Source organism: Mastigoproctus giganteus, chromosome 5 (genome assembly GCF_048544385.1).
Source record: "Mastigoproctus giganteus isolate SK-2022 chromosome 5, ASM4854438v1, whole genome shotgun sequence".
In the NCBI taxonomy this organism is placed as follows: Eukaryota; Metazoa; Arthropoda; class Arachnida; order Uropygi; family Thelyphonidae; genus Mastigoproctus; species Mastigoproctus giganteus.
Window position 1 is genome coordinate 186,858,214 of NC_143579.1, and position 975,175 is coordinate 187,833,388.

The window sequence follows — 975,175 nt, forward strand, 5'->3', positions numbered from 1 at the left end:
AGACCGTTTGTATTATCCAAAACCCTTCTCCGTTTGGATGCAACAGCAATGGAAACGGAACTTGATACCAATCAACAGAGCAAGCATGGGATACAGGGAAAAGCCATCACCGAGACTGCCTTTCCCCTCTCTGAACGACAGGAATTATGGTAACTATTCTATTAGTTTCTTTTTTTTTTTTTTTAAGAATTATTTGTGCTATAAAAAAATTTGATATAATAAAATAATTCTAGTATGCTTTGTCGGTATTTTTCTCCCGGTAGGACGAACATATTGTGGATTAGTAAAACAGAACAGCTTATAGTACGATTTATGCCATTTACTAATCAGTTTTTACACCAGTCTTCAGTTTCAACTACTGTATGATTTGTTGTTGAATTTAATGCTCATGGATAATGGGCTGGAGAGAGTGTCTATGAAAAATGGATTTGAAGGTACAGCCAGGGTAGGTTTATTGTTAGAGGCTTCTCCAGGTCACCCTTTCCGGACTGAGGAGAGTTCTCTTTGTTTATATTTGGAGTACTTGTCAATTAGGGACACCAGTGCGTTGCACCAGTTTTCCGCCCCCACCCATCCTCAAGGATCGGCAATGGATGCACCTAAAACCCTTCTGCAAAGAACAAATCTCGTGATATTCAGCAATACTATAATTGGTATTGCTAAATATTACAAGATAATAAAAAAAAAGAGCTTATCTGGGAAAGAATGTAATAACTAGTGAATGGGACCTTCTCATTAACACAATCATCAATTTATTTTATAGAGAATTTTCATTTAATCATCTTATTTATTTTATTCAGTTTTATCCGTGTACAGCCTTTGAGCTAGAAGGGTAAAAGAGTCCATGTATGATTGCAGGTGGCAAAGATAGGTCACTTTAAACAGAGAAATATAATTAATAATTAGAATTGCATGCTCTGGTTTGAAGTTGATAATATTATCAACTTCAAACCAGAGCATGTTACACGTGGAACAGTAAATGCTTGAAAGAACTGCTTTAGGGCAGTGTTTCTGAACCACGGGACCTGGCAATGAAACAGCTTTTTTGTGGCAGGTAAAAATTCCATTAGCAGTGATGGGAAATACAGGTATGCATGTAACAACCTATCGTATACTACACACGTTAAGTACTAGTACATATCATTGTATTTAAAAAACTAGTTAGTATTAGTATTAGTATTAGTAACGGCCGTATGGTGCAAGAAAGCCTATGGCTTATGCTGCACCAGCCAAAAAAAAAAAAAAAAAAAAAAAAAATCCGAACAAAACAATGATAAAAACAAAAATTAAATAAATAAATAAATAATAATAATTAATAAATAAATAAAAATAATAAAATGAAATTAAAAATTAAATAAAAAGGAAATTAATCCTATCATCCTATGCGCTTCCCTTACCCGAAAGTACTATCCAGATGACCTTTGAATTTCCCCAAACTGTCGGCCTCTACCACCCATGAAGGCAACTTATTCCAGTAATTTATAACTCGCTGGCTAAAATAAAACTTCCTGCAGTCCAATCTAAACATTTCCCCGCGTAACTTGAATTTATGTCCCCTAGTTCTAGCATCATTTATAATCTTGAAAATTTTGTCCTCATTCATTTTACTGATGCCTCTCAGAGCCTTAAACACCTCAATCAAATCTCCCCTAAGGTGTCTAGTTTCCAAACTCTGCAACCCACATATTCGAAGTCTTTCTTCATACGGACGCCCTTTTGCCGATCTCACCAGGCGAGTTACCCTTCTTTGCACCCTTTCAAGAAGCTCGATGTCTTTCTTTAGGTGCGGTCTCCATACTTGAACACAGTATTCCAAGTGTGGTCTAACATAGGCCTTATATAATGGGATTATCACGTCCCTATCTCTACTTGCAAAAGTTCGATAGATCATCGATAAGACACCATGGGCCTTCCTTGCAACCTGTTTACAATGCTCAGAGAATTTCATGTCTGACCGTATCGTAACACCCAAGTCCCTTTCCTCCAGTACTGGGTTTAGTTGAACTCCACCAAGTGAATAAGTTATTTTGGGATTACTGTTTCCCAGGTGTAATACCTTACACTTTGTTGAATTAAAGCACAGCTGCCATTTTTCTGACCATTCTTGAAGTCTATCTAGGTCTCTCTGAAGAAGCTCAGCTTGACAGTGATCATTAACTACTCTACCAATTTTAACATCATCTGCAAATTTAGACATCACGCCCTCTATCCCTTCATCAATGTCGTTTATGAAAATTAAAAACAACAGTGGTCCTAATACTGATCCTTGGGGAACCCCACTTCTTACAGCAACCCAATCTGAGGAATAGCCATTTATCACAACCCTCTGCCTCCTGCCCTGAAGCCATCCTTCTATCCATCTAAGGATTTTTCCAGTGATTCCAACCTGTTCCAGCTTATAAAGCAACCGCTAATGTGGGACTGAGTCAAAAGCTTTGCTGAAATCTAAATAAACAATGTCGAAATTATTCCCTAAATCCAGCTCGTGAGTGACCCTTTCGAAATAGCGAACCAGATTTGTTAAACATGATTTTCCCTTTACAAAACCATGCTGAGTATCCTTGAGAATTTCAATTCGATCCAAATGATCCTGAATTCCACCCTTGATCAATGCCTCCATGATTTTCCCTACTACTGAAGTCAGACTGACAGGTCGATAATTTCCCACTTCACTTTTAGAGCCACCCTTATGTATGGGAGATACATTTGCACTTTTCCAATCCAAGGGAATCTCCCCAGAGTCTAGTGATGCTCGCATAACCAGCCTCAGTGGTTCAATGCACTCGCTTGCCGCCTCTCTCAAGATTATAGGGTATATTCCATCAACTCCAGGAGCCTTACTAGTCTGTAGGCTTGAAAGTTTTTTCATTAAATAATCTTGCGAGATTTCAATATCATTAATTACATATTTTTTAACTTCGCTCCCACAATTTCCCATTGCCACAAAAGGCTTTTCATTTGTAAATATCGATGCAAAATAACGGTTGAGTTCATCTGCAACGGCAGCTGGTGTATTTATTACTATCCCCTTTCCCTTACGTAGAGGTCCGATCTGGTTTGTCCTGCTCTTCTTGGCATTTATATATGTGAAGAATTCTTTATCCCCCCTCTTTGCTCTGTTTGCTAGTGATTTCTCATAAACTGCCTTTGCCTGTCGAACCTTTTCTGTGGCTCTATTACACATCACCTTGTAGCTGTTATAGGCTTCAGTACTTTTTATTGCTCTGTAACGTTTCCATGCCACCTTTTTCTGCTCAAGTAATGTGGCAACTTCACTATTCATCCAACTTGGAACCCTTCTCGTGGAGTATTTTTTTAATGGTATATACGCATTCAAGGCATCGGTGATTAATGTTTTAAAAGCGTACCACAGTTCAAATGTATTCATTCTCTGCGCGATATCTACCCAGTTAATAGAGGCCATGTAGTACCTTAAGGCATCGTAATTTCCTTTTCTGAAATTAAAACCCATTCCTTTGCCTTTTACTTCTGCTACCTCTCTCGTCATCATCCACCGTAGAACTCCGTGATCACTTCCTGCTACTGGTTCCTCTACTGTCAGCCCTGTTATGTCATCTGATTCATGTGTGATGATGAGGTCTAGGATATTCTTTTCTCTAGTACTTTCCCTGACATGTTGATACAAATAACAGTCATCTAGTTGATTTAAAAATTTTGTTCCCCATGTCGAGTTTCCTTCCCATTTACTCCAATCAATTAGAGGCAAATTGAAATCACCCATAATAAGGCATTGACGCTTACTTGCCCATTCCATTTGCATGTAGAGGCTTTTGTCATAGTCTTCACAATCACCTGGTCTGTAGATTACGCCTACTCGCATTGTACCTTTGTTTCCAACTATCTCACACCATACAGACTCTATACTAGCATGTGAAATGTCTGAATCTGGGAAAGCTATCGTCGCACTCAGGCTGCTTCTGATAAGAAGCATTACCCCACCACCCCTTCTATCTACTCTATCCTTCCTAAATACATTATACAAGCCGTACTGAAACTCATCATCCCCAATTTCCGGGTGGCACCACGTCTCCGTAAGCCCTATTATGTCCGCGTTACTTGTTTTAACCAGCAGTTCGAATTCGCTCATTTTATTGACGACACTTCTAACGTTACTGTATAAACAATTAAGATTTACTGTTCTTGTATATTTAACAACCCTAACACAACCCTTGAAGTTTTTTAGGCTCTCTTCCCTGATATTAGCTACCTGCTCACGTGAAACGTCTTTGCCCCCAGAACATCTAGATAATACGTCCAGTTGGGGTAACAGATAAGAACTCTTAAGGTATGTGCAAGAGTTACATTGACCAATATTATCAGATAAACGCGTGTCAGTATTACCCACATCCCCCCTAACTAGCAGTTTCCCTGAACCTTTAAGGTATCCTCAATAATACTGGCAAAAACTTTTGCACCACCTTTGTTTAAGTGTATCCCGTCTCTACAAAACAAATTCCTTCTACCTACAAGTGTGGGCCATGCTGATAGAAATTTACCACCTAAAGCCTTGCAGATTCCTTCAAGTCTTGAGTTAATCCACAAGGCTCTTAACATATAATCCCTCCTATCGTGTCTGGGCAGAATTGCAGACACATAGACATTATGGCCTAGCTCGCGACATTTCCTCAGCATGGTCCTGTATTTTTCCAACAAATCGTCAGATCGTGTACGTTTAATATCGTTTGTCCCCACATGAATAATAATATTTTCTTTACCCCCTTTAAAATCTGACAGTCTGTTGGTGACATCATCAATAGTTGCTCCCGGCAGACATACCCTGGTTCTGCTCCACCTATCTTTATTACAAAAAATATTCCCCGTTTCCCTGACAATGGAGTCTCCTAATAAAACAATGTCCTTTCTAACCAGGGTAGTTTGCACTTGGTTTTTCTGTTTTGAGGCTCGAATCGGGTGTGCATCACTTGGTAGATTGCTGGAGTTTTGAGTCCCTGACGAGCTCCCAGAAGCATTATTTTCGAGGGTAAGCACTCGTTTTTTCAGGGACTCAAATTTTAGTTATTAATTTATTTGAACTCATAGTTTATTTTTCATTTTTATTTTATTTTATTTGTGGTTCGTGGCCTCTACCTCAGATATAAAAGTGGTTCGTATCTAAAAAAGAGGTTGGTAAACAATGCTTTAGGGGCCAGTGGCTCACCCAGAATTTTGTTTGGAGGTGGGGAGGGAGGGAGGGAGGTCGTACGTTCAAAATTGTTAGTTTTTACAAGCGCCGACAAGTGAGAGTACAATTTGTCTCCCCCCAATCTTCAGCCTTTCCCCCTCTCTATATTCACGCTAGCGCAGCCTCACACACCTAAATTTAAACAGATCCAAAATATCTTCCCCCTCATCCCGGCCTATCAACTCAAACGACATCAAATCCCACGATTGATGCTGGTATGTATGTGTATGTTTATATTATTTTATTATTATTTTTTTTTAGGTCCTAGCCACTGAAATCTCAGGAAATTAGGTGGCAGGACCTGCCAGAGTACTTATTTAAAATACTGGTGTACCTGGTCTGCCTCCACGGGGCCGAGCGTGGGCAACATTGAGCTTCAGCAGGGATCCAGCGGCTAAATGGCCAGATAAACAGCGGTACACAGCACTACATCCCCCAATATCCATACACTGAAATCTCTGGCCTTTGCAGAGTACTCACGACAAAGTATTCAAAGTATTTTTGTTTACTGCAGCCTCCAGGGTTTCCCCTATTGCCGCAATGATTCTTGTAGGTTTTTTTAAGCCGGCGAGTGTGTGTATGGGGAGGTTTTTGTTTGAGTGTTTGTTTTGTTGAGTGTTGTATGCCGGCACCTGGAGACTTTGCAGCCAGGAGGCAAGAACAGATATATCTTGCGTCCTGACTCCCGTCCCTAGCCACGTGGAGGCGCTCCAGGGAGTCTGGTTTTCACAAAAGGAGGTTCTTGAACCTCTATATGTTTATACAATAATATTAAAATAGAGATAAATATAGCAATAAAAGAGTAAATCATCAAGTGTGGATAGAGTTGGTTTAGTTGAGTGGGGATCAATTAATGGAGTGAATGTTTCTAGTGTGTTTTACATACAATATGGTAATAATTTAAAATAAGTTAAGTTTCGTCAGGAGATTAAAACATAGCGTGTGGATGAATTTAGATTTAGTTAAGGGGAGCAGTAAAGTGGTGGGTGTTTCTAGTGAGTTTAGCATGTTCAATGTTTAGGTTGTCCAATGATCTATACCAAATATTGGCCCTTGTAGGGGCCCATCCTGCCAGAAGAGGGCACGGCGTAACAATCAATTCCATGCACCTGCGGCAGCCACGACGGAGCCGCGGCGACAGACACAAACCAGTGCACCACAACCGCGGCACTCCCGGAGCCACAGCAAACCTGAACAAAAGTGAACACTTCTAAGTTAGTAATTACTACAATTTTACAGTTGACAATATAAATACTTGGCAAAACAGCCACTGTCGCAACAACACTACGGCCGAAGACACAACCAGTGTCCTTAACCACAGCGCTACCGCAACAGCAACTTAACGGTTCTAAGGTAGTTAAGAATATCTTATAATTATCATAGCTATACAGTTCACAGTTATCTTTGCTCGTCCTACAGGGTTTAATTTCATCTTGAGGGGAAGCACCGCATTCAAGACACACATTCTTGCAGGGCTCAATCCTGTCCTAGAGTGTGTGGAGATGAGTTCATTGTGTGTTTTGCGAGTAGAAGGACGGACAAGCCAGTGTGGCAGGGTAGTTAACGGGAAACATGATTATTGCCAGTGGCTTCGACCCAGTCCTGTAGGGCTATAACCAAGTGAAATTCTCGATTGCTCAGCTTCTCGTAGATCTCGGTCCTGTCCTATGAAGGTAGGGTCCTCACTATGAAGGTAGGGTCCTCAGTGTTAGTCACTAATTTCAAGGAAGCTACATCACAGTTATGTGTGCTCCGCTGCTCCTAAGCTGTGGGATGTCTTGTTCTTGAGTCCTTACTTTTGCTTCTTATTCAGTTCAGTATAATTGTGCTTCCGTTCTGCGTTACTTCCTATTTTCTTGTTCTGTTGAGTCCCTTCCACTTCATTCCTTCTTTTCATTTTCCCATTTACCTACTGTCTCTCTGTGCTTCCTGCTGGAGGGCCGCCCTTCGCCTGAATAATTTTCCTGCAAAAGCTGAAAGAAGTTTGAGCGATTCTGCCCCAGCTATCAGTTGTGGGAATTCTCCAGCGTTAGTTACGTTAGTCCCCAATAGCAGGGGATGTCTCAGATCTGTGTAGAGGTAACAGTCAAGTATGAGGTGTTTCACTGTTTCTTCTTCGCCGCATTGACAAAGGGGGGGAGAGAGTTAGGCCTAATTTGTGGAGTTTGGAGTTGAGACTACCATGTCCTGTGATTAGAAAAGTAGTATGCATGCTTGGTGTCCACCAGTTCCTGGATTTGTCTCGCAGATATATTTGTGGGAAGAAGGTGAAGGTGTCTCTTCCCTTAGTTGTTGTTTGCCAGATACCCTGCCATTTTGTGCCTATGTCCCTATAAATTCTTGCTTTGTTTTCTTTTATACTTTGGTTGGTGTCGTTGGCAATTCCTCCCAGCGTAGCCTGTATGCCTAGCCGTTGGTTGTGTGCCAGGTAGTGGTAGATTACATCAAAGTATACGGGTGGTCTCCCGCACAGTACCTGGAGGGCCTCAGTAGAAATTGTCCTGCATGCTCTGCAGGTTGCCAGGAGAAAGACTCTTTGTGACTGCAATAAGTATTTTTTGCAAGCCGAGTTCAGTGCTCTGTAACCCCAGGCCCCGGCTCCATAGCAGACAATGGGAATGTACAAGCAGGAGTAGTATAGGCTTAGTGTGGAGGATTTAATTCCCCATATGGCTTTTGTGATGTTAATGAGCCATCCTGCTATTTTCCTGATTGATTTGACGATATGCCTGATGTGTGGCAGAAAGGATAGCTTGTCATCTATCCAGATGCCCAGGTATTTATGCTGACGCACTAGTTCAATTCTTTGACCTTCTAATTTAATATTTGGTGGTCTATTGAGGTCGAGGTGGCCTTTGAGAAGGATTTGCTTGGTCTTTGGTATTGATATTATCAACTTATGCGTATTGCTCCATGTGTAAAGTTCCTGCAGGATTGTGTTTGTTTTTTCCTCGAGTTCCTTGCGTGAGTTTCCTGGGATTACCAGGGCGAGATCGTCCGCGTATGCGATGGGTATAATACTCACGACAATGTATACTAGGCGGAGGCCGACCGGGCTAGCCGAGTGGGTAAAGTACCTGCCCGGCAACCCAAAGGTCGCGGGTTCGATTCTCGCCTTGGGCTTGGATCAAAGTACTGCAAAAACCTTGGGAGGTGCAATATGGCCACAGAAGCCGATGCGCCAACAACTACCAAATCAAAAAAAAAAAAAAAAAAAAAAAACTAGGCGGAGATGGGGGAAACCCCCTAGTACTGTTAGACTAAACACACTTTACACTTCAGTACAATTATTATTATTAGCCATATGGTGCAAGAAAACCTGAGGCTTATGCTGCACCAGCCAAAAAAAAAAAAAAAATTACCAAGACAGAGTGAGAAGAATGATGATATCCAGCTCAGGACCCTGGGTATGCCAAGCTTATAGAGCTTTTAGTTTACTTTCCAAGGAAGGGCAGACAAGTTACAATCATGTGGATTACTAAAGATATTTTGAATTTTCGGAAGAGAAAGAAAAAAATATTTTATTGAAATTGAGAGAAATATGGCAAGAACGTTGAAACATCCTGATGTATTGCAAATAAACATAATAAATGGTTCTTCCCTGCATGGAAGCCTCTTATATAATCACAGCGCATGGCTCGCTTAAATATAAGTTATGTGACTAAGGTTTGTAGGAGGATCTTTTCTGTATATGTAGATTACCTGAAACGTGGCGCATGTTTTTTTTATTGTAATCTTTATGAGGAATTTAGGCATAATTTAAGATCAGTTATACCAGATTTTAATCGAGGAGCTGATGCTCAATGGGTGCAACGTTCAGAGAATTTTTCAGTATTCCAGGAATTTTGTGGAAATGTATTTAAAAAAAGATTAGAACTGTACACTTTTTTTTTATTCTCCACAACTTTACTTGAGGAGTTTTTTTCCCTAATTATTTTTGCAGACATCAGAAAGAAAACTGATGCGGGATTAAACTCTTGCAGGTTTTTTTTTCTTTTTCTTGGTTTTTTTTATTTTTTATTCTTATTTTTATTTTTTAATTAATTATGTTATTTATGTTTTAATTAATTATTTTATTTATTTATTTTTATAATTATTATTTTATTTTTTTTTTTCCCCTTCCAAACTTGTTCAAGTTGGGTTTTGTTTTTTTCTGGTGGCAGAGAGGCTTTTTTTTTTATTATGTAACATTTTTACACTGCAGGCCCATTTGTAGAGGTTCTACTCAGAGGTATATTGCAAAAAAAAAATAGTACCGGAACGTTCGTTCTCCAGAAGACTATATGATAACACCACATCGACTGTACAGTAACTGAATCAGACTCACGGTTCATAGAACAACCAGTTCTAGCGTTCAGCTCATAGCGAATCAAAATGCAGCGTTTGCACGCATCAGAGTATATCTCATTCGTTGGATCTCTTTATCTAACACATTGTACTTTAGTAAGAAACGTTCAAGTTTCATTGCGAAATTTATATTTTTGTTTTTAAATAAATTTTTAAAGAAATCTATTAATTTTAAAGATATTTCTCCCTCCCCTTTGATTATGCCATTGTTTCATAATATTAGGTGTATAAATTTAATGATTTTCTATTATGACATTTAGAAAAAAAGTATCGGAATGTCGTTCCGGTGCGTTTCGGCCCGAATACACCACTGATTCTACTTTAATACAGAATATATAGGTGGAGATGGACGTTAGTCTGGGCGCCATCTTATACAAGAACATACATAATGAATAAATGAGTAGTACAATTATATAGGATAGTGCGCGGCTTATTGAAAGTTCAGTGTTTCTTAGCTCTGTCCTCTAATGAAATTTTAGTGTTCATAATAAAAGAAGTCGTTATATTTTATATCATCAAGACGGTCAAGATCTTATCTCTATGATGGCTAAATCAGCTTGCCAAAAAGTGAAATGGTAATTTACTTTTATTCAAATTTTTGATTGATCATACAGTAACTCTCCGCGCTGTGTTTATTCTGTATATAGTCCTGCTTTCTATTTTGGATAAACTCCAATGCCTACAGAAAGACAAAGACCCTAGCTGGTCAGTTAAACCTCCCACCAATGTCAAAGCTGTTACACGGTTCACCTTCTGTTTTCCACTCGGTTTGCGGTCAGTCCTTCCTAAAGCAAAAGGTTAAATTTAGATTGTGCTCACGGGTTTTTAAAAGAATATACCATTTAATGCCATACAGCTTAGATTACCAGCGCAGTTTTCTTCAGTTACTGACGCACTTGTGATTCCGGTTTTCTGCCCTGTTTTAATTCAAAATTAAATTAAAATTAAAACATATTCGGAAAAACTGACTGCTTCTCCCTAAAATTGACCTAAAACCACTCCGGGAATGTCGTGGGATATCCCAATTCATATAAAATCAATCGCTGCACTAAAGACCATCCATGGGCAATTGTTGTGAGGAGTCCAGAAATAACCGTAACCAAAATCAAATAATCGATACACACGTGAAATGAAGTGCAATTAATTGCTGAATATATGTATTTGAATGATTATCGTGTAGTTGTTGATACCGGCAAGTTCCTATTTGGTGCTCCTAAGCTTTTTATTTATTATTTTATTATATATTATTTATTTTATTTTGCTTGGAACTGCTGAAGAAGTAGATTTATATCCCAGACGAGACTAGGTGTTTATGGGATTTAACTTTGTGGATTCGAGTGTTGTTAATTTGGACAGCTATGTCATTCTCAAACCCCTCCAAGTCATAAACTAATCCGCATATCTCCAATATAGAAATTGGTTTGACTTGGAGAAGGGTGTCTTTCTCGATAACAAAATAGATTCGATATCAATGGTCCGGTAGAACATAACTTAATCATTTTAGAGTAATTTACAAGATCACCAGTGCTGAAATAGGGGTAACGTCATGAAATATATTTATAAAACACCTCTTTAAGAAATGTTATCTTTCAATAATAAAACACCCTTATAGTTTGTCTTATAGTCTAAAAATTAAACTTATTTCAAAAACGTATTTCTTTTTAATGTACTTCAATTTAATTTTGTAATCTCCATATACGATTTTGCTCTTCTATTCTTTGAGCTTCTACAATTTTTATGAAACTATGAGCGTTGTTTTGTCCCTTTTTAAGAAAATCTGTTTGCATGACTTAAAATCAGGTGTAAAAACTGCTCACACCATATTACTGAGAGTAGTAATACGTTTTATTGTGAGCACTGAAACATTCATTCCAGAGATATGTTGTTATGAATCTAGTAAACAACTTCACTAAAATTTCACAACCTGTTTGGTAGTACTTCCATGAATACCTTAATCCCCCCCCCCACCAAGTGGGACTTCAGGTTTATTTCAGAGAGCTAACAAAAGTTCTAATATTTAAACAACCAGTAAAGCATGAAAGAATGAAACAGCGAAACTTATTGTACTACGACTATTATTTTGCCATGATTAAATATCATTATATATCTCGGCCAACCTTGGTTAGGAAATATTACTTCATGCACGCTATCGTATTATATTATTTTCCGCTTTGCCTCACCATTATGTTACCCTCACCTACTGAATTAAAAAAGATTTCCTCTATAAAAACTCGTATACAGCTAGCTGTCCAATAATAATATTATTATTATTATTATCATTACTGTGTTATCAGATGACGATCAGAAAAGTGAAAAACATTGTCACACGCCACACTGTCAAGGGATCGCAGCAATGAAATTGTATAATTATACTGTATGTACGAGGGGCGTTTGAAAAATTCGTGGCTTGAGTAGGAAGGGTTTATTTCAAGAGTATGGTAATATGCTAGTTTTCAACGGAATCCCTTTTGCCACCGATCTTCAACGCATTGATTCCAGCTGCGAAGAAAGTTTTCTTTTGGGCCTTCAGGAATGCATCCACGTCACTATCAATGGAGAAATGGGTGCCATCCAGATAATTTTTCAAATTGGGAAATAGGTGAAAGTTCGTGTCGCTAGATCTGGTGAATATTGGGATGAGTGTTGGTCAAAGATTTCAAAGCCCCATTCAGTGGCGGATTAAGGATAGTTGGGGCCCCTAGGCAAATTAAATTTGGGGGCCCCCAAAAAATAATAATAAAAGTTAGGTGGCAAATAAATGAAATTTTGTACTTTTGAATTTTTTGAACTTCTGGATTTTTCTGCCTGTTAAAGGATGATAAATAATAAAACTTTTTAGTTTAATAAATAATTTTTTGTGTTGTTTTTAGAAATTTACTTTGTGAATTTTAGAATTCGCGAATTTATTGATTATGTCTTCAAAGTTTATTTTTTTGGCAAACTCGTGTTCAATGGAAATTAGGGATTTAATTGCTCTTGGCTCATTACAGCCATTGGTATTGCGGCATTATTTAAAGGATAGTATTATTTAAAGGAAATACGTATTAAAACGTAATAATTGTTTTGAAAAAAATTTCCTTAAAATAATCAAGATTTTTATGATGTTTACCGAAAACATTAATCTATTTTAGAACGCTATAGGAAAATGTCTTGGCTTGGAGGCCCCAAAGCTTGGGGCCCCTAGGCACGTGCCTCATTGCCTTAATGGGTAATCCTACCCTGGCCCCATTCATGCAGTAAAAACATGGCAATGGCAGACTTGTAAACAGGTGCCTTGTCCTGGTGAAACGAGACCCTTTTGCTCAGTTTTCCTCGGTGATTGTCTTTGATGTTTTCACGCAAACGTCTCAAAGGTCTGCGTAGTATATTCATGTGACAACCTGGCCTTGAAGGTAATCTACTAGCAACATTGAATCAGCATACCAAAAAAAAAAAAAAAAACAATGCCATCACCTTGCTAGCAGAAGGAATCGACTTGGCTGTCTTTGAATGAGGAGAAGTGATGCTTCCACTGTTTGGACTTGTGGGAGATTTGTTTGGTTTGTAATTTTATTTTAATTTTTCTATTTCTGTAACCAGTAAGAATGAGTATATTCTGTTTAAACCTTTACTCTATTCTCGTTTCCTTACCCCACATTCAGCATTCTGACTCGTGTACCTCACAGATGAATCGGGTTCGTATGTATATTTATTCTTTCCTGTCAGATTCTTGAGAATTGTTGTATTAAGTAAAATTCCTCCTTCGGACTAGGCTTGTGTATTCAAATTGATTAGTTACAACTTCATTAAAGGCTATATACAATTCTTTATTACATATATATACATGAAATGAAGTTAAAAATAATTATGCACATTATATGGTAAGATAACACAACATATATGGTACATTAAATGAACTGTTCGGTTATATAAATTGATAATCATATACATCATTTAGTTAGAACAAGGATACTTAACATTTCCATGAATCTCCATTATTATAGCTTCTCTAATGTATAATCATTTAGGGATCACACTCAATTCCCTATTCGACGTTCTTATACAATTTATTTTATAGCTGCACTAAACACAAACTTCCTCTGGCTTAGTTACCATAATACAGGGATATTCAGGGATATTCATGTGTTGTTGTGGCGGATCCCAGGGTTTCCCCCATAAGCCGCTATTGTACTTCTTGTGTTGAAGCTTATGCCAAAACCGGCCAATTGTATGTAGTGTGTTGGTCGTGCAAGTGTTATGATGTGTTCTGTTGTTATGTTATCGGCCGGTGCCTGGCTCTTAGCAGGTAAGAAGCAGTAACACCTGGTCACTACGTCTCACCCCCCATCCCCGCCACGTGGAGGCGGCCAGGATCAATTATCTCCTGCTGGGCAAGCCCAGGGCATAACACCTGAGAGTGCCCGAAAAAGAGAGTGAAGTGGAAAAAGAGGAATACAGAGGGAGAAGTTTGGGATCTGGGGAGGTAAATGGATAGAATAGAGGAGAATCAACAGAGGGACTCTCCAATAGTTAGAAGTGAGAAGAAGTTAAGCAAGAATAAAGTAGGAAGAAGTGGAGAAGTGGACTAACTTCTCTAACCATGGAGACCTATCTCATGGAAAATCCCATCCTAGGAACTAGGATCAGCAAAACATCTTAATTACAGTTTGCCTAACCTCTTCCTTATACAGAAAAAACCTATTCTGCAGAAAACAGTTTCACATCAAGAACAAGTCTATTATAAAATCCAGGAAAGTATAGTGTAGCACTTTATGATACTAATCAGTTGCAAATATAGAATCCAATCAAAAATGAGAGATATTTCTTTCCTAATCCAATAAAGGATCCAAGAACTCGCAGGAACAGTAAAACTAGGACCTAATTTCGGTTCTTCTTTTAAATGCACGAGAAGCAAACACATTCATAGCATTAAAAGCTGTCTGAGACTCAACCAGAATTTTATTGTTGCTGGAGTCCAAGTTAGGAACTACACTAAGTAGGTCACGTCGAAGATCGTTATAATAATGACATTGATGAAGAATATGGTTAACAGTTTCTTCCTGGCCACACAAACAAGATGTTGTTGGTGAAAGTCCCAGTTTGTGAAGTTTACTATTTATACTTCCGTGGCCAGTTAATATAAACATACCATATAAGCCCGGCGAAAACCACTTTAACTCCTTTTTAATTTCACTTGCTACAGGCAGAAAGTCCCTTGTGACTGCACCAATATCAGATGAAGACCACTCTTGCTGCCATTTTGCAATAATAATTTGCCTTAATCTTGTCTTCTCAGTCTTAATGGGAGCACTTAGATCTAATTGGATGTTATCATAGGTCAACGGTATTTTCTTCAAAAGGTGATACTTAAGGTAGCGGTACTGAACTTCAAAATGGACAGGTAGTTTCCCAAGCAAAACCTGAAGAGCCATGGTGGAGGTAGTTCGACAAGCTCTTGACATGGTCAGGAGGGCAGCCCTCTGTGCTTGTAACAGTTGCTTTACTACAGCAACTTTATTAGCTCTAAAGCCCCATGCACCCGCTCCATAAGAAATTATCGACAAAAACACACAATTATAGTGAAGTCGTAAGGTTTGGCCTCTAAGACCCCAGTCTTGTCTTGTTATCTGTTTAATTCGGCTCAGGAACAATTTAGCCTTTTCTTTCACATACTGAACATGTGGTAGGAAACTGAGAGCATCATCAATATAAATGCCTAGGTATTTGGTCTTCGATAAGTACTTAATGGATTGTTCCCTATATTTAATAACTGGAGGTCTTCCATGGTTAAGCTTTCCCTTAAGCAACATCTGAGACGTTTTTGCAATAGAAACCTGCAATTTATGTGTTGAAGACCAGTTGGAGAGTTCTAACAGCACAGCATTTGCTGATTCTTCAAGGCTTTTCCTAGAATTACCCTGGATTAATATTGTAAGATCGTCAGCGTATGCGATCATATGAATAGCTGGAAAACTCTTAACCAACCAGGAATCAAAAACAAGATTCCAGCACAAGGGACCAAGTATTGACCCCTGTGGACATCCTCTTGTAACTCTGCGAGAGACCTCCTCCAGTCCAGATTTGACAGAAATGGTACGATCAGAAAAATAGCTCTTTAAAAGCTTATATATATTTATGGACACTTCGGCCTCCCGGAACCTCGCCAGGGCACTTTGCCACCAAAGGGTGTCAAAGGCCCCTTTGAAGTCCACAAAGAGGCCGAGAAAATACTTGGAATCTGTATCAGCCTGAATATCTAGAAGTCTAACTAATGCATCTTCTGTCCCTCGTCCCTTGGTAAACCCATACTGGTCTCCAGAAGCAAGTAGGAACAATTTAGCATATGCTGCAATTAATCTACTGGCAACAACCTTCTCTAGCGCCTTTCCCAGAAATGGGAGAAGGGCTATAGGCCTATATGATGATGGATCCTCAGCCGGTTTTTTGGGATTCTTAAGCAAGATTTTGAGCAAAGCTCTTTTCCACACTCTAGGGAATTCACCACTTCGTAGGCATGAATTAAACAAAATTAATATTGAAGCTGGTACAATTTTCCAGACTCTTTTAACAACATCTACTTCAATTTTATCATACCCAGGGGATTTACCTGAGCGCATGGATTTTATTGCGCATTCGACCTCTTCCAGAGATAATGGAGGTTCTTCAGTCAATCCTGTGTAATTAGAATTTAAATGTACGATGTCAATTTGTTCCGGTGACATATTAGTATCAGAATCTTGATGTATAATTACATCTAATATTCTATCTATAGTAGAAGACCAAGATAGGGTACTTTGACCTTCTGCTGTTGTGACAGAAGTGAAAATCTCCCCTGGTGGAATCTTTTTGGTCACAAGCTTGTAAATAAGTCCCCATGGATCACTATTTCCCTGGGTGCTAATTAAACTCTCCCAAGAAGTCCTTTTTTGTTTGCGAATCTCATTATGATAATTTCGTCTTGCTTGTTTGTATCTACTTTGTAAAACCGTCAATTCAAGTACCGTACGCGATGGATTTCTCTTCGCCCTCTGGAATTCACGTCTAGTCCTTCTAGTAAGCTGTTTTAAATCAGTTAATGTAGAAGACCACCAAGGAACGTGATATGGTTTGCGCTTTCTAAATTTCATTGAGGCTTCACAAGCCTGTATAATAGTGTTCTGTATAAATTCAACTTGATTATCCAAAGGAAGAGATTCCATAATACCCATCTGCTCAGGAGTAAACATTTCTTTTATTACCTTGTCAAAGACCTGCCACTTTGCAGACCTAGTGTGAAAACGAGGCACATCAAAAGGATCCGATCTAGAACGAGAAACAATATCTGTCATAGTAAACTTGATAACATTATGGTCACTTGTTATCCAATCAGTTTTAACCTGCCAATCCGAGATCCTTTGGGCCAAAGACAGTGTTGCCAAGGAGACATCTATAAATGATTGTCCACGTGTGGTAACAAAAGTCGGTGGATGTCCATGTGTGTTAAGAATTTTTAGACGATGTGTCATAATTACTTCCTCTAAAAGTTCCCCTTTTTCATTTGTTTGTTGAGCATTCCACAATGTCGAATGGGCATTAGCATCCATTAACAGGAATATGTGTTCATTCTGTAAAGCTCTCACGGCGGAATCAATATAGTTCACAAATGGTTGAATAGAATCATTATGTTGGGCACATTGACAATAAATCGAGATAAGATAAAACTTCCCGAACCAGCCTTCAATGCAGGCACAGACTGCGTGTGCAGAGCAGAGACTTGAAATCCGAGTAACAGTTAAATTAGGGTCAGCAATGACAATAGCTGCCCAAATTCTCCTTCTTGCATTTCCGCCAGTACCAGTAATGTCTGGGTCAGATTGTAAGACTCTAAATCGCATAGGTAAACCTTTTACTAATCCCTTATAGGAGTAAGGTTCCTGTAGGGCCATAATATGAATAGAGTGATCAAGAACAGTTGTGGTGAGGTCATGCATAACTGCAATCGCACGTTGACAGTTAAGTTGGAGAAAATTTAATTGTTTTAAATTTGTACTGCTTGTGTTGGAACTGATTGGAGGTGTATTATTCATAACTAGTTTTAGATCTGATAATTTCCAGCGCCTTTAAATATTCTTGGCATTTAGCATCTTTGTATGAATGAGCATAGTTCTTTTTTCTCGGCTTACAGTTCGGACATTCTGGGGGTTTGTCTTTATTCTGGCAATCTGCAATATTATGACCTGAACAACCGCAGTGACCACATGTTTGAGCTTTTTGAGTACACGTCCTAACTGAATGGCCGTAGCCAAGGCATTTAAAGCAACGTGGTACTATAGTATAGTCCTTAACCGTGTGCGATGTCCACCCTATGTAAACTCTATGAGTTAAAAGCAAAGCTTTCCTAATCTCACTGGAAACCTCGAATATCCAATTTACCGTTGACCGATTTGGTTTGGGACGTGTTGAAAACCTAGGTTTTACTTGCGCCTGTACCTCCTCTGAGGTAAATCGATAATCCTTCAGATTTTTGTGAAATAAATCATCTAATATATCTTCAATTTTAACCTCCTTGTGTATGTCATACATAACAATTGTGGGTCCTAGTTTCTTGGGTGTCTCAGATTTGAGACCACAATCTTGCAATTTTGAACACTTTCTTATCTTATCAAGATCCTGCGAAGTTGCAGTCTCAATAAGTATCCCATTAGATCGAATCTTTCTTATGTATTTGATTTTTACATCCTTGATGTCCGACGCCAATTTGGTTTTAACCTCCTGCCTAACCTCTTCGCTGGTAGAAAAGGCGCTGCCTTCCTGAGCCTTAATAAGTATAATGTGTTGCTCTGGCACAGGCTTCACTGATCCAGTCCTTGGCGTAGCAACATGTGATGGAGTGTAGATTTTTGCCGCTTGTGTGTATGACAAATTAGGAGCAGCCAAAGTAGTTGGCAAAGACACTGAAGGTCCACCAAGAGTTCCTTGTACCTTGCTAAGTTGGTATTCTCTTTCCTCAAGTTTGGCCTTTAGCCGCTCATTCTCCATGATAACTTTGGTCAATAATTGCTCCATTGCTGTCCAAGTTGTTTGAATGTCCGTGGTAACCGTCTTGGTCAATCTACCACCGTCAGAAATAACCTCAAACAAATGTGAATGCAATGAAAAAACCTGGTCTGTATATGATCCAAGATATTGCGATGATAGAGATTGGTCTAGTGTAACTACAGAGTCTCTGGCTGTTGTAGCATCCAGGGAATCCTGAGACCTAGTTGAAATCATGTTCGCGACCACTGGACTATCACTGGGTTCCAATCTGGGCAACTCCACCCTAACATCCAATTCTGAGGAACAATCTGTGTCCTCAACTCTACCTTCAACAACTTGTGAAGGTAATGGTGGAAAATTGTTCACCAAGTTGACTAAATCATCGGAATCCATTGTTTTCTTATTATTTCTTATCATTACCATAATACAATTGGAACCATCTTATATGCTAGTAATTATCCTAATTATCTGTTTTATACCTGCACTAAACACAAAACCTTTTCTGTCTTAATCGCCATAATACATTTGGATCATCTTATATGCTAGTATTCACCTTAATTATCTCTTTGATTTAACCCGTCTAATATAGCTACTTTACATCTGTTCATTCATATTTAATTTGACTATCTCCTTCTATTTCTCTATTCATTACTATGTTCTAATAACAATACTCAACTATCTACATATACATATATATCTTAGGGTATATTAATCATATGACCTTCCTCTTTAGTTTTCTTATTATCTCCCTATAGTCCTTCCAAAAATCTAAAGTGTGCTTATTATAACTTGGCACTTCTATATTCTGGCGGGATGTTTTCGTAAGGGCCTTCTACTTCTTCCTCATTCAGGGCTGCTATCTTCCGCCATCCAGAGCTATTTCTTACTGCATCCAGGGCTGATACTCTGCTTTTCAGGACTGCTACTTTTCTGCTTCCAGGACTGCTACTTTTCTGCTTCCAGGGCTGCTACTTTTCTGCTTCCAGGGCTGCTACTTTCTGCTTCCAGGGCTTTTTCTAGGATATTATCGCCTTCCTCGGTGGACTTAGTCATCTATGTATATCTTCTTCTTTCATTCTTACTGTTTAACGAACTCCCTTTAACTATCCCTTACACATTCATCCCTTTTTTCTCACACCCTTACATTTCCAATATACTCACTTCGACTCCCCTCCTTGGCTCTATCTCCTCACTATATTTGCACTCAACTCTTTCTCCCCGCTGATCACACCACACAGAAGTCCGACCCAGAATTTTCTTCTCTCCCAATTTTTCTCTCCCGAACTTCATTCTTCCCCTCAAGTTTGGCACGCCCCCCCCCCCAAGGACTCCAACCAATCTTCTTTTTCTGTTTAAATTTACGTTCCTTTCCATTTGCTAACACAATTCTCCCAAGCTATCTCCCTAGTGCACAAACCAACCCTTTTCTCGAACTTTCTTATTTTTTTCTCACAGGCAGCATGACCCTTTCATGTCGACCGACAACCACCAAAAACACTCATTTTCGTTTCACACCTTTCTCTCTAAAAGTATCCCAATACCCAAAAATCAGTCAGCCTGACGCCGGTTTATTTGATGCGAACACTGGACGTCCACTCATTTCCTGTTTTGGTTCTAATGGTATCATTGATCAAAGGAGGCGCTTCGTATAATCCCGTTTCACGTCCTACAGTTCTTCCTTAAACAACCCTTTCACGCCTGTTCTCAAATGGCACCCCTTTACCTAGTTCTGCTGTGTCTGTTTGCTCTCTCGTATTATTTGAATTACTTGTTTATCCCTTTGCTACTATTCTTAATTCTCACGCTTAAAACTATCCATTACTAAATCTAGCGTTCTTCAAACTTTAACATTACTTCTAGCAAAACAAATATTTTTATTTTAATTTGTAAGATCTATCTTACAGACTGCTCTTTTGTCTCTGGAGGAAAGTGATGGACCCACATATCATCCATATTCACAAACCTTGCTGGATCTGCTTGAAAACGATGCAAATTTCAACTTGAGTTGACAACTCTTCTGTGCTTTTGATCTGCTGTCAACAACTTTGGAACCCATTGTGCTGATATCTTTTTCGTAGTGAGAACCTCCTATAATTATGTGGTACACGCGTTCAGATCAGATGCTCAAGATATTGCTAGCAATGTACTAAACTGTCACTCATCACCAGACTGTGCACACTGTCAGAAATTTCTGGAGTGATGGACATTGCAATTCTTCCACGTCATCGGTCATCTTTCAGCATCTCCAAACTCGATTAAATTTCGCTGCCCACTTCTTAACCATGGAACAGGAAGAGACATCCTCCTCCAATGTACCCATATTCACATGAATTGTCTTTGGCGTTAGTCCCTTTTTCCCCAAATATTGGATAACTGCACTGTTTTTTTTTTTTTTTTTTTTTTTTTTTTATATGTAAACCCCAAACACGAGAGGTATTAGAACCTATAGTACTTAGTACCGTGCTTGGGTTGGTGGTTGAGAAGATGAAAGAAGATATTTGTTGACATTGGACTTGAACTTCTGTAGACTGTAATTTTCAGGAAATACGTACGAAGGAAGGTTGTTCCAGAAACGGGCAGTTGAATGAATAAACGAAGAAGATGAAAAGTTGGTTCTGTGAGTTTGAAGTTGGACAGTAAACGGATGTTGGCAGGTGGCGGCACGTGTTCGGACTGTTTTGAAAGAGAGAGTGGGAATTATAGAAGCCAATTCAGAAGAACAGTGCCCATGGAAGTATCTGTAGAAGAGGCATGCAGCAGAAACAGTACGTCTATGAATCAGAGAGTGGAGAGACTCTGTTATAGATGAATCATTAATTAACCTAACTGCCCACTTCTGAATGGAATCAAGCAGCCTGAGAGAGGTTTTCGGGGCACCACGCCAGATGTGGGAACAATATTCCATGGCAGGGCGGATTTGCGATTTTGCGAAGTGACTGATATTGTCAATCTTTCCTCATTTACACAACTTTACATAAATTAAGTACAGAAATTTTTAACACTGTACTGCTATCCTTTCATATCCAATCCGTGAAGTTTTAAAATCGCCCTTATATACGAACAAATCTTTTTACTTGTTTTTCTGTAGAAAATTTAGTTGCCTTTAAATAATTAAAAAAAAAAAAAAATTCCAGACCAGCATTTACTTATTTCTTGTTTCATTCAGTGTAATATTAATATCTTGAAACATTAGTATTGATACCAGAAGGCGCAAATGAAACAGAGCCTGCTTTTAAGGCATCAGCCAAAAGGGGAGGAAAACTTCCCAAATCACCGATCCATCCCCTGCAATAATTTTTATAGTTCTCCATTGAATCATTCAAAATACCCAACTCCACAACAAATGGAAGATTGTTCAAACAATCGACCATCTGCTGGCTGAAGGCAAACTTCCTCCATCTGTCCTGCAACCATCCTTTCTTAATTTGAATTTTTACCTCTGATGCGTATAGTCTGAGCAAGAGGAAGAATGCCATTAGCATTAAGCTTGCTCAATCCATTCAGAGCCTTAAACACCTCAATATGATCGCCTCGCAAGCGCCTGCCTAGTGTCTCCAGACAACTGCAATTTATAGTCTGAAGCCTTTCTTGGTAAGATCACCCTTTTGGCCCTCGTCTTAGTAGAATGAGGTGTATGGCCAACGGGATCCGGAAAAATGGCCCCCTCGCATTTCGCCTCCCACAATTCGCCCCCAGCACATTTAGCCTCCTGTAGATATTGAGTAGGCTACAGAAATGTAAATGATACACATAATTTTTTTTAATAATTATAATTTATTTTGTTTTAATAGAATAAATGCACATTATTATTGTTTAAAACTCGAAGTTGTATGCAATGCCTCTAAGGTAATCAATCACATTACGATTTTGAAAATCTTGGACTATTCTTTTGATTCTAGCAGAAATTGCAGCATACTTCTTGTTTCTTTGATTGCCTGAATTACTGGAAATTAGTTGTGTAATTTCGAAATTGTGTAGCCCTTGTTGTTTCTTAAAAGAATCAATGAATCGGTAAATATTTGGGAATAAAGTAGCACAAGTTACCTGAAAGCCCCTGTGCCACCCCTCCACGCCGTTGTTGGTACGTTGCTGATCATTCAGTGTTCGCGTGTAAACATTCCACAATTCGATGGCAAAAATGGGTAATTGCCGGCCTCTCTGCTGTCTTCTTCCAATATATGTATCTTCAAAGTAGTTTGCAATCACCATAGCCTCAATGGGGAAGTCATCAGCTTCAACTAAATCTTGAAATGCTTGAATAACGTTAGCAGGAGGAATAAATGCCAATGCCGGAATCATTCGGATCCAACGAGCAAATTCATGGTCTTGTTCGTATCGGGCTTTTAAACTTTCATTCTGTACCTTTCGCCAAACGCTTTGGGAAAGATGAAAAAAACAACCGGTATTTACAAAACCAGGAAATTCTTGTTGGAAGGCTTGCATAGCATTGTGTTCGAAATCTGTAATAAGTCGCTGGGGTTGGAGACCCGGTTGTAGATTTTTAACTTCTTGAAGCAATTTGATGTATGTGGCGCGAGTTTTGTTTGGCAGTAGCGCGTAGACCACTGGAATAACTGCATTGAATTGAACCACATGAATTGTATAAAGCTGCTGGAAATGCGTGGGTACTGTGCTAAAAGTTCCATCAGAAAATCACTCCTGCCTACGCGCCAATAACTGAAGATTGTTACTAGTGGAAAAAATAAGCTTGCGACCCGGGAGCAGTTCGTCCTGAGAATCATACATCAAAAACTGTTGTACATTGCCATCGATGATAATTTCTTGATAATTTTGTGGAATTACTAAGTCTTGGAGATTGCTCGGTAAAGCAGGAGTACCATTGTTGCATCGAACATGACGAATGGTTCGTTTAAGTGAATCCTTTTTAGGAAGTAATACCGTGACATTGGCATGAGCCTCTGCAATTACTGATGCAGTAATTTGCTGTGGCCGTTCGTTCGTGGTTGTTGTATGTTGCCGTATTTGACCAATCAATTGCAATGCTTCCGACCTTGCAGCTTCAGCTGCATGGTTATGTTTAGTTACCACTTTCACAACTGGGCCTTCCAAACCTTCCTTCCTCCATTAATTTCCCTGGAACAGAAGTTAAACTAACAGGTCTGTGTCTCCTTTTGATCCTCCTTTGTGGATTGGGGGTCACATTTGCACATCTCCAGTCCAGGGAAGGTCTCATAATTATGGCTAAGGGTTTTCTTACTTCCTTTGCCACCTCCTTTAATATAATTGGATAGATTCCATCCATCCCAGGTGCTTTTCTTCTATTTTTTTTATCTTCAACAATTTCTCCTCCACTTTACTCTCAGTTATTATAAGATTATCTAGCTTACTGCCAGAGTTAAATACACCTCTGACATTCCCCTTCCTGAATAACTCCTCATGTGTGAATGTCGATGCAAAATATTCATTTAGTTTGTTAGCTACCTGAGCAGGATTAAAAGTTGAACCATCGATATCAAGTGGACCAATCTGATTCATCGCCTACCTTCTAGAGTTTACATAAGTAAAGAACTCTTTGCTGTTTTTCTTTGCATCCTTTGCCAAAGATTTCTCGTAATCTGCCTTCGCCTGCCTAACCTCCTTTGTAACTTGGTTACAGACCATCTTATAATATCTATCATAGGCTTCTGTGTCACATGTTAATTTATATGTATCCCATGCATTTTTCTTCTCTGTCACATGTCTAATTAGTTCATCTGACATCCATTTAGGCCTAAATCTTGAACGATATTTCTTTGTTGGTATGAAAAGCCTAGTAGCTTCCAAGATTAATTCTTTGAATGCTTCCCATTTTGAATTTTCTGTTGGTAACATCATCAGTTGGTTCCACCGTATAGAATTTAAATACTGTCTCAGACCACCATAGTCACCTTTACGAAAACAAAAACATATACTCCTAGAATTGGTGTACATGCAATATTATACATGCACCTGTTTCTACTCTTAGTTACCCTAGCACAGCCCATGTATTTACTTTTTCCACTATGACTCCCAGCAGTCCTGGAAATTCCCATTGCCTTGCTTTTCAGGCTGCTTCTCAATTGTATTTCAATAGAAGTAGTGCAAGAATCAATTTTACTTTTGCCAGGGCTATGTGCCGGTAGGAGTCTAGTTATTCCTGAGGCTCGCTCGGGTTTTTTAGTATTAGTCGGATGCTAGCTGTCTTCTAGGAGGATGGAAAGCGTCATGTTTTTAGGCAATGGTTGAAGAGATTTAAGGTTATGGCCGGGGTACATTCCACGATTTTTTTGCTATGACTGGTTCTAGCGTGTCAATTCCAGGACATCTTCTATTCTTCAGTTTGTTGGTTGGATGCTAGGCAGAGTTCTTCCAGTGTGAAAGGCGGCTCTATTATTTGCGTGCGATACTTTTCATTTTCCTGGCACAGGTTGATCTGCTTCGGGGTGGCTGGGGAAGGTGGTGTCTTGAACGTCGTATTTAAGATGTTATTGATGCTACTATGCCATGTTGTGGTCAAGGAACCGTTTGGCGCTATTGTGGAGGGGATAACCTCTCCTCTGGAGAGTTTGTTTGTGGTCACTCTATAAACCACGACCCAGGGATTTTACACCCTCTTGCAGAAATCAGGTCCTACCAGGACTTCTGCTCCCTACGCCTAATTAGTGCAGTATAGCGGTTTCTTGTCTGCCTATATCTCTGTCTGAGTGCTTCAATCTCTGGCTCCAGCCAGGATCTACTTGGCCTGTTGGAACTCTTTCCTTCTGTGTTGTACTTCTCTTCTTGGAGTTCAGGGTACCACCATGGGAGTGCGCCTAGTTTGGGATTTTTCTTTTTCATTGCCATATTTCAGGAAGCAGTGATGAGGTTGGTGATGGCATGATGGTGCTTGTCTGAGCATGTTTTCTAGGTCCTGTTTTTGGAGCTGCGGTGCCACTTTGCTGAAGATTTTCCTGAAAAGTTCTCAGTTAGGACTAGCAATAGCATATCTGTGCAAAATTAATCTCTGTGCGGGTATGCGCGGGAGAGAGCACCTCGTCTCAAATGTGATCACCCTGTGGTCGAATGTTGTCCACTTCTCCCTGACCACCCAGTTCAGGAGGTAGCCTGCAAGAGAGGTTGTGGCCAGAGGGACATTAATTGTAGCCCCCTACAGGATGCTAGAGACGGTAAGAAGATTATTCCGTTGATTAATGATTGTGAGATTTGAATTAGCCAGGTAGTCCTCCAGGAGTTGCCCATTCTGGGTGTCATGTCGGCCCACTGTGGCGTTATGCCACAGGGGAGAGAGGCAGTTTACATCAGCACACACTCTAGAATTTTGGCATGGGGAGGTGAGAGCAGACCATTTGCAGGTAGTTGGTTGCTTACTGGAAGTCCCCACCTGGTCTGCAGTAGAGGGATATAATATAGAAATCCCCCTGCCTCCTCCGTGGGCGGCGTGTGGGCACCTTTTCACCCCTTTTTTGGCGAGTAGGGGAGCTTTTCACCCCTTGTTGGCGAGTAGGGGAGGAGGAGGAGGCAGGAGGCTGTCCCTCCTGCCTCCTCCCCTACTCGCCAACCCAGATTTCCTCCTGGTGGGGCATGGGCATGCCCCACTGACTTATAATGGGGTCGTCTCCTCTACTGATCCCATTTCTTCTGTCTTTCTCCCCCCAGTCTTCAGTCTCCTCTCCCTCTCTACCTGCTCGCCAGCGTATACCCCACAGGTCAAAATTTAATAGTTCCAAATTAAGTTCGCTCACATTTCGGTCTTTCAATCTAGCGATCAACACACGCAAACGTAATTTTTTATTTTTTAAAATTTTTTTTTATTCAGGTCCTAGCCACTGAAATCTGAGGAAAGTAGGTGGCAGGATCTACCAGAGTAAACTACAACTACTGGGTACCTGGTCTGCCTCCACGGGGCGAAGTGTGGGCAACGTCGGGCCTCAGCAGGGGTCTGGCGGCTAAATGGCCAGTAGAACAACGGTACACGACATCACACACCTCAATATCCATATACTTTTAAATCTCTGGCCTTTACAGTGAACTGTATCACACCCCAATGTAAACTACATTGTGGTATTGGACCCTAAACACACCTTACACTTTACCCGCGCACTCGCCGTAGTTCACCTGCAGTTGCTTCGATTTGCTTAACGACTCGCCGTTCATAATGTTTTGACTCATCGGTGTATACAGGACGGAGAGACAAGACATGCGAGGTTAATGGAGTATGTTCTTAGTTAAGAAGAATATTAAATCTGAGGAAGTGCATCCAGTTGACATGGGTGAAGAGTACAGTGTTGAGCCAGTTTGGTTTGATATAAGCACTGGAAAAACAGAATGAAGAATAGGATTTTTTTTTTGAAGGCCTAATGACTGTGATGAGGATTCACTGGCTAAAATAAAACTTTTCTCAATCTGGTCTAAACCTCTTCCCCTATAATTTGAATTTTTATCCCCTGGTTATGGAATTCTTTATAAAAGATCAAAATTCCTCATTCATTCATTTTATTAACCCTTCTCAGTGGTTTATGAATCTCAATCAGGTGTCTGACTGCCAAACTCTGTAGCATACATAACCAAAGTCTCTCCTCGTATGGCCGCCTTTTCGCCAATGTCACCATTCAAGTTGCCTGTTTTTGGCCTTTCGTCGATAGGACATGGGCTTTCCTGACTGCACTAATCAAAAAACTTCATATCTGCCCGTATCCTAATTCCCAGATCTCTTACTTCCCTTACTGTTTTCAATTCAACTCGGGGTTTCTTTTCCCCAAGTGTTGCGTATTACTGCATTAAAACATAGTTGCCCACATATGGATTTCCTTGAAAAGGTTCGAGGAGAACTAAACATCACCTCTACGCAAATGATGCATTTAGGCAGTGGCAACATTCCAATCATCACGATGCATCGGACAATAACGTACAGCTGAACAGAGACGAATCAAGGATGAAAGAGGCCCCCGGCTATATTTAAATTTGAGGCCCCTTTAATATACTATAGAAGGAAGGGGATGAATCAGATTGGTCCACTTGATATTGATGGTTCGACTGTTGATGATCCTGCTCAAATAGCTGAAAAACTGAATGAGTATTTTGCATCTACATTCACACATGAGCAATTCTGTAGGGAAGTGGAGAACAGTCGCTTATCAAATTTTAACAGGGAGCTAAATGGTTTTGTAATAATGGTGAGCAAAGTGTAGGTGAAACTGTTGAAGTTAAACATAAAAAAAGGCACCTGGGGTGGATAGATTCTATCCAGTTATATTGAAGGCGGCAGCGAGGGAAGTAAGAAACCCTTAGCGATAATTATGAGAGCATCTTTAGATTTAGGGGAGGACCCCATGGACTGCAGATGTGCAAATGTATCTCCAATTCACGAAGGGGATTTAAAGGGTGACACAAATAATTATAGATCTGTTAGTTTAACTTCTATTCCGGGTAAAATAATGGAGTCGCTGGTTAAAGATGCATTGCAGGGTCATCTAGACAAGACTGCAGTAATAATTCAGACACAGCACGGGTTTGTAAAGGGAAAGACTTGTCTTACCAATTTGATTGGGTACTAAAATGTTATCAATGTCAGAAAAAAATAATTGTGATATCATATACTTGGATTTCAGGAAAGCTTTTGATACTGTTGCACGTGGAAGACTGCTGTGCAAATTGGAGCATATGGCATTAAGGGCAAGTTGCTACAATAGATAAAGGGATGGTTGAGTGGAAGATGGCAGAGAGTGGTAATAAATGGACACTGCTCTTAATGTTATTAGTGGAGTCCCACAGGGTTCGGTGCTGGACCCATTGTTGTTTTATGTAATTATCAATAATATCGATGAAGCCATATCAAGCTTAATGTCCAAGTTTGCAGATAATACAAAGTTTGGCAAGGTTGTTAATGATAGTAAAGACAGTATGCTACTGAAACAGGATGTAGAAAATTTACGCAGATGGGTTGAGAAGTGGCAACTGAAGTTTGCATTTTTTTTTTAAACTGCATTTTCCCCCTTTAAATAATAGCGCCTAAAATAGGCCAACCACAATTTCTTCTCTCCCCTCAGGTATTAGTGACATGGCTGAGAGCTGCGCATAGAATGAAGACACGACCACGTAAGTGAAGAAACGATTTCAGAACCGCCACCAGTTACCTGAATAAACAGTCTCTTCTAGAAGAGCTTTCACTCTCACCACATAAATCGGCCGGCTGTTCCAGAAATATCACTGCCCCTTCTTCCGATAATACTCGATGTGATTTATTCATATTCGCAAAATTAATTTGTAATACATCTGACTCGCAAATCCAAACTTTTTCGCCAAGTTGTCAAGCGAGACGCTGCAAGCACTTTGTGGAAGTCGACTATCTGTACTCTTACTAATCTGTGCGTATAATCAGACTGCCACACATAATGTTTTGGAGAAAACTTGAATTAATTTTCATCACTTTTCATGGATTTAAAGGGTGGATTTCATGGATTTCAAATAATTATAGATCTGTTAGTAATGGAGTCACTGGTTAAAGATGCATTGCAGGATCATCTAGTCGTTAATAATAATAATAATAAAATTCTTTAATCATAGAAATGTAGGACACAATTCCCGCTACAGGCAGCCATAGGAATCTAACACTTAACTGGACACATTACATTCAGTACATACAAAACTACGTCGGTACACAGCAAATATAAAAAATACATAGAAAGTGCTAATGGATTATACAGAGCTTATATTGCATTATACATTTTTTATAGTTATTATACTAGATTATACAGAGCTTATATTGCATTAGATAAATTTTATAGCTATTATATACATGCTGCAACACATTGAGACAGTCTGGAAACTTTCACTGGGAGTTCTGACTAGTTCCTCTGACAATTGCAGGAATGCCGACTGCACTTCACTATGAATTTGAGCTTTTCTTCTCTGTAGGTAGAATCTCTGGTCCACGCATGCAAATCAATGTTTGCGGAGTTCAGCGCGCCGATGATGCTGTTCGGAAATTGCCGCTTAAAGGTCGAGAGCTTCTGCAGGTTAGAACAGAGCACTGGACGATTTATGAGGGCTCTCCAGATATTTTCCAGCTTGCGATTTCCCAGATGTTAACGAAGTCGAGAATAGCGGAGCACAGATTAAGCGCCATTGTGAGCTTCCTCGAATATGCCATCTGCTGAGATAGGGTGTATCTGAGAGAGGCTGCAGGATTGAGGTCTGCGTGTGCTCTAGGTGAGAAGAGGATATATTTGGATTTTTCAGGGTTTATTTTGAGCCCAAAACAGGCGGCGTATTCAAAGAAAGAGGACAGATATTTGTTCAGGATAACAGGCTTCGATAATTCCGCTGCCTGGTCTGGTGAGGTAAGTGTAAGTGTAAGTGTGTGTTGTTGTCTTACGGCACCAGGGGTTCCCCCATCTCCGCGTTGCTTTCATTGTGGTGAACCAGTTCACTGGGAAATGCCAGAGATTTAAAAGTGTGTGGAAATTGTTCATGTGTTGTGTTCTGTACCGTTGTTCATCTGGTCATTTAGCCGTTGGACCCCTATTGAGGCCCAAATTTGTCCCACTTACGCCCCGTGGAGGCAGACCAGAATCCAGTAGCTGTAGATTCACTCTGGCAGGTCCTGCCGCTTAATTTCCTGGGATTTCGGCGGCTAGGACCTTAAAAAAAAAAAAAAAAAAAAATATATATATATAGTAATAAAAAAATAAAAAAATATATAAATAAAAAATTATCTATATATATAAATAATAATAAAATAAAATAAAATAAATAAAATAAAAAAATAATAAAAACAAATAAATAAAAAAAAAATAAAAACAAATAAAAAAAAAAATAAATAAATAAATAAATAAAAAAAAAAATATATATATATATATATATATATATATATATATATATGTATATATATAAATAAAGAAAAAATATGAGTAAGTGAAAAATCTTCGCTATCGTAGGGGTAATATCGCTTTGGTTTGCTAGGCCGAGTTTTGGGCGTAAGGTAATTTTATCATGTTAAGGTTTTGACGTATGGGGCTTTCGCAATGATGAAGATAGAGAGGGGAGGAAGACTGGAGATTGGGGGGGAAAAGACAGGAATATGGGGCCAATAGAGTAGATAGCCCCAGTTTTCAGTGGGGCATGCCCATGCCCCACCAGAGTAGAAGTTTGGGGGTGGAGAAGAGGGAACAAAAAACGTCCCCTCCCCCCAAGGAAGTGGGAATAATAGGTGAAGAGGGCAAGGGTGTCCTCTTCAGATCACCATCAGGGCGTTTGCAGCTGTGTTGCGTTCTGTTCTGCTTTGTCACACATGGGGCGAGCCCCCTCCTTGCTTTTCTTTTCCGTGTGATCAGCACTCTTCTTGTCCAAGTGCTAGTCCTCTGCAGGGTTTAAATTTTTTATCACATTTGGCGCCGATTTTTTTCAATCTCTGTGTACGTTGCTGTAGATAGCTATTAGTGTTTTTCTCCTGGTGAATAGGTCTTGCGCATACTGGGAGAGTGCCCTATATTCATTCTCAATGTCCAGGAAGTGGTGCTGCAGTCCTTTTGGGAAGTATCTCAATCTTGTTATTAGTAGCCCTCTGAGGTCTTCATAGTGTTGACAATCATAGACTATGTGGCTCCAGCTTTCACTTTCCCCACATATGCAGTTGGGGTCCTCAACGAGTCGAAGCCAAACAGCTTCTCCTTGTAGGGTCCATGTCCGGTTAATAGTGTTGTCATATGGTACCCTGGGAAGTACCACGGTGGCTGCTTTGGGTATATTTTCCGGAGGTCTGGCAGAAATCTTTTTGTCACTTCGCCTTTTGTAGTCTCTGTCCACCTTCTCTGCCAAAGATCTAGGAGGTGGGTCTGTAGCCTAATTTTTTCGTGTTTTAGGTTGCCCGCCGGGTCAGTCGTGTATCCTTGGTGGGTAGCGGCCACTCCCCTGGCCAGCAAAAACAGTAGCCCCGCCCGAACTGCCTCCAGGTCCAGAGGGAGTGCTCCAGCAAGTACCTGCAATGCTGGAGTACTTACTGTGCTGCAAGCACGCTGTTGATAGCAGAATGGTCCTTTGGGTCATTTCTAGTGTTCTTTTGTTAACTACCAGTGTCGTTTTTGGATACCACACCGCTGCTGCGTAGGTGATTGCTGGCAGGAAGGTTGTTTTATAGTAAAGCATCAGTGTTTTTTTCTTGAGTCCCCAATCTTTCCTTGTGATTCTGGTTACCAGTCCACAGTATCCTCTGATTTTTCTTCTGATGTATTTCAGATGCAGCTGGAACGTCAGGTTTTTATCTAGGATAACGCCCAGATACTTCAGTTGGCTCACAAATTTGATTGTTGCATTGTTGATTTTAATTTGCTGGGGTCGTCGTAGTTGTAGAGTCCCCTTTAGGAGGATCGATAAGGTCTTGTCTGACGATATTTTCAGCTGGTTCTTTGATGCCCATTGCTGCAGCCGTTGCAGTGCCTCATTTGCCAGCCTCTCCAATTGGGCCCTGGAGTCCGCCTCTACCGTCAATGTCAAGTCGTCCGCAAAGGCGTGTGCTGCCACAGAACCCAGGTCCGTCGTCAGGAATTCATCGAGGACCATTGTCCACAGGAGCGGCCCCAGCACCGACCCCTGAGGACATCCTCTGTGCACCTCTCTTGTTATTTTTTGATAGTGTACGTTGATTTCCACTCTTCTTTGCGTTAAATAGCTTTCAATTACTTTGTAGAGTTTAAGAGGCACCTCAGCCTCCCTCAACCTTGCCAGGACGCTTGGCCACCAAAGTGAATCAAACGCCCCAGCAAAGTCAACAGAGATGAGCAGCAGATACTTTCGTCTACAATCCTGGAATATCCTTAGCAAGTTTCCCAGTGCGTCCACAGTTGAGGATCCTGGTCTGAAGCCATACTGATTTCTGGCATGTAGGCCTGCCGCTTCATAGTGTTTTTTAACTCTCACATGGAGTAATCTTTCAAACAATTTGCTTGCCACTGGGAGCAGTGCGATGGGTTGATATGAATCCGAGAATTCTGGATTTTGGTAGGATTTTTCAGTATTAGTTTTAAATTTGCTGTTTTCCATGCAGTTGGGAAATGTCCTGTTTCCAAGCATCTATTGTATAGTGTGAGGAGTAGGTGCGGCTTGTATTCCACGGTTTTCTTGAGTATTTCAGGCTCAATAGGATCGAGGCCCGGGCATTTTCTATTTCTGATCCTACTAGCGGCCACGCTGAGTTCATCCAGGGTGAAGGGGGCTCAATCGCCTGGTTTCTGTAGCTATCGTTTCTGTCGCATGTCTGTTGCTGAGCTGGCATAGTTAGCATATCTGGTTTTTGATATATTGTGTCGAGTATGTTATTCATCGACTGCTCCCAGGTTGTGGTGAGATCTCCCTGCCGAGTCCTAGTGGTAGCAATCACCTCCCCCTAGGCAGTCTATTGGTTGTTACCTTGTAGACAATGCCCCAGGGGTCATTGTTCCCTGCTGTGGAGACCAAGGACTCCCAAGAGTCTCTTTTACTTGTCTTTATGGCGTCAGTGTACCGGTTTCTTATTTGTCTATATCTTTGCCTCAGGGCTTCAACCTCATTTGCTGGCCATGTTCTTTGGGCCCACTGGAAGTCCTTCCTACTCTTGTTCATTTGTCGCCAGAGCATGGCAATGTCCCAGGTCCACCAGGGGACTGCGCCCAGCCGGGGGTGTTTCTTCCTGATAGTTTGGTTGCTGATGTCTATCATCAATTCAGTAGTTGCCTTCTGCAGTTCGTTCCGATTATTTTGTGGATCTAGGGACGGAGGTTTGTTGTTAACCGCTGTAGTTAGTAGCTCTTTGTATTGGGGCCAATCTGCCTTGCCAACTGCGTATCTGTGGGGTGTTTGTATATTTGCTCTTATTCTTGGCAGCGTTCTTGTTACTTTGCAGGTGATTACCCGATGGTCCGAGGTGGTCCAAGCGTCCTCCACCCTCCAGTCGGTCACGTGGTTCGCCAAGTTCCTAGTTGCTAGGGTGATATCGATGGTGGCCTCCCAGAGGGTGTTGCAGAATGTTGGCAGCTGGTGCGGTTGGTTCAGTACAACAAATTGGGATCCATTCAGATAGTTTTCGAGTTGCTGCCCATTTGTTGTTCCTCTTCTGTCAGCAGTAACGCTGTACCATAGTGGAGAGCGACAGTTTACATCCGCTCCTATAATTATTTTTTCATTCGGTAGAGTGTTTTGAAGACGGCGCAGGTAGTTGATTGTGGTCTCAATTTCCTGCCCTTGCCTGCTGTAAAGGGCCACTACATATAGGGAGCCTAGTGCTGTAATGAGCTGGGCACAGGCAGCCCAGGTCGTGCACAGTTGAGTTACTTTTGTTGCAGTGATTTTGGTGTTCCTGACTAGGACCGCTGCCCATGGGGTGTCCTCCTCCGTGTGGACGGCCTTATATTGCAGTGGATACCCCACCACCCGCTTTGCGTGAACGTATGGCTCCTGCAATATGATTATGTCGGTGTCTTCCTCATCGGCCCTGACCCGGATTTGGTCTGCCACTGTTTTGGCTCGCTGCGCGTTAGTCTGGATTATCTTAATCATTGCTATATTATACTCTTTATTTCTTGTCCCCATAATCGATTCTATTTTGGTATATGCTTTTGGCTTTAAGGTAGGCTGGACACTTCGGGTCCTTGATTGAATGCGCGTGTTCTATTTTCATTGCCTTACAGTTTGCGCAGGTGGCTTCCTTGTTTGTGTGGACAGTCTTTAAAGGCGTGTCCCTTCTCTGTGCAGTGTCCACAAGTTGGAACTGTCTGGGTGCAGACATATGTAGTTTTTCCGAACTTGCAGCATCTAAAGCATTTCGGAACCACCACTCGCTCCCGGAATCGGTAGCTGCCTCACTCAATATATACTCTTGTTCTGTCCTTTAAGACTTGCCACGCTTCCGGTATAAGCTCCACGCTCCAGTTGTCGTTTATTCCTCCTCTCGCCTTTATATGAAACTTTGTGGTTATTACTTCGTGTGTTTCTTTGTCTGGTATTTCCTTTTGCAGATTCCTGTGGTAGAGCTCTTCAGCCAGCTGGGCGGCTGTGACTTCTGGATTGACGTCATAGATTGTTATTGACGGTCCCTTCCTTTTGGGCGGCTGGGCCGTTAATCCTAGAGCGTCTATTTTGGGGTTTTCTATGATACTTTGTATTTCTTGTCTAGTTTCGGTTTCAATTACTAGTCCTACGTCTCTCATCTTCCGTATTCCTTTTATTCTTGTATTTTTAAGGTCCTCCCTCATATTACTAATTACTTTTGTTTTTAATTCCTCACTAGAGGGGATCTTGCCAGTCTCCTTTGGTCGGAGTATCACCAGGTTTGGTGTTGGTAACAGTGTTTTCCTCTTCAGGTGTGTCTCTGTGGTTGGTTGGGTTTCTGTTACTATTGGGATCCTCAGCGCTTCCGAATATGTCGGGGCGCGCTGTGGCGTTTGTTTTGCCCCGCATTCTTTATATGCTTGTAGCCGTGCGTTAGCTTTCTGGCTTTCTACATACATGTCATGGAGGATCGTCTCCATTTTGTGAAATATGGTCACTATTTGCGACCTCAGTCCTGTGGATACCCGATCGGGATTGTCCCTAAAGATATGTTCTAGGGCCGTTTTCAATACGAGGGTTTTCTCATAGACTGGACCCTCGGGCAGCGTGTGGTCCAGGAGCGGCTCCTGCTGTTTATGTCTGGTGAGGTGTTAGCAGGGCTTGAGAGATAACATACAATATCGTCGCCGTAGACCATGAACGCAGGTATCTCATTGATTAGCGGAATAAATATCGTTGAAAAAAGCAATGCGGACAACGATCCACCTTAGGGTATACAGACTTCCACCTGTCTGCAGGGGTAGCTACCCCTGCATACCACTGGGCTACCCCACACTGGTGGAAAAGGCACGGGTTCGAATCCCGTCAATGACGCGAGGAACTTTAATGGGCTTTTTTTCACTCCGTGGCCGAGTTAGTCGGTCTCAGGCGTAGATAATAAGTTTTCTCTCACAAACTGGAGTTTTTTCGTTCAGCAAACAACAAATCAGCCAGAGAACACACCTACAATTTACAGACCAAATAAATATATCGGTAGATGTAATCATTTACAGGAGACCCTAATATCATAATTTTATGTACAGACTTCCACCTCTTTTGTAATGCAGTTATTCCCTTGCTGGAAGGTAAAGAATCTCTTGATTAGTGGATTCCTGAGGAGCTTCGATACATTACCCGTAAAACCGAAGTAGTTCTCCAGGAGACACATAAGTGGCTTAACTTGCACTGAGTCAAAGGCCGCTTTCAGATCCAGAAAAAGAGCATGAATAACATAGCCTTGCTCCCCGACTTGAAGGGTTTTCAAATTCAGAGCCTGTATGCATGTTATCGGTGATCTTTGTGAGAGTGCATAATGTGTATGCTGAGGTCCTCTGAAAGAATATGATCGGCAATCACTTTAAACGTGCACTTCTCCAGGCATTTGAGAAAAGGAAAGGAGATTGAAATAGGCCTATAGTCAGCAGTTGAGATCGGATTTTGCACCTTTGGAACTGGGATAACTCTATAATTTAGCCAAGAGTTTGAGAGACTGTCTGTTGTAAAATTCTGTTAAACAACTTCGTCAGCTCTTCGCTGATGAAGTAGGAGGCGACTTTAAGTCAAAAAGTGGGAATAGAGTCACTTCCCATTGTTTTCTTATTGGACAGGGCGTTGGTGGTCTTGATTAGCTTTTCTTCGCCAAGCGTCAGGTTAGTGAGATTAGTTATGTCGTAGTGGGCACTGTTCCAGGGAAAGTCCGCAGCTGCACTGTCTGTTTTGACGAACTGGGTTACATGATCGCATCATTCGGCCAGATCTAACGATTCTGTGACCGAATGTGATTGGCCGACCGAGATTGCTGGCCACACGCTATCCTCTTCTACAGGAACGAGTTGATAGCCTGCTTCTTGGATTTCTGGACACGTTGTTCTCCGTTCTCTCTTCATTCAAAAAATATTTTATGCCATTCAAACAGCTCTTGGCATAGTATCTTCCCCATAAACTTGATGTAGCAACTCATAACTTTCAGTTGGTGTTTTATTTAGTTTTGTTAAAAATTTGAGGTTGATTCGTTGTTCGATTCTTTTGTCGGTAATTTTTCCTGCAAACTGCAAAAACACAAAGGTAATGATACTTCAAAGCGAATGAGTGTGTTGAAAGGTGGCTTGGGAAAGATATAAGGTCAACTATTGTGCTTTTGTTTCACAGAGTACTGGTACTACTCTGTGGTTGTGCTTTTGTTTCACAGAGTACTGGTACTACTCTGTGGTTGTGCTTTTGTTTCACAGAGTACTGGTACTACTCTGTGGTTGTGCTTTAGTTTCACAGGTAGCGCTTGCCGCGTGGCTACGCACGCATTTTCGCTATTTAACTTTCTAAGTTGATTATTTTCGATCAAGAAGTCGCTTCCTGTTTTATTTAGGTAATGTTTTTGATTTAACTTTGTTTCCGATTTTATTTTTAGAATTGTGTTACTGTGCCCGCGAAGGCATTTTGATATTTTTGCTCAGCTGTAATTTTTGAATTTATCACATAATAGAAATAGAGAAATCGACGGCTTAATGTCAGACAACGTTAACCACAAAATTTTTTGGTTTGAGACTACTTTAGTTTAACTTTATACAAATAACAATGTGTATCATGTCATAGAAATGTATTTCTCTACTAGTTTACAAGTTAGCTTGGACTATAAGGACATTTCCAGTAAACCAAGAAAATGTCAAATGACTTTTTTTTTTTTTTTGTTAATTACAAACGTTTACTATAAAAATGATGTAGTTAACGTCTGACAACCCTCGAAATGTAACTAGTAGAATTACTTTTGTTATATTATTTTTAATTTCTTAACTTGTTCTTAACAGTAGTTCTAAAATCTGATAATGAAAGCACTTTTTCACTTTAAAAAATATTTTGGCAAACACGATCGTGATACATATGGTGGAAAACCGTGACTTGGCGGAGGACTTCCGTCCGCCCTTTTCTATCTGGGAATGATGTTTTCCCTTGACGTTGGATAACATAACTTTAATTCGGCTTTATTGTGTACTTTCAGTGTGACACTTAAACCTTAGCTGATGAAGTCAGTTTCAGCTACAGAAAACCTCGAGCAGTTTGCTTTATATAATTTTCATTTCATATATATATAATGTTTTATACTTGTACACTTTTAATTGTATATATAACCTTTATTACACCATTAAATAAAGGTCATTTGATGAAAATGGGCTAATTGAGTAAATGTAGAATATTCTTGGGATGAATGGCCTATGCAGAACAGATAACTGTCTCTAGGATAGGTGTCTAAAAGTAGAAATTGGATACCTGGTAAAAGGTGGGATTGTGACTATGGTTTGCATATTGTGAACAAACACATGTTGAAATGTGAGCAGCATATAGTAATTGCAATTTTTGAGTGGGTGAACATTTATTAGTTTATGGTAGCTGTGATACAGGTAGGATTGGCCCATTGAAACAAGAGCAGTTATGGTAAGCTAGCACTGTGATATAGCTGAGTGTGTCTGTGTTGCTCCACAACAATATAAGCTGACAGGGCTAGCCAGGTGGGTAAAGTGCCTGCCTGGCAACCCAAAGGTCATGGATTCCGTGGGGACCTCCCCTGAGTCCAAGGATGCTCTCATGTAAATAGTTGCTTTGCCGCCTCCTTTAATATAACTGGATAGATCCCATCCACCCCAGGTGCCTTTCTTATGTTTAACTTCAACAATTTCTCCTCCACTTTGCTCTCAGTTATTACAAAATCATTAAGCACTCTGCTACAATTTGATAACCTTCTGCCATTTTCAAACCTTAATAACTCCTCATGTGTGAATGTAGATGCAAAATACTCATTCAGTTTGTATGCTATCTGAGCAGGATCATCAACAGTCGAACCATCGATATCAAGTGGACCAATCGGATTCATCCCCTTCCTTTTAGAGTTTATATAAGTAAAAAAATCCTTGCTATTTTTCTTAGAATCCTTTGCCAAAAATTTCTCGTAATCTGCCTTCGCCTGCCCAACCTCCTTTGTGACCTGATTACAGACTAGCTTATATCTGCCATAGGCTTCTTGAGTCGCATGATAATTTATATGCATCCCATGCATTTTTGTTCTCTGTCATGAGTTTCATTAGTTCATTTGATAACCATTTAGGCCTAAACCTTGAACAATATTTCTTAATAGGTTTGAAACTTTTAGTAGCTTCCATGATTAATTCCTTGAATGCTTCCCACTTAGAATTTACTGTTGGTAGCATTGTCAGTTGATCCCACTGTACAGAATTTAAAAGCTGTTTGAGACCACTGTACTCACCTTTACAGAAGCAAAAACCCTTTCATTTACCCCTGATGGTAATTATATCTTTAAGTAAATTCCACATCAGTGCACTGTGATCACTGCCACCTAATGGTTCCTTTATCTGAAATTTCTTAATACACGAATGATCACTGCTGATAACCAGATCAAGAGTATTACCCTCTCTGGTTGCCTCTCGAACATGCTGCTGCTGCAGAAAACAATCATCCAATAAATCCACCGAAGTCTTACTGGTGTGTGAGTGACCAACCCACAAGTTCCAGTCAATATCTGGGAAGTTAAAATCCCCCATTATAAGACATTCTGATTTACTAGCCCACTATTTCTCTGTACAATTGTTCATTGTACTCATTCAAGTCATTAGGCCTATAACACACACCTACTCTTATTTTTGCTTTTGCAGTGCTTATGTCACAACAAACCGACTCAACAGTGCACTGTTCATCTATATCAACTGGATGCACTTCTTTGGATTTTATGTTTTTCTTAATTATCAGCATTACACCTCCTCCCTTCCTATCCTTTCTGTACACATTGTACTCCCCAAATTCCAATTCTGCATTCCTAATATCATCAGTGTGACACCACGTCTCTGATATCCCAACAATATCCGCCTTTGGAGGGAATGGTTTGGTTTTTTTTTTTTTTTCTTTTTGGCTGATTCTGCATAAGCTCATACACTTGCTTTCTTACATCACATGCCGCTACTACTACTACAAACATGATGTTGGATGCCAAACCGGGAAATATTCAGACTACTGATTGCAGTTTTAACTGAAGAGAAACACTTGGACAGGCACTGCAATGGTCTCAAGGCTTCAACTTTTTATGTAGGACTTCCCCAGAATCAGCAACTCGTTACTGATGTATTGTATGAGGAACTTCATATGGCCTTAAATGTTTAGAGATTGAATTCTTGAAGCACATCATATGCTTCTTTTCATAATCATTGTGATAGTTTTAAAGGATTGGTATGTGCATGAAATGGCCCCTTGGGACTGTTGTCAGGTCATTTTATGAAGCAGGAAAAAAGTTTCTGACTAATCAGTGTATCTTCCTCACTAACAACCTAACTGTTCTACATGAAAATACTTGTAGCGGAAACAGGGAAAATTCATATATTGCCCTTGACAAACCCAAGTAAACTGGGTTCCCAACTATGAAAGAAAATGATCAGATTGAAAATCACCCACAATCTCCATCATCATCCCTGTTATAGTATTAGTAATGGCTGCATAGTGCAAGAAAGCCTATGGCTTATGCTGCACCAGCCAAAAAAAAAAAAAAAAAAAAAACCTGAACAAAACAATGATAAAAAAATAAATAAATAATAATAATTAATAAAAAAAAAGGAAAAAGGAAATTTGGGTATAGGCGCTTCCCTGACCCAAAACTACTATCCAAATGACCTTTTGAATTTCCCCAAACTGTCAGCCTCTACCACTCGTGTAGGCAACTTATTCCAGTAATTTATAACTCGCTGGCTAAAATAAAACTTCCTGCAGTCCAATCTAAACATTTCCCCCCGTAACTTGAATTTATGTCTCCTAGTTCTAGCATCATTTATAATCTTGAAAATTTCGTCCTCATTCATTTTACTGATGCCTCTCAGAGCCTTAAACACCCCAATCAAATCTCCTCTAAGGTGTATAGTTTCCAAACTCTGCAACCCACATATTCGAAGTCTTTCTTCATAAGGACGCCCTTTTGTCGATCTCACCAGGCGAGTTACCTGTCTTTGCACCCTTTCAAGAAGCTCTATATCTTTCTTTAGGTGCAGTCTCCATACTTGAACACGGTATTCCAAGTGTGGTCTAACAAAAGCCTTATATAATGGGATTATCGCGTCCCTATCTCTACTTGAAAAAGTTCGATAGATCATCGATAGGATACCATGGGCCTTCCTTTCAACCTGTTTACAATGCTCAGAGAATTTCATGTCTGACCATATCGTAACACCAAAGTCCCTTTCCTCCAGTACTGGGTTTAGTTGAACTCCACCAAGTGAATAAGTTATTTTGGGATTACTGTTTCCCAGGTGTAATACCTTACACTTTGTTGGATTAAAGCATAGCTGCCATTTTTCTGACCATTCCTGAAGTCTATCTAGGTCTCTGAAGAAGCTCAGCTTGACAGTAATCATTAACCACTCTACCAATTTTAACATCTCCAAATTTAAACTTCACGCCCTCTATCCCTTCATCAATGTCGTTTGTGAAAATTAAAAACAACAGTGGTCCTAATACTGATCCTTGGGGAACCCCACTTCTTACATCAACCCAATCTGATTAATAGCCATTTATCACGCCCCTCTGCCTCCTGCCCTGAAGCCATCCTGCTATCCATCTAAGGATTTTCTGAGTGATTCCAACCTGTTCCAGCTTATAAAGCAACTGCTCATGTGGGACTGAGTCAAAAGCTTTGCTGAAATCTAAATAAACAATGTTGAAATTATTCCCTACATCCAGCTCATGAGTGACCCTTTCAAAATAGCTAACCAGATTTGTTAAACATGATTTTCCCTTTACAAAACCATGCTGAGTATCCATGAGAATTTAAATTCGATCCAAGTGATCCTGAATTCCACCCTTGATCATTGCCTCCATGATTTTCCCTACCACTGAAGTCAGACTGACAGGTCGATAATTTCCCACTTCACTTTTAGAGCCACCCTTATGTATGGGAGATACATTGGCACTTTCCCAATCCAAGGGAATCTCCCCAGAGTCTAGTGAAGATTGGTGAGGGGGAACGAAGGGATCCTCTTACCAAGAGAGGCTAAAGTTCTGCAAATTGCAGCGGCTGGATACTAGGCACCTGCGAGATGATCTGGTTGAGGTGTATAAGGCCTTGAATGACTTGAGCACGCCGAATTCTGATGGGATTCTTCTGCTTGCTCAGATTATGAACATGCATAAATTCAAATTGAGGAAAAACAGTTGTAGAATCGATGTGCAGAAATTTGCATTTAGGCAGCAGGTGGTTAATTGCTGGAACAAACTTCCATTTGTCGTTGTGGAAGTTGATAGCTTAAATAAATTCAAGAAGGAACTGGACAAACTTAGAGGAAATGGTTGTGTGAAATTGTTTTTTGGGGGGAGGGGCTGATGCTACATAAGCTCATACAATTGCTTTCTTCCATCGCATGTCTCTATTAGTACTACTACAACAACACCAATGAAACGAATTTTTTATAATTTGATACCTGACAATATATTTAAATTCAAAGGGGGAAAATGTGTTGGTGGAAAAAAATCAAGAGGCTCTCTTGTCGGTGCTGATATGCACAAATATGACAGGAGCTGATTTTAAAAAAAAACTGTTTGTTATCGGAAAATCTCAGTGTTTCTAAAATGTAAGGAAATTTCCTGTGGATTACACTGCAAACAAGAAAGTGTGTGTTATAGGCCTGATGAAGCTGAGGAGTATAATGAGTAATTGTGCGGAGAAATAGTGGGCCAGTAAATCAGTGTGTCTTATAATGGGGAGATTTTAATTTCCCAGAGATTGACTGGAATTTGTGGGTTGGTCACTCACACGCTAGCAAGGCTTTTGTGGATTTATTGGATGATTGTTTTCTACAGCAGCATGTTCAGGAGGCAACTAGAGGTAGTAATACTTCATCTGATTATCAGTAGTGATTCTTCATGCATTAAGAATCTGCAGATAAATGGACCACTAGGTGGTAGTGATCACATTGTGCTGAAGTGAGATTTACTCGAAGAAGTAACTACCATCAAGGGTAAAGGGAAGGGTTTTTGATTTTGTAAAGCTGACTATGTTGGTCTGAGACAGTATTTAAATTCTATATGGTGGGACCAACTGATGATATTACCAACAGAAAGTTCAAAATGGGAAGCATTCAAAGAATTAATCTTGGAAGCCATTAGGCTTTTCATACCAACTAAGAAATATTGTTCAAGATTTAGGCCTAAGTGGATGTCAGATGAACTAATTATACATGTGGCATAAAAGAAAAATGCATGGGATACATATAAATTAACAGGTGACATAGAAGCCTGTGATAGATATAAGCTGGTCGGTAACCAAGTTACAAAGGAGGTTAGGCAGACAGAGGCAGATTACAAGAAATCTTTGGCAAGGGATGCAAAGAAAAACAGCAAAGAGTTCTTTACTTATGTAAACTCTAGAAGGAAGTGGATGAATCAGATTGGTCCACTTGATATCGATGGTTCAACTTTTAATCCTGCTCAGGTAGCTAACAAACTAAATGAATATTTTGCATCTACATTCACACATGAGGAGTTATTCAGGGAAGGGAAATGCCAGAGGTGTATTAATGTTATACCTTGTCACCAGTATTGCATCTGGTAGGTCTGCAGTAGGTGGTGGTGAAAGATTCAAATGTCAGATCTGTTAATTCACGTAATCGCAGAGATGTTCTATGGCAGCATTTCCCAAACTGTGGTCCATAGACCATTTCCAGGGGTGCCGCAAAATGGTGGTCGACCATATATATATAATATAATATATGCATATGTTATATATAGGGGTCTGCAAACTTTTTTTTGATTGAAAGGGTCCTTACCTCTCAGTAGTTTGGGAACCACTGTTCTGTGGGATTCATATCTGGTGAATTTGTCAGCCAAAGTAGCACCAAGGTGCTACCTTGAGGATTCTCTTAGGTTCTTTAAGTGCAAGCCAAGTCTTGAAAATCAACCACCTAGTTTTAAAGGTAACCACATCCTTGAATGCTTTAACTGAACTTGGGAAAAGCATACACCTGTCAGGTCCCAGGACATATGCCAATTGCAGGAAGTGAATTAACTGACAGTACTGCAAAATTGGCTTTTGCACCACCCAATGACAAATGGAAAATTCCGCACCAAGGCTATAGACCAGTAATCTGGGAAAAATGCGTCTCAGTGGCAGTTAATCTCATACTTTCTATGTACACTTGATTACTGTGTCCACTGATAATTTATAATCAACCCCTGCATTTTCCTTCTCTGCCACTGGTCTCATTTCATCTGACATCCATTTCAATCTAAATCTTGCACATCTCTTGGTTGATATTAAAAACCTTATTAACATCATCAGTTTGTCTCACTGAAAAGAATTTAAAAACTATAAGTCTGTTGTAGCCACCTTTTTAAGAATGCAAAATCCTTCCCTTTGCCCTAGACCGTAGTAAATCTTTAAATAAATCCCACAATACTACACTGTGATCACCTTTATCTGGAGATTCTTAATGCATGAAGAGTCACTGCTGATAATCAGATCAAGAGTATTTCTCCCTCTTGTTGCCTCTCTCACATACTAGTGTAGAAAACAATCATGTAATAAATCCAGAAATGGATTATTGTCTATATGGACAATTATATCATTTGAAACTGTGCTAAACAGGAAAACGACACCTACAGGATCACTTCCCACATACTGAAAGTTTTGATTAACAAACTATGATTAACAAACAAACAAGTCCAAAATATGTGGGGATCCTAACTTAATGGAAGATACACACAGATCTAGGCACCAGCGGGGTGATCTGATAGAGGTGTACAAAGCCTTGAATGGTTTGAGCATGCTCAATGCTGATGGGATTCTTCCTCTAGCTCAGAAAAATCACCTGAGAGGGCATAAATTCAAATTGAGGAAAGACAGATGTAGGATAGATGTGCGGAAATTTGCCTTTAGCCAGCGGGTGGTTGGTGGGTGGAACAGACTTCCATCCCTTGTCGTGGAAGTTGATAGCCTAAATAAGTTTAAGGCTCAGCTGGACAGGTATTTCGAACGAACAGAGGGGTGAAGTGGAAGTGGTTATTTTTATTTATTTATGTTACTTTTTTTTTTTTTTTTTTTTTGGCTGATGCTGCATAAGCTTGCTTTCTTGCATCAAATGCCTCTACTAATGCTAATGCTAATGAATTTTAATTCTATTAATTCTATCTGGTGACAGAAGTTGACTTTATCATTTTGCAAAAAAAAAAAATAAAAATAAATTTTGTTTTTTCTTTCAATAAATGTTCCAGCTTTCTTTTTAGATTATTATAGATATTTAACTTAAAATACTAAAATTTTTCTGTTGATAAAAACTACTTGTGGTATAGTTAGTTATGACACGTACCCATGTAATTCTTAAAAAAAAATTATAATGTACACAGAGTTTGCATTTATTCCAGAATCTGAGAATAATAATAACAAATTAACTTTCTATATTTCTTTTCACTCAGGGTTGGATTTACCTGGTTTTCCATAATGAAGATTTTAGTATCTTAATATCCAATAACTAGAGATACTGAATGAATGTATGCTTTGAAGATTTATGATTCATTCCCTGTTGTTTAAAGATACCCAAAGTTTGCAAGATGGAAAAGAAGAAATTTGAGTGCAAGGCTTGTCAAATGAAATTTGATTCAGCAGTAGACATAGATATTCATTGGAGAACTGAGAAAGATCATCGTCCCTTTGAATGTAAGACTTGTGGAAAAAAATATTTGCATAAAGGATCCTTATCTACGCATCAGCGAATACACAGAAATGAGAAGCCATTTAAATGTGAAATCTGTGGGAAGGCATATACACAGTCGGGGACACTTAATGCACACAAGAGGGTTCACACAGGTGAGAATCCTTACTCTTGTCAACTATGTGGGAAGAAATTCAGATATTCATCGATGCTTAGCATACATCGCAAGGTACACACAGGTGAGAAACCATACACTTGCAGTTCTTGCGGTAAACGCTATCGATCCATAACATCCTTACATGACCATAAAATAATTCATTCAGGTAAGAAAAATTTTGTTTGTGAGACTTGCGGGAAAAAGTTCTCCACATTGCATTACCTTAGAGATCACAAAAAAATTCATTCAAATTATAAACCTCATAGCTGTGATACATGTGGGCAAAAATATTTCAAAAAGATGGATTTGAAAAAACATGAAAGAATTCATGCAAATATCAAACCTTACAGTTGTGATATTTGTGGGAAGAGCTTTACTCAATCACAGGCAGTTAAACTACATAAATTGATTCATACTAATGCATTCTTTACGTGTAAATTCTGTGGTTCAAAAATAAGAGATCCATATTATTTTCGTCAGCATGAGAAGCGACACACAGATCCCAAGATATACACTTGTGAAATTTGTTCACGCAATTATAAAAGGCAGGCACAACTTAACATACATAGATTGATTCATACAAATGAATTTCCCTATACGTGTGGTCTATGTGGGAAAAAGTTTCGTTATAAAGATGCTCTTGTTAAGCACAAGACAGTTACTCACCATTCGGAATTTGAGGTTGCAAAACATACTTGCTGAAATACTTTCGTTCATTGGATACGATATAAATGTATGCCTGGTAATTTATATCACTGTTTTTGGTAGTATTGCCAGTTATTTTAATAAAAAAAAATAATAATAAAATAGAGAAGATGCGATTGCTTTTTGTATTCATGAGAAAACTTATCAAATTGTATACTGTTTTGATCAGCATGCTACTACAAATTCAAATCCTATTGCAGGGTGCATACTATGAAATTTGTTATCAAAAAGTGTATAAGCAACAAATGCATATCTATTTTGGTTTGCACGTATGACTTGAGAATCTTATTCTCGCTTACTGGATACATTTCCCACAACAACAAAACAAAAAAAGGTTATATCATTTCACTCCACTTGCTTGAATAAAACTTAATTAGCGTAGTTAAGGTAAAAAAGAAAACTATAAAAATTAATCACTTAAACCTGTGATGATATGGTCTGTTATACCCAGTGCTTTTTTTGTAAAAAAAAATAGGTGCCGGTACTCATTCTTTGCTATCAGGAAAAATTGAAAATTAAAAGGATATGAAAAAGTACTCTAAAAAATTTTTTTTTCCTGATATTGTTACTTTCGTAGTAATGTTTTTGGAATAAGAACAACAAATTTAGTATATTAACACAGTTTATTAAGTATAAATTAATTATTCAAGTATATATAGAAAAATAAGTAAAATGTGAATAAAATAAGTAAATAAATTGGTCAACTACTGAGTGCCGGGCACTCAGGATGACACGAATGGTCGTTAGTGTAGTATCTCAAATAGAGAGCTTTATGGTAACTGAAAAATGTTTCTAGTGCCCCTGCTTGGCCTAAAACTTAGGAAATGACGAAAACATTGTCTATTTGAGTCTTTCCAGTTGTTGTGAATGCCAAGGGTGGGAGAAGCTCCTCAGACTTCTTCCTGGAGAAGCGATTAAAGTCTCGGGGGAGAAGCGACTGGCAGGTGAGGGCCACGCAAGACTGCGCAGGCTCCTCAACACTGGCTCTCTGAGTATCTCCTTGCCTGGACAACTCCAGCTTTGAAAATTGTTAAAAATAGTTCTGGTTGCAAAATTTATAAATGACCTTTATATAATTATTAACTAACTATTCAGCAACCTTTTTGTCACCGAAAGGAGTTACTTAGTACAAAGAGGCGCCTCTGTAGCCAGGTGGGAAGAAGCAGCAGTGCGTAGCATACACTTCTTGATTAGACCAGGGTTCGAGCCCGTCACCACCAAATACAGAGGATGCAGAAAGGTCAGGGAATGACCACCGCATATCACGGAGCAATATGGCCTTAGTTGCTAATGCTCCTAAAAACCAAACAAACAAACAAACTTAGTACAAAGAAGCGTGCTATCAAAGTGCAATAAAAAATTTGGTTTTTTAATTTTAGCACAAAAATAAATGATACATTTCAATTGGAATAGTTTATTCTTGATAACCATCGAATAACGCATAGCTAATATGATTTTTAAATTTTTAGCTCCATTAGAGAGGGGGACACGAAAATTACTCACATTTTCCTGTCTGGTGCTGTCATTTTTAATTTTAAAATTATATTTTTTAAACATACTCATTGAACTCTTTCCAATGGTGTAGCTATAGGTTGTCAGCAACATTTTTATCCCCCCATATTTTAGCCTCCCTCTGTTTCTCAGACAAATTTTTATTAACAATGATCAATTTTTGTTGGCCCACTTGATGTGAAAATCCATGCAAAATTTTTAGTCAATAGGTTGAGTGGTTCCAGAGATACAATGCTGTGACAGACAGGCAGACAACCGAGTGACATTTTAAGGGTTCTTCATTAGACTATGGCCCCTAAAAATAATAAGTAAAAATAATTTTATAATAAAGTTTTTGTAGAATATTCCAAATTTTTATTAAGTTTTCATCCGACACCCTATGCTGACTTCTTTTCTTCCTCTTTGTGTGTGTTGGTTGCTAAATGACGTTTCCGAAGCAGCCACGAATCAACATATTTTGCTGGATCGAAGCGGGTCAGGGGTGGGCATACAATTTTAAGAAACAGTAGTGAAGAAACTGTTTTTGTCATCAACAAAGCTCTGGTTGGGCTGGCAATCAGATTCATTTGTGAAAATCCTCGTTCACTTTCAATCGATGAAATTGGTATCATACTCTGAGCGTCCATCAAATTCTTCAATTCTTCCGAAACCATCTTTTCAATTAGGTACCCCCGAAATCCACGAATTGTATTTAACTGTAACCTAATTGACAATTTTCTAACTTCATTTTCACCAAATGCCAACAATGCATGCTTGGAAGGTTTAATACCTTTGTTGTCCTCGTTTTCCTTCTCTCGTCATCTGTATTGTCACTAGTTCTTAAATTTAATTATTTATTTTTATTTTTTTTAAACTGTCCGAAATGTCAGTGTCTTCGGATATTCAGGTACTGTGATCATGTAAACAGAGATAGGGAAAATTTACAGAAAAATGTGGATAACGCACTTCCGCGAAACAACAGATGATTATTTGTCAGGGTAAAAGAAAATCACTTTTCTAATTCTCAAACAGGACGCTTACAGTTGATTCACAGAGGTGTCCAACCTATGGCCAGCCCGGAAAGTGAACTAAAACAGCATTTTAAATTTCGTTAATTATCAAAAAAAATCTCATTAAATGTTTTGTTCAGTAAATGTAATTGTGCATTGTACTTAATAAAATTTTCGAATATTTTCAATTTTACTTTTACATGCAACAAGATATAGAAAACGTAACACACTAAAGAAATCTAACTTTGAATTTTTTTGAATATGGCCCCTGTACGGGAAATGTTTGGACACCACTACAGTAGAAGGTGGGCCAGAGCCCATTGAGAATACACCTTGATCTGCTCACTGCAGACCAGCGCGACTTCTCCGTATGTGGGATGGGTGGTCGGATGGTTTTTACCAGGTACCACTAAGTTGTAGAATGGTAATCCCTTCAGCTCTCTTAATTCATGCAGCAGCACTAATTGCCTGAAGGCCAGAAATGCGAACAGGGTATACAGAGTTAATTCTCTCCTAATTCATTCGCTATATGAAAGTTTTCTCGCTCAACGGAAACTATTTTAAATGTAACTTCCAAGGGGAATTCAAAATAATTAAACAGAGGTCCGACTGAGTAATTTAGAATTATAAAAATGGTTATACAGTTTTATATAGAAAATATCTTAACAATAGAGTGAAAAATGTAAATTCAGTTAAATAATTATTATTATTAGCCATATGGTGCAAGGAAGCCTGAGGCTTATGCTGCACCAGCCAAAAAAAAAAAAAAAAAATCTGCATTACAGAGAGAGAGAGAGAGAGAGAGAGAGAGAGAAGAAGGGAATCACCAAGAAAAAGGAGGATGATATCCAGCTCAGGACCCTGGGTTTGCCAAGCCAGATGTGAGCCCCTGGGGTGAGATTTTTAAGCTTATTTGAATAGTAGATAAACATGTGAAAAATTTACGGAATATTACCTACCGTCACAAAAAAAGCACTGGTTATACCCACATGACAATCACTTTATCACCTGACTCTGTCATACGTCACTCAATCACTTGTTTGCATACTGTTATTCGCTATAACAATATACAGTTTAATTTTATGTATATTATTAAAATGAACCAGGTTTGGCTTGCTGTTAAAGCTATTTTTTATTTATTTTTTTTTTCGATCGGCCGTTCGAAATTCTTGATAGGTAGTTACATTAGCCACTGCAGGACTGGCCACAAGCATGTTCAACCAATTGTATCAAACAGGGCCCCGCACTCAAATGGTCTAAATAATATCTGCATCTTTTCCACATTTCTATCAACAAATTTACTACCATCTTAATGTCTAGTTTACCACATCATCGTCACTCCAAGAGTTCTTGTGCGAGTTGACTTCAAAATTGCTAGAAGTAGAGCATAAATTTCATTCTCAATGTGTATGTTTCGTTTGATATTGAACATGGAACGTTATTTAAAAATGTAATTTTTATGTTATACTCGCTTTCAATAATATCTGTTGTTTTTAACTTCTGAAGGTAAGGAAATAACAAACAAGGCCAAAAGTAATTCTTGAACAGGGTCCTGCAAATTGGGACCAGCCCTGAGCCACTGAACACCTTCAATTATATTATCCAAACAGTATAGAAGGTACCTAACTTTTATTTTTTGCATTCAGCAGAATTAGGTATTGAGGACTTGATATATTTGGTACTTTGCTTATAATTAATTATTTAAGTGAATCACAGTTCCTTATTTATGCAATGATGTTTGGGGGGAAATACAACCCCCTACAATATATTCACATTAACAGCAAGATATTTGCTGATGCTAGTGAGGAAGTGTTAGGTGAGTTGGAAAACTGCTCACTTGGGGGGATACACGGACTAATAGATTGCCAGTAACCACTGGCAGAGGTGAAAAAGTCTTGCATTGCTTCTATTGGAATAAGCAGCAGCCTGGAAAACAAGGTGCAGGCGATTCCAGAGACTGCTGAGAGTCATTGTGGAACAAGTAAATACGTGGGCTGTGTTAGGGTAGCTAAGAATTGGAACAGGTGCAGGTATACTTGCGTGTACACCAATGCTTGGAGTTTGGTAAATAAATTTGATAAATTTGAAGTGTTGGTCAGAACATCAAAGGCAGACATTGTTGGGATATCAGAGACGTGGTGTCAAACAGATATAAGGAATACAGAACTGGAATTTGGGGAGTACAATATGTACAGGAAGGATAGGGAGAAGGGGGTTATGCTGTTAATTAAGAAACATAAAATCCAAGGAAGTACAGCGAATCGATATAGCTAGACAGTGCAGTGTCTAGTCAGTTTGGTGTGACATAAGCACTGGGAAAGCAAAATTGAAAGCAGGAATGTGTTATAGGCCTAATGACTCTGATGAGTATAATAAACAGCTGTACAGAGAAATAGTGGGCCAATAAATCAGAGTGTCCTATAATGGGGGATTGTAATTTCCCAGATATTGACTGGAATTTCTGGATTGGCCACTCTCACAGAAGCAAGACTTTTGTGGATTTATTGGATGATTGTTTTCTACAGCAGCTTGCTCGGGAGGAAACTAAGAGGGAGTAATACTTTTGATCTGATTATCAGTAGTGATTCTTCATGCATTAAGAATCTGCAGATAAAGGAACCACTAGGTGACAGTGATCAGAGTTGAATACTATGATGTGATCACAAAGGAACTGGATGCAAAGAATAATTTTGATATCGTATATTTGGATCTGAGAAAGGCTTTTGATACTGTTGCACGTGGAAGACTGCTGCACAAACTGGAGCAGTATGGCATTGGATGCAAATTGCTGCTATGGATAAAGGGATGGTTGAGTGGAAGCAGACAGAGTGATAATCAGTGGATATTGCTCGTTGTGGACTAATGTTATTAGTGGAGTCCCCAGGGTTCAGTGTTGGGTCTATTGTTTTCTGTATTTATTAATGATATTTATTATAGTATATCAAGCTTAATGTCTAAGTTTGCAGACGATACGAAGGTCAGAAGGGTTGTTAATGACACTAATGACAGTACACTGCTGCAACAGGATCTAGAAAAGTTGAGCAGATCGACTGAGAGGTGGCAACTGAAGTTTAACATTGATAAATGCAAAGTACTGCATATGGGATGCAGTAACCCCAGAGTAATATATCAACTGTGTAGTACTACACTGACAGTGATAGAGAATGAAAAGGACTTGGGGGTAATTGTGCAGACAGATATAAAGTTTTCTGAGCAGTGCAGACAGTCTGCAGGAGTAGCTCATGGTGTCTTGTCAATGAAACATGAATTTTTCTAGCAGGGATAAGGTGGTGATTATCTCCTTGTATAAGGCAATGGTCAGGCCACACACACACACACACACCATGAGTACTGTATACAGATCTGGAGGCCTCGTTTTAGGAAAGATGTAGAGCTGCTGGAACGAGTACAACAGAAGGGCAACAAGATTAGTGAATGGAACAAAGGGTTGCTCTTATAAAGAAAGGCTTAAGTTTTGAAAATTCCAGTGTCTGGAGACTAGGCACCTGTGAAGTGACCTGACTGTTTAGTATTACTAAACAGTCAGATCACTTCGTGTGTAGTACTATTTGCTCTTGTATAACAGTCAGTGGATTGTAATTCACTTAACAGTGTCAGTTATGTAAGTGAAGAATGCTCAACTTAAACAGTCATTCCTCCAAAAATTAAATCATTACTTTCAGAAAAGCATGCACAGGATCAAGATAATACACAAAAATTTTTGAGATGGTATGAAAACTGTATATATAGTAACTTCCCAGAATATATGGATAAGTGGATGAAACCTCTAGAAGAATTTTCATGTTTTACAAAGGTGAACCTAATTGAGAAGCCAACATTGAAGGATGCAGAAAATAGTGTCCGGTATTTGATCCTTAAAGAGATTCAAATTGATGATGATAAACATTTTGACCAATTTACAAGCTTTAAAAATTTTGTAGAAATCGTAAGCAGAAACAAACAATTCGGTCAATTGTCGGCCCACCGAACAATGGACCAAATTTGTTGAAATGCAAAAAGTGCAGAGCATTACTGAGAATACTTAAAGCTTGCACAGTTTTTTTTTTTTTTTTGCAATAACTCCTGACAATGCAAATTTAGAAAGGGTATTTTATTTTAATAAATAGTCATTGAATATAAGATGGAAACCAATTATGTATTGATGGTATAAAAACATTTTTACAGTAAAATGTAATGGCTTGCTCTGATTTCTATACCTAATAACAGCAAAGCCTCAATTAGTACAAATAATGAATCCTGCAAAAACATTGTATTAAACAAATTTGTTCTGTTCGAAGCTATTATAACAAAGTATGATAATTGGTCCCACCCCAATGAAAATATTCAATAAAATTTTTTAAGCACAATTTTTTTTATCTGTTTATTAGTATATATAGTGTACAGTATTACCAAAGGATAAAAAATTTATTTCCGATTCAAAGTTTTTATATTATAAACTAAGCAAAGAAAATGTTCATCATAGTTTATTTATGAAATACAATGTAAATAGGGAAACAACATACATAAAAAGAAAAATTTTTAAAAGCAAACCATCAGATCTGGCATATAAAATATGTTACAAGAAAAGTATTGAATGAGTGAGAGCCAAATCTCTCCTGTTTTGTGCTGATTGGAAAATGTCAGTAGGAGATAGTTGTGCAGATTCATTAAGGATTTTGTGATGTACTGCCAGAACTGAATTTTGGGCCTCCCTCAATTCCTATGCCCAGTTTGTTGGTTTGTAGAGAGCAAGTGGAATAAAGTGAGCTGGCAGTTGTCTAAGTTAGTGTCCAAACCATCTCAGTTGACTTTTTTGGAGAGTCCGTTGCCAAAGGTTCATGAAGACTTCTAAAATTGTTGCATTAGTAATATGGTCCCTCCAGGAGTACCCTAGAAGAGTTCTAAAACAGGAAGTGCCAAAACTATTGCTGATGGAAATGTTTTTGTTAGAAACGTTCCAGGTTTGTGCACCAAATAGGAATAATGACAAACTAGTGCTCTTATATAATCTTATTTTTGTATCTGTAGTAGTCAGAGGGGATTTCCATATTTTATTTAAAGTTGAGTGAAACTGCAGAGCCTTTTGCTTTCATTTAACAATATCATTTAGTGAGTCACTTATAAATGAATCTAGCTATTGAAAATCTTATTTCTTCTAGTCTAACAGTTTCGTTTAATTGAATTGATCCTTCTAATTGCCAAATGGCAGGAATCTTTGGACTAAAAATCAACGGCAGCATAACTTGTTTTGTTGCCATTAATTTTTAGCCCATAGAGTTCTGCCATTTGGCAAATCATGTCAATGTTTTTGTGCTGATGCAATGCTGTTATCAAAACATTATTACATTTTATTAAAATCTTTTAGCAAGCTAGACAGAACTGTCTTCTCTTTCTTTAAGTCTTCATACATGCACTTGTAGTTTTTGAAAACTTTATCCATATCTCGGTGAACTTGCATGCTTTGGTCGACATTGGGGTCAGCATCCATAACTTGTTGTTTTAAGCTTCCAGGGTTTAAAATATTTTTTAAAATTTTTTTATTTTTTTTGTATTCGTTGATAGTGAACTCCTTCATTTGCTCATTATCTACTTCTTTATCAGCATTGTCCGCTTCTTCATACGCACACTGTTGATCTTAATTAAGGTCTCCATCAGTCATTTCTTCCGAGTGTGATTCAAGCAATTCATGGACATTTTATAGTGTCCAGTTCATCTAAACCAATGGTGTCCAACCTTTTCCCTTACGGGGGCTGTATTCAAAATTAGATTTGTTTCGTGGGCCGCACAGAGTGATTCGAGAAAAAATTGTCACATTTTCTATATCTTGTTACTCATAAAAGAAAGTTTCTATTTTCATGTTACCATTTTTTCTTTTCAAGCTATATATAAAAAAAATGCAAATTCCCAGCACTTTTATGTGCAACAAATCTATGTCAGTGATTTATTTTTTAGATTTTATTAAAAGGATAAAAATATATCTTATTTTTATTTTTTTTTAAATACTTTACTTTTGTTTCTCTTTGAAATACTGTACTTCACTTTTGTTTTAAAAAAATACTTTACTTTTGCTTTTAAATGCTCATTTTAGAAAATTTACAACCTGAAAAGAATCACTGCTTTTCAATATTAAGATAAATAAATATAATGATAAACCTAAAATTGAAATATTCGAAAATTTTATTAAGTACAATACACAATAACATTCACTGCACAAAACTTAACAATGAGATGATTGAGGCTGGATATTTTTAAATAATTGTTCAAAATTTTGGTTGCAAATTTGTGACTCCAATCTCAATACATAATGAAGATTGTCCTGATGGTATTTCTTGATGGAACACCAGGTCCTGATGGTATTTCTCCACGTTTTCAAAACCTGCACTCCTGAACTTACTCCTGTTCTATGCCACCTTTATTCACCTTATTCCAAAGGTGTTTTTCCTTCTGCTTGGAAATTTGCTCATATCCAGCCAGTTCCTAAAAAGGGTGACAAATCCCTCCCATCCAATTACTTCTACTCTTTCTAAAGTAATGGAACAATCGCTTAACTGTCAATTCTTAAACTACCTAGAAACCTTCCTTCTGATCAACGATCGGCAGTATGGATTAGTGTCAATTAACAGGTGATATCCTGGCCTATGTTACCAATTTATGGACAAATTCAATGGAAACGTTTGGTGAAACACAAGTTGCTGTTGACATCTCAAAGGCTTTCGATCGTGTTTGGCATAAAGATCTTCTAAACAAGCCTCCATCTTATGGTTTGCCAACTATTCTTTGTAATTGGTTATCCAGTTTTCTCTCTGATTGCTCACTGGGGGTGATGGTAGATGGCTCTCTCTCTTCTAATTTCACTACTAATGCTGTGTACCCCAAGGTTCAGTTCTATCCCTCCATTCTTTTCCTCTTATATATTAATGACCTTCCATTGATTGGCAATCCTATCCATAGTTTTGCTGATGATAGCACATTGCATTCCACTTTCCATTTTGAGAAACCTTGCCCTGCTTAATCAACTTCAATTTCTCGAAAATCTGCTACCAATTCCTTAAACGCCGATCTCCAGGTAATTCTCCAGTGGGGCAAAGACAGTTTAGTTGATTTCAATCCTTCTAAAACTCAGTCTTGTCTTACTTCTTGCATAAAGGATTCTTCTGGTCCTGTGCTTATCTTTGGTGACACTCCAATTTCTAGGCAAGATGATATATCTTTTGGGGATTACCCTGACTTCTAATCACTCTTGGCACAAGCACATTACAAATATTGCTTCCTCTGCATCTAAAAAACTTGGTTTTCTCTTTCGCTGTCGGCATTACTTTTCTTCTGAACAGCTTTTCATTCTGTACAAATCGCAAATCTGCGGTGCCCCCAAAACCTCTCTCAGGCTTCTAGATTCCATTCAGAAGAGGGCATTTAGGTTAATTAATGATTCATCTCTAACAGAGTCTCTCCACTCGCTCTCTCATAGACGTACTGTTTCTGCTGCATGCCTCTTCTACAGATACTTCCGTGGGCACTGTTCTTCTGAATTGGCTTCTATAATTCCCGCTCTCTCTTTCAAAACAGTCCGAACACATGCCGCCACCAGCCAACATCCATTTACTGTCCAACTTCAAACTCACAGAACCAATTTTTCATCTTCCTCGTTTATTCATTCAACTGCCGTTTTCTGGAACAACCTTCATTTGTATTTCCTGAAAATTAGTCTACAGAAGTTAAAGTCTAATATCAACAAATATATTCTTTCGTCTTCTCAACCTCAAGCCCATGCACAGTACTATAGTTTATAATACCTCTCGTGTTTGGGATTTTCATAAAAAAAATAAAAATAAATGCTCCTGTTATTCTGTTTCTTTTTAAATATTTATTTGATTTAAATAAATCTGCTTGCACACATATGTTGATCCGAACAAAATAGCCATTTTCTTGGCATTTTCTATAATCTTCAGATGGGAAAGCCTTGTAGAATTTAAATACTGTAGTTTATTTTTGCAGTCTATATACTTATTTTTGAATCATATTTTGGCTTGAAGATCAATGATTTCAAGTTGCAATCTGGGATTGTAGTTTTCAGCCATAGAAGTAAATGGGTTCTAAAACAAAATCTTATGTTTTTTAATGGATTTTATATCAGAAAATAGATTTTCAAACTTGTCAAAAAGTAATTGTAATAACGGATGGCAACGATTCTTTGGAAATGTTTCTCCTTTAGCTCAGTACAACATTCAAAGTGAACTGAAATGTCTTCCTCAACTCGGATTTAAATAATAACTTATTCTGAAATAATTTGATGTCACCAAACAAATCAGACCAATTTTCCTTTCCCTTGTAGTTTTAAATTACGTTTTTTTTTCTTGTGTGATTTGAATTGCAACGCTGAAAACTTTGAATTGCCTAAAAGGTACGATTAATTTTCTGCTTTTAAATTTTTGCTATTTTTCAATCCCTGTCCCCAATATCGCGCTGTTAAACATTAACAGCAGACGAAAATACGAGACTCGTAGACGTCCTTTTTTAGATTTCTCAGTTATGTATGTCATGCTTCAGAATTATTCGAATCTTTAAAGCCCTTCTAGGGGCACACCTCCCATATGGCATGTATGACCTGTTACGGTCTGGGATTGGTTCCCTACAGACGAGGAGGTACACTCCGAGATAAAACGCTGGTTCTTATCCTCTGTTCAAATAAATTCTTTTAAGAAAAGGACTTAATTATAATATGCTACCTACACGACTTCCAAAAAAAAAAAAAAAACAGTAGTTGAATTTGAATACGGTTTAAGGAATACTAAAAATAAGGAAGGATTAATACAGCTGATAAATAATGTTATAAATAACCAAGGATCCTAATATACCGAAAAAATCGGATTACATAAAGAAAAACGATAATATTGTACAAAATGCGGATAAAGGAGACACGGTGGTTGTCTTAAATAAGGAGGATTATATTGAAGAGTATCATATCCGATAATTCCACCTATCGATTGGAAAATAGAAGTACGTTCGATAACTTGATTAAACAGTTCAATAATACTTTAACGGAATATAGAAGAAAAGATTATATTACAATGGCAACATTAAAGAATCTTAAAGCAAGAACTAACAATGTACGGACCTTGTTTGGACAAGTAAAATTACTTAAAACGGGTTATCGAATTAGACCGCTCGTTTCCTGCAAAAATTCAGTTTTTGCGTCTTTAGCGTCTTATTTATATGAAATCATAAAACCGTTACGTCTTACATTAAAATTTAGCATAAATTCCTATTCTCTTAATACATTAAAAGATAAAAAGTTAGATAATGATGATAGGTTGTTTTCCCTTGATGTTGTCACTTTATACTAATGTTAAATATTCGCTGGACACATTATTGGATTTGATCAATAGTAATGCAATAATGTTAAATAAAACCAAGTTACCCAGAGCCGAATCATTTAATCAGATTTCTTATAGAGGCTAATTATATTGACTTTCAATTGGATATTTACAGACAAATTTTTGGCCTTCCCATGGGGCTTAGTCTGAGTGGTTTAGTAGCTGAAATTTATCTCAGTACTATAGAACAATTACACTTAAATCCGTATATTCCCAGGTTAACATTTTATGGTAGGTATTTAGATGATATCCTTGTTATTTCACATGAAAACAACGTAAATAATCTTGAGTTCTTTTAATAATATACACACAAGACAAATTCACTTTGGAACAAGAAAAATCAGGTGAGAACTCGATAAACTTTAACATTACGTTAAGAAGGGTTAATGTAACAAGAGGCCTCCGTAGCCGAGTGGACAAGTGTGTATGTAAGGGCGGCTGGTCAGGAGCAGGAGTGCAGTAGCACACGCTCTTTGAGTAGACGGGTTCAAGCCTATGACTGCTGAATACGGTCGATCTGCCAACCCGCACTGGACCGCGTGGCAGATTATGGTCCATTTCCCTCAGCATGAATTGTTGAGGAGGCTTCCATCCTGCAGTGGTTGATAATGGCTGCACTTTACTTTTTTTTTTTTTTTTATGATAACATACACTTTAAAATATATCGGAAACCTACTAATACAGGAAAATTTTTACATTATACGAGCTACCACCCTTTTATAAAATGAGTATCATTTTCAACCAATTTCACAATGCGTATAGATCTACACAAGAAACCCTTAATGACGAACTCAGGGAAATTACAAGATTTTTAAAACGGCATATACACTAGGTATAATTAGGAACATTCAACTAAAATCCGAATTGGTTCCGGTCATTAAAAACACCACATATAAATATTTTATTAAAGTTCCTTATGTACAACAGTGGTATGAGCAGTTTATTAACATTTTTAAAAATACAGAATTCAAAATAGTTGCACAACCGATAAGTAAACTTCAGACAATATTGAGGGCAAGGAAACCAACCTTTGTCTCTAACATGGAGCAAACCAATATTGTCTATAACATTGCTTTCGGGGAGTGCAACTCCTTTTACATCGATTCTACCCAAAATTATCTTTCGATGCGTTTACAACAACACAAGGCATCTGTGAGGGCGAAAAGGACAGGTGCATCTCAACTTTCCTTTCACGCCATTCAGGAGAACCACGTTTTTCTGTTTAACGAAGCTAAAGTAATTAATTCACAAAGAGAATACATAAAACTGTTAATAGCTGAAACACTTGAAATAAAATTAAACTATTGTTCTATAAATGTACGGAGACTATATTCAGTACTACATTGGACTCGTGGACCTTCACTCGCATGTGTGAATAGCACGATTCACATTGGTTAACGGTAATAATCTTGTCGCGATTCGCCTATTTTAAAATATAAGAGTGGATATTGTTTTTAACTCGTTACTTCTTGTGAGTACGGTTTACAACCGAAATACCTGGTCATGTATTAAGAAGTACAACCTTAGAATTTTAATACGGTTTAAATTTAATATAGTTTTAATACAGTTTGACAATTTCTGGTCTATCAATGCTAATGGGTTTAGTTTGGCGTAAGTTGATGTACATCGGCTGCGCTTGGCTCTTCCTTGGTGGCAGCTGACAGACTATGTGAATTGAAGACAAGTTTAGTTTTTTATATAATATCATGTAATCCAACAAACCTTCAATATGGATATGTTCGCGGTTTTAAAGATTTTAATACTTAAAGATTTTATATTACATTAATCGGATTAGTTTGATGTGAGCGTCGAGTCAAAATTTCTTACAATAAAGGTATGATATTATATTTAAACAAAAAAATGTTATATTTATGTATTACAAACAATACAGTAAAATGTAAATATTATTGATTCCTTTTTATAAAATAAATCGTAAAACAATTTTATAACGTGTAGAAAATTTAATGCAATTTTTTTTTTTTTTTTTTTTTTTTTAATAGGAGATTTAATTTTCTTTTATCTTCTGGGTTGCTGGTACAAGCAGCGCGGGTTAATACAGTGGACCGTGCTGGACTATCCTGCAAGCCTTTGTTACGGATAGACACGTGGTTCTTTGCAGTGTCATCAGCATAGTTTGGAATTTATTTTTGGTCTGTTCAACCACTCATCGGCTCGGCCCCATATATTGAGCCATAGGATGAAAAACAATTGATACTGTTGCACATAAAAGGATACTGTTGTACAAAGTGGAGCAATGAGGCATTAAGGGAAACTTACTGCTATAGATAAAGGGATGGTTGTGTAAAAGTAGATGGCGAGTGGTTATCAATGGAAATGCTCTTCGTGAACTAATGTTATCAGTGGAGTTTCCCCAGGGTTCAGTGCTGGGTCCATTGTTCTTTTCAATATTTATAAATGACATTGACGAAGGGATATCAGGCTTAATGTCTAAGTTTGGAAATGATACAAAAGGTTGGCAGGGTGGCTAATAACAGTCAGTGGTATGAGATACTGCAATAAGATCTAGAAAAATTAGGTCTATGTGCCGAGCAATGGCAGTTGAAGTTCACAAATTTCAGTTGCTGCATATGGGTAGCACTAATCCCAGATTAACTTATGAATTGTGTGTTACTATCAGAGTAGGGGAAATTAAAAAGACCTGGGGTTAATTGGGCGTCAGATATCAAGTTCTCTGAGCAGTAAAGACAGGCTGCTGGGAGAGGTCTTGGGGATTTTCAGTGATACACAAAGCTCGCTAGCAGGGATAAGGAGTTGAATTATCCATTTATACAAGGCCATCGTTAGGCTGGATCTTGAGTATTGCATACAGGTGTGGAGACCTCACTTTAGGAAGGATGTAAATATGCTGGAAGGGGTGCCGAAAAGGGCAACGAGATTAGTAAAGGGAACAAAGGGGTGCTCTTACCTACAACAGTAAATTACATCGGCTAGAGAATAGGCACCGGCGGAGAGATCTAATTTAGGTGTTTTAAGGCTTTGAATAGATTGAGTAAGCTAAATGTTAATAGCATTCTTCCTCTTTCTGAGACTACATGCATGAGGGAGCATAAATTCAAATTGAGAAAGGCTGATTTCAGGATAGATGTGCAGAAGTTTGCTTTTCAGCTAATAGGCGGTTGATTGTTGGAACAAACATCCATCTGTTGTGGAAGTGGATGGTTCGAATGAATTCAAGTAAGAACTAAAATTCTTGGAGATTATGGAGGGTTGGATGAAGTGTAGGTGTTTTTTTTTTTTTTTTGCTGATGCTATATAAGTTTGCTTCCTTGCATCATTTGCCACTACTACTATCAGAGTCTACTGTTATACAAGCGCAAAAAGGGAGGAAATAGTATAGTATTAGCTCATATCTCACTGTTAAAGTGTAAGTACTATACATAATATCCACGAGTCCTCGATACCTGACATTCCCCCATGCTGCCAACTATGGTTCTCCCCTTCCTCCGATTAGAAGTGTTGTACACGTGAAAGTAATTACTTTACATGCTACTCAGTGAGCTCCCAGATTATTCATTTACCACGGTTTGCATTTTGCTGTCACACTGATAAGAACACTGCTGACCAAGCACAAGAGTAAACCTTGTCAATAGATGATAGGCCAGTCAAACTGTTTATCAAATGCATAATTGGAAAGGGCTGAGCTGTGATCTTCACCACCATTAGTATTTCTAATAATTAACCAATGTAGTATATTATTACTTACCTCACTGTAGACACTGAAGAATACAGTGAGTATTCAGCATAGAGAAGTAGATGCTGCTGATGTAATTTCAGCAAAAAGACAGAAAAATGAAACCATATCTGGTCCGGCAATCCGTTACCTGATAATATACGCTACAAATGAGAAAGCTATAGGAAAAATGTCGCCCTTCTTTATCCAGAAAGCTTTGGTCATGAGACATCCTTGTAGTGACCTGAAGTGACAGACAGAAGAGCAGTTTGGAGGAGAACAGCTTCTCCGAGTCACATCTATTGGGGCAATACCTATCACAGGATGCAACTAGAAACCGGGTCACAGCAGGTTTTGCTTGAACTTAATAACTGGTGTAGGTTACATAAACTGACTGTATCAGGAACCAAAACAGACAATGGTCTTCAAGGATCATTTTTCGAGTAGAAGATCCCCAGTTGTGAGAATGAATGGGTCGAGCATAAAATCGGCAAGACAAAATATCTAGTCATATTTGACGGATCTTTGACTTTCAACTCACATGTTACTTATCTATCAGAAAAGGTGTGCAAATCTATTGGGATGATTACTCGAATCACTAGAGATGGCTGGGGAATAAAAGGTAACTGAACTTGCTATATGAATGTGTATTTATCCCCATGATAACGTACGGTGTACCAATTTGGTTTGAGCGTGTAAGTGGAAAAGTATTTACTAGAAATTTCAGTCCCATTTATAGAGTAATGCTCCTTAGGATGTGCATGGCCTGCAGAACTAAAAAAAAAAAAAAAAAACATGATATCGGGGTCACCTGTAAATGATTATATCTACCCATATTTATTTTGTCTGTAAATTGCGTGTGTTCTCTGGTCGATTTGCCTGTTTGCTGGACGAAAAAACCTACGCCTGAGACCGACTAACTCAGCCACGGAGTGAAAAAGCCCACTAAAGTTCCTCGCGTCATCGATGGGAGGCATGTAGAACTGTGTCGACCCCAGCTTTGCAGGTTGACTGGAAAATTGCCTATTGATCTGCATTTGGTGCATTGGCTTACTTCGTCCCTGTTCTTTTCAGAATATACAGGGTTTCTCAAAAATATTGGTACAAACGTTTAGGGGAGGTAGGTAACATCTAAAGGAATGTGAATCGCATAGGAACCCATAACCGGAAACGTCACGAGAAAGTAGTAGCAGAGGTAGAAGAAGCAGAAATGACACAAGACAGTATTAGTAATGGCCGCATGGTGCAAGAAAGCCTATGGCTTATGCACCATGCGGCACCAGCCAAAAAAAAAAAAAAACCAATAAAACAATGATAAAAAAATAATTAAATAAATAAATCATAATAATTAATAAAAGAAAAGGAAATTAAACCTATCATCCTATGCGCTTCCCTGACCCGAAGGTACTATCCAGATGACCTTTGAATTTCCCAAAACTGTCAGCTTCTACCACCCATATAGGCAACTTATACCAGTAATTTATAACTCGCTGGCTAAAATAAAGCTTCCTGCAGTCCAATCTAAACATTTTCCCCCTGTAACTTGAATTTATGTCCCCTAGTTCTAGAATCATTTATAATCTTAAAAATTTCGCCCTCATTCATTTTACTAATGCCTCTCAGAGCCTTAAACACCTCAATCAAATCTCCTCTAAGGTGTATAGTTTCCAAACTCTGCAACCCACATATTCGAAGTCTTTCTTCATAAGGACGCCCTTTTGCCGATTTCACCAGGCGAGTTACCCGTCTTTGCACCCTTTCAAGAAGCTCGATGTCTTTCTTTAGGTGCGGTCTCCATACTTGGACACAGTATTCCAAGTGTGGTCTAACGAAAGCCTTATATAATGGGATTATCACGTCCCTATCTCTACTTGCAAAAGTTGGATAGGACACCATGAGCCTTCCTTGCAATCTGTTTACAATGCTCAGAGAATTTCATGTCTGACCGTATTGTAACACCCAAGTCCCTTTCTTCCAGTACTGGGTTTAGTTGAACTCCACCAAGTGAATAAGTTATTTTGGGATTACTGTTTCCCAGGTGTAATACCTTACATTTTGTTGGATTAAAGCATAGCTGCCATTTTAGTGGCAAACATTTATTTGGCCTAATATTAACAATGGAGTACGAGATGGATGCATTTCATGATGTCACAACAGATGCTCGAAGGTTCCACCATGAGACGCGATGCATGCGTGACACCGACGCAGCATGGATTGGTGGACATGGTCGAACACACCTGGAGTTTCTTTGACAGTAGCAGCAGCGCACACGAGTCTCACCACGAGATCCATTTCCGTCTCCACAGGCGATTCATTCACGATGGGTTTGAGGGCGTCCCACAGAAAGAAATCAGGTGAGCATGGGGGCCAGGCAACGGGTCCACCACGGCCAATCCATCGACGCCCAAAACGCCTGTTAAAATGGCCATCAACACACCTTCCATAATGGGCACGCGCCCCGTCATGTTGAAACCAAATGTGGCGTCTCACATTTGCTGGAACATGGTCAAGTAACTCTGCTAGGCCTTGTTCAAGAAATATCCGATATTTAGCGGAGTTCGTGCGGGATGGTAACAGATATGGGCCGACTAAGCAGTCACCGACCATACCTGCCCATACATTTATTGCGAAGCGATGTTGTGCCGCATTGGGGCGCACACCGTGTGGGTTGTCGTGAGCCCACACATGAGCATTGTGCTGATTGAATAAGCCTTCCTGAGTGAAATAAGCTACATCCGTGAACAAAACATAGGCTGGAAAATTCAAGTCTTGAACACTTTCTTGGAGAAACCACTGCACAAAAGCCACACGTGCAGGATGATCTTGGGGGAGAGCAGTAACTGAACCCTTTGGAGATGAAAGGGGTGTAAGGAATCGTCGTGCCAGACACGCTGTATGCTTGCTGTACACTGCAACGAGACACTCCTAAGGCAGAGGCAACAGCACGTGTGCTGGTAGAAGGATTATTCTGGACGGCATTCAATACACTTTCTTCCATGGTGGGAGTTCACGTCGAACGTGGTCTGCCAGCACTAGTCCTGTTACCTCTAAATAACCTATAATCGCACAAATTTTGATGCACACGCGCAAACAAACGGTGGTCCGGTACATGTCTGTCTGGGAAACGTTCTCCATAAATTCGTTGAGCGGCTTGTCCATTGCCCTCTGCTAATCCATACACTAGGTGCATGTCGGACGCCTCACAGTTCGCATATCGATGCATGCTCTTCGTGCGGCGACTACTGCTTGAATGAGTAAACCAGAATTTTCCCTCTCGCGAACTGATGAACAGCGCCATCTACCGACTTAAGGTGACGTTTCCGGTTATGGGTTCCTATGCGATTCACATTCCTTTAGATGTCATCTAGCTCCCCTAAACATTTGTACTAATATTTTTGAGACACCCTGTAGAGGTAGCCATCTTGGCAAATCCCAGGAAGGAAAGGACAAGAATCTGGGATGCTTTGGTAAAAGTCTGGCAAGAGCGTTTTGGAGTGTTTGTGATAAAGGGCAGATTACACAAATTTTTTTTCCAGATTTAAGAAATGCAGCCTCGATAAAATTCAAATGGTTTGCCCCAAACTTACAAGCTATGTTCTTATGACTGGTCATGGTTCGATTAACGCAAAATTGCATGATTTGGGAATTACTGAAAGATCTAGTTGCCATTGTGGCGAAAGATAATCATGGGAACATATTATGTACAACTGTGAGGAGTACAGCGATCTACGAATTGAATTGGTGTCTCGGGTTAGTAATCTCAACCTTATGGCAGAAGGCTGCGAGACAAATCTAGTTGATAAACAAGAGAACTTCTTGGCTTTCCAAGCCTTTGCAACTGCAATATCATTATTTCTTAGGTGGAAGACTCTTTTGCATCTGGAAGCCTTGGATTTGTAATGCAATATGGTGTAGTGTCGAATTACCGAAAGTTTTGTGAAATTGTGGAGGCTTGAGTCTGCCATATTCACTACAGCTCCTTGTGCTGGCTTTTCTGCTCTCGGCAACTCCTGGCGCTGCTGGCTTTCCCACAAATTGTGAATAATAGTAGCTCTTTCCAATGAAGTTTGGACTTTGTCTGAAATGTAATTATATGTATATTTATTTTTTTAATGTAATTTGATTATTTTCAGTTTCTTCATATCAATCTTTTTTGGTCATGGAGCAAAAAAGAGTACTGCTAAATTAGGTGTGACTGACAGAGGGGTTGCCATTGGTTGGCTGGGACCGCTTAAACTAATAAATATCAATATCACAGTTAGCCCCTGTAAGACACTTCATTCTTCCCATGGTATCATCGCCGAAGAATGGAAGTGTGAGAAGAGGAAGGCTGTTCTGAATTAAAACCCCAAGTAGTGACAGCTGCGAAACTAATCTTCATGTGTGGGGATAGGAAATTTGTTCCCACTAGAAAAATCATCCAGACCTTTTATTGACCAAAATCTCCTAATGAGATCAAAGCTTGTTATATTGCCAGCTTTGATCTCATGAAAGACATGATATGATATTAGCAAGGGGATGTTTTTTGTGTGTGCTCGCTGTAAAGAGTGTGGAGATGTTAGGTGCAACTCAGAATTATTATAGACCTTTATGCAATTTTGAAGAACAGGATAAATGCCCTCGAAGGTTTAAATTGAAGCCCATCAAACTCTCACCTGCCCACATCAATGCCACAACTTGCCCTTGATCATCAGGGAACACAGTGGCAATCCCCAAGGCAGAATGCGCTGTACTCTCAGGAGATGTAGGTGATTCCCCCCCCCCCTCTCTCTCTCTCTCTCTCTCTCTCTCTCTCTCTCTCTCTCTCTCTCTCTCTCTCTCTCTCTCTCTCTCTCTCTCTCTCTCTCTCTCAGGGGTAACTCAGAATTTTTTTTTTTTTTTTGGCTGGTACAGCAAAAGCCTTGCACCATATGCCTAATTATAATAATAATAAATGTATCCCCAATTCACAAAGGGCATCAAAAGGTGAAACGAGTAGTTACCGAACTGTTAGTTTAACTTCTGTTCCTGGGAAAATAATGGTGTCACTGGTTAAAGACGTAATGCAGGATCATCTAAACAAGATTGCAGTTATAGCTCAGACTCAGCATGGGTTTGTCAAAGGGAAGTCTTGTCTGACTAATTTGATTGGATACGATGATGTGGTCACAAATTAACTGGATACAAAAAATAATTTTGATATCATACACTTGGATTTCAGTAAAGCTTTTGATACTGTCAGACATGAATGTCTGCACTACAGAATGGAGAAAAATGGCATTAAGAGCAAGTTACTGCTATGGATAAAGGGATGGTTGAGTGGGAGAAGACGGAGTGGTAATCAATAAACACTGGTCTTCGTGGACTAATGTTATTAGTGGAGTCCCCCAAGGTTCGGTTTTATGCCAATTTTGTTTTCTATATTCATTAAATGCTGTTGATAATGGTATATCAGCCTTAATGTCCAAGTTTGAAAATAGAAATTGTGGTCTGATGATGGGATTCGGTAAGCCTCCTGAACCATGACCTGCTAACAATTTAGTGAAGAAATTGTGTCCCATAATAGTTTAATAAAACATATTTTGGTAATAATTTCACGTGGTAAAATAGTGTCATTTATTATATATATAATTATATGTAGTAAACTGAAAAGACAAAAGTCATGGGATACTTGTTTCTTGGGCAACTCGACGCTGTCATCCCTCTCGCGCTAGTGGACAAACCAACCGCTTGTCAGGGATATACACTGGTGTGCAAAACTTAAGGACCAGCCAGGTTTTTACATGTAGCTTCTCATAGGAGTGGTCTGGATATGGGAAAAGCATACCAAAGGAACAGCGTGGGGTACAGAAATAATGAAGGAAACAAAACGGTACAGAGGGACTTTATTCAAAAATGGCAATAGCACTGGCTGCCATGATACAGATGCATCACTGCCAAAGATGGAACAAAGGTGGTCCACAGTAGGAGATATGGCCACCCCTAATGTCGATGCAGGCTTTGCACCGCCTGTCCATACTTTGAACAATGTTGTTAAGTTCTTGCGGTAACATCGTCCATTCCTCTGTCAGCACCACCTTCAGCTAGTGAACATTTTCTGGTGGGTGTGGACGTGCCACTAGGCGTCTCCCCAGAGCGTCCCATATGTGTTCGATAGGATTTTAGATCGGAAGAAAGGGCAGGCCAATCCATACGAACAATGTCCTTACTTTCCAAAAGCATATCAACAGCTGCAGTGCGATGTGGTGTGGCGTTAAAATATAAGATTACTGTAACCAATAGCGTCCACCGATTACAGTACTGGCTTCCAGTATCTGGAGTTGTATACGTCCATCCAAGATAACGCCTCCTCAGACGAGAACACCTCGACCGGCATATCGATCCCTTTCAGTGATGTTTGCGGGGTGATACTGTATGTCAACCTCGCGCCAGATTAGCTGACATCCAGAATCGCTGCTGAGACTGAATCTACTTTCATCAGTAAAGAGAACCTTAAGTAAAGATTTTGTGGTTGTAACCTTTAGAAATAGTGTTGGTCCTTATTTTTTGCACACTAGCGTAGGTACAGTGCATCACTGCAGTCAATAGACAGTAATTCGATGTTAATACGGATAAACGTCGTGAGTTAACCAACTTTGAAAGAGAGATGATAGTGGGTGCCTGACGCATGGGTCACTCTATCGCGCAGGTGGTACAGAAATTGCACTATCCCCGTTCGACAGTATCAACAGTGTATTGGGAATACGCCATTTCCGGAATAACAGCTCATCGTGGACAGCGCTGTGGGCAGAGAAAGGTGGTGGATGAACGTGGCCGTCGACGTCTATCTCGCATTGTTTCAGCCAACCATACAAATCACCACTGACTTCAACAAGGGAAGTGCCAGAAACGTCACCACCAAGACCATCAGGAGATCATTAGCTGCAATAGGTTATGGGAGCTGCCGACCCACCAAAGTCCTATTGCTAACACCACGACACAGGATTCTACGCCTCAGCTGGACGAAAGAACATCGGCCTTGGATGATTTGAGACGGGTTCCTAGTCTGATAGGTCCGGTTTCCAGTTATTTCTAGAGGACGGGAGGGTGCATATCTGGCGGAAACTGCAGGAAGCTATGGATATACACTGGTTATGATGGATATACCCGTCATGTCAACAACGAACTGTTCAGGCAGGTGAACGGTCGGTAATGGTCTGGGGCATGTTTAACTGGCACACAATGAGACCTCTGGCATATCTAGACACATCTCTGAACGGTCCAGGTTACACGTCCATCGTTGCAGACCAACTCAATACCTTGCCGTGTGACTGCCCTTATGCGTGTGAAAAGTGGTCCTTCCCGTTACTAGGCAGATATCCCGTGATTTCTGCCCACTCATAGTATATGATTTATCGTATAGAATCTGCGTTACGCTCTTCCCGAACTGAGTGGCTAAGAGCGAGGGTTGTACATTATTACTACTTAGCCACATGGTGCAAGGAAGCCTGAGGCTTACGCTGCACCAGCCAAAAAAAAAAAAAAAAAAAAAATACCCTGAGAGAGAGAGAGAGAGAGAGAGTAGGGAATCACCAAGAAAGAGAGGAATAATGATATCCAGCTCAGGACACTGAGTGTGCCAAGCCCATACTCACCAGACGTGAGCCCCTGACATGTGCCAGAGTTCAAGCTTGAATGACCGGAGTTCAAGCCCTTGACTGCTAAAAAACAGTCAAGGGCTTGAACTTTTCGGTCGCAAGAGTCTCTCTTGTGAATGCCTCTGATCATATGGTCGTCCCGGAGTATAAACAGAAAATTTATTTAATTAATAACCATTTTCCCTACAAATAATAATAATAAAATTTCTACTTATACTCCGAACCACCACCACTCGGTCAGAGACGTTCATGAAATAGGGAGAATTCAAAAACAACACCGTATTTGGTAGTCCGGGCTTGAAGGTAGGTTACTCAAAGCGTGTATACTTATGTACCCTGGCGACTGACCACGTCCTCGTGATTAGCACAGTCGGTAGAAACGCCGTCCTCCGCACACCGGTTGGAAAAGACCTGAGTTCGAATCCCGTTTGTGACGTGAGGAATTTTTATGGGTATTTTTCACAACAGGCTGAGTTAGTCGGTCTCCGTTGTGGGAAGCATGGTTTTCTTTCCTGGAAACTCGAGTTTTTCGTCCGGCAAACAGTAAATCGACCACAGAACATGCACATTTACAGACAGTATATATACAGCTTAATATGGCCTTTGTTGCTGAAGCACCTAAAACCGTACAACAAAAAATCACCCCCCAGGGCTCACATCTGGTGAGTATGGGCTTGGCACACCCAGGGTTCTGAGCTGGATATCATCATTCTTCTCTTTCTTGGTGATTCCATTCTACTTTTGACTCTCTCTCTCTCTCTCTGAGTTACTCAGAAATTTTTTTGGCTGGTGCAGCATAAGCCTCAGGCTTCCTTGTACCGTATGGCTAATTATAATAATAATAATAATAATAATAATAATAATAATAATAATAATAATAAGGGACTGACCAGTCGGTTACGGCAGCTTCATAAAAACTCTTGTTGTTTATACCCCAGCACCAGTAGCGTAGCAACCCTTTTTCGGGCCCGGAGGCAAAGAACATGTTCGGAGCAAAAAGAGGAGACACTGGGCCCGGAGGCAATTGGCTTGCTTGCCTACATGGCAGCTACGCCACTGCCCAGCACGACCACAGGTCAAGGAGTTTACACCAAATCAGGAATACAATCGATAATCGTAACAGTTACAGTTATCGACTTGAAAGACGGTTCATTCCACAGCTAAATAAGATAGAGCCTATGAGTAGAAATAGTTATAAAACATATTTCATAAATATATTTGAAATTTACCGCTTTACGCTACTTTACAGTGGCGTTGAAAGAATTTTCCGAGCGCAATGCTATGGCAGTGATGGCAAACAGTGTAGTTACACTGTTCGGTGACAATGACAAATAATGACTGCCGGTAAATGGCATATGATAAAGCATTTAGAATTTCTATACCAGGGTAGAATTTCTATACCAGGTTTTGAACAGCAGGTAAACTAGTGTTGAGAACTGGTTTCATTATTTATGCAGCAGCCTAAAATTATAAATTTGCAGGAGTGCTTTTTTTTCCGTCGCAAAGAGTATTAGATTTCTCTGGTCAATGCCATAATTGTTTAAAATTAATAATAAATAAATAGTAAATAAAATTGTTGCTCAAGATTGTCAAAAACATTTTATGCGATGTCCCACCTTTTGCCTTAGTTCTTCGTTTCTGTAGTTTACATTTGTGGTGTGAGATAGCTGACTACACTGCCTTCCTCTCTTGATGCACATGTCTAGGAAATGTCATGAATTATGAATAATGTCCCCTTCCCAGCAGTTTTAGAGGATTATTTTACTAGCTACTGTAATAAGAAACGATATTCCAAAATAAAAATGGACTTATTTCCTACAGGCTCAGGGCACATACTGTTACTTTAATTTTCTATAAAAAATGAATAATACTTTTTTGAGGAGGATTATCACGTTACTGTGAAAACCCCAGGATCTTACATCTCGTGAGTATGGGCTTGGCACACCCAGGGTCCTGAGCTGGATATCATTATTCTTCCCTTTCTTGGTGACTCCTTTACTCCTGACTCTCTTGGCGCACATGGCCATAGACGCTCATGCATCTAAAAAATTCCCAAACAAACAACAAACCTCACTATCTCTCTCCCTGTTTCAGGGTAAATGAGGAATTTTTTTTTTTTTTTTTTTTTTTGGCAGGCGCAGCATAAGGCTCAGGCTTACCTTGCATCAAATGGCTAATAATGTTTGGTGGACCAGATGAATAAAATGAGTACAGAGTTAGTGAAGTGGGAAATTTCTACTGCTTGAGCGAATGTAATTAAGACTTTAATCCCTAAAATATATCAGGTTGCTTGAGAAATGTGATTTGTTCAAAAGCAATAAATAATAAATTATATCTTTATAATTTTACACTACCAAATAATAAATAGTCTGTGAAAATTATTTCAAAAATAAATTTCTCCTGTAACAGGACATTTAATTTTTTTTTTTTTTTTTTTATATAGAACAGGAAAAAAATTGAGGGAAAAGACAAGTCTTTTCAAATTGTATTTCTCTTAAATTGTAATCCTGGTGGTGGCATAACAGATCAATGCCTTTGGAAAGACTTTTGTCTTAAATTATAAAATAGCTAATTCTTGATCTTACTAAAATTATACATACTCAGGGCTATCCTGCCTCCTCGTGTTTTCTTTTACAGTCAGTAAGATTTTAACTTAGCATTAGTAGAGGCATATGATGCAAGAAAGTAAGCTTATGCAGCATCAACCAAAAACTTAGTTAATGTACTAGTCTTAATGCTGTGACAGCCTGTTTCAGGACATAACCCCTTGGAATCACATCTGAATATGAGCTTGGCACACCCAAATTCCTGAGCTGGATGTCATCATTCTTCTCTTTCCTGAGTGATTCCGACTCTTGTTTCTTCTTCTGACTCTTGTTTTCTCTCTATCTATCGCTCAGAGTAACTCAGAAATTTTTTTTTTTTTTGGCTGGTGCAGCAAAAATCTCAGGCTTCCTTGCACCATATGACTAATAATATTTTCATTGTACCCATTGTATATTTTTTCCGAAAATTGCCTTTTGTGGGATGAAAAACAGATTTTTATGAAAGGAGAGTAGGAGAATGAGTGAAAAAAAAAACAGATACAACCTAAGAAATTACAATTAGTGAATAGGATAATGATAATTTATATAAATCCTAACAAAAAAAAAAAAAAAAAGAAAAATTAAAAGTGTTTAATGTACACCACATGAGTTGCAACACATTCATTTAGAAGCATAAGTAATGCAAGGTTAAAAGATATTGTGAATTTCAATCACATTACCCAGCTAGTTGAATGCATGTGTGGGAAATCACACAGACTCCGTGGTCAGTGTCCCCCACATACACACTTGTCCAGCAATGAGATTAGCTAAAACACTACAGCTGTTTCAGTCTCACTGAGAAATCTCATCAGACTTCCTCTCCTCATTATGGTGAATGTACCAAAGCATTTAATGCTACATGTCTACCGGACATTTTACAAATTGGTGTCACCGGTGTGTATCACATGCAGCAGACTAAATGAGCAGCTGTGGAATGAAAGTAGCCACATAGTTATTAGTTAGTAAATAGATAAAGTAAGTTATACTTGAAGGAGAAAGTGGGGAAAAACATGACCATATCTGTTTTCATAGCTTTTTCAGTTAGAAATGGCAAGAGTCCAAAGCTATATATCAATGTACAATAATATGAAAAGAATTTTTTTGATACTGTGTTTCATATAATTTTTTTTTGGAAAATACCAGTAGTTAGAATGCTGCTGAGTGCTGGATGGACCCACTAGATAATATTTATTGCAATTTCATTTTAAATACATGCAGAGTGCTAACACAATTCATTCAATCTAAATGAAATCCATTTTGACCCTAACAAATCCTGCATAGCTGTTATGTTGTGTTTCTTGGTTCATTTCTGATTTGCTGTATTAATCTCCATCACTCATTCCCCCAGTTATAACAAGGACACTTGTGTGGCAATCTGTGTGATCCCTTCTTTGTTTTTATTTCAAAAAATTAATTTCTAGCTTTTTTTTTTACTGAATTTAAAACAGTATTACACTAATTATGATTTGATAAACCCTTGATATTTTTTTCAAAATATCAATTTTGAAACAAGGGAAACCAATAATAATAATAATAATAAAGTTTTTATTGTATTTATTTTTTTTAGAATTTTCAAGGTCACTGCTGATCCCTAGATTGAAACAGATTCTCTCATGGCATCTTACAGACACAACGCGAATGTCTATATTTTTGCCAGCTGTTCACATTTAGTTGGCAAAATCAAAACATTACAACAAGATATAAACATCTGTCACTGGCTTCTTGCGGGTACCACATGGGAATGGGAGCTTTTGCTCACCGGGCATCTGTCAATCACCAAAAAAAATTTAATGTTTCATAATTTATAGTATATTGAAATGAAAACTGAAAATAGTGTATAACTAGTTAGAGAATGTTAGTGGACAAAGGTTCATGGGGGATCTTATTTCATTTGCAAATTTAAAAAAAAAAAAAACAGAAAAAAAAAAAAAAGTGGTATCTGTTAGATGCAATTGCTAGTAGCAGAAGGTCAAATGTCCATCTATATGCAATTGCTAGTAGCAGAAGGTCAAATGTCCATCTATATGCAATTGCTAGTAGCAGAAGGTCAAATGTCCATCTATATTCATGCGATAATTATGTGGAATATGTGTGTGAACATGTGGCATTTTGAATGCTCATTGAGATTCACCTTTAATATGAAATCACTACACTGGTATCCCTTTTGATAATACCTTGTTGCTAGATTAAATCATTTTCTTATTTTGAATTAGCCTTCTTAGACTGGTTTCCTATTAAACCTAAACTGCAGTGTATATGTTAGATGTTCCCAAACTTTTATACTTTGTGCTTTCTTAAAATATTAAATTTCATGCACTCTTTAAAATTATCTCCTATTTCATGTGCCCCTCTTCCCGAACAAGTGCAATTAAACACATTTGATATAAAATTTACGTTTATAAATTAATATATACCGCAATACATTTAATCACAAAGATTGAAATAAAATAAAATACACTTCATACCTAGATTAGTGGGACTGTTTGTGTATATTTTGTTAAAAAAAAAAAAAAAAAAAAGGCTTGTTTATGAAGCACTTATAGAAAAAAAAAAAAAAAAAAAATCCAGTTGTGCCCCACACCTTGAGAACCTCTGGGATATGTGAATGACAAGCTTGTTACCTGGAACCATGAGTTAGAGGAAATGCACAAGCTCTTCCAAGTAGTAAAGTTTGGAAGAACTCCTGTATCAATAAACATTAAGTTCAAGACAGTGTTGGAATTTGTAACCTTACTTGGATATTCTCTTTGCATGATGCCAAAGAATTATTCAAAGATATGGGAAACCTGCTTGCATATGTATAATGCATAACTTGAAACTTTCCCATCCCCATTCAGCCAAAGTTGGGGCCATAAATGCATGTTTTCAGTGCCCTAGGGTATATGAGGAGGAGATTCTCGTAAAGAATCAAAATACCATTTACTGAAAGGAATGATTGCCAATCTAACAGAAGAGGCTCACATCTGGTGAGTATGGGCTTGGCACACCCAGGGTCCTCAGCTGGATATCATCATTCTTCTCATTCTTGGTCATTCCTTTCTACTTCTGACTCCTTTTGCGCTCTCTCTCTCTCAGGGTAACTTGGAAATTTTGTATTGGCTGGTGCAGCATAAGCTTCAGGCTTCCTTGCACCATATGGCTAATAATAATAAGACAATCTATCTATTGTCAACAGAACAACATCTAAGATAATCTAGCTATTGTCAACAGAACAACATCTAAGACAATCTAGCTATTGTCAACAGAACAACATCTAAAATAATCTAGCTATTGTCAACAGAACCAGGTGTGGTGCTAGGGTTTTTAGCACTCCTAGGCAGAAATGTTTTGCCGCCCTTGAGATACTTTTATTAAATATTATTATAATAAAAATTTTGAATTTCGGTGCCCCCAGACATTGTCACCTCTATGCCCTGCTTACCATGCTCCGCCGGCCCTGAACAGAACAACATCTAAGATAATCTCTAGCTTAATCCACACATTCTTACTCCTCCAGCAGAGCTGACTTCTATACATATACATTACTATCTCTAGTGTTGGTGAATCAGTAGTGGGGGTCATTAGAAAGTTCAACATATCTATCTCCCATTCTGGATCTGTCTCTGGAGTTCATCCAGTACTTGCTGATATTTATAACCTCAGAGGTCCTATGTACCACAATTGAGTGTAATTGTTGGGGAGTGGGTGGATTGCATCAGGACATCACCTAAAGTCACCCTGCAGAAACCTGGTTTCCCAAACTAGCTTACAAAACTCGGGTCTCTCTCTCTTGATAAGATTACCCCTTTTCTACTCTTAACCAATCTTATTGCCCTTCTCTGTACCCTTCCAACAGGTCTACATCTTTCTCTAAAATGGGGTCTACAAGTCTGTATGCAATATTCAAGATGAGACATAACCATTTCTTTATACCATTATATAATCTCTTTTTCTCCAGTGGTAAAATTTTCATATATCATTGACAAAACCCAATGAGCTGTCCTTATCCTTACAGCCTGTTTATATCAGATTATATAGTTATCAAAGTCCTTTTCATATCTACAATTTTGAGTTTGATGGTTCCCAAGTGATATGTTACTCAAGGATTACTGCTGTCCAGATGTAAGGACTTGCATTTTCCAGTATTAAACATCAGCTACCATTTCTCAACCCATCCAAAATTTATCCAAGTCTTGCTGAAGTAGCATACCCTGATTATTGTCATTAACTACCCTACTAACCTATGCTTCATTAGCAAACTTAGACATTAAACTTGAAATACCTACATCAGTATCATTAATGGAGTACTTACATCATACTATCATAAGCATATTTGTGAATATCATTTATGTTGAACAATGTTGTTCAACACAAATATCTGCTGCACACATTGGAGCAATGTGGCACTTATGACAAATTATTTCTATGGATAAAGGGATGATTGAGTATTAGGGGACGAAGGGTAGTTATAAGTGGCCACTACTCTTCACTCTGAGGTACCACTGATATCATTAATTCATGAAGAGAGGTAGTTTGGCGTTGGGCACTCGTACTATTCTTAATATATATTAATGATATTGATTTAGGGTACTTCAAGGTTGATGTCTAAGTTTACCAATGTTACAAAGGTGGACAGGGTGGTTAACAACATTAATCGGTGTGTACTACATCAAGATCTAAATTAACTGAGAAAATGGACTGAAAAATTACATTTGAGGTTTAACATATGCAATAGGAATTCAAAAATCCAAAATGTTTTGAATATTTTATTTCTCCAAGGGTAGATGGGAAAATTGGCCAGCCGGACTTAAAAAAAAAAAAAAAAAAAAACACTGCATTATATGCATTTTATGCATTATGTTCCCAATAATTTCCAAACACAAATTTCTTTCTGTCATATATTTTTATAGACTGTATGTTATTGTTACTATGTATTCCAATGGTTAAAATCATTCATTTTGCAATACATTCAATACTGATTCAGAATTGTTTTTGGACTAGTTCAGTGTAGTACTTAATAGTGTGTATTTAGTTTTTAAGGTGATTTGATTTTTGAAATCATATTGCACTCTTTATATCTCGTATTAAGAAACATTGAACAATTGCAACATTCATACCTGAGACATCAACATCATTTAAACCCATTACCTTTATTTCTTAGGGAAGTGCATTACCTGGGTCAAATCCAGTAGTATGGTTTAACGTTTTGGCTTAATGCTGGCAAATATCATTCTGTAAAGATTATAGGAATCAGAGTTACTATGTTATCTGATAAAAATAGCAAATTACCCTAGAATACTTAGGCTATAAGCATAACCATAAAAAAAAAAAAAAAAAACTTTTTTTTTTTTATGGTTATACACAATTTTTTCAAAAATGTGTGTGTGTGTGCACATGCATATTTATTATTTATACATACAGTGTGTGTGTGTGTGTGTGTGTGTGTGTCTGTTTGTCTGTATATATATATATATATATATATATATATATATATATATATATATATATATATATATATATTTTTTTTTTAATTTTTATGGTTATTATTATTTATTTGTTGTTATTATTATTTTTAAAGTTCTAGCATGGCACTTTCATCTTTTTGGTTGAATCGTAATCGTAAGGACTTAGCTGAAAGAGCAATTGTGTCTAAAAGGGAAAAGGAAGCCTCTCGTTGGAAAAACTGTGACAGTACCAATAATTTTTTTGAGAATTTGAATCTTTGCTCCTCTCGGTATGCAGCGCTTGAGACAAAATATCCCTTTTTACACCAGTAAGTTTTTGCATCACAAATCTTTTTTTTTTTTCTTTTTTTTGTGTAGCCTGATTATTTCACTTTTATCATTTGCTGTATAAATGAATAGTAGTTTTTGTCCTTTAATATTTTTGATATAATTTCTTTGTTTCAAAAATTAATTTATAATATTTATGGTTATAGTAATTTCCTTTCCTTGTGTTGCATAACCCCATTATGTTTCTTAGTGAGCAAAATGTTTTTTTGTTTTGTTTTTTTTAATTAATGATTCGTGGGTGCTCATTCTTCTGTTTTTTCTGGCAATTTATTTCAAGATCATCTTGTTGAAATCGATAATAATTGCCAAGAACCTGTTGATTCTAACCATGAATAAGTAGTGAAAATAACTGCAACCCTAACCTTAGAAAATCTATATTTAAATATCGTTTTTCTGCCTGTGAATAGGAAAATCCAAATTTTCTGTGAAGAAAACCTGGCTGACACCATAGTATAAAACTGACTCACTTGATATTGCCTGTGACAAACCCCAAAAATTTCTTTAAGAAGCAGAAATTGAACCATATCCTCTACTGGTTAGCAAGCAATCATGCCACTAGGCTATAATTGCTTGACACATGCTAAGCAGTGTCAGTATCACCCCATATGATATGGCTGATATGGACACTGAATGGTTTTTGATGTTTGTAAACTAATAGCTTTTTTAACTCAATTTTTTATGTTGCTTTCAGAAATGTTATGCATTTTATTTTCATCATGTACCATGAGTTGTATTATTGAATGTATTAAGTTAGGAGTAAATGCTGGGAATTTGTAAATTAAATCTTCACATGTAGGCAACACTGCCTTCAGTCATTTGTTTCTTGACCTTGAAAGCTCCATGCAGGAATGTTTATCAGTGAGTTCAGTTTATTTTTGAGGTTATGCTATCAAACTTGTGCTGAAAAGTGAGTAAAATGTCTTCATGCAAGTGTTTGAACAATCCAAACTTATTTGTGAAAGTTATGTAGCCCTCAAGCAAAGGCAAGATATTACAGAATTTGTAAAAAATGTGTATTGTGCTTATTTTGCAGTGAAACTCAGTGACCAAGACTCAGTGATAAACAATGGGCTCCACATAAAGTTTTCCAAACCCATATTGAAGCTTATTTGTGAAAGTTATGTAGCCCTCAAGCAAAGGCAAGATATTACAGAATTTGTAAAAAATGTGTATTGTGCTTATTTTGCAGTGAAACTCAGTGACCAAGACTCAGTGATAAACAATGGGCTCCACATAAAGTTTTCCAAACCCATATTTTACCATTTTTCCACAATTGAGATTGTGGAAAAATGGTAAAAAGAAGGCTAATTCTTCTAAAAGAAGAATTTAACAGTCATTTCATTATGACAATATCTACAAAATAATCGATTCCTTCTACCTACTAGAGTGAGCCATACTGATAAATTTCCCCCAAAAGCCTTATAGAGCTCTCAGGTCTTGAGTTAATCTACAAAGCTTTCACTGTGTAGTCCCTTCTATTGTGCCTGGGCAGAATTCCAGACACAAACATATTTCGATCTGACTTGTGGCATTTTTTCAGCATGCTCCTGTACTTATTCAGCAGCCATCAGTTCATATGCACTTAATATCATTAAGTCCCCACACGAATAATGATACTCTCTTTTCTTCCCTTACACTTCTTACATCTGTTATACACAAGATAGTCATCACTTGAACTAGGATTATCTCTAGAGTGACCTTGGAATATGTCACATGCTGTACAAACAATGAACTCATTACTCACAAGTGAATTGCACACAGCTTTCATTCCCATCTGAGTCATGATAACCTGTGATGATTCATTTAAAATAGATTTTGTAGTAACCATTATTAAGGTGAGAATTAAACTTAAAACAATAATATAGATGGTACTTTACATAATTTAACAGTGATTTCATTATGATATTTAAATTTAAAAACTGTTACAATAATTAAGCATGTATGAAAAATTTATCTACTAACTACTGAACTTAAGAATTTAAACTTACAAGATACCAAAAAATGTTCTAAGAATGCAACTTAGTAACAATTTGCTTATGTAAAGCAAATTCTTGTAATTAAATTCTTAAGAATTAGATATACGAGGTGTAGCAATAAGGTTCCCAGACTGGTGGGAACCTTATTGAAGGAGCTCAGAAATGGTTTTATATTTATTCAAAGTAATTAACACCTGATTGAATGCATTTATTATGCCATTCTAAAAGTTTCTGAAGAGAGTCAGTGAAGACATCCAAAGAGATGATGTTCAGTTGAGCAGTTACGTTTTCCTTTATGTCCTCAACATCCTGAAATCTCTTTCCCTTCAGGGCAGTTTTCACCTTAGGAAAGAGGAAGAAGTCCACTGGTGCTGAATCAGGAGAGTAGGATATGGTTGATCTGTAAAATGCCATGTTTTGCCAGAAATATTTTCACAAGTGTGGAATGGGCAGGGAGCATTGTCATGCAACAAGAACCAGCTACCTTTTTCACAAAATTGGGACCTCACCTGGGAAATGGACTTCAGTAGTCATTGAAGCACCTGTATATAGAATGCAGCATTAATTCTTTCCCCTTCAGATACAGATTCCTTGTGAATCACAAGGAATTTGTATCTTGAAACATGATCATTGTTGTCTTGATCCTGGACTTCAGTAAATGAGACGTGAAACTTTTTGTGCCTTAGTGATGATTTTGAAGTCCACTGCATGCTCTGATGCCTCGTCTCTGGGTTGTACCGAAACACCCAACACTCATCTCCAATGACAGTATAGTCAAGGAAATTAGGATTGTCTTGACAAGTTTGGATGAAATCTATACGATGGCCCTCTTCATTACTTTTGCTCATCCATGTGGCTCTGTGGCATGAATTTCGCATAGACCTTCCTTTTCCTGATATCTTCATGCATAATTTAACAGATCATCTCCTTATTCATATACAACTTATCAGCCATCATTCTGAAGGTCAAACGACAATCTCTTGCCACAATGTCGGGAACTTTTGCAACTCTACTCATTTTGAGAGGTCAACGGATGCCCACTTCTTGGGTCATCACAAACATCCTCACATCCATCTTTGAACCATTGAGACACTCTGATATGACTTTACTTTTCATCACCATAAACAATTTTTAACATTTCATAAGTTTCTGTTGCAAATTTTACCAGTTTAAAGCAAAGTTTGATATTTGTTTATTAGTCCATTGCAAAATCATGACATGGAACATTAATGCTACTCAGAAAACCTGTTGTTGTTATTTGCAGCCTGTCAGCCTACTGGATAATCTCTGTACCACTATCTGTTGGAGGAAGTTTTGACTACAATGTACCACTTCCACTCATTTTCAAACTCATTGAACATGACTGCAACAGCACCAGTCTGGGAACTTTATTGCCATACCTTGTACAAAATATTACAGAAAATAAATTTTAAAATATTACAGAAAATAAATTAACAAAATTAAATATACAAAATTACAGAAATTAAATTGGAAAAATATTAAAGAAATTAAGCAAAAACAAAATTAATCTACTAAACTCCTAATCCAAACCCCTTCTAATCTAAAAGATAAAATCTGCTTGAACATGGAGCTAACTGAAATGTGTACTCTGTGACTGCAAAATTGAAAGCTACTATTTATTTTTATTCTCATTTTTTCCTTACTTTACCTTATTTTATTGTCTTGAGAAGTTTTTATGTAAATATTTAATACATTTTAAAATTTTTTATCTTTATTTTTTGCATTTTAGTTGGTTGCAGATAATACAGAATTTTATCAATGTCATTCATTCCCAACCCAAAAGTCAGATTTGTGTAGTGCGTTGCAGAAAAGAGCATACCAAAAAATTAACATGAAGAAATAAAAATAACCATTAGAGTGATATCACTGAAAGTATGCCATAAAGTACTTTTAAATAGAGTGATATCACTTCAGTCTGCAATATCAAACTGTATTAGAATTGAAGAAGTACAGCCAGAGCAAACCAGATAAAAAGTATAGTCTCGTTGTTGGCTTATTCTGTACTGAATGCACTTGATTCATCTAAAGTGAAATTTATAAATAAAATAAAATGCAATCTGCACAAAGTGTGGGACTACTTAAGTGTTCACATAAATGTGAGCTCTTAAGTAATGTAAAACTATTTCTTGTCTATTTAAAAGTACTTTATGGCATACAAAATTACATTAAGTATATTTAACGAAAACGTTAAATATACATTTAACATTTAAAAATATTAATATACACGCCTGTATGTTAATACTTTCGAGCCTTTCTCACTGGAGAATGCTGGAAAACTTAAAAAAAAAAAAAAAAAAACTTTATTTCTTAAAATTTCATTAAATGGTATAATATGGAAATTCATTTTATCTAGTTTATTCATTCAACAGGACAACTTGTATAGGATGTCAGAAGTTAAAATACTCAGTACAAAACAAACTTCTACTTAAATAAAAATTGGTATCAGTAGATGTTTATTTACTTGCCAGCATTATAGTCAATTTTTATTATTGTTGTTTAGGTTTATTTGTCCTTAATTAATGTCAGTAATTATTGCACTAATATGATGTTTTTTTGTTATTCATATAGAATAACTAAAAAGAAAAGTAAGAAGGAAGAACTGAGGGAAAAAAGAAAAGAAAGCTTAGAAGAACGACGAAGTAAATTGGCATGTTTACTTAAAAATGAAATGGATCAATTTGAGGTAAAATCAGCATTGCAGATATTAAATCATAACTTTAAAAAAATAGCCAAGGACTTTCAATTTCTAAATATTATGTTTGAAGCTAAAGTTTTGTAGTGTTTATTTTCATTTTGAACTGAAATAAATATAATAAATTGAGTATTGGTTTGCTCTTTATTTTTGGCAGCCAACAGACTTTCAGCTACCAATAAATAAGTACAGGGAAGTCGAAAGCTAATGCAGCTCCCATTGTCTTTGTATGTATTTGTGTATGCATGCGTGTCCACATGTAGATGTGAAGGTTAAAAAACAGCAAGTCAATGCTAACATATAATTAATTGATAAAATAAAAATATTGATATTATTTTAAGTTTGTAGATTTTTTTTTTGCTGATTATTAAAAATTAATTCAATACTTAAAAAAAGAATGCAGTTTTAAGGTCTCAGCTGGGCTCCCTTTAAGAATTATGGGCTCAGGTACTGTAGACCCCCCTAATTCCCCTTTCCTCCATCAGATACAAGTAAGTACAATGGCCATAGTACTCATGATAGAACAACCTTCATACATCCACAAGTCCCATTGTGGATATGGCCTAACTAAATCTGTATCCTAACTGTGGCCTAACTAAATCTGTATCCTAACTGTGGCCTAACTAAATCTGTATTGGAAATTTGGAAACACCATTCCCAGGTATCTTAATTTCTTCTTTATTATTAAAATTGAAAGCGTCTCAGTTCAGCCCAGACACAATAGGGGGAGTACACAATAAGAGCCTTATCATTCAATTCGGCTCTGAGAGTGATTTATTCTATAGAGGTGGGATATATTTTAATAGAAGAATACACTTGAATAGCAGTGCAAGAATATTTTTGGTGCTATTAAGGCAGTGTTAGGTTGGTTGGAAAACTGCTAGCTTGAAGGGATACATAGACTAATAGATTAACAGCAGTTGCAGGAAGAGGTGTAAGTGACCCTGCACTGCTTCTACTGGAAAATGCAGGGACCTGGAAAGCAGGGTGTCTGGAAAAAATAAAATATGTGGACATGTGTTAGGGTAAGAACAGGTGCATGTATCTTTGCATGTACACTAATGCTAGGAACATAGTAAATGAATTTGAAGTACTAGTTAGGTCATCAAATGCAGACATTATAAGGATATCAGAAATGTGGTGTCACTGATGAAAACGAGGGAGTGCAATGTGTACAGAAAGGTGTGGCATAACCACTGGGAAAACAAAAATGATAGTAGGAGTGTGTTGTGGATCTAATGACTATGATGATTATAACAAACAATTTTTCAGAGAAATAGAGTGGGCCAGTAAATCAAAATTTCTTAAAATGGGGATTTTTAACTTTTTAGATATTGTCTGGAACTTGCGGGTTAGTCGCTGACACACTAGCAAGACTTTTATGGATTTATTGGATGCTTGTTTTCTATACCTGCATGTTAGAGAGGCAACAAAAGAAAGCAATACTCTTGATCTGATCATCAGCAGTGGCTCTTTATGCATTAAGAATATTTAGGCAAAGGAACCACTAAGTAGTAGTGATCGTAATGTATTGATGTAGGAGGTACTTAAAAATATAACTAGTGTCAAGGGTGAAAGGAAGGGATTTTGCTTTTAGGAAGGTGATTACAGTGTTTGTAGACAATTTTTAAATTCCCTTCAGTGGGCCAACTCACAGTGTTACCGACTGCAAATTCTAAATGGGAAGCATTCAGGGAGGTAATCAAAGAAGCTACTAAGCTTTTTATTAATGGCTGTCAGATGAACTGATGATACTACTAGCAGAGAAGAAAAATATGTGGAATACATATAAATTATCAGGTGATACAGAAGCCTACAGTAAATACAAACTATTCTTCAGATTACACAAGATAAGACAGAGTATGAGAATTTTTTGGCTAAGAATGCTAAGAAAATTTTGACTTTTGTTCCAGGGAAAATAATGAAGTTCGTGATTAAAGGAGTAATATAGGACCATCAAAACACGAATGCAGTTATATGGCAATCACGGCATAGATTTGTTAAGGGGCAATATTGCTGACCCAGCTGATTGGATATTATGTTGTAATAACAAAGAAACAGGATGTAAAAAAAATAATATTTACCTGTTATACTTAGATATTAGTAAAATTTTTTATGCTGTTCTGCTTGAAGGACTGCTGTTCATATTGAAAACGTGTGCCATTAGAGGTATGCTATTGCTATGATAAAGGGATGGTTAAATGGGAGAAGACAGGGTGCTTAACAGTGAGCACTACTCTTCTTGAACTAATGTTATTAGTGGAATGCTGGACTCAATGTTGTTTTCTGTATTTATTAATGATAGTGATGAAGGCATACCAAACTTCATATCAAAAATGTGGAGCATACAATGATTGGCAGGGTAGTTAATAACAGTAATCAGAGTATGCTACTGACAAGATCTGTAAAAATATTAGACAGATGAGGAGAAGTAGCAGTTTAAGTTTAACATAGACAAATGTAAGGTACTGCATATGGGTAGGAGTAATCCCAGATTAATGTACTGATTGTGTAGTACCATACTGAAGATAATAGAAAACAATGAGATGTGAATTTCTCTGAGCAGTGCAGATGGGCTGCTGGAAAGCCCATGGAGTTTTGTCAATGATATACAGGAATTTTGCCAGCAGGGATAAGAAGGTAATTATTTCACTGTATAAAACAATGGAAAGGCCACATCTTGGGTATTGCATACAGGTCTGGAAACCTCATTTTAGGAAGGATGTGAATTTGTTGGAATGGGTGCGGAGAAGAGCTATGAATGAGGGGAACAAAAGGATAGTCTTACCAAGAAAGACTTCAGTTTTGCAAATTGCAGCATCTGGAAACTGTGAGGAAATCTGTTGAGGTACTTAAAACTTTGAATGGAACTGTCCTTGAAATTGTTACAGACATTCTCTCAGGTATGTCAAGCTGGACATGCTACTTGGAAGTCTAAAACGCTAATGGAACCAGTGTTCAAGTGACACTCAAGTCAAGTGGATCAAATTGGGGTGTACAACGTCTACAGAAAGGATAGACTGGATAGGGAGGGAGGAGGGATTATGCTATTAGTTAAGAAATACATAAAATCCAAGGAAGTGAAGCCAGTGGACATCGCTGGACAGTGCAGTGTCGAGTCAGTTTGGTGTGACCTAAGCATTGGGAGATCAAAATTGAGAGTAGGAGTGTGCTATAGGCCTAATGACTCTGATGAGTACAATAAGAAACTCTACAGGGAAATAGAGTGGGCCAGTAAATCAGAGAGTCTTATAATGGGAGATTTTAATTTCCCAGATATTGACTGGAATTTGGGGGCTGGTCACTCACACACTAGCAAGGCTTTTGTGGATTTATTGGATGATTGTTTTCTACATCAGCATGTTCGGGAGGCAACTAGAGGGAGGAATACTCTTGATTTGATTATCAGCAGCGATTCTTCATGCATTAAGAATCTGCAGATAAATGAACCACTAGGTGGCAGTAATCACAGTGTGCTGAAGTGGGATTTACTCAAAGAGGTAACTACCATAAGGGGTAAAGGGAAGGGTTATTGCTTTCGTAAAGGCGACTACGATAGACTGCGACAGTATTTAAATTCTATACAGTGGGACCAACTGATGATGTTACCAACAGCAAATGCAAAATGGGAAGCATTCAAAGAACTTATCTTGGAAGCTACTAGGCTTTACATACCAACTAAGAAATATTGTTCAAGGTTTAGGCCTAAATGGATGTCAGATGAACTGATGAGGCATATGGCAGAGAAGAAACATGCATGGGATACATACAAATTAACACATGACACAGAAGCCTATGATAGATACAAGTTGATCTGTAACCAAGTTACAAAGGAGGTTAGGCAGGCGAAGGCAGATTACAAGAAATCTTTGGCAAGGGATGCAAAGAAAAACAGCAAAGAGTTCTTTACTTATGTAAACTCTAGAAGGAAGGGTATGAATCAGATTGGTCCACTTGATATCGATGGATCAACTGTTGATAATCCTGCTCAGGTAGCTAACAAACTAAATTAATATTTTGCATCGACATTCACTCATGAGGAGTTATTTAGCGAGGGGAAAGCCAGAGTTGTATTCAACTCTAGCAGTAAGCTAGAGAATCTTATAATAACTGAGAGTAAAGTGGAGGAGAAATTGTTGAAGATAAACACAAGAAAGGCACCCGGGGTGGATGGGATCTATCCAGTTATATTAAAGGAGGCAGCAGAGGAAGTAAGCAAACCCTTAGCCATAATTATGAGAGCTTTCTTGGACTCAGGGGAGGTACCCACAGACTGGAGATGTGCAAATGTGACCCCAATTCACAAAGGAGGATCAAAGGCTGACACAAGTAATTATAGACCTGTGAGTTTAACTTCTGTTCCAGGAAAATTAATGGAGAACTAGTTAAAGAAGTACTGCAGGATCATTTAGACAAGACTTCAGTTATAGCTCAGACACAGCATGGTTTTGTTAAGGGGAAGTCTTGCCTGACCAATTTGATTGGATACTATGATGCAGTCACAAAGGAACTGGATGCAGGGAATAACTTTGATATTATATACTTGGATCTTAGAAAAGCTTTTGATACTGTTGCACATGGAAGACTGCTACACAAATTGGAGCAGTGTGACATTGGAGGCAAATTGCTGCTGTGGATAAAGGGGGGGTGGCTGAGGGGGAGAAGACAGAGAGTGGTAATCAATGGACACTGCTCGTCGTGGACTAATGTTATTAGTGGAGTCCCTCAGGGCTCAGTGTTGGGTCCATTATTGTTTTCTGTATTCATAAATGATATTGATGATGGTATATCAAGCTTAATGTCGAAGTTTGCAGACGATACAAAGGTAGGCAGGGTTGTCGACACTGCTGACACTATGCTGCTGCAACAGGATCTGGAAAGGTTGAGCAGATGGGCTGAGAGGTGGCAAATGAAGTTTAACATTGACAAATGTAAAGTACTACACATGGGAAACAGCAACCCCAGAGCAACGTATCAACTCTGTGGTACTACACTGACAGTGGTAGAGAATGAAAGGGACCTGGGAGTGGTTGTGCAGGCAGATATGAAGTTCTCTGAGCAATGCAGACGGGCTGCAAGAGTAGCTCATGGTGTATTGTCAATGATATATAGGAATTTTTCTAGCAGGGATAAGGAGGTGATTATTTCCTTGTATAATATTATTCCCAGGCCACACCTAGGTCTGGAGGCCTCATTTCAAGAAGGATGTAGAGCTGCTGGAACGAGTACAGAGAAGGGCAACAAGATTAGTGAATGGAATAAAGGGGTGCTCTTACGAAGAAAGGCTTAAGTTTTGCAAATTACAGTGTCTGGAGACTAGGCACCAGCGAGGTGATCTGATAGAGGTGTATAAAGCCTTGAATGGTTTGAGCATGCTCAATGGTGATGGGATTCTTCCTCTCACTCAGAATAATCACCTGAGAGGGCATAAATTCAAATTGAGGAAAGATAGATGTGCGGAAATTTGCCTTTAGCCAGCGGGTGGTTGGTTGGTGGAACAGACTTCCATCCCTTGTCATGGAAGTTGATAGCCTAAATAAGTTTAAGGCTCAGCTGGATAGGTATTTTGAACGAACAGAGGGTTGAAGTGGAAGTGGTGTTTTTTTTTTTTTTTTTTTTGGCTGATGCTGCATAAGCTTGCTTTCTTGCATCAAATGCCTCTGCTAATGCTAATGCTAAATTTCAGTGAAGTCTGGTCGGTCTGTGACAGCCATATCCTCTGCTTGCACCTTCAATAATAATAATATAATAATAATAATATTATTATTTTATTATTATTATTATTATTATTAGCCATGTGGTGCAAGGAAGCCTGAGGCTTATACTGCACCAGCCAAAAAAAATTTCTGAATTACCCTGAGAGAGAGTAGTAGTAGTAGTAGTAGTGGCACATGATGCAAGAAAGCAAGTGTAGGAGCTTATGCAGCATCAGCCAAAAAAAAAAAAAAAAATCACACCATTCCCTCCAAATGCCTGTCCAGTTCCTCCTTAAATTTATTTAACCTATCAACTTCTACAACGACAGATGGAAGTTTGTTCCAGCAATTAACCACCCGCTGGCTAAAGGCAAATTTCCGCACATCTATTCTACATCTGTCCTTTCTTAATTTGAACTTATGTCCCCGTAGGTTGGTAATCTGAACAAGTGGAAGGATCCCATCAGAATTCAGCGTGCTCAACCCATTCAAGGCCTTATAGACCTCAATCAGATCACTGCGCAGGTGCCTAGTCTCCAGCCACTGCAATTTGCAGAACTTAAGCCTCTCTTGGTAAGAGAATCCCTTCATTCCCCTCACCAATCGTGTTGCTCTTCTCTGTACACGCTCAAGCAAATCTACATCCTTCCTAAAATGAGGCCTCCAGACCTGTACGCAGTACTCAAGGCGTGGCCTGACCATTGCCTTATACAGAGGGACAATCACCTCCTTTTCCCTGCTAGCAAAATTCCTATATATCATTGACAAAACCCCATGACCCGCCCTAGCAGCCTGTCTGCACTGCTCAGAAAACTTCATATCTGACTGCACAATTACTCCCAGGTCTTTTTCATTTTCTACCACCTTAAGTGTAGTACCACACAGTTGGTACGTTTCTCTGGGGTTACTTCTACCCATATGCAGTACTTTGCATTTGTCAAGGTTGAACTTCAGTTGCCACTTCTTAGCCCATCTGCCCAAATTATCTAGATCCTGTTGAAGTAGCACACTGCCATTACTGTCATTAACAACCCTGCCAACCTTTGTGTCATCTGCATACTTCGACATTAAGCCTGATATACCTTCATCAATATCATTGATAAATACACAAAACAACAGTGGACCAAACACCGAACCCTGTGGGACTCCACTAATAACATTAGTCCACGAAGAGCAGCACCCATTGATTACCACCCTCTGTCTTCTCCCACTTAACCATCCTTTTATCCATTGTAGCAACTTACCCTTAATACCATTCTGCTCCAATTTGTACAGTAGTCTTCCATGCGCAACAGTGTCAAAAGCTTTCCTGAAATCCAAGTATATGATATCAAAATTATTTTTTGCATCCAGTTCCTTTGTGACCACATCATAATAACCAATCAAATTTGTCAGACAAGACTTTCCCTTAACAAACCCATGCTGTGTTTGAATTATTGATGCAGTCTTGTCTAGATGATCCTGCAATGCATCTTTAACCAGCGACTCCATTATTTTACCCGGAACAGAAGTTAAACTAACTGGTCTGTAATTACTCGTGTCACCCTTCGATCCACCTTTGTGAATTGGGGACACATTTGCACATCTCCAGTGCGTGGGAACCTCCCCTGAGTCCAAGGATGCTCTCATAATTATGGCTAAGGGTTTGCTTAGTTGCTTTGCCGCCTCCTTTAAAATAACTGGATAGATCCCATCCACCCCAGGTGCCTTTCTTATGTTTAACTTCAACAATTTCTCCTCCACTTTGCTCTCAGTTATTACAAAATCATTAAGTATCCTGCTACAATTTGATAACCTTCTTCCATTTTCAAATTGTAATAATTCCTCACGTGTGAATGTAGATGCAAAATACTCATTCAGTTTGTTTGCTATCTGAGCAGGATCATCAACAGTCGAACCATCGATGTCAAGTGGACCAATCATATTCATCCCCTTCCTTTTAGAGTTTATATAAGTAAAGAAATCCTTGCTGTTATTCTTAGCATCTTTTGCCAAAGATTTCTCGTAATCCGCCTTCGCCTGCCGAACCTCCTTTGTGACCTGATTACAGACTAGCTTATATCTGCCACAGGCTTCTGCGTCACCTGATAATTTATATGCATCCCAAGCATTTTTCTTCTCTGTCACGAGTCTCATTAGTTCATTTGATAACCATTTAGGCCTAAACCTTGAACGATATTTCTTAATCGGTATATAAAGTCTAGTCGCTTCCACGATTAATTCTTTGAATGCTTCCCACTTAGAATTTACTGTTGGTAACATCGTCAGTTGATCCCACTGTACAGAATTTAAAAACTGTCTGAGACCACTGTACTCCCCTTTACGGAAGCAAAAACCCTTTCCTTTACCCCTGACGGTAGTTACCTCTTTGAGTAAATCCCACTTCAGCACACTGTGATCACTGCCACCTAGTGGTTCCTTTATCTGCAAATTCTTAATACACGAATGATCACTGCTGATAACCAGATCAAGAGTGTTACTTTCTCTGGTTGCCTCTCGAACATGCTGCTGCAGAAAACAATCATCCAATAAATCCACAAAAGTCTGACTAGTGTGTGAGTGACCAACCCACAAGTTCCAGTCAATATCTGGGAAGTTAAAATCCCCCATTATAAGACATTCTGATTTACTGGCCCACTCTATTTCTCTGTACAATTGTTCATTGTACTCATTCAAGTCATTAGGCCTATAACACACTCCTACTCTTATTTTTCCTTTCGCAGTGCTTATCTCACACCAAACTGACTCAACAGAGCACTGTTCATCTATATTAACTGGGTGCACTTCCTTTGATTTTATGTTTTTCTTAATTAACAGCATAACACCCCCTCCCTTTCTGTCCTGTCTATCCTTTCTGTACACATTGTACTCCCCAAATTCCAGTTCTGCATTCCTTATATCTTTGTGACACCACGTCTCTGCTATCCCAACAATATCCGCCTTTGATGTCTTGACCAACACTTCAAATTCATCAAATTTATTTACTATACTTCTAGCATTGGTATACATGCAAGCATACATGCTCCTATGCCTATTCCTTGTTACCCTAACACATCCCATATACCCATCTATTCCATGATGACTGCCATCCGTCCCTGAAACCCTCAACACCCCTCGCTCCAGGTCGCTTCTTATTCTAATAGAAGTTGTGCAAGAATCACCTTCACCTCTGCCTGCGGTTACTGTTAAACTATTAGTCTTTGTATCCCCCCAAACTAGCAGTTTTCCGACCCACCTAACACTGCCTCGATAGCATCAGCAAATATTCTTGCACCCTTTCTATTTAAGTGTATCCCATCCCTGTAGAAGCAATCTCTCCTGTTAACAAGTACAGTCCAGGCTGAAAAAAATTCTACCCCTTGAGCCTTGCACAATCTTTCCAGGGCCGAATTGATCGACAAGGCTCTCATCATATACTCCCTCCTATCGTGTCTGGGCAGAATTGCAGACACTTTCAAATTCAACCCTATTTCACGGCTTTTTTTCAACAGTGACCTGTACTTGTTGAGTAATTCCGCCGGTCTCCTACTCTTAATATCATTAGTGCCAACGTGTACAACTATATCACCTTTTGTGCCCTTGAAAGATGATATCCGCTCTACAACGTCATCAACCTTTGCCCCTGGCAGACATACCCTGGTCCTGTTCCACCTATCCTTTTTACAAAATATATTCCCCGTCTCCCTGACAATAGAGTCACCAACAATAACTAGTTCCTTTGGGACCAGCGCATTCTGCTTTGGAGATTGCCGCTGTGTTGCCTGATGCCCAGGAGTGAGCTCTGGCGTTGAGTTGGGCAGCTGAGAGCCTGATGGGCCCCTCAATTTAGATCTTTCGAGGGCATCCACCCTGTCCTTCAAACTCTCATATAGGCCCATAACAACGCTGAGTTGTCGCCTGATTTCCTTACACTCCTTACATCGCGCACACACAAAGACATCCCCCATGGCAATATCATGTTCCGTTCCAGAGAGTTCGGCAAACATTTCACAAGGTGCACATTTTTTTAGGCTGTGATGCATTGGAGAATTGCCCCCCTCAGTTCTCCCCCGAGTCACAGCACTCCTGCCACTTTGTGCCCGAGAGAGAGAGAGAGAGAGAGAGAGAGAGAGAGAGAGAAGTAGAAGGGAATTGCCAAGAATGTTCTCCCCACCTTTTGTTACTACTGAATACATCATGAATTGTCAAACTAATAAAACAAATTTATTTGCAAGAAGGTCTAAACACTTCCTCGTGTATGGCCACTTACAGTCTGCCAAACCCCACGTACTTTTTCTGACAGAATCCTAATTATCAGTTGATTCAACCACTTCTCGTCTCAGTTGTCCTGATTATTAGCTATGTGATTCCTTTTACTTCAAAGGTGGTACTTATGCATATGTTTCACTCTGATATTCTCTGCCAGATTTAGTAATTTGGAATCTCCTCTTTTCAACCTTCTCTGGCTTAAAATCTCTTTACCACATTCTGTCAAATTCTTGGTGATTTTAATTTTAAATTTCACAACATCAAGTGGATTTACTAGTCACATTGACCCACTTGATTAAGATGCTGAGCCTTTTGCAATACTGATGACCTCACACAGATTGTTCATTTACCTAGAATACGAGACAGTCCTAACCAGACAGCCAACAGACCTGATCTTTTTCTCACAAACATCCATTCTAAGTACACAGTTGAGGTTAGTGGTCCTCTGGGCACCTCAGATCACAACTTGGTGATGGTCTCTTCTCCAGTGGAACCTTTCTGCTGTGGCCATTCTCAACCTCATGTTGTTTGGCATTACAAGAATGCAAAATGGGATGATCTGCGATATTTATTTTTTTCTTTTCCTTGCTTGGATTACTGTTTCAAATCTGATGTCAACATTTGCTAAGATCGTGTCAGTGAAATTATTCTTGTAGGGATGGAATCCTTTATTCCACACTCCACCTAAAAATCTTATCCTTTATCTAAACCTTGGTTTTCCAGTAAATGTGCTAAGGTTGTGTAAGATAAGAATGTTGCATATTGCAATTGACTTGTATCCAAATCTTCATGTTCATTTTCTGCCTACATCAAAGCTCACAACAATTGTAAAGCAGTTATTAATCAGTGTAAACTAGATTTTAAACAGGTTAAGAATAGAAAACTGGTTTCTTGCCCAAATGGTAGTTGAGCATTCTGGTCTCTTGCCAAAGCTATTGGCCACAACTTTTTCCCATTTCTATTTCCACTGCTGTCAAAACCAGATGGTTCTATTGCCACTTCAGCTAAAGATAAAGCTTACCTGCTAGTATCCTATTTTTCTTTAACTCATGTATTGATGACCTTGGTAAATCACCTCCTATCATTCCCAATTCCATTCAGTGCCTCCTGTGGTGTTCTGTCAAAAAGGATGTCAGAATAATTTTAAGCAGTCTCAAGAAAACGCCAGGTCCTTATGGTATTTCTCCACTTGTTCTCAAAACCTGTGCTCTTGAGCTTGCTCCTGTTTTGTGTCTCTTTTTTCACTTTCTTATTCTGAAGGTGTTTTTCCTTATGGTATTTCTCCACTTGTTCTCAAAACCTGTGCTCTTGAGCTTGCTCCTGTTTTGTGTCTCTTTTTTCACTTTCTTATTCTGAAGGTGTTTTTCCTTTTGCTGGGAAATTTTCTCATGTCTAGCCAGTTCCTAAAAAAGGTGACAAATCGCTCCCATCCAATTATTGTCTCATTGCACTTACTTCTTACTCTTTCTAAAGTAATGGAGAAATCTAGTAAATGACAACTCTTAAACTATCTAGAAACTTTTCATTTGATCAATGATCACTAGTATGGATTCTGTCAGTGTCGATCCACTGGTGATATACTGGCTTATGTTACATATCTATGAAAAATTCAATGGAAAAGCTTCATGAAACTCAAGTAGTTAGTTGCTCTTGATATTTCAAAGACTTTTAGTCGTGTTTAGCATAAAGGTCTTCTAAATAATCTTCCATCTTATGGGTTGCCAACTATTTTTTTAATTGGGTATCCAGTTTTCTCTCTGGCTGCTCACTGCAGGTGTTCCCCAAAGTTAGTTGTTTCTCCCTCCCTTTTCCTCTTGCATATTAATGACCTTCTTTCATTGACCAGAAATCCTATTCATAGTTTCGCTGATGACAGTATATTGCATTCCACATTCCAGTTTGAGAAACCTTTCCTGCACAAACAGCTTCAACTTCTTGAATATCCACTACCAATTCCTTAAATGTTGATCTCCAGGTAATTCTCTAGTGGGACAGTGATAATTGATTTCAATCCTTCTAAAATTCAGTCCTCTCATATGTCTTGCAAAAAGGATTCTTGTGATCCTGTGCTTATCTTTGATGACATTCTGATTTCTTGGCAAGATCATATATCTCTATTGGGATTACTGTGACTTCTAATCTCTCTTGGAATAAGCACGTTACAAGTATTGCTCCCTCCGTATCAAAAAAACTGTGTTTTATCTTTTGCTTTCGGTGTTACTTTTCTTCCAAACAGTTGTTCACTCTGTACAATTCACAAATCCACCCTACCATACAACTGGGGTGGTGCTCTCAAAACCTCTATCAGGCATCTAGATTCCATTCAAAAGAGGGCAGTTAGGTTAATTAATTAATACTCTTCTCTAACAGAGTCCCTCCACTCTGTCTCATAGATATTCTGTTTCTGCTGCATGCCTTTTCTATAGATACTTCAATGGGCACTGTTCTTCTGAATGTGTTTCTATAATTCTCACTGTCTCTTCCAAAGCAGTCTGAATATGTGCCACAACCAGTCAACATCTTTTTATGGTCCAATTTCAAACTCACAGAACAAACTTTTCTTCTATCTCATTTATTCATTCATGCAACGTCATTTTCTGGAACAACCTTCCTTCCTTCATACATAAAAATGTATGAAGGAAGGAATGAAAATTACAATCTACATAAGTTCAAATCTAATGTAAACAAGTACCTTTCTTTTTCTCAATCTTCAACCTGTGCATAGTACTAAGTACTATAGATTCTAATGCCTCTCGTGCTTGATGTTTTCACAAAAAAAAAACATATTTTGTTGCTATCCTTAACTCCAGCTCAGACAATCCACATAAAGAATAATGTTTATAGAATAGATGTGCATTAAATTGCTTTCAGTTTGTGGGTGGGTGGTTGATATTGTTGGAACAAACTTCCCAATAATTAATCAACTGCCCTTGGTGTTGTGGAAGTAGGTGGTTTGAATAAATTTAAGGAATTGGACAAGCTACACTGGCCAACATAATTTTTTATCTCCACTAATATATCAGCTGTTTGCAATTAATGTTTATTTGTAGATTTCAAAATAATTATTAAAATTTGCATAACATCAGTTTTTACATATATAGGCAGAGGTGAAGGTGATTCTTGCAATACTTCTATTAGAACGAGCAGCGACCTGGAGCGAGGGGTGTTGTGGGTTTCAGGGACTGTGGCAGTCATCATGAAACAAATAAATACATGGGCTGTGTTAGGGTAACTAAGAATAAGAATAGGTGCATGTATACTTGTATGTACACCAATGCTAAAAGTATAGTAAATAAATTTAATGAATTTGAGGTGCTTGTCAAGACATCAAAGCATCATTGTTGGGATATCAGAGACGTGGTGTCATACAGATATTAGGAATGCAGAATTGGAATTTGGAGAGTACAATGTGTGTACAGAAAGGATAGACAGGATAGGAAGGGAGGAGGGGTTATGCTATTAATTAAGAAAAACATAAAATCTAAGGAAGTGCTTCCAGTTGGCATAGATGGACAGTGCAATGTTGAGTCATTGCACTGTCCATCTATGCCAACTGGTGTCAGTTTGGTGTGACATAAGCACTGGGATAATAATGATAAATGGCTGGAATGATGTATGCTGTAATAATGATAAATGGCTGGAAGTCAAGGGAAGAATAAATTTTGGATGGATAGCATTCAGGAAATATAGTCACATACTGAAGAGCAATATCTCAGCTTGTCTGAAACGTAAAATAATGAACCAATGTATACTCCCCGCCATGACTTATGGAAGTGAAACTTCGGCACTCACCAAAAGAATGGAAGAGAAGCTGAGAACTACACAACGAAGAATGGAACGAATTATACTGGGAATCAGACTGTTAGATAAGAAGAGAAACACATGGATTAGACAGCAAACTCAAGTAAAGGACATTCTTATCAAAACTAAAGAACTAAAATGGTCTTGGGCAGGACACATAGCTCGAAGACATGATGACAGATGGACTAAGAAAATAACAGAATGGTACCCAAGAGGAGCTAGAAGAAAACCTGGAAGACAACAGCGGAGATGGATAGATGAAATTCATGAGTTTGTCGGTAGTAAATGGATGGTGATTGCACAAAACAAAAAGAACTGGAAAGTTGCTGGAGAGGCCTTCATCCTGCAGTGTATTGAAAATGGCTGATGATGATGAAGCACTGGGAAAGCAAAAATAAGAGTAGGAATGTGTTATACGCCTAACGACTCTAATGAGTGCAACGAACAGTTGTACAGACAAATAGAGTGGGCTAGTAAATCAGAATGTCTTATAATGGGGAATTTTAACTTCCCAGATATTGACTGAAACTAGTGGGTTTATCACTTGCACACTAGCAAGACTTTTTTGGATTTATTGGATGATTGTTTTCTGCAGCAGCATGTTCAAGAGGCAACTAGAGAGGGTAATACTCTTGATCTGGTTATCAACAGTGATTATTCATGTATTAAGAATTTGCAGATAAAGGAACCACTAGGTAACAGTGATCACAGTTGATGCGGGATTTACTTAAAGATATAATTACCATCAGGGGTAAAGGGAAGGGTTTTTGCTTCCGTAAAGGTGGCTACAGTGGTCTCAGACAGTTTTTAAATTCTGTATAGTGGGACCAACTGGTGATGTTAAAAACAGCAAATTCTAAGTGGGAAGCATTCAAGGAATTAATCATGGAAGCTACTAGGCTTTTCATACCGATTAAGAAATATTGTTCAAGGTTTAGGCCTAAATGGTTGTCAAATGAACTAATGAGACTTGTGGCAGAGAAGAAAATGTATGGGATGCATATAAATTATCACGCGACACAGAAGCCTGTGGCAGATATAAGCTAGTCTGTAATCAAGTCACAAAGGAGATTAGGCAAGCAAAAGCACATTATGAGAAATCTTTGGCAAAGGATGCTAAGAAAAACAGCAAGGACTTCTTTACTTATGTAAACTCTAAAACGAAGGGGATTAATCAGACTGATCCACTTAATATCAATGGTATGACTGTTGATGATCCTGCTCAGATAGCTAACAAACTGAATGAGTATTTTGCATCTACATTCATACATGAGGAGTTATTAAGGGAGGAAAATGCCAGACGTTTATCAAACTGTAACAGCGTGCTTAATGATTTTGTAATAACTGAGAGCAAACTGGAGGAGAAATTGTTGAAGTTAAACATAAGAAAGGCTCCTGGGGTGAATGGGATCTATCCAGTTATATTAAAGGAGGCAGCAAAGGAACTAAGTAACCCCTTAGCCATAATTATGAGAGCATCCTTGGATACAGGGGAAGTCTCTACGGACTGGAGATGTGCAAATGTATCCTCAATTCACAAACTGTTACACGAGTAATTACAGACTAGTTTAACTTCTGTTCCGGGTAAAATAATGGAATCACTGGTTAAAGATGACAAGACTGCAGCAATAATTCAGACACAGCATGGTTTGTTAAGGGAAAGTCTTGTCTGACAAATTTTATTGGATACTATGATGTGGTTACAAAGTTACTGAATGCAAAAAATAATTTTGATATCATATACAGGAACTCCCTGTCTTATGTAAGGATTGTGTTCCATGGAACGCTACGTAAATTGGAATTTCACCCATGCTTGTGCAGCACTCACAACTGTTCTCGCTGAATTGAATGAATCAAAAAAAGAAATGTTCGACAAACATGTAAATAGAATTATTTATTGTATTTATTCAATTTTTTATCATGTGCACAGGAAAAATTACAAAAGCATCCAATTTAAAAAAATTTCAAAATTATAAAATTACAAAAAAGGAGAAGAGACAGGCATAACGTCAGTAAGTTTTGCCTCTCAAGCATCATTGCCAGAATCGATGTCTTCAGCTGATAAGTATCCCACTGTGGAGGTTGAGGAGTGTGCATTTTTAGAAGGGGTTGGCCGCTCAACCTTAAGAAAGAACATATTAATGGATGACTGGTCGGTGGCTTTTTTCTTTTCATTGTATATTTCTTTGTAGCAAGCAAGCATATCATGTTAACTTTTAAGAATCGTTCACGGTCAGAATCCATCTTTTCGATGCAATTTCACGAAATGCCATTGCCATCTCTCTCTGGTGATGAAACATCTTGGCTCCTCATTTGGTTCATCTTGAGCTTCGTTAGCATTTTCTTCTTTCACTATCACTGCCTGCAAGTCAATAAGTTCTTCGTTAGATAATTCCTTCTCTTCTTCCTCTATTAACTCCTCCACCTCTTTAGCATCAACCTCCAATGGAAGTAGCTCTGCAACCTTTACAATCTTATCTGTAACCTCTTCATGTGATTCATATTTTTCAAATCCTTCAAAGCCTTTTACGTGCCATGGGCATATTTTCTTCCATGCACCATTTAAACAACTTTTAGTAATTTCTGCCCAGGCCTTATTAATGTTTAAGATGGCATGGTAAATATTGTAAGATTTCCAAAAGTCTCTTAACATAAAATTTTTCTCATCATCTACTGCAGACATTGCCTGAGCAAATTTTGTGTGTAAATTGTATGCTTTTAAATTCAAAATAACATCCTGATCCATATGTTGGATGAGTGAAGTCATGTGTGGCAGTAGAAATATGACTCCCACGTTCGAATTGAAATCATCTAGATGCACAGGATGTCCAGAAGCATTATTTAATAGAAGCAAAATCTTGAAAGGAACATCGTTGTTTTTACAATATTTTTCAACCTCGGGAATGAAGCAGCATTTAAACCAATCGTCGAAGAGAGAGAGAGAGAGAGATATTGTTATCCGTGCTCTCTGGTTTGATCGGAAATGCATGGGTAGGCTGGTTTTATTGATGCCCTTAAGTGCACGAGGATTTCCAGAATGGTACACAAGCAGTGGTTTTAATCTGTAATCTCCTGCTGCATTAGCCCCAAGCAAGAGCGTGGCCCTATCTTTTGACGCCTTGAAACCTGGCATTGTATTTTCCTCTTTGCCAATGTAGGTTCAATCCGGCATTTTTTTCTAATACAGAGCAGTCTCGTCAACATTAAAAATTTGCTGCATTGAATAGCTGCCTTCATCAATAATTTTTTCCAACACATCACAAAATTTCTCTGCAGCTGCAGAATCGACACTGGCAACTTCACCACATACTTTAACATTGTGGAAACCAGCATGATGCTTGAACCTATTAAACCACCCGTTGCTTGCCACGAACTTGAGTTGGGGTTCGCCATACTTATCCTTAATATCTTTATAAATATTTGTTGCTTTTGCTTGAATGGTCATTAGACTCAGGGGCACTCGCTTCTGAATCTGATTTTCCATCCATATTATTAACTGCTGTTCCATCTTCAGTATAGCACCTGAACGCTGTTTTGTGATCACTGTTCATCTTAAGTGCATTGATCTTTGAGATGTTCTTTTATATGTGCACTGTCCCTTAAAATAGTATTCACTGTTGAAACAGCAAGACCTAATTCCCTTGCAATAGATGACAAACTGTCCTGCTTCGTACTTCTTAATCATTTTCATCTTCATTTCTAAATCAATTTTGTTTCATTTCCAGGCACTACCACCACTTGCACTTTTCGTTGGTAGCTTTCCCTTCATCATTGTAATACATAAATAGGAATAAAGAGACGTTTCTGAAAATTTGTTTTTTATATTTGATAATTTATTTATCCCTATTTTGTGTTACAGTTGTTGGGAGATAACAGCAAGAAGGGAGGGAGAACACATAAGCCAGAGGCTTTTTAGGGGGTGTTCCCTTTGAAAAAGATAACAATAAAACCAGATACACCATGAATCAAACATATTAACTCCTCAGAGACTTCGTCAACTAACCACACATGTCGCGTGGTTAACAACAGTACTTATAATTACATTGTGAGTACTTTTACAATAACAAGTATGAAAGAAAAAATTATGAAATAATTGCGTAGAGTGTTACAAGCTTTTCGACAGCTATTCCTTCAATTTGTTTACATAATTTCCAAACTGGTATGTATTGTGGAAAGTTCAGGAGTTGAGTGGAAGGTGATTTAGATCAGACATCCCTGGTGATGTGTTCAGTCAGGAGCTTCTTGAACCTGTTTAGTGAAATGGCATTTTTGATATTTTTAGGAAGATTATTCCAGGTTTTTGCGCCTCTGTATTTTTTATTTATCTGACCTGTGGCTTTTCTAAAGAGCGGAACCTTCAGGTTCGCTTCATTTCTTAAATTATATGTTATTCCTTCTTCTTCTATTGTTATAAAAAAGGATCTGAAGAGAGGAGGAAAGTTTGGTGTTTTAAAAGCATTGTAGACAAAGACCACCTCAGCTTTTTGTATCAGTTGGTAGATGCTTAAGAGTCTTGCTTTCTTATATCTCGAAGTCACCGATGCATTCCAGGGAAGGCCCAAAATTGAACGAACACATCGATTGACAATTGAATTGATTCTCGTAAGATTATCTTCACTGGTCGTACCCCATGAGATGATTCCATATGTGAAGCGAGGCTGTATTAAGGAAAGGAATACTAGTCTGAGAAGGGAAGGAGGTACCCAGGCAGAGGCTCGGGCAAGTATTCCTGCTAGTGACAAAGTCTTCTTTCGTAAGGTGATCATTTGTTTATCCCAACTCAGCTTGTCATCTAGCCAGATTCCGAGAAACTTGGTATCATTGACCCTTTCGAGTTGTTTTCCTTTGTATGTTATTTCGAAATCAATATTTAATGGTTTATTTTTCTTCCTAAACACCATATGTTTGGATTTTTTCTGGGTTTAGTATTAGCTGATTCTTTTGAAGCCAACTATGCATTTCAGAGAGCAGGGCAGAGATCTTGCATTGAAGTTGGTTAGGGTCTTTATCAGTGATTAGAATGGAAATGTCATCGGCATATGCTACTAGGTGGGAAGATGGAAGATGAGAGAGAAATTCATTAATGTAAAGAACAAATAGGATAGGTCCGAGAAGTGAGCCTTGAGGTACTCCCCTGGAGAAATAAGAAATGTCTGAAAAAGACTGGTTTGTTTTAACGACAAATGGCTAATCAGTAAGGTAGTCTTCAAGGAGAAGTTTTATTTTCCCTCTCAAGCCTTTTAAGTTAATTTTCTCTCTCGATTGTTGAGTTTGTTGAGTAGGATATTATGATTTATGCAGTCAAAAGCTTTTGATAGGTCTAGAAACAGTGCTATTGCATAGTGACCCTTTTCAAGACAGTCAGTGATCCTAGAGCAGAAGTCAACAATTGCCAGGTCGGTGGATCTTTTTGAACGATAAGCGTACTGTTATTGATGGATAAGTTGATTGACTTCCAGGAAGCCCATGAGTCTGCCGTGAAGAATTTTTTCAAATAATTTTGCAAAAACTGAGAGTAGAGCTATTGGACGAAAATTGTTGATAGAGTTACAATTTTTCCCCTTAGGAACAGGAACAATGACTGCTTTTTTGAATTGAGACGGGAATTTACCAGATTGAAAGGAAAGATTGTAAATATACTTTAGTGGTGTTAGAATTGAGTTAAGGACCCTTTTCAGCAGAGCAGGAGATATTTCATCAAAGCCAGGGGCTCCCTTTTCTTTTAATTTATGTCCTGCTTCTAAAATCTCTTGATCCTAGAGCGGAGCGAGGAAAAAAGAGCTCCTCATTGAGTGCTTGACAGATTCTCTCGTTGCATTATCTCTAGAGTCAACTTCGTCTTTAAAAATGTTATTCACACTTGAGATAAAGTGATTACGGAAGGCTGGGGCTTTTTCCTGGTCATCCGAAATGAGTACCTCGTTCTCAACTACATCTCCAACGTAGCTCTGTGATTTCGTTTTTCTTCCAGGTAGTAGCTTGTCCAAGACTGTCCACTTTTCCTTGCTTGTAATGATGCCTTTAAGTTGGGAACTATAATATTTCCTTTTCTCCGACTTAATACTGTCGGTGACTTTGTTTCTGTACGTTGTGTATTTGTTCTTATCCGCCTCCTTTCCTGTTTGAAGATTTCAGTGAAGGGAAACACATTTCATCTTAATATTCACAAGTACATCCAGAACATTTATAATTCCCATTGCTAATTTGTATAAGAAACTTAGATCCAGTAATCTTTGTCTGTCTTATAAACTTCCATAAAATTTGAATTAAACTATGAATGATTGGGAATCATATTTTGATTTATTCTTGAAATATAAGCATCTGATTACATTCTTCTTTTCCTTTTCAATTGCTTTTTTTAGGCCAAGTCCAACTGGGAGGGGGTCACACTTTCAAAGCATACTCAAGTGTGGGCACCATCTGGTTAATCTTCTTCATGTAGTGAGTCAGAGAACTCCCTGAACAAGCACTTTAATATCAAGAATTCTCAAGGCTTTTTGGAGTAACGTGCAGAGTTTTTATAAATATTGGTTAAATAGCCAATATTTATAAACATTCATTAATTATGTAATTTCATAATTAAAATTAATTTATTTAATACTAGTTAAATAGTGAACCATTTTCCCACTAATAAGCTTTCCACTGACGTATCATCCAGTTATCTAGGTAATGAATTTCAGGAGGGTAGAAGAGAACAAATATATTTATAAGAGAGAAAGAAATAACCATTTGTACAATAATATTAATATGATTATTTTGTAAAGCTGATGCTTCATAAGCCCAGTATCATTTTACTTATTGTAATACTAACAATAATTTTATTTACTTTTGAAATATGTCATTGATTTTTCTTACCTTCTGTTATAATTATTTCATTATTATTTAGAAAGAAATTAAAACAAAAAAGAAGGAAGAACAACAGAAAGATCCATGGAAAATTGAAAAATTAAAGCAGGATATTGAAGACATCAGAACAAAAAGAGAAACAGAACGGAGAGAGGTGAGACTAGATTAGTGTGTGCCAAGACATTTTAGTCCAATACGTTCATTACTTTTTTTTTTTTTTTTTTTTAATTCTAATTCCTCTTTTCCTATATAGTTTCCCTTAATTATGGCTGGGTGATTTGCTTTTCAGGTTTTGGCAAGGGGGATGAAATGGGGTTTTTAATTTATTTTCAAACCTATCTCTGGAGGAGCTTTTTCTAATATTTTAGAAAAGGAATTAGAATTTTTTTAATATTTTAGAAATTACAGCTCATTTAGCTATTAAAAAAAAAAAACCTTTCTAATTAAGATCTGACAAAAATTTATTCACATATACCATAAAAATTACATATCAGGAAATTTACTTTTCCCTATATCAAATAAAGTAATCATAACAGTAATCGATAAATCCACAAATCACTTTTTTTCTCTCATATTTTCATGTGTGAGCTTGCCATCTGGATTGAGAAGATATTTCTGTGTATTTCTTTTGCAGAAACTGGGTTATTTGGTTTGATGAGGTATGTTTGCTGTTGATGGAATTTCTCAATGTTGCGGCTGCCTATACTAGCTTTTGGCTATTATTTTACTATCAGATAAATAGATTATAGATTCATTTGACTATCTGCATTCCTTTGCGCACCTGGAAACTTTGTTTTATGGAAATTTTTTTGTAATTTCTTTCAACTTATATATATGTTTTTCATATATACATAGGTGTTATGTTTTTCAAATACAAATCCTGAATTTATTGATATGGGTGTTAAAGCTGCCATTAGGTGGTAACGTTCATCTTTAGCATATTATGTACTGTAAAGTTTTGTGTATTGGACAGTAGCAGCATCGCCACCTTTCTTGTAATTTGTGCTCCTGTATATTTGTAGTTTTTCTAAAATGTTTTAAGTTAGTTCTCCTAATTAATTTGTTCTTTAATTATATTAATTAGGAGTATGCAGCTTGTGTGAGGATTTTGTTTTTAAGTATTGTTTTCACAAAATATATCAGGCTTCAGATAAACTGCAGCAATTACCAATCCACTGCAGAATGGAAGCCTCCTCAAAAATTCATGTTGAAGGAAATGGGCCATAATCTGCCACACTGGTCCAGCGTGGGTTGGCAGATCAACTGTATTTAGCAGACAGGGCTTGAACCCTGATCTACTCAAAGAACATGTGCTACTGCACTCCCACTCCTGACCACTCGGCTATGGAGGCCTAATATTAGACTTCAGATACCCACTCTCAAATAAAAAGTTTAGCAGTTCACATGTTGAGAATATCAGAAGGTTCACTACTCTCCAGGTGAATAATATTTCAGCCATTACTACAGGGTGATTCAAAAGACATGCCACCCATAATAAAAATTACTAATTTTCAGTTTTATTTCAATTATTATTATAAATATAATTATAATAGAGGTGATGATTAGTTATATTTAAATCATTATTCCTAACATAATTATAATAGAGATTACAATAAATTTAGGCACCTCTGTAGCCAGGTGGGAAGGAGCAGCAGTGCGTAGCACACGCTTCTTGATTAGACCTGGGTTCGAGCCCGTCATCACCAAATACGGAGGATGCGGAAAGGTCAGGGAATGACCACCGCATATTCCCAGAGCAATATGGCCTTAGTTGCTAATGCTCCTAAAAACCAAATAACAACAACAATAAATCTAGAGAGTGTCCTCAAATATTGCTCTGTCCCAAGTGTATGCACAAACTCTTTCTCACCATGTTTACTGAGACTTGACATAGTGTTTCAACCATTTATCATTGAAATTTCTGACTTGATATTGACTTTCAGTTCTCTTCCAATATGTGAAGATTTTTAGTGTATTCTATTCCTTTTAAGTAGTCCAAAAGATAACAATCTGGGAATTGTGGATGTTTAGTTACGAGCATGTACTATGGCCAGGACAATGACACAGTATCTTCAGTGTAAATAAAATACTAAGCGTTAGTGGCTGAAAGCTAACATATAACAATAGCTATTGGGCATGGAGGAAGGGATGACGAGTACTGCAACTCTCTGGATTAAATTCCATTAAGTTATCAATGATAAATTAAAACTTACAGTTCACGTTGTACGAATTTTGAATTGCTCTGTACTAAAGTACTTTCTACCAAAGGTAATGTGGATTTGAAATAGGCTGTTAGCTAATTTTTGTCAAAGTGATGTAATTTTCAAGTAGTAATAGTAATAGCCATACAGTGCAAGGAAACCATAGGCATTTTCTGCACTGGACGAAAAAAAAATGAGTAGATAAGGAAATATAAATTATTTGTTTCCCTTTTTTTTTTTTTTTTTTTTTTTTGATTTGGTAGTTGTTGGCGCATCGGCTTCTGTGGCCATATTGCACCTCCCAAGGTTTTTGCAGTACTTTGATCCAAGCCCGAGGCGGGAATCGAACCCGCGACCTTTGGGTTGCCGGGCAGGTACTTTACCCACTCGGCTAGCCCGGTCGGCTATTTGTTTCCCTCCTCACATAGGTGACACATAAGCCTTGAATGGTTTAAGCATGCTCAATGCTGATGGGATTCTTCCTCTAGCTCAGAAAAATCACCTGAGAGGGCATAAATTCAAATTGAGGAAAGACAGATGTAGGATAGACGTGCGGAAATTTGCCTTTAGCCAGCGGGTGGTTGGTTGGTGGAACAGACTTCCATCCCTTGTGGTGGAGGTTGATAGCCTAAATAAGTTTAAGGCTCAGCTGGACAGGTATTTTGAACGAACAGGGGGTGAAGTGGAAGTGGGTTTTTTTTTTTTTGGCTGATGCTGCATAAGCTTGCTTTCTTGCATCAAATGCCTCTACAAATGCTAATAGGTATGAAACTTTTAGTAGCTTCCACGATTAATTCCTTGAATGCTTCCCACTTAGAATTTACTGTTGATAACATCATCAGTGACCTTTTGCTAGATCCCTGCTCATTTGGGAATAAAGGGAATGAACTAGCTGACAAAACTGCCAAAAATCCATCAACTTTTGATTTAACCTCTGTCCCAATCCACTCTGACTAATAATCACAAACAAAAGCATGTTTTGCACAGTGGAAAGAGCTATGGCACACACACAAACCAATAATAAACTCTACCAATTAAAACAGCAATCAAAGCTTTGGTGCTCTAGCACCAAAAACAGTGCAAAGAGAAGAGGTAGCTGCACGGGCATGAATAGGACACACATCTGAATCACCTCCATCTACACACAGGAGAGGATCCTCCTCGGTGTCCATACTGTTCAGCACATTTAACAGTGAACCATATCCTGATTGAATGTCTGCCCTATCAACATGACAGAACATCCATCCTGTTTTCCTTGACAAATCTACGCGACTCAATGTCATCACGGCATATTATTGGTGAGGATGCAAACATCAATGAATTTTTCTCTTTTCTAAAAAAAATTGGACTATATCATAAATTCTAAAAGATCTTGGTAATAAAAATGAAGGGATTACATATGAACTTTGTTTTTAGCTTTTTTCCTATGAATAGGCACACTATAACCCCGGCAGCTTATATGCCCTTAAACCCCCATAACAAACACACACACACACACACACACACACATATCTCCTCCATGTGCGACTGCCTGGCTTTAAGTCGTCCAATGGCCCATCATCTCAAAGAATCATCTAAATGATGATGATGTGCCATCCTGAGTATTGGGGATCCCACTGAGCAAGCCAAAAAACTTCGGGCAATTGAGGCAATTAGTGCTGCTGCTAAGCATGAATTAAGAGTCAAAGGGATTACTATTCTGCAACTACGTAATGGTATTGGTAAAACTTATCCAACTGCCTGTCCCACATACTCAGAAGTCATGCTGGTCATCTGATTGGTTAATGTTTACCAGTATTCAACGTGCCAGGCAAATAATTAATTTGAAGTAAATACAGTACACGAAATTGCAGACTTACGTTAATTTTCTTATTATCTGGATCTGTGTTTCATATTTATATTTCGCAGTTACAAAATAGTGTGTTTATTATTATTATTATTATTATTATTATTATTATTATTAGCCATATGGTTGCAAGGAAGCCTGAGGCTTATGCTGCACTAGCCAAAAAAAAATTTTCTAAGTTACCCTAAGAAAGAGAGAGAGAGAAAACAAGGGTCAGTTTATACCATATATTTAAATTTTTTTCTCAAGGTAAATAATTTTTATAATGAAAAATATAACAATGTGAAACTTATTTGTTAGCATATGCTTATAGCTTTGATTCTTTATACAATTTCAAAGTTTTAGCATTGCTTATAAATATCATGAAACTTACCTCCTAATCCATATGCTCAAAATATGATGAAGAAATTAAAATGGGAAATTTTTTCCCATTTTAATTTTGTTTTCCCATGGGGAAAAAGTGCACTCTTTTACTGTGATTTAGAATTTCTTAGTGGTTTTGTTATTTTTGTTTGTTGTTTCATATTATATAATGATGAGATATGTCGTAATTCTTTTCTTTTTCAATAAATTAATAATAATTATTTACGCCTTATTTCATTTTTTAATCCAAATATTTTTGGGCAGCAAACTTTATTTCGCTTACTGGCAGCACATAGGGTCGCAGCAGCCCTGTGTTTTGTAAAATATTAAAATCGTTATAAAGAATAACAAGTCATTATTATTGTATCGTATCATTTACTAAAGTGATATTATAAATACTAAAATGTGTAATATTTTAAAATAGTTTTTTTTTATTCCTTACCACAAGCAACTGTTCTTATGCTACATAGGTACACTGATAATTTTTAAGAAATTAATATTTATGAAGGCAAAAAAATTTTTTATGCATATAATTTATATGATATAAATATCTTTAATAATAATGGAAACATACTTAATAATTTATATACTTTTTACCTTAATAGTTTATAAATTAAATTAATTATTTTAAATTTAATTATTTCTTAGTTAGTGTAAAATTTGAAAAAATTAAAAAATTTAAAAAAGTCACTATTACAAAAACACTCTGTATATGTTTTGCACAGGATTACAGGGGCGTAAGTAATTTTTGAACAGGGCTCTACAAGTAATTCTTGAACAGGGCCCTGCAAATTTTAGGGCCAGCCCTGCATCCAGAGAGTACCTGAATTTTGTATCAGATCTACTGCACTCTACAATGTTACACTTTTATCCCAAAGGTAATGCCTACTATGGATGACAATGCAACTGTGTATCATACTAAATTTGTGCAAGAACAGTTTGAGGAACATGATACAGATTTTCATATTCCCTGTCCCCCACATTAACCTGATCTCAGTTCTATTAAGAATGTATGGGATGTGCTGGAGATAGCTATTTGGCAACGAAGACCTTTTACTTCAACTTTGTTGCAGCTGCACGATATTTTGCTGGAAGAATGGCTCCAATTAGACCAAAACACATTATATAATCCCTGTCGTGCAGCACACTTGCTGTTATTCGAAACAAAGTGGCTCGATTAAATACTGAATAAAGGTTTGTAATTTTTTGGTCGGTATTTATAAATTTAATTAAAAATTAAAATTACCACATGAACTAAGAGGTAAGAATATAGCAATGTGCACTGTTACCACTATTACAGTATTATTGTACTGATGCTTGTTCTGTTTATACTCCAGGACAATCATATAGTCAGAGGAGCTCACAAGATAGAGAGAATTCAAGAAACAGCACTGTATTTGGCATTCATGGACTTGAACCCCAGTCACTGAAAGCACATGTACTTATTCATTTTTGCACTGACTGTTCTGTCGTGGCACCTGTAATAAAAGTTCTATGAATATTAAGTTGTAACTTAGTAAATCCTTAGCCAAGTTTAAAAAATGCTAATGAACATGGCTTGGACAATTAGAACTATTTATTGAATGCAGTTCGGTAGTTAATTAAGCAGAAAATGGCAAACATTTTCAAAAAATAGTTATACATTTTGAAGACCTAAATTCTCCAGCTTTACTGTTCTTAAACTTAAACCAAACTTTTTTTGTGTCTGCATTCACCTGTTAAGTGGAGTGGCGGGGGTCCTAGTATGAATTATGTTGTTTTCAGCAACAATTGCTTCATACTTTCAGTAGGAGGCCATGCTGTTATGCTTCCCTGGGCAATTGTAGACTTCTGCTGATTTGTTTATTTCTGAAATTCTGTTTTTAAGATGCTCATATGCAGGTGTTAGTTGGCACCTCAGCAGCATTATTGGTTGCAGTTTGGTATAATGATCTTTTAATGAGAGAAAATTACAGTAATTTGTGTTTATTATTTACTTATTACTTTATATACTGTATGTTCTTCTGTGTGAAAGATGTCACCCATGTTTCTGAAAAGAGACTAGCATCTTTATGTATTTTACTAGCATTAGTTTCTATGGTATATTTTTGTCATAATGTCACCCTCTTTAATTTCGGTTCCTCTCTGATTCAGATTGGTATTTCCAAGCATAGTTCATGAATAATTTTCATTACAAAAACAGCAATAATTTTCATTGCAGTAATGGATGGTTTGTTCTTCATCTCTAGTTTTATGGAGGCGCACTATAGCCATAGCAGCTAATGCGCCAATAAACAACCATACCACACATCTAGTTTTATGGATTGATGTTGAAATGTCCAAAAAATTTTTTAGAGAGTTCATTCAACTGTAGATAGACAATTCTCATTTATGGAAAGTTAAATGGAGGGCTATACAATGAAAAATCTAAAGAACAAGGTTATCAAAAAAGACGTTTGTATATAAAAAGTGATAAAAAGCAGGCTAGGTAGATTAGCCATGTCTCCTCCATATAACACTGACCAGGCACCTCCATAGCCGGGTGGGCAGGAGCAGCAGTGCGTAGCACATGCTTCTTGATTAGACTGGGGTTTGAGCTCGTGACCACCAAATATGGAGGACGCGGAAAGGTCAGGGAATGACCACCGCATATCACCGGAGCAATATGGCCTTAGTTGCTAATGCTCCTAAAAAAAAAACCGAATAACAAATAACACTGACCATACTGATATGATGCATAAAACTTTGCTTACAAAATGAAATGTATACAAAGTGTCTATTACATAAATTCTTATTTGCAGTAATTTATGTAATAGTGAATTTTAAACTTTTTTTTAATACAGTAAAATTTTTATGTATCATATAAGTTCAGTTGGTGTTACATGTGGGTTAAATTTACTCTTTGCTTCCATTTATAATGGTTTATATGAGTGATATCATGATTTTATTATATTCACATGATTGCTTGTTTCCAGCACATAAATATTAAATATGCCAATTTTTTTGAGTGAGGTGTAATTGTTGGAAAAATAAAAGCAAAAAAAAATCTTTGACAAAATTTTTGGATAATTGGAATTCTACTATACCATGGTATCATTTCTGTACCTGCTGCACAAATTTATAATATTGCTGAAGGGCATCTCTTCATTCATGCAGATATACTACATATAGAAATAAACACTTCAATTCATGCAGTATCAGGATTTATTAAAAGCTGGATAACTAATTAATTAACAATATGAAACATACTTTGGAAATAACAAAACATGTTACCATCTCTTGAAGAAGGTGACAGGTTTTGCAGCAAAGAAATCAAAAACTGAACACAAAAAAAAAAAAAAAAAACATGCTGCCTTAAGTTCTGTTGTTCTGTTATTTGTTATGTATTAGTTACTGAAGTTTTAATAAATCACTTATTTTACTTAATGAAGTGTTTATATCTGCATATATGTTTTTATATGTTTGGTAGCACATTTTTCTAATTATTTGTCTAACCATTTTTGTGATGTGAAACCTGCAGTAGTACTTTCGATAATAATATATATTTTGCTTTCTTTGTACTTAGGGATGAAAGATTTACTTAAGTCTTGATTAAATTAATTTAAATTTGTTATTTGAACAGATATATCTCATTTGCTGCTTTTTAGATTTCCAAAACAAATTGTATCATTTGCTTACCAATGTGTCTAGGCAGAATTGAAGAGATCCAGTGAACGTTTGAGGTTCAATGATGACTTCATGAAACAGGTAAGAGCAAAGCTTTGGAAGTTTTAATAAATCAAAGCATGATTTTCCTTTTTATACTCTGAAACAGTAGTTCATAAGCCAAGTTAGCTTTAGCATTAGCATTAGTACATGCATACGATGCAAGAAAGCAAGCTTATGCAGCATCAGACAAAAAAAAAAATGCTCCATTTCATCCCTCCGTTTGTTCCAAGTACCTGTCTAGCTCAGCCTTAAATTTATTTATGCTATCAACTTCCACAACAAAGGATGGAAGTCTGTTCCACCAACCAACCACCCGCTGGCTAAAGGCAAACTTCCACACATCTGTCTTACACCTGTCTTTCCTCAATTTGAATTTATGCCCTCTCAGGCGATTATTCTGAGCAATCCCAGCAGCATTGAGCATGCTCAAACCATTCAAGGCTTTATACACCTTAATTAGATCACCTCGCAGGTGCCTAGTCTACAAACACCGTAATATGGAAAACTTAAGCCTTTCTTCGTAAGAGCAACCCTTTGTTCCATTCACTCATCTTGTTGCCCTTCTCTGTACTTGTTCCAACAGCTCTACATCCTTCTTAAAATGAGGCCTCCAGACCTGTATACAGTGCTCAAGGTGTGGCCTGACCATTGCCTTATACAAGGGGAGGCACCTCCATAGCCAGGTGGGAAGGAGCAGCAGTGCGTAGCACACGCTTCTTGATTAGACCGGGGTTCAAGCCCGTCACCACCAAATATGGAGGATGCGGAAAGGTAATGGAATGACCACCGCATATTCCCGGAGCAATATGGCCTTAGTTGCTAATGCTCCTAAAAACACAACACAACACTGCACTGTATACAAGGGGATAATCACCTCCTTATCCCTGCTAAAAATTCCTGTATATCATTGACAAGACACCATGCTTTGACAGTCTGCACTGCTCAGAAAACTTCATATCCGCCTGCACAATTACCCCCAGGTCCTTTTTGTTCTCTACCACTATCAGTGTAGTACCACAGAGTTGATACGTTACGCTGGGGTTACTGCTTCCCATATGTAGTACTTTACATTTGTCAATGGTGAACTTCATTTGCCACCTCTCAGCCCATCTGCTCAACTTTTCTAGATCCTGTTGCAGCAGCGTACTGTCATTAGTGTCCTTAACAACCCTGCCAATCTTCGTATCGTCTGCAAACTTGGACATTAAGCTTGATATACCATCATCAGTATCATCTATAAATACAGAAAACAACAATGGACCCAACACTGAACCCCAAGGGACTCCACTAATAACATTACTCCACGAAGAGCAGTGTCCATTGATTACCACTCTCTGTCTTCTCCCACTCAACCATCCCTTTATACATAGCAGCAGTTTGCCTTCAATGCCACACTGCTCCAATTTGTTCAGCAGTCTTCCATGTGCAACAGTATCAAAAGCCTTTCTAAGATCCAAATATATGATATCAAAGTTATTCCCTGCATCCAATTCCTTTGTGACCACATCATAGTATTGAATCAGATTGGTCAGGCAAGACTTTCCCTTAACAAAACCATGCTGTGTCTGAGCTATTACTGAAGTCTTGTCTAGATGATCCTGCAGTGCTTCTTTAACCAGTGTCTCCATTAATTTCCGTGGAACAGAAGTTAAACTAACAGGTCTATAATTACTTATGTCGCCCTTTGATCCTCCTTTGTGAATTGGGATCACATTTGCACATCTCCAGTCCATGGGTACCTCCTCTGAGTCCAAAGAAGCTCTCATAATTATGGCTAAGGGTTTGCTTACTTCCTTTGCTGCCTCCTTGCTACTGGATAGATCCCATCCACCCTGGGTGGCTTTTTTATGTTTAACTTCAACAATTTCTCCTCCACTTTCCTCTCAGTTATTACAAAATCATCTAGCTCACTGCCAGAGTTTAGTTCACCTCTGGCATTCTCCTCCCTGAATAACTCCTCCTGTGTGAATGTAGATGCAAAATACTCATTTAGTTTGTTAGCCACCTGAGCAGGATCATCAACAGTTAAACCATCGATATCCAGTGGACCAATCTGATTCATCCCCTTACTTTTAGAGTTCACATACATAAAGAACTCTTTGCTGTTTTTCTTTTCATCCTTTACCAAAGATTTCTCATAATCTGCCAAACCTTTGTGACTTGGTTACAGACCAGGTTATATCTATCGTAAGCTTCCATGTCACCCATTCATTTATATGTATACCATGCATTTTTCTTCTCTGCCACATGTCTCATTAGTTCATCTGACATATATTCAGGCGTAAACCTTGAACAATATTTCGTAGTTGGTATGTAAAGCCTAGTAGCTTCCAAGATTAATTCTTTGAAAGCTTCCCATTTTGAATTTGCTGTTGGTAACGTCATCAGTTGGTCCCACCGTATAGAATTTAAATACTGTCTCAAACCTCTGTAGTCACCTTTATGAAAGAAAAAACCCTTCCCTTTACCCTTGATGGTAGTTACCTCTTTGAGTAAATCCCACTTCAGCACACTGTGATCACTGCCACCTAGTGGTTCCTTTATCTGCAGATTCTTAATTCATGAAGAATCACTGCTGATAATCAGATCAAGAGTATTTTTTTTTTTTTTTTATGTGAACCCCAAACACGAGAGGTATTAGAACCTATAGTACTTAGTACCGTGCTTGGGTTTGAGGTTAAGAAGATGAAAGAAGATATTTGTTGACATTGGACTTGAACTTCTGTAGATTGTAATTTTCAGGAAATACGTATGAAGGAAGGTTGTTCCAGAAAACGGCAGTTGAATGAATAAATGAGGAAGATGAAAAGTTGGTTCTGTGGGTTTGAAGTGGGACAGTAAATGGATGTTGGCTAGTGGTGGCATGTGTTCAGACTGTTTTGAAAGAGAGAGCAGGAATTATAGAAACCAATTCAGAAGAACAGTGCCCATGGAAGTATCTGTAGAAGAGGCATGCAGCAGTAACAGTGTGTCAATGAGAAAGTGAGTGGAGAGACTCTGTTAGAGGTGAATCATTAATTAACCTAACTGCCCTCTTCTGAATGGAATCAAGAAGCCTGAGAGAGGTTTTGGGGGCACCACCCCAGATGTGGGAACAATATTCCATGGCAGGGCGGATTTGCGATTTATACAGAGTGAGCAGCTGTTTGGAAGAAAATTAACGCCGAGAGCGAAACAGAAAACCAAATTTTTTAGATGCAGAGGAAGCAATATTTCTAATGTGCTTGTGCCAAGAGAGATTAGAAGTCAGGGTAATCCCCAAAAGGGATATATCATTTTGCCTAAAAATCGGAGTGTCACTAAACATAAGCATAGGAGCAGAAGAATCCTTTTTGCGAGATATAAGACAAGATTGAGTTTTAGAAGGGTTGAAATCAACTAAGTTGTCTTTGCCCCACTGGAGAATTACCTGAAGATCGGCATTTAAGGAATTGGTAGCAGATTTTCGAGAAGTTGAAGCTGATTGAGCAGGACAAGGTTTCTCAAAATGGAAAGTTGAATGCAATGTGCTATCATCGGCAAAACTATGGATAGGATTTCCAGTCAATGGAAGAAGGTCATTGATATACAAGAGGAAAAGAGTGGGGGAAAGAACTGAACCTTGGGGGACACCGGCATGAGTGGAGAAGTCAGAAGACAGAGAGCCATCTACCATCACCCTCAGTGAGCGATCAGAGAGAAAACTGGATAACCAATTACTAAAAACAGTTGGCAAATCATAAGATGGAAGCTTGTTTAGAAGACCTTTATGCCAAACACGATCAAAAGCCTTGGAGATATCAAGAGCAACTACTTGTGTTTCACTGAACCTTTCCATTGAATTAGTCCATAAATGGATAACATAAGCCAGAATATCTCCAGTGGATCGACACTGACGGAATCCATACTGGTGATCGTTGATCAGACGGAAGGTTTCTCGGTAGTTTAAGAGTTGGGGGTTAATTGATTTCTCCATTACTTTAGAAAGAGTAGAAGTAATTGCAATGGGACGATAATTGGATGGGAGGGATTTGTCACCCATTTTAGGAACTGGCTGGATATGAGCATATTTCCAAGCAGAGGGAAAAACACCTTTGGAATAAGAAAGTGAAAAAAGGCGGCAAAGAATAGGAGTAAGTTCAGGAGCACAGGTTTTGAGAACAAGTGGAGAAATACCATCAGGACCTGGAGCTTTCTTAGCATCAAGATTCATCAAAATCCTTCCGATATCCTTTTGACGGAAGACCACAGGAGGCATTGAATGGAGTGTGTTGGGAATGGTGGGAGGTGTTTTACCAAGATCATTAATACATGAGCTGGAAGAAAAATGGGATGCTAGCAGATCAGCTTTATCCTTGGCTGAAGTGGCAACAGAACCATCTGGTTTGGACAGAGGTGGGAGCAAAGATGGGCAAAAGTTGCGGCCGATAGTTTTGGCAAGAGACCAGAATGCTCGGCTACCATTAGGGCAAGAAGCAAGTTTTCTACTCTTAGCCTGTTCAAACTCTAGTTTGGACTGATTAATAACTGCTTTACAACTGTTGCGAGCTTTGGTGTAGGCAGAAAATGAAACTGAAGAATTAGAAACAAGCCAATTACGATATGCAACATTCTTCTCTTGGACAGCCTTAGCACATTTATTGGAAAACTAAGGTTTAGATAAAGGACGAGATTTTAAAGTGGAGTGTGGGATAAGGGATTCCATTCCAGCAAGAATAATTTCACTGACACGATCTGAACAAAAAGTTGACATCAGAAGTTTTGAAACAGTAATCCGACCAAGGAAAATAAGAAAAGAAGTCTCGCAGGTCATCCCATTTTGCATTCTTGTAATGCCAAACAACACGTGGTTGGGAATAGCCATGAGATAAAGGTTCCATTGGAGAATAGACAATCACCAAGTTGTGATCTGAAGTGCCTAAAGGACCTCTCACTTCGACCGTGTACTTAGAAGGGTTGTTTGTGAGAAAAAGATCAAGCGTATTGGCTGTATGATTAGGATTGTACGCTATTTTTGTAGGTAAATGAACAATCTGTGCTAGGTCATTAGTAATTGCAAAAGCCTCAGCATCTCGACCTGCTGGGTCGGTGTGACTAGAAAACGGAAGCCAGCTGGAGTTGTGAACATTAAAATCACCAAGGAAAATTACTTCACTGTTAGGAAAGTTGGACTGGAGAAAGTCAAGTTGCAAAGAGAGGAAGTCAAAGAGCTCCAAGTGATTAGTGGAATTGGGAGAACGGTAGAGACAACAGATGAATTTGACACAATGAAGTAGAGAGATTTTAAGCCAGAGAAGATCAAAGAGAGGAGATTCCAAATTGCCAAGTCTCTGACAGGGAATATCATAACGGACATGTGCACAAGTACAACCTTTGAGGCGAAAGGATTACTCCCTCCTAGTTGCCTCCCGAACATGCTAATGTAGAAAACAATCATCCAATAAATCCACAAAAACCTTGCTAGTGTGTAAGTGACCAACCCACAAATTCCAGTCAATATCTGGAAAATTAAAATCCCCATTATAAGACTCTCTGATTTACTCTATTTCCCTGTACAGTTTTTTATTATACTCATCAGAGTCATTAGGCCTATAACACTCTCCTACTCTCAATTTTGATTTTCCAGTGCTTATGTCACACCAAAGTGACTCGACACTGCACTGTCCAGCGATGTTGACTGTCTGCACTTCCTTGGATTTTATGTGTTTCTTAACTAATAGCATTACCCTTCCTCCCTTCCTATCCTGTCTATCCTTCCTGTACACTCTGCATTCCTTAAATCTGTGTGACACTACATCTCTGATATCCCAACAATATCTGCTTTTGATGTGTTTCCTTGTACCACAAGGACTCCTAGCAGTCTCTGAAATCCTCTACATCTTGTTTTCCAGGCTGCTGCTCATTCCAATAGAAGCAGTGCAAGAATCACTTTCACCTCTGCCAGTGGCTACTGTTAATCTATTTGTCCGTGTATCCCCCCCAAGCTAACAGTTTTCCAACCCACCTAACACTGCCTCGATAGCATCAGCAAATATTGCTGCACCCTTTGTATTTAAGTATCCCATCCCTGTAGAAGCAGTCTCCCCTGTTAACAAGCACAGACCAGGCTGAGAACAATTGCACAATCTCTCCAGGGCTGAATTGATCGATAAAGCTCTCATCATATATTCCCTCCTATCGTGTCTGGGCAGAATTGCAGAGACTTTCAAATTCAACTCTAATTCATGGCTTTTTTTCAATGGTGACCTGTACTTGTTAATTAATTCCAACGGTCTCCTACTCTTAAAGATTATATATGCTCTACAACGTCATCAACCTTTGCCCCTGGCAGATGTACCCTGGTCCTGTTCCACCTATGTCTTATGTGTAATAGTTCTTTTTCAAATGAGGTTATGAAACCATCAAGACTTTTAGATCACTTATAAAGGAAACATCCTGATAAAGTTGGTAAACATATTGAATATTTTAAAATTTTGAAACAGAGTTTTGAGCAATGTAACACTTTTACTTCCTTATTTAAGAAGAACACACAAACAAACGATGATGGAATGATTGTGTCTTATAAAATTGCAGAAATCATTGCAAAAACTGGTAGTGCTCATACAGTTGCTGAGACTGTTATACGACCTGCATTAGGGACTGATTTCAACAGTTATGCATAAAATCCTTCCAGTATTTTAAAAGCCTTGCCATTGAGCAATGATTTAATTCGAAAACGACTCAATGAGATGTCAGTTAAAATTGATGAGCCGCTAATTGACAAACTAAAAACGAGAAAATTTTCTATTCAGATTGATGAAGCCACAATCTGACAATAAGATGCAATTAGAAGGACCTTATTGTCTTACTGACAATAAGGTCCTTCTAATGGCATGCGTTCATTATTTCGATGATGATTGTAAATTGCAAGCAGAGATGTTGTTCGTAAAATCTATGGAAACTGACTATACTGGAGCATCCTTTTTTGCTGCTGTAAAAGTATGGTTTGATGAAAAACAAGTACCATTGGAAAATTTGATATCCTGTTTCAGTGATGGTGCTACCTCCATGGTTGGAAGACAAATGTTTTATAGCCCACCTAAAGGAAGTATGCCCTAAAGTGAAGTTCTTGCAGTACACTGCATTGTGCATCAACATCATCAGGGTGCAAAAAATATTAGTCCAGTTCTTTATCAACCTCTCAGTATAGTTATTAAAACCATCAATAAAATAAAGTCACATAGCAAATATGATCACCTTTTCAGAAAATTTTGTGTAATGAAGAACGGTATGTGAGGCTTCTTTTACATACAGAAGTCAGATGGCTTTCTAAAGGAAACTGTCTAACAAGATTTGTAAACCTTTTTGATAACAAAAATTAGTTTTTAGAAAGTGAAGGAGACAAAGATTTAGCAAAGGAGATTAGCAAACACAAAAACAACTTATACTATATGACTTGGATTTTTCGAAAACTTAATGAAGTATCACTTCAACTTCAAGGGAAATTAATTATGGTGATAGACTGCAAACACTTATTAAAAGTCTTCACTGAAAAACTGGAAATATTTTAAAGCAATTTAATAGTATGCAAGAGTTAGCTGAAATCAATGAATCTCTCACCGAGAATGACCTTAAGAATTATTCAGATCATTTGCATTCTTTAAAAGGTGAAATGAAAAATAGATTTTCAGATTTATTTTCTTTTGAAGTCAAGCCATGGATGTTAGATCCAATTGGATGTGATTTTGGGTGTGCTAGTGAAGAAATTCAAGAAGAACTCATTGAATTAAAATGTAACAAAGAATGCAAATATAAATTCGAAAAAGGTGGAATGACTGAGATGTGGGGATTAAAAACAACTAAACTTCTTTATCCAACAGTGTTGTCTGAAATGGCCAAAGCACTTTTGTTTTCCAACATCTTATATGGTTGAAAGTTGTTTTAGTTCAATAAATAAAATATTAACAAAGGAAAGAAACAGAATTGATATATGTTCAAGAGGAGACATTAGAATTAAACTTACTAACATTATACCGAACATTCAACTTTTAGCTAAGCACCAGGCTAAGAGATCCCACTGAACAAAAGGAGTAAGTATAAAGTATTTTCTTGTTTAAAATTTCATGAGAAGGCAATTAGGAAAAAACATCTAAAAAATCCCTTTAGGGGGCGATAATTAAAAAAAGGTTGCAAGACACTGTTGTATGTAGTACTTGTACTAGCTATGTATGCATAAAATCTTATTGGTTTACAAATAAAGCAAATCTGTCTTGGAAAATCATAAATGATAAGCACAAAAATGAATAAACACTAGTTGGTTTCCACCTCATTACTTAGAATACTGCATTGAAGGCATTTCATATTATAAATATAGGTAAGGAAGGAAAAAATAAACATAAATGGTATTCACTTGAAGAAAAAAATGTGGGAAAATTTTTGGTATCATGCCATCTACATTTTCCACATTCATGATCATACCCAAATGTAGTGTTTTCTCTTTCTCCTCCTTTTCTCCGCTTCTCCCTTTCCCCCTCATCACAGTGGTACAGAATACACATACCTTTTCATAATTAAAAAAAAAGAGAAAAAAAAAAAGTGTAATGGATGCATTCTATGAGATGACACATCTGCACTCCAATACTTGTTTTTCCTTTTCTTTTCGTGGGGAGGAGGTGACTACATGAATTTATGAAAACATAAGAAAACACACATAAGGAACCAGAACATTTTTATGACATTAGAAATTCTTATTAAGTGGTCTGCTCATTTTCGGAAAAAAAATATCAGAATTGGCAATATACTCAAACTAATCAACTTTTTTTATAACGATTGCCAAATTTTTGCATTAATGCACAAAAATAAAATTAAATACTAAAAACAAAATTAACATATTAATATACAAAAATTAACAATGATAAACTGTATGTATTGTGCTGTATTTCTGATAAATAAAATATGCTTTACTTTCAAAACCACAATGTCGCTACTAATATATTTACTTTTGAGTATGTATTTTGTTGTTTTAATCATTATTCATTTCAAAGTTGTATTTGCACTTTTAAAATAATACTGTACTTTTATGTCATAAAAATGCAGTATTATTTAAACAAATAATGGTTCTTTTAAAATAAGTATGAGTGGTATTCATTTGAAATTTTTTTGTAGTGAAATGGTTTGTGTATTCCTGTATTTGTTCACTGTTGGTCAGTACTGTTGTGGTATTTTGTTGTAGTAATAAGACATTTTCTATATGATATAGTAATAATATACCTTTTCTATATCATATAGAAAGGGTATATTATAACCTTTTCTATTATGATATAGTAATAATACCAGGAACTTAGTGGTGATAACTGGTTGAATGGAATAACCTATGAAACAATTAGTTAAGGATTAATCTTTTGAAATTTAGAATATCATTTTGTAATCTGAATGCTTAATAACAGTACTAATAATAGTGTAAAAAGAAAAGAACACCCAATATTAATATTTGATTCATGCTCCATCCCTTTTCAGCTGGAATCAAAATATCTTCATCAAAAAATACGAAAGGCATGGGAAGAAGAAAAAAAGAAAGAAAGAATGGCAGTGAGTAGCAGATTGTTATAAAAAAGCTTAAAAGCTATAGTTAAACTTTTGTTTCTTTAAGTCCATTTTTCAAATAACCTCATTGTTTATCAGTATTTATATTAATTATCTTCATTGTTAATCAGTATTTATATTAATTATCTTCATTGTTAATCAGTATTTATATTAATAGGCACTGATATAAATCTTTAACTATTATACCACATAGAGACTATTTATTAAATGCACACTTTCTCTACGTTGGGAAACAATTTATATTGCGCATCATGTTAGCATTAGTAGTGGTAAATGATGCAAGAAAGCAAGTTCATAGAGCTTCAGCTAAGAGGAAAAAAACCAACACTTCCCATTTCTATCCATTCTCTCCAATATTTTTTCTAGTTTTTCTTTGAATTTATTTAAGCTATCAACTTCCATAACAACAACAGATGGAAGTTTGTTCCAGCGATCAATCACCTGCTAACTAAAGGCAAACTTCCACATTCATGATCATGCCCAAATGTAGTTCTGCAACTGTCCTTCCTTAATTTGAATTTATGCCCTCCTTGTGGGCGTAGCCTGAGAAGAGGAAGAATCCCATCGGCGTTGGGCTTGCTGCTCAGTCCATTCAAAGCCTTAAGCAGCTCAATCAGTTCACCTCGCAGGTGCCTAGTCTCCAGATGCTGCAATTTGCAGAACTTAATCCTTTCTTCATAAGAACAACCCCTTTGTTCCCCTCACCAATCTTGTTACCTTTCTCTTATTCATTCCAGCAGCTCTGCATCCTTCCTAAAATGAGGCCTCCAGACCTGTATGCCGTACTCAAGGTGTGGCCTGACCATTGCCTTATACAAAGGAATAATCACCTCCTTATCCCTGCTAGCAAAATTCCTATATATCATTGACAAAACCTCATGAGATGCTCTTGGAAGCATGTCTGCACTGCTCGGAAAACTTTATATTTGACTGCACAATTACCCCAGGTCTTTTTCATTCTCGACCACCCTGAGTGTAGTACCACACAGTTGGTATGTCACTCTGGGGTTACTGCTACACATGTGCAGTACTTTGCATTTGTCAATGTCAAACTTCAGTTGCCACCTCTCAACCCATCTGCCCCACTTTTCTAAATCCTATTGCAGTAGTGTACTATCATTACTGTTATTAACAACCATGCCAACCTTAGTATCATCTGCAAACTTGGACATCAAGCCTGATATACCTTCATCAATATCATTGATAAATATAGAAAACAACAGTGGACCCTAGAGGACTCCACTAGTAACATTAATCTGCAAAGTGCAGTGTACATTTATTACCAGTCTGTCTTCTCCCGTTCAACCATCCCTTTATCTGTAGCAGCAACTTGCCCTTAATGTCATACTGCTCTATTTTGTACAGTAGTCTTCCATGTGCAAAAGTATCGAAAGCTTTCCTGAAATCCAAGTATATGATATTAAAATTATTTTTTTACATCCACTTCATTTGAACCACATTGTAGTTTCTGATCAAATTGGTCTGACAAGACTTCCTCTTAACATATCCATGCCGTGTCTGAACTATAACTGCAGTCTTTTCAAGATGATCCTGCCTTTTTTTTTTTTTGTTTACCAGTGACTGAATATTTTTCCCAGAAAAGAAGTTAAACTAACAGGTCTCTAATTACTCATGTCACACTTTAATCCCCCTTTGTGGAATGGGGATACATTCGCACCTTTCCAGCCCATGGGGACCTCCCCTGAGTCCAAGGATGCCCTCATAATTATGGTTAAGGGTTTGCTTACTTCCTGAACTGCCTCCTTTAATACAACTGGATAGATCCCATCCACCCCAAGTGCCTTTCTTATGTTTAACTGCAACAAATTCTCCTCCATTTTGCTCTTGGATATTACAAAATCATTTAGCTCCCAGTTAGAGTTTGATAAGCTTCTGGCCTCCATTTTCCTACAGAATTACTGATGGGTGAATGCAGATGAAAATACCCATTCAGTTTGTCAGCTACTTAAGCAGGATCGTCAACAGCAGAACATCAACCTCCAACTGAAGTAGCTCTGCAACCTTTACAATCTTATCTGTAACCTCTTCACATGATTCTTATTTTTCAAATCCTTCGAAGCCTTTTACGTGCCGTGAACATATTTTCTTCCATGCACCATTTAAACAACTTTTACTGATTTCTGTCGAGGCCTTATTAAATGATGGTGAGGTAAATATTGTAAGATTTCCAAAAGTCTCTTAACATAAAATTTTTCTCATCGTCTACTGCAGACAATGCCTGAGCAAATGTTGTGCGTAAATAATATGCTTTTAAATTAGAAATAACACCCTGATCCATAGGTTGGACGAGTGAAGTCATGTATGGCAGTAGAAATATGACTCTCACGTTCGAATTGAAATCATCTAGATGCACAGGATGTCCAGAAGCATTATCTAATAGAAGCAAAATCTTGAAAGGAACATCTTTGTTTTTACAATATTTTTCAACCTCGGGAATGAAGCAGCATTTAAACCAATCGTCAAAGAGAGATATTGTTATCCATACTCTCTGGTTCGATCGGAAATGCACGGGTAGGCTGGCTTTATTGATGCCCTTAAATGCACGAGGATTTCCAGAATGGTACACAAGCAGTAGTTTTAATCTGTAATCTCCCACTACATTAGCTTCCAGCAAGAGCGTGGCCCTATCTTTTGACGCCTTGAAACCTGGCATTGTATTTTCCTCTTTGGCAACGTATGTTGAATCCGGCATTTTTTTTCTAATACAGAGCAGTCTCGTCAACATTAAAAATTTGCTGCATTGAATAGCTGCCTTCATCAATAATTTTTTCCAACACATCACAAAATTTCTCTGCAGCTGCAGAATCAGCACTGGCGACTTCACTGCATACTTTAACATTGTGGTAACCAGCATGATGTTTGAACCTTATAAACCATCTGTTGCTTGCCACAATCTTGGATTGGAGTTCGGCGTACTTATCCTTAATATCTTTATAAATACTTGTTGCTTTTGCTTGAATGGTCATTAGACTCAGAGGCATTTTCATCCATATTATTAACAGCTGTTCCATCTTTAATGTAGCACCTGAATGCTGTTTTGTGATGTTGTTATTGTTGTTGTTATTTGGTTTTTAGGAGCATTAGCAACTAAGGCCATATTGCTCCGGGAATGTGCGGTGGTCATTCCCTGAACTTTCTGCATCTTCCGTATTTGGTGGTGACGGGCTCGATCCCCGGTCTAATCAAGAAGCGTGTGCTACGCACTGCTGCTCCTTCCCACCTGGCTACGGAGGCACCCTTGTTTTGTGATCACTGTTGATCTAAGTGCATTGATCCTTTCACATGTTCTTTTATATGCGCACTGTCCTTTAAAATAGTATTTGCTATTGAAGCAGTGAGACCTAATTCCCTTGCAATAGATGATAAACTTTGTCCTGCTTCGTACTTCCTAATTGTTTTCATCTTCATTTCTAAATCAATTTTGTTTCGTTTCCTGGCACTACCACCACTTTCACTTTTTGTTAGTCGCTTTCCCTTCATGGTTGTAATATGTAAATAGGAATAAAGAGAAGTTTCTGAAAATTTGTTTTTTATATGATTGAAGATTTCAGTGAAGGGGAACTCAGTTCACCATAATACTGTAATGTAAAAACCCACAGAATTCCAGTTATCGGTATTATCGCAAATGCAATAAGATTGAGTTTACTACCCATTTATTATTAGATGCACTAACAAAAAAGCCCAATAAACTGGAAAGTGCAAATTGTTTTTATTGTTTTATGGTTGTGACCTCCAGAAATGTGTTTTAGAAAAATATCACAAAAGCATTCAAAATTGATTCTTATAATGGAACATATGATAACAATGAAAGTGTAGTGCAATTTCCATTATAAAAATGACCTTTTAAATAGATAAATAGCTTAGTTATAAAGCGAAAATTTCAACTTCTGAGGTCTTGGAACAAATTATCAAAAAACAATGTGTTATTGGGTTCACATTACGATATTTTCACGATACCTCCATTTTAATACGTTTCTACGATTTTTTTAAGTTTGCACAGGCCTGCAAAAAACTTACGTAAAGTCGAATTTCCATAAGTCAAGTATTACGTAAGTTGGGGAGTTCCTGTACTATACTCCTAGCATTTGTGTTCGTAGAAGTATATACATGCACGTGTTCTTACTCTTAGTTACCCTAACACAGCCCATGTATTTGCTTGTTCTATTATGACTCCCAGCAGCTCTTGAATTCCCCAGCAACTTGCTTTCCAGGCTGCTGCTTATTCCAATAGGAGTAGTAAGCAGCAGCCTGGAAAGCAATTTGCTGGGGATTTCAAGAACTGATGGGAGTCATCATGGATCAAATGATCGAAATGATCAAATAATTAATAAGTTCACAGATTCAGAGCCCTTTAGATTACAACAGTATATTTGGCAGAAAATGCTGCTCCGGCCCACACTTCTTCCAGATGGTACCAAGTTCTTGCCTATGGTTGGTGTCATACTTCCACAAAACCATATTGATAGATGACTCTTCAGAAATACTAGTTAATTGCAATTTTGAAGAATCCGGTAAGTGATTTTATCCAAGACTGGTGAGGGGAACAAAGGCTTCACTTCTGCAAATTGCCACGTCTGGAGGCTAAGCACCTGCGAGGTGATCTGATCGAGGTGTTTAAGGCTTTGAATGGATTGAGTAAACTCAGTGCTGATGGGATTCTTCCTCTTTGCCCAACTGTGCACATGAGGCGGAGGGATAAATTGAGAAAGGATGGTTGCAAAATAGATGTGCAGAAGTATGCCTACAGACAATGAGTGGTTGATTGCTGGAATAAGCTTCCATCCATTGTTGTGGAAGTGAATAGTTTGAAGGAATTCAAGCAAGAACTAGGCAAACTATTGGAGAGGGTGGATAAGTGAAGTGGTTTTTTTTTTTTTTTTTTTTTTAGCTGAAGCTGTATAAGCTTTCTTGCATCATTTGCAACTACTAATACTAATCCTGTTTAAATTAGAAGAGAGGTGTGGTTGTTCCTAAGTGACCCAATGAGAATTCTCTAGCCCAGTGTTTCTCAACCTTTTTGTTGTTGCGGCACACTTTTAAAGACACTAAAATTTTGCAGCAGACTTTTAAAGATGCTGAAATTGTGCAGTACACTACAACCACTATTATACTCATATATATTATACAGTAGACTCTCGATTTTCCAGGATCGATGGTAAAAAAAATTCCTGGCTAATCGATTTCCCGGTAAGTTCCCGACATACGTAAGAGATACGTTCCAGGACTTCTTACGTAACTCGAGTTTATGTAACTTGGGAATGACTAATAAAATAATGCTACTATATCCCTGGTATGCCAAAATTACAAAATTTTTTTTAATTTGGAGTCTTGAAGTGTCCCAGTTAATCCAATCCTGGTAAATCGAAAGTCTGTTGTGTATATATATATATATATAATGTATATTTATAATATTATATATATTATAAATAATATATATATATTATAATATTTATAATATATATTTGTAAAATAATAAGAGAAGTTTACCTCAATATAATATGTAGAACACTTCCGTATGATACTCTCCAGCAATTAAAATGAAAAAATCGAAAATCATGCTCATCCTTATTCGGTAATTTTCATTCCTGTGATCACGATATACGGTCGAAAAGCGTTGTCAGCTTCAGGAAGGAAAGTCATTTTGCAATTTTTTTGTTAAATTTCTTTTAATTGATTTATTTAATTTTTAATTGTGTTAGATTGATTTTTAATTATTTTTTACTGTAATGTAAGAATGTTGATTTTTATTCATTTTAATTGCTGGACAGTATCATGAAGAAGTGTTCTACATATTATATTGAGGTAACTTTCTCTTATTATTTTACAAATATTGATATCAACATAGAATGTATTGAGCATTACAGCTCTGGTTCATACTATCTTATAATATATATATATTATAATATATTTTGGGTTTTTATTATTTTAGTTAGTGTCTAATAGATTGTTTTTAATTTGTCACTTGCTACGTTAATGTCATTGCCATGTGGCAATTGGACTATTATACGTGCTTGATATATTTTAGTTTGATTGCTTAGTTTACTTAAATTTTTGGTATCTATTTTCTATAGGGTATTAAGGTATATACTGAACAGGAGATTTAGTTAGCGTTTTTAGTCTAACCTATTCCTAGGGGTCTGTGGTGGTGTTCAAATTATATACTATCTAATGAAGTTAGTTATAATTATATTTATTTAACTTTAATTAATATTAATCAATACTAACTAACATTCCCTTACCTGGTCATCTATCCGCTACTTCATCTGGGGCTTTGAGCGGATCGATAGCCAGTTTTAAAGCAATGTCTCATAATTACCCGTTTCTGTTAACTCCTTATCAGTTTTGCCTTATTAGTGAGATTTTTTGCTCTTTTAGATTATTTAATTCATTGAATAAGGATAGTTTTATGTCAATTTGTCTTTCAGTTTAATTTTAATTTTTGAAAATTTTTTATTCTTAACTTCGGATTCGGCAAACTGGTAGAGGAGAAACAAAGCCCAACGGGTAATTATCGGAATAATCGAGTGGAGCTATACTTATCTGTCCGGTGGTGGTCTTTCGGTAAACTAAAATATATTATAATATATATACATATATTCACAAATTGTAAGTTATTTCTGTTGGGTATATTTAATAATACACTTATTATTTGTTTTAAATGCTTTCAATGTTCTTTTCTGAACATACATGAATTGCATGAAATTTAAAAGAAAAGAAATTATTTAAAAGAACATACATGAAATTTAAAAGAAAATATGTAAAAAATTAACATATTTAATATAAAAACAAACAAATATACAATTATAACATTTTAATCAGTGAGACGGTTGGGTTTAATGGAAGCACACAGTTTTTTAATATGAGAATTTATTGTGGATAGGGTTACTCTCAGCTCTTCTACCGACTTTAGTCTCTCTCTCTCTCTTTTTATTTAATCTCGTTTAAAGCGGAAAACCCTGTTTCACAGTAGGAAGTGGAAAATGGCAATAATTCTAATTGCATTTTCCGAAATTCATGAATATTAATTTTGAATTTTGCTAATATTCAAAAATTGCTAACATTAGCACTTTTAAAGTGAATTTCCAGCACCTGGTCACTACAGATCTCAACCAATTTTTCTCCCTCTTGCAGATTAAGTTCTAACATCGGAAGGTTTCTTGTTACAAATGGGTCTCTTACCCACAAATATTTTTTGGTACCAAGGGATAGAAAGTAATGCTTAATTTTTGTCTTTAACAGCTCTAACGTTTCGCTTAATATATTAATTATTTTAGTATAAATCTTTTGGCAGTCAAGGGAAACATTTATGAATTTTTTCATTTACATATTTTTTCCATATACTCAACTTTTCTTTAAAGGTGAACAACTTGTCAGTAGAAGTCAGTAAATTTTCCTATGGGCCTTGCATACTGATATTTAATTCATTAAGCTGCACGAATAAATCTGCTAGAAAATCTAATTTACAGCACCAGATTTCATCACTTAATCAGAAAATTTTGATTGCTCCAGTGAAAAAAATATGAGCAATTCCTCACATAACTCGTCATACACATAAGTACATTTCCTTTTGATAGTCATCGAACCTCAGTATGCATCATTAAAGAAAAATGATGCAGACTTCAGTTCCTCACATAATTTTCCAAAAATACGTATATTTTGTGGTGTACTTTTGATATAATTTACCATTTTAACCGCTTGATCAAGTACAAGTTTTAAATCTAGTATGACTGTCTCTGCTACTAGAATCTCTCTGTGTCTACAACAGTGTGTTATAATAATATTTGAATTGTGTTGTTTTACTAAGTTTACAAATCCTTTTAGTACCCCTGTCATTGTGGAAGCACCGTCGGTACAAATGCCAACACACGACTTCCATAATATACCACACTTTTGTAAATAATTGTCCATTACTTTGAAAATATCTTGGCCGGTTGTTCTTTCATTGAGTTCGTCACAACAAAAACATAATAATAATGTATCGTTTTCGTTAAAACTTGACATATGCTATTAATTGGGCTTTTCCCATAATATCTGTAGAATTATCTACTTGCAATGCAAACAGTCGCCCAAAATTATTAACACGTTGAATAACTTGTTCTTCAATATCATCGGACATTTCTTTTATATACTTGCTGATTGTGCTGTTCGAGAGTAGTATTGTCATTATTTTTTTTCCAACTTCCTCTACCAAAATACTTTTCATGATCAACCGACATGCTGATAAAATGAAACGTTCTGCAATCAGGTGAGATCTCTTTTTTTTCTCTTTTTTTCCACCAGTTCGGCTTCTAAATAGCTGGCTTCTTGCACTTTATCAGATATTTTAGCCATATTATAAAATTCTGCACCTTGTTTTCTAGTAGAGGCCAGCAGTCTTTTAAAATACTCCGCAGTTTTGGACGATAAATTCTCATGTTTCACAGAAAAATGACGCTGCAATTTACTCGGCACCATTGATTCATTCAACAATTTTAAACCACATGCCACACAAAGGTTGAGGACAATCTTGGGTACCAGCATAAGAAAATCCCATCCCCAAATAATCATCGTCATATTTACAATATGTTTTCTGATGTTAATGGTTGCTTGTATTTGTTTTTGTCATTTTCTCCAAGCTCGTTGTTATCAAGTTGCCTCTTCTGATTTCCTTTCACTAAAAATTTATCCATCACTAATAATTTCTAAAAAAAATTAAAGTTACTTCTAGAATATACTATTACAGTTAATTTAAAATACCTGTTCTATACGAATTAACTGAATATGATGTTTTAGAGATATAAAGCACAAAAAGTACTGTACTTTTAAAACACAAAGGAAATTTCTTATTGTGCTGCTTACAAGTACAGAAAAAGGCAACAAGACTGGTGAAGGGAACAAAGGGGTGCTCTTACGAGAAAGGCTCAAGTTCTGCAAATTGCAGCTTCTGGAGACTAGGCACCTGCGAGGCGATCTGATTGAGGTGTATAAGGCCTTGAATGGATTGAGCAGGCTCAATGCTGATGGGATTTTTCCTCTTGCTCAGATTACAAACCTGAGGGGGGCATAGATTCAAATTGAGGAAAGACAGTTGTAGAATAGATGTGCGGAAATTTTCCTTTGGCCAGCGGATAGTTGATTACTGGAACAAACTTCCATCTGTTGTTGTGGAAGTTGATAGCTTAAATAAATTAAAGGCAGAAATTAGACAAACATTTGGAATGAATGGTTCAGTGAAATGGGAAGGGTTTTTTTTTTTTTTTTTTTGACTGATGCTGTATAAGCTTGCTTTCTTGCATCATGTGCCTCTACTAATGCTAACAAGTCGTGCTTATACAACTGCAGGGTGCCTGGGAGATACCCTCAAGCAATAAGAATGGTTGAATAAAGGTGAAGAGATCTACTTCTAGGAATCAAAAGGTGAATAAAGGATTAAAGGCGAACAGATCTAGTACTAGGAATCAAAATGTGACATCACATTGACTGCTGGAAGGGGCTGGGATCAGTGCAGCGTAAATAAACAAATTTTTTATTTGAATTAATTTTTATTATAAAACTTGGATTAATTAATTTTTTTTATTTGCATTTTCCATGGCACACAGGTTGAGAAACACTGCTCTAGCCAATATTGTCATAAATGTTAATGTGATCCTGATAAGTTAATAAACATTTCAAGTTGCCAGTTCTGATTGTGTGCGTGTGTGCATGTGCGTGCGCGTGCATGAGATAGATAAGGTTGCTGCACAATGTAAATCTTGAGATAGTTTTTCATTTGATAACACCATCCATTAGCCAATTTTAGAACCCAATATTCAGTACTCTGAATTTGTTGAGGGAGGATATAAGGGCTACAGTCCAAATCATGGAAGCATAGCAGAAAATAGATACCACACAGGCATTAATGTACATCATTATAATGGTCTTGTTGTATAATTGGAAGCATAATTATTGATACTTGCTATATGTTCACTTGGATAAACTTTTATGAAGAAAATTGAACTTCTGCTACACTAGTTATTGAAAGTAAACCTTCAAATATCTTTTCATTATGTGATCAAATTTTATAACAGAACTGAAAGCTTTATGTTTTAGTATTCTTAATTATATTAATTTAAAACTTTTAATAATATTTAACAGGGAAGAAAAAGATATAAGAAGGCTTAGCCTCCTTATATCTTCTTTTTTTTCTTTTCTTCACAATCCTTCCTTCTCTTTGCTTTCTCCACAGCCTTTTGTAATGTTAAATCACTCTTTACATCAGTTCGGTGTGCCAACTTCATTGATCAATATGAACAGTGATCAAAGAAGTTGTCACTGAATTGATGGACCATTCATCCTGAGCATTAGATTTGGCTCTGTCTTACTTAATTCTATTTCCCAAGTCAAAAATTATCATCACAGGTTTCGGATCAGATGTTCAGCTGAATAACACAGGTACAACTCCCTGAAGGATTCCTAAAGTGACCTTTGAATCATTGTTTGAAAAGTGGACCCACTGTTGGGAATATGGTGTTGAGTTGGAGGGATAATACTTCAAAGACATTGTGTGCATTCTGCTTAACTGATTATGCCATATTTGTATTATTTGTGTTTGTAGTCCTAATTTGCAGAACATTGGTTTATTATTATTACGATCATTACAGATGGAAAACAAAGAAAAAGAAGAAGAGGAACAGTTCCATAAAGAATTGCAGTCACATACACAAGAAACTGAAGAGTTTCTGGAAGAACTTGAGAGCAGAAGAAAGGAAGAAGTTCAGAAGCATAATGAAGAAATAGAGCAGAAAGTACAAGAGCTGAAAATACAAGAAACTGAGGTAAGTTCATCATTTAACTTATGCATGAGCTAACTATGTATAATGCACCATAAATTACGAATATGTATGCAAAACATATGTTTGTTTATATAATAATAATAACTAGGCGGCTTCACCCCCTGCTCGCTTTGCTCTTTGTACGCTTTGCTTCTGCACACACTTTTCTACGTAAAAGATGCACCCGTCAAAATGCATTGATGTTTTTCCTCCCCCTTTTTACTCCATCCTTCAGCTATGTTCCTCACTCATGCTTTTTTTTTTTCCCCTTTTGTTCTCCGTCAAGAAGCTCAGGCGACCCCTGATGGAGAGCAGCCAGAGTACTGTGGACAGTCTGGCTCACCTCCCAATGGTGGTGGTGGCGGGCAATGTGGAGTCCCACTAGGGGCCCTGCAGCCAAGAAGCCAGCACAAATAACAGAACTCAACACTAAACTACACATGCAACACACACACAACACTTTTTGGCTTTTACAGAGGTTCTGTATTAATCACAAGGATACCGATAGCACAGATGTGGGGAAACCACAGGTGGCACCTTACCCAAACACTATGCCACTATGATCGATATCTAATCAGGTAAATACCTATGTAATTATTTGACTGTGCATTTGTAGTGACATAATTGCCCTGCCCACTTGTACCACGTGACCTGCATCCCTCTTCTCCCATTTGCTACCCCACCATGCGCCATTCTCAAGGTGGAATAAATATCACTGTAGCTTTTACATAGGTCACTTAGGAAAAGGCCTTTTGCTTTGGGTTCCATAATGCATGAAGAATATTGTTGATCCTTTAACATGTTCTTTTATATGCGCACTGTCCCTTAAAATAGTATTCACTGTTGAAGCAGCAAAACCTAATTCTGTGCAATAGATGAAAAACTTTGCCTTGCTTTGTATTTCTTAATTAATCATCTTCATTTCTAAATCAATTTTGTTTTGTTTCCTAGCACTGCCAACACTTGCACTTTCTGTTGGTCTCTTTCTCTTCACCATTGTAATAAGTAAATAGGAATAAAGAGAAGATTCTGAAAACTTATGTTTTTTTATATGATTGAAGATTTCAGTGAAGGGGAACTCATTTCACCATAATACCGTAATGTAAAAACCCACAGAATTCCAGTTATCGGTATTATCGCAAATGCAATAAGATTGAGTTTACTACCCATTTATGATTAGATGCACTAACAAAAAAGCCCAATAAACTGGAAATTTCAAATTGATTTTATTGTTTTATGGTAGTGACCTCCAGAAATGTGTTTTACAAAAATATCACAAAAGCATTCAAAATTGATTCTTATAATGGAACATATGATAATGATGAAAGTGTAGTGCAATTTCCATTATAAAAATAACCTTTTAGAGAGATAAATAGCTTAGTTATAAAGCGAAAATTTCAACTTCTGAGGTCTTGAAACAAATTATCAAAAAACAATGTGTTATTGGGTTCACATTACGATATTTTCATGATACCTCCATTTATTCCTACGGGATGCAAAATATGTTTCTACGATTTTTTTAAGTTTGCACCGCCTGGCAAATACATAAAGTCGAATTTCTGTAAGTCGAGTATTACATAAGCCAGGGAGTGCCTGTACCATTCAATTTTTAATATACTGCAAACCTTATGTTTGCCAATAGCAAATCTAAAATGCAGTAAACAAGTTAAAAGTTATTTACTTTGTTTATATGTTCTGGAGTTACTTTAATTTCCCCCTCCCTCATTTTGTTCAATCTTTATTGAATAGCACTGACTATTGAAAATTAAATTCCGAGTCTTTTTATTAACACAAAAGGCTCAAAATTCATGCAACCTCAGTATCTGAGTCTTGCTAGATCTTCCAGTTTGCTGAATTTAGGATGGTCATATTATAGTCATAAGTGGAAAAGATACTGCAGTTGTACATAATATTGTATAGTATATTTCATAGGTGCTGGAGTAAAGTATTGAGATGGGGTATGCAATTTTTGTAATTCAGGGAATGTAGTAGCTGTAAGATTCACCTCAGAGCTATTTAAACTGCCATATGACCTGAGTCACTATGTGTGGGTGTAGCCAGTAGTGAGCTATAGTGGGCTCGCGAGAGCCTATTGTTATTTTTTTTTTTGAAAATTTGCGAGCCCATTGTTGAAATGATCGTTTTACAAATGAAATCCTGAATGCAATTATTGAGTATCCAGAGCCAAAACTACGGTGGGATGAGCGGGGCACCATCCCCAGCATTTTAATGGTGCAATCGATCAGTTATGTATTTTAAAAATCTTCCTTTTTGATTTAATTACAGTCGGACCTCTGGAGTTATATGTTCTTTTTTAAAACCAACTTTTTTTTAAAAATTCCTCTTGGTAATTACATTGAAAGAAGATTTCCATATAACGACGGATTACAAGAGACAATTTTGAATGCATTATTCTCACCTCTTTAGGCAATTAGAAAGCGCGAATTAAGGGTGAAAGGAATTACCGTTTCACAGTGTTGTTAGTGGTGTCCCTAAAACCTATGCAGTCATATACCGAGAAGTCGCACTATGTCAGAGGATTAAGAAGATTCCCAACACGGATGATAGCCTGTGTTGTGGTTCCCCTTTACTCCACAAGAAGTCATATGTTTTTCGGAGAAGTGAGTGATCCATGCCTTCCAGTAAATTTCTCCTGTCTATGTTTACATGGTCAGAGTAGCTGAATATCCATGTGATTCCAACATTTTTGCACAATATTCAAAGAACTAGTGACACTAGCAATGTAGGGGGGGGGGGAGATTGAGGCAACTAAGATATATAAACTTTACGAAGCTCAAATGTTGGCAGATTTTGAAACTTTGTCGAGGCTTTCACTGTGTAGAAAATGTTCTAAAATATAATGGCATGCAGGCAATAATTAAAAAAAAAAAAAACCATATGCATTATATCACCAATCTCCAAAAACCAGCACAAATTAAGGGTGATTGCTAAAGAACTTGATGTGGAAACTATAAAGATTGGTCATGTGTTCAGGCCATGATGAACAGCTTGTAGCTTGCAGACAGCAGTTGTGGGTTGGAGGAATTATCCCACTTTGTGCAAACATATTGAATCAGAATTTAAATATTCCAGATTATTAAATCAACTTTTAAATTTGGAATTTCTTAACCATTTAGCACTAATGATCGATATCCTGCAGGAGCTCTCTTACCTTTCAGAAGCTTTACAGAATCGCAGTGGTAAAAGCATATAAATTAATTATTCGAACTATCAATGCTATTGCTAATTTGAAAAATTCTGAAGGAAATTATGAAGCTAAAATTTAGAGCATGTTAAAGTGGAAAGAATTTGAAGGAATCAAAAGTAAAAAAATTATCTCGTGACAAGTTATTAAATGCATTGTTTTATCCTTAAAGGATAAGTTATTAATGCAACAGAATGATTTTAAATTAAATAAAGAAAATAATGATATCATTGAAAGAAATTTTAAACATATGCTACTGGAAATCGTGGAATATGAAAGAAATTTCGTCTCGCTGGCAAGACGTAGAAAACTGAATAAGAAATTTGTTTTCTGATAAAATATGAAATAAAAATTAATGATTTTAGAGATTTTGTCTAAGACAGTTTATCTTTAAAATCGAGTGAAATTCCCTTTTCAATTAAGAAAGCCAGAAATATTTTTGAAACCATAGCGATTACCACTGCAGAAGCTGAGCAAGCTTTCAGCGCAGTGAATAATATTGTGTGAATGAATGAATGAATAATGTTGATAGTTAAACACATGCCGACCGGGCTAGCCGGGTGGGTAAAGTGCCTGCCTGGCAACCCAAAGGTTGCGGGTTCGATTCCTGCCTCGGGCTTGGATCAAAGTACTGCAAAAACCTTAGGAGGTGCATTATGGCCACAGAAGCCGATGCGCCAACAACTACCAGAAAAAAAAAAAAAAAAAAGTTAAACACATTGCAGATTATGTTGACCATACATCTGAATGGAAAACCATTGCTTCAATTTGATGCAAATCATTATGTCAAATCATTCTTCTGTAATCATCGCTAAGCTATTGAGCAAAGCTTGACAACAAATTAATAAAGAAGTAAGTTGGCAATTTTTAGAATAAATTTTTCTTGAATATTTGTGTAATAATTTTTTTTAATGTAATCTGTGATTTTTGTGTACCTTTTCTAGAATAGTTTGTTTTTTATGTAATATTTTTTATAGTGTGGAATGTTTCGTGATATGGAAAATATTTCATGTTATTTTTTATTCACAATGTTAAAATTTAATCATGAAAAAATGTATCCATTATATTTCCCTAGTTAAAAAAAATTCACGCATCTGCCGAGCATGCGCGGTAGATGGTTTTATGTGAAACATCCTTCGCATTTCTTTTAGATATTTTGATTTTATGTATTGATTACGAAATAAAAGAGCTTTTTTATTGTAAATATTTTATTGATCATTCATAAATTTCCATAATTTCTTGAAGACAATATACAGTGGATTTATGATAACTAAAGTAAGAGACGTATACTTGCTACTGCAATGTATCTAAATGTCTCTGAAAACAGCATTAATTGAGGAATGTTACGTGCCCCAAAAAGCTGCATATGCGAAAATGCAAGACGAAAAAAGAAATTGTTGACAAATATTTGTATTGTTGCAGTCATATGACAAATACTTGCAATCATACTTACTGCAGTAGTAACTGCAGGAAGTATGATTGTGACGTCATACTATTCAAAAATTCTAAAAAGTTAGAACTCAAGATATCATACTGGTCACGAAAAATATGTCACACACTCTAATCATACTACTAGTGAGTGCCCCACACAGACTAGTGGTGTGAGCGTGGGAAGCGCCTCTGTGACCGATCAGATTTACTCGGTATGTATCCTCCCCCCCTCCCCCCCAAAGGATGTTTCACATCAAAACGTTGAAAAAAGTGCGAGCCCATGTGGGTGTATGGTTGGTTTTGGGTATCACTTTTCTGTTGGAGACTCAGTTTCATCACATCTAGTGATATAACAGAAGAATAAAAGCAAAGTTTTTTTCTCTCTCTCTCTCTCTCTCTCTCTCTCTCTCTCTCTCTCTCTCTCTCTCTCTTCTTAAGTGTGTATGCTATCACCTGGTTTGTAGAGGGGTGGGATATATTTCCTTGCTTGCTTGTTTCTTCCAGCAGTTATGCCATTCTTTAATCAGAGACATACATGTACCCTCCTTTAGAACAACCTACTTAAGTAGTTATAATGGATGTTTGATATTTGGACAAATTTCAGCTGCTAGTCAAGTCTTAACCAGCAGCAGTTGTAGGGCTAACTGAGACATGGTGTTATGCTGAAACTGATGATGAGGAATTTCACTATGGTGATTATAATGTGGGAAAGGGGCTTGGAGAGGAGAGGTGAAGTTACACTTATTATTGAATGTGAATTGAAAGCAGTTGGACTGTTATTAGAGGCTAATCAAGCTTTGGTGGATATAGAATCAGAATGGTGTGAGTTGGCTGGTGATAAATGTAAAGTTGATTGTTGGAGTATGCTAAAAGCTTAATGATTGTAAAGAATATGATAAAATTCTGTTTAGCCAACATAAATGGCCAAGCAAGGATGAATGCCTCATTATGAGTGGGTTTAACTGAGCCTTATTGATTGGAATTTTCAGTCAAGCATTACACCTAGTGGGATCAGATTTTTAAACTACTTGGATGACTGTTAATTATTTCAACATGCCAGAGAAAGCACAAGCTATCCAAATGTCCTTTATTTGGTCCTCACTAAGGAACCAAGTATTATCAAAGATTTGACAACACAGGAACCACTAGCAGGTAGCTACCGCTGTGTTATAAAATGGGTAGTATCCAAGAAAATGTTGGTTTTCAAAAGCAGAGGAGAGGGTTTCAATTTTAGGGGGTGGTGAACTGTAATGGGTTGAGGTATTTCAAGTAATGGATATGATTGTTCTGTGGAAAATGTTAAAATATTATCCTGAATGCCATAAACACATTTGTTCCAATGGTAATGTATAAAAAATGGAGGGTGCCTAAATGGATGACAAGGGAGAGTCAGTAAATCTTGCGATCAAAAAAGGAAGTTAGGGAGAGTTATAGATTATCTCATAACAGCAAGAATTGCACACAAGTGTAATAGATATTTTGCACCCATTTTTACAATTTAAAACATTTGAACAAAAAGAAACAGTGATTTTGTGATATAATGATCTCTGAAGAGAACCTATCTGAAAACTATTGAGACTGAAAGATATTAAGGCTCTGGGGTAGATGAGGTGCATTCACTTTTATTAAAGAATGCAGCATGGTAGGATGCCTCCGTAGCCAGGTGGGCAGGAGCAGCAGTGCATAGCACACGCTTCTTGATTAGACCGGGATTCGAGCCCGTGACCACCAAATACGGAGGATGCAGAAAGGTCAGGGAATGACCACCACATATCCCCGGAGCAATATGGCCTTAGTTGCTAATGCTCCTAAAAACCAAATAACAAACAAACATAACAAACAAGCAGCATGGTAGTGCGTAATATCATTAGGTATACCCAGTGGTGAGCTATAGTGGGCTCACGAGAGCCCATTGTTATTTTATTTTATTTTTTTTTCTGAAAATTTGTGAGCCCGTTGTTGAAATGATCAATTACAGTCGGGCCTCAGTTTAACGAACTTCTTTATAGCGATTTTTTTTAAAAAAATTCCCCTTGGTGATATGGAAACTATTACATTTAAAATAGTTTCCATAGAAAAAGGACGGATTACAAGAGACAACTCTGTATGCATTGTTCTCACCTCTGGTCTTCAGGCTAATTTAGGTAATTAAAAAGTGCGAATTAAGGGTGAAAGGGATTACCATTCCACAACGTTAGTGGTATCTGTAAAACCTATGCCGAGAAGTCTCGCTAGTTAATATGCTTTCCATATCCAGTCAGAGGATTAAGAGGATTCCTGACACGGATAATAGCCTCTGGTCAACCTGTGTTGTGGTTCCCCTTTACTCCAACAAACAGTCATCTGTTTTTCGGAGAAGTGAGTGATCAACACCTTCCAGTAAATTTCTCCTATCTACGTTTACATGGTCACAGTAGCTGATCCGAATGATTCCAATATTTTGCATAGTATTCAAAGAACCAGTGACAGTAGCGACATTGGGGGGGGGGATGAGGGAACTTATATTAAGTAAACTTTCCGAGGATTAAATGGCAGATTTGGAAACTGCATCGAGGCTTTCACTGTGAAGAAAATGTTCCAAAATATAATGGCATATAGGCAATAATTAAAAAAAAAAAAAAAACTGTATGCATTATATCACCTATCTCCAAAAAACCAGTGCAAATTAAAGATGATTGCTAAAGAACTTGATGTGGAAACTATAAAGATCGGTCATGTGTTCGGGCCACGTTGTGCAGCTTGTAGCTTGCGGACGGCAATTGAGGGTTGGAGGAATTATCCCGCTTTCTGCAAACATTTTGAATCAGAAGTTAAATATTCTGGATTATTAAACCGACTTTTCAATCTGGAATTTCTTAATGATTTAGCACTAATGATCGACATCCTGCAGGTGCTCTTTTACCTTTCAGAAGATTTGCAAAGTGGCATCATCACTATAGTAAAAGCAGATAAATTAATTATTCTAACTATCAATGCTATCGCTAATATGAAAAATTCTGAAGGAAATAATGAAGCTAAAATTGAGAGCATGTTGAAGTTGAAAGAATTTGAAGGAATCAGAATCGAAAGTAAGAACACATTTAACTTATCCTTATTAAGAATAAGTTATTAATGCAATAGAGTAATTTTAAATTAAATAAAGAAAATAATGATACTATTAACGATGAGAAATTGAAAGAAATTTTAAACATATGCTACCCGGAATCGTGGAATACGAAAGAACTTTTGTCTCCGTGGCAAGACGGTGAAAAACAAATAAGAAAATTTAAATTTTCTGATAAAATATAAAATAAAAATTAATGATTTTAGAGATTTTGTTGAAAACAGTTTATCTTTAAAATCGAGTGAAATTCCCTCTTCAATTAAGAAAGCCATTGCAATTAGCAGTGCTGAAGTTCAGCGTAATGAATAATATTGTGACAGTTAAACACGTTGCAGATTATGATGACCATACATCTAAATGGAAAACCATTGCTTCAATTTGATCTGGATCGTTCAAATCATTCCTCCTTTGCCATTGAGCAAAGCAGAAGATCGACAACAAATATTAATAAAGAAGTATATTTTATATGGAAATTTTTAGAATAAATTATTCTTGAATATTTATATAATAATTTTTTTCATGTAATCTGTGATTTTTGTGTACCTTTTCTAGAATAATTTGTTTTTTAAGTAATATTTGTTTTTATATTGTAGATGTTTTGTGATAGTTTTTGTTATTTATGATATGGAAAATATTTCATGTTATTTTTTATTTGCAATATTAAAATTTTATCGTGAAAAAAAAAGTATCAGTTATATTTTCCTAGTTGTTAAAAAAAAAAAAAAAAAAAAAAAAAGAAGAAAGATGAATAAAAAAAAGTGGTGCATGTGCCGAGCACTTGCGGTAGATGGTTTTATGCGAATCCTTCACATTTCTTTTAGGCATTTTGATTTTATATTGATTATGAAATAAAAAAGCTTTTGTATCATAAATATTTTATTGAACATTCACAAATATTCATAATTTCTGGAAGACAAGATACAATGGATTTATGATAACTAAGATAAGTAAGAGATGTGTACTTGCGATTGCAACATATATAAATGTCTCTAGAAAACAGCGTCAATTGAAGTACCGACCTTGTAGTTGAAATGACATACACAACTGCTAGGGGCACCTAACAATGGAATGTAATGAAAATGCGAGATGAAAACATAAATTGTTGACAAATATTTGTATTGTTGCAATCATACTTACTTCAGGAAGTATGATTATGATGTCATACTATTCAAAAATTCTAATAAGTTAGAACTCGAGATATTGTCGTATCTAGGTATCATCGTAAAAGGGGAGGGGATGATGACCAGGCTGACTCGAGATATTATACCAGTCATGAACAACTGGTGAGTGCTCAGCTCAGACCAGTAGTATGAACGTGGGAAGTGCCACTGGTGGAAGCCACAGATGACGTCACTTCCGTAACAGATCAGATTTATTCGGCAAGAATCCCTAAGGATGTTTCACATCAAAAAGTCTGCAAAACTGTGAGCCCATTGTTAAAATATTCACAGCTCACCACTGGGTATACCTTCATTGAGGAATGTCGGAAAAAAGGAGGGAGGCCCAACACTGAACTCCAAGGGTACTCGTTTACTGAGGTCATCACTAGGTTCTGGGTTAATTCCTTTGGACTGAAGAAGTGCAAATGTTTCACCCATTCATAAGGGAAGGGCTGAGTTGGAAATGATTAACTATAGATCAGTGAGTTGGACGTCTGTGGTGGGCAAAATAATGTAATCAGTGACTAAGGATGCAATACAGAAACATTTTAATAAGAATGAAGTCCTAAAGGGATCACAGCATGGGTTTTTGTGAAGGGAAAGCTTTGCCTGACAAATCTTGTTAATTACTGTAATGCAGTTGTAAAGTGTTTGATTTGGTTTTCCATAAGAGGCTGCTGTGATTACCGAAAAAATCGTCAAATGGATCAGAGATAGCTAAATGAAAGTAGAGAAAGAATGGTAATTAATGGGCATTCTAGCTGGTTAAATTAGCCTGCTCTTAAGTGGGCTAGTTTAGCAAGTGCAGTCCATTGGGGTTTCTGATATTGATGAGGGATATTGTGTGGTTTTAGGTGCATATTGTCTGTTGTATATTATGGCTGTACAAGTATGTGTTCACAGGTCAATTTGCATATTGTGCAGGCTGAAAAGCCCAAAATAGCTCACAAGTAAACCCTATGGGAACTCAGACCTCTCCAAATGGGTAACAACAGCAAACCACTATATCAGAGTTTCCAAAACTTTTATGCCTTGTGTCCCCTTAAAATATTTCCTTAATTTCATACACACCTCATCTTCCAGAACAAGTGAAAATAAACAGATTTGACATAAACTTTAGCTTTGAGTATACATGCTTTTGTGAATTAATATATATACTTCAATACATTTAATCTCAAAATTTGAAATAAAATACCTTTCGTATCTGGATTAATGGAATGGTTTGTCCATATTTTGTTAAAAAAGTGATTCATATATACAATATGTGCCCCCCCCCCAAAAAAAAACCAAGTGTTCCTCGCACTTTGGGAACCTTGGCACTCTACTGTCATGGAGGACATTGATGTATGAAGGGTATGCAGGGAATGTTGTCAAAGTTTACTGATGATTTAAAGGTAGATAGGATGATTAACAATTGGGAACAGACTATGCTGCTTCAGTATGACAGATTAGTTACACATGGTTTGAAAGGTGGCAACTTAGTCTAATCTTGCTAAATGTAAGGTTTGCATTTGGCAGAAAAGGAATCTGCAGATGATATAGAGATTAAGGGATATGGAATTAAAGGTCATTCAGGATAAAAAAAATGTAATAGTTACAATACAAACAGTTATGAAGTTTTCCTTGCAGTTGTCAGGAAGGCTCAGGGTGTACTATCAATGAACAGTAGAACTTTTGCTGGCAGGAAGAAGGATTTTTTATTTAAATTATAATTGACTCAAGGAAGATTTTTTTTTTTTTTTTTTGACTGATGTATAATTAGTTCACTGATGCCTACCTAGCCTAATTAGTACTAATTTGTTTTTCGCTGTTTGATTAGTATTTTTTTTTAAATTGAAACTCTCCCCATCACCATATTATTTTTATTGGATATGCAAAAAAGTTGTCTCCCCAGCGTCCTAGCACTGCTAGTGTATCCTGACCTAAAATTTTAAGGTGGACATGCATGCTGAGTATCAACTCCTAAACTTGAATTAAAGACACAAATTAATAACAATAACAATATATTTACAATTTCATTGCATATATAATTTTACACAAATATACATTATAGCTCACCTTTTAAAACCCAAAAATTTATTCATCTTTTTAATCAGAAAAAAAACAGTTCATTGGAATTATGTTTTCAGGCATGCTGTTTGGTTCTCGAAAATCACTTTTGAAATTGTCAATTTCTCAAAGCAGATGAGCTTTCATGTTAAGGCATTGTTTATAGAGAATTCAATTTGCAGTGCACTACTAAACAGACAACAAGGAATAGCCTGGTTACATAAAGCCTATGCACACACAGAATCAATAATAAACAATGTTACGTTATCACCTATGTGCCTGTAGGTTTTGGTGTTTTGGTTTTGTGCCTTCTGTATAACAGAGTACTGTATACATTTTACTGCTTGCTTTACAGTTTACTGCCTCAATTTAAATTTAAAATAATATAACATATAAACAAAAAAAAATTAATGCATTGTAATCAAATATTACAATGTACACTTTTAAAAGAAAGAGCACAAATATTTGAATTGAAAGTCAACATGAAAGTGTCTACAATTCTACCCAGACACGATAGGAGGGAGTATATGATGAGAGCCTTGCCAATCAATTTGGCCCTGAAGAAATTGTGCAAGGCTCATGGAGTAGAATTTTTCTCAGTGTGGTCTATGTTTGTTAACAGGCAAGATGGGATACACTTAACTAGAAAGGGTGCAAGAATATTTGCTGATGCTATCGAGGCAGTGTTAGGTGGGGCAGAAAACTACTAGCATGGGGGGGATTCACAGACTAATAGAGTAACAGTAGCCACAGGCAGAGGGGAAAGTGATTCTTGCACTGCTTCTAATGGAATGAGCAACAGCCTGGAATGCAAGTTGCTGGGGATTTCAAGAATTGCTGGGAGTCATCATGAAATAAGTAAATACAGAGGTTGTGTTAGGGTAGCTAAGGGTAAGAACAGGTGCGTGTATATTTCCATGTACACCAATGCTAGGAGTATAGTAAATAAATTTGACGAATTAGAAGTGCTGGTCAAGACATCAAAGGAGGATATTGTTGGGATATCAGAGACGTAGTGTCACACTGATATAAGGAATGCAGAATTGGAATTTGGGGAGTAATGTGTACAGAAAGGATATACAGGGAAAAAAAGGGAGGAGGGGTTATGCCGTTAGTTAAGAAACACACAAAATCTAAGGAAGTGCATCCAGTTGACATACACAGATGGGAAGTGCAATGTTGAGTCAGTTTGGTGTGACATAAGCACTGGGAAAGCAAAAATGAGAGTAGGAGTTTGTTATAGGCCTAATAACTCTGATGAGTACATTGAACAACTATACAGAGAAATAGAGTGAGCCAGTAAATCAGAATGTCTTATAATGGGGGATTTTAACTTCCCAGATATTGACTGTAACTTTGGGTCAGTCACTCACACACTAGCAAGGCTTTTCTGGATTTATTGAATGATTGTTTTCTATAGCAGCATGTTCAAGAGGCAACCATAGGGAGTAATACCCTTGATCTGATTATCAGCAATGATTATTCATGCATTAAGAATTTACTTTTTGAAATTAAAAGAGGAAATCTCATACCTTTTTGATAATTTATATTATTTTTTAGTAGGACTGTAAATCTCTCGACACTCAATCGTGGATGAATGTATTATTATATGAACATTAAATAAATAAAATTAAAAATAGCTACTAATTAAAATCATCATGCATTCATTTCTCAAATCATACCAAGCACACAGAGAGGAGTCACGGACAGTCAGCAGCCACCAAGCCCCACAAAAACTAACCAATATCACATGCTACCATGAGAATTGAAAAACAATTGTTGCAAAAAAAATCTTAAAACCACGACACAAATATCCATCAATTCACAGACAATTTAAACTTTAAAAACCATTTACAACTTATTCAGATTTTCCGTGTTTCCCAAGAAGTACAAAACCATACGTGAATGATATCCTCCCTGTTATATATAAAAAAAATTGGAAACCTTACACAAGATTATTTATATAAACCAATGTATGACTTACTTTACATACATGCGTGTTAGAGTCCACGAGTCCAAAATATTTTAAGGTCTGCATATATGAATAGAGTTAGCATTTAATCTCATTTCTAATGTTTCAGCAATTAATAATTTAAAATATTTCTGCTGTGTATTAAGGATTTTTGATTCATTAAAAAGGAACATGTGCCCATCATTGATCGCATGAAACGCAAGCTCCGAGGCACCTGTCCTACCTGCCCTAACCGAAAGTAAATTTTGGGTCGAGCCAACATAAGTGGAATTGCACCCACCACAAGGAATATTGTAAATGATGTTATGAGCTTTCATGGTAGGAACCACACTGCTGCACTATGGCCATAGTTGCCGATGCACCTAATAAATCCCTAAACCAACAACAACAGTAGGGATTACACCAATCACTCTATGTTTCAAGATGGCATGGAGTTTACTCATGGGTTGAGCAAGGATCTTAAATTCAGTGTTCTTAAAAATGTTAATGAATTGTCTATACCAATGCTGTATATACAGAAGTTTAATAAAATGTTTATGATCCGCTCTGTCATTTGTTGCACCTATCTCCAGTTTGTTTTGCCTGTTGGCTAATTTGCATAATGATACCTATATTAATATATGCTATTAATATACAGTAAACCCCCGCTATTCGTGGTATCTGTATTCGCGATCGCTGATTTAATATAAAATGAAACCTAAAAAAATGTGAAATTTAAAGCACCGTGAATATTTTTCCCAATAAAAAAACATGGGCGTGGCTAAAATTATCTTTCCCAGTCAAAACAGCGCTCAGTGCGTGGGGGGAGAGGGGGGGGTGATAAAATCGCGAGCGTGGATGTTTCTCACTAATCCTTGTTCAGTATGTGTTATGCGCTTGTCATGGAAGGTTTCGTCGTTTGCTTTTAATTTATATGCTTATAAATTGAATAAATTTATCAATTTATAAATTGATATGCTTACAAAAGTGATAAATCTACCGTTTTGCAGCGTAAAACAGACTTTTTCGAGTGTGTTAACGGAAGAAAGTGACTTTATTGTGGACAAGTTTTTTCTAACCCATACAAAAATATGGCTACGAATAACAAGGGAAATGTGAAAAGATCAAAGAAGGTGATAACATTAGCGAATAAAATTGAGTTATTAGACAAAATTTCTAATGGTGAAAGTGTCTCCTCAGTGGCAAAACATTATAAAATCAATGAGTCAATGGTACGATCAATCAAGAAATCGGAAGAAAAAATCCGCCGTAGTGTCCGTGAAAACACGCTAATTTCTTCAAAAATTTGCTCTGTAACTCGTGATGTTAAATTAGAAAAAATGGAAAAGGCTTTAAATCTGTGGATAGAAGACCGAACTCAAAATAAAATTCCGTTAAGTTCACTCATCATTTGTGAAAAAGCAAAACTCCTTTATCAACACTTTAGCGAAACTGGTGATAGCACTGGCGGGATAGGTTTTTTAGCTAGCAAAGGCGCTGGTTTGAAAGATTTGTTTGAAATTTCTAATAAATATTACGTTTATTATTAAATTGTTTCTTATTTTCATTTCGATGCCATATGCTTACATTTCACTATGTACTGTCATTGTACATAGTCATATTATGAAGGTACGTAAAATACTTACATAGACAAAATTTTAGACTAGTTTTTCTTATATATTTCATACTTTGGAACGGAACCCCTTTATTACTATGGGAGCCATAACTCAGTATTCGTGTTTTCGGTATTCGTGACATTTCTCAGGAACGTAACCCCCGCGAATAGCGGGGGTTTACTGTACTCTATTAATATACACAGACCTTATAATATTTCGGAATCGTGGGCTCAAACGTGCATGTATGTATAGTAATTCATACATTGGTTTATATAAATAATCTCATGTCAGGTTTACATAATTTTTTTTATATATAACAGGGAGGATATCATTCGCGTATGGTTTTGTACTTCTTGTGAACACTGAAAATCCGAATAAGTTGGCCACTTAAAAGAAATTGTAAATGGTTTTTAAAGTTTAAATTGTTTGTGAATTGATGAATATTTGTGTTGTGGTTTTAAGACTTTTTTGCGACAATTGTTTTTCAATTCTCATGGTAGCATCCGATATTGGTTGGTTTTTGTGGGGGTAGTGGCTGCCGAATGTCTGTGACTGCTCTCTGTGCACTTGGTATGATTTGAGAAATGAATGCATGATGATTTTAATTAGTAGCTATTTTTAATTTTATTTATTTAATGTTCATATAATTGTACATTCCTCCATGATTGAGTGTCAAGAGATTTACAGTCCTACTAAAAAAGTATGAGGTTTCCTCCTTTAATTTAAGATTGTAATAATAGGACATATTGGGCTGCATTGCGCTTTTGATTCTAATCAATAATTAAGAATTTACAGATAAAGGAACCACTAGGTGGCAATGATCACAGATTACTGATGTTGGATTTACTTTAAAGATTTAACTACCATCAGAGGTAAAGGGAAGGGTTTTTGCTTTCTTAAAGGTGACTATAGTGGGAGCAACTGATGATGTTACGAACAACAAATTCTAAGTGGGAAGCATTCAAGGCATTAATCTTGGAAGCTACTACACTTTTCATATAAACTAAGAAATGCTGTTCAAGGTTTAGGCACAAATGGATGTCAGATGAACTAAAGAGACTCGTTGTAGAGAATAAAAATGCATGGGATGCATATAAATTATCAGGCGACACAGAAGTCTATGGTGTAGATATAAGCTAGTATGTAATAAAGTCACAATGGAGGTTAGGCAAGCAAAGGCAAGTTATGAGAAATCTTTGGCAAAGAATGCAAAGAAAACTAGCAAAGACTTCTTTACTTATATGTACTCTAGAAGGAAGGGGATGAATCAGATTGGTCCACTTGATATCGATGGTTTCACTGTAGATAATCCTGCTCAGATAGTTGCCAAACTGAATGAGTATTTTGCATCTACATTCACACATGAGGAATTCTGTAGGGAAGTGGAGAACAGAAGTTTATCAAACTCTAACGGGGAGCTAAATAATTTTTTAATAACTGAAAGCAAAGTGGAGGAGAAATGATTGAAGGTAAACATAAGAAAGGCACCTAGAGTGGATGTGATCTGTCCAGTTATTTAAAGGAATCAGCTAAGGAAGTTATAAAACCCTTAGCCATGATTATGATAGCATCGTTGGACTCGGAGGAGGTCCTCACAGACTGGAGATATGCAAATGTTACTCCAATTCACAAAGGGGGATCAAAGGATGTCACAAGTAATTACAGACCTGTTAGTTTAACTACTGTTCCGGAGAAAATAATGGAGTCACTGGTTAAAGAAGCATTACAAGATCATCTAGACAAGACTGCAGTAATAATTCAGACAGAATGGGTTTGTCATGATGAAGTCTTGTATGACCAAGTTGATTGGATACTATGATGTGGTCACAAAGGAACAGAATGCAAAAAATAATTTTGATATCATATACTTGGGTTTCAGGAGAGCTTTTGATACTATTGCACATGGAAGACTACTGTACAAAATGGAGCAGTATGGTATTAAGGGCAAGTTGCTGCAATGGATAAAAGGATAGTTGAGTGCAGGGCTGGATTTTGGGGTTCGTAGGCCCTAGGTACTTTTATTCCGAAATGTGCTAAAAAAAGGAGGCAAAATGTTTCTTCTATTTTATCATTTTGACTGCAAATCACATAAATTAATGACTCAAGTTTCAACTATAATAAATGATTAACCACCTCAATTGGCAGTGTGACTATTGAATTGAAATTCCTAGAGTCAGTTGCAAATATCACGCATAGGAATGGTTCTCGAAAACCTTTTTTTTTTTTTTTTTTTTTTTTCCCTTTCTTCATAGGACCTAGGCACTATGCCTATGGTGCCTAATGGGAAATCCGGCCCTGGTTGAGTGGGAGAAAACAGAGAGTGGTAATCAATGAACACTGCTCTTCATGGACTAATGTTATTAGTGGAATCCCCCAGGGTTCGGTGTTGGGCTCATTGTTGTTTTGTATATTTATCAATGATATTGATGAAGGTATATCAGGCTTAATGTTGAACTTTGCAGATGATACAAAGGTTGGCAGGGTTGTTAATGACAGTATGATACTGCAACGGGATCTTGAAAAGTTGGGCAGATTGGCTGAGAAGTGGCAACTGAAGTATAACATTGACAAATGCAAAGTACTGCATATGGGTAGAAGTAACTCCAGAATAACATACCAACTATGCAGTACTACACTCAGGGTAGTGAAGAAAGAAAGAGACCTGGGAGTAATTGTGCAGTCAGCTCTGAAGTTTTCTGAGTAGTGCAAACAGATTGCCAGAGCAGGTCATAGGGTCTTGTCAATTACATACAGGAATTTTGCTAGCAAGGATAATTAGGTGATTATCCCTTTGTATAAGGCAATGGTCAGGCCATGCCTTGAGTACTGTGTACAGGTCTGGAGGCCTCATTTTATCTAAGGATGTAGAGTTCCTTAAGCAAGTTCAGAGAAGAGCAACAAGATTGGTGAGGGGACGAAGGGGTGGTCTTACCAAGAAACACTTAAGTTCTGCAAATTGCAGCATCTGGAGGCTAGGCACCTGCGAGGTGATCTGTGGAGGTGTATAAGGCCTTGAATGGATTGAGCAGCCTCAATTCTGATCGAATTTTTCCTCTTGCTCAGATTACGAATCTGAGGGGGCATAAATTGAAATTTAGGAAAGGCAGTTGTAGAATAGATGTGTGGAAATTTGCCTTTAGTCGAGGCAAATAGGCCTCCATTGCCAAGTGGTCAGGAGCGCGAATGCAGTAGTACACGCTCTTTGAGTAGACCGGGGTTCAAGCCCCTGACTGCTGAATACAGTCGATCTGCCAACCCGCCCTGGACCAGATTATGGTCCATTTCCCTCAGCATGAATTGTTGAAGAGGCTTCCATTGTGCATTGGGTTGATAATGGCTGCACTTTACTTTTTTTACTTTTTTGCCTTTAGCCACCGGTAGTTGATTGCTGGAACAAACTTCCATCTGTCGTTGTGGAAGTATAACTTAAATAAATTCAAGGAAGAAGTGGACAAACTTTTAGAGTGAATGGATGAGTGAAATGGGAAGGGTTTTTTTTGGCTGATGCTGAATAAGCTTGCTTTTTTGCATCATATGCCTCTGCTAATACTAATGGTTCTTAGTGCTGATTTTGCTGTAATGCAAAACTATGTGAGATTTGAAAGATGATTGTAAAAACAGGGTGGTGTTTAATGCTGTGATCTCATATTGTGTAGACACTTCACAGATCAATGCACTGGCACACCTAGTTTGCTCATTGCTACATACATAATGAGGCTATGCCTTACAAATACAATAATGTTTTAGAAAAGTATTTAATGTTATTGTACCTATGATGGCAGCAAACACAAGAATCTGGTAGCTACAATTTGGTAGTGTTAGTGAATTAGTAGTAGGGTAAAAATGAAAAGAAAAGTTTTTTCTTTTTATTTTAGCTAGCTCCCTAGAAATTTTCCTCAGTAAATCCCAATTCAATCCAACCCTAATGAGCAGCAATAAACTTGAAGCCACCTTTTGGCAATTATGTCAGACTATAGAAATAAAATGATGACCACTGCTTGGCTGTGATTAAAAATTCCCCTTCTTACTAATTCAGAGAAAATCTGTTATCATTGCAATCTTCATATAACAATCCTCTAGTTCTCTGTTAACTAGCTCTATTTTAGCATTAGCATTAGTAGAGACATATGATGCAAGAAAGCAACCTTATATAGCATCAGCTGAAAAAAAAAAAAAACACCTCCCCATTTCACCCATCCATACACTCCAAAAGTTGGTCTAGTTCAGCCTTGAATTTATTTAAGCTCTCAACTTTCACAACGACAGATGCAGGTCTACTAGCAATCAACCACCCACTGGCTAAAAGCAACTTTCCACACATATATTCTACAGCTGTCTTTCCTCAATTTGAATTTATGCCTCCTCAGGTGCAGAATCTGAGTAAGAGGAAGAATCCTATCAGCATTGAGCTTACTCAAACCATTCAAGGCCTTATACACCTCAATCAGATCACCTCACAGGTGCCTGATTTAAAGACTCTGCAATTTGCAGAACTTAAGCCTTTCTTGGTAACAGCAACCCTTTGTTCCACTCACTAATCTCATTGCCCTTCTCTGTACTAGTTCCAGCAGCTCTACATCTTTCCTAATATGATGCCTCCAGACCTGTATGCAGTACTCAACGTGTGGCCTGAACACTGCCTTATACAAGAGGATAATCACCTCCTTATCCCTGCTAGCAAAATTCCTGTATATCATTGACAAGACCCCATGAGCTACTCTTGCAGCCTGTCTGTACTGCTCAGAAAACTTCATATCTGACTGCACAATTACCCCCAGGTCTTTTTCATTCTCCACTACTCTGAGTGTAGTAGCACACAGTTGGTATGTTACTGGGGTTACTGCTACCCATATGCAGCACTTTGCATTTGGATCTAGAAAAGTTGCTTTGCAACTTTTCCAGATCCTGTTGCAGTAGCGTTCCATCCTTACCATCATTAACAACCCTACGAACCTTCATATCGTCTACAAACTTGGACATTAAGCCTGATATACCTTCATTAATATCATTGATAAATACAGAAAACAACAATGGGTCTAATATGCCCACTGGGAGACACCACTAATAACATTAGTCCATGAAGAGCAGTGTCCATTGATTACCACTCTCTGTCTTCTATCACTCAATCATTCCTTTATCCATAGCAGTACTTCAACTTACTCCAACTTGTGCAGTAGTCTTCCATGTGCAACAGTATCAAAAGCTTTCCTAAAATCCACGTATATGATATTAATTTTTTTTTTTTTTTTTTTTTTGCATCCAGTTCCTTTGTGATCTCATCATAGTATCCAATCAAATTGGTCATACAAGAAATGCCCTTAAAAAACCCATGCTGTGTCTGAACAATAACTGCAGTGTTGTCTAAATGATCCTGCAGTGCTTCTTTAACCAGTGACCATTATTTTCCCCAGAAGAAGTGAAACTAACAGGTCTGTATGTAATTACTCTTGTCATCTTTCAATCCCCCTTTGTGAAATGGGGATACGTTTGCACATCTCCAGTCCATGGGAACCTCCCCTGAGTCCAAGGATGCCACATAATCTTGGCTAAGGGCCTGCTTACTTCCTTTGCTGTCTCCTTCTATATAACTGGATAGATACCATCCACCCCAGGTGCCTTTCTTATGTTTAACTTCAACAGTTTCTCCTCCACTTTGCTATCAGTTATTACAAAATCATTTAACTCCCTGCTACAGTTTGATAAGCTTCTGCCCTCCACTTCCCTACAGAATTCTTCATGTGTGAATTTAGAAGCAAAATACTCATTCAGTTTTCCATCTACCTAAGCAGAATCATGAACAATCGAACCATTGATATCATGTGGACTAATCTAATTCATTCCCTTTCTTCTAGAGTTTACATAAGTAAAGAAGTCTTTACTGTTTTTCTTTGCATCCTTTGCCAAAGATTTCTCGTAATCTGTCTATGCTTCCCTAACCTCCTTTGTGACTTGATTACAGACTATTTTATATCTACCACAAGCATCTGTGTCTCCTGATAACTTTTATGCATTCCATGCATTTTTCTTTTCTGCCACGAGTCTCATTAGTTCATCTGACATCCATTTAGGCCTAAACCTTGAACAGTATTTCTTGTTTGGTATGAAAAGCCTAGTAGCTTCCAAGATTAATTCCTTAAATGCTTCCCATTTAGAATTTGCTATTGGTAACATTGTCAGTTGGTTGCACTGTGTAGAATTTAAAAACTGCTGAGACCACTGTAATCATCTTTACGAAAGCAAAAACCCTTTCCTTTATCCCTTTATCCCATCTTTGACTACATCTGCAGATAAAGGAACCTAGTGGTTCCTTTATCTGCAGATTCTTAATGCATTTTTCCCACAAATTACATAGTTTTTGGTGTCAAAAGCTTGCCATCATCATCTGCAGAATGGCATGATTAAACATGAGACTGCTATAAGGCACTGTCAACATGAAACAAAAGCATTAAACAAATATGTAAAACAGCACAGCACATATGGTAATCAATGCATACTAAATTTGTTAATTTAGAAATATGATTGAACATGCATTTAGGCACAAGATGCAATTAAATGAAGTAAAAATCCAATGGTTGCAAACTAAGGCAAACATACTTGCATTTTCATGACATCTGTTATCAATGCCACAAGCTTATACTGAACATGTTAAGTGCAGATAACCATGGAGACTATTGTGTAATACATATGATTACCTCATTAAATCACTTTATAAATTATTCAGTACTATAGTAGCTAAGAAACTTTCTGACTATGCATATCTTATTTATCACCTGCATAATATAGATTTTGAGCTGGAAGACTAGTAGCCTCAATTTTCTTTTGGCCATCTGTAGTTGCTGTTCACAAGGGTGGTCATAAAACTGCAATTTTTATCAGTATTTCAGGGAATCTGGCTAAATTAATTATGATTTGCTACTATATAAATGGAAAGTATATAGTATCTATACTTGTATCTATACATATCCATTCTTGCTCTGGTTGAAGGTCTACCTGTCTTCCCATAATTATCAAATTCTAATATCTGGTAATTTATCTTATGTTTTTATGCTTCAGTATTAGTATTCATAAGGAAGCCAGACTTTTGTTGTATTGGGTGGTAAAAACACCACCTGTGTTTTACCAGCTTTCCATAAGTACTGGTCCTTGGTGTATATCTGCCCTTTGAATTTCTCCAAGCTGTCTGGCTTAACTACCTATTCCAACAATTAATAACTCACTGACTAAAGGAAAATGTTCTTTAATACAGTCTATAACTTTTGTTCCTTACTTTGAATTTATGCTCACTGGTTCTAGCATCATTTAATACCATGAAAATTTTTCCTTCATTTATTTTATTATCATTCTCAGGGCTTTATAAAGCTCGATCAGATCCCTTCTAATATACTTAGTTATCAAGCTCTGTGGCCTACATATAACAGGACACCATGAACCAGTCTTGTTATTTGTCTGCACTTCATGACTATTTGGACCATAACCCCCAAATTCTTTTCTTCCTTTACTGTTTTTAATTCAATCCCTCCAGGTGTATAAATTATTTTGGGGTTATGTCCAAGTGTAAAACTTTACATTTTGTAGCATTAAAACATAGCTGCCACTTAATTGACCATCTTTGAAATCTCTCAAATCATCCTGAAGGAGTAATGCTTGATTCTAGTCATTAACCAATCTCCAGGTCTTCATATCATCTGAATATTACAACCATTTGCTTCCTGTTTGGGTAGACATCTCATAATCCAAGGATCTTAGCCATGATCCCAATAGGTTCCAGCTTATGTAGCAATCTCTTGTGTGGAACCAAGTTAAATCCTTTGCTGAAGTCCAAATAAACAATGTCAATTATTTTCTGCATCCAACTCCTGAGTGACACTGTCATTATAATTTTAGCTTAATTAAACAATATTTTAAAGGAATAATTTAAAGGAATATTAAAATTAAAAGGAGTATTTTGGAAGGCACAAAGTGCATAAACCTAAAAGAATAGTTCTGTTCTCTCTGAAAGTTACTTTATTCTGATTGCAGTTTCCCATGAAGAGGTGAAGATGTTTAACAATTCTGAAGATGCTTAACAATTAGCTTCCAAATCCTTCTTTCTTGAAGCTCTTAATGTGGTAATCACTTTGCAATTGAGAGTGTTAAAACAGAGCCACACTCCTCAACTCATATCTATAATTGGTTTTAAGAGTTATTGGAATGCCATGTCCTTTGTGTTTTAACCTCCCTCCCCCACCATCTAAAATAATAAGATTCTCCAGTGAGGAGAAGAAAACTTAGTTAACCTCAATCCTTCTAAAACTCAGTCTTTTCTTATTTCTTACAAAAGAGTCTGCTGCTCCTGTGCTCATCTTTTTTTTATTAATTTTTTATTATTTTTTTAAAACAGCAAAATTGCCTTACATGTGGAAATGATTATAATCTTCAACAACCCTCAGATTTCCAGATAGGATCTCTTATCATTACTGAGGAATGCTGTCTAACCTTACTTGGCATAAATATATCATAAATATTGCTTTCTCTACATTAAAAAACAAAAAAAAATAATACTGGATTTTTCTCTTTCACTCTCTCTTTACTTTTCTTCTGAACAGCTGCTAACTCTGTATAAGTTATAAAATCTGCCCCATCATGGAACACTGTTTCTGTGTTTGGGGCAGTCCTCTGCAAAACTGCAAGACTATTCAAACAAGGGTAGTCAGGTTAATCAGTGATTCATCTCTTACAAATTTTCTCTCTCTCTCTCTCTCTCTCTCTCTCTCTCTCTCTCTCTCTGCCACACTGACACTCAATTTCTGCTCTCTCTCTCTCTGCCACACTGACACTCAATTTCTGCTGCATGCCTTTTCTGTAGATATTTTTACAGTCACTGTTCTTCTGAATTGTCATCTACATACAGGGTGTCTCATTTAAAATGCAATCCATTTGGGGAGGGGGATGAATTTTAATGTTACAAACTTAGCATGTACAGTATTTATAAGAAATATATAGCTTACAATGTTATGAAGTTATAATAAATATTGATAATGGTAAAAATGTTGGTCAATACAATACTGGGCCCTGTTTACAACATTTGGTGCCATTTTTCTTAACTTCAATTTTTGTAATGTTTATGATTGCATGCGCAGTATTATTCTTCAAAGCTTCTATTGAATAGGGGTTATTTTGTGAACAGAATGTTTCAAATCACACCACAAAATACAGTCTAAAGGAGTGAGTGCCTAAGACCTTGGAGGTTAATTCTGTCAACAAGAAATTGCTTAAGATGTTCTTATGAGTAAAATTCAGAAACACATACACACACACAAAACAGTTTGTCATATTCTGTGAGAATATCACATTTGCAAAGCAAAATCTTCTGTGAACCAACTGTGGTTATTAATTTACTTAAAACTCCATGGTTGAATTTACCATATGACATGTTGCATCATCCCGTTGTAAGTAACATTCTCTTTATGCATATACTTTACTTGCCCTTTGCAAGTAAAGCAACAAATTGCATCATTATGCCTCGATAAACCTCAGCACTTATTGTTTGCTTAAAAAATGTTGGGCTCAGTATTCTTCAATGGCTTATTATATACCTAACTCCAGTGTTTTGCTGGACTTGGCGGATCATGGTCTTAGTTGCCCATGCAGAATAAAATCCAAAACCAAACCAAACCGGTGTTTTGCAAATGAAGAGACTTCTCATGATAGGCATGAGATGCCTTTTCATTTTCTAAAGGCATCTCATGATAAGCATGTGGACTTTCCTTGCTTCATCACCGAAGAAGGTTCTCTAATGTAGTAGACGGTGTGGTAACATTTACTGCAGTGGTAACATTTACTGATACTCTCACTAATCATGTAACACACACACATACACAACATGTATGTGGGCTACAACACATGCAAACTCATTCCAGTGCTTCTTTAAGTGGGGAGGTTGCATTTTAAGTGAGATACCCTATATAATTCTGTCTGTCTTCTAAACCAGTCAAATATGTGCCTCAGCAGTAGTGAACATCCAATTGTGTACAACTCCAAACTTACCGAACCAACTTTTCCTTCTTCCACTTCTGTATTTAAAACAGTCTCCCTTTGCATATATTTTCTGAAAATTATAATCTACAAAAATTAAAATTCAAGTTGAGTATCAATGATATATTCTCAACCTTCAACCCATACATGGTAGTAGTGTTACTATAGGTACTAATGCATTTTGTGTTCGTAGTTAACTATAAAAAAATAATTTCTGGATTTTGAAATGAAATTATGTTATCATCATTTGTATGCCTATCATTGCATAATATAATACTGTATTTATTTCAAATATGATATATAAATGTACTGTAGCAATAACAAAAAATGCAACATATTGATTGAATGAAGAATGCATCGAATATATCAACAATGATGCAATGAAAAAAAAATGCTTTTGGCTTGCATTCTCCTTTATATTGTTATAGAAGAGCTTTATTCTTACACAGATGCACGTATGACACATTAGAAAACATCCTTACACATCACTTTTCCATGTAGTCAACACATCTTTAAACATCTGTCCCACTTGACACTAAGGCAAATACCTTGGCATATAAATAATTGTATCACTCACTTTTCACTAGAAAATGACAGCATGTTGCTGTTGCAAATTGTTTGCCAGTTAGATGCTCCTTTGGGAATCAGAAGAGATGGAAATCACTTGGTGAAAAATTGGGGTTGTGTGAAGCAATCCAGAACCTTCCATAACAACCTTAAGCTGAAACCCAGACCATTTTCCATGAATGGCCATCTCTAACTGATCTTGCATGTGAAAGTAATACCTGATCTTTTTCACTCTCTCTCTCTCTCTCTCACACACACACACACACACACACACACACACACACACACACATACACACACACACCAGTTTGTCCTATTCTATTACCTTATTTTTTGAAACACTTGTATGTATGTGTAAAAAAATTGCATTCAATTTATAAACTACTTTTCTCTTCTTTGGGAAATTACTGTACATAAAAGAAACCAAATATAAAGAACCACTGACTGTTATTTGCATATATTTTATGTTTAATTTGATGCAAATACATTTTTTAATGAATTGCTCGCTTTGCCTTGTTTATAGGTTACTTTCTTGAAACAGGAAGAAGCTGTACTAGTGAAACAACAGGAATTGATTGATGAAATAATTATCAAAAGAAAAACTACACAAGAAGCCAGAAAAGATAGGGAATTAATGTGTGTGCATTTATATATATATATATATATTTTTTTTTTTATATAATATATATATTACTTAATCTTTATGATATCATTCTTAAGCAGTTTACTTCATATACCTGCTATGTATCTATAAATCAGAAATTAATCTGACTACTGTATATTATAAAATCTTATTTTATAGACTATCTATTACAAGGCAACCAAGGGATAGAGTAAGGAGAAAGATATGTGAAGTGCAACAGGAGTTGGTAAGCAAAGTTACTTATCAAGTGAATTTCTCTTAGAAGCTAAATACTAAAAAGAGGGTGTTTACAAAGTAAGATACAAAAGGAAACAGATGTACAGTAGAAAGTACAATTTTTGCTCAAAAGGCAGAGAGGGGTAAGAACACACATAGTAACAGCCTGTAGAGCACTGCACCTATATTCAGTACACTTAGCACTAATAGTGAAACATCATCTTATTTTTGCATTCACCTCCCCACACTGGAAGAAAATGAGGATACTGTTCATCAAGAAAAACTAGTACTGTGGTAAAAATAAATGCTCTTTCTCCTTGACATTGTGATGATATACAAATGTGCACACCAATCTGTAGGCCTGGATATGGTATGGATTGGAGATTTGGCATGTCCACTGCATAGTGCAAACTTTCTTTCTTGGAGGAAAGTTTGGACTGTGGTAGTGATACACTGGTTGCAGTTTCTGGAATAAAAATTCTCATAGTAAGTAACCTATACACTCATTAGGAGAAGCACAAAAACTATGCTGGCAATTATATATAAAAATAATGTTATGACACCTCTACTATTGTATAAAGTAAAATCTGCTTAATTGAAAGTTTAAGGAACCAAAATGTGTCTTTTTCAATAAACAGGTTAAAAAGAGATAGTATCTTGGGATATTATTTGCTGTTTAATCCTTATGATCCATGCAAAAAAAGGGTGACATCTCTCTTTTTTTTCCTTTGCATTATCACAATTTCATAACTAAACAAGCTTCTCTTGCTGATAAATGCTACGTGAACAGGTGACCAGCTTAAATATCACTTTAGAACAACTGAGAGTGGTGGACAGAAAAAAACCTGGTGTTGATTACATTTGAGGAATTTTACCTCGATTTTGCGGATTTAAATCTGTTTGTTTGTACGCAATCTATTACATGCACATTTTTTACACATATATAAGTTGCTGTTTACAGAAAAGATTAACCATGGAAGTTGCTTAAAAGGAAAAAATATAATATTACATGCAACTATGCACTAAAATAAATAATGAATGACAAAAAAAAATATAATAATAATTTGTTGTTAGTACTATTCAGTTTGAACATATGTGATATATTTGATAAAATCCAAACATGTGATATTACTAAATGCTCTGGCAAGTTTGGTTCTCAGTAAATGCCCATTGGACCCAGTGATTTTTGATGTTATACTTGGCATTCTTAACCATCATTTTTGTAGCTCAGAATTTTGTTTTCACTTTTACTTACCTGACACTTTAGTGGCAAAGAAAGTTTCATTTTCAGTGAATTGAGTTAGTTGAGCAATTTTCAGTTAAAAGAAAAAAAATTCCTTGAATCAAGAAAAATTAATTTATTTTAAATGCTGTGAGTGTGTTTGAGAGAAGAGAAGAAACAAGTGATTATACAAATTCTGTTATTTTTTGTTTGTTTTCTTGCTTTTCAGTAATGTTTTGAAAAAACATTCTGAAAAAGTAAGTGATTTGAATCATTTACTTTTGTAGAATAATGTCCAAAAAGGAATAAAAAAATCATTACCCAATAAATTATGTTATATTTTTGTTTTTTGGTTTGCTTTTCACTATCCCTTTTCTTTTTCTTTTTTTTTTTTGTGTGCTGAATTGTCCTGTTGGACTGTTAGTCAAAATTAATTGCCATGGCAGTGCAATCATATCAGTCATGTGAATGAAAAACTGACTGTTTAGATTTAAAAATAAAAATCACCTCTGGTTGAATATCAGACTCATGTATCACTTAAAATTTTTTTCCAGCAGTTCAAGGGGATACTCCACATAGAGAAACAAAAGTTTAAAGCTAGATTCCTCTTATATTATTGGTAAAAATTTGGAACTGTTCATTTTAGAAACTTTTCCATTGCTATCAAGCATATTTAGCTGCAAAAATTTGCCATCAAACATGGCTGCAATGTGTGCAGAAGAAGGAGCCCTAACAAATGAAGAATGAAGCACACTGAAGTTTCTCAATAAAACAACCTGAATTGAAATTAAAAATTCACTTACTGCTTGGAAATTTTTAGCAACAGCTTATGGGAATACTCCACACAGAGGAGCATAAGTTAAAAGTCAGTTATCGTCTTATACCATTGGTAGAAATTTGACACATCACTTTGCCATTACCAACTGACGTAGTCAACCTCAAACATTTTCTGAGAAATATAACCATAATATAGCATGTGGAAGGAATCACCTCAGGCAGCAAGGATGAAGCAAGCCTGAATGTAAATTTTTTAACAACACTGCATACAGAAACAAATGTTAAAAGCTAAGTTTCTTTTTTATGCCATTATAAAAATTTTATAATCATTTTGCCATTGCCAAGGTGGATGGACTGTCATGAAACATGGCTGTATCATGTGCAGAAGTGGAATCAACTCGGATGGCAAGAATTTGCACAATAATCTCTTAGCAATATGTTGTTGGTCATTGAAGGAAACATAGCCATAGATGTCATGGCAGAACGAGCTCTACGACAGATAAAATTGTTTCATTCATTTATTGATTATAATAATAATATCTTCAGTAAAAAAAAAAAAAATCACTTATCAAATAAGCATACCAGCCTATAAAATTACGAGAAAAAAATAGCAAATTACCAATATACTGATGTTTTGCCTTCAGTTCTTTTGGCAGTCTTTTCAAACTGGATATACTGTTCACAAGTCAAAATTCATTTTTAAACAGAAATAATCCATACTAAAGTGCATATAAAACTTTATATCATTTGTCAGAGAATAGCAATTTTGAAGCATTGCATTTCAAATAATCTGATACCGAATTAATTAGAATATAATACTGTACACTGCTGAATTCCTATGCCAATAAACAAATCAACATAGCAGCCTCATTTACCTTACTTTCTAAACACCCTTTATTTGGAAAATTAAATATATGTGCCATTTTGCAAAAGAAGATATAATAAAACCCTGCTTTGATGGATTATATTGAGGAGGGAAGAATGTAAGGCTCATCTGTCAAAGTTGGTTTTTTGTTAAACTCAAAAAAAATATGGTTGCCACAGTTTCATATAGCTATTCTATGAAACAGTATAGCTCTAAGAAATAAGTTGCGATTCTGTATTTTACAGTACAGCATTTAGCAGTTGGGTAATTTGTTTTGTAATTTGGAAGAGTTTGAAATTTTGCCATATCGTATAGTAGTAGTGAAAAGTCTGACTAAAAGTTATTCAGTCTGAAATGCTCTCAAGTACACTTTCAAAAAGTTCAGGTGATTCCCTTCTGATATCTGATCTACTCAGCAAATGACGGTGAGGAAAATATGGTCTTCTTGGCACTGAAAATATTTTAACTGATGGTAAATATTATCAGATCAAGGTGATTACATCACAAAGTCCTGTTTGAACAAAAAGCCTGGTTCATTGGACAGTTATTTCCAAAATGTATTAAATTGAGGTCCTTTAAAGTGACGATTTACTGTATGTTCCTCCTATTTTAGCCTATTTGAAAATTTTACTAATGAACATGAAAAATATTTTCATTGTAAATATCTCCTCTTAGTATGTGCTCCTAATTATTTGCAATTTTAGTTTTTTACAGAAAATCTATAAATGAAATTGAAGTTATTTCATGATGTTTATATTTAGTGTAAAAAATAGAACTTGTTTTAGGCATTTGAAAACATGCATATTTATAAAACTAATATTTTTTTCAATTGGCTCCTATGCCTTCATAAAAATTTGCACATGTGTAACTTTTTTTCTAAAGTATTTGAATATGGTGTATCACTGCATCCTGCATGGTTTCTAGTTGTGTGCTTATTTAAGCAGTTTCATTATTTTACTAATAGATTTCAGTTATTGAATGCCTATTGCTAGAGGTACTATTATAGTTGTACATAATATCCAAGTTTATCATAGGAGAATGAAGATCTGTTTTCCATATGTGCTGGAAAGCAGATCTTAAAAATTACTATCAAAATAACTGAAGTCACTACAGATTGCTATCAAAGTGATCTGTAATGGTTTTAATTGCCAAGAATTAAGAAGTTCTTATTTACAGAAGAATAAGAATGGAACTAGATAATAAAAAAAAAGCAGTTTGCTAAAATTATTATATAGTCTTTTAATCCAGAGATATTGCATCACTTTTGACACCATATGGTCCTCCATTTTGGTAGGTTTGCCACTACAGTGCACATGTCATTATGCAACTTTTAGGATATTTCTTTTAATTCACTGATATTGTATTGCTTTTGTTACTTGTTGTGTTCTCTACCATAGCAAATTTTTATTTATACGGAGAATGCATGTGAATGTGCAAACACACACACACACACACACACACACACACACACACACACACACACACACACACACACACACACACACACACACAGTGCTGTAAAATTCGTTAAGAAAGCAAAGCTCTTCCTTCATTCCACTCTAAAAAAACATTGATAAACAGGAAGTGTAAAAAAATTATTGCTTATCAGAAGGAGGGAGTGAGTGTACCAAAAATGAAGAATAATAAAGATACAATAGAACCTCATAAAGCCAACATCCTTAAAGATATAGCTGTTCTAGATTTTTGAAAATTATGGTTTTTTTTTTTTTTTTACGGTTATGCATATAACAAAAATAGCAAAGTACCCTTAAGTATTCAGGAATAAATTCATTATTTTTATTAGTTAAGATATTAGCTCTGATCCCTATAATCTCTACACACAAATAGTTGCCAATATTTAGCCAAAATCTTAACCCATGCCACTTTATTGGTCTGGTGGATAACCTATTTGCCTATGAAATAAAGGTTACAAGATCAAATGGAATATGATGCATAAATATGCATTATATTCTTGCTGTGGTTTTTTTTTTTTTTTTTTTGAAATCCAGTCAGCTTATTTTTCTTTGCCCTTGTACGTTTGACTATTCTTGGAGAAATATTTTAAAAAGTTCTGAATTTTTGAGGTTGAACTGCACTTACATGTTTTTATCATTCACAATCTTTCTGCACAATAAATAGATATTAGAATACTCTCCGAAATATAAATCTGAAATTCCAAAATTTTTTTTCTCCTATAGTCTTGAACTTCCAAACCATCAAGATACAAAAGCAATAATCTTATTAGTTAAAGGAAAGATCAGATTAAAAATAGAATTATGTACAGAAGTTAAAATTGAATTGTGTTCAAGTTGGCATGAGTTTAAATGTAAGAAATGTTATAAATATTTTTCAAAAAATTGGTGTTTTACTCTACTTTATTTATAATTTTTTTATTATATTATAACAAACACAGCAATGCAAGTATGTTCTGTTGTAACTGTGCATATGCCAGTAATAGTATATGTGGTAAAAACAATTGAAGAGACATGACAATCACACTAAGAAAAAATAATACTAATAATAAAGAACACCATGTAAAAATTTTTTTCATTTAAAAATTTAAAATTTTTCTGTTTATATATATTTTTTCTTTTGTTGTATACAGGAATTTTTGTTTATTTCAGGAATATGACCAAGAAATTCTTAATTTACTTGCAAACAAAGAAAACTGCATCCAAATTTCTGATCAGTTTAAAGGTGAGGTACTCAAGGCATATGTAGAACAAGTACAACACAGTTTAAAAGAACAGCAGAAGAAGGAAAAGGAAAGGCTGTCAGAATTATTTGGTCTTTATCAGTAAGTAGGTTTATTATTTTTAAAAACCACTTAAAATGGAGACAGTTATTAAAGGGAATCTTGTATTAGCTGGTGTTGTTTTTTTTTTTTAATCCTTTGCAATAAATATCTTCTGGACCACTTCAAAATCTGAATTAAACAAGAAATACAGATACAGACCGACAAAAAATTAGTGACCTGTGTAATTTTTTAATTTATAACGTATAACACCTTTAGCATAATTCACATCATGAGTTCTTGGTGATAGGGATTCAACTAGACTCTAAAATAATTTACATAAATATTAGACCAGTTTGAAAACCTCTAAGTGTGTAATTCATCCAGGTTTTGTGGATGCTGTTGCTTTGTTTTCACTTTCCATTCAAGATAGTCTTGCATGTTCTCCATATAATTTAAATCTGGTGACTTGACTGGTCATTTAAATGTCCTACCATTCTTTTGTGTTCCTCATGCTGGTTTAAAGCAGTTGTTATTGTTGTTGTTATTTGGTTTTTTAGGAGCATTAGCAACTAAGGCTATATTGCTCCGGGGATATGCAGTGGTCATTCCTTGACCTTTCTGCATCCTCCGTATTTGGTGGTCACGGGCTCGAACCCCGGTCTAATTAAGAAGCGTGTGCTACACACTGCTGCTCCTGCCCACCTCACTACGGAGGCGCCGTTTAAAGCAGTAGGGTCCCTGTTAATCAGAGAGTTGTCATCCTGCAATACAGGAATATTGAAATTATCACCATACCTTGAATGTCCAGCATCTGGAGATTAGAAAACTATGAGGTGATCTGATTGAGGCATATAAGACTTTGAATGGTTTGAGCAACTCAATGCTGATGGGATTCTTCCTTTTTCTCAGATTATAAACAACACAGTTTAAATCAATATAAGTATATTAAAGTAGCACCGCTTAATTTTCAGCACTCACCTCTTGACGAATCCACTTGGATGTTATGAGATTATAGAAGACACATAGTTAATAAATATGTGTGTGTTTTCTATAATCTCATCACCTCCAAGCGGATTCATCAAGAGGTGAGAATTGAGCTGAAAATTAAGCAGTGCTACTTTAATATACTTAGTCATTATATTACAGCACATAAGGAGTCCTTAAACTTACAGTTAGTTTAAATCAATACCTGTGAACTTGAGGGGGCATAAATTCAAATTGAGGAAAGACAGTTGCAGAATAGATGTACGGAAATTTGCCTTTAGCCAGCGAGTGGTTGATTGCTGGAACCAATTTCCGTCTGTCCTTGTGGAAGTTGATAACTAAATAAATTCAAAGAAGAACTGGACAAATGTTTGGAGCAAATGGACAGGTGAATGAGAAGTGGGAATTTTTTTTTTTTTGGTTTGGTTGATGTTGTATAAGCTTGCTTTCTTGCATCATATGCCACTACTAATACTAATGCTAAAAGGCAGAGCCTGATTCATCCTTGTTGATATTTCAAGTAGGGGGACCTACTTCATAATAGTTAAATCATCTCCAAAGCACTGACCCACCACCAACATATACATCACCAGTGTAATTTTACCTCTAAATTTAAAATTTTTTTTGTTGTAGCTTTCTTAATTTTAGGCACTAATTAAACACACACTTCATATAGACAAGAAATACTAAATTAGCAAAAGCAATGCTTGCCAATTAAAACACTTTATATTGCACAAACCATATAAAGATTCTGTCTGAATATCTTATGTAGGATAACTGATGAAGGGGGTTCCTGAATTAGGAAGTTTTTTAAAAATAACCCAAAAAACATACCACCATTTATTGCTATGTTTGGTTATAAGAATCAGTTTTGAACACCTTTGTAATATTTTTCAAAAGCACATTCTGCAGGTCACTACCATAAAACAATAAAAACAATTTTCAGTTTCCGGTTTATTGAGCTTTTTGTTACTGTACATACAATCTATTATAAATGGGTAGTAGACCCAACCTTATTGCATTTGCAGTAATACCAATAGCTGGAATTCTGTGGGATGATTTTACGTTATTATGGTGAAATGTCTTTCCCCTTCACCGAAATTATCAATCATATATAAAACATAAATAAATTTTCAAAATCTGCTCTTCATACCTATTTTTTAAGCGTCATAAACTTACTACTTTGTATCTCACTTGTGTGTGCCATGTTAGTTGCAATTTGTGCGTACCATGTTCTTTGTTATTGAAGAAAAACTGCGGCCTATTTCGTGGTCTAGAGAAAACAGCTATTATTAACGCACGCATGCGCTCGCACACACGGACCACAAACAGCAATTGTGATCAATTAGTATCAGTTTCAAATGAAAGGTGCATGTTCTTTTTTTAATTAATTAATTAATCCTGAAACACTTAAGTATTTGGAGAAGTTAATGGCTAAACATATAAAAAAAAAAAAAAACACTGTAAGAATAAAGGTGAATTTGAAAGTGTAAATTTTCTTGCAGTTCATAAACGGCAATAAATTTTTTTCTAATTTCCTGATATGTGTAAATACTCTTGAATATGAGCTTGAGAATGGAATTTATTTTATATTTAAGGCATATAGCTGGGAATTTATTATCTAGCAGTGATTATCATATCTGGACTTGGTAATTTGATAATGTATTCCATACATGTTTTGTGAGGAAAAACAGTTTGCTCTGGGATATGTATTCGGATGGCCTGAGTACAGATAGTTTACTTATTTCTTAGTGAATCATTATCGATTTAAATTTTGGAACAAAATATGACAAGCAGAAGTTAGCAGTCTGTGAATATTCAGAATTATCTAATTGTGTAGTTATGGGGGAAACTAGTTTATATTTCATTAGTCCATAATGTACACAGTAGTAACTAAGAATGATTTGGTATAGTTATTAGGGTTATAGTAATAGTATTCACCATATAGTGCAAGGAAGCCACACTCTTTTGTTGCACTGGCAAAAAAAACAAAACAATCAATTTGAAAAGAAAATTCAAACTATATGCTTCCCTCTTCACATAGGTAACTGTCCAGTTGACCTTTGATTTATTGAAACTATCAGCCTTAACTACCCGTGAAGGCAACTTGTTCCTGAAATCTAATCTAAACTTCAAGCCCTGTAATTTGAATTTACAACCCCTAGTTTTGGAATTCTTTATAACACCGAAAATTCCACCTTCATTCATTTTACTAATCACTCTCAGAGTTTTGTGAACCTCAGTTGCTGACGAGGCTACTAGAAACGGTCGTGTTCAAAGCCGCTAAGTGGATTTTTCTTATTTATTGATTTGAAATTATTGTTTTTCTAAAACTTTTGATTTAAATTTAGTAGCATAACATTATTTTGTGATTTTCTGATTAATTTGGTGTATTTATTCTTTACTCAGCCTTGTAATTGCATAAAAGTATCAGTAAAGGTTTCCACGTGTTTCAACTCCGCTACCGTTCGTAATTTTCCCGCCTTTGTGATACGATGGTTATATACCGTACTAGATAGCGTTAGTTGAACTTCGTTAGCAGTTAAATTGTACGTTTAAATAAATACATATAACGACTTAGATTACAAACGTAATATAATTAATTATATTTAACATAATTAATAACATAACATAATTAATTATAATTAATTAATAAATTAATAGAATCATGACTCAGACCAGAGCAGCAAAGCAAAAGGCTCAAGCTAATGGAAGTGCTGTGGCTCAGAGCAGAACTGAGGGGGGCAGTTGTCCTCTGACTCACAGCCTTATAAAATGCACTGTTTGCTTGATGTTTGCAGAGCAATCGGGTACGGGACATGATACTGCCAAGGGGGATGTCTTTGTGTGTGCGCGATGCAAGGAGTGTATCGATATCAGGCAACAACTCGGCGTTCTTGTGGGCCTATATGAGAGCTTGAAGGACAGGGTGGATGCCCTCAAAGAAACTAAATTGAGGGGCCCATCAAGCTCTCAGCTGCCCACATCAACGCCAGAGCTTGCACTTGGGCATCGCGTGACACAGAGACAACCCCCAAGGCAGAATGCGCTGGTCCCGAAGGAACTAGTAGTTGTTGGTGACTCTATTGTCAGGGAAACGGGGAACATGCTTTGTAAAAAAGATAGGTGGAACAGGACCAGGGTATGTCTGCCAGGGGCAAAGGTTGATGACGTTGTAGAGCGAATATCATCTTTTAAGGGCACAAAAGGTGATATAGTTGTACACGTTGGCACTAATAATATTAAGAGTAGGAGACCGGCAGAATTACTTAACAAGTACAGGTCACTGTTGAACAAAAGCCGAGAATTAGGGTTGAATTTGAAAGTGTCTGCAATTCTGCCCAGACACGATAGGAGGGAGTATATGATGAGAGCCTTGTCAATCAATTTGGCCCTGGAAAGACTGTGCAAGGCTCAAGGGGTAGACTTTTTTTCAGCCTGGACTGTACTTGTTAACAGGAGAGATTGCTTCTCCAGGGGTGGGATACACTTAAATAGAAAGGGTGCAAGAATATTTGCTGATGCTATCGAGGCAGCGTTAGGTGGGTCAGAAAACTGCTAGCTTGGGGGGAGACAAAGACGAATAGATTGACAGTAGCCACTGGCAGAGGTGAAAGAGATTCTTGCACTGCTTCTATTAGAATGAGCAGAAGCCTGAAAAACAAGATGCATGGTATTTCAGAGACTGCTGGGAGCCATTGCGGTACAAGTAAACACATGGGTTGTGTTAGGGTAGCTAAGAATAGAAACAGGTGCAGGTATACTTGCGTGTACACCAATGCTAGGAGTTTAGTAAATAAATTTGATGAATTTAAGGTATTGCTCAAAACATCAAAGGCAGATATTGTTGGGATATCAGAGATGTGGTGTCACACAGATATAAGGGATGCAGAACTGCAATTTGGGGAGTACAACGTCTACAGAAAGGATAGACAGGATAGGAAGGGGGGAGGGGTTATGCTATTAGTTAAGAAACACATAAAAACCAAGGAAGTGAAGCCAGTCGACATCGCCGGACAGTGCAGTGTTGAGTCAGTTTGGTGTGACATAAACATTGGGAGATCAAAATTGAGAGTAGGAGTGTACTATAGGCCTAATGACTCTGATGAGTATAATAAGGAACTGTACAGGGAAATAGAGTGGGCAGTAAATCAGAGAGTCTTATAATGGGAGATTTTAATTTCCCAGATATTGACTGGAATTTGGGGGCTGGTTACTCACACACTAGCAGGGCTTTTGTGGATTTATTGGATGATTGTTTTCTACATCAGCATGTTCGGGAGGCAACTAGAGGGAGTAATACTCTTGATTTGATTATCAGCAGTGATTCTTCATGCATTAAGAATCTGCAGATAAATGAACCACTAGGTGGCAGTGATCACAGTGTGCTGAAGTGGGATTTACTCAAAGAGGTAACTACCATTAGGGGTAAAGGGAAGGGTTATTGCTTCCGTAAAGGCGACTACGATGGACTGAGACAGTATTTAAATTCTATACAGTGGGACCAACTGATGATGTTACCAACAGCAAATTCAAAATGGGAAGCATTCAAAGAACTTATCTTGGAAGCTACTAGGCTTTACATACCAACTAAGAAATATTGTTCAAGGTTTAGGCCAAAATGGATGTCAGATGAACTAATGAGGCATATGGCAGAGAAGAAAAATGCATGGGATACTTACAAATTAACACATGACACAGAAGCCTATAATAGATACAAGTTGATATGCAACCAAGTTACAAAGGAGGTTAGGCAGGCGAAGGCAGATTACGAGAAATCCTTGGCAAGGGATGCAAAGAAAAACAGCAAAGAGTTCTTTACTTATGTAAACTCTAGAAGGAAGGGGATGAATCAGATTGGTCCACTTGATATTGATGGGTCAACTGTTGATGATCCTGCTCAGGTAGCTAACAAACTAAATGAATATTTTGCATCGACATTCACACATGAGGAGTTATTCAGCAAGGGGAATGCCAGAGATGTATTCAACTCTAGCAGTAAGCTACAGAATCTTGAAATAACTGGGAGTAAAGTGGAGTTGAAACTGTTGAAGATAAACACAAGAAAGGCACCCAGGGTGGATGGGATCTATCCAGTTATATTAAAGGAGGCAGCAAAGGAAGTAAGCAAACCCTTAGCCATAATTATGAGAGCTTCCTTGGACTCAGGGGAGGTACCCATGGACTGGAGATGTGCAAATGTGACCCCAATTCACAAAGGAGGATCAAAGGCTGACACAAGTAATTATAGACCTGTGAGCTTAACTTCTGTTCCAGGAAAATTAATGGAGGCACTGGTTAAAGAAGCACTGCAGGATCATTTAGACAAGACTTCAGTTATAGCTCAGACACAGCATGGTTTTGTTAAGGGGAAGTCTTGCCTGACCAACTTGATTGGATACTATGATGCAATCACAAAAGAACTGGATGCAGGGAATAACTTTGATATTATATACTTGGATCTTAGAAAGGCTTTTGATACTGTTGCACATGGAAGACTGCTACGCAAATTGGAGCAGTGTGACATTGGAGGCAAATTGCTGCTATGGATAAAGGGGTGGTTGAGGGGGAGAAGACAGAGAGTGGTAATCAATGGACACTGCTCATCGTGGACTAACGTTATTAGTGGAGTCCCTCAGGGCTCAGTGTTGGGTCCATTATTGTTTTCTGTATTTATAAATGATATTGATGATGGTATATCAAGCTTAATGTCCAAGTTTGCAGATGATACAAAGGTTGGCAGGGTTGTCAAGGCCACTACTGACACTATGCTGCTGCAACAGGATCTGGAAAGGTTGAGCAGATGGGCTGAGAGGTGGCAAATGAAGTTTAACATTGACAAATGTAAAGTACTACACATGGGAAACAGCAACCCCAGAGCAACGTATCAACTCTGTGGTACTACACTGACAGTGGTAGAGAATGAAAGGGACTTGGGGGTGGTTGTGCAGGCAGATATGAAGTTCTCTGAGCAGTGCAGACGGGCTGCCAGAGTAGCTCATGGAGTATTGTCAATGATATACAGGAATTTTTCCAGCAGGGATAAGGAGGTGATTATTCCATTGTATAAGGCAATGGTCAGGCCACACCTAGAGTACTGTATACAGGTCTGGAGGCCTCATTTCAAGAAGGATGTAGAGCTGCTGGAACGAGTACAGAGAAGGGCAACAAGATTAGTGAATGGAACAAAGGGGTGCTCTTATGAAGAAAGGCTTAAGTTTTGCAAATTACAGTGTCTGGAGACTAGGCACTAGCGAGGTTATCTGATAGAGGTGTATAAAGCCTTGAATGGTTTAAGCATGCTCAATGCTGATGGGATTCTTCCTCTAGCTCAGAAAAATCACCTGAGAGGGCATAAATTCAAATTGAGGAAAGACAGATGTAGGATAGACGTGCGGAAATTTGCCTTTAGCCAGCGGGTGGTTGGTTGGTGGAACAGACTTCCATCCCTTGTGGTGGAGGTTGATAGCCTAAATAAGTTTAAGGCTCAGCTGGACAGGTATTTTGAACGAACAGAGGGGTGAAGTGGAAGTGGTTTTTTTTTTGTTTTTTTTTTTTTTGGCTGATGCTGCATAAGCTTGCTTTCTTGCATCAAATGCCTCTACTAATGCTAATGCTCAGGTAGGTCACCTCTGAGGTGCCTAGTTGCCAAGCTCTGTAGTCTACATGGAGTCTTTCCTCATATGATCGCCCTTCTGCCAATCTCACCATTCAAGTTGCTTGTCTTTGGACCCTTTCAAGAAGCTTGTTGGCTTGTTGCAGATGAGGTTTCCATACTTGAACACAGTATTACAAATGTCGTCTTACAATTGCCTTATAACCGTGGGATTATGACCTCCCTATCTCTACAGGATAACATTCAATAAATCAGCGATAGGACACCATGGCCTTTCCTGCTGCCTGTCTACACTGTTCAGAAAACTTCATATTTTCTGCGTTGTAACTCCCAGAACCCTTTCCTCCTCCACTGATTTTAATTCAACCCCACCAAATGTATAATTTATTTGGGGGTTGCTATTCCCTAAGTGTAAGACCTTGCATTTAGCAGCATTAAAACATAGCCACTTCTCTGACGATCTTTGAAGTCTTCTCAGTTCATCCTAAAGGAGTGCTGCTTGGCACTGATCATTAATAGCTCTACCAATCTCTAACGTCATCTGCAAATTTTGACATCGCACCTTCTATCTCTTTGTCAGTGTCATTTATGAAAATGAGAAACAACAGTGCTCCAAGAACTGATCCTTGATAACCCACTCCTGACGTTACACCAATCTGAAGAATATCATATCCAGTAATTCCAACATATACAATAACCTCTCATAAGGGATCAAGTCAAATGCTTCTAAAATCCAATCCTGTAATTTAAGCCCTGTCATGTCATCTGATTCGTTAGTAATGATGAGGTCAAGAATATTCTCACCCCTAGTACTTTCTCTAACATGCTGGTACAAATAATAATCGTCTAGTTTATTTAAAATAGTTTTTCCTCATGGTGAGTTTCCTTTCCACTTATTTCAATCAATTTGTGGCAGATTAAAATCACCCATAATAAGACATTCATGCTTGCTTGTCCATTCCACCTGCACTTAAAGACTCACATCATATTCTTCACAATCTTCTGGTCTGTAGATGATTCCTACTCTCATTGTTCCTTTGCTTCCAACTAACTCATACCATACAGATTCTATGCCGGCAGACTTAACTTCAGACTCAGCAAAAGTTCTTTTCATGCTCAGGCTGCTTTTGATAAGGAGCATGACCCCTTCCACCCCTTCTATCTTTCCTAAATACATTATACATACTGTAGTGGAACTTATCATCACCAATATCTGTTTGGCACCATGTTTCTGTTAGCCCTATTATATTATAAAGTATTTAAGGGCAAAGGCCTCATGCTACAAGGTAGAATGACTAATATGTGGGTTAGTGCAAATGCATCATTTTAACATAGCTATCTACCAAAGTAGTTTAATTAATTAATTAAATTGGCATCGTTTTCGTTATATTTATATCTCATATTGTGACTGCCTTCACAACGAGTTGCCATGGTATTGTACTACCTCAAATAAATAACACTTCACCAGTGGAGAAGACTATTGTTATTTATTCTCAGCAGATACCACCACCACCACCCAGAAGGTACCATTTCAAAGCTTGTTGGCTTCTCTTCGCTGGGTAAGCAGGTACCCTGGTGTAGCAATAGTGACAACCCAGTTATGAAGTATAATTTCACAATATGAGAGATGGCTGATGGTGCATTTGTGATATAGACTATAAAGTATTTAAGGGCAAAGGCCTCATGCTACAAGGTAGAATGACTAATATGTGGGTTAGTGCAAATGCATCATTTTAACATAGCTATCTACCAAAGTAGTTTAATTAATTAATTAAATTGGCATAGTTTTCGTTATATTTATATCTCATATTGTGACTGCCTTCACAACGAGTTGCCATGGTATTGTACTACCTCGAATAAATAACACTTCACCAGTGGAGAAGACTATTGTTATTTATTCTCAGCAGATACCACCACCACCACCCAGAAGGTACCATTTCAAAGCTTGTTGGCTTCTCTTCGCTGGGTAAGCAGGTACCCTGGTGTAGCAATAGTGACAACCCAGTTATGAAGTATAATTTCACAATATGAGAGATGCCTGATGGTGCATAGTGATATAGACTATAAAGTATTTAAGGGCAAAGGCCTCATGCTACAAGGTAGAATGACTAATATGTGGGTTAGTGCAAATGCATCATTTTAACATAGCTATCTACCAAAGTGATTAAATTAATTAATTAAATTGGCATCATTTTGGTTATATCTCATATTGTGACTGCCTTCCACTGGTTATATCTCATATTGTGACAGCCTGCCCACCCACCGAAGAGAAGCCAACAAGCTTTGAAACGGTGCCATCTGGGTGGTGGTATCTGCTGAGAATAAATAACAATAGTCTTCTCCACTGGTGAAGTGTTATTTATTCGAGGTAGTACAATACCATGGCAACTCATGAAGTTGGTTATATCTCACAATATGAGATATAACCAAAATGATGCCAATTTAATTAATTAATTTAACTACTTTGCTAGATAGCTATGTTAAAATGATGCATTTTCACTAACCTACATATTAGCTCTATTATATTAGCATTAGTTGTTCTAACCAGAGTTCAAATTCAGCCATTTTATTGACAACCCTCCTGACGTCACTCTAGACACAGTTGAGATTAAGTAATCTTCTAAAGAGGGTCATGCTCCCTTTCATTTAAAGGGGTCATGCTCCCTTGAAGTTATTTAGGTTTGTATTCCAAGCTTTATCTTCCCTCTCATTTGAAACATTGCTACCCTCAGAACATCTTATCAACATCAGCTGTTGTGGCAGCAAACATGAATTCATGAGGTGAGTGCAAGCATTACTTTGATCTGTATCATCAAATAAAAATGTGGATCTAAATTACCCTTCTCCCCCCCCCCCCAACTAGCAGTTCCCTGAATTCTTAGGGTATCCTGAATGATACTGGCAAAAATCCTTGCACCACCTTTATTTATTAACAGTGATTGAAACTAAACTTATGAGACATGTTTTTCAAAATATGTCTGAAAAAAATATTTTTTCGCTGCAATTTAAAGTGCTCGTTGTAGTAAAATGATTCATATTCACAATCATAGCTTTAATATTTTATGTATTTTTAAAAAAACTTGAGTAAATTGTTTATTGGACTAAATTTTTGCATATGTTTATTTTTCATCATATGGCATTTCACATGACAAGTCTTTAATAATGCATTTAAACATATTGTTTTATTAATATTATCCCATAGGGAGGAAGCAGAGAAAATGTGGAGGAAACTGAAAACCGTTTGGGAAAAAGAAAGAGAAGAGAGAGAAGATATGATGATTTATGTAACCACTCTTTATATATATATTCCATGAGAAATAAATTGCCATTTGAGTTGTTTTCATTTGAAAAGTATTATTATTAAAAGTATTATTATCAAAGGGATAATTACATAAGTAATTTTATAAACTAAGTAACTAAGTTGAGTAGGCAAAGAAAAGATGTGGCTTTTAATACCACATCCACAATTATATGTTCTTTATTCTCATACTTATCACTGAAATATTATATCTTCACCTGATCCTTCAGCACTTAAAATAAATATATAACTATAAATACAATAGGATTTCAAAATATGCAAAGATTATGTTTCTAGTACCACCATGTAAGTGAGAATTCACATGAGTTGGGGTTCCTGTCCTGTGGCAGATATGGTTTCAGAACATTTGGAAGACATCACCTTCCTCTCTCTTTTGCCCACCGTCTTCTCACATCGCTGTCCTGTCCTGTCATGTTGGGGTTCCTGTCCTGTGGCAGATATGGTTTCAGAACATTTGGAAGACATCACCATCTTCTCACTTCAAGTACCTGTGTAATGAAATCAAATAGACTGCAACATATGGATCCACCATTGTGCTGGTGTGAAGTGCTCTATTTGCAAAATATGGGACATATCTGTAGATGTGTTTTTCGATCTCACATCATCGTAGTAAGATGGTTGAGGTATAATATGTGCCTGCCCAAAAAGGAACTATAATGTCACTGATATTTTATTTATTTTTTTATATAATTTTGTAACCTAATTGATTGCACAGGCTGATTTTTACACCCCAGTCTTCATATATAACACTGTCATGTGTGAGTACATAAATTTGTCATTGAATTTTTTTCTCTATGGGCAACAGTTTTAAGCATACTATAAATAAAGTAGCTATCCACAGGAAATTATTATGATGACAAGTGATTTTTTTTAAGTGAGAGCAATTGACATTGGTTCTAAAAAGTATTAATAGATTTGTCCTCCAACCCAATCACCCTACCAGTGGATATAAGAATTTGCTATAAGCAATATGGTATTTGTGTGATGATCATTTGATCACATACTATAAATACTCAAAATTTTACCATGAAATTATGAAATAAGTATACTAGGACATTATCATGAATAGTTGAAACCACAAATGTGAAACTTTTACTGTATTGTTTTGCTTTGCTGTAAATGCATTGGCTTTTGGTGTCATTAAATAAGCATTAAGTTTTCTGTTCAGTGAATATATGATTTCTTGAATGTTGTTTAATAGCTAACCTGTGATGTTAATAATATCACAGGTTATTGAGTTGTATGATATCATTCAAGAAATAATGTTTTATGAGACACAGTTTATGGTATGAATAAATAAGAATTTTCCATTAACTAAGCAGCATTGAACTATAAAAAAATAAACTTCCATCACTGGCATACAAATTTTTACAACTTTTAAACTTGCATTCCACTGTAAAGCAATCCCTTTAATGATTTTCCTTGAACTTTGAGCAATAATATTTAAGATAATCTATTATAAATTATCAAAACTGTCCTTGAATATATCTTTGTTCACAATTGTTCACGTTTTGCATCTACAAAGATAAATCATGTCATTCAAAAAGGGTTTCAAACTCAAAAATTATACTAATAGTATATGCCATATAGTGCAAGGCAGCCACAGGCTTTTGCTGCACTGGAAAAAAGTAGATAAGGAAATGCAAATTTATATGCTTCCCTCCTTACACAGGTAACTATCCAGTTGAACTTTGAATTTATTCAAACTGTCAGCCTCAACCACCTGCGAGGGAAACTTGATCCAGCAATCGATGACTCGCTGGCTAAAAGAAAACTTCCTACAATCTGATCTAAACCTCAAGACCTGTAATTTCAATTTATGACTGCTAGTTCTGGAATTCTTTATAACAGTAAGAATTCCATCATTCATTTTACTAATCCCTCTCAGAGCCTTATAAACCCCAATCAGGTCACCTCAGAGGTGCCTGGTTGCCAAGCTCTGTAGTCCACATAATCAGTCTTTCCTCACAAGATCATCCTTCTGCCAATCTCACCATTCGAGTTGCCTGTCTTTGGACCCTTTCAAGAAGCTTGATGTCTTTTTTCATGAGTCTTTTTTTCTCCATACTTGAACACAGTATTTCAAATGTGGTCTTACAATTGCCTTATACATTGGGATGTATAATACATACCTTATACATACCTTACTATATAAATCATCGATAGGACACCATGGGGTTTTCCTGGCTGCCTGTCTACTCTGTTCAGAAAGTTTCATATCTGCCCACATTGTAACTCCCAGATCTCTTTCCTCCTCCACTGTTTCTAATTCAACCCCACCAAGTATATAATTTATTTGGGGTTACTATTCCATAAGTGTAAGACCTTGCATTTAGCAGCATTAAAACGTAGCCACTTCTCTGACCATCTGTGAAGTCTGTTCAAATCATCCTAAGGAGTGCTGCTTGGCACTGATCATTAACAACTCTACCAATCTTTAATGTCATCTGCAAATATTTACATCACACCTTCTATCTCTTTGTCAGTGTCATTTATGAAAATGAGAAACAACAGTGGTCCAAGAACTGATCCTTGAGAGACCCACTCCTGACATTACACCAATCTGAAGGACATTATATCCAGTAATCCCAACCTGTTCAAGCTTATACAATAACCTCTCATGAGGGAAAAAGTCAAATGTTTTGCTAAAATCGAATCCTGTAATTTAAGCCCTGTGATGTCATCTGATTTGTTAGTAATGATGAGGTCAAGACATCTGGTTGCCGAAGCACATGGTTTTTCAATTGACATTTCTCTCGCTGTCAATCAAGATACTTGGAAGTTTTGAATATCATCTCTGAATATCATGTCTGAAATGCTGCAGAGAGGGTTTTATTTAAAAAAAAAAATTATTTAATATAAAAAATGGACTTTTCATAATTATGTTCATCTATTATGAACATAACAGATTTTCAATCTGTTATATTCATAATAGATTTAAAATAAAGGTGGCATCAGAAATTAAACAATTTTGAATTATTTCTTGCCCAATTTAAGATTATAAATTTTACACCATTTACCCAAGTGTATGTGCAATCTTCAAAAAACACTGATACACCCAATTAAGGGTTATTTTAATAATAAAATATTTTTGAAAATTTGATTTATTGAATGATATTTTGGCAAATGTTAGGAGGTACTATAGTTCAGTTTAGTACTATAAGTTAGTTTTAAAAAAAAATCCATATGGAAGATGGTACCTTAAATTTTACCTGGGCATATGTCAGGTAAGGGTAAACTTGTTAAAATATATTATAATAGTCAGAAAGTAAAATACTCTAAGCATACATGGATTCACTTTCTCAAGTTTTGGAATTCTGAAACATTTTCTTGATGTTAACTTATGTTGTTTTATGCATTAATATGTTTGAATATGTATATTTATGTTGCTTATTTCTTTTAGACCTTAAAACAATTAAAAATACACGTGGAGGAAAAAATAGCATATAATCTCAAACATCAGGAAGAGAAATTGAAGACAAGAGAAAAAATGCTAAATGATTTGGAAGTAACTAAACAGAAAAATGATGAGAAAGTTGATAAAATATGGCTTAAGAAAGCTGAAATCCGAAAGAAATTAGAAGCACTGGTAAGATAATTAGTTTCATATGCTTACTGACCAAAATTTTCTAAAATGGATTTTGGGGTATCGATTTTGAGAAACTTTAACCACTACTACCTGTGTATGTCAGTTAAGTCACCATTGACTGATTAGCTATGATCAGCCAATTGTAGCTTGTACACTGACCATATGAGCAGTAATGTATTTTCTCTATTCATGATTTTAAATGAGCTGTTGTCTCTGTGCATTAATTCTATCATGAAATATTAACTATAAGTTTAAATATTTGTGCACCTACCACTAGGTGATAGATGACTCATCAACTGGTGCAATACCACCACTTTGCTTATTAGAGGCTTGTAGTGGTGAAATTATATATGCAATTATTTATCTCTGGTTGAACATTTTATGTTCAGATATTTCTAGGAGAAGATAATGATCTCAGTTTCAATTTGCATTGGGAGATCTAATTGTAAATTTTGCAACATAAAACTAGTATCTGGTTGGATTGGTGTTCCCATGACAAAACTATCAAGATTCCATCTCAGGAACAAACACTTTAGTATCGTTCTAAGTGGTAGAGGACTCATCTCATCAATTGGTGCAATTCCACCACTTTTCTTATTGGATACTTGAAATGGTGAAGCCCGTGTTTAGCCTCCAGAGCAAAGTTTTTGGCATCCCCTCCTTCCCTATCTCTTTCAACCTGTACACAGTACTAAGTACTATAGGTTTTGACACCTTTTGTATTTGGGGTTTCATTAAAAAAAAAAAAAAAAAATTTGTGTGTATACTGTTTAGTGCAGCATTTTGTAATACTGCTGCTGATTCCTGGAAGTTTCTCCCAGGAATAGATACCTACCTTGGTTTTGAAATCAGGCTAATTATATTTATCATTTAGTAATTTGTGTAGGCAGAGTTCAGAAGTGGCACCCATACAGAGGGTTTGCCAAACATCATACATTTCTTTTAATGTGTTTGAATAAAATGCAAAAGTGATATGCACTTTTTGTTATTACAAGGTTGGTAACTATTGTTATACTATTTTTTTTTTTTATGATCATGAACAAGGAACCCTTAAAAAGTGTTGACAATTAACATATATGTAGACAGCAGACTGCTATAAAGCATCGTTCTCTGTACTGATTTAGCTTGCGCAAAATCATACAAATAAAACTGCTTATGAGTTTAAATTTTGTAGTGCAGTATAGCAACAAGCAGATGAGAAAATAAACCTGACACATTTTATGTTTCTGGCAGCTTTGTTATTAAAAAAGCCTAGGAAAAATATTACAGAATTTCTTAAAAAAAGATATGTTGTACATATTTTGGGATGAAACTTGGCTACCAAGACATATGCTCCAAACAAACTTTGCCATGCTTGTGTTGAGCAATTAAGGAAATGTAGCCAATATAAGAAAAGGTCTTTATGTTTTGTTATTCCCATCATCTGGAATGAACTGAGAAGCCCAGGGATGATTGCTGTTTAGGCTGAACTAAAGTGCAAGGCTATAATATTGAAAATCAAAAGGACATTTCACATCCAAATCTGCCATCTGCTATAATCTGCTGCCCCTCCTCTCTCTCTCTCTCAACTGATTCTCCCCATACTTTCTCTACCAAAGACGTGATAAAATTTCATCAGATTCTGATTGTAATATATACATAGTGAGAGTGACTTTTCCCAGTGTGCAAATGTATGTGAACCACAATAATACAAAACCAGCTAAATGATTTAGTGAAAGATTTGGTTCTTCTAAAATCTTCTGCAGACTTACCTACTCTCTTTGCATAATTTTCTTGATAAAAATGCTGTGAGAAGCTAATTTGCATACATTTCTCAAGAAATGTTACTTGTCTGTTGAAACAGTATTTTGGATTAATGACTGCTTTAGGAGCTTCAGTTTGCAAACTAAGTGATTCGTAACTTTTCACTATTTCTCCAAAACTAGCCACAAAAGTTAGTTTTGGAGGAATCGATGAAAAATAAGACCTAAATCATAAAGGGAATCATTTATGCTTTTGTTCCAGTCGAACATTCCTTTTATTTAAAAGAGACTTGTGAAAACCACAGACTTCTCAAATCAAATATGAAGGACATAATTGGCTACTTCATGGGGAATTGAAAGGGGTTTTGTGGGGACTTACTGTTTTTAATCTTTATTAATGATATTAACATGGGTATTTCAAGTTTGATGTTTAAGTTTGCTGATGATACAAAAGTGAGAAACGTTGGTTAATGTGGTAATGAAGGTATGCTACTTCAGGATGATCAGATAAACTAAGTAGATGGACTGGAAAATGACAACTGAGGTTTAAGGGTGATAAATGCAGTGTATTCATTTGGGTTGCAGTAGTCTCAGAATAATATGCCATCTGAATGGTAAACTCAAGTAGTGGAGTAGGAAAAAGATCTAGGGATAATTGTACAGACATGAAATTCTCTGACAGTGCAAACAAGCTGCCAGAACAGCTTATGGAGTTCTGTCAATGATATGCCTGAACTTTGCCAGTGAGAACAATAAGGCAATTATTCCATTGCATAAGACAATGGTTATTTCCATTGGTAATGGTATATTCCAAGACAATGGTATATTCCATTGCATAAGACATTGCATAACACAAAAACTGGCAAGGCTCTTCTCAAAGTGCATTAGAAAAGGTGTGACACCTAAGCAGTGGAATAATGCAATCATAGTTTTGCTGCATAAGAAAGGAGATAAATCAGAAATTGGAAATTATAGACAAATTAGCTTGCTATCCCACATCTACAAGTTGTTCACAAGGGTCATTACTAACAGATTAGACAGAATACTTGATGAGAATCAACCGAAAGAGCAAGCTGGCTTTAGGACAGGATTCTCAACTATGGATCACCTTCATGTAATATCACAGCTAATGGAGAAAGCAAATGAATATAAAACACCATTATGCCTGGCATTTGTGGATTATGAAAAGGCATTTGACTCCATACAGCATAAGGCAATGTTTCGGGCACTGGAAAGACAAGGCATTGATACCCCATATATTATGATTTTGAAGAAAATATATGAGAGTGCTACCTCCTTTATTAGACTAGACAAAGACAGTAGGAAATTTAAAATTGAGAAAGGAGTTCAACAAGGAGACACAATATCTCCGAAGCTGTTTACTGCTGCCCTTGAGGAAGCTTTCAGAAGATTAGACTGGTCGCAGAAAGGAGTCAATGTGAATGGAGAGTACCTAAACCATTTACGATTTGCAGATGACATTGTGGTCATTAGCCACGATCCCAACGAATTAGAGGAAAATCTTAATCAGTTATGCACAGCTAGTAAGGATTTTGGACTAAAGATGAATATGGCTAAAACAAAAGTAATGATGAACAAGTATGCCACAGAAAGGAAAATAAAGATTGAAGGAGCAGTAGTTGAAAAGGTGGAGTCATATACTTATCTGGGACAAGTCATTAGCTGTAATAATGATAAATGGCTGGAAGTCAAGAGAAGAATAAATTTTGGATGGATAGCATTCAGGAAATATAGTCACATACTGAAGAGCAATATCCCAGTTTGTCTGAAACGTAAAATAATGAACCAATGTATACTCCCCACCATGACTTATGGAAGTGAAACTTGGGCACTCACCAAAAGAATGGAAGAGAAGCTGAGAACTACACAGCGAAGAACGGAACGAATCATATTGGGAATCAGACTGTTAGATAAGAAGAGAAACACATGGATTAGGCAACAAACTCAAGTAAAGGACATTCTTATCAAAACTAAAGAACTAAAATGGTCCTGGGCAGGACACATAGCTCGAAGACATGATGACAGATGGACTAAGAAAATAACAGAATGGTATCCAAGAGGAGCTAGAAGAAAACCTGGAAGACAAAGGCGGAGATGGATAGATGAAATTCATGAGTTTGTGGGTAGTAAATGGATGGCCAGTGCTCAAAACAGAAGGAACTAGAAAGTTGCTGGAGAGGCCTTCATCCTGCAGTGGATTGAAAATGGCTGATGATGATAAGACAATGGTTAGGCTGCACCTGGTGTACTGCATACAAGTTTGAAAACTTCATTTTAGGAAGGGTATAGATCTGTTGGAAAGGGTGCAGAGAAAAAAGGATTCTTTTTTTTCACTAATTTTCACTTTGTTTTTAGGCATCATCTAATTTCCTCAGAGACTTAATGTTATCTATCATATTCCAAGCACAGAAATGAATCACTATCATCTAGAGAAAGTTCTGCAACAGCAATATACCATTAAAAATTATATAACTCACATGTGAATTGCCATTGACAGTTTCAACATGTCATGCCATTCTGAGACATGTTACAGTATACTTACCTTTTCTAATTGAAGCCACACTTACCTTTAAAATAAAGATAGAAGTAAAAATATATCAAAATAAAGAACAAATATACTGAACAAAACTGGTTCCTGAATATTATGGCATCCTAAAGACACTGCAAAAAGTCTTCCTTCCCAGACTATTCATGGGAAATTTATTGGAATAGTCACCCTGCTAACTGCCCTTCCAAGTGGAGATAGACGGTTTTAATATTCCTGCCTCTTGATAATCTTGCAGGAGTTTCTGAAGTTTCTCTTTTTAAATCAAGGGTCCCCTTGTACCACTCAACATACAGGTTTCTGGCTTTTTCATTAAGAGAACAGTTCCTCTTCTAAAGCAGCCTGCAAATTTGCTAAAGACATTTTCTAGTAATGTATTAGATGAACCTGTTTGGAATACTGTCACTGTTTTGTCATATTTTTAACCTGTCATAGAGGACATGAAATTCTGAAATGCAATTTGGAAATGGGATAATGTATTTACTCCATTTTAAAATTCTTAAGCTTTTTTTTTTTTTTGGTAAGTGTAATCAAGAAAATTAAGATAGTATAATATCTAATGGGGGTAGTAGTATTTTTTTTAAATTTAATAACCAAAGTAGTTATTCATGCCAGTTTTTATAATACTACTCTTTATCATAGGATTATAATGCTGCTGCATGTGAATATTTCTTAATGACATATTTTTCTCAGATTAGTTATATTAGTTAATTTTCAAACAAATTTTGTATTTAGTAATGTAATTTTTTCTCTTCTTTTGCTTTCCTAAAACAGTATTTCACATAAAATAGCCACTACACAAATAACCTTCTTTAACAAAACTGAAAGCAAGAACTTTTCTTTTACCAGCACAATTTTTGAATGCTTTGCTGCTGCAAATAGTTATGAAATCTCTGCAATGTTATGAGCAGTTAATTCCTTGCAACTAGTTTGCATATCTGCTACAATCAATGTGCTTCACTATAGAAGCATAGCTAATTCTGTTTCACTTAAAACTATACAGACAAAGGCATGGGGTAGTAAATATCCAGGGGCATTTTGACCACAGCTGGTAAGTTTAAAAAAGAAGTTTTAAACTAATGACTATGTTTCAGAATGTCCTTGAAAGACTGAAGTATGCTAGGGTTGTATTATAATTTTTTAATATGTGAAGCATATTTTTGTACTTGGGGGTGAATTTTACCACTTCACTAACAGACCAAAAGTAACAATCACATTAAATATTAAAAAAAAAAAGGATTGTGAGAAGAACAGAATTATAAATATATATACAAATTTGAATGTAGAACAATTGCAACTTGTATGAGTGGGTGGTCATTTAATTTGCAGACTGGTGCAAGATCTTATCTTAATTGTCATCATCTGAATCTTCTGTGGATTTCTCCTTCTCGAAATACTCTCCCTTGAACTTTACACACTTTTGCCACTGTCATACTCACACATTAAATGCTTCTTGCAAGCCATTTTTCGAAAGACTGTGAAGTGCTTCCATTGTGGCTCTGCGAACATCGTTGTGTCGGATGCCAAGAGCTTGCCTTCCAGAGCTTTCTTCAGACAAAAACAGAAAGAAATTGCATGGGGCTAAATCTGGTGAATAAGGGGGATGTGGCAGAATATTAGCCATTGGGGCCTGGCTTTGTCTTGATGGAGAAACCACTTCACACTGGAAATTTCGGTCACACTGTCCTACCAAGACACTCATTACCATATGCTTCATTCATCTCTTTAACTGTTTCTGATGCATTTAAGGCCCCATCTGACACAATAACGAATCACATATACGCTGTTCAATCTATATGTCTGATACATGATACTTGCTTCAAAATTATTGAGAGTGACACACGGATTAAAAAGCTCTTCATACAACACTAGCTCAACTAGTACTGGCATGCGCACACAGTCTGCTCAGTAGAGATCAGGAAGAGCACCTGTAGCGGCAGTTATGGAAAGTTCGGGCGGTATCCATAAAATCTTGCACCAGTCCACAAATTAAATTATCACCCCTCTTAAATTAACCCTAAAATTTTAACTTTTTTTTTTTTTTTGCAGCAAATGGCAGCAAAACCAAAAAATATTCTTGCTTTTCCAAATGAACATTCATCGTGGTGGAGGTAACAGTTTTACTGGAATACAATGTGCAGCTGACTCAGGAGAAATCCTTAAATGAATTCCAAAGAATTCCTGTTCATAGTGGTTCCTTCGTTTTTTACTGCATCATACTTATTACGAAATTCAAAATTTGCTGTATGACCATCCAAATGGCATTCTGTACTCCTAGACAGGATTGCTCCTAGGGTTACAAATACCTGCATGTAAATTTAGATATGCACCAGTTTTTGAAGTTTATTATTAGAAAAACAAATTTTGTCACCCTTGTGGCTTCCCACCTGCATGGTGATCACACAGTCACCTTTTATTTGAATAACTGCTCCCAAAATCATCTGCTTTTATAAAAGGAGTCATTTAAAATGCTAATAGTTAATCATGTTAGGATTTACAATAGCCTTTCCAGAAGATTTTTAAGATGAATTAAAGATGAATTTTTAATTAAACTGTAACCCTTTGGTTTTCTGCATATTTTTTACTGATACTAATTTATTAAAAATTTTAAAATTATTCAGGAAAAAAATGCTTTCCCTCCCCCACCATGAAAGAAAGAATAGTTTTTTTCCTGCTCAAATTTTATTCTAGAACTGTGTGAAAATGATTTCTTTCTATATGAGAACCTGTTTTTATTTACAACTAGTAAAACACTTTCCTAATCATCCCAAGCAGATAACACCAAAATTATATTTCAGAACAAACCAGATCTTGATAATCTTGTTAGTATATCAGTAGACATGCCATTAGTACCATCCTCTGACATAGAACTGAATTAATTTTTGAACAAATCTTACTGATATTCACAAAAATGTATCTCATATGATTTTAGTGATCATTTTGACCACTTGGATAATTAATAATATAATTCTTTCATGCACGTTCTGTAACCATGTGTGTGTGTGTTTAATTATTTAAATATAATTTGCACATTAACACACACACTGTAGAAGTGTTTGTTCGTGTGTAGATAAACCTGTAAACACACGCTTCTACAAACATAACAGACTGGAACAATATGTCCTAGGATGTGACACTGTAAAAACCAATAGCAATGAATAACAAAACAATTCACAAATGAGGAATTTTTAGGATTTTGACATCATATACTTAAATTTCAGAAAATCTTTTTATACTCTTTTTATACTTTTTATGTTGTTCATAAAAGATTGCTGTACAGTTTGAAGCAGTGCAATATTAGGGGTAAGTTACTGCTATTGTGGTTGAATGGGAAAAGACTGTGGTTGAATGGGCAATACTCTTCTTGGACTAATAATATGGACCTGTTGTTGTTTTCAATGTTTATTAATGATATTTATGAAAGCATATGAGCTTTAACATGTTAACTGCATCATGATACAAATATGTGTCACAGGATTTTTAATCTGCTTGGAAGGAAAACCTCTTATTTTTTCAAACACCAGTGGCTGACTAATTCAGTCATGGTAAGATGAAAGCCAAAGAATGTCTCCAGCCTCCCCAGTCCAGATTGACTCAATCCCTTAATGATTGTAGAGTATGCTACTGTGACAGATCTGGAAGAATTAGGCAAATGGGCTGAGAAATAGCAATTGAATTTTAACGTTAGCAGATTTAAAGTAGTATATATCAGTAACAGTAATTCCAGAATAACATACTAACTATATGGTACTACACTCAGGGTAGTGGAAAATGAAAAAGACCTGAGGGTAATTGTACAGTAAGAGATCAAGTTTTCCAAGCAGTGCAGACAGGCTGCCAGGATAGCCTGTGGTGTTTTGCCAGTGATATATAGGAATTTTACCAGCAGGGATGAGAGTTAATTATTTAATCATATAAGGCAATGGTTGGGCCACATCCTGAGTACTGCATATAAGTCCAGAAGCCTCATTTTAGGAATGCAAAACCCTAAAATTAATGAAGGTAGCAAATTGCAACATCTAGAAATTAGGCACCTGCAAGAAGATCTTATTGAAGTGTTTAAGGCTTTGAACATATTGAGTAAACTAAATGCTGATGACATCCTTTGTCTTGCTCAGACAACACACATCATGAGAGCATAAATTTAAATTGAAGAAGGATGATTGTAGGATATATGCGTGAAAGTTTGCTTTCAGCCAGTGGGCAGATGATTGTTGGAACAAAACTTCATCTAGTGTGGCAGAAGTGGGTACTTTGAATAAATTTAAGGAGAAACTAAAAAAATTATTAGAGGATTCAGACCAGTGATGTGGATTTTTTTTTATGCTGTGTAAAGTTGCTTTTTTGCTTCCATCATTTGCCTCTGCTGATACTAATATGTCCCAGCTGCTAACTACTATGCAAATGTAACTTATGAATTCTGTATGATAATTTTTTTTCATTTCTCTAAGGTGTAGAAGAAAGTTTTAGCTGACATTCATTGTGATAGATGTCAACTGAAACTTTATTATATATATATTATTCACTTCCATTTTCAAATTTATTTCAAAATTGCTGTGCAGTGAAGCATATGTAATTTGAATAGCACACATTGCTAACTCTCTATTCCAAGTGAATATCGCCTTCCATGTTTTCATGTTTATTATGCAAAACTAATAACAAACCCTATTCAGAAAAAATTGTAGATATTTTTAGAATTTGTTCATGTAATATTGTAAACATTTACAGAATTTGAGAGAAAGTAAAAGCAAGTAATATTTAACTAGAAATAAATATATACTTCCAGGCTTTGTATTATTAAATAAATCCTGAAAATCACTTCAAACACCATCCCAAGTAAAATTTGACTATATTAGGAAAGTACAGCTAGATAGATTTTTATCTTCAACTAACAATTAACATCTGATCAATATTTTTAAGAGAAACCTCTCAGGTACGGTACTGCCATTGTACAGTTAGCCTATGGAAATATCTATAGACCAAGCATGTAGCAAAAACTAAATGTCTGTATGATAGGAAGTGGAGTAAATTATTCAATGTGAGACTTTGGCATATTGTACATGCTCATTGTTGAGTTGGAGGATACACTTGGGGAGGAAATATGCTTGCTTGGACTATACTCTCTACTTTTTTTTTTTTTTTTTAATCAAGACCCCAAACATGAGAGGTATTAGAACCTATAGTATTTAGTGCCATGCATGGGTTGGAGGTTGAGAAGATGAAAGAAGATATTTGTTGATATTACACTTGAACTTTTGTAGATTGTAATTTTCAGGAAATGTGTATGAAAGAAAGTTGTTCCAGAAAACAGAAGTTGAATGAATAAATGAGGAAGAAGAAAAGTTGGCTCTGTGAGTTTGAAGTTGGACAGTAAAAAGATTTTTACTGTTTGCAGCATGTGTTTGGACTGCTTTGAAAGAGAGAGTAGGAATTATAGAAGCCAATTCAGAAGAACAGTGCCCATGGAGGTATCTATAGAAGGGGCACGCAGCAGAAACAGAATGTCTATGAGACAGAGTGGAGAGACTCTGTTAGAGATGAGTCATCAATTAACCTAACTGCCCTCTTTTGAATGGAATCTAGCAACCTGAGAGATGCTTTGGGGGCACTGCCCTAGATGTGGGAACAATATTTCATGGTACAGCAAATTTGCAATTTGTACAAAGTGAATAGCTGTTTCGAAGAAAAGTAATGCCGAGAGCAAAAGAGAAAACGCAGTTTTTTAGATGCAAAGGAAGCAATATTTGTAATCTGCTTATGCCAAGAGAGATTAAAAGTCAGAGTAATCCCCAATAGAGATATATGATCTTGCCTATAAATTGGAATATTTTACTCCAAGGGCTCACATCTGGTGAGTATGGGCTTGGCACACCCGGGGTCCTGAGCTGGATATCATCATTATTCTCTTTCTTGGTGATTCCCTTCTACTTTTCTCTCTCTCAGGGTAACTTGGGAATTTTTTTTTTGCCTCAGCATAAGCTTCACACTTCCTTGCATCATATAGCTAAGTAAAGTAAAAGTAAAGTGCAGCCATTATCAACCCACTGCAGGATGGAAGCCTCCTCAACAATTCATGCTGAGGGAATAATAATATCATCAAAGATAAGCATAGGAGGAGAAGAATCCTTTATGCAAGATATAAGACAGGACTTATGGGATAAGAGAAAGGATTGAAATCAACTAAGTTATCTTTGCCCCACTGGAGATCAGCATTTAAGGAATTGGTAGTGGATATTCAAGAAGTTGAAACTGTTTGAGCAGGACAAGATTTCTCCAACTGGAAGGTGGAATGCAATGCGCTATCATCAGCAAAACTATGGATAGGATTTCTGGTCAATGGATGAAGGTCATTGATATACAAGAAGAAAAGAGTGGGAGAAAGAACTGAACCTTGGGGAACACCAGCATTGGTGGAGAAGTTAGAAGACAGAGAGCCATCTACCATCACACGCAGTGAGCGGTCCAAGAAAAAACTGGATACCCAATTACAAAAAACAGTTGATTCCACCTGTGGATCAACACTGAAAGAATCCATACTGACAATCATTGATCAGATGGAAGGTTTCTAGATAGTTTGAGTTGGTGGTTAATTGATTTCTCCATTACTTTAGAAAGAGTAGAAGTAATTACATTGGCACAATAATTGGATGGGAGTGATTTGTCACCCTTTTTAGGAACTGGCTGGACATGAGCAAATTTCCAAGCAGAAGGAAAAACACCTTTAGAATAAGCAAGTGATAAAAGGCAACACAGAAGAGGAGTAAGTTCAGGAGCATAGGTTTTGATAACAAGTGGAGAGATACCCTCAGGACCTGGAGGTTTCTTAGCATCGAGATTTATCAAATTCCTTCTGACATCCTTTTGATGGAAGACCAGAGGAGGCATTGAATGGATAGTACTGATAATTGTGGGAAATGGTTTACCAAGATCATTAAACATGGGTTGTAAGAAAAACAGGATGCCAGCAGGGCAGCTTTATCCTTGGCTGAAGTGGTAATAGAACCATCTGGTTTTGACAGAGGTGGGAACAGAGATGGGCAAAAATTTCAGCCAATAGCTTTGGCAAGAGACCAGAATGCTCGGCTACCATTCGGACAAGAAGCAAGTTTTCTACTCTTAACCTGTTCGAAATGCAGTTTGGACTGATTAATAACTGCTTTACAATTGCTGCAAGCTTTGGTGTAGGCAGAAAATGAAACTAAGATTTGGAAACATGCCAATTAGGATATGCAACATTCTTCTCTTGAACAGCCTTAGCACATTTATTGGAAAACAAAGGTTTAGATAAAGGATGAGATTTTAAGGTGGAGTGTGGAACAAAGGATTCCATCCCTACAGGATTAATTTCAATGACACAATCTGAGAAAACATTGACATCAGAAGTTTTGAAACAGTAATCCAGCCAAGGAAAAAAGAAAAGAAATCTCGCAGATCATCCCATTTTGCATTCTTATAATGCTAAACAACACGAGGTTGGGAATGGCCACGAGGAAAAGGCTCCATTGGAGAAGAGACCATCACCAAGTTATGATAGAAGGGTTGCTTGTAAGAAAAAGATCAAGCATGTTGGCTGTGTGGTTAGGATTGTTGTTGTTATTTGGTTTTTTAGGAGCATTAGCAACTAAGGCCATATTGCTCCGGGATATGCGGTGGTCATTCCCTGACCTTTCCGCATCCTCCGTATTTATTGGTGATGGGCTCGAACCCCGGTCTAATCAAGAAGCATGTGCAATGCACTGCTGCTCCTTCCCACCTGGCTACGGAGGCGCCTGGTTAGGATTGTCTGGTATTTTGGTAGGTAAATGAACAATCTGTGTGAGATCATTAGTAATTGCAAAAGCCTCAGAATCTTGACCAGCTGGGTCCGTGTGACTCAAAAACGGAAGCCAGCTGGAAGTTTGAACATTAAAATCACCGAGGAAAATTACCTCACTGTTAGGAAAGTTGGACTGGAGAAAGTTAAGTTTCAAAGAGAGTAAGTCAAACAGTTCCAAGTGATTGGTGGAGTTGGGAGAACAATAGAGGCAACAGATGAATTTGACAGAATGTGGTAGATAGATTTTAAGCCAGAGAAGATCAAAAAGAGGAGATTCCAAATTAGTAATTCTCTGAGGGGGAATATCAGAACAGACATATACAGCATAGATACCACCTTTGAAGTGAAAGGAATCATACAGTGAATAATTAGGACAACTGAGATGAGCAGTGATTGAATAAACTAATAATTGAGATTCTGTCAGAAAAAGTACATGTGGTTTGGCAGACTGTAAGTGGAAATGGACATCCTTGATATTAGAACTGAGACTACGTATATTTGTGAAATGAACAAGGAATGTTTGGATGGTTTAGATCCTTTCACAGATAAGTTTGATTTAGTAGTAAGAAAAAGTTGAGGGGGGGGATGCTTTATGAGTAATGAAATTTTTGGATAGGCATACACATGATAAGAATATATCCATCTCCTTGACATCACGTGACCTCAACAATGCTCCCTGCATACACGCTACTCTGACTCCTTCCACTCATTAACCAGCAGTGAGATTATACACTATGTGATCTGGAAGCCTTCCAGAGAGTTACCAATAGGTTTGGTAACTCTCAGAAAAACCTAAGAATAACTTGAATTTTAAAGAAGAGGAGGAATTTATTGGATTAAAAGAAATGATCAACCATTAGAAATATCATTTAACAAAGCTAATATTGCTCATTTTTGGCTGAGCAGCTAAAACAAATATCCAACTTTTATATTGAAAGGCAGTAGAAGGTTTACTTCCATTTTTGACATCATATTAATGTGACTCTGGGTTTTTAGCATTAAGCAAGGGGAAAAAAAAAAAAAAAAAAAAAAAACCGTTGAAAGATAAATTGAGAGTGCCACACTCCAACATTGAACCAAAAATAAAAAATATTTACATAATGTGCAATTACATAATCTGCAAGGATCAATTCATATTTAGTGATTCAACTTGCACAACATGCAAGTCAGACCGTGAACACTTGTATACACAACACACATATGCTGAGTGATCACTGAATTATGACCACTTAGCTAATACCATGTTGTGCCACCATTTTCACAGATAACAGCCACTATTTTCCTAGGCATTCACTCCACTAGATATCTGAAGATGTCCATAAGGATCTGCAGCCATACTGCTTGCAAGGCTTTAAACAGTGTTAAAATAAATGACAGTTGCATGTCTATACACCTCACTTCCCATACCAAAACATCCCACAGGTGTTCAATTGGATTGGGTTCAGGCGAATTTGCAGGCCAATCAAGATGGGTGATATCTTCACTGAGTTCCTCGATCCACTTGTGCACCGTGTGGGCATGATAACAGAACACATTATCATCTTGGAAGATCCCATTTCTGTCCTGGCAAAATGCAACATGGCAGGTGTGCATAAATCTCCTAAGAGCTACTGGTAGACCTCACCAGTGAAATGTTGGTTCATGCGTACCAGGGGTCCTAGTTCTTTCCAGAAAAACATGCCCCATATTAAGCAGCCACCTGCCAGGATAGTGTGCACCATGCACATGGGTCCATAGACTCATGTTGCTTGCGGCACATATGAAGGCATGTTGCACCAGATATTTTGATTCCTCCAACCAGCACACTCATTCCCATTTTCCAACCAGTGTGTTGTTGAAAGCACAGCATTCACTGTCAATGATGACTAGCAGTGAGGAGAGGGTGTCTCTTGGGTCATCTGCTGTGAAACACCATACATTTGAGTGTACAGCGCATTGTAATTTGGACTGTTGCTCTTGCATTCCCCATATTGTATTGCAGTGCCAGCTGTTGCACAGTGACCTGCTTTTAACCCATACAACCTGATGCACCCTTTGCTCACTACAAACCTCCACCTTGCATAATCCTTTACAGTTCTGTTGGTGGGAAGTGGTTTGATATCATTCTTTGTACACCTTAACCACAGTGGCTGTGAGCACCTGACACATGCTCCCACAATCATGCCCTTTTGAAACTCCATGATATCTTTACTACATCCCGTAACTGTTACTTTATCACTTTGACTTGCATGACCAGATGCAAATTACCATTGTTCTAGTGTACGAAGCTGTTTGGCTTTTTATAATACGATCTATGTGGCATAGTCCATTATGGATGGGTTAGCCATAATTCAGTGATCACTAAGTGTATAATGTGGTATGGTCTCAGATGCTAATGTACTATACGCTGGTGTTCAAAGAAAGTGCATCACCCCTTAAAATTGTAATTGTCATCTGAATAACGTATGTATACAGCAATACTTCTTACCGATTGCATCAGATAATATTGGCACGTGTAGGTGATGATGTAATATTGCATCAGCTGTTACTTTCAGCTATATAAGCATGCTCTGCAAGTGTTGCAGTCATTCCTCGCTTGTATCAGGATGGTGAGTTCCTTGTGCTTGATGCCACGAAGAAAGAGTGTTATTGTTGCTTTACTTGAGGAAGGATGTTCTTCCTATCATATTACTTATAGAGTGTCTTGTAATCAGTCAACAGTGAGTCGATTTCTTTCCAGACTCAAGAATACTTTTTCTGCTGATAGGGAAAAAAGAACTGGATGAAAACGAAAATCTACGCCAAAACAGGGCCGCGTTTTGAAGTACTTATGCCTTAAAAACCGTAAAGCATCTTCATCTGAGCTGAAAAGAGAATGGGAAGAACATATAGGCATGATAGCAAGTGCAGTAACATTTAGAAGATGCCTCTTCAAAAATGGACTTGTAGCCCATCATCCTAAGAAGAAGTCCCTCCTCACAAAAAAATGAAAAAGGCTTGATTAATTTGGTGTAAGGAGCATGTCAAATGGGCCCCTGAGCAGTCGAAGTCAGTTATTTTCTCGGATGAGAAGAAATTCAACCTGTATGGCTCTGATGGGAGACAAACGATTCACCATAGACATGGTGAAGGATACCGTCCAGACTGTTTGGTGTCTACAGTGAAATTCCCTACCAGCCAAATGATATGGGGCTGCATTTTGTATCGCGGAGTAGGTCACCTGAAGTTTATAAAAGGTTCCGTAAATGCCAATGAATACCTGGCTATATTGGAAGGCAAATTGCTGCCAAGTAACTGCATCTTTCAGGATGACTCTGCTCCTTGTCATCAGGTGAAAAGTGTAAGTAGGCACTTCTGTAGTTACTTTAGCTTCATTTCTGCATTACAGGTTCGATAGCAATGTGTTTACATTTGTTACAGGTGAAAAATGGTTGGAAGAACAGTCCATTACAACTCTTAGCTGGCCAGGAAACAGCCCAGACTATAGAGAACTGTTGGCATTGTTTGGAATCTGCAGTTGCCAGAAAGAAACCAAAGACCCTTCATGAACTTCAGGAAGCTGTAATTCGTGTTTGGAACCACGAACTATCAGTTGATTATCTTCAGAGATTGATTTTTTGATGCCTCCACGGTGTTCTGCTGCCATCAGGGCTAGAGGCGGTTCAACTAAATGTTAGTTTGCACGTGGTGAACTTTTCATTTTGTTTTCCATTTAAAATGATAAACTGAAGCAAATTGAGGGCTTCTGATAACATTTCAGCCATAATTGTCGTGTTTACCAAAACTATTGTAAAATGGCTGCAAATGCTCATTTTGGAATATTTGAGAGCACCTGTCAAATATTACTTAGCTTTGCCTTAACTATTAATAAATATCTTTTGTTTATATTTCTATTTGTGATGCTAGTCATTAATGTAACATACCATCGCATAAAAGGGTTAGAAATGTGAAATCCTAGGTGATGCATTTTCTTTGAACACCAGTGTATATAAATAGTGCATTTAACATATAAGGCTATAATAATATATTAAATAAATAATCACAATAACACACTAACACATTAATCACTGTAACGTTAATAAAAAATTAATTCCTAAGGTCCACCAATTTTTTTAAAAAAATATAATTATACCATTATTATATATAGTGCCAAATATATCATGCCTTAAACCAAAATCATATTTAGGTCTGTCACACCATTTCAATTCATTTTACATTAAAGAATGTGCTGTTTGTGACACTACCATGCAGCTCAACAGTAAAGGGAAAAATGACTTAAATGTTGTCACATGGCTTAAGCTTAAAAAATGAGACAAACACTGCCCATGGTGATTAACATGTTACGAAAATTATGAATTATGTGTTAATATAAACTGTTTTCTCTATGTGAATGGAAGTTTAGGTGTATTGTTTTTGGTAATACAGATTTTAAGGGTTTTTTTTATTATTACTTTGTTACTGTTTTTATAACTTTTACTAAATAAATATAGAAAGTACTGTTTAGCTTTGTTTTTTTTTTTTTTTTTTTTTTTAGCTTTTAGAAAAAGTTTATTTCATTTAAAAGAGCCTCATTAGTGATCATACTTTAAAGTGATGGTGGTCCACACAAACATTCAACTGCACAAACTTATTTAATTTATGCAGCTTACACAGTAATGTGTTTTCATATTATTTTAAATGTACAAGCTAAAATTAACTAAACTGAACAATGAGCCTCCATCATCACTTACAAATAAAAATTGCACATTTTTCTGGAGATTGACAGTTAAGTTCAGTTCAGTCTTTTAACCGTACAATTTGCTTCTTTTATTTTTTATCTCAGTTATGACATCACATTTATTCTGTGTGGTTTAACTGATTTTGTATGGCCTGTTGCCAGCTTAACATCACTAAAAAGTTTGTGACAAGACCAAAAAAGATTGAGAAACACTGGTATAGATTATGTGAAAACAAAAGGTACAAAAATAAAAGTTCTAAAGAGTAACACTAGGATGCATTCACTGCATCCAGCCACATAGCTAACACGTAGCACAATTTATTTGATCAAGTTACTGTACATTATGACGAAACTACAGATAGTGAAGATAAAATTGCTTGGTGTGATGCCCATTTGTATTGCAAATGTGAGCTGGAAATGCAATACAGTGAGGTCATTATTGCTCAGAATATTTCATGTCATGGAGAACATTGGCATCATACCTTGAGGCCTTTCCTTAGATCATTCAGAGACTTAAATATTGCCTTGATAAACTATGTCCTTGAGATGTCCCCGTACCAATGCCAGATTTATGTAGTAATATGAATTGGATTGGAAAGAGGGGGAGATAGAAATAAATAATTAAAATGCAGTGAATGAAAAGAACAATAGTTACAGTAAATAAAGTGCATTTAAAATCCAGAAAAAACCCTTACTATTTTACAGTGATTATGTTGAGCTCAGTTCCCTAAATGACCTTTGGTTCCTGGAACAGTGGCCCTGCACTCTGGTAAATCTAGCCTTGCTCATAACCAGAAATCATACTGCATAAAAGCAGTTGAAACTACACGTCCTTTCTCTTGAAAGGCAGGAATCAAATGGTGCTGGAGAAGATCACAGTTAAAATTTGCTGGTAACAGTGCACATTTTGGAACTACATGCCCAAGCCTCCTCAAAAAAAAAAAAAGAATGGTCCATTTGTGATGTTTTCTGTGAACACACAGTAACATTAACATATATGCATTGGATAGGAACTTCATTTATAACATGGTGGAGATGTTCTCATTACATGATAATTATGGGTTTTCTCCCCACCACTGATGTGGAAAAGAGCATTGTCTATCCACAACAGATTTCAAGGTGACATGCATCTATCCACATTCAAGCCATAAACTATAGTGCAGTATGTTGTGGATCACAAAATTAACTGGTGCACATCATGTGGATCTAATAAGCAAACCATTGCAGCAGAGATCAAAGCACCTTGTAGACTTGCATTGAATACCTAGTTGTCATGAAACTGCCCTGTCACTATGAGATGTGTATTTCATGCAGAACCATTGGTAACACAGGGTTCATTGCCAAGTCCTATCATACTTTGGGTGGTATTGCCTGCCAGTAACTGCAGACAAAGCAAGAATTTCTTTTAAATTCTTTCATTTTGTACAATGTCTTGGGAAAGGGGTCCTCTTTTGAACCTCAAATTTTGGCAATTTCGAAGTTCAGCCAAGGTGTTTTGGTAAAGAGCTTTAGAACAAAAGACACTCTTTCATTTGTATAAACATGTTTACTCTTGCTTGCTGCTTGGATTGTATCCACTTTTATTGGAAGTAAGATGAATACACTATTAGTCAAATGAAGATATGGACTGCATGCAGTGCCATTTGTGTCACTTTCTTTTTTTTTCTTTCTTTCTTTTTTTTTTTTATTTTGTGCTTTCCATTTCTGCATGGTCTAAACCAGTGGCACAAGAACTGTTGTGGGGGGTGCCTGACAAAAAATAAATTAGCATTATAATAGCTAAATGATGGTTAGGAATTGGACTTTTTCTGCATCTGCACAAAATAAAAAAAAATTCTATTTCTCATACCTTTCTTGTTTCCAACATAGCTATCCAGCTCTACTTTGAATGTTAAGAAACCCTCAGCCTCGGCCACTGTGGTAGGTAGGCCATTCATTCCAAGGATCTACATGTTGCCCAAAAGTAAACTTAATGAGATCCATCCTTCTGGGGTGCCTCCGTAGCCAGGTGGGCAGGAGCAGCAGTACATAGCACGCACTTCTTGATTAGACCGGGGTTCGAGCCCGTGACCACCAAATACAGAGGATGCGGAAAGGTCAGGAAATGACCACCACATATACCTGGAGCAATATGGCCTTAGTTGCTAATGCTCCTAAAAGCCAAATAATAGCAACAACCATTCTTCTTCTACTACCCGAAAATTTTTGTGTTTGTGTCCTCAGATTATCTCTTCCACCAATGAAAATATACTTCACTCCTTTTACTTATTCCTTCAGATTCTTATTCACTGATGAGCCAAAACATTATGACCAGTGAGAAATTATGCAAATTGAACCATCTGCAGGTGAACTACAGCACAGTCGCGGGTTGGCACACAGTATTAAAAACACCTGATACTGAGCTCCATTAATCAGGGTTACTCTTGTTCTTCAGATGGGAAAGGCAGCGGAATTAAGCGAGTTTGACAAAGGCTAAATTGTAATGGCCAGGCGACTGGGTCAGAGCATATCCGAAATGGCACGGCTGGTGGGGTGCTCACAGTTGGCTGTGGTTAGTACCTACCGAAAGTGATCCGAGGAGGGGAACCCACAAACCTCCGGCAAGGTGTTGGGCGACCACGGCTCATCGATGCTCAAGGTGAGTGAAGGCTCTCCCGGATGGTACATGGCAACAAAAGGGCGACTGTGGTGCAACTCTCCGGTAATTGGAATGCTAGTGACAAGAGTAATGTGTCACAACACAGAGTACATCAAACCATGCTGAAAATGGGGCTGCATAGTCGCTCCGAGTGCCCGTGCTAACGGTTCATCAGCAACAGCGCCTACAATGGGCATGCAAGCATCGAAACTGGACCTTGAGTGATTGGAAGAAGGTTGTCTGGTCCAATGAATCACTTTTCCTGTTGCACCATATGGGACGCCAGGTACATGTACATCGTTTACTTAGGGAAGTGATGGTGCCTCGATGCACCGTAAGACGAAAACAAGCTGGTGATGGCAGTGTCATGCTTTGGGCGATGTTCTACTGGGATACCCTGGGTCCAGTCATCTATGTGCCAGGCACTCTGACGTCTACCACTTAACCTAAACATCATTGCCACCAGGTATACCCTTTCATGGAAACAGTTTTCCCCTCTGACGGCGCCGTCTTTCAGCAGGGTAATGCGCCATGCTATACCACCCGGATTGTTCGAGACTGTTTTGCAGAACATGAGGAAGACTTCCGTGTATTGCCCTGGCCTCCAAATTCCCCAGACATCAATCCCATTGAGCATCTATGGTTTGTTGGAACAGCAACTCCAATCTTACAGGAGTTAAAGGATCTACTGGTTACGTGTTAGTACCAGATACCACAAGACACATTTAGAAATCTTGTAGGATCCATGCCTCGCCGGGGTACGAGCTGTTTTGGCTGCATGTGGAGGACCAACATCATATTAGGTAGATGATCATAATGTTTTGGCTCATCGGTGTATACCCTATCAGGTATCCCCGTCCCCCCAAGATGCTTAGCTGCGATTCTTTGCACCTAAACCTTTCTTCATATGAATATCAATTGCCCTTTGAATCCTTTACAGAAGCTGTAGTCTGTCTTCAAATGTGACCTCCAGGCTTAAACACAATATTCAGTATGTGATTTCACCATCGTCTTATGTAAATGGACAACAACATGCTCTTCCCTACTTGTGAAAGTTCTATATATAATAGGACACCATTGGCTTTTCTAGCCACCTGTTGACACTACATGGAAGATATCATGTCTGACTGAATCATAGTGCCCAAGTCTTTTTTTATCCTGAATCACTTTTAACTCCATTCCCCTTCCCCTCAGTCTTATAACTAACTCCTAGATTTTTAGCATTAGCATTAGTAGTGGCATATGATGCAAGAAAGCAAGCTTATACAGCAACAGCCAAAAAAAAAAAAAAAACCTTCCCATTTTATTCATTCACTAAAAATGTTTGTCTAGTTCTGCCTTGAATTTATTTAGGCTGTCAACTTCTGCAACAACAGATGGAAGTTTGTTCCAGCAATCAACCACCCACTGGCTAAAGACAAATTTCTACACATCTATTCTACAACTGTCTTTCCTCAATTTGAATTTATGTCCCCTCAGGTGATTAATCTGGGCAAGGGGAAGAGGAAGAATCCCATCAGCATTGAGCTTGCTCAAGCCATTCAAGGTCTTATATACTTCAATCAGATCACCTTGCGGGTGCCTATTCTCCAGATGCTGCAATTTGCAGAACCTAATCCTTTCTTCATAAGAACAACCCTTTGTTCCCCTCACCAATCTCATTGTCCTTCTCTGTACTCGTTCCTGCAGCTCTACATCCTTCCTGAAATGAAGCCTCCAGACCTGTATACAGTACTCAAGATGTGGCCTGCTGATTGCCTGATATAAAGGGATAATCACTTCCTTATCCCTGCTAGAAAATTTTCTATATATCATTGGCAAGACATCATGAGCAATTCTTGCAGACTGTTTGCACTGCTCAGAAAACTTCGTATCTGACTGCACAATTATCCCCAGGTCTTTTTCACTCTCCACTACACTGAGTGTAATTCCACACAGTTGATGCATTACTCTAGCGTTAACTTCAGTTGCCACCTCTCAACCCATCTGCTCAATTTCTCTAGATCCTGTTGCAATAGTGTACTGTCATTAATATCATTAAAAAACTCGCCAACCTTCTTATCGTCTGGAAACTTGGACATTAAACCTGATATATCTTCATCAATATCATTAATAAATACAGAAAACAACAATTGGCCGAACATTAAACCCTGGGGAACTTCACTAATAACATTAGTCCACGAAGAGCAGTGTCCTCCATTGATTACCACTCTCTGTATTCTCCCACTCAACCACCCCTTTATCCATAGCAGCAATTGGCCTTAATACCATACTGCTCCAATTTGTACACTAGTCTTCCATGTGTAACAGTATCGAAAGCTTTCCTAAACTCTTCCTTGAGTAAGAGTATCGAAAGCTTTGCTAAAATCGCTTACATGTGTAACAGTATCGAAAGCTTTCCTAAAATCTAAGTACATGTATATGATATCAAAATTATTTTTTGCATCCAGTTCCTTTGTGACCACATCATAGTATCCATTCAAATTGGTCAGACAAGACTTCCCCTTAACAAACCCATGTTTGTATGAACTATAACTGCAGTCTTGTCTAGATGATCATGCAGTGCTTCTTTAACCAATGCCTCCATCAATATCCCTGGAACGGAAGTTAAAGTAACGGGTCTGTAATTACTCATGTCACTCTTTGATCCTCATTTGTAAATTGAGGATACATTTGCACATCTCCAATCCAGGGGATATATTTGCCCATTTCCTCAAGTGCAAAACCATACATTTAGAAGAATTAAACTTAAATTACCATTTTTCAGACCATTGAGCAGGTGATCTGTCATTTTTAAGGAAAATGGCTTAGTTCTGGCCATTTAACTATCCTTCCTGCCTTTAAATCATCAGCCAACTTTGCTAACGTACACTGCACTTCCTGATCAGTGTTATCAAGGAAGATGAGAAACAGAAGTGAGCCACCAATACTAATTTCTGAGAGACTCCACTTGTTGCACTGGCCAATCCTGAAGAATATTCATTTATGACTGCTTTCTGTTTCCTATCTTTTAGCTAGCCTTTCATCCAATGGAGGATTCTACCAGTAATCCCAAGTTGTTCCAGTTTATATAATAGTTGTTTGTGGGAAACATGTCAAAAGCATTACTGAATTTAAGGTGTATGTTAAAGTTGCTTTTGCATCCAAGTGTTTTATGACTTTGTCATGACAATTAACTAGATTGGTCAACAAGGTCTTTCCTTCACAAACTTATGCTGTGATTCATTAAGGATTGATGACACTAAAGCGAAAATGGCTTGTCTATAGCTACCGTTTGCACCTCCTTTGTGGATTTAAGTGACAGCACTTATTCCGTGTGGAGGTTTTTTTTTTGTTAGTTGGTGCATCAGCTTCTGTGGCTATAATGCACCTCCCAAAGTTTTTGCATTTTTACTCTGATCCAAGCCCGAGGCGGGATTCGAACCCACGGCCTTTGAGTTGCCAGGCAGGAACTTTACCCACCTGGCTAGCCTGGTCGGCCAGTTTGGAGGTGGGTTCATCCCAGAGTGCAGTGATCTTGTTATCATCCTTAACAATTATGCACTGACAATCAGCCATTTTCAGTATAAGAGGATATACAGTATACTGTCCAATGATGCCACTGAGATGCAAACTTTAGGCATTGTTGGCAATGAGTGGCTGTAACAAGAATGGGTACCTTGGCCAGACTACTTTTAGCCTTGGCCTAGCTACTCTGGGGGCTCATATGGAGGAGGGTTCATTAGACTGTGGTCTTGGAAATCCTGCTGGTTGTCGCCTGGTTAAAGCCCACGGTCAAAAAAAAACAAAGACCCTGTCATATTAGAGCCACCCAACACCGAACTTAAGCCCAATGTGTATTATGTCCATAAATTGCATGTGTTTTCCAATCGATATTCCTGTTTTGATCTACAAAAAACCCTTGCTGTCCACACCTGAGACTGGCTAACTCAGCCACAGAGTTTAAAAAATAAAAAACCCATAAAAGTTCCTCATATCATTGACAGAATTCAAACCTGCATCTTTTCTATCTGGTGTGGGGAGAATGGTGATTATAACCACTGTGCTACCTGTTCAGACAAAGTCCAATGTCATGTATGTATCTATAAGATTCTTATGTTAGGTGACACAAGGAATGCTAGTTCAACTCTGCCATATTTTTCTGCATTAATGTAATTCTCCGTAAAACAGCCAGAAATGTGTGTAATATGCTGTTTGTATGAATTGTATTGCTACTCAGAAGTGGCTTTCCAGCTGGAAAGCCACTTCTGAATACCCATTCCTAGGTAAGGTGGTGGGCCTCTAGTGTCACATACTGGTGGTCTTCTGAAGGAGAAAAAAAAACACTGCACCTGCTGCAGGAAACCTTGCCAATGAATGCAGAAATATCCTGTATTAACAGCAACTCACACTGTAGATACCAGCAAAATCCCACCCTATAAAAAAAAAAGAAAATATGGGCTTGCAAAAAAAAAGAGAAAATACTAGGAGGTGAAAAATAATGACAAGGATAATATATACATCTTATGTCCATTCTTAGACAACCAACCAATGTACAATCTGTAGACATCCAAAGAAAATTCAAGACATTCAAGAACAGAAAGTACTCCAACAAGAGAACACTTCAATTCAGCACATCATCCAGTAGAAAAATTCTGTAATGTTAGTGATCAGGATCCAAGAAAGCCAATTCAAAAGTTCATGTATTAAGCTTGGTTATCAGCTTGGTGCCGACCGGGCTAGCCAGGTGGGTAAAGTGCCTGCCTAGCAACCCAAAGGTCGCGGGTTCGAATCCCGCCTCGGGCTTGGATCAAAGTACTGCAAAAACCTTGGGAGGTGCATTATGGCCACAGAAGCCGATGCCCCAACAACTACCAAAAAAAAAAAAAAAAACCAGCTTGGTAATAAATACAAATGAACTATGACAAAGAGTTTGACAGAGAAGTTGAAATTGTCAGTAGAGAACATCTATGAAATTTTCCTCTCTAAATAACTACTCTTATACCGTGTGGGTATTTTTAAAAGTTATTTTATTTAGCCTTGTTGAATAAATGTACTATGTAATTAGGTAATGTTTTAGGAACCTTGCTGGAACCCATCATCAGACCATACTTGGCTGTGCTAAAGGACAGAAGAACAAATTGTTACTCATAATTATTAATTTGTTCTTCTGCCCTTTAGTAATGTCATTTTCTAATTATATTAGAGCATCTTTTGTCAAATACTATCCATGGTCAGTTATTCGGTTTCCATGTATTGGCTCGCATAAAGGCTATGTTCAACACTTCATCGATGAGGCTTGGGTGCCTCCCATTGGCCCAGCAACTGCTGCTCTGTCCACTGTTTGTTCATTCTTGAAACACCTTAAGCACAGTGTTCCGTGAACAGCCCACAAGATTCGCAGTTTCCATAATACTGCCACCCTTCAACTGGTATCCAACAATAATTCCTTTTTTGAAGTCCACCAGATCATGCCCTTGACTATATTGATCAAGTGCTTCATATGGACCACATACCATGAACGTGCAGAATCACATTTACCAAATCTCACTGCAACACGTGTGCCACCAGGCAGGGGAGGAATGGATGATTTCTAAAACACGAAGTAGTCATGTTTTGGCTGGATAGTATGAGTTCTCAGCTTTGAGCAGCCCTGTGTGCTCAAATCTAACAGCATTTTAAAATTGCTTGTGTTATCTCTGTGTATCCTCATGGCTAATGCTTGAATACACAAGTACTGAAGAGAATAAAACATTTTAAAAAGTGCAACCATGCATTTGGCCATTTCTTTCCTTCATCAATTGACTGGAAAACATTAGTATCCACTTTGACATTGTGTCTTCATCCAACTTTCTCTGTGGCATCTAGATTTTTCATGATTAGCACTTCCCTAAAGCCTTCAATTGTAAAAACTAGTGGACAAGAAAGCAGTTTCAAGTTTTGTTGACAATGTTATCAATAGAATTTGCAGATAAAGGAATCACTGGGTAACAGTGATCGCAATGTATTGATGTGGGATGTAACTACCATCAAGGCTAAAGGGAAGGGCTTCTGCTTTCATAAAAGTGACTACTTTCCAGTTATATTAAAGGAGGCAGCAAAGGAAGAAAGCAAACCCTTAGCCATAATTATGAGAGCTTCCTTGGACTCGAGGGAGGTCCCCATGGACTGTAGTGTGCAAATGTATCACCATTTCACAAAGTGGTTTCAACAGTTGACAGGTAACTATATACCTGTTAGTTTAACTCGTGTTCGAGGGAAAATAATGGAATCACTGGTTAAAGAAGCATTGCAGGATCATCTAGACAAAGCTGCAGTAATAGTTAAGACACAACATGGGTTTGTTAAAGGGAGGTATTGTCTGACCAATTTGAATGGAAACTATGATGTGGTCACAAAGGAACTGAAAGCCAAAAATAATTTTGATATCATATACTTGGATTTCAGGAAAGCTTTTGATACTGTTGCACATGGAAGACTGCTGTACAAATTGGAGAGGAATGGCATTAAGGGTAAGTTGCTACAATGGATAAAGGGATGGTTGAGTGAGAGACAACAGAGAGTGGTAATCAATGGACACTGCTCTTTGTGGACAAATGTTATTAGTGGAGTTCCCCAGGGTTCGGTGTTGGGCCCATTGTTGTTTTGTATATTTATCAATGATATTGATGAAGGTATATCAAGTTTAATGTCCAAGTTTGCAGATGATACAAAAGGTTGGCAGGGTTGTTAACAACAGTAAAGACAGTATGCTACTGCAACCAGATCTAGATATGTTGGGCAAATGGGCTGAAAAGTGGCAACTGAAGTTTAACATTGACAAATGCAAAGTACTGCATATGGGTAACAACTCAGGAAAGTGAAAAAGACCTGCGGGTAATTGTGCAGTCAAATATGAAGTTCGCTGAGCAGTGCAGTGGGGCTGCCAGGGCAGGTCATGGAGTCTTGTCAATGATATATAGGAATTTTGCTAGTAGCAACAGGGAGGTGATTATCCCATTATACAAGGCAATGGTTAGGCCACACCTAGAGTACTGTGTACAGGTCTGGAGGCCTCATTTTAGGAAGGGTGTAGAGTTGATAGAATGAGTACAAAGAAAGGCAACAAGATTGGTGAGGGGAACAAAGGGGTGCTCTTACCAAGAAAGTCTTAAGTTCTGCAAATTGCAGTGCCTGGAGAGTAGGCACCTGCAAGGTGATCTGATTGAGGTGTATAAGGCCTTCAATGGATTGAGTAAGCCAAATGCTGATGGGATTCTTCCTCTTGCTCAGATTAAGAACCTGAGGGGGCACAGATTCAAATTGAGGAAAGACAGTTGTAGAATAGATAAGCTGAAATTTGCATTTAGCCAGCAGGTAGTTTATTGGTGGAACAGATTTCCACAACAAAAGACAGACTTCTGTCTTTTGTTGTGGAAGTTGATAGCCTAAATAAATTTAAGGCTGAGCTGGACAGGCATTTGGAACAAATAGAGGAGTGAAATGGGAAGGGTTTTTTTTTTTAGCTGATGCTGCATAAGTTTGCTTTCTTGCATCATATACCTCTACTAATGGTAATGCTAACGTTAGTTCATAAGCTTCTCTGCACAATTTATAGATAGCTTTATTACTTGCCTCGTCATAAATCGATCATGCATACTTTTTTCCCCAATCATCTCTGAATTGCTGGCTTGTTTTGGGAATTTTTGACATTTCAGTCCCTTCAAATGATGGTCTCTCTAGATTGGCCTGGGTTCGATGCTAACCAGAGAAAGATAAGGATGGATTTGAGCATTCTTGTAAAGCTTGATCTCATTTTCTTTTCCATTATTAAATAAATCCATCCATAGTTTATAGAAATTAATATCATTGAAATCAATTTTAAACATAAAGCAATTCACAGCACTTATATAAAATTACAGGTGCAGTTAAATTATGGAAGCTTCATGTGATAAAAGATACTTAAGATTCACCAATTGATGCAATAATTCAACTTAATGTATAAATGAGTAAACAATAAAATAACTAATCATAAACAAGACAAAGAGCCCTATCAAAAGCAGAAAATAAAAATGGTGAATGTATAAATGGCTTATTGCCCACCACCTCGAGGTGGTGGGCAATAGCTGGTTTGATCTGACCGTTAATGATCGCATGGGGGCTGCTCGGAAATTTGGTTGGGGCCAAGAATTTATAGTTTTACCATGGCATATTAACCACCCAGAATTTCAACATGTATAGTATTAGCTCTTATCAGTTGGTTCTTAGAGACCACAACAACATAAAGAAAAAAAACATGGCTCATTCTGAGTTAAGTGTAAAAAGGATTTAAATTAGGAACATGTGCAAAAATGATATAATTTTTATGAAATATGAATACTGTAATACTTCTTACCTCTCGTGTCACTCCTGGTTCAGAAATTCAAGTGAAATTATCTTGATAGAACTACAGTGGCAGACAAAAAAAAACTGCATCACTTGTGAATTTTTCAAATAATGTGTTTTGCACTGCATTGTGGGTTGCAGAAGTGTTCGAAATGCATTTGTTAGATGGGATATATATATCTCTGTGAATGAAATCCAATAAAAAGACTCCACCTGATATACCTAATTGCCATAAATATCTTCCCAAAAGGTAAAATGTGTAATTAATGGAAATATGAGAAATCATGCAAATGGCAATCATGACAATCAAACATACATTTTATTGCATTTACTTGTACAAACTGAAATGACAAGTTAACGTAATAGTATTATGTACTGTAAATCAGCAAAATAAGTCCTCGATATTTTGTTGTTCCTCCTCAAGCTGCAATTACAGCCTTGCAACAATCTGGTATAGAGTTAATCAACTGGATATACAGTTGCCCAATTTTGTGGTACCACACCCTTACAATGCTCTCCTGCAGCTGAATCTTACTTGTTGGCTTCTGAGCAATTTTAGACGACATTACGAACAAGCAATTTTCAATAGGGTTAAAATCTGCTCTGTTGCCAGGCCAGTACAATATTGTAATGCCAGCATTTCTGAGGTATGACTGCACCTTAAGGGAGAAAAACAAGGGAAACCATTGGTGTATGTTTTAAGTCTTGGGAGAGAAGAAGACAAACTCATCATTAAATCTAAATTGCATAAAACTTACCAATTTTGTTGTGTGGCAAGGTGCTGAGCCCTGTTGAATTGTTGATGTCTGTGTGGTGATCCCCAATAACGGGTTTCAGGCACTCCTCCAAGATAGCATTGTAGGTTTCTGCATTCACCGTTCCATTAATAAACTTAATTTGCCTCACCCCATTGCTTGTTATGTGTCCCCAGACCATCTAACTGGTGGGGAACATTACAATTGGTGTTATGCAGTCAGGAAGGTATGCTTCCAATTTTTGTCTTCTGACATTGCTTCCTATCCAAGCCATACAGGTTGAATTTCGATTTGTCAGAAAAGATGACGGTATCCAATTGCTCTTTTGTCCATGAAACATGCGTTTTAGCCCAAGCAAGTCGTTTCTTCCTCATTTGTTGGGACAACAAAGGCTTCTTGTGCCGATAGGCATGCAGACCACATTCTGAAAGCCGTCTTTGGATAGTTAATGCACTTGTTTCAACACCAGAGGCTATCTTAAAGTATCGATCTTGGGAAGACGTAGTCACTCTCTTATGGCCTGATCCAGGTCTTCTCTTCACATCACCAGTTTCACGCTTTTAATTTCAGCACCTGGGATACTGTTGACTAGTGGCAGCCTATTTTATCAGTGATAGCACATGTAGAAACTAGAAAGCCCTTCCTGGGACAGTAACAGCTACACTTTTTTCTTGGTGTCAACTGAACATATGGAGCCATGCTTACCAGTGGCGGCTCGGGACTCTGATGTATGGGGGTGCTGCTTCTTAAAGTTACATTAAATTCCCTTAGTTATAAGACACGTAGACATAGATGGTAATAATAATAAGCAAGTTAAAAATAGTACAAAACATTAACTGGACACTTACCATTAACAGACTTGGGTAATCTCGAAATTTTATTTAAAAATAAAATCCATTGGTCGTTTTTTATTTGTTGAAAATAGATAAAACTTTTTCATTCGTGTTTGTTGCACTGTTCAAATCAGCACTGCTCGCTCCTCAGTTCCTTTGACTCATTTTATCACCTCTAAAATTGCATATGGATAGTTAATGGATAGTTTGGCAACCTGCCAACTAAGCATTGACTCAACCACTAGGGCTTAAATGTGGAATTGCGTAGCATACGGTTAAACTTCAAAGTTGAAAACAGTCTCGTGTTTTTATTCGTTTATTATTGAAATTATTAATATTATTAACGGTATGGTTCAAGGAAGCCTGGGGCTTATGCTGCACCAGCCCAAAAAAAAAAAAAAGAAAAAAAAATTATGCTTTACCCTGAGAGAAGTAGAAAGGAATCACCAAGAAAGAGAAGAATGATGATATCCAGCTCAGGACCCTGGGTTTGCCAAGCCCATACTCACCAGATGTGAGCCCCTGGGGTAGATTAGAGGATGAGTATATTATATGTGGAATCTGTTAATAAAAATATTCATTGTGTGGCATTATTTATTCTTCACAAAATTTCATACAACTCCATTGACTGTATATTTAGATTTAAAAAGCTGGTGGTGCTGCAGTTCCACAGTGCCTACCAATAAGCCATCCCTGATGTTTACACCGCTGCAAAACAGGATGCTAATGAGTGTGTGTACCCTTCCAATGCCGTATTTATAGAAATGGCTGATGTAATACCTTGCAATTACTGTCTGATGCAATACCTTGCAATTACTGTCTGATGCAATAGAAGTATCTGACGCATTACCTTTGATTTACGACAAAATGACTGTAATCAAACGATATCTTTTACGTTTCACTACAAATGTTACTTTTTTTAAGTTGATGCAGTTTTTTGTCCACCACTAGTTTGACAGAACTGATTTTAATCCTGTTCAGTATATTGTGATTATTTTAGTTTAATTTTCAATTGGGATATTTTTAAAGATACAATTGGTACTTATTTTGATACTTTTTTCACTGAAATCTTTATTTAAAGGTAAATATGGTTTCAATTGGAACCAGTTTCGAAACACATCACAGGATAACTGACAATTCACCTGTGAGTTACTTGTATCCAACCTATAGAGGAAATTCTGCATATATGCGACAGCAAGTCTTGTTAATGATGGCAATTCTTTTCTGTGTAGAGGTAGGGAGTACAACAATCTTAAATTATAACATGGTGAGTGACTGATGGTGAGACTGACTCTAAGTTGTTGCAGGGTTTTAGGAGTATCAACTAAGGCTATATTGCTCTATATATTCTGTCTGTAAATTGTGTTCTGTGGTCGATTTTGTTTGTTGGATGAAAAACCTGTGTTTCTGATAGACTGGCTCACCCGAAACTGAATATCTGAGCCACCTCGTGAAAAAGGCCCATAAAAATTCCTCCCATCATTGACGGGATTCGAACTCAGGTCTTTTCTACTTGGTATGGTGAGGATGTGATTCTACCAACTGTTTTACCCACGAGGGTTTGACTCTGAGAATACTGGTTGATGCTCTAGAGAAAAATAACTGGAGGCTAGACAGGACCAATTATCTGATTCTATTCCAAGCAATGCTTTCCCCAATTTAACCCCAGGGTGGGAGATCTTTCAGTGCAGAATGCTCTGATTCCACAGGAGGCAGGTTTACTGAGTGATCCAAATGTAAGAGGAAACTGTGCACCGAGTTGGCTTTACATTAGCAATACCTTGCGGGGCCACCTTTTGTCTATAATACAGCCCATTGAACATCTTGGCATGGACCTTTAATATTTCTAGTAATGCCTGTACATTTTCAGTTGGATGGTCATACCATCGAATGTCCTTTTCCAGTAGGTCCCAAATGTTCTAATTGGGTTGTGAATTGGGGAGCCATGAGAAGATGGAGAATTCATTCTCGTGTTCCTGGAACTAGTTCTGCCAGGCCTTATTGGCATGGTGCATTGTTTTGTTAATAACTACCAGAGTTGTCTCAATATGTTGTGGAAGTGAGTACTTGGGCAATGATGGAAGGGTTCTAACTTCTAGTGTTCTTGTATGCTGGCTCCAGGGTTTCCCATATTCGCCAACGATCCAGAGCATGCATTTAAAAGAGTTCCCAAACCATGGCACTACTGCCAAACACCAACAGTACCTCCAGGTGCTATGGCTTCTGTAAGCTTAGGCTTACTAAAACAAAAAGAAAATGTTTTATTAATAAATAAATAAATAAAAATAAGGTAATAATAATAATATATATTGGTGCATTTAACATCGGAATATTTTGACAAATTAGACAAATTCAGTGAACAATAATTATACACGCAACGAACAATTAAAATAGGATTAGAAATAAGCCTTTAGGAAAATGCTTGTAAGGGCGAGACAAAATTCTTAGAAGGAGGGTGAACTTCGACCTACTGAAGAGGGTCAGGTTAAATTTCCCCGGAATGGGTCGAACCAGGAGAATAAAATACAGAGAAGGACAGGGGAACTAATCAGGGATTACACAAAGGTAAGGGATGGGGGGGGGAGAATTTAGGACGAAAGGATATATAAGGATTTGTTTCGGCGGGAAAAGAAGTAGAGTTGATCGTTTAGAGTGAGTTGGTCGGTGAGTTTTTTGGTACAGAACAAAGGAATCCGATTTGAAGACCATAATAGAAAGTCGTCCTAAAATCAAGGAGCTTGCCCAACCTGAAGAAGGAGACAAATAATTGTAAGTACTGTTAGTATTATTATACCAGTCAAGATATAGTCCTGGGGAAAGGAGAAAGGCATTCTGAAATCCTAAGTATGAATGACCTTGATTAATATATGAGGAGGAAGGATAAACACAACTGATGTCTTAAAATAACTGTAAATTATTCTTCTTGGTAATGAGATTTAGTAAGAACTTTTGTAACGGGACATCCCTGTGGAGTTTGCTGTATTGGACAATTAGTGTAAAATTTGTATGTGCATGAGTTTGAACCCTTGTATTAAACATGTTACAATTAACTATGTGTATTTGTCAGTTTGTCTCACTCTATTCTAGCTAACCCAAAATCCCTGGACCAGTATACGCAGTCAGAGGCCCAAGGGAAACATATAGTTACCAAAATAAAATAACAGTAGGTGATAAAAAAAATATATATATATAAATTAATGAAAAAATTATATATATATATATATATAATACACAGAGTAAAAGAGTGTACGCCTACACTTCATCTTACTTTCTCCAAATGTGGATACGCCCACCAGCATTCAGACCAGATGACAGATTTCCAGTGTTGGTGGCGACATGCCCATGCAAGGCACAGTCTTTTGGGTCTCACAGTGAGTATGGGCATCTGTGATTGCCATCAGCTGCCATAGCTTATATGAGCTAATGCTTGCTCATAGTCCACGTGGATATCGGTCTTGCTGTTCCTCTGTTGTACTAGGTTTTTCGCTTGGCCACTGTTCCCAGAATTATTCCACTTTCGAAGTCGGAAAGCTCTTGAAGACGAGCCGTTCTTCCTTGCAAACACCCAAAACCTGATTGCCACATTGAGAGGGTTTTAGGTGCATCAGTGGCCTAGGTGATATTGGCCGTATATAATATATCTGTAAATTGCACGTATTCTGTGATCGATTTGCTATTTGCTGGACGGAAAAATCCGAGTTACTGAGGAATAACCATGCTATCCTCGCCTGAGACTGACTAACTCAGCCATGTGGGGAAAAAGAACCATAAAATTCCTCTCCTCTGGTTATTGACTGGATTTGAACTTTGGTCTTTTCCACCCACTGTGGGGAGAACAGCAATTCTACCAAACTATGCTACCCACGAGAGAGAGAGAGAGATGGGAGACATGGTGATCGATTTTATGTTTTGCTGGACTGCTTAAATAGAACTCGAGTTTCCCCGGGAGAAAAAGCCATGCTATCCCCGCCTGAGACCGACTAATTCAGCCACGTGAAAAAGACCCATAAAAATTCTTCCTGTCATCGAAGGACGGCGATCCTTCCAACTGTGCTACCACGAGGGCAAGAAACAGGAAAAGTGACAGAGGATATGCAGCGACCATCGAAAATTATCAACTAAGCAAATGTTGGGGGAGATTACAGGAAATAAATGTTTTCTGGTTATATTCCGTGACTACCACATTGAGATGAGAAAATTACAAGATAGAATACAAGAAAAAACAGCACTGTATATAACAGTCGCGTGCTAGAATCACGCGACTTCGATAATGTTTTTAAAATTTTGGAAAAGATTAACTTAACATTAAAATCAGAATCATTTTTAGTGATTCCTGATAAACAGACTATCCGAGCTCAGGTTAGATTTGCTTCAAATATAGGCGTCCTGCTTTGAACTACAGATCCTATCACTTTGCTTATGGGTAAATCTAGTTTTCATTTAGTGATACCCCTTCACTCACTCTCGTAATGATTAAGAGACCAGTTTTCACTGGCTTAACATCATTTTGATAATTTCGCAGTGTTCCGATAGAGGCCTCATGTATCCGAGTAGTCAGGGCAGAAGCACACGGGTTTGAGTTGACTGTAGTTCGAGTCTACGTGACTGCTAAACACGGTTAATGATTGTATTCTTATAAACACCATTAACTGTAAATTCTGATTTCTGTGGTCGTACCGGAGTATAAAAGCAAATTTATATCATTCCATTTGATACGTCTTGTTTAAATAGAACTGGCCATTGTTTACTAGCCCTCTCGGCTTGCATGGTGGTTGCGACCTTTCCTATCATATAGAAGAGACCTGGATTCAATTTCGGTTAGGAGGAGAAAAATTTTAAGGTACCTGTACTTATTTATTTATATTTTATTTATTTTTTTTTTTATCGTGGCCAAGGGATTGCGTGGTTTTAATTCCGGAAACTCGGGCTCTTCATCCTGGGAAAAAAAAAGAAGTAGAAAAACCGACTGAAGAGTACACACTATTATAGACACAATACCGATACTTCAGCCTTGGTTTGCGTCGCATAAATTAGAAACAAACAATATCGTGTTTCCCAAATAGTATAAGAGATTAGGATGTGTCAAGAATAAGGCTAGGTTGCTTGTGGACGAACCAAACAGCAAAGATGAGCATTGTCAAATCATAGTTCAAGGTGAGAATTTTCGAAAAAAAATAAAAATTCATTCTTTTTAGTGGGATGTCTACGATGCAGATGGCCGAGTCATACACTGCCTACAAACATCTACACAGACGGTAACTGCACTCCTCCCCCGACAAAGTAGTTTCCAGACAGTCGTATAATACAGTGTCGATACCTAAGGATTTAAAGCTTTCATGTGTGCGCGCGCGTAATAAACTCTGCTGTCTCATTAGAGTTAATTAGCAGTGAGCCAACGTCGCAAACAGGCCAAAGCTCTGCAATTTAGGCCAATAATTAGTCCTAAAATTTAAACCCCCGCAACTAATTAAAGGAATTAGGTGACCATAATTCTGCCCATCTCGCCATCTTTCTGTACTCCGTTCTAAAACTATAAGCGCTAAGGATTTGCGTGCGCTATACACAGCACCATTAATGGTTAATTGGTTGACCTCTTAAGTTTATTTTATGGAAGAGCGCTTTTTTTTTCTTTTTTTTTTTTTGTTTTGTTTTGTTTAGAAGTGCCAGAAAGTAGCATTGAAGATAACTTCTTAATGCTGATCGTTTTTCTTACTGCCACAGAAGCATAGAAACATTATCGTTAGACTAGATTTGATTGTTTAAAAAAGTGCAGTTGAACATCTTGTAACATACAGTACACACCATCTGAATATGCGCTTGTTCGAGCTATCTGAATACATAAATACTTTGTTGAAAGTCCAAGTTTCTTAAAAATTAAAAAATAAACTTTGAAAATAGAAAAAAAAATCTGTTGAAGAAAGGAATGGAAAAGGAAAAATAATAGTAATGAGATACGTTGGAGTTGCGACATTCTTTTTAAATAATCTCGTTCAGTTATTAAGAATTTCCCCCCTCCCCCTCCCCTCAATTAATGCGATTCGTTTATTTGAAATCCGCATATTCGAGTTTGAAATAAGCTCGTGGAGGTTGAGACTGCGCACGCGCGAACGTCTCGTCAATTTGCCACTTCATTACACCGGTAAATTTACTCGGAGGTGTCCTGCCGTATTCGGAGGAATGGGTTGTTACAGAGGCGTGATGTCGTAGGTCGCGTAACAAGGAAATCGTCAAACTAAATTCACCTTGTTGCGCACTCCGCTCAGTGACGCACCCGCGAGACTTTGGCAAGCACACGTCAGTTGTTGCGCGATGATTTCATTTGCGGAATGAACACCTCCTTCGAAGTAACTCTTTTCCGCTCCGAATTAAAAGGGCGAGTTTTCCACTTTTGTAGTTATGCCGGAATGAAATTATCCCGCGGAGGTTACCGGAGCAAGAAGAGTAACGTGAGGGGGGATGCGCTGTTTACCGGCTTCTTTCGAAACTGGGAAATTGAAAACTGTAAGTGAATTTGCAGCGCTGATTGAAATTTCTAAGCGAGTTTTCCTGAAGGGCCACCCACACACGCGCTTTCTGTACACACCTGTCTCCATCCTATTTTTAATGGTTGCTCACGGAGATATACACCCCTCGCGCAAGTAAGTCCCCTTCGTCCGTACGACAATACGACTCCACTCTATTATGAAGTAATAAGTGGAGAGAAAAAAACTTTAATTATGGTATGATTGTCGGTGACCGCGAACTGATAACGCCAAATGCAGAGGTCAATAGAATACGTCACCATCCACACAGTGTGAGTTCGTGTGTTAATAAAATGGATTTATGTAGGTTTTTTAAAGAAATTGCAGTTGATCGATAGCTAAATGACGTATCTCTCTGTTGATTATTACCCCTCAGTGGCACGGTGACGCATCGACATGTTCGGTAAGTGTTTTATTATAAAAGAAACAAAAACAGAACACATTCAGTTCAATTGATTTTATTATTTACTAAGAGAGAGAGAAAAAAAAAGTATTTCTTTTAATAATGGGGTTCATACATGTATTATACCGAAATGTTTGTTTGATTCGTATATCCTCGCGAATGACCACGCCTGTAAAAACTTAAAAAATTAGTTTCCAAACTGTGTGGTACTACATTTAGGGTGGTAGAGAATGAAAAGGATCTGAGGGTAATTGTGCAGTCAGATATGAAGTTTTCTGAGCAGTGCAGACAGGCTGCCAGAGCAGGTCAATGGTGTCGTGTCAATGATATACAGGAATTTTGCTAACAGGGATAAGGAGGTGATTATCCCTTTGTATAAGGCAATGGTGAGTCCATGCCTTGAGTACTGCATACAGGTCTGGAGGCCTCATTTTAGGAAGGATGTGGAGTTGATTGAGCGAGTACAGAGAAGGGCAACAAGATTGGTGAGGGGAACGAAAGGGTGGTTAGGCACCTGCGAGGAGATCTGATTGAGGTGTTTAAGGCCTTGGATGGATTGAGCAGGCTCAATTCTTATGGGATTTTTCCTCTTGCTCAGATTACGAACCTGAGAGGGCATAAATTGAAATTTAGGAAATGCAGTTGTAGAATAGATGTGTGGAAATTTGCCTTTAGCCAGCGGGTAGTTGATTGGTGGAAAGGAGGAACTGGACAAACTTTTAGAGGGAATAGATGTGTGAAACGTTTTTTTTTTTTTTTTTTTTTGGCTGCTGCTACATAAGCTTGCTTTCTAGCATCATTTGCCTCTACTACTATCTGTTGCTAAATGTCCATTGTTGAACTGCTGTCGTCACACTATGCTAATTTTGTATTTGTTACGTAATTGTTTTATTTTATACGTGAATTGTGCATCGAGTGCTACCAGTAGTGGTTTATAGGTTTCAATAGCTTAGTCGATAGCGCGTCAAAATTTCTTGGTGGGCCTTTTACTTCCTTAGTTCCGTAGAACCAACGGGAAATTATTAAACGATGGATATACACGCCGAAGATCTGCACGTTTTTCAGAACCATCTGAACGACATAATTGAGAAGCTGAATGAAATTCACGATGATCAAGATCTAGAAATGACAGTTGTCGAAAAGATCCAGAAAGAAGGAGGCCAGATGTTAAAAAACCAAGGCGATAATATAAGACATAACATCGAACAGAGGAGGAAGATGCTTTTGGAAATCCAGCAGTTGCTGGCGGAACCGTTTGCCGGCTACCATGGCGACTACTTTCAGCATTGCCTGCAGCACATAGTTCAGTGTTTAAGAGATACTCGGGAGCTGCAGCAACAGCTCATCCAGTTCGGCACCAAAGGAAAGCCAAGGAAAATAAAAGGAGAAAGATCGGTTTGTATTTGAGTCTTCTAAAGGATTCGTTATATTTAACCATCAAGCCGTTCTTCGGGCATACATTTGGAATAAAAAAAAATTATTATTATTGGCGTTTTTCATAAATTTCTTTAACAGAACTGCACTACACACGTGTCAATCTTGTAACCATTTATTATTATTATTAATATTTTATTTCCACATCAGTGGGCAACCCCGGAACATCCTAGTTCGTCTAGAAGGATGTATATTATGCAAATTCGAGTTGATTACGTTGATTGGAATTACAAGAAATCAAAATAGATTAAAACTAAAACAACAGGAAAAAAAAAAAAAACACTCACACAACGGTGAATCCAGGGAAGCCTTGGCAGGGAAATCCTTCCATATAATGATTATTGTTCATGTTTATAGACTTCTTTGAGGGTGTCCTGTCTATAGCCCTTCGAGCTGCAAGAAGATAAGGCATCAATTCCTAGGGAGTTATACATTCCGAACGTATTCATGGGGAACACTTGATCTAAGATTTTGCACGTTTTTCAAGGAAGGTCGTGGAAAACGTGTTGAACTGCACCGGGTTCGTTCTGAGGTCCAAGGGTTTGTAGAAACGTCCCAGATGTTATACGAATCCATTTGGCGACATAGAAGTTGATGGTTTCATGCCAAGGTTTGTATTGAGCACGCTCCTAGAGATGGTAAAAGGGTAGCCCATCTCCCTGTTTAGCCATCTCATGAGACAATATTATCATGAATACATTTATCGTGAAATGAAATGAATGAAGTCCGACCTCTGAACCCAGGGCTATCGGAAAGCTTCTCAGTGGGGATCCCCTGTCCATTGGTCCAAGAACAAGACCAACTGAATATTAAAACGCACAGATTTTAAACTTAGTTTCTTTCGTTATTCTTATTTTGCGAAAAAATTCTGGTAAAAAGATATAAATTTAGTACGGGTCTTTTTATTTTGGAGTATTTTTGATGCATCGACTGTTCTGGTCGTAGTATGTATTCATAGGCTAATTTGCATGTTGTGGGGGGCCGAAAATCCCAAAGATGCTGTTTAACCTTATAAAGAACTCTACGATGAAAGTGAAAACAAAAATTAGCAGCTTTCAGTAACAGTTCTTGAATCACAGTTCCCCTACACCAGCTCTTCTAACGATAAATCACCCAGCGCCTCGTATATGGTCTTTTCTGGATTGCCATTACATTAAACACTTGCGCATGTCATTTATATTTTACTAAGTTTTCCTGTTTCTGTTGTTTAAATATTGGTTTTGTATTTTCCCATTTCTCTAAGTATTTGCTGTTCGCAAGAGTCTACTAGTCGCTAATCCTCCGACCGGCAAAAGACATACCTTTAGTTTAAAAAATATAAATAAATAAAAGTGAGGGCCCTTTCCCCACAAAAGGGGGAGGAAACATTTCACGGGTCCTGTTGTAACTACCAATTCGTCCCTGTCTGTACCAGTTGTGCTGAAAACATTGCTGCTTTTATTTCTTTTGACTGGATATATAATTTATCATTTTCGTAGAAAAAAAGCGAAACTCCCAGTATGAAGTTTTCCCTGGTTGTTGTTTTTTATTTGTCTAACTGCGTTATTTACAAACTTGTGTTCTCTTTCAAGTATTTCCGCAACATTCTTTGCTATATTTTCTAATTCTGGGTCACTCTCATCAGAACATTGTTTCCTTGAAAAACCCAATCGAACAATCTAAAATATGGTCACGATTTAAAATTTAGGGTTAGAGTTATAATAGTTCACTTTTAATAAGAAAAACGAAATACAAATTCAAGATAAAAATAAAATTATAAAATAATTAAATCGAAAATTCTAATTTAAAAGATTTTATAAAACCTTAATAACCTTGAATTTTCAATTATGCGTTGCAATAGGTTTCAATAAATATCTTCATAAAAATAAAACAGCAAATCCTCCAAGTTATTTACTTTTATCCGTCGAATATTCACTGACATTTGTCATTGAAACTCACCATACAACTTGAACTGCAATCAGGGGCTCACATCTGGTGAGTATGATCTTGGCAAACCCAGGGTCCTGAGCTGGATATCATCATTCTTCTCTGGAATAATATACGCAGATACCCACACACAAAGATGCGCTATTGTAAACTCCTCTGACCGCAGTGATCGTTCCAAGTATAAACAGAAATTTACTATTTATTTATTTATCTATTAGTGTATCTTTTTTAAGTATCATCATTATTGTCCTATAGCTTTAATCCTGTTAACCTGTGAAAAGCGACAACACTTGGTGTGGGCGTGTTTTTTGCTAGATGTACAGCATGTAAAGTTGTATTACTATTCAAAGTGCTGTACGTTTCTGACAATATGTCTGCCGCCCTCATTATTTAACCCAGTCCAAAGGAGCAGCTGTTTACTATGCAGATGTATGGACGACACGTTCCTGATCACTTCTAAGTAGCACATTGAACGACACTACAAATTTTCGACTGTCCCGTGCTCGTTAAAAACCAGACGATAGTAGTAGATCGGTTCTCTTGACTCTTCAGCGGTATGGCAGTTTCGCCATTGCATTAGAGGCTGTTGTTTGTTTTGTTTATTGTATTGTGTCTGTAAATTACAAGTATGGATAAAAGAAAAAAATAAAATATAAAAGAAAAGATAAAATTTCATAAGATCACAGGCCCAAGCAGACGATTTACTTTAGATTAAAAGTTTACGTTTAAACTCTTGCAAGGATTCCAAAATGGTAGGCTTCATTAAAAGGCAGTTCCCTTAACTCTGTGACTGGCTCTTTCTCAGTTAAGCTCCTCTCAAAACGTTATGTCACTCATTTGATTATGCTGAGATCAGCTGGTATCGCACATTTATACTATTTCTAATATTCAGTCAGTTAAACATTTTTTTCCCACACCGAATATTCTATCTAATATTATAAATCTAAACTAGAACACGGAACGTAAATTGCATCATGATTTTTAAGTACAGTATAAAATAATCCATGCATTACTGTAAGGTAATTCAAATTTATTCATCAAAATTTTCGTAACCCCCTTAACCATGGATTGAGAAATGGGTTTTAGTTTTCGGTTGGAAAATGATGCAAATAAATGATTTATTTATCTACACGATTACTATAATCGCATTGAAATAATATGGGACACGTACTTGATGATTAGAAACCAAGTATGCAAATACAGCTACATCTACAATCTTTGCCACCAAGTGTCTTAGTAGCATAGTATGGTTTCATGCATTCGCGATACATACCAACCAAAGAAATTGAAAAAAAAAAAAAAAAATAGAAAAACGGCGTCCTGTAGTATGGTTATTATCTCTATTAGTTTTCTAATTGTAAATCCCCACACAGTGTTTTCGATTACGTCACAATCACTTTTCCAATTGTTGGTTTAGTGCATCCTCGTAGTTTACGTTATAGAACAGCAACTCTCCTGATGGTTTTGCTCACTAAGACAATCTTAAATGTTATTAAGGCCGCGACATAAAGCAGTTAGGTCATTATAATCGCTGATAAATATCGCTTTGTACGTGAAAAGGACACTTTTCCAGCAATGTATCGACGATGAGCTGTCAGGGAGACAATATTGTGGAGCATCTTGGCCAGATTATGACTCAACTCCACGATGTGGAAACATTACAACAACAGGAGATGAATTTGCTCGCAGAAGTCTTGAGGGAGCAGGACCAAAGACCGTTATTCGTTCTTCATGGTGATGGCTTGCGCCACCATGCCCAGAGAATGCACGAACTTCTCTCGGAGATCCAGACGCTCTTTCGTGGGATGGAACTGGGCGCGATACTGGTTGCTGAAGAAGTTCACGAGCTCCACACGCAAATCATCGACAGTTTAAGGCGAATTCATGCGGTGCAAGAACAGGAGCTGGTAATGATACGATTGATAGAAGAGCAAAGGGTGTAATGTAAGCCTTATTCGTAGTATTACAGAATAAAGTCTGCTTTGAAAAAAAATGATGCGTCCCTGATAATTTTAACGATTTTAACGACTTATTGAAAAACTTACTTTTCGTACGTCGTGCAACAACAATTAAACATGCAATAAAATAGATTTGGAAGATGGACAGACTTTATTGCCTCTGCGCCTGTTTTTTGTTTCCTAGTTAAGGAAGTAAAACGAACACATGGAAAGAACTGCTTAATTGAACATGGATCCATTTAAACATAATGGCGTCGGGTCTTCGGCGATATCCTAACCTCTCCATCATCGGGTGCAGCCGGAAGAGAGGTGCTTGGACCACCAAGCCCTTTTCCAGTTCTATCGGGACCAATTCTGATAATTCAAATCTAAAAAGAGCAATGGTTAAGTTGTCTACTGTTGAAGCTTAGGTGTTGCAATGCCCACTCCACGGTATTCATCGATGCCTACCATTGTGTTACCTTTTTTCAACTGGGCTTCTGTTTCTTTCACTGTGCCACGTCTGTTGATATGTGCAATCCAGCCAACCCTTTGCTCTTCTCAGATATCAATAATTTATGTCTTTGAAAATATCAACAATTGATATCCAGTTCTTCATCTATCAAGCAAGCAAACCGACCATAGACTACTTGCAATTTACAGATACAATACACTGACGCTGCATCGCCTTAATATCTTTAGCGGGCATGCTAAAATGAATTACAAACAGCTTTTCGTATCCCACCATTTTGGTGGTTGCGGAAACACTTGCCGACTTCTGGGCTCCCACGAGCATCTCACAATCGAAGATCGTGAGATCCCCTCGTTTGTTCATGTGTAGTGTGTAATGTCTTTTACGCACAAGAAACCATACGTCCCTTGCACGAAATCTACTAATTCAGTCACACTGTGAAAAAAGTCAATCTCCATCTCCAAATCTTTTGGAGATGGAGATTGACTCTTATCCTCAGCCTGAAATCTCAACAGGTTCCTCCTTGCATAATCCATTCGAACCTTTTTAAACATGTGACATATCCAATCCATCCACTAGTCTAACACAGAGAAGAACCAGAAATGTGCAAGTTCGAATCACATTGAAAAAAACAGAGTTAATTCTGAAGCCTTTAAAGTGAAGAGTATTAGCATGTCTCAGTTGGTGATGCGCAATACTAAAGTTTTTTTAAATGTTATTTTTTATTTATTTTTGTCCCGCTAACAGATACTTTATTCTCACACCTCGTGGCCTGTTACTGTTTCCCGAAGGCCTCACACACATAGAGGTAATAATCAAGTAGTTCCTGTTTATTTGTGTAAACGAAAAATGAATACATTCTGGGATACTGTTGAATGTAGGATAAACGCACTAGAATTTAAAAGAAACTTAGACGCAGAACTACCGTGCAATTTAAAGATTTTAATACAATTTAAACAATTGTCATAATGCCTTTAACACACTCGAATTGCGAGATCTCTAAAGGGACTCATCGTCAAGCATACAGTCTTTCCTGGAAGTTCTGCATTCTGTGGGAAGTAATAATAGGGATTACATCAGTTTGATCAGAGAAATACATTCATGTGCAAAAGTTAAAGAAGTTGCAATTTCCATTACGAGACAAAATGTATTTGCAAAAACCGTCGAAACGTATATAAACCTTCACGTGCTCTTTCAGGAAATGTGCGTACGATGCGAAGATATACAATCATATTGTAAGATTGCGCTGTGTCATAGTATACATAAAGTAAAAGTAAACTGCAGCCATTATCAACTCACTACGGGATGGAAGCCTCCTCAACAATTCATGTTGAGGGAAACGAGAACCAAATGTCCCCTATTCCAGGGTACATTTGGTTCTCGGTTCCTCTTTGTGCACAATAACTCAATCCACTGATTGGTGAACTTTTGGAAAGCAAAGATGTCCAGGGAATGACGTACTCTGCGTGAGTCCCAAGCCTGAATCCTACAGAACGTGTCTGGGATGCTTTAGGGAGGCGAAGAGAAAGAGGAATGGGATTTATTGCTTACCGTTCTCTGAATAACGTTGATGGCATGAAGATGGTGGGAAAGTTTTATGGCAGTGAAGGACGATCATAAACCACATTAACCCTTGCTTAGCCATTAGCTATGGTATTAAATTTGTATGACTTGTGAGTTGAGTATTCTTTCACGACATGCACGTTCATTTCTGGGTTTTGATTTATTCATTATTAAATTTTACTGAAATCTCTGCAGAGAGTGATGGAATATCTTTTTAAAAATGTGTAACTTCCTTAACTTTTCGCAAATCCATAACAAAAGAGAAAAATCCCAAAGAAACATAACTTACCCAATGAATTCCTGGAACTATGGTGGCAACCTGACTTAGCGTCTTTTACATAGTTCATTATCAGTTCAACCTGCCTTAGAAACACATCGCCCTGATTGTGAATGTTTTCTAAGTGGCACAACATATCTCCGTGAATATTTCTTTGACCCGCTGAACCAATATCGGCTATCAGCTCGTTCAATGCCAACTGAAGCTGTACGATACGATCTTGGCCTTCAGTAAAGAGGTGGCGCACGTTATTCCATACTGGGGCAAAATCCGGTGCTAGAAGCCGCTCCATCTGTATTAAAAGCAGCTTTTGCATCTCGTGAATGAGCTCCCTAAAGCTGTGAATGGAAAGAAAAAGGTCGTGGGGATTTAGAACGGTTTCCATTTTAGCTACCGATGGGCAAGTTGGTGAAAAAGGTGCGAAACTAACGTTTTATTAAGTAAAATAGCGCGTACTGTACAATGTGTATTTTGATTCCGAATGTCCCCTTGTTGTCAACAAAGACAACGGCCGTGTTGTGACGTAACAGAGGTTACGTCATATAATTGAATGCTATTATTGATTAATTGTGATCAACAACACAAAAATCCTTCACTTTTTTTAGCTTATAATGTTCTTGTTTATACTCCGGTACGACCACTAAGTCAGAGAAGTTTACAAAAAATCATGAATACAATCGATAATAATTGTATTTAAGAGTCACGGGCTTAAAGCACGGTCCACTCAAAGAGCATGAGCTACAGCACTCTGGCTCCTGACCACTAAGGTACATCAGGCCTAATATACACCGGTGTGCAAAACTTAAGGACTAGTCAGATTTACACCTGTAGCTTCTCATAGGAGTGGCCTGGATATGGGAAAGGCATACCAAAGGAACCTCGTGAGGTACAGAAACGATAAAGGAAACAACACCGACACAACAACAAAAAAAAAACGGTACAAAGGGACTTTATTCAAAAATGGCAACATAGCACTGGCTGCCATGGTACAGATGCATCACTGCCAAAGATGAAACAAAGGGAAGAGGTGGTTCTCAGTAGGAGATATGGCCATCCCCAATGTCGATGAAGGCTTTGCATCGCCTGTCCATACTTAGAACAATGTTGTTGATAAGTTCTTGCGGTAACTTCGTCCATTCCTCTGTCAGCGCCACCTTCAGCTAGTGAATATTTTCTGGTGGGTGTGGACGTGCCGTTAGGCGTCTCCCCAGAGCGTCCCATATGTGTTCAATGGGATTTAGATCGGTGGAACGTGCAGACCAATCCATACGAACAATGTCCTCCCTTTCCAAAAGCATATCAACAGCTGAAGTGCGATGGAGTGTGGCGTTATCATCCATAAACACGAACTTGAGGCAAATGGCACCTCGAAACAGACGCACATGGGGAAGGATAACCTCAATACAGTAGCGTGCACCGGTTACAGTACCACCTTCCAGTATCTGGAGTTGTGTACGTTCATCCAAAATAACGCTTCCCCAGACGAGAACACCTCAACCGCCATATCGATCCCTTTCAGTGATGTTTGCGGGGTGATACCGTGTGCCGACCTCTCGCTAGATTAGCTGACGTCCAGAATTGCTGCTAAGACTAAATCTATTCTCATCAGTAAAGAGTACCTTACCCCATTGCCCTGCTGTCCAGCCCTTGTGTTCGATGCACCACTGTAAACGGTGTCTCCGATGGGCAGGTGTTAAAGGGACACAGCGTACTGGCCGTCGGGCAAACAGTCCACCTTTGTGGAATCGCCTAGCCACAGTAAACAGCGATATCCTGCGTCCTGTGCAGCTGGTTTGCAATGGATCCCGCTGTCTGGTGTCGGCCCCTTTGGCCTGTAGGAGTATATAGCGGTCATCACTGGGCGTTGTTTTTCGTGGACGACCATCACTGGTCTTTCGAACAGCTGTACCTGTCGTTCTGAAGGCCGACCACGCACGTGAGACGATGCTATGGGCGATACCGAACTCTGCAGACACACTCCTCGCACTTCGACCTTCCCCGAGCTTCCCAATTATTCGACCCCGGGTAAAGTCATCCAGCTGCTTTTATCTGTTTATGTGAGCCCTCTCATCCCGATTCAAATTTTTGCATGTGCACCAGCTTTCTACTGAACGGCCACAGTTATGCAAATTGCCACATGCTGTTTCGTTTGATTTTGTGGTTGTAACCTTTAGAAATAGTGTCGGTACTTAAGTTTTGCACAGCAGTGTATATACTGTACTCACTTACCCAATGGACTGAATTGAATATCATCACAGAAATTATACCCTGACTTTTTTGATGACAGTTATATGCATATCTTTCTTCTATAAAAAGTCCGTCACAAAATTAATGAAACCGATTTTACAAAAGAAATTATTGTAACATTTTCTGCAACTGAAGGTTCTTTCCTTCAAAGTAGCTTACTTGGGAAGCTACACGTCGTCTCCAGAGCTCCTTACATTCTATGAACCAGTGATTACTCTTTTTCTGTGAGGTCCTTCGGTTACGACGCTCTGGATATTGTCGATCCAAAGGATACAGTGGCTGGGGGAGCACTGGAATGGTTTTGGAGGTCGAAAATTCCATAACAGACCGCGCAGTGGCAGGCGCATTGCCATGACGACGCAAATTCCGTTTTCCGCCTTTTCAGGTCGAACGCGCAGAAGCCTTTTACCATAACCGTTCAAGGACTTCTTGGTAGAAAGTCTGGTCGACAGTTTTACCTTGAAGCACGAACTCTTTGCGCACCACTCCGCACTGATCAAAAAAACATCGATTTGATTCTAGATTTGCTTTCTTCTGGCGTGCCGAATTTGCGGTGCTGTTCTTCACTCTGTTTTTTGATTTCTGAATCTTACTCGAAAATCCATGTTTCGTCACTGTCATCACTCACTGAAGGGTCGGGCGCCTCCGTAGTCAGGTGGGAAGGAGCAGCAGTGCGTAGCACACGCTTCTTGATTAGACCGGGGTTCGAGCCCGTGCCCACCAAATATGGAGGATGCGGAAATGACCACCGCATATCCCAGAGCAATATGGCCTTAGTTGCTAATGCTCCTAATAACAAACAACAAACTGAAGGGTCTTAGCCTCTTCACCAGACAGACAGACTGATGGGTATGCAGGCCCTCAGGGGCCTCATGGTTATCCAAACTGACACCATACTGTAGCTTTTCCTAGTTGGCATAGTGTGGGATGCTGACAATGGCTATTAGGGTAACCCCCAGGCCAATGTGGGACAGCTGCAAAAAGCACGCTCCACCGTAGGGATCGGTGGTTGAGTCTCCTTCCCCCAATCCCCTTCCCCCTTTTGCCTTGTGGCTCACCCCACCACCCACTTTCAACTCCCACCCTCTGGACCAGGATGGGCATCCTGTCTGTCTTAGGGGGAGAGAGTAAGGGTCCCCTTACTGTCTCCCCCTTTCAACTCAGGCGGGTGCCTCAACTACTGCCCCCCCTCTGTTCTCTACCCCTTTTATCCCACCCTCTCCCTCCTATCTTCCCATTATCTCCTTTCCAAGAATTTTTTTTTTTCTTTTGGGCTCTCTTTGGATGCCTAGACTACCCAAGAGTTCACCCCGAGAGAGCTTTCTTCTCGGTTAGTGTGTCCTGGCCCGCCTCCCCGGGGCGGTGACGAAAACTGGGGGTTTTAATGTCTTTCCACAGGTTCCCAGGCTAAGTGGCCAGAGGGACAACACAACCCACACTAATACTTCACAAAACACACACACACATCCTGGCCTTATGCAGAGTATTGTACAGAGTGAAAACGCGGAGTTGGGGGAGACCTCCGGTGCTGCCAAAGAACAAACATTATGTCACCGAAGGGACTCTGGCTTAGTTTCAACACTAAGCTCAAATGGTTTGTTAAAATGCCATGGACGGCTCGGGGACATCATGTTCAGCTCACCTGCCCTCAATGTCAAGGTCAACCTTCAGACACAATCAGAGCCCTTGTCTTCTCCACATTCTCCTCTGTTGCGGAGACAGGAGTCCCTGAGTGTGTTCATCGGCTTTACGTCCTTCCAATAAGCCTTGTTCCATCAGAAAACGCGAGCTCAGAATAAAACTTGGTGTCCGTGCGCTCTTTTTAACTTTTCGTACATTACCATCGCGCTTTCGTTGAGTTTGATGCAAAATTTGATGGAGTAATTAATTAATTTTATGACATACCTCGTAATCAGGACCATCAGTAAGAAATCGTTCTGCGCTGTTCAAAAGTTCTATTTATAAACCGACAAGACCACGTAGACCAGAGGAGTTTTTCAACACTATTTATTGAACGCTAACATTGTCATTAACCGTACTTTGTGATCACGTGGTCAGAAAAATAAGTAACTCAAACTTGTTTACTATTCTACTTTCAATTGACCACCCGACTACGTTATTTTGTGCCACCTCCCATAATCAGACTGTAAATAATTTTACTGCGAATGCGATATAGCTTTTATCTAACCAGAATGTTGATTTTACGTATTTGAATAAAACAAATTCACGGACTTATTAACTCAATTTATTGCATATGCTTCACCCCTGAACAGCCTCCAGCTAGGAAGGAAAGGGGTGCCTATATACATTTGTACATTATAACCTAGAAAATAAACATACAAATCGTACATAAAATACGCATACATAAACATTAGGTTGTATAGAATAATAGAACCAATAACAGTCAATATTGAGTGGAATTATCAGCAAAAGGTAGACGTCTAAATACATATATACTTATCGCAATAAATACAACTAATATACATATACATAATAATACAAACAAATAATAATTTAAAACAAATTTAATTCTCCTCAGCAGAGGAGCAAAGTATGGTTGACTGGAGATTCCATCCTGAAGGAGAAAATCAAGAAAGTGTTACAGCTGTATGTGATGGTACATGTCCTGTGTCTTCTGAGATCTGTACTCTTTCTCATCACAGAACTTGTGCGGGTCAATCTTGTACATTTGGAGGGCGTTGTCGTCTAGTGACATACACTGTGCTACCAGTTTATTAGGTACACTCCTGCTGTGCACACAAATGGTTTGTCTCAGAACGTCGCAAGTCACATGACCACAGTTGTGGATATAAATACAGCGGAACAACCTTTCTAGTATCAGTTAAGCATACAAACCATAGCAAGAATGGGGAAAAGGAGTGATCTAACGGACTTCGAACGTGGCATGGTAGAAGGTGCAAGACGTGCTGGACAAAGCATCTCTGAAACGGCAGTTCTCCTGAACTTTTCACGCACAGCAGTTTCAAGGTGTATCGAGAATGGTGTAACGAACAGAAAACATCCTCTCAACGGCACTCCTGTGGAAGAAAATCGCTGTTGATGAGAGACGTCAGAAGAGGATGGCTAGAATTGTGCAAGCAAACAGACGGGCCACAATGTCGCGCATCATGTCAGAATACAACCTTGGTGCGTGGAACAAAATATCGCAACGGACCACTAGTCGCGCTTTGTCGCGAATGGGCTACAACAGCCGACGGCCACATCGAGTACCTTTGTTATCAATGAAGAACAAGAGAGCACGCCTCCTGTGGGCACAGCAACGCCAGCACTGGACTATCGAGGATTGGAAAACAGTTGCTTGGTCTGACGAGTCGAAGTTCCTGGTGCACCATGTTGACGGAAGACTCAGAATTTGGCGAAAACAACATGAATCCATGGACCCGTCATGTCTAACGACTACTGTGCAAGGTGGTGGGGACAGTGTTATGGTGTGGGGAATGTTTTCTTGGCACATGTTGGGTCCATTGATACCCATAGATTCACGTCTGAATGTCACATCGTACCTAAACATCGTTGCTGACCAAGTGCATCCGTTCATGTTGACAGTTTATCCTCAGTCAGCTGGTTACTTCCAGCAGGATAATGCGCCGGTGCACAAAGTCCGAATCACTATGGAATGGTTCAGGAACATAACAATGACTTTTCTTTGCTGCAGTGGCCTGCTCAATTCATGGATCTCAATCCTATTGAACATCTTTGGGATGAGCTGGAAAGGGCTATTCGCTGCAGGCCTACACCTCCGTCGAATCTCAAGGAACTACATGACACACTCATGTCTGCATGGTACAGTCAGTCCTCGTATAGCACGATAGTTGTGTTCCTAGAAACCTTCGTGCAATGCAAAATCGTGCAATACAAACAACAGGCCCTATGGGAAAAATAAGGTTAGGTGCCGACCACCCAAGATTGAACACACATTTGTAACCAAAACATTACCAAACACAATAAATAATCGTAATAAAATACTTAAGTATTTTATTACGATTATTTATTATTATACGTAATAAAATACGTAATACGTAAGCATTTTAATTACTTAAGTATTTTAAGTAATACGTAAGTATTTTATTACGACTATTACGTAATAAAATATTGCTTTTGCTTCTATCGTAAGCAAACTTGTTTTTCGTTTGATTTTCTATCCAAAGAGATGACAGCCGTTCCATCTCTTCCAATTCTTTGTGTCTTAATCTAATGGATTTTAATTACACTTTGAGTTGTTCCTGCTATGAAAGTTGTTTTTATTTTCTCTGCATTCTTTGTAATTCTCGGGATGCCTCACATTTAGTTCTGTAGCACGTGCAATATCACATGGTGTTTCATTTCGCTCAAAGCGTTTCACAATTTCATATTTTTTCTCTATCGACAGAGGCGGACTGGCCATAAGAATTACCGGGAAACCCCGGTGGGCCAGTGTGATTTTGGCCATAAACGCTAGTATGAGGTCACTACAAATTTTTCCCGTTAAGAATTTTTGACCCAGTCTGCCTCTGTTTATCGATAATTGCTTTTGTTTTTCTCTGTGAATTTGCAGTGTCTTCACCAGGACACTTCCTTTTCACACCTTTTAAGTATTTTAGGGAATAAAGCACAATTACAAAACGAGGAGGCACACTTGATACACATAAACAAAGCTGCGCGCGTGTAGCAACTGAATAAACAACACCATAAAGGCAGAGATACACTATTAACACCTCACATTTTACTAAAGCACATTTCTAGGGGTTACTACCATAAAACAATAAAAACAATTTCCAGCTGCCTTTCTGCTAGTGGAATCTGTTATAAACTGGTAGTAAACTCGATCTAATTGCATTTGCGATTATACCGATAGCTGGAATTGTGTTGGTTTTTACGTTATTATGGTGAAATGTGTTTCCCTTTCACTAATATAAAAAACAAATACATTTTCAGATCTTCTCTTCATTCCTATCGTGTTGCGTTCGGTTGGGGTGATTCTGCGTTCGACTGCCATTTCTTGTAAACACAAAGGCGAATCGTGCATAAGCGAATTCGGTTCGTGTTATATAAGATATCGTTCTCCTATTTATAAAATTGTATGATCGAATTCGTGTAGTGTAAACACGTGTTATACGAGGACTGACTGTACTCCATTCCTGCACAACGTTTTCAGCATCTTTTTCAATCCATGCCTAGACGAATTCAGGGTGTTTTGAAAGCTAAAGGAGGCTCAACACGCTACTACGTAGGTGTACCTAATAGAGTGGCAGCACAGTGCTACTCTCAAAACGAGCACATCACGGATGGGAGGCAGTGGTGAAGCTACCATACCGTTAGATCCTCCCCACGGGTGAACGAAAAGGGTCAGAGAGCCAGGCTGTTATTAAAGGGCACTTAGGGGGGATAGTTTTATTTCTTGCTTTTTCTATGAAACAGGAACACAAAGCCTGTGGCCATTAACGTCAGTCGCCTGAAAATAATGGCCCTGCGCAAACATCATTGCAAAATACATGCACGGCTACCATGCAGCGATAAATGCTTATTACCTCTGCTCAAAAATTGCATGGCCACACGGAATATCTGTGCACATCCATTTTGTTCAAAATGCAGACTATCGCCACAGTTTTCGCTTCGCGTTGAACATTCGCACAAATCAAACGTCGTTACCTGTTCAGGCAAGAAGTATGGCAATACGAGATCCATTCTGATCTGCCAAACTGCGATTTCGTTATTGAACTTCGGAAAAGGAACAAACTGCTTACGTTTCACATCCTGTAGTCCTTATTTGTGCGTAAATCTTTGAACGTGAACTTTTGTCAAAAGTGGCAAATGCTCATATTAGCTTGCCTTGTGGAGAAATATCACCAGTTTTGCTTCTTAGACGTCTGTCATGCCAAGTAACACAACGCGGGCTATTTTATTTGCTTAAGTTAGCATTACGCCTCCAGTCTAAGCAAATAAAATAGTCCGCGTTGCGTTGGGTCACGTGGGATGAGAGACCTCTAAGCAGTGGTACCTTGTGGAGTCCTTAAACGTATACAAACCATTATAACGTCATGAATAAACTGCACGAAGCAATGAGACCAGAATGCATTCTACCCTCTGTGCAGGCCTCTGGTGGTGGTGTTCTCGTGCTCGGCTCTTTTCCGTACGGTACGAGTCCACCCTTCCACACTGAGATGAACATGATGCAGTCCTGATATAGTTCTGATACACTCTTCACAGCATGTTCATCTCATAATACCGATGTTGTACCTGGATGGGTCGCCTATTCCAAGACGACAGGGCGCTACACGTACCATTTACCGAAGTCCTCACAGTCTCAGGACACGAATCCCATCGAGAATCTGGAAAAATCATCATCTTGGGAAACGCAACCGAGATGGATCTCGGTAAGCAACGAACTAACGGGCATAAAGAAACGCCGTAATATCTCTAGGGGCATCTGCGCACACCTAGTCGTTTCCGTGTCATGGATGCTTATCTCTTCATCGCGGCCAAAATTAGATCTCCTGCAATTAGGGACGTTTTCTACCATTTTGTTAAGGCAGCGTATATACGGTATCTAGTAACTTCTTTCTACGACCTGTTGGATTTCTTTATCCTGCAACAATCTCCTGGTAAAATAATTATTATTATTTTAAAAATTTTACTTTATTTTTTATGAATTTGATTTTTTTGAGAAACTTTTGATATGCAAGAATTTAATGACTTATTTTCGAGATAGATGAGGCCATACGGCGGGCTTTCAAACCATTATGACGTCATACACTGGACAACAAACATATTAAACAATACAACAGAAATCTGCAGAAGGGGGAAAGTGGAACAGGGAGTGCTGAAATTATCGGTAAGATAGGCTTAATGGCTATCTCTTTAATTCAAAATTTTATTTGCCGACCATGAGTAAAGAACACGAGCAAATTTTAGGCGAGCTACAGCAAGTTGCAGATCAGTTGCATTCCACCGAAGAGGTGCTGTGGCAACAAGTGGAGATTTTTCGAGACTTGTGTCCCAACCTTACTCACCAATGGGAAAACCTTCACTTCCATTTCGAGCAGACACGCGTGGAACTGAGAGACATCCAGGTGCTGATTAGGGACATGGAGGGGAGGTACGGCCTGGGTGGATACCCAGAGCAAGATCTGAGATGCATTTTGAGAAGGGTCGATGCATGTTGTAGGCACTTGCGAGCCATAACAAACTACCTGCAAGAAGTCATTGGCTTGTGTAGGCAAGTCAGAAGGACTGTGTCCGTACCACAACTGGAACCCGAACCGGAACCACAAGCTGAGGAAGGCGAGTCAGAAGAAGCAGAAGAAGAAGAAGAAGGAGCAGATACCGAGTAGATTTTTTGTGCGTAACTTAGTCATTATTTAAAATACATGCGCAGTAATTGAAATCATTAGCTCCATTCGTTTTCTCTGAAATTAAAATGTTACATTCATTGTGACGTCACAGCACGTTAAACAATGACTACCTTATAACTCTCGGCACAAAGTGCAGAAGGCTGCCAGGAAATCGTAGGTACGCGGGTCATTCGAGATGTCTTGGTCACGAAGAGGAGTAGAAATAAAGGAGCAACTTGAAGTTGAGCTAGATGGATTCAGCCTTTCTGTGAGCATCGAGATGCTCCAGCACTTCATGCGTAAAACGGAAAATTTAATCAATAGTCATTATGAGATACTACGAAGAGTGGAATTCACGCATCTGTGGGGGTATGTGATCCCTCTGTTCGCTGACACGTGGGATCTGATCGAAGAAATTAAGGGCTTCCTACACGAAGCGGTATTCACCCTTAACCTTGCAGCCATTAACCTACAAGATCACCAGCCCGAAGATGAAAGACCTTACGTGCTGCGCCTTCGTCAGTACAGGGTTAAACTGATGACCCTCGTGCAAGACATTGAGTTCTGTGTGTTAGGAGGGACCAGACAGCGCGAAACTCCTGATTTCTAAAGACTACTTCAGTCATATTCCAGTTAGACTAGGGTAATAAATTACTTCTTCTTTCGCTTGGCTTGTTTTGTTCCTCGGTACAACACGAAGTTTTGTAATTGCACCCACTGCGTTATTGTCCTGGTCAATAGTGAATTCGCTACAACGACGAAATTAAGAAGACATTGGAGAATGACAGAACGAAAAAATGAGATGTAGTATGCAAAGTGGGGAAAAAAATGAAATAAAATAGGGCTGGGCCATAAAAGAATAGAAAACTTATGATGGGACATTGATATAAAATTACTTTCAGTGAAATAGTCTCTGTCTGTTGGCAAAAAAGGTTGGAGTTCGATTCAAAATTCAGGAAATGCAGCTTTCGTACAGCTCTTGTGAGTAGTTGACAAATCAATTATTAGATCCTCTTAAGCTTCCATTGGTTAGCTACAAAGTCCGATGAAGCTAAACTCCAAAGTGCCCTTGTTATAGAAAGAACTTCTCTTTGGGCAGTTCTGCTGGTTTAGCTTTATGCGATACACACGTAAAAAACAGGGTGAAGAGTTCAGATATCAAAAACGTTTGTTTAACCTAATAAGTACGGGTTTAGAAAATATTTATTAAATTCGTTTAACCCATGGAGCCTTTTCAATATAATTCGAGGGTATTTTCAAAAAACTTAATTTTATAATTAGTGAAATTTGAAAGTGTTACTAGATGCACTTATCTTTATACTACCAATTCTATTTAAATAATTCTGAATTTATTGCCTATACTATGGTAAACTATGTATTCTGTAGAAACACGCATTTCAGCAATTTTAATTCCATTGAGTTCATAGGTGATTTTATCTGGTCTTACCTTATTATCAGTTGATGCATCTTCGTCACATCTGGAGCATCAATTTCCTTCACTGTTAATTTAGGAAGTGCTGTCAGATTGGATTTCTGGATTTAGTACTCTTTGTGTCCGTGGTCTGTATGATAGAACCTCATCACGCATATCCCAATAGGTTAATTAATTAAGGGGATAAAAACCAAAAGTTTATTGAGCATCATTACTCGTACATTGTGTTTGTTTCACTAAAACTGTTTCTATTAATTGCCGATTTCTGTTTTTATAGAATGAAGTCGGTCTCGACTAAGGATGCTGCTGCCAAGGGTTTGATCACGCTTTTGCGAGCGTAGATTTTGAACAGTTTGTAGAGTCTTTTATAGCAGTTTGTTCGGTGTAACGTGATGGTCCATTATAATTGATTAGTAACACACCCCCGGTCCCGATCTGTTCCAAAAAAAAGGGGAAATTTTACGGGACAAAGACCACTCCATTCTAAAAGGAGAAATATCCAGCACACATCTACCACGTGGGCAATAGCACACTTGCACGATCTGTGTGCCATCCTCAAACTGCTACCGGGAGTACATCCTCGGACAGTTTTAATCTCGTTAATAACGCCAGTTCTGTCAGCAGCGCCTAGTAACCTTAAACCTGACCTTATGGTCCAATTTGGCTTAATGATGTTTGGACACTTCCAGATCTGTCAACACAGCCCTCCTTTATTGCGCGTGTCAATATTTGAAACACACAAAGAGCTCATCAGCTACTGGTGTTGGCGACGCGGTCAGCGGGCATTTTGTTTACTTTAGCAGCGACACGTGACGGTGTCATGTTTCATGCGCTCCCACCTTCCCCTTCGCTGCACTCGTAAAAAAACACTTGCATTCGGAATGGTTCGTTCGCAGAAAGTGGTCGCGCCCATCTCGACTTATCAGTGAAGCAGCCAATCAATAGTCAAACTACAGTTGTGACGTTTGTCTGGTCCTGAATGTATCAACTCACCGCAACAACCGAACTTCACCACTGCAAGTCTTCCTGAAGCCCAAACGCCAATTCTTGTGAATATCCAATAGTTTTTTTCTTCTTCTTCTTCTTTTTAAATTATTTTTACTGATCTCAAAGCATGGAAAGGGTAATTTCTACCTTAATTAATCATACAAGTTTAAATGTACACACCACAGTATTTTCCATGTAAAGCAGGCGTTTTGTTTCGGTTCTTGGACTTTTTTGATCTAATCTGTTATCGTTTTATTTTTGTCACCTGTCACTAGATGGCAGCAAGCGTCAAGGAGAACTTTTTATAGCATCGAAGAAATGCGTTGATGGTTCCCCTTCTGTTTGCGCTTCAGGCAGCTATTCAGGAGTACGTGTCCTCCTCCTCCTCCCCAACTAACTATATGTACGAACTTACACCATTAAATCTTTTAACTCCTTGGGCCTCCTTCCAGCCTTACGCTAGAGGGTAGGACCTTGGGACTTATTATAAAAACTTATTATAATGAACTTGTAAATTTTCAGGAGGATTATGTAATTATTTAGAGTACAAAGTATTTTTATATCGAAGGATTTTTATTTTTTTATATACAATCATTTTAGTGCATGCTTGATTAATATGTACGGGGCTGTTTGTAAAGCAAGGTAAACAGATATTTTTTTCGAAAAGACCCTTAATCATAGAACAGTGAAACCATACATACGAGACTTTATTCACGTGACGTTTCGCTATTGGAGGAAGTAGGCTTCTTCCAAAAACACGTTTCAAACAGTCCCTTATTTTTAGTTTCTGGAAAAAGAGTAGAAATTATTATCATTTGATTTTTTTTTGCTTTCGAGAGGAGTTCGAGGTGAGATTTACTGTGTGGAATGTGTGCACACTTTTGACATCAAAAATGTGAAGGCGTACAAATGGTGAAACTGTTCAGAATTATTTCGAAGTAGCCGATGAACAGATTCGGATTTTAGTCAACAATTTGGTTGAAAATCTGTAACTCCTTAACCACAGGTTATCCTGCACAACTAACAATAGAAGAAGTTATCCTTCAACAGGATAACTTTCAAGCAACAGCAGAAGTTGTCCTTCAACAGGATAACTTCTGCTGTTGCTTGACCAAACTGGAAAGAAACCAGGAACCGAGATTGCAAACCATACTGCAACTACAATACAGTTCTGGTCTTGCACCTTCTAATTTTCATATTAAAGGCCCGATGCACTTCAGGAGAGCAATTTCAGCGATGACTCCCTTCAACCCTCACCAAATACTTTCTTGTTTAGTGGAATTCGACCGTCGTTCGAAAAAAATCCATAGAAGTTTTCAATGATTCCATTGAAAAACTGTATTGCATATTCCTATGTTTTTTTCTCTTTCTTTAATATTTAAAATTATACTAAAACTTGTCTATTGACTCATACATATGGTATTAGTAAATATTTTTAATAATAATGATAACAAAAAACTCATAATACACCAGGATTGATTGAGAATTCTAAATAGTGAACAACTACCAAATACGGATGTTTAAACACAGCTTTGTGTAGTCTCTAAGGGAAGGGAGGCCCCTTTCTCTGCGTTTGTGAATCTAGGGGAGAGAGAGAGAGAGAGAGAGAGAGAGAGAGAGATTTAATGTCAGATAATGCCGTTGATGTTCTACCGTTGCTGAATTAACTTGCATTAAAGTGAGGGATGTGCTGCCATGGGTTTGGCTACACTTCTGAGAGCCTGCTATTGAACTTTTGGGGGTTTGCTGTTCTATTATAAAGATGTTAGTCAAGTCAGAAAGGATCGACATGTCACCAGAAGAGTGATACTGTTGTGAATTATATAGCTAGCCCGATAATTGATTAACCATCTTGTTCATAAAGCATTTCTAATGATGTCTTTGTGAACGCTTACATTTTAAAACAGGCTGCAATCCTTGGATATCAGATGTCGCCATCAAAATCAATTAGGAGTACCATGAACCAATGTTATATTGAAGTCTGAATACGAAATGAAACCAAACGTGATGGATTTTTTTATCCAACGTGTCCAGAGATGGTCAGTCACTAAAAAGAGATACACGGATTCTTAGTTAGCTGGGGAAACAACACAGGAAATAAAGGATAAGCAATGAATAGTCCCTTCCATCATCAATCAGACAGTCCTGTATGAGCTGCACGAACTCTGGGTAACAGCGTAAGGTGTTACTTCTGGCGCTGCAGCATTTTCCCTAGGGACGAGGGTCGAAACGGGAAGAGGGAGGTTGGCCGTGACAAGGAGTTTTGACCACATGAACTTCCCGGGTTAGCGAGGATCACGATCTGGGTCGAAACGCACTCCCAACCGTCTTTTTCCACATCCCCAGGGAGAAAGCATTAAGCTGGAGGCAGTGAGTCACAGAATGCAGAGAAGAGGACAGATTATATCATGTCGTCACGTCGGGCCTCCTCCCCCGTACGGAGAGACTCTAGGGGCGTAGGGGATCAGGTGGCAAGTAAGGGACCGTGGATAAACGCTGAAATATCCAACATTGGAGACAATTCTACATTTTGCCACACATGCATAGCAGTCATTAAGTTGAGTTCTGGAAGGAAGTAGATACTCTGCTAGCAGCAGGAGAAAACACTGATGATGAAGAATACAATGAAGTGTTGTGGCCGTTTCAAAAGTCCTCGTGTATTTAAATCTTGAATGAATTAGCAAAGTGGAAAATGAGTACATTTCTTTGCAACTTATCCTGACCAGCAAATATTACAGAACTAAATCCGGGAGGAGTTTCCCCCACCTGGAATTGGCTGCGTTGTTCCATGCTGTTTTCGATTTTCCGCTTCCATATTTCCCCTTTCAGAAGTTCATGAACGAACACTTCGAACTAAATAAGAAAATATTCGTATGGACTTTCGAGAACGATTCCAACGCGAGTGTCCTCCAAAATGGATGCTTTTGAGGTGGCGAAAGAAACTCTTTCTTTACCGTTGGACTGTTAGAAATATAAGTTAAAAAATGGCCGACATTGAACTACAGGGGAGGAGTGTAAAGAAATTGAGAAATCTATCGTCAATCCAATAGGAAGGTTGTTATGATGTGCCCCAAATGGTTGAATGAAACCTTTCCGACAAACTACTGTACCGGCAGGTTCATTGCGCCACCGGGGGGGGGAGTCAGACGGATTAGATTGGTTGTTAAAGAGCGGGGGGGTGACCCCGTTCGTGAATCTCTCGAGGAAGCAGATTCACGAAACTCTTTTCGCTGCTACTTTCTGGATTTAAAAAAGGAAAGGCTCATATGTGTCAAAATGGCCTCCAGTAGTGCCTGATATCTTCACGTACAATTCATTTGAGGATGCCCAAGGGACAAGGATATTTTATCTCTGCCTATTAGCCATTTTCAAAACGTTGTTTTATCTGCAAGCACAATGATCACATCGCCAGTGGTCATGCTGATCGACCATCCCTCTGTTTTAAGACATCTCCGAGGAACCAACACGAAAAGGGCCTTGTCAGGATTGGCCCGGAAATAGTGAACTAATTTGAATCTGCTGACATTCAATAGTTTGTCTCTTTTATTTATTTTGCTTGTATATAGATTGTGAACGCCATACTTTGTCATATCTTTAACAGATCATCCCTGCATTCTTTAATTATATTTTCTTAACGTCATAGGTAAGCTTGTAGAATGCAACTTCATTTTGTAAAACCCCTAGCTGTACAGCTGTGACAGGACATTGCATAGATTTCTAATGAAGATACTGTATTTGTTTATAATACACGACTGTCGATTCTGAATTAGTGATGTTGAATATTCTTTGCGCTGGGGTGGGTAGGGAAGGAATTACACGTGACAATGTTTATGATATCAAAACAAAAATTAATCGATATTGCGCACATATTAACGCCATGGTCGAGTGATTCGTTTTGAGGTATACAATTTTGCGAGTCGCGTATTCGAATATGTTCCACAAAATACGCAGTCCATAATTAAACATCTATGCACTTGATAAAGATACATTTTTAAGAAAAAGCGCCACCTTGAAAACGTAATACTCTTTATAAACAAAGGTTATAACGGTAGTAATGCTAGAGGATCGTAGAAGTGGAGAAATTACATTTTCTTATAACTGCGCATTAATTCACGCATTACACTGTGACAAATGTTCTGGTAGCAGCTGGGCACTGCATCCGTACACACAACCCTCTTAACCTCCGAAAATCGTATAATCCCGGTTGAAATCGTGAACATGGGACAAGAAGATTACACAGATCATTCTGGATGCGAAGGGATATAAATAAACAGGCAGGGTTGTCTTAATTGTGTCTTCGTGCTTTAAGTGTGCCTTACAGACTGGGGTCGTGTAATGGCTGACCTGAAGATGTACCCTACAGTCTGATATTGTTTCTCTAATTCTCTTCTTAACGTTTCCTGGCGTGTCTCTTTATTATTACTGTGGCAGTGGTTCTTCAATAGATGGAGTGTTGGAGGCTGACCCCGGTTCGTATATTTTCGACGTGTGCCATGAAGACGTTCTTCGGCGTTCCTGCGAAGGCGAGATTTCTGGATGAAACATCGGTGTTTTGACAGCTCAGCTGCAGATACGGACAAAATACTTGTTACGAGATAGCGATCTTTTCTCTTTAAAGAAAGGCAGGCGACACTTGGTCTGTGAGGCCCTCTTTATCTGACCAGCGTTTCATGGGACGCCGTGCTAATCTTTGTGGACGGATCACGCTATTTAGATGCCTAGAGAGAAAGGAAGAAGGGAAAAAAATTAAAAGAAAAAAAAAAAATACAACCCCCAAACATAGTTTGTTGGATAGATCGATGTGCCATCTAGTGATCAACCGAAGAATATAACTACCGATCATAGGAATCGGTATTATTTGAAGGCTGTTTATATCTTAATAAAAATCGTATAAAAAAAATTGCGGATAATTTCATAGACACGTTTTAGCACAAAATAACGCTGTCATTAAATCATCAAATTAAGAAAGAAATGATCAATATTCCACTTCTGTATTACGGGCCCAGACGAAAGCGAGAGAAAATTTATTTGGAGGTTTACTAGTTTTTTTGAATATTTAAAATGTTCATTTTATACTATAATTATATTTTCATTTATTAAGCCCGTTTACGCTTTTCAAAGCACTAAATAAATTACAGTTAAGCAAAACTAAATGAGTGGATTATTAAAATGTCGTTATTTTATATATAAATACCTGTAATAAATCGTTTTCGTTAGATTCCTCTAAAAGTATAAGACTGGCTCTGCGAGAAAACTTTGTAATGTAATTGTGCCGATGTGCGCATGTTCCAGTTCACAAAAGCAAAGTGCACGAGCCACGATAATCGTCTGCATAATTAGTAAAGTGAAACTACTAATAAGCACAAGTTATCACGGAATATTTCATTAAAGCAGTGAACAGTTTGGAATTTTTAGTTTAATTTATCGAAGTATAATTTAAGGAATGTAAGTAAAACTTGGTCTTTTCAGATTACAAATGGTTATGTTTAGCTGTAAGTGTTCTTTTTTACTTTAAATATTATCGCTTCTTATAAGTTATTCAATATATCGAATTTTTACAAGAAAAAAAATACAGCTCTGATATTGCCTACAATCAGTTATATTATGCCGGCGGAAGCATAGTTTGTATAAAGCAAAATTATAATTAGCTCTTAGCAGTAATACTTCTTTTATGTAAGATCTGTATGACATTTACCTAAATATCAAGTAAAACGGGGGGTCACATCTAGTGAGTATGGGCTTGGCAAACCCAGGGTCCTGAGCTGGATATCATCAGCTATTTCTCTCTCTCTGTCAGGGTAACTCGGGATTTTTTTCTTTTTTTTTTTTTTTTTTTTAGGCTGGTACAGCATAAACCTCAGGCTTCCTTGCACCATGTGGCTAATAATAATAATAATAATAAATAAAGGGAAAATTTGCTGTACGTTGGAAAGGAAATTAATGGGCTTGTTCTTTTTTATTAAAATCTTATTGTTTTATATATTTTACTAATAGATACATAATGTGTGTGCATATATATAACTATAAAAATTATTTGATATATATAATAATAATATTTTTAATTTTTTTGTTAATTGTATTCATTTTACTTTTTTTCATTAATTCTGTTCTTAATATAATGCAGTGGCTTAGAGATAGGCGAGTAGAGAACTGGCTCTGGTGCATATTTGAACAGAGAGGGTTGTATACCCCCTGTGTGTGTATTATATTTCTAAAAAAAAAATAAATTCTTTTTATTTTGCGTTTTCCGTTCATTCTGTGCCTTATTTAAAGCAATAGCTTAATTAGGAGTAGGTGAGTGGAGAACTTGCTCTGACGCATATTGAGTGCGGGGGGGGGAGACGCAGAAGACACTTGTTGTGTGAATTAGAATAGAGGGGGGATGCACTATTAGGGTCTTTCCCATAATGCAGATATACCCATTGTTGCGCCTTAATGATGTAAGTTTATTTAGGAGCTGGCCGGGCATTTTGGAGCAACTGTGTCCTCCTAGACAGCTTATTTGGCACGATACATCGCCGCCTGCCATTCGTGTAGAGAGGTCTGGGTTCGATTCCCGTGAAGACCCGAAGAATTTCTAGTCTTTTTCGTTATTCGAGGCTCAGTTCAGATGGAGGGAGTAGTTTTCTTATTCTAGGAGTTTCAGCCTGCGCAACGTTCAAATCGGCTTTGAACACGCACGTCTACAAAATTTGTGTGGTTATATATTCATTTCCATTCCCTCAAGATGATCATCCAATTCTGCTTTAACTGGTCGCAGTAACTGCAACCAGTTGAAAGGCCTTAACTACCAGTTAAAGACCTTAAAATTCAACTGTTGAAAGTCCTTAGAAAGAGTAGCAGATGAGTTGAATGGATACTTTTCAGTTATATTTACAGTCGGAAGCAAGTTCGAATCTGAGTAAGATTATATTCTTTAATGTTAGTAGCGTTTGTTAGAAAAGCTACTGAGGTTAAAGGAGGGCAAACACAAAGGAGAAGATGGTACAGTATACATATTAAGTAATACTTGAAAAGAATGCAAGTGAGTGCATAAAACCGTTGGGAATGTTAATGCGAGCACCATTAGAATCCAGGGACTGGAGAACTGCTGCTGTCTTCCCATTCCACAAAGGCTGTACCAAAGAGGAGTTGGGTAACCATAGGCCAGTGCATGGCAGAGAAGATTGTGGTCCACAGTTAAGGATGTCATTCAGTATCATCCCCGAACAAGAATGATACGTTGAATAGATCCCAGCGTGAGTTCTTTAGGGGAAGGTCATGGCTCAATTATTTAGTGAATACAAATATGCCGGTGTCCTATAAATAACATTTACAAGTACTGTACTGTAGTTGTTTTGGCCCTCTTCACAGTATGACATTGCCTTCTTCCTACTGCATATTGATGGGGAGGAGAGCACAGTATTTATCGTTTTATAATGACGATTGGACTTGAGATAGTGGTGATAAATATCCATAAAGAACTATTAATGGAAGGGAATCTTAATACGAATCTCTTTCCTGCAGCCATAAAGTGCAATAATAAAGAGGACTAAGTGTGAAAACCTCTTCTAAAGCTTTGTCCAAATCCCTTGCTACGTGTTGTAGCAATAAAACCTTCTTTGTTAATTGTAAATACGAAAGTAATATGTATTGCAGGTTCTTCAGAACTATGCCAGAGTGATACATGCGACTATGTAAAATTTAGTTAGGAGGTAAAATGCATTTTCCTTCACAAAGATATACAGTATATGCGAATAGAATAATTGATCCTTTCAGTCCTCTAATCAAGCACTGTGCCAAAGCGCAGACAGTGTAACGTGTTCAGTGGCCAATCTGCGTTGTGTGGACTGAAAAGCCTGGAAATACTCTCTCTGCGTGATATCAGTTTCGAACCCAGATCTTTCTGAACAAGGGACGAAACCACAGAGGACTTTGCTACTTGTGAGAGACTGCCACAAGGGACTGTGTTAAGAGCAAAAAAGTTTTAGTTAGACGAACTTGTTTTAACTCTCCTTTGATTACCCACCTATAGCAAATGCTAAAAACAAGTCTGCGTACGTATTATGTAGACTTGTTTATACATTAATCGGATAAATTTCAATCACGCGCGTATTTATAATCCCCAGTAAGTGCACGTATCAAATGAAGGTTTATACATTATACAAGGGTATGTAATTAATAAAAATATTCCGATATAACATTTTCAACCTTTTTTTTTTAAATATAAAATCGTTCATTTCTCCGATTTTTAAACAAGTGCATGAGGGATATAATATGCCGTGCGGTTTATTTTACTTAGCTGTCACTTTTCTTACCGATTAGCAGTCAGTAAGAGATACAAAATATAAGCGTACATTATAGAATACCTGTATTCTTTACGGAAAAAACTTCTAAAATCTGTTGAGAAAAGTACATAAAAATAAATTTGTTTTTAATGCCTAAAATTTTAACAAGTGGTAATCCTGACTACAAAGTTATAGCCTTGTGGTGGTTAGTGAGGGAGTGCAGCAGCGCACGCGTTTAATTAGACCTTTGTTCGAGCCTACTTGACTACTAAATGCATGTCCTTGCCGCTAACACAGTGGATATCATCATCCTCCCTTCCACACCAGGGTAGAAAATGCCCGGATTCGAATCCCGTCAGATGACGCGTGGAATTTTTATGTTTGTTTTGTTTGCAACGTGACTAAGTTAGTCGGTCTCAGGCTAGGATGGAAAGTTTTTTGTTTTTTTTTTTTTTTTTTTTTTTCCTTAAAAAAAAAATTTCATAAAATTTCAAATTTTATGAGAACTGCACAAACTTTAAAAAAAAACTGATAAAATGGTCTTTTTTAGAGTTATAATAATACAAACATCAAACCTAAATTTCATAAGTTAATGCAACAGTCAAGCATAAATCAGTTTAATAAATAAACTGTAGCTGTTTTAATCTAAAGCCTTGCCGTATTTATGATTATCACGCGTTAAAAATAAATTTAAAGATAGTGAGTGTAAACTATTCGCATCAAAACAACTAATATTATTTATACAATAAAAAGACAGTTGAATGCAGTTCCATCCCTTTGTTAGATTGTATTTATTTAATTCTCTATTAAAACTACTAAAGCCTTATGCAATTTGCTAAACATTAACCTATTTAATTTGCCAATATCCGCGGGAGGGCTCTGTTCTGAACATTTTCGTGTCCAGTCATCCAGCAGTCCCCTCAGTCACACCACTTATCAACTTTGACAAGAGCTGCATATCTGAGACAACTACAGTGATATTAATTGTTTATATATATAATTGTATATATTAATTGGCCATGCACAAAAAAGTTTGCGTACGACCTTGATATATCTTGGACCTCATTTGCATAAGTGCCTGTTACCGATTGTTCAATAACTACTGTCCTTGGTGCAGGCTATAACTAAGGCCAGGAGAGTTAAACTTCATGATGAGCAAAAAGGAACCAGTAAAGTTTACAGAAAGAAAAGGAAATTGGTATGTTGTAGATGTCCGAAGATCAGCATTTTTTTTTTTTTTCTCGCCCTTTAGCGAGTGTACCTGGAATGAATACTGTTTTCGTCTAAATGACAAGTTATTTAGCATACTGTTGTTTTCTGCGTGTCAAAATGCATGTTTACGACTGTCCTTCGTAACATTATCTCCCCTCCCCTCCCCCCATTTCATCTCGTGACTGCCACTGGAAACACCCGACCTTTGGAGCTGACCCACAACTACTTCGTGATTCCTGTGCCCCCCTCCCCCCTTCCCGACCACTTTCTCCACAAGCGCAGTTTTTTGGGACGGCCCTACCGTACCCTTCCTTTAACAGACACGTGCTCCTCGTGAATCGACAACTTCCTTCTCGTTCGCTCTTCATCACGCTCTTGCCGTTGCCATGGCAGCCACCGTTAACAGACAGCTGGAAGCTCCGCCTGCCCGCCACGCCAACCACAATAAATGTAGGCGAACGGTGAGGTATCGTGCGAGTAGTGACAGACCGCACTGGGCACGGTGACCCCTTCGGATCTGTACCTCCCACCGCCGTCTGGGTCAAATCTTGGAGACCCACTCTCGCAGTGGCCACTAGAACCTCCCCGAACATCTCGGCGACTCTCTCGCGCAAAGAGAGAGAGAGAGAAAAAAAAATAATAATAAAAAGGCGGCAGAGCCCTGTCGGATAAGTGAGCGGACTGTGCAGGCGGTGTTTACATACGACGGACGGACGGAGGGAAGGTTGTTGTTGTGCATGCTGCTGGAGGTGACGGCAAGTTGACGCGGTCGTACGGACACTATGAAGATGGTTCAATGTGCCGGTTGTGACCGACCCATCCTCGATCGCTTCCTCCTGAACGTGCTGGACCGTTCGTGGCACGCCAAGTGTGTCCAGTGCTGCGAGTGCAAATGCAACCTGACGGAGAAGTGCTTCTCGCGCGACGGCAAACTCTACTGCCGGAACGATTTCTTCAGGTAAGTGCCGTCGGCTCGTGCATTTCTAGGCTTAAGAGCAAAACAACAAGTAGACGACTTGGTGATGCTACGCCACCCCCTAATTATCGATCTGTGTGGATGCAACACCGCTCCTGGCAGCTCCCTTGAAGTTTGTGTTGGGTACACAGTTCTTGCAGCAATCCCCTCCACAGGATTGAGAGAGGGGGGAGATGTGTGTGGGAGGAATTCTACTGGGTGCAAGGGTAGGAAACGAGTGACGATTTAATCCAATACTCTCATGAACTTTGGCCAAAGGTCACTAGTTCGTATCGTGTGATTATCGGGGACTTTGCAACCCTAGAAATAAAAAGCAACTCTCCTATTAACCAATGTCTTAATGGTAGATTCCTCTCCATTCGGAACTACACTAATGATGGTGTGCTTCGCGAGGCAGTCACTAGAGAATTAAGTACAATACTCGTTAGGCTATAATACCAGTGTAGTGCGATGGCCAACTCAGTCTTGTAAGCTGTCTTCAGCGATTAGCATTTAACTATGAATATTCCCACTGGAAGTGATTATGAAGTTGATTTTTGATATTCTGCACAGTGAGGCAATGCCTCAGGAAATATATATTAGGCTTAACAACCTTTTTTATGTCACTTTACTAAAAAGATATTTAAAGTTGGCCAAATGATACAGAATTCTTCCTTTTCAAATTAACAAATTATAAATTTAAGTGAGATATCTTTAAGATTTTCAAAACGGGAACATGTTCATATCGCAGAAATTATAATTTTGAAATACGTGTAAAATAGGCCTAACACTATAGCGATGTTTGGGTGGAAATAATTAATTTTGAATACCATTTTTCGGGATTTTGAAGTTACTTTTTATCACAGCGGTGTTTTCATATTCGAAAGCGCCAGTTCACGCGCTGGAAATATCACAATTTCAGCCACACACTTTAAATAGAAAATTGCTCAACCTTGAAGAATAGTAAGGTTGAGCGAAAACCGAACTTGATAAGTTCGGTTTTCGAACTAATCAAGTTTGAATGCCCAAAGGATAAATCGAGGGTTTGTCTTCTGAATATTCAGAATCGTAAATTTATCAAGCTATAATCACAACTAAAGGGTGAACTGTAAAGAAACGACTTATAACCCACTCAATGCTGCATTTTTGTACAGTATGAACCAAAAGTCGGGACAAGTCAATCGGTATTGGTCGTGGTCACGTTGAACAGCTTTAATGACCTCCTGTTTCTAAGACCATAGCAACCACTTTGGTATTTGTTCCTTTCGTGTTTTTACATCACGTAAACTTGGGTTTTTATTGGAGTTTTAAGTTGTCCCGACTTTTGGTTCATAAAAGTAAACTAACTTTTTTTTGATCTGACAAATCAGACTGTATTTTGTGTTCGCGTAATAAATTTATTTCAGCAAGAGGCAAAACAATTAGAAAAAATGTTTTCTTGTTCGAAAATGGGTTTATTTAAAACGTTGCTCGCATACGAAAACAATGTGCTTCAATGGCGCACAAGCCCGTGCAATGAAACCTACTTAAAGATATGAATATCTCGATGATGTGTAGCCTCTTTATAATGGCTCGCATTTCCAGTACTCGGACATCCTCTTGTTCCCATAAGGGATTGTCTTCGAGGTAACATCATTTGCTTTGCATTACAAACAAAACCATCCGGCTAGCGAATGACGCTAGCAGAAACAAACCGAGAATATTGCTGTAGCACCGTCCTCAAGACTAAGGTTAGAGAATAATAGCATTAGACAGAGGGCTTTTAATAACTTCGCATGAACTCTTGTGCATTCCAGTAATAATGTTCCTTTTCAGAGAATGCGGACTCCCGCCAGGAAAATCCAAATTGAGTTTTCTTCGTGAAGAAGAAGACTATGTCAAAAGAAATTATGCTCCATCCTTTCGATTAAGGAGACCTCTGAATAAGACGTTCGGGATTAAATTTTATTCCCAAATTTGCCAGACTTTGGGTTGCTTTTAGCGAGGTTTCGGTACTATTTTAATATTGGAGTATTTATGATACTCGTTTGAGTGTTTCTCCGATTAGGAAGACGCAAATATGTACAACAGCTTCTATTCATTTTTGCTCATTTCGCTTCTAGGATTCTAAACATGTTAATTTGCAACGTCGTACTTTGAGAAAAAGATAAACTCCATGGAACTCTTCCTGTTTATTTTGCAATAAATCCTCTCTGTAAAACTTTCTTAGTGGAATTAATGTTTTCTCTCTTCGTGAGGTGAGATTATTTGACAACTGTGCATTTAGCCAATAGAATTCTTTCCCATAAGCCAGGTAATCTTATGATTCCTTAATTAAAACCTTCAGGATTTTGTGTCCAGCTTTTATCTTGGTCGATAACTGTCTGTCTCTTAAATTTGTTTAAACCCAATAACATAAACTATCCAAGGTAGGGTAGTCTTCTAAAGAACCCCAAAAAAAAGTGCATCTTGTGTCGGTTAATTAAATATTAAAACAAAAATGGAATTTTATTTATTTTTCGTAAAAGTACGTCATACGAAAGCGGCATGTATTGCAAGGATGAAACTTAAATTCAGTTGAAATGCATGAATACGGAATTACTACTACATAATCTCAGAAGTAGTAATTTGTGAAATGCCTAAAATCTTTTTTTTTTTTTTTTTTTCATACATAAAAGTTGAAGCATCGACAAACCTCGAAACGCCAAGTCATACCAAAACAGTTTGTACTTCAGTTAATAATAGCATCATATTCATCTGTGACTACGTTTCGAGAGTTTCGATATAAAACTTATCTTCAAAATCATCTACTATTTGAAAATTAAATTTTTCATAAACGAAACAGTTGTAGAAAAAAAAGCTAGTTAATTAAATTTTATTGTGATAATTGTATTCCTTTTTGAGAAGGATACGAAAACTACTACTTTCCAAAGGAACCAACTTACAGAAATATGGCTTAACAGCGTTTTCATAACCTTCCAAGATCTGCAAAAACATCTCTGATTTTCTCTTCTACTGGTCATTTTTAGCACTATTTCCAAGTGCGAATTAGTGGGTTAATAACTTATTAAAAAAAACACATAAAAATCCTCTTCTAAGAGCCCGGTACACCACACGCACGGGTGGCGAATCCTATGAATAAAGGAAATCAATGAGTACATTGATTTTATACCTGCTATAAGATGTAACGGCAGGTGTAAAAGGGAAGATTAAAACAAGGTAGAGTGGTCTGCGTCCGATCGAATTAGCTGGGCACTTTCTGTTCTACATTTTGTTCCTTCGAAAACGAAAGATGTCAATTGTATTATTCCATTTTCTAGGATTTTTGACAGGAAAATTTCAGCTACATCTTACGAGATTTTCTTCTGTTTTTTGTTTTTTTTTCGTCTTCTGATATTGAATTAATTTTTCCTAGTTAGAAGTCTGTTTTTGAACACCCTTCCCCCACGAAAACGGCATTAGTAAGAATGAATAATAAAAAAAAAAAAAAAAAAAAAATCCAAAATGTAATTATCTTTATATCGCAATGGAGACAGGACTTGTTAATGAATGTAGAATGGCTAGAATATATAGCTGCAATTAACATATCCCTACATAGCCTCCCGGTAGATAATAACTGAGGACTTGGGAATAGGGAAGCGAAGAAGAAATGAGAGAGAGAAAAACTACTTGTCATTTTCTAAATCTTTTGATCGCCAGCACAGGCCTGTAATGAGTAGAAAGAATTGGAGAAACAGCGGGATGGAGTTTGCTGTCTTTCATACATCTTGTTAGGCGACTTCATGACGCTCTTGCTTAGGTGAGGTCTGTGTGAACAGACTTTAGCCATAAGGAAGAAAAATTCCAACTTCATTTTGCTTCTTTCTTTTGTATTCAATAGTACTTTAATTGAAAGAAAACACTGCATTGTATTTTCATTGAAAGCAAACTAAAGCAGATTTTTTTCTTTTCTTTGAAGTATCCTTCCCCACTTTGCTCCCTCACTTTAAATCGCTTACTAATCATTCATGACATTTCGAAGGATCTTGTTCGGAGCTTGGCTGCAAGACCAAGAAAGATTGATCGAACTAAATCCGTGTTTAAAAGGAGAGAGAACCCATCAAAATAGCTGTCTTAGGTTTATTTTTTTTTTTATTATTATTTTTTTATTTGTCACCTTTAAGATTTGGAAATAATGCGCATTCAGAAAATTTTTGAATTGAATTGTCCTTCCCCTCAAAAAAAAAAAAAAAAAGAAAAAAAACCGAAATGGTGATTCATGTTTCACAAAAGCAGCTTGTCTCATTTCTTGTGTTTTTTTTTATTATTTTTTTTTTATTAATCTATACAACTTCTATAATGTTACTCCATTATGATGAGAATGTTTTTTTTTTTAAACCATTTTCTTTTTAGATTTTTTTGCCATCATACGCGATCCATTAGAATTTCGATCCACGGATGGAGCTTCTAGAATATTTGCTGTTTTCTAAACACGCTCCGTAATGAGCACAAAAATCTGAGGATATCGATCGTCTAAAATGTTTACTCGTAGAATGCTGTTTTTTTTTTGTTTTTTTTTTTCCTGGCAAAAACGAAGACTTACTGCATACTGATACGTTGTTCACTAGAGAAATTTTAATGAGATTTTTGCACAGTTTTTAGCTCTCTGATATCAATCGCCATATTGCACGAGAAAAAAAAATAACTATCATTTTCGATTCATCTTTAACACGATTTTACTGATGGAATTCTGTATTTTTTATTATTTTTTTTTAATTTCAAATGCAACTTGTTGAATAGCGTCAGTTTAATTTTTTGCAAATAAAAATTCCGATGCAGCGGTTGCAATTGCTTTTACAAGTATATTTATTTTGTATTTAACAAGCAAATGTATTATTCTTGCGTACACACGCATTTGCTGTTTAGACAGCAGAGAAGACACCCATTTAAACTGAAATAAGAATCCATTAAACATGTTTTAATTTTGACAGTTTTTTTTTTTTCGCAATTTGTATAATGTGTGTACACATTTTGCAAATGAATATTGTCCTTTGTAAGTCCTAGCATATTTTATACAAGGTTTAAAATAATATTTGATTACTATTTGAGCTCGACATATTAATTCCCAAAAAATACAGAATTAAAATATTGCACTGAGTGAATACTGGTATTATTCGGATCGGTAAATAAAGCAGTTTATTTTTATTGATAATCGAACCTGTAGATGGGGCTGTTGCATGGCTGGTATTGTCTCAGTTTCACGCATAATGGTTATAGCCCAACAGAATATTAATTTATGACTTAAAATATTATTATGAAATGGCACGTTTTCGAAGCATTAAAGTTGAAAAGAGGCTTGAAAATATTGAACTCGATTTAAAATACGAAGCTTGAAAATCTGAGCCACGTTGTATAGTTATCCTTCTGTACTTGTATATGTTGATAATTTAAAAACTAACCGTATGCTCATATAGTTGAGTTAAAATATTTCCTTTTTGTTTTAGTGTTATATAATTGGAAACAGGAATCATTCGCAATACTCTGTACCCAGAACTAAGGTAGCGGTTTCCAAACTACTGAGCTTTACGGACCTCTTCAAAAATCAGAAGTTTGCGGACCCCAACGTGTGTGTGTGTGTGTACACGAACATTGGATTTTCTGAAAAGAAAATTCAAAGTTTTATGAGTGAAACAACTCAACTTTATTATTTTTATGCAGATGTATAATAATAACTTTATTTAGTATCAATTTTGATATACATAGAACGAATAATTTGAAATATGTATACAATTATATATACTAATCGTATCGAAAATAATGTTCTTTAATTAACGAAATTCTATCAGAAAATAAACACACATTACTTGATACCTTCTGAACATTTCGCGAACTGGTTTGAGGACCCCAGTTTGGGAAACGCTGCTCTAGAGTTCTAAACAGTGTTCTCGTAAAGTGTGCCATTAGTGAATGTAATTGGACAGTGCGATATAATTGGAAACAGGAACCATACACAATATTATTGTTTACACAGCACAGTCCTCTAGATCAGTATTCTCGTAAACATTGTGACTGGTAAATAATCTCGCTGTCCTTGAATGAATTGACAGTGTGATTAAATTGGTCAAGTGTGTTTGGATGTCCAAAATACATGAACTGAGAAATTTACAGAATACAAGAACACTGCCATATTTAGCGATCACGTGAGTTCGAACCACGGTTAACTCAGATCACCGGATGTATTTATGCCAAAAATTAAGCTAATTGGACATAACACAACCCAAGATCGTTCACTAATGTCTATAAAACAGATGTGGGGTATTTAAAAGAAATTATATTTTCATACTCCAGTTTAACATTATATTTCAATGATTGGTAGAAAAAATATTTAAATATATGTTTAACACGCTGTTAATTATTATTGTTTTATAATATATAAACAAATAAGTCAGTAATGCGCAAATATGTATAAAGGTGAATTACTTTAATTAATAAGGCCAACGACTTGAATTCTTAGCTTCACTACTTATAATAATTATTTATTATTATCAGTTAAAAACCCCTAGTTGGATTTGGACTCTATATTCAAAATTGTAGAACTACGTACTCAATTCTAAGGGGATGTTTTGATACCTGTAACCCTTTCTTCCCCTCCCCACCCAAGTATTATTTATTTTTGTACCTCCATACTGTTGATATGAATAATGCATTTTACAGACATTAAAAATGGCGTCATACAAAATTATCTTAACGAATATTTTAAATAATAACAATTAAATCATTTTTTCCCCGTTTTATACCCAGAGATGGCCACATCGGGTCAGAGGAGTTCTGCTGTTGAGAAAATGAAAATCGGGAAACGCCACATTTACATTCTTGTTCTAAAAAATTAGAAAAACGTTTGAATTATGTGATGTATTCAAAACCCATTCTTTTTATTTCGTTGTATCATCGTGATGGCAGATTATTCGGCTTGTAATGCGAAAACTACTCGTTAGCAACGATTAATCTTGAAATTATTTAAAGACTTCAGCCGGATTTCCCATCACCGAGAAAGATTGTACAATGACAGTAATTTCAGGGATAAACGACTGAGAGCTATAACTGTCTACTTTCTAAATTATTTTTTATAATTTAAACGAAGTCGCGGATAAAAGGAACTTCCTTTAAACGTCGATAAATTAACTTTAAATGCTGGAAAAACTTCCTTAAGTGTTGTAAACATGCCACAAAAGTCATTTGTGTGCGTGTATTTAATAAGTAAATGTCATTAAATTAAATGCCGGAAACATTGTCTTTAGTGTTATTTAGAGTGGGAATGTTTCTACTAATGAACAAAAGAAGTAATTATATATTTAAATATCTATCAATCATTTTAGGCATCATCCGTTTTTCAAAGGCATTATAAGATTTTTGCATTTGTATGCCGATAAACAATGACAGACTGCGGTTTTTGATGAGAATAAAACTACCATCCATTATAAATGGTGTATTGTAATGCTAATTAAGAATTAGCATGGCGTTTTCTGTATTATAAATTCTGTCGTTTATGAAATGACAAAACATATTCCAACTGCCCGAGTAAAATTTTCAGATCTGGGTCTCGGTGGTCGTGGACTCTCATTTTTGTATTGGACATAAACTGGGAACTTTTATACATATTTGACTCTCAACTAAAACTGTCTAGTATGCATTATAAAATGCACTAGACAAGTCATAGGTCAACACGAAACGGTGGCAGCCAGGCCCTGATGATATGGAATATTTTATGAGGGAAAAAGTTGAACCCTGCAACACCTTGTGTATTGCGTAAATCGGTCAGCAACATTGTCTTTACCTTTCTCTGTTGACATCTGTTTCAAGAGAGATTTCAGATTGTATGCTGGTTAGGTGTGAGTTAAGCGCCTAAGGCTATGTGGCGTCACTATAATTTGTTTATAATTGCGTGTGTTCGTTAGTCAGTTTTCTGGACGAAAAGTCCGCGTTTCTGGGATGGGGAAACCATGCTATCCTTGCCTGAGATTGACTAACTCAGCCACGTCATGAAAACCCCCTATAAATTCCTTGGGATTCGAATTCTTTTCTTTGTCTCCAGTGTATGATCAAGTCTCTTGGAAGAACAGAATAATTGCGGATATAGTTTTTGCCGCAAGCTGCTCATTAAAAAAATTAACCTGGGTTATGTCTGGGCTGGTGGATGATTAGTTTGTAATTGTTAGTTTCTTTTTTGGTCTATAATGGTTAGTTTTTCTCTTTGCGAAGGGAAAGATGTAGCAGTCTCGAAAGAAAACATACAGTTAGAGAATAACCAACTCGGAACTTATCAGAATATTTCCCTAAAACGTTTGGTTGCCACGGTATTCGCATTTGGGAGGCGGATGGATACTTTAGCTGAGTTGGAGCTGATAGCAAAAGAATTTTCTGGTGGATATAAATGCTCACAAAATATTCCAATCATTTTCCAAAATGATCCTGTGGGAATTAGTATTAGAGTTAAATTAGAGTTAAATACTTTCAAACTCAACAAGAGACGCACAAACACAACTGTATACTCATTTTTCAGCTATTTTGCAGAGTATCATCACAGTGCCATGGCGAAAGTATTTGTATATCCACATCCAAATACTTTTTTAAGGAAATATTTCCGTGGCGTTTCCTCTGAAGGCCTTAAAATCTGGATGCCAATTCATCAGTAGTAGAATTAGAAATTATGCTGTCGAATCTGCGGTTACTGCTACGTTTTCCACTGGATTCACTTTTCGGTTTCCCACATTGTCATTTGATTAAAGATTATCTAAAAATGAGATCCATAATTTCCTTTAGTGATGAAGTGAAAGGAAATAATGATTGCTTTAAATGTCAGTTCAACTGATCGAAGAATTATGTTCACTGAAGGACCCAAATCTTTCTTTATATTCATTCTTCGATTGTGCGACTTTCGACTACTTGGAGAATACTAAACGCCAATCCTTGTCAGAATCTATTCCTGCAAGGCCACCGTTGCTGGTGTGCAGATTTTCAAGCATTTTGCTCGAGTTACCTTCTCTCTTGTCATTCGGTTTGAATCTTTTTTTTTTGGTCCATTTGATGCAAGTGTGCCCCACTGAAATATCCACAGCGACATGCAGGACCCTATCACTGTTCTGATAATTTACGACATCCTCCATATTTAATTTTTATCAACAGTACGACGGTGAAGCAATTAAGAAAAATGGCAAGAATGTAGTATTCGAAGCAAATGGAATTTGAGTATTATTAATAACTTTTAAGTTTATTGCATTTCAATAAACTTAAAAGTTATGTTTAAGTTCCAAAAGTAAATCTTAAAGTCAAACGAAATTAAGAATTTATTAGAGAAAAGTGAGTTTACTTATAAATGTATGTTTCAGGCGCTGATTAATCCATCGTGTCACATTTTTCGGGCTCTCCATTCCCACCGAAGTCAGCTGCTTTCTTTTGCTGGTTCAGTTAAAATATTACAAGCTATTAGCAAGGCCCTTCATATCTCTAATCTGTCTTTGTTTTCTTTATTGTGTGAGGACTGCTGTCAAATCAATGGGTATAATTCTCTGATCGATATTTGCTGATCGATTTAAAATTCCTTTGGGATTAAATCGGCCAGTTAAATTGAGGTATACGTGGACGTTATTTGAATATCTAATGAAAAGCACAATGTACTCTCCAATTTGTAATTCGCATTTGTTGACTTAAGAATAACCTTTTAATATTGCATACTGTATTTATTAATTTTTGAAGATGTGTTCCATTTCATTTTAGCAGGTTTGGTTTGGGTTTTAATGGCGCATCAGCAACTGAGGCTATAATGCGCCAATCATTTTAGCAGGCTATTTAGGTTTTCATATACGATGTAACTGTTCTGTAGGATTCAAGTTCTTAAGATGTTCTGTTACGTGGCCACGGCTAAGAAAAAGTTCCATACTTTGTGTTGAACAGCGTTGGAAATGGCTGAAATAATTAATGAACACGGGCTTATACCGCTGCCCACTACGGGGTGACATTGCAGCAGATAAAGTAAATGGAAATCAGTTATAAATCCAATTTTTTCCATCATGACAGCATTATGTAAATATCGGTTTCAATGATTTATTAATATTTTGTGGGGTTTTCAGTCGGGTGATATTTTCGGTACATGCTCTTGTTTCATTTTGATTTCGGCAACACTCGAATGATTGTTTTTACAGGAGGAACATCTTGAATTCCCGATTATCCGTCAGCAAATAAATATGAATATTGAAACTATATTTTCATTGCCCGGAATAGATCAAGACTGTCAATAGTTGGGAGATAGTTTGTTGCTTTCCTTCGGCTTCTCGAACATTGTGCCTGAATGTAGGTAAACGTAACTTAGGAAGAACGCCAAGTTTGAATGGATCTACCAGAAAAGGTTATTTACGACCGGTCACTCTTTTCAGTTGTTCAGTAGTCTTTTGTTTATAGAGGATGCAATTCAATCGTTTTCAAAAGATGTTTAAGTAGCTATTACATAGTCCTTGCCAGTAATCAGCGGGAGATTAGTAGAAAACGTGTTAAGAGTTTGCTGATCATATTCTTTTTAGCTATGTTCGTTTGGCAAAACATTATTCTTGTGTATTCCAATCATTTTATGTTTTATTTTGAATAAGTTCAGTGAAATCTGTGGAAAAGCTTAAGTGCTTTAGTGGATTGTATTCGTTTTGCTAAAAATTAGGACATTCAAAACTACAACTGGTGCAATGGTACTGTTTAGCCTTTCGCTGTGATTTTTCTGAAACATCTCGATGCAAAAAAAAAAACCTTTGGAGCTAGCGAACTTAGAATTTTTCTAAATGTATAGAAGGGTAATGGTGACAAGATAATCTGGCCATTCTTTTCCTCGGCTACATGTCCGGATATCTAAAACTCTGTAGACTGCATTTTCTGCTTGTTAGCAAGTCTTTCAACAGATCCTGTTGTTTCTTGATGACTATTGTTTTGCAATCACAGAACTTGCCAAGAAACCAGTCGCTAGTGACGAGGGACGTCTTCCTTCCCACAGACTACCATACCTGATTCCACTGTAGTTTTCTTAATCCCAAAATCATTCCTTTTTTTTTTTTTACTATTATATTTTGATAGGTTAAATCAGTGAATAAAGGCGAAGGCTTAGATTAAATCTTCAATGTTGCTTTATCCACTTTTAGTAAGAAAAATAGCCGAAGAGAATCACTTTAATTGGTGATATAGTGAATCCGAAAAGAGTTGCCCATATTCAGAAATTAAGCTCTGCAAAATGACGAAAATTTTTCAGGTTATACCTCGCATTTCGGAGGAATACACGGCTGTATTGAAGTAGAGTATTTTTCTAAAGCAGGGGCCAACTGGTCATTGGGCTGTCTGGTGCAGTTATTGGGAAAGCGATGAATTTTTGGGATCGCAGAAAATTTTAATGTTAGAACATTTCATTTTCTTGAATATTAGAAGAAACGACACTTGACCCTTCTTCTCCATAGATAAAGGAAAACAATTACTGCCAAAAGTGATCTTTCGAAAAGGATTTCATCGTACTTCTACTCAAATCTACTAACAAGCGCTTGTTCTCTTTTTTTCGAGCAATACGGCTAGACTTGAGTATATGTGAAAGGGCCTGCTTCCTTGTTAATGGCCCTTCTGACAACGTTTTGCAGTACAAATTTAAGAACTGTATTTCTGCTAATCATCTTTAATTTATAAATCGTCGATAAAGTGCTGTAAACTTTCCTTTTGGCTGTACAAAAACGCTAAACCAAATCAAAAGAATCTTTTGTTTGATTGGTAAATAGGCCACTGTAGCCGAAGGTCGGTTCTTTAATTTATCACCGGACTACTCTAGTACTTCAATTCAGCTCCTCCCCAAAAGGAGAATCCTGGCTTCATGACTGTATATTGGTACTGTAATTTGTTTTCGAGCGGGCAGGCTGCCAACAGAGGGCGCCTGTGATATTTTTTTAAAGGATCATCAGCCGAAACACCTGTTGGAAATTTTATTAACGTTTCTGGCATTAAAGACACCATTACGATCTCGCAAAAAACGGATCCTGCAGAGCAATTAGAAGACTGGAATGTGTTGGCAGTGCAGATCATTCAAGTAATCAATCAGCATTAACTAATGAAGTAATCATCACTTAAATAATCAATAGATTAATGAATAGTTAATTATTGGTTAGTGATTAATCGGTATTTTGTAAATGAGTGACAATTAATTGTCAATTTATAATCTAGGCAAAGTGCTTTAAAATAAATGTACTTCGCAATAAAGGGTGCAATTTATGGCGCGGAATTCACAGCAAGTTAACGTGCAGATACTCGCTTGGCCTGTTGTTGAATAGATTGAAGAATGTGTTTACTCCGTGGCGTGATGTTTATTGTGATGATGTTTTTTTTTTTTTTTGCCAAAAGATTTATATTTTATTGCGCTGCCAAACACTTATTGTTACTCTCGTGCAAATAATGAAAGATACAGTAATAACAATTGTTGCTTATTGTGACAATGAAACAATTGTCAGACGGATCAAATTCCGTGATGCCGTCGCCTAGCAACAGTGAGCCACATCATTTCATTTCAATGGAAATGTAACTTTTGATACATTTCCATAGAGACATAGTGTCATGGCCGTCTGCAAAAAATTTTATTGCGGTTTTCTTGTCACCTTTTTTCCTCCCATTATTTGTTTGTTTTTCTTTTTTAGTTCGGTGATGACAAGCTGTCAGGATTTTTTTTTTTTTTACACTCATTAAGTGGCTAATAAAATATGAAGAAATTTTTCGGCAAGAAATGAATCGGTATTTCAGGTGCATATTTTATTACTTGTCATACAAAGTCTGTAAAGGGATGTGATTTAGATTAATGTTGAATATTTTATTGTATTAAAAAAATCTCAGTTTAGTAATCGCCGGAATTATGATGGACATTGTTTCAGTCTACCAGAATTTTTCCCCGGCACTTTGGTGAATTTTTTTTAAAAATTTTTCTTCTAATTGGGAACAGAAGGACATTAGATATGTATAGTATCTTATATAGGGCGGCTTCGGAACGCTAGTTCAACTCCGCCGTGGTACACTGTGGTAATTCTGGAAGAACTAGAAGTTTTCACTGGAGTTCAGGTGAGAAGTCTCAGTTCTAGAAACAGCTGCACTGATACAAGCGAGGAAGTGACGAAGGTCCTGATAAAGTTCGCAGTGAAAAAGGACTTGCTCTCAATCCTCAGGATGGTCACAAATACAAAGTGAGGACTGTGAAAGGTTAAAAGTAGCAGTTTTGCATTAAGGGAGCAGTGACCAGTCAGAAGGTGGTGAGTATATAGGCTTGGATGAAATCATTACAATGTGGATTCACGGTGGTGAAAGTCACTGCATGTTTTGTAGGTGACCCATCCTTTTGTAGAAACCTCCCACCTGTCTTGCCAGCGTTGCAGAAGGAGATTCCAGCAGCGACTCTTTTCAGCCTTTGGATCAGATGTAACGTTTATGGATATATCAGGGAAGTCAAGAGCGATCCCATGCTGGATGTAATTTTAACATGTTCCTCTATATAACAAAACGAGGTCAAGCGGAAAGCATACATTTATAACCCGCAGAGCAGAAGTAAATACATTTCTGCAGGCCCGGCTTATTGCGAGAAGCATAGATCGCTGAATTGATTGAAGTTTGTTTTGAACGGTACTTTTTTTTTTTTACTTACCAAAACCAGGCTCCAGCACCATAAATGCAGATTGGTAAAAAAACATTGTAGGGTAGCTGTAAGGTACGATGGTTTAATCCCCGGGATTGTTTGTAGAGACGGAGAAGTAAGGATGTATAGGCCTTGACTTTGACCAAAATGTGATTAAGATGTTTTACAAAAGTCATTTTAGAGTCAATTACGAGACCCAAGAACTTATGGAAGTAACCATGGAAAGAGATTTGTCTTGTGGTTTAATGGCGGTAGGACGGGTTATATCAAACGTGCCTCTTATGAACATCATTTTAGTCTTTGTATACAGATAGCTTATTTGTAACGGACAGATGTAAAAAATCAACCATAATATTTGTAGAGGCATCTAGAGACAGGGTAGAAGGATCAAGTCATTTGGCATTAGCTAGTTTTTTAAGTTTTGGAATTAATTTAAGGGGCCACTCGTCCAGGACGAGATTCCAGATGAGTGGACCTAAAACAGAAGCTTGTGGATAGCCACGAGAGGGGATGCGAGTGATATACTACTCTGAGCGGGAGAGAACAGTATGATTGTCAAAATAACTTTGAGTAAGATTATATAGGGATAGAAGACAGCCTATAAGTCGTAGTCGTGCGAATAAACTTGGCCACCATAGCAGGTCGAAAGCTCCTGAAAAATCAATAAATTTAACAAGCTTGAACATGAGGAAATAATTCAACTAGGTCCTCCTCGGTGCCCCATTCAGACAGAAAACTAATTTGATCCTTGAAGGAAGTATTAGGGCGGAAAAAAAAAAAAAAAAACTAGTTGCCCTCCTAGCCATTAACTTTTTCAGAGTCTTACCAAGGTTGGAGAGGAGAGCAATCGGTCTAAAAGACTTTCCAGTCGAGGAGCTTGAAGGTTTAGGTATAAGCTTAAGTAGTGCTTTCTTCCAGATAGCAAGGAAAAAAAACTCCTTCATTGAGACATTTATTATAAAGATTCAAGAGTACAGAAGAAAAGTTGACGACACTTTTTTTTTTTTTTTTTTTTTTTTTTAATAAAAATTCCCTCAAGCATGTCCAAGTCAGAACACCTGGAGTCCATGATCCCAGAGTATTTGTAGAATTTATTGTCTTGTCTGGTTTCTTGATGGATAGGTAGATCATCATCTGGTAAGTCAGCAGGAAGTAAAAAGTCCAGAATGGCATCAGTTGTCAGGAAGTAAAGAGTCCAGAATGGCTCCGAAACCCTGACCTTGCCACGTCAGAGCTTCGGAGCCATTTGAAGAAGAGAATTGTATACAGTTGCAGAATCAGTTTTATTTCGGGTCAGCCGACAGATTACACTCCAACGGTCATCATAACTTAGAATTTGCCACTGTGTGCAGTCACTGTAAATTAGCACTCATAATTATAGTTACTTACTCATAATTTACACCGACATTACGAAAGCAAACCGTGTGCTTAAGCCTAAAACGTCATCCGCTTGGCAAAAGCGATCATCCCTGAGAGAGCATTGTCACGCTAAGGATGTTTTTTTTTTTTTTTTACTAGGGTTAAGAGAAAAGGGATTTTATTTTTGTCTTTTATTATTGTAATATATATGATGGATATAGTCTCTAGTTATTCTATACACTCCTCTCAAAAGGATTCACACACTTCAGCAGTAATGAACAGCGCAAGCTGAGTGTACGCAGATAAGAAGCAATTATGGTATTAAAATGTCGGCAATTTGTTGGTGCGTATTGTAGCAGACAGTTTAGGAATGATGACCCCTCCCATATAGCTGGATCTGGTTTGAAAAAAAAAAAAACCGATTGGCCTGGCCCTGTGTTTCAGCGTCCTGTATCCTGATCACCTTTTGAGAGTATCTGGACTTCAACTTCTGCGATGGCGCCTGCATTGGAGAGGAATGATGCCAAATTCCAGCTGGCTGCTGCAGTGAGCTGGTGGAAAGTCTTAGAAGAAGGATTAGTGCTGTATTTCAGGAAGAGATAAGCTCACGTTAATAAAAACTCATTTTCTTAAACATTCTTTTTGATTACCGAACAGTTTTTTGGGATGGTGTATATGAGGTTGAGTTATACTAAATTAGCAACTTCCACATGTATTGACAATAAATTTGCGTTTTCACATTGATAATTTCTGTTGTGTAGGTTCATTATATAATTGCTTAATACGTTTAAATATTATACAGTGGGCCTTCGACATTCGTCGAATTGCTAATCCGTCGTTCTCCGTTTAACACCATTATTCTCTTATCCGTTGTTGGTTCTCATATACGTTGTCATTCGCCACCTGTCTCACGCGTCGTGTGTAACTTCCATTCGTTCAGCAACGTCAGTCTTCCAGGAACACCCCAACAGTCTCAAACCAGTTGTCTGCCGTTTTTGTATCTTATTTCCTTCATTGTAACAGTCTCAGGAGTTTGTAGTAAAAATATAAAGCGAAGTGAAATGGTTAATCTAAGAGGCCAAGAGTAGTCGCCAGTTTGGAAACGAAATCGAAATTTATTGCTTATGTTCAAGCTGGAAAACGAGCATTCCATGTCGGATATGAATATGGAATTGCAGCTTACAACGGTAAGAACAATTATTAACAATTAAATAATAGTATAAAGGTATTGCAAAAGTAGCAGTGCCTGACACAAACATTTGAGAAGAGGGTTAATATGAATTCCAGTTTGATAAAGCAAATGACTAGGAATATTTTCAACAATCTCAAGGTGGACGAAGAGAATTGCAGGCAGAACTCCACAAGAGAATTTTCTTGCAGAAAATTCTGCTTGCAGTTACAGTTATTCAAGGACCGGTTCGATAAATTTAAATTAAGGTTAACGAGACTGCATTTGGAACATTGTGTTCAGGTTGGACGGCCACATCTAAAGAAAGACATTAAGCTTATTGAAAGTCATAAAGACTGGTAGTTCGTCTGGCGATAATATCAGAGGGACGTCCATATGAGAAGAGCCTATGAAGATGTAGAGAGACAGGAAACTGGGTATGATTCAGCTGACGCCCCCCCCCCACCGTCAGCTGATCATATCCTTGAGGTGTATAAGGGGCCGAGAGGAAAGAATAGCAAAAATTAACCACTATTGAATTGCAATATTGAAGTGGAACACCAAAACGTGGGACAAAAATACAAACTATTGGGTGGGACAAATTGGAATACAATACTGGAGTGCAATTAAATCATTTAGTAATGAGTTAGCGAACGACTGTCTAATTGTCATGGAGTCATGACAGCGACTTTGCACAAATTGAGGAGCTTAGATATGATCCAAAACAAGTCTTCAACGTCGATGAAACGTGATTGTTTTGAAATCAACTCTTTTGGGAAGCAGTGCCTCTTGGGATTTCAAGTTGAAACCGACACTCGTTTATCAATAGAAGAAACCCAAGGCTTTGAAAGAGCGTCCAATATTTTTGAAGTCAAAAAGAAAGCTTGGGGCGTTTTTTCCAAGAGTGGTCCTGCCATCACTTCTGCTATGCAGTAATAATTTCCCTCGGAAAAAAAAATAGTAAATATTTTCCTCAGTTTGGCATCAACGCCATTGTGGGTCGTCGACAATACTCCAGGTCATCCGGGCAGTCTTACTGGGATGAATTTATGATGGGATGATGGAAATAGAATGATAAAGTCCATTTTTTCCCCCTCATTATGAACTCAATCTTACTAAGTGGTTGGAAGGCCACTGACGAAGAAAAGAGCGCACATAAGGAAATTACGGAAGCGCATTCAATATCAAGAATGCAATAGAAACATTGCGATCGCCTATAATGAAGTTACTGTAAGAGCGCTACATGGTAGAAGCTATGGTCCTTGTATTCTAAGAGGAGATACAAAAAAAAAAAAAAAAAAAAAAAAAACGCAAGAAAGGATTGTTCAATTTGGAATTAGTCCTGCGACATTGAAGATTTGCTCGTACTGCATACTCAAGACCTAGTTCACTTGAATGAATTCGAAGTCTTAGAGGTAGCTCCTGAGGACTGGAATAAAAAGATGATAAAGAACAAACTACGAACCACGACGATGGATTTCTTCAGTCTTGGGAGACAACAAAGTAGCATTAAATGAGTATTCGAATGCAGAGAGAGATCCCAATGACCTTAGACAATGTCTCGATTGCAAAGAGATGTTCCCTGCAGCAACGAAGTAGTTTCACCGATCTTCATTGCTATAAGGAAGCCTTATAAAGAGAGAGTGTGCAGTCTTCCGCTAGTTGCTGTTGTGGGGTTTTAGGAGCATCGGGAACTAAGGCCATGTTGCCCAGTTTATATTGTCCGTAAATTGCGTGTGTTCTGAAGTAGATTTTCTGTTTGCTGGATGAAAAACCCGAGTTTCCGGGAGAAAAACCATACTATTCTCGCCCTAGACCGACTAACTCAGCCAACTTGTGAAAAATACCCATGAAAATACCTCCCGTCATCAGGGCCGCGTTAACGCTACGGCCAACCGACCATGGCTGGGGGCCTCACCCGAAGAGGGGCCTGATTTTTCAGTTTAATTATATTTTATAAAGTAGTGATAAAAATTTATAATAATAATAAACAAAGAAAACGTGTAATATAAAAGCATACTTAAAACTTAACTTGTTAAGTGTTTAAATTTTATTATACTTTTTTATTGTACAATAAATAAGTTAAAATTTCTATTAAATTTTTTTTTATTATTACTTTATTTTTCAAGTCAAAAAACAAAACATTTTTGACCTTTTTATTTTACATTTTTATTGAGGAATTATTATTCACAATATAAATATAAAAACACTTGTGTAGTATTTGTATGTTATATAAATATATATTAAAGGGACCTCAAATTTAAATATGGCCGGGGGTCTTTTCCATCCTTAATCCGGCCCTACCCATCATCGACGAGATTCGAACTCTGGTCTCTTCCGCCCGGTGTAGGCAGGACGGCGATCCTACCAACTGTGCTATCCCGAGGGCCCTTCCTGTAGAATCAATCACGCAGGGTATTATTTCAACGCAAGTAATGAAATAATTAGAGAAAAACGTTAAAAAAGACAAAAAAATAAAACACGCTTTGGCGTGTTTTATTTTTCTGTATTTTTACTGCCTTGGGACTATAAAGTTATGCTTTCAATCGGAAATTGCTCTTCCAAAGACCTTGTCTGATCGTTTAGATTCTATACATTTATTCACCACCCAACACGTGGTCGCTAATCGAGGCTACTGTTGTCTGATGATGGAACCAAATAGGTCCGAAACTGATGACAGCAGTGCCTTCGAGTTTAACGCATGACTGATTCACCTATTGGGTGGTTTGCGATTAAAGAATGGTATTGGTTATTTTAGATCGTTTCGTGGATAAATGTAGTTGTTTCTGAAGAGGCTAAGCCCCGGCAGTAATGACGTTATTTTCTCAAGCTATTGTAGATTCATTTTACAAGAAGAATGATGCTTCCAGGAATCTGCAACTCTCAATTTCTGGATTTTAAGTTTCTGAAATGTAGATTGAAGATCAGTTTATTCCTTCAGGGGGATCACCCCTGAAGGAATAAACTGATACGCGTATTGTGCACTTGTGTTCAAAGAAAGTGCATCACGTATGAATTTCACATTTCTAACCCTTTTTCGCGATGGTATGTTACATTAATGACTAGCATCACAAATAGAAACATAAACAAAAGATACTGATTGATAGTTACGACAAAGCTAAGTAATATTTGACAGATGTTCTCAAAATATTCCAAAATGAGCATTTGCAACCTTTATACAACGGTTTTGGAAAACACGACAATTATGGCTGGAATGTTATCAGAAGCCCTCAATTTGCTTCAGTTTATCATTTTAAATGGAAAACAAAATGAAAAGTTCACCAGGCGCAAACTAATATTTAGTTTGCACCTGGTTAACAACGGTGTGCTGCTGTCATCAGGGCCTCTGACTGATGACAACAGCACACCGTCGACATTGACAAGATCAATTTCTGAAGATAATCAACTGATAGTTCGTGGTTCCAAACACGAATTATGGCTTCCTTAAGTTCACGAAGGGGCTTTGGTTTCTTTCTGGCAACTGCAGATTCCACACGATGCCAACAGTTCTCTATAGGATTCAGGTCAGCGTTGTTTCCTGGTCAGCTAAGAGTTTTGTAATGGACTGTTCTTCCAACCATTTTTTTACCAATAATAATTGTAGATACATTACTGTCTGTAATGCAGAAATGAAGCTAAAGTAACTACAGAAGTGCCTACTTACACTTTTCGCTCGATGACAAGGAACAGAGTTATCCTGAAAGATGCAGTTACCTGCCAGGTTGAAATGGGCTCTAATGGTTGGCAGCAATTTGCCTTCCAATATAGCCAGGTATCCATTGGCATTTACGGAACCTTTTATAAACTGCAGGCTACCTACTCTGCCATACGAAATGCACCCTCATTTCATTTGGCTGGTAGGAATTTCACTGTAGACACCATACAGGCTGGATGGTATTCTTCACCACGTCTACGGCCAATCGTTTGTCTCCCATCAGAGACATGCAGGTTGAATTTCTTCTCATCCGAGAAAAAAAAAAAACTGACTTCTACTGCTCGGGGATCCATTTGGCATGCTCCTTACACCAAATTAATCGGGCGTTTTTCATTTTTTGTGTGAGGAGGGGCTTCTTCTTACGATGACGGGCTACAAGTCCCTTTTTGAAGAGGCGTCTTCTGACTGTTATTGCACTTGCTACCACTCCTGTTTCTTCCCATTCTCTTTTCAGCTCAGACGAAGAAGTTTTTACGGTTTTTAAGACGCAAGCGCTTCAAAACGCGGTCCTGTTTTGGCGAAGAGACTCGTTTGCGTCCGGTTCCTTTTTCCTATCAGCAGAACCAGTATTCTTGATTTTGGAAAGAAATCTATTCACTGTCGACTGATTACAAGACTCTCTATAAGTAATATGACAGGAAGAACATCCTTCCTCACGTAAAGCAACAGTAGCACTCTTTCTTCGTTGTGTCAATTGAACGTAATTCGCCATCCTGACACAAGCAAGGAACGACTGCAACTCTTGCAGAGCGTGGTTATATAGCTGAAAGTAACAGCTGATGTAATATTACGTCATCACCGACGCGTGTCAATCTTATCTGATGCAATCTGTAAGAAATATTGCCAGATACTTACGTTATTCGGACGACAATTACAATTTTAAGGTGTGATGTACTTTCTTTGAACATCAGTGTATATAGTAATGGTTAAACTAGTTTTTAGTGCAGCGGTATTTATTTTTCCGAAAAATTAGTTTGCTCAAGTTTGACTTCCCTGTAATCAGCTGTCATTATAACTTGAGTCTGTTGAATAATCTTTATTTGTCCTACCATAACTAAATAAAGTGTTACAATGGTGAGTGACAAATTCCCTTCATTGCAGTAAATGCCAGGGATATTGCACCTTATCGGTTTTATTTTCAACGAACCAATTAACGACGGATATCGAGGATCTTCTATGTATAAAAAAGAGAGAGAGAAAAAAGCTCCCGTTCACTCTATAATCTCATATCACATTTCGTGTTAATATGCTAATTTTTTAAATATTAACAGTTGTTTTGTAATTATAAAATATCGTTATTGCACCTAAAAGATAAGAGACTGTATACCAAACACGGCATGCTGCTGGAGGTTTCATATGGATAAAGAATTTAATATTCTTTATCCATATAAAGAACTTTCATATTATAAAGAATTTAATTAACAGTGCATGTATACAAGGTGGACTATTCAGTTTAAGCCAGTTCCATACTCTTACTTTATTAAAATTGTGGCTAAATGTAAGGGTACAAAAGCACATGCCTTTTGGTTGACCGTGGTTCTAGCTCATGTGACTGCTAACTACGGTGCTGTTCTTGTACTCATCCTTGTTAACTCCCCTGCCTCTCTTTGGTCGTCCCGGAATATAAACAGAATTTATTTATTAAGTAAATTCTTCAAACTCTTTTCTCTTTTCGACAGTTTACTTTTTGATATACTGTATTAGTAGGAATAGACAATTCACGGCATTCTTGACTCACTTGGAGCCAACAGATTTTTTAAAATCTTTTTCTGAATTTGGAAATGGAACCGTATACTCTCTCTCCATGTTATTTCTACATCAACCGTAGCACCTGTAAATGTGGGCAGATGTTTTCCAAAATCAAGTCAAAAAGTAGAATTGAGGCGGACAGACAAAACTTAAAATTGCAAACAACCATGGCAAGCATTTCGCCAAACATTGAACACTCTTAGTAAAAGTGCCTAAGGTCCGAAATATCACTAATATGATATCTTTTTTCTTCACTTCTTGTAATTATTACTGTAATAATTTCACATGTCCTGATTTCTGATATTTCTATTCCATCTGTATTATTTATATTGTTTAAATTGTAAAATGGTAATAGTAACAGTATTCACCATTAGTGCAAGAAAGCCACAGGCTTTTGCTGCACTGGCAAAAAAAAAACCCCACAAAGTAGATAAAATGCAAATTATACGCTTCCCTCCTCACACAGGTAACTATCCAGTTGACCTTTGAATTCACACTTTCAGCTTCGATCACCTTAGAGGGCAACATGTTCCTGCAATCAGCGACTCGCTGGATAAAAGAAAACTGCCAACAATCTAATCTAAACCTCAGTTCCACATGAGCTTTTTAATTTGAATTTATGGCCCCTAGTTCTGCAATTCTTTATAACAGTGAAAATTCCGCCTTCATTCATTTTACTAATTCCTCTCAGAGCCTTATAAACCTCAATCAGGTCACATCTGACATGCCTGGTTGCTAAGCTGTGTAGCCCACATAATCGGATCTCACTGTTCCAGTTTGAAATGGTGAGATCCATTTTATTTGGACCCTTTCAAGAAGCTCAATGTATTTTTTTTCAGATGTGGTCTGCATACTTAATACAGTATTCTAAATGTGGTCTTGCAATTGCTTTATACAGTGGGATTATGACCTCCCTATCTCTACAGGATAACAGAACTCTTTATGGCATACAAAAGGCACACACCGTACACAGCTACGGCTACAAGCCAGGGGTTTACACGAGAGGCTAATACAATGTAATAAACAAGGATGAGATAGGAGAGAAAAAAAATATTATTACTAATTATACAAGTGTAGGATTAAACATTGGAGAAAGAAAATGACAAATTTACATATGAAAATATATACACAATAGCATGTTAGCTCATGTGGAACTGTATCAAAGCATCCTTTAACAGTACTGGAGTCATCTGGGCAGGCGCAGAAAGTTGGAACACTGTAGTGATGGATCCATGGCAGTGATGGACAGCTCCTTGGGAGCCGGTTCTAATGTCCTGTGACGTAGTCCTGAGAAGGAAGTCTATGGAGTAATTTCTGCCTATATTTTTTTATCGACTGCGAACTTGTAGAGGTCGACGTCAAAGGAGTTCGATAAATTATCGATGGGACACCATGGGCTTTGACATCACGCCTTCTATCCCTTCATCGATGTCATTTATGAAAATGAGAAACAATAGTGGTCCAAGAACCAATCTCTGAGGGACCCCTTCCTGACGTTAAACCAATCTGAAAATATCCATTAATCACAACCCTCTAACTTCTGTCCTGCAGCCACCCAGCAATCCAGCTTAGAATCTTACCAGTAATCCGAGCCTGATCAAGCTTATACAGTAACCTCCTATGAGAGAGTGAGGTGAATGCCTTTTTAAAATCCAAATAAACTATGTTGAAATTATTCCCTACATCCAGCTCATGAGTAACTGTGTCAAAATAGCTTGCTTACTAAGTTAGTTAAACCATGTTGTATTTATTCATAATGCCACATCTATCTCAATGTTCCTGGATTGCACTCTTAATCATTGTTTCTAAGATTTTTTTTTTCTACCACTGAAGTCAGACTAACTGGTCTGTAGTTACAGTCTTCACCTTTAGAACCGCCTTTATGTGTTGGCGATACGTTGGCATTTCTCCAATTCAAAGGAATGTCCCCCGAGTCCAAAGATGCCCTCATAATTAACTTCAATGGTTCAATACACTGCCTGGCGGTCTCTGTCAAAACTACCGGGTATATGTCATAAACTCCGGGGGGCCTTACTTGCCGTTATGCTCAAAAGATTTTCTAATAAACAATCATCTATAATTAAGGAATCACTCATTCCGTATGGCTCAGCCCTCTTCTCAGCACGAAAGGTCTTTCGTCAGTAAAGACCGATGCAAAGTACCTGTTAAATTCATCCGCAACATCAACTGGGTTGTCTAAGACTTTACCACACCCAGTGCAAAAGGGTCCGATCTGATTTGCTTTCTTCTTTATTTTATTCACATACATGAAAAATTCCTTGTTTCCATTCTTTGCTCTCTTAGCCAATGCTTTTTCATGCGCAGCCTTGGCCTCCCTAACCGTATTTGTGGTACTATTACAGAACAACTTGTACCTGTTTTAGGCTTCTCATTATTTTCATTGCTCTGTAACTTACGCATGCTATCTTTTTCTACTCTATTTGACCGGCCAGTTCTGCATTCATCCATTTCGACATCCTCTTCCTGCAATATTTTCTTAATGGTGTATATGCATTCATTGCTTCTGTGATTTTTGTTTATAAAAATATTTAAAAGTATTAATTCAGGAACGCAGTTATATTAATTACCTTTAAAAGGATTTAAAAATTCTTTTAAAGGAATATATATAAATTAAAATACAATAAAATAATACAGAAGGTGTTTCAAAAAGTGTGTAAAAAATCTGGGACGTATTCTAGGATCCAGAATTAGAAAAAATTATAGAAACATTTGTCTGATTCTGGACCGTTAGAGCTGTGGCTGTTTGGATTTTTAAAAACGTCTAAGGAGTTGTGAATGGTGAAAAATAAACAAGAGTGATCAAACTCTTGTTTATATTATGAATAAATATTTTGCTAGTTATATGCATCATTGTTCTTATTTCCTTTTTTGACACTCACGTTTATGTAACTTTCTTTGCTTATTTTGACCCCGAACTGCTTTCCAGGATCACATTGTTTGCGATCATGAAATACAAAACATGTTTTAATAAATATATTTTAAAACGTGTATATAATAAGTGTAAAGTCTCCTTTAAAATTAAGGTATTAGAGATGACATCGAAAATTGGCTAACTATCCTTCGTAATATGTAGCTTTCATTTTAAAGAGATCCATTAAACTTCAAATGTAGTAGTAGAATTTTAGGAGCATCAGCGAGTAAGGCCATATTGTTCCACGTGTTCTGTGGTAGATTTTTTTTCTTTACTGGAGAGAAACCATACTACGTTCTCTTGAGACCGACTAACTCAGCCACGTTATGAAAAAAGGCCCATAGAAATCCCTCGCATCATCGACGGGACTCGAACTCAAATCTTTTCCACGCAGTGTGGGGAAGACGAAGACTGCGTCCTACCCACTGTGCTACCCACGAGGGTGATTCACAGAATATAACCATAATTTAGATTTATTAAAGCAATGCGCTGGTATAAATGGCAGATACATTCGGGACACTGTTTGTTAGGAACGCCATTCCTCGTGAAGAAATCGAACGTGCCGCTGTGTACGTTTGCAGATGTACGTTTACACGTCTGCAGCTGCGCTTGGAGATGTACACAGCAGAACGGAATTTCCGGCAATCATTTTGAATGTAATTTAAAAGACAGAACGTAATGGCGACGTAACATAACACTGGAAGACTACTAGTAGTATCACTAGTGATACTAGTAGACTGTAGTAAGACTGAAACAGTGACTGGTAGTATGTTCATACGCAATAATATAAAGTGTTCAGGTTTTAGGAAACAAGCAGTCAGCATGAAAATGGAACGATTGGGTCGTTACAGAAGGCATCAAAGCCTCCAACTTAGAATTTTACGAACACACAGATGTGTCATGCTGCTTAAAGTAATATCTCAGTATAGCCAAGTTTACAACAACAGCTATTTCACCAGCATTCTCGTATAGTACAGTGCGTATAAACACCGTCCTCCCGACACCAGGTGGAAAAGACATGGGTTTGAATCCCGTCAGTGATGAAAAGAATTGTTTTGGGTTTTTCCCAATTAGGCTGAGTTCGTCGGTCTCAGGCGATGGCGGCATGGTTTTTTCTCCCTGAAACTCAAGTTTTTTGTCCAGCAGAATAGGCAGATTGATCACAGAACACATACAGTTTACGGACATGTGTTCATTTCTCAATATGGCTTAAGTCGCTGAAACCCTACAGCAGCAACATCCGCACACCATTATTGTGGGCATTTAACAACGAGTTCCAGTTAAAATTCTAAGTATTTCAACGGTTTGTTTCTCATATTTGTGTAGTTGTCTGTGGAAGTGTGTGTACCGGACGGATTTGCATGTTTTTGAGGCTGAAAAACGCCCACTCCTTCTGCCTGAGATCGGCTAACTACAGCCTTCATTGAAGATGACGTGAGAAATTCCTCCAGATGACATATCCAGGCACGGTATGGGCGAAATGATATGCGGCCAGGATCTATTGTGAGGTCCTGGAGTGGAGATATTGCGGGCAGTTGGGAAGAGTGTTGGAAGACACTGTGATTTGTTATACCCTTGAGCTACGCCTGGGTGGTAAAGCTTTACCATCCATAATTCTATTGGAAGTTGCCAGTAGAATTATGTGCCTTACCTTCAGACTTCCATTGTGCGGGAACGGTTTCAACTAGGACAGTGTTTCAAACAAACTCACTCAGAGGATTGCTTTGTGATCTTTATTCTTGGATAGAATATGATATGTTTCATATCTGTAGATCGACTATTAATCTCTGATTATCTAACCATTCTTTTTGAATTTAGCAGTTGATTTCTACAAATGAAAATCATGCAGAAATCATCAGCTTATTTCCTTTACATCAGCACACTGATGTTTGGGCTTAAATTACTGAGAAACGTCATTTACGTGAGTTAGGAGTGGACTCGTATGAAGATTCTCTATTCTCATTCTTTACTTGGTACTTACCTTGTGCCGTACAATAAAGTTCTTATGCACTATATAGTATCAGCTGTTGCTCTTTATCAGGTAGTTAACTAGTCAGTCTAATAAAGGGGATATTAGTTTGATTTCTTAATTATTAAGGTGATATTATTATAAAGTCCTGATAATTTAAATCCAGAATTCTATCCTGAAAGATTTAAATACAGTACTTGGAATTTAAAGAAAACTCCAAACGAGTTTTCATTAAAAGGTTTCAAAACCTATAGTACAGTACTTAGAACTGTGCATGGGTTGAAGGAGATGGGGTGGGAGGGGCTGCCGGGAACTTTTGCTCTGGTGACTAAACATGGGTTTCACTACTTCGTCTCCAATAAGCAAGGTGGCGGTATTGCCCGGTTGATGAGTCATCTACCACCTGGTGTTAGTATTAGTGCATTTAATATTGTATTATTAGTGTTATTTTATATTAGTACTAGTAGTACCGTGCATGGGTTGAGGGAGAGAGGGGGGGGGGATGCCGGAAACTTTGCTCTAGAAACTAAACATGGGTTTCACCACTTCAAGCTTCCAATAAGCAAAGTCGTGGAATTGCACCGGTTGATGAGTCCTCTGCCACCAATTGGTAGTATTACATTGTATTATATTTTATTAGTGATAGTCACTGCATATTCTCGTGTTTTAATTTTTAAAACATATTTTAATGTTTAAATTTTTTTAAACATGTAATTCTCGGAATTGATGATAAAGCATCAACTGTTCCTTGCAGGAAGAGTGGTAAAACTGAAGTTTTCTCTTGGAATTATTAATATTTTCATTTATATCTTTCACTGTTTATGTTTTCATAGTTTCACAGTTAATTTTCATACAGAAATGTTATCTTGCTAGGCTGTTCTCAAATGTAGTCAATAGTTTCCTTTAATAAAAAATACTTGAATATCATCCAACTGTGCAACCAGCCTGTACAGTTGGCCGGCGGCGATGGTATCATGGCTTGGGGGATATTTTCATGAACATCACTGTATCCCCCCTCCATCATCTCCACTGAACACACTCCCACCTCTGGATCCTACCTCCGCATTGTTTCGGACCAAGTTTTGTGCTACGTGGTGACCGTGTATCGAGATGGTACTGGACGCTTTAAACAAGACAACGTATCACAAGGCCCAACATTGTGCAGGAATGGTCCAGAATAGCTTAGAACACCTTCTGCGTTTTCGTGGAGTCATGCCACGCCGGGTGCAAGCGGTTATTACCGCAAAAGGTGGCCTAACGCTTTTAGGCAGGTAGTTATAATATTTTGGTTCATGAGTGTAAGCTTGCTTCCCTGCATCAACTAATACCACTCCAAAAAGGGAAGTAATAACACAAATATTTTTGTATTTTAGAAAATGGTTCGCAATAGCTATTCATCCACTTTTCCGATTTTTAAACAAGGACATATTGGGAATACGTCCACTACTCCTCAAAAGTATGTAAGAAAATATTTCAGCTGAACTTGAAGTCCGGTGTGCAATCTCGAAGAAATCTGTGATAATGCAAAGAATTAATATAAAAGTACTAAGGGCATTCATGAACAATCTGTTTGCCTCATTTTGAAAATCAATTCGTTCAAAACCACATCTTTGGCAACACTGTATATATCTTTGCATGCAGAGCAGTGGTTGTAAGTTGGTAGACAAACTCATCCAAAATCGTATAAACAAAGATGCGAACATCAAAGCGGAATTTCGAGCAATCACTAGAACCAAACAAATCAACAATTTTCGTGATTAACCCGTTTTCGTGAAATAGATTAGAGTTCGTGATACACACACACTTAAAAAAAGAATTCATACAAAAGATATCATCGAATATTATGAAAAGATTCCTTGCGTGCATGTATGTGTTCAAGGAGTTTGACATTTTCAGTGTTTATTATGCATTTTTTATAATAACATAATCTAAAAGTAAACGAACTAACACGTTTTAATTAATGATATTTGAGTTTCGTAATTTTAAATTGCTTGTAGCATCGCAACGATCCCACTATCACGAGGAAACTGTAAAGCGTATAAGTTGACTTGCACTCGCAGCTCGTGCGGTCCACGGTAGCGCGGTTGTAGCGTGCTTGTTCGCCGAGTGGAAGGGCCTGGGTTCGAATCCAGCAGAAGGTATTGAGGAAGTTTTTCCTGCCTTCTTCCACTCGGCGCTGAGTTAGTCGATCTCGGGCCGTGGAGTGAGGTTTTCTCCGGGTACTCCGGTTTCCCCTCACAGACCTAAAATCGACAGTCGGTCACACACGAGGTTACAGACCACTACACTTCGCGTTTCTTGACATTTCAATGCCCCGTTTTGGGGTATTGAACTTTCAAGGTTCTCCTACGGGAGCTACCCCCGCCCGGGAGAGGGTAGTTCCTTGCTCTCCCCTCAGAAAATGTTTAGTTAACTAGTTTATTCTCGATTCGAACAATTGTGGTACAAATGTTTGAATAATCGAATATGATTCAAAGATGGTGGATGTTTACAATATTTATTATTACAATTGCTATCATAGTTGTTTTAATTACATAATCTGATTAGTAAAAGAATTAACTCATTAATAGGGCTGTGCGAATTTTGAATCATGCAGTGTTCAACTTTGATCAAATTTAAATTCATTAGTCTTATTTTTTACAGAAGATTTAAATTCTTGACCTATTTTTTTCTATAGTTGAGTGATAGTCACTTGAATTATATGCTCCTCCGAATAATTAAATATTTTTAGTAAAGGATAAACAAGTGACTGGGAAAAAAAATTTGTAAAATATGAGAGGAATTTGTTAGTACAAGTGGAATAAATATTTTCGAGTTTTTCATAATCTTGTTTTATTATTTCTTAACAAAATATCGTTTGGTTTCAGTAAAGAGAATCGCTTAAACCTGACACGAAATGAACCGTTTGTTATATTAGTCATCAGAGTGGGAATATTAAGGAAATGTCCGACTAAAGTTTGCCTTCTCCTCATTAACGTGTTAAATTTAATAAGTGAACTTTTAAATAATATTAATAACTTCATATTTGTGAAAATTATAATATTAATTATTAAATCATCTAAGATGGTGATTTTATAATAGTTGATTAGATGATAACAATTGTCATAATTTTTTTTTTTAAATTATAATTCAATTATTCTAAATCATAATTTCTTTTCGGAGCCTGTGGCCAAGGCTACAGTCGCCGTACCTTAGTTAAGCCTCTGCAGGTCATAGCTCTGATAACGATAGCCGTTTCTAAATGCATCCAATAGGATCGGAAATACAGTAAACTCAAACATGTTTGAGAATTAAATTTTTAAAAAAATCTAGTTAGGCACGTTTTTGTCAGTTGATGTAAAAAAACGTTACACACGTTTTTTTACATCAACTGGAACCCCTGTTGGGTTTGATGATATCAGTGATTCCCTGCGAGATACTTTCTATAAGTTTTATATATGCAGACCAGGTTCGGTCCTAGAGTTCAGGAAACCCAGGTGCAAGAATTAATATTGGCGCTAGCCCTTCCACTTGCTGAGACAATGGGCCTCCCTTTGTTCGAATTTGGCCCCTTTTCAATTGAGAGTCAGGATGCAACGCACCACTTCATACCCTAAAGACCATCCCTATTGGGGACTGGACTCGTAAGGCAGTGGCTGATTTTTGCTTGAATCAGGGCATCTTGTTCAGGCTCTCAGTTGTTGTTACAGTTTTTAATCGTTATTGCCATCTATGTCATATGACTTTTGGGTTTATCCATTGCTTCGCGGTAAGTTAGTCAGCCTCAAGTTACGTGGTTTTTCGTCCACCAGTCAAGCAAACCGACATCGGAGTAAACGCAATTTGTAGGCACAATATACTGACGCCTTATGAGAATGATTTGGCCAGAGGACAACGCCCTCATGGATAGTACAGTTGGTTTAATCATCGTCCTCCCCACACCAGCCGGAAAAGACCTGAATTCGAATCCCGTCGATGACGCAAGGAATTTTCATGGGTATTTTTTCATAACGTGGCCGAGTTAGTCTGTCTCAGGCGAGAGTAGCATGGTTTTCCATCCCGGAAATTCGGGATGGAAATTTTTTTTGCCCTGGAAACACCAAATCGATCACAGAACATGAGAAATTTACAGATAAAATATATACAGTGCAATATTGCCTAAGTTGCTGATGGGCCTACAGCAACCAATAACTAGAGACAAACCGACTCTGACACACAGTTAAAATCCGTTGAGGAACAGGAAAATTCCTAAAAGAAGCAGACAAGAATATTGTCTGCTAACAGATATTGTTAAGGATGGCACATACACTTTATGGACTTCCATTATGTAATTGACTGAGTTCCGTTTGCGGGTTCTTTCAAGGTGAAGTCCCTCCATTTGTTCTTGTCTGTTTCCAAATCTGCTCGAGTAAACTGGTTGACGGAATGCCTTATCTCTTGATCTTATCAAACTGGATGCAATTGAAACAAGCGTCAAGTTAAGCACCTGTTTTGTATGGATTACTCCCAGTTGCAGCTACATCGAATCGGCTACTGTTGATGTTGAAAATGTTAAGAGTTTGGCCTTGACAGATGCGGTTCTTCAAGGCAAACGGGGGAGAGTTGAAATATTAGTAGTCCTCGATATCAAGATCCGGTCAACGAATGGCAAATATTTCAATAATTATACGCACCCAGCTGTCTGTAGTAGTAATGCTCTGGTACTCGAGAATTGATTGAAGCCAGAATCGATCGGAAAATACACGCACAGGCTTCCACAGATTGGAATATCAACTGTAAAAAAAAAAAAAAAAACGTGTTTCTTTAATGTTATGTGCGACAGGTGCTGTTGTTTTATAATTAACGTCGAGTAAGGCAGGCGTCATCAGGTCAGAGAACACTGTCGTGCAATTCCATGGTCCGTTTGCCTTGGTGCTAGATGACAGACATGAATTTTGCCTGAGACTTAAGTTTCGTATGCATAAAACTTGCCGGCCGTGTAACTTTATGTATGTAGCCCAAAATTGTCACGTGAAGGATGAGCCTTATGCAGACTTTACTGTAAACTTAAAGGTTCGGTAAATATTCCATGTCCAAACTGGACCAGGTGGGCGTGGTGGTGGTGGGCTTCATTTCGGCAGATTCGAGTCCAGGCCTTTTTCATATGGTGTGTAAGGACAGCAATCATCGCCATTGTGGTTGCTACGAGGGCTGTTCGCCTAGCTAAAACACAATAAAATGTTAACATGAAATGAAAAGATGCTAAGGTGGGAAAGGCTTAAGACTGCGACGTTCCTAAGGGAATTAAGACTTTATCTGAGCGAATTAAGACTTTTTTTTTTTTTTGCCACCTTCCTAAGGGAAATTAGTAAGCTCTAATTGTGCTCGATGTATATTAAATGAGCCGCTGATGGATAAATGCCCTTTGGGTGATCATGCGTTGGATCGTGCAGAATATGTAATCACTGCACTAAGATTGAGATCTCCACTGGAAAACAGCCCGATCATCTAGTCTCGTTTCAATCAGTAAACAGATCTTGGGAATGTGTCATTAGTAGATGTATCCATTAGTGTTTTTCCGCTGAAGGACACTAGTGGACAACGTTGAGTTAGGAACGGGCGCGTGGATGTAATGTCTCATTCTTCTGTGGAATCCTCACAATCGAGAAATCTGAAAATATGTATGAAAGGCATTGCTTAATGCTAAAGTAGGTGCACTGCCGTTGTTAAAGATTAGCCGAGAAGGTACAAGAATGAAGAAAGGCTGAGATGGATTCGAAATTTCAACAAAGGAAAATTAAACAAGCCAGGAAACGGAAAACGATAATTTAAGACATTCGTTTAGTTGCATTGTGACAAAGGAGGGATGGGGGAAGTGAAACGAGAGTCTGGTTGCATTCTTCGTACCGAATGAGTTCAGCACAAGCGGAGTTGTTAACACAACGAACTGTTTCAGTGCAGTGTCGGAGTGCGGGCAACGTTTCCCATGGTTCTGTTTGTGTATGTGCGAGCGCTCTGAGAAATTTACTGATTCCTGACGGAGACTATTACCCGGTCGAGGCCGTCGCCGCGAAAGAGCGAGTCGTTACCCGGTGCCTTGTACAAACCCTCGGTGCCGTGCGTGCATTCCTTCACGTTAACGTAATTCGGCCTGCACTTGGAGAACTGGCTGAAAATCACGGTATCGCCCATATACCTAGCGTTGGGCACCGCACTCATTTACGTAATTAGGGGTGTTCGAGGCCAGCCCGAAGAGGCCGCTCGCGTAGCTGTGGTAGTTAAGGGGACATTACGGAAGCGATGTCGACCATTATCGCAGCCTTTTGCCGGCAAGAAACTAGGACTAGCGAAGAGAGTTCAGTCCGCTAGGCCAGGCCACCCTGTTTCCCCCTTTTAACTCGTTGGTAATGATAGCCAGGTAGCTGACCGAGTAGACGGCAAACAATGACCGTAGGGCTCCGACTAAATACATGGTATTAAGCCTAATCATATCCCAACAGCCGAACCATTCAAATTTTGCAAAGACGTTTAGGCCTAGCGAAAAAAGTGAAGCATCCCCTCTATTAGATACCATACGTGGACGGACAGTCTCGTTTAGGGCAATAAAAAAGATTATTGTAAGCAGCTGAGATGAGGGGCATTAGAAGTACGTTAAGAATTAATTTCGGCGTTGTGATCTGCATCTGTATTCGATGAAAAACCCAGTGGATGCTGAGATGAACATGCGCTGATTAACAAAATTAAAAGCGTGAGCACTTTTAAACATGGAAACAATGACGCATGGATGATTAAAAGAAAGAAAGAAAGAACGAAAGAAATATTTCCTGGCTGGTTATTACGAAGGCCATGGCAATAAGAACGCACAAAAATGTTTTAATGAAATTTTAACAACGAACTTTTAATAATGTTTGGTAAGAAAAGGGATGTCCAGAAGGAGTCGCTGAAACGCGAAAAAATGTTGAAAAAAGTGCGGTGAATGCATTACAGAAGATGCAAAACCCCACAGCCTCGTTGTATACTGCCAATAAGTGAAAATGTGACATTAACAAGCAACAACGGCCACTGTTATGGTACCACACTCCAAAAGGATTGCGGCGCCACAAGATTTGATTTACACGTCTCCTAAAATACGTGTTCCGTTGTTAACAGTAATTGCTGCAGTTGGAATTGGCACTGGCCATTCAGTGCCTCTGGCACTGAATGGCCAGCTCGGAGTATAAAGAAAGAACTTTCTTATTGTCCCACAGAGTGTCTCACGTAGGCTGTGTAGGATTGAAGGTATATGATCACTCTGGTCAAGATCATCCGCGCGATTCTTGGCTCTTGGAAATCTTCTCCAAGGAAGAGTGCCATGGTTCTTTAAAATGAACACTTCCTCAGCACTCTTCAGGGTCACATATAGAATTACAAAGATCTCGCCCTTGTGTCTGGAATCATTAAGGATTCCTCGCTCGAATATATGCAGGGGGGAGGAGGAATATCACTACACGCACCATGAGAAACTGATCTGAAAATTCCCTATGAACAATATTTCATGGTTCTGTATTTCTCTTTCGTTTAAAGCTAGAATGCATGGGTCTTCATCCAAAATTAAATCTGGATTTAATTCGATGTACATCGCCCACTTAAATTTGTGATAAACCCAGGATGTGTGGTTCTCTTTGTGCCTGAGTTGAAGGAGGGGAAAGATCAAGGGAAATAAACTATGCATGAAGGTCTATCAAACTGGTGTCGAAGACGTCCGCTGGCGACTGATAGCTTCTGAAAAGGGATGGTGTTTCCCACGAGAGGTCGCTTGCTATATTTAAATATTTTATATCTAGAAGACTAAATTAAGATTTGTAGTGCACTGCAACATTTTTTTCATATTAGACGCACTTGGTCTGTCACATGCGTCTTTCTGCCAATCATAGGCTGAAAACAAGACTTTCTCGTTGCACTAAGATCAAGTCTCGGGTCAGAGGGTATCTCTTTCGCATTTCTTTCAACTGCCAATGCTCGATGACGGTTCAAAAGTGAGAATGCTGTCCCCCCCCCTTGTATTAATCTTTTTGTACCCCTGCTCTAGTGATGTTTCCAGTGCTTTTTGAATTTTGCTCAGTCTGCATGCAGTCTTCATTCTGTTCTCTCGAAGGAAAGAGACTGACCAATCGTATGCAGAGGTAACTGCATGCGACTGGCCAACCATTTTTCCTACCTCTCTAGTTCAGTTTGTCGTGTAACAGTCATCTGTGGAATAATCTGGAGTAGAAAAACTACTTTTATCGGATTCAATGCAACCACAAGCTTTTTTTTTTTTTTTTTTTTTAAGGTATTGCAGACAAAATATAACACAAGAGGCAATAATTGAGCAGTAATGAAGATAACTGATTTCTTTTATTTGAAGAAAATTTGCAGCATTCTCTTTAATTAACAAGTAATTAGAAGTGAAGTCCGTGTGAGTTTCCTATTATATGGATAACTAAAAATATTTTTGTTGCTGTACTGGAAGATGCCCGTTCAAATTGTCAAACGTGACTTGCGAACATAAATTTTGAAGCGGTGTTTAGTTTATAACAGTGGTTCCTAAACTTTTTTCGCACTGCCCCTTTGGTTCCATAAACTCATCCCCAGTGCCCCTACCCTACCTTGTAAAAAGCATTATTCGCACTAGCAGTTTGCGTGACTCACTAAGGAAGATGATAATACAACAAAATTAAAAACAATCAGTTTCACATTTATTCAAAATCCAATTAAAACTTCTTTGTTTAATTAATTCAACAAAATTGAATTTGATCCAGCTCTTCAAAGATATTTAGAAAGAGTTTTAGATACCACATTTAGTAACTATTCGCTGTTCAATAAATTCTTAATGCGATTGATGGGTTTGATGAGGTGATGCCAGTTTCCCAATGTGTGGCTTAAGGTTGCTTAACAGGAGTCTTAAATCACCACGTTTAGTAATTTGGAGTCGATTTCCTTGCTTGGAGAGAAGTTGGATGATCACGCTAAAATCACGTTCCACCAAATGTGATGTTGCATTTCCGACATCAAGGTCTCTTATTTACGATTGATCAGGCTAGCCTAGAGGGGCTCACCTCTTCCAGCAGACCCCTGCTATCCCATCCCATTCCTATTAGGGACCCTAGGTAATCCCACCATCCTCAAGGGGGCGGTATCGCCCACTTTGGGAACCACTTAACATCTAGACTCTAGATATTAAGTTATAGATACTGATACATGATAGTGAAACTTGAAAAATAGTATGTTATGGCATAATATTGATTGTTGTTGTTGTTGTTTGGTTTTCAGGAGCATTAGCAACTAAGGCCATATTGCTCCGGGAATATGCGGTGGTCATTCCATGACCTTTCCGCATTCCGTATTTGGTGGTGACGGGCTTGAACCCCGGTCTAATCAAGAAGCGTGTGCTACGCACTGCTGCTCCTTCCCACCTGGCTACGGAGGCGCCTGGCATAATATTGAATATTGTGTTCAGGTCTATAGGCCACACTCGAGAAAAGACATGCACTTCTAGAAAGGATTCGGAGAAGGGCAACCAAATTAGTCAATTGTGGTAATCGATGTCAATACGAAGAACGGCTTAAAAAATGCGGACTGCAAACCTTGACAACTACACACCTTGGCGCGCGGGGGGGGGGGTTGCTGATAGAGGTATATAATTCCATGAAGGGAAGTGTAAAATGAACGAGGGAGTGTATTTCCACTGGCAGAAAAAACAACCACAAATACAAAATTTTGGTAATACACTGGTGTGCAAAACTTAAGGACCAACACTATTTCTAAAAGTTACAACCACAAAATCAAACGAAACAGCCTGTGGCGATTTGCATAACTGTGGCAGTTCAGTAGAAAGCTGATGCACATGCAAAAATTTGAATCGTGATGAGGGCAGCAGTTATGTGCAAATTACTGAATGGTGAGCACGATTGTTATAGACGTTCGATTGGTTTCATACAGTGCTGTAGACAACATCTGGATGACTTTACCCGGGGTCGAATAATTGGGAAGCTCGAAGTGCGAGGAGTGTGGCAGCAGAGTTCGGTATCGCCCATAGCGTCGTTGGCCTTCAGAACGACAAGTACAGCTGTTCGAAGGACCAGTGGTGGTCGTCCACGAAAACCAACGCCCAGTGATGACCTCTATATACTCCTACAGGCCAAGAGGGACCGACACCAGACAGCAGGATCTATTGCAAACCAGCTGCACAGGACGCAGGATATCGCGATTTACTGTGGCCAGGCGACTCCACAAAGGTGGACTGTTTGCCCGACGGCCAATACGCTGTGTCCCTTTAACACCTGCCCATCGGGGAGACAGTTTACAGTGATGCATCGAACACAAGGACTGGACAGCAGCGCAATGGTGTAAGGTACTCTTTACTGATGAGAGTAGATTCGGTCTCAGCAGCGATTCTGGACGTCAGCTAATCTGGCGAGAGGTTGGCACACGGTATCACCCCGCAAACATCACTGAAAGGGATCGATATGGCGGTCGAGGCGTTATCTTGGATGGACGTACACAACTCCAGATACTGGAAGGTGGTACTGTACTGAGGTAATCCTTCCCCATGTGCGTCTGTTCCGAGGTGCCATGGCCCCGAGTTCGTGTTTATGGATGATAACGCCACACCCCATTGTACTGCAGCTGTTGATATGCTTTTGGAAAGTGAGAACATTGTTCGTATGGATTGGCCTGCCCGTTCCACCGATCTAAATCCCATCGAACACACATGAGACGCTCTGGGGAGACGCCTAGCGGCACGTCCACACCCACCAGAAAATTTTCACCAGCTGAAGATGGCGCTGACAGAGGAACAGGCGATGTTACCGCAAGAACTTATCAACAACATTGTTCTAAGTATGGACAGGCGGTGCAAAGCCTGCACCGACATTAGGGGGTGGCCATATCTCCTACTGAGAACCATCTCTTCCCTTTGTTCCATCTTTGGCAGTGATGCATCTGTATCATGGCACCCAGTGCTACGTTGCCGTTTAGAATAAAGTCACTCAGTACCTTTTTTTTTTTTTTCGTTGTTGTGTCGGTGTTGTTTCCTTCATCATTTCTATACCTCACGAGGTTCCTTTGGTATGCTTTTCCTATATCCAGGCCACTCCTATGAGAAGCTACACGTGAAAACCTGACTAATCCTTAAGTTTTGTGCACCACTTTAGAAAGCCAGATCTCAAGAAATCTTTCGGGCAGCGTGTTGTAGAACTGAAATGGATGCAGTGCTGCCTGCAACAGCGGTCGAGGTGGAGAGTTTGATAAAGTTCAAAGCGGAATCGTTTAAGCACAAGGCTTTTAGTTGTTATTGTGATTATTAAAAAAAATGCAGAAAAAGTCCGCTTCCTTGCATCGTTTAGCCATTGTAATACTAATACTAACAGCACCGTTTTTTCATATCAAATACTCCCTACATATGAAAGGGGAAGGCAACCCCACTCCTCTTTCAGACATTACATCAGCTAATCTACTTGGAAGAGGGGCCCTCTCTACTACCAGGTGCATTGACCGCTCTTATTAACAGCCCATTACGAACATTCCCGGATGTTGGGGGGAGGATCCCTATTAAGGTCTACAGCCTTCTCTCCTAGTACCCATTTTCAGGTATGGACGAATTAATTTGCATATTTCAGAAATGTCATACTTTATCCAAAATGTACTTTCGCTGACTTCTATTATTTTTTTCACTTTCGGACAGAGTGCAGTTAGCGATACTCCCGCACCCGACCACTGTATAATCTCAGCATCCTATCCGCATTATCCTGAAAGCGCAGCACATTCAACTCTCAAGTTACATTGCAGTGGCGTTTTTAAAGATGACCGAGTTCTTCAGTGTGCTGTTAAAATATTAACCGGATCTATCCTTAGAATAATTAGTTGTTAATCATCCACGTCTTCCCTATTCCACAGTCTTCTGCGTCTTAGGCTCTCACAGGACAAATAAGTCTCATCTCCGCACATCGCGAATAATTTAGGTTTTCTTCTTGTTTCCCCTCTGAGTAATTCCACCCATTTCTTTGAGATACTCCGTCACAAATGAGACATGATGGATTTTGTAAAATAGTTTGCGGGGTTTTTTTTTCTCTTTTCCGTCAACGACCCCACGTTCTGCACAAACAACCAGTTATTGTAATATTTGTTTATCGGTTTAGTAATTACCCCATTACAGTCAAAAGGGCTAGAAAGAGTCAGAGTTTTGTTACATTGCGTTATACATTGTTGTATACGAGTCTCGTATTTATCACCAACGTGGGTTATTCTTTTAGTTCATTTTATATCGTATTGTGGAAGAACCCGCTGGTTAAAATTCATTCTAATTGCTTAACCGTCCTTTTTTTTCATTTCCTTTAGAGGTTCTTAATTATTCTCTTAACGTTTAATGGGTAAACGTTCCAAACTAATATCTTTCATAAAGATATCTTTGGTAGCAAACCACGAAATGTGAATTGTACTGTAATCCCTTGGTCCAACAGTGCCAAAAGCAATGTAAAACATTTACTTCTAGTTGTCATTTCCTCACATGGTCATACTAGTTTTTCAAAAGTTGCATTTTGTAAAATTCCAGCTTTCCATTTCAGATTACCAGTCTGTGCTTATACGCTCAATTGTATATTGACACAAGTGGTAGACAAAGGTGAAACTTACCTTTGTCTAATCTTTTCCAGGCTGGAATGCGAGGGTTCGTTAGAAGCCCAGCTTCAAAATCACGTTCTTTGGTGGCAGGTCGGTTTACAAATTTCCTACACTGGGTGGTTTCTCTTTCTGATTGAAGGTTGGAACTACAAGAGAATAAAAAAGCAGGGACGTAATCAGGGGAGGAAATTATTGGGTTTTGACACTCCGTTTTCCCGAATCAAGATGTGTTGAACACAGTGTATTGATTGCTTAATAAAATAATCTCTGCCATAAAATGGTTCTGTTATTTTGTATGATTTCCTCACCTATGGGAGCTGTTATGTGTTGAAGTTCTTGTCTTTAAAATTAGTGGACTTATCGCCACCTTTATTAGAGGAACAAGGGGATCGAAGAAGTTTTTTTTTTTTTTTTTTTTGGAGCCATTTTTCTTTACCTCGAATTTGTCCTTGAGCAGTAATTACACAACAGAATTTCGCTTGAAAGCGCATTTCCACCATGGATAAATTTGAAAGGTTTTTGCACAATTCAGCGTGTGTTGAATTCGTAAAAACGGTGCTTAATATGCATTTTTTTTTTATCAACTTTGTTTGAATGATGAACACCAGCTATGTGTTGGGCTATAAACACAAAGGGATGGTGGGATGTAAACAGGAGATACAAAAAAGAACTGGAGACGAGTTTAGAGTGCGGATAATAATGGAAGAAATGCAGAGGACGAGAGCATCTTGAGTATGCTGAACAAAGAACAGGACGCCTTTTTACGTTGTTGCAGCTTTGTTGGATATAAAGTAATACTTTATATCCATTGGAGTGAACGAAAGCACATCGAAGTGTTTGGTTCGATCAAATGTGAAAAGGATTTTCGCTGTTTTTTTTTATTTCCCATAGTACAACACATAAATTGGAATTTCTGTAATTTTCAGAAAATATATGAGAGATAAACAAAGAAGAAGGAAAGTTAGTAAGGTGAGTTTGGAGTTATAAAGTGAATGAATGTTGACTAGTTGAGGCTCGTGTTAGACCGGTTTGGGAGAAAGGGATGGAATTAGATGCTAATTCAGGACAGTGCTCGTGGAAGCAACAGTAGAAAAGGCATGCAACAGGAACTGAACGCCTCTGTGAAGAGAGCTTGCAAGAAATGAATCATTAATTAACTTGCTTGTCTTGTCCTCTTTTGGATAGTCCAAAAGTTTTTGGAGCACCAACCCCCAGATGTTAGAACAATATTCCATGTTTTTTATAGAGCGAGTAGTGAGAAAGACTTAATATTTTTATTACTTTAGTTAGAATTATCAGTGACAGTTTTGTGTTGGGGTATAAACTGAAAGGAATTGTGGGATGTGAATACAAGACGTAAGGACTAAGGCCCCTCGCGGTAGCACAGTTGTTAGAATCGCCGTCGGCCCCACACCGGGTGGGAAAGACCGGAGTTTGAAACCGGAAATGGCGTGAGGAATTTTTATGGGTCTTTTTCACAACTTGGCTGAGTTAGTCGATCTCAAGCGAGGGTAGCATGGTTTTTCTCCGAAAACTCCGGTGTTCCGTCTAGCAATCAGGCAAATCGACCACAGAACACGCAGTTTACAGAGTAATATATAAATATCTTGTTTATACTCCGGCACAACCACCAGATCAGTGGAGTTTACAATAAATCAATCAATACAAATGTTAATCGTATTTAGTAGTCACGGGCTTGAACCCCGGTCCGTTCAAAGAACGTGTGCTACTGCACTCGCGCTCCTGACCCCTGGGAATCGAGAAACCTCATCTTGTCTCAGTCTGGATGTTATCGAAATCAGACATGAGGAATTTATTATTAAATTAAATTTATTGCGGTTTTCTTCATCCCTAAACAGCTTTCAACTTGGGAATGTCACTATACATTCGTACAATATAAGACAATAAACATACAAATCATACATAAAAATAATATACAGATTTTATATAAAATACAGATACAAGAAACAGACTTTTTTTTTTTTCTGTTTGTGGAAAATAAAAGAAAACTGTGAAACGAAGATTGCCTCATCTTTACTTCTGAACCAAGTCGAATTCAAAAGAGCTGAAGGTAGAAGAAAATGAGCAGAAAATCTGCGCATGAACGATACTTTGGATCTCGTTTTTGGATTCACGGATAGACCTTCTTTACTTACGGAAAGTGGCTATATATATTGTGTGTGTGTATATATTATTCGTTGGCGTACACAGTCATGGTATATGCGTTCATTGTTCTGCGAATCTGCCCAGCAGGGTAAACATCTTCAGAAATCCTTCACAGGAATTTGCTGTCTGTTGACGTACTTCTCGCAGTTGTGATGATAAGCACTTCGCAGCGAAGCCGTAGCCACCCTTTTGTGTTCTTCTTCTTCTGTACTTTCCTCGTTTCTAAGACCACAACACGCTGTTAGGTTTGTGGACGATATTTTACTCCTGCAGGTGAGATCTAAGGTTTCTTAAGAAAGAGGACAGCAGAAGATCGATATTCCTTGCAGCAATACGAAACTTGCAGCAATTACCATATTTAGAACTTCCCGCTCACTTTTCTTAGAAGAGAAAAAAAGATCATTCCACTGGCATTATACTCGATTATAAGTTGCGTTTAGCCCAAGGTTGTAAGTACAAAGTGTGTCTGACTTATTAAAACTGTAAAGGACGAGGGGGGGGGGGGCAAATGGCCTTAGCCACTTGCCTTCACAAGGTCTTTATTCTTTTACTCAGGTTTGTGGAATCGGAAATGCTTGAAATTTGAATGGATGAGTAGGAGACAGTTTTCTTGTCAAACATGTTAGTTTCAAGAAGATGGTTTCCCATTATTTCAAATTTTTATTACTACCTGTGGTAATGAAAAAGAATACAGGGTTAGACATTTATCGCGCAACCCATTGGTCAACTGTGCTTACTGAGGTAACTATGGCAACAGCACTTGATATTGGATATGGAGCGAAATATATTTAGACAGATGGCAGAAAGCAGTTTCATTGTGACAGCAGAGGTATATGAAGAGCAGCGTAGCATTTATTAGTGTGATGCGAAATGTGTTTTTCGCAAGAAGGACGTGTGCTTAGTTTGGAATATTATCTCCAATGCAAATTGTCTATTACTCTGAATGATCTGAAGCAAACACTGAACTACATTGCGCAATTTATGAACATTTTTTATACAGTTGAATCAAACACACACAAAGTTTGTCTATACAAGCAAGATAAACACTTCCAGTATATCAGTCCAGTAAATTTTGTTTTAGTTTTTAATGAAATTTTTGTTGTTTGCAAACTGGGTTGCATTTTAATTGGTTTCGTTAGATAACCCTAATTTTGTTTATTTTTTTTTTAAATTTACTTTGGAAGGTTGATATGACCAGTGCAGCGAAAGTCCAGGGCTTCCTTGCACCATACGGCTAATACTAATGCAGTAAATTCATAACGAATGTACATCAGCTGCAAATTTATAATAGCAAACAGTGCTGCTGCTGTCATGCTTTTCCTTATTGTAATACAGAACACGTACGTAGTTTGCTGAAATACGTATTTTTGGTGTCTGTTGATGTTGCCAATCGTTTACACGTATATTTGACCTAACTGTATAGTTCGCGATGAGTTTACTTGACAGAGACGTCATTAGAATGTCAATTACTGTAGACTTACACAATGAACTGATGACGTTTCAGAGCCATGGTAGTGGCGCAGTGGGTAGCATCAGTGCTCTAAAATACGGTGTGGAAAAAAAGGCTTAGGTTCAATTCCCCTCTTTGGGTGGCACTTTTACGGACTCAGGCAAAGTTTGCATGAAAAATCTACTAATTTTCGACTGAAAATTAGTAGATTTTTCATCCCAGTAAACGTGCAAACAAGAAGTAAAATACACGCAATTCATAGACGCAATATGGTGATGTTTCATGGCCTTATTTACCTAATGCGAATTCTAAATAACCCAGTCCGGCTGTAATAACATCTAACAAGAGGTCTACAATGTTGAAATTGCTATATTTAAGTGTACATATTTAATTGTATTAATTCTGTTCATTTAATCCTACCCGTAGGATTAAATCCACAGGAACAGATTAAGTTTAGACTTCTGACTTCATTTTGTTTCACTTTTTTATTTAATTAAGGAATTTTTTATTACGCATTGCAGTCAGGAATTTTTCCTAATCGTTTGAAGCAGTACTCCATATTGCCACTCTGGAAAAAAAAAAAGTTCATATTCATATCTCGTGCTCCAACTGTTGCTAAGATTTTTGAGCAAATCACCATCAGTGTTCTGCCTAGGGCAGGTCTATGCATACAACTCAACAACCACTTCTCCGTATCTCCTCATCATCCACAGTTCCCTCTCAATTTATCTATCATAGTCTTCCTCAATCTTTTTCTGAGCCCCTCATTTATTCCCTCCCACACATCTGTCGTAAATCCCTCTCGTAGCAGCACATGTCCAATCCAATTTCTCTTCCATCTGATTATTTTAGTCAAGCATCACTTCCCATCTCAAAATCTCATTTCTCACTTTATCAACTCATCTGATCTTTTCCTCCTCTCCTATATATCCACGTGACAAAACTTTGAAGTCTTCCAATATGTTCCATTCTCAATGTCCATGTCTGTGCTTCATAAAGTACCGTACACACCATGCTAGACGTAGTTTCCTTAAACCAATTCCTCAACTACACACATTCATTCATTGTTATTCTTATTTCTCTGCTGTTCTTTGCTTCTTTCACCAGTAGGCTTCCTAAATACTCTTGACCTATATTCTCTCTCAATACTTATACCGTTTTCTTTCCATTTTCATTTAATATTTATTGTCATCGCAAACCTATTATAGCTTTCTTTTATATACTAACCAATTTCTTCAATCCTTCCTCAGAATCTGCTACCCGTGCAATGTCATCTGTAAAACTCAGTAACTTTTCGCCCCATCTTCATTCCATACAATTTTTATTAAAATATTTTCTTTTATGTATTAAAATAGGAAACTTAAATATTTAAGGAATTTTGGAAATATTCCAGAAAGGCGTTGAAGATTCCTGCATGTAGTAGAAGGTTGTTAGTGATTCCAGAATATTCTGGAAAGTGGGAGTTTTGATTCAATATTAGAGAAGATTGTAGATGATTCTAGAGTGTTTTTCAATAACATAAATTGAGGTGTAAGTGCTGGAACTTATAAAATTGAACACCTGTCATTCATAAAGAGTGTTTCGTGTAATTTTTGTGTTTCGTGTAATTTTTGTGTTTCGTGATAAATATAGTGAGAAATAAGTGCTGTTATAGCTCTGTATAAAGAAAGTTATTCCATGAGAAGCATTGGCAAAAAAACTAGGTGTTTCATTTAAAGGAGCATTCGATGACTCAAGGAGATTGGCAGTTTAAAGGACAAACCACGATCAGGACCACCGCGCATAACAACGGAAGCACAAGATAAGACCATAACGCCGATTTCTAAACTCAATCGACAACTTACTGCACCTAAAATGTGAGCTGAGTTCAATAGGAACAGAGAAACTCCCGGATTTACATCCACTCTAAAACTTAGTCTTAAGGACTTCATGGTCGTATAGCCGTCCGAAAACCCTTAATGAAACCGGAAAATCGAAAGAAACTGTTGGCTTTGGCAGAGAGCCATCAACTCGGACAGTTGAAGAGTGGAAAAACGCACTGCGGACGGATGAATCCAAATTTTGAAATGTTTGGATCCAAGCACAGTTTATATGAGACGATCAACTGAAGGAAAAATGATGCCACATTGTTTAATGTGTTTTTTTTTTAAAAAGGAAACCCCAAATACGAGAGGTGTTAGAACTTATAGGTACTTAGTACCATGCATGGGCGAGGAGATAACAGAAGATACTTGTTGACATCAGACTTGAACTTCTGTAGATTTGTAATTTTCAGGAAATACGTGTGAAGGAAGGTTTTTCCAGAAAACAGAAGTTGAATGAAGAAGAAAAAAAAAAGCGCGAGTTTGAAGTTGGACAGTAAAAGGATGTTGACTGGTTGCGGCACGTGTTTGGACTGCTTTGGAAGAGAGAGCGGAAATTTTAGAAGCCAATTCGGAAGAACAGTGCCCATTAATCAATAATGTGTAGAAAAGACATGCAGCAGAAAGAGAGTCTGAGACAGTAAGTGTAGAGACTGTTAAGAGATGAGTCATTAATTAGCTTAACTGCCCTCTTGTGAATGGGAAACCTTGCAGATAGCTTGGAATAATATTATTCTAAAATTAGCTAACATTACTATTATAAAATTAATTGCCAGAATGCCACGTCTGTGTAAGGCAGTGATAAAATCTTGTGGAAGATATTCTGATGAAAAATCGCTACAGTTGTTAAGCGTAATCATTTCAGAATTTTTTTTGCTATAAATTTTTGCTTAATAAAGAAACCTTAAAATACTTTGCTGTGTGTGGGTTTTTTTTTTTTTTTTTTGTATCAAGCCTTACATTGTCAGAACTAATTTTAAAAAAAATAAATAAATATATAAAAAAAAAAAATAACGAAAACTGTTGTCACGCGCTGAGATTCCAAACTTTTAGAGTTGGGATTATATATACATATTCATTGTTGTAATAAACACATAAATTATAAAATAATAAAATTAAAATGATGATGTACAAATTATTGATTAATGGATACATTGACTGGAACGTTAACGTCAATAATTTGCTACATCATCATTTTAATTTTATTATTTTATAATTTGTGTTTATTTATAGGGTACAACGGTGAAGTCCAACATAGGTTACCTGGCACTATGGCCTTATAGGTATATTTTTTCACCCTTAATACTTATATTCCAAAATTCTTATTAAATTTCATCAGTTGTATAATTCCCTTGGTATTCAGTTTAATAAATAATGTAATACTGTATATATGTTATATGGCAGTTATTATAATAATATAATTATAAATAAAATTACAATTCACAATACAAATTATATATACTTGTATAATAATTTTATTCTTTATATAGAGGTACTAAATAAAGGTCAATTATAGATCACCACAAAATTAAAAAGATACCGTACACCTTTTTATAATGGAATAAACATATAAATAAAAAAAAGTAACTTAAACCCAAATTACGTGGCGTGCCGGTTGAAAACCACTGCTCTATACTATCGCTGCCACCTTGTTCTATCCTAATTACTGTATTACTTTTTGCTACAATATAATTTACTAATTATTCTTCTGTCTTTCCAATCCGCGCCTGCCCTGTCCAAAATTTTCCACTCTCTCCGATCAAAAGCCTTCTCCAAACCTATAAAACATACACCGATGAGCCAGAACATTATGACAACCTACCTAATATGATGTTGGTTGGTCCTCAACGTGCAGCCAAAACAGCTCTTACCCGGCGAGGCATGGACGCTACAAGATTTCTAAATGTGGCTTGTGGTATCTAGTGCCAACACTTAACTAGCAGATCCTTTAACTCCTGTAAGGTCTGTGGTTGACACGCCGCAGATCGGAGTTGCTGTTCCAACACAAACCACAGATGCTCGATGGGATTGATGTCTGGGGAATTTAGAGGTCAGGGCAATACCTGGAAGTCTTCCTCATGTTCCGCGAACCAGTCTCTAACAATCTGAGTGGTGTGGCAGGGCGCATTATCCTGCTGAAAGACGGTACTGCCAGGGGGGAAGACCCTTGCCATGAAAGGGTGTACCTGGTCAGCAATGATGTTTATATATATGTACACCTGTCTCACAGTGGTACCAGGACTATTCGTCCATCTCTACCAATTATCAAGTAGAGAGAGAGAGAACCCTTAATCACATCGGCCTGTAGTGTAAATGTGTGTTTACCGGGCCTCTCTGCCCATTGGCCATTGGTGGCTGCCAATGGGTATTTGCCCATTGCAGCCACCAATGGGCAAATACCACTCGATGCTCGCCCTAGCACAAGGAGCGAACCTGAGTCTACTCCTATGTCAGTGCTAACATAGCACCAGAAAATCCCGCACCCACCAGTGGCCGTGCAAAACCGGCAGGTGCCCGCAAAATCCCGCTCCCAGGTCGCCCACACCTGAGAGCCAGAAAAAAAAAAAAAAAAAAAAAAATCAGATGCCAGCAATCCCGCTCATCAATTGCAATGTAGCCATGTTAGCCAGCATGCAGACTGCAATTGAGAGCCAGCAAAAGAAAAAAATAATAAATAAATAAAAAAATAATAGTAAAAAATAAAATAAATAAAAAAATAATAGTAAAAAATAAAATAAATAAAAAATATTTATATAAAAATTTAAAAGTCATATTCCCTGGAATATAAATTCAAACTGAAGATAATATCCCGCCTGCAGTTACCCTGAAACTATAGGCTAGCAAAAAAAAAATAAAATAAAATAATAATAATAAATAAAAATACATTTTTTTTCCTTTTTTACTGCTCAGCAGGACCAGAAGTTGACATTACAAGGAAAGACATCTGTCTCTGCTTATTAAAGACCAATATTGCAAGGCATTAAAATACCTTCTATTTGCGAGGTTTAGGTAGGTGGTAGACGTCTGACTGGACCCAGGGTATCCCAGCAGAACATTGCCGCCACCGGCTTGTTTTCATCCCCATGTGCATCCAGGCACCATCACTTCCTCGGGTAAACGACGCACACGTACCCGGCCGTCCACATAGTGCAACAGGAAACGTGATTAATCGGACCAGACGGCCACCTTCCAATCACTCAAGGTCCAGTTTCGATGCTCGCGTGCCCATTGTAGGCGCTGTCGCCTGTGAACTATGGTTAGCATGGGCACTCGGAGCTGCCTGCTGCTACGCAGCCCCATTTTCAGCAGGGTTCGATGTACTGTGTATTGTGACACATTACTCCCATCACCAGCATTCCAATTACCGGCGAGTTGCACAACAGTCGCCCTTCTGTTGCCACGTGACATCCGGGAGAGCCTTTGCTCACCTCGAGCATCCATGAGCCGTGGTCGTCCAACACCTCGCCGGCAGTTCGTAGTTTTCCCTCCTCGGACCACTTTCGGTAGGTACCAACCACGGCTGACCGTGAGCATCCCACCACCCATGCCGTTTCGGATATGCTCTGACCCGGTCGTCTGGCCATTACAAGTTGGTCTTTGTCAAACTCGCTTAAGTCCGCTGCCTTTTCCATCTGAAGAACAAGAGTAACACTAATTAACGGAGCTTAGTATCAGGTGTTTTTTATACCGTGTCCCGCCGACCGGACTAGCCGGGTGGGTAAAGTGCCTGCCTGGTAACCCAAAGGTCGCGGGGTCGAATCCCGCCTCGGTCTTGGATCAAAGTATTGCAAAAATCTTGGGAGGTGCATTATGGCCACAGAAGCCGATGCGCCAACAACTACCAAAAAAAAAAATACCGTGTCCCGACCCGCGCACGCGCTGTAGTTAACCTGCAGTTGCTTCGATTTGCATAACAACTCGCTGGTCATAATGTTTTGGCTCATGGGTGTATACACACATCTTTGTTCACTTCCAGATGTCTTCTGTCATTAATCTCATTACTCCCTGTTGCATCCCTCGTTAGCCAAACTATCCGGCTCATACGTTTTCCTCCATCCTTCTTATGATCTTTCTATTTAACGTTATTTGCATTATCTTTGCTTCCTGCGGTACCAAGCGTATAGTTCTAAAATCTTTACAGTTCACTGCACGGCATTTCTTTTCTGCTGGTATTATTACACAATTAAATTTGTCTGACCATTCTTCTTGCTGTGCATTAACGTACATAATACTGTTAGTTCCCTTATGCTCACTTTCCCTCCTAATCTTAAGTCTAGTGGAATTCCATCAATACCTATTGCTTTATTTCCCCGAATTTGCTCTAATTACCTCTTGCTCCATTGTGGCTGGCCCCAAGTTGTCTCGCTCCATTATTTTTGCATTATCGAAATCATCTTCTCCCTAGTGCTCATTGGACCCCTATAATTATATATTCCACCTATCTCCCCCTTATTTTCTCTAGTTTTCTTGGTGCTTTTCCTCTGTAACACCTCGATCATTTTTCTCATGCTCGTATTCCTTACCATCTCATAAATTAAACCGCATCTTCCTAACACTTTTCCCTACAAAACCAATTTCTCGTTTGCTTTCCTGTAACTGGTCTAAGCTTATTGTTAATCTCTCCATACCTCCTTCTACAAGTGACGTACAGCAAACTTTCGCCATATATATTTTCACTTATAGCCCATCTCCATCATCTATTTTTTCCCAGGTCGCTCAACTTTGACTCAATGTGAATGAATTTTTAGAAAAGCTGGATCCAAATCGATCATAGTAGACATGATGACTTCAGCGGAGCATTTGACTAAGGTTGCCATGCGCCATTGCCCCTACTTCGCTGTTTACTATCGCTAAAAAATAAATAAAACAATGGCATTAAGGAACACTTCATCCCTTGCTCAATTGGCTTAACAGATATCTGGATGGTAGACCTTGTAGAGTAATCGCTGACGGTTTTACCTCCAATGAATATGTGTTAAGCAGCGGTGTTCCACAGAACTCCTCGGAACCCTCGCTGTTTTTGGCTCTTTATAAACGATGTCTTCGAGCTTTGTGATTGAACGCTGATTATGTGTTCAGCCTTTGATGATGACATCAATTTTTTTTTCCCTCTCTCGCTGCTTCTGATTTAGAAGATCACATCCAGCTGCAGTTTGCTATAGGACTTCTGTGTGATCTAAGTCAATGTTGATTTCTCAGTATTAGCGATCGTATACCGTGTTTCTTTCTCAGACTCACAACGTGCCAATATTGTGGATATTTAACTCGATAATTGCGTTGTTAGTAGGGTGGTCAGAGAGTAGAAATTAAAAATGGAACACAGATTTATTATCTGTAATAAATAAAGTACACTAAACCAGGGGCGGTAAATCTTTAGTCATATAAATTACTTTATAAAATACGAAAGGTCGAGATCGAATTTTTTAAATGTCTTTATCTTTTTTTTTTTTTTATATATATAAAACACCTTAGGTTAGTACGTTGTTATTGTAGCAGGGTTTTAGGACTCCCGGCGACTAAGGCCATATTACTCTTTGTATACTGTCTGTAAATTGCGTATGTTCTGAGGTCGATTTTCTGTTTGCTGTGCTAAAAACCCAAGTTTCTCTTTTTTTTATTCCGGGATAAAAAAAACCATGCTACCCTCGCCTGAGATCTCCCATCTATGGATAAGCTCTTTCGGGCCTCTTGAGTAGAACTCCTCATTTTGAACAGAAAACCACTTCGTTAATTATCCCCTCATCGGGTTGATATCTGCATCCTCATAATGGTTTGTTTCTTCATTTTAGGAAGGAGTAAGAGGCCGGGAGAATAAGGTGGATGCTGCAGATTTTCAAAGCCACACCTGATTGCAAAGTTCACTGTTGAGATCTGCCTTGTAAGCAGGTGCATTGTCGGCTAGGAGGAGGACATCTTTGGATAGCTTCCCTCAATCGTCCATGTTTGATAGCCTCTCGGGAGGGTTCTATAGTACTCTCCAGTGACTGCTGCTACCTTTTAGGAAGCAATTTCTAAAGATGATACCTTTTTAGAGTCGCAGAGGACACAACATTAACTTGTTTTGTTAGACGATTGAACCTTGGCTTTTGTGGAGATTGGTGAAGATTAATGTTTTCATTATTTGCTCATATATTTTGTTTCTAGTTCAAAATGATATATCCAGCATTCATCCATCGTCACAATTCAGTCAGCAAATCATCAGCATTCTCACTTTACAAAATCTCAACAATTTTGTGGAGCTTTTGAGAAGGTGTCAACAATCTCGGAACCCATCGGGCTGCCACCTTAGCTACAATGGCAGGGTCTGTTGTTGAGATGGTTCTTCCTTCTTTGGGTCATCGTGCACACTGCATCATATGATGGGAAATCCTCCTCACAAAGAGCTTCCACGTGTATTTATTTTCCTTCTTTGACTTGCAAATTTAAGAAATTTTATAATGGATCGGACCTCATCCTTCTCCAACTTATTACCTCTCTCTCTCTCTCTGTATTCATGGCTTTAGTTCAATAACCTATGGACCCAGAAAAACAAATAAATATACATTAACTTATAAGACTTTATACGATCAGTAAAGATTACAGAGAAGAATAGGATATTTTGTTATTGATGAACAAGTAGTTAATTACATCGAAGCTTTTCTGTTTTTAAGTATTCATCCAACCCTGCTATTTGCTCGAACTGGTCATTAAGGTGATAAATCTTCACTTCCTGCATCTAATATAACAAATATTATTTTGAAAGAGCAATATTAGCGCTAATGTTTCAAATTGTGTAATAACGAGCTTATTGTAATACTGATGACAGGCAATCGAGAGCTGTTTGCTCGGTGTAAATTATAAATAGTAAAGACATTTATTGTATAATCACTAAATTCTTTGTTCAATCTTTCTCTCTCCGAGGCCTGCAGAAAACGTACCACCGTAATTTGATAGTGACCCCGTCACTCATGACCGACCACCAAATTATGTTGCTTTCCAATAACTCCTCCCAATAATTAGATTTCCAAGATGTGCCCGCAGAGTTTTTTATTTTTTCCTTTTTGTGTGGAAGTAAGATGAAGGGTAGACTCGGCGAATGCTCTCCGCTTCTTAATGACACAAGTTGAAGAAGTTTATGCTCTTTGAGAACCTCTGAACTAAGTTTTCATCTTACGCTTTGATCTTGCCCGATCTGAAGAGCCGTTGACGTTTGTAAAACAGATCGGGAGCCCCCTCCCTCGTAATTACGCGGAATTATTTATTTCCTCATTTTCCTTCCCTCGTTAATGATATGCAGAAGAGACTTCGTTCGCTATTTACGAGTAGTTCGTATTTCGCAGCCACGAGACATTTGGAAAGTTCACGGATCTTATAATTATGGCCATTAGACCAGCTAATATAAGTGGTCGTTAGAAATTCGCGCATGCTCTTTGACACGATCACAGTTTAAAAGTGTACGTAATCAGCTGCAGAAGATGGACAGGAATATTCATTACGTCACTGAGGTGTATTCAAGTAGCACGCTACCTATTTTCTCTCTGAAATGGAGAATATGTGGACACGGGTAGTTTTAAATCGTACTTGCGGGGTTTATCTAATCCGGCATTTTTGGTCAGTTCACTATAACGCTGAATTATTGCAGTAATTAAACGGTGCTCTTTTGCTTAATTTGACCCCTAAAGCAAGCATCACTTTGGACTTTCTTATATTTATTTGCACATCACGTCACTGGTTGAAGAACAGGTTATGCGAATTTAAATGAACCACCGTCATTAACTGCCTTCGCAGAGCCTTTTGCAGACTCGTTTGTTGCCTTTTTTGCAATGAAGTGGCCTCCGAAGTGCGCAGTCTCCGCAGAACCAGCGAAACTGGCGAACAGAATCAAAGCACGCCAACTCCAATATGGCGAATCTCTCTCTCTCTCTCTCTCTCTCTCTCTCTCTCTCTCTCTCTCTCTCTCTCTCCTGGTCGGGAGAACCCATTTTCTCGTGGGACTGTCAAATAAGTAAATTTGAAAACCGTGAACCGTCTAACATATGGGATGGTTTAAGTATCTTGCACGCAAAGCTCGTACCACGAGGACAATGAGAGGATGGAATGTGTCCACTTTTTTACCTCTTTCAGAACGGAAAGTTTTTTTTTTTTTGTTTTTTTTCCTGTGGCAATTCGTTGTAAGGATTAGGTAACGCTGGTGTGTGTGAACATCTCCATGTGCGTTCAAAAGGAAGAACGAGTACCGAAAACACAGCGTTGAATCCCATATTCTTGAAATATAAAAGAAAATGCGAAATTTTAGTTTCTTTCTTTCTTCTCTGATAGTAATTGGGGGCTTTCTGTATACGGACTGCAGCGACGAGCCGCTTAAAATAGACGGGGATTAATTTCTTGTACGAAAACCTGCGAAAAGGAGCAGAACTGCGACAGAGAGCCACATTGAAACCCATTGATGGAAAATCCTTTTAGGATGCCAATACATCAACGGCGAGCTGGAACCTTTTAGGACTTGGGATGTTTATCAAAATATCTTTTCCCGGTTTCTTGGTATGCGCAGATTTCTGAGGTTATTTTAAAGACCTAAAATTACTTTGTGGAAAGTAAAAGACATTGTCCAAAACGAGTTTACGCGTTGTCAGAACAGACGAGGTTTTATCGGATCATCTTTCAAACGTACGTTATTTGAAACGAAAGCAAACTATCAGAGGTTAAATAATCTTATTTAACCCGTGGTTTGATATTCTTAACAGTATTTTATATTCGCAGTTATCTCGATAGCCTTCCTTTTCTCCTCGTCATTTGAACTGCTTTTCTCTAAACGTCCCGGGACTTCCAGACGAGGTCAAAGATCACCCGGAGGACAATAATCGTAGGAACGAACTAAATAGTCAGAAATAAACTTGGAACAGCTTCTTACCTTACCTCACCTCACGTGTCATCCGCCCTCTTTTTGTTACATCCATCTGTTCCCTTAATGTTCGCTCCACTGAGTCTCTTGCATGCATGACCTTCCGCCTCCGCAGCTGGATGTCCAGTACATCGACACCCTATAAGAGCCATGCAGTCGGCACGCTGAGCTCCAGCTGCGAGCGGTATTCTACGCGTCTTGTCCAGAAGTAACCCCCCACAGTTCAATACAATACGCAGAATTTTCGCTTCTTTCTTCGACTCGTTTGGATCATCTCCTGTATAGTGTTACAGAAATGTGTGTATAAATATCGCGAGAGAGACGCTACGCGCTCACTGAGACCACTACCACTGTTGTATAAGTGGTAATTTTGGGTGGGGTGCAGTTATGACACCGCTATCAGTTAGACGTAATCGATTCTTTACCTTTTTTACTGTAAGTTTGTTGGCTGAACGATGCTGTAAGCCGATTTGTCAAATACGCTTTCCTGCTAAGCTGAAATAAGGCTGTGTTTTATTATATATGTTTTACGAAACTATATAATAATCATTTTATTAGAAATGGTGGAATTTCTATAAACATTTGTGCGCTCTTTGACATTTTGCTTCCTACTTTCATCAAACACAACGCACACACCCATCGGAGTCATGCTATGACACAGAAACACCCCATGGCCTGTCTCGCGTCTTAAATCTCGGGGTACGTTTGGTGCTTGAAATCCAGGCCACCCTGTCACACCTGTAAAGAGATGGCTTGTTGAAAACTGACAGTCTTCTGGTTCGCAGTGTTGCCCCCTGGTGAGAAGAGACGACAGTCTAGCGAAGCTGTATTCTTCTAGTGAATGGGTGGAAAGAGTTGAGAGTGGCCGCACATAAGCCCCGGTTAAGGTCAGCGGCTTCGCCCGTAAGTATTGTGTTAAGACTGTCATTGAGGCTTTTGTTTTTAAGCCTGTTTAGGGGTGCTCGCAGCTGACGTGTACGTCCTTAAAGCGGCTGACTGACGTTGGTTTAGAAGCTAACTTCCAGTACACGGAATCGGAGGTATTCGCCACTTTTATGGTCTCGGTGACTCCACAAGTACAAAGAAACCCGTTAACGTTATTTCTTGACCTATTGACCTTTGATTTCGAAGAACGGAGCCACCCTTTCGTGCCTTCCACCTGCACCGCAACTTCACATAAAAAAGGTTACGTTTTGACAAATACACGGCTCGTTGCCCCTTCCCCAAAGAGGTTTAAAAATCCTACTCCTAAGGGACGCTCGAATTCAACACCACTATTTTATTTTATCGATTTATAATAGCAGTTCTTTATCGATTATTTTACACTTATAAACTGTTTAGACGTCACACATCAGAGTGTTTCTTTCTGTTTCTTTGCAGGCGCTTTGGTACGAAATGTTCCGGATGTTCCCAAGGAATTTCTCCTACCGATCTAGTGAGGAGAGCCAGGAACAAAGTGTTTCATCTGAAGTGCTTCACATGCCTGGTGTGTCGAAAGCAGCTCTCGACAGGGGAGGAGTTGTACGTGTTGGACGAGAACCGATTTATTTGCAAAGAGGATTACCTCAACAGTAGGCATAATCAAGGTACGTACTTTATAGTTTAGCGAATGGCCCAACAACCGTACGATATTCAAAGTGATCGCGCCATTGCGATACTCCTTCCATGCCGTTTATTTCCGAAAATGAACGTTGCCGTGGTAACGCATCGAATTACGTTTATATCTTCTATCGTTAACTCTTCGAAGAGCAGCGGTTCGAATCAGATGTTGAGATACTGAAGAGAAACATCTTATGCCCGAATCACTTCATCTACCCTCGTCCCCCCCCAGCCCCGAGCAAAACACTCCAATAATTCATGCGCATTTTCCAGCGGTGTCGGTTCGCCTCCGCCCTCTTCCTTTGAGAATATCGAAACCCCGGTCTCAGCTTGTCTTGACGTGTTTCGAGATAGATTATGCTCGGAAATTAATGCGCGTTAAAACTGCGGGCAAAGGAACCCGCGGACGGTAAAGAAATCGCTTAAATGAAGTTTCAGAAAAACCTGCCTCGACCTTCGTAAAAGAGTCGGCGATCTATCAAATGAAGAGTTTAAACTGTGGTGGTTCGAGGGGAGGGGCGGGGGGGAAGGAAGGAGTGCTCTTTAGTGCACCGATCAATCGAGTGAACCGATTCTTGATTTTTACTTATTTACAATCGCGTTGCTATTGCGTTTTTAATGCACGTGCGCAGAAGCTTCGCTGTGGAGAATAGGATCGACTCTTGGGAGTTGAGGAACAGAAACGGAAAATTTGTCGAAAATAGGTAAATGTGTATTAGGCGACTGAGGCTGCGAGGAGTCGGTATATTTATGTCTGTAATCGCGTGTGTTCGGTTGGTTTGCTGGACGAAAAAGAAGAGGGTAGTGAGATAAAACCGGGTAGCCCCTGCCTGAGATCTACTAACTCAGCCGCGTTGTGAAAAAGCCCATGAAAATTGATGGGATTCGAACGTGGGCTTTTCCCACTCGGCGTGGGATGACGGTGGTTATTACCACTGTGCTATCTCTGAGGGCTGTTGAAAACGATAAATGAATTTTAAGCGTATTAGAATAGTCCGCAGATAACCTAGTTAAGTGCCCGATTGAGGTAAGGGCTAGCAGGGCCCTTTCCAGGGGTGCCAAAAACAGAAGAACAATGAGGCAATATATATATATATTCGGTATTTTTGTAATCTTTATAGAACGCGACTCAAATGCGCAGAATATCGACTGCGCACATCGAATCACTGCCTTATTGTGGCTTTCTAAAAGTGGCCTTAACAACCACGTGCGTGCAGTGAGGCTATCACTTGACATGTTATCCAAGTTTTATAAGTGCCCTCTGTCGGCCATTTCGATTAATTATTTAACAGGCACTTATTTAGGAGACTGCTAAGTTCGGTCGAAACCACTGCCCGAAGAACTCCCCCCCCCTTCCTTCCCCTGTGTTGCCATAGAGACAAGTAGGCGCGAATGACGCCGAGAGCAACCAGTATACTACCTCAACCTTCGCTCGGTGTGCTGAGCAGCGCCACCGTGCGACATTTAATTACATTGCTGTCGACCGCAACTATTAATTAGCCGCTGTATTCCCCTCGTAATAACAGTGGTGGAAACGTCGATCTATTCCCGCCATCACGTGTTGCGGCAGTCGGCAGTTTTCGGGTGATTTTTCAAGCCGGAGACGTGTGGGATGGATATGGGTCTGTGGTGCGCAAAAAGGGGTTGGTAACCCGTTAAATCGGTGGAAAATGAGCATTAGCCGCGAGTGTTTGTATTGTAAGAGGGAAGAGGATGATTATTCTGGGCGTAAATTGAGGTGGGCGAGTGGCGTAGGATGCGAAACGACTTCGAAGTCATCTTGATTTAGATGATTAGGGTACATTCGCGCGCGCAGATGAATTGAATAAATTCGTCTCTTAATGTAGTAATCCAAAAAGGCCTTTCCAAGGCCCACACGAGTAGACAATCGCGTCTAAGTTTATACCAGATTAGCCTGTATCACCTGACTAACGTGTATTTGTGACGTCATTGTTAGCATCGTGTCTGTTTCCCACGCGCTGTATGGAGAGTGTGACGCGCGGTATAATGCGGGTTATTGTTGGTCATAATGTTTGGCAAACTGCCAGATATCAAAATATAGATAATAAAATTCATCGGGCAGAGATCAGACAAAGCAAAAAGGCGAATCTGGTCGGCTTGGAATCCGCCCTTTACCCTCCACTGTGCTTTATCGGCGATCGCATCTCAACTCGGTGTCAATATAAACCTATCTGTACCGTTAGACATCCCGTCACCATAGTGACAAGTTACTGCTTTGGAAGCTACCTGTAGTTCTCGCAGGTTAGACCCACTACAGCGCTATGTTTACTCAGGCACTAAGTGTCAGGATAATCCACTGCGACATGTTTCGCGAATGTCGTAAATCAGAGGGAATGTGTTGCGCGAGGACCACTTGAGGGAGCCTCGGGCACAGCTGGCCGTGATTTAGTTGGACAAAAGAAGTCGGTCAGGGAGGGGGAGGGAGTTGTTGCATCCGACAGCGGGCGCTCATTGAGGGAGAGAAAAAGAGAAACACTGCGCCGCATTTGAGATCGTGTCGACACCGTCCCCGTAGCAAAACCGCCCGTCACCAATAAATCCGGTAAACGAATACGGATAAATTAAATGTGTTCCTGTAGAGGGCGCTATCGGTGAAAGTTGCTCTACCGATGTAGTTTAAAATTCAAGGGGTGGGGAAGGTTGTTAGGGGATCAAGGAATCGCCTGTTGCCGTTCATCAGCAATTAGCAGTTCATTTAAAATTGCCCTGAACTGTAGAGTAAACCCACCCCTCTCCAAGTTCTTACACGAAGAAGCTTTTTTTCGTGTAAAATAAATAAAAACGAACTATAGACGTTTTTTGAATACGTAGACCCCCCCCCCCACACAAGAATATCAACTTGGAAAATTGAATCGTAGGATGATCAGAGACTAATCTGGATGAGGCTTGGAGTAAAAACAAAAGAGACAAAAAGAAAAGTAAGCAAAATCCAACAATATGCCTCGAAGGCACCCTGAATGTCTCTACTGAGTACCACTCGCATCCTTCAGGATATGCAGACTCTGAACACGGAGTATTCGAAAAATATTGGGACGCTTGACGGCACGAGGCAAAGGATTATTTCGGCCCAATTTAGGGACCTTCTCGACAGTCAGAAGGGACTTTTACGAGTGCGCGTCGATATTGGAAACTGGTTCAATCACATTGGGCATTTCCAGACTGCTCCTGGCTTGTCCGAGTTTCCCCCTCTCGCAGGTCGAACAGCGGTTTAATTCTCGGGTGTCTCCCAGCCGCAGCGTAAGTAGATCGGACTCGTTGTGCGATGAATCAGCACCTTCGAATGATGGGGTGGAACCCGATTATTTTTCCATTGGTATTAGTGCGAGTATTTTTAAGTACTCGAAACCCCCATCTTTGTGCTGCAGGTTTTGAGTTTGTCGTTTGGTGGCAAACGTGGAAACTACTCAAACTGGCCAAAGAAATACGAACCTTTGTATGAAAACAGTCTCGGGGAGAAGAAATGCAAATAGATCGGAAAGAAAACTGTTACGTGGGGTGATGACATGGTGAGTCTAATGACTGCACAGACTGTTCGACTGCAGTAATCTGAAGCCAGAATGGGCGAAAATGCATGATCTGTCAGACTTTCAAACAGATCTTATTGTGGTGCACGTTTAGCAGGAGCCACGATTCAAGAAACGAAAGGCACAACTGGTTTCTCAAAAGCATCCATCCCAAATATTTTAATGACTGGAAAGCGAGCGGTTCTTCCTCATCTCAAAGGTGTAAATGTGACAGAAAAATAATACTTCAAGAGTGAAGCCGTCGTACTCCAAGGACTCTGGAAAAATAGGACATCCACTGTGCAGAAAATAACATCGGAATTAAACCAAACCCAGAACTGCCCTAGTTCAACCGTATCATGAGCAGAGAATTGAAGAAATTGGGTACTAGTAGCCGTCTGGCTGCGGAATGTTGTAATTGGACAGTGGAACGATGGAAGAAAATCATGTGGTCAGACAAATCACGATGCCTTGCTTGCCTTGTTAAGACAACCCAAGCATCTGGAGGTAGTATCATGGTATGGGGAATGTTTTATTGCCATTGCCTGGGTCCGTTGATATCGGCGGAAGGTCGAATGTCATCCACGGATGACCTTCCACCTAACCAGATCCACTGCATCCTGCAATGTTACACTTTCCTCCTTAGATGATATCCACTTTATGGATGACAATGTAACAGCACCTCGTGCCAGAATCGCGCAAGAATTCTGAGAACATGACACGGATCTCCACTATCTTTCCTGGTCCCGCTATCATCTGATCTTAATCCTATTGAGAATGTGTGGGATATGATGGAGAGCGCTTTCTGCAACGAAGTCCTCTTCCTTCAACCCTGTCGCAGCTACGTGATATTTTGCTGGAAGAAGAGTTACAATTAGACTAAACACCGTATAGAATTCATGGCGCGCGGCACACTTGCTGTTATTCGAAACAAAGGCGGCTCGTTCGATGCTGAATAAAGGTTCATAATTTTCTGGTCAGTGAGTGTATTTGAATCCTCACCTTCATTTCGGCAGTTTTCATCCCTGGAGTAGTAGTCGATTTATATTCGGAAAGAAGCCCCTCTTGGTTGACACAATTTTAACTGAATTAAGCTGAGTTCAGGTCTACGTGCTCACAGGATAAAGACAGTCCATTAGGTGATGGTTCCTTCTAGTAGATAATGCACCACACAGTCATATCATACTGGTTCGATAAACGTCACTGGACCTCGTTCTGTGGAGATAGTATGGGATGGCATCAGAAGGACCAATGACCAAGGAATTTAACAGTGCATATAGAAGGGCCAATGTCCAAGCAGATTAATTAATAGGCCGTGGGAGATATTAAGAAGATTTGGATGAAAGAAATTTGGTTTATGCACACTTCCAGCTAAACGAGTACGCCAGTAAACAGATTATGCCTGTCTGCCCTTCGGACCACGTAGTCATGGAGATGTCTTTGGATCCATAAAAATGCGGGTCCTGGATGATCGCACCCATCAATTTTCAATTCATTCCATCGATTCTCACGCATATTTCTAACTTTTATGTCAAGGTCTGGCTATTTGGCGAAAGATCGCTTCGGGGGCATTGCCACATAATACTAAATAAACGAACGAGCGAGAATTATTAAAATAAATAAATAAATAAAAATATTATCGGGAACTTTGGAGTGTTGCGTTAATTTAATAAAAGAACGGAGGAATTTATTATATAATAGCCGACAAACAACAACAGAAAGAAAGAAAAGCAAAAGACTCTTCTAGGAAGACAAATTTACGATGTGGGTGGTTGTGTAGCGAGAGAGAGTTCTGTGCTTTATATTTCCGGATGCTGCTTTCCTTAACTGAACATTACAGCGTTCCTCTGACCCGCTTCCTCAGCACATAGACGAAAGCGGTTTTTTTTTTTCTTTTTTTCAAAAATCCTTTCCCGTATCTCTGCACATGGTCGCAGGGAAAGATTAATTACGTTCAAGGTCCTTAGGGGTGGCGAAAACAGAGTGATAAAGGCGGGAACGTCTCGGAAAAAGCACCGTGGGAGATATTTTATTCACCAAAATTACGGCTTTCTTGGACGTTAATTTGCAGCGCGCAATTGCGACAGAGTAGTGGCAGTAATCAGCACGACCCAAGACCACCTCCGCCTTTATTGCTCAAAAACACCCCCTTTTCATATACCTGCGTTCGCTTGACTGGTCCCATAACACCTGCTTCTAATTAGCCGACATTAATTACGGTGATTGTTGGCATTTAATGATCGTCGGGTCGCTTTGTGGGACTTCTAATATAAAAATATTTTAACTTTGGCCGTAAACTAATTGGGGCGACAGGTGGCGCTGTATTTCATAAAATTGCACGAACACGAGGCCTCTGCTTGTCGTTCAATAAGCACGAGTACCAGAGATGGGGGGGGGAGATGCTTTAAAAGGGTTCTTTTTAAGTCGCAGCGTCTTCTGCTCAGTTGAGGCCCCGAATCTTTGTTTCAGATATTTGCAGCGAACTGAAACTCGTTTTCTATCCCCTTCTGCTAGTTACACGTCGTCGCTAACGTCGACCACATCACAGCCACCCCTTACTGTCTGTTCCAGACAGACTGGTGAATGCCGAGCATCTGTCGGGTCCGCAACTGGGTTTCGCTTAAAATCATGATCGTGCAGCGACGATTGGAAGGCAGCAGTTGTATTCCACGCGGGTTGCTGGTGATGGGCTCCTGTGAGAATCAGGGGTGGGTAAAAGGTGGGGAAGAATACGGTGGGGGGGTGATCACGGTTAAGCTAGAGTAGAGACATGAACTGGTAAGCAGTTGCTTTTGCTACACTAGACTTGGCTTTTTATAGAGACTGCGCTGTAGGCAGGGCAGGGCAGAAATAATTTGATGCGAAATTCGGATTTTATTGTCATGGTTACTAACACCGTTCATTTGTTGAAGCATCAGGAGTGAGATTTATTTTGCTCTTCACTACCACTAGCCAACAGATTTTATTAGAATAAAGGGAATATAATTAAAATTGATTGCCCCTGCTACTGCCTGGAGTACTATAATACTGACTCGAGCTCAGTGGCTGAGAGATGAAGTGTGTTGAGGAAGAATATTCGAAAAGGGAATATTCTAAGGGTAGAAAACGGCCTATATTTTAGAGGCTAAACTTCCCAAACGGGTGTTTTGGGTCTGCTGTGGTCACAAACGTAAACTTCGATAGGACAAAGAAATTCGCCCGAAAACTTTTCGCCGCTGTGCCCTGATGTGTTAAACACCACGTGCAAGAGTCCAGCCGAAGCGCGTGCAGGCGGCTACGTAAAGGGGTCACGTGACAAAGTCGCGTGCAACGTATTCGGAAACATCTGCCTCGGTTTTGATGAGACCGCAGTCCGCGTTCCGCCCTTTTATCGATCGGACTGACGGACGTAGCGAGAAAAGTGGCAGAGGATTGAGCGAACGAAACAAACAGAAATGCTTAATAGCCCTCACCTGAATTAACACGTGAACTTTTAGCACTCACTTAGCTGGTCATTGCGCATGTGTGAGTAAACTAAGACAGTTCAGGATTGATAATGTCGCCATGGTTTGGTTCCTCAAACTTCATTCGCCTCCCCAAGATTCAAAATAAAAGTATCTTTGTTTGGATCTGCAAGCAAGTGTATTGAGAAATTTAGAGAGGTCCCAAAGGGAGGGGAGATATGTTCCTGAGCCTGACCCAGATTTTTCTCGGTGTCTTCCTGGTCAAACTCGACCTTAGCTTTTTTTTTATATACAGTATTTTTTTTTTTTTTTAAGATGAAGTCCATGGGGTGAACTTCGAAGTTAGGCAATGGCACATCAATTGGCGAATTATTTTATTTATTAATTTATTTGGTGGTTACCTCAGATGGTCAGATTGACTTTACAAGTTTATTAATACCCACTGACTGCAACGCCAACAAACATAAATCTAAGATATTTGCCGTTGTTTCCTTCCTTAAGAAATTAACACTTACGAAGATAAACTTATCGGTGTCCGGTAAGGCAGTACTTTGGGTAGCTTTAAATTAATCGTGGGTTTTTCATTTCAGTTTCTTCGGTCCAGGGCCGTGAGGTTTTTTCCCAGGAATTCCGGTTTGCCTTCACAAATAAGTGAACCGACCATAACGTATGCCCAACACATCGAAATACGCATTTCAAAAACCGATATACAATCCCCGTGTGTGGGATATTGAAGAGACGCGGGGGTGGTGGAGGTGGAGTTGCCGCTTCTTCAAACCTCTGACTCGAAGAGGTTGGGGGAAGAGATGGTGAAGGTGATTTTAAATTTTTTTTCAGTAAAATACATATTTTTAAAGATTATTTTATAGCCATAAACTTAATTTTTAAATATTATTTATTAGGAAACAACGATTACACCCAATTCACTTCTATACGTCGAAGATAGCGTATCACGTGACGGACAGAGTCGCCTGACATTAGCGCTGTCGAGTGAGAAGATATATATTAACCCTCGATATCTCATAAGAACCGACAGAGGGCGCGGTAGATCCAGTTATATTTATTAGTCACGTTGAAAAGAGGCGGGGCGTTTCGCGTGATTTGTATTTCTGGAGTGGGGAATTAACGTTATTACATAGGTTGGTGTTCTTACCGATTGTAACCTCGGCAGATCAGTGATTTTATTATTAAATTTGTTTCATTATTCGAGCAGTCATCAACGTGAAATTTTTGCTTTAATGACCTCCGAAATACACACTTCTCGCTATTTTCAATTAACTGAACAATTATTACGAATCCAAACAAAATCAAATTCAATAGTGAGTGTTAGCATTAATAAAAATGAAAAGCACAAAACCCACGAACATATTCTCTCGAGGTTTTATGAAGGAAACAGGGGATGAGTCAACTCGCATATAAACACACCCCAAGGTATTCTGAGGGAAGTGATCAGTAGTAAAGATAATCAGTTACTTAATTCCGAACCTGTGATTAATTATTTATTTATTTATTATGAGCAGTAACATTTCCTAAGATGCTATTACTATGGTTTGGTCTTACATATATACACAGTAGAAGCCGGATAAGAAGTTTTCTAAGGGACTGGAGGTTTAGAACTTGTTAGAAGGGAACGTGTCCCAAGGGTATGAAATATTAACTACACAAATAAAAAAAGAATAAGTAACATTAGTCTTCTCCATTGGCGAAGTATTGCTAATTGGAGGTAGTACAATATCAGGGCAACTCGTTGTGAAGGCATTCCCAATATCAGATATACCAAAAACGATGCCATTTCACCTACTTAGGTGATTCACTATGAGCTGAAATGATGCTTGGCATTAACTTGTTCGATTACCAAATGTTTGATATTTTTTAATATTAAAAATAAATAATTTCTATATTTAAAAAAACGTATTAAGTAGGAAAATGTCATTATAATCATACACTGTGTATTCTTTATCACGAACTTTTTATGCTGGAAGACTTTTCCCCGGGAAAATGATACATTGCAACATATAGAAAAGGACTTTAGAAACTAGTAAGGGGAAAAACGTTTTATGCGGGAATTTCTTATCCGGGTTCTACTGTATTTGTTATTTCTGTCTCGCATTGAAGCAAGGTTGGACTAGATCGTGGACGTTGAATAGAGGCGAGTCAGGAATGTCCGGTTTCTGTCTCGGAACTAGAATTTGGAGAAACTAGAATTGACAAGAGATCACCATAGTCTTTGTCAAATTGTTCACCAGCCACATTGACACGGTAATTACTAGGCGTTCTCTGCTCGGGGGCGTGAACAAATACTTCATGTTCGGAATTCCCCCTCCCCCCTTCGTCCTCACAAGGTTCGTAGTCACTTCAATTTCATTTCGGTTCCCAAACTTTGGCTCAGTAACTTACTCTAACGTGAAGAGAATTTTCGCCGGAGAGTTGTGGCTACTGAAGTGTGCCAATGCCAAACTCCGTCGCAATCCTGGAATCCCATCCAACGCAATGGAAGCTGCTTTGCCAATCAGAAGACTATCCTCCTTTATTAGTGAAAAGAGAATCGTACTCACGGCCAAAATGCTATTAGGATCTATCTCCCATCTGGGACTCCTGCTCCCGGAGGATCCCACAGCCTCGGGTTAGATCTTTTTCAGTGATCGTCAGCCACATGAATAGACTCGCCCTCTCTGACAGATTCCCCGAACCAAATGCTCGAAACTCAGTAAAATAGATGTCGACCTGTTCGTGTTTGTGGAAAAAAAAAAAAAAAATACAGAAAGACCTTCTTTGGGCAGAGATCGTACCCCCTCACCCCATAATCAAAGTTACAGTGCCCATATCACGAACCTTGGGATTGCGTGTACCCGTCTTTGTGAATTACGAAGTGTTTTCCACTTCTGATGCTTCGTATGGTCATCCAACGATCCCTGTAAGGGACTGTACGCAGCTGTACACGTTCACCCATGGTTTATTGTATATAAGTTAGTCCATTGTAACTGTCCTCAACGTATCATTGTCCTATTAACAAAGTGTTATATTAACGTAATTGTCTTATGAGCGAAATTGCTACTTGTTGTTTACAACTGCATCATTCAGACTGTAAACCCCTAGCGATCCATAGCCATAAAGGGATTTGCGTATATTTATTTATATCTTAATTAAGATTATATTTATTTCTGTCCAGCATTTTTTAGTTTCAGTCAATTCTATTAACAAATGCGATTTCTTATTGTAGAATCCTACGTGTCCAGGATTCCCCAACGCCTTTCTGACTTAGAAGGAACCAGCTGTGAAGTCGGGAGGCTGGTGAAGCGAAAAAACTCGATCTTCTTCGAGAACAACTTCAAACGTGTCTCTCCGACACAGTTGAGCCTCTTTGGTTCGTTACCACGGCGACAACACTCGGGGTATTAGATACGGGTCTAACTACCGCGTGGTAGGTTGCGACTTCGCATCTAACAACCCTAAACTTTCGCCGAATGTTGGCCTTCGACAGAGAGCCTTCGCTTAAATCGCCCGTAAACGCCTGTTATGGCGATGGGTGGGTGTTCACAAGAAGCACGAGCTTGGGCCTCTTGAAGACAATCGTAAACTCTTCGTGAACTTTCGAAGCTCGCTCTTTCCTAATTTTACCGCCTACCTCTGCCGCTTGCAAATCCTCCCGAATCTCCCGTCAATCCGGTCATGAAACTACGGCGGTGGTAGGAGGGAGAGGGGTTCGGGATGTCTGGTTTAATCGAGGTCGAGATCAACGCAGAGAGCTATCGAGAGGCCGAAAGGACTTTGTTACAGCCTGGAACGTCATGAAAAAGCGATATCTGGTGAGGATCCCCCTCCCCGAAACAGCGAAGGTTATCGACACAGCTGGTGATGAAATCGATCCGCTTTCCCATCAAATAGATCCCGTATTGATGTTTTCTTTCTTTTTTGTACTCGATAGCAGAAGTAAATCAAAGCCAAAGTACAATGCTAAACTCGAACCGAATTTTAATGTACTGGCACGGAAAAATGTTTCTTTTTACAGGGTCGTTAAAGATAACCCGAAGCCAACAAAACCCCGGCGGTTTTCTCATTGGTAGAATTCGCCTATACAAATAAAGACGCCGTTTAAATGTCTCCAACAATACGCTCTGTAACAGTTCAGTTAAAATGATTGTTGACAATAGCGCGCGCGCTATGAATATTGTTTTGAGTCACCGCGTTGCAAATACATCCTACGATGGTGTTGATCGTCGTCTGTTACTTTGCTTCTTTTAATTGTTAGAACAATGGCAGGAGCAGCTGCGTTTGTGCTACAAAGCTTGCAGTCTGGTGATAATGAAAGTGTGGGTCCTTGTGCGAAACGACGTCTCTCTCTCCGCCGCTATATAATTTATTTAAAGAGGGCCATCTCGTCGGTGCAGGTTATCCTGTAATCGGCGCTCACTCTCTGTTAACCCCGCTATGAATAATGCATGAAGTCGTATGTCACGCCCGGTGTTATTTCTTACGTCAACAGAGCTTGCGAGTGTCCTGCTCGTGCTGAGCCTGCATCGGGGGCTATTGGTCTCCAATTTTTCCCCTCTGGTCATGGGGTGAATGGCTCTCGGAGAACGATAAAGACAGAACAAAAGAGGTTAGACAAGCCCAGCCGGCTGCATGATTTACTGAAGAGAAGGTCATTTGGCGATTTCGCCCTCCATCTCTCAATCCTTCGCATCTCCGCTGATACGGCATTCCCAGATTTAAGCGCAATCTCTTCCTCCCCCTCACATAAACAGCCGCGCGTGTGTTTGAATGTAGCAATTACCGATCACACTTACGTGTTTGAGTTCTAAGATGGTAAGGAAATCTTGAAGAAAACGGGCGTAAGTCCCCTAATTATGCGATCGCGGCATCGTTGTACGTTCAAGTAACTATGGTAACCTCCCCATCCTCCCGAATCTCTTCTTTTTAATTCTCACCGACAGAATTTCTTGCTCTGGAGGTCACGTGGATAAAACTTTCAATATTTGTTCTTAGAAAAGCCTCGAAGGGTACTTAGGCAAGCACTACTTAGCCGCCATTACATCTGTCGTAAATGCGGCATGCTAACCGCCGAGTAAACTGTCCATCTATAATGTACGGGGGCATAGCATGGCCTCGCCGCTTAATCTCGGTTTATGGCAGTCACCAAATACGGAAGTCTAAATAATCGCGGGAGATCGGTGTTCGGAGGAGAAAAATGAGCCGCTTGAGTACGGTGTTGATGACTGTGTTTACGAAATCGATCACGCTTAAATGCGAGTGGCTCCACGCCATCGGTGATCTGTGTTTCAAAGTAACTGAATGTGGAATGTTTAACAGCTTGGCGATTGTTCGGAACTTCGCGATAATACGCCCCGCGTACGTTAAACAGCGTGCCCGACTTCTCTGTAAATGTCCTACGTTTTGATAAATCAACCGTCCTCTTCTTCAAGCTATTAACCCTGCCATCCTCTTGAAATATAAGGTGGCGTTGGGTTAAATAGCTGGGTGTTTGCGCTTTATTGGGACCAGTTTATTCAGTAAATTTTTCTGTTTATACTTTTACGACCATATAAAGCGGGAGGAGTGTAAAATTACAGCGATCTACTATTAATAGTAAGCGTGTATTTCAGTGACGTCTTGTAGAATCGAACACGCGATGTGCATATTTCTCTACCAGCACGCTCAATTTGAAACTTTTTTTTTTTAGCCTTTAAACATTTAAAATGTCTTTAATTAAATGTAATGAATATTTTAGAACATTTCAAGAAATTAAATCGAACCTGTTTATTTCATCGTACTCGTGTCTTTTGTTTTCAGTTTTAACTGCCAGCTCTCCCACAGACCCCGCGGACTTTGAAGAAACTCTCGATGTCCCCGTCGACACAGATTCTCACCTCGGACGAGAGAGTGAACGCGAATCGAGTCTGGAGCGCGATCGAGACCCGAACAATGACGTCAGTGGTGGCTCGGCCGTCAATAGTCCTAGTGGGGCCAGCGGGACTCACAGTCTCGAGATCTGCCACGGAGTAAGCAACGGTGGAAGCGGTAGCAACAGCTCGAACTCCAACTCAACGGGTCAGGGTTCACACCAGAACGACGAAAACACATCCGGTGCGAAAAGACGAGGTCCTAGGACTACAATAAAGGCAAAACAACTGGAGACTTTAAAAGCTGCTTTTGCAGCAACGCCGAAACCGACCAGGCACATCCGGGAACAGTTGGCTCAAGAAACGGGTCTCAACATGAGGGTGATTCAGGTAAGAATAAATTTTTAAATAAATTTGTTTACAGTATTAAATAATTGATTTTGCTACTTCTTTCTTAGAATCAAGAGGGGGTTTTTTCTGCTTTTTATTTGTAAGCAGAACATTTTGAAGATTTCACCTTTTCAAGTGTTCCACGCTTATGCAACTGCTTGCCCCCTCATTTTATTCAAACCAACGAATGTCCCTCGCAGGATCCTTAGTTAAAAGGAATTCAGAAAAGAATTCTTGGTCATTTTGCTATCATTGTACACCGGTACCGAAAAGTTAAGTTAACATCCATAAAATATGTTGAGAGAATTCCCACAGATTCTCTTGTGGAAGAATGTTATTGTAAGAATCGATTATATTGAGTTTGAAAAGAAATTGCTTCGTTTCCGTGAATCATCTTCGTGCTCTGCAAACCCAATAAGTAGGCTGCGTAATTCAAGCTTAATAAGGGCTTGAGAGCCTGATAAGCCTCGTGGTGTTTACAAGGTTTGATGGGAAGGTGTGTCCTGGCTCATCTCCTTAAAGCATCCCGGACTTATTCAATCGGATTCCGTCTGGTGAACATCCTCGCTTGAAAGCATTCGTGGACCAGCAAGTTGAATTTTAGGGTCCATCAGCAACCCATCCTTCCATCAGGCATCCCAGAATTTTGAATGTAGCACGATGGTTTTTTTTCCCTTGAAGTAACAGCGAAATCGAAATCAAAATATTTTTGTGCAAATGTTCCCTTTAGTATTCGTCTGTTGTTTTCTTTCATTTTTTTTTCCTTTTTAAGTAAACAAAATAAAAATCTTCTTTATAAGAAGAAGCGAAGAAGTTACCAAAAGGAGCTATCACTCACCAGAGGGACTGTCAATATTTAATTCCCCAGGAACGCCCACTTCTGCTGGAGGATTTTGTGTACACGCTCGCAGATCGCGCCTCATGAATGTTAAAGAGGGCATCGGTCTGCGCAGGTAATAGACCAGAGAAATAGCCCCGTCCTTCCCCGGGCTCTAAAATATTAATTGGAATGTCAAGAAGTCTCCGAAGAACACTTAAAAGTTGGAATTAAAACTATCTGTCATTCAGCGAAGGTGCTTGCCACGACACAGTAAGAGATCCCCTCGAATATTCCTTTGGAGACAAAGCCACCAAAAAAAAAAAAAAGAATTGTTGATGCAACGGATGTCCGGGAACGTTTCGTATTTTAAAACAAAACAGTAATTTGTTTTGTGGGGCACCGAAATCCGATTGGTAGGATTATCGTGAAAAGCAAAAACACGTTACGGCTTGATTTCAAAAGAGAAACTTTAGGGCAGCTCTTTAACGGGAAAAAAAAAAAAAATCTTTTAAAATCGTCGCTAGAGGGCGTGGGATGCGATAGCCCTCCAGCCGCATTGTCATTATTTTTCTTCCTTCTATTCACTTCGTCATTGTTCGGTTTCTGCCGCGGCTCTTCCAGAGAACCCCTTTGTCACGTGCTATGTCCTTTTTGCGCGTGTGTAGCAATTTTTTAAACGCCGACCACGGACAACCCGATCCGTGTTCCGCCCCGACACCGCAAGCCCCGTATTAAATACCCCAGAAGTATGTGTCGCGGCGTTGAGGTCTTTCAACAGAACCCAGATTGGGACTGACATTGGACCACCTTCCGACCGCGTCCGTCCTGGCTTGCCCGGTTTCCCCACTGTACTTAACTTCGACAACTAGCTATTAGTTCGGGTCAAAATTATACAGTGGTGTTCGGCTCGGCGACCAAATGATACGGCGCGAGCGAGCGGCCACACCTTACTACTTCGCAAAAATGGAACAGGTTGAAACTTGGATTCACGTGCTGAAGGGCTTCGTTGATCGACCGGACTTCGTGATGAAAGTGTTACTGCGCGAGCACGTTGCAACTTCCTGCATCTATTCATCAATTTATCAGAGTGAAACCGCCGAGATTTTCGATCCCATAATCCCACGTGCCTAAATCAGGCGCTGTCCTTTGCAAGCCGAAGAATGCAAATGTTTTAATGGGATAGTGGAGTGGAGTGGACTGCCAGGTTCGGTGGAGTGTTTTGTTGGCAGTGTGTGATTTAGTGGTTACCCCGGTATTATAGAAACGAGCGCTTTGGTTGTCTGCATGCTATTACCGATTCATTATTCTAATGCTTGCTCTGATATTAGGACAATGCGCTTGCTTTGTTAGGGAAGCTCTTTAATAGTTTTCGCGATATTATTATCGTAACAAGTTCATTACAGTTTAGAGTTCTTTGGTGCTTGCTTGCTGTGGTACTGTGGGATAAGATCTTTGGGATTTTTGTGTGTGTGCGCGGGCGCGTATTGGGGGAACTGGTTTTATTTTTAATACTGGTCTTAGGGGCGGCTTGACAAAATTTAACGAGTGTATGTACCGATACCACGTACTCAGGATTTATCTTATTAATAGAATCGCATTTACCTGATTTAAGGGGACGTTTTATATAGACCAGTGCACAATAGCGAAGAACAAACAGAAAAGCTTAAATAAAGCAACGTTTGATGAAATTATGGCAGAACATTACTGAGAGATTCGTGTAAATGCGCAAAGATCGGAAAAGTTCAATCTGGATTATTATTATTATTATCTTTTTTCTCCATAGGGACATCTGGTAACAGCCATTGACCAGGCACTCTGTGCGTCCACATTCTGTTATGCGGTAGATTTTCATATTGCAAGTACAGTACGACAATAATAGAATACAACAGAAAAATTAGAGTTACGCAAATGAGTTTGTAGACGATCAAAAATGGGCGTACATAATAACAAAACGCTTGTAATCGATTCATCATGTCCAGAACTTGGCTGTTAATTAGTGCTGGAAGTATCGATTTCAGTCCCGTGTAGGGGCTGACGAAAGTTCAATATGTTTTCTGAGAGGGGGGGTGGCTGTGGCTAGCAACTTTCTTGCTTAGAGCGCCCCAGGCATGCTCTATTTAGTTAAAGTCTGGGTTTGACCATTCCTGTGTGCTACAGTATTAGAATGGCTAAATGATGCGTGGAAGATTACTATTTCCTGGATCCCCGAGAATTTTCCCAGTCACTCACTTTCCCCCGCCATAAAGCCCTTATCCAATTCCGCCTTGATCACAGTTGTAGGCAGTTCATTCCAGTAGTCTACAGTACTTTGCACGAAAGTAAACTTAACGAGGTCCAGCCTTCTGTTAATCCCCAAAATTTTGTATTTGTGCCCCCTAGTTCTTCTCTCTTCTACCAGTGGAAACATACCTCCCTCTTCATTTTACTAATTTCCTTCAGAGCCTTGTATACTTCTGTCGGATTCCCCTTCCGCCGAAGATGTCTAGTTGCCAAACTTTGTAGTCCACACCTTTCTCGACCTGTTCTTCGTATGGATGTCGATTAGCACCCTTCATCAAACTGGTTACCCTTCTTTGAACCTCTGTCTTCTTTCAGGTGTGGTCTCCAGACCTGAAAATAACTTTCTGAAGGTGCTTTCATCATCACCTTGTAAAGAGGGACACTGGGATCCTTTTCCCTACTTGTATAGGTTCAGTAAATCGCAGGACACCATTTGCCTTCCTGGATGCCTGTTTACACTGCGTGGTAAATTTCACATCTGATTCTAACTTCTGGATTTCTATTCTACAGTTGCAAAACCTTACATTCAGAAGCATTAAATTTCAGTTGCCGTTTTGCAGACCATTTATGCAGGTGATCTAAGTCATTTTGAAGCAATATGGCCTGGTTCTGGTCGTTAACTAACCCTCCTATCTTAAATCATCAGCGCACTTTGACTGCTGCTTTTCCTGTGCTCCCTTATCATTAAGGAAGATATAAGCAGTAAGAGCCATACTGCAGAGTCTTTATGGTGCTTTGTAGTTAGGCCAGACATGGATGGCCTTTACTGGAGATGACAGGAGGGCAACCTCGGACAGATCTTCGAGAGAGTTTGAGTTTTGGAAGTGGCTGAACAGTAGTTACAATGTTGCGAATCACATTCAGCCACCTGGCCAGTTCGGCTTGGTCTGCCTCCGTTCTCCCTATTCCTTTCTACCTCGAAGAATCGTCCGACCAGCGTGTTTGTGACATATTCACAGCGATAGTCATCTTGAGATAGGATAAATGAAAAATACAGAGATTCTGGAAATGGCTATTTTTATCTGGTTACCCGATTTTTACATTGTAACAGGTCGGGAAAATATCACAAAATGATGTGGTCATCATTTTGCATATTGCCCCAAACAAGTTTTTACGGGCCGTGAAATGTGTGGTGAGCTCCATCCTGCATTAAAACTGTCCAGAGATCCTCTTTCTCTTGAAGGGGATCTCCTGTAATGACGCATTTCAAGACTACATGCTCCATCCTCCCCGAAGTTTTCTGTGAACCCACAGCAAACAGTAACATGTGGGTATTTTAGAGAACCTTCTTCGATGGCACGTGCAAGAGATGTCCTTAGTAACTCAACTACGAATATTCATATAGACCGACAGACTCAATTTCGCATAGACGGAATTCAGTCTGTCGGTCCATAAGATATTCCAAGGCCTCGTCAGTTCTAGCCAGAAACTGCAAAGCGAACTCGGCATCTTGTCGGAAATGAAGTGGAGTTAAGTGTTGCAGCACGTGGATCTTGTAAGGAAAACCATTGAGGGGAGAGAGAGAGATCAAACCATCTTGTGGACTGTTGTGCATTAAATATCTAGTTGTTGCGAAACTAACGGACGAATGTGACACCATTTTGCCACAGCGAGAAGGATTTCTCTACATCTGTGGCAACTGGTTGGTGTCGCTGTTGTCTAAAGTCATAGAAAAACATTTCTTCGAATTTATTCATTATTTTGTGTAATGCATTTTAGTAAAAAAAAAAAAAAGGGGGGGGGGGTAGGCTTAAATTCTTTTTTTTTTAACAGCAGAACTCCAGAAGGCGTTACTGTTTTGTTAAAAGTGCGATCTTTCATTTAAGGAACCACATTGAGTTTTGTTTGCTTCTGGAATTGTATTTGCTTTGTATATTAAGTACATTGCCAAGTGCATTTTGGTCATTTTTTGAAACTTTTGCGCCGCTCGTTTCCACATTGTCCATTTCAGATTACATCTCCGGACAATTCGTGGTTCGCTGCAGGCAGCCGCACTTATAAGACATTGTAGAAAATAGGACACTATGGTACCGCCATAACACCGTCCGTAAGTGACGCGCTTTAATTTTATCCACCGTACAAGAAGCCTATATCTGTCTTACATCTGAAATGGCATGAAAATAAATGTCTGTCAGTATCTGGACTATTTATTTCGAAAAGAATAAATAATAATGCTTTCTTTTACCAGATAACTTAGTAAGGTTTAATAATCCTCACAGCTGCGCATTTAGTAGGATGGAATTAGATTTTATTCTGCGGCGAAGAAACTTAATTCCTGTGTGGAGTGAGATCCAATGGAGATGCCATATTGCGCATATAATCGAATGTAGGGCGTGATAAAAATTTAATAGTAGCCGTACGATTAGGGCCGGGCAATAGACTGGGTGTGAGATCGCACTCTGGTTGTATGCGAAGGTCTGTGTGATTGTGGGTCGCATCTCGGCCTTTTGGTAAGATCAAAGTGTGTGATTGTCGATGGCGGATAAAGTTTTGTTGATGCAAATGCGTCTGAGTCACCAGCAATGGCTGCTTCTTACATTTTAAGGCCATCACTGGTGAATATCGTATAGATTTCCCCCCCGCTTGTTCGTTTGGAAAGGACTGGGTTCAAATCCCCTTTACAAAGGCCTATTCACTCGGGATGTACGATTTTTCAAAGGTTGTAATTTTTAATTGCGGCCATGGCCGCAATTAAATTTGGCAATGCCCGCAACGCGGTGACAAGGTGTGCCCATAATCTGGAGTTCAGCCGAAATTTCATTTTGAATCTCTATACATTACGATGTGGGGGAAATTACAAAGGTCGGGGGGGGGGGGAACAACTTCTAATAGAAATGCGATTTATATTTTTACACGTTGAAATTAAAACGAAAATATTGACAGCGTTTTTAATGTGTTTCAGTGAATAGAGAGACGGATCAGCGTGCAAATAATCTAATAATATTACATTTGATGTGAGAGATCGTAGGTCGGAGTGTTAAAGATTAAAAGGGTCTTGCCGTTATTGTAAGGAATGTGAGCATGAATATGACGATCTTTGGCAAGTTAACGTGTGCGGATGAAGCACCTTCTCATAGCGAGCGGTTAGATATTTTTCTAATAAAATCTAAAGCAGCCTATTCGAGGTGGATTGATACTAAAGAGTTCTAGTTTTTTTTTTTAATATTAATGACCTGGAGATTAGAAATTTTTTAAATTTTTACAAAACAATATTTTAAGCGTTTTAGAATTACGCACGTATTTCTTGCACGAGCTGTAGTTGTTACATTAGAGGGAAAGTAAGCAACTTTCGAAATAAATATTAATATTCTGGACGTGGTACACCTTACACAATTAGCGTACCGGAAGTTCTTGCGCTTTTAAATATAGAATGAAAATAAAGAATGGGATTTAAACCGCAACAACTTCCAGTACACTACAAATAATCAAATTTAGCCAAAATGCGTGCTGTTTATACTCGAGATTGGTTTCAACTAAACCGATTTAACAGTTTATCCCACATTTTTGTCACGGCGTCAAGAACTTTGTTGCACTGAACGACTCGGCTACTGTGGCCTTTCATCGCAATGCACGATCGGATTTATTGTGACAGACACCAGAGAATTATGCGGATCTAACGCCTACTAATTCTCTGGTGTATCTCACAATAAATCGACTCATGAACGTATTCATGAACCAGAGTACAAATTCGGACGGTACCAAAGTCGAAATTTGTGTGTAGTTTATGCTTATAGCTTTGTGTATTATTTTTTTTCCCTTTCTTTTATGGGCGTTTTCAACGGTATTGAGTCCAGAGATGGTTGTGAATTTTGATTTTAAATTAGCAGTGGTGTTGTTCTGTCATTATACCGAATATAAGATGATTTCTGTTATTCTTTTCTTACTCTCAGGTGTACATCACGGACTTAACTACCCCATGGTTATCTTGGTTTTCAGTGTCTTCAGATCTGAAGTTCGTCCCCTAGGGCGCTTTCTGTTATCAAACCGAGAAATGTCAATAAAGAAAGATTCCAGTTTCCCCTTCTTCCCCCTCCACCCCAACAACACCATATTAAAGACCGTCAAGGCTGTTGTGTGATTTATGAGGCCGGTCAGGCTTCGAGGTGGAGATCTGCCTGGTAATAAGACCAGGGGCAGAATGTCATTGCAAGCTACCATCGGCAAGGATTGAGAAACCGGTTTCGACGGGGAAAAGACCACCCCTCGTTGCTTGCAACATCCGGTAATGAAGGAGTTTACCGGTAAGTCACCCCGGCAGCAAAATTTTCGGTGATCTGCTATGCGACGTTTCTCTCCCTTGACGGGGGGTGGGGTGGGGGACGGAGTTAACGAAGGACTTCTGATATGGCCGAAAAGGTAAATACGAAAGCATTGTTATTGAGTTCCCTATTGTCCATTAGACTGTGGAACTCTGTGTACACCATTTAAAGTCTTATCAAGGTATTAATTTCCCTCCAATGGAACTCGGAGGAAGGACATTCGTGCACTTTATTAATATAGATAACGGCTCCGATTTGGCCACGGACTGTCTCGCGTTACGAATATCTCTACCAGAACTCGTAAGACGGTCTACACCAGTCTGAAGATAACTGGAATGGCTTAATATGATGGAATTTGATTTTTCCCGGAGACAGATCACATGTCTCGTGACAGGTCCGATTCAGTTTATCTGTCTGCAGATACGAGGTTAATTATTTTCACTTTGCGAGCCAATCCTGGAGAATAAATCAGATTTTCTTGGATTGTTCGGTATATTTGTATTCTTTATTGTCTCCATTTGACGTCAACTTCGGTGTACCCCTCATTGCCGTCTTTGGGGAAGGGATTTGCGTGGGTTTTTGTTCCCCCTGACATCTTCCATTAAGTAGCGCTGTGTAAACTTCGAGCGGTAACGCTTACATAATTAAAAACGTTGGATTTAAGATGGTCTCGCGACGTAAGAATACATTCTTAAGTCACGATAATGAATACAGTGCATTTCATAATGATCCGTTAGGAAAGAAGCGAAATGGGGGTGCTTAACTGTTCATATCCGAAAGAAAAAGCGCCCGTTTAGCGTTTCTGTGGCGTAATAAGGGGCACTAGGAGTGTAATAACTTTATCACCCCCACGACTCCGCTTGCTGCACACCTGACATCGTCATTAGCATAATGTAAGCAAAAGCGGGGTTTTTGACACTGTCGGAGGGGGTAGAAACGGGGCGGGGAACTGCTGCCCTGCCGAGAATATCGCTCAATACTGTGACACGCCCGTGTTAAGCCTAATGGCTGACGAATTTCCCCGGGGCAGTCTTTCTTATTGTATCTGCTATCGTATTTCAATCGTTAGGATGTCTCCCCCCCCCTTCCTCGCATAACACGTATTCTGACGTAACAATCACAATGGACAGGTGACTGTTCTCGCGTTCGTAGAGGTGTAGTCGCCACGGAATGTTGATTATCAAATGCCCAAATCTGAAATTTGGATTCAGTGAGGCAATTAAACGGAAAAGAAGGCGAATAACCTCAGCGAGAGTAAGTGTCGGTGCCATCTTCGGTCAGTTCCATTATTTGCGCAAGAAAGGACACTTCGGTCATCAACGGAACAATAAAACGGCGCAGGAACAACGTGGATGTGGGTTGCCACACCAACAGCAGTCATGTGATCAACTGTATTGCGAACAGTTTCGACCATAAAGAGATTATGGGAAGCCGATGGACTTCCATACGCGCAGCAGGCTTCGAACCCAGGTAGCCTTTCCAGTTGGCTTCGACTCTAAACCATTTTGCCGTCAGGTTTGTTTACACAAGTTAACGATCTGCATTGCGGGGCTTTTACTGGTGGTACGACACGTGACTAGCGTGATATAAACTCTCCCCATTCCATTCTACCCCCTCCCCCGTTCGATTAAGAGCGACCCAACTCAATGGGTTAGGCCTCCCTCGCGTCATGTCACGGAGCAACATCACCATGTGTCCGTTATCTCGCGTGTACAACAACCAAATAAAGTACACGTACATGAATGGACTTGGGCGAACTTTGACCCGCTCTGCTGTTATCTAGTGACGTAACTGAGCCGTGCCCGTTGGCTTGTACAGTGAGATTATGTACCGGTGGCCTCCGACTGATCGCCTATCGTCAGGATAGAGGTATATTGCATTCGCACGTGCAGCTGACTAAAAGCCGCTGGTGGCGATGTCATCGACAAAGCAGACAACGCAGGGGCACCGCGTAACCTCTGACCCTGCAAAAAGACAGAGGAATTTTTAGGGCTGGCTTATCAGTGAGTTATTGCCATTGCTATACACGCGCCTTGCGTTCGCTTAGCGGGTGATTGACGGACCCCCACCGCAGGGAACCCTGGGAAAGGTCCGGTCTGTGGGAACGTAGTCCTCGCTTTAGCCGGTGGGCGGTGGGACGTGCAGCAAGCGGTCAGTCATGTCAGGTGATCAATCTGACTCAGCCCCTCCTCTTGTACCGTGGGGGAGTCGGCCGACAGCTGGCTGGAATTTACGGAGTGGAAATAGTCGAGGTCACTCGCTCCGATTGTCGAAAGCGTTCGGTTCTCGACGAAGGGAACGGAACGGAAACCTTCTACGGGTAAGGAAAATTCTTGTACTTACCCGATGCCGCTAATCTCCCACGAAACATCTTCGAACATTTCCTGCGGAGGTTACTGACCTTCCCCCCCTTTCCCCACACTCCCGATGGACCGTTCCATGAGAAAGTTTTCGATGCCCTCGAAGACTTTCTCCCTGTCACCTGCAGGTGTGCTCGATTCATTCTGCCAATACTTCCTGAAGGAAGAGCAAGACCCAGAGGGGGTGTTTCTAACGTATACCTCGCAGCGCACGAAAATAATTGAATCGTCACAGCTAAAACTCTAAAAGTGTGTGAACTTCAGGCGGAAGCCCCCGTTGAAACAACAGAAGGGGGAGGGGAGGGAGGGAGGGAGGGGGAAAATCTCTTTTCGCATCGGTGCAGCATTTTAATGTAAATATTCCCCGGTTTTTGAAGCGTCGGCGAGGCCGCTGCTGAACTTGAAATATAAAAACAAACATTTATTATTACGATAGCCAGTAGCAGCAGTCGCTGTAAACACTTCAGTTTTTTTAAATTTCTCGCATCGCTCTGTAATAAGTCCGTGCCGATCGCTGTCAGTTAGCGATCAAAGTCTCAATTTGCGATACCACCTCGTTATTTCAGGCGTGCGAGGAGAAGCTAATCAACAGACTGGTGGCTATTTGCGGAACGTCTACAACACACACACAGCCGTGAAATGTGACCGATGGTTGGATGTTGTTTTCATTTGGCCAGCTACTGGGAGGGGTAAAAAACCTTCCAGATTTTTCCAATTTCGGAATTGAATGACCACGCAGTTCGTTGATCGAGCGGCAACATTTCCCGGGGGGGGAAGAAATGCAAACAGAGCAATCACATGACCCTGCGCCGCTTATTTGTTTGTGTTTTTAGAAAAAAGCGGCAGAGTAAATAGAACGTACCGAACGCGAAACGCATGCGTCGCTTCAACTTCAGATATAAATCACATACACGCAAAAACTACCCTTCCCTTGGTTCGAGGGGGCTTTACTCCCTGAACGGACCTGCTTTCTGACGAAGCGTAATTATAATAAAGAGTTAAATCCACTTATTTGAGTGAAAGATCATCTGACGCAGAATTAGTCATTTCAACTTTGGAGACAACGAATGGACTTTTCTCAAGGTCAAACTTCTGTCAGTGGCGGATTTAGCAACTTCAAAGTCTTAAATCGGTTATAAGAAGTACCCTCGTACTCCTTGGGACCCGGTTGGTGTAAAAGCACATGGTTATATACGTTATTCTTAAGAAAGGCTTAAATTTAACATTTATCACGAGTTATTTTATACACTAACTTTTATAAAACGTAACGAATGTATTAAGTTTAAAAGACTGGTAATGTTACATCTATTCGGGGTTCACTTACGCTTAAATCCACCATTAGATTTTGGTCCTCTGTGTAGGACCAGAGCGAACTAAACCATTCTCAGAATTCCGTGGATCTGCTGTCGTTCATTAACGGCGGGTTGCTTACCCTTTAAATGACATTCTTGACAGCTGGAAGACGAAGGAAATTTATTACCATCTCCTTATGCTGCTGGGTGTTGTTATCTCTGGACTGGGCAGCTCCTTGCTATTCAGTTCTGGACTGCCAAGATGTGTGGATGGACTGCAGTTCTTATCTGTGTGAGAGTGAGCTGGATGTTGTTGTAAGAGGATTTTAGGAGTATCAGCAATTAGGGCCATATTGCTCCGTGTATGTTGTTCTTAAATTGCGTATTTTCTGTGGTCGATTTTCTGTTTGCTAGATGAAAAATCCGAATTTCCGGGAGAAAAAACTGTACAACTTCGCCTGAGAACGATTAACTCAACCACGTTGTGAAAAAGGCCCATAAAAATTCCTCTCGTCATCGACGGTACTCGAACTCGGGTCTTTTCCACCGGTGTGGGGAGGATTGCCATTCTACCAACTGTGCTACCCACGAGGGCGGTGAGCCCGATGAATTTCAGACATTGTTGCATACTTTTAAATGGCTGTACCTCATTTTCTGCACTATAGTGTAAATTGTATCTGTAATACTGGGCTGGATGTCTTAATTTGGCAGGGAGCGCCTGGAACAATAAATACAAAAAAAAAAAAAAAAAAATCGTTCATGGTTTGATAATCATGTCAGATAATTGGCCTTTGAAGCATCTTTTAGTTGGAACAGTAATGGATGATCCTTTGGTAGAAATTTACGTTGATATTTTTAAAAGCCAAACATCTACCTTCTTTGTGAACGAGTACCTCAGGGTTATGACATTGTCTCGTATTAGCAGCGTCACTTTTTCCGTCATCTGCTCAAGTGACAAATATTTAGGTTCTGACTCCAAATCCTTGTCGATCGTGGACAATTTAGAAAAGGCGGATTACCGAAGATCTCCGTAGTTTTTTTGTAGGCTCTCGCCTACCGTTCAACATTCTTCTACGCCCCCCTCTCGCTGAACATTTTCTGTCTTCCGAAGATAAACCTTTATTCAAGTGGCGTGCTAAAAATAAGAGGTCAGCGAGACTTTAGTAGGTGTTATCGAGCGGATATTTCGGTGGAGAAGACGTCGACCATCAAGCGAATTTGACAGAGAATCGACTGCTTCAACTCACAATGTTAGATTATAGAAGTCTTCGCTAGGTGATTGTGACCTTACGATATAAGCTGAACATTCTCCGGTGTTATTTGCTTAATCGGCTGCTGTTTTGATTTGGGATTTAATTTTGTTATTGGCGACACAACGACGTTGAATATATCGAGAACGTTAAGCTGCAGCAGCTTTGAAGCCTTGATTTCAACCAGGTGTACTTTTATGTTAATTGAATGCCTTATTTATTTTTAAAGTACGCATTAGTATTTTAACAGTCGCTGTTTATTTTATTTATTTTTTTTTAGAATCCTTAATCTATTCGGTTTACATTAAAGAAAAAATCGAATTCATTTTAATGGGACGAAATAAAAAAAAGTCCAAATGAGCACACAATCTTCTTAGGTTTCTTTTCTAGTCATATCTGCGAAGTGTTTCTTTGAGAATTAAAGAAAATGAAAATAATTCAGCTGGAGTTCGACATTCGGAAGATTAAAAAAGAAAAATCTCGAGATAAGGGGAGGAAAAAAAAACTCAAACACAATGGAAACTTTTTCTTCTTTTTTTTTTTGTAAACCGACTTCGTTCGAATTAAAACGGATGCCTTCCGAAGGTAAAAGAACCTCATAAAGCATTCGCTTTTTACTAATGGAAAAGTATCAGTGTAAATAAAGCGTTTCAAATTACTGAAAAATAAAGTGGGTAATGGCTGAACGTCCATCGATTCAATATAGAAGGGAACAAATATCGGAACCTCCTTAAATAGCCCCAAATAATTTAAAACTCGATTCATAAATCGATACGAAAAATCGACTTTTATGTGAATTAAAATTCTAATGGAACTGCAACAGATGAATCTTTGGACGCTGTATTCTTTGAGAATATTGTCGCGTATTAGAGAGGAAGGAGATGAATCTTCGCAGAGCCAAACCCCCTTTTCTTTTCCAGCTGTCTGTTTTACGATTAATGTTATTCGCGATACAAATCGAATTATCCGGTAAGCCTTCTTTTAAGGGTGAGGCGACAATTTTTTTTCCCCAGCAGTGTACACGCACGTGTGCTTGCTTCAGTTCTAATTAACGCCGGTTGATGCGCGTCTCCCAGTTCGATCAACACTTTTAATAACGGTAGACGAAGTAATTCCAAAGAAAACTTCAAGCCGCCTTCATCCTTCTCTCTGTTATTTTTATGACCTCCTACTTTATCCGAGAGAAGTTTCCTCTGGTTAGATTTTTACGCGGAACTGTTTTAAATTTCTGGTGAATTCTACACTTTAATTTTGTTGTTGTACAGTTCCCAGCTTTAATTTTGTTCCAGTACAAACAGAATTATGTGGAGAAATTTCCATTTTAACAAGTCGCCGTGATTACGACAGAGAGAGAGAGAGAAAGAGAGAGTGAGAGAGTTTCTTGCAAGCAAAAACGCGTACTGAGCCGAAACCATTTCATCAACAAAGACATAGGTAGAAACATATACATCTCCTAGGTGTATTTATTCAAACTCATTTACATTTTTCTGCCATATGGTACCATCCCCACGGAACAAGAACACATGTCTCCTCCGTTGGTTGCTTCCCCATTTAACAGGGTGTTAAAACTCACGTGCATTCTTTTTTTCTTCTTTTTCTTTTCCACAAGAATCCATAGGGCTGATTGTTTAGGAATGCGCGTATGGAATTCCTTTATTATTCTCTCTCTCTCTCTCTCTCTCGTTCACCTACTCCGTTTTTCTTTTGGTTTTTCTTTCTCCGAATAAATGTGCCCGTGTATTATGGATCGAAAGTAGACTTGAATGTAGTCATACTCACGTGTGTGTACAATGCACATGCGGAGGGAGATTATTAATTATTACTTAAATATCCCTTTAATATCCCCCCTTGTTTATCTACTCTTTTTTCCCCTCTTTCTCTCTGCATTAATATACTCCTATATGGAAATTTATGAAACGAAAAAGGCTAAATATAGAATCATTAACTCCTATCAGTATGTACATGTACAAGTTTGTTTCTGTATTTAGAAGGCGATTCCCAAGAGGGTGAGAGACACCCTAGATTTGTGCGTCGTTGACACGTTCGCTAAGTTCAGGTCCTTGTTCTTTAAAAAATACATTTAAGTAGACTTGTGGAAACGAGAGCAGGAAGCTCCTACGCTTTACAAGACACCAGAAGGAGAGAGAGAATTTGCAGCCCTCTTTTGCAATGCTGGTAAGCATGTGCATTGTTATTGTGTAGTCAAAACTGTGAAGTCAAACTGCGGATAAAGCAGCTTAATTGATAACCCGATCCTGTTTATCTTATTCCATTAATTGGGCATTTTTGATTTTGATTTCTCCTCAAGTCCTAGAGGCAGTTCCTCCGATTTGTAGCGACCCCTTTCCGAGTGTACTTGTTATGATCTCTTCGAGGGTCATAACAAACTCTTCTCTTTTTTAAATTTTATGTTTTGTGTGTTTAATTCATTAAAGCACATATCGATGCTCCAGAATAATCGCCATGGTTCCCTCATTGATGGTTTGGATCCATTGATCGAAAACCACCGCCCCAAAAAAAAAAGCTTAATTAAGTACCATAGGGCTCTTTCCTCGGACCCCTCATGTTTACCATTTATAGCAACGATCTTTCCATTAAATTAAGGTGGTCGAATGTTTTCTCAACTTCCTGCAGATGACTTTAAAATTTCTCAGAATGCTTCCCATGAAGATTATGTTGAACTTAGCCAAGATTAGTGGAATTTATAGAGGAACTCTCATCCACCTTTACTTTTAAAGTACTCGGTAATATATATTTCTTATAATACACAAAGATAAAATTCATAACCATTTATATATTCGCAATATGCTCATATTAAGGGTACATAAAATGGAAGGCTGGTCTTCTTATTAACAGTTCCAGCTATTTTAAAACACACAACAAATAAAACGAAAGATAGGTTGGGGTTTATTGGAGTGCTTTTATTATAAGGATAAATAAAAAAATATATATATATTTAATTTTTAAATAAAACTTAAATTAATATTTAAAATAATTCCATCTGTATATTTCTGTTGCCAACACTCCATTAGTTGTGCCATATATATTTGTCTTTCCACGGGAGGTCTGGGTGAGTGCCTGAGTGTTCCACATTTTGTCTTAGCATTATGAGAATATCGCGAAAGAAGAATTAATGGCATCCACCGTGTTGATAGTGGGTGAACGGTCCTTGTCATGACTTGGGAGAGGACATTGGAGTCTCTTCCACTGCAAAGCTATCAGCTATGAGAAACAGCTATCTTGTTTTAAATTTCGAGATCTCATCTGTGAGTAAATCAGTGCGCAGCTTATAAAATAAAGGACATTCTTTAGAACCGTATCAAGCCTTATCCTTAGCTTTTAATCTTAACTATTATTTTTATGAATGTGGGTACGTCGTACTAAGCTCATTAAAAATAAATTGCTTCTGCTCAGCCCAGACAATCAATTAAAACAACAAAATTAATTATGCCTACCACTGCACTTACTAAATTAGCATAAATTGCAGGGGTGTTCACTGCAGTTGTTTGAACGATTTTACCAACTCCGCGTGCAAACTGCAAGACGAAAGCGCAATCTACTGGAGCAAAAAATGCGCGACGGGGTTGCCATTATTCACGAGGAATTATCAGTTTTTATTACCGCCTACGAAAAGAGAAATTCTACTTAGAGAATCATAATAAGTATATGTAACTTCGCCAGATATTTCAACCTTTGTATCCCAAAACGATCATCTCTTTGTAAAAGGAGAAGCCCGGAGTAATTATAATATGATGTAAATCAAATATGTTCAGTTAAGTGATTCATTTTATTTATTGAAGATTTACAATTTTTAAGGAATTGATCTTTTGTTGAATTTAAGAAAGCGATTGATTATGTAAATGCTAAAGTGGGTGCTTTTAACGATCAGTGCGTGTTTTAACAGCTGATAAAATGTCGCTTTATGTTGTATTTTGATTTAATTTGAAATATTATATCGCCTTCTGAAATATGGTTTGTTTTATAGTAGTGTGTATTATATTGGAGTAATAAACGTTGCAGCGGTGTACGTTGTACTTAAGCACTGAACGAAGAGGCGAGTCCGTGTATGGGGGACACAGAAAGAGAGAAGTCAGTCAAGATGGTGAAATTTTGATCTGATTTTCGTCGAGGGCTGTTTGAGTTTAGCGAACTACGTTGTAAAAGTTCCAGAGCTGTTTTTTACTGTAGTGTCTTAAGGTTAGTCTTCAGTATTTCATTCGCTTGTTTTTATATTGGCGATGCCTCTTTCTACGCAGGGAAATGCTTCTTCTGTATGAATCAATGTTTAGTAATTCATACAGATACATTGATTCATACAGAATCATTGTTCTATGTTTAGAACCCGGAAATCAGGGCAGTGCACGGTACAAACTAGGTCCCCCTGTTTCGGGGGTATTCCAAATATAGAATATTTGGAACATCCCCAAAGGCAGTAGTATATAAAACTGAGTTTTAAGAAATTAAAAGTCGCATTAGAAATAGATAATTCCTGGATCTGCAAAACAGTGAGGTAATTTCTCTGTATAACTCTTGCGTTATACAGAGAAGCCACATCTACAGGAAATTCCCAATTGGGGTGCTTTATAACAGAGATCCCAGCCTGTTGCTATTGAGCACTGAGAACAGTGCACAAGCTTTCGGACAGCCCGACTGTGCTTGCTCTTCTACGTTTCATCAAATTGTACTTTGAGTTTTTCTTTCGTTTCATTGTGACACGCAAGCTATGCACTTTACTTTCAAAATCTAAAATGTCGGGTTTTTTTCCTCTATTAATTTTTCTCATCTTTACAGATACAGTGGTGTTTGCTTGATATACTCAGCAAATGGGTGCTTGCTCACAGTACTAAAATGCTTTAGACCCCTGTTTTATAAGCCAATTTCGTACTTATTTTTTAAAGTTATTAAACCTATAATGTTATAGTATATGGGCAAGGGGTGGACCGTAATTAAATATCTAATTTCTAGGAGTTACATAAGGAGTTTGTTAAAAAGAGGCGTCTCCGTAGCCAGGTGGGCAGAAGCAGCAGTGCGTAGCACACGCTTCTTGATTAGACCGGGGTTCGAGCCTGTGACCACCAAATACGGATCATGCGGAAAGGTCAGGGAATGACCACCGCATATCCCCGGAGCAATGTGGCCTTAGTTGCTAATGCTCCTAAAAAAAAAAAAAAAAAAAAAAAACAACAACAACATTTGTTAAAAAGAATGGAAGAAAGTTAAGTGAATTTAATTTTAATTTGCGTACTAATCCTGAACTATCCATTTACAAGGAATTTGAAAATTCCTTGCTGATGTTTTTTCATAAATGAAAGAGAAGAAAGAATTCCATTTCCTAAAAACTGTTCTCTGTTGTTTTAAATGAAGGAATAAAAAGAATAAAAACCCATCCATTTAAGGCAGGTTTCTTTTCTAAATTTGCAGAAATCTCATGGGCTGGAGAGGACTGGAGGACTTCTATTTGTTATATGCAACCGCGATTCGAACAAGGTAAATATGGGATGATCATTTGGATAAAGCTCCGTTTCAAAATGATGTGTGACAAAGAATGAATACGAAGCTCAATCTAGTCTGATAAGACTTTGTAAAACGAATTCGGAATGCAGAACTCTTCCAGTATTTATTACCTTTCGGCATCCTTTGATTTTTTTTTTTTAATTTTGGAGAAATATACGAGCAATTGATATTATTTATTTTGAATGAAGTCACGACTTTATGCATTATCAGTAATTTGTAGTGCATTTTAACATAACTGCAAATGATTGAACGCAAATGAAAAAGTACCGACTCTAGTTTTATCTGAAATAAAAATATCGGGAACATTTCCAGACTTAAAACATCAATAACAAAGAACCGTTTGGCCACTTCTTATAACTTCAATAAATTGATACGTAAAAGATTAGTGAAATTGTGATCTTTTTGAATAAATTTAATATTTCATTAGCTTTCATGGATGCTTCTGATATTGTTAAAATCTCTTATGGAAAGCCTTTCAATAAAACAGCATCGCTGTTTGGAAATGGGAAGCTCAAAGAAAACAGTAATGCGTTTTGCATTGTTTATGAACATTCATCTATTTTAACTAAGCTTTCTGTTTCAGGAAGCTTTTAAGTTAAGTCAACGAAATTCTGTACGAAAATCTGGAAATGCAGTTGACATATCAGAAGCTCTTAATACATGTAAACTAATGTTGCAGCTTCTTGGGTTAATTCTGCACCATTTAAGAGAAAAAAATTGCTGTTCCATCATTGAGAGAGCCAGATATTTTAATACAACTGTTATTTTATTAATGAATCGCACGATTTCTGTGCCTGAGGTTCCGGGTTTTACTTCTCAGATTCGGGTACTGTTAACCCTCTTATTGAAACAACTTTGCTTCTAATGGGCTCCCTCTACATTACTCTTTTTTCCTCCATCCATAGTAGAATTGGCGGAAAAAAAGTACACTGAGGGTCATTGAAATATTAACTGGTGGGGAAGAGTATGTTATATTATTCTGCAGGATATTCTTAGCAACTGTCAGTGGTATATTTGGCAATCAGATGGTCCAAATTCGGTTTTGTTAACTCTTAATTCTGTCTTAATTAAATAGTATTACGACAATAAATTACAAAGATGATGGCAAGAAAAGCGTCCTCGTGGTTAGCGCAGTGGTTGCGATCGCCGTCCTTTCCCCCTAGGGAAAACGCCCGTGTCCGAATCAGTCGTGTTGATGGGAGGATGAGATGGCATGGTTTATCTCTCGGAAACTGGTTTTTCGCCCAGCAAACCATTGAAGAACACACGATTAGATATACAGTAGAGCGGCGCCTTAGTTTCTTTGACACTTAGTTTCTTAAAACACACACCAACGCTGACAAAAGATAAATTTCAGAAAAATGATAATTTTATAGTTAAATTACTTAAAGTAACCCTTAGCGTTATGCACGATATAAATTAACTATTTCGATTAAGACAAAATTACGAATACATTTCAGTGTATCGTCGTTTAAATATTCTCGTTTTCTTCACGATCGTTCGTGAAGTTCGTTCTTCAACACAGTTCGAAAAATCCCCGATACCGCAATTTCAAAATCTGAAATGCTTTGGTTTCTGGAAATTCGCACATTTTGTGTGAAGCAACGCGTCTAAGATTCTTAAGAGGATGCGCAACGGTCGAAGCGGCAAATTACTGCTTCGACATTTGTAGACGATGCATACATGGACCGCACAGCAACCTTCAGATGCACGGAAAAGGGATTAGGTCGGTGTTCTTCAACTCCCGACCGCAGATCCAACCAAGCTCGTTGAACAAGCGCCTTCATTTTCTTATTAACGCTTAAGTTTCCCAAGATTATCATTATTGATTTTTTTTTTTTAAATCCTATTTGTCTTCTCCCGCAGTTGATTCATCCTGTTTTCTGTGATTATTCGGCAGCAGTGTCCTTTCATCCTTTTTTTGTAAATTTTGTAAGCACTTCATATCTTCAGCTGCTGTTATTCAAGAATAAAGTTTAATTAATAACGCATCATATAAGATATAGATTAATAAATTTATATTAGCAGGCATGCATGCGCTGATATTGATCTGACTCCTCATCGATGTTGAGCGCGCATACACCTACACCCACCTTACCCAGATTTAGAAGCTCGAAGACCTTCCCCCCCCACTTAATTGGGTGGAATACAGCGACAAAGAAGTAATTTTAAAGAAACTCTCATTCACTTTACTCACTTAGATTGTTCCGAAGCTCATTGATGTACGATTCCATTTTCAGAATGTTGCGCATGGAGTTTGGAGATGGAGGGTGGGGTATTTTTATTTTATTAGTTGGATTTCTTATTATTGATAACAATAATAATAAATCCAATAGTAAGATGAACATGCAGCAATAAATAATTAAAAAAAAACAAAAAGGTAATAAGAGTATAAAAAAACTGTGGACTGTTGGATTTCAAGAACAAGTGGAAAGATGCTATCATGACCTTTTAGCTTTATTGGTAATAAGATTCGACAAATTTATTTATGTTGATAAACAAAGGGAACAATGAATGGAATATAATCTGTTTAGGTGGGAGGAGAATGTGGTCCTTAGTGCAGGTATTAGAAGGAAAATAAGGTGCTAGCGGGTCTACTTTACCTTTGGATGAAGATGCAACAGAATCATCAAAGTGTTGATGGACCATAGTTCAAGTCAATAGCTTTATCAAGTAACCTGAAAACCCAATTACCATTTGGATAAGAACAAAGTTTAAGGAATTCCTTGATTGGCATGATTTTCTGTTTTGCTGGAAGGAAAAAAAACACGCTAATCTCGACTGAGACCGACTAACTCAGCCACGTCCTCGTATGCGATATACATTGGTTGCCAAAAAACAGTATAAGGGAAGAATATTACAAAATAATCGATATTATTTCACTGTATTTGAACTTACGTGTAAAGCTTATTTCGGAAATATGCAAGTTAGCTCATGCGTATTGGAAATTAAGTATCTTGCATGGGTTGTAGACCTTAATAGGGATTTAATTAACCCTGACCGCCAGACAACATTCAGAACCGTGCTGTCATGTTGTAAATGTCTTCAATAGCGTTGGTACTGAAGCTCAGGAAAGGGGTTAATGACTCGAAATTTCTCTCTTTAGGACACCCCATTCATTCTCAATGGGATTCAGGTCTGAGGACCGCGGTGGCCGCTGAGTGAGAATGAGTCTGCAGAAGAGTGAATATGAATTTACAAATTCGGAAGAGTGTTGCGTTGCATGTTGTGATTTCAGTGTATCGTCTGGCAGTTATGGGCTTGTATTTGCCCTCTGTTGGTGGGGTTGGCGCCTGGTAGTCCTCGTACAGCACTCCAGGATTCTTCTCACTCTCGCAATCGGGGTAGAAAATTTAGGTGGACATTCAGGAGTTCCATTGATCTTTTGTCCTGCCAACAGCTCTCCACTTAAACGGTGTGGTGAGCTGTTTGGTTTGAGTGCACAGTCAGGCTGCTCTATTTAAAACCATCTATATTTGCATATCAGTACACAAAAATGGAAATATATATAGTGTATTTCCATTTTTGACCATTGTATTCTTGTCAGTAGCCTCCGAACGAGTTTTTGATAAAGAACGAGCGTTTTCTGTGTTGAAGGAGGAAGAATGGGCGGTAGTTTCGTCCATTCCTCCTTCAACACAGCAGTCAATTCAAGTATTTATTGCGGGCATGTTGGCCTTGTCGAGACAGACATTCCAGTTTATCCCAAGGTTTACGGTCAGAGCTCTGGATGGATAGGTCAACGAAGCTTTTGCACTGTACCGCTCTTTAGTGTAGCATGATATGGTGCATGGATATGCTGAAATAGAAATGGACCTTCCCATCCTGCTGCCACAACGTAGGAAGAGAGGAATTGTCCAGAATGTCAATGTACAGCATGACATTCATTGTTCCAGGAACGATGACCAACGGCCCAACCCCAAATCACGAGAAACAACTCCCAGAGGTTGACATCACTTTACTGAACTTTACAGTTGGGTCAACACAATCTCGAAAATAACGTTCTCCGGACATCCGCATCCACAAAATCAGCAAAAAGCGTGTATCGTGATTCGTCAATTCCATAACACAGCTTTTCAACGTCCTGGGGACTAGTCACGATGGTTGTGCACCAGAGTAGTCGACGCTACATTGCGTGCCGTGCTGTGTTTTATTTGGGTGTTGAAACTCTTCGGCAAAATCTGATGTTATGCAGATCCGGACATATTCGTCCGTATACCAATATCAGTTCATGCGAACTCCTAGTTGACAGTGTTCGATGAGGACTGATAGGCTCTGTGTATCAATGCCTGGCTGTAGCAGCACTGCGTTTCTGTTCGTTGGTTAGGTCAGCCACCGTTGATCTAGGCAGTTTGCAATTTTTTTGCAGTGGCACGAACAGATTGGTTGCTAATATGGTATCCGATGGCTCCCAGCTAGAAGTCAACGCTTCATCCCATTTACTGTATTCGTTGATCTGTTTACTTCTAGCACGAACGCAGCTGCTTTCGTACCTGTTTCTGACACGTGGATGGACAGTGCGGTTAATTTTTCCCGAATTCATGGGCATGATACTTCTGGCAGTATGTTGTAGTTGAGAAAATAACTACTTTTTTCTTTCTTCCAATGATACTGCGAATTGCGTTTTAGAAGAGTAGCCAACGTAGTGAAATTGATTTTTGGCACAAAGTTATTTCGCACCAAACTGTTGTTAACTTTCCTAACTTACAAACGAATTGGTGTACAAGGTAGTCTTTTACACTTAATGCTTACCTACGTAAAATGTTTTGAGGGCAAGTGAGTTTTAGAGATTAGAAAGAATGTTTCTGTCGATGCTTAGTAAGTTGAATTTACTCAAAGTCGATTGTGTTTTTTTGAAACTTTATCGTTGCATATTTCTGCTTTGGTATTCGTTTAACAGTATTTGCGATATTATTTTACCCCAGTAACCTGACTTGGCATTTATTCAACTGAATAAATTCCAGTCACTTGGAGTTCGATGTTTTAATACGGGGACTTAAGGTAAGAGAGATACTGAAATGTTTTAAGTTGAATTAGCGAGGAAATACGTATCTGGATGTCTATATTTGGAAGGACAGAGTCAGCGTTAAAAGCTATGAAGTGTAGGATGTAAAGACTTAAGCAATCCCGATTAGTAAATGCATTTCGAATTAAAAATGCCGATTAATTATTTATAGATAATTAACAGCGCATATACACAATTATAAGGTACCTGATATGCAAAGTAGCTAAGTGAATCGTTATCTGCGTGGTTGTGTTTGTAGTAATTTAACAAATTGTTCGTTTAGGGGAAGGAAGAAGAAACAAGGGTTGCTATGTGTGCTCCTCCCTCCCTCCCTCACGAAAAAACGATTCAGAAAATGGGTTTACGTCGTGCTTGGTGTTTCAAACGCAATTCAGTATAAAAGGTAAATATATTAAAAATTAAATACCGAAAATGGACAACTTCTTCCATTCCCCATGGGGAATGGAAGAAGTTGTCCATTCCTGTGTATAAATATAGTGTGAACCTCACTTAATGTTTTTTATACAGTTAAGGGGAGTGTAAGAGAAGTCAATTATGGTAAAAGACCATTCTTATGCGATCTCAAACAACAGAACTTTTCCCCTCCCGTGTTTCATCATCTGATCAGTATATCGACTATTGTAGTGTAGTGTGACAGTTTTGTCTGCGATAATGTTTTCTGCCGTGCCTATACGATCTGTGGTAATCAGGTTATCGCGTTTTAAGGTAATATAACTTAATTATGAAAATAATTAAGTTACCTAAAATTGAATGAAAGGATTGAATTAATTTAATGAACTACTGAAGCATTCAAAGTTGCGCACATTCATACGTCTACCGATTTTGACGATGAAGTTCATTGCAGCCTATTTTAGGTAACCTAATCGTTACTATAAAATAGCATAATTGTATTTATTTGTGGTACTATTGCATGGGGGGTGATCATGGCTCTCTCCAATGACTGGTATTACATAAAAAAAAAAAAAATTAAATGTCCTCACACTGTTCAAATGCCTCTCAACAGTCATCTTTCATGTTAGAATAAAATTTCAATACAAGCTTATTCTTATTTTTAATGCAAAATATTTTTTTAACATTTGCTAGGAAGCTAAAACATTCATCCCATGCACACAAACTAAACTTTAAGCCAGTACTGGACCTTGTTTATGAACAATGAGAGTGAAATTCCACTTTCGTAGTATTTTCATGTGAATGTATCATATTTTTTTTTTTTTTTTTTTTTTTTTTTTTTTTTCAATAGGGCTCATATCTTTTTGACAGAAAAATATATATATATATTTTTTACGTTGAATGCCTGATTATCCAGCGATGCCACCCACTAATGAGGTTCCAATAAACATCAAAACGACCTTCAGGATAATCGCGCTTTATTATGAATAAATAGCATACTTTGGGAGCAGTGCTGTTTATTCATAGTGCAAGACAGAAGCAATTCGTAGTGATTATTGTGCCTCACATCGTTATCACGAAACCATAGTTTGCTTTCGTGATAATAATGTATTACACCAATAGTACAATTCAAGTTTTATAATTGGGGTTTTTTTTTTTTTTTTTTTCATTCCTTGCTACTTTTGACTTTCTTTGAGACCTTGCACGTTTCCGACACGGTTACTGAACAGGAACTGGTAGAATGATGCAGCTGTATTTTTAGTTAATCTTTAAGAGCAACCCTCGTTATAAACATAAATTTCTGTACTTTTGTTTTTCGCGTGGCCTTAATTTAAGGTGTTTATCGGTCGTTAGCAGAAAACAACCAACGCCAGACTCATCTACTGAATACGGGGAAAAAAAAAAAAACACAAAACAAACAGAAGTTGGTGTAACAATCTTCTATCACAGGATTTTGCGTAAAATTTCAAGTCGGCCGGCCTGTGTTTTGTGTAATAATTTAGCTAATTAGCTGGGAGTAGCAGGATTGTGGGGTGGGGGGTCGCATGTCTCCCCACAACTCGCTATGACTCTCCTGCAATCTCACGACATACAAAACAGATTTTGTACGTTGTGAGACAATCATCTTAAAGATCTTACCACTACTAGGGTAATCCGACTCCTTCCGCCCGAGATGAAGAGGCCTTTAAGAATTCTTCCAGTCAGCGACAGGACTTGAACCTAGATCACTCCAAGTTGAAAAGTGCCGAATCCATTATACTACTTTGTATATTATGTAAGGGGTGGGTATTAAAATTTTTTTTTTTTTTTTTAATACGTTGAAAATTTCTTGTCGGTGTTACAATTTTTGTCGACATACTGTATGTATGTATGCAGATGACTTTCATCAACCGGTGAAATACCACCACTTTGCTTATTGGAGGCTTGAAGTGGTGAAACCCATGTTTAGTCTCTAGAGCAAAGTTTCCAGCACCCCTCCCTCCCCCCATACTTCTCCTTCAACCCATGCATGGTACTAAGTACTATAGGTTTTGATACCTTTCGTGTTTGGGGTTTTCATAAAAAAAAAAAAAAAAAAAAAAAGTGCAAACTCCAACACAGGGAGCTTCTCGCTGTAAATTAGCTGATTGTGGGTAGGCAAAAAAAAAAAAAAAAGGCAAACCCATCATAATTGGAACTCTCCTCCTCCGCGAAGTGTAAAGTCTGCTTCTATTTTTCCAAGAAGATAATTTAACATTTTATCGAAGTCTTCAGGCAGTGAAAACAGAGACAAATAATTATTGATGAAGTGATACAAGGAACGTTTCTCAATGTTGTTGTTGTTTTTATAGAGCATTGGCAGGCAACTTGAAACATATTGCGTCAGTGTATTTATATCTGTGCAGATGGGGATTCACGCAGGATGGAAAAACCCGAAATAACTCGAGGGGAAGGTAGAACAGTGGTTACAATCAACGTCCTCCTACATACATGGGGTTGAAAAAGCCAGAGTTCAAATCCCGTTAAAGACGAGAGGAATTTATTTATTTTTTATAAAACGCCGCTGTAGCCGAGTAGTTAAGCACTAGGGTACAGAAAACACGTTCATAAAGTATTTAGGAATCAAGGCCGCGTGATTACTAAATACGGTGATGTTCCTGTGGTCTGTGTATCGTGTGCGAACTCTGACTTTATGCCGTCTCCCTGGAGTATAAACAGAAAATTTAATTCCTGCGCTTGAGTCGGTTAATTGCAGACCGGATTGAGAGGCTTTAAAAAAAAACTCCAATCTTCGATAGGATTCGAACCCGGAACTCTCGGAACGAGTGATAAGACCGCGGGGAATACGTATGAATCAGCCAAAGAACAGTTTTGATTTCGCTTCAGTCTCTTCGGCAGTTTCAATTTACCTGAGCACTAGGCTACTTAATGATCATAGAGTATTCAATTCGAAAACACGATATATTGACCCCTCATGGCCTTCTTTATCTCGGTGCGCTAGGAAGTTAACTTTTGAGAGATGATTCACAGCTGCTTGCTTTTGTTTGAGTGGTAGCTCCCAAACAGTCGCATTGTATTAATCAAACAAGACTCTGCAGCTCGCTGACAGCATCATTTGAGGGAAATCCCCGGGTCGGTCGAGAATAAGGAAACTGCCCTTAAATCATCCATTCACATGCCAGCATAAAACAGGTGACTCCTGAATCTGGTGGAGTCCTCTCTAAAGGGCGTACTCATTTTATGGGTGCTCGGAAGGGCGTAGCTATTGAGTACATAAAATGAGAAACTTTTATCTGTCACGGAGTCGGAATTGGATTTGCTTCAGCCTATGCAGATCAACTGAAATGGTTCACTTCAGGGACGACCCGTGCTGAACACTAGTAAGTTAGTTTTAGATTTATTTATTCCCATTTATCTAATTTTAAAGACTAATAAGAAACTTTTTTTTTTCATCACATTAGCCCATATATGATGAAAAAAAAAAAGAAAGAAAGAAAAAAAAAGTACATTTTTGAAGTAAAGCGATAGCAGATCTAGGATAACTGGTCAAGAACATGGGTAGATATTTCTTCTAGTAGAACATGAAATAAATGGGAGGGGGCGAAGTTGAGTGACTGATCCTAAAGAAATTTTTAATGGATTTCCAGAATCAAGAATTTGAGGCAAACAAATGATTTGAAAGTTAGTGTAAGATAAAAATAAAAAATAATGTTAAAATATCTCGAATTTCAACAGTGAAGTTAATTTATTAATGAAACATTCGCAAAATACAGATTCTCTCGCGAATATTTGCAGATAAACAGCATTTTACACATAAAAGCTCACGCGGTAGCACATACAAAGCGCTCTTTTTATTCTTCTAATCTGAAGAGTTCAGTATTAGGAAAACTAAAAGAACATTTGGACCTTTGTGAAGATTGCCTTTAAAAATTCCTATGAAGTATCTTCTTGAGGTAACCTGTAAAAAAAAAATAAAAATAAATAAATAATTTTATTTTGTGATTTTGAAAAATGTAATTTTATTTTGTAGGGTGATTACGGTTACAGCTACCAAAATATGTACAGAAAAAACACTTCTCTAGAAGTGATTCTCAACCTTATATAGCAGTGGTTTTCAACCGAGGTGCCACGTAATTTGGGTTTAAGTTACTTAACTTTATTTATATTTTTAATTCGTATATTTATTTCATAATAAAAAGGTATATTCTTATTATTGTGTTCCATAAATCATAATGACAGCATTTACATATATCAACTGATCATTCTATTTACAATTACAAAATAAAAAAGTACAAAAACCTCACATTATAAAGATCACAGTTTCATTACATACAATATTATACAGCAGTTCCCAACCGGGTGGTTCGCGAACCCCTGGGAATTCGCAAAAGTATTTCAGGGGGTCCGCACAAAAAATTCTGTAATGGCGTCTGCTTAGGCTTACATAGGTATATTTTTGTAAACTAGAAAAACAGTAGTTTAATATTATTTTAATGTTAATTTATATTATTGTAATATAAAGTATATTATTATAATTATAAACAAGCTATCAGATAACATATTTTTTAATATTAGATATATGTGTGCGTTCGCGCACGTATAATATAATACATACGCGTTCATCGTGTCCGTCCGCAAGTAATTACTTGACTCCCAGTGAACGGATTTTCATAAAATTTTATATTTGGGTCTTTTAAAAATATTTGTCGAGCCATTATAAATTTCATTAAAAGCGGGCAAATAAAAATCTAACAATTATTATTTCTCTTTTCCAATTTGTATGTAAAAAAGAAATGCATAGATTTAAATGAGGTTTTAATGCAGTACTGTTAGCTTAGGCAGTCCCGTGCGCGCTTCACGTGTATGGTTATGTAAAACTTGTGAACGTGGAGGCGCTTGTGAAGTGATACAATATATACAGAGAGAAAAGACTAAAAAAATTATTGGAGGTGAGTAATAAATATTATACAACTGTAATTTAACTGTTGAGTTTTGAGAGCATAAAACCATATTTTATTAAGTTGTAATTAATTGATAAGAATATAATTGTATTTACTTTTCACTTCTATTAATCGCAGAAAAAGAAATTCATTTAATTTCAGGGGAAAAAAAAAAAAAATTAGATGCGCCTAAAATGTAACTCATTGCGTACATTAACTGTGTTTTTGTTTATGGCTTTACCATATTAAAATATAAAATTAGGTACAATAAGTGAACAGAAGAAAAACGTTTTAACCAAGTATTTCTTTTATTTTTATCCATCCTTGTTTTGAAAACAAGGGTAAAATAAATATGGGGGAAACAGCACGACGTAGAAGTGGACTCAAGTAGTTCCCATAATCGCCGAATAAAAGTTGGCTCGGTTCTTCTGTTGATGATCGTTCATCGAAATTTGATATGGTCTACGAACAGGTCTGATGCTAAATAATGCTTTTCAGTCTTCTCTCTGGAATATTTCTTCTAATTCAGGAGACCGAATTACCCCATTAATAGGAACCGCAGTTGAAGATAAATACTACTTCGTTTCAAGTGCTAGTAATAATAATATGTGAAATTATAATGAGTTGTTGTTTTAAACATAAGAAAGGCCACAATGTATTACAGGTGTGATACATTATAATAATTCAAAATTGACTTTTCACGTTTTCAGTGTTCACTTGGATTTTGCTAAAATATCCTTAATGTTCAAATCATTGTCTTTTTTAACAGATTTTACCACGGAAAATAAGTCAACACCAAAAATCGGTTTATCTATTGTTTCGCCAAGGATTCGCAAATGGTAACAGCTGTCTGCGCTAGGCGTCTCCCCCCAATTAAACAGCCTTGTGGGCTTACCTTCCATAGCGCTGGTGGATGTGGTGATGCTTGTTACGTACGCCCTTGTAAGGACCTCCTCGATACAAATACATGATGGGCGATACGTTCACGAGGATGATCTTTCAGGTTGGAGTTCATCTTTTTGGTCATTTTGAAACCAGAAGTGCCATTCGTAAAGTGAATGAATAAACATTTCACGCTATTGATGAATTCGCATGCTTCTGTAGAAGATTTATCCCGATATAACGAAATTTTATATTTATTCATGGTTTCTCTTTACCACGATGTTCATTGTTAACCAGATTAAACGAGTCTTGGATGCATTTGCTTATCTGGAGGATGATTAAACACATTTATTTGAATAACTGATTAAAGTATATTGCCACGGATTAATAAAATACGTTGGAAAGTTAAATTCCATAAAGCAAAATTTATGGAATTTAAGTAGTATGCAGCATAAAACAAACAGAAAGCACAAACTCGTAGCCTTTTTTATTTAAACTGGATTTGAAACTAAACTTGTGTTAAAGATCACTTGTAGATTGCTTCCTGGAAGTTTATTGCAGTTAGTCATCTGTAAATTTATTTTACTGTATAATTCACTTATTTGTATTTCTCTACATACCTACGCATGGTAGGTATGTAGAGATGCTGTACACTCAGTGATCATTGGACAACGCCGCATAACTCGCAGTATAAAAAGCTGAAGAGCTTCGTACGCTATAGCATTGGTCTCCAAAGTGGGGTGCGCGAGATGATCCGCAATAAATCAATATTTATCAATTATGAAAACTTTAGTTTTTCGAAACGTAATTGAAAATAAAGATTATAAATAAATGTTTTCTTATTACTTCAATATGCGGCTTTATTTGATCATACCATCGATCATGCACGTTCAAGTACATGCATTTTGTACTTGAACTTCAATTTAATTTTGTTTTGTATTTTTTTATTTGTGATTTTAGATATAATGCCTTCCATGTAAATGATTTATAAAATATATATATATATATATATATTAAACTTATAAGTTAGTGCAAACGCATCAATATTAGTACGCAGCTAAACTCTGAATTAGCAAAAATATGCAAAGGCTGCATCGTTTAAGTTGTATCTCATATTGTGAATACCTTCGCAACGAGTTGCCATGATATTGCACTACTTCGAATAAGTAACGCTTCACCAAAGGAGAAGACTATTGTTACTTATTCTCAGGGGATACCACCATCACCACCCAGACGACATTTTAGGGCTATTTGGCCCTTCTTCGGTGGGTGGGTGGGCAGGTACCCTAGTGATGGTTATCACTTAGGGTACCTACTAGGGTGGTGGTGTGGTATCCGCTGAGAATAAGTAACAATAGTCTTCTCCTTTGGTGAAGCGTTACTTATCCGAAGTAGTGCAATATCATGGCAACTTGTTGTGAAGGTGTATTAACAATATGAGATATAACTTAAAACGATGCCACCTTTGCATATGTTTGCTAATTCAGAGTTTAGCTGCGTACTAATATTGATGCGTTTGCAGTAACTTGTGCGTTGTCTAAATCTCTTGCAGCCTGAGGCTAAAGCCCTTAACTTATTTCAATATTAAACTTATATATTTATTTTTTTTTATTCCAGGGTGTGCGCTCTATCCCTTTGAAGTAAAATAAGGGTGCGCGACCAAAAAAGGTTTGGATACCAGTGCGCTAGAGCAGTGGTAATTTGCATCTCCTCGTGCAAGTCAAAGTGATAAAGTAGCAGTTATGGGGCGTAGTAAATATACCACGGAGGTTCAAAAAGACATGAGTGTGGGAGCTCGTGCGTCGGGTGCTTCCATATCGGAAACGGTACGTCTTGTCGGTTGCTCATGGCCCACTGTGGCTAAGGTGTACAAATAATGGTGTCGAACGGGTCAAACAACCTCCTGCTGACAGAAGTGTAAAGGATTACGCGAGATGGTTGCTGCTGTTGTAGTAGACTTTTAGGAACATCAGCGATCAAGGCCATATTGCTCCGTGTATACTGGCTGGAAATTGCGTGTGTTCTGAGGTCGATTTTCTGTTTGCTAGACTAAAAATTCGAGTTTCCGGGAGTAAAACCATCTACCCTCGCCTGAGACTGACTAACTCAGCTACATTGTGAAAAAGGCCCATAAAAATTCCATAACTGAGCAATCTTTTCCACCCGGTGTGGGAAGACAGCGATCCTACCAACGCTAGCACGAGAGGTAGACATTCGTGGTAAGCAAAGGGTGCAGCGCGTTGTACCGGCTGAACGACAGGTCACTGTGCGACAGTTGGCATCGCAATACAATGTGGGCAATACAAGAAAAATATCCTAAATGACGATGCGCCGCACACTCAGACGTATAGGTTCCACAACAGACGCCCCAAGAGACACCCTTCCTCATTGCTGATCATCGTGGATGGCGAATGTTGTGGTGTCAACAACACCCTGTTTGGACACTGGAGAACCGGAAACGAGTGTGCTGGTCGGATGAGTACAAATACCTGGTGCAACACGCCGACGGACGCCTTCGTGTGCAGCGCAAGCAACACGAGCCCATGCACCCATCGTGCATGATACCCACTATCCAGTCAGGTGATCGTGGTTGCTTAATATGGGGCATGATTTGCTGGCAAAAACTAAGACCCCTAGTGCGTATGGACCAACGTTTCACTGGTGATGTCTAACGGCAGTTCTTAGGAGACTGTGTCCCCTGCCATGTTGCAGTTATCCTGGACAGAAACAGGATCTTCCAAGGCGATAATGCACCGTGTCATCGTTCTCGCACTGTGCACGAGTGGTTCCACGAACACAGTGAAGATATCATCCACCTTGATTCGCCTCCAGACTCGCTCAATGCAATCAATATTTTGGAACGGGTAGTGAGGCATATGGACACGCAACCGTCATCTGTTCCGAAACTGTAGAAAGCCTTGTAGGTAGCATGTTTGCAGGGCATCTTCAGAAATCTAGTGGAGTCAATGCCTAGGCGAATAGCGGCTGTTAACCTTGCGAATGGTGGTGCAACGCGTATTAGGTAGGTGGTCATAATTCAGTAATCACTGAGTGTATGTGTTCTAGAGTAGGCAAAACGAAAGATTTGAGTGACTCTGAACGTGGCATGGATGTCGGTGCCATAGAGATTAATATCTCAGAAACTGCATTCTTGCTGGGGTTTTATCGTATGACTGTGTCGACAGTGGTCCAATAACCAGCTAACGGTGGCCTGTGGTCGAAAACTCGTTGATGAGAGAGGCCAACGGAGGTTGACAAGACTTATGCAAGGTAGCAGAAAGGCTACAGTCAGTCAAATAACAATCCATTGCATTGCAGCAATGGTAAACAATGAGCTATTTCGGAATGGGGTATCGCGGCCGACGACCGAACCGGCATCCATTCCTTTCAATAAAATACAAGGGTACAATTGCAGTGGGCTCAAGAACACCAACATTGAACAGTGGAGAATTGAAAAAAAAAAAAAAATAATAATAATAATAATAAATAAATAAATAAAATAAATAACTGATCTGAGGAATCCTGGTTCTTGTCGTTTCACGCTGATGGGAGGACCAAAATTTGGCGAAGCAGCATGAGGCCATGGGCTCATGCTGCTTTCATCAATTTAAAGCTGGTGGTGGCAGTATAATTGTGTGCAGAATGTTTCCGTAGTACACATTGTGCTTCTCGATATGAGTGAAAATATTTGGATGCCACAGGTTATTTGGAAATTGTTTTCGACCAGGCACGTCTCATCATGGATGCAGCGTATCCATCTGACTGTGTTCTTTCATCAGGATAATTCGCCATGTCACAAGGCAAATTGTGACAGAACTGGTTCCAGTAACATGAGTGAATTCAGCCTACTGCATTGGATTCCTCAGTGACCAGATTCCAACAATTGGGTACATGTGGGGTGAAGCGGAACGAGCTCTTCAGGGTGGTGGTTCGCAACTATCCAATTTGCAACAACTTTGGGAAGCAATTGACTTAACATGGACCACCGCCCCTGTAGCATCCTTTCGACTGCTCTTTGAGTCCCATACAACGACGAGTCCAGGGTGTTCTGACGGCTACTGGCTATTAGGTAGGTGTATCTAATAAAGTGGTCACTCAGAGGATATGAAATCTATTAGTTACGACAACATATTAAACAAACTTAAGGTCAATTGCACGATCAAACTAAAAGCGCATATTTTAAGATTACTAATTTTGGGCTGTTGGTTCGATATTCTGGTAAATTTTGAGTTCGTTGTTGATCAGTGATCGATATTTTGGCCGTGAAAAGTATAGGCCAACGTTTGTCGTTCGAGATTTTTTTCCATTGCTAATAAAATGCAAAGATTTTCTTGTTTCTCACATTTAATGAGTGACCAAACAAATGCATAAGAAGGTTCTACAGATTTAGAATGCCTGGGTACTGTCATAAACTTACTGGAAAAAAAGCGGCTGGTCAGGGAGCCACCAAATTTAAGTTTTTAGCAGATATCTCAATAGCATTTGTTAAAAACTCATAAAATATTGCAAGCATGTATCTCAGTTCTAAGTATATTAGCCTTTTAGTATTACGATTTCATTTGAAACACATTTTAAAGTATTAGAAATTATCACGAGAAACAACTCAGAGCAGTTATGCGGATATTCTTGGATTAATTCGAAGAACCCTGATGAATTCAACATGGCTGAGTTAAAAGATCTCAGGCGAGGGTAGCATTGTTTTTTCTCCGGGAAACTCTGGTTTTTCGTCCCGCAACCAGAACACACGCAATTTACATACAATATACACGAGCAACATGGACTTAGTCGCCGATGCTCCTAAAACCCAACAATAACAACAACCTCATGAATTTATGATTTAAAGGTAATTCATTAAAATATCCGTTATATTTTGTGCAAAGAGGTGCATAAAATATTACTTGTTTAATTTGATACGAGTTTATCTTTTGAATACTGAATATATCAAAACTACCCACACTAGTGGACAAACTATTCCTCCTTAGGCCTTCTTCGAAAGGGCGAAAATCTCTACCTGTTGTTCCTTGCTGAATGACTGCACGAACAGAAATGTTTGCTTTCTTTTATTTGCTAGTCGTATTTTTATCATTTATAATTCTAAATGCGATATCATTTATCAGGTGTAATTCTAAATGCGAAATTAAACTTCTTATTTAAAATTTAAATATTATTCCAATAACTCATGAAAAGGAAGACGATTTTCCACGTGAAAAAGTTGTTTATTTCTGTATATCCTTTATCTGGTACACAGATGCTGCGTTTCTGAATCATGCGTGTAATCTTATGGCGTAGCCGAGTGGTCAGTCGCGAGGGTGCGTAAGTACACGTGCCTTGAGTGACCAGGGTTCAAGAGCGTGACTGCTAAATACAGTGTGCTGTTTCTTGTTTTCTTTCTATCCGACCGTGTAGTCGGCCCAGAGTACAGTATAAGCTGAAAATTTATTTATTTATCATTAGGTGGAAAGTTGGAGTTTAATCTAAACAGAAAATTAAAACTACTCGTGTTTGTACTTAAAGTTAATATATAATTATAATGAGACGGAAACAGGTCTTTAAACTTAGTTTTAAGCACATTACAAGTAAATTAACATGACATAGATGAAAGAATTCTCTCATAATATTCTTGTCTCTGTCTTGTAAATTCCGTCTGACTTTGTGGCCGGCCCTCTTAGAGTAAAAATGCAAAATGTAATTTATAATGGAGGGAAATTCTCTCATCAATTTTTGGGTGATATGAATAGCTGCGCTGTACTTCGGCTAAAATCATAGTAATCAAAATAAGTTTGTAATTGATCTTAAGAATTCTATTTTGCGAAAGTATTGCATGGTAATTGATACTTTTTGACTTGAATAAAACGCAAACGGTACTGTATGATTTTTGAATAAATCAATCATAGGGTATACTCGCAGAAACGGTCAAAGGAACTGTGCTATTAGAAAGTCAATCTAATTTGGCTGACTTATTAATTTATTATTTTATCTTGGAAATTTAATACTTAAGTTGTTTGTGTACAGTATAATTAAAAAAAAACTAACTTGCGCGTGTGAGTTAAAATAATCTTAATATTATCAGTCCCCCACCCCTTGATTATTCGTGCTTATTCCCCTCTCCGCCGTTGCATCAGATAATTGAGGGTTTATTGTACTTGAAAAAACAGGCCCAAGACTACATTTGGATCATTTAAAAATGCGCTCGCGCTCGATGCTGGTCAGGGTACAAACAAGAAAAGGTAGCCGGCTGTTTTGTTTGTATAATAGCCGAAAGTTCCTTTCTAAATTTAAACTTAGAGTGAATATATGTTCAATAACAAAAACAGTTATTGAACATGCTTCTTCCGTCACATTAATTATGCTGATATGATAATCGTGAACTGATCACTCATTATTACAACCATACAGCGGAGTATCTTGGTCTATATTACTCGTTTATTATAAGATTGAAATGCCTTACGTGACGTTATCATCGTGTTTACCTGCAGCTGCTTAAATTGATCAACTGAATATCTCTCCAGCGAACTTGTTAGAAAGATTACGTACATTTTTTTAATTATTTTTTTTTTCTTAATCGGTTCTTTCATTACATCTGGCAACAAAAATTGTAAGAGTACCAGGTCAGTTTCCAAATTATGTATTTTTTAAGATACATACTGTATATATATTTTTCCTTTTTATAAAACCTTCCTCACAAACTTTATTCCATTTGCCCATTGTCGGCCATTTATCCAGTTGGCTCGTCGGTGTTTTCGACCCTTCAGTTGTGGTCTTTTCGATCCAGACTCGATTTTAATCATTGCATAAAGCGGATGGGTGAATGGGATGTGCTCCACGTTTGCAGTTTGAATTTTTTTTTTCAATAAAATTAGTGCGATCACTGTAAAATATTCTTTTTGAAATTGCTATAGGAATTCATAATTTCTTTACATCTATTACCACTTCAAGACTACGTCTTGAAGGCCCCAAAAATTAAAAAAAACCCCTCTACTTTAAAATTAATGTGTGACGTTCTACGTTGTCACCAATATTACGAGATATCAAGAAAAAATCCTTAAATTCCAAGGCGATTTTAAATATTCAGCAACTTAATCTAGTTCAATGATTGCTTCAGCTGAGGCCAGTGTTCACATAGTCAGGCAGTACAATATTTCAGTTAAAAAAATAAATAAATAAAGAAAAAAAGTAGGATTTTTTAGTGATGTCAGCAGCATGGTTTTAAAACTTATAAGTTCATTTTTAGTTAAGCTAAATCTTACGAAATAGTGTGTATGATTTCTTTTTGTCTTCTGTTGCGCTGAAAAAGGTATTGGTAATGTACAGGGAAGACGACCATCAAATTTACGTTGTTAGAATGCGATTAGTATAAAACAGAGCTACGATGCTCAATACGTTCTACGTTGTATTTCAATATTTGAAAAAGAATAAGAGAAATTTACGTCAATATGATACGTAGAACCTTCGTATGACACTCTCCAGAAATTAAAACGAATATAAAATTAGTATAAAGCAGAGCTACGATGCTCAATACATTCTACGTTGATTTTATATTCATTTTAATTTCTGGAGTGTCATACGGAAGGTTCTACGTATCATATTGAGGTAAATTTCTCTTATTCTTCTACAAATGTTGTTGTTATAATGCATAGCAACTGTTTAGGGAGGAATTTTTATAGGCCTTTTTTCACAACGTGGCTGAGTTAGTCGGTCTCAGGCGAGGGTAGCATGGTTTTCCCTCCTGGAAACTCTGGTTTTTCGTCCAGCAAACAGAAAATCGACCTCGGAACACACGCAATATGGCCCTGGTCGCTGATGCTCCTAAAATCCTACTAAAATAAATGTTATATACTTTCATTGTAACAAGGAATTTATGACCGTATACAGTGCAACCAGTAAAATCATACTATTAAGTCTGGAATCTTAACAGAAATTAAGATTTCTGTTAAGATTCCAGAATGCTGGTTTAATTTACCTCGCTTAACGATATTTCGTATGCACACATAAAGGTGGCGCTTCGCATTAGATTGAGGCTGCGCATTTGTCATGGCAACTTCCATTTAAAGCCGTATTCAACTAAGGTGATTTTAGTTCCTTCTCTGCTTCAGTTTGCATATCTCTGCTAATGATGCAAGATCATACGCATCCACTCATTTATGGATCAACGAAAGAATTGTGGCAGGGCTTTGTATATATATTCATCTTCTGTAAAGCACTAACTTGAATGAGCAGCAAGAATCTAGAGGTCAATTATAGTTTTGGAAACTTGGGTGCATTTAAAAGCTACACTCCATTAGGCGTAATGAATTCAATCATTCCCCGAAGCCTTGACACGTAGTAAGCTTCGCGAAATGATAATCCAGTGAACCCTACGGAGCGATTATGCTTCGGAACGTGATCGTTAAGTGAAAAGATTCAGTTATTTAGTCGCTGGGAACACTGAGTGTGGTCCTGACTTTCAGAAACAACTGGCTCGTGCATGTTGTAAGGTTACCGGATATGCCAGTTAAGGGCAAAGGAAGTTGTGAACATGACGCTTCCTTCGTGCAATTGGAGTTTCCAGTCGTAATTATTATAATAGTACTCTACAGGGCGTGTAAAAAGTTCTGTTGCATCATGAGTTGTTGATAATGCAAATATAAAAGTGAAGGGCTCTCCTGAAAATCTGATAGGCTGGTTTTAATATTTTTCCGGCTTGTGTTTTGCATCTTTTACCATTCAGTCTTCTTTGTACTTTAACTGCTTTGTCACTTTTTGAAATGGTCCTGCAGTACAAAATACAGATTTACCTCGCTTAACAATATTTCACTTAACGCCACAAAATAGCAGCGCCCCATGCTAAGTAAAAATAAATTGCCTTTTTACCTTTACCGCCAAACCGAAGCATAATTTAGTAATTAGAAGGTACTGTAAGTGCTTGTTCTGTGTTTACTGCATAATACGCGTAAACCCATAAATTTATCAATTTATGGATTTCATTTTAATAGTTTTCATTTAAAATGGGTCCAAAATGGTCATGAAAGAAAGACGCAGCATTTAAGATATCAGATATTACTGGCGTAAGCTTGGAGAAAATTATGGCCTTGATATCCCAATCCAGGGTAATTTTAGAATTAAAAGTATCTTGGGTTGCGAGAGCCATTGTGGGATGTGCAAATAAACAGTGGAAACTGCAGAAGAAGCTGACTTGGATAATGCCGAAGAGGAGGATGTTGTAGGTTTACTCAAATAGGATGATTGAAGATTTGACTACCGAACAACTCGAACCTCGGACTTAACCGAAGATTGCAAGTCAAACTTGAAGGAATGCTAGCGCTGCAGCCCCCAAAACTTAACAACAACTCAGTGCATGTCAGAAGCTGCGTTGGCCATCTTTGATGAGAAAGATGGAGACGAGTAAAGCAGAAGCAGATATAATAGAGTCATAAAAATATACGAATCTTACCATACAAGAATATGTCGGCATCAGTGAACTCAATTTAAGCGACCTCGTCTACAACAGGAAAAACTTCTTTCACTATTATTGTTCTTGTGTCCATCATTATAACATGGAAGTAAATGGAAAAATACGCTATTCGCATAACGATTCGTTTTGGAGGAACTTAACTCTGTCATTAAACGAGGCATACTTTTAATCCAGATAGCAATGAGCCTTTTAATTCTTTCTTTCATTTAGAGTGAAAGACCTCACTACACCACAAAACTCCATGGTTTGCTCATTTTTCCGATGAATCCTTTATAGCAGAGGTTCACAAAGTGTAGGGAATGAGTGTGTATGAAGAATTTTTTAACGAAATATAGACAAACCTTTTTTTTTAAGTTCTTGGCTTGGTTGGTAGTTTAAAAGTTAAATATGTTAAAGTATATATTAAGTTATAAAAGTATCTATGCTCATAGCTAAATTTTTATGTCGCATCTGTATATTTTCACTCGTTTTGTTCTAGGGGCGTGAAATTTCTGAAATATTTTAATGGGGAGGGTGCAAGGTATAAAAATTTGAGAACCTCTGCCCTATAGGAATGCCATATCATCATCGCCGTTTTCGGGCGACGTTTCCAGTTGGCTGCCTTTTTGGCCAGTGATTCAAAATTAAAGATGGCGAAACTTGACTGTTCAACTAATGAAATCTTTACCGCTATGTTATTTCAAAGATGATGCTTGCATCACGCTTGTGTATTACAGCAGCTTTCAAGGGGCTCTTTTTCAATAAAGGGTGTCTTGGGACTTTGTTTTGCTCAGCATTGTGTGTATTTAACTATTCATTATAGCAACCTTTTAACTTTAGTTTTATTTAATGTCCTTGACCTAGGGTTAGAAGACTCAATTTAAGCTGCTTGGTAGTACAACGAAACAATGTCCGGTTTGCACGTGCATCCATTGTTGAATATATGTTTGTCCACCATCTTGCCATCGAGTTTTGTATCTTCAGAGACACTTCAATCGATAGGTTTTGACGAGGAATGTCTGATATTACCCAGAATTCAGTGGGCTCATTTATATGACGAAGTTAACTGAATAATCGCTTTTGTTTCGGAGTTGCGCAGTTTGGCAGCTCATTATTGGTGTAGCAGCTAAGCGTAGAACTCAGTAAGTTAAAGAAAACATTTCTAAGATTTATTTTGTACTTATTTCATAATTTTGTAAACTTTTGTTTTTCATTGGGAGTAGAAACTGAATGCTAAAATATAACCATTTTTTTTGATAGGGCAAAGGATAAACAAATAACTTAAGCAACGTAATGGACAAAATAATGGAAACACCTAATATGAAAGTAGTAGTTTTTGTAATGGCTATGTTGATGTATTTATGAATATTCGGTGACTATTTTTTGCGGATAATACTGTGAAGGAAAGACAATTGAAGCTGATTGTTTGTTTATTTAGAGGTGATATAAAAAGTTACTTGAAGAAAATGACAGACCTGTCTCAATTCCAAAGAGGTCAAATTATTTGTGAACGTTTAGCAGGGCCATCGGTGGCTAACACTGCTGATTTATTTAATGTATCCAGAAATACTGTATCGAAAGTGATGTCTACATACACCAAGTATGGAAAATCAAAATCTGATAGGACGAATTGTGGCAGAAAATCGAAGGCTGACTGAAAGAGACCGCCGGACACCGAAAAGGATTGTATCCAGAAAACACAAAACTACTACCTTAAATATAACCGCAGAACTTAATGTAAGTTTCAGAAATCTAGTCTCAAGCAAAACGTTTGACGAGAACTTCATAATGCTGAAATTTATGCAGAGCCGCTTTTGCCAAGTCACTCGTTACTGATAGTAATGCTACAAAGAGGATGTAGTGGTGTTAGGGAGCAGAAAAACTGGACACTCGATGATTGGAAACATGCTATATTTTCAGACGAATCATCATTCAGGATGATGCACTCCTTTGGCAAATGCCAAAGGAAGTGCATCATCCTGATTGTCTTGTGCCAACCGTCATACATGGAGGAGGATCAACAATGGTTTGGGCAACAATATCTTGGTATTCTTTAGGTCCTGTCATTGTCCTGAACGGTTGAATTACTTACCGCTAGTTACCTCGATTTCTGAATGACCAGCTTCTTCTCATGGTGCAAACATTGATTCCCACAAACGATGCCATGTGTCAAGATTTAAATGGTCCACTACACACAGCCAGGTGTGTCCAGGCTTGGTTTGAAGGCGCCAGGCACTGCCAAGATGGCCTTAAGGCGGTTAAAATACGGATGTTATATGATAATATAAAATTGACTACGGATGTTTAATGACAACGTTGTGCATGTGGTATTCAAGTTATGAAAAGTTAGGACTTGAGTTAAAAAACATGAAACCGAGACTACGCATCTCCTAATGCCTGCACAATCACCAGACGTAAAGGTTATGGAGCCACCGTGAGCATATTTGGAGAGGTGGGTGAAAGCAGATTTTTTCCACCTTCATCACTCAAAGGGCTTGAAACGTTTCTTCATTAAAAATGGCCCAATATTCCCCTTAAGACAGTCAAAATTTAATTGAATCTATTCCAAGTAGAATACAAGCTGTTTTAAAAGAAAATGGTGGCCCAACACCTTTGGGCCACCATTTGTTTTTAAATTAGTATGTATCTGTAACTCTTATTACAGGTGTTTCCACTATCTTGTCCACTCCTTGTAGCTAATAATGGTCTAGGAAGAATTGGTATGACGGATCTCCACATGGGTGACATGCCACTTGTTTGAATATGCGATGGTTGTAGAATGTCTGCGAATGGACCCTACATGAAAGTATGAGTTTTTCCCGGTAAATTTAATATATACTGAATGACCACTTTCTTAAGTACGCCTACTTAAATACACGAGAACTGAGATCAAAAATAAATACATAATAACTTTAGTGATGAGAGCTCATGTGGGTTGGCGGACGTTCGACGAGTGCAGCGTTTTATGAGGATCTGAGAGAAGTCATTCCGTTAAAGAAGCAACGTTCTGCAGACTTTGGGTCCAGTTCCATATTAACATTTGAAGCTAAACGACCACATTAATTTAGTGGGGGGAGGGGTTAAAGTTCATTGGTTTTCGAATCGGAAAATTAAAACGAATTTTGTCAAAAAGTGAAGGAATATCGATTCTTGAATTTTTAACTTTAAACAGCAAGAGTAAATCACTTGCTCATCATCTTGGCAGCTGTCAATTCCAATGTGACAAAGATGTTCATAGTCTCATGGGTGTCACCCGCTGCTATTCCTATAACACAGCACAGGTACTTAACAAATTAGAGTTGAATACTCCCGACCAAGTCAGATGGTAATGAGACGAAAATTGCGAATTCGGGAAGTGGATTCCATTTTGAATCCGATGATGGAAGATGTAAAGAGCAGTTGAGGGCTGAATTGGAATTAAATTTCGCCGCGCGAAGTTCAAGAAGTCCCAACGTCCTAAATGCCAAGGTAATCATTTCGCTAATGTGTTCTACACGACTGCATTCCTCTCTTTTACCCACATGGTATTTTCCAGAGGTAAGAAGGATACGATATGAACACGTGCCCACGCATCTGCTGCAAGTAGGAACGGTGCGCTCTGATGTTAATACGGACTGCTGGTGGGTTACCTTCAGCGTAGGAGATTAAGGTTGATTAATTTAAACCAGAACCCAGCTAAGAGGGATGGCGAGTCCTTAACATGCACTTTTTTTTTATTTAATGGTTTCAGGGACTATAATGTCACACAAAGAGAAGTTCCTGGAGTTTGTTGCATTCCCGTTAGGATAATTTACATCAATAGTTTGAAAGAAGTGATATAAACATATACAAGCATTGTATTTATATACATTATCCTTAGAGCAGCATTTGCATTTCAACTTTTATCGATTGATTAGCTGTGAATTTGCATTATTAAATTGTTATTACTTATCGGAAGAGTTTAATTCATTTTAATCCTGACTTTACTGATTGTCTCCACAAAGTATAAACGGAATTTATAGGCCTGACGTAGCCCAGTGGTCAGGAGCGAGAGTGCATAGCACGCGTTCCTTGAGTGGACCGGGGTTCAAGCCCGTGACCACTAAATACGATAAATATTTGTATTGACGATTTATTGTAAACTCTACTGACTTGGTTGTCGTGCCGGAGTATAAACAGAAAATTTATTTATTTATTTATATTCATTCAACAGATTTCAGCCACGTGATTTGATCATGGTTAAACCGGTTATATTTTCATCGTGATGTGAAGTGCGTAATCCGTCTTATAATAATTCACGAATAACGCTATTTGGCATTCTATTCGAGCACTTGTTCTTGTTTTCTTCCTTCCCCAAAAACTTTCCCCAGGGGAATCCGCTGTATAGGAAGTGATTTTCCACTGCGTAAGATTCTTCCGAAGTATTTTTCACCCCGCTTGTCCCTTATGGTTCCACCTTATTTTTCGTTCTTTTGTGTCGGCGTACCTGACCTCCTCTCCTGCGGATTCCACTTGGAGACGCTGTGGGCACCGCTCTTTGAGACGCCACCAAACAATGACCACTTGAACTCATCATGAACCGTTGTTTACCGAAGTCACTCCAGGATTTCGGGTGACCCTTGCCCTGTCCATTGACGATGTATGTTGTGGGCGGGCGGTCTTTTTGGAATACGAAGCCAAAGAACCTGTCGTACCGGCGATTTATAGCTGACCTAGTCGGCCCCGAACTTCGAGCGCGGGACGGGGATTGATGTATTCGATCCGCCGCTTTTGTCCGACCAGGCGGGACGACCCTACCGTCACCCCTAGACGCCACTACTCGGGAGTACGGAGAATACACCGAGGAGAAGGACCGGTCAGAACAGCGGGGGGCCAAAAGCAAGAACACCCTTCCGCCGGAGTCACAACGAACGACCAGATCCCGTCGTGGTTACCCACCCGCGTCGGGGAAGCCTACGCTGTGTAACGGCATGCGACGACATCGCAAGATCCCCCGCTGGCCATGCAGTTGGTTATCCTAAAAATACTCGCCTGACATCAGCGGAAACTGATCAGGTAGTTTGTCTTGAAGCGGAGGAACGTGCGATAACGCTACCCTAATGGATCTTGGTGCGCAGTCCTACAACCGACCCGCAACTAAGGAACGTAATTTACAGTCCACCTTAAGGCCAGTTCACCAGAAAAGCCAAGTTAATGATACCACCCCCTTACTTTATAAAAGGGTGGTCAGTAAAAATCAACTGCCCCTCCAGTACCCACTCTCGTCGAGAACTCCTCGAGATAAATCACAATTGAATAGAACGAGCACTCGGTAAATCATGAGTGTGGCTTTGGTGCTCGTGAAGTTGCCGAACCTGAGCACATATTGCGTCGTTATTCATTTCTTTCGAGTCATTTCATTCCGATTGGTAACAGGGTTCGGTTCTGAAATACTGTTCTTTCATTTTAGCTTTGCTTGTTCTTAGGCAATATAGATAGAATGAAGATAGCGATACTGAGTAGTAACTAGAAGGCCATTGGCGTTTCATCGTGTGTTCCAAAACTTATTGCCAGATTTGAGTTACTTTTGAAAAGGCCAACCTTCTTATTCAAATTTGGCTAGTTTACAAACAGGGTGACCACATTGAAGAAGACAGAATAGAATTAATCACGTGGATGACGGGCATTCTGAAACTTAACGGCTCTGCTTTAATTTTAGGGGATTTTAATTTGCTCCTACCCCATATGCCTAAAGCCCCGGAAAGCTCTAGTAAAGCCCTTCTCACAAATGACTTAAGTTGGCTGAGAACTCCGCCTTCCACTCACTTAACCTAATCTTCCTAATCTTCGGAGATAAAATTAAGGCCTACTGTTAGTAGGTTTTAAGGATCGTTCTGCTGCAGGTGTTTTCCACTCAGTGACCAATGCTGTGAATTGTCAGTGAATCAAGGCAGTTCAGGAAGGACCTCCATAATTTTTTTACACCATGGCAGTTCAGGAAATGAGAAAAACACAATCAGACATATATTTTTCCATTAAACTCATAAAAGTAGTTATAATTCCCTTACACTTAATGAGCTGTGACTGGGAAGGGCTGTAAGCGAAATGTAGAACAAACCTCCTATTGATTATATTCATTGTAGGAAAAACGAAGACAGGTGACTATTGAGGAGCGTCCAGGGTAGTCCGAATCTCTGCACTTTGGTATGGTTCAGTTCAAGAGTGAAGAGAGGCTGTCATGAAATAAAAAAAAAAAAAGGGAAGCGGGCCTCTTAATGTGCGTGCGTGCGCGCGCATGTGAGTGAGAATTTCCTAAGGAGTAAAAGAAAAACAATGAAATACATGATCTATGAGAAACTGCAGCATGCGAAGAGAATTTACAAGCGGCAGCATCAGAACTCCGAAATGAAGAAAAAACGTTCCAAGAATAGACTCAGAAGGCGACATTTGATCGGTCAGCCATTCCCCAGTTAAAGTGGATCCGCTGAATACAGACGAGTTGCGAAGACCTTCCTTGTGAACTGTTAGGATTAACTGTGAGACCGAAGGAATTATCGGTATCCTACTAAATAAGGCCATGGTGTGATCAGACTGCTTTTCAAAAATGCAGTTCATTCTTGACTCTTGAATCTCTTTAATCAGATTTTGGACGAGGCAACCGTACCAAAGATATAGAAAAACTACTCTTTGCAGCCGCTGCCCAAATCAGAGAACCCAAGGACTTTAAGGACAACAGTCATATTTTGCGCTTGCCTAAAGATATTTGAAAAGGAAATACAGATCGACCTACTTCTTCAGATAGATCCACGATAACCTGGACACCTTGCTGTGTATTCAGCATGCATACACTCAACAGTAAAGCTCAAGTGGACATCCACTTCCTTGATATAAAAGTATCTTCTGATAGCTTGGCATTACCAGCTCTAAAACACCTTCTCAGAAGGTACTTTAATATAGAAAATTGTTGGACGTGATTGAGGCAGTCATTGGGCCTAGGCACCCTAGTCACCATAAAAAACCTTTTAGACATTGTACAGTTAGTAGAGGGGTACCTCAGGGAGAGCTCCTGTAGGCGGATCCTACTTGCAGTCGAACTTAATTTCTTATGCAGACGACATAAAATTCTTCATAATCTCTAAACATTCTGAGCAGATTCCCTACTTACTGAAAAGGGAAGATTTCTAAATACAGATGTTCAGAAATACTTAAGGCTGATATCCGAATAGGTGGCATCCCAAGGAAGGAAGTTACCTCTCACACTGACCTGGGCCTTACATGAGACAGCAATTTGATAGCATGAAGTCAAAGACTTGCGTAGGTATGTGGGCGATTAGGCAGGAGCTAGTGGGGATAAGGGACCCCAAACTAATGGCAATATATCCAAAGATGCCTCTTTCCGTTCCCCCCCCCACTCCCTTATGCTTTTGTTATCTGGTCCTCAGCCCTACAAGCACGGCTCAGCAGATATTAATAAATAAATTTTCTGTTTATACTCCGGGACGACCAAACGGTCAGAGGAGTTAACAAGACAGACAGAATACAAGAAACAGCACCGTATTCAGTAGTCACGGGCTTGAACCCCGGTCATTCAAGGCACGTGTACTTATGCACCCGCGCGCCTGACCACTAGGCTACGGCGGCCTAATTATCGGCTCGAATACTGGATCCTGAGGTGGTTAACTAGATGACTGTTCACAACCTCAAGATCGATTTTCTGCTTTAACCCCACGGAAAATACAACTTACAGCTACAAGTATCCACCTACTGGCGAAACTCGTTATAGAGATGGTAAACGTTCCCTGGATTTCAAGTATCATTAAGTTCCCAAACTTGGCTGGCCAATAAGGTCGTACGTGATTTCCACTCCAGGACTACCTTCAACAATTTAGTAAAGCTTAATTAACCTAGCTGAGTGGTTAGGCGGGAGTGCCATAGCACACGCGTTTGAATTGACGGCAGTTCAAGCTCACGTAATTGATAAATACGATAATAATTGTATTACTGTGAAATTGTGTTGTGTGGACATGTGTGGACATGTGTATATGTAAGGGCGGCACCTAGAACGTTTGTTCAACTCCGCCTCGTATCTCTGTGAAGAACAGTATCACTACAGATGGGCCAGATGTGTGTGACGTCGGTTTGTGTGTATTATGTGTGTGTTCTGTTGTTCTGTTCTGGCCGCTTGGCTACCCAGAAGCATCAGTCACCTGGACAGATGATTCTGGGTACTCGTCCACACCACGGGAAGGTGGGCCAGTCCCAGTAAACACGTACCGTCTCGAAAGAGACTCTGACCCACCTGCTGTTGTCAGCAGGTGGGCCAGGAACCTCTGGGGGCCCATTCCAGAGGGAAGAGAGGAAAGAGAGAAAAAAAAAAAAAAAAAATACCCGTGGTGCAAGTTGTAAAAAAAAAAAAAATAATAATAAAAGTAATCCATTGTAATATATTATAATAATACAGTAATATATTTATGAGAAAAAAAAAATAAATAAAATAAAATAAGAATTGATAGTATGGCAAATTTAGCAAAAAAGAAATAAATAAAGTAAAATAAAGAAAAAGAAAAAAAAAATTTGAATTTAGCCTTTCCCTTCACAAGAGTGAAATCTAGGCTGCAGAATTGCTTATCTGGTTTTGATTGGCATTGGCATACAAGGTCTTTCGCCGGGTAAAGATGCCGGATGCAAAGGCCTGCAGGGAGGAAAGATTGTCTGGAGTCTGGATTAGTTGATCCACGTTGGTTGGGGAGAAGTTCAGAATTTTTATCCGAAGTTGGTCTCTGAGATCCTCATACAGGTCACAGTCAAAAAGAAGGTGGTACCAGTTTTCCTTGCCTCCACAAAAGCATAGGTCGGTAGCGAGAAGCCCCAGTTGGTGCAGCTTTTCATTCAGGGAGCCGTGGCCGGTCACCAAGAAGGACGTTTCAAGGCTGAGAGAGAACCAGGATCTTGTAGTTTTAGTCATCGCAAACTTTACCTCGGGGAGGAATCTTTTGGTTACTGCGCCTTGTGGCGACGTATTCCACCTGGTTTGCCAGATGTTGATCAGTTCATTGTAACATCTTGATTTTTCACGTTTATCATCTGCAGTGAGATTAGGCTCAATATCCAGAATACAGGTTGGTATTTTTTTTCTGATTCTGAAGCAGAGCCCACGGAAGATTGTAAACAAATCAAGCGGGAGAGTTCCCGCAATTACCTGAATAGCTGCCGTGGAGACAGTCCTGCATATACGGTGAGTGGCCAGAATCATTCCTCTTTGGATAGAGTTCAGTTTGTTTCTCATTTTTATGATAACTGCACGGTGGAACCACACTCCGGCAGCATAAGTTACAATGGGTAGGAATACTGCTTTGTAGTATAGCGATAACGTTCTCTTAGACAAACCCCAATCACTTCGAGAGACTCTGAGGATGGAGGCAGAAAAACCTTTAACTTTGGTGCTGAGGTGTTGGAGGTGTGGGAAGAAGCAGAGTTTGTGGTCTATAGTGACTCCTAGGACCCTTGCTTGCATAACTAAAGGCAGTTGCACACCAGAGATCTTGATTTGCGGTGAAATTGTGTTGTAAACTCCGATGACCTAGCGATCATATCGGAGTATAACAGAAAACGTGTTCCCATCTAACGCAATTAGTCTCCATAATGCTCTCGCCATAGAGCCCTACAAATTTTACAAGGAGAACAGGTACAAGGATCGCATACTCATACAGTGAGCAGTATAATCAATCCGTCTTTCCAGTGGTAGGACCCAGGAGCTACCCTGTATTCTCTAATTTCACCATCTCGAGAGATCATAAAGATACCATTAAAGTCAATAGTATGTCCAGAAAGGTTTCCACTGTTCATTTTGCAAATATGTAGCGTTTACATTATTGATATTCTGGTGCATATTTTTAATCAAATCATCACTAGCACGGATCACCCAGAAATCTGGAACACATACTTTGTGCGCCCTGTACCAAAATGTAACCATCCGAAAGGACCGAAGGACTACAGGCCAATCGCCATCAGTTATGGATTCCTTAAACTCTTCGAGAAGGCCATTAACCCTGCACTTACAGAAGATTGCTTCAACCACAGGCCTTCCTACCTCCACAAGATAATCAAGGGCAGGTCTACTAGTAACAACCTGCTTGACAAAGAACCCTCAGCAGCTGAGCGTAACTTGATGTCATCTTCTTCGATGTGAAAGCAGCATATCACCGTGTCAGTATTGATGCGTTAATACATATCTTGGAGAATTATTTCAACGTTACTGGTAATGTTCCACGAACTTTACAAGCAATTCTAAAATCTAGACAACTTCTAGTCACTCATCAATATAATGCTTGGTCACTAGAGGAGTACCACAGGGAGGGGTCCTTTCCTACTCAATGTTCGCTGCAGCTCTTGAGCCCTTCCTTGCATCACAACGGGATTTTGTCTTATGCGGATGACATTAAATTCTACATAACATCATTTAATCCTAATCAAACAGCTACCATCAATCAATTGGCCAATCAAAAAATACAGCAACCAACTAGAAATGTATCTACATTCAACCAGTCTTGAACTTAATCGCACTAAATCAGCTCAAATGACTTTTACGAACAAAAGGTTAAGGAACATCGTACAAATCTATATCGCAGGGGAACCTGTAGGAAAAGTCATCTCACGTAAGGACTTAGGCTTAACGTGGGATGAGGGCCTCGCATTTCAGTAGCATCTAAGCGTTACCAAAACGAAGACCTATGCAGATGTATCCAGTTTCGCCCCCCCCCTGTTAAAGTTGTACCTAAATTTGTAAATTTATTTATGTAAGTTGACCTTGTGAAATCTACTAATTGTAAAAACTGATTTATATATTTTTAATATGTAATGTAAACTTTTTTGTTTATATAGAATGAAAATAATTAATTATATTACGGATCGCCCTCCTGGCTAAAAGGCCTTGTGAGGTGTTCAGACCATATTTATTGGGTCAATAAACTGATATAATAATAACTGGGGGGCTGCGCTTGCTTCTTTTGATAAAATGAAATACCCACAGAAGCTTTCGACACTGTGTCTCTTCCTTCTATGAATAGATAAATAGGTTACAAATGGAAATCAAGAATGGTACCGCGCGGTCATGTTAGATAAACAAAGCGCGTGCACGAGGTTTATCTAGCATGAACACACTTAAACAGAAGATTGTTTTACCACAGTAAAGCAAGCTTCTATTACGTATTTTAGTATTTGTTACGTATTACCACGTAACCGCATCTCTCTTTTCCCATTGGCTGAATAAATATCACTAGGAGGAAAATTATTTTAATGATAATAATAATACTCAAGAGTACTTCTCATTTAATGGCACAGCAACCGAATCCGATGTCGGACAGGACGGAAGTCATTGTGATAATCAGCTTTTCATTGAAATTTAGCAGACTACTGTTGAATTTCAAGTGTTGTAGGCATGAAAGAGCACTAATTGCATTTTCAGAATATGTGTTGAAAATATGCTTTACAGACATTTTGTGAAACTGTATATAAATCTAACTTGAATTTGTAATTTATACGTTGAATATATATAAACAAATGTAAATAAGTATGAATGTTAACGTGGTGATTTGTATCCACTGAATCTCGCAGAGATGGATTCACTATAATTTGTATCATATCCTTCTTGCCTTCAACTATGTGGGAACAGACCCTTATATTTAAATAAATGGATAAATAATAAATATCTCGCCTCCTACCCTTTTGGGTTCAACACGGACGGAGAGCCTTTAAACGAATCATCGACAGTCCCTGGGAAGTGTGGAATGACTGCCAAAAGAAACCGCGTTTTTCGATAAAGGAAGCGATTAGGCTAGCACCACAGTGCAGCACTGATCATTGAATGCAGGTTCGGACCTGCTTCCTTTATACTACACACGAGTACCTGGTGTAGACAGAGAAATGTCGTATGGGTTGCCGTTTCCATCCCTCTAGTGTACAGTAAGCCTAAGGCGATCTTCCTTTACAGAAAAAGCCATTTCAAGTTTTAATTTAAGACTGCAGGCAGCGAATAGGTGCGCATCTTATAATTTTTTTTATTTTTTTTATTCCCAATCTACGCTACGTTTCTCGAAATACAGGGCAGACAGTTGTGATTGATTTAAATGTGTCCAGTCACACGGGTCAAGCGTGACCGTGTTGATACACTGAATCATGCATTGCTCCATAACTGCTCGTTCTATCCCATTGGTGTCTTTCCGCAGGGCGCTCTGGTTGAGAGAGAGAGAGGGGGGTTGATTGCCGAACATTTACAGCTAGTTAGACGTTGTAGTCTGCTCTGCGCGATGCTTACAGCAAGACACTCGCGATATGTAACCCAGTCCGAAGCCATCAGCTGCTTACTCCTGTTCAGTTTATTGTCTGCGGTACGGGACTGAAGGTCTGTAATTTATAGCCACCCACAGGCATTCTAGTGGAAGCACATCTCACTCCTGCCAGTTCGCGAGCTGGCAGGCAGCGAGGTGTTTGATGAATGGTAATATTCCAACCTGTACGCCGATTAAACTATTAAATGGAAAACAAAAGCTCGAGACATTTTACAGCTGCAGTTAAAGTGCAGCGGCCTCGTTCCCGAAGTACCCACCAGCTGACTTTATGGCAACCGTGATTTAAGACTGGATGTCCCGCTATTCTCACGGCTTCTTTTGTTGCCGAGACTCGGTAAGCGGCCCAGAATACAAACAAGCAACATGTTTTCGTACGATGAAATGCATTACGTCAGACCGTGACGAAAAGAGGGGCCCATTTTGTCATATTACTGTTCGCTGGTAGCCAATATCTATTCAACAAACATTGCCTCACGCGAACGATCTACGTCAGTGATCCACCAGTATCGGATCAATCGTTAATGCCGCCAAGCGACCTTCAGAAACTGCAGCTTTATTGACCACCAGTGCTCGCATTGTGAAATAAACCTCTTTACAACTAATAATGCGATGTGTTTCCTTATAGCTAACATCGTTAGCCATTGAGCCCCTCTCCCTTTCTGTTTCTGTTAGAAAAACAACCGGAAGAAATTCATCGATTTATGTTTCGGGCGTAATTTTCCAGTTCTGTAAAATTAAACTTTAAGAATTAATGAGCGAAATTGAAAGAAAGTGTGGATCTCGGTAATAATATCACCCCTCAAAATATTTTCGCAGTTCAAAGTGCAGAATAATTAATAATATTAAAAATCGGACACGGATACCTTAACGTAATTTGACGTTATATGGCTATACGCCAATGTAGATGTAGCCTACTTCACATTAACCAAATTAAGAGAATGGTTCACACGCTTTATTAACTTAAAACAACGCGCCACACTTTTCGTTGATGATATCATCGCACTTACATCTTGGCTTGTTGAAGCCAGACATTTTAGGTTCAACTCCAACGTGTGAAAACAGATATATGGGCTCCCAGTGGGTATTTGGTATATCAGCCTCACTTTCAGAAATTTTACGTACCCTCCATACAAGACCATATACTTAATCTATTTCCTGCGACAGTTAAAACTTTTTATACTTTACGCAGATGATGTGCTCGGCTCTAACAAGCAAACCATAGACATTCTTTTTTCAAAAGTTAACAATTTATCAGAGGTTAAAATATACACTGGAGCTTGAAGAAACGATAGAATACTTGAATTTAAAGATTTCTAAAGATAATAATCAGTTAAATATTTCTGTCTATAGAAAGAACACACATACACGGTGCAGTTTGTACATTTTCATTCCCATCACCCATACACATACACTGTCAAAAAATCTGTTTTGTTCACCCAAATCTATAATGAAATAAAATACTCTCAATACGAGAATAGCTTACAAACAGAATTAAGATACTTAACTGAGGCTGTCTTGAAAAGAAAATATAGTAATAGCCATATAGTGCAAGGAAGCCGCAGGCTTTTGTTGCGTGGGGAGAGGGGGGAATCCCGAATAGATAAAAAAATACAAATTACTTGCTCCCTCCTCACATAGGTAACCATTCAGTTGACCTTAGAATTTATTCAAAATATCATCTTCAACTACCTGCAAAGGCAACCTGTTCCAGCAATCAACGACTCGCTGGCTAAAAGAATTTCCTACAAAAATAATATGATCTTTATTTGTAATCTGTAAAGTGCAAAGATACACGCAGGTACTCAGACATTACAATACCCTTCACGGCACTAAGCCAGGGATTAACAAGCGGCAGAGATATCATCCCGCCGGAAATATAATAAATAAATAAATAACATACATCAGATTGAATTTAGTTAAAAACAAAATACAATAATACATCAAATTAAAATAATAAAATAAATTAACACAGGACAGTTTTCTTGAATTTAATTCAAGTTTCTCTGATATTCTTGCCAAACCGGAGCGATCTCCGGCTCAGCTCTTGGTCGGCATCCAAGGACTGAGCTAGATTCTGATAAGGGAGGAACCGATCTTTAAAATGTAACCTCGACATAAGAGCGAGAAGCTTTGGACTGGAGCGAATAGCAGCTGGTTTGGGGATCCGCCAGCCCACGGTGTCCCAAATGTTGGGCGCGGAGATTCTTCCAGCGATCATTTTTATGGTGAAGTCTTCTTTCGTTCATTAAGCTACGAGTCTGGTTAAATTCAGTGCTTTGGCCAGCGGTAGTGTGTGAAGCTGTCGTGGGAGATGACGCTTCCAGGTAGCCCACTTCAGGAGCCAGTATTTCGCGGCGTTCAATGGTTTGATTGTTGTGTTTTGGACCAAGCCTCACAACTCTACCCCATACAGCACACCACCGAAGATCATCGTCCTGATATACGTTCTTATCACATTTGTGTTATGAATATGTAGCAAGTGCTGCTTGGCAACCCATCGTTACCTGTTGAATTTAGCACAGAGTTCTTCAATGTGATGATGGAATCTTAATTTTCGCTTAAAGGTCACACCCAGGTCTTTCTGCTTTTCGACGCAGGGGATCGAGACTCCGTCTGTCGCCGGCTGAATTATGGTTGGTGTGGGTTTCCGTCAGAACACCATGATGGCAGATTTTGCAGAATTAACTCGCAGGTCAAATCTCATGAGGTACTGCTGTTTTTCTGATAGTCTTGTTGATGGTTGCTGTAGTGTCTATTGCTTCATCGGTCGATTTTCATTTTATTAAGAGCTTCAAGTCATCCGCATATGATGACATATCTAGTCTATTGTGTACTAACTAGCGGGTTAATTATAGCTGTGAAAGGAATTCCAGAGAGGACTCCCCTTTGTGGCACGCCTGCTTGTATTTGCCTAGTATACATCTGCTTTCCTATGGACATTTTGATGGTTCTATTGTCAAGAAGGGATGTCAGAAACTTCAATACTTGGCCTGTGATATGATAGTATTTAGTCTAAACCTCGTCCTCTGTAATTTTATTTATGCCTTAAAGTTCTGGAAATTCCGCCTTCATCCATTTTACAAACCCCTCCCAGAGCCTTATAAATCTCAATCAGTTTTCCTCTAAGGTGCCTGGTTGCCAAGCTATGTAGCCCTCATAATCGACTCTTTCCTCATACGGTCGCCCTTTTAAGGACCACACCATTCGAGTTGCCGTCTTTGAACCCTTTAAAGAACTTCATTGTTTTTTTTTTTTCTTCTTCTTTTTAGGTGAGGTCTCCATATCTACATAGTCTCATTCAAAAAACCATGTACGAACAAGAAATAGATTAGAAAATCGCCCAATAACAAAACAATCTATTACAAATACAAAAATAATCCATAATCATAACCAAGTAGCTGGACAACTCAAATATATTTTCCGGTACTGATCTTCTTTTAGTAGTTTCTTCGTTTAATAAAATTTTTAATAACTCTAAAGACATTCATGAATATAATATTTCGGATATCGAGAACGTAGTATATTTAATTCACTGCCAACATGGATGTAATGCACATTACATCGGAAGCACTACAGCAAAATATGGCGCCTCAAACATATCCAATATCGGAGCTTATTGTCTGTTGTCACCCAGCCAGTCTACACACACAATACCATACAACGGAACTCGGCTAACACGTCCACTCCTCCACTAATCACCAACCAGAAATCGATTCAGCAGTAACACTAGTAATATTCCCCTCTAGTTATAAACTGACCACCTTTGAAACACTTGCAATAGGATGGTTTAAACAGAACATTCGGTTTGTAATTCTCAGTGCCAAACTCCCCACAACTTTTTTTGCCAGTATGGAACCTGAAAAACGTAAAAGTACACTTTCTCCATGCAATTTAATTTTAATCAGTTTAATATCCACACTTTTTAATTTCGCTCATTAATTTATAAGCAATTTCGAAGGTAAGTTCCGATAACTTAGATTCCGTTCTTTTTAATGTCATTCAATCTCGGAAACTAAAGGTCACCCTTAATATCAATAGTGTAAGCTCCAGGGATCGTCAATTTCCATAGCAAATCAGTATCGAAACTACAAAGCCTGGGCTTCCCCAGCGACATTCAACCACGGGTTCCCATCGTGCGTTTTAAAAACCATGTCACGCTAACTTCCCACCCCCACCGCAGTGGCGGGGCAGTTAGTTTGACATGGTTAAGACAGTGAATATATGATTAAGCTTGAATTTTCGAGTCAAAAAACATGTTTACTTATACGCTGGAATATGGGGTAATTGTTTTCAAGCTTCCATCTTGACACGGTGGCCCCAGTGGGCAATGCCAGTACACGAATTTGAGTTGACCGTGGTTCGAGCTCACGAGACCACTAACTATGTTCTTGTGTTCTCTCTCTTGTAAACTCTTGTTGTCTGTAAACAAAGTCCCAAATGTGGGAGTAAATTGAACGTGATTGTGTTGTATTGGGATTATATCACGGAAACTGAAGCGAACGTTCTTCAACTTCAATAGACCTTAAGGTAATGACCAATCATTGATTCTAAACTTCTTTTACAGTAGCATTCTTTAGCCATCGGGCTCCATTTCATTGAAGTTCAATTGTTTCTCGTATACCAGGCTTCTTTTACGTTTAAATTAAAAAAATAATAATAAAATGAAATTTTTTGTTTATACTCCGGGACGGCCACATAGGGTCGATGGGGTTTGATAGAGAGAATGCAAGAACATCATTGTATTTATCAGCTATATGGACTAGAATAAACTCAAATGCGTGTTCTACTATACCCTTACTTTTGGGTACTTAACCGTTTGTCATCGGAAATATCACTTAATTCGAATCAATAGAAATTCTGCATAATTCTTCCGTAAAATTGAGTTATCTCTATATATGAATGAAGCACGTTTCAGTTGTTTTTCAATTCCGATTCAGCCCCTTCATCCACTTGCTTTCTTCTTCATAATCTATATTAGTTTCGGATGTTCAAGCATTACTCCAAGTTTTGTTGGTCCTATTAAAACGAAGGTTCCGTAGGTCTCCCTCTCCCCCCCCCCGTATATACAGAAATCTATATACACGAGGTGAAATCAAAAAGTTCGGCGATTGACATTCTTTTCTTGCAATTGCAGCGTCATGACGAGTTGCGACTTGTCACAGCATGTTCTGTGACTCTTCTGGACGTTAGTAACGTATCAATCACCAGTTTATTTGTAGTCAGTTTGAATTAACGCGTGTTGAATAGGTGTTTTATGTGTTTCGTGGGATTTTAAAATGAGTTTTACTGAGCAGCGAATTAGGGTAAAGCGCAACAGAAAACCACCAAATCTTAAAAACAGCTTTCGGAGCAGATTCTGTCTTTCGAAGACTTTTCAGTGGTTCGCAAATTTTAAAGAGGGCAGCTTGTCCATCGAAGATGATTCTCGGTGTAGAGGATCATTTTCGATGAACATTCTCTACATCCTATAACTTCCGTAGAAATTTGAGTCGTATTCTGTTCTAATCCAGTAGCACGAAGTTTGTTCATAGATTCAGACAGCCAAGGAGTTCCCGCAAAAGTCCCTGGTGCCTTGCAGTCTATCCTCGTAGATAGGAGCATACACCAGAGGTTAATTCGCTAAAGAATTCGAAATATCGATCCCAAGAACTACGAGTAATATTATCAAAAATTCAGTCTGGAGTTAACACCGAAGTTTTGTCATCAATGCTACTCCTAGCTACCAATGCTTTTATATAGCACAATAAATCTTGGCTTCATTGTCATAATCTGACTAAGTCCAGTCAAATGCTGACTGGACTTAGCAGCTGATACGTGAATCAGTGAGTGAGTGTTGATCATTTACAACAAACGAGCACAAAGGTCTTGGTGACGCGCATAAATATTCGGGGGGATTTGGAACACTCATGTGGCCGGCATCTTCGAATAAAAACAATGCTTACATCACAACAAATGCTGCAGCACTCATGTAGGCCATTTCGCCTGTGAAAGAGAGCATACGTACAAGCCTATCGGTTTATCAACCTTGTTCATCAACAACTTAGAGAAGCCAATAGACAAAAGAAAGAGGCATAACTTCCCATTCCTGTTCACCCCCATACCTCCCTCCCCTGTTCACCGGTTAGCTCCCTGAATGCGACGACGATTTATTGTTGAGAGGACCACGGGGAACGCTGCAGTTACAATACAACAAGATCATAATGGATGTGCCATAACATGATGCACCCTTTCTCCCGAGGTCAAGGGTCAAAGTAACTCGTGTAGACACTGAAAACGCCCACTCCGGAAAGCTGTCGCCGGTAGCAGACCAAGAGTGATGAATGTGCCGCCTATCGGGCCGACTGTGAACTATGAAGGGTTAGAAACAAAAATGGACGTAGACTGGACTGTGGTTACCAGGAGGCCAGAAGGTGTGAAAAGGGGACATACGTTACCCTTAGTGTACTGGGACAGTTTACACATCCAGTAGTAAGGCGTTGTTGTTTACCGGCTAAAATAAAGTCTGGGAATGGAATGTTTGGTCTCTTTTTTGTTTTTCAACTTTGTCCAAGGAGGGGGGAACCCTTTTCCTTTGCAGAAAGACCAGTTGCTGGATATTATCTGATTTACACGCACATTTTCCAAGCCCTTAGAGTTCCATGGAAAGAGGAAAAAAAAGGGCTTGACCTGCCTTCGGTTAAATTTTTTTCTCCTCTCTGTCTACACACAAAGTTAGTTTCCAGTTTGACTAGACAGTTTAGGTACCAGATGCTCTCAATCGCTGCCCTAACCTCCAATCCTAACAAAGAAGGACGTATTTTCTTAGGGGTAAAACCTGCTGTACACAAATTCTTGGAACAGTTCACATTTCTGGTAACCTGAGTGGCTTAAATTCGCACGTATTATAGTCTCTTTCCCATACCAATTGAAGACTTCGGTTTCTTCTTCTTTTTCCTCTAAGAAACCTGGGAGGCTTAATTATCATAGTGATGCCCTATTAATGTTCTCATATTAATGAGAACGAGAACACTTCAATGGAATCTCGAGGTCAAATGCAGAAGAATGACTTGACTTATCTATCCGACAAAGAAATTTTTACTAGATCTTTATAGTTAAAAAGAGAGAGAAATGTTCAGAAATTGTCCTTTTAAAAGAAACCGTGTTAGCTTTGTGCATTCTTCAGACCCTCGGATCTCCGCACAGTGTTATAATCTGTCCTTCACACATCACGCCAAAAGGTCACTTATGGTAATAAAGTGGGTAACATCTCGCGTCCCCACTGGCCAGCCTGCGTATAAATGGAAGTGTAAATAGGCACTCAGTCACGCGAGGAACAGCCAAAAAGCAAATATTTAAGTACTACGCCAAACTTACGGTTGTTTAGGTAATTTTAGCATTTCTCTAGCATTTCTTTTAGCAATATCCCTTCAGCAAAATGTCAAAGCTAATCGCTTATCTGAAGGGTTTATATACTATCTTAAGCAAGTACTAAAAATCGTTTTTTCTCTCTCTCTCTGACATAATTTTCCGTAGCAGCTACGCATTGGCATTTTTAAATATATTACAAACAGTAACGCCATCTACGCAACGGGCACTGTCTCAGTAAGTTAATATTCTACGTCTCAGAAGGAATTTTTGCCTTGGGCTACTGGTGATCAAACACTTTAGAACCTCGTCTATAAATTGGAAAGCTTCACGTGCAATGTCATCCATCACGACCCTTCAGAGAGAGTGAAAACTTGTAGGAATTCAGAGTCAAGAAGCCATCTTAATTTACGTTAAGTTCTGATGATTTAGAAGTCGAGTGGTGACGTCAGCACATGTCTCTTTAGTGAAATGATTTTAACAATTCCTGTTCGCTCTTTAGAAAGTTTCTGGGAATACGTAAATGGACTGTGCGGCAAAGTATAATACATTTGTAATGTGACGAGCAGTTATTGAATGTTCACAAATTGTCCGACAGCAGCGATACGATCATCGTAACTTCCTCTGGGGCCTGATCTTTGCCGCTTCGTTTCGCAGGATCGAATTAATAAAAATAAAGTCAATCATCGCGAAGTTGACAGAGCCTAAATGTGCAAAATATTCCCCCTGATATAAGTCAGCATCCTACTGCCTAAGTAGCTCTGCATCACGTCTAAAGATAAAGATCTAGAGAAAGTCTGGTCGAAGAAATAGATGACAACGGCTCGCTTGAATATTGCAGCTTTGCGTCAGACAGATAGCGTTAAGCCAGTAGTGATAGAGTATCCCTTCGCGCTCACACATCCGGACTCCTCCCTGCAAACCAAGTCTCCCTTCTCTGAACAGACCTTGAATCTCCGGACTTGCGATCACTGGTAGGCCAGTGGAACTCTGATTAATTGGCGCGTCCAAGTGTGACTCGCCTTGACGCCGCCTACGACCCTAACTTGGCAGCGCTGGACTTGGAATTAGCTTGACGATGTGCGGTGACTGGATTAATAATGAGCTATTCCCTTCGCATCGCCAGGAGGGAAAAACAAGCTGAAAACAGCATTCGGGCCAAAGAAAGGGTACTAAGAAACGCTTCTCCATTGGCTACCAGTCTTGATGCGCGAGAGATGTGCGCAGACCACAGAGTAGCCTTTGTTTCGGGGAACCCTAAAAATAAGAGGTCAAGAGACCCACGAACGTGTAAACAAGTAACGGACCAAAATGTCCGTCTTTCAAATTTCTTTTTTAGCAGTCTCCTTCTTTCTCACATCTATTTTCCTCCTATAGTTTTATTTTGGTTAATTAAGGCTTAATTAAATATACAATGAAAGAATAATGTTAAGCAGTTTACGCTGTATACGAAAATCTTCTCATGGAAAGCGTAAATATTTATACAAATTTTCAATTGTATGTTTTCTAGAAGATTCCGTGTATCGACCAAATAATATAAGCATAAGCGAGAGAATGTAGAATAAAAATACCAGTCTGCAGAAGTCTGTGTTCGCTAACCAATTTGCATTTTTTGCACTGGAAAATTTAGAATAACTTACTTCTTCCGTTGGAGATCAGCTAATTACAGCGTCGATTGAAGAGGGCTTTAGACATTACTCCAGTCATAAACGGGAATCGAATCTACACCTCTCCAAATGAGTGACAAAACCGCTATACTGTAATGTCACAGAGGACACATTTCTCAATGATAGTAGGTTTGAGAGAGATTCAAGTCTGTTTCTTTACTGTTTGTTCTCGGGTCCTGTATAATGTTATTATAGAGTGGTGGGGTAGGTCTATTTGATCTGTTATAGGCTTTGCTCGTGTTATTAGGTTCTTTGCCTGAATAAATTGCCTCCACGAAGGAATATCCAAGTTTGCCTGTAAAATTATCCTCCAGATGATGAATGAGTTGGATTCCTTCCCACCCTATTCAACCAGCAAACAGATGCCGCTCTCGCCTAATCCTCAGTACACTTTATATCTAGATACCAAATATAGTTTTTTGTTCATTCATCATACTATTTCTTTTCTTTAAGAATTTCACAAGCTTCAAATTTTTGTACCAGCAATACCATTACTTTATAGAGGAAGTTTTGGAGAGTTAGTTGGAAACATTGAATTCTCTCCACTATTCAATGTGGCCTCCACATTTATGAAAAAAAATGTGTCGCAATTGGAATATGAAATTGCAAAGAAAATGCTTCGTTTCCTTTGACACAAAAAATTTCATCTTCAATCGCTTGCTTCAGCGCAAGAATGGTTCTTGGATTCTTCTGAAACTCTGACTTTGAGATGATTCCATTTATCGTTTGTGGTTAAATCATGCGACATTGGAGGCCATGCCAATTCTTTGCCATACACTCCAGAGGTAGCGGTTAGAAACCACCCTGTTGCCAAAAACTTTTCCCAGGAACTCCAGGACAACTCCTGCAGTATGGGGTTTTGCACTATCCTGTTGAGACCACTTTTCATCCACGTCGATGCCATAGCCATAAAAGGCACACAATTATTCCTAATGACACTGAGGTAGCTGTCATCCGATATTTCCATCTCCAAACGTGGGCCCAAAATTGCTAAATGCAGAGAATGCACACCACACAGTGACCCTTTGTGCATGTAATGGATTGTCAACAGTAACGCGTTCTCCAGAGCTCAAAATCTCGCATTTTGCTTATTCACATACCCGTCTAAAGGAAAGTACACTTGGTCAGGAAAACAACTTTGTTTATGATGCCAGATTCTCGCACAAAAAGTACATACATTTTTAGGCGCATCGAATTCCAGCGGAAACTGAACACACTATTTCGTTTCGATTGGTGTTAGTAACTGGTTGAGCTGAATTTTGAAAGAATATGCAGACAAGTAACTTCGATAAATCTTCCTTACTGTCTGTAAGGCACCCTTATCTGTTGTAAAAGTTTATGCAGACGCTTTCTTGGGCTTGGCGTCAAGGTTTCCAAAGCTTCTTCAACCCCTTTCTGGTGTTCTTACTGATGGTCGGCGTGCATGATCTTTCTTTCGTTTAAAGCACTGCCTGTTTTCTCAAATTGATATACTAACCTCAACGCTGTTTGGCGTGTTGGAGGTTATCTTTCTTGAGCAGGAATTACTGAATTACCACTTCTGTAATATTCCTTAAAAAATAAGCACTTTTTGCTCAATGCTGTACGCCGTCATTTTCTTCACATCAGCTGGAGAGTATTCAGTGTTGCCAGCCAAATATCCAAACTTTTTTCTACAGAGTAATGACTTTGTTGGTATAAAAAATTGAAACTTGGGAAACTGCAAAGAGAAGAAATAGTATGATGATTAAATAAAAAAATAAAATAAAAACTCGCCCTGTAATTCATTTCTGATAACTAGCAGGCGATGAGGGCCACATATTCGACTTATGTAGCGATAGGGGACGTGGTTTTTTGCTTACGATGAATATATTTTGACCATCAGTGAGCTCCTGACATATGCTCCGAATGATGTCAAAATTCCTTGCAGACAAATAGAAGAATGTGCGCATGAGTCTCTGCAGCGTGTTATGCATTACTAACAAGAGGGAACGAGCTTTTTGTTGTCGGAGACGGTGTTACCATTATGAGTTGAAAAAATGAGAAGTTCACAGTGGAAACAGGGATTCCCAACAGCAAAGAAGACAGTTTTGTACTCCCAGCACTAGATGTTCGTGCTCACCTATTTCTTTGATCACCGAGGACAGTTATTCATATAGTTTATACCACATGACACCGTAATAAATGTTGAATTCTACGAAAAATTATATTTGCAGCAACAGTAAAAGTCAGGCAACCACGTACTGTATGTAGAGTTCTAGTGTTGCGTGACTACGTGTTAGTGTGTCCCTCTCCAGCAGTTGTGAAGGCTACAATGGACAAATTTCTTTGGGTAGCGCTCGAACATCCTCCTTATAGCCTGGTTCCTTCTTAGTGTAATTACCATCTTTTTATCTTTTAAAAACAACTGTGACACACTTTTTTTTTTCTTTTGTTTATTATTATTTTTTTAATGCAGATGATGAAGACCACAGTTAACAGAGTGGTTTATATTTAACAAAATTACATCATAACCGAGCATATCTCCTTTCCAGATGATGTGCAATCCAATAATAATTAAAAATATATTTATTATAAAATATAGAAACATAAAAAAAAAAAAAAAAGACTTTCTGAAAGGAAAAAAACATTGACATCCTCACTGGAGACCAACTAACAGAACAGTATGCCATCCACGAACCAATAAAAGAGTATGTTGTTCTTGGTTTTGTTCGTTTTGTGGGCCATCATCATTTTATCTATAGTTGCGCCTAAAAATGTATGTGGCAGGTAACAAAATGTTTATTTTGTTACTTGTTGGTCCGATTTTAATGATGGCTCTACAAATCTTTCTAAAAAAGCAGAATGTAAATTTTTTTGAAAATCCATGGACTAGAAGTCGCGTTATTACATGTGGAGGGACATCCTGAAGACAATAGACGCTTTACGCATACATGATAACACGTCTAATATAAAAAAGAAAACCTTTTGAACTCTCTCTCTCTCTAATAAGTGTTCAACGAGTATCTCAGTGGTATGGTAAACCCAACCTCAAGCTTTACTATTCAAGGAATAGCATCTAAAATCTTTAATTCATTACTTTCGCTGTGGTTGAGTTTAACGGGACTAAGACTAATAATGTTCCTTATTGCTTGCTCCGAAGTACCCGAGTGAGTTGTGGTAAAGTAATTTCCGACTTTAGCAGATCTCAATCCTTTTACTTTCTGTTTACTAGGAATTTTACCAGGAGGCTCCTCTTAGCCTACGTTAGACCCTTGCTGAAGTCATCGGTACACTTACTCACAGGTCCAGTAAAAATTACTATACTTTTTTCATGAGGGAGAAATTCCTCCAAGTCCAATTCTACTTCGCGTAGCAGTAAACGAGGGTATAATGATTTTAAAGGGAGTGCACTGGCTCGACTCTGAATTGAGATAAAAATGATTTTTCCCATATACAAGTATACCAACCATAAGTAATAAATACTTTGTGAAATAAAACGTAACTATTATCACATCAACTCAGAGAAATTTAAGGAATTCAATCAAAATATCTATTAACACGACAGCAAATACAGGGCCTGTTTAATTTAGCAAGCTTCCAGTGACTTCAATATGTACATATGATAGTTTGTGTTTGCGTGAGTTCTTTAAGAACCAAAAGTCGTCTATGCTTTATAATCGTTCAGCCAAAGTACGAGAGGTATACCAATTTCTGAATCCTATCAGTGCTATCAGTATGTGAGCGATCGGTAAGGCTTGATAGTTTTTAAGTGCTCCTTAGCGCATCCACCTTTGGTCACAACGCGCCGGTTTACATGATTTACTGAGATTGTCACTGGTTCTTGGGTTAATTTTCGAGTGGCTTTATGACCTAGATGTAAGAAAGGCTTACAGTCCGTTTATGATCAAAGACCTGTGAGGGTAATTTTGAAATTATATTTTACAATGATTGCCGAGATCTAGAGACCCCAAGACACATGCTTCAGTCCATTCCATCGATTGCGCTAACCACCTAGCTGCAAAATACGGTGCTGTTTCTTGTGTTCTCTCTATCTTGTGAACTCCTCCGACCGTGTGGTCATCTTCCGGAGTATAAATAGAAAATTTATAAATCCTCTGGCCACTTTATTTAGTTTTGTAGGACAAATAAAGATTGATTTATTTAAAATTGCCATAGATCCTTTCCCTTTTGGTTGTGATTACCGGCGCACAAGTGAAGGCCCCTTCTGGATATGTAATGACCATAAATGGCAATCTTGCGTCAGTTTGCACGTGGACTCATGGTGGGGTATTCTCTGCCTTGCGAATGGCAACTGGTTCAGGAAACGTTTAATTTCAGGCAACGACTTTATTTGGCCAACAAATTTTAAAACTACAAAAGGTTTTAAAACTACATATACAGTACTGTGTAATTACTGAACATTCCGATTGGATATTTTTCTCTGTTTGTGATTTGGATGAAAAAATAGCAATATGAGAAAATAAAGGTTAACATAAATTATAGTTCTACATACTAAAAGTACCAAGTCTCCCGATGCAAGTATCTTGTCATATTCCATATGTTTCTTTCAATTGGCTGAAATTTTATAGTTATTTATGCATGAACCCCTAAATGATTAGTTCAGATTCAAGGAAAGACACGAACTGAGATTTCATTGTCATTGTAGGTCTCAATATTAAGTTACTGAATATGGAGTTCTATTGTCAAGGTTCCTGGTACATTGAATTCCAGGTGTCAATAGAATACCTTGGCGCAAAGAAAATGTAGAATAGTCTTGCACAGTAAGGAAGGGGGTAAGCAGAACAGAGGCATCCAATTATGTAGTTTTAATAATAACCATCATCTTTCCTGAGGTGCAATATATTACTTTAAAGTTTTCTGAGAATAGGAAAAAAAAAACATTTAAAGTTCTGGTTGAATTCTCGTTTAGACAGATTTCCAAAAGTGAGGCAGGGAATTCCTTGTGGTATTTATCTACTAACGCAGATAACTGGGCTGCTTGGTATCTGCAATAATCAAGCCTGAAGATATCCGTTACTCTGAAGCCTCAGATAGTGACAGAGTGCATTGACAAGAAGCTCTTTAAAATAGAATTCAAAGTAAATAAGCGTATGAATTCAACAAGGATATCTTTCCTTGTGTTTTAAGAACTGTAGTGGCTTTCATAAAGGATTTTGTATGTTAATTTATATCGCCATTCCTTCGGATACGATGTTATAGCTCTTTAAGAACGATAGATTTAGGCACATTGTGGCTCTGCTGCCTTTGTACCGCAAAACCCAAACATCTTCACTCACTGTTCCAGGTAATGTTGATCTTTCGTGTGGTTTCCATTTCAGCTGATCAAATTTGCTGAAATATTAAAAAAAAAAAAAAAAACAAGTATGAATTTATCAATCTTATTTTTAATATAATGTGTAAACCGCTGCGTTCGTAAAAATTCGTGTTTCGAAGTGAAAGGATGACCAAATTCCAACAGATGGAAGTTCTGATGAACTCCCGAAGTTGATCACTGATAATGGAAATGTCAGAGCAATAGATAATAAATGATGCAAAACTTTCGCTATCAATGCCGCCTGTAATTCAGTACAGCGACTTGTAAGTTCCTTTCTGAGTATAAAATAAATAAAATGTCTTTCCCCGCACACGTCATAAACTCCAACGAAGACGGAAGTTCACTTCATAGTACAGCTTTCATGTTTGTGTTTTTCTGCATACAGCTTCAGGGAAAGGAAGTGGGCCGGAGAATATCCAAAAGCGCTCTGCCTCCCGGGGTACCATTTGAATATAGAAAGGTGGAAGACGGAATTAGAAGGTAGGGACTGTTGCCGATGTAATTGCATCTTTCACGGAAAAGGTATCGCGGCCATCTGGAGAAAATTATTTGCGTCCGATTGCAGACTTACTGTTTGTATTGTTCGGAAATAAATCCCTCCCCCTACTGCATAATTTCTAGTGCGGTGAGGGAAAAGGTGTTGGTGCAGAGACACCTCTTTGTGAGGAAAACATTCTCTTTCTTTGACGTTCAGCCAGGCGAGACACAAGGAGGGAAAATCCAAGACTATAGCAGTCACTACAAAAACCACCTCCCCTTTGGGTCTACCACCCTTAAATAATACGACCGCTTTCTTTGTGACGAATTCTCGTCGCCAGAGGACAGTCCGTCAGATGGCTCTTTTTGGACCACCAACAGAGAGTAGGACACAAGAAGGATAAAATAGGATTTCTTCCTCAGAATCTCCACGCGCTCACGAGAGGTCCTCAGTACGCCTTAATCACTCCAATAAATTGCGCCCGAAAGGAATTTCTCCCTTCTCAATGAGCAGAGAGGAAACTGATTGTGCATCTTGGGAGAAAATTATATTTGGTAGGATCCCGGCGTCCAGTCCACGAAGGTTTCAACTTGCTTGCGTTAAATATACTGGGTTTTTGGAATTCTCGGTAAAATAAAGGTCACAAAACTTCTGCTGTATTTATACGTTTAAATAACGGGGGAGATTTCTCAAGTGTTTCCCGAAAGCTCAGAATTCTAACTCGCAGTTTCTCGGAGTGGATCACTTTCACCGGAATGCTTCTTTGAAAGCTATTAGAACAAAAACCAAAACTGTGTACGTGACACTCCGAATATAGAGGGAGGGAGTGTTCTTGCACCTGCCGAAAGTCAGCGCCAGTCTAGCTGACAAGCCGTACTGATCGGACCGCATGTTTTGACAGCCCACAATTTTAGTGACCAAACATGCAACTATTTTAGGTGTGTGGCTTATGGAATAGTATTGCTGCTAGGTGCCACCAGTAAGGGGTCGATAAGCCGAGTTCCTCACTCCCCCCCCCTTGCGTTAGCTGATTGGCTTCCATAGAATTGCCTTCGCCGATAGGTGTCGCAGTTGTAAGAGGGTAGCGGTTTATGAAGGTTCCTGCCCTGTTTTCTTCCAGATTTTTCTTGAAAACAATTTTATTTTTTAAATTGAACCATGTTTTAGACACCTGAGAAGGTTTTACTTCCTCTCAGGTGGAGATTACCAGCTCTTTATCTGATAAGGAGTGCAATTTTAAAATATGGTCTGCATTAACATCCTTTTCCGAGGTATGGAGTTCGAGTACGTACATCCAACGTGTGTTATATAAAATATTCTGAGTTAAATCCCTTGTGGTGGAAGTCACATAATTACATACATTTAACAGCCTAATTTATTGTATTGATTTTTTAAATGTTAAAACTGCTTTGGAGCGAGAATATTCACCTACCCTCAGCAACAGAATGAGGAGGTTCGACCCTAATATGATCGCAGATATAGTATAATATCTATAATTAGCCAAAACTTGGCTGATAAACAACCCAACATTGAAGTTAAATGCAACACAGCATTGGAAGGCACTTTAATGTTGAATATTAAATGAAATTATATAATAAATGGTTTAAATTGTGAGATCTGTTCAGTAGCAAGAAAATGGAAGATAAGCTTATCAACGAGTAACCAACACGTGACGAATATTTCTTTTATTTTTTAAGTGTTTTAAAAATTCAGAATACCGCGATTTAATGTATCTAACTGGAAATATTTTGATACTTGTTTTTTTTAAAGAGATTTTTGAAATACTGTAGATGCGCGTACATTATTATAATTCAAATAAAATTCGGCAACTTTAAATTAGGCTATTTATGCTTATTGAAACAATTTTGTTCAGAAAACAGAGTGCCTCTCATTTGCTATGGTTGCTGTGCGCGTGAAAGTTTTGAATTTTAGAATAATTAAATTCTATTTAACTTGTAGATTTAAAATTCAGACTCTTGTCCAACTAGAGAGGAATAAAATCTTAGTATCGGCTTATCTTAGTATTCACTTAAGAAAGGCCTACTGAAATAAATCAGTAGATGGCGTGGAAGTTTTATTTCACTGGTTTTTATACCATTCCATGTCAAAATATCTGTGTTTATTGCATTTAGGGAATATACTGAGTCGCTTTTTTAACCTGAAAAATGCTAATGGTTGTGTTTCATCTTCAGGTGTGGTTCCAAAATCGACGCTCCAAAGAAAGAAGGATGAAACAGTTGAGTACACTTGGAGCACGCCGACACTTTTTCCGCAATCCTCGACGGGCCATGAGACCACTACGGCCGGGGATGTCACCAGATGGCCTTGACGACAGTCCAGAAATGGTGACGGGACCGAATTCTGGCTTTGCCTATTTTTCCGGTAAGTGAAATGGAGTTGATCTCTTCCATGACTTAGTACATTTTGAACGAGAAAAAAAAGTGGGAAATATTAACTTCTGCTCTGATTATCTTCTGTGATAATCTCAATCGCAAAAGATAATCATGTTTCGATTTCAGATGTCCAAGATAACGTTCTGTCTTGAGCATCTCAAACATGTGACCAATTGAAGACCCCGCAACCCCCCCTCTCTGTGCGGAGGGTTGCTACAATACTACTTTGATCATGAGTGATGTACGGTTTATTTAACGACTAGGGTTAACAAAGATTTATTTCGTGTCTCCTGTTTTAAAATAACTACGTGCCAGCAACTGATTGAGATGGGAACTGGCCAAATTACTGAAAGCAATATAGGCTGGTGTTATCAATGTTATTTTTACCATAATTTTTCACGAGGTGCGAGTCCTCTCCTGAAAACAAGACTCGCACTTCAACCAACAGTTGCTTTGAATGCATTGGAAATTTTAGGCCATCTCGAGTGAATATTGTCATGTTGTTTTCGGGATAACGGGGATGGTCTTCAACGTCCTTCTTTTAGCCCTTAATGAGCCGTAGAATTAATGCAGAGGGACGATACAATGTCGGTTCATATATAAGCAATTAGGAGTCTTCCTCCCGTTTAGGAGAGTAACAAAAGAATCAATGATTGCACGTAGTTTGGGTTATTCTTATTGTCCATTGAAAAATTCGCTTGACTTTAATTTGAAATTGAGTGATAGCCAGAAGCTATTGCTGCGAGTGTTTGTGGTTGTAGACTGATTCGATTAAAGAGCTAAAAACAAAATCCTCTGATCTTTAGTCGAGTAGATCTAAATAAGTCTATTGCTTGAATAATGTGACACACACACATATAGTGTGTGGGGAGAGGGGCGGACTGAGTCTCAGCTCCACCCTCACACAGGGGAGCGTTACGTGGATAAGGATAAGGCAACAGTAACAAAAACATCACGCGCAAGAAATGAACAATTTATTGGACACAAACAGTTCGTTGATTAATGTGATTAGTACAATATATACGATGCACATGATGTGCTGTAAGAGTATTATTTGATGGTGGTGAGATGATTTTTATCGGTGTACAATGAACCCAGCTGTATCTCTTGTTGCAATCAACGAAGAAGGCCATCCTGTTTTAATAATATGAACTCGAAGGTGTAATATCTTTCGATAATTCAATCGTCCACGAATTTATTGCGTAATCAAATAATTTTAAATTACATCCTCAATTCAAATTTGTGGAAGCAAATGTCCATTACTGATTGTTTGGTAACAGATCTGCTTTTCGGATTTCTCTTCTTCGAGCAACGAGGCTTCTTTGCCCATACAAGAGGATGTTTGACAAAACCGCATTATCACATACGATAGACCCTCTTTTCGTCATAATAATTTAGCAAATGTTTAATGGAAAACTATTGGAAGCCGCGCTCTTATTTCGCTCTTGCGATGTACAAAAGCAAACATCTTCATTGTAAGAAGGGGCAACGCGATTTCCCCAATCTGATCCATTAAAATTTAATTTCTTTCAGTTTTTGGCGTATTTTCTGCGAAGCAGGGTTAGGTGTAGTTTTATGGAGAGTTGTGCGAGTTCAATTACGGGGGGCGCAGCCAGTTTTTTTCTTTCGCTGCACCACTCACTAGGCCACTCCATCATTCGTTGCTGTGTTGTGGTTTCCCGCCACCGAACCGGGATATTTAGCGGCGGGAAGTTGCGCGATCAAGTCTGCACGCGATCGGGCGTTTAGCGAGGAGTCCACGTGCTCTGTTGACACGGCAGATGGCAGGCGGCCGACGGACGGATACTCGGAAGTGAGGCAACAATGGTAAAAGTGTATAACAGATGAAGTGTCCGCCATAAAACAGACGAACCGCCGAAAAACTTGATTAAATTCATTATTTCAAGAATTACTTCTCTGTGGGAGCACAGTGCTGTAATTAGAAACAGGCTGCATGGGAAATTATGGAACGTTTAATGGGGCAAGGTTTTCATGTGGAATTCGCATTAAAATCTCACAGACCACGTATACTTTAAACAAGTTTCTTAAACGATTCGGAGAGCGGAAATTCTGTCATTTATCACATTGAGCCCTAATTTGGAAATAACGGGGAAAATCTTCAAATTAACCCGCCGAGCATTTCCCTAAAATGTTGTGTTTCAGGCAGTTTTCATCTGCGTGTTTGGGCAATTATTTCGTGATGCAGTTCCATCAAGTCCCGACCGCTAAATCTTTGTCAGTGGTTGCAATCAGAAAATTCTTTTGCGAGTTTTCTCCATCGTTACGTCTGTTGATTTTTTTTTTTTTTTTTTTTCGTTCTTCCTTAGGAAGTTAAAAAAAAAAATTCCTGAAATGAATTGTTCATCGAAAGCTGTGTTGTTCCTGACTATGGTGATCACAGTGGAAATTCTCGCTAAGCGAACGAAACGTGAATCCCCGTTAGTTTCTTTAACCAAACTGCCATCAAAAGTGGTTGTCACACCGGGTTGTGCCATTGTTTTATCAAATTTTATGCTTTTTGGGAAGACGCAACTTTTCTGTCTCTCGAAAAATGAATAACTTTCGTTCCTTTCCAGTGAATTCGTAAGGCCAAAGATGGCTTCCAACTCACCAGCCTTGCGAATTTCATTTATTTATTTTTCTCTTGAATACTCGCACATGAGACTAAATTTTCATACAACCACCAAAAAACTGCAATCGCTTTCAGTTTTAATACAATGTGGAAATGAATTAAAACCACATTATAAATATACACATCGTATTTGATCTTACAAGAAATTATCATCTTTGAATTTGAAGAGGTTGCATTATCTTTATGCAGGGTACCAAGGAACGCCTGAACGAATTAGCCGCACACGTTCCGTCTTTCTCTCAGAGCTCGGGCTCAACAAGATTCGGCAACTAACCATTTGCCTGCTCTTAAGAAAATCTCTCTCTCGAACTCCACAGTTTACCCAGTATCATTTTAATGGTCAGGTTTAAGTATTCCACGATCATCAAACTTGAAATCGGTCAGTTCGTACAGAGGTCCTCTTCCCTTTCATTCCGTTGGTGACAATATCGATACTTCGTGCTGGTCAACCAATTAATTTCTTAAGCAGAGGAGTAGTAGTTTTTCCTCCCAGTTACATGTAAGCTGACCTATACACAGTTTACAAATACAATATACTTAGGCCTTGAAGGTCTTATTTATTTCAACGTAAATAAGTAATCTTAAATAACTCAACAGACGTTTCATCGTAGTAACGCTGCACGGATACTTGTGACTAATTCAGTAATTGTGTTTTCCAGCAGAAAAGGACTAGACTCCTGTACAATCACTAAACGGAGGAAATTTTTCTAGAATTTCTCGTCTAGTACTGAATTAGTGGTGTGGAAACTCCATAATGAAATACTAAAAATAGTCTGGTACGTCACCCGCTAAACAAAACGAATCAAACCAAACATCAGAACACACACAGGACACTGATCTTCACTTGGCTTTCCATTAATCTTAACAACCAAGTAATTTCAGTTTGCTATTGAATTCGTCATCCCCGGGCATATCTTAAGAACAGGACAGTTTCGTCAGTTTTCTTTATTTTATAAATTAAGTATTCTTCGCATCGTCATTCCTTTTAACATTGAACTGAATCCCTACAATGGTACGATTGCCGTAAAGATTCGATCAGCCAGATTTCTTCCTCATCCCATTTCGATATTCAGCTAGTTTTTAGCGATCAGCCAGTGTTCGAAGGTGGCAGTTCCCAAACTGTAGTCTGTGCCTCGATTGGAAAGATATTTTTACCAAAGCCCTTGAGGACCAGTGTTCCATATTGAGCATAGATTGATTGTTTTCTCTCCCATCGTAACTAACCTTTTGTACAGTTTCTTCTGCTTTTCATCATTGCAATGATTTCGTCCAACGAACCGACTGTAGGATCTATGTAGTTCATAGAAACAATGCATGGACAACTGAAGCCTTAGTTACTTTGGCATAGAAAGAGCAAAACATCATTAAAAAGCATTAATCGGTCGATAGGTCTGTGGTGTGCTCCAGGTAAATTTATGTACGGAAAATTCAAAGGCTTGTTCTTGTTGCACATCATTGATTATAACTTAACGTTCAGAAAAACCAATAAACATTATTCATTGACTAACTCGTTGCTTTAGTGTGCTCATGGAACTTCTGTATTTTTTAATGGTTTACAAGCACTCTTCCTTTCCTAGTTGCCAAAAGGGCGTCTAACATCCCTTCCCAGTTACACAAAAGGGGGAAGTAAATACGCCAGAAGCAAACAAAATGGAACTGTTTGCTAGCTCGTGAATTACAGGCATGAAAATCATGTTGCAAAATAGCGCTGCTCATTCCACGCTGTCCTCCAAGCCAGCGAGCTCACCCAGCGTTGTATTTGAGGGATTTTCCCCCTCCAGTTTTATATTTGGCTAGGCTTTCCCACTCATTCTAATGTAAGAATAACAACAGATCGAAACCAACAGATCCAGTTGGTACCAACAATGACCGAGGGATTACCAGCAGTTCTATAGTTAGTTTAGGCTTAGCTATCTTACATCCCACTAGGGAGAGGTCGCCATTGTCGGCTGACTCCAACACTGACAGCGTCTGGCGGTGGCCTTACGGTTAAACAGGTCTTGTCAATGGGCGAGTTACCCGATAGTGATCTGTGCACGGTTTTTCTAAACCTCGCGGACACTGGGCAGATTAACCCTGTCCTAAGCCCTCCCTTGGATCGATTTCCGATGTGCTGAACGAGGACTTAAACCTCGTTGTTGGCCGTCTGTCTTCGTTCCCGCCGAGTCATTCTAGCGCGAGCCGAGCAGCGTGGCTCTCTCCCGCCTAAAACCCCGATCGTGGCAGCTGATACGGCATCGATCTAAGCTCTCCCTGGCTGTAGATAGTGGCTAACAAGGCGTTCGTTCTCACCCCTCTGTTTCTTCTCTCCAGCTTTCTTTATCAAGAAAAAAAAACTTTTTTTTTTTAAAGTTTTCTAGGCGGATATGAAAGTCAGCAAGTGCTAGGATGTGGTCTGGTGGCACGCCACATTTCTTTCTAGTCGGTTGTGCACGCTCACTTTTTCCTCGATGTAAAGACCATCAGGGTAGAAAAAATAGCCATCTCCTCCTCCCCCTGCCTTTTTCAGAAAACATGCAATGCATTCATGGGGCTATTCGATACTTGGCTGCACTTAAGTAGCTGCGATTGTCAGTTATAAAATTGGTTTCACTTTAGCAGCATCCACTTAGTAAAAATTAGGACAGCAGTTGCCATTCGAGGAAAGTCTCGCAAATACTTTTAGCACTGCCCGTTTAATGTATACCGTGCATAAGCCTACATATACAATACAAACGGTACTGTTTCAGTAAAGGTAGTGTTGCCATTGCAGTATTTACTTTATTTTAAAATAGAAAATTACTCTCTTGATCTTACAGTCATGGCCGGGCTCTGATGAATCCGGCTGCAAAGAAGGTGAGTTATACTGTATTCATTTCTCCAGCCTCTGGAGCTGGTCACCTGGTTCGGTCCTTGTCATATCACACTGTTCTGCTTACAACATACTACTGTATATTATTAATGCAGTATAAATTCCCAAACCCTGGGCAACTTTAAGGTCATAGCATTACGGGTTTTCAGAAGGAACTCGTATTCCGTGAATGATCTTATAATTTTTGAACTCATAGCGGTAGCTAAAATATTGAGTGGGGCTTACAAAGACACGTTTTGAGCATGCGCACACCAAGTTTGAACTTTTACGCTTCAGTCTAGTGGGAAGCAGCTTTGAGCGAACACTCGTTTTTCTCATTTGTCGCTTATATTGAAAATGACGAAATTTGAACAAACGATAAAATTTGACCGACAAAAGCAATCTGGTAGTGTCGCCCCGCCACCTTGTTCTTCTGATTTGGCACTATTACCGATGCGAACGTTGTTAATATTCTTAAATAGAATAAAATTGATTTTTTGCAGTATTCACCGAACTTTTTTACAAGTGTATCTAAAATAATGCTTAGCATACGCATTTTTTGTTGCATTACCTTTTGGTCTTCACTTGGTACTGCAACAAAAAAACCGAAGAATTTATTGGAAAAATGCTGAAAACGTATATTTCGCGATTCTTTTGCACCATTTAAGAAGTAAAAATTCGTCTAAATTTAAATAAAAAAAAAAACCAACAACCTTTTTGCGACTTCCTAAAAATTACTTTAAATTTAAATCTATTTCTTCACGAAATGTCAGAGTATGAAAAAGCTGTTTAAGCATGGGTAATGCATCTCCATTTCTACCACCTAGGTAGTACGCATGCATGCATCGTTTTATTATATCTCATATTGTGGATACCTTCACAACGAGTTGCCGAGGTATTGCACTACTTCGAATAAGTAACGCTTCTCTGGTAGAGAAGACTACTGTTACTTATTCTCAGATGGGCACCATCACCATCCAGATGACACCGTCGAAACTAGTTGGCTTCATTGCGAAGGTATTCACAATATGAGATATAACAAAACGATGCGTGCATCTACTACCTGGGTAATAGAAATGATGGAGATGCATTACCACGCTTAAACAGCCTTTTTCATACTTCAAATTTTATTGGCAGAACAAAACGCGACAATAAAACTGTCGCATCTGTTGTCTGGGTCATGAAATTTCGTCCATGGAGCTGGAGGACTTTGATCGACGTGGCCGTGCTTATTTTTAATACCCAGAAATCAGCTGGGAGAAGTTAAAATCAAAATCTAGCTCGTTGCATTCTAATCCCTTAACTGTACTAAAATCAACTTTCAGTACAGCGAATCTGGGGTTGGGGAGTTACCAAAATTTTATTTCTTAAATTTTACTGGAAGCTGGTGGCTTCCTACAACATAAATCGGTGGCATTTTTCTCGACTCAAATTCAAATTACATCCACTACCTTTATCTTCTTCGGGCACATCAAAATATATTGGAAATATTGTGCGCTTGGCCAGTAACTCACCGCTGGACCAACTCAGAAGCAGCTACAGTTATGATCTTCCTTCACTCACGTATCCACACATTTATACAGAAATTCCTCCTTGTGATGTTACCATTTACACTTTACCATCAATACCGAGGAAAGTTATTACTAAATCAACAATCTATGTTACTTTTAGATGTTGTTTGGGTGTTGCCAGTGTTTGGTTGCTGTGGCAAACGCCCCTTGACATAAATAGACTCACTTTTAAATATAATACTATGAAGTTCTCAAAATAATCAACTTCATTCTGTCATTTTCATTCGGTGATGCAATTTAGAAATTTTTTCATTCAGATCCGTCATACCAGCTGTCCAATATTTCGTGCTCCGATCAAGTTGTCAAAGATTTCCTCCACCGCTATCGCAATAATTGCTTCTTGCACATCTTTCATAAATCTTTTGACACATTATTATGCCATCAGTTGTTGTCTGGTCACTTTCATGGTGTTTACGTTGTATTTTGAGCAGTTGTTTTCTTTGTTGCTCAGGGATAATGTGTATATGCTAATGTCAGCACACCTTTCGTTCCCAGTAAAAAGGAGTACTACAACGGTAATATAAACTTTAAATTACTTCATTTGCCTTTTAGTTAAGACAATTGAAACCTGCGTACGTGTAGCGGATATTGTTGAAAATATGAAATCCTAAAGTGAAGTAGGATTTTATGATTTGAGTTACATTGAGAGTGTGTATGCTTTATGATGGAATTTGACTTTTATAGTGCATCCGTCAAACAAAACAAGTATTTTCGAGACATAGTGAAGGACTGCAGAAAGATATCGGAAGATCATACTTCCTCATTTCAGAATTTTCAGTCATTGTGTATTTACCACATTTTAGTATAAATAATGCAAATTGATGCAAGAAAGCTAGACTTGTTTAGAGTCGGCCTTAAGGGGGGGAGAATAAATAATTAATCTGTGTATTTCCGGTTCGACCACACGGCCAGAGGAGTTCACAAGATAGAGAGAGAGAATACAAGAAACAGCACCGTATTTAGCAGTCAATGGCTTGAACCCCGGTCACTCAAGGCACGTGTACTTATGCACGTGCCTTGAGTGACCTCCATGTGCTTGACCACTCGGCTACGGCGGCCTGTAAGTCACCTGGTTTGCAAAACCCTTTCTATACCTAGTTTTCTAGTTGTATAAGATCAGGTGGAAATTTATCCCAACAGTTGAATAAATTACCATTTAGGTGAAAGAGAATTTTCTGCGTCCAGTCCTTCCTTAATCTAAGGTACAAATCTTCTAGTATGTGCCACCAGTGAAAGAAACAAGGTATAAAGCCTTAAATACCTCAAGTTCTCATACAGACGTCTGGTTCGAGACTCTGCATGCTCAAAACTGAAGTATTTCTTCTTCTTATAGGAATGTCTCGTAATATCAATAACTATCCTTGTTGCCCTTCGCTGCACCTTTTTCAGCAAAGCCACATCCTTCCTGAAATGGGAGTTTCAAACATGTATACAATAGAAGGTGCGGTCTTAGACGTCTTAAAGGGGGGCTGGACCTAATTGAGGTGTACAAGGTCCTGAAGAGGATTAGTAAAATGAACGAGGGAGGTATATTTTCACTGGTGTAAGAAGGCAGAGAAGTGGGGTGGGTTAAAGAAAATATAAAATCTTAGAGGTAACAGAAGGCTGGATCTCATATGGTTTGCTTTGGGACAGCATGTGTTTCTAGATCAGTGGAATAAATTATTTGTCAATGTGGTTTAGTCGGAGAGTTTGGTAAAATTCAAAGTGGTATTAAACAGCCATTTTGGCGATGGGGAAAGTATGTGACCTCAGGAAAGGGGCTATGAAGTTTCAACTAGGGTGCTGTGTTGGACCAGGTGTTCTCTAAGTCTTATCTGCGAGGTGTCAAAAACGTATATATATTGGACATTTTGAAGGACTTTCAAAGGTCTAAAAAGTTAACTAACAATATTAACTTAATCATGAAAAAGACGATAAATATATTTTTTTAATTCTGTCGTTATAAAGATTTATGTTAAGTTTTAATGCTTTATGTTTTATATATTTCATGATTTGTTACTTTTTATGCTTGAAAGTTTTAAGCCCGAGAAAGAGTAAATTAATCGATTTAAAAGTAAAGGAATTACGGGAAAACGTAAAAATTACAGATGTAAACTGGAGCAATACCAGACTGTAAAGTATAAGCAACTTTTAATGTTGAAGGAATAGACTTTTGTAACAAGTATTGAAAGAAAATATTGTAAACATTAATTTATTAGTAAATTATTCTAAAGTATAAATAAAAAATTGTAAGCATTTATGATCCACCCTCCTAACCTTTATAGCTGTACCCGGGTGATTTTTAATAAATAGATTAAATAAACCAAATTCTTAGACATGTACTGCCGTAGCATCCTATCACACTGTGGAGAGATCTCCATGTTGAAATGCACAATTACTCGCAAGCGTTTTTATTCAACTACCTTAAGTTCGTTGCTTCTCAAATAATACGATAATCTTGTATTATCCAAATGTAAAGGCCTATATTTCCCAATGCGCCTTGACTGCCATTTTTCTCACCAACTGAATCATCCATCGAGGTCTTTTGAAAGAGCATTCCTTGGATACTGTCGTTTACTCCACTCCAACCTTTGTATCATCAGAAAACTTCGTCTTCGTCAATGTGATTATCAAAAACAACAAGCGATCCAGTATTGAATCTTGTGAGATCTCACTAGTGACTCCAGTCCACTCAGAGCAATAGCCTTTTATAACCACCCTTTGTCTCCTACCGTTTAAGCACCCTATTTTCCAACTTAGTATGTTATCCCCAATGGCACATTGCCCCAGTTTATGCAAAAGTTGTTCGTGTGGGAGATTATTAAAAAGGCTTACTAAAATGTACAAATCAAAATTATTCTTTGCATTCAGTTTTTTTTTTTTTTGTGTGGTAATCTCGTAATAGGTGATCAGGTTATTCAACAAATACACGCCGTATTTCTTGACTATCATCCGATCCTACAATTACATCTTAATCATGCACTCCGCAATTTTCTCTGCCACAGAGGTTGAACTTGTGCATTCTGCAATTACCTCTTTCACCTTTGGAACCACCTCTACAACTTACGACTTTTGCGCACTACAGTCTGCTGGGACTTCACCTGAAGTCCCAGCAGACAGTCATGGTCGCATCTGTAATAGATGCGAGCTTGGTAAGCTGTCCTACTGCTTTCTTTAATACCACTGCATTAATCGCACCTCTCGCCTTTTTCACATTCAAGTGCGAAAATTCTTTTCCAATTAATTTTTAGCGCTCACACCATCGTCTATTTCCCATTACCTGTCAGGCCCTTCTCACATGTGAATACTGTTGCAAAAAAATTTAGTTTATTGACTATCTGTTTAGGGCAGAGCTTTACAAATGGATGTGCCATCATACCCCAAAAGGGTATGATGTCACATCCATTTGTCGTCAAAATGTCGTCACATTTTGGCATCATATCAGCACTGTGATTTCCTTTCACTGCATACGTTAATATAATTGACTGAGGAAGTACAATTATTGATTAATACATAAATTCGCGACGTTTACTTCTTCAGCTGTTTCATACTTGGAGATCGGCGAGTTCTGGACGCTTCTTTTTTTCTCTTCGAAAGCTAATAACCGACTTAAATAAAAATGTATATCAGGATGATGATTTTTGGAAGTGTACTGTATGGAGTAGAGTTGTGGGGCTCAGCTGCAGACACCATAATTAAACCATTAAAAGCCGCTGAATACTGGCTGCTGAAGTGGGCAACCTGGAAGTGTCATCCCCCACCACAGCAGCGCACAACACCGATGGCCAACGCGCTGAATTTAACCAGGTTTTCAGCATTAATGCACGAGAGAAGACCCATCTTCACCGTAAAAATGATTGCCGGGAGAGTCTCAGCACCCAACGTTTGGGACACCCTGTGCTGGCGGATTCCCCAACCAGGTCTCCGCTCCACTCCCAAGCTTCTTGCTCTTCCTTCGAGACTACATTTGAAAGATCGGTTCCTCCCTTATCAGAAGCTCCATCTGGTTCAATCCCTGGATGCTGACTTATTTAAAATCATAGATGATAAAAAGTATAGACGGATCATCCTAGATCTGCACGTGGTCTCCAGAACTACCAACTGATCTCAGATCGTTATGGCGGGGCAAGAGACTCTCAGAAAACTGGACTTGAGAAAAAGCTTTTGTTATCACATTTTGTATTATTTTTGTTATTTTGTATTAGTTTTCCTTTCAAGTCAATGTTATCTGCTATGAGTACTTTTTTTTTTTTTTTGTTATATAATTTGCTTATAATTAATCTTTACAATTCCTTTATTATCTCTGCCGTTTGTTAACCCCTGGCATGGTGCCGTGAAGGGTATTGTATGGTCGTGGTACCTGCGTGTACCGGTGAACTGTACAATAAAGATCTTATTTATTTATTTATTTATTTATTTATTAAGTCATTTTCAAATGCTTAGTAATTCGCATCTTCCTTCTTTCTCTCGCTTACATGTTTTTGTTTCGGAACAAAGGAAGTTGCTTAACGTTTCATTTAAAATCAACTTAAAAGATAATGAACGAAAACGTTGGGGAATTATTTTTGGTCCGGGTATAGTGTTTCGGCACCTAAAAGTTTGGAAAACATCGGTGATGTTATTAAGTCTATCTTGTAGTGCACTATTTTCCAGTCTGTGGTCCTTGGGACTTGATATATAAAAGTGGTCTCTATCTGAAAAAAGGTTGGAAACACTGTTGTAGTGGACCAACATGGTGCAATTCCTTCTGTCTAGTATTCACATGCGAAAAAAATTTTACTACCGAACTTCTTTCTTTTTTCCAAAATCCTTTCAAAAGCTGCCCAACTTCCCGATGTCTCTTGGTAATTGATATTAACGTATTCAGCTTTCTTTTCTGTTACAGAATTGATGAAGTCAGTTTTCAACCACTTTAAAGGTAGAAAAATATGAGTAGCTTCTAAAATTACTTCTTTTAGCATTTGGTGTTTCTACTTAGATTGATCAACTGTTCCCATTGAAGAATTCATGCAACGCTAGAAATCATCATAATTTCCCTTTCGAAAATTAAAACTCCTCCCTTAATCCTAGAAACAGTTATGTCATCAGATTATGAGTTTAATCGGCAAAAACTAGTTAATGGATATTAACTAGTTCTCCCGTGAGGCATTTCTATAACATCTTTATATAATAAGCAGCGATCTAATCGATGTACTTATGCTACACCAAACTGACCTTATCTTGCCAATCCTCATCTATAGGATGTACTTGTTCTCTTGAATTGGTGCGATTCTCAATTAAAAACATCACGCTTTCTTTCCTGCATGCACAATACTTACCACATCGACTTCTGAATCCGGTATATCAGAATGATACTTTTTTTTAATACCTTTTAACTGCCATAATTTGCTGTCTCTCGATTTTCAACACGCAGCAGTGCATTCGATTCATTTCACTGCTAATCACTGTCACAAATGTTGGATATCCTAACTCCAGTCTGTCCAATATTCAGTTGATGCTTTGCTGTAAGAGATTTGATTTCCTCTTTTGTGTAAATGAGAGGACTTATTTTAAAACTAAACTAAATATTAAATACGCGTGGCTCTACTTTCTCGTGGTGGGTTACGAGGGATAAATAAAAATTATTTACATTGAAACAGTGCAGTCAACGAAGTCCAAAAATAGAACAACCGAACTCAGTTTGTTGACCCCATTCTGGTTGAATTTTGGGGAAGGACCTATTGTTATAGTGTATGGCCCCATTCTGCCAGGGGGTGAAATCAGGTCATAAAACACCCAACTACAATCCAAAGGATTACGTACATCGTTGTTCAAGCGTTGTAATGAACTAATGATCTTCAGGCCAACTTAGTACGAATACCACTTTCAACTTATTAAGCTGATTAAGCGTATTAGACTCGTCCGCTGATTGCTCTGTCAATTTAGAAATTAATTTGATGTGTCACTTAATTAGTCTGGAAATGGTCCCGAGTTGCTCATTTGATCTGAGGTCAGGTTGTCTGGCTTCCAAATCACTTAGAAGAGCATCGGCTCATTGTGTTGACAGATAACATTATCGCGGCCATTCCGCTAACTCATTAGTGCATGTAAAGAAGTTGACCGCGCTCTTTTTTTTTCCTTTCCCCCCCTCCTCTTAGCCATGTAGGAGTAAACATCGTTGTAGCACTTAAAGAAAACCTTTCGTGATGTTTTTATTAGCGAGCTACTGGATAGACAGACGCTTCGGTCGTTCAACCAGCACACCATACAACGATGGTGTGCTGTGGCAAGATTTTAAAAACAATTTTTTACTTTTATAGAAATTCTTAACTCGTTCATTGGAGATGATGATGCATTACTAAATCCTTACCCGCAACCTCCCTCCCTTAATATTTCTAGCGTGGTGTAAATTACTTCCCAACTTTGAGGGAGGGGAGGGGGAATGTGTAATTAACCCTCTTCCACATCTTCGATTATGTTTACGATAATGGTAGATGTTGGAGGATTAGTCACGCCCCCTGGTTCCTAAGCAATTGTTTAAAGGTCTCCAGAATTCATCTAGCATTGGTTACACAAACGTGACTTATAAACCAATTAATAACCTCGTGACACTTCACAGTGTTCACACAGGTAGAATATGCCCGTCAAAGTCACTGAAGTAAGGCTGATTAATGATTGCCATTGATATGCAATAGAATCCGCTTCTTTCAGGACAGATTTCTGTCATACGATCTTAACACGCTGTTTCAAACAGGCTGTTCTGATACCCGAGCGCGAATCATTTATAATAATACGAAGACATCTTGGAGTGGGACAATTAAAAGCCTTATTAACCGCTACGTCTCAATCAGCCAATTTTGAACAATTAAAAACTGTTTTTCACGACTTCATTTGTATTTGAAGAATTCTACAAAATGCCAACGCTCTCGCCATCTAGTGGCTAACACTGAAAGCCTCCATGTTTTAAGTTCCAGGTGTTTGTAGTATCTTTCCGTCTTAGGCTTGACTGTTGATGGAACGTATCCGTTGCTTTTGTTCAAAAGTAAACAGCGCAATCCCCTCGCATCAGTTTTACTTTAAAGATCGGCTCGGCCTCGACACTAATGCCGTGTCCTGTTCGTTCAGTTCATAGTAGCTTCTCAATAATTACGTCTTACCAACTATGATGGCCGCTGCTGAGAGGTTCTCGGCATGACACGGTATTCCAGCACCACACGACCACCGCGAGCCTTCTTACCGGTAAAAATGGACTCAATTGGTGAACTGCGGGTGGCTTTTGTTGTCTGAAAACTGACCACAGTGGTTTCTGCTTTCGCGGCTATCTGAAACGCATTTTTTATTGCTCTTACCAAGAGGTAATAGGACTACTTCTGGGGTGTATGTTTGCGTCTTCCAGAATAAGATAGGCGGCGAAGAAAGATTTGCAGAGTTCTTTACTGACAGCACAGGGGTACGTGACTGCGGGCTTTCTAGTACAAGGGTATACATAGATACGGAATGAGTGACACTTTTCACTTTCGCACGATAATTCGTGGCGCTCTGAAGGTAGAAGCGGAATTGAAATAGTATCCGTTACCGCGTTGTAATATGTAAATGTAAGGTAGCAGTCACATGTGGTTTTTTACAGGGGCGGCGAATAACTGCTGTCTTCTTAACTGCCCTTTTCGCAATGGACAAGTGCCATCAGCATTGGCATTCAGTTCTGTCTGTGTAGGCATTTTCACAGTTAACGACATCTGGGAAAAGTATTTGATACCAAATTATCTTTTATTTTTGACGAATACGGTACCTCACGATATTCATGGTGAGTTCGAGTATACGCTCCCAGGATTATCGCTTATTACGTACAGAGGTTAATTATTTGGAGATCGATTTTTAATCTCCGTTTTGGAAGACACTAGGTTCAGTAGAATTTATACAAAATGTAACTGGTGACAAATTTATGTATTAATTTGTGGTCAGCGACGGACCCAGGTAGTGTTAAAGGGCTTATACTGCCTTCCTCCACTCTATGTAAAACTTAATGTGGATTTTTTTTATTTATTGGCTTATTATCAGCTGGTGTAATCACCAGCTTAACTCTTACAACTGCTTAATTTAATAGGTTAAAAATAATGATGGATATAATCGAATGATTCGAAATTGAGAGATCTCTATAATCGAATGATTATTAACTATTAATCGTTCGAGTATATCATTCGAATGAAATATAAGGGATTATGATCCCTTAAGGGACCGTATTATGATATCCTAAGGGATCTCTTATGATATAGTGATCTATTATGATCACTAGTCAAAACCATATGATCCTCGCACGAGATAAATCGGTTCGGCTCCGTGTGTTGAATGGGGGGGGGCATAATATCCTCCTGTTTCGATGAGAATCGAATCCGGCCGAGCGATCGCATGTACGTTGTAAAATAATCCATGTTTTGAACTTAATGTCAATAAAAGTAAAAAAAGTAAAGTGCAGCCATTATCAACCCACTGCAGGATGGAAGCCTCCTCAACAATTCATGCTGAGGGAAATGGACCATAATCTGCCACGCTGGTCCAGTGCGGGTTGGTAGATCGACCGAATTCAGCAGTCAGAAGCTTGAACCCCGGTCTACTGAAAGAGCGTGTGCTACTACTGCACCCCCACTCCTGACCACTTGGCTGCGGAGGTCAATACTTGCTTATTAAAATTTTATTTGTGATTTAGACATGTCTGTATGTATTAGTACTCTATAACTTCACACAAAGCACGAGTTTTTATTGTATTCAAGGATTTTTGATGCCTTATGTGGAAATAGAATAGCCTCGACTATTACTTTATGGTGACTGGGAAATACGTAGATAATGTGTGTGTGTGAGAGAGGACCTTGAAAACATTACTCAACTAATGCCACTATTGCATAAGAACTGGTTGTGCATCGAGAAACCTTGTTTAACCACCCAATCAACTTCCATTAGTGTTATAGGATGAAAGACGGCTTTATAAAAGCATCACTTGTAGGAAGTCTTAGTGATTATTCGAAGTGTTTTATTACCCAAGATGATTTTGGAAGAATTATATTTTCGTAAATCAATCCTCGAGGAAAGCAAGAAACTGTGGCCCGTAAGTGTACATAGATAAAATCAATGAAAATGTTTTATGCGCAGCGATAAATTTCTTTTCCACCCAAAAACTGGCATCTATAGCCACGAAGTTTTTGCTAAATAGGGCAGCGATTTGTATTGTTTTAAGATGAGTCTGCATTTGTAGCTTTGAACAGTAAGCGTTGTTGGTGTAGAAAACAAACTTTGTTGGGACTCAAAATTATGTTAATTTTTTTTTTTTAGCTCCATTGGGCCTGTAACAAAGTAATTTTTGCCCACAACAAATATAGAAATGTCTATGGAAGAAGACACCGAAAGAGAGAAGGAAGTAATAAAAAAGAAAAAAAAAAAAGGGAAGCTGGAGATGCTTATCCGCATCCCAGAGCTGTTATTTAGGAGCAGAAATCATAGGGTGGCAACAGTTCTCACGACCTGCACGTGCTTGCTCGTCAGTACTCTCCTCCCGCGGTAAACCGCCAACAAGAAGATTATGGGGTATTCGAGATTTGTTGCGTGTGGACGAACGCAAGTGTTTCTTATGCGTCTCTCTCCTGTGCTGTGGATTATAATGAATGCGTATTCACTGCAAAATATGTAAACTCAACGTTTCTTTTCTTTGTCGTCCGTGTATTCTGTTAACGTTGGTTAAACTCCATCCACTGATTCTTTTTTTTTTTTCTGTTCTAAAGTTTCTTTAAAAAAAAAAAAACAGGAGGGGGGGGAGTTCGTTAGAAAGTACTTGGGTAAACGCATTACCATAGCAACAGTTACACGAAAACCTTTGTACGCAAGTATTAACGATTCAACCACCACTAAATTGACAGTTTCTTCAGCGTAGACCTTCGGCTCTCCTTTCTCTGCGAGGAGTTTTGTTATTAAGTAGCGCATTAATTTTTTTTTTTAATCTGTTTATTTTACAGCCCCTGGACAGCCTTAGGCAAGCAGAACAGTATAAAATTACATATAAATCAATTAAGATGCACAGAACTCGCTGAATGTCTCTTAGTATAGTCTTTCGTCCTCGTCAGTTCACATTCTTCTTTGCCATTACAACAGAATTTAGAAAGTGTACTTCGGGCTTGAGGGAATATCACTAACAATATTTCTATCAGTCCTGGCGAGGTTTGAAGGCGTGTGTTTCCTCCCACGGAACACACGACTTCAATGAATTCAGTTCTTCGTTGGCGATTTTTAAACATGCACGGTAGGTTCATGTTGGTTAGGGAGATGAAGAATTCAACATCTTCTATATAAGTATTGAAATTGGCAATGTTAGCCAGAAAAGGTTCTAAGCAGCAGCAGAAATCAAGACAGGTAGGATACCTCCACCACTCTTAATTCTTCCTTACGACCATCCTTAACGAGTTGAGGGAATAAAGGGAATACTTCTAAAAATTCAATAATTTTTAGAAGTATTCCCTTTATGTTAAAATACTTTTCACGAATTGCAAATAACGCACTGATGGATAAGGAATCAAGCTATTTGAATATCGAAAAGCAGGATGGATACAAAACAGACTTCGGGATTCATGAAGTTTGTGATTGTTGATCTTTCGCCATCGCGTTATGTAAATAAGGAGACCTAAGTCAAAAACAGCGGTTTGGTATTGTGAAGAGAATTACTTCTCAAACTTTTCTTAAAAACGCATCCTCTAGAAATTTGTTCGGAAATCCTTCGCTAATTTCGGATACTTATTTTTGGTAACAGTTTTGCATAATAATTATCCCAATTAAATCGGACGGCTCCAGATTTTAAAAATTACTCGAAAGAGGGAAAGGACTGCATTTAAGATATATGGATTTGCTATCTTTAATACGAGGATGGGAAAATTATCTGGGCCGATGGTTGCCTTATTGGCAAGCTGTTTATGACACTAATAACTGTAACGTTGTTCAATGACGATTTTGCGATGTTATTACCAGAAGATACTTTCCGTTTTAACAATTTCATCAGCACTTTGGTTTTTGGTTAATGAACCACCAATATCGTTGTACTCAATTTCATGTGTTCAGTCCTTTAGAATTTTTACTTATAAATTAAATTTATTCGGTTTTTCTCCTTATTACCCTTTTAGATACTTGTAATCTGTCGCTTGCGCAGAATATTCTTTTAGTAATATTTTTGTTTTTAATAACCAATTCATAAGTTAATCCTTTTTGACCATAAAAAAAGAAAAGTATACAAAATTGAAATATATACCATTTATTAAACAGCACTGGGAAGCACGTATAATTATTCAATGTATCCGCCTTGTTTATCAATACATTTTTTCCATCGTTCTTTCTAACTCACATACACATTGTGGTAAAACGATGGCCACTGCTGTTGAAGCCAGCCTTTCACTGTTTTTTTTTTTCTTTTCCCTCTCCAGTTCTCCTTCCCTCAAAAAGTGTTTTCCAAGATGTCTCTTCATATGTCCAAATAGAAAAGAAATATATATATCACATGGAGCCAAGTCCGAACTAACTGCAGGATGAGGAAGGACGCTGAAATATGGGCAGTGTGCGGCCTAGCATTATCATGGTGTGATATGATTTGGTTCTGTTATAGGCTTCCTTTTTGTTTTATAGCCTTATGAAGCTTATCAAGTGTTTAGCAACATCTTTCCTTATTTATAGTCTGACCTTTCTCTAAAAAAATAAACCAAAATCGGGCATTCTCTGTCCCCACTATGGCTATAATTTTTTTGTGATATGGCAATTCGAGCTTTTTCCTTCACCGGAGATGATGTGTCTATTCCCTAGACTTGGGATTTAGAATAAGGGTCATAATTTGAAGGTCCAGGTTTCATCAGGCCTTTAACAAAATCTAGTGTACTGTGTTCCTGCAATAGGCCCTGGAGAATTTCATTTTCTCTTGTTACCTTCCAGCTTGGGTGGCCATTTGCAGCATATTTTCCTATAATCTAATTTCTAAAATGGTTAATGCACTTCTCTTTAAACTTCCTAGCTTGTATCATTGCATATGTGGTTTTGTCTTGTCATTTCATTCAGTTTTCAATGCTAGCAGACTTTGGTCTTCCATCCTTAGATGGTCATCCAGTGCAAGCCATCCACGAATATTGCTTATATTATTTGTGTCTTGTTGGTATACTTTTCTCTTTTTCATGAATCTGGACGGCTTAGTTTTCTTCTGACTTGAAAAGGTACTCCATCACCGAGCGTTGACGATAATCGAGCATCGGTTTGACTGTTCATAACTTCAGATCTGTAATAGACAGAAACTTTATTTTGCTCTATTATCTGTTTTAATATTTATACTAGCAGTACTACAACTTCATGATGTTAACTCAATTACAAAAAAATTGTCGTCCAGGAGGGCAATAAATTTGTCTTTGTACACAAGTAATGGACCGACCATTATATTTCTTTGAGAGCAAAAGTGGAGAAACTATAAATTCTAAACCTCTCTCTCCAGATTTCCAACCGTCCCTCACGTGATCTTTAACATCCATACCAAAATAGCCGTCGGGTCCCCATGGTGGCAGACTTGGCGGTATGGTAGTTCCGCCACAGGCAACAGACTGCACTAAATGAACGTTTGTGTTTTGAATAGAACATCTTTGGCAGAAACTTTTTTAAATGAGACATTAGGATAATTGGCATTTTGACCGATAAACAGGTTTTGTTTTTTTGAAATTTTTACCTTCTCTCCCTTGAAAGATTATTTAATCCCAGTTGTCAGCTAAATTGTAAATTTTTTTGCATTTCAGAGTAATTCTGAAGTTGCTTTTCCGGTTATAAGAATATCTTTGTTTTGCTTGTTACAGCTGTAGCACAGTAGTAATGTGCGATTGCATAAAAAAGATGGCCTAAGTTGAATACGTTTGATATTTTTTTTATGTGCAAGTTTACACATTTTCAATAGGGTTGTTTGTATTTGAAATGATTAAATTTGGCATTGCAGAGTTTGTAAGTAATTAAAAAAAATAAATAAATGAATTCAATTCGGGAACGTTAATTATTTGATATTTTTAGAAATACATTTTTCGAAAACAGTATTTTATATGAAAATAAATTCTAATCTGTACAGATTGAATAGAAGAAGTGGCGCAAGAATATTTACTAATGCTATCGAGGCAGTGTTAGGTAGGTCTGAATACTTTGGGAGGGATACACAGGCTATTAGTAGTGTATCCTCCCCAGCAACAGCCGCAAGCAGAGGCGAAACCGATTCTTTCAGTGTTTCTATTGGGACATGCAGCAGCCTGGAAAGTAAGGTGTGGAGAATTAGAGTTTCTTATGTTACAAGGAAATACACTGTCCAGTCAAAACATTATGACCACTGCCTCAAGGCGAGGCATAGCCTCTGCAGGGCCTCTGAACGTGGTACAGAAGGTATACTGTACCATGTTTCCAGGATTGCGTCCCATAAATTTGCAGTTATGCGCCCGAAGCAAGGATTCTAGGAATGGTGTTTCACCTATAAGGGCAGTGAAAGTTGAGAATACTTCGAAATCTATCAGCAGTAGAGAAATTAATAAACTTTTAGTGGACCAAGCTCCCTCGACACTTTGCACATTGAAAGTAAATAGGATTAAGGGATATACGGTAATTACGAAGGTTGGTACTTATAAGGATTTTGAGTTGCTGGAATTAGATGTGCTTTTGAAAAAAAATTAAAAAAAATAGGACTTTCTGTGAGTAGGAATTCGAGACAACCGCTTCGTGTTATTATTTTTAATGTGAATCGGAACATCGACAGAAAGCAATTACTGAAGGAACTGCATGAGCGGAATTTGTTAAGAGGATGGAGTTGAAGAGGAGGAATTTATTAAAGATTGTCAAGTCTATTTTTAAAGGGTCAGTAGGAACGACAAGAACAGAAGCTGGTTACTGAATGTTAGTTTCAGAATCAAGACTTCTAAGAGCTTTCTAGGCACGTTTTTTATTGGGATGTTGAAATTGTAAGTTCAAGAGATTATTTAACTACGCTATGTTATTGATGTCTTCATTTATGGACATATGACAGGCATCGTCATTTAAAAGAATTAATTTGTTCCACTGTGCAGCGGACATTCTTACCAGGAATGCTCACAGAAGAGTACAAAGCCAGCTTTGGCCGTGAATCGTCTTTCGTCTCGTTCTGTACACGGTGCCATTCCTTTGAACACTCTGTATAAACTTTTTAACGCTATGTATTCAGTCCGCGAAAGGACGGAGGCTTTATGATCCTATTCATCTTCGTCTCTTATGCTTTTCTTCTTTACACAATCTCATTTCCTAGACAGGGGGTGAAGGAGATTGGTACGAGAAATATCTCTGCTGGATCAGTAGATCCCTGGCCTGACTCCACGCGTCAGGGACGGTAACTAGCTGGCTGGTGGCAATCTCCGATGCCTGCCAGTGGCCAGTCACTCAATATGGACAACACAACCCAATACCACACTATGGTATTCCTACACCACTACAGTGATTGGCCATTATCAGTACAGTATGTGAACACACAACACAATGCACTTGCACAGAGGCCATTTACAATAAAATTCGGATCTGTCGATGCAGGCAATCCCAGAGATGTTCTATGAGATTCATATCCGGGAAATTCGGCGGATCACTCTCGAACAATACCAGCAACGTGGGAAGTGCATTATCCCGCTGGAACGCGCCGAGAAGACAATCATCATGAAGGGTCGTACCTGATAAGCCGCTTTAATCATTATTACATATAAATGCATATAACACGAGTACTGCTATAAACACTGCACATTTTATTAATTTGGAATCGTGCAGTCATTGAAAACATCGCGTGATTACAGTAAATTAACGTCGGAAAACATTTTCAGTTAATGTGGGGAAAATTTGTCAATGGTGTTTTTTTAATTCTCATGCCACCAATGATGCTGGATGACAGTACATTCTTTGAATGCTTTAACCTAAAGATAAGGAAAAAACGTGACTTTTCAGAGGATCTGTGGTAAGCAGCTGTAACCCTTTCAATGAATTAAGTAATCCATTTTCAAATAATTTTTGGAAAAAAATATTGTATAAATCAAAACTTTCCAAACGACACCTACTTATGATAGCATTATACGCAAAATTCATCAAGACATTGGAGAAAAGGGCATCTGGATGTTCGCCAATGAAACGGCAGTTACGTACTTGTGGCCATTATATTGAGCATTTGGTTTCTGGGAAATTAGACAAAGAGCCGTCTAGTTCGCATTTGCTTGCTTTTAAGGTTTTCACAAAAGTGAATCATCCACATTTGCAAGATCTGTGCACGATTCTTTGCAGTTATGGCCAGACCAAGAATCGACCCATGGTGAAATATTATGCATTTTTATTAGTGACTCTGCTCGGTATATGATAAAAGCAGCTCCTGCATTACAGGTTTTCTCTCCCTGCTTGGTATAGGTTTGCAATAATTTCGGAGAATTTTTGCCAAATTCATAAGATTTCCCCCTTGTATATAAAAAAAGACCTCCGTAAAAGCTCTTACGTTTGTTAAGTTGTTTACGGAGATTGGTCCTCCTCCTCTTCCACATGAATCTATTCTGACAAGGTGGGGAATGGTTAGCTTGACGTAGTCCAGTGGTCAGGAGCGAGAGTGCATAGCACGCGTTCCTTGAGTGGACCGAGGTTCAAGCCCGTGACTACTAAATACGATAAATATTTGTATTGACGATTTATTGTAAACTCTACTGACATAGTTGTTGTGCCGGAGTATAAACAGAAAAATTTTTAGTGCATCATTGTTCTATGCTAGAAAAAAAAAAAAGAAAGAAAAGATGCTGCAGCTGTGTACCGTTGCTGGGGCAATTCTTTCCTCTTCTTTGTTTAGAAAAAACTATTCATCGCGACTTCTGCCGTTTCCTGGGGTAATAAATTGATAATAATTTTACTTAGTAATCTAATTCTATAACAGAACTTGAAGCATGGGGATTTTCTTCAAGCGGTGCATTTGAAGAAATAGGGAAGGTTGAACTTCTCTAGAGGTGAGGAAATAAGGGAAAATTTGATAGTGTTTGAAAAAAGAACTCCAGACTTCATATTTTAAGAAAAATATGACTTTGTTGATGGAAATGAGCAGGAACTTCCGTTTCAAGTAGAAGCTTGGAAGGCACCATTGTTTTTTTTCCTTTTAAACGCTAAGTACGAGTACCAGTTAATTGTGGCAAACTGGCAACAAATGTTAAAAAAAAAAAAAGTGTTATTACATTTTTATTGTATATTTTGCCTGTTTTTTTTTTTTTAGTGCAAATTATCCCCTATTATCCTTGGATTTTTGTTCCCCAGGTGAAAATCCTTACATTTAGAAGCATTAAACTGCAGTGTGCAATTTTTCAGATCATTTGCCACCGGCCTAAGTCATTGCGAAGCAAAATGGCCTGGATGGTATAAATATTGATGATGTTAGGTTGACGACAAACGGAATAAATATTTTGCATCTACATTCACACATGAAGAAGTTTATAGGAATAGGCTACCTAATTCTGACTGGGAGCTAAATGACTTTCTGATAACTGAAAGGAAAGCGGAAATGAAATTTTTTAAGCTAAAAGTAAATAAAGCACCTAGGACTGACGGAATCTATTCAGTTATATTAGAGGAACACAAGGGCAGTAAGCAAATCTTTAGCCAAATTATGAGAGCTTCCTTGGATTCAGGGGAAGTTCTTACAGATTGGAGATATGCAAATGTCTTTCTTATTCGCAAAGGCGATTCAAGGGGTAAAGTGGGTAATTGCTTTTTTGTAAGCTTGACTTCTGTTCCAGGGAAAATGAATTGTTAGAGGTAAAATGATGAAGTCAATGGTTAAAGAAGTAATTGCGGCCATCTTGACAGTTATACGGCAATCACAGCAAAGATTCGTTAAAAGGAGATGTTTTTTGACCAATCTGATAGCCACTGTGACGTGGTCACATAGGAGTTGGATGCAAAAAATAATTTTTAAAATCTATTTCGATTTGAATAAAGTTTTTGACACAGTTCTACATGAAAGATTGGAGCACTGTGGCAGGTTACTGCTGTAGATAAAGGGATAGTAGGAGACAGAGTAGTCATTAACGCCCATTGCTTTTCATAGACTAATCTTTTCAGTGGCTCAAGGTTCAGTGCTGGCCTCTAATGTTATCGATACATATTAAGTTTGATGTCGAAGTTTGCTGATGATACAAAGGTTTCCATGATGGTTTATGACAGGAATCATGGTATGCTACAATAAGAACTAGAGAAATTAGGCAGTTGGGCTAAGTGGCAATGATAAATGCAGGATACTGGATCTGGATAGCAGTAATGCCAAACTTGACATACCAGCTGGTGGTGGAGAACGAAAAGACCCGAGAGTAAACTGGTTGTGCAGTGCGATATGTAGTTTTCTGAACAGTGCAGAAAGGCTACTAGGACAGCTCTTGGGATTCCACGAATAATATACAGAAATTTCTCCAGCAGGGACAAGGAGACGATTATCCCGTTGTATTCGTATAAGGCAATGATTAGGCTGCGTCTTGAGTACTGCATACAAGTCTGATGGCCTCATTTTAGGAAGGAGGTAATGACTCTAAAGAGTAGTCTTATCAAGAATGACTTGAGCTCTATAAATTACATCACCTGGGATCTAAAGACCAGCGAGGAGACCTGACTGAGGTGTTTAAGGCTTTGAATGGATTAAATAAACTAAATGATGATGGAATCCATACAACACAAAGATCTGTGGAAATTTGCTTTTGGTTAAAGTAATTGTTTGAATAAATTTAAGGAAGGATTAGAGAATTTATTAGAGTAAATCGACATATGATTTGTGTATTTTTACCCCTTCTCCTTTTTGGCTGATGTATAAGCAAACTGTTTCCTTGCATCATTTGCCACTGCTAATACTAAAATCACTCCGCCTCCTCTTTTATGACATTTGGAATTTCCAGTTCAACGATAGCTGGTTACTTGTGCTACAAGATCGAGTTGCCTGTTATTGTGTAAACATGACTTAATGTTCTACATATTCGACGTCTTTTCTCTTAGTGTTTTTCCCCCTTCAGGCTCGGTAATGCATCGAATACTTTATATAGTAAATGTTTTTGAAGCTACCGTGTTTGTTCAACAATCGAAGGATCCACACGCACATCAGGTTAATAAATGCAGTCACACAACCTTTCAAATGGGATTTATAAACATGTCATCACTTTTAACTCGCCCGTCTTACATTAACACCAGAATTTCGCCTCTATCGAAGTATCTATTAAAACTGAGACTTTCATTCCTTTTCATACCCCAACTTTATTTCTTTATTGGCAATCAGATAAACAAGTTTTTCGTTGGAGTGCACTTATTTCTGTTTTTCTTTTTGAAGGAAATTTATTTTGCATTATTCCGGTAATAAATAAAGTAATGCAAACAGTTAATCATTGAAAAAGCAAATATTCTACAAATCAGTGCAGCGAATGACAGCTAAATTGACAACACGAATATGTAGTATATATAATATCTTTGTAGTGATACCACTTCAGGGATATTCCACTGCTTCTCCTCACCCACATTAACACTACTGTGGCCGCAGAAATCGTCTTCAGGGCGTGCTGGTTGTGCTTCGTGGGGAACACGATGCACAAAAATAACTAAAATATATGTTGAGAATGGGACAATATAAAAGGGTATGGATGTTAAAAAAGGCTGAAAGGAATTAAAGGGTTAGCGGCATTGGATATAGCGACGTTTAACCAGCCAACTTATAATGGATCGAGTGGATACTTAAGAACCAAGCCACTGGAAGACTCTTTTGTTCCCAAGCTGTGCATTAATGAGAGGAAACGTAGAGTTGTACTTGAGATTCGCATAAATCACACGCGTCCACACGATTTCGTAACACGGGGAAATTAATTGCAACTCTAAACCGGAATGTTTAATAAGCGCTCAAGTATGTAGCTGATTTACAACCATCTAATACAGGGAAACCCATGCCTTTAGCAGTACGGACTGACGAGATTCATCATTTTAAAACATTTAGTTCTCTGTGAGAAAATGAATCCCTTTTTATGCGAGCCAGGATAGAGTGGTGCTTAAAGCAATCAAGAAACCTTTGGCTATTGCGGGTTACCTCGCTCCCACAGGTCACTTTGGATATGCTGAATGTTTGGAGGCAACAACCTCCTGTTTTCGTGCCCCCCCTCCACCTCTTTCTTCTCATTTCCATATTTTTGTTGTTCGAGGGTTCTCGTCTTTCTCTCCCTGTGTGTGTGTGTCTCTGAGCACAAAGCCATTAAGCATTGTGGGAGGGGGAAAAAGTTATATAAATACCGTTAATGTCAAAAGCCTCCACGGGAGGGTCTAGTTTATAGACCGAGCACAGAGCTATAGACACAGCCACGGAAACGGTGGTAGTTCTCCAGACATCATAAAACAACTCTTAGTAGCTGCGTAAGGTGGAGGTTGAGGTGGCAAGTACTGGTGGTAGGTTCTAGGAATTAAGAATATCGTATAATTTAAGCTTTCAACACACCTCCTTCTCGCATGTCTTAAGAAGGAACGTGAAAAATTTAACGAGCTTTTCTAGGCTCCCTTTAATCCAAAGAGGCGGTTCTCTACACTCCCGTGTGCCACTTCAAGTTTTGAACATCTCGTAATTTATGTGTGCGTGGAAGCGGACACCTCCAGCCCTCCTCCGAAATATGCCGCTACTTATTTGCTTGATTGACGGCTCTAGATATTCGGTGTCATCAGCTGACAGGATGTTTTCTCTTCTCGGCTTCCTGCTGATCAGTGAATAATGACATTATTTTCACCCACAGACTAACAGAACATCCCTCTTGTCACGTTGTTCCTGGATAATATTAGTCTCTAAATAAAAAGTGAGATTTTTTTTTTTTTGTTCAGCTTACCACCAAAAATGCTACACGATATTTAGAACTTTCATCTAAAGGCAAACCCCACAAATTGTTAAATGGTCAATTTTCTCTCATTGTAATTACTCGTAGCTGCAAATTCCTCAAGTATGAAGTGTATAAACTGTGCCGAAGCTAGAATGTATGTAAATCAAGTATTTGAAGGTATGGGAGCAAAGATGAACACACCGTCCCATAAACAAAAAAGGTAATTCTGAAACGTGACTAACCCCCGGGAGGGGAGCTTTCATTCAACTCAGTTAACCCCGCATCTTAACATGTTTCTATTCGGGGAACCTCTTCGGAGAGTCTGATGTCCGAAATAATTGTACCATGAAATTTCTAGAGAGACCACCTCTTCTTCTCCCAGAGTACCCCGCGCAGTGCGCTTGCCCTGTTTGAACGCGTTCCACTTTAATAGGCTGTAACAATTAGCTTCGTACATCCCTTAGTTGTCGAGCTAACCGGACTGTGAAATATTTTACGAGGTACTGCTCAATGATCTCCCGTGTCAGCCCACCCATGGACCCACGTGGAAAAACAAGGGATCGCAGCAATCACACACCACTTTCCTTGTTCGACAGTAGCAGGCCCTTGGTGGAAAATTACAGGAAGCGATCCAGACTTGGTCATTTGTGATGGCGTGATTGAGATATGTTGTGCGCCACCTTCTTGGCTGCCATTGTCGAGAGACTCCATACCAGCTTTCCTGTGGTTAGGTGCGAACAAAGATCTGTGACAACTTGTTGCGTTACTGCTCTATGTACGTTGTCTGTGCGGCTTTCTGTCTAGGCCTGTGCTTAGCACACGCGCGTCGGTTTGACGGTCATCATTCCGCCCTCAGGCGCATGGTCGCTTGACAGCTTCCGATGTCGGACACCCCGCTGCTCCGCTTTCTAGTACCGACGGATACTAGCAACGCCACCTCTCCGCGTCCTGTCTTCGCACATTTTCATCGTTGACAAGGCAGAGGAAATCGCTCGTTTCGTGAACCAGCGTTCGCCATAACCCCCTACCCTCCAAGTCGCTCCGTTAGACTGAGAGATCCAAGGACTGTGGTCAGTTATTAACTTTGACCTCTTGTGTGTGAGCAGCTAGATTAAGCAAGCGTAAATCATTCGGAAGATTGGCAATGCGATGGAAGATGGATAAAAAAATAAACTACGGTTCGTATAATTTACGGTCAGACCGAAAGAGCTGCCTGTTCAAATGTGACTTCAAAGTTGACAGCACAGATTTCCTATCCCGATTCGGGTACTTACATCTCCCGGTCTGCGCGAGGGTTTCCTGGATGACTGCTTTGCAGACAACTTAATGCTGTTCCTCGAGTCGGCCATTCTGTGTTTCACGCTGTCAGTATTGCCCGTAATTACTCGGCTTCGAAGCTGTGTAGAATCCAATATCCTGTCTCGCTAATGGGGCCGCTTGCACTGGACATCACATGACACGGGGCAGGTGATGTTGATAACCATCGACCTTCGCAGTGACGTCATCGATTTCGTGTTACTCTGGAAAATGGATCGATGTCTGCTTCTTTGTTTATCTTTCGCTGCGCGTTTGTCTCGGTCGAATAACACTTTTCCTCTGTAGTCGCCCGACGAGGAGAACACGATATTCGGGCACTGCTTGTCCTTTGTTCTGGGAGTTGTGCTGCTTTCACATTAAATTAGTGCGCCTTTAATCGAAACCAACCGCAAGTTGGCTTCGCCCGTGTGTCATCTGCCTCCGTGCATCGATCATTAACGTATTCACCTTGCCCACCAACCCAGTGTCCTCGCATTTCCCACAACCAATCACAACATGCCCAAATAGCCACCTGTAGTCGCAATTGCCCAACTGTAGACATTCCGTAGCACCTGCAGGGGCAAGAGGTGAGCTGGCTTGTACTTGGTGCAGTCGTCAGAAATAAATGATCCGAGTCACCTCCTTTCGCTTGTAGCAGTTGATGGTGTCTCTTCCCAAGCCACTCCGTAGCCCGCAGTCGCCCATTGACGGAGGCCGAGCCAGGTATAGTGACAATGATAGATGATGTAGTCTGTACTTGCCAGAACCACTTAGCCCCGCCCGGGTCTAGCCAAGTGCGGTCACGAGAATTCTCATCGTTATCTAGATGTGTGTGCGTGTGTCCATCTACGTCGGTGTATGTGTGCGCGCGCCTTCTCATTCTGTACATCAAACTCTACATTTGTTCCCGACTTGGATTTTTTCCCCCTGAAAGGGGAGGGGGGTGAAGCAGGGAATTGCATTGAAAGAAAAAATAGTATGAGAGATAGGCGGAATAGAAAATGTGAGAGCGAAAGAGTCTTCATAGACAATTCGCCTCCAGTTTTCTCTTCCCCCCCTCCCCGTACATCCCTAATGCCCAAATCTACTTGTAACTTAAAAAAAAGAGGCTTCAAAAACATTTTTTTAAAAATGGAACTAATCCTGCGAAGATGTGTTGTTTACATCTACTTTATTTTTTGCGTTAGACAGAAAGATACTTTCTCTAACAAATGTTTACTTTAGCAGACTGAAAGGTATTTTAAGCATGCACCCAAACAGTCTGCATGTAAATGCAGGAAGGGGAATGTACGTGAAGCAGAATGCGAACGTAGCTGAAGGCTCCCTTCCCATCAATTTACTTTGTAAGGAAAGGGATTCGAGTGCTTCCAAAGAACGTGGAAAATAAAAATGAAGTTCAAACTTCTTGCGACCATTAAAATCCTCAATACGGCATTCGCAAATAACTAGCATTAAGTATTACACCGGTCGAAATGAATTAATTATGGCAGTCTGAGTGCAATTATTGCTCTCGCAAACCAGTTTTTCGCGTCTTTATTTTCGTTTATTGATTATCCCAAATAGTAAGATTTAACCCCTTCTCCACTACAAAGTGGATTTTGCAGTCGAGAGAAATTACTTCTTGATTAAAACTATATACGGAACTTGAAAGGTAAACGAATCAAAGACAAGCATATCTGCGATGAAGACTGTATTACTCTTATTCATCTGGATTGGGGGGAGGAGGAGAAGAAACCAGACACGAGCAACCCAGAAAAGCTAAAAACAAATGATCGAACGACAGAAACACCACTCCAGTGGTAACCATTCAGCTTTGACAAGTCCCGTAACGTATCCCTTATAAAAATATTGTCACAGGATTGTTGTTTCTACTCATCAATTACCGCTGAGGACGATCCATCAGGTTTAAATGAGAAAAAATACTTAAGATGGCTGCCACTAAGGTCTGTGGTATGCTGCATGTGCTGCTTATTCACTGTGCCCCAGAGGGAAAGATCTTGACTAATAGCATGCATGTAATACCCTTCTACAAGACCGCCTGCTCTTAGCTATTTGTCACAAAAGGCGTGGTCTACTGTCTCGCTGTCATGTGATGATGGCTTTGCCACAGGTTGTCCGCCGGGTCATGGCCGCTATTACTGACCTATGTTGGCAGTACGGAATCGCAGCTTTCATGTATTGGCAAAAAGAAATCGTTGAAAGATTCGCGATAGATATCAATCAAGGGACGGAGTTTCTCGCTGTCCTAATGTGACGGTTCCCATAAAATTTCATGAACTCTTCTTGGAAAGATGCTTCGTGCTTATCATTATTATAGTTTCTTATCTTATAGACATACTTTGCTATTTTAGCATATTGATTTATAATCGTTTTTCGGCACAATTCTTAAGCAGTCTTTGGCATAACTGGAAGTTGCACAAACTCAAGAGATCGGTAAAAATATATTTTGCGGTCAGGAGGAGGACTACCTTTGTGTTCTAATCATTGGCTATTAGAAGTTGCCCCGAACTTTTTAGCGTTGAAATTTCTTTTATCAACGAAAAGGAAATCCCAATTTTAATTCAAATCGCATTCTGCCTAGAGTTGTTCTTTTGATGGATATCTGGTCGTTCGGGTTTTTTTGGTAGAGACATACATTCTTTCTCTATAGAAGTTGAGGTGATGGGCAATTGTAGAACATACTTCGCCATACAATAAAACTGAAACATTGCGATGATTTTTTTTTTTTTAACCATCCGCTGCATGTCCAGAGTTACCAGATAATGCAGAGACTTGCATATTCAGTTTGATTGCAATAAAATTTTGTACTGATAACATTCATTATTTTCTTGGAATATTTCTGATACATTTTATTGCGCTGAAGGAGACCTAACAACCATTAAGATCAACTGTGTCTTGATACTCTTATATAGCTGAAGACAGTGGCGTATCCAGGGGTATGACGACCAGGCTTTTGAGGTTTTTTTTTTTCAGAACGCCTCCTGCGTTATTTTTCTTTAAGGGGGGCGGGGGTAGTTAGTAAAAAAAAGGGGGGAGGAGGGGGAAGATTTGTGGACAAAGAAATTGGTGGCTTTTAAATTATTTAAACGGAAAAACGTTATTGTTATACTACAAGTCGCATAATAAATGTATGTAACCTCGCGTGTTTTGCATAAAAATAGATAACAAAAAAAAAATTGTTTGCTGCAACTGTTTTTCTTGGAAGCTTAATTTATGCACGTTACAAAAGAAAATAAAATTTGTTAACTTTTGTTAATATTACCAAGGATGGTTGCTTCTGTCTAGATCAACAGACGTACTAGCGACTTTAATAGCGATCGTTTCATCATAAGACTAGTGTGTACGTTGTGGTGATTTTGGTTTCCCCATCGAGCTTTTTTCATACACTCGCGAGCTAAAATCTACACGGGGGAAAAAACCTCATCGGATATTTATGAGAAACTCATATGCGTGGATATGTTGTTGAATCTTTGGTATCGACTACGATTAAAACCTTTCTGCTGCCTGAAGTCGATTTTTTTGAAATTAATTGATGAACGGGGTTGTTTACAACACACCGTTTCTGAAAAGAGATTTTAATAGCCTTTTCGCGTATTAGTTTTTCGAAATTAAACTGCAATAATCGACATTATTGCACGGGTAGGGTATTTTTATCAGAGGTTGTGGTGGGGAGAGGTGTTGAAGAAACTTATTATTTGTATATTCTGTAGTATCTTTCCTATTATTTTTTACCCCCTTTGCCTTGGTCTCTTGAAAACAATTATTGTCGACCTTTGTAATAACAGAGGGCATTTCAGACTCGGTGCTTTGAAGGAAGCTGACTTCTTGTTATAATTTTCTCTGTAATCAGAAAGTCCAAGAGCTGAGAAACATTTTAATTCACAGGTGTATTGGGAATAATTGTTTATTTATTATTTTTGTTTTCGTGAGCAGATGAGACAACACAAATATCAATAAAACAAAACCTTTATTATACAGCAAAGGTCATATACATATAAGGTACATGATACACACACGTCTCCACTAAGACCATTGGGCAGGAGCAGCAGTGCGTAGCGCACGCTTCTTGATGAGCCCGTGACCACCAAATACGGAGGATGAGGAAAGGTTAGGTAATGACCACCGCGTATCCCCGGAGTAATATGGCCTTAGTTGCTAATGCTCCTAAAAACCAAATAACAAACAAACCACTAAGACCATTAACTTCGCCTCTCTTTACATCATCACGTCATTTAATTCACTCAGATCAGTACTAAGCGTGAAAGGAGAATAGCTACGTGTATTTGATCACAATTAACATTCTCAATGTTGCTCAATTCAACAAAAATACAGTTGTAGTCAGTGTGACAAGAATTTGAAAAATAGTTAAGTGGCGTGTGTCCCCTTTCAACTCAGTAATTCAGTGTATTCGTGTAAATGGTAGCTCACGCGCTTAAAAAAGACAAATTCATATAACGTGACACAAGGAAGTGAAATACCTCATCCAATACTAAAAAAAGGAAGAAAGAGAAGTTAATTGGGCTCTGAGAACGAACGAGCAATTTAATGCTCGCTCGTCCATCTTATGCAATGACTGCTGGCAGCGCAGTCATTGCATAAGATGGACCAATAACAGGATAACTCGAATAGCTTCCTCACTCGAATGTCCAGTCCTCAAGCCTTGCACAAGATTCTCCGATATAACAAATCCCACAGTCTGCAAACGGTAACCTGTTGTACTCTGCGTGAATGGCGGAATGGGGTCTTAACCGTGTGATGATGGACTCGATATCTACCTGCCAGGAAGCTGAACGCAACGACTGCAACAGCCACGCGGATAGTGAGATGGGTTGTTGCAACGAATTACGAGGGCAGAGGAGAGGTACACATTCGAAACGAGAATAGCACGCAACATTGCATCAGCTGTCTGTAAACTATAGGTGGTCAAAGACTCTGGCAGCGTATCCACACTGTGTATTCATGTAGTGGGTGGCTCCTAGGCAGTTGCCCATCTCCACCTTTGATGGTACAGAAAATCTGTATAACGGGCCTGTAAAATATAAGTATAAAAAGATGAAGTCTGAGTGTGTGTTCAGTTGTGTTGTCGTGGACAGTGCTGTGGGCGGAGAAAGGTGGTGGATGAACGCAGCCGTCGACGTCTGTCTCGCATTGTTTCAGCCAACCGGAGAGCGACAGTGGCACAAATCACCGCCAACTTCAACGAGGGAGTTACCAGAAACGTCTCCACCAAGGCGATCAGTAGCCGCAATAGGGTATGGGAGCTGCCGACCGACGAGTCCAATTGCTAACACCACGACACAGGACTGTATGCCTCAACTGGGCAAAAGAACATCGGCACTGGACCTTGGATGATTGGAGGCAGGTCTCCTGGTCCGATGAGTCACATTTCCAGTGGACAAGAGGATGCATATCTGGCGGAAACTGCACAAAACTATGACAACAAGGAACTGTTCAGGCAGGTGGATGGTCGGTAATGGGCTGGGGCGTGTTCAACTGGCACACATTGAGATCTCTGAACGGTCTAGGTTACGTGTCCATCCTTGCAGACCATCTGCATCCCTTCATGATCATCCTGCACCCACAGGACAATGGACTCTTCCAGCAGGATAATGCGCCTCCTCATAGAATCGTGCTGACTAGAACATGGTTCGAAGACCATTCCGCAAATTTTACCACCATGGAATGGCCTCCCCGTTCACCGGACATGAACCTTGTGGAGCATCTTTGGGATGCTGTGGAAAGGTCCGTTCGAGCTTTGGATCCTCCACCCAGAAATGCGACGGAATTATGGACAGCAGTGCAGCAAGCATGGATGGAAATACCTGTGGAACGCCCTCGTGAACTAGTGGACTCAATGCCTCGGCGTGTGACTGTCCTTATCCGGGAAAAAGGTGGGCCTTCCCGTTACTAGGTAGGTATTCCATGATTGCAATACTTGATTCCTGGCAAGGCCTTTTGCTAGTATTACGCGTTTAATCCCCCCCCCCCGATTTAATAAGAATACAGTTATTTCCTTTTTTAAAATTTACTTCCATATTAATTTCACCTTATGCTAACCTCCAAATTATATCCCTTATTTTTTCCTTTCATTCCAAATCTTTTAAGTGAATACTATATATGAAACTGGATTGAAGGGGGGAAATACTAATTTAACTTTAAATTCTATAACAATGGTGCTATATTTTTCACGCAACTGTATAACATTTATAAAAATTCGCAAATATAGAGTGCTCTCCTAATAAATTTAACTTAATTCATACCAAAACCTGTACATTCAGTTTTTCCTCAGGGTCATATCCACTGTTTTTCTAGTGGTGTGGGGGATATAATAATAATGATGTTGCATGTGACTGATAGTAATTAAATTGTTATAACACAGAATTTGTTCCAATTTACTCAATGTGTAGGGGTGGAAAGCCTTCCCCCTTAACAGATCCGCTATTCTAGTTCCTTATGGCACATAGGCGCCTCCGTAGCCAGGTGGGAAGGAGCAGCAGTGCGTAGCACCCGCTTCTTGATTAGACCGGGGTTCGAGCTCGTCACCACCAAATACGGAGGATGCGGAAAGGTCAGGGAATGACCACCGCATATCTCGGAGCAATATGGCCTTAGTTGCTAATGCTCTTAAATAACAAACAAACAATCCTTATGGCACTATTACGTTGCGTAATACTTATAATTCTTAAGGGACAGTTATCATTCGACTGTTATACCCTAATTATCTTCGTTCTTAAATCTCTCTCGCAACTACACTACCAATCCGAAGTACATGCTCCCTACCAATAAGTATATTTTCCATGTTAAATGAAATTAAAAAATCTAGCCAAACAGTAAACGATAACAACCTACCATAATATTCTGTCAATATCGATTACAGTATTTTAAACATTAATCTTGCATTACTTTTCTCTTCTATAATTACTTATCAGTTCGCTCATAACTACATTTTCTGTTTGATGACAATTCTATTGGATTTGCACTTCGCCACGATGTCTCCTCTTTGAAGTGTGTGCATCATCCTCCTTCCAGTTCTGCCTGTAGACTCAAATCTTTTCACTTGTCTACCTCAGACCAGGCAATTTCAATTCACTTATGTCTTAGTCCATAATAAGTGACGAGCCACAGCCAGCCCATTGATTGCATCCTGATTTTTTTTCATTCTCGTCGGCTTCATTTATTTCTCCTGCCTCCCCGAATCACATAAAACCTTACTATTCGTTATTTAACAATTAATATTCATTTTTTTTCTTTGGCTGAAGCAAAGCTAAAAGGGCATGCTCTAGGCACGATATGCACACATTAAAACTTCATCTCTACTCTTCAAATTCAAACTTTCCTTTTTCCACGGGAAAATTACATCTCTCTTCTGAATTCCATAACGCTTCCTTACATTTTGAAATGGTCAGACAGAACTGCCAATTTTAAGTTGACTTTCCTTTCCTTGTTTTCGCAATAATTCAAAATTTTTCTTCATGTCCCCCAGTTCCCATGGCGTTTTACCATTTTCTAAAGCGTCTCTGAAGTCTCCTTAATGAAATGACCTAGTGGGTTCCGTTTTCAGTCTACTTTCTCTGTAATTCTCAATACAGTACTTCTCCCTTTTTGGATTATCCCACCGTTATTTACAAAGGGGCTAGTTATAGCTGCCCACTTGCTTTGTTAGGTAAAGTGGTTCTAAAATTAGTTTGTTCTCTACTTCCATATATTTTAAAGTTAAACTTTATCTTTACTTATATTAAGTATATATAAAGGGAGGGAAAAGAAGGAATGGAAGAACAAATTACATGCACTAAAGCTATTGACAATCAGATTAAACAAGCGACCGTGATGAATATTAGTTTAGTGATAAGATCAATGGGAAGAAAAGAGAAATAGAAGAATATAAACAGAGACAAGGTTTGATATTGTCTTCTTGAAAAGTGACACCAAGGTTTCGCGTTATGTGGTAATATATTTTTACTATCTCTAAACTAATTATGCTCTTTACTACCTTTCTATTTCTCTCTTCTTCCAATTGATTTTATCACTAAACTATATACACTGAATGGACAGAAATCATGGGATACCTACCTAGTAACGGGTTGGCTCACCTTTCCCCCGGATAAGAGCAGTCACATGACGAGGCATTGTCCACTAGTTCACGAAAGTGTTCCACGGGTATTTCCATCCATGCTTGCTGCACCGCTGTCCATAATTCCGTCATATTCCTGCGTGGAAGATCCAAAGCTCGAACGGACCTTTCCACAGCATCCCAAAGATGCTCCACAGGGTTGATGTCCGGTGAACGGGGCGCCATTCCATGGTGGTAAAATCTGCGGAATGTTCTTCGAATCATGTTCTAATCATCACCTGCTGGAAGAGTCCATTGCTCTGTGGGTGCACGATGACCATGATGGGATGCAGCTGGACAAGTAACCTGTACCCTTCAGAGATGCGTCTAGACGTACTAGAGGTCCCAACGTGTGCCAGTTGCCGAACTTCCACCTGCCTGAACATTTCCTTGTTGACATCACAGGTGCATAGCTTCGTGCGATTTCCGCCAGATACGCACCCTCCCGTCCGCTCAAAATAATTGGAAACTACTCATCGGATCCGGAGGCCCGTCTCCAATCATCCAAGGTCCAGTGCCGATGTTCTTTCGCCTAGTTGAGGCGTAGAGTCCTGTGTCGTGGTGTTAGCAGTGGGACTCTGGTGAGTCGGCGGCTCCCATAACCTATTGCGGCTAATGATCGCCTGATGGTCTTGGTGGAGACGTTCCTGGCACCTCCCTCGTTGAAGTCGGCGGTGATTTGTGCCACTGTTGCTCTCCGGTTGGATGAAACAATGCGAGACATACGTCGATGGCCACGTTCATCCACCACCTTTCTCCACCTACAGAGCTGTTCACGATGAGACGTTATTCCAGAAATGGCGTATTCCCGATACATTATTGATACTGTCGAACGGGGATAGTGCAATTTCTGTACCACCTCCGTGATAGCGTGACTCATGCGTCGGGCACCCACTATCATCCCTCTTTCAAAGTCAGTTAACCACGACGTTTATCCATACTGACATCGAATTACCGTCTACGTGAATGCAGTGTACGTATATACCTGCCAAGTGGTGGGTTCGTCCACTAGCGAGAGAGGTGAAAGCCTCGCGTTGCCCAAGAACTTGGTATCCCGTCCTTTCAGTGTATATTATTATTATTATTATAATATTGTCTCGCTTTTGTCGCATTGTGGTATTTAATCAATATTTGAAAGACTAGAAGTCTTACAGTATGCAATGTGGAAATAATTCTAATGGAAGATTAAAAATACTGTATATAAAAAAACACCCACCCAGCCATTAGGGATCAGTAAGCAGCATGTCTACTGTTGCCATCAAAATATATCGTAATCCACTGTCACGGTTAATTAAACAGATTCAAGGGCGTTAACTCCTGTGTTAACTAGGGTTGGAGGGGGATGCTGCATTCACAACTGTTACTATAGCAGTACACGAAAAGTATATTATAATTTAATATAATAAATATTACAATAACACGAAGGTCATTCAAATTAAAACGGTAAAATCAACATAAGATGCATATAATACATAAGCTGATGATTGATAATTTTGTGTCAGATTATTGATTGAAGTCTGGCGCCCACATGGCACCATCTGCTGTTGTTACTTGGAAACAGTCAATTTTTAAGATGGCGGCACCTTTCCAATCATGTACCAAAGTAGAGAGAGAGAGATGCGATGTGTAATCCGATTTTTGAATGCCTTCTGCATTCCTATTCCTTCTGAATAGGAATAAAACTTAGTGAAATTTATTACAGAAAGTATGGTGGATAAGTTTAAACGTGGTATTGAAAGCGTTGGGGATTCTTCTCGATTAAGGGCATACACATAGTGTCCTGACACTATGTGTATGCCCTTAATCGCCCGTTCAACAATTCCAGAGAAGTTTGAGGTATTACGCCATCCTCCATGTTCAGCAGACTTAATTCCATATGATTATCACCTTTTTTGACACTAAAATACGCACAAAAGGATATCACTTCTCATCAGATGAAGAGGTCAAGAGAACTATGCACGACGAATTGCCCCAACAACAACCACAAAACGTTTCCTCTCGAAGAACCTAAGCGTTGTAGGAAGTGTGCCCGAAAGTAACGTGAATGCATCAAAGATTGGCATGTCTAGTTTCCTTTTTGTTGTTTTCATTTGAATGACCTTTGTAAGTTTGTTTCATAAAATTAAATTCAGATTAAGTAAATATAATACGATAATTAATAGATAGACCATCTTATTTCTATTCTTGCAGTGACTGTAGAAACAGAGGTGAAAAAGTCGGCGAAGCACATGAAACTTAAACCTAAATAAATAGATTTTTAAAACTTTACGCTGAAGTGCTTTTTAGTTCCAGTATTTGGGTCAAAGTTGATCCGAGAAGGTTTAAAATCACTGTTTCAGGTATCAGACCTTTCAGCAGGATTCAAACTCCTCATAGGCGAAGGCAACTATAGGACCTTAGAGGGATTTGACTGGGGTTTATAAGACTCCGAAAGGAAAATAAATGAATGAATACAGTAATTGTTGTGAAGTGTGTATGTGTAATGCCCGACTGCACTTTTTCAAGAGGCCCAATAAAATTAATGGCTTTCTTTCATTTGCTTTCCGTCATTAGACTCGTCGAACTTGACCTCTCGTAATCAATAGTAAAAAAAAAAAAAAAAAACACTGCACCACTATTTAGAGATCGTTGATGGGGAACATTAGAAGTCACGGAAGCTTGAAATTTTATTATACAATAACAAATAACGGTTTAACACTTTTTTTTTTTTTTTTTTAGCAGACTGCCACTGGTTACATGAAAAGGGTCTGCTGACTGGACCTGGATCGTGTCCATCCCTGGTGTAAATTCTAAAAGTGGTCATTTCGAATAATATACTGAATTTTGTCTGCTAATATGTCAATAAATAAATTCTATAAATATCTTTTACAGTAATCAATGTCAAATATTGTTAAAAGTTTTGTAACGTATTTATAATGCAGTTCTTATCCACATCTGTACGATATCTCGGTGTTTTAATAATAATCTTGACGATTTTAACGCTAAAAATTGGATGTTTTGTATTTTTATTGGGATAAATTGACAGTTTTAGGTATGGAGTTTAGCTATATTAAGATGCTCTTTTTGCCGTTTTACATCATTTATATTTAGGCGAATTACTTGATATTGTTTTGTATATATCAAAACTATTATTCAGTTTTTAAAATGTCTTTTGCAATTATTCGGTATTGGCAAAATGATTGATAATGCCAATTATCACGCCATATGAATGCTTTCATATGTTACGACATTGCTCTGACAGATCTCGACATTATTCTAGTCTTCCAGCAGTTGGTAAAACACTGGATATTAAATCGAATTGCTGAATTATGAAAACTAATGATTTATATATGGCGTTTACTTTTTTACGAACTAATTAAACATGTAGTTTGATTTGCATATAAGCAGGGACTGAAATGTGAAGCATCTTCGTTCAAAAACTAATTTAGGGTGTTTCTAAGAGTACTCCATGTTGTCACTACTGGTGACGTCATCAGACATCACTGTGTCCTTGGGGTATTCCTACTCTGCAAAAATATGTCTCCACCCACATGGACGGCACCGGAAGCAGTAATTTACCCGCCATTCTCAATGTTCTTTTTGACGACTGAAGGGAAAGGGGGGGAAGGATATTGGCGAGTGCCTCACGTTGAAGATTGTGCGTGTAAGCGGAACCATTACTCGCCAGGAAACGCTGCGATGCCTCGTTTAATTTCTCGCTCGAACAACTCGTATCCCACATTCTGGGCCTGCCGACAGGGCGAGGTGGTGTCGAGGGACCGACGGGAGAGGTCATGGAGTTTGTCGTATCTAGCAGATTGGGACAGTGAATTTCCTCGTGATGGAAGACTTTTTAACAGTATTTTATGGGAATTTGGATGGATGGAAGGTCGAGTGCAATTATCAAAGGAATGAATGAAAATACCCTGAAATGTATGAACATCGTATCTTGATTTGGTATTATTTCCCTTGTATTAGTCTACAGTCTTTTCTAGATCTGTTGAAAAATATCTTAATGTCATAATGCCTACACATTTACACTGCGTCACATAGCAGTGGCTTTCTTTCATCATTTACTTTTCAAAGGCTGAGTTAATTCCAAGGGTAATATTTCGAGACGATTCCACAGAATGGACCGATTATAGCGCAGCAATCGTTTGAGAGTTTAGATATTTAAGCTACAAAGAGGAAACTGTTCATGGGTCATTTGTTGTAAATAATGATTTTCTGTATTGTATTCTATTCGCTAAAATAATTCTAATGACACCGAGACTGGTTGCATCATATATGCTTGTTGGCAAAATCCTACAAGATACTGAGGTACCGACGATATGGTATTATACCATATCGTCGGTACCTCAGTATCTTCGATGTGGATTCCTAGTAGATCTAAGGACATCTAGTGTAATTTTAAGCCGTTTCTGTAGCAATCATTCTACTGCGCCACATAAACTTGAAATAAATTTATCAATTCTGGTATCGGCTGGGAATACCCATGATGCATTTCTTTTTGCGTAAAAAAAATTATTTTTACTATTCATCCTATTTTGGAATAAAGGAATCGTGGATTAAAAAAAGAATCAATGATGCATAAGACGTATTTAAAATGATAAATTTTCTGTTTATACTCCGGGACGACCAAACGGTCAGAGGAGTTCACAAGATAGACAGAATACAAGAAATAGCACCATATAAGGCCGCCGTAGCCTAGTGGTCAGGCGCGCGGGTGCATAAGTACACGTGCCTTGAGTGACCGGGGTTCAAGCCCGTGACTGCTGAATATGGTGCTGTTTCTTGTATTCAATCTATCTTGTGAACTCCTCTGACCGTTTGGTCGTCCCGGAGTATAAACAGAAAATTTATTTATTTATTTTATATTCAGCAGTCACGGGCTTAAACCCCGGTCACTCAAGGCACGTGTACTTATGCACCCGCGCGCCTGACCACTAGTCTACAGCGGCCTATTTATATTTTATTGTATCGGTTAAGAAAAACAACAGCCGTGTCTAAACCGGTGTTTGTTATCTGGGGACAGGAACGTCAATGTGAAGCTGCTGTAATTACTCTCGACAGTTTCGATTTGTCTGTACATTGGTCGAATCTCAGAAATAATAAAACGATTAAATGACAAAATTTAGCGTAGTGGGGATGCAAGATTCACTTCCTATTTCAAGCAATCAGTTGAATCTCTGACATGAAATCTGGTGCAACAAAAAGCCATGGAAATTTTAAACAGTGGCATGATAATGTGTATTGACCTATATAGTAGAAAATACTGAGCGGGACAGGTCGACATTCTGCCACATGCAGGAAGCAAAGGATTTATATCAAATGAGAAAAACTCTTTCCCTACAACAGCTTAAATATTAGTTCCTCTCTATATATGAGAGAGGAGACGTCTACTCAAACTTGATGTACTGTACTACTACTGCGTGGCACAGTTCCTTCAGTGAGGAATGTGAATCCATATACTACGCCCTTCCCACAATTCATTTGGGTTCAAAATGACTAAATTCGGCATTACTGTTCTCAAACTACTCGCTTCTCAGTAATGGGAAGGTTGGAGGTAAGCTATTCTTGAAGAATATAAATAATAAATAAATAAATTTTCTGTTTATACTAGCAGCAACATGAGGCAAAGATAACTATGTGACAGTCGGTAGAATTTTCAAATCAGAACTTATCAGGCAGGAATATATACCACGGGGAAAGTTATAGAGCAATGAAAAGTATTAAAGATTATAACAGGTAAAAGTGCTGCAGAGATGGTTAGGCTGAGCGATAATCTTTACTTCTTCTCAGAAACAGTTTTGGCGAAATATTCATGAGATTTCGAGTTGTAACATAATTCAAATAATTACGGTGGCTATCAGTCAGCTATAGAAAAAATAGGTCACGAATTTAAATCTTCTGCACAAAACAAGACTAATGAATTTAAAGATTATGTAATTAAAACAACTATGATAGTAATTATCCACTATATTCGATGATTCAAACGTTTGAATCAAGAATAAACTAGTTAAACATTTTCTGGGAAGAGCAAGGAACTACCCTCTCCCGGGCGGGGGTAGCTCCCGTAGGAGAACCTTGAAAGTTCAATACCCCAAAACGGGGCATTGAAATTTCAAGAAACGCGAAGTGTAGTGGTCTGTAGCCTCGTGTGTGACCGACTGTCGATTTTAGGTATGTGAGGGGAAACCGGAGTACCCGGAGAAAACCTCACTCCACGGCCCGAGATCGACTAACTCAGCGCCGAGTGGAAGAAGGCAGGAAAACTTCCTCAATACCTTCTGCTGGATTCGAACCCAGGCCCTTCCACTCGGCGAACAAGCACGCTACAACTGTGCTACCGTGGACCGCACGAACAGTGAGCGCAAGTCAACTTATATGCTTTTCATTTTCCCCATGATAGTGGGATCGTTACAGGTAAATGAATCATTCATCATGCGATGCTACAAGCAATATGTAATTAATTGTGTTAATTATTTTACGTAATTATAAACACTGAAAATGTCAAACTTGAATACGCGCACGGAATCGTCACACCATATTCGATGATATCTTTTGTATGACTTTTTTTTTTTTTAGTGTGTCACGAACTATAATCTATTTCACGAAATTGTTGATTTGTTTTGTTCTAGTGAATCTTGATATTTGCTCGAAATTTCACTTTGATGTTTGCATCTTTGTTTATACGATTTTGAATGAGTTTGTCTACCAACTTACAACCACTGCTCTGCATGCAAAGATACATACAGTGTTGCCAAAGATGTGGTTTTACACGAATTGAGTATGATTATCAAAATGAGTCAAACAGATTGTTCATGAATGCCCTTAGTACTTTTATATTAATTCTTTGCATTATCACAGATTTCTGCAAGATTGCACACCGGACTTCAAGTACCGTATACAGGTTCAGCTGAAATATTCTCTTACATACTTCGGGTAGAGGTAATAATCCTGTAATTGGGGGGGGGGGGGGGTGACAGACTGAAAAAAAAAATCATCACTTCTTTTTTGGGGTAGGGGACGTATTCCAAATATGTCCTTGTTTAAAAATTGGATGAATCGTTAATGCGAACAATTTTCTAAAATACAAAAATATTTGTGTTATTATTTCCCCTTTTCGGGGTGGTATTTGTTTAGGGTCTAACGGCACCAGACTTTCCCCCATCGCGTAGTATACATTGTCGTGTGATACAGAACACTGTAGAGGCGAGAGATATAAAAGTGTATAGATATTGTAGAGTGTAGTGTTGTGTACCGTTGTTCATCTGACCTTTTAGCCGTTGGGCTCCTGGTGCGGCCCACCGTTTGCCACACTATGACCCGGGGAGGCAGGTCAGGTATCCAGTAATTTTTTATAGGTTTTGCCACCTAGTTTCCTGAGATTTCAGTGGCTAGACCCTAAAAAAAAAAAAAAAAAGGAAGGAAGGAAGCATTAGGATTGGGTTCAGCCGAATTAGTAGTGGCAAATGATGCAGGGAAGCAAGCTTACACTAATGAACAAAAGTGTTTGGCTAACCCTTTCGTTGTGATAACCGCATGGCGTAGCATGACTCCACGAGAACGCGTTCTCAGCTATCCTGGACGTCCCGAAGTTCGGCACTGGCGAATGCTGCATTCCACCGCATCCCACAAATGCTCGATGGTGTTGATTTGGGGAAATTTGGCGGCCAAGGGAGCACACAAAATTCTTGGACATGATCCTAGAACCATTCCTGCACAATGCAGGCCTTGTGATATGATATGTTGGCTTGTTTAAAGCATCCAGTGCCATCTCGATACACGGTCACCATGTAGGGCAAAACTTGGTTGCCACATCTACACCTATGTACTCTGTGATGGAATGCAGAATTATTACAAAAGCCAGAAAAAAGCGTACTGTCTGGTTTATGTAGTATTGTTGTCTGGCTGCTTGGCCCCAAGGGACTCTATGTTGCCCGTCACCACCGCTACTGGGAGATGACCCAGGCAGTTAGTTCTCTGGCAGAGTCGCCTGAGCTTCCTGTCAGAGACTTAAAAAAAAAAACAGGAAGAGATTCAGGTGGACCGATAGGGTAGATGGGCACCCAATCAAGGCGAAGTAGGGTGATTGCCAGAAGCCTAACGCACTCTGAAATCTCGCGTTCCAGGGAACGCCAGCAGTAAGGTTGAGTTATGTGGGAGTCTAGCTGGTTTTGTCAAGAAGGAGGTTGTAGCTGCTGTACCACAGCTTGTGCAGCTCTGTATTCAGCAAAAGTCGTTAAGCCTTGTAGGATTCTTCGTTCTGGAGAAGTAAGTACCCTTGATTGCAGGAGATGCATTGTGCCTCTGTAAATAGTCTAAGTTTGTAGTTATCATAAGCAGGACTCCTCATGTCCACAGTGGCAAAGCGGGTCAGTTTTTCTTGAAGGCTCCATGGCCCGTGAGAACCTTGGTGGGGTTTGCGGGAAGGTGTAGTTGCCCTGGATTACTGCCACAAGTCCAGGAGGTGGTTGCAGATTCTCTTTCTTTCTAACTGCGGATCATTGGTGTCTGGATACCCTTTTTTAAACGGGTGAAAAGGCCTCTTCTCATGGCTTTAAGATATAGTGGTAGGCAGCCTGTGATGATTTGGAGGTCATGATGAACCTTTTTGTATGGTTTCTAGTTTTCCTTTATTCCTTTCCAATGTGGAGATGAGAGAGGGAGATCCAGTGATGTCCATGATACCATCGCCACAGTCTGGTTGCACAGTTGAATGATATTCAAATAATTAGCATTAGCATTAGCAGAGGCATATGATGCAAGAAAGCAAGCTTATTCAGCATCAGCCAAAAAAAAAAAAAAAAAAAAACCCTCTCCCATTTCACCCCTCCGTTCGTTCGAAATACCTGTCCAGTTGAGCTTTAAATTTGTTTAGGCTATCAACTTCAACAACAAGTGATGGAAGTCGGTTCCACCAACCAACCACCCGCTGGCCAAAGGCAAATTTCCGCACATCTATCCGACATCCGTCCTTCCTCAATTTGAATTTATGCCCTCTGAGGTGATTATTCTGAGAAAGATGAAGAATCCCATTGGCATTGAGCATGCTCAAACCATTCAAAGCCTTATACACCTCTATCAGATCACCTCGCCAGTGCCTAGTCTCCAGACTCTGTAATTTGCAAAACTTAAGCCTTTCTTCGTAAGAGCAACCCTTTGTTCCATTTACTAATCTTGTTGCCCTTCTCTGTACCCGTTCCAGCAGCTCTACATCCTTCTTGAAATGAGGCCTCCAGACCTGTATACAGTACTCAAGATGTGGCCTAACCATTGCCTTATACAAGGGAATAATCACCTCCTTATCCCTGCTAGAAAAATTCCTGTATATCATTGACAAAACACCATGAGCTACTCTTGCAGCTCGTCTGCACTGCTCAGAGAACTTCATATCTGCCTGCACAATTACCCCCAGGTCCTTTTCATTCTCCACCACTGTCAGTGTAGTACCGCAGAGTTGATACATTGCTCTGGGGTTACTGTTACCCATATGTAGTACTTTACATTTGTCAATGTTAAACTTCATAATGTCCAAGTTTAGTGCATTTTCATCATTTCTGTACATAGCCAACTACATAAGTAGTTATAAATTGGCATCATTAAGTATATCTCATATTGTGAATACCTTCCCAACGAGTTGTCATGATATTGCACTACCCCGAATAAGTAACGCTTCACCATAGGAGAAGACTATTTTACTTATTCTTAGCGGATACCATCACCCATACGGCACCGTTTCAGAGCTTATTGGCTCCTTATCAGTGCGTGGGCAGGTATCCTGGTGTTGCAAAGTATAAATCCACAATGCACTAACTTGTATATTAGTTAAACTATTTACGTAACCTGAGGCTTTTAGTGATATTCAAATATTATTAAAGAAAGCTATTGACTACATTTCAGAACAGCCTAGCAAGATAACATTCCTGCCTGAAAACTTAGTGAAAGATATAAATAATATTAACTGAAATATTTATAACTCCAAGAACTACATTTTCAGAAAACTATATATATATATTCTGTGACTATTACTAATATAAAATAACACTAATACTAGGTGGCAGATGACTCTTATCAACCGGTGCAATACTACGACTTTGCTCATTGGGAGGTTTGAAGTGGTGAAACTCATGTTTAGTCTCTAGAGCAGTGGTTCCCAATCTTTTGTCACACTTTAAGTTAAAAGACGAATATTAATGGCATACCGAAACAGTGATTGCCATCGAACTTTCAATGTAATTTCTACGCCAAAATCCTAATCTCGCGTCACGCCAATATTCCGAGGCACACCAGTTGGGAACCACTGCTCTAGAGCAAAGTTTCTGGCGTCCCCCTTCTCCTTCAACCCATGCACGGTACTACTACTACTACTAATACAATACTAACACCAGATGGTAGATGAATCTCATCGACCGGTGCAATATCACCACGGCTTGAAGTGGTGAAACCCGTGTTCAGTCACCAGAGCAAAGTTTCTTACATCGCCTCCCTCCGATGCACGGTTTTGATACCGTTCGTGTTTGGTAGTTTCATGTAAAGCTTTGTAGTGAATCAGTGTGAACCATCTTTATTCAACCTTGTTTTTTCTTCCATATCTTTTAATTATTTACAGAAGTTTTTCATTTTCGTTCATATTCCTATATGATATTTAAAGTTAGATTTTCCCTTGTTCACATGGAAACTTCAGCCAAAAGCTGACGTGTCTACTGGATGCAAGGGAAAGTCTGAATGAATTGTAATATTCAGTGATCACTGCCACGCATGTGCTTATTAACACTGATTTCTGTTCCTTTTGTAGATTCTAGTAGCCCTGGGGATTTTGCCTATGGAGCTCAAACAGGATTCTACGAGTATTTTCAGGGTCATTCACCTGACAATATCACCTACCCAGGGACAATCCCTTTAGTTCAAAATCCGCCCCCGCCTCCAAGTATGGAACAGGCCATTCCTCCAGGGTTACCGCCAGGTATGTATCAGGCATTTTACCCTGCTCGACTCTAATTGCAGGTTCTCGAGTCTTTCGGACAGATTTAGTGAGGATAGGGATCTGCCACAGGTTAAGGCTTCCAGCTCGCCACCTCATAATAAATACCTTAACGACTGGTGATTCACGACGAATAAGCGTACGCACAATTTGTACAAGGTATGTAAAGACTACTTACGCTGTGCCTAAAATTGTATAATTAAACATGAAGTGATTGCGGCCTATTGAATGTTGTAATTTGAGTTTTTGAATATCATGCATATAACTCTATTTCAAGAATGGGATAACCGCCTAGTCATGAGATTATTTGCAGTTAATTGTACCCAAACTATAAATATTTGGTGGCATTCACTTCTGGCAACGCGACTTCACGTCTTCCGATAAGGCAATCTGGACTTTCTACAAACAAAACAACAACTGGGATTCTGAATGTGGCAGTTATTTTGCTATAACTTATTATAATAATCCCATTCCGGATAGCAGTCTTTGTCTGGATTTATCGGCCGGTACGCACACACATTTCTAAGTACAAAAATATACACTGAGTGATCACTGAATTATGACCACCTACTTAATACTTCGTAGGTCCTCCTTTTTCCCTCAGTACAGCAACTATCCGACGTGGCATTGATTCAACAAGATGTCGGGAGGTATGGCCAACCAAGCTGTGTGTAATGCGGGTATGGAGGTGATTGGTGTATCCAGACGCCTGATCTGCTTTTCCATATTGTCCCCCACAACTGCTCTATGCGATTGATATCGGGGGAGTTCGGAAGCCAATCGATATGCTGAAAGCCAGAACTGTGTTCCTCAAACCATTTCTGCACAACAAGTGCCCTATGGCACGGTGCATTGTCATCTTGGAAGATACCATCGCCATTCGGGAAAAGGTGTAACATAGCGGGGTGTACACAGTCAGCAAGCAGTTGACGATAGCGGAGACCACTGATGCGTTGTTCCACATGCCCCACACCATAAAACCGCCTGCACTTTTGATACCATGCATGATGGATGAAGAGCCTCATGTTGTTGACGCCAAATCCGTACACGACCATCCACGGTGTGGAGTAAATAACGTGATCCGACCAGCACATCTTCCAGTCTTCTAACGTCAACTTGCATGCTCTTTGCACCAGGCGAGTCTTTTACGCAGATGAACCTTGGTTAGGAGAGGATGCCGTAGGGGTCGTCTGCTGGTATAGCCCATACGTGCGACGTATAGTCAGGCCAGATATTGTTCCGGGTTGGCCCATGTTGTATTGGGTAGTGAACTCTTCAACAGTGCTTCGTCTGTATGAGTCGTCGAACCCGGCGTTCACCTCTAACATCAACCTTTCGCTGACCTTTGCAGTTTTGCCGTCGGGTTGTTGTTTGACCATTTTGACTACGGCGGCTCTCGAACATCCCACCAGCTCGTCGACGAGCACTCACAATCTATCCTTTATCAAAGTTCGATAAATCCTTCCTTTTACCCATCACGCTCGGAATTTTACTACCTACTGAACCACTGACACTTTATCTATGCTACGTAGATCGACTAACTGCGCACTCTCGTACCTCACGTGGTCAACTGGTCGCATTCAGTGATCACTCAGTGTAATACGTATATGAGCAAGAAGTCCCGGTACCTTTAAAATAAGTAATTACATTTTTGAAATTGGTCAACCGAATGGGAAAAGACGATTGACGTTCATTTTGGAGAAGAAAGGGTGTGAACAAACCTAACAGGGCATGCCAAATCTTTAAAAGTTTGTAAATTTGTTGAATACAGGCAACGTGCGCTAACAGTGGTAAAAGTAGTCGAAGTTTTCATGTTCAGGTGTTATTGCTGAAGTGGCCACCTGCGGCGCTGCTGTAGTGTAAATGGAATAGCAACATACACTGGTGCAGAAAGAGCACAATGCCGTTTCGATGAAGAAACGAAGTCTGTAACACAAATTAAGTATAGATTTCGATCTACGATTGGCATAAGAGACTTGTAGACAGCGGATATTCTGTGCGTCACAATAAAGAGAGAGAGAGAGCAGACCTACCGTAAGTAAAGGGCTTCATCCACACTCCAGAAAAATCAACGTATCGGGCCACTAAATAAAAGGTTTATCAAAATCATACAAACCAATACGGCTGACAAAAAAACCAGACGTCAGGTATTTATGTGTGGACACCCACGTGGAGAGTGTGGGGAAGTTTGTTTGTTATTGGGTTTTTAGGAGCATTAGCAACTAAGGCCATATTGCTTCGGGGATATGCGGTGGTCATTCCCTGACCTTTTCGCATCATCCGTATTTGGTGGGCACAGGCTCGTGTGGGGGAAGTAAATCCAAACGTGATTTTGGAATTTTCGAGAAAGTCAACATATTTTGTGCTTCAAGTTGCGCGGCCCGTTCTTTAAACAGAGAGAACAGTCACCGGTCCTGTGTATCGAGATATGCTGGAGAATTATCTGATGGCGGCAGCGCTGTGTTCTTAACAAGATGTTATGGTGTGGGGCTTGGCTGACGGCTCCTTCCTTGCTACCTGGAGAGAAGTTACGCTCAAATTAATACTTAAAAACCCTGAAAAGAACGACGACTCCTCTTCCGCCTTACTGACTGTTACAATGGAAAACGACTTGCTTCAGCACTGGAGTTTGGCTTCAAGAAGGGTTTCAGCTCTGAGGACGCCGTCCATAAGCTCATCTCCCAAGCCAATGAAACGCAGCACAAGTATACCCTAGCCATTATGGTGGATTTCGCCGGCACCTTCAACCAGCTGTGGTGGCCCAGCATTATTAGGAGGCTGCGGCTGGCTGGACTTTCCTACAATCTCTATGAGAGTATAAAATCCTACCTCAACAACAGATCCGTCCAAATTGTAACCAAATATCAAAGAGTCTCCAGATGTGTTACCCAGGGTTGCCCCCAGGGCTCTGTTCTGGGACCATTCCTGTGGTCAATTGTCCTGGACGAGTTCCTGGGGGATGGAATCCGGCAGGGTCTTACCTCTGGCCTTCGCTGATGACCTTGCTCTTATAATACTCTGACACAAGAGATGGACTGGAATTGAAAGCAAATCGAGCTCTCGGACGGCTACAGAATTGGGCCTCACTGCACGAACTATCTATCTCGGGTGAAAAAACGAAGTCCATCCTGTTGAAAGGGAAACTTCAAATCCGCAGACCCCAGTCATGAAGATAAACAACATACCAATCAGATTATATACTGAAGTTAAATACCTAGGCCTCCACATAGATGCAACCCTCACCTGAAATACCTTGCCATGATCAGAAGAATAAGCAGGGCTGACTGGGGTCTGAAGCACAAGGCTCTCTCTCTAATCTACAAAGCGGTATTCGTACCGATTGTCTGCTATGGGGCCTCCATATGGTGCACTAGAGCAACACTTGAGCGGAACAGGCGTAAACTCGATTCAATTCAGCGATTTATGTTTCTGTATGTTACCAGGGCTTGCCGCACAGTCAGCACCCCTGCGCTCCAAGTCATCGCAGGATTCATGCCCCCTCTACCTGGAAGTACTGAAAAGAGGCCTCTACCAGCGCCACAAGAAAGGTATTCCACCCAACTACTGGATCTGCATCTGGACCTCACAAATGACCATAAACAAGAAAAAAGGCGTGTAGCCAGCCACCTGCAGTGTGTGTGGCAGGAGTCCTGGAATGCAACAAATAAAGGAGAAATAACTAAGAAGTTCTTCCCCACAATCGCCCTTACCTATCCCAAGCCTCCTCCCTGGTATTCACCTGGACTGCAGGCAACCTTTCTGCTTACTGGGCATGGCCCATTCCAACAAAAGTTAACAGCGCTCGGTGTCGAAAACAATCCTTACTGCGGAGATGAGGAGTCCTGGGTCCATGTCATGTACGAGTGCCCCTCATATGATGATTACCGCCTACGACTCTTCAGCGAGATAAAATCCAACCCCTGCCAACAAGAGCAAATCTTATAAACGATGAAACATCTTATGCAGCCTTCACACGATTTGCACAGGCAGTTATTAACACAAGACGGGTTTATCACACCCATGACAGGCCTGACCGGAACATTTCACCGCCATTGCAAACCTCAACAAGGGTAGAATAAATGCATTACCCACACCTTACTCTAATTCGTAGTGTGCAGGAAATTATAGCAACCAAAGCTATCATGCAAATCCCACTCTGGGGTAGGATTATGCTGGTACCCTGTTGTGGGTGCGGGATGTCCCTTCAGATTCCAAGGCCAATGGCTCTCACACGGGGGCACCTGCCCCTGTGACTTTAATTCCCTATACCCTCTCCCCCACTTCGGCTTAAATCACCGGGTGGGCCCTTCACGTTGGTCCATCTCTGTTCCTTACCCTACATTCTGACCCACTCTACTCTTACTGTAATTCCTAGTGTCCTCTCTTCAACAAAAAGTTTTTTTTTTTTTTTTTACTTGGTCTCTGTCAGGAACCTCAGACGACCCTGGTAGAGACCAGCCAGGCTCACCTCCCAGTGGTGGTGGCGGGCAACGTAGGATCCCACTAGGGGCCCTGCGGCCAAGCAGCCAGAGACACAACACAGTACTTCATAAACCAGACATTACACTTTTTTCTGGCCTTTCCAGTTGTTCTGCATTCCATCACAGAGTATATACGGCGCAGATGTGGGAAACCACCGGTGGCGCCTGACCCAAAATACTATGCCACTATGTTCTCAACAAGATGGAGCATCCCTTCACTTCCATAAAGACGTTCGAAGCTGATGAGCAAGCTGCGGCCCTCAGCAGATCTAACTTCAAGAAACCTTTTGCCAATTTAACGATGTGTGTCGCTCGTGTTCGGACCTTTTCAAGAAGCTTGAGGTCTTTTCTTAGGTGGCTCCATAATAGAAGTGCGATCCCACCTTGAATGACCTCACTATCTCTGCAATGAAACGTTTGATAAATCATTTATAGGACACCAAGAATTCACTCTCCTTACTATGGAGAATTTCACTTTTGCCTGGATGAGAACCCCAAAATTTTTCTCCTCGACTGCCTTATTTTTGGATTGTTATTGCCCAAGTGTAAACCTTTGTAATTTTCAATAGTGTTACTGCTTAATTTGGCGGTAACACCACGGTCTCATATCGTTCATTTTATCCTGTTCACACTTTTTCTTTGTTTAATTAAATTTACCAGCTGCCTTTTTTTTTTTTTACGAGGTTCAATTAAAATTACAGGTCTTTCAAATACGAATTCACTCATTTTAGTGTGTTTCATTCATCCAAATTTTGTTCTAACGAATTATTTTAAAAAGGATCACTATTTATTCAGATGAGATACCACAGTTTTCTGGTATACAAAAGAGTAAACGATTGTAGGTTAAAAAGTAAAGTACAGCATAAAAACTCGCAATCGTTCACTTGGGGGGGGGGTGAGATAGAAAATCGGATGTAGTAGTAGTAGTGGCACATGATGCAAGAAAGCAAGTGTAGGAGCTTATGCAGAATCAGCCAAAAAAAAAAAAAAAAAATCACACCATTCCCTCCAAATGCCTGTCCAGTTCCTCCTTAAATTTATTTAACCTATCAACTTCCACAACGACAGATGGAAGTTTGTTCCAGCAATTAACCACCCGCTGGCTAAAGGCAAATTTCCGCACATCTATTCTACATCTGTCCTTTCTTAATTTGAACTTATGTCCCGGTAGGTTGGTAATCTGAACAAGTGGAAGGATCCCATCAGAATTCAGCGTGCTCAACCCATTCAAGGTCTTATAGACCTCAATCAGATCACCGCGCAGGTGCCTAGTCTCCAGCCACTGCAATTTGCAGAACTTAAGCCTCTCTTGGTAAGAGAATCCCTTCATTCCCCTCACCAATCGTGTTGCTCTTCTCTGTACACGTTCAAGCAAATCTACATCCTTCGTAAAATGAGGCTTCCAGACCTGTACGCAGTACTCAAGGCGTGACCTGACCATTGCCTTATACAGAGGGACAATCACCTCCTTTTCCCTGCTAGCAAAATTCCTATATATCATTGACAAAACCCCATGACCCGCCCTAGCAGCCTGTCTGCACTGCTCAGAAAACTTCATATCTGACTGCACAATTACTCCCAGGTCTTTTTCATTTTCTACCACCTTAAGTATAGTACCACACAGTTGGTACGTTTCTCTGGGGTTACTTCTACCCATATGCAGTACTTTGCATTTGTCAAGGTTGAACTTCAGTTGCCACTTCTTAGCCCATCTGCCCAAATTATCTAGATCCTGTTGCAGTAGCACACTGCCATTACTGTCATTAACAACCCTGCAAACCTTTGTGTCATCTGCAAACTTCGACATTAAGCCTGATATACCTTCATCAATATCATTGATAAATACACAAAACAACAGTGGACCCAACACCGAACCCTGTGGGACTCCACTAATAACATTAGTCCACGAAGAGCAGCACCCATTGATTACCACCCTCTGTCTTCTCCCACTCAACCATCCTTTTATCCATTGTAGCAACTTACCCTTAATACCATTCTGCTCCAATTTGTACAGTAGTCTTCCATGCGCAACAATGTCAAAAGCTTTCCTGAAATCCAAGTATATGATATCAAAATTATTTTTTGCATCCAGTTCCTTTGTGACCACATCATAATAACCAATCAAATTTGTCAGACAAGACTTTCCCTTAACAAACCCATGCTGTGTTTGAATTATTGCTGCAGTCTTGTCTAGATGATCCTGCAATGCATCTTTAACCAGCGATTCCATTATTTTACCCGGAACAGAAGTTAAACTAACTGGTCTGTAATTACTCGTGTCACCCTTCGATCCACCTTTGTGAATTGGGGACACATTTGCACATCTCCAGTCCGTGGGAACCTCCCCTGAGTCCAAGGATGCTCTCATAATTATGGCTAAGGGTTTGCTTATTTGCTTTGCCGCCTCCTTTAAAATAACTGGATAGATCCCATCCACCCCAGGTGCCTTTCTTATGTTTAACTTTCTTTATGTGAGCGTGATCATTGAAGAAGGTGGAAAACATAAGATCGAATTCTTTTGCTAAAAAAAAAAAATCTTCCATTTGTGATTCAAGCGAATGCTGGTTGCATATTCTTAATGTATTTGTAATACGTGGCGCACTCGACGCATGTTCGGACGAAATGAAACCAGTGTTTATTGGTTCCTGCACTAACCATTCACGATTTTCTTTTTATAAACCAGTATATTTTATACATAAGTGAACTTTGAAAATAATTCGATTACTGAATCTATCGTCTGAACTATTTCGTTGAAACGGGATTAATGAGGGAGCGCGAGAGTGTAGTAACGCACACGCGTTATAGTTCATCCATAATTTTCATTCCTGGATAGCAGTTTTACTAAAGGGGATGGGATGTTCTTAACTGATAGTTAAGGAAATATGTGTTATAATACTTTAACCGTGGATAATATTTAAACTTATTATACAAGCTTTTACATAATAAAACGATTGTATTTATTGTTCAGACACGACTGACGGATTTAAACCTATTATTCTAAAAGTAACGGTTCATTTCTCAGGCCGATCGAAGAAAATAAGCAGTTAGAACGCCCAACGAATTCTGACCTGAGCTGTATTTATTATTATTCTTGTTTATATTCCGGCATGACCACTAGGTCAGTGGAGTTTACAATAAATCAATCAATACAAATTGTTAATCGTATTTAGCAGTCACGGCCTTGAACCCCGGTCCACTGTGTGTGCTACTGCACTCGCGCTACTAACCACTCGGCTAGAAGAGAAGTACTTGAGGAAATCTAATAACATGAAAAGCTATAAAAATATCTAACTAAACTAAATCTAATTGGCTTTTGTAACTGACGGCATCAGAGGCTACAAAGAGTATTTCCAGGAAGGAAGACTGGGGGGGGGGAGAAAATGTCCCCTTTCCTCATAATGAATATGAGAAAAGTGAGAGGGTCAAGATCAGTTGCATGAAGAAAATAAAAACACATAGGGAAGAAGGGTGGTTGCAGGATAGTTGTGTGGAAATTTGCTTTCGATTAGCAGGTAGTTGTCCTTCATCAGATAGTTTAGAGTTGGAGAAATGTACACAAATGTTCTTAAAGCGGAAGGGGGCAAAACTTTCGGCATCAATTTGAAGAAAATTATTCCAATACGTCGTTTTGAAATAAATTCAAATATGTAAAGGTTAAAAGTCTGCTTCTGAATCAATTATAATCTTCCTTTAAACTATTGCCGAAGTTATCAATTACCGTTCCTACATAAAGGCTGACGTGATGTTTTTGGAACAGTTTGGACTTACTATCCAGAGAAGTTTCAGGCAGGCAAACCTTTGCAGCCACGGACCCCTTTTAATTGCTAGCTGTACAGTCGGATCCCAAACTGAACAAAAATGTTATTTTGTCCAAAGGGCGTTCATCTCGACAATAAAACACTGTGATCGAAGAACAAAAATATTTCTAACGGCCCTTCCATGTTTCTGTATGAACTCCCCTCGTTAGATAGTAGTCCAGATGTGCTAAAGAAAATAAAGGTTCGACAACTTACCTCTCAGAATAAGTGTGATGAGGAAGGAATCCCATTTTTATTTTCTTCATTCTTATTGCACACAATGAGTTGAATCTACTTTCTTGCAGACGCTCGGGGACCCCAATTTGCTGTCGCTGGTCTAGAGCATCCAGTTGGACTGAGATCTAGCTAGCCATTCCACACCACCATTCTTTCCCTCTGAGAGTAAGCTAGGAGAACTCTGTGAGAACATGCATTAATGTTTCTTTTAGTAATGTCAGTGGGATGAAGTTCCCTTTTTTTTCCAGGCAAAAGTGCGTCAAGAAAACGATTCATCATTTGAAAAGCACCATTGTCCATTTCTTCTGCGTCCAGTGAACATGTTATCGGCACCAACTCAAATAGACTTTTTGCGTACGGGGAAAAGGGGATTCACAGCTGTTTCCCGTTAATAAGGACCCCCCCCCCTTTCCCCTCAAATGGAGATTTCTATTGACTGTGTCCAGCAAGCCCTAAAGCAAGTTTTCGTGCCATAAAATCACTATGAGGCATCGAAATTAACGGTCATTTGGTGCGGAGGAAAAGGTTTGAGAGAGACAGAGGTTTCATTTTTCATGAATAAAATGAATAGCAAAAACAGAAAAAATAATTAACAGCATGGAGAGTGAACAATTACACGGAATCGAGTGGACCGAGTCAGAGTTTTACTTGATGAAGATGTAGAGATGATGACAGCTGGCGATTAAGAACTCGGTTGAACGAAGACTTGACTGAGGATGTGTTTCCGATATACTGTATTCTGTTCTCCACAAACACGTTGAAGTCAGCATCCAGCTCTTGGACAAGTGGAAGCATTTGAAATCGAGTTTTGTGGGAGAATAGCCTAGGAACTCGCTGCTGGACTCTCCAGCAACACTTATCCCAGAAGGACGGTGTGATGATAGGTAGTTTTAATTGTAGCGACGAGCCTGTGCATGTAGGTAACCTTTTATATTTGTAGGGTTTGAGCCACTGATGTTGTGCACTGGAGAGGAAGTTTGTTCTTGTAAGTAGCCCTTTAAGCGGCCAGAATTCTGATGCAAAGATGGGTTTTATTGTAGTGGGCGCAGTCCACGCCCAAATTTCAAGCCGCGTATAAAAGGGGGGAAAAACCGATGGTCCGAATGTAGTTGACTATGGTTGTTCTATCATCAACGTGGTCTCGAGCCGCAAGTCAGTGCAATTTGAAGCTCCATACAAGCGTAGGCTGGATGGTAGCAGGGAACTGTATTAACAAAAAAGATCATACACTTGAACTTAACTGGGGTTGATTTTCAGATCAAATTGCGAGATAAGTGGCGATGTCAAGGAGAATTCTGTTGTCTTAATAGGTTATTAATTAGCTGCGATAGTGAACATCTTCTGACCCAAATACTTTGTTTTCTTCACAGAGAAATTAAATCATCTTTTCTTGTAATGCAACAAACGTGCTAAGGCTTATGTGGATGAGATTCAGCTTCACTTTCTGCAAAGGTGACACGACGGCCGTATGCAGAAGCTCACAATAGTTGCAAGCGCATCGAAATTCAATGAAGCTTGGGTATAAAACTTGTTTCTTAGTCTCTGCTAAAGCCATTTGTAGGAAATGTTCCCAAACTTTACTCCTGCAGTAGCAGGATAGTAGCCAACATTTGGAAAATTTTGCGGTCGATAATGCAGGAATATGAAACCTTTTGAAGTACGACTGGATTAGGTCTTATTCCCAGCCAACTTGCGCCCTACTCAATGATGGCAATATAGGCAACATGTTACCTTGGTACTAAAACAAGCAACCATTTCAACAGATACAATTAAGCCTGTAAAGGCGTTTATGAAACCTTGTTCCAGTCAGTTGAATTATTAGTCTGTCTCATCCCCAGATGAAAAAAAAAAAACAATGTTTTCCCATTTCAGTGTTTAACTTTTTGTGCATATATGTGGACAAACATCCTAGTTTACAAATGGCCACATGGTGCAAGGAAGCCTATGGCTTCTGCTGCACGAGCCAAAAAAAAAAAAAAATAATAAATAAATAAAATAAGAGAAAAGGAAATGGACAACCTAAGCGTTTCCCTCCTCCCGTTAAAAATTACCCAGTAATTTATTACTCGCTGGCTAAAATAAAACTTCTTGCAATCCAGTCTAAACATTCCCCCCACAGTAACTTGAAATTATGGCCCCTAGTTCTAGAATCATTTATAACCGTGAAAATTTCGTCCTTATTCATTTTGCTTATGCTTCTCAGAGCCTTAAACACCTCAATCAAGTCTCCTCTAAGGTGCCTAGTTTCCAAGCTCTGCAACCCACATATTCGAAGTCTTTATTCATATGCAGTGATGTAGCTACCATGTAGGCAGGCAAGGCAATTGTCCCCTGGCCCGGCGTATCTGGCTGTCTCCTCTTTTTGCAATTTTCATTAATTAAGTAGGGGCCTGAACATGTTCTTTGCCTCCGGGCCCAAAAAAGGGTAGCTACGCTACTGCTCATATGGACGCCCTTTTTCCGATCTCACCAGGCGAGTTACCCGTCTCTGGACCCATTCAAGAAAACAATGTCTTTCTTTAGGTGCGGTCTCCATACCTGAACACAGTATTCCAAGTGTGGTCTAACAATAGCTTTATACAATGGGATTATGACGTCCCTATCTCTACTAGCAATTGTTCGATACATCATCGATAGGACACCAGGGTCTTCCTTGCAACCTGTCTACAATGCTCAGAGAACTTAGTCTGACCGTATCGTAACACCCAAGTCCCTTTCCTCCACTACCAGCTTTAGTTCAACTCTACCAAGTGTATCTTATTTTGGGGTTACTGTTCCCCAAGTCCCTTTCCTCTACTACCAGCTTTAGTTCAACTCTGCCAAGTGTATAACTTATTTTGGGGTTACTGTTCCCCAGGTGCAATACCTTACACTTTGCTTGATTAAAGCATAGCTGCCATTTTTCTGACTATCCCTCCTTGATGTCTATCTAGGTCATTCTGAAGAAGCTCTGCTTGGCGGCGATTTTTAACTACTCTACCAATCTTTACAGCATCTTCAAATTTAGACATCACGCCCTCTATCCCTTCATCGATGTTATTTATGAAAATCAAAAACAACAGTGGTCCTAATACTGATCCTTGGGGAACCCCACTTCTTACATCAACCCAATCTGAGGAATAACCATTTATCACAACCCTCTGCCCTGAAGCCATCCAGCTAAGGATTTTCTCTGTGATTCCAACCTGTTCCAGCTTATAAAGTAACCACCGCTCATGTGGGACTGAGTCAAATGCTTTGCTGAAATCCAAACAAACAATGTTGAAATTATTCCCTAAGTCCATCTCTTGATTGACCCTGTCAAAATAGCTAACCAGATTAGTTAAACATGATTTTCCCTTTACAAAACCATGCCGAGTATCCTTCAGAATTCCAACTTTAATCATTGTCTCCATGATTTTCCCTACTACTGAAATTAGACTAACCGGCCGGTAATTTCCCACTTCATTCTTAGAACCGCCCTTATGTATTGGAGATACGTTGGCACTTTTCCAATCCTACGCAATCACTCCCGAGTCCAGTGATGCTCGCATAATTAGCCTCAATGGACTAGCTTGCCGCCTCCCTTAAGATTATAGGGTAAATGCCATCAACCCCAGGAGCCTTACTGGCCTGTAGGCTCGAAAGTTTTTTTATTAAATAAACATGTGAAATTTCAACATCATTAATTACATTTTTTTTTCAACTTCACTCCCATAATTTCTCATTGACGTGAAGGGTTTTTCTTCTGTAAATATCGATGCAAAGTAACTGTTGAGTTCATCTGCACCTTCAGCTGGGATATCTAATACTATCCCACGTCCATTACATAAGGGTCCAATCTGGCTTGTTCTTCTCTTCTTTGCATTTATATATGTGAAGAATTCCTTGTCCCCCCTCTCTTTGCCAGCCTAACCTTTTCTGTGGCAGTATTACAGTTCAATTTGTAGCTGTTTTGTGCTTCTGTAACTTTTCCATGCTGTCTTTCTGCTCAAGTAATCTGGCAACTTCATTATTCATCCAACTTGGAATCCACCTCGTGGAGTATTTTTTTAACGGTATTTATGCATTGAGGGCTTCTGTGATTATTTTAAAGGTATACCATAGTTTAATTGTATTCGCTCTCTGTGAGACGTCTACCCAGTTAATAGAGGCCATGTAGCACCTTAAGGCATCGTAATTTCCTTTCTTGAAATTATAACCCATTCTTCTGCCTTTAACTACTACTACCTCTTTTTCATCGTCCAATGTAGAACTCCTTGATCACTTCCTGCTACTGGTTCCTGTACTGTCAGCCTGATTATGTCATCTGGTTCATGGGTGATGATGAGGTCTAGAGTATTGTTTTCCCTAGTACTTTCCCTGACATGTTGATACAACTAGCGATCATCTAGTTGATTTAAAAATTTTGTCCCCCATGTGGAGTTTCCCTCCCATTTGCTCCAATCAATTAGAGGCAAATTAAAATCGCCCATAATAAGACATTCACGCTTACTTGCCCATTTCATTTGCATAATCTTCACAATCACCTGGCCTGTAAATTACTCCCACTCTCATTATAACTTTGTTTCCAACTATCTCACACCATACAGATTCTATTTTTTTTTTTTTTTTTTGCATCGGCTTCTGTGGCCATAATGCACCACTCTGATCTAAGCCTGAGGTGGGATTCGAACCCGCGACCTTTGGGTTTCCAGGCAGGCACTTTATCCACCCGGCTAGCCCGGTCGGCACAGATTCTAAATTACCTTTCGTCGCGCTCAGGCTGCTTTTGATAAGAAGCATGGCCCCACCACCCCTTTTATCTTCCCTATCTCCGGGTGGCACCACGTTTCCGTAAGCCCTGTTAGGTCAGCATTACTTGTCCTAACCAGCAGTTCGAATTCACTAATTTTATTGACATTACTGTACAAACAATTAAGACTTAGTGTTTTTGTATAGTTAACTACCCTGACACACCCCTTAAAGTTATTTAAGCTCACTTCCCTGGTATTAGCTGCCCGCGCATTTGAAAGGTTTCTGCCCTCAGAATATCTTGCTAATATGTTCTGTTGTGGTAACAAACAAGAACTCTTGAGGTATGTGCAAGAGTAAATTTGACCAATATTATCAGATAAACGCGTATCTATATAACCCTTGTCCCCCCCCCCAAACTAGCAGTTTCCCTGAACCATTAAAGTGGTCAATAATAGTGGTAAAAACTCTTCACCACTTTTGTTTAAATGTATGGCATCTCTACAAAACAGATTTCTACCTACAAGTGCGGGCCAAGTGATAGAAATTTCCCCCCAAAAGTCTTGCAGAATCCACAAGGCTTTTAGCATATAATCCCTCTTATCATGCCAGGGCAGAATTGCAGACATATTGTGACCTAACCCGCGGCATTTTTTCAGTATGGTCCTATATTTGTCTAACAAATCGTGTATGCTTAATGTCATACATTAAGCATACACGATTAAGGGGGTAATAGTCTTTACTCCCTTAAAATCTGATGTCACTATACGTAAATACACTACCCCCCACCAAAAAAAGTATATGAACAGCCCTGTATCCATAGACCATTGGTCCTTCCTGTATAAACAAGTAACTCAGGACGTGATGTTACGTAGGACTCAGCAGACTGATTTCGAGAGGTTTTATTGTTGGATGTCGCCTTGGCGGCTTCGGTTCGTACAATGGCTGAAACAATGCAAAGTTGACCGTCAGTGATGTTGTCATGAAATGGATGTGCGACGGTTCTATCAACTCTCAAGGAGGCCAAGAAAGCATATTCCACGTGACCGGTTAGCAAGACAATCTCGTCAAACATCAACCAGGAGTGTATAGACTTCAACTCCTTTACAGTTTCGATTTTGTTTTTTTTGTTTTGGTTTTTAGGAGCATTAGCAACTAAGGCCATATTGCTCCGGGAATATGCGGTGGTCATTCCCTGACCTTTCCGCATCCTCCGTATTTGGTGGTGACGGGCTCGAATCTCGGTCAAATCAAGAAGCGTGTGCTACGCGCTGCTGCTCCTTCCCACCTGGCTACGGAGGCGCCTTTTCGATTTTGTGGTGTGACGAATCTTGCCACGCCGTATTCCGATCGGATGGGCGGGTGTGGAGGATAAAGAATGTCTACTAATGGAGTTTATTATTTCAACAACCATGAACGCCGGCGCCCAGCTTAACATTTTGGACGATTTCATGCTTCCTAAGATTTGGCAGTTCTTTGGTACAGCCTTATGTTCGTTTAAACAAGGTAATGTCCCATTCGCCGACCGGGCTAGCCGGGTGGGTAAAGTGCCTGCCTGGCAACCCAAAGGTCGCGGGTTCGATTCCCGCGGGCTTGGATCAAAGTACTGCAAAAACCTTGCGAGGTGCATTATGGCCACAGAAGCCTATGCGCCAACAACTACCAAAAAAAAAAAAAAAAATGTCCCATTCCATATGGCTAGTGCTGATCGAGAATGGTTCACGGAAGTTTGCTGTTCTTCTTTCCGTTCTACCATAAAAGAAAATTTTCCGCTCTTGGAAGATTAGACTTAGCTACCCAAAATCTCATCTGGTCTTCTCTCCAACGACGTTGGCGCGTATTAGGCTTATTCTTCATCATGCATCAAAATTGCAAGAATTTGGTGAATAAATTATCCTCGTAGAATATTTTTATTCATTGCATCTTCACTGTTCCAGTCGCTACAGAGTCGTTTAAGGACCATTCTGTTAGTCCATACCTTAATGTCGTTGCGGGATTACAACCAACTATAAAATCTACTGGTGAATTATTCTAGGGATCCGGTATTAAAATTTTTCTGCTCACGATCAGTTTTTTTCTGTGTATGGGTTACATGTCGATGACGGCCGCAACAGGTTTTTAATGTGGTATGTGTGGTTGCATAAAATCTAGCTGTAATCGTAAGCTAAAAACTGCTGTGTTAGCTTCTCACTTAGAAATCTGTTGAAGTTGCAAAATGTTATTAATAGAACTGAAAACAGCGACTAATTAAAAATAACAAGATAACTTCATTTCAGACTTAGAGTGTAGCAAGTATATACTGTATATATTTTTTCAGATCTTCTAATTATATGGAAAAATGAAAATTTTTGTGTGCTTATCATTAATTACTTTGCTTATGGTTAGTTTCCCCCCCCCCCCCCGCTGTATACACTTTTATTTAGTGTGCATGGGTCTAATTACAAAAATTAACAAAAAGACAGTGACATCCACTTTGCGGGCCTGGTGCACTTCATAGGATTGCTACAGTCATCTTGAAATTCACTTCTAATTAACATATAGCTTAGAAATATTCAAATATAAAACGCAGTTACTTTTGTTAGCCACTTTTGCTTCGGCCCATGGTTCAATCGCATTCGTTACACAACAACTCGTATTCAGTCAGTTCCACAAAAATTGTCCCTGACAATATCGATGAGAGTTTGAATTCGTTGCATATTTTGAATCCGTGGCCGTGTCTCTCCATTGTAAAAGAGTACCCATCCTCGAGAAGCTGTAATTTCGTTGACAGTTACTCATAAATAAATTTTTACTGATGAATTCGTAGGAAAGAAAGTTTGAATTTTTTTAACTTCGAAAGTTGTTACAAATTTAGTGATTGATTACGTAGCCGAGTGTTAAGCGCGAGACTGCAGTAATACACGCCTGTGCGAGTGGAATGTAGTTCAAGCGACCGCGTGACTGCTAAATACGTTTAACGACTGTATTCGTTGATTGTGAGTTGAAAAAGAAAACTAAGCAGAAAACAGTTTACTTTCCCCACCATAACGAATTACTTTCGGAAGCTTAAAGGGTAACTTCCTAGATTTTACCGCAAGGGACTACTCAGAATAAAACATCTATCGTTGCTGTCTTCACACTAGTTGACATTATTTCCAGATGGAATATTGACAAGTACTTTCCATCCATTTGAAGCAAGAAACATTCTCCGCTACTCACACTGTAAAGGATTACTACTGTTTGATTTTACGAATGTTCATGAGAAGTTTCTTCGACACCAGTTTTAGAAGTTTATAACGCGGCTATCAATACAAATATTTTCTTGAAATTTCGTTAGAAGAGCAAATATGTATTCAGAAAACGTACTGCACCGACATTGTTCCCTAAATCAATTACAATAAAGCAAATTTTTCTTTTATCAAATGCGCATCGTAGTGTTATCAGTTTCTCCCGTTTCCAGTGTGGCTTCCAATAGATGCATTTCCTTGATTCTGGTTAGTAGATGCAATAAACATTGAAAAAAGGAAGTACGATCCTTCCCCTCCCCTCCCCTCCCCTTTTACGACGCTGTACGTTGCAGCTTACTGCTTCTTTCATTGCTTTCACCATACTGTACTTTCAAAAAAAAAAAAAAAAAAAAAAAAAAAAAGAGAGAGAGAGAGAGATGCTATAAAATTAATTCAGATACAGAAAGACCGCACGTGATTCTTTTTTATTAACGCCATTAGTTGTACTGTTGCAGTGGATATTCTTCAGAAGTTTTCCGGTTACTGTTTTGATCTAACTAAAATTATATACATTCGTGATTCCGTACACAAATAACCAGAGGTATCTACCAATAAATTGTCTCTGCAAGTGAACAAACTGTTATTTCGTTAACTAATGAAACAGTATTAAAATAGAAGTCATATTTACAATAAATATAAGGTTCTGATTTTTCTCACATCATTACATAATTCATCCCAGTTTGGAAACATTTCTTTTTAAATTTCTATTTCTTTTAATGCCGTGTTGTACAAGGGAGGCCTCCTTTCCACCTCACAAATAAACTTCTCTCTGTCAAACATCGGCCTCCCCAAAGAACTGTATAACAAACAAACGAATGAGGAGAATTTCTCCGCAGACGATATAAACGCCAAGTCGCTGGCGTTGAGCGTCCAACGCGGGGTTACTAACACCCGTATAGTTTGCATACAAAGGGTACTAGGAAAGTTTTGCAATACAGCTTTGTTTATTTAATTTTTTCAAAGTAATTTCCTCTACATTCAATACACCTCTCCATCCTCCGAAACCAATCTTTAAACCAGTTCTGCCAAGTTTCACTAGGGAGTAAAGCACACTCGTTGTCCCAAGCCCGTAGAAGGTCCTCATCACTGGAAAACCGCCTCCCTTTTAGCTTCATTTTCACATGCGGGAACAGTGCAAAGTCGCAGGGAGCAAGGTCTGGACTGTAGGGAGGGTGCTCGAGAAGTTTCAGTCCTGTCGTGGTCAAATATTCGGTGCAGGCTTTGGCGCGGTTAGCTGGAGCATTATCGTGATGCACGTACCAGGTGTCCATTCTTGACTTTGGCCGCAGGTTCTTCATAGATCCAATGACTTTAGGCAGGCATTGTTCAGTATACCACTTAGCTGTGACTGTCTTCTGCGTGTCCAAAACGACACGTTCCACAATTCCACTCGATTTGAAAAATACAGCTATCATTTTCTTCTTTACAGATCGGGATTTTCTGACAATTACGGGTGTGTCGTCATCATCAAAGACCCAAACTTTGTTTTGAGCCTTGGTCGGCAGATCGTAATAGTACAGCCAAGTCTCGTCACCTGTCACGATGTTGTTCACATACCGAGATTGTCCCTTATCAAACTTTTTTAACATCTCCCGGCACCAAGTCACACGTCGTGTCATCTGCTCTTCAGTCAGTTGATGCGGCACCCAGAGAGAACAAAGTTTCTTCACGTGCAAATGATCTTGCAGAATCGAACGAATTGCTGGTGCATTTAGGCCCAAAGTATCCTGTATCTGTTGGTAGGTCACTCGCCTGTTTTCGTCAAGCATTTTCCTCACAGCAGTAACGTTTTCCTCCGTAACTGACGTTCGTGGCCTTCCCGGCCTCTCAGAATCCTCCAGAGTGAAATTTCCCCTTTGGAATTCTCTATACCACCTGAATATCGTTGTACGATGTGGACAATCATCATCTAGTGCAAGAGTCATTTCTTCTAAGCACTGGTCTATGGGTAAACCACGCACGAAATTATACCGCAAAACTGTCCTTATCTCATTTCGTGACCACGATGCCATCGCAAGCACTTTACACTCTCACTACTAATGAATAACTGAGCCCATCGACTTGGCGCGGCGGCTACTATGCACGTATGAACATGTCTCAACATGCAGCAACAAGCAGCTTCCTGTGATTCATTGTTGCGTCATATTGCAAAACTTTCCTAGTACCCTTTGTATCTTTTCCCTCTGCTTCTGGTAAAACGGGGCGTTCGAGGGCGCTTCCAAGGCCGCGTTTTAAGCGCTCGTTTAGTATAGCCGTTAAATTTTCTGCCTCGTAGCCTCCCCTTCATTTTAGGGAATAATCAAAAATTACATAATGGAGATTTAGCAGCCTTTTAAAGAAGTAGTTGCCAAGTGATGAAGTAACGCAGATGAAGATTTATTGCAACGAATACGAGATACCACAGTTTACCGTGCATGTGAGTTTCCCAGACGCGGGAAATATTTCTACAGTAGTGCACATGCTGGTTAAATCAAGATAAGAGATCAGCTGTCTTCTAACTTTACAAATGTTTGCTTACTACCAAAATCTTTTAACGGCAAGCAGCTTTGCGGACAGGATAGTCCTTGATGAAATCCAATGCGCAGAGTGAAAGCCTAAAATTGTAATAGCAGATATTAGTGCCCAGCGTAAGAAAGAGGCACGAGTGCTTTGAGCTATAACCAAAGAGACCCCCCAAAAACTAATTCATAAAAATTTATAAAATTTTTGCTAATTATTAGTAAAAGGATACATTGAATGGTACATTATCAAGGGCTAGCACCAATTAATTTATCCAAATAATAATCAGCAAAATCTGTTTCAGATTGCTGTCTGTCCCATGAGGTCCTGGTACTGGACCCCACCTCATGAGACAGACAGACAGTTATGCAGCACCCGGTACATCTGAGTATCATTGGCATATGCTTTGCTTTTCTCTAAGTTTTTATGCTTTCAATTTTTATAGCCCATGAATGATTGGGGTAGTACTGTCATCCTATTTTAGCTTTGCTAATTACTTATCCTCTTATATTTTTCTATCTGCTGTCTGTTGGGCTGCTGCCATTTTGCCAGTAAGCTACTTAACTGTTAATAGATTGTTTCCTATTTCTCACTAAGGCCTATCTTTAGGTCCTGCATTCACTGGCAACTAGTAATCAAAAACAGATAGCTTTTGCTGGTTATTATGTGAATGTACTAAATGGTGCTAGCCCTTGATAAAGTACCATTCAGTGTATCCTTTTACCAGTGGTGTGGCCAGGGTAGGGTCAGCAGGTACACTGAATATCCCCTAGGACCGAAATCTGGTATTCTAGCGCTTTTTAGAATTAGGTAATTGCGCCCTTTTCTGTGAATTTATCTGCTGACAAAAAGTCCTGGCTACGCCACACTGCCTTTTACTAATAATTAGCAATAATTTTATTAAATAGGATTTTTTAGGGGTTTCTCTTTGATCAGGGCACTCGTACCTTTTTTCTTGCAGTATTATTAACCAGCAATTCTAGACTCATTCTTCACTGTAATGCGCATAGTTTTACACTGTTTTTTTTATATAGTTCGCCATGTTTTCTTATATCAGTCTGATGTAATGTTTAAGCGTTGGTTCGATGGCATTAATTAATCATTTCTGTTAAATTTACTTTACACATTATTCTACAGTTGCATACCTTTATTTCAAATCTTCAACTTGTTTGTTCAAATTTCATTTTACGCACACAGTACTGATGTCGCTGCTGTTTATGATATACAAATGATTACAGCTGACCATACTTCATGGATGATGATCTCTGGAAGAGCATCATCACCCCTGAAGGGATCTTGTTGAGACATCTCAAGCCATTCAAGGTTCCACAGAAATTCTTGACCTCTTGCAAAACGGAAAAGAAAAAGGAGATGCGTGTCCTTTTTCTTTTCCGTTTATAATACGGCACAAACACTAGGTCAGAATGGTTTAGCAGTCACTCGAGCGTGAACAATGGTCCACTCAACACATAAATCTTCTAGAACAGTGTTACACAACCTTTTCCCCCCCTCCCAAATACGTACTATTTTTGTATTTGTATATTTAAATTGAAAACGGCGGATCACTTTTATATTTGAGATGGAAACACTGACCACAAAAACAAACTATGCATACAAATATGTTAATTACTACCTTTTAAATACAATGATATGTGCTCGTATATGTAGTATTATACGTTAAGATGTTAATGGCTTACCTATATTTCTCATCACTGTTAATGAGATCGTTGCTCACTGCAGGTTATGAAACACTGGTCTCGGATACTGCTGAAGCTGCCATCAAGGCCATCTTTGATAAGAGGGTGTTGGTTTCAAGAAATACGCTATTCAAATACTTTGTACACAATTTAAAATAATTTTAACGGGTTCTTTTTCACGTGCATAATGAGTGAGAACAAGGATTACATTGTGCACAGACAAGGACTCATGCATGTGAACAAGAACCTGGTAAAGGATTTGTAACACGATGCATGGTGGCGTATAAAGTAAAGTGTTTGAATAGTTTATTTCTTGATTGATAACACTCGCGAAGAAAACGAATCATTTTGGTCGTGTAACGTCAAGATGAAGATTCCACACAGTGGTCTTGTAGCCCCGTTGCTCTACAGAAACAATGTGAAATCCAGCACCTGTGACTTAAAGGGCCTCTACCGTGTATGTCCACTACTTCTGGGCATGCTCTCGTGTAATAATTGTTGCAATGCTTATAGTGCGAAGTAATTTTATAAGGTTCACGCAGTTTTTAGATTGAGGCCAGTAACTTTATTCCACAAACCAGTAATAGAAAAATTGTTCATTCATTTAAGTTGGTTCACTAAATGAAACTTAAATTATTAATCTAACTCTTCCTGATAAAAGGTTGTACCTTACCAGTTAATAGAACACAAACTTCCACCGTAGACGTGAACCACAGCATTTCAAGTGGAGTGGTGGATCACAGCGAGGCGGCCCTTATTGGAACCTCATCTACACGACGTTCTAAAGGCAGAAGAAGAATATATAAAAGAGACGAATTCACTCGTATGGTATGCTTTTTACGCCCTCTTCTTCGAGAGAATTACAAAAGCAGACCATTCGCATAACCAATAGAATTGTTCCCTTCCCGTTTGTAGAGTGCACACTTTTATTCTCACTAACACTTATAGTGTATAAACCTAATTTATTAATAGTTATGTGGAAACTGTGTTTATAAGTTTTGTAATTTTCTTTTAACAGGATCGGTAAACCTGGGTGCGGACGCTCCTTATCTTCCTACCCACAGTGACCTGTTATCACAGAGGTCAAGTCCCGAGAGTGTCCTGAGTATTCCTGCCGTCACAGACGCCTACTGTGTACCTTGTTCAACGGCAGATAGTTTTCCCACGGGTCTCTCCCATCAACCAATCAATGAAACGCCTGTGTGGTGACGTCACGGAACTCCGTGACACACGACTAGTGTATGTAATCTGTCGTGTGCCGGAAGTGTAGGCGCACCGTGCAGCGTTCTCCGACGTTTCTGTGATAGTGCAGTGCGTGATTGGCCAGCACCCTTCAGTGGACGAAATGGAGTTTTATCTTCGTCTTGACAACTGTGTACCATTCTTGTTGCTGTGGCAACGGACGAAGTGATGGTGTCTTGGAAACGGAGGCGAGTGATTCATCCTTTGTATAAACCGCATCGTTTATTCCGAAGGACCGAGGATGATGTGCGTTGTATCTATTGCAACGGTAGATAACATCTGGTGGCGACTGTCGCTAGAACGACTCGGAGGACAAAATGATCCCTCTTGAAATATCCCTCCTCTCATTCATACTCCTGCGACAGCCTTGGTGACCACTGACACACACGTGATCGAGCCACCTGACTGACACGTATGTAGAACTGCACCCCACTGTAATGTATGTCCTCAGAGGAAACGACTTTTTTTTTTTTTTTTTCTCAATTAAATGAGTCGTTCATTAAATGGTTGTTTATTTACCTGTGCAGTTTTATTTTCATTTTATTAGTGACATCACATACAAACATCCCTCCACTCGAGTGGCCAATAGCGACACTACGCTCACTCATGTCAGCCTCATAAACCAGCACTGTGAATCAAATAGGATGACACCGCTGTTGGCCCATTAAAACTGATTGTACATACAACATATATCAAATGAATTGTAGCGCTATTAAGAAACAGTTTCTGGGTAATAATAATCGTGAAGATTAGTTGAAGTACCCTATTAAATATGGAGTTGGGTAGGAGAATAGAATAATCGGAACGGGTTTATTCATTCGATGGGTCATTCGATGGACACAGCACTTATCTGTGCAATGTTCGCGAACAAGTCATTAATCAAACTGCTACACAGAGATCTAGACCAACTGTTCGTTTCTGGTTTGCAACTAGACAGCCCCAAATTAATTGTCCCTTGTGACTTACACACTTCTCGGGACTATAATTTAATTCTGAAGATGACCCGAATGGTTTTCACGGAAACGTATGGTGATAGGCACACGAATCTGATCAAGGACTGATGGCCGTTAGAATTTTACGGCGCAGTATAGGTTGAGAATGATTGAAGTATGAATCATTAATCTCTTCGTTACGAATTCAGGTGGAAACTGTAATGCGCGAGCGCATACATTGCGTATCGATTTAAAAAAAAAAAAAAAAAAACACCACGTATTTCATAATTTTTTAGGCTTTTAAGTGAGAAAGAATCTCTGGAGCTACATGCAAACACACCTTTCCTTTTGGTACATGTGACCGGACACAAAGGCAGTAAATGGAGGGGGGGGTTAATGATTTTATTATAACATCAAATTGGGCAGGACTACGAACCATCACAAAATGTATCTAGAGCTGGGTCCTACAATACAATAAGGCAGTCAATTTATAAAAGGAATTAGAGGGTAAATCACTTAAGTGTATTTCTGATAGGTGAAAATATTAGGAACAAGCATCTGTAACAATGAGCCTATTTTTAGAGAATGCAATCGGGTTCACATTTTTTTTTTTTATTTTTTTCAAATCCGAGAAGCGTTCAACGCATTTATAAATGAGTTGGAAATAGAAGTTGAAATTTTATTCTTCATGTATTATGAATATGCGCTAAAAACGAAAGTAAGAAAAAAACCCACACTTCCAGAAAGATACGTTGGGAGATATTCAGAGCTCAAATGATATGGAGAAATGCTGTTACAACAAACTTCTCGGTTGTGAAAGAATCATTTAATTGTACGGAAATTATTTCAAAAGAATCATAATTTGTTCAATAATAAATATATCAAAATGATTAATTGTATATTACCACAAGATCAAATACGTCTAAGACCACTACCATAAAAATATTATGTTTGAAGAGGTTTTTTTTTTTTATGAAAATCCCAAACACGAGAGGTATTAGAACCTATAGTACTTAGTACCGTGCTTGGGTTGGAGGTTCAGAAGAAGAAAGAAGATATTTCTTGACATTGGACTTCTGTAGACTGTAATTTTCAGGAAATACATATGAACGAAGATTGTTCCAGAAAACGGCAGTTGAATGAATAAATGAGGAAGATGAAAAGTTGGTTCTGTGAGTTTGAAGATGGACAGTAAATGGAGGTTGGCTGGTGGCGGCACGTGTTCGGACTGTTTCGAAAGAGAGAGCGGGAATTACAGAAGCCAAATGAGACGAACAGTGCCCATAGAAGTATCTGTACAAAAGGAATGCAGCAGAAACGGTACGTCCATGAGACAGAGAGTGGAGAGACTCTGTTAGAGATGAGTCATTAATTAACCTAACTGCCCTCGTCTGAATGGAATCCAGAAGCCTGAGAGAGGTTTTGGGGGCACCGCCCCAGATGTGTAAAAAATATTCAGTGGTAGGGCGGATTTGCGATTTATACAGAGTGAGCAGCTGTTTCGAAGAAAAGTAACGCCGAGAGCGAAAGAGAAAACCAAGTTTTCTAGATGCAGAGAATTGTTATTTGGTTTTTAGGAGCATTAGCAACTAAGGCCATATTGCTCCGGGAATATGCGGTGGTCATTGCCTGACCTTTCCGCATCTTCCGTATTTGGTGGTGAGATGCAGAGGAAGCAATACCTGTAATGTGCTTGTGACAAGAGAGATTAGAAGTCAGGGTAATCCCCAAAAGAGATATATCATTTTGCCTAGAAATCGGAGTGTCACCAAAGATAAAAATAGGAGCAGAAGAATCCTTTTTGCGAGATATAAGATAGGACTGAGTTTTATAAGGATTGAAATCAATAAAGTTGTCTTTGCCCCCACTGGAGACTGGCGTTTAAGAAATAGGTAGCGGATATTCGAGAAATTGAAGCTGATTGTTGTTATCTGGTTTTTAGGAGCATTAGCAACTAAGACCATATTGCTCAGGGGATATGCGGTGGTCATTCCCTGACCTTTCCGCATCCTCCGTAATTGGTGGTCACGGGCTCGAATCCCGGTATAATAAAGAAGCGTGTGCTACGCACTGCTGCTCCTGCCCACCTGGTTACGGAAGCGCCGAAGATGATTGAGCAGGGCAAGGTTTCTCAAATGGAAAGCAATGTGCTATCATCGGCAAAACTACGGATAGGATCTCCAGTTAATGGAAGGTCATTAATATACAAGAGGAAATGAGTGGGGGAAAGAACTGAACCTTGGGTGACACCAGCATTAGCGGAGAAGTTAGAAGACAGAGAGCCATTTACCACCACCCTCAGTGAGCGATCAGAGAGAAAACTGGATAACCAATTACAAAAAAAAAAAAAAGTTGGCAAACCGTAAGACGGAAGCTTGTTTTGAAGACCTTTATGCCAAACATGATCGAAACACGCCTTTGGGATGTCAAGAGCAACTGCTGGTGTTTCAGCAAACTTTTCCAGTGAATTTGTCCATAAATGCTAACATAAGCCAAAATATCACCAGTGGATCGACACTGATGTAATCCATATTGGCGATCGTTGATCAGACGGAAGGTTTCTAGGTAGTTTAAGAGTTGGCGGTTAATTGATTTCTCAATTACTTTAGAAAGAGTAGAAGTAATTGCAATGAAACAATAATTGGATGGGAGGGATTTGTCACCCTTTTTAGGAACTGGATATGAGCAAATTTCGAAGTAAAAGGAAAAACACCTTTGCAATAAAAAAAGTGAAAAAAGGCGGCAAAGAACAGAAGTAAGTTCAGGAGCATAGGTTTTGAGAATAAGTGGATAAATACCATGAGGAGCTTTCTTAACATGAAGATTCGTCAAAATCCTTCTGACATCCTTTTGACGGAAAACCACAGGAGGCATTGAATGGAGCGTGTTGGGACATATGGCGGGAGGTGTTTTACCAAGGTCATTAATACATCAGTTGGAAGAAAAATGGGACGCTAGCAGGTCAGCTTTATCCTTGGCCGAAGTGACAACAGAATCATCTGGTTTTTAAAGAGATGGGCAAACGTTACGGCCAATAGCTTTAGCAAGAGACCAGAATGCTCTGCTACCATTAGGGCAAGAAGCAAGCCTGTTCAAAATCTAGTTTGGACTGATTAATAACTGCTTTACAAATTGTTGTGAGCTTTGGTGTAGGCAGAAAATGAAACTGAAGAATTGGAAACAAGCCAATTACAATATGCAACATTCTTCTCTTGAACAGCCTTAGCACATTTATTGGAAAATCAAGGTTTAGATAAAGGACGAGATTTTAAAGTGGGGTGTGGAATAAAGGATTCCATTGCTACAAGAGTAATTTCACTGACACGATCTGAGCAAACGTTGACATCAGAAGTTTTGAAACAGTAATCCGACCAGGGAAAAGAAGAAAATAAATTTCGCAGGTCATCCCATTTTGCAATCTTGTAATGCCAAACAATACGCGGTTTGGAATAGCCATGAGATAAAGGCTCCATTGGAGAAGAGACAATCACCAAGTTGTGATCTGAAGTGCTTAAAGGACCACTCACTTCGACCGTGTACTTAGGAGAGCTGTTTGTGAGAAAAAGACAAAGCCTGTTGGCTGTATAGTTACGATTGTAGGGTATTCTTGTAGGTAAATGAACAATCTGTGCAAGGTCATTAGTATTTGAAAAAGCCTCAGCATCTCGACCAGCGGGGTCGGTGTGACTAGAAAACGGAAGCCAGCTGGAGTTGTGAACATAAAATCACCAAGGAAAATACCTCTCTTTGGAAAGCTGGACTGGAGAAGTCAAAGAGCTCCAAGTGATTAGTGGAGTTGGAAGAACGGTAGAGACAACAGATGAATTTGACACAATGAGGTAAAGAGATTTTAAGCCAGAGGAGATTCCAAATTACCAAGTCTCTGACAGAGAATATCGGAACGGACATATGCATAAGTACCACCTTTGAGGCGAAAGGAATCATACAGCGAATAATTTGGGCAACTGAGATGAGCAGTGGTTGAATCAACCGATAACTGAGATTCTGTCAGAAAAAGTACATGGGGTTTGGCAGACTGCAGTGGAAATGGACATCGTTGAGATTAGAATTGAGACCACATATATTTGTGAAATGAACTAGGAAGTGTTTGGGAGGTCTAGACTTTTCGCAGATAAGTTTGGTCTATTAGTTTGACAATTCATAGTGTAATCAATAGTAAGAAAAAGTGTGTGTGTGGAGGGGACATGCTGTATGAAGTAAAGAAATTTTTGGATACGGCATACACATGGTAAGAATATACCCAGATCCTTGACATAACGTGGCCTCACAATTGCCCCCCTCCCGCATACACACTACTCGGACTCCCTCCAGTCACTATCTGGCAGAGAAGAGGTAGCAAGATTATACACTACCTGATCCGGAATCCTCCTCCTGAAGAGTTAACCATAGGTTCGGTCCGGTGTACTAACTAGCGGCCGAACAGCCTGCGATCACCATAACCTCAAAAGTCGTTAGTCATACTGCATGATGGAAGAGTTGGGGAAGGGTTGACCGGAACTTAGCTCTGGAGACTAAACATGGGTTTCACCACTTCAAGCCTGCAATAAGCAAAGTGGTGGTATTGCACCAGTTGATAAGAGTCATCTACCACCTAGTATTGCTTAGTAACACAGAGAGACGGCATTCCTCCATGTGGTGTGAGCGCCACAACTGCTAACGTTGGTTCACACCTGGGTGGTCACCCACAGTGTGCTTGTGCGTGGAGGTTATACACAGGATTACTAACTGTCCCACCTTTGGCTATCATAGACCGTCCGGACTTCGCCGAAATTGGGTCCACTTGACTTGAGTGTCACCCGAATATCAGTTCCATCAGCGTTTTAGACTCCCAGGTAGCAAGTACAGCTTGTCTGGCATATCTGAGAGAATGCCTGTGACAACTCAAGGACCCTCTTATAACTTAAATGTTTTCATTTAGTTGTAAGAAATACCACCGGTGCAAAATACGGTGCAGGTGGATACAACTTGCTGTTACTCTTCACACGTCAATATATCAAAATTTGTTTTAATCGCATTAATGCAAAAATTCAATGAAATTGGAAATGTGGTTTAGATCGCTCATATTGAAGTGGGGTAATTCTAGAATTTTTTCTGCTGATTGAGAACCGCTTAAAAAGTTTCGAAACAATGGTGAAAATAAGCCCTCGTTTTGGTATGATCTTTTGTTTTTCGTAGGTTTTACAAAAAAAAACTATCAGTATTCGCATTCATAATTACGCGTTATTTATTTATTTATTTTTTTAAACGGTGTCCCCACGCCGTACTCTTGCTTGAGAGAGAGAACAAAACCTCGTAGAATGACCCTGCAGCACCTTTTTCTCTCAAACCAATGCAACCATAGCCATATTTAAAATATGAACTACCCAGCGACATTCATAAAAAAATTCCCCAAAAAGAGTTTTTCTTCGGTTGTAAAGCAATGCAATTTATACATAGGACATCGAAGAAAATTAATTGTGCTTTAATTTTTTTCCGTCAAAAATATTTTGTTCGAACGAGATGACAAAAGCGCTAATAAATTAAAGGAAGTCGGGATCTAGAAACGTTTCCACCATAGTGAAATTTTAATTAAAACGGTATTCGTTGTAACGGGATTTTACTGTAATCGAAAGGAGGAAGATTGTCGTTTTAGATCTAAAAGGTAGAACGCATTTTCGGCTTAGACTCGATCTGATCATAGAAATATTTGCCATTCTCATTAGCCATCACTTAATAGATTAAGATTTGCTATTGATTACAAATCAGATAATACACACGTGATATGATGAGTGTGCATAGGAAAAGGCCCGCGAACAGTTTGCTAAGTTATAATTCATTATTGCTTCTTGTAAGATAAGGGAGTGGGGGGGGGGGGTAAAAGGTCAGAGCTAGACCCAGATAGACACCAAGCTAAAATTGTCAAGCTTATCACAGATGCAGCAAACAATTCCATAAAGCGGAAAAAACCTACTCAGGGAGCTGTTGCCTGGTGGTCCCCAGAATTACAACAACTCAGACGTGTGGTAAACACCTGCCGAGGTCAGAGCGTATGCGCAAAATGCGATTTATTGCAACAACACCTGTTTTTTTGATGAAAAACATACGTAACTGCGAGGAGACAAGCTCGGAATGACCGCCGTTTGCTGCAAATATAGTTTGGACTCAACTCATGGTGCTGTATGAAGAGTGTATTCGTTCCTTGAAGTCTTGCAGATTCAATGGGTAAGTAGCACATATTCTAGAGTTCAAGCAGTCATGGAGTAAATAAAGAGGTATCGAGTTCGGTGTTTTAATTAACTATGACACAGGGTCAGTAGTTTTGATTGTGGATATTTACTAAATTGTTGATAACTTAAAAACTTTGCAATTAACATTTTGTGTGTATTTGTTACTACACTACGAAATCTAGCTTATCGAACAACTCAGATGGCTTTTCCAACATTCACCATAGAGGATTACCAAGATTCCATCGTGCACGAGCTTTTTAAACATACTTGTGTTTGAACAGTTTAATCTGTAATTTTTCTTGCATTATAACTATTTTTTAAATAAAATTTTATTTCTCCAGGCACTAAAGAAAAATTTGTCTTACAACTCACCATAACAATATGGGGAGTATTAATTACACTGATGTGCTCATGATTTTTTGGTGCCAACCTCGTGTATGTAGTATAGCAATAAAAGAGAACCGCAACGTGAAGATCGTACAAAAAAAAAGGTCAGCAGTACTTTATGTAGATGCAAAGTCTCTCTGCGGTAGAAATCAGTTTCCGCACACTCATCGTTTCATTCCATTTCATGCCTTCCTCTCGTGTAGTCCTTCAACGGTCCAAACAGGTGACAGTCTGAGGAGCGAAGTGGTTACATGTGGAGAAGCAACATCATGAGCCGTTTTACGCGACTTCCATTGTTGAGTGGCACTATGGAGCTTATACTTGGCGTGTTGATTCCATACAGTTCACGCCTCGCTCTTCAGAACTGTTCAAATCGTCGAAGGATCACGTGCACACTATGAACACGAGGCGCTCGAAAGGGTACTCTTTCGATATGGAAATGCACTTATATCACAAAGGGATTTTGAAGTTCGTGCAGCACTGTATGAATCGTTCCGGTGATTTGTGCAAAATATGCGACATACTCATTGTCACTGTTATTTCTGTTCCTAAACTTGATGCACATTGCAAAGTGTGGCTAAAAAGTTCTGGAAATGAATTTATATTGAAGTTAGAGGTGAAGCTAATAATTATTTGCACTTTTTCCCTTCAAAGCGGTTCCCCTAAACGATGGCATTCGTTCCTTGGCATTCTTGGAAGCGAACGGAAAGCGATTGGAAGCATTTCTGGAACTCCTTTACTAACGTCGGTCTCAGTGCCTTCCATGTACGCTGCTGGATTTTCTCCAAAGACCCAAAATGACTCGCCTGCCATTTAGGAAGTTTGATAAGTGTGAAAAGAAGGAAGCCAGATGAAGCCAAATCCGGGAAAGACTATTTGTAGGATTCGTTTATCCTTGAGAAATTGCCTCACCGATAACGCAGTATGAGCAGCGCCTTGCCGTGAAGCAACACACACCCCTTTGTCCAACTACATTTCGCACCTTTCCCCTGAACAGTTGCAGAACTGGAAGGTAAACTTGTCCACTGGAGGAACAAATTCTTAGTGAACAATAAACAAAGAAATAGTTGTGAATTTTTACTTGACCACATTTGCTTTTTTCGTATTCATGAACTCGTCGCTCGTTCTACACTGAAAGGACAGAATTCATTGGATACCTAGTTCCTGGGTAACGCGACGCTGTCACCCCTCTCGCTAGTGGACGAACCGCTTGGCAGGTATATAGGTACACTGAATTTGCGTAGACGGTAATTCGATGTCAGTATGGATAAACGTCGTGAGTTAACCGACTTTGAAAGAGGGATGATCGCGGAGGTGGTACAGAAATTGCACTATCCCCGTTCGAAAGTATCAACAATGTTTCGGGAATACGCCATTTCTGGAATAACATCTCATCGTGAACAGCACTGTAGGCAGAGAAAGGTGGTGGATGAACGTGCCCGTCGACGTCTGTCTTGCCTTGTTTCAGCCAACCGGAGAGCAACAGTGGCACAAATCACCGCCGACTTCAACAAAGGAGGTGCCAGGAATGTCTCCACCAAGACCATTAGCTGCAATACGTTATGGGACCCACCAGAATCTCACTGCTAACATCACGACACAGGACTCCTACGCCTCAATAGGCGAAAGAACATTGGCACTGGTCCTTGGATGATTGGAGACGGGTATCCTGGTCCAATTAGTCTCATTTCCAGTTATTTCGAGCGGATGGGAGGGTGCGTATCTGGCGGAAGCCGCACGAAGCTATGCACTCGTCATGCCAACAAGGAACTGTTCAGACAGGTGGACGGTCGGTAATGGTCTGGGGCGTGTTGAACTGGCAGCGAGGCACATGTTGGGACCTCTGGTACGTTTAGATGCATCCCTGAACGGTCCAGGTTACGTGTCCATCCTTGCAGACCATCTGCATCCCTTCATGGCCATTGTGCACCCACAGGGCAATGACTTTTCCAGCAAGACAATGCGCATCCCTACAGAGCCGTTGTGACTAGAACATGGTTCGAAGAGCATTCCGCGGATATTACCACCAGGAATGGCCGGCCTCCCCGTTCATCGAACATGAACCCCGTGAAACATCTTTGGAGTGCTGTGGAAAGGTCCGTTCGAGCTTGGATCCTCCACCCAGGAATGTGGCGGAATTATGGACAGCGGTACAGCAAGCATGGATAGAAATACGTGTGGAACGCTTTCGTGAAGTAGTGGACTCAATGCCTCGCCGTGTGACTGCCCTTATCCGGGAGAGAGGTGTTTCTCCTGTTTCGTTTCGGGAATAATCATCACACGAAATATTCATGCGATGTCATTATCCACGGCGGTTAGTTTTGTCTGAATTTTGTTGAAGGGACTGATGCAAGCCGTTCTCGCCTCAGTCGTTAAACTATAAAATATGAAATTACATCTGCTATTATTCCTTCTATGGTCAATAAGTGCCCGCTCCGCAATAATTTGGGCGAATGAATCGATTATGTACCGTTCATTATACACGCTTCGCAGTCTACACTTTGTGGTGTAGATTACACTATGAATGCACCTCTAGTACAGCGTCCATATGTTGGCCAAATCAGCTTCGTTTCCTGCTGTTCAGCAAAAATGTGGAAAACGATGTACTGTATTCTAAGAGAATTTGTTTCGGACTGAAAAGAATGGTATATAAACTGAGGTAGGTGTTGAGCATTACCAATAGTAGCTAAGTTCCTGTTAGGGAAATATGAATTTATTTATTTTAAGAAATATACAATCTTAGTCTAAAAACTTTCAGGAATTTATTATTATTTTTTAACGACAAAACTTTTCAAACGGAACAGACTAGTTAAGTTTTCGATCACCACAACGATTTTGACTATTCATCCCATCGTTCGTAGTGATGGTAGAACAGGCATCTACCTTGTCAGGCGCAGGAGCCCCTTGGCTCTAATAACACAATGAACCCTCTGATAATTGGTGGAATGCATTTTTAGTACACTAAACATTTTAAAAGTGAATAGAAATTTTACCGTTAAACAAAATAGAAATTGCTATAAATTATGAACGATAAACGTCTTCCCCATTGACGTTCTGGCTTTTGGATATCAGGGACGTGTTCCTCTTGAAATATGTCATTTCTTGGAGTAGTAATTGGTAGAGAAACAAAATCGATGTTTTGTCTACGTAACTCTGCATTTATTTACCCCCGAACTATACCAGCCGTACTTGTTCTCGCAGTTGAAACGAATAATGAGGTCATAGCATAGCTACGTGGAGATTAAAGCTGTTTAAACAGTAGTGACAAGAGTATTCTACAAGTGTTTTACAGAGCTACTTCTGTGACCTTTTGCAATGTCGCACCAACGTACGGGAGAATTTCGAAGGAAAGAAACACCAGTTGTTCGTAATTTCGTATGCAATCACTCCTGGAACTTTTCAAATTGATAATATTTAAAAAGAAGGGGGGGGAGGGAAGGGCACTTTCCAAAAAACAGAATGCCATACTGTATTCTGACTGAAATAAGGAATATTGAGGAAGTGACGGACAGGGCATACCTTGAGAGGAAAGAAGGGAGCAAATGACAGTGAGACTAGATAAAGGTACACCAAAGCTGTATGGAATAAATCGATTACATTATCTGAATTAACGTCAAGGCGTCGAGTCAACGAGAGGTAGCGTACCATGTTTGTAAAGTGCGCGTTCCAGGGCCGTTTTTCTATGCCGGAAACCAAAATAACCGGAGAAAATACTATGTTGCCGTCCGAAACCGCCCAACTTAAGAAATAAATGAGTGTGTGTGTCTGGGGACATGTAATAAAGTAGTGATCTGTGTCTGTACAATTTTAAAATAGATTTTGGTAAACCTGGGAGAGACTAGAATTATAGTCATACAGAGGGTAACTTTGTGCAAAGTTCAAAGGCAATGGAAGTTAAAAAGGATAGAGTAATTTGATATCACATTAATACAGACCATCGATGGTACAAAACTCATACAATCGCATGGCAACGAGCAAAGCACGCCAACGTTGATATTGTCGACTAGACAATTAGAATTACTTAATAGAAATAAAAAGGCATACAATGTTCAAGTCTGGAATTGTTTGCTTAATTAGATGCCAAACCTCATAGATGGCTTGTTTGTGGAAACAGTGAGAAAGCCATCGAATCCACTGGTTGCTAAGAATCTGTTCTTGTTGAGCTGCGAGCAATTGATCGAAAGCTGTTAATTTCTGCGTTGGCTGGAAACATTTTATGTACACGTGTGATGGCTTTATGTTTGAAGCAGAACTGGTGATTTCTTGTAAGAGGTACATTTATATTAACGTAAGGGAGAATCAGTTGGAGAGGTTGGCCGCATTCATTTGGGGGCGAGGATTTCAGCGTTTCTGGAATTGATTGATGCCACTGCCAAGGGTAATGTTGGGTGTCACGTGGACAGAGAGAGAGAGACTCTACAGATGAGAGCAGGATGCATCGCCCTTTTCTTCAACCACCTCAAAGATGAAGTACTGTGAGCCAAGAAATCTCTGGAGATAAGAAGACAGAGTTCATCATGTGAGAAAATAGGAGGGGTTTGGTTGCATGAAGAACAGGTTACACCATGTGATTCCTGTAATAATAATAAATAAATAAATTTTCTGTTTATACTCCGGGACGACCAAACGGTCAGAGGAGTTAAGTTTTTGTTCAATGACAAATTAACCGACACAAGGGCATAGTTAATTTCAACTTTGAAATCTTTATTGTACTATATTGCGTACATGGTAACTACATTATCGTCCATAAACAGCAAATGTACGTGTACCCGCTACAGCCAGAAAACTTTGCTAGTCAGCTGCAACAAACGTAAAATTGCTTTGATATATTTACTGCATAATCTCAAAGGGCCACTACAATGGGAGGTTTTTTATACTACTTTACCACGAATACGCTTTTTGATGAATGACATTAGAGGTGATACGGTTTGGTTATGGGAATTTGAAGGAGGTGAAAGTTTTCAAAACAAGATTATCATGAGCACTGAGAATCGGTTCTAGAGTGGTAGCAAACAACATGAGGGTGGGGGCCTCATTGTGGTACTCCGCACTCAGGATGTACAAAATTTACAAATTAAACATACGATGCACCCTCGCTAAATTCAAACAATCAATTAAGAATTCGTCCTTAAATGAGAGTCTTTCAGACACCAACACACCGACATGAACATATAATCCAAACAGACTTAACATGTCATTTATTAAAGATGACAGCTTGTTTTATGACAATGACATTTCCGAATTGTTTGCTGATTGCAAAATCCTGAATGCGAGCATATATATTTTGCTGAACAATAGTGAGAATTTCTTGGGGTTTCTTCTGCCTAATCTGTGTTTTCACTACGAAGTACAAAAGGCGGATGAAGGCCCAGTGCAGCTATATATGCCTCACCACACGCCATTCTGCGTAGTTAGTTATTATGCAGTGTAAACATTTGCCTGGGTTTACGGAACGTTGTCGAGGTCAACAATAGGGGGCCGTGTGTCATACATAAATACATATTAAAGGGGCCTGTACTTTTGCTTTTCAGTCTTATCAACACTAAAAAGCTGGATAGTCACGAAAGTGAGAACGGTAAACAATACGTTATATTGTACTGTTAACGTACTAACCAACAAAGATGATACTGAACTTATTACACAGACCAGAGGCTCCAAACTCTTATACTTTGTGCTCCACTTCAAATATTTCCTCCTGACAACGTACAGAAGATTGATGCTCATTACAACACGCCAGTGGTACAAAGAGCAGTGTTAGTGCAATGACAGAGAGATCCAGCTGATGCCAAGCAAGCATGATACTGTGTACAAGTATCATGCTTGCTTGGATACCGATTATGCTGCTGCGGGGGGGGGGGGGTGCTGTAAATAACTATTCTTTATAATGATATGTTAGATCCCCTTGCATTACTGCTGCTATGGGTATTGCATCAGTCATCAATGTAAATACATATTACTACTGATTGTAATCAAGATACATATTAAATTTCATGCGAGCCCATCTTCCATAAACAGATTTGATATAAAAATTTTATGAGTATACATATATTTAAAAATAACCTCCGATATAGCTGAATTGTTGGGAGCTGCCGATATTGGTCCAGGAGGTGATCGTCCTTTACATTATCTATTCAAGTGATCCATCCCTAAGACAAAATGAAAGAACCGAACATTACAAATTTTCTTTGAACCTTCTTCATCTGTATTAATCAACTTAACTACGGTTAAAGGATGGATTTAGATGCTTCCCATTATAATCTAAGGCCTTCACTCGCCTACTCATACTTTTCACTCACTATTACTGACGAAAATAATAATAATAATAATAAAAAAAAAGAAAGGGCAATAATCAGAAAATTTCTACCGAATCCAGTTTAAAAGAAATTTTTGTCTATGACTTCCTAGTAACAAATATGCGTGTATGGAGATGGGGGAAAAATCCTCCCCTTGGGCAAAGTGTTATAATTGATGTTATGAATATTTTTTCAAGGTTATGAGGTTTGTTACTAGTTACGGCTCAATCCCTGTAACATCCAGGTGTTCCGGTTGACTAGCGGTCGACTCTTCATACCCTTCTGTAGGCTACTGAGAACGGAAGTCCGGGAACTACCCCCTCCTTGCGGAGGGGTTCTGAAGATAGTGAAAAGCCACCATTAACCTATCACTGAATACGTGAACTGACATCTTTATGCTTGATAACTCAAGCCTACAGTTAGTTTTCTCGTTTCTATAGTCGACCAGATGAAGAAATTAGGTGTTATTAAAGACAACTTTATTTCTTGAATCTCTGCGTAGGGATGCCCCAATATAATCCTTAAGCAAAAAGAAAGAAAGACCGCGGATGAGAAGCAAAATAATTTTTACATCAAACAGCCTTTTCATTAAACTTCCCCACGCTTTTAATGTGGCTCTATTACACTGTCTTTTGTGTTTGATGCCATAATGCCAGACAACTACCTGCATCAAACATGACATGCTAGTCTGACGTTAGCACGTGCTTATCGGTCTAAGATGGACGGATTCTAAGCGACAGCGCAATTTTATTATTTTTTTTCTTCTCTTTTTCTTGGAGAGGGAAACGACGGATTTTAAAGTTGCCAAACAATAATGTTCAATTACTATTTACATTAAGTGAAATCTAAGCTCCACTGCACCACACCATTAATACCAGAAAATAACTGGCGGAAAAAAGAAGTAGTAAAAAAGGAAAACTAAATCGACTAGGAGGAAGATCTACGAATAAAATCTGCAATATGACTCCAATATATGAAATAATGCTTCTCCATCTTTCAGAGTTCTTGGCAATATTAATTCAATGGATGGTGAGTGGTATATGCTGTTTCTTGTATTCTGTCTATCTTGTGAACTCCTCTGACCGTTGGTCGTCCCGGAGTATAAACAGAAAATTTATTTATTTATATCTTTTAGATGTATATACAGTCACGGGCTAAGTTTATATTCGATTGTCGCGTTATATGGTTTTTTGAACACTATAAAACACAAAACAAAATTGTAATATTAAAAAAATAATAATAAATAATAAAATGAAATAAACCACCTCATCGCATTGCCCAAGGGTTGTTGGAACTTTAATCTATCTAGGCTCATCCCCCATACAGTAGACCCAACCCTATTTACTCCCAACTTTCCGTCTGATAACATTCTTCGTAAATTGGCATTTAACCAATCACTTCATAAAATCTCTTACTCCACCCATCGTGTAGACTGGAGGGTGGGGCTTAAGTCCACGTGTAATAACATTACACTACTTAAGAATCGTGCGAAGACATGGTGCCGCCCATATGCGTGACGTGATTCGGAACGGGGGAAAAAATTGCGCGGCATTCATTAAAGTCGTATGACTGAAGTGGTCGAAAGTAATTTAAGTTACAGAACAACCCTGAGTGAAAAGAAAAGGGGACCAAAGAGGCTTCACGAATCATTTCTTGTTTTGCCATTCCTCATCGATATAAAAGTTGAAGTAGGCTGGAGCGTTTCGGATAAGGGCCGAGACCATGTGGTGTCGATATATAACGTGTCTTCTGTGGCCGGTATATTTTTGTTTTACGGAATGAAAAACCCTACACCTATGTCCGAGACCAATTATCCCAGTGGTTTTCAACCTTTTTTTTTTTAATAACGACACCCCTAAGTAATTTATTTTATTTTGCAGCACCCCTACTCAATTTTCTGCCTGTTAGATCCGATTCTCTCTCTCTGTATGTGTGTGTGTATATATATATGTGTGTGTTATATGATATTTATTATAATATAATTATAAAAAGTACATTTCATAATACAAATTATATATATACAGTATATAATTTTATTCTTTATATAGAGGTACTAAGTAAACGTCAATTATAGATCACCACAAAATTAAAAGGATACTGTACACCTTTTTATAATGAAATAAATATATAAATTAAAAAATAATAATAAGTTTAAGTAATTTAAACCCAAATTACGTGCCACCCCGGTTGAAAATCACTGAATTACCCTCTGACAATGCAAAAACGGTCCACAGTTCCAGCGATCATCGTCAGGAATAAATCAATCTGGTCCAGTGATGGAATAGAGCTGACCCATACAAACAAAAAGGAAATAGCGCTGCACTACAGTGTAACTAATATCAAAGTATGAACGGGAGTAGGCAGAACAGGTATTGACCGGAGGTATTTTTGGGCCTGCAACACTGACATGTTTCAGCATCGCCTTTAATAATATTGATGCAATAAATGAATAACATCCAGGACAGAGGACCTATCCAGAGAGAGAGACATCCTGAAAGCAATTTCTCCTCCGGCTGATTTGCACACAACATACTCATCTGTAAGACACAAAAACTACACTAAGTTTCACGAGCAAAGATTAAACGAAAGTGTCTTTAACCTTGGATTTTCTTTTCATGAGCAATTTTCTGACGAGAGCATGAGCCAACTGGCTAGGATTTGGCAATGAATGCGTGCAATTTCATAAGCGGTAGTTTGTGTCTGCCCTATGTCAATAATTCACAGACCGGCCGCCCCCTCACTACCTGGTGTGTAGAGAATGGCCTATCAGACCAAAGTGCGGTAATAGCAGTGCCTCACATTTTGGTTAGAGCTCAAATGAAAGAGGGAAAAAGAAAAACTCGAATCTTCGGCGGGGGGGTGGGGGTTACGACCTGGTCACTGAGCATTACAGGTGGCCTTTCAAGTACATGCAACTGTCCAAGAATGTACAGAATATTACCCGACAATCTTTTAATTGTTGTGGGAGTATCCTCACAAAAATGCAATCCTGAATTAGGGTATCCTTCGTTAAATACGATTTATATCGACTTCAAGAGGCAAATACTCAAGGTAACGCAGTTTTTCCAGCCATCCTCTCTCAACTATATTAAATAAAATAGGCGTTGGTCTATATTCAATCTGCATTTCGTATCTGGAAAAACAGAAATATTGGGATGTAAGCAATCTTTAATGACGAAAACGTCCATTTACGGTATTTCACAATGCAGTTCACAATGACAAGGTCTGGCATATACAAATTGTTCCATCAAGATCGTTCCTGCTCATTTCTATACGTTACAGTTCGAACAGCGTTTCGTATGTTCGTTGTTGTACGGTTTTAAGGAGTATCAGCAACTTAGGCCATATCGCGCCGTATATATTATATTATGTCTCTAAATTCTGTGGTCGATTTGCAGTTTACTGGTAAAAAACTGCTACCCCCTTGTGAGACTGACTAACTCAGCCACGTTATGAAAAATACCCATCAAACTTCCTCGCGTCATTGACGGTATTCGAACTCAGGTCTTTTCCACTCGGTGTGGGGGAAGGACGCTGATTATACCAACTGTGCTACCCACGGGGGGGGGGGGGGGCGTTTCGCATTGTTTCATGAATATCTTGGAATCTCTTCATACTAATGATTAAAACGTCAACAGCGGCAAAACTACCATACGGCTAATCTGGTAAAGATCACGTGAGACAGCTCAGAAATCTGGAGGAGTTGGGGGGGGGGGTCAGATATTATAGTTTCGCCGCTGAACATCAATGTTTTGTTTTCCGTAAATACTATTCGAGCTACTCACTATTTACAGTATTCGAAACGTCATAACTAAAAGTAGTATGAAAGTCGATAGAAGAAATAAACACACACAAAATAAAAAAAATAATAAAAACATGGAAATTTCGTCGTTGGTCTCAACAGCGGCACCTTACTGTGGCCATACTTATATATATATATATATATATATAATATTCCTTCGCAAACTGTATTAATAGAATTGATCTTCCAGCGCCAGTTGTACGATAGGAAAGGTATTGTTGTAGTGAACAGAATGATAAAGAAAAAAAATATTGGGAAGCAACTGAAATAACTTCATCCAAAAAATCAACTTTTCATGTCTTAGCCGTTAGAAATAACTTCGAAAATAACACACAGGAAAAAAAAAATAATAATAAATAAATCGGTCAGCTACTGAGTGCCGGGCACTCAGGATGAAGGATCCGTAGTCACGAATGGTAGTTAGTGTAGTATCTAAAATAGACAGCTTTACGGTAACTGAAAAAAAGTTTCTAGTACCCCCGCTTGGTCTAAAACTCAGGAACTAATGAAAACGTTGTCTATTTGAGTCTTTCCAGTTATTGTGAATGACAAGGGTGAGAGAAGTGACTTCGACTTCTTTCTAGAGAAGCGACTGGCAGGTGAGGGCCGTGCAAGACTCCGCGCAGGCGTCTCCCTAACACCGCCGCCTCAACACTGGCTCTCTGAGTACCTCCTTGCCGGGACAACTCCAGCTTTGAAAATTGCTAAAAAATATTTCTGGTCGCAAAATTTATAAATGACATTTATAGAATTTAGGTATTAGGTACGTTGAGGGTCTGACGGCTCCTGGGATTTCACCCATCTCCGCGTATGTTCTAAGCATCGGATAAACCTGGGATTTAAAAGTGTGTGGGGTACGTACTATGTAGTGCCCATTGTTTATCCGGTCTGTTAGCAGCCGGGCCCCTAGTGAGACCCGATGTTACGAATACCAGCCACGGGGGGCCGGCCGGGTGTTACCAACATTTGTACTCTGGTGAGTCCTGCCACTTACTTTCCTGGGATTTCAGTGACTAGGACCAAAAAAGAAAAAAAATCGCGGTCGAAATTAGTGATACTTAACAAGTTAGTATTAATAGTATGTGACGTGGGGCTGTGCGGTAAGAGAGTTTTAAAAGCCAAATAGGTTCGAGCAGGAATTTTGATGTTCTCTTTTAATTTTTGACGTGTAGGGCTAAACGCTGTGGAAGACAAAAGTTTGGGGGGGAAAGAAATTGGAAGTAAGGGACCGATAGAGTAGATGGCCCCTGCAGGCAGTGAGGCATGCCCGTGCCCCACCAGAGTGAGAAAATTGGGGAGGCGAGGAGAGGCAAGACTCCTTCCTGATTTAACAACAATTCAGCAGCAAAATCAGCAACACCACAGAACAGTTGCCCTATAGAAAAATTTAGCAGATTGTGGAAGATGCACTGAGAAGTAGCAATTGAAGTTTAACATTGACAAATGCAAGGTACTGCATATGAGTAGCAGTAATCCCAGAATAGCGGCGCCTCCGTAGCCAGGTGGGCAGGAGCAGCAGTGCGTAGCACACGCTTCTTGATCAGACCGGGGTTCGAGCCCGTGACTACCAAATACGGAGGATGTGGAAAGGTCAGGGAATGACCACCGCATATCCCCGGAGCAATATGGCCTTAGTTGCTAATGCTCCTAAAAACCAAATAACAAACAATAAGGGTCCTTCGTTAGACCACGGACCCTAATTAAGAGAGGATTTAAACATAACTTCGTGTACCACATACAGATTCCCCAAATCTGAGTAATCATAATAAACTTCTCCAGTTCGACTTCTGTCGTCAATATCCTGAATTTCGAAAGCACATCTTTGCATTCTCAACATTTATTTAATAGTAGAAACATTTTTAGCTGAACTGGTTTGTGGGTAAAAAAAAAAAAAAAACATGCGAAACTGCGAAAGAGAAAATCGAAACGATCAAGAAGATGCATCTACATTCTAGAAAGTGTATTGTCCGCTACTGGCACCGTTGGACCAATATTCCTGGACGAGATTGTGACATCTGGATAATATGCAGCGCTTATGACAGAAATTTTTATTCGTATTTTGCAAAGAATAAGTTTAGATTTTACTGAAACGGTTTTCAAGCAAGATGGTACATGTTCCAATTCTGTTGGGGGAATTTTAAACGTTCATTCCCAAGAATGAGTAATTTTCAAATTTTACCTTGTCCTTTTGAACACAGGTGCCTCTGCTCGTCACATTCTTCTGAGCTCAATCGCTGAGATTACTTTTTATACGGTTATCTGAAAGACAGAATTTTACAAAGAACGTTTACGAAACATTGAGGAAATTTCACAGTAACAGAGAATATTGTTATAGAAGTGGAGGAATGCATGTTTTCATGCGTTTGCATCACGTTATTGAGGTCGAAGGAACACAAATTGGTTTCCATAATAATAAAAACACCCACACTTTTCAGTTGTACTGAAATTTGTTTATCTCAAAAAATAGTTTAATAAAAAAAAAAAACTTTCACGACAAAGTATTAGTATCTTCATATTTAGCGCACATGGTTAGGTGGCCTTGACAGCTGCAACGTCTTTTCCCCCCAGATATACATTTAGTGGCCATTTTATTAAGTACACCTACCTAATAGCGAGTAGGGTCCCCCCATTCGCTCTCAGAATAGCCTGCATTTGTCACGGCATGGCGTCAAGCTACAAACATGCGCACACGTAGATTCAATTGATTCCCACAGTTGTTGCAAATTGGTCGGTAGTGGATCTCTACTTCGAAGAGTTAATTCCACCTCATCCAGAAATTGCTCAACTGGATTGAGATGTGGTCATTGGGGGCAGTCACCAGTAGGTTGAATTCACTATCGTGTTGCGGAAACCAGTTCTGTACAATTCTGGCTTTGTGATATAGCGCATTATCCTGCTGGAAGAACGCACGGATAGATGGATACACTGCAGGCATGAAGGGTACATCGAAATATTCTGCTCCACTAGTATCACGGAGCCCAATGTACACCACGAAAACATTACACCGTCATTACTAGCCTTCAATTTTGGTACCTGGAAGGAAGGATCCATGGATTCAAGCTATCTTTGCCCAAGATAAGTCGTACAAGAAAACATAAGCTGATGGAACATCAGCGTGAAACGGTAGGAATCGGGATTTGTCAGGCCGGTTAATGTCTTTTCAGTCGTCCAATTGCCAATGTTCCTGAGACCACTGTAACCTGAGAGCTTGCTCTTTTTTTTTTTTTTTTTAACCTACAAGAGTTAAACCAGGTTTCAAACATCGGCTGCGACATGGTAAGACGAGTTGTGTTCTGGAATGCTTATTTGATTACCCACTGATGTACCGGGTTGTTATTTAACTGACTGTAACTTTTATGTTACAAGACTTGTCAGCATCCGTTCTCCTCTCGCGTCGACGAACTGTTTCTGACCACGGGATTGCTATTGGCTGGATGTTATTTGGTTATTGGATCAATCTGGAAACCTCCCGAGACAGAGTTGTACACGAAAACAAAAGATGATCTGAAAACCTAGCAGGGTTGCAATTTCCGAAATATTCATACCGGCGCGTCTAGTGCCGCCTATCATGCCACATTCAAAGTCATTTAAATCTTTCATCTTGTTAATTTTTGCGCTGAATTGCACACATACGGCATCCCTACGTGTCTACTCACCTGTTTCATATCGATATTACTAATACCTTCACCTGTTTCAGTAACAGCATCACTTACGAAAAGAGTAGGTGCACATAATAAAGTGGCCACTTTTGGAGTTCCACTAGTTAGGCCTAGTTAAGGCTAACTATGAAATAATATCGTCTTAGGAGGTCCTTAAGCCCGAAATGGATAAAAAAATGGTAATACAGAGGACCTGCCATATATCTTTTTCAGAGATGAGGGTTATCCAGAAGTTGGTTGGTTGTTTGGGTTTTAATGGCGCATCAGCAACTAGGGCTATAATGCGCCAATTATCCAGAAGTAATGTAGATGTGAACGATTTCACAGAGGGGCATTACAATCAGTCAACATGATTCAGTTCTTACACCGGCCTTACCAATAAAACAGGGCAAACTGTTGCAAAAAATAACCAAAGGCATAAGAAAATACAAGGCAAAATAAGCTAATGATTTCTCTCCATAATAACTTCTCTATCCTAAACGTCTTAGGACGTTCTTGATTCCTTCTGAGATACCAAATGCCTACATCCAATTCAGTGGAAAGCTCAATTACGCTCAGTTATTAATTTTAATCTGCATTATTCAAGGCGATAAGAAGAATGAAGACTTCTAAACACAGAGACTGTTTACCGTAGCCAACTTGAGGTACACATGCCACGGTATCACTGGTATTGTGGAAAAAATATGTAAAAATTATAGAGATGATTTGAAAAATCAGAAAATTAAATACGAAGGGAAACTATCCCATTTTTATCGTTAGAAATTACAACTCGAGATTTTATAAAAGTAAAATAGTTACTTTTTTTTGTTAATTATTTCAAGCGCTTAGCATAGATGATCACCTTTCTGGCACATAACCACCCCACAGCGGTGTTTCTCTTATAAAATAATAGCTGCAGTAATAATAGTAAGTAAAAATATTAGGTGGCGCCAGCCGCAAATCAGTAGGGAAGAGGATGATTAAAAACCTTAGTTTTTTTTGTGCGCGTGTGTGTTTTAATGGAAAAACAGATTGGTAAACGAATTCATAAATCTAGTCTGCAACGATATTTAATTTTTTCTCCCCTCCTCTCTTCCAAGTTCGATTTGCCTTTGTGTGGCTTCTGGATCCACCCCAGAAGGGGTGGCACGCAATATATTTCCAACACAGAAAACGTGGCAAATCTTTTCCTGCATGTAGCACGTGCAGGAAAAGATTATCCTCCTGGAAGGCAGAGAATACAAGTTTCCTTTCCTTTTTGAAACACAAATTCGGTGAGAAATATTTAGTTGCCTCACACGTCAGTCCGAGAGCATTGCTACTTATGCGCAGGGTGCATGACTTTTAGGATAACAGCTGTAATCAATATGTACCACTTGTGCGTATTTAATAACGCGCACAGTAGACAATTCTGATACAGCTGAGGGCTCACATTACAAGGAGTCTCACTCCATCTTAAAAAATCCTTTTTCAATATTGTCACAGGTGAACTGTGAGAAAGAAAGGCCTCTTACATGTTATAGCTCAGGGCCAAAACAAGTTTAAATCCGGCCCTGCAGAGAGTGAAGATCCTCCTAAACGATCGGTGTATTTTTCAAAAAAGCAACTTCACAAATCCATTTAGTCATAGGTCCCAAAACAAAATATCGATCTTTCATTTTTCATTAATATTGCCTGAGTCAATATAAAACATCGTTACCAGGAGATATCTTCAGTTTAATAAACATATTAATAAAGATCGCGATTGCCTTTTGAATCGTATGTGCAAACACAATACTGGATGGTTGCCAATACTGAATATAATATGCTCAGTCTGGAACAAGAGTTGTTCTATGGAATATAAAACAAAAGAAATAGAAATCAAATGCCATATTGGGTGAGGATTTTGCGATTACTGCCCCGAAGCAGTCTAAGGTCTCAATCATCTGAATCTGAGAAAAATACATTAAAAAAGTCCTTTTACTGTCTTTACTCTTATTATCTGTTATGTATCCTGACTGGCCAACAGCACGCGTGCTCAGAAAAACCAGTTTCTCTCGTTAAGCCTCGACAACACAAAATTCGTTATGCTAATTGATGATTCACATGAAAGATATGTGCTGATGAACTAGAATTGTGTGGCCATCAGCTTACACATTCCTCCATTGAGAATGCAAGTACAACTTAGCAGAATTCTATCTTGTGCGTCTTGTATTTCAATAATTGCTGTCATTATCTTTACACAGTTTAAATAACAATTCAAATGCACGAAAAATTGAGGATTTACGTAAACTGTTCAAACCGAGAGCTTAAATGAACTTTATCTTTAAGCTACATTGTTAAATTATAGAAAAATTAATAAAAAAAGAAAATAAAATAATGGATGTTATGAAAAGTGATCAGAACAAAAAAAAAAAAAAAAAAAAAAAAAGAAACAAAAAAAAAACACGTGTTTTACAATAAGAAATACACACTGGTATTGCTACATCTACACATGGCACTGGAAAATCGATGTTTTCATTTTTAAAGGGAGCGAGTCTGATGAATTTAGTTCATGGTACCACACACTCAAAAGTTCCTTTTTATGTTGGGATGTTTCTTTCCCATCACACGCAACAACTTTCACAAGCATACAAAATCAGAATTGTTAGCAAGGTGTTTTAAACGTAAAAAATTATGTTAGTGCAAATAATCTTTAATCTTATTTTTGGAAAACAACACTGATTTAACGAATAAATGTTAAAAAAAAAACAAAAAAAAAAAAAAACTTACTTTCTTGAGCAATGATAACGGACAGAATTAACTTGAAAAATGCATTCTCCCACCATGAAACTACACGGGAACTTCTCTATTCCTTGAAGACAAATCAAGAGGAAATTACATATTCGCTATCTGATACTCTGTGCTATAATACCACTTTAGCAGTTGACTGCTAGATTAACTAACACATCCAGTGAACCATTTTAACTGAGTTTCCAAGTCTGTTTTCGTGAAAAGAGGAATCTTCCTAGGACGATAAGATTGCAATCCTATGTTATAGAATCGTCGACGAATCAGCACCAGGGCCGGCTCAATGGCTTCACAGCCTAATGTAAAATAAGTATGCAAGGCCAGGCGCAGACTACTTGCGCGTGGTCAGCAATTAGTGGTCAAGAATCTTTTATATAAAAAAATAACAGAACATTTGGATATCATCACTAGGTATAACTATAAGCTTAAATATCATCTCTACAAAATATAAAATAAAATACAATTATTTTGATTGTATCCATAGGAAGGTGTGTTAATGTAGAGAAAAGAAGAAAGTGGGACCAGGTGCGGTGCATCTCTTTCACCCGTCGCAGTAGATCTTGCTAGCACCTACAGATGGCTTAGATGCTTTCTCCCATTTACTTTTACACGGAGTTCCCTTATGGTTCCTGGGATAATCTAGAAACATAGGGTTTTCTCCTGTCATTTTATTTGCCACATTGCAGTTTCTCTTAAGTTAGTTGCGAAACTAAAATTTTACAATGGCATTGTATTTTTGAGGTAACTAGCCCTTAGAAATACCTCTCATTTATAGCTAATTTAATATTAATCCATCGCTAATGGAGAACAAAAGGATGACGATCTCAACTTTACTTGTAATTGCATCATTCAATTTCTTGAATGATGTAATAGTAATGAATGTAATAATCCTATGATGTCAATCAGATGTTTCCAAATATGCTTCTGTGTAAGAGAAGTTTGTGAATATTCGAAATTACGCTCATTTTTCGGAAATGTACTTATGATCAAGAAAATTCCGATGTTTCAATTTCTAATCTCGTCTCCTTCACAATAAAGGCAGAACGAATGCTCTTTGAGGGATCCTTTAAACGTGCCTTACATTGCAATACGCAACACGTTTTAGTATTGAAAAGTCAGTGCTTTTTAAATTGGTTGTATGGGAGCCAAAGTTTGAAATTCCATGCTGAACACCGGCATATACTGCTTCATTGTATTTTGAAATTATCAATGGTATCGAATATGTTTTATCTTCATCAGGAAAAAAAAAAAAAAAAAAAAAACAAGGAAATACTATCAGCAAGGTATAAGTAGCAAAAGATGTGTACTATTTCATTACAGTGAAAAATGCACTTCGTAGGATAATCACAAATCGCTTATTATGTAGGGATTAGTTCCTCGTTTCCTGTGACCACTACTGTGTGTGTTCCAATATCGTTAAACAGTTACTAAAGAAATCGAGTGATTTCTCTGCGAGAAGGTTAGAGAGGTCATGAAACAACAGAAAAGCCTCACAAGGGAGCAAAAGTCACATTCGCACATGCACTACCAGTTAGAGTCGTTTTTTTTTCACTCGCAGTTTAAAACTTCAACAAACTAGACGGATGACTAAATATTTAATACGCTCTCCAGCTTGGAACTGTCAATAATTAATGCAGTTCAGTAAGGAGCTGACTTAATCCGCTTTAATATGAACGTTTTAAAGCCCTGCAGCCGAAGTGTATACAGGAAGTAGAGTCTGAGTTGGGAGACGTTAATCAATCATCGAAAACTTCTATTTCCTGTCCTGCAGAGCGATCGCCTCATTTCTTTAGGGATAAGCGCGAGGGAAGTTGCTTTTCATTACAACTCCCATTAGAGTACCTGTCCTGTTGTTTTTAATGTAAAATTTAAAACGTCATTTATCTACACTATGCGTGTCATCCAATTCCCGCGATCTACTTTCAACGATGCCGAGAACGGGAATCTCGCGTCAGTACACTCATCACGTGATATTTCTGCCGCGTTCGTTTCCGAATCATCTTTAAATGTTAAAAAGGCTCTAAACAGAATTTTTCTAAACCAACAGACTGGATTACGCAATTTCGGCTCTTTGCTGACAATGTGTCCAACTTCGCGAATACCGCAAAAATTACTACACTGCGCTTTGTTATTATTTATCAGTTTTTGCAAGGGAGGATGGGGAAGAGGGACTAAAAATAGCGGATCAATGGTAGAAAATGCTGAACATATTAATTATAACATCTACGCATTAATTTCATATTCAATTAATTAGCCAAAGGTGACCAGTTTTTTCATGAAAACCAACACCAAACGAAATTATTTACGACGCCTTTTACCATAATTACGTGGAGCACTATGGCCATAGATGCCGATGCGCCTAATAAATCCCAAAACAAACAAACCATCATTAAGTGAGTAATTATGCGTTATGTTTTACGTATTTCGACAATCTCATTACGATGGGGATACGACCGTAGCCCGTGCTTGGGCTACAGTTGCATCCCTATGTCTCTCCCTAAAAAGTCTCAGGCAGTGGATGGTTTAATCCTCATAACGATGCAAAGCAGTCCATGACACCTGATTCTAGCACTTCTACGCACAGATCTTAGAAAGGGACATATATATCGTTCTGTTGGTAGATAAAATAAAATAAATGAAACAATCTTCATGATATAATGCAACAAGCTACGCCAACAACTGTGATGTCCGTCAGAAATTAGATCTCAAAGAAAAGCATGGACGACACAACTACACTTGTTCGAACAAGCACTAGTTTTTGTATTACTGGAAAACAACATCGGGAACTTGAAATTCGAGACTCGCACAGTTCGATCTGAAAAGCATGGTATCAGTGTGAAACAAATGACTGAACAAGAGCCATCGCAGGCACCGTGTTCTTGTACAGCTTGAACAACTTTTTCCTGACAAGCTAAGATAATAACAGTAAAAATAACTTACTGGAAATTTCTAGGTTATTCAACTTGCCTTAACAGGAATTATTCAAAATTATCGATAGGGTCAGTAAATTTATTTACTTAAAAAACTCGCAGGAATAGTTCTTTGATGACATTTCTCAGTCTAAATAACAGTGAATACCCCCACCTCCCACAAACGAAACCCTAAAATAGTAAACAATAATCACTGCGTTGAGGAACTGCAAGCAATTCCATAAGTATATTACACCGTACTTTGAAAAGAATTCAGACGCCAGTTCTTTTCAGTAAAACAGATTGATTATGCAGAAAACTCACAGCATACGTATCCTTTGGCCTCAATGACTACTTCTATTCTTCAGTGTCTGGTCGGAGACAGTAGATGGTAAAAGCCTCTTGAAATCGAAACTGTGGCTAGCCGATCTCAGTGTAGGCAATACGATTTCCCTCGTCAACTATTTCAGATTTTTCAGCCAGCGAGCACACTCGTAACTGTTGCGCTAGTTTATCTGCTACAACAAAACAGTTGCAGTGAATTTGTAAACTCATCTGGCCTCAAGGGATGTACACAGTATAAATGGAAATTGCTTTATTTATATGAATAGTCTTTTAGCGTATTACGAGTAGAGGTAGTCGTAATGCGACAAGAAATCCACCAATAACCCCATTTCACTGCTCTCAGTAGGTTGTCCAGATAATCCCAAGTATCATTAGTGTTAATGAATGTTTTAGGTTGTAATCGGAACAAGGGAAAAAGCAAAAAAATTTCATTTTGAAAGTTTTTGTAAAGTTTAATAAAAGTGACCCGAGTGTTCACGTGAGAGCAGTAGTAAAGCAAGGAATTATGTCCGCGCTTATGTGTGCAGGCGGGTGTTTAATGAACGATTAGAGGAGTTTTAGTGGAGGCTAACCTCCCCCACATGAGCCAGTGTGTGTTAAATTCTAGGAATTGTGGGCTCACCCACACGCATGAATTCAACAGTGACAGAGGGAAATTTATGCCGATAGCAATTTATTATAAAATTATATACAAACACAACAAGGTGTTTTAAGGGTGGGTGGGCAAAATTACACGGACTGCATGGGACTTCCAGGATAAGCATCCAATAGGCTCTTCCATTTCGCCCTATCTAAAAGAAAGAAAAAAAGTCTGTAAAAGTATTTTCTAACAATAATACAATAAAATATTAGAACACATTTTTATTAACGATGTCTGTAAAATGAAAACAGGAAAGAACTTGTTGGTAAATATCGATCGTCTTATGTGCTTTTAGTAGTACTATTAAGTCAAGCAAACTTTAATAAATGTGATATATTTTTAAAAGTTTTTTGGAAACTGAACAATTCAATCTACTTTACGTTGTACACTGAAACATTAGAGAAGCCGGTCGTATTATAAACATTCGATATCAGCATCGTATTAGACTCTTTCTTTAAACCATGCAGTATTATTATCAACGAATTCTCGCCAGTAAATCTAATGAACGGTGAAAAACTATAATGCTAAGGTCTTGCAGCTAGCCGTTCGCTACTCTTAGGAGCAAATCAATCTTGCATCAAAATGTTGCGCAGACTGTAATTCGTCACTTCCGTATTCTGCGCGATTACTTTTAAAAAGAGAAACAAGAAAAAACTTTAATTGCCATTTTCTCAATGAACTCTCTTCCCCGTGATCATAAAACTCAACTTTTACTGATTTTCCTTGCACGTCGGCAACTAAGAGTAATACAATCATCATTTATTAGCAACGCAGAGATAATATTCTGAAATCATCTTTTTAGCGCAAGGACGCGGATTCAGTCTTAGAATACGCTCCCAACACCGACTTAATTTCAGCCAACGAAGTCTTCTTCCGTATCACGCTGTAAATCATTTTAGGGCACACCTCACGCTCAATGAGGAATTATGGGTAATGAAGATGACCCCTCGTAAGTAAGGATGACCCATCAGAATTCCCGAAGCGAAAAGGTATCCGCAACGGCAGGAATTACATTCAAGATGCAAAATACAAATGAGAACGATCTCCCCTCATATTCGGCAACCCGAAAAACGATTATGGTCCCTTCATACCGACAATCCTCCACCCAGAAGCTGTGCCCACCCACTCTTTTGTTGGACAGTCATTGATCACCATCCACCTGACATGCGGCTAGGGGGCGCGTCATGTTACCTGCCAGTAAAGGGCGCTAGGCGGCGCTGGAGGGATGAACGTTATTAAGAAACTATTATAGCCAAGGAAAGGAGAGTGGGTAGAAGAAGGGGGAGGAGAAGCGTTCAGCATTCCAACATTTTCTCTACTCCCCCTCTTGCGCAGAAAAAAACAATGTCGGCCATAAATTATGTATATAGATTTCCCACCTTCCCCTGGGGAGTGTAGCGATATTCTTTTAGCTTGGAAACGTCCGCAATTTATCTTAGTCGAACTTCCAAGGTTGATCCAGCACACAACTGTCTTACCTCGACTCATCGCAACGTCATAAGGTAGACGCCTCCAGCTCTTTCATAAATTCCGACCTCTTCACTCTCTTCGGCTTGGGACCTGAAATAACAGTAAAACAAACTTAAGCTGAAATCGGCACTACAGCAAATAAGAACATATTTGCACAATTTTAACTAGAAGAAAAGTGATAATCTTTGGTGTACAACAGTAAAGTATATACAGCACAAGGTAATCAATGCAGTCACATGGCTAAGCCTTGTGATAGGAGAGAGAGAGAGGAGAAGGGGCTATGTCATATGGATAGAGAAAAGAATGTTATATAAAAATAATTAGAATACGTAGGAGCACATTATTAGTGCATTAGAACAAATTAAACTTAAAGATGATACAGACAACAACAGGCTATACTAACAACATAAATACAAATTTCATGCATGACATAAGTGTATAAATTAATCATAATTGGTCAAATTTGTCACGCAATTAGGCGTGTGAGAAGCTTATTGGAGACTGATGAGATATACTGCAGCCAAATCCTGACCACTCAGCTAAAACTACATTTTTAAAACGGACGCGAAGAGTGACAGAAGTTCTCTGTATGTTCAATTTATCACCATCCGCCTGATATCAAAGTATTACTGGATAAAGCTATTAAGCTTTATCCAATATTACTTTGACATCAAGTGGGAGGGACTCGGTCATCGATGAGTAGCATGACTCTCCTTTTATGCTTCCGGTTTCCGATACTCTGAATGGACAATTCAGGGTTTCCGAACTGAAGTCTCTGTAAGCGAGAAAACGTAAAGTGAAATTCAAACAGCTGGCTTCGTTCAGTTAGGTCGTAGAGTACTGATGAAAACATTCAACATCCTTGTCTGAAGATTTTTCAATCAGGAAACTTGCCAAAGATGTTGAAAGCAGCCCTGGCAAACTGTTTCATCATTATACAATAAAATAATGAGCCTTGTTGCGCTTTCATTTACTAATTATATACAATTATTGTTAGTGTACACCGACGGGCCAAAACATTATGACCAGCGAGTCGTTATGCAAATCGAAGCAACTGAAGGTGAACTACGGCGTGTGTGCGGGTCGGGATACGGTATAAAAAAAACACCTGATACTGAGCTCCGTTAATCAGTGTTACTCTTGTTCTTCAGATGGGAAAGGCAGCAGACTTTTAAGCGAGTTTGACAAAGGTCAAATTGTAATGGAAAGACGATTGAGTCAGAGAATATCCGAAACGGCACGTGGTGGGATGCTCACGGTCAGTCGTGGTTAGTATCTACCGAAAGTGGTCCGAGGAGGGGCAACCCAATAACCGCCGGCAAAGTGTTGGGTGACCATGGCTCATCTCTTCGTTTACCTGGGGAAGTGATGGCGCCTGGATGCACCGTAGGACGAAAACAAGCCGGTTGTGGCGGTGTCATGCTTTGGTCGATTTTCTGCTGGGATACACTGGGTCTTGTCATCCATGTGCCGGGCACTCTGACGTCTACCATCCACCTAAACATCAGACTATAGCAAACCGGGCCAAAAGCGACCTTCAAAAATTGGCTAGTGCAAATCTCCCTACTATCTCCTCAGATAAAACAAGTTCAATACTTCTCAAAGGATTTCTTGACCCTAGAAGACCTCTGCATATTAAGATAAACGGGAAAACCATAAAGTTGCCAACAGAAATAAAATACCTCAGAGTGATACTTGACAGAAACTACCTTAGCTGGAAGACTGGGGTCTGAAGAAGAGAGCCGCTGGCATCCTCTATAAAGCATTCTTTATCCCAGCACTAGCCTATGCAACTGGGGCCTGGTACACGAAGACTAACACAGCTGTCAACGAGAAGAAACTAGAGATAACACACCGATCGATATTACTCATAACGACAAGAGATTGCTCCACTGTGAGTACCCACGTGCTCCAGGTCCTGGCGGAATGCTTTCCCCTGCATTTGCAGATTGCACGATGGGGGTTGCTGTACCCACATTCCAAAGGAAAAATAGTCTTCCATATAGATTCATCACAGACCCAGCAAACTCAAAAACCGTGGAGAACATTCGGATTGTACAACACATGAAATCACTATGGCAAATTGTTGGAACCTCACTAACAAAGTTTCCATTACTAAGAGGTTTATACTGGAAGTCAAACAAGTTTATCCACTCTCCCCGGCCTGGTTTTCGCCTGGACTCCAAACCACCTACCTATTGACTGGACATGGCTCATTTAGAAAGAGACTAAATGACTTCGGAATCTCAGCTACCCCACGGTGTTCCTGTGGGGTAGCTGAGAAGGGGTCCTCGGAGCACCTGGTCTACGAGTGTGGCCACTACGAGGATCTCAGATGTCAACTATACACTAAGATTCACTCGCTTCTTCGAAACCAGGAGGACATCGTTCTGCAAGAGGAAGAGACCTACAAAGCCTTCACACTTTTTGCACAAAATCTGTTCACAAGACACCGGATCCTCCCCACCCCTTGAGTGGAGGTATCCCAAAAGTTCACAAATCCACGAATAGGATAATCAAACACGAGACAACAACCATCCTTCAATGGCCCAGAATAACGGAAACACAACTAAGACCTGACTAAATTCAGAGAAACCCCTCTCTAAGGAACGACAGAAATAATGCCCGAAATATACACCGGATATTTCGCACGGGATCGGGAACTGACCAAGGGAAAACTACACACCTCACTGGATCACTGGAATGGACCCCAAACATGTGAGGCAACCAGGATCTGGTTGGTTCACCTTAGTGACAACAAATCTTATACAACCTACATGGTCCAAAACAGAGATGAGACTAGTATACTACTTTGAAAAGAAACCCATTGATAAAGATCAGGCAGTTGGTCTTCCTCTTGACCTCCTAAGCGAATGACAACAGGAATGAATTCCCAAACTGAGAGGCAGCCGGGTGTGTTAAGGTTGACCTTATAAGCGACAACAAACTGCTATGATATAACTGGCCCAAAAACATGGAAGAGACTTTCTTACCACAGACAATGAAAACACACCAATAACGACTGGAGGTAGGACATATCAGTGTCCTCCACTGTGACAGTATTAGTAACGGCCACATGGCGCAAGAAAGCCTATGGCTCATGCTGCACCAGCCAAAAAAAAAAAAAAAAACCGAACAAAACAATGATAAAAAAAAATAAATAAAATAAATAACTAAATAATAATAAATAAAAAAAAAAAAGGAAATTAAACCTATCATCCTATGCGCTTCCCTTACCCGAAAGTACTATCCAGATGACCTTTGAATTTCCCCAAACTGTCGGCCTCTACCACCCATGAAGGCAACCTATTCCAGTAATTTATAACTCGTTGGCTAAAATAAAAAAACTTCTTACAGTCCAATCTAAACATTTCCCGCCGTAACATGAATTTATGTCCCCTAGTTCTAGCATCATTTATAATCCTGAAAATTTTGTCCTCATTCATTTTACTGATGCCTCTCAGAGCCTTAAACACCTCAATCAAATCTCCTCTAAGGTGTCTAGTTTCCAAACTCTGCAACCCACATATTCGAAGTCTTTCTTCATAAGGACGCCCTTTTGCCGATCTCACCAGGCGAGTTACCCTTCTTTGCACCCTTTCAAGAAGCTCGATGTCTTTCTTTAGGTGCGGTCTCCATACTTGAACACAGTATTCCAAGTGTGGTCTAACATAAGCCTTATATAATGGAATTATCACGTCCCTATCTCTACTTGCAAATGTTCGATAGGACACCATGGGCCTTCCTTGCAACCTGTTTACAATGCTCAGAGAATTTCATGTCTGACCGTATCGTAACACCCAAGTCCCTTTCCTCCAGTACTGGGTTTAGTTGAACTCCACCAAGTGAATAAGTTTTTTTGGGATTACTGTTTCCCAGGTGTAATACCTTACACTTTGTTGGATTAAAGCACAGCTGCCATTTTTCTGACCATTCCTGAAGTCTATCTAGGTCTCTCTGAAGAAGCTCAGCTTGACAGTGATCATTAACTACTCTACCAATTTTAACATCATCTGCAAATTTAGACATCACGCCCTCTATCCCTTCATCAATGTCGTTTATGAAAATTAAAAACAACAGTGGTCCTAATACTGATCCTTGGGGAACCCCACTTCTTACATCAACCCAATCTGAGGAGTAGCCATTTACCACAACCCTCTGCCTCCTGCCCTGAAGCCATCCTTCTATCCATCTAAGGATTTTCCCAGTGATTCAACCTGTTCCAGCTTATAAAGCAACCGCTCATGTGGGACTGAGTCAAAAGCTTTGCTGAAATCTAAATAAACAATGTCGAAATTATTCCCTAAATCCAGCTCGTGAGTGATTCTTTCTAAATAGCGAACCAGATTTGTTAAACATGATTTTCCCTTTACAAAACCATGCTGAGTATCCTTGAGAATTTCAATTTGATCCAAATGATCCTGAATTCCACCCTTGATCATTGCCTCCATGATTTTCCCTACTACTGAAGTCAGACTGACAGGTCGATAATTTCCAACTTCACTTTTAGAGCCACCCTTATGTATGGGAGATACATTTGCACTTTTCCAATCCAAGGGAATCTCCCCAGAGTCTAGTGATGCTCGCATAATTAGCCTCAATGGTTCAATGCACTCGCTTGCCGCCTCTCTTAAGATTACAGGGTATATTCTATCAACTCCAGGAGCCTTACTGGTCTGTAGGCTCGGAAGTTTTTTCAATAAATAATCTTGCGAAATTTCAATATCATTAATTACATATTTTTTAACTTCGCTCCCACAATTTCCCATTGCCACAAAAGGCAGCAACTGTGACTCAACTCATTAAGACACCACAGAAGAACCTCATGTCGCCTTGTTGGGCACCTGGACTAAAGGACATACAAGATGGTCATATGACTCATCATGCACTGTTTCTCCCTTGAACGGTACTTTCTTTCCCTTCCCATGGGAAAAGGGGGAATTTTCCCCCAACTCCCCCCTTCCCCAAATCTCTTACCTCTGGTGGGGCACGAGCCTGCTCCATTGCAAACGCGGGGCCATCCTATCGGTCCCTTACTTCCTTTTCTTCCCTCCAGTCTTCAGCCTCCCCCCCCCTTACTGTTGACTGTCACAACGTTTTCAGCCCTAGGCGTCCAAATTTAGCTACAGTACATCAAAATCTCTTGCCCGACCCATTTAGGCATATAGAAAATATTATTTCAGCGTATAGCCCCGCGCAAGCTTCTTCTAAAATATCCTAACAAACACTAAAGACTAACCGCGAGCTTTTTTTTTTTTTTTTTTTTTTTTTTAAGGTCCTAGCTACTGAAATCCCAGGAAAGTAGGTGGCAGGATCCGCCAGAGTACTATATATTACAGGTAACACCCGGCCGGACTCTCCGTGGCAAGGTATGGTAACGTCGGGGTCCCATTAGGGGTCCGGCGGCCCGATGAACAAAGGGCACAACATGCTACATGACCCATATACTTTTAAATTCATGGCTTTTCCGATACAGTGTACATACGCGAAGATGGGAGACATCCCAGGAGCCGTTAGACCCAAATATACCTATATCTATCTGCTGGTTATGTGTTGGTACCAGATACCACAAGACATTTAGAAATCTTGTAGCGCCCATGCTTCGCCGGATACGAGCTGTTTTGGCTGCACGCGGAGGACCAACATCATATTAGATAGGTCATAATGTTTCAACTCATCGGTGTATATACTACGGTCACAAAATAAGCATGAAACTCAAGGCTGTGACACTGAGGTTGCAGTCCACAGAAATTCCGAAAACAGTTGAACACAGTAACAATGTAACAACCAATAGTTCAATTAACAGAAACTTAACAAGGAACAGATCGTAGGGTCAAAAATAATTATAAACTAAAATAATCTATTGACTGGTCTGGTAGCACAGCTACATATGCATGAAAATATCATCAAGGAAAGACAAATGTAGTATCCATCTATAACAGCAACTGAGTTTAGACCAAGTCAAGCTTAGTTTAGCTTGTCGAATATCTCCAATCCCAGAAGCATTTGGAAGGCGGACAGGAACAATGCCAATTATATCCATTGGTTATGACTTCCCAAGATAAGAGATTAGCGTTCCTTAGTTAGCATATTAACAATATACTATCTCAGGAATGCTGATCTGCCCGTACCATCATAATGGCACCAGGCAGAGCCTGAGTATAATTTTTTAGTTTAAAGCTTCGGAGATGTTAGACATGTACCAAAGCAAAGGATTCAGACGAGATGTGCCATTACTATTTTTGCGCCCTTACCACAGTTTAAGGAGATTGGACTCGAAATCCGAAGTGTTGTGTATGTTACGTTAATGACATTGAAGAGGAACATGCAAGAGATGCTAAAAAAAAAAAAAATAAAATAAAAATAAAAAATATTATACAGACTGCTCCGGTAATTGGTAAGTGCAGATTGTGAGTTCCTCTTCTCTTCCTGCAGCACGTGATGATGGTGCCAACATCCGGGATGTCACAAACCGGGTGGTGGTGGTGTATTAAGTATCAAAACATTAAAGCTATGAGGAGCCAGTACATTGCGAATCTACGGAATAAAATCCTCATTCGAAACCGACTAACTCGGCTGTGTTGTGAAAAGAACCACTATAAGGTTCTCCTGTCAAGACAGGATTCGAATCGTGGGCTTTTTCAAACGATAGCAAGTGTCGCTGGCTGAGGGTTGGGATGCTAGGTGTTTATGATGAAATGTTACTAGTTCGAGTATACACTGACTGGCCAAAAAACTAGAAACCTTTATTCCGTATCTAATAGGGCCACTTTTTGTCCGAATTACAGTCCGTATACGTCGTAGCATTCATTCCACTAGGTGTCTGAGGGAGTCTAGCTCTAGATTTGATTATCCATCCGAATATTTGTCAGCCTGCATTGTGGTCGGTAGAGAACTGCGAAGTCGAGCTGTCCTTTTCCAACTTATTTCAGATATTCTCAAGTGGAGATTATGGGAATGTTCCTCAAACCACTAAGATACAAATTTTTCACGGTGGATAGTTGCGTTGTTGCCTTGAAAGAACCTATCGAAATCGGGTAAAAATTATGTAATGCAGGGCGAAGTTGGTCCGAGACGGCGGAAAGATACATTCCTTAAGGTAACACGACTTAACGGTATGAGCGGACCCAGTCCGTACCAACATAACGTACCCCATACCATAATGTATGGTATGGGGTACGCTCCAGCTGCTTGAATAGTAGTCACGAGACAGTCTGGATGCATGGCTTCACGAGGTTCATACCACACGTTCACCCTACTACTGGTGGAAAAAAGTGTAAATTGAGACAAGTCAGACTACATGATCTTATTTCACAGTGGTCTTGCCGTTGCAACACCACTCCAGTCGAATCTTTCGATTTTTTACAGAAAGAAACAGCTTGCGCCTAGGTACACGACTACCAAAATCCCAGATTCTTCAATTCCCACCAGAGTTCCTGCAACGCGCAGAGGCCTTACACAGTCCACGTCTGGGAGTACTGGCAGCAATAGGAAGGCAGACCCACTATCATGGGGGTGGTGATAATGTTTTCACTGGACAGTGTACATATGCCACTCAAGGATCATAATTAATCATTCATGAGAACTTCATCTGAGTAGCTTGTTTTTTCTCTCGAAAAACAAAACTATACGTTTTTCACGTTTAAACGAGCATCCTGTAAGGAACCAAAATATGGCACTTTGGTGAAACGGTAATAAACTTCTGGTCCACATGATTGTTAAATACACTGATATTCCTACTCGCTCTCTCTCGTAAACTCCTGACTATGTGGCCTTCCCGGAGTAGAAACAGATTTTATTTATTTATTAAAAATACGATTGTGTCTTGTGAATTACGTCATTAATATAGTTTTAGTTTCGGAAATGAGATCTGTTTTATATGCACAACCTGAATAAAAGTCGAAGTTTGTTAAAGCACAGGAAAGATTGCAGAGAGCACATCAACAGCATGTTCCACATCTCGCAACATTTCAACTGAAAACCTAGTTCACTTTTCATTTTTTTTTTTTATTTTATTTATTTATTTTTTCTCTCTTTTCATTTTTTTTTTTTTTATGGCCTCTGTCAGGAAGCTCAGGCAACCCTGGCAGAGGCAGCCAGAATATAATGGGCAGCCTGGCTCACCTCCCAGTGGTTGTGGCGAGCAACATAGGGTCCCAGTAGGGGCCCCGCGGCCAAGCAGCCAGACACAACAACAGAACAAAGCACAATACTACATTAACCAGACATTACACTTTTTTCTGGCTGTGCAGTAGTTCTGCATTTCACCACAGAGTACATATCGCGCAGATGTGGGAAACCACCGGTGGCGCCTGAACCTAAATACTATGCCACTAATTCCAGTGTTTCATCTTGGGTGTAGCAGCCAGTCTCAATTTCAAGTTGTGTCCGGATGTTTACGTACAGGTGACAATCGTACACCAGGTGGCCCCAAGATTCCCTGTTTCTGCAAGTGCAATCTGGGGTGTCTGTAAGACCCATGCTGTGGAGCTACCATGACCAGTTAACAAGAATAGAGCATGGAGACCTGGAGTAAACCATTTAGTGCGGTTTTTGCTGTTCTCAGTTACTACTGGTAACCCTGACAGAGGCAGGGTTACCAGTGTGTTACGGGTGACTACTCCGCGCTGTAGCTGACCGGGCTAGCCGGATGGGTAAAGTGCCTGCCTGGCAACCCAAAGGTCGCGGGTTCGATTCCCGCCTCGGGCTTGGATCAAAGTACTGCCAAAACCTTGGGAGGTGCACTATGGCCACAGAAGCCTATGCGCCAACAACTACAAAAAAAAAAAAAAAAAAAAACTCCGCGCTGTGTGGTGTTCCATTTCTCCTGCCACCTGGAGACTAACAGCATTCTTATTCTAGTCATATCTTGTTTAAGCTGGAATGCTGAGGTCTATCTGGATGTCGTGAGCATTGCCCTGTATGTTCCTTTTGCGGCGAAACTTTACCTGGTGATAAGCAACTTCCATATCTAGGGGAATCTTTCCGGTAAATCTTTGCACTTCCGGAATCTTTCCGGAAGTGCAAAGGTGGAGGTTGTTCTGCAGGTCCTGGTCATTGCTAGGAGGGCAGCCCTTTGGGCCTGTAGTAGTTGATTTCTCACAGCCTATATGTTAGCTCTGTGCCCCCATGACCTTGCTCCATATGTTATGATTGCTCCAATGCCCACTGCAGGTAAGGTGACCAATGGTGGATTCAGCGTAGGGGGCACCGGGGAACGTGCCTTCCTGTCGTTTTTCGGAAAATATACATCAATCGTTTAAATTCCCTTTAGCTACAAAAATTTTTTTTTTTTTTTTTTCATTGTGTGTCAGCTATTTTCAACTGACTACAGTTGGCAACACTGATGCTATGTGATCGCTATTCTAGTGCACAAAATGGTGCACCTCCTGTCATTTTTTTCTGGATACGCCACTGTAGATAACGGTTGGTCAACATGGGCACATGAACAGATTGCCTACTCCGTAGACTTATCCGTAAGAGACTCCGCCGGATGGTGTGCTCGGAAACGTTTCTCTGGGCGCCCTAGATGTAGTCGTCCGTTAATTGAGGGATCGTGAGCCGTCTGTTGTCCGGGACGGCGTATACCAACCGATGTTCACCTCGACTGTCAACCAGTGGTGGTCTCTCCATCCCGGCACACTGGGTGGTTGTGTGTCCCTCTTCGGACAATTCCCATCACACCTTCACTATGGCGGTCTTCGAACGGCCGACAGTGCCTGCGATTGCTGAGATGCTGGCCCCAGCCTTCCTATGCCACAAATCATTCCACATTCGAACTCTGTCAGGTTGTAGCCTGCCGTTAACTGAGGGATCGTGAGCCGTCTGTTGTCCCTTTCTCCACAGCACTGGCTTCGTACGTCGAATTGACAGGCACTACACGCGCAGTCACTATATATGCTATGCCAGTCGGTGATATCATTCCTAGGTGCTGTGGGATGCGTCCTCTCGTGGAGGCAGGGGTTGATCATAATGTTCTGGCTCATGAGTGTATTTTATGACGGACTGCCTTTTTTTTAGGGTTAAAAAAAAACCCCACGTATTACAGCCAGAAAAATCCCCATAACTCAGTTGGAGACTGAATTAACTGTCACTGCTCGAAAGTCTGCGCGGTAGCACAGTGGTATCTTCACCGTCCTCCTGAACACCGGATGGAAAAGTTCCGGGTTCGAATCTCGTCGATGACGCGAGGAACTTTAGTGGGCTTTTTCACTCCGTGGCTGAGTTAGTCGGTCTCAGACGTAGATAGAAAGGTTTTTTTTGTTCCCCAGAAGCTGGGGTTTTTTCGTCCAGCAAACAGGCAAATCGACCAGAGAACACACGCAATTTACAGACAAAATAAATATATGGGGTCCCCCTGTAATCATTTACAGGGACCCCAAAATCATAATTTGGTTTTTGTCACTGCTCGAAAAGCCCTTTTGCGGTCACCAACAGCAATCGAACTGAATCTCTTTAAACGGAGGTAAGGCACGTAACCACCACAGTATGGCAGGGAATTGTAAATTTCTCTGAGTTATGTGGTCATGCTGGAGAATAAACTGAACATTCTTTAAGTCTGATAGCCGTGTGGTCAACGCGGGGATATAGTAATACACGCGTTCGAGTTAACCGTGGTTCGATCCACATGTTATATTGCCTTCCCATGATACAAACAAAAAATTAATTTATTTACACTTATTAGTTTTTAAGGTTGCTGGATAAAAGGGGCATTTATTCATTACTCAAAATAAGAATGATGTAGGCTCAATTCCGTATATTTTACCGGAAGAGAGTACGAAATTAATGTCCTCTTCCTGCTGCAGCTTCTCTCGGTGATTTCGTGACGTCCCTGTCATGACTGTGTTTACCTTTCTCACAATTATGGAGTCAGGCCTCCATACTCCCTCTCTAGACGGCTCGTCAAGGCAAAAATCAAAGGTCATCTAATATCCAGACACTATGTATCCGCGAGTTCCGGTTGGGAGTCGTAATGCGAAACCAGTCTGTCACTTTTTCCACCTAATTAGCTATTTAAAGAACCGAGATCACAACATCGCAGGAAGTGACAAACGTCGAACGGAGCAGCCAACTTGTCGCGCACACATAGCAGCCGTGACAGTTCAGCTGCGAGGAAGAGGGTAGGCAATTTGTCGCACGTGGTGACAAATACTGGTGGCGGATAACCTCTGACCCGTCCGTTCCGCCACACGACTTGGATGTCAGGTCAGAAAGAGGGGAAATGGTAAAGTAGGCATGATATATGTAGGTAAACATACCTACAACACTAGAGGGGGCTTTAGGGGTGTCCTTTTGTGTCAATTGGTGTTGTCAACTGTAAATCGGACACTGACAGATGAGCACAAGAAGGGGAAAGTGAATAAAAATAAAAAAAAAATTCAGAATGTCGAAGAGGAGTTTGAATGCCCAGACAACAGTCCGCATGCTTGCATGATGAGCAGAATATTTACTAACGGGGTGTTAATTTTTACACCCACAAATATACTGGGGTTGGTGATCTGTCCATCCTGGAGGCAGAAACTTGGTTTCGAATAGCCAATTTATCATTTAATGAATAAAAAAATATGTCAGTTTTATTTCAGCAAACAAATTGCATCGATATATTTAAAAATAATGACATTATTCTGGGTTGGACTAAGAAGATAAACAGCGTGATACCAGCTATTTTAAAAACGAAGTCAAAAATAAGTCTCAAAAGAAGTGCTGGGTAGATGTCGCCAGGCAGCAGCGTTACCAAAAATTGCAGGCATTTTTTACGTGATAAATGTTATGATATGAATATCTCAGAATATGCCAGAGATCGGATAATTCACAACAAAAACGTTCTAAAAACTGTATGTGGTACGCTTCAGTTGCTGACGAGTGGTTACACTCCATTATGAATAAATGACAATTTGCTCTCTCTTCACTTCAGAGGAGTAAAACAAAACCTTTTATCTTCAGCAAATCAAAGTCTGCTCAGGCCATTTTAATTTAAAATAAGGGATGAAGTCCTGTTATTTCAATTTCGTTAATTCTTCAACTTCTAAAATACTGTGCTTCATAAAACGTGATTAAGATTTTTCGATTAGCACATATTGTCTATTGAGTTCTAACTTCATAGCTTATAAATCAGTGTGCCCGATGGTACGTGAACAAAATTAAAAAAAAAAAAAAAAAAAAGAGAAAAGAAAATTAACTACAAATACTTAAAAACACTGACATAATTTACGACTTATTACTGTGGTGGTACAATAGCTTTATTTATTCTATATTTACCAGATTTTTATGCCTTATCACAAAAGATTTGACGCATGCAGTAAACCACACAAAGAACTACTAGCGTAAGAACATGAGTACCTAATGCACTTTAGTCTAAGGTCTCTAGTGTCAGCGGTGAATTTTGGAAATCAGGTGGGTCTATATGTAAGGAAACTATATGTTGCTAATGTGCAAAATCATTGCATACAGCAGGCGAGATTCTAAAATTCGTTTGGGGGTGGGGGGGGGGAGTTCCGTTTAAAGCTAAGTCAAAACACAGAACAAAGCGTACTCATCTATGTATGTACGTTTTTCGTAGCAATGCTTCGTTGGGATTATTAAGTGAAATCGTCTTGGGAAATGTCTTTGAAATAAAGTCAATTTGTTTCAGAGACTTTTCCCAATGGCATAAGTTGCCCACCCTTGGTCTAGAAGATAAGAAGAAACCAGGAAGACTCCTGGTTTCTTCTTATCTTCTAGACCGGTGTTTCCCAACGTGGGTCCCACGCCCCACATGAGGGAAATTTGATTGTTCAGGGGGGCAATTCAAAAATTGCTCGTCTAGAGTTTAAAACAACCGCCTACTATGACTTAACTTGTACAAAAGAAGAATTGTTGGTAAAGTCTCTGTTTATTGCTCATACTGCAACTATCAATCGTACTCTTGAGGCTAGTTATGAAATTTCTTTACTCATTGCTAAATCTGGGAAAATCATACTATAGGAGAGAATTTAATCAAACCATCAATATCAGCATTTCTTAAAACAGTTCTGGAAAAAGATGACAAAGACGTGAAAGCTATGCCACTCAATAACAATACTGTTAGTGAAAGAATAGATGAAATGAGTGAAGATATTGAAATACAACTTGTTGGAAAGCTGAAAACAAGAAAATTCTCAGTGCAAATGGATGACTCAACTTTGAGAGACAGTGAAGCCGTACTGATAACTTATGTAAGATATATTGATAAAGGTAATTTTGCTGAAGAAATGTTATTCTGTAAATCGTTAGAGAGCACCACTACCTCCAAAGATATATATAATAAGCTAAAAAATTACTTAGATGACAATATTATACCAATGAAAAATATAACCTTGCGCTGCAGATGGTGCTCCTAATATGATGGGCAAGAAAAATGGCTGCTTAAAATTGATGAAAGATGAGAATCCAGAAATGCTTCTTGTGCATTGTGTTAGGGAAAACTTGTGTCTCTTCAAGCTTTTTTGTGAAGAACAAAATGAAGACCATGTGAGACTTTTACTTCACACTGAAGTAAGGTGGCTCTCAAAAGGGAACTGCTTGAAAAGATTTATGGAACTATTTGATACTATTAGTGACTTTTTAAGTGACAAACCTAAAATGAAGCATCTGTTAACGGTCGATGGTAAAGCATTTGTGAGTTATTTAACCGATATCTTTGAAAAACTAAATATATTAAATAAACAACTTCAAGGAACAAATAAAACTCTCGTCGATGCAAAAGCGAAGACATTTGGTTTCATTACATTTATTAAATTATGTCAAAAATATATTTGTAAAAAAGTTTGAACAGTTTCGTTGTCTGCAAAAATGTGAAGTGACTGATACCGCTGTATTTGTTATTGTTGATCATCTGAAAATTCTGTCCGATGATTTAAAAGAAAGGTTTTTTGATTTAAAACAAATTGATTTTCCAACCTGGATGATGCAACCAATGTTAGTGGATTTGTCTGATGTATCAATGCAGTACCAAGAAGAATTCTCAGAAATGCAAAATGATGAGTCAGTTAAAACTTTATTCAATATAAAAGAAGCGATGGCATGGCTTTGTGATGAAACAGAAATAAAATACCCAAATTCAACCAACTTTGCAAGAGAGCTATTGTTACCGTTTCCATCTTCATATTTAGCTGAATGTGGATTTAGTTGCATAAATGATTTGTTACTAAAGAAAAGAAATCGACTGGATATCACAATGTCTATTATATGTTTTGAAAATTTACTTCCTATTTTTTTCTTAATTTTTCCTAATGATTTCTTCCTAAAACCTAAGTCTCGTGTCCTGAACAAGTTGTAATTAGGCTTCATTTAGGGAATAATTCAATTTTTGAATATAAAAAATATATATATCTCGGTGTTTCCCAACGTTACATAGGGGGCATCAGAAGTTTAGAAAGACTTAGGTGGGGCATGGTAAAAAAAAGGTTGGGAAACACCGTTCTAGACCAAGGGTGGAAGATAAGAAGAAACCAGGAAGACTCCTAATGAGAAAAGGTCTTCAATACGAACGGGTTATTAAGGAAATTGTACAGCAAATTCTAGAAGAATCGGTAGATCAAACTGAACGTGAGAAAGCGATTTCAAAATCCGGAAAGGGATATTACCTCTGCAAGATTCCATGTGCATGCACCGAATGAAAATGATTCTGATTAGAGACATTCATTTAGGAGAACGGCTTCAATCACCAGGGCACACAACAGCCATTACTAGGACACTACCAACAGTCACATCGTCAAAGTTTGGGCGATGCCACCTCTACTGTGATCAAATGAAAATCGATTCGAGTGGTAAATGACTCAGTTACAGATTTTTCTGTTTTGCTGCTGTTCTTCAGACATGACATTAAAATGTTATGCCTCAAGTATGTCTCCACGAGAATAAAATTTCGGAAAACCTTGTAGAACGCTCACCTTAATACGTTAATAAAATAAATAAACAAAAAAAAAAAAAAAAAGGCTTTTGTGTAACCTCTGATTACGTCTTTTCATATCATGTAAGAAAGTCTGGAGCCTGCACTAGTGGCTGCTATAATCCCTAACACTACATCTTATCAATAAAAAGGAAGAAAAAGAAATAATAAAATCAAAATTTGTTTTGTTTTTATTGAAAGTACACGGTTGAATTGGAAAGGACGGATCTGTCTCAAAAAAAAAAAAAAAAAAAATCGCGCGCGCACACAGAAAATGGACAATAACAAGAAGAGACAAACCTGAAATCAAATAACAGATGATCAGTGCTGTAATCAAAGTTCAATTCATCATGAAATACAGACAAGAAAAATATGATAATAAACCAAACAAGCATCCACAGTTCCGAGAGTGAGAAACAGAAAGCGTTAAGTGATGATATTCCATAGCTTCAGATGAATACAAAGAAATAAAGATCCAGTCGGTCAATTAACTTTAAAACAAGTAATGAATAGGACTTTAAATGGACACACAGACCCATTCCTTATATTTAAAAAGATCCTAAAAGACAGCGACTCAAGATTGTTTCCTGGAGATGTAAGAAAGCGTTTACCACATCGGTGGCGATAATTAGAGGCTACGAAAAGAACAACTTTAATTATATATATATAAAAAATGTCTATTAGGAGAGGAGAAAGAGGGAGAGGATATTCAGCCTTTTAACTGTGAGTTACACCTTTCGGTAAAAACTAACATTACAGTGACATTTCCCGTCACGCCTTGCGCAACAGTTAAGCCCGCATGGCGTGACCAAGCCTTCCGTGACCAATCCCTAGTTACTTAAAAAAAAAAAAAAAAAAAAAGGTGGGGGGAGGAAAAGAATGGAGAGAAAAAAAAAAAAAGCTAATGAGAAAGCACTACTGTCGGTCTCGAACCACACCCGTCCCTCGCGAGCACCCGCTTTATTAACAGAAGTGGTCCTGGGTCCCAAGTGGTTCAATGATGACGTCCAATAAATCTCTTGCGCAGTCCGACCATGCTTATACATCGTAGAACGAACGAAGCAGGCCAAACATATAGAAAGAGGGAGGACATGGAAGGGGATGTCAAGGCGAAAGAAGGTGAGAGCAGAAAAATCCCACAGAACTCCCTCCGCCCAACTCTAACCTGCTCTTCGTGTAATTTATTAGGGTTTAAAATAATGAAAGAGAACCTGCTGGGGGTGCGGGAACTAGATCACTGTAGTTCGTGATTGCTGGCTGCATGTTTCCTGTCGATAAGAGCACTCCGCTTATAAGTTAATACGAATTCAAGACATCAAATTTTAACCTGTAAGGACAGAGCAGTACTTGGGTAAAAGAGATATTCTAATGGGAGAGAAAGAAAGGAAGAAAAAAAAAATTCTTAACGTAGCCAAATGGTCAGGCGAAAGGTGCATAAGTACATGCCCTGAGTGACCACGGTTCAAGCCGTGACTGCTAAATGCGGTGTTTTTTCTTGTATTCTCTCTACCTTGTGAACTCCTTTCCTATGACTGTGTGTCGTCCCGGAGTATAAAGAGAATATTTATTTATTTATCTTCGGACTGGCTCAAGATACTGGCGGCGTCCACAGCTTCAAAAATTTGAAGGTGTCTTCCCGACTATGCATCAGCTGTGGAATTTTTTCACAATTATGCTGCACGATGTATGATTTTTGCAAATCTAAAATATCCAAAGTTACAACGTTGTCTTACCACAAGAAAACGCTACAGATAACATCGCTGACTAAGGTTAAGGGAGAGAAGGTACTTGCCTGGAGATAAACCCAACTCTCGGTACTTTCTGACGATTCAAGCGGGGATGGAACTGACGAACTAGTGAGATAATTAACCAGAAAGAAGACTTGCACTCACTCAGATACAGACAAAAGGAGACTTTTGAGCAACCAAGAAACTCAGAATTCGAAATTTGAACCCGACTGAACTATTGGAACTCAACTGGACAATAATAACCGTACGTGTTGCACATATTATCAATGCGCTAATTTGAACAAAACTAGAGGAAGAAAGAATTCATGCCAGAAGAAAAGGCAAAAACCAAAAAAGTAGCAAAGTAGCGGAGAACAGGTAAAACACGAGGGCTTTCTGGTACTAACCCAATGTATACAGTATATTGCTGTCAAAAAAAAGAACAACTTATGGAAATGGTCACAAGGGTATTAAGGGTTTCAATGAATATCACGCCAAATTAACATTTTTGAAGAAAGGGTCTACAAAATGAAGAATCTTATAATGGGCACTATTTATTTCCGTGACCATATCCTCTGCACATTATGAAAATAAAACCACATTTTCATTCTAATTTTTTCTTACAGCAATAACTGGCATAAATAATGGTCTAATAATTTCAAATAGTCGGACATCAATTGGCATGCGCCTGATTCGTAAAAAAAATTAAAAAAGAGGACAAGAAATACGTTAACTTTTTTCGACACAACATTAGACGTATAACGTGAAATAAATGCAATACAACAGTGCAAATGAACTGTAGATTTTAAAAGTCCACGAGTCATTACAGGTAAAGATGTCTATCCTTAACTAATACATTTTTTACTGGGAACCAGGGATTCTGAGAGAGAGAGAGAGAGAGAGAGAGAGAGAGAGAGAGAGAGAGATCTTTATTATTACATAATCAAGAAAAACGCATCTATGACTGTTTTTAATCAACGCTAGATCAAAAGAATTACGGGTTTATAGCTTAAATACATATTTCACCTGATCAATAAAAAGACTTATAAGCGAGTGAAAAAAAAAGTACGCAAAATCCATCGGAAATTAAGGAATATGTCACTAACAGAGTAACTGGCAAAATAACAAATACAGTACTATGAACTGAATTGTGATGCAAATCACGAGTGATTGGTAAGGGAAGGAAAACAAAAGCCTGGAAAATGGAGACTCAAGAGAAAAGGCTCTAGTAACAATAATAGCGTTTATTGATTCTGAAAGTTCAATTAGTACATTTGAAAAAAAAAAAAAAAAAAAAAACATAATCCGAAACCATCGAAAGCTGGCTTCCTGACATTTTATTCCTCTTTTTAAAGACAATGTGCAAAAAGCAACATTTTCTAGCTTTCTTACAGTATATTACTTTTAAATATACTGTATCAATTAAACAACTGAAGTTCTCGGAGTTAGATGGAAAGTGCATTTTTACGACGGCTTACACTAAAAGGCATAATTCCACTTATTGAGAATATACAAATTTTCGTCACCACCACTACCCACAAGCTGTATCTTATAATTAACTATAAGCGCCATCTTCGGAAAAAAGATATTTGAATAAAAAGCGTTCAGTAATTATTAAAATTTATTCAGTAAGCTGACATCCCGTCTAATTTAAGAATCGAAACGTTTTTTTTTTTTTTTTTTTTTTTTTAATATAGAAAATCAAAATCAAAAGGATCTTAGTATTTCTAATTATGTATCCCAAAATGAGATAGTTTATTTATTGTAAATAAATTTTTGTCATACCATACTAAATAAAGTGTTACAATGGTGAGTGACAAATTCTCTTCACAGAAGTAAATGCCAGGGGATATCAGTAGGGTGGATTTATACACTAAGTTTTTCCATCAATATATGACAGGTTTTACAATAGTAATTTATAAATGTTTACTACACAATAACTGAGAATTTTTTTTATTTGGGGTGGGAGGAGATACAGTTCCTCTATAAACCTATGAAATGACAAATTATGATAAATTAAGCTAGCAAAGTTTTCTTGGGCTAAGCCTGAATGTGAAATAAATGTAGAAGTAACCCCTCAGACCTATTAACCACAGAAATAAAATTTCTCAATTTTAGTTCAATAGTTTCATTTTCTATAGACTTTCTTGTGCATTTAACACGAGTGTCTACATTGTGTCTACATAAAAATCATATGCAAGCACGTACAACTATTTTTTTTTTTTTTTTTTTTAAGGGAGACATAGCAAATGGGTAAACAAGCGTTTCCAGAAACCAGAAGCTAACACACCTGTATCCGTTGGTTACTACAAACAACTTTCACAACAGAGTTTGTGACAACTCTTCTGAAAATTAAACCCACATCTCTTCGTCCCCTCTTGTATCGCTACTTTTCTCTCACTTCCTTCGCCCCCTTCCTCCCTCAAGGATGCAGGTGCACCAGCAACACTTCCACGGAGGTGTAGCCAAGATGATGGGGCGTCAGGAGAGCCCTGCCTATCCGTCACTGCGGCTGACCCACGTGCGATGAAGTGCTGCCCACTTCAATCAGGACCGGATCCGGGAGGAGGGACTATACTAAGAACGAAGGAAATGGCGGATGATTAAGGTAATGTTTGTACTCATGAATGGGCGTGGCGGCCAGTTATCACAGACAAGAAAACAAACTGCGCGCGCAACTACAAAAAGATGGGGAAGAGAGGGGGAGTGGAAGAGAGACCCATTTCAAATATTACAGATTCACCCAGTGTTTGACAAGGATTTAAAAAGGCCGAGGAATGCAATGTGTGACATCGTATATGACCTATTAAGAGCTTGCATATGTGATTCAAATGACTCCTTTTGGGAGTATTTTTTCGGCTTAAAAGCACGGAAAGCGAGGCCAGCGCGTGACAAAAAGTCATGCAGCTAAATAAGTAAACACGGCAGGTTTCCAGTAGGTGTGGGAAAGTTGGGAGGTCAGCTGCTGGCTCGCTGGTTGGCATAACCTACTGATCTCCAGCGATTCTAATCATTATTGGAAAAAAGGAAAAAAAAAAAAAAAAAAAAAGAAGATAGGGTGGTCCCACTTGAATACTTGTGGGTAAAGCGATTTCCCTGGCAAATCATTACATATTTCATTACGGTCAGAGAGAGAACACGATTTTCCATTGTTAAGAAAGCGAAACTGCATTGTCCAAAACAAGTTTTGATGCCCTCACATCGAACGGAGAGGAGTTTAATGTCAAAGTATGCGGTTCCGTGTATGCACACACGCACCCATACACACATAGGCTCGTACGTGTACGAAGAGACATAATGCGCAACTGACATCTTTATTAGGTGGGAATTCGTGCATGTACTCGGGGGTGGCTGGATTTTGGAATAAAAAAAAAGGGAGGGGTGGAACGACGAAGCATACAACCTTCAAAACGGCCACGAAAAAAAAAACTTTGTGTTTTCTAATATTGTATATACAATGTGATGCCGCTCTCCACTATTTCTTCTCCAAGAACAATGGATCGGCACAACAGATCTCGATTTTGTGCTCAAATTAAGCCATTAATCAGATCAAATTTAATCTGATTTTCCATAAAAACATGCATTCGAAGCAATAATATGGTGCTCGCATATCAAAAAGAAACTGCTTTTATTATTCCCCCTCGAAATCAATGCACACCAATGAATGACAGCGTTTTTAACTACTGCATATTCACTGAAAAACAGAGATCTCTTGAATACACTGTACGATGGCATTGTAACTCGCCCACATATATCACTTATTTGGCTAGGTTCGAATTCTGATTAGAAGTGGCCTACAGAAGAATGATATTTTATCCAGTGCTAAGTTAGTTAAGGACGGTGTAGGGTTGGTTGTTTTAGGATTTTATGGCGCATTGGCATCTAAGGCTATAATGCGCCAAGACAAAAAAGTGTAAAATATAAAAGTGACATTGTGGGGCTTGCCCACTGGGAAACTAAGGTTTTCAGCCGCAAAGCAGACTGACCGATCTTAAGAATATCAGACTTGGTCTGAGTTGTCCTGTGCCAATTTGATTAATTCAATTGCACTTAAAAAAAAAAAAAAAAAGTCTGAAATTCAGTATCATAAATGGAACCCAGATATTTAAACTTTGCATTTTACAAAAAATTCCACAAATTTTCTCTTTGTGCCATTTTGAAATGTTGTAAAAGCAGATGTTATTCGTTCAACGCACTGGCAGAGATAAGTTACATTATCTACTGAAGAATCCAAATATCTTGTAAGTAAAAAAAAAAAAAAAAAAAAATAATAATATATATATCACGGTCATTTTTCTCTCTCCTGACTTCGTGTCGCTAACTCAAAGTATAAACAGAAAATTAGTTTTCGTTCTATCTTCGTCTTCTACTCCTTACTCTCCGAGCTCAGATATAAGCTGTTCGCGAAGTGAAAATAACTTCAAATATTAAAAATGTAGTGGTAAATGGTATGGATGACTGACTGGTACACAACGAATATATTATCCGAAACAGTTATACAAAAAAAAAAAAATAAATAAAATAAATAAATAAATAAAAAACCTTACAAGACTAAGTTTTATTTATTTTTTGTTTTTCCTTTTTCCCCACATTGCAAAAGAAGGCAACAAACCATATGTTTAGATATATACACGGCTCCAGAAGTCCGGCGCTGTGCGAAACTTCAGGTGGTCGGTGATGGAACAGAAGCCGGCACGTGCAGCCCTCTGGGAGGGATGTTAAGGGATGGGAAGGACAGGGGATGCGAAAGGTCGCGGCCACAGCGATCCATTTCTGCCAGGCTGGCATTCCGCGGGTAGGTGTAAATAAGACATCCATTAATCACGGTGGCAGCCAGCTAATGAGCCGGACCGGTTGGCTTGGGGAACATATCACCAACCCCCTTTCTCCTTCTAGTTTGGGGGATCATCACATTGCCCTTCGATTACTTCCAACACATATAGTAGTCATAAATGGTCAGAGTACAATGCCAAAAAGATGAAATAGAAACTGTGCATTGGGAAGGGGACGATGGTCCCATACGGTTATATGTGAACAGGAGTTACCTATAAAACTATCCCTCCATCCCATTTTTATGATGTGCACGCTTTCCAAAGCTGAATGGGAAGAACTTACAAAACCCCGTTCGGATGGTATGTCAAGAGTGTTTCACGAAATAGCTCTATATATTGCGTGTGTGTGTGTGTGGGGGGGGGGGGGATTGTACTGCTAATAAGCTGTTGTATTCAGATCGCAGTGGAGGAAAAATACTGCACGTATGAAAGCAATGTTCGTTTCACCGAAAAATATCGACTTAGCACCATTTAGTGACATGTACATACTATAAAGAATAGTGCCTAATGCCTAACTTTTTATGTTCGTTATTCGGGAGTCATTCGACGTTTATATGCGCAATCCTTGAACGATTCATTAATGCAAGTGTTTATTTTTTTAATATAATGACTTTTTTTTACGACCAGCAACTATCTAAAGCAGTGGTTTTCAATCGGGGTGCAGCAACAACATTCCAGAGGTGCCACGTAATTTTGGTTTAAGTTACTTAAACTTATATTTTTTTAAATTTACATATTTATTTCATTATAGAAAGGTGTACGGTATCTATTTAATTCCTTTATATAAAGGATAAAATTATATATATATATATATATATATATATATACAGAGAGAATCGGATCTAACAGGCAGAAAATTGAGTACGGGTGCCACAAAATAAAATAAATTACTTAGGGGTGCCGCTATTAAAAAACAAGGTTGAAAACCACAGTGGATCTAAAGGTTCATGTACTTCATGCAGATTACGGTCTGATTTTATCGAAAAAGAAACTCATATAAGATTTCGGAAAAATTCAATTATTGGATTACGATAAAAAAAAAAAAAAAAAAAAAAAGAAAAAAGTCGAATAAGCCAGGAGAAGAAAAACTGGAGTCTGAGGAGAGTCAATTCGCAAAAGCTATCAAATAAAAGAAAGGAAAGTTTTTTTTAAACAAACAAAAAATCATTTGATTATTTAAATCAATGTACATTTGAATCATGCATAATAATTTATTTCTTTCATTTTCTCATTTTGCATTAAGAATTCTTGATAATGTTTTCTGGTTTATCATTTTTATTTCCCCTCATTGTTTTTTGCTTGGAGAATTTTCTAGGTGCGTGGACCATATTGTGATTGTTCCTGCGATATTACTTGCAGTTTTGGTTATGCGTTTGTGTGTTTACGAGCCCATATTCTTCCTGTAACGGGCTTAAAAAAAAAAAAGGTACATTTTTATAAGGTGAGGAGGCCATTAAGTGGCAAAAGAAGGTTACAACTTCGCTGCTACGGCAGCCAATATAACAAGCGCTGAGTCAACAAGGGTCACGCTCTCTCCTCTTTCAATAGTATGGATTTGAGCGTACAATACACCCATTTCCAATAACTGAGTTACCCCAATCACCAAAATCATGAATAGTAACCTGTACTGAAAGCGGCTGTTGCCGAGGTATTGTGCTGTGCTGTGCTGTGCTGTCAAGTCTGGATCTGGCTACTTGGTTTGCTGGGTGTATCGGAAATTTTTGGAAAATCAACTACTCTCATTACAGCGCGCCGTGAGTTGTTTTGGTAAATTGTGTTCACGGTCCGATATGCATATTTTGCAGATGAAAATTCAAAACACCCTCGTTCCGAGATCGGTATAATAGCCTGACGTAGCCAAGTGGTCAGGAGCGCGAGTGCTGTAGCACACGCTCTTTGAGTGGACCGGGGTTCAAGTCCGTGACTGCTAAATACGATTAACATTTGTATTGATTGATTTATTGTCAACTCCACTGACCTGGTGATCGTATAAACAATAACATTTTATAAACCAGATTGAAAAGGGTCTTCAGTTTGGTAAGGTAACAATATACCCGAATTAAACGAAATTTTCAACGTCGTTTCAGAAAATGAGATGGCCCAGTTATTTATGGTCAGAGGAACCTAGAATAATAAAAAAAAAAAAAAAAAAAAAACACGCGTGTAGTACCCTATAGACACACGAAAGATGTTTTATTTTATGTCAATACATCTTTGATGAAAACAAAGACCGTTTAAAATTTTAAAATCGAACAGCTGGAACCGAAGATATGAATGATGTAACGTTTTATGCTCACGCCCTCTACCAAATCAATATTAGTGACTTGACTGTGTAAGCGTCATTAAGGAAGTAACGTCATCTCATTCTCGTCCAATCGGTTTTACTTCAGTCCAAAAATTTATATGTGACGCAAAAGATGTTTTCCTTCAATAAATTCACTAGCAAATTGAAAAAAAAACTGCCTCGAAAACTAACAGAATACGAAGAAAACGTGGCGTAACTCGTGCAGCTTGCGATGAAGCGGGTCAAAATTTGGTATGGTGGTGTACAACAGAATAACGATGAAATGAAGAGAGCGAAAAACTTCGGACAGGTATAAAGGTTATTTATAGTGGTTGTATAAGATTTACCAAAACGGTCACATTACAGAGGTCGATAAAGATGCTCGAAAATATGGTTACATGACATCAGTATGGCGTATGATCCCATTGAACGACTAAAAGTCTGATAGCGGCGAACGATGCTCAACATATGGGTGTTTACAAAATTCTGTGGCAACAAATCCTACTTTTCCACTAGCGCAAACTTTAGCTCAGCAAGTGACCGAGGAGTTGGCTCTCGGTGTGCAGTGTTACGCCCAAGGGCGTGCCACACATGTTCCATCAGTTTTAATTCTGTTAACTGTGCTGGCCACGGCAGTCGTTGGATATCTTCAGTGTCAAGATATTCCTCCACTTCATTATTTCGCATTCCTTGTTGTCTCCAGATGAAACAACGTCTACAATCTGTTTGTTGGCTAAAACGGGACTCATCAGAGAATAGAACTGTACCCCATTTATCAGAGTTCCAAGTTGCATGTTCATGGCAGCAGTTTCGACGAGATCTGTGGTGGTTTGGGGTTAATGGAATACAAATAGCTTCCTTGCTTAGAGTCCACTTGGACTGAGCCTTCTTAACACAGTCCGGTTGGAAATGTTTTCACCCGTGGCCGCAGCAACCTCAGGAGACAGTTGATGACAGAATATTGTAGGGCCCATCTTGCTGTTAGAACCAGATAGCGGTCTGTTCTGGTTTACATAGCCTTCGGGAGACCTTGACCAGCTGTTCTTGTAATGGTTCCTGTCTCCTGAAACTGCTTCCATAGTGCGTGTGGAGGTGGCACGTTGGCATTAAGCCAACGTGCCACCTCCCCCATCTACCTGTTAAGCTTCAAGTCGTCCAACGGCCCACCATCTCAAATAATCAACCTTCGGCCCGCGGTCGTTTTCAAAAAATATATATTAAAAGCCGGGAAGTTTATTATATATATTTTTGAATTAATGGAATTTAAGTAAATTTAGAAAATAACCCGCACATTGCTACGACAAATATCGAGTCGCTTATAAAAATAAACAATATCAAATCTCTCATTAAATATTATATTACAATAAATAACAAAACTATTTATTATATTTTTTTTATTATGCACCATTTTATTAATCCTAAAAATAGTGGAAAGCTAAAAAGAATGTGGCCCGCGTGTATCTCACAGATATTTTATTTGGCCCGCCATTTATGAACGTTGCCTACCCCTGATCTAAACGATGATGCCTTGCCATCCCGAGTACTGAAGATGTGGCTATCCCAATGAGCAAGCTAAAAAAAAATATGGGAATGAAGTGATGTGGTCTCAACCCGTGTTTTTATAGACATGAATAATTTGCATGCGGCTCTGTAAGGTAGTAGATCGATTTTTATTGGATACTCGGAATTTGCATTCCAGGGTGCCTATTATATCAAATATTCGCCTTCGGCGACACCGATCACAATAAAATATTCATGAAAAACATTTTGTTCTGTTATTTTATCGAGCAGTGTAGAACAAAGTCAGTACGAAAGGTGTAACCACTTCATTTTATTTCGTGACTGAGTGAAAAGACATGATGGAACTTTTCTTCTGGAACAAAATAATTCCGAGTAAACTTCACCATAGCCAAGACATCAGGGGAGTAGATCTCCCCATGATGTCTTAGCTATGGTGAAGTTTACGTGCGATTTTAGAGCACATGACATCAGTGGAACGCTTCTTCAGTCTCTTTTCCTTTCTCAAGCATCAAATTAAGATCTTACTATTTTTTAAACGCGTAGCAGCAAGAATTTCTCCAGAATAGATTTTTTTTTTGTTCCTGATAAAAAGAATTTAGTGGATGTTTTAAAGCTTTATTTCACTCACTGTTCTCATATATAATGTCCAAAGCGTATAGCATTAAAATGCTGTTTTCCACTATACAGAATCCAAGTTTGACATTGCATAACATCGAAACTTTTGAGGTCAAAAATAAATATCTGAGTACAGTATATTATATTTCAAGTAATAACTTTAAAAACATATTTCACAATAACAGGCATACCGTAACCCTTATATCCTAGGGCTGTTAAAAAAAGTAGTGAAAAATGGCCAGGCAAGAGCTAATTAAATGAATTTTTTTAACGCTGCGGAGAATTCTTCTCTACCTTTCATACGATAAGCTGGTTACCTGTCAATTCTCACTGCATAATGTTCGTCCTTTATTCGTTTCTACTGATCATGAATGTTATTTTTCTTTTATTTTTATATTTTTTAATTTAATTTAATTTATTTATTTATTATTTATTTATTTTTTTTGCTGGCACTCGGGATTGGGCAGCCTGGGTGCGGGGTGGGTGTTGGCACCCACCTGTATAGTAGCACTACCTCAAGTGGGTGTGGGATTGGTGCCAATTCGCACAATGAGAGTTTTAGTGGACCCAGGTTGGAAAACGTGCCTGGGACGGGCGCCAGGAAGCAGCTGCCCAGGGGTGATTGCTTCCTGGTGGTGAGGTGGCCTGAATATAATGTTCGGGCCACCTGTAATATTCATAGAGTACATGTTTAATTATAGTTCTAGGTGGATTTGGACGAGAGTCTTGGGGCCACCATAGAACAGAAACAAAGATGAAGATGATCATGAATGTCAACTGTTGTCAATCAAGCCGTCATTATCGGCAGCTACCGAAAATCAAACCTCTTCACATAACCTAACATTAAGTTTCCTAAATGCTTGATTAAAAACTAACAGCTAATTATCCTATTTTAGGTAACCGAACTTCAAGCTATGGACTTATCATAAGAAAGGTACAGAATATTTATCAGTAGGGATAAAAAAACAGATTAGCTAACTCTTGCCAATAGCAGTTACAAAAAAAAAAAAAAAAAAAACCACACAACAAAGTCTATTTGCAGCTATGAGTTAACTGCCTTTTGCACATTCCGGACGAGTGTTCCAAGAGGCCGCCATAGCCTAGCGTCAAGCGCGGGGGTGCATAAGTAACGTGTCTTGTGTGCCCGTGGTTCAAGCCTGGGACTGCTAAATGCAGTGCTGTTTCTCATATTCTATGTATCTTGTGAACTGCTCTGACCATGTGGTCGTCTCGGAGTATAAACAGAAAATTATTTATTTATATTGAGCCCTGGTTTTCGCTATGCATATATTCTAAAATTCTTCAACGCCTTTTCAATATCACTGTATTTATTTCTTCACGTTACGTAACAACCAATCAGGGAGGGATTTACGCTGTCAGAGGCTAAAGAGCAAAGTCAATAGGTGCCCTTCCCCACAGGCACCTTCCAAAGGCCCTTTAGAACCATTTCACGAGGGTCCTCCCTTTAACGCTGCCATATCGGTGCCTTATGCTCCTGTACATAGATCCACCATATTTATAAATCAGAAACTTTGACTAATGAATTAACGAATCGCTTCACAAATTATCTTATTTTTTGTCGATCAGTAAAACCAAGGTCTGTGAATTTCTATTTCGCAAGGTAATACGATCACTACAAAAGATCCTTACAGCAGGAAACGACTCGGAAAACATTAATAAATGAAATAAATAGATGCTTATATCACGTGTTCAGTTAAGATCAGTTTACTGGATGGTTGAAGGCAAAATTAAAATGATGAACTATTTTATAATAATATGCAACTCAAGGTAGTAAAAATGTCTATTTTAGTGCTGATTGGGATTTCAATAAAACAGTGTTTTGTAATTTTATCTTCAATCATTCAATAAACTAAATGAAAGATACAAATGATGTAGTGTCTCTTTATTTCATATATCGATATTAACACCACACTGATTCAGAAAACATTTCAAGCAGAAAGTTCTTTACGAATTACAGAGTAGATAGTACGTTTTACCGGCGTCTGTGTACATTAGAGGTGATAGGTGGCACCAAATTCCACACGTCCATTAGCCCGGTGGCCCAATTAATAAGGAAATCAGACATGATTCTCGGCTTCCAGTACCGGACATCTACTTATGGTGAAGCCATGTTACCTGAGCCCTCCCTGAACTGTCAAATTTATCAGATGAATTTTAAGGGGAGTTTTGCGAAGGCGGTACAGAAACTGTCACCTCAGATTCGCTTAGTGATAGGAACCCTAATTACAAATACCTGAATGAAATCGGCCCTGGAGGAGGGGTTGGAATGGCAAAGAATTTCTTAAGGAGAGGGAGAAAGAGAACACCTGGAGAATGGTTAGTAATAATCATCACGACTGTTGCTCAGATAGTAACGACATCTTGTACGATACAGCCACCAAGTAAAGTACAAGTATCAGCAATAGCATGTGTGCAATACCAGTGTAATATCAACAGGTGGAGAAATACAGTGCCCAGTCAGAATAAAAAAAATATGCAAATATGAAATGGGTTTTATTTCTACATATATCATATGTTTATTATATATACTAACGTGCTGTTTCAGTATTTGGTGAAATGTCCTTTTTACGACATGAAGTATGATATGAGGTACTGGAACTAAAATGAAATAATTTTGGACCCATGTGTGATATGGTCTAATGATTTTCAGATCGGTGTAAGTCGTTGCTTTAGCTCATTCGTGTTCGATGTCCGTGGGCGACTGCTGCGTAATTCATGGGAGGGGTTAAAACCTATTTTACTGAGCATCTCCTTGCCAGTTGCTTTTGACCTACGGCTCGGTGCCCGTTCAATTCAAGGTGGCCCCGATGAAATAATGGTATGAGAGCTCGTTCTAAGATATCAATGTATTTGGCAGAGACGAACAATGCGTCGATAAAAATTAGGCAGTTGGGTAATCACTTTCTCAGCACATTATTTAGGATGTTTAATATTTTCCATAGTCAACAGAGCCATCCAATGTGCAAATTGTCCTATATAGCTCAGTCAATGCTGGAAGCTCTATGCTGATTTTCCGTTAATTCCTACAGAGCTAGATATCGGTGGAGGATTTTGACGAACCACAAGGGTACGCGCTCTTTCTTCATGTGGTGATATCGAAGAAAGGTGTTCTTCGATATCTCCGATCGGTATGTAGTACCGTAGTGTCTGCATTTTGAAAATACATGATGATATTTCGCACTGACTCAATGGAACCTTTAAATCACGCAATAAATGCATGACGAGGCGACATAAACACCATTACAAATGAAGAGCTTATTTTTAGCTTAGCCTTTCAAGTCGCTTACTACTCCCGGTCTTTCAATGTGAACATCATGTGTCACTCTATCTGACTGGGTATTCGTTTTATTCTGGCTGGAAATTGTACTATGAAAGTCACCATGGGACAATTCCAATTTAACTATGGATTTCATTCAGGTTATTCACAAATGGATAAATTGGAAATATTAATCTGAATGCAACTTCCATTAAAACACATTTTAATATGAGATGAAAAAAAGAAAAAGAAAAGTGTTTTGCTAAACCACCAAACACATTAAATGTGCTTACTGGTTTGTGGAGGAATGAACCCTTCGGAGTACAGATCCGCAACCATCCAATTTACAACAGCTGTCAGAAGCAATTAAGTCAACATGGACCTACTCGCTATTAGATTGGTGTACTTAATAAAGTGGCTACTTTGTGTATATGTTCTATATATTATTATATTGTTTTTTAGCGTTTAACATTCCTTTACCACAGATCATAAACTGTTAAAAAAATATTACATTGCAATGCTGGTTGAGAGAAAAACCAGGAGGTTCCATTTAAAGCCCGGGCGAACCTTGTGGTAAATGAATATTTGGTTTATGCCCTGGCTTGAAAGGAAAAAAAAAAAAAAAAAAAACCAATTATAATTTGAGGCAGTTTCTCACATGCGACTGTTAAAATATGAAGTGTTTATTTTCTCCCGAAAATGAATCGCGAAAAAAGAGATTAGTGGTTCGGAGAGCAACTCATAAAAGCTAGGGCAAATGTGAATGATGAACTGCAGTGAAGTCGTTCCGAGGAATCACCTGTAAAGTAGAATTTATGAGATGGGTAAAAAAAAAAACAACAAACTGAGCATTATTAAGAGCATACAAAACTTATTGGGAACTTCATACTCACTAATAAAACCCACACGACTACTTTAAGATAACTGTAAATAGCATATTAGGTTCTGCACAATCCTAACTAATTGATTTCTTAAACATATTGCACTTCAGATGAAAAGCCTTTGTGTCTCACAGTTTTAAAATCACTGGTTTGGACCGAAACAACTAGGGACAAGGTACGGTACATCAGTATATCATATTCTAGGCTGGTTTGAGTGCAGGTGGGATGAAAAGTGTTACACCACCGTTTCAGACCGACTAGCACAACATTACCAACAGCGAGAATGGAGCAGTGTTCTGACAGCCTCTTTTTCCAATATTTAACTAGACTAACTTTGCTCATATCGTTTGCGGGCCCCGGGAGCGTGTAGAGGCATTCTTGAATAATAATCGGAAATATTTTATAAATATTGAAAAATTAAGAAAAGTTACAAAGTAGAAACAATTTTATTAAACTCAGGGTTCAGTGTTAGCTTTGAAAAATTTTAAAGCTAAAGGATGGTTCTTAGGTAGCTAAAGTTTGAGATCCTGTAGCCTACCTGAGGTTTTGAATGCCACAGTCTTCTCCAACTTTTCAAAACTTAGAATAGTAATTGGTCTGCAGTGAAAGCCGTCTGTATTATTTTTTCAACGATATGAAAATAAATCAGTCCTTTCGCATCAAGGAACGAAACGATCATTCATCTTTCAACAGATTTTGAATTCTGCGTCTTCTTTGGAAATATAGGTGTGGAATGTTTTCATTAAGAGCCGTTTTAATTCAGGATTGTAATGCTGATCTATGCTTCGTTATCAGTCATTAATCTACACAAAGTGCGTTAGATAAGTCATACATTCATTTTTAAACATAAGGCATATGTGAAATCTATACTATTTCTCGTTGACTATATAACGTTTTCGTTAATGTTTTTATTTCGCGTCAAGATAGCTAGCTAAACTGAGGCCATAAGGAGTCAGTATATTGTGTCTAAAAAAATTGCGTGTGTATTTTACTCGACGCGAGGGTCTGTTCAAGTATCAAATGTCTAGGAATTCAATGAAAATAAACAATGATAACATGACATGTCCAAGTGATAATATTGGTGCATTTCCATTCTTTTATTACACTTGGATTTCGTTCTTGATTTTCTCGGATTTCCTGAACATTTGCGCTCAATATTTTAAGCGCAAATATTCAGGAAGAAGCGCATAAGGTACAGAATTATGCTTTACGTTAGTTCTTCAATTAACAAGAGGGAACAGGGTCCCTCTATTAGTTATTCCAGATTTTTCATTTTCAGCCCACACAACATGCAAATCGGAACGCGAACACACTTGTTCGCATAATAGATCATATACTAAAAAATCGTATGAACTCAATTACCATTTCGAACTGGCACACCAGGACCCCACAAGCTGATGCACCAAACATTCCAACGAACAAGATCGTCTATCTGTAAGAACTAGAATATATACCTGTTGAATTGGGTTTTTTTTTTTTTTTTTGGATTGAAACCTGATTGAAAGAAAAGAACAAAAAAATATGGCATATTTGTTCACCTGATCGATTTTGTACCAAATCTAAACGAACAGTACCAAAAACGAATGGTCATTTTTGGTACAGATCTAGATTCCATTAAAGTAATGTACAATTTGAATCATACTCTATTTATAATTTCTTAAACTAGTATATATATTTTTAAATTATCGTTAATTTTTAATTTCAAAACAAACGTATCCTTCGTATATGTTTGTTTTGACGCTGTAAAAAAATAGAACTAGAAAAGTGAAGTGAATTTGCTGCAACGAAAGTGTTAAACAGCCAATATGGGCATCTATACGCGGGATCTTTTCTCTTCCCTCAACTGACATGCAAATAATGCGGTATATTAAATAAACTTCTCAAGGAAGTCGCTGGTTGAAATAACTACAGTACTAAGTTTTGCTGAAAAACATCAAAGAGCTGATACAGGTTAGTGAGTACAACAGCATCCACACGCACAGTATACAAATTCTATTCACTGCAAAGTTCATTCAACTGAAACTACCCACAAGGGGCGTCAAACCATGGAGTGGACTGAAACACAGAAATCGGTGGCTTCGCGACCTGTACGCTTTGTGTGTGAAGACGGCTAAAAATTAGAGGGCAACCACGGAATCTGGTAACTCTACCATGACAACGACAACCTCTATACAACACACGTTAGAAAAACTCAGTGCAAACACAAGTACGGTAATTTTTATTTAATGAAAGGTGGCGCCAATTTCGAGAGAAGTGCATGCCAACTCAGCTTTCAAAAAATCGCGCGGTTATATTAAACAGCCGATTACAACGCATCTTTACTATGCCTGAAATGATATCACGGAACTGAATTCATTTGTTTTGCATGTGAAAGCAAATGAATTCACATTCTTTAGGGTTTAGCAATTTCGCAATTACAATTCGAAGGAAAATTTCATTAAAACTGTGTCTAGCCTGAGTAAAAGAAGCTATATTTTTTGGGCAGCTTACTCAGACTCCGTACACGTTCGTTATCAGCAGAGTCAGCCATACTCGGCAATGCGATGGAAAATCACAAGATACTTTCTGTAAGAAAATAACTTGGCTTGCCTAAAGAACAAAGTTTTAGCAAACGATGGAAACCCCTTATTTATATGCACGCAGGATAAAGCTTAAATATTTTTTAAGTAACAAGTAAATGAAACGCTGCCAGCTTTACAAAAGGAAAATTCTTTCTAAGTTTAAAGTTAGTTCATAAAACAGAGTGCATCTATGCCTCCCCCATTACCTACGAAGTAAACATGTGAATACCTTCACAACGAGTTGCCATGGTATTGCTCTACCTCGAATAAGTACGCTTCACCAATGGAGAAGACTATTATTACTTATTCTCTGTGGATACCACCACCCAGACGGCACCGTTTCAAGGCTTTTTAGCCCCTCTTCGGCATCTCATATTGTGAAGTTATACTTCACAACTGAGTTATCATCATTTCAACACCAGGGTACTGTCCGCCAACCGAAGAGGGGCCAAAAAGCCTTGAAACGGTGCCGTCTGGGTAGAAGTATCCACCGAGAATAAGTAACAATAATCTCCATTGGTGAAGCATTACTTATTCGAAGTAGTGCAATATCACGGTAACTCTGTGAAGATATTCACAATATGAAATATAATTAAAATGATGCCAATTCGTCTAGCCGGGTAGATGATCATTTTATACCTACACGTATAAAAATGATGCAAATTGCACTAACCAATTGAGGCTGCCGTAGCCGAGTGGTCAAGGGGGCGGGTGCATAAAATAAATAAATAAATAAATTTTCTGTTTATACTCCGGGACGACCAAATGATCAGAGGAGTTCACAAGATAGACAGAACACAAGAAACAGCACCGCATTCAGCAGTCATGGGCTTGAACCCCGGTCACTCAAGGCACGTGTACTTATGCACCCGCACGCCTCACCACTAGGCTACGGCACGTGCCTTGAGTGACCCGTGTACTTATGCACCCGCACGCCTGACCACTAGGCTACGGCACGTGCCTTGAGTGACCCGGGTTCAAGCCCGTGATTGCTGCACACGGTGCTGTTTCTTGTATTCTCCCTATCTTGTGAACCCCTCGGACCGTGTGGCCGTCCCGGAGTATAAACAGAAAATTTATTTTTATGTCAATAAAGAAAAAGTTTACTCATAAGTTTTTATTAGGTTGAAATTACTGTCGATTATAGTATAAGTTTATTATTATTTTTTATCATTTTAAGTTGCATTTGTCCTTGGGCACAGCCTGATTGGCTAGCACGAAATATTTCAAATATTATTTTGATTTTAGTTGGTTGTAGCCAGCTAGGTTACTTTTTCTAGTAAGAAATGCGAGAATTGGTAAAAACTAACAAATACACTGGTTGGTCATTTTATTAAGTACACATATCTTTACCTCTTCAGAACAGCATCGATTCATAGTGGCATACACAACTGCTTCTCATTTGTTGCAAATTGGATGGTTGTGGATTTGTACTCCGAAGAGCTTGTTCCTTCTCATCCAACAGGTAATCGATTGGACCGAGATCTGGTAACTAGTGAGACCACCACCGAAGAGTGAATTCAGTTATATACAATTCTGCCTCGTGGAACGGTGCTTTATTCTGTTGAAGAACCCATTCGCAGATGCATACACTAATCATAAAGGAACTTCTGGTCTGAACCAATTTTCAGATAACTTGTGGCATCCAAATGTCGCTCCAATGATATCAAGGGCTCTCCACACCACGAAAACACTCCATACCATTACACTGCCACCACCAGCCTGCATTACTGAAGCTTGGATGATGGGTCCACGAACTCATGCTGTTTTCCCCATATTCTTCTCCTTCCATCAGCGTGAACCGGGAATCGCCTAATCAAGCAACGCTTTTCCATTATCCAGTGTTGCTGTTCCTGGGGCCCACTGTAATCATGCAATCTTGTTTTTTGCTGATAGGTGTGGAACCTGGCTCGGTTGTGGGCCGCAATACCGTATCCCTAAAAAGGTAGTGGGCCTATAAGATCTGAAATACCTCTTTGGTTACAACTGTTGTACCGGGCAGTTTTCTGCTAGTGGTTGGCTTTGTGGGCAGATTTCTTCGTGGAATTTTGAAAATTTGTAAAAGTGAAAACTTTGCATATAAATGATTTTAAAAATTACTTTAAATTAACATTAATTAATTCTTGAATCTGATTGCTTAACATTACAGTGAAATTATAGTCAAACATCAAATCGCAATTTAAAAAAAAAATCGTAAAATATTGTAAAACAAACTCGTCATTTCTTTTTTATCTCTCAAAATATATACAATATCTTAAAAATTATCTCAAAAATGAAAGCGTATACATTTCACTGCTAGAAGCTAACCGAAACAAATAACATGACGGAAACACTAAATTAGCAGAAAGTCAATCTTTCCTATAAATAATATTAAATGTCTGACACCTAAGAACTGTGGTCGTTTTCTTGGCAATAGTGTGTGGTCCGCGTACGAGTTCGAATGAACGGAGGTCCTACCAACACGCTAAGAAGTACTTCTAAGCTGATGGCGCGTGGGAACGCGCTGTCGGCCGCATTTTGGTCGTACCGAAGAGTCACGAACGTCAGGCGAAGGATATAATGCTACCACTACTCACGAGCAAAAGGGAGTAAAAGAGATCCTCTACAACCCACTCTTTATGCAAATTTTTTTTCTCTTCCTCTCCCTCTCTATTCGCTACATGCGTTTCATGACTATCTCTCTCCCGTCTTCCTTGAACGACACTATCGCAGAATGAAACGATTGCTGGCTAATCCCAATCCCGAGGGCCGTTCCGCTCCTCATAATACCACGGACATGAGGGAATTAGGCTGGCGCGTGCAATCATTCAGCAAGTAATCCAAGTGGCGAGTGTATTGGGAAAACAGTAGAACATGGCACTGTTTATAAATAAATAGGCGGCATACATTTTTTCATCTAAGTAGTACTGCAGTGTGTGTGTGTGTGTGCAGCGGAGGGAGAGGCAGCAGGTTTCTCGCTACTTAAAAAGAAAAAAAAAGGGGGGGGGGGAACACTAAAAGCTTCACCAACTATTCCCATTTGCTATCAGGAGAATCGCTTACACAACACAATTTGGTCAGTCATTAAACCAAGTACTAAACTACCAAACGAAACCGATACGTCTCTCTCTTCCTTTCTTTCTCTTACCTCTCTCCCGACTTCTTAAAGCATTTGATGGATGCAGAGTATGGATTAAAAAATCGATCCACGGCACACCGAGTCTCAATTTTACAAACAGTGTCGGCCTGCATTCTCACAAACAAAGTAAAACCCTGTTGTTCAATTTCCTCCGTGATATTAGACACTAATCTTACGTTTGCATTTTGGAGGGTGAAGGACGGGGGCGGGCAAGGGAGTAGTCGGTGATATTAATATCCACTTTGAAAGTAAACCGACTATAAGAATGTTCGTCCCCAAAGGAAAGTCTCACAAAGAGAGAAAAGTTTCAGGATTAAAAAATAAAAAAATCCTAACGCCCTTTTAGTTTCTAGTCCAATTTCTTTTGCCTTTCTTAGGACTTTCCTTCAAACATTCGAAACTCAGAAATGCCAACAAAAAGAATATCCGTATACTTGTCTTACATTCGAATTTAATTCTACGCATCTTGCGGAACATTTCTATTTCAAATGTTCCGCAAAATATATCATCCGTTCAAAAAAATAACTATTTTGAGAGAACTCAAAGTGGTCACGTATCTTTAGACGACAATCAATATTTCGCTACAAAATTAACTAAAATGCATTTTTTATGCGCATGCTTTGAGTTAATGGCATAACGTTGTATGCGGTTTTTCTTCCATGCGAGCTTCGTGATGGCAATTATGGTCAAGAGTTATATACGCACGTTATCAGACAGCTGATCCACGAGACCATGATATCACTTTGCCTGAAACCATTGGTACGCCACAAGAAAACAGGTGGAGTGTGGCCCCTCTCTGAAATTCGCCCACTATTTATGATGTGCATTAAATATCCCATCATTGCGCTGGATATTTAATATGGTAAAAGGTCTTCCTGAATCTTCAAGTTAAGCGGGAAGGAAGGCATCAATTATAGTGCAGAGAAAATATTCTTGACCAAAAAGTTAAAAACTGTCTTTGCAATTTGTTTTCACACTCTGTATAAAGAATGTAGGGGAAGTTTGGCAAAGCGAATAATTTAGCTTTTTGCAAAAAAATATTTACAGATTGAATATCTATCTTAAGTATGCGGTTACGTTTTAGTTCATCGACTATAGTAATCCATCATATTATTTCTTATTTGTCCTTAGTAATGTTGGTAAGTCTTACTAATCATGGCTAAAATTATTCAAAGAACTCAAATAGTAATGACTTTCAAAAAATACTGAATTTCAAAGTCATTTATAAGTTCATTTTGTTTGCAAGTTCGCGTCGAGTTTATTTTGTCAAAAGATTTGAAATTGCGATTTTTCCTTAAAAAAAAATCAACCAAATCAGGTTACATTTTAATAGTAAAATTTACTTCCCCCTTTTTTCGTAATTATAGTATATTCTTAATCTATAAAAAGAGGTTTGCAATTACAAAGAAGATTAAATTTTCAATACTTTAAATTAAAAAAAAAAAAAAAAAAAAATTCTCAGAATATCTATGAGAGAGAAAATTAGTAAAACCTTATACAATTCGATTTTCCAGAAATTCTTGTCTACAAGCAGGCTACAGCATTTTTATTTATGTAAATACATGTGCATCGTAAGCAAATTAACACTTTTATCACAATATTTTATGAAAAGGGTGAAAAGTTTACACGTTCAACTAAACAAAAATAAGATCAAAATTGTCGCGCAAATATTTTCCAACTAGTGTTCTAATGCCTCAATACATAAAAGCATTCTTTGATGCGCATGTTGACATACTTTTGTTGTTAGCACATGATAAATTGTAAAAAATTCCTTGGCAATGCTTTTGAAATGTCTACAGATCTACGTTTCCGCTATACACCTTTTATTTCAAACAATGTAATAGAAAAAATCTGCGGGAATTAAATCGAGAGACCTTGGAGGAGGCCACTCAATGAATCCGCTGTCCCTCATCCATTTGCTCAGGAATTTTTGTAAAAAAAAAAAATTCTCTCTCTTAAAATGAGAGAGAGTAATGTGCAAGGACACCATCATTTATAAAATATGAGTCCTACGTGTAGTTTGTGGAAAACATATTCCTGTATCATTGCAGAAATTGCTCTTTGAAGTAACTGTGCCCTCAAAAAAAAAAAAAAAAAAAAGTTTGGACCAATTCCCCCCCCCCAACCCACATAGGAGCATGTAAATGTGGATTATCATATACCTAATGGCAATTAGGAACAGATTTATGATGATTAAGCATTCAGTCTGAAAACTGCCTTACCATATGAGACCTTTCAAAAATATTAGCGAGAATATCAATTATCGCCAATATTTTTCAGAAAGGTGTCAGAAAATTCCATTCTTCTATCATCTTTTTAGGGCTTGATGTGATTTTGAAATATAAACTTCATAACTGGAATCTTTTGAAATTCTTATACAGGCAGTCACCGATTTACGCAAATTCGACTTTACGTAAGTTTTTGTCGGCCGGTGCAACATGACAAAAAAAAAAAAAAAAAAAAAAAAGAAACGTATTTTGCATTCCGTAGGAATAAATGGAGGTACAGTGAAAATATTGTAATGTAAACCCAATAATACATTTTTTTTTTTTTTTTTGGTAATTCGTTCCGAGACCTCAGAAGTTGAGATTTTCGCTATATAACTAAGCTATTTAACTTTCTAAAAGGTCATAATGGAAATTGTATTAGTTTTATATACATTTAAGTCAAATAAGCACGACACAAAAATTACTTTTAACTAAAGGACGCAAAAACAAAACACGTTTCCAAACGCTACTATTGACTGAGAGGAGGGGATACGCGGTCCTGCCGAGAATGAACTACACTTTCACCGTTATCATATGTTCTGTTATAAGAATCAATTTTGAACGCCTTTGTGATATTTTTCTAAAGCACATTTCTTGAGATCACAACCATAAAACAATTTACACTTTCCGGTTTATTGGGCTTTCTGTTAGTTATATCTATTACGTAGCCGAGTGGTCAAGCGCGCTGGCACATGAATTTTGAGTGAACGGGGTTCAAGCCCGTGACTGCTGAATACGATGCTGTTCCTTGTATTCGATCTACCTTGTGAAATGCTCTGTGTGGTCGTCTCGGAGTATAAACAGAAAATTTATTTTTATTTATTATAAACGGGTAGTAAACTCGATCTTATTGCATTTGCGATAATACCGATAACTGAAACTGTGTGGGGTTTTACATTATTATGGTGGAATTTGTTATTCCCCTTCACTGAAATCTTCAATTATATAACAAACATAAATTAATTTTCAGAAGGGAAAGCGACCAAAGGAAAGTGCAAGCGGTGGCACTGCTAGGAAACGAAACAAAATTTATTTAGAAATGAAGTTGAAAATGATTAAGAAGTATGAAGCACGACAAAGTTTGTTATCTATTGCACGGAATTAGTTCTCGCTGCTTCAACAGTGAATACTATTTTAAAGGTCAGTACTCGAATAAAAGAACATGTTAAAGGATCAAAGAATTTAAGATCAACAGCAGTGATCACAAAACAGCGTTCAGGTGCTATATTGAACATGGAAAATCAGATTCAGGAAAAAGTGCCCCTGAGTCTAATTGGGCATTCAAGCAAAGCAAGAAGTATTTATTATTATTAGCCATATGGTGCAAGGAAGCCTAAGGCTTATGCTGCACCAGTAAAAAAAAAAAAAAAAAAAATCTGAATTACCCCATGTGTATGTATGTGTGTGTGTGTGTGTGTGTGTGAGAGAGAGAGAGAGAGAGAGAGAGTCAGAATTGTTGTTATTTGGTTTTTAGGAGCATTAGGAACTAAGGCCATATTGCTCCGGGGATGGTGGTCATTCCCTGACCATTCCGCATTCTCCGTATTTGGTGGTCACGGGCTCGAGCCCCGATCTAATCAAGAAGCGTGTGCTACGCACTGCTGCTCCTGCCCACCTGGCTACGGAGGCTTGTTATTGTTATTTGGTTTTTAGGGGCATTAGCAACTAAGCCCAATTGCTCCGGGATATGCGGTGGTCATTCCCTGACCTTTCCGCATCCTCTGTATTTGGTGGGCACGGGCTCGAACCCCGGTCTAATCAAGAAGAGTGTGCTACGCACTGCTGCTACTGCCCACCTGGCTACGGAGGTGCTAGAGAGAGAGAGAGAGAGAGAGAGAGAGAGAGAGAGAGAGAGAGAGAGAGAGAGAGAGAGAAGTAGAAAGGAATCACCAAGAAAGAAAAATGATATCCAGCACAGGACCCTGAATGTGCCAAGCCCATACCCACCAGATTAGCCCTGGGGGGGGGAGGGATTATTTTATGAAGATGTTAAGGATAAGTACAGCGAACCCCAAGCCAAGTTCGTGGCAAGCAAACGGGTGGTTTAATAGGTTATAGCATCGCGCTGGTTTCCACAACGTTAAAGTAAAATTTTGTAAACTTTCGAAAATTTTTCGTGCGCATGAGATAAAAAATATTGAATAAAATAATTCTATTTACATGTTTGTCGAACATTTTTTTTTTTTTTTTTTTTTTTTTGCTTCAATCAAATTCAGTGCGCATAGCTGCGAGTGCTGATAAGCCTTTAGGGAAATTTCGACTTACGTAAAGTTTGGCAGAACGCAACCCTTAAGTCGGGGAGTGACTGTAATACTAAAGTTAGTGCCAGTATTAGCTCAGGTGATAGTCGTCGACTTCAGAAAATTATGGGCTGTTCTGTAGAGCTCCATTAATTGCCCAGCATATTCTGTAGTTTTGATGTCGCTTGGCCTACACTTCTAAATGGATCTAGAATACCCTCAAGTAATCTCATATCTGCTAATTGTTGGGTAAATTGCTGGTTTTGATGATGGAGCAGAATCGGAACGTTTTTGCAATTTCCTACGTATATGGATTACACTTACAAGTTTATGTAAAAATTTCACTATTTTGTTCATCGCGCCATCTTTTTAACAAATTTTAAAAGATTTCTGCAGAAAAAAAAAAAAAAGTCACCCACGAAATGAAAAATTTAATGATATTTAGTTTTAAAAGTATCAAGTAACTTATGATTTGCCATGCAAATATAACTTCTAAATTGTAAGTATTTAAGATATTTTGTATATATTTTAAACTCCCCTTTCAGCCATACTTCAGTTAAACAGCAGCTACGGTCACTTGTTATTTTTACTAGCCATACTGGGAGTGCCCATTCAGGGTGGCGTTAACGCCGCGGCTCTCATCCGACGAAGGGCCTCATTTTCAGTATAAATATTTTCAAAAGTAGCGATAAAAATTTCTAATAATAATAGTTTTTATGGATGAAGGAAAATATGTATCAATGTATGGATGAATAAAACAATATAATATAAAAAAACCCCGATATACTGTAAATATAAAAACCTATGTAGTATTTGTATTTATGTGTGAAATATATACAGTAGATATATTAAAGGGGTCTCAAATTTAAATATGGCCGGGGGGGGGGCATATTCCATCCTTATTCCGCCCCTGTGCTCACCGGTAACTGCTGAGTGTAATTCACATATAAAAATATGGGGGTTACGTTGAACAGATAAAGTTAACTATATTAGTAGTTTAACACGTTTTAGACAAACATTCTTGTCGTTTCAGATAAATTTCTGTTACCAAATCCAGTTGCATTGTATGATAAAACATACACATGCAACTGGATTTTTGATGAATCAAAAACGAGCACACCTTAAGAAGCAACTACATCGAAATGGATCTTTTTATGTTGCTTAGTGAGTTTGTGTGTTTTCAAAGACAACGTGCGGATGTGTAACATATAAATATGATAATAGAGAATATATATATATATATATACACACACACACACTACGAGACCCTAACCCTAAGGTTGTCCGTATGATCTTAACGTATTCCAGAAGAGGGCACACCCACTCATTGAGAAACAATAATATATATATATATATATATATATATATATATGTCACTTAAAGCGTGACACACAAACGCACACACTTGTCGAATCGTCTCGAAATATTATTTCCTTACGAATACATAAATCAGCTGAAAAATTGTTTCGAGTACAGTGTGTATATATACAATTTCTATTGACGATATCATACATTGCCTGCAGAGTTTTTAGGACCATCATAGCTGAGTGGTTAGGAGCGAGAGTGCCTAGCACGCGTTCCTTGAGTGACCGGGGTTCAAGCCCGTGACTACTAAATACGATAAATATTTGTATTGGCGATTTATTGTAAACTCTACTGACTTGGTTGTTGTGCCGGAGTATAAACAGAAAATTTATTTTTAATACACAGCGTGCTTGACTGTTGTTGACTGACCCCAATCATGTCAACAAGAATACTGGTCCATTCTTGTAACAAAACTGTCAATTTTCGGTAACATGGAAAGACGCTCAGCAACACGCCTTTACACTTCACCTTGCATATGCTCGATGGGATTGAGATCCAAAGACTGGATTGGTCAGGGCAGATGCTTGAAGTGTTCTTCGTGTTCCTCTAACTCAGTGGTTTTCAACCTTTTTTTTTAATAACAACAACCACTGCTCTAACTGCTATTTCATACATTTGGAGCGGTGAATTGCACTGTCATTTTGAAAGTACTGTACCAAGTCCACGGGGCAAGAGTCAACATTTCCAGTTGTATCTGGTCTGCAACTGTGTGTGTGTGTGTGTGTGCGCGCGCGCCCTCCACGGTTATCGCCAAATCAGGGGTATACCACGAAAATGTTCTCGGATTAAATGCAAAAGTTAATTGTTCGTTCCCTTTTTTGATAATCTCTCCAGATGTCGGCGCCTCGCTCTGTCACCTTACATCTTCGATGCAGCAGCGCTTGTTCGAAAATGTTTTCCGTTCATTAAAGAATAGAATGACACTACTGTTTGAAAACTTGGCAAATACAGCCGTCCTCTGTACTGCAGCTCACACAAAATGTACACTGATAATCATACTTATTCGGAAGTCTGTGAGATCCAGTCCATCCTTCATTGTCAGTGAACCTGATTTGGGCATTATTTAAATCACGCAGCTTTATAGTGCTTTCCCTACATATGTCCCGTCGAAATTCATGTAAATTGAAGGGATAAAATGATGTGTGAACCAAATTAAAACTGGCCAAGAAGTCTAATTTATCTATATTTGGTTTGAAATTGATAAAAATAGAAAAAAAAAAAAAAAAAAATGAGATCAATTCGGAAATTTAAAATTAAGTTAAGTTGTGATTGGCATAAATGTAGCTTAAAGAACCTCGAGTTACCGTTGTATATCTTTAAGCAGCATGTGCTCTAAAGGTGAGAGAGTGTCATTTTAGGCGAAGAAACGGTAAGACTAACAATTAATAATAACACAGCCTAGTTGTTATTATTGTGAGTGAAGAATACAGAAAACCATTTATAATGAAAAATTACCCTTTTCAGTAGCGGCCGCTAGTGATTGAAATTGGAAGTGCAAAAATAATTATATATACTGTTATATTTCGTTATTATTATTTTTTCCCTCCTTAACGCACTGCGTCCAAACAATTACACCAAGGCAGAAGCCTATCTGAGTGGTTTAATTTCAAATTTATCATCGTGGGACGGCGACGAAATTTTTTTTTTTTTAAATAAATGGTTTATCTTATATTAATAAAAGAACGACAGACAAGAAACCGGAGGCAATTTTTTTGTGGCTTAACTTAGCCACATGTCGGCCATTCAGAGCCTCAAAGAGTGGCTATGTGCGCATGCTTGGGTTATTGGTATATGGAAGAAACGAGAGCCAGTTTTAAATTGGCACGTCGCATCATTCTTGACGATACTTATGAATATATTTAAATATTTAATCATTTATAACATCGATTATAAATATAAACCAGTAGCGTGCGCGTACACACACAAACGGTATATTTTCAATCTTAACTGTCGCAGTTCTATGGCACTTTATATGGCTAGCCACGAAGTCTCGTCAACAAAATCAATTCATAAATTACATTTTTAAGACTGCTTTCCTGAATTATAATTAATTAAACCAAGAATAAACCAGTCGAACTTACTGGTAGTTAGTATCGAAATTTCTATAAAATCTTAGTGATCTCTTAAATTAGAACGTTAAAGATTAATTACTGATTTTGAAAAAATAATATATATTCAAACAAAATGCACACTTATTCAAAAAATTTAGCACCATCTGTTGGTCACATCCTCGATTTTAAGAGGTAGTCATATATTCCAGTGGTGCCATCTGCTGGTATACTTTATATGTACAGATGTCATTTCATTATGTTTATGAAGAAAGCTGTACAGTATACAGGCTTAAGAGGACGAATATATATCAGTTTATTTCCCACAATATACACCACCTGTTGGAAATAAACTGATTTCATATAATGTTTATGTAATTCCTTCGTCTTTTTGTAATTTAACAGAAGTTTTAAATTTCGTGAACGTCGCTAATGCTCTAGAATTCATAGAGTGATTTTGGTGTCACCAATAATAACTAACCTCGTCTGGTTTAAATCAGCGTCAAATTTTTGAATTTGTTAACTTCCCATGCCTGACTTGTGAAAAATGTTTTTGTTTATACTCCGGAATGACCGCTAGGTCAGAGAAGTTTACAATTAATTATTTTTGACAATGAATACAACCATTAACAAGTCATGACCAGAATCCTGGTCATAGTGAGATTTTATTTTCAGCATTCTCGGGATACAAAAGAAAAACTGAAAATGGAAATTTAATAATTGAGCACAATAAATAAAGCTGAAAATTTTAGTGAAACTCGTTTTTTTTAAAAACTTCACATTTTTCATAACAGAAAACTGCTATGATATTGTTCTGTGCCGACCAAACTTTGCGGCAGCACTGTTGAGAGCCTTAACACGTAAATCACTATACGCACTTTTTGTGATAATTACACCGAATAACAATGAAAACTTTTTTGAAAGAAATATGGTGGACTTGTGCATTTTTTGGAAATATTATTTATATTTCGTCATATATATATATATATATATATATATATTATACTTAATATTATACTGTTGTAATTAAATTGAACGGCTAAGATCGGAGAATGTACATAGCTACATAGCTTTATTAAGTGTTCTATAAAGTTATAATTTTATAATTAATTGACAAGGAGATACTGTAACTATCTTTAATTTACTTTTCACTTCTAGCAAATCACAGAAAAATAACAAAAATTCAGTAAAAAAAAAAAAAAAAAAAAAGCGCCTGAAATGTAACCTTAGTCTGAAATGCGTACCTTAACTAACTTATTTAAGGTTAAATCCGAACGAGCAGCTCGTTTTTAACTAAAACCTTCAGTTCGCCAGATACTTTATATTTTAGTTTTCATATACTCAGATTTCCGTCTGAAATAGTGGACTACTGGTTGAGAAGTTCTGGAGTGTGAGTTTTCTTGTTCTTGCTGCACAGGTCAGTTTATATTAAGGCGCAGGTAGAGATTTTGGAATCTCTACCTGAAGGAATGGAATTTACTGCAAAAAGATGCAACCACACTGCGCGACAAAATTAGTAGAACACATAGAAAACATGGCGTGACTCGTTCAGCTTGCGTTGAAGAGGGAAATATTTGGTATGGTGGAATATCATAGAATAACGATGAAATAGGATACAGCCAGAAACTTCGGAGAGGTATAAGGGACATTTATAGGGGTTGTATAAGAATTACCAAAACGGTCACATTACAAGTCGATACAAGATGCTCGAAAATATGGATCCCCTTCCAACGGCTAAACAGGCCTAACAGCTGTGAACCATTCTAGATATAAGGGTGTTCATAAGATTTTGTGGCAACAAATCCCATTCCACCAGCGCAGTCCTTAGTTCACCAAGTGACCGAAGAGTTTGCTGTCGGCGTGCGATGCGGCGACCACACGTTTTAAGTCTGTGATCGTGCTGACCACGGAAGTCGGTGGATATCTTCAGTGGCGTTTTCGTTCATGAAAGGAAATTCTGGGCCAATCGCACCTATAAAAAATTTGCACATGGGGCTCGAGGATATGTTCTTGGTACCTCTGCGCAGTTATGCTACCCCTATCAAAAACATGAAGAGGGGTTCGGCCGTTGATCATTATTCTGCCCCACACGAAAACAACGCCTCTACCGTGTCTCTCTTTCTCTAATGTTGGCGGGATGGTACCGCATTCCTCGTTATCTACAGATGAAATAGCGTCTAGAATCTTCTTGTAGGCTAAAACGAGTCTCATCAGAGAACAGAATTCCAAGTCACACGTTCATGGTACCAGTTTCGACGAGCTCTGCGGTGGTTGAGGTTAATGGGATACAAACCACTGGTTTCCTTGCGTAGTCCACTTGTAAATGTTTTCACCTGTGGCCGCAGCAACCTCAAGAGACAGTTGATGACAGGACATCACAGGGTTCCGTCTTGCTGTTAGAGCCAAATAGCGGTCTGTTCTGGATGTAGCCCTCGGGCGACCCTTGCCAGCTCTTCTTGTAATGGTTCCTGTCTCCTGAAACTGCTTCCCTAAAGTGTTAGCTGTCTGACGGCCCTAGGGGTTTCCCCCATCTCCGCGTTGTGTACTCTGTGAAGGACAGAAATTTTCAAAAAGTGTAAAGTGTGTTTATGTTGTGTTGTTCCTCTGACCTTTTAGCAGCTGGGCACCTAGTGGGACCTCTGTTGCCCACACTTTTTCCTGAGGAGGCAGGTCAGGCAGTAGAGGGATCGCTAAGTACCCTGGCAGGCTCCGCCACCTGGTTTCCGAATATTTCAGTCGCAAGGGCCTATTGTATGAAAAAAAAAAAAAAAAAAAAAAAAGCGTGCGCATTTAAATGGAGTAGAGTTGGAGCTGAGGGGGGAATAGATAGAAGTATGGGGATAATAAGATAGACAGCCCCAGGAGGTCAGACACTACCAGAAGCTCGGTGGGGCTCGCTCACACCAGACGAAAGCAGAAGGGCGGGAAGGGAAAAGGGATAAAATATACCACGTAAGTTGGCATGGTATAGATCGCAAATGGCGTGATGGCAGCTAAGCTGCGGTTATGGATCCTCGCAAGTTGAGAGAAGCAAAGCAAGAAAGTAATGCTGAAGATCACTTTGGGCACAGAGACGCTGCGTGACACGTTAAGCTAACGTGCCACTTCCGCCTGCTAGGCTCCAAGTCGTCCAACGGCCCCGCCATCTCAAAGAATCATCTAAACGACGATGACTTGCCATTTTGAGTACTGGAGATGTGGCTATTCCGTTGAGCAAAAAAAAAAAAAAAAAAAAAAAACCACGGGAATGAAGTGATATGGTCGCAGCCCGTGTTTTTTTTTTTTTTTTTTGTAAGCATGAATAATTTGCATTATGTGCGGCTTTTACGGTGGTAGATTGGTTTTTATTGGATACTCAAAATTTGCATGCCGGGATGTCTTATTATATCAAATATTGGCCTTCGGTGACACCGTTCATAATAAAATATTAATGAAAAACGTTCTTGTTCTGTTAATTTTGTCAAGCAGTGTATTTCGTAAACCACAAAGAGTTTCATATTTTTCAGTGGTTTATTCACTTTGAAACTGTACCGATGTTGATGGACTGCTTGATGCTCTTGAAAGAGCGCAAAACAAGAACGGAAGCTATTCACTGACTGGTCGAATTTAAGCCTAAAGGCTGTGCTATTCCACAGTGGAAATACACAATCATCTGTACAAATAGTTCATGCTGTCTACATGAAATAATCGTATGAGAACATGAAACTTCTCTTAAGAAAAGTAAAGTGCGATAAATTCATATCTGCGGAGAATTAAGAGTTATCGGGATCCTTTTAGGCGTACAATGTGGCTGTACAAAGTGTACTGTTGCTTTTTTAGCGCGAGTGGAACAAAAAAAATTTCATATTAGGTTTACCCGAAAACAACCTCATCCACCCACGTGTATTATATAATGTTCATAAATTAAGTGTGTGTTTTCTGGCCCGTTTGCCTGTCTTTGATGGACGAAAAACCCTAGTTTCCGAAAGGGAGACATAGCTATCTGAGACCGACTAACTCAGCCACGGAGTGAAAAAGCCCATAAAACTGACAGGATTCGAATCCGGCGTTGGGAGAGCGGTCATCATAAGTATTGTGAACGGATTATTTTAATAAAACAGCTAAAACGACAAAGTAGAGAGAGAGAGAGAGAGAGAGAGAGAGTTCTCATGTATAAAATCCTGAATTTTAATTAAAAGCACGTATCAGCGTCAAAAAGACACGAATTAATACAATAAATATTTACAATTTATTATGCATATAAATTGCAGCCATTATCAACCCACTGCAGGATGGAAGCCTCCTCAACAATCCATGTTGAGGGAAATGGACCATAATCTGCCACACCGGGTTGGCAGATCGACCATATTTAGCAGTCAGGGGCTTGAACCCCGGTCTACTCAAGGAGCGTATGCTACTGCACTCCCGCTCCTGATCACTCGGCTACGGAGGCCTATGCATATATTTTTACACAAATAGAAACCATTTCTTTACTTTTTAAAACGCATGAATTTATTGCTCTTTTTTGGGAGAAAACAGTGCAAAGAATCCAACGAGGGTTGTTTTCGAAAATTAATCCTTCGAGATCGTCAGTTTCTTATAGTAAATGCGCTTTAATATAGAGAAACCAATTAGAGCATTACTCTGCATATCACTAAACAGGTAACAGAGATAATCAATGCCTCCCACGCACATGTACAGCATCAATAAGAGCGTCGTCACCTATACTTCTAGGTTTTGTTTCGTGATCTTCTAAATAAAGTAGTAGTGTATACGCTTACCGCTGTCTTTACAGTTTACTGTGCAGTGCAATATTAATGTAAACTTTTAAAAGAAAGAGAAGAAATAACTGAATTAAAAAGTAGGCAGTGGTTTTTAATGCAGATTTTACTGTAATTTTACTGCGCTAGATGCGAAAGATGACTGCAAATGGAGGTCGACTTATACGGCGAATGCGTGATTACGCAAGATATATGCAGCATACGCTATTTTAGGTGGTTTTTTTGATCCATATTGCGTAGGCCATATTGTAGAATATAACACTGCATAGTTTGAAAATTATCTGTGCAGTAACAGAACGGTCCGCATGCAACAATGCTATGTAATATAAAAATTTCAGCCTCTCTTCTTTTAACTTCTATACACAATAATTTCCCTTCAATTTAGATGCAGGTCACATTGCATTATTCTTTGTCGTGTGACTTGTGATTTTAACTCAGCACTGATGCGAAGTTTAACGTTGTTGCGAGTGTATAACTACAATTACCGTGATTTATTTGTAGCAGACGAAAAGCGCGCGCACACACAAAAAAGAACTTAAATTTCATTCAATCCGAGTAATCAGAGGTTAACGCATTACATGTTTTCATCGTGAACAAAAGCAAGCGACAATTCGAGCATGCGAATATTAGATTTGTTTATGATGCTATCAATATGGATACCGGTAAGTAATCGTAATGTTTACGAAGGAGAGGCAGCCACCTCTCAGTTGTAACTTCGACTAGAAACTTGCAAGTAGTTAGATAAGAACAAACCGTATCCAACGGCTCGTCTGTTGTCAGCTAGCTAACGTTTAATCCATTTCGGGGATCAAAGACAGACGCTTACTAAACTTTCCCTAGGCCGCTTTTATTAGTCAAAACACCATAATGCGCCTCTTTCTGTTCGTACACAACACCCCGACAGTCACACGGAGGTTTAACTTGTAGGCAATGTTGCCGACAGGTTGACTACTAGAGAAATGAACAAACCTGCAAGCAAAACGCAGTTTGACCTACCGTGCAGCACAGGACAAAAGATCGTCATCTGGAGTCGACACGTGTCCGCGGCTTGCTGATGAAGTGCGAGCGTGGCTGGTGCACGCATGTAATGCAATATTCACAACTTCATTACTCCGCCTCCTCACCCCCCAAATACTGGGGCGGGAGGGGAGAGAGGGGCATACTCCGCTGGAACACTCCGCGTGACAATGACACTTTCGTGACAGGACTCTTCTGCAGCGGCAGATGTCATAAAAAATTTACGTCCGTAGCAGGGACAATAATTCTGACCCTACTGATATATGTATGCGCACCTGCTGTCGCTCTCCTTGTCAATGGCTACATGGAGTACCGCCCGTTTGCATATTAGCGGAACCAAGAGACCGAAGAGGTACCAGGACTAACAACAGGTTTACGTAATAGACAACAGAGGCTAAGTATACACAAAAACTCTCACAACTATAACAAAAAACTGATATCACAGAGGTAATACAGATAAGAAAATTCAATTCACGTGATTACAATGCCTCAAGACATTTTTGTGATTCATAAAATAAGTCATTTCTGCTACGAAGTTCCCTTACACTGAAAATTCTTTACGCATTCGTCATAACATAATGCGAAACATGTCAAAGGAAAATAGACATAAGATTCGAGTATAATATTTGCGAATCCTTTAGTTCCATATAATGAAGTAGTCAAGTGGAGAGCTAGAGTGCAGTAGCACACGACCTTTGAGTGGATCGTGGTTCAAGCCTGTATGACTGCTAAATACGGTTAAAACAATTGTATTCATGATTCACTGATTTTTCCCACCAGACGGGAAAAATCACCTCACAAGTTAAAGATCTGCGAATTTAAAGAAAGCTTTTTTAACCTATTGTTTGTAAGCATCAGGGTGCTACGTTCTCTTCAACGAATCTAGAAAATGATATTCGCGAAAAAAAAAACAAGCCCATCTCCGTCCATTTAAACGGAATAATATTCGAATGACACTGAAGTGCTCTCCATACCACAATTCACAACAAAACTTTGCCCTGTCTGTCTAATGGGATGATCTTAAATAGGTATTGTTGCTCCTTGAGGAGAGATTTCAGGATCACGGAACACTAGATCAAAGGAGAAAAGCTCCATTTTCAGTGGAAGCGGGCTCATTATCCTTGAATTCTGGTTTGAAGGGCCACTGGCCATGGTCTTGGGAAGGAGTATGTGCTCACTGGCACGCGATCACATAGGCTGTTGTTGTTATTTCGTTTTTAGGAGCAATAGCAACTAAGGCCATATTGCTCCGGGATATGCGGTGGTGACAGGCTCGAACCCCGGTCTAATCAAGAAGCGTGTGCCACGCACTGCTGCTCCTTCCCACCTGGCTACGGAGGCGCCGGCAATCATATAGGTAAGCCTCTACAAAAAAGAAGTCACGCGTACTGAAGTTAGATGCTAGCGTAGTGCAGAGTGTCAACCCACACTGGGTGGAAAGGCCTGGGTTCGGTTCCCACAGAAAGGGGAAAACTTTTCCTCAGAAAACTGATTCAAGACACAAAAAGGACGCAATTTACGGCTCCATACCAATCAACAATTTAATTAAATTTAAATAACCTCAAATTCTCTTGTTTGGTATATATTGCTGAAAACTTATATAAGTTTTCAATTAGTTTATTTTTCCCCCACTTGTAAGTACAGTATTGTATATTTTACTCGTATTACAGCTATTTAATTTTATACACTTTTATATTTTCTCTTATGTAAATGCATGTTTTGATTCGTGGCCACTCACGTTTATCATGCGGTTGCGAAATATCTTTGGATTAATAAATTAATTTTTTACAACAGTGAAGAGCAAAAGGCGGGAGAAGCAATGGATCCGAAACACCAGTGTCGTGATACAACAGTGAGAACTAAAAGTTCGTTAAACTGTTATAACAATGTAATAACAAGAGGCAGGACAACTCCAAAACCAGATACGATACATGGGTACTACGATACCACTGCATGATTCTGTCCTATCCTCACCTAACGGAAGAAAGCCAAGCTGTTCATTGTATTTTCAACATAAAAAGGTTTCAATGTGATAGTCCAGCTGCCAAGCAAAGAAATTAGGTGTGTGTGTGTGACTAGCGATATGTGACGTGCCACTTTAAGGAAGTTGACGCCCCCAGTCACATAGAAGGGGAGAACATATATTGTAACTCTCCCATCACGGTCAAAAGCCACGGCTCACATCTAAATTAAATAATTATGTACACACGCTATAAAAGTATAAATAAAAGTGCTACACTGGTGTGCAAAACTTAAGGACCAACACTATTTTTAAAGGTTACAACCACAAAATCAAACGAAACAGCATGTGGCGATTTGCATAACTGTGCCGTTCAGTAGAAAGCTGGTGCACATGCAAAAATTTCAATCGTGATGAGGGGGCTCACATAAACAGATAGAAGCAGCAGTTCAGCAGTTGTGTGCAAATTACCAAATGGTGAGCACAATTGTTACAGACGTTCGATCGGTTTCATACAGTGCTACAGACAACGAAATGGCCAGTACACAACATCTGGATGACTTTACCCGGGATCGAATAATTGGGAAGCTCGAAGCGAGGAGTGTGGCTGCAGAGTTCGGTATCGCCCATAGCATCGTCTTAGGTGCGTGGTCGGCCTTCAGAACAACAGGTACAGCTGTTGTTCTGAAACTGTCCACGAAAAACAACGCCCAATGATGACCACTATATACTCCTACAGGCCAAGAGGGACCGACACTAGACAGCGGGATCCATTGCAAACCAGCTGCACAGGAGCACAGAATATCGCGGTTTACTGTGGCCAAGCGACTCCACAAAGGTGGACTGTTTGCCGAAACGCCAGTATGCTGTGTCCCTTTAACACCTGCCCATCGGAGACCCCGTTTACAGTGGTGCAAAGAACGCAAGGACTGGACAGCAGCACAATGGCGTAAGGTACTCTTTACTGATGAGAGTGGATTCAGTTTCAGCAGCGATTCTTGAAGTCCGCTAATCTGGCGAGAGGCTGGCACACGGTATCACCCCGCAAACATCACTGAAAGGGATCGATATGGCGGTCGATGTGTTCTCGTCTGGGGAGGTTATTTTGGATGGACGTACACAACTCCAGATACTGGAAGGCGGTACTGTAACTGGTGCACGCTACTGTGCTGAGGTAATCCTTCCCTATGTGCGTCTGTTCCGAGGTGCCATTGGCCCCGAGTTCGTGTTTATGGATGATAACGTCACACCCCATCACACTACAGCTGTTGATATGCTTTTGGAAAGTGAGGACATTGTTCGTATGGATTGGCCTGCCCGTTCCATCGATCTAAATCCCATCGAACACATATGGGACGCTCTGCGAAGACGCTAGCTGCACGTCCACACCCACCAGAAAATGTCACCAGCTGAAGATGGCGCTGACAGAGGATGGACGATGTTACCGCAAGAACTTATCAACAACATTGTTCTAACATCGACATTAAGGGTGGCCATATCTCCTACTGAGGACCACCTCTTCCTTTTGTTACATCTTTGGCAGTGATGCGTCTGTATCGTGGCAGCCAGTGCTATGTTGCCATTTTTGAATAAAGTCCCTCTGTACCGTTTTGTTTCCTTCACCATTTCTGTACCTCACGAGGTTCCTTTGGTATGCTTTTCCAATATCCAGGCCACTCCTATGAGAAGCTACAGGTGAAAACCTCACTGGTCCTTAAGTTTTGCACACCAGCGTATAATGTTATCATCATGCAATATCAACTCTATTTACAATACTACATCACGTAAGGTTATATTCACAATATATAATAAATTCTCTGTTTATACTCCAGATCACATGGTCAGATGAGTTCCACAAGATAGAGCGAGTACAAGAAACAGCACCGTATTTAGCAGTCACAGGCTTGAACTCCAGTCACTCACAGCACGCGTACTTATGCAGTCTCCTGCTTGACAACTCGATTACGACTGCCATATATACATGAATGGTGTTCATATCTATGCGAATACACATCGATTCGCTCTAGTTTACAGAAGCATGGGTACGTGAGACCCCCCCTTCCCTCAACAGCAAAAAGGAATTTGTCACTAAGAGGAATTATAACGATATCTTTTTAGCGTGGATTATGGCTGGCACATATCAGATGAAGGCGAAGTACTATTAAGTACTTAATGCCTGCGGATGGCAGAACGGCACACTATGGAGCATTCTTATCATATACAACAGTACAGAAACAGGCAGGTCTGGTAACACCGAGCGTCGTTGCTGGCAACTGAAAAGAGAACACACACAGGAGAGCTTGGCAATTGGTATGCAGGGGAAGCACGACCTTGCTCTTATTGAATTCTATGACGCGAGCGAGCTGTTAAGACTTCTTTTATATAGGTTTTATTAGTGGAAAACTTATTCAAGTCGGCATCGAGGTGCTGTGCTAACTACAGTACAGCACTTTGATGACAAGGTGCTGTACTTCAGTTAGCATTTGATTTGAGATAAACGGTTTGATCAAGGCCTTCTCAGATGCTTCGTGCAGGGCATCGGGGTTGACTGAAGTTTTGGCCTGGGTATTCGCCACACGAATTCCAAACGAGATTCGTGTTACTAGCATAGAAATTTGGTCTGTGACTGTGGCGGGAGACAATCTTTCCAGTTGGCCCACTTAGGAGTCAGAGTTCTGCAGAAAGGATTGGCAGCCCTCGTGGGTACCACAGTTGGTAGACTCGTCGTCTTCCCCATAGCGGGTGAAAAATATTCGCGTTCGAGTCCCGCCGATGACAGGAGGAATTTTCATGGGTCTTTTTCACAGCGTGGCTGAGTTAGTTTGTCTCAGGTGAGGGTAGCATGGTTTTTTCTCCCGGAAACTAGGGTTTTTCGCCCAGCAAACGGAAATGGACCTCAAAACACACAATTTAAAGAAAGTATACACGGAGCAATATGGTCGTAGTCGCTAATGCTCCTAAACCATATTACAACAACAGCAAGGATTGACTGTGGCAGCTGCTGATGCCAACACTTCAGTTTCATAGAGAAGTGGAAATATTTCCTAATTATTTGAGGATCCTCAACATAGATTAAGCGTTGCTTAGCTGTCCTTCGACGCGAGAGGTTTCTCTGGACGTAAGCTTGTCTACGCGAGCATAAAACCAAACTTTTGGGGCAACAGGCCGACAAAACACTATTCGCAAACCTGAGTGAGTTGGATTAGCTGATATTCTGGTTTCATCCAGTGATGGAGCTATTACTGTTGGGGTTAGGATGAGGGAGAAACCATCAGTTTTATTTTTTTGGGGATTAATTGACAGTCCATATTGTTGGGAGCAATAGATACCAGAATTTTTATATCGTCTGCGTACGTAATGATTTTCTTGTTGTCATGGCAAGAGGTGCGATTATGGCTGTAAATAACAAGTCAGGCAGGACTCCTTGTGGAATACCAGCAGAGATCGCTTTCTTGTGCGATTGTTCAAGAGCATCAAACCTGTAGTATCCTGTCATGGAGGAGTGATGCTATGGACCAGAGGACACTAATCTGAATCAGAGAGTGGGATTCAAGTAAGCAGAGGAGTGTCGACAAGCTGATGGCATCAGAGGCAGCTTCAGTATCTAGGTACGCGACAGCGAGTTGCTCATGTTTAAAAGCAGACAATATAGCACGTGTGGTTGCAAGGAAGTTCGTCACTGTGTACCCGTTTGGGATGGCGTAGTACAAAGGTTCCCAACCACCGGTACGCGTGATGTGAATGAAACCACCTGCAATTTCCCTCATGGGAGAGTAAACTTTTTAAATGTTAATACATGTATCTTACTGAAGCCAAAACTTATTTTTATTTTTCACAGTTCGTATCTATGCGAGTATTTCAATTGGAAAATATACCTCTTTTCTTTCTTGTACTTCTTAATTCATATAACTTTCTCTCTTTACTTCCCTTCTTTTTTTTTTTTTTTTTTTTTTTCTCTTTTCTCTCTTGTTTTATACGGTCAGTCTTCCTTCAGAGATTGGTTAGTGAACATTAAAAGTAGTGTTTGCAGTTGTAGTGATTTTCACAGGTAATTTATACAATTTATAAATTGTATTTTCTTAATTAATAAATATGTTTTTCTGTTTTTAGTAGAATAGCTCTGTTTTGCTTACTAATTATTTATGTGACTTTTCAAAACAGACTTGTGTACCTATTAATTAACACACCGGTACGTCATAAGATACTAATGTGGTTGACCGGTACGCGGGCTTATAAAGGTTGGGAACCTCTGGCGTGGTAGATCTGTGGCGGTTTATCTCCAAGGCCGTGATTCGTTGAGATAATTTTTCCCATGATTTTAAGTAGCGTTGCGGGGTTAGATATAGGCCGAAAGTGCATGGGTAGAGTGGAGTTTCGAGCTTTTGGATAGTCTGAAGAGGTACCTATGCCAGGCTGCAGAAAAGGTTCTTGTGGTCAGAATTCCTTGAAGTTGGTCATGAGTGATTGAAGAATAAAGGCATCATAAAATGTTACTAAATCCCAGCCAAGTCCATAAAATCACACCACAATTAAGAGATCTCAAGGTCCGTCACGGTTCGTGCTTTGTTGCGGCCCACCTCCTCGTGGTGTAGATAGGCACTGGGCCGGCTTTCCATGTGATCGCCTTCCTGGTGGCAAAGTGGTCAGAAACAACTAAACACGCACAGCACAAACATAATACAGAATTACACACATTTGTGGCAGTTCTACAAAGTTGTGTATCGAACTCCACTGACAGTGGAGTTCAATTAACGTTCCGGAGCCGCCCTACATAAGATACTATACATGTCTACATGAAAATATCTCTTATATATTAGAGACCTGCCATTTTTTTTTTTTTTCCCTTCTCGAATAAGAAACGAAACGTCTGCCCAATGGAAGCGCACTAATTTACCACTGCCCAAAAAGTTCAGTATTTCTGCAAGTGCGAGAAAGTGATGGTTGCTGTTTACTGGAATATTGATGGAATAATTCTTACGCGTAAACTTATATGAAAAACTTCCGAAGAAAAAGTGCCCCCAGCACTTCATAAAAAACATCCGAACAGGCTGAATCACACTAGTTTCCATCAGGACAATGCTTCACTCCATTGTTCGGGAAATGTGCAAATTTTTTTTTTTTTTTTTTTTTTTTTTTTTTTATAGAGAACATTGAGGTTATCTCACACCTTCCATATTTGCCTGGCCTTGCACCTAGTGACTTTTGGTTGTTCCCAACAATGAAGGATGCTCTCCGTGACAGAAGATTTCCTAGCCGACAAGCAGCTGCTTCTGCTATTTATCAGTGGGCCAATCATACTTCCAAAGAAGACTTTCCGCAGCCCTTCCCAGCTTAGAAGAATAGGTGCGAAAAATGTGTACAGCTTCTAGGAGACTATACTGAAAAGTAAGGTAAGTGTCACTTCTGTCTGTATATTGTGTACTTTATGAGAAGTAAATTTGAAGGTCTTATAACTTGAACACAGCTCGTACAATGTTAAAAATTGTTAGCTACACCGAACTGCTTAATGGATACAGGAGAATAATTTACCAGACTAGTCTCCTTAACGAATTCATGCTGGAATCTATTCAAGATACCATCCTTGTAGAGATGGACTTGAATGGCGTCTTTAACCATAGAGTCCATGATTTCTCTAACCTCCTCTTCGGCACTTCCTGTGTGGACTGGGAAGACATTAGCACCCCTCCAGGCCAAGGGAATCTTCCCCGAGTTCAACGACGCTCTCATTAACATTCCAAACGGGTTGATAAATTCATATAGTATGCAGCCTTTTCAATTATAATTGGATATATATAAAACTTTCCTCTGGAGCCTTGTCCTCTTTTTAGTCTTAGTAGCTTTTTTTAACCAACGCTTGTCTGAGATCATTAGTATTACTAATGGAAAATGATGAAAGGAAGCAAGCTCAAGCTCATACAGCATCTGCAAAAAAAAAAAAAAAAAACCAGACTTCCCATCTAACAATTTTCCACTTCTTCCTTGAATTTAATCAAACTATCCATTCCCACAATACCAGATGGAAGTTTGTTCCAACAATCAACTACCCACTGACTGAAGGCAAATTTCCGCATCTATCCTGCAAACATCCTTCCTCAATTTGAATTTATGCCCCATGTATGTAGTAGTCTAAACAAGAGGAAGGATACCATTAGCACTGCACTTACTCAATTCATTTAAAGCCTTAAACACCTTAATCAGTTCCCGGGAAAAGAGCACTCTTCTGTTTCCCTCACTAATCTCGTTGCTCTTTTCTGCGCCCGTTTCAACAGCTTCACATCCTTTCTATAATCTGCATGCAGCTCAAGATGTGCATCGTACACTGGAATAATCACCTCCTTATCCCTGCTGGCAAAATTTGTGTGTGTATATCACTGACAAAATCCAATTAACTGTCTTAGCAGCCCGTCTGCATTGCACGGATGGCAATGCGTTTGGAAAGCTTAATATAGTCTTCCAAGACAAAATTGCTACTCTATTTCAAAAAACAGGTTTTTGATCAACGTATTCTTCCTGTCCTAATATGGTTGTGAAACATGGACACTGAATGCCAAAGCTTTACAAAGACTGAAGGTGACGCAAAGAACTATGGGGGAGCCGAATTTTGAACATAACCAGAAAACGTGCATGGATTCGCAACAAACCAAGGTCTCTGGTATCACCGAAAGAACAAAGCGCTTAAAATGGAAATGGCCAGGTCACATCAAAAACTGACAACAGATGGGCTAAACGAATTTTGGGATAGATACCATTTGACTCTAAACGCCAAAGAAAGAGAACCAAAGATGAAGTGGATCAATGAAATCGAGAAATTTGCTGGTGTACAATGGCAACGGAAAGAGCAGGAACGCAGTTGCTGGAAACTTGTCGAGCAGGCCTTTATCCTGCAGTGGATCGACAATGGCCGAAGATGATGATGATAATAATGGTTGTAATGATTAACGACGAGTTATATCTATCGTACTGTATTTCTCATAAATAAAATATACTTTCAAGTGATAATCTCTTTACGAATAGGGCGTCTTAAAAGTCACTGCATATTTTGGAGAAACTGTGATTTTCAAATAAATTTTACAAGTATATTTATTCTTTTTTACATAAAAAATAAGTAATTGTAACGTGTTAGAGATTTTATTATAATTTTTATTAATTTTGAATGGTTTCTTTTCAAACTCATAATTAATGTTCAAGAGAGAATTTTTGTTGTTACATCCTGCATAAAGGAAATCAAGTTTTGTGAAATTGGGGAAGATTTTCAAGGAGATTTCACAGTACCGATCGTACAGACAATGTGATTCATGCACTAGGAAATAAGTTTAAAAGAACTGGATCTGTGCGTAAAGAGGAGAGATGTGGACAGCATGTGAAAGCATTGAATCAATTCGAGAAATGTTCGAAGAGGACCCAAATTTATCAGCTGGGGAGGGATCTCAAAGACTGAACATACCCAAGACATCAGTTCACAGAATTTTTGGTTCGACACAGATGGAAAAGTCCTACCACATCCAAGTGTTGCATGACCTGCATGAAGATTTTCCACGTCGAGCAGCAATGTGTGTAGAACTTGTCGATCAAATCCAAAATAACAGTTTAATGGACCACATCTTGTTCAGTGATGAAGCGACTTTTCACATTTGTGGTAAAATCAATTTATACAATTGTCATATCTGGGCTTCCCAAAAACCACCCGAGTTCACAGAATGGCAAGGAGACTCCCCTAAAGTAAATGTGTGGCTTGGGATGCCGAAGTCACAAACTTATTGACCTTAGTTTTTTTGCAGAAGCAACAGTCACAGGAAGGGTGTACCCTGATATGCTTCAGAAGTTTTTTAAGCCTCAACTTCTTGATGATTGTGTTACTTCAAGTGTAGTGTTTCATCAGGATGGAGCACAACGTCATACGCTCGAACTGTCGGGGTTTGGAGGACCTAGACCTTGGGCGGCGCGTGCTCCGGATTTAACTCCCTTGAATTTTTTTTTTTTTTTTTTTTTTTGCTTGGGGTTTCATAAAATCCAAGGTTTATCGCAAGAAGGTTCAGTTTACCTGATCTTAGACAACGCATTCGGGAGGCATTACTCCTGAAATGCTTGTAAATGTGTTCCGCAACGCGGCTGAGCGATTTGAAATTTGCAGGGACACGTGGAGAGCAATAATTAAGTTCTTGACCTTTGTATGTAATAATTTTTTTTCCTCTTTCAAATTTTGATATTGTATAAAAATAAACCTGTGGTTGTTATTATTATGGAGGTTTAATGGTACACAAGCTGCTACGGCTATAATGTAGTAGTAGTGGCATGTGATGCAAGAAAGCAAGTGTATGAGCTTATGCAGCATCAGGCAAAAAAAAAAAAAAAAAATCACACCACTCCCTCTAAATGCCTGTCCCAGTTCCTCCTTAAAATTATTTAATTTATCAACTTCCACAACGACAGATGGAAGTTTGTTCCAGCAATTAACCACCCGCTGGCTAAAGGCAAATTTCCGCACATCTATTCTACATCTGTCCTTTCTTAATTTGAATTTATGCTCCCTTAGGTTCGTAATCTGAACAAGTAGAAGGATCCCATCAGAATTCAACGTGCTCAACCCATTCAAGGCCTTATACATCTCAATCAGATCACGGCGCAGGTGCCTAGTCTCCAGCCACTGCAATTTGCAGAACTTAAGCCTCTCTTGGTAAGAGGATCCATTCATTCCCCTCACCAATCTTGTTGCCCTTCTCTGTACACGCTCAAGCAAATCTACATCCTTCCTAAAATGAGGCCTCCAGACCTGTACGCAGTACTCAAAGCGTGGCCTGACCATTGCCTTATACAGAGGGACAAAACCCCATGACCCGCCCTGGCAGCCTGTCTGCATTGCTCAGAAAACTTCATATCTGACTGCACAATTACTCCCAGGTCTTTTTCATTTTCTACCACCTTAAGTGTAGTACCACACAGTTGGAAGTTTCTCTGGGGTTACTTCTACCCATATGCGGTACTTTGCATTTGTCAATGTTAAACTTCAGTTGCCACTTCTTAGCCTATCTGTCCAAATTATCTAGATGCTGTTGCAGTAGTACACTGCCATTACTGTCATTAACAACTCTGCCAACCTTTGTATCATCTGCAAACTTCGACATTAAGCCTGATATAGCTTCATCAATATCATTGATAAATATACAAAACAACAGTGGACCCAACACTGAACCCTGTGGGACTCCACTAATAACATTAGTCCACGAAGAGCAGCACCCATTGATCAACACCCTCTGTCTTCTCCCACGTAACCATAATTTTATCCATTGTAGCAACTTACCCTCAATACTATTCTGCTCCAATTTGTACAATAGTCTTTCATGCGCAACAGTGTCAAAAGCTTTCCTGAAATCCAAATATATGATATCAAAATTATTTTTTGCATCCAGTTCCTTTGTAACCACATCATAATATCCTATCAAATTTGTCAGACAAGACTTTCCCTTAACAAACCCATGCCGTGTCTGAATTATTGCTGCAGTATTATTTGAATTATCTTGTCTAGATGATTAAGCAATGCATCTTTTACTATGACTCCATTATTTTAACCGGAACAGAAGTTAAACTAATTGGTCTGTAATTACTCGTGTCACCCTTCGATTCTCCTTTGTGAATTGGGAATACATTTGGACATCTCCAGTCGGTGGGAACCTCCCCTGAGTCCAAGGATGCTCTCATAATTATGGCTAAGGGTTTGCTTAGTTGCTTTGCCGCCTCCTTTAATATAACTGGATAAATCCCATCCACCCCAGGTGCTTTTCTTATGTTTAACTTCAACAATTTCTCCTCCACTTTGCTCTCAGTTATTACAAAATCATTAAGTATCCTGCTACAATTTGATAACCTTCTGGCATTTTCAAACCTTAATAATTCCTCACGTGTGAATGTAGATGCAAAATACTCATTCAGTTTGTTTGCTATCTGAGCAGGATCATCAACAGTCGAACCATCGACGTCAAGTGGACCAATCAGATTCATCCCCTTCCTTTTAGAGTTTATATATAAGTAAAGAAATCCTTGCTGTTTTTCTTAGCATCTTTTGTCAAGGATTTCTCGTAATCTGCCTTCGCCTGCCTAACCTCCTTTGTGACCTGATTACAGACTAGCTTATATCTGCCACAGGCTTCTGAGTCGCTTTACAATTTATATGCATCCCATGCATTTTTCTTCTCTGTTAAGAGTCTCATTAGATAACCATTTAGGCCTAAACCTTGAACAATATTTATTAATAGGTATGAAACTTTTAGTAGCATCCACGATTAATTCCTTGAATGCTTCCCACTTAGAATTTACTGTTGGTAACATCGTCGGTTGATCCCACTGTACAGAATTTAAAAACTTTAAGTGCCTAAATAAACCTGCAATCATGCTATTAAGGCAATCGTCTCAATTTCACCGGATTTCACCAAAATACGCATAAAGCAGAAACAGTTTATTCACCTATGCTGTAATGAATGCCTTTATGGTGAAACCCATGTTTAGTCTCTAGAGCAAAGTTTCCGGCATCCCCCTTCCCCCATACTTCTCCTTCAACCCATGCACGGTACTAAGTACTATAGGTTTTGATACCTTTCGTGTTTGGGGTTTTCATAAAAAAAAAAAAAAATATATATATTAACGAATTAAACATAAATATCCCCTTTCCCCTGTGGGGAGAAGGGGTATTTGTAATTAGATTCAATATTTAAAAATTACAGCTATATAAAATCCTCTGACATTCGAAATTTTTATTTAGACATGATTTATGTTATAAAACTTTAACGGCAAAACCTTTTATGTTAATGTTACCAATCTAAGCTTTCTAAACTGAAATTTCTCTAGGAAAAAAAAATCACACAAAAAGATTGACTTTAAAGGTGGAGGGAAAATATAAATTAAAAAAGTAAATAAACTGGAAGAACAAACTCTTCAGAACTACAAGTTGCACTTTATAAATAAATATCTTCAAACCTCGGAGCATATCAGAAGAGTCGCCTAAGAACCCCCCCCCCCTCCCAATCCACTCCGATGTAGACGAGGACAGCAGGGTCAGTCGAGATACAACCGCTCACAGCCCGCGAGTGACAAGAACATTCATTTTCCCCGTGTTCCATTTCGGTTCCCCCCGCGGCGACGCCAGCAGCCCAGCCTCCGACAGCCACGCGCCTTTGTTAACAACGCCCGTGCCAGCAGGAACACTGCTCCAAGCGCGGTCAGCCGCGAGGCCGCCTCTATCTAGAGCTGTCACGAACAGAGACAGAGGAACGCGGCACGGACGGGAAGCATCGTGAGCTTGCGTTTCTCCTTTCATATTGTGTGTGTGTGTGAGCGCGCGCGCAGGCAGCACCGGTGAGCTTTGGTGCAAGGTTGACATACGGCAGAACCTACGTTTTAAATGGGGGATGTGGTGAGGTTTTTTGCCTAGAGCAGTCTTTCCTAACCCGTGATCCGCGGACTTCTTCCTGCGTCCTTGGTATACCAGAACAATCTAAAACTGAAAGTCTGAAATCCTGACTGAATTTAAACAAAGGCACTGTTGAAATTCTGAGTCTGTGTGTGTGTGTGTGTGTGTGAGAGAGAGAGAGCGGGAGAGAGAGAGAAAACGAACATATATAGCGCATAGAAATAATACTTTCGAATGCTGATTATTTTCCCAAACAAACGCCCCACACATTAAAAGCGTAAATAAGATTTTTGGCACCAATGGCCAAATAAACAAAATAAAATGAAATAAAAAAAAGCCAGAGAGAATACATGTACAGCACTGTATTTAGTAGTCACGCCAGCTTGAACCAAAGTCATCACTGAAGCACGTGTACTTAACGTACTCCCGTGCCTCACCACTTGGCTACGACGGCCTTGATCCATTCCTCTTAATTACGTTTTATGAAATAATTAGTTAATAATTAAATAAATTAACAAATACAGTGCAATCCATATATACCACATTGTGATATACCTGTGTGGGGGTACGCCTCTACTTGGGAGCACTCCCACCATGTACTCCACTTGCAAATTCAATTATTCAACTGAAACATGGGAACCTTGCATAAGAACAAGGGGTGGTTAATAAGTATCTGCCCTCAAGAAATAACTGGGTTAAGGATTTGATATTTTGTATGTATAAAACTTTTTATAAGAATTTAATGGTATAAGATGCACCAGTCAAAAAAAAAAAAAAAATTCTGAATTACCCAGAGAGAGAGAGAGAGAGAGAGAGAGAGAGAGAGAGAGAGAGAGAGAGAGAGAGAGAGAAGGGAATCACCAACAAACATAATATCCAGCTAGGACCCTGGGTGTGTGTGTGTCAATCCCATACTCACCAGATGTAAGCCCATAATGGTTTATGTACCAGGTACACTACTAAATTTAAGCAGAAAGAACCCAGCGACCATAATGAATACATAGGTAGAGTATAAAGGTAGGTAAATACTGTCAAAGTGCTAACACAACTGAAAATGTAATTACAGTGAACAAAGAAGAGAAAGATGATGATAGGACACACGGCATTAAGTATTTCTAATTACTTACCATGATTTCAGCACCTTCTTCTGGGGCCAGCCGCCGAAATCAAAGGAAAAAAAAGGGAAAAAATAGTACAGCCTCTGTTTAAAGATGCCATCACTCCTGTGGCAGCTTTGTCTACAGGGGTGGTGCTCAAATGGTCACGCAGCTCTGATAACTGTTTTTTAAGTATTTCAGTTGATAGTGGCAGATGGGGATCCATGTGATTTTAAGGCTTTATAATTATTTATTAGTTCTGATGACACAGTATTTATCCACATGCAGAAAGATTTGATAGGTGTATGGTATTTATAAGCTAGCATGAAGCAGTAGTTGAGGAGGTCATGATACCAATGCTTTTTGAATGTGGTTAAGCTGGTTTTTGTATACAATGTGAATTTGTAACCATATGAGAGAATCTTTCTCAGATCCTGGTAAGGTATTATCTCCAGGTTACCAGTTATTATATCCCCATGGTGGGGATTAACATAAAGCTGTAATTCAGCCTCGTGGCAAATACATGTATTGGTGTCTGGTTCTTCTATATCCATATTGGTAGCAAGGGTTTTGTAATTACAGGCCAGAAGGCCAAAAGGTTTAGTGTATCTGTATCTGGCTTTGATTTTTATATTTTGGCAGTTGGCTGGAAGGAGATCTGCATGCGAGTTAATGCAATGGTTTATATTGATGCGATCCATGGTGGTACAGTATTATGAAATTTTAGAATGATGGTAGGATGTTCCTTATTAACATCATAATTTGATGATTTTAGCTTGAATTTACAAATGTCACTTAAAAGGTGGAATAGATGTCTAGATTTGAATTGTGGATGAATTTATATAGTGCTTTTAGGACACTGTTTTGTACTGAATAGCAGATTATATATCTGCTGCACCTCTATGTCATTATTATCCCAATTGGTTATAGTCTGGGCAAAGCTGCCTAGTTTGTGTCTGTTTTAATTATTATTGGTTCTAAGTTTGCTTTTTTTGGTGCATCTTGGCTTGCTTATACATTTAACCATTTGAAATTTCTCATAAATACAGAGATATTGTATACAGCTGGAAATGATACTATGGCCGAATCTGTTGCTGAGGCATTAAGGATACAGTGTCTTCAGTTTCAATATAAATATTTTTTCTTGTCTATTTCTTAAAACAGGGTCAGGTATATGGGCTAAGATGGAGATGTGGATATTAGTGAAGCAATGCTTCTGAAAATGCTTGTATTCTATTTCCTGTTCTTGTTAGCCATTGTATTTGCTGTTATTATAGCTTTTGATGTCAGATCTATGACGATTTAAATTTAAATTTTAACCCTGATCTTCATTACTAAACCTTCACGTGTAGCATGTGTGGAATATATTTCATGTCAGAAACAGAGGCTGTACTTCTTGCCGTTTTTTTCCTTTGATTTCGGCGGCTGGCCCCAGAAGATGGTGCTGAAACCATAGGTTTGGTTTTGGTTTGGTTTGGGTTTTATTGGCGCATCAGCAACTAAGGCTATAATGCGCCAAAACCAGGTCATATATTAAAAGTTAAAACATTCAGTGACCTAATTAGTTAGGCCACCATGTTGAGATATAAAATGTATAAACAAAGAAATGACAATTCAATTTTAAATACGAGTAAAAAGGTTTACTGATTTTAAATAGCTAAAAAAAGCAGCCACATTGTCATTGTTGGATAAAACCTGACTGAGTGTATAAGGCTCAGCCATATGACTGAAAGCGGTAAAATAAAAATCACGTTCGTGTCTAAAACGTGGACACTAGGTTAAAATGTGACGTATACTTAAATAGGTGTCACAGTTCTCGCACATAGGACAGTCATCTGCCCTCAGCAGAAAAGCATGTGTAAGATGACTGTGTCCTATGTGGAGACGAGCTAGAACAACTTCCTCTCTGTGATTCCTGCACAGATTAGACTGACGATGTCGGATTACAGGCTTTATCTGATAGAGCTTGTTTGTGACTTGCTCATGCCAAGATTTTTGCCATTGGGACGGTAATGTATCATGTATTAACTGCCTGTAGTCTGTATAGGGGACTAACAGGTAGTAAGTGTTGTGGGGTTCTGGTGACCTGGCCGCAGCATCTGCCAGTTCATTTCCCACGATCCCAATGTGGCTTGGAATCCAGCAGAAACGAACGTCGAAAGAACACTCAGACAGAGAGTGTAGTGTCTGCTGAATCCGGGTCACAAATGGATGAGGATTATACCTCATACCCGATAAAGCCTGCAGTGTACTTAGAGAGTCAGTGTACACCATACACCTTTGATACCTATGGGTTTTAATGTGGTCCAAGGCTAACTCTATAGCATACAACTCAGCTGTATATATGCTGCATTCTTGGGGAATCTTTCCAGATATAGAAAGACCTGGAAAGATAGCAGCAGATCCAACAGACAACTCCGACTTCGAGCCATCGGTGAAGACAGGCAAGAAGTCGGAATATTCGGCCCGGTGGGCAGCGTAGAGTTGGTGGTAGACATTAGATGCAGTTATGGATTTACTCCAATTTTTAAGGGAGAAGTCACATGATGGTAAGCGAGCATGCCCGAGTGGAAATGGTTGCCTTGGTGACTGGGCAACATTGTCTACCATGATGTTGAGCTCTCTGAGCAGCTCTTGGACACGGATACCAAAAGGCCGATTGGCAGTCTGACGAGTGTTATATAGGTTTTCCCATCGTGGCTTGAAAACGGATGTCCACGTAGGGTTGTCTGGCAGGGATTTTAATTTAAACATATATTTTAAAGACAATTGCTTTCGTCGAAATGACAGTGGTGGTTCAGTTGCTTCAACGTATAAACTCTGGACAGGGGATGTTCTAAATGCTCCGGTAGCAATACGGATGGCTTGGTAGTGAACTGGGTCCAGCCATCTAAGTACGCTATTTCTAGCCGATGCGTACACTTGGGACCCATAGTCTAGTTTAGATCGGAACAAAGTGGAGCGATCTGCTCCCCATTTATTGGAAGAAATAGAGCGTAGGAGATTCAACCCTCTTGTGCACTTTGTCCGCAGTTGACGAATATAAGGTAAAAATGTCAACTTCTTGTTGAAAATGAGCCCCAAGAATTTTGTCTCGGGTGCTACTGGAATGATGTCTTGTTCAAGTTTAAGTTCTGGTTCAGGATGAAGGTTCCGTTTGCGACAAAAGTGTATGCAGACAGTCTTCTGTGGCGAGAACCTAAAACCATTAGTCACTGCCCAAGAGTTGACGTGGTCTATGGCATGCTGCAATTGTCTTTCAATGACCCTCATATTGCATGACTGCAAAAAGATGCTAAAGTCACCTACATAGAGGGCACTGTTTACGATTGGAGGAAGTTTGTTCAGTTATAGAGTTAACTTTGATAGCAAAAAGCGTAACGCTTAAAACTGATCCTTGTGGAACTCCCTCTTCTTGGCAGAATGGCCGGGAGAGGGTGGATCCTACACGAACTTGGAAAGACCGGTCTGTAAGGAAGTTTTTAATAAAGAGGGCAATGTGTCCTCTAAGACCAAAGTTATATATGTCTTTTAAAATTCCATATCTCCAAGCCATGTCATACGCTTTTTCCATATCAAAGAAAACCGACACCTGGTGCTCACGTTTCAGGAAAGCATCACGCATAGATGTTTCCAAGCGGATTAAGTGGTCAAGTGTTGACCTGTTCCTTCGGAAGCCACACTGTATCCCGGAAAGAAGGTCGTTAGTTTCTAAATACCACAAAAGATGAGCATTGACCATTCTTTCCAGGATCTTGCACAAGCAGCTCGTCAGAGCGATAGGACGGTAATTTTTTGGTATTTTTGGATCCTTTCCTGGTTTCGGAAAGGGAAGGACGATTGCCATATGCCAAGAGTCCGGAAATGTCTCTTCAATATATATTCTATTATAGAGACGGAGCAAACGATCCATGGATTCCGATGAAAGGTGTTTAATCATCTCATAATGGATGTCGTCTGGCCCAACAGCACTCGCCTTGGATAATGCGAGTGCTGCTTTCAGCTCCCACTGTGTAAAAGGCTGATTGTATTCCTCGCGATTGTTAGAGGACAGCTTCAGGTGATGTTTTTCTGATCTTTGTTTGATCGCGAGGAACTCTGGGGGGGTACGATGTTTCTGAAGACACTTTAGCGAATGTCTCCCTGAGAGTATTTGCAATTGCAGTTAGATCTGCAATTGTACATCCATTATGTTCCAGGATCGATGAAGGGTGTGAGTTGTATTTGCCCTTCATTTTCCGAACTTTATCCCAGATGGCTTTGGGATTGGCGGCCCGTGTAAGGGAAGATGAAAATTTGATCCAAGATTCCTTTTGGCTCTGACGTCTAATGTACCGTGCTTTGGCATGTGCACGTTTGAAGGCTATTAAATTGTCTGTGGTGGGGTAACGACGAAATATTCCCCATGCTTTGTTTTGAGTCTTCCCAGCTGCTGTGCATTCTCCATTCCACCATGGTTTTGGAAAACGTGGAAAGCGAGATGATGTCCTTGAAATTGCAACTGCTGCTGCTGCCTGGACTGAAACCATAGGACACATGACATTAAGTATTTCTAATTATTGTACTTATTATTATCATCTTTCTCTTCTTTGTTCACCGTAATTACACTATCTACCTACCTTTATACTCTCCACCTATATATACTACCCATAAGTTAAGGTATATTTATTTGTGTTTCTAGATCACTGAACTAGTCACAAATGCAGTGAGAAGGTTGGGGTCCAATCTTTTTTAAAATTTCTTCATTTGCAAGGCAAAGAAGAAAGACAAATCCGGAAGAGATGAAAGCTGTGTATGGGGAGGATTGCCTGTAATATGAGACTGTGAAAAACTGGAAAGGACAGATCAGGTGTGGATGAAGTAGAACACAATGACCCAAGAGAAGGAAGACTTATCTGAGTTACAGATCCTGCCATTGTGGAACAGCCTGTCCTTGAAGACTGACATGTGACTAAATATTTTGTAGCAAATGAAGTGAAAATTAGCCGGGGGTCCGTTTGCACCATAATGCAATGAGTTCCTGCACATGTATAAGATGGTGGCCTGATGGGTTCCAAGACTGTCGATGCCTCCTCAAATGCTCCACAGGAAAGTGTTCTGTATGATTGCTGGAGCTTTGTAGAGAGAATGTTGATGTTTTCTGACCAAACTGTGACAATGAATAAATGTTAAGTACATCACTATGAGCCAGAAACAATGGGAACATTCCTCTTCACCAACCCTCAAATATGCCAAGGTTTAATTGTCTGCCAACAAGGTCATCTGTGTGTCTTCTGAGACTCTAGAGGTTGTCTTCTAAAAGGTAGCAGCAGCAGTCAGTGAGGAGGAGTACTAGAGAAACCCTTGGGAAAGTTAAGAGAGACTATCAAAATTGAAAAAAATGTGGGAAGCTATCCAAGGTGTCTGCTTCCTAGCTAACAATGCTCTTGCTCATGCGACTACTCTCACAATGGACTTTGCAATCAGGTGTGGCTTTGAAAATCTATGTCACCTACCTTACTCTCCTTCAGGCTGTTTCCTCTTCCCTAAAATGTAGAAACCATTATGGGGTCACAGTTTTCAGACTGATGAGGAGGTAACTAACAAAGTAGAAGCCTTGTTTTTCTGCTGAAAGCGAGGAATTCTATTCAAGGGTCCTGAAAGAGCTTATCGACAGATGGGTTAAATGTGTAGCTCTAGAAAGTAGTTATATCGAGGACAGAAATTGCTGGCCAAGTTTCAAATAACCTAATTCAAATATTTCTCTCTGAGGATAAATACTGACTTCCCCCCATAAACACAAAGGTGGGGATTACCTCTGTGTTTATGTATTGGGAGTTACCTCTATATTTCTCAATTGCAGTACATTCAGTTATAGCAAACGAAGTGTGCACAAACTGATAAAGTTTGCATGTGTTATGAGTTTTCCGGGCCCATTTGACACAAATGAATTCTCTATTATATGGTAGTTAGAAATACAGTGGACTGAATGGAAGTCCTCACATGACAACTGTGTGGCAAATTACTGTATAGTGTTCGGGGCTGGCCCCAAAATTGCCTTGTTATTTCCTTACCTCCAGAAGTTAAAAACAACAATACAGATATTACTGAAAATGAGTATAACCTAAAAATTACATTTTTAAATAACTTCCTATGTTCAATAAAAAACGAAACATACACATTGAGAATGAAGTATATGCTCTTCTAGCAATTTTGAAGTTGACTTATGCGAGTGCTCTTGGAGTAACAATAATGTGGGTAACGAGTGCAGTGAACCATTGAGGTTAACTATGAGGGCATCTTTGGGCTTGGGAAAGGTTCTTTTAGATTGGAGAAGTGAAACATATCACCAATATGTAAAGGCAGTTTTAGGAGTTGAGTTGGTAACTACAGACCAGCTAGTCTGACTTCAGTGGTAAGGAAAATTTTAGAGGCAAGGATTAAGAGTGCAATCTAGGGACATTTATATAGAAATTGTATTTTGGAGGGAAGAAAACATGGAAAAATTAAAAAGTTAAGGAAAAATCATGTTTAACTAACCCGATAAGTGACATTTAACAGTTACTCATGAGCTAGATGTAGGGAACAGATTTTTTGATTAGTATTAGCATTAGTAAAAGAAAACAATGCAAGCAAAAGCAAGATTATACAGAATCAGCAAAAAAAAAAAAAAAAAAAAAAAACATTTCACCTATCCATCCCTTCCAATAGTTTGTGTGGATCTTCTTTGAATTTATTTAAAATATCCATTTCTACAACAATGGATGGTAGCCTGTTCCAACAATCAACCACCATGAAGGTAAACTTCTGCACATCTATTCCGCAACCATCATTCCTCAATTTGAATTTATATCTCCTTATGTGCATAGTCTGAGCAAGAGAAAGAATACCATCAGGAGTGTGTGCTGAAGCCATGCAAAGCCTTAACAACTCAATCAGATCACCTCACAGGTGTCTAAGACTCCAGATGCTGCAATTTCCAGAACTGAAACCTTTCTTGGTAAGAGCACACTTTTGTTTGCCTCACCAGTCTTATTCCCTTCTCTGTACCTGTTCCAGCAGCTCTATGCCCTTCCTAAAATGAGGCCTCCAGACCTGTACGCAGTACTCAAGATGTGGCCTAACTGTTTCCTTATACAACGGGATAATCACTTCCTTATCCTTGCTAGCAAAATTCCAGTATATCATTGACAAAACCCATGTGCTGTAATGGAAGTCTGTCTGCACTGCTCAAATAACTTCATACCTGACTGTTAATTCCTTTTCATTTTCTACTACTCTGTGGGTAGAAGAAAATGAAAAGTTAAAACTTTTCATTTTCAATGTTAAACTTTAAATGCCATTTCTCAGCCCACCTGCTTAATTTTTCTAGATCTTGTTGGAGCAGCATACCTTCATTACTATTATTAATTACCTGTCAACTTTTGTATCATCTGCAAATTTGGCATTAAACATGATATACCTTCTTCAATATCATTAATAAATATAGTAAACAACAATGGATCCAGCAATGAACCCTGTGGGACTCCACTTTGTAGACATTAGTTCACAAAGAACAGTGTCCATTGAGAATCACTCTCTGTCTTGTCCCACTCAACCATATCTTTATCCATAGGGAATAAAGGAATGGTTGACAGTAACACTGCTCAGTTTGGTACAGCATTATTTTATGTGTAACAGTATCAAAAGCTTTCCTGAAATCCAAGTATATGACATCAGAATTATTCTTTGCATCTAGTTATTTTGGTACGGCATCAAAGTACCCAATCAAATTGATCAAACAAGATCTCCCTTTAATGAACCCATGCTGTGACAAGTATCACTGCACACCTGTCTAGATGGTCCAGCATTATTTATTTAACTAATGACCTCATTATTTTTGCTGGAGCAGAAGTCAAGCTAAGAGGCCTGTAATTACTCACTTTGACCTTGATCCCCCCCCCTCCTCTTGTGAATTGGGGATACACTTGCAGTCTAAATGGACCTTCCCTGAATTCAAAGATGCTCTCATAATTATGGCCAATGGTTGGCCTACTTCCTTTGCTGCTTCCCTTGATATAACTGTATAGAGCCCATCCACTCCAGGTGCCTTTCTTATGTTTAACTTCAACAATTTCTTTTCCACTTTCCTCTCATTATAATAAAATCATTTAGCTCAATGTTAGAGATTGATAAGCTTCTGGCCTCGATTTCCCTACAGAATTCCTCATATGTGAATATAGATGCAAAATACTCATTCAGTTTGTCAGCTATCTGAGCAGGATCATCAATAACCGAACCACTGATATCAAGTGGGGCAATCAATCCTTTCAAGAGTTTACACAAGTAAAGGAGTCTTTGCTGTTTTTCTTTGCATCCTTTTCCAAAGTTTCTCATAATCTGCTTTGGCTTGCTTAACCTCCTTTGTGACTTGATTTCAGATGAGTTTATATCTAACACAAGCATCTGTGTCTCCTGATAATTTTATAAGCATCTCATACATTTTTATTTTATGCCCTGTGTTATTAGTTCATCTGACATCCATTTAGCCTTGAACGGTATTTACATGTTAGTATGAAAAGCATAGCAGTTCTATGATTATTTCCCTGAATTTGTTGTTGTTAACATTATTACTTGATCCCATTGTATAGAATGTAAAAACTGTCTGAGACCACTGCAGTCTCCATTAAGAAAGCAAAAACCCTTCCCTTTACTCTTGATGTTAGTTGCACCTTTATGTAAATCTCACATTAGCATTAGTAGAGGCATATGATGCAAGAAAGCAAGCTTATACAGCATCAGCCAAAAAAAAAAAAAAAAAAAACTTCTTCTTTCACCCATCCGTTCACTCCTAACGTTTGTCTAATTCAGCCTTAAATATTTATTTAACCTATCAACTTCCACAACAACAGAAAATCTGTTCCAGCAATCTACGGCCCGCTGGCTAAAGGAAAACTTCCGCACATCTATTCTATAACTGTCTTTCCTCAATTTGAATTTATGCCCTATCATGCGATTATTCTGAGCAGAGGAAGAATCCCATCAGCATTGAGCTTGCTCAAAACATTCAAGGCCTTATATACCTCAATCAGATCACCTCGCAGGTACCTAGTCTCTAGACACTGTAATTTGCTAAACTTAAGCCTTTCTTCGTAAGAGAAGTGCCTCCATTAATTTCCCCAGAACAGAAGTTAAACTAACAGGTCTGTAATTACATGTATCACCCTAGGATCCTTCTTTGTGAATTGGGGTCACATTTGCACATCTCCAGTCCATGGGTACCTCCCCTGAGTCCAAGGAAGCTCTCACGTAATTAAGCTAAGGGTTTGCTTACTTCTTTTGCTGCCTCCTTTAATATAACTGAATAGATCCCATCCACCCCTGGTGCCTTTCTTATGTTTATTTTCAACAATTTCTGCTCCACTTTGCCCTCAGTTATTACAAAATGATTTGGCTCACTGCCAGAGTAACTCCTCATGTGTAAATATTGATGCAAAATACTCATTCAGTTTGTAAGCTACCTGAGTAGGATCATCAACAGTTAAACCATCAATATCAAGTGGATCAATCTGATTCATCCCCTTGCTTCTAGAGTTTACGTGAGTAAAGAACTCTTTGCTATTTTTCTTTGCACCCTTTGCCAAAGATTTCTCATAATCTGCCTTTGCCTGCCTAATCACTTTGTGACTTGATTACAGACCAGCTTATATCTACCATAGGCTTCTGTACCACCTGTTAATTTATATGTATCCCATGCATTCTTCTTCCTTGCCACATGTCTCATTAATTCATCTGAGATCCATTTATGCCTAAACCTTGAACATCATTTCTTAGGTGTATGAAAAGCCTAGTAGCTTCCAAGATTAATTCTTTGAATACTTCCCATTTAGAATTTGCTGTTGGTAACATCATCAGTTGGTACACTTATAGAATTTAAAAACTGTCTCAGACTATTATAGTCACCTTTACGAAAGCAAATCCCCCCCCTTTATCCCTGATGGTAGTTACCCCTTTGAGTAAATCCCACATCAGCACACTGTGATCACTGCCACCTAGTTGTTCCTTTATCTGCAGATTCTTAATGCATGAAGAATCACTACTGATAATCAGATCAAGAGTATTACTCCCTCTGGTTGCCTCCCGAACATGCTGCTTTAGAAAACAATCATCCAATAAATCCACAAAAGCCTTGCTAGTATGTGAGTGACCAACTCACAAATTCCAGTCAATATCCGGGAAATTAAAATCCCCCATTATAAGACAATCTGATTTACTGGCCCACTTTATTTCTCTGTACAGTTGTTCATTATACTCATCAGAGTCAATAGGTCTATAACACACTCCTACTCTCAATTTTGCTTTCCCAGTGCTTATGTCACCCAAAACTGACTCAAAACTGCAATGTCCACCCAAGTCAACTGGCTGTACTTTAGATTTTATGTGTTGCTTAACTAATAGCATAACCCCCTCCTACCTTCCTTTCCTTTCTGTAGACATTGTACTCCCCAAATTCCAATTCTGCATTCTTTATATCTGTGTGGCACCATGTCTCTGATATCCCAACAATATCTGCCTTTGATGTTTTGACCAACACCTCAAATTCAAGAAATTTATTTACTAACTAGCACTGGTGTACACACAAGTATACATGCACCTGTTCTTATTCTTAGCTACCCTAACAAAGCCCATGTATTTACTTGTTTCATTACTTCCAGCAGTCTCTGAAATCTACCACATATTGTTTTCCAAGCTGCTGCTCATTTCAATAGAAGCAGTGCAAGAATCACTTTCACCTGTGCCTGTGGCTACCGCTAATTTATTAGTCTGTGAATCCCCCCAAGCTAGCAGTTTTCTGATCCACCTAACACTACCTCGATAGCATCAGAAAATATTCTTGCACCCTTTCTATTTAAGTGTATCCCTTCCCTGTAGAAACAATCTCTCATGTTAACAAGCAGAGACCAGGCTGAGAAAAATTCTATCCCACGAGCCTTTTACAATTTCTCCAGGGACGAATTGATTGACAGGGCTCTCATCATATACTCTCTCCTATCATGTCTGGGCAGAATTGCAGACACTTTCAAATTCAACCTTAACTCATGGCTTTTTTTCAACATTGACCTGTACTTGTTAAGTAATTCTGCTGTTCTCCTCCTATAAATATCATTGGTGCTAACCTGTACAACATTATCACCTTCTGTGCCCTTAAAAGATGTTGTTGTTGTTGTTGTTATTTGGTTTTTAGGAGCATTAGCAACTAAGGCCATATTGCTCCGGGATATGCGGTCGTCATTCCCTGACCTTTCCGCATCCCCCTTAAAAGATGATATCCGCTCTACAATGTCATCAACTTTTGCCCCAGGCAGACATACCCAGGTCCTGTTTCATTTATCCTCTATGCACAATATATTCCCCGTTTCTCTGACAATAACTAGTTCCTGTGGGACCAGTGCCTTCTGCCTTGGGGATTGCAGCTGTATTGCCTGATGTTCAAGTGAAAACTCTGGCATTGATGTGGGCAGCTGAGAGCTTGATGGGCCCCTCAATTTAAATTGTTCGATGGCATCTACTCTGTTCTTCAAGCTCTCATAAAGGCCCATTACAAAGCTGAGTTGGTGCCTGATTTCCTCACACTCTTTACATAGAGCGCACACAAAGACATTCTCCTTGGCAATATATCTCGTTCCTGATAGCTCCACAAACATCAAACAAGCACATTTCAAAAGGCACATCAATACACTGTGATCATTGCCATCTAGTGGTTATTTTATTTGCAGATTCTTAATGCATGAAGAATCACTGCTGACAATCTGATCAAGAATACTTGCTCTTGCTCCCTCTCTAACCAGCTGCTATAGAACACAGTTATTTGTTATTTGGATTTTTTAAGAGCATTAGCAACTAAGGCCATATTGCTTCAGGGATATGCGGTGGTCATTCCCTGACCTTTACGCATCCTCCCTATTTGGTGGGCACGGGCTCGAACCCCGGTCTAATCAAGAAGTGTGTGCTATGCACTGCTGCTCCTGCGCACCTGGCTACGGAGGCACCTAGAACACAGTGATCAAATAAATTCACAAGTCTTGTTAGTGTGCGAGTGACCAACCCACAATTTCCAGTCAATAGCTGGAAAGTTAAAATTCCCCATTATAGGACATTGTGATTTATTGGCCCAATCTCTTTCTATGTATAGATGTTTGTTGTACTCATCACAGTCATTAGGTCTATAATGCACTCTATTCTCATTTTTGTTTTCCCAATCTTGCCAATGCTAGTTTCACACCCAGCTGACTCAACATTATACTGATCACCAATGTTTTTGCTCCTTAACTACGAGTATAACCCCATTCTGTCCTTTCTCTACACACTGTACTCCCCATATTCAAAATTTGCATTCCTTATATCTGAGTGACACCATGTCTCTGATATCTAAACAATATCTGCATTTATACTAAACATAAAAAAATGAACCAATGTATACTCCCCGCCATGATTTATGGAAGTGAAACTTGGGCGCTCACCAAAAGAATGAAAGAGAAGCTGTGAACTACACAGCGAAGAATGGAACAAATTATATTGGGAATCAGACAGTTAGATAAGAAGAGAAACACCTGGATTAGGCAGCAAACTCAAGTAAAGGACATTCTTATCAAAACTAAAGAACTAAAATGGTCTTGGGCAGGACACATAGTTCGAAGACATGATGACAGATGGACTAAGAAAATAACAGAATGGTACCCAAGAGGAGCTAGAAGAAAACTCTAGAAGGAAGGGGATGAATCAGATTGGTCCACTTGATATCGATGGGTCAACTGTTGATGATCCTGCTCAGGTAGCTAACAAACTAAATGAATATTTTGCATCGACATTCACACATGAGGAGTTATTCAGCGAGGGGAATGCCAAAGGTGTATTCAACTCTGGCAGTAAGCTAGAGAATCTTGTAATAATTGAGGGTAAAGTGGAGGAGAAATTGAAGATAAACACAAGAAAGGCACCTGGAGTGGATGGGATCTATCCAGTTATATTAAAGGAGGCAGCAAATGACGTAAGCAAACCCTTAGCCATAATTATGAGAGCTTCCTTGGACTCCGGGGAGGTACCCACAGACTGGAGATGTGCAAATGTGACCCCAATTCACAAAGGAGGATCAAAGGCTGACACAAGTAATTATAGACCTGTGAGTTTAACTTCTGTTCCAGGAAAATTAATGGAGGCACTGGTTAAAGAAGCACTGCAGGATCATCTAGACAAGACTTCAGTTATAGCTCGACAGCATGGTTTTGTTAAGGGGAAGTCTTGCCTGGCCAATTTGATTGGATACTATGATGCAGTCACAAAAGAACTGGATGCAGGGAATAACTTTGATATTATATACTTGGATCTTAGAAAGACTTTTCATACTGTTGCACATGGAAGACTGCTGCACAAATTGGAGCAGTGTGGCATTGGAGGCAAATTGCTGCTATGAATAAGGGGATGGTTGAGTGGCAGAAGACAGAGAGTGGTAATCAATGGACACTGCTCAACGTGGACTAATGTTATTAGTGGAGTTCCTCAGGGTTCAGTGTTGGGTCCGTTGTTGTTTTCGGTGTTTATGAATGATATTGATGATGGGATATCAAGCTTAATGTCCAAGTTTGCAGATGATACAAAGGTTGGCAGGGTTGTTAAGGACACTACTGACGCTATGCTGCTGCAACAGGATCTGGAAAGGTTGAACAGATGGGCTGAGAGGTGGCAAATGAAGTTTAACATTGACAAATGTAAAGTACTACATATGGGAAACAGTAACCCCAGAGCAACGTATCAACTCTGCAGTACTACACTGACAGTGGTGGAGAATGAAAAGGACCTGGGGGTAATTGTGCAGGCAGATATGAAGTTCTCTGAGCAGTGCAGATGAGCTGCAAGAGTAGCTCATGGTGTCTTGTCAATGATATACAGGAATTTTTCTAGCAGGGATAAGGAGGTGATTATTCCCTTGTATAAGGCAATGGTCAGGCCACACCTTAAGTACTGTATACAGGTCTGGAGGCCTCATTTCAAGAAGGATGTAGAGCTGCTGGAACGAGTACAGAGAAGGGCAACAAGATTAGTGAATGGAACAAAGGGTTGCTCTTACGAAGAAAGGCTTAAGTTTTGCATATTACAGTGTCTAGAGACTAGGCACCGGAGAGGTGATCTGATCTGATAGATGTGTATAAAGCCTTGAATGGTTTGAGTATGCTCAATGCCGATGGGATTCTTCCTCTTACTCTTCCTCTTACCTGAGAGGGCATAAATTCAAATTGAGGAAAGACAGATGTAGGATAGATGTGCGGAAATTTGCCCCTAGCCAGCGGGTGGTTGGTTGGTGGAACAGACGTCCATCCCTTGTCGTGGAAGTTGATAGCCTAAATAAGTTTAAGGCTCAGCTGAACAGGTATTTCAAACGAATCGAGGGGTAAAGTGGAAGTGGTTTTTTTTTTTTTTTGGTTGATGCTGCATAAGCTTGCTTTTTTGCATCAAATGCCTCTACTAATGCTAATGCTAAAACAAAGGCGGAGATGGATAGATGAAAATTCATGAGTTTGTGGGTAGTAAATGGATGGCCAGTGCTCAAAACAGAAGGAACTGGAAAGTTGCTGGAGAGGCCTTCATCCTGCAGTGGATTGAAAATGGCTGATGATGAAGATGAATGGGTAGTTTAATAGGTTCAAGCTTTGCACTGGTTTCCAAAACATTAAAGTGTGTGGTGAAGTCGTCAGTGCCAATTGTGTAGCTGCAGAGAAATTTTGTGATGTGTTGGAAAAAACCCCTACTAAATCTCAACAGCCCTCAACTTCCATAGCGGTGTGCTTATAAGCTGGAGAGTTAATTCTTGCAATGATACTTCAAAGGTAAAACTTGATGAAGTTATGCCTGTGTCCTCTCTCTCTTGTTGTAATTTTTGTAATATTATACACTTCTGTAACTTTTCCTGTGCATAATATAAAAAAATTGAATAAATAATTCTATTTACATGTTTTTCGAACATTTCTTTTTTGTTTCAATAAAATTTAATCAAATTTGCGAGTGCTGCATAAGCATGTAGATTTCTGCGGAACACAACCTTTACATAAGTCAGGGAATAGCTGTATTCTTATTACAGTATTAATACCCAACGATGTGTAATTTTCGATATCTGATGTTCATATACATCTGCATCATAATTTATAATATTCATCTTTCTCTCATTTTGCTAATCAGATTTTGTTGGAGATGTATTCTATATTATACATGTTTATATAGTATGTTTATATGTATGTATATTTCAATATTAAGTTAAGATATGTGTAAACCCTTCTGGCCTTTGCTATCCAGGCTATGTACGACTGAATATACTGCAAATTTATTCACGTACAAATGACGAATGTTTATTTATTCTGCATTAATTAATTATGTTACTTTGTATTATATATTTGCATTTTATGTTATACCACGTGACTTGGCACATTATAGCCTTTAGTTGCTAATCATCATCATCATCATCATCAGCCATGCCGACCGGGCTAGCTGGGTGGGTTAAGTGCCTACCTGGCAAAGGTCGCGGGTTCGAATCCCGCCTCGGGCTTGGATCAAAGTACTGCAAAAAACCTTGGGAGGTGCACTATGGCCACAGAAGCTGATGCGCCAATAACTACAAAAAAAAAAAAAAAAAAATCATCAGCCATTTTCAATCCACTGCAGGATGAAGGCCTCTTCAGCAACTTTCCAGTTCCTTCTGTTTTGAGCACTGGCCATCCATTTACTACTCACAAACTCATGAATTTCATCTAACCATCTCCGCCTTTGTCTTCCAGGTTTTCTTCTAGCTCCTCTTGGGTACCATTCTGTTATTTTCTTAGTCCATCTGTCATCACGTCTTTGACCTATGTGTCCTGCCCAAGACCATTTTAGTTCTTTAGTTTTGATAAGAATGTCCTTTACTTAAGTTTGCTGCCTAATCCATGTGTTTCTCTTCTTATCTAACAGTCTGATTCCCAATATAATTCGTTCCATTCTTCGCTGTGTAGCTCTCAGCTTCTCTTCCATTCTTTTGGTGAGTGCCCAAGTTTCACTTCCATAAGTCATGGTGGGGAGTATACATTGATTCATTATTTTACGTTTCAGACAAACTGGGATATTGCTCTTCAGTATGTGACTATATTTCCTGAATGCTATCCATCCAAAATTTATTCTTCTCTTGACTTCCAGCCATTTATCATTATTACATCTAATAACTTGTCCCAGATAAGTATATGACTCCACCTTTTTCAATTACTGCTCCTTCAATCATTATTTCACTTTCTGTGGCATACTTGTTCATCATTACTTTTGTTTTAGCCATATTCATCTTTAGTCCAAAATCCTTACTAACTGTGCATAACTGATTAAGATTTTACTCTAATTCTTTGGGATCTTGGCTTATGACCACAATGTCATCTGCAAACTGTAAATGGTTTAGGTACTCTACATTCACATTGACTCCTTTCTGCGACCAGTCTAATCTTCTGAAAGCTTCCTCAAGGGCAGCAGTAAACAGCTTCGGAGATATTGTGTCTCCTTGTCGAACTCCTTTCTCGATTTTAAATTTCCTATTGTCTTTGTCTAGTCTAATAAAGGAGGTAGCACTCTCATATATTCTCTTCAAAATCATAATATATGGGGTATCTATGCCTTGTCTTTGCAGTGCCCAAAACATTGCCTTATGCTGTATGGAGTCAAATGCCTTTTCATAATCCACAAATGCCAGGCATAATGGTGTTTTATATTCATTTGCTTTCTCCATTAGCTGTGATATTACATGAAGGTGATTCATAGTTGAGAATCCTGTCCTAAAGCCAGCTTGCTCTTTCGGTTGATTCTCATCAAGTATTCTTTCTAATCTGTTAGTAATGACCCTTGTGAACAACTTGTAGATGTGGGATAACAAGCTAATTGGTCTATAATTTCCAATTTCTGATTTATCTCCTTTCTTATGCGCAAAACTATGATTGCATTATTCCACTGCTTAGGCATCACACCTTTTCGAATGCACTTTGTGAAGAGCCTTGCCAGTTTTTGTGTTATGTCTCTTCCTCCCAATTTTAACAACTCTGCAGTAACTTCATCTTCCCCTGGGGCTTTCTGATTCTTCATTTTCTTCAATGCATGTTCTACCTCATCAGGAAGAATATCGGGTATGTTGTATGTGTTGCTACTTTGCAATCCATCTTCCCCACTGCTGGCATCATTCCCTCGCTCCTTGTATAATTCTCTATAGTAGTCTTCTGCTATTTGAATTATGCCTTCTCTGCTGTTTATAAGTACACCATCGCTATTCTTCAGTTTCAGTATCATCTGTCTTTCTGTATTACTGCTCATGGCTGCTGATTTAAATCCTTTGTTTTCCTTTAATGCTCGTTCTACTTTTCTTGTGTTAAATCTTCTTATGTCCTCTCTGAGTCTCTTTCTAATGGCTTTGCATAACTCAGTATACTAAATTTTCTCCCTGCCAGTGTTTTTCTTGCTTTTCATTTGTCGTCTTTGGTTCATCATGACAAGTGTTTCTTTACTAATTTTTTCTTCTTTGGATTTCTTTTTCCCTATAGGTTTCTTGGGCTATCACTTTCAGAAAGTTGTAATATTCCTCGTTGATATCTTGGTCCTGAGCAGTCTGCAGAAGCTCAAACTTGTTCTTAAGTTCCAGTACATACTGCTTTTTCTCCTCTTCTGTTATCTCAAAGACCTTTGTATTATTTACTCGAGTAAGTTTTTTCCTTTCCTTCATCTATATCAAGTGTACATCTTATCATTCTGTGATCACTTCCAACATTTACCTTATTCAGGACGGTAACATCATTCTCAATATATCTTCTGTTAGTGAGGATGAAGTCGATTTCATTAGTAGTTAATCCATTTGGACTCTTCTATGTCCACTTTCTGTTCACCCTTTTCTTGAAAAAAGTGTTCATTACTGACATTCCTTGAGATTCTGCAAATTCCAAAAGTCTTTCACCTCTTTCATTTCTTTCACCAATTCCAAAATTTCCTATAGTTCTCCTTTCTGCACTGTTTTGTCTTTTTCCAACCTTAGCATTGAAGTCCCCCATAATAATAGTGTAGTGGGTTTTCTGCTCATCAAGAAGACTCTCAATTTTGGTGTACATTTCTTCAACCTCTTCATCATCATGGCTCGATGTTGGTGCATAAATCATTATAATCTTTAGCTTGTACCTCTTTAGAAATCTTGAGTATTAGTCTTGACACCCTTGGTGATGTACTTTTGAATTCCAAAATGTTGTTTTTAAAATCTTTGTGGACCAGAAACCCAACTCCACCTTCACTCCTTTTACTGTTTCCATTGGTGTACAGCAGATTTCCACTTGATAAACTTATAAGTGATTCATTTCTTCTTCTTGTTTCAGCCAAACTGATGATATTCCAATTCACATTTTCTAATTCCTTTTCCAGCTCTAATATCCTGTCTTCACCGATGAGTGATTTTACGTTATAACAGGCCAAGTTCAGTTTCCGTGCATGGCAGCCCGGTCGTACCCAGAGATTCTTAGCACCCTCTGCTTCCACTCTGATCCTCTAGCTGCCGTAAGAGGGAGAGTGAAAGCTGCTGGGGACTGAGGGCCATTTGTTTTGTTGTGCTATCATATGCTGGAGGGTTTGGTCTTTTCCTCTTCACGCTGACCAGGCATCTTGAATAGAACCACTCTACACATTCGTTGCCACCTAAGTGTGATGTAACAGGGCTTACCATCGAGAAGGTGTGCATGAGTGGATTTTAGGGAGGCAGGCCAACCGGACTTCTCCTAAATCTTCCGTAGTAGAGAGATACTGGATCCATCAGTGTTTTAGGCTGAGTGTCTGATAACACACAGGATACCTGTTCCCCTCTAAGCCCCTCGATTGCATATGGTGATGTTACTTGAATAGGGAAAGGCCGAAAATATGAGCATAAGTTAATTTGGATTCATTGAATTTGGGTGGGGTATTTTTGGGTGTGTGTAGGGGCATTGGCTTGTGTAAAGACAGAGGGGGGGAGACTGAATACTGGGGGTCAAAAGAGTAAGGATGAGGTCAATAGAGTAGGAGACCTGAAGTTGGTGTCAGCAGGGCATGCCCATTCCCCGCCAGAAGGATGAATGGGGGTGAGGAGGAAACAGTATGACAGTCTCCTCCCCTGCCAGGGTGGGGTAGAAAGGGCTGGACAAGGGAGTGAGCACAGGTTGCCAATATGGTGTGTGTGTGTGTGTGGCGTGGCTGCAGATGCAGAGTGGCTAGGTCAGTAGGTTCAGGAGAGTGGCCCCCATAAGGAGGTCCATCCAGGGACAAGGTCTCTACCGACTTGTTCATAGATCGGTTGAATGCTGGGGTTTGTTACAGGATCAAGGTCCTATCCAGTTCGGTCGTAGTCATGGTCTATCTATAGTCGATCTGCGTTCCGTCCAGTTGTTCCATCGTCACGGGTCTCTATGGTGATTGTCACATCCTAGGGTAGTTCATGGGGTGAATCACATGCACTGTCGGTCCAGTTGACAAGGTGTCAGTATTTGATAGTGGGATTTGTAGGAGCAAAGTCCTGTCCATTATCGTGGTACTCTGTTCTTTCTGGTTCAGTTGACAAGGTAATGGCACTCATGGAGAAGAGTCCCATCTGGTGAGTTGTAGTTGCAGTCAGGTCCTGTATCAGGCCCGGGGAGTTTGGAGCATTGCCTATAGCTGGGTAAACAGCTCATGTGCAAAGCACAAGAGGGCCTTGTAGTGCTCCTTGTCATGTAATATAAGATGCTCCTGATCCTTCGGGTTAAAGCATATTTTTGTGATAAAATGACATCTTATGTCCTCAAAGAGGGGACAATTGTGCATTAGATGTGACCGTGTTTGGTTTCTTCGCAATGGCATAATGGGGAATCCCTGATGCCGAATGTCAACAGCTTGGCATTAAAGATGTTGTGCCCCATTAGGAGAAAGGTGGTGTAGAGCCCCGGTAACAACCAGTTCGGCTGTTGGGTGTACAATTGGGTAATGTCCGGGATGAACTTCCGGGTTATCTCACCTCTAGTTGAGTCTGCCAGGTTTGTTGAAGATATTTGGTTAGTCATTTCTTTTCCGCTTTGCTGCTGTTGTTGGTTGGGTCTGTGGTGAAGCCAATGCAAGTTACACTGTTCCTTCTTGATAATTGATATAGCATGACAGAGAGGACAATTTCCAGGTCCAAGGGTAGGAGCCCCACAAGGGCCTGCTGCAGTGCGTGTGAGCTGACAGTGCAGCATGCTCTGGAGATGGTGAGTAAGATGCTGCACTGTATCATTTCTAGTTTTCATTTATTGACTGTGGTGGTTACTTTTTAAACCAGATCCCTGCTGCATAGGTGATGGCTGGGATGAAGAATGCCTTGTAAAAGAGGGTCAGGGTTCTTTTCCTTAAACCCCAATCCTTTCGCGAGACTCTTGCTATGAGGGTTGAGAAGTTTTTGATCTTTTTTTTGTAGATATACCAGGTGTGGGGTGAATCACAGATTTTTATCAAGGATGATTCCTAAGTATTTTAATTCCGTGGTCAATGTTATGGTTTTTCCTTCTATTTTTATCTGAGGTGGCCGTCTGATGTCAAGGGAGCCCTTTTAAAAGTATTGAGGATGTCTTATCAGGTGATATTCTTAAGTGATTATTTTTTGACCATTCTTGGAGGGTGTCAATGGCCCGGTTTGCAATAGCTTCAAGTTGTGCATGATTGTCTGCCTCCAGCATCAGGACCAGGCCATCTGCGAAGGCTTGAGTGCCTGCTCTGTTTAGATCCTGGTTGAAGAAGCCATCCAACACAAGGTTCCAAAGGAGAGGCCCTAGGACTGATCCCTGTAGGCACACCTGGAACACCAGCCGGGTGATTTGGCTATAGAGTGTAAATACTGAGATCCTTCTGTCCGAAAGATAGGTTTTAAGGCACCGGAGGACACTTGGTCACCAAAGTGAGTCAAATGTCCTACATTACTATTGCTGTTTGTGGCTACATTTATTATATGTTCCAGGGCATCCACGGTGGAACATCCTCGTCGAAAGCCGAATTGCTTGGGAGAGGGTGAGGCCTGCTTCTTGGTAGTGAGCTTGTATCCTGCTGTGTAGAAGGTCTTGATACAATTTACTTAGTACTGGCAGTAGGCTATGGGTCTGTATGACTCCGGGAGTTCCTGTGGTTTCTTTTGGTTCTTCAGTATGAGTCTAATCCATGCGGATCTCCAATCATGGAGATAATATCCTGCAGACAGACAGTGGTTATATAGGTTTAAGGTGGTTATTGGGATGTATTCCACGTTTTTTTTACAATTTCTGGCTCCAGATAGTCTTCGCCGGATGTTCTCTTATTTTTTATTTTTGCTGTTGTCAGATGGAGGTCTTCAAGTGTGAACGGCTTTTTGGAGATAGTGAGATGACACAATTTTTGAGTATTTACATTTGAACAAATGGACAAAAATTTTTTTTTTTTTTTTTTTTTTGCTACTGGTTGTTGGTAGTGGTCTCATCAAGGATTCTAGAAATGGTCCAGATTTTCAAGTCATCTACATAGGAGACAAGCTGAATTCCACGAAGTGGTGGGGTAATCAAGGATGAGAAATGTAAGGCTGAAAGGGTTCCACCCTGTGAATGCCAGTTGAAATGGTTCACTATAAACATCTGGCTTAATGGAAAGGAACAGTGACCTGTCAATTAGTGAAGGTCTAATAAAGTGGAAGTCACTTGAAATTGTATAGAATTGATTAAGAAGGGAAATGAGTTTGGGAACAGTAACTGAATCAGATGTAGAGATAGATAATATCAAGTTGTGCCTTTTGATGAGGAGTGAGCCCTAATGACAAGAAAGGAGGTTTTGAATAGATTAGCAACAACAGAAATTCTCTTCTTCTCATAGTGTATATACTTGAGAATTCAATCACAAGGATCTGCTGGGTGAGAATAGGAAGCAATGCTTTTTACATGACCTTCAACAGAGAAGATGAGAATAGAGACGGGATGGAAAATACTTTGTATTGTAGCCATGATTGAGGAAAGTTTTTTTCTTTCAAACATATAACAAAAATAGATGTTTGAAAGAAAATAATAATATAATACATAGTATACAATGATATTTTATCTAAAATTGTGGGCCCCTCCGTAGCCAGGTGGGAAGGAGCAGCAGTGCGTAGCACGCTTCTTGATTAGACCGGGACCACCAAATACGGAGGATGCGGAAAGGTCAGGGAATGACCACCACATATCCCGGAGCAATATGGCCTTAGGTGCTAATGCTCCTAAAAACCAAATAAACAACAAACAATCTAAAATTGTGAAAGCACACTAAATTAAATTATATAAATTAATTAGTTTTAAGAACTGAAATATAAGGTAATCTGACATGCTGTCATTGTCTTTCTGACTGAGCATATATGCCTAATTGGGTAAAAAACAGATGTAGACATGTATAGTATCTCATGTAATTCAGCTCCCAAATGCTAGTTCAACTCTGCTGTGATGATACAGAAACTCTGCAGAAATGTGCGTAAATGCGTGTCTGGCCACTTTGCTACCAGAAAGCAACAAGCACCAGGGAGGTGCGTTCTGATACCCGTCTACGCCGTGAGGAGGCTGGCCACAACTGAGCTCAAATTGCAGCAAACCTCGAGTGTCATGTACCGAGATGCCCAAATCATTCAAAATATGAGCAGATAAAATAAAACGAAATAGTAAAGTAATAAAAATTATAAAAATAAAAGGAATTAAAAAGTTAAGAAAGGGAAAAAAAAATTTTAAATAAAAATAAATAAATTAAGTAAAATAAAATTAATAAAAATAATAGAAATAAGGAAGATAGCAAACTATAAAAAAAACCAGAAAAAAAAAAAAAAAAGAGATAAAAATAAATAAATAACGCACCAGTACAAGGCTGGTGCCGTAATGAGAAACACAATAGAGGAAAGAATAACAGTAAAAGAAGGAGGAAGAATAAAAAGTAAATATGCAGACACTTGATAGACAGACAAAAGGAAAAGGCAGGGAGGGAAGAGTTAAAGATTCCACACAGGATAACTGGTGACAACAGATGATATCACCTCAGGACCAGCCTGAGACAAGAAGATAGAAGTCAGGAAAATAAAGTGATATCGTTCGGCATCATATAAGTAAGATTAGCAACTAATTCGATGGTGGCGGTGGAGATGGTACTAGCTAAAGATGGTGGTGGTATCACAAAATGGTGACGATGGGGATGATGGTCTGGCCTGGAAGTAGAGTCGGAATAGTGGAATCGAAGCACTACTGATGAATTGTTTACGTCTCATGAATGTTTCATGTGCAAAATCTTGCAGAAGATTAAATTTTTCTTTGGAATCCAAGAGAGATGACCCGCTGTCTGGAGAAAATGGTTGACACACAGCAGACAGAGGGGAGAATCAGACAGGTTAAACGCAGCAAGTTTAGCACGAAGAGAACCATGGCCAGTTAGAAGAAAAAGAGCATGGAGACTTGGACTGAATCATTTTTGAAGAAACTTTTGTGAAGGCAAAGGATGGAATAAACTTTCTTGTGACCATACCTTTGGAAGAAGAAGACCACCAATCTTGGCACAGTTGAACCAGGTGCTTCCAGCAACGAGTTTTTTTGGCTTTAGGATTGCAGTGGATATTAACAGTTAAGTCTAAAAAGTCAATGGGAATAGCATGTCTAAGGTAATAGCAAAAACCTCAATAAGCAATTTGGAGGTCCAGAGGTAGGCAACTGTTTAAAACCTGTAGTGCAGCAGTTGAGACGGTGCAACAGGAACGACTCATCATTAACAGGATATGCCTTTGGATAGAGGAGAGTTTCTCTTGGATGGCAACCTTCTTAGTAAACCAGGTGCCAGCGCCATGGGTACAAATCAGAACAAACACCACTCTGTACAAAAGACGAAGGGTGCAATGGTTTGATTGATGCGACAGATGGACAACCATAGAAGTATACTTGGCTATTTTATCATGAAGGTGCAAGACACGTTTCTGGAAGTTTAACTTATGATCTAGAATAATACCCAAAAATTTATGCGAGTCAACCATGGAGAGAGAACAACCAAAAAGTTTTAACAGTTGGAGGCCTGAAAATGTTAAGGTTGCCCTTAAGATAAAGAAGTTTAGTCTTGTCAGGAGAAATGGTAAGTTTATTAATAACGGACCAAGACCACAGATCATTTGTGATGTTACTGGCAGTACTTTCCAAAGAACGAGAGTTACCAAGGACAAGAGGGTTGGATCATCGGCATATGCTATTTTAGAAGCACTGGGAATTGAACAGAAAAGCCACTAATCTAGAACTAAATCCCAGACAAGTGGACCAAGCACTGAACCATGTAGGCATCCTCGAGAGACAGAGTGATTAAGTTGCTGAGTACCAGAAATTGACTTGGACAGAATGGTGGAGAAAGTAGTTGCATTTTAAGTTGCAGATTTGCGAGGTAAAAAACAGATGGCACTGATTACTAAAAATGCACATTAAATTAAAATATATAAAAAGGTGTCGGTATCTATACAGAGGACAATCATTGTCCCTCAACAGACAGGAATGAGTGAGGTGACATCCTATGCAGAATTGAACAAGGACAACTTCTACCCAGTGGAACCTATGATGACTAGAGTGCCAAGACATAACAGGTTTTATTTCGCATTGTTCACTTGTGGTGTGCCTAGGTGAAGGTTCTTGATATTACAAAAGTAGTTTGTTATGGATTAAATGCGTTTAGTCTGTGTAGTATTAGTAGCAGCAAATGATGCAAGAAACCAAGTCTACTCACCTCTACAACTCCAGACGGAAATCTGGCTGACAATCAACTACCCACTGGCTGAAGGAAAATTTCCACACATCTATCCTACAATTATCCTTCCTCAATTTGAATTTATGTCCCCTCATGTGTAATTTCAGCAGGAGGAAAGATTTGAATACATTGAGCTTACTCAATATATTCAAAGCCTTAAACACCTCAATCAGATCTCCTTGAAGGGTGCCAAGTCTCTAGGTGCTGCAAATTGTAGAACTGAATCCTATCTTGGTAAGAGCACCCTTTTGTATCCCTCACCAATCTTGTTACTTTTCTCTGCACCCATTCCAAAAGATACAAATCTTGAGTACTGCATATAGGTCTGGATACAGGCCTGTATGCAGCAATCAAGATGTGGCCTAACCATTGCCTTATACAACAGGATAATTACCTCCTTATCTCTATGGCAAATTCCTGTATATCACTGGCAAAACCCCATGAGCTGTTCTGGCAGCCTGTCTGCACTGCTCAGTGAACATCATATCAGAATACACAATTACCCCTAGGTTTTTTCCATTCTTTACTACACAGTGTAGTACTTCATTGGTTGTTATGCTATTCTGGGATTACTGCTACTCATATGCAGTACCTTGCATTTGTCAATGTTAAACTTCAATTGCTACTTCTCATGCATCTTCCACAATTTGCTAAATTTTTCTATAGGGCAACTGTTCTGTGGTGTTGCTGATTTTGCTGCTGAACTGTTGTTATATCATTGCCCATGATCCCAACATAACTAGATAACAAAAAAAAAAAAAAAAAAAAGTGAATATCAAAGCTTGATTTTGAAAATGCACATAACATATGCTGTATCCAACACAATGCTGGATGAGGAGTGTATCTCATTTCTGAAAAAAACTGTAAAATCTAATATGCTTAGAGAGTTAGTATATAGTTGACCTTGGTATTTGTGGGATATCAAATGATCCAAGGCCAGTTTTACTGCATGTAGTTTGCATTGTGTATTATAACTATATATCCATGGGAAATCCGATATGTTGGCTACTTGCTAGCGTATTCAGCTTGGTGTGTTGTAAAGAGTTGCTGATATGTACATGGAGTATTTCAATGTTCAGCCAGTTTTTAAGAGAGAAATCACAAGATGAAGTTGCATACTTCAGGGAGGATAGATTTGGATACATTGCTAACATGGATACATTATCCAAAATACAATTTCTCTCTGAACTAGCTCTTGAATCCTGATACCAAAGGAAAGACTGGCAGTTCTACATATGTTATTAGATTTTTCCATAGTGGCATATAAATGGATGTCCACAGATGACCATATTTACTAGATTTATATATATCTATCTCTCTTTTTTTTTTGCTTCCCCCAAGCTTAAAGCCCCATTTCCATCACAGATTTGCAATTACAAAATTCCAAAGAATGTTTGTGTACGATGGTCAGGCAGGGATTCAATTTTTATGGCACATTGAAAAGACAACTGCTGATGTCAGAGCATCAATGTATGCTTTGTTCCTTCCATCATTACTGGTGTTGAATTTTGGATGTATGGCTATGATCCAGAAACAGAGGCCCAGTCTGCTCGATGAAAGACTATTTTCTCCAGGGCCCAAAAAAAGCAAGGCATCTTGATCAAATGTGAAGCTTATGCTCATTGTATTTTTTGACTTACGGGACATTATCTGTTATGACATTACTCCTTATAATTAAATAGTGAATTAGGAATATTACAAAACAGTTGAATGGTGACTGCGTGATACCATTTTGAGAAAAGAGCTGGTAAATTGGGCTTCAGGGAATTGGTATCTGCATTAGAACAACACCCTTGCACAGTGTTTTCTCAAGGGTTTTTGCAAGCACTTCATCATTGTGGTTCTCTATCAGCCATACCAGATTTATCTCTCTGTGAATTTTTTTTGTTTGCCCCAAGCTTAAAGTCCCCCTTCAGTCAGATTTGCAATTCTAAAGAAGCCTATGCATCTAGAACTTAGAGAAGTGTTGAAATTGGTATAGTGGCAAGAAGATTATTTTTAAGGAGATCCACACAAACAGTTGGTAAGCTTCGATCATTTTTGAAAAATTTTGAACCTCAAACTTTTTGATCACACGTTGCACAATTTGTAATTAAGAGTGCAAAAACCATGCTCTCTTAATGACAAAGATGTATTTCAGCATAAATATAAGCTGCAAATTTGATTGGAGACAACATAACAAAACCCAGAAATCTATAACTAAATAAATCATTACAGAAAAGATCTTAAACAACTAAAGGGAGGCTGGCTTGCTTTTCATGTAGAGGGCTTGGACTCCAATCGTGGGCCCACAACAAGCAGATCTTCCAAACAGTACCTTCAACTTCCGAGAAACTGCTGAAAATCTTAGCTTCCTCCTCAACATTTGACATTAGAAATCAACAGAATTCCAGCAATTTAAGCTCAGTTATGCACAAATTGCTTCAGCCACAGTGACTGACCCTCAAACTATAGTCCTACCATCGAGAGTCCTACCTAATGCACGCACAGAAGCCCTCAATAGATGGCAGCACCTAACAAAGTAAGACAATACCACAGAGAGCCAGGTGCCTCCGCAGCCAGGTGGGAAGGAGCAGCAGTGCGTAGCACACTCTTCTTGATTAGACCGGGGTTCGAGCCCGTCACCATCAAATGCGGAAAGGTCAGGGAATGATCACCGCAAATCCCGGAGCAATATGGCCTTAGTTTCTAATGCTCCTAAAAACCAAATAACAAACAAACAACAGAGAGCAAAGTTAAAAGACTAGAACGATTGTATCAGATTACTGCCACACCTACCAAACAAGATATTCATTTCAAGATTTAGCCCATCAACCAAGGCCGCTTATGTAAATATGTTATTCCAGAAAGACAATGGAATTCAAGTGGACGTCAGAGCAATTAAAACAAAATGTCCCTCTTACGCAACCGGAGCTTAGAGGGGGAAACAGGCATTCTTTGTGTTATCAGACACTCAGTCTAAAACACTGATGGATCCAATATCTTTCTATTTCAGGAGATTTAGGAGAAGTCCGGTTGGCCTGCCTCCCTAAAATCCACTCATGCACATCTTCTCGAATGGTAAGTTCTGTTACGAAACTCAGGTGGCAACGAACGTGCAGAGTGGTTCTGTTCAAGACTTCAACCCATTCAGGCCTTGAATGGGTTGAGCACGCTGAATTCTGATGGGATCCTTCCACTTGTTCAGATTACAAACCTAAGGGGGCATAAATTCAAATTAAGAAAAGACAGACGTAGAATAGATGTGCGGAAATTTGCCTTTAGCCAGCGGGTGGTTAATTGCTGGAACAAACTTCCATCTGTCGTTGTGGAAGTTGATAGGTTAAATAAATATAAGGAGGAACTGGACAGGCATTTGGAGGGAATGGTGTGATTTTTTTTTTTGGCTGATGCTGCATAAGCTCATACACTTGCTTTCTTGCATCACATGCTACTACTACTGTTTGTTTGTTTGTTTGTTATTTGGTTTTTAGGAGCATTAGCAACTAAGGCCATATTGCACCGGGATATGCGGTGGTCATTCCCTGACCTTTCCGCATTCTCCGTATTTGGTGGTGACGGGCTCGAACCCCGGTCTAATCAAGAAGTGTGTGCTACGCACTGCTGCTCCTTCCCACCTGGCTACAGAGGCGCCCCACTACTACTCCTAGTCAACGTGAAGAGGAAAAGACCAAACTCTCCAGTACACAACAGCACGACGAAACAAATGGCCCTCAGTACCCAGAAGCTTTCACTCCCCCTCTTACGGCAGCGACACGATCAGAGTGGAAGCAGAAGGTGGTAAGAATTTCTGGTTATGACCAGGCTTCCATGCAAGGAAACTGAACTTGGCCTGTTACAATGTAAGATATTAGAGCTGGAAAAAAAGTTAGAAAATGTGAATTGGAATATCATCGGTTTGGCTGAAACAAGATGAAATGAATACTTATATAGTGCAAGGAAACCTGAGGCTTATGCTGCACCAGCCAAAAAAAAAATTATTATTATTACTAGCCATATAGTGCAAGGATGAGAATGCTACCTCCTTTATTAGACCAGAGAAAGACAGTAGCAAATTTAAAACTGAGAAAGGAGTTCAACAAGGTGACACAATATCTCCAAAGTTGTTTACAGATTAAACTGGTCACTGAAAGGAGTCAATGTGAATGGAGAGTACCTAAACCATTTACGATTTTCAGATAACACTGTGATCATAAGCCACAATCCCAAACAATTAGAGGAAAATCTTAATCAGTTATGTAGAGTTAGTAAGGATTTCAGACTAAAGATGTATATGGCTAAAACAAAAGTAATGATGAACAAGTATATCACAGAAAGGGATATAATCATTGAAGGAGCAGTAATTGAAAAGGTGGATTCACATACTTATCTGGGACAAATCAATGGGTAATAATGATAAATGGATGGAAGTGAAGAGAAGAATAAATTTTGGATTGATAGCATTCAGGAAATACAGTCACATACTGTGGAGTAATATCCCATTTGTCTGAAACGTAAAATAATGAACCGGTGTATACCCCCCACCACGACTTATGGAAGTGAAACTTGGGCACTCACCAAAAGAATGGAAGAGAAGCTGAAAACTACACAGCAAAGAATGGAACATATTGAAATAAGGATCAGACGATTAGATAAGAAGAGAAACACGTGGATTAGGCAGCAAACTCAAGTAAAGGAAATTCTTAACAAAACCAAAGAACTAAAATGGGTTTGGGCAGGACACACAGGTCAAAGACGTGATGACAGATGGACTAAGAAAATAACAGAATGGTACCCAAGAGGAGCTAGAAGAAAACCTGGAAGACAATGATGGAGATGGACAAATGAAATTCAAGAGTTCACGGGTGGTAAATAGATGTCCATTGCACAAAACAGAAGGAACTGGAAAGTTGCTGGAGAGGCCTTCATCCTGTAGAGGATTAAAAATGGCTGATGATGATGCACTTTTCATAATCACTTGTCAGAACAGAAGTATAGATACTATCCTTAATAAGAGGTGCTCCCCCCCCCAAGACAGAACGAGTCTCTCAACTACTGCCAGCATTGCAACCCTTTTTGCATACCACACAGCAACAAGTAGCAAATCCAATTCTTCCCCTAAAATGTGTGCAGTCTGGAAAATAAATTGCATTCACTACAAACTTTTCTCTTTCTATGTGAATTTGATTTCATTGGTTTAACAGAATCGTGTCAGACTTAACAAAGCAATTCAATTTCCTTCTGCATACAACTAAGTACAAGGGCACTGGAAACTCTTGAGTCAACAGATGAGGTGGTGGAGTTCAACTGTTCAATGCAGATAATTGGACAGCCGATGGGGATCATAGCAAGCCAATCAGAAAACTTTGAGGTTCTCTGTGTGAGCAGGAAATATCATCATACGCTTATCCAAATCAGTTTCATTTATCTTCCCCCTGACAATCTTTGGATTTAATATACCACATCCTGCAGGATCTTTAAATTCTACCCAAATCCTTTGCTTCTAACTCTAACCATCAGCCACTCCAGTGGGCCTTTCCATCAATTTCAAATCAACTTACCTTTTCAATTAAATTCCTCAGACCACAGATCATCATGCAATACTTGACCACTTACAACTGGGAACACCTACGTAATATGCCCATTGAAGATGAAACTCAATCTTTCACAGCAGTTGTGGATCATCGCAATCATGGGCGCTTCCAAGAGAGTCAGATTTTTATATAAAACCAAGAACTGGTACAATGATCTCACCAAAACGAAATTTATTCAAAAGTTGAAATCCTACAAAAAATCCTGAAGTCCAGATCTCTCACTGACCATGAGACCTATAGAAGAGACAGGGCAAAATTTCTCAAATCCAAAAAGGCTGCACACCATCACCATCTTTCAAAAGTCAAACAATCTCACAGAAACTAGTCTGACACAGACCGTAAACTCTTCAAAGACTGGATAAATCTTACTTTTATTAAAAAGATGAACAGCATATTTCTCCTGTCCTATGTAATGGAGCATTTGGACCCCCAACCATGATGATGAACGTTGTGATCTCTAAGCACCAACCAATAAATGTGATAAAAGATCTACCAAAAAAGCAACAGTGGGACCAGATGGCTTCCCACTCTTTGCAATTAAAATCTGTTCTGTATATATATTGCTGATGTCTTGCTACACCTCTATCAAAAAATTAGTGAAACCGGATCCACTCCATAGATTTGGAAATTATACATTGTTAAACCCATTCCTAAATCTAATCATCCAAAATCACCTGAAGATTTTCACTCAATTTCTACTGGATGCAACTTACTAAAGGCCTTTGAAAAACTCATTCATAATGCAATATTCAACCACTGTTTCTCTAATCGGCCTCCCCATCTACATAAAGTTATCCAACACAGATCTACAACTGCCAATCTCCTGGAAACTCCCTTCAGGATAGAGAAAACTATAAGCAACAAATTGTAGATTGATCTAATTTTTTTTTTTTTTTTATATCAGAGCTGCCTTCAGTGTCTGTCCTCACCCCAGTTTATATCTTTCAAGATTACTTTAAAATCTCTGGTCCTCTCCAGATCCTTACTTTTTGCTGGAATCGAGGAAGTTAATCATTTCATGTAGCCCAAACTCAGTGACTATCAATTGTCAGGAGGGGCATCCTTCAGGGTGGAGTGATGTCAACTACCCTCTTTGCTACACTTTTGGAACCAATTCTCACCTCACATCCCTGATTCAGTTCCTATGCTGATGAGCTAAAGCTATTTATCATTTCATATAGTCCATTGGAAATCAGCCAAAATCTTTATCCGGCAATAGACTTGTCAAATATTTTTCAATGGCTGGGCTGCAGATAAAACTATGTAAATGAATTTTTCAAAGAGGCAATAAAAAGCAACGTCCAGGTGTTCATCAATGGCAAGTTAGAAAAAAAGTTTCTTGTATCTTGGCCTTACCTGGGACAAGAACCTCACTTTTCAGGAACATTTCTGATAAACTACAAACAAATCATATGTGGTGTTTTGGGCAATCCAGCAAGAGTTAACAGGTTGCCACGACGTGTCCCTAATATGTCAATTTATAACAAGATGTCTCATATCCATCCCTCTCCATGCTTCAGAGATCTGGTTCTCTGAAGTCCACATATAGTCCATGTATTTTAACATGCAAAAAGAAAAGATATTTGGATTTGAATATTGGATTTTAAGATGGCTAAATTGCATACGAAAGATGCCACTCACAATATCCTGAATGATATTACACCTTGGAAGCTCCTCATCCTAGGAGAAAATATTGTAACCTATTGAAATTACTGACCAGAAGGGTTGATGTTCCTAACATATATGAAACTGCTACAGGTCCCAGATCCTATCACAGAAGAACACAGCATTCTCATTTTCCCTCAAGAATGAAATTCCTTGCCTGGCTGAACAATGTTTCCAGCAAACACCTTAAAATATTTTAATCAACTTGAAATTGGCCCATACAAAGTATCAAAAAAAAAAAAAAAGACATGCAAAAAGCAATCCAAGAGAACTTTATCACAGTCTTGGGTAAGCCAAGCCTAAACCCTTATGGGGATTCCTAACAAGAAAGAATCAACTATGTATTCTCACTTAATCAGAAGAACCAGTGACGTTAATTTTGCATTTCTAGAACCATCCCATCTAAAGTCTGAATTATCAAATTCCTTATATTTACGTAAATACCAAATAAAAATTTTTGTAGATCAATGCTGTCATTGTATATATTATTTTAAGCATATTTTGTAAGTACTCTTTTTGCACCCTTCTAGCTTGCACGCTGTTCAGGAGGTGAGTGTAAAAAAAACTTATTGTTTTTTTTAAATTGAATAAATAAAATAATAACAGCTGATTAACCCCTCCACTTCTCTCCCAAATATTCCTGACACTTGTTACTGTGTGATAGGATTATTAGTCCATAAAACCCTCGATTTAATGGACTAATAGGGGAGAAGGGGTGGCCGTTAATGCCAAAAGTCCGTTAAATCGAATGTAACCAGGGGGGGGGCATTTTTTATTGTTCTTAATGTAAAAAAAAAAAAAAAAAGCTTTAATACAATACACAGTATTCTGAACAATAGAAAATTATGTTGCAATTTGGCCTTTGATTTACGGATATCAGAAACAGTTTGTTTTTTTATGCTGTAAATTTCGCAAACACGTGCTACTGAGACGCCTTGTTCTAATTTCTCAATTACCTCTAATTTTTGTACCACATTTAAGTTTTAAGTTCACATGCTTTCTTTTAACTCCTCTATCACTTGATGCCATTTTAAATTGTAATTTAATTAATCAAGTCAGAATTCAGAAATCACAGAAACATTCTGTATACAACCTGAACACGCGATAGCTTGAGACAGACTGAGACCGAAACAAAGAGAGTCGATACACCTGCAGTTTAGTGTCCCGAGTCACGTTCAGCTCGCAAGTCACCACCTACTCTTATCTGTTATCTGTAATCTGCGAAAAACACTATTTGAACACATTTTCAGAAAGAATAACAAACAATTTCCTGAATTTGATTATAAAAATAAAAGTAGGTAATTATCAAAACAATAATGGAAATAGGTAATTATTATTAATGTTTAATTAATAATAATTACCTATTTTTTATGTCCTCTTGTCAAGTTGGGGAATCCCGAACACCATACGATATGACGCATACACATACAGTAACCGAACGGATGTCTAATCATTATACAAAGTTGCATTTGTAAGCAAAATAAAGACTGCCGCCGATTGGGTTTGTTTGTGTTTTGGCAATAAGCTATAAGAAGAATTCCTTCCTTATTTCTAGATGTATCACATTGTTGAAGAGCTCAGTGAGAAAAATATTTTCATTACATGTTGTGTCTGTCTATAGGCCCTAGCGTAGTAGTGGCAGCCCCTACTTGCATCTGTTTATGGGCTCTGGTGAAGTAGGGCCCCTAGGCTTTGCCTACTTTTGCTATGCAGTAGCTATACCCCTGATTTGTCCACATAAATAGGTCAATGCTTATGGAAGAGATTAATGATGCAGCTGAGTGTTCAGGAGTGAGAGTGCAGCAGTACGTGTGGACCCGGTACGAGTGGACCGGGGTTCAAGCCTGTGACTGCTACATACGATTAACGTTTGTATGCAATTTATTGTAAACTCCACTGACCTGGTGGTTGTGCCAGAGTATAAACAAGAACATTTTTATTTAATAAAGCACACATTTTTCTGGCTGCACCTGCACTGGAAGTTTTCTCTGTCTTCCCTTTCTCTTAGCTGTTCTAAAGTGATGTTAAATTGGTTACCAGCTCATGTAAGTGCTTTATGACTACACTGCACTTGAAAATTAGAGACAGCTAAAAAAGGGAGATTATAAGTTATCGTTTCATTTTTTTCCCCCCCAGCCAACAGGATTTAAACTGCATTCATAATACAGTACTCTAAATTCTCAAAGCAGAACAACTTGCCTTTGTAATGAGTTGCTCTGGTATTGCATGAGTTCCAAACAGGGACCTCGCCAAAATGTTAATTGCCTATTCATTTAAAAGATGAGACACTACAATGGCAACCTGTTTCAGCACTAATCAGATAGAAGGCAGTCTCTAGTGACTTTTAAAAGTTGTAATAATACAGCTTCACCTATATTACAACTTGAAAAACTAATTTTGTATACTCATGGCAGCTCATGTCGAACAACTTCTTCACAACTGTTTTGTCTGTGAATTGTCACTAGAGGTCACCTGCTATCTGATGAGGACTAGTCCTGATACAGGTTGCCATAACAGTTTCATCTTTTAAACAAATGGCCAATTAACCTTTTGAACTGCTTCCTTAACATTTGTGGATTGTAAAATAAACTGGATTTTAAAGAATTCCAAATTGAATCATTAACTCAAGTCTGTTTTCAATAAAAACAGTAAATATCAAGTAAAATGTCCTCAACATACCCTATTAGCTAGTGTAGGATATTATTCCAGTAGCTAATCAAAATTTCACAATATGGTGAGTAGCTTTACAAAGTTATTTGCTAATCAACGTGTGAGATGTTACAATTTATTAACATGGTCATAATAATAATAATGGAATTATAAGAAAATATAATGAATTACAATATAACATTCTAACACCACCAACTGTATTTCAAGAGACAATCTACTTCTTCATATGGAATATTCATATGCAGCATATGAATATTATCCTACTGACACTCTGTAAGTAATGTTACAATAAGAGAGTAAAAACGTCTTGTACCACTTTCAAAATAACAAACAAGAAAACACTGTGACATACTTTCCCTGTTTAAAATAGTAAAAGAGGGGCATATTTAATACTGCAAACTAATAAATAATGTATACTAACCTTTATCTTGAAATTTTTGTGCAGTTTTCTTACGGAGAGTATCTACAGTGCTATCTTCTGTATCAGCCCATTCTAGTACTAGCCTACGCCCATATAAGTGAGTACTGTGACAAAGTGAGGTAAAAGCTTTCTGTCAAAAATAATAAAAGAAAAACTAAATATCGGTTTATGTCAAATCACATGATATCTTTTACTTAATGATTCAAATTCAACCCAAGTCTTCAATCTCTTACCATTCTGGTTAGGTTTATTACAAATGAAATCCTCTATGACTTTATTTATAACAGTATTTGCTAAAGGCAGGACTTGCAAGTCTCGTTTTATGAAAAGTGTTTTGCAACAAGACAAGTGTCTATCGAGAAAGAATCTTCTCGGACTCCAGTAAGGAATAAATGCAAAAGGAAATCAAAGACCCCTAAAACTATTATAATAAGGGAAAAAGACAAACCGAAACTTGATAAAACAAATTATTACCTTGAATGATGAAGAAAATATGAACCACCCGTCTCTCGTTAAAGTAGTTCAAGCAAGTACAGCCTAGAACGGTGAGGGTTATGGAGTTTTTGATTCCCCAGGTGGTATAGGGGATAATATAATTACTGTTTGTAGTAGGGAGGACCATAGGATTTCTTTTATAGATGGCTTAAACTTCGGAGGATCACTAAATGCCTCTGAGATGTAGGTGGCATTGGCTAAGATAAGAAGGTTTTAGGAGAAATAATGTCTAAAGAGTCAAGTAAAATAAAACCAGCATCCAATAGAATTTTTGGTCTCTGGGCTGACTTGGAGGCGGTGACAACAGCTTTGGTTGTGGACAATGAGCACCTCAAGGTACGAGCTAGGGATCTCGAGGAGAGTGCTTGTCAGATAAATCAAATTTTAGATTGCCAGATTGAATTTCATAAGAAGTCTTATGCAGAGATAGTGCGGCAGGATCTCAAGTTAATTGATCCTGTGGACATCAAGAATAAACCAAGATCCAAAGAGGGGGACTGGCAGTGCTAGTCAGGATAGATCCTTATCAGTTCCTAATCCTCAGAATATGGTTATTCTCAGGCCCACCGAGGACTCTTCCATGAGTTCGAGTCAGGACATAAAGCAGAAAGTGACTTAGGTCATTAAGCGTGACAACAAGGAGATGAAAGTAAAAGGTATTCATCCCCTTAGGAATAAGGGGATGCTTGTGGAGACCACAGATTTGGTGGATGCTATAGGATCTCTTCTGCTCCTGCCTTGAAAGAGATAGGCTTTACAATGGAGAAACCTCGGTTATCAGATCCAACAATGTTAATATATGGTGTCCCTTGTGATTATGTTAAGGAGGATATACTTGAAGATCTATTCTTTAAAAACTTAAAAGATTTTGGATTCTCACAGGATGAAGTTAAAGACGAGGTGACTTTCAGATTTAGTTCTGGATCAGGTACAAAAGTGGTTAATTGGGTGATGGGATTTAGTCCTTGTGTGATGAGGTATATTCTGGAGAGTGATAGAATCAATCTTGGATTCACATCACACAGGTTCCATAGGTTTACGATTGCAAGCAAATGTTTCTGTTTTTGGGGTATGGCCACTCGGCCCAATTTTGTTCCCATAAGGCAGTTTCTTGTGGACACTGTGCAGAGGGTGGTCATGTCTATGGAGAGTGTACCCATAAAGAAGATTCTCCAAAATGTATCAACTGTAAGAGATGTGGCAGAGATTATAATCATTCTGTAAGGGATGTTGTCCAGAATACTTGAAAGCGGTACAGCTTACGGGCAGTAGAACAAAACATGAGTGATAATGGTCAAATTCAGAGACAGAGTGGCTGATAAGAATCCAATTTTGGGTGATGTTATATATGAGGGTGTATTCTTTGCAGGTAGGAGGTGGGGCCCATAAAGTTATGGGTTTTCCAACCTCGGCAAGAATTATTCATTCCCTTGAAAAACCTCCAAAAAAGTGCAAAACTTGTTTTAAATAATGATCTGGTGGTTACCAACATTACAGGTGGTCTGTGTACTGACACTGTGACCTGTTTAATGATCTCCACACCTTTCATAAGTTTTTATATTGGGTCTGTTTACTGTCCGCCAACTGAGGACATACAATCGAGTCTCTAACGGATTCATGTACTTTTTAACTATCCATTGTACTCTCAACCTACAGTGGATTTAATGTCTGTGGTTCCAAACCAATTGGCGACCAATGTAAATATCCTAGTTGAAGATCGTGATAACTTTACAGCTCCGCAAACCTCGAGAACTGTCTTTACACTGAGGACTCAGCTTAGAACTTCAGCTTCTCCTGGGAATTGAATTCACTAAAACACAAATGATTAATGTGGAAACAAAAGATTTATGTGAATTGTTATTGTGTTGATTTATGTTAATCAATGGTGATTTAATGGTGATTTAGGTCAATTGCTATTGACAAGATGCCAGCAGGTTTGGAAGTTCTAGCAGAAAGACAAGATAGTGCTGTTAACTGAATGTGGAGGTGGTCTTTCTTTGAAGAGTATTTCTGTAGTTAAACATAGTCTATTGTATGTAAACTAATTATATATTGTTTTCCGGATTCTCTGGAATTCTGAGACTCTGAGCACATTTAAAATAAGTGTTGCATATATCTGTTTATATAATAATTACTGTTTCTTGGTGGACTGAGGATAATTTGTGGAATTTTCTCCACTAGTGATTCACTTTTCATTCATTTCTTATTTCATTTTATTTAATTATTCGCTCGCTTCAAGTTCAGGGTAATCTGGAAGCGAGATAGACACCCACCGGTATTGCACTACCTCCAGTGGGTGCAGGACTTGTGCATTCAGCACAAACAGACAATGCAAACCCAGGCCTAGAGAAGGGCACCTGGTAGATGCCTTGTATCTGGCGGTAGTACGATACTGCACACATGTTTTTTAAGCCAACTTCGTAGAGGTTCTATGGCTGTACAGATGAACTAGGTGGAGATGGGCTTTTGCCTAGGAGCCACCCTTGATTATGAGATACACTAATGCTGTGCACCAGGAGGTCATATAATATAGTATTTTATATATGTATAATGAGAATGTTAATGTATATAAAATTGTATATATATATTGTAACTTTTGTATATAAATGTAATAATTGTGTGTACAAATAAATGGGGGGGGGGAAAAAAAAAAAAAAAAAAAGACACTACTCACACCAGGTAATGGTAGATGGCTCTCTGTCTTCTAACTTATACATAAGTCAGGTAATGGTAGATGGCTCTCTGTCTTCTAACTTATACATAAGTCAGAAGACAGATAGTACACTGCATTCCACTTTCCAGTTTGAGAAACTTTGCCGTGCACAAACAGTCTAAGCTTCTTAAATATCTGCCATCAATTCCTTAAATGCTGATCTCCAGATAATTCTTCAATAAGCCTCAGGCTTCCTTGTACCATATGGCCATTAATAATAATAATAATAATAATAAGGAAAAGATAACTTAGTTAACTTCTAAAACTCAGATCTGTCTTATTTCTTGCAGAAAAAAAAAAAAAAAAAAAAGAGTCAACTATTCCTATGCTCATTGAAGAATACTCTTCTAGACAAAATTGCATATTTCTATTAGGGATTACCCTAACTTCTAATCTCTTTTTTGCATAAGCACATCACAAATATTGTTCTCTCTACACCATAAAATCTGGGATTTCTTTTTCACTCTCAGTATTACTTCTCTTCTAAATAAATGCTCACTCTGCAAATCTCAAATCCATTCCACAACGGAATGGATTTGCTCCCATATCTGAGGTGGTGCCCCTAAAACCTCTCAAGTGTACCTGCTCCATTCAAAGGAAGTCAGGTTAATTAAATAACCTGTCCTTTACAAATTCTCTCCACTCTCTGTCTTGTAGATGTTCAGTTTGTGCTGCATGTCTTTTCTATAGATACTTCAATAGGGAATGTTCTTCTGAATTGGCATCTCCAATTCCCCCGCTCTTTTTCCAAACCAGAACAAACGCATGCTGTTAGTCAATTAGTCAGTCAGTCAGTATCAATTCACTATCCAACTACAAACTCACAGAACCAACTTTTTCTTGTTTATCCCTTCAACCTCTGCATTTGGGAAGAACTTTCCTTCACACGTATTTTGCAAAAAGTATGTCTACAGCAATTCAAGTCTAATGCTAACATACAATATATCTTTAGTTGTTGTTGTTATTTGGTATTTAGGAGCATTAGCAACTAAGGCCATATTGCTCCGGGGATATGCGATGGTCATTCCCTGACCTTTCCGCATCCTCCGTATTTGGTGGGCATGGGCTCGAACCCCGGTCTAATCAAGAAGCATGTGCTAAGCACTGCTGCTCCTGCCCACCTGGCTAAGGAGGCACCATATATATATCTTTAGTCTTCTTAGCCTCCAACCCATGCACTTGATACTAAGTGCTATAGGTTCTAATACATTTTGTGTTTGGAATTTCATAAAAAAATAAAATAAATAAAATAAAGAAAAGAAAAAAAGCCCAATGTATTATCTGCCCAGTAGTTTGTACATAAGACTAGGGCTGTGATTATCCTGGGTTGTATAGATCTGGTGACAGCATCTGTTAGGTTATTACTGCTGATCCAATGTGGCTTGGAATTCAGCTTATTCCAATAAAAGACTTAAGAGTCTATATATATTATATATCTTTGATAATTATTAGTTTTGGTCCAACTCTTCTGTGTATATGCTACATATGTGCATTATTTTCTCAGAAACAGTGCTATCTGGGAAGATTGCAGCAGATCCCACAGACGATTCTGATTTCAAGCCATCTGTAAAGATGTTAAGAGTCAGGGTATTTGGCTCAATGTACAGCACCACCCTGCACTGATCTTTACCCCATTATTAATGGAGAAATTGCACGATGGTAGATGATAATTCCAGTGGAAGGAGCTACCTTTGTTTTTGGATAACATTGTGTACTGTGACATTAAGATCTTTGAGTAGCACTTGGGCATGAATACTAATACTAAAGGGATGAGTGGTGTTCAACGAGTGTTACAGAAATTTTCCAATCATGGCTCAAAAAAAAAAAAAAAAAAAAAAAAGGATAGAACAGTCTAGCAGGGAGTTTAGTTTAAAGGTTTACTGTAGCAACAATTACTTTCATCAAAGCAGAAGAGGCAATCCAGTAGCTTTAATACATTGAATCTAGACAGATGTTCTAAATGCTCTAATAGCAATGTGATGATCTCATAGTGGATAGGATCTAGCCATTGTAATACGCTGTTTCAAGCCAAAACATAAACCTGACACCCATAGTCTAGTTTAGACCAGACGAGTGCATGATAGAGTCAAAGTAAAGTGCAGTGATCTGCACCCTGGTTGATGGAAGAGTTGAAGGAATGCCATGTTTTAAAAAAAAAGCTGGGATAAAAAAAAAAAAACAAGCCCCAGGAATTTTGTCTCAGGTACTAATGGAATGATATTTTGTGTGAGCTGTAGTTCTGGTTCAGGGTGAGGATTCTGTTTGTGACGATATCGTATGCAACCAGTCTTCTGAGATGAGAACCTAAAACCATTAGCCACTGGCCAGGAGGTGAAATGGTCAGAAAATTGTTTTTTGATGACTTGCATGTTGCCTGACTGCTGTGTGAAAATAATGGAGTCATCAACAAAGAGGGCATTATTCACAGTTGAAGGAAGCTGCTCAGTAATATGATTTTGATAGCTTTGATGACAACACTTAGAACGATCCTTAGAGAACTCTCTCCTCTTGGCAAAACTGCAACGAGAGGGAGAGGATCCCAGATGAACTTGAAATGAATAATTTCATATAAAGTTTTTAATAAAAACTGCAAGGTTTCCTCTAATACTGTAACAAGGTTCTAAATGTCTTTTAAAATTCCAAATTTCAAGTATGTCATATGCTTTTTTTCACACCAAAGAAAATTTAAATCAGGTGCTCACATTTGAGGAAAGTGTCTCAGATAGATACTTTGAGTTTAATTAACATTAGAACCCCCCATGATGATCAATCTGACCACTTGCCTACTTTAAATTGTTATAGTTTTGCAGCTCTTTTAACTACAGAAGTGTGAGTCCATGACTTGTCCTAACTTTCCATTAACTTAACAGCATGCACAACTGCAAATAATTTTGCACACTTTTCTTTTAAATTTTAGCTCTATACCTAAAACTGCCAAAACAGCCAATCTGACTGTTTGTAAAATTTTCACAAAATCAGCTAAAATATTTATACAGTTAATCAAGTGTTTGCATTTATTTAACTTGTGACAAACATTTGTGATCTGAATCATCCTATGGTTTGTGCAAGTACATACCAGTTGCATATGTCTGCACATTTGTGCACTATTATATACTGCTGCAATATGCCATTTTAGTTAAGTCTGGGTTAAAACTTTATACGTGGAAAATTATTTCAACAAATTTTACAGTGCCAATTTGATTGCATTATCTAAATGTGGCAGTCTTGTGGTTTTACTCAAGAGCAGATTCAAAAATGTCTACAGGAATTAGAAATGTTATCTAAAAATGGAGTGGAGATGAATTTAGAAGAAAAAAGTCACAAATGGATTCTTAGTGAAAGAGACGAGGAATCTAGTAGTAGTAGTGAAAATAATACTTCTGATCTGCGTTCATCAAGTGATATTGTAGATCAGTGCTTCCCAAAGTGGGCAGTGGGTTTACCTAGGGGGAGGTGCAAAGAAGCAAGGGGTGGCAGAGGGGAGTTTGAGGCCAGACCGTCCCAAGTGTGTTGATCACTTATTGTTCAGGTTAGTGCATAGCATAATATCTGTGCATATTTGTTAAGTAATTACACGGGGTGTCACACGAATAGTGTGCAAAACTGACAAGAATCTGTTCTCAAATTATAAGTGAAAATCACACACCCTCGTCTGAGTACAGTGTTTTCAGGAACTATTGTCCTTAGGAACAATGGTCTCTGCCACAGTAAACTTTTTTTTATTTCAAGAGTAAAAGATTCTTTTACCTTTGTTTGCACACTAAGAATCAGCATGTTTAATGAAAAACAACGATGATAAAATAACCAGAAATAGAAAGAAATATTTTACCGTGGCAATTATATAAATAAGGAACCATGCAAACTGTAAATATATTTCCATCTTAGAAAATGAAATGAATATTTGTGTTTTGTACATAAGTAATAGAATGCACAAGCTCACTCATGCTTGTAATGAAATCAATGAAAGCAACTTCTTTCTATCAAGGAAACACTTTACACCACATTTTTCAACACAATAATTATCAAATTAAATATAACTGTTCACTGCCTGATTGAATCTTTACTTCTAACATATGGCATTTTATAAAAGATGAAAGTTTACTTCAAGAGTTGATGTTTGCAAGGCAGTTCTTTAAAGGAGAAAATTCCACTTGCTAACATGTGGAATTTTACTTACTCTTGCGATGGATGGAGTTCCATCAATGACTGGTCACTACCATGGTTGTGTTGCCGATTTGAAAAAAGTTGTACCAAATGTCTTTACCATTCACTGTGTCATTCATCACCAACATTTGGTTGCAAAAAACCTCAGTGATCACCTTTACAAGTGATCGCCTTTAATAAAATCAAAGACCATGCTTTGATTTTATCGATAGACTATCCGGGAGCATTGTATTGAGAATAATGAAGATTTTTAATGTTGCATGCTTCATACTGAAGTTCGTTGGCTATCAAAAGGAAACTGCATAAGACACTTTTATAACTTTTTGACTCTGTTGTGGAGTTTTTTGAAGAAAAAGATGTTTTTCTTAATGATAAACTTAAAGGTATCACGCATGATATTGCATATTTGTCTGAACTAGTGACAAATGGGCCTGGAGTACTGGGGTCCATAGTTTCAAATACATATATATATATACACAGTTATGCCCAGTTAATTTATTAAAGTACAAATAAAATAAAATATAAGTACAAAATTCAGTAGCTTTCGGAACACGTGTCCCTTTATCAACTGACAAATTTGAATACATTACAAGCAAATGTGGCACGTTACTTATGCGTCATTGTTGTAGCACGGACGTGTGCTGCCTTACGCCAGTGATCATCCATCAATAAAACGGTTGTCTCTAGGATGGGATGTATACGCATGCCTTTCTGGCGATTTAATGCCTTAGGGTTGTTTATTATGTTTAGTGACTCTAGCCATAGGCGGTGGCGAAAGTTTCGCGCGTGGTCCACTATCTCAAAGTCGCGCTTGGGGTCAAGATCGTGGTTGGTAGCCCAAAAATGTTCTGCGAGCACGGACTGGTCAGTTTCGGCAAGCCGGATTGCTCTGTCGTGTTCCGTAAGGCGATCCTGGAGACGTCTCGATGTCTCACCTACGTAGCAACTGTTACAGGCCCTACAGGTGATACGGTACACTACATTGCTGCGTAAGACAGGTGTGACAGGGGTCTTCACACTGGAGACAAGTGAACGTAGGCTCTTACCGGGTAATTGCACACATTTGATGTTGTAACTTCTCAGGATCTTCGAGATACGTCCTGACACTCCTGGATAGTACGGAATGTAGGCAGACGATATGCCGACTTGCTTCGGAGGTCTTGGGTTGGAAGTAAGTTCTTCTGCCTGTAACAAGCATCTGTTAAGTACATGGGATGGATAACCGCATCTGGTTAGGTCCGCCTTCACACGGGAGATCTCGTTACGTCTAATTGTGTCGGTGATGGAATGGCTCCAGGCCCTGGAGAATAGGGTGCGGGCAGTGCTATTGAGATGGCTTGGAGCGTGGCCAGGTCCGGCCACGCTCCAAGCCATACTTAACAGATGCTTGTTACAGGCAGAAGAACTTACTTCCAACCCAAGACCTCCGAAGCAAGTCGGCATATCGTCTGCCTACATTCCGTACTATCCAGAAGTGTCAGGACGTATCTCGAAGATCCTGAGAAGTTACAACATCAAATGTGTGCAATTACCCGGTAAGAGCCTACGTTCACTTGTCTCCAGTGTGAAGACCCCTGTCACACCTGTCTTACGCAGCAATGTAGTGTACCGTATCACCTGTAGGGCCTGTAACAGTTGCTACGTAGGTGAGACATCGAGACGTCTCCAGGATCGCCTTACGGAACACGACAGAGCAATCCGGCTTGCCGAAACTGACCAGTCCGTGCTCGCAGAACATTTTTGGGCTACCAACCACGATCTTGACCCCAAGCGCGACTTTGAGATAGTGGACCACGCGCGAAACTTTCGCCACCGCCTATGGCTAGAGTCACTAAACATAATAAACAACCCTAAGGCATTAAATCGCCAGAAAGGCATGCGTATACATCCCATCCTAGAGACAACCGTTTTATTGATGAATGATCACTGGCGTAAGGCAGCACACGTCCGTGCTACAACAATGACGCATAAGTAACGTGCCACATTTGCTTGTAATGTATTCAAATTTGTCAGTTGATAAAGGGACACGTGTTCCGAAAGCTACTGAATTTTGTACTTATATTTTATTTTATTTGTACTTTAATAAATTAACTGGGCATAACTGTGTATATATATATATGTATTTGAAACTATGGACCCCAGTACTCCAGGCCCATTTGTCACTATTCGATCACTTTATGGCCATAATACCTACAACGACTGTGTGCAATTACAAAAGTCCTTCCTCTCAATAGCCCGGAACAGGCAACATTTACGCTTCGCACACAGATGCAAAAGCAATCGAATCATACCTAAAGGATTCCGGTACAAAGCCCCGTTCCACAACTCTCACATGGATCGTGCATGCTTTAACTTCAGCCTACGCACATTAAATTTGTGGATATCCCATCTCCACCGTGAAATCAGGAACGCTGACTACAACAAGTCCAGACTGTTACAACATCTGCAAGGTAAGGTCTCGCCTATCGTATTTACAAACCTTATACATACCATCTGCCATCGGGCTAGTCAGACCTCGGATACCTACCGTTTACGCCAACAGCGCAAGTTCATAAACTTAAGCATAGAAGCTAACTCCTTAAAGGCGAACACTCGTTCAGGCGACACGACTTCTTTCGTCTTGAATCTAAGTAACAAACAACTGTCCAATGAGCAGCTGAGTGTTTTATCAAACGGTATGAAATTCGCCGTTATACCATCGAAACCTCCCATCACACAGCTCGCTATGGGTATAGAAGCCAGTATTACCAACCTTCCCGAAGAAACTGCCAACGAGATCCAATTCAAGACTGCCGCAGTCCTCCGCAACACTCGAAAAACGTACTCAAACCTCAACCACCGCCAGCGTGCCACCCTGTCATCTATAAGAAAAGACAACTCCATCGTTGTACATCCTGCGGATAAAGGGCGCCGGACTGTTGTGCTGGACCGATCAGCCTACCGAGAGAAAGCCTTGGCCCTATTACTCGATCCTAACCTATATGAACCTCTACCTGATCCTCCCATTAAAGTCTTGAAACGTCTGGAAGCAAATGTTAATAAACTTGTCCACGCATGGCTTAAAGATAAGAAGATCCCGACCGCGACTCACCACCTTCTACGTGCTACTGGCTGCCAACTACCGCAATTCTACGGATTACCAAAGATCCATAAACCGGGTATTCCTCTCAGACCTATAGTGTCTTACTGCAGTGCCCCAACGTATGAACTGTCCAAACACATCGCGAGCCTCCTCTCGCCTCTTATAGGTAATACATCTCACACCGTTAAAAACAGCAGTGAATTTATTAACATCATTAAGGACATTTCAATCCCTGACAACTCTGTCATGGCATCATTTGACGTGGTTTCTTTATTCACCTCGATTCCCGTCCAACAGGCCGTGCACTGCGCCAGAAGGCTCCTTGAGAGCGACTTAAGCCTCCAATCCAGGACGTCACTATCCACTGATGACATCTGTACCGCCCTCAACCTATGCCTCTCTAGCAGCATCTTCACCTTTGAAGACTCACTCTACAAACAAGTACATGGCACTGCTATGGGTGCCCCTGTCAGTTCCGTAGTAGCTAACATCGCCATGGAAGATCTAGAGGAGCAGATACACCAGAACCCACCTACACCTATTACAATGTGGTGTAGATACGTCGACGATATTTTTACCATAATACCACGTGGTTCTGAAACGGTACTACTAGAACACCTCAACTCTCTATCCAATTTCATCAAGTTTACCGTAGAATCAGAGGTGGACGGTTCGCTCCCGTTTCTGGACGTGCTAGTGCATCGCGTAGGCCCAAGTCTAGAGACCTCAGTATACCGCAAACCCATGTGGTGCGGTCAATTCACCAACTACGGGTCCGGCCACGCTCCAAGCCATCTCAATAGCACTGCCCGCACCCTATTCTCCAGGGCCTGGAGCCATTCCAGCACCGACACAATTAGACGTAACGAGATCTCCCGTGTGAAGGCGGACCTAACCAGATGCGGTTATCCATCCCATGTACTTAACAGATGCTTGTTACAGGCAGAAGAACTTACTTCCAACCCAAGACCTCCGAAGCAAGTCGGCATATCGTCTGCCTACATTCCGTACTATCCAGGAGTGTCAGGACGTATCTCGAAGATCCTGAGAAGTTACAACATCAAATGTGTGCAATTACCCGGTAAGAGCCTACGTTCACTTGTCTCCAGTGTGAAGACCCCTGTCACACCTGTCTTACGCAGCAATGTAGTGTACCATATCACCTGTAGGGCCTGTAACAGTTGCTACGTAGGTGAGACATCGAGACGTCTCCAGGATCGCCTTACGGAACACGACAGAGCAATCCGGCTTGCCGAAACTGACCAGTCCGTGCTCGCAGAACATTTTTGGGCTACCAACCACGATCTTGACCCCAAGCGCGACTTTGAGATAGTGGACCACGCGCGACACTTTCGCCACCGCCTATGGCTAGAGTCACTAAACATAATAAACAACCCTAAGGCATTAAATCGCCAGAAAGGCATGCGTATACATCCCATCCTAGAGACAACCATTTTATTGATGGATGATCACTGGCGTAAGGCAGCACACGTCCGTGCTACAACAATGACGCATAAGTAACGTGCCACATTTGCTTGTAATGTATTCAAATTTGTCAGTTGATAAAGGGACACATGTTCCGAAAGCTACTGAATTTTGTACTTATATTTTATTTTATTTGTACTTTAATAAATTAACTGGACATAACTGTGTATATATATATGTATTTGTCTGAACTATTTGCAAAGTTAAATGAAATGAATTTACAGTTGCAAGGAAATGATATCCACCCTTATTAAGGCCAAATTTGTAGTATCCACTTTTATTTCAAAGTTAACTTTATTCAAGCACAATATAGGCTGTTGCGAGCTATATCAATTTTCCTCTGTCTGAGCTAGAAAATATTGGTGGGATACAGGATGATGATCTGCGAGTCTTTTGTGACCATTTGGATAGGCTGCATAATGTCTGAATGATTTAAGGATCTTCTTTTGATAGAAATTCCAGATTGGGTGATGAATCCATTTTTAGATATTGAGGAAGTTGGGGTATTAGAGGAAGAACTGAGTTACAAAATGATATTGAGCTGAAACCGAAGTTTAAGAAATCTTATCAAGAGTTTTGGTTACAGAAGAAAATTTCTGATCATTATCCTGCACTAGGGACAGTGGTTAAGAAACTCCTGCACTATAAACAGTGGTTAAGAAGCTACTTATTGCATTCCCAACTTCATAGTTAGTAGACTGTGTGGTCAACTTATCTCCAAGGAAAGAAAAATCAGCTCCAGATTACTGAATGTGATGATTTAAGACTCTTTCTAAGCGACTTTAAACCGGACATTGAGAAACTGGTATTATGTTATTAAGCCCATCCCTCGTGTTAAAAAGTTACAGAAAAATGAATTTGTTAATAAATGTAGTTCTAAGACTTTTGTTAAATGATTGTCAGATTTTGAAAAGCTAGAATCACTAGTCCAGTAATTTCAATATGTGAAATTAAATAAAATTTTATTTTATTTTGAAATAAATGTGCAATTTATCATTACTGTTTTGAATTATATTTTTTTATTACCTTCCTCATTTGGTCGTGCAGTCTGCTATTCTAAAAAATATTTTTATAAGTTAGGACTGGGGGAGGTTGGGGATGCATTTATGAAACCAAGGAGGTGGTGACCAGAAAAAGTTTGGGAACCACTGCTGTAAATGATAATACATGGCATCATAATTGTAAAAACTGTACGTCTATCAGTGGGCAACAAACATACTTCAAAAATCTGGGCACACATGGGAAGTTATATCTGGTGATCCTTTACTGGATGTGCACCACAAAGGAACATAATTCACGATAGTCCTGGGCCAACCTTTATGCAAGACAAAAATGTGTGTATGGATTCTCTGGTCCTCTACTCCAGATCCTTACTTTTTTTGCTGGAATTGAGGAAGTTAAATCATTTCATCCCAAACTCAGTGACTATGTTTGTTTGTTTGTTATTTGGTTTTTAGGAGCATTAGCAACTAAGGCCATATTGCTCCGGGATATGCGGTGGTCATTCCCTGACCTTTCCGCATCCTCCGTATTTGGTGGTGACGGGCTCGAACCCCGGTCTAATCAAGAAGCGTGTGCTACGCACTGCTGCTCCTTCCCACCTGGCTACGGAGGCGCCCTCAGTGACTATCAAGTGCCTTTTGTTTATTTGTAGACACTTCAATGATAAAATACATACAGAACTGCACTGAAATCAAAGTGCAAAGAAAATTGAACGATAATGCTAATATCTACCGAATGGCTTTCCTTATTTGAGAAAAGATGATATGCACCCAGCTAGTCAACCACTTTCTGAATATGTCGTTCTAAAACTAATGGAACTATTTTTGAATTGACAAATAAATTAGTCCAAAAAAAAAAAAAAAAAACTACTACAGTGGGAACTGTGAATCGTGCTCATAAAGAAGTTCCAATATCCATAAAAAAGAATCGCAGAATTATATTCCATTTCAGTTTTCAAACTTGATGACTGCACTGATGAATTATCAATCCAAAGCAAATAAAAATGTCATCTTGAGTACACATCATGCAAGTTTTGCAATAAGTAATGGTACAAAGAAGAAGCCTGACACAGTATTATATTACAATGAAACAAAGTATGGGATTGATGTTTTAGACCAAATGGCTAAAAAAATTCAACAAAAGCAGGTTCATATAGATGGCCAGTTCATATCTTTTATAACAGATCTGGAAATAATTAATGCTTGGATTATTTATAAAAAAGCGAAAGGGAAAGTTATGAAGAAATGAGATTTATATTGAATTTGGCTTATGAGGTCAGAAAAGAATATAAAGTTTACAGAAAGCAGCAGCTCAAACTAGTAACAATAGTGGCCATGTCAAACCTCTCAAAAGACAGCAATGTCAAATAAGGTGATGCAAGGTAAACAATGGACACCGCTCTTCATGAAGTAATGTTATCGGTGGAATCCCCCAGGGTTTTGTGTTGGAACTACAGAAATGTGAACTGTGTGTAAAAAGTATGTATGCAGAAAGCGTACAGGAACTGTTGAAAAAAACTGTCATTTGTTTAAATTGTGCAAATTAATTTTTAAACTTCAGTTTATTTCCTAAAGAAAGTTTTGTGTTCAAATTTTTGCTATCAGAAATATTACTTTTATCATAAGCACAATATTATGTACTGTTGCCAGTTACTTTATAAGAATGCTTATAATAAACGTTGAAAACACAACTTAAAAGCTTATTTTATGCAAAGCGGTCTTTTTTCAGGTATTTTTGCTAGTCAGTGATTCTAGTGTTAAATGCTTAAGTGTGAACCTGTCCTTTGGAAGCAACACTGTGAAATAGAACCATTCTTTCCAGGATCTTGCACAGTAGCTCGTCAGAACAATTGGAAAGTAACTGTTCAGGAATTTTGGATCCTTTCTTGGTTTGGGGAATGTAAGCACAATGCTTTATGCCAGGAATTCGAAACTGCTGATCAAGATAGCTTCTGTTGTGGAGACAGAGCAGGCAATCCACAGATTCTCATGTCATATAGCCAAACAGCACATATCTTGGGGGAGGCTGCTTTAGCCCATGAAGTGGCGCTAACATCTGCCACATGTGCAGACTATCCTATCTCCTCGTGGTGTGGGCTGGGCAGACTTGTCTGGTGAAAGTGGTACATGCTTTTTGGCTGCTTAAGGTTGTCAGCCCCAAAGAGCAGCCCATGACTTCAGTGCTGAAATGCTTAGAACAGAGTTTCCCAAACTTTTTCAAGTGCGACCGGTGTTTGCAGATTTTTTTTTGCCGCCCACATATAGCTATAAATTAATGCTGTAGGCTTCAATAATTATACTCGTAGGTTCAGGAAATAATGATACTGCCATTAGGACATTTAACATACCAGTAATAATGCAATCAGGTATTCATTAACATCAGTAAATATAAATAAAAGATAGGTAATTCTTTTCTTTGTTTATTATCAAAAGTTTACATAAAAAAAAATAAAATTGACATACTTTAGGAAAGAAAACTTTCTTATAGTTTTATGTAGGTATTTTTCAAAATAAGTTGTTCGCAGGCTAGTATTTTCTTTTCGGGGGCTGGTACTTGGCCGTGGACCATACTTTGGGAAACCCTGGTTTAGAATAAAGAAATAGATTCTGCACCACATGTATAGAATCATTCTGGTCCACTGTGGTCTAGTCAGGCAGTCGCTAGTGAGGCTGAATTCTGACAGGGTATTGCTCCTGCAAGTCATTGGATATGCAATTTTGTAGAATACACCCAGCTGATGAAAATCAACAAATTGATACGACTGGGTAAAGGCCTGCTGGAACCAAAAAAGGGATTCTTCTATTGGCTCATACTGAGCTTGACTTGCTGAAAAAGAATCCTGGAATATTAACCAACCACTTCACAGGGCTTTTCCTCATTGCTCTGTAGAAGCAATTAAAGAACATAGGATGCAATCTTACTTTTCTCTTTTGCAGCAACTGGCTGGAGTGAGGCATATTTCTGAGGAGCCAGGCCCATCTTCCAATATTGCACAGGATGTTCATATTTCTCCTGCTGCTAGAATCTTCTTCCACGATTGATGCGAATGAGAAGGTTTGGGACAGTTCTCCTGTTAATAATGTTAAAGGGGCTTTATATGATAGTATCGTAAGCTCTTTACTTGAAATCCCAGATGCTGCATATAATCACCAGATTCTTAAGAGCATCTTGGCCAAAGCTTTGAATACTAGCCTTGAATTTGATAAATTTGACAGATATGTCAGAACAGTTCTCATGAGGTCTGACATTACCATCAGGCGGCCCAGTGAGATGAAAGATGATCCTCCTTGTGAGGAAGGCATGGCACATGGTCAGAGGTGTCAGTGCCAGGGGAGGAGGATTATGTTAGAATTCAGCTCCTCTATTTTAAGAATTGGAAAAAAGATGTGATGCAATCGTTGAGTTGGATGCGGAAAGGTCAGGGTGGACATCCCCTGATCTTTCCACATCCTCCGTATTTGGTGGTCATGGGCTCGAACCCTGGTCTAATCAAGAAGCGTGTTCTACGCACTGCTGCTAATGCCCACCTGGCTACGGAGGCACCTGTGGATGCTGCAGCTATTGGCAATGCTCAAGAAATTGTTTGGAAATTTTTTCTGATTCTTTTGTCTATTGTTCATCAAGACTCATCTTGCTTGGTTACCAAATTCTATAATTGAAATTAAACATGGTGACTTTTTTTTTGAGCCATACAACCAAAGAGGTAGAGAAAGTTCAGTTAAAATTTTCAGTCATCCCTCTAAACATAGGAGAGAAAATAAGAAGTAGCTTTCATGATGTTTTAAAAAGAACTTTGGATTTCATATTTTAAGGAGTAACTCTGTAAAGATGACTGTAAATGGAAATGAGCAGGAACTTCCATTTCAAGTAGAAGCTTTGAAGGCTCACATTTTTAAGTTTAGTTCAGTCACTTTGACGTGGAAGGGTTATTCTCTGCTTTTAATATGATTTTGAATGATAAACACTACAAATTTACATAGTGTACATTGAAAAATATTCCCTTGTTTACTGAAAGAGAGGTTATTCCATGTAAATTGATATTTATTCTAAAACTTTTTCATTTAATAGTTTGTTACTCTTAAATATTGAATTCAAAGAAACTGTAATCCAATTAATGAATAAGTGTAAAAATTGCATCACTTGCCATTACTTGTATATTTGTGTGCAAGTAGTGACAAATGATGCAAGGGAGCAAGCTAGCATCAGGAAAAAAAAAAAAAAAAAAAAAACTCAAGAAATTAGAAAAGTACAATAATCACCAAACAACACTCAAAGAACGAGAAGCCTTAATGAAAGACTACAAATATAATAGAGAAAGAGTGGAACGTGAAAGAAAGAGCTATCTTTCCAATTTTTCAGTAGGTCACAACAACATTCCACACTAATATTGATTCAATGCAGATAAAGTCAGGAGTGACTTACCGAATAAGGGAGACAATATTAGTTAGGAAAAGAGAGATATAAAATGGTTTACTATTAAAAGAAAAATTAACTAACCTGTGAATTTAACAATGTTCAGTTTGTGTAAAGCAGGGATTCTCAACAGAGGCAAAAAATTCTTTCTTGGTGATTCTCTTCTACTTTTGACTCTCCCTCTCGCAAGGTAACTCGGAATTTTTATTATTTTTATTTTTTTTTGGCTGGTGCAGCATAAGTCTCAGGCTTCCTTGCACCATATAGCTAATATTAATAATAAAAAATCAAGAGTATTACAATGGTCTGTGGCACTCCAAAGTTCAACCCTACCTGATGACATCGACATCTTATTCCTTAATATTTAATTTCTCTCATTGGGTTTTCTTTTCCCCTGAGACAACTGATTTCTAACATATAGGTATATTAGGAGTGAGTGAAAAATCTTGGTAAAAGGAAGATTATCAAAGGGCATGATTTAATCAACCACCTTTGCTTTTCATAAGCATTAAATGCCTAAGAGCTTTCAGAGGTAATGCCTCCGAAAGTCTTGGCGTTTTTCGCCATTTCGACAGCTGCGACCTTGACGGCAGTGTGGTGGGCATGGATGAGGAAATGTTTCTGTTGGAAGTTTATTTTTGATCCACAGTGCGTTTGTGAGTGATATGGGTGATGGCAGTTAAATAAAAACAGTTTATATTTTATTATTTAATTCTTTGTAGTTATTCAATCCATTATCAAACATGTCAAGTGCTGAAAAGAAAAAGTGTCGACAGTATTTGGATCTAGCTTATGGTTTTATTGAAAGCCCATTCGACTCGAGACAGCCCATGTGTCTTATGTGTAATAGTTCTTTTTCAAATGAGGCTATGAAACCATCAAGAATTTTAGATCACTTAAAAAAGGAAACATCCTGATAAAGTTGGTAAATATATCAAATATTTTAAAAATTTAAAACAGAAACTGTTACTTCCATATTTAAGAAGAACACCCAAACAAATGACAATGGAATGACTGCATCTTATAAAATTACAGATACAAATACAGAAATCGTTGCAAAAACTGGTATTGCTCATATAGTTGCTGAGACTGTTATAAACCCGCAATTAGAGACTGTAATTTCAACAGTGATGCATCAAAATCCTTTCCAGTATTTTAAAAGCATTGCCATTGAGCAACAATTCAATTCGAAGACGAATCGATGAGTTGGATGTCAGTTAACATTGAAGAACAGCTAATTGAGAGATTAAAAACGAGAAAATTTTCTATTCAGATTGATGAATCCACAGTTACTGACAATAAGGCTCTTTCAATGGCATACGTTCATTATTTCGATGATGATTGTAAATTGCAAAAAAGAGATGTTGTTTGTAAAATCCATAGAAACTGACTGAACTGGAGCATCCATTTTTGTTGCTGTAAAAACATGGCTTGATGAAAAACAAGTATCATTGGGAAATTTAGTATGGTATCCTGTGCCACCTCCATGGTTGGAAGACAGGTTTTACAGCCAACCTAAAGAAAGTATGTCTCAAAGTCCTTGCAATATACTGCATTGTGCACCGACATCATCTGGTTGCAAAATATATTAGTCCAGTTCTTTATCAATCTTTCAGTATAGTAATTAAAACCATCAATAAAATAAAGTCACACAGCAAATATGATTGCCTTTTCAGAAAATTTTGTGTTGATAATAAAGAACAGTATGTGAGGCTTTTTTTATATACAGAAGTCAGATGACTTTCTAAAGGAAACTGTCTAACAAGATTTCTAAACCTTTTTTGATACGATAATTAGTTTTTTATAAAGTGAATGAGACACAAATATAGCAAAAGAGATCAGCAAACACAAAAACAACATATACTATATGGCTTGTATTTTCCGAAAATTTAATGAAGTATTACTTCAGCTTCAAGGGAAATTAATTACTGCGATAAACTGCAAATGCATATTACGAGGGGGTTTCTGAAAAGTAAGGTAACACATTTTTTTTTCTTAATAATGGTGAAAGGGAATGAGATTAAAGGCGGTGGACAGATAGACCCGTTAATAATGTTAAAAATACTGCCAGTGCAGTGTTCCAGTACTGTTGCCTCACAGCAGATTCCAGTTGCAAAATGGCAACTATGTGTGAGTGTGGTCCAAAACAGGAGTTCGTGAAGTTATTCGCTTTTTGCAAGCAAAAGGGTCTTCACAAAGTGACATTCACTGTGAACTGGTTGCTGTGTATGGCAAAAAGGTGATGACAAAGAAGCAGGTGTGTTTTTAGTACAATGAATTTAAAGCGGGCCATGTTGACATTGAAGATCAACATCGAGTGGGCCGGCCTTCATCGAGCAAGACAGAAGACAACATTTTGTCCATTAAGGGTATAGTTTTTGAAAACAGGCGAGTGAAACTGCGTGAAATTGCACAAATAGTGAATGTGAGTAAGTTGATTGTTCACGAAGTCCTTGGCTTTTGAAAGGTGTGCTGCTGCTGGGTGCCCCCAACAATTGTCAGAGGAGGACAAAGCAAAACGCATGGGGATGTGTCTGGAGAACTTGTTGTGATACAGCGACGAAGGAGAGGATTTTCTCGCTTGCATAGTCGCAGCAGAAGAAATGTGGGTTCATTACTTTACCCTGGAGAGCAAAGAAGACTCCATGACCTGGAAACATCCACAATCACCTGTGCGCAAAAAATTCAGAACTGTTCCCAGTGTTCGAAAAGTCATGGCCACAGTGTTCTGGGATCATCAAGGCATTCTGTTGGTGGAATTCTTGCAGAAGGGAGGAACAATCAATGCACAACTTTACTGTGCAACATTGGAAAAACTGAAAGCCAACATTCAATGCAAACGACCAGGACTCATGACAAGTGGCGTGATTTTGTTGCACGACAACACAATCCATGCACTGCCCACACCACTCTTGAGTGGTTATGCCGTAATTGTTGGGAAACTCTGCCCTATCCCCCCCTTACAGCCCAGGCTTACCCCCTTCAAGATTTCCATTTGTTCAGCTCTCTAAAAAAACACCTTTCAGGAAAGCATTTCACCACGTATGAGGAAGTTCATTAGGTGGTGCGATGTTGGTTACTGTGCGTGAGCATGGACTTCTTCAGTACTGGTATTGATAAACTGATCCATTGTTGGGACAAGTGCATCAATAAAACTGGAGACTTTGTGGAGAAGTAGTGCATGTTCACTTATTTCTTGGTGTGTAATTTCAACTTCGTATTATTAAACATCATTGAGAGAAAAAATGTGTTACCTTACTTTTCAGAAACCCCTCGTAAAAGCCTTCACTGCAAAACTGGAAATATTTGAAAGCAATTTAATGAGAAAACAATTTCATGGTATGCAAGAGTTTGCTGAGATGAATGAATCTCACACTGAGAATGATCTTAAGAATTATTCAGATATTTATGTTCTTTAATAGGTGAAATGAAAAAAAAAAAAAAAAAAAAGATTTCCGGATTTATTTTCTTTTGAAGTGAAGCCATGAATGTTAGTTCCAGTTGGATGCGATGTCAGGTCTGATAGTGAAGAAATTCAAGAAGGACTCATTGAATTAAAATGTAACGAAGAATGCAAATATAAATTCGAAAAAGGTGAAATGACAGAGTTGTAGGGATCAAAAACAACTAAATTTCTTTATCCAACAATGTTGTCTGAAATGGCAAAAGTATTTTTGTTTTCCAACACCCTATATGGTTGAAAGTGGTTTTAATTCAGTAAATAAAATATTAACAAAGAAAAGAAACAGAACTGATATATGTTCAAGATGAGACACTAGAATTAATCTTACTAACATCATGCCGAACATTGAACTTTTAGCTAAGAAGCATCAGGTTCAGGGGTCCCTTGAATAAAAAAAAGTAAATATAAAGTATTTTCTTGTTTAAAATTTCATGGGGGGTGATTAGGGAAAAAACTGTCTAAAAAGGCCTTTAGGGGGTAATAATTAAAAAAAGTTTGAGAAACACTGCTCTAGGAGATTCAAGAGAAGATATTACCATGAATGAGGAGGACAAAGAATCAGGAGCAAGAATTAAATGTTGCTGTGATATTAAATAAAGAGAAACATTGACCGTTATGTTTATTCTGACAAGCATGATAAACTGGAGAGACTAGATGAAATAAGTTTAAGTGGATCTCTTGGTGGGAGAGTAGTCTTTACCATAATGCATGAACAGAGGATGAGTAGCAAACCTATAATCAGTTAAAGGTACCAAATGTAGTTAATCAAGAACCTTGGAGAATGGTGAAGACACAGTTACCAAATGTAGTTAATCAAGAACCTTAGAGAATGGTGAAGACACAGTTACCAAATGTAGTTAATCAAGAACCTTAGAGAATGGTGAAGACACAGTTATGGGAACAGTAGACAAAAAGCATTTTAATACAGAACAATGTGGAAACAGTAGTCAAAAAGTAATTTGGTAGAAAACAATGTGGAAACAGAGCCAATTGAACCATCTCACTTTTATGGTAATATATATCTCAAATAAAGTAACTACCAGTGATGGATATAATATAATAAAATTATTTTCATAATTGAATGATATAATCAAAATATTGTCAGAAAACATTGTTAAGCTTATTAAAGTTTAAATGAGAGAAGCTTTGGCTGGTTTAGTTTGGGGGGTGGGGGGAGAATCCAAATATATACAAATAATCCTCTTGAAAAGGAGGCTAGATGAGTCATCATAAGGGAATAAATCTTGAAGATATATATAAAAAAACAATTTTTTTCTGTTAATTAATACTGCATTAAAATCTACAAAAAAAAAAAAAAAAAAAAAAACTCCCTCACTCTCTCTCTACTAAAAAAATATCAGTTTCTTCCACATGGGGTTTCTGCAAATGTGTTGAAAATAATAAGCAAAGGAAGAAATCTATTAACTTACAAACATTTACATAGTATTCCTTTTTAGAAGAGTAATAATATCTAATTTTGTAATTCTGTATTTTTTTGTAAACTACGTGAGAAATTTCACAAAAACTGTTGGTTTTGGAATTTGAAATCAGCAGAAAATAAGTTAAGTCAGGTATATATTGCATAACATTTCAAGCATATATGATAATCAAATACCAGGAGTTAAAGGAGTTAAAAAACTTCTATATTATACTCATAGCCATATATATCATGTGAACATCACATAGTGATACTCATGTGATGGGAAGCTGTGAGGTACAATTTGAATAACAGTTCTTTTTTTTTTTTTTTTTTTTTTTTTTGGGAAGACCACAGCTACGGGAGGAGGGGGGGATGTGGGTTAATCTAACATGAAATCTGGTACAAATACAGTCGGACCTCTAACGAACTTCCATATAGTGAATTTTTCTATTTAGCATTTTTTTTTTATTTCTGCTTGGTTTTATGAAAATAGTTTCTATATAACGAAGAAAAACAGAAGACCCAGGTACGCATTGTTCACATCTTTAGCATTTAGGCAATAGAGCTGATGCTGTAGAAACTGTAAATTAAAAGCTAAAGGGATTAATTCTGAAGAGCACAAATTAAGAGCTAAAATATTCCACAATTTAGTGGTGCCCATAAAACTTATACAAGTGCCTCTTGTAATGAGAAGTCATGCTAGTCAACTGCTATCTATGTCTACAGCCATTGGCAAAGACTAAGGCATATTCCTGACATGGACATTGGCTCTGGTCAACCTGTTTTCTACTGTAAGCACCCTATTAGAGAATTAGGAGAGAGTGATTTCCCTTTTCCCAAAAATTCATCTCTTGTTTTGCAGAAATGAATCATCCACATGTTCACTAAATTTAACCTGTCTCTGTTTTCACATGATAGGTACAAGTGGAAGCCATTAATAGTGCAGATCGGAGTATTAAAAAGAAAGATATAACTTTAAAATATGGTATCCCTTCCAGCAGTGCCAATCATTCTGAAAAACCATGTTTTGATTCTCAAACTGTTTGAGAAAATGGGACCCAGTTGGAAGATTGTGAAATTACGCCTGTATGAAGCCATTTAAAGTGGGTGAAGTTGATTTGAGACCAAAACATGCCAATATCAGGGCCATTCATAAAAGAAAAAGTTATGAAGCGCACATCTTTTCTAAGACATAAAAAATTACAAGGCAGATCTAGTCAGCTGGACAAATTTAAAAAGCGCCATGGCTTTCTCAAAAAAGACTTATTTTTTAAATGTTTGCCGAACAACATAGAGAATTACAGTCTTGGTTGGTGTAAATATGGCTGGTAATGAAAGATTGAAGCTTTTGGTAACAGGCAAAAGTAAACAACCCTGATATTTCCAAGGAGTAAAGTTGTTAGAAATAGGCTACAACTACAACAAAAAATTTTTGGCATTTGACAAGTGAAATTTTTTAACAGTAATTTAGAAACTTAGAAGTGTGAAGCTTGTTTTCTTCCCTCCGAATATTTCGTCTAAACTGCAGCTAATGGACCAGGCATTATTGAGAATTTGAAAATGCACTACCAAAGGTGCATACTGAAAAAAAATTATACTGAGAATAGAAACCAACCAACGTACAGATTTTGTGATTTCTTTAGCATCTTCAGTGTTCACTGTGTAATTTCGAGGCATATCAAATAAGACTGGGGTTTCATCAGCATTTCCAATTTGACTAAACTCAGTTTCTTTTCTTCCTTAATTTCATCACCAGTTGCTGAAAATTAATCAGCTTCTGTTGAAAGTCTGCAGGAATTTTTTGACAGATAGATGTTCGGTGCCTTAACGATAATCCACTATGACGCACGAGTCTGTCGCACTAGCCGCGACTGCCTTTAAAAATTATTTTCTCTATTCCGAGGGAATTGGCAATTTTTCCAGCTTTCAATTGCATGGCTTGTCGAGTGATGGGTAATCCTTTTGCGCGTGTCTTCGTTACAAAATGTATCACAGCTTCATCGACTTGTGGAAATCTTCCTTTCTTAGGCCCTGTAAAGCACTTGGTTGTTGCTTTGCATGAAAATATGGAATTGCGATCATTTCTCCAACAACAAACATTTACTTAACTAATGTCAAAATGTCGACCTGCAGCTCTATTTCCATGTTCTTTTGCATACACTAACTTTTTGTTTCAATGCGGCTTTGTAGTGCAATCTTTTTGACATTTTAACGTGCAATAAGGGATCAAAATTAACGAAATACAGTAACTCCACTTCTTACGTACTTTCGAAGATACGAACAAAACTTCCTAGTTTTCACTGAGTGAGCTCCACTATAATGAAATAATGGTGGCTTCACATTTCGAAAGCACGTGAAATCACCCACGCCACTTTAGTCTCCAATGGAATTGGAGAATGTGATAACGGTCAAACTTGGAGGCAGGGTTTCCACGTAAAAACAAAATGTGTGGTGCTGTGCAAAGCGTGGGAAAATATGAAAAAAAAACAAAAAAACTGTGATTGTAAGACGCACCCTGTTTTTAGAGACATTTACAGGAGAAAAAAAGTGAGTCTTAGAATCGAAGAAATACAGTATTATCTATATTTGTGGCATAGGTCAGCTTTTGATATGTCATGCCTGCCATCCTCACATCACACAATAGCCTGTAAACTGCCAACACAACAAGGGATCTCACTGTAAAATAGTTTATTTGCCCTAATTTTCATTTTCAGCTATTCGAAACAACGTATCTGTTTGTACATGTTGAGACAGTTATTCGAAATTCACCCTTTGTGGGGGGGGGAAGTAATTGCTGAATATTTGATAGTGATTGTTCTTTTGTAGGAGCACTTTTTCCGAGACTCTTGTCTTTATGTTTATTAGGTGGGGGAAGCATCATCATCATCATCATCACTGTACTAACACCTACTTGTACCTGCGCTTCCTGAGCAATAAGCTCATCCGCGCTTTATTCCTCTATCCTATCAATTTTAGTCTTTTGATCCTTAAGCATATCCTCCATATGATAAATCAAACATTGAGGATATGTTACCACCCCTGTCCCGAAGAGGCAGATATCAACTATCTAGAGCTCAATTAAACTTTTAACTTCAAAGGCAAACTTCTATAAATTGTGATTCTTGTTCCAGCCAAATTAAAACTCTAAACATTTAAAATTCATCAATATATTTTTGTATTTTATACTTTTTTTTTTTTTCAACATTTCCTTTTTATACAACTATAAACTATAAGATCAAGGAATTCCAATTCCAACTAAATCTCTACTCGATAAAAACACTATTTACATATATACAAACTTTTACAATTATCTAATCCTGTTAACTTCTCTAGCGAACTCAGCAAAAGCTTCATTCTATTCTCTATTCTTAAACAAGTCACACCAGGTGTATGAGTCTGAGCCAATCTGCCTAATTAACATATTCCTTGGTATATCATATCTTACACACTGCCATAAAATATGCTCTGTATCCTCTACCATCCCACAAATACACACTGGATTTTCTTCTGCACGAAGCTCTACCAGTCTTTTCTTTAACCCATGTCCAGTTATTAACATTGTTTGGAACATTCCTAGACCAGACCAAGATGAAATCTCTTTCATAGTTTTCACCCCAGGCAGAAAGGCAAAGGTAACACACCCCTTAGCAGAACCACTCCATCTTTCCTGCTCTATACAATCTATATCTTGCTGCAACCTTTTCTTTTCTACTTTCAAATCGTGTCTTCCATACTCTCTTCATTCTTCTCTGCAAGGTTTTATTCCCATAAGTTCTATTCTCTTATTATTCTTAATCGCATATTCAATTGTCCTTTTAAGTATAATCAGATCCACTAGTTCCTTTCCTGCAATAACTTGCAGAGCATCATTTGAAATGGTTCTGCAGGACTGCATCACCACCAGAAGGGCAAATCTCTGTGCTGAAATAAGACTTCTTTTAACGTAGCTATTAGTCACTCTATGACCACAAGCCCCACATGCATATGTCACAATCGGTAGAAATATACATTTATAGAGGAGGTCTAAGGACTTACCTTTCACTTGCCATTCTATCCTTGTGACTCCTAATTTTTAAATAAATCATCCTCACTTTATCTCTTTAATTTCTGCACGTGAAGCAAAAAGAACATCCTTTCATCCATATAAACTCCTAGGTACTTGACCAAGGGGGCATATGCTATCGTCGTACCAAATATTTTTGCAGTTGGCCTTCTTCTGAGCTTCCCTTTGAGCAGAACCATTTGAGTTTTTTTTTCATTGATATCTCCATTTTATGGACCTCAGCCCGTTTCTCCACTTGTCCCATAGCCCTCTTAATTCTCTCCTCCAATTCTTTTCTAGTCTTTCCCACCACCATCATTAACAAATCATCAGCATATGCTACCAGTTCACATCCTACCCACTCCTGAACCAGTGGCTCATCCAATACAATATTCCAACTATAGGGACATATGATTGAACCTTGTGGAACACCTCTTGTTACTTCCTGAGTAAATTTCCCATATTTTGTTACAATCGTAACTTTCCTATCTTTAAAATAATCGTTTAAAACTCCATAGAACTGCACAGTACACTTCATTTTTCTCATTCTTGCTAGAAAGCTCGGCCACAAAATACGATCAAATGCCCCCTCAAAGTCAAGAAATATACCCAGGACATAATTTTCTGAAGTCTCATGTACATATGACACCATTTTAACCACAGCATCTTCAGTAGATTTGCCCCTCCGAAAGCCAAACTGCCTAGGGCTGCTCATTCCATTACTCTCGTAATATCCCTCCAATCTATTCATCAACACTCTTTCAAAAACTTTTGCGATAACTGGCAATAATGCCACTGGTCTATATGATCCAGGATCCGTCCTCTCTTTTTCTCTATTCTTTAATAATATTCTAATGTATGCCTCCTTCCAACAACTAGGAAAGATTTTCTCATTTAAGCACACATTATATAACTCTACCAATTCCTTTCCAAATTTCAAACCAAACTTCTTTATCACTTCGGGTAGCAATCCAACTCTGCCTGGTGCTTTCTTTGTCTTAACTTTCTCCAATACTATCTTCAATTCTTCCTCCGTAATTAAACTTTCAATTTCCTGCTCCCCCACATATTCATCATTTAATTTCCTGATTTGTCTTTGTTCTCTACTATCCAAACTTATTTGATCTATAGGAAACAATAAGGAGAGCAAACCACGCATGGAGGACTCCCAGTCCCTCGTACTCTGATTTTCTATTTTAATAGTACTATAAACTTGATTAACTTTCATTCTATCAAATAATAATTTGTATGGTAATCCCCATACATTCTTATTCATTTCCTCTTTTACATAGTTTCGCCATGCTTCTCTCTTCTCTTTTAGAATTCTACCAACATATTTCCATCTCATTTGTTGGTATTGCCTCTTTAAATCCTCCATTTGTTCACTTATTCCTCCGTACCCTCTGGAAATTCCTCCTAGCCCTGTTCACTCTCCTCCTCATTTCAGCTAATATCCCATTCCACCAAGGAACAACCCTTTTTAATTTTGTGCTCCTCCTCATAGACCTGCAGCAACTTTCATATATAATACTATTTTCTCAGCCCTTACTCCAGCCAGGCTGCTATCTATTTCTTGTCTATTATCTCTAAGTCTTTTTGTAATCTCTTCTTCAAAACACTGCCAGTTCGTAGAACTCACTTCAAACCTCTTTTCAAACCCTGTATTACATTCTACCCTCTCATCTCTTATCTCGAAACTGATACATCTATGATTGCTGGTAGTCCAGTCCTCCCTAACCCTCCAACACCATATCTTATTCCACAAGGCTTCTGTAGTTAATGTTAAATCTATATTAGATTCTCCTTGTATAGTACTGAAGGTAGAGGGCTAGCCCAGCTCATTTACAATATTAAGTCTCTGACTTATCAGCATTTCCTCTAATTGATTTACTCTAATATCAGTCTCGCGACTTCCAAGTTGTTGAACTTGCATTTGAATCAATACCAATTACAATTTTCTTTCCTTGTAATACATCTACCACTTTTTCAATATAGTTTAAATAAGGATGCAGTTCATCATGGAACTGGCAGTACACACTTACCATATATACGCTACCAATCTCACTCAAGATCTCAGCACAGACTCCATGAGTAAAACACAACTCATCAATTTGTGTTATCACACAGTCTACATTTCTCACTATGACAGCAGCCTGAATGTTTACTCTGGACCGCACAATTTTATCAGTTATTTTATAACCTTTAACAAGGTTCCCAACCACATATGGCTCCTGAAGAAGGAGGACATCATAGTCTTTTTCGTCCATCCGATGACTCAACTGCAATGCAACATTATAGGATCTTTGCCCATTCACTTGCAGTACCTTTAGCTTTTTCATTTCTATTTTTCTCCTATCCATAATCTAATATAGTATTATATTGTTCATAACACTTGATATATTCACTGCATTCCTTGCTTCTAATTGAATGGCAAAAATCCCTATTTTTTTGCTTACAGTTAATACATATAGCACTTTCATTTTTCTTTTTACAACCTTTAAAAATGTCTCCCTCTTCTCCAAAATGTCCACACGTGGTCTTCCCCTTACACTGATAAGCTGTATGGCCATAAGATAAACATTTTGGAATGAGGACAATATTCTTCACCCAAAATGAGGTCCACTGGCAACAGACTCTTCCTTTATTAATATATCTCTCAACTGCTTGGGCACTTCCAAAATCCAATTACTTCCTTCCTTACTTGAAGAAATAGACCTCACATCGCTTCCTTTTTAACCCCTTCCAAAACTATGTCCATGATCAAACAAATTTCTATCCCAAAGTTCTTGCATAAACTGTTCCTTCTGTGCGGAAATTTGCCTTTAGCCAGCGGGTGGTTGGTGGGTGGAACAGACTTCCATCCCTTGTCGTGGAAGTTGATAGCCTAAATAAGTTTAAGGCTCAGCTGGACAGGTATTTCGAACGAACAGAGGGGTGAAGTGGAAGTGGTTATTTTTATTTATTTATGTTACTTTTTTTTTTTTTTTTTTTTTTTTTGGCTGATGCTGCATAAGCTTGCTTTCTTGCATCAAATGCCTCTACTAATGCTAATGCTAATATCCTTATTCACATCATATACTATTATCTTTAAACCAGGTTTCTTTGGAACTTCGACATTAAGACCAGTCTCTTCCAACCTCTTATTATTCTGTAATTCACATAGATCACTCATAGAATCAACTTCAACCAATATTCCTCTATCTCTAATCTTTCTTGTTATCTTTACTTTAACTTTCTTCATTAAGTCTTATATCCTCATTCACCACTGCTTCAACTTGTTCACTCGTAGTATATTTATCTGTATTCGCCTTAATGAAGGCCACTATAGTTTCACCTCCCTTTTTAACTTTCTTCACTTTTTCTCTTCCCTTCTCTAATACAGAAGCATAATTTCAAATTGTTGTTCTTGATCCTGAATTAACTATCTACAGTCTTTTACTCTAGATACCATTACTCGATTTTCCACAATCTAATTGCTCTATCTTCCAACGTATCCCACATTGAAAGAACCTTGTTCATGGCAGCCAAATAGAAATTTTTGGAGCCTAGTCCGTACTTGTCTTATTTCCAAAAACTCCTCCCAAATATCTTTTCCTATACACATATGTTCACTATCTCCAATATCTATCTCTTCATCTTCTACTCTTACCCTTTTCTGTGCCCTTCTTTCCTTATTCTCTTCTCCACCTTTCCCTTTTTCTTCATTTTCTATTCTCTCTAAACTGCCAACTGTCGTCTTTTACTATTCTTGAAACCTCATCTCCTCCAACTCTTCATCATCAAATCCTCCTCAGATGAGGACTCCTCACTCCTTCTATGAGCCATAATAACTCAAACAATAAGATTTTAATACTAAGCAATCTAAATATTTAACTAGCTGGATTCGCTCCAGGGGGGGTGGGGGAAGCAATGACTAAAAGACACACCGGACTCTTTTAGAGTAATTAAAATTCAGTATATAAAAAGAAATGTAATTTATTGGATAAGCATAGCAGCCATTAAAATTTCATGAAGAAATGATTATCAATCTACCATGTTCTGATTTACACGAGGGTTGAGTAACACTATAGCAGCATCACATAATTAAAAAAAAAAAAATCTGAATATGGGGTTAGGAACCCCATATTCAGAATTTTACTAACTCAATACAAACACACATTTAGGAAAGATAATCTGTTTTACATGCACAAGATGGAACACATAGCAGGTGGGTTGAAACCACTGTGCGAGACTGTTATATTATTTCTCCTTGATTGGAGTTTTCACAAGTGACGGGTATTGCTAACAAGTACATAGGGTGGTTGTTATGTACTCTCAGATTAATCTGAGTACTCTCAACATCAATAATAGAAAAAGAAATGACCAACAGATCATGACTAGAATCAAACTGTGTTAGAAATATCTTAACAAACTGAAGCTGGAATGTTGGAATAAATCTAGAAAGTCATGCACCAATGCATTTTCCTGCATAATAGGGCTATTTAAGCAGACGTTGAACACTTTCTATTAGCACCAAAATCATAAAAACTTATTGCAACAGGATTAATTACCTTAAACCTTGAAGAGTGAAAAACACAAATATCCCCATCTATTTTAAGCTCATGGGAAGCACTAAAGCCATTAAAATTGACAACCAAGGCATGTAAATCATTGAACAGAGTCAAAGCCATGTTTCAGCTGTGGCAAGAAAGTCACATTGATTAGAGAACAGATTATCAATAAACAATGGCAATTTATTCTTTATGCTTCCCACATTCTGAAAAAAAGAAAAGAAACTGAAAAATGCCCAACTCTTAAATAAACTAAGTACAGTTACATATGACAACGAGAAAAAAATTTTTTTTGGCCTTTCCTTTCCCTTCCCCCAATGAACACATGTTGATTCCTATGTGAAATTTCAAGTAAGTTTGAGCACTATGAGAAACATATTTAATCTATTAGAAACCAACCATGACAGAGGCTTAAGATTAAAAAAAAAAAAAAAAAAAAAAAAAAACAATCATAACAATGATCTAAGCACACTCATACATCACAGAACAAATGTGAATTCTGTGAACTACTGTATGATAATGGACAACATTGTTGTTCATTTTCATAACAGTTTTATGTAAATATCTAGTAGCTGTGGTATTCACATATAAAACGTGGTAGTCAGAAAGCATAAAGTGATGGACCCACAGCCCAGAAGAAGAAATTGTGATTTGGTACATTTCAAACAGCCATCAACTTTTCACTTCAAAAGCTAGCTGGAAATCATGCATTTTTAAGTTCACACAGGTTTTTGAAAGTGAAACATACTGCCCTAGAAATTAAATTTCACTAGAAAAATACAGTTTTATATTAAAATACAGCCAAAGGATTGTTTACTAGTACAATATGCTTTTAAACATTAGTCCCTTAACATTTTTCTGTGTAGATTTCTTTTTCTACACAGAAAAATGTTACTTCAAGAAAGATATTGTTGCAATATCTGATTCTGATTACTTCAAGAAAGATATTGTTGCAAACTTTCTCTTCAGAAATGTTGAGTCAAAGTTTTGTTTATAACAGTGACACTAATGTCGACTTGGCTGTCAAGAGCATTTCCAAAGCTTCACCAGAAAGTGAAGATCTGAACTCAGTTTTTGTTTTTCTAACCTAGCTGAATATTCTCTCACACTCAGCACTGCTATGAGGAATTGTTAAAATGTTAAGCATGACTTTGGATGTTTTTTATATTTCATGCACCCTTTTCCACTTGTCAGTTCCATTCCCAAGGACACCAAAACATCATTTCTTTTTCTTTCATAATAGTATCTAGTTGATAGATTCTTACAATGAGATCCAGAAGTGATGCTGAGAAACATCTACTGCTTCACCCATTTCTTTACCTTTAATGACACCAAAGAACACTAGAAACCTGTCTACAAAAATTTTTAAATGTGAAAATGATGCACAGACAGCCAAATGATGAAATTTGTGCATTTAGTCACATGCAACAATAAAGCACGTCCTCACTGAAAAAATTAACAGAATCTCTTCTTCATAATTTAGACTCTCCACAACATTACAAACTTAACAGCAGAAATGCCTATAAATATGTCAGAATCATCCACCTGGCTTACCCTGCTGTAGTAATCAATTTCCAAAATGGAAATGGAAAATTTAAAAACTGTTGGTAAAATAAATTTTCACATCACATTTTTCAACATATCTCAGGGTAACGGATTCAATGCAAAGATGTGAGGTGCACTGGATTGAAGAGCTATTAAGATTTTCAAACACTGGAATAACATTTAAATGAAAGAAGCAAATTGCATTTTTGAAGCCAGAAGGGGGAAACATGAACAGATTTTTGCCACAAATGAGGATAATGTGCCTAAGAGTATGAAGGAGTTTTTTTATGCATGGGTAATACACACACATCATTTCTACTACCAAGGTAGTTTTAATGCATTGTTTTAATTATATCGCATATTGTCGATACTTTCACAGCAAGTTGCCTAAACTTGAATAAGTAATGTCTCATGTATGGAGAAGACTAAGTATATGTCAGATGAATATCAGAGGAAGTGTTTTGTTAATTGAATGGGATGATTTAACATCAGAACAATTTGTGAATAAATTAACTGAGTTTATACAGAGATCACGTAAAAAGAGTATGAAGACTATGAAATCTGTTAATCGTCCTGTGTTTTGGTGGACTGAAGAATTAGGTTGGAAAAGAAAAGAAATGTTTAAGAAGAGGCGTCAGTTTCAAAGATTAAGATTTGGTGATTCGGATTAATGTGAGACTGTGAGAGAACAATATAGAAGTTTAAGGTGTGACTTTGTTCGTGCTGTCTGCAAAACTAAAATAATGGAGGGAGTATGTGAGAGAGCAAGGACCAAGGGACCCTTGGAATTCAGTATTTAAAATTTTAAATAATAAAAAGCACTTAGGAAAAATACCTTATACAATAGGAAGTGATGATAATGAAACATTGACTTGGAAAGATTCTGTGAATGGGATCTTGGGGGAACTCTTCCCAGATAATGATGATCAGGAAAGAATAATGCAAAGACAAATGATCTCAGAAAATGCTAGATATAATTCAAATGAAGAGGATGAGCCTTTTACGATTTTGAAGGTTAGTAACGCAGTATAATGTGCAAAGCATGGCAAATTGCTGGGACAAAATAGAGGTAGAGGTGTTTAAGAGAACATTCAGGATGTTTCCTGAATTGTATGCAAAATTATATAATAAATGTTTAGATGAAGGGGCTTTCCCACCGGTATGGAAGATTACACAAATAATATTATTGATTAAAAGCACAGAGAGTACGCTAAATGAAACCGAGGCATACCGTCCCATTGCTCTCCTTTCTGTTCTGGCAAAAACATATGAACAGTTATGTATGAACCATATAATGATTAGATATGAAAATAAATGTCTAGCATCTAAAAATCAGAATGGGTTTTAAAAAAAGGTTGCTCTACTGAACATGCAGCATATAGACTGGTTCAGATGGTGGGTTGTTGTTGTTGTTATTTGGTTTTTAGGAGCATTAGCAACTAAGGCCATATTGCTCCGGGGATATGTGGTGGTCATTCCCTGACCTTTCCGCATCCTCCGTATTTGGTGGTCATGGGCTCGAATCCCGGTCTAATCAAGAAGCGTGTGCTACGCACTGCCACTCCTGCCCACCTGGCTACGAAGGCGCCCAGATGGTGGGAGATAGTGATGAGCGATATGTCCTTGGTATATCTGTCGATTTTAAAGGTGTTTTCGACTGTCTCTGGTGGGAGGGCATTATGAATAGATAGGCAAGACCGAGTGTTCCAATAAGTTATATTCTGTTTTTAGGAATTACTTTGTGAATCATGACATTGTAGTAAAAACAAAATATACTGAGATTAAGAAGAACGTATACAGAGGTTGTCCACAAGGCTTGGTGGTGGGTCCCTTTGCATGGAACATTGTGTTTGATGAATATTTAAATTTGGAATTGGTTGATGTTGATAAAATCGCATTAAATACACTCCAGGATTGGACTCTGAAGTATGGACTGCAAATATCAAGAGAAAAAAACAGTGCAAATACTATTAAAAGATAAACTTAGTATGAACCGGGTCCATACTATGAGGCTTCTGGGTGAGCTGGTTCGATATAAAGGTAACTAAGTATTTGGGTTTAAAGTTAAAAGAGTGACTAGTTTTCACTGAACATGTTAAGTATTTAAAGGAAAAAGTGAGGGCACTCTATGCTAAGTTTCAGAGGGTAATAAGGGCTGATTGGGGAATAAAAGGCCAAGCTATAAATATGTTATATGAATGCCTATTTATCCAAATTGTAACATATGCCTCTGCAGCTTGGGTGCATAGAGTGTCAATTGTTCTGGTTCAAAAACATTTAAGTCAGGTTCAAAGATTCATGTTATTGTCTGTAACTAGAGTATGTCGAACAGTCTCTACAGAGGCCTTACAGGTGGTCTCAGGTAGGGTCCCTGTCTGGTATGAAGTTTTGTTGTCTGGCATGATATATTTTACAAAAAGGAATATCAGAAAAACTCATATGGATATAACACCTTGCCTGAATATAAATCGAGATTACACTGCTATGGATGTGAAATATGAAAAGAAAAGGATTTGGAATGAAATCAAAGAGAAATGGCAGGTGCAGTGGACTGAAACAGATAAAGGAAGGCAAACATGAGTTTATACCAAGAATGGATATAACTGATAGCAAAAGGAAACCCTGGCTACAATTTGGGATGCATGCGGCATTTCTTTTGACAGGACACGGACTTGCCTTGAGACTTTGCCAGTTGGGGCTGAGGAATGATGGTTGTTTGTTTGTTTGTTATTTGGTTTTTAGGAGCATTAGCAACTAAGGCCATATTGCTCCGAGGATATGCGGTGATCATTCTCTGACCTTTCCGCATCCTCCATATTTGGTGGTCACGGACTTGAACCCCAGTCTAATCAAGAAGCGTGTGCTATGCACTGCCGCTGCTGCCCACCTGGCTACCGAGACGCCTAAGAATGATGGGTTTTGCACTTGTGGTGAATTGGAAACATCTATGCATATGATGTTAGACTGTGCAGTCTATGCTGATTTGAGACACGAATTGGAGGTTTCTATGGGAAATCTTGGAAGAGGGATGTTGTGGACCCTATTCACAGATAAACGGTTATTTTCCTATTTCAATAATTATTAAGACATTAAGATCAATGAAGTAATTTTATATTAGATCTTTCTTTCAAGAGGCTAAGTGGCTAAAGTATTATAAATTTTATATTTTGAGTTGAGTAAAAATTTATTATTTTGTGTTATAAGTTGAATTCTAAAGACTATTATATAAGAACCCAATTAGATTAAAACCATGGATGGGCTTCGGCCTGGGAAATGGATAGCTGATTGGCGGTTTATGTGTAAAGAGAAATAGAGTGGACCACTAAACCAGAATATCTTATAATAGCAGATTTTAACTTTCCAGACGTTGACTGTAACTTGTGGGTTGATCACTCACATGCTCTAGTAAGACTTTTGTGGATTTATTAGATGACTGTTTTTACAGCAGCATGTTAAAGATGCAACCAGAGAGAGTAATACTCTTGATCTTTTAATCAGCAGTGATTATTCATGCATTAAGAATCAGCCCATAAAAGAATCACTAGGTGGCAGTGATCACAGTGTATTGATGTGGGATTTCAATAAAGATTTAACTACCGTAAAGGGAAGGGTTTTTGCTTTCGTAAAGGTGACTACAGTGGTCTCAGACTGTTTTAAATTCTATACACTGGCACCAACTGATGATGTTACCAACAGCAAATTCTAAATGGGAAGCTGTTTGTTTGTTTGTTTGTTTGGTTTTTAGGAGCATTAGCAACTAAGGCCATATTGCTCCGGGATGTGCGGTGGTCATTCCCTGACCTTTCCGCATCCTCCGTATTTGGTGGTGACGGGCTCGAACCCCAGTCTAATCAAGAAGCGTGTGCTACACACTGCTGCTCCTTCCCACCTGGCTACGGAGGCGCCTGTAAATGGGAAGCATTCAAGGAATTAACTTTGGAAGCTATTAGGCTTTTCATACCAAACAAGAAATACTGTTCAAGGCCTAAATAGATGTCAGATGAACTAAATAAACTTCTGTCCAGATACGATAGGAGGGAGTATATAATGAGAGGCTTATCAATCAATTAGGCCCTGGAGAGACTGTGCAAGGCTCATGGGGTAGAATTTTTCTCAGCATAGTCTGTGCTTGTTAACAGGAAATATTGTTTCTACAGGGATGGGATACACTTAGATAGAAATGATGCAAAAATATTGGTTGATGCTATCAAGGCAGTGTTAGCTGGTTAGAAAACTTCTAGCTTGGGGGGGGGAGAGAAGGTGGATTCACAGACCAATAAACTAATGGTAGCCACAGGCAGAAGTGAAAGTAATTCTTGCCCTGCTTCTATTGGAATAGGCAGCAGCCTAGAAAGTGAGGTGATGAGGGTTTCAAGGACTGCTGGGGGTCATCATGGAACAAGTAAATTTATGGGCTGTGTTAGGGTAACTATAAGAATAGGTGTATATATACCTGCATGAACACCAATGCTAAGAGTATAGTAAATAAATCTGATGAATTTGAGGTATTGCTTAAAACATCAAAGGCAAATATATATTTGGGATATCAGAGACATGGTGTCACAGAGATAAGGAATGCAGAATTGGAATTTGGGGACTATAATGTCTACAAAAAGGATGGACAGGATAGAAAGGGAGGAGGAGTTATGCTATTAGTTAAGAAACACAAAATCTAAGAAATTGCATCCAGTTGACATGGGTGGACAGTGAAGTGGAAAGCAAAGTTGAGAGTAGGAGTGTGTTATAGGCCTATTGTCTCTGATGAGTACAATGTAAAACTATACAGAGAAATAGAGTGGAGCAGTAAATCAGATTATCTTATAATGGGGGATTTTAACTTCCCAGATATAGACTGGAACTTATGGGTTAGTCATTCACACACTCCCAAGACATTTGTGGGTTTATTGGATGATTGTTTTCTATAGCACCATGTTCAAGAGGCAACCAGAGGGAGTAATACTCTTGATCTGATTATCAGCTGTGATTATTCATGCATTAAGAATCTACATATAAAGGAACCACTAGGCGGCAGTGATTACAGAGTATTGATGTGGGATTTACTCAAAGATGTAACCATCATCAGGGGTTTTGCTTTTGTAAATGTGACTACAGTGGTCTCAGACAGTTTTTGAATTCTAGTAAGATTAATTCCTTGAATGCTTACCAACAGCAAATTCTAAATGGGATGCATACAAGGAATTAATCTTGATAGCTACTAGGCTTTTTATACCAAATAAGAATAGTGTTCAAGGTTTAGGCCTAACTGGATGTCAGATGAACTTATAAGACTCGTTGCAGAGAAAAATTCATTGGATGTATATAAATTATCAGGAGACACAGATGCCTATGGTAGATATAAGATAGTCTGCAATCAAGTAACAAAAGAGACTAGGCAAGCAGAGGCAGATTATGAGAAATCTTTGGTAAAAAAAATGCAAAGAAAAACAGTAAAGACTTCTTTAGTTATGTAAACTCTAGAAGGAAGGGGATGAATCAGATTGGTCCACTTGATATTGACGGTTCGATTGTTGATGATTCTCCTCAGGTAGCTGACAAACTGAATAAGTATTTTGCTTCTACATTCACACATGAGGAGTTATTGAGGGAGAGGAATACCAGAAGTTTATCAAACTCTGTCAGGGAGCTAAATGATTTTGCAATAACTGATAGCAAAGTGGAGGAGAAATTGCTGAAGTTAAATGTAAGGAAGGCAGCTGGGGTGGATGGGATCTACCCAGTTAAATTAAAGGAGACAGCAAAGGAAGCAAGCAGGCTTTAGCCATGATTATGAGGGCATCCATGGACTCAGGGGAGGCCCCCATGGACTGGAGATGAGCAAATGTTTCTGCAATTCACAAAGGAAGATCGAAATGTGACAAGAGTAATTACAGACCTGTTAGTTTAACTTCTGTTCCGGAGAAAATAATGGAGTCACTGGTTAAAGAGGCACCTCAAGATCATTTACAGTTATAGCTCGGACACACCATGGGCTTCTCAAGGGGAAGTCTTGTCTGATCGGTGCCTCCATAGCCAGGTGGGAAGGAGCAGCAGTGCGTAGCACACGCTTCTTGATTAGACCGGGGTTCGAGCCCTCTCACCACCAAATACGGAGGATACGGAAAGGTCAGGGAATGACCACCGCATATCCCGGAGCAATATGGCCTTAGTTGCTAATGCTCCTAAAAACCAAATAACATCTTGTCTGATCAATTTGACTGGATACTATGATGTGGTCACAAAGGAAATGGATCCAAAAAATAATTTTAATATCATATTCAGGTAACCCTCAAACAACACGGTTATTAGGTTTCTGTAAAATGCCGTGTTGTGCGAAACTGTGTTATATGGTACTAAGAAAAAGTATCAAAAAGGGTGTTGCATTTCAAAAGCTAACAAAAATACATCATTCTAGATTTCACGTATCTCCTGCTGTCTTTAAAAAATCAGTAATCTGCATTTGTTTAAAAAAACTAAGTTTTTTTTAAACCTCCCGTTTTGAACTTTGCACTCTTTTCAATCAAGAATTTGCATTCAAAAAATAAGACTCTAATTGCTCAGCTAACTTTATGCCTTCACGTATGCTTTTTAGTGTAAAATTTGGAAGTTTAGAATTTTCATCTGCGCTATCATCATCTGAATTGATTTGATTTTACCTCCGATTCCATTTCCACCAAATCCGCTATGCCGGCCTCTTCTTCTACTAGTAATTCTTGAACATCTTCAGTAATTATATCTTTCTTTAATTTTTTTAGGAGAATAGGCGACTAAGACCATGTTACTCTATGTATATTGTCTATAAATTGCGTGTGTCCTGAGGTCGATTTTCTGTTTTGCTGGACGAAAAACCAGAGTTTTCGGGAGAAAAATCCATGCCACCCTCGCCTGAGCCCGACTAAATCAGCCACATTATGAAAAAGACCCATAAAAATTCCTTGCTTCATCGACGGGATTCAAACTCAGGTCTCTTCCACCCAGTGTGGCGGAGGGGGGGGTGATTCTATCAACTGTGCTACCCATGAGGACTTTAGTAGTCATATCATCAAAACCCTCCCCTCCTACTGAAGTAGCAAGTTCTACTATCACATCAATTCCAGTTTTTGCCTGTTCGATCATATTTCTTGAATAAACTGACTCTGACTGTACATTTTTACGCACGCATTTAATGTTAACGTTTTACTTCTTTCAGCGATAAAGCTATGATTCTGATACAGTCCACAATTGAGAAATGTTTCCATGCCTCCACAGATTCAGAATCAATTTTTTCCAAAATCCATTGTAACGATTTTCTGCTGTAATGAGTTTTAAAGGTGGATATAATGCCTTCATCTAATGGCTGAATGAAAGAAATTGTATTAATCCAGTACAACTGTACTGGTTACTAGCGGTAGGAACATAATTTCAACATTTGGATGGCCTGGTGTGCTATCCAATAATAATAAAACTTTGAAATCTAGATTTTTCCACAAGTTCAATAGCACAGAATGTAACATGGGAATTTCCCAACAAAATAAAATACAGGAATTTCTCAATAATTTTTTTTTCACTAGCGAGTCAACAGCGAGGATTCAAAAAGAGTGGAAACTTTGAAAAATTACATCCAACATAATAGTTTTCTCTGCACAAAAACTCAAAAATACCGTGTTATGCAAGGTTTACGGAAATTCTCTAACCGTGTTAGAGCGAAACCATGTTATAAAAGTACAGTGTTGTGCGAGGATTGCTGCAATTTAGAATCATGTTAGAGCGAAACTGTGTTGTAGAAGTATCGTGTTATACGGGGGTTTCCTGTACTTGGATTTTAGGAAAGCTTTCGATACTGTTGCACATGTAAGTATTGTACATGTTGGAGCAGTATGGCATTAAGGGCAAGTAGCTACAATCGATAAAAGGATGGTTGAGTGGGAGAAGACAGTGTTAATCAATGGACACTGTCCTTCGTAGACTAATGTTATTAGTGGAGTTCCCCAGGGGTCTGTGTTGGGCCCATTGTTTTCTGTATTTATCAATGATAATATTGATGAAGGCATATCAGGCTTATTGCCCAAGCTTGCAGACATTACAAAGGTTGGTAGGGTTGTTAATGATAGTAAGGACAGTATACTACTGCAACAGGGTCTAGAAAAGTTGAGCAAATGGGCTGAGAGGTGGCAATTGAAGTTTAACATTGATAAATGCAAAGTACTGCATATGGGTAGCAGAGTAACATACCGACTGTGCAGTATTACACTCAGGGTATTGGAGAATGAAAAAGACCTAGAGGTAATTGTGCAGTCAGATATGAAGTTTTCTGAGCAGTGCAGACAGGCTGCAAGAGTAGCTCATGGGGTCTTGTCAATGACGTATAGGAATTTTGCTTGCACAGATGAGGTGATTATCCCCTTTTAATATGGCAATGGTCAGGCCACACCTTGAGTACTGCATGCAGGTCTGGAAGCCTCATGTTAGGAAAGATCTTGAGTTACTATAACGAGCAGAGAGAAGGTCAATGAGATTAGTGAGTGGAACAAAGGGTTGCTGTTATGAAAAGACGTTTTACTCCAGCAAACTGCAGAGTCTGGAGACCAGGCACCCGCGAGGTGATCTGTTTGAGGTGTATAAGGCCTTGAATGGTTTGAGCAAGCTCACTGCTAATAGGATTCTTCCTATTGCTCAGATTCTGCAACTAAATTCAAATTTAGGAAACATGGTTGCAGAAATTTGCCTTTAGCCAGTGGGTTGTTGTTGGAACAAACTTCCAATCTGTTGTTGTGGAAGTTGACAGCTTAAATAAATTCAAAGAAGAATTGCACAAACTATTGGAGTGAATGGATAGGTGAGATGAGAAGTTTTTTTGTTTTTTTTTTGGCTGATGCTGTATAAGCTTTCTTTTTTGCACCATATGCCACTACTAATGCTAATACTATTCTACCAGTCTAGCTACACATTTAACAAATACATCCAATGAACATTCGTGTTTTAATATCTTGGAACATAATGTGTGCCAGTGTGTGTGTGTGTATATATATATACAAATTTGTATATATATATATATATATATATATATATATATATATATATATATAAGTGTCATCGATGAAAGTAAAATAAAATAAAATAAAAATAAAAATAAAAATAGATGGAGAAGTTATTAAACACAAAATGCCGAGGTTGAAGAAAAAAAGAAAAAAGAATGTTAAGAACCTATATAAAATTAAGTAGAATTAAATCTGAATTAATGCCGAATTAACAGGCCAGTCATATGTACAAAAGCTGAAAGAAAAAGAGGGGAGGGTAATAGAGATAAAAATTATAAAATAAAAATTAAAGAATTAAAAATTAAAAATTGGTACATAGATCAGGTATTTCATCAGGGGGCTACACCTGATCATGTACCAAACACTGTGTTTCTATGCAAACTCATGCTGATGGAGAAGCTGTAGAAATGAAATGGATATAACAAATGAAATAGATATAAAAAAAAAAAAAAAAAAAAATTAAATGGATATAAAAATAATTTTTTAAATTTTTTTGAATTTTTTAAGACTCCACTTCTACTAACACTCTCATAGCCAAGGCCCTCTCTATGAGGTTGGGTACTTACACACCCAGCTTGCCTAGTATCCTTTAAACTCTTTTCCTTCTCTTTACATCTTTCTACTTTCTGATCTTCGTTTTTCCGTCCGTTGAACTATTAGTGTAATACGAGGGTGATTCGGACATTCTCACTATCTTCGCCTCTATATTTTTAACTTCTTTTCCCTCCCCTACCTTGCATTACTTCCTTTTTCTATACCGCTTTCTTGCTATCTTGTTATTCATTATTATTTAACTTACATACTTTTGATTTAAACTTACGTTCTTACACACTTAATTTACTAAACACACTGCGTTTGCGTTCTTACATACTATCGACTCAATTTATTTCTAAATACACTACGTTACATAATTTATTAATCTAAATACACTGCGTTGGGGCTACCTCACTCATGTTTGTGGAGTCTTAAAAAATTCAAAAAAATTTTAAAAATTATTTTTCTATCCATTTAATTTTTTTTTTTTATATCTATTTCATTTTTTATATCCATTTCATTTCTACAGCTTCTCCATCAGCATGAGTTTGCATAGAAACACAGTGTTTGGTACATGATCAGGTGTAGCCCCCTGATGAAATACCTGATCTATGTACCAATTTTTAATTTTTAATTCTTTAATTTTTATTTTATAATTTTTATCTCTATTACCCTCCCCTCTTTTTCTTTCAGCTTTTGTACATATGACTGGCCTGTTAATTCGGCATTAATTCAGATTTAATTCTACTTAATTTTATATAGGTTCTTAACATTCTTTTTTCTTTTTTTCTTCAACTAGGCTCGGCATTTTGTGTTTAATAACTTCTCCATCTATTTTTATTTTTATTTTATTTTCATCGATGACACTTATTTATATACATGTATCCTGTTTTGCTGCTTTGCGCATTCAGGTACACGTACTGTTTTTCCTGTTTTTCCTTTTTTTCCACTTCTTCGTTTTCATATTTCATATATATATATATATATATATACATACGCGAACACCAATGAGCCAAAACATTATGACCAGCGAGTCATTATGCAAATCGAAGCAACTGCAGGTGAACTATGGCACGGGTCGGGACACAGTAAAAAACACCTGATACTGAGTTCCTTTTAATCAGTGCTACTCTTGTTCTTCATATGGGAAAGGAAGCGAGTTTGACAAAGGCCAAATTGTAATGGCCAGATGACTGGGCCAGAGCATATCTGAAACAGCAAGGCTGGTGGGACGCTCACGGTCAGTCATGGTTAGTACCTATCGAAAGTGGTCCGAGGAGGGGAACCCACGAACCGCCAGCGAGGTGTTGGACAACCATGGCTCATTGATGCTTGAGGTGAGTGAAGGCTCTCCCGGATGGTAATTGGCAACAGAAGGGCAACTGTGGTGCAACTAACCAGTAATTGGAATGCTGGTGAAGGGAGTAATGTGTCACAACACATATTACATCGAACCCTGTTGAAAATGGAGTTGTGTAGCCGAAGGCCGCTCCGAGTGCCCATGCTAACCACAATTCACTGGCGACAGCACCTATAATGGGCACACAAGCATCAAAACTGGACCTTGAGTGATTGGAAGAAGGTCGTCTGGTCGGATGAATCAGGTTTCCTGTTGCACCATGTGGATGGCCAGGTAAGTGTGCGTCATTTACCTGGGGAAGTGATGCCGCCTGGATGAACGTGGGATGAAAACATGCCGGTGGTGGCGGTGTCATGCTTTGGGTGATGTTCTGTTGGGATACCCCGGGTCCAGTCATTCATATGCTAGGCACTCTGATGCTACCACCTACCTAAACATCATTGCTGACCAGGGTACACCCTTTCATGGCAATGGTCTCCCCCCCGGCAGTGCCATATTTCAGCAGGATAATGCGCCATGCTGCCACACCACCCGGATTGTTCGAGACTAGTTCGCGGAATGTGAGGAAGACTTTCAGGTATTTCCCTGTCCTCCAAATTCCCCAGACATCAATCCCATCAAGCACTGTGGTCTGTGTTGGAACAGCAACTCCAATCTGCGGCATCTCAACCACGGACATTACAGGAGTTAAAGGATCTGCCGGTTATGTGTTGGTACCAGATACCACAAGACATATTTAGAAATCTTGTAGTGTCCATGGCTTGGTGGGTATGAGCTGTTTTGGCTCATCAGTGTATGTATTATGTATGCATATGTTTCTGTGTGTGTATATATATGTATGAACATTGGGTTTTCTGAAAAGAAAGTTTGAAGTTTTATGTTTAAAACAACTGAACATTATTCTTATTTTTACATAAATATATAATAGTAACTTTATTTATCCTCAATTTCCTATACGTACAGCGAATAATTTGAACAGTTCCAGAGGGTCCGATTCATGGACCCCCTGGAACTGGTCTATGGGCCCCAGTTTGGGAAATGCTGACACGTTCCTGAAAATTACAGTCTACAGAAGTTCAAGTCCAATGTCAACAAATATCTTCTTTCGTCTTCTCAACCTCCAACCCAAGCACAGTACTAAGTACTATAGGTTTTAATACCTCTTGTGTTTGGGGTTTACATAAAAAAAAGAAAAAAAAAAAGTGCCAAAATATTTCAAAAAAAAAAAAAATAAATAAATAAATAATAAATAATAATAAAAAATAACAATAATAATAAAAAAAAATAAAAATAAATAAATAAACGAAAAAATAAATAATCAGAATAAGAAATTTAGGCAGTATGCAAGATATTTTGTGGGTTTTTTCCACAGATGAAGGTCTCAAGAAAAGGTCATAATGTATGGTCAGTTATTTTTAAACTGTTAATTAAATATTCATTAATCTAAAAATTCTTTTATCTCTTTTGCTGCAGCACAGAAAAATGTTTATTTATGCACATTAAATAAATTAATGAAACTATACATGGCCGGGTTGACTTTTCTGGTCACTAACAATAACAATAAAAATGTTGCCACTGTTATGAGAAGATAAACAAAGTGGTCTGCAACTTAATTTTTTAAAAAACCAGACAGTGAAACTTCTTACCTTAGCATCATTCTTATTAACAAAATCAACAAAACCAAATCCTCTATGGGAACCAATCCCTGATAATTTCTGCGGAAGTCTAATTGCCTTCAGTTCTCCAAAAACTCTATAAATAAATTTAAGGTTTTATATATAAATAAAATGTATACAAGGTCTAAGCAGAACAAAAATTAAGTAAGACAGAAGTATATAAGTAACAGAAAATGAATAAAGGGAGGGATTTTTATATTAAAAGTATAAACTGAAATTGTCTGTCTTCTTTTTGGCAAAGGAACTAAAAGGAAAGCTGTTACTGTAGGAGACCAACAGCATTAATTAGATTCAAACAAAAGACTTGGCAGAGCATATAATTTGAGATAATTATGAATCAACAGAAGGCATGAAAAAATAATGTTCTGCATTATAATTTGTGATTGGTATGTTTACAAATTTTCTTACCAATATTAGCTTTCCCTAAAAAGTTCATTGGATCACAATATAGTGATGATTTTTCTTTCAATGCAGCCTGTCCCATGGCAATAATCAGTCTTGTGTTGTTTAACATTAGAACAAAAATAAATACCATTTTATTACAAGCAAATGCCATGAATGCAAGCATTTAGGAGGAAACATATATGTCCTGGATGGTAACAGGGCAGAGGAGTTCACATTACAATCATTTTACAAACAGAAAATAAATTAAATGTTTAACAGGATTAAAATTAGAGAGACTCTATAAAGGGAAAGAGTATAACAATAGATAATATTACCACTACAAAATATTCTGCACATTTAGAGGGAGAAACTATATAGCCCAAATCCCCAATTTCAGAGGCAAAAGTAGATTTACATTCCCCCATGCCCCATTCTACTTTAAAGATAGGTTTGCCCACTCAGAACTGTTTGGATAATTTTGGTCTTGTACCTCAAATCATCTCTGAATAGAAAAGAATCCATGTTCAGCTTGTTAATTAATTTTAATGATGGATCAGGAAACACCCTGTCTGCGCACTTTTAATCTAGTATTTACAGAGTTATATATAGGCCTAGCCTAGTATTGTTAGGATGTATACGCCCCAATTATCTCTTTAAGTAAGGAGGCCAGCTATTAAATCAAAGTTAGGGACCTAACCAGAAGTAGACCTGAAATTTCTAGAAAATCAAGATTATTAAGCATCTGTGTACATAATATCAAATAAAAAAACATAAGTTCCTACATTCGCCATTTCACTATATTATATTCAAGGGACATAAATAGGCAGCCTCAGATCAGCATATTCTTTAAGTAACACAGAATCAAAGCAAATAGGCAGGACACTATGTTTCAATATTAATTCTACTTTGGACACATTAAATTTCGCTTTAAAATTTTTTAGTTGAGAACCAAAGAGCTACTTTCATTGATAGCAAGTCCACGATCTTTGTGGGAGGAGACTTCGGGAATAACTACAAGGTCAAGAACATGAGAAAATGGGAATGGATGTTTTTCTATAATTGAAATATGTGCTGCCATTTCAGCATTTAGCTGGAGGCAAAATTTGGAGAAATAATTTTTGACAAGAGAAAGAGACAAGTCAAATGAATTATCATTATCAACGGCTTCCACAGGGTTTTGTGAAATGGACCAGATTTTGAGGTCACATATGACAAGAGGTATTCCTTCTGAAATAAACTTAGCCAGTACCTCACCATTCAAAAATAACATTAAATTTTCTATTTAACAATGACATAAGGATAAAGTTCATGATATTCCTGTGAATACCAGGGGAATATCCTGAACTTTATATACATTTTAACTAAATGTTCCTGTGACAAGAGGAAGTCATCAAGAGAGTAGGTAACTTGACTCCTTCTTTTCCTATAATGTATATGTTGGAAATGACAGGGAATGTTCTATCAGCAGTGGAAGTAGTGCCTTTTGAAGCAATTTAATGGAGGAGGAACTCAAAATGGCTCTAAACATTTCAGTACTACTACTACTTCAAGTAGAACTAAAACTTGTAATTATTAATTTTTGGAACTGGCTGTACAGTATAAGCTTGACAGGAAGAAGGGAAAAAAATTCAGGCTTATATATGTATTAAAGTAGAGGTAATAGAATTCAGTACAGAAACCTGATGATTTATGAACACCATGCATCCCAGGAATGAGAAAAGGGAAAATGAGAGGATGTGTTCCAAAAATTAAAACAGTCACTTTCCAAAAATTAATGAATAAATTTTAAAATTTTTTTTTAATAGTAAGATTTTAAAATATTAATTTCTTTGCTGCAATATATATTAAGAGCGGATTGCATCTGGGAAGCCATAGACGGCTGATATGCGCTTGAGGAATACAATTCACAAAATGCAGTTCCTAAGGCATTGGTAATCTCTCCATAAGAGATCTCATTCCCATTCCAGTTAATAATAGGAGAAGGTGATACATGATATTTCCCGCTTAGCTTCTTTATTTTTTACCAGATTATTTGGGTATCAGTATCTTTGTTGATTGAGGAAGCAAATTTTACCCATGAATCTTTTTTGGCCTTTCACCAGATGAAACGAGCTTTGGCTCTCAGTCTCTTGAAGTTAATATGGTTGGCAGTGGTGGAATATTTGCAGAAGGTGTTCTATGCTGCATTTTTTTCCCTTTTCGCTTTATTGCAATCACCATTCCAGTGGTGATTGGTATGCCGATGGTTTCTTATTTCAGACTGTGGGATGGCAGCTGTTGCAGCTGTTAGTATCTGCTTTGTGATATATTTGGTGGCAGCATGATATATATATATTTTTTGGTAGTTGTTGGCGCATCGGCTTCTGTGGCCATAATGCACCTCCCAAGGTTTTTTGCAGTACTTTGATCCAAGCCCGAGGCGGGATTCGAACCCGCGACCTTTGGGTTGCCAGGCAGGCACTTTACCCAACTGGCTAGCCCGGTCGGCAGTAATGATATCCTCATCAAAAGATACATGATTGGTAAATTTTGTCCAGTTTGCTTTGGAAAATTTCCATTTCGTTTTTGTTTCTGTTTGTTTGGTTGGGTGGTTTGAATGTTACAAATCAGCGGAATGTGATCACTGTTTAGAGGATTGCCATGTACTGTCCACTCTATTGGGAAGAGGATTGGAGAGCAGATTGAGAGATCTATAGCAGTGCTTGACCCAGTAGGAAAATGGATGTAGGTGGGTAAACCAGTGTTCAATGTCAAGTAGCATTTCAATAAGCTCACCATGTCCATCTGAGACCACAGAACCCCACAATAGATGATGTCCATTAAAATCGCCTAATAGACAGATAGGAGACGGTAAATGAGAAATAAGGTTTTCCAGATCCTGAAATGTGCATGGATGGTTTGGCGGAAAGTATATCAAGACCACTGTCAATGTGATACTGATAACTATACGTGTAGCAACAGCTTCCAATGGTGTTTTCAAAGAATGCGCCTGGAGGGAAACTTGTGATTCCATGAGTACAGCTACTCCTCCATGGGGGTTGTTAGTTTCAGATCGATCTTTTCTGAAGATGGTATAATTTTTGACGGAAATGGGGATTTTTGGTGTTAAATTCGTTTATTGTAGGCACATGGCAGCAGGATTGAAATGGTGAACTAATTCATAGATATCACCAATATTGCTGCAAAAACCTCTGCAATTCCATTGTATGATTTGTTCCATTATTTAGTTTTATGGGTGGAAGATGAGTCTCTGTTTTTTGTGGGTAGCTTGTTTACATCTGCCGAGTTTTGATTTTTCTTTTCTTGAAAAATTAGGGCATCCTGAATCATTGCTTTCTTCCATATCATCATCTGCATGTATTTCAAGCAGATCTTCTTGGTTGGTTATGTCATCTGTGTCCATGCTTGATAGATGAGATTGCTTCACCTCAACAAGATCTGATTTCTGCAAATTATCCACTGCTTGACAATAGAGAAGTCTTTGGGATGGAACTGTCAGTAGTGTATTATTGCATTGGTCTACTACATTTGGTGGAGATGGATGCTGGAGGGACGATCACTTCCATCTGACATGCTAATGATTGGTGACTGTAAGTAGTAGAAGCACAGGTGTATTTTGGCATACTTAATTTTACTTGTTTTGGCAGACTTCATTTTACTTGGTAGGAAACTTATTTTCAATTTTATATTTTTGTATTTTTTCCCCCAATTTCCAGAGGTTGCAGTCTTTGGAATATGCCGGATGGTTGCCCTTGCAGTTTGGACACTGTGGAGTTGATGCCTTACATTCTGTTTGTGTATGAGTTTTGCACTCACAGTTTGCACATGTTGCATCTCCACGGCATGCTGTCTGGGAATGGCCAAATTTCTAGCATTTAAAACGTCTTAGAGGGTTTGGGATATAGGGCCGAAAGCTACAGTTTGAATATCCTACCTTGACTGAAGATGGTAGGTTTGGAGAACTAAAAGTTAAAATTATACTCCGGGTAGGGACTAAACTGCTGCCTTTTCGTATCATGATTCTTTTTTTGCCCGAGTGATTTTGTTCTTTAACTTCCTGAACTATTTCATCTTCGGAGACGTTCAATAAATCCCATTGAAAATCCCTTTGAAGAATTGAGAGTGATATGTGGTGGGAACCACATATCACCCTCAATTCTGAACTGGGATTCCACTCAAGGATGTCAGACATAAGTTCAGAGTGTCGAGAATTGGTGGTCTCTATTAACAAATCTTCAGATTGGAGACGTTCACTATTTCTGGTGAACCTGCAGCATGTTCGAGGCATTTTTGAATGATGAAGGGGGAGAGTTTGCTGACAGGTTGTGTTGACAGAGAATGTATAATCAGGAATGCTGGTAATTCCTGTCTGCCAGTGTCTTTCTTCATTCTCTTCGAGATAGAGAAGTCATGGTCAGTATCATGATTGTCAATTTGATGAGAGCTCTTTGGCTCTAAATGTGGAAATTCATTTGTTTCCATCTCTGCTCCCTTTAGCCCTGAGGGTTGTTTTATCTCTCAGGTTACTGGCCCCACCAGTGACCAAGCGGTTGTTTAAATTAGTAGAGTTGTTAGTAATAAATATAAAGACTAAGAAAAGAAAGGTGGATTTCATTTCTTGGTTCTTACTTTTGACCTCTAAAGTGCAGAACCACTTCAAGTAAACAAAAGAATAAGCACACTAGAAAAGAAACAAAACTATATCACTTTAGAGAGCACTCTATAATCACAGTAAGAAATCGCTTGGCACTCAGGGCCGATACTGCTAGGAACAGATATAGGAACTTAATTAAAAGCAACTACATAGGTAAATTTGTTTTAAGTAACTGCAAAATTTTGTAAAATTGGCATTGTTTCCTACAAGGTGATGCAGTATTAACAATTCAGATAATGTCGACAAAGATTTGAAGGTTGCGGCCCTGTCGGAGATGTAATAAGGGCAGTCTATAAGGATATGTTTTATGGTTCACAAGGCACGGCAATATACACACTGTAGAGCTTTACAATTCATGTTCTAGCAAGAACAACTTCATGTCAATTTTTCTGAAAACGAATTCCACATTTGTGGTTTGTGTTCAAGTTGTAACAATTTATTGTTTGTCTGAGCCTGCCATAGATTCTTCCACTAATTGTTGCATGCCTGTTAGATGAGAGGTTTATAATCTGAATGTGGGACCTGTGCTTCCATATAATACAGGTTGACGGGGTGTTTAGTGGCTTCATCTGCATTTTCATTTTCAGGAATTCCAGTGCCCTAGAACCCAAAAGAATTTCAATGAAGTTGCACTGTGCTCAATCAACCAAGTTTGAATTTATTTAACAACAAGATAGGGAGGTGGAAAATTGCATTGTAGCAGTCACTGCACCCAGTGTGTATGTATAAATTAGAATCTGTGAAGGAGGAAAAGCATACAATCAACAGCTAATTTAATTGCGTACAGTTTGGCAGTGAACACACTGCGGCCACACCTGCAGTTGTTTCTGTTTTCGATCCATCCATATATATATCTGTATGCAATGGAGGTTTGATGTTACATGTCTCATGTGAAGTTGTGTGATATTCATATTTGACTGCTTTTCCCATTTACAAAAATAGTCATCAAAAGATAGTGAGTAAACAGCCCACAGAGGATCTGGTTCAGAAGTTTCTTGGAAACTATTATTATACTGAACATTCCAGTGTTCCATAGCTCTTGCATTCCCACAGGTATATTTTTTCTAGGCTTATTGTTATAGCTCATTTTTAACTGTGGATCAAAGAGATATAGTCATACGGGATGAGTTGTTTGGCTTTGTATTTTTGCTGGCTAAGTTATTAGTAGTAATTTTTTCCTAAGGCGAAGAAGTGGTTTGTTTGCTTCTATCTATAAACTTTGAACAAGTGATGTCTGTAAAGTTCCAAGGGCTATCCATAAGGTACAATGATGAATTGGGTAAGCCACTCAAGGGAACTATTTCTAGCAGAATCATATACAGGTGCACAATAGTTCAGTTTTGTTATTGTTTGTTATTTGGTTTTTAGGAGCATTAGCAACTAAGGCCATATTGCTCCGGGAATATGCGGTGGTCATTCCCTGACCTTTCCGCGTCCTCCGTATTTCAGTTGAGATCTAATAAGTGTATGGTACAAGTGAAGTAGGGTGTATCTATCTAAGTGGACCAGCAGCATTTTCCAAACGTTTGTGAATAAGAAATGGAGAAAATTTACTCATAGGTTGATTAGTTAAGGAATGAATTATAAGAAATGGCGAATGATTTTGTTTGTGCATTTCTCACTCTTTTTTTGGTGTCACAAACGGTTTGATTGTCATGATATAATGAGCCTATGGGCTCCTCTGGTAGAAAAAATTGGGCATCCTTTTAGCTGTGAAGGGGGGGGGGGGCAAGAAAAGTGGTTGGTGTGATGACCAAGCAAAGGTTAGTAAGTGTTAGTGATTAAAGTAGAAAATATAAAGAAAGGTAGCTTTCCTTTCCTGCTCGCTTCATTTTTTGAAAGAGGTGGTCCTTTCAAATAACACGATTTAATAAACTTGGGTTATTAAAGATAGTACTATAGTTGCTTTGTAGAAGAAGAATCTTAGTTAAAGGCACAGATATTGCTCAGTCACAAATCGCTTGGCACCCAGGTCGAGTACTCTCAGAAAACTTATGGTAAGGCAGATACACGACACCAGAGGTGTGCATAACTGGGTTGAATCCTTTAGCCCATCAAGATTAAAACAAAGGTAATATGTGGTATTTTTTATTATCATATTATCGTTGCTAACTACATAAAGGTATGTTGCATAACTATTTTCTATCTTATGCATTATACTGTTCTTTTTTGTGAAACTGTTATTCATGAATGTATTTTTACAAGTTATCTGCAGCCAGACTAAAATTTTATATTGATCCCATTGGCACTCATTGTTTTCGAGGTGAGTACCAACAACATTGAACTATGACTATGGAAATTAACTTTTAAAATTAAGTAAATATGGAGCCAGTTGTTGCTGTACATGCAATGTGTTAGCAAACTTTTCTTTGACTAGAACTTGTACATTGCAATGCAAATAATTCTATAAAGAAAAAATTTCTAAACTTACTGAAATAGTTCTTGAACCTCCTTTTGTGTTGCTTCAAATGCAATGTTTCTAACAAGAATTTTGCTACTTTTCTGCTCGGTTGGTTTGGCTTTTCGAGATGCTGCTGCTAAAGGGCTTAAAGGAATAAAGAGAAAAAATGCTGGATGAAAAAATTACTTTAAAATCATTTGCTACACGTATTTGATATAATATTTTATGTCTGTAGAAAATGCTGGGAAAAGATATTTAATATACACTTTAAATTCAGGGCAATTATAACAACAGAACTGCAACCTCATTGAAGTGTACTTTGAGGACTTCGGTGTTTTATGAAAAGGCAAGCTCACTCATTTTACATTTAGGCTTATGTACTTTATTATAATGAAGATTTTATTTAGAATGTTTCAACGAGAAGCAAACACTTTCAGGCACTCACAAAACACTAAACTAGTAAACTAAAAAAAGTAAATTCTCAAATAAATATAAAATTCTGAATTTTAATTATTTTTCAATTCCTTTTGCAATTGCCATTTTAACAATAAGTGTACTAGGGGAACATGTTTTAAAATGGCCTCTCCATGTGAAAGAGAGTTTTCTGTCATCCAATTTGTAAAGACAAATTCATTGGGTAATTTTTGAAGCATGACTTTAGTACATACTAAAAAAAAAAAGGATCCATCACTACCCAAGTCAATTTACAATCAGTGTACGAGGAGTGGTACAAAAGAATTGCCTCCTATTTTTCCCAAAGAAAATTTAATTCCTACAACTATGCCTTTTATATCAATTAATCCTCTATCATTAATAAACACATTGTTATTTTTCCACAAAGTCACCATTGCTAACAGGAGAGACTACTTCTACAGGGACCAGATACACTTATATAGAAAGAGTGCAAGAATATTTGCTGATGCTATCAAGGGAGCATTTAGGTGGGTTGGAAAACTGCAAGCTTGGAGGATTCACAAGACTAATAGATTAACAGTAGCCGCAGGCAGAGCGGAAAGTGATTCTTACACTTCTTATAGCGGAATGAGCAGAAGCCTGGAAAGAAAGGAGCTGGAGATTTTCAGGACTGCTGGGAGTTATCATGGAACAAGTAAAAATACATGGGTTGTGTTATGATAACTAAGAGTAATAACAGGTGCACGTATACTTGCATATACACCAATGCTAGGATTTTAGTGAATAAAATCTGATGAATTTGAGGTGCTAGTCAAGACAGAGGCAGATATTGTTTGGATATTAGAGATGTGATGTCACATAGATATAAGAAATACAGAATTGGAATTTAGGGAGTACAATGTGTACAGAAAGGATAAGAAAGGAGGAGGAGTTATGCTGTTGGTTAAGAAACGCATAAAATCTAAGGAAGTGCAACCAGTTGACAAAGATAGACAGTGCAATGCTGAGTCAGTTTGGTGTGACATAAGCACTGGGAAATCAAAAATGAGGGTAGGAGTTTGTTATAGGCCTAATGAACAATAAACAATTATACAGAGAAATAGAGCAGGCCAGTAAATCAGTGTCTTATAATGGGGGATTTAACTTCCCAGATATTGATTGGAACTTTGGGGTGGGTCACTTGCAGCATGTTCGAGACATAACTAGAGGGAGTAATACTCTTGATCTGAATATCAGCAGTGAATCTTCATGCATTAAAAATCTGCAGATAAAGGAACCACTAAGTGGCAGTGATCAAAGTGTGCTGATTTGGGAATCACTTAAAAATGTAACTACCATCAGGGGTAAAGGGAAGAGTTTTTGCTTTCATAAAGGTGACTACAGTGGTCTCAGACAGTTTGTAAATTCTATACAATGGGACTAACTGATGATGTTACTAAAAGCAAATTCTAAATGAGACGCATTCGAGGAAGTAATCTTGGAAGTTAGTAAATTTTTTTGTCCCAGCTAAGAAATATTGTTCAAGGATTAGGCCTAAACGGATGGCAGATGAAATAAGGAGACTCACTGCAGAGAATAAAAATGCATGGGATACATATAAATTATCAGGCGATACAGAAGAATATGGTACATATAAGATATGTCTGCAATCAAGTCATAAAGGAGGTAAGGCAAGCAAAGGCAGATTATGAGAAATCTTTGGCAAAGGGTGCAAAGAAAAACAGCAAAGGTTCTTTATGTATGTAAACTGTAGAAAAAAGGGGATGAATCAATTTGGTCTACTTGATATCGATGGTTTGATTGTTGAGGTAGCTGAACCAGCATTTTGCATCTACATTCACACATGAGGAATTATTGAGGGAGGAGAATGCCAAAAGCTTATCAAACTCCAGCAGGAAGCTAAATGATATTTTCTAATAACTGAAAGCAAAATGAAGGAGAAATTGTTGAAGTTGATCATAAGGAAGGCACCTGGGGTGAATGGGATCTATTGAGTTATATTACAGGAGGCTGCAAAGAAGTAAGCAAACTCTTAGACACAACCATGAAAGCTTCTGTGGACTCAGGGAAGGTCCCCATGGCTGGAGATGTGCAAATGTGTCCCCAATTCACAAAAGGGAATCAAAGGGTAACATGAGTAATTATAGACCTATTAGTTTAATTGCTGTTCAGGGAAAAATAATGGAGTCACTGGTCAAGGAAGCATTGCAGGATCATCTAGACAAAACTGCAGTAACAATTCACACACACAGCACGGGTTTGTTAAAGGGAAGTCACATCTGACAAATTTTTTTACTACTATGATCTGGTCACAAAGGAACTGAATGCAAAAAATAATTTTGATATCATATACTTGGATTCCAGGAATGCTTTTGATAGTGTTGCACATGGAAGACTACTGAATGAATTGGAGAAGTATGGCATTAAGGGCAAGTTGCTACTATAGATAAAGAAATGGTTGTAATCAATGGACACTGCTTTTGTGGACTAATGCTATTAGTGTCATTCCCAAAGGTTCGGTGTTAGGCCCCTTGTTTTCTGTATTTATCAATGATACTGATGAAGGTTTATCACGGTTAACGTCTAAGTTTCCAGACGACACGAAGGTTGGCAGGGTTAGTAATGACAGGGTTCTTACAGATTCTAGAAAAGTTGAGCAGATGGGCTGAGAGGTGACAGCTAAACTTTAACATTGACAAATGTAAAGTACTGCATATTTGTAGCATTAACCCCAGAGTAATGTACCAACTGTGCGGTACTACACTCAGGTAGTGGAGAATAAAAAAAGAACCTGGAGGTAATTGTGCAGTCAGATATGAAGTTTTCTGAGCCACAGAGAGCTCATGGTGTCTTGTCAATGATATACAGGAATTTTGGTAGCAGTGATAAAGAGGTAATTGTCCTCTTGTATAAGGCAATGGTCAGGCCACACCTTGACTGTGCATACAGGTCTGGACGCCTCATTTTATGAAGGATGTAGAGCTGCTGGAACAAGCAAAGAAGGGCAATGAGATTGGTGAATGGTACAAAGGATTGCTGTTACCAAAAAACACTTGTGCAAATTGCTGCATCTGGAGACTAGGCACCTGTGAGGTGATCTAATTGAGATGTATAAGGCTGGTTTCAGCAAGCATTGAGCTTGCTCAAACAACTGAGCAAGCTCAATGCTGATGGTGGTTGTTGTTATTTGGTTTTCAGGAGCATTAGAAACTAAGGCCATATTGCTCTGGGGATATGCGGTGGTCATTCCCTGACTTTTCTGCATCCTCCATATTTGGTGGGCATGAACCCCGGTCTAATCAAGAAGCGTGTGTGCTACGCACTGCTGCTCCTGCCCCCCTGGCTACGGAGGCGCCTAATAGTGATTGGATTCTTCTTCTTTACTCACACGGGGGGACATGTGAGTAAGTTCAAATTCAGGAAAGACAATTGTAGAAAAAATGTGCAGAAATTTGCCTTTAGCCAGCAGGTGGTTGATAGTTGGAACAAATTTCCATCTGCCTTTGTGGAGGTTGACAACTTAAATAAGTTCAAGGCAGAACTAGACAAGCACTTGGAGTGAATGGATGGGTGAAATAGGAAGTTTTTTTTTGGCTGATGCTATACAAGTTTGCTTTCTTGCATCATATGCCTTTACTAATGCTAATGATTTTCTATGCTCTTCTGCCATCTCTAAGTCAGATGCTGCATTCATGTTTCAGGACCCACCTTGTTGGTCCTGAAACCCAGTTCCTTTATGATGGTTATCACAGCTGGTTTCCCTATACCTACTGCAGCGCACAACTCACATGTTGTGCTGTGATGTGGGGGTGCTCTTTGATCAGCACATCGATCCAACTCTTGTTGCCGGTTGTCACTGATGTTACTGGCCTCTTCGAGGCTTGTCAACAGTGTCAGTTTTCCCAATCTTAAAGTGTCTTACCCAATGTCTAACTGTACTCACATTGTTTGTTTGTTATTTGATTTTTAGGAGCATTAGCAACCAAGGCCATATTGCTCCGGGAATATGCAGTGGTCATTCCCTGACCTCTCCGCATCCTCCGTATTTGGTGGTGATGGGATCGAAACTCGGTCTAATCAAGAAGCGTGTGTTACGCACTGCTGCTCCTTCCCACCTGACTACGGAGGCGCCTGTACTCACATCTACAGTATTGTAACCATATACATTTTTGAGACAAGTATGGATTTTGATAGGTGTCACTTTTTCCTTGGTAAGAAATTCAATCACTACTCTTTGCTTTGATCTATGGCACCACATTTGAAAGCAAAAAAGTAGGAGGCATTACTTTCGTACTGGTCCTCATATACAGTTGGAAAGTACAGGCTGCATCTACAATGAAAAGAGAACATTGTTTGCCTTTGTTTTAATTATAAAACAAACCGATATGTAAAAGAAGTCTTTCATAACAACAAGCACAAAAGTCCTTGCAAATGTAGGTGTGAATTAAATATGCCTCAAAAAGCCTGTTTCCAGAAGCATTTACTTTTGAAAGTTTACAAGTTGCAATTAGTTCAAGCATTAAAATCAAATGAAAAATGCAAGCATATGGGTTCTGCTGTGACTTTTAAAATAAGGTGGAAGAGGCAGCATGGCTTGTCATCAGTGGGGAAGCCACTTTTTGAATGAGCAGGAAAGTCAACCATAACATTTGGGTGTGGGCACTGAAAAACTCAGAACACCAGAAAAATTTAGGTTTTTTTTTTTTTTTTTTTTAATGGTGAATAAACCTGAACATCTTGACTAACTGGCTTATGCTTCAACTTCATTATGCTGATTTTATCTTCCAGAAAGATACTTCCTAATTTTTACATACAAGAATATCTCAATAATGCACACTACTAGAAACTTGGTATCACACATTACACTTGTTCCCCCTTGGGAACAAGTAACATGCAATTCTAAGCAATGTGAAGTCTTTTTATTTTGTGGGCTACATAAAGGATGCCATATTTACATTGGCATTGCTGGCTGGGGTTTAAATACCATTGGACAGTGGAGAAATTCTTAAACGGCCTCTTTGATTGGGGGGGGGGGGGGCTGTAATTAGCTAATCTCAGGTAGGAGAACTCCGCCATGGACGGTCCCAAGCCCGGCTGCGAAAGGAGGAGGGTGGTCATCCTGCCGAAATGACCAGAACCGGGAAACCGGGGAAACTAGGCAAGAAACCGCATGAAATTCGGAACAAGCTCTTACAACAATGTTACCGCATCCGGGGTAGCCGATGCGCCAGCACTGGGGACCCAGGGTACTGGTGTGAAGTGGACCACTGGCCACAGAACAAGCTCTTATAACAATGTTACCGCATCCGGGGTAGCCGATGCGCCAGCACTGGGGACCCAGGGTGCTGGTGTGAAGTGGATCACTGGCCACAGCAATAAGCTTACTACGCCGAAAAGGACAATTAACATTGGCGAATGGAATGTTCGAACGGGGCACCACGTTGGACAAAAGGAAATCATTGCCCAAGAACTACTTAGGTGCAAGATATCAATCGCGGCATTATCTGAATTAAGGCTCACCGGGTCTGGAACGATGATCATCCAACCACCAGCACCTAACGAAGCGGTTATGCTATTCTACTCTGGTGGTGAGAAACGAGAAGCAGGAGTGGGCTTTATGGTCGATGCTCAGGCCACCAGTAGTGTGATCGCTTTCCAACCAATATCGGACCGCCTGGCAGTCCTTACTGTCAAGGGCACCATCAAGACCCATATTATCTCCGCCTATGCGCCAACTGAGACTAGCCTGGACCCGACCAAGAATGACTTCTACAACCAGCTCCAACATACGCTGGATTCAATTCCACAGACAGAAGTGATCATCCTCGCAGGGGACTTTAATGCCCACATTGGCGTGGACAGATCTGGTTGGGAAACAACAATAGGCAAGTTTGGCCATGGGAAGATCAATGACAACGGACTACGTTTGTTGTCCTTTGCCGCATCTAACAACCTGATCATTGGAAACAGCCATTTCCAGCACCCTCAAAAACATCAACTTACATGGCGAAATCCATCTGGCAAGGACTCAGCAATCCTGGACTACATTTTGATCAATGCCAAATTTCGCTCATCACTCATGGACGTTCGTGCCATGAGGGGACCTGATTGTGGATCTGATCACTACCTCATCCGGGCTAAGGTGCATCTCAAATTACGGCATGCAAAAAGATCATCTCGGTCAGCCAAGCTGGACTGGAGGCAGCTTGAATGCTGCCAATAAACAGGCATAGAGATCGCCCTATCCAACCGCTTCGAGATGCTGGCCGTGCCCGAGGATATAAATGAAGAAGAAAAGCAGATCTCTGATGCCATCCTGGAATGTGCCAAGCCCCTATGTCCACCTGCCCGACGTCGAACGCAACCATGGATATCAGACGAGTGCCTCGACCTCGTGGACAAACGGAAACAGGCAAAGTTGGTCGACTTTGAACGGTACCGGCAGCTAAACCGAGAAGTCCGACAAAGAATGACAGCAGAAAGAGAAGCATACTGGAACCAAGTGGCAGACGATCTTGAAGTGGCGGCATCCAGGAACGAGTACCGCACTCTATACCGCACCCTCAGATGTCTTAGTGGAAAGACCAAATTGACTAGTGACAACATCAAGAATGCTGATGGGACCTTCGTGCGATCACCATCCGAACGCCTGCAACGGTGGAGTGAATTCTTCAAAGCTTTGTATAATCACGACCCACCTCAGGGACCGCCAGCAACAGCACTCTCGATCGACCCCTTGAGGTCTCCATGGTCGATGTTGAGCCTACAGTAGAAGAAGTGAAAGCAGCCATACAATCCCTGAAGAATGACAGGGCACCAGGAGTGGACCAAGTCACCACAGAAGCGATCAAAGCCGGGGAAGATGTACTGCTTCGCCGACTACACTCACTTCTCAAAACCATCTGGTGCACTGAACAAATTCCGCTAACATGGAGGAAAGCCATTATCGTACCGATCCACAAGAAAGGTGATAACCGGGAGTGCAAGAACTACCGTGGCATCAGCCTCCTTTCCATCATCGGAAAGGTCTTTATGAAGATCATCCAGTCAAGACTGCAAAAACATCGTGAGCAAACCAGTCGAGAAGAACAGGCAGGATTTAGACCCGGGCGAGGATGCTGTGATCAAATCTTTGCCATTCGTCAGCTGATGGAGGAGAGGATCCGGTGTGGACAGTGAACCGTCATTGTTTTCATTGACTTTAAGTCTGCTTTCGACTGTGTCCACCGGCCTGCCTTATGGAAACTACTAGAGGTTGAACATGTACCTCGAAAAGTCATCACACTCCTCCAAGCTGCATACAACGGTTTAACCAGCCAGGTGCGCATCCAGAACGATTTATCTGAGGAATTTACCATCCAAACTGGAGTCCGCCAAGGGGGTGTAGCCTCCCCGTTGCTTTTCAACATCGTGGTCGACGCCATTATGAGGCAAGCATTCAGAAACAGACAGGGCATACAATATGACAAGGATCACTATGTGACTGACCTGATGTCTGCTGATGATAGTGCTATCCTTGCCGGTAACGACGCTGAAGCCACGGACATCCTCTACGACATTGCCCGCATTGCCCGGCCATACGGTTTGAAGATCAATGCTGGTAAGACAAAGGCCCTGACAACAGATGGGTCGCAAGCCACCATCTATCTCGAAGGCGTCCAGATCGAGCAAGTGCAGGACTTTAAATACCTTGGGTCGCTGGTCCAGGAGAAGAAAGTTGCATCCACCATGGAAATCCACAGCAGAATTGGACAGGCGGCCACTGCGTTCGCCTCGCTCAAATGGTGTCTGTGGAAGAGGACCAACATTTCCACAAAGACTAAAATCCGACTCTTCCGGACTTTGATCCTGCCCATTCTTCTTTACGGATCGGAAACATGGATTTGTCTCAAGTTAGATTTGAACAAACTTGAGGTATTCCAAATGCGATGCCTGCGGCAGATCTTGGGCATCTCTCTTCGCGACCGCATCACTAATGATACCATCCGTGCCAGATGCCAACAGCAACCAACCATTGCCGACCAAATCCAGAAGCGAAGGCTTAGATGGTTTGGCCACGTATGTAGAATGGGCACGAACAGAATACCATCCACACTCCTTTGGAGACAACGACGACCACCCAATGGAGCATCCAACGGACCGCGCCTAGGAAAACGTGGGCCAAGCAAGTGGAAAATGACTTGAAGAGCCGACGTCTCGACCTTAACCAGGCTAGGACTGACGCCATGGATCGTAAGGTATGGAAGAACATCACAGAGCAAGTCCTAAACCCTGCGGCACCTACAGCAGCATACTGGTTGCGTGGCCAACCGTCTCCCCCAGCTGCCAGCTAAGGACCAAAGAAGAAGAAGAAGAAGGGGGAGTAGCTTCCCTGTGAGTTATTACAGGCTTTTTTTGCCCTTGCACAATATGCAAACTAGTCCACAATCTCATACTCATATAAGCACAATATTCACCGTGCAATATGGCCTTAGATACTGATGTGCCATTAAATATAATACAACTCCACTGCCAACAGACATTCCTGAACTAAACTACACATTGTGAAGCAGTGGCATCAATTACCACACACACATATATCGGTAAAGGTCTGGGAAAACATGGATTACCAAACTGACTACTATTATGACTAATAGGACTCCTATTGAGGAGTCCTATTAGTCATAATAGTAGGCCAATTTTCATTTCAATAATTTTTTGAATCATTGTATATGGGTGAAAGATAGTCTATCAAAGTTATAAGTGAGGTCTTCAAAATAAGACCACTATTTTTATATTGAATTATCTAGTTTTTATTTAAAAGTAATGGTACTTACACAGTTGCTCTGTGTGACATTTTGAGTTCCAAAACATAATCATCAAGTTTTGAATGCTGTAGTTCTTTCAGTGCTTTCTGAGAAGATTTTTGTTTCATAAAGTGTACAAATCCATATCCCATGGACAACATATTACCTATAACAGAGAAACAGATGTAAAATAAAACTGAAGATATGGTTTGTATCATGCAAAAGTGAATTTATTTGAAACAAGCACAGAATGTGCTATTTTATTTTTAGTAAATGCTAATTTAACTGAGTTGGGCCCATGGTGGGGTTGTTACCATATCTAGTCATGGGGGTTCAAAGAGATCACAATTTTAAAAATACTCAGTAGTACACAGATATTTATGATTTTATTTTTCTTGGCTATTAATACCATCTAATGTACTAATCTGTAACCCTAAAAATAGCTTATAACAGTAGTCATTTAAAATAAAAATCTCATTTTATTTCAATTTTACATCAGGTTTTGAAAGTTTATAATTCAACTCTGAACAGGCTACAATCAATTCTCAAATATGCTGCCAGATCATATACTGTAAGATTTGAAAATCTTACAAAAATAAAATATTTTTTTAGACTTTGGAAGTTAGTTTTCCTTTTTGGATTCTTGCCGTTAGTAGGATAATATGGTAATAGCGTCAGTTTCAGTAACAAGGATTATTCAGTAAGAATTGTAAAATTAGTGGGTAGTAGTAATGAAAAACAGAGCCATTAGCATAACTTCCGTTGTAAGCAGGGAATAGACGGTGAATATTACGGCAAAAGCAGCAAGTCGTTTTGCAAAACAAACAAGTTAATGTTTATGCAAGGTCAAAATAGTAGAGCAATTTACTTCAGTCGCAGACCAGAAGTCGGTTCTTAAACGGCACACACAAGTTTCCAAAAATAGATGCTGTGGTCACTAATGTCACTTTTTGTGGTTTTAGAACGCTATGGAGACAAGGCGTTATATGTGAAGAGTAAAGTTGTTTTTGGACAATCGGCACCATCATCAAACAGCATACCGGATGGCCCCGCAGATCCAACAGGTTGTAAAATAGGGGTGTATTGATCACGTGCTACTGGGCCGGCAGAATAAGGGGTTTTCCAACAAATGGAATGAGATAGAATCCGAAAGTAAATGTAAGATTGGTAGAAGTCACTGGGAAATGGGCGTGGCAAAATCGGCGGTAAGAGGAAGGAAAAAGGCAGTGAGAGGATGAGTCAAGGAGAGAGTTTAGATTTTTGGTCGGTGCGAGGGAATGTGTTAGTAGTCGAGAAAGTCAGAGTTCTTTTTTTTGAGTGGAACATAGTCAATGTTGGCTCTTTGGATCGTCTAGGAGTTGGGAAGAAATATGTGAAAGACAAACGAGTCTCTCACAAAGAAAAAGGTGAAATCAAATCTGCCGAAAAAAGGCCAAGATTCCTGAAATCTTGGAAAGCACAGTGCAGGATCGGATGGAATCGGAACCCCGACCGACATGAGAATAGCCATTCCGAAACAGGAGAGGTGCATCAAGCGGCCTGAATAAAATGGAACCGAAACCTACCTGGCAGCCCTACTACCAGTGCCAAATTCTTCGAGAATAGTAAGACGCCGCCCCAGACGGTGAAGATAAGCTGTGCCTGATAGGAAGGATGAAAGATGACGCCCGCCGAGTTCTACAAGTAAGTGGCTACTTTGTAGTACATAGTACCTTCACAAACACACCAAGAACTGTAGAAACCCAGTAAATTGGTCAGCAGGACTTTAGAAATACCTAATTGTAAAGATAGTTTAGGGAAGAATCAGGAAGGAAGAACATTAAAAAGAGGGAAATTTATTAGATATAAGATATTTAGAATGTTGGATATATGATAACGTAGAAAGGGATAGAATGGAATTGATGTTAATCATTAATTGTCTCTTATGATGGTATTTAAATGAAGCAGTAAAAAGTATATGTAGGAGGGAATGGAATGGAATTGATATTTCTTGTTTAATTGATGCAGTAATAAGTATATGTAGGGAGGAAGGGAATGGAATTGATAATTCTTGTTAATAGTATTTAATTGATGCAGTATTAAACATGTAGAAAGGGATAGAATGGAACTGATATTGTTTTACTAATGGCATTTAATTGATGCAATATTAAGTATATCTAGAATAGAATGGGATTGATATTTCTTGTTAATGGTATTTAATTGATGCAGTATTAAATATGTGTAGAAAGGAATAGAAGAATGGAATTGATGTTTCTTATGATGGTATTTAAATGAAGCAGTATTAAACATATGTAGAAAGGGATAGAATGGAATTGAGATTTTTACTAATGGTATTTAATTGATGCAGCACTAAGTATATGTAGAAAGGAATGGAATGGAATTGATATTTCTTGTTTAACTGATGCAGTATTAAACATGTAGAAAGGGATAGAATGGAATTGATATTGTTTTACTAATGGTATTTAACTGATGCAGTATTAAACATATGTAGAAGGGGATAGAATGGAATGGATATTTTTTTTTACTAATGGTATTTAGAGGATGCAGGAAAAAATATATCTAGAAAGGAAGGGACTGATAGTAGCTTGTTAATGATTTTTACTGAAGTATGAATATGATGTATATATACACATGTAGGTGAGACCAAATCATGTTGTCATATGTATGAATTCAATTATTATTTGGTTTTAATTATGCTCATGTAAATATGTCTAATAAACTGATTTTTTTTATATACAACATTTGTGTGTTTTTTTGTTGTTCTGAGTACAAGTTTTTCCAAAGGGAACTAAACACATTAAGGAGCTTTCCCCTTGAACTTAGAATTTTCTGTGTAGCAATAGTCAGATGTGCAAGTGGGGATATATTTTAAAAGGGAGTTGTTTATTATAAAAGGGGAACAAAAAACAAAAGGATATATAAAGTATATACATTAAAGGATAAATAATATACATATAATCATTAAAACAACCCCCCCCACTATACATCTCTAAAAAAAGATTCCATAATAGAGTTTACAAAAAACAATCTGCACATGTAGCATAGTTTTTTCTTTTGTGCACAGTATAAGATGGATGGAAAGTTTTTGTTTTTGAGACCAGTTTCTATACTATATCAGCTAATCGCTGAAGATAGAGTGTATAATAACAAAAAACAATCTGTTATGAGAAGAAGTGCACAATTTTTACTGCATGAAACTAAAATGCTCCAGAGATTTCTCTTCATCATTAATTTTTATAACTTTTTAATGCAGCTGCCAACAGAAAATTTTCCTTGAAATTCTGCTATTAGATCAAAAAGCATATAAAAAGAATAGCAGAATTTCAAGGAAAATTTTGTTACTAAATCAAGTATGAAGTATGATTAAGTGGTTTATTTTGAATTTAGATAGTGCAATTTGGAAAGTAAATAATACATCATGTCCGTAGATTAACCGTTCATAATTTTCCGCCATTGTCATACAATACAACGTGTGCACCGAAATAGATAGCGTAAGGTTGAACGGAATGGAAAACTAGATAGCGAGTACAGTAGTATCAATTAATCAGTAAAATTTATTAATCTTATTAAATTCCATTGTCAATTGAATTGTACTTTTTTAGCTAAATAAATATAGCAACCTAGTTTTTACAAACATAACATCATAAATTAATACATATAAGTTGACAGGGGATAAGAAAGTCATATAACGTAACCGAAATACATATATATACCGAAATTGATACCGAAATACATATATATAGTGTTATCACTGCATTGGGATATAAGTTTAGGGTTATATCTTGTATTGGAATTTTATTGAACTTGAATAGAAATCATGACTCAGACCAGAGCAGCAAAACAAAAGGCTTAAACTAATGGAAGTGCTGTGGCTCAGGGGAGAACTGAGGGGGACAGTTCTCCCCTGATGTTTGTGGAGCAATCAGGAATGGGACATAATACTGCTGAGGGAAATGTCTTTGTGTGTGTGCATGCGATATAAGGAGTGTGAGGAAATCAGGTGCCAACTCAGCATTGTTATGGGCTTATATGAGAGCTTGAAGGACAGGGTGGATACCCTCGAAGGAAGCTCTCAGCTGCCTACATTAATGCCAGAGCTTGCACTTAAACATCACGCAACACAGCAGCAACCCCCAATGCAGAATGTGCTGGTCTCAAAGAAACTAGCTGTAGGTGACTCTATTGTCAGGGAAACAGGGAACAGATTGTGCACAAAGGATAGATGGAACAGGACCAGGGTTTGTCTTCCAGGGGCAAAGGTTGATGACTTGTAGAGCAGATATCATCTTTTAAGGTGATATTGTTGTACACGTTGGCACTAATGATATTAAGAGTAGGAGACTGGCAGAATTACTTAACAAGTACAAGTCAATGCTGAAAAAAGCCGTGAGTTAGGGTTGAATTTGAAGGTGTCTGCAATTCTGCCGAGACACGATAGGAGGGAGTATATGATGAGAGCCTTGTCGATCAATTCAGCCCAGGAGAGACTGTGCAAGGCTCACGGGGTAGAATTCTTCTCAGCCTGGTTTGTGCTTGTTAACAGGAGAGACTGCATCTACAGGGATGGGATACACTTAAATAGAAAGGGTGCAAGAATATTTGCTGATGCTATCGAGGCAGAGTTAGGTGGGTCGGAAAACTGCTAGCTTGGGTAGGGAAACACGGACTAATAGATTAACAGTAGCTGCTGGCAGAGGTGAAAGCGATTCTTGCACTGCTTCTATTGAAATGCAACTGAGCTGCAGCCTGGAAAGCAAGGCAATGGGGATTTCCAGGACTGCTGGGAGTCATAGTAGAACAAGTAAATACATGGGCTGTGTTAGAGTAACTAAGAGCAGAAACAGGTGCATGTTTACTTACAAGTACAGCAATGCTAGGAGTATAGTTAATAAATTCGATGAGCTTGAAGTGCTAGTCAAGACATCAAAGGCAGATGTTGTTGGGATATCAGAGACATGGTGTCACACAGACATAAGCAGTGCAGAATTGGAATTTGGGGAGTACAATGTGTACAGAAAGGATAGACAGGACAGGAAGGGAGGAGGGGTTATGCGGTTAATTAGAAAACACAAAATTTAAGGAAGTGCATCCAATTGATGTTGGTGGACAATGCAATGTTGAGTCTGTTTAGGGTGACATAAGCACTGGGAAAGGAAAAATGAAAGTAGGTGTGTGTGTTCTAGGCCTAATGAATCTGATGAGTATAATGAGCAATTGTGCAGAGAAATAGTGGGTCAGTAAATCAGAGTGTCTTATAATGGGAGATTTAAATTTTCCAGAGATTGACTGTAATTTGTGGGTTGGTCACTCACACAATAACAAGGCTTTTGTGGATTTATTGGATGATTGTTTTCTACGCACGATGTTCGGGAGGCAACTAGAGGGAGTAATACTCTTGATCTGATTATCAGTAGTGATTCTTCATGCATTAAGAATATGCAGATAAAGGAACCACTAGGTGGCAGTGATCACAGTGTGCAGAAGTGGGATTTACTCAATGAGGTAACTACCATCAAGGGTAAAGGGAAGGGGTTTTGCTTTCATAAAGGTGACTACGGTGGTCTGAGACAGTATTTAAATTCTATATGGTGGGACCAACTGATGATGTTACCAAAAACAAATTCAAAATGGGAAGCATTCAAAGAATTAATCTTGGAAGCTAGTAGGCTTTTCATACCAACTAAGAAATATTGTTCAAGATTCAGGCCTAAATGGATGTCAGATGAACTAATTAGGCATGTGACAGAAGAAAAATGCATGAGATACATATAAAATAACAGGTGACACAGAAGCCTATGATAGAATTAAGCCGGTCTGTAACCAAGTCACAAAGGAGGTTAGGCAGGTAAAGGCAGATTACGAGAAATCTTTGGTAAAGGATGCAAAGAAAAACAGCAAAGAGTTCTTTACTTATGTAAACTCTAGAAGGAAGGGGACAAATCAGATTGGTCTACTTAACATAGATGGTTCAACTGTTGATGATCCTGCTCAGGTATCTAACAAACTAAATGAATATTTCACATCTACATTCACACATGAGGAGTTATTCAGGGAGGGGAATGCCAGAGGTGTATTAAACTCTGGCAGTAAGCTAGATAATCTTGTAATAACTGAGAGTAAAGTTGAGGATAAAATGTTGAAGATAAATATAAGAAAGGCACCTGGGATGGATGGAATCTATCCAGTTATATTAAAGGAGGTAGCAAAGGAAGTAAGCAAACCCTTAGCCATAATAGAGTTTCCCTGGACTCTGGGGCGGTACCCATGGACTGGATATGTACAAATATGATCCCAATCCACAAAGGCGGATCAAAGGGAGACACAAGTAATTACAGACCTGTTAGTTTAACTTCTGTTCCAGGAAAATTAATGGAGGCACTGGTTAAAGAAGCATTGCAGGATCATCTAGACATCAAGATTGGTGAGTGGAAAAAAGGGGTACTCTTACCAAGAAAGGCTCCAGTTATGCAAATTGCAGTGTCTGGAGACTACACCTGTGGGATGAACTGACTGAATTTTTTAAGGCTTTGAATGGATTGAGCTTCTTCCCACTGCCCAGACCACACACGTGAAAGAGCATAAATTCAAATTGAGGAAGGATGGTCCCAGAATAGATGCGTGGAAGTTTGCATTTAGCCAACGGTTAGTTGATTGCTGAAACAAGTTTTTGTCTGTTGCTGTGGAGTTCGACCACTTCAATATATTAATAAATTCAAGGAAGAACTAGATAAACTATTGGAGGGAATGAATAGGTGAAATTATTACTATTTTATTATTATTACTAGCCATATAGTGCAAGGAAGCCTGAGGCTTATGCTGCACCAGCTTAAAAAAAATTTCCAAAAGTTACGCACAGAGAGAGAGAGAGAGAAGTAGAAGGGAATCACCAAGTAGAGGAGAATGATAATATCCAGCTCAGGACCCTGGGTGTGCTAAGCCCATACTCACCAGATGTGAGCCCCCGGGGTTTATGGGAAGTGTCTTTTTTTATTTATTTTTAGTGATGCTGTATAACCTTGCTTTCTTACATAGTTTTCTAATATTCCACGGTGGAGCAGATTTACAATTTGTACAGAGTGAGTCACTATATGGAATTAAAGTAACACCAAGAGGAAAAGAGAAAACCCAGTTTTTTAGATGCAGAGGAAGCAATGTTTGTGATGTGCTTATGCAAGAGACAATTGATGTCAGGGTAATCCCAAATAGAGATATGTGATCACATCTAGAAATTTGAGTATCATTGCAGATAAGCATAGCAACAGAAGAAATCTTTTTGCAAGACATAAGACAGAACCGAGTTTTAATAGGAAAATGAAAAAGATTTGTTGGTAATTGTGCAGACAGGCTGTCTGCACAATTACCAATGTCTTTTTCATTTTTCACTACTCTGAGTGTAATACCACATAGTTGGCATGTTACTCTGGGGTTATTGCTATTCATATGAAGTACTTTGCATTTATCAATGTTAGACTTCAACTGCCATTTCTCAGCCCAATGCCTAACTTTTCTAGATCCTGTGGCATCTCCGTAGCCAGGTGGGCAGGAGCAGCAGTGCGTAGCACATGCTTCTTGATTAGACCAGGGTTCAAGCCTGTGACCACCAATACGGAGGATGCGGAAAAGTCAGGGAATGACCACCACATATTCCCGGAGCAATATGGCCTTAGTTACTAATGCTCCTAAAAATCAAATAACAAAATCTAGATCCTGTTGTCATGAACCACCCTGTCAACCTTTGTATCATCTGCAAACTTGGGCATTAAAACTGATATGCCTTCATCAATATCATTGATAAATATAGAAAACAACAATGGGCCCAACAAATAATGCTGGCAGACTCCACTAATAACATTAGTCCATGAAGAGCAATGTTCACAGATTACCAATCTCTATCTTCTCCCACTGAATCAACCCTAAATCCATAGCAGCAACTTGCCCTTAATGTCACACTGCTCCAATTTGTAGAACAATCTTTATGAGAAACACTATCAAAAGCTTTTCTGAAATCCAAGTATATGATATTAACATTACATTTTGCATTCAGTGCCTTTGTGGCCATATTGCTGTATCCCCATTACTTCTTTTACCAGTTGGTTGGTTGGTTGGTTGGGTTTTATTGGCGCATTAGCAACTAAGGCTATAATGCGCCAAAATCTGGTCATAAAGTAAAACTTTCAGTGGCCTAATGAATTAGTCACTAAGTCAAGGTACAAAAACAAGTATAAACTGTAAAAGACAAATATCAATAAACAAGTAACAATTTTTTAAATATCAGTAAAAAGGTTTACTGATTTCAAAAAGCCAAAAATAGCAAACACATGGTCATTGTTGGATAAAATCTGACTGAGTGTATACGGCTCAGTCAGATGGTTAAAAGCGGTAAAACGGATATTGCTAAAATCTGGACAGTCAACTAAAATGTGTCTAATTGATAAAATTGTGCCACAGGACTCACACATAGGAGGGTCATCAGCCCTCAGCAAAAACGAATGAGTCAAATGACTATGTCCTATGCGGGTCCGGGCAAGAACAACTTCTTGCCCGGACCCGCAAGAAGTTGTTTGCAGTCTATCTATTCCATGAATCCTGCCATATGGAGTGTATCTTTTGGTATATTATTTGCCTGTAGTCTGTATAGGGGATTGACAGGCAGCGATTATTACTGGGAATTGCTGATTTGGCTGCGGTGTCAGCCAAATCATTTCCCCTAATCCCAATGTGGCTGGGAATCTAGCAGAAGCAGATATCATATTCACGTTCATGGAGAAAGTGAATCTTCTGCTCAATGCAAGACAGAACTGGATGAGAATTATATCTCACAGTTATTAAAGCCTGTAACAAGCTGAGAGAGTCGGAATATAAAATGAACCGTTGGTATTGACATTTACTAATGTCATCCAAGGCTAACTCTATAGTGTGCAGCTCTGCAGTAAATATGCTGCATTCAGAGGGAATCTGCTCCGATGTAGTGGTGTCTGTAAAGACAGCAGCAGCAGATCCCACATATTATTCCGACTTCGAACCATCTGTGTAAACTGGCGTGAAGTCAGAATGTTCAGCTCGGTGTGCTGAATAAAGCTGCAGGTAGACAGATGATGGAGTGGCGCCTCCGTTGCCAGGTGGGAAGGAGCAGCAGTGCATAGCACACGCTTCTTGATTAGACCGGGGTTCGAGCCCGTCACAACCGAATGCGGAAAGGTCAGGGAATGACCACTGCATATCCCGGAGCAATATGGCCTTAGTTGCTAATGCTCCAAAAAATCAAATAACAAACAAACAAGATGATGGAGTGTCCGACTTTCCCCAATTACTAAGGGACAAGTCACATGCTGGAACATGAGTATGCCAGGGTGGAAGGGGTTGCTTTGGTGTTTGGGCTGCTTTGGTGTTTGGGCAACCTTGTCTACCTTGATATTAAGTTCTTTGAGTAGCTCTTGGAGACGAATACCAAAAGGACAATTGGCAGTCTTACGGGTGTTGTACAAATTTTCCCATCGTGGCTCAAAAACGAATGGCCACGTAGGATGGTCTGGCAGGGATTTCAGTTTTAAAGCGTACTTTTGAGACAACTGCTTACGCTGAAGCGATAACGGTGGTTCGTTTGCTTCGACGTATAAGCTCTGGACAGGAGCTGTTCGATATACTCCAATAGCGATACAGAGAGCCTGATGATGGACAGGATCCAGCCATCAAAGTACACTGTCTCTGGCCGAATTGTATACCAGGGACCAGTAATCTAGTCTGGATCGTACAAGGGCACGGTAGATGCGTAGTAGGGTGCATCGATCCGCACCCCAAGATGCAGAGGAAACAGCGCAGAATATTCAGGCCTCTTTTGCACTTTGTGCAGAGTTGGCGGATGTGATCCAAAAAGGTCAGCTTTTTATCAAATACGAGTCCCAAGAATTTTGTGTCCGCTGCTACTGGAATAGCATTTTGTCCGAGCCTTAATTCAGGTTCAGGATGAAGATTACGCTTACGACAAAAGTGTACGCAAACAGTCTTCTCCCGCGAGAACCTGAAGCCATTAGCAAGTGCCCAGGAATTAAGGCGATCAATGGCTTTTTGCAGTTGTCTTTCAATAACCCTCATGTTGCATGACTGACAAAATATGTCAGTAATAAAGTCATAAACATAGAGGGCACTGTTTACAGTTGGAGGAAGTTGTTCTGTGATGGAATTTACTTTGATGGCGAAAAGCATGACACTTAATACTGATCCTTGTGGTACTCCCTCCTCTTGGCTGAAGGAACGAGAGAGTGAGGATCCCACACGAACTTGGAAAGATCGATTGGCTAAAAAGTTTTAAATAAAAAAGGGGAGATGCCCTCTAAGACCAAGGCTATGCAAATCTTTTAAGATGCCAAATCTCCAAGTTGTGTCATACGCTTTCTCCATGTCAAAGAATACAGACACCAAATGTTCACGTTTTAGGAAAGCATCCCGGATGGATGTTTCCAGCCTAATGAGGTGGTCCAGAGTGGACTGGTTCCTTTGGAAGCCGCACTGGATGTTGAAGAGGTCATTTGATTCTAAATACCATATTAAACAAAAATTAACCATTCTCTCCAGGATTTTGTACAGACAGCTAGTCAGAGCAATAGGACGATAATTAGTAGTGACTTTTGGATCCTTTCCTGGCTTAGCAAAGGCAAGACCGATTGCCTTGCGCCAGGAAACTGGAAACTGCCCTTCAATAAAAATTCTGTTATATAGAAGGAGCAGATAATCCATAGATTTTGGTGAAAGATGCTTAATCATTTCATAATGGATGCCATCTGGTCCAACAGCACTTGCTTTGGAAAGAATAAGGGCTCTTTTCAGTTCCTGTATAGTGAATGACCTGTTGTACGGATAGACGATCTTAGACTTAAAATTAAGTGCCTGTTTTTTGATTTTATGTTTCAGGACCAGGAACTCTGGGGAATACAAAGATGTTGCAGAGATGTTAGAGAATGTTTCCCCAAGAGAATTGGCTATTGCAGTTGGATCTGCAATAGTGCATCCATTATAATCTAGGATTGAAGAAGGGTGGGATGTATATTTTCCCTTCATTTTCCAGATTTTATCCCAGACCAACTTAGTACTAGTGGACTGAGTAATTGATGAAGTAAAACAGATCCACGATTCCTTTTGACTCTGATGGCGGATGTGGTAGGATATCGACGGAATATCCCCCACACTTTGTTTTGAGCTTTTTTGCTGCTGTGCATTGTGAATTCCACCAAGGTTTGGGAAATGGCGGAAATCGGGCAGATGTTTTTGGAACAGCATTCGCAGCTGCTTGGACAATAATTTCTGTGATGTACGTTACTGCATCATTGATAGGCTCCTGACTGACGGTACTGAGGTCAAAATTTGTCTGGTGTTGGAAGGCAGTCCAGTCAGCCTGATCAATCTTCCACTGTGGTAACCTGAAAGGAAGACACGGTCTCCCACTATGTAACGAGATTATCACAGGGAAGTGATCACTTCCATATGGGTTCTCCTCCACTTCCCAAGTGAGTGAAGGGAGTAGAGGAGCAGATAGAGACATCAATGGCAGAAAAGGTATGGGTAGGCATGTGGAAGAAGGTGTTTGTTCCAGTATTTAGAAGGGAAAGGTCATTGTCATTTAGCATACGCTCTATGACTCGTCCCCTTCCATTGATGTTAGCACTACCCCACAGGGTGTTATGTCCATTAAAATTCCCGAGAAGTAATAAAGGGGGGAGGTGTCAGTCCCAGGTGGCAAATAAATAGATCACACAGTTAATAAAAATCCCACTGAAAGGCAAATTGCAACAGCCTCTATGCTGATTGTAACTAGCAAGGGCTGAACTGGGGTCTGGTTGCCCACAAGGATAGCCACTCCTCCATGAGCAGGACCATCCGCAATTCTATCCTTACGAAAAATTGTGATGTTATGCATGGTGGGATCATCATTTGCCTTTAGATAAGTCTCCTGCAAGCAAAGGCAAACTGGCTTGTGCTTTTGCAGGAGGGCCTTGATGTTATCAGTATTTCGCCGGAAATCTTTGACAATTCCATTGTAGGAATTTAGCCATTATTTTGGCTTGGTGGGTCCATCAGGTGGCTTCCGAGGTGCTGAGGGCTTACTTTTGTCAGTCTTGGATTTATCTTTTTTGGGGAAGAATGGACACTGTCCCGTGTCCATTTCTTCCTCCGCAAAGAGTTCCAAGACTGATTCATCCAGTACCTCCTTATTCTCTAAATACATTGTTTCTGGTATCACAGGTGATTCTTCTGAACTTTTTGGCTTTTCTTTGCCACTTGGTTTTGGTAGTGGTGGAGCACTAGGAGGTACGGATATAGGAGTGGCAGCTGATTGTGTTTTTTTGGTGGGCTTTTGTGAACTCAATAAATATCATGTAATCGGAGAGAATGATTCTCTTGGTGGTATAGTCATCTCAGTTTGTGTCCCGATAGTGCACTTAGCAGAAACATTCTGGGCATATGAAGGTTTCCCGCTATTTATTGGTTGGATACGTTTTCTGGCCTCTGGGTAGGAGATATTCAGCTCTGTTTTCAATTTTTGGATTTCTTTTTCATCCTTCCACCGCTGGCATGCTCTAGAGTAGGCGGGGTGCTCTCCTTGGCAATTGACACAGATCAGTTTTGGAGCTGAACATTCCTTGCTCTCGTGGTCTTTAACACCACATCGAGTACAGGCAGGGTTACCACGACAAGATATTTGTGAGTGGCCATATTTTTGGCATCTAAAACACAGTAGTAGGTTTGGGATATAAATCCTCACTGGGCAGTTTAGACAGCCTGCCTTGATAGAACTTGGAGGCCATGGGGTGTTAAACGTGAGGATAAGAACTCGGGTAGGGACGAGATTCCCATCCTTCCGTATCGATATTCTCTTGACAGCTGTCACTCCTTGGTCTTTTAATTCAGAGAAGATCTCTTCTTCAGAAACATAAAGAAGGTCCCACTCTGATATAACACCTCGTGAAGAATTCAGAGTTTTGTGGGGGGGTTACGGTGATAGGTATTCACCCTATCCATGTAGTTCAAGATTTTTACAGCTTGTTTTGTGCTGGAAGCTTCAACCAAAAGGTCGCCAGAACGCAGTCGTTTAACGGATTTTGGTGAACCTGCCAACCCTTCTAATCCTTTCTGGATAAAGAAGGGTGACATCTTTCCAATTGACTGCTCTCCGGTAGAATGGAGAATGAGGAAAAGCGGTGTCACTGATGGTGGTGGTGTATCCTCAGTCCTGGCTCTTTTTGCAGAGATGTTTTCTGCGTCATCATCTCGATTAGGTAGGGGCCTTGTTGGGGCCCCAGAAGAATTTGAATTTATAATACTCATAGGAGTAAAATAAAAATTTCTGATGCCCTAAGTACCTCACCCACCACGGAGCCCTACAAGGAGACGCCCACTCGTGAACTAGCAGGTACTGCATACACGAATGGGACGCCAAGTTAGCTTAGAGGCACCATACCCATGTTTCCAATAAGCCTTGATCCCGTCCCAGGACCAAAGGGAGGGAGACTTATTGGAACGCAGTTGACCCTAGCAGTAAGAACCACCCACCGATTGATCCCACTCGGGCCGGACCGGCCCGTCTTGTCGAAGCAGGGGCCAAAGTGGTGTATTAAGGCTGGGCCCCTCAACCACCAGGATTCCCCTTTCTGAATTCCACGGGTCGCGGCGAATGGCTGCACACGCCGGATTCCAAAGATGTAACCCTGGAACCAAGGTATGGGCGTTAGATCCCAGTGATGCTAATCTGGAAGCCCAGCAGCATCACTGGGAGGTCCCCTCACCAAGTACAGGTGCCCATGTCGAGGGGATCTTTTACCAGTGACTCCATTATTTTCCCTGGAACAGAAGTTAAACTATCAGGTCTGTAATTACTTGTGTCAGCCTTCGATCCCCTTTTATTAATCTGGCATACATTTGCACATTTGCAGTCCACGGGGATCTCCCCTGAATCCAAGGATATTCTCATTCTTGGATGTTGCTCCCTCTGCACCCAAAAAACTGGGTTTTCCCTTTCACGCTTGGTGTTACGATTCCTCCCAACAGCTGCTCACTTTGTACAAATTGCAAATCTGCACTACCATGGATTATTGTTCCCACATTTGCAGCAGTATCCCCAAAAACCTCTCACAGGCTTCTCAATTCCATTGAAGGGAGGGCAGTTAGGTTAATTAATGACCTATTTCTACAAAGTTTCTCCACTCTGTCTCTATATGGATGGTTAAAGTGGGTATTTTTTTCTTTTTTGGGTGATGCTATATAAGCTTGCTTTCTTGCATTATTTGCCACTACTACCCTGCTCAAAAAAATTAACAGAACAAGGTGTTTTTCATGAATATTTTATTGTGAACAGCGTTAAAGGCAAATGTTTGATATAATAAACATGCTGTCATACAAATTCTGAGTATTGAGTAGAAATCGATCTACCACCTTACAGAGCCACACATTATGCAAATTATTCATGCCTATAAAAACATGAGTTGTGACTACATATATAGGACTATGTACAGGACTATGGCGAAGAAATGCCACGAGTTATGTCCCAATGTCTATGTGTCTGAAATTCTGTCCGGACACGATAGGAGGCATTATATGCTGAAAGCCTTGTGGATTAACTCAAGACTTGAAGGATTCTGCAAGGCATTTGGAGGGAAAGTTTTATCAGTTTGGCCCACACTTTTAGGTAGAAGGAATCTGTTTTGTAGAGACAGGATGCATTTAACAAAGGTGGTGCAAGAGTTTTTGTCAGTATTAATGAGGATACCTTAAAGGTTCAGGGAAACTGCTAATTTGGGGGACCAATTGTAATATAGATACGCGTTTATCTGATAATATTGGTCAAAGTAATGCTGGCAGATACCTCAAGAGTTCTTGTTTGTTACCACAACAGAACATATTAGCAAGATGTTCTGAGGGCAAAAAGGTTTCAAATGAGCGGGTACAGGGAAGCGAGTTTATATAACTTTAAGGGGTGTGTCAGAGTAGTTAACTATACATGAACACTAAGTCTGAATGTTTATAAAGTGATGTATAAACAATTCAATGTCAGAAGTGTCAGTAAAATAAGTGAATTCGAACTGCTGGTTAGGACAAGTAATGCTGACATAATAGGGCTTACAGAAACGTGGTGCCACCCGGAGATAAGGGATAATGAGTTTCAGTAAGGTATGTATAATGTAGTTAAGGAAGGATAGGGCAGATTGAAGGGGTGATGGGTCATGCTTCTTATCAAAAGCAGCCTGAGCATGATGAAAGCTTTCCTGGATTCAGACGTTTCCATGCTAATATAGAGAGTTAGAGTAATCTACAGGCCAGGTGATTGTGAAGATTATGACGAGAGCCTCTACATGCAAATGGAATGGGCAAGTAAGCACAATGTCTTATTATGGCTGATTTAATTTGCCTCTAACTGATTAGAGCAAACGGGAAGGAAATTCCACATAGACAAATTTTTAAATCAACTAGATTTTTATTTGTACCAACATGTCTGGGAAAACAGTATGGAAAAGAATATCCTAGACCTTATCAATAAGATGAGATAATAGGGCTGACAGTACAAGAACCAGTAGCAGGAAGTGATCAAGGAGTTCTATGGTGGACGATGAAGAGAGAGAGAGAGGTAGCAGTAGTTAAAGGCAAAGGAATGGGTTATAATTTCAGAAAAGGAAATTACAATGCCAAAAGATGCTTCATGGTCTCTATTAACAGGGCAGATATTGCACAGAGAGCAAATACAATTGATTATGGCATACCTTTAAAACATTAATCACAGAAGCCTTGAATGCGTATATACCATTAAAAAAAAATACTCTGCAAGGACGATTCCAAGTTGGAATAATAATGAAGTTGCCAGATTACTTGAGCAGAAAATATGGCATGGAAAAGTTATAGGGCAATAAAAAGTACTAAAGCCTATCAGCCTCAGTACTTTTTATAGTACTAACAGCTACAACCTGATCTGTAATAATGCCACAGAAAAGGATAGGCTGGCAAATGCAGATTATGAGAAATCACTGGCAAAGAGTGGGGATAAGGAATTCTTCACATATATAAATGCAAAGAAGAGAATGACACACCAGATTGGCCCCTTATGTAATGAATCTTTGACCTCTGTGTCAATAGAAATTATGGGAGCGAAGTTGAAAAATATGTAATTAATGATATTGAAATTTCACACGATTATTTAACGAAAAAACTTGAAACTACAGGCCAATAAGGCTCCTGATGTTGATGGCACATACCTTATAATCCTAAGGGAGATGGCAAGTGAGTGCACCGAACCATTGGGGCTAACTGTGAGAGAATAACTGGACTCTGGAGTGATTCCGTTTTTTTTTTTTTTTGGTAGTTGTTGGTGCATCGGCTTCTGTGGCCATAATGCACCTCCCAAGGTTTTTGCAGTACTTTAATCCAAGCTCGAGGCGGAATTCGAACCCGCGACCTTTGGGTTGCCAGGCAGGCACTTTACCCACCCGGCTAGCCCGGTCGGCACGATTCCGTTGGATTGCAAAAGTGCCAATGTATCTCCAATATATAAGGGCAGTTCTAAGAGTGAAGTGGGAAATTACCGGCCGGTCAGCCTAACTTCATTAGTAAGGAAAATCATGGAGGCAATGATCAAGGGTGGAATTCAGGATCAATTAGAGAGAAATGGAATTCTGAAGGAAAGATGCTCAGCAAGGTTTTGTAAAGGAAAATCATGTTTAACTAACCTGGTTAGCTATTTTGACAGGATCACTCAAGAGTTGGACTTGGGGAAAAGTTTCAACACTCTTTTTATTTGGATTTCAGCAAAGCATTTGACTCAGTCCCACATTAGCGGTTACTTTATAGTAGTAGTAGTGGCATGTGATGCAAGAAAGCAAATGTATGAGTTTATGCAGCATCAGCCAAAAAAAAAAAAAAAAAAAAAATCACAGCATTCCCTCCAAATGCCTGTCCGGTTCCTCCTTAAATTTATTCAACCTATCAACTTCCACAACGACAGATGGAAGTTTGTTCCAGCAATTAACCACCCGCTGGCTAAAGGCAAATTTCCGCACATCTATTCTACATCAGTCCTTTCTTAATTTGAATTTATGCCCCCTTAGGTTCGTAATCTGAACAAGTGGAAGGATCCCATCAGAATTCAGCGTGCTGAACCCATTCAAGACCTTATACACCTCAATCAGATCACCGCGCAGGTGCCTAGTCTCCAGCCACTGCAATTTGCAGAACTTAAGCCTCTCTTGATAAGAGGATTCCTTCATTCCCCTCACCAATCTTGTTGCCCTTCTCTGTACACGCTCAAGTAAATCTACATCCTTCCTAAAATGAGGCCTCCAGACCTGTACGCAGTACTCAAGGCGTGGCCTGACCATTGCCTTATACAGAGGTACAATCACCTCCTTCTCCCTGCTAGCAAAATTCCTATATATCATTGACAAAACCCCATGACCTGCCCTGGCAGCCTGTCTGCATTGCTCAGAAAACTTCATATCTGCCTGAACAATTACTCCCAGGTCTTTTTCATTTTCTACCACCTTAAATGTAGTACCACACAGTTGGTACGTTTCTCTGGGGTTACTTCTACCCATATGCAGTACTTTGTATTTGTAAAGGTTAAACTTCAGTTGCCACGTCTTAGCCCATCTGCCCAAATTATCTAGATCCTGTTGCAGTAGCACACTGCCATTACTGTCATTAACAACCCTGCCAACCTTTGTATCATCTGCAAACTTCGACCCTAAGCCTGATATACCTTCATCAATCTCATTGATAAATATACAAAACAACAGTGGACCCAACACCGAACCCTGTGGGACTCCACTAATAACATTAGTCCAAGAGCAGCAGCACCCATTGATTACCACCCTCTGTCTTCTCGCACTTAACCATCCTTTTATCCATTGTAGCAACTTACCCTTAATACCATTCTGCTCCAATTTGTACAATAGTCTTCCATGCGCAACAGTGTCAAAAGATTTCCTGAAATCCAAATATATGATATCAAAATTATTTTTTGCATCCAGTTCCTTTGTAACCACATCATAATATCCTATCAAATTTGTCAGACAAGACTTTCCCTTAACAAACCCATGCTGTGTCTGAATTATTGCTGCAGTCTTGTCTAGATGATCCTGCAATGCATCTTTAACCAGCGACTCCATTATTTTACCCGGAACAGAAGTTAAACTAACTGGTCTGTAATTACTTGTGTCACCCTTCGATCCCCCTTTGTGAATTGGGGATACATTTGCACATCTCCAGTCGGTGGGAACCTCCCCTGAGTCCAAGGATGCTCTCATAATTATGGCTAAGGGTTTGCTTAGTTGCTTTGCCGCCTCCTTTAATATAACTGGATAGATCCCATCCACCCCAGGTGCTTTTCTTACATTTAACTTCAACAGTTTCTCTTCCACTTTGCTCTCAGTTATTACAAAATTATTAAGTATCCTGCTACAATTTGATAACCTTCTGCCATTTTCAAACCTTAATAATTCCTCACGTGTGAATGTAGATGCAAAATATTCATTCAGTTTGTTTGCTAACTGAGCAGGATCATCAACAGTCGAACCATCGATGTCAAGTGGACCAATCAGATTAATCCCCTACCTTTTAGAGTTTATATAAGTAAAGAAATCCTTGCTGTTTTTCTTAGCATCTTTTGCCAAGGATTTCTCGTAATCTGCCTTCGCCTGCCGAACCTCCTTTGTGACCTGATTACAGATGAACTTATATCTGCCATAGGCTTCTGAGTCGCTTGATAATTTATATGCATCCCATGCATTTTTCTTCTCTGTTACGAGTCTCATTAGTTCATTTGACAACCATTTAGGCCTAAACCTTGAACAATATTTCTTAATAGGTATGAAACTTTTAGTAGCATCCATGATTAATTCCTTGAATGCTTCCCACTTAGAATTTACTGTTGGTAACATCGTCAGTTGATCCCACTGTACAGAATTTAAAAACTGTCGGAGACCACTGTATTCGCCTTTACGGAAGCAAAAACCCTTTCCTTTACCCCTGATGGTAATTAAATCTTTAAGTAAATCCCACGTCAGTACACTGTGATCACTGCCACCTAGTGGTTCTTTTATCTGCAAATTCCTAATACATGAATGATCACTGCTGATAACCAGATCGAGAGTATTACTTTCTCTGGTTGCCTCTCGAAGATGCTGCTGCAGAAAACAATCATCCAATAAATCAACAAAAGTCTGACTAGTGTGTGAGTGCCAACCCACAAGTTCCAGTGAATATCTGGGAAGTTAAAATCCCCCATTATAAGACATTCCAATTTACTAGCCCACTCTATTTCTCTGTACAATTGTTCATTGTACTCATTCGAGTCATTAGGCCTATAACACACTCCTACTCTTATTTTTATTTTTGCTTTCGCAGTGCTTATGTCACACCAAACTGACTCAACAGTGCACTGTTCATCTATATCAACTGGATGCACTTCTTTTGATTTTATGTTTTTCTTAATTAACAGCATAACACCTCCTCCCTTCCTATCCTGTCTATCCTTTCTGTCTATCCATTGTACTCCCCAAATTCCAGTTCGGCATTCCTTATATCAGTGTGACACCATGTCTCTGATATCCCAACAATATCCGCCTTTGATGTCTTGACCAACACTTCAAATTCATCAAATTTATTTACTATACTTCTAGCATTGGTATACATGCACCTATTCTTATTCTTAGTTACTCTAACACATCCCATATACCCACCTGTTTCACGATGACTGCCACCCGTCCCTGAAACCCCCAACACCCCTCGCTCCAGGTCGCTACTTATTCTAATAGAAGTTGTGCAAGAATCACCTTCACCTCTGCCTACGGCTACTGTTAAACTATTAGTCCTTGTATCCCCCTAAGCTATCAGTTTTCTGACCCACCCAACACTGCCTCGATAGCATCAGCAAATATTCTTGCACCCTTTCTATTTAAGTGTATCCCATCCCTGTAGAAGCAGTCTCTCCTGTTAACAAGTACAGTCCAGGCTGAAAAAAATTCTATCCCTTGAGCCTTGCACAATCTTTCCACGGCCGAATCGATCGACAAGGCTCTCATCATATACTCCCTCCTATCGTGTCTAGGCAGAATTGCAGACACTTTCAAATTCAACCCTAATTCACGGCTTTTTTTATCAGTGACCTGTACTTGTTAAGTAATTCTGCCGGTCTCCTACTCTTGATATCATTAGTGCCAACATGTACAACTATATCACCTTTTGTGCCCTTAAAAGATGATATCTGCTCTACAACGTCATCAATCTTTGCCCCTGGCAGACATACCCTGGTCCTGTTCCACCTATCCTTTTTACAAAGGATGTTTATAAGCTGGAACAGGTTGGAATCACGGGGAAAATCCTTAAATGGATAGCAGGATGGCTTCAGGGCAGAAGACAGAGGGTTGTGATAAATGGTTATTCCTCAGATTGGGTTGATGTAAGAAGTGGGGTTCCCCAAGGATCAATATTAGGACGGCTGTTGTTTTTGATTTCCATAAATGACATTGATGAAGTAAAGACTGGAAAAGTAGTTAACGATCACAGCCCAGCAGAGCTTCTTCAGAGTGACATAGATGGACTTCAGGGATGTTCAGAAAAATGGCAGCTATGCTTTAATCCAGAAAAATGTAAGGTATTACACCTGGGGAAAGTAACTCCAAAATAACTTATACACTTGGTGGAGTTGAAATAAAGCCAGTAGTGGAGGAAAAGGACTTGGGTGTTACGATACGGCCAGTCATGAAGTTCTCCGAGCATTGTAGACAGGTTGTGAGGAATGCCCATAGTGTCTTATTGATAATTTATCGAACAATTGCTAGTAGAGATATGGACGTCATAATCCCATTATATAAGGCTATTGTTAGATCACACCTGGAATACTGTGTTCAAGTATGGAGACTGAATCTAAAAAAACAGACATTGTGCATCCCGAAAGGGTCCAAAGATGGGTAACTCGCCTGGTGAGATTGGCAAAATGGCATGCATATGAGGAAAGTCTTCGAATATATGGGTTGCCCAGCTTGGAAACTAGGCACCTTAGAGGAGACTTGATTGAGGTGTTTAAGGATCCAAGAAAGATAAATAAAATGAATGAGGAAAAAAATTTTCATGGTTATAAATGATTTGAGAACTAGAGGCCATAAATTCAAGTTAAGGGAGGAGATGTTTAGACTGGATTGAAGGAAGTTTTATTTTAGTCAGTGAGTTATAAATTACTGGAATAAGTTAACTATACGGGGGTAAAGGCTGACAGTTTTGGGAAATTCAAAGGTCAGCTGGATGATTAAGCACAGGAGGAGGAAAACACATAGGTTGTCTATTTCTTTTTCTTTTATTAATTATTCATTTTTTAAAATTTTCTTCTTATTACAGCAGACTCTTGATTTAGTGCATCCAGTTTGTTTTAGTACATCGCATCGATTGTTGTGTTCTACTGAACCGCAAAAAGACAAATTTTGTTTCATTATTTATGTGTTGCGCTTTCAGTTAAACAGAAACTTGAAATTATACAAAAGTTTGAAAATGCTGCATCTGTTAAATTTTAATGAACCATTATAATGTTGGTGACCAAACCATCGCAACATCATAAAATATAAACGGAAACTATTAGATTTAAAATGCACATCGTAAAAAAAATAAAGGGAAGCATTGTACTGAACACGCGAATAGTGCGTGGTAAGTTTTTTTATCTATCGCCATATTTTTTGATACAGTAAGTCCCCGACTTATGCAACTTCGGACTTAGCTAAATTTTTTTTCACTCAATTTTTTTTTTTTTTTTTTTTTAAGGATTGTAAAATTTAAAAGAAACAAAAAAAATTATAAGCAATCAATAACGATGGTCACAAATTGTACAAGTGAGATCGGAGTAACAAGGAAAAAAATAGGAAAGAAGAGAAGATTCTTAAAATTTATGTTTTTTTGAAGATTTCAGTGAAGGGGAATTCATTTCACCATAATAACATAAAAATCCACAGAATTCTAGTTAACAGTATTATCGCAAATGCAATAAGATCAGTTTACTACCCGTTTATAATGGATTACGCTATCAGAAAAGCCCAATAAACCGGAAAGTGCAAATTGTTTTTATGGTAGTGACCTCCAGAAATGTTTTAGTAAAATGTGAGCCTGTGTGGGGTGATAATACTGAGTTTTCACGTTAATCCTGTGAAGTTCTTTTCAAAAAAATTCATTTTGACTGTTATCATGGTGCCGACTAAGAGAATAAGTGAGAGCGGTACTAGTAAACCTACCAAGAAAAGGAAAGCGATCGATTTGGATCAGAAAATAATAAGGATGTATGAAAATGGTCAAACATTAACAAGTATCGTGCTGAATTCAGATTTGTCAATAATAATATAGTAGCAATATGTTATTACTCATTCACGAGTTACATAAAACTCGAATTATGTAAGAATTCCTGGAATGTATCTCCTATGTATGTCGGGGACTTCTGTATTTTTGGATTAACCAGGAAATCAGTTATCCGGGATTTTTTTTTTTTTTACCCTCTATTCCGGAAAATTGATAGTCTACTGTATTTTTTTTTGGCTGGTGCAGCACAAGCCATAGGCTTCCTTGCATCATGTGACCATCGCTAATACTTCATTGCTGTTTTTTGGCTTGCATAATAGGATAGTCACATCCCCAGTACTCAGGACGGCAAGTCATCGTTGTTTAGATGATTCTTTGAGACGACAGGCCATTCGATGACTTGAAGCCGGGCAGTTGCAGGTGGCACACTGTATTGTCACGGCACTATGGAAGCAGTATTGTCTCGGCACTATGGAAGCAGTTTCAGGAGACAAGTATGATTACAGAAAGAGTCGCCCAAGGGCTATGTCAACCAGAACAGATTGCTATCTGGCTCTAACAGAGAGAGAGATAGAACCCTATGTTGTTGTTGTTTGGTTTTTAGGAGCATTAACAACCAAGGCCATATTGCTCCGGGGTTATGTGGTGGTCATTCCCTGACCTTTCCGCATCCTCTGTATTTAGTAGAACCCTATGATGTCCTGTCATCAACTGGGGTTCTATGCAAGGAAGCCAGTGGTTTGTATCCCACGTGACGGAACATGAAAATGTTATCAAGGTAGCATATGCTGATGACTTGGCGCTTTTAATTTTTGGAGAGTCACGACCTCAATTAGAACAACGTGCAAACAATGTTTTATAGGATTTGGACAACTGATGTGTTGTTCATAAGTTAAAAATTTCAATTGATAAAACACAGCAGATCCTTCTTAAGGGAAATTTAAATTTAAATAGGCCTCCTACCTTAAAATTAAATAACCAAACCATTAAATTAGTCAGGAATTATAAGTAACTTGGCATTATCATGGACGATTGGTTCAGTTTTATTGCTCATGCCCAGTATCTTGTTCAAATATTTAAAGTACTGACTGGCAAGATCATGAGAATCAACAAGAATGTATGGGGTATAAAATCTGTCACTTGAAAGTTGTATTACAAATGTGTCTTCTTACCCATTATTTGCTATGCTGCTGGCACTTGGGATTTCCGGATAAATAATAACTCAGCTAGAAAATATCTTACTCAGGCTCAGCGTTTTTTTATTCTGGTCATAACTAGGGCTCACATCTGGTGAGTATGGGCTTGGCACACCCAGGGTCCTGAGCTGGATATGATGATATCCAGCTCAGGACCCTTGGTGACTCCCTTTTACTTCTGACACACACACACACACACACACTCACTCTCTCTCTCTCTCTCTCTCTCTCAGCATAAACCTCAAGCTTCCTTGCACCATATGGCTAATAATAATAACTGCAGAACTGCGTCTACGGTAGCTCTACAGGTATTGAATGGAAGGCTTCCTATTCAGTATGAGGACATTTATCATTATTTACAGTATTTTCGTAGGAAGGCTATTCCTGTGAAGGAAGATAATGAAAATCTTCTTGGATGGCTGCTGATTTAGGTATAGCTACATTCAATTTTTTTTCCAAATGTGTCAGAATTTCCTAAACAAAAGGTGTCCTGGTTTTGACCAGGCCTAAATTTATCATTTCTACTTTCGGGGTACAGCAATCTGAACTCCAAGCTGTTTGCTTTTGGGTTGGCTGCCTTGTCGGTTTGTATGTGTGGTGTCCCAGAAACAATAGAACATTTAGTTTTTAATTGTAACTTGTATGTAGATCTAAGACAGAAATTAAAGTCCTTACTGATGTTTACCTGGAGGATGAATTTCGGATGAAAATTTCTTCTCTAGCTTTGCAGATAAGATGTTTAAAATACGCAAAAGACTTTTGGGCAGAAATCACTAGAATTATTAAGTTAGTGTGGTTTTAATTTTCAACTTGTTCTGGAAAGGGTATAAGTTTGCTTTTTCTAACTGATCTTTTGAGGTTCTGTTCCTTGTTGAACAGGCTGGAATTAGGTTATTGTACTAAGGCTTAAAGATAGACACAATAAACTGATAGTTTTGTTAATGGGTTTTGATTTGGTTTGAAGATAAAGTATGAGTGAACATATTTGGGTTACATTGATATAGGTCAACTGATAGAACTAGGAAATATTGAAATGATTGTCTTAATTTCAGACATAAAATTTGTGGTTACTTGAAGTTCCCAAAAGACTGGCTATATTATAACACAGCTACTGGATTGTTCTTAGGAAGTTACCATGTAAGTGAAGAATTAACTTTGTATGGTAATTTGCAAATGAAGTTAGTACAGTTATTATGCTGTTGTGTCAAGGAGGGAGTTTAATGGTAAGGGAACTGTGTTGGTATTATGGTGGTATGTGTTAAGTTGGCGGTAGAGACCAAGGTTACACGATGGTTCTACATCCAAATGCAGATGTGTAATTTTATTATATATAGTTATTCTTTAATTTAAGTTAAAATGTAAATGAGTGCAAATTTCAATTAATTGGTATATACCCATACAAAAGAAGTATTTTTTGCTAAGCTCCCTGATTGAGATAGCTATTTAACTTTGATGTATAAGTATAATGTGTATGATGCTGTTGTGTAAAGGAGTTTAATGGAATTGTGTTGGTATTGTGATGGTCTGTGTTAAGTTGGATATAGACCAAGATTATATGGTCTAGATGGTCTAGATCCAATCATATAATCATCCAAATGCAAAAGAGTAATTTTATTGTATATAGTTATTCTTTAATTGAAGTTAAGATGTAAATCAGTGCAGAATTTTAATTATTTGGTATATAACCATACAAAAGATGTATTTTTTCGCTTAGCTCCCTGATTCAGATGAGCTATTTAACGCTGATTTTTTTTTTTTTTTTTTTTTTTTTTTTTGATTTGGTAGTTGTTGGCGCATCGGCTTCTGTGGCCATATTGCACCTCCCAAGGTTTTTGCAGTACTTTGATCCAAGCCCGAGGCGGGAATCGAACCCGCGACCTTTGGGTTGCCGGGTAGGTACTTTACCCACTCGGCTAGCCCGGTCGGCATTTAACGCTGATATACGTATAAATATAACGGGTAGAAATTGCTGTTTTAGTCCAAGATAGTGCTGGCCATTCCAGTGTGGTTTGTATCTGGTTGGAAAGGTGTTTATTTGGATTTGTTCTGGTCTGACCTCTGTTTTGTTGTGGCAAAGCCTGGTTTGTCTTTTAGTTATAAGGCAGTATGAGTGTTTGTAAATAGTGTACTGGTTGTGTTGACAGGATGGTTGTCTACCAGTCACCCTGCTTTCCTCCCCCCACTGTCTGGTTATAGAACTTGGCTACCTTCACGTAGACTTGGGATGGGAGTCAGTTTGTTTTGTTTGTTTGTTATTTGGTTTTTAGGAGCATTAGCAACTAAGGCCATATTGCTCCGGGATATACGGTGGTCATTCTCTGACCTTTCCACATCCTCCGTATTTGGTGGTGACGGGCTCGAACCCCAGTCTAATTGAGAAGTGTGTGCTACGCACTGCTGCTCCTTCCCACCTGGCTATGGAGGCGCCGATGGGAGTCAGAGGGCAGGGGACCAGGTGTTCCCTGCTCCCTGGCTGCGAAATGCCAGGCGTAGGTACTCAACACAATAAAACACATACGTACATTACGTAACACACACACACACAGTTGCCAACCTTCGTCAAGTGCCTTCAGAAGCTACAGCAGCGTATAGGGGAAACTCTGGAGGCCGCAACAAAGTACAAAAAATAAAAATAAATAAAATAAAATCCCCCATTAACAATGCAGAGCTTGTCAAAACTAGTGCCATCAACATGTGACTTGGAGCTCTGACAAATGGGGTACAGTTCTGTCCTCTGATGAGTCCTGTTTCAGCCTACAAGCAGATTGCAGACATTATTTCATCTGTAGACAACGAAGAATGCAGTACCATTCCTCCAACATCAGATGGAGGCAGTGTTCTCGTGTGGGCGGCATAATGGTCAATGGCTGCACCCCTCTTCATGTTTTTGATACAGGTACCATAACTCTGCAGAAGTACTGAAAACGGATCCTTGAACCCTATGTATGATGTTTTAGGTGCGGTTGGCCCAGATTTTCTTTTTATGCATGACAACACCACTGCACATAGAGCTCAAGTGGTGGAGATATCCAACAACTGCTGTGGCCAGCATGATGTGATCGAACATGTGTGGGACATCCTTGGGCATTGCACTGCACACCGACAGCCAACTCCTCCGTCTCTTGGTGAGCTAAGGTCTGTGCTGGTGGAATAATGATATTTGGTGTCACAGAATCTTATACACATGCTTATATTGAACATGGTTCACTGCTGTCAGGCCTGTTTCACCATTGGGAGGGATCATACACCTTACATATATCATTTGACATTTTCGAGCATCTTGTATTGACCTTCTGTAATGTGGCCATTTTGGCAATTCTTATACAACCCCTATAAATGTCCCTTATACCTGTCAGCAGTTTCTTGCTGTGTCCTCATTTCATTGTTATTCTATGGTACACCACCACCATACCAAATTTTGTCCACAACACACCACAAGCTGCACTAGTTACACTCACCTTTTCTATGTGTTCTGTTAATTTTGGTCATGCAGTGTACTACTAGTGTTAATCTCATTGATGTTCTGTTTTTGCATACCTTTTCTATAGATACTTCTACGGGTGGCACTGTTCTTCTAGATTGGTTTCTATAATTCCCACTCTCACTCTCTCTCTTCCAAACTAGACTGAACATGTGCCACAACCAGCCAGCATCCCTTTACTGTCCAATTTCAAACTCACCAAACCAGCTTTTCTTCTTCCTCATTTATTCCTTGAACTTTTGTTTTCTGGAACAACCTCCCTCCATATAATTTCTGAAAATTACAATCTACAGAAATTGAAGGGTAATATCAACAAGTATCATTTTTCTTCTTCTCTACATTCAACACACGCACGGTACTAAGTACTATAGGTTCTAATACCTCTTGTGTTTGGGGTTTTAATTAATAAAAAAAAAAAAAAAGAGAGACTGGAGATGAGCAAATGTATCTCCAATTCAGAAAGGGCTGATCAAAGTATGACATGAGTAGTTACAGACTCGTTAACATGACTTCTACTCTACAGAAAATAATAGGGTCACTTGTTAAAGAAGTAATGCAGGCCAATCCATACAGGAATGCATCATACTACAGCCATAGTATGAATTTGTTAAAAACATTTTGTTTGACGACTCTGACTGAATATTATTATGCAGTAACGAAACTGGATGCAAAAAAAGAATTTTGATATCATATACTTGGATTTAAGAAGAGCTTTTGATACTGTTGCACATAAAATACTGCTGTACAAATTAGAGCAGTATGTCATTAAGGGCAAGTTACTGTTCTGGATAAAGGGATGGTTGAGTAGGAGAAGACAGATAGCGGTTATCAACGTGCATTGCTCTTTGTTGATTGCTGTTTTTGTGTTTATTAGTGATAACAATGAAGACTTTTAGTCTAAGCATTGATGTCATCAGATTTTTTTTGCTGAAATCTGCAGACAATATGAAAGTTGGTAGTGTGGTGAATGACAGTTATCAGGGTATACTACTGCATCAAGATTATAAAATTCAGGCAGATGGGCCGAGAAGTGGCAATCGAAGTTTAACATTGACAAATGTAAGGTACTGCACATGGGTATCAGTAATTCCAGATTGATGTACTGATGGAATCCCTCATCCTTTTTCAGTGTTGATGGTATCCTTCCATCAGCACTAAAGAAGGATGGTTGCATAGATGTATGGAAGTTTGCCTGCAGGTAGCTGGGTGTTGGCACACAAATTTCCATCTAATGTACAAGTGGATAGTTTGAATAAATTTAAGGAAGAACTGGAAAAACTAATAGAAGAGCTGGTGTTTTTTTTTTTTTTTTTTTGTTAATGCTGTATAAGCTTGTTTTTGTGTATCATTCCCACTACTGACACTGATAATTTATTTTCAAAATTTTTATTGAGTAGGGTGACAATGTATTACAAAGTTGAGTTGGCAATATCTTGTGTTTAATTTCACTTGACCAATAACAGGTTAAGGAATGACAAAATAAATTAATGAAAACTTAACATTATTTCTAAAAACAAGATATATCTTACCTAGATTTTTAAAATTTTTCTTCTTTGCAATAACTACTGAATGAAGTGGTCCACATTTTTCAAAGTGCTGAAATACAAGATAAATTCAGTAAAATTCTTAACTTTTAGTCATTTATAACTATCTTAAAATTTAGTATATAGGGTGTTCATAAAAATTTTCAGAGTGCTACATGGTCAGTAATGGTGCTCTCAAACTTAAATTCCAGAATAATATTCCTAAGCATACCTTCTTGATTCATGGATGATATTGTGCAAAGTGTCAAAATTCACATTTAGCATTTGGTGGTAGTATTAGTAGAAATGGAAAGTGATGCAAGAAAGCAGGCTTATATAGCATTATTATTATTATTATCATTAGCCATATGGTGCACCAGCCAAATGCAGGAAAAATGACAATGTCATCTATTAAAATTCCTAAGTATTTAACTCGAGATCTCAAAGGTATTTGCTTTCCATTAATTATTCATTTCGGTGGCCTTCCATAATCTAACTTGCCTTTCAGCAACATCATTACTGCCTTACTATCTGAGATCTTAAGTTTATTTACACCTGACCACATACTCAGATCTTTTACTACAACTCCCATCGTCTGCTATAATACTAACCTGGATTTACCCTCAGTACATATTACTAAATCATCTGCATACACAACCAACTTACAATGCGGAATTTCTTTCTCCAGCCATTGATTTAACACCAAATTCCAAAACACCAGACAGAGCACTGATCCTTGCGGATGGCCTCTATTAATAGATCTACCAAATTTCAAATGTTGAGAAGATACTTGAACTCTCCTACCACTTAAATAACTTCTTAATGTTTGATACAATATTTGAGGACAATTTATTTTTCTTAATGAGCGTAAAATGCTCTCATACCATACCTTGTCAAATGCACCTTCGAAATCTACAAATAATGCCAAAACATATTTACTTGTTGATTGTGAACTATAACTCACTAATGTATTTATAGTATCTTCAGTAGAAAGACCTTTTCTAAATCCAAACTGACCTATAAACTCCATTTTAGACTTATTAAAAACACATGTTCTAATCCTAAAAGTAACAACTTCTCAAAATTTTTTCCCAAATTTGCAAACAGCGAAATAGGTCTATATCATCTAGGGTCACTAACAGGTTTATGTTTAAGCTTTAGAAGGGCAATTTTTCAGAACCTTGGAAAACTACTCTCCAACAAACACTTGTTATATATAACTATCAATATCTCAGGATAGTATTCATTCATCTTAGTTACACAATTATTTTCTATCATATCCATGCCTGGAGTTTTATTTTCATTTAGAACATATCATTAATAACTCCTGAGTAGTGAACAATTGTATGTCATTATTTCCTACATAACTAAAATTATCAATCCAAATTTTCCTTTGTTCCTCAGTATCATCATCCATAGTATCATACACAAACAGCTCATCTGTAATAGTTTTAATGGTTGAAAGCCCATCACAAGTTTCTATATTATTTGAGTTAACCGTATTAATAACATTATTAATATGCAGTTTGTCTCTTGACAATTTAAACAAAAGTCCCCAGGGATCTGTATTCCCTGTTAGTACAAAATCCCTCCATGCAGCTAACTTATTATTATTATTATTATTTTTTTTATTATTATTATCATTAGAAATAAGCTTTAGAAGCATTTCAAAATGTAAAGTGTCAAAATTCACATTTAGCATTTGGTGGTAGTATTAGTAGAAATGGAAAATGATGCAAGAAAGCAGGCTTATATAGCATCAGCCAGAGGGGGGGGGACCTTACACAGTTCACCCATCCATATCTACCAAGAATTTGTCTAGTTCTTCTCTGAATTTATTCAACCCATCCACTTCCACAACAGACAGAAGCCTGTTCCAATAATCAACCACCTGCGGGCTGAAGGCAAACCTCCACACAACTATCCTGCAACCCTCCTTCTCAACTTGAATTTATGCCCCATCATGTGTGTAGTTTCAGTAAGTGGAAGAATGCATTTAACATTTAGCTTACTCAATCCATTTAAGACTTTAAACACCTCAATCAGATCTCTCAACAGGTGCTTACTCTCAAGACACTACAATTTGCAGAACTTAAGCCTTTCTAGGTAAGAGCATCCTGCAGGCATTTAATAACCTAGTGTGGCTTTCTTCCCAGATATGTGAAATAACATAAATAAGCTTGATTGAAGTGTTTACTGTATTGGGTCCAAGTATTTAATGGACTAAAAATTTAAATTGTAGTCACATTTTTAAACTTTTACAAATGATTCCTGTAATCAAAGTAAACACTTTCTGTTTACTTTTATTACAGGATTAACAACAAATACATTTCTGCCATAATTACGCAATTATAGTAAATTCTGATAATGGCTTAAAGTAAAAACAAATTCAACAAACTAGCAGTGACATTTCTGAATTGGTAAAAAAGCCACAAAAGTCATTCTTGATTGGAAAATATTTAGCAGTAGCATTTCCAAATGTACAAAATGTATTCGGGGCATTCTGGGAAAACTATGTGAAGTGAATGTAGACAACCTGAACATTAATTTCCCATACAAACTCCTGTAAGTTGCTAAGATACATTCCCAAAGATTTGTGAATAATTTGATTATTTTATACATATGTTTTTCATCCATCAATAATTTCAAAAGTTTTCCATTTCTTCCATTATGCTACTACACCCACAAGTTGAGGTATAAATTGTTCACTGTTCAAACTCATTTTCACATGTTTCATAATTTGCTGTTTATCCTTTCCTATCATACTTACTGTTGAGTAGGCTAACAGATTCCATATCTTTATCACTCTCAGCTCTTCTCAATAATTTTCTCTTCAAAAGTAATTGCATATCTTTCCTTTTTCCATTCTGTTATTTTCTTAGTCCATCTGTAATCATGTCTCCGAGCTATGTGTCCTGCCCAAGACCATTTTAGTTCTTTAGTTTTTATAAGAATGTCCTTTACTTGAGTTTGCTGCCTAATCCATGTGTTTCTCTTCTTATCTAACAGTCTGATTCCCAATATAATTTGTTCCATTCTTCGCTGTGTAGTTCTCAGCTTCTCTTCTATTCTTTTGGTGAGTGCCCAAGTTTCACTTCCATAAGTCATGGTGGGGAGTATACATTGGTTCATCATTTTACATTTCAGACAAACTGGGATATTGCTCTTCAGTATGTGACTATATTTCCTGAATGCTATCCATCCAAAATTTTTTCTTCTCTTGACTTCCAGCCATTTATCATTATTACAGCTAATAACTTGTCCCAGATAAGTATATGACTCCACCTTTTCAATTACTGCTCCTTCAATCATTATTTCCCTTTCTGTGGCATACTTGTTCATCATTACTTTTGTTTTAGCCATATTCATCTTTAGTCCAAAATCCTTACTAACTGTGCATAACTGATTAAGATTTTCCTCTAATTCTTTGGGATCTTGGCTTATGACCACAATGTCATCTGCAAATTGTAAATGGTTTAGGTACTCTCCATTCACATTGACTCCTTTCTGCGACCAGTCTAATCTTCTGAAAGCTTCCTCAAGGGCAGCAGTAAACAGCTTCGGAGATATTGTGTCTCCTTGTCGAACTCCTTTCTCAATTTTAAGTTTACTACTGTCTTTGTCTAGTCTAATAAAGAAGGTAGCATTCTCATATATTTTCTTCAAAATCATAATATGTGGGATATCTATGCCTTGTCTTTCCAGTGCCCAAAACATTGCCTTATGCTGTATGGAGTCAAATGCCTTTTCATAATCCACAAATGCCAGGCATAATGGTGTTTTATATTCATTTGCTTTCTCCATTAGCTGTGATATTACGTGAAGGTGATCCATAGTTGAGAATCCTGTCCTAAAGCCAGCTTGCTCTTTCGGTTGATTCTCATCAAGTATTCTTTCTAATCTGTTAGTAATGACCCTTGTGAACAACTTGTAGATGTGGGATAACAAGGTAATTGCCCTATAATTTCTAATTTCTGATTTATCTCCTTTTTTATGCAGCAAAACTATGATTACATTATTCCACTGCTTAGGCGTCACACCTTTTTGAATGCACTTTTGCCTTGCCAGTTTTTGTCTTGTTTTTGTTTGTTATTTGGTTTTTAGGAGCATTAGCAACTAAGGCCATATTGCTCCGGGATATGCGGTGGTCATTCCCTGACCTTTCCGCATCCTCCGTATTTGGTGGTGACGGGCTCGAACCCCAGTCTAATCAAGAAGCATGTGCTACGCACTGCTGCTGCTCCTTCCCACCTGGCTACGGAGGCGCCTAGTTTTTGTCTTATGTCTCTTCCTCCCAATTTTAACAACTCTACAGTAACTTCATCTTCCCCCGGGGCTTTCTAATTCTTCATTTTCTTCGATGCATGTTCTACCTCATCAGGAAGAATATCGGGTATGTTGTATGTGTTGCTACTTTGCAATCCATCTTCCCCACTGCTGGCATCATTCCCCTGCTCCTTGTATAATTCTCTATAGTAGTCTTCTGCTATTTGAATCTGAGTTAGTACTGTATGTATATCTGAAATATACATACAGTACTAACTAAACATAACACTTTGTAATCTGATATTTCTGTTCACTGACATTTTTGACCCCCAAAAAATGTTAGAGGGGTTGTGAAATCTAAAACAGTAAAAAAAGATAAGCATCAATCAATAATAAAGAACATGGCATGCCGGAATTGCAACTAATACGGTAAGTGCAAGTGAGATACGGAATAAAAAGATTCTGAACAGTGTTTTTACAGAGTTTTATTTTTACCATACTGTAGTTTTTTCACCTTTTAAAAGGAAGCAGAAATTTTAAAGACTGAAGCAAAGGTTGAGATTTTAAACAGACTTTCAAAGGGAGAAAGTGGACCCATCCCTTGATGATGCCATTTATTTATGGTTCACACAGAAACGAAGTTTAGGAAACACATATTTGGACCTTTGTTGTGTAAAAAGGAACTGGATTTTAACAAAAAAACTAGGCAGTCCTTCAGATTTTAAAGCCAGTGTTTTTATTTCTAAATTTATTAAACTTTTTTTTAAGCCTCCAGAAGAGTATTTTTGATAAGTTCAAAAATCCAAACTACCCCTGGTCCCAATTTAGTTCGGATTTTGAACGCTCTACTGTGTGTATATACAGTCGAACTTGGTTATAACGAGCATGGAAATAACGAGATCATGGCTGTAACCAGCAAAAAGCCATAATGATTTTAATTTACACGTATTCCCGTACAATCACTCACTGTTATAACAAGCATACTACACGGATATACCGAACAAATTTTGGTAACTATGCAACATTCTTAATTGCTTGAGTCAAAAAAACCCAATTCTCGGAATATACAAAAATGAAAAGGGCAACTTAGCTTTATGGCCATCCATATCGGATTAGTGGCTGGTTTATGACCTTGTGCTTTCAGGGATGGGGGCTATATAATAGTGCATTGGCGTTCCACCTGTCACATTACCTTATTTACAGATTGTCTTGTATTCACCGAAGCATAAATTCATTTCAGGACTTCTAAGAACTTTGTATGCATTTTGGGCTTCAAAATTTTTGTATTCAGGTCACTTTATCTTTTTAAAATCAGTTAAAAAAGAACCCTTCCTTCGGAAACTTGTCTACTAACAAAAGAAATTGTCTTTTGATTCACGAAAAAGTTGAAATTATTCGTGAGTTAGAATGTGGTGCAAAAAACGTTGAAGCGTGTAAAAAGTTTTCTTTGTCCTCTTCAAGTGTATCGACATTCTGGAAGAATAAAGATGTTTACATTTGGCACTGAAAAAGAAAATAACCGAAAAAAAAAAAAAGTGTGAGGTTACAAACATCGATGAAGCTTTGCTTCAATGGGTTATCACACAAAGAAGTGCTGGATTTTCAATAGACGGTCCGAGTTTGAAGGCTCAAGCAAAAAAATTTGCTAAACAATTTGGACCCAATGATTTGTGTGTAACAACGGTTGGCTGGATCAATTTAAAAACCAACTTAACATCATTTATGCAAAAATTTGTAAAGAATCTCGATTTGCAGATCTAATAATGGCAAATGAATGGATTGACTGTTTGGGCAGAAATCAGGAAACATTTCAATGACAAAGACATCTACAACAGTTGTACTACTGTAACAGGACCTAGAAAATTTGGGCAGATGGGCTGAGAAGTGGCAAATGAAGTTGAACATTGACAAATGTGAAGTACTACATATGGGTAGAAGTAACCCCAGAGGAACTTATCAACAGTGTGGTACTACACCTATGGTGGTAGAAAATGAAAAAGAAATGGGAGTGATTGTGCAGTCAGATGTGAAGGTTTCTGAGCAATGTAGACAGGCTGCCAGAGCAGGTCATGGGATATTGTCAATGATATAGAGGAATTTTGCTAGCAGGGTAAAGGTTGTGGTTGTCCCTTTATATAAGGCAATGGTCAGGCCATGCCTTTACTGCGTACAGGTCTGGAGGCCTCATTTCAGGAAGGAGGTAGAGTTGCTTGAGAGTGTACAGAGAAGGGTAACAAGATTGGTGAGGGGAACGAAGGGGGCTCTCTTACCAAGAAAGGTTTAAGTTTTGCAAATTGTAGCAGCTGGATATAGGCACCTGCGAGGTGATCTGATTGAGCTGTATAAGGCCTTGAATGGGTTGAGCATGCTGAATTCTGATGGGATTCTTCCGCTTGCTCAGATTATGAACCTGAGGAAAGACAGTTGTGCGGAAATTTGCCTTTAGCCAGCAGGTGGTTAATTGCTGGAACAAACTTCCATCTGTCTTTGATAGCTTAAATAAATTCAAGGAGGAACTGGACAAACTTTTAGAGCGAATGGTTGTGTGAATTTTTTTTTTGGCTGATTAATTGCTGGAACAAACTTCCATCTGCCGTTGATAGCTTAAATAAATTCAAGGAGGAACAGGATAAAACTTTTAGAAGGAATGGTTGTGTGAAATTGTTTTTTTTTTTTTTTGGCAGATGATACATGAGCTCATACACTTGCTTTCTTGCATCACATGCCTCTATTATTACTACTACTACTACTACTACTACTTCGACGAAACAGGACTTTTTATAATTGACACTTGTCAATACATTTAAATTCAAAGGGGAAAAAAATGTGTTGGAGGGAAAAAATCAAAGGCTCGCTTGATGGTGCCGTATGAGCAAATATGACAGGAACTGATAAAAAAAACACAAAAACCGTTTGTTATTGGAAAATTGTTCAAACCTCAGTGTTTCAAAAATGTAAGGACACTTCCAGTGGATTACACTGCAAACAAGAAAGCTTAGATGAATTCAGATATTTTTCGGGAATACGTAAATGATTAGAAAAAGGAGGTATTCAAAAAGAAGAAAAATATTTTATTGTAATAGTAGTAGTGGCATGTGATGCAAGAAAGCAAGTGTATGAGCTTATGCAGCATCAGCCAAAAAAACCATTACACCATTCCCTCCAAATGCCTGTCCAGTTCCTCCTTAAATTTATTCAACCTATCAACTTCCATAACGACAGATGGAAGTTTGTTCCAGCAATTAACCACCCGCTGGCTAAAGGCAAATTTCCGCACACCTATTCTACATCTGTCTTTTCTTAATTTGAAGTTATGCCCCCTTAGGTTCGTAATCTGAACAAGTGGAAGGATCCCATCAGAATTCAGCGTGCTCAACCCATTAAAGACCTTATACACCTCAATCAGATCACCACGCAGGTGCCTAGTCTCCAGCCACTGCAATTTGCAGAACTTAAGCCTCTCTTGGTAAGAGGATCCCTTCATTCCCCTCACCAATCTTGTTGCCCTTCTCTGTACATGCTCAAGCAAATCTACATTCTTCCTAAAATGAGGCCTCCAGACCTGTACGCAGTACTCAAGGTGTGGCCTGACCATTGCCATATTAAAAGGGGATAATCACCTCATCTGTGCAAGCAAAATTCCTATATATCATTGACAAAACCCCATGACCTGCCCTGGCAGCCTGTCTGCTTTGCTCAGAAAACTTAATATCTGACTGCACAATTACTTCCCAGGTCTTTTTGATTTTTTACCTCCTTAAGTGTAGTACCAAACAGTTGGTAGTTTTCTCTCGGGTTACTTCTACCCATATGCAGTACTTTGCATTTGTCAAGGTTAAACTTCAGTTGCCACTTCTTAGCCAATCTGCTCAAATTATCTAGAGTCTGTTGCAGTAGCACACTGCCATTACTGTCATTAACAACCCTGCCAACCTTTGTATCATCTGCAAACTTCGACACTAAGCCTGATATACCTTCAACAATATCATTGATAAATATACAAAACAACAGTGGACCCAACACCGAACCCTGTGGGACTCCACTAATAACATTAGTCCACGAAGAGCAGCACCACGAAGAGCAGCATTGATTACCACCCTCTGTCTTCTCGCACTTAACCATCCTTTTGTCCATTGTAGCAACTTACCCTTAATACCATTCTGCTCCAATTTGTACAATAGTCTTCCATGCGTAACAGTGTCAAAAGCTTTCCTGAAATCCAAATATATGATATCAAAATTATTTTTTGCATCCAGTTCCTTTGTAACCACATCATAATAACCAATCAATATCCTGGAAAAGGCCTCTTAGGTTGGGCAAATTCATATATTAGCAATAAATAAACTCATACACCAACCATAAGAATAAGTATTTTACTGTAACTGAAAATTTACAAATTAAAATAAAATAAATAAAATTACTACACTATGTATTTACAAAAACTAATATTATAATAAATTAAATTATGTACATTGTGAAAACATTAAAACTGCAATAAAACCCTTGCAACAAAATATACTAAAATAAACCGGATTAAAAGTGATAAAAACCTAGAGCTTTCAGAAGCATCAGCTTCCTTTCTCAGCAGTAACAAAACTTCCTGCAACACTTCCTTATATAACAGGCTCACGGTACTTATACATGTGGTTCAGTCGACGCATGGTGTGAACTGGAAGTGGAAACAGCTCGGGAGCGTGTCAAGCAAAACCATTTGTCCATAATTAGGACAATGGTTTCAAACAGGGGATGCATACGCATACCTCTGACCCTATTCATGATATTGTTGTCGGATGAACAGATTCGTAAGCTCTCGAGCCATTTACGGTCCCAGAACCGCATCCTCTGGGGAGATTTGATGCTGCCTCTCCCAAAAAGGCTTGGCCACAGCAGACTTGTTGTAATCAGCGTTTTTTTTTTTAATAGCATTTGCATGCTCCCACAGACGATCCTTGAGCCGTCGTTTTGTCTCGCTCACATAACATTCCCCACAATCTGGGCATTTTATCCTGTGCACTACTTACGTCCTTTGCTATTGGGTCTTTTACCTGGGACACAACTGTGTGCAACCTCCGCCCGGGAAGCTGCACACAGCGTGTTTTATAACCACGCAAAATTCTAGCTAGATTCTCAGTAAGGCCCGGATAGTAAGGAATGTATGTGGTCGACACAGGAGCAAACGGTTCCTGACGGTTGAACTCTGTTCCTCTATTAAATCTGTCTATGATCCTCTGGAGGTATCCGCGTTTTCTAGACGAGTCACATCATCTGCTGTGACTCGTCTAATTTCACATTCTTTGTCCTCAGAGGTAGTACAGTGTGACCCTGCTCTATCTAGTAGAGCTTTTACCACACTATTCTTATGTTGTTCAGCTTGTGCTGAACTGTAATGGGTGTACTGGCCTCTGCACATAGGTTTTTTAAACACTGAAGTTTTAAGCCTAGGGCCTATCCTAGAGACCAGTACATCCAAGAATGGAAGGGTACCTCCTGTTTCCACCTCTGATGTAAATTGTATAAATTGGGAGAAGCTATTAAGCCAATGGAGTGCATCATCCTCTCTCCCCTTCTGGACCACAGTAAAGGTATCATCAACGTACCTCTTCCATTTCTTTATGGGAAACTGACATCCACCAAAAACCATACCCTCTAACTCCTCCATGGCCAAATTGGCCGCGATGTTGCTAATGGGAGATCCCATGGCTGTACCGTGAACCTGTTTGTACATAACACTTTGGTACACCATAGTGGTGCTGGCCAGACAAAGTTCCACACCAGAACAAATATGCTCTACATTTAAAAGTGATCTATTACCCAAAGAGACATCATTACTCAACGCTTTTCTAACACAATATATTCCATGTTTAATTGGAATGCATGTGAATAGTGACACAACATAAAAGACATCATGCTCTCGTTTTCATTTACAATCAAATCTTACACAAAACCCACAAATTCTTTGCTGTCTTTTATGACATAGTTGGACTGACCCACTATAGGCGAAATCAATTTAGCCAAGTACCCCGACAAAGCAAATGTGGGGCTTCCTATATATGATACGATGGGTCTGAGAGGGACTTCCGTCTTATGAGTTTTCAGAAGTCCATAGAACCTGGGGAGTTGACATCCAGTAGCATGTAAGAACCAAAAGGTCTCCCTGGAAATCTTCTCTGTCTTTAACCAAGTCTGTACCAGTTTATTAACGCGCCGCTCTAGGCCAACCAACGGGTTTCTCTGAGTAACTTTATACGTATTATTGTTCTGTAAAAGGTCCAATGCTTTTTTGTGATAGTCTTCTTTGTTTAGGACAACCGTCGATCTGCCCTTGTCCGCAGGTAAAACCACAATTCCATCGTCTCTTCTCAGTTCATTCAAGGCTTTTCTTTGACTAAAGTTAAGATTCGGAGATACTTTCTTTATCTGGCTCAAAATAACGGCAGGCTTCACCCTGATCTCATTAGCTGGGCCTGCGGTAGCTTGCTGATGGCCCGTTCAATACCCATTGCTATCTCCGCAATGGGAGGTTTGGGAGGTACAAGCGTAAACTTAGGACCTAGATTTAAAACTCCCTCTTGCTTTCAGTAAGTTGCCTATTACTCAAATTGTGAACAAAACGAGTACTTCTATCATTACGTTGTATTGTACCTTCTCCCAACAACCTATTAAACTTCATAATCTGCCTCCGTCTATTATGAGTCTGATATTCTAATAACTTTATCTGAAACCAATCTTCTAATGAGAGCCAAATGGCCAAATTTATTGCTAAGATATGAATTTGCCGAACCTCAGAGGCCTTTTCCAGGATATCGTTAGTAGTTATCGCCAATTTGTAGTGCAACACGTCTGACAATTCCAAAAGTATTGTATAAAAGAGGCCAGACAGAAGCAGCACCTAAGGTTTGCGCACCGCTGTAAAATGCATGGACTTATACCATATGGCTTTAGAGTCAAAACACCATTTCAGGATGACTGATTAAGGTGGGTTACTTTGTGTTACCAAAAGAAGATCATGAATATTTGGATCTGCAAGTTACATGGAGCTAAGAGACACTAGGAGGCAAATAGGTATGTACCTAGATGTTATTAGTAGCAGTGTATCTTCCGGTCATTTGAACATGGAGGAATGTTTCTAGCTCCTTGAGTAATGAAGGCAGAGGAAATCCGTTTTCTCACTCCCTCTCCAAATATCTGCACAGTGGCTCAATAACATTTAAGTCTGGTGATCGTGCAGGCCATGGGAGATGCTTAGCCTCAATTTCATGCTCTCAAACCAGGGTTGGACACATCTGGTTGATTGGAGCATTATCTTGAAACACGCATTGTTTGTGGGAAACAATGTTTGTACCATGGGATGAACCTGGTCTCTCAAAATATCAAAGTAATCAGTAGCCGTAATTTGCTCATTCAGGGTGATGATAGGACCTAAAGAATACCAAGATATTGCTGCCCAAACCAATGTGGATCCTCTCCCATGTTTGATGGTTGGTGCAAGACAATCCACTTCCTCTGGCATTCGCCAAACAAACTCTCCCTGATGATGAAAAAAGTGCAAATAATTTCTCTGAAAATATGACATGTTTCCAATCATAAAGTGTCCAGTTTTTGTGCTCCTTACACCAGTGCATCCTCTTTCTAGTATTACCATCAGTAATGAGTGTAACAGGGGCTCTGCCATAAATTTCAGCTTTATGAAGTTCTTGCCAAACTGTTTTGTTAAAAACTGGATTTCTGAAACTCACATTAAGATCTATAATAAAGCACTCATACATGGTTGTTCATTCAAGTTGTTTTAAAGAGATTCCTTGCAATCATTTGGCTTGTAACAGACTCCACCAATCACCTTTCCTATACCACTACTTATCTCATGCCTCACATGCATGGTGACCACCCCAAGCTTGCTCCAAGTCTGGGAACAATTTAGTTCCTTCCAAGTAGCCATTGATAAGAAGATATCTGAAAGAAATCAGACTGTTCCAGGAGTCTGACTTATCTTTTCTGAACATACTATATCTTGGGATGAGCAGGTTAAATTTTAATATCCACAACTGAATTCAAGGCTATTTGATTTCAAAAGTAAAACTCAAATCAATCTTGTGCCTCCCCTCGCATTCTCTCTCTCTCTCTCTCTCTCTCTCTCTCTCTCTCTCTCTCTCTCTCTCTCTCTCTCTCTCTCTCTCTCTCAGACACACACAAACACAGAGACAAAAAGACTGTGCTTAGTTGTGCCCACGATCACAACTGTTCACCTGAAATGACCTTGTTTTTAACATCTTATGACATAAACAAATCATAGCTACAGCTTCCAGAAAGCTGTATAACAGACAAAGATTCAGTTTGAATGTTATGCAACAGACAAAAGTGTGGCAATCGGTCACCATTAACTCCAAACACAACAGACCATTTGCCCACTTTCTTTGTATTTATGTAGTCTGTGAATATTAAAACTTGTAGATATGAGGACTGGTATGAAAGTAATGCCTCCTAATTTTTTGCTTTCAAATATGGCACTGGAGATCATTTTGCATGTCACTGAGTGATCATTAGAGGTCTCTAGTCGCCACTATGATCGGTCTCGTGAGTGCCGTACATGGGTAGTTCAAAATGGTGGATGTTACATATATACGTATCAAGCAAAGAGTGGTGATTGAATAAAAGTGAAGGAGAGGTTTTTCTTTCATGCATATATACAGGTGACCCCCACTTAATGCTGATAATTCGTTCCGGAAAAACAGAGCGCTAAGTGAATCCGCGCTAAGCGAGCGCCGCATTCCCATAATGTAACATATATATTTGTGAGTTGCTTTTTTTTTTTTTAGGAGCATTAGCAACTAAGGCCATATTGCTCCGAGGATATGTGGTGGTCATTCCCTGACCTTTCCGCATCCTCTGTATTTGGTGGTCATGGGCTCGAACCCCGGTCTAATCAAGAAGCGTGTGCTACGCACTGGCACTCCTGTCCACCTGGCTTACGGAGGTGCCATTTGTGAGTTGCAGTCGGTGCCATAAGATATTTCCTAATCAATAATAAACGGTAGTGAAAAGATGCAGAAATGTTGGTTAAAATATTTAATGTTCAACTATGTGTACATATAAAATATTCTGCATTACATACGTATATAATTATGTGGTAACTAGTTACGTATCAAAATTAAACTTAAAATTCCAATTCAAATCATGAAAAATGTGTCAATTTTGGGTTGTACTTTGGCCTTCTTCCTGGTAAATTAAAAGGGGTATTAATTTTAAATCCCCTCAAATGTTACCACCCAACAATAAAGTCAACCGATCCTTCGCCACTTTGAAACCTGGTATGTTTTTTCTTCTTTCAATATGAAACTTCTTTTAGGCATTCGTTTCCAAAAAAGTCCTGCTTCATTAATGTTAAAATCTTGTTGAGAAGTATAACACACAATACCCCTCTTCAATAATTTTAACAAGTCTTTTTTGAAAGTTTCAGCTTCTTGAATCTATTAATTTAAATCTATTCAACCAGCCCTTACTAGTTTTAAATAGTTCCACATTTTTTTTTTTTAGGTGAGTTTTCTTCAGATCATCATATAGGCTAATCTCTCTCTCCATTTTTTTTTTTTTTTTTTTTAATATCTAACTTAACTGAATTCTGCACTGGATATCATCTTCATTAAAATTAGTTAAAGTCTCACCATTTCGATCATAATAGCGGGCCTAGCCCTAGTTGCTTGCAGTGGAAGAGCTGTCTTTCCCGCTGCTAAAATTAATTCTTTATTTTTTATAACTGTTCTTACAGTTAAACTTGCCAGTCCTAAATTATGGCACACATCCGCTTGGCGTACCGGAATTGATTTGCTTCAAAACGTCTAATTTAATTTTCGAATTCAGTCTTTTTCTTACATTTGTAGTCTTTGTACTGCATCCAGACATTGTTGCTTTTTCATTCTTATCCGCCATTATTAACTCTTCGAAAATGTAACTGTGATTAATTATGATTCAATGTTCGAGTAAACTGTCCGTTATGCACGATGTCTAATACTGTACTGAGTGATGACTAGACTTCGGATAAATGCATATAACGCAAATATTACAAGCAATATACTTGATCATTTTTTAAAATGTTGATCTTGGAACTATGTAACAAGTCGCTGTACTGCAATTAAATTAGCGTGTGAGAAAATTTCACCGAGTGTGGGAAAATTTCTCAAGTCGGCGTGGAAAACGTTTTAATGCTGTTTGGCTATTCATTTTCAAAATATCGACTCCATCAAATGAAACAATTTCATTAAATATGCCAAAAATGCAATCTGTAAAAGAGCGTTATAGTGATTTGTGACAGCGTTGTGAAGGGACAGTCAATGGAGTGGCACCATCAAAATTCACCACGCAAGAAGTTTAAGACAGCCTTCTGTTGTAAAGTCATGGAAACTGTTTTGGGACAAAGATTGCTAGTGGATCACATTCTTGCTAGTGGATCACAATCAACTTAGATCGATATGAAGCCCACATCCAAAGAGTTCGACCAGACAAAAAGCTTAAATGAGGTTCTTCCACGTGACAACGCACAAACCCACACCAGTCTGCGCACAACGGAGGCCATAGAAAAACAGGGGTGCACTGTTCTTCCTCACCCCTCACACAGTCCAGATGTTATACCTTCCAACTATCACCTTTTTGGCCTGCCGAAGAATGCATCCAGTGGAAACCATTTTGAGGAATGACAACCAGCTCAAGCATAGTGTTCACAAAGCCCTCCAGAGCAAGAGTAAGGACTTTTACAGGACTGGAATACAGAGTCTGACTCAGAGATGGCGGAAGTGCATAGAATATGATGGTGACTTTGTAGAAAAATAACAGTGTACACCTAATTCTGTTTTTACACGATAGATAAGTTCCTGAAAAATACGTGTAAAAAAAAATCGTGTAAAAAAGACATTGTATTTATGGAAGGAAAGACGATTGGTTCCGGATCTAAAAAATCAGTAAAAATAATTTAAAAAAAAACCACATAAAAATATTCGTTTTAAGCTTATTATTTTATTTCAACAAAATACACATGTAATAATATGTAATGAAAATGTATTAAAGTAAATTTGTATGCATATTAAATGAAAAAAATTCTTCATGAACAAAAAAAATCTGTTTTACACATAACAAGATTTTATTTATTTTCACTTTCTGATAATAAACGGCGCATACATTTGCGTACGACTGGAATATCACTAGAAATGTTGTGGACATGGTCTTCTTCCTCTATTATGAAATTCTTTCTGTGATCTCTTGAGCAAAATCAGCACGAGTCTCCTCTGGTGCTGATGTTTCACCGGTTTTTTACGAACGAATTCAGTTATTAATCGTTGTGTTCGTGTTTTGGTTAGGCCGTTATATAATTCTCTGTAAGAGGCTGTCAACAACTTCAGTTCACGTTGAAACTTCCCAGCGCGTTCTTCATTAGGGTCATGTTTGACAAAATGATTACCTAATTTTCTGGCCAGTTCCAGACCTTCTTTTATTAAATCTGCATTTAGAACAGGATCATTTTCTTCATTATCACTACGTTCTGTGGGATAAGGGGTCCCAAGGACAACCTCTAATATTTCATCTTCGCTTAGGGCTTTGTCGGCTAACAATTCATCAATATCTTCAAACGATAGATTATCGAATCCTTCTCCACCAATTTTGTGTGCCATTGGGAAATTCGGTCGTATTAGGGATGATGGGATCTTTGCTTTTTACACATTGTGGCCAGACTGCTTTCCAACACGCATTTAAAGTTGCTGGTTTTAATTCAGTTAACGCTAATCCAACTTGATTGATACAATCCATAATTGAGAATTTCTTCCACACATTAATGGCTGTTAGTGTTTCATCATTCAGTTTGTCCAAAACGTGTTGGAATGTTTGTTTTACGTAGTATGTTTTAATTGTCGCAATTATACCTTGGTCTAGCGGTTGTATCAAAGATGTAGTATTAGGTGGCAGAAATAAAATTTGTACGTTTGGGTGTTCCAAGACAGGATGGCCGGGTGCATTGTCAAGAAATCAGAAGAACTTTAAATTCGAGACCTTTCAAATTCATATAACATCTGACTTCTGGGGCGAAACATTTGTTGAACCATTCTGTAAAGAGAGCAGTGGTCACCCAGGCTTTCTTGTTTGACATCCAGTGAACAGGCAGTTTATTGATATCTACACCTTTCATTGAACGTGGGTTTAGGGCTCGATTTACCAGCAGTGGTTTCAACATACGATCTCCTGATTTTTTTTTTTTTTTTTTTTTTTGATTTGGTAGTTGTTGGCGCATCGGCTTCTGTGGCCATATTGCACCTCCCAAGGTTTTTGCAGTACTTTGATCCAAGCCCGAGGCGGGAATCGAACCCGCGACCTTTGGGTTGCCAGGCAGGTACTTTACCCACTCGGCTAGCCCGGTCGGCACGATCTCCTGAAGCGTTGGAGGAAAATAACAAGGTCACACGATCCTTAGCTACCTTAAAACCACCAGCAGTTTTTCGCGATTTGGCTACATACGTTCTGTTCGGTATTCGTTTCCAGAAGAAACCAGTTTCATTTGCATTCCACACTTGGTCAGGAGTGTATCCTCCATCTTCAACAATTTTTGCAAGTTCCTGCGGGAATACTTTAGTGGCCGATTCATCTGCAGATGCAGTTTCACCTTTAATTTTTATATTAGGAAGAGCATTCCTTTTAAGAAACCCTATCATCCAACCTGTACTCGCAGAAAATTCATACTTTCTGTTTAACTGAGATGAAGTGCTTGGCTCCTTTTCTTTAATCTGTCTGTAAATTCTTAGTGTTGTTTGCTTGATGGCATTTCCATCTACTGGTACTCTTTTTTGTGACTGATCTTCTATCCATATTACCAGAGCCTTTTCCATTTTTTCCTTGACAATATCTCTTGTATATGATGATGAATTAACACTTACTTTTGTTCCAGAACATACCGACTTCCTAATTGCAGCTTCATTTTTCTTAATAGTTCTTACGGTAGCTTCATGTACACCAAAATGCTTTCTTACAGACGTAGGCCATGTCCAGTTGCAAGACGATCTAAAATTTGAATTTTAAGTTCCAAAGAAATCGCTTTCCTTTTCATTTTGGTAATAGGCGAATTATTCGACATTATATAAGGGCTACCGAAAAATATCTCAGTTATAATTAATAAAAAAAGTATGAAAAATTTGTAAAGTTACAATTTATTGACTATCGGCAAAATTAATAAATTTATATGTGCACAAATTTCACTAAAGATTCTTTCACTTTGAAATAGAACTTACTACTAAATGTCTTTCGAAGATACAATGCACGAATACCGTAGATGTGCACCAAAATTCAATAAAAACGTTGATGATTCATAGATACCTAGACGTACACATTGGTAAACAAAAGCCCCCATTTCAAAACGCACACACTAGCTAATCTATCACACTAATAAATAGCTGATAATCACACTAATCTATTGGTGCGTGTAATATAGAAATGATACTAATATGCCACAAATAAAAAAAAAAAATTCTTAGAATTTAGGCAAAAAAAATTCATAGAAATCGTGTTAAATCAAATTCGTGTAAAAAAAGTTCGTGCAAAAACAGAATTAGGTGTATTTATTAATGATTGTGGATTAATTGATGTAAAATGTAAATGGCACAGCTGTAGAAATTAAATTTTCTGAGAAAAAAATAGGAGGCATTATTTTTGTATGCCTCTTTGTATTTAATTCGTTACACATTCCTCCTTCTGCTTTCTTAACTTTCGAAAACAACTTATTTAAGTGCTACATTGGACTCCTTCATTGAAATTATTCTGAAATTCAACTTCTAGAATAATTTCTTCTAACAATGTATTTAATAGGGGAGGAACCCACCATGGATGGCTGGGGTCTTGGCATGCATAATCAAATATACGCATTGACAGACTGAATGTGTTTGGTTTCACAAAAACTACATCCCACTGATACTGCAGCAGTAGTATATTAGCTACAAAAATCAAGTTACAATGAACAGAGATGTATTTAGATCAGTCGGGGCCCCCTACAGCAATGTGGGATTTTTGGCCCCCTCCATCTGTAGCAATAGATACAAAATTGTGTATTTGAATGTATTTTTCACTTTTTAGGGAGCCTCAGGTACACCTATGCATAAATATGACACTGATGATGAAGCTGTCAATTCCTCTTGCCACTTTGAGATTGTATTGGAATATATCAAAGAAATTTATCAACAATAATTTAAATAAAAGAAAATTGAACGATATTCATTAAATTAAAAAATAATAAAATAAGGACAAAATACACAGGAGAAAGATTATTTTGGTATGAAAGCAGTTATCACTTACTTTTTTTAATGCATCTTCATCAGTTTTAAAATTCAAATTCTTTACAAACAAAGTAGTATTAGGTTCTGGTTCTTCTGTCACTTCCATTTCTTTTAATGAATACTCTTCCTTTGTTTCTGCTGCTCCTTTATTACCGGCTTCATGCTATATTTATTGAATTAATTAAATTTTCCACATATTAGAAAAAAGTTTTTTAAAAATACTATTACACTGTACTAACATATTTGGTATCTCAAAAGCAATTTTTTTTTTCTTTTTTTCCTAAGGTATAAACAATTTTGTAATGTAATAACAGAAGAAACTTATAGACTATAATTCCTTTTGTGCAGGAATTATATAAAAAAAAAAAAAAAAAAGGACAGTGCTTTAAATAAACAACAGTGTGGAATTATCACACATTTAACTGTCAGAGCACAGACTTTGGGATTAACAATAACAAGGGATACTGCCCCAATTCGGGCACCTCAACACAGCAAGGGATTATGCAGCATGACCATCCCAATTTGAATCGTCAGCACTTTGTGTTCATGTGCATTTGTTTTACCTGTGCACTCTCTCTCTCTCTCTCAATCAATCTCCCCACACCCTGTGATATTTAGCCACTATGGAATAAGCCAAAAAAATCACAACAATATATAGCAGTTTGTAATTATTAAATTAGTCCAAATTTAATCCAAAAACATAATTGCAAATGAAATTAACTTAATTTATTTTAGTGTTAATAAATTATTCAAAATTTAATTTATTTAAATATGAGTATTATATGGATGCTCACCTGATTATCTTCTTCCCCCTCTTCTTGGTCTGCATTAGAAAGAACATCCACCGGAGCCCATTCAAGGTACAAAGGTACACGATGAAACTAAAATACCAAAGAAATTCATCTTTCATTTAGTGATAAAATTAAATTATAATTTTTATAGATTAATTAAATCAAGAAAATGTAGTAACATAGGTGAGAATGAAATGTGAAGAAAAGAGGCAATCATGGATGAATTCAGAGGTGAAAGCATTTAATTCAGCAGAGATTAACAGTGGGTGGATTAATCTGATGACATACAATAACAATTAGTTATAAATTAGTCACAAAAGTGACTAATTTATTACTAATCACTTTAAACAAAAAGAGTTTTAAAAAAAGTTTTAAAGTAATTCAAATATAATAAACATCTACTGTATGCACTTAGCATTGGCATTAACAGAGGAATATGATGCAAGAAAGCAAGCGTATACAGCATCAGCAAAGAGAAGAGAAAAAAAAATCCCATTTAACCCATCCATTCTCTCCAAAAGTTTGCCCACTTCTTCCTTGAATTTATTTAAGCTATCAACTTCCACAACAGCAGATGGCAGTTTGTTCCAGCAATCACCTTTACAAAGGTACAACACCTCCTTTTCTGAAGGGAAAAGGAGGTGACTGTCCCTCTGTATAAGGCAATGGTCAGGCCACGCCTTAAGTACTGCATACAGGTCTGGAGGTCTCATTTTAGGAAGGACGTAGATTTGCTTGAGCATGTACAGAGAAGGGCAACAAGATTGGTGAGGGGAACAAAAGGATCCTCTTACCAAAAGAGGCTTAAGTTGTGCAAATTGCAGCGGCTGGAGACTGGGCACCTGCGAGGTGATCTGATTGAGGTGTATAAGGCCTTGAATGGGTTGAGCACACTGAATTCTTATGGGATTCTTCCACTTTTCAGATTACTAACCTAAGGGGGCATAAATTCAAATTGAGGAAAGACAGACGTAGAATAGATGTTGTTATTTGGTTTTTAGGAGCATTAGCAACTAAGGCCACATTGCTCCGGGATATGCGGTGGTCATTCCCTGGCATTTCCGCATCTTCCGTATTTGATGGTGACGGGCTCGAACCCCGGTCTAATCAAGAAACGTGTGCTACGCACTGCTGCTCCTTGCCACCTGGCTACGGAGGCGCCACGTAGAATAGATGTGCGGAAATTTGCCTTTAGTCTATGGTGGTTAATTGCTGAAACAAACTTCCATCTGTCGTTGTCGAAGTTGATAGGTTAAATAAATTTAAGGAAGAACTGGACAAACATTTAGAGAGAATTGTTGTGTAAATTTTTTTTTGCTGATGCTGCATAAGCTTGCTTTCTTGCATCACATGCCACTATTACTACTACTACTACCTACCCACTGGCCTTTAGCCAGTGGGTAGGTAGTAGTAGTAAAAATTTAAACAATTTATTCGACAAATGAAATTTCTAGTCTCCAAATGCAGCAATTCGTAAAACTTATGCCTTTTTTCGTAAGAGTACGACTTTGCTCCCCCCCCACCACCAGTCTCGTTACCCTTCTCTGTACTTGTTCTTGCAACTCTTCATCCTTCCAAAAATGAGGCCTCCACACCTGTACATAGTTCTCAAGGTGGGCTGTCCATTACCTTATACAAGGGGATGATCATCTCCTTATCCCTGCTAGCAAAATTCCTATATAACATTGACAAGACCCCCATGACCTGCTCTGGCAGCCAGTCTGCAGTGCTCAAGAAACTTCACATCTGACTGAACAATTACCCCTGGGACTTTTTCATTTTCCACTACCCTGAGTGTAGTACCACACAGTTCATACATTTCTCTGGAGTTACTGCTACCCATTTGCAGTAATTTGCATTTGTCAATGGTAAACTTCATTTGCCACTTCTCAGCCCGTCTGCCCAACTTTTCTAGATCCTTTGCAGTAACATACTGACATTAACAACCTGCCAATCTATGTATCATTTACAAACTTCGACATTAAACCCGATATACTTTCATCAATATCATTGATAAATACACCGATGAGCCAAAACATTATGACCAGCAAGTTGTTATGCAAATTGAAGCAACTGCAGGTGAACTACGGCGTGTACACGGGTTGGGACACAGTATAAAAAACACCTGATTCTGAGTTCTATTAAACAGTATTACTCTTGTTCTTCAGATGGAAAAGGCAGCGGACTTAAGAGAGTTTGACAAAGGCTAAATTGTAATGGCCAGACAACTGGGTCCGAGCATATCCAAAATGGCACAGCTGGTGCGATGCTCATGGTCAGCTGGGATTAGCACCTACTGAAAGTGCTCCGAAGAGGGGAACCCACGAACCGCCAACGAGGTGAGTGAAGGCTCTCCCGGATGGTAAGTGGCAACAGAAGGGTGAATGTGGCACAACTTGCTGGTAATTGGAATGCCGGTGATGGTAGTAATGTGTCACAACACACAGCACATCGAACCCACTGAAAATGGGGCTGCATAGCTGCAGGCTGCTCCGAGTGCCCATGCTAACCACGGTTCACCAGAGACAGCACCCAGGGCATGCAAGCATCGAAACTGGACCTTGAGTGATTGGAAGGTCATCTGGTCCGATGCATTAGGTTTCCTATTGCACATGTGGACGGCCAGGTAAGTGTGCATCATTTACCTGGGGAAGTGGATGCACCGTGGGACGAAAACAAGCCAGTGGTGGTGGTGGTGGTGTCATGTTTTGGGCAATGTTCTGCTGGGATACCCTGAGTCCAGTCATCTCTATGCCGGGCACTCTGACATCAACCACCTACCTAAACATCATTGCTGACCAGGTACACCCTTTCGTGGCAATGGTCTTCCCCTCTAGCGGTGCCATCTTTCAGCAGGATAATGCGCGATGTCACACCACCCAGATTGTTCAAGACTGGTTCGCGGAATATGAGGAAGACTTCCAGGTATTTCCCTGGCCTCCAAATTCCCCAGACATCAATCCCATCAAGCATCTGTGGTTTGTATTCGAGCAACTCCGAACTGGCGTCTCAACCATGGAGCTTACAGGAGTTAAAGGATCTGCTGGTTACGTGTTGGTAACAGATACCACAAGACACATTTAGAAATCTTGTAGCATCCATGCCTTGTTGGGTACGAGCTGTTTTAGGACCAACATCATATTAGGTAGGTGGTCATAATGTTTTGGCTTATCGGTGTATAAAAAACAAGAATGGGCCACAACACAGAACCCTGGGGGACTCCACTAATAACATTAGACCATGAGGAGCAGTCTCCATCGATTACCACTCTTTGTCTTCTCCCACTCAATCAACCTTTCATCCATTGCAGCAACTTGTCCTTAATGCTACACTACTCCAATTTGTATAGTAGTCTTCCATGTGCAACAGTATCAATAACTTTCCTGAAATCCAAGTATATGATATCAAAATTATTTTTTGTATCCAGTTCCTTTGTGACTTTGATATCTAGATGATGGTGCAATGTTTCTTTAACCAGACTCCATCAATTTCTCCCCAGATCAAAAGTTAAACTAACAGGTTTGTAATTACTCATGTCACCCTTTGTGAATTGGAGATACATTTGCACATCTTCAGTCTGTGAGGATCTTCCCCGAGTCCTTTTATATAACTCGATAGATCACATCCACCACACGTGGTTTTTCTTATGTTTAATATCAATAATTTCTCCTCCACTTTGCTCTCAATTATTAGTGGAGAACAGAATCTTCTGTTCTCCACTTCCCTAGAGAACTACACGTGTGAATATAGATGCAAAATACTCATTCATTTTGTCAGCTATCTGAGCAGGATAAGCAACATTCAAACCATCAATACCAATTTGACCAATCTGATTCATCCACTTTTCTCTAGAGTTTATAAAAGTAAAGAAGTCTTTGCTATTTTTCTTTGCATCCTTTGCCAAAGATTTGTTGTAATCTGCCTTTGCGACTTTAACAACCACCTTATATCTTCCATACACTTCTGTGTCACCTGATAATTTATATGCATCCTATGCATTTTTCTTCTCTGCCACGAGTCTCATTAGTTCATCTGACATCCATTTTGGCCTAAACCTTGAACAGTATTGTTAGTTATGAAAAGCTTAGCAGCTTCCAAGACTAATTCCTTGAATACTTACCATTTAGAATTGGCTGTTGGTAACATCATCAGTTGGGCCATTTGTATAGAATTTAAAAACTGTCTGAGACTACTGTAGTCACCTTTGCAAAAGCAAAAACCCTTCCCTTTAACCCATGATGGTAGTTACATTTGCAAGTAAATCCCACATCAGTAAACTATGATCACTGCCACCTAGTGATTCCTTTATCTGTAAATTCTTAATGCATGAATAATCATTGCTGATAATCATATCAAGAGAAGAGCATTATTCCCTCTGTTTATCTCTTGAACATGCTGCTGTAGAAAACAATCATCCAGTAAATCCACAAAAGTCTTGTTAGTGTGTGAGTGACCAACCCACAAGTTCTGGTCAATATACAGGAAGTTAAAATCGCACCATTAAAAAACATTGTGATTTACTGGTCCACTATTTCTCTGTATAGTTGTTCATTGTACCATCAGAGTAACTTGTACTAATTAGCCCATTCCTACCCTCATTTTTGCTTTTGCAGTGCTTATTTCACACTCAACTGACTCAACATTGCACTGCCTTAGATTTTGTGTTTCTTAACTAACAGCATGCATAACCCCTCCTCCCTTATTGTCATTTCTGTACCCGTTGTACTCTCCAAATTCCAATTCTGCATTCTTTATATCTGTGTGACCCGTCTCTGATATCCTAATAATATCTACCTTTGATCCGAGGGAGAGTGTGATTTTCGTGCTGGACTGTACCCAATTCCATAGTAGGTCTCCAAGCTGAACAGCCTTTAGTTGAGAATAATGTAGGTAAGGAAAGTCGGCAAGACAGATCCAGAACCTTAGGCCAAGGATTGGCTCTGAGGGCTGGGGTCCGAAGCAGGTATGGCACTGCACCGGGATGGGGCAAAACTGTCCAGTGATGGACAGGCTGAGCCCAGACCAGTGTCCAGGCCTCAGCTGCGCAGCATGCCGAATGGCCTACCTGGCATGGCTGTTTCGGGCAACTCACAACTGGCATGGACCAGGGAAATCCAACTGTCTAAACTCTTCCCTGTTTCACCAGAGAGAGAGAGAACTGAATGTCACTAAGAAACTGTTGGTAGATGGAGCACAAAGAATAGAGTCTAAAGCATTGATGAAGAGATACTGGAGCCATCTTTTGCACACCACCTTTGATGGTCAGAGTTTGGCTACATCCAGCAAGGTGCGAGCTCAACATCACTGGGTGGGTAATGGGGGTGAGGATGCTGTCTGGATGTGAGTCTATTAATCTTGTGAAAACAAGATTTATAGACTAATAGATTGGTAGATTGAGAGGGTAGGGAGTGAAATGCACTACCTACCCTCTCAAGAACATCTAGAGGGGAAACATCTGCTAGGAATTGTAGGGCTGGGTACCAGGAAGTGGAGTCTCCTTGCTCACATTGCACTTCGCTGCAACCTTCGGTTGCAGTGAAGGAGACATGATGCAGTGGTAAGCACAGTTGGGGATCGCCTTGGCCATAAAGGCAATGGTATTATACCTAGGTGTTGAACCTAGGTATAATACCATTGAAGGAGTTTGGAAGCCAGATCTTTGTATTAAAGATGGCTGAGCGTTCCTTCCAAATGCTCGGGTTGCAGGTTTGTGAAATACTCTAGATGCCTGTCATAGGATGAAAAAGTACCATCATGATTTGAATCAGGATCTAAAGAGGCAAGTTAAAGATGACGTAAATAGTTGGCCTTTAGTATCTAACAATAACAATAAACCACGGGATCTGGTGTGGTATTTTAGCCAGCCTCATGAAGCAAATGAGACTTACATGTTCAGACAATAAAGTCATCTCAGTAAGAGTGCTACGAGGCACGCACGGATATTTTAGAATTCATCCGAGGATGACCATGGTTTTAACACAGCAAGGTGACTATGTATACTATGCATACTATGGATTTCAACATAGTATAGTTGAAATCCAACATTTTGTGGCTACCCCAGGGTCCTGAGCTGGATATCATCATTCTTCTCTTTCTTGGTGATTCCTTTCTGCTTTTGACTCTCTCTCTCTCTCTCTCTCTCAGGGTAACTCGGAAATTTTTTTTTTTGCCTGGTGCAGCATAAAGCCTCAGGCTTCCTTGCACCACATGGCTATTAATAACAGTAATGTGCCTAACATGAGAATGATGCCCAAAAAAAGAAAAAAAAAAAATACCACCACATGCCTCATTATCTACTTAGCGACACGCATGAATGCATTAACAAGATTCCCTCTGTCCCTATCTACTTAAAACTACATCCAGGGGAACGGGCACTAGAGCAATATTTAATTTTTCTTCCCCTTTTTTAAAAAATACTTCACTATTGTCTAAACTTAAATGGTGCTGCACTTGTGGCAGCTCAAGCTGTTGAGCTGCCAAAACACTAGGGATGTTAAACTCCAAAATATTTAGAGGGTTCAGTGGCATTACTAAGAGAAATGCATTAAATATTTTTGCATATTTCACATTGTGAAAAAAAGTGCAATCTAGTGATCAACGTTTATGGAGGGTCACTGTATGAAGTGATAAAAGCATAAATTTTTAATTTTATAAAAATTTTACATCAGTTTTCTCCTTAAGTTGGGTTCTGTTAATGCTATACTATTATTATATGAGAGGGTATCAAAAAGTTACCCTTACCAGAAATAATAACCCTAGAAAGGGTGAAACTTCACAGGAACTTTAATCCTTTTCTATGTACTCTCCATGTATAGTAACACATTTCTCCCATCTATGGATCACTTGTTTAATGTCTTGATAATAGAAGTCTGCACTTTTTGTCTGAAACTGCAATTCCACTTCATTGATGACTTCCTGAGATGAATCAAAGCAGCATCCATGCAATGGTTTCTTCATTTCTTGAAACAAGAAGTCTGATGGTGCTAGGTCAGGAGAATAGGGTGGGTGCTGCAGTATTCCGAAGCTGCATTGGACAACAAAGTTGGTGAGGTGGTGCATTTTCTGAGAGCAGAAGGACACCTTTGGTTCCATGCCTTTTCACCATCAAAGCATCGCATAACTTTTTCAAAAGATTTCTGTAGTATTCTCTCTGAAGTGTGGAACCATGAGGTTCCACATCAGGGTAACCATCTGTCAGGGTAACCCTTTGTCTGTCCCAAAACATGCAAACATCACCTTCTTTGCAGATGGAGTGGTCTTTGCCTTTTTCGGAGGTGGGGAGGAGGCGTGCTTCCACTGCTTTGACATGTCTTTAGTCTCCAGATCATACTGGTACAGTCAGCATTTGTCATTTGACACCAACCGATCAAAAAAGTTCTCAACATCTGCATTACACAAATCCAACAGTTGGTGAGAACACTGCATTCGACATTGCTTCTTCAAAGCAATCAGCAATCTTGGAACCCATCGTGCAAAATGATTAGATTGCATGACCTTAGACGTGCAGATGGTCATGCAAAATTCTGTGGGCAGACCCATAACTAATCTCACTGCATCTGCAATGAAATGAATTGTCACATGTCTGTCATTCGGCACCAGATAAGTTACTCAACCATTGCAACCATCTCACTGTCTGTGGATGTCGATGGCCTTCCTTCTCTTGGCTTGTCAAAAACACTTGTATGAGTGCACTGAAACTCCGGATTTCCACGTTTTTAGTGTCATAGGATGGACAATTCTGCCCATATACAGCTTTCATTTCTTCATCAATTTCCTGAGCTTTCTTGCCCTGGAAATGCAGGAACTTTATCACTGCTTGATACTCCACTTTGTCAAGCATAGTGTCCTTTCTCAGATTCCAGGTTCCACCTCTGGTGTATGATCACCTACGGGAATGAAATTTCACATGTTAGTTATTGAATATGTATAAAAGTTATATTTTAAAAACAGAATCTTCCTACAGATGTTTTATCTAGGTCGGGGTACAAACTTTTTGATATCCCCTCGTATAGCTCTAACACAAGTAAGTTGTGAAAGTTAACAACTCTTGGGAATTGCACATGGCCAGCCAGTTTGACATGCCTGCTTTAAAGACAGATTGGTTGTTTGTTTGATTTTGCATAATGGCACATTGGCAGTGTAGGCCTAATGTTCCAAGTCAAACTTTCCAGGCAGAAAACAAATTCACGTAATTTTACCAGACGAGTCGAGTATAAAAGCATTAACAGAGCACACCTTTAATAAACTTGTCTTGATGACACTTAAAATTAATCAAATTTATTTACTATACTAATAGCATTGGTGTAGATGCAAATATACATACACTTGTTCTTACTTGAAGTTACCCTAACACAGCCCATGTATTTACTTCTTCCATGATGACTCCCAGAACCCCAGGGGCTCATATCTGGTGAGTACGGGCTTGGCACACCCAGGATCCTGAGCTGGATATCATCATTCTTCTAAGAATTACTTCCACCTCTGCCTGCAATTACTGTTAATATATTAGTCTGTGAATCCCCCGAAGCTAGCAATTTTCCGATCCAACTAATGTTGCCTCGATAGCATCAGCAAATATTCTTGCACCCTTTCTATTATAGTGTATCCTATTCTTGTAGAAGCAGTGTCTCCTGTTAACAAGCACACACCACAGTGAGAAAAGTTCTACCCAACGAGAATTGCACAATCTCTCCAGGGCAGACTTTATTGACAAGGCTCTCATCATATCCTCCCTCCTATCATGTTTGCGCAGAATTGCAGACACTTTCAAATTTAAACCTAACTTGCGACTTTTTTTAAATTGACTTCTACTTGTTAAGTAAGTCCGCAGATCTACATTTTTTTCTTTTTTTTTTATGAAACCCCCAAACGCGAGAGGTATTAGAACCTATAGCACTTAGTACCATGCTTGGGTCGGAGGTTGAGAAGACGAAAGGAGATATTTGTTGACATTAGATTTGAACTTCTTTAGACTGTAATTTTCAGGAAATATGTATGAAGGAAGGTTGTTCCAGAAAACGGTAATTGAATGAATAAATGAGGAAGATGAAAAGTTGGTTCTGTGAGTTTGAAGTTGGACAATAAATGTATGTTGGCGGCACATGTTCGGACTGCTTTGAAAGAGAGAGCAGGAATTATAGAAGCCAATTCAGAACAGTGCTCATGGAAGTATCTGTAGAAAAGGCATGCAGAAGAAACAGTACATCTACGAGACAGAGAGGGGAGAGACTCTGTTACAGAGGAGTCATTAATTAACCTAACTGCCCTCTTCTGAATGGAATCTAGAAGCCTGAGAGAGGTTTTGGTGGCACCGCCCCAGATGTGGGAACAATATTCCATGGTAGGGCAGATTTGCGATGTGTACAGAGTGAACAGCTGTTTGGAAGAAAAGTAACACCGAGAATGAAAGAGAAAACCAAGTTTCTTAGATGCAGAGGAAGCAATATTTGTAATGTGCTTGTGCCAAGAGAGATTAGAAGTCAGGGTAATCCCGAAAAGAGAGATATCATTTTGCCTAGAAATCAAAGTGTCACCAAAGATAAGCATAGGAGCAAAAAAATCCTTTTTGTGAGATATAAGATAAGACTGAGTTTTAGAAGGATTGAAATCAACTACATTATCCTTGCCCCACTGAAGAATTACCTGGAGATTGGCATTTAAGGAATTGGTAGCGGATATTCGAGAAGTTGAATGCAATGTGCTATCATCGCAAAACTATGGATAGGATTTCCAGTCAATGGAAGAAGGTCATTAATATACAAGAGGAAAAGAGGGGGGAAAACCAGCATTAGTGGAGAAGTTAGAAGACAGAGAGCCATCACCCTCAGTGAGCAATCAGAGAGAAAACTGGATAACTACTTATAAAAAACAGTTGGCAAACAATAAGATGGAAGCTTGTTTAGAAGACCTTTATGCCAAACACGATTGAAAGCTTTTGAGATGTCAAGAGCAACTGCTTGTGTTTGACTGAACTTTTCCATTGAATTTTTCCATAAATGATAAGCCAGAATATCACCAGTGGATCGACACTGACGGAATCTATACTGGAGATTGTTGATCAGATGGAAGGTTTCTAGGTAATTTAAGAGTTGGCGGTTAATTCATTTCATTTGAATGAGAGGTATTTGTCACCCTTTTTAGGAACTGGCTGGATGTGAGCAAATTTCCAAGCAGAAGGAAAAACACCTTTGGAATAAGAAAGTGAAAAAAGGCGGCAAAGAACAGGAGTAAGTTCAGGAGCACAAGTTTTGAGAACAAGTGGAGAAATACAATAAGGACCTGGAACTTTCTTTGTATCAAGATTCGTCAAAATCCTTCTAACATTTTTTTGACGGAAGACCACAGGAGGCATTGAATGGAGCATGTTGGGAATGGTGGGAGGTGTTTTACCAATATCATTAATACATGAGTTAGAAGAAAAATGAGATGCTAGCAGGTCGGCTTTATCCTTGGCTGAAGTGACAACAGAACCATCTGGTTTTGACAGAGGTGGGAGCAGAGATGGGCAAAAGTTGCAGCCAATAGCTTTGGTAAGAGACCAGAATGCTCGGCTACCATTAGGGCAAGAAAAAGGTTTTCTACTGTTAGCCTGTTCAAAATCTAGTTTGGACTGATTAATAACTGCTTTACAATTGTTGTGAGCTTTGGTGTAAGCAGAAAATGAAACTGAATGATTGGAAACAAGCCAATTACGATATGCAAAGTTCTTTTCTTGAACAGCTGTAGCACATTTATTGGAAAACCAAGGTTTAGATAAAGGACGAGATTTTAAAGTGGAGTGCGGGATAAAGGATTCCATTCCTACAAGAATAATTTCACTGACACGATCTGAGCAAACGTTGACATCAGAAGTTTTGAAACAGTAATCCGACCAAGGAAAAGAAATCTCATAGGTCATCTCATTTTGCATTCTTGTAAGGCCAAACAATACGAGGTTGGGAATAGCCATATGATAAAGGCTCCATTGGAGAAGAGACAATCACCAAGTTGTGATATGAGGTGCCTTAAGGACCTCTCACTTCGACCGTGTACTTAGAAGGGTTGTTTGTGAGAAAAAGATCAAGCGTCTTGACTGTATGGTTAAAATTGTCCAGTATTCTTGTAGGTAAATGAACAATCTGTGCAAGGTCATTAGTAATCGCAAAAGCCTCAGCATCTGGGTCGGTGTGACTAGAAAATGGAAGCCAGCTGGAGTTGTGAACATTAAAATCACCAAGGAAAATTACCTCACTGTTAGGAAAGTTGGACTGGAGAAAGTCAAGTTGCAAAGAGAGGAAGTTTTTTTTTTTTTTTTGGTAGTTGTTGGCGCATCAGCTTCTGTGGCCATAGTGCACCTCCCAAGGTTTTTGCAGTACTTTGATCCAAGCCCGAGGCGGGATTCGAACCCGCGACCTTTGGGTTGCCAGGTAGGCACTTTACCCACCTGGCTAGCCCGGTCGGCACAAAGAGAGGAAGTCAAAGAGCTCCAAGTGATTAGTGGAGTTGAGAGAACGGTAGAGACAACAGATGAATTTGACACAATGAGGTAGAGAGATTTTAAGCCAGAGAAGATCAAAAAGAGGAGATTTCAAATTACCAAGTCTCTGACAGGGAATATCAGAACAGACATGTGCACAAGTACCACCTTTGAGGTGAAAGGAATCATACAGCAAATAATTTGGGCAACTGAGATAAACAGTAGTTGAATCAACTGATAACTGAGATTCAGTCAGAAAAAGTACATGGGGTTTGGCAGACTGCAAGTGGAAATTGACATCGTTGAGATTAGAATTGAGACCATGTATATTTGTGAAATGAACTAGGAAGTGTTTGGGAGGTTTAGATCTTTTTGCACAAAAGCCTATTAGTTTGATAATTCATGGTGTATTCAATAGTAAGAAAAGTGGGAGGGAGATGCTGTATGAAGTAATGAAATTTTTGGACATGGTGTACACATGGTAAGAATATAGCCAGATCCTCCTTGACATAATGTGGACTCAACAATAACCCCCCCCCAGCATACAAACTACTCGGACTCCCTCCAGTCACTATCTGGCAGAGTAGAGGTAGCAAGATTAAACACTAGCTGATCTGGAAGCCTCCTAAAGAGTTATCAATAGGTTCAGTCCGGTGTACTAACTAGCGGACGGGCCTGCGAATACCATTTTCGAGCCGTACACTCAAAATGTAAGGAAGATTGGATATCGCCATGGCATTCATCATAACCTCAAAAGCTAGCAGTCTTTAGTACAGAATGTTGATAACCATAACATTTTTAGAAACAAAAAAAAAAAAAAAAAAAAAAGAAATTAAACAATAGAAATGAAAAACTGAAAATGATAATTCACAGACAGGCAGTAATAACTTATTTGTTAAAACAATCTCTGCAGGCGGTACAAAAAATGAAAGAGATGGGGCAAGGTTGACCGGAGACTGGAACACTTAATGTCATTAGTGCCAATGTGTACAAGAATATCACATTTTGTTATCTTAAAAGATGATATCTGCACAACATCATCAACTTTTGCCCTTGGCAGAAATATCCTGGTCCTATTCCACCTATCCTTTTTGCACTTCTAATCAATTACTTCCAGTTGCATTGCTAATTGAATGCCTATTGTTTTTTTTCCTGAGGGACAGGAATTCACACAGCAAGAGAACAGAAAGCACATACGACGCTAAGTGGTAATGGCTGAACCCTATAAAAGTGAAATCAGGTCAAAAATGATCTATCTGTTTTATTTTTAATTTTTAATTTAACATAAAATATCACTTTTTATGACAGTTTTGGAATTCAATTAACCTATAAAACATTCTTCTATCTAGAATTTGTTTATGTTGTACATACTGTAGTGCCAGGCTAAAACAAATGCTTTTTCTGTATGTTGCCTCTTTATTCAAACTAATCCACAAATTCATCCAGGTTTTCTACATGGTCATATTTGCTATTTAAAATTTTTTTGGCACTGCAGGAAAGGAGAAGGACACATACAATGAAGGAAATGAAGAGGGCACATAACTGTTATGAAAAGCATAGAGCTGAAAGTAGAGATGAAGGTTAGGTAAACAGAAGCCTTCAAGTCCCAAAGTCAGATGTGGGCTGAGTTTTTTTTACAGCCTGCAGAGACTTTTAACAAATAATCTAAAATACTGCCTGTCTATGAATTATCATTTTCAGTTTTTCATTTCTATTGTTTAATTTCTTCTTCTTCTTCTTTTTTTTTTTTTTGTTTCTAAAAATGTTATGGTTATCAACATTCTGCACTAAAACAAAGTAAATGCAAAACTGATTATTACATCTAATTTGATCACGAGTCCAAATAAGATGTAACAGTCGTGCCTATAATCTAAATGTACCTGTGAACTTTGCAGGTTGTGTGTCCTGATGGCAACTGAACACAGGCTGCTGGTGCCGAAAGGTTACCAAGCCCAGTAAACAATAAAGAAAGAAAGATGTTTTAAAAATATACTAGAAACAAGACACTGCAAATAAGTAATTACTTTCATTAAAGGCCTATACATATGTGTTCATCACCATCATCAGCCATTTTCAATTCACTGCAGGATGAAGGCCTCTCCAGAAACTTTCCAGTTCCTTCTGTTTTGTGCAATGGCCATCCATTTACTAACTTGCAAATTTCATCTGTCCATCTCCGTTGTTGCCTTCCAGGTTTTCTTTTGGCTCCTCTTGGGTACCATTCTGTTATTTTCTTAGTCCATCTGTATCATATATTCGAGCTATGTGTCCTGCCCAAGACCATTTCAGTTCTTTGGTTTTGATAATAACGTCCTTTACTTGAGTTTTCTGCCTAATACACGTGTTTCTCTTCTTATCTAAAAGTCTGATTCCTAATATAATTTGTTCCGCTCTTCGCTGTGTAGTTTTCAGCTTCTCTTCCATTCTTTTGCTGAGTGCTGACGTTTCACTTCCATAAGTCATGGTGGGGAGTATATATTGGTTCATTATTTTACATTTCGGACAAATTGGGATATTGCTCCTCAGTATGTGACTATATTTCCCAAATGCTATCCATCCGAAATTTATAACTCTCTTGACTTCCAGCCATTTATCATTATTAAAGCTAATGACTTGTCCCACATAAGTATATGAACCCACCTTTTCAATTACTACTCCTTCAATGATTATATCCATTCTGTGGCATACTTGTTCATTATTACTTTTTGTTTTAGTCATATTCATTTTTAGTCCGAAATCCGTACTAACTCTACAAAACTGATTAAGATTTTTCTCTAATTATTTGGGATCATGGCTTATGATAACAGTATAGATAATAATAATAATAATGTCATCTGCAAATCGTAAATAGTGTAGGTACTCTCCATTCACACTGACCCCTTTCAGCAACCAGTCTAATCTTTGGAAAGCTTCCTCAAGGGTAGCAGTAAACAACTTCAAAGATATTGTTTCTCCTTGTCCTTTCTCAATTTTAAATTTGCTATTATCTTTATCTAGTCTAATAAAGATGGTAGCGTTCTCATCTATTTTTTTCAAAATCATAATGTATAGGATGTCTATGCCTTTGTAAGAACCAAATTCTTACACTTATCCTAGGGAATGTTATGTTATAAATATTATAACATAACAAGAAAATATATGTATATATTAAATAATATTATTCACATAGGATGATTTTCAGCTTAGATTGCGATCGCTCTGTACCGTACAGTTAAGTAGGGGAGGATTAGCGTAACAATGGGGGGTAGCTGGACAGGGCACAAAAGTACAATGGGAGCACCGTAAGGCCAGTTCAAGTCGCTATAAACAGAAAGTGGGCAGCTCTTTGGAAGAAAAGAACAAGGGAACCGACTCCCCCTTGTGGAGAGGAAGAATTTTAAAGACTAAGAGGGTGGAGGGAACCCTGGATGCTGCATACACCATGTAGAAATGGCTAGCTGCTAGATAAAACTAACCGACTCCTTGAGCACTTACTGATTTTAAGGAGCGGTAGAGAAAAAACAGAGTGGACTAATAGCGGTAAGTGAATCGGAATGATCACAAAGAAATATCTAGAAATTTCTAGACTTACGGAAGTTTATTGAAGCTTCTAGAAATTTCGAGAACTCGGATGTTTCCCCAGGAAAGGGAAGGGCCAAGAAAACGGAGGAAGTGGGAGAGAGCAAATGAGAATATAGAGATGATGAAGAACAAACTGCGATTGGATCAGAATAGTAGGGGGTGGCTGGAACAAAAGGAGATGCAACAGAAGAGAGAGGGAGCGAGTTTCCAGTTTTTTGACAGTTTGGGCAGTTTTTGGAAGTTTTTGAGAGTTCCTGTGGGTGGGCCTGAGTGATGTGCGGCCGGAAAGAAATCCCGAGAAGTGCCGGGAGAATCGCTGGAATGTGGTAGTGGAAATTGAAGCAGTTTGTCGCAAAGACAATTCGTTAAGCAAGTTCTGGGAGAGGTCAGCCGCAACGTAGAAATAGGAAGGAGATGCCCAATGAAAGATAGAAACACATATGCTGGAGCTGAGTGATAAGGATTGAAAAGTCTCAGTATAGAAAGATAAGGAAGATTTATACAGTCTAGCTTCTCGATAAAGCAGTAAGGAGAGTCGTGATAATTTTATTATGCACCCCAGTATCGTCGAGCTGATCAGACGCCCAAAGCGGGCCAGAGCAACCCATTTATGGAGAAAAGAGTGAGTTCCTGAACGAAGGAGAATTCCTGTAGATGTGCAGCAGTTCCTTAGCCGATGACTAATTCCAGTAGTAGTCTGATGATGCCCTACATTGATGATGATGGCCGCCCCTGAGCTGAGAAAAAGGTTGTGTAAAGCGTGATCCCCCTAAGCTGTTATGTAAGTACCAGATAATAGTTTTAAGCTTGAATTGAGGGAAAGGACTTTAGGAAATGTCTTTATTTAGTTGATAGTAGATTTAGTATTGTTTAGCATAAAAGGAAGGAAAAAGTTCATAAGATATAGATATATGTCATCATAAAGATAAGTTTATTAAGCAAGGAAGATTTAGATGTATGTACTCGAGACTAATGTGTTTTAAGTTGAGACTATGTTCTATGCACATGTAATTATTTTGGAAGGGATAATTAAAGAAAGATTATAGCGGGGATTTATAAATCTAGGAAAATACACATATAGGTGTTATGCTCACTGCTGTAATCCCAGTTAGGAAGTTAAATTGTTAGAAGACAAGAGAATGTTATGAGATGTAAACTAAATCAGAAGAAGAAAAGGCAGAAAGACATGAAGAGACATGATATATGAGTTGTGATTATCATTACATCTTAGCACACATATAATGCTATTAATTAACATAATCCCCAAATGATGATGTATGATATATTCTTTTAATGTATATATTGTGAATAAACAATATTGTATATGTTGATCAAGTGTAGTATGAGTCATTCTGAATACTCAGCCAGTCCAGAGGAGACATACACGAACTTCTATTCCCCCAGAATCTGTGATCTTCTGTGCAATATACAAGTCAGGTGTTAATGTGGGAGGGTGTAAATTATGGGGAAAATAAACGGGGAAATACAAAGTTAAGAGAGGTGGGTCTGAAAGATTAACGAGAATTATTAATTACGAAAAAACATAATTAATAATAAATAAAGAACACATTCTATTCCCCACAAAATAATATTATCCACCCCCCCACACACCTTGTCTTTCCAGTGCACTAAACATTGCTTTATGCTGTATGGAGTCCAATGCCTTTTCATAATCCACAAGTGCCAGGCATAATGGTGTTTTTTATTCATTTGCTTTCTCCATTAGCTGACGGTGATCCCTAGGTGAGAATCTTGTCTTAAAATCAGCTTGCTATTTCGATCGATTCTCATCAAGTATTCTTTCTAATCTGTTAGTAATGACCCTTGTGAACAACTTGTAGATGTGGGATAACAAGCTAATTGGTCTACGATTTACAATTTCTGATTTATCTCCTTTCTTATACAGCAAAACTATGATTGCATGATTCCACTCTTTAGGCGTTGTGCCTTTCCTAATATATTTTGTGAACAGTCTTGTCAGTTTCTGTGTTATGTCTCTTTCTCCCAATTTTAACAACTCTACAGTAACTTCATCTTCACCTGGAGCTTTCTGATTCTTCATTTTCTTCAATGCATGTTCTACCTCATCAGGAGGGATAGCGGGTATGTCATATGTGTTGCAAATTTGTGATCCATCTTCCCCACTGCTGGCATCATTCCCTTGCTCCTTATATAAGTCTTTATAGTAGTCTTCTGCTATTTGAATTATGCTTTCTCTGCTATTTTATAAGTACACCATTGCTATTCTTCAGTTTCAGTATCGTTTGTCTTTCTGTATTACTGCTCATAGCTGCTGATTTAAGTCCTTTGTTTTCCCTTAATGCTTGTTCTACTTTTCTTGTGTATATGTCTTTCATTTCTTTCACCAATTCCAAAATTTCCTATAGTTCCCCTTCTGTGCTGCTTTGTCTTTCTCCAACATGAGCATTGAATTCCCTCATAATGATAGTGTAGTGGGTTTTCTGCTTATCTAGAAGTCTCTGAATTTTGGTGTACATTTCTTCATCATTATGGCTTGATGTTGATGCATAAATCATTAGCTTGTACCTCTTAGGAGTCCTGAGAAGTAGTCTTGACACCCTTGATGATGTATTTTTGAATTCCAAAATGTTTTTTATATCTTTATGGACCAGAAAGCCAACTCCACCAGAAAGCCAACTCCACCTTTGCTCTTTGCACTGTTTCCATTGATGTATAGCAGATTTCCACTTGATAAACTTATAAGTGATTCATTTCTTCTTTTTCAGCCAAACCGATGATATTTCAATTCACATTTTCTAATTCCTTTTCAAGCTCTAATACCCTATCTTCGCAGATGAGTGAACTTCCATTGTAACAGCCCAAATTCAGTTTCTGTGCAAGGCAGCCTGCATGGAAACTGAACTTGTCTGGTCATACCCAGAGATCCTCAGCACTCTGTTCTTTCACTCCGATCCTCTCGCTGCAGTAAGGGGGGGGTGAAAGCCACTGGGGACAGAGGACCATTTGTTTCATCGTGTTGTGATGTGCTGAAGGGTTTGGTCTTTATCTCTTCACGCTGACCAGGCGTCTTGAAGAGAACCGCTCTACACGTTCATTGCCATCAAAGTGACGCAACAGGGCTTACCATCGGGAAGGTGTGCATGAGTGAATTCTAGGGAAGCAAGCCAACCGGACTTCTAAATCTTCTGAAATAGAAAGATATTGGATCCATCAGTGTTATAGACTGACTGTCTGATAACGCACAGAATGCCTGTTCCCTTCTAAGCCCCTACATACGTGTTATTGTGGCTAAAAGTTCCATTTGTTTTGTTACTTATAAATAAAAATACGTGAGTACAACTTAGTGTCTTTATTTCTAAACTTACTAAACCTTTTTTTTTAGTCTCCAGAACAGTATTTTTGATAAGTTCAAAAATCTGAACAAATCAGAAATCCTTGGTCCCAATTAGTGTGGATTATTGACGTTCTACTGTATACTGCATATAGGTCTGGAGGCCTTGTTTTAGGTAGGATGTAAAGCTGCTGGAATGAGTACAGAGAAGGGCAACCAGATTGATGAGGGGAACAAAGGGATGCTCTGATCAAGAAAGGGTTCAGTGGGTGATGTGATTTTGATGTTTAAGGCTTTGAATGGTTTGAGCAAGCTCAGTGCTGATAGGATTCTTTCTGTTCCTCAGATTACACAGGCAGATCATGGGGGGGTGTATAAGATCAAGTCGAGGAAGCATAGTTGCAGAATAGATGTGTGGAAATTTGCCTTCAGCCAGTGAGTGGTTGTTTGCTGGAACAAACTTTGATCTGTTGCTGTGGAGGTTGATAGCTTAAATTAATTTGAGGAAGAACTAGACAAACTATTGGAGGGAAAGGAAACGGGAAGGTGTTTTTTGGATGTTGCTGTATAAGCTTGCATTCTTGCATCATATGCCACTACTAATGTTATGTTAATAGAGTAGGCCAACAAATCAGAATGTCTTATTATGGGAGAGTTCAATTTTCCAGACTGACTAGAACTTGTGGGCTGGTCATTCATGTAGTAGCAGGGGATTTCTGGATCTGCTGGATGACTGCTTTCTATACCAGCATGTTGCTACACAGGAAAGAAATATTCTCACTATGATTATCATTCAAAATTCATCAGATACTGACAAGCAGTGATCATATAGTATATTAATGTGGATGTTGTTTAAAGAAATAACTAATGTTAAAGGAAAAGTGAAGGGTTTTTGTTTTAAGGGAAGACTAATATAGTCTACACTCTTTACCAAACAGTTTAAAAATACAAATGCTAAATGGGAAATAATGTTGCAAGTATACACCAAAATCAATGTCAAAAGAACTGATGACAGTGGCAGAAAAGAAAAATGCATGGATGATTTCAAATTATCAGGACTTACACTAATAACACTCCTTAGAGATTTATGCATGATAAGGCAGATTATGGGAAGCCCTTGGTTAAAAAGTGAATAATGGTCATGAAACCCTAAGTGCAGACAATTACCAGTTTTGTGCAAAAATAAAAATGTTTATTTCCTTAAAATATAAGTTTTCTTGTAATGGAGATAAAGCTGGATTAAAATTGAGAAAATGAAATGGACTGTAAGCTTAAAATAATGAAATTAATAATTTATTAACTAATAATTTAGAATGAGAGCATCCCAAAAGGGAAATGAATTACACTGGCTAAAAATAATGGAATAAACTATAACTAAAACCAAAGTTTTCTGAGAAAATGATTGTCAGTCAATACGAGTTGATGATGATTTGCAGATCCCTAACTTCTTCATTGGTCAGGATTATTTCTATACCCTGCATATTGTGTAATAGATTTTTTTTGTTTAAAGTAAAAAGGTAAACTGCAGCAATTATCAATCTATTGCAGGATGGAAGCCTCCTCAACGATTCATGTTGAGGAATATGGACCATAAAAAGCATGTTTATACCTTTGTTTAAAGTATAGAGCAGGCCAACTCTATACTTTTGTTTAAAGTATAGAACTTAATTAACATGATAATGTAAAGTAAAGTTTTTTTAAGCTTATTTTTCAATAAAAAGTTTAATTGTGTTGTTTAATTACAACTGTCTTGGATTCTTGAATGAGCTATTAAGGAAGATAATAACAGGATATATTCATTAACACAGAACTTGTCAGGAGATAAGCAATATTTCAGAAATTTTTCAAATGCAAACTGCCCTCATCTAACTCTTCATTCTTTTGTGATTTTCGGAACTTTGGTCCATCTCATAGAGTTACAGCAAACAGAAAAAATCTGCAGAATTATGGAAGGAGGTTTCTTCTTTTAGATGCCTCAACAATCTGTTTATAATAGTATATTATACAATTCGGGTGCAAATTAAAATTCCACTGGTATTGTACTGAATTCAAACAGAAGCATTCATTAATAATAAAAAAGAAGAATGCCATATATACATTACATAGATATTTGATGTTACAAATGAAATATGCAGGCTATATAACTATACTGAAAATTTTAGTAGCATTACTATATTCATTTTGATTCCATACCTTTGAATATGCTAATTTTCTGAAAGCTTCCTTAGCTTCTGTTGGCTCCTGGAATTCAACAATGGCTGTAATGCCAGAGGGTGGCAATATAACTTTTAACACTGCTCCATATTTAGAGAATACTTCATTGATATCTTCAGGCTTTGTTTTAGAAGGAAGATTTTTTACTAATATCACTGTTTTACTGCGTTTTACATTAGGACCATTAAAAGCATCTAATTTTACATGATGGTTAAGAAGGAATTCTTTGGTTTCTCTAACTAGCTGAGTCTCTCCAAGTGCCATTCCCACAGCAATACTGTCTGGAGTTTGCTTTATGAAAAGAGGGTTGTCAATTAAAAACCAAAAGTGACAACTGAAATATTTTAAGTAAAAATATATAAACCAACAAATAAATGGAATAATTTACTTTCTGCAATTATTACACAGTAATATTTATTAATATATTTGAACACAAACCACCAATTTATTGTTTCACTACTGTACAGGCTGGCCTCGATTAACGTGATTAATTCATCCCGCAAGTGCATTGCACAAAATGGAAACGTGTTAATTGAATATAATAATCAATAAGAAAAATTATAATTGGTCTTTGACCTTCAGGAATGTCCATAAAGAATTTTAAAAATACCTTTTAAATAACTTTTTAACTGTATGCCATGTAAAAGATAATGAAAATAATTATAGATTTAAATATTTATTGCATAAAACAGCAACCAACTGTGCGCCGCGGAATATTTTAAAATTTTGAGGGAAACACAACGATACTAGACATCTGTCCGATACCGCGCGAACTACTAGCTCGAGGTAGTTCACAGTTTCAACATTATTTATTAAGTTGTTTGGACCTAACTACATGTACTTAATAAACAGAACTGTTGTTATATCCTTTGGCCAGGGGGTGACATGAAAAATTGACTGGGGCACTAAGGGCTCTGTGAACCGAGAAAGTTTGGGAACCTCTGGCATAAAACACACAATGAAGAAACTATTTGTTACGGAAATATTTGAACAGAGTCATTTGAACAGTCTTCACTTTCTTTTTTCCATCAATCAATTTCTGATAGCCGATAACAATCTTCTCTAGGCCAGGGCGAAATAAATATTGCAGAGAACCTCAAATATCTCATCTAGTTCTTTACTGTTATCTCCTTTGTAGTAACATTTTCATCTGCCTCATTTAAAAATTCAAATTTTTAAATGCAAGTCTGCAAATGCCTTTATTAGCAGGAGACAAACAAGTAACATGTCTTCTTCCAATGGTTGAGGGAACACACCAAGGTGGGCAAATGCTTGTTTATTGCCTGTCCGACACAGTAAGCTTAGCAGGCGATTCAAATCTTTTTTAACTATCACATAAAAAAAAAAAATCGAGTTAACTGGAAATTTGCATAGTGGAAAGTGGTATACTTTTTTCAAATAGGGGTAACTGAAAAATGTGTTAATCAAATTCACATTATGCGAGGCCTGGCTGTATATAATATCTACTAATCTAACAGGCTTCTAAAGAACAGTTTAAAAAAAAAAAGTATAACAATCTTTTATTGAAGTTTCTATAATAGTTTAAAAAAAGAAAAGTTGGTATAGATCCTTATTATGAACATTATTCATAAATAATGTTCTATACCAATACACAATATATAAATTCAAAATATACTCAAAATTCTACAAAAAAAAAAAAAAAAAAACCCTTATAAAGAAAAGTGTATTGTAAATTTGCTATTATCAAGTTAAGGAGAGTGTTTGAAAATACTGAATTTTTATCTGATGTACATTTGCTTTACCCATGTTTCCTAAAATTTATTTGTTGCATTTGAAAATCCTACCTGTCCATTAACACGTCGAAGACTTACTTTGGATTCAGGGGGAAGATCCCAATGGACTGGAGATATGCTAATGTATCCTCCAAGAAAAGAAGCAAAGACTATTTATATAAACAGTAGAAGGAAGAGGTTAAATCACACTCAAACTGAATAGGTATTTTCCATCTACATTCACAGATGAGGGGTTCTTTAGGGAGGGGAATTCCAGAAGTCTAACAGGGAGCTAAATGATTTTGTAACAAATGAGAGGCAAGTGGAAGAGAAATTGTTGAAACTTAACATATAAAAGGTGCCTGGGGTGGATGGGATCTATGCAATTATGTTAAGGGAGCCAGCAAAACAGGGAAAAAACCTTAGCTATAGCTATCAGAGCATCTCTGGATTCAGCATCCCGATGGACTGGACATGTGCAAATGTATCTCCTTTGCAAAGGGGATCAAAAGGTGGCACAAGTAATTGCAACAAGATTTTAAAAATTTGGCAGATTTTACTGCTAACATTGTTGTTGTTGTTGTTTGTTATTTGGTTTTTAGGAGCATTAGCAACTAGGGCCATATTGCTCCGGGATATGCGGTGGTCATTCCCTGACCTTTCCACATCCTCTGTATTTGGTGGTGACGGGCTCGAACCCTGGCACTATGTAAGTAACTAAGTGCGGGATTGTGGACCAGGATGGTGTCTTTTTTTTATTTATTTATTATTATTTTTTATTTTATTTTATTTTTTATTATTATTATTTTTTTTATTTCTCTGCCCACAATAGGAAGCTTTGATTCCTGAATACCTGTCCTGTGTGGGGAGGAGAGATTTATTAGTTTATTTTATTAATATATAAATATTTTTATTATTTTTTTTGTAAATGTTATTTATTATTAGTATTTTTTTATTATATATATATTTTATTTATTATTGTTATTTTTTATTTTATTTATTATTTTTTATTTTATTTATTATTTTTTTATGTATTTATTATTTTTTTATTTTATGTATTTATTTTATTTTATTTTTTTATTTTATTTATTTATTTTTTTGCTGGCTCCCAGGCTTGGGCAACTTGGGGGTGGGATTGCTGGCACCCTCTGGTCTAGCACTTCTACCAGAGGGTGCGGGAATTTTTTGCGGTCAGCCCAGACAATGCAGTAGACCTACGCCCAGCTCCACGTTCATAAGGACGAGCATCAGGTAGCAGTTATCCTAGGTGATGACTGCTCTCTGGTGGCTGAGTATCCTGTATAAGGATAATAAAGTCAGTGATATTAGGTGGATTTGGACAAATGTCTAGGGGCCACCAAAGACAATAATAATAATAAATAAATAAATAAATAAACAGTACACGCTGGAGAAACTAAGACAATTCGTACATAAATGGATATATACTTGAGATGCAATTGAAATGACTTGATAAAAAAACATAGATCAATGTATGTACTAACCAGACTCCACACAAAAAGAACTTAGATTTATATATGTATTTGTGAAAATGTTAGCTGTAGCATGTTGAGGTGTTTGATAGTGCACAAACTTTACTCACTGGCTGGAAGAATATTTTAAAATTGGATCGAATACAGTAAAATCCTGCTACAGCAAATAATATTTTAACAAAAACTTCACTAGAACAAAAAAAAATTTTAATTCTGTACTAGGTACATAATGTGTCCTGCTGCTAACATATTTAACGTGTTTTACATTTAAGATTCATGGGCAGGCGTTAAAAACATTTTAATTTTATTAATATTAATTACATATCGGTTACTGAAAGTATTGGTCTGTGATGACTAAAGTAGGATATATAATTTTTACATTGAGATTTTAGTTCACGACTAAATACACCATCTATAGTTTCCATTACATGTAGTATTTATCGAAAGATCTGATGACATGACCAAGTTGAAGAATGTTTTCATAAATGTGCAGAACTCTTTTCCAGCCTCAGAGTTTAATTGTAAAGAAAAAAATTACCTTCAATCTGAAAACACCAGGCGACTTGAAACCAGATGTGTTTTTGAATTAATGCATTTCCTAGTTTCCAAAAGTTTTGTTTTATATCTTGAAACATTAATATTTCTGTTTCTAAATTCCTTAGCTTTCCAACGATATGCTATATGTCCATATCATCCCGTTTATATCAAAGAAAATTTCCTTGATCACATGTTCATATTTTCCACTATCCTGGAAAAACTACTGCAATTTTCAGAGGATTGAAAGTTTTTTCTCTAGTACAGAGCTAAGATGAAGCTCTGTGCAAAATTTCATTAAATTTGGTCCAGCAGAAGATAAATTAAATTGGAATAAAATTTTCGCAATGCTTTTCGTATGATGGTTTTTCGCTACAAAATTTTTGGAATAATGCCAGTAAAAACATTTTTATTGTCAAAATATTTCAAAGTTCAGACTGACTTCCTATATTAATAATGCTTTGTAAATCTCATATGAGTGAAATAGTTCTGATGAAAAATTCCATTAAAGAAATCACAGTTAAAATTCAACTACAACGAACTTCATGGGGTGCACAAAATTTTTTCAAATGAACCATTTATATTTTGCTGCTGTTTTGTAATATTTATAAGTAGTAATTTCAGCTTTAAATTAATTAAATATTGACTGTCAAATTTATAAGTAAAACGATGAAATAATATTTTGTTTATAAGTAATATGTCGCACACCTTGTTACTTTTTACATAATTTTAATACATCTTAAAAGGTGCTTAAAACTATCTTTTTTCCGGTATTGATGTGGGAATTTGGTGCAACTTTAGTAAAAAATTGACAGAAGTTAAATCCATATATTGAATTACTAATACTGAAACTTTTTTTTTTAAAGAATTGATTGAATTGCTTACATGAATGTAGTGGAAGAGCTTGGAAATCATGAAAAAATTAGGTGTTTCATTATTGCTTTTAAGTTGAGTTATTATATTATGTTTTTTTTTTTTTTTTTTTTTTGATTTCAGCATCTTACACCAGTACATTTTAGCCATAGATGGACTTAGTATACCAGGACATTTTCACCTGATCTTAAAAAAAAAAAAAAAAAAAAAAAACCACGCTGGATCATGTGAGATGACCAATTCATGTACTTACTTGCTTTTTCAGCAGAAATAAAAATATGCTCGAACTGGAGAAGCCTTTTACTCAGTTGTAAAAATAAAAGCTTTCCACAGATTTAATAATCTAATAACTTAATTCCAACCTGAATCAACATATTGTCCATTGCAATAAAGTTCAATTTTTATTAGCAGTAACAAATGATGCAAGAAAGCAAGCTTACACAGCATCAACAAAAAAAAAAAAAAAAAAAACCACAATACCTCCCATTTCAGTTATTTATTCCTTCCAATAGTTTATACAGTTCTTCAATGAATTTATTTAACTATCAACCTCCACAACAACAACAACAGATTAAAGTTTGCTGCAAAAATCAACCTCCCATTGGCTAAAGGCAACCTTCAGCACATCTATTCTGCAACTGTCCTTCTCAATTTGAATTTGAGTTCCCTCATATGTGTGGTCCAAGCAGAGGAAGAGCTTGCTCAATAGATTCAGAGCCTTAAACACTTCAATAAGATCACCTCACAGGTGCTTGGCTACTTTCTTGGTAAGTGCATCCCTTAATTTCACCCATCAATCTCATTTCCTTTCTCTGTACTCATTCCAGCATTCCTAAAATGAGGTCTCCACACCTGAATGCAGTGCTCAAGATGTGATAAGACCAGTGCTTTATACAATGGGATAATCACCTCATTATCTCTGCCAGCAAAATTCTTGTATGTTATTGACAAAACTTATGAGCTGTCATGGCAGCCTGTCTACATTGCTGCTAAGGGAATTTCATATCTGACTACACAATTGCCCCTAGGTCTTTTTGATTTTCCACTGCTCCGAGTGTAGTACCACATAGTTGGTATGTTACTCTAGGGTTACTACGATCCATATGCAGCACTGTGTATTTATCAAAGTTAAACTTCAACTACCATTTCTCAGCCTATCTGCCTAACTTTTCTAGATCCTGCTGCAGTAGCATACTGTTATTATTGTCATTAGCAACCCTGCCAACCTTGTATCATCTACAAATTTAAACAAAAAGCCTGATATGCCTTCATCAATATCATTGATAAATATACAAAACAACAATGGGCCCAACATCAAACCCTGTGGAACTCCACTAATAGCACAAATCCATGAGGAGCAATATGCACTGATTACCAGTCACTGTTTACTGAAACTCTCTTTATCCATATGCAGCAACTTAACCATAACATGACACTGCTCCAATTTGCACAGCAGTCTTTTACGTGCAACAGAATCAAAAACTTTCCAGAAATCCAAGAATATGATAACAAAATTCTTTTTTGCATCCAGTTCCTTTGTGATCACATCATGATAAACCAATCAAATTGGTCAAACAAGGTCTAACCTTAACAAACTCATGCTGTGTTTGAAGTATAACTGTGACCTATTTAGATGATCCTGCATTACTTCTTTTACTAGTGACTCCCATAATTTTCACTGGAATAGAAGTTAAACTAACAGTTCTGTAGTTACTCGAGTCACCCTTTGACTGTTTGTGAATTAGGGATACATTTGCACATCTCTGTTCCACGGGGACATCCCCTGAATCCAAAGATGCTCTCATAATTATGGCTAAGGGTTTGCTTACTTCCTTCACTGCCTCCCTCAATATAACTGGATAGATCCAGTCTAACCCAGGCACCTTTCTTATGTTTAATTTCAACAATTTCTCTTTCACTATTCTCTCGGTTATTACAAAATCATTTAGCCCCTTGTTAGAGGTTGATAAACATCTGGTATCCTCTTTCCTAAAGAATTCTTCATGTGTGAATGTAAATGCAAAATACCTACTCAAATCTGTCAACAACCTGAGCATGGTCAGCAACAGTTAACCCACCCATATCAAGGGAACCAATCTGATTCATCCCCTTCCTTCCAGTGTTTACATAAGTAAAGAAATCTTTGCTGTTTTTTTCTACATCCTTGGCCAAACACCTCGTAATCAGCCTTCGCTTGCCTGACTGCCTTTGTGACTCGATTACAGACTAGTTTATATCTACCATAGGTTTCTGTTTTTCCCAATAATTTATATGCAACCCATGCACTATTCTTCTCTGCCAAGAGGTTCATCAGTTCATCTGACATCCATTTAGGTTTGTACCGTGAACAGTAGTTCTTAGTTGGCATGCAAAGCCTAGTACTGGTTATGATTAATTCCTTGAATGCTTCTTATTTAGAATTTGCTAATGGTAACATCATCAGTTGGTTCCACTTCACCGGATTCAAAAACTATCTGAGTCCACTCTAGTCACCTTTACAAAAGCAAAAAAAAACCCCCTCCCTTTACCCTTGATGGAAGTTACATCTTTAAGTTGTTGTTATTTGGTTTTTAGGAGCATTAGCAACATCTTTAAGTAAATCCCAAAACAATACAATGTGATTACTGCCTACCACCTAGTGGTTCTTTTATTTGCAGTTTCTTAATGCATGAGTAGTAACCGCTGATAATCAGATCAAGAGTATTACTCACTCCTGTTGCCTCTCTAACATGCTGTTGTAGAAAACAGTCATCCAATAAATCCACAGAAGTCTTGCTAGTCTGTGGGTGACTAAGCCACAAATTCCAGTCAATATCTGGAAAGTTAAAATCCTCCATTATAACACATTCTGATTTACTGGCCCACTATTTCTCTGTATAGCTGTTTGTTGTACTCATCAGAGTTATTAGGCCTCTAACACGCCCCAACCCTCACATTTCTTTTTTAGTTGTTGTCATGTCACACCAGACTAACTCAACATTGCACTGGCCACCCACGTCCAACTGGATGCACTGCCTTAGGTTTTGTGCTTTTTAACTAACAGCATAACCCCTCACCCCCCCCTCCTATCCTGTCTGTATACATTATACTTCCCAAATTCTGCATCCCTTATATCTAAGTAACAACCAAGTCTCTGAAATACCAACAATATCTGCATTTGACGTCTTGACCAGCACTTCAAATTCATAAAAATCTTCACTATATTCCTAGCACTGGTGTATATGCAAGTATATATATGCACCTGTTGTTACTCTTAGTTACCTTAACACATCCAAAATATTTACTTGTTTCATGATGCCCCCCCCCCCCCCCTGCAGCTCTTGAAATCCCAATCACCTAGCTTTCAAGGCTGCTGCTGCTCATTCCAAAAGAAGCGGTGCAAGAATCACCTTCACCTCTGCTTGTAACTATCGTTAATCTCTTGTCTGTGTATTCCCCCACCGGCTAGTAATTTTCTGAAACACCTAACACTGCTTCAATAGCATTAGCAAATATTCCTGTACCACATTTAAGTGTATTCCATCCCTGTAGAAAGTCTTTCCTATTAACAAGCACAGACCATGCCAAGAAAAATTCCACCTCATGATCTTTGTACAATCTCTCCAGGAGCGAATTGATTGAGAAGACTCTCATTATATGCTCTCTCCTATCATGTCTGGGTAGAATAGCAGATACTTTCAAATTTAATGCCAACTCATGACTTATTTTATCACATTGCCCTGTACTTGTTAAAGTAAGTCTTCAGATCTGTTACACTTAATATCATTAGTGCCAATGTGTACAATATCATATTTTGTGCCCCTTAAAAGATGATATCTGCTCTACATCATCGACTTTTGCCTCTGGTCCTATTCCACCTATCCTCTTTGCACAATATATTTCCCATTTCTGTGACAAGAGAGTCACTGACAACAACTCCTGTGTGTGTGTGTCCACTTTGCCTTTGATTGGGCAACTGAGATCCTGATGGGTGCCCAATTTAATTCCTTCGAAGGCATCCAGCCTGTTCTTCAAGTTGTCATAAAAAGGCTGAGGTTGCACCAAATATCATCACACTCCTTACACTGAGCACATGCAAAGGCATCCACTGTGGCAATATCATGTCCCATTCCTGACAGCTCTGTAAACATCAAACATTAAACACAAGCTGTACATCTCATAAGGCAGTGATTTGGATGACAACTGCCCTCCTCAGAGCTACGGCACTTCCACTAGCTTGAACACTCTGCGTTTCTGCTCTGTCCTGGTCTGAGGCATTAATTTCATTCAAAATCAATAATTTAAAAATACGTCACTAAACAAATATATCTATGCAGTAATAACACCATGCACCAGTTATTCTATGAAGTTTAGATTATTAATTATATATAATTCAAATTCTAATGTTCTTATCGATACACCAGTTATGCAGCAATAATACTACCAGGCTACCATGTTTGTGTTATATGTATAGGCTATACCGTTACATTTGAAAGCTATAAGCTAATTATAACAAATAACACAATTATCCAACTTTGATATTCAGATGACACTCAAGTCAATTGACCTAATTTCAGTAAAGTCCAGTCAGTCTGTGACCGCCAAATCCTCTGCTTGAACCTTCACGATGGCGGGACTATTAGCAAACCCTGGGTACAACACCCAGGCAAGTGCAAGTTCTGAAATATGGCACCTAGCCCAATGTAGGTAACCACCCAGGTGCAAACCAAAGTAAGCATGGGTCGAGGTGTGGTGTCCACACCACAAGGAGGAAAGTTCCCTCGCATCAACTGGTGCAGGACCACCAGTTTGCTTATTGGAGGCTTGGAGTGGTGGAACTCATGTTTAGTCTGCTTGTGACTAAACTACCAAGACTAAACATGGGTTCCCCCACTCCAAGCCCTCAAGCCTTCTCTTCTATCATACAGTATAATTGATGTCTTTTGAGGTTATGACGGACAACATGGCAAGACCCACTCTTCTTTACATGTTGAAGGTACAGCTCTAAAACAGTGTTCACAAGTCTGCCACTAGACAGTCCACTGAACCGAAGCTATCGGTAGCTCTCTAAGAGGCTTCCAGATCAGCTAGTGCAGCACTTCCCAAACTGGCATTTGTGGACTCGTAGACTAGTTCGAGAGGTCCGCAAAACAAACCTTCCTGAGCTAGTCAAATTATTTGTTATTAACCGATGATAAATAAAGTTATTATCATATATTTATGTAAAATAAAAATAAAGTTGCACTGTTTTAAACATAAAACTTTGATTTTTTTTTTTTTTTTTTTTTCAGAAAACCCAGTATTCATGCATGTGCATGCATACACACGCGCACAGAGAGAGAGAGAGAGAGAGAGAGAGAGAGAGAGAGAGAGAGAGAGATATGCATATATATATATATATATATATATATATGGGTCCGCAAACTTTAGATCTCAGTAGTTTAGGAACCACTGAGTTAGTTTATAATCTTGCTGTCATTACTCTGCCAGATAGTGACTGGAGAGAGCCTGAGTAATGTGTATGTGGGGGCATTGTTGAGACCACATTATATCAAATAGCTGGGTATATTCTTACCATGGATAATATGCCATATCCACAAATTTCATTACTTCATGCATGAAGTAATGAAATTTGTGGATAGGGCAAACACACCCGACCTTTTTCTTACTATTGAATACACCATGAATTGCCAAACTAATAGAACAACTTATCTGCGAAAAGATCTAAACTTCCCAAACACTTCATCCATTTCACAAATATACATGGTATCAGTTCTAATCTCAACAATGTCCATAGTCCATATTCACTTACAGTCTGCCACCAAATCCCACGTACTTTTACAGACAGAATCCCAGTTATCGGTTGATTCAACCACTACTCATCTCAGTTGTACGAATTATTGCTGTATGATTCCTTTTGCTTCAAAATAGGTACTTGTGTATATGTCTGTTCTGATATTCCCTGTCAGACTTAATTTGGAATCTCCTCTTTTCGATCTTCTTTGGCTTAAAATTTCTCTATCACATTCTGTCAAATTCATCTGTTGCCTCTATCGTTCGTCCAACTCCACTAATCACTTGGAGCTCTTTGACTTCCTCTCTTTGAAACTTGACTTTCTCCAGTCCAACTTTCATAACAGTGAGGTAATTTTCCTTGGTGATTTTAATGTTCACAACTCCAGCTGGCTGAGATGCTGAGGTTTTGCTATTACTAATGACCCTGCACAGATTGTTCATTTACCTACAAGAATACTGGACAATCCTAACCATACAGCCAACACGCTTGATCTTTTTCTCACAAACAACCCTTCTAAGTACACGGTCGAAGTGAGTGGTCCTTTAGGCGATTGTCCCTTCTCCAATGGAGAGCCATTATCTCATGGTTATTCCCAACCACGTATTGTTTGGCATTACAAGAATGCAAAATGGGATGACCTGTGAGATTTCTTTTCTTCTTTTCCTTGGTTGGATTACTGTTTCAAAACTTCTGATGTCAACATTTGCTCAGATCATGTCAGTGAAATTATTCTTGTAGGAATAGAATAGAATCCTTTATCCCACATTCCACTTTAAAATCTCGTTGTTTATCTAAACCTTGGTTTTCCAATAAATGTGCTAAGGCCCTTCAAAAGAAGAATGTTGCATATCGTAATTGGCTTGTTTCCAATTCTTCAGTTTCATTTTCTGCCTACACCAAAGCTCGCAACAATTTTAAAGCAGTTATTAATCAATCCAAACTAGATTTCAAACAACATGGCAAGACTTGATTCTTGTCCAAATGGTAGCCGAGCATTCTGGTTTCTTGCCAAAGTCATTGGCCGCAACTTTTGCCCATCTCTGTTCCCATTTTCATCCAACTCGTGTATTGATGATCTTGGTAAACCACCTCCTACCATTCCCAGTACTATCCATTCAATGCATACTGTGGTATTGCAGCAAAAAGAAATATCAGAAGGATTTTCAACCAGTATTGATGCTAAGAAAGCTCGAGGTCCTGATGATATTTGTCCATTTTATTCCCAATAACCTATGCTCCTGAACTTACTCCTTTTCTGTGTTGCCTTTTTTTCCCCTTACTTATTCCAAAGGTGTTTTTCCTTCTGCTTGGAAATTTATTCATATCCAGAAATTTCCTAAAAATGGTGACAAATCCCTCCCATCCAATTACTGTCCAATTGCAATTACTTCTACTCTTTCTAAAGTAATGGAGAAATCAATTAACCGCTAACTCAAACTATCTTAAACCTTCCATCTGATCAACAATCGCCAGTATGGATTCCGTCAGTGTCGATCCACTGGTGATATTTTGGCTTATGTTGCCCATCTATGGACAAATACAATGGAAAAGTTTGGTGAAACTCAATCAGTTTTGACATTTCAAAGGCTTTTGGTGGTGCCTGTAAAATATCTCTGAAACTTCTCATCTCCATTCAGAAGAGGGCAGTCAGGTTACCTAATGACCTGTCTCTTCCAAAATCTCTTCAGTCTGTGTCTCACTGACTTTCAGTTTCTGCTGTGTGCTCCTACAAATACTTCCATGGATGGTGTTCTTCTGAATTGGGATCTACAATTCCCCCACTCTCTTCTAAACCATTCCAAACATGTTCTGCAATCAGTTAGCATCCCCTGACTGTTTAACTCCAAATATATCACTTTTTTTCTTTCCTCACTGATTCCTTCAACTTTTGTTTTGGTAGCATCAGCAAGCAGGAGCCAGTCAACATGTATGAATTTTATTTTTTATGTATGTGTATCCATATGTATTTACCTTAATCTATAGAACATTAAGGTTATATAAACCTTATGTAACCTTAATGTAATTCCTTAGCTTGGATATCCTAAAAACCCTAAAATTTACAATTAATAATTAATTAACAAATGTTCCCAAATTGTAATTCTTTTATATTTTCTCACCCTAACAGCCAATGTATGGTCTGATGATAGGCAGTAGTAAGTTGCCTGAAATGTCACCTTAAATGTATAGCGGTTTGGGCTATAAGCTTAATAAATTATATTATTATCTCGTGTGGTAAAAGAATGGTTATTATAACAATTAATTTCCAAGGTTTTATTCTATTAATAATCAAGAGCAGGGTTGTGCATTCATCATGTGTTTGAGTTGGTAGTGCAAAGGAGACTCACCCTGGTTTCCATGGCAGTATATATTTTAATTTTTTCTTATTTTACTGTATATATTTTTATGTTCTGTAACTTTATATGCTTACTTTTAACATATATTATTTTAAGGCTTCATCTAGCACAGTCAATGTTTACTGCATCTTACAATAGAAGTAATTTATTTATTAGTACAAAGCCCCCATTAACATCATTTGTCATTAAAATATATTTTAATTAAGAAGAAATTCTCACTGCTAAGATAAGACATCAAACTACAGCAGCTGAATGTGTGAAATAACATGCCAGGAAAATTAGCAACTTGAGAAGATAGAGAATTTTCCAATTTACCTAAATAAAAAAAAAAAAAAAATAATAATTTTCTGTTTATACTCCGGCACGACAACCAAGTCAGTAGAGTTTACAATAAATCATCAATACAAATATTTATCGTATTTAGTAGTCATGGGCTTGAACCCCAGTCCACTCAAGGAATGCGTGCTATGCGCTCTCGCTCCTGACCACTCAGCTACGTCAGGCCTACTAAATGATTGGACGAAAGTTTTGTACAAAGCTACTTATATCTATTTATCTGATGAGAAACCAATAAGTCTTGAAATAAGGTGACATAGCAGTGCCTCATTTTAAACAAATGAGGATGATGCTATTTGTTTAAAAGTAGTGTCTTCTGAGGTGACTTGTTGATCCCAAAAGTTGTGCTACTATGACTATCAATAGGACCATATCATTTTCTTTGAGCAGTCCAAAGTTTGTTAGTTTCCAACCATAGAAGGAAAAGATAGTCCTTAATTTTTTGAATTCTGTAATATCATCATTAATACTGAAGTTAAAAAGATATATTTAATCAGTTTTAAAAATGACCATTTTCATCAAATGAAACTTTAAAATTTAGTAAATTTTATTTAATTAATGTTTTTAGTTAAAGAAATATTTAAATCACTTCTTGTTTTCTCAAGTAAAACACAAGTAGTATAGAATGACTTGAGTATATATCAATGCTTTTATGTCGTATTATGCAAGGTACACTCACAACTGACTTAAAATCTTAACAAAAACATATAATTTGTTCCAAAAAAATAATAATAAATAATAAAAAAATAAATAAATAAATAAAAAAAAAAAAAAATATATATATATATACACACACACACACACACACACACACACGCGCGCGCGCGCAAGGTGTAAAGTTCCCAGACTGCACAATAAAAAGAACAAAAAGTGAAGGAACTAAAAATTGTTTTATTTTTTATTCAAAGTAATCACTAGTTAATTGAATGCACTTATTGCACCATTATAAAAGCTTTTGAAAAAAGAGCAGCGAAGGCATGCAAAGAGATGATATTCCATTTCCTCAAAGGAAAGAGATTTGGTGCTCCTCAGAGCACCAAATCTCTTTCCTTTGAGGGCAGTTTTCTTCTTGGGAAAGAGGAAGAATTTGCAGGTGCTAGATCATGACAATAGGGTGAACAGTTGATCTGTGCAATGCCAGGTTTCATCAAAAATGTCTTCACAACGAGCACAGAATGGGTGGATCATTGCCATGCAACAAGAACCAGCTGTCTTTCTCTCAAAATTGCAGCCCCACCCATGGAAATGCACTTCAATAGTCTCGGAAGCATCTACACATATGCAGCCTTTGCTCTCTCTCTCTCCCCTTCAGGCACAAATTCCTTGTGACCCCTGTTTGTCAACAGACAAGATCAGCATCATCTTTATTCTGAATTTTTGGAAACTAAACTTTTGAGTATTGGTGATGATTTTGAAGTCCACTGCAGGCTCTGACACTTGTGTCCAGGTCCTGCTGAAACACCCAACAATCATCTCCAGTGACAATACAGTCAAGGAAAGTAGGATTGTCTTGACAAGTCTGGATGCAGTCTTTGCATGATAGCACTCTTCATTGCTCTGCTCATCCATGAGGCTATGCAGCACGAATTTTGCACAGACATTCCTTTTCCCTAAAACTTCATGCAGAATTTGATGAATCACCTCCTTATGCATAATCCAATTCATCAGCCATCGTCCTGAAGATAAAATGATGATCTCTTGCCACAATTTCCTGAACTTTTGCAAATGTTTCCTTTCAAGAGTTTGATGGTTGCTCACTTCTTGGGTCATTGCAAACATCCTCACGTTCATCTCTAAACTGCTTATATCATTCAAACACACTGGTATGATATTGTTTCATCATCATAAACAGTTTTTAACATTTCATACATTTCGATTACAGATTTTTCCAGTTTAAAGCAAAATTTAATATCTGTTCATTGCTCCATTGCAAAATTGTGACACACAAAGTTAACGCTACTAATGAAACTGGTTGTACTTGCAACCTGTCAGTCTACTGGACAATCTCCATACTTCCAACAGATGGTGGTACAATCTCTGTATACCATCATCTGTTAGAGGAAGTATGAGCTACAACATACCACTTCCATTTATTTTCAAACTCATCGAACATGGCAACAACAGCACCAGTTCAGGAACTTTATTGTTACATCTTGTAGATAAAATGGCCACACATTATCTTCTTGTGAGAGCCATTTTCACATCGAGTTCTGTAACACCCTGCTATATGTCAAACCCAGAAACTTGTCTGCGTGCTCACTTGACCTACTTGGTTTTTTGCAGAAGTAAATGATTAAGGAATGATATGTGTGCAACTAAATAGAAAGATGGATTCAACTATCATAAACAATGATAATTGATTCCTCTTGTTATTAACCCAATAACAAGAGGAATGCATGTAATAACAGTTAATACATTTCATTTCATGCGTAGCTCTGTTGATGATAACAGAGACTAAGTAGAAAAGAGGTCGGGGAAGAAAAGGAGACAACTTTATATAAAATATCCTGTATGATGTTGATATTTTCCTGAATAACAATACATCACATCAAAAATTTTTGTTACTCACATCATTCAATAAGTTGGCCTTGGTTGTGTTGTATTTCTCTGCTAGTGCATCAGCAACAGCATTAGCTCCTAGGAATAGTGAGTTCCAGTTGTGAGAACTATAAAAAAAAAAAAAAAAAAAAAAAAAGGAATAAATTTTTTATAAAGATTTCTCAGTTCAATGCGAATAGAGCAAACCACCAAAAACCATTTACTATCGGAATAACTGCTCAAATATGTCAAAATTTAATATCTCATTTGTTGTAAATATTGCATTTTTGACTATATGAATAAATATGTGGAAAGACAAAGGAAATAGAAACATTTAAGTATATATGTTATAATTTACACTGAGTGATCACTGAATTATGACCACCCTTATGAAAAGTGAATATGACCCGTTGACCACGTGAGATACGCGAGTGCGCAGCTAGTCAACTTACATAGCATAGATAAGTTCAGTGGTTCAGTAAGTAGTAAAATTCCGAGCATGATGGGTAAAAGGAAGGATTTATCCGACTTTGATAAAGGACAGATTGCGGGAGCTCGATGAGCCAGTGATGCGGGAGCTCGATTTTCCAAACAGCTGAACTGGTGGGGTGTTTGAGAGCCGCCACAGTTAAAGTGTACCAGGACTGGCGTCAAAATGGTCAAATAACGACCCGATGGCAAAATTGCAAAGGTCAGCGAAAGGCTGAAGTTAGAGGTGAGTGCCATGTCTGACGATTCATACAGGCATAGCACTGTTGAAGAGTTGACTACCCAATACAACATGCGCCAACCCGGAACAATATCTGCCATGACCATGCGTCGCATGCATGGTCATGGCAGATACCAGCAGACGACCCCCACGGCATCCTCTCCTAACCACAGCATCCTCTCCTAGTGCAAAGAGCATGTAAGTTGGACGATAGAAGACTGGAAGAAGGTGTGCTGGTCGGATGAGTCATGTTATTTACTCCACACCATGGATGGTTGTGTACAGATTTGGTGTCAACAACACAAGGCTCTTGATCCATCATGCATGGTATCAAAAGTGCAGGCCGGTGGAGGTGGTTTTATGGTGTGGGGCATGTTTCACTGGCAGGAACTTGGACCCCTGGTGCATGTGGAACAATGTATCACTGGTCTTCGCTATTGTCAACTGCTTGCTGACTGTGTACACCCCACTATGTTACACTTTTGCCCAAATAGCGACGGTGTTTTTTAAGATGACAATGTGGCAAGCCATTGGGCATTTGTTGTGCAGGAATGGTTTGAGGAACACAGTTCTGACTTCCAGCATATCGATTGGCCTCCGAACTCCCACGATATCAGTCCCATACAACACTTGGGACACTATGGAAAGGCATATCAGGCCACATTACACACAGCTTGGTTGGTCATACCTTCCAAATGCTTATGACATCTTGTTGAATTGATGCCACGTTGCATAGCTGCTGTACTGAGGGCAAAAGGAGGACCTACGAAGTATTAGGTAGGTGGTCATAATTCAGTGATCACTCAGTGTATTTTTTCCCCTGAAAAGCAGTAATACAGAAAGAGGAAATGAGATTTCAATTATTGTCTAGTAAGGTGGTGTGCCTCCTCATTCCAATAACCATGTTAACAATGATTTAAATGCTAAGTTTCAAAAGACTGCATTGGATCTCCTTAACATACCACGCAGACGGCACCATTTCAAGGCTTTTTGCTTCTCTTTGGTGGGTCGACAAGTACCCTGGTGTTACAATAGAGACAACCCAGTTATGAAGTATAACTACACAATATGAGTGCTGCACTGAAAGTAGAGTAGATGCCCTCCTTCAAGGCCATCTATTCTACCTTTCAAATCCTCATAAGCGCCATCAGAATGCTGAGTTGACACCTAATTTCTTCATATTCTGCACCGAACACACAAAAACATCCCTCCTTGGCTGTATCATGTTCAGTTCCAGAAAGATCGATGAACACTGTACATGCTGCACATTTTGATAGGATAATTGCCCCTTGAGTTCTCCCCTAAACCACAGCACTCCTGCTACTCTGTGCCCACTGCTTTGATGCTCTAGTTTGGGGCATGATTTCCATTTAAATACAATTTAATCGATTAACAATGAAAATTAATAAAATTAATCAAATTAATTGACACCATTTTCACTAAGCTAATAGATTTCTAACCTTATGCCAAGGATCGACAACCTTTTTCGACTGAAGAGGAGCATCTTAGTTCAAGCTGAGAGTGGGGAGGTGGGGGGGAGTTTTTTAAGAAATGAAATAGTGGGAAGATGTTTTATTAAAAATATATATATTTTGAAATATTATTTCTCAATACTGAAAAATTTTAACAAACATCCAATTAGGTAAGAATTAATGTGACTTTTACTGCTGAACTTCTTGAGCAAGTGTATATAGTATATAGTAGTAGTGGCATGTGTATGAGCTTATGCAGCATCAGCCAAAAAAAAAAAAAAACACCATTCCCTCCAAATGCCTGTCCAGTTCCTCCTAGTTTATTCAACCTATCAACTTCCACAACGACAGATAGAAGTTTGTTCCAGCAATTAACCACCTGCTGGCTAAAGGCAAATTTCCACACATTATTCTACATCTGTCTTTTCTTAATTTGAATTTATGCCCCCTTAGGTTCGTAATCTGAACAAGTGGAAGGATCCCATCAGAATTCAGCGTGCTCAACCCATTCAAGGCCTTATATACCTCAATCAGATCACTGCGCAGGTGCCCAGTCTCCAGCCATTGCAATTTGCAGACCTTAAGCCTCTCTTGGTAAGAGGATCCCTTCATTCCCCTCACCAATCTTGTTGCCCTTCTCTGTACACGCTCAAGCAAATCTACATCCTTCCTAAAATGAGGCCTCCAGACCTGTACTCAGTACTCAAGACGTGGCCTGACCATTGCCTTATACAAAGGGATAATCACCTCCTTTTCCCCGCTAGCAAAATTCCTATATATCATTGACAAAACCCCATGACCTGCCCTGGCAGCCTGTCTGCATTGCTCAGAAAACTTCCTATCTGACTGCACAATTACTCCCAGGTCTTTTTCATTTTCTACTACCTTAAGTGTAGTACCACACAGTTGGTACATTTCTCTGGGGTTACTTCTACCCATATGCAGTACTTTGCATTTGTCAAGGTTAAACTTCAGTTGCCACTTCTTAGCCCATCTGCCCAAATTATCTAGATCCTGTTGCAGTAGCACACTGCCATTACTGTCATTAACAACCCTGCCAACCTTTGTATCATCCGCAAACTTTGACATTAAGCCTGATATACCTTCATCAATATCATTGATAAATATACAAAACAACAGTGGACCCAACACCGAACCCTGTGGGACTCCACTAATAACATTAGTCCACGAAGAGCAGCACTCATTGATTACCACCCTCTGTCTTCTCGCACTTAACCATCCTTTTATCCATTGTAGCAACTTACCTTTAATACCATTCTGCTCCAATTTGTACAATAGTCTTTCATGCGCAACAGTGTCAAAAGCTTTCCTGAAATCCAAATAGATGATATCAAAATTATTTTTTGCATCCAGTTCCTTTGTAACCACATCATAATATCCTATCAAATTTGTCAGACAAGACTTTCCCTTAACAAACCCATGCTGTGTCTGAATTATTGCTGCAGTCTTGTCTAGATGATCCTGCAATGCACCTTTAACCAGTGACTCCATTATTTTACCCAGAACAGAAGTTAAACTAACTGGTCTGTAATTACTCGTGTCACCCTTCGATCCCCCTTTGTGAATTGGGGATACATTTGCACATGTCCAGTCCGTGGGTACCTCCCCTGAGTCCAAGGATGCTCTCATAATTATGGCCAAGGGTTTGCTTAGTTGCTTTGCCACCTCCTTTAATATAACTGGATAGATCCCATCCATTCCAGGTGCTTTTATTATGTGTAACTTCAACAATTTCTCCTCCACTTTCCTCTCAGTTATTACAAAATCGTTAAGTATCCTGCTACAATTTGATAACCTTCTGCCATTTCCAAACCTTAATAACTCCTTGTGTGTGAATGTAGATGCAAAATACTCATTCAGTTTGTTTGCTATCTGGGCAGGATCATTAACAGTCGATCCATCGATATCAAGTGGACCAATCAGATTCATCCCTTCCTTTTAGAGTTTATATAAGTAAAGAAATCCTTGCTGTTTTTCTTAGCATCTTTTGCCAAGGATTTCTCGTAATCTGCCTTCACCTGCTTAACCTCCTTTGTGACCTGATTACAGACAAGCTTATATCTGCCATAGGCTTCTGAGTCACTTGATAATTTATATTAATAATAATAATTTGATAATTTGATTAAGTGCCTCAACATCAGGCGAGTACGCCATTTTCACCTTTAAACATGCTGAGAGACTCGCTTTGTTCAGACAGTTTCTTGATTAATTTTTAATATAGTTCATGTTCAAAAATATTTTCTTGCAGAAATTCATCAAACAAAAAACTGAGAAGTGGAAATGCAAATATTTTCAAATTTATATACTTGTCCGGTAAGCTACTCCATGCATCACAATTTGTTCTTGCTTTTTCAACTCATCTATTGGCGCTCATTTGTGTAGAATTGCAAGAGCCGCCCCTTTTGCATCTCCAAATCCTCAATTTCTTTGATTTTAAAGTTCTCTAATTCTATTTCATATTGTGTGTCATGTGCGCTAAAAGTTAAAGAGCCACAGTTACATGCTCAAAGAGCCGCAGGTTACTGACCCCTACCATACACTATCAAGTTCAAGATATACATTATGCTATACTGTTACGACTGAAGTTTTAAATTAAATCTATCCTTCCTAAAAAGTAAGGTTTCTTAGCTAAAACAAAAAAAAAAAAAAAAAAGCCTAACAAGTCATTAGAACCTTTAAGATACTTATTTATCACAAATATGCTCTACTATTCCACTGTACTACTAGTTGCATGTTATGATATTTATGCAAAAACACAATAGAATAGCAGCATGAATAACAAGTCGTAATTTACAAAATCATTAGCTATATTTAAAAATAGGATAGCACCGCGCAGGTGCCTAGTCTCCAGCCACTGCAATTTGCAGAACTTAAGCCTCTCTTGGTAAGAGAATCCCTTCATTCCCCTCACCAATCGTGTTGCTCTTCTCTGTACACGCTCAAGCAAATCTACATCCATCCTAAAATGAGGCCTCCAGACCTGTACGCAGTACTCAAGGCGTGGCCTGACCATTGCCTTATACAGAGGGACAATCACCTCCTTTTCCCTGCTAGCAAAATTCCTATATATCATTGACAAAACCCCATGACCCGCCCTAGCAGCCTGTCTGCACTGCTCAGAAATGTGACTAAGACTATTAAACTATTTGCCAAACATAATTTAATGTGTTAATTAATCAAAAAGACAGTAAAAAATTTTCCAATAAACTTATTCGTTACCACAAGCACATAAATTCTTTGATCCTTCACATGTGTTTATTTTATTTGTTAAATTATTTTTTCGTATATGGCACAGTGATTTAAGTAAAAATTAAATAATACCATTATGTAATAATTTGAGGTTAAATGAATTACATCTATACTTAAATATACTTAATATATACTTAAAATATAGTAGTACAAATAAGAACAAAGAGTGTAAGACAGCTTAAAGACAATACAAGATATAAGTTGTAGCTCGGGTGTGCCCGGCATCGCAAACCCGTTCCTATAATAGGACCCTGAGCTGAATTTGCATGTCACCTTAGCGTGAACTTAAGTATATACAGTGTGATTATAAAATAAAATAAGATAAGATAAGATAAGATAAGATAAAATAAAATAAAATAAAATAAAATAAAATAAATGACACTATAATTTGCGATCCCGGCCATACCCGAGCTGCAACTTATATCTCGTATTGTCTTTAAGCTGTCCTACACATTTTTGTTCTTATTTCTCCGAAATTATTAGGGTAATCCAAGGATGTAGGAGAAACTATTTCTTATTTGTACTACTATATTTTTGCCTTTATGGAGTTCAGGTTCTATTATTCCTACTCCATTAGCTTTTATTCTTCTTACTATCTGCAAGTTTCTCTTTGCTTTAACTTAACTTTAATTAATTAATTAATTATTTATTTATTTTTACCATATCCATCATATAGGGGTCACCACATATATACTCACTAGAGGGATTATTATTTCATAACGACTAGTTATTACATTATGTCCTGGATATGGTAGATATGCCTTATACTTTACATTTATTCTTATTTTAATTATTAAGTTACGTTCTCTGTCGGGTTAACGATGTTCAATATATACTTACATTTATAATATCTTTCTTTTGATTCTAAAAAATTTTTAACTACCTTTAATTGGTTTAGATTCAAATTACTTAATCTCTGAATTTTTATATATCATAGCAGATATTGATCATTACAAAAACAGAACTCCTTGTCGTTTTTTGCCTTCAGTCTGGGTGGTTGGCCCAGTTGAAGTCATCTAGATTGTGGGTAGACAACGATAAGTTTTATGTATATATATATATATATATATATATTTTTTTATTTATTCATATCCCTTGCGTTTCTTTAAATCCAGCTTGGTATTATCTGCTTGAATTACCTTCTATATTATTATCTTCATTATATAATATCGGTGTAGATATACCATAGTTAACACATAAATTTGAACTACGAATGTAGTGTAAAGGGCATCGTTTTAATTGTATCTCATATTGTGGCTGCCTTCAAAACGAGATAGCTGGTATTGCACTACTTCAAATAAATAACGCTTCTCTAGTAGAGAAGACTACTGTTATTTATTTTCAGAGGATACCACCACCACCACCCAGACGATCGTTTCAAAGCTATTGGGCTTCATGATCAGTGGGCAGGCAGGCATCCTGGTAATGCAACTGTGCCATCAACAGTTGCAAAGTTATTTCCACAATATGAGAGATGCCAAAGGGTGTTGGAAATAAAGTATTTGAAAATACTTGATTTATGACTAACGTTCTCATTTTCATAAGTATTCAAATACTTATGAATAAAGTATTTGAAAATACTTTATTCATAAGTATTTGAATTATGCCTTCATTTTATTTTCAAATACATTATTATCTTCAATATTATACAAAATATTTTATACACATTATGGTCGTAATGAATAATTGCTCTAGCAGCTGCATTGGCCCATAAGTATTAGTTACAGCTTGTTACAATTTATTAACTTTCTTTCCATATTACTCATATAAATAAATATATATATATATCAAATCAATATTAATAGATATCCTTGCAAAGTAATATAACCAAACTATTTCTATCAAATTAATTATTGCAAGAACTGATTAATGCCATCTATAAATGACTAGATAAAACATTACATCAGTCTTATTTATATATTGGTATTGAATAAGTGCCTTTAATATAATGTGTTTAGTTTTAGATAGGTACATAGCTGCAACCCAAAAATAGCCATAACTGGTCACCACGGCCAAACCTAATAAAGGATATTAATACGTAAAATACAACAATAAAAAACATAATATATTTATATATATATACCAGTCAATTATAGGCAATGGATACATTGAAAGGGACGTTGACGAGGGCTAACCCTTTCAATATGTCCACCCATAATTAACCGAGCTATCAGTTTCTGATATCATCTGCCTGTTTAACACGGTCAAAAGAAAATTTATGCGATAGGTAGCATAAAGGTTAGCAAATAATTTAGCTGTTAACAGGCTAGATGACTTTAGCCCGACCGATAGCAAAGACACATAGCAAATGGCAATAGTAAGGAAGAAAAGCCAATAATTAATTACTACCTCAGAAGCAAATATAGGTACAACTTTTTCAATGAGTGTAAGCTATATAAAATATGCTCCTGAGGCAGTGCCTAAATATGTACATACTTACAGGCTCTGTAGATACCGTCAGCCCTAAACAATATAGTAGATGCATATGCATATATAATGAGGGTAAACTATTAACCCCGCAAAACTTTTGGTATAATATACTGTTGGTCAAACTGGTTATGGCAATTATTTAAAGCTATTAACATAGCTGTATGAAGGTTTATACTTATAAAATGATCCGGGAATCCATTCTCTATTAACTTATGTCTAAAATCTGTAAGTGAGCCGATAATATTCTCTGCATTATTGCATATTTTAATTCTTCTGATACCTTGTGACAAAATAATATTTTTGTGAATTCTTATTGAGATATTTGCATGCCAATTGGTAAGGTCAATAGTTTTGAATCCAAAGGCCTTACGTTTGTCGTAAACATTGGTGACAATATTATTATTATTATGCACTTGTATGAAAGCCTTTCTCCTTACTTTTAGCGTTTGCTTCCTAGTCTATTATTTATACCATATCAATGTTATTGGTTCGTTTTTCTTCCTTACTATTGCCATTTGCTATGTGTCTTTGCTATATCGGTTGGGCTAAAGTCATCTAGCCTGTTAACAGCTAAATTATTTGCTAACCTTTATGCTACCTATCGCATAAATTTTCTTTTGACCGTGTTAAACAGGCAGATGATATCAGAAACTGATAGCTTGGTTAATTATGGGTGGACATATTGAAAGCGTTAGCCCTCGTCAACGTCCCTTTCAATGTATCCATTGTCTATAATTGACTGGTATATATATATAAATATATTATGTTTTTTATTGTTGTATTTTACGTACTAATATCCTTTATTAGGTTTGGCCGTGGTGATCAGTTATGGCTATTTTTGGGTTGCAGCTACGTACCTATCTAAAACTAAACACATTATATTAAAGGCACTTATTCAATACCAAAATATATATATACATATATAGTGAAATGGTATTCCAAACCCATAAACCTGGCAAAACTTTGGAAAAGTTACTTAAACCTATCATAGACATCCTTCCTGATAGTAGAATAATTAACAACAATATACCAGTTATTAATACTTTGAATACTAACAACATCTCTCATGCGCAAACTTTTGACTTCAATAGTCTACTCACCAGCATAGACCTAACCAAACTAAAATCGGTCTTGAATGAAATTTACAATAACTACAAACATATTATTGGTTGTAATTCAGTTTATTGGAACAATCTCATTAATCTCTGCATTTCCAAAAATTACATTTTTGATGGCAAATTGGTATACTTGCAAACCAAAGTTACCCCTATGGGTAGCCTTGCTAGCTGTGTCTTAGCTAACCTACACCAATGAGCCAAAACATTATGACCACCTACCCAATATGATGTTGGTTCTCCACATGCAGCCAAAACAGCTAATACCTGGCGAGGCATGGATGCTACAAGATTTCTAAATGTGTCTTGTGGTATCTGGTACAGCAGATCCTTTAACTCCTGTAAGCTCCGTGGTTGAGGCGCCACAGATCAGAGTTGCTGTTCCAACACAAACCACAGATGCTTGATGGGGTTGATGTCTGGGGAATTTGGAGGCCAGGGCAATACCTGAAAGTCTTCCTCATGTTCTGCGAACCAGTCTCGAACAATCCGGGCAGTGTGGCATGTCGCATTATCCTGCTGAAAGATGGCACAGCCAGAGGGGAAGACAGTTGCCATGAAAGGGTGTACCTGGTCAGCAATGATGTTTAGGTAGGTGGTAGACGCCAGAGTGCCTGGCACATGGATGTCTACCCAGGGTATCCCAGCAGAACATTGCCCAAAGCATGACACCACCACCACCGGCTTGTTTTTGTCCCACACAAAGGTAAACGATACACACACACCTGGCCGCCCACATGGTACAACAGGAAACATGATTTATCGGACCAGACGACTTTCTTCCAATCACTCAAGGTCCAGTTCTGATGCTCGCGTGTCCATTGTAGGCACTGTTGACGGTGAACCATGGTTAGCATGGGCACTCGGAGAGGCCCTTGGCCGCACAGTCCCATTTTCAGCAGGGTTTGATGTACTGTTATTTGTTATTTGTTGTTATTTGTTTTTTTTTTTAGGAGCATTAGCAACCAAGGCCATATTGCTCCGGGATATGCGGTGGTTATTCCCTGACCTTTCCGCATCCTCCGTATTTGGTGGTGACTGGCTCGAACCCCGGTCTAATCAATCGATGTGCTGTGTGTTGTGACTCATTGCTCCAGTCACAAGCATTTCAATAGCAGCGAGTTGCGCCATAGTCGCCTTCTGTTGCCATGTACCATCTGGGAGAGCCTTCACTCACCTCAAGCATTGATGAGCCATGGTCGTCCAACACCTCGCCTACGTGGGTTTCCCCTCCTCGGACCACTTTTGGTAGATGCTAACCATGGCTGACCATGAGCACCCCCACTAGCCATGCCGTTTCGGATATACTCTGACCCAGTCGTCTGGCCATTACAATTTGTCCTTTGTCAAACTTCCTTAAAGTCCGCTGCCTTTCCCATCTGAAGAACAAGAGTAACACTGATTAACGGAGCTCAATATCAGGTGTTTTTTATACAGTGTCCCGACCTGTGCATGTGCTGTAATTCACCTGCAGTAGATTCAATTTGCATAATGACTCGCTGGTCATAATGTTTTGGCTCATCTGTGTATATCTATACTGTCTGAGACCTCTCTACCCTCAGACATAAAGCTTGACAGATATATTGATGACTTGTTAGTATTCGACTACCCTACATTTATACAGGAATTTGCTGGTATCTACCCTTCAGAACTTACTCTGGAGAAAACAAATGATAATGACTTTTCAGCCAATTACTTAGACCTCGATATCAATATGAACAGCCCTCATACCACAACCAATATATATAATAAAATAGATGGTTTTAGTAAAATTTAGTAAGTTTTACCCATTGGCACTCTTAACATTTCTAAAAAAGTACTTGCTAACATAATACTCTCCCAATGCATTAGAATTGCAACAATATGCAATAGCAACAGTCTCTTTTCTGACAACATCAAACTACTCCATAATAATTGCTATGAAATAATTTCCCTGCAGCTTTCCTCTACCATCATTTCAAAAAAGCAATAAATATATCAAAAAACTTATAAACTACAACTTTGATATAAACAACATATTTGCTCTTTGATTTCATATTACTTTCAGGCCTGTACATAATGTATAGTTATATACCCCCTAGCCTCTGTTGTGTCTCACAGTGTAGAAAGCTTGTGCCCAGGGATTGGCTATCTACGGGAGTATTGCGTTTTGTTATGTCCTGCTTGCTGTTCTGTTAAGTTTTGTTGACGTTATTATTTTTATTTCAATTTTTCTTTCTTTTTAAATTTCCTCAATAACAATACCAATACTGACTTAAACACGAGGCACTTGTCCAGTCATCTGCCCAGGGACTGACTATGGTACAGGTCTCACAACCCTGGACAGCCCAGGACAACTATATTCCCCTTCTTCCAACTGGTTCCTACTGTCCTTAATGACTACAACTTATTTCTTGTGCGCGATTAGGCTGGCCGAAAGCAAAATTGAGATGCTATTCCTCTGCTATCACTCCTTTTTCCTTCTTAACCAGTGTTGTGTCTTTTCTACACTACCTTGTTAGTCGCTGATTCTCCCTTTGCTGGCACTTTACCAATTTCAGACCCCCCCCTGTTGGGGTTACTTCAACTGATATAAATATCCTGTACAGAGAGCTATCGGTTTCCATCTTTGGTCTCCGATGTAGCTCTTGCCACACTCAGCTAATTTCACCGATTCCGGTCTAAGCACACAGTAAGTTGTCATAAACCTAATTTTATTCCTTTATCTTAAGTTACTTGGTTTAAATTTCATACTGAATTTTGCCTTCTTTTTGAATTCAAACCTTCATTCATTTTTCCTTTAACAAGATTTAGTTGGCATTATTTTAGTTTTTTAATTCTACTTATTTATTTTTATTTTTGCTTGAATTTTATTCCTTCCTTTTGGTCTCTGTTGGGTCAGCTATGATGTATACGTGCGGAACGTATATATCATAACAGAAACAGGGACCCTGCTTATTGCGGTGGCTCCTGTGGTATTAAAGTATCACTATGTGACTGCTGACCCTGTGATGGGCGCCTCCGTAGCCAGGTGGGCAAGAGCAGCAGTGCGTAGCACATGCTTCTTGATTAGACTAGGGTTCGAGCCCGTGAGCCACCAAATACGAAGGATGTGGTAAGTTAAGGGAATGACCACCGCATATTCCCAGAGCAATATGGCCTTAGTTGCTAATGCTCCTAAATAATAACAACACCGACCCCGTGATGAAGTATTAAAGTCCTAGGACCCACTGCTTTAGGTACCATCACTGTTATCATTATTATTTTTATGTTAATCTTAATTTCATTTAATTTCAGGTAATCTGCTTTTACCATGTAGTCATCCTCAATTTTTTCCATGGTAATTACACTTGACAGGTCAGCACCCTACCCAATACACTGATAATATACATTTGTCTATATATATATATTTATAACTATTCCTACCACATGCTGCTTGCAACTCTGAGCTCATTCCCATACTAATAATTCTTTGGCTATCTATATTTTTATTTTGTTTTCTATCATGTCAACTGTAAATTACATGCCAGCTTTATATATACACCCCTATACCCATAATTTTACTTAATACTACTCTGTTTATTCCCTCCTTTCCCACCCCCCTTAATTCTTATTAATTTTACTTTGCCATGGCATGTACTTTATGTTAGAAACAGATGACACTATACCATTGTTTTTTCATGCAATTCTGGTGGTAGACACTTGAAGAGATATGCCAAGATTGTGCGATATGCAATAATATACTTATATACATGTATATATTTCTATCTTGTGTTTAAAATGTATTATTTCTTTTCTTTTATCATTATGTTCTTTACTTTTCAATTTGTAACTATACTACCTCCTCTCATCTTTCCATTTTTTCTTCGACCATCTTCCTTTTTCTTTTCTTTTTTCAACAACTTTTATCTATTTATAATACAATTATGGTCATTGGGTGTTTTCTGTGTATCATCTGCTCTTTTTCATAAGTTTACCCTCTATCTTCCTTTCCCTTTCCAAAAAAATTTTATATATACAGGGTTGTTAAAATTAAAGTATCCCTATGTGGAGGGCTCTGGAGAGAGTTCTAAGGCGTGTACTGAAGAGAAATTTGGACAACAGGTACAATAAAGAATGTGCATGTCATTTATTGGGGAAAAAAATTAGTTACAAAATTTGTCACTATATGGCACTGTGGCAATACAAATCACTTTAACAGCACTACAACTGTTCAATGTGTCCTCCATTTTGGTCAACAACAGTTTCCATTCGAAGAACAGCATTTTCTACAGCCGAACTTAACACGTGAACTGGAATAGACAGCGCATGACGTCGAATGCTGTCCTTCAGATCTGCCAGAGTTTGACATCCTTCCCGATACACCTGGTTCTTCAAAAAACCCTACAAGCAGAAGTCCCATGGTTTGTTTGTTATTTGGTTTTTAGGAGCATTAGCAACTAAGGCCATATTGCTCCGGGGATATGCAGTGGTCATTCCCTGACCTTTCTGCATCCTTCGTATTTGGTGATCACGGGCTCAAACCCCAGTCTAATCAAGAAGCGTGTGCTACGCACTACTGCTCCTGCTCACCTGGCTACGGAGGCGCCAGAAGTCCCATGGGGTGAGGTCCGGTGACCGGGGTCGCCAAGATGTCTGACAACGTCTGATGACTCGTTCGTCTGTAAAGTGTTACCTTAGCAATCTTTGGACACAATGGTGGATGTGGAATGGCACACCATCTTGCATGAATATGGTATCCTGAAGGCACCACACGTTGATGCAGCTCTGGTGTTGCGATATTATGAAATGTTTTCAAATTTTGCTGTCCAGTGGCCGAACAGGTGCGGAGTCCAGTTGGTGTTACCTGTTCAAAAAAAATATGCCCCAATCATGAATGTGGCCGTAAATCTACACCACACTGTCACTTTTGGAGAATGCAATGGGATTTCTTGGATAACTTGAGGGTTTTCTGTTGCCCAAATGCGACAGTTGTGTATATTCACTTGTCCATTTAAACAGAAGTGGGCTTCATTACCCCAAAGGATATTCCATAGCCAAGTGATATCCACTGTCATTTGCATATGAAACGAATATCTGTATCACCATGCTTTAGCATGTGCAACTTGTAAGGATAGTACCGCAACACCTGAGGCATTACTAGCCTTACAGTGGAATGCAGCATGTCCACTTCACGAGAAACAGCTGGCACACATGCACTACCACATGGAGATTGACTTGATAAATCAACGACAGCCATAGCCACATCTTCAACACGAGAGGAGTCCACTCGTTTTCGATCTCTACCTGGTTGAACACCAAGATGTCCTGCCGCTCCAAATTTTGCAATCATTTTGCGGACAGCACAGTTATAGGTCCACATATGCCTTACGTACTTCTGACACCGAAATTCTCTGATAGCCACAGCTGCATAATCTGCTTCTGATAGTACAGCTCCACTAATAGTGCCTTTTCCTGCAATGTTGTTGGCATTGCTGCTGTAGTGCAGGCAAACATCCACTGTATGATTTTGAAGAGACTTTGCTTTTATACAGTACAGTAGAGTTGAGTAGTAGGCTGTGGCAATATGATTATGCAAATAACGTAAGTTATTTGCATAATTGTAACTAAGATAGTTACGTGCCATACAGTGACAAATTTTGTAACTAATTCCCCCCCAACCCCAAATAAATGGCAAATTATTGTACCTGTTGTTCAAATTTCTCTTCAGTACAAACCTTAGATCTCACTCCAGAGTCCTCTACATAGAGATACTTTAATTTTAACAATCCTGTATATATTTTTTGTACTCTAATGTCAGAAGTATAGTAAATAAATCTAATGAATATGAATTACTGGCAATTCGACCTATGCTAATATTAGGGATTATAATAAATTCTGCTCTAAAAATATGCAATATGACAAATACAGGCATACCAAAGGAGCAGTTATAAAAAAAGAAGGGGGCAAGTTTGTATTTACAATCAGAACACAATGAATCTGAGGAGGGCTTATCCACTTGATGGAAAACATAAGAATAATAGTGAGGTCATTGTGGTGTAATATAAAGTGCAGAATAAGAAAACTGAAGACTGTGCTGCAGACAATGAATATGTTGAGTACAATCCGTTACATATTGCTACGATGGGAAAGCAACTCAATTAGGTAGGTTAATAATAAGATCCCATAAAAAGACTTTTAGCATTCTATCAGAATGCTAAAAGTTTTAATATGGATCAAGAAGCAAATGCTGCAACAAATAGTAGTATTCACCTCTTGGTCCATCTGGAGGACTAGTTTCAACATAACAATGTTCTAACAAGTAAGGGATATCAACGTTCTTGTCTTGGCCATTAATAAAGATTTAAGAGTGATTTTTAAAAATCTTCAAGTTAAAAAGCCTGCTAAATTCATTTCCTATGGAATAATTTTTTATAGTGCTGATGTTTTTTTTTTTTTATTTTTTTTGCACCCTTAAATGCAGCATAGACAACTATTCAATAACATGGCTGTGAGAAAAAAAAAAAAAAGAAAGAAAGAAATGAATAAAGAGTGTGAGTTAGTTTTTTTTTGGTTCTAAAATTGCCTTTCTTTAAAATTTCACTTTAATACTTTAAATCTCGAGAGGCTTTGACCAAAACATTACGTACCTTACACTAAGTGCCTTTAAATTTGCTAACCTCTTTTGCTTGAATGTCATTTCCCCTATACAAAATAAACAGAATTAGAAAAGTTAAATTAAATTAGTGCTAATTGTAAATCACCTTACAACTAAAACAAAACTGATAAAATATTAGATCACTGTTTTTGTTAACTATGAATCTGTGTATGGTATTGATTATGATATCTCAATGACTATCTTCCTCACAGGTGTTGTATGATTGAAAATCAATTTTATTTTCGATCATACAATATCTGCGAGGAAGTGAAGCTATTTCCACTGCTCCACATTAGTTTGCATAAGAAGTTCCATGTTGTGATCTTCATCAAGTGAATTAACACTGTTTGCAGGTTCTGTTACATGCATTACATTTATATATTTTTTGAATATATTATTTGAAGAAAATATTAATACTATCTTTTTTTAAATGCACTGTCATATTTTGTGAGATTTATTTACAGCTAGAAGATTTTGCAACATGCAAAAAGGTATCTGAATGTATTCTCTCAGAATGCAAAAAAGTCTTAATAATAAAAGGGACTCTCTAGTGGAATTATATTCTCATTTTGTTATCTCTCTAGTGGAATTATATTCTCTTTTAGTTATCACGGTCTAACTTTGGCAGAAATCCTGGATTCAAATAAAGACTTTCTGTTCCTTAGCTGTTAGCTACTAACCTAGAAGTGCATGTTTCTTTGCAGATTTCATTTTAGAAATCAAGGGAAATCAATCCCTTGATTTCTTAAATGAAATTAAGGGATTCTCAGTGATTTATTCCCTTTTCATTCAGATATGGTGCAGCTGTACAAGGAATGATGATGATAATTTTTTTTTTTACGAGAATTAAATTTTTTAAAAGAAATTTAACAAAAAAGCAAAGGAGTAGCTGGTACAGTCACTGTTTTGTTATTTTTTAGAGTGGCACAATGTACTTATGGACAAACAAGACCACAAGATTCAGAAAAGGGAAAGCAAAGAACATAAGGATCTTGTTCTTTTCCAGCTCAAAAAATTATGTATGTATGGTAACCAGATCGATCAAAATAAATCATGCCCATAAACAGAATTTGATAGTATGAACCAGAGTTATAATGCTCAATACGTTCGACATTGACATCAATATTTGTAAAAGAATAAGAGATTACCTCAATATGATATGTAAAACACTTCCGTATGATGCTCTCGAGAAATTAAAATGAACACAAATAAAAAAATTTAAAATCTTACATTACAGTAAGAAATAATTAACAATAATTAAAAACCAAATGAACACAATTAAAAATCAATTTAATACAATTAAAAACGCATGGCCCTTTATGCGCATGCGCAAAGACAAATAATCCCTATTTAAGTTCCATGCTCACCCCTATTCAGTAATTTTCATTCCTGTGTTTGTTTGTTTGTTGTTTGGTTTTTAGGAGCATTAGCAACTAAGGCCATATTGCTCCAGGATATGCGGTGGTCATTCCCTGACCTTTCCGCATCCTCCGTATTTGGTGATGACGGAGTCGAACCCCGGTCTAATCAAGAAGAGTGGTGTGCTACGCACTGCTGCTCCTTCCCACTTGGCTACGGAGGCGCCTCATTCCTGTGATCACGACATACGGTCGAAAAGCATTGTCAGCTTCAGGAAGGAAAATTGTTTTGCATTTTTTTTTTGTTAAATTAATTTTTAATTGTGTTCATTTAATTTTTAATTATTGTTAATTATTTCTTACTGTAATGTAAGATATCTGACTTTTTTAATTGTTTTCGTTTTAATTTCTGGAGAGTACCATACGGAAGTGTTCTACATATCATATTGAGGTAAACTTCTCTTATTCTTTTACAAACATAAACAGAATGTACTATGTACCATTTATCTTACACCAGGAGGAATAAACAACAGACTTGCTAAAAACCAAATATAACACAAATGCATCTTTAATTAAACACTGGATGCAGTATCTATTTAAGTATTAGCAATCACCACATGGTGCAAGGAAGTCTATGACTTATGCTGCACCAGAAAAAAAAAATAATAATAATAAAAGAAAATAACAAAAAAAAAATAAAATAAAATAATAAGAAAATTAAAAAAAAAATAATAATAATAAAAATTAATAAGAGAAATGAAAATAGACAACCTATGCACTTCCCTCCTCCTTTAGGTAATTATCCAGCTGACCTTTGAATTTCCTTTGCCATGGGGGATGTCTTTGTGTGTGCGCGGTGGAAGGAAATCAGGCGACAACTCAGCGTTGTTATGGGCCTATATGAGAGTTTGAAGGACAGGGTGGATGCCCTCGAAAGATCTAAATTGAGGGGCCCATCAGGCTCTCAGCTGCCCACATCAACGCCAGAGCTTGCACTTGGTCATCACGCAACACAGCGGCAACCCCCAAGGCAGATTGCGCTGGTCCCAAAGGAACTAGTAGTTGTTGGTGACTCTATTGTCAGGGAAACAGGAAACATCCTTTGTAGAAAGGATAGATGGAACAGGACCAGGGTATGTCTGCCAGGGGCAAAGGTTGATGACGTTGTAGAGCAGATATCATCTTTTAAGGGCACAAAAGGTGATATAGTTGTACACGTTGGCACTAATGATATTAAGAGTAGGAGACCGGCAGAATTACTTAACAAGTACAGGTCACTGATGAAAAAAAGCTGTGAATTAGGGTTGAATTTGAAAGTGTCTGCAATTCTGCCCAGACACGATAGAAGGGAGTATATGATGAGAGCCTTGTCGATCAATTCGGCCCTGGAAAGATTGTGCAAGGCTCAAGGGGTAGAATTTTTTTCAGCCTGGACTGTGCTTGTTAACAGGAGAGATTGCTTCTACAGGGATGGGATACACTTAAATAGAAAGGGTGCAAGAATATTTGCTGATGCTATCGAGGCAGTGTTAGGTGGGTCGGAAAACTGATAGCTTGGGGGGAATAAGTAGCGACCTGGAGCGAGGGGTGTTGGGGGTTTCAGGGACGGATGTCAGTCATCGTGAAACAGGTGGGTATATGGGATGTGTTAGAGTGGCTGGGAATAGGAATAGGTGCATGTATACCAATGCTAGAAGTATAGTAAATAAATTTGATGAATTTGAAGTGTTGGTCAAGACATCAAAGGAGGATATTGTTGGGATATCAGAGACGTGGTGTCACACAGATATAAGGAATGCCGAACTGGAATTTGGGGAGTACAATGTGTACAGAAAGGATAGACAGGGAGGAGGTGTTATGCTGTTAATAAAGAAAAACATAAAATCAAAAGGAGTGCATCCAGTTGATATAGATGAACAGTGCACTGTTGAGTCAGCCTTAGCGAAGGCAGTATCAATTTTCCTCCCAGAAACTCAGGTTTTTCATCCAGCAAACAGAAAATCAAACACAGAAAAACAGAAAATAACACATACCGAACAAGGATTAGCGAGAAACATCCACGCTCGCGATTTTGTCACCCCCCTCTCCCCCACCCACTGAGTGCTGTTTTGACCGGGAAAGATAATTTTAGCCATGCCCATGTTTTTTTATGGCAGAAAATGTTCACGGTGCTTTAAAATTCACATTTTTTTAGGTTTCATTTTATGTTAAATCAGCGACCGCGAATCCGCAAATAGCGGGGGTTTACTGTACTGGATGGTGACAAAAAACATTGAAAATCATTTACAACGTCGGTTACATCTGTATTTACTGTAGTAGTACTTGATTATTTACTTAAACTACCTCTTTTTAGCCAATGATCAAATAAAAAACAAATTAACATTAATGTTACTGCATGTTATTTCACTGACACTACTTTAGTAATAAAAATAATTACTCAATTTACCTTGTAATTATGTTAATGCCATATGAACTACAACTAAACGACACTTGTGATCAGTGGTGGTGGAAATCAGAGCTAGAGATTACTAAAAGCTGTAGTAGGTGCAACAATGCAAGTTTGTTAATGCATATTTTTCTTTTTGCATCCACATGCAACATACTTTGTAACCACACAGCTAGAAATACATATAAGCAGCATACATAACAACGCATTGCATGATTTGACCTTAATTAAACCAACTGTTGCTCACTTTGTGGGTACAGTGGATTTCTAAACTAGATATTCCAACGGTTATGCAAAATAAACATATCAGCAATTAAAGAAGTTTTGTGATTATTTTTAATGAAATATTCCTTTAATTAAAACCATATGTAAAATTCAAAGTAGCTATTGCAGAAATGTATCCATGGATCCCCTGGGAACTGTTCATGGAACTCCTTGGGATTTGCAGAGCAGAGCAGAGTTTGGGAACCACTGGTCCATTGTCATGTTTTTCTGTACAGGGCTTCTTGTCTTGTATTCTTGCCAATCTTCCTAGCATGATGCCAATACATTAGAAGTGTTCGATTATGTTATGATTGAGAGAATGAACAGAGGTAGCTTAGGAGCTGTTGTTGGAAATGTCCAGTCCCATAACAACCCCAAACAAATTTGTTTTTTAATAAAATTAGCAATTAACCATTTTTGTTAATTGCTTATATTTTTTGAAAATGCTCTCTGAATAATCTGCAATTGTAACTGTGTACATTTTGTTTAGCATTAAATATTTATTTAAAAAAAAAAAAAAAGAAAAGGAAAAAATATACGAAATTTTGGTGATTAAATAAAGAGTTCTACTTAGGAAAACACAAGAAAAGTCACCGATTCCTAAAGTGAAGAATATAAACTTAAGGATGAATGAGAATAAAATCAATTATAGAGACGAAAAACAAACAGAACAGAAACATACAATGACAAATTGTATACTTTTAACAAACTGAATTTCTATTATTGAAGGCCATTGCAACGGTTCATCAACAGGTATCTCCATTTGGTATTTTGAACAGACCATGAGACTGCTAGTAAATTGCTATAATCTTAACCTTATCACATGAATTGGTTGTAATAAGATTATAACAAAAAATATATAAATAAATAAATAAAAATAAAATAAAATCATTCACATGTCAACTATTAAAATCAAGAGGTTTGAACATATGCATATTTCACTTGTTCACGCTGTTGAAAATTCTTTTAACATCCTTTTGATGGAAGACCACAGTAGGCGATGAACTGAGTGTTCTGGAAATAATAATAGATGGTTTACCAAGATCATCAGTACAAGAGTTAGAAGAAAAATAAGATGACAGTATGTCAGCTTTATCTTTGGCTAAGGACCATCTAGTTTTGGCAGAAGTGAGAATAGGGATGAACAAAAGTTGTGGCCAATAGCTTTGGCAAGAGACCAGAATGCTTGACTACCAACTAACAACAAGCAAGTTTTCTACTCTTAGCCTGTTCAAAGTTTGGACTAATTATTAACTGCTTTACAATTGTTATGAATGTTGGTTAGGCAGAAAATTAACATGGAGATTTAGATGCAAGCCAACTGCAATATACAGTATTCTCATCTTGAACAACTTTAGCACATTTGTTGGAAACCATGGTTTAGATACAGGATGAGATTTTAGGATGGAGCGTGGAATACATAACTTCATCCCTACAAGAATAATTCTGCTGACATGATCTAAGCAAACAATGACATCAGAAGATTTAAAACAGTAATCCAACCATGGAAAAGAAGACTAGAAATCTTGCAGGTCATCCTATTTTGCATTCTTGAAATGCCAAACAACACAAAGTTGAAAACAGCTACAAGAAAAAGGCTCCAATAGAGAAGAGACCATCACTAAGTTGTGATCCAGAGAACTACTATTCACCTGGACTGTGTACTTGGAAGGGTTGTTTGTGAGAAAAAGATCAAGAGTGTTGGCTGTGTGGTTAGAATTGTCAGATATTCTGGTAGGTAAATGAACAATCTGTGAAAGGTCATTAGTAATTGCAAAAGTCTCAGCATCTTGATCAGCTGCATCGGTAACTAGAAAATGGAAGCCAGCTGGAGTTGTGAACATTAAAATCACCAAGTAAAATTATCTCACTGTTATGAAAGTTGGACTGGAGAAAGTGAAGTTTCAAAGAAAGGAAGTCAGAGGTTTCAAAGTGATTAGTGGAGTTGGGAGGAAGAATGAGGCAACAGGTGAATTTGGCAGAATGGGGTGAAGAAATTTTAAGCCAGCAAAGATTAAAAAGAGGAGATCCTAAATTATAAAGTCCCTGACAGGGAATATCAGAGCAGACAACATATGCAAAACTACTACCTTTGAAGCAAAAGGAATTGCAGTCAATAATTAGGACAACTGAGATGAGTTGTTTAATCGACTGATAACTGGGATTCTGTCCCAATTATCAGTAAAATAAATGAGGGAGTGTTTGGGAAATTCAGATCTTTTGGCAGAGAAGTTTGTTCTATTAATTTGACTATTTGTGATGTATTTAGTGGAACAAAAGGTGGAGAGGACATTATATCAAGTAATGAAATTTTTAGATATAATGTACACATGGCTAGAATAAACCCAGCTTCTTGACATATTCTCAACAATGTCCTCCCACATGCACAGTATTCTGACTCCCTCCATCACTATATGGCAGAATAGAAGCAGCGAGATTATATATTAACTGAATCCAGATGCTTCCTACAGAATTAACTTCCTACAAACTCTGTGCTTTCTGTTCAAGAATTTCTTGCAAAGCACTCCATCACTGTGGTTCTCCCAATCACATACCTCACTGGATTTAGCGTCCCAAAAAGTCAGATTTACAACTGAAGGTATTATTCAGAAGATGGCATCGGAACTATTAACAACTCCAAAAGAAGCCTATCTTTTGGCAATGCTTCCAGAAGCACTGGATGTATACAGTGTCAAGGAAACTACTTCAGAGGAGATCCATCCAAACAGTTGGTAAGCTTCAACAATTCCCAAATATTAGTTCAGTCTCCAAACTTTTTTTTGATCACACCTCATGTATCAGTGAGTGCAAACCGCTCACTGATATTTCTTTTGAATTTCTCTCCCAAAAGGTCATTTTTTTTTTTTTTAAATTTGGAAACAAATGTGGAAATCAGAGTCAAGCTGGGTCAAGTCTTTTGATACTCTGGCAGATCACAACAAGCTGTTCATTTCAAAGGAAGGTGTGACTGCTTCAACTTCAACTCTGCTTCAACTTTTAGCAAACAATCCAAGGATTATCTGGTTTTATGATATCTATCTAAATTAATCATTGTTGGGCATCCAAGAACTATGACAGCCTGTTGTTAACAAATTTTTATAATGTTTTATCAATACAGCCAATAAGGGCAGCTGGCCAGTAGTCCACTAAATGGAGTGATTTCTCCAAGTTTGGAAAAAATCAACTAGGAAACTAATGAGCATCACCATGCAATTGAATAATAGTTTTACGTGTAAATTCTTTTATATAGTGATAGCGAAACATAGAAATTCCTCATGGAGTTGCTGCCATATTTCATCTTGACCTATCATACTTTTCACTGATTCGGCTAGAATTTCCTGCAATTTTTCTATGATAAAAAGTTGATTATGTAGAACTATAGGGTGGAGCTGAAGTTCAGTTTGCATTTTTTGTCACTGCTTTTTACTTCCGAATGCTCATATATATATATATATATGAGGATTTTGCTGATATTGTTTTTGTAGTTCGGTTTAACGACACAAGGTCTACTAAGGCCAAATTGTCTCTTCATTGTTAATTGACAAAAAGCATATTGTTAGAGAGATTAAATTATATGCTTCTGTACAAACCAATATGTTTTAGATATAATAAAAGTTCTTCAATATTTGATTCATTTCCTAAGATGCGAGATAAATCAGGTGATATATTCAATGTAGAGAGTGACTGAAAAGTGTTTGACCAGATGGTTGAATGTAAGGGACAATCAATCAGGAAATGACGGACTGTAAGTTGCATCTGACAGGATGAGCACTGTGGTGGGCTTTCAGCCAATAATAGAAAGAGATGAGTATGGTGAGTGTGTCCAATTCTGAGCCTTGCCAGTACCACTTCCTTTTGTCTGTTTCTTTGGAAGCCAGACAGCCACAGCTTTGGATCTTCTTTTATCTGGTAAAGTTTATTGTTAGTGTCACTTTTCCAGGTCTGTGACCATTTATCGTAGCAGGCTTTGCATATGACAGACTTAAAATCAGAGAAAGGAACCTGAGGATGTTGTGAGAGTGCAGGTTGAGGATGTTTTGCGGCAAAGTCAGCACTTTCATTTCCCAGGATGCCTGAATGGCCAGGGATCCAGCAAAAACTGATTGACTGATTGGACACACTGCAAGCGAATAGCTGGGAATGAATCTATTTGAATGTAGGGTGAGAAATGGAGAAATTCTTCCTTATGGCAGAGACAGCACTAAGAGAATATGTGTAAATTATGGCAGATGAGATGGAAAGCTCAATTATCTTACTAAGTGCTAACTTAATGGCATATAATTCAGCTGTGAAGATGCTGCAAGCAAGCGGTAGTGTGGCTGAACTTGTACATAAAGGAAAAACTGCCACAGCACCTACCTACCATACTCTCAGTTTTTGAACCATCCGTATAAATTTTACAGGCATGGCTGTTCATAGCATGAGCTGAATGTAACTGTCTTATATTGCAGGAAGGTATATTTTCCCCCCCACTGGAGGAAGTATGTATCTTGAGAGACAGACACATATGTCCAAGGAGCAACAGGTGTAGTTGTGTCTTGGAAAATTTCATTTAAATTGACATTCCAAGTCTGAACAAGCTCTTTGATCCTGAGAGAGAGGAGTCTATTTTCATTTGGCTTGCTCTCATAGAAGGCTTCCCAACGAGTATTATAGAGATACTCCCAACTTGGGTGCGATGGTAGGCTATGGATCTTAGCAGCGTAGTGAAGCAGTAGTGTTTTTCTATGCAGGTGTAATGGGGGATCATGCACTTCAATATACAGACTTTGGATCGGAGAAGACCTGAAAGCTCCCAGCGCAGTCCTCAGAGCACTGTGATGAATCATAATTTAGCCGTTTTAAAGTAGTGCTCCTGGCAGAGTCATATACTGGACAACCATAATCTAGTCGTGAACGGATTAAACTTCTATAAAGATGCAGCAAAGTACACTGATAAGCTCCCCATGACATAGATGAGACCAAACGAAGTATATTCAAATGCTTTAAACAAGAAGTTCTCAAATAAGTGATGTGAGCTTGGAAATTTAGTTTGCGGTCTAATAGTAGTCCAAGAAATTTAACGGCATTAACAAGCGGGATTGGAGTATTGTTTATTTGTAGTTCAGGTTTGGGATGCAGAGCTCGCTTCTTGCAAAAGTGAGTGACAGTGCATTTCTTTTCTGACAGTTTGTAACCGTTCCGTGAAGTCCAGGATTCTATTTTGATTATGGCAAGTTGTAGCTGCCATTCAATGGTATTCATACTTTGAGATTGACAGGAAATGGTAAGATCATCTGCATACGTATAAGATTGAACAGTTTTTGGGATAACTCGTGTCATGCTGCTAACTCGGATTGAAAACAGTGTTGGACCGAGTATCGATCCCTTTGGGACTCCCTCTTCCTGAATATGAGATGTAGAGAGGACGTTTTTGTATCGAACTTGAAAAGAGCGCAATTTCAGGAAATTTTGAATTATTTCCGGCAAATGACCCCTAAGCCCCAGATGGTAAAGGTCCATAATAATACCATGCCGCCATGTAGTATCAAATGCCTTTTCAAGATCTAAATTGACCATGACTAGATGTTGTTTCATGACAAAGGTATTTCGGATATGAGACTTGGCTTTAATGAGCACATCTAGGATTGATCTATTTTTTCGAAAGCCATACTGGTGATCTGGGAGGAGATTCTCTGACTCCAGGATGTAAGTGAGCCTAGTATGAACCATTCTTTCAAAAGTTTTTTCCATGCAGCTCGTAAGTAAGAGATATTTGCCTGTAGTTTTCAACACAGGAAGGATTTTTTCCTGGTTTTGGTAAGGCGATAATGAATGAATGGCACCATGAAGATGGATAGGCATTTTCAGAGAAGATCCGATTGTAAAAAATTAATGGGGTTCTCAAGTCTTCTCCAAGTAAATGCTTTAACATAATGTAATGAACTCCATCTGGACCTGCAGCACTATTGGAAGATCTGTTTAATGATTCTTGAAGTTCTATTAATGTAAACAGTTGGTTGCACGGGAATGAGCGGCACGTGGAGAAGTTAATTTTATATCGTTCTGCACCTGCTTTGATGTTCTGGAAGGTGGATGCATAGGTGGCAGAAGCTGAGATTTTTTGCAAATGATTCTGCTAATGCATTTGCAACTTCTTCGGGAGTAGAAATGTCTTTCCCTTTCCAATGAAGTATCGGAGAGGGCAGCCGAGCAAATTTGCCATTTAGTGCCTGTATTCTTTTCCAGATGACCTGTACATCCGTGTCTTTGGTAATGGTGGAGGCAAAAGCAATCCATGAATCCCATTTTGATTTCCGCCTAACTTGTCTAGCTTTTGCTTTTAGTCTTTTAAAAGCAATTAGGTTACTAGTGGTGGGATACTTGCGGAAATTATTCCAAGCGCGGTTTTTTTTCTGTTTGGCAATTAAACAATCTGTATTCCACCAGTGATTTCTGTGTTTTCGATATGGTGTGGATTTTGGAATGGAGGCCTTAGCTGCAGTCAGAATCTGATTGGTTATGTAAGTGTTTACATCATCAATATGTTGTCTTTGAACATAAAATTTGTCTAAGTGTATCTGGGCAGAATACCCCTGTTTGTAGCAAGAAAATAATTGAAAAGTGATCACTGTTAAAGGGATCGGTTAATACCGACCATGTCATGATTGGAAATACGGATGGTGAACAAACTGACAAGTCTATTGCGGAAGCAGATCCGATTGCTAAGTGGATGTAGGTAGGAGATCCAGAATTTAATAAATTAAGATCATTATTATGCACGAATTCCTCCATCAATTTGCCTCTTCTATCATTGTGGCCGAACCCCACAAGGGATGGTGTTCTATAAAGTCACCAAAAAGACAAATTGGAGTTGGAAGTTGTGCAATGAGGTTGTTCAAGTTCTGAAAGCAGAAGTGGAGCAGACGGCGGAATATAAATGGAAACAATGGTAAATGATGTACCATCTGCAACGCAAGCTGCCACAGCTTCTAGGGTACTTCTCAATTGGATCGGCCTGGATGGTATGTTAGCGTTAACAAGAATAGCAACCCCTCCACGTGCAGGTGATTCTGAGTTCCTATCTCGTCTGTAAATGGTATAACTTGAAAATTTTGGCAAAACTTGGGTGACAAGAATGTTTCCTGTAAGCATACACCTATGGGATTAAATCGAGCTATTAAATCTCTTAAGTCATCAGAATGATTGCTTAGTCCTCTGCAATTCCATTGTATGATTTTATGCATTATTTAGGTTTACCTGAGGGTGATTCATCTGACTGTTTTCTGTACGTGGGACATTTTTTCCTGTCTTTTTTGAGAATGTGGGGTGTCCAGTATCCATGGTGTCATCTGCATGGAGTTCTAGAATGGGTTCCTCATTGTCTAGCAGCTCATCTACATCCATGCTTTTCGAGGGAGATTCTGTTTTTTTAGAGACTGATTCAGATTTTAATTGTTGTTTTCCAACTGGGACTGATGGGGTATGAGTAGGAATGCTGATTGGAGTATTTGTGGCTTCGCTAGTTCTTTTTGGAGGATTATCTTTCTTTGAGGTTGAAAGCGTAGATTTGAGCCAGTTCACTAGAGAGATGTTAGGTGGAACTGATACATCTGTTTGAGCTGCAGTAGAAACAAAGTTCCGAGTGCGAGCTGCACAGAAATGACTACTAGGCATGGTCGACATAACTTGTCTACGTGCCTCAGGAAAGGTGACTTTATTTTCAATTTTGTATTTTCTTTCCTGTAATCCATAGCTCACATATTTTGGAAAAAGCTGGGTGGCTTCCTTTGCAGTTTGGACAAACAGGGATTTTGACAGAGCAATCCGCTTGAGTGTGATCGTTAGAGCTGCAAATGGGACATATGGCCTCACCTCTACATGCCTGCTGCGAATGCCCGCATTTCTGGCATTTGAAGCAGCGAACGGGATTCGGAATATATGGTCTAATACGACAATTCAAATAGCCAGCTTTAATTGAGAATGGTAAGTCTGGCGTACTGAATGTTAAAATGATGGATCTCATTGAAGTGTGAGATTTCCATCTTTTTTAGTCATAATCCGTTTCACATTTGTAACTTTTTGACTACTTAGTTCTTGAAGTAGCTCTTCTTCGGAGACTGTAATTAGGTCCCACTCACTGATCTGATTACACCCTTTGATGAATTTAAGGTCCTGTGTGGAGTAATTGATACTGTGAGCCCACAAAATGATGTGTTTAAGAGCAGCTCAGAATGTTTAGCGGTAGCTGTTTCAATGAGGAGATCTCCGGATTATAGTCTTTTCACCATTTTTGGTTATCCAGTAACTGATTCCAAATATTTTTGAATCAAGAACGGTGATAATTTGACCACAGGTTGGGAGGATAAAGAATGAATCACCAAGAAATTTGGTAATTCATCATGGCATTGAGCTTCCCTTCTAAGCCTTTTGGGCTGGTTGGTGTCACGGTCGTTGTCAGGAATTTCTGACCTTGAGTTTGATGGCTCTAAAGGTGGATAACTGCTCGTATCCATGTTAGCTCCTTTTGGCCCTGGGGGTTTATTTTTACCGCCCAGATTGCCAGCCCCGCCACGGGGAGGCATGAGCAGTGATGCTTGTGGCCAAGCGTATAGGTTAGTACAGTTAGTAAGACGAATTAAATTAAACAAAAAGGTTCTTTCCTTCTTCTGGGCTCTTTACTTAGCGCTTTTAAGAAAGTAGGGCTACTTAACAGAAAAGTTTAATAAACAAGGGAGAAAACAAAAGAGAACCTAGTGCGATTGAAGAGAAAAACGCTCTTCAATCGCACGAGAATCGCTTGGCACCCGGGGCCTTTTGCTGATAACTTTGAAAAAGTTTCTATAGGGAGTTTTCAATTTATGAAGTGTAGATACATATATTCCACTTCATATTACTGGATATATATCATCAGAGCCGGTACAGAAAATGAGCTGCCATTTATTTCTATTATTAGGTGGAAAGTAGTAATCCTGGCTGCTTTCCCTTTTATGTCAAATGTTAGAGATAAAAGCCTATATTTAATTATTTTTTATAATTAATGGGACTACTTGCAAAATTGATTCCATGTCATATTTTTCTCCATTTTTTTTTGCTTTGCATTCATTGTTTCACAAATATGCAGTACACGCCTGATGAATGTTGTGGAATTGAGCTTCTGCCATTATCATCTGATTCCCAACTATGTTTGTCATTGTTAAATAGTGCAAAAAAACTGATGTATTAAAAAACTTAAATATATTTCCATCAACTTCAACTGTATTGAAGGAGAGCAATACAGTCACTCACCAATGTGAAACATTGCACTATTTCATACCCAATTTGAGGGTGTAAGGTATGTCATGAAAAACACAAGGGTTTCATTACTCACATCCTGCTGTTTTCACTATTAATATAATCCCTGAAGCAGAATCAAACTTCATGACTGAAGAAATCAAAGTCCAAAATGCCAATTCCATTCAAATCAGTGACAATAATGCAATCTTTTTTTCTTTCTTTATCAAGTTCTTTTAAGTTTGTAGAGATAGACACCTAAATTCTTGACAGTTTTTTTGTGTACTTAAATAAGATATACCTGTTTACATTGCATGTGTCGCTGTCCAAAATCTATATGGTTTTGAGCAACAACAATAAATGCTGATTAACATCTGCAAAATTTTCTGCACCTTAAAAATTAAGGATGTCCATTTTTTGTCTCAACCACAAGCTGTTTCACTAAAATGGATTACTAATTGTGAAACTGTTTATTTATTTGGTATTGATGAATCGGGATACTTTTCCTGAAATTCAGTTTTGATGTTCACATACAATTTTGAACAAAAGTACTGACTGACTAGAAACATAATATGTAAGTTTGTAAGTGTAACCTAATAACCAATCTTCTGCACATGGAGGTATGGCATTAACACAATGAGAATCTGAGGAGGACTACTTATGCTTACAAGAATGAGATATTAATGCTCATTTTGGGTTGTGTAAATTTTGAATTACCCTGTAGAATGCCTAGAAGTGTCCAGTCTCTACTATTCATTTCATTTAGAGTTCAGAGGCCTGATGATGGGGTTTAGTGCAATCCCTAAAACAGTCAATTTGTATTAAATTTCGACCGAGGTATTAAACATTTCAATTAATAACTTGTACAAAAATTTCTCACATGGTATAGCAATATTCTTTTATCTTAACTTCATTAATTATAACAGTTGCATTTATTTAAAAGTTAAGAGTAAAGTATCTTGTGATCTCCTTCACAATACAAGATGTATGTGCTTTATGTGTAAACTTTAGTTTGCCATTACAGCTATCTACAGAATAATGTATGTACTACATACATTATTCTGTAGGTATGATAGGTGTCCTCTGCAGCATGAAGCTTTTAGCTCTCAACTTCATAAAAAATGGGTTACATATTGTGTTATTTGCACACCTAACGATTAACCTTTGATTTCAATAAGCAGTATAGCCAGTAACCCCTAGCATTTTTGCTGTTATGGGCATTGCATCAGGCATACATGTAAAAAATTTACTTATTTTCGCTGACTGCAATAAAGATATTATATAACTATAATAAAATCATGAAGGAGCTGAAGTAAGGTTATCTTGATTTGGTAACAGCAAAAGAATAAAGCTTGGTGATAAAAATTTCTGAAAATTTGTAAAAAAAGATTGCTTTCTAAAGCAGTTTTTGAACTATGTCTATCTATAAACTTTCTTCCCTTACCACTTATTTCACTGCTTTCTCTTTTGCTGTGAGCAGGAAGCAAATGGAGTACACGGCCCTGGAAAAATGTACAGAAAAATATATGCAATTAAATTCAACATTATAAAAAAATTCCTTTTTCACATGTTAATTATTAAATGAAAGTTAAAATTCTAGCACATAATTCCAAATAAGTAACATGCAGAGTGCATGAAAGTCTAGAAACACAGCAATTTCTTTTCATTTGTTTCAGATAAAATGTTACTGAAGTACTATCCTAGGGGCTCACATCTGGTAAGTATGGGCTTGGCACACCCAGGGCCCTGAGCTGGATATCATCATTCTTCTCCTCTTTCTTGGTGATTCCCTTATATTTCTCTCTCTCTCTCTCTCTCTCTCTCTCTCTCTCTCTCTCTCTCTCTCTCTCTCTCTCTCTCTCTCTCTCTCTCTCTCAGGGTAACACAGAAATTTTTTTTTTGGCTGGTGCAGCATAAGCCCCGGGCTTCCTTGCACCATATGGCTAATAATAATAATAATACTAAAAATTGATTACACAAACCAGAAATAACTTAGCCTGTCATTCTTATGTAATCACATGATCCAAAGCTTAAATATTAATACCAACTTCTATGAATGCCTATATCAGAGGTGGCTCATTATTACTATTATTATTTTTTTTATTTTTTATTTTTTTTTTTCGCTGATGAATCACAAGAAAATTACTGCCTAATTCATTATGCCAAATAAAAAATTATATATATATATATATATATATATATATATAACCATACTGATGCTCAAAGCTAAGGAACAAACATAAAAACATGAAAACATTTTTAAGCACAAATAAAAACAGAATGAAATATTCATCATTTAGTAAACAAAGCACTCACTTTCTGATACCCATAAACAAAGGTGTACACAACCTATTATACGACATTCAAATTGGGTGACTAAATAAAACAATATGGAACCTCTGTATTTCACATTAATCATTCATACTAACAATTTAAGGATAACCATCAGTGTTAAAATTTAGAGATACCATCTGGATGGCTTTTTCAGGTGGAGATTAATAAGGAGAATGAAGGCAGGAAAAAGCCACAACGTGGCTAAATGACTGAATGGGACTTGCAACATTACGAACATACTGTGGAAAACCAGTTTCTGAAATGCCAATCCATAAAGACAGTTATAAGAGAGAGGTAACTACAGACCAGTCAGTCTGGCTTCAGTGGTAGGGAAAATGGAGGACACTGATAAAGAATGCAATACATGGCATTTAAGAAGAAATGCTATTCTGTGGGTAACCAAGTACAGTTTTCAGTATTATTATTAGTAGTGCAGGGCAAATGATGCAAGGAAGCAAGCTTATACAGCAGCAAAAAAATCACCTTTCCACATCACTTGTCCATCCCCTTCAATAGTGCCTACTCCTTCCTTCAATTTATCCAGACTATCCACTGCCACAACAAATGCAAGTTTGTCCACAATCAACCACCTGCTGACTGAAGGCAAACTTCCACACATCAATTCTGCAACAAAAAAAAAAAAAAAAAACTGCAGCCATTTTCAACCCACTGCAGGACGGAAGCCTCCTCAACAATTCATGTTGAGGGAAATGGACCATAATCTGCCATGCTGGTCCAGTCCCGTGCGGGTTGGCAGAGTGACCGTATTTAGCAGTCAGGGGCTTGAAACCTGGTCTACTCAAGGAGCACGTGCTACTGCACTCCCTCAATTTTAATAGGAGATAGGTGGTTGAAGACTCAGGATGGGGAAGCAGTGCAATGAGTCCTTGGTGGAGGAGAAATCAGTGAAACTCATTCACCCTGCATTCTTACCCCAAAAGGTATAAGAAGGCAGGGTGAATAAGTTTTGAGCAAAGATTGATCAATAGTACAGTGTAGTTAGGAAAAAGGGTGGTTTTGAGGGAGAAAGAACTAAGAGGGCATGGCAGAAAAGAACAGGAGCATAATAGATACACAGGATGGGAAAGGTCCTGGATAGTTATTCTCAAGGGTGAACCATTAAAAATATGCAGAAATAATTAGAAAACTACAGGTGGCTGCAGGCAGAAAAGAGGGGAGTTCAACTGTGAAAAGTACTGGAAAGAGGCATTGGGGAAGGGGAAAATAGGTGCAAGAAGATCAAGTCAGTAATCAAGTAAGTAATGGTGAAGGCAAATGCAGGGGATAATTTTCTCTGGAGAGGGTACAGAGTAGTACATGAAGGGTAGGCAGCAGTGCACTGTTTTATTGATAACGACGCCGGAGGGGGGGGAATGAATATTTGGGTGGAGGGGAGTGTTGTTGGGCAGAGAGAAGTTGAAGAGTTAGGCTGGGTGAAATAGCAAGTGCTGGGGGGGGGTAGAGTTAAGGATGGTTGGGAGAGCAGTAGGGACTAGGCAGTGGGTGGCCCATTTCACCACAAGGTAAACAGATCAAGGTTAGAGGAACAGAGTACTCTAAGGAGGGAGGGGGTGAGGACAGTGGCAGAAATCTCTACTGGAAAGATATCATGCAGACAAGAGCCAGCCCTAATATGCAATCCTGCACTTAAAGGAACCACCAGGTGTCAGTATCAATCCCGCATCAGGCCACCTGACTTGGTGTCAGCAGCAATTAATAGTTAACAACAAGTTCGACACAGGCTGTGGGAGGTTAGTGCTATAACTTTATATTAATACACTGAAAGAAAAGGAAATCTTTTTTTCCTAAGATTATTAAAAGTTAGTTATTCACCTATTAGAGTTTCCTCAACCTGTGCTAGCACTGTTGTAATAATAATAATATTATTATTATTGGCCATATGGTGCAAGGAAGCCTGAGACTTTTGCTGCACCAGCCAAAAAAAAAAAAAAAAATAATAATTCTGAGTTACCCTGAGAGAGAGAAAGAAAAATAGAAGGGAATCACAAAGGAAGAGAGAAATGATAATATCCAGCTCAGGATCCTGGGTGTGCCAAGTCCATACTCACTAGATGTGAGCCCCTGGTGTTGATAAATAAATACAAGGAAAATTTATAATAATGCTAAGATCACTTAGTATGATAAAATTTAAAATGAATAAGATACATAAAATATGTGATTGAGTACCTATCCTCTGACTGACAGACTGACAGTTGTTAGTTAAATGGAAAAGAAAATTTATTTATTTATTTATTCAAATTTCTCCCTTCTTTTATATTACATTTAGTAAATTAAGAGGTAGTAGTAGTAGCATGTGATGCAAGAAAGCAAGTGTATGAGCTTATGCAGCATAAGCCAAAAAAAAAAAAAAAAAATCACACCATTCCCTCCAAATGCCTGTCCAGTTCCTCCTTAAATTTATTCAATCTATCAACTTCCACAACGACAGATGGAAGTTTGTTCCAGCAATTAACCACCCACTGGCTAAAGGCAAATTTCTGCACATCTATTCTACATCTGTCCTTTCTTAATTTGAATTTATGCCCCCTTAGGTTCGTAATCTGAACAAGTGGAAGGATTCCATCAGAATTCAGCGTGCTCAACCCATTCAAGGCCTTATATACCTCAATCAGATCACCGCGCAGGTGCCTAGTCTCCAGCCACTGCAATTTGCAGAACTTAAGCCTCTCTTGGTAAGAGGATCCCTTCATTCCTCTCACCAATCTTGTTGCCCTTCTCTGTACACGCTCAAGTAAATCTACATCCTTCCTAAAATGAGGCCTCCAGACCTATATGCAGTACTCAAGGCGTGGCCTGATCATTGCCTTATACAGAGGGACAATCACCTCCTTCTCCCTGCTAGCAAAATTCCTATATACCATTGACAAAACCCCATGACCCGCCCTGGCAGCCTGTCTGCATTGCTCAGAAAACTTCATATCTGACTGCACAATTACTCCCAGGTCTTTTTCATTTTCTACCACATTAAGTGTAGTACCACACAGTTGGCACGTTTCTCTGGGGTTACTTCTACCCATATGCAGTACTTTGCATTTGTCAAGGTTACACTTCAGTTGCCATTTCTTAGCCCATCTGCCCAAATTATCTAGATCCTGTTGCAGTAGCACACTGCCATTACTGTCATTAAATTAGAATTATAATTAGTATATAATTAGAATTAAATTATCAAATTCAACAATATTTGTGTCTCAACATATAGACAAATATTGCTAAAGCTGTGGGGTACAGGGGTGCAACACTTAGATCCAATAACTCCAAGTGTCAGCCAGAGTCCTATCCTGGGAGTGCCCAAAGATTGGCACGAACACAATGGGGTAAACTAATCTGTGTTAGCAGTTCAGAATTGGGAGTTGATTATAGGTCCAATTAGGTGGTTGTATGTGTTGAATTGATCAAAGGGTTGTCACTAGATGTTACATTTTTTAGGAAAAACCTAAATCCAAGTTGTTGTTCCATCATATGGTCAGGCAGAGTATGCCAGCCACTAAGAATAAAATGGGAACAGAGGTTCCAGTACAAGGCTGTGGATCAATCAAGTCTTATATGTATTGTCATCTTATTTTATATTTGATAGGATTAGAAGAGTTAGATTGTTATTATTATGAGAATACCCCCTCTCCCCACTGGAGTGGGGAGGGGGGGGGGGAGAAATAAATATTCCTCTAACAATAACAATTTAACCCTTCTAAACATATCAAATCCTCTAGTTTGGAGATTAGGCACCTGCAAGGTGATCTGACTGATATGTATAAGGCTTTGAATGGTTTGAGCAAGCTGAATGCTGATGGGATTCTATCTCTTGCTCATATAACATACTTGAGGGAGCATAAATTCAAACTGAGCAAAGGCAGTTGCAGAATAGATTTATGGAAATTTGCCTTTAGTCAGCAACTGGTTGATTGCTGGAACAAACTTCCATTTGTTGTTGTGGAAGTTGATAGCTTAAATAAATTCGAGGAAGAAATGGACAAACTTTTGGAGCAAATGGATAGGTGAAATGGGAAGTGTTTTTTTTTTTTTTTCCTGATGCTGTATAAGCTTGCTTTCTTGCCACTACTAATGCTAATAAATTCAAATTAGAGGGGAAAAGATTTAGACTAGATCGAAGGAAGTTTTCTTTTAGTTAGCGAGTCATGTTGGAACAGGTTTCCTTTGCAGGCAGTTGAGGCTGACAGTTTGAATAAATTCGAAGGTCAGCTGGATAGTTACCTATGCAAGGAGTTATACAAATAATTTGTTTCTTATCTACTTTTTTTTTTTTTTTTTATGGTCAAGGCAGCATATTCCTGTGGCTTCCTTGCAGTATATGGTTATTACTATACCACAGGACCACATCTTCTGTCAGATATTATTATGTACTTGTAATTATCCAGCAAGTATACAAGCAATAAAATCTGACAAGTCAGTGGACCCTATTTGTGAAAAATTCAGATCATTTTGATATTTCTTTCGAGTTGCTTATGCCACAAAAACTTTAAAATTTCCCATTTCTGAGCATTTAAAGACAGCATACATGAACTTAACAACTATGTGAGGACATAGTTATTCCAAGTTCTCCCTTTGCGAGTGTGGTGGTGGGAAGGAAGTAACTGCTGTGCAACACTGTGGCCTGTTGAGAGCATTTGTTCCCTGAATAATCTTTATATTTATTGGATGGGAGGGAGCAATGCCTAAGATATAACGGAGTCATTTATGATGGGTGATATGCTTACTTAGCTATGCTGTAGTGAGTTACTTTTGTTAACGAACACAAATGAAACTTATCTCCCTTTCTGATCACTATTTGATACTGCAACAAGAAGCAATCTTCTCGATCTGATTATCAGCAACAACTCTTCATGCATTAAAAATCTACAATAAAAGATCCACTTGTTACTGGGGCCATTTTCAGGAGAAAATTCATATTCCATTTCAGCCCTTATGTAAATGTCTGCAGGGGTGACGATTTGAGTGTTATTAATAAGGCTAGACAATAAGGAAGAGCTTGGAATTTCATTAATAATTCTGCTGTCCCTAAATACACTGACATACATTCAGTTCTTAAGGTTCAGTTTTTTCCTAAGAAGTTAAGAGTGTCTACCAATTTCAGAAAGCTTCAAATTCTGAAACTGGTAGATCAAGAAAGCGAGTTGTTTGTTTTAAATGTGGACAACTGGACCACAAGGCCAATGTTGCTGAAATTTTGGGCCCAAGGACAAAACTGAATCAGGACTGGTATAGGGAAATTACTCCTAATCTCTGCAATATACTGGTATACAAGTATTGCCTTGTCCATATGCAGATGATTCTGATAGTTATCATTCTAACACTTTGAGTCTTATCTTGAAGGAGGGTAACAACTCAAGCAACAGAGGAGTTTCAAGCAGGCACTGGCTTCATTAAGGGGCATAGCAAATGATGTTGAGCATATTGTCTTCATAGGCTCTAGAACTCATGATATTTATGTTACTGAAGAGGTCCCAAAATGAAGAGGTATGAGAAAACATAGAGTGGCATCACCAAAACATTTGAGGACATCTGATGGAGGATATAACTCTATGTCATTTCTTAGAGAAAGAAAGCATAACATCTCTAAAGATACATTCTTGATGCTTCACAATAGCCTCTTGGTTAATACTAAAGCTGGCCCTTTTTGAAACCTTGAATATATTTTAGCAGCCAAAAGGTGAATCCATATAGGAAACCTTACAGCATTCAGAGCATTGATAAACTTTCTCTTTTATTTGATTCAAGGGTTAGCTGTGCATCAGTGGATTTTAAAGACTTACCATTGTGGAACACTTGCTGGCCATTTATGGGTGGATAAGACCAGAGCTGATACTGCTGGATAACCCTTAACAAGATGTGGTGCAATATGCCAAGCCTTGTCGCCCACATGTAAAGTCAAAGGACAGTTTAGAAGCAAGACTCCATTTCAAAATGTTCAGTCCCTTCTTGCTTGCCACTGTATAGCTGTCGATATCGGTAGACCACTACTTTTGTCCGAAAAAGGTAACTGATAACCACTAACTACACAGCTGCTAACTTCTGAAGTTCAAAAAGCTAGAGAGTATTTGTAGGCAGGAGAAAAATGGGTTTTTTTTGGCCAAAACAAAAAAAAAAAAAAAAAGTTTTTTTTTTTTAAAGTCTGCATTGTACCAGAAGTAAATTTTATTAAAAAATACATTGTTTATATTAAAATACAGCCACAAGATTGTTTCCCAGTCCAGTGTATGATTTTAAACATTAGTTAACCTAACATTTTCTGCTTGTGGATTCCTGTTTTTAATTGTCTGTTAGACATCAATCAGGGGTAAATAATTCTGCAGCCACTGCAAAATTTCTGAATGGCTTAGTATGTTCCTTAACAACTATACCAAATCATCCATCAAGCCCACTGATGGCTTGATGGATGATTTGGTATAGTTGTTATTTAGGTGATAGTATGTGAAGGACAATGTCTGAATGAGTAACACGCGCACACACACGCGCACACACACACACACACACACACACACACACACACACACACACACACACACACACACAGTTTTGGAATTTAAACATGTAATCACAACTTCTATGGAATGTACAGACGTTGTGATTACATGTTTCTGAAGAAACTTAGCAGTGGTTTCTTCAGAAACATGTAATCCAGGTAAAATAAACTATCAGTTATTTGTGTCCATTAAACAAAATTAAATCCCAATTCCTCTGAAATAGTTTCTTTACGTACTTTGTTTTGGCCTTCTTTAAAAGTCAACGTTTTATTCTGTGATGATGCTGGATATGAGAAAAGCATAAATATTTCTTACTTCAGTTTTTTTTTTTTTTTTTTTTTTTTTTTTTTTTTCAAGCAGAGCATATCCATTTCATTGGAGAAAAACTAAATGTAACTTTATTTAACAATCTATGCATGAACCTTCTCTTGTTTTCTGCTTGCAAGAGTGTTCATAAAAAGCATGGAAAAGTTTCCAGTTTTTGATCCTCAACTATTAAAATTTCAAATAAGTTTTCTCTCATTTTTACAGGAGAAAATATATTTGAAAGAACTTTAAAAATTACTCATAAACTTTAAACTTCTTTAAATAAATTTGAAAAGGTGTTCTGTTAAATCAATTATTCTTGAAGTTTTTAAGAATAATTAATAACATTAACAAAGAACATTAGCTGATTGCACTGTCATGACCTTTCATACCTCATCTCTTCCCTCATATTTTAAACTACATGCTTCTATTTCCAGAGGTACTATAATAGTGGCCACTTCAGTAAACTTGACAAATCACTGATTGAAACTTAAGCAAAGGCAAGGTAAATACACTTAGTCGGAAAATGTAAATAAAATTCAGGTGCATGAGAAAAGAGTTAAACAAGTTATTAATCAAAGGATTAATTAAATAATATAGTGAATAACAAAAGAATACCAGGTAATTAATTCTGTAAATCTAATGATATATATATATTAATTAATTTGACAACATTCCTTGCATGTGCCAAACTTAATACAATAGCATATAATGTGATGCATAAGAGAAGCATAACAAACAGACTATACTTTAACATAGAAATATCAGTAAGACATAATGTAAGTTTACAGAATAGCCATTTCAAAAGAGAAAGTTCAAAACTTGTTTCAAAGTTTGAACTTTTGTAAACAGCTTCTAAGCTATGACATGTACAATGTATTTAGGAAGGGTAGATAGAAGAGAAGGGATTTGGGGGTTATGTTACTTATAAAAAGTAGTCTCTGCACCTACCAAGAGCATTCTCAGTTTTGAAACTAACACATAGAAACATTTTGTTTGAATGGTATGAGGTAGTAGAACTATAGTGTGTATTTATGATACAGAACAGATTTTTTTAAAACAAGAATTTAATAAAAGAATTCCAAACTTATTTCAGAAGGCTTTCACAACAATTTTCTAAAAGAAGTTTGTTTGTTTGTTTGTGTTTTTTTGGCGCATTAGCAACTACGGCTATAATGCGCCAAGACTAGGTAATATTTAAAAAAATTGAAATTCTCGGTGACCTAATTAATTAGGCCACCATGTCCAGATCTAATAATAAATATATAAAAAAGATAAGTCAATAAAAGATATAACAATAACATATAAATTTTAAATACTATTAAAAACGTTTATTGCTTTCAAAAAGCTAAAAATAGCAGACACATTGTCATTGTCGGATAAAATCTGACTGAGTGTATACGGCTCAGTCAGATGATTAAAGGCGGTAAAACGGATATTGCTAAAATCTGGACATTCAACTAAAAGGTGTCTAATAGATAAAGTTGTGCCACAGGACTCACACATAGGAGGGTCATCAGCCCTCAACTAAAAGAAGTAAAATCATTCAGAAGGAAAAATTAAAAGAAAATTAAAACATTAAGACATTGTTAGAAATGCATCTGCACAATCTTCTTCCAAAATTTACCAAACAATGATGACAGTATTAAGGCCTTTTTGTACCTATACTACCATTATCCCAGCCCTTAAGCAACCTATAGATCAGTTTGTATAAAAGGCTGTAAGGGCTCAGCTGTAAATTTGTGATTTAAAGGAAGTAGTTGAGAAGTGACATTTTTGTGAGATAATCAATTAACTAATTGAAACTACACTGTTGGTCAGTCGATCCCACTGTACAGAATTTAAAAACTATCTGAGACCACTGTAGTCACCTTTATGAAAGCAAAAACCCTTCCATTTACCCTGATGGTAGTTACATATTTGAGTAAATCCCACATCAATACACTGTGATCACTGCCACCTACTCGTTCCTTTATCTGCAGATTCTTAATGCATGAATAATCACTGCAGATAATCAGATCAAGAGTATTGCTCCCTCTGGTTGCCTCTCGAACATGCTGCTGTAGAAAACAGTCACCCAATAAATCCACAAAACTCTTGTTAGTGTATGAGTGACCAACCTACAAGTTCCAGTCTATATCTGGGAAGTTAAAATAACCCATTGTAAGACAATCTGATTTACTGGTCCTCTCTATTTCTGTGTATAGTTGTTTGTTGTACTCGTCAGAGCCATTAGGCCTGTAAGACAGTCCTACTTTCAATTTTGTTTTCCCGGTGATTATGTCACACCAAACTTGCTCAACACTGCACTGTCCACCCATGTCAACTGGATGCACTTCCTTAGATTTTGTGTTTCTTAACTGACAGCATCATCCCTTCTATCCTGTCTATCCTTTCTGTACACATTATACTCCCCAAATTTTAATTCTGCATTCTTTATCTGAGTGACACCATGTCTCTGATAACAACATCAGCCTTTGATAACTTCACCAGCACTTCAAACTCATCAAATTTATTTACTATACTCCTAGTGTTGGTCTGCATGTAAGTATACATGCACCTGTTCTTGCTCTTAGTTACCTTAATACAACCCATGTATTTACTTGTTTTATGCTGACTCCCAGCAGTCCTTGAAATCCTGAGTACCTCCCTTTCAAGACTACTGTTAATCTATTATTTTGTGAATAATAGAAATCTAGCAGTTTTCTGACCCACATAACACTGCCTTGATAGCGTCAGCAAATAATCTTGCACCCTTTCTATTTAAGTATCCCATCCTTGTAGGAACAATCTCTTCTGTAACAAGCACAGACCACGCTGTGAAAAATTCTACCCCATGATCCTTGCACAGTTTCTCTAAGGCTGAATTGATTGACAATGATCTCATCATATATTCCCTCCTGTCATGTCTGGGGAGAATTGCAGACACTTTCAATTTAACCGTAACTCGCAATTTTTTTTTTTCAACATAGACCTGTACTTGTTAAGTAAGCCTGCAGATGTCATTAGGGCCAACATGTACAACACTATCACCCTTTGTGCCCTTAAAAAATGACATCTGCTCTACATCAACTGTTGCCACTGGTCCTATTCCACCTATCCTTTTTGCACAAAATATTTCCTGCCCCCCTGACAACAGAGTCCTGTGAAACCAGTGCATTCTACCTTGAAGGTTGCCACTGCATTGCCTGATGCAGAAGAGTGAGTTCTGGCATTCAGTCGGCAGCTGATAGTTTGATGAGTCCCCCATTTCAATTACTTCGAGGGCATCTACCCTAATCTTCAAACTCTCATACGTGCCCATCCAAACACTGAGTTGGTGCCTAATTTCTTCACACTCTGTGCACCTACCACACACACACAACCTCCTCCTTGGCTAAATTATGTCCTGTTCCTGTAAGGTTCGCAATCATTTCACAAGTTGCACATTTTTTTAGACTGTGATGCATTGGAGAATTGAGCCACATCACCCCCACTACTTTGTGAATACTGCTTTGTTGCTCTAGTCTGGGGCATGATTTCTGTTTAAATATGATATAATTAATTAACAATGAAAGTTAATAAGGTTAATAAATTTAATTGATTAATTTACTATACTGTACTATTCTTCTTGCACCTTCACGATGGTGGGACTGTTAGTAATCCTGGGTATAACCTCCATACACAAGTACATGGTGGGTGACCACCCGTGTGTGAACCTACGTAAGCAGGGGTCAAGGTGTGGCGCCCACACCACACCACACCACACCACATGGAGGAATGCTGCCCCTCTATGTTACCAGGCAGTACTAGGTGGTAGATGACTCATCAACCGGTGCAATACCACCACTTTGCTTATTGGAGGCTTGAAGTGGCGGAACCCATGTTTAGTCTCTAGAGCTAAGTTCCGGTCAAGCCCTCCCTATTTCTTCCATCATGCAGTATGATTGATGACTTTTGAGGTTATGATGAATGTCGTGGCGAGATCCAATATTCCTTACATTTCGAGGGTACAGCTCTAAAATGGTGTTCGCAGGCCGGCCGCTAGTTAGTACACTGGACCGAACCTATTGGTAACTCTCTAGGAGGCTTCCGGATCAGCTAGTGTATAATCTTGCTACCTCTACTCTGCCAGATAATGACTGGAGGGAGTCCGAGTAGTGTGTATGTAGGGAGCATTGTCGAGGCCACGTTTTGTCAAGGATCTGGGTATATTTTTACCATGTGTACGCCATATCCAAAAATTTCATTACTTCATACAGCATGTCCCACCCACCTTTTCTTATTATTGAATACACCATGAATTGGATAAAGCTTATCTGCGAAAAGATTTAAACCTCCCAAGCACTTCCTAATTCATTTCACAAATATACGTGGTCTCAATTCTAATCTCAACGACCGTTTCCACTTGCAGTCTGCCAAACCCCCATGTACTTTTTCTAACAGAATCTCAGTTATCGATTGATTCAACTACTGCTCATCTCAGATGCCCAAATTATTTGCTGTATGATTCCTTTCGTCTCAAAGGTGGTACTTGTGCATGTGTCCGTTCTGATATTCCCTGTCAAAGACTTGGCAATTTGGAATCTCCTCTCTTTGATCTTCTCTGGCTTAAAATCTCTCTACCTCATTGTATCAAATTCATCTTTTGTCTCTACTGTTCTCCCAACTCCACTAATCACTTGGAGCTCTTTGACTTCCTCTCTTTGCAACTTGACTTTCTCCAGTCCAACTTTCCTAACAGTGAGGTAATTTTCCTTGTTGATTTTAATGTTTACAACTCCAGCTGGCTGCCGTTTTCTAGTCACACCGACCCAGCAGGTCGAGATGCTGAGGCTTTTGCAATTACTAAAGACCTAGCACAGATTGTTCATTTACCTACAAGAGTACCGGTCAATCCTAATCATACAGCCAATACACTTGATGTTTTTCTCACAAACAACACTTCTAAGTACACGGTCGAAGTGAGAGGTCCTTTAGGCACTTCAGATCACAACTTGGTGATTGTCTCTTCTCCAATGGAACCTTTATCACATGGGTATTCCCAACCTCGTGTTGTTTGACATTACAAGAATGCAAAATGGGATGACCTGCGAGACTTCTTTTCTTCTTTTCCTTGGTCGGATTACTGTTTCAAAACTTCTGATGTCAACGTTTGCTCAGATCGTGTCAGTGAAATTATTCTTGCAGGAATGGAATCCTTTATCCCACACTCCACTTTAAAATCTCGTCCTTTATCTAAACCTTGGTTTTGCCAATAAATGTGCTAAGGCTGTTCAAGAGAAGAATGTTGCATATCGTAATTGGCTTGTTTCTAATTCTTCAGTTTCATTTTCTGCCTACACCAAAGCTCGCAACAATTGTAAAGCAGTTATTAATCAGTCCAAACTAGAGTTTGAACAGGCTTAGAGTAGAAAACTTGCTTTTTGCCGCAATGGTAGCCGAGCATTCTGGTCTCTTGCCAAAGCTATTGGCCGCAACTTTTGCCCATCTCTCCTCCCACCTCTGTCCAAACCAGATGGTTCTGTTGTCACTTCAGCCAAGGATAAAGCTGACCTACTAGCATCCCATTTTTCTTCCAGCTCATGTATTAATGATCTTGGTAAAACACCTGCCACCATTCCCAACAAGGTCTATTCAATGCCTCCTGTGGTCTTCCGTCGAAAGGATGTCAGAACGATTTTGACGAACCTTGACAGGTCCTGATGGTATTTCTCCACTTGTTCTCAAAACCTGTGCTCCTGAACTTACTCCTTTTCTTTGCCGCCTTTTTTAACTTTCTTATTCCAAAGGTGCTTTTCCTAATGCTTGGAAATTTGCTCATATCCAGCCAGTTCCTAAAAAGGGTGACAAATCCCTGCCATCCAATTATCGTCCCATTGCAATTACTTCTACTCTTTCTAAAATAATGGAGAAATCAATTAACCGCCAACTCTTAAACTACCTAGAAACCTTCCGTCTGATCAACGATCACCAGTATAGATTCCGTCAGTGTCGATCCACTGGTGATATTCTGGCTTATGTTACCCATTTATGGACTAATTCAATGGAAAGGTTTGGTGAAACACAAGTAGTTGCTCTTGACATCTCAAAGGCTTTCTATCGTGTTTGGCATAAAGGTCTTCTAAACAAGCTTCCATCTTATGGTTTGCCAACTGTTTTTGTAATTGGTTATCCAGTTTTCTCTCTGATTGCTCACTGAGGGTGATGGTAGATGGCTCTCTGTCTTCTCACTTCTCCACTAATAGCGGTGTCCCCCAAGATTCTGTTCTTTCCCCCACTCTTTTCCTGTTGTATATTAATGACCTTCTTCCATTGACTGGAAATCCTATCCATAGTTTTGCCGACGATAGCACATTGCATTCCACTTTCCATTTTGAGAAACCTTGTCCTGCTCAATCAGCTTCAACTTCTCAAAAATCTGCTACCAATTCCTTAAATACCGATCTTCATGTAATTCTCCAGTGGGGCAAAGACAACTTAGTTGATTTCAACCCTTCTAAAACTCAGTCTTGTCTTATATCTCACAAAAAGGATTCTTCTGCTCCTATGCTTATCTTTAGTGACACTCCGATTTCTAGGCAAAATGATATATCTCTTTTGGGGATTACCCTTACTTCTAATCTCTCTTGGCACAAGCACATTACAAATATTGCTTCCTCTGCATCTAAAAAAACTTGGTTTTCTCTTTTGCTTTCGGTGTTACTTTTCTTCCAAACAGCTGCTCACTCTGTATATTGTTCCCACATTTGGGGTGGTGCCCCCAAAACCTCTCTCAGGCTTCTTGATTCCATTCAGAAGAGGGCAGTTATGGTAATTAATGATTCATCCCTAACAGAGTCTCTCCACTCGCTTTTTCATAGACGTACTGTTTCTGCTGCATGCCTCTTCTACAGATACTTCCATGGGCACTGTTTTTCTGAATTGGCTTCTATAATTCCCACTCTCTCTCTTTGAAAACAGTCCGAACAGGTGCCACCACCAGCCAACATCCATTTACTGTCCAACTCCAAACTCACAGAGCCAACTTTTCATCTTCCTTGTTCATTCATTCAACTGCCGTTTTCTGGAACAATCTTCCTTCATATGTATTTCCTGAAAATTACAGTCTACAGAAGTTCAAGTCCAATGTCAACAAATATCTTCTTTCACCTTCTCAACCTCCAACCCAAGCATGGTACTAAGTACTATAGGTTCTAATACCTCTCATGTTTACATAAAAAAAAATTCTTGACTGTATAATACTATACTAAGCTAATGCCGTAATACATATTCTGCTATTTAGTTTTACATTATACCTTAGCTATCAAGTTAAGCTATACCGTAATGATCACAATGTTAAATTAGTTATATCCTTAGCTAAATACAAAAGATATATGCCAAAAAGTGATTAAAACCTTCAAAATACTTATTTATTACAATTAAAGCCCTACTATTCTTCTGCACTGCTGGTTATTCTATGATATTTCCTCCAAAACACCAATACAGCAGCGGTATGAGTATCGAGTTGTAACTTACAAAATCACTAACTAAATTTAAAAAATAAGCTAACGATTGCTACTAAACCTATTTAATATATTTATAAAACAAAAATATGTTAACTCATGAAAAATACAATAAAGTTTCTAAGAAAACTTATCTGTTTGCAACAACTCCAGAAGTCTCCATCTTCACACCTATAGTCTTGTTCCCAGACTTTTGTTATAAATAACATAATTGCTTCTTTCAGTTAATTATAAATTGAGTTAATTGAGAACCCTTCTGAAATCCTTTTCAAAATTAAGGAATGTTCAGCGATGTAAGTCTTCAAGAAAAGATGCAATAGTTTTGAATGCCTATGTTTATGTATTGGGTTGACATTTGTGAGCTTGGTGTCATTAAACATAGTTATGTGTGTGTGTGTGTGTTTCAAAAGGTTTTATCAGATCAGGAGGTTTATTAACAGTACAATGTAAGTTGAATGTGAGATTTAGATTTTGTTGGAGAAAAGCTCTAGAAAGCTTAACAGTTTTGAGGTTAGTAAAGAAGTGTTAACAGGTTGGTTCTGTAATGTGACAGGAAGTGCACTGTTGGCAGAGAAAGAATTTATTCATTGACCACAGAAACTGAAAAGATTGTTGCAACTGCTGTGTTTCAACGAAATGTCATGTTAAGCATGGTTTGACCAGACTTAAAACTGTTTCCTTTCAAAATGCAGATGCAATAATTCCTGGCTGATATTGACAAAGAAAGGAGATTCGTTTTTTTTTAATTAATTTATTTTTTTATTCATTTCATCATTATTTCAGGAACAGTGTGAGTCATTCACCACGTATGGTCCACTAGCAAAGTGCACTTTAACCTTAGTGTAGCGTTTCTCAAACTGTGTTCCGTGAGATGTGAACCAGTGTTCCGCGAAAAATAATAAACATAATTTTTTTTCAGTTAATATAATGGCATAGACTAATAATCAAATAGACCATGGAACACTTTATTTTGGCGGGCTTTGCATAGAGAAGTATGTGGAGAGGTAATGACACCTACAAAAAAGTAGCAATATAGTGATCTAATATGCCATTAGTACATGGGTTGAAGGAGAGGAGGAAGTGAACCGATATCATAATAAACTCACTTCCTTGTATAAATTTTTTTTGATAATAATTAGTATTTCGAAATATTATTACTAAAATATGTGACCATAGATTTGTGGTTGAAAGGGGGAACTTTAAAACGAGAAGCAAAGTACTTCTAGTAGTGCAACTTGCTTGATGAAAACGAACACAATTTTGTCACACTTCAAAGTGAGGGTGAACAATTGCAGTCTTTTATTCCCCGGAAATCCGAAGTGAAAAAACAGGAACCGCCTAATAAAATACCAAAAATGAAAGTATAATGACAGTTATTTGAATTTCGGCTTTACATGCGTTGGAAATAAAGATGCTCTCGATGCACAGTGTGCCATATGTAATAATATTAGCACCACTTCTTCTTTCGCTTTGGCTAAACTTGTGTTTCGTAAATATTCCATGAATATGTTGTGAGATGAAAAGTGTTCCATGACTAAAAAAGTTTGGGAAACACTGCCTTAGTGACTGTCAGTAAACAGAATGTACATGTATGGACAGTATACAGCAGACAACCTATCAGGTGTAGGTGCCTATCAGTTTCTACACTACTCTTTTCACAAATAAAAAGAGTTGAAATGCTGGGGACACAGTACCTAACAGGTGTTCGCATTTAATTACATTGCAAAAACCATATTTTAGAACTATTGCACAAAACTCTGACCTGTCCTCAGGGATAATTCTTGCTGGCATTAGCGATCAATCCATCTCAAGGATGCATCGCCATCCTACTTTCTTCAGTGTAGCACTTGTCTTCATTCTACGTGTACAAATCTGTAAAGTTAACATCTTCCAAAATGCAAGGCGCCTCTGCAACAAGATTCACAGTTTTCTGGAACTGTGAATAAGATGTGGCTTAGGCACTTTTGCTACCAATTTTACTTTTATCCTTCATTTTCATGCTACACCTCATGAAAATCAATGGTGTAGTGGTGTTTCCTGTTCTCCATGTCTTATCCTATCATCTCCCACTGTTCAGTATCAGATTCTCAACCTGAAGCTGTGGCCATCAATATCCACATGTGGCACCTGTGTCTTCACTGTTGTGGCATACTGTGCCCCTTGGTCAATTTGATGATCTAAGCTTCTCATTAATCTCCACAAAACCAACTGATATCGTAGTTTGTGTCAGTGACTTTAACCTTAGTAATTCACTTTCCACTAATACAGCCACTTGCTCATCTAGCTTATAATTCTCATCTGTACGGAAGGCTGCCAGGCTGGACAATATCTTTACTAATACCCAAGTTACTGATTTCACCAAAAATCTACCAATTTGTTTTGACTGAGACTGCCTTCTCTAATAGCTACATTTACAGTATCTCTGGCAAGCCAGTTTTGTCGCTTTTCCTGAACTTGCCAAATTTCCTGTTTATGTTTATCCTGTGATCAGTTTGCCTTCAGATTCCTTAACCAGTTGCCTGGTTTTGGTGGGCTCATTGGCTTGATTTTTTTCACACATGACAATGTCAAAGTGGTGGTGCTGCTTCTCCTTGCAAAACAAACTATGGGAACATCTAACTTACTGACCCTTTTCCAAAACAAGCAGAAAGCATTTTTCGAAGTTTTGAAAGCAGCCCTCTCATAAGACCTATGCTAACTTTTCGCTCACCATTTCCTGATTAATATTACCAATTGTTATTGTTATTGTTATTTGGTTTTTAGGAGCATTAGCAACTAAGGCCATATTGCTCCAGGAATATGCGGTGGTCATTCCCTTGACCTTTCCGCATCCTCCGTATTTGGTGGTGACGGGCTCGAACCCCGGTCTAATCAAGAAGCGTGTGCTACGCACTGCTGCTCCTTCCCACCTGGCTACGGAGGCGCAATATTACCAAGAAGGAGGCCCTAACTCAATATATCAATGCTCAACTTCAAGAAGGAAAGAGGATCTTTTCATAGAAAGTTTCATTCATCCTTCAAGACTCCCAGCAGGAGACCTGGGAAGATCATGTTACCAGATTTGTTCTTATCTTATCCACTAATGCTATGCTCATGTTCAAGGACTCTGTGTTGTGTCACATTGTCTAAAATCTCTATTTCATCTTCTGATTTAAAGTAACTAATCCACTTCCTTCCAAACTTCTCTGCAATAGGACTGGATTTTATCTCCAACTGCTGCCTCAAAATTGATAGCTTTTTCATTCTAGATATCTTGGCAAATTTTTACAACCAAACCCTCATTCAAGGTTTATGTACCTCCAGACTGGAAATTCTATAGAATTATGCCTGACCCCGAGTGTGCAAAGCCACAAGAGCCAAACGACTTCAGGCCTACCTCTATTTGCTTCTCCCTTACTAAAGCTTTTAGACAAAATTTTATTGAAACCACTTTCTGGGCCAATTTTGCTTCTAACCGAAGTCAATTCACTATGGAATCTCAGCACATTCAACTGAAAATGAATTTCTTCAATTCATTTTCCCTGATTCATGCAATATGGCATAAAAAGGAGAAGCTTCACTTCTTCTTCCTTGATATCACTGCTCTGGAACTATTACTGCATCTTGGTTACCCCCACAGAGAGTGGCAGTGACTTAATAGTACAACTGTACACTTATCTTCTCTAACATGTCTGAAATCTGCATTTAGTAACATTCACTTAGGCTAACCCGAAATAGGTGTCCTCCCAGCCTTGTTGTTCTCATTCATACTCTTTTCTTTCAAGTCACCCCATCATCCCTTATGTTGATGGCATTTTCCTGGCTGGCTTTATTAGTATTAGTAGTGGCAAATGATGCAAGAAAACAAGCTTATGCAGCATTGAGCTTATTCAATCATTTAAAGCCTTAAAAACTTCAATGAGGTCTCCTCACAAGTGTCTAGTCTCCTGATGCTGAAATTTGCAGAACTGAAGCCTTTCCAGCTAAGAGCACCATTTTGTTCCCCCCTCACTAATCTTGTTGTTTTCTGCATTCATTACAATAGATCCACTTACTTCTTAAAATGAGGCCTCCAGACCTGTATGCAGTACTCAAGATGTGGCCCAAACATTGCCTTCTATAACAAGATAATCATCCTTATCCTTGCTTACAAAATTTCTGTATATCACTGATAAAATCCTAGCAACCCATATGCACTTCTCAGAGAGCCTCATTGTCCCAGGTCATCTCTTCCACTCTTCACTAACCTCAGTGTGGCACCACACAGTTGGCATATTATTCTGGGGCTACTCGTATGCACTATCTTGTATAGATCAAACTTCAATTGGTTTTCTCAGCCCATCTGTCTAATTTTTCTAGATCTCGTTGCAGTAGCAACCTAATTACTGTCATTAACCACCTTGCCAACCTTTGTACCATCTACAAAATGTAGATATTAATACTGCCTTCATTAATAAATACAATGGGCCTAGCACTGAACTCTGCAGAATTCCACTAACAATAGTAGTATTAGTGGAGTTCCATTGCCTAAGTCTCAATAACTGATGACAAAAGATGCTTGCAGGAAAATTTTGTCCTTTAATCTGGTTTTGCGGTCAGTAGGAGTTAAACTGCCCAGATAGTGCATGGTGTTAATTCTCACAACAGAACAAACTTGCCTTTGCAATGAGTTGCCCCCATATTGCACTACTTTCAAATATATAGTCTTGAAACAGGCTGACACAGACTGCTTCAGGACTAAATGTTCTCTCAGCACATAGCAGATAGTTTCTGTTGACAATATGCAGACAAAACAGGTGTAAAGCACCATTCTAATGAGTTGGATTAACATGGAGTATTCACCAGTATATGAAATAGCTAAAGTTAGCTGATGAAAGTAGTGCACTACGAGAGCAATTCATTATAAAAGCAAGTTAGTTCTGCTGTGGGAAATAAGACCATTGTATTATAGTTTAAATGCTGCTGGCTGCAAAAACAAATGAAAGAAGAAGGAAGTCATTACAAGTGTTTACAGATATAAATAAGTTCAGTTGTCTGTGCTTAATATTCACTGAAATAAGCTCCTCCACCCCAAAGGTATACTGCTCTAAAATCCAGACAATTTTAAAATCTGGTACCTCTCAATCACCAGGGTGCTAGAGTTTACTGTAGTAGATTAAATTACCTTTTCATCTTTAATAGTAACAATTCTTTTATTATTAAATCTCTAGATCGTATGTATAGCTTAGTTTAATTTTAAATCTCTATTATGCTTTGAAACTATTACTGCTCTGGAACTATTACTAACTTTGAATAATCAAGATTCATGCACACTCAAGAATGGACATAAGTCTGTTCTTGATTTTGCAACTTTTAGTAATTTTTTGTCACATTAACATACAGTAAAAAATTTAATAAAATACCCATATATAAAATATCATTTGAAATTTCGCAACTGGTACTATAGTAACTTAAGTGTAAAATTTAACTGTATTCATGGATAGCTGATTAAGTACCAATCTGAAGTTCTAATCACAAACTGTTAATGGCATTATTCATCCATATCTGAACTACAAAGTAACTTTTGCATGTGTATATAGAAAAACATGAAGTTTGTCAACATTTAGTACATTATGAAGTGAAATAGGATATCACCATTTAATAAATAAATAAAAACTATTAGACTTATCTATATGCAGATAGGATTAGCCATTTTGAATTATGAAATAGTCATATTTTGCACTATTTTACAGTTCTGGATAAGGAACTCAAGAATTTCACTCAAATTTTGCTTAACTGGCCACTCATTTCTTCTCCCTCTATCCTAGATAATTTTAATTTCAAATTATGGTGATAATAGAGATGATATGGTGATGATAATAAATCTAAATAGAGATTTTTATTTAAGAAAAACTAGGTGTTTAAAAATCCATTTTAATGTTTGCACAAGCAAATCTATTTTCACAGCACAGAATTCAGGTGACTATTCAAACTACTTTGTTGCTGCAGCCACATCATCATCCATGATAAAACATTTTAACATTAGGCCCTTTTTTTTTTACCCGAAGCGGTCTGGGAAAAAATTAAATAAATAAAGGAAAACAAAATACATCATAATAATATTTTCTGTACAGCAGCAATAAGAAAAACAAGGGGGAAATAAACTTAACCTTAAATTTAAAGAACTAGACAACTGTGTTTTTAAAATAAATTTCTAAAACTTGAACATAAAAAAAAAAAAAAAAATGCTTTAAGGAATATTTACATTTAGAGTTAAATAAATATGATATCCTAAAAAGCACCTCAGTAAAGAAAATATCCTTCAAAAACAAATTCATTGTGGAACAGCATTTCGACTTTAATTCACTTAATTCATTTAACATGTTTTCATCAGGAATGGATTATATGAATTAAAATTCTAAATGAAATTTTAAATTTTTAAATGAATTAAAGCTTTTCAAAATTAAAAATAAAGTGAATCACTCTTTACACAACTCACTATTGTGAAACTAAAAAATATGGGTACCACCAACCTGAAAAATTGTTCCATCAAGTTCAGCAAAAGCTTTCAGTGCATGTTCGGGTAGCATAAAGGTTACAAAAGCAAAGCCTTTGACTTTTTTGGTAAATCTGTCAATTGACAAGTGGACTTCGCTTAAGGGACCTAAACAAAATAAGCACAACATTTCAAGAATACAAATAATGTAAGGAAGTAAACTTATATAATATTAACTATGACCTGATGTAGCCGAGTGGTTAGGAGCGAGAGTGCAGTAGCACGTGCTCTTTGAGCAGACTGGGGTTCAAGCCCCTGACTGCTAAATACGATTAACGTTTGTATTACTAACCTGGTAGTTGTGCCGGAGTACAAACAAGAATTATTATTATGGAAGAAGAGAGAGAGAGAGAGAGAGAGAGAGAGAGAGAGAGAGAGAGAGAGAGAGAGAGAGAGGAAGAAACTTCATATGATTATCTCTTTGAATAATCTGTTCAATCTTCTTTCAAATTTATTCAAACTGACCACTTCCAAAACATCGGGTGGAAGTTATTCTGATAAACAATTACTCTTTAGCTCCACAGGCAACTGTCCTTTTTCAATTTAAAATTTTATCAACTTGTGTGTGTCACCTGAGAAAGAGTAGATGTGCAACTGGCATGTAGTTTATTAAACAAAGCCCTTGCACTGGTTTGTAATGTCACCAGTTGAAAGCCATACGACAAATGGATTGTTGTGAATTCAATTTTGACTTGCTTCATATTATTTGTGTGTATTAAAAGCAATATTTTGGTTTAGTTTAATGGAATTAAAATTAGTACTGAAAATAAATGATTGAAGGAAAGAAGCCTTATACTGGGGACATTGAAGAGATTAATCAGAATGAATAATATTTTATGCATATATGTTCCTGTTAAATTTAACTGCCAAAAAACAGATATAACTATGGGTATCAATCAATATGACACAATATGAGACGCAATTATTAAATAACAATATTGCATATGCAGCCACTACACACCAGTGAAACAAAGGCACAGCAATTGACCTTGAACCTTTCCCTAGTTGTATGCCGTCACATTCCAACATGTTTATTTGCTTTGCAGTGAGATAGGTTTACATTACCTTGTGTTCTTGCAGCTTGATGGAAAAATGACAGATAAAAGAATCAAACAATGAATCAACCACAAATTTTTAACAAAATAAAGAAAATTCCAACTAAAAGTTATGAGTTGTTACATCAAGTTTATGGAGATGATACTATGTTAAGAGCTCGCATATTTGAATGGCATACATGATTTTTTGAAGGAAGAGAGAGCATGGTTGATGATGAAAGCCAGGCTGCCTGGTATCCATGAAAACTGATGAAAATGTGGATTGGTTAAGGATATGGATTAGAAGTGATCATTGCCTTAAGCATTAAATTACTTGCATTAACACCATTTTAATGCTTAAATGACGATCAGAATGGTTGCATCAGAATTCAACAGACAAAGAAACAGACAAGTTTTAATTGAAAATTTAATATTACTATACACCTAAGGGCAATATATCCTATGTTTTTAATCAAATTTAAAAATTACAAGAGTTACCTGAATATTGCTTCATAGGGTGACTTCTATACACAACTCTCCCAAAGCGACTTATTTAAAGACGATTTGAAAATGATTTAAAATACATAAAACTTTGTTAAAATTCAATAAAATATGTTCAATCCTCTTAGTCCATGAATGATTAGACACTCTGGGATCATAGCCGAAAGCCCCAACCCGACCACAGACCTATCCAATTCATCTTGAATCACTAAAGACATTTATGTCAGAAATTAAAAATAAACACCACTAAAAATATCACACCATATACTAAAACTTTGATAATGATAATAAATAAATAAATTGCGATGAAAACGATTTTCTAAAAAAACTACCTTCCTTAAGGGGACCAAACTTTTCAACTTTTGTCGTGTTCACAGGTCGAAATACAAACGAGTGCATTCCCCATGCTATTTATTAATGAGAGATTACTTGTTAATATGCATGCACGTGAAAGTCCACGAATCCGAGATGGGAAATGGGCTTCACATGTTAATTAAGTTATTTTGTATTCTCATTTCTAAGGTTTCTACAATTAAAAGTTTTGTATAATAATTGTGTCGTATGTTTAAAACCTTAGCTTCACTGAACAGGAAAATGTGTTGGTTAGGGCAATACATGCCATGATGTCAGAGTTATCGTTCCATTCCATAAACAAAGATCACAATTTCCTGTTCAATGAAGATAAGGTTTTAAACATAATCTCCCATTAATAAATAGAGTGGGGAATGCACTCATTTGTATTTTGACCTGTGAACACGATGAAGGGCAAAAGGTTTGGTCCCCTTAAGGAAGGAAGTTTTTTAGAAAATCATTTCCATTGTAATTTATTTATTATTTATTTTCATCATCAAAGTTTTAGTATATTACATGATATTTTTAGTGGCATTTATTTTTAATTTCTGACAATGTCTTCAGTCATTCAAGGTTTCATGGATAGGTCTGGGGTCAGGTTGGGGCTTTCAACTATGATCCCAGCAGTGTCTGATCATTCATGGATTAAGAGAATTGAACACATTTAATTGAATTTTAACAAAGTTTTATGTATTTTAAATCATTTTCAAATCGTGTTTAAATAAGTCACTTTAGGAAAATTGTGTATAATATCTTTATTACAATCAGTGAAATAAGTAAATTTTACATGCATGCCTGATGTAATTCTCATAACAGCAAAAATGCTGGGGGTTAAAAAATTTTCTTATTTATACTCCTGCGACCACCAGGTCAGTGGAGTTTACAATAAATCAATCAAGACAAATGTTAATCATATTTTGCAGTTACGGACTTGAACCCCAGACCACTCAAAGAGCGTGTTACTGCACTCGTGCTCCTGACAACTCGGCTACGTCGGGCCTGATCATATAGAAGTCACCCTGTGAAGAGATATGAGGTAGCTCTTTTGTAATTTTTAAATTGAAAATTTAAACACGAGAAAAGTGTGCACCAAGATGGTGCCAAATATTCTGGATGTAGATCAAAGAATGAAAATATGCAAGGTTTGTGAAGATGTTCTGAAAAAACTGAAGAGCCAGACTTTCTGAGTACCGCAATTACTTGTTATGAAAGTTCGCTGTTTGACCCAGAAACAATGGAAGACAAAACAATCCCCCATACAAAAAAAAAAAAAAAACCCCAATATCAAAATCAAATATGAAAACCATGCTTCTTGTTTTTCTTTGATATTAAATGAATGTCTCACCAAATCAGACTATCAATCAAACATAATATAGTGAAGTTCTGACAAGGATGCATGAAAAATTCGAAGGAAGAGACCTGAATCGTGGAAGATGGTTGGATGCTCCAGCACACAATGCATTCTGTTTGCCAGTTTATGGCCAAAAAACAAATCCTCATGCGTGAACATGCACCCTACTCACCGGACCTAGTCACACTCCTTGTGAATTTTTTATCTTCCCTAAACTGAAAAGTGTACTTAAAGGGAACTCATTATTTTCAGTCAATTGAAGACATCCAGAAAAAAACAACCAAAGTGTTAAAAGGGCTTACAGAAGATGACTTCCAAAAATGTATGGAACAGTGTGTGCAAGCCCAATACAATTATTTTGAAGAGGATAATGGCAAGTTACGAAATACAGGTCTGGGGGCCTCATTTCAGGAAGTATGTGGATCTGCTGTAATGAGTACAGAAAAGGGCAATGAGATTGGTGAGCAGAACAATGGGGTCTCTTACCAAGAAAGGCTTCAGTTCTACAAATTGCAGTGTCTGGAGACTAGGCACCTGAGAGGTGATCTGATTGAGGTGTTTAAGTCTTTGAATGGATTAAGTAAGCTAAATGCTGATGGGATTCTTCCTTTTGCTCAGACCACACATATGAGGGAGCACAAATTCAAATTGAGGAAGGACAGTTAGGGAATAGATGTGTGGAAGTTTGCCTTTAGTCAACGGGTAGTTGATTGTTGGAACAAACTTCCGTTTGTTGTTGTAGAAATTGATTGTTTAAATAAATTTAAGGAAAAACTAGATAAACTATTGGAGGGAATGAAGAGGTGAAATGGGAGGTGTAATTTTTTTATTTATTTATTTTTTTTTTGCTGATGATGTATAAGCTTGTTTCCTTACATCATTTGCCAATGCTAATGCTAGTTTAATGGTTACACCTTTATCTTTGTTGCCTCCTTAGAAGTTCTATTAGCAGAGGATAAAGAAATTTATTATTTATTTTCATCATCAAAGTTTTAGTATATTATGTGCTATTTTTAGTGGCATTTATTTTTAATTTCTGACATAATGTATTCAGTCATTCAAAGTTTCATGGTGAATTAGATAGATCTTTCAACTATGGGGTGTCTGATCATTCATGGATTAAGAGGATTGAACACATTTAATTGAATTTTACAAAGTTTTATGTATTTTTAATCATTTTCAAATCGTGTTTAAATAAGTCACTTTAGGAGAGCTGTGTATATTATCTTTATTGCAATCAGTGAAATAAGATTATGTAACATTTTTAAAAACTTCATTAAGGAATATCTGCATTTATTAATGATGAAGAAAACTTAGAACTGAGTAGTTTTGTTTAAAAACACAGCTGCAAGATTTAAGTTTTAAAAATCTTCAGTAAAATTCTTGTATATTAGTGCTGTGTATGGAATTGAAGTCATAAGGTCTTAATTTTTTTAAGATATTATTATTCACACTGGCATCATTTAATGTTTTATTCACATTCCTGATTTTGCTCTTAATTCATTCCAAATGTATGCAAATCCTTTCGAAATTAATGTCTCATATAGACCCTGGATGATGTCATTTAAAATGTCGAAGAACATGAAATATTAATTTAATGACATATGGACAACCTTTTGATTCCATCTGTATCCAATTAAATTTACAGGAATCAGTGAAAGAAAGAATAACAGGTTTGTCACTACAGTAATAAATAAACAAACAAGCAAACAAACAAACAACAACAAAAAAAAAAAACACATTAAAGCACAGTAATGTTAAAATCTTTTACAGAAAATCATCATTTTTCTGCAAAAGATTTTATTTGTACTAAAATAATAATAATTTCAGAGAATAAATTAACCACACTAATACTTATACAAAGTCACCAGTAACACCAATTGCATTTTGAAAACATTTAATTGCACTACATAAGAAATTAGAACAAAAAATTAATATTACTACACTACTTTTCTTACACATGATTTCAATATTTCACAAGCAACCCACTGGTTTAAGGTTCAATACCAGTGGGGGAGGGAAGTGAATTCTATGTCCCTGGTAAGAAATTTGCCAAAATTTTAAACGTTATCAAAAGTTGACAGATTATAAATAATAATACTGTTCTTAAGAGCCCCATATCCATGGGGGATACGTTCCAAGAGCTACTGTGGATGGCTGAAACTACGGATATAAGCAACCATCTGCTGACCCCATATATAATGTGATTTTATTGTATACATACATACGTATAATAAAGTTTAATTGATAAATTAAACACAGTAAGATATTACCAACATTAAATTGGGTAATAATAAAGTACAGTAGACTCTTGATTTACAGGGACACTTCAAGACTCCAATTTTAAAAAAAAAAAAAAAAATCAACCAGAAATCATAAAATTCAAGTAATAACTAGAATAGGTATAAACAGACATTTTTCAAGTCCTAAATAAGTGACAAGAACCAGCGTTATAAGTCATCATTGGGAGATTAGTGTACCTATTATCTTGCAACCCCTGCTGTCTCTTCACACCTACCGCTCAAAACAAAAAAGGAGACCAAATGTTTAGTTTGATTTAGTGGGTTGTCTCGATTGTTGTATTCCATCACACTGCAAAAGGACAAATTTTGTTTTGTTATTTATGTCAGGGAAGTTGGAATTTTTTTTTTATAGTAACTATTTTTTTTTTTTTTTTTTTGTTTAGAAATTGCAAAAATGACGGGCAAACGCAAGAGTTGTGCTTTCAAATTAAAAAAAAGTTGAAATTATTCAAAAGTTTGAAAATAGTTAAATCTCCGTTAAATCTCTAAAGAACCATTATAATGTTGGTGACCAAACCATATGCGACATTGTAAAAAATAAAGGGAAGCATCATATTGGACACACGAGTAATACGTGTTTTAAGTTTTATTGTTTGTTTCTGTGGTTAACCACAAGTAACTGAATCAGCAGATACAGGGGCACAACTGTAATGTGGATTTTTTAATTCTATATGATGACCATGTCCATGAAGGATGTAGCTTCATTCTGTATATAGCATTGAGCAAACTAAGTTTTCTACTTAGTGCATCAGTTTCATATCGTGGAGGTACACTCTGCCATGAGTTCTCGAGGTATTGAGTTACTCAAAATAAAATGCACTGCTCCAGTGGAGAAGTATTTTGATATTTTATTTTTTTTATTTTTGGACTAAAAACATTAGTTCAAAAAGAACAGTGCCCATTAATAATAAATTGCTGCACCCACTGTCATCTGCCACTCAACTATCCTTTTATCCCTTTATAGCAGTTACTTGGCCCTCATGCCACACTGTTCCACTTTGTGCAACAGCCTTTCAGGTGGAACAGTGTTGAAAGCTTTACTGAAATCTAATTACAGTATCCGGTTCCTTTGTTATTGCATCACAGCAGCTAATCAGACTGGTTGTACATGACCTCCTTTAACAAATCTGCAATGTGATTATCATATAACTGTTAAGTTTTATTCCCGTTAAGATGATCTCACTTCTTTAAACACTGACTCCATTATTTTCCCAAGAATAGGAATAGAGCTTACAGGTCTGTAATTAATAACTTCATTCTTTCATTCTCACTCTGAATACAAAGATGCTCTCATAATTATATTAAAAATTTTTCTTATTTCTTTTGCCACTTCTTTTAACACACTATATGGAGCCCACCAACTACAGCATCTTAGTTTCAACACTATTTAACAACATTTAGTTGCCAGTCATAACTTAGTATATGACTGGTATCCCCATCACTAGAAACTTCTTCACAAGTAAATGTAGATACAAAATATTTATTCAATTTGTTAACAACACGAACAGGATCAACAATAGTTATGCTACTCTCTGTTCTACCGAAAGGATTTCTTTGCATTCTTATAATCTGTTATAGTTTCCTAATCCTCTTAGTGACTTGACTACAGACTATTTTATACTTGTTATAGTTTTACATTTTTATTTTATGTTTCTTATTTATTTTCTGTTTTTCTTATATACATACTTTGTACTGTGTCCCCTGATAACGTATAATCATCCAATGGATTTTTCTTCTTTTCTACTAGTCTCATCAGTTCATCTGACATCCATTTAGGTCTGAATGTTAAGACAGTATCACTAAATTGGTACAAAAACCTTAGTAGCTTCTATGATTACTTTCCTGAATTATTCCCATTTAAAATTTACAGTTTACCTACATAACCTGAGGCTTTAGCCCTAAACTATTCTGTAATTTACAGTTTTTAACATCATCAGTTGGTCCCACAAAAAAGTATTTAGAAACTGTCTAAGGCCATTGTCATCGCCTTTCAGGAAGAAAAATTCCTCATTTTTTTCCTTGAACAGCAGTTATATCTTCAAGTAAATCCCTCATCAATAGATTATGATCACTCCTACCTGGTGGTTCCTTTATCTGGTGATTCTTAATGCTGGTAACCAGATCGAGAGTACTGCATTGTTGCCTCTCAAACATGCTGGTGTATAAAACAACCATCCAATAAATTCAGAAAATTCTGATATTGAGAATGATCGACCCACAAATTCCAGTGAATATATGAAAAGTTAAAACTCCCCCGTCATAAGACATTCTAATTTCCATTCTATTGAATGGAAATTAGAATGGTATTAAGGGTAAGTTGCTACAATGGATAAAAGGATGGTTGAGTGGGAGAAGACAGAGGGTGGTAATTAATGGGGTGCTGCTCTTCGTGGACTAATGTTATTAGTGAAGTCCCACAGGGTTCCTCTGTTGTTTTGTATATTTATCAATGATATTGATGAAGATATATCAGGCTTAGTGTCGAAGTTTGCAGATGATACAAAGGTTGGCAGGGTTGTTAATGACAGTAATGGCAGTGTGCTACTGCAACAGGATCTAGATAATTTGGGCAGATGGACTAAGAAGTGGCAACTGAAGTTTAACCTTGACAAATGCAAAGTACAGTAAACCCCCGGTATCACCCCGGGGGCTCACATCTGGTGAGTATGGGCTTGGCAAACCCAGGGTCCTGAGCTGGATATCATCATTCTTCTCTTTCTTGGTGATTCCTTTATACTTCTCTCTCTCTCTCTCTCTCTCTCTCTCTCTCTCTCTCTCTCTCTCTCTCTCTCTCTCTCTCTCTCTCTCTCTCTCAGGGGGTAACTCGGGGAATTTTTTTTTGGCTGGTGCAGCATAAGCCTCAGGCTTCCTTGTACCATATGGCTAATAATAATAATAATAATAATAATAATATTCGCGGTATCTGTATTCGCAGTTTCGCGATCGCTGATTTAATATAAAATGAAACCTAAAAAAATGTGAATTTTAAAGGGCCGTGAATATTTTCTGCCATAAAAAAACATGGGCGTGGCTAAAATTATCTTTCCCGGTCAAAACAGCACTCAGTGGGTGGGGGGAGAGGGGTGACAAAATCGCGAGCGTGGATGTTTCTCGCTAATCCTTGTTCAGTATGCACAAGTCATGGACAGTTTCGTTGTTTGCTTTTAATTTATATGCTTATAAATTGAATAAATTTATCAATTTATAAATTGATATGCTTACAAAAGTGATAAATCTACCATTTTGCAGTGTAAAACAGACTTTTTCGAGTGTGTTAACGGAAGAAAGTTACTTTATTGCGGACAAGTTCTTTCTAACACGTTCAAAAATATGGCTACGAATAACAAGGGAAATGTGAAAATATCAAAGAAGGTGATGACATTGGCGAATAAAATTGAGTTATTAGACAAAATTTCTAATGGTGAAAGTGTCTCCTCAGTGGCAAAACATTATAAAATCAATGAGTCAATGGTACGATCAATCAAAAAATCGGAAGAAAAAATCCGCCATACCGTCCGTGAAAAAGCACTAATTGCTTAAAAAATTTGCTCTGTAACTTGTGATGTTAAATTAGGAAAAATCTTTAAATCTGTGGATAGAAGACCGAACTCAAAATAAAATTCCATTAAGTTCACTCATCATTCGTGAAAAAGCAAAACTCCTTTATCAACAATTTAGCGAAACTGGTGATAACACTGGCGGGATAAGTTTTTTTTGCTAGCAAAGGCGCTGGTTTGAAAGATTTGTTTGAAATTTCTAATACATATTACACATTTAATATTAAATTGTTTCTTATTTTCATTTCGATGCCATATGCTTGCAGTCATATTATGAAGGTACATATAATACATACACAGACAAAATTTTAGACTAGTTTTTCTTATATATTTCATACTTTGGAATGGAACCCCTTTATTACTATGGGAGCCATAACTCAGTATTCGCGTTTTCGGTATTTGCGACATTTCTCAGGAACATAATCCCCGCTATGCTATTCGTGGGGGTTTACTGTACTGCATATGGGTAGAAGTAACCCCAGAGAAACGTACCAACTGTGTGGTACTACACTTAATGTGGTAGAAAATGAAAAAGACCTGGGAGTAATTGTGCAGTCAGATATGAAGTTTTCTGAGCAATGCAGACAGGCTGCCAGGGCGGGTCATGGGGTTTTGTCAATGGTATATAGGAATTTTGCTAGCAGGGAGAAGGAGGTGATTGTCCCTCTGTATAAGGCAATGATCAGGCCAAGCCTTGAGTACTGCGTACAGGTCTGGAGGCCTCATTTTAGGAAGGATGTAGATTTACTTGAGCGTGTACAGAGAAGGACAACAAGATTGGTGAGGGGAATGAAGGGGTCCTCTTACCAAGAGAGGCTTAAGTTGTGCAAATTGCAGTGGCTGGAGACTAAGCACCTGCGCAGTGATCTAATCGAGGTGTATAAGGCCTTGAATGGGTTGAGCATGCTGAATTCTGATGGGATCCTTCCACTTGTTCAGATTATGAACCTAAGGGGGCATAAATTCAAATTAAGAAAAGACAGATGTAGAATAGATGTGCAGAAATTTGTCTTTAGCCAGCGGGTGGTTAATTGCTGGAACAAACTTCCATCTGTCGTTGTGGAAGTTGATAGATTAAATAAATTTAAGGAGGAACTGGACAGACATTTGGAGGGAATGGTGTGATTTTTTTTTTTTTTTGGCTGATGCTGCATAAGCTCATACATGCCACTACTACTAGGCACAGTTATATTGAATTATGACACATACCTACTCTCATTTTTGGCTTTCCAGTGCTCATGTTACACTAAATTGGCTCAAAATTACACTGCCTTAGATTCTGTGTGCTTCTTAACCCAGAGCATAATCCCCTCTCACCACCTCCTGTCCTTGTAAACACTGTACTTTCCATATTCAAATTCTGCATCCCCTCTATCTAAGTAACACCATGTTTCCTAAATCCATACAATGCTGATAACTTAACCAATACATCCAATTTATTTACCATACTCCTAGCATTAGCCTACAATCACATATATGTATACTTGTTTTTGCTCTTAATAACCCTAACACAGTCCACACATTCACTTATCTCATGAAGATCCTCAACATCTTGCTTTCCATTGCATGTCCCAAAAGAAGTAGGCAAAGGATCAATTTCATCTCAGGCTGTAGCTGCTGTTAAATGTCTTCTATCTCTGCTGAAACTAGCAGTTTTCAGATACACCTAAAACTGGCTCAACAACATCAGTAAATATTCTTGCACACTTTCTATCTAAGTGAATCCCATTCCTGTAAAGAGGCTCTCCTATTAACATAGATGTGCACACCATGATGAGTAAAATTCTGCCTGGGAGCTTTACATAACCTCTCCAAAGCTGAATTTTACGACAAGGATCTTATCAAATCTCACAAAAATTCCAGACATCTTCAAATTTAATCCTAACTAGTGGCTTTTTCTCAACAGGTTGACTTTAGCATTTTCATACTTCCTATACTTTTTCAGAATGCATTTCCTTTCTTAAATGTTACAGTTATTGTACATATATAGGGCCCTGAGCTGGATATCATCATTCTTTTCTTTCTTGCTTTCTTGGTGATTCCCTTCTATTTCTAACTCTCTCTCTCTCTCTCTCTCTCTCTCTCTGGGTAATGTGGGGTTTTTTTTTTGTTTTTTTTTTTTGCTGTGCAGCATAAGCCTCAGGCTTCCTTGCACCATATGGCTAATAATAATAATAATAATATCACTGATTAATCTGCAACATAATGAAAATTAATTAAAAATCTAATTGTTTAGTCTTAATATTAATAGCTGCAATGAAGCAACATTGCCATACTGCAGGTCTTACTAGTTTGATCTTTTTTTTTAAGTGTATCCAAGGCTCAATGTACTGGAGTGAAATGATTGTGGTTCTTTCTTCAAAAAATTCAGTGTAAATAACATCCATACAATCCCAAGAAACAGCCAATATTAATTTGCTGAATGATTCTTGGACTTTGAATTTTTTTTTTGAACAGGAAGATATTTTATTATGAAATTCCTTGGATTGTTTATTGCTATTCAATCACAATAACATTTAAAAATGTTACCTTTTTGTGTTCAAAATAGGACAAAAGTTGTGGGTCCACTCATTTCTTCCACAAGCTTCCTGGGGACCTATCTAGTGCAAATCTTTCTGTACCCTAGCTCAGGTTGGGTACAGAAAGATTGTACTCAATATATTCTTTAGAAATCTCCGAAGTCAGTAATATCTGATTATCTGATCCACAACCACTGTGAGCAGATTCATCTGTTTTATTATTTATGTGTTCTGTCAGCTAAAGTCACTGGTCACCTATATTTTTCGTCTTTTCACCGACAGCAGCTTTACCAACTTCAAAATCATTCATTTTTGTGGGTAAAATGAAGCAATGGATAGTGCTGATATCAACAGTCTATTCTTGTATATGTCTAATAACCACTGATAAATTTAAATAAGGGCTAACATTTTTAGCAGTCAGAAACTCACCAACCACACACTGTTTGAACTTTATGCTTAGAGATACTTCTATTTAAAATATTGTAAATTGTAAACGAACAACCACACAGGAAAACCGAGATGGAACTTACTGTGCAAGTTCCAACTAAGTTTTCTGCGTGGTTGTATTCCTCGGTGCAGGTTTTCTAAACAGAGCAATGAAGTTATAAATTAAACCTTTCCGGGGACCAAAGCAGTATGCTGAAATTTAGTGTCAATTTATTTAAGATTTTATGGGAGAGGAGCCGAATTTCTATTGGTCCAATTTTAATTAAATTTGGAATGGCAGGAAAAAGCTTTCTGAAAAATCCAGATATAAAAAAAAAAAAAAGATCTAAAAAAGACATGGAACAGTATTGTCTATGATAAACCCCCTTTCAGGAACAAGTTTATAACCACTGTAGGTCCTAAGCAGTTTTACCCACAAAATTTTGAAAATTTGCAAAAATGAAAATTTGCACATAAATGCTTTTAAGTATTAATTTGTTTATATTTTGAATTACTTGTCCAATATTAGATTATTATCTCAAAAATCAAAAATGTTTTTAAAACAAAATCACAGAAAAACTCATTTTTTGATGTAATACTATGTTCTACATCATTAGTGTATTGATTATTCAGTTTAATCAACTTCTGGATCTGAATTCCAGAAAATTTTGACTTTTGTAAGCCAAAATTGGACAACCTCACTGAAAGGAACAATCTCCTCTGATTTCAATATCTATTTTCTGATGCCTACAAACTGTGCCTACATCTTCTTCATATGCCTTTGTCAGGTCCCCCCTGGACGTTGACAATTATTAAGGAGAGAGTGTTTCTGTCTTCCGCAAATCTGAACAGTTCTACTTTTCATATGTCAGTCCACTGTTGAATGTTATGTAGCCAAGATGTTTGCCTCATACCAATCCTCCATTTGCCATCAATCTTGCCATTTATTATCAATTGATAATAAATGGCAAGTTTGATGATATTTCTCTCCTCGTAGAATGTGGCCAAGATTAGAGATTCCTACTTTGATGGTAGTTATTAATGTTCTTTCCATTCTTGCTCAGTAGAGGACTTCATTGTTGTTAATGAAGTTCGTCCATGGTATTTGAAACATCCTGCAATGTATCCACATTTCAAATGCCTCTAGTCAGTTCAGGGAACTTGCCTTGAGAGTCTCAACACCATATAAAAGTATGAACCAAATGCAGCATTTGACCATACATTGTCTTAATTTCAGTTTGAGGTTGTTATTGCAAAGAAGTGACCTTATTTTCTTGAAAGTTTTTCTGGCAATTTCAATGCGACTTCCTTTTTGAAGTCTAGGTTCTCGGTGATAGTGCTTTTCAAGTAACTGAAACGATCATATTGCCATTGAGTGAAAGGTCTGCATTTTCATATTGTTTGTGGCTAAATATGATGAACTTGATTTCCTTTTCATTAATATTGAGTCCAAGCTTTGCTCCAGTTGAACTGATCCTATTGAGAAGATGTTGGAGGCCTTCAACGGTGCCACAAAGAACGAGAGTGTCGTCTGCATATCTAAAATTATTTATGACAACTCCATTTACTTTTACACCTTCCAAGGCCTTTTTGAATATTTTGTTGGAGTACAGGTCGAACAGGAGAGGTGAAAGGATGCAGCCTTTTTGGACTCCTCATTGAATACTGATGTTGTTTATTGCTATTCCTCTGGCTTGGACTGTGGCTGACCCCAATAAAAATTTTTAATAATACAGATATCCTTTCTGTCTAGATGGGAATCATGGAGTAGATCAACCAGCTTGTGATGTTTTACTCAATCGAAGGACTTCTCATAGTCTATGAAGCAAAAAAATTTCTTTTTGTTGGTCCAGACATTTTTGAAGCAGGAAGTCGAGGATAAACAATGCCTCATGCATTCTGTGGGCATTCCTGAATCCCAGTTGAGTGTTGTCCAGATCAAACTCACATTTAGTTCTTATTGCCTACATCTACTTATTGTAAAATGCTGATACAAGATGGTAGTACTTAATAGACAAGTTACCATATGTACTTCCTGGAGTCCCACGCATGAAAAATGTATACATATGTACCCCAGAAAGGGTTAACTACTTAGAGGAAAAGTTTGAACAGGTTAAAAAATATATAAACTATATCATTTGTAATGTAATACCATGAATGCAAACACATCAAATACTTCCAAAATATATTCAAATATATAAAGCATGCAGGAAACACATATAAGAGATAAAATATTTTAAGATAAGAGTAAACATTATTACATTGGCAAGCAATTAACACAAGCTTATATTATATGTAGCTTATAGTAACTTACCATATTTTTTGAAAAGTGTTTCTAGATCTTCTTCAGTGACAATATAAGGCAAGTTCCTTACATAAATTCTTCCACTCTAAAAATAATTTAATTTACTCTTTAATTTTCTCTTACTGAATTTACTTAAATTTTCTCTTCCTACTTAAATAGGAAGAGAGAAAAAAAAAATGCAATTTTTCGATGTTTTTATTATTATTTATCAATTTTTTGTACAGTTTTTGTCTGCAACACTGAACTTCCCAAAAGTTGAATACTTATATTACAATGAACACAAGGGCATCATTCTGTTTACCTACATTTAGACTTAGCCTCCACCAAGACCTTTTTGATTCTTTGAAATCAGAGTATGCAGTTCTATTCATTTGATTTATATTTGTGTATGCACTTATATTCGTTTAATAGAACTTAAAATGCATTTTCTCTATAAGTTATCATGTTCTAAAAAGTTGGTGTTTTATAGGCTTAAAACCTGAAGTTTCCAAATTGGGTAGGTATAGGCTTAAAACCTGACATTTCCAACTTGGGTAGTATTCCAATACTACTTAAGAACCATGTACAAAATTCTAGGCCAGAATTTGAGCCCTAGACCTGTCAGATATGAGTCAATACAGTATGTAGAAAAGTCAGCCTGATTCCATTAATCCATAAAGTTAATGCATCCTAAAATATACAAGTGGGTGGGTGCAGGCATACTGTCTGTACCTTTCAATATTTGTGATAAAAAAAAAAAAAGAAAGGAAAATGGTTTAACCCTTTTGTGGTCCTATGTCAGATTCTGCACACATGTCAGCATTTCCTATTATGAATTTGTTTTCCAGCTGTGCTGGTTATTGTACTACCATCCATTTATATTTCATATAAACAATCTGAAAAGCTATATTCAAGTTTATTGATGTTTATAATAAATTATTAAACACAGGCAGCAATGTTTTTTTTTTTTTTTTTTTTTTCCAGTCGAATTTTGTGGTGCTGCGAACTTCGGTGTTTCCAATTCTTTGCATCATCAATTTTTGATACAAGACATATTTACCCTGCAAACCTTTGCATCATATATTAACAATCCCACCAATCTTTGTATCACTGCAAACTTCGACATTAAGCCTGATATACCTTCATCAATATCATTGATAAATATACCAAAAAACAGTGGGCCCAAAGCTGAATCCTGGGGAACTCCATTATTAACATTAGGCCACGAAGAGCAGCATCCATTGATAACCACTCTGTCTTCTCCCACTCAACCACCCTTTTATCCACTGTAGCAACTCGCCCTTAATGCCATACTGTTCCAATTTGTACAGTAGTCTTCCACATGCAACAGTATCAAAAGCATTCCTGAAATCCAAGTATACATCAAAATTATTTTTTGCATCCAGTTCCTTTGTGACTACATCATAGTATCCAATCAAATTGGCTAGACAAGATATCCCTTTAACAAACCCAATCTGTATCTGAATTATTACTGCAGTTTTTTCTAGATGATCTGGCAATGATTTCTTAACCACTAACTCCATTGTTTTCCCCTGGAACAGAAGTTAAACTAACAGCTCTGTAATTACTCGTGTCACACTTTTATCTCCCTCTATGAATTGGGGATACATTTTCACATCTCCAGTCAGTGGGGAGGTCCCCACCGATTGGGATATAAGGTTTGCTTACTTCCTTTGCCGTATCCTTTAATTTAACTGGATAGATCCCTTCCACCAAAGGTGCCTTATGTTTAACTTCAACAATTTCTCCTCCAATTTCTCTCAGTTATTCATTACAAAATCATTAAGCTTCCTGTTAGAGTTTAATAAGCTTCTGTCCTCCACTTCCCTACAGAATTCCTCATGTGTGTGAAGGTAGATGCAAAATACTCATTCAGTTTGTCAGCTATCTGAGCAGAATCATCAACAGCTGAACCAATTTGATTCATCCCTTCATTCTAAAGTTTATAAAAGTAACAAAGTCTTTGCTGTTTTTCTGTGCATCCTTTGAGAAAGATTTCTCATAATCTGCCTTCTTTTGCCTAACCACCGTTGTGACTTGATTTCAGACAAGCATATACACTGGTGTTCAAAGAAAGTGAATCACCTATGAATTTCACATTTCTAACCCTTTTTCGCAATGGTATGTTACATCAATGACTAGCATCACAAATACAAATATAAAAAAAAGATATTTATTAATAGTTAAGTAATATTTGACAGGTACTCTCAAAATATTCCAAAATGAGCATTTGCAACCTTTATACAACAGTTTTGGTAAACATGACAATTATGGCTGAAATGTTATCAGAAGCCCTCAGTTTGCTTCAATTTATCATTTTAAATGGAAAACAAAATGAAAAGTTCACAAGGTGCAAATTAATATTTAGTTAAACCGCCTCTGGCCCTGATGACAGCAGCACACCATCGAGGCACTGACAAGATAAATTTCTGAAGATAATCAACTGATAGTTCGTGGTTCCAAACACGAATTACGGCTTCCTGACGTTCATGAAGGGTCTTTGGTTTCTTTCTGGCAACTGCAGATTCCACATGATGGCAACAGTTCTCTATAGGATTCAGGTTCGGGCTGTGTCATGGCCAGCTAACAGTTGTAATGGACTATTCTTCCAACCATTTTTTCACCTGTAACAAATGTAAACATATTACTGTTGAACCTCTAATGCAGAAATGAAGCTAAAGTAACTACAGAAGTGCCTACATACATTTTTCGTCCAATGACAAGGTGCAGAGTTATCCTGAAATATGCAGTTACTTGGCAGGTTGAAATTATCTCTAATGGTTGGCAGTCTTCCAATATAGTCTTCCAATATTCCAATATAGTCTTCCAATTTGCCTTCCAATATAGCCAGGTATCCATTGGCATTTACGGAAACTTTAACTGCAGGTGACCTACTCCACGATATGAAATGCACCCCCATATCATTTGGCTGGTAGGGAATTTCACTGTAGACACCATAAAGTCTGGATGGCATTCTTCACGTCTACGGTGAATCGTTTGTCTCCTATCAGAAACATGTGGGTTGAATTTCTTCTCATCTCAGAAAATAACTGACTTCTACTGCTCAGGGGTCCATTTCACATGCTCCTTACACCAAATTAATTGGGCCATTTTCATTTTTTGTGTGATGAGAGGCTTCTTCTTAGGACAATGGGCTACAAGTCCATTTTTGAAGAGGCGTCTTCTGACTGTTACTACACTTGCTACCACTCCTGTATATTCTTCCCATTCTCTTTTCAGCTCAGAAAAAGAAGCTTTAAGGTTTGTAAGGCATAAGCACTTCAAAACACGGTCCTGTTTTGGAATAGAAACTCATTTGCATCCTCTTCCTTTTTATCTAAGAGCAGAACCAGTATCCTTGAGTTTGGAAAGAAATCTACTCACTGTCGATTGATTATAAGACACTCTATAAACAATATGACAGGAAGAACATCCTTCGTCACGTAAAGCAATAATAGCACTCTTTCTTTGTGGCGTCAACCACACATAACTCACCATCCTGACACAAGCAAGGAATGACTGCAACTCTTGTAGAGCGTGCTTATATATCTGAAAGTAACAGCTGATGCAATATTACATCGTCACCTACACGTATCAATTTTATCTGATGCAATCTGTAAGAAATATTACAGTGTACCAACATTATTCAGATGACAATTACAATTTAAGGGGTGATGCACTTTCTTTGAACACCAGTGTATATCTACCATAGGCCTCTGTGTCACCTGATAATTTATATGCATCCCATGCATTTTTATTCTCTGCCACGAGTCTCATTAGGTCTTCTGATGTAGTTTCTAAGATTAATTCCTTGAATGCTTCCCATTTAGAATTTGCTGTTGATTACAACATCAGTTGGTCTCATCTCACTGTATAGAATTTAAGAACTGTCTCAGACCACTCTAGACACCCTTCCCTTTACTCCTGATGATAGTTGTGTCTTTATGAAAATCCCACATCAGTACACTGTGATTACTACCACCTAGTGGTTCCTTTATCTGCAAATTCTTAATGCACGAATAATGGCTGCCGATAATCAGATTTAGAGTATTTTTCCCTCTGGTCACCTCTCGAATATGTTGCATGACCCACCAACAAGTTCCAGTCAAAATCAGGAAAGTTAAATTCCTCCATTATAAGTCATTCTGATTTATTGGCCCACTTTATTTCTCTGTACAACTGTTCGTTGTACTCATCAGTCATTAGACCTATAATGCACTCCTACTCTCATTTTTGCTTTGCCAGTTTGGTGTTTATGTCACACCAAACTGACTCTATTGCACTTCCTTAGATTTTGTGTGTTTCTTGACTAACAGAATGACCTCTCCTCCCTTCCTATTCTGTCTGTACACATTGTACTGCCTATATCTGTGTCCATGTCTCTGATATCCCAACAATATCTGCCATTGCTGTCTTGACCAGCACTTCGAATTCATCAAATTTATTTACTATACTCCTAGTATTGGCGTAAATGCAAGTATACATGCACCTGTTCTTACTCTTAGTTACCCAAACACAGCCCATGTATTTACTTGTTTCAGATAACTCCCACCAGTCCTTGAAATCCCCAGCACCTTGTTTACAGGCTGCTGCTCATTCTAATAGAAGCAGTGCAATAATCACTTTCACCTCTACCTGTGGGTACTGTTAATCTTTTAGTCTGTGAAACCCCCAAGCTAGCAAGTTTTCCAACCAACCTAACACTGCTTCAATAGCATCAGTTCTTGCAAGATTTCTATTTTCTATTGCACCCTTTCTATGAAAAATATTTTACCCCATGAGCTGTGCACAATCTCTGCAGGGCCGAATTTATTGATAAGGCTCTCATCATATACTACCTTCCTATCATGTCTTGGCAGAATTGCAGACACTTTCAAATTTAATCCTAACTCATGACTGTTTTTCAAAATTGACCTGTACTTGTTTAGCAAATCTACTATTAATATGTTTAGTGCCAATGTGTACAACAATATTGCCCTTTGTGCCCTTAAAAGATGATATCTGCTCTATAACATCATCAACTTTTGCTAGACATCCTATTTCACCTACCCTCGTCCTATTTCACCTATCCTTTTTGCACAATATATTACCTGTCTCCTGTGAGACCAGTGCATTCTGCCTTGAAGATTGCCACTGTGTTGCTTGATGCACAAGAGTGAGCTCTGGCATTGAGTTGGGCAGCTAAGAGCTTGATGGGTCCCCCACTTTAATACTTTCGAGGGCATCTACCCGGCTAGATCATGTCCTGTTCCCGAAAGTCTGCAAACATTTCACAAGTTGCACATTTTTTAGGCTGTGATGCATTGGAGAATCATCACATTCAGTTCTCCTCTGAGCCACAGTACTCCTGCAACTTTGTGCTCGCTTATTGCTGCTGTATCTGGGACACGATTTCCGTTTGTTTGAATACAATTGATTAATAATAAATAAGATTAAAAAATTTAATTAATTAAATGCCAATACTACACTAATTGAATAGATTCCTAAATGCAGTGATACATATTATGCTATCTAGTTTTACATTATACCTTGTACTACTAAGTTCGGATTTTATGTTACACTATACCTTAACAACCACAATATCATAGTTATATCCTTAGCTGAACACAAAGATATATGCTGAACAAGTGATTTGGAGTTAAAAGTTAATTATAATATAAAACAAAATTATCCAATTAATATAATCATGAGTTCAAATTCACTCGTTTTATTGATAACACTCCTGATATTAATGTAAACACAGTCAAGACTAAGTGTTCCTGTACAGATTACTATTCTGATACACTCCATGAAGATAAGTTGTTTCCTAGAATTAGCTACCTGTTTATTTGAAATATCACTATCATCAGCATGCCTTGTCAATAAACAGCTTATATGGGCACATTCACATCACAAACTAGTACCCTTGAGATGTATACAACTGATATGTCACTCCCATGACAAGTTAAAAACATGTATATATATTACTCCTGTCGTCCTTACTGGAAGTTTCCTGAACCCTTGAGACCTACTCAATGATACTGTTAAAACCCTTGCATCTCTCTACAAAACAGATTCCTTCTTCCTATGAGGGCAAGTTGTGCTATTAAAAATTTACCCTCAAAAAGTCTTGCAGATTTCCACAATTCTTGAGTTAATCATCAAGCCTTTCAAGCATACAGTGCCTCCTATCGTGCCTGGTCAGAATTACCAAGAATTAAATGTATATGTTATGAATTAACTCGCATTTTTCTCTATATTTATTCAACAGATCATCAGTCACTGTGTGAGGTGTGTGCTTTTAATATCATTAGTCCGCACTAATGATATTAGTGTGGACTAATAATAATGTTCTTGTTACCCCAACCTGCATTTAAAATCTGGAAATCTATTGGTAACATCATAAATTTATTGCTCCCAATAAAACTTATAAACCGCTTGAACCAGAGCAGTATCACTTGACTATTCTGTTCTGAGTTGTTTGAAACAATCTACAAATTTCTAAAGGCAGCAATTTGTCTGTAGTACTTGTTATTTAGTTTTCAGGAGCATTAGCAACTAAGGCCATATTGCACCATGGAAGAGATTATGAATAAGGTGAATGCTCTGGCATCATTCCATATTTAGTGAGCCACTGTTTAACCAAAATGAAGTTGTGCACAGATACACAGTCATGCAGGAAAATTTAGTTCCCTTAAACCCACTTCTCCAGTCTTTTTTTCACCTGACTGCATTTGCTCAAATAATGAAATATTTCAATGTAATGCTCTTTTGTCTATTTTAACCTTCTTGTATAAATTGGAAAATAACAATGTGTCCATGGTCAAATTGTTATTTTCCAATCTCAAAACTTCAATATCACTTTGATTTTGCTTCCACTTATTAGAATTTGTCACTCATAAGCATTGCTGTGCTTCATCAAATCCTTGTCATGTATTTGGTATATTAATGTGGATATTTTAGGTGGCAACTTTTTTAACTGGCATGCTATCACTGACATTTAGAGTGATTATCAGAACCACCCATCAACTTCTAACAACATCAGAATTTGTCTATTACCTTCAGATAAGTGTACTGAACATAAAAATGTGACTTTTTTTTTGTTGTCCTATCACCAGGAGATTTATTATGCTGTATTTGCAGGAACTTTTCAAATGTACCTCGTACATCAACGCATATGTTAATACACTTCCATCATGTACAGCCATGTGTAGAATCCATGTGTCTATTATACAGATATTGTGAGATGATTCCCCATTTCTCTCCAAATTTGTGTATCATTTGTTTGTAAAAACATATTCTACACTGGTTTGTGCTCGTGGATGGGAGGGGGGGAGAAAATTTGCAGGAAAAAAATCCTGTGAAAAGTTACAAGATCCTCCAGGAGATGAGAGAGAGAGCAAGAACTGAGATCAGATTTTTCTATTTATGAGCAGCAATGGCATAGATATACAAATGTTCTGTATAATCCTTGAAAATGTAATCCTTACCTCAGCAATAGATTCCACTTCTCCATCTGGCAGGTCCTACAGAAACAAAAATAGCTTCAAGTTAGAGAATTCACAAGTTTTTTTAATTGTCATTTTTTGTATCAGAAAAATTAATAATTTATGAACTAATTAAGGAGTAATCTAGGTTGCATATAATGAAAATGAAGTGTCAATTTTTTTCATACTGCTTTTATTTAAGTTAAGGTAATTAAAAATAATTACGTATACATAAATATAAGGGCAAAAACAAAAAAAAAAAAGCATACAGCTCAAAATACGAATATTTTAAGAGCCATATCAGACAGGATGAGATAAAATACTAACCATATATACTACTTTCATCAGAATAGCATTACCATTGATAGAGCTATTGTTTGTTATTTGGTTTTTAGGAGCATTAACAACTAAGGCCATATTGCTCCGGGGATATGCGGTGGTCATTCCCTGACCTGTCTGCATCCTCCGTATTTGGTGGGCACGGGCTTGAACCCCGGTCTAATCAAGAAGCGTGCTGCTGCTGCTCCTTCCCACTTGGCTATGGAGGCGCCCCATTGGTAGAGGAACATGATGCAAGAAAGCAAGCTTATACAGCATCAGCAAAAAAAAAAAAAAAAAAAAAAAAACCCATTTCCATTTCACTGTTCCATTCATTCCAAATGTTTGTCTAGTACTGCTTTGAATTTATTTTGGCTATCAACTTCCACAACAACAGATGGAAGTTTGTTCCAGCAATCAACTACCTGCTGGCAAAAGGCAAACTTCTGCACGTCTATTCTACAACTGTCTTTCCTCAGTTTGAAACTATGTCCCCTTGGGCTTATAATCTGAGCAAGGGGAAGAATCCTATCAGCATTGAGCCTGCTCAATCCATTCAAAGCCTTATACACCTCAATCAGATTGCTTCACAGGTGCCTAGTCTCCAGAAGCTGCAATTTGCAGAACTTAAGTCTTTCTTCATAAGAGCACCCCTTTGTCACATTCACCAGTCTTGTTGCCCTTCTCTGTATTCATTCTAGCAACTCTACATCCTTCCTAAATTGAGGCTTCCAGACCTGTATGCAGGACTCAAGGCGTGGCCAGACCATTGCCTTATACAAGGGGATAATCACCTCCTGATCCTTGCTCGAAAAAGTCCTGTATATCATTGACAAGAACCCATGAACTACTCTGGCAGCCTGTCTGCACTGCTCAGAAAACTTCATATATGACTGCACAATTACCCCAGGTCTCTTTCATTCTCCACTATCCTGAGTGTAACACCACATGGTTGGTACATTTCTCTGGGATTACTGGTACCCATATGTTTAACATTGAGAAATGTTAAACTGAAGTTTAACATTTGTCAATGTTAAACTTTAGTTGCCACTTCTCAGAACAACTAACCAACTTTTCCAGATCGTGTTGCAGCAGCATACTATAATTACTGTTATTAACAACCCTGCCAACCTTTGTATCAACTGCAAACTTTGACATTAAGTTTGATATACCTTCATCAATATCATTGATAAATATAAAAAACAACAATAGGCCCAACACCAACCCTGAAGGACACTACTAATAACGTTGTTTCACGTAGAGCAGTACCCATTGATCACCACTCTCTCTCTTCTCCCACTCAACCATCCTTTTGTAGCAACTTGCCCTTAATGCCATACTCCTCCAATTTGTTCAGTAGTCTTCCATGCGCAACAGTATCAAAACTTTCCTGAAATCCAAGTATATGATATTAAAATTATTTTTTCATCCAATTGCTTTGTGACCACATCATACTATCCAATCAAATTAGTCAGACAAGACTTCCCCTTGACAAGCAAGCCCATTCTGTCTCTCAGCTATTACTGCTGTCTTGTCTAGATGATCCTACAATGCTTCTTTAAAAAGTGACTCCATTATTTTCCCTGGAACAGAAGTCAAACTAATAGGTCTGTAATTACTCGTGTCATCCTTTGATCCCCCTTTGTCAATTGGAGATACATTTGCACATCTCCAGTCCGTGGGGACCTCCTATAAGTCCACAGATGTTCTTATAATTATGGCTAAAGGTTTGCTTACTTCCTTTGCTGCCTCCTTTAATATAACTGGATAGATCCCATCCACCCCAGGTGCCTTTCTTATGTTTAATTTCAACAATTTTCCCTCCACTTTGCTCTCAGTTATTTCAAAATCATTTAACTCCCTGTTAGAGTTTGATAAACATCTCCTCCCCCTCCTTGAATAACTCCTCACGCGTGAATGTAGATGCAAAATACTCATTTAGTTTGGCAGCAGCTATCTGAGAATGATCATCTACAGTCAAACCATTGATATCAAGACGACCAATCTGATTCACATCCTTCCTTTTAGAGTTTATATAAGTAAAGAAGACTGTTTTTCTTTGTATCCTTTGCCAAAGATTTTTCATAATCTGTCTTCACTATTTCTCTGTATAATTGTTGTTCTTTGTGACACGATTACAAACTAGCCTGTATCTACCATAGGCTACTGTGTTGCCTGATACTTTATGTGCATCTCATGCATTTTTCTTCTCTGCCACGAGTCTCATTAGTTCATCTGACATCCATTTGAATGTCAGAATCTAGTGAAGTATTTCTTAGTTTGAACAAAAAGCCTAGTAGCTTCCAAAATTACTTCCTTGAATGCTTCCCATTTAGAATTTGCTGTTGGTAACATCATCAGGTGGTCCAACTGTACAGAACCTAAAAAATCTCTGAGCCCACTATAGTCGCCATTACGAAAGAAAAAAACCTTCCCTTTACCCCTGATAGTAGTTACATCTTTAAGTAAATCCCACACCAGTATACTGTGATCAATGCTAGTGTGTAAGTGAGCAACTCACTCCAAGTGGTCTTATATCTTCTTGATCAGGATCGTGTACACTGTTGGGAGAGAGGTGATCACCTTGTATTTTGCCAGGTTTCTTGTATCTTGGTCTTCAGATACGTGATTCCTTGAGTAAGAAACTCTGGGTGACTTATCATTTGGGTGAACTGCTCCGTTAAGTGCTTGTGTGTGAACTTCTTTTACCAGTAAATGTGGATGTTATTGATTCCTGGGGTTCACCAGTTGTGGGACTTCCTGAATGAGTACTTCTTCTCGAATCTCTCATTATAGTTCTATTCAGGGGGCTCGGCTTTTCTTCTGTTCTAGCTCTATCCAGGGAACAAAGCTGTTATGTCTTAATTCACTGCTTCACATGTTGCTCCAGAACTCCTTGATCGTCTTCTGCTCAGGTTCTCCACCCATGTGTGACCTATGGGTGTGGTTTTTTTTTTTTTTTGGTTTTTTTTTGTGCAGCCTGTAGTGTCTGCCCAAAATGCATTTTTTATGCTTATCATATTGGTCAGATTGGTCACAGGCAACATATTGCTACTGGTCTACAAATTTTGATAAAGGAAAAATGCAAAAACACTGAGAAACAAGTTACAAAAAGGAAAGTTATTTTTAGAAACTATTAACTATGTGATTGACTAGAAGGGTCTTTCTAATGAAAAATATGCCTTGGTTTCAAAGGTTGGCTCTTATTTATAAATGCAACCTATTTTTAAAATTACCAAGATGAACACAATGCTTGGGCACTACACAAGTTTTTTTTTTTTTTTTCTTGTTAAAGAAAAAAATTACACAAAGTGGTATGTTGTAGTTCAAATAATGTCCTCCAATAGACGATGGTACAGAGTTATCCAGCAGTTAAAAAGTTGCAAGTAACAACCAGTTTCATTAGTAATGTTAACGTTCTGTGTTACTATTTTGAAATGGAGCGAACAAATAAATATAAAATTTTGCTTTAAACTGGAAAAATCTGCAACAGAAACAGTTAAAATGTTAAAAACTGTTTATGATGATGAAACGTAAGTCATACCAGTGTGTTTGAATGGTATAAGCTGTCCAAAGATGGACATGAGAAGGTTTGCAATGACCCAAGAAATGGGTGTTTATCAACTTCTGAAAATGAGGACAGGGTTGCAAAAGTTTGGGAAATTGTGGCAAGAGATCATTATTTGACAATCATTCTGATTGTCATATAATTTCAAATTATCGAATGGCTGGCTGATGAGTTAGATATATAAAAAAGGAAATGATTCATCAAATTCTGCATGATGATTCAGGGAAAAGGAAGGTCTGTATAAAATTTGTGCTTCACGGCCTCAAAGACAAGCAGAAGCAATGAAGTGTGTCATCATGCAAAGACTTCATCTAGACTTGTCAAGACAATCCTAATTTCCTTGACTATACTGTCAAGGAAATTAGGATTGTTTAATTTCTAGAGATGAATGTTCGGTGTTTTGCTATGACCAAGAGACAAAGTGTCACAGCATGAAGTGGACTTCAAAATCATTACCAAGACCCAAAAAGTTTAATTTATAGAAGTCCAGGATCAAGGTGCTGATCATGTTTTTCAACATTATTCACAAGGAATTTGTACCTGAAGGGGAGAGACTTAATGGTGCATTCTATATACAAGTGCTTCAAAGACTATTGAAGTGCATTTCCCAGGTGAGACTACAATTGAGAGAAAGGCAGCTAGTTCTTGTTGCACAACAATGCTCCCGCCCATTCCACACTTGTTGTGGAACGGGCAGGAGCATTGTTGACATTTGTGATGAAACATTGCACAGTAAAGATCAATCCTCCACCTTACTCTTCTGATCTAGCATCAGCAGACTTCTTCCTCTCCTTGAGACGTGGACAGTTTTCACCATGTCTCAAGGTGAAAACTGTCCTCAAAGGCAAGAGATTTCAGAATGTTGAGCACATAAAAACACAACTGCCGAACTGAACATCATCTCTTTGGATGTACTCTGGATGCCTTTGTACTTTGTGGGATCAACTGACGATGTTACAAACAGTAAATTCTAAGTGGGAAGCATTCAAAGAATTAATCGTGGAAGCTACTAGACTTTATATACCGATTAAGAAATATCGTTCAAGGTTTAGGCCTAAATGGTTATCAAATGAACTAATGAGACTCGTGACAGAGAAGAAAAATGCATGGGATGCATATAAATTATCAGGTGACGCAGAAGCCTGTGGCAGATATAAGCTAGTCTGTAATCAGGTCACAAAGGAGGTTCGGCAGGCGAAAGCGGATTACGAGAAATCTTTGGCAAAAGATGCTAAGAAAAACAGCAAGGATTTCTTTACTTATATAAACTCTAAAAGGAAGGGGATGAATATGATTGGTCCACTTGACATCGATGGTTCCACTGTTGATGATCCTGCTCAGATAGCAAACAAACTGAATGAGTATTTTGCATCTACATTCACACGTGAGGAATTATTACAATTTGAAAATGGAAGAAGGTTATCAAATTGTAGCAAGATACTTAATGATTTTGTAATAACTGAGAGCAAAGTGGAGGAGAAATTGTTGAAGTTAAACATAAGAAAGGCACCTGGGGTGGATGGGATCTATCCAGTTATTTTAAAGGAGGCGGCAAAGCAACTAAGCAAACCCTTAGCCATAATTATGAGAGCATCCTTGGACTCAGGGGAGGTTCCCACGGACTGGAGATGTGCAAATGTGTCCCCAATTCACAAAGGTGGATCGAAGGGTGACACGAGTAATTACAGACCAGTTAGTTTAACTTCTGTTCCGGGTAAAATAATGGAGTCGCTGGTTAAAGATGCATTGCAGGATCATCTAGACAAGACTGCAGCAATAATTCAAACACAGCATGGGTTTGTTAAGGGAAAGTCTTGTCTGACAAATTTGATTGGTTATTATGATGTGGTCACAAAGGAACTGGATGCAAAAAATAATTTTGATATCATATACTTGGATTTCAGGAAAGCTTTTGACACTGTTGCGCATGGAAGACTATTGTACAAATTGGAGCAGAATGGTATTAAGGGTAAGTTGCTACAATGGATAAAAGGATGGTTAAGTGCGAGAAGACAGAGGGTGGTAATCAATGGGTGCTGCTCTTCGTGGACTAATGTTATTAGTGGAGTCCTACAGGGTTCGGTGTTGGGTCCACCGTTGTTTTGTGTATTTATCAATGATATTGATGAAGGTATATCAGGCTTAATGTCGAAGTTTGCAGATGACACAAAGGTTGGCAGGGTTGTTAATGACAGTAATGGTAGTGTGCTACTGCAACAGGATCTAGATGATTTGGGCAGATGGGCTAAGAAGTGGCAACTGAAGTTCAACCTTGACAAATGCAAAGTACTGCATATGGGTAGAAGTAACCCCAGAGAAACGTACCAACTGTGTGGTACTACACTTAAGGTGGTAGAAAATGAAAAAGACCTGGGAGTAATTGTGCAGTCAGATATGAAGTTTTCTGAGCAGTGCAGACAGGCTGCTAGGGCAGGTCATGGGGTTTTGTCAATGATATATAGGAATTTTGCTAGCAGGGAAAAGGAGGTGATTGTCCCTCTGTATAAGGCAATGGTCAGGCCACGCCTTGAGTACTGCGTACAGGTCTGGAGGCCTCATTTTAGGAAGGATGTAGATTTGCTTCAGCGTGTACAGAGAAGAGCAACACGATTGGTGAGGGGAATGAAGGGATTCTCTTACCAAGAGAGGCTTAAGTTCTGCAAATTGCAGTGGCTGGAGACTAGGCACCTGCGCGGTGATCTGATTGAGGTCTATAAGGCCTTGAATGGGTTGAGCACGCTGAATTCTGATGGGATCCTTCCACTTGTTCAGATTACCAACCTACGGGGACATAAGTTCAAATTAAGAAAGGACAGATGTAGAATAGATGTGCAGAAATTCACCTTTAGCCAGCGGGTGGTTAATTGCTGGAACAAACTTCCATCTCTCGTTGTGGAAGTTGATAGGTTAAATAAATTTAAGGAGGAACTGGACAGGCATTTGGAGGGAATGGTGTGATATTTTTTTTTTTTTTTTGGCTGATGCTGCATAAGCTTCTACACTTGCTTTCTTGCATCATGTGCCACTACTACTACTACTACTACTACTACTCTCTTTTTCAGAAACGTTTAGAAGAGTATAATAAGCAGTGACTGCTTTGAATAAAAATAAAACAATTTTTGAGTTCCTTCACTTTGTGTTCTTTTAATTGCACCAGTGTATACTATTCATTTTCATCTAAAAACATAATAATTTTCACGTTTCCTAATGGTATTCTGCAGGAGGCAACTTTCTTTTTTTTAGTTTGTTTTCGGTTTCATCTCTAAATGTTATAGTTATCAAAATCAATACCTTAACATCAACTTAAAATAATTGGAAAACTGATGTCATGAGATCAAATCAAATGTAGCAATTATATTTATATAATAAATGTCCACACATCTGTTTTTTTTTTTTTTTTTAAATTTGCAAATCATGCATCCATGCCCAATGGAGCACACATACAGTAGTACTCAGATTAACAGTATTCACGCACCGAAAGAACAAACTGACCAAGTAACTGATTAATACTTGGTTTAAGTATTTAAGCACCCAAAGAACAAACTGACCAAATAACTGATTAATACTTAGTTTAACCATGCTGTTCCATTCAGGCCAAATAGATCAGTGGTTCTGCTGTTCAGATTTATCTGATCCGAAAAATTTTTTTCACTTTTATAAAATCTTTTTCTTTGTAGATATTATAATGTGGTTCTAAGACTTTAATTATTATTGGACAATGACTGCTTTTCTAGAAAATATTTTATTAATTTAATTTTTTTCTTGTGATTTTCAAGTTTAATACTAATGTTATGTTTGGGTCAATATGGCTCAATTTTCTAAAATGGTGGTTGTTCATATGTAACTACTCAAAATGTGCATTTGATATGTATGACTAGTATATTTTATAAGTACTTATAAGTTGAATCCTAGTCAGACAAATTTTTGCAAGTTGTTTTTTACAGGTGTTGTTGCATACAGAATAGTGTATGACTGTGTCTGTTTGTTTCGGCTGCTTATAAATTAGTGGTGGTTGAATTTACAAACTTGGTACCAAACTGCATGCTGTAACAGTCATTTCAAGCAATAAAAAAATGAGAAAGCAGGCACTGACTAACACGGAACTGCTGGCAATTTGAGAAGCTTCTGATAGTGAAGAAGAGATGTTCAAGTATGAAAACAATATAAATGAGAAGAGTGTGAATGACATATCAGATAATGATACTGATATTGCTGTTCTGCAACTAACTGCTACAACACAGTATACTCATCTAAGGATGGAAAAATAAGCTGGAAATTGCATCCAGCTGTGCAGTGTGGCCAATTTTCTGCAGTTAACGTTATAAAAAATAGCTCCAGGTATTACAAGATATGTAGTTGCAAGAATAAGTGATGTCAAAATTGCTTTGAGGCCGTGTTTACTACTCGCATTGAAAATATAATAATAAAATATTAAATACTGACGGGCAATGGATATTCAAAGAAAACACAAACATTTAAATTGAGCTACTTTTCAACGCTATATTGGACTGCTGTAGTTGGTTGGCGTATAACAATCTTACAGAGAATCAACAAAAAGTTTGTGGGAAAAAGAAACTGGTCATAACACATTTCATGCAACCATGTCTCTTGAAACATTTTGTATGCTTTCTAGAGTCATCCACTTTGATACCAAGAACACACATAATGAAAGGAGACGTACAAATAAACTAGCAGCTGTATGCAATTATAAATGGACTAAAGTTCTTCTTACTTATGCTATATAATCCATATAAAAGTGCTACCATCGATGAACAGCTAATTGGATTTTGTGGTTGCTGTTCTTTCAAATAATATATTCCCAGTAAGCCGGCAAAATATGGCATAAAAATTTGACTCTTTGTGACAGCAAATCATCCTTTGTATTCAAGTCGCAAATCTACACAGGAAAGACTCCAGGAGCAAGGTCAGAAAAAAATTATGGCATGCATGTTTTATGTGTCTTACATATGAACTTAGTGGTCATAATGTTATTTGTTACAATTTCTTTACGTTCTATAATTTGGCACAACTACGTCTAAAATGAAAGTATGTTTGGTACGGTTCAAATACACAAATCAGAGTTACCTCAAAATATGAATAACAAAGAAGTCAACAGTTCTTTTTATTTAATAGATGACACAACAGTAGTTAAAAACATGGTTCTCATGAGTAATTTACATTATGATAAAGGGATTACAAGTAGAGACGACAAGGATTACAAATGCTAATAAAGGAACTGCTGACACATTTGATCAACTTGTTAATGCTGTAAACAAAAAACAAATCAATGGCCAATGATAGTTTTAATAACATGATTGATGTCTCTGCCTACAATAAGTTTGTTTTATAGATATCAATAGATCCAGAATGGAATAAAAAAAAACTGACAGGAAGATGAATATTTTTGGAGGAATTAGTGAATTATTCATCACTTCCCATATTGCATCTCGACAGCATAAACCAAGGATAAAAAGATCATCTAGTATAGTGAGACAGAACCAAAAAAAAAAAAAGACAAGATAGACAAGCATCAGTATCCTGTACAGCCATAAGTAGTGGCGTAAAACATGCATATTGTAAATGTAATAAGCACATTTGTAAGCCAGTGTACCTTACTACTGCCCTAATTGCAAAACTGAGTAAAATAAACTTTTATTTCATTTTATTTATGGCATTATGAATATTTTATACAGAAATGATTTTAAGTTCCAATCAATATTTTTGTTCTTGTATGAGTGACAATAACTTCTTTTTTTTTTATGAAAACCCCAAACACGAGAGGTATTAGAACTTACAGTACTTAGTATCGTGCATGGGTTGAAGGTTGAGAAGATGAAAGAAGATATTTGTTGACATTAGACTTGAATTTCTGTAGACTGTAATGTTCAAGAAATATGTATGAAGGTTGTTCCAGAAAATGGCAGTTGAATGAATAAATCAGGAATATGAAAAGTTGGTTCTGTGAGTTTGAAGATGGACAGTAAATGGATGTTGGCTGATGGCGGCACATGTTTGGACTGTTTTGAAAGAGAGAGCAGGAATTATAGAAGCTAATTCAGAAGAGCAGTGTCCATGGAAGTATCTGTAGAAAAGGCATGCAGCAGAAACAGTACGTCTATGAGACAGAGTGGAGAGACTCTGTTAGAGAAAAATCATTAATTAAACTAACTGCCCTCTTCTGAAAGGAATGAGGAAGCCTCAGAGGGGTTTTGGGGGCACCATCCCCAGATGTGGGAACAATATTCCATGGCAGGGCAGATTTGCGATTTATACAGAGTGAGCAACTGTTTGGCAGAAAAGTAACGCCGAGAGTGAAAGAGAAAACCAAGTTTTTTAGATGCAGAGGAAGCAATATTTCTAATGTGCTTGTGCCAAGAGAGATTAGAAGTCAGGGTAATCCCCAAAAGAGATATATCATCTTGCCTAGAAATCGGAGTGTCACTAAAGATAAGCATAGGAGCAGAAGAATCCTTTTTGCGAGATATAAGACAAGACTGAGTTTTAGAAGGGTTGAAATCAACTAAGTTGTCTTTGCCCCACTGGAGAATTACCTGAAGATAGGCATTTAAGGAATTGGTAACAGATTTTCGAGAAGTTGAAGTTGATTGAGCAGGACAAGGTTTCTCAAAATGGAAAGTGGAATGCAATGTGCTATCATCGGCAAAACTATGAATACGATTTGCGATCAATGGCAGAAACTCATTAATATACAAGAGGAAAAGAGTGGGGGGAAAAAAACTGAAACTTGGGGAACAACAGCATTAGTGGACAGAGAGCCATCTACCATCACCCTCAGTGAGTGGTCAGAGAGAAAACTGTATAACCAATTACAAAAAACAGTTGGCAAACCATAAGATGGAAGCTTGTTTAGAAGACCTGTATGCCAAACATGATCAAAAGCCTTTGAGATGTCAGGAGCAACTGCTTGTGTTTCATGGAACTTTTCCATCGAATTTGTCCATAAATGGGTAATATAAGTCAGAATATCACCAGTGGATCGACACTGACAGAATCCATACTGGCAATCGTTGATCAGACGGAAGGTTTCTAGATAGTTTAAGAGTTGGTTAATTGATTTCTCCATTACTTTAGAAAGAGTAGAAGTAATTGCAATGGGATGATAATTGGATAGGAGGGATATGTCACCCTTATTAGGAACTGGTTGAATATGAGCAAATTTCCAAGCAGAAGGAAAAACATCTTTGGAATAAGAAAGTGAAAAAAGGCGGCAAAGAACAGGAGTAAGTTCAGGAGCACAGGTTTTGAGAACAAGTGGAGAAATACCATCAGGACTTGGAGCTTTCTTAGCATCAAGATTCGTCAAAATCCTTCTGACATCCTTTTGACAGAAGACCTCAGGAGGCATTGAATGGAGCGTATTGGAAATGGTGGGAGGTGTTTTACCAAGATCATTAATACAGGAGTGGGAAGAAAAATGGGATTTTAGCAGGTCAGTTTTATCCTTGGCTGAAGTCACAACAGTTGACAGAGGTGGGAGCAGAGATGGGCAAAAGTTGCGGCCAATAGCTTTGACAAGAGACCAGAATACTCAGCTACCATTAGGGCAAGAAGCAAGTTTTCGACTCTTAGCCTGTTCAAAATCTACTTTGGACTGATTAATAACTGCTTTACAATTGTAGCTAGCTCTGGTGTAGGCAGAAAATGAAACTGAAGAATTGGAAACAAGCCAATTACAATATGCAAAATTCTTCTCTTGAACAGCCTTAGCATATTTATTGGAAACCAAGGTTTATATAAAGGATGAGATATTAAGGTGGAATGTGGAATAAAGGATTCCATTCCTATAAGAATAATTTTACTGACACGATCTGAGCAAATGTTGATATAAGAAGTTTTGAAACAGTAATCCAATCAAGGAAAAGATTGCAGGTCATCCCATTTTCCTTCTTGTAATGCCAAACAACATGAGGTTGGGAATAGCCATGAGATAAAGGCTTCATTGGAGAAGAGACAATCACCGAGTTCTGATCTGAGGGGCCTAAAGGACCACTGACTTTGACCGTGTACCCAGAAGGGCTGTTTGTGAGAAAGAGATCAAGAGTGTTGACTGTATGGTTGGGATTGTCCGGTATTCTGGTAGGTAAATGAACAATCTGTGCAAGGTCATTAGTAATTGCAAAAGCCTCAGCATCTCGACCAGTCGGGTCTGCGTGACTAGAAAATGGAAGCCAGCTGGAGTTGTGAACATTAAAATCACCAAGGAAAATTACCTCACTGTTAGGAAAGTTGGACTGGAGAAAGTCAAGTTGCAAAGAGAGGAAGTCAAAGAGTTCCAAGTGATTAGTGGAGTTGGGAAAATGGTAGAGACAACAGATGAATTTGACTGAATGAGGTAGAAATATTTTAAGCCCAAGAAGATCGAAAAGAGTATATTCCAAATTACCAAGTTTCTGAGAAGGTATATTGGAACGGACATATGCACAAGTACCGCCTTTGAAGCGAAAGGTACTATACAGCGAATAATTTGTGCAACCAAGATGAGCATGGTTGAATCAACTGATAATTGAGATTCTGTGAGAAAAAGTACACGAAGTTTGGCAGACTGAGTGGAAATGGACATCACTGAGATTAAAACTGAGACTACGTATATTTGTGAAATGAACTAGGAAGTGTTTGGGAGGTTTAGATCTTTTCACAGATAAGTTTGCTGTATTGGTTTGAGAATTCATGGTGTATTCAATAGTAAGAAAGAGTGGGGGGAGAAACATTAATTACTGTATGAAGTAATGAAATTTTTGGATACGGCGTGCCCATGGTAAGAATATACCCAGATCCTCGATATAACGTGGCCTCGACAATGCCCCCCTCCCTGCATACACACTACTCGGATTCCCTCCAGTCACTTTCTGGCAGATTAGAGGCAGAAGAACTGCTTAAAAGGCTGCATATTTTCTTTTCTTTTTGAAAATTGTAGTTCCAAAACATATCGGGCCGTATTGATCCAAATGTTACGTGTGCATAGTAAACATGAACAAACAGCAGGGTTAAAACTAACGTAAGTATTGGACAATCAAAAAGTATGAGGCATGGGAGAGGAGTGGTCAACAAACAAGGTAATCATTAAATAATTTACCTTTTGATTAACAGAATTTTCTTTTGTTTTCTTTTTCGCATACTTTATAACATCTATTCTGTGGCCACCTGAAAAGAGAATAGATATTTAAAATCACACCAGTGAAATTATATATCAGCCAAACTGTACAAAAATCAGTATCAGATTAATGAAATATACAGTCGGACCTCTATATAACAAAACTGATCGTTCCCTTGAAAAAATTCGTTAAACAGAAATTTCATTATAAAGAAATATTACCTTTTCAACAATGAAAAATTGTGTAAATTCAGAAATATAGTAAAAGATGGGAATGAATAAATTTTCTAACATTTTAAAGTAATTAATTTATTAATACATACATATTAAGAAATGACTACTTACTTACAATGTATTAGTATACTTTTAAGAACTATTTTGTAAAATATTTAGTTATTTTTTTTTGTTCACTGCATTCTACTGTACACAGAGGAATTTATTGTAGCTTAAACACAGAGCGTACAGATAAAGCAGAAATATATGAGCTTTCGGCTATATGGTAGCCTTCGTCAGAATTAAAATACATGAATGGCAGTTGGAATGAAGATGTGCACTGCCAGGTGCGTGAGACGCGAGGTTTAATTGTTTGTTGACGTCTGTGGCTGTGACGCATGATGACGTGGCCAGCGCTTGTCCAATGACAGAACTACTGACTCTGTGATCGGGTTGACTTGGTAACCACTGTTCCTGTTTAAGGATTTATCCGAAGATTTTATATTTAATGATTCCAACCAGGTACGCTTTAGGTAATGGTGGGATCTGTCTACCACCACGACATCGCGGTGTGGGTCGATGTCGACTTACGAGTTGTCTAAATTTGTCTCGAGACTTCTTTCTCCTCTGGTTGGCAAGACCACCCACACCGTTTCCAACAGTGTTGAATTCATAAAGAGGATTCGCACTGTATCCATCTCGCAGAATCAAGTTATGGCATCGTTCGACGTCATATCGCTCTTTACCTCCATCCCTGTGGAACTTGCCATTTCTTGTGCAAAACAACTCTTGGACAATGATAGAACCCTCAACGAAAGAACTGGTCTCACACCCGATGACATTTCCACCGCCCTCAGGCTGTGCTTAACAGGGGGTGCGATCATATTTAATGACTCAGTCTACCAGCAGATACATGGCACGGCCATGGGTTCCCCGGTCAGCTCAGTCACAGCAAACATCGTGATGGAGGAGTTAGAGGGACGTGCGTTTGCACACGCACCTGATCACATCGCCTTTTGGTGTCGCTATGTTGACGATGTGTTCGTGGTCATCCCTAGAGACTCAGGTCAGCGACTTCTATCATACCTCAACTCACTATCGCCCTTCATAAAATTCACGATTGAGCTGGAGTCGAACAACTCTTTACCATACTTAGACACACTTGTCCGACGTGAAGGCACATACCTGAGGACTACAGTTTATCGTAAGCCCATGTGTGCTGGCCAGTTTACCAACTTCCGGTCAGCACACGCGCGAGGCCACCTCCTCTCCACGGCCCGAACCTTGCTTACTCGCGCCTGGACACACTCCAGCTCCGCTGATGAAAGACGCAAAGAGGTCACTAGGGTCAAAGTAGACCTTACGAGGTGTGGCTACCCCATTGACGTCCTCGACAGGTGTGATCTACAGACACGTGACATCGTGACGACCAGCTACAACACCAACAGTGACGAGCCATCCACAAGGGCATTCATCCCATACTACCCCAACCTGTCACAACAGATCGGCAGAATCCTGAGAACGCACGGAATAAAGTGCATCCAGCTCCCAGGCAGGAAACTGCGTTCTTTCATTTCCAACGTGAAAACACCTGTCCCCACCCTTCTGCAGAGCGATTTAGTCTACCGCATCTCTTGCCGTGACTGCACCAGCTGCTACTTCGGAGAGACTGGACGTCGACTCGAGAAACGTCTCTCGGAGCACAAAAGAGCGATCCGTTTAGCGGATATAGAACACTCAGCTATCGCCGAACATGTCTGGACAACCCACCACGACATCGACCCACACCGCGATGTCGTGGTGGTAGACAGATCCCACCATTACCTAAAGCGTACCTGGTTGGAATCATTAAATATAAAATCTTCGGATAAATCCTTAAACAGGAACAGTGGTTACCAAGTCAACCCGATCACAGAGTCAGTAGTTCTGTCATTGGACAAGCGCTGGCCACGTCATCATGCGTCACAGCCACAGACGTCAACAAACAATTAAACCTCGCGTCTCACGCACCTGGCAGTGCACATCTTCATTCCAACTGCCATTCATGTATTTTAATTCTGACGAAGGCTACCATATAGCCGAAAGCTCATATATTTCTGCTTTATCTGTACGCTCTGTGTTTAAGCTACAATAAATTCCTCAATGAATCCAGAGCGCGTAGGCCTGTTTCGCTACTGTACACAGTTCATAAAAATGTTTGCATTTGTTTAAACACTCAAAATATATACTGTATTCTGTTACATTTTCTTCCCACTGAAGGTCTCAACACAAAGTTTCAAATACTGGCAACATTTCTTGTTTGGAAGTTTTAATATTGCCCTCATTTTCATCCAACTCATCGTCGATATTGTCACTACTTCTTTGAATGCTCTCCAAAATGTTGGAGTCACTCGGATATTCGGCTACTATGACATTATTATCAACTCCTAAAAATTGATCAAGAACAATTTCTCCACTGATGAAACCTCGCTTGGAACTCTTTCCAAGATTACTCAATGTCTTGTAGTAGTTTATCTCTCTCACTGCTCTTAATTAACGTTTTGGTAAAACATGCTTTTGCAAAACAATTCTTAATAATTGTTTCGGTCACATCTTTGCTCCACAATTTTGCCAACTCTGATATACACATCTGCAAATCTATAGGCTGATTGGTTTCTATTCTCAGTAGAACTTTTTTTAGTATGCACCTTTGGTATTCCATTTTCAAACCATTGGCCCATTGGCTGCAGTTTAGACGAGGTATTTGGATGGAAGAAAACAAGCTTCACACTTATAAGTTTCGAAATTACCGAGTGAAGGTGGGTAGGGCAGTTGTCGACAATCAACGCAATTTTTCTGTTTTGTTTCGTCGTATTTCTATTGAAATTTTAAAATCCACTGTTCAAAAATTTCACTTGTCATCCAAGCTTTTTTGTTGTAGATGTAATCCAACTGTAGCAACTTTACTCCTTTGAAACATTTGGGTGGTTTACTTTTGCCTATTACCAAAAGCTTCAGTTTTTCATTACCAGCCATATTTGCACCAACCAAGAGTGTAATTCTCTCCTTACTATTTTTATCACCTAAACATTTATAACCTTTAAGAGTCAGTGTCTTGTTCAGCAAACATTTAAAAAATAGATGTTTCATCAATGCTGAATATGTCTTTGAGCTCGTAGTCCATAATTTTATTTTTCAAAACTGTTTCTTTCCAATGGGTAGTCTTCTTCGATGGCAACTCCACTTTCATCAGAAATAACTTTTTTGAGTAAGCCATGGCACTCTTTAAATTTGTCCAGCCAACAAGAACTGGCTTGGAATGTTTTATGCCCCATGAAAGATGTGTACTCCATAGCCTTTTCTTTTCAGCACCTTTTGGTCTTGAATCAACTTCATTCACTAAAAAACTGCTTCATATATATTTTCAGAAAGACATAATTTTGCACTCTTCCAATTGGGTCCCGTTTCCTCAAACACTTTGAAAATCGAAACATGGTTTTTTAGAATGGTTAACACACTACTAGCAGGAATACCAAATTTTAAAGCAATTTTTTTATTTATTTATTATTATTTATTTATTTATTTTTTTTTTTTTTACAGAGAAAGCAGGTTGCCAAAGCCAATGTCCGCATCGGGAATATGCCTTAATCTTTGCCAATGGCTGCGGACACATAGATTGACCACCGTGGCTTCTCTGTATAGCAGTGTATAGGTTTTACTTCTTTTTAGCCATTGCTGACCCACTGCTGGGAAAAGGCCTCTCCCAAAACTTTCCATATCCCATGCCATGATTGGCCAGTTTCCTCCTGCACCGTTTTATGGGAACCATTAAATTATAGAATGTTTTAGTTCTTAATTCGTGGAATTAATCCCTTTAACTCTTAAAACTTAAAGGGATTAATTCTTAATCCCTTTAGCTCTTAATTCGCACTTTCTACAGCATCAGCTTTATTGCCTAAAGGCCAGAGGTGCGAACAATGTGTACTGGGGGCTCTTGAAACCAGTTCGTTATATGGATATTTTCTTCATTATAAAGAAACTATTTTCGATGTAATGACCAAGTGGAAATCAAAAAGGTTTACTACATAGAAAAATTTGCTATATGGAAGTTCGTTAAAGAGGGGTCCGACTGTATATCAGATATATATTAGGGCATTAGATAATCTGCCCCACTCAACACAATTTATGTCTGGAAATGTGCACGTTGGTACAATATTACAAGATATAAAAATTATCAGAGAGCTATGAGTTCTAAGAAAAGCAAGCGGGGGGGGGGGAGAATAATGTTGGTGTGCCAATTTGTTGGAAAGGCTTTTAACATTTCCACACAAAGTGTACAACTGCATAATCTCAATTTAATGAATCTGAATAGCCATATAGGTGGGATCCATGAAGCTGAATGGTCATTCAGAAAACTGCTGTTTGAAGTCTATGGAGCCTGTCTCACATAGTCTGACTATGAAAAAATATTCAAATACACCCACAGACATCATTCATGTTTAGGAATACCAACAAACATCAGGATGCAAGGAAGCCGGGCCCCTCAAAAGTACAGGGAATGTGTGATCAACATGCAAGCGGAAAATACCATAAAAATTGAAAACCAACGCTAGCCTCTGTGAATACATTTATATCAATAAGAGCCCTGACTACTTTGTTTTTCATGTTGTGTATGATTCTGTCGATTGTTACATGTATACTTTGTGCGGAATTTTTATTAAATGATTGTGGTGCCAAGTTGCACACAATGTACTCATATGTTTGTGCAAGAGGATTCAATTGGGACTAAAGTAAGAGATGCATAGACACATCATATGAGAAGACAGAATATTATCATTTAGAAAAGCATTTCCACCACTTTTTAATTTAATAGTAAAAAAAATTTATGATTAGCACAAATGATAAAGGTAAGAAATTTTTTTTTTTAATAATAGAGGTAAGTGTTTTCAACTCATTAAATAAAATGAGTCAGTTAAAATTACTCAAATATCTTAGATAAAAATACACTAAATATTAATTTTTAAAATCATTAAAAAAATTATTAATTTTTTAATGATTTTAATTACCCAGGTAAGATGTTTCTGATAAAAAATTAAGGGGTTATTAAATTATTTACTCACAAAATATAACTTAAAACTAAATAGCACGAGGAGTCAAGGTTATTTATTTATTTTTTTTTTTGATTTGGTAGTTGTTGGCGCATCGGCTTCTGTGGCCATATTGCACCTCCCAAGGTTTTTGCAGTACTTTGATCCAAGCCCGAGGCGGGAATCGAACCCGCGACCTTTGGGTTGCCGGGTAGGTACTTTACCCACTCGGCTAGCCCGGTCGGCTGTCAAGGTTATGACAACGGTTCCAATATGAGTGGAAATATATTGGCCTTCAAAACGTTATCAAAAATGCAAATATGCAGAGTTTGTACATGTAATTCTCATACTTCAAATTTAGTAATGAATGATGCAGCAAAGTCACTTTCGAAATTTTTCGATATTGTGCAAGAGTTATACACTTTTTCTTCTTCCTCCTCACACAGATGAGAAAAATTAACATAAAATATTCCAAATTTCACTTTAAAATCCATGATTGATACAAGTTGTGAAAGTAGTATAAAAGCAGTTACACCATTAAGATTTCAACTTGGTGAAATTTATGACACATTGTTACAATTAATATCTGATCAAAGTAGAGACATAAATACTAAAAATCTTGCTCAAATGCTTGCCACAAAGATTCGTTCTTTTAAATTCGTTATATTGATTATCATATGGTATGATATTCTAAATAAAGTCAATGTTGTTAATAAGGTGTTGCAAAATCCTAAAATAAATACTGCCAAATGCAGAAAAGCCTTGAACAATTTGATAAAATATTTTGAAATGAAAAGATCTGATGAATATTTTAGAAAGTGTATTTCTGAGGCTTTCTCATTATTGAATTACTTGGATTTGGGTACGTAGCACACGCTTCTTGATTAGACCGGGGTTCGAGCCCGTCACCACCAAATACGAAAGATGCGGAAAGGTCAGGAAATAACCACCGCATATCCCGGAGCAATATGGCCTTAGTTGCTAATGCTCCTAAAAACCAAATAACAACAACTTGGATTTGGAAACCACAAGTCCTTCAGGACAGCTTTGAGAGAAAGATGTGCAAAAAATCAATTTGACTATGAGTTGCCAGAGGACCCAATCACAGACCGAAAATTAAAAAATAAGGTTGACTTTTATTATACGCTTTTAGATATAGCAATAAATTCAATTCAAACTAGATTTGACATATTGGCAGATACAGATATGTGTTTCAACTCTTACTAAATTTTCTGATTTAAATGATGAAGGCCTTAAAATGCATTGCCATAATTTGTCATATAAAATTGACAGATCCTTGTACATGTGAAAGTTATATAAACAACAAACAACTTTTTGAAGAGCTGAAATCATTAAAAGCATTAAATATTAGTAGTGATGATCCAGAAGAGTTTCTTAAAATATTATAATAAATGCAGTTCCAAATTTTGCAATAGAACCGAGAACTTTTTTGACTCTTCCAGTTTCTGTTTCAACTGGTGAAAGATCTCTTTCTAAATTAAAGATAATTCAAAATTATTTAAGATTTACAATGGTTCAAGAAAGACTAAGTGACCTTGCAATAATTGCTGTAGAAAATGATATTTCACAGAGCATTGATATCGATGATTTAATCAAAGTATTTGCTACGATTAAAGCACGAAAATTTATGTAAAATTAAAAATTGTGAGCTGAATGCATAAGTATTTTTAAATGTTGTTTTATTATATTTTTGTAGTTTAGTGTCTTTTAGTTTATATTCAAATTCTTAATAATTTAAAACTTAATAATTAAATTCTTAATAATGTCATGTGCCGGCCACCATGGCTGGGCACATGACATTCTTTATTATTTTTGTAATAATGCTCATTCCCAACTGAGGAAGGACAACTTAAGTCCGAAAGCTATTGGTGATTTATTTACTTCATTTTTAACGAATTTTAACTTGTGTTTTAACTTGTTTCTGATATTAAAGAGTTTTTACCCAAAAACCTTTGTTTTATCAGTCTTTTCAGTAAAGCTGAATTATATTCCTATTCTTAATAATACTGTACAATGAGTGGACAGAAATTATGGGATACCGACCTAGTGGGTAGGCCCACCTTTCCGTGTGACTGCTCTTATCTGGGCAGTCACACGGAAAGGTGGGGAGGCCATTCCATGGTGCTAAAATCTGTGGAATGCTCTTCGAAGCATGTTCTAGTCACCATGGCTCTGTGGGTGCACGATGACCATGAAGGGATGCAGATAGTTTGCAAGGATGGACACATAACCTGGCCCATTCAGAGATGAGTCTAGACCAGTGTTTCTCAAACTGTGTTCCGCGAAACACTAGTGTTCTGTGAGATGTGAACAAGTGTTCTGCAAAAAATCGTAATTAATAATTTAAAAAAATAAATAAAATAAATAAATTTTGCATATCTGTAGTGTACACCACTTTTGTATCATTGTAATATTTAACAATTTTTTTTTGGTTATTAATATACTGGATAGACTAATAATCAAATAGACCGCTGAACACTATTTTGGCGAGCTTTGCATAGAGGTAATAACGCCTACAAAAAAGTAGCAATGTGGTGATCTAGTATGCAATTCGTATGCGATTTAGCCTGGAGTACACAGGTTGAAGGAGAGGAGGAAGTGAACCGATATCATAACTGAACTCACTTCCTTGTATAAATTTTTTTTTGATAATTATTAGAATTTCAAAATTTTATTATTAAAATATGTGACCATGGACCTAGTAGTGCAACTGTGGTCGATGAAAACGAACACAATATTGTCACACTTCAAAGGGAGGATGAACAAGCCTTTTGTTCCCAAAAATTTGAAGTGAAAAAACAGAAACTAACTAATAAAAGACCAAAACAAAAGTATGATGACAGTTATTTGAATTTCGGCTTTACACACGTTGGAAATAAAGATGCTCCTGATGCACAGTGCATCATATGTAATAAAATATTAGCAACCGTTCTTTGGCTCCTGCTAAACTTGTGTTTCGTAACTGTTCTATGAATATGTTGTGAGATGAAGTGTTCTGTGACTAAAAAAGTTTGGGGAAACACTGGTCTAGACGTACTAGAGGTCCCAGTCGAACATGCCCCAGGCCATTACAGACCGCCTATCTGCATGAACAGTTCCTTGTTGACATGACTGGTGCATAGCTTCATGCAGTTTCTGCCATATACGCACCCTACCGTTCGCTCAAAATAACTGAAAATGGGACTCATCAGACCAGGAGGCCTGTCTCCGACCATCCAAGGTCTAGTGCCAGTGTTCATTCCCCAGTTGAGGTGTAGAGTCCTGTGTCATGATGTTAGCATTGGGACTCTGGTGGACCGGTGGCTCCCATAACCCAGTGGTGCACAAACTTATTTCGCTTGCAACCCCCTTTATTAAATATAAAATTGACGTGGCCCCTCAATGTAAATCCCGAGGTAGGATGAATGACCGGATTTTTAGAGAACAAAATTAGCATTTTATAAATTATGTAATAGAAAATTATATTCGAGTAGTGAGAAAGGAATAAAAAAATTGCCTCCTTTTTTATTTACACTTTAAAATAATTGTTTAATATTTTAATTAAATACAGTACAGCAAAAACAACAAACCAAATTCTTATTCTTCAATTAAAATTACAAAACAATAAAAAATGAAAAATTGTAAAACAAAACAATTAATGAGAAGGATGAGCCTGGTAACCGATAATATTTGGCTCAATATTTGAAATTGATAATCTCATGTCATCTTCTGGATCAAGTCTGGAATGTTGTTTTTCTTTTATAGCTGTTAATTTTGAGAAGTCAACCTCAGATAAATATGTAGACCTCAGATAAATATGTAGTCGTTTTAAATAATTCTGGATACTTGTCTCAAAGAGAAAGCCAGAATTTTTCACAAGTAGTAGCCTCGAATGAGCACGTAATAATTCGTAAAACGACAGGTCGATAAGATCTTCCTTTTGCTCAATGGTAATTTCGGGGCATGAAGAAATTTCAAAAGCAAAGGGACCACAAATCCAGTACAAGTTTTTTCTGGAGATACATTAAATCATTTGGAAAAATTCTTAATTAGCATTGTCAGATGGGTGGTAATGATATCCCTAAATTGTAAAATGTCAATATTATTGCTATTAACAAAATTAGAAAAACAAGGGAACATTTCAGTATTATTACGCTCCAATTCAGTTTTCCAAAGATTAAGCTTCTTTTTGAAAGCTTCTATTTTATCACTGAGTATTAATATATTAGTTCCCTGTCCTTGAAGACTTAAATTTAAATCACGAAGTTTTTCAAATATATCAACAAGGTAACTAAAGTTTTCCAAGCCATTTTTAATTGGTAAACAATTGAGCAAGGTTCTGATTTTTATCCGATAAAATCAATAAACCTTCATGTCTGAACTCAAAAAGACATTGCAACACTTTACCACTGGACAATCGCCTTACTTTCGTATATAAAAGAAACGTTTCATAAGAGGATCCCATTTCATTACAAAGTATAGTGTAAAGTCTGCTATTTAAGCTTCCACTTTTAATAAAGTTGATCACACTTACTGCATCTTTCAAAACTTTGTGAAAATCAGTTTGCATTTCCTTCACTATTAATGCTTCGCTATGTATAATGCAATGATTAAAAACTATTTGAAGCAATTTCCATTTCTTTGCCTTTTAAACCATTACTTTCTCCCATTAATGCAGCTGCACCATCAGTACAAATCACAACATATTTGTTCCAAGTTAGATTATTTGTTTGAAAGAAAATATTTATAACATCAAAAATCTTCTTGCTGTCGTTCTTCCATCCAAAGCTTTGCAAAATGAAAAAAATCGTCCAAAATATCTCCCTTGTAGCAGTATCTGATATATACAATAAGTTGAGCAAGGTTGGAAATATCTGTGGATTCATCTAACTGTATTGGAAAAACTGGACTCTCTCTCAATCAATTTAATAAATTGAATTTTATGTTATCTGCGATAACCGTAATATGCCGCATATTACAGTATTCTGAACAGAGGAATAGTTTTTAAATCATTGCTGTACTTTTCTCCATGCATAATTGAAATCATTTTTGTTGCAGCAGGGAGAACAAGAGGTTCAGCAATAGTATGTAATTTCAAATTTTTTCCTATTAAATATGAAACTTCCAGTGTTGCTCTTAAAGCTTTGCAAGGAACTGTAGCATGTTACTTCATGAAACATTTCTGACCTTGTAGCATTGGTATGTCTTTTGAAAAAGGATTCAGTTTTTTTTTTCATTAGCTCTGAATGTTTCATATGCAAGTGTCTTTTTAATTTAACAGGTTTCATGCTTTCGTTAGCCAGTTTTTCGTAGCATATTACACACACAGGACGTTGCTCATCATCAACAACACTGTAAGTGAAGCCACACTTCATAAATTCCTCTTGATATTTTCTATTCTTTTTCATTCCTTTTGATTTGGTATATGATGGCTCTGTAACAGAAATTGGTGGTTGCACCTTGAAATAACGTTAATGTCCAAATTTTCACATGATATATTTCTTACCTTATTAGCTTCTGTACTACCTGTGGCAACATTATTGTTGTCACTCCTCAGCCGTTTTGTTCTGATTACACATACTGCCCGTGGTAAATTATATATTTTTTCTTCTTAAAAACAATGAAACGTGCAATATAAAAAATAGCAGAAGAATGAAAAACACATCCAAGTTGATATGAAAGCACTGAATTACGAAGCAGAATAAAGCGTGCGTGCAACACACTTGCTATTTGCAGCACATTGTTATGGACATTATGGACTCATATTGTCAATATCTAAGCAGAGTGTATATAAATTCAGTAATAGATTTGGGTCAATTGATTCCGGTCTGCTGGAGTCTGCTAGTATTAACAATAAGAGTCCATAATGCCCATAACAATATGAGTCCATAGCCAGTGAGCAAATTAAGGCATATTTCTGACGTAGTAAGCAGTAGGGTTCATTAGTATCTCAGACTTAGTTTGAGTAGTAAATTCTCTAGAAAAAGTAATTTTAACAACAGGTTTTTAGCTTTTATGTACACCAAAAATAAATTTATTTAAAAATTTCCATGACCCCACTGGGGGTTGCGCCCCACAGTTTGCACGCCACTGCCATAACCTATTGCAACTAATGATCACTTGGTGGAGACCTCCCTTTGAAGTCAGCAGTGATTTGTACCACTGCTGCTTTCTGGTTGGCTGAAACAATGTCAGACAGATGTCAACGGCCACATTCATCCACCACCTTTCTCCACCCACAGCACTATCCACGATGAGATGTTATTCCAGAAATGGCGTATTCCCAATACCTTCTTGATACTGTTGAATGTTGATAGTGCAATTCCTGTACCACTTCCTCAATGGAGTGACCCATGCATCAGGCACCCACTAACATCTTCCTTTCAAAGTCTGTTAACTCCTGACATTTATCCATATTGACATTGAATTACCATCTACGTGAATGCAGTGTACTTATAATATACCTGCCGAATGGTGGGTTCATCCACTAGCAAGAGGGGTGACAGAGTCATGTTTCCCAGGAATCAGTAGCTCATGAATTCTGTCCTTTCAGTGTATATGTGCACCATATAAAATTATTGAAATTGAAATAAAAAAAACTTCTAAGCTACAAATGTTTGTTTCCTACCTTAAAAGGCATATTTTTTCAAATTAAAATGCAGGTGCACATACCTCTAGGAACCAAAAATAGTAAATGATATTCATTATATGAATTTTTATTCTCTGAGATTTATATTATGCCTTACAATTAGTAAATTAGTTATGATAAAACATAATTAGTAGGAAAATGTATTAAAATCTTGTCATTGTAGCAAGAATATACGCAGTGAGATTAGAAACCTGAACTCCATAATTGTTTTATTGGAGTTTAATTCCATAAGTTTACCTGTTAAATAAAGCCTAGAAAATCAAGAGCATATACGAAGTTCAACGCATGGAAATTATTAAAATTTTGTCAAATATCTTTTTAATCAAAATTAGCTTTTGGAGAAATTACAAAAATGCCCATTAAGCAGCACAAAAATGTATTATGTAATAATACCTTCATCTGATGATTTCTTAATATGGTATCTCATGATTCATTCTGTATTTCATAAATAAGGAAACATTTATTTCATAAATGTTTCCTTAAGTTTGATTCTAACTGCATTTTTTGTAAGAATATCAATACGAACAGCATTGCTTAAAGATATTAAATAGATTTCAATTATTAAAAGTTGTTCTAAGCTGAATAAACATCTCAAAATTCCAAAAAAAATATTCTATTACTAATCTTCAAGTCAATTTTTATAGTCTTTTTCATAGGTAGTAATGAAGATTTTGAGTACACACTTCAATATGGTATTGTTTGAAAAGGCAATGCTAACCCAAAATCTTATTTTATCAACTAACTTTCAACTTCTTTTGCATAATGTGCAGAAATTGGAGCTGAAACTAAAAATTTGATAACAAAAATAGAAACATTTATGGAATTTTCTTTAAAATGATGCCGAATTTGAAAAATTGAATTTTAAATTTATTATTTTAAAAGCATAATTTTCTTCTGGGGCCAAAAATGAGAATAGTTTTTCTGGGACCTCCTGGTAAGTAGAAACAAAGTTTGCTGTATTTCTCTAAGTCAAATGATTTTTAAAATACAATGTGGGACAGACAGGCAAAAAGGACTTCAAGAATTATGTATAGAATAGGATTATTATATAGTTTTGTGTATCAGTTCCAGTAAAAAGCAGCCAGGAATGGCCCTGCAAGGAGGGCTAAATAACAATGCTACAGCTGTTAGATATGCCTCTCTGAGACAGAAAAGAGATGATGATTATTTATCTTTGGGATATCCAGTATCAAGAAGTAAGATTAGTCAAAGATAGGCAAAAGTAGGATTGCATTCACACTGCACTGTATAGACTCCTCCTTTATCATGCCATATCTCATAATGTACAGAAATTTCAGTGAATAAAATTCCCAAATGTTCATTAATTGAGGTTCTGTTTAACAAGCAAAAATAGAAGGATCCAAGTGTGGAAATGATGACAGTCTTATCTCTATCTGTATTTTAACAAATGCATACATATTAATTCACAAAAATTCACACCATCAGGAAATTACAATTTGGATGCTATCTCTTATAATATTTCTACGCCCATGGTTTTTATTCAAGGTAGTCAAAAGCAGATGCTACAGTAAAACTGCATTTGATCTGTCCTTTTTCTATTTCTCCATTTGTTCACATAGCTCTTTAGTTCTCCCTTACTGCCATTTTCCCCCCCTACAGCTTCCTTAGTCTGCAAAGTCCTGACTATTCTCTGAATGAGAATGTGTGGGATATGATGGGATGGCAACTTAGAACCATACTTCAACTGGCCCAAACCATAGCAGTTTCAAGAGAACAGCTAATGAAGGAAGGGGTGGGGATATTCCTCAAGAGGATATCAGGTGCTGTTTTTGCCCCAATACTGAGATGCATAATGGCTTGCATCACTGGAGGGGAGTGTGCTGGTTCACATTAAATGAATATCTTTTGTCCTACTGTTTCACAATTTAATTTGTTACATTTACCCTTACCTATTTGTATATCAACACCCAAATAAATCAATTAATACTTTTAGAGTCAGGCAATTTTTTAATAATATGCAATGTGATATACTCCCAATTTTTTTTTATCATAATTTAAAAAAACAAAATGGAAGGAGTTAAATAATTGAAAACAAATCTCACCAAGAAAGCTATGGTGCTTGATTATAGCTTGTTTCATATCTTTGTTCGTTTTTAAGTTCACATATGCAATACCTAAGAGGAAAGCAAATAAGAAATCTTAGCATAAAATAGAGATAACATACTCCAAATATGTTAATTTTTAAGAGATTATGTTAATACTGTTCACTAAAGGTGACAAGATTTCTAAAAGTAGTATCAACTTACTGCCCAAACATCACGCAATACTAACTATAGGAGTTGTTGTTCATAACAGGCTCTTTGATTCATTAATATTTCTTCCAATTAATGTCCTTAATACACACAATTTCATTTTAATGAACAATATTTGTATATAAAAATATCTTCTAAGATTCAATGCAAGATGTTCAACTCTACTTGAAATTCCCATAATAAAAAGGAAATGGTTTCATTAGAGAGAGAAAAAAATTTTTTTTTGATTTTTAAGTTTTTTTTTTTTTTTTTTTTTTTTTTTGAGTTTAATACTTTTCATTTTTACTTACAGACCACATATGACTTGCTGGTTTCTTGCCACTGGAACAAACAGTTCAGGTTAAAAATAAGAACACATGACACCGAGACAGTCCCATTTCATTACTAAGCAATGCACCCTAAGTGAAGAGCTACGGTGATTGCAAGGCAGTTTCCTGCATCTCTTCTGCCTTATCATTCAAATGAAAGAGATGACTTCTGTGCACTTTTTTTTCAACAGACCACTGAAATGATAAGTATCACAAATGGTCAGGGCAGTCAGTGCAGGTTAAGAACTGTGTGAGATTTTGCTGTGTTGTGGAACAATGGTATGCCAGATCCTGCATGAACTTCTTACATCTTATGAAAAGAATAACACATTCCAAATCAAGTTCTAAACCTGGCTGTGTGGTGACCTACTTTTTTTACTACTACTACTGCCAATGTTAGGCAAGAACAGTGTTTTACAGAATGGTTGACACACTATTAGCAGGAATACCAAATTTTAAAGTAGTAGTAGTGGCATGTGATGCAAGAAAGCAAGTGTATGAGCTTATGCAGCATCAGCCAAAAAAAAAATTCACACCATTCCCTCCAAATGCCTGTCCAGTTCCTCCTTAAATTTATTCAACCTATCAACTTCCACAATGATAGATGGAAGTTTGTTCCAGCAATTAGCCACCTGCTGGCTAAAGGCAAATTTCCGCACATCTATTCTACATCTGTCTTTTCTTAATTTGAATTTATGCCCCTTAGGTTCGTAATCTGAACAAGTGGAAGGATCCCATCAGAATTCAGCATGCTCAACCCATTCAAAGCCTTATACACCTCAATCAGATCACCATGCAGGTGCCTGGTCCCCAGCCACTGCAATTTGCAGAACTTAAGCCTCTCTTGGTAAGAGGATCCCTTCATTCCCCTCACCAATCTTGTTGCCCTTTTCTGTACACGCTCAAGTAAATCTACACACTTCCTAAAATGAGGCCTCCAGACCTGTACGCAGTACTCAAGGCGTGGCCTGACCATTGCCTTATACAGAGGGACAATCACCTCCTTTTCCCTGCTAGCAAAATTCCTATATATCATTGAAAAAACCCCATGACCTGCCCTGGCATCCTGTCTGCATTGCTCAGAAAACTTCATATCTGACTGCACAATTACTCCCAGGTCTTTTTCATTTTCTACCACCTTAAGTGTAGTACCACACAGTTGGTACGTTTCTCTGGGGTTACTTCTACTCATATGCAGTACTTTGCATTTGTCAAGGTTAAACTTCAGTTGCCACTTCTTAGCCCATCTGCCCAAATTATCTAGATCCTGTTGCAGTAGCACACTGCCATTACTGTCATTAACAACCCTGCCAACCTTTGTATCATCTGCAAACTTCGACATTAAGCCTGATATACCTTCATCAATATCATTGATAAATATACAAAACAAGAATGGACCTAACACCGAACCCTGTGGGACTCCACTAATAACATTAGTCCACGAAGAGCAGCACCCATTGATTACCACCCTCTGTATTCTCCCACTTAACCATCCTTTTATCCATTGTAGCAACTTACCCTTAATACCATTCTGCTCTAATTTGTACAATAGTCTTCTATGCGCAACAGTGTCAAAAGCTTTCCTGAAATCCAAATATATATCAAAATTATTTTTTGCATCCAGTTCCTTTGTAACCACATCATAATATCCTATCAAATATCCCATCATAATATCCTATCATTAAAAAAAAAAAGTGATTTCTTTTTTTTAATGGCCCAATCTACACTATTAAGCCACTTTTTGCACTATACTTAAGGATTTCCTCTTAGACATTGTAAGGTTACTTGCATAGCAGCTTAAACAAAACTGATTTAGGAACAACTTGTACCTATCATCTAAACAGACAGGTGAAATTTAGTGAAAGTGTGGATGACTTATTTCTGCAAAACATGAATTTCAGGGATAAAGGAAAATCACTCTCTTAGTTTCTCCTAATCATCTAAAAGGGTGCTCACAGTAGAGAAGAGGTTGACCAGAGCCAATGTCTGCATTAGGAATATGCCTTAATCTTTGCCAATGGGTGTGGACAGAGAGACAGCAGTTGACTAGCATGACTTGCAGCACATGCCCCTACTACTACTGCTCTGCAGAGTAGAGGCAGTTGTATACGTTTTACAGGTACCACCAAATTCCACAATTTGGTGGTACCTGTAAAATTGTGGAAATTTTACCTCTAAATTTGTGTTCTTAAGAATTAATCCCTTTAGCTATTGAAAGCTAAAGGGATTAATTATAAATTTGGCATCAATGTTGCTTTTCTTTTAAGTGTGGCTATTTTTCCTCTGCTCTTGTAGGGTTGACTACTCTCAGAGAAATGCTCACAAAGTTCCAGATTTTTTGGGTTCTACTGCAATATTGATGATTTATGTTTTCTATGCATCCACCATATTAACCATTCATTCCCTCAATGAGTGCACAGCTACAAACATAATATCTAGTGTTTCAGCTAAAATATACTGTTAGCCAATATGATATGTATGAAAAATAAATAATTGCTGGATTTCTGTTGATTCAATTTTAATGAAATTTGGGGTGGCTTGACAAATCTTTCTTTTTAGAACGATTTCAGAAATAAATAAATAAATATAAATATTTCATGAAAATCTGTTCAGTGGGAGTTGAGTTGTTACATGCAGATGGGCAGACAGAGAGACGGATCGACAGAAATGCATATGTGATAATGGACTTAAAATGGCTATGGAGTTTTCAATGGTAAATAATAATAAAACAAAATAATAAAAAATAAGAGTAAGCACACACATAACTAATATGAAAAAATGTTTTACTAAGCATGTGTCAGCTTATACTTATTTATTATTTTTTTCCCATTAAAATCTTCACAGTAATTTTTTAAAATCCAAACAGCTACAGTTCCTTATATAAGCCATTCAGAATGGGACACATGTTTACATAAACGTTTTTCAGTGTTTGCAGGTACTGAATTGATCCTCAAAGTATAGCCAATATGTTATGAAACATTCTGTATAAATTAAAATATTAATTGTAATTCACAGTACTCACCTGAAAAATCAATGAATTCATTAATAAATTCAACTAAGCTAAAGAAAGAATCCAATTTAATTTGTACAGCTTTGTTTTATGTTCATTCTTCCTTAAAAGACAGACTTCAAATGCAAAATTTGCTTCATTATCCACGCTACCGCAGGCCATCATGTTTTCTAAAACATTCAATGGATTTCAGACCTTCTTGAGAAGAGAGCATATATACTGCTTTGCTTTCATTGCTGGTGACAAACTTCATTTTCCTTGGTGACCAACTCTTCTGGTACTGGAGTTGTTCCTCTGCCTTAACAACTTCCTCAAATTGTCCAATAAAATTCAAATGCTCATCCAAAGTTCTTCCTCCCTCAATGCTTTTGATAGCATTTTTCAATGAGAGTCTCATTAAAACCATTCTTTGTGAAGCAACTGATTATTACATTTGATGTAATAATGTTCCAAGAAATAACATTATGAATGGAATTCAAGACAATTCACAGTAAGCTGCTTTACTGTGAGTTCCCTCCATTTGATGTTGCAGATCATGTACCTTATCAGACAAGCTTTACAGACTTGTCTGAACTTATAAATACCTTAAAAGTGGTGGATTTGGGAGTTATATTCTTCAACCAATTGCTGCAGCAAAATGTGCTGAGATTTTGAATAATCATCAACGACCACAATTAATGATCTATAATTATCAAATGCTCCTTTATTTTGAAGGTAATCTTCTGCCCACTCTCATTTCTGAAAAATTCTGACCATAAACTGAGTACTTCTATTGGCTCCATAATCATTTCCAGAACTTAGTGGTTGCAGACATTCTGAATGGGGATATTGTACCAAGCATTAGCATTAGTAGAGGCATTTGATGCAAGAAAGCTTATGCAGCATCAGCCAAAAAAAAAAAAAAAAAAACTTCTACTTCACCCCTCCACTCATTCGAAATACCTGTCCAGCTGAGCCTTAAATTTATTTAGGCTATCAACTTCCACAACAAGGATGGAAGTCTGTTCCACCAACCAACTACCGGCAAATTTCCGCACATCTATCCTACATCCGTCTTTCCTCAATCTGAATTTATGCCCTCTCGGGTGATTATTCTGAGCAAGAGAAAGAATCCCATCGGCATTGAGCATGCTCAAACCATTCAAGGCTTTATACACCTCTATCAGATCACCTCACTGGTGCCTAGTCTCCAGACACTGTAGTTTGCAAAACTTAAGCCTTTCTTCGTAATAGTACCCCATTGTTCCATTCACTAATCTTGTTGCCCTTCTCTGTACTCATTCCAGCAGCACTACATCCTTCTTGAAATGAGGCCTCCAGACCTGTATACAGTACTCAAGGTGTGGCCTGACCATTGCCTTATACAAGGGAATAATCACCTCCTTATCCCTGCTAGAAAAATTCCTTTATATCATTGACAAGACACCATGAGTTACTCTTGCAGCTAGTCTGCACTGCTCAGAGAACTTCATATCTGCCTGCACAATTACCCCCAGGTCCTTTTCATTCTCTACAACTGTCAGTGTAGTACCACAGAGTTGATACGTTGCTCTGGGGTTGCTGTTTCCCATATGTAGTACTTTACATTTGTCAATGTTAAACTTCATTTGCCACCTCTCAGCCCATCTGCTCAATCTTTCCAGATCCTGTTGCAGCAGCATAGCGTCAGTAGTGTCCTTAACAACCCTGCCAACCTTTGTATCGTCTGCAAACTTGGACATTAAGCTTAATATACCATCATTAATATTATTTATAAATACAGAAAACAATAATGGACCCAACACTGAACCCTGAGGGATTCCACTAATAACATTAGTCCACGATGAGCAGTGTCCATTGATAACCACTCTCTGTCTTCTCCCCCTCAACCACCCTTTATCCATAGCAGCAATTGGCCTCCAATGCCACACTGCTCCAATTTGTGCAGCAGTCTTCCATGTGCTGTTTGTTTGTTATTTGGTTTTTAGGAGCATTAGCAACTAAGGCCATATTGCTCCGGGAATATGCGGTGGTCATTCCCTGACCTTTCCGCATCCTCCGTATTTGGTGGTGACGGGATCGAACCCCGGTCTAATCAAGAAGCGTGTGCTACGCACTGTTGCTCCTTCCCACCTGGCTACGGAAGCGCGCCTTCCATGTGCAACAAGCTTTGTACTAACATCACAAACTAACAATTTATTTCCCACAGAGTAAAAATGGATATTGTAATGCAGAGTAACTGAATTTCATAATAAATGAACAAGTTTAGATAGAAAAAATATTTTTTCTATGCAAACTTGTTCATTTATTATTAAATTCAGTTTAGAAAAAATATTAGTAGGGTAACAATGCATTCATCATATAAAGATAATGTTGTACAAACTGAGCTTGTATTAATTCTACTGTATACAATTTATAACATCTTCATACACATCACATATTTTAATATCTACACTGCCGGTTTAAAATACCTTATTGCTCATGGATTTAGCATTAACAGAGGTATATGATAAAAGAAAGAAAGCTTATACAGAATCAGCAAAAAAAATCCCATTTCACACATTCATTTGCTCTAAAATATTGTCCAGTTCTTCCTTGAATTTATTTAAGCTATCAACTTCCACAACAACAGATGAAAGTTTGTTCCAGCAATTAACTATCCGCTGACCAAAGGCAAATTTCTGTGCATCTATTCTACATCTGTCTTTCCTCAATTTGAATTTACACCCCCTCAGATTTGTAATCTGAGCAAGTGGAAGAATTCTATCACACTCTTTGCTTTTAATTCTTGATGTTTATCTTATTAACTTCTCATGTATACTGTAGATTTGATAGTAACAACAGCCTTCTTCTATACACTTTCAATATATTGATATTTATACATTATGGCAATAGGGTTTATTTGCCTAAACAGTGTCGCTGGTCCATAATACCAACTACAGGAACTCCCCGACTTACGCAATTCTCGACTTATGCAAATTCAACTTTACGAAAGTTTTTGCTGATTGGTGCAAACTGAAAAAAATATGGAAACATATTTTACATCTGTAGGGATAAATAGGGATATATTGTAAAAGTATCTTAATGCGAACCCAATAACACATTGTTGGGGTTTTTTTATTGTAATTCGTTCCAAGTCCTTGGAAGTTGAAAATTTTGCTATATTACTAAGTTATTTATCTCTCTAAAAGGTCATATTTATAATGGAAATTGCACTACCTTTCATCGTTATCATATGTTCCCGTTATAAGAATCGATATTGAAAGCCTTTGTGATATTTTTCTAAAACATGTTTCTAGAGGTCACCATCATTTGCAATTTGCACTTTCCGGTTTATAGGGATTTTCTGTTAGTGCATCTAATTATAAACAGGTAGTAAACTCGATCTTATTGCATTTGTGATAATACCAATAACTGCAATTGTGTGGGTTTTTATGTTATGGTGAAATGTGTTCCCCTTCACTGAAATCTTCAATCATATAAAAAACAAAGTTTCAGAATCTTCTCTTCATTCCTATTTACTTATTACAATGGTGAAGGGAAAGGAACCAACGGAAAGTGCAAGTGCTGGCAGTGCTAGGAAACAAAACAAAATTGATTTAGAAATGAAGATGAAAATGATTAAGTACTAAGCAGGACAAAGTTTGTTATCACAGAAATAGGTCTCGCTTCAACAGTGAATACTATTTTAATGTGCGTACTATTTCAGTGTGCGTATAAAATGTTAAAGGATCACGCATTTAAGATCAACAGTGATCACAAAACAGCGTTCAGGTGCCATATCAAAGATGGAAAAGATATTAAAATAATATGGATGGAAAATCAGATTTAGAAACAAATGCCCCTGAGTCCAATGGCCATTCAAGCAAAAGCAAGAAGTATTTATGAAGATATTAAGGATAAGTACGGCGAACTCCAAGCCAAGTTCGTGGCACGCAATGTGCTGGTTTCCACAATGTTAAAGTGTGCGGTGAAGTCGCCAGTGCGAATTCTGTAGCTGAAGAGAAATTATGTGAAGTGTTGGAAAAAATTATTGATGAAGGCGACTATTCAATGCAGCAAATTTTTAATGTTTACGAGATTGCTCTGTATTAGAAAAAAAATGCCGGATCAAACATACACTGCCAAAGAGGAAAATACAATGCCAGGTGTCGAGGCTACAAAAGATAGGGTCACGCTCTTGCTTGGGACTAATGCAGCAGGAGATTACAGATTAAAATCACTGCTTGTGTACCATTCTGGAAATCCTCATGCATTTAAGAGCAACAATAAAACCATCCTCCCCATGCATTTCCGATCGAACCAGAGAGCATGGATAACAATACCTCTCTTTGAGGATTGGTTTAAATGCTGCTTCATTCCCGAGATTGAAAAATATTGTAAAGACAACGACATTCCTTTCAAGATTTTGCTTCTATTAGATAATGCTACTGGACATCCTACACATCTAGATGATTTCAATTCGAATGTGAGTCATGTTTCTACCGCCAAAAACGACTTCACTCATCCAACCTATGGGTCAGGGTGTTAATTTGAATTTAAAAGCATATTATTTATGTATATTTGTTCAGGCATTGTTTGCAGTACAGGGTGAGAAAAATTTTATGTTAAGAGACTTTTGGAAATCTTACAATATTTACCATGTGATCTTAAATATTAATAAGGCCTGGGCGAAAATTAATAAAAGTTGTTTAAATGGTGCATGGAAGAAAATATGCCCACGGCACGTAAAAGGCTTCGAAGGATTTGAAAAAGACAAATCATATGAAGAGGTTACAGATAAGATTGTAAAGGTTTGCAGAGCTACTTCAGTTGGAGGTTGATGCCAAAGACGTTGAGAAGTTAATAGAGGAAGAAGAGAAGGAATAATCTAACAAAGAACTTATTGACTTGCAGGCAGTAATAGTGAAAGAAGAAAAGGCTGACAAAGCTCAAGATGAACCGAATGAGGAGCTGAGATGCTTCATCACCAGAGAGAGATGGCAACGGCATTTTGCAAAATTGCATTGGCAATGGCAAGGTTTGAAAAGATGGATCCTGACAGCGAACGATTCTTAAAAGTTAACAGAGGGGTGAATGGTATGCTTGCTTGCTACAAAGAAATTTATGATGAAAAGAAAAAAAAGCATCCATTAATATGTTCTTTCGTAAGGTTGAGCGGTCTAAATCTCCACAGCCCTCAACTTCTGCAGCGGTGTACAGTAATACCCCGAAGTTACGCGATAGGTGGGTCCGACGAAAATCGCTTAAGTCGAATTTGCATAAGTCGGGGTACAACTTTGCATTTAAATACATATAAATTTTGTTTAATTGGGACCAAGGACTTAGAAGAAATATATTTAATAAAATTGCAGTTCTTTATACATATTAATACAAATTATGTATTAAAAAAAAAATAAATGAGTTACGTAAACAAGTTATTTCGATGTCGATGGCTTCATAAAATCTAACAAATTCATCTGACAACACAGCGCCTTCTTTTTTTCACACAGAATTTCTTCGTAGCAAGCTAATAATTTTTTTATTCCTTGCTTTGTAGCTATAACGTGTTCTTCATTGGAGTCTATGCGTTCTAAAATTTTTAAGCCCTTTTCAATTGAGCTGAGACCAGTCAAGCTTGCAATTGTCGTGTGCTTTTCTGGGGAAACTGGGTCTGAAGTGTCGGATACTTCAGTGACGTTTTGCTCACGCATCTCTATGAGCTCATTCATTGTCAGCTCCTGACTATGTGAATCCAACAGCTCGTTGACATCATCATCATTGACTTCCAAATCTAATTGCCTGGCAAGATTAACAACTTCTTCTATCACATGAGCGACATGATCAGTTTCTGGCATTGTTTTCCTCTCGTTTTTGAAAAAAAATGGACAAAGTTTCTTCCAGACACCATTCAATGTTTTTTTTGTGAATTTCATCCCAAGATTCTTCAATGATTCTTACGGCATCTAAAACATTGAATTGTTTCCAAAAATCTTTAACAGATATCTCACTATTTTGTCTCATAGCTTCATTCAGATGCAAACGAATGCCTCGTGTAGTAAGCCTTGAATGTTTTGATGACTCCCTGGTCCATCGGTTGAAGCAGGCTGGTTGTGTTTGGAGGCAAAAACACAACTTTCACACGTGGGTCGAAATTAATTAGGGTGGCAGGAGGGTGACCGGGTGCATTGTCAATAAGAAGCATCACTTTAAATGGAATCTGTTTAGACTTGCAATAACGTTAGACCTCAGGTATTAAGTGGTGACCAAACCAGTCCTCAAACACGGAAGCTGCCACCCAAGCTTTATGGTTTGACTTCCAAATCACTGGTAAGCTAATTTTAGATATACACCAAACGAAAAAATCAAGACCCGCGTAACTCAGAGTTCGCATAAGTCGGTTGGTTGGTTGGTTATTAGGATTTTTATGGCGCATCAGCATCTAAGGCTATAATGTGCCAATCGCATAAGTCGGGGTATTACTGTACTTATCAGATGAAGATGTTGATTCTGGCAACAATGCTTGAGAGGTAAAACTTACTGACATTATGCCTCTATCCTCTCTTTTTTTGCAATTTTATAATTTTGAAATTTTTTTAAATTGCACACTTTTGTAATTTTTCCTGCACACGAGATAAAAAAATTGAATAAATACGATAAATATTTGTATTTACATGTTCGTGGAACATTTCCTTTTTTGATTCAATCAATTCAGCGAGCAGAGTTCCGGGTGCTGCACAAGCATGGGGGAAATTCCAACTTACACAGAGTTCTGCAGAACGCAACCCTTACATAAGTGGGGAGTGGCTGTAGATTTCCTTTTCACTTCAATATTTATTTTCTTACAGTTATATATACAGTAAGTCCCCGACTTATGTAAGCACAAGTTACGTAACTTCGGACTTATTCATTTTTATTTATTTATTTATTTTTTTTTAGGATTGTAAAATTCCGAACAGTAAAAAAAAAAAAAAAAAAAAAGCAATCAATAACGACAAACACTGCATGCACAATTTGCACAAGTGAGATACAGAGTAACAAGTTTACAAGTTAAGTGAAGGGGGTACACATTTCACCAACATAACGTAAAAACCCACAGAATTCTAGCTGTCGGTATTACCGCAAATGAATTTATCAAGTTTACTACTGGTTTATAATGAATTGCACTAATAGAAAACCCCAATAAACTGGAAACTGCAAATTGTTTTAATTGTTTTATGGTAGTGACCTCTAGAAATGTGTTTTGGTAAAATGTAAGTTCCCGTGAAGTGATAAGTGTGTTTCCCCTTTAACCCTGTGAAGTTCTGTATAGAAAATTTCATTTTGACCGTTATCATGGTGCCGATTAAGCGAATAAGTGATAGCGGTACTAGTAAATCTACCAAGGAAAGGAAAGCGATCAATTTGGATCAGAAAATTAAAATAATAAGGATGTATGAAAATGGTCAAACATTAACAAGTATCACGCAGAATTTAGATTTTCAAGATTAAACACAATAATAAATGACAAAGACAGAATACGAGAAGTGGTGAAGGGATTGCACTAATGAAGTCAACAATAATAATCAAGGCTAATAAATACATATCAATTTTTACAGTATAATAACATGCATTTTTTCTTCCTTTTATATTTTCTTTTCTTATGCCACTGTGGCTACTTCACTACTTCTTATGCCACTGTGGCTACTTCACTGCTGTCCCCAGATAAAGTTTTTAATTGAACTAATTAAAAATATGTAACTAATATATAAAAAATATGTAACTAATTAATTGAAAAATATATAACTATTTTACTTCATTCTTCTGAGGATATTATATGGTTTTTGTAATTTTGGCATATCAGGGATATAGTTGCAATATTTTATTAGTCATTCTCGAGTTATGTAAAACTCGACTTACGTAAGAAGTCATAGAACGTATGTCAGGGACTTATTTATTTCGAATGCATTTCTAGCCAGGATCCTTGGATTTGACTTGCTAATAGCACCCAGCCTTGAGACTGACTAACTCAAGATACTGAGGAGGAAATCCATGACTACTGCCAGTTGGTCTTGAACCCCACGCACTCCACTTAGACTCTTGCTTACACTCTTGCTAACATGGCTACCAGGGCCCATCGGGGACTTACTGTATATATATATAGTTTTGTAAGTTAAACGTACATTCTAAGAAAGCATATAACAACATACAATAATATCAACATTTGCCTCAAAATAGAATACAAATTTTTCCCCCCCTACCATTCTATGCTCTAGAGAAACTATGCCAAACCGATAGCCTGAACATGATATGTGCAAACTCATACAGGTGGAAATTTGAGATTTACATAAAATTACAAACCACAATATCTTTCCAGTACACCAAACAGCCAAATTTGTAGTTACTTAAATCACCAAGGAATACAGTAGATGAATATATCAAAACTGCCCATAACAATTCCCTGGGATATCTAGAAGAGTCATAGTAACTTAAAAACTTGATATTATCTCCTAAAATGATAGAACCCAAAGATTTTCTTACCAAGATTGCCAAGTAATAATAGCTGCACAATGAGATTGTGCAGCTATTATTACTTGGTAATAGAACTCATTACCAATTTGATCAACCAAGATTGTCTTTGCTGCTGCTGTTATCATATTTTATGATGTATTTCATACATAACACTGGAAAATCTGACAATAATTGGAATTCAATTATTATTAAATTAAATATTCATCACAGCCTTTTGCTGGTAATTGTTTTTTGTAAAATGATTATGCTAAAATTTATTTTTATTTTCAACATCAGTCTTAGTTCCACAGAACTCTGAAAAAAAAAAAATAAATAAAATAAGTATTACTCTTGCTAATATAAATTCATAGTCATATATGTTGAGAGTATGCTTTAATATAAAAATAACCTCATTATCAGCCGTTAATTAACTTCTTGGTACACAAAAGACCTTCCTGCTAACTGCATATTTATCATGTCTATTATTGCATTAAATTAAATTTATTTATCAAGAGTAAATTACCTTTAATTCTTGGTGGCATCCTTAAGCTGGAAATCTTCATGGGATGGAAAAAGTTTTTTATGTCCTTCTGTAATATTAGGGAAGTAAGTTATTTTTACAGACAAGAATATGTAAACTCTATATAAAATTTAAACCCAAGAAAGATTTAGTTGTTTTGGAAAATTTCTCTCAATTATCATTGAAGTGAATGCCATTAATTGATATACAAAGTACACCATTCACTCTGTAGTCACTGATATATCATCTCTGAAGGTAATGAATGACACAAGCCAGAATATAAGGAACAAGTATATAACTATATATGAAACATCAAGAATTACACTATTCTGCAATTTGAAAAAAATTCACTGATGTTTTCTCAGACAAGGGTGTGTTTCTGAGTCATCTTCTAATGCTGATTTCAAAAATTACTTTTGTTTGTTATCATCATATCAGGTCTCTTCAAAAATCCTGAAAGAAATTTTGATTTTTCACAAATTTTTATTAATTCTGGCAAAATTTGTGCAGCACTGAATAATAACAAAATGCTACTTTTACCAGACTTTTACATTTAAATACATGTTGAAAACGCTATGAAAAAGGGCAACATAGCAAAAATTCCAATAAACACTCGCCTCTTATTTTAAAAACTGATCTACTGAGTCAAATTTTAATTTCTTTGATTTTCTTGCAAATCTTTCTACTTTACAGTCCCTCTTCACCATCCAGCAATCGTCAGCCATCACATTGACATTCCACCTCCCCCAGCACCTCATCTCCACGTCTTTAATGTCCTGGTAAAACCCCTCGCCCTGTTCTTCACTAACAATTCCTATATTTTCTGGGAAGTAGTCGACGTAGGAGTGTAAAAAACGCACCTTGCCTCTCATGTTGCAGCCCATCTTGAAGTTTGCCAACATCTTTTTAACTATATTCTTGTAATCTGGATGATTTTTGTTCCCTCAGTTCTTAACAACAGACCTGAAGCTAATCCATGCCTGTTTTTTTCTTTTATTCATAGTTCTCTCAAAATCTTGATCTCTCATCATTTTGTTTCCCTTCCTGAGATAAAACTTTCACAAACTGTTTCATCAAACCACCCAGTTTTATGAGCAAAGGTGGAAGGAGGACAGTTTTGCACTACCAGTGGTTTATGTAATATGTTCTTTGATCCAGGCACCAAACTGCATCCCTTTGGCCAAATATTGACATCCCAGTGCTTACTCCTTGCCCTAACATCCATTCACACAAAAAGCAAGGCATTTTTGTGTAGCCGGATTGCTGTCCAAGTAACATGCTACCATTTTAAAGTCAGCACACACACTACACCAACCAACCATGTTCTTCATACTTAATATTTGTCAACAACTTCTTCATGTTTCTTTCAAATGCACAGAGTTAGCTACTGGAATTGACCCATATTTTTTATTTCCATTGCAGAGCAACACATCTTTGAGACTCCTCTTTGATAATTCAATAAAAAATCTCCACTTTGTAGAATTTTAATTAATTCCTAAATAGTTCATTAAGTCATTTATATTACTTCAAAAAACCTTAGAATCATCCTCAGAAAAGCAGTGGACTGTTTTTGTTCTCTGTGTCTGTACCATGAGAAAAAACATCCCATGTGCTAGAAGATTTTTTGACTTAAGTCTAGACCCAAGGAGTTCTGCAGATTCCTCTGGTAAATTTAAATCTCTTAACAGATCATTGAGTTCAGGCCGTGAAAACAGTTGAAGACTGGACTCTATGTCTCCAGGCAAGTAGACTTCAGTTTCATCTTCAGAAGCTTCACTTTCAGCACTCTCTACTGCAACATTCTCCAATTAAAGTGGAAGACATGGAATAGGAAAGTTATCTCCATGTGACACTGGTGTAATGGCAGATAGAATATTAGGATACACAATGTTGTTCTTACTCTTTGCATTGTATCCCTCTACATTAATCAAGCAAATGTAACAGTCATCACAGTGGTTTGTACGCTCCTGCCAAATCATGGGAATTGCGAATGGCATAGCCTTCTTTTTACCATTTTTCCACAATCTCAATTCTTCAACAGAAGTTCAGTAAATGTTATGTGGAACCCATTGTTTATCTTGGTCACCAGGTTCCACTCCACAATAAGCACAATACACATTTTTTACAAATTCCGTAATATCTTGTTTTCGCTTGAGGACTACATTACTTCCACAAATATAACAAACAAAATAAGTCTGGATTGTTCAAACACTTGTGTAAAGATATTTTACTCACTTTTCAGCAAATGTTTGACATGATAACCACAAAAATAAACTGATAAAACACTGCTGCATGGAGCTGTCAAGATCATGAAACAAATGACTGAAAACAGTGTTGCCACCATGTGAAGATTTAGTTTACAAATACTCAGCATTTGCTAATTCAAAAACCTTGGGAGGTGCATTATGGCCACAGAATGCCTATGCACCAACTACCAAAAAAAAAAAAAAAAAAAAAAAAAAAAAAAAAAAAAAGCTAACTTAATATATTCACAAATCAACTTAAGTAATTTGTGAAAAAAATGAATAACATTTCTGAAATCAACATAAAAAACTGAATTAAAAACAGCTATTAGTTTACAAACATCGAAAACCATGCAGAGTGGTGTTATTAGTACCTATCAGTATTGCCCTTGCCCATACTGATACGTACTGTTAGTACCTATTAGCACTGATGATATTCAAATTATTTAACAACCAGTACTCTAAGATAAAATTATGTATAGATAAATTATGTATAGTATTCTATCTGGTAACCAAAAATAAGAAAAACAAACTGTAATGGCAAGAAAAAGAAACAAATTTTAATTAAGATAAATAATATTGAAATAAACTATGTGTATTTTAGTGCAATTGCATCATTTATACACAGCTAAATAAAGATTAGCAAATTTGCAATAGAGGCATCGTTTAAGTTACATCTCATATTGTGAATACCTTCACTGAAGGTATTCACAATATGAGATGTAACTTAAACGATGCCTCTATTGCAAATTTGCTAATCTTTATTTAGCTGTGTATAAATGATGCAATTGCACTAAAATACACATAGTCTAATCTCTTTCGCAGCTTGAGGCTTTAAGCCCTAATGCATTAGAGTATTGAAATAAACATAATTTTTAGCCAACAATGTTGCACAACACCTTATTCTAATAATTTCCAAATCATTGACTGGTTTTGGAAAATTGTTTTTGATGCCTTTTCTTTGACACGATTATTGCTTGCTAGATGATGTCCCTGACTGAGCCATGATTTGACATAAGGAATTGTATCAAATTCTTCCAGCGATTTTCCCATTAAATTGATGGTCATTAGGTGACTTGTTTCAATTGTAAGAGAATTTCATTTATTCTCAATAATATTATTCATGATACTAAAGTCTCTTTCAGCTTCTGCAGCATTAACAGCGATAACTTTTAATATTCTTTTAGCCCTTACAATACTGTCAGGCTCAGGCACATTATCATACATGATATCTCTGCTATCAACAAAATCTCGAAAGTCATTTACTGGAATATTGTATTTAATTAGTTGACTTAACTGTTTTAATTTATTTTCACCTTCAATCCATGGAGCTTCACAAACAGGACCTGGCCAAGTTTCAGGGTTTAATAGGTTGAAATAGTTCAGAAGATCATTATATTTTTCATTTACATCATCGAACAGCAATCGCATTCTCATAAAATGTATTAGACGATCAACTATTTTTCTCTGGGAATTGATGTTATTTTTTGCTTTACTTCAAATAGTATATTATACTTCTTATTTTTCATAATATCTTCTGATTATCAACTGATTTTATTGTTTGACGAATTAATCTAACAGCTTTCATTAATCAAATATTTCTTTCTTGTAAAGCTGTAGAGAGTATTCAAATCTCCGCAAGAATGTCATTAATTAAGGCCAAAATCTTTAAAAAAATTGTCATTTTCGAAATGTTTCACCATTACCACTTCATGATTTTTATTAAAATGAACATACAAAGTTTCATAGGACTTCCAAACAGCTTTGCAGTTCTAGCACTGCAGGCTGCCCATCAAGGTCCAAATATTCTACCTACTTTCAGTACTTTAGTTTCAAACTATAAATATCATTTAACTCTCTTTGATGCTTATTTGAAGTATGAAAATAAACAAAGTTTATAAAGAAAATGCCGAAAGTAGTTTACTTGTTTTACATCTCTTATTGCATAATCAAGAGAACTGAATATGGTGGGTGAAACTGTGCCAGATACAAACATTTTGGAAATTTTTCCAAAATTTTGGCAGAAACTCCTGACTTTTTTCCTAACATCACTCCATCTGCACTAAATACAATAAGATTTTCACATATAAATAATTTTAATTTAAACCATACTTCTCCAGAACTGATATCAAAGTTTGGTAAATTATTTCAGATGCTGTTCCTTCTAACTCTACAAGATTAAAAAAAAACAGTTAAACTACCTTCAAAGTTTCGAATTTCTGATTTTAAATAAACTATTAAGATGCTCTTATGTGAAATAGTTAAAGCTTTGTCAATAATAACTGAAATTTTACTACGTAGACTTATCAGTTTTCCAAAAACTTTCTTTCTTATTTCAGTGGAGATGTGTTTGCCGACAAGTGGGACCATAAATCTAGAGTGCCAAGATGCTCCTAAATTGACGTTATTCTTTTTTTTGCAAAGCTATTAAATGTTCCATGTCAGTGAATGGTTTATTGCTTTTAATTATGGAATAAATGGTATTAAAGATGTTTATAGTGCTGTTTAAATATTTTTTATTAGCCATGTCAATACTGTTAGAAACAATATTTTTTTTCGGATGTTTTGTTTATATGTAATGCTTTTTTGTGTGAAGCTGACTCATGACGTTCTTTCAATTTTTTTCTCATTGATGATTGCATATTCTTTTTGTTAGAACCGTGAGCTTTGACAGAACATGACTGCCACTCTGATGAAATATGTAAGTGTTGAGCATTGAAAGTGCTTAAAGATAAAGCCTTTGAGCACCACTGGCGTCCCACAATCATATCACTGACAATAATAAGCCATTTTACTTATTTTTGAAATAATGCTTTTCATTCCAAAAATGCAAATTGTTTATTGAGTTTTGTACTAACTTCTGCTCAGAATGAGAAAATCTTTCAGGATGTATTGATTGTTGCACAATTTTAAACAAATTTCCAAGTCGTAGTTCAATATCAACAGTATCATAGCTCTCTCTTGTTTGTTCCATTTCTGTTGTTGAATGTTTAGTAGAAATGGATAAAAACTGGATAAAAATTTATCCAAACTATGTTGCCTCTTCATTCTAAGGGTTGCGATTTAAACAATTTATTAAATGCAATTTAAAAACACTACTCACAAAGTAAAACTCCACACGCGTTACTTATTGCTGTGAATAAACTTTTGAGAATTAAGGCGCACGCACACAAAGGCTCTGTGCCTGAAATCAGCTCAAACTACTGATATGGAAAAGAGTGAAATCGGAAGGTTACAAAGGATTCAACTTATACTTCAGACCGATAACATCCACCATCTGTTTACTGAGAGAGCAACAATACAAATGCTGTAACGGCAAACTAGTTTCATGGGTAAACTTTGCCAAGATTTTCCATAGTGCTTGTGTGAGCATTCTTTACCTTTGCCACAAGGAGTTCGCACCTCACCAAAGTTACCAACCTTAGAAAGCAAACCTATGGGAACTGGCCTCGAAATTATACATTATGGTGTGATCGACAATGCTACAACACTCCCCCACCTGGTGCAGGCCAAAATCAACAGGGACGTTTTTCAGACTCTGCCCAACAACCGGTATGGAAGTTTTTAGACATTTTAACAACCGATACAATCCTACCGGTGTGTACCAGCTGAATATCACCACTGCCTATCAGTATGGGCAATGGCAGGTGTTTATAGTATTCTAAAGAATTATAATTCAGTTGCTACATGTGGCTGATGTGAAAATGTGGGTTATGATGGATGCTTTAAAACTTAAACCATAATCCAGCAGGCTAGAACTGAATGCTAAATGTTGTTTAGCACAATGTCCTAGCTACTGATCATGGGATCTAGAAATAAGGACTGATAAATACCACTACATAATACTCAGTTATGATGTCAGATATGGGTTTGGAGAATTCTTAGAAAACATTACAGAAATGCATAATTCCAAAAATGAAATTTTGAGAAGGAAGCATTATGGTCTGGCACCAGTCCTCATTTCAACTTGGATTACTCAACGTAAGGCTGGAAATCTTCAATGCTACTTAGTATATTGATATTATGGCTAAAGTTTCATTCAGCAACTCCAAATCTACAGAAATCAATGTCATTCCAACAAAGTAATAATCCAATGCCTGATTTCAATAAAATAAGACTCCACAACTATCCTGACTATCATACCTTTGAGAAATGCTGGAATTCCAGATAAGATTAAGGCAAGTACACCAGCTTCTACTATTGTAATGGTGATTGTATTGAAAGAGGAACAATGCCAAATTCCAGCTGAGTATTATTGTGAATTAGTCAACGTCATCAACAAAGAATCAATTTTGTTGTTCAAATCAAAGTTTGGATCTAATGTTATTAATTTCTGTTAAAAAACATCTGATTCAAAATTACTCATGCTTCAGTTCTTTAGAAAGAAGACCATATGTTTAACTACAACTAAGTAAACACATGCTTCTACAGAGATAATATATTTGTAGGATTATTATATTATAAGCATTATTATATCACTTTTGCTCAAAGTGAAAATTATAATTTTTGCAATAAGTGTAGAGGTTTTATATCCTTCTGTAATATGAGGGTATCCACAAGATGGACAAGATTTTGCAGCTCTGGCAAATGCTAAGTTTTTATTTATATTTAGCTGTTTTATTAACTTAATTGTTATATTTAATTATTTTCTATAAGTAGCTTTATAGTTCTAGTCAAGCTCCTTGGTTTATTTTGAATTTAGATAATGATTTTGAAAGTTAATACTTAGTGTCCACAGTTTTTACCATTCATAACTTGCCGCCATTGTTATACGATATGGAATAGTGTAACGTATATCACAAACTTGATAGCATAAGGTTTAACCTAAAACTAGATAGAAAATACATAGCACAGTATTAGAAATCTGTTAGCTTAGTCTACTATTATCAGTTAATCAATTAAAAATTAATTATTTAGTTTCACTGTTAATTAAATTGCACTTAATTGAATCCTGACCCAGACTAGAGCAGCAAAGCAACGGGCACAAAGTAGCTGTAGTACTGTGGTTCAGGGAAGAACCAAAGAGGGCAATTCTCCAATGCATCACAGTCTAAAAAAACATGTGTGAAATGTGAAATGTTTACAGACCAGACTAGAACAGGACATGATTTAGCCAAGGAGGATATCTCTGTGTGCAGAGACTGTGAAGAAATTAGGTACCGACTCAGTGTTCTGATGGGGGTCTGAGAGTTTGAGGTGTAGGGTAGATGCCCTCGAAGGTATTAAAGTGGTGAATCCATCAAGCTCTCAGATGCCCAACTCAATGCCAGAGCTCACTCCTATGCACCAGGCAACACAGCGGCAATCTGTGTTGCCTGGCAGTCTGTGTTGCCTGGCAATCTGTCTACCCAATGTAGACAGGCTGCTAGGGCAGGTCATGGGGTTTTGTCAATGATATATAGGAATTTTGCTAGCAGGGAAAAGGAGGTGATTGTCCCTCTGTATAAGGCAATGGTCAGGCCACGCCTTGAGTACTGCGTACAGGTCTGGAGGCCTCATTTTAGGAAGGATGCAGATTTGCTTGAGCGTGTACAGAGAAGAGCAACACGATTGGTGAGGGGAATGAAGGGATCCTCTTACCAAGAGAGGCTTAAGTTCTGCAAATTGCAGTGGCTGGAGACTAGGCACCTGCGCGGTGATCTGATTGAGGTCTATAAGGCCTTGAATGGGTTGAGCACGCTGAATTCTGATGGGATCCTCCCACTTGTTCAGAATATGAACCTACGGGGACATAAGTTCAAATTAAGAAAGGATAGAGGTAGAATAGATGTGCGGAAATTTGCCTTTAGCCAGCGGGTGGTTAATTGCTGGAACAAACTTCCATCTGTCGTTGTGGAAGTTGATAGGTTAAATAAATTTAAGGAGGAACTGGACAGGCAATTGGAGGGTATGGTGTGATTTTTTTTTTTTTTGGCTGATGCTGCATAAGCTCCTACACTTGCTTTCTTGCATCAAGTGCCACTGCTACTGCTACTACTACTACTACTAATCTTGGTCAGAATGCACTGGTCCCACAGGAGCTAATTATTGTCGATGACTCTGTTGTCAAGGAGATGAGGAATATATTATGCAAAAAGGATAGGTGGAACATTACCAGTGTAGTCTGCCAGGGACAAAAGTTGATGACGTTGTAGAGCAAATATCATCTTTTAAGGGCACAAAAGGTGATATTGTTGTTACTAATGACCTTAAGAGTAAGAGATCTGCACATTTACTTAACAAGTACAGGTCAATGTTGAAAAAAAGTCGCAAGTTAGGATTAAATTTGAAAGTGTCTGCAATTCTGCCCAGACACGATAGGAGGGTGTATATGATGAGAGCCTTGTCAATCAATTCAGCCCTGGAGAGATTATGCAAGGCTCATGGGGTAGAAATTTTTTCAGCATAGTCTGTGCTTGCTAAATGCTTCTACAGAGATGGGACACACTTAAATAGAAAGGGTGCAAGAACATTTGCTGATGTTATCGAGGCAGTGTTAGGTGGGTCAGAAAACTGCCAGCTTGGGGGAGGATTCACAGACTAAAAGATTAACAGCAGCCATAGGCAGAAACGAAAGTGATTCTTGCCCTGCCTTTACTGTAATGAGCAGCAACCGGGAGAGCAGGTTAGTGGAGATTTCAATAGCTGCTGGGAGTCATCATGGAACAAATAAATACACGGAATTTGTGCATGTATACTTGCATGTACACCAATGCTAGGAGTATAGTAAATAAATTTCATGAATTTGAAGTGCTGGTCAAGACATCAAAAGTGAATACTGTTGTGATTTCAGAGACATGGTATCACACACATATAAGCAATGCAGAATTGGAATTTGGGGAGTACAATGTGTACAGAAAGGATAGGCAGGGTAGGAAGGGAGAAGGGGTTATGCTGTTAGTTAAACACAAAATCTAAGGAAGTGCATCCAGTTGATATAGGTGGACAGTGCAATGTTGAGTGAGTCTGGTGTGACATAAGCACTGAGAAAGGGAAAATGAGAGTAGGAGTGTCTTATAAGCCTAACGACTCTAATGAGTACAACGAACAATTGTACAGACAAATAGAGTGGGCTAGTAAATCAGAATGTCTTATAATGGTGGATTTTAACTTCCCACATATTGACTGGAACTAGTGGGTTGGTCACTTGCACACTAGCAAGACTTTTGTGGATTTATTGGATGATTGTTTTCTGCAGCAGTATGTTCGAGAGGCAACCAGAGAGGGTAATACTTTTGATCTGGTTATCAACAGCGATTATTTGTGTATTAAGAATTTGCAGATAAAGGAACAACTAAGTGACAGTGATAAGAGTGTACTGATGTGAAAGGGTTTTTGCTTTCGTAATTTTTTTTTTTTTTTTTTTTTAGGAGCATTAGCAACTAAGGCCATATTGCTCCGGGATATGCGGTGGTCAATTCCTGACCTTTCTGCATCCTCCGTATTTGGTGGTGACAGGCTCGAACCCCAGTCTAATCAAGAAGCGTGTGCTACGCACTGCTGCTCCTTCCCACCTGGCTTTGCTTTCGTAAAGGTGACTACAGTGGTCTGAGATGGTTTTTAAATTCTATACAGTGGGATCAACTGATGATGTTACCAATGGTGAATTCTATATGGGAAGCCTTCAGGAACTTATTTTGGAGGCTACTGTGCTTTTCATACCAACTAAGAAATACTATTCAGGGTTCAGGCCTAAATGGGTGTCAGATGAATTAATGAGGCTCATGGCAGGGAAGGAAAATGCATGGGATGCATATAAATTATAATTATTAGGCAACACAGAAGCCTATGGCAGATATAGGCTAGTCTGTAATCAAGTCACAACAGTGATTAGGCAAGCGAAGGCAGATTATGAGAAATCTTTGGCAAAGGATGCATAGAAAAACAGCAAAGACTTCTTTAATTATATAAAATCTAGAAGGAAGGGGATGAATCAAGTTGGTTCATTTGATATCGACAGTTCGACTAATGATGATCCTGCTCAGATAACTAACAAACCGAATGAATATTTTGCATCTACATTCACACATGAGGAATTCTGTAAGGAAGAGGAGGACAGAAGTTTACTAAACTCTAACAGGGAGCTAAATGATTTTGTAATAATGAAGAGCAGAGTGGAGGAGAAATTGTTGAAGTTGAACATAAAAAAGGCACCTGTGGTGGATGAGATCTATCCAGTTATATTGAAGGAGGTAGCGAGGGATTAGAAAACCCTTGGCCATAATTATGAGAGCATCCTTGGATTTAGGAGGAGTTCCCCACGGACTGTAGATGTGCAAATGTATCCCGATTCACAAAGGGGGATCAAAGGGTGACATGAATTATTATAGACCTGTTAGTTTAACTTCTGTTCCGAGGAAAATAATGGAGTCACCGGTTAAAGAAGTGATGCAGGATCACCTAGACAAGACTGCAGTAATAGTTCAGACACAGCATGAGTTTGCTAAGGGGAAGTCTTGTCTGACCAATTTGACTGAATACTACGATGTGATCACAAAGGAACTAGATGCAAAAAATGATTTTGATATCAAATACTTGGATTGCAGGAAAGCTTTTGATACTGTTGCACATGGAAGACTGCTTTACAAATTGGAACAATATGGTATTAAGGGTAAGTTGCTGCAATGGATAAAAGAATGGTTGAGTGGGAGAAGACAGAGGGTGGTAATAAACAGACACTGCTCTACATGGATAAATGTTATTAGTGGAGTCCCTCAGGGTTCAGTGCTGGGCCCATTGTTGTTTTGTGTATTTAACAATGATATCAATGAAGGTATATCAGGCCTAATGCCCAAGTTTGCAGATGATACAAACGTTGGCAGGGTTGTTAATGACAGTAAAGACAGTATGCCACTGCAACAGGATCTAGAAAAGTTAGGAAGATGGGCTGAGATGTGGCAACTGAAGTTTAACATTGACAAATGCAAAGTGCTGCAAATGGGTAGCAGATTTTTTTTACATATTTTATTTTTATTATCATTATTAATTATTTTTTTATTATTATTTTATTTTATTTTTATTATTGTTTTTATATATTTTTTGTTTATTTTTTATTTTTATTTATTTTGTATTTTTTAAATTTTATTTTAATTTTTTTATTTATTATTTTTTATTATTATTATTTTTTTTTTGCTGGCTCCCAGGTTTGGGCAGCCTGGGAGCAGGATCGCTGGCACTCACCGGTATAGCACTATTTCTGGTGGGTGCAGGACTTTCGTACATGACGCACTGTCAAAATGGTGGACCTGGTTCTATGTGCCTCAGGACGGCCATCGGAAGGGAATATCCGGGTACCGGCTGCTCCCCGTTGGTGCAGAGGCCTCTTCCATACAGGCCCATTTTGCAGAAGTTCTGAGTAAATTAGGCTTTTCAGGTGGAGATAGACGGAAGTCTAGGTGACACCATAGACATGATGATAATATTTTACTAATAACAGGAAATACCAGCACAACTGACCATCCTTTTGACTCTGCTTATCTTTTCTAATTTGCGACTTGGTAATTTAGTTTCCTGTACATTTTTTCAGTATAGGTTACTGAGAGTTGCTAAGCATGTTTACATATATAAGCAGCAAAAGTGCCTATTGTCTTTACCATGTTTGTTGGTCCATCTGTCTGTTTGTCTGTCTGTCCATCCACATGTAACAAATAGACTCCAAGCAGACAGATTTTCATGAAATTTTATATTTAGTTCTTTTAGAAATATTTGTCCATTCCCAATTTCATTAAAATCGAACAAAATTCATGGTTTTAATGCAGCAATTTTAGCTTTAGGCAGTCTGTACACACTATGTGTGTATATTTATGTCATGAATGTGGAGTTGCTTGTGAAAAGAGATACATATATATACTGAGTTGGTTTTGCATTAGCAACACCTCCCTAATAATTTGTGTGGGCCACTGTTTGCAAGTAATACATATGGCATGCCTTGGCATGGATAGCACTACCTGTTCTGTGGTAGTGCTATCCAAATATTGCACGATTTCTCCAGTAATGCCCACACATTATTAAGTGAATCAATGTAGCATTCTTACCGGAATGTCCTTTTACAGTAGGTCCCAAACAGGCTCAATCAGGTTGAGGTTGGGTGGCCACTGGAGGATGGATAATTTATTGTCACGTTCCTGGAACCAGTTAGCAATCTGCTGGGCCATGTGGCACGGCATGCTGTCTTGTTGATAGATGCTGGAGTGCATCCAGATGCTACACATCGCTTTGTGTTGGTGAAGGAATATGTGGTTCTCCAAATGCGGACGCACCCACCAACATGGAGTCGAAAATGGGATTCACCAAACCAGGTGACAGATTTCTACATGTCAGTGATCCATTGCTGGTGCTGACATGCCCATGCAAGGCAGTCCCTTGTGCTTTGATGCATTAATGGTACCCATTCTATTAAAGTATAGTATAATTTTCAATTTAACATTTGTGAGAGAGGGGTTCAGCTTTTTGTGTCTTAAATCAATGAGTACTACACATAAAAAAAATACTCCAAGTTTAGCAACTACGTTGAGTTATATTAGGAATAATTAATTTATTTATTATAACAAAATACAAATGTACAGTGCACAAAGTACAATGGTATAGACTAAACTGAATTTAAATTGAATTAGTATCAGCAAAATGATTCAAGGAATCAAAGCTTTATAACAGAATCAGCCAAAAATAAATAAATAATAAAATTTAAAAATAACTTTCTATCTACTTCAGTTGGTCAAAATAATTGTGTAATCTTTTTAAATTTTTTGGAACTACTTACCTTTGCAAAACTAGGTGGAAGTTTATTACAACAATCAATTACCTCCTTTGTCAAATTTGTACCCAAGCTTTCTGTATCCTATTTTTCAATTTCAATTTAACTGAAATTGTATTAAATATAATAAAGGTAGAGCCCTAAAAGTTTCCAGGACCATAAAAATTTACAGTTCACAAATCCAAATCATATGCATATACACCAATGCAATACAATAGACAGCAAAAGGTGCAATTAACATAAATGTTAACAAGAGTCAGTATTGTCCCAGAATGGCATTATAAGACTTGTTGGCCTCAGAGTAGTTTATATACTAAACTCCCAATAGATAACTAAATTTACACAGATACATAAACACTGACCATGTACCTGTGGAACAAAAAGACGGTGTCCCACACGTCAACATCTCGCGAGAGTCCTCAATTTTGGAGCACATACTATAAAAACCATTATTGAATAAAACACGTATAAAAAGTATACAAGGCTAAGTATATACACAGTCGTACATGTAAATATATATAAAACACAAACCAAGCCATATTTAAGCAAAACAAAAGACAGCAATAAAGGCCCATTAATCACTCAAGTTAACAGGAAAACTATATCTTCCAAGAGGGGGAACAACATGTGAGTAGGGGCCATAGGATAGTTTTTACACTACATTCTAAGTAGATCACTAAGTCTATATAGATACATAAGTTTTTTTCTCTGTAGCCATGGAACAAAGCCAAGTGGTCTCAATTGACATCATATAATACAGTGTATTTTATGGTAGGAAATTGTTCCTCTCAGAAAAGATAGAAGACAGTGGGATGGTAAAGAACTCATACCTAATGAAGAAGTTGTTGAAGCCCGAGTTTACACAGTATCAGTTAATTCTACACTGGTGTGCGAAACTTAAGGATCAACACTATTTCTAAAGGTTACAACCACAAAATCTTTACTGATAAGAGTAGATTCAGTCTCAGCAGCGATTCTGGACGTCAGCTAATCTGGCGAGAGGTAAGTGAGGATATTGTTCGCATGGATTGGCCTGCCCATTCCCGCTGATTCTAAATCCCATCAAACACATATGGGACGCTCTGGGGAGACACATAGCGGCACATCCACACCCACCAGAAAATGTTCACCAGCTGAAGATGGCGCTGACAGAGGAATGGACAATGTTACCGCAAGAACTTATCAACAACATTGTTCCAAGTATGGACAGGTGGTGCAAAGCTTGCATCGACATTAGGGGTGGCCATACCTCCTACTGAGGACCACCTCTTCCCTCTGTTCAATCTTTAGCAGTGATGCACCTGTATCATGGCAGCCAGTGCTATGTTGCTATTTTTGAATAAAGTCCCTCTGTACCGTTTCCGTTGTTGTGTCAGTGTCGTTTCCTTCATCATTTCTGAACCTCACGAGGTTCCTTTGGTATGCTTTTCCGATATCCAGGCCACTCCTATGAGAAGCTACAGTGAAAACCTGACTGGTCCTTAAAATTTGCACACCAGTGTTTGATCTCTGATGAAGTAGATGCAGCAGTGGTTGATGAAACCATAGTTGTTGCAGGAAAAGTTGAAGATGTAGTTGTTGTTGAAATGTCCACAGGAACAGAAATTGTATTATTAAAACATGCTTATTTGATTTATCATTAGAAACATTTTTTGCAGTCAACTGTTGCTTCACCACACACAGCAATAATTTATTTATTTGTGGATTTCTACTGGTTTCTTGATTTTAGCCCTAAGAAAGAGTCCTCACACTTCTTTTATATATGTGCTATGAGAGTGGCTATTTCTAACACACAACTGCACAGTCACCTCTAATTTGTCACATAGCATTCCATAAATGTTCACAGTAGCATTTCTATGTAAGTTTTAAATTACATGCACTGGAGACCTTACCTTCTGATTAGCTCTTGTATTTATTTAGTCCTCGCAGATATTTTTATTTCATTATAAATAAAACATTGTTATATAAATAATTAAATTTAAAAAAAAAACAACAAAACTTTCTCCTCAAGTAAAGTGAGTTAATTTAGAGATGCACTTCCAGAAGGTTACAAAGTCCCCAATTACTCAGTACAATCAATTATTAAGCCTCTGTACACTAGGCTACTGAATCCTATTACTGTATCTCTGAGGTAAACCTTGTTTCTGGGTCCTTTATGGAATCCTATCATCAGACTAGCAGACTTAACATGAGTTACCCCAAACCAATCTCTTCTATAGAAATCTGATAGTTCTCGCAGATTTCTGAAAAGGATGCATAAATTTGTCTAACTATTTGTTAAATCTCCCTATCTACTAGCCCAATAATAGAATTCCATAAAGGAACCAGATACAAGGCTTCCCTCAAGATGGATTTAAAAATTAAACATACTGAGAAACTGGAGACTTTTTAACTTTCTGAAAATATTTAAATAAACTAAACCCATTTCACTTAATGAAAATGTTTCAATTTAAATCTTCATTAAGATTCCCAAGCCGTCCTTTTCTAAATGTATTACTGGTATTTACCTTTCTACATCTGTAAGGAAGATTTCTAAGTTTCACAGTGAACTGATCATCGTGGTATACAGTTTTTTTATGTTCATTTTGTTCCTATTAAAAAAAGAAAACCACCAAAATTAAAACTATTACCTTTTTGAATTACTGTTGTCATATTAAAAAATACATTATTTATTCCTTTTTTCCAGTTCTTATAATGATAAACTCTGATTACAGAACATAAAAATTAAACTTTTACACTTTGCTTATTTTATGCACAAATTTTATGTGTAGGGGTTTCTTGATTGATGGCTGAAGTAAAAAGGGATACAAGCTGCCTTTTTATTACAGTGTCTAACATACTAGCTTGCTCTCACTCTGGCACATTTATACTGGATAAGATTAGCTGTAGTTGGACTGTGGCAAAAGGTATTCCAGGCTTTACTTTGCTCTTTTTTATGGCATCTGTCACTCCACCAGATTTTTGGGTGTATTGCCAATTTTGAAGAGGATTTTGGTATGGCTTTTTCTGCTGCATGCAATATTGTTTTGACATATTCAACCGCTTCACAGTTGGGGATTCTTGGATTATTTCCAGGTCAAATTTAGCTACTTTTTTTATAGGTCTGCCCAATCTGCTTTATCAGTGAGCCACTGTTGAATTTTAGTAGGATGATAAGAGGGCTTGTTTAGTAGTCAATTATTATAGGAAAATATCACTATGCAGTGGATCATTGTTTATTGTCCACTTTAGAATAGGATACAGGGCTGCTAAACAGATGGACAAGCCTATTGCAGTGTTAGTTCTTCCAGAAAAAAGGTGAACATATGTAGGTAACCCTTTATTCATGCTAAACATTGTTCAATTAGTTTTCCTCTTTGACAAACATGGTTGTTACCCCATAGTGTGTGATGACCATTTAAATCTCCCAGAATGAGGAAAGGTGTGGGAAATTGAGCTATGAAAATATTTAGGTCATTTTGTTGAATGGTATAACTTGGTGGTATGTATAAGGTGCAGATTGTAATATGGATGTCAACAGTTATGGAGAGTTCAGTAAGACATGCTTGGTACGAACATACAGGTTTACTAAAACAGCTACACCACCATGTGCAGTATTTTGATGGGTTCTGTTTTTTCTAAAGATATTATACTGAGACAGTTTTGGTGTATCTTCGAGGATTTAAATACATCTCTTAAAAGCAGAGATATATTGGTATGTATTTAGAGATAAGATCGTATAGGTCATCAATATTAACACAATTCCACTGAATTATTGTGTTCATTATTAATTTCTTGGTAGGCACTTAGAATGCTTTTGTATTATTGAAGTTCTCTATTTTTCACTCTTGTTTTTATCTTTTTTGGAAGGAAAGGCTTTTCTGTGTTCATGTCTTCTTCGACAAAAATTTTTAGGATGTGATCATCAGCAGATTTTTTATTAGTATCCATTTCCAGTTGGTGACTGGGGTTTATGGTTTGTGTTCTACTGACCTGTACTTTGTGCAAGTAGGGGTTCCCCAGAAAGCTATCTGGGACCATGCTTCTGACATCAGAAACACTAGCGAGTTTGGGATATATGGTCTGATGTCCCATACCAGATATCCAGCCTTAATGGATATCGGACGATGCAGTATGTTAAAGGTCAAGATAAGATTGCATGTAGGGATCAGGATGCCATCTTTTCTGGTGGAGATTCTCTTGACTTGAATAACTCCTTGTTCTTTAAGTTCTTCTAGCACTCCTCTTCCGATACATGTAGTAAATCCCAGTCTGAGATCACTCCTTTAGAGATTTTCAGTGATCTGTGGAGTGTCACAGTTACTGGTAGTCCTGCTAAAACAGCTACACCACCATGTGCAGTATTTTGATGGGTTCTGTTTTTTCTAAAGATATTATACTGAGACAGTTTTGGTGTATCTCAAGGATTTAAATACATCTCTTAAAAGCAGAGATATATTGGTATGTATTTAGAGATAAGAGAGATTAATGCTCAAAAGTCGCTTAGTATTAGAGGTCTCGATGAGAATATCTCTTGACCTGACTCTTTTCACAGACTAGGGAGATCCAGCTCTACTTTCTAATTCCTTTTGAACTCAAAGGTGAGAATCTGCCAATTGGATTTTCACCTTGAGTGGATGATCAAATAAGTTGGAAGTGGTTTCTGACTCAGCTTTCTGGTGGTGGTTGGCAGTTCCAGAAGCTGAACTATCTTTCTTTTTAGATGTCTGGGGTGCATATGGCACCCTAGATAAGTCAGAATTTGAATTACTCATGATGTGCACTTTTTGGCCCTGGGAGATTGTCTCCAGGGTTACCAGCCCCACCCGTGAAGGCAAGAGTGGTGCCACTTGGTGACCCAAACAAAGAAGAGAGGGTTAGCATAAACTAAAAATAAAAAGGGGATTAAAGAAAGGTACTTTCCTTCCTAGGTTATAGTATTTGAATAGATGTATGTAATTCTAACACTAAAGAGTTAACGGACTTGCAAAACTCAGAAGAAATGTATTAACAGTAGAGCGTAACAGATAATCACCATGAAAGGCTGCTGTGGTCACTAATATTGCTTGGCACTTGGGTCTCCCAAGTAGCAAAGTCCAGCTTGTCATAACTGAAAGAATGTCTGTGACAGCTTCAAGGACTCTGAGAGGGAAATGAGAATGAGCTAATTGTTGTGATATATTTGGTTATAAATTTTTTTGCTTTGTAAATACAATAGAACGTTGGTTATCCGGAAGTCAGTTATCCAGAATAATTTGAAAGGCTGATTTTTCTTCTTCTTCTTCTTTTTTTTTTTATTATTAATGGTAGTGAGACAAATGTTTATTATGCTTTGAGAGTATTTCTGCGTTTTTTTTATGTTGTATATCTGGTGAAGTGTTGGATTAGGACTAATGGGTTTTCTCGCTTCCATGAACCCAATTTTCAATGACATATTTTTCATATTATGTTTAGTTTAGCTCCAGATTCGATAAGAATAACATCGGCCCAAAACTGTGTGATTTGTTATTTTTCTATTTTTTTTATGGTGAAATATCAATAATGAAAAGAAACACCACCATGTGTTTCTTTTCATTGAAATGGGAAAAAAACCAGGAAGAATGCGATATAATCAAACTGATATTAAGGAACTTAGGGAAAAAAGGTTACAACAAATGAAACAAAAACCGATCGAACATTATTTTAAAAAATTCAATTTTTTTTGCATATAAAATTTGCAGTAAAATACCTATCTGAATATGAAAATTTTTATGTATAAGTTATTATCATTATTTTTTTAAATTAAATAAATTCATATTTTTCATCCTATATAAAGTCTTTTTCTTTTACCTTAATACATTATAACAGAATTTATTTAATTTTACATTGCGTTCAATTATCCAGAAAATTTTGCTGTCCGGAAGAGATCTGACATTGGTTTCCGGATAACTGACGTTCTACAGCAGCATTTCTCAAACTGTGTTCCACAGAACACTAGTGTTCTGTGAGATGTGAACAAGTGTTCCGCGAAAAATCATAATTAATAATTAAAAAATAAATAAACTTTGCATATTTGTAGCATAACCACTTTTGTATCATTTTGTATCATGTAACCCCTGGCATGGTGCCGTGAAGGGTATTGTATGGTCGTGGTACCTGCGTGTACCGGTGAACTGTACAATAAAGATCTTATAATATTTAACATAATTTTTTTTTTCAGTTATTAATATACTGGCATAGACTAATAATCAAACAGACCGTGGAACACTTTATTTTGGTGTGCTTTTGCATAGAGAAGTATGCGTAGAGGTAATAACACCTACAAAAAAGTAGCAATGTAGTGATAGTATGCCATTCATATGCGATTTAGCCTGGAGTACACAGGTTAAAGGAGAGGAGGAAGCGAACTCATATCACACTAAAGTAACTTCCTTGTATAAATTTTTTTTTGGTTAATTATTAGTATTTCTTCGAAATATTATTATTAAAATATGTGATCATGGATTGGTGGTTGAAAAAAGGAACTTTAAAACGAGAAGCAAAGTACTTCTAGTATTGCAACTGTGGTCGATGAAAACAAACACAATATTGTTACACACTTCAAAGTCAGAATGAACAATCCTTTTGTTCCCCAGAAATCCAAAGTGAAAAAACAGGAACCAACTAATAAATGACCAAAACGAAAGTATTATGACAGTTATTTGAATTTCGGATTTACATGTATTGGAAAATAAAGATGCTCCTGATGCACAGTGTGCCATATGTAATAAAATATTAGCAACAGTTCTTTGGCTCTCACTAAACTTGTGTTTCGTAAGTGTTTTGTTAATATAAAAAAATAATCTGTTTATACTCCGGGACGACCAAACGGTCAGAGGAGTTCACAAGATAGACAGAATACAAGAAACAGCACCGTATTCAGCAGTCACAGGCTTGAACCCCGGTCACTCAAGGCACGTGTACTTATGCACCCGCGCGCCTGACCACTAGGCTACGGCGGCCGAGATGAAAAGTGTTCTGTTAATATGTTGTGAGATGAAAAGTGTTCTGTGCCAAAAAAACTTTGGGAAACGCTGCTCAACAGTAAACCACGTGATACCCTTTTTGAAAGCTATGAAATCGCATATAGAATAGCAAAAACTGCTAAAGATATAATGCAAAGTGTGCCCTGGGATACATTAATTGCATAAGGAAGGGACACTTGTTAGATAAAAATGAAGTTTTTTTTTCTGTAATGTAATGAGAATATGTACTTTTTTCTTAGTAATTAAAACTTTATATTCCAATTACTGGTTACATTTTAAAGTTAATTAAACTATGTTCCAATTGTTGGTTTGAAATCCCTGTCAGTCACTTTCAAAACTCAGGAATTGAGTTTTGAAAGGGACTGACATGTATTGTATGACATGTTATTGCTAAGCAATAACATGTCATACAATTCATTTATTGAAAGACTCATAAGAATGTCTTTCTGAAAAGAACTGCACCATTGAGTGTTGATATATTTTAATCTATAATTAAGCTTTGTTAATTTGTGGTACTGAAAGGAGATTGAAAAGGGAGATAAGTTTAGTATGCGTTTGCTATTTAAATGAAAACAATTCACTATAGCTAAGTAAAGATATCACCCTTTGTAAAAGAGTGCAGTAGGTCTTTTGGTCATTGCTATCCCACTTTGCCAAATAAACATAAAGATGAGTCAGGGGACAAGGGTTCTTACCAGAGAAAGACTGGCATCAACAGCAATGGTGTCACACTGCAATTACGTCCCCCTTCTGAAGGAGGGAGAACTTGGAACCACTATGTCAACATGTGCAAAAAAGATATTTCATTTCAAAAGGCTGAAAATGAAACTCAGGACAAATAAACTGTTTTGTCATGTTGAAAATTGACAGTCTACTGTGTGATTTTTATTGGGAATAATGAAATTGTTCACAATAAAAAAATTGGTTTAGATCATTGCATATTCATACTAAAAATTAGAAAAAAATTTATTTCAGGCTATAACACGAATGCTAAAAGATATTCTCAACACCCACATTATATCAAATTTGAACTGCATGTATTAATGCATACTGAAATACTTGATGTTCATTGTAAAAAGTACTGACATTCGAGGGTGCAAAATTTTGACTCCCTCACACTGAGGTTCTAGTATATTTTACTTCATATACTTTTTAACACTATCTATGCTTAATTTATAGTATTGTACTGTATTTATTTTTAAGCAAACTATTTTAATTTTTATTTCTGCTGTTTAGTTGGTTGGTTTGATTATAGTGGTATTAAAATTGTATTTACTAACAGTATTTAGATAAAGTAAATTTTAATTTAAGATTTTTAATTATTTATTTTGTATGTGTTGTAATTTTCCTTGCTACGGACCCAAAATTCAATAATTGCTAAAAATCTAGAAAGCCACTGGTCCCATGCGTTTTGGAAAAGGGGTTTGGTACTGTACATATGTATTTTTTTTTTTTTTTTTTTTTTTTTTTATTGAAAAATTGCCATAATTTTTTGAATAGTCCCTTCACATTACAAATACAATTATATTTATATAGACAATATCAGCTTAAACTGAAAGCAGCAACTATGAGCAACACTATAAACACATATGCAATCTTTTAAACAGTATCTTCATGCAACAGTAGAACCTTAAGAAAGACTAACCTTATTGTTATCTCCTTTCTTGACAAGGGCATCATATTCCACACCAGAATCTTCAGAAGAGTGTTCTTCTTTAGAATTGCTTGTAGATATTTTTCTAATAACATTCTAAGGAAATTAATTTCATAGGTTTCAAAGACAATTTTTAACTAAATGAATTTATAGATAACTGTTTTATTATACAAAATTAAGCACTATATTTTGAAACTTCAACTACACATTTAATTTTATATTAAGATAACATCACACACACACACACACACACACACACACACACACACACACACACACACACACACACACACACACACACACACACACACACACACACACACACACAGTCAAAGTTCTGAAACCTTTGTGATCGTGCATGTTCTACTGTTAGTAACTGCACTGGTTTATATGTGGAAATACATGCTGTGATAGTGCTTTGGTGAAGTCAGTGTGTTTTTTGTGTAATGTCAAAATGGAGTTCCATGCTAACATCAACTTTTGTCAGAAACTAAGAAAACACACATGAGATATGCTTTGAGTGATGCAAACTGGTTAAAGAAAGAACTTCCAAACTTGTTCAACAATTTTCAGGTCAGAGAGGGAGAGAGAGAGAGAGAAACCAGAAAATGAGGAATGAGATGGAAGCTTGAAGACAGCTCACACAGCTGGAAAAAATCATAGAAGCTGGACAATTATTCAGAGGAATTGGAATCAAATGACTGATGAAGTGGAGGAAGATTTAAATGTTTCACATGGAAGGTGTCATGGCATTATAAATAATGATTGTTTTGTGACATCCACCATAGCATCTGAACATTAGTCTTGTAATTTTTTTTTTTTTTTGCATTCCCAAATATGAAACAACACCAAAGAGGTCAGCACTTCACTAATGAAGAGAGAGAGAGTGATCACACCTCCACAAAGGCAGCTTTGAATTCTGTAAAAACATAATTCAAGCAGTGCATTCAAAAAGTTATCACAGGTAGCAGAAATGTACAAGAGCTGAAAGGCTATTTCAAGTGTGTGTGTATGTCTGTGTGTGTAGTGTATATTGTATTTTATTTGATAACAGATTCTATGATGATATCCTCAGAACTTTCTGACTGTATCATGAACATGTGTGTCTATATAAACTTGGTCCTCTAGTTATGAACATCCACATATGCAAATTGATTCCCACAGGAAACAATTAAAATTGTTAATGGCAAGATAATGTATGCATTCTGGTGATATGAACTCATTCACTAGTATTGCATGTGGGGGTGAAGTGCATCAGCATCTGGTGTACAGAAATTCTCTTACTCAATTCATGTGTTTGTGTTAATGTCAGACTTTCACTGTGCACTTTTTGTTATTACAACAAAAAGTGCACAGACCACAAAAATTGCAAAGAAAGTCAATAATTCTGAAATGAATCACTCTTTTACTACATGAATAATACAAAGTTTATTAATTAAGTGCTTTTGACCCAATTCCTAAACTTATTACAAAGGTGATCTTTCAGGATCCTTATGTGGATCCCATCATTAGACTACTGATGGCTGTTACTTGGCTTGTTTAACTAGCTTTAGTTAGATAGATAAGAGCAGTCTTAATTAAAAAGTCAATAAGTTCTGAAATGAAAGAGAATAAACGGACACAACAAAATATGAAACTCCATTTCACACTAGCAATGCCTTAACCTTTCTACTACTGAACTATTATTGACAACAAAGAAAATTTTAAATGTAAAAGTATCCACACTAATGCAGCCTACAATAATTATGAAAAGATGCACTGTTGTGAAAAAAGTGGAAATTGTTGACGATCAGAATCAAAGATGAATTCCTTTATGCCTAAGCCTCATCCAAAAGAAAGCTAGATCCTGTATGTAAATTTAAAAGTAAATGAATTTGGAAAATACAGCAACTTTCCAAGCAAGTCATGGGTGTTCATGCATTTTAAAGTCACAGATCATTAGTATAACATAAAAATGAAGGGTGAAGAAGCTGGTGCTAATTAAAAAATGAAAAGTATATTTGTATTTAAAACTGCTAAAAATGGTCTAACCTTACTGCTGTGTAGTAACAAGTCAGGTGACTTTAAACTCATACCACTGCTTGTTTGTCATTGAGAAACTGTTCTGTGCATTGAAAAACATAACTAATGCATTTTTGCTAGTGATTTTGGCACATAATAAAAGGGCTTGAGTGATCTTCAAATTTTCAAAGAATGGTCCAAACACTTTGTGCCAGAAGTGAGGATTTATTGCGAAAAGGGGAATCTTTTCAAAATTTTACTAGTTTTAGACAATGCTTTAGCCATACACCATATTTAGATAATTTTCATCCTGATATTAAAATTGTGTTTCTTCCAGCCAACACATTGTCCATATTACAGAAAATGAATCAAACTGAAATATGCTTTGGGGAGGGGGGAGGAAGGCGTAAAATGGAATGCTTACTAATAAAATATCTTTAATAATCAAGTATTCACAGAACATTACTTATATGTACAATGAATAGCATTCTGGTGCCGTGCATTTTAAGCTGTGGATATTTTCATTTAAAGCTTTCTACACCTACAGAATTTTCTCTCACACATAATGAAATCTACTGAACAAGATTGCCCTAAAACCTGAAGGCACTTTTGGAAGGAATTTAATATATTTATGCCTCAGTCCTCACCACTGAATACAGTTGGAAAAAACCCAAGGGGAAAAAAATCTAACAGGAAATTAATGGTAGGCATTCAACAAAACTGAAGGAGGCCTACAAGCTCATAAAAAAGGAATGATCCAAAAACACTGTGATTTGCATAAATCTTTAGGAGTATATCAGACCTTCTAGCATATTAACATGATTTATTATGAGAAAAAGAAGGCAAAAAAGAAGTGCAAAGTTTTTTGAAGTCCTACTTTGCCAGCTTTAAAGAGGGCCACCAGTGTGGCTGTTGAAGGAGTACCTCATGCAACAGATGACCCTGATGACTTCTTGATAGCATGTGAATTAAAATTAGCTTACCAAAACACAAGTCCACTCCAGTATTCCAGACATGTTCAGCAGCAGTCATGGCAAATAATTTTTTTCTACTTTATTTGTATGATGTAATAATTTTCACTGTGTAAATGCTTAACGTGTGCTTTAACATTATTTACAATTTAAAAGAAATAGTAATTTATAGGATAAATAGTTTACAAAGTAACTAAGCTTAGACACAGCTACTGCTAATTACATTATTTCTATGGAAAAATTTTTCAACTGGGAAAAAAAACGGTGTTACTAACAAGACTTTTGAACAAAACTCATTGATAAGTTGAGAACAAAGTGTGTATAAAAAAAAAAAAAAAAGGTAAAGTGCAGCCATTATCAACCCACTGCAGGATGGAAGCCTCCTCAACAATTCATGCTGAGGGAAATGGACCATAATCTGCCACGCTGGTCCAGTGCGGGTTGGCAGATCGACCGTATTCAGCAGTCAGGGGTTTGAACCCCGGTCTACTCAAGGAGTGTTTGCTACTGCACTCCCGCTCCTGACCACTCGACTACGGAGGCCTCAAGTGTGTATATACAAGATTTAATCAAAAAATTTGCTGAATGATCTTATAATTCTTGAATACACAGCATCAGCTGAAAGATTGTGAGTGGGGCTAAGTGTAATTTTGTTGAGCATTGAAAAACCAAGTTTTAACTTTAACTCTCTCTAAACACTCCCCACAACCAAATAAACATGGCTTAATTTAGTATTGAGCCAATTTTTCACTTACCAATTTTTATACAACTCTCTTTTACAATACATTCTACGCCATGGGATCAAAAACTGTGCTTGTATAGTTGCAAAAATGGTGCTCTTCAATTAATGAGGAACCCTACCCCAAACTACATTTCATGGTAGAATTTTTAGAAATGCTAAATTATTACTAGTTTTAGTTTATTTTATATTAGCAAAGGCACATGATGCAAGAAAGCAAGCTTATATAGCATCAGCCAAAAAAACCCCCCTTATTTCACCCATCCACTCACTCCAACTGTTTGTCAAGTTCTGCCTTGAATCTATTTAAGCTATCAACTTCTACGACAGATAGAAGTTTGTTCCACCAATCAACCACCCGCTGGCTAAAGACAAACTTCCGCACATCTATCCTACACCGTCTTTCCTCAATTTGAATTTACGCCCTCTCAGGCGATTATTCTGAGCAGGAGGAAGAATCCCATCCGCATTGAGCATGCTCAAACCAATCAACGCTTCATACACCTCGATCAGATCACCTCGCAGGTGCCTAGGGTCCAGACACTGTAATTTGCAAAACTAAAGCCTTTCTTTGTAAGAGCAACCCTTTGTTCCATTCACTAATCTTGCTGTCCTTCTCTGTACTCGTTCAACAGCTCTACATCCTTCTTAAATTGAGGCCTCCAGACCTGTATACAGTACTCAAGGTGTGGCCTGGCCATTGGCTTATACAAGGGGATAATCACCTTCTTATCCCTGCTAGAAAAATTCCCGTATATCAGTGACAGGACCCCATGAGCTACTCTTGCAGACAGTCTGCACTGCTCAGAAAACTTCATATCTGCCTGCACAATTACCCCCAGGTCCTTTTCACTCTCTACCACTGTCAGTGTAGTAACACACAGTTGATACCTTACTCTGGGGGTTGCTGCTTCCCATATGCAGTACTTTACATTTCTCAACATTAAACTTCAGTTGCCACCTCTCAGCCCATCTGCTCAACCTTTCTAGATCCTGTTACAGCAGAGTACTGTCATTAGTGTCATTAACAACCCTGCGTATCATCTGCAAACTTGGACATTAAGCCTGATATACCATCATCAATATCATTAATAAATACAGAAATACAGAAAACAACAATGGACCCAACACTGAACCCTGAGGGACTTCACTAATAACATTAGTCCACGAAGAGCAGTGTCCATTGATTACCAATCTCTGTCTTCTCCCACTCAACCATCCCTTTATCCATAGCAGCAATTTGCCTCCAATGCCACACTACTCCAATTTGTGCAGCAGTCTTCCATGTGCAACAGTATCAAAGGCTTTTCTAAGATCCAAATAGATGATATCAAAGTTATATTAGCATTATTACCATATTAGTTTATTTTGGTACTATGAAGGGTTAAGAAATTTAACAAACTAGTTGTACCCGGCGTAACATACGCCTTTTTTCTGATTATGGTGTAAATAGTTTAATCTAGATCCTTCAGTCTTCACCTGTTTAGCGGTGATATAATTCTTGTTCAGCAGTGATATAATTCTACAACAGTCACATGTAGGATATATGCATATGTCTCTATTTGCAGGTGGTTCCCCATCTTCTCCAACAAATATTGCAGCAACCTCCAATTTGGATGTAGGTGCATTATATCGTCTCTTATCTAAGTCCGGGTCTTCTATAAATGCCATGCGCACATTCATTGTTGAATTGGCCTGGGTTATTTGATGCATTTGTTTATGTGACTCAGCAAATGGGTTAACTTGTCACAGCATCTCATCCAATTGTTGCATTACTTTGGCCACACACCCTTGGTTTGATTGTTTTGCAAGCCGTTTTGTTGTTGCTTTAGCAGAATTGAAAATATAAAGTTGTCCATATCCTGGCTTATTTGCCTTGTTTGGATATAGCAGTGAGACCAAAAGGTAAATCTGGCCATGTATTCTAAAACAGTATGGACCATTTCCAGGTGGTGATTTAATCTCTGCACCCATCGATGCAAATGCCATTTCTGAGTTGTACTCTCATATATGTTCTCTGTAGTTATTTGCTTTACAGCTCTTGAAATATAGTAGGTGTCTCAGACAGTGAGTGAAATGGAACCTTTCCATCATGACAGCATTTAGTGTATTTATTCAATGTGTTTAACTCATGTACCCAATATCTTGCACTGCAATACTCATAGTTGTAACACATATTTCCTATGTCATGCTCTCCCACATTAATTACAGCCGGTTGATTATTTGCATCCGGTACTTCTATTTGATTAGTCTTAGGATGTTTGACCCGTCTTCTCATTTCCAATCTTGCTTATCTTTCTTCAATGCTTTCTGTCCATCTTTGTAGTCGTAGAGTCTCATTTTGGTTAGATCTCTAATGTTTCACTAGCATTTCTTCTACATTTTCTCAAAGTTCTTACACACTGTTCAGCCATTTTTACACTTCTTAAAACTTAGAATGGTTTATTAAAATTGAAGATAATATAAACAGTTAAAATAAACATACATTGATAGCTTTCAGGCATAGGTTGCCTTTCTTCAGTTGAAAAACATTAGTACAAAAATTAATAAAGAATGCCGGGTATGATGGTCATGCGAGGTAAACTGCATGAACGGGTGCTGGCAACAATTAGCAGTTGGAAAATTTGGGGAGCATACCTAAGAGTTTTATACAGGACGTTTAAAAAAATGATGGACAATAATTTAAAGGTGAAAAGTATAAACTAAAATAAGCAAAAAAAGTCCCAGTGAACATCGGGCCATAAATAAACAGTTTTCGAGATAATGCACATTTCTGCTAAGATCCGCCACTCACTATGGGAGCACTAGTTTAGCAAAAATCTGTGAATCCTTTGCTAAGGGTAGTTTTATTAAACATAAGATAATACATTTTTAATTTTTGGTTTCAACCCCACAGGATTTTACAGATGTTACAGGACGTTCTTTATAACACCCTTTCCTCAACATCAGGTGTTATGCTTCTGGGCCTACCTTTTCGTACTCCATGTGCAAAGCACCCATGTTCTCTAAGGCACTGATGTACCCTGATGAATGTGCACCTGTTGGGCTGCCTTCGGTGGGGAAATGCTTCTTGGTACAAACGTGCAGTCTCGAGTGCACTGCCGTTGGCTTTACCATACACGAAATGCATCTCTGCATACTCTTCGTTGCTGTAACTACTTTCCATGTTGACTACACTTTGACAAGTACTAGTATGCCTGCTACGTCTCAGAGCAACAAGAGAGGGGAAACGAGATAACATTGAGAGAGGGGGAAACAAGAGAATGAGTATAACCTAACCTAACCAAACAAGTCAGTGGTGGATCCCAACTAGAAATGTGCAATATCTCGAAAATGATTCACTTAAGGACCCATGTTTAATAGGCTTTTTTTGCATATTGTGGTATGTACAGTTCACCTTTAAATTATTGACCATCACTTGTGAAACACCCTGTTATAAAGATTATTTTTTACAATTTAATCAACTTATAAATGTGTCATATGGAAAGTCTTATTTAATTATATTTAAAAATATATATTTACCTCTTTGAATTCTAAATTCTTTTCTTTCTTTAAAGGCTTTTTCTTAACATGTCCTATCATTATATAAGAACAATCATTAGAGAAATATGCTCAAAACATTTCAAAATATTGAAGGGGGAATACATTTATTTTAAATAAAGTTGTTTTAAGATAAGCACTTTATCTGGTGTTTATATATATATATATATATATATATATTTGAATAATTGGATAATTATTTTTTCAAATTTTAAGGGGCGTCCCACGTGTCAGACTATATGGTTTGTTCATGTTTCCCTCCCTATCTTTTTGCGGCAGTTCTGACTGATGGCTCTCAATAAAGATGAATGTATAGAAGTAATTTGGCTCAAACCAGTATGTACAAAATGCTGGTTAAATTCAAGCAGATGGTTTTGAATAAAGAAATCAGTGAACCTTCATGAATTTCTGATAAAGCAGCAATGACGGCAGTGCTTGGAATATGTGTATTCAGCCTGAACACGCGTCTATGGTAATTGGTGTAACAAAATGCACTAATCACTCATCTTGAAGAGAAATCAGTGGCATTATTCCAAACTGCAAAGGAACCTGATTTATGTACAACTGTAATTTTCAATGACCTAATTTTTATATTTTTAAAACACAAAACACACATTACTGATCCAAAAGTAACCCTAACTGAATTAGTCTGCCTAAGGAACAGGGTGCTAGGTGTGTGGTGTGATTTCTGAAAGGACTGAATAAATGGCCCACTCTTTTGTGAAAACACAGTGACATGGGAGATATTTTGATAGACAGCATTAGACAATGGTAATCTTAATGGAAGTGTAAGACCAAAACAATTACAAGCATTCTCAATGAGCATGGTGAAATAGAATGGTTCCAACAAGATGGCATGCCTCCTACTCATTGTAACCATGCAGTAAGAGAATGATTCAAATGAACAGTAACCACAACCTTGGAGGATGCGTTCCAGTGAAATAACACCTACTTTTAAATAAGGTGACATCTAAAAGCCAGAATGTATTATGTGAAAATATACAATAACCAGGATCTTAAAGAATGAATCAACACTGCAGTGAAATTACACCTCAAAAAATTCATGCTGTTCTCCTGGATTGGCAAAAAGTTTAGATTCTACTGTTCAGTTCATGTGAATGGTATACACATTAAAAACATTTTGTAACAGTTCCCAATGATCTGTGTTTTTTTTTTTTTTTTTTTTTATGGAAACCCCAAACATGAGGTTTAGAACCTATAGTACTTAGTATCGAGCATTGGTTGGAGGCTGAGAAGATGAAAGAAGATATTTGTTGACACTAGACTTGAACTTCTGTAGACTGTAATTTTCAGGAAATATGTATGAAGGAACGTTGTTCCAGAAAACGACAGCTGAATGAATAAATGAGGAAAGGAAAAGTTGGATGTGTGAGTTAAGTCGGACAGTAAATGGATGTTGGCTAATGGCGGCACGTGTCTGGACTATTTTGAAAGAGAGAGCTGGAATTATAGAAGCCAATTCAGAAGAACAAATTAACCTAACTGCCATCTTTTGAATGGAATCTAGAACCCAGAGGGAGGTTTTGGGGGCACTGCCCCAGATGTGGGAACAATATTCCATGGTAGGGTGGATTTGCAATTTGTACAGAGTGAACAGCTGTTTGGAAGAAAAGTAACACCGAGAGCAAAAGAGAAAACCAAGTTTTTTAGATGCAGAGGAAGCAATATTTCTAATGTGCTTGTGCCAAGAGAGATTAGAAGTCAGGGTAATCCCCAAAAGAGATATATCATCTTGCCTAGAAATTGGAGTGTCAACAAAGATAAGCATAGGAGCAGAACAATCCTTTTTGCGAGATATAAGACAAGACTGAGTTTTAGGATTGAAATCAACTAAGTTGTCTTTGCCCCACTGGAGAATTACCTAGAGATCGGCATTTAAGGAATTGGTAGTGGATATTTGAGAAGTTGAAACATTGAGCAGGGCGAGGGTTCTCAAACTAGAAAGCGGAATGCAATGTGCTATCATCAGCAAAACTATGGAGAGGATTTCCGGTCAATGGAAGGTCATTAATATACAAGAGAAAACGAGTGGGGGAAAGAACTGAACCTTGAGGGACACCAGCATTAGTGGAGAAGTTAAAAGATAGAGAGCCATCTACCATCACTCTCAGTGAGTGGTCAGAGAGAAAACTGGAAAAACAATTACAAAAAACAGTTGACAAACCATAAGATGGAAGCTTACTTAAAAGATCTTTATGCCAAACACAACTGAAAGCCTTTGAGATGTCAAGAGCAACTGCTTGTATTTCACCAAACTTTTCCATTGAATTTATCCATAAATGGGTAATATGTGCCAGAATATTACCAGTGGAACGATACTGATGGAATCCATACTGACGATCACTGATCAGACAGTAGATTTCTAGAGAGTTTAAGAGTTGGTGGATAATTGATTTCTCCATTACTTTAGAAAGAGTAGAAGTAACTGCAATTTTTTTTTTTTTTTTGGTAGTTGTTGGCGCCTAGGCTTCCGTGGTCATAATGCACCTTCCAAGGTTTTTGGAGTACTTTGATCCAAGCCCGAGGCGGGAATCGAACCCGCAACCTTTGGGTTGCCAGGCAGGCACTTTAGCCACCAGGATGGTGCCATTGAATATAGCGTGTTAGGAATGGTGGGATATGTTTTATCAAGATCATTGGATCATGAGTTGGAAGGAAAATGGGATGCTTGCAGGTCAGCTTTATCCTTGGCTGAAGTGACAATAGAACCATCTGGTTTTGACAGAGGTGGGAGCAGAGATGGGTGAATTTTGCGGCCAATAGCTTTGGCAAGAGAATGCTCGGCTACCATGAGGGCAAGAAGCAAGTTTTCTACTCAGCCTGTTCAAAATCTGCAGTGGCAGACAAAAAAACTGCATCACTTGCGAATTTTGCGAATAACGTGTTTTGTGCTGCATTGTGGGGTGCAGAAATATTCAAAATGTATTTGTTAGAGAGGATATATATCTCTCTAAATGAAATCCAATAAAATTACTCCACTTGATATACCTAATTGCTATAAATATCTTCCCAAAGAGTAAAATGTGTAATTAATGGAAATATGAGAAATCATGCAAATGGCAATCATAACAACATACATTTAATTGCATTTACGTGTATAAACTGAAATGACAAGTTAGCATAATAGTATCATGTACTGTAAATAAATAAAATAAGTCATCAATATTTTGCTGTTCCTCCTCAAGCTGCAATTACAGCCTTGCAACGATCTGGCATAGAGTTAATCAATTTCTGGATATACAGTTGCCCAATTTCGTGTTACAAAGGGTACTAGGAAAGTTTTGCAATATGATGCAACAATGAATCATAGGAAGCTGCTTGTTGCTGCATGTTGAGACATGTTCATATGTGCATAGTAGCCGCTGCGCCAAGTCGATGGGCTCAGTTATTCATTAGTAGTGAGAGTGTAAAGTGCTTGCGATGGCATCGTGGTCACGAAATGAGGTAAGGACAGTTTTGCGGTATAATTTCGTACGTGGTTTAACCATAGACCAGTGCTTAGAAGAAATGACTCTTGCACTAGATGATGATTGTCCACATCGTACAACGATATTCAGGTGGTATAGAGAATTCCAAAGGGGAAATTTCACTCTGGAGGATTCTGAGAGGCCGGGAAGGCCACGAACATCAGTTACGGAGGAAAACGTTACTGCTGTGAGGAAAATGCTTGACGAAAACAAGCGAGTGACCTACCAACAGATAGAGGATACTTTGGGCCTAAATGCACCAGCAATTCATTCGATTCTGCAAGATCATTTGCACATGAAGAAACTTTGTTCTCTCTGGGTGCCGCATCAACTGACTGAAGAGCCAATGACACGTGTGACTTGGTGCCGGGAGATGTTAAAAAAGTTTGATAAGGGACAATCTCGGTATGTGAACAACATCGTGACAGGTGACGAGACTTGGCTGTACTATTACGATCTGCCGACCAAGGCTCAAAACAAAGTTTGGGTGTTTGATGATGACGACACACCCGTAATTGTCAGAAAATCCCGATCTGTAAAGAAGAAAATGATAGCTGTATTTTTCAAATCGAGTGGAATTGTGGAACGTGTCGTTTTGGACACGCAGAAGACAGTCACAGCTAAGTGGTATACTGAACAATGCCTGCCTAAAGTCATTGGATCTATGAAGAACCTGCGGCCAAAGTCAAGAATGGACACCTGGTACCTCCATTACGATAATGCTTCAGCTCACCGCGCCAAAGCCTGCACCGAATATTTGACCACGACAGGACTGAAACTTCTCGAGCACCCTCCCTACAGTCCAGACCTTGCTCCCTGCGACTTTGCACTGTTCCCGCATGTGAAAATGAAGCTAAAAGGGAGGCGGTTTTCCAGTGATGAGGACCTTCTACGGGCTTGGGACAACGAGTGTGCTTTACTCCCTAGTGAAACTTGGCAGAACTGGTTTAAAGATTGGTTTTGGAGGATGGAGAGGTGTATTGAATGTAGAGGAAATTACTTTGAAAAAATTAAATAAACAAAGCTGTATTGCAAAACTTTCCTAGTACCCTTTGTATTACACCCTTACAGTGCTCTCCTGCAGCTGAATCTTACTTGTTGGCTTCTTCTGAGAAATTTTAGATGACATTTAGATGAGATTGTACCAGCAATTTTCAATAGGGTTAAAAGACTGTTGCCGGGCCAGTCCAACACCATAATGCCAGCATTTCTGAGATATGACTACACCTTAAGGGAAAAAACATCAGTGTAAGTATGTTTTAAGCCTTGTGAGGGAAGAAGACAAACTCATTATTAAATCTAATTAGCATAAACTTACCAATTTTGCTGTGTGGTGATCCCTAATAACAGGTTTAAGGCACTCCTCCAAGATAGCAGTGTAGGTTTCTGCATTCGCTGATCCGTTAATAAATTTAATTCATCCCATCCCTTTGCTTGTTATGCATCCCAGACCATCTGACTGCTGAGGAACTTACAGTCAGTTTTATGCAGTCAGGATGGTATGCCTCCAATTTTTGTCTTCTGACATATTGCTTACCATCCGAGCCATGCAGGTTGAATTTCAATTCGTCAGAAAAGATGACAGTGTTTCATTGCTATTTTGTCCAAGAAACATGCATTTTAGCCAAGCAAGTCACTTCTTCCTCATTTGTTGGGTCAACAAAGGCTTCGTCTTGGGCAGTTGGTCATGCAGACCACAATCCAAAAGCCGTCTTTGGATAGTTCATGCACTTGTTTCAACACTAGAGGCCATCTCAAAGTCCAGTTTTAGATTAGGAGCATGGCAATTACGAAGGCATAGCCGTTTCAAATATCAGCCTTGTGAAGGTGTAGTCACTCTCTCACGGCCTGATCCAGGTCTTCTCTTCACATCACTGGTTTCACGCTTTAATTTCAGCACCAGGGATACTGTTGACTGGTTGCAGCCTATTTTATCAGCGATAGCACACGTAGAAAGCCCTTCCTGGGACAGAGTTCAGTTGACACCAAGAAAAAAAAAAAAAGCTACACTTTTTTTTTCTTGGTGTCAACTGAACATAGGGAGCCATGCTTACACCTCAGCAAAACAGAATACTAATGAGCGTGTATACCCTTCCAATAACGTATTTATAGAAATGGCTGATGCAATAGAAGCATTATCTGTTGCAATACCTTTGCTTTGCAATAAACAAAATGACTGTAATAAAACAATATCTTATACGTTTCACTGCAAATGTTACTTTTTTTAAGATGATGCGGTTTTTTTTTTAGAAGCATTAGCAACTCAGGCCATATTGCTCCCAGGATATGCAGTGGTCATTCCCTGACTTTTCAGCATCCTCCGTATTTGGTGGTCACGGGCTCGAACCCGGTCTAATCAAGAAGCATGTGCTATGCACTGCTGCTCCTGCCCATCTGACTACGGAGGCACCAGTTTTTTTTTTTGTTTTTTTTGTCTGCCACTGCAGTTTGGGCTGATTAATAACTGCTTTACAATTGTTAGGAGCTCTGCTGTAGGCAGAAAATGAAACTGAACAATTGGAAATGAGCTAATTACGATATGCAACATTCTTCTCTTGAACAGCCTTAGCACATTTATTGGAGAACCAAGGTTTAGATAAAGGACAAGATTTTAAAGTGGAATGTGGAATAAAGGATTCCATTCCTACAAGAATAATTTCACTGACACAATCTGAGCAAACACTGACATCAGAAGTTTTGAAACAGTAATCCGACCAAGAAAAAGAAAAGAAATCTTGCAGGTCATCCCATTTTGCATTCTTATAATGCCAAACAACACAAGATTGGGAATAGCCGTGAGATAAAGGCTCCACTGGAGAATAGACAATCACCAAGTTGTGATCTGAGGTGCCTAAAGGACCACTCACTCTTACTTGAAAAATGATTCATCAAGAATGGGAATTCTGCTAGCACAATAAATCTGACACATCTGATTTGATAAAGACAGTACATGCAGAAATTACAATCAACCGGTAGAGTTCCTTATTCCTATCAAAGAATCAGTTAAAAAATGATTTATACCTAACCTTTTCTCTTTTTATTCATATTATAATGAAAATTTTGGAGCAGGGGTGGCCAACCCATGAATGCATGCCACTTCTGATCAGAAGTGGCATGCACTTCTGGCATACTTAATGGCATACCTCCCAATGTGAACAAAATAACAAAAAAAAAAAAAAAAACAGATTATACAACCAATTTTAAAAATCAGAAATTTAGAAATGAAGCTAAACACAAAGTAGAGCTTTCCAAAGTGGGCATCACATCATGTCCCAACATATGTTATGAAACTTTAGCATCATATCACCATTGCTTTCACTCTGATTTCCTTTCATTGCATATAATAATATAATTAATTCATTAAAAAACATTTACTGATTAATACATAAAAAATTTACATTTCGTGTGGTTTGTGCTTGGAGGTCGATGAATTCTGGGCATGTTCATTCTCTTTGCAAGCTAACAACTGGCCCAGTCAATTTCAAATAGGCTCAGTTAAGCCTTTGCCTAGTAATGGATATCTTTGCCCTCTTCCTCTCTCTTAATCTTGTTTTCATGTTTTGGCCAGAAACAAAGGAAGCTGCATACTACTGCATTTACCATCAGCTTAAAGATATGAAACAAGCAAGTTAGTTAGGATAAGTAATGTGTTACATTTCAAGCATGTTCATTCCCCTCCCCTTAAATTAAATTAATTTTTTCCTGTGATTAACAGAACTGAAAAGTAAATATAGTTATTTTATTATCAATTAATTACTAAGATTACAACTTCATAGAACACTTCAGAAAACTCTAGTTTTATGTTCTCTAAACTTAGCCAATCAGTTTAATTACAACTGCATAATATTTATTACTGCGCTATACTGCATTAAAACATATACTTTTTTTTTTTTTTTTTTAGTCTTTTCTTTCCACACAGATATATCTCTTCACCAGCTCTCTCTATACCCATTCATGAGTATTACACAATAATACACACAGAGCATGTACAGGTTGCATAAAGCTAACAATACTGCATTAAAACTAGATATAATCTATGAATTACTGCATTAAAACTAGATATAATCTATGTCAAGCAATCTTCACCAGCAGCTGCTGCTGCTGAAGATTGCTTGACAAAACTGTCCGATTTAAACTGTTATTAAACTGTTAATTTGGTTCATAAATTAAACTGTTAATTTGGTTCATTAAGGTTGTCAAGTAAAGCAGCAAAGGGGTTAAATTCTACTTTTATTACCAGAAATTATTACCTTAGTTTCAGCATGATGGGAACCTCATTTAACAGCTCACATTTACTGCTTTTAGCATTAATTCAGTGCAAGTAAGTAGGAGTCCTAGTGACAGCCAGCAACTAGTGCCCAAACAAGTGGAATTTCAGTTAATGCAAGTTACACTGCGCAAGAGTGTGAACTAAGGATGGAGTCAGCACTTTCTCCAGAAAGTGCTGACTCTACTGCATATTGCACGGCAATATGCAATAGATGTGCTGCTTATGCCACACATGTGATGGTTAAGTAAAAATTTATTATCATTATTATTATTATTATTATTTGATTTATTTATTTCTGTACTTCTTGCTTCAGGTTACACCCCACTCCCATTTCTGTAGGCATATCCAAAAAAGCAAGGAAAAATGCATGCCCTACATTTTCTTTTTGTCAGATGTACAAACTTAACACACAACATTATCTTTGTTTTGTGTTAAGTCTATACACCTACAAACAAAAGTGATCTGTATCAACTGCCTTTCTAATTTGTATGATTCATTTCTTTTAATTATTTAAATTATGTTTTGAATGTATATTTAGCACTGTTAATTTACAATTGGTGCTTCTGTTATTTAATCAGCTGTTTATAATCTTTATTTTACTTTGCTGTAATAATACAGCCATTCATTTTATTGATCTGGAAAAAAAATTACACATCACATAACCTTTAAACTCAAAAAGATTCTGACAACTAGAAATGATTTCACTTTTTTTTTAATTGCTTTTCAAGAATTTCAACATCCATACCATACCCCAATGTGCAATACTTCTGCAGCTTAGTGCTGGTATGTCTAATATGTCCATCCTATATTATGATCATCATCTCTTAAACCATTACTTCTCAACTCAGGCATCTGCATGTGCACGCACGCACACCAATCTCAACTTCACATTAAGTATGGTGCCCAGGCATAGTACAAGTGTCCAGCAAGTGTACATATTTTTATTTAGAAATCATTTTGTTTTATTATAGTGTATTTTCATGAATAAAATTCTGTGTATGCAAACATGTACATTATGTCTTTATTTCAGTTATAACCAACCCCTTTTATTGATTCAATATCTTTACCATCTTATTTAATCACTGTTTACTTCCTTTTACACCTTAAGCCAAAGGAAGTAAAGTACCTAACCTGTATTATGATCATCTTTTCTTAAACCAATACTTCCCAACACACACACACAAATCTGAACTTCACATTAAGTATGGTGCATATTATAGGTGCTGCAGCAATGTGTACATGTTTTTATTTTTCTTAGAATCACTGTTTTATTATAGTGGTGTATTTTTATGACTAAAATTCTGTGTATCAATTTATGTACATTATGTCCTTATTTAATTTATAACCAACCTTTTACTGATTCAATTTCTTTTCTATCATCATCTCTTTCATCACTGTTTACTTTCTTTAACTTTAAGTCATGAGAAGCTTCATTACACCACACTGGTTGGGTAGCACATTTATGAACTCCTAAATATTCAGAAAACTGTGGATCATCTGCCACCTGCAAGGCAAGTTTTTCAACATTATTTATATTTTTAAAAATATAAATAAAGATAAAAGGTGTTATATATAACAGAATCCAGAAACCACAATATTAATTAATAGATATTACATTCCATTAAACATTCAGTCCTCGTTAACACTTAAGTCTACAAGGATTTTGCAAATTTTACTGGTATTTGTTAAACTTGCAATTTTCATTGGATTGATTATATGATTGTTATTAGTTTTTAAATTTTTAAATTAAATAATTAGATTGTATGTATAGCTTAGCTTAATTTTCAGCACTCAGAGGTGAGTGCTGAAAATTAAGGACTCCTTAAAAAATCAAGAATTACATAATTAGTTAAAAAGTTACACCGCCTGGATATGAATGATCCAGAAAAAGGGATCTGATGGGAAATTCAACAGTATATTCCCATTTATGAAAATTTTTTAGCATTTTTTATTTCTGGTTAGTAATCATTATACTGGATTATATGCACAGTAAGTGTTAGTCTTTTTTTTCTCTTCTGCATAATAAATAATTAGGAACATGCAAAAACCACACTAAGCAAATAAACAAGGACTGCTGTGCACTGAAGTTAGCTAATCCATTGCAATTAATGCAATGAATTAGGATGTGAGGAAAATTCCCTTTGCCCATATCATGCTCCATTATAGATAACTCCAAAAAAGGGCAACAATTAGCATACTGAATATAGCTTTGATTTGCAAGAGAACTAAGAATTACCACTGACAGTTCTCACCCAAGTCAAAGCATTTTCACTACTTTGAACTTTTTGCTTTCCTGTTCTCATTTGAGGCATGATTCTAGTCTAAATTCAATTTTAAAATACTGCTCAAACTAAGGAATAAAAGTATAAAAAATAAAAGTAAGCTATTACCAGATTAAGCTATGAAGTATATACTACGCTATTACATTTCTAAATACAGTAAACCCTCAATTTAACGGACTAATAGGGGAGAAGGGGCGTCCGTTAATGCTGAAAGTCTATTAAATCGAATGTAACCTGGGGAGGCATTTTTTATTGTTCTTAAGGTAAAAAAAAAAAGCTTTAATACAATATACAGTACTATACAATATAAAATTATTAAATTATAATAAAGAATATGTAATATTCTGTTGTAAATATAAAATGTTGCTTGTTGTTGTTTTGGTTTTTAGGAGCATTAGCAACTAAAGCCATATTGCTTGGGGGATGTGCGGTGGTCATTCTCTAACCTTTCCGCATCCTCCGTATTTGGTAGTCACGGGCTCGAACCCCGGTCTCATCAAGAAGCATGTGCTACGCACTGCTGCTCCTGCCCACCTGGCTATGGAGGCACCATAAAATGTTGCAATTTTGCCTTTGATTTACGGATATCAGAAAGTTTGTTTTTTATGCCGTAAATTTCACAAACATGCTACTGAGATGCCTTGTTCTAATTTCTCGATTAGCTCTAATTTCTGTGCCACATTTATATTTACTCGCTTTTTTTTTTTTTTTTTAACTCCTCTATCACTTGATGCCATTTTAAATTGTAAGGAATGCATAATTATTTAATAAAGAGAGTCACAATTCAGAAATCACAGAAACACTCTGTATACAACCTGACCGCACAATCGCAAGTCACCGCCTGCTCATAGCTGTTATCTGTAATCTGGGAAAACAGCTATTTGAACACGTTTTCAGAAAGAAAAAAAAACAATTTCCTGGATTTGATTAAAAAAATAATCAAATCCAGATTATAAAAAAATAAAAGTAAGTATAATAAAAGTAATCAAAACAATAATGGAAATAGGTAATTATTATTAATTTTTAATAAATAATAACACTGAAGTTTTGTATAACCTAAAAAAAATAATATGGTCGAGATTAATGTGTACATTACTGTATTATTATTTGTCCGGTCCGTTAAATCCAAAATCCATTATATTGCGGTCCGTTAAATCGAGGGTTTACTGTAATTAAGAAACTTTCTGAATGCTCAGCTAAATACAAAAATATGCTAACCAACATGATTAGGACCTTTGAACTACAATTTAAACAGCCATTATTACTACAGTGTACTATACATGTTATAGGACATGATGTTGATATCCATACAACTGACAAAGGCTCTATGAATATTAAATTGTAACTTATTAAATCCTTAGCTAAATTCAAAAATAAGCTAATGTATGTGATTACGACAATTAAAACTATATATTATATGAAATTTAGAATGGTAATTAAGTAAAAAAAAAACATCAAAATTTTCCAAAAATGTATGTTTTCAGGAGACTGAAATTTCTGAATGCTCAGCTAAATACAAAAATATGCTAACCAACATGATTAGGACCTTTGAACTACAATTTAAACAGCCATTATTACTACAGTGTACTATACAAGTTATAGGACATGATGTTGATGTCCATACAACTGACAAAGGCTCTATGAATATTAAATTGTAACTTATTAAATCCTTAGCTAAATTCAAAAATAAGCTAATGTATGTGATTACGACAATTAAAACTATATATTATATGCAATTTAGAATGGTAATTAAGTAAAAAAAAAAAAAACATCAAAATTTTCCAAAAATGTATGTTTTCAGGAGACTGAAATTTCCACTGCTGTAGGCAATAACCTCAAAACCAACTCTCATTTTATAGTTATATAGCCAATAAGTAAAATTGTATCTATAATAGGAAGAAAATCAGTGTGCTAGATAGAGCCTTTGCATTTTTAGTAACAGAGCCCTGCATTCATCATGTCAATAATGATAAATTAATGCTAGAAAGTATAATAAATATTATGTAGTTTAAGGATAGAGAGGCTACAGTTTAGTGAGGAAACTAGTGCATCTGTCTTAGCAAAAGAAACCTCAGGGTAAACATTTTTTATTAATTAAATTGTGGGGGGGGGTGTAAGTTGGTATGAAAATTTAATGGTATGTTGAAACTGGGAAGGAAGAGGAAGAGCAAGAAAGAGATGGCAAGCATGGATAATGCCTAGTAATTTAAAAAGCAGGAAAAGAAAAGTATTAATGAATATTAATGCCTTTCATATAAGTATTAATGCTTATGTATAAGGATTAATGCATATAAATACCCTTCTTTAATAGGTATTAATATCACTGGCACCCAAATGTGAGAGAACCAAACCTGTTTGATGTGCCGTAATTTTTGGAATGTTTAAAATAAAAAAAAAAGAAAATCAATATTCCGACATGCCCAGAATTTTGAGAATTTTTACATAATAGTTGAAAAGTAAAAGTTTGGAATTCACTGCTAAAAGTAAACACTTACTTTTGTGCTGAGCTGTAAATAAAAAAAAAAACCTTAAAATTTTATAAAGAGTTTATTCATGTACATGAACTAGCATCAAACACAAGCAAAGAACAAATAAAACTGAATGCCAAGCATTACTATAAAGAATTCAATCAGTGTACCATAACTGAGTAATTTTATTTTGTGTGTCTTTAAAATGTTCATGGCTCTCACTGGTTGACCACTTAAGAATGACCACTTGTATGCATTAAGGCACGTTGCTTATGTTCTCAGATATGCATTGCATCACATCACTCCTAGTGCCATTTTACACTTACAGGCAGTTCTCGCTTTACAAGTTCCCGGTTTAAGAGTTTTTTTTTCCAAAGTATCAAGTATTAACAAAATCAAAAGTATGAACGTTAATTGCAAAAAATTAATGTTCATATTTTTGATTGAAAATATCATAATGTAAACCCAATAACACATTGCTTTTTTGTAATTCGTTCCACGACCTTGGAAGTTGAAATTTTCGCTATATAACTCTCTAAAAGGTCGTTTTTAAAAGTGCAAATTGTATTAGTTACCAATTAGAATCACTAAAATGCACTACACTTCCATCGTTATCATATGTTCTGTTATAAGAACCAATTTTAGACGCCTTTGTGACATTTTTCTAAGATAATCTTAGAAAAATATCACATTTCTGGAGGTCAAGACAATAAAACCAATTTACACTTTCTGGTTTATTGGGCTTTTCTGTTAGTGCAATCAATTTTAAACTTGATGTTATTGACTTTGCGAAAATACCGATAGCTGGAATTGTGTGGTTTTTTAGCGTGAAATGTGCTTCCCCTTTACTGAAATCTTCAATCATATAAAAAACAAAATAAATTTTTAGAATCTTCTCTTAAGCTTCGTAAACTTGTTACTCTCGTGCAAATCGTGTTAGTTACAATTTGTGTGTTCTGTTAAAAAATGCTTATGCATCTATTGAAATTTATAAAGAAAATAGAAGATTATCTTGGAAACAAATGCCTCTTGAAGCATTTCTGAAGAAGATGACTCCTTATGCAACAAACCAATGAGTGCTGATCCAATAATGAGTGATCGAGTGTGCATTCATCCACACTTGTTGAGATTCATCAACGAGTGTGGATGACTGTTTTCTACAGCACGTTAGAGAGAGCAGTACACTTGATCTGGTTATCACCAGTAATTCTACCTGCTTAAGAATCTGGAGGTAAAAGACTCACTGGGTGGCAATGATCACAGTGTACTAAATGCGGAATTTAATTAAAAACATAACTGCTGTCGAGGGTAAAGACTTTTGCATTCGTAAGGGTAACTACAGTGGTCTCAGTTTTTAAATTCTGTGCAGTGGGACAAACTGATGGTGTTACCAACAGAAAATTCTAAATGGGAAGCATTCAGGGAAGTATAGAAACCACTAGGGTTTTCACACCAACAAAATAATACTCTTCAAGGCTTAAACCTAAATGGATGTCAGATGAACTGTTGAGAAGGGAGAGTATGCAGAAAGAAAAGTGCATGGGATGCATATAAATTATCAGGTGATACAGAAGCCCAAGTTACATATAAATTAGTCTGTAATCAAGTCACAAAGGAAATTGGGCAAGCTAAGACAGATTATGAAAAGTCTCTAGCAAAGAACAGCAACAAAGACTTCTGGATGGAAGGGATTTGTCACCCTTTTTAGAAACTGGCTGGATATGATCAAATTTCCAAGAAAAAGGAAAAACACCTTTGGAATAAAGTGAAAACGACACAAAACAGGAGTAGGGTCAGGAGCACAGTTTTTGAGAACAAGTGAATATAAGAACCAATTTTGAACGTATTTATGATATTTTTCGAAAGCACATTTCTGGAGGTCACAACCAAAAAACAAAAACAATTTGCACTTTCCTGTTTATTGGGCTTTTCTGTTACTGCAAGCAATTATAAATGGGTAGTAAACTCGATGTTATTGCATTTGTGAAAATACTGATAGCTGGAATTGTGTGGTTTTTTGCTTTATTATGGTGAAATGTGCTTCCCCTCTACTGAAATCTTCAATCATATAAAAAACAAATAAATTTTCAGAATCTTCTCTTCATTTCTTTTTTTTTTTTTTAAGCTTTGTAAGTAAACTTGTTACTCTCGCGCAAATTGTGTTAGTTGCAATTTTAACGTTCCATTAAAAAATGCTTATGCATACAATTTATAAAGAAAAAGAAAATTATCTTGGAAACAAACCCCTCTTGAAACATTTCTGAAGACAGACTCCTTGTGCAACAAACCAACAAGTGCCAAGCTAATAATAAGTAATCAACGAGTGTGCATTTAGTTGATGATGAAGAATAAACATCCTTTAAAATTTGTAGGTCATAAATAATTTCTTTATTATTATAATTTGCTTGATTTTACAGGATATGTTTTAATTTCTTTGGATAATCAATCATTGTTTAAACATGAACTAATTAGCTAATTTCATTGTTGAGAACGTAACCCCTATTTTTAACATTATGTCTATGGGATTTAATTTGCGCTTTATGAGCACGCGCTACAAACGAATTAACTCGTAAAGTCGAGAACTACTTGTATATATGTAAAGGCAGCAAACGTGCCAGGAAGTATTAATACTTATTAAGAAAGATATTGAAAGGTGTTAATATTATACTAAGAACATAATTAACTAAAAATGAAAAGAAATATATGCGATCAACATAAGAAACAAATTAAAAATGTGAGAAAATGTATTTTATAGACCACAGAAATCAATATCCCAGAATTCAACAAGGGTCAAACTGGAATATTAGTTTTGAAAGATTAGGGAAATAGTGTAAATTGTAAATGATTCTGTATATTAAGACTAGACTACACAGAGCACATTCCAGTGGTTCATTTATGTCAGGTAATGTAAGTCCAACCAGAAGTGAGAAAGATAGAATAGGATCAATGTTTAAGTAATTAATGCTTGAAATCAGGCAGAAGAGAAAGTGCATGTCAATTTTACAAGTCTGCTGAGTAGAGAAATTAATTTAGGCTTGAATTTATAAGATCTTCAGGGAATTTCCCACCCAGTTATTTTCAAAATAAGAAGACAATAAACTTTTGAATTATATAGTTTACTGAGGAGGGATAAATTTGACATTAGAATTTCAAAATCAAAAGGAGAGCAGTTTAAGCATTCAGCCATAATCGTTTCTGAAAGGATCTCCTGAAAGTTGTCTTTGAAAATGGTGCATTTAAGGAACAAACCAATATTCAATAGAATTTCACAACTACAGCATAAACTGAGGAGGGATAAAGAATGGTTGTTTTCACAATAATAAGATTAAAATATTCAATAATTAACTGGGGAGGGTGGCATGTAAAAAATGTTCTTTTAAGACTCAAATGGTTTTATGAATTTCTTCAAATAGATGATAATCAATATGAGGAAAAGGGAAGTCAAAGAGAACTCCAAGGTCTCTAAGAGTTTCAATTTTAGTAATGAAGGTATTATTCAAGGACACAGTAATTTCAAAAAGGCCTCTTTTTGACAGACATTGCTAATGTACAGATTTAGGCTTTACTCAGAGATTAAACAGGGTGAGATAATCCACAAATTCTTTAATGGTTTCGGAGAGTAAATTTTCTGAAATAAAAGAGTCAATGGAGTTCTGGGCTAGACAAAATTTTTTACATTATCCGCATAGGAGATCATGTTAAAGTTTTCAAAAAAGACTGAGGGATGGAGAAGAACAGTTGCAGAGAGAGAGAGATTGCCTTGAGGAATGCTAGACTTCCTCTTAAAGTCGTTGATATCAACTATTAATATAAAATATTATATTTATTAAAGTATCAAGTAGAGTTGCTGAAGTAGCAAGGAAATTGAGTGTCCCAAAAATCAAGAAGAAATCATTTAGAAGAATGAGCAGAGAAGGTGGGTAAATCATGTCAAAAGCAGATCTAATATCGGAGTAAATATTGACTACTTGATATTTTCATTAAACACTTATAGGATGTAGTTTGTGTAAACTGGAATGGACCTCCTGGAAAGGAGGTCCATTCCAGTTGAATGGTTGGGGATAATGTGTATAGCATTATAGAAATGATGCAAGAAAGCAAGATTTTACAGCATCAGGCAAAAAAATATAAATAAAAACACTTCCTATTTCACCTATCCATTCCCTCCAATAGTTTGTCTAGTTCTACCAGCAATCAATCACCCACTGGCTAAAGGCAAATTTCCCAAATTCTATTCTAAAACCATCCTTGCTCAATTTGAATTTATGTTCCCCCATGTGCATAATCTGAACAAGAGGAAGAAGCCCATCAGCATTGAGCTTCTTCAATCCATTCAAAGCATTAAACATCTCAATCAGGTCACCTCATAGGAGAATAGTCTCCAGAAGTGTTATTTGACGAACTAAAGCCTATCTTGATAATGAATATAAGGTAAGAGCACTCCTTAGTTCCCCTCACCAATCTCGTTGCCCTTCTCTGTACTCATTCTAGCATCCTTTCTAAAATAAGGACCTGCATACAAAGTAAAATAAGGACCTCCAGACCTGCATGCAGTACTCAAGATGTGGCCTGACCACTGCTTTATACAATGGGATAATCACTTCCTTATCCCTGCTAGCAAAATTCCTGTATATGTTTTGTCATATTGACAAAACACAATAAACTGTCCTCTCTGCACTGCTCAGTGAACTTCATATATGACTGTATAATTATCCTCAGACTTTTTTCATTTTCCACTACCGTGAGTGTAATACCACACAGTTGGTACACTGTAGTTAGTTAGTTAGTACACTGTTAGTACTTTGCATTGTTAATGTTAAACTTCAACTGCCATTTCTCAGCACATCTACCTAACTTTTCTAGATCCTGTTGCAGCAGCATACTGTCATTACTGTCCTTAACAATCCTTCCAACCTTTGTACCATCTGCAAACATGGACATTAAACTTGATATGCCGCGATCAATACCACTGATAAATATAGAAAACAACAATGGTCCCAACACTGAAACCTGGGGATTTTCACTAATAACATTAGTCCACAAAGAGCAGTGTCCATTGATTACCACTCTGTCTTCTCTCACTCAACCATCCCTTTATCCATAGCAGCAACTTGCCCTTAATACCACACTGCATCAATTTGTACAACAATATTAAAAGCTTTCCTGAAATCCAAGTATGTAATATATGAATTATTTTTGTAACCAGTTCTTTTGTGACCGCGTTGTAATCAAATTAGTCAGACATACTATCCACTTAACAGACCCATGCTGCTTCAGAAGTATAACTACACTCCTGTCAAGATGACCCTGCTTTACTTCTTTAACCAGTGACTCCATTATTTTCTTTAGAACAGAAATTAAACTAATACTTATGTAATTACTAATGTCACCCTTTGATCCCCCCACCCTTGTGAATTGAGGATTCATTCACATATCTCCAGACCATACAGACTTGCCCTGAATCTAAGGATGCTCTCATAATTATGGCTAAGGGTTGGCTTACTTCCTTTGCTGTCTCCCTTAATATACTCGAATAAATCCCATCCACACCAGGTGACTTTCTTATGTTTAATTTCAACACTTTCTCTTTCACTTTCCTCTCATTTATTACAAAATCATTTAGCTCCGTGTCAGAGTTTTATAATTCCTGTCATCCACTTCCCTAAAGAATTACTCATGTGAATGTAGATACAAAATACTCATTCAGTTCGTCAGCAACATGAGCAGGATCATCAACAGTCGAACCATCGATATCAAGTGTACCAATTTGATTTATCCTCTTCCTAATAGTGTTTACATAAGTAAAGAAGTCCTTTCTGTTTTTCTTTACATCCTTTGTCAAATTTTTCTTATAATCTGCCTTTGCTTCCCTAATTTCCTTTGTGACTCGATTACACACTAGTTTATATCTTCCGCAGGCTCTTGCATTCTTCTCAATTTTCCGTGCAATTTTCTGCTCTGCCATGAGTTTTAACAGTTGATCTGATACCCATTCAGGCCTAAACCTTGAAGAGTATTTCTTAGTTCAATTTCTTGAATGCTTCCCATTTAGAATTTAATGATAGTAACATCATCAGCTGGTCCCACTGTTTACAATTTAAAAACTGTCTGAGACCACTGTGGTCACTTTAAGAAAGAAATATGCTTTCCTTTAACCAGGATGGTAGTTACATCTTTAAGTAAATCCCACATCAATATGCTGTGATCACTGCCCCACCCCTAGTGATTCTTTTATGTGCAGATACATGAATAATCTTTGCTGATAATCAGTTCAAGAGTATTACTCCCTCTTGTTCCCTCTCTTACATGCTGCTGGAGACAACAGTTATCCAGTAAATCAACAAAAGTCTTGTTAGTATGTGAGTGACAAACCCATAAGTTGGAAAGTTAAATCCCTCATTATAAGATATTTGGATTTATTAGCCCACTCTATTCCTCTGTACGGTTGTTTGTATTCATGATAGTTATTAGACCTCTAACACATTTCTACTCTCATTTTTGCTTCTCCAGTGCTTATGTCACACCAAACTGACTCAACTGGATGCACTGCCTTAGATTTTATGTGCTTCTTAACTAAGAGCATAACCCCTCTGCTGTCTGTTCTTTCTATATACATTGTGCCCATATTTTAACCCATTTTCTTGGAAATCATGCAAACATTGAAGAACTCTTAACATACTTCAATCGTACTGGCCTATACAAGGCATTTATATAATCCAACTGTTATAAGATGTACGAAATAAACTATGAACTGACACAATTTGGCCTAAGTAGCCCTTGTGTCGTAAAACTTAATACCAACAACTATATACATTGTACTCCCCATATTCAAATTCTGCATTCCTTATATCTCAGTGACACAAAGTTCCTGAGATCCCGACAATATCTGCATTTGATGTTTTGACCGGCATGTCAAATTCATTAAATTTATTTATTCTCCTCCTAGCAATGGTGTATGTATATGCAAGTATACATGCACCTATTCTTACCCTAACAGAGCCCATGTATTTACTTGTTGTAGTTGACTCCCAGCAGTCCTTGAAATCTCTAGCATCTTGCTTTCCAGACTGCTGCTTGTTCCAATAAAAGTATAGTGCAAGAATCACTTTAATCTCTGCCTGCTGTAATTTTTAATCTATTAATCTGTGTATCTCCACAGGCTAGCAGTTTTCCAAACCACCTAACATTGCTCCAATAGCATCACCATATATTCTTGAATGCTTTCTATTTAAGTATCCCATCCTTGTGGAAACTCTCATGTTACCAAGCACATACCACACTGAGAAAAATTCTAGCCTTGTACAATTTTTGCAGGGCCAAATTGACTGACAAGCTCTCATCATACACTCACTCCTATCATGTCTGGGCAGAATTGCAGTCACTTTCAAATTTAACCCTAACTTGCAACTTTTTTTCAAAAAATTGCCCTGTACTTGTTAAGTCCACAGATCTCCTACTCTTAACAGGATGAGTGTCAACGTGTACAACAAATTATGCTTCGTCAATAGTTTATTACATAAGAAATGCAACAAATACTGTTCGAGAACTTTTAAAATGGAAAGAAATATTGAGATAGGGTGGATATCTTTAAGAGATTTGAGATTTTTACACTTTGGAAGGGGAAAGCATTTGTACATTGACCAAACCCGAGAAAGAAACTGGTTGCCAAAGACTGATTAAAGAAACATGTAAAGAAGTGCAGAATATACACACTGACAATATGTGGTAATAATAATTTTTCTTTATTTTACTTAAATATTAACTTTAAAATCAATATTAAATAAATAAATAAAATCATGAACTACATCTACTAGAAAAGTAAAAATATTTGTTCCAAGTACTGTTGAAAGCATATTTTATTCATAAGAACTACCACTTATTCAGAAATAGAGTACAACAGATAAACGTTATTTTTATTTTCCACGTTAATAACATCAATTTTTGTTTGTAATGTCTTTTCCCCAAATTAATATGAAAATTCATCTTTAGTGCAATCAAAAATGCAGTGTTGCTCAAAAAAATTGCACCACCTCATGTTTTAGGTTGTCTTTATATTGGCAGCTAATCTTTTATAAATAGCTGAAAGAACCTAAATAAGTAATAATAATATACATATGAAACTATTAATTGCAGAAAAATTTACTTTTATATCTTATGGATAAATATACAATGAAATAAGTATTTTTCTTCAAAATAACATGTTACTTATGGTTCAATCTAATAACAAAAATTCTATGAAAGCAGTGATTTTTCTTCTTTTTTTTCATTATTTTGCTCATACTAGGATGACAGGCAGTTATATAACAAAAAAACAAACTAATATTTCATTGGCCCACCCCTTGATTTGATAACTGCTTGATTTGTTGTCCTAAAAATGCAATTGGCAACATCTTCATAGTGATCTCTAATTGTGGGAAGTAATTTTTGTCTCAAGAATGTTCTTGTATTGAGACAAAAATTACTTCCCACAATTAGAGATCACTATGGAGATGTTGCCAGTTGCATTTTTAGGACAACAAATCAAGCAGTTATCAAATCAAGGGGTGGGCCAATGAAATATTAGTTTGTTTCTATTAGACGGCCAACAGTCAGTTGGCCATCCAAATTATGCAATTTGAATTTTGATTCATCAGAGAAAATAACACATTCGCACTGATCCTCACACCAAATATCATGCCCTTTTGCCCACTTTGATGCTGGGCAACTAATTTTTAATTCAAAGAAAGCATATATAAAAAGTAGATTTAGGACAGTAACAAAATAGGCCCCACTTTTTTTATGTTCTCAAGCTTTTTAACTTATATTCACATAAGTAGTTCACTCAATCAGAACAAAAAAAAAAGTCAAAATCATCATCAAATAACTTTTAGTGAAAGTGGAACCCACATACAGTGGTACTCTGAGATCTTATGTTTGACATAATGCAAATGAGGAATGAGGTGTTAGAACAGGAAAAATTCATGTGTGTTGATGCATTGTGCCAGAGAAAACATGAATTTTTGATTAAGAAAGATCGTTCTGACTGTTGAACACAGAATTTTCATAGTGAAGCATTATTTTGGTAATGAAGCGTATGTGTTGCACCAAGTAGCTTTCCAAAAAGTGTTCCTAGAGGTGGAGGCACCAAAAATTAGAAAATTTGTCTCAACTAATCTCAATGAGAAAAGGCATCTATGTACTGTAGCATCACTTGCCTTTACTTCTGTATCCTCCTCCTCCAAAGCTGTTTTTAGATCCGTCAATGAGGATCTTCTGTTTCGGACACAGACTGCAGAAGATGTGTATGTCTGCTTCCTTTCTTTCTGTTTAGACTGCCGGTTTCTGGTAATTTTCATAATAGACATGCCAGAGTTCACTCATTACAGTGAATCCTTTTTGCTATTTCATGAATAGAATGTCCCTCTGCATTCAACATAGCACTTTTCCTACATGGTGCTAATTGTGAAAACTTAGCCATTGTAATAGCACAGAATACTAGCTTCATGGGATATGTACTGTATTTATACTGCCACTAGGGTGATGCAATCATGTATGGCACTTGACATCATCTAAGAGAGCTTGCTAGAGATGGATAATGCAATAGGGTAATGCTATTATAAAGCATATATGATATATTGCAAATTTCACAGAAATTCTGTGAATTTTGCAAGTGATCCAATTTTTTGAGCGTCACTGTATGTGGGTTCAGCTTTCACTAAAAGCAATTCGATGATGATTTTGGCACTTTTTTTTTCTGTTCTCATCGAGTGAACTACTTATGTAAATATAAGTGGAAAGGCTTGAGAAGATAAAAAAAAAGCAGGGATTTACTGTTCTAAATCCTACTTTTTGTATGCTTTCTTTTGTATTCTTTCTCTTATATGATGAGCATTTTCAAACATTTACAAAATAAAGATGTGTAATTATGAATTAAAATCAATCAATCACACATTGTTAGGTTTCTTTTGTGAAACACCAACTAAAGGCTATACAATAGTGTTGATGAGGTTTCATATTTTTTAATATTTAGTATCATGTATGGATTCAAGACTGAGAAGACTAAGATACCAGTTAACACTAGACTTGAATTTCTGTACACTATAATTTCCAGGAAATCCATGTGAAAGGAAGGTTGTTCCAGAAAGCAGAAGTAAAAGAAGGAAGAGAAAGTTTATTCTGTGAGTTTGGAGTTGGACAGTAATGGATGCCAACTGTATGTGGTACACGTTCAAACCATTTTGAAGAAAATGGACACTGTTCTGAATTTTGTAATAGACTGGTCTAATTAACCTGACAACCCTCTTTGGAATTAAATCTAGAAACCAGAGTGAGGTTGTGAGGGTACCACCCAAATGTGGGAATAATATTTCTACGAGTATTTGTTTGAAGGAAAATTAATGACAAGATCAAAAAAGAAAACCCTTTTTTAAAGCAACAAAAAAAAAATATTTATGATGAATTTACATTACAGAGAGATTACAACCCAGAGTAATATCTAACAGAGATTTGTGATCTTAGTATTCTGTGATCTGTGCTATTGAGATGAGCACAAGAGCAGTAGTATACTTTTTTGTGCAAGTAAGAAAAGACTGAGATTTAGATGGATTGGTAACTAAGTTTTCCTTGCTCCACTGGGGAATCAATCAGAATTTTAGGAATTGCAGGCGGAGGGCTGAGAAGTTGAGGCTTTTTGTACTGAGCAAGGTTAGCATTAGCAAGGGCACATGATGCAAGAAAGCAAGCTTATATAGAAGCAGCCAAACAAAAAAAAAAAAAAAAACCCACCCTTCTCATTTCACCCCTCCACTCGCTCCAAATGATTGTCTAGTTCTGCTTTGAATTTGTTTAAGCTATCAACTTCTACAAAAACAAATGGAAGTTTGTTCCAGCAATCAACCACCCGCTAGCAAAAGGTAAACTTAAACACATCTATCTTACAACTGTCTTTCCTCAATTTGAATTTATGCCCTCTCAGATGATTATTCTGACAAAGAGGAAGAATCCCATCAACATTGAGCATGCTCAAACCATTCAAGGCAGATCACCTCGCAGATGCCTAGTCTCCAGAATAGGCATCTGTGGAGCCTAGGCACCTCGTAGATGCCTAGTCTCCACTGTAAGAGCAACCCTTTGTTCCATTCACTAATCTTGCTGTCCTTCTCTGTACTCGTTCCAACAGCTCTATATCCTTCTTAAATTGAGGCCTCCAGACCTGTATACAGTACTCAAGGTGTGGCCTGGCCAATGGCTTATACAAGGGGATAATCACCTCGTTATCCCTGCTAGAAAAATTCCCGTATATCAGTGACAGGACCCCATGAGCTACTCTTGCAGACAGTCTGCACTGCTCAGAAAACTTCATATCTGCCTGCACAATTACCCCCAGGTCCTTTTCACTCTCTACCACTGTCAGTGTAATAACACACAGTTGATACATTACTCTGGGGTTACTGCTTCCCATATGCAGTACTTTACATTTCTCAACGTTAAACTTCAGTTGCCACCTCTCAGCCCATCTGCTGAACCTTTCTAGATCATGTTACAGCAGAGTACTGTCATTAGTGTCATTAACAACCATGCCGGCCTTCGTATCATCTGCAAATTTGGACATTAAGCCTGATATACCATCATCAATATCATTAATAAATACAGACAGAAAACAACAATGGACCCAACACTGAACCCTGAGGGACTCCACTAATAACATAAGTCCATGAAGAGCTGATAAGTCCACTGATTACCACTCTCTGTCTTCTCCCACTCAACCATCCCTTTATCCATAGCAGCAATTTGTCTCCAATGCTATATTGCTCCAATTTGTGCAGCAGTCTTCCATGTGCAGCACTATCAAAAGCTTTCCTGAAATCCAAGTATATGACATAAAAATTATTCTTTGCATCCAGTTCCTTTGTGAATACATCATAGTATACAATCAAATTGGTCAGACAAGACTTCCCCTTAACAAATCCGTGCTGTGTCTGAGCTATAACTGAAGTCTTGTCTAGATGATCCTGCAATGCTCCTTTAACCAGTGCCTCCATTAATTTCCCTGGAACAGAAGTTAAACTAACAGGTCTGTAAATACCTGTGTCTCCCTTCGATCCTCCTTTGTGGATTGGGGTCACATCTGCACATCTCCAGGCCATGGGTACCTCCCCTGAGTCCAACGAAGCTCTCATAATTATGGCTAAGGGTTTGCTTACTTCCTTTGCTGCCTCCTTTAATATATCTGGATAGATTCCATCCACCCCCAAGTGCCTTTCTTATGTTTATCTTCAACAATTTCTCCTCCACTTTACTCTCAGTAATTACAAAATTATCTAGCTTATTTCCAGAGTTTAATACACCTCTGGAATTCCCCTCCCTGAATAACTCCTCATGTGTGAATGCAGATGCAAAACATTCATTTAGTTTGTTAGCTACCTTAGCAGGATCATCAACAGTTGAACCATCGATATCAAATGGACCAATCTGATTTATCCCCTTCCTTCTAGAGTTTGCATAAGTAAAGAACTCTGGTGTTTTTCTTTGCACTCTTTGCCAAAGATTTCTCATAATCTGCCTAACGTCCTTTGTGACTTGGACGTTAAGCAGATTATCAGACCAGCTTATATCTCTCATAGGCTTCTGTGTCACCTGTTAATCTATACATATCCCATGCATTTTTCTTCTCTGCCACGTCTAATTAGTTCATCTGACATCCATTTAGGCCTAAATCTTGAACAATATTTCTTAGTTGGTATGAAAAGCCTAGTAGCTTCCAAGATTAATTCATTGAATGCTTCCCATTTTGAATTTGCTGTAGGTAACATCATCAGTTGGTCCCACCTTATAGAATTTAAATACTGTCTCAGACCACTGGAGTCACCTTTATGAAAGAATAAATCCAACTTCAGCACAGTGAAGTTGGATTTATCACACTTAATGTAATAAATCACAGTGTGCTGAAGTTGAATAAATCCGACTTCAGCACACTGTGATCATTGCTACCTTGTGGTTCCTTAATCTGCAGATTCTTAGTGAATGAAGAATCACTACTGATAATCAGATTAAGAGTATTACTCCCTCTAGTTGCCTCCCAAACATGCTGCTGCAGAAAATAATCATCCAATAAATCCACAAAAGCCTTGCTAGTGTGTGAGTGACGAATCCACAAATTCCAGTCAATCTGTGGGAAATTAAAATCCCCTAACCTATTATAAAACACTCTGTTTTACTGGCCCACTCTATTTCTCTGCACAATTGCTCATTATACTCATCAGATTCATTAGGCCTATAAAACTCACCTACTCTCATTTTTCCTTTCCCAGTGATTGTCACACCAAACAGGGCTCAACATTGCATTGTCCATCAACTGGATGCTTAGATTTTATGTGTTTCTTAACTAACAGCATAATCCCTCCTCCTTTCCTTCCTGTCTATCCTTTCTGTACACATTGTACTCCCCAATTTCCAATTCTGCACTGCTTCTGTGACACTACGTCTCTGATATAAAAATTATTCTTTGCATCCAGTTCCTTTGTGAATACATCTATCTGCCTTTGATGTCTTGTCTAGCATTTCAAACTCATCAAATTTATTAACTAAACTCCTAGCATTGGTGTACATGCAAGATTACATGCACTTGTTTCTACACTTAGTTACCCTAACACAAGCCCACGTATTTACTTCTTCCAATATGACTCCCAGCAGTCCTGGAAATCCCCATTGTCTTGCTTTCCGGGCTGCTGCTCAATTGCATTTCATCAGAAGCAGTGCAAGAATCACTTTCACCTCTGCCAGCAGCTACTGTTAATCTATTAGTCCATGCATCTCCCCAAGCTAGCAGTTTTCCAACTCACCTAACACTGCCTCGACAGCATCAGCAAATATTCTTGCACCCTTTCTATTTAAGTGTATCCCATCCCTGTAGACGCAGTCTCTCCTGATAATGAGCAAACCAGGTTGAGAAAAATTCTACCCCTTGGGCCTTGCACAATCTCTCCAGGGCCAAATTGATGGACAAGGCAATCATCATATACTCCCTCCTATCTTGTCTGGGTAGAATTGCAGTCACTTTCAAATTCAACCTTAATTCACAGCTTTTTTTCAACATTGACCTGTACTTGTTAAGTAATTCCGCCGGTCTCCTACTCTTAATATCATTAGTGCCAACATGTACGACAATATCACCCTTCGTGCCCTTAAAAGATGTTATCTGCTCTATGTCATTAACCTTTTCACTTGGCAGACATACCCTGGTCCTGTTCCACCTATCCTTTTTGCACAATATGTTCCCCATTTCCCTGACAACAACTAGTTCCTTTGGGACCAGTGCATTCTGCCTTGGGGGTTACTGCTGTATTGCATGATGTTCAAGTGCAAGCTCTGGCATTAATGTGGGCAGCTGAAAGCTTGATGGGCCCTCAATTTAAATCCTTTGAGGGCATCCACCCTGTCCTTCAAGCTCTCATATAGGCCCATAACAACGCTGAGTTGGCGCCTGATTTTCTCACACTCCTTACATTGCACATACACAAAGACATTCCCCTTGGCAATAACATGTCCCGTTCCTGATTTCTCCACAAACATCAAACAAGCAGTGAATTTCAAAAGGCTGTGATTCAGAGAACAACTGCCCCCTTCAGTTCTCTCCTGAGCCACAGAACACTCCCATTAGTTTGGGCTTTTTGCTTTGCTGCTCTGAGTCATGATTTCTATTCAATTTCAGATAAAATTCCAGTACAAAATATAACCCTAAACTTATATCCCAATGCAGTTATAACACTATATATATGTATTTCAGTATTGAATATTAACTCCGAGTTACGTTATATGACTTTCTTATCTCCAGTCAAGTTATATGTAATTATTTATAATGTTGCATTTGTAAAAACTATGTCGTTATATGTATTTAGTTTAAAAAAGTACAATTTAATTGACAATGAAATTTAATAAGATTAGTAAATTTTACTGATTAATTGATACTACTATACTCACTATCTAGTTTTCCGTTAAACCTTATGCTATCTAGTTCGAGGTATACGTTGTATCGTTTAACAATGGTGGCAAGTTACGAATGGTAAATTTACGGACACGAGGTAAATTACTTCCAACTATCTGAATTCAAAATAAACCACAGAGCTAGACTAGGTCTATAAGTTACTTATAGAAAAAAATTTAGTCTAACAATTAAGTCAATAAACCAACTAAATATAATTAAAAACTAAGTGTTCGCGCGAACTGTAAAACTCGTCCAACACATGGATTAGATACCCTTACTGATACTAAGTAATAACCTACAAAATCTCTATCTATGTTCAAATTAAATTATTGTTACTAGGAATATAAAGCAACTCTAGAAAATAAATTAATATGCCAATTTAAGTCAATAAAAAAGCAAAAATTTAAGAAAACTTCTCTATTAGCTGGAGACTTAAAAACTTCACCTGTTCACATGTACTCTCGTACCCAACCATTCTCAGATTTCTCAAACTTGTAGGTGAAATGTAGTGTGCTATAATCAGCTAAACTATGGATAGGATTTCTATCAGTGGAAGTCATTCATGTACAAGAGGAAATGGAGGGAGAAAGAACTGAAACTTAGAGAACACCAGAATTAGTATAGAAGTTGGAATGCTGTCTACCATCAATTGCAGTGAACAGCTGAGAGAAAAAATTGGATACTCAACTGCAAAAAACAGTTGCCCGACCACGAGTTGAGAGTTTGTTTAGAAGACCTTTATGCCAAACATGATCACAAGTTGGGAAATGCCAACGGGACATGGAGCTTTCTTGGCATCAAGATTGTTCAGAATTCTTCTAACATCCTTCTGTCAGAAGAACATGGGAGGCACTGAGTACAAATGTGTATACTGGGTATAACAGGAGATGATTTACCCAGATTGTTGATATAAGAGTGAAAAGGGAAATGTCTTTAGCTGAGGATGCAACCAAACCATCAGGATGTAACTAAGGTGGGAATATTGACTGACAAATGTTGCAGTCAACAGCAATGGCAATAGATCAAGATGCTTAACTACCATTTGGACAAGAAGCAAGGTTTCTAATCTAAGCCTGTTCAAAACTGGGTTTGGATTAATTAGTTACTGGTTTACAATTGTTGCAAACTTGATTATAGGAAGAAAATGAACTTTAAGATTTGGATACAAGCCAATTTGCAATATGCTAAATTCCTACCCTGAACAGCCTTAGTATATTTATTTGAAAACCAAGGTTTAGATAAGAGGTGAGATTAAAAGGTGGAATAAAGGATTTCATCCCTACAAGAATAACTTCACTGACAGAATCTAAACAAACATTGGGATTAGAAAAATTAAAGCAGTACTCAAACCAAGAAAAAGGAGAGAAATCATGCAGTTCATCACATTTCACATTTTTGTAATGCCAAACAATAAAAGACTGAGAAAGGCCACAAGACAGAAACTTCATTTGTGAAGAGATCATCAGCAACTTGTGATCTAAGATGCCTAAAGGATTGCAAACAGTGCCTATTTATTTTGAAGGATTGTTGACAAGAAAAGATCAAGAGTGTTTGATTGGAATTGCTGGTATTGTGGAAAGTAAATGAACATATGTGAGGTCATTTGTAACAACAAAAGCCTCATCATCTTATCCAGCTGGTCTATGTAACTAGAAAATGAATGTTTTTAATGTTATGAACTGAACATTAAAATCACCAAGGAAAATTACCACACAGTTAAGGTAGAAAGCTGAGTTTTAATAAAAAGAAGTCAGAGTTCAGAGTGATTAGTGGAATAGGAAAAACAATAAAGACGACAGACGAACTGGACAGGATGGGGCAGAGAGACTTTAACTTTAAGCCACAAGAGATTAAAAAGAGGACATTGCAAATTAGGGAATCGTGAACACAGAATATCAGAGTAGACACATGCACAAATACCACCACTGAAGCAAAAGGAATCTTTTTTTTTTTTTTTTTTTTTTTTTTTCGTAGTTGTTGGCGCATAGGCTTCTGTGGCCATAATGCACCTCGCAAGTTTTTGCAGTACTTTGATCCAAGCCCGAGGTGGGAATCGAACCCGCGACCTTTGGGTTGCCAGGCAAGCACTTTACTCACCTGGCTAGCCCGGTCGGCTTCAAAAGGAATCACAGATTGAACAGTTAACATAGCTGAGATAGGAGTGGTTGAGGCAATGAATAACTGAGACTCTCCAAAAAGGTGCAGATTGTAGCAGATTGTAGGTGGAAATGGATTTCATTGAGATTGGAACTAAGACCTATTATATAAGGTGTTCATTTTAAAATGCAACTCATAATTGTCAATTTCTGTGTCAGATTTTATTGGTTGTTGGTAAAGGGAGCTGATGAGTTTAACCAGTGAGACATAACTTTATGCAAATGAACTGTTAGAACATGGGAAACTGATGTGTGTTGGTATATTGTGAAAGAGTAAAACATATTTTTAATCAAGAAAGATTGTTTTGACTCTTGAACAGAGAATTTTCATCGTGAAGCATTATTTTGGTAAAAATCGTGTGTTGTGCCAAGAACTTTCCAACAAGTGTTCCCAAAAGTGGAGGAACCAAACAAAACCACAATTTATTTCCTTGTTAGAAAGTTTGAAAAGACAGGGTCTGTAATGTGATCGAAAGCATAACTGCAGGTATACAACCCTAAACAATGACATGCCGGCAGATGTGAGACTGTTTGCTGCAGTCCCGTTCTAAGAAAACTGTCCCAAAAGAAGCAAGTCTTCATGCACATAAAGCTACAAATTTTCTGCATTTGAGAGTGTATTGCATCTGTGCCATGCATGAATTGCAGCCTGCTGATCATGCTAGCTCTGTAACTGTAATTGGTTTAGGGCTTTTGTTCATAACAACATTCAAGCGTTAGACAAAACTTTTTTTCAGGGTGGTCTGAAAATCTTTCACCTCTCTAGTAACATGGATATAATGCCACGGAATGGATAGAAGATAACTGAAAAACAGAAGAAGAAAGCAGACTGCAGCTTATTTTACTTTATACTACTCACAGGAGGTCTGTTTAAGGATCCAGATCACCACTTTCTTGACTAAAAATGATGCTACATCATTTTGATTTTAGTAAAGGCAACCCACACAGCTTCTCTGAACTGTCTGCCGTCTAGTATCTTTTCTCAGATATCCTGTCTTTAATTATGCTTCAGTGAGTTGTCACAGCAAAAGAGATCAGAGCTTTTTGGAGGACACTGAATAGGTGCTTAAAGGTGTGCTGATCCTCTCCCTATACAACTATACCCAAACACTTCATGCAAGTATCTTCTGACACTGACTGCATGATGGGTAGGGGCTCCATCCTGTTGGAACTAGCAATCTGCTAGATGATTTGTCTTTGGAGCTCTGGAACAAATAATTCCCTTAACATGGCTAGATGTAAATATTGATTGAGAATACCATTACAGAAATAGGGACCTATCAAGTGTTACTGGACATTGCAGCCAAGATCATTGTATGCAGTGGACTGTGTTCTATCTCTTTGTAATAATGCAGGTTCTCTTTACACCATGAATAAACATTCCTGTTACGTGTACTTCAACACTGAAGACTCACCAGAGAACACTACCACATTGTGGGAGCATCTGAGTGACATGCCGTGTGTGTGTGTGTGTGTGAGAGAGAGAGAGAGAGAGAGAGAGAGAGCAAGAAGGAGGAGGAGGAAGGATGCTATCAGCATTAAGCTTACTCAATCCGTGTCAAAACCACAGATTAAGTGTGTGTGTGTGTGTGTGTGTGTGTGTGTGTGTGTGTGTGTGTGTGTGTGTGTGTGTGTGTGTGTGTGTGTGTGTGTGTGTGTGTGTGCACGTGCACGCACGCTCGTTGACAAAAAGCTAAAGAATTTCAATTTGAGATTGGCTTTATAAGTGTTAGCACTGTAGTTTTGGGGATCCCAAGTTTGGACGATCATTTCTGCAGTGACATTTTCGGTGATCAGAGCACTGATGGCCACAATGCTGTACATTGTTCCTGCCAGGTCGACAGTTCTTTTTTCAACCAGGAATAATCAGGTCGTAAATAGCTTATCTTTCCACTGCTGTTGTTGTTATGTGGTTTTTAGGAACATTAGACTCTCTTTAGAAAATACATCTGCAAGTTACAGGCTCCGAAAAAAACAATAAGTTTTTGCTCATTATTTACATAACTGTTATTTTATATTGTACTTAATATGTTGTCTTATAGTTCTAATTACGCTGGTTATTTTTATTTTAATTTGTATAAACAGTTTTTGTAGATATACATAATACTTTATAAAACCGTTATATCATTCGAATATTGCAGGCATTGTTTTTGTATATAGTGATAGGGAATTCAAATTTTTAATTGAGGTAGTTAGGTAACTCTAACGTATAATTATAGAAACAGTAATACGCTTCACTGTTTCTATTAGATAGCGTAGTATTGACATTTGATTTAATTTAATTTATTGATCTTATTAATTTAAAATATCATGCCCCAAACTAGAGCAGCAAAGCAACGGGCACAAAGTGGCAGGAGTGCTGTGACTCGGGGGAGAACTGAGGGGGGGGAGATTCTCCAACACATCACAGCCTAAAAAAATGTACACCTTGTGAAATGTTTGCCGAACTATCTGGAACGGAACATGATATTGTCATGGGGGATGTCTTTTGTGTGTGCGCGATGTAAGGAAATCAGGCGACTACTCAGCGTTGTTATGGGCCTATATGAGAGTTTGAAGGACAGGGTGGATGCCCTCGAAAGATCTAAATTGAGGGGCCCATCAGGCTCTCAGCTGCCCACATCAACGCCAGAGCTTGCACTTGGTCATCACGCAACACAGCGGCAACCCCCAAGGCAGATTGCGCTGGTCCCAAAGGAACTAGTAGTTGTTGGTGACTGTATTGTCAGGGAAACGGGAAACATATGTCTGCCAGGGGCAAAGGTTGATGACGTTGTAGAGCAGATGTCATCTTTTAAGGGCACAAAAGGTGATATAGTTGTTGTACACGTTGGCACTAATGATATTAAGAGTAGGAGACCGGCTGAATTACTTAACAAGTACAAGTCACTGATGAAAAAAAGCCGTGAATTACGGTTGAATTTGAAAGTGTCTGCAATTCTGCCCAGACACGATAGAAGGGAGTATATGATGAGAGCCTTGTCGATCAATTCGGCCCTGGAAAGATTGTGCAAGGCTCAAGGGGTAGAATTTTTTTCAGCCTGGACTGTACTTGTTAACAGGAGAGATTGCTTCTACAGGGATGGGATACACTTAAATAGAAAGGGTGCAAGAATATTTGCTGATGCTATCGAGGCAGTGTTAGGTGGGTCGGAAAACTGATAGCTTGGGGGAATACAAGGACTAATAGTTTAACAGTAGCCGTAGGCAGAGGTGAAGGTGATTCTTGCAAAATTTCTATTAGAATAAGTAGCGACCTGGAGCGAGGGGTGTTGGGGGTTTCAGAGACGGATGTCAGTCATCGTGAAACAGGTGGGTATATGGGATGTGTTAGAGTGGCTGGGAATAGGAATAGGTGCATGTATACTTGCATGTATACCAATGCTAGAAGTATAGTAAATAAATTTGATGAATTTGAAGTGTTGGTCAAGACATCAAAGGCGGATATTGTTGGGATATCAGAGACGTGGTGTCACACAGATATAAGGAATGCCGAACTGGAATTTGGGGAGTACAATGTGTACAGAAAGGATAGACAGGATAGGAAGGGAGGAGGTGTTATGCTCTTAATAAAGAAAAACATAAAATCAAAAGAAGTGCATCAAGTTGATATAGATGAACAGTGCACTGTTGAGTCAATTTGGTGTGACATAAGCACTGCGAAACCAAAAATTAGAGTAGGAGTGTGTTATAGTCCTAATGACTCGAATGAGTACAATGAACAATTGTACAGAGAAATAGAGTGGGCTAGTAAATTGGAATGTCTTATAATGGGAGATTTTAACTTCCCAGATATTGACTGGAACTTGTGGGTTGGGCACTCACACACTAGTCAGAATTTTGTGGATTTATTGGATGATTGTTTTCTGCAGCAGCATGTTCGAGAGGCAACCAGAGAAAGTAATACTCTTGATCTGGTTATCAGCAGTGATCATTCATGTATTAGGAATTTGCAGATAAAAGAACCACTACGTGGCAGTGATCACAGTGTACTGACATGGGATTTACTTAAAGATTTAATTACCATCAGGGGTAAAGGAAAGGGTTTTTGCTTCCGTAAAGGCGAGTACAGTCGTCTCCGACAGTTTTTGAATTCTGTACAGTGGGATCAACTTGATGATGTTACCAACAGTAAATTCTAAGTGGGAAGCATCCAAGGAATTAATCGTGGAAGCTACTAAAAGTTTCATACCTATTAAGAAATATTGTTCAAGGTTTAGGCCTAAATGGTTATCAAAGGAACTAATGAGACTCGTAACAGAGAAGAAAAAATGCATGGGATGCATATAAATTATCAAGCGAATCAGAAGCCTATGGCAGATATAAGTTAATCTGTAATCAGGTCACAAAGGAGGTTCGGCAGGCGAAGGCAGATTACGAGAAATCCTTGGCAAAAGATGCTAAGAAAAACAGCAAGGATTTCTTTACTTATATAAACTCTAAAAGGAAGGGGATGAATCTGATTGGTCCACTTGACATCGATGGTTCGACTGTTGATGATCCTGCTCAGATAGCAAACAAACTGAATGAGTATTTTGCATCTACATTCACATGTGAGGAATTATTAAGGTTTGAAAATGGCAGAAGGTTATCAAATTGTAGCAGGATGCTTAATGATGTTGTAATAACTGACAGCAAAGTGGAAGAGAAATTGTTGAAGTTAAACGTAAGAAAAGCACCTAGGGTGGATGGGATCTATCCAGTTATATTAAAGGAGGCAGCAAAGCAACTAAGCAAACCCTTAGCCATAATTATGAGAGCATCCTTGGACTCAGGGGAGGTTCCCACGGACTGGAGATGTGCAAATGTATCCCCAATTCACAAAGGGGGATCGAAGGGTGACACGAGTAATTACAGACCAGTTAGTTTAACTTCTGTTCCGGGTAAAATAATGGAGTCGCTGGTTAAAGATGCATTGCAGGATCATCTAGACAAGACTGCAGCAATAATTCAGACACAGCATGGGTTTGTTAAGGGAAAGTCTTGTCTGACAAATTTGATAGGATATTATGATGTGGTTACAAAGGAACTGGATGCAAAAAATAATTTTGATATCATATATTTGCATTTCAGGAAGCTTTTGACACTGTTGCGCATGGAAGACTATTGTACAAATTGGAGCAGAATGGTATTAAGGGTAAGTTGCTACAATGGATAAAAGGATGGTTAAGTGCGAGAAGACAGAGGGTGGTAATCAATGGGTGCTGCTCTTCTTGGACTAATGTTATTAGTGGAGTCCTACAGTGTTCGGTGTCAGGGTCCACTGTTGTTTTTTATATTTATCAATGATATTGATGAAGGTATATCAGGCTTAATGTCGAAGTTTGCAGATGATACAAAGGTTGGCAGGGTTGTTAATGACAGTAATGGCAGTGTGCTACTGCAACAGGATCTAGATAATTTGGGCAGATGGGCTAAGAAGTGGCAACTGAAGTTTAACCTTGACAAATGCAAAGTACTGCATATGGGTAGAAGTAACCCCAGAGAAACGTACCAACTGTGTGGTACTACACTTAAGGTGGTAGAAAATGAAAAAGACCTGGGAGTAATTGTGCAGTCAGATATGAAGTTCTCTGAGCAATGCAGACAGGCTGCCAGGGCAGGTCATGGGGTTTTGTCAATGATATATAGGAATTTTGCTAGCAGGGAAAAGGAGGTGATTGTCCCTCTGTATAAGGCAATGGTCAGGCCACGCCTTGAGTACTGCGTACAGGTCTGGAGGCCTCATTTTAGGAAAGATGTAGATTTACTTGAGCGTGTACAGAGAAGGGCAACAAGATTGGTGAGGGGAATGAAGGGATCCTCTTACCAAGAGAGGCTTAAGTTCTGCAAATTGCAGTAGCTGGAGGCTAGGCACCTGCGCGGTGATCTGATTGAGGTATATAAGGCCTTGAATGGGTTGAGCACGCTGAATTCTGATGGGATCCTTCCACTTGTTCAGATTATGAACCCAAGGGGGCATAAATTCAAATTAAGAAAAGACAGATGTAGAATAGATGTGCGGAAATTTGCCTTTAGCCAGCGGGTGGTTAATTGCTGGAACAAACTTCCATCTGTCGTTGTGGAAGTTGATAGGTTGAATAAATTTAAGGAGCAACTGGACAGGCATTTGGAGGGAATGGTGATTTTTTTTTTTTTTTTTTTTTGGCTGATGCTGCATAAGCTCATACATTTGCTTTCTTGCATCACATGCCACTACTACTACTACTACTACTATTAGCAACTAAGGCCATATTGCTCCGGGGATATGCAGTGGTCATTCCCTGACCTTTCCGCATCCTCCATATTTGGTGGCTCACAGGCTCGAACCCCGGTCTAATCAAGAAGCGTGTGCTATGCACCGCTGCTCCTGGCCACCTGGCTATGGAGGTGCCATTCCCACTGCAATAATATCTTTTTAAACCTTGCTGTAAAATCCCTCTGTGGATGTTCATGAGCCATATATAAGTATGACAATCCATTCTTCCACTATAAGAACTTGTGTGCCATTTCTGATGGCTGACACAAGTTCAGTCAAGAAACAAAATATGCAAAATAATGGCTTCTAGTTCAGTCCAGATACAAAAATATGGAAGCCAGGTGGAAAGAGAATACATAAGAAAAGATCTATACAGGGTGTTTCAGTTAAACGTTTCAGAACTTCTAAGAGGGGTAGGGTACATCCTGACAACTCGAAATCATATAGCAATGTGGGGTCGGAAATGCTTTCCTGAAGCGGTGTTGTACACAGAAGCACCATAAAGAAAAGAGACCGTAAGTGAGAAATCGTTTTAATAATACATGAAAAGAAGCAAAAGGTACATGGATTAAAGTAAGTGTTCGAAGTTTCTTCCACGGGCTACAATGCACGCCTCACATCTCCGACGCATGGACATCCGAACATTCTGGAATACTCCAGGCGAATTTCGAATTTCTTCGGCAGCTACTGCGATTCTTGCAAGCAGCTCCTCAGCATTGTCAACAGGGGTGTCATAAACTAGCGATTTCATATGACCCCAGAAATAAAAATCAAGACATGATAGGTCGGGTGACCGAGCAGGCCAATGCACGGGACCACCACGTCCGATCCACTGTTGACCAAATGTGACATCCAGGTAGTTACGAACATCTCCGCTATAATGGGCAGGGGCTCCATCGTGTTGGAACCACATTGTGTGTTGCGTCGATGCAGAAATCTGTTCATCTCTCAAAAGTTGTGGCAATACTTGCTGCAGAAAGATCAAGTAGATAGGTCCGATTAGACGACACGGTAACAGGTAAGGTCCGATAAGGTGATCTCCCATAATACCGGCCCATACATTGACCGAAAATCGAATCTGTGCTGCACGACGTCGTATTGCATGCGGGTTCTCGACCGCCCAGATATGGTCGTTATGCGTGTTGAAAATTCCTTCCCTTGTGAAGGATGCCTCATCGGAAAACAACACTTCAGCAGGAAAAAGGGGATTTGTAGCACATTTTCCAAGGTACCACTGTGCGAAAGCAATACGAGGTGCATAATCCTCCGGTTGCTGTGTCTGGACACGCTGCCTGGAGTATTCCAGAATGTTCGGATGTCCATGCGTCGGAGATGTGAGGCGTGCATTGTAGCCCGTGGAAGAAACTTCGAACACTTACTTTAATCCATGTACCTTTTGCTTCTTTTCATGTATTATTAAAACGATTTCTCACTTACGGTCTCTTTTCTTTATGGTGCTTGTGTGTACAACACCGCTTCAGGAAAGCATTTCCGACCCCCCACATTGCTATATGATTTCGAGTTGTCAGGATGTACCCTACCCCTCTTAGAAGTTCTGAAACGTTTAACTGAAACACCCTGTATATCCTACTTCATTGACAATGTGGGAATGAAAAGACTTTCAGATCCCTCCACGAACACTAACTGATCCACATGCCCCTCAGAGAGTTATCAATAATGAGTTCATTCCAGAGTGGTCTCGAATTTATTCAATTTTAGCTTTCATAAACCAAAATTGGACAATCAGAGCTAACAGGTGCAAACTTATCTACCAATTTTTAAAACTGTTTTCTTCAGCTATCTTTTTTTTTTTTTTTTTATGTAAACCCCAAACACAAGAGGTATTAGAACCTATAGTACTTAGTACCGTGCTTGAGTGGAGGTTAAGAAGACGAAAGAAGATATTTGTTGACATTGGACTTGAACTTCTGTAGACTGTAATTTTCAAGAAATACGTATGAAGGAAGATTGTTCCAGAAAACGTCGGTTAAATGAATAAACGAGGAAGATGAAAAGTTGGTTCTGTGAGTTTGAAGCTGGACAGTAAATGGATGTTGGCTGGTGGCGGCACGTGTTCGGACTGTTTTGAAAGAGAGAACGGGAATTATAGAAGCCAATTCAGAAGAACAGTGTCCATGGAAGTATCTGTAGAAGAGGCATGCAGCAGAAACAGTACATCTATGAGAGAGCAAGTGGAGAGGCTCTGTTAGAGATGAATCATTAATTAATCTAATTAATTAATGCCTTGAATGGGTTGAGCACGCTGAATTCTGATGGGATCCTTCCACTTGTTCAGATTATGAACCCAAGGGGGCATAAATTCAAATTAAGAAAAGACAGATGTAGAATAGATGTGCGGAAATTTGCCTTTAGCCAGCGGGTGGTTAATTGCTGGAACAAACTTCCATCTGTCGTTGTGGAAGTTGATAGGTTGAATAAATTTAAGGAGCAACTGGACAGGCATTTGGAGGGAATGGTGATTTTTTTTTTTTTTTTTTTTTGGCTGATGCTGCATAAGCTCATACATTTGCTTTCTTGCATCACATGCCACTACTACTACTACTACTATTAGCAACTAAGGCCATATTGCTCCGGGGATATGCAGTGGTCATTCCCTGACCTTTCCGCATCCTCCATATTTGGTGGCTCACAGGCTCGAACCCCGGTCTAATCAAGAAGCGTGTGCTATGCACCGCTGCTCCTGGCCACCTGGCTATGGAGGTGCCATTCCCACTGCAATAATATCTTTTTAAACCTTGCTGTAAAATCCCTCTGTGGATGTTCATGAGCCATATATAAGTATGACAATCCATTCTTCCACTATAAGAACTTGTGTGCCATTTCTGATGGCTGACACAAGTTCAGTCAAGAAACAAAATATGCAAAATAATGGCTTCTAGTTCAGTCCAGATACAAAAATATGGAAGCCAGGTGGAAAGAGAATACATAAGAAAAGATCTATACAGGGTGTTTCAGTTAAACGTTTCAGAACTTCTAAGAGGGGTAGGGTACATCCTGACAACTCGAAATCATATAGCAATGTGGGGTCGGAAATGCTTTCCTGAAGCGGTGTTGTACACAGAAGCACCATAAAGAAAAGAGACCGTAAGTGAGAAATCGTTTTAATAATACATGAAAAGAAGCAAAAGGTACATGGATTAAAGTAAGTGTTCGAAGTTTCTTCCACGGGCTACAATGCACGCCTCACATCTCCGACGCATGGACATCCGAACATTCTGGAATACTCCAGGCGAATTTCGAATTTCTTCGGCAGCTACTGCGATTCTTGCAAGCAGCTCCTCAGCATTGTCAACAGGGGTGTCATAAACTAGCGATTTCATATGACCCCAGAAATAAAAATCAAGACATGATAGGTCGGGTGACCGAGCAGGCCAATGCACGGGACCACCACGTCCGATCCACTGTTGACCAAATGTGACATCCAGGTAGTTACGAACATCTCCGCTATAATGGGCAGGGGCTCCATCGTGTTGGAACCACATTGTGTGTTGCGTCGATGCAGAAATCTGTTCATCTCTCAAAAGTTGTGGCAATACTTGCTGCAGAAAGATCAAGTAGATAGGTCCGATTAGACGACACGGTAACAGGTAAGGTCCGATAAGGTGATCTCCCATAATACCGGCCCATACATTGACCGAAAATCGAATCTGTGCTGCACGACGTCGTATTGCATGCGGGTTCTCGACCGCCCAGATATGGTCGTTATGCGTGTTGAAAATTCCTTCCCTTGTGAAGGATGCCTCATCGGAAAACAACACTTCAGCAGGAAAAAGGGGATTTGTAGCACATTTTCCAAGGTACCACTGTGCGAAAGCAATACGAGGTGCATAATCCTCCGGTTGCTGTGTCTGGACACGCTGCCTGGAGTATTCCAGAATGTTCGGATGTCCATGCGTCGGAGATGTGAGGCGTGCATTGTAGCCCGTGGAAGAAACTTCGAACACTTACTTTAATCCATGTACCTTTTGCTTCTTTTCATGTATTATTAAAACGATTTCTCACTTACGGTCTCTTTTCTTTATGGTGCTTGTGTGTACAACACCGCTTCAGGAAAGCATTTCCGACCCCCCACATTGCTATATGATTTCGAGTTGTCAGGATGTACCCTACCCCTCTTAGAAGTTCTGAAACGTTTAACTGAAACACCCTGTATATCCTACTTCATTGACAATGTGGGAATGAAAAGACTTTCAGATCCCTCCACGAACACTAACTGATCCACATGCCCCTCAGAGAGTTATCAATAATGAGTTCATTCCAGAGTGGTCTCGAATTTATTCAATTTTAGCTTTCATAAACCAAAATTGGACAATCAGAGCTAACAGGTGCAAACTTATCTACCAATTTTTAAAACTGTTTTCTTCAGCTATCTTTTTTTTTTTTTTTTTATGTAAACCCCAAACACAAGAGGTATTAGAACCTATAGTACTTAGTACCGTGCTTGAGTGGAGGTTAAGAAGACGAAAGAAGATATTTGTTGACATTGGACTTGAACTTCTGTAGACTGTAATTTTCAAGAAATACGTATGAAGGAAGATTGTTCCAGAAAACGTCGGTTAAATGAATAAACGAGGAAGATGAAAAGTTGGTTCTGTGAGTTTGAAGCTGGACAGTAAATGGATGTTGGCTGGTGGCGGCACGTGTTCGGACTGTTTTGAAAGAGAGAACGGGAATTATAGAAGCCAATTCAGAAGAACAGTGTCCATGGAAGTATCTGTAGAAGAGGCATGCAGCAGAAACAGTACATCTATGAGAGAGCAAGTGGAGAGGCTCTGTTAGAGATGAATCATTAATTAATCTAATTAATTAATGCCTTGAATGGGTTGAGCACGCTGAATTCTGATGGGATCCTTCCACTTGTTCAGATTACGAACCTAAGGGGGCATAAATTCAAATTAAGAAAAGACAGATGTAGATTAGATGTGCGGAAATTTGCCTTTAGCCAGCGGGTGGTTAATTGCTGGAACAAACTTCCATCTGTCGTGGAAGTTGATAGGTTGAATAAATTTAAGGAGGAACTGGACAGGCATTTGGAGGGAATGGTGTGATTTTTTTTTTTTTTTTTTGGCTGATGCTGCATAAGCTTATACACTTGCTTTCTTGCATCAAATGCCACTGCTACTACTAACTGCCCTCTTCCGAATGGAATAAAGAAGACTGAGAGAGGTTTTGGGGGCACCACCCCAGATGTGGGAACAATATTCCATGGCAGGGCAGATTTGCGATTTATACAGAGTGAGCAGCTGTTTGGAAGAAAAGTAACACCGAGAGCAAAAGAGAAAACCAAGTTTTTTAGATGCAGAGGAAGCAATATTTCTAATGTGCTTGTGCCAAGAGAGATTAGAAGTAAGGGTAATCCCCAAAAGAGATATATCATTTTGCCTAGAAATCGGAGTGTCACTAAAGATAAGCATAGGAGCAGAAGAATCCTTTTTGCGAGATATAAGACAAGACTGAGTTTTAGAAGGGTTGAAATCATCTAAGTTGTCTTTGCCCCACTGGAGAATTACCTGAAGATCAACATTTAAGGAATTGGTGGCAGATTTTCGAGAAGTTGAAGCTGATTGAGCAGGACAAGGTTTCTCAAAATGGAAAGTGGAATGCAATGTGCTATCATCGGCAAAACTATGGATAGGATTTCCAGTCAATGGAAGAAGGTCATTAATATACAAGAGGAAAAGAGGGGGGAAAACCAGCATTAGTGGAGAAGTTAGAAGACAGAGAGCCATCTACCATCACCCTCAGTGAGCGATCAGAGAGAAAACTGGATAACCAATTACTAAAAACAGTTGGCAAACCATAAGATGGAAACTTGTTTAGAAGACCTTTATGCCAAACACGTTCAAAAGCCTTTGAGATGTCAAGAGCAACTACTTGTGTTTCACCGAACCTTTCCATTGAATTAGTCCATAAATGGGTAACATAAGCCAGAATATCTCCAGTGGATCGACACTGACGGAATCCATACTGGTGATCGCTGATCAGACGGAAGGTTTGTAGGTGGTTCAAGAGTTGGCGGTTAATTGATTTCTCCATTACTTTAGAAAGAGTAGAAGTAATTGCAATAGGACAGATAATTGGATGGGAGAGATTTGTTACCCTTTTTAGGAACTGGCTGGATATTAGCAAATTTCCAAGCAGAAGGAAAAACACCTTTGGAATAAGAAAGTGAAAAAAGGAAGCAAAAAATAGGAGGAAGTTCAGGAGCACAGGTTTTGAGAACAAGTGGAGAAATACCATCAGGACCTGTCAAAGTTCGTCAAAATTGTTCTGACATCCTGTCGATGGAAGACCACAGGAGGCATTGAATGGATTTGGTTTAGTTTTTTTTTTAGGGAGCATTAGCAACTAAGGCCATATTGCTCCGGGCCATGCGGTGGACATTCCCTGACCTTTCCGCATCCTATGTATTTGGTGGTGACGGGCTCGAACCCCGGTTTAATCAAGAAGCGTGTGCTACGCACTGCTGCTCCTTCCCACCTGGCTAAGGAGGCGCCGCATTGAATGGAGCGTGTTTGGAATAGTGGGAGGTGTTTTACCAAGATCATTAATACATGAGTTGGAAGAAAAATGGGATGTTAGCAGGTCAGCTTTATCCTTGGCTGAAGTGACAACAGAATCATCTGGTTTGGACAGAGGTGGGAGCAGAGATGGGCAAAAGTTACAGCCAATAGCTTTGGCAAGAGACCAGAATGCTCGGCTACCATTAAGGCAAGAAGCAAGTTTTCTACTCTTAGCCTGTTCAAACTCTAGTTTGGACTGATTAATAACTGCTTTACAATTGTTGCGAGCTTTGGTGTAGGCAGAAAATGAAACTGAACAATTAGAAACAAGCCAATTACGATATGCAACATTCTTCTCTTGAACAGCCTTAGCACATTTATTGAAAAACCAAGGTTTAGATAAAGGACGAGATTTTAAAGTGGAGTGTGGGATAAAGGATTGCATTCCTCCAAGAATAATTTCACTGACACGATTTGAGCAAACGTAGAAATCAGAAGTTTTGAAACAGTAATCCGACCAAGGAAAAGTAGAAAAGAAATCTCGCAGCTCATCCCATTTTGCATTCTTGTAATGCCAAACAATATGAGGTTGGAAATAGCCACGAGATAAAGGTTCCATTGGAGAAGAGACAATCACCAAGTTGTGATCTGAAGTGCCTAAAGGACCTCTCAGTTTAACAGTGTACTTAGAAGGGTTGTTTGTGAGAAAAAGATCAAGCGTATTGGCTGTATGGTTAGGATTGTCCGGTATTCTTGTATGTAAATGAACAATCTGTGCAAGGTCATTAGTAATTGCAAAAGCCTCAGCATCTTATCCAGCTGGGTCGGTGTGACTAGAAAACGGAAGCCACCTGGAATTGTGAATATTAAAATCACCAAGGAAAATTACCTCACTGTTAGGAAAGTTGGACTGGAGAAAGTCAAGTTGCAAAGAGAGGAAGTCAAAGAGCTCCAAGTGATTAGTGGAATTGGGAGAACGGTAGAGACAACAGATGAATTTGACACAATGAGGTAGAGAGATTTTAAGCCAGAGGAGATTCCAAATTACCAAGTCTCTGACAGAGAATATCGGAACAGACATACGCATAAGTACCACCTTTGAGGTGAAAGGAATCATTCAGCGAATAATTTGGGCATCTGAGATGAGCAGTAGTTGAATCAACCGATAACTTAGATTCTGTCAGAAAAAGTACATGGGGTTTGGCAGACTGCAAGTGGAAATGGACATCGTTGAGATTAGAATTGAGACCATGTATATTTGTGGAAAGAATTAGGAAGTGCTTGGGAGGTTTAGATATTTTCACAGATAAGCTTGCTTTATTAGTTTGACAATTCATGGTGTATTCAATAGTAAGAAAAAGTGGGTGGGACATGCTGTATGAAGTAATGAAATTTTTGGATATGGTGTACATATGGTAAGAATATACCCAGATCCTTGACATAATGCTCACCGCATACACAGTACTCGGACTCCCTCTAGTCACTATCTGGCAGAGTAGAGGTAGCAAGATTATACACTAGCTGATCCGGAAGCCTCCTAGAGAGTTACCAATAGGTTCGGTCCAGTCTACTAACTAGCGGCCGGCCTGTGAACACTGTTTTAGAGCTGTACCCTCGAAAGGTAAGGAATATTGGTTTTCGCCACGATGTTCGTCATAACCTCAAAAGTCATCAATCATACTGTATGATGGAAGAGATAGGGAAGGATTGACCGGAACTTAGCTCTAGAGACTAAAAATGGGTTTCACCACTTCAAGTCTCCAATAAGCAAAGTGGTGGTATTGCACCGGTTGATGAGAGTCATCTACCACCTAATACTGCCTGGTAACATAAAGGGGTGGCATTCCTCCATGTGGTGTGGGTGCCACACCTCAATCCCTGCTTACGTTGGTTCACACCTGGGTGGTCACCCACCATGTACTTGTACATGGAGGTTATACCCAGGATTTGGCTGTCACAGACCGTTCGGACTTCGCCAAAATTGGGTCCACTTGACTTGAGTGTCACCTGGATATCAGTTCCATCAGTGTTTAAGACTCCCAGGTAGCAAGTACAGCTTGTCTGGCATATCTGAGAGAATGTCTGTGACAACCTCAAGGACCATTATAAACTGCATCCACAATCACTTTGAAATGCAAATAAGAAATGATAACACTTCCTTGAAGATTTCTAGACAGTTCCTACATAAATACACAAATTGCAAAACATATTTGTGTGTGTGTGTCTGGGCATGCGCACGCATACTACACAAAGTCCATAAAAAATATATATATATATATATGTGAAAACAGGAATTTTTGTAAAATCTTATGTAGAGACTAGAGACTTCTGGGAAAGACTTTAGTTTGAAATGAAGGATAATATTAGAGATGGAGGTGTCCGGTTGTTGACAGGTGGTATTTGGATGTATTTTTTTTGGTTTATATGAAGAATATGTCCAGATACAAAAATATGGAAGCCAGCTGGAAAGACCTTCATTGAGCAGTGCACAAAAGATGGTTATAACCAGGACGATGACGACAATTCAGAATTTCCTTATTGCTGAAAATTTCAGTGAATATAAGATTTTGTATATAAAATCTATAGAAATATTCATGCATTTACTTTATTCAGAATAATACATAATGATTACTGTCATTATTAAAAGACAGCACAAACATAGCTAATGTGATTACAATAAAGTCAATATGTTCATACTAATACAAACCTGTTCAAGTAAAGCATGATGTTTTGAAATGTTTTTGATCTTGTTTTTCATTTTATTTGGTTTCTAGGGGGGGAAAAAAAGTGATACAGTAAATCTTTACTTTTAAGATGCTAAGAATCAATAATATAATAATATACACTAAAAATAAAGTAAACATCAAAACAATTGTGTAATAATTAATGTCTTCAACCAAAATGCTATCAAATATGTAAACATAACAAAAACTTGTTTATCAATTCATATGTTGATAGTACATAAAAAAATATTTATTATATTAAATATTTCATTCTTCAAATTAAACAGAAATGAAAACACTTCTTCTACTTGGTAAGAAACCCTACTTTATTTCTAAGTAGGGAACATATCTCTCCACTTCTTCTGTGACTACTATCTTTGCCATTTCACCACCCAGTTGTACAGGTTGTAGCTAGTAACAGCTCAACAGTAAAGCCAGCAGGCATTGAAGGCATGTAGCAAAACTCTTGCAAAAATTTGATACAAAGAACTTGTGTACCATCAATGTCCACTAAAAAAATAACCTATATCTGATTAATGTATGTCCAATGTTACCTCTATATAATTTTTAAAAAATCTGCTTTATATCTGAGACCAGACTTGCAAATTAATTGAGATCAGATTTAACTATTATGCAGCTTAAGAATATATCAATAATTAATGTCCCCACTGTTAATTACTCAAGCCGTAGTATAGTTCTGAGCCATTGCTCAAGTCATAGTTTTGAGATCTACATAGAGAATTCTGAAATTTAATTTCTGTCAAGTTTAAGAAAGGCTAACTTATTTTTAAATCCATAATTAACTTTATATATCACAATTCGAGTAAAATTGTGTTAATTCAATATTGCAAATTTTTGAAATATATGTTTTTGCAATACTCACACGATGTCTGCAAAGTAGTATATCGTAAACATTCGGATTTTCAGAAAGAGAGAGAAACAGAAATGGTCTCTAAAATTATTGAGAAGAGTATTTTCTGTAGGAAGGAAATAGTGGTATTTGTTTTTAGAAAGTTGCTGCAAGCCAAATTTTAATTCACCTCAAAGTTGCTGTGGCAGAAACAAAAACAGAAGTTTTTTAGTATTTTTCTTATAATACTGCATAGTTAGTATCAGTAGGCAAAATAAGTATCAATGTAAGCTTATACTGCATCAGCCAAAAAACCCTTCTCATTTCACCTATCCATACCCTCCATAGTTTGCCTAGATCTTCCTTGAATTTGTTCAAGCTATCCACTCCCACAACTGATGGAAGCTTGTTCTAGCAATCAATCACCTGCTGGCTAAATGCAAACTTCCGCCTTTAACAGGCTAAAGGCATAACAGTTATTCTGCAACTATTTCTTCTCAACTAAATTTATGCCACCTCATGTGTGAAGTCTGAGCAATAGAAAGAATCCCATCAGAACTGAGCTTCCTCAATCCATTTAAAGCCTTAAACAATCAGAACACCTCACAGGTGCCTAGTCTCCAGATGCTACAATTTCAGAACTTAAGCCTTTCTTGGTAAGAGCACCTCTTTTTTCCTCTCACCATGCTCTTTGCCTTTCTTTGCACCCATTCCAGGAGCTCACCATCCTTTCTAAAATGTGGCCTCCAGACCTGAATGCAGTACTCAAGATGTGGCCTGACCATCACCTTAGACCAGTGGTTCCCAAACTTTTTTGCTGGCAACCCTGTTTTTATTTTTTTTTCACTCCTTGCAACCCTCAGAGAGCATAACTCTTACCATGACAAACTTAAATGCAGTCTATATAAACTTATTCATGCAACTAGCATTAAATAAATTTTAATTCATGTAGTGATTTTTTTTATCCAGGTATAAAAATATACAAATTTATATATTTCAATAACTAAAACCTTTTATTTCCCATTTTTGAAATAAAAAAAAAACAAAAGGGAAAAGAATCTCTTCTTCTTCTTCGGTCCTTAGCTGGCAGCTGGGGGAGGCGGTTGGCCACGCAACCAGTATGCTGCTGTAGGTGTCGCAGGGTTTCGGACTTGCTCTGTGATGTTCTTCCATACCTTACGATCCATGGCGTCAGTCCTAGCCTGGTTAAGGTCGAGACGTCGGCTCTTCAAGTCATTTTCCACTTGCTTGGCCCACGTTTTCCTAGGCGCGGTCCGTTGGATGCTCCATTGGGTGGGTCGTTGTCTCCAAAGGAGTGTGGATGGTATTCTATTCGTGCCCATTCTACATACGTGGCCAAACCATCTAAGCCTTCGCTTCTGGATTTGGTCGGCAATGGTTGGTTGCTGTTGGCATCTGGCACGGATGGTATCATTAGTGATGCGGTCGCGAAGAGAGATGCCCAAGATCTGCCGTAGGCATCGCATTTGGAATACTTCAAGTTTGTTCAAATCTAACTTGAGACAAATCCATGTTTCCGATCCGTAAAGAAGAATGGGCAGGATCAAAGTCCGGAAGAGTCGGATTTTAGTCTTTGTGGAAATGTTGGTCCTCTTCCACAGACACCATTTGAGCGAGGCGAACGCAGTGGCCGCCTGTCCAATTCTGCTGTGGATTTCCATGGTGGATGCAACTTTCTTCTCCTGGACCAGCGACCCAAGGTATTTAAAGTCCTGCACTTGCTCGATCTGGACGCCTTCGAGATAGATGGTGGCTTGCGACCCATCTGTTGTCAGGGCCTTTGTCTTATCAGCATTGATCTTCAAACCGTATGGCCGGGCAATGCGGGCAATGTCGTAGAGGATGTCCGTGGCTTCAGCGTCGTTACCGGCAAGGATAGCACTATCATCAGCAAACATCAGGTCAGTCACATAGTGATCCTTGTCACTATGTGACTGACAAAAGAATACTTGATGAAAATTATTATACTGATTTAATACTGACTAACATTAAATTAAAACAATTTTTTTAATCATTATTACAGCCTTCAGTGGCTAGTGGCTACCATGATGCTGTTTCATTTTGCTTATGAGCTCATGAAGTTTTAGTTTGAAATTACAGATAGAGCACATCAGAAATCATACTGAGGATCCATACAGTTTCTTGATTTACTCTTGATTGCAAAGAGACTTGAAAATCAGTGTACACAAAGTTATGCTGTTGGGAAAGGCAGAAGAGCCTTTTCAGGTTCCTCAGATAGAATGGGCTTGAGTGCACCCAATATTCTGAAAAAGAGAGAGGCTTTCAAAATGTTCCATTTGCACTTGGTTTTCTTGGAGATCTAAAAGCTCTTCTTGAAATCCTGGTATACTTTCTCCAATATCACTAACCTTCATAGAAAACATTTCTGACCCAAATATATTGTTGAAGGTTGACATTTTCTGGTATATATATATCTGTTCATTTCTTCCTGAAGATTCTTCAAATGACTTTCAAAAACAGACTGAGTCACAAAATGATATTCCAGCATCACACTCAATTCTGGGAAGGCAGCAGTTTTTTTTTTTTGGTTATTTTTTTTTTTCCAGATGCCAAGCTTTTTCATAAAAGAAGCAATCATTTCACTGATGTCAACCATGGTTTTATTTTGGCCCTCTTCCATTATGCAGTATAATTGATGTATCTTGAGGTTATGATGGACATCACGGCAAGATCCAATTTTCCTTACATTCTGAAGGTACAGCTTTAAAACTGCATTTGAGGGAAAGCTGCTAGGTAGCCCAAAGGACCAAACTGCAGGCAGGCATTATTGACCACGTTATGCCAAACAATTGGGTATATTCTTGCCATGTGGAAGCCATATCCAAAACTTTCATTACTTCATACAGCATATCCACCCCCACCTTTTCTTACTACTGAATACACCATGAATTGTTAAAACCAACAGAACAAACTTATCTGCAAAAAGATCTAAGCCTTCCAAACACTTCCTTCTTTATTTCAAAATAATTTCTAGTGGACCAGTGTGACTTTTGCATCTAGCAATATGCCATGCCATTTCAAAGGATGTTTTCTCCATAGAAAAGACTACACTTGATGGCCATTGATCTGACTATTTTTACTTGTTGTTCTTTATCTTTATCATAAAAAAATCTTTTATATTATTTCCAAAATATTATCAGCATTTTGAAAATAAAAGTATTTGTCATTATTTTGGATTGACTAGGAGTTGTTTAAATGAAAAATTTAGATATAAGAAAAATTTTTAAACACAAATTTCAATTTTTGAATTTTAAAACTTTTAGATTAAAAATTTTACGATTTAATTTTTGATTACAGAACAGATATTTATTGAGATTCGAGGAAAAAAAAATATTCAAATTTTCGAGAGAGAGAACTTCTATGCAAAAGCATATATAAGCTACACTAACAATGTTAATATGCACGTGTATGCACACACACACACTTTATTCATGCATAGTTTCATAGTTCTTCACATTGCAATTTCTGAGTTTAATTATATTAATATTTCTCTCATACTTTTCTGAGACCTACCCATAGCCCTACCGTAGGCTTTCGCAACCATCAGTTTGGGAAGCATTGCCTTACACAATAAGATAATCATCTCTTTATCCCTGCTAGCAAAATTTCTGTATATCATTGACAAAACCCCATGTGCTGTCCTGGCAGTCTATCTATTGCACAGAGAACTATATATCCAACGCCACAATAACCCAAGGTCTTTTTCATTTTCCACTACCCTGAGTGTAGTACCACACAGTTGGCATGTAACCCTGGGATTATTGCTACCCATATACAGAACTTTGCATTTCTCAATGTTAAACTTCAATTGCCATTTCTCAGCCCATCTGCTTAATTTTTCTAGATCCTGTTGTATTTGCATATCATCATTTGCTTTCATAAAGAGATTTTTTAGGTTGTATACAGTGGGACCAACTGATGATGATGTTACCAACAGTAAATTCTAAATGGGAATCATTCAAGGAAGTAATTTTTGTTAAAACTAAGAAATACTGCTCTAGGTTAAGGTCCAAATGGATGTCAGATGAACTAATGAGACTCGTGGCAATAAAGAAAAATGCATGGGACGCACATAAAATTCCAGGCAAAACAGAAGCCTATGGTAGATACATGCTACTATGTAATCAAGTCACAAAGGAGGTTAGGCAAAGTGAAGGCTGATTATGAAAAATCTTTGGCAAAGGATGCAAAGAAAAACAACAAAATCTTCTTTACTTATATAAACTCTAAAAGGAAGGGGATGAATCAGATTGTCCACTCGATATCAATGGTTTGACTGAAGATGATCATTCTCAGATAGCTGCTGAACTAAATGAGTATTTTGCATCTACATTCACACATGGAGTTATTCAAGGAGGAGAGGGCCAGATATTTATCAAACTCTAACGGGGAGTTAAATGATTTTGTAATAACTGAGAGCAAAGTGGAGGAAAAATCATTGGAGTTAAACACAAGAAAGACACCTGAGGTAGATGGGATCTATCAGTTATATTAAAGGAGGCAGCAAAGGAAGTAAGCAAATCCTTAGCCATAATTATGGACTTGGGGAGGTCCCTATGGACTGGAGATGTGCAAGTGTATCTCCAATTCACAAATGGGATCAAAGGGTGACACGAGTAATTACAGACCTGTTAGTTTAACTTCTGTTCCAGGGAAAATAATGGAGCCACTGGTTAAAGAAGCATTGCAGGATCATCTAGACAAGACAGCAGTAATAAATCAGACACAGCAAGGGTTTGTCAAGGAGAAAGTCTAGTCTGACCAATTTGATTGGATACTATGATGTGGTCACAAAGGAACTGGAGGCAAAAAATAATTTTGATATCATATACTTGGAATTTCAGGAAAGTGTTTGATACTGTTGCACATGGAAGACTACTGTACAAATTGGAGCATTATGGCATTAAGGGCAAGTTGCTACAATGGATAAAAGGATGGTTGAGTGGGAGAAGAGAGACAGTGGTAATCAATGGGTACTGTCTGTTCTACATGGACTAATGTTATTAGTCGTGTCCTTTAGAGTTCGATGTTGGGCCCCATTGTTGTTTTGCATATTTATCAATGATATTGATGAAGGTATATCAAGCTTAATGACAAAGTGTGCAGATGATACAAAGGTTGGAAGGGGTGTTAATAACAGCATGCTGCTGCAACAGGATCGGTAAAAGTTGGGTAGATGGATTGAGAAGTGGCAACTGAAGTTTAACATTGAGAAATGCAAAGTACTGCATATGGGTACCAGTAACCCCAGAAAAAGGTACCAACTCTGTGGTGCTGCACTCAATGTAGACCTGGGGGTAATTGTGCAGTCAGATATGAAGTTTTCTGAACAGTGCAGACAGGCTCCCAGAGTAGGTCATGGGGTCTTGTCAATGAATATCAGGAATTCTCCAAGCAGGGATCAGGAGGTGATTATCCCCTTGTATAAGGCAATGGTCAGGCCACACCTTGAGTACTGCATCCAGGTTTGGAAGCCTCATTTTAGGAAGGGTGTAGAGTTGCTAGAACAAGAACAGAGAATGGCAACAAGACTGGTGAAGGAAACAAAGGGGGTACTCTTATGAAGAAAGGCTTAAGTTCTGCAAATTGCAGCTTTTGGAGACTAGGCACTTGAGAGGCAATCCGATTGAGGTGTATAAGGCCTTGAATGGATTGAGCAGGATCAATGCTGATGGGATTCTTCCTCTTGCTCAGATTACAAACCTGTTGGGGCATAGCTTCAAACTGAGGAAAGACAGTTATAGAACAGATGCTTTTGGAGACTAGGCACTTGAGAGGCAATCTGATTGAGGTGTATAAGGCCTTGAATGGATTGAGCAGAATCAATGCTGATGGGATTCTTCCTCTTGCTCAGATTACAAACTTGCAGGGGCATAGCTTCAAACTGAGGAAAGACAGTTGTAGAACAGATGTGCGGAAGTTTGCCTTTAGCCAGCGGGCAGTTGATTGCTGAAAAAAACTTCCATCTGTTGTTGTGGAAGTTGATACCTTAAATAAATTCAAGGCTGAACTAGACAAACATTTGGAATGAATGGATCAGTGGAATGGGAAGGGTTTTTTTTTTTTTTTTTTGGCTGATGCTGTATAAGCTTGCTTTCTTGCATCATCTCTACTAATGCTAATCAATTACTGTCATTAACCACTGTGCCAACCTTTGTATCATCTGCAAACATAGACATTAAGCATGATATACCTTCATCAATATCATTAATAAATACAGAAAACAACAATGAGCCTAACACCAAAACCCCCTGGGGGATTCCCCTAATAACATTAGTCCACAAAGAGCAGTGTCCATTGATAACAACTCTGCCTTCTCTCACTCAACCATCCCTTTATCCATAGCAGTAACTTCCCTTAATGCCACATTGCTCTAATTTGTACCGAAGTCTTTTAAAGGTAACAGTATCCAAAGCTTTCCTGCAATCCAAGTATATGATATCAAAATTATTTTTTACATCCGGTTCCTTTGTGACTGCATTATAATATCCAATCAAATTGTTCAGACAAGATTTCCACCAACAAACCCATGAGACTAAAGTATAAATGCACTCCTCTCTAGATGTTCCTGCAATACTTTTTTTTTAAACAAGTGACTCCATTATTTTCCCTGGAAGAGAAGTTAAGCTAACAGGTTTGTGATTATTAGTGTCACCCTTTGACACCCTTGGTGAACTGGAGATGCATTTGCACATCTCCAGCACATAGACACCTCCCCTGAATCAAAGGATGCCCTCATAATTATGGCTAAGAGTTTGCTCAGCTCCTTTGGTACCTACCTTAGTATAATTGGACAGGCTCCATCTAGCCCTAGTGCCTTTCTCACGTTGAACTTGAGCAATTTCTCCTCCACTTTTCACTCAGTTATTACAAATTCATTTACTCCATGTTAGATTTCTGATAAACATCTGGCATCCACTTCCTTAAGGAATTTCTCCTGTTTGAACATAAATGAAAAATACTTATTCGGTTTGTGAGCAACCTGAGCAGAATTATCCACAGTTAAACCACTGATATCAAGTGGACCAATATGGTCCATCCTCTTCCTTCTAGTGTTTACATAATTAAAGAAGCATTTGATGTTTTTCTTTGCCTCCTTTGCTAACGATTTCTTATAATCTACCTTAGCTTGCCTAATCTCCTTTATGACTTGATTACACACTAGTTTATATCTACCATAGGCTGCTGTATCACCTGATAATTTATATACATCCCATGCATTTTTCTTCTCTGCTCCGTCTCATTAATTCATCTGACATCCATTTAGGACTAAACCTTTAACAGTATTTCTTAGTTGGTATGAAAAGCCCAGTAGCTTCCAAAATTAATTCCTTGAATGCTTCCTATTTAGGATTTGCAGTTGGTCCCACTGTACAGAATTTAAAAACTGTCTGAGACACTGTAGTCATCTTTAGAAAAGCAAAAACCCTTCCCATTACCAGAGGCTAGTTACAGGCTCCGAAAAAGTGATAAGTGTTTGCCATTTTATTTACCTAATTGTTATTTTATATTGAACTTTACAAGTAGCCATATAGTTCTAGATACGCTAGTTATTTTTATTTTTAATTTAGATAAGAGTTTTTGTAGATTACTACCTAATATAGGTAAAACCGTTGTTTCATTCGAATCTTGCAGCCACTGTTTTTGTATAGAGTGGTAGGGAATTCAAAATTTTTAATTGTGGCAACTAGGTAGCTCTAACGTAAAATTATATAGCGTAATTCACATCCCTGCATTTAGGATTCTATTAGATAGTGTAGTATTGACAATTAATTAATTAAATTTATTTATCTTATTAATTTAAAATATCATGCCCCAGACTAGAGCAGAAAAGCAACGGGCACAAAGTGGCAGGAGTGCTGTGACTCGGGGTAGAACTGAGGGGGAGCGATTGTCCAGCTCATCACAGCCTAAAAAAATGTGCAACTTGTGAAATGTTTGCCAAACTCTCTGGAACGGAACATGATCTAGCCAAGGAGGATGTCTTTGCGTGTGCCAGGTGCAGAGAATGTCTAGAAATTAGGCATCAGCTCAGCGTTCTGATGGGTTTCTATGAGAGCACGAGGTGTAGGGTAGATGCCCTCGAAGAAATTAATATGAGGGGGCCTGTCAAGCTCTCAGCTACTCAACTCAACACCAGAGCTCACTCCTGGGAATTAGTTATCATCAGTGACTCTATTGTCAGGGAGACGGGGAATATATTGTGTAAAAAGGATAGATGGAATAGGACCAGGGTATGTCTGCCAGGGGCAAAAGTTGATGACGTTGTAAAGCACATATCATCTTTTAAGGGCACAAAGGGTGATATTGTTGTACACGTTGGCACCAATGACATTAAGAGTAGGAGATCTGCAGATTTACTTAACAAGTACAGGTCAATGTTGCAAAAAAGTTGTGAATTAGAGTTAAATTTGAAAGTGTCTGCAATTCTGGCCAGACACTATAGGAGGGAGTACATGATGAGAGCCTTGGCAATCAATTTGGCCCTGGAGGAAATGTGCAAGGCTCAAGGGGTAAAATTTTTCACAGTGTGGTCTGTGCTTGTTAACAGGAGAGACTGCTTCTACAGGGATGGGATACACTTAAATAGAAAGGGTGCAAGAATATTTGCTGATGCTATCGAGGCAGTGTTAGGTGGGTCGGAAAACTGATAGCTTGGGGAGATTCACAGACTAAAAGGTTAAATGAAGCTACAGGCAGAGGTGAAGGTGATTCTTGCACTACGGAGCGAGGAGTGTTGGGGGTTTCAGGGACTGATGGCAGTCATTGTGTAACAGGTTGGTATATGGGATGTGTTAGGGTAACTAATAATAAGAATAGGTACATGTATACTTGCATGTATACCAATGCCAGAAGCATAGTAAATAAATTTGATGAATTTGAAGTGTTGGTAAAGACATCAAAGGGCGGATATTGTTGGGATAGCAGAGACGTGGTGTCACACAGATATAAGGAATGCTGAACTGGAATTTGGGGAGTACAATGTGTACACAAAGGATAGACAGGATAGGAAGGGAGGAGGTGTTATGCTGTTAATTAAGAAAAACATAAAATCAAAAGAAGTGCATGCAGTTGATATAGATGAACAGTGCACTGTTGAGTCAGTTTGGTGTGACATAAGCACTGCGAAAGCAAAAATAAGAGGAGTGTGTTATAAGCCTAATCACTCGAATGAGTACAATGAACAATTTTACAAATAAACAGAGTGGGCTAGTAAATCAGAATGTCTTATAATGGCGGATTTTAACTTCCCAGATATAGACTAGAACTTATGGGTTGGTCACTCGCACACTAGTAAGACTTTTGTGGATTTATTGGATGATTTTTTTCTGCAGCAGCATGTTCGAAGGCAACAAGAGAGGGTTCATCTGGTTATCAGCAGTGATCATTCGTGTATTAAGAATTTGCAGATAAAGAAACCATTAGGTGGCAGTGATCACAGTGTACTGATGTGGGATTTACTTAAAGATATAATTACCATCAGGGGTAAAGGAAAGCGTCTTTGCTTCCGTAAAGGCGAGTACAATGGTCTCAGACAGTTTTTAAATTCTGTACAGTGGGATCAACTGACGATGTTACCAACAGTAAATTCTAAGTGGGAAGCATTCAAGGAATTAATCGTGGAAGCTACTAAACATTTCATACCTATTAAGAAACCAATTCGGCTTCAGATAGGGAACCTCCGAGGTGGATACCTTAACTCACCTCATGACCAAGGTAAACAGATGTAATACAAAGTACTTCCTAGTGATAGCCGTGGACTTCGCTGGGGCGTTCAACTCACTTTGGTGGCCGAGCGTCCTGACGAGGCTGCGCGAAGCCAACATGCCAGAAAACCTCTATAACACCATCAAAAGTTACCTAAGCAACAGAACCATCAAAGTCACCGCCCCCTATGGCACACTCTCCAGGCATGTCCATCGGGGCTGCCCTCAAGGTTCGGTCCTTGGTCCACTATTGTGGAATATTGTCTTGGACGCCTTTCTTAACATCGATCTCCATGAAGTACAATCTCAGGCATTTGCGGACGATCTCATTTTGACGATACAGGCAAACTCAAGAGCCGCATTAGAGGTCCTCCCAAATCGGGCCCTGACCACTCTCCAAGAATGGGCAAACTGAAATAAACTCAAAATATCCCCCACAAAAACAAACTCCATCCTACTAAAGGGACGCCTTGATCTTAGGTGGGCTCCGCAAATAAAAATTGGGCAGGAAACAGTCAAATTCTCCAACCAACTGAAATACCTAGGCGTGATATTGGACCAAAACCTGTCATTTCAGGACCATCTGAAATATCTCCGTAAAAAAATAAGACGCTAGGCAGCCATGGTTGCCATGATACAAAAAGAATGGGGCTTGAAAAAGCGAATCCTCAAACTGTTCTACAAAACTATCTTCACTCCAATCGTCACCTACGCATCGGGTGCACGGTTTCAAAAAACTACAACAGAAGTAAACAGACGTATCACAGACCAAATTCACAGATCCATCCTCCTAACCATCACTCGCGCTTGCCGCCCGGTGAGCACCCATGCCCTGCAAGTGCTCGCCGGTACTCTCCCGCTGGACTTATAAATCATACAATGCGGCCTACTGTACTACCTTTGTCTAGGTAGTACAGTAGTACAATGGGGCCTACTGTACTACCTAGACAAAGGTACCCCACAGACTTTTCTAGGGTTCACTATTGACCTAACCAGCAACAAAAATGTGGAAAAGAAGAGGATACAAATTCACCTGCAGTAGGCATGGCAGGAAAGGTGGAGCAACTCTCAAAAGGGAGAGATCACAACTACCCAAACGGTTCTACCCAGGTCTACAAGTAACGTACCTCTTAACTGGACACGGAACGATTAATGCCAAACTGTCTCTACTTCGGATCCAGGTTGATACAACTTGCACTTGCGGGGAGCTAGAGAGCTAGCAGCACCTCATGTATTACTGCAGGCTCTATGAAGACCTACGTGGTGTTTTACTCACCAGAATCCACTACTTACCACAGGGACAAGAACATCACCTCCTAGACATGAAGGAGGAGTATCAAGCCTTCTCGGATTACGCACAGGCACTATTCGCGACAAGGAGGAGGAGGAGAAACCAAATGGCTGCAGCCCACAACCCACTACCATTATAACCAAAGAACATCTGTTCTTCAGCTCGCTTGGACTGGGACACCAGAAATGACCCACCCCCAAGAATTAGAAAACTCAGGAAACAAACTATACCAAAATAGACTAACATGGACGGGACCCATGTCCCATGAAAGACAAATGGAGATGACTACCAAACTTAGACACCCCACCAGCTGGGTCTATGTGAACAAGACACGCTCCTGAGAACTAGAAGGCTTAGGAAATAAACCGCACTAAGGTAAAGGACTAACATGGATGGGACCCAGGTCCCAAAAGGATGACAACTCGGACATGACACCAGATTGGACACCAACAGGGTCATTGTATAGTTTTCCTGCAGACGCTTGCACCAGGCTCCCTTGCCTGGTGCCTTTCCATCCCTTCCCCTGTGCCGGTGGTGGGACGGTTCCCCCTCCCCCCCGGCACCCCCTACTTTCTCCTGATGAGGCATGGGCCTGCCTCACTGATTTCTGGGGTTGCCTACTCTATCATCCCCATATTTCTGCCTTAACAGCCAGCCTTCAGTCTCCCACCCACTCTATCTTTATGCTAGCAAATGTCCCACACACAAAAACTTAATTATGTCAAAATTCTCGTTCGCCCATTCTTTCGGCCTTTATTATCACATTAGGTGAGGTGAGGGGGATAACAAGCATTATCCCCCTCACCTAACGATCAACAAACCGACGATGATGATGGATATATGTATCGCATATATATGGATCTGTCTGTACGTAGATGCATGCTTTTTTTTTTTTTTTTTTTTTTTTTTTAGGTCCTAGCCTCTGAAATCTCAGGAAATTAGGTGGCAGGATCTGCCAGAGTGAAACTAAAACTACTGGGTTCCTGATCTGCCTCCACGGGGCGAAGGTGAGACAACTTTGGGCCTCAGCAGGGGTCTAGCAGCTAAACGACCAGATGAACAACGGTACATGACACTACACATATACAATATCCATACACTTTTAAACCTCTGGCATTTCCAGCAAACTGGTACACCCACAATGAAAGCAACGCGGCGATGGGGGAAACCCCTGGTGCCATCTGACACTAAATACACCTTACACCTATTAAGATATATTGTTCAACGTTTAGGCCTAAATGGTTGTCAAATGAACTAATGAGACTCGTGGTAGAGAAGAAAAATGCATGGGATGCATATAAATTATCAGGTGACACAGAAGCCTATAATCAAGTCACAAAGGAGATTAGGCAGGCTAAGGCAGATTACGAGAAATCTTTGGCAAAGGATGCTAAGAAAAACAGCAAAGATTTCTTTACTTATATAAACTCTAAAAGGAAGGGGATGAATCTGATTGGTCCACTTGATATCGATGGTTCGACTGTTGATGATCCTGCTCAGATAGCAAACAAACTGAATGAGTATTTTGCATCTACATTCACACATGAGGAGTTATTAAGGTTTGAAAATGCCACAAGGTTATCAAATTGTAACAGTGTGCTTAATGATGTTGTAATAACTGAGAACAAAGTGGGGGAGAAATTGTTAAAGTTAAACATAAGAAAGGCACCTGGGGTGGATGGGATCTATCCAGTTATATTAAAGGAGGCGACAAAGGAAGTAAACAAACCCTTAGCCATAATTATGAGAGCATCCTTGGACTCGGGGGAGGTCCCCACAGACTGGAGATGTGCAAATGTGTCCCGAATTCACAAAGGGGGATCAAAGGGTGACACGAGTAATTACAGACCAATTAGTTTAACTTTAACTTCTGTTCTGGGTAAAATAATGGAGTCACTTGTTAAAGATGCATTGCAGGATCATCTAGACAAGACTGCAGCAATAATTCAGACACAGCATGGGTTTGTTAAGGGAAAGTTTTGTCTGACAAATTTCATTGGTTATTATGATGTGGTTACAAAGGAACTGGATGCAAAAAATAATTTTGATATCATATACTTGGATTTCAGCAAAGCTTTTGACACTGTTGCGCATGGAAGACTACTGTACAAATTGGAGCAGAATGGTATTAAGGGTAAGTTGCTGCAATGGATAAAAGAATGGTTGAGTGGGAGAAGACAGAGGGTGGTAATCAATAGGTGCTGCTCTTCATGGACTAATGTTATTAGTGGAGTCCCACAGGGTTCGGTGTTGGGTCCACTGTTGTTTTGTGTATTTATCAATGATATTGATGAAGGTATATCAGGCTTAATGTCGAAGTTTGCAGATGACACAAAGGTTGGCAGGGTTGTTAATGACAGTAATGGCAGTGTGTTACTGCAACAGGATCTAGAAAATTTGGACCGATGGGCTGAGAAGTGGCAACTGAAGTTTTAACATTGAAAAATGCAAAGTACTGCATATGGGTAGAAGTAACCCTAGAGAAACGTACCAACTGAGTGGTACTACACTTAAGGAGGTAGGAAATGAAAAAGACCTGGGAGTAATTGTGCAGTCAGATATGAAGTTTTCTGAACAATGCAGACAGGCTGCCAGGGCAGGTCATGGGGTGTTGTCAATGACATACAGGAATTTTGTTAGCAGGGAAAAGGAGGTGATTGTTCCTCTGTATAAGGCAAGGTTAGGCCACGCCTTGAGTACTGCGTGCAGGTCTGGAGGCCTCATTTTAGGAAGGATGTAGATTTGCTTGAGCGTGTACAGATAAGGGCAACAAGATTGGTGAGGGGAATGAAGGGATCCTCTTACCAGGAGAGGCTTAAGTTCTGCAAATTGCAGCAGCTGGAGATTAGGCACGTGCGAGGTGATCTGATTGAGGTGTATAAGGCCTTGAATGGGTTGAGCACGCTGAATTCGGATGGGATTCTTCCACTTGTTCAGATTACGAACCTAAGGGGCCATAATTTGAAATTGAGGAAGGACAGACGTAAAATAGATGTGTGGAAATATGCCTTTGGCCAGCAGGTAGTTAATTGCTGGAACAAACTTCCATCTGTCATTGTGGAAGTTGACAGGTTAAATAAATTTAAGGAGGAACTGGACAAATATTTAGAGGGGATTGTTCTGTAATTTTTTTTTTTTTTTGGCTGATGCTGCATAAGCTCATACGCTTGCTTTCTTGCATCACATGCCACTACTACTACTACATCTTTAAATAAATCCCACAAAATCACAAACTGACTCAACACTGCACTCGTCATCCAAGTTAACTGGAATGCACTGCCTAAGATTTAATATTCTTCTTAACTAAGAGCATAACCCCTCCACCTTTCTTGCCCTTCCTGTACACAAGGTACTCCTCATATTCAAATTCAACATCACTTTTGTCTGAGTAACACCATGTTTCCGCTACTCCTACTATGTATACATTTGATGACTTAATTAGTATTTCAAATTCATCAAATTCATTTACAATGCTCCTAGCAGTAGTGTATATGCAAGTATGCATGCACATATTCTTACTCTTAGTTATCCAACACAGCCCATGATGATCCACAAGGAGGCCTGAAGTTCCAGACACCTTGCTTACCAGGCTGCCAAATGTACCAATAGTAGCAGTGCGAAAATTAATTTCACTTCTGCCTGTGGCTCTAGTTAAGCTATTACTCTGTGTATCCACGCAAACTAGCAGTTTTTCAACCCATCTATATCCAGACACCCTGCAGTTGGGGAAAAAAGAATCACTGTCCACATGTCAGGAATAGGTATAAAATCAACTGTGTTCATACTAAAAAAGTAAGCAAATCAATTAATAAACAGTGGATCAGCTAAGGCACTGAGCTTAGCTACTTCTAAGGAGTCGTCAAAGGATACCATATTAGCAATCAATCTGTTTGTGTCATTGCAACAAAACTGCAACACCCCAGATCAACAGTAGCTATGTAATCACCAAATGGAAACATCATGGTACTGTTACAGCTGAGAAATGTTTAGGTAGACTGCAGAAACTGCAAGAAAAAGACCAGAAAGTGCTCCGAAGAATGGTCCATAGAATCCATCAGCCTTCATTAAATATTATCAACCAGGAGTTCAGGGAAGCTACAGGAACTGATATTAGTACAAAGACAATACACAAAGATCTACATTGCATTGGACTTTACGGAAGAGCTTCAACACATAAACCAAACATCACATCACAGCATGCAATGCAGAGCATTAAATTTACTGGGGCAAAACCTAACATAACTAGTCCCTGGAATGTTGGTTTACACAGTGAAGAATCACAAAGAAATAACTAGTGTGTGTGTTGTTCCAGCTATGAAGTTGGTTAGAGATACTGTCACCGTCTGGGGTACTTTCTTGTCATTTGGGCTTGGATCATTGGTTGTTGTTCCTACTTTTTCTGTGTTGTGGTGGCAGTATGAGAGGCATCTATATCTGTTTCAGCATGACAATGTATGACGTCATACCGCAACAGCCTGTATAGTGATTTGATTTGAAAAGCTACACATTAATAACATTCATTCCTGCCCATAGCTACAAGCTTAACTTCACTAAACACCTTTGGGATGAACAGGAACATCAGCTTCAGGCAAGACCAACACACACTCTCAATCAATAGTTGAAATGATGGCTAAAGGAGGAATCAACTATAATACCACTTATGTAACATAAATTTAGAAACATCATCTTGTTTTGTTATAGCTGAGTAAGCACTCATTATAGTTATCAAAAATTGGTTTGGAGCATACTAACGAGGATTCTTGGGGCCTTCTCTCAGATGTTCCAAGCTATGCTTGCTACTGGGAGTCTAAAATGCTGATGAAACTGATATTTGGGTGACACTCAATTCAAGTGGACTTAATTCTGTCAAAGTCTGGTCAGTCTGTGACATCCAAATCACCTTCACAATGGTGGGAAAGTTAGTAACCCTGGGTAGAATCCCCATGTGCAGGTCCCGAAATACAGCACCCACCACACTGTAAGTGACCACGCAGGTGTAAACCAATGTAAGCAAGGGTCGAGGTGTGGCACCCACACCACATGGAGGAATGCCACCCCTCTGGGTTAACAGACAATACTAGGTGGCAGATGACACTCACATCAACCAGTGCAATACCACCACTTTGCTTATTGGAGGCTTGATGGGATGGAACCCACGTTCAGTCTCCGACAAACCCTCTCCTATCTCTTCCATTATGCAATATGATTGATGTATCTTGAGGTTATGATAGACATCATGGCAATATCCAATTTTCCTTACATTTCAAAGGTACAGCTCAAACTGCATTGGCAGGCAGGCCACTAGATAGTCCACAGAACCAAACCTATTGGTAACTCTCCAGGAGGCTTCCAGATCATCTAGTGTAGAATCCCACTGCCTATACTATGCCAGATAGTGACTGGAGGGAGTCTGAGTAGTGTGTAAGCAGGCAGGCATTGTTGAGGCCACATTATGTCAAACAGCTGGGTATATTCTTGCCATGAGGAAGCCATATACAAAACTTTCATTACTTGTGTCATTGCAACAAAACTGCAACACCCCAGATCAACAGTAGCTATGTAATCACCAAATGGAAACATCATGGTGATTACATAGCTACTGTTATGGCCTGTCCACCCCCCACCTTTTCTTACTACTGAATACATGAATTGTTAAACCAATAGAACAAACTTATCTGTGAAAAGATCTAAGCCTCCCAAACACTTCCTTGTTCATTTCAAAATAATTTATAGTGGACCAGTGTGATAAAAATCATACTGGTCCACTAGATGCGAATGGTTTAACTGATTATGAGCCTGCTCAGGTTGCTGACAGAATGAATAGGTATTTTGTATCTACATTCACACATGGAGGCATTTTTTTTGGAGAAGGTATGCCAGAAATTTATCAAATTCTAAAAGGCAACTGACTTTTTGATAATTGAGAGGAAAGAGAGCAAAACTGCTGAAGCTAAATGTAAAAATAGGTACCATTGTTGGATGAGATCTATCCAATTATACTGAGGAAGGCAGAAAAGGAGGTAAACATACATTTATCCATAATTATGAGAGGGGGTAGATCCATATGTCACCCCACATCTCATCAATCGTGCTGCATGATGGAAACCTATTGGTAACTCTATAGAAAGCTTCCAGATTAGTTAGTGTATAATCTTGCTGCTTCTACTCTGCCAGACAGTGACTGGAGGGAGTCCTGGTAGTGGGAGACTTTGATGGAAATATTGTTGATGTATGTACACCATATCCAAAAACTTCATTACTTCATACAACTGTCCTCCCTACTTTTTTCTTATGACTGAATACACCACGAATAGTGAAGCTAATAGAACAAACTTATCTATGAAAAGATCTAAACCTCAAAAAACACTACCTTGTTTATTTCACAAATGTATGTGATCTCAATTCCAATCTCAATGATTTCCATCTACAAGTCTTCTAAACCCCGACATACTTTTATCTGACAAAATCCCAATGCTAATGACAATTCAACCACTGCTAATATCAGCTGTCCAAATTATTCACTGTATGATTCCTTTCTCATCAAAGGTGGTACTTGTGTATATGTCCACTCTGATATTCCCTGTCAGAGAGTTAATGATCTGGAATCTCCTCCAACTCCACCAATCACTTGGAACTCTTTGCTTCCTCTCAATGAAACTTGACTTTCTCCAGTCCTGTTTCCTAACAGTGAGGCAATTTTCCTCCTAAGTGATTTTAATGTTCGCAACAACAACAGCTGGCTTCCATTTTCTAGTCACAGATCCAGCTGGTCAAGATACTGAGGCTTCTGAAATTACTAATGGCCTAGCACAGATTGTACATTTACTTATCAGAATACCAGAGAATCCTACCATGTAGCCAACACACTTGAACTGATTAATAACTTGATCTTTTTCTCACAAACAACCTTCTAATTATGTGGTTGAGGTAAGTGGTCTTCTAGGCACCTCAGATCACAACTTGGTAATGTATCTTTTCCGATGGAGCCTTTCGGATGGAGCCTTGTGGCCATTCTCAACCTTGTGTTGTTTGGCATTGCAAGAATGCAAAATTGGATGAGCTATGTGATTTCTTTTCTTCTTTTCCTTAGTCAAACTACTGTTTCAAATCTTCTGATGTCAACATTTGCTCAGATCATTTCAGTGAAATTATTCATGTGTAGGGATGGAATTCTTTACTCCACACTCCACTTAAAATATTGTCCTTTATCTAAACCTTGGTTTTCCAATACATGTGCTAAGGACGTTCAAGATAAGAATGTTGCATATCACAATTGGCTTGTTTCCAAATCTTCAGATTCATTATTTCTGCCTACACAAAAGCCTGCAAAAATTGTAAAGCAGTTATTAATCAGTCCAACCCAAATTTTGAACAGGCTAAGAGTAAAAATCTTGCTTCTTGTCCAAATGGTAGTCGTGCATTCTGATCTCTTGCCAAAGCTATTGGCCGCAACTTTTTCCCATCTGTCATAACCACCTCTTACCTCTGTCATAACTCTTGCCACTTCAACCAAAGATAAAGCTGACCTTCTAGCATCCTATTTTTCTTCCAACTTGTGTATTGATGATCTTGGTAAACCACCTCCTACCATCCCCAGTACACTGCATTCAATACCTCCTGTGGTCTTCTGTCAAAAGGATGTCAGAAGGATTTTGATCAATCTTGATTCTATGAAAGCTCCAGGTCCTGATGGTATTTCTCCACTTGCTCTCCAAACCTGTGCTCCTGAACATACTCCTGTTCTGGGTCTCCTTTTTTCACTTTCTTATACCAAATGTGTAAAAACACATTTGGCATCTACGTACTGCTGCTACTTCTGTGTGGATATTTGCTTATATCCAGCCAGTTCTTAAAAAGTGTGACAAATCCCTACCATTGAATTACTGTCCCATTGTACTTACTTCTACTCTTTCTAAAGTAATAGAGAAATCAATTAACCACCAACAATAAAACTAGAAACATTCCATCTGATCAATGTTTGCCAGTATAGATTCCATCAGTGTCAATCCATTGGTGATATTCTGACTTATGTTACCCATCTACAGACAAATTCAATGGAAATGTTTTGGTGAAAATCAAGCAATTGCTCTTCACATTTCAAAGGCTTTTTATCGTATTTGGCATAAAGGTCTTCTAAATAAGCTTTCAACTTATGGTTTGCCAACTGTTTTTTGTAATTGGGTATCCAGTTTTCTCTCTGATTTCTCGCTGCAGCTAATGGTAGCTGTCTCTCTGTCTTCTAACTTCTCCACTAATGCTGGTGTTCTCTAAGGTTCAGTTCTTTCTCCCACTCTTTTCCTCTTGTATATTAATGACCTTCCATTTATTGGAAATCCTATTCATGGCTTTGCTGATGATAGCACACTGCATACCATTTACCAGTTTGAGAAGTCTTACCCTAAACAAACAGCTTCAACTTCTCAAATATCCACTACCAATTCCTTAAATGCTGCTCTGCAGGTAATTCTTCAATGGGGCTAAGATAACTTAGTTGATTCCAACCCTTCTAAAACTCAGACCTCTCTTATATCTCACAAAAAAGTATTCTTCTGTTCCTATGCTTATCTTCAATGACATTCCAATTACTAGGCAAAATCATATCTCTCTCTCTCTCTCTCTCTCTCTCTCTCTCTCTCTCTCTCTCTCTATTAATGATCACCCTGACTTCTAATCTCTCTCTTGGCATAAGCACATTACAAATATTGCTTCCTCTGCACCTAAAAAACTAGGTTTTCTCTTTTGCTCCTGCTGTTAATTTCTTCCAAACGGTTGCTCACTCTGTACAAATCACAAATCTTCCCTATCATGGAATATTGTTCCCACATCTGGGGCGGTGCCCCCAAAACCTCTTGCAGTCTTCTAGATTCCATTCAAAAGAAGGGAGTTAGGTTAATTAATGACTCATCTGTAACAGTCTCTCCAATCTGTTTGTTTGTTATTTGGTTTTTAGGAGCATTAGCAACTAAGGCCATATTGCTCCAGGGATATGCGGTGGTCATTCCCTGACCTTTCCGCATCCTCCGTATTTGGTGGTCACGGGCTCGAACCCCTGTCTAATCAATAAGTGTGTGCTATGTACTGCCGCTCCTGCCTACCTGGCTACAGAGGCACCTCTCCAATCTGTCTCACAGACGTTTTGTTTCTGCTGCATGCCTTTTCTATAGATACTTCCATGGGCACTGTTCTTCTGAATTGGCTGCTATGATTCTGGCTCTCTCTTCGAAAGCAGTCTGAATACGTACCGCAACCACTCAACATTCTTTTACTGTCCAACTTGAAACTCACAGAACCAACTTTTCTTCTTCCTCATTTATTCATTCAAGTCCTGTTTTCTGGAACAACTTTTCTTTATACATATTTCCTGAAAATTACAATCTACAGAAGCTCAAGTCTGATATCAACAAATATCTTCTTTCTTCTTCTCAACCTTCAATCCATGAATGGTACCAAGTACTATAGGTTCTGATACCTCTCATGTTTGGGATTTTCACAAAAGGGAGAAAAAAAAATTGAATGTGTAATTAAGGGAAAAGGTTGGCAACATTATTAGCTATGCAGTGGTTTTACAAAAATCAATGGGCATCTTGTAAATTTTATTCGCCATATCAGTTTTTTTTGGAAAGGAAAAGAACAAAGGCAAGAAGTAATTTAAAATAAGAAACATTAAAATTTTATTCTTAATTCTGAAGTATCGCACAATAAGATAAAAAAAAAAAAAAACAACTTTACAAACAAGTCTCATTACCCAAAAAAAAAAAAAAAAAAAAAACAAAAAACCAAACCCTGACTACTTTACAACCAAATCTTGGTAGCAAAGCAGGAAGAGATAATAAAAAAAAATAAATAAAAAAACCAAAACAGCATAGTTACCAATTTCTGATTTTCAAAAAACTGGAGATCGTGCATTTGTGAACAAGAGAAAAACAGGTTTTTGGGCCAAAACAGATAAAATACAGAAGATTTTTCATAAAAAGCAGGTTTTTTTAAAGTCCATACTGCATTAGAAATTAAATTTCACTGGCAAAATGCATATTTTATTTAAATGCAGCCATAGGATTATTTATCAGCATACTGTGCTTATAAACATTAGCTTACCTAACATATTTCTGTCTGTTGCATTCTCTTGGGATATTCTATTACACATTAACTGATTATGATTGTTTTGAGAAAGATACTGTTGAAGATTCTGCACCTTTTCAAAAATGCTGAGTCAAAATTATGTTTATGTTTATAACAATGGCACTGCTGTTCCAACTTGGCTCTAAAGAGCATTTCCAAAGTTCTGCCAGAAAGAAAAAATCCAAACTCAGTTTTCATTTCCTAACCTGGCTGAATATTTCACTGTCAACACTGCCATGAAGAATTGTTAAAATGCCAAGAATGACTTGGGATAATTTGTTATATTTCAAGCTCCTTTATATACTTGTCAGTTTCCCAATCACTGTACATAAATTCTTTCATAACAGCATCTAGTAAGTTCTCACACGTGTGAGAACCTACTAGATGTGAGATGACAAGAAAAAGATGACTTACTCTGCAAAACAACTATTGCTTCATTTTTTTTTTTTTTTTTATCTTTAACTATCAAGAAGTACTGGAAACTTGTCCACAAAAAATTTCAAATTTGAAAATGATGCAATTCCAAATTGAAGTAATTTTTGCTACCTCAGCATTTATAAGAACAATTTCCCAATGATAACTTGTGCACCATGTAGTCACTTGCAACCAAAAAGTACTTCACTGATCAAAACAAGAGAATCTTCTCTTGTTTTGATCACTACTATTTATGTTGTGCAAAATAAATTTCCACAACATAAATAGTAGTGATAACCTCAATACATGGATGTGAGGTACAATGGATTGAGAGAGCTATGTTTGGATTTTCAAACAAAAGGAATAACATTTCAAATAAAGAAGAAAACTGCTTTTATTTAAGCTAAAAAATAGAAATATGAATAGACTTTCTGCACAAATGACAATAACATGCCTATAATTATCAGCTCACTTGGCCTGTTTAGGATTGCTTTTATCAGAAGTTTGCATTTCAGCAGTTCTTTTTCTTGAGTTCATCAATACTTTCAATACTTCAATGTTTCAATACTTTTAGATCATGAACTGGATTTGAACACAAGTCAGTGCCATTCATTAGTGAGCACTTGTGCTTTTCAATTTGGTAACTCGGGTGGTTGGTTGGTGGAACAGACTTCCATCCCTTGTCGTGGAAGTTGATAGCCTAAATAAGTTTAAGGCTCAGCTGGACAGGTATTTCGAACGAACAGAGGGGTGAAGTGGAAGTGGTTATTTTTTATTTATTTTTATTTATTTATTTATTTATTTTTATTTTTATTTATTTATTTATTTTTATTTATTTATTTATTTATTTATTTATTTTTATTTTTATTTATTTATTTATTTATTTTTAGCTGATGCTGCATAAGCTTGCTTTCTTGCATCAAATGCCTCTACTAATGCTAATGCTAACTCTCAAAAATGCTTACCTTTTTTGACTACTTTTTGTCTCTTCTTTAAATATCAATCAAAGGTTGTTAACTGTTCTACCAGTATAGTTACACATTTAACCAAAGACAGCCAATAGGTACATGCACATGCTTCAAAACCTTTTTTATTCCAATGGCATGAATCAGTTGAAATTGTTTACATCTTTTCTTTTAGCACTTCTTTCTAGATAGTAATAAATTTCCACTAAGCATTCATTCATTTTCACAGGAAGGTATTCAACTCTCTTTTCAGCAGAAAAATTAATAAGATAATACAGACTGCTGATTACACCAAGTGCGCAGTCTCCCCTTTTAATAATTTTGCTACTCCAGTTTTTAGGCTTACCAGAACAGTGCATTAATAACAATAAGTTACTGTTTTCTGAAGGAATCCCATATGCTTTCAGGCTGTTCAGAAGATGTCCAACGTTGTACCCTGCAGAGACACATACCAATGCTGGCATTGAGGGCAAGCTGCTTTCAATTTGGCAATTATTATTATTATTACAAAAATGTCACCACAATGGGATATAGCTTGGAATCACTTTAAATTACTGCTATTTTTAGCAAATGAAAATGGCTCATTTTTCTGAGCCATCACTAACCTCTTCTTTCCCTATCTATGCAATTTCACTAACAATGCCTGTTATTTTTGTTCTTCTATAACCATATGTTTTTGCTTTTGAGAAACATTTCTGAACAACACTACTGCGTGATTAACACAACTCAGAGGAAGATTATGTTCCATGACAAAAGATGCAAATAAACATTCAGCATGCATGACATCATTGTCACAATTAAATGCAACATACATTTTTGCATTTCCGTCTATGAACTGCAATGCTGTTTTTATGCTAATCATTTGCAAATGCTTTATACATCCGGTTTCACACTGCTTGAAATTGATTAGTCACATCGACAAAAGGCAACCATGTTATCTTTTTCAGATTTTACAGTACATGGAAAATGTTGCATCAATGTCTTCTGAAATTTTAAGTATTTCTTTAGCATTTTACTGAAAGAGACTGTTATTCTTTGCAGTACAAAAAGTACTATCAAATGACTCTACATAACAGAGAACAATGCTATTATCCCATGCTTGTAGTAAACAGAAAATTAAGCAGAAATTCAGAAACTTAAAAAAAAAAAAAAAAAATCCAATTTTAACATTTTATTTATTTATTTTTTTTGTTTGAAAATGAAAAAAGACAGAAAAAACTAAGTGTTTGCAAAAGATGGAGAAACTGTCACTGACTACATTACTACAGTGACATGGAGAAGGGTCAGAAGAGTCAATGTTGTTGTTGTTGTTGTTATTATTATTTGGTTTTTAGGAGCATTAGCAACTAAGGCCATATTGCTTCAGGGATATGCGGTGGTCATTCCCTGACCTTTCCGCATCCTCCGTATTTGGTGGTCACGGGCTTGAACCCCAGTCTAACGAAGAAGCGTGTGCTACGCACTGCCGCTCCTGCCCACCTGGCTACAGAGGCGCACAGAAGAGTCAATGAAAAAGAAGGATTCTCCATTGTAAATCGAGAGAATTGGTAGCTATAAACCAGAGTAACAGATAGAGGGTTAAATATTATAATAAATACTGTCTTGTTACTTCTAGCAATATGGCGTATATATATTCTTATTAAAAGTTAAAACCTACATCCATGGGCACCGGCAGGATATTTTGCAAGGTGGTGCATGTAGAAATAAATTTTTTGTTCACCGAATTTTCGAATACACGCAATATCTTTTGTTTCAATAAATTTAATGAAAATATTAAAAATTGTGTATTACTTCAAAATCCAAAGGTGGTGCACTTCCACCACCTTGCACCATGCTGCCAGAACGGTGCCTACATTCATTATGAAACTCATTCTTGCTTGAGATTTTGAAACATTTCAATTTCACTGAACAACGAAAGATAAATTATCACTAACCTGAAGTGCAGACTGTGCATAAACACACAATTTCTGAGGTTTTTCTTTCCTCTGGTAAGCAGCACTATCCTTTGCATATCTGCTCCAAGATCTCACTTTGTTATGACACCCCAAATTCATGCATATCTCAACCTAAGGAAAAAGATTTGCCCATTAAATTACATAAAGATAGATAAAATTTTAAAATTTAAATTGTTGAATCAAGCAATTCCAATAGTATTATTAAAATTAAATCTAAAATTTAAAAATACCTCCCAATAACTGAGCTATGAGCTTTATTTTAGAGCTTCCTAACCTAATGGCTTTTTTTTTTTTTTTTTTTTGTAACTTTCCTCTCCCATTGAGGCATCTGCTCATCAACTACGTAAATAAAATATCGGAATTTTATATATATTTTTTGTTTGTTATAAAATTGGCATAAAAGTAACATTTTACTACTTAGCACACAGTGAATACTGTATTACATAGATTTACTGTGATATATACAAGTGTGGCTATTAAATAATGACACTATAGCAATAAAATAAATATAATGAAATATTCTGTAACTTAGAAGTTATCCCCTTACAAAATAATTGGCTTGGGTTTGTAAACACTGTTCCATATTGTTTTACAATCACAGATTTCTGAAAGTTATCTTCTGTAAGCCATTTTAACATCAGTCATTTTTTTCTGAATGTCTTCAATGGACTGAACAAGGGTTTTGTTAAGTACAATTTTAGGGTACAGAAAAAAGTCACAATGGTGCATATGTTCACACACATTGTAGGATTTGTTTTTTGGCCAGAAACTGACAAAGAGAGAGTGTGTTTTGTGTGTTGGAGTGTTGTGATGGAGTATCAAACCATCTTTCCACAATTCAGGAATTCAACAGCTGCATGAAAAAATTCATTTGAATTTTTTCATGCAGCTGTTTGTTTGTTTATTTGGGGATTTATTAGGTGCATCAGCATCTGTGGCCATAGTGCACTTTCATGCAGCCTTGTCAAAACTTTAATGTAGTATGTTTGACTGACAATCTGATTTGTTGGTATGTATTCAGCCATAATAATTCCTTTAATATCAAAGAAAAGAAGAAGCAGGGTTTTCATTTTAACATTCTTGCTCTTTTTGGTCTGGGAGATTGTTTTGTCTTCCATTACATTGACTGTCTTTTAGTTTCTGGGTTGTACTGGAACAACCAACTTTCATCGCAAGTAATCACAGTACACAGAAAGTATGGAACATCTTAAATTTTTTTTCAAAATATCTTCACAAATTTGGAATCTTCTCATTCTTTGATATTCATTCAAAATAAAGGAGACCACTGTAGTCTCCTTTATGAAAGCAAACACTCTTCCCTTTACCCTTGATGGTAGTTACATCTTTAAGTAAATACCACATCAGTACACTGTAATCACTGCCACCTAGTGGTTCATTTGTCTGCAGATTCTTAAAGCATGAAGAATCACTGCTGATAATCAAATCAAGAATATTGCTCTCTCTCTTTTTGTCTCTCTAATGTGTTGTTTTAGAAAATAGTCATCCAATAAATCCACAAAAATCTTGCTAGTGTTTGAGTTCTAGTCAATATCTGGAAAGTTAAAATCCTCCATTATAAGACATTCTGATTTACTGGCACACTATTTCTCTGTAGTTGTTCACTGTACCCATCACAGTCATTAGGCCTTCAACACACTCCTACTGTCATTTTTGTTTTCCCAGTGCTAATGTCACACCAACCTGTTTCAATATTGCACTGGCCATTCATGTCAAATGGATGCAACAACTTGGATTTCACATGCTTCTTAAGTAAGAGCATAATCCCTCCCTCTTGTCCTATCTGTTCATTCTGTATCAACTCGATTTAGGAAAGAAATCCCAAATAACATCTTGGAGGATTACAATGGATATTGAGACTGACATCAAACAAGAAACAAAAAGAGTATCAACCACACTCTACCAGCAATGACAGAGTAGATAGGAAGAGACACCTAAAGGGGTAGTCACTAGGAATTTCCTGCTTCATGTAATCCTAGTTTGCCCAAGCTATGCCACATTTTTGCTAACAGGGCACAGTTCCCTGAAAGCAAAGTTGTGCCAACTAGGTCTCACCCACGTTCGTAAATAGACCTAAATAGTGCAGATGATGAGGATTGGGCCCACGTCTTCAGATGACCAGGATTGCAAGCCCATGACTGCTAAATACGGTACTTATACTGTGGGTACACAGGTATATATGTTAGCATGTGTGTTTTGTGCTGGGTGGGGAATGAGTCCACTTACACCTGAAAAAAATATATATAATAAAAAATAATAATAAATTGGATTAAAATGGCAAATGCATGAAAATGTCCCAAAGTGTCAAATGTACCCTGATGTTTGTTTGTTTGTTTGTTTGGTTTTTAGGAGCATTAGCAACGAAGGCCATATTGCTCCGAGAAATGCGATGGTCATTCCCTGACCTTTCCGCATCCTCCGTATTTGGTGGTGACAGGCTCGAACCCCGGTCTAATCAAGAAGCGTGTGCTATGCACTGCTGCTCCTTCCCACCTGGCTACAGAGGCGCCTAAATGTACCCTGAATATGTATATGTATGTATATATATCATCATCTTCAGCCATTGTCGATTCACTGCAGCATGAAGGCCTCCTCAAAGCATATCCAGCAACTGCAGTCCTATGCTTTCTGTTGCCATTGCACACCAGCAAATTTCATTGATCCACGTCATCTCTGGTCTTTTTCTTGGGCATTTAGAGACGGGCAGTATCCATTCCAAAATTTGCTTGGTCCATCTATTGTCAGTTCATCTTGATACATAATCTGCCATTTCCATTTTAAACACTTTCCATTTCCATTTTAAGCACTTTCAATGATGTCACAGACCTTGGTTTGTTGGCAAATCCATGCACATGTTTTATGGTCTCTTTCAATCTCATCTTATCTTATCTTCTTTCATGGATTAGGCAATCCGCCTGTTCCGATCTCAAAGAGGTCTGCCCATCTTTTCTTTGGTCTTGCTCTATCTCTTTTTCCTTTTGCTCTATATGTATAAGCTAATTTAGGGAATCTATTATCTTCCATTCTTTCTACATGTTCTTTCCATCTTTGTCTATATTCTATAATATTTCCATTAATTGAATAAATCTTTAATTCCTTTCTAATATTTACGTTTGGTATTTTATCTAATTTTACATTCCTGTCTAACTCCTTGATTTATTATAATTTCTTCTGTTAATTTATTACCTGTATCTATTACCATTTTTGTTCCTTGATATAAACTCTGTATTATTTTTGTAAGATGCTTTGGGTATCCTTTAACATATCTTAAAAATTTCATTTCTGCAGCTTGTATTCTATTAATGTCTCTTTGTTTCAGTATCCATGTTTCAGAACCATAAAGAAGTGTTGATATTGCCATTACTTTGTAAAATTTCAATTGTGTTTCTTTCCTTGTTTTCTTAGCCAGAGTTCTTTTTATTGTTCCACATATATTTTGAAATTTCGCCAATTTCTGGTTCATATCTTCTTCGACATCATATGTTATATCACATCTTAGATATTTAAAATGTTTTACTTGTTCTAATATTTTATTGTCTATAACTATTTTTGTTCTCACCGTATATTTCCCCTTAAAAGCCATTGTTCTGGTTTTCATTGTTGATATTTTACTTTATATTCTTTTGTTATTTGGTTTAATTTAAATACTGCTCTTTGTAAATTATCTTCACTATCTTGAATAATTACTTGATCATCTACAAATAACAGTGTATTAATTTCCTCTTTCCATTTACATATCATATCCTCGATATATATGTTAAACATCCCTGTCTAACTCCTTGATTTATTATACTTTCTTCTGTTAATTTATTACCTGTATCTATTACCATTTTTGTTCCTTGATATAAACTCTGTATTATTTTTATAAGATGCTTTGGGTATCCTTTATTACTCAATATGTCCTATGGTTTTCGTCTGTTTACTCGATCAAATGCTTTTTCATAATCTATAAATGCTAAATGCATTTCTAAATTAAACTCTTTTCGTTTTTCTATTATTTGTTTTAATATAAATATATTATCTGTACATGATCTTCCTTTTCTGAATCCTACCTGTTCTTCTATTAATATTTCATCAGAAATAATTTTAATTCTATTATTTTGCTTTATTGCGAAGCAAAATAACCTATTGATACACACAATTATGGGGGATTTTTTGAACGGCTTGGTGCAAAATTACATTAAATAAACACTAAGATACTCGGCCCAAAGTTACCATAATTCTTTTCTAAAATATTACCTTCAAAACAACATCATTCCGAAGTTTGCCAGGGTTAATTTAAATCAAAAAATTTCGGGCATAAAACAACTAACACTGGCCACATTGCATAATATCATTAACTTGCCTTAAAATCTCTATATTCGAATTCAAAAGTACCTTTCCCAGGTTAGGAAGCTTCGCGATAAATTAAAAAATTATCTACATCCGAATGATTGGTCTGTATTGAAGACCTCCATAGATTTGCGACGGGAAGCACAGGCCTCAGAAATAAAAAACAGACACGTTAATACATTGCAAACATTATCGGAAAGGTCAAGACACGTTCATGTGAATTCTAACACATCGTCGCGGGCTTGCAACCAAGTACATACGAGTTGGGTGACAACCCACCCCCCACACAGATACACAACATACTACCACAGAATACGTCAGCTAGTTCACGAACACCCCCTCACCGGTATTCAACGAACCGACATATCAACAGGTTACAAATCTTTCCTTGTGTACACTATCGCAGGACCAGATTTCACTTTTATCCAAAGAATTAAATTATAATTTACCACCTCGAAAACTACCTAAAAAACAATGCGTAACTGATATTGAATTTGGACTTCATAATGTTCCACAAAAAGATTTATTTATTCAACATGTTAACCAAGTAGTGAATAACATAAAAGAAACGCGACATCCTAAATTGAATATACATGACAGTCCAGCTTTATGAGAACTTCGGGAAAATAAAGACATTATTATACAGAGGGCAGATAAAGGAGATACAGTGGTAATACTAGATAAACCTGATTATATTAATAAGTTAGATTCAGTTGTTTCAGACACCTCCACTTATCTTGAAGTAGACCCGGCACTGTTTACCAATTTGATCAATCAATAAAATAAAACGTTAACCACGTATCGAAAAAACGACTACATTACTATGGCTCAGTTAAAGGAATTGAAGGCCAGAACATACAATATTCCTGCACTTTTCGGTTAGGTAAAATTACACAAGACTGGATTTCCTATTCGACCTATTGTTTCTACAGGAACTCGGCATTTTCATCCTTAGCCACACATGTATATAGCATTATAAAACCCTTTAGACAGGTAATACAATTTAGGATTAAGAACTACGATACATTATTTAACAATCTTAACGACTGTAGACTTGGCGACAATGACAATTTATTCTCACTAGATGTTACCTCGTTATATACGAATGTAAACGTTGAATACACATTAGATATTATTTGGGATATGCTAAATAATAACTCGATACCGATTAATTATACGAAGTTACCTATTAAGGAAATTTTTCACTTAATTAAACTGTTAGTTGAGGCCAACCATATCACCTTTCGAGACAAGGCATACAAAAATATTTTTGGATTACCAATGGGTTTGAGCCTGAGCGGCTTAATGTCAGAGATCTATCTCTCAATGATTGAGCATATACATTTGACACCTTTTCGACCCCATATCACATACTATGGGAGGTATTTAGACGATGTTCTAGTTATTACTGATAGTAGTACTATCCCAGACATTTTACATTCGTTTAATAATATTCATTCTAGACTCAAATTTACATTGGAAAGGGAGGATACAGATACAAAGTCATTAAATTTTCTAAATTTCACGCTTACTCGGGACTCGAATAAGATTCAATTTAGCATCTATCGAAAACCTACAAATACCGGTATGCTTCTACATTATAATAGTTATCACCCGTTCACCTACAAAAGATCGATTATCTTAATCAATTTCTAAATGCCTATAAATATTCAACGATGGAATCTCCTTTGGGCTCAGAAATACAAATATTAACTAGCAGGTTCTTAAACAGGGGTTATCCCCTTGCCACAATAAACTGAATTAGGGTACAGGCTAAGGATAGGATACAAAATACTACACCAACCAACAATAGTAATATCAAAAAATACTTTATTTCTGTCCCATATGTTGAACAGTGGCACAAACAGCTTAATAGATTCTTTAAACATACCGAATTTAAAATTGTGGCCAGGCCAATACAGAAATTACACACTATACTGAACAATCGCTCGGTTCTTTCTGCGTTCGCAACACAAATTAATGACCTAGTATACAACATTTCTTGCAGTGATTGCGACTCGTCTTACCAAGGTTCGATACGTTTTTCTCTGAATATTCGTGTAAATCAACATGAAGCCTCAGTTCGTACTTCTCGTTCAGCAGTGTCAGAATTAGCCTTTCGTTCCATTAACGAAAAACACATTTTTTATTTTATGAGGCCAAAATACTTAATGTCCAACGTAATCATACACAACTATTAATTGCAGAAACCGTAGAAATTAAATTACACGAGATTCTGTTAATGTTCGTCGGCCATATTTGATCTCCAATGCGTGGATCTTTATGCGTATGTGCGAAGACAAATAATCACTATTTAAGTTTCGTGTTCAACCCTATTCGGTAATTTTAATTCCTGTGATCACGACATACGGTCGAAAAGCGTTGTCAGCTTCAGGAAGGAAAATCGTTTTGAATATTTTCATTAGATTCTTTTTAATTGCGTTAAATTGATTTTTAATTGTGTTAAATTGGTTTTTAATTATTTTCACTCTAATGTAAGTTTTTCGATTTTTTCATTTTAATTTCTGGAGAGTATCATACAGAAGTGTTCTACGTACTATATTGAGATAAACTCCTCTTATTATTTTACAATTATTATTTTGCTATACATTTTATATTTTCATTCCTGTGATCACGACATATGGTCGAAAAGCGTTGTCAGCTTCAGGAAGGAAAATCGTTTTGAACATTTTCGTTAGATTCTTTTTAATATTTTTAATTGTGTTAAACTGATTTTTAATTGTGTTAAATTGATTTTTAATTATTTTTTACTCTAATGTAAGTTTTTCGATTTTTTTGTTTTAATTTATGGAGACTATCATATGGAATGGAAGAATGGAAGAATCCCTCTATAATTCTTTGTATCATTTCTATTTCCTTTTTTAATTATTGAAATAATTTTGCTATCTTCCATTCTTCTGGTATTTTATATTGTTCCCCACATTTATTAAATAAATTTTGTATCCTGTCTTTTAAAAAACTTCCTCCACACTTGATCATTTCTGCATTTATACCATCCATTCCTACTGCTTTCCTAGTTTTTGTAGCTTTCAATGCCTTTTCCAATTCTTCCTTCGTTATCGGGTCTATGTCACTAACTGGGTCTAACTGTATCTCTTCTGTTTGATATGTTGGGTCTTTCCGCAATTCTTCGTTTTTTCCATTGTTCTTCCTTTATTATATTTATTCTTGAAGTGTCTTTCTCTGTGCTATTCAAGTGTCTTTCAGTTATGTTCAAAATTCGGCACTCCATACTTCATTGTATGACCCTCAGTCTTTGTAAAGCTTTGGCATTCAATGTCCATGTTCACAACTATATGTTAGAACAGGGAGGATATATTGATCAAAAACTTTTTGTTTGAGACAGTGTGGCAAGTTTATATTGAAGACTACATTAAGCTTTCCAATTGCTTGCTATCCCAATTTAATCTGCCATTCAATCTTCATCATGATGTTTCCATCTTTTTAATTTCTTGTCCAAGGTAAATATACCTTTCCTCTTCTAGTTCTTGTCCATCAGCCATGATTTTCTTTGGTCTGGTAAATTTGTTGAACATAACCCGTGTTTTTTTTTTGATATTCATCTTCCAACTGAACTTCTTGCCTTCATGCTGCAGTTCTTCAATGTTTTGTTGCAGTTCTTCAATGTTTTGTTGCAGTTCTTCCTGATCACTGGCAAAGAAAATGATAACATCTGCAAATCATAAGTGATTCAGGTAATCTTCATTTCTCTTGAGTTCTTTATAATCCCAATTTAGCTTGCAAAAAATTTCTTCTAAACAGGCAGAATATTGTTTTGTGGAGATTGTCTCCTTGTCAGATGCCTTTTTTTATGTTGATCTAAACTTTATATTGTTGACCTGTATTGATGCAGTCAACTTTTCATATATTGATTGGAGAATATTGATGTAAGCTCTGTCAACATTTTGGTTGATTATAGAGCATATATATACATATATTAACAGCTACATCCTATGCATATGGGCCTTGGTTTTGCCACAATAGGTTGATTAGGGCATTAAATATTGCTTGATTTGTGACTGAGTCAAATGCTTTTTTATAGTCGATGAGGGCTATACATAATGGAAGGTTGTATTCACTGTCTGCTCTATAACTTGCTGCACTGTTTGGATGTGATCCATTGCAGTAAAGCCACTTGTTCTTTGGGTTGTGATGCATTAAGTATTGTGCCTACTCTTCTTGAAATTATCTTTGTGAAAACCTTGTACACAACTGGCAATAGGTTTACTGGCCAGTAATTTTTTTTATTCTACCCCGTCACCTTTTTTGTGCAGTAGGATGGCTTCTGAATTTTTGAGCCCTTGAGACAGTGGCAAGTTTGTATTGAAGACTACATTAAGCTTTCCAAATATTATTTGTTAAGTACAATTGTTTATTTTTGTATTCTGGTTGGTTTTCCTTGTTTTACAGTAGGCGCAAGGGCATAGGCTGTATCTACAATGGTCTCAATGACTTTGTCATTATCAGTTGAAATATCTGTCAGGAGGGTCTGTCAGCACACAAAAATAATTGGACAGTTCTAGCTCAAAGTTTTGACGATTTTCCAATAGTTGGTTAGTGTCGATCTTCTTCACTTTAGTTCACTTGACCAATTTCTTTCATTCTTTCTTGCAATCAATTGTGATTTTTTCTCTCAGTAACCAATGGTGCTTCCAACATTAAAATGGTTCAAGACTGGGCAGTGAATATTGTTTTATTGTTTATCAGTGTGAAGTCAATTTCACTAGTATTTCCAAAAGGATTCTTCACGTCCATTTTCAAGAGACCTTTTTGTTAAAGAATGAGTTCATGATAAACGAATTTTGTTCCTCCACAAGTTCAATTAGTAGACTGCCTCTATTATCTCTTTTTCCAGTTCCATATGAGCCGACAGATCTTTCCACTTCTCACAATGAAATCACCCATTACAATTTTATAGTGGTAGTAATCCTGATTGTTAAGGTGCAATACATCTTCATAAAATTCTTCAACTTAATCATCACTATGGCTACTTGTAGGGGCATAAGCTTGAATAATTTGAAGATGAATAGTGATTATTTAGCTTAATAGCACAGCAAGCAATTCTTTCGATAATATTTTCTACTTTTATGGGCAAATCTGTTAGCCTTTTGCTGATCAGAAAACCAATTCTACGACACCACCCATTATTTGTTCCTCTGTAGTACAGCCAATATCTGTCTTCTAGTTTGACCAAATCCTCATCTTTTCTTCAAATCTCACACAAACTGATGTCTCAATTGATGTTTTTCAGCTCTCGTAATAGTTCTTCTAGGCATGAATCTGTATTCATAGATTTAATGTTAAGTGTTCTGATGTCTAACATCCAAAGGCAGCCTGATCGAGCCCAGTGATTCTTAGCAGCATCTGCCATTGAGCTGGTCTTCCCACTGCCATAGGTAGCAGCTTGCGGGCCTCTAGGGAATGAGGGCTGTTTATTTTGTTGATGCCATGGATCATAATCTGCCATACTGGTCCAGTGTGGGTTGGCAGATTTTGGATCGATTTAGTCAAGTGTCTTAACTTTGATCTGTCCATCATGGGTGACCCTGATAGGAGTATTACTCCTGATGACATAGATCTCAACTTCCTTGACATGAGCAAACACTCCCAACATGATAAGGCATCGATCCATGGGAGTCATGTATGTATATATTTATATACAGTCAAATTTCCCTATAACGAATTCGATAAATCCAGCGAAAAAATTCATTATAGAGAAATTTTATTATACAGAGAATATCTTTTTTTATTAGAAATTGCTATTTAATTAGAAAATGAAAGTGAATCTACATTTATTTTTAATGCATTTTATTTCAAAAACACTTATTTAAATTACGTTTACACAATTTTCGCTGGTAAGTATCGCAAATTAAAAAATTGTCTGATTCTCAAAGAAAACCTCACATTTGTTCAGAGCATTAAAAACATTATCAGGAACATTTTCACAAAACTGTAGACCCATATGAACCATTTTAAAGGCGTTAATCATTTCTTCGCGAATTGGCTTTTCTACAGGTTGTTCTGATGCGTCCTCAGCGTCATTATTAATTTCTTCGTGATCATGGTCGCATCTAATACTGTTCAGCAGTATTTCATCTTCATTTGGATGTTCTGCTGTGATCTACATAAACATAACTATCCAGTGTTATTTCATTTTCAATGTTTACGGACGATTCTAATAATGTCCAAAAGTTTTTCAGTTGTGAAAGGAGCAGTTCATCTTGTTTGTCCAGTCGTCGTTCGACTTCTGTATTCAATGCAAATCCCGCTTTCGAAAAACAATTTTGAATAGTGTATTCAGTGACATCGTTTATCCAAACTTTTGCCAGTTCAGAGATGCAATCTCTAAGGCTAATTGTAACTTCCAAGTTTCTATTTTCTGATAACGCATTGACAATCTTCATTATTATTCTCTTTCGATAATGAAATTTAAAATTTTTAATGTCTTGGTCAATTGGCTGGAGTTTTGACATCACGTTTGGTAGTAAAAACAACAACTTCATACTTTTAAGTTTGGCAGAAATACTGGCAGAATGTGCCAGACAGTTGTCAGTTACCAACACGATTTTCCTTTTTTCTTTTGTCATACGCTTGTCTAGTTTTAATATCCAGTCTTCAAAGATATCACTTGTCATCCATGCTTTTTTATTAAAGGTGTAGTCAACTCCCAAAGATTTTGTGCCTCTAAAACATCTTGGGTTTTTTGATTTTCCGATGACTAAAAGTCTTAATTTTTCACTTCCTGTCATATTTGCTCCAACTAGCACAGTGATTCTTTCTTTGCTTTGTTTTCTGCCAAAGCATTTATCATCCTTAAAAGCAAGTGTTCTATTTGGTAAACATTTAAAGAATAAACCCATTTCGTCAGCATTAAAAACATCCTTAGGTTCATATTCTTCCAAAATCTTTTTTAAGGTATTGTTCCTCCAACTGTTGCACTCTTCTTCGCTTACATTAACACTTTCTCCACAAATAACCTTTTCCACGATTCGGTGGCACTTCTTAAATTTATCTAGCCATCCAGTGCTCGCATTAAATTCTGTATGTCCCAGGGACTGTGCAAATTTCAGAGCTTGTTGCTTTATTATTGGACCCGATATTGGTATATTCTTTTCACGTATCATTTGCACCTATTTTAGAACAACTTTATCAACATCTTCGATACACACAACTTAATTCGCTTCTTGTCTGCTCCTCTTTCAATTGCATTTAAAATTGATTCTCGATTTTTTTAAATCGTAGATAAGCTGCTTGCAGGTATGCCATATTTCTCCGCAATATCTTTTTTCTTAAAACCCTGGTCAATATCATGAAGAATCTTTGCTTTATCATTAATACTTAAACACTTTCTCTTCAACGTTGTTTCCACAAATGTAAAAATTAGTGGACTGCTGCTCTTGCCGATACATACACCACAAACTTCGCTGCGCTGGCCATATAGTGAATTTTTAGTACTGCCTACTCAATGACGTTCGCTTGCCAATTCAACAGTATCACGTAACCTTTCCTAACAATCACTTTGAAGAAATATACAACTTTCATTCATATGTACATGAAAGAAAATTTACTGTTAATGTATGCTGTATGCTACTTTTCAGAAAAAAAAAAAAAATACAAGAGCATATAGCCTATGTGACTGATGACAAATTGTTCTAAAAGAACGAAATTAAAAAAAAAAAAAAAACCCATGAAAACCATCCAGTGGGAGTCCAGTTAGATGAGAATGGACATATCATATAATGATTGACAAGAAGGTCACATGGTACGGTTGAGGTGAGAAGCGAATGTCACTCAGTAGGCATTACTAAAAACCGACTATGGTAGCATTCTATGTATTGCCAAGGCAGCATGCTAAATGCTTACTGCAGCGAATTTCGTTTTCCCCTGAGCCAACATCAATTTACAAATCTACCCTATTTATTGTAAAATTTATGACCACTTTTAAGAAAACTCATCTGGTTTTATAACTGTAACAAAAATGAAACAAAGACCCTCCTACGGGCGTCAACGGCCACAAGTATTCACTAAAAGGATGATTAATTCCAGATCCTAATGCACAATTTCAGAGGGAAGGAGGCCATATATTTGAGCAGCTGTTTAGCAGTAAATGCTTGAAAATCTTCAAAAATGCTTTTACTAATTTTTTTAAAAAAATTCGCTATAGACAGACTAACGACTCTATTCCTTGTCCAACGACAAGGAGTAGAGTCGTCCTGAAAGATGCAGTTACTTGACAGGTTGAAATGGTCTCTAATGGTTGGCAGCAATTTCCCTTCCAATATAGCCAGCTATCCATTGGCATTTACAGAACCTTTTATAAACTGCAGGGGACCGACTCTGCGATATGAAATGCACCCCATATCATTTTGCTGGTAGAGAAATTCACTGCTAGACACCATACAATCTGGATGGTATTCTTCACCACGTCTACGGCAAATTGTTTATCTCTATCAGAGCCATGCAGGCTGAATTTCTTCTCATCCGAGAAAATAACTGACTTCCACTGCTCGGGGGTCCATTTGACATGCTCCTTACACCAAATTAAAGAGGCCTTTTTCAATTTTTGTGTGAGGAGGGGCTTCTTCTTAGGACGATGGGCTACTACAAGTCCATTTTTGAAGTGGTGTTTTCTGACTGTTACTGCACTTGCTACCACTCCTGTATGTTCTTCCCATTCTCTTTTCAGCTCAAAAAACCATAAAGCAAAGAAGCTTTACAGTTTTTAAGGCATAAGCACTTCAAAACACGGTCCTGTTTTGGCGTAGAGACTTGTTTGCGTCCGGTTCCTTTTTTCCTATCAGCAGAACCTTATTCTTGAGTTTGGAAAGAAATCTACTCACTGTCGACTGATTACAAGACACTCTATAAGCAATATGACAGGAAGAACATCCTTCCTCACATAAAGCAACAATAGCACTCTTTCTTCATGGCATCAACTGCACATAACTCGCCATCCTGACACAAGCAAGGAATGATTGCAACTCTTGCAGAGTGTGCTTATATAGCTGAAAGTAAACAGCTGATGCAATATTACATCATCACCTACGTGTGTCAATCTTATCTGATGCATGCAATCTAAGAAATAATGCCATATGCTTACGTTATTCAGACGACAATTATAATTTTAAGGGGTGATGCACTTTCTTTGAACACCAGTGTAAATATAGTATACCTGTGGGGGCTTTCCATGTGTGGTTTTGCCTTACATATGAGGCATTGGTTAAGCAGATAAACAGCAAGTTCATAATGTTCTTGTTTATACTCCGGCATGACCACCAGGTCAGTGGAGTTTACAATAAATCAATCAATACAAATGTTAATCGTATTTAGTAGTCACGGAATTGAACCCCGGTCCGCTCAAAGAGCGTGTGCTACTGCACTCACACTCTTGACCACTCAGCTACGTCAGGCCTCAAATGGTGTAATAAGGCTGTGTTATTTGATTTAAAGCTAACAACTACAGTATTATTTGTAAAAAGTTTTATACTGCTACTTTAGCTAAAGAGCTTAACAACAGCACAACCTATAGGAAAGAGGAAACAAGCAGTAATATTATCAGCAAGAGACTGGTTGCAATGAATAAAAGGTTAAAACTGAACTACTCTAATACTAAATTTCCATACATACATTGGATCCCTAAATTTCACAAGTCCCCTGTTGCATTTAGGTTTATAACTCCTTGTAGAGATAGTTATGTAAAAATAACACATAAAAAGTTCGAATCTTTGCTAAAAACTGTATTGGAAAATGTGGAGGAATCTAAAATTATTTTAAATAATAACATAGTCTTGAATTACCTGAATACCAATTCTACAGAAATTAGACATATTGGTACTTATGACTTTAAAAATCTTTTCCCAAGTATATCACATGATGATAACCTAAAAAAGGTATTCAGTGAATATTATTATACATATAATAGGGTTATATCTTGTGATAAGTATTACTGGGTTAATTTAATAGACTTATGTTTATTTAATTGCTATATCATCAATGGTAGTACAGTACATAGACAGCATACAGGTATAGCTGTGGGAGCGTGTAGTTCGTGTATTGTAGCCAATCTATATCTGCATCACTGTGAAAGTAAATTTAGTAAAAATACTATACTTTATAGATATATAGATGATCTTATTGCTATCAATGAGCCTAATTTTTTACAGTGTATTGCTATTTTTTATCCTACTGAACTGCAGCTTGAGCATACTAATAAACAGGAGTATGTTAGCAGCCACATTTCTAGATATTGAAATGGATATTATAAATGAGAAAATACAGACAAAAGTATACGATAAATGTAGAGATTTTAAATTTGAGACAGTTAACTTTATGCATTTAACTTTTCTTTAAACTTTTAAATTAACTTTTCATAGTAATATTATTGTATTGCAAGGATTAAGATTAATTAGAATCTGCAATAGTCTTGAAAATATCTTAGTTTCACTAAAATAATTTATTAATAAGCTTAGGAGAAATGATTTTAAAAGAAGAAAACATGCCAAGTTTCAAAGCGGCGAAGGATCGATTGACTTTATTGTTGTGTTGTAACACTGTGGGGGATTTAAAATTAAAACCCCTTTTAGTTTACCAGGAAGAGGGCCAAATTACAACCCAAAATTGACACATTTTTCATGATTAAATTCATCAGTTAAATTCATGATTTTAATTGGAATTTTAAGTTTAATTTTGCTACGTAAGTAGTTACCACATAATTATATACGTATGTAATGCAGAATATTTTATATGTACAAATATTTGAATATTAAATATTTTGACCAACATTTGTGCATATTTTCACTACCGTTTATTATTGATTAGGAAATATCCTATGGCACCGACCGCAACTCAAAAATATATATGTTACCTTATGGGAATGCGGTGCTCGCTTAGTGCAGGTTCACTTAGCTGTTTGTTTGTTGTTTGGTTTTTAGGAGCATTAGCAACTAAGGCCATATTGCTCCAGGATATGCGGTGGTCATTCCCTGACCTTTCCGCATCCTCCATATTTGGTGGTGACGGGCTCGAACCCCGGTCTAATCAAGAAGCGTGTGCTATGCACTGCTGCTCCTTCCCACCTGGCTACGGAGGCGCCTAGGTTCACTTAGCACTCTGTTTTTCCTGAACAAATTATCAGTGTTAAGCAGGGGTCATCTGTACTAATAAAATGCAAATAACATAAAAATAAAATAAAAATGGTATAGCTGTCATCAGATATGGGGGGAACATATTTAGTAAATAGTCTAATATAGGTAATGCAAAAAATGCTTGATCTGATGTCAGCTGAAATAAATATTGATACATGATCAGGAAATTCATCAGGAGACTACAATTGACCATGTATCAGGAACTGCATTTCAACTTTTGGTGAAACATAATCTTATTATAACGTAGTCCCATCATTTTCGGCCTACGTGTATATGTTTTGTTCCACCATATAATTCTTTATATATTAACGGTAATGTTTAATTTTGTATGACTGTATCAGTAAAGCCATACTATTCCAACCGTGTTTCTTTTTCTTTTCAACACTAATTATAAATTATCTCCATGGACTTGTATTCTAAATAAGACTATAGAGGTCTCTATTTTCCTGCTATTTTGAATTTCTTCAAAATAGCAGGAAAATAGAAAGATATATTGCTCATTTGGTTTAAGCCTGCTTGTATTCATATACTCTACTGAATTTGTGCATTTCAGCTCCCCGCCTTTATTTTTCCCACCTGCTCATTTTATCTGCACATTTCTTAAAATACTTCAGGCATCATATACTTTCACTGTCTTATCATACTTTTGGTTTCGTTTTAGATTTGTTTCTCGGCATGTCTCGACACATATTTTTCCTTTCAATACAAGCATTTGGTATTAGCTCCCTTCTATACTAACACTTACAAACGCCAGAGCCCTTACTACAAGGTTGGGCTTCACAACCCTAGCAAGCTTAGGGTTATTCAATAACTTTTTCTATACTTTTTATCTTTCTGCTGTCTAATTCTAAAGTTCTTCCCGTTCATTAAACTATTAGTGTAATACGAGGGTAAAACGAAAACTCCTACTATCCTACTTATTTTGCTATTTTTCATCTTTATTTATTTAAATAATCCTTTTTCCCTTCCCCCATCCTCAATTTAATACCTTACCCTTATACCATTTGCTTGTTCCAAATCTATTTTGTAAAATACATTGATTTCTTATCTTTACAAAATTAAATCCTACATTAAATTCCACATATTTATATTAACTATTTGGCTTGGATAAAGAAAGCCTGCACGAGAACGACGACAAACGTCGGATAACTTACGCGGTAAATTAGTTTGCCGATACGGCACTCTAGCACTGCTCACTCGGTAAACAGACGGTAGGTGTTATCGGACTGGAGCAAAGTCGAGAACGATATACTGATTGACAGGTAGGCGTGGCAAACAATGAAATGATTGGTGGTGGGCGCGACAGACGACAAGCTACTGTGTAGTCATTGGTTGGCATTATGATGTGTATTTACCAGTAAAGAACGGTGCATAATAGTTTTGTAATAAACGGTGAACAGGTAATAGTAGCGATGAATCTTTTAAAGATGGAAGAAATTTGTAAGGAAAATGAAACGTTGCTTGATTTTTTGATGAAAACTAAATTGATAAGACCGAAATTGTACTGTTTTAAGTGCAATGATTATTTTAAACTAATTGAATCACGAACAGAGTCGTGGAAAGTTGTGGTTTTGCAAAAAATGTTCTTCACGAGTTTCTTTATTGAAACATAGTTTTATGGAAAATACAAAAGTTTCATTGAAAAAGATAATGTACATTATATACTTTTGATCAACGTGCACGCCAGTAACTAAGACAGCATTCCATCTGGAAATTTCGAAAGTGACAGCAATTAAGTTTTATAAGAAACTAAGAGATATTTGCGGATTGCAGTTAATAAAAAAACCCATTAAGTTGGGTGGATCGGGGAAAATTGTAGAAGCAGACGAAACTGTACTGGTAAAACCAAAACATCACAGAGGACGAAATTTAACTGCTAAGAAGAAATGGGTGTTTGGTGTGTTCGAAAGAGAATCTAAATTCGTCTTCATGAAATTGATAAAAAATCGGAAAGCAAAAACTCTTTTGCGCATTATTAGAAAAGTAGTGAAGAAAAATACTACCATCATAACAGATGAATGGCGTGCATATAGCCGTATTACGGCCTTAGAAAAAAAGAAGTACAAACATTTAACGGTGAAACACAAGGAACATTTTGTAGATCCACATACAGGAGCACATACGAATAATATCGAAGCCCAGTGGAAGAAACTAAAAAGTGTAACTAAAGGAGTAAATGGCAGCTGTAAACATATGTTGATGGGTCACATTAATGAATATATGTGGCGTCAAATTTATGGGAAAAATCATGAAGATACTTTTCACAATATTGTTACTCAAATTGCGAATAGCTATTCAGGTCCAACTGTATGATTTGTACTCATGAATTTTTTTTCTGAGAAAGTTTCGTTCCGTTCATTTTATGTTCTTCATTGTGTTTTTTTTTTTTTTTTCTCATATTAAAAGCAGATTTTTGGAGTTGATGAGTGCTTTTACTGTATTATTGATTTAGGTTTGGTTACGAAAAAAGGAAAAGGTTTCTTTGTTTTTCGTTGTATTTCATAACCTGAGCTTAAATGGTAGGTTAGGAAATAAAAGAGAAGGTTTCCTTGTATTTCGCGACCTAAACTTAAACGTTAGGTTGGGAAATAATAGAAAAAGAAAGAAAGATTCTTTATATATACAGTATACTGAATAGCTATTAAGGTGCTGATTGACGTTATGATACGTGTGTATCCGCATGAGTGTCTTTAAAAATAAAAGTACATTAATAAAAAAATTAATATTTTATTAATAAACAATTTATGTGCTAGTCCACTCATGATTCTAAAGAAAAAAGGTTAGGTTACCCCCTCCATTTCGGGAGAGGTTCAAGCTCCCATGGGATTCAAGTGGAGGTAACCTGACCTATTTTCACCATTAGGGCATATTATTGAACAAGAAAATAAAAATACGGTCATAAAAAAATTTATTTTTTTATGAATGTATTTCTAAATATGACTGATTCTAAAGAAAAAAGGTTAGGTTACCCCCTCCACTTTGGGAGGGGTAGCCCCATGGGATTCAAGTCGAGGTAACCTGATCTTTTTTCACCGTTACAGTAAATGTTAGGGCATGTACGATTAGGACAAGTTACCATTAGTGCTGCTACAGTGATACTAAACCGATGTTATCGTGTGTTGTGTTCGCGCACCAATCAGCACGTCGTTTGCCTACCTGTCAATCAGTATATCGTTCTCGACTTTGCTCCAGACCGTTAACACCTACCGTCTGTTTACCGAGTGAGCAGCGCTAGAGTGCCGTATCGGCAAACTAATTTTCCGCGTAAGTTATCCGACGTTTCTCGTCGTTCTCGTGCAGGCTTTCTTTACCTTCGCCAACTATTTTTATCCCAACTTGATACTTATTTTTACCTAAATAAATTACACTGCATTGGGACTACCTTGTCCATACTGTAATAGAAAATGCTAATTTCTTTTCATTCCTTTTTGACCTTTCACTTTTCTTCTACTACTAAGGACAAGTATAGAAATGCAGTTCCTGATACATGGTCAGGCGTAGTCCCCTGATGAAATACCTGATCATGTATCAATATTTATTTCAGCTGACATCAGATCAAGCATTTTTTGCATTACCTACATTAGACCATTTACTAAATATGTTCCCCCCATATCTGATTACAGCTATACCATTTTCATTTTATTTTTATTTTATTTGCATTTTATTAGTATTTTGTTGTACTCATTTTACTTTACAGTTCCCTCACTTTATATTGGCTCAGCAATTCGGCCTATAATTTACTTAATTCATCATAATCTCTAGGATATTAACATTCTTTCACCTTTCACTAATCTACTACTCTTCTTTTTCTACTTTCCTCACCCTTATAGTTACCTGGTACATTGTGTAACTTTTACATCCATTTATGCATACTTAATTAAATTAATATTATTACAACTTACATATACTCTTGCATCCTTTAATGCTGCTTTGCACTTTGAGGTGCATCTGTCATGCCTAATTTATTAAACTTGCTTTCACTGAAACCATTTCATCTACTGTATAACTCTTTTCTGTGTAACTCTTTAGACTTTTCCTTTAAATAGTTACATTGAATAACTCATTTTTATATATATATATATAAAAAGAGAAGTTAATATTAAATAACACACTTACTTGTATTTTAGAGGTATCCAAATAGGTATCGTGGAAACTTTCCTTTGCTGCCTTTGCTTCTTCCTCAGTTCTATACCCAATAAAGGCAAATTTTCGAAACACTCCATCCTTTGTGTATTTCAACTGAAGATCAGTTATTTGGCCTTTGGATGAAAACACATTTTTCAATTTGGAATCTGTAATCTGAAAAATAAAGAATTTTCTAACAGGCAAGAAAAGCAATACATACATATTATTCATAACTTATTATATACAAATGATTGTTAACTAAAAACCAATGATGTTGATGAATAAAGGAAGGCTATTATAATCTACTTTAGATTAATAAAAGTCTACTTTAATTTAAAGTAGACTGTTAATTTAATTTAAAGAAAATTGTAAAATAAATGCACAATAAATTATAAAATGCATTGTACTCACTGAGATCTATATTGTATTGTAAAACATGGATCTATAATCTATGGAAATATAATCTATGGGTGCCTGGTTGCCGAGTTCTGTAGTCCACATATTTAGTTTTTCCTCATGTGGGTGCCCTTTTTTTGCAGATCTCACAAAGTGGGTTGCATTATATTGTATTGTAAAACATGGAATTAACTAATTTTATTCAATTTGTAGTTATCCACATTTCTTAAAACTTGCTTTTATTAAAAACAAAGATAACATATATATATGCACAAAACTATTTTTAAATATATCTTACCTTATCTGAATTGTGTTAAGGTCTCTTTTGTTTGGACTGTAAACTTTGTTTCATGCTTGGAGTTGCACTATAGGAAACCTGTGTGCTGTACTGGTTGTTTACAATATTAGTTTGTTGCTTAAGCAGCACATATCTTGCAAAATTTATATATTTGCCATCTGGAAAGTTATTTTTTTTTTGTTGGAAACTGTTTAACCACCCTATGTGGATTATCATGTTGATGATTATTTTGGAGTTAAGGTTGTAAGCTTCACATAACTTTAACACTCCAAGTGGCAGTGAATAATCCTTTTATAGGTTGGTGGGGTGGGATTCTGCTATTTTGCCTCAGTTAACTTTCTGTAAATGATTTTTGACAGTTGGTGTTATTTTTAATAATAAAATGGAAAACTTTAGTCTCTGATTCTCATTTAAATTTAATGTACCTATGTTCATTGTCACAAATTCAAAAATTATAGTAATTCTTCACCCTACTGTTTCAGATTTCATCCACATAGAGAATCAATAGCTTCATTATTTTGGAAAACTGTTCTATGTTTTTTTGGGAAATTGTTCTATGAAATTTTTTTCAAGCTCAGATGCAAAAGACTTCTTAATGGGGATAAGAGATAGATAACAGGGATAAGTGATGCCCATAGTGAGTGGTAGTGATCTCATAATTCTTATAGGTGGCTGGAGTGGAAGTTCACAATCTGCCCTATATAAGTTTTCTTTAAATAAATTACTATGATGCAGTGGGGTTTTTGCAGGCCAGCTGCTGGGCAGACATTACGACCAAACCTATTCATAATTCTCTGGGAGGAATCAGACCATTTAGTTTATAACCTTGCTGCCTCTATTTTGTCAGTTGTGACTGGAGGGAGTCGACCACCCACAACTTATTTAAATCAATTAATACATTATAAATAGTCAAATTAACAGAAAAAAACTTATCTGCAAAAAAGCATTAGGCCTTTAAAAGTGCCCTCTTTATTCATTTCACAAATACATATGATCTTAGTTATAACCCCAATGTGTCCATTTCCACTGACAATCTGCAAAGCCTGCTTACGTTTCCTGACCTTTACTTTATTTAACCTTTACTCACCTCTCATTTGCCCTAATTATTTGCTCTACGATTCCTTGCACACTAAAGGTATAGTTATGCATATTTTCACCGTGATGTTCCTCTTTGGATATTCTAATCTGGAATTGCATTTCTTTTTTTTTTTTTGTAATCTCCTCTATCTTAACAACTTTTCACGTCATTCTGTCAAATCCATTTGTGGCCTCCATTATTATTCTCACAACTCTGCAAATCACCCAAACTTTTTTGACTTTCTTTGAAACTGATTTTCTTTAATCTAACTTTCCTAACAGTCAAATAAGTTTTCTCAGTGATTTAATTAATGTTCACAATTTCAGCTGGCTTCAATTTAATAGCTGTACATACTCATCTGGTAGAGGTGCTGAGGTTCATGACTCATGACTACACACAACTTGTTGAATTAGATACTAAAATATTAGACAATCTTAACCACAGCTGGCTGTGTACATAGTTGACTGTGTATATATCAGAACATAAGCTAATTCCAATGAAGCCTCTATTCCATGACTATTCTCAGGTTCTATTGTTTAGCTTTACAAGAGTGCAAAATGAGTTATCTACATAATTTATATTCCTCTTTTCCTTGGTAGGGGTATTGCTTTAAATCTTCTGATCCTAAAACTTATTAATTAATTGAAATTATTCTTGGGGGAGTGAAATTCTTTATTCCTCAAGCCCCCCTAAAATTTCATACTTTATCTAAACTTTGATTTTGCAATATATGTGCTACGGCTGCTCAAATAAGAAAATAATGTATTGCAATTGGCTTGTATCCAAGCTTCTAAGTTCATTTTCTGCTTGCAATTAAAAAAAAAAAAAGGAAATGTAGGAAAAACTGCTTTCTGGTAATAGCAGTAGTGGCATGTGATGCAAGAAAGCAAGTGTATGAGCTTATGCAGCATCAGCCAAAAAAAAAAAATTTACAAAACAATTTGCTCTAAATGTTTGTCCAGTTCCTCCTTAAATTTATTTAACCTATCAACTGCCACAATGACAGATGGAAGTTTTTTCCAGCAATTAACCACCTGCTGGCTAAAGGCAAATTTCCGCACATCTATTCTACATCTGTCTTTCCTCAATTTCAATTTATGCCCCCTTAGGTTCGTAATCTGAACAAGTGGAAGAATCTCATCAGAATTCGGCGTGCTCAACCCATTCAAGGCCTTATACACCTCAATCAGATCACCTCGCAGGTGCTGTCTCCAGTTCTGCAAATTGCAGTCTCCAGCCACTGCAATTTGCAGAACTTAAGCCTCTCTTGGTAAGAGGATCCCTTCATTCCCCTCACCAATCTTGTTGCCCTTCTCTGTTCATGCTCAAGCAAATCTACATCCCTGATAAAATGAGGCCTCCAGACCTGTAATGGTAATCAAGCTTTCTGGTATCTTGTGAAAACTATTGACCCCAACTTTTGTCCACCTATTGTTGTTAGGTTTAATGGCACATCAGCTGCAATGGTTACAGTGAGCCACTATTCACATATACTTCCACCTCTGTTATAGAACAATGTTTCTGCTGCATAATCATGTAAAGATAAAGCTGATTTAGTATTAGTTGTGGCAAAATTGTGCAAGGAAAGAAGATTATACATCATCAGCCATTAAAAATATATATATATATTTTCACTTTGTTTGTCTATCCCTTCTAATAATTTGCTTCAAGTTTTCTTTATAGTTTTACTTTAATTTCTTATTTATTAAAAGAAGTCCTGCAGCCAATTTATATCTATATCCTTTTCTGTGACAAGATATCACTCAACCCATTTAAAGCCTTAAACACTTCAATTAGATCTCTGCAAACACCTAGTTTCCATAAGCTGCAATTTACAGAAGTCGTCTTTCTCGGTAAATGTACCTTCTTATGCCCCTGTCTAATCTTGTTGCTCTTCTCTGCGCTTTTTCCAACAGATCTACATCCTCCCTAAAATGAGGCTTTGACACCTGTATGCAGTACTCAAGATGTGGCCTAAACATTGCCTTATACAACAGAATAATCACCTCTTTGTCCCTGCTGACAAAGTTTCTGTCTCACTGACAAAATCCCATGAGCTGTCCTAGCTGCCTGTCCACACTGCTCAGAAAATTTATTTCATATTGCATAATGAATATTTTTTTTCTTTCTTTTCGATAGATGTAGAATAATTTCTCTTTCTTGCTTATTAGTATTAATTCTAATATTACAGTGTAAATTTATGAATAATTCGATATTCTGTTCTGTACAATTACATCTCAACCTTTTCAATCCTTCGTTACCTTGAATTTGGTACCACCAAAATTGTATATTATTCTGAGATTATTGCTACCCAAATTTAGTACCTTGCTTTTATAACCATTAAATCGCAACAGCCATTTTTCAGCCCATCTGCTGAATTTACCAAGGTCTTGCTGGAGAGCATATCCTGATTGCTGTTATTAATCATCCTCCCACATTTGTATCATCAGTAAAATTAGTCATTAAACTTGATCTGCCTATATCATTAATAAATATTAAAAAGAGTAAGGGGTCCCAACACTGAATCCTGAGAGATCTCAGTGATAATATTAGTCCGTAAAGTGTGCAGCAGCCTTTAATAACCACTCTAGCATTCAGAGTGGTTATCAATGTTTCCTGCCAAGCCACCCTTTTATCCACATCAGTAACTTGTCTTCAGTGCCATATTGCTCTAATTTGTACATCAGTGGTTCAATGTCAAAAGCTTGACTGAAATCCAAGTATACGATGTCAAAATTATTCTTTGAATTCAGCTCCTTTGTGATTACCTCATAGTACTTGTAGCTTATCGGACTGATGATACAATATTTCCCCTTAATAAATCCATGCTGTGATTGCCACATAACTGCCTCCTTGTCAAGATTATCCTACATTACTTCTCTAAATACTGACTCCATTATTAGGTTTGTAATTAATTACTCAATTTGTCTTTGCCCTTAAATCTATCTTTGTGAACAGGATGATGCAATTTTTAGTCCCTACAGACTGTAAATTGTTGCATCCAATTTCATTTACATTGAATTACATTTACAGTCCTTACAGATTAGTCATGTAATGTAATCAAAACCAACTCCAGTCTGTAATGTATACCCTCTGAATCCAAGTATGCAATCATAATTGTGACCAAAGGTTTGCTTACCTTTAATTAGAATCTTACTATTATTACTTATATGACATATATACATAGCTTATATGACATTAGCATCTTACTTTTCCTTTAATTTTTGTATTGATGATGGTGGTAAATCTTCCATAACCGAACATATTCCATTCAATTTCATCCATGGTCTTCCAACAGAAAGACAGAGAATTCTGAAATATCTAGATGCAAGGAAACAAGAAGTATCCTGGTCCTGATGGTATTTCTTCACTTGTTCTTAAAAGCTGAGCTCATGAATACACTCTTATTCCACTGGCTATATGAGCACATTTCTACATAGAAATGTGCTCATATCTAGGTACATACCAAAAAAGGGTGACACTTTGCACCTTTCTTGATGCACTTCAACTCTTTTCAAAGTAATAAAGAAACATATCATCTACCAATTCTTTCACTACCTTGAAACCTTCCAGCTAATCAACGATGCCAATGTCAATTCTATTAGTGTTGATCAACTGGTGACATTTTTGCTTATGTTGATCATCATTAGATAAATCAGCAGCATATATTGGAAGATTTAAGAACAGTTTGTCAATTTGTACAAACTTAAATTTATATGCTACTTTGAACAGGCTGAAACATCATAGCATGAGCTCACTGGCAGACATCTATCAAATATTTCCTTCATGAGATAAACAGGTAATTGTCTATTATTGTACCACTGGGATGGTGACTTAACTACTGGCAGAAAGATAGCAAACAAGTAATGACACAGCTACCCAAAATTAAAACAGTTACCTATCAAGACTTTGTTTTAACCTACTAAGAGTTTTTTTTGTGGCCAAACAAAAAAAAATAATAATACAGAAAAAATATAAAATTAAGCCTATTTATTTCAAGGATTAATATAACAAAAACAAGGTAAGACACAATTTCAATTACAATCCTACATTGTGCTAAAGCATTGTACAAATATTTTTTTAAATTTTTATTTAGATTTTGTTTTGCAACAGACTTTGGATGGGCCTATATGCTAATGTTTTGTGTTTTACCATACAAGACTATTAAGTATTCTGTATCTAGAGTTATTAAAAGTGAATAAAAATTCATATTTCTAAATATATTTTATAGCTTACCTTATTGGGCAAGTTTTTCACAATTAATCTTGACATCACAACTTATAACAGAACAGAAACAGCTCTGAAATTAAGCAAACAAATAAGTCTTTTCCCTTTTTTGAGGGAGTAATTTTTAATTTTGTTAATTATTGCACAATTAGAAAAAATTCATATTTAAGTTTAATCTAATTATATGCACATGTTGATTGGCATACATAAAAGCATTGTTGATAGTAAGCTGACTTTACTGCTGCACACTGTTAACACTCTCTAGCTTTGTAACATTGAAGCATCATCTGGAATCAAACTGTTTACATGCAAACACATTTCATGTAGTGGACACTTATTACTGACAGACTGTTCATGTAGAAAAAGTGTTGTGAGATAGGACAAAATGTTCTTATGTCTGCAAGTCTGTCCAGACCTGACAGGAGGAATTTTATGATGGAAAGCATTATAAGTTGACTCTAAGCTAGAGGGACTCTGCAAAGATTAAGGAGGAAAATTTTTCTTAGCATCCATAGCCGAGTAGTCATGAGCAGGAGTACAGTAGCACGCTCTGAGTAGACTGGGGTTCAAGCTCCTGACTGCCAAATAAGGTCGATCTGCCAACCTGCACAGGACCAGCGTGTCAGATTATGGTCCATTTCCCTCAAAATGAATTGTTGAGGAGCCTTCCATCCTGCAGTGGATTGATAATGGCTGAAGTTTAGTTGGTAGATGGAATTTATTTTGCAAAAATGGTATTTAATTAAACAGAGAAGGTGCAAGAATTTTTGCTGACACCATCAAGAATTCATTAATAGTTCAAGGAAACTGCTAGTTTGGGGGTTAGGAAAGTCAACATAATTTCAGCTCAGGTCAGTAGCATGGGACAAAATTGCACCCTGTCTGAAGTCACTTCTGTGTGATCGATCATTAATAACTTTAAACACTGGAAGGGAAAGTGTAATAGAAGCAAAACCTGTTAGCAATCAAAGACCATATGGAAACACTTTTAAGTAACCATAAAGTGTGCAACATGGTTGTAAAAAGCAATAAAATAAAAACTTAATCAGGCAATGGTGGAGGTAGTGGGATACCTCACATGAGCCTTTTGAGAATAACATTCCCACATTAATCAATGATTATAATTCTGAGATTTTTTTCTACCTTTTTAAATGTAGTCAAACTTTACTACAATAGTTTCTGAAGTGATTTTTCTTATTTTTGTATGTTGCTGTTGTTTTCATCTGTTCAGTCCCAGCTGACTTTCAGACTTTATGGGTGAGCTGTTTCCATGCTGTCTGGTCTTCAACAGCTTCTTTCAAGTTCTTCATGCTCGTGCCAGTGTCAAGACAGCATGATCTTTGCCGACCTCTTCGTCTTGTTCCACTGACCTAGAATTATTGATTTTTCCAATGAACTGGATCGCATTACGTGACCAAAATAGGTCAATCATAGCTTATTGATCTTGGCTTCCAGTGATGCTTCTGGCTTGATGCGATCCAAAACCTCTCTGTTCGTAACTTTCACTGTCCATGGTATGAAAAGCAGCTTTCTCCAGCATCATAGTTCAAAATGTCAATTTTTCTTCTGGATGATTTTTCATTGTCCAGCTTTCACATCCGTAAGTTGTTATGGAAAACATTATAGCATTAACCATTCTGATCTTTGTTGTAAGGCTGACGTCTTTGTCTTTTCAGATCTTTTCCATGCTCATCACTGAGTTGTACCCAAGTGAAATTCTTTTAATTTCAGGGCCAGAATCTCCACCCAGGTCTATCTTAGATCCAAGAAAGACAAAGTCCCAGAGAGATTTGACCTCTTCATTGTTAATTTTAACTTCTCCTGTCCCAGTTGTTGTCAATTTTTGTTTTCTTGATGTTAAGCTGCAGTCCCACTTTTTCACTCTCATCTTTTTTTTTTTTTTTTTTTTGGTAGTTGTTGGCGCATAGGCTTCTGTGGCCATAATGCACCTCCCAAGGTTTTTGCAGTACTTTGATCCAAGCCCGAGGCGGGAATCGAACCCGCGACCTTTGGGTTGCCGGGCAGGCACTTTACCCACCCAGCCAGCCCAGTCGGCTACTCTCATCTTTAACCATTATATTAGATCTTCCTCATTTTCTGCAAGCAGAAAATGAGGAAGATCATCTTAAATCATCTGCATATCTTAAATTATTGATATTTCTGTTGCCAATTTTCACTCCAATTTCTGACTCATTCAAATACAATTTTCTCATTGAATTTGGTATTGAATTTTCTCACTGATTCAGTACAGAAATTAAATAGAAATGGGGATAAGATACAGTGTGTTTTTAACCAGGTACAACTGCAAAATTTGGAGAAAGAAAACCCATATTGTGAATACGTGAAAGAAGTAGATACTTAAAAAATAGAAACTTAGTGAGTAAAGAAACAAAGTAATCATTCCATTAAAAATAATTCCATAGGAAATCATGAATAGTTATTTCTCACCAAGTAGTGGAAATCCCACCAAAAATTGATGTAAAGTGGTGAGTTATAGTGAGCTCGCGAGAGCCCATTGTTATTTTTTTTTAATGAAAATTTGTAAGCCCATTGTTGAAACGATTATTTATTTTACAAATGAAATCCCGAATGTAATTATTCAGGATTTCATTATCCAGAGTCCGGAACTACGGTGAGGCGAGCAGGGCCCCATCCCCAGCATTTTAATGGCACAATCGACCAGTTATATATTTTAAAATTGCTTCATTTTTTAGTTAATTACAGTCAGACCTCTATTTAACGAACTTCTTCACAACGAATTTTTTTGAATTCCCCTTGGTTTCTATGGAAACATTTACAATAAATTCCATAGGACGAACGGATTACAAAAGATAACTTTGTACCGTTGTTCTCTCCTTTAGGCAACTTAATTAAAAAAAAAAGCGCGAATTAAGAGTGAAAGGGATTACCATTCCACAACGTTAGTGATGTCCATAAAACCTATGGAGCCACATTCCAAGAAGTCACGCCAGTTAATATGCTTTCCATATCCAGTCAGGGGATTAAGATTCCCAACACGGATAATAGCCTCTGGTCAACCTGCGTTGTGGTTCTCCTTTACTCTGACAAACAGGCATATGTTTTTCGGAGAGGTGAGTGATCCATGCCTTCCAGTAAATTTCTCCTGCCTATGTTTATATGGTCACAGTAGCTGAATATCCGAGTGATTCTGATATTTTGCACAGTATTCAAAATGACAGTAGCGACGTGGGGGGGGGGGGGGATGAATGAGACAACTAAGATATTAAGTAAACTCTCCGAAGATGAAATGTTGGCAGATTTGGAAACTGCATTGAGGCTTTCACTGTGAAGAAAATGTTCCAAAATATATGGCATGCAGACAATAATTTAAAAAAAAAAAAAAAAAATCGTATGCATTGTATCGCCAATCTCCAAAAAAAAAAAAAAAACCAGCGTGATTGCTAAAGAACTTAATGTGGAAACTACAAAATATCAGTGTCCAGACTAAAATATCAAAATATCATCATTCAGGCCACAATGGGCAGCTTGTAGCTTGCGGTTGGAAATTGCAGTGTGCAGCAATTATCCCACTTTGTGCAAACATTTTGAATCAGAAGTTAAATTCCGGATTATTAAACTGACTTTTAAACCTGGAATTTCTTAATGATTTAGCACTAATGATCGACATCCTGCAGGGGCTCTCTCTTACCTTTCGGAAACTTTACAAAGTCACAGCATCACTATAGTAAAAGCAGATAAATTAATTATTCTATCAATGCTATCACTAATTCGAAAAATTCTGAAGGAAATTATAAAGCTAAAATTGAAAGCATGTTGAAGTTGAAAGAATTTCAAGGAATCGAAAGTAAGAACACATTTAAAAAATTACCTCGTGACACGTTATTAAGGATAAGTTATTAATGCAACAGAGTAATTTTAAATTAAATAGAGAAAATAATGATATTATTGACAATGAGGAATTCAAAAAAAATTTAACCATATGCTACCTGAAATTGCGGAATATGAAAGAACCTTCATCTCCGTGGCAAGACGGTGAAAAACGAATAAGAAATTTAAGTTTTCTGATAAAATATGAAATAAAAATTAATGATTTTAGAGATTTTTTCAAAGACAGTTTATCTTTAAACTCGAGTGAAATTCGCTCTTCAATTAAGAAAGCTAGAAATATTTCTGAAACCACTGCGATTAGCAGTGCTGAAGCTGAGCAAGCTTTCATTTTGATGACCATACATCTAAATGGAAAACCATTGCTTCAGTTTGATCTGGATCGTTACATCAAATTATTCATCTGTAATCATTGCTCAGCTATTGAATAAAGCAGAAAATTGACAACAAATATTAATAAAGAAGTAAATTGTATATGGCAAATTTTAGAATAAATTTTTCTTGATTATTTGTATAATGATTTTTTTCATGTAATCTGTGATTTTTGTGTACCTTTTCTAGAAGAGTATGTTTTTTGTGTAATATTTGTTTTTATATTGTAGAATGTTTTGTGATTGTTTTTGTCATTTGTGAAATGGGTAATATTTTGTGTTTTTTTTTTTATTCACAATATTAAAATTTTATCTTGAAAAAAAAAAAAAAATGTATAAATTATATTTACCTAGTTGTTAAAAAAAAAAAGAGAAACGAATAAAAAAGTGGCACGTGTGCCGAGCATGCGCGGTAGATGGTTTTATGTGAACCTTCGAGTTACTTTTAGGTATTTTGATTTCTTTTTGATTACGAAATAAGAGCTTTTGTATTGTAAATATTTTATTGTAACATTCGCAAATTTTCATAATTTCTGGAAGACAAGATACAATAGATTTATGATAACTAAAGTAAGAGATGTTATCATATTGATTGCAACATATATAAATTCTGATTGCAACATATATAAATGTCTCTAGAAAGCAGTGTTAATTGAACTACCGATCTTGTAGTTGAAACGACATATGCAGCTGTTTGGGGCACCTAACAATGGAATGTAATGAAAATACAAGACAAAAAAATAAATTGTTGACAAATACTTGTATTGTTGCAGTCATATGACAAACACTTGTATTGTTGCAGTCATACTTACTTCAGGAAGTATGACTGTGACATCATACTATTCAAAAATTCTAAAAAGTTAGAACTCGAGATACTATTGTATCATCCAGGTATCATTGTAAAGGGAGGGGGGCATGATGACTGGGCTGACTCAAGATATCATACCGGTCACGAAAAATGCGTCACGCGCTCTAATCACACTACTAGTGAGTGCTCGGCACCTTTGGGGGGGCGACGTGGATGATGTCACTTCCATGACTTCATTCTTTTAGGTATTTTGATTTGTATATTGATTACGAAATAAAAGCTTTTGTATACACAGGTTCTTGTTGCACGACAATACCCCCCCACTCATTTGGCACTTGTAAAGATATTTCTGATAAAACGTGGCATTGTACAACTCAACATCATCCTTGGGGATTCCTGCCAGGGATGACATCATCCGTAGCAGGAATCCCCAAGGATGTTTCACATCAAAAAGTCGGCAAAACTGTGAGCCCAATGTTAAAATATTCACAGCTCACCACTGATTACAACTGTACAAATAATATATTACAACTGTTAAATAAAATAAAATATTACAACTGTACAAATACTGTACAGTTGTAATATTATTTGGTGGGATTTCCACTACTTGGTGAGTAATAACTATACATGATTTCCTATGGAATTATTTTTATTGGAATGATTACTTTACTCACTAAGTTTCTACTCATGTATTCGTTTGATATATGTTTTAACAATCCTTTATGAAATTACTGATAATTCACTACCCTTGTTGAGATGTTATTGATATTTCATTTTTGTTTTTCAGGCACGGATAATACACTGGTGTTCAAAGAAAGTCCATCACCTCTTAAAATTGTAATTGTCGTCCGAATAACCTAAGTATATGGCAATATTTCTTACAGATTGCATCAGATAAGATTCACATGCATAGGTAATGATATAATATTGCATCAGCTGTTACTCTCAGCTATATAAGCATGCTCTGCAAGAGTTGCAGTCATTTCTTGCTTGTGTCAGGATGGTGAGTTGCGTGCAGTTGAAGTTACGAAGAAAGAGTGCTATTGTTGCTTTATGTGAGGAAGGATATTCTTCCCGTCATATTGCTTATAGAGTGTCTTGTAATCGGTCAACAGCAAATAGAATTCTTTCAAACTCAAAAATACTGGTTCTGCTGATAGGAAAAAAGGAACTGGATGCAAACGAGTCTCTATGCCAAAAACAGGACCCTGATTTTGCCTTAAAAACTGAAAAGCTTCTTTGTCTGAGCTGAAAAGAGAATGGGAAGAACATACAGGAGTGGTAGCAAGTGCAGTAACAGTCAGAAAACACCCCTTCAAAAATGGACTTGTAGCCCATTATCCTAAAAAGAAGCCCCTCCTCACACAAAAAAGAAAAAGGTCCAATTAATTTGGTGTAAGGAGCATGTCAAATGGACCCATAAGCAGTGAAAGTCAGTTATTTTCTCAGATGAGATGAAATTCAACCTGCATTGCTCTGACAGGAGACAAACAATTTGCCATAGACGTGAAGAATACCATCCGACTGTACGGTGTCTACACTGAAATTCCCCACCAACCAAATGATATGGGGGTGCATTTCGTATAGCAGCATAGGTCACCTGCAGTTTATAAAAGGTTCTGTAAATGCCAATGGATAGCTGGCTATATTGGAAGGGAAATTGCTGCCAACCATTAGAGACCGTTTCAACCTGACAAGTAACTGCATCTTTCAGGATGACTCTGCTCCTTGTCATTGGGCAAAAAAGTGTAAGCAGGCACTTCTGTAGTTACTTTAGTTCCATTTCTGCATTAGAGGTTCAACAGTAATGTGTTTACATTTGTTACAGGTGAAAAAATGGTTGGAAGAACGGTCCATTACAACTGTTAGCTGGCCAGGAAACAGTCCGGACCTGAATTCTATAGAGAACTGTTGGCATTGTGTGGAATCTGCAATTGTCAGAAAGAAACCAAAGACCCTTCATAATTCGTGTTTGGAACCACAAACTATCAGTTGATTATCTTCAGAAATTGATCTTGTCAATGCCTCGATGGTGTGCTGCTGTCATCAGGGCCAGAGGCACTTCAACTAAATATTAGTTTGCCCCTGATGAACTTTTCATTTTGTTTTCCATTTAAAATAATAAACTTAGCAAACTGATGGCTTCTGATAATATTTCAGCCTTAATTGTCATGTTTACCAAAACTGTTGTATAAAGGTTGCAAATGCTCATTTTGGAATATTTTGAGAGCATCTGTCAAATATTACTTAGCTTTGCCTTAACTATTAATAAATATCTTTTGTTTATATTTCTATTTGTGATGCTAGTCATTAATATAAGATACCATTGCGAAAAAGGGTTAGAAATGTGAAATTTCTAGGTGATACATTTTCTTTGAACACCAGTGTATATGTAGGCAAACTGCATTATTTGGATATTTCAAGAATGAGTGCTCGGCACCTTTGGGGGGGCGATGTGAATGATGTCACTTCCATGACTTCATTCTTGATACTGTTCCACATGGAACACTGCTGCACAAATTGGAGCAGTGTGGCATTGGAGGCAAATTGCTGCTATGGATAAAGGGGTGGTTGAAGGGGAGAAGACAGAGAGTGGTAATCAATGGACACTGCTCATCGTGGACTAATGTTATTAGTGGAGTCCCTCAGGGTTCAGTATTGGGTCCATTATTGTTTTCTGTATTTATAAATGATATTGATGATGGTATATCAAGCTTAATGTCCAAGTTTGCAGACGATACGAAGGTTGGCAGGGTTGTCAAGGACACTACTGACACTATGCTACTGCAACAGGATCTGGAAAGGTTGAGCAGATGGGCTGAGAGGTGGCAAATGAAGTTGAACATTGACAAATGTAAAGTACTACGTATGGGAAACAGCAACCCCAGAGTAAAGTATCAACTCTGAGGTACTACATTGACAGTGGTAGAGAATGAAAGGGACCTGGGGGTGGTTGTGTAGGCAGATATGAAGTTTTCTGAGCAGTGCAGATGGGCTGCAAGAGTAGCTCATGGTGTATTGTCGATGATATATAGGAATTTTTCTAGCAGGGATGAGGAGGTGATTATTCCCTTGTATAAGGCAATGGTCAGGCCACACCTAGAGTACTGTATACAGGTCTGGAGGCCTCATTTCAAGAAGGATGTAGAGATGCTGGAACGAGTACAGAGAAGGGCAACAAGATTGGTGAATGGAACAAAGCGGTGCTCTTACGAAGAAAGGCTTAAGTTTTGCAAATTACAGTGTCTGGAGACTAGGCACCAACAAGGTGATCTGATAGAGGTGTATAAAGCCTTGAATGGTTTGAGCATGCTCAATGCTGATGGGATTCTTCCTCTTGCTCAGAATAATCACCTGAGAGGGCATAAATTCAAATTGAGGAAAGACAGATGTAGGATAGACGTGAGGAAATTTGCCTTTAGCCAGCAGGTGGTTGGTTGGTTGGTTGGTGGAACAGACTTCCATCCCTTGTCATGGAAGTTGATAGCCTAAATAAGTTTAAGGCTCAGCTGGACAGGTATTTCGAACGAACAGAGGGGTGAAGTGGAAGTGGTTATTTTTTATTTATTTATTTTTTTTTTTTTTTTTTTGGCTGATGCTGCATAAGCTTGCTTTCTTGCATCAAATGTCTCTACTAATGCTAATGCTAATTAAAGCTACTTTGAGGTATCCAAAAAGATTTGATACCTTTCAATATCCACCTTTGGATTTATTCACTCTAGATGTATACTAATTTCATTCACTATTGTGCATGTTCATTACTACTGAAATTTTATTCAGTACTTGTTCATTTTTGGATTCTTCAACTCCATGGATCTTTGTGACTATTTATATTTAATTTTTTTTTTTTTTTACAGTCTCCTTAGGATTTGATGCCTAATTAGCCCCACCAATGGGTCTACAGTCATCTAGTTATATGCATCCTCTGATTTATTTCCTATTCTTTCATCACTGGATTTAAACTAGATTCCTCTTCAAAAACCCCCTATGAATTCTTATTACATCCTTTCATCTTTGGGTTCACATCTGAAACTACCTTTTGATTCATGCTACTCTATCAACAATAGATTTATTTATTTTTACCGAAATAATTACTGATATTACTTCAGTTTTGTTTCAATTCATTTTGGACTACAGGTTATAATTCTTAAGTCTTAATCCGGCCTCTCCATCTCAGAATTTTGTTGTTCTTTACATATTTCTTGCTATTTTTGCTTACATATGTAACTACTCATTTCCTGTATATTAAAAAAATTGTGTAAGCTATACCCCCCTTCCTAATTTGTATAATTTTGATTTATATACTAGATTTATACATCCTTTTTTGCTACGTATATAGTAGCCATATCACTTCGTCTACTTTCTATTCATTTTATTATGGCTATGTTCAATACTTTTTATTTATCTATGAACTGTTTTATTTTTGTATATCTTTTGACTTTATATCGGTAAAGTACTTTTATTTCAACCACATTTATAAATTATAGATATATAATCTTCAACATCCAATACTCTTATGCATCTCTAAGCTCTTATTTGTTCAAGATATGACTAGAAGTCACTATTTCCATATCTATTTCCACTTCTTCACAGCTCTCTATCAAGTCCATTATGCTGCTATAAACTGCTTTATCCTGTAGCTAATTCGCTAATGTAGTTATGCTTTAGATACATTCATCTACTCTACTAAATATGTGCACTTTATTTTCCCACCATCTTCCTTCTGCTACATATTACTTAAAAACTCCAGGTATCATTCCCTTTCTTATTATACTTTTGGTTTATTTCTAGACCTGTTTTGACTTACATATTTTTTCACCAGCTTTTTCCCTTCAGTACCAGCAATTGGTATTCATATCCTTTTTATACTAACTCTTACAAAGCCAGGGCCCTTACTAAAAGGTTGTGATTTACAATCCCAGCTAGCTCAGTATGTTTTAATAACTTTTTACCTTTCTACTTTATTTCTAACTTTCTTCCTGTTTGCAGAGCTGTTAGTGCAATACGAGGGTGATACGAACGGTCCAACTATCCTCATTCTATCGCTATTTTCGTCTTTATTTCACTACGCCTTTATCCCTTCCCCCAACTTGAATTTAGTACCTATCCCTATACCATGTACTTGTTACTATTCATTTTAATTCTTCTAATCTCCACAAAATTCCAACACTAAAATATTTTTCCATATTTATTCAAAATTCTACATATACAGATAGTTCTCGACTTTACGAGTTAATTCGTTCCTAGCACGGGCTCGTAAAGCAGGAAATAATTTCCCATAGATATAAGGTTAAAAATTGGGGTTACATTCTCAACAATGAAATTAGTTAGCTAATTAGTTTATGTTTAAACAATGATGATTGATTTATCGAAAGAAATCTGGTCAGCACACGCACGTAGCCATCTTCTTGCCACTGCACGAACCTTGCTAACTCATGCCTGGACCCACTCTAGTTCTGTAGATGAGAGGCACGCCAAAATTGCTAAAGTCAAGGCAGATCTTATGAGGTGTGGCTATCCCATCAATACCCTTGACAGGTGTGACCTACAGACATATGGCCAAGTAGCGACCAACAGAAACATCCAAGGTAATGACTCAACTGCAAGCGCCTTTACCCCATACTAACCAAACCTATCACAACATGTTTCTACGATCCTAAAATCACATGGGATAAAATGCTTACAACTCCCAGGCAGAAAGTTACAATCCCTCATCTCTAAAGTGAAAACACCGGTTCCCGACTTACTACAAAATGACAAACGTTGGCAATATCCACATGCATCACAGCCACAGGCTTCAACATCCAACAATTAATCACACAGTTCATGTACATGATTGGCAGTACCTGCCCTCATGTTCCACTCTTAACTGTCAGTTTGACTGAGTAAGGTTAACAAAAATAACCAAAAGCTTTTTGTATGTATCTAATCTAATATATGTATGTGTTTTTCCTATTATTAAACTTGTCATAATTTATTCTGTCTCTGTTTCGCTGTGTCCACAGTAATTCGATATTAATATTGAAGAAAAAAGTTGATCAAAACTTTGCAAAAGTATGATGTACTACAAGCCATAATCTGGATTAGTGCAGCATGGAATGCAGTAAGCCCCTCTACAATTAAAAACTGCTTACAGAAAGCAGGATTTGATTTGAGTGTTAATGTGATGGTGACTTTGCAGATGCAGCTGATTGTCTATACTTAATGGCGTCATGTGGACAGTAGGAAATTCTTCACTGAGCAGTGATAAATATGTTTCTGTAGAGTGTAATGTAGTGGTAGAAGGCATAAACATGAAGTAAATGACAGTGTAAATGAATTTATGAACAATGAAGAACTTATGGAGTAAGAGAAGACGAAGAACTTAAACAGGGATGAACAGCAGCGTGACCCCAAATCAAAAAATATGCTGATGCATTCAATTAACTAAACACATTAAAATAATTCTATATGAGCAAAAATTATGAATATGGAGTAAAAGTAGTGGGTGATATAAATATAAACAATGAAATTGAAATGCAATACAATTTATATTCATTTTTTACTGAGTTAATAAATAACACAAATAAAAGTTTATTAAAAATTAGTTATGCATTTTTTATTAAAAGTTATGTGAAACACAAATGTGTGTTAAGTAATGTTATAGTGAGTTTCATTTTTTCAAATTACTGAGACTGACTACATATGAACTGACCTCAACAAACAGTACACCTCCCTATAACAGCACTTTCTTCTGCCCCAGTGGTATCCGCTCTTTTACCATACTACAATAATTAATCTAGTAGGTTCCCAACTTTTGTTGCACCAAGGAGCCTATTTATTATTATTTTTTTTTTTTTTTTACCCAAAGGCCGTCTCAAATTTAAAACTTTTTTTTTTTATACGATTCCGCCCGCAATCAAGCACTCGGAGTTAACTGTTAATTTTTCCCTTTTCTACTATCAACAATCCCAATTCTATCGGAAAAGAAAATTTTCAAAAAAAAAAAAAAAAAATTCAAGAGTAATGGACAAATCACATAAATGTTTTGAAAATACAGTACGAAAATACTCTTTCGTTTTGCAATTTTTTTCGTTAAATTAATTTTTTACTTAATTTTGAATTGCGTTAAATAATTTTTGTGTACATTTGATTTTTAATTATTTCTTATTGCAATGTAAGATTTTCGATTTTTTAATTGTTTCGTTTTAACTTCTGGAGAATATCATAAGGAAGTGTTCTGTGTATCATATTGAGGTAAACTTCTCTTATTCTTTTACAAGTACACAGTACTCTATATTATAAATGAACTGCTTATACCAACCACAAGGCGGTCGCGAAACACAGGGCCAAATACAACGAAAACAAATAAAATAGCAGAAAAACGTTCTTATAATAATAATAACTGAAAAACTGGTATGGCTAGAAAACATAATTACCAAATTAAAAATAAGAAAGAGCTAACAATAATTTAAACAATCAGCAACATTAACATAACTACCACACAACGCATAAGACAAAACACATGTGAGAAATCAAAACAACTTACCCACATTATGACGAACCCACATTGAAAAAAATTTATTAATAAATAAATAAATTATATCAGCCCAAACCAACCGAACAAACAAAACAGAGCTCATTTAAAAATTTATTTTTACTGTACAAGTATATCAGCTCAGAGGTGGCAAATGAATTTTAACATTGACAAATGTAAAGTACAGTACTACAAAGTGTACATGTGGGAAGCAGTAACCCCAGAGTAACGTATCAACTCTGTGGTACTACACTGACAGTGGTAGAGATTGAAAAGGACCTGGGGGTATCTGTGCAGGCAGATATGAAATTTTCTGAGTAGTACAGACGGTGTGCAAGAGTATCCGATGGTGTCTTGTCAATGATATACAGGAATTTTTTAGCAGGAATAAGGAGGTGAGGTGGCAGATGACTTTCATCAACCGGTGAAATACCACCACTTTGCTTATTAGAGGCTTGAAGTGGTGAAACCCATGTTTAGTCTCTAAAGCAAAGTTTTCCGGCATCCCCCTCTCCCCCATACTTCTCCTTCAACCCATGCACGGTACTAAGTACTATAGGTTTTGATAACTTTCATGTTTGGGGTTTTCATAAAAAAAATAAATAAATAAGGAAATCATCAGGCCACACCTTGAGTACTGTATACAGGTCTGGAGCCCTCATTTTAAGAAGCATGTAGAGCTGTTGGTACGAATACAGAGAAGGGCCACAAGATTAGTGAATGGAATAAAAGGGAACTTTGTGATTATAATGTAGTCACAAAGGAACTGGATGCAAAGAATAACTTTGATATCATATATTTGGATATTAGGAAAACCTTTAATACTGTTGCAAATGGAAGAAAGCTGCACAAATTGGAGCAGTGTGGCATTGGAGGCAAAGTGCTGCTATGGATAAAGGGATGGTTGAGTGGGAGAAGACAGAGAGTGGTAATCAATAGACACTGCTCTTCGTGGACTAATGTTATTAGTGGAGTCCCTCAGGGTTCAGTGTTGGCTGAATTGTTGTTTTTTGTATTTATAATTGATATGGATGATGGTGTATCA

The 975,175-nt window shown here is 38.0% G+C and overlaps 4 protein-coding genes across 6 annotated transcripts; 3 read left to right on the forward strand and 1 right to left on the reverse strand.

The window, feature by feature from the left end:
* The first annotated feature begins 36,858 nt into the window (after positions 1-36,858).
* On the forward strand, positions 36,859-46,163 carry LOC150085937 (uncharacterized). The gene is made up of 2 exons (XM_090373592.1): positions 36,859-36,947; positions 45,035-46,163. Exon 2 carries the CDS (start codon positions 45,170-45,172, stop codon positions 46,127-46,129), a length of 960 nt encoding a protein of 319 aa, XP_090229718.1. The 5' UTR covers positions 36,859-36,947; positions 45,035-45,169; the 3' UTR covers positions 46,130-46,163.
* A 24,418-nt stretch (positions 46,164-70,581) lies between these two features.
* Positions 70,582-184,200, forward strand: LOC150085938 (trichoplein keratin filament-binding protein-like). Its single transcript, XM_090373593.1, has 13 exons — positions 70,582-70,732; positions 77,457-77,651; positions 82,236-82,350; positions 102,991-103,104; positions 111,030-111,086; positions 120,522-120,593; positions 131,249-131,422; positions 157,039-157,151; positions 157,318-157,384; positions 162,863-163,035; positions 173,778-173,859; positions 177,298-177,483; positions 183,841-184,200. The coding sequence occupies exons 2-13, from the start codon at positions 77,464-77,466 to the stop codon at positions 183,904-183,906; spliced, it is 1,407 nt and encodes a 468-aa protein (XP_090229719.1). The 5' UTR covers positions 70,582-70,732; positions 77,457-77,463; the 3' UTR covers positions 183,907-184,200.
* A 59,353-nt stretch (positions 184,201-243,553) lies between these two features.
* Positions 243,554-449,635, forward strand: LOC150085939 (LIM/homeobox protein Lhx1-like). 2 transcript variants are annotated; one of them, XR_016546947.1, is made up of 6 exons: positions 243,554-243,839; positions 298,707-298,912; positions 311,683-312,122; positions 379,827-380,016; positions 427,094-427,438; positions 448,988-449,097. XR_016546947.1 is itself a non-coding variant. In XM_090373598.1 (6 exons), exons 1-6 carry the CDS (start codon positions 243,664-243,666, stop codon positions 449,176-449,178), a joined length of 1,371 nt encoding a protein of 456 aa, XP_090229724.1. In that variant the 5' UTR covers positions 243,554-243,663; the 3' UTR covers positions 449,179-449,635. The 2 variants fall into 2 exon arrangements, 1 of the variants encoding a protein (XP_090229724.1); XM_090373598.1 differs by having other exon boundaries at positions 427,094-427,261; positions 448,988-449,635.
* Positions 449,636-477,196: 27,561 nt separating this feature from the next.
* On the reverse strand, positions 477,197-974,086 carry LOC150085940 (putative RNA-binding protein 19). 2 transcript variants are annotated; one of them, XM_090374300.1, is made up of 28 exons: positions 974,033-974,086; positions 961,578-961,641; positions 955,561-955,743; positions 935,909-936,040; positions 910,571-910,633; positions 874,584-874,737; positions 865,458-865,510; positions 858,216-858,320; positions 852,095-852,178; positions 836,616-836,682; positions 824,117-824,188; positions 810,108-810,175; positions 797,131-797,166; positions 789,671-789,746; positions 775,292-775,422; positions 753,621-753,678; positions 738,849-738,903; positions 723,276-723,372; positions 707,590-707,901; positions 687,071-687,157; positions 686,296-686,439; positions 667,717-667,783; positions 639,230-639,365; positions 630,030-630,143; positions 622,531-622,636; positions 577,603-577,732; positions 478,632-478,713; positions 477,197-477,304 (listed from the first exon to the last, which is right to left on the reverse strand). In XM_090374300.1, the coding sequence occupies exons 2-27, from the start codon at positions 961,611-961,613 to the stop codon at positions 478,649-478,651; spliced, it is 2,631 nt and encodes an 876-aa protein (XP_090230426.1). In that variant the 5' UTR covers positions 961,614-961,641; positions 974,033-974,086; the 3' UTR covers positions 477,197-477,304; positions 478,632-478,648. The 2 variants fall into 2 exon arrangements, with proteins under 2 accessions (XP_090230426.1, XP_090230427.1); XM_090374301.1 differs by lacking the exon at positions 910,571-910,633.
* Positions 974,087-975,175: the final 1,089 nt, after the last annotated feature.

Bases quoted from the DNA above. Each gene is read 5' to 3' on its own strand.
- LOC150085938 (XM_090373593.1), top strand. From the start codon at position 77,464: ATGGCACTTTCATCTTTTTGGTTGAATCGTAATCGTAAGGACTTAGCT. The intron at 111,087-120,521 runs GTAAGAGCAAAG...ATCCCTTTTCAG, and splicing joins ATGATGACTTCATGAAACAG to CTGGAATCAAAATATCTTCA. The intron at 157,152-157,317 runs GTGTGTGCATTT...CTTATTTTATAG, and splicing joins AGAAAAGATAGGGAATTAAT to ACTATCTATTACAAGGCAAC.
- LOC150085937 (XM_090373592.1), top strand. From the start codon at position 45,170: ATGGAAAAGAAGAAATTTGAGTGCAAGGCTTGTCAAATGAAATTTGAT.
- LOC150085940 (XM_090374300.1), bottom strand. From the start codon at position 961,613: ATGTCAAGATTAATTGTGAAAAACTTGCCCAATAAG. The intron at 936,041-955,560 runs GTAAGTGTGTTA...CTTTTTCCTTAG, and splicing joins TGGATACCTCTAAAATACAA to GTTGAGATATGCATGAATTT. The intron at 858,321-865,457 runs GTAAATATATAT...TAATTTCCTTAG, and splicing joins AGAATTTAGAATTCAAAGAG to AATGTTATTAGAAAAATATC.
- LOC150085939 (XM_090373598.1), top strand. From the start codon at position 243,664: ATGAAGATGGTTCAATGTGCCGGTTGTGACCGACCCATCCTCGATCGC. The intron at 243,840-298,706 runs GTAAGTGCCGTC...GTTTCTTTGCAG, and splicing joins TGCCGGAACGATTTCTTCAG to GCGCTTTGGTACGAAATGTT. The intron at 312,123-379,826 runs GTAAGAATAAAT...TTTCATCTTCAG, and splicing joins TCAACATGAGGGTGATTCAG to GTGTGGTTCCAAAATCGACG.